General features: G+C 37.9%; 1 protein-coding gene across 3 annotated transcripts; it reads right to left on the bottom strand.

The window, feature by feature from the left end:
- Window positions 1-137,244: 137,244 nt before the first annotated feature.
- IL1RAPL1 (interleukin 1 receptor accessory protein like 1) lies at window positions 137,245-860,982 on the bottom strand. Of its 3 annotated transcripts, XM_062608066.1 has the most exons (12): window positions 860,233-860,982; window positions 775,722-775,827; window positions 558,819-558,860; window positions 462,112-462,391; window positions 414,839-415,025; window positions 412,691-412,844; window positions 307,164-307,238; window positions 173,162-173,294; window positions 171,099-171,244; window positions 160,678-160,821; window positions 142,966-143,136; window positions 137,245-141,677 (listed from the first exon to the last, which is right to left on the bottom strand). In XM_062608066.1, the coding sequence occupies exons 4-12, from the start codon at window positions 462,249-462,251 to the stop codon at window positions 140,959-140,961; spliced, it is 1,869 nt and encodes a 622-aa protein (XP_062464050.1). In that variant the 5' UTR covers window positions 462,252-462,391; window positions 558,819-558,860; window positions 775,722-775,827; window positions 860,233-860,982; the 3' UTR covers window positions 137,245-140,958. The 3 variants fall into 3 exon arrangements, with proteins under 3 accessions (XP_062464050.1, XP_062464049.1, XP_062464048.1); XM_062608065.1 differs by lacking the exon at window positions 558,819-558,860; XM_062608064.1 differs by lacking the exons at window positions 558,819-558,860; window positions 860,233-860,982 and adding an exon at window positions 860,078-860,226.
- Between the last annotated feature and the right edge of the window lie 129,152 nt (window positions 860,983-990,134).

Raw genomic sequence — 990,134 nt, 5'->3', positions numbered from 1 at the left:
TAGTGGGGCTGAGTTAAGAGAAATAATAAAAAAGTTAGTAAAGCCTGCAAGAGTAAAAGAGAGATATTTAGAAAGTAAACTTTTATACATGTAACTATGCTCATGCTAGGAGCTAGCAGGCCTGCAGCTCCTAGATTTAAGTACGCAACCAATATCTGCCATCTTTAAGAATTAGCTAAAGAAAGTGAATACATTTCTCAAAGAAGGAGAGAATAAAGTTTTTTTTGTCTCAGTTGATGAATCAGGGGGCTGATTTGGTTGATTTCAGGGCTCTGGAGCACCTCTGGTATGAAAATAGGCTGAGAAAGTTGGGGCTGTTTAACCTGCAGAAGAGAAGGCTGCATGGAGACTTCATAGCAGCCTTTCAGTATCTGAAGGGGGCCTACAAAGACACTGGAGAGGGACTTTCCATCAGGGACAAGGGGTAATGGGTGTAAACTTAAACAGGGGAAGTTCAGGTTAGATATAAGGAGGAAGATCTTTACTGTGAGGATGGTGAAGCACTGGAATGGGTTGCCCAAACAAGTGGTAAATGCTCCATCCCTGGCAGTGTTCAAGACTGAGTTGGACAGAGCCTTGAGCGACATGGTCTAGTGTGAGGAGTCCCTGCCTGTGGCAGGGGGTTTGGAACTAGATGACCTTAAGGTCCTTTCCAACCCTAACTATTCTATAAGTCTGTGATTCTATGAATCTTTTTCTTGTTTTTGAAACTGAAATGAGCAGTTGGTACTGAGTGACCAAATGACCAAAATGATTAGTACTAGAATGTGGATTCTGCTTTTTTTTTTTTTTTTAATTTTCCTATTCCCATCATATTTTTACCAGGTCTTGAAGGCATAGGAACAGATATGACTCTGTGTTTAAAAGGCTGCAATTTAGCAGGCAGCACTCATCAAATGTAAGGCAAGAGGACTTCCTTGCAAGTACTCTGGTGTCCTGATGAACTAGAGCTGGAGGTGATCTTTAGGGAAGAGTTCTATGAAGCTGAGAAGCAGTGTTGCGTTTCTAAATCTGGAAAGATTATGTAGAAACCCTGCTTCTCAATCAATTGGCTCAAGTAAAATAAACAGAGCAAAATCCTGCTGCATGAGGGATCTGAGCTGGGAACATCAGGTGTTCTCAAACAAGGTCAAATGACCAGGAAGCATTTATGATCTGTAATGTTGAAGTTATTCCAGACAAGCTAGACTGAGCAGAAATCGTGATGTAAAGCATGACGGCTGAGTGGACTCTGATAAAGAATCCCAAAGCTCAAGAAGTTATCACTTTTGAATATAATTGCAACAGTTTATTTCTATCACTTCTGCGATATTGGGGTTGCAAACAGAAACCTCTCACTGACATTTGCTATGAACAAATTATCACAGCCCAGTTAACATGCACTAACTCTTTAAATTAAGGCAAGTAGATCATCCAGATGACCTTTAAGACACTTAATGGGGATCAGTTGAAACTAGTTATTCTATCTAGGAATTCTGCTCAGAAACAGTTCAGATGTTAAGAGTCCAGCTCAATTAGAACTTTGTCCTCCTGCACTGAAATGCACACCCCAGTTGCAGCTCAGCTCTGTTCTAGGGTGAATCCACAGTGTGTGTGCCAGCAGTTGCCTCTCCTAGTTCTCTTCCTGCCTCACAGTACATTGGATTTTTTAGAAAGACATCAGAAATGTGGGCTGAAAGTAAGTTGTGACTCCTTCCAGTTAGGCTATTTGAGCTGGACGACTGGGAAACTAGATCTTTGAGACATCCTGCAACCTGCATTGCGAAAAGGACAGATGACTGCTTTCCTCAATATTGAGTGATACCTGTTTCTGTTATCTGTATCTTTCACTTTTTGTCCCTTCCTTACATGTTGGGACAAGCATATTAAAGTATATTCTACCTTATTTATGGGACTATAAGTGTGAAGCAGTTACTGATAACACAAAGCAGGCACTGCTTACTTAGTTTTGTTTGGCTCACAAAGAATCCAGCAGGCTTGGACTTGCTATGGTCTCAATATTTCCTTAATATAAACTATAGAATGATAATTTAACAAAGAAATCCTTTTTGCATCAATTTTATTACAGAACAGTAGAGGTGACAAGAAAAATAATGAGCAGAAGGAGTAAAACTGTAACAGGTTATAAATTATAGAAGATGTATGTTCTGCTCTTCTAAATAATCATATGGCTGGAAGGGATTTCAGGTGATCATCTAATCCATTCTCCTATGCTGACAAGATAAATTATATACTATGTCATACCTGACAAGAGGTTGTCTGACCTGTCTTTAAAAATTTCAGTGATGGGGTCTCTAAGACATCCCTATTCAGTCTATTTCTGTGTCAATACCCTTAAAATTCAAAAGTTGTCCAGGCATCTAAACTTACCTTTCTGTACTGTAACATAATCCACCATTTTCTTAGTTTATTAACCAACTACACAGATTAAATCTGTGGCAGAAGACCGTTGCATTTTTAAAGGCTATTAACCTTAAATTTTGTGGAAACCTAATTACCAGGATTCTTTCAACCACTCGTATTTCCTAGACCTCTTACCTCCTCTGGACACCCAATTGACCAACATCTTTCCTGAACCGGAACTCCCAGATTTTCTATTGGAACAGGTGAAAAGAAAAAGATCCAAAACAAAACAAAACTTGTGAATGATAGCCCTTTACAATCCGTTTACACTATTTTGTTGCTTTTTTTTTAAACAACACAGTGAATCCTTTCTAGAAATATTGTATACATATTTCTTTTCTACCAATCTGGGACTTTCTGATAGTCAAAAACCACAGTTAAAACCTTTTTTACAGCTGCAGTTCTAAACATTCTGCATAAATTGCATTTTGCTAAATCAGAAAACTTTCAACCTCATGGTTGTATTTTTTTGATGTTAAATGCAGATATGTTTTAAAATATCTCTTTTTTTTTTTTTTTCTTTTTTCAAGGTGGTCTTGACACTTGTGAAATTAAAAACTAGGCTGGTCAAAACATTTAGAAATACCCTCGAAGAACTGTTCTGAAACTGTCAGTGTGGGTGGGTAAACTCAGTGGATGGGTAATTTTCTGTTCCTAATTGTCTAGAGACTGTGAAATGCAGTGCATTGCATCAGTTCATTACAACATCGTGTGCCATTGTCTCAATGACCATCATTATGTTTTCCTGAGAGAAACAGGTTCCACTTAACAGTGGATTTTAATTTATTTCTTTACATTGTCTTAAACAATAGAAGGGAAAGAAAAGAGGAAAAGGAATCAAGTGCTTATGTAACACAGCAGTTCTCCTGAAATTAGTACGCAGAGAATATGAAAAGCAAACAGCTAATCTTGTTTGCAACATGCCAAAGGCAGAATGGTTTACATCAAAAGTTAAACACTGTCATTACTGCAGACCTTTTACTTCACAAATAACACAGGATTTTATAAATCAGAAATTTTGCTAGAGAAGATGAAAAAGGGAATAAAAAGAAAGCAGAAAGATTAAAGGAGCATATGATGGCTGCTATAGAACCTGGCAAAATCTGCAACACAGCAGATCTCCGTTTCTGCTGTGCCATACTCTGTCAAATGCAGCTCCCAAATGTGGTAAAGAAAACGTTAACATTTCTAATCTTGGAAACAGTTAATGGTGCCATCTCAGTTTCATCAAAAGACTGTAATAAAAAGCATCCAGAACGCTTTCTCTCGTGAGAGCTCAGTGAAACACAGCTGTTACTGCTTCGTATTTTCCCAGAGACCCTCACAAGCTCCTTTCACAGAGTCTTGTCTTCTCATAACCCCATCACTGCTTCTAACAGCAGCCTGACATTTCCATCAACATTTTGCTCTGCCAAATTGCTGACATCGTGCAACACTACTTTTCTGCACATTAAATTAGTTAAAACTAAGGCAGCACTAGCATTGCATTGCTATTGCTGGGGAAGAAAGCAGACGCTTTTCATATGTATCCTAAGAAATGAGAACAAAAAACCCAACTGAAATCTGTTTCAGAACTTCTTTACAGAAATGTAAAAGAAAGCACAGCCTGAAAATATCACACTAATCAATATTCAATAGTCTGTGAAAGAGCAATTGGGATCCATGCTGACATTATCAAAAGCTTTCTTTCTTGCTTATGTTCTTTTCAATAACAGGATTATTTTCTCTCTCTCTTGAGACTGGAATAGCCAATTAATGTTTTTAAGCATCTATGGATTTTTCCAGTGATCTGAACAGTGAATTTTAATCACCTATATCTTACAATACTGCTTCATGAAAGTCAGCATTTTAGCTATTGTATTCTTTGATATTCGTCAGTTTTCCTTGAAATCTGATTTTTAATCTCTATTTATGTATTTTTTTCTTAAAGTTTTCTTAGTTTAAATGGTTTTCTTACTCAAAATATTTTGCATATGAATGATTTCTGTTGAACAACACTTTCCAATTCTATCATATGCACATGCAATCACACAAATTTTGTATTTTTAAGGAAATCCTCATTAATGTGCCTAGCTATTTATTTAGAAGAGCAATCTCTGCTTACACATGGGGTTTTGAAAGTTAGGCATACAAGGCAGTCTTTAAACCTTGAAGAACCTTCTTCCATTAGTAACTCAGCTCTGTCTGACCTTTCATCATCTAACACTTAAATGGCAGGATGTATTAAGATATATTGTATTTGAGGAGAGAGTGAAGAATTTAAAATCTGCACATTCTGGCTGCCAGCACTGATTGAAGATCCCACGGTTATCATGGTGACCAGAGGATTCTTGGGCAGACATTACTTCTGACAAGTGAAATAAATCTGCCTTGTCAAAGGAAAGAACTTCATTCAGGAAGCTAAGCAGCAGATCTGCTCAGAGTTGTTAAAAAATGATGTTTGCTCTGTTAGAGGAATTGGGAATTGGAAATACCAATATATAATGATAAAGCATTCATTCTGGATCTGAGAGCTCAAGGGAAACAAGGCTGCTGATACTCTGTGTCCCCATACCCATACCTACAGATGGCTGGCCACTCAGGTCACAGATGGACATGCAGGGCATTCACAAAACACAAGCAGCACCAAGAGCCTCATCCTGCTCCCCTCTCTGGCTGGGCAGGCAGAGGACCATTACTGAGAGTATGTGTACATATGCAGAAGGTAATCCATCCAGCAGCTAGACTCTCTCCGTCTTCCCGGCTGATGGCACATGGACATATGAGCTCCTGAGGCTGCAGCCCCACTCCAGTTGCTGGCATCCTAGATCCCCAGACAAACACAGACATCTACTGGAAAGCAGTTGAAGGTGGACTTTAATAAGTAGACAAGCAGACTGTTATGATCAATTGCAAGTCAGGGCCAGAGAACTGCACTGACCACCCTTTGCTTGCGTGTACATGGACCTTTTTATTCCCTTATCCCTCCATTTCTTCCTGGCCAAATTGCCTAAATCCCTCCCCTTTTTTCACCTTTAATTCCTCCCTTAAACATTCCATGGTAAATCCTGTGCAATCCTAAAATGTTCTTCCCCTGCACCCATGTGGCCCACTCCTAGACAGCAACCACCCTGAGTCCAAAAGGTCATCCACAGAGCTTCTCCCAGTGATCTATTGTGACTGGGGCTGAGGCTATGCTGGGGCAGCCCTGTGGGGAGCCCAGACAGGGTGCCCTTCTCTTTGAGTCTTCAGTTTTGGTGTGTCCCCCACAACCTGCTGTTAGGCCTCTTTGCTCCTCTGGGCTTTGATGAGCTGATGGACCCTGGGATGAATGAGGTTTTATTTGGGCTCCCTGTTCTGTTTTTCTGAGCCTTTTTGTGGATATGCAGATGAGCTTTTATGAAATAACCTAATAGATTCAGTTTGTCTTGTAATTAGTGACCAAACATTCAGCAAGACTAAAAAAATAGCTCACTGCAAGAGAATAAAAGAGACCATCTTAACAGCCTGCCTTATGAAACAAAGTTGGTATCCCCTGTGCCTTTGTTTCAGTGATATGCAATAGCTATGGCCATTCCATTACAGATGTAATTTGCATGTTAGGCTGCTTTATGTCCTGCCTTTCAAAATGCACTCCCATCATTACAGATAATTTTTTTAAATTTCGTTGAAAAAGTGCAGCATGACATCTCTTGAATAAATTTTGGTTGATCATAGATAATTTCATCACCCAAATTACATCAGTCATCATCCTGTCTACATTTGTTAGTTTTGGGGGTGAGTCACTGAGGAGATGTGATGATGGTGTGTCAACGCATGCAAAGGCAACTTTTGATTCCTAAGCACTTCATAAAAGTAATGCTTCTCCATGTAACAGTCATTTTCACCTCCTCCATTATATTTTGTCTAATTTATTTTACCTGCAAACAATGTGAAGCAGAAAAATTCAATGATCCACTGCGTTATTTCAAAGCAATGCCAGTAGGTTAACAAATTCAGGCTATGATGAGACAGTCAGTATATATTCATGCAACTCCACTGTTTTTTTTCTACAGGCAGGAGAAGTAACTTGAGCAGAAGTTGGCCCACAGCATGACCGACATTTTACAAAACCATGGTGTCATATCACCCAGCCTCTATCTCCAGCTATATTTCAACACAGATTCTGAGCACCAAACTCTCTTTCCAGCTTCCATGCACAGTTGTGGTGTGAGAGTACTCTGTAAAAACCTCCTTCACGTTTGAAGAGCTTAACGGACTTTCCTAAGCTGCAAATGTATTAGAAGTGGATCTGACGAGACACCTATCCCAGATCGCAAAGTACTGTTAAAACCAATGCTTAAGACGTGCTGTGAAGCACCTGGAAAATGGCCTTTTCTACTTTGCCCCGGAGCAGTCCATATTAATTTTTCTTCAATGTTGTGTCTAGTTGCTGAAATGTTTCATAGAGCAGTAAGCTGTAAATAGTGTTATATTTACCTATATAACATGCTGAAAGTATTCCCAGCTTCAGTGTAGCTTGAACTTGCAGTTGGGGTTCTCTAGCACAACTGAAGTCATAGTTCAAAGAATAAAGCTTAACTTGAACTCCAAGATTTAGGATAATTTGGAGAGATTATAGAGATTATACTAACAAAGTAGCCATCCTAAAGTTAAGAGTTTCTCAGCAGATATATATAAAAGTGATCTTTTGCATTTGGTCATGTTGTGGTTTAAACCCAGTCAGGTAACTTGTTCACTCACTCCCCCCCCCTTTCTTGCCCTCCCCCTGCTCCCAGAGGGACAGAGAGGAGAATCGAAAAGAATGCAACTCCCACAGGTTGAGATAAGAACAGTTTAGTAACTAAGGTATAACACAAATCACTACTGCTACCACCAGTGATAATAATGATAAAGGAAATAACAAGGGAAGAGAATACAACACCTCAGCACCAGCCGACCGATAACTCGCCCCCCTCAGCCCGACCAAGCACCGACCGATACCTCCTCCAACCCTGCAGTCTCCCAGCCCTTCCGGCTAACTCCCAGTTACATCCCGGGCATGACGTGCTGTGGTATGGAATACCTCTTTGGTCAGTTTGGGGCAGGTGTCCTGTCTCTGCTTCCTCCCGGCTTCCCCTCCTCCCTGGCAGAGCATGAGGCTCACAAAGTCCTTGGTCAAACCAAAACATTACTATCAGCTCTGTTCCCAGGCCGAAAATCAAAACACTGCACTGCACCAGCTACCAAGAAGGGGAAAAATGACTGCTACTGCTGAACCCAGGACATTATCCACCCCTTATTCCATACCATTCACGTCATGCTCAGATCCCACATTTTCAATATACCATCACTCTTATCTCGGTGCACTCTTATCTTAGTGCACGGACCAGTCCCTATAAAGCTGCTGTGTCCATCTGGTCCATGATGTCAGGCTCCATCTCTTGTAACAGTCAGAGCAGGAGAGACTGTGTGCAGTCTTCACACTCATGAATAACCTGGGCAATAGTGTCCATTGCTAAGTCCACCCCTTGATCATGAGTCCATCTCTCTGTTGCATCTCTGCTCTGATGGCCTGAAGTGCCATGGGCCCACCAGGCTCAAAATAATTCACTGTCCCCTTCAGCAGTTTCTGCAGCTTGTTGCTGGGACTCCATACAGCTGCCTTCCATCTCCGACGCTTCCAAAGCACTGGAGGGGCCCAGTGGACTAGATACTTGCCCATACTGTCACACACACCCTGCCACTCGTGACTGTCCAGCCTTGGGAAAAATCTCTTGGTCACCCTATATTGTCATCTAACCCCAGACAAGACCCAAACCTGACTCTGCTTAACTTTTGAGATCAGACAAAATGGTTGTGGGTAGCACACAGTCTGTGTGTGTGCCAACATGCTGATCCCCATCACAATCAGCAGGCAGGTCCCAAGGACACCCAAAGGCCATTCAAAACCTTCAGAACTCTCAAACGATGCTGCTGTACTTGTCACTGGGGCTGGTGCAGCTGCTGTGCTTGCCGGCTCTCCCACCACCAGCTTCTCTTTTCCTGAGTTCAGCTCTTTCTCCTCTGCCTTGCTGGGAAATGCTGCGTGGTCTCCTGCGTCCTCCTGGGGCTCGGCGGGCGGCTCCCAGGGAATGCTCTCGACCGTCGCGGGGCTCGGCTCTTCCGCGGGGCTCGGCTCCTCCACCGCCTTCTCCCGCTGCTCGGCAGCCCCTTCCTTCTGCTCCTCGACCGCCCCGACCTCCTCCACCGGCAGCCGTCCCCTCGCGGCCTCCGGCCCCGCTCCCGCCGCCGCTTGGTCCCCGGGGCCGCTCTCCCGAGCCGCTTCGGCTGCCGCCGGCTCCCGGGGCCGCTCCCCCTCGGCTCCCCGCAGCCTCACGAAGATGGAGAGTAGGGTGAGGGCCAGGCCGGTGAAGAGCAGCCGGACGGCCAGGTACAAGTCCACGGCCACGTCCGTCCCGCCCTGCTGCTGGAGCCCGCCCGTATTACAAGCCATTGCCATAAAGCACAGTGAGACAAGAACCTTAGCCCAGGCCCCACACTTGATAAACACTAACACAGCAAATACCGGCTCTACGTAAGTTACAACATTCTGAAGCTGTGAGATCAAGAGAAACAACTCTTGAGAGCCAATAAATCAGCATTGTGACGAGTGACTATTAATCCAGTCAGATCTGTCGTTACCTCAACCCTTCGTGGCCCACGTTGGGCGCAAAAAGAACTGTCGTGGTTTAAACCCAGTCAGGTAATTCGTTCGCTCACTTCCCCCCCTTTCTTGCCCTCCCCCTGCTCCCGGAGGGACAGAGAGGAGAATCGAAAAGAATGCAACTCCCACAGGTTGAGATAAGAACAGTTTAGTAACTAAGGTATAACACAAATCACTACTGCTACCACCAGTGATAATAATGATAAAGGAAATAACAAGGGAAGAGAATACAACACCTCAGCACCAGCCGACCGATAACTCGCCCCCCTCAGCCCGACCAAGCACCGACCGATACCTCCTCCAACCCTGCAGTCTCCTAGCCCTTCCGGCTAACTCCCAGTTACATCCTGGGCATGACGTGCTGTGGTATGGAATACCTCTTTGGTCAGTTTGGGGCAGGTGTCCTGTCTCTGCTTCCTCCCGGCTTCCCCTCCTCCCTGGCAGAGCATGAGTCTCACAAAGTCCTTGGTCAAACCAAAACATTACTATCAGCTCTGTTCCCAGGCCGAAAGTCAAAACACTGCACCGCACCAGCTACCAAGAAGGGGAAAAATGACTGCTACTGCTGAACCCAGGACAGGTCATGACTAGTACCCAGAACAAAAACCTCCTTTCTTCTAATGTAGATAGCCTCAACTAATTCTCTGCAAAATGAAGTTACAACAGTTTTATATTGACAGCAGTTCTAATTTCCTTCTTTTTGAAAATGAAATGGGAAAAAGCAGACAGAATATAATGGAATTGCTTGAGCTAGAAGTTAGACATGATATCAAGGCTAGCACTGGAAGACGTATACTAGGATTTTCAATTGATAAGGAACTTGGTCTTCTCTCTTATCTTCAAAGGAAATACCTCTAGCAAGCTAGTGCTTGCTGCCATGGTAAAAGGTACTGATATAAGGAGCAGACCTGAGGTAAGCATACAGCCTAGTGAGTTACCAACACCTACACATTGCAGCATTTAGATTTTTTTGGAAGCTTCTTACCCAGATACTATCTAGCCCCATCTGTGCTCATCTTGAGAGCTCTGTTGTAGCCAGAGCTCAAAGCTGCAGGCCAAATTGGAGATGCATGAACTGATCAAAATTTTCTCTAATCCTACCTCAAGAATAAGTGACTGAAATGAATTCCATCAACTCTATACATTTGTAGCAGTGCCCTTGGCACATTCAAGCTGATTTTGGCCCATTGCCGTAATGGTTTCAGAAATGTACTGCACTATAAATGTATGAGTTCTTCACAGTAGTGCATTACAATCAAAATTCCTACACATCTATACCTGCTATTATTTAAATTGCTCACTGCAACTCTATTGAACATGGCACTTTATTACAATGGATGCTTAGCAAGAAAATCAAATAGAAGAGGACAAAGGGATAAAATCAGACAAAAAATGAGCGCATATAATAAAAAAAATATATAACACTTTAGGATCTCTACTTTTATTCGTACAATATTAAATCATTCTCTTCTAGTCTAGTAACTAAGAAGGCTTAGTGCAATTTTGCAATGCTGACCCGAATGGGTGAAGTAAATGTCGCTACTTAAAAATCATGATCAAGCCTCCCAGCAAATTCAGCATATCTAGGATTTCATCCCTAGTGACTGAAAAGAATTCAAAATAAGTTTTAATGTATTTCCTTACTCATAACTTAGAGCACTATGTAAATCATACCCTGCCTCTAGACAGGGAGAATAAATTCAAAAATATGATGTGTTTTTCAGGGCTACACAGAGTAAAATGTCTCTAGAGAGCCCATTCTGCAATGAGCTTCATGAAGCCTTCTACATCTACAGGTAGCAGAGGCCTGTGGATCAGCTGATACTTTTGTTTTTTCCTAACATATGGGCCTTCGTGGCTACTTTTCTTAAGATGGAGCTTCTCAGTCAGAACAGCTAAATCCTCTGAGAAATGGGCAGCTCTAACAATATTAAAGTTTCAAGAATTGTGTGCATTTGACAGTAATTTTATTTGAAAAGGAATCCGTGATTTTGTTTGATAGTTGAACATCCTTCTTAATATTACTGAAAAAAGAGATCAAATTTTGTTTTCCAATTGCTTGTCTAGTTTTGTCTTTATATTTTAACACTGTTGAGCACCAATATGAAGTAGCAAGAAGTTGGTTTGATTGACAGACGGCCTTCTTCCCCTCATCCCTCAGTGAGTTTTTTGCATATTGTGTAAAAAAAGAAAATAAAAGCTGTTTCATTCCATTCAAAACAAAGACAATTTTAAAATTCTCTGTGAAACTGAATTTCCATATTTTGTATAGCTTTATCATTAGACTTTCACTAATGGTAGGTGAAATATTTGGACACATTTGGAAAGCATTTCCCATTGGATATACTTTTCTGGCTAATGATTCTCCAGTTAGTCAATACATTACCTTACCTTGGCCTCTCTCAGGCATTCCGGTCTTGGAAGAGACCCCTCAAAGTCCCAAAGCAAGAGAAATTATTTAGTTTAAAACCTGTGATGATAAGGTTTCCAAAAAGCATATTAATAAATAATAAAAACCATCTTTATACAGTCTATTCAGTAGATTTATAAAAAAAAAAAGAATTGTTAGTGAAATGTAAATTCACTAAATATCTAATTTCAGTGCTGTCTTTACACTGACTCACAGAGAACTGCATGGCTGTGTAATAACATCCTGTATGCATCTCCCTTCTCTACATGCATTTTCCTCTTTTAGGAATCCATCCATGCTCTTATATACATAAAATAGGAACATATAATTCCCTTGATATCTTTGTCACTATTACATTTCCATGTCATTTCATTGCTGACTATTATTGAAGACTCAAGGGCCAGAATCATCATAGAATCATAGAATGGTTAGGTTTGGAAAGGACCTTAAGATCATCTAATTCCAACCCCACTGCCGTGGGTAGGGACATCTCATACTAGACCATGTCACCCAAGACCATGTCCAACCTGGCCTTGAACACTGCCAGGGATGGAGCATTTACCACTTCCTTGGGCAACCTGTTCCAGTACCTCACCACCCTAACAGGAAAGAACTTCTTTCTTATATCTAACCTGAACTTCCCTCCTTTAAGTTTAAACCCCCTTCCCCTTGTCCCTGATGGAAAGACCCTAATGAAGAGTCCTTCTACAGCAACCTTGTAGGCCCCCTTCAGATATTGGAAGGCTGTTATGAGGTCTCCATGCAGCCTTCCCTTTTCTAGGCTTAGCCTGTCTTCATCACTTTGTGCTTGTATTATAATTCTTAGGCTGAAAAGACTAAAGCTCAAGATCTTGTATAATTAGAAAAACCTTTTCTTTGTATGTGGATATACAAACAGCAGAATATATCAGACTCTTTTTTGCTTACTAAATATAAACTCTTTCTATGTGATATACAAACTGCTTTTCCTTAGCACTTTCCAACTCTTTCTTCTCTAGGCAATCTGTATGGTTTTGTTTTTTACCGCTTAAATTGCAGGCACTTATGTCTCAATAATATTCAAGTAACCAACTTAAGAGTTGGAATACTTCTCAGGTTTAGTATAAGTCTTTATCCAGAATCTGAAGTTGTGCTGAAGTTATACTGGGGGAAACAAACAAACAAAAAAAGTTGTTTTTTTGTTTTCATTCAGTAAAATCTTCACTATATTCATTTCTCCCTAGTCCCAATCCTGTCTCCGGTTTGTAATGAACTAGTGGGTGGATCAAATACTTGACATCTAAACTGTTTAAACTCTGCCATGAAAAAAGTGATATTATTGCTTGAACAAATATACTTTGTAACCTGGCCATGTAAAAGAGCTATAACTGAGATCCATGAATTGCTAAACATCATTTGAATTATGCATGTAAACTTTATGGAGCAGCTTATCAACTGATCATCTCCTTTTTGTTATTTGATGCATATTAATTTTGTGCTCTACTGCTTCAGCTGCTATTTCATTAGAATGTTTACTACTGTTTAAGGTATATTACTTCAGAACAGAAATAAAATAGTTGTTATATGCACATATTATTTTCTCCTTCAGCATTGTAACCTGTGTAAAATTTATTTCCTTCAAAATTAAGTACAAGAAGATAATGACTACAGTGTTGTAACTTTTGTGGTTATGCAGTTATGTTTCTTTCTCTTCTTCCAAGTTTTTTTAAATTTAGTTTAAAAATTAACAATAGAAAAAATGCAGGACCTCCTTCTTAGGTTACGCTCTGGATATGTTTTTTAAAGACTGAAGGTAATGTAAAAGTTGGGAACCAACAGAATTGACTTGATCCAGACAACACATAGATGACAAAAAAGTTTCACTCAGAGCTCGTGGATATTTTAGGCCTAAAGGAGAATTAAATAAGTTGACACATATATAGACATACACTACTCAACTAAAGTCTGCCCAAATCCTTCCTCAGACTAGTTTAAAATATCTTCAGTTTTCAAAGTGATATTGCAAGAAACAAGTAATTTTGCTTTGCACCTAAAAATCTCTTATTTCTGTTATTACAGTGCAGTACTATTTTCAAATGAAGACTTTATCTAAGTGTCATTGTGCCTTCAGAGAGCATAACAGTGGTCAACATTAGCAGCATCATTTGAATCGGGACTGTACTTTTGATGTGAGTTTTCCAGTCGCTCCCACTTACTCTGTCTTGGCTATGACTGTGAAAGGGTTTTCAAGAGCAGGAGCTGGGTTAATCTTCCATTAAGATGAAACTAAGTCGGCAGGTGAGCTCCAGCTGCTTTCAGGCATCTGGTTCATGGGACTAGGCTAGAGTTAGTTCAAATAAAAATATCTGTAAGGCCTATAGTGTGAATAATAGGTCTTCAGCTCAGCGTTCCACTCTGTTTCACAGGTCTGCCTGTGCTGCTCTACTTCTAGTGTAGGCTTGGTCTTTGAGCCTGCTGTGTCTTAGTTTTTACCACAAGCAGGTTTTGCTGCAGTCCTGGAGACTTTTTTCTCTCCTGACACACTCTTGTCAGCCATTCCTAACAATAAGCCTAGAGAGCTGGTGGAGAAAACCAAACAAAACCAAACGTGGTGATAATTGGGTAGGTTAATCTTTTACTAAATCTGTTTTGGAAAACCAATATTTTACATAATTGTTGATCATAGGGACTATTTAGCGCTCTCAGTTTTGATTTTGCTGCTACACCAAAGAAAAGGAGAATGAAAGATGCTTTGATCTTTGTGGTGCTCAGTTTGTGAGAAAGAGAAGATACACTTTGCCCCTCTCTTTTACTATTGCCTTCTCATACTGCATGCACTGAACAGTCCTTGCAATTGCTGCCTTGAGTAATCATCATGACATTATGATCCATCTGGCTTTATAAACAGGCTGGGTCAAAGCACTTGAAAATTTGCTCCTTTAGTGTGCTTATGATCTCCTCTGTTTTGTGATGTCAGCCTGATGGATGGAAGCTGACACTTCCAACTAACAAACTTACACGTCCACAGGGAAATGCAGCTACAAAGTCTGCATAATTAGATGACAACTACATTTGCATGAGTGCCATAAGAAATTAAAAAAGGTAAGTATCCACCACAGAAAGAATAAACAAACAAGGCATGTAAACTGGAAAGCTAAGATGTCTTGGGGAAAGGAAGGAAAGGAACGTAGCTTATGGTAATTGAGCACCTCTAGTTCTGGAGGTTACAGGGCAGGTGTGGATGTGGATCAGGTCAGTGGTCACCTGCAGGTCACCCCACATTGGCCAGAGTGGCTGGGTCACAGTGGTTCACTCCCCAGGAGGTCCACTGAAGGTCACACAGGCTCCCAGGCCAGCAAAAAGTGACTCTCATGTGGCACACTGAGGATAAAGTTCTTAAGAGAAGTAAAAAAAAAAAAAATCCTTTTGAAAATTATTGTTTGGATTCTGATGCACAGAACTAACAGTTCCTTATATTGCATATTCTTCTTTTAGAATATTAGTCATATTCCTGCAAGTGAAAGAAGATGTGCTGCTGCCATCAAAAGATACAGAAGAAATTATGAGGATCTTGTAAAACACAATCACTATCCTTGGGAAATCTGTAGTATTTTACTGTCAGGGTTTAAACCAGTAAGGACATGGCTTCTCCTTAAGCAGTGCAATTTGTCACAAAGGAGGTTAACTTTTTATTTTGCTTTTTCATGCACTATTTCATGACTGCTGTTTCACTTCTCAGTAGAGCACTATATTTCATGGCCATGTGCCTTTTCCTTTCCAGTTGACATGTTAGGAAATATGCATTGTAGTCTGTTTCAGAAAAATTCGCAGAAAACTCAGAATATTTTTGTAAATATACTACTTTTTATTTTTGAAATAAAAGTTTTATTTCTAATTTGTAATGGAACAAGGTGCCTGACTTTTCTGTTGTGAGAAAAACCTTCTTGAAATGTTCCTTTCTATTCCAGTAAAGTAAATGCAAATGGAATCCACAAAAGGCATGAAAAAAGTTTTCAGCTACATACCTGAATTAAGAATACTTCCATTTTAATTCTGTATCCTGTGGTAAATTGCCCAAATGGTCAAACCTGATATGGAATAGTTCTATTGTTGCTGCTTCTAATACAGGGCAATATTTCAAATACAGGTAATTAGATGAGTGTCTTATGGAGTATTATTTTTTTAAGTACATGTAAAACATAGGTCTGAAATTTTAATCTGTTATCTCAAGATAAGCATTTATACTTGAACACGTATATTTACTTTTCATAAATACAAATATGTAATCACAGTACGCTAGAGATTGGAAGGGACCTCAAAAGATCAACTAGTCCAATCCCCCCGCCGGAGCAGGAACACCTAGATAACGTTACACAGGAATGTGTCCAGGCGGGTTTTGAATGTCTCCGGGGAAGGAGACTCCACAACCTCCCTGGGCAGCCTGTTCCAGTGTTCTGTCACCTTCACTGAGAAGAAGTTTCTTCTCAAGTAATGCATTTATATAAATACAGCTGTATTAAAATAAATTGATATAAAGTTATGTGCTTGCATATATTTATATTTCTATAATACAATTGTAGTTACACTTTATTCCAGACTCAGTTTGGACTACAATAGTGTATAAATAGTAACTGGCAGGAATAGTAAAACAGCTGAGCTTCTCATTTTGGTCCTTGCATCCCTGACCACATGCTGCTGCACTGTGCTTAGAAGGTCTGGCTCCTCACAGGAGTATAGCTGCAGCATATCTCATTTGCCTCTTTCCATTGCTGAGGGTATGCCAGGTCCTGTCTGCTCACTCTCTTTAAGGTCTGAAACCTCTGTTTTAGTTGCAATGTAAATTTGGCTTTGCTTTGTTACTGAAGCATCATATGTATTTTAGTCCTGTGAAACAGTGAGGCAGGATCATGTCACTAAATACCTACTCCGCAAACAAAACTAGAGCAAAACTTATTTCCTGCTTTGGGAAATTGAAGCCATGGTTTTTATACACCCACCTCTGAAATCCTGATTAATTTCTTGCTCTGAGTAAAAGAGCTACCTTACGCAGCCAGCTGAGTCCCACAAAAATGTAGAAATGATCTGACTGTATACAGATGTTTACTGTTTAGTTTTACCTGCAGGGTAGAATAACATGGCTTTATAACACATACATATAACACATAGTTCTGATAAAGATCTGTCAAATAGCACCTCCCTGAAGACCAGCCACTGAGGAGCACTGGGGTTGAGGAGCAAGTACCCTGAAGAGGGTACTTCAGTGTGGAGGTATGGGAAGGGATTAGAGGAGGTGGTTAGAGGAATGTCTGTCTAAATTGTCTGAGGACTTATTCTTGTTTGACATCCATTTATTATCATTACCAAAGCCTTCCTGCTTCTGAGACACCATGCTCTCAAGTCCCAGATCTAAATGTCATTGTCTTGACCTCTTGCCAAACTTCAGACACTAATATATCGCTAAGCCACATTTAAGACAGTAATTTTCTTGTAAGCTCTCTGTAGCCTACTGAGAAAGTACAATAGTCTTTGCTGTGCTTGTAGTAAAGAAAATAAAAATGCATTAAGAAGGTGGCAAGGGAGAGAACAGATCACTGCTTTTGGGAAGCACAATTAAACAGATTTTCTACTCTCCTGCTTCAGTGTGGCAGATGTGAAATGTAAAACTGGTAAAAAGCAGGTTTTATACCTTAGGCAGTTCTTTGAAACCTGAGCAGGTGAAAGAGTCAATAGGACGCAGCTAAAATAATGGAACAAGGTGCAAGAAGTGGAAGGATTGCAGTATCAACTTTTGGCTGTACTTAAGAACCCTGTAAGTACAATTTTGAGATAAACAAAAAAATATATCCTGAAAGGTGAAATTTGCAGGGCACTGACAAGGAACGCTCATTAGCATATGAAAATGAGAATTTTTCAGACACATGGGAACAACAGTGGCGGTAAATGTGTTTATTAAATGGATTGTTTATCCATCACCTCATCTCCTGTTGACCTTTCTCTACATTTTTAGATGGCTTGCTACAGCAATAAATTAGAGTTCTGTATGCTCAGAATGATAGAAAATATCTCTTTGACTTCCCAGTCTTAAGACTTAAGGATAATATTCAGTATATGCAGTAGCATTCAGATGCTATTATTTGTCAAGCATAAGTAAAATATTTGCCTCCTCACAGGTAAGTCTCCAGATTTTATGCTTATTATAGACTTTAATCTGTTTTGCAGTGTAGGCAGGACAATTTTTGTTTTGTATTAGCTTTCTAAATCCTCAATTTATTTTTTTTCCATTTGATTAATTTTTCTCATAAACTTTTTCAGATTTTTCTAAGAAACATTTACTGCAAGTTATTACAAGGTATTTTATTGTCTTCCTTTTCATCCTGTTAGAATAGATGAATACTTTTATTACTTTACCTTCTGTTTACATTAGTAAGCTCTCCTTCCCCTGAGATGATATGGTTTCTATGCCTACTTTCTAAGTCTATATTTTTTATTTTTAAAAATCCCAGAATTTGCACACACCAGGAATATTTTCAGAATGCATAAGCAAGCAGTCTAGAGCAGTGAGGGAAAATGTCAAAATGTGACAGAAACTTAAAAATAGTTCATGATTTAGAAAGAAAGAGAAGCAACCTAACCTATAGCAACTGCAACAAGGCAATCACCTTGCTGTGTGTTATATCTAAGAAACACCAATGAGAAAAGCACAGTGGAAAAATCCCTGTCAGAATACAAAGCTATGCCAAAACATTCAGTGATACCTTCAGGGAAAGCTAATAAAAGAGACATTACTGGGGCAGAGAGAGTCTAAGTTTGATAAACCGAAATATATGAGATGATTATGTCACTTTGTTTCTAGGTGTTAGTACGACTGCATAGTAATAAAATCTAGACTATTTAAAACAACTTTTTGGTACTTAAAATTTAGTAGCATTGTAAGTCTTTTGCTTTAGTATATTAAAATTTCATTCTAATACAGAACATATCAAAGTCCTTACCTACCTCCCAATATGTTTAAATATAGCATAAAAATGCCAACTTAAATAGTGTATCTGCTCAAATACATGATGCAATTGGGTTTGTTTTCCTGTTTCTGCAAGAATCTTGAAAGACTATTTAAAAGAAGTAGCAAGATAATTTACTTCATTTTAATTAATTAAAATTTTGTGATTTTAAAGGTTATACCTATGTATATATACACACATAAAATTTACTATGATTAAGTAACTTGAAAACCTGATTTCATCAATTGTACTCATGATCCTTGGGATCTACACAGATGAGTCCAGAAATTTGGTACCATATCTGAAGAAATATTATGGTAAACAAGGAAATTAAATAAAACTGAATCCTGTAGTAGCAAGCTTATATTTTCCCCTAGGAACATCAGAACTGCAAAGAAAATTAACATTTCTCCTGTCATATGAACTTCGAAGCTTTTTCCTGAATATTTCATTATTGGTTAATTGTGACTGTATTGATTTTGTAGACCGAAGTGCACAAAAAGTTTTCCATTACCTGTTATTGCCTGCATTTAATGAATTCCCATCTACTGGAAACCGTAGATTTTGAGTTTTACAAGTCCACTATACTTTCATAAATTGCTGTCAAATATCTAATCTTCTGCAGAAAAGCACAAACAGCTTGCACTATATATATATATAATTATTATAACAAGACTTCTGTTTGCCAGTTGACCTATGATGCAGGCTTACAAGATTCATTGGTAAATCTTTAAATACAGTAAGTAAATAATAAAAAATAAATCAGCATGTAAATTTATTGTAGATTGAAAAAAATATGTAAATTATAACCTACTAAATTATCCAGAAAGACTGCTGTGTAGAAATATGTAATTTAACAATAAATGATGTAATAATAAGTATATGCAATAATAAGGGGAAGTGCTGTCTCTGTGACCCTGTACCTTTTTAATTTTACCTTCAGTCAATTCCTTGCACACATCTTAGTTCATTCAAAACCTCTTGGTGGCTACCAAGCATTCACACTACTTTCTGATACAGAGTGGCCCACCTTCTAGCCTGTGACCCACAATCAGCTTATGAAACTGCAACTTCTAACCCATATACTGTTTCATCTTTCAAGGGATGTATATACCTGCACAGGGTATATTTGCCCATTGCTCAGGTGGAGCCTACAAACTACTTTTTGAGCAGCCTCCTTTCCTGAGCTCTGTTAGTAGAGGGTTGGGTTACATGAGCCATCACTCCATACATATGAGAAGAAAGGATGGTAAAGATAGTCATCATGTGTTTCTGAATGTGTTCCTAAAAATGTTCATACTAGTTGTAGTTCCTAGTAGCTCATACTAGGTGCTGTTCCTAAAAATGTCACCTAGTTCCTACTAGCTGTAGGTAATTACTGATGAATAACATCAACTTGTATAACCCAGAACGCACAGTATGCCTTGTAAGATACAAGTTTTTGTTTATTCAGTCTTTCATATCGTTATGTTTCCAGTGCAAGGAGGGCTAAATCCTGATGCTATTGAAGCCAAATAGCTGTTTTATTTTTGTTCCAGCAGGGCCAGTTGTTAGGTTCCCTATTTCCCTTAAGAGTGCTACTGCATTCCTGCCTGGAACCAAAGCATAGATTTTTCAGCTTAACTTTGAGATAAAGTTTCAGAAAGAACATGCATTCACCCACACCCACACTTCAAACACCCTCCCCAAACTAGTGTATATTAAGCATGATGGTGGTGTCATTTATTTCTGGATAATGAACAACATTTTAAAGAGGTAGATTTTCTGCTGTAAAAATAGAATTATAATAGGGGAACAGAAGTAAAAAATTGATGACTAGTCAGGAACATATTTGGGTTTGGTGAGAAGATATTCAACTACCATTTATTTCGAGGTTAAACTATCAAATGTTTAAATATGTTACCAACTGACTCAACAGCATTAAAGATGAATAGACACTATATGGTCAGAATACATTATATCCTTACAGAGGGAGCTCAGGAGGAATGATGCTGATAAACATGCACAGATTAAGAAGAGTGACAGAAAGACTAAATATAAAGGTTTATGACAAAGTAAAAGTGAATTTGTCTAAATATTTTATTGATAAAAGTCCATACTGGATCTGTCAGCATAAAAGATTATGTAAAATTAATGGATTTCAGGTTCTGTTTCTTGTTCTGACAAAGCATCTGGCTAAATTACAGCACCAAGCAAGTATTTCAGGACAGAAATCAGGCCTCAGAACAGCTTAAGTTGTCCTGCACTTCTCACTGTCTCACTTCTCACAGCGTCCTGTCTTCTCACTCTTCCCCCACTCTTTCACTCATTCCCAGGGAGTTTCAGAGAAGGCTGTGCAAGGTTTTTTCAGTTGACTATAGGGAGCTCCCATACGCTTAGGTTTTCATTCAATCCAAACTTCCTTGAACGACACCTTGTGCGGCAAAGGCTCAAAAGCAGCAGAATCAGCTTCTAAATGTTCTTATTTTGAGACAGACATTTTGGCACTGGAGCAGGTCCAGAGAAGGGCAACAAAGTTGGCCAAAGGTCTAGAGCAGAAATGTTGTGAGAAACAGCTGCGAGAACTGGGGTTGTTTAGTCTGAGAAGGCTCATGGGAGACCTTATTGCTCTCTACAACTGCCTGAAGAAGGTGGTAGTGAGGTGGGGGTCGGTCTTTTCTGCCGAGCAGCAAATGATAGGACATGAGGTAATGGCCTCAAGTTGCACCAGGGGAGGTTTAGATTGGATATTAGGGAAAATTTCTTCCCTGAAAGGGGCCTCAAGCCCTGGAACAGGCTTCCCAGTGAAGTGTTTGAGTCACCTTGCCTGGAGGTATTTAAAAAAAATGTAGATGTTGCAGCTGGGGATGTGGTTTAGTGGTGAATTTGGCAGTGTTAGGTTAACAATTGGGCTTGATGATCTTTTCCAACCTAAATGATTCTGTGATTCTACTCTGTGATTTTTAGTGGTTATGATAATGAGGAAGGGAAATAGGGTGGCATTTTACAAACAGTGTAAAGTTATAAAATATTTCTACCCTGGAAGAAGAACCCTTGTCCCTAAGTGGCAATCAGTCCTGCTGATGTCAAACTGAGGGCAGTAAAATTTGAATTCTTTTGATGAAGAGAACTGAGATTAACATTGTAACTCACCTCTGATTATAACTGAGAAGAGAGATAGTCACATGAAAAGTCCAGAGGGAATGTGATAGCCTTTAAGCGAACACATTTCTAAAGCTATTAGGTCTCTTATTCCTTTGAAGGCAGAAAAAAGAACAGCTTCAGACTGGTACCATGCAAATCTCATGCAGCTTATCTGATGTTCACTAACCACTGCAGGGCTGCTGCTATTCTAAAGGCCAAAGGAAAATGTGATAGCGAGAAGCAAATGAAAGCGGAAAACACTGGTTGCAGGCAGCACATCTATGTCTGTTCAGAATATGGAAGAATCCTGAATTGAATAAGATTAAAATATTGTGTCAGTGACACTAGGTAACGGTCTGTGGTGAAACACACAGAAATAGAAAAAACACACAAAGATAGAAAAAAATATTTGTCCATGGTGGCTCCTCCCTGGAAGGTCCAGCTTTAGGTGATCCCTGGAAAAGTGCCAACCCTCAGAGACCTTTCTAGATACAGCTGGCCATTTCTTCTGCCATAGGCTGGCCCCCTGCATCAGAATGAGTGTTTTCTCTAGTATAAAAGCCTGAGCCTCATGCGATGCGGTGAAGCAGAACCTCATACTACTCAGGTCAATGGTGCTTCTGCGAGGGTGTCCGCTAAGGTTGAGTCTCCTACCTTATGCTGCAATGATGTTCCTCGGAGCTGGTTTCCTGATTGTCATTACATGGTATTTGGGGTTGGTAAGATATCCACTCTTCAGAAATATCCTTTACTGTATCTGTTAGTATCTCTATATTTTCCTATATCAATAAGCTAGTTGTGAGTTCTCTATTTGTGTCTCGTTTCTCACACCCAGAATCCTCGAACTCCAGAACAAATATGAAGTCACTTTTATGACTAGTTGTGCTGATGTATTTTGTGAGTAACAATGAGAACTTGCTTTTAGGCATAAAAAAGAAAAAAATCAAAGAAAAGGCATAAATTGTACCCAACAAGTTTTGATGAGAAGAGGTGCCTACATTTATGTCTTTTATAAAGCAAATTACAGACTCCTCAGAACTTCAAACAGCTGGGGTAAATGTAGGAAGACATCTATTTGGGTTCCCCAAAAAAGAGGTAATAGACGTATTGATGCACTCACTTTTATTACTGCTGCGTTATATAAATTCAGAGTGTCAAAATTTCTTTACTTAGTTTCTGGTATCTTATGCTGTGGCAGCCTTCTGCATGCCTATTTTTGGGGATTTTTTGGGGAAACATCTAGCAAGAGAAACTGTTTCTTTCTGCACATGTTAACAGCAGAGAAAGTTCCATGCATAGCCTGTCGTTTTGCTTAACATTAATTGTGGTTTACGAGATCTTTATTGGACTTTTTTATTTCATTGTCTTCAAGATTTTAGCATTGTATTAGGATCAGTTCTTGCCACATGCTTTCGTGTTTCTACAAATACAAGTGTGATGGATGCAACAAGTCAGCAGAAAGCCCACTGTACTTGGTTATCATGTCCCTATCAGCAGCAAATGCAGATGTCTAGACAACAAATACAAGAAGCAGTACACAAAAAGCCACACAGGAGTTAAGAAATTTAGAGATTTATTAAAAAAAAAAAAAAAAAAAATTTGCATCCAGGCTACTCAGTTTAACGGCATTTAAGGTCCAGCTGCTCCCACCTGCGCAGTGATCTAACTCTCTTCTGAGCACATATGATCCTGGCTCCACACTAATCTCTGGCAGTAAGTTGCACACACCAGTTGTGCTTTTTGTTTATTTAAATATTCTTCATAACCTACTGGGGACATTTTTTTTCCTGGTATGAAGTTATGGATGCATGTTACTAACTTAGTGTCTCCTCAACACTGAATATATATTTTTTAAATTTGTGTTATGGAAAAAATTATTTTCGTTTCAACACTGAAAACTCTTGGTCTCAGAGCACTGCACAGCCCTTCAGAGATTTCAATTAAAAAATGCAAAATAAAACACTGTCTTCAGAGAAACCCTCAGATTGTTGGGCATGCTAGAAAAAAGCCCATAGCCAGAAGAAATCATGGAAAATAACAAATTTATTCCGCTCATCCCCAACAGATATTCAGATACATTCAGACTGCTGAGAGACCGTGTTTCAGCTGTACATGACGGTGCCTGGACGAGTTGACTATGGTAACTAGCCCTGTTCAGGGGTACAGGAACATAGCCTGTAGATGGCACTGCTCCCTCACTATTTTGTCTTTCCAAGTGAGCCGTGACTCTGTACTGAAGATGTTATTTTTTCGATCCTAGGGACATGTTTACTTTGTGCATCCTGAGCCACAATCGGAAAAATGAGCTCTCCCCTTCAGTGTGATATTAGAAATGAAAATCCCGTTAAACCTTAAAGGATCGGTATGAGCCGTGTTTCACTTCCCTTTTGCTTCTGACTGCTCATACAACTTTTAGAATCGTTCTTCCTGGTCTTCTGTCCAATTCGGTATGGAATTCTTTAGTTTTTATTAAAAAAAAAAAAGGAGAGAAGAGCTTTGCAGGAGCTTATGTAAGGAACTTACAGTCCTTGCAGTAACATAGAAACTTGAGTGTTTCTTTAAGAAAGATTAAAATAATCTTTCAATCGATGAGCAAACAGATGAATTAATGAAGGAATACATTTACACACACACAAAAGAAGAAAAGTAAACAAATGTGTCCTACTTCAAGCAGCAGCTTATGTTTGATCAGGCTTTCACTGGAGATACAAAGCTAGCAAATAAATTGGACAAGCAAAGGTTTTATTCTGTTTTCTGCAGTGTGGTACCTCAGTAAACAATGATGGGTAAAATTTAACCCCAAACTGTGGCAAGGGAAGCTGCATACTGTAGTAATTTGGTGGTTGCACTCTCTCCTTTTATTTATCGTAAGCAAAGAGAGAAGTAACGCTTGCAGCAAACATTTCATAATGTTTTCAAGACTGAAGGTAGATAAAGAGGTGGCTTGCCTAAGTTACAGCATCTCCAGTTGTTTCTTTGAAAAGTTCTATTGTCTCTGTTGTTTAGACAGTGGATTTCAATTTTCACTGAGGATTAATGTTGAGGGTGTAAAAGTGGCCATTACTCCTGCTTGATTATTTACAGTGCTCTGAGCAGCTTATAAAGCTTTTTAAAACCTGTGTTCTTACATGTTTAGCAAAACTCTTTAGAGACTTGCTGTAAAAATCTTGCAGCATTCAGTTTGCATTAGCCTGATGTAGAGTTGAGTGTTTGCACCAGATCAGGCTCTACAGGTCATCTGTCTTGAGCACAGTTCAAAAGCCAGGACTGAAGCTTGCCACTGCAGTTACCCCTAACACTGCACAGAAAAATGCAAAGTCTGCCTGCCTTGAGTGAACATGCTACCAGTAAGAGATTCCTGTATCACATCCAGATCTCTAAAGGCTGATATGAATAGTCACATTTAAGGACTTCTAATAAGGCAGTGGCAGATAACTCATTTTATACAGAGACATAACTGGACAGGTATGTGCTCTTATTGTTCCCATATATGCAGTACTCAGTACTGAGGCTGCAGTCACTTTACCATGCTGCTTATTATGGGGAGTTTGCCACATCCAGGCAAATTTATCACTATTTCTACTCCTGTTGGTACCCAGAAGAAGAATGGGAAACCCAAATTCTTGACTCCTCACAATTCTTTTGTATCTAGTAAATTGCAAACTGCTGACAAATTGGGGGGCATGTCTCCTGTTGAAGACAGAAACTCTAATGGTTATTTTGCCCAGACCTTAGCTAGTCACAACTATAATTAAAGTTAGCTAGAAGAGTAAAGCTGCAAACAGATTGAATTTAAGATATTCCTAAGGAGTGGTTGAATATTTCCATCCTTTGCTTTTCTTCTCATACCCCTGTTACTCATTTTCTGCTCTCTGCTTGAGATCCTTTTTGCTTGTGTTTGCTTAATGATGGCTGCCATTTCCCCTCTCCCTGCTCCCCACCACGAACAAACAAGCTTGTCATTTTCTCTAATGTTCCTATTTGAATTATCTCTGCGTAAATTCACCAGTCTGATAGAAGTGTTATTTTGCTATCTACCCCAACTTGAGTCCTACTAATTTAAACTCAAATATGCTAAAATGAGTCTTAAATTATGATTCTTTTCTCTGTTGTCTCTACAGAATTCACTGTTCTAAATATGTTACAGTGGTAAGAGAAAAATGTATTATCCAGTGCTTGAGGCACTCTTGGAAAAAGACAGCGCCCCATGAGTGTAATAGGGAAATACTAATCCAAGAAAAAATGTCTGTTAGACATATGAAAACATTCTCTAGGCTTTCTCCTTTGAAAAGCTGTCCTAGTCTCACCCACCCCACTTTGCATCCCTCTGGCTCATTCTAATCTGACTCATCTGAGGTTTCATTGACCCTTCCTTACTGTTACCTAGTGACTTTTTCTTTTCATGTTTATATATGGCAGATGAAAGGGTTTTTTTGTACCTCTGACAGGCTTTTTTATGGCCACTCCTGTGGTTTTGAACAGCAACTACCTTTGGGTTAAATGGCTTTCAAGTGGATTATTTAAAAACAAGAAAACAACAAACCAATTTATATGATGTTCCAAACCAAGCTTTTTAATCAAGAAGGAAAATATTTAGCAGGCCTGGAAGTTAGGCATTTCAGATAATGAAAGCTGATTGACAATTACTGCTGTCTTTTAAAGGGAACAGTTTGACTGAAATATTGGAAACAACTGTTGTATCAGCTAATCTTATAAGGAAGAGAAAAGCTGAAGTTATCCACAAAAAAAAAAGTAAGTGCTAGTTGGCCTTTTAAGATGAGTAGGTTTTAATACCAAGCAAACAAAAATTGACAGAGGACTTGACTATGACATGAATAGATCTACGTACACTGTTTTGTCAATAGTGTATCTAGGGTTGGCTTTTTCAAGGTATGTTTTTTCAAGCATACAATAAAAAGACAGTAGAGTGGTCAGAAGAGTAGGAGTAGGGGAAAAAGAGAATTGCAAAGTGGCCATGCCTCACTGAGTACTCTGCCTTGGTTGAGGTCCTGCAAAGACAAGCTGACTTCTGCTATGACTGTGAGAAAGTTTAGGGGATAGTATAGTAAGTGTGACTGTGAAGATGTATAAGTCCTTTTAAGGTATCAGTTGTTCTTTCCATCTATCCTACCCCAACTCTGGCTGTAGCAGGTGCAGCAAACCTGGTTCTCCAGGATCCATTCAGATCTGACACTTTCAGAAAGAAAAAAAGGTTTTCTTCCAGCCCCCCTGTAAAAGCAGCCTCATAGCTCTGCCTTGTTCTCTGGCTTCTGTCCCTGTGGAAAGGAGCCCTGGCTTGGCTCTGCCACCTTGCAGAATCAAATCACCAGTTCAGCTTGAATCTGGATTTATATCTTTTCAACTTGTCGTGGTTTAAACCCAGTCAGGTAACTCGTTCACTCACTCCCCCCCCCCTTTCTTGCCCTCCCCCTGCTCTCGGAGGGACGGAGAGGAGAATCGAAAAAAAGAATGCAACTCCCACGGGTTGAGATAAGAACAGTTTAGTAATTAAGGTATAACACAGATCACTACTGCTACCACCAATGATAATAATGATAAAGGAAATAACAAGGGAAGAGAATACAACACCTCACCACCAGCCGACCGATAACTCGCCCCCCCAGCCCGACCAAGCTCTGACCGATACCTCCTCCAACCCTGCAGACTCCCCGCCCTTCCGGCTAACTCCCAGTCACATCCTGGGCATGACGTGCTGTGGTATGGAATACCTCTTTGGCTAACTTGGGTCAGGTGTCCTGTCTCTGCTTCCTCCTGGCTCCCCCTCCTCCCTGGCAGAGCATGAGGCTCACAAAGTCCTTGGCCAAACCAAAACATCGCTTGTTATCAGCTCTGTTCCCGAGCTGAAAGTCAAAACACTGCACTGCACCAGCTACCAAGAAGGGGAAAAATGACTGCTACTGCTGAACCCAGGACATTATCCACCCCTTATTCCATACCATTCACGTCATGCTCAGATCCCACATTTTCAATATACCATCACTCTTATCTCAGTGCACTCTTAACTTAGTGCATGGACCAGTCCCTATAAAGCTGCTGAGTCCATCTGGTCCATGATGTCAGGCTCCATCTCTTGTAACAGTCTTCCAGAGCAGGAGAGACTGTGTGCAGTGTTCACACTCGTGAATAACCTGGGCAATAGTGTCCATTGCTAAGTCCACCCCTCGATCATGAGTCCATCTCTGTGTTGCATCTCTGCTCTGATGGCCTGAAGTGCATTGGGCCCACCAGGCTCAAAATAATTCACTGTCCCCTTCAGCAGTTTCTGCAGCTTGTTGCTGGGGACTCCATACAGCTGCCTTCCATCTCCAATGCTTCCAAAGCACTGGAGGGGCCCAGTGGACTAGATACTTGCCCATACTGTCCCACACACCCTGCCACTCCTGGCAGTCCAGCCTTGGGGAAAACCTTTTGGTCCCCTTATATCCTCGTCTAACCCCAGACAAGACCCAAACCTGACTCTGCTTAACTTTTGAGATCAGACAAAATGGTTGTGGGTAGCACACAGTCTGTGTGTGTGCCAACATGCTGATCCCCATCACAATCAGCAGGCAGGTCCCAAAGGTACCCAAAGGCCATTCAAAACCTTCAGAACTCTCAGTTGATGCTGCTGTACTTGTCACTGGGGCTGGTGCAGCTGCTGTGCTTGCCGGCTCTGCCACCGCCAGCCTCTCTTTTCCTGAGTCCAGATCTTCCTCCTCTGCCTTGCTGGGAAATGCTGCGTGGTCTCCTGCATCCTCCTGGGGCTCGGCGGGCGGCTTCCGGGGAATGCTCTCGGCCGTCGCGGGGCTGGGCTCGGCCGCGGGGCTCGGCTCCTCCGCGGGGCTCGGCTCCTCCGCCGCCTTCTCCCGCTGCTCGGCAGCCGCTTCCTTCTGCTCCTCGACCGCCCCGACCTCCTCCACCGGCAGCCGTCCCCGCGCGGCCTCCGGCCCCGCTCCCGCCGCCGCTTGGTCCCCGGGGCCGCTCTCCCGGGCCGCTTCGGCTGCCGCCGGCTCCCGGGGCCGCTCCCCCTCAGCTCCCCGCAGCCTCACAAAGATGGAGAGTAGGGTGAGGGCCAGGACGGTGAAGAGCAGCCGGACGGCCAGGTACAAGTCCACGGCCACGTCCGTCCCGCCCTGCTGCTGGAGCCCGCCCGTATTACAAGCCATTGCCATAAAGCACAGTGAGACAAGAACCTTAGCCCAGGCCCCATACTTGATAAACACTAACACAGCAAATACCGGCTCTACGTAAGTTACAACATTCTGAGGCTGTGAGATCAAGAGAAACAACTCTGAGAGCCAATAAATCGTCATTGTGATGAGTGGCTATTAATCCGGTCAGATCTGTCGTTATCTCAACCCTTCGTGCCCCACGTTGGGCGCCAAAAAGAACTGCCGTGGTTTAAACCCAGTCAGGTAACTCGTTCACTCACTTCCCCCCCCCTTTCTTGCCCTCCCTCTGCTCTCGGAGGGACGGAGAGGAGAATCGAAAAAAAGAATGCAACTCCCACGGGTTGAGATAAGAACAGTTTAGTAATTAAGGTATAACACAGATCACTACTGCTACCACCAATGATAATAATGATAAAGGAAATAACAAGGGAAGAGAATACAACACCTCACCACCAGCCGACCGATAACTCGCCCCCCCAGCCCGACCAAGCTCTGACCGATACCTCCTCCAACCCTGCAGACTCCCCGCCCTTCCGGCTAACTCCCAGTCACATCCTGGGCATGACGTGCTGTGGTATGGAATACCTCTTTGGCTAACTTGGGTCAGGTGTCCTGTCTCTGCTTCCTCCTGGCTCCCCCTCCTCCCTGGCAGAGCATGAGGCTCACAAAGTCCTTGGCCAAACCAAAACATCGCTTGTTATCAGCTCTGTTCCCGAGCTGAAAGTCAAAACACTGCACTGCACCAGCTACCAAGAAGGGGAAAAATGACTGCTACTGCTGAACCCAGGACACAACTACTGTGAATGCATTACTTCCTATATAGAAATAGATTATCACAACTAACAAATCAACAGCTGTCAAATAACATAATAAAAACTACTGGTAATTTTTTTGGCATGAATTTCTCTGTGTTAAAGTCCAGAGCTTTCTGTGGAATGGGGTTTGGCTCCTTCTCATGTCAGCCACCACTGCGATGATGTGAACACAACTGTCAAAGGCTGAATACTATAATGCAGATAGCTGTAGAAAATTCTGTGAGGAAATTAATAATGCCTTATTTTTATATCAGGTATTTAATAATATGCAGTAAAAAAGACACAAGGACACTGTTAAACACTGAAGATAAATATATAATACATACATACAAATGTATACACAGAACACATAAATAAATACATAAATACATCTGTAAAATAGCTGATCAGTAAAAAAATCATCTCTTGCTGGTAGGGAATTTGGGTTCCTGTAGAAAAAAGATAGTGTGCAACAGACTAATAAAGATAACTTTATCTGCAACATCCACAATCAGCAGTAGGTAAATTAAAATCGTATATGGTACCCAATTCTTAGTCATGATCTTTTGGATTTTTAGTTTCTTGAGTTGAAATTTTCATTTTACAAAAAAAAAAAAATAAAGAAAAACAATCATCTGGCTCTTTCAGTCTGTGTCTTTGTTCTAGAGACCTAGGCCCTCTGAGCTGACAGAATTTTGGATGGAAGAGCTATCCCCTCTTCAGCAGAGCAACTTCAGCTAAGGGTTAGATGCTTTTCAGTGGGTTTCACAGTTATCAGCTGATAGCAGAAAAACCTGAAAGTGGAGTTCTGTTTCCTGTTCCAAGCTCTGGGCATATGTTCTGCTGGGTATGTGTTTCTCTGGCTATTTTTCTATAGCACCATCACCTCTCCCCTGCCTTCTTCAAAATTTCCCTCCCCCAGTCTTGTATCCTTAGATGCCTCAGCCTCCTCCTCCAAGCAGTGCTCACCTTCCCTCTGCAGCCATGGGCTCCCCAGAGTCACACACCCTCTGGGACCCTTCTTTGATCCAGCCTTGGACTGCTCCCTTTCTGCATGAGACCATTCTGCCCTTGACTTTGCCACGGTACTTGTCAGGCAATGGAAGATCTAGGGTGAGAAAGTGCAGGATTTTAAATCACTCCCAAAGTTTGAGAGAGACAGACAAGAATGTAAGTTTTCAACATCTAATTTTATTACCTGAAGTCTTTTTTACAATCCCTGCAGGAAAGATGTCCTCAGATCCTCATAGCCTTTTGCTGCAAGCTGCTTCCCTCCCTGCAGAGATGGTGCACTCACTGTCTCCTCATCCACGGTGGTTGAAAGGGGACAAAGTTATTTTCAGCTGAACAACCAAAGTAATTCTTCATATTTTCAAAAGCTTACGTTAGTCCAGATGTCAGCATATTTTCAGAAGGTTTATACAAATCACAAAATCACAAATCATACCCTGATACTGCCAGATATGAAATCACAGCATAACCACAGCATTTTAAATAAATTATATCTGTATCTTTAAGAATTGCTAAAGGAAGCATTTACCCTTGCTGGAAATAGACCGAATTTAGAGAGAATATTGCAAGAACCTGAGAAAAGGCCTTATTCTAGACAACATTGGACAAGTTTAATAGTAGAAGTTTCCACCTCCCCTATGTTTGCTTATTAAATGGTCATATATTGTTATTTTTACCTACCTATCCTTTAACATTTTCTTTGGATTTGGAAGACATATTTCTAAGCACAGCTCTAAAGCTACTGGTGCTGCCCTATATAAAGGGCAGCTTTAAAGGTAAAGAAATGGAAAAGCATGCACAAAATGAAGCTGTTGAAGTCCCACAAATACAAAATGAAGGGTGTCCTTTAATCTATCCAATCTGTGTTTTCCAAATCAAAAATATTCTTCTATTTACAATTTGCTCTCTTATTCTAAAAGAAAGGCCCCCACTGATAAAGGAAAGAAAAGATAAGCCATTAAAACTGAGCTTACTATCCACAGTTAGATGTTAGGCACCCAGTCCCTTTAGGCTCCTTTTGAAGTTATAATTGTAACTTGCAAGCTTTTAACAGGAGTCACTCTTGTATTTATTTGTATTTACTTATTTGGTTTTATCGTCTGCTACTTCTTGCATTCACAGGAGCAGAGGAAGCTAAGATAATCTTAGACTGACTTGTACCTCAAAATAAACAATAGACAACTTGTAAATGCAAATGGGTATTTTTATGTATGCCTATATAAAATCTGCCTAAAACCGGAAATGTGTATTTTCCCACAAGAATATGTCTATCTTCAGAATGCTGTCACAGTTTTAGACATTCTGCTTGTAGTTATGTCCTCAATATCTTAGGTCTTTCAGTCTTCCATATTTCAAAATATCTTGCTTTCCCATCTTAAATTGCAGTATGAAAGCCAACTATACAAAAAAAAAAAAAAACAAAAAACCTAAGAGGGCAATTTTGTAAAATTATTACAAACTGAATTACAAATTGAAGAAGACTGTAAGATTTAAGCTACCTGATTTCTGCATTTATCTACCTGTCTTTCTGTATGCTCCACTAAGTAATATCTGAGTTCCAAGTAAAGCAAAGCATTTCTATCATTTATTCAGTCAATTATACAACATCCAATATTGTGATATTGCCCTTTGTAGTTGTATTTTTGTGTTATCTGCAAATTACTTTCTTTGCTGTGCCTTCAATAAATCCAGTACCAATAATGACACATGCTGTTTCTCTGAGACAGGCTGAGCTGAAAAATATGCGGAGCATGATTAATTAGCCAAGTGAAACTACCCAGCTGACAAAAGTAATCATTGGCCCAAATGACCTTTGATGTCTCAGTGCTTTTGGCCAGAGGGTTTGGCAACTGCATGAGGGAGAATGCTAAAGTAATCTACAACTAATGCATATATTAACTTTCTGAAGGTAGACTATTTTCACTGCAGGAACAGTGTGCTTTAAAAGAAGCTGGATCAATTGTTATAAAGACTGATAGATTTAGTATTCTGGTAAAAGAAAAAAAAAATGTCACCGTAGTTTTTAATAATATATTACCCATTCCTGCACTAAAAAAAGCATCTAGACTTTTCAGTATAGACAATGTATTTTCAGGCTCTGACACCATGTTAAGCTTATGTGATGGTAAATCCTAACATATGGCAGTCAACTATGAGAGTGACACCTTTTTAATAATGATAAGCCAGTTTTGACTGAACTGAAATACCACATACTTCTAGAAACAAGAATATTGAAAGGCAGGAGCTTTAAAAATTTGTATAGTCAAGACAGTGATCATTAGCCTCTATAGTTAATGAGAGAAAAGAGCATTTCTGGAGGGTGTTTTGATATATCTGTCTTAGACACACATTTGAGAATGGACTGAAAAGATTTTTGGCAGTGCTTCTTTTCATCTCCACTGCTGAGAGACTAGATAGCTCACCAAGACTAGCTTCCTGACTTTGTAGGAGTTAAGTTTGATGAGATAAATCACCCTCAAATAAATTGGTGCAGTGATCTGTAGTGTATAAGTGTGTCTATACACATATATGTAGTCTGTGTATTGAATTAGTATTGCACAAGGCCCTTTACAATGGAGTGATGAATCAGTTGGATCTCTTGTCACCACAATACAAAGGAACAAAACAAAATTATGTCATATGTTGGGGAGTTAATGTTTTGTCAGATCGTCTTAAGGAGTTTGTGAGAATAGTGCTGGGAAACTGATGGGGAATCCTAGTGGCTGCTATTGCCTATTCAGCTATGCTCATCCACAAAATTTTACTCAAAACTGCCACTCAAGCTTGCTTTATTGGAGGAAGCATGGTGAGTAGCAAGGTTATCATTCCAGTGATCAAAAAGAACTAGTTTGTACAGCTAAACCCTTGGATGAAAAGATCCTGCTTGCTTATAGAACCATATTTGACTATTTCAATGTCATCTTGACACATGTTCAGTGCTTGGCTATCATCACCTTCGCTCAGTATTAGTCATGTGTGCCTTAATAATGTATTTTACTCAGTGATTTACTTAGTGTGCAGTCCAACTAACATCACATGATTGATTGGTCATGAACGTGCCTTGTCATGCTGAATGACACACTTTGGTTATTCCCTGGTCTGCACATACACCTTTGATCCCTATTCTTTCTGTGGCTGAAAAAAGACATTACAGGTGTCCTTATAGGATTGGTACAAACTCCATATTTTGCTGTGGTCAGTGCCTTCGCTACTCTGTCACCCAGCTGTGACCAGTTAACCATACACATGACCTAAATTCTTTTCCACCCAATGTGTAAACCTCATCTCCTTCCTGTCAGTTCTCTGTGAAATCACAGTTGAAAAAGTAAAGTGTCATGGGCTGTTGTGAGTCTGTAGAGTTCAGCCACCATATTAAATGAGAGCCTTGGCTTTTATATTGCTACTGGCGTTTGCCTTCTAGCCTGTGTGGTGTAATGGAGCAACAGCCTAATCTGTAAGTATTGAAAGATGGGAAAATGGTGACTTTTGTGACAAGTGAGATAAAAAGTGCACCTGGACTGTAAGAAACCAAAAGGTGGCTACTGTTAGTACTCCAGCAGTTTCTCCTGTATAAAACTGGTCCAGGAATGCATGTACCTAAATGTATATATAAAGATATATGCAAAATTCAACAGAGTTAACTTTGTATTTCTTAGGAATTGCTGACTTACAAAGTGAAGCTCAGCCCCATCCTTCCCTGACACAGCTTAGAAGCCTTTCTGCTAAAATAGAATGTAGTCCAAACACCTAAATCAAGCCTCACTGAGATGAATGGCGAGGTGAATGGCAAACTCTGAGAGAAGACAGTCAGGCTGTATTTTTTACTTTAAAGCCTATAAATTTGTATAAGGTACTGAAGGACTTTGTCTTTGCAATGCCTCCATTTGAGAGTGCACTGTCACAATTATGTATTTCCTGTGTCATTTTCATCTTCCGCTAGAATACACATATAGTCTAAAGGCCAGGAGGTCCTGAAGATATGCTAGGAAATGGTGCCCATTAGCATGCAGCAAGGATCAACAGCCCTTCACTGCAGAACAAGGAACAACTCACTTCACTGCAGAATTTACAATAAGACTGACAATGTAAGTGTTGTGTTAGAGATTTGCTAATAAATGCAACATATATTGTTGCTAAGCTGCAGATTATACCTGCAGGTATCAAAATCAGATGGTATGATTGTGGATTTTTTAATAAGTCATTACTTGAGAAATTTTGTCTTACTTTAATATCATTAAATAACATTTTGTTTGATGGGGGTTTTAAATAGGAAATTAGAGAAATTAAAAATGCAGGGCACTAGCTATTGCTGTCGAACACAAACATCTCTGTTTCTTTGGAAGCTGACCTTTTTTTTTTTGGATAAATTGCACTTCTGATTTGCTACCAGGAATGACATAGTGACCTCCTTGGTATATAGATAAAGTTTAAATGGAGGTGGTCTTCTCAAAACTATAACATTTTTATCAATACTTTTGAAACTTGTGGAGTAGCTGACAGATAAGCACTGTTAAGCTAACAAAGCTATTTTCTCCTAATTTGTGCTGTCTTAGAACCAGAGCCCTTTTATGCTGCCCAGTTGGCTGTGCTCCTTTTTCCTTTTTAGAAAATACCTGAGATTCTTTAAATATCGAGGGTCAGAGAAAGGCTAGTTTGTCACTTAGCTTGTGTTTCTGAATGCCTATTACTAATTCCTTCCCTAAACAAACTGAACCACCCCAACCTACTGCTCAGATTACTAAGATTCTGCAAAACATTTGATGTTTTGCTGGTTAACCAGAGCAATACTTCAGACATTCTTCCTAATATACCTACTGGATACTTTCATCCACCCTGTGAAGCAAGTGAAAGAGCAAAAGGATAATTAGGATATAAAGAATTCCACTATGCCGGTGTTATTTCAGACAGCAATGTCTAATGAATAAGAACACAAAGGCACTCAGCAGCTGTCAGTTGAATGCATGCCACAGTGCAGAGCAGTTCTATAAATGTTTCTGAAAGATTTATAGACTTCTATTTCTATTCTGGTATTCTGTGAGCGTATTTTATTTGGAGGATAATGTAGGGGAGACAGGATAAGGGTAGAAGAAAATGAGATCCCAAATTAGATCACAGATTAAGATGAGGGGTAGAACTGCTGATGAATTATCATGGGTTCATAATAGACCTACTGTATATGTAAAAATTAGATTGAATTATAGCTTGCCTTAGCTAAATAAATATTCAGTAATTAATGCATGCTTGGAAGTGTTGCTCAGGGCTTTGTTATGGCTGTTTTTCTGGAAGTCTGTATAACTGGGATACACATACATGTTGCGGTATGCACTCTCAAAAACAAGAACAAGTGTCTGTGCATGGAGCCATGGCTGCAGGATGATTAAGGCAGTGACTATGACTGGAGCATATGGCTACAGAAGATATATTTGCTTCTTTTGAATTTTGTTGCTCCTCAATTCTGACTGGCATTCCTTGTCAAGTTTCCATGCTTAGCTTTGTCAGTCTTCTTTTCCCTAGTAAGGCTGCTGGGAGAAATTCAGCTCTGGAAATCCCTCTTTAAAATTTGCTAAATCAGAGCTCAACTAATTCACTTTTTTCTGTACCTTAACTTTTTCATGACTATCACTGAAACAATAGTTTAGGAAAGGTTACCAGGCGTTATCTAGTTTATCTTTCTGCACTAGGGCAGGATTTGCTCTCAGTGTTAAACCTATGCATGTCTTATCTACCTACTCTTCAGTATTCCTAATGGTGGTCCCCAATTACCCCTTGGCAAATCTTTCCATTGTCTAATTGTCCTTGCTTTTAGCATTTTTATTCCTTACATCTAACCTAACTTAATTTTCTTTCTTTGAGTTTCAGCCCATTACTCCTTATTATATTACTCTTAGTCACTTACAGTAATTCCTCCCATATTTTATATTACTTCTCTTGAGTAGTTAGACACAGTTACCGTATCTGCTCTTTGCCATTTTTCTTTCAGATGTACAGGTTACATCTTTTCCTGTCACTTCATAGATCATGCCTGCTTAACTATTTATTGGTTTTTGTTACCTTTCTTGCCATTTTGCCTAATGCATTCCTGTCTTTTTATAGGGAGGAAGCCCACCATACACAGCTAAAATAAAACCTGTTAAATAAAGGAAAACATGGGGTTTCATTTTGTAGCAGTCTCATTTTAAGGAAGTGTTTTGAAGGTTTAACAAGGTATTATGTACCTAATTCGTCACTTTTACAGTTACTGAATCACTGTATTCTGTGTTAGTATAATTAACTTGTGTAAATTAATCTAATAAGTAGTCTGAAAAATAAACTTTCTTAAAAGAAAATATATCTTTTAAAACAAAGGTTTTGTTTGGTGTCCTGGCAGAATCATTAAAAAACTAATTTAATCTCATGAAAATTGCTGGATTTGTAATAATTCTGAATTAGACAAAAAGTATTGCAAGAAACCCAGAAATTTCTGAATGAAGAAGGCTGTAGATGATATTCAACAGGAAGAGAGCAAATACGCAGGTGACAAAAGGCAGCTGATACAAGTAGAGATAACTGCACCTAAAGCAGTGAAGAAGTAGCCCTCATTTATGTCAAAAGTGCCTTTCATGCTGTTTCAATTTGAACGAATCATATGTCAGAGAAATCTTTATTAAAAAATAAGTGTTATATAAAAGTAAAGCATTGATAATATAATTTTGTATGATCTTATTTTGCCCTCGGGCATGCAAGTTCAGAAAGCCACTTGATATTTCAAAACTAGTAGCTGTCATTTAAAACCACACCAGAAATCTAGCCAAGGTGTCTGAGCAGCAGCAGCTTAGGTGGGGCCCAAAGCAGCAGAAAAATGCTCTGGAGACTGGACAGTTATCTCTAATGCTTCTTGAGCACTTGCAAATAATCATAGAATCATGGGATCATAGAATGGTTTGGGTTGGAAGTGACCTTAAAGATCATCTACTTCCAGTCGCCTTGCCACAGGCAGTGCCAGCTTCCACTAGACGAGGTTGCATAAACTCCCTCCCAGCCTGGCTTGATCAGTTCCAGGGATGGGGGAGCCACAACTTCTCTGAGCAAAACCACAGTGATTGGTTTGATCAGGGAAGCTGAATCAGGAACCCTTTGGTGTTATTGCTGGACACTAACATCACGACATTCTCTTTACTGAAGCATTTATAACCTAAATACAAAAAAAAAGGGACGATGCTCAGGAGGACATTTGGAGAAACTGCTGGTTGCATCTACCTTGTGAACCCAGGTTCTGGTGCAAGCTGGATAACGTCTCTATGACATAACAGGAGGAAAGACAACTGGGTGCACATCTCTTGCACTTACAAACTTGGCTTCTTCTGCCAGAAAGGATCCATGGTATAGTCACATTATCCTGGTGCTCAAGCATAACAGAGCTCAGCCAGAGCAGGAGATCTGACCGGTTATCTAGAAGAGTTCAGAAATGCCACTGTGCATTGTAAATTGTGTAATTTTCAGTGAAGTTTGTAAAAGAGAGTTTAGGAATTGTTTTTTATTGTGTTCAAGGAACAAGAATGACAAGAAGAATGAATCACAGCTTTACCCCAAACTGTTGCTTCTAGTGACAGGCTTCAGAACGCTTCATTGCATGGCTTTGATCAGAAGAATGACTGCTTAAAGAAACTAAACCAGCAAGACATACTAAAGTCAGACTGAGTTTCATGAATCTGCATTTTTATAAAAATAGATTATGTTGTCATAAAAGTCTTTGTGATAAAAGTGGCTTTTCTTTGGAGTATTGTTTTATTTTTAAGAGCTAATGCACATGGACGCTCCCGCATTGTCTTTCTTTCAGTAGAGCCATGCCTTAAACAGCATTGCTTAAATCGGCATCTCTTACAGAGCAGTGCAATTACATGGTTAGTCTTGCAGCCCAAAGAATTTGTACATCCTCATTAGAAAATAAATTGTAGTTTTGTTGTCAGGACCATTTAATACTGCATTAGTTGCTCAGCCCAACCCTTAGACGGTGCCAGCTGTATGTGACAATATGTGATTTCTTAATCAAAATCTATAGTATTTACAAATGGATGCATGGCATTACAGCACACTAACCATTTTACTCCTGAAGAAGCAGTTCATTCAGGAGATGTGTTTGGCTGCTTGCTGGAGATAGTCTGAGTTGAAGCATATGCTATGTGGACGAGGGGGACTGGATGAGAATGTGTGGGTGGGATACCAGGCTGAATTTTTCACAGATTGAGGTCCTTAGAAAAGCAGGGAGACCATTTAATCTAATTTAATGGCAGTGTACCATCCTGGCAGCTTGCAGTTGTTTCAGAAAACACAGTTGATAGAAACGAAAAATCAACAAATGCTATTGTCCACTTGAAAGCAACTATAATTCAGACAGAACTCAGCAAATGGATTGCTATTATTTAGAATCTGGGAAGAGCTGCTCGTAATGCAGTGCTGAGCTATACAGGCTGTTATTCCTTAATAGCAGATGCATTTCACACCTGACCAGATCCAGATTTACTTTCAAGAACAAATAATTCGATCTAGAACCATCAGTCTGACTCTCCTTTCACGTATATATACAGCTTGGATGAGTCTGAAGGGAAAATCCTTACTGGAGTGGATCTGAACATGGTGTATTTCACCATGAAATGCTGACAATAATTAGCTTCCTCTCTGTTAAAAATATCTCATTTGGATAACTGCTTCATAAACTCGATACATGAGAAAATATTTAATAAATTTCAGAATTAATGAAAATAATTTTATATGAGAAAACAGTGTTTTGGATTAACAAAAAGAAAAGAAGGAGGTCTTGTAGGATAATGTTCTCAAAAACTTATCCAATTATTGCTATTAATTCTTCCTGTCATTGTGATATGGTAGCATATTCAACAGTGTTACATTGTTTAATTTCTATGGCAGTGGCCCATGTGTATTTTAAACATATCAGGTATATTTTCGAAATTTTGTGTTTGGTCGTGATTTTAAAATTAACTTAAAATTAATTTGATCATGCTCCAATTTTTCCATAATTTGTCCTATTTGGAAATACCACCACAACTTAACAAATGTTTGGATATTTGAGAATTCAGGATGGTGCTGTCTTTTCAGTGCTACCAGTAAAGCCACACTGGAATTGGTTTCTTCCATATTTTTACATGTATGTTAATCTACCTTGTAGTCAACTGCTGTAATTCTAATAAGTAACTGATTTTGAGTTTAAAATAATCCTTGCTTAAAGCTTTGGGTTTGTAAATGCCTTTTATATAAATAACAACTGCTTCAATTCAAGTTTTCATTATTTCTGGTGGAAAAGAACTAGTAATACACTGGATCTGTGATAATGCAAATTGAACAGATAGAATTGGATGAAAATTGCATAAAATTCTGTTTAATTATTTTTATTCTTTTTTTTTTTTCAACATGCAAAGAGCTTAATTGACTGTCCTTTAAATCAAAACAGTGAAGAAGATTTTGTAGGCGGTAATAATCTTTAATCATATTTAATATGAAATAAGGCACTGCAAAGTAACTCAGTTGTTACTGAGGATAACTTTGTAGGAAAGTCCTCCATGGTACTCTTCTTCAGGAATACAGATAGCGTGCAAAAGAAGCAGTCTGTACTCTTGCAAAGTTTGTTGATATTTCCACAGTAAATGCTAATGTGTTCAGCAGTCTCAGAATGAAGTATCTCTTGTTTTCTTTTTCACGTTCCACATGAAAACGGCTATAAACAAAATTATATTTAGATAGTAAACTCTTTCAGAATGATTAATTCATGACTGTATTCTCATTTGTGACTGTATAATGGCAAATTTATAAATCCAAATATTCTAGTGTGCATTATTCCCAGCTTACATTACAGAAGAAAAACTAATAAGATCATTTACAGTTTTTCTTCTTCATAATGCATTAAGTAGAAGCCTTAATGATCTATTCCATGGTAACATCTGGAAGACTCAGATAAGACGCTGTTGTGTTAGGTCCCCTACAAGCCTAAGGTTGGAAAAAGTCCAACTCCAAAGGAACTCTCACTCTCAGAAATGCTCAAACAAGGAAAAAATAATTATTCAGTTTCTGTAGCTGCAGACACAAATCACAGAAGGGTGATGTGACTTGCCCAGGTGATATAAATGCAACCTCTGGCAGAGCTGGGATTTACATTTTCGTCTCACTGCTAAGTGCCTTAATCAGAAAACCTTCATTTCTCTTGCAGCCTGAAAGTTACCCAGCTTGGCTGCAAAACATTTCTGAATTTGGGGAAATAGTATTGTCCAGCCTTCCTGAGCCCTTGCATTCCATGCAGTCTGTCTGCATGAGTTCCCAGTTTCAGAATCTCCCTACTTGAATTGGGCAGAATTTAAATTTGAGGGTTGATTTTACAGGATTCGCAATACACATTTTTAGAGACTGAGGGGCTTCAGTGCAACTGTGAGAATGTATTTACAGCTGCCATCACGTGCATTAGCTGTACGCACTGAGATCTCTCAAACATGAAATTAGAAAAAGTGACCGAGTTTGTTTTAAAAGCATTATACTCGTATAGCTCTTACCCTGTGCTATTGGCAAGCTGTCTTCTTCTTTTGTAATTAATAAATTTGTATTCTACAAAATATAGCAGCTGGGTTTAGTTCGTGTTATTACAGTATTTCCACTGATTGCCAGCCATCGCCATTCAATGAGGTTTAATATCATATCAGGGTGAGGGGGCTGAATTTCTCTGTGGTTGACATGAGAACAGCAAGGTTTGAAAGGACAGGTTTTTAAAACAGTGAGCAAAATGATTAACATGAGACTGAAGGGCAAAGTACTAAAACTTTAAAACCACTAACTAAGTCTGGAGGCCATGTAAGAACAGTGTAGTAGAAGCACAGATGGTGTGCATACCGATGAGCATGAAAACATAAAGGAGAGAGCAAAACTGTATGGCTAAATGGAGAATTACATAACTTTACTGGGGCAACAGATGCATTATTTTCCAAAGCAAAAGCCCACTGTGGACAGCAAAGAGAAATTCAGATGGAAAACTACAGTAGATTCACTACCAAAAGAAAATCAGGTAGCGAAGCTGTGGAGAGAACAAATTACAAGAGGTGGAAAATGATGAAATGGCAAGGGGAGATTTTGAGACACAGAAATGAGTTATGTGCTCGGTTAGTACTTTGGGGAGCCTGCCTCTGATATTTCAGAATCTCCATTGATGGTGTTGAATCTCAGGGTGTCTGCAGTCATCTTCTTGGGTTGGCTTGGCTGAATGTTGAAGTATTGCAGACATCAACCCATGATCTCTTCTCATCTCCCAGAGGCTAGTGAGCTTCTTGTCTTCTGCCTTTGGATTTGAACTATGTGTGTTGGTCAAATTAATGATATACACAGCAGTCACTCTAGAGGGAAATTTCTTTATCATTCTTTTATTTTCAGTCTAATGAAGAACTGACTACTCCATCCATGTTGTAACAGTAAGAAAACTTTCTGCCCTCCTATTCTCCTAATACTGGTATCTTCTCTATTTCAAAGTGGTGGCTCTTCCTATCTACACAGATAAAGATGCAAATTTTCTGTTATTGCCTTGCAATAACTTCCACTGAACCTGAATTTTCACTCCAAAGACCATGGATATCTGCAACATTTACCATCATAAACACTCCTAGGTGGTTAATAAAATTTTTATCAATGCTGCCAGAAAGTCCTGAGAGCCACATTATTATGGGGCACCCTTGAAAAGCTCAGGTCTGGATGGGAATACTCCCCTGGGAGTGTCAGCTGGACATGTGCGAAGTACAGCAATGGGGAAGGCCAGGCAATCACAGAGGTTGCTGTTCTATCATTTCCAACAGATCTTCTGAAGCACCTTAAAAACCTTTGCTCATTGCTTAAACTCTTAAACGGTTACTGTCTCCAGGGAGCACCATCAACAAATGCTAATTAAAGCTCTTGAATTGCTATTACTTAATCTAGCCTATCAAATGCACTGCTTCACAACAATAGAAAAAGATTTTCTGTAGAAACTGAGAAAGTGCTTCCAGTCCTTCTGTACAACTCTTTAGATGCAGTGTGGCTTACTTCACTCTTTCTTTGATGCATCTCATTCTGGTCACCAGCTGTGTTCAGATCCTCCAAGCCAGTTTCTAAGTTTCCTTTCTTTTTAAGTTTATTGCTGTTCTGCCAAGATTTAATCAGTTCTTTTATTCCTTTCTTTGCTGTTCAGTGCCTACCCACGTGGAGCACTTTCTGCATCTCCAATTTAGAAAACATTAAACATTAGCAATATCACCCCTTCTGTTCTCAAGCTGACACAGTACTCCTTGACCCATGGGTATTTTCTGATCTTAGCTCTGCATCTGAACTCAGCAGGAAGAAGTGTCATGCACAGTTCAAGAAACAAGGAAAGATGACAATTCTATTTCACATTCTTTCAATATGTTGATAGCAATTGACCCATGTCCTTATGGATGTTGCATTTGGGATCTGCAACTGGATTGTTACCTTATAAAAATTACTCCAATTTTATTATCCCTTGACTATCTGTGGTTAAGAAATGAATTGTCTAAGAATATATACATTTGATAAACAGTACTACTGAAATGGTGAAAAGTTTTAGGGGCATCATTGTGGTCTGTGTTAATGGACATGTTTTCAGTAGAATTTTACTTTTATGTGTGGCTTCAAATTCTGCAGTAATTTAAAAGAGATTAATGTTAGAAAACATTGCTGAAATACACTTAATAGGGCTCTTCCGTGCCAGAAGTAAATCTCTGCCCTTAATTCAGTGTCTGTAACTTCTGCATCCTTTCCATGGTTTAGGCAGGAGACATGAGACCCAATGCCATGACTCAACGAGTAGCATTTATTGAACTTTCTGCTACTGTGAAGCCACGTGCTAGTGTCTGAGGGCTAAATACACTCCAATTCCTGTATTGAGGAAATCCAGTTATATATAGTCTTCTATATTCCACCCATAGTGGAGATACAGCTCATTGGACCATGGCATTGCTACCTCTCTGGATGTTGTGGATGGCTTTCAATAAAACCAGGGCATGTTACCAGAAGCCTACTATGAGATAGCAGTATGAGTTGGGCTTAAATAGCTGAGATACATACTAAAATAATAAACATAACTACATAACTTGCCTGGTCCTTCTGCATAACCTTTCTGAACTCACTAAACTATACTCATTGGGTGCCTTTTAACAAGCAATACATTTCTATTCATAAGAACTTAGTTCTAATAGGAAATACAGAAAACTTTCTTGGGAGAAAAAGCAGCAAGGGTGTATCTGAATGACTGCTAGGTGAATCACTCCTCTACCACAATACTGACAGCAGCCTCTTGATGTGTTTCTCCACCTTGTAACAGGCTCTTTATCACAGGGTTTCTCTGTTCCATTTATAAATCACCACATACAAGCCTATCTCAGACATCTGTCATCCCAGCACTGAGCAATGCATTGAGGCAATCCTGCTGTCAGAGCTCACTTGGCTCTGCTGTTTCAGCGTACAACTTAGCGTGAGAGCATTCTCCCCACCGTCCTCTGACAGACTGTCCTTTCACTGTTATAAGGCCATAAATGAAGGAAAAGGGCAGTGAGAAGGATGCTCAGAGTTACTGAGAATGGCTTTCTTGCTGCTCATTTTTTCCTTCCCAATGCATTTCAACTCTCTGATCAGTATATAGTAATTTATGCTGACTCACAAAGTGGTTTTGAGAAATCCTGGGTTGAACTCACTCCTATATGCACTGACACATGGGAGTAGTACTTGGTGTGCCCTGCTACCATCCCTAGCCCGGCTGTGCTCCTCACAGGACAAAGCTGTTGCAGAATGACTCTAAGAGCAGGACCATAGAGTTCTGGAGGACTGTGCAAGCAAGGCAGGGGGTGGCCCCCACAGGTAGCCGGAGACCGGACCTGGGAGGAGAATGTGGAGGAAGCTGTGGGGGGCTAACCAATACTGTTGTGCCAAGAAGGAGTGGCTGAATACCACTCCTATATATGTGTGAACTGCGTCACAAATAAAGTAGTAGAAGTTGCTTATAACCCATATTGGGTTGGCCTGTCTGCTTCTCCTCGCCGCTTACACAAAGCTGCTGGGGAAGGTCTCTGCCCCACTGTTACCTGCCCCAACCATGGTGCACCCTGACAGAAAACTCATGGCTTGCAGGTAGGAATCCAGAATGGACACTGGAAGCTCTGTGCTGCTAACAGACCATAAGGCTCTGTTCACAGTGGATCAGAAGAACACCCATCATGTAGATGTGCTTTGTCTTCACTTGCCTGTCAGAATTGTTTCTTATGGTGACAAGATGATCCAAGCAGGCTAGTAATCATTTATCCCACACAAAAATAAGAGAAAGGCATCAAGAGCATGGATGTTGGCGAGTATTTACGGCAAAGGAATAGCATTTTAGAGTGGATTTTGCTGCTTAGTTGATCCAGCTCATAACCTATTTTCTCTGATTGAGTTTCTTTCCCAAGAGCTCCTGAAAAAACATCTGCAGCTTGACAAACTGCTCTGCTGGCAGTGACATCTCATTCTCTGTCTTTACATTTCCTGAGGGCCTTGTGATTGCTTTTGATTGTATGGCATGCCCAGACAGGTAGTCATAAAGAAGAAAGGGCTAAAGTGCCTTTGTGTCGTGGTTTAAACCCGGTCAGGTAACTCGTTCGCTCACTTCCCCCCCTTTTCTTGCCCTCCCCCTGCTCTCGGAGGGACGGAGAGGAGAATCAAAAAGAATGCAACTCCCACAGGTTGAGATAAGAACAGTTTAGTAACTAAGGTATAACACAAATCACTACTGCTACCACCAATGATAATAATGATAAAGGAAATAACAAGGGAAGAGAATACATCATCTCACCACCAGCCGACCGATAACTCGCCCCCCCAGCCCGACCAAGCTCTGACCGATACCTCCTCCAACCCTCCAGACTCCCAGCCCTTCCGGCTAACTCACAGTTACATCCTGGGCATGACGTGCTGTGGTGTGGAATACCTCTTTGGTCAGTTTGGGTCAGGTGTCCTGTCTCTGCTTCCTCCTGGCTTCCCCTCCTCCCTGGCAGAGCATGAGGCTCACAAAGTCCTTGGCCAAACCAAAACATCCTTGTTATCAGCTCTGTTCCCGAGCTGAAAGTCAAAACACTGCACTGCACCAGCTACCAAGAAGGGGAAAAATGACTGCTACTGCTGAACCCAGGACATTATCCACCCCTTATTCGATACCATTCACGTCATGCTCAGATCCCACATTTTCAATATACCATCACTCTTATCTCAGTGCACTCTTAACTTAGTGCATGGACCAGTCCCTATAAAGCTGCTGCGTCCATCTGGTCCATGTCAGGCTCCATCTCTTGTAACAGTCTTCCAGAGCAGGAGAGACTGTGTGCAGTGTTCACACTCGTGAATAACCTGGGCAATAGTGTCCATTGCTAAGTCCACCCCTCGATCATGAGTCCATCTCTGTGTTGCATCTCTGCTCTGATGGCTTGAAGTGCCATGGGCCCACCAGGCTTAAAATAATTCACTGTCCCCTTAAGCAGTTTGTGCAGCTTGTTGCTGGGGACTCCACACAGCTGCCTTCCATCTCCGATGCTTCCAAAGCACTGGAGGGGCCCAGTGAACTAGATACTTGCCCATACTGTCCCACACACCCTGCCACTCATCACTGTCCAGCCTTGGAGAAAACCTTTTGGTCCCCCTATATCCTCGTCTAACCCCAGACAAGACCCAAACCTGACTCTGCTTAACTTTTGAGATCAGACAAAATGGTGGTGGGTAGAACACAGTCTGTGTGTGTGCCAACATGCTGATCCCCATCACAATCAGCAGGCAGGTCCCAAGGATACCCAAAGGCCATTCAAAACCTTCAGAACTCTCAGTTGATGCTGCTGTACTTGTCACTGGGGCTGGTGTAGCTGCTGTGCTTGTCACTGGGGCTGGTGTAGCTGCTGTACTTGTCACTGGGGCTGGTGTAGCTGCTGTGCTTGCCGGCTCTCCCACCGCCAGCTTCTCTTTTCCTGAGTCCAGCTCTTCCTCCTCTGCCTTGCTGGGAAATGCTGCGTGGTCTCCTGCATCCTCCTGGGGCTCGGCGGGCGGCTTCCGGGAAACGCTCTCGACCGTCGCGGGGCTGGGCTCGGCCGCGGGGCTCGGCTCCTCCGCGGGGCTCGGCTCTTCCGCGGGGCTCGGCTCCTCCGCGGGGCTCGGCTCCTCCGCCGCCTTCTCCCGCTGCTCTGCAGCCGCCTCCTTCTGCTCCTCGACCGCCCCGACCTCCTCCACCGGCACCCGTCCCCTCGCGGCCTCCGGCCCCACTCCCGCCGCCGCTTGGTCCCCGGGGCCGCTCTCCCGGGCCGCTTCAGCAGCCGCCGGCTCCCGGGGCCGCTCCCCCTCGGCTCGCCGCAGCCTCACGAAGATGGAGAGTAGGGTGAGGGCCAGGCCGGTGAAGAGCAGCCGGACGGCCAGGTACAAGTCCACGGCCACGTCCGTCCCGCCCTGCTGCTGGAGCCCGCCCGTATTACAAGCCATTGCCATAAAGCACAGTGAGACAAGAACCTTAGCCCAGGCCCCATACTTGATAAACACTATCACAGCAAATACCGGCTCTACGTAAATTACAACATTCTGAAGCTGTGAGATCAAGAGAAACAACTCTTGAGAGCCAATAAATCAGCATTGTGACGAGTGACTATTAATCCAGTCAAATCTGTTCTTATCTCAACCCTTCGTGCCCCACGTTGGGCGCCAAAAAGAACTGTCGTGGTTTAAACCCGGTCAGGTAACTCGTTCGCTCACTTCCCCCCCTTTTCTTGCCCTCCCCCTGCTCTCGGAGGGACGGAGAGGAGAATCAAAAAGAATGCAACTCCCACGGGTTGAGATAAGAACAGTTTAGTAACTAAGGTATAACACAAATCACTACTGCTACCACCAATGATAATAATGATAAAGGAAATAACAAGGGAAGAGAATACATCATCTCACCACCAGCCGACCGATAACTCGCCCCCCCAGCCCGACCAAGCTCTGACCGATACCTCCTCCAACCCTCCAGACTCCCAGCCCTTCCGGCTAACTCACAGTTACATCCTGGGCATGACGTGCTGTGGTGTGGAATACCTCTTTGGTCAGTTTGGGTCAGGTGTCCTGTCTCTGCTTCCTCCTGGCTTCCCCTCCTCCCTGGCAGAGCATGAGGCTCACAAAGTCCTTGGCCAAACCAAAACATCCTTGTTATCAGCTCTGTTCCCGAGCTGAAAGTCAAAACACTGCACTGCACCAGCTACCAAGAAGGGGAAAAATGACTGCTACTGCTGAACCCAGGACACTTTGGAAAGACAAAATCTAGAAGGAGCTACCTCTGCCATTGGCAAAGCAATTATTCTGGGTCTTCCATACATTGTGTCTCTGACTAGGTCCCAGGACAGAAGGAGGCTTTGTTGCAGATCACCTGGATTGCTTTGCTGCCTGCAGCTCATTTTTCATTGCTATCTGCTCTGGTACACCTCACACGTAATCAGGGATGAATACCAGGATGAGTGTAATTTGTACGGAAGCTCTAGACATGTTACAGGGTCCCTGTGTATAAGGTTCTCCACAGAAAATGATCGGTGGCTCTTTCAGTTGACAGTTGAGTATCACTTGACTCTAGTAGCCCCTAAGAGCTATCTCCTATTTAGATTCCTGGACAGTCAGGTCCCAAAGAGAGAGTCCAAGTTCAGTATTTCCTCAATTTGTGAAGTATTTGCTAAATACTTCATGTTGGATTTGCTAGCTGAAAAGAAACTGCATTCTGAAATGCTTATCTTCCAGAAGTTACTTTTAATTGCTTAGCTATTTCCCAAGTAGTTTTTGTTTCTATGAAAATAACTATTAAGTTTCCACCAGTTTTAGGGTGTTTTATTGTGCAGTAATGGTTACTTGGCTTCCATAGAGTCGCTAAGTTTGGTCCTTACTTGTTAATACAGGTGTTATTTAGCATACATGAAATTAAATTCAATGTAACCTCAGTAAGAGCTGTATCTTGCTGGAGTGTGTGTGTCTGTGTATTATGTTTGCATCTTGTTATCTTGCAGGTTGTATAGATTAGTATACAGATACTTTATAGAGGTCTCATGTTCATGTTTTGTTTGTTTGTTTTTTTTTAAAGATAAATTAATGAGCCAAATAATACTAATTCTAAACACATACAGCAAAAACACTCAACCAAAGACTTTTTTTGGGACTAGAGCTGATGAAGGTGCAAGACTGTGTAGCTTTGGGAAAAATTAAAAGAAAGACTTCAAGTGAAAAATATTCCTGGATCAGAAAAAAAAGTACAAGGAAACATACTGAGTAAAAAATGAAGTGCACTTGTCTTTTGCTTGTTCCAAATTCCATATGAGAGCCCCCCCAAAGAAAATTCAAAATATTCAGCATTAGATAACTTTATCCTCTAAAAAACACAACTACTATTTGCAGCTGGTTCATACCAGGACTTCCTACATATATGCATCTCCCCACATCTTCATTTCCTCCCTGGCCAAACTTGATGAAGTATAGTGAATGAATAGTTAATATTTTGAATATTTTAAGCTAAGTAAATTAATCACCTTTGCTTACTTAGAGTTGAGATACCTAAATGTAAAGCTGTAGCTGTTGGAATTACTATGAGTAGTGGTGCCAGGTGATACATCTTGGAAAGCAGTTTGCTTAAATTTTACAGGTAACATTAATGAATTGCGTACTGAATGTTACAATTTCCTAAATATTCTGCAGCTACAGAACCATGAGCCTGAGCTTCCTCAGTTCTCTTGTTCCTTTGAACAGTGTATCTCTTCTTAAAGTCTTCTAAGATTTTGAAAAAGCAGAATAAAATATTTAGTAGAAAAAAAATCTTGAAAAATATTGGTTTATGATAACAATATTAATAATTCCAAAACTGAAACAGATCTTTTCATCTCTTCATAAAGAATTTATAGGTGGAAACAACCTTTTTCATTATGCAGTAGTTCTTAGTCTTGCCAATGAAAATTTAGTTTGTGCTTTCATGTTTTTATAAGGTACGGGCTGTGTATCCAAATATTTGAATACATCTCTTCATCTTTTATCTGCATTGATATTATGCTTATATTTATTTTCAATCTTCACCTGGCACTCCTTTTTTATTTTAAACCTTGGGGAACTAGTAAAAAAGGTTAGCTTCTTCTATATGCTCAAGGGCATTACTGTTCACTTCATTAATCCAAGTCATAAAATCTGAAGATTTTTTGCCAGAAAGTGAATTTTTTAGTTAATTCAGAACTCTTCACAGAAGAGGAATTGCTGTACTTTGGACATTGTTGCAAAAAATCAAGCTCCATTTGCATTTGATCATTGTTGTCTAAAATTTTTCATTATCCCTACTTTTAAATCTGTAGTTAGAAAAATCAAACTCCTCTCCTCCCACTTCACAAGCTGAAATATTATCTTCCGTTTCCGTGATTATCATGAAAAGCATCTTCAATCCACTTCAAAAAGTCAAAGTACAGCCACAGCAGGCTTGTAGAACAACTCAAAAATCTTGGACGCCTATCCTGTAACAGGGAAAATGTAACTTCTGCCAACATGTTTGTTGACTCTTAGCTGCAGAGATAACCATCCTTTTTTATATTTTTCAAGTTTTAGGGAGACCTGGTTTATAGCTTTTAACTGAGCTGTGTATCTCCTAACAGCTGAAAGACTGTACCATCCCAGTACTAGCTGAAGATGGAAACTGATACTGTATCCTGGGCTACAGACTTAACTATAATACAGACCACTATAATTTCTGCAGACACCTCCACCTGGGGATAGGGACTGTACCCAGTGATGGAGCCAACATTGTTATTTGAAATGGCCTGTTACATACAAGTTTTGTCAGCACTCAACTTACCAGCTGCAGAGGCAGGAGTGGAGCAGCATGGCTGGTTGGGTAGGTATAGCAGGAAGAAGCATCATCTGGCAGCCTTGTCAAATACGTTTAGGAGCATGCAGCTTTTGTCTCCTTTTGAAAGTGTGGGCCTGCTGAAGTAGGATTGTCTCTAGGAAATGATTTTGAGTGGGTTTACGCATTCCAAAGTGGGCCTTTCTAGCATAGGCAATTTCAATTAGCAGTGAAAGCTCCAGATAATGGTGGATATTTTGCCAAAGGATTCCAGACATGAACAGACTATCAATGGTTAAAAAAATGCCTTGTGTAGATCTTATGATGAGCTGAATAAGTGAATACATCCAGGACTCTTTATTACAAAGTGAAAAACTGTGCTGCATACTGAAGGACCTCCAGCCCATGGAAACTGAGAGATACCTGCAGAAGAAAAACAGTCAAGGCCTTTTATCACCCACATTACTATTTGTTTGTAAATGTGGAAAATAGTGAAATAGAGCTGAAGTGCAGGGCTCAACAGGAATTCCTCTGGTTCATTTTTGAGAGTCTTGCAGGCTCATGCTGCTCAGGAAAGCCTGTTTACAGGTGCACAAGGGGGATTATTCATAAAACAGAATGAATGCGTTTTGATACCAGTGGCAACTGCCACACAGATTTTCTGATCTTGTCAGGCAACCTTCTTTTACCCACTGTCAAACTGAAATTAAGTAAACCCATCTGTAAGGTCTCTTAGAGGGTCACTGGGCTCTCAGAAGCATATTTGGAAGAGAAATGAGAGCAGTGCTGGACACAGTCATGACTGAAGAGTCAGCTAGTGAATGGCAGGGATCCAATCACTGATGATTATGCCAGGACAGTGCAATACATCTCAGCACTGACTGAGTGCTGATGACAGCAATCTGACAAGCAGGGAGGGCAGGCAAACCAGCACACCAATTATAGCATTTTTTCCTTAGAAGAGTTAACCTTACAACTACCTCTGAGCTGAGAGTCTGAGTCTTTGTGAGACAAGCCACATAACCCCATGCTGCTGGCTCAAATGTTGGTAAGCATATAACGATTCAGGCTGAGGGTTGTTGGCTGGGAATAGAATTGTAGAATCATAGAATAGTTACAGTTGGAAAGGACCCCAAGATTATCTAGTTTCAACTCCCCTGCCATGGGCAGGGACGCCTCACTAAACGTGTGGCAGGGGATCCTGCCTATAGCATTCCCAACCCAGGACGGAACAGCATCTGCCTGCAATGGATTGACCAAATCCAGAGCAGGTGGAGGTGTTGGACTGAAAGGAGAAGTTATCCTAGTTCTCCTGGCAGTTCTGGTACAATATTCCATACCAGGATACTAATTTTCAAGTTCCTGTTTAATTTTGCCTATATGCCTGTCGTGTTCTTTCTTCCTGAACTGTGGGAAACTAGGTAGAGATTGTCATCTAAAAGGTGGCACTAAAATCTGTCAAATAGCTTTCTTTCCAAATTTCTGTAGTGTATCTTCCACATTCTCACAATTTAAATCTGAGAAATATTAAAACCCCAAACATATCTCTTTCCCAGGAGTATGGAACGTGGGGAGGTAAGCTGATGCAAAAATATCTAAACATGAGTTGAAGCAACGTCTAGGAGTGGTGTGTATTTCATAACCCAAATCAACTCAAATTTCTTGCATAGCATACAGAATTAATATGCTTATATCTACACTTTTGGATTTAGACTGAGGTCTTTTATCACCCTTCTGATGCAAGCAAAATGTTTTCTTTATTGTGTTAGGGCCTAAAATATGCCAGTTTTGCAGTGAGTCCATGCAGATCTTTCCCATACACACAGATATTTTATGTTCTAGTAAATTTTCCTTTATGTTTTAACTAGAATTTTTAGTTTTCTGAACAGAGAAATTTAAAATAACTTGTAAGAAAAAGCAGTGAGAAATGTCTTAAATGTGATGCTATCTCTATCCATTGTGTGCTTGTTTGTAGTCATATTTTCAGTCAGCTCATTATCTTGCTGAGTTTCAACAGGGTCTACATACATAAGATTCCCCTCATGCCTAGAGAAATTTGGCCTTGAGACCTAGTTTGTTTGCTTCTTGCAGAGAATTTTATTCTCCTGCCACACTCTACAGCTTTTAGAACTGTTTCTCTCTTGAGCAAGTTCATCTACCCTACAGGGTATACCAGCTGTTGATTTTTTTATTTCTCTAATGGAACCAGGAGGAAACAATTCAGACTTTTTTCATCCCAATCAACATTTTTTGGAATAAAATTAATTAGATGGTGACTGCTGAGTTTATTTATGTTGCATAAATGTGTGTGACTTCCAAGTGACTTCCCTATTAAAACAAAAAATATTTCAATTTCATTTAAGTCTAAAACTATCAAAAGAAAAGTCCAGCAATTAAGATTTCAGTAAATTCTCACATTAGGATTTGTCTGTATTGTACTCAAAAAGTGATAATAAACTGTCAAACATACAACCAGGAGTCTAAGTAAGACCGAGTTTCTCAAAACCACTTACAAAGAGCTGTAGAAGAAAGAGCAAATGAAACAAAGCAAAACCTTCATTACAACACTACCAGCCTGAATACAGGCATAAAACCCAATCATCCTGCTTTTTAAATCTGTAGATTTTGGTAGAATGCCAAGATAATCAAGATAATTGCCAGCTGAGTTTTTTCTAACATTAAAAAAAAATTGTTCAGCAAGCTTCTTCATGGTAATCAGGAACACCTCACATCTGCATTATGAAATGGACAATTTAGAATATTTAGCTTAAAGCCACAATGCAAGAAAAATGAGATTCTGTATTTCACTCATCAAAGCAACAGCACACCTGACTGCAAAGAAAATAGATCATCACATCAGACAAGACAGCTGGCCATCTTACCGTAACATTTGAATTGTAGATATACTTCTCAGCTTCAGTATTACCAGGTAAAGGACAGGAATGACTTCTCTTCCTTACTTAGTTTTGGAAATGAGAAGGCTCTGTCCGAATTTCTGAGGAGAAAAATTTCTGATATTCCCTTTAGGACTGCTTCGGCACATCATGTGCTTCTGGCTGCGTGGAGGCAGAGGATATCTGATTCTAGAAAGACAAAGCCTAAGCTCTCAAAATGATGGCAACTCCTTCCACCTGGAAACCACCATCCTGAGTTGACATGAAATCTCTAACCTTCTCCCAGACAGGGGGGCATTCCTTGGTACTATAAGACAATGTTAGCCCTCACTGAGTTATAGCCCCAGTCCCGTTTCTAGGGTTGGAGAAGGATATCTGGGATTTTGTGTTCATCCAGATCCCCAGTCAGGGGGTAGGATGAGCTAAAGGACAGATGAAAGGTCAGCCTGAACAGAAAGGCTGTAGAGTCTCTTCAGTACTTTTCCATGCTGTCTAAAATAATAAATTATCTCTTTGGTTTGAGAGGAGGGTCACCTACTCACTCCATATCCTGACACATGAAATAACTCCTGGATGTGGATGAAATGCCAAGACTCCTGCATGGATGAGCAAGAAACTCCTGGACAAACTCAAAAGGAAGCCTAGAGAGGGTGGAAGCAAGAACAAGTAGTCTGGGAAGAATACAAAGAAATTTTCTGACCAGCCAGGGGTCAGGTTAGGAAAGCTAAAGCCCTGATAGAATTAAATCTAATCAGGGACACAGGGACATTAAGGGCAACAAGAAAAGCTTCTATAGGTTGATCAGTCTCACCTTGATGCCCAGCAAGATCAGGGAGTAGATCGTCCTGGAAACTATGCTAAGGCACATGGAAAATGAGGTTGGTACTGGGACTGGCACAGTTTAACAATTTTGTCAGCAACATGGACAGTGGGACTGAGTATACCCTCAGCAAGTTTGCTGAGGACGTCAAGCTGTGTGGTGCAATCAACATGCTGGAGGAAAGGGATGCCATCCAGAGGGACCTTGACACACTTGAGAGGTGGGCCAATGCCAACCTTATGAAGTTCAACTAGGCCAGGTGCAAGATCCTACACCTGGGTCAGAGCAATCCCAGGCACAGCTACAAGTTGGACAGACAACTGATTTACAGCAGCCCTGAGGAGGAATAAGGATGTTGACTGACTAGAGAAGCTCAGCATGACCAGGCAGTGTATGTTTGCAGCCCAGAAAGTCAACCATATCCTGGGCTGCATCACCAGAAACATGACAACCAGGTAGAGGGAGGGGATTCTCCCCTTTACTTGACTCTTGTAAGACCCCCTTCAGTTTTGCATTCACCTTTGAGGCCCCCAAAAGAAGAGGGTCATGAAGCTGTTGGAGTGAGTCCAGAGGAGGGCCACAAAGATGATCAGAGGGCTGGAGTACCTCTACTATGGAGACAGGCTGAGAAAGTTAGGTTTGTTCAGCCTGGAGAAGAGAAGGCTCCAGGGAGACCTTATGGGAGAGGCTTTTAACAAGGGCATGTAGTGACTGGACAAGGAGTAATGGCTTTAAACTGAAAGAGGCTAGATTTAGATTACATATTATTAAGAAGTTCTTTACTGTGAGGGTTATGAGACACTGGCACAGGTTGCCCAGAGAAGTTGTGGATTCCCCATCCCTGGAAGTGTTTGAAGCCAGGTTGGATGGGGCTTTAAGCAGCCTGGTCTAATGGAATGTGTCCCTGCCCATAGCAGGGGGGTTGGAACTAGATGATCTTAAGGTCCCTTCCAACCCAAGTAATTCTATGATCAGGGTTCAAATCAGCATTCCAGAGGGGGTCAGTCCCAGCCCTAGTTTTTTGCATGAGTGAGCCAGTCATCAACCATGCTGGAGCTGCCTGAAGGCTTTTTTGACAAATCTTCATCACACTTGTAACTTTCTAATGGGAAGTTTTAACTGTTAAACATTTCCATGTCTAAGGGACTCGTAGGTGGCAGCATAGCTGTGCAGGCAGTGCCTTGGTAGTGGGGCAGGGACCTCCTGCAGTACCCCATCCCACTGTAGGTAGCCAGCAGAGTTGGGCAGGTGATGACGACAGCACAGGAGAGGCAGGGCCAGGCAAGGGACTGGACAGTGTACAGGCCTGGCAGTGACACAGCTCAGGCCAGGATCAGGGAAAGGCCTTTGCTGAGAGGCAACTCCTGGGCAAACAGATTAAGGACACATGAGAAGAGGCCACTGGTGAAGCTGGTCATGGTTGCCAAGTCTAATTAGTGTGCTCAGGGCCCTGATAGTAAACATGGTTCAGAAATTGCCATTAAAGTCAACGCGAGACTAAACATCCTTTTGTCTCCTACCAAAGGGTGATGGTGGTAGGCAGAGTGCTGAAGAAGGACGGAAACCTTCTGCAATACGTGCAAGTTAAAACATGTTCAAAGCAAAACATGTGCATTAATAAAATATATCCTACTGAGATAATTCAGCATGTGAGATTATCTATACAAGAATGAAGCTAAGTCTTCTTTATTTCCGTATAAAATGAAATAGACTAAAATCCTTTAAGATCAGTATGTAAATCAAAACCTAAAGAAAAACACACAATTGTTGAACATCTGCTTGCAGAGAATGTCTTTGACTGCAATAAGCTATTTAATGATATTGCCCACATTAATAATGCCTATGAGTCACAGAAGTCATGTGCCTTGCAATGCTTTGCTGTTATGTATCTTTTCCTAAATACCTTTATTGCTGGTGTTAGGCCCTGACACTTGAATTTCTCCAGAGCAGGGTGTAATTAAAGCTGTCTGAGAGCGTGGTTCTCAGACCAGAATGTTGAGCTTGGTCAGATGAATGTTGTTTCAAGCTTTGCCAATGCCGCTGACCGGTATTTCAGCAAAAGGTAACATTTAAAGTAATATAATGTACATGGTCATGTTTTGCAATCCTGTCCATGTCTTATAAATTCTTACTTGAACCCAATTTGATTTACTTTATTCATTGGCACATAAAGTTTGATTATTCAGCTTATCCTGTGCAACTGCAAACACTGCTTGCAAGATTATCCACTTTTTAAACTCAGCTGTGTCACATGAAGACTTGAACTCCTCCAGCAGCGGATAGTGGAAAGCCTATCTGAAAAATAATAGATTATATTCACCCCAAATACACACATTTGTTATTACATGTATGATATGGCTTACATCATTGCAAGACAAACTTGAAAACAGATTTTGAGTTTTCATTTCAGGGCACAACGTGAAAGAAGGTGATATTACTGCCAACACATAGCAGTAATTGAAGTGAGCCCTAGGCTCAGGGACCTAACTCGCTGGGAAAAAGAATGTCAACTCGGTGTACTAGTGTTTCTGAACTTACGGATAGTATGTAGGATGAAATTCTCCAGACTTATCTTGAATCTCCCCAGAGTACTTAGGTTCGTATCTGTAGAAGTCAGATTAGTGGGTTTTAGGAAAGGGCTGGTTCAGTCACCACATTACTACCAAAGGGGAAATGAAACAAAAATGAAGGATCCAGCAAATCTCACCTCTGAAAGGGTTCTGGGGCTAACGCCATCTCATGCACCCTACAGTCAGATTCTTCTGTTGTTAATTACTTGCTTGGCTTGCAGTAGAGCTGAACAAAATGTTCCAATTAATACTCTAAATGATGGGAAATATTCTTGTTTATCAGGTTTCATTTCAAATGAAACCATTACAGTGGTTTTGTTGAGATTCAGAAAAAGCTTTTGAGTGCAAAAGGGTCTTTGATGAGAATTGGTATTTATAGCAGAAACACTAAAAAAATGCTAGTCTCTGCCATTCTGATGTGAGAGGCAGTAAAACTTGCTTGAGCTTTATTTTGTATTCTCTGATCCTTAGGATGAACCTCAGGAGTTATAAACATAGTGGAAAAATTAAACACAAGACTCTAAAATGATAATTTATCATATTTCACCTTGCTTTATTCTTACTACTTGTAGCTAAATCAGTAAAAGAAGAGAATTAACTCATTAAAGGGTAGAGACAATGCCTTACAGAACTTGAAAAATCTCATTACTTGCATGCAAGATAGAGTGGGCCTAATTTGCATTTATGTAAATCCACTGATAGAAATGAAATTATACTAGCACAACATACTGCAAAGATGAATCAAACTTGATGTCTTTCTTTATAGCTATGAGGAAAAAATCTGGTTTCTCAAAGACCCTTTAAGGTAAAACTTAGGGTTTCTAGTTGCTGGGTTATTTCAATGTTTCTGCCTCAGGAAAACAATTTAAAAATACCATTTTTTTAAGTTTTTTTTTTAAGGTGGAGGGATTTACTGGGAGTTACTTTTAGTTTATGTGCATATTGCTCCCGTATGCTTTGTAACAGCTGGATGGTCAGCAAAGCTCAGGTTCGGTTGGGCTACCCTGCACATTCTGCCCTTTGCAGGCACTGATATCAGCTGGAGTTTTTTAGCAGGGACTCAGAGAATCTGGCCTGTGTGATATCCAGCACATGGTGTCACGTCAAAGTCCAGTCAGGGAAGACTGAGTCTACCCTTGTGCAGCCCAGAAGTAGAGCTACAGACTTCTGTGGTTACGAAACTGCCTGGGAGACAGGGCAGTGCAATGCTAGTGTGGGGATCGGAGCCAAGGCTCTTGGCTTCAGGCTGTGTGCTGCAGAGCCTTTCCCTGTGCTGCCTTGTTTCCCACAGCAGATCACAAAAGGAAAGCATACAAGGTGGTGGAGGAGGGAGAAAGAAGTTCTACCTAGTATGGGATTGGTGGGCTGGTACATCCAGAACTAGAATTCCTGTTTGAAAGAGTTACCTGCTAGGAGTAGGCAAAGATGGGCAGATGCTGTGTGATATCCCAAATATCCTTGATCCTCCACCTGGTGCTCCCTCGCTCCTTACAGTCCTGTTTGTCCTCCTGCTCAGAGCACCTTCCTTGCTGGGGACCCTGAGCATCCTCCCTGAAGCCACTTGCATCCAGAGAGCACTATTCATTTCTGTGACTCTGCTTGTCTGATCACTGCCTCTCCTGTCCTTCTCCACTCACAGGGTTTTCTAGTGGTTTCCTGGCCAAATTCAGTGATTCACCCACATTACATGTCACCTTGAAAGGTAAGTCCTTCTATCCTGGAGGAGATGATAAAAGTCAGAACACAGGTAAATATGCAAAGCCTTCACAAATAAGGCAAGAAAATAAGAGGTCTCCCTCACCATCATCAGTGATTATGTCAGTGCATGGATGGACAATCATCCATGTTTTTTTGTTGTTTTGTTTTTTTTTTTGCGAAAGTTAGAACCCATGTTTATATGCTTAAAATATGCTTTATTTTTTTTTTTTTTGAGAATGGGTGCTTGAAAATAATAATCTAGGGAGAGGCTTCCTTTTTCCTTAAATTGTCATTGCCAGGAAACAAAACCCTGGAAACCCTGGTCCCTGTTTAATGGTTCGCATCTCACAGAGTTTTTTAAAAGAGAAGCTCTTCAAGACATTTCTCTATATTTTTTTCCACACTGGAGTTATTATGAGATGTTCTTAGTTGCAGTCAGTTCTCCAGGGATTTTTTGACATGGGGCAAGAATCAAAAGACCTGTCACTCACTGAAATGACTCCTTAGAGTCAGCAAGGAAATAGTTACATGCAGCTATATTATTTTCTGCATTTCAGACTAGACTTCTAAACCATCATTTTGCAGAACAACTATGTTATCACATACAAGGTGATATTACTGCCAACAGATGGCAGCAACTGAAGGGAGCCCTTTAGTCAGAAGCAAGCATTTCAGTAAGCAAATTTGACATACTGCATTCTAGAAGTAAGGGCCAGGAAAAGGATGCATTGTCTCCAAAAGAACTAACCTGAACTGACACTGATGTGCATCTGTCTGCCTTTAAAAAACATATTATATGCATCTATGTACAGATATAATTTGTGTATTTATATGTAGAAAATATATAAACATAGATATATCAACATATATCAACAACCAAATATGTCAGCATTTATGTATATGTGCCTATATCATTATATCAACAGAGATACAATAGTGTAAGTGAGAATAGGATCTGCTTCTTGGACTTGGTTATTTTACCCAAACAATTCTAACGTTTCATTGATTTTAAGACCAGAAAGAAAGGCTATTAAATAATCTCCTGTATAGCAACAGATCATTCAGAAGCTGCCTGTGAAGCTTGAAAAAACATGATTACAACAAGAACTAAGAGGCTACATCTATATTTCAATGTAGTCAGGTTTGTATTCATTTAGCTCAGGTACTAGAAACAGTCTTATAAAATACTGAGCATGCTTTGGGCTTTCCTCAAGTTGTGTGTTGCTGAAGATACCCTATTTTTACAACTCATACTGGTGTGTTTATAACTAGATCATCTGTCTCTAGGTGGGAGTGGGGCATAGACTGGTTCCATCCTTTGATATGCTTAGTTTAATGAATTAATCCAAGAAAAATAAAACCTAATGGGCATCCTGTCCCAATTGCCACAACACTACAACAGCATCCTTGGGGGTGCTGCAGAATCCAATTGGAAATTTCTTGCCAACATTATTAATTCAGCCCTTTTTTTGGTAGGAAAAGTTAACAAAGATATAAACTTGTACATGATTTCTACATAATGTCAGAGACATAATAATGTCTATAAACATAGCTAGAAGAGCACTGCAGTCTGTTGAGAACTAAATGGGGATTAAATTAAGTAACAGTAGAGTCAACAATAGGAATGTATGAGTCACATGATCATAAACTGATTTTCTTACTATTTTGCCTTTCAGCATAATCCTATACACAAAATGTCAGATGTAATCAAGTCACACTAGTTTAAAACTTCTATCAATTTTATATGGCCTCTTAAACTCATTTACCATTCAAACACCCAACAAAGATCATGAAATTTTCATAGAGAATTTCATGTACCGCTTTATACAAGTAAACACTCTGTCTCATTGTTCTGACTTGTAAAATAAGAAAATGTAATCCAGAAATCATGGTGGGAGAATAAAGGTAGTATCCTGCAATGCCATTTCTGCTGCCACTTTTCTATTACTGAGCTTTAAAGATCCCCTGGTTTTGATCTGTGACAGAATAACTGTTTTAAAAACAAAATTTCTTTCCCAATGAAATTCTTGCCTTTAGGCAATTCTCCTCTGGCTACCATGCTTTCTGTCCGTATGTAATAGCATGTGATTAAGGTAACCTGGGAAATCAGTATTATCAGATACTGTTTTTTTACTGTATTCTTTAGGTCTACTGTTTTTTTCCAATTTCTTGTCTTGTCTCACTTCAGAGCCATTGATATAGTACAAAATACAATCCTTTCTATTAAATCAACAAATATAAAGATGTTATAACATTCAGGCTACTGGGGCAAAAAGGTCCCTTCTCCAGGTGCGCAGAGAAGATATGAAATGCGCTAGGGATTCAGAACACACACATTGACACAGCTGTCTCAGGCATGAATAGGGAAGGTGTTTTTAGGATAACTGCAAACAGTGACAATTCCAGATATATATAAAATGCTGAAAGCAAGGAACATAAAATCATTTTATGTAGCTATGCTACAAAAGACTGGGCATAGGCTGATTAGTTTGATCATTTCACACTGAACTTTCATATGGGTGAAAATACCTTCCTGTTTATACAAAGACAAGACTCTGTCATACGCAAGTTAAAAGCTGACCAGAACATTTGTTCAAATACAACTGCTCTTTTCTAAATAGCTCTACTAAGTTGCCGTGGTCACAGAAACAACCTGGAAGCTTGATTTGAGGACCTCTTGCTTTCAAGGGGAAGTGGAGGGAAGGGAAGATGTCAAATCTGCTGTTGCCCACTCCTTGCAGAATGAGTTGTTCAAGAGAAGGATAGATAGCTCCCAATTTCCTGACTCAAAAGCATACTGACCAGTTTCCTTTGCAAACAGTAATTTATGTGAAATTATTTGAAATTTGAAACTGCCTGTTTAGTTTCCATTTGAACCAATGGTAAGTATGGGATATTAGATAGCACATTAATAAACAGTTGACTAATACTGGCTCCAAAACTTAACACAAAATTAAGTTAAATATAGTAAAGAAGGAAAAAGACACAATTTTCTCAAAGTAAATATAGTTTTCTAAGTATATCTGATATATGCGACATTGGTTATTTTTTTCCTGGTACAATTTGTTGCAAATTCAAATCTTCTAGAAGGGGTGTGCAAGAATCATATAGAATTTCATTGAATTATAGAGGTTACTAAAGTATAGCTACTGATATACATGATTTCCTAGTGACAAAGGGTATATACTAATTTGTAAGACAATAGGAAAAAATTCATATGGCTGATCTATGACCATGATTCCAGTGTGGATTTGATCTCTCAAGAATCCCTACAGCCCTGTCAACCTCTTAGAATCAAGCACTACTGAGAATTAAATATATAATTAAGCAAGTCCATTTCAGTAGTAGCTTTGATCTGAGTTCTATCCTACCAAATACTGTACAAAGACAATTTGAAACAATTAATGGAAGAGGTAAAATGAACATATAATGATGAAGTGTGAACTGCATGGTAACATGGCGTAGTTTGAGGATTTCCCTTTCTATGTAGTCTGTCTTCCAGGTATGCTCCTCTTCCACTAGCAGGGATTCCCAGGGCTTTGCAACTGGCCCAAGTATGAGACATTTCCAAATTCAGCATCAGTTGTGGGTATCTATTCCATTTTATACACCTCCTTCCCTCCCTCACCCATTGTTTAGCTAATTTGAAGATCTAGTTCTCCCTTGCTAGTTTTTCCATTTCTCCTACTGCCACCTAATCTCAGCTCCTCCTCCCTCCTATAAATTTGCCTTTCTTATAAGTATGAAGCACGCATAGCTGATGAAAACAGAAAGGGAAAATGGAGATGGAAAACACAAGTAAATATCATCTTTAATCAACTTCATCCTTTTAGAAAATCATCACACTTTGGAAGACTTTAACATGATTTTCAAACTACCTTAGCACAACTGAGCTGCAGGATCTATTCTAGAAGCTCCAGAGCCAGAAAAGACACAGAGAAATTAAAGGTCCAGATGGAGATCATGGCTTGGTCTTGAGCATACTGTAGATTGAAATGTGGAACTTTACAAGTTTTGGATCTTTTCTTCAGCTTGAAATTTGAGAAGGACACCCACCAACATACTGTTCATATCCCAGAAAAGATCTGAACTTTCCTTGCATCCCACCAGGAAGCTGCTTGGCTTCAAGAAACCTGGATTCCCAAGGTTTTCAGTTCCCCTTAGGAGAATATGCTAGTCAAATACTGGGGAAAACCTGAGTTCATATAACAATACCATACAAACCTCTTGCGTTTTCAAGTTAAGAGTCTGGCCACAAACATCTGTCACTGCAGATGTCTGCAATGATGATTTTGGGAAGAGTGAGGCATACCTACGAAGTTGACCAGTGAGATTTGTTAGATGAATGAGAGGTAGCACAGGCAGAAAGCTACAGTACTCATGGTACTCCTTCACAGGAAGATCACGTGTCTGGTACTGGAGATTGTTGCTTCAAGGGAGGCTGAAATCCCATTTCTGCTCCTCCAGAAATCAACTGTAGTAGACTCATGCTCAGCAGAGCAGCAGAGGGTTTCTTGGTAAACATGGCAGCTGAACCAAGCAATGAAGTGCTGTCGGTATGCTTTATTTGACAAGGCAAAGAAGTCACAAAATCATAGGGAACTGGGCAATCTTGTAGTACAGTGCCAGAAGACAAGCAGGAACTAGCTTCGGATAACTTCCAGATAACTTTCTATGCCCCCCAGTAAGAGGAGACTGTGGGAGGAAAGAAAGGTCTGACTCACAGAAGAAACAAAAAGTGACGCAAAAAGAACAACCTCCATATGCCACAATAAAGAGACTTCATATGGCTTTAATTAGCTCATTGTAGAAGGGTGTAAGGCAGATAAAGGAACCCAGTATAGAATTATTAAATCAAATGGTATTAAAAAAAGAAAGCAGGGAAGAAAGAAGTTGCTCACGATACAAGTTGTGCTATTAGTGTGTCATTTTAAGCAGAAGGGAAATAGAAGGCATCTGTCTATAAAGGGTGAGGAAGAAGAAGGATGAAATGGAATTAAAAAATTGAGACAAAACTCTTTGGACAAAATCTGCTGTACCAGCAGTGTCCATAAAAAGTGAGTGGGGAGATTACATTATTGCTACCATCATTTTGCAAATGTGCCTGTTTCCTGAAAAGGACTTCTCTTTCTATATCCGTATTTGTTTTCAGCTCTCCAAGCACCATAACATTGCAGGTTAAAGAAATGTTAAAAAAATGATGTGGTGTAGCACGATGTGTCAAAATGTAGATGTCAAGTGTAACATTATTCTGACATTTAAAGATAAATGACACTAATTTCATGCTGTATCTACCTAGCCTCTGCTGTTATATGATCTGCAATTCTGTAGCAAATGAAACGAGATGAGCACTTTAGGTACTGTGAGTATTGTAGTTGCAGTGCACTATCAGCATAAGTTATACTTTTCAGCTCTACTCTCACAGAAATGACCCGCTAGATATTTTGGCACAAACACACTTTGTGCCTCTTTGTGTTCCTTTGATTTGCCAAACCAAAGCAAAAAGGCAAATAGGCTTTAGAGACCACGGCACAATGCATTTGAACAAGTTCAGCAGCTTTAATAAAAACAAAAAGCATAGTATAAGGAACACAGAGAGCTGCCTTTGAACTTACTCATATCTACTCTATGCAAATGGAGTGGAAGGGTGTTACAGTAACCTCCTCTGTGCCTCTCATGAGCTCTGCTAGATAGTAGTTGGCATGACTCATGTACTAGATGATGGGTATTTACTGCTTGGGTCCTTTCCTGGCTACACAAGGGATTAGAGGGGTTGTACTATTTTACTTCTTTGGCCTGCTGAGTTCATGCAGTAGTGAGAAATGCCCAAGTTCCTTCTACCAAGCAGGAAATGTCCCACTTGCAAGTAGACAGGGGACTTCTAATACCTTTACTGTACAGTTTTGGTGATGTGCTCCACCCTCTACTCCTTAAGCCATAACCATCAGTGGGTGGCTGCATCTCACTTACTCTGGATTTTGTGGGATGGACAGCAGCACAGTAGTCAAGGGCTGTTTGTAACAGTGATCTGAATATCTTGTCGGTATGCAAGTATGACTGTAAGGCAGTCTTACTCCTTAAACAGTGGACAGCCCAGGGCCTGTAGAGCGTTCCTGCACAGGAGCAGGCTGCACACCAGGATCTCCCCTTGAAGGGACACCTCTTGAAGTTACTTGAGGTTGAGAGATTCCTTGCCCTACCAGATTCTGGGTGATTAATAGCATGATAAACTTCAAAATTTTACCTAAGTGATATAAGGGATTGATTGTGCATATATAATCCTTTAGACATAAACTGATAACCAAGTCTGGGATTAGGAGTGGGTCCAGCTGCATCTAGATTCCTCTCTGGGAAGGGGTTTAGAACACAAGGGTGTCCTTTATGAACCTCATGACTCAACAGAGGATCTCCCTGATAATTTTTGTCTGATCCTGTATTTACTCAAGTGTACCTTGCTATCGGATTTGTTAAACAACTATCACATTTACCATTGAACTTTGTAATATCAATAAAATGTAGTGTTGCTTCTCACAAGCAAAATGCATGATTCCATCCATGACAACAGTAGTCTCTGCTGTCTTGATTATCCATCAGAGTATCTAAAATTATAATACTGAAAAAATTATCTAAAAAGGGGAACATGTAAACTCTCAGTCTAAGATGAGGGAAAGCAGGGTGTTCTCTGCTGGCAACATAGCCCTGGTTGCACCAGATCAAGGCTGATGATACAATGATAGTCTCCCTGTTGTATACTTTACTAGTTAAATTACAAAGCCGATGTGTTCCTGGAAGGAAACAGAGTTTGCCAAAATTTGGGTGTGCCTTTAAAATAAATAAATGCTGAAAATACGAATACCTCAGAGATTTGACTTGTGAACACCATCTCCCACCTTTCAGCATCTTTGACCCTGTCCCTGCGATGCATCCCATCTTGCAGAAGGACAATTTCTGCTTAGTTACTAAAAGAGTAAGATACATGTCAGCCAAGTGTTTTTTTTTTATGAACATATGGTATCCATATAAGTGGTGCAGGGACTTGGTATAGTTTATACTAAGCCACATAGATCTGCAAGTACATTACAGCCTACCTAACACTTCATGTAGATCTCCATTTACCCTACAGGTTAACACTTCACATTTGCTCTGCACTGACTGGTGGGAACTAGATCCTGAATAGGCTACTGTGGAGAAACGGTGAACTCAATGTTACCTGTACATAACTAAGCAAAAGGATGCAATGCAGACAAGAACAGTATCCCACGGTCAGGACTTGTGAGTCCTTTACAATTCTCTACACATTGCTTATCTATAGAATTAAGGAAGGCGAAGTACCACTTACCTTTTAGCTTCAATTTTATTTTCATGTTCCTTTGTCTACACTCCCTGGTCTCACCAGATAATGTACCCAACTGTAAGAAGGCCCAAGAGGGGAAAATTCACCATAACATAAAACATATAAAAAGTTCACACATCACATAAAGCTCATGTTTACATTCTATGTGCAGCAAAAATCAGCTGTGACTGTGAATTCAGTGTTGCAGTTAAAAATAGCACAGGTATTATATTTCAGAATTAAAATATCAATTTGTTTTACTCTGATTTCTTTAACCTTTAGATCACTAATTTTGAGTACTGAATTTGAAAACATGTCTTATAGAGATATATCTTAAAATTCATATCTTTGTTTATTCAGATAATTTTTTTTGATACTGCTGGCATAAATCTGAAATTTTTATTCATTCCTCACATAAGCAATTTAATTTAGCTTTTAACTGAACTGGTTATGCATACTTCATGACTCTCAAGAGAGAAGAAACTCTTCAAACAGGAAAACATAATCTGTGGAGCTGCCTATGAATATAATTTTTTTCTGCTTTCTTTTTCTGCACTGTTGTATCTGTCAGAAAATTGAGACAAAGTTTGTTCTGTCCCTGGCAATTAGTATTTAACAGATGCCCAGCCATGGCTGAGAGTTTCTGGTAGTTTTACAGCTAATTACTAGATAGGCCTATCCCGTCTCATTTTTTTTCCCATTCATTTTAGTGCAGGCAAAACTACAAACCCTTCCTATTGCCTCTAATTCCTGAAGCAATACAACTTAAACACAGATTTATTTATTTATACAGTTCAGTGCCAACAGTGAGGACCCAGCTTTACTGTAGCCCAAAGCATGGAAAGTAAGACAGCCCTGTTTTCAGACCCCACTGAGTGAGTGGGAGCATAGCCTTATACCTACACATTAGAATGGTGTTAACACACATCTGCTTTATTTGGAGCCTGCCTAAAGCTAGCTTGAAACTGACTACATATTTTTTGGGGGGGGAGAAGCTTGTTAATACTTCAGTGGCTCTTACCCATGTTCATGGTTTATTCTTTCTCCTGTCAAACTGCATCACATTCTGCAGAGTCAGAGGAGCCTGCAGGAGGGTACCTCGCTCACTTCTTACTTGTCCCAGGCTCTAAGGCAATATCTCATATCTCATTTACCTAAGAAAAAGAGAAAAGAAAGAGGAAGAAACATAACTGCTACTCTAGGAAAAAGAAAAAATCCCAGATGACACTTAGAAGCAAAAGAAAAAAGCATGCTTTTGTATGTCAACTTCTGAAAGCGCTTTCCTTTAAAATGTTAATTTCCTGGGGAAATGATAGGAATTTGTAGTGTCTTTTGAAAACGTGGCACACAGTTATCCTGGTTAAATATCCATGACATTCAGAACAGCAGTATGGAAAATGTGAGAATAAAATATAAAGTTTGATCCTGCCCTTTGGTACTGCAGTTGAGCATCACTTCCAGTTGTTTAAAATCAGCTTCTGACTGTATATGCCCTCAAAATGTGGGAGGCTAAACAGGAAAAACTCCTTTGGCTGTGCTTATCTCAGCACAAAAGGTGATGACATTTTATTTAGGGACTGCTGCAAGTGATTTTACTTTATTTGTTATGTGAGAAATGTGATGTTCAGTTTTAATTTACACTGCCAACACAGAGCAATAATGCCACCACAGCAAAAATGTAAGAACAGGCTTTGTAAAGAAAACCAATCCAACCAGCCAAATAAACAGTGCCCACGCAACACAGTATATCTGTCAAAACCACTGGCACTGTACTTATAGTCTCCTCAGCATTTTTCAGGGATGTTGCTTAAGCTTTTTTTTTCTATACATGCTCCTCATCCCTGGCACCACTGAGTTTCACAGAGGTCTGTATTTTCAGAGAAATAGTTTAAAATTAACTCATAAGAAAAGTTTGGAGGCAAACCAGACTTATTCAAATGCCTGAAGATTCCTTCTGTGTCTGCCTATTCACCCCAAAATCTCTAGAAAATACATTTTTCCTACACGTGAGTAAGAATCCATAATACCTGCTGTAATGGAAGAAATACGTAGGGAGTGAGAAAAAGGAGAAGAATAAAAGGAGAAGTGAGACAGGACAGATTTAGACAAATAACACTAGTAAAATACCTAAACAAAATATAGGGGAATGGGATGAACAGAATAGAGAGCAGAACAAACAGTGTACTGAAACAAACTAAGCAAAGGAGTTAAAAATCTGATAAGGGAAGAGAGATGACAGAGGCACAAAAGAAAAAAAGAAAGAATTAAGTAAAAAAAATCCCAGAGGAGAAGCAGAAATCCAAGTGCCTGTTCCTTCATTTGTGACACAAAGCACTATTTTCCCATTTACTTTGATGGGAATGAGATAAGACTTAATGAAAGTAGAGAAAGTTTTCTTGAAGATGAAAGAAAAGCAAGAAAATGCGCCTAGAGAAAAAGAATAAGAATGAATTCAACATTTTGAAGATGAAACAGACTCCAAACCTGATATATTATTGTGAATAGTAAAACTCACAAAAATTTGAAAAAAAAAAATATTTCGCTCTATTTTAACAATGTACAGTGACTTCCCTGTCATAAAAAAAGGTCTCTGAAGAAGCGCTGAAGTCAAAGAATCCCAGCTTGCAGTTCTGCCTCTTGTACTGTTTCTGCCCTTTGTCTGTTCTTTCCTCCTCTCTCTCCCTGATAAGGTGAACTGAAAACAGGTCTCACTCCATGCAGTTCACCTGGTAAGCTGACCAACATAGTATGTGGCATTTTTAGGCTCCTAAAGTATGCCCAGAGAGCAGATCAGAAATACTTGCCAGTCAAAAGCTGCTTCTCTATAGCAAATCTGGGAAAAAGTTCAGTCCCTGACACACCTCTGGGGCTGAAAACATTATGTTTATGATTATCTTGTTGTACAATAGTGAGGCATGTAAATGTGATGAAGGAAAGGCATTTTATTGCTGTCAAGAATAGCATGTGTCATTGTACAGTTGTTCCAAGTCTCAGTTCTCAGAAGGAAAAATGCATGGATAGGAGAGGGATGCATGGATAGTAAAGGGATATAACCAGTTCATTCGTGGAGTTCAAAATGTACCCCAGCACAACCCTCCCACTGACTCATGGATGTATTTGTATGTGTTTGTTCATATTTTTATATTTTATATTCTCATATGTGTATGTTTTTGTACATGTATGAAACTTCTGTTCTCCCTTTCCCATTGACTTTTCTTCTCCATAATCACGGTTTCCTCTTTTTTTCTTTTCTGCAACTAATTTCCTTCATAAAGGGTCAGGGCTAACTGAGTGATGTAGCTAACTCACCACACTGTGGAAAACATGAAACCAGCAATTTGAGAAGTCCTGCAGGATTGACTTGGGAGGGGAGGGAAGCAGTGAACATCATCTTAAAAGGCAGAAGAGCCTGAGTTGCAGGAGGCAGACAAAGATGAGTTTGGATCACTTTCCTTTGCTGCAAGCAATGAGTATGAGCTTGATTTAATGACAACACTATTAAGTGAAGTGTTTCTGCTGCAGCAAAGAAGCAAAATGTGGGAACACGTTTTGCTGGTAGGGACAGAGAGGAATGACTGGATTTCTCAGATACATAAGAAATAGCAGCAGGATTTAATGGTAATACTGAAAGGAAAAGAAGTGAAGAGAGAATTAAAAAAAATCAACTTTGTGATCTGATAAGTACAGGAGATGAGAGAGTTGTCAGTGGTGACAAGCAAAGCAGAGGATTTATATGAAAAATGTGTAAGTTTACCTCCAGCAAAATGTGAAATATTAGCAAAATCTGGGAAAGGAGGTCTCTATTGTGTGATTCATCTTGCTGAGGATCATCTAAATGTTGTGGTAATTAACTTCTGAAGTCCTTAGCCTCAAAACATTTTAGACACCTACATTCCTGGGTTTTCTGTTATTCCCTGAGTAACCAACAAATCCGTAACTTGACTAATTTCAGTTTTACCTGTGTGGCTTCCTGAGAGAATCGATGAAGGGAAAACATCATATGCATAAGGTGGAACTTGAGAAAGTTCAGTGTCATAGTGCAAGCAATCACTTTAAAATGACTCCCACTGTTTTCAGTACATTTTATTCTAATGTAGAGGCTGGCTAAAAGTCACTAAGTGACTTCATTTTGCTGTGTTTCAAGTGCTCCTTGTTGGCTTCCAGCTGCCATTATTCCTGCATGAACTGCTGCCTCATGATAGGAGAGGAAAGCAGTTACATGGGAAAGTCTCAGCGTGTCATTCACCTTTCTTCAAGATGGATTTGAGAGGGACTTTGCATTAGGTTTGGACAACTGGGGTCTCATGCGATGAAAAGACCTTGGATGTGATCAGTGCACTAGAGTCCGGTCCCTTTAGCAGTTTGCAGTGCTGGAGAGGTATGAAAGCAGTTTAAATATTATATTCCTGTGAGAAAATCTCCCTAGAGCAGAAAGTATGGAAATAGTCAGCAGCTCTGTGAAATCACAAGTTTTAATGATTCCTTCTGCCTCAGTTTGCCATTTGAAAAAATGAATGCTAATTTACCTGCACTTTAGAGATGCTGTGGGAGGTGACCTACTTAAAGCTTGCAAACCAGTTTCCTTTATAATTTTTAAACACTGTTATTTAGTTAGAATGAAAGCACTTGTGAACAATTGTAACCATGGGCTTGAATTCCTAATTGTAAGGCATCTTTTGTTTAATTAATTTATTTAATAAAGAGCATTTATATCACCTTCACTGGTTTCAAGTACCTTAGTGAAGGCTCCAAACCAAATATATACCTCCATCTTACTGAAAGAACTTTCTTCTCTCATTGTTATCTTACAATCTACACAATAATAATAGTAGGAGTAGTAGTTATAACAGTAACAGTGGCAATAATAATCATCATAAAAAGAGTTAAGCACTCCAGTTTTGGTGACTGAGAATCTTCCCATTGATTTCAATGCATACAAGGTATAAGATCAAGTAATCTAAAATTAACCTCCTTGACTGGATCTTTATATAAAACTGTGTGTAGAACTGTGGATGTCACTGTTGTAGCAGGAATTCACAAAATACAGCTTTCAAAGTCTAATAAACTCCAAAGAGACGGAAAACCAGGGAGTCAATTGAGATACTGGGTTTGTAGCACAGTGTAGTTTTTCTCAAGCCATTTCCCAATAACTCAGTGTTCCATAGGTGATAATTACTAATTTCTCTTTTCATCCCACAGGAGCTGATGACCTTATAGTCTCTCTCTTCCTTTTCTAACATCCCCTTTTTCCTGACTGGTGCCATCCACATTTTTCTTTCAGATTGTCTAATTGAGTAACATAATTATATTATACTCAGAGCAATTACTTCCAGTCTAGAACTGCTCTGAAATTGCTACTTCTATTTCATACCTAAAAAACATCTACTATTTTCCTCTTTCTTTTCCCTACAAATTTAGCTTATGGTAGTTCAAAACCAGTTATCACCTTTCTTGAAAATCTTGACTCAATGAAGTTATTATTACCCTGACTGTATAAAAGAAGAGTTTAAAAAAGAAGATATACATATCCATATTTTAGACTGTATTCTTTGTTTTTGGAAATGTTTTCTATCTTCCCAGTTGCAGTTTGAGCAGTGTTATTCTAGAGAAAAATGGGAAGGCCCTGTTCGGTAAATAGTCACACTTTACAGAATTTTGATTAAAAAAAAAAAATAGAAATGCCTGGAGATGGTCAACCGAGGCATCAATTTTCTGCTTTCAAAATTCTATATCTGAACAGAGTTTGTGTGTTTTTTGGGGCTTTTGTTTGTTTGTTTTCCTATAGACATGCACAACTTTGGAAAGAAAGAAAACATGTCTCTAACAAAAAAAAGAAAGTAATTGCACCCAATTTAAAGCCAATGAGAACTTCTGATAGAAGTCTACATGTATAAATGTAGGTATCATCTCATTATGCTCTATTATGTTACTCACTGTGATCTGAAACAAAGATTTGTGAAACTGTCTACTGTGGCTCAAAGACAGGACCAAAAATGAGGAAGTAGAGAAATGTAAGTCTTCTGAAGGAAAACCATCTTTTGGACTAGCAGCTCTTTGCTTGTTTGTTGTTTTCTTTACATCACATAGCATTTTTTTTCCTACTTATCATATCATATTCTGAGTTAGTAAATGATCTTGTTTCCAAGCTATGACATTTAAATTATTGGTCGTCTTGTTTTCCAGTAAATATTCTTTCTCTACTGTTCCTCAGGAAAGTTAAAGAGCAGCAAAAAGAGAAGCCACAGTTATGCTTTCTTACACCAGAGCCCAACCCTGCAGCTTGTGGAAAGAGCCTGGCTTGGGGAAAACCTCTGGGAGCAGCACTAGGCCCCAGGGGAGGAATTGATCAGACCCTGTTTATGCCCTGGGCTTGCTTGAAGCTCATGGAAGCACTACAGTGCTGCCATCCTGGCAGCTGCTGCTGTCAGCAGATCTCTCAAGACTGAAATACAGCCCTGTGATTACTCTCATTATACCTATTATCCCAGATCCAACCAGGTTAACATAGAAATACAAAAAAAAAAAAAAAAGAAGTTCTAATTGCTCCCTAGTTATGACTGTTGTGGGATAACAAATTCTTTCATATAAGAAGCCATACCAGGAAAGCTGGTGACAGTTGAAGGTAATATAAATGAAGCACAAACTTCCTCAGGAAAAAAAAATAAAAATAAAAATAATAGTGTCTAATTCAGCTTTTTAAAGAGCAAAATTAGCAAGAACAGAGAATATGTCCTGTGTGACTGCATGTGCCAACTCCATTTTACTTTTCTGGCGTGACTGATATATCCACTAAACCTGCTTCTGAAAGATGTTTCATTTTGGGATCAGACTTTAGATCACAGATCTCATAATTTTTCCAGTGTACCATGAATGATAAGAATGTGCTTGATATGCTAACAGGTAATTCAGATACTGTTAAGCCCACCTATATCAGCTAGGTAATGATTCCCTTCTCCCTTGTAAATTTATTACATTAACATAATAAATAAAATGTAATGTAGAGGCATGGGTATGTGCAAAACATGCTATAGTATATAAATTTACAGGCAAGCAATTAATCTATAGTAACTGCCCTGGGCAGACTCCTCTCCCCCAGCATATTTTGGGGTAGCAAATGCTGTTTTCACTCAAAGGCAAGCAACTTAACATTAATTTGCGTTTATCAATGAATAATTGTGCAAATGACCTGACTCTGTAAATTCACTTTGTAGCTTCTTCGTGGTAGGTTATTCATAATTTCACATACTAAAGCCTGACTACAAATGACTCCCCACATCTTCATCTCTCTTAGCAATGCAAGAAGTTTCTTATATTGGGAGAGTTTGCATGAGAAAGTAGGAAAGTTATATCAGTAGGAAGCACTGGTACACTAATATAACTTCATTTACACTGGCATTGTGGCACTATATTATCTCCTTTCATGTTGCAGTCAATGCAGGCTCATGCAAAACTTGTGCATAGACTGGATCTAATATATATGCTAATGTACAATAGAAAAGTGCCCCTCCTTTGCTTAAAATGATGGATAATGCCCACACAGATCACATCTCTAAATATGTCAGCATTTGGCTTTTGAGTGGCCCCATGATTACTAGAACGAAGATGGATTAAAGTTAATTTGTTCCTTGTCACCTTCATAAAACTGACTGCTTGCAATTTGCAAGTGCCAATTTTTTTTGTAGATTGAAATACAGACTAATTTCCTAAAAATTGATCTACATTATATAACAGTAAATGAGCAAACATCTAACATCTAATGAACAGGTAATTTTTCCTCCCTGAAAACAAAACAAATGCAAAATAATTTATTTTTCTTTTATTATTTGAAGGATGACTAATGAATCAGTTCCTTTCTCTTTATTTGAAACGCAAATAAATAATTTTACTTTACATGCTCAAAGTACTAGTAGTTTAATGGTAGACTCAGTCCTGATTTCAGTCCTGGTGTTTTTTTCAGTCTAGCACAATGTTCTCAAATGGAGGATTATATCCTTTCTGGGCATCACAGAAAAATGTGAAGAGCTGCAAATGTTAAAAAAAAAGCAGTACTTTTATACTTCCCTAATTCACACTTATACAAAGAAGAGGAGATGCTGCTGTCATTACCAGCTACAAATATTTCTACAAAGAAATGTCAAGGGTACAGCAAACTGCCTTGGTGTGCTGCCCCTAGTACAGTTCCCATAGGGTGTAGGAATGAACATTTATACCTACCCTGAGTAAATACCTGTACAGAGCTCTCACTTTCCTGCTGTGGGGAATCTGATCTCCAGCCTTCCCAGAGATCAGCTGAGAAGGGGCTGCTCTTCTGAGAAGAAGCTCTAGCATATCCAGCATAGCCTGATACTCAAAAAAGCCAGGCATACAAAGGAGAAAAGAGTCAATGGTAGTGTCAAGTACTTAGCACCTTGGGCAATCAGGCCAGAAGGTATTCTCTTAATCTTCCCAGAGGTGAACCAGGTGGGACAGAGACTATGACTAGTTCAAAGCTCTTAGAGGAACAGATGTACTTTATGACTTTTTCAGTTCTGCACTGTCTCTCTCATTTTTTACATCTTTTCTAACTGAAACAGCAACAGAAACAACCTGCCTTGCAGCTGGTCTCTCTAGTTTAATTAAAAGCTTTATTTGAGCTTTGTACACATTGTGTATGGTTACTAGCAGCAGTTTCAGAAAACAAGAATACTGTTTTCAGTTCCACCAGTCATCTCCAAGTCAACAGCAGAGATATGGTTCAGTGAAGGAACAAGGACAATTACAATTACTTTCTAGCTCCAGTCACTTGCATACTTCTGTTTCATCCTCACCTTTTTTCACTTCTTCCTACTTTCTTTCCATAGAGGGTAAAATCTTTCACTCTGCACTCTTTTTAATATGTGTAGTGCTTTCTATAAACATGCATTTTTGTTGGCAGTGACTAACAATAAGCTCACCTTGACATGAAAATGGTGCAGTGGTTAAGCAGAATTGCTTCTCCAAACTCTCCCAAATGGCCTGGAGTTGCTAGTATTTGTTGATTCTACAGCTGTTTCATACTCACCATAACTATCATGCAAAGGTGCCTCTTGCTTTTCTGCATCTCTCAAAGTTTAGAAATAAATGATATGATTGCCCTCAATCCATTGCTCCACTGGAGCTCCATTTTTTCCTGGGCCATGCCAAAGTGTTCATTGTGGTGTTCCAAAAGCAAGATGCCAAGTGTCATGAGCTAGCTTTCTGCTTGGATTTGATACCTTCTCTCTGATAAGCATACAGTTTTCATTGCTAGCTTTGAATGGTAAGCTCAGTATAAAATGATACTTTTTTTGTCCCAAATCTGTTTACTTTCTTAGTTTTAGGTATGCAAATTTGGCCTCAATCCCACAGATTAGTTTGAATAACATTTATTTTCAGATTGAAGAGCTTGGAAAGCAATTCTATCAGCATAAAGGGCTCCTCAGGGCCAAGAGAGGTGTAAATGTGAGAGCTTATCACCTCCCATTGTCTTTTCTCCCTGATGAAGTCCCGACACCATTTGTGTGTTGTCCCAGAATGATGTATGTATTTCACGAGGGTGAGGAAACTGCTGAAGTCTTCTCTCATCGGTCCCTGCTGTGGTATAATCAGATGGTCATGGTGAAAAGTTCAATCTCTTCCTCCCTACAGCAAACTTGGTCTGAACATCCCTGTGTTTTCTGGAGGAAAGGTTTAGCAAACGGGGTATCCACTCCTGGAAGAAGAACAGCATGGAGATGGCCCTCAGCTGAACCCATGGAAGCCAGCTGGGGACCAGAGAAGGAGGGTGGCAAGACCCATGACCTAGATGCCTTGTTTCAAGGGAAGTCTATGTGAAGACACTGATTCTTGAACACACAAATGCTGATGTAATCATGACAAAAGAAGGTTGGTAATAACAATTATAATTGCACTCAGTATTACTTTTCTCAGGTGTGAATCTATTCATAGAATCATAGAATAGAATCATAGAATAGTTAGGGTTGGAAAGGACCTTAAGATCATCAAGTACCAAGCCCCCTGCCATGGGCAGGGACACCTCCCACTAAACCATATCACCCAAGGCCTCATCCAACCTGGCCTTGAACACTGCCAGGGATGGAGCAATCACAACATCCCTGGGCAACCTATTCTAGTGCCTCACCACCCTAACGGGAAAGTGTCAGAGCTCATGTTAATAACAGTGCAGAAGGGGAGAGGATAACTTTTCAGAGATGGGCTATAAAACATTTACAGAATAGAATCAAGGAAAAGTTGTTAGTGAATGCGATTTTCTACAAGGAACAGTCATTTCAGTTCAAACACTACCTCTCCTAACTGTGAAAAGAGAACACTTTACAGAGAAAAAGCTCTTTTACAATCCACAAAATCAGTTTTTAAAATTGAATCTAAGAAGTTAAGTGTTTTGGTCTGGGAAAGTTGTTTGGTAGTGTTTGAGGTTTCCCTGACCTTTACTTGCCTAAGGGAAATTTGAACTGGAATAAGCGCCAACTGTGCATGTGTGCATCACCATGTATTATGAAATAAAAGCTTCCCTTTATTCTTTTATTTGTGTTTGTGTATTAAACATTTATGAAAAAAATATATACTATCTGATGTATGATTTGTGGTTTGTTTCACAAAAGAGACTGTAGATCAATTTATCCTCCATAAAGCTGCCAGGTTTGGTATTAGAAACAGCAAATACAAGACCCTGGTACATGCCAGCAGATATTTTTTACCCAGGCATGGAAATTTGAATTATAAATCTAAAAGAAACCCTCCTGTTCTTCAGATTGAGTAGATATTACAAACAAGCTCCTTAAATGTGAAGACCTGTTTCTCCCAGCAGAACCAGCGTAATCCCCAGGGCTTGACCCGTGCCAGCTGTGGTCAACAAAACACTGGAAAACATTGTAGGGTAGGAAAACAGTCTGCACAGGCCAGGGAATAGACTGATGGACTGAATACTCTTTGCAACTCTTCTTTGATGAGATACCGTCAAAAATCTACTCGAGTAATTGTGGTGGAATTAGCACCAAAGCATAATTTAAAATAATTTTTTATTAAGAAAAGTGTAATAATAGGGTCTTTAAATACTCTTTCTTACACTCAGAGAATAGTTAGGTTGGAAAGGACCTTAAGATCATCAAGTTCCAAGCCCCCTGCCATGGGCAGGGACATCTTACACTAAATCAAATCACCCAAGGCCTCGTCCAACCTGGCCTTGAACACTGCCAGGGATGAAGCATTCACAACTTCCCTGGGCAACCCATTCCAGTGCCTCACAAACCTCACAGTAAAGAATTTCCTCCTTATATCCAATCTAAACTTCCCCTGTTTAAGTTTTAACCTGTTACCCCTTGTCCTATCACTACAGCTCCTAAGGAAGGGTCCCTCCCCAGCATCCCTATAGGCCCCCTTCAGATACTGGAAGGCTGCTATGAAGTCTCCACGCAGCCTTCTCTTCTCCAGGCTGAACAGCCCCAACTTCCTCAGCCTGTCTTCATACGGGAGGTGCTCCAGTCCCCTGATCATCCTCGTGGCCCTCCTCTGGACTTGTTCCAACAGTTCCATGTCCTTTTTATGTTGAGGACACCAGAACTGTACACAATACTCCAGGTGAGGTCTCATGAGAGCAGAGTAGAGGGGCAGGATCACCTCCTTCGACCTGCTGGTCATGGTCCTTTTGATGCAGCCCAGGATACAGTTGGCTTTCTGGGCTGCGAGCGCACACTGCTGGCTCATGTTAAGTTTCTCATCAACCAACACCTCCAAAGTCCTTCTCCACAAGGATGCTCTGAATCTCTTCTCTGCCCATCCTGTAGCTGTGCCTGGGATTGCTCTGACCCAGGTGTAGGACCTTGCACTTGGCATGGTTAAACTTCATAAGATTGGCATCAGCCCACCTCACAAGCGTGTCGAGGTCCCTCTGGATGGCATTCCTTCCCTCCAGCGTATCAACCGAACCACACAGCTTGGTGTCTTTGGCAAACTTGCTGAGGGTGCACTCAATCCCACTGTCCATGTTGCCAACAAAGGTGTTGAACAAGACCGTTCCCTTTTTTCAGTCTTTGGGAACTTCACCTGACTGCCATGATTTTTCAAATTTGATGGACAGTGGCTTAGCAACTTCATTTGCCAGCTCCTTCAGGACTCCAGGATCGATTTCATCAGGTCCCATGGACTTGTGCACGTTCAGGCTCTTAAGATGGTCTTGAACCAGATGCTCTCCTACAGTGTGCCCAAGGTCTTCATTCTCACAGTCTCTGCGTCTGCCTTCCAAGACTTGGGTGGTGTGGTCAGAGCAATTGCCAGTGAAGACGGAGGCAAAGAAGTCATTGAGAACCTCAGCCTTCTCTGAATCCAGGGTAGCCAGTTCTCCTGACAGCTTATGGAGAGGACCCATGTTGTCCCTAATCTGTCTTTTATTTGCAATGTACCGAAAGAATCCCTGTTATCTTTCACATCCCTAGCCAAGTTTAATTCTAACTGGGCCTTAGCTTTCCTAACCTGGTCCCTAGCTTCCCGGACAACATCCCTATATTCTTCCCCGGCCACCTGTCCTTGCTTCCACCTTTTATAACCCTCTTTTTTCCCTCTAAATTTCCTCAGCAGCTCCTTATCTATCCAAGGAGGTCTCCTGGCCCTCCTGCTGCACTTCCTTCTGGTTGGGATGCAACACTCCTGAGCTTGTAGTAGGTGATGATCCTTGAATACTAACCAGCAGTCTTGGGCCCCCCTGCCCTCTAGGGCTATATCCCACAGAACCTTACTAAGCAGGATCCTGAAGATGCCAAAGTCTGCTCTCTTGAAATCCAGGGCAGTGAGCTTGCTGCATGCTGTTCTCACTGTCCTGAGGATCTCAAACTCAAAAATCTCATGAGCACTGCAATCGAGGCTGCCCTGGAGTGCCACATTTCCAATGAGACCTTCCCTGTTGGTGAGCACGAGGTCAAGCATGGCACCTGTCTTTGTCAGCTCCTCTATTACTTGCAGAAGGAAGTTGTCTTCCACTCAATCAAGGAACCTCCTGGATTGCTTGTTCCTGGTCATACCACCCCTCCAACAGATATCAGGGTGGTAAAGTCCCCCATGACAACAAGGGTTGAGTCTGTGGGTGAGAATCAAGGGGCAGGCTGGCAGGGGCGATACTGTTGTAGGTGTCTGTTACAGACCACAGGATCAGGGTGAGGAAGTTGACGAGGCCTTCTACAGGCAGCTGAGAGCAGCCTCACAGTCACAGGCCGTGGTCGTCATGGGGGATTTTAACTTCCCTGATGTTTGCTGGAAGGACCACTCGGCAACACAGCTGCAGTCCAGGAGGCTCCTCCAGTGTGTGGATGATAACTTCCTCCTGCAAATGGTGGATGAGCCGACCAGGAGAGGAGCGCTGCTGGATCTCACTCTAACAAGGAGGATCTGGTTGAAGCAGTAAGGGTTGAGGGCTGCCTTGGTTGCAGCGACCACGAGATGGTGAAGTTCAGGATCTTGTGTGGTAGGACTAGTAGAATACCAAGTAGAATTGCAACCTTGGACTTTAGCAGGGCAAACTTTGGCCTTTTCAAGCAATTGCTAGGGGAAATCCCATGGGCAAGGCTGCTTGAAGGAAAAGGGGCCCAAGATAGTTGGTTGATATTCAAGGACTGCTTTTTCCATGCTCAAGATCGGAGCATCCCGACACGTAGGAAGTCAAGGAAGAGGGCCAGGAGACCTGCGTGGCTAAATAGGGAATTGCTGGGTATGCTCAAGTGGAAGAGGAGAGTTTACAGGTCATGGAAGGAGGGGTTGGCCACTTGGGAGGAATATAAGGCTGCTGCTAGGGGATGTAGGAAGGCAGCTAGGAGGACTAAGGCATCCTTAGAATTAAACCTGGCAAGAAGGGTCAAGGACAGCAAAAAGAGCTTTTTCAAGTACATGGCAGACAAAACTAACACCAGAGGCAATGTAGGCCCACTGATGAACGGGATGGGTGCCCTGGTGACAGAAGATGCAGAGATGGCAGAGTTACTGAATGCCTTCTTTGTCTCTGTCTACTCTGCTGCAGGCAGTCCTGAAGAGCCCTGTACCCCAGAGACCTTAGATGAAGTCAGGTCAACGGAACGGTTTGCCTTAGTCGATGAGGAATGGGTTAGAGATCAGTTGAGCAATCTGGACATCCATAAATCCATGGGTCCAGATGGGATGCACCCGCGGGTGCTGAGGGAACTGGCGGAAGTCATTGCTAGACCACTCTCCATCATCTTTACCAAGTCTTGGGAAACGGGAGAGGTGCCTGAGGACTGGAGGAAAGCAAATGTCACTCCAGTCTTCAAAAAGGGCAAGAAGGAGGACCCGGGTAACTATAGGGTCAGACTGACCTAACTGAGGTCAGCCTCACCTCCATCCCTGGGAAAGTGATGGAACACCTTATCCTTGGTGCCATCTTAAGGCATATCAAGGATAAGAGGGTTATGAGGGGCAGTCAACATGGCTTCACCAAGGGGAAATCATGTTTGACCAATCTCTTAGCCTTTTATGAGGAAATAACACGGTGGATGGATGATGGCAGAGCGGTGGATGTGGTCTACCTTGACTTCAGCAAAGCATTTGACACAGTCTCCCACAGCATCCTCACAGCTAAATTGAGGAAGTGTGGACTGGATGATCAGGTAGTGAGGTGGACTGCGAACTGGCTGAAGGAGAGAAGCCAGAGAGTTGTAGTCTATGGGGCGGAGTCTAGTTGGAGGCCTGTAACTAGTGGAGTGCCTCAAGGGTCAGTACGGGGACCGGTCTTATTTAATATATTCATCAACGATTTAGATGAGGGAATTGAGTGTACTATCAGCAAGTTTGCTGATGACACTAAGCTGGGAGGAGTGGCTGACACGCCAGAAGGCTGTGCTGCCATCCAGTGAGACCTGGACAGGCTGGAGAGTTGGGCAGGGAATAACTGGATGAAATATAACAAGGGGAAGTGTAGAGTCCTGCATCTGGGCAGGAACAACCCCAGGTTCCAGTATAGGTTGGGAAACGACCTGTTAGAGAGCAGTGTAGGGGAGAGGGACCTGGGGGTCCTAGTGGACGACAGGATGACCATGAGCCAACACTGTGCCCTTGTGGCTAAGAAGGCCAATGGCATCCTGGGGTGTATTAGAAGGGGGGTGGTTAGTAGGTCGAGAGAGGTCCTCCTTCCCCTCTACTCTGCCCTGGTGAGACCGCATCTGGAATATTGTGTCCAGTTCTGGGCCCCTCAGTTCAAGAAGGACAGGGAGCTGCTGGAGAGAGTCCAGCGCAGGGCAACAAAGATGATTAAGGGAGTGGAGCATCTCCCTTATGAGGAAAGACTGAGGGAGCTGGGTCTCTATAGTTTGGAGAAGAGGAGACTGAGGGGTGACCTTATTAGTGTCTATAAATATATAAAGGGGGAATGTCACGAGGATGGAGCCAGGCTCTACTCAGTGGCAAACAATGATAGGACAAGGGGTAATGGGTGCAAACTGGAACACAAGAGGTTCCACTTAAACTTGAGAAGGAACTTCTTCTCAGTGAGGGTGACGGAACACTGGAACAGGCTGCCCAGGGAGGTTGTGGAGTCTCCTTCCCTGGAGACATTCAAAGCCCGCCTGGACACATTCCTGTGTAACATTATCTAGGTGTTCCTGCTCCGGCAGGGGGATTGGACTAGATGATCTTTTCAGGTCCCTTCCAATCTCTAGCATACTGTGATACTGTGAAGGGCCTGCGAGTCTGAGCCTGTTCCTATCTGCCTTTAGTGCCTCATCCACAGAGTCCTCTTGATCAGGTGGTCTGTAACAGATCCCCACAGTAATGCTTCCCATTGCTGTTCTCCCTTTAACCCTGACCAACAAACTCTCTGTGGACTGCTCACCTGTCCCCAGACAGAGTTCCATACCCTCCAGCCTATCCCTAACATAAAGGGCAACTCCCCCTCCCCGCCTGCCGGGCCTGTCTTTTCTAAAGAGCCTGTAACCTTCCATTCCAACATTCCAGTAATAGGAGCCATCCCACCATGTTTCTGCGATGCCTATTATATCATACCCCCGTAGACATGCACACATCTCTAATTCCTTGTTCATTCCCCATGCTACAGGCGTTTGTATAAGGCATCTGAGCCAAGCTTTAAATGAACCTGGCTCATTGTCCTGCGTGGCTGGAATATCTCTACATTGCTCTGAGCAATAGGTGCTGGTAACTGACTGGGTGTGTTGGGATGTAATGATGCCCCCCTCCCCCAGCACGTCTAATTTAAAGCTTCCTTGACCAGTCTGACAAGCCTCCTACCAAAACCACTCTTCCCCTTCAGACCAGCTCCACCAGCCCCCAGTGGACCTGGCCTACTAAACTGAGTCCCATGTTCTAGATACCCAAAAGCCTGACTATGGCACCACCCTTCTAACCATTTATTAACCTGGCCAATCCTCCTAGCCTTTTTAAGGTCCTCTCCTTTATCCTGGAGAATTGACAAAAAGACAATCTGAGCTCCAGAGCCTCTAACCACCTCTCCCAGGGCTCTGTAGTCCTTCTTTATGTTCTCCGGGCTACTGCTATCTATATCACTAACCCACAGGGATCAGTAGAAGTGGGTAATAGTCAGTGGGACTTACTAGAGCAGGCAGCCTCTCTGCAACCTTCCCTGATCCGAGCCCCTGGTAGGCAACACACCTCCCTTGAGACTGAGTCAGGTTGACAGATGGGTGCCTCTGTGCCTTTCAAATTAGAGTCCCCTCCTACTACTACCTGCTGCTTTTTCTTGGCAGCATCAGTAGAGATCTTCTTTACCAGGTATCGTGGTTTAAACCCAGCCAGGTAACTCGTTCACTCACTTCCCCCCCCTTCTTTCCCTCCCCCTGCTCTCGGAGGGACAGAGAGGAGAATCGAAAAGAATGCAACTCCCACAGGCTGAGATAAGAACAGTTTAGTAACTAAGGTATAACACAAATCACTATTGCTACTACCAATAATAACAATGATAAAGGAAATAACAACGGATGAGAATACATCACCTCACCACCAGCCAACCGATAACTCTCCCGCTCCCAGCCCAACCAAGCACCGACCGATACCTCCTCCAACCCTGCAGTCTCCCAGCCCTTCCGGCTAACTCCCAGTTACATCCTGGGCATGACGTGCTGTGGTATGGAATACCTCTTTGGTCAGTTTGGGTCAGGTGTCCTGTCTCTGCTTCCTCCTGGCTTCCCCTCCTCCCTGGCAGAGCGTGAGGCTCACAAAGTCCTTGGCCAAACCTAAACATCATTGTTATCAGCTCTGTTCCCGAGCTGAAAGTCAAAACACTGCACTGCACCAGCTCCCAAGAAGGAGAAAAATGACTGCTACTGCTGAACCCAGGACACCAGGGCATCAGCCAGTTGTTCATGGTTGGAGTGTGTTTCCTCATTAAGCCTCTGAAGAACTGCAAAGCAGTTCTGGGTGGGGACAACAGATTTAGGAGGAAGTTCCTTGCTTTTGATTGTCCTCTTCCTCCTTTTTTTGTTGTTAGTTTTTTGGTTTTTTTTTTTTTTGTTACTAATTCCCAGCTTCCCAGGTTAACAGCCTCCTTCTTTCCTCCATGAGCTAGAGGGGAAGCTTGAGGCCCCTGCACAGTTTGGGCGTGGAGCAAGCATTCGTACTTCTCTCAGCTTCCCTGACATCTCGCAGTCTATTAACAGCATCCCGCAGCTCAGCCCCTGCTGCAGGAGGACCTCCAGCAGGGAGCACCGAGTGCAGCCCTGCCCATTGTGCACCCTCCCCTCACCAGACCGGTGCAGGCACTCTCTACACCCCGAGCTCTGCACTGCAGCCTCCCCTCTCACCGGCTCTGTCTGGGTGCCTACGCTGGCCACCGCCGGGTCAGCCAGAGCAGAGCTCCCGGACTGGGCCTTAGTCACAAGGCGAGGGATCCCGAGCCCGAGCCCGAGCCCGAGCCCGAGCCCGAGCAAACTGCCCCGACTCGCTCTGCTCCCGGAGCTCCTGGTCGCTCGCGCTCCCTGGGGCAGGTTTTTACCCACTCAGGGCTGGTGCCGCTTCTTCAGGCTCCGCCCCCTGTGAGTCAGCTGCTCGCTCCCGTCAGCTGAGCTGCCGGCTCCTGGGCAGGTCCTATCGGGGACTTGAGGCTCCCTCGGTGGGAGGCTCTTGCTGCTCTGAGATGAGGCTCCTGGGCGCTGATCTCCCCTCCGGCTCCGGTGTTGAAGGCGTCCTCTCTCGAGCTACTCACCTCAGCAATTCGTCTTGGCATATGGATGAAAATGCAATGTGATAAATGAAAGTCCTTCAGTGGACAATAAGTATGTTTTGGGGAAAAGAAAAAAATATTTCAGATTCTGTCTTTGATTTGAGATGTACCTCGGATTGCATCTAATAACTGTTGAAGTCTAAAGAAACAGTTTTGTTCCATAATGTTTAGTCATTCTGAAAGCTATATGTTAAAATTTCAATATTTCATACTTCAGTTTGCATATCATATCTCTTTTTTTTTTTCACTTTGCTCATTCCTTGGTGAAGGAATGAGAAGGGTGAGGTCTACAAATAAGTGCTTGATGGAAAGAAGATTACATACACAAAGAATAATTACTCGCCAGCAGAAATGCTCATGATGACTGCTGATACTATAATTTTATAAAGGTGTGACTGATGTAACAGCCACCCAACCTCACAGGCAGAATCGCAGCTGGAAGAATCACGTTCCATAGGAATTCCATCCATAAGGAATGACAGAAGGTCTGAGGAGTAGGGTAGGGGATAGGAACACAAGACTGGAGGCAAGGGGAAGAGTGACCCACTGTTTTTCTGCCATGAAAATAACCTCAAGGTAACATGCTGAGGTGGGAGAGGGAATGCTCCTTTTGGCCTGTCGTGGTTTAAACCCAGTCAGGTAGTTTGTTCGCTCACTTCCCCCCCCTTTCTTGCCCTCCCCCTGCTCTCGGAGGGACAGAGGAGAATCGAAAAGAATGCAACTCCCACAGGTTGAGATAAGAACAGTTTAGTAACTAAGGTATAACACAGATCACTACTGCTACCACCAATGATAATAATGATAAAGGAAATAACAAGGGAAGAGAATACATCATCTCACCACCAGCCGACCGATAACTCGCCCCCCCCAGCCCGACCAAGCTCTGACCGATACCTCCTCCAACCCCGCAGTCTCCCAGCCCTTCCGGCTAACTCCCAGTTGCATCCTGGGCATGACGTGCTGTGGTATGGAATACCCTTTGGTCAGTTTGGGTCAGGTGTCCTGTCTCTGCTTCCTCCTGGCTCCCCCTCCTCCCTGGCAGAGCATGAGGCTCACAAAGTCCTTGGCCAAACCTAAACATCACTATCAGCTCTGTTCCCAAGCTGAAAGCCAAAACACTGCACTGCACCAGCCACCAAGGAGGAGAAAAATGACTGCCACTGCTGAACCCAGGACATGGCCTCAAGCAACCTTTGTTCCTACATCCAGCCCACCTCCTACTGCTGCCTTAGAAGGCCATAATCCTTTCCAAAATGCAGTAGATGAGCATCATTCCACCCCCAGAGGCTGCCTTCATGACCTGAGCTTGGTCATGCCCTCACAGTGCCAGATGACTACTCACATGCCATCCTCCCAAAATCTCTCACACTTTCTGTGCCAGTGTCACCATCTGGGGAGCCCCCTCCCTACCTTTTGACCTTCATCAGACCTCAGTGCAACACACAATGTCCATGGGTCGGTGGTCTTAAGTATCTTATAACGCGCACACACACACACACACACACACACACACACAGATACTTATGGAGTGAAGTACAAGCTGGGAAAAGGAAGCAGTCTGGGTATTACAGGTTCTGTGCCAGCTCTGCTCTCACTGGTGCTACGAGGCTGCAGATGGGACTGTATTAGTATGCTCAATGTCATGGTTTTTAATATTCTGTTATGCTTTTGAAAATATTCAGTTCTGAAGAATATTAATCTCCTTTTCAGACTTTAGTCTGAGTCCACTGCAGTTAAACAGAGAGGAGTGAGAGGAGGGGAAGCGTGAAGCATCTAATAATGATTTATCATCATATAACATGTGACAAGGTCCACTGGAGAGGGAACTGTAAGTTACAGCTCTGTGAGCCCCTTCACACATCGCAGTAAGTTTGTGCCTGCTTCCTGATGAATTGGCACAGCTACTTTGTACCAGACTTACAAAAACTGTGTGAGCTACTCACAGGAATTTTTTCTTCATAATCCAAAAGAATTATCATATAAATTCTACTGTAAGGATACAGTTTCTATCCTCACATCATGTGATCCTTTTCCTTTGTGATTCCCTTGAATCACTGAAAGTATGTTAATGTTTTCTGGTAATACTTTTCAAAATAAAAGTAAAATTTTCTTAAAAGAAGTTTGCTTGTCTAAAAAACATGGTGGGACATTTTGGATCAAGACGCTTAGCCAAAAAGGCCTACATTTTTTCTTAAATCTTTGCACTCCAATTATTTTAATTCTTCATCTTTTGAAATGAAAGGAAAATAAAATAAGGGTATGGGGAAATAAATACAGAAAGAAAACAAAAATTAGGAAATTATGAATTGGAAAAAATTGAATTAAGCATTATTTCTCATTTACATAATTCCTCTTAAGAAAATGACATAAAATCTTTTTGCTTTGAAGGGAAAATCACTACAATTCATAAAATTTTCAGTATGCTTGAAAAGTTATTTTCCAGAAAAAGAAATAATTGATGGAGAACCTGTAAGAAATTCTTATTCCACTGAAGTCTATGCCACTTAGCTTGAACCCCAACATGATTTTCAGATTAGCTGTATATTGTCCAAAATAAACTTTTGCTTTCATCGGTTTGACACTGCAGTTGTGTACATTGGAATAAAGAAGAATTCCAAAATTATTTATTTTATTTACCAATTATAGGCATTTTTTTCTTGCTCAGTTTATTTCTACAATAAACAGTCCTAATCTTCTTAATTAATCTCTTTGTGACTTTTTAATAATAATTAAGTAATAATTCTTATTTCTTGTTACTGAAGAATCTCAATTTCTATATTTAATTTGGATAACCAGAGCCAAATACAGTATTCAGTGTGGCTTTACAATTTTATCTGAAGGCTTTATAGTTCAGACTTATTTCTATATCACTATTTATGCTTCTTGCAGATTTCCATGTGCATGAATGTGATTTTACTGCTACAGACACAGCTGGACTGAGGTTTATTTTGAATGTGAAATGGTCCTTTTCATTTACCTAGGAAATTAGTTAGCTTAGACCCCACCAAATGTACTAGAGTTTGTCCAGTTATTGTCTTGCATTTATTAATATTGGACTACAGCTACATGTCATGATGTAGCCAAGCACCTTAAGGGTGTGCCTTGCTTTGGAGGGGGGCTGTGATTCATGTGTGACTGCTGCCTTGATTTCTAGTCCTTTCTCTTAACTCATGGGCACTGCTACACGTGTCTGTGATTGCATCTAACCATTATGCTTTTGCCCTGCTGAAAACCGATAGTTTTTTCTACTTTGTTTTCTGTCTTTAGCTTTCCTAATCCCTGACAGTATGTTGTCTTTCATATCACGACAATTTACAATCCGTAGTAGCTTCTTGTAACATACTTTTTCAGAAGCTTATGAGTAATATCTGAAGAATCACAGATTCAGACTGCTCTTTAAATGTGGAGGGGCCAAGAAACAAAAAGGGCATTGGTAGATGAAAGCAATTTTGAATTACGTTAGTAAATCCAAAGCTGACTAGACTGCTTACTTAAAGAAATATTCTGCCCATTGCAGAAAAGACATAGGCTCTGAAACATGAAATGGAGTTTGAGAATTTTATTTTGATTTGGGCAGTAATGCATCAAATTGTTGCTCTCTTTAAAAGTCGGTTGAAAAATATCCCACTTAATAAGTCTAAGTTGGGTCTCTTAAGGTTACAGACCTAGGTCTGTGTGTCTGATGGGTGGTGATAGGAAGGGCACAAAAACAGCATGGGAAAATGGAGAAGGGAGATTAAGCATTAGCTCCACAGGTATTAGTGACCAAAAGCCATTGACAGAAGATTTGTAGAAAAGCAATGAGATATATGATTATGGTTAAGGGCAGGCTGTACCTGACTGACGTGTGGTGAACTGTTAATATTTATGTTATTGTAGTGCTTGGAGGGGTTCAGTTAGAAGCCAAGTCTGTATTTTACTGTGTGCCTGGATGTAGAAAAGGTGTCTTGAGGAATGTTTCAGTCACCTCAGATTTGGGTTCAAACCCATTATTTCCTTCTCTCCTGGAAGAGAAATGAGAGCTATGTACACTTCCGAATTCAGTGGGAAGCTGAAGGTCAGAAACCAGGAAGACAAATTGGACTGATTATGAAATGGTCTCCTTTCTTCACCTCCGTCTCTGACATGTCAGAGAAACTGTAGCATTTTGCTAAAAAAACCAAAACAACCAACAAACCAATAATTAACAAATCCATGAGGAAACAAAAGTGTATTTTACCATGGGATGATATCACCATGTCATCTGAAAGCTGTGGTACATGGATTTGAAGGACTAGGTGCTGCCTCAAGGGAGCAGTCAAATGTTAATCTATCTTTTCCCAAATCTACTGTAGTTTCCTTACCATGATGGCCCCTGAGCCATTGTCAGCCCTGGGGTCTTAACAACCAGCATGTGTGAAGGAGAAGGAAACCCAACCCAGAACAATTTGATCTGGGAATACACTTGTCTTTCATCTATTTATCCTTCAGGGTAATTTAAAAATTTCTTTTAAGCCTTGCAAATGGTATTCATCTCCCTTCCACTGTTCCTTTTCTTTTTAACGTTAATTCTGGAATGAAATCTTTCAATGCTCCAATTCTCCTCTTAGATTTTTTTTCTTCTGATTTCCCTAGTAAGACTTACTGAGCAGATTTTATAACAACTGCTGCTGCTTTTATAATGAGTGCTACTCACTCTTGTCCAGCATGAAAAACGTAATGAGTATTCAATTGTGACTTAATTCTGGGAGGTGCAATGGTACCTTTGACTACAGCGTAGACATAACCAACAGAGATGATAAATCATCACAGGTAGTAGAATTGTCCCTAAGTTAAGAATACAGAACAAGGCTGTTCTTACCTGCAAATTTTCATTACAAGTATGAAAGGTTTTCTAAAACATAATGTTCTTGAAGAATAAAAAGACAGTGGTTCCCATGGTGATGAGAAAAAAGGACATTGGAACAAAAATGTGAAGGTCTCTTGAAATAACTAGCAAACATATGATCAGTAATGATGATGAAATGGTAAGTAAACACAGAACTATGGAAATGTATAGTTCAATCAAAAGCAAGGCACAAGATATGGGCTGCTCTGGGTGTGAGGAAACACTTTGGTTTTTAATGGTTAAGTACATATGACTTTCATGCGTCGGAAAGCTGTACTCATTTTAAAATCAAATTCATAAACCTCATTTTTATTATTAGGTATGGATGTATATTTTCCCTCCAAGCATAGTTATCCTGAATTGTTTTGGTTTTAAAGAAAAAAAAAACACCTTACTTTTACATGAAAGTGGTTTATATTATGCTATTAAAGACCTATTTTAGCAAGCTTTCAGAATTTGCTGGAATTGTATTGACTTTTTGAAGATTATTGAGCCTGAATTTACATATATTAAGTCTGAAATTACAGATCGAGGATTTCTAGAGAGCATAGTAGAGGCATAAAAATTTAAGATCAATCTTGAATTCTTAAATCTGCTAAAATTTTCAATATGCGTCCAGACTAAATGTTTTCAAACAGACAGGTTGTTAACTGAATATTTCTATAGCATTTCTTCCCCTCTATACCCCTAAGGAGTTAGTGCATGTTAGAGATGGTATGTGTTTGGACTTTTGAAACATATGGATACCACATCATAAATCACCAGCTAATTTTCAACTTTTCAGCCGAGTTCAATCACCAGATCCAAAGCATAATGAAAAAATCATTCTGTGGGTTTGCAAAGTAAATTAGGCAAAGCAAATATACAAAATTATTTGGTAGACAAAAAATGTCCTTCAAAGGAAATACGAAATTGCTTCAGTGTAAGTCAGAGTGTGACTGAGAAAAAAACAAAAAACACAGGGAGGTAGAAGAGCAACCTGAGATGACATATTCATTTCCCTAACTGGTCAAAAACTTCATGGATTAATCTGTTTTTTGACAACATTAAAGAGAATTGTTAAAATCACACATCCCTTCTCTGAGTTTCCAATAACCTGGGGAGAGCAACACAGGGATTTGGGTTAGCATGGGTGCTGTATTATACCTTTTAACTGAAGCTGGATCAAACTGCAACCTCTTTAAAATATTAGCGGTTTCCTTGCTTGCCTTCATTGTTCTTCTCCTATGAAAAATCCACCTGACTTTATCTCGGATTGTCAGTTGCTGATGGATTTAACTAGCCAGCTTTATCCACATCTTCCTGCTTGTGTGTTCTCCAGTTTTTAGGATCTCATGCAGTAACTGAGAGAGAGCATTTAGACATAAATCTATAATATGACCTCACACAGGAAATAATCCCTTTTATTCAGTTTCTTTCACTGTAAATTTAGGTTGCAGACTTGATATACAGAATCCTCATTTTGGTATACTAGGCAAGATCAAAGGTGACTCTAACTACTCCCAATTCCTTTGAATTCCTTTGAAAGCTAATCTGAATCATTATGCTTTAGACAACTTGTCTCCTAGGAGGCTTTTCTTTAATGAACCATTATTCTATACAGCACAAGATCTGCTCAACTAAAATAAATCCAAGCATCACAGAATTTTACAGCTGCTGCAATTAAAGGAACATTGTCAGGCCAAACTTTTTTAAAACCATGGAGCAGAATGTTTTTTTAGACATTTTGTATATATAAATTTAGTAAATCAGTCAAGAGCGTTTTCAGAAATATTTTAAATTCAGATATAATTGTCTGTCACCAATATGCAAAAACTGAATAAAGAACCTAACTCAGTGCTCATTTTGACTAAAAGCACTTTTGGGTTCATTGCTTTGTTCAAGCAGAAAGCAAGAAATGATCTTATGAAATGATAGGGCCTGATCCAGTGGAACTGAATTAAATAGCATTGAAAATTGAAGTGAATTGAAATCTTTAGGCTCTTTGTCTTTCAGCAGGTGATGCTGCAGTTGATGGTAGCATTAAGACCATCTGATTTCTTCTGAAAATATCTCTGGGCAAGAATGTCTCTTCAGTACTCTAAACATGGCAGCTATAGGTACTAAACATTCTAGGTATTGTCATGAAGATATTCCTAAGTGCTTGAAAAGACAAGAATACATTTTTCATAAGAGAGGCTGATTCCATTATCTGATTTCCTTTAAGAAAATTGTGGGTACATTTTCGTATTTATTTATATCTACTGCTTTCATTATATCTTGATTTCTTATGTGCCATTTCTTATGTGCCATTTCACAAAAATGAAAGAAGACCCAGTGGAAATCTGGCTACAGAATAACCCCGAATTTCACCAATTTAAATCTCCTGAAGTCTTTGAAGAAGGGTATACTTTCTGCTGCTGGTATGAGAGTCATGGGTTGAGCCAGAAGCAATCAGGGCTCCCCATCGCTCAAAGAGGTGAAGGACGTCAGTGCCCATCTTCCAGGGAGTGCACTCAAGTGGACTACCCAGGGGTTTCAAACACAGCAAACTCCTGTCTTTTGTGGCAATAAATGGAGACCCATGTCTGAAATATGGCCATTTTTACATACAAAAGAGAACAAAGCACAGTGGCTTTCACCCTGATTATCCAGACAACCTTGAAATATTACTTCATCTATAACTGATAAAAAGATTTACCAGTTGCAGGTAGTTGATGCCTCCTCAGCCATGCCATTGATACAGTGCCATGGACAGGATGCTTTCACAGATTGAAAGCACTGGTTATGATTGGCCAAATCTTAAATCCCCTTTAAAAGCCTAGGGATACCTTTTCTTTTTAACATCTTTTAAAATAGTTTTTTTTTCTCTATCTTTTCTTTGCTGGACTTCCAGGAATTAAAAAAAAAATAATAAAATTAAAAAATTTGAAAAAAAAATCACGCATCCTAATTCACATGACTATTTCTAGTCCTTTTTAATCCAGCCAGACTTCAACCATGAGAAAGATGATTTTGTTCTAATTTATTATTGCTGAAACATTTGGTTTCAGCTGTCTTCTGTAGCTTTCCTGTTAGCTGAGAAAGCTCCATCAGGCATTTTATTACAGGTATTAATATGACAGCTGATTAATACAGCTACCATTACAGTTACAAACACCTTGTTCCAAGAAGATAATTACATTTCATTTCCTTTGATTCAATTAAATTAGTATAGTACACTTGCATTTTAATTTCCCATTTTTAAAGTGCTACAGTATGATAAGAAAATTTGATTTTTTTTTCAATTTTTAATGTTTTTAAAGATTATTAAATCCACAAGAGTAAATGAAGTGCATAATAAAATGTTAAATATGAGTCACTTTCTGCTACATGGCAACTGATACTGGGTTGGCCAAGAGAGATTGTCTGAGGAATGGCAACTTTCATTGTAGATTCTGTGAACAGAATGGATCTAAATAATAATTTGGGTCACTTTTGGTTAAATACAAGAACATTGTCATTAACATTTTGATGTAAGCAAAGTTTTACCTCTTTTGCCTTTCAAATCTAGTCTAAAGATCTTTCATTGAGTCCTGCTAGCTCCAGTGCAGAGAGCCTTTTACCCCTTGAGAGAGGTGTACCTTACCATACATACAACCTGCACTTTAATCTCACTTTCAAGAAACTTCTGACTATGGCAAAGCTTTAAAAGCCAGAGACTTCATGAGTATTTCTCTGGGCAGACTTAACTACGTCAAGATTTATTTAAAGTGGCACAGCAGTTACATGATTGATGAAATCAAGGTTGTAAGCATCATGCACAGGTTAGGAGTGATTTGCTGGTTTTTTTTTTTATATATAACTTGAAGGCTTTTCCTTTACTTCCTGACTGCGCAATCATTTTTGTTAAAACCTTTCCACAGGGTGTTATGGAAAGACACCAAGTTAACATTTGGAACACATTACAGTCCCTGCATGTGCACAGAACAAAGAGTAGCACACAAAAAAAATATCAATGTACTGCCCCAGAAATGAAGTGTCAGTCTGGCTCTGAACATTTATAAATCAAGGAAGTGTGAGATTACTATCCACTTGGAGTTCTGTCCTCCAGGGTGCCCAAAAGCATGCCAATTAGTGCCAGTTGTGCTGAGAGCTATTCATTAAGTCTATCAGGAAACTGCTCTGAGATTTAGGGGTTTCATTAATTCCTCTAAAAGCATCAGAGCTGGTGCTTGATCCATAGTGGGAAATACAAGTGCTTCCTTTTAAGATAACCCATGTATGCTTCAGTGTGGTAAAGAATAATTTTTGGTGGGGGTTATAAATGGCAGAATATGCTGCTTACTTTGCTCTTGCCTACTGGAGTAATGCAACGGGCACTTGCAGGCAGTTCTTGCTGTGATGGTGGGTTCTCTCTTTGTCTACACATTATAGCAGGATCTCACCATGAACATACTCCTCCCAAACATGTGATGTGATGTGTAGTTTTCAGGTGTAAGTTCAGATCATACAGGCAGGCAAGAAGAATGACAGGGAGAAAATTTCTACTCTTATGGACTTTTCTGTACTTCAGGGAAAAGCAACTGGATTTTCCTCTCTCCCCTTTCCCATCTGGGTGCCCTTAGCACCAGCTAGCTCACCCTGCAGAGCCTCTTGTGAGGTGGTATTTGTCAGTGCAGACCTCAATTATTTTGTGTTCTGGGATTCAGGTGGCTAGATGCTCTTTAGCAACAGAAAATACTATGGGTGGTTTTCCTCTTTAGCTTCTGACATGAAGGATTAAAATAACACTTGATACTTTTTCCTGACGGACACAAGTATGGGTGCTATTATCCACATAATGTTCAAAGTTTCTTTTATGCCAAATTTTTGAGATTCGAGTCCCAGTGATAGTATTCTCCTCTAGAAAGAAACTCTGAACATTGTACCCAGTTTTTAATTAACATCTTTCGATTTTTTGTCAGCACATATTCTGATGAAATGTATAAATTTTTAATGACATCTGCTTTTATATATGCATATTGTTATATATGCCTTAAATATGTTTATCATATAGCCTTTTCCTCATAAGGACATTAAATAGGACTGGCAATTGAAGTTCTTCACAAAGAATTTTTTAATTTTTTTTTTTAATTACTTATTTTTCTGTGCTATAACTTAAGGCAGGATAGCAAAAAAGAACTTACTCTTGGTACTAGGAAAGCAACAGTAACTGATAAAATCTGGGTAAGCATCTCTCTCATCTAAACTCATCTCTTTCTTCATGCTTGCAGAACATTGGAGTTAAGGCTTGAGACAGAGAATAGTTTGCCTCAATGCAAATAATGTATGTATGGGCGATATTTTTTCTGCTTTTTTTTTTCCCTTTTAACAAAGGCATTTCAATTTAATTTTATTCATTTAAATACCAAGAAGTGTGTATTAAACAAAATTATTTCCATATTGTGGTTTTGAATTTTCACCTTTAAAATCTTTCCAAAAGGACTGTATATTTGTTATTAAAACCCCTGATTTCACAGCCTCCCCATTTGCACATTGTCATGTTCTTATGCAGCTTTAACTGAAATGTGTGTGTGAATACACATATATAAGTATGGATTATATGAAATCAAGAACTACTTAGTAAAGGCTTTTGGTCTGGATTTTTTTCTATCCTGAAAGCATTAAATTTGAGTATCTACCTTGATGTCGTAGTTTCAAAAATCATTGTGTAACTCTGCAGGATATACAATGAAATTCTCATGGATACTACTGGGAACAGAACTAGTTTCATGAGTCAAACACTTCTGAAAACTTTGTAAAGACTCCATGTGTTTGCAGAAACTCTAGAAGGGAGCCAGGGCTTTTATTTTCTCCCTCTACAATTTTTAATATATTAGGCTGTATTAACTTTGATTTTTTTTTTTTTCCTCTTTTTTAGTGTATATGACAGATTTTTTTTCTGTCACTTTTCCTCATTGCTGGAAAACTAGATGACTTGAGAAAATGTTTTACCTTTCAGGCAAGGCAATTGATATCTCTTTTTGTCTAGAATTTAATAAAACCTGGAGTTGAGCTGCTTAGTCCCTTATTTCTTTTCTTTGCTATTTTGTAGCTGTTTATGCCCTTATTCCTTTTAAATGATTCAGAAGGTGACCTTGAAAACTAACAGAGTAAGGATTTCTAAATAAATAAAAGCACTATATAAGCACTAAAGCCGTGTAATACTGTTTTTAAGCTGTGTAGCTACCTTCCTGTCACTGGTCTAGACTGGCTCTGGGGGGAACGGGTGCCAGGGAGGACTCAGCCACCCATGGGTGAATTCCTCTTCCAAGGCCCATTGCTTTAACTCTTTATTAGATCTGAATTAGGTTGTCCACACCGGCTGCAAATGACCTTGCTCCTCACCTAGTCCCAGGGTAAAGTCTTTGACTTCCTCTATGTCTAAGGTCAACTAGGGTCTGTTACGGGCATTTCATACTTTCTGGTCTCCCTCCCCATGTGTTAAAGAAGTGGGAAGTTAGGGGCAGTTACTCTGCAAAATTAATCCATTGCATCTTTGTTTTTCCAGATCATATTGGATTAATCTGACCAGTGAAACCAGAGCAGATGTAGTCCAGAGACCCCAAGTGGTGCTTTAAGGTGAGCTTTTCCACATGGCACATATGTATAAAAGTTCAGAATGTGACTGTGACCATTTTTATCAAACTAAGTGTAACTTATGTCCATTTCTTGATGGCATTTGTTCAATTGTATCTGTGTACATCATGTATCCACAAACAATTTTTAATTCTTAAAGAAAAACTGTGTTCCTACTGAGAAATATAAAAGCAGGAATTAGTGTTGAAACTTGCAATATTTTGCTATAACCCTGATCTTTTCCACTGTAGAACAATGAATTTCAGCTGACTAATTTATCTGTGAAATGTTTACTTATGCCATAAAGTACTATAGGGAAGGATGGACTCTTTTCAAACAACACATGAATACTGCTGCCAAAATGTCTTTTACTTAAATAGAATTACAGTCCACATTTAATGATGAAAGTGCTTAAATGGGATGAAAGGGCTTCTGTAGTTGTACTGCTTTTCTGATTAACACTTCCCAGCTACAATCCAAACTAACCAAAAGTAATGAATTTTATTTAACAGCTCCAAAGTTATGACAGAAAATAAAATTTACAGTGCTGTAAATCTTTCTCCTTCTCTTAAAAGAATGAAATGCTCTGTCTAAATAAAATGCTTTATTACTAAAAGCAGTAATTTTCTTAATTTCAGTTTATAATGGGCAGTTGAACAAAAGATAATCAGGAAAAAAAAAAAAACAACAAAAAAAAAACAGAAGAATATTCTCATAAGAAATGTAGGTTTCCTTTCTTTTAAGAAACACAGCCCTGGATCAGGTATGTGTGTCCTGAGGCCCCTTTGCCACAACAGGCAAAGGAATGAGCAGAGCTGTCGAAGGCAGCTAAGAAGAGATTTTGAAAAGCAAGCACCTTATTCTGACTTATTCTGCAGTTTTTCCTATTAAATATGGTTTAATGTTATGAGTTTATATTGGCCCTGTCTTGTAATATAGAGAGGTGCGTATCTTTTGAGGTAGGGAGAGAAGTGGAGATGGGCAGAGGAATGATGAAATCAGGAACCCACACCACCGTGGTGCTATTTACTCAAGCAGGGACCCTCTGCTTTCCCACATGCATGTGCCTGACTTAGTCATATACGAATAGCTGAAGCCTTGGTCCCTTCATATCCTATGGGAGTTTATGCACTGACTTTAATGGAAAGGGCTTTTCAGTCAGAACTAGGGAACTTTTTTCACAAGTACATTTATTAGATTGAAATTTAGTTTCCCATAAGAAGTGCTAAGGGCAATAATACTAATTCACTTCAAAAGCTTTTTTCCATGCTACTTCTATGCTTCTGTGAATGTTTTGGTTTCCATTTCACTTATGCTAATACATTTTTAACTCCAGTTTTAAGACTAAGGAATTACATTTGTTATATGCCCTATTTGGAAAGACCCTTACTAAATATCACATATTTCACCACATTAAATGACGTAACATTTTGTTTAATAATTATGAGAATAATGAAAAAGTCAGTAGTGCACATGTTTAAATATATAGCCAGAGCTCTAGACCCAGCTGATAGGAGAACATATTAAAATGGCATCTAAATTCTCAGTGTGAATCACGGTGACAGTTCTAAACACATGCTAGTAAATGAAGGATTTCAATTTACACACAGAAAAACCACAAAATTTTCTGTAGAGGAAGTAATAGGTCCAATTTTCCAACTAGCACTACTTCAGAAAACTTCAATTATGAAGACCATTAGTCTGAACTCATTTACCAGCACAGAATTCACTTTAAACGGATTATAGTAGCAACTTTTCTGTCATCCTTTTTTTAAATACAAAGAACAAGAAAAATCAAATCAATGTAGTAATTATACTAAAATATCTTCATTTTTCATGATTGTTTTTATGTTAACAAGAAAGAGCAATGTAACCAATGAAATAATTTGCTTCTGATACCGATTTTTGTGAGAAAAAAAACGAACCAAACCAAACCAAGAAACCAAAACATGAACTAATTATTTTAAAACTCTTCTTTTACCCTGCCTTACTTGTTATATCCTGAAGATGAAAAATTGATGTGTTCAGTGAAATAATTAATCTAAATATTTCTCTTTTTTTGCATATATTTATCTAATGTGTGTTGAAGACAGAAAACAACAAACAAGTCAATGAATGGAATATGATAGAAATTGAAATCTTTTTTTACTTTCCCGCCTGGATGACTTATCCTAGGCTGAAAGGAAATACAGTTTGATGCATTTCCTAACACGGTTTTAGAGAGGGTTGCAACTGGGCTTTGCCAAGAAAGGCACTTTGAGACATTTGTTTTCTGCTCCCTTCCCTCCTCTTACAAACTAGTGCTGTCTGAGCAATGCTCTGCAGACAGTGCACAGACACCGATGTGGGGATCCATGCACATACTGCTCAAGAGGTGTGCCCCTGCACTGGAGTGGCAATAGGTCTATATAGGCTGTCACTCATTTAAGCTGAGGTTAAAGTCAGAATCTGCATCAGATGTAGGTTAAGGAAAGAAACTCGTTTCAGGGTGATGCAATGTGCAGGATAGGACTGAAGTTGGTGCTTGCCTTCACTGGTTTGTTGAACTGTGTGGTTCTCTTCTGCAGTGAACAGAAGCCCCTAGCTATAGCTCAAGGTAGTGCTAAACTTTACTGTATCTACAGCTGCATATACACATTTACAGCTGGATCTGTACATGTTGGTATCAGAGCCAGGTGGCCCCTCTTTAGCTTCTGAAGTGTACATAATCTGTGTCTCATAGACATAGTAGGACTTTCAGAATTCAGCAACAAGGACTTTCAGAATTCAGCAACAGTCTTCTGTGAAGGCTGCTGGCTTGAATACCACTTCCACTCTCAAAAATACAGCCTACTTCAAAACCTCTTTTTTCTTCAAGAATTTAAGTAATTTTAGATAAAATACTTACTTATTCAGCTCCTTCAGTCTGGAACTGTTCCTGAAACCTTGGATTCAGTCTCAAGTCAAGATTTAACTATGTGTGTATATATCTCTCTCTATATATATATATAAATACACATATATATATATCTTTACATATGGAAACACACCTACTCATGCAGCACAGTGACAACTATTACCCTGGAATGACAACAAAGTATTCAACTTACTGACAGTTGCCTTTGCCCACTCAGGTCTAGGAATGAGTCTAACTCATCAGACCCTGATCTCCCAGAATGAATCCCTAATGCTGAATTTACTGCCATAATCTTGTGACCCACATGTCCCTCCCTCAGACATTCCTATTGTCACTAATCCTCATTCTCGTATTAGAATTTAGAGTATTATCCCTGTAGGAACTTCTGGCTCAAAGCCTGACTTCAGTCAACACTAAAGCTGAATTTCCATTACAACAGGGGACCTCATTATCCCCTTAATGGTAATATATTTTTACAAAACCTTACTCTTTTCCTATGGTACTTGGTTGAGAAACCCAGCATTTCAGGTTCTGCTGAGTCCTAATTTCAAGTCTTACACCAACATAAACATGAAATTCAGTTGTTTCTGAAGGAACATTAAATCTTACCTTCTGTCAGAACTGTGCCACGTTTTTCTCACTTTCCAACAACAGGTTCATGTGAGCCCTAAGGTCTTTGCACTTCCCAATGGGAGATTGAGATCTCATGCCTTTAGCCTTTGCCTCACCCATATTGCAATTTTAAACATAATTATTCTACCACTTTCTATGGGTTACCACCATATGCCTGAAAATCAGAACTGATTTTAGATTAAGTGCTTCTGTTGGTGTTCCTGATCCTAGTAGTAGCAGCTTGAGAAAATCTAGAAATTAAAGTACTGCTAGTTTTGGCCTGAGACCTGATCTATATTACTCCAATATCAGAGCTTAGTTGCACCAATACAAGCTAGAAACATAAATCATAATCATCTCAGCCCCTGATGACACCCAGACTATTAACTATATAAGTTTAGAAGGATACAGATACAAACCTGACTCCTGATTTGCATTATTTCTCTGAACTCCAAGTACCATACTTTGCTTATTTGTACTCCAGCAACATTTTCTTTTTCATGGCTTCCCTTAAAGTTGCAACTACATCAGTGGAGCTCAGCCCAGCTCTGCAAGCTTTGCACTTTGCTTCTATCAAGAAGCAAAAACTGTTTCCTGTGCCCTTAGACCAGAGATTATCATATCCCTTGTTACTAAATGTAAGCCTTTTTCTGGCCATAGCAAAAAAATCATAGAATCACATCTTTCTCATCCAGACATTATCAGAAATGCATTAAGATTTTTCTATAAGTTTTCATAATTTTAGCCACAAGGATATAAAATGATTTAAGCAGTAAAACTAATTTTTTAGACATTATTTCCTCAAACTTGAACTCAAATAAGCTTTGCTAACAAGTGGACCGTTTCTGATGCAGACTACAATGTGATACTTATTCCACTCAGCCAGAGCCTTCTCACCAGCCTTGTGTGACACAAATTATTCATTATTCCTCTTTCATCTGGATTGTATTCCCCGACATTGGGTTGGGAGGGAATGAGGTTTAATATATGAAGGCCGAAACCTTCAAACTAACCAGCATTTTAACCAAAATTCGTTCGTTCAAAAGACAAACAGGTATAAATATATATTCATGTGTAAATTGGAAAGCTGTGAGATGCTTGGTTTTGTTTATGTGTAAAATAGAAAAAAAAAATGTAAGTTTTCCTTCTTTTTTTTTGGAGGGACTTTGGTTAGATTGATATTCTTATAGCAATTTATATAAATTGTCAGACAAAGTGATATACTGAAAAACTATGCGGAAAAGTTTGAAAAGCTCATTTAACTATGAGCTCCTCTGTCTTGCTAGGAGTGACAATTACATTTTTATATATGAAACATCAACAGAGTTCACCATTTGTTTAGCTTTTTCAGGAACCACGGAGAAGCCACCTGTTTGACTGGAGGAATGGTTGGTTCATTGAGCTCTGGAGGGGAGGCTGCGATTTGACGATCTAGACACTGCTGTTTATTCATTAAATAAACTTGGCTACTACCTCTATTAAAAATTCTAGACTCCTGTGTTTATGAATGCTAGCTGGGTCTATTCTGAAACTGGAAAACTGAAAAACCATTTCTAATTCTGTTAACCTGTTCAATTCTATAATGCCAGTATGACTGCCCCTGGGCCAGATGAGGGCTGTGACCAAAATGAAGTCTGAGTAGTGACACAAAACTGACTGACACAAAATATTAATTATAATTGTAGAATTTCATCAGGCAGAATTTGTGCTAGAGTTCGTGATTAAGACTGGTGCTTATGACTGCTGCCCCTCATGGGGGCAGAACCTGGTTTTCCCCTTAGACTCTGTAAGAGCTAGGGGAAGGGGCTGGTTCTATCAACATATAAAAATTGCATCATGACTCTGTTGGGTCTAGCACGATAGAGAAAAATCTTGTTTCTTTAAATCTTATTACTTCTGTTCTTCACCATAATGAAATTGTGGTGCCACCACCCATCACTTCTTAAAACAGTCACTAGTGAAAAACTCCTACCTCAGCCTCACAGGAGTGAGCAATAAATCTCCAGTGCCTTCTTGCTCTCCTGTCCCCTAACTCTAATCTTAGTCTGTCAGTGACAGTATAAAGCAGAATCTGTCACTAGCTCAGGAATTAACATTAAGGCATCCATGTTAATACTGTGGCTGACTTCTCCAAAACCACCCGAGTACTTTTTGTCAGGCCAGGACCTGGCAGGTGATTCCTGCTACTGCTGTTAGAGCTCCAGTAAGATTTAGAACAGTGGAGCCAGCAGGATACAGGGAGGGATTTTCTCAACCCAGGATTAAAACTAAGGGTACCAGAGGATGAAGAATTAGATTAACTTCTGAATTATTACTGTCAGGTACAGTTTATAATTGATTCTGAGACTGTGAAGTGAGAGTGCTTTATTGTGTTTAAGGTTAGGCAGGGTTATGGACAGCTGAAGTAGGAGAATTGATATTAAGTATGAATTCTGCATGGCACACAGAGCTGGTCACTTTAGAAATACAGACTTCTGGGCATCTCCTGCTGGCACTGGCATCAAACTGGTAAGAGTGGGATGGATTGAGGTTCCCCTCCACCAGCAACTTCAGTTTAAAGCCCTCTTCACCAGGGTGGCAAGCCTGGGACCAAAGATGCTTTTCCCCTTCTCTGAGGTGGACCCCATCAGCCCTAGTAGACCAGGTATCTCAAAGTGAGTCCCATGGTCTAAGTACCTGAAGCCCTTGCTGTTGCACCAGTCCTGTAAGCATTTGCTGATTTGCCAGGTTTGACTGGCCATTTCACACCCCTTCCCTCTGACAGTGAGTATTGATGAAAATCTGCCTGCACTGCAGAGCCCCTTACTTCTGCTTCCAGGGCTCTGTAATACTTCTTGATACTATATGAAATGTAGGTTTGTCATTAGGCTTTAGGACTAGAGAGAAAAAAAATATTGTATTGTGCTAAGCAGAAGTGAAGGCCTACAGAGGTAAATGTGCTGTGATTTCTGCCAAAAGGAGGGTTGCTGGTCAACTTTGTTTTGGGCTACATCTGAGTCAGATTTAATGTCAGTCTTTAAGAAAATAGGCTGAATTTAAGTAGGGGTTAACTTAACTAGTTGACTGTATTAAAATAACCTAGCATAAGGTAAAACCCATAATTTGGTCTTAAGATCCAGATAACTGTCACTGGAAGAAGAGTATGACTGAAAAGTACTGAATTAAGGTGAATTACTGCTTTGGTTAATCAAGGTCATTATAGTATTATGTTTGGATATTAATGCCAGAATTTGGTTTAGGATTAGCATCAAGTCGGACTATTCTGGTTCACTGACAGATCCTACAAAGTCTGCTGAGCTAAGATGAAGGTCAGTGCCAGACATGGCATTCGGCTTCTGGCTGATATTGGGACTCATGAAGGTCACTGCACTTGTGTGTTAATGGTTGTGTTAGGGCAGGCATTTGAAACAGCAGAGCTAGGATTATTGATTGAATTCACAAGATTACCAGGGCTAGGATGATATCTGAAATAGGTCATACTTAGTGCAGGGACTAACAAGAATTGCTGCTCTACTGTGTTAAGGTTGTAATTAGAATTTGCTGTGTCAAGGACTAAAGAGCTGAGGCCAGCAGGGTGGAGAGGAATCAAACAGAGATGATAGGCTTGTTATTTGTTCTGATGTAATTATCCCTGGCCTGTGAGACACCATAGGATAAATGTAGATGAATCTCCATTAAAAAAAAAAAAGGGGGGGGGGGGGAGATAGTCTAGGTGATGAAAAAATTCTGGTAATGCCCATGCCTTGAAACTGATTGCACAGCCCTTCTTCTAATCTATTAAAATTTATAAAGATCAGACTACCCTGAATCCCTTTCATTTCAGAGCTGGAAATGTTGCCTACCTCAAATACAGTGTAGTAAAACCAGATTTATCCTGCTCAGGTACAGCATTGAATTCCAGCTAATAAGCCTGCCAAAATTCAGAGCTCTGGCTGGGCACAGACTTGTTTTGCACCCGAGGCACATCAGAATTTATTATTTCTGATGTAGCTAAGCATGTCCTGAAATCTTTTTCTGTTGTAAAGCCTAAACATCTGGTGAGTTGTGGAGCAGGTCTGAGGGAAAAACAAAACCACACAAACCACCAAAGCCCCCAAAAGTAAAAAAAAACCCAAACATACAAACCACAAAAACTCTTATGATAAAAATGTTAGTAACATATTTGCAAGTAATTTAAGAATAAGTCACTTACAGACATAGTGTAACTATTCTAACTAAAATGCTACATGTGTGGCGCTGTGTTGCCTTCTATGTATATGGATTTGGAAGAGGTATTTTTTTTTCATGGGTTTTTGTTTTGTGTGAAAATAAAGGTATTCATAATCCCATTACTGGAAATATTAATAAATATTACTCTCTGCCTCTGTTTCAAAAGGAAATTTCACTTTAGACTATAAAACAAATATTGCTCAAAATCCTGTGAATTTTTAGTTTTGCTTTGGTGTAAATATTCCATATGTAGCCATACAGCAATTGAAAACATTTTAATCAATCTATGAAATTATTAAAGGGGGAAAAAATATCCCAAACACTTTGAAAAATAGTTTTAAATGCTTATTTTAAAGAGAAGTAAAATGAATTAAAATGAACCACTTGCTAATTCTCTCTGTCAAAATAGAAGAAATGTCTCTATATTCAGAAATAACATTATGTCCTTTTGAGAAGGGCATACTGAGAAGGGCATACTGCTTTTTACATAAGCTGGGTAGCTGAAACGCTATTTCAAAACTATAAAATTTCAACTGGGTAACCATTGGGGATTCTTTGTCTTTGATTCTGTGATGAGTGAGAACATACATTTGTACCGAAGCAGTGCAGGAAACCTTCATTCCTACCCATAAAAACACTGGGTAATCTCACATTTAACATTCCAGGTGGGACAATGAGATTTAGTACGGTGCCCAAGGCAACAATGGTTACAGTGATTTTACCTTTTCTCATTATCACTCGTACTTACGATGTTGCAAGGAAATTAATAGAGCAATGAAGGTCATGCAATCAATACTCTGAGAATTGTAATACCCTTAAAGACACTGCTACCTGATGGGACAATCATGGCCCAGAAGACGTTGGTTCTTCGCTGACTCCTGTCTCATTAAGCATTAGATCGCAGCTGATGTGAGCATTTTGAAGCAGCTAAGTCAGATTATGAAACAGCATTGATAATGATGTTTAGTTAGTGGGCTTAGGGCTTGTTCTATCTGTAAATGACAAGAATGAGACTGGGAAGAAAGAAAAGCCAGTGATTAATGTGAACAGCATTTACCTGAGCACAGAAATCTGACCAAATGCCTATCTAAGTCAATGGAGTGATATTATATCCCTATACCCCTAATAAGTGAAAAGCAAGAAAGAATTAGGATAAAACAAGAAGTTAGAACTGATAGAAAGATTTTTAAGGGAATTTTGCCATTTGCCACAAAAAAAAATTAAGTACATATGCAGAATGGGAATTTTCTTACTGGACTCTGGATACCTAACTATTCAGCATATATTACAACTTAGGCTCCCTTTTCAACCAGAAGAGAGAAGAAGGCATCCTCAAAATGGGATTAACTCCCGGTTTAGCTATTGTATTACATTTGGATGGATTACTCTGTGGAGACACCTTAGCCTCCCAAGTTTGTTTAAAGTAACAACAGAATAGTGGTGACAGTAGTTGTGTTTTTACCTCGAATTAGCTGGTTTGAGGTTGGAATGGAACCATACTGTTTCAGTTGCAAGCACTCCAATATTAGCCTGGTAACAAGTTCAAAGAGGTCATAATCCTGTCTCAGACATTTGGGTAGTTTCCAAATAAAATAGATTCATAAATAAATAAAAATCTCTGAGCAACAGGATGTATTGTTTTTATCTTCAATGTAGAGATCCAGCCAGATCTTCTGCAGCATGCTTCATTCATCTCTTGCATTATTAGTATGTTCATCATCTTACAAGTACTTTTGAAAATACTATATGAGGGTTGATGGGGTCTGCTGTGTTTATAAAATAATTTTGTCTGCTGTTTTTAGAAAAACTGCATCAAAAGTGCTCCCACTAGTTTGTACCCATTTGGGTGAGGTCAATATGTTGCCATTGCTGTATGGTAAACCTGCTCATCTTTCTGGATATGAAATGGTTTTCTAAAGAAAGTCAGCTGTAAAACAGTCTTAACTGGGATAATGCAGCCTGTGGTAATGGTGGCTGTTATCCAAAGAAATTTGAATAATCTTGTCCCCTTAAGTGAAAAGTAACGTGCATATATTGGCTATAATCCTGACCTTTCAAAAATACCAGTCCAACAGACATTAAACAATGTCTGGTCACACTGATTTTATGGAAAGAGATTTGCATTTCATTACATGTATACTAGTGTAGGATGATTGACACTAATGTTTTCCAGAGTTCATTCTTACATGCAATTTTGTTTCCATTTCAGAACAACTTTATTTTGTAAGCACAAAGGAAAAGGTATCTCTTAGTCAGATGTAGCAATGCGAGTAGATCTGGAAAGCAAACTAGCCAGTGCTGAGTATCCCATATCTGCAGTATGCACATTTCAAGCAGCGGGAGGAGGAGGTTTCAGGCCAAGTATTGTCTGGTTCCATGATGTGACCTCCTACTTGCATGTGGTGTGCATTAACTAAAATCCTAGACGCTTCACTGAAGTTCAGTTATATCCAAAGGGAATTCAGTCCAAGTTCTCTGAGCCATCTCTGTGATGTGCACCAAAGCATAATGAAGATGGAGTGTTGGAGGAACACTTCAAGAGTACTCCTGACCCAAGTAAAACATTAAAGCAAACTCTCAATGAGAATAGGCCTCAGGAAAGTGCTAATAAGAATAAAACAAACATTGTTTTCACCCAGTTTCAGTTTTGGAGACACAAGAATCAATTTACCTCTCAACATCACCAGCTGGCAAGTGAGATGAAGCAAAGAGATTCCTTTCCTATTTGCCCATAAACATCAAATTATCTTAATCTTAAACTCTCCTCACTGGGATTATCATGGGAGATTTTGAAATTTAGACTAACATTTCTAGTTGCAGGCATAATACCAAAACATATCCAGATGTGGAATTACAGTCCTTATTAGGTAAACAGCTGTAGAAATAGTCCATTTATTATTGAACAAATTTCTGATGCAGAGAGTCAGGTTATCCTCTTTCTTTATCAGCAGAAGTGCTAGGGTTAGCAAAGCACTCTGGAACAAAACTGCCAGACACCCAAGGAAAGGTTTTCCTTCGCTAACTATTGAAAAGTTAATGCTACCTATTTTATCTGTTGTCACAAATTTTTGGTGAAATAATCAGACTGGTAGCAACTGAAGAAGTGTGTGATAGAAGCAGCAGAATGTCATTTGAGTTGGATATAGAACATCTGGCCTGAGATACAAATAAAATATAAGAAAATGTGTAAAAAACAAGTTAAACAGAATAAAAACAGCCCATGGAAGATCTCAACGTGAAAAGGCCTTTTTCTGATTAAAAATGTAATTGAATTTCCAAATGCTTCTTTCCAGATAAGTACTGGGGAAGCTCTATTGGGTGCTCACAATTTCCTGGATGACCTAGAATTGATTGATGACAAGCATGTTATAATTTTGTCACAAAAGACAGTTACAGATGAATACAAAACGAAAACATTTTCTCAGTATGAAAGCTGCAGGTGCATTTAGCAAGAAACTTTTTTTTACTATGATGTTGTTGCATTTTCTTAATAGGTAACACATCTGTGATCAATCACTTAGGCCTGAATACTCAGATAGATTTTGAAATGCTATCATTCAGCAGACTAGCCCATAATTACATTGGGGATATGAGTTTAAATGCTCTCATTTAGTTAATAGTAACATATCATGATGTAATCAATGCACAGAAGCAGTTGTTTACTTTTTTTTCTGATAGTTAATGATTTTAATTCTGAGAACTAATGACTTGGATAAAATGAAGAGTAAAAGAGAAATCTAATTTGTAAGGCAAGTTTCAGTTTCATAAAACTCTTCAGAGAGGGAAAGACAAGAAAATGCCACTTCAGTTACTGCAAATTTATAATTTCAAATTAGAAGGTGTTTTTTAAGTGCTGCAATAAGGAACAAAGAATGATGAAAAGAAAATCTGTGTTAGCCAAAGCACAAACCAGGTTTTTAGCAAAGTGTAATGGAGTCTCATAGAAGCCACTGGAAGGTTTTTTAAAGTGTTCAGTTTTGGTTAATGAAACTTACAGCTCTCAAGGACATTTACTCTAAAGGACATCAAGTAACTTACAAATCATGTAGTCAGGCATAATCCACATTGAAATTTGAGGTATTATCAGCTTTACCAGTTAATACTGGAGACAGAATTGTGGGGTTTATCATCAAACTCCTTGGGAGGGGTTGTGTTTTGCTTTGTTGGTTTATTTTCCTGCTTTAGGAAGACATGCTGAATAAACCATAACCTTAAATGAAGAAGCATGTAATATTATGTTTTTATAGCCACTAAATCATACTTGCTATTCCTCCATGTCAACTTCCATTTTCTCTTGCACAACCTACTGCATTTGCCTGTGATTGCTGTGAGCTTGGTTAGCTATCAAACTAAATCAAATGTGATAATCTATTGGCACTAGATTATCATTGTAAATATCAGTTAGAAGTGTGCTAATTTTAGTTTTTGAAGAATAAGTCAATAAACGTTCATATGCTACAGAGTGTCCAGAAGAATAGGCAAGCCAACAAATTTTTGTTTTTAATGCAGAAACAAAATGTAACGTGCCATTATGATTAGTGATCTTCTGAATGGCACTATGCCTGTGCTTTTCAAGAACTGATAGATCTGAACCTTTTTCCTATTTTAGATTTAAAATTTGGAGGAATAAAATATGAGGGAGCATAATCAAACACTGAAATTAACAGAATTCTGATATACATTCTCCTTAATAAAGACATTAACATCTGTTTTCAACAAGCACACCAGTGGAAACTGTCAAAAAAGCTTCCCGTTAGGGGAAAAAAAATTTGGTAACATGCTATTGGGGTATGTTCTCAGTATCACCTGTTTCATCTAGATGCTGTGCATGTCCTTTGTAATGTGAATAGTCATAAATATGTAATTCCATTGGAAGCTACTTTCCAGGTGGGGTAGGCTGAAGAGAAGGGTGGGTGGCTGCAGGCAGCCCTAGCAATGTCTGACAATCTTGCTGTGGTACACACAGGACTTTATTCAGAGTTCTCAGCTTTGACTCACTGCCCAAGGGCTGGAAATAAGTACCTCTGAAACTCACTGTATTCTAGAAAATGAAGGCAAGTAGCTTTCCATCTTCCCATGTCTGTCCTAAAGAGCTATCTATACAAAATTGAGTAATTAATGTATTTAGAGACTAGTTGTACCTACAGCAAATGCAAACCTAGTCTGAAGGATGCTGTGGAAAAAAGGCGAGCAGGAGAGGAGGAGAGGGGAGAGCTGTGCTGTCCCCACTGGTCTTCCTGACAGCTGCCTACATCAGGGAGTGGGCAGAAACAGGTCTCATACCTCTCCAATACCCCTGGGCAGATATGCACTGCCTGGGCATACAAGGTGAGCATCCAGACTGCATGACCTTCGTCAGGGGTCACGAGGCAATCTGTGCAGGCTTCTGAACTTTCATATTTGGATGCGTCCATTCTAATTCATAAGGATGAAGGCAAGGGGTTAAACACATCTTTCCTGTAACTCCTATAAATCAAAAGCAAATCCTTAGCCAAGGATTTGAAATGACAAAGATTTATCCTTTATTCATAGTCTAAATTCCCCCAGAAATTTGGGAAGGTATTTTTTAACAAAGATTGAACAGAAGCTAGTCCTGGAGACAGAAGTCCAGCAGAGGCAGATAGAAAGGAGCAAAAAAAAAAAATTGGTGTGGAGCTTCCATCCTCTGCAACATATATTTGTGCCTCAGCTTATTCTTAGCTGCTTTTTCAATTGCTAATGTAATTGTTCCTGTTATTTCTGGCAAACCCAGAAATATTACCTACATCTCAGCTTCGTCCATATCATCAGGAGTTCTTGAAGGATAATTCTCTCTGAGCTCTCCATAGCATATAAATGGAAGGCCACTGTCACTGAAACTGCATTATCTTCTACTAAGAAAAGCCACTCATGTTTAATCCAATTATATCCATGATATACTAGGATGTGTATATTAACCATATATATCTCTAGGCTGCTTTACAGAGAGACTAAACAAAGTACTGATGTATGCCCAACATTGTTGGGAACATTCCAAAAAAAACCTGTCATGTGAGATGATTTGTTCGTGGCATGCAGCCTGAGTTCAGCTGAGTTCCAGATGCTGACAGGCCTGACATTGCTGCAGCAGATATCAGGAGGTTTCTAGGAAAGGTTATGACAGTCTTCTGTACTGGACACCATCACTGCAAGGGCATTTGGAGGTTTCACAAAGTGCCAGAAAAAAACATTTGGTAAGCATGTGCTGGAAAACATCCCAAGGGACTCAATACACTGTTTTGTTGTTTTTTTTTTTTTCCCAGGGAGCTACTAGCATGGGTTATTGCTGAATGTAAGCCCAACAGCATCACTGCAGTTACATAGAAATACAGCAAACCCAGTAGCTAGTCTGCCTGTAAGGCAACTCACAGCTTTTTCAAAGTATGACCATGAAAATAATAACAGTCAACCCCACACACATGCTAGAGTGCTCTGTTTTAAAACCTGTGTTATTCCCTTTCACCTAGCCCACTAGTAATGATATATGTAGACACTGTCTAAGACATGCTAAAAAATTTAGTCCATGGAATTATGCATTTCACCTAAGCTATATTCCATGTTGCTTCACCTGTGTGTTAGGTAGGACCCTCAGAGGCAGCATAGGCAGTAAGGTGGTTAAAAATCAGACCCCCTGCATTTTATACTTATGTATGATATTAATTATTGTTACACGTAGCACAACAGGTGCATCTGATGCTGACAAGCAGGGAAAGAGTTAATCTACTAAAACTGCCAACAATTTCCATACAGCTCTTTTAAAGTGTGTGGAATTAAGCCAATAAAAAGCAGAAGTTTCAGAAACATGGCAATGGGTACAGCCTCAGACTGAAGACGACTTTCAATTCCAGATCATCTGAGTGCTTCTTGCATGGCCCGTAAACAGGCTGCTTGCAGTCCTCCCTCTATTTCTCCCAAACTGAGACCATAGCGTTTTAATCTGGACGGTGACATGGTTTATGGTAATTGTCTGTCACAATGTTCATAGCTTTAACTAGATTCTCATCAAAGGTGTACCATTATGTTCCCCTGAATGTGTATCACCTTTCATAGAAAGGGTCATGTCTGGAGTTATTATAGTCCTGGCACAGTAGGTATCCAGGTGAGAAAATTTTGTAAGAAGCAATGTTAATGATGTACTGTGCTTCCCCTGGAATGACTTTTGAAGACCAAGTGTTTCTTGAACTTTAGGCTTTGTGGTTTTCTGAACATTACCCTAAGGGGAACCATAATGCTGAGGCTCATGTCTCAGGCACCATGGGTGTTGCTCAAGAAAAAGGCATGTAAGGAGCAATGTTGATGCAGTGCCGTACTAGTCTTGGCATGCCTTTTGCAACCCCAATGTCTCTGGACCTCTAGGTTTTGTGGCTCTCTGAACCTTAGCCCTAAGTCTAACCCTAAACTTTATGATACAATAACACTGAAGCTGACATCTTCAGCACCATGCGTGTTCCAGATTAGAAAAATGTGTAAGTACCAATGATGATGCAGTGGGATATTCAGCTTGGTATGTCTTTTGCAGCCCTAGTGTCCTTGAACCTGTAGGCTTTGTGCCTCTCAGAAGCATAAACCTAACGCTAATTATAATGTTCATGGCACCAAAATATTGAGGGTGTGTGCTCCAGCACAGTCAGTTTTACAGATGAGAAAGGTGTGTAAGGACCAGTGTTGGTGCAATGTCATACTCATCTTGGCATGACTTTTTCAGCCCCAATGCTCTAGACCTGTAGGCTTTGTGGCTGTTTGAACTCTAACGTAACTGGAAACCTAACCTCTATGATACCACTATTCTAAGGCTCAAGTCTCCAGCACCATGGGCGTTCCTCAGGAAAATAGTATATAAAGAGCAATGCTGATGCAATTCCATACTTGTCTTGACATGCCTTTTGCAGCCCCATTGTCTCTGGAACTTTTGGCTTTGGGACTCTCTGAACCCTAACCCTAAACTTTTTGATATCACAGTGCTGAGGCTCACGTCTTCAGCACAACAGGTGTTCCTCATGAGAATGGTATGTAAAGAGCAATGTTGCTGCAGTGCCGTAGTCTTCTTGGCATGCCTTTTGCAGTCCAAGTGTTTCTGGAACTTTCGGCTTTGTCACTCTCTGAACCTTAACCCTAAACCTAACCCTGAAGTTTATGATGCCATAACAACTAAGGCTCATGTCTCCAGCACCATGGGTGTTGCTCATGAGAAAGGTATGTAAAGAATAATGTTGATGTAGTTCTCTAGTCGTCTTGGTATGCCTTTTGCAGACCCAGTATCTCTGGAACTGTCGGCTTTGTGGCTCTCTGAACCCTAACCCTAAACCTAAGCTTTATGATACCAAATATTGAGGCTTCCGGCTTCAGCACCATGGGAGTCCCAGATGACAAAGATGTGCAAGTACCAATGTTGGTGCAATGAGATGGTCATCTTGGTATGCCTTTTGCAGCCCCAGTGTCCCTGGACCTGTAGGCTTTGTGGCTGTTTGTAACCTATACCTAAAGCTAACCCTAATCAATGGAGCAATGTTGATGCAGTGCTGTATTTGTCTTGGTATGCCTTTTGCAGCCCCAGTGTATTTGTTCCTGTAGGCTTTGTGGCTCTCTGAACCCTAACCCTAACTGGAACCCTAACCTCTATGACACCATGACATTGAGGCTTATGTCTCCAGCACCAAGGGTGTTCCTCATGAGAAAGATATGTAAGGAGCAATGTTGATTCAGTTCTGTACTCAACATGGTATGCCTTTTGCAGACCCACTATCTCTGGATCTCTAAGCTTTGTGGTTATTTGAATCATAAACGTAACATTAACCCTAACTCGAAACAGAACCCTAAACTTCAACTGGTCTTAATGGCACGCTGGTGCGGAGGCTCAGGTCAGGAGCATCACAGGTGGCCAAAGAGAAATTTGGTCCAAAGTTGGTCCAAAGACCAATGTTCCTGCAGTTCCCTAGTCACCTTGGAATTCCTTTGGCAGCCTCCAGTATCCCTGGACTTTAGGCTTTGTAGCTCTCTGAAAACACTAAACACTAACTCTAATCGTTAAGGCACCGTAATATTGAGGCTGAGAGCTCCAGCAGAGTCAGTTTTCCAGATGAGACAGGTGTATAAAGACCAATGCTGGTGAATGCCCTGCACATCTTGGCATACCTTTTGCAGCCCCAGTGTCTCTGGACCTGTAGGCTTTGTGGTTCTCTGAATCCTATACTTAACCATAACTCTAACCTCTATGACACCTTAATACTGAAGGCAGAGGTCTCCAGTACAGTTGGTGTTCCGAATGAGAAAGGTGTGTAAGGAGCAATATTGATGCAGTGCTGTACTCTTCTTCACATGCCTTTTGCATCCCCAGTGTTTCTGGAGCTTTAGGCTTTGTGGCTCTCTGAGCCATAACACTAACCTTAACACTAAACTTTATGATACCACAATACTGCGCCTCACAGCTTCAGCACCATGGGTTTTCCAGATGAGAAAGGTGTGTAAGGATCAATGTTGGTGCAGTGTCCCAGGACCTGTAGGATTTGTAACTCACTGATCTGTAACTCTAATCTTAACTCTAACTTCTGTGACAGCCGAACACTTACTCTGTGGTCTCCAGTACAGTCAATGTTCCAAATGTTAAAGGGTATTTGAGCAATGTTGATGCAGTGCTGTAGTCACCTAGGCATGACCTTTGCAGCCTTAATGTCTCTGGACATGTAGGTTTTGTAGCTCTCTGAACCCTAAGCCTATCCTGAATGGCATATGGAACTAAGGCTCACGTTTCCAGCACCGTGAGTGTCCCACATGAGAAAACTGTTCAAGGTCCAGTGTTGGTGCAGTGCCATACTCATCTTGGCATGCATGTTGCATCCAAAAGATGTCTGGACTTGTAGGCTTTGTGGGTCTCTGAACCTTAACCCTAACCTTAACCCTAACCTCTGTGACACCAGAATACTGAGGCCCTCACCTCCAGCACCATGGGTGTCCCACATAATAAAGCTGTGCAAGAACAAATGTTGCAGCCCCAAGATGTCTGGACCTGTGGGCTTTGTGGGTCTCTGAACCCTAACCCTAAACTTGACAACACCATAAGACTGAGCCTCACATCTCCACCACCACAGGAGTTCTTCATGAGGAAGGTATGTAAGGAGCAATGTACTCATCTTGGGAGGTATGTAAGGAGCTGTGCCCGTCTTGGCATGCCTTTTGCAGCCCCAGGATGTCTGGATCTGTAGTCTTTGTAGGGCTCTGAACCCTAACCCTAACACTAACCATATACTTGATGAACAAATAAGACTGTCTCTCATGTCTCCACCACCATGGGTGTTCCTCATGAGCAAGGTGTGTAAGGAGCAGTGTTTGTGCAGTGCTGTATTACTCCTTGCATGCCTTTTGCTGACCCTCTTTTACTGGACTTGTAGTCCCTAGGGATCTCTGAACCCTAACCAGAACCCTAACCTCTATGCACCATAATTCTAATGCTGTGGTCTCCAGTGCAGTCAGTGTTCTACACGAGAAATTCATGCAAGGAGCAATCTTGATGCAGTGAAGTATTCATCTTGACATGCCTTTTGAAGCCACAGTTTTGCTGGAACCTGTAGCCTTTGTGGCTCTCTTAACCTTAAACTTAATGCTAACCCCAAGTTTTATGGCACCATAATATTGAGGCTGTCGATCCAGAAAAGTGGGTTTCCCAGGTGAGAAAAGTCTGTCAGGACCAAAGCTGGTTCAGTTGCATACTTGGCATGCCTTTTGCAGCCCCACTATATCTAGACTCATAGGCTTTGTGCCTCTCTGAAACTTAAACTTAACACTAAACCTAATGTTTATGGCACCATTCTATTGAGGCTGTAGTCTCCTGTAGAGTTGGTGTTTCAAATGAAAAAGTTGTGTAAGGAGCAATGTTGGTGTAGTGCCATACTCATCTTGGTATGCATTTTGCAGCCCTAGTATGTCTGGACATGTAGGCTTTGTAGCTCTCTGAACCTTAAGCCTATCCTGAAGGGCACGTGCAACTGAGGCTCACATCTTCAGCACCATGAGTGTCCCACATGACAAAGCTGCGCAAGGACCAGTGTTGGTGCACTGCCTTACTAATCTTGGCATGCCTTTTGCAGCCCCAAGATGTCTGGACCTGTAGGCTTTGTGGGTCTCTGAACCCTAACCCTAGCCTTAATCCTAAACTTGATGACACCATAAGACTGAGGCTCACTTCTCCACCACCATGGATGAGAAATCATGATAAGAAAGGTGTGTATGGACCCACGCTAGTGCAGTGCCGTACTCATCTTGGTATGCGTTTTGCAGCCTCAGTGTCTCTGGACCTGTAGGTTTTGTGGTTCTCTGAACCCTAAACCTAAACCATATTATAGTGACTAAAAGGATGTAATTGACTACTCTGTTGCCTGTCTCTGGATCTAAACCAAACAACACCAACCACGAAGAGGGGAACAAGGGGCAGATCACTGTTACATATAAACAATCATCCATCTGAAGTGTGAATGAACACAGTTCTCAACAACAGTGTCCTCTGAACTATCTTCAAAGTACATAGTCTTTTGTGAAACTTCGCTCTGATTATCCTAATTGGCAGATTACATTGCCAAGCATGCGCCTGTGAGGTGTGTTCATATTTATTACAGCTGAAGCAAGAACCGTAAGACAAAAGAGGGAATATGGATGATGAGGCTGAATGTGCACCTTGAAGACTAGAAAAAAATTCTTTCAAAGATATACACGTTTTTTAGATTTAGTTTTGCTGCTGACTTAATCTAACAAGAAATTGTGTCCATACATCATCTTACTTAGAGCTGCTTTAGAGTTCTTTTTAATATTCAGACACTCATCAAATGATCATTTCATGTTTACAATGCTTTAGGTTGATGCTGTATTTGCTCTAATTAGGGTCTGTTCATGTATTTTGATTTTTGGTTCTGTATTTGTGGGACTGTACAGTAGTCACCGTTAATGTCAATACAGTACTAACCAAGAAAAGAAGAAGCTCAGAAGAGTGAAAAGGGTTTTTGAAGGCAAATATGAAATCAGAAGCAAGAATTTCTGTTCTATTCTTACAGTCCACACCACCATCTTTAGTGCTTCTGCCATCTGTATCATGGTAAGCTTTAGTAAGTTACGACTATTGACTTTTCTCCATATATATATATATATGGACCTAATAACAATGAAAATCACATTAAAATATGTATCTGACTCACAATAAAATACAAATTATTATGTAGTCATCTTCACCCACTTTAATATATCCATTCTTGTGTTTGCTTGTATTATTATTGCTGTCATATGGCTATAAATTCTTTGTTCCTATTGGGCATATTTTCTACTCTTTAATCTTTTAGGAAATTCAGGAAGGAAAAAAAAAAAAAGAGCTGCATTAGAACCAGCATTAATACTTTTATTCAAAGAAAACAGCAAGAGATTCTGAGTCATTAAAGGAAAGGACAATTATGCCAGGAAAGTAGAGAACAGGAAAAAGTTTTTTATTAATGCATGTGAAATTTCTTAAAGGTAGGTAATCTCAGCACAGTTGTCCTTTTAATGCCCGAACAACTACAGAATTTTTCTCAACTGTAAGTAAATTAGTGAGTAAGTACATTTGCTAGGCTTTTATGAAAACCCTCTACTTTTTCATAACAATAAATAAATTAAATGGAGGAAAGCGCAATAAAGTAGCATGAGGAAAGGAGAAGGACGCTGAGGAGCTTCTCACCTTTAATCAAGGCTGTTAGAAATCCCTCGTTTGAGACAGACTCTCAGACATGCTTCCTGATAGGCAAAAATATCCCACCTACGGGATTTTCTGGATCCTCACCTCCTGCTGAAATCTTTGCATGTTTAAGTATCTTTTCTCTGGTATTAATCTTGTATCTTGTCCCATTCAGGCATATGTTGCATAGATTTACAATGACTCAGGAGGGACCTCTGGAAACTCAGCAATAACCTGGTATGAAATCATTAAAGAAATTGTGTCCAGGTTTCTTAATCTCCTAAAAGACACAAATTGTGGGGAAAAAAACAACCAGCAGCTATTTCTTATTTTGTCTTACAGAGCTAACATTCACTGTTACTAATTTACTTGTTTTTGAAGAGTATGTGCTTTGCTATGAAACAATTAACAGACTGAAACAAAGAACATTGCAAAAAATCCATCTACAAAACAAAGGGAAGGCTAAATTCACTAATATATAAATATATGTATATGCATATTCTGGGATCCAATGACTTTGGCTTTCCCACATTACTTGGAAAAAATAATAGCTAATTTGCTGAAGAGGATGAACCTGAAAACTTTAAGCAAAGTGGCAATGGAATGAAGGGAGAAGGTATATGAATTTAGACATCCTTTTCATAAACAAGCTCCTTACCCACAGTCTATAAAGTCATTTTTCCTGTGCTTTTTTTGGACTACTGAACTTTTAATTACTGCATGTGAAGTGGGACAGCTTCAATAGAAGGGCTTTAGTCTGCCTCAAAAAGCCTTATCTGATGATGCTTGAATCAGTCCCGTTGCCCTAGGCATGAACAGAGGAAGGAAAGTGAAGCCTTCACAACCCTTGCAGTAGCCTGAGTTAGAGGAGTTTTCATTAACGGTCAGCTCAGGAGCTGAATTTCTGTTGGATACAGACAATCTGTGCTGGCCTGAAGGAAAATGTCTGAGAGACAGGTATGCTTTATTATATGTGTTTGTTCTCATCGTTTTGTATCCTCTGGCATAGATGTTCATTACTCGGTGTGATGTTTTCTGTGATTCACCTTCTTAAACATGAGGTTTTCTTCCTGCCTGGTGCAAAGAACATAAACCCTTAGGAAGGACTGTGAATGTTGTCAATAAGTGTGCACAGTAAAGATGGGCAGTGAATTGTCAGTCTGCACTCTGAGTCTAACTTCTCTTGAGCAGTCTCAAATTCTTTCATAAGAACATGGTGTATGCCTGTGCTTTGACAGGTGGCAGTGACCGTGGCACTGAAAGATAGAGTGATGGGCAGAGTATACCAACAAAAATATACTTTCTTTTTATCTTCTCCATCCAACCTGAGGTATCAAAATTAATCCTTTGCAACTTCCTTCTTCGTTCTTTGTAGTAAATGTTCTCCATATCAAATCATATCTCTGTATATTTTTGCAACCCCATTGATTTGCCCATTCCCTCAGTGACAGCTGTGTAGTCACATTACTTTCACTTTATGCCAACTCTGACACCCAGTCAACCAGTAAATTGGATCATTTCTCAGTCCTGACGTAGTCAGTGTTACCTTGGTTATTTCTGTGAAGAATCCTGCTCTTGTACCCAGCTGTAGCTGGCTCTGCAAGACTGATAGCAGCAGAAGCAATAAAATCTTACATTTGTTACCACACTTAACAGGTGATCCTGCTTCATAGGAAAAAGGAAACATTTTTAATTTAGGCACTTTGCAGAGCTGCCTCCCTGTTCTCTGCCCCAGTGCATTTCAAGAGATTTCTTCAAGAAAGAAAGATTTAAAATAATGCCTGAGTCTTCATATGAAATCCTCACTGTGGTGCCATCTTCTTGCCCTCTTTTAAATTTAGTTTGACACAGTGGCAGGTGGCAGGGACATGTTAGGTGCCTTCACTTTAGATCTGATTCTGTTAGACCACTGAAGTAATTTTCACGTCATTGATACACTTCATAAAAAGAAACATACTTCTTCCTGTGCAGAAAGACAATAAACATAGCCACAAAGAACAAACAAATGAATTCTAAACTGTTGGCATGGGGTTAAGTAGGAAAATAAATAGTGGAAAGGTACTTCACCCAGGTGAATCAAACCAAAATAAAGTCGAACAATGTGCACAGATTTTGGAGGGGAAGTACTGAAGAGTTAAAATTCAGTTAGAAGTATCTTAATTGGTACTTCTTTGGCTGTGACTGTTTGGTCAATATAAAACCTAGATAACCAAAGTAGGCACATTTTATGCTTTCTAGAGAACAGCAATCATCCTTCAACATAATGCTGGCTACATAACCAGTGAGCCTCTTTAACTTGCACTATTTCCCTGGGAAAATCCACACAATGACAATTTAAGGAAGAAACAAGACAGCTTCCAAACAAATGATCACATGGTCTCATTGCAGATCACACAAATGGAATGTATTGGGTGTACCTGGTAAGGTTTTGGTAGCAGATTACTTCTGCAAGAAGACACAGAAACTACTCCACTGTCAGTCAGTTACAACAGGCTCTAAGATGGAACCACCTCTGGCCAAAGCTGAGCCCATCAGCAATGGTGGTATTACCACTGTGACAATGTATTTAAGAAGGCAAAAAACTGCTGCTGGGAGAGAGGGGTGAGAACGTGTGAGGGCAACAGCTCTTCAGACACCAAAATCAGTGAAGAAGGAGGTGAGGAGGTGCCGTAGGCATGGGAACAGATTTCCCTACAACCAGCGATGAAGACCATGGTGAGGCAGGCTGTCTCTCTGAAGCCAACGAGGTCTGCATTGGAGCAGCCCATGGAGGATCCCATGACAGAGCAAGTGGATGTGCCTTGAAGGATGCTGTGACCCCATGGGAAGCCTGTGCTGGAGCAGGCTTCTGGCAGGACCCGTGGCTCTATGGAGAGAGGAGCCCATGCTGGAACAGGCTTGCTGCAGGACTTGTGACCCCGCAGAGGACTCACACTGGAGCAGTCTGTTCCTGAAGGGCTGCATCCCATGGAAGGGACTCACATTGAGGTAGTTCATGGAGGAGTGTCTCCCATGTTAAGGACCCCATGCTGAGGCAGGGAGGAGTGTGAGTGAGAAGAAGCAGCAGAAATGAAGTGTTATAGATTGATCATGAACGATGTTCCACGTACCCTGGGCTGCTCATGGAGAAGAAGCGCTCATGGTAGAGAAGCTGGGAATGCAGTTGAGCCTGGGAGGATTTTTAGATTTGTTCTTATATTTTATTAATAAATTCTGATTTTTACTGGCAATAAATTACACTGATTTCCCCAAGTTAAGTCTGGTTTTCATGTGACTGTAACTGATGGATGACCTCCCTGTCTTTGTCTTGACTCATGAGCTTTTCATCATATTTTCTCCTCTTGGCCTGTTGAGGTGGTAAAGACTGGCTCGGTGGGCACCTGACAGACAGCCAAGGTCAATTCACTGCATGAAAATAGAGAAAAAATCCAAGATACAGGAACAGCTCCACAATAAATCAATGCATGGATAAAAAAATAAATGTGGTCACCACAGCAGCATGGAGAGAGATATGTGAAATGAGAGAATTTTTCATCAATCCAGCAAATTCAGTTAAAATCCAAAGAAAATCTCTTCAGAGATCTGTCCTGGAAACTTGTTAAAAACCTACTAGTACTGATAACATTTGCACTAAATAGCATCTTTGTAGTTGATGTCCTGGGTTCAGCTGTAACAGTCGTTTTTTTCCTTCCGAGTAGCTGGTGTGGTGCTGTGTTTTTCACTTTAGCCTGAGAACAATGCTGATTACACACTGATGTTTTTAGTGGTTGTTAAGTAATGTTTACTCCAGTCAAAGACTTTTCAGTCTCTTGTGCTCTGCCAGTGAAGAGGGGCACAAGTGATGAGGAAGTGGAGACAGAAACCTGACCGGAACTAGCCAAAGCCATGCCATAGCATTACATGCCCGGTATATAAACCGGGGTGAATTACTCAGAAAGCCCAGATCACTGCTTGGGTTGGGCTGGGTATTGCTCAGCGGGTGGTGAGCCATTGTATTGTCCATCACTTGTGCTTATTGTTTTCTTTTCCTTTCCCCTTTTGGTTTTATATTATCCCCTCTTGTTATTTCCCTTATCATTATTCTTTTTAGTGGTAGTAGTAGTTCCATATTATACCTCAGTTACTGGACTGTTCTTATCTCAACCCGTGGGGATTACATTCTTTTGATTACCCTTCACACCCCTACAGGAGCCGGCAGAAAAAGGCGGGGGGGGGGGGGGGGGGGCGGCGGGGGAGAAGTGAGCGAGCGTGGTTCTGAGTTACTGGCTACGCTTAAACCACTACATTCCACTACTGCGGAATGCTACAAGGGGAAGAGAAAGGTGAGTATCTCCAGAGAGGAGCCTTCAACTCCGGAGCGAGGGGAAGCCCCATATCCAGGAGCCTCAGTTCCGAGCGGCAACAGCCACCGAGGCCTTGCCCAGGAGCCGCAGCTCTGCTGAGGCGAGCAGGGACGCCCTGGGGGCGGGGCCAAGAGGGACAGCCCCGCCCTGAGAGGGGAAAACCCGCCTAGGGAGCGGGGAAGCAGGGCGTGGCGCGGCTGTTGCCACCTGCAGCTCGGGTGGGTGGTGCGCGGGATCGGCAGTGGTCGCTCCTCGCTGCCCCAGCGGCGGCAGCGGCGGCACCGTCGGCAGCAGGTAGAACCGATGAGAGGGGAGGCTGCAGCGCAGAGCTCAGGGTGCAGAAAGTGCCTGCACTGGTCTCGTGAAGCGAGGGTGCTCAATGGGCAGGGCTGCACTCGGTGCGCCCTGGTGGAGGTCCTCCTGCAGCAGGGGCTGAGCTGCGGGACGCTGTCAGTAGGCTGAAAGACGTCAGGGAGGCCGAGAGGAAGTTGGATTGCCTGCTCGCACGCACAAACTGTGCAGGGGCCTTCATTAGGGACTACAGTGATAGGACAAGGGGGGGATGGGTTCAAGCTTAAACAAGGGAGGTTTAGGTTAGATATATGGAAGAAGTTCTTTACTGTGAGGGTGGTGAGGCACGGGAATGGGTTGCCCAAGGAAGTTGTGAATGCTCCATCCCTGGCAGTGTTCAAGAGCAGGTTGGACAGAGTCTTGGTTGACATGATCTAGTGGGAGGTGTCCCTGACCACAGCAGGGGGCTTGGAACTAGATGATCTTAAGGTCCTTTCCAACCGGAACTATTCTATGATTCTGTGATTCTAAAGGCAAACCAAAGTGATAGTTTCATTTTTTGGAAATTCTTCATGTGCTAGTCCAGATCAGGAACTTTTCTTTCAGGAAAAAATATTTTCAACAGAATCCAATAGTGTGACCTAAGTCACATCTTGGAAAAACCTGTTAGATAGAACTCAAAAAAAAAGAAAAAAAAGAAAAAAAAACCAAACCCCAAATTAAAAAAAAACAACGCACTGACTTGTTTCAAATACATAGTGCAAGATTTACTGGCATGTGCCAGCTTTTTCTCTCTTTTTCTCATATTACTCTACTAATAATGTATTTTTTGTTTCAGTCTGTGAATTAGCTGAGTCTCATTTTTATATGGCATATAATAAATCTCATGCTTTGATTTCTACTCTTTTTTGTTTGTAGTTGGCTGTTCTTGCAAACCCATGGAAAGAACGTTTCCAAATACTACTTACGTTATATTGTGGTTTCAGTTAATCGGTAACCTGTCAAGGTCTGATATTTCACATCAGAAGATGCTGCAAACATTGAGAAGCATATGTGCTGACTCATGTCCCAGTTCAGTTTCCTCTGGTTAAGCTGAAGATTATAGTTAAATTAGGTCAGTAGTTGGAATGAAAATGCAAGAAAAAATACTGAAAACACCTTTCTTATTTCTTCAGTCTTCATTTAAGCCTACTGGTATAGAAATGAGGAGAAAATAATAATCAGAGCTTAGAATACCATTTATGGAAAGATTTGTATGTATGTTGTAATTGATATTTTTTCTTTCTCCACCAGTAAATTAAAAAAAAAAAAGACAATGATATCCATACTATTGAGCTGAAGGCAGCTACTTCCTACACAGTTTTAAATATAATGTAGTATTAATTCTTTCCATCAAACTAAAATATATTGAAATTTTATTATATATTATCTCAGCTCCCACAAAGAAGAGAGTGCCAAGGGTGGTCTAGGCTGTTCCAAATTCCTTGCTACATATCTGGGGAGAGAAGACACTATGGCCTTTGTACTTGACCATACATACACATGTGTTTTGAAATAATGAATTTTGGGCATTTTTTTCCAAAAAGGATGGTAAAATTATCCCAAAGTATTTCTTCCTGAGTGTTTAAGTTCTAAGATACTCCAACATGTGTGAAACTTGTTAAGATTGTGAGAATTACTTTCTGTCCTTGTTTGCACTGGATGTGAAGGAAAACCTAGGGAGCACAGTGATTCATCTGCATGAGTTAATTAGACGTTGCCTGTGAAGCTGTATTATCTCACTCTCACATTGTCAAAAGGGTCTCTGGCATGATTTTGCTCTGGGCCACCAAGGGCTCTCCTAGTCAGTGCATGAGCAAGTCTGCGTGACCGTTCCTAATAGACAATTTGGATAAGGCACCTTTTTCAGGTGCCAAGAGAGTTTAATAGTATCAGTGCATCAGTTGGCCCCAGGGCCAAAGAATGGGATCAGTCATTGTTTAATTTACTAGTTTCAAGGTGACAAAAGTGAGGAAGACTTGTGAGGAAGACAGATGTGTAAAAAGTGTACGGAAGAGCAGTAGACCCATTGAGAAAACCCTTTCCTCAAAAAGAATAAACAAAAACTTTACTAAGGAATGGAAAATAGAGATATATACTTGCAAACTGAACTTAGGGGTCTGTATGATCAGATAAAACTAGCAATGGTGAAAGTCAACCTCAATTAGAACTTGCAAATGAACTTACGCCATAAAAATAGCCATGTAAATCAACAAGAACAAGATAAGGCATCCCACCTCCATTGCTACCCCTACTACACTGTAAGGATGGAGAAAAAATGAAAGGCAGTGTTGGCATGAATCCAAATGTAAATCAAAGCTTTGCCTTCTTTCTGGTATGATTGATGAAGCTGACTAACCAACTGTCCCAAAAGATAATGGGAAAGACACTAGGAAAATGGGATTACTAAATCCAAGACTGAGGTAATACTCAATTTGGAGATATCCATCCCAGAGGTCTAAAAACCCTGCACATTAAATGTAGGTCAAATAGCAAGAATCGTTAATATATTTATGAAGTTGATAAGTGTACCTCTTGGTTAAAGAACTGGCATTATGGTACCTACATTGAAGAAATGGAGACGTTACAGCTGAATACAGAATCCTTTATTTGACCTCAGCAGTAGGAAGGACTTTGAAATATTTTAGAATAGGCTACTGAAAGTTATAGAGGCAAATAAAAAAGAAGTTGAATATTGTGGGTCAATCATCTATGCATTGTGCAACACCCTCCAGGTAAGGCCTCTGGTTTTCTAGACAATCAAAATAAATCTATTCAATTAATATTTCAGTAAAACATTTAATATGACGCTGCATGGGAAATGACTAGTCAATAAAGATAAATTGATAATAGATAAAGGTGATTATTTGCATTATATTGAAAAGCAAATCTTTCCATTAGGATAGTCTGGTAATGGAGCTCTTAGATCAGTCTTGTGGACAGTGTCATCATCACTGGGCAGTATCATCATCAGTGCCTTTGCTCTTAGCTGTGCTAAGGAAAAGTTATGATTCACAATTTGAGGATGAGATGTCGAGAAATAAGTCTAAGAATAATATTCATAAACAACAGAAGACCTTAAAACTTAACTAAAGGTTGTGAATTGATGAGGAATTACAACAACTGCACCCAAAAAATAACAACCAAAATTAACCCCCTAACCCCAAACTCTTATGTAAAGGGTTCATAGAATCACAGATCAGTTAGGGTTGGAAAGTACCTTAAGATCATCTAGTTCCACCGCCCCCGCTGTGGTCAGGGACACCACACACTAAACCATATCAATTAAGACTCTGTCCAACCTGCCCTTGAACACTGCCAGGGATGGAGCATTCACAACTTCCTTGGGCAGCCTGTTCCAGTGCCTCACCAGTCACAGTAAAGAACTTCTTCCTTATATCTAACCTAAACCTCCCCTGTTTAAGTATGAACCCATTCCCCCTTGTCTTAATCACTACAGATCCATAATGAAGAGCCCCTGCACAGTTTAGATACAAGAATGTTGTGCAGGACAGTGTCAAACACTTTGCACATACCAAGGTAGATGATGTCAATTGCTTTGCCCCTCTCTGGCCTTCTTTCATAGCGTGTCTTTTTCATAACTAATAGGAGATTTACACCCCTACTCCACAGCTTTGTAACTTATTTTCTACAGTGGCCACATCTTACAAAGTATTTTAAGACAAGAATCTCAAGAGAGAAAATAGTTTCCCCAGAAATAATTTCCCAATTGAAGGAACGGTGGGAAAATTTCTTCACACCTACTGCAAATTCATTTGTAGTTCTGGGAAGAGGGTGAAGGTCTCTCCCTCCTATGATTGTCACCCACAAGTACAGGTCAAGAGGCAAACTGGGCTCTTTTCTGCTAAGTGGATATATTTTTTTTATCAAGACTAAAATGAAGATGAGCTGTTTCATAAATTCTTAATCTGTGAGCATAATATCTCCAGGAGCAGAGCTATCTCTTTCCACATTGAAAAAGGTTCTGTAACACTGTCACTTGTGCTCCAGATTGTGCTGATGTATAAAGCATATCAGATGGCACATGTTTAAAAGTATCTGCTTAATTAACCTTCAGACTACAACAGTTGTTTTGTAAAGTGGCCTGTGTAAGTTTGAAGGCCAGACCTCATTTCTCAGCCCCACAGGACAAGCTCTGAAGGAAACCTCCATCAACTGTCATTTTATTTTAGCAAAAAAAAAAACAAACCCAGAAATCAAGGATGGAATATCCTTCTGTTTTTTTTGAAATCTGTTTGTTTTTGTCACTTTTGAATCAAATCCTTAATGACATTTAAATACTTGTTTAAAAGAATTTCCATTTCTTCCATTTTTAATTAAAAGTTATAAAATGCATTATTTACCCAGGAGATCAGTTCAGAGCCATTCCATCCTATTTGCAAAAAAAGAGAGCCTATAATAAGTCCTTGAAACCTGTTCTATTATATAAATATTTATTTAATTAGTTTAAAAATGCTGATTATTTACCGGAGAGACTGAGGCAACTTCTATGAAGTTACTATGGATGAAAAGAGTTCATAAGGGTTTTTTGAAAGTATCGTATGCTTAATAACTTGAAAGAGTTGCTTTACAATATGCTCAAATCTTTTGGCAAATGCATGTTTAGTTTGCTGTCTTTTTTATTGTGTTTTATTTAGCTATGATCTAAGGAGATTTTGTTCCAGGCATCTATTGATTACATTAATTGCTAATTAACTATTTGCTTAGATGTATATGATTTCAGTCATTAGAAGAAATGCTGCTCTTCACCATTATTTAAAAATTATAATTAGGCTCTGGTTTGGGGTTTGTGTAAGGTTTTGGTAGCATAGGGTTTACAGGGATGGCTTCTGTGAGAAGCTGCCAGAAACTTTCCATGTCTGACAGAGCCAGTGCCAGCTGGATCCGAGAAGGACCTGCCTCTGGCTAAGGCCAAGGCCAAGCCCATCAGTGACAGTGGTAGCACCTCTAGGGTAACATATTTAAGAAGGGGAGTATAGCAGCCTTCCAGTATTTGAAGAGGGCCTACAGCGATGCTTGAGAGGGACTCTTCATCAGGGACTGTAGCGATAGGACAAGTGCATGGGTTTAAACTGAAAAAAGGGACATTCAGGTAAGATATAAGGAAGAAGGTCTTTTCTGTGAGGGCAGTGAGGCAGTGGAACAGGTTGCCCAAAGAGGCGGTAAATCCTGGCAGTGTTGAAGGGCAGGTTGGACAGCATCTTGGGTGACATGTTTTAGTGTGTGGCATCCCTGCCGATGGCAGGGGCTTGGAACTAGAGGATCTTAAGGTCCTTTCCAATCTTAACTATTCTATGAAAGTTACTGAACACGAGAAACTGCAGCCAGGAGAGAGAAGTGAGAATCTGTGAGAGCAACAACTCTGTAAGCACCAAGGTCAGTGCAGAACAATGGGAAGAGGTGCTCCAAGTGCTGGCGCAGAGATTCCCCTGCAGCCCATGGTGTAGACCATGGTGAGGCAGGCTCTCCCCTTGCAGACCACAGTAGACCCCAGGATGGAGCAGAGGGATGCCTGAAGGAGTCTGTGACCCCGTGGGAAGGCCATGATGGAGCAGGCTCCTGGCAGGACCTGTGATCCTGTGGAGAGAGGAACCTACGCTGGAACAAGGGAAGTGTGTGAGGAGCCCTCCCCTGCGGAAGAAGGAGCAACAGAGACAATGCGTGATGAACTGATCAGAACTGCCATTCCCCCCCATCCTCCTGTGCTACTTGCAGGGATGAAGAAGAGAAAATTAGGAGTAGAGTTGAGGGAAGAAGGGAGGGGTGTTGGGGAAGGTGTTTTAAGATTTATGTCTTATTTTCTCATTATTGTACTCTGGTTTGACAGTAATTAATGAATGCTCTCTCCCCTGTCCAGTTGAGGAGGGGAATGTATAGAGTGGCTTTTGGTGGGCATCAATTTGTATACCCAAACAAGTACACACTCCTTAAATTTAAAATCAACTTTCCACAATGAGAATGGCCTCTTAGATATATTAAACCAAGTAAGACATCAAAAGCAAAATCTATGCCCCCCCCCTCCCCCCCCCCAGAAGACAACAAAATAATATGTACATGATAGTACATGAAATGCTATGGCTGAGTAGAACATATCATTAGTGGCTCTGGATGTTAACTTGGAGGAAATCACCTCTTGCTGTAATGTAGAGGTGGCTCAGCTAGCACTGCATGGAGGAGTTCAAACAGGGTAGCTCAGCACTGTTTATCTAGCTTGTCTGTCTATGGCCAGAAACTGAGGCCAAGAAAGGCCTGATGGAGACAACAGGGAACTTACTATGTGTGGGATGGGATATCAACCAGCATGGGAGGATTTTCTCTTTTTCTTGCATCTTCTTTTATACTATATTCTTCCTTTAGTGTTTTTGTATTATTTCCATGCTGTCCAATACATGTGGTGCTACTATGGGGTGCAGGATGACACCCGCTGGAGAACAAAAAAGCTTGTGGTTGTTGTTGGCAGCATATGCAATGCTGATAACAGAGAAGCCATAGTATATTCCTGCATCAGATATTTGGGCTATGTTACTTCTGACAGCTGTCTCCACCAGAGCCAATGCAAAGTGAAATGATAGCCAACACCTAATTCTCAAGACAGAAATGAAAATTCTGTATAAAGTAATCATAAAGGTCATAGGCTTTGTCCTAGCTTTGCCTTTCTCAGTGCATATTCCTCTGCAATATAAGTATGGAGAACATACTAAATAGGTTAAGGTTCATCAGCGTTCATAGCCTAGAAGAATAGTTATTTGATTTTGTGGTATTAATATTGACTTAAAAGACCAAACCCATTCTGAATGCAACTGGAAAGTAAAACACTTCAAAGATCTCTGACTGATTTTCTCGATGCTCTTTCAATCTCAATTCATTTAGACATCAATTCTGTTAGCATTAATCTCAGTACTGTAGTTCCTCTTCTGCTGAAAAATATGCTTACTCTTCATTTGACTAACAACTGCTCTCACTGAGGTTTGAAACTAACCTCTTTAATCCATGAGTCTATTTCAAGTGAGGATGTTTCCCAGAGCTTTTGGAGGGATTTTGAAAATGTGAACTGCCAGTAAAGACCTACCTTTCATTGTAGTGCCTTCTTTTCTTATTCTCAGCATCACCTTTTGTAGTATATCATGGTTTCTTTTACAATTCTTAGCAGGTTTTTAACAGAAGACCTTGTATATAGTTCTCCATTTGAAATAAAACAGCTCTTTACTTGCAAACAACAGCTTTATTTTCACTTCTGTAGATACCAGAAATACCTGAGAATTTAATTTTCAGTTATGTGTGTATTACTCCAAATGACATTGTGCTCTCCCTGGCATTTAACGTGTAGGCTCACAAGCATGTGAATAGTTCTATTTCACAGCTCTGTTCAAGACCCTGTGTTTCAATTGCAGATCCACACTACTGGATTCATAAGAAGGCAAACCTAGTTCTTAAAAGACGCATATTTTTTCATTAATGATGAAATTCAATTATTTATACAAAATAAATATGAAAAAATAAAAAAATGAAAAAAGCATGTTAGGAAAATATAAAGGGGGAATAAGTACTCATAAAGCAGAGGGAATATCTATAATCAATTAATGAAATTGATTATAATAATAATTCAGTGTCCAAAAAAATCATCAAATCAGAGATAATTTCCAGTATTTGAGTTAGAGCATGCTGAAGGGGAGGACTCTGTGAGGACAAGAGCTCACAGAAGAAGAAAAGAAAGCACAAATTATTTTGATGGTTTTGTCAGGAGACTGCCATCATGAAATGTAGACTTCCAGATAACCACTGTACGTGGTGCAGGTCAGGACTCTCCAAGAAAACTTTCATGATGTACTCTAAGTATTTAGATTGGTACTGGAATTGTTCATGATTTTTCTCTGTCTTTCTGTTTGTTAGTCTCAGTCTTTCTTTCTATTTATTTATTTTTTGGAACCAGGACTCAAGTGCACTTCCAGGCAATCTTCTTGTTTATTTGCTTCTCCCTGTGACTGTCTCTCTTCAAGCATGCAGCCCTGCGTGGCTTCCCAGTCTGTTTACATATACATGATTTGGGGAAATTTCTGCATTTGTACTTGTCTCAGTCATGGGTCTAAGAATTGCAAGGAATGCAGAGTAATGCAGCAAAGAATAGAGCATTGTGTTCTTGATTTTTTTTTTTATTAATTTCTGTTTAATAGCAATATTTTAAAAATGTAACTAAATATACATTTTTTTTTTTGAATTTACAGTGGATACCATATTTCTGTGCACTTGACATGCTGGTAGTTGAATGTTCATAACTCGTATGGTGTCTAATAGAATGCTAAATGCATTTCCTGGCACCATGACAGGCCAATTAATCTTGTTGATATTGGTGAAACTGTGATCATTTTATCAGATGATCCTACTTATATTTTGTATGGCAAGATAAAAATCTCATTAGAAGTATAGGCAGCAGACAGCTTCCAAGTTCAAAAAGGTGACTGCAGTAATAATATTTTGTACCACAGGTCACCTTGACACCAGGCTTCAGACTGCAGGTGTGTGCAAAATGCATTGTTTATATTAAAAATGCATTTAAATGTGAGTTGCTGCAGGTAAACAGATCCATTTGCCGTGTTTTAAAATCCTTGTGATACACATGAGATAAGAAGATTCAGGGTGGTCTATGTCCTGGGCCTCTGGAGCCAGAAGATTGCTAACTTCTGCCACCTTAAGCTCTAGCTATGGCATATGGTCAACTTTTGTAAGAGGTGTTGCGCCTTGGTGGCTGTCTCTTATTGCAAGGCTCCAAATTCTTGCATCACAGAGATTCAACTTTTGAGCAACTCTCCTGGAATCTGGAGGGATACACAACTTTAAAAAAAAATAAATAAAAAATGAAAGAGTTGAAACAAGTTAAGGGTTACTTGTGCCTTTCAGAGAATTGAGGACACGAGGTTCTTGATAGGATAACCAAAAAGAATGTGATTGCAGTTCATGTGACTGGTATAACATGCGTATAAACCCATTGCCTTGGATAGTGACACTCCTGATCTATGCCACTGCAGTTGAGAACCACAGAGCTTACAGTCCATTCACAAAACCAAAGATGGAATTTGTCTTGATCCAGGCATGATGTCATTTTCAATAAACTCTAAAGAGAAAAGCGTGCATCCAGGTTTCAAATGTCAAAAAAAGGCATTTTTTTGACATTTTCTTGTTAGCTTTCATTTTTACAATTACAACATGGCTGTGGTTTGAGCTACTTCTGTTGCACTACAGTTCTTGTATCAGTCAGGGTCTTCTACTCTGCTCACACACACACACACTGCTAAAAAAAAAAATTTCACTACCATGTTACTCTATTCCCCTGTCACCTTGCCATTCCAGTGGAGCTAAACAGTTGTAAAACTTGAGCAATGCAGTAGTAAATCAAACACATATATGTGCACCCACAGAGCCACACAAATTCTTTCCCTCAGAGAGAATGCGCTACCTGCTTTAGTATAAGTAAAACCATAACTCTTTTTAAGAAAAAAGAATACACACAGAATATATTTATATCCTAAAGAGTTATCCTTAAAAATAAACCAGTGGAACAAGAGGAAGCACCAAGAAAGAAAATATTAACGGAGGGATATTTTCTGTTAAATTTATTATTAAGCAAAAGGTCAGGTTCTCAGCTGGTGTAAGCTGGAGCAGCTCCATTGCCTCAACTGGAGCTGTGCCAGTTTATCCAGTGCGTATGCTGTAGGCCAATATGCCCTGCATATTAAATCACTGAACTGGAATCTTCAAATCCTTCCCTATCATGCTGTTCAATTTGCATTGCTATTAGCAACAATTTATTTTTAAAAAAGTTTGCATACGCAAATAATTCACATTGCTTTATTTTTTTGTCAGTTCACAAAAAAGTATTTCAAGTTGTCATAACCTTGCATTTAGCCAGTGAAAGAATAATCTTGAACATTTTTTTACAAACTGGACACATACCCTGTTTATTTTTCTCTAAAATTTGCACACTATAAAGCAAGTAGGGTTTTTTTGTTCTGTTTTAAAACCTTCTTCAGATATTATACAAAAATATTCATATGCAAGTAATAAAGGTTTTTTTAACCATCCAACTTTTTTTTAAACCTAAAGCAGAGTCACATCAAAAGGTTTTTTGTGTTTTGGTTTTTTGTTTTTTTTTTTTAAATCTAGACAAAGTACACCTTGTGCTTTAACAAACCTACACATCATGTGCTCTTTACAAGGATTCTAGTGAGTATGCTCATGTGTCATTATTCATTAAGTAATGCAAAACTTGCCTACTTTTGTGGATTTTATTTCCCTTAATCTTCTTATTTTCCCCTCTGTGTTATTTGTGTTTGTTTATACATGTGGAGAAGTTAAGGCAAGTGCAATCAAAGTTACAAAAATCAGTATTTCTATTGCTAACATGTGCAGCATTCATATTTAGTGAGTGATGTCTTTTCTCCTGTAAGAATAAAAATTGATGAAAATACAAAAATGTTTAATATGTTATAGTTATTACAATAAGCTGTTCAGTCTTATAGTCCAGGCTTGGTGAATTTTCCAAAAGTTAGGATAACATAAAACATGTTCTTTTTGAAGTAACAAACACTGAAACTAGGTAACATTTTGATCATGACTTTCTTTCTTCTCAGCAACATGTATAGTATTACTACAAAAATGCAGTTGCTTTTAGTTATGACCCATCTAGGTTTTTTGAAAAATAAATATAAGTTAATCTCTTTAGGTAAAATATTTAATATACTGTAGGCATAAATAGAGGTTGAATGTATCTCAGCTTTAGTACTTCTATTTGAACTTCAGTGATTTTGAACAAAGTGTGTAAAGGAAGAGTCGTATTTTCCGGTTTATAGTCACATCTGTAGCCTTAAAGAAAGCCTTGATAAGAATGCGTATGTTAATCTATGGTATATATGGCAATAGTACCAAACATTTGGAAAAGGCAACTAATCTTCAATTAAATTGTAGAATAATCAGAAATCCATGGTCACAGATTTTGGGCCTGATTCTGCTCTTTTTGCACCAGTTATATACAGCATTCATTCTGCTGACTTGAGTATAACTATTTTTGACTTTTACTAACCATTAAGCGAACTAAGAATGATGATCCCAAAGCCTGGCATGGCACTTGCTTGTTTCATTCCATCAATGCAAAGTGTTTTAAAGTCAATAAACATACCTTTATATTTTCAATGTATATGCATATATTCAGTAGGAACTACAGAGCATTTCAACTGTGGTTGTTCCCAGGATTACTGAAGGCCAGCTGAGAGCTCTGTTAACAAGGTGCTTTATCAAGATGCTTATCCAGCTATTAGCTTTGAATAGCACACTCCCAAGAAAGGACTACTACTGTTTGAGTTGTATTGTGCACTCTGCATATGGACAGTCAGTTCCTGAGCTGAGTAAAATAATTGAAAACAATTAAAGAAACTAAATCCCCTATACAAATTGAAGTTGGTAAAAAGATGCTGCAGTTGACATTCGAATCAAACAATTCTCTATGGACTTTAATTTCTTTATTTGTATTACATTTGCAACTTTCTGTAAAAGTGAAGGAAGTGAAATTTTTCTTCTACTATTGCAACTAGGCACATGTTCATCCTTTTAAAGGTCTTTTTGGTCATTTTATTTTATTAGCTTCTGAAGAAAGTGCAGTTATGTACAACATAAAAATATTTACCTATGAAATGGTTCTTATGCTGAAGTTCATGTATTATGAATAGTCACTACACTAGTAACAGCACACACTTAATAGTGTGCTTTTCTTGCAAAATTCATGTGACTCAAAATTACTGTGAGTGACAGCAGTGGATATTTAGATGCAATTTTGGGAAGATAATTCCATTTTACAGTAAGAGCTAAGATGAATATTTTCTCTTGTAGCATCCTCAACTCACTAACTCCGTTGGCTGCTTCACCACTGCCCAGCACGGGGCAGTTGCCTACTTTAACTTCATCAGCTGCTGTACAGGTATAAAATAAAAAAGAATAACAAAGCTGCAAACCATTATGATGAAACCAAGATGTTACATCAAATTATTTCTTAGTTTGACCATGGCAAGGGGGGCTGGAATTAGATGATCTTAAGGTCCTTTCTAACACTTACTATTCTATGATTCTCTGAAAATAATAATAAAATCCCTAGATCATATTTTTACAGGACATGTAAAAGAAGTTACGGCCATTGACTATCTAGGGCAGAAGGACAGGAAGAGGTATGGGAAGAAGGGGTGGATATCTGTGTTCTAGTCAGCTATTCGAAATGATCAATTATGGAAATATATTTTTCCATTAATTCACCTTGACTTTGAAATATCTGATTTTATTTTATTTTTTGAGTCTTAGGAAAACCTCAGCAAGCCAATAGATGGCAGTCAGAAGGCCAAAATGAGACAGAAACCTCAGGTTTCACGCAGAAACCTCATCTCTCAGTGAGCCTGTGGTATCAGAGTTACTGTATCTGAGACTCCGTCTATTATGGCACCTAAAAGCACCATTTTCCCTTTCAAAACCTCTTTGTTAGAGTGCCTATGAAGTAGAGAACCAACTGAAGTGGAAGCTAAGGAAATTCACCAGCTCTTTCAACAGCTGCAATGTGCAGAGGCAGGAGACTTTCAGCGTAGTTCATGACTACTTGACTCCAGTTCTGTGGAGCTCAACTCCATTCTTTCTAATGTGGCTGTGCCATCCCCTGACTAAAGTAGTGCAGTAGTATGCCAGTTCTGACGTCTCTTTCCTTATGAAAACAAAACAAAAGAAAGCAAAACAAACTAAAAGCCAATAGGAGTCACTGCAAGGAATAAAAACATCCTTGAAAATTACATGCATGTGCAATTCAGTCTGTCTCCAACCCTTTATTCACTAGATTGCTCTTTGCCAGGATCTAGAAAGAAGAATTTCAGGTAAGGTGCCCAAGACAACTGAACAGGGAATTTTTGAATTTGGCAAGTGTCATTTCAAGCAGATAGTATCTTTGTTGCTATTTCTCACTTTTCAAATATCTAACCGTAAAAAAAAAAAAAATTAAAGTGTGGGAATGCTATTTGCTGTATGGCACTGAGAACTGTTCACAGTCTTTTTTTGTTTAGAAGAGTGAAAAGGTAAGCAGAGAAAATAGGAGATGAACTGTACTGACACTAATTATTATTTACAATGGTAGGAATTCTGACAGATATTCTTTTGATTTGGGTAGATCCTGCCATCCAGAAAAAACATTCTCTGCCTCTAAGAGGGTTATATAAATGACTTCAGATAGCACCCAGGAAGTGAAAGAAGTACCTGGTAAATTTGTAATTCTAGTGTCCTACAGGCAAAAAATATCTGTAACCTCCTGTAGCAGTAGGACCAGATGAATGCCGGTCACGTACCACCTACATTTCCTGACGTGACCAGGAAACATCTTCTCTATACTTCTCCCACTCAGTGTCACCCCTAGCTATGTATCTGTGTCACAGTGCCACCTAGCAATGGCCTGGTTGCAAGTCTGTCATCTTGCAGAGCATGGAAAATGTCATCTTGCAAACAAACTTAGGTTTTTGGGAGTTCCTTGAATTTTTATGAGTGTTACTTATTTTGTTGTACTGTTTGATGATTAAATGATTGCAAGTTAAAATACCTATGTAGAAGTTTGAATATTTATAAAATGCTTTTTGTGATATAACTATGATTTGAGAGTGTTTACTGCAACAATTTTCCACCAGATATCTTCACATTTTGTGGATTCATGTGTTTTCCTGTGGTAGGCATAGGCTAATGATCTCAAAGAAGGAGCCTGATGTCACAGAACTATTTTGCTAAAATAGATGGAAACCATTGTATTTTCCTCTCTGCTTTGTATTTGCATAATTGTCCCATTTGAAGTTGCCTGGGTTTTAAGAAGACAAATGTACAATGATCTAATGCAATGCTTAAGGTACATGTATAATACTAATTGTTTAAATGTTCTACTGAGATGTCCCTAAGAACTTATTTAGGGCTGCAGTGGGCTGTTCACCAGAGAATATTAACTCTGGCAAACAATTTCTTCTAAGTCTGTAAATTCACTGCAGCTTGTGTTTTAAACTTACAATTAAGAATTGAACTTTCTCAAAAAAAGAAATAAAATCTCCCTGTGATTTACCTGTCATGCAAGGAATGAAGAGAAATTTAAAACAATCTCTCACATAACTTTCTACAAAACAGCAGAAGCAAACAACTTTCTCTGACAAACAAAAAAAAAAAGCTCTCAAAGCCATGTTTAAATAGGATTTAATAATTGCATTGCTATTTTGCTGTTCTTTGTTTATTTTGGGGTTTTTTTTGAGTGTGTGTGCAGACACTGCAGCTTAATGGCAGATGCATGGGTGAAAATATTTTGGACCCATGACTGACATTTTTAAGACTGACTTTATTCTTCACAAGAGGTTCAGGATAATATCAGGATGTTCTTTCAGATGAGCACTCTACAGGGATATGAAAAATGGTGTGCAAACTGAGAGCAAAAATAAAAACATTTTACAAATTAATGCTTTGTTGCTGTTAAGTCTCTTCTTAGGAAAGAAGACATCTACTTACCCTAAACATCTCTGCAAAGAGTTTTCACATGTACCTCAGACTGAGGGCTCTCAGCAAGCTTTGTGTGCATGTACTTTTAATACAGTCTGCAAGGTAAATGGAGAAGACAGAATGGGATGGATGGGATGCTTGGGATGGCACAGCATGGGATGGGATGAAATGGGTTAGGGAGTAGCTGCAAGAGAGTGGTGCTAACTAACTGAGATGGCAATTTCCTGTAACTGTCATTTAGTGGGAAAGAAACTTTTTCTATGCTTAGTGCTGGCTTTTATTTTGCACACTAAACAAATGGAAAAAAAAGTCAGCTATTTCTACTCTTCTGGCTGCTTTGAAATAGGGTATCTGTGCTTAGCCAGCTGGTGGCATTTGTTGTTTATTGCCCCCAACATCAAGGTTTACTGCCCACCTTCTCTGTGTGTTGCCTATAGCAGGTAGAAGAATGGTCATATATGGAGCCTATAGTTCCTTCTGCACCCACCTAACATAGGAGTAACTAAACACAATGGACAGAGCCCTGTGCCTCTCCCTGCACAGGCGCACACAGCGTCCCCACTTCCAGCTTCCAGCTTCCCAGCTTCCCAGTTGCAGCCCCTTGCTCTGGCTTGCTCTTCTTTATCTGCCACCAAATGGGCTTTCAAGCAGGGGCTCAGTAGGTATTCATTTTTCCTGGATGATTTTGTGTTTTTGAGGGGGGCACAGAACAAGATAATATTTGATAAACAGAGAAAGAGAAGGTTAAAAAGCACATCCATTTTATTTTTTATTTTTTGAGTAATTTGTGTGTTCTTTCTATCATACCTTGACAGTTAAGAGAAATATCTTTATAAAAAATAACAAAAATATCTCCAGCAAATTCATAGCTCTTAAATTTTGCTTCAAATTGTTTTCCTAGTGCTAGTGAACCAGCAAAGAGATGTTGTGCTTCCTGTAAGCTCAGTACTAGATAAAGATTATCTATTTTATTTTACATTTAGATCCTAGAGGATCGTGTTGCTCTTAAGTCATCAAACCAAAAATATTTTAATTGACTATTGAATGTTTCTGAAATTACATTATCTAGGATATTGGCTATTTAATGTAAGAATGCTGATAAGCTTTTGCAATGAGGCTGGTTATACGAACAAACTGAACACTTTCCTTCAACAACTGTCAATCCCAATGCACCATTTTATAGTAATATGGGAAGCTTAAGAATTTATAAATTTTTCAAATATGGTATCAGACTTGCCTTTGTAATTTCTGTTCTTACTGCTTCATGGCTGTGTGGACTCTAGGCCTCCCACCCACTGAGCTTATTAGTGCAGAGTGAAGGTCAAAATTTGTCTTAAACAGATTTTTTTTTTTTTTTTTAAAACATAGAAAAACTCTTACTAGATGAAATATTTCTATTAGTTTCACTCCCCAGGGCAACAACTCTGAGTTCCGGAACATCAACCCAAGGCCAGCTGGAGAAGTGCAATGCTGCCAACATGTCTTCTTGGAGGATACAGCCAGAGTCGATGGGAAATAGCCCAGTGAAATTATATCACAAATGATAGCTTAGTATCCATACGAAGTTCAATAAATCTCAAATGAAAGACATAGTGGTGTTCTCCAGCCTCCACTCAGCAGGCTATTTAGGAGGTGAAGACTTGTGATTATACAGAAAAAATGCAAGGGAACTTGCACCAATACAAGTAAACTAATTGTTATGGTATTGCTTGCATTTTTTCTGATGCCAGTCACATTAATCACTTGTTGAGCTGAGAAATGGGTTTAAAAAGTATTCTAATAATAGTAAATCAGATAACGGGTGGGTGTGAAGGAATATAGTTACTCTGAATAATAAACTAAGCTTGTTACTGAGATTATTTTAATGCAGACAGATTTCTTCAATCCTGTGTATCACAACAATAGAAGACATACCAAAAACTCTCTGTGCTAGACTATCAGCAAGCACAAAATCATTAGGAAGTGTATTAGACATACAGGTACATATTTGTGTTGCTGGTCTGTATGGTGGGCCCCAAAAAGCCAGTTGCTTGATGTAGGTAAGCTAGAGTACAGAGCTTTCATCACAAAACCAGCCACAATACAAACAGAAAACAGGTGGGCATTTTGGCCTTTCTTCTCCATTGACTTTCATCCTATTTTTAAGCTTACTTTACTATTGTGATTTGGTTTTCTTCCTTGGATTAGTTAAAGTCTCCTTAGCTTGCTAACTTGAAATTTTCTTTTTTTTAATTCAATTTAAGAATGAAGGAAGCCTGTTTACCCAGCCAGTTTTCCCCAAATCTCAATGCTTTATCTATAATTTAAACGTGTCATTAATGCACAATATCCAAGTAAAACTTTGTGAATTTTAATTAGGCGGGTATAACAAGCTTTCCAATTATTCTGAAGCTGATTATCACCCATTATGTAACATACACAGTTTTCACAGCTGTGTAGTAATAGAAAAATCTTAGTTTGCATCTAAGCCTAACAGTATCTAGCTCTGCACCAGATCATTTTGAAAGTGTTTGAAGTCGGCTGCCAGGTGAGAACTGGGCCTCTACTAAAATTCAGAAGACATTTTGCTGCTGCTTCCCTTGCAGCCAAGCTTTCAGCTTGTCACAGACTCCAAATATGGTTTCTTTTTCTCTTTGCTTTTGCAATTTTCTTCTCCCACACAAACCAATCTTAAACTCATTCAGCTTTATTAGATTTACTCTCAAATCATACTGCTGCAACTGAGAACAGAATCAGACCCAGCAATGCACTTTACCCTCAAAATAATTAGATGAATATTGTACAGTTCCCCCTATTACTGTTCAGCTACATGTGTTGTCTGGAGAACCTATATACTGAATTTCCACAGGTTGTAGAATAGAGTCCTTTAGTTTTATAGCAAAGACTACCCTGGTTATAGAGAGCCTTATAAAGACAAAGCACCACACTTGGATAATTCATGTGCATAGAATACACATACAAACCTGAAGTTCTTGACCAGGCAGAATAAATTTTTCCAATCATCAAACTGTGAAGCTTTTAAAATAAAGTGCTATTTGCTTATGGCTAAACCTTATATGTGGCTATTGCATGCACACTGCAGGCTGCATTGTCAAAAACTGGAACACCTTCACCAAAAAGGATGGAGCCTAAGCGCTAGGGCAACGATGGGTGTGGTTGTTTTTTGTTGTTTTGTTGTGGTTTTCTTTTTCATTTTATTTTGCATTCAAGCAACTTTTTGCAAACATAGAGCATGTGAACACAAAACAGTTCTCTTCACTATTTCCTGCACAAAGCTGTTCATAGAGGAGGAATTCTAAAGAGGAATGTTTCTAAAGCCATAGACAGCTTCTCCATTTGTTTTAGGTTTTGTTTTGTAGTTGATTTTTTCTTTTTTTTTTTTGTTTTTCTTTAGTTTAATATAACAAAACATTATAAGAAAAAATTTTTACGTAGTGTGAATATCAAATAGTATCTGTCAATCCCTGAATCATGCTATTCAAAGTGCTTAAATCTACACTAAAAATAGAACAACAGAAAAGTACTCCCCATGAGGGATTGCCTACCAATCATCTAAATATGACTGTGATCAGATAGTTGCATCCTACATTTATTTCACATCCCAGTCTTTATGCCAAGTTAAAGAGGAAGGAAAGGGGAAAAAAATAATGCATTGCTTTCATAGGATACTGGGGTATTTGGCATACAGATGAATGAAGGAAAATGCCATCGGTGCCTGACAGGTGTCTGTAGAAGCAAATAAATACTAGCTTTCTTTCTTACACTATGAAAATAATCAAATGTGCAAAGCTCTCTTAAAATTTTATGTGGCCTGGCAGCTTCATTTCCATTTTGTGGATGTTTGGCACATGTCCAGAGGGAGACGCCATAGTAAAGAACAGATTGTAGAAAAGCAAATTGTCGGAGAAATAAACATTTTTAAGCAAATAAAAATCAGTGCACATCCCAAAGCTCTGTTAGGTTGTTATGCAGATACTGAGATTTCTTGACTTTCACAACAGGAGCACAGTCATTTCCTCCCACACTGTCAGTTCTGGATTGCTCCCACAAACATCCTCCACACTGCAGTTTACCCAGTCTCTACCCATCACTTTTCATTAAGAAGACCAAAGTATTATAAGCTGTACTTTTCTCATTGTGACAGTGAGAAAGCCCCACACATCCATTATATTGGTCAATATTATGTAGCTACCATAAAAATACATAAAGAAAATTAATCACATAAATAGACTATAAGGTCTGTTTGTCAGGATACCAGTTACGTTTCTGCCAGGGCAAATCAAACCCATGACTATATGACAGTGTGCTGCAACGAGTAACCCCAGCTCCTCTGCTTCTGCTAGCAGAGACTAGCAGAGAGCTTGGCCTGGATATGTTATAGAGATACAACACTGCTCCTGTCTCTTTCTAAAACCAGAAAAGCCTTTTCTGTTGTTTAAAATGCAAGTATGAGTAAGATGCTTATTGTCTTAAAGATGTCCACATATAAATCTAGTGGGTTTTTTTTCCTCCCTGGCAGCCATGGTACATGCATTATTTACAACTCCTCAAAGATAGAATCATACATAAAAAATAAAACTATTTATTCATTAAAGTGAATATTTTTTTAATACTTCCAGGTCTGATTTAAATATTAATTTTGTATAAATAAAGTTTATTTTGAAAACAATTATATTTGTTGATATTCATGTCATTTTTTTCCTGCCTGAGTTCTCACTAAAATTATTTTGAAATTAAGAAAGTCTTAATTTTCATTACAAGCTAAAACCAAATGAAAGAAGATTTCTTAATCCTGAATATATGATTTTAAAGCAAATAATACAGGTTTTTTTTAACATTAAAATACAAGGGGACTCTGTAATCCACAGCAAAATAATGTTTTGCTCTTACTTTTTTAGAAAATAACACTTTCTATAATACAAAGTGACAAACCATCTACAACACTGCCTTTTATTCCCCTTTGGTTTGGAAGTCATCACTATAAATATCAGCAAGATATTGCACTTCTGTGCCTATTGCCTCACTTTTCTTATTTGCCTTACAATCATAAATGGTCTTATTTGCAGGATTTTGAAAGGGGGGGGAAGAAAAATGCTTAAAAATAAAATCCACAACCACATTAATACTTTTCCAGGAAGTGTTAAAAATAGGGTTTGCTTTTATATTTATAAAAGGGATACAATCAACTCATTCTGAAAATAATAATTAAAAAAACCCAAACAAACCCAAGAAAGCAAAAACCAAACCATCTCTAGTTTCTACAGACTCTGTAGTGACTACTGTGAAGCAACCGATAGAGATTGGGTATATTCTGTTGTTTGACAGGTATCTACTAAGTTACATGTTAGATGATCAGACTGCAGTGTTACCCCGAATGAGGGTCATTGTAAGGGCAGGGAAGGAGCAGTGCACATTACAGGAGTAGAAATGAAGCTGGAGATCTCAGTGAAGGATGGGGTCCTTCTAAGAACAAATATTCTCTGAAAGAGGTGAACTGCAGCAGGCATGGCCTTCAGAAATCAGGCTAGATAGGCCAACAAAATGGATGGTGCTTCTGATATCAACGTAGCTTTGTCCAAGCATTCCCAAGAGAGGTTAAAAACAAACAAACAGGAAGTCTAAAACTATACTAATGAAGCAAAAAATTTTCCTATCTATACATTAGTCTCTTCATTTAAAAAAATGTAAATATACAAATTCCAATGACATATAAAACAAAGTTGAAAATGCAAATGGAAAGAGACATGGGTAAAACAGGAAGACTGATGCTACAAAGAAATTGCAAAAACCGTATGTACAAGACCCTGTTTTTCCTCGTATGTTAATTGATTGTAATGCATGTTTAACAGCAGCAGTTGAGGATGTAGTTCCAGGCACCGGACTGCAGACTCAGCTCCTACTCAAGGTTGTTGACAGCCCCTTGCATTTCGGTCACCAAATAACACTTGATATACTGGTCTCCCGTGGCAAGAGGGGCAGTATCGCACTGTTTGTGTGAGCCTCTTCTGGATTCTGCTCCCTGTTAGTTTTTGTCTGCGGCCGCTGCCCATTTATAAGTGTCATAGGGATGTTGCAGTAGGTATGCTGGTTACCTATTGAGGTAAGTGGCAGGGTGCCGGTAGGAGGTACATCGTATTCGTAGCTTCGATAATAGTGTTTCTGGCGCATCTGTGAATGATATGTGTTATGAAAGGTGGAGCGCAGGTCTGGATGGGCAGTGGCAAGAGCAGTGGAGGTGGCAGCAGCCATGGAAATTGCAGAGACTGTCTGCAGTTCCCCAAAGGGCCCCTGCTCACTAACATCTAAAACCTGCTCGTGTGTGATGGGTTCAATCCTCTTAAAAGGCATTTCGTACTGTAAACGTTTCCAGAACTTGGAATTCAACTTGTTGCATTTTGGTCCATGCCATTTAATGACAGTGAGGAGCTTGATGGTATGTTTTAGGGCCTCAACCTCCTGGTAGTTCATAACTCCTCGCAGTTCACTGCATTCAATCAGTATCACTTTGATTTCACCCGTGACTAACATATTTCGAAGCCTCGTTTCCAGTTCAAAGATGCTCCAGCCTCTTCTTACCACATAATTTGGAGTCATAACGATGATCAGTCGCTTGCTTTGGTCTACACATCTTGCCACGTCTTCAATGTAGGCTACAAAATAAAACAGTTGCTGAAAAAACAGTCTAGAAAACTCTGCTCCCATAGGCTTGGGAGAAACAGCAGAGGCAAATCCCTGCTCCCAGAAGAGCTGACATACTCAAATTTACCAGACTGGCTTGGCAGGACATGGTCCTGGGCAACCTGCTCTGGAGGCTCAGCTTGAGTACAGGGCTAGACAAGATGACCGCGAGAGATCCCTCCCTACCTCAACTATTCCACAATACTGTGAAACATGTATTCCTGCATGCACTATATGTTAGGAGTGCTTGCTCATGAGCCATGGTTTCATATCAATAACTATGTCTTTATTAGAACAAACATGCCCACCATCATCCTTTCCTTTAAAAAGGCAAAGTCACCCAGGTAGCCAGCAGAGCAGCAACTGTGTGCTTGAGGAGCTCAGTCTCAAACCAAAATTATATGCTAAGACATACTGTAGGCTTACATTCTTCTTTCTTTTCATGCTTACACTACACACATTCACAAAAAGAGTGTGGTCTCCTGCAAATCAATGTTCAGTTTGCTATAGATATAAAAAATATTCATGCAGTTATTTTCTGTTGTGCTTTGCCTATACCAAGCGTCCTTTCTTTTTGTTAGTTAAAGATACTGATCTCAGTAGCTGTCTATATGGTTAAGCTGAAGTTAAATGAAGAATATACATCAATATACAAAAAAATTACTGTATGTATATTCTAACATGTGAAAGAAACATAAAAAAAGATTTACTTGAACCAGCTGGAATGAATTCTGGTTTTCAGTCTCTGAGAATGTTCCAGTACCTCAACTACACATTTATCTGCATTGGACACTCACAGAATTCACTGCTTTGCTCTGGTGTAGATGTACTACTTAACCCTTATTTTAGTCCAAACATAACTTTTTCCTTCCTGTCTGAATTTCCGTAACAAATACTTAGAACCATGGAAATCTTTCCAGGTAAGACGTCTGTATTCATTCCTAGATATGCAAGGTCTCAAAAAATTTGTGAAAAAATGTTAATTTAATTCATTTCTTTTAATCATGCATGGCCTTTCTGCACTATCTCACCTTCAGTCAACATAATACAAAACCACAATCTTCTTATCTGGGAAATACATATTAAGTATGCTTGGTAGCTTATTTTCACCATTCTGTAAGATAAGGGAGGAAAGATGACATTCTGAAGATATAGAATAGAAAGTATATAGAAAGTAGATATAGAAATGATACTAAACCAACCAGTGCAATCACTGCATTTGCTGTTTAGGGAACACACAAGAATAAAGACATTACTTACTTCCTGTGGGAATCAAATCTCTGTCTGGTATGAACAACTTATATCCATAATGCTTTTCAAGCATATCTGGTAGGATCTCAAGAGCAAATCTTTCTTCTTCTCCAGTTTCTTGATTCCACTGGTCAGGATCCACTTTGGTATAAGATAGATATGCATCGTAGTCTTTGTTGTCTAAGGAAAGAGTGGAAGCAAGTAAGTTGGCTTATTCATTATTCTTGCAGATTTCCTAGGCAATTGCCCAGGAATTACTTCTAGAATTTCCCAGGAATAGTAAACTGTTTAGATAAAATGGCAATCTTTCACCCAGTATGAATCCATTCACCTTTCCTGTTCCACATGGTAGAGGTAATCCTTATTTACACAGATGCATGGGAGAAGGCATCCATATCCATAGACTGAAGCCAGTTTATGTATAAATATTTGTGTAAGGCTCTGTACGGAGGAAATCCACTCTACTGTGAGTGACACCTTGTGAGCATAAAGGAAAAAAGTCACTGAAAATAATTTCAATTCTTCTCTAGCTTTAAAAGGGAAAAGTATGGCAATACCTAAGCTAATGTGCAGTTGTCTCTGTTGCATAGTAAAACCATTTCAGTCTTGCCAGATTTTTACTATAGATTTAAGGGCTGAGGCTGAAATGTTCTAAGAGTATGTGTAGGTTTACTTGTAAAACTCATTGGCTTTCCCAGTATGAAATTATTGCCAAGCATAAACCTTTGCTGCATCAGCTCCTGATAATGGAGTTTTAATCTCTTGAATTCTGTGTGCTTAAATTTGCAAATTTAATGTTGCATTAATGTACATTTTGTAAACACATTAACAGTGTGTTATTTCATTTCAATATGAGAAATAAATGTGCCTGTTTCTTAAATGTGTTTGGTGTGCCTACTTGAAAGACTGACTCAAAAGAGCCATCATTAATTTTCATTAGGGGGTCAATAATGCCAAGTGCTCTGGAACTAATTCAGTGTAATAAGAGGTCATGTTTTGACGTGTTGTGAAGAAAGCAGAAAAAAAATCAATGGCAAGAGTAATGAAACGTTAACATCCTTCTAACTCTCTTGACAACATTATGCACAAGCTATCAAGAATATCAATTGCTTGTAAAAGAGACCCGACTGAATACTCTGCATACTGTGTGTCACAAGCAACATTATATTCAGTCAATGTTGACTTTATTTAGTGAGCCACTCCTTTCCTCATTTTACACCTGTTTGTATTCTGTATTATTTAGAAAAGCCTGCCAAGTGTGTGAAAGAGTATAAGCGAAATCAATGGTAATAATCTTGGTCAGTCCACTCTTCTTTCCAAGGAATCATGCATACTGTGCTCATTAACATTTGAAGATGATAAAATTAGAATTGATTATACTGTTACTATTTCCAAACTTTCCAAACCCATGAAATGACCGTGGGCTCATTCGCTCCCCTGCATGCTTTTTGTGTGATACTATTTGTTGGATTGTTGTATCCACAGAAAACCAAACACAAAACCAACAACAACAACAACAAAGAAAAATAAGAAAAAAGAGAAGCACCGCCTTCTATGGCTCACTCTTTTCACTATTTTTCTTCAGAGTGTATGTGAAACAATCCTTAACAACAGACAAGCATCTAATGCCTTTAAATAACACTGAATGGATCAAGTATGAGATTACATAGCAGTTTTTTGTTTCTGCAGTAGGACACTGTTAAGCCAGCTACTGAGTTAACACACAGAGAGGTCAAGTGGGAAAAGTATGACAACTGACAAAATGAAGATCAGGTAACGCCATCTTCTGCTGTCACCTTAGCAGTGGTCATAACCATACCATGTGCTTGAAAGCAGTGCTGCTCTGTTGAAAATCTTTGAGTAAAGATGAGAACATATCACTTCTTGAAGGGATAAATAATAAGAAATAATGCAGTATTCAAAATGTTTTAAAGGCTCAGAGTATTGCCTGCTAAGATTGTTTACAAATCCTTACTTAGAGGGAAAATTATTATTGCTGTGCCATTGTTTTCTTGCTTATATAAATATCACACTAACCCATTTATTTGACATATACATTTTTCATACCGTGGAGGCAGACAATGCAATATCCTCTATTGTAGAGAACATTTATTTCTCCTCTAGTTCCCTAGTTTTAATAGCATTTGAAGGGAAAGAATGACCAGGATCTAGGCTACATCTCACTCACCGGGGGCGGAGCCAGCAGGCTCAGCGGCAGCTGTGAGCGGTTAAAAACCTGCCCAGGGAGCGCAGCGAACAGAGCGGGCCGAGGCAGCTTGCGCGGGCAGGCGAGTGGGGTGACCGCCTGGTGAAGAGGACTCGGCTGGAGCGCAGGAGGAGGAAGGACTGCTCGCTTGTGCGAAGAGACGTAGATGGACTGATCGACCAGATAGAGCATGGTCACCACTCGATCAAAAGCTGTAGTTAGGAATAACCTGTTTAGCCAGACTGAGCCTTCCTGCAGACATGCGGCCGTGCAGGTCTCTGGCTGCAGTGAATGCCTGAGCCTGGCACTTGTATCAGAGAGAGCCAGTGACACCACTTGTGTGCTGTGCGGTGTCAGCAAGTAGATGACCTGCTCAGGCAGGTGGCTGAACTGAGGGAGGAGGTAGAAAGGTTGAGAGCCATCAGAGAGTGTGCTAGTGAAATTGATTGGTGGAGCCACAGCCTAAGGCAAGGGCAGAGGGAAGTGGTTGAACAAGTGATAGATCCCTTTCCCTCCTACCATCAGATAGAAGGAGTGAACTTAAGGGATAAGGAGGTATGGAGGGAGGTCCCTCCTCGGAGAGGTGAGTGAAAATCCTCACAATCCCTTCCTTCCTCCCAGTTGCCCTTGAGTGACAGGTATGAGGTCTTGGAAGTACAGGGCCAGGTAAATGGAGATGGAGGGGTAGATCCATCTAGTGAGTCACCTAGGGCTTGTCACTCACCCCCATGCCTTAGAACTTCCTCAACTAAGAAGAAAAGAAGAGTAACTGTGGTGGGTGACTCCCTTCTGAGGGGAACAGAAGGGCCCATTTGTTGACCTGATCCATCCCACAGGGAAGTCTGCTGCCTACCTGGGGCTTGGATTGGAGATGTTAAAAGGAAACTCTCTGATCTGGTGCAGCTCTCTGACTACTATCCACTGCTGGTTTTTCAAGTTGGCAGTGATGAAATTATTACAAGCAGGGCAAGGGCAATGAAGAGAGACTTCAGGGCCCTGGGAGGGCTGGTTAGAGGGTCTGGAGCACAAGTGGTGTTTGCCTCCATACCTGTTGCAAGCAAGGGTGAAGAGATAAATAGGAAGAGATTGCAGATCAATATATGGCTATGGGACTGGTGCCAAAGGCATGGGTTTGGGTTTTTCAATCATAGGCTGCTATATGAGACACCTGGTTTGCTGGTGGCAGGTGGGATACATCAGTCCCAGAGGGGGAGAAGGTTTCTGGGGCAGGAGTTAGCAGGGCTCATTGACAGGGCTTTAAACTAGATATGAAGGGGGAAGGGGAGATAACTGGGCCTGTTGGGGACAAGCCCAAGAGAAACATGCTAGGGCTTGAAGGATGGCGGACTAGGGAGAACATTCAATCTATTGTTTCATTTGAGGGAAAGGGTAGTTGTTTAAACCCTGTCTTGCAGGGGAAAAAGGGTACCTGGGCAAGGGTTAGTAGAGCTCACTCACAGAGCTTTAGGTTAGATTCGAAGTGCAAGGGGGTTGTAGCTGGGTTTGAACTAGTGGGGCAATGTTCTAGTATGAATGAAGACCAGAAGGCCTCCCACCTTCCAAGGGTGCCAGTAGCGTGCTCTGCTCGCTCCCTGAAATGCCTGTACACCAATGCACGCAGCATGGGGAATAAACAGGAGGAGTTAGAAGTCTGTGTGCGGTCTAATGGTTATGACCTAGTGGCAATTACAGAGACATGGTGGGACAGCTCACATGACTGGAATGTGGTCATGGATGGCTATGTCCTTTTTAGCAAAGATAGATCAGCAAAGCGAGGTGGTGGAGTCGCTCTTTATGTGAAGAGCGACTAGAATGTATTGAGTTCTGTCCAGGGACAGGTGAAGACCAAGTGGAAAGTCTGTGGGTGCGAATTAAGGGACAGGCTGGTATGGGTGGCACAATTGTGGGGGTCTATTATAGACCTCCTGATCAGGACAAAGGAGTTGATGAGGCTTTCTACAGGCAATTGAAAGCAGCCTCACGACTACATGCCTTGGTCCTTATGGGGGATTTTAACTACCCCGATATTTGCTGGAAGACTTACACAGCCAATCGTTCACAGTCTAGGAGGTTCCTCCAGTGCATTGATGATAACTTCTTAATGCAAATGGTGGACAAACCAACTAGGAGAGGAGCGCTGCTGGATCTGGTACTCAGCAACAAGGAGGGTCTGGTTGAAGTAGTGATGGTCAACGGCAGCCTGGGCTGCAGTGACCATGAGATGGTGGAGTTTAGGATCTTGTGTGGGAGGAATAGAATACCTAGCAAGGCCACGTTTGTGGATTTCTGAAGGGCAAACTTTGGCCTCTTCGATCAATTGCTAAGGGAAGTCTCATGGCAAAGGGTACTAGGTGGTAAAGGGGCTCAAGATAGTTGGTCAGCATTCAAGGACCTCTTCTTCAAAGCGCAGGATCAGAGTGACCCAATGAGTAGGAAGTCAAGTAGGAGAGCCAGGAGACCAACATGGTTAAACAAGGAACTGCTGGGCAAAGTCATATGGAAAAAGAGAATCTATGGATTATGGAAGGAGGGGCTGGCCACTTGGGAGGAATATAGGACAGCTGTTAGAGGGTGTAGGGAAGCAATTAGGACAGCTAAGGCCTCCTTGGAACTTAATCTTGCAAGTCAGGTTAAGGACAATAGAAAGGGCTTCTTCAAATACATAACAAATAAAACTAACACAAGAAGCAGTATAGGCCCACAGCTGAACGAGGTGGGTGCCCTGGAGACAGAGGATATAAAGAAGGCAGAGGTGCTGAATGCCTTCTTTGCCTCTGTCTTTACTCCTGCAGACTCTCCCCGGGGGACCCAGATTCCTATAGCCCCGGAAGGAGTCAGGATAAAGGAGGAGTTTGCTTTGGTGGATGAGGATTGGGTTAGGAATCAGTTAAGTAATCTGGACATCTATAAATTGATGGGTCCAGATGGAATACACTGGCAGGTGCTAAGAGAGCAGGCGGAAGTCATTGCTGAGGCACTCTCCATCATCTTTGGTAAGTCATGGGAAACAGGTGTGGTGCCTGAGGATTGGAGGATGGCAAATGTCATGCTGGTCTATAAGAAGGGAAAGGAGAACTTGGGTAATTATAGACCAGTCAGCCTTACCTCCATCCCTGGAAAGGTGATGGAACAACTTATTCTTGGCACCATCTCTAGGCATATCAAGGATGAGGGGGTCATTAAGAGCAGCCAACATGGCTTTACCAAGGGGAAGTCATGTTTGACCAACCTTATAGCCTTCTATGAGCAAGTAACTAGGTGGATGGATGATGGTAGAGCGGTAGATGTGTTTTTTCTTGATTTCAGTAAGGCATTTGATACTGTCTCCCACAGCTTCCTCATAGGTAAGTTAAGGAAGTGTGGGCTTGATGATCAGGTAGTGAGGTGGATCAAGAACTGGTTGGAAGGAAGAAGGCAGGGAGTTGTGGTCAATGGGGCAGAATCTAGCTGGAGGTCTGTGACTAGTGGAGTCCCTCAGGGGTTGGAGCTGGGACCAGTGCTGTTTAATATTTTCATCAACGACCTGGATGAGGGAACTGAATGTACCCTCAGCAAGTTTGCTGATAATACTAAACTGGGAGGAGTGGCTGACACACCAGAGGGCTGTGTTGCCATTCAGTGGGACCTGGACAGGCTGGAGAGTTGGGCGGAGAGGAACTTCATGAAATTCAACAAGGGCAAGTGTAGAGTCTTGCATCTGGGGAAGAACAACCCCATGTACCAGTACAGGTTGGGGGCTGACCTGCTGGACAGTAGTGAAGGGGAAAGGGACCTGGGGGTCCCGGTGGATAGGAGGATGACCATGAGCCAGCAATGTGCCCTTGTGGCCAAGAAGGCCAATGGCATCCTAGGGTGCATTAGAAAGGGTGTGGTTAGTAGGTCAAGAGAGGTTCTCCTCCCCCTCTACTCTGCCTTGGTGAGGCCGCATCTGGAATATTGTGTCCAGTTCTGGGCCCCTCAGTTTAAGAAGGACAGGGAATTGCTTGAAAGAGTCCAGCGCAGAGCTACAAAGATGATTAAGGGAATGGAACATCTCTGTTATGAGGAGAAGCTGAGGGAGCTGGGACTCTTTAGCTTGGAGAAGAAGAGACTGAGGGGTGACCTCATCAGTGTTTACAAATATGTAAAGAGTGAGTGTCAGGATGATGGAGCTAGGTTTTTTTCAGTGATGTCCAGTGACAGGACAAGGGGCAATGGGTGTAAACTGGAGCATAGGAGGTTCCAAGTGAACATCAGGAAAAATTTCTTTAGTGTGAAAGTGACAGATCACTGGAACAAGTTGCCCAGGGGGGTTGTGGAGTCTCCTACGTTGGAGATATTCAAGGCCCACCGGGACAAGTTCCTGTGTGATGTACTCTAGGTTACCCTGCTCTTGCAGGGGGGGTTGGACTAGATGATCTTTTGAGGTCCCTTCCAACCCTTAGGATTCTGTGGTTCTGCGATCTGCACAGATGTGTTCAGGCAATCATGAATTTATTCAAACAGCAAGATGGGTAGTCTGGTTTGGGAAACTGCCAGCTGCATTAGCACAGTGGTTTCCCTGAGTTATTATACTCCCTATCTGTCAGGGTCATTTTAACTTTTTTTCATTAAAAGTAAAAAGATCATTTTAAAGCAGAATCACCTTATATGGTAATTTTGTAATCTGATGGGCTGGTGTACTGGCATAAGCAGACAATTTGGAAACTGTGAAATGCCTGGGATACACAGGGGATGCTTACGTATGCCTTTTCTTTACTTCTATGATATTTAGATATTAGCCTGCTTTTAGTTAATTAAAATTATTTGAGTTACATAGCCAGCTCTGTGAAACATTTTAAGAGCTACCTCAGGTTCTTAGTTAAATGGTCCCACCTACTCCTGCTTGTAATGGGTGGGACTTATACCTACCTTCTAAAGAACTTTTCTTTTTTTTTTTTTTTTTTTTTTTAATGTGCTGTCCCAATGGACTGAGAGGGAGACATAGGAGACTGCAGACATCCAGATCTTATGGCTGAGTCAAACTCTGGGAACTGGGGCTCACATCTTACCAGTCTTTTAGCCATGTCACATGGAAGCAGAAGGCTCTCTGCTTTCCTCACAACCCCTTTGCTCTTGGGATATTTTCCATGTGAGCATTCTTTTAAGCAATGCATCCAGGAGTTCGTAGACTAATTATATAATTATGTAGTATGATAATTACAGATTTGGCTGCTTGGTAAGTTCAGATCCTGGACAGATCTAATATTCAGTGTCAGGAAGAAAAGGCAAAACTCCAAAGCAAAGCTTTTCTTTATAAAATGATAATTTCCTTATTTCCCTTCATCAGCAAACAATTATGTCCTCTATCCAAGAATTATCAGAATGAAACTGTGATTGATTGTTGCTTGCACTCTGGCTTTACATATAGATTATGCCATTTCAAAGATTTGTTTTATTCAAGCTCCTGTGCCTTAGCAATAAACTGGAATATAGTTACTCATTGTTTCCTCCCACACTTAGGAAGAAAAATACCTGCTAATAACCAAACACAGGGTTGTTGATCATTTCTTCTGAAACCTTTTTTTTCTTTCCCAAGGAGACTGAAAGTATTTATCTATGTATACTTTTGTAGCTGAAAGTACTCTTATTTCCTTAACCATTTCAGATTTCTTTATTTAGAAACATATCAGGACAAGTTGATCTTGCTTTGACTCCAGGTATGCTGCAGAGCTGTATTATGTGATGGCTGCCCTTTAATTTAGTGAACAGAGATGAATGTGACATAGAATATCATGCAATAGCAATACTTTGAAATATTTTGGTGTAATAAGTTTCCTTTTCCCATTCTTTGTAAATGGACAAATAATCATCTTCTGTTATATGGTTTGTTTTCTGCTGCCCACGGGTACTATACTATACTAGGATGGAGCTCTTCAACTCAACAGTCTCCATTTCTGTGAAATATTTTTGTATCCATTAATTGAAAATATGGAAACAAAACCTAAAGCAGACCTTGCATGGCCAAATTCAACCAGACTTGATGCAAAAAAAATTGTTATTGTACTGCAGACAACCATGAGAGCATATGGAATTCTGGATTAGCTTATCATAATGGGGTCAAATACAGTCTGTGCTCAAGTTTTGGATGCATTCAGTCCAAAAATGTTTCACAGACCCCCAAACCACTGTTACAGCAAGACTTTGGTCAAAACAGACTGTGAGGTACAAACTTTGCTATATCATTTTAACCATTTAATGGAGTTGAAAGTGGAGACACTGAGTAATATCAGCCACAGGTCTGACAAAATTGTTAGGATCAATCTTAGGGGTAAACATTGAGGGTGAACTCCCAGCTTCATTAGTAACACACAGAAACATTACTTCATTTAGTGGCCCAGTGTTTTAACCAAAACATCTGCTGCATCACTTCAACATGCATTCTTTAATGTTGTCCATTCAATTTGGAACTCATCCAAATATAGAATATGTTATCATACACCCTGTAACTTTCCACAGTGTTAATCCAGAAGAAGAAATACAAACTTCTAGGAGATGAAGTTGCAAATGCTGCTTGTTATTCAAAGGTTGTGCTCAGCAGCAGTCACTTAAAGGCTTATTGTAATCAAAAAATGAAACCCAAACTCTATATGCACCCATTTTGTTACAAGCAAATGGAATCTTTGGGTAAGCAAATTACCATCAGACATCTAAGAACTCATCTGTGTGCATGCTCTTTTAACAGCTACACATGAAGAAATGGTAAGCTGGTGCCTACAGAAATACAGATAAAACTTCCTCTTCTACTGGGACCACCAAATATATTAAACTTTGAATTTGTATTAAAGATGCACGTTTTTTAATGGTTTGCATGTTGCACCCCAAAAAGCCAGCAGTTTGGGCCTTTGAAGATTTATTAAACCTTAAACATTGCAAATATTTTTGCTAATTGGGGACAGAAGAATCATATATATATGAATGAAAAAATAAAAAAAAATAAAAAGCTTTCATAGAGTCCACTATGTTAAACAGATGAAAAACTGAATTTCAGCCTGCGTGATATGTTTTAGCACCATACAGATTAATAGATCAAAGCAAAGAGAAATCCTACAAAGCCATATTTCATAATGAATCTTATTTTAATGAAGATGTAAGGCCTAGACACCAGAGTGAATCCATGCTTCTGTGCATTCTGAAATCCTCCAGAGTAATTAGAAGTGCCTTCAGAAATGTTAGTGACCACATACAGGCTGCTCTGCAGCTAGGTATAAGCCGGCAACAGGTCTGGCTTCGGCAGATCTTCCATTTCTAGATCAATAGGAAACTGGACAGCTGCTTCCCCTCCTTTGCCAGAGCACATGCCAGCCTACTAAAGATTCAAATACTCATTACTGGAGTCTAGGAGCTATGTTCTGATTTAACTCAAAGTTTCAGAATTTCAAATGGGATTCTAAGAAATGACAGGCCAGATCCTCTCAGTGCTGCAGGGAGTTGGAGTTGAGCCAGTGGAGGAGGCTTTCCTCTTTAAAAAAACATGCTGTGTTCAGGAAAGGTTGCAAAGTACTGGGCTTTCAGTGTCTCCCAGAGACTGTAGTGGCTTCAAAATTATGACTATGGCATTTCATAATCTGTATTTGTTTTATTATTTGTGGAGCCATATTTAGTGTACACATTGCAATAGTGTTCATCATCCTTAATGTAATGAAAAATGTGATTTAAATACTTAGTTGAGTAAAATGGCCAAATCCCGTCTTCCAAAATGCTTATACTTTTCCTCATGCTATTTACTGTTGCTTATGAAGCTCACCTTAACATTTTCTTTTATGACAAGCCCTTTTAATGTTAATAAAAATTAAGAACTGCCAATAATAGCTATTTCTGAGGCAAAGCACTTAAGTATCACATTCCTAATGACAATTCATATCCATGTGAAGAGTGGGTAATGGTGGATTGGTGGGAGGTTTTGTAAATGCAACACTGGAGAAGAGATAAAAAGAATGTAATCAGTTCTAAAGAGGATCTAGAGTATTCTCAGTACCCCGTAGACCAGAAAAAAAAAAAAAAGTTGCTTTGTCCTTACTAGCACGTTTATAAAGACATTAAAGCAATCAACATGTATTTCTTTTTTCTCCTTTTTTTCAGTCCACATTAAGCCATACTGAATAAAGAAATACTGATTTGAAAGTTGATTTTATAAGGACACTTGAGAAAAATCCTAAGTATCAATACTGTTTTTGACATTTCTTGAAAATAAGGAGTGAAACCCAGCAGATAAAAATTTAGCCAAAAAAAATAAATACAGTGAGATGATTTCAAGTGTAAAACAAATATTTTCCATAAGCTATATTTGCCCTGGTTTTCTGTAATTACAGCTAAAATTTGTCATTGACAGGTAGACAAGATAAAATATTACTTATTTAAAACGAATAACCTATTTTTAAAGTTAATTTTTCCTCTCTATTTAGTCTGATTTTGTATTCTTAACTAAATAAAAAGTGTATCTCAAACATTCTCAGTCATTCTCATTAATGTGGAAGTTCAAATTTATTACTACTGCTGAAGACATTCTACATTTAATATAAGAGACTGATAAACCATTACTCTTAGTTGCTATTGGTAGATATGAAAACTGGGAAGTCTTTATCAGAGTTTGTCCTGGGTTCAGCAGTAGCAGTTATTTTTCTCCTTCTTAGTAGATGGTGCAGTGCTACTTTCAACCTGGGAACAACGCTGGTAACACCGATGTTTTTAGTTGCTGCTTAGTAATGTTTAGTTTGACGAAGGACATTCTGAGCCGCATGCTTTGCCAGGGAGGAGGGGAAGCCAGGAGGAAGCAGAGACAGGACACCTGATCCAAACTAACCAAAGGGGTATTCCATACGACAGCACGTCATGCCCACTATATAAACTGGGGGCAGTTACCTGAAAGGGTTAGATCACTGCTCGGTTGTGCTGGGTATCCATCAGTGGGTGGTGAGCGGTTGTGTTCTATTCCCTTGTTATTTCCCTTATCATTATTATTACTGGTGGTTGCAGCAGTGGTTTGTGTTATACCTTAGTTACTGGACTGTTCTTACCTCAGCCCGTGGGAGTTGCATGCTTTCAATTCTCCTCCCCATCCCTCCGGGAGTGTGGGGAGGGAGTGGGAGGAGAAGCGAACAGCTGTGTGGTTTCTGAGTGACAGGCTGGCCTTAAACCATGACAGACTACTAAAAAACCTTACTAAAAGTTAAAAGATGGTGATAGAAATTATTCCCCTCGTTGCTCTAAATTATTTGGAGGTCAAACACCAAACTAAGAAAAAATGTATTATTAATAGATACCGAAGGACTGAACGTTAACTACCTGGCAGAAACATAGCATAACAGTTATTTATGAAAGACTAGAAGAAATTAGCTACTATTTAAAAAAGGAGAAACTAGGTGTTGATGGAAAGTGTTATGTAAACTCTGAAAAATGGAAGAAACATCAAGAATTGATGCTCTTATTATGATCTTAATTCAGCAAAGCAACTTGTTACCTGTATAAAATACATGCTCAATTTTATGTGCATTCCTTAGTTCTCTTGATACCAGTGACAGTGCCTGTATCTTTGCACTGGGTTAAGTATTTTGAAAACTGGAGCTGAGACAGCCTTGACCTAGGCAAAATCAATGAAAAGTATATCATTATAAAAATGTATATAATATAAAACCCCTCAAGGGATGGCTTGGAACAGACTTTCAAACCAAGATTTTTGAAATCAGATGCCAATATTCTGTGTTCATCTCATCTGCCTTGGAAATATACAGGTGCTTTGGACTTCAATAAAAAAAATATTCAAGGAAACCTCAGTTTTCATTGTTTTATATATGGTAGGTTTTTGGTTTTTGTTTGTTTTTTTTTTCTACTTTACATCTGGACTTTATAACCTATAACTATTTTTCAGTTTGAAATATAAAGATGTTCTTGTGTTATTGTTTGGGGGGGTTTATATATATATACACATATATATATGCTACACATGTACTTTAGATGCTAGAAAATAGGACAAGAGAAAAATATAGAAGTTTTTATTTGAATTAGTAAGTTTCATGGGCAGAATCTAGAAAAACCCATATTCACTTGAGGCATAAATTGAGATTTTATGGTTTAAATTGTATTTCAGATGTAAATAAATAGCATAAACAAGAAGAGTTAAGAGAAATCAGTTCTTCAACAATAAAACTGTAATTAAATAAGAGGAAACACCCTTTTTGTAGCCAGTAATATTTAGAAAGATGAAAGCTGCTTTTTTCTAAGGGTGATTTTAATAGAATTTGAAATTGATATTCATAGAGTAGGATTTCTTATTGCCACAATTTGCCAATAGCCAATAAAGCTACATAGACCGTGGTGAAGCTGTTATTAAAAACTTGCTCTATGGGTCCCCAGGGAAGATTCTGTAATTGCAAAGTCAGTAACTTGAGCAGTAATTTCAGTTTAGCCGTACCTGCATAGCATAATCATTAACACAAGTGCTTTGGTGGCGTCTAAACCACTGGTTAAAGTTATATTTGCAAGTTAGCAACTAAGTTACACTGAAGCATTAAGAATCTCAAAATGTTGCCTTTCCTTGCTTTATAAGAGGTTTACTGGGATGAAACCCAGGAAACCACTAACAAGTATATTCTACCTGTTCGTAGAGTTAATAAGACTGTACATATCCCATGAACCATGCTAGGATCTGCAGGTAAATAATAAAGGCAAAAATATGATTACCTAAGGACTCACAGGTGCAACAGAGACTTCAAGGCAGAAACTGTTTCATCAGTCTCCTAATCTGAGATTTTTCTTCTCAGCAAGCAGTAGAAATTCATCTCAAGAAAGTGCAACCCGCCCAGCCAAGAAACAGCCACTATGTACCAAATCCAAACAGAATTCCCTTAATGTAGAGAGCTCACCAGTGACACATTTTAATCATGGTAGCAGCAGGAACCTGCAGGACTGAAAGTGAAACCCAGAGGAACTCCCCAGCCCTGTCTCCCAGGTGCATTTTCTGGCAGCACCCCAGCTATGCAGAGGCTGTCTTCCTTCAGTTCACCAAGGTTTCCTCGGCAAGGAAAGCTGAGAATAAGATTGAGGACACCATGTAGAGCTCTGGCCCAACATTGTAGAAACAGCTGATGGGACCTAAAGGCACCAAGGGTCATTGTGAAGGTCATCATATCGGCTGCTAAGAAAAGCTCTCCCTTTTGTTCTTGAGCCTAAAGCTTGGCTTCTTGTCAGCCTAGTTGTGAGAAAGGGTACTTATGTAAATTTAATTAAAAAATTATTTACAGCATATTTGTTCAGAATTTAATTGCTACTTTTTTATTCTTATGAATTTTAATGCCAGCCTCTTACTGTTTTTTGGTTTTTGTTTTTTTTTTTTCAATCATAGTGTCCTTGCTTACTAATTCATTCATACAAGCACTTCCACCCATTTAAATGGTTACTAATGTACCCCCATAGTGGTAGTGGCTGGTGCCTGCAGACTCTTTCTGCTGTCAACTGTATCATATACTCTTTCCTCTGAAACTGGACTTGGGAATGTAAACACATATGTAAATTCATAATTTTGAGTAATCTTGCCTATCTGACCATGTCCACAGGTTTTCAGCCTGTCATCTGTAGACCTGTGGATTTATCCTTAGTATACCTTACATCTGGCATACAGACATCTGCATATCTACTGGAAACTCACAGGTCTTGAAATAGCAAAAAAAAAAAAAATGTTGAAAAAAAGCTGTTTTGGTGACTTTCAGCTTCCTGTCCGCTATAAGGCAGCATCATAAATGGTACCGCTTAGAGAAGTGGTCTGACTCCCTTCTTCACCCTCACTGCATCTGCTGTGGCTGTCATGCCTGGGGACTGATCCTTGCACAATTTAATAAAGCAGCAGCAGTCTTCAGGTAAAATCCTGGGAAAATTTCCATAGATTTTAGGTGGCCTGGAAGTCAATTTGTATGTAGGCAAAGAGTAGATTTCTGTACAGTGGTAATATCACAGGGTGCAAGGTAGAAAGAAGTCAGAGCATGTGTTGACACAGTTGCTTGTAAATGTTTACTTGCATTTTTACTCTTCTCTGTTAAAGTATGTTTGCTTGTTCATGAAGTCATTTAAAAACTGGAAAAGGCAGCAAAAGAAGATCCTTGGAAAATAAAAATACATAAACTAAGACACTAAAACTAAAGGCTAAAACACTTCTCAAAGGATGAAGGTCACATAAAATCATTGTCCTGGAGCTGAGTGTACAGCAAAATAGAAGAAAATATCAATTCTAAAAGTAGTTTTCACTAATAGTGCGTTAGTCATTGTGGTGCACTTTCTGGACAAGGTGTTTTAAAATAATCTTTTAAGTTTAGAGCTGCAAAACTAAAAAGGTTGCCTGATGTCTAGCAATAACCAGAAGTTCCCATTTAAGTATCTAACTGAAAATTTTACTGTTTTTCAGAATAATACTGGATATTTCTTTGGTTACATGCTACTTCAAGGTATCATCTTCATTGTGTCTATGGAGAGATTTTGAACTAAGGTTCTCCACTTATACAGATTTGGGAATTTCATACTACCAAACTGGTAGGTGTGAGTTACATCTCTAAGAATCAAGGCCATGTCAAACACCTGCAGGCGAGAAAGCTACAGCTTTGCCAAGGGTTGGAGTGTTCCTCTTGCCCCTGTGCTCCAGCTCCCAGGGAATCTGTCAGACATTCACAGTGAGGTCCCCTGATTAAACATCAGCATGTCATTTTGTGTTCCTCCATACTGAAGGACATGACAGGGTGTCTGTCACACAGTCCCCCAGTATGGAGTCAGCTCCCAGGAGGCTGGAAAGCATGGGCACAGAGTGGGAGGAAAAGCTATAAAATTTGAGCTGGATTTGGTCATACTCTAATTTAGTAGGAAAGGCAGGGAATTCGCCATGAAAAGAAAAAAGGGGGCTGCAATGCCCATTCCCAGGAGACAATAAAGACAAAACTGAGCTAAAGTGTCTGCAGGAGTGAGAAAAAAGCAGGAGAGTCTAGTCCCCAGTATGAGAAAGAAGATGGGGAATTCAAAGCTGCAAGCTAGAGAAATGAGGAATAAGGAGGGGTGATCACTTGCTTAATCTACAGTACCCTCACAGAAAGTAATAAATTATGTTAGCTGTAACAATTAAATACTTTGTTTTCAAATTTTTCTCTCAATTTACCCATGCCTCCCACAGAAATGTGTATGTTAGCCTGAGAAAAACTGATGTATCTAAGGCTTGGAAAGGAAAGAGGAACTGTGATGAGATTTGATATCCTGAAGGGCTTGTTCTCTGATCAGGGAATAAATGAAGCATTGCATTTTAAAAGAGATTTTCAACTGAGGATTTTAATTGGACCTCACTTTTAGAGTGTTTCAAATCCTCTCTAAGTACAACATAGCACACACACAAAAAAAGAGCCTGTGATATTTTGATGTTTGCTTCTCCACATATTCTCCTGTATGACAGAACATGGTGAAAATTATGAATAATATGTGGGCACTCTGCTGTTGCACTGCAGGAGATGCAGTTAGAAGAAGATACTAGAGTTCAGCATTTTGTATCTCTCAGCAACAAACTAAGCCAAAGGAAAGGATGCCACTGTATGTCTGCAATTTATTTCTGCAGAAGCTGTGGCTTGGTCTTCTGTGGGGCGTTTTCTCTCTGTCTTCTTGCTTTTTCAAGAGTGCAAGTGAAAGAGACAGAATAAAAAAGTCCAGCTGCAGTAACTTTATTTGCACAATGGGTTATAACCACGTTGCTAGCACACTGAATACAAGTAGAAGCATTAAGAATCTGAAAGCAGTATTTTTATTGTTATATTATTGTGATTAAGCACCAAAGCTATCAGTCTTTGCATTGATCATCTAAGGAGAATCCATGCTTTACCTTTTTTAACAATGACCTTTGTTCAGAAGGATAAACTGAATGGATATTGTTTTTTCTCCTTCTGAATCCCAGAACAGTATCCTTTAGAGGTCACTTTTTTTTTTTTTTGTTTAAAATGTGTGATTAAAGTATTGATGTTTCCAGGTGACCAATGTTTGAAATGGGAAAAGAGAGAGAAGCAAGTGTGTAACACCTGGTAGAGCAATATTGCAAAGGGATTGGAATGATTTGAGATAACAATAAATGACAGCAGTGAAGGTAAGAATTCCTGATACTGAGAGAGAAAACATTTAATTGCATTGATTTAAACAATTATAATTAAACTATTTCTGCATTGCATTATATGACCATTATAAAATTTGCACAATTCATGCAAGTAAGCATGCTCATTTTAAGCTGGGAGCTGCTTGTGGAAAAGAGAGGGTCTTAGCTCTTGAAAAAAAAGGTGTCTGCCAAAATCCTCCTGAGTCACAAGCCCTCTGGGCCTCAGTTTTCTCCTCTGTAAAACAAGTAGAATAACCTGATTTTTTTCCTCCACTGATCTGCTATATTAATGAATCCTTTTTTGTAAATCCAGTACAAGGATACAAAATGTTCTAATGCTCTTCATCTTGTTGTTTTGAGCATTTTCTATTTTGAATGCTTGTGCATTTCTAGATGGGAGGCAGAAATGGGTCATTCCCTAGTGATCTTATTATGGAAGTCTTTCCCTTATATAAGGACCTCTAATTCTCCTGCTGCTCTTCTCCCTTATCAGTGACAGATTTTGCAAGTGTTTGCTTATTTTAATTTATTTTATTATGTTACAGTGACTTCTCCCCACAGATTATTGCCTTGAACTGTAAAATAACTTTTACTAGTATTTCAGTAAAAAAGAAGGTCCTGTCACCAAAGATGTAGTGGTAGCGTAAAACATCAGGAACTCTGACCCAAGATACCAAAACTAATTAATCAAAGCCTGCAGCTCAATCCAGTTCACTGTTTGACAGCAGTTTTGATTAGTAAGGCTGGAGGCAAAGACCACCTTTCTCTTGAGTGCTTAAAAAGAGAAGAAGATAGGTGTATACATTTGACACAAACTGGTGCATACATTGTGGATTACTTTTGTTTAGGCTGGGTGCCCTTGAAACACAGAACAACTTTAATGACCATTAACAGCTCTTTCAGTGATTAAGTAAATGAACTCAACAAAATTAACTGCTGAGTAGATTCCCAAACACTTGGTGCAGTTTATTGAAACTGATCAAGTTAAACAAATAGTAAGTTGAGATTCACTTCAGCCTCTTATCTATTTGGTGAATACAATTAGGGAAGACTCCCTCGCTTCTGGAGAAGTGAAGCTGGCTTACAGGACTGACAGAAAGTGAAAATCTTTAATGCATCAATGTTGGTAATTTGCATTCAGTGTAAGGAATAAAAAATCTGAAAGACTTGGGTGTCTACTGGAGCTCCAGAGGGCAGCAAGTACATCAGCTCAGCAATCACTGCTGCTAATGTGCTGTATGAGGACTGCATATTCAAGTCAGTGCCTAATGCAGTGAGAAAGAAAAACTGCAGTTGTTTACACATCTTGAACTGAAATGAAATTTGGGCCTTGGTGGAGAGAACTAAAAAAGCATACTTAGAAAGTAGGAAGCATACTAAGAATCTTCCTTACCTCCATCTAGTTCTTCAGCTCCAAAATGATTCCTGTAGAAGAGCATAATCTCTATCTTGTAACACTTGTAGATAGTCACTAAACAAACGAGCAGCAGCAGAATAGCACCAAGTCCACCAGCAAGCTCAACTGTGTACATCAGCTCTGCAAAGAATTACAAAATGCAATAACTACCACATTCCAAAACACAGAAATACTAGCAGCAGATCTCACACTCATATTAAAAATTAAAATAAAATAATGAATGATGGGGTAATCATGTATTTATTTTGTTATAGAGCCCTTGAAGAATTACATAATTATAAGGTGGTTTGTTTTTTTTTCCTTGAATAAACTATTTTTTCCTCTGGTAAGCCATTTGAGTTGCTCATTTGAAACATAACAGTTGCTGGGATTGTGCGTGTATATGTACAAGTGTGAGAATATATACAAGACATTTGATAACTCCATTCTCTCTGTAGATAGATCACGGTTTGCTTTACACAGATAATGTTGAGATTCTACTTACAATGAAAGCAGAGATTAATGGCTTTTTTGGGGGGAGGACTATAATGCAAATACAGCTTCTCTTTTTTTCACACAAAAAATGAGTTTCAGTGTTCTGGATAAGATTACACTAAGGATTTGATTATTTTTTTAAATAAAAATAAATTTAAAAAAAATCAAATTGAGAGATGTGAAGGCAAATCATCCAAAGAATCCCACATCCTCACATCTCAGTTATGTTTTAATATCTATAACAGTTTCCCAACATTCTGTAGTTCATCTTTAATTTCCCTTTCCCTCAGTTGGGGTTACTTTATATGTAGTCACAGCAAACCACCACAATTTGTCCTTCTGGCATTCTCATTCATACTGTGACTCCCTGATGCCTTTGCTGCACTCTACCACTGGCATCTCACATGATGTTGCCGTGTAGCTCCATTCCATCTGGTCAGATATGGCCAAAACCAGCTACCACCAGCAGTATTCTTAGTGGGGCCACTTATCATTACATAAGTAATATGCTATCACGGACTTTCACCTCTCCCAGTCTTAACTGTTGCATGTTGCAGGAAGCCTACACAGATTTGTGGCATCCATTTTGTTGTTACTTTTAATTTGCTTATTGACTGAAAACTGCAAGGTTAAAAAAAGGAGGGTGGAAGGAGAGGAGCATTGCTAACAATTTCATAATTTGAAATGAGTAGTAGATGGCAAATCTTAAGACCACCAACCAATACTTTTCCAATATCATTCAGTTTTGAGGAACGCCAAGAAAATGAGTCTTGGAAATCTAAGATAGGCAATTTGCTTCATAAAAATCTGTGGCAGAGAAAGCTCAGTTCCATGTTATTTTCACAGTATCATCTACCAGTGGGCAGCTTCTGTCCGAGTGAAGGAGGGTAACCCTAAAATAACCTTATATGTGCGTGTGTGGTTATACAGATATGATACTCTAGCACAATACAATTCAATTAGAGAAATAAAAGGTTAGAGGAAAAAGTAACAATTCCATTTATTTTGACTACATCTACTGAGAATCACACACTTTTTGAGGCAAAAGTAAGAAAAAGTAATTTCTCTCTGGAAGACACTAAAAATGCAATAAAATAAAAGACATTTATATTCCATGTCATTCCCTCCAAAACTGTGATGGAAATTCTGTTGTGTTATTTTTCAGGCCAACATGCTTATTTCAGACTTTCAATACTTCTCTGGTCCTGAGAAGGGAATATTATTAAAAACACCCTCCAAAAAATTGTTTGCATAGACAAGTAATACAGTATTTTAGAATGGAAATGGAAGGGGAAATTACTCTGCACTGGCCTAGTATACCTTGTTTATCATTTTGTACTACAGGTGATGTAGCTGTTCAATGGTAACTAGAAGAAAGGCTTTAGTATTTCAAGTTGCTAGGCACAAAATATTCTATTTATGTGCTTACTGTTATGACTCATTAAAGGCAAGGAAAAACTTTAAAACTGGAACACAGAAGTTTTTCCTAAATTAATGATTTTGAGATTATATGACAAAAATAACTGCAGGTAGTCAACTGTTCTCTGTCACTGTGCATGTAATTAGGCTAATGCACTGCATCATTTTTGCCATCAAAGAGTCCCTCTTAGTTATCTTTTTCCACATCAAATAATTCAAGATTATGCATATATTTTTACTGCAGTAGTCTATCAGAACATACAAGAAAATGTCCTAATTTAGGCAACCAAAGCCAACAACAAAGTTCTCTAAGTCACTCTGTACTCGAAATCACCTGCTTCTAGGCCATCATGATCACTTACAATCAAAAAGATACGGTATTTTGTTCTTAAACAGATTTGTTTGCAAAATGAGTTTCATGATCTACCCACCTTGTATAGCAGGGTTGTATTTTCCTCTGTGCTGGACAATGTCTATCAGCACGTTTGCACTTTGCCTTAGGTGTTATATTTCAGGGTTCAGAGACAGACAGGAGTTGTGATTAGCCCAGCATCCTCACACCCAGCCCTGCAAATGCCTAAACTAATCCCCAAAGTGCTGAGAGGAAGACAACTACATCTGTGTAGTGCTGTGGGAGGAGGGACAGATTGGCCTGGGCACAGTGCCACACTGAGTTGATTGCATTCAGGCCTTAAGTTAGTGTTTCTGCAGGATGATAAACCCTAAACCCTGCCCTAAGGGGACACTGCCTGAATTGTAGGGATTTTATGAGCAATATGTGTTGCACTGAACTGAAGAAGGTGTGAGGAGCAAAAGGCTTGGTCCTGCCTCTGGTGTTGGCCTCTTGGGTGATAGAAGCCATTTCACATTTCTGTGCCTTAGTTTTCCCAAAGTGAATTGGGGAGGGTGCTTCTGAGTCCTTTGTATGAGAACACCAAAGGTATTGGTGATGTGTATGCTAGCAATGTCAACAATGATGCAGTGACTGTTAAAGCTCAGTTAAAGTGTAACAGCAAGGTTAGAGTGTAAGGTTACGTTCACAATAACATTTTTTTCTGCTGCTGCAAATTGTGATTTGAGCAGGGATGCTCCAGCAGGCATTACACTCTCTTTGAAGTGTGATTTTTTTTTCTTGCTGAAATTCAAGTTTCCTGTAGTAGCTACATGCTAAAAAGATTCAATTTCAGCCCAATTCCACATCAGACGGGAGAGACAAAAAGTGCAAACCTTTTAAAATCTATTTAGCCTCTCTGTTACATTGCTCAAATTACAGACTTGGCCCTCCTTAAGGAGCTGAGACTGAGTGTTGAAAATAGTAGAGGAAAATTACTCAGCTAACCCTTAGGGGGACAGGCATTCTGTTAAACACAACAAATGAGTGAGTGCCAGGGAGTTACATCCAGAAGCGCAGCAATCATTTAGTTACAGGCAATTAACAATACTCCTCCAGTAGCACAGGAACTGTTCTACTCCAAGGGAAAACACATTGATTACTGCAGCAGTAGTAGATTGGTTTCTGAATAAAATTCAGATTTAAAACAAGATTTGTTACAAGCATTTTGACCAATAGCTACATTTTTTTTTCTTATCAGGAGGCTTTGGCCAACCAACCCATTGAAAGAGATAGTTAATTAAAGCAAAGTATGTGTTTTCTCCAAATATCCAGCATGATATTTCTCATACTAAATCTACTTGGTTTATACTGATTATATCCTAATTATTAAGCATATTTTTAGAATATAATTTTGATCTTCACCTGGCTTTAATATTTTATGAACTTCCTTTCACTGTGTCATGAAGGTAATTCACTTATTGTAGCTGGAGCTGTAACAAGAAAGTAAGTAAAAGGGTGCCTTCAAAGATTCATATCTTTTGACTTATACAACATGCTTCAGGGACTTCACATGTAATGATCTGTGATAATTTAAAATTAATCTTATTCTATTCATTAGTCCACATACAGCTGAGCTACAAAGAAAAATAATTATATTTTAAACATTCTTTTTTTGGTGATTTATAACTCTTCAAGGATGTGATTTATAGTTGTGTATTCAATTTCTGAGCCTTTTTCAAAATCCAATTACAGTCTATCTAAGATTTCAATTTTTCAACCACTTACGCAGATTGCTTAACTTTATGGAATATAAGTAATCCCTCTAAAGTCAACAGGACTATTCACAGAGCTTCAGGTTAATGCATACATAAATCTTTGCATCTTTGTGGCCTAAATTAATTTCCATTCTCTGCCTGTCTTGGATAATTTAACTCACAAAGCTACAAGGTTTGGTTAGAGACAGTCTGTTTGTCTAGGTATGCTTTCATGAACTGAAATTATTAAATGAAACATTAAGATAATGAATATAAAGGGGGTATATGTTAGGGAGCAGTTGAAGAATACTAAAGCTCCTGTGATGACATCTGAGAGAAGGTAAAGAAAGCAGATCCCAACAAACAGAGCAAGACTGATGTGTAATAACATGCAGCTTTGGTTATAAATGGACGTGTTTTTCCTAAAGGAAGGAGGCTGACTAACACACAATTACTTGTCTGAGTCTTATTTCAGACAAATATTACATTACATGGGATTTTTTTGTTTGTTTGTTTCAAGAAGCCAAACAAAATCTGTTTGTATTTAAGGCACCTAGATGGCTTTGTGGATTCTGTTGTGGATGGTTACTGTAGGATAATAATACTTCTTATATTAATAGAAATAGATTTGGGATGTTCATTAGCTTGACTATGAAATAATTTCTTAGCACAAAGTATATGCTTTCTTCCAGCATAGCCCATACAAGCTTGAAGGTGTCTGTGGAATTGACTTAAGGTGGCTAAATTTAGTTGCCGTTTTTAATGTGGTTTTCAATGCAGTAATTTCATTTTATTTATTACAACTATTGAGAACTGGCTTCTCACTTTAGTTTTTAGATCAATACCTAATATATATTCCCAATTCATCTATGAAAAAGACAGTCAGGTTTGGGAATATATATGAATATGTATATGCGTGTTCAAATGCAAGACAGGGATCTTGTTAACCTGTTCATTAGTACGGCAGGCAGCATATCTGAGTCTTGGTGCTGCTGGATTTCCAGTATTATTAGAATAGAGATAGTAAATTATTATAATAAAAGTATATTCTTACTGATGACATTTTTATTTCTTCTGAAAAGTGCAGGATACCTGTTCCCAGCAGGAGACTAATTACAATGACTAGCTCCAACAGTATGTTAGCTCAAAAGAGGATAAGGTGGAAAACACATAGATGCTGCAATGTTACTGAAGTTTATTACATTTAAATACAGAACACTGAATTTTAAAGGCAATTTATACATTAGGTTGAAGGAAAAAAGTGTCATGCTGCAGAATTGCATTAATCTTTGGTTAGCTTCTCCAGACAAATGAATTGTGTATGACTTAAAACCTTACTGACTAGGAGAGCTTCTATTTGCTTATTGCACTACAGAAATCAGACAGCCCACACAGCTACTTCTTTTAGAGCTTCTGAAATAAATGCATGTATGAAGCACTGGGAGGTGCTAAATTTCCAGTGATTTAAGATCATAAAACATACTGTTTACATTTTTTTCCGAGGATAGCATTAATGAATAATTTAGCTCTGCATGGTTATGAGAACAATTTGTGACATTTTATTTTAAAATATTTTCATCCTTGCAATCAAGATTAGAATTGCACATAGACGTTATATAAAGAGAAGATCTATGACAAAGTGGTACAAAATCTGTTTTTAAAATGAATCTGTTAAACAAACCAACTTGTTTGACAGTATCAGAGGAAAATTAGATTTGTCAGAGGAAAATCAGATTTAGGCAGATGCTACGTAATCTGATAATCTGTGTAATCTTTTTACTGGAGATGTTTTACTCCAGATTTCTGAAAGATGAAGAAAGTAGTCTTATGAAGAATTTTGCTCAGGGAGTAGTCTTTGGTATTTTACTTATTTACTGATTTTAGATGAGACTGAGTGTAAAAAGAACAGTCACTTTCAGTTAGGTTTGGGACAGGAAAGGAGGAGATATTAAACTTTTGACCCTGTGTCATGACCTTTTTGGTGACTAAACCTTTGCAGTGCCCAGCACAGTGACAATCTGAAGGCTTCTTCAGTGGCCACAGGGGCCACTGAAAAATCAATTCCCATCAAACCAAATTTCAATTCCGATTCTAAAACTTGGTGAGGAACTCAGAAAAGTTTTTCCTGCTGTGCAGAATAAAACCCGAATGCTTTATACACTGGATGATAAGTATCTGTAAGGCCTTAACTGATCAAGTGGGTCAGAGTTTTACAACAGCTTTGCTTCTACTGAGTCTCAGAGATTTGCTGGAATTCTGAGGTAATTAGAACCAATTCAGCAGAAGCAGAAATATAAAACGCATTGCACTCACATCTTAAACTATGATCTCCCATTCAGAAATTTCAGAAGCATCCTGAAGGTTTATGACAAATGAAGTTATGACAAACGTGGTTTCTCTGCAGAGGTTGGAAAAGGACTAGTTTCTTTTCTCTTTTAATTGTCACTCATCACTACCATTGTGTGAAGTTGTGTCCTAGTGACTGAAAATGCTCATCAGATCAAAGCCTTAACATATTCAAGTACATAAGTAATATAACATATCTACACTATTATATGAATGACACAGTAATTTAAGGTGCTCATCAGCAATTCTGGTATTGTTAATAATAACCATATGAAGAAAATTGAGAATTACTGTTAAGAATTTGCTATTAAATTATACAGGAAATTGTATTAAACTGTACAGGAAATATTAATTTGATGTTTAAAGAAGGCCTACCTATTTGGAGGTTTCTTCAAGATGCATTTCCTATAAGAAATATTGATTCTTTTTCAAACATATATTCTTATGGGCTATTTCAAACAGAATAAATCTCTTCCTCTAAGCAATTTATTTCAGTGAAGGTCTTTTTTGTTTCTTTTCAACAGAAAAAAAGAGTTGTTTTAACCATCCCTCATTAGCTTATAGTCAACAAAACCCATGTATGTCCACTGAAAACACCTATAAGAGGAAAGCAAGCCCAGAGCATAAAAGAGGCCCAGGATAGGAAATTAGACAACACTGAGAAAATGGGAAGAAAGTACAGGTGACACTTAGAAAAAAAAAAGCATAAAGTATGTTACCTGTTCTTAGTTCTTGAGTCTTTCTCATGAAAAGTAGAGGTAGTATATTATTAAACTTTTAAAATAATATCAGCAACATTAAAGAATAACGCTGATAGAATTTGACATTATTTTTGCTTTAGCGTTTCAACTGCAGACATGTAGATAAGAATTTTCAGAAAAATAATCACAAAATTAGATAATAATTGAATAAGACTATGAAGGCTTTGCTCTGGAATGAAGGTCATACTTTTCAATACTTAACATTGTGGAAGAGCATTGTTTCTCTTCATGCATTACATTTCTATCTACTATATTGATAGACTATAGGCTTGTCTTCTTGAATTAAAAACCCGTGAAAAAAATCAAATCATAGTGTGTGATTCACTCCTTTTATCATCTGCAATATGTGGTCTGTTGTTAATAAATTTGTGCTTAGCTGCTGTCAATACCACTCTCAAAATTAATTTCTAGAAGATTGCTCTACATGGCTGAAGATTAACCTGTAGCTGCTACAAATGATCAATGATGGCTATCACACATAAGTAAGAAAATCATCCTCAGATTATAACAAGTAGGTATGTTTTATTTCTCACACAAAAGAGAAAATTGTTATTGTAAAAGTAATAGAGATTTGGCCAACAGCTGGAGGAAGGGTTCTGATCCCTCTTCTTTTTATCATCTTTTACAATTTTTGTATGACTGGACCAGAAAAGAAAACAGTATCGGTATTTTCATGCTTAAAATGCTCTACTGCCTTTAGCTCTGAGTTAAATTCTCCCTCTGCATAGGGTCTCCCTCTGCATAGGGTCTTAGGAGTCTAAAAATGGTTAGCTGGCTGCACAAAACCACAGATCATAGGTTTTCACCACTGGCAGTATGAAAGTAGAAGAAGCTCAGAAGAAAATGGGGGCTCACCTCCTCGAGATGCAGAGATACCAAAGGCTCCAGGTTTGTCCCAGTGCTGGATGACCAAACCAGGTTTGCTTTTCCTGCACAGGCGGCGCTGGAGCCCAGAGGAGCTGTGTCCTGCTCCCCTCCTCAAATTCTTCTTGGGAGGCTCTGGGTTCCTGTTCCAGTGCAATGTGGGGGACAGAGCAGAAGCTCCCTGTCTCTGACTGAATGTGCCAGGCACTGGTTTGTGGTGGGGACCACGATCAGGTGGACCCTCCTTGTGTTTTTTGTGAGGTGAATGTGCGTCCCTGCTGGGCTGACCAGCAGGAAGAGTAAGGAAGATGCATCCACAGTTTTGCTGGCTATTTACTCTGAACTTTTTGCCCTTTCAGGGTCTGTGTAATTGCAGGAATATCCAAAACTCCCTTTGGAAGTTTAAGTTTACAGAGAATATATTGACAAGGTGAAACAGCAGTTGCAAGGATGTTTGAAAGGCTTAAATTTTATACCTGAATCCTCACTGCAATTTAACCCTAAATAAATTTATTCCCAGGCTCATGAAGGATTATAATTTCTTTTTCAGGTATCCAGTGAACATTCCAGATTCAGCATTTTTGTTGGCTTATACTGCTGGGAAAAAAAGACCACCAACTAGAAAACCAGTCACAACTAATACCTCTACAAATGCCTCAGTGTTCAGGAAGCAAACTTACCTAATTCTTAGGTCCCAATTGTTCTAAGTGAGCCAATAATCAAAAACTAATAAATAGCTAACTCATTCTTAGCAGCAACTAAATGTGCATCTAAACAAGGAAACCTAAACCAAAATGTTGTCATGGTGTTATACAGGAGACTAAGCAAGCAGTGCAAAGCTTCTATTCCTAGGAGACCTGAGAGACTAGCTCAAATTTTTATCTGTCATGGTTAATTTATCATTTCACTGAAACAGTTGTCAACATGGAAAGTAAGTAGAAGGCTTCTATCAGGTACCTTTTGTTTTCTGAGGGCACAACAGACTTTGTTTCCAAATCAAAATTTCAGATTCAGCCTTACTTAAAGAAGGAAAAAAATACTGGGGGGATTTTTTTTTTGCTATTTTTAGCTTTTTGCTATTTATAAGGGCAATTAAATATTGAGATTGCTTCCTCTTAAGCATGCCATCATGAGGCCACATGCTGTGGTTTGTTTGACATACTGATTTCTCCCAGAAAGGAAGCAAGGAAACTAGACCCTTGCAAAATTTATGCATGGGTATTGTTAGATTAAAAAGCTGGTAGGCATAGAACAGAAAAGATTTATGTGTTGTCAGTCTTGGAGTTACTGCTTCTATGGAAGGGAAAATAAGGACTCACCATCAGCATGTGGCTCAATACATGTCAGTTAAGTACTGGTTTCAAAGTAATTTGAACCTTAAAAATCCTTTATTTTCCATCTCCCATGCACTAATTTCATTATTAAAGACAATCACTGGATTTCAGTGTTGGGTTAAGCTCTTTCTCTGGGTTCAAACCTCTCTGAATTAGAAGTATATGACTATTAGCGGGTAAATTGTTGAGGTTCAATTACTTAATAAGTTAATTTCCCATATCAGTAAATTCAGGAAAATATACCAAAGTAGAACACCTGATTATTTATATCTGCTTCCCTTAGGAAGCAATGACAAGAGTTCAGAAAAATGGCTACAAATTAGTTCTATTAATTGGAGGTACACAGCATAAGAAAACAAGCATAGTAATGACAGCAAAATACAGACAGTGCTCCTGATTTTCACTGCTCTCATAAACCATCAGAATAGTGCATGAGGATGGGGACTGACAAGCCCAAGCATGTGGAGCACCCTCTGGGAGGTAAAGTGAACAAAGTGGATCTGAGAACCTTGCTTTGCAAGAGATTCTACACCTCTCCATAATTATCTCCATGGGGAGATCCCATGGGAATCATGGGATGTAAGTGGTGAGTAGAAACACGAAGGTCCTTAGCAGTTTCTGTCATGATGCTTCACTTCAGAAACATTGGTGTTAAACAAATGTGTTAGAAGGAAAATGTCCATAGATAGGCTATGCAAGAACTGCCCTGGCATGGGGTTTAAGTGGCATTTCTGGTAGAAGTAGAATGTATTTATTGTTGGCTTTTCTAATATTTGATTTTATTTCTTTCAGAAAATTATTACAGTTTTGTCACCTCTGGGTTCTTACCACTTCTTTTTCTCCATTGAGCCTCTATTAGTTTTAAAGTTGATGAATTATTAAATGCACCTTTCATATAAATACAATTAAAAGGTGTGACTGTATTCTTCCCAGTGACATGCATAATTAGCAATCACCTTTCTGTTTTATTTTGAAACAAATTCCCGGAGAAAAATAATTGTTGTCTATTAATATCTCATGAGGCCAAAATGCATGCTTTCATCAGAAAGAAGCTCTATAAACAGACCACCCCTCTATTATACCATTTCATGGTGAAAAGCTGCATATTTACCCCTTTTATGTAGAAGAATACTGGCATGCCGGCGTCCATTTCCATTCTCGACATAGCATGAGTAATTCCCCAGGTCTGCCTCTTCCACAGAGTCAATAATCAATGAGATGGAAACCTCCTGTTCCCCAAGATGTTCCTTGAGAACCCTGAGAAAAAAAGCAACCATCTCTGCTATTCTGCTTGTATCAGCAGAGCACGACATCATCATGACATAATAATGCTCCTTTCAATTCACAACTCTCTGGCTTCAAATTTGGCTATGGTTTGATGTAATCTTAATTTAATTCTATCATGCCCTTTTCTTCCTCACTTCTAATGAGGAGATTTGGCTTTGTAAATGTTAATGACAGCTTCAGTTAATTGTCTTCTTTAAGAGGAATGATGGACACACTGGTAATATATCATTGCACACTCTGATGGAGCCCCTGGTCAGTAGTATGTGAAGTCTTGTAATGTTAGAAAAGTGAAAACAATTATTTTGGGGTTTAGAGTCACATTAGGTGTCTGGACCAAACACACTATTTGTGCACTTTCTGAGGTTCTTCAATGTGCCACTTTGAAACAATGTGTTCATGCTATGGTCTGAAAAATTATTTATAGAATGTATTATGAAATTTGACTAGGTATTACAAATCAATAGAAGGAATGTGTATACCACAGGCTGCTCATTCATACAGATGATAAATAAAAGACCTCCTGCATAAGACCATGCCTGTCTTCACATTGCTTTCTTTCCCTATTAGCAAGACCATCAGTGGTTTTAAAAACCCAGGAAAGCAAATGACAAAACTTTCCAGGCTGCTCTCTCACCTCACACCTGGCAAAAGAAGTGGAAACTAGCTTTCCTGCTCCTCCCTCCACAAAACAAGAGAATTGTAATGAGGTTCTTGCCACCTTTTTGTCAGCCTTCAAAATAGCAAGTCTTTGGTTGAAGGGTTAGGAAGAGCTTTAGATGTGAAATACAGCTGATCTGGTTGTCATGTGCCATTTAGTGTATTTATAAAATAAACCTAAAGTATGTTGGGGTGAAATACACTTTCATTTTGCCTGCATCTGGGATGATAAACTTGAATGTCTATGTGGCCTTCTTGATTTTGTTAAAAGAATTGTCTGTTGTTTCGATTACAATCAAGAATCCCAAGATTTAGGTGACAATGAGCGCGACTTCATGTCTTTTGATGATATAGTAAACCCTTATGTAAAAGGTGAAGTATAAATAATCTTATTTTGTTTTATTATAAACAATCATGTAGATAACATAACCATGATTATTTATCGTCTTTTTTTAATGCACATTTAGATTTGCCTTAATTTCTGGGTTTATCCATGATATATAGACACAGTGACATACACACATGCAGAATTCTAAATGAAAAAGAACTCTCTTCAGATCCAAGTAGATACTTTATACTGAATAGAAGTTGGTATGCTATGTCAAGCATGTAATTCCCAATACAAAACCACTTTTTTCTTATTTTCCAAATGAGGCAGTACTTTTAGGAACCATAGAAGTACATGGTGCGAATTGCCAGATCCTCTCTAAAACATGTATTTCAGCAGATAAAGGCAGCTCACATAACAGGATGCTTGGCTCTCACAGGCCAGATAACATCTCAGGAAATTCAGTTTTTGCCTTGAAGAGAAGAAAGCAAAATATTTCAAAGAGAAGCCAGACATCAGTATTTATGATGGCTCCATGCTTTAAAAGACTTCTTTTGAGCTGTTTTTCTTGCTGTGTTTATTTTTCTGTATTTCATCTTAGTAACTGTCTTAGTGGTTGTTATTGTAGATTGCCACAGTTTTTAAAAGTCACTGTGCAAGTTCTAGTCCTTTAACACCACAATACTCATCGGGATGCTGTTCTGCTTTTGCATATTTCTAAGATCAGACCTGGCCAAGGCATGCATTTTTCTGTTTTGTACGGGTGGAGTTGAAAAGGTAAAGAATGGATGTTGCAAAACCAGGGATCAGAAACAAAGTGTTCCTGAGTTAGTCTGTGATAACAAGTATTACAGTACCAAGAAAATATATTAACTGGAAAAAAAAAAATAAATTTCTTTTACCTGATGTCACTTTCCCAGACTCGACTGTCATCCAAATCTTCAATAAACTTCTCCCCTTTCATCCAGTAGATTAAAGGACTGACATCTCCACTATACCCAAAGAAAGCTCGGCAGGTTAGATTAGTAGAACTGCCTGTTACAAAGAATGTAAGACAATTTATTATTTCAAAATCAATTAAAACCAAAAAGTTTTGAATCAGTTGCTTTTGTTGATTAGTAATCTGTAGAGACCCTCAATTTCCAGCTGCTGTTGAAAGCATCCAGAAGTAACTACTTATTGAACTAGTGTTCAATTTATTTTCTGAAAATGAATAAAATAAAAATGAAATTAAATGTTACATGAGAACAGGATTCAATTTTGTATTCTTTCACCAAGCTTTCTATGTTTGGTAAGGAAATGAAAGACTGTTTTTTCTCAGAAAGAGCTAATTTAACTCGGTTTTCCATGTTTTCTTTGAGAACAAATAAAGATGAGGTAAAATAGACATGCAATCACATCTGTGTGAGTTCAGCTTTGCAATGGCTTCTGCAAAGAGGCTGGTAGATTCCTGTAGGGTACCATTTCGAGGGGAAAGCCAGTAGAAAGATGAGTGCTCATTGCTGAATTAACTTAGCAGACAAGTATTGAACACTGAAACTTGAAAAAGGAATACATGTGATCTCATTCTGTACATTATAGGACATGTCTTGCTGTATGAATAGGAATAACCATTAAGTGTATGCAGGAAAGAGTAAAAATTCAATATGTATGCAGCATAATTAATTGTTTGAGTGAAATTTAAAAAGGTAATACACCTTCACTTTGGTTTATTGTCATTGTTGAGTTTTACATTGTGTTAGCAGTTCTTGGTTTTGGGTTTCAACTAGAGCACATATAGGGATCGAGATAGTGCTTTGCACGCATTTTTTGTATTGCTAAAGTGGGATAAAACTAGAGGACAACCACACTTAAAGATCTCCCATTCGCTCCTGTAAAGATGTTTGTGGATACATACACCAACTCTTCTAAACCACTATTTCAATTTCTTTAGCAGATAATTACACAGTGATTTAAAGAAGTTTTGTGATTTAAGGAGTGTTTTTTTTCCCCCTGAGGAGAGTATTTTCATGGAGTTTATATTCCTGCTGAGATGAAACTTATACTTTATTTACACTTCAATTTTCGATCTAATGATTGTAAAGCTGACTGACCACAGCTCCTGGAAATTAAAAAAAAAATAAAAATAAAAAAATAAAAACTGCATTGTTAACACTACTTCACTTTGTATCGAGATGCCATGAGAAGTCCATCTGGGTTCAATGAATTTTCTTAAAAACATACTGCTTTGGGTCAGGACCTGGTCCTTCTCAAACCTTCTTCAAACATTTATTTTGAACATCTTATTACTTTTCAGTATGGAAACAAATACAAGATTATGTATAAAAAGAAGATGAGTAATTATTAAATAAATGCCTTATTTATCTGGAACTATTTCTGGTTTTCTGTAAAAGCATCTGACTCTTCTATCTGGTTTGAACTCTCACATCCACAATGTAAAAGGTGCAGAATCAAATGTTTGTAATTAAAATGTGCAACACCAAGCCAAGTACCATCTATGTTGCTTTCACAAGCTATTTAGGAATTAAATTGCTTTTAGACATCTCATGAACCTTTGGTTAGTGCCACACTCTTTGTCAGGAACACTTGCTAAGGAGACAGGAGTATCCCAGTTCTTGAAAGTAAGATGGAGAGGAGAGTCTCATTCATAATGAAAAAGTATGAAAATGAATCTTTGACTAACATGTGAGACAAGCCTTGGGAACCACTTAACACGGGTCAAGTGCATGAAAACCTGTAATAGAACATGACAAACTTTCTGGTTGTTGCCTGGACATTTTAACAGATGCAAAGCCAGTTTATTATAGCAGTTGCACAGCAGATATAAACTGGATTTTTGTCATGCTGTGCATTATAATTATCATACCTGAAATGTGAATATGAAAATACAAAACCTTAAAGGATTATGAATATCTTGCCACAGTCATCCAATCTAGCACAAATTCAGGGCTGTGAAATGCTTCATAACCACAGCACTGGTGGATTCTGATCACTCTTAAAGCAGAAGGTACCTGCACATCAGAATCAAAAGCAGGTCCCTGTGATAATTGTGGTTATTTCCCTGTATTAAAGGGAAGAGTGCTACCTAATGCATTACTCTCAGTTCTTGGGCTTTTTCTTCTGGAGCTTTCCCACCAAGTCAAGGCCCTGTTGAAACTTTTCAGCTTTTACGAGCTGTCAAGATCACAGTTAAAGGGACTGTAGCTTCTGGTGACCTTATCCATGATTCACACAAATTAGGCACCACAGGTGCTGAAGCACCAAAGTTCTCCGGGCTCCTACAGCTAACAGATATCCACTGAGAGCTGATTTTTGTGCTGTACAGACCTCAAAGCCTTTTATAGTTGAATATTAATGGACACGGGTTTGTTTTTTAAAAATAAACTTCTTCTGTAAAGGGCAAAAAATGTAAGAAAAAAATAATTTGTAACATTAATTGTTTTGCCTTATAAAATTCTTGAAGAAAATTCTCCCTTGAAAAATCATAAGTAAACATATTTTTAAACATGGAATTCAAAGGTTCTATTCATCAAGAAATATTTATACCTGAGAAATACAATAGGAAGGATGTAACATCTCTTAGTAGTTCTGTGTCAATTGCAGCCACTGAGCAAAGGCCATTAGTGTGCAGGGTGTTCAGCTATAAATTACCCATACCATCTACCTTAAGCAATCTTCACAGTAAGCCAGTGGGAAGTTCATTAGCAGGTCATCAAGAAAGATTCAGTGACCAGCTAATGACCAACTGTGACAATTAATGAAGAGGTCTGTTATTGCAAAGCTCACAGCTCATTGCAGAGGGCAGTAGAGTTCACTTGGTGGAGCAGAGATGCTTACAACTGTAGGCACATGTAAGTAATGGACAAAGGCTGGCTGAAGGGCTTTTTTAGGAGTGGACAGAGTAGTTTGGATCTCTGCTCCAGACCTGCCCTCATGTGAGTAAGTGTATGCTGTAGGATGGGCTGCATTTTTCCCTAGAAGTACACCTTTGGAGTGAGAAGACAGATAATGCCTAATTTGGCAGCTGCAGCTGCTCTGCATGGGCAGTCTGGTTTTAAGAAGCCTGCAGATTTTTAGAAAGCATTCAAAATTTAAGTAAACAAATACAAGAGCTGCGTAGCTTCATGTTTAAGTTAATGTATAAATCAACCTGTCAGCCAATCAACAGAAATCACTCTCAGTTAACCCTACACAACTATTCCTCTACATGTATTTTGTGTGCTGGGAGAAACTATAGAAGTGATTTAAGAACTGTAAAAGTTTGATAAATGGATATGTAATGCTTTTTATGACAATATTTTCAAGTTTCCTGTAAATGCTGGATTATTGCAGTTTTATAGTCTATTTTTGATGGAATATAAATACAGATTTTAAATTAACTACATGTTTTAAATTAACTACATGTTTTAAATTAAATTAGTAGGGAAATCTATCTCTTTCTCTCTGTCCCCTTTGCTGTGAGATGCTGTAAATTCTTGAGAATGTTCTGTCTCAGGTTGTGTCTTGTGTAAACTGATTATTTTATGGACCCTGGAAAAGTCAAAAGGCATGAGATTAGAATTAGTAAGTGAAACTGATAGTGTTTTTATTAACAGCCCCCCCCCCCCCCCAAGGAAAAAAAAAAACATCAAATCAAAACACAGCATCCTCAAGAAGGGATAAAAAAATGAGGCTTTTGACTTCTCAGTATGATTATCATATTTTACTGTGAAATAATGTAATAAATACATGTAAAAGAACACCCCAAAAGTAAGCTTCAACTGAATATTTCTCCATCAGTCTTATTTCTGATGATGAATATGCTTTTACTGAGCTGATGTTTGTAAAAACTGGAATACATAGTACTACATATTCCTGCTGTTCACTGTGATAAACTTGCACTATCAATTCCAGCCAACTTGGTTCAAGCTAAATTAATCAAAAGCTCTTTGCCGTCTAAGTGGAGAGCAATTTTTGTTACATAGTATGCTTCCAAGTAAAGCAGAATGCGAGGAGGGACCACAACAAAGTGTACTTCCCTGAAACCAACAAATCCCTTCAGCAGAGCAACACACCGGTTTTGCGTCCATTTTCTCTAACTGGAAACATTTGGGGCACTTTGAAAACTACTGCTATGGGACCCTATGTGCAGGAGAGGGCACTGTTTACCTTCTAAACATTAAAAACAACAAAAAAAATCTAAGTAAATTCCTAGTGCATAAGCTATAATTAAAAACATCACCCTGCTAAGAATCTGTTAGTTGTAATTAGCAAATAGTGAATGTTTTGTGGTTAGTGAAATGTCATTTTGTATGGGCAGTCTAAATTACACTTGCACCATTAGTCATATAAGTTAGTATACACTGTAATGGAACTCATTCTAGTCTTAGATTTGACAGATTCTTCAGTGAAGGACAACGATTTTTGTTGGAAGCAATGACAATTATCAGAGTTCTGCTATTGTTTTTTAGAAGAATCCTCAAAGATGTATTATGGAAGTGAAGGGCTTGAGAGCCATGCTCAGCATCTAGTAATGTTGAGGGCTGAAAGAGTGGAAATGTTAAGTGTACTGAAATGCAGGACTTTCTTTTACTGTACAACATAAAACATTTATAACACTAATGCACAGGCAATACATACACACTTATAAGTATGCCATTTATAATGTAAGTATGCCATTTGTTTGTAATGTTAATGTTCCAAAATGAAATTATAAAAGGGCAAGGCAGATGCAGTCAAAATCTCTCACACATGAATTAAAATAATTCTTTCTGCTCATATAAGAGAAAAAGTACTGATGAAATATCAGTCTTCCAAGTGGAGGGATGTTAAAGCTGTTCTTAGGTGTGAGGAATAGGTGGCAACTCCTCACAAAGTCAATAACCCACTTCTTTTACCAGTGTCATCTGCCAAGCCCAGCTGGCAGGTAAGTAGAACCTGCTCATGTATTCAGAAAGTCCCATGTCCTAAACCAGTTCAACCCTTCTTGAAAGTCTTCTTGTAAACATGATTAAGAAAAAACCCAACAACAAAACCCAAAAGAAAATAAGGTACAATATATTTTTGAGCCATGAGCCTTCATCAGATGACTATATTGTTGGGATCTGTAAGTCTTCCCTTAGAGCAGGGTGAACTGCAGAGGTTCCTCTTGATTCCTTTCTTGCCTAAATAAAGCATCACCTACTGCTATGCTGGCCTCCAGTTTACATACGTATTTTCACACGTTGGTATCTTGTACTCTCTCACCAGATTGTAACTGTCTTGCTGCATGTTTCATATAGCAGGTTAGGCCAAATTAAAATATAAATAATTAAAAAAAAATGTTTTCTGAAATGTAACTGTAAGCTTGGAACTGCTAAACTCTAGTCTCATCACTGAGTGGTGTGTTGTGAAGTCTGGAAAGCCATCGCCTTACATTCATACAGTTGTGAAGATAAAATGTACAAATTCCCTCTTCTCTGAATTCACTGAATGTAGGTTTGAAAGGGCTGGGTATTATCATTTCACTAAATACTATCATGCATGCATCATACAAAGTGGCTGAGTGTGATTATGCAGGTATATCTCCTCATTAATAAACCTGTCCATATTTTGCTATGCTGCAGAGCAGTATGTTCCACGGGACTGTGAACTACATAGTGAATAAGTTCTTCAGGCTATAAATGTGTAAATTTAGAGTACACATTACCATTCCTCCACCAAAGAAAAAAAAAATCAGCTAAAGGTTTGCAACAAGATCAGAGAGAGACTGTAGCTCTTGAACTTTCACTGAATTTGAAGATATGACTATTTATTGGTGACATTAAAAAATCACTTCCCTGAATTTCCCCCCCTTTTTTTTTTTTTTAATTGGAAAAAGTTCTCTTTCATAAGGATTTTCTTTGTTGTTTTGGTTTTGGTTGTTTGGGGCTTTTTACTTATAAACTAGCCCTCATTTACCATAGGGCTAAACTCTTTTGACCTCTGACAGTCATCCACTGCCATATGACGAGCCCTTTACGCTGCAAGGCTTCCAGCTGCTGAAATACAGTTCAATGCAGAAAACTTAATGAAGGTCTTTATGTGTCTCTATGTTGCTGTTCACATCTTCCTTGCTGTCAGCTGTGAGATATTCAAGTCTTCAACACTTAATAGGTGCTGTATTGAAACATATATGGTAAGATCTAAGATTAACCTAAGAATATAAAACTTTTTTTGTGAACTGCTTCATAGCTTGTGAAGGAAAAGAAACCCAGATCCTTTCTGCTTTGAATGAGCTCTTTAGCAGCAGGACTGTCAGAGAGAAAGTCAATGAAGAAACCAACCACCACAGCAGACTGCAGAAAAAGAATTGATGTATGGGACTTTGGCCTCAAGATGCCCAGAACATCTCTCAGGTACATACATTGTTAAACTAACCGTCATTTCACAAGAGGTAAAAAAAACCCTGAACCAATAATCTTGATTTTCCTAACAGCAGGTCTCTCCTCTTGATAGATGGTAATGTCAGGTTGGTAAATTAGTTATTCAGCAAGTATTTTTCATTCCTTCCTCTTCAGAAGTTGAAGCTGGAGTGGGAAACAACTATCACAAGCATAAAGCAAGAGTTGCTAAAGAAAAGAAAGTCACTGCAATTGATTTACAAGCTTGATTTAACTTTTACTCTAGGAGCTCATATTTTCTCATGATTTGTTTTAGACAAATGCATTTCTCAAATGCTTTTTTTCCTGTGCCCTCTCTGTCAAATCAAAAAGTAGGTTTTGTTTTAAAAGCATAGCTATTTTTAGATACAAGTCACAAGAAAATATCCTAGACAACAAAACAGATCCAATGGGGAAAAAAAATTAAAACAAAAATAAAATATGGAGGTGGCTTTAAATGTAAAACTTCACATTTTTTAGCCGTTACAGACATGACTTGGGAACTTTACATCTGGCAACACTGTGCATAGCTCAATATTGTTCAGTGTGTTGTTTCTGGATTCTTTTTCAACCGTGCTGCTGTTGACAATGGTGCTGTGGCTTTTGCTTTCTAATGATGCTACATTAGTAAGAAAACAACGTGAGCTAGCAGTCTGAAGTTCCTTTTGCATAAAGGAGTCCCATAAGGACTGCTGTAAGTAGTCCCATATAAACACCTTATTCCTTATGGTCTCTGTGCCTTGAAATTGAGGCAGGTAGGTCAGGCACCCAGGGATACCACGGCCCCTCAGCAGTCTCTGACCACCAGAATGGCCTCCTGGAACTTCAGCTTTGTGAAGCCCTGGTCTGGGTAACGTCTTGGGAAACAACTAGAAAAGCAGGAGGGCTTTACTGTTGATCTTTTCACATTTCAAAGAGGTTAGATTAGGAGAAAAAAAAAAACAACAAAAAAACACACCCCCCCCCCCCAAAAAAAAAAAGAAAACAAACCAAAACCAATATGTATCCCTCTGGTAAAGAGTATTTATTGATTATAAATATATTAAGGACTGTAGCCTCCTGGATGTTACTCTGGGGCCCAAGAAATTACAAAGCTGTAATAATTTCTCTATTAGTTAAGGAAGTTTCAAGCCATTACAGCTCTGACAACATTTTCCTCCTTCCCATACCAAATCTAGAGGCAAAGCAACAGCAGAATGGAAGTGGGACTTAGGTGGTTCCTCTCAGAATGCAGCTGTTGGTAGACTTGTTATGCTAAGGAGCTACTTGAACACAATGATAAATCCAGTCCACCCATGGCTACAGTGACAATAATTTTCTAATAAAGAACACTTGCAATAGCACAGCTTTCTTTTCACTTTACTATCTTTTAACTGTGAAAACTGTACAAATAATTGACCTTTTTCCTTCCTTCCTTTCTTTCTTTCTTTTTTTTTTTTTTAAACCTGAAGAATGTTGGCTTAAAGATAAAAACATTCAAATGACTTGCTGTGGAGGTTTTCTTATAAATCCTGTTTTCTTGCTCTTTCTGAACAGAATATAGTGGGTTTGCTTCAGTCTCTAGTGAGTGCTACTCCATGTCAAAAAACCCCTGCACATAAATCATGACAACCAGCAGCAGCCTCAGAACCTTCTCACAGTATCTGTCTCAGGTGCACTGCACAACACTTTCTGTACAAGGTGAACGCAGGCTATGTTCTGGATTCTAGATAATGATAAATAACACACTTATTTTCCAAAAGAGGTTACCTCTGGGGATCTGTAGCAAACAAATTATTGTGTCAGATCACAGTTAAATGAAAATATCAATAATCTTAAGGAAGATCACACAATTCAGTTTTCATACAAATTGCCAGCTATTAATAACTCTTGCGGTTATTTCAGCCCCTAACTATTCAGCCAGTTGATTTCTTCAGACATAGCACTTAATGAAGAGTGTTAGAAACTGTGTTTTACTGTAATGTCTCATAATACCTGCTCTTTTATTGCTTTGGAAAGAGGAATTGTAGTATTCATGCAATCATTAGGTAATTCAAGTACATATAGCAAATCCTCAGCTTTGGACTCATACATATATGTTAAATAGTAAGTTATGGTTTTATTTTTCATTGGTCAGCCTCTCTACAGTTTTCCTCTCCCTTTTATCTTTCCTCATAAGGAAGCAAGACATGGAGGTTGCAGGGGATTGTTCAGCAAGGGAAGTATTCCGAGAAATATGACAGAAACAGGCTGCATTTGGAAGATTTCTTATTAAAGTGGAGCTTTTGGAAAGTAACAGACACAGAGTTATCTAAACCTGCTAGGTGAGTATTAAGGAAACTGAGATTCCAAATAACTAACTACAAATAATTAAACACTATCTCTTCCGCTGACAAACTTTACTCTTCAGCACACACTGAAAACAACAGCAGTTCTAAGATTTTCATGAACTAATCAGTTCTGTCAGATCACACCACATGATGGAAAATGTCATTTGGAAAAGACTGAGGCTAGTTTAGCAAGCATTTGGATGGGGAAAATTACCATTCCCATGAAGCAGTGTGGCACAACAGGATAAACACAACTGAAATAAAACACATCTATTAGGTGAATCAAAATATTTCGATTTGGTACAAAATTATGTCAAACCACTGTTCAAATTTTCACCAGGAAAGTCATTAAACACCACTGAAAATATAAGCTCTGGTTAACTGATCCTGTCGATTACTAATAAACAGATAAATAAAATAAATACCAACTTTCCCTTTTACTGCAATAAAGCTTCTGAGGGTGGGAAATTATTTCATGCTTATTCATACTGTGCTTTTCTCTGTAAATAGAAGAATGATATATGTATAGTTTAGATGTACCTCTGCTTTAAATCCTGATGTCATGAAGATAGTGCAATGGAGAGAGAAAATACTAATTCTTAGCCTAACCTCAGAAATAGCTGGTTTACCATTTAATTATCACATGGACTATTATTTTTTTTCATATAATTCAAAAGTCCCAACACATCAGATATTTCAATTGCATAAAAATGTGACTGCATGCTGTTTCTAACTGCACTAGGTTTTCTGGTTTTATACCATGGTCATTACACCATGTAGTCTTTCTATTTCTCTTGCATGTGTGAGTTAGTCACCTGTTTTCCAAAGAAGCCCTTGAAACAAAATCCATGAAAACAAAACCTTCTCATTCACAAAAATGCAAATGGACCAACTCAGTTGCTTGTCCATGACAAATATGCACCATATATATGGACCATAAACATGCTGGAATTTACTGCTATTAATCATCTTCCTTTCCACACGAAAGGCAGAAAGGCTTTTTCAGTATTTACTTCTATGTAATTGCCCGTTTATAGATGTCACTTAGTGAGGGAAGCTGCATAAATGTCACCAATGGAATAAATAAAAAGACTCCACTGAGCACTCCATATGTGCTGCCTGACCTTAGAGGAAAGAAGTATAGAAATGGGGGAAAAACTTGAATTTTCAATGCCATACCCTTCTTTCTGACCTACAGGTATACGAGTGGAGGAGAGGACCTGTGTTATAACCAGAATTCCCACAGGAAAAAAGATGGGTCTGGCGGAATGCAGGATTCCTGCCTCATGCTCCTGGGCCAGACAGCAGATTCTCTGTCTTGGTCCTTGCTCTACATGAGAGCTTCTGCTCCACCATGGGGCCTGCCCACTTCTCCCAGCCCCGTCATCACTCTGATTTTGGGAGAGGTGAAGACCTGTGATCTCTCTCCTCCTCCACAGATAGTAGCTGTTCTTGTGCCACACAGTCAAGAAGGGGAGAGTTGTTCTTGTACTCCTAAATAACACCTGCTCGAGGGCTGGCTTTACATTGTTTATCACTCTTTAACAGGAAAATGGCCTGAGCAGGTGCAATAGAAAGAAGCATGCCTGATGTCCCCATGTGTGTTTGAAGTAGGTGTAGTGCTAGGCATCATAAAATGTGATTCATCCAAAACAACTTCCTTCTCAAGAACAATTAGTCATCAAATTATTTTGTTTTCTGGCATGTTTTTGCCAATGTTCTTCAGTACTGGAATGTCTGGACAACAGTAAGGCTTAAATTATTTATGTTCTTGCAGCAGCTGCATGGGCCTTGTTTCTCTAATCCGCCTTCATTCTCCTTTAGCTGTAATTTCCACAGTTGTACTGTATAGGGTCCTGCCAGCCAAACATCTGAGAGATTAAGGGCTCCTATATCTGAAGCCAAATACCTGAGGTCAGCAAGCAGAATATCAATCCTTATTACTAGCATAATTGTGAATTTCCTGATCAATTTACACAATCTACCCTCCTCACCAGTACTGTAAATTTTGTTTTAATTTTTTAAGTTCTCAGAGAAGTATGTGAGTTGTGGCATATCTCAGAAGTAGGTGAAAGTAAAGGAAACTTTCACCTTGCCCCATTCAAGCCCCAGGAATGCAGAATGCTGTCTATAATGTTGTTTTTGTTTTTTAACTTTTTTTGCAGTCTCAAAGAAAGGACTAAAACCAGACTTCGTAAGGTACAACAGCTGCTGGTTATAGGAACAGAGACAAATATTCATTACGTAATATTTACAATACAAACTGTGAAAGTAGGGAAGTGGCAGGCTGGTGTCTCTGACAGCGCATCTCTCTTCAGAGGTGCAGAATGCCATTCTGAGCAGCTGCTCTACTATTCACTCAGTCCTCTGCCCCTCCAGATTTCAGGCTGCCAATCATTCCAAGCTGCATGATGGCTTTTAGCATTGAAACACTAAAAACCCAAGAGGTACCAGAGTAGACTGGCAAAACCCCTTTTCACTTGTGACCTGGAGCTAGAATTTTAATCCAGATCTGGGGAAGAAGAGTGTATGTTAACATTAGCATTGCATAGCCCATCATCAAGTCTAAAGAATACCACTGCAGCTATAGGCTTTGATTTTTATTGATGTAATAATTTGTAAGTGCTGTTACAAACAACTAATACCTGTTCCAATGAGCGTGAGAGAAAAGCTAACTCATTGGGATCAGTAGTAACTTTTAAGTGTCCTGCTGAATAGGGACTTCTTTAAAAGCTATTTCTGCTTTCAGTGTTTAGGTCAGCAATGTGTGGAAGGAGTAACTGGGAAGCAGAAAAAGACTGTTGCTGTTGAGATCAGGACTTGACCTCTTCATGGGTGTGTCTATGGTAGTGATATCCCCTTCGAGATGGGTTTCTGGCACCTACTCGGTGTCACTGCAGTAGTCAAAGAGCAGATTCCAGTAAAAGGCTTAGATGAAAGAGAAAGATATTGTTTTTTCTCCTTAAAACAAAACCCCACAACACTCCCATTGCCTCATGTTTCCACAGTCACCCTTTCTCATCCCATCCCTTCCTTCCCATCCTGAAAAATCTGCAATTGCCAGCCCCTCTCTGCCTAGAGACATCTCCAAGACTAGACTTCCAGCACCCAGATCAGGTGAGAGGCAGCCTGAACCCTGTTAACATGGAAATACATCTTACACTTTGGTCTTCACACATAAAGTTATGAAGACTGGAATCTGCCAGGCTCCTAGCATAAGAGATCGTCAAATATTATGAAAATAATTTGTCGGAAGAGTAATAAGGAATCAAAAAACCCCAACAAAATAAAGCAACACTGCAAAAGAGGCATGGGAAAACTGGCTGACAGCAGGTTTACAAGTGGCATTACAAATAAGAACTAGGTAAGAGAAGCAGTTTGCAATCCTGAATAAAATGAATCATTCCTAATATGATTAGCACATGTTGCGTATTAGAATGAAATGTAAATTTGAAAAGAGCATTTGTCAAAAAGGCAGAAGAAAAAGGTTGACATGACATTTTCTGCATAAATGAAGACTTTGAAGGAAAAAAAACTCCTTTTTTTGTTCATTTTAGAGATATTACTGTTAAAAAGCTATTAGTTACTTAAATGTCACTTTTATGAATAAAAACTTATCTTGGTGACATGGGAGATATTGCAGATGAGCTCTTGTTTGTGTAGAGCTGCAAAACCCCAGATTTTCACAAAGACAGACAAAAAATACAAAGCTACTAGCTCATCCTTTCACTAAGTGGAAACATTAAATGCTCCAATAGATTATTTAAAATTACCAAGGCAAATTGTTAGACTGGTTAGACAGGAAGAAAACCATACCTTGTATAGAATTTTTACATTTTTATTTATAAACTGACCATAAATGAATGGTACATATTCTGGACACACTGGGTTCAATAGAATTAAGTTTCCATAATTTAGACAATGGGATGGAAAAGCAGAGGTTACCAGGAGACAGGATTTTTGGTAAAATAGACTTGCAATTCTGTTTTCTTGGATTTTTTTTTTTTTCTGATTAGTTTATTTAATTTGAATAGACAGCACCTCAGAGCTTTTAGCCCAGGACAGTCCCAGGATCAAGACTGACCTGTTAAGCCAAGATGCTGGGATCTCCCCCAGGATTTACAGGTTTTGAATTCAAGTGCTGCAGAAGAGGCTTGGAAACACTATTGGACCTTTGGCCAATCTTTGTTTCCAGGGTTTTTCTGTTAAGGACAGTAACTTAATTGGGGCTGGTGTTTAATTAAAATGCAAGGGCAGCAAGTCAATGAGACTCCACAATTGAGACTGTCCAGCCCCAGCTGAATGAATGGGTAAGCCTGGGTACATTACATAGTAAAGCAATATGCAGATATAATGGCTAAAGTCCTGAAAGCCATATAGCTGTAAATGCTGTGTTAGATCCTCCGTACTGCTTCTGTACCAGAGGCCACTCAGTCTGAACCACATTGGCAATGTAACTGTAGGATGCATTACATACTGTAGATCTATCATTACTGCTTCTTCTGTACAAACCAGAATAAAATTGCAATGGATCCTCCTTCTGGTGGGCAGCAGTAAATGTTGCTGTGCTAACAAGTATTGCTAGTTACATTTGTGACTGTTCATTTCTTCAGTCACTATTTCTTCATCTGTTCCTCAAAGAGGTTACTTGTTTTGGCAGGCTACATAAAGAAGTGTGAAGAAAGGGGAAGATTTATTAATGCATTTATACAAAGGGTGTCAAGTTTAATTCTATAATCTGTAGGGCAGTATTATTTTCAGCTTATTAGAAAAAGAATAAATAAAACTTGAATAGCTAGACACTGGAAAGGGATCTAAGCAAATTGCTACTGAAACCTTAGCAAAAAGCACCCTTGTTATCACTCTGATCTAGGCCTCACTTCTTCAATGAGGAAACTGCTTAACCCTCTGTAAGCTACGAGATGACTCATATGCTTCAAATTAAGCATTTACATAACTGTTTACAGGTGGGGGTGTTGGATCATAAGCCTCACGGGGAAGAGAATAATTTCTCTCATGCTCATCACATACATAAAACTTCATTCTTTTTTCTAGAAATCTTTCTGCTTCTAGTAGGAATAATTTTGCAATAACTGTTATAACATCCCAGATATATTTTTGCTTCCTTTACTTTTCACTATTGACTTGTAACAAACATACTGCTTTCTAGATGATTTTTTTATTAGAAAGAAAGGCACGGGTAAAATTAAAAAAGACAAAGTAGCAAATATAAAGATCAGGGAAAATAGATTGTAATTTAATTCATTGTATTACAGAAGGAATTATATGAAGAAAGAAAGTGTGCACTGGTAACTATTCTGTTAATCTTAAATTGATGCCCCATGTCATTAATCTTCAATCAAGATGAAAAATCTAGCTGCATATGATATAGAAATAGGTATATAATTTTACATGGGTGTCCAGGTGCTATTTAAGTGTTCTAGTACTGATACCAGATTCTAAGTTTTTTCATCCAGTATGTGTATAGGTCTTTTAAAATACACCCTGAAAGCATAATTACTGTTGTGAGTTGTATTACAATAGGGGATGAATTTGGACCCTAAAAATATTATCTGATGGGGTTTTACTGGTTACAAACAATATTCGCTAGAAGATGCAAATGTGAGGGAATTGAAACATTCATCACAAAGTTAGAATAAACACTTGTCCTGTCCACCTCTAATTAAAATCATTCTCACTTCTATGTTATATTGCCAGTGTGTGCCTCATATATAAATTCATAGAAGCAAAAGAGCGTAGAATAGTAGGGTTGGAAGGGACCTCCCAAGACATCTAGTCCAACCCTCCTACAATGAGCAGGGGGGGTTTCTATTTTTTCACATTTTTCCTTTTTTCCTATTTACACTACCCAGAGGGAAAACATAGGCCTCCAAGTTACATAAACTTTGACCTGCTTCTTTTCACAAATTATGAATTTCACCTCTTCTGTTATGGACAGCATTTTGTATTTCTATACTGCCTTCATAGTCGTAGTTGTGCTATCTAAGGTACTCTACAGCGCTCTTAAAATAGTATAACAACTTCTTTGATACAAATGGCTGTCTTTATGTTTTCTGAATGATAGAACATAAATAATACACTTTTATGATTGCTATCATGATGAGAAACTAATTGTTAAAGTACTACCCAGGCTGAAAGCAAAACTGTCGTCCTAGTCTGGGATTCCACTGTCTTCGCAGTATTGCAGCAATTTGCAAAGTAATACGCCATCTGTTGGTTGGCAAAGTAACTCTCACCATTACCACGGCCCAGCTCAACAGCTGTAGCAGTACAATAAAATATAAAACCACTTAAGGCTTCTATTGTTATAAGATAAATGCATGAGGACAGTCCATATTACTCTTTCCATGAAAAGGTGTATCACCTTGGAGTGTTTTTTTATGGGTGAACAGTAGGAAAATGGAATTTTGGTATTTATGTGGACTAAAAAGTGGGAGGTTAGTCAATCTTTCATCCATGGGTCACTGAATAATTTTCACTGCTCACAATTACTGATGTGCTTCTTGTATTTCTGGCTTATGTTATCAACTAGAGCCAGACTAGTCAAACTACAGCCAGACTAGTCAAACACTGCCTGACTCCTATGACTTCTACCCCAAATGCATTTGTGATTACCACAAAAAAAAAAGAGTGTGGTTAACAGGGAACTGGAATATGAGAGTAGTTCTTTTGAGAGCCAAGATGAAAGGTTAATTCTTAGTCAGCTGGAGAAGTCACTAATTGTGAGGAAAGAAAACCAAAATCAACCCATACCTTGCAAGAAAGAATTTTATTTCTGGTCTTAGGGGATGAACACTTACTGTTAATACAAAAGGTAGTCATGGAAACATGGTGGCTGCAGCAGAGAACTTTCAGACCACTGAGTCCACGTCCTTAGGACAGGATGTAGTTTTCACACTTCTAACCTACTCAGTAAATATTAAACTGATGTTTTACTGGAGCTTAGCCAAAAGACCAGCGAGAAAGTTGCATAACTATGTGAGAGATTTGGACAGAAGCCAAGACAAATGCTTTTGGATTAAACACTATATAATTAGTAATTATTCACTATAACACTTTAAAATTCCCTGACTGTATCCCCTTTATTAGTAGATTAAAATATGTTCCCTTTGGAAGAATAATGGAGGGAATATCTGCCCTCATGAAATAAATGCTTATTCTCATTCTCTTCTCAGCTTCCTAATAAAACAGTTCTGGTAATGGCTTCTTCACCACTTTTGCCAGTAATCTCTGTTGCTTGCTTGGATTCAAGTTATATATTCTTGGGGGGGGGGGGGGGGTATGGGTAATAATTCAGTTTAAATATTAATTCTTTCTTCGTCTTCTTCTGAATTCACAGGGAACATTAGTTTTCCACATGTTAAAGATGAGGTAAGAAAAATCCTTTGGGTTTTTTGATGCATAAAAAGGACGACTATCCAGAGACTACAACATCATGGAAATTGACCTACTTAGTAATGCTTCCTAACTAATTCTTATTTTCTTGAGAAAGGCATCTTAAGTTAATTAAAAGGTTCATGTATATAAATTGCTTGGAACTATTCAAGGATGATAATAAAGATAAGATGCAATTTGTAATTCTGTTGGTGGAAAGGGGAATTTCTTTACAGACAGGAGAGACCGGAGTTGGTAAAAGGAAGAAATATGTACTAGTCATGTAAGGCTCATTTGCAGAGACAGGCGAGGTCTGTCCAGATGCTAAGCAGGGTGCACTAGCTCTCTTTCAGAACTGTGACTATTTGAGTTAGTCAAGACTGCAAACCACAAAATTCCCAGTAAAAGGCCATATGACTGTGCCTGCTTCCTCAGATGTACACAAAGCTTGCATACAATTCACTTTGCCTTGACCAAGGCAATGTGTTTTTTCAGTGAATGTCAAATTAAAAAAAAAAAAAGGAATAAAGATGCAAAAGAAAGGTAGAAAATATCAATAGAGTTCTTTTGACATTTTCAAATAAAGTTTGTCAATGTTTCTAATTTATTTTATTTTGAGAAATTGCCTACCCTGACAAAGGATTTTTTTTTTCCAAAGGGGACTGAAAAAACTCAAAAGGAAATGAAGCTTATTGTTTTGTGTTGCATGAAAGAGCTGGCTATTCCAAAACTATATACTGCATCATTGTGGTGCTAAATATTCCAGAAAGATTATTTAATTTCACCCCTAAAAATTGCACTCTAATTTCTCATCCAAATATTGACACTTGGCAAGCTCGAAACACAGGGGTTGAATTGTGATTATTAATGTGAGAACAGACTTCTTTAAGTTATTAAGCTCCTTTATCTAAATCGTCTTTTCACCATAGCCTAGCTTTTCAGGCAAATGGTATTTGGCAAAGCAAGAGGAAAGAAAGAGGTATCTAATCTCCAGATATTTGAGTTCTGTGAAGAAGTGAGATATGTAAACACAATATAACACTCCACATGCCCTCAAGTCCCTTGGACTTGTACAGAAGCATGCAGAAAACATCCAGAATTTCAATTAAAAACTGTGTAGGAATTTATTCTGCCAGTCTTTATATTTCAGATGTGACAGAATGGCAGTGGTATATAATGTAATCTTGCTCAGAATACACTTACTGGAAGGCCCCAACCTAACAGTCATGGATATATCTGCAGAGGATTTGTCTTGGCTAAACTAACTTCTGTAAATTCAAATTTCCTTCAAAATATGTCATGTGAGTGACTCATAACAGATTACATGTTTGTATGGTCACTGTCTTCCTGCTGGATGTGGACATAATTACACAGAGCCTGAATGGATTTTCCTTGACTGCTCAGTATTCTAAAACCAACAGATTTAACCAAAGGACACGGAAAAAAACATACGGAAATAGATTTTCTGTAGGTTCTGATTTTATCTGGGCAACATATCTCCAGATCAACAACAGATTTTAGAGTATTTTGGCCAAGAGAATTTTGTCTGTGGCTATCCATAACACACACACACATACACACAAAAAAAAAAAAAAAAAAAAAAAAAAAAAAAAAAAAAAAAAAAAAAAAAAAAGAGAAAAAAACATTTTAGTGGTGTACCAAATTTAAATTTGGCTATGAATTCTTACACCTGGAATAAATTGTGCCATTACTGAACATTTTCTGTACAGGTTACCATGCTTTCAGCATCTCAAATTGAGGTAATTTTTTGTTTTACCTAGGAGAATTACTTGTGAATGTCATAAGAATAGACAAAAGGCGTTAAAATTTGCTGAACCATCAAGACAATGGCTTGCATTTGGAATTTGGAGTTTGACTTGCATTTCAGATAAAAAATGATTTTCTGCCCTATTCCATACACCTCTGTCATTCGGATTTAATAATCTCAAACAGGATATTAACTGGCATGAATTACCATGCTCACTATGTGGGTCATTCTTTCTGTTTGCACCCTATGTAGCCCATACCCATATAGGCTACATAGAATGATATTTTTAATAACTTTTTGCTTAGAGATTATTTTTTTTTTTTAATGTTTGGACTTCCAGATTCATATTACATAAGCTGGTTGAAGAATTGTCCCAGGCACTTGGAGGGCAATGCTAGGATTTCTGCTTTGTGATTCATCAGAAAAGCCTCCACTGCAAAATAAGGTTACAAATAAGTTATTAGTTCAACTGTAGAACCAAACAAGTGCGTATCTGAACTCTCAAATAAGGACATAAAGAAAGAGATATTTAACTAAACCAAACTTGGAGATGATTTCCAATAGAAAATTATGCTTAGCAAAAATAATTACAGGCTATTTCCAGGACCATGAGAAGAAAACACCATTTTTAGATCAAACTTAAAAGTTTTTGTTTATGAGCATTTCCAAATTTTTCACTGTAGTTTAAATTCATATAGTAAGAGCATAGCCATGGAAAACAAATTTTAAGCATAATTTACTATGTTAAACATATATATCTGAGTATAGCAAAGTAGCACAATCTTTCCAAAAGAGTGAACGTTGAATATTTCATAAAAGTTACCTTTTTATTGATATCACAAAGTCCCTCCAAATCTACAGTTTAATAATGTCATTTTTTCTTGAATGAAGAATAATTAAAAACATATATGATGTAACACGGTAAGACTTCTATTTTAAAGATCTTAAAGACAGGAACTTAAAAGTATTAGGCTCATCTGTGCCCACATGTTTTCAAAAGTAATTGAAATTGTAAGTGAAAAGGGAAAGATAGTGTCTGCCCCCATGTAAGTTACTCTGAAATGTTTAATTTGTACAGTTCTGGTTTTCAATGACTAAAGGCTGAAACTTCAGGTTAATAGTATGCCTGTATATAATGTATCATTTATTAAAGTGTGAATCATTTCAAATGACTGACAAAAATGTTATAAAAAGCTATTTAATCCTTCTGTATCTTTCCATCACATCCTGGAAGATATGCGCCTATTGAAATACTATTAACATATGACTTATGTTAAAAACATATTAATACTATTAACATATGACACCATTCCTGAAAACAGACATTTGACTTAATTTGCTTTGACTTAGTAAATTTCATTACTAAAATTCAATTACTGTATTACGATATCATTACTAAAATATACCCTATAAAAAGGGGATTTCAGGCAAATAGATCTGAAAAAAATAATCCATTGTTTGGATGTTACTATCTTTGTTGTTGCTCTGCTAAATAAAAAACAATAGTTGATTTCTTCATGAACACAATCTGGGTATGCCATTGGGTTTATATTGTTATAACAGGAAGTTTGAAATAGATTGACATACAATGGTAAATGATACTACAATCTTCCTGGGACCAAACACTTGCAGAAATGGTTCTGTTGCTAATGCACACCATAATTTCATCTGAATGCCAGGTACAGTTTAAGCAGACACCCTGCTATGTGGGCACTGCAGCTTCTGACTCCTTGCCTTCTGTTTCTGAGCAGCTTTGTAAGAATTTTCCAGGGACTAAAGACTAGAGGCAGCAGCCAAGAGAAAGAGGTGAGAAAAATATGACTATTGCTGTTCAGCAGACTCTAGAGTGTGAAATGATAGTAATTGACTACTGTGGTCAGATATTACACATTTCATGGAAACAAATAAAAAAAAATCTACTAGTAGGGAAAGGAATTGTATTCAAAGTAAATTCTGCAGTCACAGCTTCAACAGCCTTCACTGAAAAACATGATACTTAAACCCAAACACATGGTTTTAAAAAACATGGACTTAGAGCACACTGGCTCTTTTAAATGGATATCTATGCAATCATGGTCAACTAAAGAGAGACCATAATAATTTGAAATCAATTTACATTACAAGAGCCATTGGACACCACTGTTTAATCGTTTGTCACTAAATGAGAAGATCTAATATTTTCCTTACCAGGTGTCCTCCTCCACTTATTGATCATAAATTGCAAATCGTTTCCTAGTCCTAGACTTCCATTGAAGTATGATTCAAGAAGAACAGTGATCTCTTGTACCCTGTGATCTGATCTCTTTGAATTCAAATGCTGTAAACACACTGCCCATAAAAATGAAAAAAAGAGGACTCCACAGAAGCTAGATAGTGGGAGTGGGAGTGGGGGATGAGGGGTGAGGGAGAAGTAAAAGAGGAAATGATATTAAAGAGGTCAAAAGGAAATGTCTTAACACCTTCAAAGATTTGGATGTTTAGACATTTCTGAGAATGGGGAAGAATTGGGTAAAAATACCACTTTTTTTTCTCTGCACCCAAGGGAAAGGGATCATAATATGTCCTTGGACTGGTGCTTTCTTGTGTGTGACAGATGGAAAGCAACTGCGAAGAGATACAGCTCTTGCTCTTTCTCATGCCATCAGTGTATAATGTATCTAACTCTTGTTATTTTCTTCCATGGCTTTTGTGATATCTGTCCTTTCCTAACATCCCTAACCTCTGAAGATCCATAACATCTCATCTAATTTCTACAGCCTTCCCTCTGGCAGTCATTTAAAACATTCTTACCCATTCTCATAAAAACCTGGTTACTAAGATCAGCTTCTCTGAAAGCAGCTTTGAGTATCAAAATCCTTCATGTCCCCACCTGCAAGGCCATTCAAAAATACTTTCATTAATTCCTTATTCAATGTTCTTACTATTATTATTTTATTATTATCTAAACAGTTTGTTGCTCCTAAATTAGTCCAAATAATTAAGTTCAGCACAGTCTTTTAATAAGGTAAACCTTTTGCTGGAAAAAGAAATGGAGTTTTGTTTAAAAATGGAAACAAAATTTTAAAAGGATAAGGTCAAAAACTATATTGAAAAGTTTTGACTGATCTGACTTATCTTGAGGTTTCAGTTCTTAAAAGCTTTTGTGATTTTGATTTTTTTTTATTCCAATTGAATAATCTGGGGGGTTGGGGAAATCATTGTAGGACATGAAAACTGCCTCTTAGTCAGTTATGGCTCCTTGTACAGATACTAGATTTTAAGTAGGTATCTATACTACCACTTGACAACAAGTGCTTTTACTACTTCCTTTTCATCTTCTTTCTATTAACAAAGTTAGGAGGGGTTACATGGGCAGAATAGAAATGACTGATGTATGACTATGGTTTCAATAGATTCAAAGTATAAATATCTAGTTCATAGCTTTAACTCACTCCCCCAATCCTCATGTTGCTGGTCTAGGGTTTTGTAACTTCTATTTCTAGTTAGAAGCTTTCTCAGACAGAGCTTAGCTGTGATAAATAAAGTTTAGAAAGGTTAAAGTTTTCAGTAATGGAAAGACTCCACTAAGGTCTTAAAAGAAAAAAAAATTAGAAGCATCATTTCTTCATTGCCTGCTACTGAGTTTTAATCTCCATTAGCAAATGCATGAATGGATACGATTTTAATCTATTTTATCTGTCTAGAAGAAGTATTTCAGGACATCTTTATTACCTTTGGAATCTGGAATATTTACAACAGCTATTTTATGACTAAAATAATCCTTTCTGCAAAGGTACACATATGTATGGTGGGTACCATAGAGGCATGGGAGCAGAGGGGAGGGCAATGTATTGCATACAGCAGAGATGCAAATGAGGTGGCATATATAGAGGAGTGCATAGAAAGTTGACCAAACCAAATCTTGGATTATCAGTAACCTGTTGCTCAGCTACTGATAGCACAAGAGAAAAGAGATACCTGATATTTTCTAGCTAGGGGAGGATTTGCAGCCATTAGCTCATCACCTGGCTGTTTGAAAAACTCACCTACATCAACACATTTTTCAGAGAAGAGGTGATAACTCAAGAATTAAGCAACATGACCGTGCTGGAAATAACCCATGGAAAACTGGCAAAACCTGATCAGCTTTGCTGAGTGGAAATGCCAGTTTTCTCAGAATGTAATGTTGTAAGGTTCATTGTGCCTTCCAGTCTCTAGGTCATACAGGGCATTTTGAAAATTAAAAGATGCTTTGTACCTCTATCTCCAGTCCTCCAAACACACAGTGGGATCTACTACATGATTTTCATATGCTCACTGTTCAAAATGGTATGTTTTAAAGGTTGCATTGTGAACTGAAAATTTTACATACCAAGAAAACTTCAGCATATGTTCCCAGCTGGATGGTGTTTCTCTCTGTCACACCAAATATTTGATGTCTCAGTATTCAGCTTCATGCCAGCATCCCTCCACCCACCATGGCCCCTTAAATTAAAATTAATATTTGAACTACTTAGCTGTTTAGTACTTGGGTAGAAATAGATGACATTTTCATTTTCTCCTTCAAAGGATAACTGTATTGGCTCACTATGGAGTTAATCATACACAAGTTTATCATATGCAAGATAAAATTTGAATCACTTAATTTTAAAACTGTGGTGGTTTAGTTATCCTGAAATAACTTATTTTTCCCTCATAATAAAATTCACTCAAGAGATATTAATATTGCCAACTTTTTCAACATGTACTTGCAGTTTGAGTAAGATTCAAATAGCTATACACTGAGAAATGAAGAAAACTAGGCTGCTTTTATATTTTACAACACAAGGTTGAAATTAAATGTGCCATTTTTCACCAAAATATTGTTTCCTATTACTGAAGAGAAGTGATGGGCCTGAGGGCCTCATGCATTACAAATCTCATGTGCTTTAAATTGCTAGTAAATCACTTGTGGTTTTGCCTTTAGTAGTTTCTGCCAAGCTCAGCATTTATTGCTTACAGCTGAATACAGCCACCTAAATCATCCATTACAGTTTTATAACCTACTGTAGCTTTCCATTTCATACACCAAGAAACTGGCACATCTTCAGAATAGGAATGGGTGAGCATACCCTATATACACTGAATTGTACTATACATGCAGTTCACTGCAGCATTTTTAATAGCACACGGAGAAAGCCTTGGGATTGCAGCCAGCAGCAGCCACAGGTGTTTGAGCTCATCTGCAAGGACAGAGATCCAGACAGAACCTTCCCCACAGGTTGAAGTTCACACCTCTAATGCCAGCAATCAGTATTAATTACCTAAAAGCAATAACCTCTTCCTTCACAAAGGGACACTTTTCACCTTTCTCAGAATTTCTTTTGTATTTATTTTCTTCATTATATTTTTTAAGGGGGAACCCCTGCTCCCACCAATCCTTTTGGTGTGCAGTCTGTGTTTGGGTCAGTACCAGCCTGTCACAAAAGACACACAAAAGACTATATCCTTAATTTGTCCTGGTGGACAAAATACAAAACCAAACACACAAGACCTAAATTTCCTCAGAAAAAAAAAACCAAAAATCTTGTTTTTAATTGGTTTTCTACAAATAAAATGAAGGTTTAAATGATCCTGAGCTGAATGCATCTGCTTATATGGCAGATGGTTATAATGCGAGGAAGATCTCTGAATCTCCAATTAATTGACTTCCAGTTGTAGTCTAGGGCTTATCTTTTTTATTCAAGTAATTGAAATGCTATAGCCATGCTGGATCTGTTTCAAATTATGCTTATTCATCTGCTTTTTAGTCCATAGTAGCTTTTCTGCTTATACCTTCATTCAAATATATTAAAAAAAAAAAAAATAGAAGGAATAAACATGCCTGGTCCACAGATGGCATACACCAATGCAGCTTCTCTCTCTTCAGTGGAATTACACCAATTTATAGCAGCTGAGGATCTGGCTCTTGGAGCCAAATTATGAGCCAGATGAGCACAATAGGATAAAAAAAAAAAAGGCATAATGTGGCCATAAATTTGCTCAAAGGCTCTTCACAATTCAATGATAATCTCTTTGTAGAATTCAATTAGCATTGCTGTTTCTACTCATAAAATATATGCAATTCCTGAATAATTTTTTCTTGTTCTTTTACACTATGCAGAGGCCAAATATTACAGCTGCTACTGAGTCTAAATTCTGTTGATTTCATAAGATGCCTTCAGCATGTAAGCTGGACTATTTGAATATCTATCTCAAACAATAGGAACTTGGAAAGCAGTCTCGGAAGATTCTTTGTAGTGCAGAATCTAACATTTGTTGGATGCCCCAACCCTTCACAAGTTCAACCCACAGTGCTGCCTTATTGCAGTCGTTTTATTTTTTGCAATTTATCAGTCATATATTTTATGTTGTGTTAGATTATATGTTCTGTTTTCCTGATGTAGTACAAAAAGGGTATTTGTGTGCATGAAGCATATGCTATAAAATAATAACATAAAAAAAAGTCAGGACCAAGTATCTTATTTACTTACTGGTAATATTGTAAAAAGATAAGAGCAAATTATAGGAACAGGTTTTTAAATCTTGTTTGTTGTACAGCAAGTAAGAAAGTCATTAAAAACAACAAGTTTATGTTCATGTCATTTTCGAACACCACTGCCTGTAAGGGTTTATTGGAATTTTCAACATAATATTCAAAGCTAAGGAAAACAGAAGCTATACATTACTACTATTTTCATGTATTTTCCTGACTATTTGGTCTTAATAGCTAGTTTGAGCCTTTTGACTGAGGCAACAGCCCAGGAGGAGCAGTAATTCTCACAAATTTTCCCCTCCCTTTTCTTTCAGGGCTGAAGAGTCATGGCTCTTGCAAAGGTCAGGTTGTCATCCTCCTTATGTGCTGCCATTAGCTGTATAGCTTAGGTGCTATATCAAGAGTCCTTTTCCTGACTGCCAGCAAGTGATATCTGCATCCAAAGAGTGGCTGGCTTTGTCTAGCCTCTTCTAGATGTACTATCCAGGAAGTTTTGTAAAAACATGCTGCAGGAAGGACAGAAAGCCACTGTTCCCTGTGCCACCCTACTGTTAGTAATAGGTGAAATTGTGTGTTGAAACAATAATAGAGAAGGAAAAAGAGAAAAGATTATTATATTTGAAAATCTGTTAAACAGTAGAGGGGTTTTATGTATTAGGAAAGTTTAAGAACAAGCTGAAATTCTTCTATTGTGTATCTTCGTTACTTTATAACTAAGCATTACAATGGTAGCTATAATGATAAGCAATTAACATAGCCATATATGGGAAAGTGTATATGGGTGGATTTAGGGGAGTATTGTGAAACTCTACCGAAGCAGAACTCACGAAAGTACCAGGAGTAGTCAAGTGAAAATAAGAGAATACTGGCGTCCACATAATGGCTGGGACATGTCTAAGGAACAGAAAGGTGAACAGGACAAGCTGAGGAAGACTTCTTACTTCATCCGAGGAAGACTCCTTACTTCACCAGGACGACCACCAGAGGGGGCTGCGCAAGCGCAGAAGAGGCTGATGTCGTAATAGACTGATGTGGCGATTTTTGATGCATATGTATTAGTCAATGATGCAATCTGTGTTGAATATGCATTAGCTACGAAATTCTTAGTGTATAAATTGCGAGCACGATGTGACGGGGTTGAAGCCAGATTTGGGTGCGTGCCCCTGGTTTCCCAGTGCTGCAATAAAGCACCTCATATAACCATTCTGGCGGTTATGTGTCAGTTCTTATGCTAACACTACTATTAATTTTAGAATATATTGCATGTTTGGCCTTTTTCCAATTATATCTCAAATTTAATTTTTTCACTTTGCCTGTCCAACTTTCTTCTTCAGTTAATTTTTTTTCACACAGCTGCTAATGTAGCATTCGCCCAGTCTTGCCCCTCTCCTTTCCGATTCCTCTTCAACATCGCTTCTCAGAGATCATCCACAGATTCTACCCAGATATTTTAATGGTATTACTAAGGAACTGACATGAATGATAATAGTCTAGCATAGATACCTGGTTATGGACCTTTCTAAGAGCATTAGGAAAGAAGATTTATCAGTATTTTTGTGTCTAATTTGTATGTCCAGTCATTGTCCATCTACTCTGTAAACTTGTAGGGCAAAAGCTATGTCTTCTTTTATGTTTTGCAGAATGTGGAGCTGGTTGCGAGTGCTTTCTGAAGACAGATAATCACAATAACAACTTACAGTGCTCAGACTCATAAGGAGACCTTGGGCTGGGAACACACAAACCTTAAGAACATTCCAAAAGAAGCTACAAGAGCTGGAGGATGTAGCTACACCACTACAACGCAGGCCATTGAATGTTGAAGACACAATAGATCACAGGGTGCAGCATTAAGGAAAAATATATCCTTTGAAATAAAAATTTATAGTATGTTGGAAATACCTGCCCAAAATAGAAAACTTCAGTAAGATAATTTTATAACCAAACCTCTGAAGTATGAAAAAAATCATGGAAACAAACCCAAGTATTAAACCATAGTAGAAGAAACAATATTCTAACAGTAAAAATAACAAAAATAAAATCAGTAGTGAAAGAATTCTTTATCAAAGTCTTAGTGAGTTTTATGATCAGCTCTACAAGATTTTTTGTTCCGTTTTATCTGAGCAACAAAACCATCTCAGAAATATTTTAACCAATGAATATAAACTTGGTTTAAAAAAAACATCCTTTGAATTAAGGAGTAAGGTCGCTATTTGCTTTTGTGATTTGTAATTTTTCATTATATCTGATTTTTATTTTTCACATTTATTCTTATAATTCTGGAAACACAGAAAAAACTTGTAAATTTTGCATGTAAATTTATGCTAAACCGGTGTTGAAAGTGAACCACTGTTTTTATTTGGTGCTATTGACTTTGGAAGTGGCCAGGCAGCTCAAAATGAATTGCAGCAAGTTTTGTATTATTTTATCTGCTCAAATAAATTTCAATCTGCTTCTTTAGCCATATATCAAAAATAGTGGTTTTGTTCTGTTCTTAGAGAATAGTTGTTACATACATGAGCAAAGAGCTATTTTAGCAAGCAAAATTGATTATGTACATGTGATCTTACTTTGGCCTTCATTCTTCATTGCCTGTAGTCATTTAAGTCTGTACAAAATTAATCTGTTTCCTTGGGGTAGTATTTTATTCCCGTACTGCGCTGTAAGCAGTCTTTAAAGAACAAAGATTTGAGCACATTCTTTCCTCTCACTTCCTTTGTGCAGCTAGGGTGCTAGCCTAAGGATTTTTCCTCTTCAGTAAACATAAAGATAATCCTTAAAAAAAAATCTCTATGAGAATAGGGTCTAAGTTTTAATTTCTTTTAAATTTCAGTGATACCTGTCAGGCTCAGAAAATCCCAACAAAAAAGTGTTTTTTTTTCTGTTTCCCACACATAAAGCTTTAGTCCTGTGCTAGATTCTAAATGGACACTGCATACATGCATGAAAAGAAATCACAGGAGAACCTAAGTATATTCTCTTCATCAGGCAGAAAAATTATCTCTTTTCCTCTCATTCTAAATTGAACTCCCTAAACGGCAATGTTTACCAAAAGAATGCACTCCAGTCCCATTTAATTTTTAGTTTGATATTACAAATTAACTAAATTAACTAAATAGTTTGAAGAGACTAAAAGTGAAAATAAATTATTCTCCAAAAAGATCAAAGTCAGGTCAAGATTTGTTAACCATATTTCACTGGAGGTTAGCAAAGACTGTAAATAACATAGTTCAAAAATAATTCAAATGAGTATAGCAAATATTTGGATTCACTATGATGGTTTTCTATGGGTCTTGATTTTGAGTATATTTAAAGAAATAATTTCATGTAAATATAGATATTAATTAGGCAATAGTTGGCTAAACTAGAAATTCAATGAATTTACTGGGTTAGTAATTGCTTTATTGGATTTTCTTATTTTTTTAATTTTACTTTCTCATGCTTTTGCGAATTTTTTATCTAGTCCCACCAAACATTATAGCCAAAGCCAGTGAAATCCCTCATATGTTTAAGTCAAGGTATATGCTTAAATGCTTTCCTTCATCAAAGCACTTCATGTATTGCTACAGTCACACATCCCTGTACTTCCTGCACTTCTATTCTGCTTTCTTTTCCCTGTTTTTACTCATAGATCTGTGGTGTATTCTGAGAAATGCAAGTGCAAAGAAATAGCTCAGTGACCAAGGTCCCTTTATCTGTTTGTCGTCTTATTTTACACTCCAAGATATCCTGGGGAACGGTAATCAATCTGCAATGTACTTGCCTGTTTAGTACAATTGCCCCTGGGCAGGAAGAAATACAAAAATACGAAGAAATACATAAATACACAAACAACAAATACAATATTGCAATTGAGTTCAGAGTTTTTGATATGCCTCAGTTTTTTGAAATCTTGTATACAATTGAGATTAAGAATCTGTTGCTAAAGTTTTGCTTTAGAAACTCAAAGAAATACATATATTATTATACAATTTGTTATTCTCAGTTTTGATTCTTGCTGCTTATGTCATCCTATCTTTGCTTTTTAGACAAGTCACAAGGATAAGAACACTCCTCTAGCTTCATGCATCAGTATGATTACTTTTAGTCACTGAGTCCATCATAAACTCTGTCATCTTGGTGCACTGGTCGGTTTTAGGACCCCTGCGTTGAAACTCTGTCTCAGAACAGCTGGATTCTATCCACAGGCCAGTGATTTCAAACGGGTTGCTTTTTCATCTTTGTCATAATATGATTCTTAAGTGCATAAAAGACTAGGGACTCTTCCTTACAACCTATCTATCTCATAACTTTGGCTACTTTAAATATGAATGATGCTCTAGCAATGTGTTTTAACTATAAAAATGAGCAAATTAAAAGGTATATGAGAATTTTCTTTGATCAACTAAACTTTCAGGATGTAATGTCAGGTGAAAGGATATATCTCAGATGCTTAGGAAGAGTCTTGAAATCACCTTAGTTTCTTTCACTATGCTGTTAAAATTTTAAGTTTCAATTTTTTAATTTAAACCATGCCATTCTGGATGTGGAAGTGCTGGATAAATTTTTGTCTGTAATAAGCTAAGATGTTTTCAGTGAGGTATAGACTGGTAATGCAGATTTTATTTCTCTAAATATTTATTACGCTCCTAAATAAAGCTATTGATAGCTCCTCAAGTGGTGCAAGATGTCTGAGATGCAAGATGTTGAAGATAGAAGACTGAGCAACTGGAAACACATCCCCTTGACATATTCTAATTTATAATAGCTCCAATGGCAAGGGTAGAAAAAAGAAACCCTGTTCATAAGGTAGAAAATGCTGATGTTCAGTGAATAATTCCTAAGAGTCTCTAACTTTTATCATGGGTTTTGTGTTATTGATAGTTCAGCTAATCTAATCTCTCCCGCAACCTCATTTAGTGCTTGATCGGGGCACTGTGAATGCTGTCACATGTGGTCCCTTATTCTGAAAGATTCTGCATGCTAGCAATGCTTGACTGAAAATAGCAAAAATGCTACTTTGGGACTGGCGTAATGGGCTGTGAAGAAGGATGATACCATACTCCTCCTGCCCAAGCAGCAAACTTCTGCCTTTTCGTGGACAGCTGGGTAGCTGTGGTATCTCACTTGCTATAGGTAGATAAAGCTACATGCTGCTACAAGTAAGAAACACACTCATGCCCCAAAACTGATTCATCCAAATTATTGTGGAGCTTTGTCTGAGCTAAAAATCTGCAGTTCTCAGCATGACTACTTTTGCTGCCTGTCCTGGGAGGTATTGTGACAGCATGCTTGTTTATCTTTCATATTGGCTGTGAAACATCTCTTGTCTGCTTTTCAGCTGTCATGAAAAGCTTCATCTTGAGTTCCTTTTTTAAGGTCACTTTAATAACAAGCAAACAATATGAAATAGCCATTAAGGACATAGTTTTACATCTTTTCTGCAGGTGGGAAGGAAAAAAACAAGTTGGTATTTTACCTCAACAATTTCAGGATTGCTATTTCTCTTTCAGAAGGTGTCTTTACCTTGTTCCATAAAATCTCTGGTTTCAGTAACAGAGGTTTTAAATTCAGCTTTCACTGTGGGTGACTGGTAACTAGAACAAGTATGTAGAACGGGAGGATTATGTAGAAAAATACTGAAACGTGTAAGAGGTCTGAAGGGATTGACATACAAGAATAAATTAAAATTTTAATATGTGTAGAGTAGCTAAACAAAAACAAAGAAGGGATTGATAGCCATGCAGGGAGTAAACGCAATAACTTGAGGCAACTGAAGGAAATTAATCAGAAGAAAAATTAGTCAGAAAAAAAAATAGGAAAAGTATAATTGATTAATTTCCCAGAACAAAAGGGGAATTCCCAATACTTCAAGTCTTAAATCCAATATAGAGGAAAACCATAATAGGATGCTCTCCTGGGAGAATTCCTGCATTGCAAAGAGATATTACTTTCTGGCCTACTCTGTTGCTTTTATCACTAATTCCTCTGTAAGTGTAACTAACTTTTGGAAGAATGCCAGAGGACATACCGCAGCAAATCCTGTGGAATACTGTTCCCTTATTTTCATATCAGCAAAGGTGATAGATATTAACTTTGACATACTATGGGAAACATATTGATTCTGTGATTTTTAAGAAAATGATGGTAGACTGTAAGCCCGACTGGAAACTTCATGAGTAGTCAAATTAAATTATCTTTTCTTATCCTCCCTACTTTGCCACCCGTATATTGTAATGTCTGTTGCTCAAGAGGTTACCCAGAAACAATCTTTGGGAATATATTGTCCCTTGAGTAATGTAATTAATTACTATTGTTTCCCCAAAGGATTTCACTTTCAGATCATTTATTTTCTAGAGTCACTGATGAGCTGACTGGGAAAATGAAACGAGTTTAATTACTGGTTAAAATTACATCTTCCTAAGCAAGTACTTCATCTCATACCCTTTTTATAATTGTCTCTTCTTATGATATAATATGCAGTTATATCTGCTGCCTTTCACACTGTTAACAATGTCTTACTACAGCTTTAAAGACAAAATGAATATGATTGTAAGATGACTTAAGTGTGGCTTTAGTATGCACTAAGCATAGCACAGTTTAATCTCTCACAGATGCTTTCATATGTTCTCAAAACTGGTGCCAAAATGAAGAAAGGAAAGGAACAAGCAAATTACTTGAAATGACATATTGACATTAAAACTTTCAGGTCTTTTCAAATTTTAATTTATAAAATCTAATGCAAATGAGATAATGGATATAAACTGCATTTTTAATTTCAGTGATACACTTCATTGATCACTGAATGTAACACTAAAAGCAGATTCCCAGTGGAAAGATCATACCCTCAGGACCAGAGCTTTGCTTTGCAAAAGTGGTAGGGTCACTTGTATCAAAACACATATCAACACTGTTAGCTACAAAAAGACTAAAAACGTCAAGAAGAAATATTTTATTCACCACTAGGTTTATAAGATTGGATTTTGTTCCTAAAAAAATAATAGTTTTCTCTTTTCTTTCTAGCTTGCTCAGGTATTTACAGACATGTTATTCTTTACATTGCTTACGTTGGATGATAAAATGGAGTTTCAGCTGATTATTTAGCTAAGCTAATAGTTCTGCAGTCTTTTGACTTCCATCTTCTCATGTTGCCACTCCCATATTCCCTAGTAGGGCCTTTGCAGCATTATTCTTTTTTTCTAGGAGGTGAGAGAGACGAATTCAGTATAGATGAAACTGTGAAAATCAGATTTAGGAATGGACCACACCACAAGCCCTGCTCAACATGCAACTTCTGGTCTTTTCCAAGTAGGAAAATATTTATTGCTGTAACTTACACATGATAAATCATCATTAGTTCTGGTACGTATCTAAATATACTTCAGGAATCTTAGCCAGCAATTTTATTTTATGTTTGTATTTATTAATTAGAAATACTGGAGCTAAGCGAGCTGCTAATGGGATGGAGTTATCATAAAGCTAATAACTGCTTATCTTTAAAGATGATCAAGATTTTCTTTTTCAGGCATGGGTAAAATTTATTCTTATTAATTGCAGATGTTAATGAACTTGACAAATATTACAATTTGAAACCATGTTTTGTTGTCATTTGTGTTACGTGTTATGTGTATCCCCATGCCTAGGGATAGTGACATGTAAGAGAAAGACGTAAGATTATACAAGTTAGGATGTTGACAAACTGCATGATAACATGCAGTTTACTGAGCTGTAACACATACACACATAAATTAGAACTGAAGATGTCCGATGCCATTACCGTTCATCCAACTAGCTTCGAAAAAGACTCACTACAAATTATTATAATTATTCCACAAATAAAAAAAATCAATGATGCTCAGTTGTTTGCTTACATGTCACTGACTACATATCACTTTATTTCTGTCTCAAACAAGCAAATTAAATGTGCTTAGATTCTTCTAGAATTCTCTGTCTCCTCCACTGAGGAAGAGACTAACACAAATCCTCTGAACTGTCTATAAATTGCTGCACATTTCTTGCTATCCACTTCTGGCTAATACACATGATCATAAATTACCTCTTGGGTTTTAATATTGTTGGATTGGGGCTAATAGATAAAAAAAAAAACAAACCAACAACCCCAAAAAAGATAAAGTGCTGAAATCAGCTGTAGAGACCACCCAGAGGAAAAAAGCAACACACACACGCACACACTTCTTCATTCTGTTTATTCCTTCTATATTGAGGGTGTTTCTTAAAGCTTTTCACATATAAACTTTTTGTTTCTTATAGTGGTTTCATTTGCTGGATTTGAGATAGGGTATGGGTGCTTCAAGTGAGCAAATGCTCAGAATAGAGAATTTCTCATGGTGAGTAAAGGATGTTCTGGGTAGTTCTGTTTGTCAACCCCTCCTGCCTCCCCAGTCTCCCCTTTGGTCTTTATTATATTATGTTTTCAAATTTCCAAATTTTTTATATGACTTGACTATTAATATTTTTGAAGGCAAAAGTAACTTTTTCATAAGCATTAATTTCAGAAGACAGAGGAGATATCATTATCCTACCTAGCAGGATGGATAATCAAATCTTAAAAATGAGAGGATCCAAATTAAGACGACAAAAAGAAACACATTACATGTGAATTTATTAAATTAGGTAGAAATCCCTGAAATATAAGGTCACAGCATATCATAAAATACCATGTTGGAAGAAACCTCAAAGATCATCTTTCTTGGCTAAAGCATGGTTTAGACAAGATGTCCAGCTGAATCTTTAAAGTGTCTGTCTTCAGGGAATCCACCACTTCCCTGAAGAGATGAATGATTCTTCTCATTGTGAAAAAATTTCCTCTGTATCAAATCAGAATCTTCCTGGGAATAACCTGCACCCACTAACCATCATCTTTTCCATGTGACTACTTGTAGAAAAGGGATTTCGTCTTCTTTGTACCCACCCTTTAGATACCAGAACATGGTGATGAGGTCTCCCTAAGCCTTCTTTTCTCAAGGCCGAACAAACCCAGTTCTCTCAGCCTTTCCTCATACAGCTGGCTTCCCAATACTTTGATCATCTTTGTGACCTAGACAGTGCCTGCCCCTCACCTCACATTAACTGAGCATGTTATTTTCTTGTAAAAGGTAGGTTCATCAAGCATGATTTGCCCTTGGTGAATCTGTGCTGGCTTTTCCCAATCACGTGCTTCATTAGACTTGTGATAGCCCCCAGGAGGATTTATTCTATAACTTTCCTGGGGACTGAAGTAAGACTAATAGGCCTGTAATTTCCTGGATATCCCTTGGAGCCCTTCTTGTATATGGAGGTGATGTTAACTTCTTCCAGTCTTCTGGGATGTCCCCCAATCTCCACGACTTCTCAAAGATTATGTAAAGTAGCTTTGCAATGATGTCAGCCAACTCTCTTAACGCCCTTGGGTGGATATTGTCAGGACCCATTGATTCGTAAGGATCAAAGTCCTTTAATAATTCATATATCAACTCTTCCTTCACTGATGGTGGGTCTGTGTTGAATCAGTCCTGGAGGTTTGCTCCCTGGGCCTGGGGCCCAACAGTGCTGGCAAAGACAGAGGTGAATAAAATGCTAGGAATCTGCCTTTTCAGTGCCGTTGGTAACTAATTCCTCTCTCCTGGTTAACAGCATGCCAGTATTTTCCTTCTGTTTCTGCTTGTTCTTGGTTAAAGAACTCTTATATTTTTTGACATCTCTGGATAATTTCAATCTAAGCTGAGCTTTCGCTTTAGTAACTGCATCTCTGCATACCTCATCAATGCCTTTGCATGCTTCTCTGGTACACTTTTCTGTTTTGAGCAGACACAGAAGCTCACAGTTATGCCAAGTTCCATCTACTTCTGTTACCTTTAAAGGGGATGAACTGGCTTTGAGTTTCCAGGAGAGTGTTCTTGAAAAATTCCCAGGACTTGCTAGCTCTTTTTTTACTCCATGGAAGCTTCCCATGGAATACTTCCAAGCTGAGATCTGAGTAAGCTGAAGTTTGCTCTTCTAAAATATAAGACTTTTATCTTACTAATAAACTTCAGCATACTCAGCCAGATCCCAAATTCCACAATCTTGTGAGCATATGATCTATCTTATAGGATATTTTCACAAACAATGGATTACATGTATATTATTCAAGTTCTTTGTAGACTCCAGCTATATCAGTAAGGACTTTAGGAGTGAAATTTTTCAAGAGAAAAATCTGCTTAAGATGTTGATCAGGACTAATTTGCGAACAGAAAGGAAGAAATATCTTAGGTCACCAAATACAGTTCTCTCATCTTGTCCGCAAATTAAGCCAATAGCCAAAATGCAGTACTGTTTCATTTTCCTATACTTTCAGATGAAGAATGCTTCAGAAGAAGCTTTTGGATTAAAAGCTTCACTAAACAACAGAGGTTCAAGAACTCACTTGTAAGTTTTTGCCTGTTTCCAGGTATAATAAAAAAGTGGTTTTGCCTCAATAGATCATTACTGACCACTGCAAAATGGAATATCCCTCCTTCAGAAAGCAAGATTTCTATAAGACCTTTAGAAAGCCTAATTTATGAAGCAACTTTTCACCTTTTCCCACTTCCATTACACCTGCACTAGGTAAGTACTAATCTTAAGAATAAAGATTTTTGAAAACTAGTTCCAGTCACTGCAGACACAGCAAGCTGGGAAATTTTGTCATACATTTTTATATGAAGACTCGACAATGTCATCTGTTAGGCCAAGATAGAATTGGGCAGTTCACATTAACCAAATGAGGAATACCTAACTGTGACAATTTGGATTTTCCTCAGGCATTTTCCAGTTTGCTCAAAACCCTAATTCTGGTTGGTTTTTTTTCATTCTTAGTCATAAAATGTGCCAGACAGGAATGCAGTTGTTTATTTATATGTAAAAAAAATGCTATTTTTCTGCAGTAACAATGGAAAACAGGGTAAGATCAATTTTAACATCATTATTTTTACTGTGGCAGCTAGGCAGGAATGACTCCCACACTTCTGTTGGTAGTCCTTAAGCAAAGGGACAGATGTATTTCCTACCTTAGAATGTGTTAAGTCACAAGCCATCAAGCAACAATCAGATCCAGCAGCATTCCATTTCAAAATTACAGGAATTGTAAATCTAGGGTAAGGGATTCTTTGACAAAGCTTAGGCCTAAGAAGGCTTTCCTTTGCCTGCTGCAATGTATTTCTGACCTAACTCATTTCTGAATGGCTCACAGAGTACTGCATTTTCCTTATCGCTACCTTATTTGAATATTCTGTTGGCATGATAATATGCCATCGTCATTAATTATTAATCGAAGTGGAGTGAGTCAGTGACTTTTCTGTATTATATTTTCTACTCAGGTCTTGCCCTGCAGAGGCAGCTAGTGAGCCATCAAAGGCAGGAAGATGTTATTAGACCTGCAATGCCCCTTACCTTTGATATGCAACTTTTCCCAACACTTAATTCAGGCAATAAATATTTTAGAAGGGAAGCAGACAGATAAGTAAATAAGTGAATAAGTGAATTACTTCATAAATTCATATTTTGATTCTGTTAAAAAATTGCTTCCAAGAGAAATAGGAATTTTCTTTCCTGAAATGACCATCAGCCTCTCCCCACTGCAGAACCAGTGCTGCGAATAGCAAAAAGGCTAGAGCACAACCTCCTTTTGAAGGGAGAAAGCTTGCCCTGCTTTAGAGACGAAAGGCCTTGACAAAATTGTTCCAGTGTAATCACAGATATGCCAATCATTTAAGAATAAAAAAATATGTAATTTATTTTATTTATGGCTCATTCTCTTTGGACTTTAATTAACTTAAAAAATGTCAGAAATCTTGTTTGTGCTTCAAACAAAGCTGCTTTACCCCTTTGAGATAGTTGGTCTCTTTCAACTTGTTCCCTGAGAAACATGGCTGTGTTGAGGCCGCCCTTATGTTCAACACTCTTTCTTCGTTTTCTGTCTGGGACTTCCCTCACTTGGAAAATCTTTTTTTCTGCAAAATGTTTATCTATCACTTCATTAATGTTTTTGATCTGTCATGGAAACTGAATATATTTCCATTTCTCAAAATATTTACCAGTGATACCTAATAAAAGATTCTTATTAAAAGTCAAGATTAACCTATATTAGACCATTCTGTTACATGAACTGAGTAGGACAGACTGTCTGAGGTAAGTCTTCCTCTGTTCCCAGAGCAAGGTAATGCCTGCACCACTCACTGCAGGAATACTGTACTTCCAAGCAAGAGTATTTATCTATACGACAGTTGTGCAGGCATGTCAGCTCTTGTCCTAAATATGTTACAGGCATGCTAGCAGTTTGCATGTGAAGTCTTCTACTCTGAATGAAGCTGCTAATGCTACTGCCAGTTTTTGGGCTAGTCTGCTCATGTAGATGTTGCAAAACATGGTGCAGATTTGACACACGCCTTTTCTTCCAGCCAAGGCTATTTGCCTGATAAATGGCAGGAGCACAAGCAACATGACTGAATTTTTTGACTGATTGCAGTGGGTTGGCTCTGGCTAGACACCAGGTGCCCACCTAAAGCTGCTCAAGCACTTCCACGGGATGCAGCCCTTCAGGAACAGACTGCTCCAGTGTGGATTCCCCGCAGGGTCATAGCAAACCTGCTCCAGTGTGGGCTCCTCTCTCTATGGGGACACAGGTTCTGACAGGAGCCTGCTCCATAGTGGGCTTTCTGTGAGGTCACAGCCTCCTTTGGATAGCCACCTGCTCTGGAGTGGTATCCTCACTTGGCTGCCCATAGTATCATATGGTATGGAGTATCCTTTTGGTCAGTATGGGTCTGCTGTCCTGGCTAAATTCCCTTCCAGGATGTTTCCTGCCCCCCAGCCTACTGGTGATGGGGGGGGACATTGGAGAGACAGCCTCTATGCTCATAGCCCCAATGTTTCCACTGATTGGTGCTACTGAAAAATCTCTTCATTCAGTCAAGCTGCACCTTATTTTTTAAGTCAGAATATATATCACTGTAATCAGATTGATTAATACAAATAATTAGCCAAAAGAAATATCCATATAGCTCTAAGAACATCTAGCCCTACAGCATAGAGGATACATATTTCCCAATGAACATATGTCCCATGACAAATCTTCTATCCCTGATGTTCCATGACACATCTTTTGCAGCAAAGTTCAAAATAGAAACAACTACGAACAGATATCCTGTAGTTGAAAAAACTTTAATTCTGAGAAAATTAGTATTTGAGGATGGGCCTTCAGAAAGTATGACTTACATTCTCCAAGTAGGTACTTCAACTTTGCTTTCAGTAAAGAAATCAAAGAACTTCATAACAGTCCTTTCTTTTCAGTCATTATTTCCTTTTTAGCAAGACAGTAACACTAAGAAATGCTGGTTCATTGTAGCCATCACTCCCTGATCAGTCAAAAATATTTCATGCTTTGCCTGTAATCTTTTTTCTTGTTATATTCCCTTCAGTTTGCAGCGTGGGCAACAAACACATATCGTTTTATGTGAACTCTCTAGTTGAAACTTTTTCTGAACTCATCCATGTATCCAGGAACTGTTAGAATGATACAGTGAAGGTTTTTGATATTTCCTTCATTGTGTTCAAGGTCTTTCTTTCACATCCTATTGGGTATAAACGAACATTACAATTTAAAAAGAAAATAACAGCCAGGTTTAAAATCTAGCAGCAGAATGAAGAAGAAAGCACTGCATCTTTGTAAAATTTAGGTGGGAGAGGAGTCTTTGTTTCAGTGAAAGAACTCAGATGGACTGATACTTTAAGAGAGATGACAGAATTCCTAGCCAGCTGAAATTATTTGATTTTATTTGAAAAGCAGGACCATGGACTCATAGCTACTATGACCAAAAGAGAAGAACACCCACATTTTTAAGATAAATTCTCATTCCTTTCAGTAATACATTGTTATGTAAGTGCATGTCAGTCAAATTGGATAGGCCCTACCCCAAACTGACTAAATATGGGGAGACAGTTCTGCTATGTCAAGAATAGAACTATAGCCCATTTACCTTTCCTTTTTCTCCATCTTTCTAAGGCTCTACTTGAAACAGTAATGATATTATCACATATTTTGCATAAAATTTAAATTAAAAAATTTTGCAGATTCTGAGTATATAATGCATAGGTAGTCAAAAAACCTGCACATTAGCTGAATTTGTAGTTCAAACTCTCCATACTTTTAAAATAAATGTTTGGGAAAAGCTCTGCTTCTTTTTCCCTGTAATATTGCAAAGCAAAATAAGCAGTAGGATGCCAAAATGAAAAATACCATCTAAAAGCATATTAAAGGCAACAAATATATCATTGTCAATTCACAGCAATATTTCATTTCAAACAATGTCCCATTCTTGAGTGCTAGAAATGTCCCATTTTTGAAAAGCTATGTGATTTGTGACAATGGTGGTGTGAGAGTTCAATGTAGGAATCTGTAAACACATTTCAGTTCTACTTCAGTAATTGTGGAAATGAGCACAAAAGATGATTTTTAAAGATTTAGTTGTTTGCGGTCTTTTTCCTGTTTTTTTAAATCCACATTTAAGCAGGCCACAAAAATCATTACTTTTCATCACATAGCACTCCTCACAAATGACACCACTCTTCAGGAGACCATTAAATTGACAAGTTGCAATTAAAGCTCTCCAAAAATAAACCCATTACCATTTATTCAGGGATACAAACATAGAATAGTTATAATCATAGAATAGTTAGGGTTGGATAGAAACTCAACATCATCTAGGAGGGTGACCAGCAGGTTGAAGGAGGTGATCCTGCCCCTCTGCTCTTGTGAGACCTCACCTGGAGTATTGTGTGCAGTTCTGGTGTCCTCAATATAAAAAGGACATGGAACGGTTGGAACAAGTCCAGAGAAGAGCCACGAGGATGATCAGGGGACTGGACCACCTCCCGTATGAAGACAAGCTGAGGAAGTTGGGGCTGTTCAGCCTGGAGAAGAGAAGTCTGCGTGGAGACCTCATAGCAGCCTTCCAGTATCTGAAGGGGGCCTATAGAGATGCTGGAGAGGGACTCTTCATTAGAGACTGTAGTGACAGGACAAGGGGTAATGGGTTAAAACTCAAACAGGGGAAGTTTAGATTGAATATAAGAAGGAAATTCTTTCCTGTTAGGGTGGTGAGGCACTGGAATAGGTTGCCCAGGGAGGTTGTGAATGCTCCATCCCTGGCAGTGTTCAAGGCCAGGTTGGACGAGGCCTTGGGTGATATGGTTTAGCCATCCCTGGCTAGATGATCTTAAGGTCCTTTCCAACCCTAACTATTCTATGATTCTATGATTCTACTTCCAACCCTCCTGCCATGGGCAGGGACACTTCACACTACACCATGTCACCCAAAGCTCTGTCCAGCCCAGCCTTGAACACCACCAGAGATGGAGCATTCGGAGCATTCACAACTTCCTTGGGCGACCCATTCCAGTGCTTCACCACCCTTACAGTAAAGATATTTCCTCCTTATATTCAATCCAAGCTTTCCCTGTTTAAGTTTGAACCCATTACCCTTTGTCCTACCGCTACGGTCGCTAATGAAAAGTTCCTCCCCAGCATCCTTAGTAATGCAGTATTGTGGAACCAGTGGCTCCCAGAGATGTTAAAGGGGAAGGAGCCACATATTCAAAGTGTCTGAGTATATCTGTATTTTAAGAACACATTAAAAACATACTACTAGTGGGTCTGTACTTCACTGGAAGACACATTTATATTGTAATATTAAATTTCTTCCCAGAACCCTGAATCAAGGACATATTGAAGTCTTTCATCTTGAACTCTAGCCCTCATTACCTTAATAGATTTAACTTAGACCCTTAATCGTATATAATACTGTTCATTACTGCAAAGATACTCCGTGGTCATAGAAGGAAAATAATATGGTTGGCAGCCTCCTAACAATACTGTTGCCCACAGAAGGCTGTTTTAGCTGGTGCTGAGCTCCTTTGCCATGGGGTCCAGGGGCACACAGCCACTCCCCTCACAAGTCTTCCTGTTCAGCAAGGATGATCACAAGGAAGCTACACTCTGTCTGGTGGCCTGGTACGTTGTTTTTCAATTTGCTAATTCTCTAAAACTCAGTTAGGGAATTTCTGAGAGAGCTGTAGCTCTAATCTTCAAGAGGTGCTGCTGCTGCTGCTTTGTGCTCCTGTTTGCCAAGTGAGTCCCAGGTAACTGCCGTCCATCTTTAACCCCTAGATACCTGAAGCCTTGTATTGTTACTGTGGTGGGATTTTCCACAGAGGGAAAAGGCATTAGGGGAGAGAGGTTAATTAGGCAGAGAAAACTTCTGTCCCTAAATAGTGAAGCATGTACCATAATGAAGGTCAATTTAACGAGACACGTAGGATGGACTTTGACACAAGATCATGGGTAAAATGACTCTGCTTTCCTTGATAAATAATAAAATCTATTTAACAAAACTCTTAGCTCAATGTAAATCTTCACAAATATAAATAAAAAGTTGCTTCTTTCCCTTTTCATTTATTTTTAGAATGTTCTTTTCTGTGCTCTGAGGATATTGTCCACAGGTGAAAGGAAGTTCAACTGTTATTCATTTCATCTGGTAAAAGACTTGGCTGTTAGTATTGGTGTACTGTCTTTTCTGTTAATGGTGTAGATAGTTATATTCCAGCTAACAGTTTATGTTTGGTAAACCTTAGATAATTGAAATTATTTTGCCCAGGTGAGCTGGTGCTTTTAGCTTGGCTGATGTCTATAGAAGACACCTTTGTGAAAGTGTTACATATAACGTAACTATATGGCTTAAATTCAGAGAATATTTTCCATCTCAGAAATGTCTCAGTTATCACAGCTGTGAATTGTATTGATTACTCCAGTCTGTTAAAACGGACTGACTTTTGAGAGTAAAATCAGCAAAGCACAACAGCAAGGTAAAAAACAACCAAATTCCATTCTCTTTTAAAAATAAATGAGTCATTTTCATGTAAGAGTAAATATGGAGTTAAAAAAAGTATTTGAAACATCTGTGGTTTCTGGCATTAAAATCAGCTACAAAAAAAAGCAAAAAACCGAAGTCTCAGAAAATTCTGGCCTTCAGGTGTCATCTCAATCAGTTCAAGAAATCAGAGAACTTGCCATGACAAAGCACTGGTATGACATGACAGCTTCTGCTGTATCTGAAGCCCAGTCAGGTTTCAAGGTTAAAGACACATTCATGTTTTCAGAGTTTTTCTTCACAATTTGTAAGGTTATATCTATGAATATTATAATATCTAATCTCAAAATTTCTAATAGGTTAAAAGGTGATCTATCATCAACTTTAAAATGTGAGGTTAACAGCTTTATAGTTAAATTATGCCATGAAAAATGACTAAAGTTTGCCTATGAAAAGGATCTTTTTTATGACAAAGATAATTGAACCCATAGAGAGGAAAGTATAAGCTGCAAATGATTTAGAAAATTAATCATGAAAGTGTGTCATTATATTAATGTAGACAGAAAATAACTTCTTTTATTTACCTATCTCTAATGAATTCATATTTCTCCATACAGATAGGCTAAGAGAATGTCAAATGTTAATGATGAACATGTCAGAAGTTAGACTTTAACCTTGTCTTATTCTGCATAAGGCTGGCAGTTAAAACCAGTATTTCTGATGGGCTTGTAATGCAACATGACATGAATCACTGTGACTCTTTTTTAATTAAGGATAAGAGAAAGATATTTTGGAAAAACTGAATTCAATCAATTTCTTAGTGGTTTTTTTTTAATCAATATATTATGCAATGAAAGACTGTTCTAACAGCATTGAAAAGTTCACTTCAGCCTGCAGGTACAATGACTTACATTATTCTCAGAACATGGTTCTTTATTGCTACAAGATAATGGACAGAACAGAATATGAGGAAAGGTATTTCAAGTTCTGTTACTGTTTTTTATCTCTGAATATTAGTTGCAGTGCACACCGACTCAAAATTTTTCCAATTTTATCAGTGTTTGTCAAGTAATTTATAGTCAGCGTTATTAACTGCCCCAATAATTAAATCAATGAGCCTACCTCTAGAGTGAACAGTAATGAGGCAGAAAATAGAATCATAGAATCATAGAATAGTTAGGGTTGCAAAGAACCTTAAGATCATTTACTTCCAACTCCCCTGCCACGGGCAGGGACACCTCACACTAAACCATGTCACCCAAGGCTCTGTCCAACCTGGCCTTGAACACCACCAGGGATGGAGCATTCACAACCTCCCTGGGCAACCCATTCCAGTGCCTCACCACCCTCACAGTAAAGGATTTCCTCCTTATATCCAATCTAAACTTCCCCTGTTTGAGTTTTAATCCATTACCCCTTGTCCTATCACTATAGTCCCTAATAAAGAGTCCCTCCCCAGCATCCTTATAGGCTCCCTTCAGATATTGGAAGGCTGCTATGAGGTCTCCATGCAGCCTTCTCTTCTTCAGGCTGAACAGCCCCAACTTTCTTGTCCTGTCTTCATATGCGAGGTTCTCAAACCCACTGATCATCCTCGTGGCCCTCCTCTGGACTTGTTCCAACAGTTCCATGTCCTTTTTATGTTGAGGACACCAGAACTGTACACAATACACAAACTGAGGTCTCATGAGAGCAGAGTAGAGGGGCAGGATGACCTCCCTCAACCTGCTGATCATGCTTCTTTTGATGCGGCCCAAGATACGGTCAGATTTCTGGGCTGCGAGCGCACACTGCTGGCTCATGTTAAGTTTCTCAGTTAAAGTACTAGATGATTACTAAGCTGTGTCAGACCCTGGAACATGTAACTTCTCTTTAAAATGAGTGTTCAAATGTCATTTAACTGTTTCCTTAGATGTTCTTCATAATGTATCTTCATTTTAGTTTTTAATTTTCTTAGCATTTAAAGATAAACATTTTGAGCATCTCTATCTAGTGTTAGGAATCCACAAAATTTTGTGAATTCTCAGAAGAAAAAGGCATTTTATTTTCATGACAAATGAGGGGTTATAAACAATGAGTATAGGTAACATCTTATTTTTTTACAGAAAGAACAGAAGCTGTTTTTTTTTTAACTCAATATTTTAGCCATGTTCACCACTCATTATATAAATATTTTGCTATTATTTCTAGTTTCCTGAAGTACTGATTCAGCCAGGAAAGAAATTCTCCTTCTGAAAATGTAGCTGAAACATCTTACCTTTGGTCAGGTTTTGTAAGAGAAGAAAGGCACGTATCTGGGGAGTTTTAAATTTGAACTTGTATATCCCCAAAATTCCATAAGCATTCCAATGTATTAAGGTAAACTACTGACACTTAACAGGAGAAAATTTGGTCTGTTTATGTTCTAATTTACATTATGGGTATGTGCTGTTTACTTCTGTTAAATCCATTTTAATATAAGTAAGTGTATATGAATGTAAAAAGGGGTCCATTTGGCTTATTTTTCCCCATCATGTAAATATTTCTATACATTTCATTATAACCAAATCATAACTGAGTAACTGTTACAATTCATTTGTTTGAAGTGCAGGGCTGTTATGTGTCTGCACCCTTCTTCCCCATTTTGCTAAATAGAACAGAGCAAATAGTACCCTTTGAGGAAAAAACAGGAAAATAAAACATGTTGTTCTGCCTATGCTTCTGTGGCAGTAACTGAATACAATATAAAGGAATATGTGTGATGATCCTGTAACATCTTAGTGTTCCTCCAAAGAGACAAAAACAATAGTTTGATCAAACCAGTGATTAGGAAAGCAGAGAAGAAAAATCCCAAAATATCAGGAATCCATGTTTTACAAGGGTGGTGAAATAATGGAACAGGTTGCCCAGAGAGGTGGTAGATGCCTTATCCCTGGAAACATTCAAGGTCAGTCTGAACCAACAGAACACCACTTTATGAAGCTGAATTGTAAGTTTATCCACTCAGACATGTATTTTGAAATCTCTAAGTAAAAACAAGAAAACACATTTCAAAATAGTAGCTACAGTGTTTATCATTGTCAGATAGAAAAAAAAAAGACTGTTGAAAACAAACTATATGTGAAGGGCTAGAGACAACAAAAGGGGCCCATCCCCCTGGATTTAAATCCACAGCGAATTATATAATGCAAGAGAAAGGAGAATCTAGTAATTTACAGTAATTCTATTGAACATATTGTTCCAGAGATACAAGATGTTAAACCTGGGTTTAATTATTTTCATTTTAATTAAGAAGTAAATACCTGCACTAGAATGAGATTCCTCAAGTATTCAAAGTAGTTTTCTCTACGAAACACAATTAATAAAGTCTCTGCATGAGTTAAAAATACAATTCCACCTATCAAGAAGCAAAGGAAAGGTCATCTTTTATGTTTTGTATTAGGCATAATTTGTCAGAGCTGTTAAATTACTTTTCTGTGGATTAAATTTCTTTTAAGTGGTTGACTTTTGTATTTCATTAACTGAGATCATTATTAATGTCATGATAAGGGCTAATGAAATACAGCTTCTTTCACTAATAGACTGTCATAGTGATGCTCAGATAGATCTTTTCCTTGGTAATCTTTCCCTCAAATAAACCTGAGATTAGGAATGGCCAAATCAAGACATGAATATGTTAAAATAATTTTAATGTATTCCTTACATCTACACCTTCTTTCATAACGATCAATACACAGAAGAACAGTAAAGCTGTAACTTCATCTGTCCATGAGGAAGAGAAAATAGCACACAACCTCTCCTCCCTGGGTACAGTTTTGCTGCTAACAGGAATGACTTGCTCTACTTCAATCTTTTATCACAATCAAAAATTGATTTTGTCAAAATCAATTTTGTCACAAAAAGCTGGGAAATACAATATATGTGTGCTCTCCTGGTCTCACGGCTTTTACCTAAACAGACAGAATGTGGAATAGTTTAATTTTCCCTAGAAGACAAACTGAGTTCAAGCTCAGGATAGTCCCAAGAAACTTATGGAAGTAACCACAATCTGTAGAATTTCAAATAACTTATTTATAAGCATGGCATATTTATTTTGACTCAATTAGTGGCAGAAAAAAATAATAGCAATAGCTAATCCATATTCAGTATGCTAAATACACATGTTCCATGCCCTTGTAAAACTAACCCCAAACCTGCTTTTCAGAGGAAGCATGTGGGCATTTTCCTCATGAAGGTACCTAGAAACTCCCAGATTCTTAAAAGAGGTAGTTTCAAGATATTTTCAAAAGCAAGGTAAGATCAAAAAAGCTTTCTTTCCTTTATTCCCTCCCTCCCCCCTTCTTTTTCTTCCCCCTGTTCCCTTCAATTCTTCAATACCCAGACAAAATGCAGGAAAGTTGATTATGTTAACTGCCATTACTAAGTTTTCTCAATGCACTTGTTATTTGAACTCTTTCAATTACATCTAAAATGATTGTAATCACAGTTCTCCCAAAGTGCCTTGCTTTTTTTTTTGGTCTTCTTTTACTCAGATCTCATTGTGACAGTCCAGACAGAAGCAGCATTTTGTGGCATTTCTTCAAGCTTTTCCTTCTACTCTTTTCTCCTGCCTTTCCAAGGGCAGCTTTACTAGTCTTCCCCAGAAATATAAGTGAGAATGTTTCTTCTGGATTTAGCTCAGTCTTTCTATTTGCTTCAGAATCCTCTTTCCCAATCTTACCAAGTCTTCAGATGATCCATTTTATTATCTGCATTTCAGATTTAAGACCCTTGGGTCTGTTGTTGCAATCCAAGACCAGTCAGAAAGATTTCTATGCAAACAAATCCTAAAATGCAAATCCTGTTTTTAATTGGGATAAATTAAGAGGAATTAGAGTGAAGTGCTATGGATCTAGGCCAAAGTGGCTTTTGTTTTCCACTTGAGATTTCAAGAACTCAGTTCTCCATTTCAGTTCTCCATGGCTCTATCAGCAAATACCAGGGTAATGTTACCACGAGACAAAAATCTATTCTGCAGAAATGGGGATTGAGCACAAAAAGCACTGTAAATCACGTATTTCCTGCATCCTGCTTATGGCCATGTATACATTGGGGTGATTTAATTCTTGATGTAACTACATCTAACCATGTATGACATGACAGACTCATGTTCTCATTCTACCTTCTCCATTTTTTTTGCACATGGATCGCCCCAAAGCTTTTGTAATGGTGCCATCCTTATGAAGCTTGTCAGACAAAGGACATGTTCACACGGTTCTGGCTTAGAAAGAACTGAGAGCCTTAAGCACAACCTTGTGCATGCTTAAATGCAGTGATCTTTCTTGAATCACTAGAAAAACAACTTCCATGGCTAAAATGACAGATTTGCCTTTTGCACGTTAACGTTTTACTCATTTTTCTACTCCATGATCAGCAATTGACCTTAGTGCATTTGCTGTCTGACTGCAGACCAGTGTTGAATAGAGAAGGATCTGGGTATCACGTTCCTGAAAAGTATCATAGCATCATAGAATGGTTAGGGTTTAAAACCCCCCTGCCATGGCAGGGACATCTCACACTAGGATCAGGTTGTTCAAAATCCCATACAGCCTGGTCTTGACCACTTCCAGGGATAGGACAGCCATGACTTCTCTGTGAAAACTGTTCCAGTGCCTCATTACTAACACAGTGAAGAACTCCTTCCTTATATCTAACCTAAATCTACCCTCTTTCAGTTTAAAGCCATTACCCTTATCCCTACATGCCCCTATAAAAAGTCCTTCTCCAGCTTACATGTAGGCCTCCTTAATATACTGGAAGCCTTCTTCCCAGGTTTCTTCCCAGAACAAACCTGTTCTGTACACAACAATTAGTACTTTGCTCTTTTCAGCATTTGATCATTCCATCATGGCAGATGTTGCCTGTGGCTCAGTTCAGGTAATAATGAACATGCACCCAGTGCTACTTCAGTTGCGCTTATACTAATGCTTTGTGGGATGCGTTTGAGAGAACTGCATTCTTGCAGTTGCAGGATGGATGGGATATCCTAGGCTGTCTCAAACTACATAAAGGTGTCTGAATCTTTCCCTATCTTATAGATCCATTTACCATTCATGATTTCCCTTTACTCAAGTTAGAATGGGTCTTCTGTTCATATTGCAGTAATGATTTCTGAGTTTCAAAAATATGTCTAAATCTTCTTTTAATACAGACTAAATCTTCTTTCAATAAAGGGAATAAATCTTCTTTTAATAGCGACTTCAAAACTTACCACCACCTATCTCTTCAAGGGAAAGGTTCTGCACAATAATCTAGACCAGTGGTTTTGAGGGGGGGGTTATTGTTTGTTTTATTTCTGAGCTACATGAACTAGTATATGCTGGAAAAACATCAGTCATTTCTGGAACTTTAGTCACTATGTAAGCACTGTGGAAATAGTACCAATATGTTCACTGTAAAGTACTAGATAGTCAGTACAGAGCTCAGGACACAAATTATATGCAGCCCACAGTCTGGCAAACATTGGCATTTCTGATGAAGTTCTGGATTTATAAAAATGCAATACGAGTGGATCTTTCAGCCGTAACTGTAATTCTTCACAAACAATTTTTGAAACATCTGTTTTAAAGGTTACCATGGCTGACTAGGGCTAAGACTGCTCATACTAGGTGAGGTCAAAGTTCCCTCTACCCCAGTACCAGGCTCCACTGAGGGTAAATAAGGATTAAAACGATCAAAACTGAAGCAGAAGCTAAGCTTGTTCTGATATTAAGAAAATAGCTCAGTGAACACCAGGACATGTAGGTACTTGTTTGACCGTGAATTTCGTTTAAGCTTGGGAAAGTCTCCCCTTAGCATTTAAATCTGAGATACTCTGTTTTAGCTCTTTCTCTGCTATATTCTATACAGTGAATTAATGCAAGGAGGACTGTATTAATAAACCATTAATTTATAGCCCATTAAAGAAATTCCTCCTACAGATTTCATGAAGCTGTTCAGAGCTGCAATGCAGCTCCCCAGTAGTTCTCTGCTCTGTTATGATGTTTACCATGTGCAGACAATATTTGCAGGGCACGCTTGGTGTGTACTAAATGCCTTTTAAAGAGAACCCCACATGTGCACCAAATCCACTACCTTTGGGCAGCTTTGAGCCACCTACACAGTGGGGTGTGTGCAGTCATAGGGACCAATCTAAATCTATTCTGAAGTAAAAATCAAAAATGTAAACATTGTCAAAATTCAGGCCTCAACACAAACCAGCTCAGTTTATTGCACTGCTGATAGTGCATCAAATTGTCAAAATAGAGATAGTTGCTGCCTCCAAACTCATTTCAGTTTATAAGCTCCAGTAAGAGTGATTTTCAGCTTCTTAGCTCAGAATTCCTCACACTGGAAGGAACACATTAGGATTGCCTGTGTTGTATCTGTCTTTCAGTTGTCATGATTAAACCATTCAGGGGCACATATATAGGTTTATATTTGAGACCAAAAAACCCAAAGCAGATAAATGGGACTCTTGATGGCAAGCTGTATGCTAATAAGAAACCAAAAGATGATTTATGAGTTGAAGTCCTTCCCAATCACCTTTCAGATTACTGGATTTACTCTCCATTTTTCAGCTTCAATTTGAGCACAAAACACAATATAATTGCATGGAGGCTAGCAAAGTTGTACTGAAACAGAACATTAGCTACTGATACAAAATCTTTTATGGAAACTGGATAAAGGTAAAAATCAATACATAAGAGAAATGAGGATAATTGAGAAAAGCAAGAAAGCCAGCATTTTAAAATTGTACTTGTCAATGGCACTTGTTCCATTTTAAAATGGAATTGATCTATGAAGTTTTGGTATAAAAAAATAAATTAACATTTCTTATGGAATGTGTAATATTCTTCCATGGGAAAGGATGGAAAATGTAATAACTTAAGAGTATACCAGATGTCAGATCTTTGGAGAAGATAATTTTTATCTGTCGGAAAAAAGAATTGGGAAGAATGGTGGATTACAGGAGATAATGACTCTTTTTTTAAATTCTCTAATTCCTATAATTATATTATGACTAGGAAGTTATGGAAACACTGGTTATCGGCTTGCTGAGTGGCATGGTGTATTCCAGTAATAGCTATAATGTATTCTTCTTTATAAAATTAATTAAGCTTTCTTAAACCTAAAGTAATTTATTTCAGGAAAAAGCATATGGTATCTTGTGAAAGGAATACATATAAGATGCTGGAGGAGCTGCAGTTGTGAACAATTATATCCAGATTAAAATAGAATATCAATATCCTGTGGGCACTCTCAGACAGCATGAGGAAGCTTGCATTCCCATCGTTTTGACTGGTGCTACTTCACAGGCGAATAGTGCAAGAGAGATTGCAAGAGGATCTTCATATGCCAGGAGAAAATTGTTATAAAAGTGACAGAGCAAAAAGTCACTAAGTAGTGGCAGTTATACAATGGCTTTTGAATCTTACATAGCAGCATGAAGAATAAAAATCCCCAGGCTATTGCAGCCCTCAGTCACAGATTCCATCAGCAACAGAGAAACTGTGAAGGGAAGGATAGTAAAACTGAAAAAATCAACAGCAGTTTTCTTGGCACCATTCAAGTGAACTTAAATTGTATTGATACAAAGCTGCTTGTTTATTTTGTTTGTGCTTTGAAGAAAATGTTCAGAAGCAATTCATCCTCATGTTAAGAATTTGCAATTTAAGATTTACTGTGTAATGCAGCCAGCGATAAATTGCTTTACATCCTGAACATCTTAAAGCTTAGAAACTTTTTTCAAACTTTTTTCTCAGAACTCTCCATTTATTTCTGTTCCTTCTTTCACTATTTTAGACCAGTTCTTATTCTGAGCTTGGAAGAAAATTAGCAGTATAAGGTCCCTTAAAAACAAAAGCTGTAGTCAGTTATAAATGTGGCTATCACTTCAGAGACACTAATATGCAATCACATCTGGTTGCGGTTATAAGCCCATAAATTAAATGAAGTATTAATCCCCTTTATTTATATAAATTAAGTTTTCAAAAATCATAGCTGTTGTTTTATATCTTTCTGTGAGATATAAAGTTCAACAAATGGATATAAATTCTAATTAAAATATCTGTATTGCTGTACTAGGTAAGAAAGAAAATTTTACTCATAATTACTTGCTAATTGTTTAAGGAAGAGAGAGAGATATGTGTGCACCAATCCTGTCTAAAGGACATTAGCATTTACAGAGAAATGAGAGCAACTGGCAGTCCAAAAAGGAAACTTTTTCCTGGTAAACTGTCAATAATTTCAAGGACAAGATGTGATTTTGAAGTTAAATAAAAACATAAACAATGGTGTAGGTATGCAAGTTAGCATTCTTTTTTGTCCACAAGAACTTTCTCATGAATGTTGTCTGAACATGTATGGCTGGAAGGAGGAACAAGTTCCTGACCATGCAGGATAAGTGTGTGTCTGCAATTTGGTACCACTCCTAAGGAACACTCCATCTAGCTTTACTGAGAATTGATTCTCAAGCAATCTGAATACTTTATTCTCTGATATTTCTGTCTTTATAACATTTACTGCTCATTTTTTCTGTTTTGTCAATTTGTTATGCTAATGGCATGGCTTTTATTTAGAATGATTACAAGATAAATGGGTAACATACCTCTGGGATACTGTATACTTCTAAGACATTCCTATTGCGTGCCAAATTTCTACACAGAATCCACAGCGTACATCTGCACAGACGAGTTTGAGAGTCAGTACTACAATGTCTAAATGGATCAAACATAAACTGGCAACTATTCTCAGCTAAGATATTTCTCTGTTCTGAAGGAAGTTACACTTTAAGAGTGCACTTAATTCTTGATAGGCCTAAGGCAGTATGCAAAATGAAAATGAAGATGAAGGACTCCTATAAGGATTAGATATTTAAAAACTGTTGGATATTCTCCAACAAAGTCAGAGGACAAGGATGTCATTTGATACTTCTGAAATTACATATTGCTAGGGAGGAATAACAGCTACTTTTCAGCTATATGAAATAATGAATCAGCAATACTAATACTAACATTTTATTCTGCAAAGCTTTTGCTTTCTTTTGGATTGCATTATTGGTAAGAATGACACAGAAAGCCCTACAGTTATGGGGGATAAAAACATTGAGAAAAAAGTTATGTTTCTACGAAGACATACCAGATATGTGACTGCAAGATATTTCAGAAAGAATTAATAGAGAAAACTCTGTTTTTTTTTCATTATTATTATTAATAGGAACCAAATAATATTTATAAGCAAATTGGGAGGGGAATTTCTGTAATTAATGTTAGACGTATCAAAGTTAAGTGTACATAAATGAATGAATTCTTTATTTTTATATTTATATCACAACAAGCAGAGTGACATGCAAGGAAACAAATATTTGTATTAGGCTATCAAAAGATAGAACAAGTGTCCTACAGAAAGGAAAAGAAAGGGCAGTGATATTACTGTCTGTACTGACTGCAAAGTTGTGGAAGGTTGCATGATACACAACTGCTTTGAGACACAGTGAAACTGTCTCTACAGAGGAGCTGGTCAAAGTGGAGCCAGCTGGGCTGCCTTGTACATGCAACACAGCTAAACCACAATGAAGATCATCCTCCCATGAATAACTGAGTTAACTGCTTTGTGCATCCTTGTCATCACTACAGTTATCTCACTTTCTTTTATAATCAGTATGAGCTAAATATGGGCAAAGAACAGTTTAGCATTCAAAAAGTTTAAATTAGGCTGTATTGCTGATTTGTCTAACACATGGGTGAGAGTGGGTTTATAACAATTGCTTCCAGAAAATGACTAAGGATTGAGTCACTTTCAGTTGGGAAACCCTGCACATTGTCTTCCTAGGTATTTTTAGGCTTCTGCTGTTTGATTTAAAGGGAAGTACTGAATGTATATGGGATGAGGCAGATCTATAATCATAAAAATTGATGTTTAAAAGCACTAGATAGTTTGAGTGACTACACATTTACATAATTAAGTTGCTATCATTTTTTTCTAAAGGGCACCTTGTCGTAGAATTGTAGAATCATAGAATCAATTAGGTTGGAAAAGACCTTTAAGATCATCAAGTGCAACCATTACCCCAGGACTACCAAGATCCCCACTAAACGATGTCACTGAGGGCCTCATCTACATGGTCTTTGAACACTTCTAGGGATGGTGATCAAGACTCTATAAGCAGCCCTAGCCTTCCCTTAAGATACCTTAGCAGCAATTCAGTGTAATCAAAGAGCACATAGGTAGCTGCTTTTGAGCATCCAGTCCACAACCTGTATGAACTCTGAAGCAGGAGAATGAGTAGGGATGATGGCTCTAAACTCACTGAATAAACTCTATGAAATCAAACGTACTTTCTTTTTATTCTTCCCAAAGAACTCCCAGTCTCCTAAGGGGGAAGACACCATAAAACTAATAGATCATTTTCAATCCCAGTAAACATGGAAGAGCATATTCAAAATTTTAAATAATAATAAAAAAGGTGGTTTTTGTTTGTTTGGTTTTGTTGCCGTTGTTTTTTTGATTTTTTTTTTTTTTTAAGATTAAAATAACAGTGGCATCTCATTGCTTCAGAATGCTTCGGTCTCAGTAAAAGTACCACTGGCAGAAGATACCACAAAAGAACAAGAGAATAGGAGTACAAGAAGAGATAGGTACAAGTCCTAGAGCAAAACACACTGTATGTAAGAATCAAGGGCTCAGATGACAGAAGTAGTAATTATTATCAGCAGCAGGTTTCCCAGTAGGATTAGGCTCTGAGAGATGAATTTGGAAAATTGGCAGTAGTTAATGGCTTGCAAAAATGCTAGTGACAGGAGGTCTTCCAGGCTGCTGTCCAAATACTGGGTGATGCCACATCAATATAAACCTTACCTATCAAGAATTTATATTTCAGAGATCTTCAGCTTTTAAATTGTAACATAAGCCTTCTGGATATATATAAATGTTGCTCAAGATCATGTACCAGTATGAGCTCACAATTTCTTGAACCTCCATCAGCTCTTGCCCTTTTGTAGCTCTTGTGTAATAGAGACGTGAGCAAATCTCCCTTTCACATCCTAACAGCAGACATTGCAGCCAAGCTTTTCAGTGGATCCCAGTCATCATTGCTTCTTGATCCAAGAAACTCTCAAAGGATCTTTAAAAAACAGTCTAAACCCATGTGTATATGAGAAATGCTGCTTTGGATCAGACCCAGCCTTGAGTAAGTAATGTGCAGAGCATTACTCCCCACCTATAATTCCAGTTTCCAAGGCTCACTGGTTTAGGAACTTCATGACATAGCTCTTGCATCTGTTGAGGAGCTCTTTCATGAATTTTTGTCTCCTTTCTTCAAACTATTTGTATTTTGCTCTCAGTCACATTCCAACACACTAATCTTACAGCTGTTGAAAACTGGTTAACAGAAATTACTGGGTAAAGAAGTACATTATAGTATCCAGCAGCATTCAGGTATTTACTGTGTCCTGTGATTTGTTCTCTCCCAGTACCCAAAAAATAAGTTATATCTGCTTTTTTTTTAAAAAAAAAAACAACAAAAACCAAACTTAAAACCAAACACAACCCCCAGCTACCAATTTCTTTCACATTTAAAAATGACACTATAAAATATTTAGAAGTTAAATGAGAACATATCTCAGTCCACTCACTTCCAAATCGCTTTATCTCTCTTTTTGTCTCCTTAATACGTAGGCTAAATCACTACTGGTTTTCTGTCTTGAAAAAAAACTTCAGGTACAGGGGGAAAAGAATTCCTCAGACGTTCACTTGAAAATTTTGCCTATTGGGGAGAGGAGAGAAGGACTCCTCATTTAAGTTAACCATGCTTGTGATTCCTTAATAAAAACACTGTCAAGAGCCATAGAATCTCAATTCTTTTCATATCAAAGGAATAATTATGACAGGATCTTGCATTTTTTAACATTTGCAAAGTCTACTTGAAACTATCTGACCCTTGGTCCGTGGAATTAAATACTTGCTTGTAAGATGCAATTCATCTGACCTATTTTGGGACACCACTTGTGTTTATTCCAAAGGGCCAGATCAATAGATCAGAAAAAAATACCTACATTGCACATTTCTTAATTTTTTCAGATGACTTTCACCTCTTCTTTGGATTCTGAAGGACTTGACTTCACTGTATGGCAGACAGTTCTGGGCATGTGTGGAGCCACAGATGTCCCTGGTAACTAATACAGCTGCTCCCATATAAAGCAGAGGCATTCCTGCTTGAGGTAGCAATGAATTGCCATTCAAAAATTACAATTGTCTGTATAGAAGGCACAAAGATCTCCTACATCTCTCAGTGCCTAAATTCTTGCACCTGACTCTTTTGTAGGAGGTAGAACTACATTTTAAGAGGCTTTTTTTTTTGTTATTGTTGTTTCTTACACCTTGTTTTTAATCTCAGTGTCAGAAACGGCTGCTACTGGACAGAATCATCTTTGGCAATGTATCAATATGTTGCAGGTGAAACACTCAAAGGTTAATGATCTGACCCTTTTTCCACCCTAAACTATCTTCTAAGGCAGTTCTACAAGCATGTATTTTGTTAGTTCATCTACTTCTAAAAACTATATTGCTTAGCTTTAAGAGCAAAGCTGAAGAACTATAAAAATCCTTCACCCATCTGTGTATTTCCTGCTATTAGGTAAAATTCTTTTTTTTTTATTATTTTAAATTTAATATGTAGTAAAGATTAGAAAATCATATTCCCACAGAGATAAGCACACTAAAATTAGCACAGCTAGGGTTTTCCATAGATTCTAAAGAAGACAGAGCTGACTCATTTGGTTTAAAAACGGATACATTGAATATAGCACATGTAGGGAAGAATTAACTAACTGTTGCAAAATGTTTTTCTCAACTGCTTCTCTCTGCTGGAAATCTCACTATCATACTTAAAATCTAAGATAATGAGAAAGCCTCTAAATTGAAAAAGCACTATGTCTAATCATTTCAATCCCAGTTTAATATATAATTCTATAAAACCAACCAGCTTTCCTTATCCAAATTCAGATTGAAGTATTTTCTTTTCAAATTTTAAACTATTATTTTTGTTGTAGATTCTTTCAATGCACTGCTACATATACTGGCAATTAAATAACAGAAAACAGACTCTTGCTACACCTGGGAGATGAAAGTGAACGTACAACAGCCCAGAGAAAAAAGCTGGAGGGAAAACGTGGAGTGCATACTAAGGTAGGACAACAAGCAATACAGTGTGCCAGAAACAGACAATGAAAGGATCACATGGATATATATACATTAGCAGGACTTAATCTGAAATAGCTGGGGTAGTGAGAAACACTGCCAACTCCAATAAGAGTTCTACTTATTTGAGAGGAATTATGTTTAGCTGCAGGCATGCAATACTCCAGTACTGAAGAGGTGGGGACTTTTCCTTTCTGCTTATGGGACACTAGGGACAAGTACAGAGAGTATAGGAGTATAGGATTTTTCAAGTGTGCCATTTATGGTGTCTAACGTTACCCATTTAAGTTTGAATGTCCAGTTTAAAAATAAAAAAAAAATAAATAAAAAAAATAGATTCCTTCTGTTATTATAAGTAAACATCTGCTCCTTGGGGGAAACTTAGCCTTTCCATATTCGTGTCTAAGATGGGGTAATCCTCCTTTGGGAGATGTTCCACTCCTGCCCTTTCAGTTCCAGATGCTTAATTTTCAAATAGTCAAATCTAGGAAACTGAATCCTGTCAACTTTGGGGAGAGTGAGCAGGGAAGCATAAGAAGGGATGGAAGAGAGATGGAGGCTTCTCATTAACTTTTATGTTTTTTAGTATCTAATGCTCAACTAGTAGAGATTAATATTAATTCCTGCTAATAGCACATACAGCACATGAAATAAATAGTATCTTCTTTGCAAAACCCTCCAAACATGAGGGTTTGGTTTAACTGAGAAACGTTAATATTTCAGAGTAATGAAAAAATGAAAAATTCTGCATGTCTGGAAAACCTGGAAGCCACTTCACTTGCAAGTTTTGACTGTAAGTAAAAATAACTTTTCAAAACCTGTTTCTATTCCACGTTATGTCCTATAAAATAGAAAAACGGAAAAAGGATTGTATTTCAATAATGCAGATGGGGTTTCTGTCTAAACCTAAGGCTTTCTGTGCTTCCCTGATGCTCCCTTCCCACTGAGGTTTCATGCCAGTATTTTGGCTGCTATACTGAGATATGAATTGGAAATTATTTTATACACAAAGTAGATCAAACTGAATTTCTGATAGATATGAAATTATATCTAAACTGCTTTCAAAGTATGCTAAAAGGGTAGCGGATGAAAGATGTGTTGGTTTTCATTGATGGGCTTGAAGGATATAGCTTTAATTGCTTGATCGTATAAAAATTTTTACTTTTTTTAAACTTTTCTTTTTGTCACAAAAGAGCCAGTGGTTATAAAAGTTTGATTTCATACAGTATTTCCAGAAACTGCATTATTGAACTTAATTATTTAACTATTGTAAAGTTAAGCAAAACTATATTTTCTCATTGTTTGGTTGGGATAGAGATAATTTTCTTCTTAGCAGTGCATGAGTTGCCGCATTTTGGATTTGTGACCAAAACAGTGTTGATAACACAGGAATATTTTAGTTACTGCTGAGCAGGGCTTACACAGTGTCAAGACCTCCTCTGTTTCTCACACTGCCACACCAGCTAGGAGGCTAGGGTGCACCTGGTGAATGAGTTCCTTGTTTTGCTTTATTTGCATGTGTGCCTTTTGCTTTACCTATTAAATTGTCCTTATCTCTACTCATGAGTCCTCTCACTTTTATCCCCCCATTCCAGCACAGGGAAAACAAGTGAGCAGCTGTGTGGTGCTTATCTGCCTACTGGGGTTTAACCACAACTGTACATGCTGTCTTATTACCTTTACAGAGGCAGAAGTTTTACATTCAAACATACTTTATGGATTGAAATTTCTAGTGTAAATGTAGCTAAGTTTTTAATGGATAGATTCCTGTAGTCACTTGTTTACAGAATATTTCAACCTGAGTTCACATAATTTTATATAATTACAAAAGATCAAAATATAGGGATATTATTAAATTGCATAACAAATATTTGATATGATTTATGTAATAATTTGACTCTTCACATTCAGAAAATAAAATAAGGAAATATTAAGCAAACATAAAAGAATAATTATTTAAATTCAAAAGAAAAAAGATATCATCTGCAAATAATATATACATATGACTTGTGTTATGTGCTGGTTTTAGCATTACATGTTTTAGATATAGACGAGCATTATAAAACAAACATAAAACAGAAAAGTAAATTGGTAACACTTGTGCAGTATATTCTTTTAGAAAAAAGTGAATGAGCTATTTCAAAAGCATGTTGGCAGTTTGCAAGTTATGGCTTCTGGAAATAGACCTGCAAAATGAGTGCAAGCTGCCCTCTAAATTAGAATGTAATTTTATTTTAGAGGAAGGTAAGCATTTGGAATACCATCTTGTTTATCTCAAACAGGGAGCACACATTTGCTCAATGGAAAATTTTAGTCAGTTAAGTGATGTTTGTAGTCTCAATTTAAGCTTTGTTAGAAGTCTGTTTCAAATATTATACTACAGAATACACTCCTATTTGATGAAAAGGGACTCATCTGCTAAATTAGTGCGCATGTAAATTTATGTGCTGCTTGAGAATATTTGTATGCTGTAATATCAGCCCTGCCTACTGGACTTACTTTAGCCAGTTATAAAAAGAACATTCCAGAGTATAATAAAGTAGACTCCCATAAAGGATAAATAGTATCCTCAGACCCAACAGATAGTCTTGTCTTTCATTTATAGTTTCCCTTGTTTTGTATGGCAGAGAGAAGCAAGGAACTGGCTATTTCTCCTGTTGCTGCATATTTGAGTATTTACTTGTCCAAGATGTCTAAGACATGTTGGACCTACTTTACTTGTATGACACTGATTAATTATTATGAATAATTAGTCATATGCAGATAATCCAATGTTTTTGCCAAGGCAAACAATGAGCATAGTAAGATCACTTTCTTTGAGCATGAATAACACTCACAAATCTTCCCAGATACATCAGAGGCCTCTTCACTATGGAGCATTCTTTATTTTATGCATATTTTGCACTTAAGTTCATAATATATGTGCTATTCTAGTCATGTATATGTGCTCAAGGTAGAAATACAGTGATTCTATCTGGAGATGATCACTACTCTGGGAAGTCATGATTAAGTCCACTGAAGGTGGACCACAAAAGGTGCCATTCTCCAGCTCTTGTGGCACTGAAGTCTAGAGTGAAGAATGGTTTCTCTGTAAAAGGAGTGTTTCAGTGGCTTCATTGCATGGTACTTAGGATGATTCAGTGGCTTCAGTAATTCTGCATAATCAAGACTAAAGTTATGTCTAAGGGCTTTCTTCCCAGTGAGCAGTGATCAAAAATTACCTTGTACAGAGGTAATGTTTGTGGACAAATAATTAAATAACACTAAGGACAGTACAATGATTTCAGTCACAATCATAATGCATGTGAGGATTATATGTCTTACAATTTTTAATGTTATTTTCCTTACTAGTGCTAAAACAGAATAAGGTTACAAAGCAGTATTCCTGAGAGCCAGAATCTGTTACACATATTGGACATGAAGTGTCAAAGGCTTCAAAAGAGATTAATTGCAAAGGAAGATAATGTTCAGATGAGAAAGGAAAACTGAATATAGACCTTGGAAGTTTCACATGTTTTTATCCAGAGGGAAACAAGATCATCCAAATCTGATTTCCAACAAAACCACCTCAAAAGCTTCAACCACTAATTCCTTCACTGAGCCCACAGTTGTTGCAGAGTTTGAGCATATCTTTTAAAAAGACAGCTAATCTTAATTTAAGGACTTTAAATGATGGAAAGTCCACCACAACCCTCAGCAAATTATCACACAGTTTAACTACATTTTACTGCTGAAGAAGTCTACCTCATTTAGACTCTGAATTTATTAAGCTTCTAATTCCAGCCACTGGGTCTCATTCTCCCTTCATCTGTAAGATTAAAGAGACTTCTACTACCAGAAAACTTTCCTCATGGTGACAATGGCAGATTACAAACAATTCACCTCTTAACCATCTTTTTGTTTAGTTAAATAGATTAACTTTTTTTACAGATAAATAGCTTAACCTTTTTTTTTTTTTTCAGTTGAGACAGGTTTTTCAACCTTACATTGCTCTTTGAGTTCTTTTTAAATAATTTCCAAACTGCTGACATCACTTTGAGAAATGTACAAAGAATTTCAATAAGCTCTTGTTGATATCATAGATAGAGCTAGCCAACTTACACCTACTTGTTACTCTCACCTTTATAAAACTGAAATCTCTGGCTTCAGAGCCACAAAAATCACTCTGTGACCTGAGGTTCAGATGCCTCAGCTTGAAGGGAATAGGTAAAGATCCTTTTGAAATTCTTTCACTTTAGATAGAGATCTTATTAAGGTATACTTCTAAAAAACCTTCAGGTAGAACCATATGAAGAAATGTTTACATGTATAAAACTGTCACTTTTGTAAAAAGCCATCTGCTCTTATGAATGTATAAAACCATTCAGTAGTTGAATAGGCAACAATAGAGTCATAGAAATAATATTTTTATTAATTATAAAATTAACTTAATTATAAAAAAAATCAACAGGTTACAAATCATTGCTTACTAGAAACAGTTTCCAATTGGGTAATGTTAAAGCTAAAATTATGGATGGTTAGCTGAAGCTCTTATCCATTAAATACATAAAGAACTCTATGTTTACTAAGGCAGACATTGAAGTATATTCTGAATAGTTCAGAAAACTACAAATGCCAGTCCAAGAAATCAGTTTATGGTTTTAAATATCTTCTCTATATCTAGAAATTTTCCACTTAGACTCAAACTGAAACGAAAGCATTACTCTACCTCCAAGTGAGTAAGCAAGGCAAAAGGAAAGCAGATATTTTCAGAATTTCTGTTGTCCCATTTTTACCACCCAAGCATGTATTACAGAGATACTGGTTACAGCAATTACTCAGCATGGTTAGTTACAGCAGAGTTTCTACCTTCACAGAATTTTGATGATTTAAATTACAAGACAACTTCTTAAATATGAATTAAAGTTTGAGTCAGTTGCTGAATTGGTTTTGTTCCAAAGCAAACAATTTTAAACATGATTTTACAGTTCCTAGTTCTAGGGATAAAGAAATCTTGTTCTTGGCTTCTGCTGCAATGATTGTCCATTTCAATAAGGCTAAACTGATCCTCTAATCAGAATAATTTGGGTATTTCCTCTTGTAAATGAGAATATAGGAAAGATATTTTCCTCTATATTTCTCACTAATTCCTTCTCACTCTGCTGCACTGTGTCTTTGAAGAACAGACAAAGGCTAGTAGTTAGTTGCTGCTACTGATTTGTAGCCTACAAATCCTCCTTCTATAGGGCTTCAACTAAGTTTGTCAAGAACTTGGAAAGCAAGCCATCTCCCTTATTTTTCCTCAGATTACTTACGGACACAGATCCACACAAACTTCAGTACAAGAGCCACTAGAAATGAACATTATTACTCTCCTATTCTTACTTTCTGTTTTGTTATAGCTGTCCAAGGAGAACCTACAAGTTAGCAAAGCCAGGCTCATGCTGCTCCATCGTCCACGTATGATTCTTAGCAAGCAATACTATGGTTGTTCAGCAGCTTGTGTTTCTTCAATATAATTGCTGACATTTTGATATTCTGAAATAACTGCTTATTTTCACATGTATGAGAAACTACTGCACATCTAGGAATAGTGGCGTTTGGTAGATGAGCTGTGCGCATTACTGTGCTGGGGTTTTATTTATTATTATAACTTTTGGCAAATATTTAGAAAAAGTATTAGCTGCTTTCTCAATCGTTTGTAGAGCTGTGTGAAACTAAATTCCCCACTTGCTGGAAGCAGTGTATTCAGTTATTGTTTGATTTTTTTCAACAGTGTTCTGTTTGTGCATGTTGAGATCTGTGAAAACCAGATTAAACAGAAACTAAACCTCAAAAAGGATTGACAAATTTCAGTTGCCTTTGCATATTAAACTGTATAAAGCTCTGATGTCCTCACAGAATTGCAAACAGCATCTTAGTAGATGGCTTATAGGCTTTGCAAAGCAGAGCGAAATCAGGATGAATATCCATAACTTTGTGAAATTACACTTGTTGGCTTGAAGTTCTGCATGGTGCTAACGGGTAACTCTTTTCATAGACCAATATGAGATTTGCAATCCTGTAGAATTTTAAGGTACTTCCTTTGAGGCCTATTTTGCAAATATCAATTGCAGTCAATGAAATAACTCATAACTATAAGCAATGCTGTAGTTAGAAATGTATCTTGATTTGGGGTCATATATTATTAATAGAAAATAAAACCTTTCTGTTAAGAAAAATTCAAAACATTCAATTCAATGAATTCCAAGTACAAATATTTGCTGCTATTTCTAAGGTTCCCTTATCAAAACATCACAAGATGCTCATCTCTGTTGTCCATGAGCAGTACCGTAGTCTCAATGTAAATTCTGCACTGCTCTGTGCTCAGATATATATATATATATATATAAAATGCTTCAGAATAAAGTTTAGTCAGCTAGTGAGGCTCAGAATAAAGTTTAGTTAGCCTTCTGAGCTAACAAAACATGTATTACATGGTAGATTGACTTCATCCACTGCCCATCATTAAGGTCACTGGAATAAATGTTAGAATATCGCTAAATTTTACTTCATATCTTTAACAGGTGAAGTGTTATTTTGCTGGAAGTGCATTTGTTCACTTTTTTTCAAGTTAATATTTTTAGGCTAAATTTCTAATCTCCACATAAATGTTAAATCTCAATAAAATTTTATTACTTCTTTGTAGTAATGTTACTACTGACATTAATTCTCCCTCCTGTTTTATGTATCGTCAGTAAAGACCATTCATGTGAGAATCATTCCAGCTTCTACAACAAAAATTAAGATATTAATCAAGATGGATAATAAAATCTATTCCTGTAGAAAGCCACTAGACACATCCAGTCAACAAATGTTATTTACCCTAACGGTTAGCTTAGCTGTCTTCTGAACAACATAAAGCAATTTGTTGACATTTCCTGCACAGAATCTTGCACTCCATAAAACAACCAGCATCTGTTGTCAGGAGAGAAAAAAGAAAAGGACAATTGTGAGAGTACTACAATTAGCTATTTATAGTTACTATGGAAACAAAGCAGAATCAAATAAGCAGCAGAGCTTGTGTGATTATACTTTTGTTCATTTGTCAGCGTATTGAACCATAAGTCTGCTTTTAACAGCATTTTTTCCAAATATTAATATAATTTACTGTGATGGGTTTGATGATACTAAATTGAGAGATAGTAAGGCTTAAATTTTTGTAACTTATAAACTTTAGCAATATGCAATACAGGAAGTTTTGCATGTCTAAATAAACAATTCCCAAAGTAGGATGTAGAACACAAAAATGTCACTGTCCTTTGCCTGATGTTCTTTGCTATAAAACTTTTTCAATTCATGAAGATGAACTTATTACCATGAAAAAAAAGTATTTAAGTAGACCTTATTGAGCTGCATGGGTTAACTATAGAATCATAGAATAGTTAGGGTTGGAAAGGACCTTAAGATCATCTAGTTTCAACCCCCCCTGCCATGGGCAGGGACACCTCACACTAAACCATGTCACCCAAGGCTCTGTCCAACCCAGCCTTGAAGACCACCAGGGATGGAGCATTCACAGCTTCCCTGGGCAACCCATTCCAGTGCCTCACCACCCTAACAGGAAAGAACTTCCTCCTTATATCCAATCTAAACTTCCCCTGTTTTAAGTTTGAACCTGTTACCCCTTGCCCTATCACTACAGTCCCTCATGAAGAGTCGCTCCCCGACATCTTTATAGGTCCCTTTCGGATACTGGAAGGCTGCTAGGAGGTCTCCATGCAGCCTTCTCTTCTCCAGGCTGAACAGCCCCAGCTTTCTCAGCCTGTCTTCATATGGGAGGTGCTCCAACCCCCTGATCATCCTCATGACCCTTCTCTGGACTTGTTCCAACAGTTCCATGTCCTTTTTATGTTGAGGACACCAGAACTGCACACAATACTCCAGGTGAGGTCTCACAACAGCAGAGTAGAGGGGCAGGATCACCTCATTCAACCTGCTGGTCACGCTCCTTTTGATGCAGCCCAGGATATGGTTGGCTTTCTGGGCTGTAAGCGCACACTGAAACCTGTTCATGTTAAGTTTCTCATTGACTAACACCCCTAAGTCCTTCTCTGCAGGGCTGCTCTGAATCTTTTCTCTGCCCAATCTGTAGCTGCGCCTGGGATTGCTCCAACCAAAGTGTAGGAGCACAGTATATCATAGGTAAGAAGTTCTAAGCTTCTCAATTGCTTTCTTCTTCATACCTATCTTTTCAGACAAAAGACAATAAAAATATATATACATGTACAAATAAAAATCTCATATATAACAGAAAATTTGCTTTGCAGTCCAGTTTTCAAATCATTCTTGCTCTCTCAGTTTATACTCTTTGCTCGTACTATATTTATATAATTATATTACATTATATTGCATTAAATTGTATTACATTATTTCATATCACATCACATTATGTTATGTTACATTGTATTATGTTATAGTATATTATATTTATCATATCTATTCTATTTCTATTTTTAACATACTTAACCTCTGTGCAATAATAATGTATGTAGAGGTAACCAAAGAAATATTTATTGAATTTCTCCATCACTTTCACCACTAACACCACTATTTGTCTCTGATCCCTCTGGCCTCTTGATTACTTGATAGGGAGAGTTATTTTATGACATATTTTTGAACAAGAGTACTTCTTAAATAGTGAAGGATACTAATGACATTTGTATGCAAGAGTCTTTCCTGCAAACTGAAGAAATTGTTGCTTAGTAAGGAAATTAAGGATAATAGGTTTTGGATTTTTTGCATGCAGTAAGTTCACTGTCAGAATTTAGGACTATCTTTGAACATCACACACAATCTTTATTTATGAAGGAGTTAGGCTGCATCATTGCTGGTTTGATTCTTGAAAGATTTCAAACATTACTGATGTAAGCCCACAAACAGTACCTAAATATTTTTGCCAAATGGAAATATTTTGTGATACAATGCTTTCACCAATTCTTTAGGAAGAAAATTTGCAATCTAATAACTTTACAAACAATTGTTTAATATTCTGGTAACCACTACAATCTTAATTTCATCCAACTATGTAAAATGTAGTCATGAATATGACAATAGCTTAATTTCTGGTTTAATTACTTTTCCCCAACTGCACATTGTCTCAAGAATTCATTAATACTTTATTTAGATATAACAAAAGATTGTGGGTTCATTTCCACAATAATCAATGGTCTGGAGAGGTGGGATTTTTTTTAATTCAAACCCCTCATATACTTCTTGGTCAAGGTAACCTCACAAAAACCAGGAAGACTGGAACTATTCAAAAAAAATTGACATCAATCATAAGAAGCTGCTACCTATTGTAAATATTAGCCCAAGCCCTGGAATATGGCATTAACTTGAAAGGGAACTTAAAGTTATATATAAATAGAACATCTTAACATCAGTGTAGAAAAAGTTTTCTTAAATGTGGGAAAAGGGCTCAAAATATCATACTTTCTGGCACCTAATACATTTTCTTCTCTACACTCAGCAATTAATTTGTAGTTTTAATTATGCATTTAAAAACTTTCTAAAATTTTACATTGTGCCTTTGCTCATATTTTTCTAAGGTCAAGACAGGAAAAGAATGTTCATGGATTATTATATTGGAAGGGGGACAGGTGTGTCCATGTCCTGGGTTCAGCTGTAACAGTTACTTTTCACCTTCCTAGTAGCTGGCACAGTGCTGTGTTTTGGCTTTAGTCTAAGAATAATGCTGATCACACACCAATGTTTTAGCTGTTGCTAAGTAATGCTTACCCTGATCAATGACTTTTCAGTCTCTCATGCTCTGCCAGTGAAAAGTGGCACAAGAAGCTGGGAGGAAGCAGAGACAGGACACCTGACTCAAACTAGCCAAAGGGGTACTCCATAGCGCAACATGTCATGCCCAGTATATAAATTGGTGGGAGTTATCTAGACAGGCAGATGGCTGCTCAGGTCAGGCTGGGTATCAGTCAGCAGGTGGTAAGCAATTGAATTGTACATCACTTGTGTTTATTGGATTTTTTCCTTTCCCTTTTTAGTTCTATATTCTCTCCCCTTGCTATTTGCCTTATCATTATTATTAGTAGTAATAGTTTTATATTATACTTTAGTTATTGGACTATTCTTATCTCAACCTGTGAGGTTTATTTTCTTTCATTTCTCATCTCCACCCTGCCTGAAGCAGGGGGAGTAAGGAGGGCAGATGAATGAGCAGCTGCATGGTTCTGAGTTACCAGCTGGGCTTAAAACATGACAGTCCTTTTTGGTGCCCAATGTGGGGTACGAAGGGTTGAGATAACAACAGATCTGACCAGAGCGTGCCAAAATGAATTTATAATAAGCATTCATTGTTTTGGATTAAGTCACTTGTCATCATGTTGATTTATTTGCTCTTGGAGTTGTAGTGCTTGGTCTCAAGAGTTTCGTTATGTCACAAGTATAGTATGCTATACTTAATTGCAGCAAGTGTTTGCTGTTTTAGCATTTATTGGCTTTGAGGCCTAGGCTAAGGTTCTTGTGATGCAATAGAATTATTGATCATGAAACTGATCTAAGTGTTCTTAGCATTGCCATCACCTCTATACTTTGGGAGCCATGTAATGGGAATTATTAACAATTACTTCTCTTCCCCCCCTCCCCCCCAGAGGGCCAATCTGTGGAGGAGACATCCTTCTGCACCTTCCCCTCCCCCACCAGGCTGCTTACAGTAGCATTTGAGAATTTTAAAATTTTTTATTATCCTTTGAGTACCCTTGAAACCAATCTGCTCCTTTTCCTGGGAACCATCCTTTTGTTGAGTATGGTTCAAATCTTGTTTAAGGTTAGACCACTATGTAAGAATACCACCAAGAGATCTTCCCCAAGGTTGGACAGTCATGAGTGGCAGGGTATGTGGGATCATATGGACAAGTACCTAGGCCAGTGGGCCTCTCCAGTGTTTTGGAAACTTCACCCTAAATAAGTGCAAAATCTGGAAAAACTGGTAAAACTTTTAAAAAAGGTATGTGTCATCCTGGCAACACTAGAGAGGTACAAATCACCATAACGTGCTGGGGCTTGGACTATGCCTACAGAGCCCTGCTCAACACTATCCAGTACCCTCAAGAGGAAAAAGATGTTTCTGGATCTGATGACAAAGTAACAGACAGTGTGGCTACTCCATCCCTGACAACGAACACAGCAGCTAGTCCAACTCTGATAACAGACACTGCAGCTACTCCAACCCCAGTGAAAGACACTTCAGCCACTCCAACCTCAGATGGCATTTACAGCAACTGAACCAAAGGACTACGGTCTCAAACTAGAGGGTAATAAAGCCAAGCAGTTGGGATCACTTGCTAGGGAAGGGGGAATTGACAAAGCAATTGTGAAAAAGAAATGAGTTCTCAGCCTCTGGAGGCAGCTCTTGTTAGCTGTGAAAAAAAGATATCCATACAAGGAAGATGTTATATGTCCCTCAGGCAAGTGGATGATAGAGAAAGGCTTCCAGTACCTGAGGGAATTAGCTGTTCTACAGACAATCTATCGTAAGTCGGACGGCAGGGATACACCCATAGATCCAGATGAAGTTGAATGTATGTGACCCATGTGACAGAAATTTACATGGAGTCAACTCATTGGCAACAATGAGCTGGAGGGATGTAGCAGCACAAACAGTGTATGAACTGAGTTGTCAACTCCAAGAGTTTGAAGACAATCATCGCACCCCTTCCATCATTTTGGCTGTGGAAAAACTCCTGTCCCAGGAGTTCAAGCAATTGAGAGATAATATATCCAGCTCCCCACATGTACAGACCCACATCTCAGCTGTTAACAGTAAGTGCCCTGTTGTTCCAGAGGGAAGATATAGGAGGTACATGCCATGGGGCACCCGAGGCCATAAGTTGTAATTGGAATGGTATAATCTTATGGCAAGAAGAAACAGCAGCTCTTGATTACTAGAATCCCACTTGCTCTCACACCCACAAAGATTCTGACTACAACCTACTTTGAATTTCAACTAATCACCAGCTCAAAGATTCATTTCAGTCATGTTAAGAGAATGACAGTGATGTGATGGCAGCACCTAACTTTTCAAATTACAAGGGACTTGTAGCTACTAAGATTGTAATCGAAGTTTTTAAAAATATTTTGACAGCATATAGAGTGCACATGTTACTGTGGTGGGCTTTTATTGTTATGGCTTTGGAAATCGTCCTGGCTCCCTTCCCTCCTTTCATGGTGACAAATACATCACAACTCAGATTTCTTTTTCTCTACCACAGCTCTTGATTCTAGTTGCTCAACTGGGCTTGTGATAAGTTCTGTATTTAAATCAGCTTCTGTGTTAAGAAGGAAATTATTTTATGGATGACGTCCTGGTTCAATTTACATCAATAGCAATATTCTTCTCCCTTCATTGGAGCCAGAATTTCAGAATACAAGCTCACATTAATTTTAAAATTATTACTGTAAGAAAAGCAGTTTCCAGAGGCAGAATTTGTCTTGTTTCCAAATGCTTTTAATAACATCATGATGCACAACTTTTTACACTTTCACGTAAGTACATCCTTGCCCAGGAAAAAAAAAAAAAAGGACAATTAAAGAAATAAAACCACCTCAATTTCCTATAGTGATACAAAAACAAGGGGAAAACCAATAATTTAAAGAATCAATTTAGTATATAATTATGTACCATAACACACTAATCAATCTGATGGTTTTTGTAATGATATTTCAGAAGAATGCTATTGTTTTATCTAGAATATATTTTGATATGTCCTCCTTTTCCATATTTTAATACATTCTTTTCATTTTCAGTATGATTAGAACTCCTGAATTTTCTAACTTCAGAAGTATCATAAAAATCCTTCTGATGTACTTAGATAAGTTTCCAAAGAATAACAGCTTCTTGAATATCTACTTAAATTCTTTTTATTGTTGATTGAAAACATAATTATATATGTTATTATGCTATCAAGCGTTGACATTGGTCAAATCCATGCTTGAAAAAAATATTTCTAGCACTTTGATGATGAACTTGCTTTGGAAGTGTTGCTATACCTTAATAAATAAATCTCTTAATATCAGATTTTTTCTTCTTTTTTCCAAACTAGAGCTGACATGCATGTAAGGGTCTTTGAAGACCTGAAATAACTGTATTTCTTAGCCTCTCTTTCAGGGCTTTTTCACATCTTGGTTCTCATTTTTCTTCCATCTTTGTCCTCTAATTTCTGACAACATCATGTTTGAAGAAACTGAGTGAGTCAGGGAGAAAGAATGTGCTGCAGACTTCTGTTTATAACCCAACATCTGACTAATTTATAATATTAGAACATCTTGTCAGCTACACAAGACAGTATAATGTGGTTTCTAGCTGGATTCATTACTTAGAATCTTTCTGGTTTTGGTAATAAAAATTAATATTTTTCCAAATACCGTATCATCAGGGAAAGGAAAGATAAATGTTTCCTCATCCTATTAAAATTAAAAAAGGCCTTTTGTTGCCAACAAATATACATGTGTTTGCTTCTAAAGACACAGTCCTTACAAAAAAAATTTACAATAAATGCATTTTGGTTGGTTTAAACAACAGATGGCTGGCATCTTTTACACTTTGATTTTTCCAGTGGTATTTTGCCACCATCTGAAAAGCTTCAAATGTAGCACTTCTTTCATTTTGTTGATTTTGTGATAGGAATCAATCTGGGAAGGAGTAATGACATCTCTGTGAAGGGTAAATGTTTTGCAACAGTTCTCTGCACATAAAGCCTGAGCAGTGGAAAAGAATAGGTAATCTGAAGGGTTTAGCTTTAGTTACAAAGCTCAGCTGGTGAGAAATTTGACTGAACAAAAATTAAGATGGGAAGAAATTCATAGAAATGGCAGTGTGCCTCCTTTCTCATTATTGAAAAATAATTAGAAACTGTTGGAAACATCCAATTCTTATTGCTATGTCAAGACTTTTGACTTTGGAAATAATTGACATTGTAAAAGCTCCTTTTTTCCTCTTTCAGCAATATAAAAATCGGAACATGTGATGGAGGTGGAATAGGGATGGAAAAAATAAAAGGTTCCTAGATGAAACAGAAACATTTGGTCTGAACTCAGGAGCTCCTTAGGCATGGATTCCCCAGTGAAAGCATTTGGATCAGTCAGCAGAAGTTAAAAGCCAAAATTCTTCTAAACGACTGACCTTCCTGTGAAAGGGACAGTCGTGCTACACCTAGCTACTTTCATCTCATGCTTCAAGCCAAGCAGTGTTGTTCTCAAGTTTAGCCCCTCAGCAAGCCCAGCTCACGTGTCATCATGAGACCCAGACAGGCAGCAGAGACACGCTGGTCCAGGCTGCCAGTGCAAGCAGGAAAAGGCACCCCACTGTCTCTATATCCTCCCAGCCCTTACCGTTTCCTTCCTCTCCACCACACCCAAAATACCTTTTGCACTTCTGTGAGCTTTAATCTGTCAAAGGTTATTTAAATGGATCCTGGGAAGGCTTACACAGAGCAGATCATTGGTATAAGACAAGAAAGTTGCCTTAAACCAGAGTTAGTCAAATATTTTTTGGCAAGTCAAATTTCATCAAAATGTTGTTTGTATAAAGCTGAAAAGCTGCCCAGAGATGTGTCAGTTTAGACAAAGATTATTTTTTTTCATAAGAAGTGTGTGGAGAGAGAGACAATTCAAGATACAGGCATAAATGTACCCACATTCGCACTCAAAATGCTCAGCCAGCATAATTCTGTTCTTTGAAAATGTTCAGGGCGTTTGTTTACCTTCCAACAAGCAACTTCAAAAGAAAGAAAAAAAAACCACAAAAAACCCTAAGACCTTAGAATTTGACATAAAATATAACTGAGTCTGCTCAATTTCGGACACCTCTAGCTTACATTGAGGCAACTGACAGAAAGAAAAAAAAAAGATTTTGTTGGGCAGCTTTCAAAAAATGCTGTAGTAGTCTACCTGTAGCAGTATTAAAACAGACCTTTTAAAGCTCAATTATTGCATCCTTTAAGACTGCAGTTGAGACAAATCTTAATTACGTTATTTTTTTACAATAAGCAATGCAGGGAAAAATATCCAAGTATTACCTCCCTGTAAGAAAAAAAAATGATGAAAGATTGTGTTACTTTGAAATACCATGTGAAGGGGTGGGATGAAATATTACTGCATTTAAAACAGTGACATGTAGCTGCTTTCTTTTCTGTTCTTTTTTTTGTGCCTGTTTCTTCAGCAGTGTTCCTTATCAAAAGTATATAGCCTTATCTGAGCTAAAGAACAAGCTGGAAAAGAGCTACATATATATCAAACTCTGTATAAGTTGTCATCTTTGCGGAAGGAAAATAAGACGATTGAAGCACTGCAAAGTGCTTCAGTATTCAAAATATCCATATTGATTCAATGTAAAGATATGCTAGGAACTATGGTGAGTGATACGAATTTACAACTCGGTCAGCAAAGGAAGAATCTCATCTTGGAGTTGAACATTTCCACTGCTCATTTTTCCACTGCTCTGTGATGCATAGTGACATTTTTAAATTAAAACTGTTTGGCTTTAAGGACACTGGATAAAGAAGAGCAATATAACAAGCTAATCTCTGAGATCGACAACGTTTTGCAGAAAGCTTTGGGAAAAAGTCAGCCATCTTGATTTGGAAGGCAAAGAAAGTAACTTCCCAATAGAAGAAAAAGAACTTGTATATGGCTCTTACAGACCAGGGTAGGATCTGGGCTGCCCTATACATATGCATAGTCATGCATATATACTGTTAGAACCATGAGAATACAATTCAGCTTTTTATGTTTAGTTAAAAAAAGACACTTTCTACAACCATAGCAATGGTTGTAGAAGCTCTCCAGAGGTACACCCTGAGTGAGACTTGCTGGAGTGGGAACCAAGACACCTACAAGGAGATAATGAAAAAAAGTCTGTCTGGTACAGATGAGCTGTACCAATGTGAACAGGCCATCACAGTGATGGAGAAATGAAATGGAGTGGGACAAAACCTCTCTTTGCATGGTATGCAGAACCGATGCCACAGTGGGAGGACCTACATGGAACCCCAAAGTACTCCTCTTATCACTTTATTTGGCAAACAGATACTACTCCAGATGTAGACTCACAAATGCTAGTGGTGGGAAAGGATCACTCCCACAGACATGCTAGCTCCATCACTGCCAATACAGCCCAGAGTGCTGAGGCTGCCTTTGCTGCAGGGCTCACTGCTGGCTTAACTTAAACTTGATGAATGTGTGGGCTCCCTGGACCTTTTCTGCAGAGTGGTTTCCGAGCAGCTGGCCCCCACCTCACACTGTTCCATGCTCTTATTCCATTCCAGCTGCAAGGTTTTTGGTTTGTTGAAGTTCCTGAGGTTTTCACCTGATCATTTCCCCAGCCTGTCAAGTGCCACCTCCCAGCCCTGACCTCCAGCAGATCAACCCCAAAAAAGAGATGGAGTTAACAAGTCTTCAAGCCTGATAGTGATGTATTTTCCAGACTAGGGCCTGAGTTAATGGCTATGTGCTGGTGCTGTGGTAAGCACTGAAGATAAAAGTTCTCTCTTCATTAGGTTTTAAAACTAATTCTGCCTTTCCAAAGCAAACAATAAAAAAAAAAGAATTGATCCTTTTCCTATACATAGCATTTCCAGCGCAACACCTTCAGCTTTTCCTTCTCATCTTGAGAAGGGTCCATAGGTCACACGAAAGGAGGACCTATGGGACAGGAGTCAGTGGCAGCATCATTCTGAAGACAGCATCTGTGTTACATTTTGTAAATTAAAGCTATCAGTATATTATTTGTATAGCCTCATTAATACACAGAGCACAGAGTGGATTCTGCAGTTAAATGAAAGGCTCTTATCTGATATCTAAATAACTCTGGAAAATACATTTTGTCCTGCACAAGGTAGCCTTACAGGTACAGTACTGAATGTCAGTGAGAAGTAAACAATGGTTTGAATTCATTGCAGTGCTATCTGTGCATGAAACTGTGAGTACATAAGAGAATGGGCATATGCAAAGCATTCTGATTTCTTCTTGTTTAAACTCAGAACTGTCTCTATTTCTCTCCCATAAAAAGACACTGGGTAGAAATTCATAATGCAAATGATCTCAGCAGCTAGAATAAATGAATCATTAAGGTATACCTGTTCTTATTCACTTTTTCATACTAAGGTAGTATTGTTATAGAATCATATAGAATCATAGAACAGTTAGGACTGCAAAGGACCTTAAGATCATCTAGTTCCAAACCCCCTGCCATGGGTAGGGACACCTCACACTAAACCATGTCATCCAAGGCTCTGTCCAACCTGGCCTTGACCACTGCCAGGGATGAAGCATTCACAACTTCCTTGGGCAACCCATTCCAGTGCCTCATCACCCTCACAGTAAAGAACTTCTTCCTTATACCTAATCTAAGCATCCCCTGATCAAGTTTGAACCTGGTATCCCTTGTCCTGTAACTGTTTCTTTTAAAGTGTGGGAAATGTTAGAAAACTTCTTAAATTAATGGCAGGAGTTGTCCAACAAAAATATGCAAATTAAAACCAAGAAACAATACAAAGTCTTGATGAACACAATGCAAAGGAATATTCTGATTCAGGACTTTGAAAAATAACTAAACTTAGTACACAGAAGTTATTAAAATTATTATTAATGACATGCAACTACTGTTGTAATTGCTTTACTAATCATAGGGGCATTATGCAAAGTTCTTTAACATGAGCAACATCATTTGCATGCAGGCTACTGCTAATTAGTTTGATGCTTTGTATTATCAGAATGATCACACACTAGGAATGTATATTCAGGGCATTTGTAACAACGAATTTATTGAAGTATAGTTTTCTTCATTTGGTTATGATGGAAGACTTGGCAACTTTGTTGAACACTGAATGCTATCATTGTCTTTTCATGACTATTATAAAGGAGAGCAATGTATTCTCCATAGTGAATAATGCAAAGTGGTGACAAGAGCCATTTATGTAATTTGGAGGAAATAACCCACAGCACTTTGTGAAAACGATATTAAGCAAACAAATTTTAAAAACAATGATAGCTACAAGCTGTTGTAATTCATATCAATAATATCCTTGTTTTCCTCTTAGCAACTAAGAAAAAAAGAAGAAACACAGTAAGTTGGATTACACAAAAGGTCCTTCTAAACTTTGGGTTTTAGGGAAGGACGCCATCATCAGCAGGGTGAAGTTGGGTTTCTATGACATTCCTCCAGATATAGGCAACATCCAGAGAACTATTTGAAAATGTTAAGATACACAAAATCATCATGCTATCACTACAGAGTTTTCAATCTACTCTCAGTCTGGCAGAAAGTAGCCTCACATTAAATTAAATATATATGTTTATTATCACATTAATGAGGAATTCTGTGTTGTTGCATTGAATATTTTAATAACTTTCATGCAGTAAACACTGCAATGAATTTTATAGCAAACTCATCCATTTTAATTAGTCATGCTATAAATTATGTGAGTGACAATACACAGCTGCTTAGCAATAAGTAAAATGCTGCTTTTGTATTCACATGTAAATAACTGTGGGTGACAATTAAGAAAATGTCAATGAAAGAGAATATAATTACTGCTATTAACATTACACCTTAAAAACAATTGAGGACTGAGTTATACCTGTTAAAATAGAAAGCTCCTTTGAAGACAAAACCCAGAAGATTCTTTTCATACTGTTGTTTTAGTCTACTTTATTGAATGTTTAATGAATGCACAGTACAAACCAGTATGGAAGACAAAGCAAAAGAGAAAAAAGAAAAATATTTTAATTTTTCTGATGATTCCATGGAATGAAGTCTAACTTACTGTAATACAGATTTTAATTAGTCTGTGTTTGACACGAGATGAGGATGAGAGGTAACAGCCTTTTAGTTAAGTTTTCCTTTCTTGTTGACATATTTGATTTGGTAATTGTGTAAGCTTGTGAATTGATATGGACCAAACTCCTGCAACCAGGAAATATTTTATTAATTAATTTTGCAGTGAAAAATATGCTTAGATTAAAAAGTGTACATATTCATAAAGTCAAAATATTAAAATATATTTTTAAAATAGTTTATTCTTTTGGGGGGGGGCTGTTTTGTCAAATCTTATTTGAATACATTTAAACAGAATATCATAAAATGCTCCAATTTTCATGCAACTACCTTGTTTTATGCTTAATTTGATAAAAAAAAAAACTTCAAAGTTGTCAGCGATTTCAAGGATTTTGTACATCTCTGTTTATATATTAACATCCCCAAGCTTTTACTGATGCTTAGGTAAAAACATGGGATTTCCTGCATCAATGTCACATCAGTGAGATTTATTAAAAAGAGTCATCATACTAGTGGGTGAGATATTGACAAATATTATGAAATATTAAATAATTATTTTCTTCATGCATTGGCTGGAAAAAAATACTAATGGTGTCAATGAGTTTGTTGGTTTTTTTTTTTTTTAATTTTAATGTAGGTTGTTTAATTTCCATTGATCACATAATTTACATGGTAATTAATTATAAGTCATGGGATGAAATAATCCTATGTGCTCAGAAGAATCAAAAAAAAAAAATATACATTGGTAGCATGTCCTATTTACAGTGTCCTTTTCTGGTTCTTTTTGTAGTGTACCCCTATGAGAGACACATAATCTAATTTTCCCCTCCTTTCCCTTCCCCAGAAAATGAAATTATGATGAAGCCATGGTTCGTTCCAAAACACGACAAAACCATCTACATCTGAGAAGTCCTAATTGCTCCTCACCATACCAACAAGGCTGTCATGACTCACATGCTATTTACACTCCAGCACTTCTGCCCCTAACTCACCAAGTTTTCTCTATCACATCAAGTCACAAATGTACATTCAGATATTTCTCTTGATGTGTATGTAGCAAGGATAGATTCACCTCTGTTGCACATAGCGCACTGTGTACCACTAATGCATTTCACTCATCTCTTAGCATATACGCTGAACCAGACTTATTAGTATGGGTCCACTCTCAGTTATGGGTCATAAGGTTCTGCCCAATCACTACATTAAACCTGATCTGTAACTATTGCTGAGTACTTAAGGTGTTCTCTCGGAAATATTTTTTTAAACACAGTAATTCAGTTGGTTTCCAATTGTGCTTATTTAGAGGTCCTCAAAATCTGACAGCAAATTGTCATTACTGATTAAGTGTAGAAGAAGAAAATCTATGCATAGCAGTTCCAAATCAAGTAGAAAGATATGAGAGCTTCTGGGAGCGCTTGCAGCAGTGACTGATCTGGTTAAGATTAATCTCCTTTGTGCACACCAAGCTGTCAGCAATAGCTTGTCTCTTTTTTGGCTGATTTCAAAAGCCTCATCAAAAGAAAATTAGGTAAAATGAAAGCTGGTGCTTTTCCTTTCTGAATTCCACAGCATACATGACACAGAACTTTGAGTGGTCTGCCAAACGAATGCACAGCAATGAACTTGCAGGTAAAATTCAAGCGAGCATAATAACTTCTAGCTGGGGAGCAGTGTTAGCATTTACAGTATCTATAGAGACAAAACGCAGTTGCCTATGGCTCACGGAAATGGGGGAATGAGTAGCTCAGGTAGGGCTACAGCAGTCCCTGGAGAAGCGAATGATGACCAAGTAAAAAGAAATGCAGGAAAGATAGTTGAATATTTGCTTTTGAGGGCAGTGGCAATGACAGTGTCCTGATGGATCAGTAAACTCCCAATCCAAGTATCAGTGGCAGTGGCAGAAGGCCTTATCTCAGGTTTTGGCATATAAAAGCTAAGTTTGTGGAAGAGTTTGTCTGAAAATTATTTATCTTAGCTGTTCCTTGAGATTCCTTCATTTTGGTAGAATTCAAAAGCTATGGGAGTCAGCATGAAAAAGTAAATAATTTGGTGCATAATACTTATTTGCTGCCTTCTTTCTTTGCTAAGAAATGGTATAAACAGAAACACCGAGATGTGTATTGCAGCAGTATACTATCAAACTTCATTGTGGATTCAAATGAAATGGAAAAGGAAATCAGAATAAATTCAACTTGTAAACTTCCTGTAAAAAACAGATGAGATGTCATCCTAAAAACTATTTTTTCTGTGTTCTTTCTTTTCTACAGAAATGGAAAGGGATCATTAGTAATATATATAATCCAGCAAGCAAGGGACCGCTAGACACCTCTACAAATAGCACATAATAAATCAGTGAACAAAACCTATGAAGACTCCACTGTTTAAAGTATATTTTTTTAAGCACCTACCCCTGCTATGACAGATATAGCTGGGTAGCTGGGTGGTCTAGCTTAAAAAAATACCCCAAACAAATGAAAAAGATTCTTCCCAGCAGTAGAGCCCTCTCATTATTTCAGAACTAAAATTTGAGGCTTGAAGAAGCAGCAGTAGGGTTATTATTCTCTGTAAGATTCAGTCTTCTGTGACAATTTTTTGACAAACTGTAACAGGATAACAAGGTATGCAGGGCTTACACAGGAGGATGATAATGCACTTGAGATTGCCTTTTGAGTAATTATGTGATCCCAATTAAATTATTCTAGTTTAGAATGTCTTAAAAGGCAGGTCAAAATTTGATATTCATTGTCCATCTTTCTCTAGGATTTGAAGTCTTGCTCAGCACACTACATAATTGCCATGAAAGTAATGATTAGAGCCTCATTGTCAGTATTCATTACTGAACTTCCTTTGCAGAACTCACAGCTTAGGTTGCTCCCCAGTTTTTCTTGCATTTAAAGGCATGAGGTTCTGATAATAAATGTCAATTAGGATGCATATAAAGGTACTGTCATCCCAGAGATAACTTCAATCCTAATTAAGCATTTGCAGCATTTCTAGAAAAAAAGGTTTATTCTTGTTCTTTTAATAACTTATAAGTCTGGACTCTATACAGTCAAATACACCTTCTGACCATGACAACAATGTAGATGCACTTTGTGAAAAAATATCCTCTGGTTAAAAGTGAATTGCTTTCCCAATTTTGTCTCAGAAGAGTTTTTTTGCACTAGTATTCAGAAGTAATCTTTCAAAGAAGCACATTTCATTATGCAGGCATTTTTTTGATTACTTTTCTGCACAAAGTACATAGATTATTTGTCCTAAAGGACTGCAACTGACAGTAAAGAGAGTGTTTAATTTACTTTTTTAAAAAAAAAAGGATTGGCATTCAAAGTATTGTGGCATCTTGAATGCTCTCTCTTTTTAGTGAGACAGCAAATTACTTGCTTTTGAATATATGCATAAATGCTAGGTAATTATTTTGATCAGTGAAAAATAACTAATTCAGGTCTGCAAGAAATGTAGGCCAGAAATGGTCTGTCAATTCATTTTTGTAATTAACTGTACCCTCCTATGGCTATCTCTTCTTGCTTCTGCAGCCCAAAAATATCCTTGTATTTAGTATCAGTTATACAGTTTGCCATTCTAGTAGAACAAATCTGTCCATCTAACAGCAGTGCATTTTCAGCTCAGATGTCAGAGAATGAGATGGCACCCTGCTATTCAATCGCAGACTGGATGCAGCTCCCACTAGGCATGTATTGTCAAATTGGTCAAGACTCACAATTATTGCTTCACTTAAACAATGTCTTTCTATGATCTGAATTCAAAATAATAAAAGCTTAATCAGACTGCCTGTAAACATGATGTTGAATAATGTTTACCTCTCAGAAAACCCTCAAATCACACCCAAGATAACAAGAGAGAAGTGTGAAAAGGTCACTGACAGAAAAGCTGCGAGGGGCAATCAAAGGGTATGATTCTATGATTCTATTGTAGTATTTGTTAAAATTTGCATTAAATAATAACTTCATGAGGTTTTATATGGATTCTTTCTCAAATACAAACTGTTGCAAAACTATTTGTTCCCTGTAGAGAAAACTACTGGGAAACAATATCTGACTTATTGGCTGACATGGCTAATGCCTTCTTCTGGAAGCAAGGGCTGCTGTCACATTTTGTGAATAACATTGTAAAACTGACTATTTAAAATACTAGCTTCTATTAAAATAGATTTCAGCAATTTCTTTTGTGTATGTATAATCTTATATTACAAACATAATTTGGCAATGTGCTATATTGTATAAGCAATAACTATATACAGTGGTTCACACCTCCTAAAAAACCTTTCATAATTCCAAGTATCCCATTAGAGTAAACAAAATAATCACAAAACTGTTCAACCAAAATCTTTCTTGACTATACATATTTGGGCTGCACAACTGGAAGCTTATATTAAACTCAGGGACAGTGAGGGGAAAAGGCTCCAGGGGCTCAAGATATGGCTTGCTACAAGCCTTGATAATGAATTATGATTATTAACTTTGTAACTCTCGAGTTAAAATCCACGGGTGAAGCCAAGGGCATCTTCTAACCAAAGATGGTAACAGTTGGAAAGCCAAGTTTGGTAAACTGTTGTTGTTTCCTTAAATAAATTTTTAATTCCATTACAGATAAATAAAATCCATCTTCTTAGTAGTACATCCAGTGTGTGCAGCTAGAATTTTGTTATGGAAGGAATATGGCATAACATTGGAGTTGATATAGATTGGCCTTTCCCCAAGAGAAAATTATAGATTTTTCTACCAATCTCAATGTAACACACAGTTTGACAGGCTTAAAGTGCTTAGCAATACTCCTTGCAAAGGCTGATACATAATCATATGTCAATTACACTACTGCTGTGTGTGGGAAAAAGAATTCATTTTGACTACATTAAAATCTGAGCTCCTTAATCCAGGCCTTGATATCTTTGTTCTAGAATACATTTTTTTTCGCAATGTAAAACAGTGATTTCAAGCTTTTCAGATTATTCCTGCCATGTTTTACCTGAAGTAGAAATTAAAAGTGAGGGGAATAATTTGCCATTCAAGTTACAATAAAGCAAACCACCAGAGGCATAATTTGAATTTTCTTTCAACAGGAAAATGCATCGGTTTTAGGCCTATCCTGGCCCAAAAAAGGAAATCTAAGATTATCCAAAGCTTAAGGAAAAAAAGCTGTTGTGCAAAATATCACTTTGCTGTTAAAAGTTGTCTGTTTCAAGAACAAAATACATTTGTGCCATAAACAGAGCTTTGGTCCTCTTAGAATTAAATATTTCCTTAACGTAATTTATGTCCTTTGGTAGCTGTGGAAAACTATGTGGTTTTCTAATTTTGTGCCTACATATGTGACCATCACCCTGTACTTATCGCTTATAAACTAAACTTGTTTCTACTTTATGTTTGAGTTTTATGGAGTTGAAGAGCTTGTGATTCAGCCATAGTGGTTGCTTGTTAAACTTCTGATCCAACTTTCTGCATTGAAAAATGTTACCGTGTCCTCAATATATAATGTCATTAAGGAATTCTGAGCTCTCCTGAACCTACATTTGTTTTTAGATTTGCTACTTATAATCTAATACACCAATCCTTTGAGTTTTAAATTTGCTTTCTTTAAGTAAATGTTTCTATTCTGATGTCCTTTCTCCTATATTTTCTGAAGAATCATGAGGTCTTATGCTGCTGAAATCCTTTTGTTTATGTAGTTAAATTCGTTTCTGAAACTTCCTTCAAATGTGTATGTTAGCTACCTCCCAAGAATAAGTTAAATATATAATAATAGACAACAAACAACGTTCAAGTACGAATAAAAGGAATAGAAAAAACATTAAGTAATCCCTCCCTTCATACACATGAGCACAAACACACACAGTGTGCACTAAAATACTTGGGTTTTCCTTACAAGTTAATCCCCTTGAACTCTCCAGGACACTTTCCTCGATGAATGTGTATATATATTTTCCCTAGGCACATTGTTAAAATATAATAAAAACAATCATTATTTGGATTAAAGTAGCTCACAAAAGCTGTTTATTGTTTAATATTCTGTCATCATTAATTTTAGCCTTCACTTAATTTTCTACCATGTGGTTATATTAGAAAAATATTTGAATGAAGTCATCTTCTAAAAATTCATTTCATTTTCCTAGATGAAACAAAACATCTGCATAAACATGCTGAGAAAATGCAAGGAAAAAATCACTTATTTAATTTTATAAATCAAAATTATTCAAATGATTAAGCTTTGTTGAGTTTAAATAAAAAGCTTATTTGACATGCCCCTAATCAATTTGTAGAACTGTTATCTCAGGAAAATAACTAAGATTCAGACTGCCCTACTGTAGATGGAAGCAAGCATAGGAAGCCTTGCTGGAGGGAAAGGGAGGAAGGGAGAGAAAGCAAGCCCTCCACCAATTCTCATTTCACAGGATTTAATTTTTCCAAGGTGGGTGGTTGCCAGGGAACAGTAAATACAACTGAAGAAATGGATTCATTTGGCATGAATCCCATGAGCAGGGTGAGGAAACAACTGTGCAATGGCTAAGCTGAGGATCAGTTCAAAAAATCCACATTTGTTCAGGTGATTACTGAGCAAGCTACACACAGTATTTTTGCACCCTTTCCTACTCTGTGTCCATTCCCTGAAGATGAGTGTAGTGCTGGCAGCCCTATGGGCCTTGTGCGCAGCTTTACTGGGCTGAAGCCTGGCTCCCAGGGAGAACTTCTACTGCTTTCACACTGATTGGGTACCAAGGTGATCCCCACAGCCCTGGCTCCACTCCCACGTCTTGGAGTCCTCTCCTTCCTATCCTGCTCTTACCTCTTCCCTCATCTCTTCCTCCTTCTGTCCTGCTTAAAACCATGGAATTAACATCACATTTGCTTCCAGCTCTGCTTACACAACATTCATTTCCCATGCATGTATTTCCTCCAGACTGAAATTTTCTGGATGCAAAATCCTTATCCTTCTTGGCATTTGTTTCTTTGTCTAGTACAATCAGGCACTATTCTTGTTTGTTTCCATGCATCATTACTGCAATAAATGTAAATAGTAATAGTACGTACAAATTATCCATGATTAACTGTTTCTGGGGTGAGATTATCAGTTTTCTGGGATACACCCCTCTCATAAGAAGTCTGTAATCTTATCGTAATATTAAATCTTCAAAATGATTCAGAAATGTTGAAGCAAGGGAAGCAGAAATCTGCAACTCTTTACTAACTGCTCTGACATTTTTATGTAAAGATATTTTTCAAAATACATTCTAATTGAAAAATTTTATTACAAATCTTGCAACTATCCTACCCTGGTAATTACATGTACAATTAATTTGGAAGTGCGCTGGAGAACAGAAGTAGTGCAATTAATTTCACTGTAAAAACAGGTATCTGTGTAAAGACTTATAATTTAAGACCACATTCAAAAATATCCCACTTTTGTTATTATCTCTTCATTTTTTAAGATGATAACTGGTGAGAAATTCTTGTGTCATGGCTCATATTTCAGATTTGTCTTTGTTGTAATGCTGTAGAAACGTAATATTCTAGGAAAGATGCTTTGAGCTGGGTGAAAGGATATGTCTATCTAAGCAGCTAAAGTTACAACTCCTGTTGCTCCTAGAGTTACCATATTTTATTCAAAGATGGTCAAAAGTTTAGTTAGTAACTAAGCGGGGGTAATATGCCTTATCTATTCAACATGCAATTCATACAGATTTGAGGACAGTAGGATATTCTTGACCTTAAATTATTTAATCTCAGAAATATCAGGTTTAAGGACTAGTAAAAGATAAAATTTTTCTCCAGTAAAAAAAGAAAAGCTATATTACTCATAAGAAACCAAGGTTTTCAGAGAAATTGGAAATTCAAAAGTATATATTTTGCACTGTGTAAACAACATCTACATCAACTTTAACGTTAATGCATACCCTCTTTTACTGCATACATTTTGCAGAGTCTAAGACTTGGAAGGGAAAATCAAATCATAAAATCTAGTCAGTACTTATACAACCCAGGCTCATGAGAAATGGAGGAAAAAAGCTTAACTTCTCATGGACTCTGGATAAGAACTGGCTGGATGTCCTTGGTGGTTTATGGAGCTGAAAAAGACACCATTTCCTCGAAGTGGTTCCCACCTTGCTGCCACAAGAGAATGTGCTATGGAAATCCAGCATATGCTTACCCTGAGTACTCTGAATGTCCATCAAAATGAAGAGATGTCGTGCATGTACAACTTATATCAAGTGACTTTCCTCATGTCAGCACATATACTGTCAAAAGCACAATGACCAGAAATCAAAATTTCCTTAATTGCAACCCTGTATTACCTCTCTCAAATCCCGCTTCCATAACTGTTTACCCTCTTTATAGTAACATTTACCATAGGGAACTACTATAAAGGTAAGTCACACTTCAAGCCTAACAATTTTGACAGTACCCTTAGAGTACATTTATTTTTTCAAAGGATCAGTGTGAGTGTCTGCCACTTCCTATCATGTAGGAACACTTGCTGATCTTACTACAACCAACTTCATTGCATTACTTACTGAAAATGTGGCGACAAGGCATAGCTGTCAGGAAACCATGCCCTCTACAAATATCTGACTTTAGCAGGGTACTTGTTCATACTATTTCCATACTACATTTGTATTAAATAAATATGTATATTCCCATGCATACTCAGCAGACAAAACTATGTCTTATACAATACAAAAAAACATGGAAAAGTTGTTAAAGTTTCATGATGTGTACACAGTTTCACAAACTAAATCTTTACAGTGTTTTGTTATTGTGTCGTGGTTTAAACCCAGTCAGGTAGCTTGTTCACTCACTCCCAGTGAGTGGTGCCGAGCTGACAACAATCGAGGTCCGTGTCCGTCTCCCCCCCCCTGCCTCCCCGCACCGGGGCTCTCCCCTTCCCCGCTCCCGGAGGAACGGGGAGGAGGATCGAGAGAGTGCAACTCCTACGGGTTGAGACAAAAACAGTCCAGCAACAAATCACCACCGCTACTATCAGCTACAACAATGATAAGGGAAAATAACAAGGGAAGAGAATACGATACCACCGCCCAAGAGAAACGAACTCCACCCGGAAGCCCTGTCCTTCCGGGTAACTCCCAGTTACCCCTCACCCCGGGCATGACGTGCTGTGGTATGGAATACCTCCCCGGCTAGCCCGGGTCAGGCGCCCCGTCTCTGCTTCCTCACAGCCTCCCCTCCTCCCTGGCAGAGCATGAGCCTCACAGAGTCCTTGGTCAGGGTAAACATCACTTAGCAACAACCGAGAACATCGGCTTCACCAACACTGTTCTCAAACTGGAAGTCAAAACACAGCACTGTACCAGTTAACACAAAGGAAAAACATGACTGCTACTGCGGAACCCAGGACATTATCCACCCCTTATTCCATACCATTCACGTCGTGCTCAGATCCCACATTTTCAATACACCATCGCTCTCCCATGTATATACATCCATATACATACAGACCAAGAGGAAAAATCATTTTCTTAGTGCATGGACCAATCCCTATAATGCTGCCGAGTCCATTCGGTCCATGATGTTCAAAGTTCATTCTCTGTTGGGATGATGGCTGGAGGGAAGTCAGGGCCAGTCGCTGGTGACCTGGAGACATCTAGTTGATGGGCTATAAAAGCATTACACAGCAGGCAACAGCATACAATTGAGTTCACTGGCTGTTTTCCCCTAAAATCAAATCCCCTTGAGGTATACATCGGACTTCCCCATCTTCCCGCATTACCCACCAAGTATATCCAGGTCCCTGAGCAAAAGCAATCCCACGAGTGGGTTTGCCTTTACCTGAAGCAGGAATTACCCAGACTGTCTTCCCCAGCAAATTCTTCATATGCACCACGGGAACTTTGTCCCCCTCTACAATATGTAACAGTTCTGACTGGGCTGGGCCAGCCCTGTTGGCAGATCCTCTGGTGTTGACCAACCAGGTGGCCTTTGGTAAGTGTGTATCCCAATGCTTGAAAGTTCCCCCACCCATTGCTCTCAGTGTAGTTTTTAACAGCCCATTGTACCGTTCGATTTTCCCAGAGGCTGGTGCATGGTAGGGGATGTGATATACCCACTCAATGCCATGCTCTTTGGCCCAAATATCTATAACGTTATTCCGGAAATGAGTCCCATTGTCTGACTCAATTCTCTCTGGGGTGCCGTGTCGCCACAAAATCTGTTTCTCAAGGCCCAGGATGGTGTTCCGGGCAGTGGCATGGGGCACGGCGTATGTTTCCAGCCACCCGGTGGTTGCTTCCACCATGGTAAGCACATGGCGCTTGCCTTGGCGGGTTGGTGGCAGTGTGATATAGTCAATCTGCCAGGCCTCCCCATATTTATACTTCAACCATCGTCCTCCATACCAAAGAGGCTTTAACCGCTTGGCTTGTTTAATTGCAGCACATGTTTCACACTCATGAATAACCTGGGCAATAGTGTCCATTGTTAAGTCCACCCCTCGGTCACGGGCCCATCTATATGTTGCATCTCTGCCCTGATGGCCTGAAGTGTCATGGGCCCACCGGGCCAAAAATAATTCACCTTTATGTTGCCAATCTAAGTCCATCTGAGCCACTTCAATCTTAGCCGCTTTATCCACTTGTTGGTTGTTCTGGTGTTCCTCAGTGGCCCGACTCTTGGGTACATGGGCATCTACATGACGTACCTTCACCACCAGGTTCTGCAGCCTGGCAGCAATATCTTTCCACAGTGCAGCAGCCCAGATGGGTTTACCTCTGCGTTGCCAGTTGCTCTGCTTCCACTGCTTCAACCACCCCCACAGGGCATTTGCCACCATCCATGAGTCAGTATAGAGATAAAGTACTGGCCACTTTTCTCGTTCAGCAATGTCCAGGGCCAGCTGGATGGCTTTCACCTCGGCAAACTGACTCGATTCACCCTCTCCGTCAGCAGTTTCTGCAACTTGTCGTCCAGGACTCCATACAGCTGCCTTCCATCTCCGATGCTTTCCCACAATACGGCAAGAGCCATCAGTAAACAAGGCATACTGCTTTTCACTTTCTGACAGTTTATTATATGGTGGGGCCTCTTCAGCGCGCATCACCTCCTCCTCTGGTGACATTCCGAAATCTTTGCCCTCTGGCCAGTCCATGATGACTTCTAGAATGCCTGGACGACTGGGATTTCCTATTCGAGTTCGTTGTGTAATTAGTGCAGCCCATTTACTCCATGTAGCATCAGTTGCATGATGTGTAGAGGAGACCCTGCCTTTGAACATCCAGCCCAGCACGGGCAGCCGGGGTGCCAGAAGGAGCTGTGCTTCAGTGCCAATCACTTCCGAAGCAGCTCGAACCCCTTCATAGGCTGCCAGTATCTCTTTCTCAGTTGGGGTATAGCTGGCCTCAGATCCTTTATATCCCCGACTCCAAAAGCCAAGGGGTCGACCTCGAGTCTCCCCTGGAGCTTTCTGCCAGAGGCTCCAGGTAGGACCGTTCTCCCCAGCTGCAGTGTACAGTACATTTTTTACATCTGGTCCGGTCCGGACTGGTCCAAGGGCTACTGCATGAACTATCTCGCGTTTAATTTGCTCAAAGGCTTGTTGCTGCTCAGGGCCCCATTTAAAATCATTCTTCTTCCGGGTCACATGATAGAGAGGGCTTACAATCGAACTGTAATTTGGGATGTGCATTCTCCAGAACCCCACTGCACCCAAGAAAGCTTGCGTTTCTTTCTTATTAGTTGGTGGAGACATTGCTGTTATCTTGTTGATCACATCTGTGGGGATCTGTCTACGTCCATCTTGCCATTTTATTCCCAAAAATTGAATCTCCTGTGCAGGTCCCTTGACCTTACTCCGTTTTATGGCAAAACCGGCTTTCAGCAGGATTTGGATTATTTTCCTCCCTTTCTCAAAGACTTCTTCCGCTGTATCGCCCCACACAATAATGTCATCAATGTATTGCAGATGTTCTGGAGCTTGCCCCTGTTCCAGCGCATTCTGGATCAGTCCATGGCAAATGGTAGGGCTGTGTTTCCACCCCTGGGGCAGTCGGTTCCAAGTGAACTGGACACCCCTCCAAGTAAAAGCAAACTGTGGCCTGCACTCTGCTGCCAAAGGGATTGAGAAAAATGCATTGGCAATATCAATCGTGGCATACCACTTGGCTGCCTTTGACTCTAGTTCATACTGAAGTTCTAGCATGTCTGGTACGGCAGCACTCAATGGTGGTGTGACTTCATTCAGGCCACGATAGTCTACTGTTAGTCTCCATTCTCCATTAGACTTTCGCACTGGCCATATGGGGCTATTGAAGGGTGAGCGGGTCCTGCTGATCACCCCCTGACTCTCCAGTCTACGGATCAGCTGATGGATGGGAATCAGGGAGTCTCGGTTGGTGCGATATTGCCGCCGGTGCACTGTTGTGGTCGCAATTGGCACTTGTTGTTCTTCAACTTTCAGCAACCCCACAGCAGAGGGATCTTCTGAGAGACCAGGCAAGGTGGACAGCTGCTCAATTTCCTCAGTCTCCAAAGCAGCAATACCAAAAGCCCACCGGTACCCTTTTGGGTCTTTGAAGTACCCTCTCTTGAGGTAGTCTATGCCGAGAATGCATGGAGCCTCTGGACCAGTCACAATAGGGTGCTTTTGCCATTCCCTCCCAGTCAGGCTGATTTCAGCCTCCAGCACAGTCAACTCTCGGGATCCTCCTGTTACTCCAGAAATATAGATGGGTTCCACCCCTTGACAGCTTGATGGCATCAGGGTACACTGTGCACCGGTATCTACTAGAGCCTTATACTTCTGTGGGACTGATGTGCCAGGCCATCTGATCCACACAGTCCAGTAAATCCGATTGTCCCCTACCTCCACCTGGCTGGAGGCAGGGCCCCTCTAACAGTCGTCACAGCATTGGACACTTAAGTCGTGTTGAAAGGGATTATTCTTCTTTATCACAGGAGCTGGAGTAAAATCAGCTCTTCCACTCCATCTGGGAAACTGATCACCAGAGACTGAAGCCGTAGCTCTCATGGGACGATCAGTCTTGGCCCTTGCTCCCCTCTTCAGTTCACTCACCCGTTCCTCCAAAGCTGAAGTAGGTTTTCCATCCCACTTTGTCATGTCTTCTCCGTGATCCAGCAGGTAAAACCATAGGGTACCCCGTGGCGTATACCTCCTGTATCTCCTCTCTTGAACAATAGGACGCCTTTTGTTAATAGCTGAGACGCGTGTTGGTACACGTGAGGAGCCGGATAAATCAGATAGATTGTCCTTCAATTGTTCGATGTCCTGGGACAGTTTTTTCACAGCTGAGATGATGGAAGGGGTGAGATTGTCTTCGAACTCTCGGAGTTTATGAACCATTTCATCCACTGTTAGTGGTACTATGTCATTCCAGGTTACTGTTGCCAATGAATGGGCATATGATGACGGTGCATTCCGTGTAAGTTTTCGCCACATGGGTCGTGTACATTCAACTTCATCTGGATCTATAGGTGTATCCCCGTTATTCGGCTTGATGTGATAGATCATCTCTACGATGGCCGATTCCCTCAGAGACTGGATGCCTTTGTCTATAGTATTCCACTTGGCCGAACGACTCGTAACATCGTCCTTGTACGGAAACCTTTCTTTCACAGCTGCCAAGAGCCTCCTCCAAAGGCTGAGGGACTTTTTCTCTCTTGCAATTGCTTTGTCAATTCCCCCTTCTCTAGCAAGTGATCCCAGCTGCTTGGCTTCTGTACCTTCTAGTTCGTGACCATCAGCCCCATTGTCCCAGCATCGGAGTAACCAGGTGATGATGTGCTCCCCTGGTTGACGGGTAAAATCTTTTCGCATATTCCGCAGCTCGGTTGAGGTCCGAGGTCGAGAAGTTACCTCTTCTTCTTCTTCTTCGTCATGTGATGATGACTCCTGATCAGATTCTGGACCGGGTGGTGAATTCATCGGTTCTTCATCTCGCTTCACCCTTTTTGCCTCCTTTTTGCTTGTTCTCTTGCGTACAGGGGCAACTGATATTGGTACGAATTGGTCCTCTGGTTTGGCTGCAGTGATTATCACTGTGGTTTGAGTAGCAACTGTACTTGTTACTGGGGGTGGTGTAGCTACTGTGCTTGGAGCTGGGGTAACCGCGCTGTCTGTTGCAGTTGAAGTTTGAGCAGCTGCTGTACTTGCCACTGGGACAGCTGTGCTGTTCATTGCAGCCAAAGTTTGAGTAGCGACTGTTGCTTTGCCCTCAGATCCGCCGACATTCTTTTCCTTTTGAAGGTGCTGGATAGTGTTGAACAAGGCCCTGTAAGCATAGGCCAAGCCCCAGCACGTTGCCGTGATTTGTCCATCTCTGGTATGGCCAGAATGACAACACACCTCATTTAAGTGTTTTACTAATTCTTCTGGATTTTGCAGTTGTTCGGTAGTGAAATTCCAAAGTACTGGAGGGGCCCACTGACCTAGATACTTGCCCATACTATCCCACACACCCTGCCACTCATGGCTGTCCAGCCTCAGGGAAAATCTCTCGGTCCTCCTACATCGTCATTTGACCCCAGACAAGACCCAAACCTGAATCTGCTTAACTCTTGAAATCAGTAGTGGGTAAAACACACTCTGTATGCGTGTTAGCATGGTGATTCCCATCACCATCAGCAAACAAGTCTCAACAGCATTAAAAGGCCATTCAAAAAATTCAAAACTCTCAAATGTAAATGGTCTGGGGGGACGACTAGGAGGGTAAAAGGATGTCTCCTTCCCAGGTTGAGCACCTGAGAAGGAGAAAAAAGATGTGTAATTGCTAAGCACCTCCATCATATACCTCCCAAAGTATAAAGGTGGTGACCACACTGGGAACATAAGCCAGATCAGTTTCATGATCAATGATTCTATTGTATTACAAGTCATTACCATAAGGTACAATGGGATAAAAACCTTAGCCCAAGCCCCACACTTGAAAAACACTAATACAGCAAGTACCGGATGGACGTAAGATATCATATACTGAAACTGTGAGATCAAGAGGAACAACCTTGAGAGCCAATAAATCAGCATTGTGACGAGTGACTATCAATCCAGTCAGATCTGTTCTTATCTCAACCCTTCGTGCCCCACGTTGGGCGCCAAAAAGAACTGTCGTGGTTTAAACCCAGTCAGGTAGCTTGTTCACTCACTCCCAGTGAGTGGTGCCGAGCTGACAACAATCGAGGTCCGTGTCCGTCTCCCCCCCCTGCCTCCCCGCACCGGGGCTCTCCCCTTCCCCGCTCCCGGAGGAACGGGGAGGAGGATCGAGAGAGTGCAACTCCTACGGGTTGAGACAAAAACAGTCCAGCAACAAATCACCACCGCTACTATCAGCTACAACAATGATAAGGGAAAATAACAAGGGAAGAGAATACGATACCACCGCCCAAGAGAAACGAACTCCACCCGGAAGCCCTGTCCTTCCGGGTAACTCCCAGTTACCCCTCACCCCGGGCATGACGTGCTGTGGTATGGAATACCTCCCCGGCTAGCCCGGGTCAGGCGCCCCGTCTCTGCTTCCTCACAGCCTCCCCTCCTCCCTGGCAGAGCATGAGCCTCACAGAGTCCTTGGTCAGGGTAAACATCACTTAGCAACAACCGAGAACATCGGCTTCACCAACACTGTTCTCAAACTGGAAGTCAAAACACAGCACTGTACCAGTTAACACAAAGGAAAAACATGACTGCTACTGCGGAACCCAGGACATATTGTTATTTTTGTTGTTAGTTTTGCTGATTTTGTTGTTCTTATTGTTATGAAATATTACTTTGAATAAAATAAAAACAGGAAGAAAATTGTCTTTTAAGTGTATGCAATTGTCTTTTAAGTGTATATACACAAATGCCTGGGATGATGAAAGCAAGAACTTAAAATAGTATTTTCACTGTTCCAGGGATAGGAACTTTTAAATAGTTCAATTATTTTAGATATCTATGGAAAATTAAGAAGTAAAATTTGTTACCTTTAAATGAACATTTGACACAAAATTATAGAAGAAAATAACAGGTCTCTGGACTAAATATAAATACCCAGACAGAAATATTTGCACCTATTCCAAAACATCTGTAAAAGCAGCAGCAAATGTGTCATCTTAGCTTACAGAAACATAACTAGTAAGGAAATAGAGGTCCATTTACGACCAACTTTTCTCTTTATTATAGGGTTAGCAGCTTATGATACTGTAGTGTAGTGTGTAGTGAAAGCAGAGAAATTACAAAATAACAAGACTGCTAGAAAAAATTTGGGGGACAGTGGGAAAAAGAGAAAGCCTTGATGCTCTGCAAGCACAGATCAGTGAGAGCCAAAATATTTGTTACCAACCTTGTTTTAGTCACGAATCCAAAACATAGCACCATACAGGTTGCTACGAAGGACGTTAACTCTATCCCAGAAACAGCAAGTACACTTTGCTACAAATGATACTTCACCACTTATATTGCAATATTAGCAAAACAATTAGCAATTAGCAAAAGGAAAGTTACAGACGTCCATCAATGCAACAGTGGTTGTAAGAAAGGAAGGCCAAAGCAAGACTCTCTTAGTCCCTGAACATGTGCAAGGAAGTTCTTGGACAAGCCCTGAAGGCCCCATCACCTGCAAAGGAGGAGGTCATTTGAAAGAAGTACCCCACACATGGCAGTTGATTGGATAAGAGAATTACACTAGTCTGTTTAAATGGGAAATGCAGTGATAACATCACCTGATCTTAATTGCAATCTTTAAGTCCGCTGTCAAGGACTCTAGTCACTGAAGAGTATAACATATTTCCTTAGGGAATTCAGCCAACTATTTTACAGAGTTGTCTTAGAATGGGACGAATCATCCACTTTAGGTACTTACTGCTCTCCAGGTATTGATGTAGCTGTCTAAATGCCAAAATACAGTTTCAGAAAGAGAAACTGCAACTATCACTACTGAAGAACTATCTTGAAATGAGGGTGCAGCTCCAAAATACAAAATTTTCTAATCTGCCCAATTTGGTCACAGTTCATGACTGATTAGGGTTTATTTCCAGTTACTGGCTAGCTATAATGCTTGTTCTTCTAGGAGAAATAAAACCCAAACAACAAAAACCCCAAACTGAAACCATGATTAAGAAAGATATATAAACGACACACCAGAAGACAGTTGGACTTTTCCAACTGTAACATAAATTTTGTCTGCCCTTTCCTGCAGTGGTTTTGCAACACTAACAAAATGTAGACCAGACCTTCATGTAAAGTGTATTTACTTCAAAAAAGCTGAATTAAGAAATTATACAAAATGAACTGTTATCAAACCTAGGAGAAAAATAATTATTTTAGGCTTATTACTCAAGACTTAACATATCTAAATATCAAGTTAAGATTACTAAAAATGAATTAACTCATTTTGCTTAGGTTGCATAAAGAAATAGATGACAAAAACTACTTTGGTGTTTCTTATGAGATTCCTTTACTCCAAATTTTTCAGGGAATTTATTGCCACAGATTAGTATGCTGTAGAAAAATAATTAGTCCATATATAATACAAGCAATTCCTGATAAATACAATCACTGGCTATAACAAAATATATGCTACAATCATTGAAGGTGAGCTGGCAAGCAAAATTAGTAAAGTTTCATCCACTTAAGTAACACATACACACATGGGCCTGGTGAAGACAGCTATTTGAGCATATAACTGAGCATATAACTGTTCTTTCCTGAGGCTTAGATTTTTTGTTTTCACTACATTAAACCCTTGTTCTGCTTGGAGTTGTATTAAAGACCACAGCAGTATCACATGGCTATAAAAATAATTTTAATTATTCTAAAGGAACTAGTATACAGCTGGGATTGAAAGAGGATGGGGGACAATTACTAAAAATTTATTAATATTACCTCAGTGACCACTCCTTAAAATTATGGGCAATTTTAACCCAGCTCCAGTCTCTTTTCTTAATTTGAGATAGTATGGAAATGCTCATAGGAGTATACACTGAAAGAATTTTGGCCCTTGCACTGAGGCTAAATGGACATATAACTTTTGCAGTCAGCCTTTACAACAGGAGAGGGTACTCATCTGTAAGCTGTGAGGCAGGAACCATGCAGGCTTCCCTTCTAGAGCCTCCTTTGCTCTTCCTTCTTGAACTAGGTGTGCCAATAGAAATGACAGGTTACAGGCAAGGTTTTTTCCACCAGTTCTGTTTCTTATGTCAACACTATTAATGACATACTTCTTGATAACTAACTTGGACTGTTTTTCTGGTAATTTCTTGATTTGGAAGAAAATGAACTACTCATCTCAACAGTAACAGCTAATAAAATGGCATTAAAGAAGGGATAGCATGATTTTTATAAATCAGAGCTGGTTTTTTTCAGATGATAGTGGCAACACAGAAATGCTTTACTGCTTGCAAAACATAATAAATCACAGAATAGAACTGTTTTCTCAAGTGAGAGATTGTTCATTTTATTATGTTTTCATTATTATGTACTACTGTAAATACTTAACTATAAAAACAGTCTGTAGTTACTAAAGTAAGAGACAATGAGGAAAATATACAAAATATAATATATAATGTTTCTGCAATATTTTCCACTGTTGTTCCAAAAGTGTTACATGGTCTGTGAGAACCTGCAAAAATTGCAGACAATGTGTAAATGGTCTAGTAAATCCCAAATTCCATTTCACAGACTATCAATTGTCAAATGTGTGGGGTGAAATATAAGCTCTACAAGGCAATAATTCCATTGTAGAGATTTTTGGGAACTGTGACATTATCACCTGTCTCCTTTTTTTGCTTTGGGTACTTGTATAGAAACTCAAAGCCTTTTTGATAATGCAGCCGTTATGAAAACAATTTTCCAGAAAGTGGTTAGAATTATACCTAAAATTAATGTTTCTTTTCTATGCAAATACTCAAGCAATGCTTTTATAATGAGTGTAAAAGATAAACACTTAAAAATTATGTGACTGAGAAAATACACAAGGCTCATCAGACTCCCAGAGAAGCTGTTCAGCAACTACTAAAATAAAAATCAGTCCTCTCAGTCTTGAAATTTATAGTCCACTGCTTCTGCTGTCTTTGAAGATAGCATCCTCAAGGATCAACATATTTCCATTCAATGTTGGCAGTTGTCTGAGAATGGCTATACTGCAATTCTCAAAACAAGGATCCATTCAGTGTGAGCTCAAATGTTTCCTATCTTCATCACTTCTCACTGCCTGGAAAACCTGAACAGAATTTAGGATTTTAATGGCTGTCAAATGACAGTAACAGGTTGGGCAGAAAAGACATTCAGAGCAGCCCTGCAGAGAAGGACTTGGGGTGCTTGTTGATTAGAAATCTAAAATGAGCTGGCTTCAGTGTGCTCTCACAGCATAGAAAGCATGACCAGCAGGACAGGAGCAAGTACATGAGGATGATCGGGGGGCTGGAGCACCTTCTGTATGAAGACAGGCTAAGAAAGTTGAGGCTGTTCAGCCTGGGGAAGAGAAGGCTGTGAGAAGAGCTCATAGCCGCTTTCAAGTATCTGAAGGGAGACTATAAGGATGCTGGAGAATGTAGCAACAGGATAAAGGGGAATGGGTTTGAACTTAAACAGGGGAAGTTTAGGTTAGATATAAAGAAGAAGTTATTTACTGTGAGGGTGATGAGACACTGGAATGGGTTGCCCAAAGATGTTGTGAATGCTGACAGTGTTCAAGGCCAGGTAAGATGGAGTCTTGGATGACATGGTTTAGTGTGCGGTGTCCCTGCCCACGGCAGAGGGGTTGGAACTAGGTGATCTTAAGGTCCTTTCCAATTCTAACTATTCTATGATTCTATGTTTATAAAGTTTGCAATAAAGCAATGTTATATATCTCAGATACATGAAACAGAAGTCATAGATTAGGATACAAAAATATATTAAGGAGATAAAGGTATGGAATGTTTTGATTAGTTGAGTGATTTCCGTGAAATGTCATTTCAGCTGTTAAAAATGAGACTCCATTTTGAAAGTTGATCAGAAGGATGATAACTTCTTCTTTTTACAAATTATGTCTCTGCAGAATACATATATTAACCCTTCTTTACTTCCTGTGAGTTCTAGGAGTCTTCAGTGCTTAAAAACTGTTAAGATTCTTGGGTAAGTACTAAGACAGCAGTATAAAGCATTTTTCTTTACCAGAATAATGTGACAAATGAGCTACTCTTCAGGGTATTTTAACAGTTTCAGTGAACTGCAACAGGAGGTGAAGAGACACCCCATTGTCCAACCTGTATATCTCAAGGATAGACGTCAACATGATTTATTACAAGAGCTTGAACTGAGCCTGCAGCAAAGAAGCAGCAGTTTCAGATCACTAAGGAGGGCTGGGCTGGGCTGACTAACAACTTTGCTAAAGTTGATCACTCTTACACAAAGCATCTGTCAAGACTCTGCTACAAGACATTTACAAATCGCAGATCATGACAAGTACAGAATGTTCTGTGCTTCTCCTGTTTTTCTCCTGGTTGAAGTTATCAGTAAGATGATTTGTATTCAGTACTCTTGTTTTTCACTATGTTACACTATTTTGCTTGAAGTACAGTTCAAAATTTCTTAGCACAGCACAGCTAAATCAATTCAAGTTCTTTCCTGATTTTGCTAATATAAAGGTACTATAGGAGCAACCACTGAGAACAAACACACTGCACTTGTTTAATGGTGCAGATACAAGTTTTTGTCTCTGTCACCTTTGCCCCACAAACTAGTATCAGAGTATCTCCTGAAGCCAAACTCTGCAATGGAGATGACTTCATAGACTGTGGTGGGGAAAAGCATGCTATAGGGTACCAGTTATTTAGCTTTTCACTAAAAAATACCACTCTTTTGACATCTATATTTGCCAAATTCTCTGTCTTCTTTTAGCAACTTCTGAATGTGATAAAATATAATTACACATAACAAGATGTAATGTATAGGACTATTACTTTATGATGGTTCTCAAAATTGCATTTAGAAAACTGTATGGGCTGCCTATATGAATGCACTTCCACTGCTGCCCCAGTGACTTTGGCACTAAATTTTGCTAGCAATGCTTCAATGAAAAATCAGAAGATTAGGTACCAAAATATAACAACTTATATGACCCCAAAGTGTTTTTAAATGAAAGATGGTGAGCAGGCCAGGACTTTCATGATCGAAGCTAAAAAACGTGTCACAACTAAAACATTTAAACTGCGCTCTACTTTTAGTATTTTGCCAATAGCAGGTAAAATTTTCTTTTTTTTCTGTTTATTTGAATGAAAAAACAGTAGGAAGAAACCTGGTAGGACAAAATGTTAGTACGTATTTTACAATGCAATGTACCATACATCTGGTATGACAAATGAGAGGTAAATACCTATAATAACATAGACTGACTCATGCTTCTTGATGCAAGGAATCAGAATGTTTTAACAATTATTAAAGCCACAAAACCAGATTATGTTTCATAAAAGCACAAGTTTACCCTAGAATGAGTATGAAAATGACACTTAATTTTTACTCTTCTTATACTGGCAGGTAAGAAAGACTCAGAAAACTGGGTACTAGAGATTTTTAAATTACTGATGGATTCATAAATAGGTGTAAAAAAGTAAACAAGTTTGAACCTGGTTGAATTACAGAATACAGAACATAGTTCTCTCAGTGTGGAAGATCGCACCTTTACCCATTTGACATTGTAAAGAATGGGAAAAGGTGACAATTGTCAGTACTTTGTTGAACATGAAATATGCTTCCTGCCTGGAAGTGTCTTTTCAGTTTAACCTCAAAATGTCAAAATCTCTCTGTTTCTCAAGTCTCCTGATCACCTCTTTTCCCAGTGAAGCCTGTTTATAACAGAAGAGAGTTTTACTCTACAGCAGAATGTGTCTAAGAATAAATATTCTAACACTAAAAGCAAAAGCTTAGTTACTGGCTCCCTTACACTGATTTTATAGTTCCATGTTATGTTCAGCAGTGATCTTTGGGCCACTATGTGCAAGAATATTGAAACTTAAAATAGATATAGTTGCCAAAATTAAGCTTATGGATGGACTACAGTCCATCTCTTGCCCAAGAGCTGACAAAGAAGAGCTGAAGGTTTTGGTGGGTTTGTGCTCTCACTGGCAAAGGCACAAAGTGAGCACTCCAAATTCAAGAACTGCTTCCTGATTTCGACTAAGACATCCTGTTAGTTCAACGCAATTATCTTACTAAACTTCTTCCAGTGCAGCCAACAGACGAAGTATTAATCTCAAACTTAGACACAGGGAAAACAAGGCTGACAGCCAAAGGTACTGTTTAAGGGGTTCGGTTTTGTCCTTAGTAATGAGACTAGTGTTCCTTCTGTTCCATCTTTAATACACAAGTTACATTACAGTTAACCTTTTGGAATGATGGATTAAAGGCATAAGAACTACAAGACCTGTGTTCTCTGGGTTTATCCCAGAAGTCATTCTGCCTAAGTTCTTAATTAGAAACAAATAAAAATGATGGGCATTTAAACAGTTGAAACAGTTTTTCTAAGTAATTTGGCTTTATCTATAATAAATAAAAACACATTATGCTATTCTTCATGAAAAAGGAGCATGTTGAAAGAATTTGCCTTTGTTCATCTCTTATGTAAAAGCTTTGGAATAAACATAGCAAAAAAAAAAGCAGTTTTAGAAAGGAGGTCTGGATTTTTCTATTGGCAAACCTAATGCCAATATTGATATCCAGGATATCAATAATCAGTTTTTCACAATCGAGCCAAACATTTTTGCTCTATACTAGAAAACATGCTGCAGCTAAACCCCACTGAATTTAACTGCAGTTGCACAGATTTATACCAGCTGGGAATATCTACCAGGTTCTATTAGGCTGGTAATATCAGAGCTTTCAGTATGTTCCTTTGAGGCTCAAATACTGGACTTCTTACAAAGAAAAATCTTTCCCAAATCTGCTTCTGAACTGATCTTTTTTGATAGGATTTTTAAAAGATTTTTGAATTGGGAAAATATCATATATTTGCATACATATATATGCATGTGTGTGTATATATATGAATTTATATTTATGTATCTAGAAAAGTAACTATACATATAACCATATATATAAACAAATCCCAGGACCCTCAAAGTCCTTCATCTGAGAAAGTGTGTACAAGAAGGGAAATAATTCCTATGGCAGCCTAGATTATACACTATGCATGATAAGAGAGTCAGTGTTGCATACATCGGTGACATGATAAATTAGAGCTTCCTGGGATTCTGAAAGAAAATCCCAAGCCTCTCTTATTTTGTTTGTTCACTGTACTTAAGAGTAGGGGGATAGTATTTCTCAAAAAGACATGAACAGTGGAAATTAAAAGAACTTGCTGACTTAAGCACTGTAGGTACTGTTACAGACATAGTTTCTGTGGCAACAAGCAGAGCTGACCAGTTCTGAGAGCTACATGGTTTTACTTATCATCTTTCCCCTTAGATGTTTGCTCCTGAAATTCGTGGGCTCAGTCTCTAGTTGTAATTTCTTCCCCGCCAGCTATAGGTGCCCATGGATCTTGTCTTTGCTCAGTTGCCACACTACACAGTGAGTAGAAGCACTCAGGGCGTTTATTGTGCTGATTTACTGTGTCCACCAGTCTGTCACACTGACCTTGTTCTGTACAGACTTTGCAGAGTCTCACAAATTTAATTCTACAAGATCATCCTCCAAAGCTCTTAATCTGCCACTGACACCAGGAAAGACTCCTCATTCCATTGGAAAGTCCTCCTGGCCATTCTTCCTGTTGAAAATAATGTTACTGATAAAAATACCTCTCTTCCACACACCACAGGGCTTGAACTTTCATCAGCTAATGCAATCGATTTTTATTCTTTTTTTTTTTTTTTTAACCTTTCTTTGGTGGAACATGGAGTTTCTCAGAATGCTTAGGTGGGCTGAAAGTGTCCTATGTAAGCACCTCAGGAGACAATGTTACCTCAAAGCAACTAAATATGCCTCCATTTAAAACTAATAGTCTTCATGTACTGGTGTATCTACAGGCTACTGCAATAGTCAAGGCATGCCTAGACAAGGTCGAGGTGAATATCTGCAAGCTTAAAATATTCAATTCCTTTTAGCATAAAGACACAAAAAGTATGATTAAGCATTAGCTGCCTACACCATGGAACTTCCTCTGCCTCTGCCTGCAGGCTAGATTTGCTTTTCACCCTCAAGCAGAAATAGAGGCTGCTGAAAGAAAAATCCAGTATCTCAGAAGGTGCTCCATGACAAAGATGAAGAGAAACTTTCTTATTCTTCTAGAAGGAAATAGTGGGGAAACTAGAGGAATTTATCACTCAGAGGAGATGCAATTTGTTTCCTTGCCTAATCCTGAGACTCTCTCTTTTTCTTTAGAATATGTTATAGTGTTGTGAGGTACCCCTAATACTTTCTGTTATGCAGCTGCAATGCAAATGTAACAGGAATGTGAACACAGATACTATGGCTATTATAAGACTGACGTATATTAAAAAAAAAAGGTTGGAGGTGTTTTGTTTAAGCTTTTTGACATGTTTCATAAATGCACAGTTGGTTCTTTGAAACAAAAATATAGAAATTTCATGGTTCTTTGAAACAGAAATATAGAAATTTCATTACTGATTGCTAAACACACACCTGATTCAAATGCTTCAGGGAAAGACTATCAAATATGTTAGTTATATGAGAGATAATCTGCCTTATATCTATTTCGTATTTGTTTTTTGAATGAGTTTTTTGAATTGCTGAGGTGAGTAGATTGAGAGAGGACGCCTGCAACACCGGAGTGGAGCGGGGACAGATCGGCGTCCAGGAGCCTCAACTCAGAGCGACAAAAAACATTGAGGAGGGAGCCTCAAGTCCTCAACAGGACTTGCCCAGGAGGCGGCAGCTCAGCTCTTGCGAGCAGCTGACTCACGGGGGCGGGGCCAGCGGGCTCGGCGGCAGCTGTGAGCGGTTAAAAACCTGCCCAGGGAGTGCAGCGAGGCGGCAAACAGAGCGGGTCGAGGTAGCTCGCGCGGGTAAGCGAGCGGGGTGACCGCCTGGTCAAGAGGACTCGGCTGGAGCGCAGGAGGAGGAAGGACTGCTTGTTGGGCGGAGAGACGTAGACGGACCGATCGACCACATAGAGCATGATCACCACTCTATCAAAACCTGTAGTTAGGAATAACCTGTTTACCCAGACTGAGCCTTCCTGCAGACATGCGACCGTGCAGGTCTCTGGCTGCAGTGAATGCCTGAGCCTGGCACTTGTATCAGAGAGAGCCAGTGACACCACTTGTGTGTGCTGTCTGCAAGTAGATGACCTGCTAAAGCAGGTGATTGAACTGAGGGAGGACCTAGAAAGGTTGAGAGCCATCAGAGAGTGTGCAAGTGTGGTGGAGCCACACCCTAAGGCAAGGGCAGAGGGAAGTGGTTGAACAAGTGATAGATCCCCTTCCCTCCTACCATCAGATAGAAGGAGTAAACTTAAGGGACAAGGAAGTATGGAGGGAGGTCCCTCCTCGGAGAGGTAAGTGAAAATCCTCACAATCCCTTCCTTCCTCCCAGTTGCCCTTGAGTAACAGGTATGAGGTCTTGGAACTACAGGGCCAGGTAAATGGAGATGGAGGGGTAGATCCATCTAGTGAGTCACCTAGGGCTTGTCACTCACCCCTATGCCTTAGAACTTCCTCAACTAAGAAGAAAAGAAGAGTAACTGTGGTGGGTGACTCCCTTCTGAGGGGAACAGAAGGGCCCATTTGTTGACCTGATCCATCCCACAGGGAAGTCTGCTGCCTACCTGGGGCTTGGATTGGAGATGTTAAAAGGAAACTCTCTGATCTGGTGCAGCCCTCTGACTACTATCCACTGCTGGTTTTTCAGGTTGGCAGTGATGAAATTATTACAAACAGGGCAAGGGCAATAAAGAGAGACTTCAGGGCCCTGGGAGGGCTGGTTAGAGGGTCTGGAGGGCAAGTGGTGTTTGCCTCCATACCTGTTACAAGCAAGGGTGAAGAGATAAATAGGAAGAGACTGCAGATCAATATATGGCTATGGGACTGGTACCAAAGGCATGGGTTTGGGTTTTTCAATCATAGGCTGCTATATGAGACACCTGGTTTGCTGGTGGCAGGTGGGATACATCAGTCCCAGAGGGGGAGAAGGTTTCTGGGGCAGGAGTTAGCAGGGCTCATTGACAGGGCTTTAAACTAGGTAGGAAGGGGGAAGGGGAGATAACTGGGCCTGTTGGGGACAAACCCAAGAGAAACATGCTAGGGCTTGAAGAATGGCAGACTAGGGAGAACTCTCAATCTACTGTTTCATTTGAGGGAAAGGGTAGTTGTTTAAACCCTGTCCTGCAGGGGAAAAAGGGTACCTGGGCAAGGGTTAGTAGAGCTCACTCACAGAGCTCTAGGTTAGATTTGAAGTGCGAGGGGGTTGTAGCTGGGTTTGAACTAGTGGGGTCATGTTCTAATATGAATGAAGACCACAAGGCCTCCCGCCTTCCAAGGGTGCCACTAGCGTGCTCTGCTCGCTCCCTGAAATGTCTGTACACCAATGCACGCAGCATGGGGAATAAACAGGAGGAGTTAGAAGTCTGTGTGCGGTCTAATGGTTATGACCTAGTGGCAATTACAGAGACATGGTGGGACAGCTCACATGACTGGAATGTGGTCATGGATGGCTATGTCCTTTTTAGGAAAGATAGATCAGCAAAACGAGGTGGTGGAGTTGCTCTTTATGTGAAAGAAAGACTAGAATGTATTGAGTTCTGTCCAGGGACAGGTGAAGACCAAGTGGAAAGTCTGTGGGTGTGAATTAAGGGACAGGCTGGTACGGGTGGCACAGTTGTGGGGGTCTATTATAGACCTCCTGATCAGGACAAAGGAGTTGATGAGGCTTTCTACAGGCAATTGAAAGCAGCCTCACGACTACATGCCTTGGCCCTTATGGGGGATTTTAACTACCCTGATATTTGCTGGAAGACTTACACAGCCAGTCACTCACAGTCTAGGAGGTTCCTCCAGTGCCTTGATGATAACTTCTTAATGCAAATGGTGGACGAACCAACTAGGAGAGGAGCGCTGCTGGATCTGGTACTCAGCAACAAGGAGGGTCTGGTTGAAGTAGTGATGGTCAACGGCAGCCTGGGCTGCAGTGACCATGAGATGGTGGAGTTTAGGATCTTGTGTGGGAGGAATGGAATACCTAGCAAGGCCACGTTTGTGGATTTCTGAAGGGCAAACTTTGGCCTCTTCAATCAATTGCTAAGGGAAGTCTCGTGGCAAAGGGTACTAGGTGGTAAAGGGGCTCAAGATAGTTGGTCAGCATTCAAGGACCGCTTCTTCAAAGCTCAGGATCAGAGTGTCCCAGTGAGTAGGAAGTCAAGTAGGGGAGCCAGGAGACCAACATGGTTAAACAAGGAACTGCTGGGCAAAGTCATATGGAAAAAGAGAATCTATGGATTATGGAAGGAGGGGCTGGCCACTTGGGAGGAATATAGGACAGCTGTTAGAGGATATAGGGAAGCAATTAGGACAACTAAGGCCTCCTTGGTACTTAATCTTGCAAGTCAGGTTAAGGACAATAGAAAGGGCTTCTTCAAATACATAGCGAATAAAACTAACACAAGAAGCAGTACAGGCCCACAGCTGAACGAGGTGGGTGCCCTGGAGACAGAGGATATAAAGAAGGCAGAGGTGTTGAATGCCTTCTTTGCCTCTGTCTTTACTCCTGCAGACTCTCCCCGGGGGACCCAGATTCCTATAGCCCCGGAAGGAGTCAGGATAAAGGAAGAGTTTGCTTTGGTGGATGAGGATTGGGTTAGGAATCAGTTAAGTAATCTGGACATCTATAAATTGATGGGTCCAGATGGAATACACCCGCGGGTGCTGAAGGAGCTGGAGGAGGTCATTGCTGAGGCACTCTCAATCATCTTTAGTAAGTCATGGGAAACAGGTGAGGTGCCTGAGGATTGGAGGATGGCAAATGTCACGCTGGTCTATAAGAAGGGAAAGGAGAACTTGGGTAATTATAGACCAGTCAGCCTTACCTCCATCCCTGGAAAGGTGATGGAACAACTTATTCTTGGCACCATCTCTAGGCATATCAAGGATGAGGGGGTCATTAAGAGCAGCCAACATGGCTTTACCAAGGGGAAGTCATGTTTGACCAACCTTATAGCCTTCTATGAGCAAGTAACTAGGTGGATGGATGATGGTAGAGCGGTAGATGTGTTTTTTCTTGATTTCAGTAAGGCATTTGATACTGTCTCCCACAGCATCCTCATAGATAAACTAAGGAAGTGTGGGCTTGATGATCAGGTAGTGAGGTGGGTCAAGAACTGGTTGGAAGGAAGAAGGCAGGGAGTTGTGGTCAATGGGGCAGAATCTAGCTGGAGGTCTGTGACTAGTGGAGTCCCTCAGGGGTTGGTGCTGGGACCAGTGCTGTTTAATATTTTCATCAACGACCTGGATGATGGAACTAAATGTACCCTCAGCAAGTTTGCTGATGGTACTAAACTGGGAGGAGTGGCTGACATACCAGAGGGCTGTGTCACTCTTCAGCAAGACCTGGACAGGCTGGAGAGTTGGGCGGAGAGGAACTTGATGAAATTCAACAAGGGCAAGTGTAGAGTCTTGCATCTGGGGAAGAACAAGCCCATGTACCAGTACAGGTTGGGGGCTGACCTGCTGGACAGTAGTGAAGGGGAAAGGGACCTGGGGGTCCTGGTGGATAGGAGGATGACCATGAGCCAGCAATGTGCCCTTGTGGCCAAGAAGGCCAATGGCATCCTAGGGTGCATTAGAAAGGGTGTGGTTAGTAGGTCAAGAGAGGTTCTCCTCCCCCTCTACTCTGCCTTGGTGAGGCCGCATCTGGAATATTGTGTCCAGTTCTGGGCCCCACATTTCAAGAAGGACAGGGAATTGCTTGAAAGAGTCCAGCGCAGAGCTACAAAGATCATTAAGGGAATGGAACATCTCTGTTATGAGGAGAGGCTGAGGGAGCTGGGACTCTTTAGCTTTAAGAAGAGGAGACTGAGGGGTGACCTCATCAATGTTTACAAATATGTAAAGGGTGAGTGTCAGGATGATGGAGCTAGGTTTTTTTCAGTGATGTCCAGTGATGGGACAAGGGGCAGTGGGTGTAAACTGGAGCATAGGAGGTTCCATGTGAACATCAGGAAAAATTTCTTTACCGTGAGAGTGACAGATCACTGGAACAAGTTGCCCAGGGGCGTTGTGGAGTCTCCTGCATTGGAGATATTCAAGGCCTGCCTGGACAAGTTCCTGTGTGATGTACTCTAGGTTACCCTGCTCTTTGCAGGGGGGGTTGGACTAGATGATCTTTTGAGGTCCCTTCCAACCAACCCTTAGGATTCTGTGATTCTGAGTGGTTTGATACTTGAAGCGTAAGATTAACATCATTTCTAACATTCAACTACTATAAAATCCAAACTATCATTTAACTACAGCAACTCTGGGTATTTTATTTCATAAGCATTTCCCCTTGCTTTTCAGTTACACAGCATTCATTTTTACAGATGTTCCATTATTCTAACCCACACATTTTGATGAAACTAGGTTTGTCAGTTGTCTCAAATGTTTGTTTCTCCTCTTACTGTTTATTTCACTGGCTTTTTATCTTGCTAATTACTTTAATCAATATGTTTATATTCATTTCCCTGATCAGAGCCACCATTTTTCAACTACAAGCTCCACAATAAAGCAAATGTTTAAGCAATAAATAGGTGATTATATTTACCTGTAAGTGGAGGCTTCTTCACTGTGGGAAATGTGGTAAGCACCCTTTGAAATGATGTGTGTGAATGCAAGTGGTATCCTGAAGCTGGAGACAGTATATCCCTTGGTGCCCTTCAGGAAAACTGTAGATCCCAGCCTTTGCTTCTTGGAGGGGAAGCACCTCCCAAGTGCAGGGAAAGGAAGCCAAAATCCCTGATTTGATTACAGACTTCCCATAAACATGCAAAGGGCAAGGTCTTACACCTGGGTTGGAGCAATCCCAGGCACAGCTACAGGTTGGGCAGAGAAGAGATTCAGAGCAGCCCTGCAGAAAAGGACTTGGGGGTGTTGTCGATGAGAAACTTAACATGAGCCGGACTCGGTGGGCTCTCAGCCCAGAAAGCCAGCTGTATCCTGGGCTGCATTAAAAGGAGTGTGACCAGCAGGTCGAGGGGGGTGATCCTGCCCCTCTACTCTGCTGTTGTGAGACCTCACTTGGAGTATTGTGTGCAGTTCTGGTGTCCTCAACATAAAAGGGACATGGAACTCTTGGAAGAAGTCCAGAGAAGGGCCATGAGGATGATCAGGGGACTGGGGCACCTCCCATATGAAGACAGGCTGAGAAAGCTGGGGCTGTTCAGCCTGGAGAAGAGAAGGCTGCATGGAGACCTCCTAGCAGCCTTGCAGTATCTGAAGGGGGCCTATAGGGATGGTGGGAAGGGACTCTTCATTAGGGAGTGTAGTGATAGGGTTAAAACTTAAACAGGGAAGTTTAGATTGGCTATAAGGAGGAAGTTCTTTACTGTGTGGGTGGTGAGTCACTGGAATGGGTTGCCCAGGGAAGTTGTGAACGCTCCATCCCTGGCAGTGGTCAAGACCAGGTTGGACAGAGCCTTAGGTGGCATGGTTTCATAGGAGCTGTTGGAACTAGATGATTTTAAGGTACTTTCCAACCCTAACCTATGATTCTAAGAAACCTGACTGTGCTTTTATGGGAATGCACTTTTAAGTGTGTACTTACATCTTTTAAATTCATGCATTAGTATGTACAAATATAAACAGTTTTATCAATGTGCTAGTAGTGTTGATACAGTTGTTTTTTTTCTTTGAGTTATCCATAAAAGGGAAAGCTCATCACAGCTAGAGATGTTCCCACCTGTGCTTGGTAATGGCACTCCTCTCATTTAGCCTTTAACAGCATCACAGGGGTGTCACTTGGCATCTTCTATTGCCTGCTCACCCCATGACTGCATCAGCCAGTAATCACTGTCTTTACAGTGACCAGACTACGGATTAGTGAAGATACAGTCCTCAGAAGCACCTTGTGCTTCTTACACCACAAGATAAGGCCACGTACCATGCCTCTCCATTGATCTAGCTGAGGAGATTTGTTTTTGCCTTCTGACCCTGAAAAATTCATGGGTTTTAGACAGATTTCCCAAGAGGGACACCTTAAAAGCAGCTTTTCCTAAGCTGAAAATCACGACTCTGAAAAAAAAAAAAAAAAAATAAAATTCAGTGTATACACTAGAAATTTGAGATCTGCTTTTGGGGATTTCAGTGAGTTGGTGGTAAATCACAAAGCTCCAGCTTCCTGACAGGGCCGTTCAATGCCTTGTGCATGAGCCTCCAAAGCTGGGCCTTAGTACAGGCTGATGTATGCAATGACCAAAAAAGCCTCAGCAGCCACTCACTCATTTTTAAGTCCTTTTTTCTTGCTTATGGACAGTTTGAGGGTACACACACAGAGTCACTAGGGTATAAGCACATGTCTATAGTTCAGGTGTGCTCAGGGTAGTGGTAGGATGTTACTACTGAGATGTTTCATGACTTTCATATCCTCCCAAACACCCACCACCATTGATTCTATTAACATTATCACTTATTAAATTTCTTGCCCAAAGGACTAAAGTAGATCAGGGACCAAAGGTGTACTGTGGCCAATGCCACCTCTGTCTCATCCCTAATGTCCTTAAGAGTAGATGTTACAGGGGTAAATTTCTCCAATAACTCATGATGGTACTGGTGGTCCCTCCTTCCCTACTGTCGTGGTTTAAACCCAGTCAGGTAACTCGTTCACTCACTCCCCCCCTTCTTGCCCTCCCCCTGCTCCCGGAGGGACGGAGAGGAGAATCGAAAAGAATGCAACTCCCACGGGTTGAGATAAGAACAGTTTAGTAACTAAGGTATAACACAAATCACTACTGCTACCACCAATGATAATAATGATAAAGGAAATAACAAGGGAAGAGAATACATCATCTCACCACCAGCCGACCGATAACTCGCCCCCCCAGCCCGACCAAGCTCTGACCGATACCTCCTCCAACCCTGCAGTCCCCCAATCCTTCCGGCTCGCTCCCAGTTACATCCTGGGCATGGCGTGCTGTGGTATGGAATACCTCTTTGGTCAGTTTGGGTCAGGTGTCCTGTCTCTTCTTCCTCCTAGCTCCCCCTCCTCCTTGGCAGAGCATGAGGCTCACAAAGTCCTTGGCCAAACCAAAACATCCTTGTTATCAGATCTGTTCCCGAGCTGAAAGTCAAAACACTGCACTACACCAGCTACCAAGAAGGAGAAAAATGACTGCTACTGCTGAACCCAGGACACCTACTCTTGTCCAAGTTGTTGCACTCTACCAAAAGCACCCTCAGGACCCAGAATCTCCCCTTTTGTCTCCAAGATTTTGCTGAGGGGATGCATTATTGCAGCAAAGGGCAAACAGCAAATCTATCTTCGGCATCCCCAACCCCTCATATGGGATGGGAGTGAGAGGGTTATTGCTCTACATGTAGGGAAAGGGAAGAGACAAAGGAAGAGGCTAGCCTATGAGGTAGAGCATGGGACAAAAGCTGAGTGGGATGCAAACTTGCCTTAGCGATGAGCAAGTCTCGCATCTTTCATCTAATGCAAGTTTAAAATCACCATACTACCACCTTGTTGATAGATTGCTTGTCACTAGTTTAACAGCTCTTTGAGACAAACCATAAAACAAATAATGAAAGAACAGCTCCAGAAGCAGATATAAACCCAAAATAATAGGAGAGGAAATAGGAAAACAAATCTCTCAGGATGGTGACAAAACACAGTGAGAACAATATGGTGGAAGAATCCATCCCCTCAGTGCTACTGAGCAGCTTGCATAAATACAGTATGGCTACAGCACACTACTTAAGGAAGTCAGTACCTATTCATCTGACACAAAGACTCAGAGTTGCAAATGGGGGCAGGCAGAAATATTAAATCTGTTAAAAGAAAAAATGGACTACAACACAATTGTGATTCTGTTAAGTTACAATAGGAAATTCTTCAATACTTTGAACACCTGTCTTCTCTATAAAAATAGAAAGACATTATTACAGTGTTAGCTACTGAATTATGATTTGTTGAGCTGTTTAGAGTGACAGACAGTTTCTATACCTGTTATTCATGAATGGCCACATTGGACTGCTCTTCCTCAGGCCACTCTGACAGATAACACTGCAGACAGATGCTCTGGTCCTTTATAGAGCGAGTGGATGTGATAGAACAGATGGAAGCTATTTTCCATTTCCATATTTCCATTCAATGCAGGTTCAATGAGAGTATCAGCAGGTAGGCTTGCATGGATAGAGCTGGAGTGGTTTAACAAAATACCTCCATTACTCCAACATGCACAAATGTAGGCATTAGCATGCCACATGCGGTGACTGAAACTAAGGAGACATTGCATTAAAGAGGGTTAGCCATGTTTCCCCATGTGGATGGCAATCTGAGTAAGCAATAGAAACAATCAGATTAAAGTAGATCTACAAGGATTTTTTTTCCCCATGTTTCTTTCACTCCTTCATCTGGAATTAGGCACAGATCTCAAGAAAATATTTCTATTACAAAGTCCAAAAATATCTGTGGGGTTTAAGAAAATCCTGGTGCACACAGCACGTGCAACCAATCCTTCAAATCAAACTGCTTTATTTAGGTTCTGTAAGGAAAATTTTCCTAAAAATTTTAAGACTTTAAGGTGTTATTTAACTTTAAAAACAGATAATATAAAAGAGTTATCTTTGATATGCTAGTAGATGCAAAAAGTAATTTATAATCCCATAACATAGGACATAGGATTAGGAAATCCCTAAACTTTTTTCTATAAGGAAAGGAATTTGTCAGTGCATTGTGTCAGTGAACTGTTTTAACTGCTGAGGGCAAAAGTGAATACTGATTTATTTTTAACATGGGGAGGCAGCATGCCCACAGCTTCACTAATGTCTTTCCATGCTGCATGCCCAATAGAGTTTCATGTCACAAGTTTTCCCAGCATCAGCACAAGTGAGATTTCTATCTCCTTTTGACTCAGATTTTTACTCTAAAAGAGTCTAAAGAAGAACACATCTTTCACATGTGAATCAATAGAGAGAATGCCATTGCTTCCTTTTTTCATTGTCCTTAGGTAATTGAAGAATTCATTCCTCATCCTCTGCAAATTATGAAAGATCACAGAAAATGCAGCATAGACAAACTAACTGATAGCTATTCTACCTACAGACAGGCACAGTAATCCCTAAAATCCATGCATTAAAAAGGAAAATAATTTATAAATATTTAATTAAATCTTACTTTTCTAATTGCATTTTTAAAAGAACTTTTTACTGTGTGAGGACATCCTACAAATAAGTAGCCAAGCAGAAATAACTGAAGCAACCCACTGTGCTTCCCTACTGTACTTCTTTGATGTTAGGCCTTTTTTACTGTAAAGGTGTTTTCCTGGCAGCATGATTATTGGAAAAGAGGTGATTTGTTATATATTTATCTTTCATATGTCATATTCTCTTGACAGAGATCTGTTAAGAGCTACACAGACTACAAAACCCTTTGAAATGTTGCATAAATAAAATCATTTTCTAAACCTTTTCAACAATTAAAAATGGTGGTGAGGGAAGGGAAACCCAGTAGTTTTAAATACTGTGATAAAGTCAGTAAAGGCTAGGAATTTATTTATTCATTTATGTTTAAAGCAAGACAATAGACTGCTGCCAGTAAATATAATATGACAATAATTTCCCAGCTGTTAAACCCTGCGGGCATAAGAGGAAATGAATACTTAACCATGATTTTCTGGTATTTTCTTCTTTCTTCCTCTTTTAAAAATATGTGTTTTTTATTTTAAAGGTATTTATAGTGCTTGTCCATTAACAATTTATTCTTTTTAACCACTTAGACATAGGCAGCATCAGTGTTTCTCTTTCTGACATGTCCCTGCCATTTTGTCTCATAGGTGTATCACCACAACAAAACCTATTGTGGCAGTGAAGAGAAAGTTACTTCCCTGTGATCGATCATCAGGCTCCCTGAGGAAAGGTCCACAGTTCTTGACCCTGGCCCATATCAGTGGGTGACACTAATTAATTTTCTTTGACTAACCTAAACCTTTACCTTTCTGTGAGGACTGCAGAATGAATGCTGATGACTTACAGATAGACCCTGTGTAAAAGCCTTCAGTTTATTAGCTGCTGAGTTATTGAGCTGAATTCATACAAGTGACTCCCAGGAAAAAACATATTTCTCAGCTGTTCCAGTCAGAAATTTTTGTTTGTTCACCAAACCTTTAATGAAGAAAGGAAATCTGCTGCTGGAAATTTGAGGACTTAGGTTATCAAAGCTTTGCTTAAGTGAAAATCAACATGACAAATTGCCTAACAAAATTAATCTTTATCTAAGAACAATTTGTGTGTTTCAGTGGGTAAACATATATAGGTAAAGTGGCAGGGGTGGATACTGAAATGTCAGGAACAGACTCTCTACCTGACTATACTTTCAAATTTACTTCTATTTTCTAAAGACACTCCTGGCTTCCATGGATTTGATGAATGCATATATTTTGCTAGCAAAAATACAAGAAAGTGTGAGTAAAATAGATAATATAGCACAGACTCTCACAGATCAAAGCAATACCAAATGCAACTTCCCATAGTCAACATAGGCCAGAGAGGTACGTACACTGTCACTAGAATGTAAGCATACCCTTGTTAAAGCTAGTGTAGAGTTTTCCTGGACAGGATCCACATCATCCTCCACAGTTTATTTTAGTCATGAGCAGTCATTAGCACAAATTTTACATGACAGTAATAAGTTTAAAACTGAAAATGAATAGTTAAAAGGATATGGAAATGCTAGAGCTTCAAAGGCCAAAAGTGCCCTATCAATCACTCTGAAATGACAGAGTACTTGCTGACCATTGCTGACCAACTTTTCCATCTTTTTTCCTCTTACTTCCTGATACATGCATTGTATTTTCTGATACTTATACTTACTGGAATCTGCTTTCATGTGTAAGTACTCAACAGAAACACAACTGGATAATTATAACCCAGCATGGTCTAATATAATTAGAAAATTAATTTATTTCCTGCCATAGAATTTATTTACATTTATTTCTTTCAGTTTTCATTTAATAAACAGAAGGAATCAGTTTTAGCCTTGCAGGCTGACAGTAACTTAATTAGAAGATTATTAAGGAATCCTTCACTTGATATCTATTGTAATCCTGGCAGCATTAACAAGACAGATTCTTTCTGTTATGCCCTTGTACCCTTCCATTACAGTCATAACACAGTCACCTGATAGATATCCTCCTTCCCTTTGGCATTTAACTGCTTCTTGTAGCACACTACACTACCCCAATGAAGAAGTTTGTAGATTTCTCTTTCCTCTGTTACACAATGGGGTCCAAGTGTTTTCCTAAAGATATTCTCCATAAGGGGCTGTGGCTATGCTGTACTCCATGATTCCCTCCTCTTGTTCTGCTTTTTCCAGTCTTTGCTTGTTTTTCCTCAACTCCTGCAAGGACCTTTTTCCTTGTTAGCTGAGGTTTTGCATGCTTCCTGCACTCTCACTGCCTGATGCCTGAACTTCTGGTTTTAAATGGCCTTGATTTTTTATTCTGCTAGAGGCTCTGTTTATGCCCATTATACCTAGTCTCCTGGTCTACTTCTTATTTCTTATTAATTACTATACACACCTTTTCTTCTTTTTCCAACCCAGCTGTTTGGTTAGAGGTTTTTGAAGGATATCTCAAATGCCTTTGAAATTATTTATAAAGTTTAGTCTGTTCATTGAAATTTGACCAAAAGACCAGGCATGACGTACTGGAAGATTTAAATTTTAAATATCATGCATATCACTAAAAGTCAACATCTGGTAACAGAAATAAGGAATACAAGAAGCACCCAGGGAAAAATCTGCCATTAATATGGAACAAGCAGAAGATACTGTGAGCATGTAAAAAATTCTTTCATGTTTCATTAAGCATTTCTACACAACAGTTCTTTCTATAACTACATAAACTGCTAATGAGGAAGTTTGTGTGTGATGTCTCACACAAGCTCATGCATGCATAGATCATTAAGTCACAGAAACTGTATTGCTGATATAAAATCATCTAACAAAAGGCAAGCAGGTGCACTGAATTCAGTGGTATATGTTTTAGCATTCTTCATCTGTTTAGTCCCTTCCAGAAGTAAGGTAGTGCCAGAGATGAGCATGTGTTTTCTGTATTGCTGAAACATCACTAGGCTTCTGCCTGAAAATACTGATCATTTGGGATTAATGAGAAGAGTAATAATAAATACTGTCTTGAAGTCTGTGTTCTCTACATATCGTTTCTACCGTGAAAGATTTTCTTTACATTTTATTTCCCATTAAAATGGTAGTGTGGATAGATGGTGGATGGACACAAACACACAGTCTGATTCCTTGCAAAGCTGCTGAAATAGCAAATGAAAGCTGTGCTAAGCAGCACCTTTGGTTCTTAGTGCAAATACTTCTTCTGAAATTATGCCATGACCTAACAGAGTTTTCATTAGCCAGAAGTGTCAAATGAACACTACAAAGGATCAGTGATGGTTTCCATCTTCATAGAGTCCCATGGGGTGCCTGGCAGCTCTGAAATGTCTTCTAATCATAAGGGTATTGATAGACTGCATAGATTTTTATTTATTTATTTATTAAGCTTCATTTTGAGATACCTGTACTACATGGAATAAGTTTTGCTCTCCTTTTGTTCTTTGTCTTTCTTTCTGTTCTTGGCTGGGAAGATAACGGTAAAGGAAGAAGAACAGCGTCCTTTACAGGGTTGAGATGTTGGCAGGGTTCATGGAGAGGGCAGCACACTGGAGAAGGATGGACTGAGAAGCAATAGCTGTAATCTAAATCTCTTTCCAGTGAAAGAACAAAACAGTTATTACTATTGTGGTTACAGCTACCATGACTAGTTATCACTAGTTGGGCATGACTCTAGATGGTCTATCCATAGTAGAGGAGAAGTATTTCCTCCAAAAGCTTTCAGTTTTTGTTTATGACAAAACAAACATATGGAAAAACAAGTGGAGACTACAAACCAAGCAAGTTTTAATAATTTCAGTCAGTTTTCTTTGTTTGCCCACCACTGGTAAGTGTATTTCAGCAAGTATTTGAAAAAGGTATGATACCTACCTTAGCTATTTCTGCAATCTATGAAATATACTTGTACCTGAGTGTTACAGGATTTTTGATGCTTCTCTGGGGAGTTCAGGTAAAGATGTGGGAAGATGAAGAGGTTTCTGAGATAATTACTTCCTCTTGTTCAATGACTTAACTGTCACTTTTATGAAGGAACCTAGGGAAGGAGAAACTCTCTTCTATTCTCAAGGTATTTGGGTGAAACTTAAGCAGGAATGGAATACCTTTCATTACAGGAACTACCACTCACAAAGCTTTTGCTGTTCAAAAAAAAAAGCATTCTTTCAAGAAAATCTTTCTTAATTTACTGCTGTAAGATGTGTCTGTCCCACTCCTGCTAGCCAAAGACTAATTGGAAACTGAATACTTGTCTTTTAAAGGTCCCTCATATAGACAAGTGAAGAGCAGCCCACCACTGGAAGGTATTTTAGCTTTGTGAAAGGCACAGTGTTTAAATCTTAGATACACCTTTCCAGTTACATTAAAATAACTCTTGGGAAATAGTAAAAGAAGGCAGAACCCAGACTAGAAAACCATCACTATTCTTCACAAGATAAAAATATTTATTATAAGGGTGGGTAGGAACTGTCTAAATAAAACCAAATATTTTCGAAGAGAAATGAAGAAACATAACTGGAACTGAAGGAAAATTTGATGGCTTTGGCCTTTATGTGAAAGGTAAATATGGCAGTAGTATTGTACGTAAAAGTCTCTATCTCCATCAGACAGGAAGATTACTAAAGACAAAAGTGTACAAACCTGTAGAGAGTGAACCTGGTAAGGAGAGAAGGTGCATTTTGCACGTAGATAGAATAAAATGTTGAGGGTGTTTTTAAGTCTTTTTGAAGAAACAATTATATTGTTTTTCCAATACAGAATTGATTCAATTGTCCTCAGGCTTTGAATCATTTACATCCATAGAAAGATGTAAAATCTTGAATCTGTATTTATCTTATGTAACTGCAAAAGCTTTAGACTGCAAAGACATCTGAAGAAGATTGGCTAAAGCGAATCACAAAAAGTTTGGGACTGGAGAAACTTAGAAATCCTTTCAATGTCATTCTCTGAGATTAGTTTTATCACTTTTATCATTACTTATGCATGCCAGACTTCTACCTCACTAGCTTTTTAAACTTACTTCTCCAAGCGGTATGTTTTTAAAAAGTGAACTTTTAAGGGAAACATATGTCATTTAAATATCCTTAATGATATTATCTCCTTTAATAAAATTCATGTAATGATTCTGCCAGAGACACTTTTTTCCAGCATTAGTCACTATTAGAAAAAATCCTGACATTAATGCAACACAAATTATTTCCTTAGTTACGTGATTCTCCCTAAAGCCACCTACTTCCAGTTTATTTCTACAATTATCTTATGTTTTTAAAGAGGCAGCACAAACCTTTACAAGTCTTGACCTTTACTAATGATTAATGGATTCTCTTTTTTTTCCCCTCCTCCCCCTTCTCCAGTCTTTACTTGGAGCAAAATAAGTTATTATTTGGATCAATATTTTAAGTAGGCAGTATTCAGCAGTACAGGTGCACAAGAAAGAATGAACCCTATTGAAATTTTGTTCCATTTATTGTCTTTTCCCAGTTTAAATTCTCATATTATACTCCAAATTCAACAGTGATTTTATTTTTTTTTTAATTTATCAGAAAACAGTTAATAGATAAAACCCAACTTCCCCTTGTCTCTTAAAACATTTTTATGGCTTACTACCATAAGGACAACGATGCAGGATGTGATTTTTCATCTGTTTAAGATAACAGGGGTTTTATGGATTTACTGTTCCTGTACACAGCCAGTAAAATCTATAATTACTGTAATTTGATTGTACTTGTGCCTACACAGGCAACATGTGGGTACCATAACCCAACATTTTCTCTCTAAAAAGCTACACTCCTAGGTAGACTGATGGTTTTAAAACAATATATCCTTCTATACCCTTCATAAAAAGAATTAAAAATATTCTTTTTCTGGATAGAATATACTAGAGAATAAAACTGTTGATACTTACATATCATGTTGGGTTTTCATGATTTAAACTGTATAGTTTTACATTTCATCTAGTTTGAACTGTAAAATTATTACAAAAATTCTGTTCAGATTTAGTTACTTTTGTCTTTTGACCTAGCTGAATATACTTCTATGCTGCAAAATATGAGCTGAAAAACAAGCTGGTGATAATTTTAGACGATAATACCTGGTGGTTTTTATAATTAATTTGAAAATAAACCCAGAAGATTAGTTCAAATACAATATCATATTATTATAAACAAAGTAAATTTCTGTACACATATTTACCTGTGTGATATATAATGTGTTTGGGGGCAGGTAAATGACAAATGTTTAATGTATGGAAATACACCCTGCAAATCTGACATATATATTATCATTCTGTATGCAAAGGTCATAAAAAATACGTATAAACAGCGTCCTTTACTGAATTCATTTATAAGATAGACTTAATGGTACGTCTCTGCTGGAAGAAGAGCTAAGAAAAAAAAATGGAACTTCCTAGAAATGGCATTCATGTATGATAAATTCCTGCACTGCTAGCATATAACAGAAGCAACTATGAAAAAGATTTTAAGGTTTCAAAGTAGAATATAACTTTTCACGTACTTGTGTTGTACACAGCACTGTGCATGAACTAAAAATTCGGTGCTTTCCAGTAAAAGTTAAAATAGCCCAGACAGTCATTTTAACTAATTTATCATTACTAACTGTGAAGGAACTGCTATATTCTGAGTAGGCAAAAAAAGATATTAGATAATTTAGTAAGGATTCAGTATTGTCATTTAACTCACAAATGTATGATCACAGTTTAAGGAATTGCATAACATCTTCTATACCACAGTAAGTGATAATGTTGCGCCTTTGAAAAGTAAAGAAAACCCTGCCATCTTAAACTTCAGTAATCCTTGATCTTGCATTTATAATGTACTTAACGGGTATCTCAAGAAATGCTGTAAGCGGTCAATTACTGAGGCTCAGCTGATCTACAGCTCAGTCGTTCTTGAGACCCCAGTTTACTGATTTGGAAATAACCAAATAACCAGCAATTACAAATGCACAATAGTTACCATCTTCAGTCATCTCTAACTACTGAAGTCCTCCTTTTCATCTGTGGATTGCTTGTAAACTGCTACCAGCAGTCCAATGCTTTTCTATGTGCCTTGAGAAGTTGTAGCACCTAATGTACCAGGCACTTGTACTGATATGGAATCAGCTCCACTCTTTAATCTCTCTGGCATATCCCTTACCTACATCTACCTGGGATCAAGATTATCAAGGAACTATCAACAACACTCACTAACCTATAAGGATTTGGCCTATAAGGATGCTGTGGGCCTATAAGGATGCTGGAAAGGGACTCTTCATTAGGGACTGTAGTGACAGGACAAGGGGTAACAGGTTCAGACTTAAACCGGGGAAGTTTGGATTGGATATAAGGAGGAAGTTCTTATACTGTAAGGATGGTGAGGCACTGGAATGGGTTGCCCAAGGAAGTTGTGAATGCTCCATCCCTGGTGGTGGTCAAGGCCAGGTTGGACAGAGCCTTGGGTGACATGGTTTAGTGTGAGTTTTCCCTGCCCACAGCAGGGGGTTTGGAACTTGATGATCTTAAGGTCCTTTCCAACCCTAACTATTCTATGATTCTATGATTCTAACCACCACTGTCAGCAGTCTGTAAATTGAGGCCTTTCCTACAGCCCATTAGATTATTCCGCAGTCTCTCTCAGTTTTGTCTTTCTACTCTCTTCTACACCTGCCCGAAATCTCTACAACTTTGAGGATTTAGACAACTCCTTGAAAAGCTCGAACACGTTAAATACAGATCTAGAAATAAGATGTTTTAAATTCTCTTTCTTCCAAGAAGTTAGATTTATTTCAACCCTAAAGCATGGATTGCCACCTGGAGGGTAATCCAGCCTCCAGAGTAATATGACCTTTATATAAACCATGCTTAGCTCCTCCCCTGTGGCAGTTCAGAGCTGCTGCTATGCACAGCCTCAGCAGTGAAATATTTTCTCCCTACCTCCCCCAACCCCCACCTCCCCCCGCCCCCCCCCCCCCCCGGGCAACTGCTAAGTGCCTGCCCATGTGGATCTCCTTATCCAATAGGCTAGTTTTAAATGAAACATACTGAATTTAGGACAAAAAACCTCAGGAACTATGTTTCATGCCTTGGGGTATTATGACAGCTCAGAGGAGTTGGTCCACACCCACACTTGTTAACAGATTGCCACAAAAGCAAAACAGGAGATAAGGGCTGGGATACTGTGGAGTAGTAGGTGATAGATTGATCAGTGACACCATTTTACCATAATAAAGATAACACTTGTAAATGACAAGCACAGTTCAAAGGAGGAGATGCGCAAGCTCTGGGACATACTGACTTCTCTCAGTAGTCTTCTCTTTGATCTACTTCAGGCTAGAACTCTAAGTCTAATTACATAAAAAGCTTAAGCAAAATGGAGTTCAGAAACAGAATTTGTGCAGGCACTAGCTGCATGCAGTGAGAGTGTGGGTTTGGAAGTTTAGCACATACGATGCTGACCACAGCAGATCTTGTTCTTACAGAAAACTCTGGTTTGCAGTATAAAGAAAAAAAAAGGGAAGAATTTCAAAAGCCGAGTGATTTGTTTTTTATAATGATTAATTTGAACTATTTTCACTGGATTGCCTATAACATAAAGTGAGACCAAAGTAAAAAATGATATCCCACAGTCCTAAGATTAGACATAAGATACCTTTTCAGTGTACTGTACAGATAAAGTAGAGCCAATAACCTTACTTCATAGGTTGTGTTAAAGTCAGTATGGTTTTGGTTGGTTTTGGTTGTTTTTTTTTTTCCGTAACAAAGCAGTATTTCAAAGGCAGGAACAATCTTGAAATTATTTTTTAATGCCACCAAATGGAGCAACTAAATAAATTCTGAGAATAAATCTTCTGACATGACAATACTAAAAAACTGAAAATTTACCAATGAAAATAACATCTGCTAAAATTAAAACTGTCTTTGAAGTTTGATAAGCTGTATAATCATGACTAAAATCAGTCCTTAAAATTATTTATGTTGTTCTCATTATCACTAATTTAGCATATATGCTTCTGTTCAAAAACAAGAAACATCCACCAGTATGCTTCTTATATATAAGTGAGTACCAAGGAGATGAAGCAAGAACAATGGATAAACAAAATTAACTGAATTTTTTACTAGAGAGTTGACATGACTAATACACTTTTTTACTTTATAATTGGAAAATGTATTCCTTGTTCTCAAGTTTCTGTAACTGGATAACAGATACCTTGTTAAGTAGCAGTATGATTCATGTATAGCTTTAAATAACATTAAGATAACAACCGAACTGTTTGGTCATGCTAAACCATCAACACATCTCAGTTTATGGAGCTATGTTTCAATAACTTTAACAGTAAAAAATGCAAACATGTCAGAAGACCTGGGCCATAAACTTCTATGATATACTATACCTATGCCATTTCATGTTATGAAACTCAGTGTTAAATGGTTCAGCGTAAAATGTATCTGAAAGATCTATTCACCTGCCATGCATAGGTGTCATGAAAGAAGTGATTCATACACTCCAACTTCAGGTGTGTCATCCCACATGTCTAAAATAAAGTATAAAATCCTATACAGTGAATGGAGTAAGGTATCACTGTGCCAAAGTCCTGACAAAACACATCCTCATGGGAAGATATGGGTAGCTTCAGAGCAGTTCCATTGTGTTACGATATGATTTATGCCACTCCAGTGCTTCTCAATCTACATGAACCTTAGGGGGAGCCTCTATGACCAAGTATTGACTTAGAGTGATGTTTCATAATCAGTTTGAGCCAAAACACCTTTATGCTGTCTTCTCCCTGGCTACGCACTCCCACTCTCACCATGTCTCAGCACTAGGGTTTGTTGCATTCATATCATCATCAGCATAGCGAGCCATCTAGTTTAATGGATGGATTTATTTCCTTTTGAATCACTTTTGATAGCATTTTACTCCTAATTTAAATTTTGGACTTAAACTAGGTTGTACTGTTATTGTTGGTTACATTAACATATGTATCTACTACAGTAAATAAATTGTTCTGAATACCACCCTGGACAAACTAATTATCTTTTGTTCCCTAATAGTAATTCCAACTAATTTCAGTCTTGGATTTTGCCCTTGTACATTCAATTTCTGTTCCTTCATTTGGTTGGGTTGTTTTTACACAGAAGAATAATCTCACTGATTTGAGTACTCACATGGCAGAAGGTATTCATGTTTATAAGCTTTTTAATGCTTAGAAATGCTTGACCTTTCCAAAGTGCTAGAAAACTAAACAAAGCACCTTGTATCCTGTATCTATGATAAAATATATGTTTTGATATTAATTACCACTTGAAAAAGGAAAAAAAAAATTGTATAATAATGGCCGCTTTATTTTTAAGTCATCTTTCTTCATGTGGGAATTGAATCAACAGCTTAAAAAGTCTTCAAAAAAGAAATCCTCTAATTTTAACTTAAGTGGAATGAATGTGCTGTTTAAAAGAAAATAGCAAGAGATTAAAAAGACACAACAAACCCACAGAAACTCTCTACTAATATTTAAACTATAACAAAACCATAAATATCTTTGGTATCAATCTCTAAAAGTACTACAAAATCAGCACCAAGAAGCTAGTCCTCCTATAATTTTTAATGAGCAGAAATGTACCACACGTTTTTAGAAATCCCATGAAAAAACCTGACCTGAATGAATTATTGAAAACTGCAAGCATATCTTACTTCAAATTAATTGCCTTGAAAACTGTGAAAGAAACAAAATATATGACCCTACAGCCTCACATCTCCAATCCCTCCATTGCATTAGAATCATAGAACCGTTAGGGTTGGAAAGGACCTTAAGATCATCTAGTTCCAACCCCCCTGCCATGGGCAGGGACACCTAACGCTAAATCATATCACCCAAGGCCTCGTCCAACCTGGTCTTGAACACTGCCAGGGATGGAGCATTCACAACGTCCCTGGGCAACCTATTCCAGTGCCTCACCACCCTAACAGGAAAGAATTTCCTCCTTATATCCAACCTAAACTTCCCCTGTTTGAGTTTTAATCCATTACCCCTTGTCCTATCACTACAGTCCCTAATGAACAGTCCCTCCACAGAATCCCTATAAGTCCCCTTCAGATACTGCAAGGTTGCTACGAGGTCTCCATGCAGCCTTCTCTTCTCCAGGCTGAACAGCCCCAACTTCCTCAGCCTGTCTTCATACGGGAGGTGCTCCAGTCCCCTGATCATCCTTGTGGCCCTCCTCTGGACTTGTTCCAACAGTTCCATGTCCTTTTTATGTTGAGGACACCAGAACTGCACACAATACTCCAGGTGAGGTCTCACAAGAGCACAGTAGAGGGGCAGGATCACCTCCTTCAACCTGCTGGTCACGCTCCTTTTGGTGCAGCCCAGGATACAGTTGGCTTTCTGGGCTGCAAGCGCACACTGCCAGTTCATGTTCATTTTCTCATCAACCAACACCCCCAAGTCCTTCTTCACAGGGCTGCTTTGAATCTCTTCTCTGCCCAACCTGTAGCTGTGCCTGGGATTGCTCCGACACAGGTGTAGGACATTGCTCTTGGCATGGTTAAACTTCATGAGGTTGGCACCAGCCCACCTCACAAGTGGGTCAAGGTCCCTCTGAAAGGCATTCCTTCCCTCCAGCGTGTCAGCTGAACCACACAGCTTGGTGTCATCGGCAAAGTTGCAGAGGGCGCACTCAATCCCACTGTTCTTGTCACCGACAAAGATGTTGAACAAGACCAGTCCCAACACTGATCCCTGAGGGACGCCACTTGTTACTGATCTCCAGGCAGACATTGAGCAATTGACCACAACTCTTTGCGTGTGGCCATCCAGCCAGTCCTTTATCCACTGAGTGGTCCATCCATCAAATTGATGTCTCTCCAATTTAGAGACAAGGATGTCGTGTGGGACACGCTTTGCACAAGTCCAGGTAGGTGACATCAACTGCTCTACCCCTGTCCATCAGTTCTGTAGCCCCATCAGAGAAGGCCACCAAATTGGTCAGGCAGGATTTCCCCTTAGTGAAGCCATGCTGGCTGTCACCAAGCACCTTGTTGATTTTCATGGGCCTTAGCATGCCTTCCAGGAGAATCTGCTCCAAGATTTTGCCAGGCACAGAGGTGAGACTGACTGGTCTGTAATTCCCCAGGTCATCCATTTTCGCCTTCTTGAAAATGGGGGTTATATGTCCCTTTTTCCAGTCATTGGAAACTTCACCTGACTGCCATAATTTCTCAAATATGATGGACAGTAGCTTGGCAACTTCATTTGCCAGCTCCTTCAGGACCCGCGGATGGATCTCATCAGGACCCATGGACTTGTGCACATTCAGATTTTTAAGATGGTCTCAAACCAGCTCCTCTCCTACAGTGAGCGCAAGGTCTTCATTCTCACAGTCCCTGCATCTGCCTTCCAAGACTTGGGTGGTGCAGTCAGAGCCTTTGGCAGTGAAGACCGAAGAAAGAAGTCATTCAGAACCTCAGCCTTCTCCAAATCCCGTGTAGCCAGTTCTCCCGAGATCTTCCTGAGGGGGCCTACATTCTCCCTAGTCTGTTTTTTATTTGCTATGTACCTGTAGAATCCCTTCCTCTTATCTTTAATACCACTAGCTAAGTTTAATTCTAACTGAGCCTTAGCTTTCCTAACGTGGTCCCTAGCTTCTCGGAGAACATCCCTGTACTCTTCCCATGCCACCTGTCCTTGCTTCCACTTATTATATGCCTTTTTTCAATTGAATTTTCCTCAGGAGCTCCTTATCCGTCCAAGGAGGTCTCCTGGCCCTCCTGCTGCACTTCCTTCTGGTTGAGATGCAACACTCCTGAGCTTGCAGCAGGTGATCCTTGAATATCAGCCAAGAGTCTTGGGCCCCTCTGCCCTCTAGGGCTGTATCCCATGGAACCTTCCGAAGCAGGTTCCTGAAGAGGCCAAAGTCTGCTCTTTTGAAATCCAGGGCAGTGAGCTTGCTGCACGCTCTTCTCACTGTCCTGAGGATCTCAAATTCAAGCATCTCATGATCGCTGCATCCAAGGCTGCCCTGGAGTGTCACATTTCCAACGAGCCCTTCCCTGTTGGTGAGCACGAGATCAAGCACGGCACCTCTCCTTGTCGGCACCTCTCCTTGTCAGCTCCTCTATTACTTGCAGAAGGAAATTGTCTTCTGCACAATCGAGGAACCTCCTGGATTGCTTGTGCCAGGCCATACCGTCCTTCCAACAGATGTCAGGGTGGTTGAAGTCACCCATGAGAACAAGGGCCTGCGAGCGTGAGGTTCTTCCTATCTGTCTACGGAGCGCTTCATCCGCAGGCTCTCCTTGATCAGGCGGTCTGTAACAGATCCCCACAGTAATGCCTCCCATAGCTATATTCCCTTTAACCCTGACCCACAAACTCTCTGTGGACTGCTTACAAGTCCCCAGACAGAGTTCCATACTCTCCAGCCTATCCCTAACATAAAGGGCAACTCCCCATCCCCGCCTGCCAGGCCTGTCTTTTCTAAAGAGCCTGTAACCTTCCATTCCAACACTCCAGTCATAGGAGCCATCCTACCATGTTTCTGTGATGCCTCTTATCATACCCCCGTAGATGTGCACACATCTCTAATTCCTCTTGTTTGTTTCCCATGCTATGGGCATTTGTACAGAGGCATCTGAGCCAAACTCCAAATGAAGCCAGCTCATTGGCTGGAGCTTCTGGAATATCTCTACATTGCTCCAAGCATTTATTATAGGTGCTGGCAACTGACTGGGTGTGTTGGGATGGAATGATGCCCCCCTCCCCCAACACATCTAGTTTAAAGCCTCCTTGACTGTTGCAGAATGACTCTAAGAGCAGAACCATAGAGTTCTGGAGGACTGTGCAAGCAAGGCAGGGGGTGGCCCCCACAGGTGGACAGAGACCGGACCTGGGAGGAGAATGTGGAGGAAGCTGTGGGGGCTAACCAATACTGTTATGCCAAGAAGGAGTGGCTGAATACCACTCCTATATATGTGTGAACTGCGTCACAAATAAACTAGAAGTTGCTTATCACCCATATTGGGTTGGCCTGTCTGCTTCTCCTCGCCGCTTACAAATGGCGCCCGAACAGGGACGCGGATTACAGGGCCCTGGTCACTGGGGACCCGGATTATAGGGCTCCGACTAGCGGGGACCCAGGATACAGGGCCCCGACTAGCGGGGACCCGGATACAGGGCCCCGGCCGACGGGGACCCGGGATACAGGGCCCCGACTAGCAGGGACCCGGGATACAGGGCCCTGGCCGACGGGGACCCGGGATACAGGGCCCCGGCCGACGGGGACCCGGGATACAGGGCCCCGACTAGCGGGGACCCGGGATACAGGGCCCCGGTCGACGGGGACCCGGGACACAGGGCCCCGGTCGACGGGGACCCGGAACGGCGAGTGAGCGGCGCCGGCGGCAGCGGCCGGGAAGCGCGGGCAATGCTGCTGCGGTGGCGTGACGGACCCGGGTGCTGCGACTAGCCGAAAAAGTCCGCTGCTGGGGCGAACCAGACACTGCTGCGTCGGGAGGCCGATCCGGAGACCGAGGTTACAGGACGACCCAGAAGAAGACGATCCGGAAAAGGCTGGCCATGAAAATGGACCGAGAGGTAGCCCTGGACTTATTACAGTGCTTTTTATAAAAGCGGGGAACTGAGCCCTGAACTTTTTACAGTGCTTTTTATAAAAGCGGGGAATTGAGCCTGAGACTCTAAAGCAGCTAGCAGGTCTACTGCCTGTAGGGAAGGCTAAGAGATTTTTTTTGCAGATCCTAATACAATATTTGAGAAGAGTGAGTGGCAAAAGTTTGGTGATGAACTATTTGACTCAGTGCTTAATGATTATAAAAAGGCAAAGAAACTCGGTAAACCACAGAGGGAAGTAATGAACTGTATAAAAAGATACAAGGCAGAAAAGAAAACTGCCGCGGTAGCAACGGAGAAACTAGGAACAGACGTCCCTGGTCGGTTGAAACCGGGGGAAGATTACAACTCGTTCCCCCCCCCCCCCCCCCCCCAACTCGCGGGAGCACAGGGTTTCCCACCCCCCCCCCCCCCCCTTTTCTCCCCCTCCATCAGAAGGTGCCGCGGAGGAGGTGTAACCCCCTGCTCCCCCACTACCCCAGTTCCGAAAGTAGGGACTTTGAAAAGGACAGAGAAAGTATATTAGAAGGTATACGCATGATAAATGTCGAGGAATCCGAAAGAAAGAGGGCGGTGCCTCGGCGCCGGATCGATTGCTGCGCCACTGTGAAGCACGCAGTAGAAAATAGAGATCATGCGCGAGCGGGAGATTTAAAGGAACTGCGAGCCTCTCCAACCCACTATGCCCTAGAGTGAAAAAAATTTTAACTCAGTCACAGAGGAGCCAGGTCTGCAGATGGCCACATACCGAACGAGAGACATCTGATAAGAAAGACACAGCTGCGAGCAACGGAGACCCCGAGTTCGGCACAGGATCAGCCCCCGAATCCCCTGAATCCGAGCCAGATTTATATCCTCTGCTTCCAGACCCTGACTCTTCGTCTCCCGGGTCGGTCTGCTCAGACTTGCTGGCCCTGGAGACGCTCAGTTGTAACAATGGGTAACCAAATATGTGATCATTACTGGGGAATTTTCTGCAATGGGCATCTTTGCATATCCTGTGTTTACTACACAGCAGGGGACTAAAGAGTGGGAAGCTCTTGATCTCAAAATAGTTAAGGAGGCCTGACAAACAGTGACCACGTATGTGTTAAAATTCTCTTATACTCAAGCTGTATATGTTATGATTTTTCTTGCAATTGACAGGGAGAGCCCATACAGTTTCTCTGTGATACTCATGTACTAGAAGTTGGTAAATATAAGTATGTCCAGGTTTCTATCAACCCTTGGAGACCTTTGTAGATACTGCTGGCCACCTGTGTTGGAATGAGTGTGCATTTTGGTCAGTGTAAAAGCCCGAGCCTCATACGATCTGGGGGAGGCAGAGCCTCTGTGGGGATGCCCACTAAGGTTGAGCCTGCCACCTCGCACTGCAATGATGCTTCTCGGAGCTGGTTTGCTGTTAGTCTCCACAGGGTCCTTGTGCCACGTTCTGTACGTGGGACTGTAGTGGGAGTAATGATGGCTTTTGCAGGGACTCAAAAAAAAAAAAAAAAAAAAAAAAAAAAAAAAGGGGGGGGGGGGAGAGAGAGAGAGTAATGATATTACATTTAACTTTAACCTGTCTACTTCTGAAGAACTGATAACCTGGGGGAGGGGGTATATTTGTGTCCTCTTGCCTACAGGTCCATGGCGACTGTCTGCAAAGTTTGTGAAGCCCTGCCATGAGCTGGACAGACGAATGGATAAACCTGATGCCTCAGCTACAGGAGCTGACCGTGATTACCCCAAGCAGAATGAGATGGAGGAAGAGAAAGAACAAATAACTGCAAAACATCACTTGGGGGCAACTGAAAAGTAACATCCTGAATATGTGTGCTTGTAAAGTAGCTATTATTAGAGGTTGTGATTTTGTGTATAAAATCACCTGCATTTACTAGCCAGTTGCTAATGAGAAACTACACCTTGTATTGTATAGATTTGTCACTTGTAAAAGAGATGTTAGAGTATGGAAATTTGCAGTAGCTGCTAGAAAATGCTAAGGCAAAAGCTAGAAAAATTTTAATACAATGGTAGTGTTATAAAGCAGGTGATGGAACAAATTAAGAGGGGGGGAGAATTCCACTGGTAAGAAATTTCTTTGGCTAGTCCTTCACTGCCATCAGCATCTTTGACATGCTGCTGCACCCTGTAATAGTTACTCTGCTAATGTAAATTTGTGTGTGCCTTGCTGTAGTAGCAACTTGCTACTGGATAAAACAAAAGGGGGGAGATGTGGAGACAGTGTTCTCACAGGAGAATGCATAATTGGTACATAAACTTTGAATAGTCCTGAAAGATACAGCAAGGCCATGAGAGGCCTGAAGAAGCTTAAGCAAGGAAGATAAGAGGCTGGAATTCACCAAGTTAATGAGAACTGTGGACTGTTGGCAAGCTTTCAAGGTTGAGTTCTCACACCTGTGTTTAACCAATTATATGTTAGTCACTAAGGGTCTTCAAAACATGTATCCAATCATAATATGCCAAATCACTGTAAGTGCTTCAGCCGGGGCCTTGGCTCAACTAAGCAGACTGGGTTGCTGAGTTGCTAAGCAGACAATTCTACATCAAAGGCAATTCCTGATTTGTTTTAATGTTGACTCTGTAAGACATGCAACACTGCAGAACCTTTTGTTGTTGGAACAGGGACATGGATGTGAAGAGTTTGATGGAATGTGTTGTTTGAGTCTCTCTGATTATGCTAATTCGATGCACGCACAGCTGAGAACCCTGGCTCAGCTTACCCAGCAATAGTAAATGACCAATATCCTAAGAATAACTAGATGGTTGTCTTCACCTGGCATTACAGGTTGAGTCAAACACTGCTGTTTAAAGTATTGCACTTATGTATCATTGTTAGGTTAATCATCGTAGCTATTAGACTTGTTTATAGTTGTGTGATAAAACAGGTGAACAGAATAACCCATAATGCCTTGCTTGCACAAAGAAAAAGGGGGGAATTGTTGCAGAATGACTCTAAGAGCAGAACCATAGAGTTCTGGAGGACTGTGCAAGCAAGGCAGGGGGTGGCCCCCACAGGTGGACAGAGACCGGACCTGGGAGGAGAATGTGGAGGAAGCTGTGGGGGCTAACCAATACTGTTATGCCAAGAAGGAGTGGCTGAATACCACTCCTATATATGTGTGAACTGCGTCACAAATAAACTAGAAGTTGCTTATCACCCATATTGGGTTGGCCTGTCTGCTTCTCCTCGCCACTTACACTTGACCAGTCTGGCAAGCCTCCTACCAAAACTGCTCTTTCCCTTAGACCAGCTCCACCAGCCCCCACTAGACCTGGCCTACAAACTTTATTCCCGTGTTCAAGACACCCAAACCCCTGACTATGACACCACCCTTTTGACCAGTTATTAACCTGGCTAATCCTCCCAGATTTTTTTAGGTCCTCCCCTGTATCCTGGAGAATTGATGAAAAGACCACCTGAGCTCCAGAGCCCCTAACCACCTCTCCCAGGGCTCTGTAGTCCTTCTTTATAGTCTGTGGGACTTACTAGAGGAAGCAGCCTCTCTGCCACATCCCCGATCCGTACCCCCGGTAGGCAACACACCTCCCTTGAGACAGGGTCTGGACGGCAGACAAGTGCTTCTGTCCCTTTCAGTGTAGAGCCCCCTACTACTACGACCCGCCGCTTTTTCCTAGCAGCACCAGTAGAGATCTTCTTTAGCAGTGCATCAGCCGGCTGTTTCTGGCTCGAGTGCGCTTCCTCATTAGCCCCCTGCAGGACAGCAAAGCGGCTCTGCGTGGGGACAGGGGATTTAGGGGGAAGCCCCTTGCTTTTGGTTGTCCTTTTCCTCCTTTTTTTTTTGTTGCTTTTTTTGTCACTAATTCCCAGCTTCCCAGGTTAACCGCCTCCTTCTGTCCTTCATGAGGTAGAGGTGAAGCTCGAGGGCCCTGGACAGTTTGGGCCTGGAGCAAGCATTCCTGCTTCCTCTCAGCTTCCCTGACATCTCGCAGCCTGCTAACAGCATCCCGCAGCTCAGCCCCTGCTGCAGGAGGACCTCCACCAGGGAGCACCGAGTGCAGCCCTGCCCATTGTGCACCCTCCCCTCACCAGACCAGTGCAGGCACTCTCTACACCCCGAGCTCTGCACTGCAGCCTTCCCTCATCGGCTCTGTCTGGGTGCCTACGCTGGCCACCGCCGGGGCAGCCAGAGCAGAGCTCCCAGACCGGGCTCTGATCATACGACGAGTGCTCATCATTCCGTTCGCCTGCCCGCGCGAACTGCCTCGACCCGCTCTGTTTCCCTGCTCGCCGCGCTCCCAGTCTTTCGCGCTCCCCGGGGCAGGTTTTTACCCAGTCAGGGCTGGTGCCGCTGCTCCTGGCTCCGCCCCCTGTGAGTCAGCTGCTCGCTCTCATCAGCTGAGCTGCCGGCTCCTGGGCAGGTCCTGTTGAGGACTTGAGGCTCCCTCGGTGTCTCTTGCCGCTCCCAGTTGAGGCTCCTGAGCTTCCCCCCCACTCCGGTGTTGAAGGCGTCCTCTCTCGAGCTACTCACCAATTCAATTAGTATAAAGAGGGGTAATTTTGCAATGCTTGTTATAATTTTTTCTTAATAACACAACTTATTTAACTGAGGCTATGTGCTTCTTTTGTTTCTGTAGTGAATATAGGTAGTCACTCAATATGTTTTATTTCTTTGTAAGTACGACATTTTTCTAATATTTCCTTTCCTGCAAATATTTTCAGTCTTTACATGCTAGTTATTGGAATGAGACCAGTATATTTGTAACATAGCAGATATAGATTTAAAGGATACTTTCAGCATTTGAAATTACTGATGCACTAGAAGGTGATATTTCCTGGTTCAAGGTAGATAGCAAGACAGGACTCACAAATAACTAGACCTTGGGGTGTAAATTTAAATTCTGTTTTTACTGAAATGGATGCCTTCTCCATCTTTTAACTTCCCATCTCCATGGTTTTCAAGAGTTACCTCTGTGTTCAGTGAAGCAAGTGTTCACCACAATTTTCTTTGGTTTGGACTTTATTTTAGTGTACACTTTCAGATTAGCATGAAAACTAGAGTGCTGAATAAATATGTTTTTTTTTTTTCAGATTATTTTTGTGTGTGGAAACAAGAAAAATAACAAACTAGTCCACTGTCAGAATTTTACCTTAGGCAGAAGGATAAGAAATTGAAACACAGATTGTGGAAAATAGTGTTGTATTATTTTTTGCTTAGAGATGTCTAGAGCATTCTGAGAGGGATATAGGTCACAAACTATGATTGGTATGTGAATGTTGAATACATTGGCAGCAATTTGTTGTCAGATATGAAGTTTGGACTAATAACCATGTGTATCCTAATATCCTCAAGCCTAACCCAAAGCAAAGGAGTTCACTGACCTATAGTTCTTGAGCATGCATTCACCACTAACAAAGTGTTACATGAAGGTTTACTATACATGACATAAGTAAACTATTCTTGGAATTGCTTTTTTTTTCTATTAAGTAACTATGCTACATAACATCAAACTGAATTTTCATAAGTCTTGTTTTATTTGAAAATTCCTTAGATATTAAATGTAATAGCAAATTAAATAGCCAGTGAATTGGACATTTATAACAAATTTGTATTGATTATATCTAGGGATTCTGTATGTTATTTCATCCTCAATAAGCTAGGTAAACAGGCAAGCATAGCACCTCAGTATGCACAGCTTGAACTTCAGCTTTACGCATCTGTTAACAAATATAAAAAAATATCCTATTAAACTGATTGTTTCAAAATATTCATACTGTTATGATGTTCTAAAGCTTAAGAGCTTATCACAAGCATTTAAGTCCTTCAGCCTCTCAGTGTTCCTCCAAATAACTTTAAATTTTCTATTGACGTGACAAACTGACAAATCCACAATAATTATTGCTAGTAAGAATGAATGCAGACTTAGATGGATCTTTCAAAATGAAACCCGTGCACAGCACTAAATCTTAATATAATCTACAAATCTACAATACATCTAAGACAAAAAAAAATGTTCAATGAAGCTTCTTGTAAAACCACTCCTCATTTGGACTGCATGAGGATATCCTAACTTCACCAGAATGCTGGAAAACGTTTATTCTAGAACTGGAAAGCAGACTAATTCTTGGGAGAAAAAAGCAAAACAAAACAAAACAACAAAACTGTAATAGTGTTTGTCATTGCACCAATAGCCCAGAGACATCCTTATTGAGATCAGCTTGACATACAAGGACCATTGTAGCTCACAAGACAACTGTATCTCTAAAGCAGAATATTCTGGAGGAGTTCATTAATTTAAAATACTTTTCAATGATAAGTACTTAGGACACTCTATTAAATTCTGATTTTGACATTTATTGGTTATTTTTTTTTAATGCTTTTGCATGGTACCATTAAGTGACTTTTTTTTACTTTGTATGCAAGGAAATGTTTGCATTTCTTTCTACATCAGACAGGATGAAGTGCCTAGATATAATTTAGAAACATGAAGAAACATGGCCTGAAGCCAAAAATCTGGGAAAAATGATCACAGAATGAAGTGATTCCTGATGTTTCAGATTTACACAATTAGTGCCTTTTTAGGACTATAATTTCACAGGGTAGAAATCATGTACAGTATGTGCCTATTTCTAAATTGCATTTCTTGGTATATGGTATTCGGTATTTATGATGATCTTGGTTACAAAAACTTATATCCTGCTGTCTCCCACAGAGAACTCTTATAAGAGTTTTGTTGTATCTGATTATATTTTATTCTGCTAGTAAGAGACGTATGATTTTTGATTGTTTAAGAAAATCTTAAACAGGAAGTCAAACTTTTGGATGATTATCCAGTTCATATGGAAAAATCGTTTCAGGTTCCACAGTTTTCTCTCATATTATAAAAATAAAATGGATGTTTACAATTTTAATAGGAAATGTGAAAAACTGCGCAATCTGAAAGAGAAAATTCTTATATATCTAATCTGTACATAAATAATGAAATGTAATAGTTGCAGAGAGACTAAAAAGGAGCTTTTTATTGCTTTAAATCTTATTTAGATGCTTAACACAGAATGCACCTCAGATGATTATGGTATATAGTATCCCCTGGAGCAGATATTTCCCAATGGATTATGATCTAACACTAATAAAAAGTTTTATTATACCATCATTAAATCAGATAAATCTCTCCCAGAGAAAGCATTAATAAATTGAGATAAAATTTGAAGAAATGCATTGTTAAGTTTTGTCTCTCTATATTTTTATATATATGTGTTATATATTTAGGCAGAAATTATGTATACATGCATACATACTTAGACGTGCGCACACAGATGAAGACAGACAGAAAAACAAACATTTAAAATACATAAGCATGCTTATGTGGTCTTAATCATGACCTTTTAGCTTTTTATTAAATTAGGAAAAAGAATAGAAGAAAAATCAGTTGCCATGTTGTTACTGAGCTGTAACTGTAAACTTTTCCTTGGTGCAATTGAATGTTTCTGACTCAGTTATTGTCTCTTACTTAGTAAAAAACGTTTCACCCTTTATGGACTACCTCAACTACAGAATAGTTAGATTAATGCAATCTGAAGGTTGAAAAAGAAGGGACTAGGATACCTAGGAAAAAAATTTCTTTTCATTTTTTTCCTTTTTTTTTAAATAATAAGATCGTAGTGATTAAAATCTCCCTTATTACGATGTGGGTTTCTTCTTCACTAGATTTTTTTTTCCCCAGAAACCAAGACCTTTGGAATTCCTCAGTCCTTGGGCCATTAAGTTGTTCTTCATTAACTGTGCCTTGCCTCCCCTTCATTGCCTGCTTTTCTCTCCTCCCTGGCATATGCTGCTGACAGACCACAGAGTGGGAAGCACTCCTCATCTCATGATAGCTTCGAGCTTGTTGCAGGCTTCAAACTTTTGAAGACTGTATTTTTTTGACATATTTTATCTGGAATGATTTTTTTCAGAGAAGCATTTTATATTGAGGTCATCACAGCTACCTAAAAACCCTTTTAACAGGAGAAAAGCTTAAAAAGAAAACAGTATTAGGATTAAGTTGCAACAAGATCAAGTTATTGATTACAAAATTGAAAGTGAATTTACAATCAAAAAGCATTTAGTGCAGAACAGGTAAGCTGGGAACTAACCTTTCTTTCCTCATCTAGGATTTCTCATGCTTCAGCTGTCTCATACTGTCTGTAAAGAAAAGCCTTTAAGAAATGAATTTCTTCTCCAGTTTCCATCTTGTGTTCTTCTGGCTATTATTCAGTGTAATAAAAAGGCATTTCACGATTCCTGTGACTTTCTAAGGTTGCTCATTGCAGTGCAGCCATGCTCAACACTCTCAAACATTAGGTGAATAGCTGGACACCTTTTCCATGACAGACTGCGGCTAGCTTGAGTGTGATGGGAACCTGTAGGTTCATAGGACTGAGGTGTCCAAATTCTCCAGCTCTGACTTCTTTCTGTTTTCTTTGAGGGTTTTCTCAAAAGCATGCCTAGCACCTATCACAAGTGGCCTGCAGGCAGAGAAAGATTTTGAGGTGACCCCTCATTATTGATGTTTCAGCACACCATGTGCACCTGAAGAAGCTGACGCATCCCTGTAACTTAAGTATGCACCCACCAGGGCGTGCCCTGACACTTGCAACCTGCTTCATTTCCAACTAGGATGGAGACCTGTGAACTGAGAAACACAGAAACAATGGGGGAGAGCAGGGACTGCCCCAGTTCCCTGCCACACCAGCCAGTGACCTGTTAACAAAATCACAGCCTACTTCAAGCTCCAGGTTCAATGCTTTCCCTCTTCTGTGACACACATTCCACTTCTCCCCCTTCCACCAACACATTTGTTTTCCAAATAAGGGACAAACACCATCTGAAACACACTCTGGAAGCCTAACATGTTTTGTGGCAGTGTCTAGATCAGTCTACAAGATGTGGTTACCTCAAGCCTCAGGTGCTTAGAAGGCTGCTGGCTTAGGTGACTATCTAAGGTTTGACTTAATCAATCTTGGCATTATTCCAACATTAAAATATTTTGCAATTTTTGCTGGGTATGCACTGCCCCCCTGAAATGAATGCTAACTACCCTCAGTGAAAGTGAAACAGAGCTTTCAAAGCACAACCACGACATTGGATCTAGGAGTGGAACAACATAATTTTCATGTCAGGGAGCTATCACTTATTTTGCACTTGCACCAGTTCTAAGTTTTTAACATGCTTTTAAACAACAGATTAATATATTCTTGTAACTTCCTGATATAAGTCTAAGTATTGTAGCTTCACATTCATTCACAGTTAAACTTTCCCATCTGTGCCTGAAAGTGACATTTTCAGATTAACTCTTTCATATTCATCAATAGCTATTTAGTTTTCTAGAAAATGTCTTTTCCAAATGCAGCCCTTCTCAAATTATTTAGTTTCTTAGAACTACAAGAAAACAAATGTGATTAATTCTAAAAATCATAGTAAAAACCAGCCATGAATAATTTCACTTTTTATTGAAATAGTCTTACCCATGCAGTATATTTAGTAAGTCAGCATCAAAGCCCCAAAAGGTTCTCCCTTCTGCTTTTTTTCATCAAAAATATCTGAGTAAGCAACATTAGTTAGGATAAAAATGTGTGGAATCACTTTGTTTTCTGTTCCCTATGCTTGTTCAAGCAAAAAGGTAGTATCATCTAGGATTGTCATACAGAAGTTTTCTGAGTTGGTACATCAGAAACAATACCTTCAGAACAACAGAAAGTAGCTCTAGAGGGAAATATGTTACATCTTCCTTTTCTATAATTGTTTCTGAAAACATATATATGAGCATCTCAGAATATTACCTGAATAGCATGAATAATTTAAAGCAATATTTTATTAATATTAAAACAAAGGAATTATTCTCTGTCCACTATTAGCCATATACTGGCAAGGACCATAAAATGTTCTGCCAATGACTGTCAGAATTAATTTGCAAGCCTTCTGCTTTTTCTGGTGCTGCAGAATGTAGTGAGTTTTGCTTCCCATTTTTTTTTTTTTTTAATGAGATTTAGAAAACCACCAGGTTTGTTTCCATTTGTTTCTGTAGCTAACATGCTAGAGAATCTATCAATAGGCTACTGTTCTGACCCCAAACCATAATTCCAGCATAGCTTACTGAGGACTATTTATTTCTTACAAGTTGCCCTCTGTGTCCATCTACAAATGAGATAGATTGTCAAATCCTGCAAACTCTAGTAACTCATGCACTTAGCTTTGGAGTCTTAATTACCTGTACAGCAGTAGGAGACCAAAGTGAAAAAAATATACCCACCATCCACTAGGCTAGAAAACAATAAGCAAAATGTTTTCTTCATGCATCAATTTCTCTCCATTTATCTTTACATATATATATTCATACATTCAGAATAATCAGGTCCTATTATATTAACTTCTCACTGTTTTCTGGATGGTTTTAGACTAGTACAACATTTACAATTACAGAACAGCTTTGAAATTCTTCAAATAATCGCCAAAGCAAAGAATTCTTTGAAGCAGAATTTACACCACTATATCTGTATATAGAAATATATAGAAAAGGGGAAGTTTGGAAAGAAAAGCTCAGGTAAACATAACTGTAGACTTTCAGCAAAGGTAAAAAACAGCATCTGGTTTAATATTCCAATATCTGAAACATTAAAGAGTTTATTATTCAGTATCAATTGCTACCAATTTTTTCGTGAACAACAATCTTTTAGATGATATATGGCACATCTCTCCATGGAACAATGTTTAAAGTCTTTTCCATGAAATTATTGTCAACATACCGTCACATTGTCTTCATACATTAACACATCAAATACCTTCATAAAATCTGAATATAAATTATGTGTTTGCTACTTACCTAACTGGGTCTCCTGAATTGTTAGCTTACTCTCCAAGGGATGCAAAAGCTTCGGTGGTTTATCTGTTAGTGGTGCTAGAAAAGAAAGACATTCACATATTTAGTTTTCTGATTATTATTGGGTAGCATAAGACTTGATTTTATACCTACTGTTTCAGATATGTTTCAGTTTTTCTTTTGTTTAAATAATGCTCATGTGTTCAGTAGCTGTAAATATTTCTGCTTAGAGAGTAAATATGGCACTGATATTTAGAATCTTTCACATGCTAAGATATTGAATTCACTTCCATTAATAAAACTCATCTCTTTAAACTCTCACAAAAAACATGCACTGATATATTATAATTTTGTATTTTCATAAATATTATCCAGCATTTCATTGTTTGTTATAATATTTAATTACCTTTCTATCAAATGTAGTTATTAACAGATAAATAATATGATCAAAGTTACTGTAAAACAATTTTGAAATTTTGATTAAAATTGTATTTAAAAGATATTGCCATCACTGAAACATTTGACAGTAGAATACTAGGAAAAAGGCTGAGTTTTCAAAATCCAAGGGACAGATACAGTGAAATAATGTCAAGATTAGTAAGATTACTTTCTAAGAAGATTATTTTCCTCCTCCTGATCTGCCCTGAAATAATACTAGGAGACTTACGCAAATTTTGTAATAGGAAGAGTTTTGTAGTGGTCAAAAAGCTTTTGAAGGTTGTTGAAGCATGTGCACACCATGCGTCTAAATAGTGCAGTCATTCCACTAGATTTTTATAACATCTTCATACTTTATTCACAGAAGTGATATTGATTAGTACTACATTTGTTGTTGATAGCAAGTGTAATCCTTACTGATCTCTGACAGATAAGTGCATGCAATATGAAAAAAAAAGAACATTTATTTATTTTTTTCTTTAAAATTTATAGTAAATGTTCAGGGGAAAGCTCCAACTTTTGTAGTCACCTGGAACACTTTGATATTTTGCTTTTCAACATTAATTCGTACTTCAGTCTTTAACACAGATTATGGGCTGTCAGAGATTTAAAGTACATTTGACATTTTGATATAACTCTATAATATTTCTTCCCTCCAACTTGTCAAAATCACTGTTCCCTTTCTTACTGACACATACATCCGCATGTGTATGGGTTTAATCTACTAAACACACTCATCTTCTGTCAGCTGAATTGCAGGAGAGGTTTATGCATTCCCTTTACTGTTTCCTCTCCTCTTTGATTAAGGTATGATGCCTTTTAAAATGTACAATACAAATTTCAACTTTGCAACAATGACAGAATGGATCCATTATCTACTCACATGTGTCTGCATTACAGAGGTTTTCCTTTATCTGACCAGAGCACAGACCCACCCAATTGGTGTCTGGGATGTTGACCCTATCAAATCTAGGACTGAATCAAAATATTTCTTCAAGGATAGGAAAAGAACAGGATTTAGTCCACAGACTTTTCTTCCATTAATTTTTCCAACAACAGGTTCTACTTTCTTATACTTTTATAGGAAATAGTTCTAGACTATCGACTCTGGAGAGAGCCACAGCTGTGAAAGACTTTTCTTTACACTGTTTTCTGATTTGAATTATTTTTAGCTCATTTTTCTTTTCTCTTTTGTCTTTTTTTTTTTTTTTTTTTGGTGGATGGGAGATAACATGGATAGAAGGCAAAGGAATTCAAAATACATTTTTTCTTAAACTGAAAAATTAGTCATTTCCATTTCTTTAGTCCTCTGTAAAGGCTCATAATTTATCAGCACATTGCAATTTTTTAACCATCATCCACTATGAATTTAAATTCAGTTTTGCAGTTCTGTCATTTTCAAGTCAATTACCATTCATCAGATAATATCTTCTGAGTCACTGTTGTTCTAAATCTGTTTTGAAACTCTTCCAGCAAACAAAGTTTTCTCATTCTAAGTAAAGATATAGTAACTGGTGGAGTTAATCTGAATGCAAGAAATAAGTAGATTAGAAAACAGTATTTTTCTCAGTTAAGGAAAGACTGACATGTGATAGTCACCAATATCTGTGGCCAGGAAGAATTAATGCTTAATAAGACGGTGCACCTCTAAGCTCTTTAAATTGGGGCAAATATCAGTATTTCAGTGTTGCATTCCCTACTGATGCCTGCCAATCTAACACTGCTGTGGGTATGTCTGTACTACAAGCAATCACATCTTCCAGGGCAAACTTATTCACCCATCTTGAAAATGAAAAAAAAAAAAATACCCTGGGTATTCTGCATGGGAGAGGTTTAGGCTGTAGGGAAATATTGTGAATGGGAGTAATACAGGCAAGGAAAATAATTTCTGTAACTTGGTATAATTAGAATCTCAGATTTTCAAAGGTGATTTGAAATGTGCCCGCAGCCAATCAACACCTTTAGTGTCTGTTATTTCATCTATTTATTAACCTGCAAATATATGTAGGTTTTCATTGCAATTAATCCATATGGACTGAGGCAGAGGTGGAAATATCTCCAGCTGCCTCTCTTTCTTTCAAGTTTACATTCTCCACAGATAGCAACATTAATGGACAGCACAGAGTATCTGCAACCCTTGTTTGATTTAGAAACTCTGAAGTAGACATATGCGTCTCCTATAAGCTGTTTTATGTCCTTCAAACCATGGGATTTGGCTTCTTAACTGGGTCAATTCACCATGCAACAGGCTATTCAAAATTAATATAATTTTCAGATGGGTCTACTGAGGCACAGTTACCTACTAAATCAAACAGCAAACCTAGAAATTCATCCTTGCTTCCTAAACTTTTACTAAACAGCTAGAATCAAACAAAAATTACAAAACTCACAACTACATCTGGTCTCTTAAAAAGTTAAGCAACTTTTTTCTTTTTCATGAATAGATGCTGCAAGGCAATAATTTTCATGTCCTACAAAAATATTCATGATTTCAAAGCACTTCCTGTTCTGTACTGCATACAAAGAACCAGAATTCTTTTGAATGTGTTTAAAAAACACAAAGAGAGGGTCCTCTACCCACCAGGTAGTTATCAACAGGGTTGTCATACAGTCGGAACAGAGTATTCAGATTCTTATTCTTGCATAAGGGAGTTCTCGCCTGTCGGCAAGAATCTTAGTTCCTGGATATTATCGCCTACTGATGCATGGGTGCACTTCTCCCTCCCTCTCTCTCTCCCCCTCCCCACTTTTTATTTTTCTTTCTTTCCCTATTGATAGTTTAGTCTGGTTTTTTTTTCCTTTCTTTCCCACTTAAGAGTTAAGAAAACTGGTATATTCCTCTCAAAAAAATGAGGTTTGACAGGTCAAATTCTTTAAAAAGAAAAAAACAAATAACAAACAAACAAACAAAGATGATGGGTTACTGGATCATAAATCAAGTTTATGGCCAATCTTATATTTGATTTCCGAACCACCAGTGACGAATGTCACAAATATGTCAAACTTGATTTTGATTAAAAACAAACTAAAGTTAAAAAAAAATCATGTTACCAATTCTGAAGCTTTATTAAAAATTACTATTTAACTCCAGAGATACAATCCAGTTGCAGATATATTGATCCTGCTCAAAGAGAAAGTGCCTAAATTCATATTCAAAGTCTGTCAGACTGGTTTTACTTTTAAAACATATTGAACAATTTATCTTGTGGTAATGAAAGTGAGAGCCATCACAATCCGTCACCCTTCTGGTAACTAGCCGGAAGATAATATTTTTACATCAGCTGCCTACTTCCATACTGCTCTTTCTAAGCTGCCCTTTTAAGTTTAGAAGCTTATGGTCACAATATACATTTCCCTATGCAAAATTCTGTTATTTGAAGAGACCACCCACCTATTACAATTTAGCAGAGCTAATGAAGAAAAGCTTAATTCAAACTGTACATAAAAAAAAATCACAAATCTGGATATCAAAAATAGAACTGCGTCAAACCCTACAAGACTTATAATAGAAAAAAAAAATTCAAAATTTCTATGTTCATGTCTGTTTTGCAAAGTGCTCTCAGATTCTTCCTTGCAAATTGTAATGATTACAGTTAATTTCAGTTTCTTAGAGGCAGGAAGGGCTGTGGAGTTGTCTGCAACTCAGAAAGCCAATTTATTGGGTAGACACTTCCTGCAGGGGAAAAAAAAAAATAAAAAAATCACAGGAATGGCTGCCTTACCTGGCCAGTCTGAGTTATCTATATTTCAGAGTATTTCTTCAACTTTTTTATTGAAGTAAAACTTCCTTTCTGAGGATGAAACCCCTTCTGATCCTTCTGAGATTTGAGAAAATGAGATTAAACCTCTTATGTTTATGAATTTAGACCATTTTTAGAAAAAAATGACTGATACAGCCCTGTAACGCATTGCAACTAAGGCACAGAATTAAATCAGGCAAGGAATTCATTGCTATGCTAAGGCAAAATATTCATACACTTTGAAACCAAAAGAAGCCAGAGGGATGGAGTTCTTTTCTTGAAGTCCACACTGTTTCTCTGACTTCACCGTCAGATTTCTTTTTGTGCTCACTTCATTCCGCTAATTTTGCCACAGGCAAATCACTCTGGGGACAAGGCATCTCTGTCAGAGAAGGGACATTAGGTCTGATTGACTAAAAGCTGAACCTTCAGGCACTTCTGAGCATGGTGCCTGGCACTACTCCCTACTCCTCATGCCCTCAGAGTTGGATGGTGTCTGGCTATTAAGTGCACGTGGTGTGCTTACCCCTCTAATTACTACATCTCAACATTTAACCAAGCATTTTCAAGCATGATAAACTTATATCAGTGGCAGCAGAGAAAATTTCAAATGAGATTAAAACAATAGATTTGATTTTTATACTGCTGTGATAGGGTCCGTATCATGATGGGGCTCTTGAAATAAAGCAGTCATTAGAAAGCCATCATTTATGAAAAGCTGCTGTAGATGGCAATATTTAGGAATCACAGGTATTTATAAAAATAGGAGGAAAAACTATAGCATTTCAGTTGATAAGTGCTGTACCTTGGAAAACAGTTGCGTATGATTTTGGTTCCTTTTTTTTTTTTTCCCAGTAATCATGTCTGTAAAAGAAATAATGCAGTAACAGTAGTATACCACAGGCTGCAATAAAATTAATTATGTGCAGCCTGAACCTGAAGCCTTGAAACATTGGTATACACAGTTACTGCCCAGATGAATACTAATTTGGGGAACTCTCAGGTTCCTTAGAGCAATTGTGAGCAGAGCAAAACTTAGGTAATGCAATACAAGGATGTTGGTTTTTTCCTTATTTCTCCTAACGTATGCATAACTCTACGTATTCAAATATATCACTAGAAAAATCATTGCCTTTAAAAAAAAATATGTATGGTAAGGACTTCCATAGAAAGGGAATTCTTTATAATATCTTGATACTTCTAACAACCTTAAATCTCATTTCTCAGCTGCAATCAGATTAGTTTTCATTCACAAGGGCATCATTTAAAAACATGTATGCCATGAATTGCACAGTAGCCTTGTAAAACTGTCTCACTGTGTAAACAAGGCAGGTTATACACTGAATCAAGCAGTTCAAACTGAGGGCAGATACATATACAGATACTAAAGTTACATGTGTGAAGCCATAGGCATGTGACCATGAGTAACCTAATGTGACCTAGCTATTACTTCGACAGATTAAAGATCAGCTCTATCTTCTGAAATGTTCACATAAATCTTGCATTGAGAAAGAAAAAAAATTCTGCCTCTTTTTTCAGTTCATGTCTTTCTGTCCTGGGGGGTGTGTGTGTGAAGTAGGGGGCTGCGTGGCAGCTGGCCTTAAACAACGACACTTTCTCATTGTCTTATTGCACATTTAAAATGCCCCAAACCTCCTGCTCTGGACATAAAAATGAATACAGTTTTTATTTCTCATACCTAATCCTTTCTTCTGATGTCTTTCCAAAACTGAAGGTTACATCCTCATATTTTTTACATCAGAAAAATTTCCTAAAAAACTATGTAGAGCATTAAAGACAATATTAGCAGTTTCTGCGAGAAAGTGCAACAGCAGATAAAATGGCGACGACTAAAGAGACCATTATTATGTAAAACTTACAGTGATGCATATTGAGAAAAGAAATGACATTGCTAAAATGAAATCTTAGAAGACAGGAAGAATATTTGCAGGAAGCCTATTTAAGATTTTTTAACTAGCAAGTCACTTGTGTTTAATGACAGTTTGAATATGGGAGAACAGCAAATGAAGCCAGATGTTGAGGTTTTACATTATCTGTTCATCTCTAACTATAGAGTCATAGAATAGTTAGGGTTGGAAAAGACCTAAAGATCATCAAGATCCAACTTGTCCCATGGGCAGGGACACCTCCCACTAAACCATGTCCCCCAAGACGCTGTCCAACCCAGCCTTGAACACCGCCAGGGATGCAGCATTCATAACTCCCTGGGCAACCCATTCCAGTGCCTCATCACCCACACAGTAAAGAATTTCCTCCTTATATCCAATCTAAACTTCCCCTGTTTAAGTTTTAACCAGTCATCCCTTCTCCTGTCACTACAGTCCCTTATGAAGAGTCGCTCCCCGACATCCTTATAGACCGCTTTCAGATACTGGAAGGCTGCTATGAGGTCTCCATGCAGCCTTCTCTTCTCCAGGCTGAATAGCCCCAACATTCTCAGCCTGTCTTCATACAGGAGGTGCTCCAGTCCCCTGATCATCCTCGTGGCCCTTCTCTGGACTTGTTCCAACAGTTCCATGTCATTTGTATGTTGAGGACACCAGAACTGTACACAAAACTCCAAGTGAGGTCTCACGAGAGCAGAGTAGAGGGGCAGGATCACCTCTTTCAATCTGTTGGTCGTGCTCCTTTTAATGCAGCCCAGGATACAGTTGGCTTTCTGGGCTGCGAGCACACACTGAAGCTGGCTCATTTTCAGTTTCTCATCAACCAACACCCCCAAGTCCTTCTCCGCAGGGCTGCTCTGAATCTCTTCTCTGCCCAACCTTTAGCTGTGCCTGGGATTGCTTCAACCCAGGTGTAGGACCTTGCTCTTGGCATGGTTAAACTTCATAAGGTTGGCATCAGCCCACCTCACAAGCATGTCAAGGTCTCCCTGGATGGCATTCCTTCCCTCCAGGGTATCAACCGAACCACACAGCTTGAGTGTCATTGGCAAACTTGCTGAGGGCGCACTCAATCCCACTGTACATGTCATCGAGAAAGATGTTGAACAAGACCAGTCCCAACACCAGTCCCTGAGGGACACTACTCATTACTGGTCTCCAGCTGAACATTGAGCCATTGACCACAAGTCTTTGCGTGTGGCCATACCTGAATCTGATGTGATACTTAGGCTACCCCTATGACCTCAGAGAAGATGTATATATTGCTTTTTTTTTTTTTAATTGTTAGTTTTCTTGAACACAGAGTGACATTTCCCGGTGGTCTCCAAGGAAAAAGCACAAATAATTAAAATGCTGTCATCACAAATGCTAATGCATTCTTGAAACACAAAAGCACCAAAGAGTATATGTAGTTAAAACTATTGAGTGAAATATTAGCCTAACATCTTGACATGATTGGTCTCTTTGCATGGCAGATTTAAAAGTTATATTTTGTATTTACAAAGAGGAAAGAAAGGAATAAAGAACGGTTTTAATCCTAAAAGAATATTTATTCCTCCTCCCTATCCCAAGGAAAAAAAAAAAAAAGAAAAGAAAAGAACAAGAGATCCTAAACATACAAAGACAAAAAAAAAGTTAAAGGTTCTAAAATACCCAAAATATTTTTTCCTCTCTTTCATAATATTTCTATGCATTACACCATTGTTTCTGCATGAAACTAATCCCTAAAGCAAGAAAATGGATATGTGATTTTCTACGTAAGTCTATGAAAATGATGCCATGCTAAAGCCTAGCCTGTCTGTATGGTTTATTAAATTTGGCTGTCCACTAGGAGGCATCAGATCACCTGACGAAAACCTGACAAATGATGAACAAGATGGTTGCTGTTGTTGCTATAAACAAGTGTGATATATTATCCGTGCTTTTAATTAAAATAGAAGTTCTTCTTCACAGAAGAATGAAACAATGAAACCAGGCATCTGGGAACACTCAGATATTTTCTGATATTTTGTATTTCAATTTTCTGATATTTCATCTTAATGGAGAACCTCACCAACATTTAGAAATTTTGGCTTTTTCATGTTTATATTACTGCCTCATATGAGTCCTCTAGGCCAAAATAACCATCCTTCTTCCTGCCAGAGTACCAAAAGTGGGTGTTTTGCATAAACATTTTTTACACTTCTGGAGGAGGATGCCCAGACCAGTTGCTGCTCACATGTAACAGGTCACTCTTATAAAACATGTCAATAGGATCTGGCATTTTGCGTGGTCTGTAACTGTTCCTTCTCCCTTTATTATGACAGCAACTAGAAGTCAAAATAAACTGAGGACAGAAAAGGCCACTACAATTGGCACGTTTTTGTATTCACGCACTATGCTACTGGTTTGAGTTTGGCTTATTCTCCAGTTTTACCTACACAGACCTTTCCCTAAAACATCCTTGTCTTTACCAATGGGTGAAACCAGGATTAAGCAAATCCAGTTCACCTCAGTTAAACTGTATATGCTGCAGTTTCTTTCTATTGTTTCTGTTCAAGACTAATGAAAAATTTTGGGAGGTAGTCTCCTAGCACTTCTTAAGTCTGGCATCACATACTAATGATTTTTGGAGGTATCTATATGGGACATAATCCTTGCCATAACTATTTATAGACATATTTATTTGCTTTTAAAACTTATAAAAGTATTCTGTTGCTCCTATATCTATGTGTTATATTATGCCTTTGTTTATAGGAGTCTTCAAGGGTATGTTGTATAGATCTTGTATAAAGCTGGTGAAACAAATAGAAACATACACAGTATTCTTCACAATTGGACTACCTGAATAGTTTGCATATTCATGCAGCAAAACAGAGTTATATAAATCATGAAGTTTTGACAAACAAGCCAGACTCACACATTTCACAACAAGGAACCATTCTGCAACAATCACTGTTAAAATTTCTCTGCATATTATAATAGGTTCTCTTATATTGTTCCCTTCGTCTATTCTCTTTTCTTTTTTCCCTACGTTAAAATATAGAAAATATAGTGGGGAAAGTATCGTAAGGTTCTGTTCTCTGTGACAAGACCAAACACATGTTTTCTTAAAAATTACTGTATTATCCTTACTGCATGACTCCCAGAAAATCTTGTTTATTGTCCAATTAATTAGAAATAACTACATTTTCTCATTCAGCTTCAGTTTTATGATTGCCAGTAGAATTTTAGCATTCACTATATTTTCTTTTCCTCAACCTTGTCACAATAGTTAAAGTTTTCCCTTGAAATTTATCGTTAATTTTTATTTTTGCCTATTATTTCATATAGCTGTCTCAGATTTAGATTTCAAACTCAAGGAACTGAAGTATATTTTCCCTCATTTAAAGTAATTTACTGTAAATTTTAGAAACTTAATTTTAGAATTTTAGAAACTTAATAATATATGTGGATCTCCTTATGCCTTGTTTTTGTTATTCTCTCCTGTTTTGAGATTTAGGGCAGATAGTTCTTGGAAATACTGTAGCTCACGACCTTTGAACAGAAATTCTAGATACTCGACGCTTTTCTTTTCATAATTAAATCTTTCTGCTGATAATGCTGACATTTCAGAATGAGATTTCTCAGCCTCTGAGGAGGCCTTGTAAAGGGAATAAGACCCTATGCACCCTGAGCACTTCAACTCTTCCAAAGAGCTGACATTTAAAGGCCTTGCAAGTTTTTACCTATCACACAGAGTTTCCTCTTTCAGGATTTGTAGTCAATCTTTTAATTCTGTTGCTTTATTTCAAAATAATCTTATTTAAAAGGCAACCTGCTCTCTTTCATTCTGTTCTGATTCTGTCTTAGACCTGTATACTTCTCATTTGTTCTTTGAGTCATTTCAGTGATTTAGTTTTCTGAATCTGTCTTAGCTCTGCTATTTGGACATACTATAATTTCTTGTGACCCAAAAAAAAAGTGAGAAAAATCCATAATTTCCTCTTTTGTGAACAATATGAGAGCTTTTGTTGTTTTTTGTTGTTTTTTTTTTCCCTTTCTGTACTTCTCTTTTAGTGCACATTAAATTTCCTGCCCTCTCAGCCAGCTATTTTTTATCTGCTCCATTCAACTGGGCTTATTTGCTTTTAAGCTGAGACACTTTGGGCTATAACATAGCAAATGTCACTCTCATCTTCAAGAAAGGCAAGAAGGAGAATCTTGGTGAAATAGGCTGGACAGCCTCATCTTGACCCCTATGAAGGTGATGGAATAAATAGTCCTGGAAACCATTTGCAAATACATGAAAGAGAAGAAAACAGTTGGAAATAGCATGGATTTATAAAGGAGAAAATGTGCTTAATCAACCTAGTAGCCTTCAGTGATGAGCTGACTGGATCAGGGATGTGAGGACAGTAGCTGATGTTCATCTCAACTTTTGCAAGAACTGACAGTGTCTCACACTGTCACTGATGTCTCAAACATCCTCACTGACAAACTAACTATGGACTAAGTATCCAGTAAAAACTGGATGAACTGCTGGACTCAGAGTATTGCAAACAGCAGCACTAAGTCCAGCTGCAGGCCTGTACTAGCAGTGTATTCCAAGGATCAGTGCTGGGGCCAATGCTGTTTAACGTTCTCATTAGTGACCTGTATGACGGAACACAAAACTGGGAAAAGTGGTTGATAAACCAGATGGGTATGATCCCACTCAGAGGGAATTTGACAGGCTGGAGAAATGATCTGACAGGAGCCTCAGGAAGTTCAACAATGGGAAATGCCAAGTACTGAAATTCTGGAGGAATAACCTCACACTCCAGCACAGGTTGGAAGTCAACTAATCAGATTAGCCGAGAAGGACCTTGGGATGGTAAAGAACAAGTTAGACATGAGTTGGCAATGTGCTCTTGCATCAGTGAAGACCAACAGCACCCTGGGCTGCATTAGGCAGAGCATGGCCAGCAGGTTGAATGACGTGATCCTTCCCCTTTAGTCAAATGTAATGAAACACATTTGGACTGTCGAGTCTAGTACTGGGCTCTCCAACATGAGAGAGATGTAGACATACTGGAATAAGGACAGTAAAGGACCAAAATGATGATTAAGGGATTGGAGCATTTCATACAAGGAGATGTTGAAAGAGCTGGGACTGCTCATCATGGAGAAAAGAAGGTACAGGGGGATCTTGTCCATACATAAAAAACTTCATGGGGCAAGTAAAGACAACAGAAACTGACTCTTCTCAGCAGTGCTAAAGGACAGGAAAAAGGCAATGGCACAAACTGAAACACAGGAAATTCCACCTAAACATAAGGAAAAAATTATTCACTATGAAGGTGTTCACATATAGGAACAGGTTGCCCAGAGACGTTGAGTCTCCATTCTTGTATATATTCCAAACCCAACTAGATATGACCCTCAGCAACTTACCTTTGCTGAAGATCAAATCTGAGCAGGGGGATTTGACCAGAAAATTTCTGGCAGGTCTGTACCTTCTTTTTTATTTTTAGCAAATATTTGTTCTTACAATCAGGTTTAGAAAGTCTGGAGAATTCACAGGGTGTCCTGAAGGGTTAGTGTCTATGCAGCAGATGGGATAGGGCTGGATTTAGGGTACATGCCATGCAAATTGCACTGTACAACTCTACAGTTTATCATACAGATCATAGAAATATAGAATCATAGAATACTTAGGGTTGGAAAGGACCTTAAGATCATCAAGTTCCTACCCCCCTGCCATGGGCAGGGACACCTCACACTAAAAGATGTCACCCAAGGCCTCGTCCAACCTGGTCTTGAACACTGCCAGGGCTGGAGCATTCACAACCTCCCTGGGCAACCTATTCCAGTGCCTCACCACCCTAACAGGAAAGAATTTCCTCCTTATATTCAATCTAAACTTCCCCTGTTTAAGTTTTAACCTGTTACCCCTTGTCCTGTCACTACAGTCTCTAATGAAGAGTCCCTCCCCAGCATCCCTATAGGCCCCCTTCAGATATTGGAAGGCTGCTATGAGGTCTCCATGCAGCCTTCTCTTCTCCGGGCTGTACAGCCCCAACTTTTCTCAGCCTGTCTTCACACAGGAGGTGCTCCAGTCCCCTGATCATCCTCGTGGCCCTTCTCTGGACTTGTTCCAACAGTTCCATGTCCTTTTTATGTTGAGGACACCAGAACTGCACACAATACTCCAGGTGAGGTCTCACAAGAGCACAGTAGAGGGGGAGGATCACCTCCTTCGACCTGCTGGTCATGCTCCTTTTGATGCAGCCCAGGATACAGTTGGCTTTCTGGGCTGCAAGCACACACTGCCGGCTCATGTTCATTTTCTCATGAACGCTCTGCCTGGTCTATACTGTGTGTTCAGACCCTCTCATAACAGCATGAACCCTGGCACAGGGGACTTCAGGTTTCCATTATCTCTACACAAAACTTGTCTGAAGCCTAGGCCTGAAGTTTTAGTTTCCATAGATTTTCTGTTTTGTAACATGGTAGGAAGTCAAGGTCTACCACAGGACATTAAAATCAAAAAGTTATGCAGTCCATGTAAGGGGAGGGAGGGGAGCATGCCTGAGAACAATAATATCTGGCACTTACTGTCCATTTGATATACCAAGCTTTAACTAAAGCTCCCTATAAAAACCTAGTATGGCAGATGTTATATTAGCACACATCATACCGTTAACTTGGCAACAAACAGAGATTAGACATCATAAATATTTGGTCTACTGAAATGTTATGAAAGCTGGTGCTTACACAACCATTATTTAATACTTGATACATAAAAAAATAGGTGTAAAAAATGTGTATATATTTATATACAACAATATCGCTAAAGCAAGCTCTTAAACCAGAAAATCATGTTAAAAATAATACTGATATTAAAAAATACACAAGCAAACAGAAAAACCCAACAAACAAAACACAACACAAAACACCCTTTCTTAATTACAAACAAGTTAATAAAAAGCACTATTGCTGCCAAAAAATGTAGATCACATTAGATTATTTATTTTTCAGATACTGTAATAGGGTAATAGGGTAATAGGGTAATAGGAAAATGATGACAGACTTCCCTCTCTTTAGTTGACCTTTTTAAAAAGAAGTCTTCTCTTACTTTCATGTGGAAACAGAAAATGGTGATTGGACAAAGTTAATTTTATAAATTAAGGAGATTAATGACTACTAAATCATTGTTTTCTTTGTACATTGTTTTCTTTGGTCAGAAAGATATGTTTTCTTTGGCTAGAAATCTAAGACATCCTATTTCTGTTCAGGATATCTACCATCATAAATTCACAATAACTGTCTTGATTGCTATTACTCAGGTCTCTTCATAATCAAATACCTTCAGCTAGAGGAATTGAAAAGCTTTTGCTTAATTTTCACCAAACTTGTTATTTCTTCTGAATGTAAGGAGGAATTCATAATGCTGTATATATATTGTTTACACAGAACACAAATTGTTTTTCAGGAATTTTCTAATTCTGAAATTTTCAGTAGAAATGTCCACTTTTCTTGACTGAAAAAAAAAAAAAAACCACAAAAAACCAAACCCCATGACACGTTGTTTTGTGGTTTCTGGCGTTGAAACAGAAGTGTTCATTTTTAATACAACATTTGGAGTAAGGTCTCTTTAATATTACTCTTTGTCTGCCTACATTTCTTCTTATTGGCTCTTGTGGTACAAGCAGTTTATATTTCACAATATTTCGGTTTGAATCAAGGCTGAAGTTAAGAGATCAGAAATTAATACAAACTCATATTTCAACTGAAGGGCTGGCTATCTATGTTAGAATTTCCTAATCTATCTTGGAGTCTGTCTACAAGGCACTACTCAGTGTTGTCCAGAGTTTTATGAGCCCATTAGAAAGAATGTATTAGGCACTATTGTGTCTTGAGCTAAAATACTCTATTTCAGAAATTCAATAATCTGTGCCAGTGAGCAAGGGAAGAGTGCCCTCCTAAAAAATCTGTGCTGCTCCTAGCATTTGAGCTAATTGAGTACTACTGTGCAATACTTCACTATAATATATCATTAGTTATTTAGGAGCCTTATTCTGGTTTTCAAAAATGGTATAGCTACTTAGGAGCCCAAGTGTCATGCCAGTTCTCAAAAACTCATGACTTGATATGAATCCCATTTTTTAAATTCCTGTGCTTTTGTAAATCCCACTTGGTATCAGCAGGAATCTAAATCGCTGGAAAGCAAGTGACTTGCCTGAAAATTTTCTTTGGCTGAAAACTTAATTTTCCAGCAAATCAGACTTTTTTTTTTCCCAATGGATAAGAAATCTGTAATGTAGAGTCTGTGTAGAAAGTGTAAGCATAGCTGGTTTTGTATACAAATACTCTTTGAGTTTAGTTCATATAGCTGACTTCCTTCGCATGTTCGAAGAAGTGCATAACCTGTCATGCCAGAGAAAGGATAAAAATAGTTGTCACTTTGGCCACCTAGTTTTCAGAACCTAAAAAGGTAGAGCTGTAGCAAACACTTTAAGTTGGTGTTATTGGGAAATGGAGAAAGAAAAGCATTGAATCAGAAATACTGCAGCTTTTACAGATGACAAAATCATAGACAGAATATGAAAAATTTATCATTCTTGTATTGATTGGAAGATTGTTCCTTGGTACTATTTCATCCTTGTGGCGTCTGTGTTTAGTTTTGATAGCAAGGAACAAATTTTGTCCCATAAACAGGTGTAGGAAATTACTACTGCATTACATGGCTCCATCTCCTTTAAGGAGAGAAAGAAGGCAAATAGAAGTTACTATCCTGTAGTAGCAGCCATCTTTGCTAGGTAGCGCACTGGCTAGGAGCAGTCTGCCCAAAAGACTGGCATCTCTGTTTAATGTTCTTAAATTCTTAGTTATCAAACAGGCTTTAGGCAGTAAACATTAGGACACAGTGCCTCCCCAGGCTGGACAGCAAGCTAGTATACTGAAGGAAGAAAAAGAGGATCTTCTGAATCAAATGAAAAACAGATGACACCTTCTGCTCCTACATTATATTCCAAGACAAAGTAAACTCAGAAAGAAGCAATGCTACCAACAAAACCCAAAAGAAGACCAAACCCAAACAAGCCTTCTACATATTAACAAGGGTGAGGGATGAGAAACATTTTAAAAGGTGTGTATTTTAATTACTAAAATACACTGACAGACGCTTAGGTATATTTTCAAAGTCTTTTGATATCCCATTCCCATTGTACCCCGCAGTTACTGGGTATTTTGGAAAACCAGGCACTGTACATTATGTACAAAGGTCAGAATACATGTCAAAAGCATAAAGACTATTCCAAGATTTTCTTTCTGACTCAGTTTTATCGGTTAGGTATAGTCACAATATTTGTCATTCTTTTGCATGTAACATCTCCCAAAGATGATCCAGAAATTATTGCCTCCCTCAGAAGTTTGTTTCACCTGTAACATGTGTTGGTGGTACATACAGAAGTTTTCTCCTGTATTGTGTTATACTACCATCCATGGCATAGTTTTCATTGTTACCAGTGGCTTTCACTTGAACCTCAAAAGCTATCACAGGCCCTTCTAATGACTGAATCATTATATATATATATATAAAACCCTATCTAGAAACACTGAAAGTATCAGATCAGGGCCAAAGGTAAATAATGAAACTATTATTCAGATCAACTAGAAAGAAAAAAGGTAATTACTATATTTTTTAGCAGTTTGAGAACTGCCATGCTTATGGTGTTCCACTTTGCTTCCTATCCCACCGCTCAGCTTCCCTATTTGTTTAATACAAACCCAGTTAAAGCCTCATTATAGTTGTTTAGAGCTGATCACTGGGGAATACACACTAAACAGTGATGTTACAAGAAATGGTACCTCAGCTAGTGTGGTGGCAAGCTTAACAGGCTGTAATGCAATAAATTATTAATCAAGCTGACTAATCACAAATTGCGAATGTAGACAACCACTATAGAAGCTAAAAAAAACACTCCTGAAAAAAAAACAACAAAACAACTTGTGGGTATTTTTTGTGTTAGGAATAAATATCATTTTCAAGCATGCTCAGTGACAGAGAGGAAGAGAATGAGAAGCAAAAGCAAATCACTCCCAAATTCACTTTGCATAAGGAACAGTGGAAGAAAGCATGACAACATCACACATTTCTATTGAAATCATCTGCTTTATGTATAAATGCAAAGCTTCAAACTCTTGCAGCACTTGAAGATTTTCCCCATCATTATTTTGATAGAACTGAATTTATCAAGTGTTTGTGGGTTCTCAAACCCATTTCATATGTATATATTTATCCTTCATGCATATTTAAAAAATGTTCATCAACATGCTACAAGATAAGCATTGTTCAGTCAGACTCACTTCTGATAAATGTGAAATGAATATATTTCATTTATGACAGCAATAGAAAAACAAGAAAATAAATAAATAATAAAAAATGTCGAAGCCAGGTATATTATTCTGTGTTTCTCTTCTGGGAATACAACTAGTTTTAAAGTACAAGGTGGATTCAAGCTATCAGAAATCAATAAGCAAGAAATTGGGAACATTTGTGGTGTGAAAGAACCCTGGAGCTATGCTGTAGCTATTTTCCTGAGGAAAACCTCATGCTAGGATGCAATATGGAAGGTAAAAGAAGTTATGGGGAATGTGTACCCCTTAATGTATGCACGTCTTTTCTACAACTTCCTTCTTTTTTTAAAGGGAAAGGTGAGAAAGGAGGAGATTTAGCTTTAATACATACTTCAATTCAAACCAAACCATATACACCAGAGAACAGAAAATGCAGAAATGCAGTGCTAATTAAAAGTATATAGCAAATCGTACTATAAAATTATCATGTGAAATGTTGAATTGATTTAAACACATTCACAAACAAATATTGTAAAGCTATTAAAAGCACGCAGAAATAAATCTATTGAACAGAAAGTGTTGCTGAAAGATTTATAATTTTGCAGGCAATTTGTGCCTTATTCGCATATTAATCAGAATGTCTCATCAATATGGGAATATTTCAAAAAGAGTTTCTAAGAGTGTACTCATTGTGTGAAATATCAGGATCACGAAGTGGTTGAGGTTGGAAAGCTCCTCAACCTGGAGGTAATGTAGCCCAAAACCGCTGCTCAAAGCAGGGTAAAATAACCAACACATGTTCAAGGGACCTTAAAGAAATAATCTTTGTTGTATTAGTAATTTTGTATTCTTCCTAATCACCTTACTTTATTTTCTATAATAATGTATTTCAGATAAAGAAGGGAGGCCATTTCATTCCCATCCACCTCTGCTTTACCCCAGACAGAACAACTTTGCACCAGAGTTCTGACACAATAACCCACACAAGAACGTGATTTCAGAACTTTCTTAAAACAGGTTTTCACCTGCTGAACTTTTAATATAAGGGCCAATGTCTCTGACAAGTGTTGGCATTTTTTGAAAAACGAAAGACTTACTAAAAACTGCTTGTAAGGATAGCCAAGTTATTAATAGCTGAGCATTGGCAGCGGACTCAGGAAAAACTCATCTAAAATATGATTTTTCATCACAAGAATTACTTCATACAATAGAATTTCTAATTTTATGAATCCACATCACAAAAAGGTACTCTGAAGTTCAGAACAATCAGATATTCTGAGATCATTTGTGCGTGTTAGTATTTTTATTATTGTAAAGGCACCTTAAAATGCACTTCTTAAAATGGATTTACCTCATTAACAGGCATTTCCACTTTTGTACTCTTCCATATAAACTGTTGTGTTTACACTCTGCAGACAGAGTATTTTAGCTTCTAAATTCCCTATTTTCTTCAGATATTTAAGTAGCTATAATGTACATGTTTTCAGATGGTTTTGGAAATACACAAATGGAAAAAAACAGGAGTTGAACACAGAAAAGATAGAAAGATGATAGATAGATAGATAGATAGATAGATAGATAGATAGATAGATAAACAAACAAGGGGTTAACAAGTACAATGCCAAATTTCTGTAATCCTAGGATGGCTAAAAGTTTAAACAGCAAGTAGACAGATCCTACTGACCTCCAATAAAAGCAGGAGATTCAAGGAAATAAAATAGACTATATCTTCTGACTATTAGAAGAAAGAACAGTTGGTTTTGAGAAGTGAAAATTAAAAGGAACAAAGTCTCCTTCATTCTATCTGCTGAGAATTATTTGCTTACAGAAGTATGAAACTACTCTGTCATAAGTTAACTACTCAAATATATTCATTTTTCTTAAAGATTTTCCTGCTACTCAGCACTTTTATCTGTAGTTTATGTTCAACCTTACAAATATTCATAGCAGTCCACATTGAACTCCTTAACAGAAATCATCACCCAGTTTTTTTAAGTGGGTCTGTACTGTGTCCAGCTCTGGAGTCCTCAGAATGGGAAAGATATGCACCTGTTGGAGAGTGTCCAGAAGAGGGCCACAGAAATGACTAGAGTGATAGAACACCTTTCCTGTGAGGGAAGAGTTGGGGTTGCTCAGCCTGAAGAAGAGAGGGGTACAGGAAGACATTATTGCATCCTTTCAGCTCTTAAAAGGGGCCTATGAAAAAAATGGGGAGAGACATTTTAGCAGGGCCTGTTGTGATAGGATGAGGGGCGATGGTTTTAAACTAAAAGAAGTGAGATCAGGTTAGGTGTGAGGAAGAAATTTTTTTTTACAGTGAGTGTGGTAAAATAACAGAACAGGTTGCCCAAAGAGGTGATGGATGCACTATCCCTGAAGACATTCAAGGCCAGGCTGGATGTGGTTCTGGGCAACCTGATCTAGTTGAAGATGTCACTGCTCATTGCAAGGGGGTTGGACTACATGAGCTTTGAAGATTCCTTACAACCCAAGCTATTCTGTGATTCTATGCAAAACTCACAGGCCCACCTGCAGTTCTTTAGACAGATCCGTACTAAAATCATGAGCAGAGCCTACAACTTTCCTTACTTATTTACAGAGAACAAGCTCTGCCTCTGGGCCAGTTGGTCCAGTCTGAGACCACTCTTACAATGTGTCGATTGGTGCAAACCCAATGGTCTGGTCTTCTGTATAACATGTTGGTAACAAGTACACTGAAAAATTAACTTGCCAGCATGAAGCTCCTCTTAAATAAGTTGGTTATTTCACTAGAAATGAAAGTCCAAGGTCCCAGAACAAAACAAAATGGGAAATAGATGTTAAGAGATGAAGATGCAGACTCAAAACTTATTTTCCCAGCTACACTGCAGGGGTGACAGTTGGCGGGATGTATGGAGGGAGAGAAATAAAAGCCATTTTAGTGACAACAGAAGTGACTGACTGAAGTTAGCTTTCATGTTACGTGAAAATCAAATGCTTACTTGAAATTTGGAGTGAAGAAGGATCATAAAGAGATCCATATTTCCAAAACCTGCCAACAATACTGGGTGCATAACTTAAAAAAAGTTCCAAGTTTGGATTCACGGCGAGAATACAGGGAATACTTTACAGGTCTTATCTACAAATTTCTGTATCTTTTTATTCAAGCAATTAACATGATTAAGTACAGTCTCCCTATCTGATTTAATTAGCTGCAATCATACCAAACTATTGTAAGTTTGGTATCAAAGATATATGACATCTTTTCAAATATGTGTACAATTATTGTGAAAATGAACGTAATTGTAGCGTTCACTAGCCCAAGGCAATTACAATTATGAGAAGTGCTTGTTTGGTAAAAGGTCACAATCTGGTGTCATGCATTTGCCTGAAATAGTCTTGTCACCGCACAGGCTCTAACAGTGGAAGCATATTTTTAACAACCATGATTTAGCAATTTGACTTTAGAACTAATTCCATCTGCTCCTGAATATGTTAACAATGAAAATTTAAAATATATTACCTTGACAGAAATGATGGATTAAACATTTAAACTGATTATTATTTTTGTACTCAAGCAGTTTATACCTTTACATATAGGCGTATTGCTTGAATAAAGTGTGCCAGTTTTATGGAACAGCAATGCTATGATGATGATAACTCCTTAACATTATGTGAATTGTCAAGAAATTTTTTAGTGACCCTTCCAAAATTACATTAATTTTCAAGTTTCTCCCCACTGTCTTCTGATTAACTCACTTCCATTTTCTTGGAGGTTACTCACATAAAGCCTTTGCCTTCAACTGAAAGGCTGGGGAGCCTGCTTTCAATACAGTCCACATCGCATCAATCAAGCACCAGTGCTCTTCCTCCATACAGCCACTATGTATTAATGACCTGGTTCCTGAAGTCAGAACTCTTTGCCAGAAACCAGTTTTCTAGCTTGCATTGTAACACACTTCAGCTGTAGAGGATGTAACATAGTCACTTTAACATTTGCTGCCAGCAAGCTGTCAAACAGCATTTGGGAAGAGAGGGAGGGGAATAGTATAGAAATTGAGAACAATCTTAAAGTAGATTATTATGAAAGTAATTACTTTTTAAGCATCGTGTGCCTCAAGAAGGAAACGGAATAAAAATAGAAACTAAGCTGGCTGCTGTCTGAAAAACACGCAGAAAATGACAACGCTTAAAGTTCCTGGATCACACCATGAATTAACCATGGTAAACATACTAAATGCATTCGATAAGAAAAATCTATTGGGGGTGGAAGATAAAATTATATCAAATCGATGAAGCATCCCTACTAGAGTAAATTACAGTTGTTTGCAATAGGTTTTGCTAACTCTGTAGGAAACTACAAACTTCTTAGGAGATAGTTTCAATGCTTAAGCTTTTTCCCTTTTGACTTATGAATAAAAAGCCAGATAATATGTGTAATTTAAAGATGTCATTACAAGCTGCTAGCAAAAGGTGCTGTGATATAAGTGCATACTGAAAAAGTACGGTTTCTCTGTTGTTGACTACACATACAGGTGAAATATAACAGTGTGTTGTGTTTAAACACAGCATAAGATACCAAGGCACAGTACAGATATTTGGAAAAATAAGCAGAAGAGAAGAAAGAGAATACAGTTAAGAGAAATTTATAAATTAAATAAAAAGAAATAAACAATTTACTGAATTAGGAGTACAATACTTGAATAACCTGTCATGCATGGTGACATGTGTCATTGTTTTAAAGACATTGTTTCATGTGTTTCATCTCCTTCATCTTTCTTTCCAGACATGTGACAAGTGTATTGAACACCATGTATCTTTCTATGAAATCCTGTACCCTTTCAAACTTCTGTTTTAATGAAAACCCATACACTTAATTTTCTTTTGGAAAAACAATTCATCACAATCTGAAACACCTCTGTAAAATGCTGGATACCTAAATGTATCCAACATTTAATATACAAAATGCTTTATCTTGTGTACCAGAACAAAGAGCAAAAGAAGTTAAACCTCTCCACCCCCCATATTTTAAAGCTTCCCAGCTATTGCCCACATATGTGCCAGGGAATTTTCACACAAAGGAAGAGGCTTTTTACGCAACAAAACCTAACCGGGGATTTTGTTTATGTCTATGTTTTCTGAAATAGAACAAAACCGCCATTAAACTAATATAAGTGACTAATTTTCTCTGTGATTAAGCTATTTATTAATTCAGAGACAGACACACTCTAACCTAAAATAGCCTTCTTTTTCCCTCTGTACTTTCCTTTAAGTAAAAGTAAAATCAGGAAAAGTAAAATCAGGAAAAGTATTCCATTTCCTTACATCTGAATGCTTTCTTGCTCCCAAAACCTCTTTTTCCACAGGATATATTCTTCTGCATAGGAATTTATAATCCCTGTTTTCTCTCAAAAGCAGACTCACTTCATTCATGACTTATTTTGCTTAGGCACCCAGGCCAAATAGTGATTAGTGTCGTGGGGGATTTTAACTTCCCTGATGTTTGCTGGAAGGACCACTCAGCAACCCAGCCACAGTCCAGGAGGTTCCTCCAGTGTATGGATGATCACTTCCTCATGCAAATGGTGGATGAGCCAACCAGGAGAGGAGTGCTGCTGGATCTCATCCTCACTAACAAGGAGGGTCTGGTAGAAGCAGTAAGGGTTGAGGGCTGCCTTGGTTGCAGCGACCACGAGATGGTGGAGTTCAGGATCTTGTGTGGTAGGACCAGTAGAATACCAAGTAGAATTGCAACCCTGGACTTTAGCAGGGCAAACTTTGGCCTTTTCAAGCAATTGCTAGGGGAAATCCCATGGGCAAGGCTGTTTGAAGGAAAAGGGGCCCAAGATAGTTGGTTGACATTCAAGGATTGCTTTTTCTGAGCTCAAGATGGGAGCATCCCGAAACGTAGGAAGTCAAGGAAGAGGGCAAGGAGACTTGCGTGGCTAAATAGGGTATTGCTGGGTATGCTCAAGTGGAAGAGGAGAGTTTACAGGTCATGGAAGGAGGGGCTGGCCACTTGGGAGGAATATAAGGCTGCTGCTAGAGGATGTAGGAAGGCAGCTAGGATGACTAAGGCCTCCTTAGAATTAAACCTGGCAAGAAGGGTCAAGGACAGCAAAAAGAGCTTTTTCAAATACATGGCAGACAAAACTAACACCAGAGGGAACGTAGGCCCACTGATGAAGGGGATGGGTGCCCTGGTGACAGAAGATACAGAGATGGCAGAGTTACTGAATGACTTCTTTGTCTCTGTCTACTCTGCTGCAGGCAGTCCTGAAGAGCCCTGTACCCCGGAGACCTTAGATGAAGTCAGGTCAATGGAGCGGTTTGCCTTAGTCGATGAGGAATGGGTTAGAGACCAGTTGAGCAATCTGGACATCCATAAATCCATGGGTCCAGATGGGATGCACCCGTGGGTGCTGAGGGTACTGGCGGAAGTCATTGCTAGACCACTCTCCATCATCTTTACCAAGTCTTGGGAAACAGGAGAGGTGCCTGAGGACTGGAGGAAAGCAAATGTCACTCCAGTCTTCAAAAAGGGCAAGAAGGAGGAGGCGGGTAACTATAGACCGGTCAGCCTCACCTCCATCCCTGGGAAAGTGATGGAACACCTTATTCTTGGTGCCATCTTAAGGCATATCAAGGATAAGAGGGTTATGAGGGGCAGTCAACATGGCTTCACCAAGGGGAAATCATGCTTGCCCAATCTCTTAGCCTTTTATGAGGAAATAACACGGTGGATGGATGATGGCAGAGCGGTGGATGTGGTCTACCTTGACTTCAGCAAAGCATTTGACACAGTCTCCCACAGCATCCTCACAGCTAAATTGAGGAAGTGTGGTCTGGATGATCGGGTAGTGAGGTGGACTGTGAACTGGCTGAAGGAGAGAAGCCAGAGAACTGTAGTCTATGGGGTGGAGTCTAGTTGGAGTCCTGTATCTAGTGGAGTGCCTCAAGGGTCAGATTATAGAATTAAGGTTGGGACACCTGGGACAAGGCTCCTTCAGCACATATCTTTTTCCAAATTTTTCTGTGTGCATCACCATCCCTTCAAATAAACATGTTCCTAAAGCATAAGACTTCTTTTAGAAGAAAAGAAAGAACATACTTTCTTGCAATTCTGAAATCATGTATGACATGAATCAGATGAAAACAGAGCAACAAAAGCAGTCACACCTCTAACAGCTTGAAATCATAAATGCTGAAAGTATTATGTGCCCTGATTCATCACAATGAATTTCACAAGGAATATGAAAAAGGTCATTCAAATATTAAACATGCTACTATTTCACTGATGACAGCCCCCACTAAGAGCACGCTGTACCTCTATAGTATAATTCTAAAATGGCATCTCTGCTGCTAAATGCCCCTGATCACCACAGTTGCAGTTCAAACAATGCTAAGCCAGTGAAACTTCTCTACCGTCTAAACTACAGCTAAATATTATAAGAACGTCAGTGGTTAATAAACCTGACAGGAACAACTTGGGCATTTAAATGTGGGAAGTTATTTGTAACTGAGAACTAGAAACTCAGAATGAGGTGCAACTTGCTCCCCCTCCAGGGACAGGAAGGTAATTCTCTAGACCAACAATCTCTGAAAGGATTGTGGCTTGTCTATACTGAAGAAGGTACAACTCAAAGCATCAGTGGCTGTGGATAAGCCTGTGCTTCAGCAAGTACACCTTCAACATCAGTGACTGTGCATTAGGTCATGCTGGAACACCTCAAAGAGAATGGCCATGGATAAGATAATGGCCCCTGACAAAGCAGTAACCCCCTAGAGGACTGTAGTCTGTGGACAAATCCGAGCCAGAGCAGGAGACAAGGGGAGGAGTTCACTGCGATGTTAAACCCTATGGTTTCATCCAAAGGGATGAACGACCTTGTGCTAAGCATGTAAAGCTGAGGAAAGAAGGAAGGGGGGACACATTTGGAGAGATGGCATATGTCTTCCCAAGTCACCATGATGAGTGATGGAGCCCTGCTTTCCTGGAGATGACTGAACACCTGCCTGCCAAATGGAAGTAGTAAATGAATTCCTTGTATGCTTTGCTTGCATGCACACCTTTTGCTTTACCTATTAAAACTTTTTTTATCTCAATCCATGAGTTTCCTTTCTCTTACTCTTCTGATTCTCTTCCCCCTCCCAGTGTGGGGGGATAGAGTGAACAGCTCTGTGGTTGCCAGCTGTAGTTAAACCATGACAGGTTCACTCCCCACAAACTGACCAGCAGTCACCCTGTATAAACAGAAATTAAATATCCTCTGGGCAAAGGAAGCTTGTTCCAAGTTTCATAGGATTACATATTCAAAACTGTACATGGTGAGATAGATGTCTGGTGGCAGAGTTGTACCCGTGGGATCTGGCTGGAGTCCCACAGCCATGGGACTGCAGGCTGTACACATGCATGTGAAAAGGTCAGCCACCTTTCTAGCTTTGAGCAACTCTGTCTGAAGGTTCTGGCCATGCAGACCTGAAGTGTCCTGTTGACTGGGTTGAATTGTCAGTTCCTGCCTTAGACAAAAAACTGATTTCTAATCACAGTCACACTGTATCAGACTTTTAAAAGGTTAAACAGATGAGTTTAAGCAGTTTTAACTTGATGAGACATTCTTTGTATCATTATGGCCTCATCAAAAAGCCAGGGAGCATTATACTGTCATTCATTCATCAACAGGTTGAGATGGAAACAACAGAAAATGCCTTGAATACAACTTCCTTGATTGCTTTCGAATTTCAAATTTTGACATGCTACACACACAGATCTCATCCATTTAATCTGATAATCAGATGCCAGTAACCTTTGATCTTTGCTACAGATTATAAATTATTAAAAATGTAGTTGTTATATATGTCTCTGGCATGATTCAGAATATCTAAATGAAGAGCATAAAGTTTTTATCAAGTTAACCATGGAGACTGAATTTCTACAGTTGTAACTCTACTATGTCCTATATTAAAGCCTGACTGATAAAAATTGCCATGATAACCAAAAAGTTCCAGAGGGCTTATGACTTTCCATATGAGAATTTCATAGCAAGTTTATACTTTCTTTTTTTTTTTTCCAAAAAGTCAATCAGTTTGTGCAAGCAGTTGTTTTATATATGTATTTGTATTTATAAAGACATTAAAACATGAAAGTATTTTGCAAAAATAATTACTTCCATGTATTTATTGGTAAAGTGGGTAGCTAGGTAAATTCTTCTTTGTAAGAAATCAAGATTTTGCAATAAAGTTAGAAAATTGATTCTCTTATTTAGTCCAATAAGAAGGTACTTGTAATTAGCTCAAGGCTATCTTCCACCATTGGTCACAGCAGTTGATAATACATATATTACATAATGACATTTGGCTTACATTGTTGTACTGTTTGTCAGGAATTATATCAGCAGACTTTTTTTTAAGTTACCAAAAATTTTTTAGGCATGCAGTACCAAACCAAATGGGATGAAGATGTATGTCTCTCTGCAAGTACTTGATTCCCATCAGTTTGCTGCTTAATGTGACTGCAGTTGAGAACAAAATTTCAATAATTTGATGTAAAATTTACTAGCTCCATAAATCATGAAATTCATTATTTTGCATTTCCTCTTGTAGCAATTTCAGACTCTCAGATATGATAAACAAATAGACTGGTTTCAGCTTTTATTTAATTTCAGAAAATAAACCATTTCTATATATATGCTCAAAAATTCTTTGCATCTCCATGAGTTGTTCTAATGTATATTCTAAAATTTGCAAGCCTAATTTTCTTTTTTTTTTAAACCAGCAAAATAACATATAGATAATATGTATAAACCCACAGTTTATATTTTTCGCTAAAACCAAACTTGCTTATGCTGTAATAATACACCTCCTGCAAAGCATGTGGAATATATTGTATGCATTATATTTATATCTAATGCAGCATCTATTCTTACATTATACATTCCTAAATCTGATATATTCAATTTCAAAATTGTAAGCATTAATGCAAAATAATTTATATTTAAGCTTAAATGCATACAATAAAAATTCAGTGTCATACAGTGGTTATAGATTATCTTATCAAATACCCATAAAATGCACTGTTATGATGCACAGGTAAATAAACTGAATCTAACAAAAGAAATTCCCTTTGAATGAGCAACCGAGTTCAAAATGCTCAAACAGAATTTAAACAAAAATTAATTCCTCTCATATTTTAATTTCTTTCTCCCTCCACTTCTCTTTCAGTCTAATGAGAAGTGAAGGGAAAATTGTTCTTCAAGGATTTCCACAGCCATGATGCAAAAGGGGGGTCTAGAATATGCATAGAACATCCAATAAGCATTTAGTACTTTACATATGTATTGAACCAGAAAGATATCTGAACTCTGTGAAAATACTAGAAATAACACACTCTAGAAATAATTTCTAGGTATGGGAGAACTTATAAGATCCAGATGAATGCAGACACTTCCTTTTTTCTAAAGTCAATCCTGTCAGTCAACAGTGTTAAAAGAGTTGATACAGGAAAAAATAATTTAACTGCTCTGTTCCTGCACTTCAAGTTCTTAATTTAGGTTAAAAATAAGAGCTATTTCAATTATGTGGTTTTGATGACTTTTTAGAAAAACAGTTGAACATTCATAATCTAAAATGATATGGTAAAAAGCATAACAAAATGCTATAGTATTACAAAATTATGACTCGTTTAAAGAGTAATAAGATGAAATCACACCATCATGCATGGCAATCATATAAAAAGATTTCCTGTATTTTACTCCTAAAAAACTATCACTGTGGAACATTAGGAATCTAATATAAATGGGGTCCTTGCATAGTCATTAACTATCATATGTGCAAGTGGAAATTAGAAGAATTTGAAAATATGGCCATCTACCATTTTCTATGAGAAACCCACAGAGATTTTCCACCAAAGTAGACATGAAGTATTAAATGGCTCATTGCCTCATGACTCTGCAGTAAATACATCCAGCCTACCAAATCATGATTGCCAATAAAACCTTAGTCAGCTTCAGAATACAGTGTTCCAGGGGCTGTCATCACATTGTCAAGACACACAGAACAATTTCTTTCTAAACTTCCATTCATCTTGTGTGCATCTTACTGTGCAAGAAGACTCAGTGCTCAATATGGACACTCAACCACAATCTCAGTGCTTGCAGCCTATTTTTAGGTGCAGGAACACCTGAATTAGCTGCTCAAATCATCTATGGTCTGATAAAACTGTCAGTGCAAAGCCCAAACTTGGTAAGGTGCCTTCTTCTCAACTCCTCTGCTAAACAGAAATGAAACACAGCCCCAAGATTTTTGCTTTCTCAAGTAATTCAAATGATAGGTCCATAAACAGACTAACTGAAAATGGCAGACAAAAAAAGAGAAATAACAAAAACAAATAGAAACCCAGCTTTGTGTAATTTGGGGACATGTTGCAAATACATAATCAATCGATCAATCAGTCGAACAAACAAAAGATAAAATTTTTTTCAGAAATAGCTGGATCCTAATAGAGCATTATAAGCTGTATTTAAAACACAATAGGATTTACCAGAGTATATGGTCTTAAGTCAATATATGTTTATCTTGTGTGGGAAAGGATCCCTGATTCTCACTATGTTTGTGTAGTGCTGCTCTTTGTAAATACTTTGCTAATTAGCTGATGATTCTGAAGTATTTATAAGTGTTATGAAAGAGCCAATTACCAATATAATTATATTGTTATATTATGGATCATTTAAAATACACATATTTACACATTTTCTTTGTTTCCAGTTATATGGCAGCTTAATTTTCAGGTTCTGATTTGCAACAGGAGAATCACAAAAGGCTGAAGTCGCGCTGAAAACCAGTGAACCCAGTTCTGTTCTAACAACAACCAACAATGCTTTTTCTAGCATATTGGTTCAGTCAGTTTGCTGTAATAGACTTCTTTGAAAGGGCATTATATCCTTTTCTACCATGTTCTGTACAAGACTGAAATCACTACTTTTTTCAAAATTTAAATTATAATAATGCTTATGAAGAGTAATATGTTCAATAACTAATACCATGTGTAATAATGGATTATAAACTATAGTTAAAAAGAGGGCATTCTAATTCTAAACGCTGTCCTGCTAGGAGCAGATTTCTTGCTTATACCTCCAATCATCATGGAAGCATGCATTACTTATTACTCTTCACCATAATTAACAAAATAATTGACTTCAACATATGGGTATCTTTACTCTTAGCCGAATATCACTGCCATTAGACTCTTGAAAGTGTGAAACCATCTTTGACCACATGATTCAATATATCTGAAATTACATAACTTACTTGTACTGAAATATTTTGAAAATCAGCTGTTTTATGCTTACTAGGATGCTACTGTCAGAGCTGCTGAACATGGATCAGGATGAAAGACTATATGGCTAGTCACAATGTCCAAAGATATATCACCATGCAAGCTGGTGTCCAACCCAAAGAAAACAGGAACTTTCATGACTTGCACCCAACACTTATAATCAATGAAGTCCCTACCACCACGGGGCTAACTCTGTGTAGACATGAGGGTACATGAATCGTTCCTAATTCTCCAAACCAAATTACATCGAAAGTTAATATCGGAATGAAATGAGATAGAATACTATTATTAGTTTGTTTTGTTGTTTTTTTTTTTTTTAAATTAATTCTAATTTTAGCCCTAAACAGAGTAAATAACTTTTTTTTTGGTCTAAAGCTTTTTAATTTTTTTGCTTTTTTTTAAAACTGGTTCTACTTATGAGAATTGCATATCAGAATTCAAATGAACAACACTGGTAGTAGAAACATAAATCCTATTTTTAGAATTTCAAAACTTAGTCAGCATTTAATTTAGAAGCCATTGTGAAATACTTGGCATAATGATATGTGAGCTGAGACTAATTATTTGGAGGTCAAAGGTAAAGAATTTTATACAACAGCATTGCTGGATTTTCTCTGTGCAAAAGCAATACTGGAAATGGGATAGTTAGCTAGTAAATATCTCAAACCTCCTATGAGAAATTCATATTTTGTTCCTTACAGCTTTCAGTGACAGAAGCTTGTGTCATGTTCACATATTCTGTTTGCTAAAAACCTATATAACTTGCCATTTAATGTCTCTCAGATGCAACCGTCTACCCTGTCAAATACTCAGTAAATCAGATGAAGTATTGTCAGAGTGCAGAACTCATCTTGTGGAAACTTTTTAGCAAATAAAAGGTAATTTCTGAACTGTATTTCTAGCTGTCTGATGCAAAGAAACTCTAAATAGATTTCTTACAGCTTTTTCTCTTCACTTGGATTGGAGCTATTGCTATCAACAGTGAATTAATAGCTCCAGGAGGCACAGGATAGCTGCTTGTAAAGTTCATCACAGGGCAGATATGGCAACTGCATTGGTGTCCCATTGGTTGCTCATCAATGGTGGCTGTTCTTCAGTAAACGTAACTCTGCAAGACCAGTAGAAAAGCAGCAGAAGAAATTCTACACCACAGTTATACTGATAAAAGGAGTAACAGCTGTCTGCATGACAGATATAATGGCATTTATTATTAGCTGTCATTTGTGTCTGAATTAATGTTTTTTATTATTTTTTTAATTCAGGAACTTGCTGAATGCTGCTTGTAGTTTTGATTACATGCCTTAAGCAAATATTAGTTAATGTCTTTGAGTAGCTGAAGACAAGTATTAAAACTGCCTCAACTTTACAATGGATAAGCTTACGAATGAAAGTCTCACCAGGACTGTGCTGGACAAGATTATGTTGTCAATCTTACTATTTTTACATACTGTGAATCAGTGAAAAGAGAAACAATAAATCAGAAACGTAAGAGACTGTCCCCAGCATCACAAAACCTAATGCTGCATAAGATGAGTCACTCTGAAATGATCTATGGAAAGATTAAACATGAACAATAAGCAAACAGCCAAACACAGTGAGATAGCACAATAATGTGTACAATAGGAAATTGCTTAAAAATGCTAGCTGGAAATAGAAGAACAAAATCTGAACATTTCTAGCTGAGCTTTTAAACAACCTCAGAATTTCTGACCCCTGCATTTCACTGAACAATATGTAATATGAATATACCAGGCCTGAGATCTCATTCTTTCATGGAACAATCAAAAAAAATTTAGGTATTTTCAAAGAATGAACAATCATTGTAAAAGTAAGTATCTGCCATTCCAGATTGGGAATGTATCTGTGCACATTTTTTTGAAGGAGATAATATAAACCCACAAACATACATGAACAAATTTGTCTGAGACCTTCCTTAAAGAATATATTTAAGATTCTTAGGTTTCTGAAGCACTTCTTGCTGACACTTATGTAAAGCATGTGCATGTAGGCCATAATTTCAAATTCTCAAATACACCTTACAAATGTGGTCTAAGTTTAGGCATCCAGTTTTAATTTATGTGTGACTCTATCATACTCAGATTTTGTTACAATCCATATTTAGATCTGCAGCATATCTGATCTACAGGAGATGAACCAGAGAAGGTGGAAGGTGCATGTCACTATTTTATCCAGTTAATGTGACACATTTTTCAGAACTTTGCTCATGATGATCACATGGAATTTTGCCCCATCTTAATTTTTTCCTTTTTCCTCAGCTCTATATGACAATGACAAAGAGAATGAGCCTGCTTAGAATAATTGTTAGAATAGCAATGAAAAAATACCTCAATTATCATGGAATGACAGCAGAAAGCAATCACTGTGTGTGGACATATCTGTATACATTTATGCATCTGTTACTTAGATCAATGGACTTAACACTTATTTTGCTTTTGATAGAAAACAAAACATAATTCTACTTTAATTTTCATTTGTAAGTTCACTGCACTATAATAAATTATTAGAGAAACTATGTAATAGAATTTTCTAAATACTATCAGTTCTCCCTAGCCTTTTTTCCATCTTTAGCCTGTTCCTACAATCTTCTCCAGATGAAGTCTTGCCAGGAAATTGAAAGGAACAGAGTAACCGATTTCAAAAGTGTAAGTGATGAACAAAGGACATCACACTTACAGCTCTCTGCATCTGTTACAGCTAGACAATAAAATCTTATGCTAGCTAGTGATGCTGCTAGTATGGCAAAAGTTTACCACATAATATGCTTATTATGACAGTTTCTTTTTTTTTTTTTTTTTTATTTTACCTAGATAAAACCATGCTGTAAGGTTCCCTAGCTCCTGCACTATAAAACAACCTTCAGCAAGTGCTGCAGAACAGACAATGGATAATCCATTCTGAAGGATGCATACAAAATACATTCTTTTCAAGTTGTATTACTATGTCTCTAATAAAAACCCTACAGCCGTGTTGCACTGTAATAACTGCTATGATGTGCTGCTATTAAACAAAGTTGTTATGCCTGCTTTCTTTGTTTCATCACTGAAGTTAATTACACCATCAGGATACTTAAGCGCAGCTCATAGTTCATCACAGCTTTCCATTCAGATTAAAGTAATTGCAAGACCCGGATGTGACCAGAATGGAAATATGTGGAAAAAATATTTAACTCAACCAGATTTCTCTGTTAACAAAGTTGTCATTAAGAAGTGTCATGTTACACATCTGACAGGTATTTTTCTGGTTATTGTTTTCTGGGTTGTTTCAAAATCATTTTACTCAGTATATGAAGTGCTACTACAACACACAGGGGTGCAGGAGAAGCCGAAAAGAACTGTGGAGAGACAAAATCAAAGATGGAGTCTTCTGAGTCTGTAGAATGTGCTAAGCCCTATTGAAGTACATCTGGGAAAAAAGCAAAATTGTCAGGCAGGGAGAGTCAGCGAAGCTGTCCTACTCAATGAAGAGGATGCACTTAATTTCTAGCCAGTGTAATATTTAGGCAGTATTAACTCTGACAGAGGAATAACATGTATGAAGTCCTGGGGATGCAGGGAGTACAAGAAAATGTTTAAAAAAGGGTTTCTTTTCACAGTAAATTATTTTGCAAGGTAAAATCTGCTGCTGCCAGATGATGACGTTCATCTTGTGGATTGGCACCTCACCACAGTTTGCTAAACTATGGAGAAAGAAAGTGCCATGGGAACTTTCTGTTGCAATGGGCTGACTGAAATCATAAGAGCTCTGTTTTTGAAGAAAATCTCCATCTGTCCATTTCCAAAAGAATCAAGTTTAAAATACATTTTCAGAATGTACGCATACACTATGGTCTGTCAGCACCGGATATGTGGTTCTGCACTATGTATTATTTCATGAAAATAGGCAAAAATAGAAATACTAGTTATCCAATATTATAAGTTATCATCTAGGTCCAAAGTGGTGCTTTGATTATGCTCTGTGTTGCAGTTCAAAACTAGAAAAAATCAGATTGCATGCTAAAAACAGCCAGGGTGCTTCATTAAGGTATTGATGGAAATATAATGAGATAATGAGTATGCAACCTCCATAACAGGATCCATGACTGTCCACATGCTAGCTTGTGTGCTGATCACCAATGAAGAAAGATGAGTACAGACACAGTGCTGCAGCTCCTTTTTTTAATGACAACAAGCTATTAATTCAGTTTCAGGTAAGAATAAATTATACTTGTACAAGCTATCTAAAAAAATGAAAATAATCAAAATATGGTATCAAGATTTATACAATCTTCAGTGAAATGAAAAAGCAAACAAAATGCTATGACGTTTTTTTCCTCTTAGAGGAATCAGAGGACACAAAATATGGTTTGCAATGTTGGGGACTTTTTTTAATTTTTTTTTTTTTTCAAATATTAAAAGAACCTGGGATGCCCTCGATTCCACATCTTGGAAGTATTTTAGTAGACAAATAAAATGTCTCCTCAATAGAATTACTCAAGTACTTTTAGAATTCATATGAACTTAAAGAGAAAAGTAATTACTTTTCCTTTCATTTATACAACAACTTATTCTATGTGTGGTTAAAACTCTCTGATGACATAAATAAGCATATATGTAATAGAAACCTAGACAGTGTATCCTAAAACATAACACATAAGGTTGCTGTCTGGACCCAATATTTATAGCAGTCATAAAGAAAGTGTGAGGATGAGTGGAACTCATCCACACTGAGTGGAAGATCTAGTGTGCGCTGGAGTGCATAAGGATGTCAAACCCTTTAATGCTAATAACTGGACACTACCTGCAACAGAAACTCTGCATGTGCATTAAAGTTTTAATTGAAAGAAGTTCTGCCCCTCAGTACTGGGGAAATTGCTACTGACAATTACTTTAATGTGCATTGTAGATCTAAATTGATAACTAGGATATATTTTTTATACTTTAGAAATTTTCAAAAGGACATTTAATAGTTTAAAAATGATACCACTGCAGTCATTGCTATTATATTGAACAACATGATTATTTTTTCAGTAACCAGTCCATGAATAAGGAGTTAAGGAAAGATTCTACTAGGCACCATTTTTGAAGAGCTTTTTGTTCACACACGTATTGCTTTTAAATGCTTAATTTAAGTAGAACTGAAACTACTGATACATAAATTAAACTATATGTTAATAGCATGTCTGTCTTTAAATATAATGTAAAATTATTGAATTTTCAATTCATATAAAGTAGAAGCAAATGCTAAACCTTCCCTCAGAAGACATGCACTCCAGTGAATAAATAGCCTTTTATGAACTGTTTGAACATTACTCAATTATTTGAAAAATATGTAAATGCATCTTCAAAATTTCCTAATTACTTTATTTTAAAGACCTGTTTCTTGCTGTCAGAACTGATGAATTTATATCTTCTGTCTAAATATAGATATACACTTTATAATTCTACAAGATACCAAATTTACTGCTGAATGGGAAGTAAACTTCCATATGCAAGAATAATGTACTAGTGCAAGATGGAAGTAATGAGCAACATCAGTTGTTTTACTCTATAATCAGCTTCCAGGCTTTGTATAATTCATACTAGTACTTCACCATTATCATCTGTTTTCTACTTAAAATGTTCATTGAAACAGACACATCAGGACATGCATCTCTGGATGAACAGAATTACGAAAATGGAAATAAATGCCTGTGTTTTGAAAAACAATAAATCCTTTCAGGGGACTTAATCAGTATTAAGAATGATACGTGACTGAGAGTAATGGATTGGTGGTTACAGCAGGATAAAAAGAAAATTTCTCTTTCAGTCTTAGCTGCAGGAATTGAATACACCCAGGTGTAGCAAATAAGACAATTTACAGTTGCTTGGATGAAGTAATGGAAATTCTGATCAAGGTACTGATATTGCTATCTTCTATTTGACAATACAAATTTACATGTTTCAACAGGGCCTGCAAAAAGGCAAATATAAAAGACTGCATGTTCAGAGCCAGAGATAAACTGTAAAATCTTTATAACTACATAATTGAGAAAGTTCCCTTTTGTTAGACTAATTGCTGAAAAACTCCACCGTTTTTTACCATCTTCCAAAGGCTGAAATTACCATGCACATTATAACCTCTAGGGGATAAGTGTACAATTTTTACAAGAAACTGACAAACTCCTCTGTTCCTGGTATTCATAGCACATCAATCCCTACAGCAATTGGGAAGAACACTTGCCCCTCAGTTTCTCTGAGACAAGGATATACAATATCAAGTACAGGCTTAAGAAAGAAAAAATAAAATAAAGCACAGATGTTTTGAAGATGATTATGGCTAAAAGACTGAAGCTAGAAAATTCATACTTTGGTGCAGTTAGTTTATAACATATCGTCTTTATTTCACCAAAATGTTGCAGTTCATTTAACAGGATTTAGAAAAGTCAAATGCAAAGACTGCCAAAACAATCTAACAAGAAAGCTGATGAACAAAGCTGGCATACTACATATCTTCAGTTATTAGGTCCTTTCAACTTTTTTTGTGTGAAAAATGTCTTGATGCAGACTAGAAAGAACTAAATTAGGAAGAACAGAAAAAAATCTGTATGAAAATTCATACAATCAATTAAACTAAATCAAGATTGTCTGCTTTAATCATGGATCCCTTTTTTGGACCTGACCAAAATAAAGGTATTAAAACAGATACAAAAAGAGAAAGCTACACAAAGTCAAGCTAAAAGAAAAAAAAAATAAATAGGTGCACAATCGATTTTTTGCATTTAATAAAATAAATTTTAATCCTAATATAGATTTTACTGCCAAAAACTTGACTGACTCATTACACATTTACAATGCAAGTGTTCCTTTGTTTCATTTCTTGTCATGATGAAGGTGCTTGGAACAACCTGCACACAAGAATTCCCACAAATTCAAAATCACAGTCTAACAGGCTAGTTTGCACTGCACATTTAAATAAATATTATACTGTTATACACATACACAAATACTCGCTGCACATACATTGCAACATTATATTGTGTAAGAGGACAGAGACATCATTTGCATATATTTCAGATTTGTTCAGTACAATCAAATATTTTCTGTTGTATAACTCTGTCCTACACTGCAACACACTGAAGTAGCATGAAAATAACTAGCAACAAGGAAACATCACCACTTGGATGATTTCCAACCTATAGTTTCCAACACATTTTACTCAGTGATATATTGAACTCAACATATATATACTGTTCTTTGTCCTATCTTGTGTACAATATGTGGATTTTCTATCACAATCTCATAACCTGGAAAAACTTATCTTTCACACACACACACAAAAAAAAGGGATAGGAACAAACATTTCTGCATGAAAAAGACATGAAGCCAACCTAAAAAAGTAAGGAATAATTGAGAGACCTAGCAATGTGAAACTAAAATAAAATTAAAATTCGGAAAACAATCTTTCCTCTACTTTCTCACGTTGAAATACAATTGTAAGAAAATAGCTAGGATCAAACAAATTATTTTGTCTAGAGCACAAATTGTATAAGAAAGGTTTCTAAAAAACAGCACAAAAATAAAGCTTAATAAAAAAATCAAAAATATTGTCTTCACACTTACAGATTTAGGTAGGCAGTAGTTTCATAACATCAATTAAGATTTATATGCAATTTGATATTGAATATTTTTTTTTACAGGAAGTATATATATATATATATGTAAAAGGAGTACGAGAATGCTGAGATTTAAGTAATTAGATTTTTACCAAAATAAAAAGATTTTGTCTTTTTGCACATTGCAGTATTTTTATTTCATTTTCTTAATCAAGTATTCTCCCTGGGGCTATAGAAATAATAGTCCAGAGCATGTGTTTTAGATTTCTCACTTTAAAATAATTTTAACACACACACACACACACACATACACATCTTTATAATATATTAGAAATATGATCCATGATTTCCTTAGATTGGTACTGTGATTAGAATAATATGGATACCATCAGATACAACTATTTATAGAGTCTGTACGTAATCATAGAAACATAGGAACATGTAACAGTTTGGGCTGGAAGGTACATTAAAGATCACCTAGCTCTAACTCCCCTACAATGGGCAGGGACACTGTTCACTAGACAAGGTTGCTCAAAGCCCCATCCAGCCTGGCCTTGAACACTACCAGGGATGGGGCATAATATCAGATCATTCTGAGATACTTCCATGAACATATAACACAAAAATAGAGTCTCACATGAATAGTGTGAGGTGTCCATGCTACCTCAGAGCTGGTCTAGCAAGATCAGATTTCTGCCTTGGCGGGATGCTGGGATCAGTATGTGCTACCATTCAATCTCTTTTGCTGATTCATGTAGCGAAAGAGATTTTGCATTTGTTTAGAACTTTAAATCTTTTTTTTTTTCTTTGCAGCTGTTCTGTTCAGGAAATCTTATTACAAATGAAATCTGTCAATGAGATGAAAAAATAAAAATATAAATTAAAAGCAAAGAACAGGCAATACATTTTAAGTGGAATAACCAGAGCACTCATCAATTAAGTTTGTTCAAATAACTGTCCTTTAAGAAAGGTTTTAGTTGCTTGTTGCTTGGTTTGGGTTTCTTCCCCCTCTTTAATTTGATAAGTATTGATATGCAAACAGTCTCACACCTTATTTATAACGAGGCTGACTTCTCCAGTTCAACAGCTGGATTTGTGAGTCATCTCTTGGAGGTAACTTTATATATTTATATTTTGATAATCGACCTCATTTTTTGCAGATGGAGAAATACAGCTAAATAAGACATAAGGATTCTCCTGAGCATTCTGTCAGCCCAGTTTTTCATGGGCGGAACTCTTAGTCAGGTCTAAAGTGGCATGAAAACTGGATTGCCACTCAGTAATATCTGGAATGTGTCTGCTTCTCATCCTCTGGCAATGAAACAAATATTAGCCTAGGACATTGTCATGGGTTCAGCAGTAGCAGTCATTTTTCCCCTTCTTGGTAGCTGGTGCAGTGCAATGTTTTGACTTTCAGCTCGGGAACAGAGCTGATAACAAGCGATGTTTTGGTTTGGCCAAGGACTTTGTGAGCCTCATGCTCTGCCAGGGAGGAGGGGAAGCCAGGAGGAAGCAGAGACAGGACACCTGACCCAAACTGACCAAAGAGGTATTCCATACCACAGCACGTCATGCCCAGGAGGTAACTGGGAGTTAGCCGGAAGGGCTGGGAGACTGCGGGATTGGAGGAGGTATCGGTCAGAGCTTGGTCGGGCTGGGGGGGCGAGTTATCGGTCGGCTGGTGGTGAGATGATGTATTCTCTTCCCTTGTTATTTCCTTTATCATTATTATCACTGGTGGTAGCAGTAGTGATTTGTGTTATACCTTAGTTACTAAACTGTTCTTATCTCAACCCGTGGGAGTTGCATTCTTTTCGATTCTCCTCTCCGTCCCTCCGAGAGCAGGGGGAGGGCAAGAAAAGGGGGGGAAGTGAGCGAACGAATTACCTGACTGGGTTTAAACCACGACAGTTCTTTTTGGCGCCCAACGTGGGGCACGAAGAGTTGAGATAACGACAGATTTGACTGGATTAATAGTCACTCGTCACAATGCTGATTTATTGGCTCTCAGAGTTGTTTTGCTTGATCTCACAGCTTCAGAATGTTGTAACTTACGTAGAGCCGGTATTTGCTGTGATAGTGTTTATCAAGTATGGGGCCTGGGCTAAGGTTCTTGTCTCACTGTGCTTTATGGCAATGGCTTGTAATACGGGCGGGCTCCAGCAGCAGGGCGGGACGGACGTGGCCGTGGACTTGTACCTGGCCGTCCGGCTGCTCTTCACCGTCCTGGCCCTCACCCTACTCTCCATCTTCGTGAGGCTGCGGGGAGCCGAGGGGGAGCGGCCCCGGGAGCCGGCGGCAGCCGAAGCGGCCCGGGAGAGCGGCCCCGGGGACCAAGCGGCGGCGGGAGCGGGGCCGGAGGCCGCGAGGGGACGGCTGCCGGTGGAGGAGGTCGGGGCGGTCGAGGAGCAGAAGGAAGCGGCTGCCGAGCAGCGGGAGAAGGCGGCGGAGGAGCCGAGCCCCGCGGCCGAGCCCAGCCCCGCGGCCGAGCCCAGCCCCGCGACGGCCGAGAGCGTGCCCCGGAAGCCGCCCGCCGAGCCCCAGGAGGATGCAGGAGACCACGCAGCATTTCCCAGCAAGGCAGAGGAGGAAGAGCTGGACTCAGGACAAGAGAAGCTGGCGGTGGGAGAGCCGGCAAGCACAGCGGCTACACCAGCCCCAGTGACAAGCACAGCAGCTACACCAGCCCCAGTGACAAGTACAGCAGCATCGTGTGAGAGTTCTGAAGGTTTTGAATGGCCTTTGGGTGTCCTTGGGACCTGCCTGCTGATTGTGATGGGGATCAGCATGTTGGCACACACACAGGCTGTGTTCTACCCACAACCATTTTGTCTGATCTCAAAAGTTAAGCAGAGTCAGGTTTGGGTCTTGTCTGGGGTTAGACGAGGATATAGGGGGACCAAAAGGTTTTCTCCAAGGCTGGACAGTGATGAGTGGCAGGGTGTGTGTGACAGTATGGGCAAGTATCTAGTCCACTGGGCCCCTCCAGTGCTTTGGAAGCATTGGAGATGGAAGGCAGCTGTATGGAGTCCCCAGCAACAAGCTGCAGAAACTGCTTAAGGGGACAGTGAATTATTTTAAGCCTGGTTGGCCCATGGCACTTCAGGCCATCAGAGCAGAGATGCAACACAGAGATGGACTCATGATCAAGGGGTGGACTTAGCAATGGACACTATTGCCCAGGTTATTCACGAGTGTGAACACTGCACACAGTCTCTCCTGCTCTGGAAGACTATTACAAGAGATGGAGCCTGACATCATGGACCAGATGGACTCAGCAGCTTTATAGGGACTGGTCTATGCACTAAGATAAGAGTATATTGAAAATGTGGGATCTGAGCATGACGTGAATGGTACGGAATAAGGGGTGGATAATGTCATGGGTTCAGCAGTAGCAGTCATTTTTCCCCTTCTTGGTAGCTGGTGCAGTGCAATGTTTTGACTTTCAGCTCGGGAACAGAGCTGATAACAAGCGATGTTTTGGTTTGGCCAAGGACTTTGTGAGCCTCATGCTCTGCCAGGGAGGAGGGGAAGCCGGGAGGAAGCAGAGACAGGACACCTGACCCAAACTGACCAAAGAGGTATTCCATACCACAGCACGTCATGCCCAGGAGGTAACTGGGAGTTAGCCGGAAGGGCTGGGAGACTGCGGGATTGGAGGAGGTATCGGTCAGAGCTTGGTCGGGCTGGGGGGGCGAGTTATCGGTCGGCTGGTGGTGAGATGATGTATTCTCTTCCCTTGTTATTTCCTTTATCATTATTATCACTGGTGGTAGCAGTAGTGATTTGTGTTATACCTTAGTTACTAAACTGTTCTTATCTCAACCCGTGGGAGTTGCATTCTTTTCGATTCTCCTCTCCGTCCCTCCGAGAGCAGGGGGAGGGCAAGAAAAGGGGGGGAAGTGAGCGAACGAATTACCTGACTGGGTTTAAACCACGACAGACATAAAATTAGAAGGTGCTCACCCCTAAATGATCCAGACAAAATAAAAAGCAGCAGAATATTTTTTCCAATGTCATGCTTTAATTTTTGAAAATAAAATTGTTTGTATATAATAAAAAAGTCATGGAAAACCAAAACAAAGTATTTGTCTGCTCAGAATTATAAAAGAAAGGCATAAATGAATGACAGGAAGAACATGAATACAGGAAGAACATCATATAATTATATGGATTTAACTTCTTCACTTAAAGTTTTATACTTATCGAACGAACAAATACTAAAATTAATCTTTTTCAAGGCAACTGCAGGATGACTCTGTCTTAAATAATTTTTTGTTTTGAAACATATAAAAGGGAAGTAGGATTAAAGGGAGTATATACAAAATGTTCCAAACAAAGATTTCTGGATAATTAAAGAGATCAGAAATGTCACTGAAGGATTTTTGCACCATGAACAAGTGAAATTTTTCAAGACATAAATCTCACAGTTTTTTGACATGAAGTGTGATTTTTCTAGTCTGATTTATCTTGTGATAATTATACATTCCTCTGGTAAATAACAACCATTAAATTCCCCTATACTGTGGTGACATTGCTATGCCCTCAGTGGAAGCACACAATGCCCTCAAACACTTAGATTTGATGGATCTCACTGAAAACTTAGTTACATGCCCATATATAGCCATGGTAACAATGAACATATTAATTTAGCTAATAAGTTCAAAATTAGAAAAATATCTTCAGGAAAAATTTTACCCTTAACCCACTAGTCTGATATTTTATAGGAATAAGCTAATTAAGAAAATGTTGATATTCAAATTAGAACACCATTTGCGTGTGCATTCCATAGATAAAAATATATATAAGAAAAATAAATATAAGTTGTTAAGAGATAAGTGCAAACTGTTTCAAACATCTGATGTTGTTCTTGTAGGATGTGATGATGAAACACAAAACAGAAGAAAATCTACAGTGTTATGTTTATAGCTTGGAACTTTCTGAATTAACTTTAAAAGATTGTCAGTGTTTCCCCTGCTCGGTCTCCCAGTTTCTTTGTAGTGAACACAGTGGAATCAATGGTTCATCCATCCTCTATATTTCTTATTGATTTATTAGCATTAAACATGAATGGCTGTGACACAGTAGCAGTTAAAGACTATTTTACAAGGACACAATCATTTTATGTAGTAGAAAGATACTAATAGAATAGATGCTGGTTTGCTCAAGTCATTTCTCTATTACTGTACTTACAAAAACATGAAAATCCTGCGCAAGAATTACATAATTACTACAGCGGGTTTATTGGTTCAGCAAATATTTTCATATGTCATTTGCCTGCAGAGTATATATTTCAAATTGGTTTGGGCTTGCCTTGTGGAAATCAACTTTTTTTTTTTATTTAAAAAAAAAAAAGCAAAAAACCCACTCCAAACCCAAAGAAATCTCAGACTGTACAAGATGTAAAAAAAAAGAATCTCCACCCTGTAAAATTACAGGGATAAATAATTTCAGCTATGCAAATGGAATTGAAATTCATTTAAAAATGGGAGTGTCTTAATTAAATTTACGTAGACATCAAAGTCTTTTTCTAAGGAGTAAATCAAGCTTTGAGCTTTATGATTGTACCTGTACAAAACAAAAAAGAATATTTGAAATCCAAAATTGTTTTATTAATAGGAAAACATACAGTTCACCTGTGCCATAATAAATAACACTTAATGGTCAAAGTAATCAGAAATTTGAGAAAGGTTCAAAATAATGACATATTCACGTCTATAAAGTACAAATTAAAAAAAAAGCTTTTTCGCTAATATACTATAGCGAATGTTACAGTGTAACAGTACTTCAAAGTATAAAAATACTTCAAAAAAGTATTTTCATGTAATAAATGAAATAAACCTAAATATTAAAACCTATAAACTTAATACCAAAGTATTGGAAAAAGCACCATTCAGGGCGACAAGACGTCTCTCTCCCTTATATTATTAAGCCCAAAGGCATTTCAGGGCTCTGAACTTACAACTTTCTTTTACTATTGAGTTATGTAGAAAGTTGTGGTGAAGTAACTTGGGTGCTACAATTACTCCTTAGATTTTCCTCAGTCCTTTCAATGGAAATTATGGAGGTGAAACTGGTCTCAGTAGTTTATAACCCCTCTGTTTATAACTCCTCTGAACAAAATGTTAGACAACTCTGATTTCGCATATGTCATATTGAAGAAATAGCATCAATATGCTGGGTCTTCCAGAATTATCTGGCATTTCCCTGTTCTGTTCTTCAGTAAGATCTTGAGTGATAATAATGATCACTCACTCACAAGTAATGATACCTCCCCAGGTCTGTACAGATTGTATCACCTTCCGGTTCATTTCCTATGTGAGGCTCCTATGTTTTTCTTGTGCTGCTGTGTGTTGGCTAAATTTGGGCCTTGAGTGTTTAACTTGGATTGAATCTGAGTAAGACTAAATTGAATGATAAACAGGTAAATTATGATGAAAATATGGAGGAAGATTATTTTGGCCAATTTGTTAAAAAGGCCCATCCTCCTTTTGAACATGTCAAAAGTAGTGTTAGATTTTGTGATGCATCTTTTGGCATCAGTGGATTTTACCTCTTTTGGCACTTCTGCTTGCTGAAATCACTTGAAAAATTTGCTCATGTTGAAGGCTTTTTACCAAAGTTTACTAAAGAGAGCATGAAAGAGACATGATTATACAGTGTCATGGCTGTGCCTACCAATAACCAGGGAATCACTGTGAGAAGGGCTGCTCCAATCCAGATTTGAAATACAAGGGATTAACTTCAGCTATTCCAAATCTGCGAGAAGTTACAAAAGCAGCTAGCCTGGCTGCAATCCTTGAGCCCAGTGTGCAAAGCACATGCTGAGGAGATGAGATCAAGCAAATCTCACAAAACAACCTTATTGTCATAGTACACTGGAGGAACTACCTTTGGTTAAAAGGCTTTGCTTCAGAGCTCTAAGGTTCATGATGGATGACGCAATCTTCCACTTATTCCCCAATTTTAACTACAATGGTTGCATCTAATTGCTAATTCTCATATACCAAAACTCCTGTTAGATCCTCTCAAAATTTGATCACCATTATCTCCTGTATCCTAATACACAAGAAATACTGGCAAAGAAGCAAAGGATGACTTCTTTTTATATATTACTGCACAACACTCCAGATCTTCAGGATCTGAAACACTGATCAGCTAGGTTATCACTGACACAGGCAAAAGAAGCCACTGGAACATATTTCCATCCCTGTACATCTCTGAAGGAACTGGGAAGGGAATGAGAAAAAGGTAGTAATTTCATACAGATATGCTGCAGGCTTTTGAAAGAAGGAAGGATGCTGGGGCAGAGCTGCAGTAGTACTGGCTCATTTTTTCCTTCCTCAAGTGCCTCTCTCTCACACATTACCCGTTTAAAAGAGAGGAGAGGCTATCACAGACTTATTAAGGATAAACACCAATTACAGTTTTGGCAAGACCCAAACACTTCTGATAATCCCAGTTGTCTCCTAAGTATAGAATATTTACAGCACTGATTTAAAAAAAAAACCCAAGCAAGATAGTAAATCTGAAGATGAGTCATTTTCAATAGACTGAAAGAACATGTATTTGTCCAGCCATTCAAAGAACAGTGATGTTTCCCTTTGTTTAGCAGAGAGATGTATACTTAGGTTGAACCTAGGGGAATGATCTTTCCTAGGTAACTGCAACATGAGAATAATGGCAGGTGAATAAAGAGGAAAATTGAATTTCCTATCAGTCCCAAGTCATAAAAAGCATAAGTAGCTCTTTTATGGTGCTGTATGCAGACAGGAGAGGCTGACATGGTCCACTCGCCAAGCTCAGAGCAGGGAAAAGTCTACATTTGTTCATGCTTCCTGATAGTCAAGATTATCAAAAGAAGGGCATGAGGCATCTGTGAAAGCATAACGAGTTGGCAGGAGGGCAGCAGCAAATCACCACATATGTCTGCAAGACTGAAGGGAAAGAAGTGTATGACCATTTGTATGGCAGAATGTACACCACTGACAGCTGGGAACAGGTGGGACTGGGAAGACAGTGGTGGACAGTGAGATACCCTCAAGTGGTCAGAAACACTGTGAGATGCTGCAGTGGAGAAGTTCAGGTGCTAAGGAGAAATTAAGGAAAGAGAATGGGCAACCTAAGAAATGAAAAAAAAGGAGGAAGATATAAGTTTTCTAGAAATGACAGTTCCAGCACATAAACAGATTTAATGCAGCCTGCAGTTTGTACAACACCCAGCTACAGGCAATTAAACAGCGTGACAGCACCAGAGAGTTGCCAGTATTTTCTCCATATTTGATTTCAGGGCAGAGCTATCACTGTAACGTCTTTTCAGTCTACCAAACTGACAATTGATGAATAGTTCATATTTAAAACAGAATCAGATACTAATGTTACCTTACGACCAGGGAAATTACAAAGCAATATTCCCTATCTCATGCATGGGGTAAAGCCTGGGGTTCAGAGACTAATTCATGTGCCCAAGGTGCTACAGGAAGTCATTGGAAATACTAGAAAGCAAGATATGCCACACTCCTAGGCTAGTACCCTAACTACTACCCAAGCATTCAGAACAAACATGATGAAAATCCAATTAAGCTGTCACTAATCTGCTTGTTTTTTCCTCCATGCTGTAAGGGCACGTACACTACCTTCTTCATTTACATCATAATGTAATGTAATGCATGCGTAAACATGAAACTTAAATGGAAATTTGTAAACTAAATATTGAGATAATAAAAGGAAAAATAAAGAAAAAAATAAAGACATACTGTCATACAATGACTTGCACTTAAGATGACCTTACTGTTCGCATGCCAGAAAAAAAATTTGTAACTAGGAATTTTCTGACAACACATTTAGCTCTTAAGCCCTTGTTGGAAAACACTTTTCCTGTTAAATGCCTGGTAATAAGTTCTGTGGCCAGAAATAAGTGCAAATTTGGCTCTAATCAAATGTATCAGAGATGATGATGTTTGAACTGCCAGAAAAGCAGTAATTAAAAAGACCTCCACAACATTACAAACTAATTGTAAAATTCAGGGGGGGTGGTCTCCAGAATTCATTCTCACATTTTTCTGTCACAGACATGGCCAGAAAAGGCCTGTAGGAGACAAGGTTACACAGCTTCCTCCAGCAGCAAGGACATAAGCATATAGCACTACATACCTATGCAGCTAGTGGAGCTGCTGCAAAAGAAAGGTGGACTGGGGATAAAAAGGGACATCAGCAGGGAGAATAAAATGACAGAAGGAAAAGGATCTTACTGTCACATTGAATCAGGATTAAAATGTGGCATATGCTGGCTGCACATGAGATGTTATACCCTCTTGGCATGGACCCTGGATACAGAAGCGGAAAGGGGGAATCTGTCTTTAATTATTAGGCCCTACTCTGTATCAGGGAAAGAGAGCTGGGTTGGAAAATAATAACTAGCAGAGTAGTAGTACTGAAATATAATTTTTAAATCACCTGTCAGAAAAACCTAAAGAACTCTTGTAAAAAAAATCCATCTCTATTTCCCTTTTATTTCAACTGATAAAAAATTTGCTATTGGATTCTTCCAGACATCCCACCTCATTAGAGCTTGAAAAGGAGGGGAACAAAAGTTAAGTTCTGCTCTGTTTCCCCAGGGGAGTGTCCATACCAATATGGTTTTGGAGGACTAGTATCACTGCACCTGAAACTCCTGAAATTAGGCACAATTGGGTGATTGAAGTCAGCTTTCAAGAAGTGGCTGATAGAATGAGTCTTTTTAGACCAAGGCGGGAAAGAGTGAGATGAGAAGTGAACTAAGCCAAAGTTTCACCGGAAATCTTGTCTTTTCCATTTGTCCCTCGCTTAGCTACAGCTATACTTTCACGTTCACTTCAGTAGTTACGGACAGAAATAAACATTAATTTAAGAAATAACTCCAGTGCCTTTAGTAGTACTAAGTTTCTAGCAAGCATATCTTATTTTCAGTGGTCTGCCTGTTAACTCTGTTTTGGCGTGTTTAACACAGGATATTCAAGATTCATATTAAAAAAGTCATTTATTTAAAAAAATGTAAAAAATAGCAATAATGAAAAAACCCTGGAAAATTAGCAAAAAACACCTCGGTAATGTAAAATGTCTGAAGATAAAAGAAATTTAAAAAAAAAATTACGCAGTAACAATACAATTAGCACTACGCAACATGTGGTGAGATTTCTGGTTTTGATCATTAGCATTCCTACAGCTTTGTCAGCCCAGGAATAATGAGGATAATGGGGTGTTTTTCTCTAACTGCAGTCACAAGGTATGGAAATTAAAGAAATCTCTATAGATCCTGAAATTTGAAGTTATAAATAATAATGAAAGCCCTCCTGGACCCTGGAATTAACTAATGACACATGCATTTTTTTTCTGAGAGGAAAAATAGCACTGCCAAACACTACACCAAGTTTCTTGCTATTGTCTAACATGCCTTCCAGATCCTAGTCTCATTTTGACTATGGAACGAGCAAAAGACTTTGGTGCACAAAGGTCTAAGATTTTACAGGGCAAGACCATTTTGTTCACGCTTTCTTCCCCACATTTATTTTTTCCATATATACAAGATTTTCTTGTATAGCTTGTTTGAACTAAGGGTCCCTGCATTACAGGAAAAAAGACACAAAAGCATGGATCCCAAAGCTAATTCTAAACATCCTGCAAATGTGAGAAGAGGGTGTTTCTGAGCCCTCTTCTCACTTCTCTGAGGTGGGATGACTCATTAAAGAATCATTTCAGGATTAGGTTGAGAGCAGAGAAGAGGTAACTGTGGCTCAGTGGCAGGAAGAGTGAAGAGATTCTAATATGACTATTTTGATTTTTGAAGTGAATTATTTACTATAAAAGACTTTGTAATGAATTTTTGTATCACTCTGTACGAAATAGGACAAACATATTATTGCATGCATGACATATAAAATGTAATTCTCACTGGACTCCCACAATGACTTCATCTGCGTGTTAATAATTTCCTATGAACAGCAGCAGAAATTTAACATTTTCTTACCAAGATTCTTATGCAACCAATTCTTAAAAATACTATATTAGCAAATAAACTGCAGTTTAACAGTCTAGTTTTGAAAAAAAAGAGGCAGACCAAAACCAAAGCTTAAAAACGTGTTTAGATAAAACCAATAACTTCCTCTTTTTCAGAAAAAAAAAAGATAAAACAAAATAAGGGGATTCTAAAACAATGAATGACATAAACAGCTTTCCATTTCTATATTTTTTTCCTTATCAAAGACATAGAATCAAAAAGTTCTCTTCAGTCAGCAGTAAGATTCTGAAGGTGGTTTTTGTGGATTGTTTTTGGGGAAAACTCCTACTTGCAGAGATGGGAAAAGCATAAGGATGAGAAACAGGCACCTCACAGAGTGCACTTTTTTACTTTCTAACTTATGGGGAAATGCTCAAAATTCAAATGAACATCATACTTAGTCATCTAACATTGTTTCTTATTATCTGAATTTTTAATATTGGCTCAATTCAGATATATTTCACAAGAGCAAACTCACTTTTACCAAGCTAGGCCATCATTTGAAAAACTTCTAAACAGTAATTGGAAATAAAGAGTAAAATTAGCTTAAATAAACAATTCCCAAAGAGTATTTGAGAAAATAACCAATTGTGCTCATAACTTATGTACAGCTTTGAGGTTGGAGAGCATGAGAAGGGATTCCCACATTACCCTTAGGAGTCTCAAACTTCTTGTTGAAGGACCATCTCTAAGTATAAAAATACATACATGCTCAGAAAAAAACCCAAGTTCAATAGGACAGAATATGAGGCAAAAACTGTACTGGGAGTAGTAACCCATGTAGCAACTTGCTCACTAGGAACCCTAGGGAAACCATTCTCTTCATTCCACATGTGACTAAATGCATCTTTGCAAAGGTTCCTCAAACTAATTGATGTGTGCGTGTTTTGATTGCAAATATAGTTGCCACCAAACCTGCATTTTTACAGAGCTTCTTTTTAAGTAGCTCTCAAAATAGAACATATAATTTGCCCTTTTTTTATAACACTGGTTAAAAAAGATCATCTCATCAGTGAAGGGAGTGCAAAGAATCAGTAAAATGAGACAGTCCAGAAAAACCTTGTAAGAATTTCAAGACAAGAAAATCTCTTAAATATTTCTAACGAATGCCATTCCAGAACAAGATCTGTTTTAGAGCAATGTATGATTTCAAAGCTGCAAAATAAAAAATAAAGGAAGAGCAAACATTGCTGTATATTTTATGTGTAACAGATACATAACATACCTTACTATATATGCACATAACTACATAGATACATAACTATGAGCTCAGTTCTGACATCCAGAGTCAGCTTGATTTTTGTTTTTTATTTCAATCTCATCATAAATTAACTTATACTAGTGGAATCTGACATATTAAGCATATACCAGAAATGAAATTAATCAAATACTTTCCATTTTAGGTGTACATTGCTTTAGTTTGTATTTGTATGCTTGCGTTCTTAAAAAAGTTAAATGTGTCACAATATTAAGATTTTTGGCAAACACTGGCAATAATGGAATTTTAGTTTAAAAAACACGGAATGACAGAGTTGAGTTAACTGGACATCTTTTATGTGGAAATTGCACAAGGTGTAGATGAAATTGAGGAGCTTTCATTATTTTTTTTTGTTTGTTTGTTTAATCAGCAGTTACTATTACTTATTCCTTCCCCTATTTTTTCCCACTTAAATTGTGGAGTGTCTGAACAATATATTAAGAATTTAATTGAGATGTCTGGACACTGGTAACATTTAGGTTGTATTCTCTAACTTTACTGATGGAAAAAATAAAAAATCAGGATATTCTGAAAATACATCATCTAAAATATTTTAAATTCATGAAGTAGTATAAATTATTAGAAAATATTATTTGTCAGTGAAGAACAGGGAATGGAAAGCAGAGTTGTCTGAGCATTTATAACAGTGCTAACTGGAGGAAGGCTTCCTTCTTGATTTCTGGTTTGATATAGAATGGAAATAAATATGGTGGCTTTAACTATACTGTAGCTGAAACAAATGTAACAGATACTAAAAGGTGTTGAAATTTTGTCTTAGTTTGACCTGTCTTTTGTCTGTCTTTATGATATTATCTTTGTTGAAAAAAAAAAAATCACAGAAGTTCAAGAAGATTACTTTTGTGCAACAACGATTTAATCATGTAATTTCACTGAATTGGAACTAAATTGGTTATGAGAGATACATAGCATAAAGAAACAGAAGGAGGGCAGAATGAAAAAGACTTTTTTTTTTTTTTTCCTGTGTAGGCCATGTACATTATAATAAATACAAAGTAATGTTTTGCTGCAATAATAATTCCTACTACTGTCATAATAAGCATTTAGAAAGATCAGAATATTTCTATGTACCATGCAAGTTACCCAAGTTACCCTCTGCTGATACAAAACATGAAAATATTATCTGGCATGCTGTTTACTCAAGAGTTAACATTTACAACCATTTTGAACCCTTTTGAGTAATATATGTTGCCTGAAGCATCCCTAGATATCTTCACTGAGCCTAATACTTTTGAAGTTAAGTGTAAAAGCACTCAAAAGGAAAAAAAAAGGGATACTGAATGACAAATACATAACTATTATTAAAATTTGAATATCAAGAATAAAGTCATAGTAGGTAGACTGTGTAATGAAACCTACTGGATTCATTTAAAATAAAAGCCTTGTCATGCAGAGAAGCAACCTAATTCAGTATCATTCAAAGTAATCTCATGACTTTATTATGTAGATAAAATTATCTGGAAAGTTGATTGATAAGGTTGATATATGTACCATAGCTATATAAACCTGAAATCCATAACAAAATTCTGGGGCTCATTCTGAGGATAGTTTGTATTAAATGTACAAAGACCATAATTACAAAGCAATGAACACCTCTTCAATAGACAAAACAAAAATCTTTTGTCAGGAGAACTGTGTAGTTCTGCCATAGGTTCTTTGCCGCATGTCCTGAAGAGTGCAGTGGAGACATTTAAACTTTAAAAAGAAGTTTAAAATTGTATAAAATATCATTTTCAGTAATTCAGCTCAACTGTTCACCCCATGTGTGGTTTATTGTTTGTTTATGGTTTGTTTTTTTTTCTAATATCTTTCAGTCAGTTGATTTTATTATGTTTATGGGTTTGATTTGGGCTTATTTTTTTATTTTGTTGACAGTTTTTAGTATGAAAAAGCATGTGCCTGCTGTGTGTGGGTTTTCCTACAGCATGGAAGCCACTGAAGTGTATTTCAGAAAGTAGCAAAAAATCCTGAAGCATGAGGAAAGAGGCTTTGGTGCTACAGCAGTCTAAAAATGTCTGCGTAGAACTCACTACAGGTAGCAAAATTTGCTTTCTGAAGTTAGTGCGGAGACATAAAGATGTTTAACTGAGCTGGGAACAATTTCCCTCTGAACACAGAAAGGGAAATTTCTGAATGTCCATTGCTTTTTCTTTACATGAAAACGTGTTAAAAACTCAATTCTAGTAGGCTATTCCACATCTGACAGAAAGCTTGTGGCAGACAATGGCATTGCACCCAAACCCCTCATACAACTTTGTCTTATCTGTCCAGCTGACTGAAATTCTTCTTGAAGTGATGAGATTTGTACATTTTATCAAAACTATTTCATAAAGTAACACAATGATCTAGACGTGTGTCTTTACGCTGCTTCACAGCCATGTAAATATAGTTGTCTATGAGCAAATATAGAATATTCTTTATATTCAGACTCTTGACTGACTACATGAATCAGTGCTAAAAATACAGTTAATCACTTTCTACTCTTCTGCAACTGACAGGCCAAAAGTGACAAAAATTAGCTGTCACAATGTGTTAAACATGCTCTAAAGTTCCCACTGAAATGCATGATTCAGCTGCTTTGATAAACACATATTGCTGAAACAGCACAATTATTTATCTTCAAAAAAATTTATAATTGAAGGAGCAAAGTCTGCTTTTGATCATTACTTTGAAATCTTCATTAGCACAATTTTATTTAGAGCTGCAGCTGCTTCTCTTTGGTGGTGGAAACAAATCAATCAAAATGCAATCTTATACTTCTAAAAGACTACAAAGCAGCATCCAAGTCTCAGTATATTTTTGGTGTGCCTTTAAAGCAGACTAATGAGGAACAGAATATGTAATTCTCTTTATTCTAAATACACTATTCACAGCAATGACAGTTAATTAGCAAGTAAAACACAAAAGTAAATATTTGGCAAGATTACAACTTTTAAGAAAAGGAGTGTAAATGAACTACTGGGCCAACTAACAGATGTTTCCATATTGTATACCTGACAGGAGGGCTTTTTAAATGAGGCCAGTGACAAATTCTTTAAATTATGGGTTTTGTTTTAATTCAAGTTAGAAAGGATTAATAACTTGTCCTCTGTAACAGTCTGTAATTTATTAACTGGAAACTGCTGTATAGTTGCTGGGTTTTATCTCTTGACCGTCTCAGGCTACAGGAATAATTAAGGTTGCCAGAAACCAGAATTAACTGGAAGTGATGAAGAAATTTGTCTGTTTTTTCCATCAGGAAATATCTATGTACTAGCATGACCAAAAATTCTAGTCCGATCTTAAGCTGGAGAAAGCCTATCACTTACAAGGAAAATGATAACCCTTTATAAGACTTTGATGAGGATTTAAGAATATATAGCAGGCATAAAATTCTATTTTGGGTACTTCTTTGCATGAAAATGCTATATAAACTTAGTTCAGTGGAGCAGACGTCAACTCTAGCTTTGTACTAATTAGTTATCATATGGACATGAGACAGGTACAGGTGTTTATATGGCCATGTGGTGCACAGTGGAAACATTCTTCGTTAGAAAGAATAGGGCTGGAAATAGAGAACATTTTGCATGACACAGCTTCCTCAGAAAAGGTAATTATGAATTATTAAGGGGGGAAAAGTATTGTCATTCTGGAATAATTAAGAAGGGAAAAATTAGCTGGATCAAGCAGGGTTCAGCTAACTCTTCTGCAGCACCCAATAAACTCTACTTTACTAGTGGAAAGATAAACGTAAAAGGCAATTTGGTTTGATACAGACCCCAAGCTACACATGGTTATGCATAGAACAGTGTTAGGTGGGCCTGCCCAGTGTCCTGCAATGAAGGGTTTACCATCATCATCTAAGGCCCTGAAGTAAAAAAAGCCTATGGAATCTAGGCTGATCCCATGCTGACTTGCTTGGATACCACTGCACTACACCTACCCATTTCATTTGGACATCTCAGCCTCTCTGACTTTATACAGCAACATTTGAAGGAATGAAAAACAGCAACAGTAAAGAAATTCTGCAGTGCTAACAACATATGAAACACTGTAGACAATCACTGCAAGACCCTTATTGCATGGAAATTTAAGATAATGTAGATGTCTCCTTGTTTTCATTACATGCATTCAAAATAGGTACAGTAAAATTGAAGGCAGCTGAGACTGCAGACATCGTATTTCTTGTTCTAAAGCATCTTTAAAGATGCAAAAGAAGCATGTATGTGAATTCATCTTTTTTTGGCTGGTGGCTGAGAAGTTGCAGTGATTTTAGCAAAATGCTTAACATTCTGCAATCATTGAGCTAGTTGATAGTGTCAATGCACTATGAAACAACATAACGACAATAACTTATTTCAAAGATCTGCAGGTCAAAATCATTGTGCATCCTTGCCTCTGTTCTCTATAAACAAACTGTCTGCTGATGAGATTTCCTTTATGATAATCTATTTTATGGTACCAAACCCACACACTGACGGTGATTTGTGGTATTCTTTTCTCAACTTCAGCAAAGAAGTCATAATGAATCACCTGAAACTATGTGGCCAGGACATACGTGGAGGTTATAAGCCACAGAAAAAATGCTTTCAAAATGGAAACAGTCAACATGAAATCCAATAATACCTTCTAGGAAGAACTCATGCAAGTGAATAATCCTTGTTCTGACATGTAGTTCAGCTACATAGCTTATTCCAAGCTAGCCCCTGGGTTAAGTAAAAGTGAACAAAGAAAAATCTTTAGTTTCTCAAATACTGATTTTTATTAATATAACAGAATATGAATAATTAGGTGAAATCTTCCCTTCTATTTCTCTCTCTAAGACTGTTTTCAAACAGTTATCTGGTCTGTCGCAGACAATCTAATAAAAGCAGGTGCATTTTTCTTCATATACTATTGAAGTAGCCTGTATAAATTTTTAAAAGCAATTTGCAACAGACATTTTATTGTCTCAGAATTTTCATAAATGCCAGCTACTGTAAAATAATGGGCAGTTACAAACACAGGCTTCAGACAAATAGTTTTCCCAGAAATCCTGATCCCAGTCATTCAGAAAGAACTACCATTTTTCTAATATGTAGAAATCTTCACATTTAGCACAACATGTACACCTATGATCAGAAGATGTATTAATTTAAATGAACAGCAAGAGGTCCAGCAGGCTTTGACCCTTTTCAATTATATTCCTTTGAGGATAACGTAAGTAATGAATGGGGGGCAATTTAATTAAAAAAATGAACTCTTCCTGGTTATGCATGATTAAATTCATAGACCAATAAAGATTAACACTTAACATTTGCTTGTTTTAACAGTGCTCCATGGGCCTCTAGAACTCTGTGAGGACAGCATTTTCTCCCGTATAAACAGTATTACAGTGGTGGATTCAGGCAGACTCTGAGACTGGCTGGTATGTAGAGATTTTTAGGTGAAAAGTCATCATAGGTATTAAAAATCATTCTAAGAGTTTAGAAAACTTGTTTTTAGACTTCACAGGAGAAAACAAAAAACAGTTGTTTGAGGTCATCCTTCCCATAACAATTCTTACCACCAAAGTTACAGCATATATAACTGTGTCAACAACATAGGGTTCCTTAATCTTTATGTGTGATTTCTTATGTATGCTAGCAAGGCTGGATTAACAAATGAAAACACCCTTTTTTCTTTTTTTTTGTATGCATTCAGTGTACACATAATCCAGTTAGAGGAAAATTAGATTGCCCCTATTGCTGGAAATTATTTTGTATGTTAATAGTTAACAGAAATACAATATTGCTCTGGTTTAGCTTTTTAAGCATAAAGAAGTCTAAATAATGCTGTCCTCAACATATGCAAGTAAAAAAAGACATTCTCCCATGTGAAATTAAACAGTTTCTATAACCTCATGAAACACTATACTGACACAGAATTGTAAATGCTGCATTAACAAAAAGTTAATGCAGCCATTTGTGCCCTTCAGCTTCAGGTATATAAAAGCACCTAATTTAATGAAATCAACTGATTTTCTTCTGGAGTTCCTAGCATCTTAACATCCTAACATCATAATACAGGCTAAGTGTCGTGAAGCCTTTGTAGAGAAATGGTTTTAAGTCTTGTGAATATTGCAGGAGTTATACACCAGATTTTGTGCTTAACTCCCACAAAATGTAGTCTGTAAGACTTCTCAAACATATTAGACTATTAGATTCTCAAACATATTAGACTATTAGATTCTCAAACATCTCTTACTGCATACCAAACTATAGTACACTAATAAATAAAAATTTATATAGCTTAGAAGATTCTAAGGAAAGCCTGAGTTACTGTCCTATATCAAAAGAAGACCTTTCTTGAGTACGAATCAATTGTTCAAAAACTATTAACACTCCTGAATTATGCTGACTCTAAACAAATTCAGAAAGTTTGTTGTACAGTAAGGAAATCTAAAGAGATTAGCAAACAACTGAAAAGTCACAGTTGTGACTCATCTGCTTCACCAGGAAATTTCAAAGTTTATGTGCAGAATAACACTGCAATATTTGACCATCTCTGAAACTTTTTGCTTTAGGTGATGGAGTTGATCAAGGAAGAAATTTTGATTCAGCCCCAGTAAGTCCGGACCAACCAGATCATCACAGTGAATATGCTTTTCTATGAGATGGTGAGTACACTGCATTCATCTTCAGAAAGTATTTTGCTTTCCAATGAACTAAAGCTAGACCTAATAATAGCTTACAGACAACATATATGCTTACAGTGGGATTTTCCGTACTGGGCTCTAAAATCTTTTCACACACTGTCGTGGTTTAAACCCAGTCAGGTAACTTGTTCACTCACTCCCAGTGAGTGGTGCCGAGCTGACAACAATCGAGGTCCATCCCCCCCCCCACCGGGGCTCTCCCCTTCCCCGCTCCCGGAGGAACGGGGAGGAGGATTGAAAGAGTGCAAATCCTATGGGTCGAGACAAGAACAGTCCAGCAACCAATGTACAACACAAATCACCACCGCTACTATCAACTACAACAATGATAAGAGAAAATAACAAGGGAAGAGAATACGATACCACCGGCCAAGAAAACGAGTTCCACATGGAAGCCCGTGTCCTTCTGGGTAACTCCCAGTTACCCCTCACCCCGGCCATGACATGCTGTGGTATGGAATACCTCCCTGGCTAGCCCGGGTCAGGCACCCCATCTCTGCTTCCTCACAGCTTCCCCTCCTCCCTGGCAGAGCATGAGCCTCACAAAGTCCTTGGTCAGGGTAAACATCACTTAGCAACAACGGAAAACATCGGCTTCACCAACACTGTTCTCAGGCTGGAAGTCAAAACACAGCACTGCACCAGCTAACACAAAGGGAAAAAACATGACTGCTACTGCTGAACCCAGGACACACACTTTCTATGAAGAACAAAATGCACACTAAACACTTGGAAGGAGCTCAGCTCTAGACAAAGCTTTATCAGCATTTCAAAGCACTTTACTCGTGAGTGTCACAGCACTGAAAGACTCTTCACACAATATACCAATGATAGAAATATTTGTGTAGGAAGGGATTTCCCCCTTGTAATCTGCTCCCAGGATTCACTTTCATTGTATTTTGGTAGTGATAATTTTACAATGCAACCTCTCTGGGCAACATGATCTATTGCTAAAGTGTTCTTATTGGTATGATGATATCCTTAATATTAAATTTAATATTTGAGCTGCAGTTCAACCATATTACTTCTTCAATGTGTTCAATGGAAAAATCAAATGACTGAACCCCGTATTATTTTTAGGAATATTTTAGGCATACCATCCCCAATTGTTTTTTTTCCTTTAATCAGATATTCAACCATTTTGCTGCTCAACTCCCTCTTTCTACACACCTAAAATGTGCCAGTCAGAACTGGCTCTTGTGATACAGAGGGTGTTTGATATATATAATATAAAACTATTTAGATGCTGAGTGTTAGAATTAAACCAGGTTTATCGAGTATGTTGATCTGGAGAAAAGAAAAACAAAGCAGCAAAAACAAATGAATCTAAAATTCATTAGTTAGAAAAATAGTTGGAAAATGGTAGTAAAATCAGACTGAAATGTAGAATTTTTAAAATGCTTTCATATACCTTGTTTTTAAACCAGAATAAAAACAAGCCAATATAGGAAGAAAATAGAACTGATACTGTAGAACCATAAAATTGTAGCATTGTTTAGGTTGGAAAAGACCCTTAATGTCACCAAGTCCAACCATAAATCTAACACTGTCAAGTCCAGTAAACCATGTCTCTAAGTGCCATATCTATATTTCTTTTAAATACCTCCAGGGATGTTGATTCAACTACATCCCTGGGCAGCCTGTTCCAATGCTTGACAACCCTTTCAGTGAAGAAATTTTTCCTTATATCCAATATAAACCTCCCCTGGCACAATTCGAGGCTATTTCCTCTCATCCTATCACTTGTTACCCAGGAAAAGAGACAAACACCCACAATTCACAGCATTTCCATATGTAGTCTTTGCACTAGAGTAGAATGGCAGACTTCATTTGCACATTCTGAACATTTGTGTCCAAATTACCTCAGTGGAATAATTCTAGGATAAATGGGCAACACCAATTTACGCATACTGAATGTCTTGCACCATTCATGCTGATCAGGCATGAATATTAAACTCTGAGTCTTCCTACTCTAATAGTAAGAGAAGTTTATAGCTGTTTTTATCTAACAATCACAAAAGGTACCACACAGTCATAAATTGTCTGTTTGCTTGCCTATCTGGTAAAACAAAGTGTGATACTAAAGTTAATGTATCAGAAGTCCATAGTATCTCTGAGCTACTGTGACAATTTCTGTTATTCATGATGACCACAAGACAGTAATCCAGGAAAGCAGCTAGCTTCTTGCCTAACTGGAATATAGTCAGACACACTATTCACTTGTTTGATGATGAAAGTATTTTCAGTGTTATTTTTCACATCTCCACACAGTTAAACAAGCAGCACAACCCTGAACATGTAGTGCCATTAGCATGGAAACTCCTTTGTCTCCTTTCTTCACTGTTTGATGTTATAGTGATTCAAATGTGTATGTGGTTAAAGCAAGACAAGGAAGCTAAGGGACAACCAAAACCAAGTTGACCCTCTCTATTTCTGCACATTGTTTATGTTCAGTAATGTTGGTGCACCTTCCAGTTTGTGATTTTCTTTCTTTCTTTCTGATAGTGTTTCTACCTCAAAAGATTTTTTTTCAAGATAATATCAAACAAAAGCCAACTGGCGTTAAAAACAAAAAGATCAAAACCAGAACTGGCAATGCTCGCAGGAAGGAAAGAATTTGTGTCCCTCCAGGCACTCTTGTTCTGTATGAACTCCTGTCCAGGTGCTCTTTTCTATACACATAGAAGAGACTGCTCTTCAACATGCTAATGTCTCCCACAACATAATTTTTTCTTCCAGGAATATTCCACTCTCTGGGCTTAAGAAGCATCTAGACTCAGAGTCTTGAGTAAGAATAATCTACTAGCTGCACCAGTCTCAACTCCAGATGCCAGTAGTTTGTGTATCATTACTCCTATCCTTCTCTCACCAGGCTGGTGTGAATTTGAGTGACCCAGACTTTTACTTTATTTTCAAAATCTTGCTGACTCTTTTTAGTTCTTACCTCATCTACCTTTACAGCTGCTAACCACAGGATCATAGAAACATAGAACAATTAGGGGTAGAAAGGACTTTAAGATCATTTAGTTCCAACCCCCCTGCCATGGGCAGGGACACCTCACACTAAACCCAGCAGAATACAGAAATTTAATTTATCCATTTTCAAAGCTTTCCCTTTACAACCACTGCCTTAAGATTTTCAGCAGCACCTCATTTAGTCATTTTTTTGTTTTAGGCTCACCTTTTGGAATCAGACCACTGTTACAAAAATGCAGTGTTCAAGAGATTGTAATTGTTTTGATTAAGCCCCGAAAATTCCCTAACACATAGAGTATTCATTACATATTTGAAATTAATTTTTAAAAAGAAAAACTCCTCCCCATAAAATAACTGAAACAGTTGACTGATGTATGTCTCCAGAGGATATCTTTCTGTGGATTAATTTGGGAACTATTCCTACAATGAGAGAAGATGTTTTGTTCATGTATGTACAGATTTTACATACTAAACAAGAAAATTTTCACTTCTGACTTGTTCTTCCACTGGGAATATTGAAGCTGATAAGAAAAAATTTCTGTTGGGAAAAAAAAGAAAAATCTATGTAGGAAAAATGAAAGAAATTTCACTGCCTATTTCAGAACTGAAGAAGGCACAATACAAAAAGCTACAACCAAAATAACCCTCTCTATAGACCATTTTTATCTTGTATTCCTTTAAGTAAGTGTCTACTGACTGAGAAGAAATTGCTAGCCCAAGCCAGTATTCAGAAAAGTGATTAGACAAAGAAGCGATCACGTTAGAGTATGCAGATCTCATAGACCTGCAGCTGCTTTGTAGCTTATGCAAAATTATACCTTTATCTTCCTCTGAGCTTTTAAGGCTAGGAATTTAACAATCAGAAAAGCACTTGTTAAAACTTAAGAACGATATGGTTGCATTGAAGTTTTTGAAAAGATTAGGTAACACCTAAGGCCATGGCGACAGCCTGACTTTCAAAGATGGTTACGGCTGCACCTGCCCTGTTACATCTTCAGGATAAATTGATGGCTTTGCTTTTTGATTCTACACTTGTAAAGCCTATCCAGGTTTCAAAGAGAGCAAAGCAACAGGCCAGGCCTGGCCAAAGCATTACACCTTCTTGTGTCATAGTCTTGAGCCGACCATGTATTTTGCACCATGAGGCTCGATTACTCCTGCTTAGCACACCCAGGTACAAAAGCACCCATCTAGAAGAAAAGCCCTAATTAGCACAAAATGCAAAAGACCATCTGGTTAGCAACCATGAGAACATATTATTGCTCCTTCTGCACACTTTCTCCCAGATGAATTGGGAGATCAGCTCAATCTATTTGTTCTAATATCTAAAGCTGTCTGTAGTAGTTGCCTTCCTGTGACAGATATCACATCTCCCCTTGTACTTCTGCTGCATTCTCCCATGAGAATCAAACTGTTGACCCACACAAAGCCCCATGAGTGCAGTAGGCAACCTCTGTATTTCTGGTGGAACAGAGTATGACATTTCTGTTGCTGAGATGCAAGAAGTACAACATCCAAAGCCAAAATTCTAATATTTCCAAAGTGCAACATTCTTTCAAAAACTTTACACAGAATAAAATCCAGCCTCATCCTCCCTGAATTAAAGATAAAAAAAATAAACTAATAAAGCTAATTTTATAGGCTAGAGATATTTCTATTATAAATTCCAGACAGCAGAACTTTATGTGATACAATCTAACCTCTTGCACAATACAGGCCAGAAGACTTCATTGTATTTCTTATGACTTGAAATAAAAATTATTTTCTGCACATACTAAAAAATCAAATCCTCATTTAAATGGCATTAGAAAAAAAAAAGAGCTCTAATTGCTATTCTTTCCAGTCAAAAATACGTATGTATTACAGGATTTTGGTGTTTTGATAGAGCTTAGATTCACTTTATTCTCCATGCTCTTACTGCAAATATTCTCTGCCAATTAAAAGAAGTATTAAAAAAGTATTACTTCATAAAATCAATTTTGTATATGCTAGACTTCTAATCTACACCCCTTCAGAGCTGGAGGCTCAGAAAGCATGTGAAAACAACACTAAGCTAGTTGCAAAATGAGTTTACTTATTTACCAGACACAGAACATAATTTTAAATTATATGTGCCAGTAAAAATGTAATGACATAGCCATTTACAATGAGGTACAGCTGGCAAATCTGAAAAGGTTTTAATTTCAAAACATAAAGGCAAGAACTATGTGGCTGGACTCAAATACATTAAGCTCTCAAAAACAGACACCTGACCCCCTGCAAATCTCCTTTCCAGTACCCCCATTTTTGACTAAAAAGAGCCTTGCTTTATTAGATTGAAAGTAGAATTTTCATCTTTTTTTTCAAATAGAAACATAAAGTCATTAAAGAACAGAGAGCTGCAATGAGTGCTTTTCATTCCCTTGTGTCTTTCTGCATTGCCGAAAGCCCTGTATTTCCCTATCTTGGTCCAAGGGAACTCCTCCCAGCACCTGGGATGTGGCTGTCCTGCTCCCCAGGGCCACAGGTTGCGCTGGCACTCGCCCTTTCTGCAGCTCAGCTGCTTCACCTTTCCAGTCTGCAGCAGGGACCGTAGCAATGCTGCCAGTAGTTCCCCAGACTTTTTCGACAAAACTGAAAATATGCACCCATACACTGTCATTTACATAATAAATAAAAAGTCTGAGCTTATATTTTATTCTGGGCTTTTCGCTTATCTTTTTTTAAGATATTGAGAATTAAAGCTAATCTTTCATTTTGTCTATTTTTCTGTGGACATTTTTTTCCCAGAATGCAAGTATAGTATATGGTGTAGCTCAAAGTGTATCAGAGTAAATATATGAATAGAGAACAAAGTAAAACTTTCTAGATTTTCTCTGTGTGGATTTAAAACTAAGGAAACATTTACTCAAGAAAAGAAGTCTTAGTATTTTTTTTTAATACTGATACCATTTTCTTCTCCTACAAAGACATTAACCATAAACACAAATGGGCCATGCTTTAATGATTTACTGAAGTTGTTTTTTATTATATTATTTCTGCTTTCATTTTGAGGAGTTTCATGAGTCATTAAATCAGCCAACAGTGCACACAAAATAGAATGTCAAGCAAGAAGAAATTATTTAAAAGAGATACAGGTTTGTTAATAACAGCAACAGCAGAAAACTCACTGTAAATGTTAACTTCTCATGAAAAAGTGTTTTTATCTTTATGCTTATTATTAAATCTTTTTCTGTTCATTGCATAGTCACTTCTCCATGTTGGCATAGGATGCTACGCTTCTGATTAATGGTACATTTATAATCCACACTGTACTAAAATGTACTCACATTTTAACTAATGAGGATACGATTTTTACGCAAATACTGAAAATACCATGCAAACCTGAGAACATTTTTGTTTAATTCCTTAGAAAATGAATCCACACAATATGATTCCATTTAAGTTGCATCAATTTGATATAACCAGGATTATAAATACAAATTGCTTAGATTAATGTAAAGCCTGGTTGTTGGCAGTGCAATTATTTTCACAATCAACTTTATTCTTACTTCATTTAAGATAAGTAGAAAGCATCTAATAATTTTAATTTCCATACAGAATTCTGAAGAAAAAAATGCCAAGTGAAAAGATACATTAGAAAATGAACAAATCAAACTCTGTTACAGTAATAGTAGCTTTTTTCTTTTCTCAGAAATTTTAGAAATTGCAAATATTGATACTAATATATGAATACCAGAACTGAGTAGTTTGTTTCCTCAGCTGTATATATTTTAAACACAATTAGGAAAAAAGTTAGCTACTAGCTATTAAGAGTGACACATTCCTAAAATAGTGCTAGTGCTAAATATCCAGTTCTCCAATACATATTATATACAATTATTTGAGGGTCCTTTCAACATTTCTTTAAAGATATATTCAAAACTCTTTTTGAATTTATAATTAATTCTTCTTATAATTCATATAAGTTATTCTTTCCTATAAAACCAAGAATTTGGCAAGCATACCATGATGTAGCAATATAAGACAGATCAGCCCTAGCAGGAATTTAGGCAGAGGTATAAGTTTAATATGGGCTAGGGGAAAACATTATAGTGTAATAGATAAGACCACAGAGATATTCCACACAGACTAAAACCATTGTTATATGTAAAAATATCTTTATTGTCATTAATACAGCCTTGAAGGAGTGGGTGTTAAATAGATGCACACTCATGTAAATTAACTTAGGAAAAACATTCTGTATGCAGGGGATGACTTGGAAGAAAGTAGAGTGTTTTGTATTTCCAGACTGATGCTGTGCCTGGAATTCAGAAAGGGGGATAAATGATACTATGAGATGTATAATAAGTCCATTTTTAAGTATTTCCAATAAAAATATCTTAACAAAAAAAAACAAGGATAAAAATGCAAGATATAACTATTCTGTGTGGCAGACAATTGGGGTTAGAGTGGATGTACTTATGAGAGATCAATTCGTGTAAATCATTGTCTTGTTTAACCCCTTTTTATTTTTTAAGAAAAATCTGTATTTATCTGGATGTGAATTCTTGATTTGCTGCTATATATCTGAGCTATAACAAAATACTCCATAACCATGTTTAGCCTACATAGTTTGGTCTAACTTTTGGCAGATTAATAACAATAATCCGTATACATAAATAAAACCACTGGACTGATGCAGACAAGTTTAAGACAAGCCATACAGGAGACAAAAGGGTAAAACCTCTGACTTAGAAAACAACTGAAACTACCCCAGTACACACTACCTGCCTGACAAACAGAATTTCCCCTCTTTCCTCCAACCCACTTTCCCAGGAGCCCCTCCTGGCTTTTATCACATTTCTACTCAGAGTGTCAGTGACTGTCTACAGCTGCAGGGACACCTGTAGCACACTGTCAAAAGAAAAGACTGCCCACTGAATTTGCTCTAAATTCACTGTAATAGTTGTGCTGATCAACACATGGACAGAGTCCATGCACTATAGCATTTGACTGAAAATCTCTTAACAGAAATGAGCACATTCAACAGGATAAATGTATTTGAAAGCAGTATTTCAAAACTGAGAAACTTCTCTAAAACCTACTGAAAGAAGGTACTTGAGACAGTTTCCTCTTACAATGTATTTTCAAATTTCAAGTTTTAAAATTTAATTATTTATTTCAGCTTAGTCACTCAATAGCCTTATTGTCACTAGCTGTGACTATTATCACTAAATATCACTAAAATACTATTATACCAGATAAGTTATTTAAAATAAATTATGTAAGTTTGGCATTTGGTGAATAGATTGGACTAGATTTTATATTTTTATCTTGACTAAATATAATAATTTATGCCAAAATACAAATGTGACAATCCCATCTTATTATAAGCTGTATTGTCACAGAAGTGACTGCTTAGAATTTATTCCAAACTAGATCTATTAAGCAAGTGATCGATTTTGACATCTTAAGAATCACAATATATTAATAGCATACTCTAAAGTTATTGCTATGATTTCTGAATCCAGCTACCACTTTTAGTCTGAATTGCTTGACAAGCAGTGAGCACCAGTACCTAGGAAAATTACAAAAGTCATGATAACAGTATTTAACAAACAAAAACCTATTTTTGAAAATTATTAAATGTTTATGTTAACTTCAACTGTTTAGCTATAAATGTGCTCCTCATAAGTTTTGAAAAACTATATACTTTTGCAAAAATAGAATGAAAATTAAGAATACATTTTAAGAATTCAAGTATAGTAGAAACTATCCTTCAAACTTCATAAACCTTGGTGAGCTTTTTTGCAGTTTCCTGACTGAATTAAATAAAGCACTCAGCAAAGAGCAGATGTGTAATGCTGCAATGGCAGTGGGGGCAGGGGAGCTGAGCAGTAGCATTATTTTGCCAGTTTTCTCGTTTACAGTCTAAAGAATACGTTCTTTCATTGGCTGCAGTACTCATGACTCCTTCAGAATTTTCAAGGCTAATTATTTAGCAAGTGATTTAGTAAATTGTTCAGACATTAGACTGTACAATACATTCAAATCCAAGGATGAAAGAAACTAAATATTGTGTAAGATAGAAAAATTTCTAAGAACATTGTTTCAATGAGATTCGATGAAAGTATGCTTTTTTAGATGTACACTTAGAAATTCATATCCAGAGAAATATAACAGTCCTCATTGCAAAACCACAAAAAATCTGCATATGTTGCAAATTTTATTCTTGAGACAGTAGCTTCCCAAAACATTGTACAGAAATTGCTTTGGAAAAAGAAATAAAAATAAAATCTTTGCCTTACGTATGAACATTTGAAATTTAACTTATGGTAACAGAGTCTCCAATAAGAGTTACAATCTTTCATCCACCAGCAGGTGTGATTTGTTTGACTGGATGCTTATAATCCCAATCCAACTGCTGGAGAGACTGAGAGAATACACAGTGCTTCAGCGCATCTGAAGGCTGAAAACAAATGAAATTCATATGGGTACATGCTGTCATTAGGAAATGTATTTTTTAAAGGGGACTTGGAAATAACTAACATGATCTTGAAAATCAACAAAAATCCACTGCATGGCACCACTAAATAATGATTTTTTTTCAATACTCTAAAAGACTGCAAGTTACATAGCCTAGCTGAAACTTGGGCTGGCAGGGTGTTTTGGCGCTGATCGCTGTGTGTGTGGGTGGGAAGTGGGGAGATCCCAGCAAAAGGCTGATGCTTGAAACCTTGCCCCATAGTGTGTCAAATTCTGGTAGGATTTCCAGGAAGAATTCATTTCTCCCTTTCAGTACTTCCAGTGAAAGCCAGAAAATGAGATAATTACAATCCTGGTAAACAAAGGAAGTGGGTTTTGTTTTCTGGGGGGGGGGGGGGGGGTAAACCTCTAACAATCAACCACAGATAAAATGTGGAAGACATTAAATCCCACTCTGCCTGACACACCTTACAAGACTCAACCTAGGTCTGCCAGAGCACAAGTCCATACTTTTCCCCATGCACTTCATTACAGGATTTTGAGGGAGTTTTTCTTGTGTTCACTATAGGAACCTTTAGTCCAAGTCTCTGATCTGAATTTCTAATGTGTCTTTTAGTCAAATATTTTTTTCAAGAAATCTTGTCCTGCCCCTAGGACACTTTCTAGGGAGTGCTAAAGAAATATTAAACATTTTCAGCTTCCCCCAGGTTTAATTTTCTAATCCTTTCCTGATATGCTTCTCAGTTTCCAATCTATATTGAAGCATAGACCCACTCCTAGATTTTGTCCATTCTTTTTACTTCACTATCTACTTATAAAAGAATGTGAAGGCACCAGAGAGTAATGCTTCATTGCCTGTCTACACTCTTGTGCTTCTGAGAAAGATTTTCTGGCTCCCATTAACCTTTTGTCTCCCAATGTGGAGATTAAATACTAAATCCCTTTCACTCTTAACACATATTGCTTCAGCTCTGACAAAGGAAAATATTGCAACCTAATTATTATTATCTTTTTTAACTTCTGCTAACAGCAAAATCAATAAAAAATGGCCATGAAAAAGGTCCTAAAACAGCTGCGTTTAAATAAATTTGTACATACCATATTTACCTTTTGGAGGTGTAAAGCCCATTATAAAACATAGCTGTGGGGTTGGTAAAATGCTGAGATTAGAACCTGTTTATGATGATAACTTGTTATACAAAATGCATTTTGTCATCACCCCTTGTAAACAGCTACCATGCTTATTCATTGGTCTTTTTGTCTAACTTTCATATCAGGAAAAGAACATTTTAATAATCATACGTTCTCTGAGGTGATTTCCAGAATAAATGTGTGATGTTGACTTCAGAAACTGCTAGATCAAGGGACTACAGCGGAGGAGCAGGAAATAAAGCAAGCTTGACTATACGTGATTGCTAGCCAGAATCCCATGTCTTTTCTAGAAAGATCACTGGAAAATGAGATAAGTACACACTGTAATCTCATCATATCTGCAATGTGAAGATAGTTACATATTTTGTACACTTAAATGTGCCTCCTATAAATTATTCAAATACCTTATTTCCACTTGAACTTTTCAAATATATGTCTCTGTAGGAACTTAAAACTGTACAGTAGACTGCACTGCAGGTAGATCAAGTCAGCCAGAATTTCTGGGCCCATCAAATGTATCAAATTGCATTTCAGAAAGATGAGGGCCACCAGTAAGTTGCTAATGCTCATCCTTCCATTTTTTTTTCTTAGGTGAATCATTATTGTTGCTTCCTATTATAATTATTTATTTTATTTTCTTTTTTTTTTAATGACAAAAGGCAGTTAAGACAAGCTAATAGCTTGGTGCTTGCCATGCTCCTGACAGATCCATGAGACCAGTTCAAGGAGCAGTTAAACTGTCACAATACAACTGTGTGCATACTGCTACCTACAGCATATATATGCTTGCATCAATTGTCATTATGATTGTCATAAGAATCAGGATCTCTGCCATCTTTCTGCTAGTTACTATCCACCAAACTTGCTCCTTCTCTGTTTTTCATTATAGTTTCTGACTCATATTTACTGCATGTTTGTTTTCAAAATGTGTTTCAGTTATCCCATCTGCCACAAGAAACTTAATAAGACCTGACCTTACCACTAATCTTTCAATGACGTTTGTGACCTCAGACAGCTTTGCCTCTCATTTCTCCTGCTCTCATATCATATTCTCTTTAAAGAGCATGACTTCTTTATACTCTATTCACATATGGTTATTCCTAGCAAAGCATTTCAGGTTTTCAAGTCAAAATCCATCTTCCTATACCTTTTAACACCTGCAACATCTAGTTGTTTATTTAGTATTCCTTTTTTTGTTTGTTTTTGGGGGGTTTTGGATTATGTTGTTTTGTGGGGATTTTTGAGATTTTTTTCTTTTTCCTATAGGCAGGATTTTCATTTTTATGTGGTTAAAAAAAAAAACCCGCAACACAGAAGGTATGACGTTATTATTCCTCTTAGTCTGTTTTCTTCATGTCTATTTCTCATCCAGAGACACAGCATGTTCTCTCTTCTTGTCACGCCTGTCTCAATCACCCTGTTTTTATTCTCTCATCTCTTAATGTTGACAGTGGGGAAGAAAAATTTACAGCTGTTTAAGGAACAAAAAAAAAATCTCTATATATAAAGCATATGGCTAGTAAATTTTAATAGTTTGTATACACTGCATGGCAATAACAGATATGTCATCTATTTTTCTTTAAATTTCACAGTCTGTGACTGATATAAGTATGGTATCACAACTGGCAGTGAATGACTCTAATTAACTCAGTGGCATACAATCACAATAAGTATTAACAGCATAGTGTTGTGGTTTCTGCAAGCACTAGAGATCCCTTTTGCCCTGACCTGCAAAGGTCTATAAGACCTCTTGGCTGGCTCTGTGAGCCCATATGCAAGCACAGGGAATCAAGGTGTCCTGCTGGCATTCAAAGGCTGTCAGAAAGTGGTCACCCACCCCTGTACCAGGTGATGTTCAGGGCCTGTCATTCCCCTTATGGGTCAGAAGCCTTTCCTGTCACCTAAATAGATTCAAATTTCCTATTGCATCTTACAATGCCAAATCTAAATTCCTCCCTACGTTTCTCTTTTAATTTTCACTTTCCTCAACTGCATCTTACTCTAAGAAGATAAGAAATGTCCAACTGTATCAGAACAATTGCCTCTAGTTCAGCAATCTGGCTGCATCTAGCTCAGGAGTGGCAACGGGAAATGTTAGTCAAAAACTTGCCTCTTTCTCCAAACCATTCTCCCACAAAGACTATTACCCTTTATGCCCTTTCACATCATAGTACGAACATGGTCAAGTCCCCTCCATTTTCTAAGGAAAAATGCATTCAGATTTTCCCTCCAGTAACTCTTTTTTTGTCCTTTCTCTTAAATTTATAAGCGCACAGAATGTTACAATGTCTACTCCTAAGTGGGTTTCCATACATTTCCATAAACTATTAAAACCGTTAGTATCTTTTGTATATTCTAATAGTAAGACAAGTGCCCCCTTTTCCTTCTTTCACTTACCAGCTTCCTCAAGCCATCTTCCTTCTTCTGTCTTGTTTTTACTTCTGTTATTCCATTTTTTTTTAACATTCTTTTTCTTCACCTGAATCACTGCTTCATAGAATCATAAAACCATAGATTGGTTAGGGTTGGAAGGGGCCTTAAAGACCATCCAGTTCCAACCCCTCTGCCATGGGCAGGGACACCTCCCTCTAGACCAAGTTGCTCAAAGCCCCATCCAACCTGGCCTTTTCAGACTATCATAAAAATATGATCTCAAATCCTGCGGCATTTTTCTCCACAGCTACTTCAGTCCTCCTGGAGTTCTTTTCTGTTTAAATAATTATTTTCTGTTTAAATAATTTCTTTCATGAAACCTCTTCACAGAAAACAAATTTATCTTCTATTATTGCATAGCAACACACAATGCAACCAAGAATTCACCACATGTAACTTCAGGCATCTATATATATAAACCACATCTCTCTTTACAGTCATTGCAGAAAATAAAACAAAGCAAAACAAAACAAACAAAACAAAAAACAGAAAAAAAAGAACAAAAAGCCCCCAAACAAACAAACAAACAAACAGAAAACAAAAAAAAAGACAACACTCCCGCCCCAAAAAAACAAAACCGAAAAACTAACTCAATGGTTTAGGCACTAATCTGTTCCAGATTAGTATTTTAGAAATAATGGTTTCCTAGCTGTGTCTTATTTGTCTCAGATATAAAAGAGTTTGGGTGGTTAGCTCAGATATTAATGACAAATAATCCCACTTAGACTGTCAAAATTAAGACGTCCATTTGACTGATCAAAGTTTTACTGGGTGCCTAGCTATAAACTTAAGTTCAGTTGCCTAAACAAAACTTTTTCCCACCATTCCTCCTTACTACCTTGTTCTTGTCACTAAAGATTTCCACCTCCATTGATCCAGGCATTTAACTTGGAGGAACTTTATTTCTGATAACTAGCTTTTAATTCACAACTGGACTTCTTGTCAAGGTGATTAATACAGCCCATGAGGAAACACCCACAAGACTGACACAAGACTAGCCATCAGAATGATGGAGGAACCATTCATATGACAGGAGGGACAGGAGGGACAGACATCTTTCATGGCAGCAGAGCAAGAAAAGATATTTTAACTGAGACCTCAGTTACCATTCTTGAAGGCCATCTTGATGGACGTTTCTATTTTCTGAATCCTGGTTAAAATAATTATCTCTAAGAGCTAGGAAGATGGAACTTATGCAGATCAGATCAATCTCTATACTTGTGTTCTGTGAGAGATACCATTAATGAACCAACTGATATTTTTCCCCTACAATTTCCTGAGTAATTTGTATAATGTACAAAGCTGTCTCTGCGGAAAGAGAGTGAAGGCAGGAGTTGTATCAAATCTAACATACAAGCACCTGAGTTTTCGGAAAAACTGAAAAAAATAAAATTGCTGATTGATTACAGACGTTTACTTACAACTTTCAGTTTGAAGTTATGAGAAGGACACAAATAAAGATTTGCAACTATATCATACTTTTCTAGCTGCGCAATGGTTTCCAGTTCATTGCTGTACATGTACTTCTTTTGTACTATTGATCTCACCACCTTTTGAGGGGAGAAGCCTTAATTCCCATGTGACCATTCTCAGGCACTTCTGTGGCTTCTAACACATCAAGAACCCTCACGTATTTGCTTCTGCATTGATATCCATTCCTTACCTCCACTGAGATGGCAGACCGAATCACCTTGCTAGCGCACCACCCCTCAATCACTGGTGTGTTGGTGTGAACACAGCATTCTGCCAGGTGGATGCCATTGCTCAATGGTCAAGCTGGCAGGGCTCCAGCATCCACCCTGAGTGCCATGTCCTTTGTGCCATGCCATGCCATTTGCCCACCAAGTTCGTGGCACTCCCTGTTGCTGGCACTCCCTAAGGGCTTCTTTTATAAGTGTGGGGAAGCTTGGCTACCACTGTTCTTGGCCCTGCTCAGGTTTTGTCAGCCACTGTGGCACAAACTACTGGCTCCTGGTAGCTGTCTTGGCTCCCCAGAGGTTTCCCCAGTTCAGGAACTTGCCCTGTGCTCTGTGCTAGAGTGCTCCAATGTGGATTGTGCTGGCACTTAAGCTGCTCGTCTCAGAGGCTGAGTACTAGTTTTCATTGCCATTATCTCCTGAATTTGCTTCGCCACAAGTCTGTGAAGGACCGTGCTTCACAAAGGTTACAGCTGTAGCATTCTAGTACTAATTGTGAGCAAAGTAATTGTACAGATTATAAGAAAATAAGCAAATTGGGATTTCTGTTCAAACTGAATTATAGAGGTAACATTTGTTACTTTATTTGACAATAAAAGAGGTTTCTCCCAAGTGATTTTAACATTATATAGAAAAAGCAGCAAATGAAAAAAATACCCAACAAACAATAAAACTTCCAGCTAACATTCATTCACTTCTATCTACTTCTGTGAGCAACTACATAGAAATGATTATGTTATAAATCTATTTTACTAAGTAATTATATTAATATGGTGATTGCAGAAAAAGCTCCAAACTTAAGGAGCTCTTGAGGAAAAAGCTTTTTTGGCTGTGCTTTTCTTTTAACATAAAGGCACTTCCAGCATAATTAATTTCAGGACTTTGAAGAGGCTAATGAATCACTTTGGAGGTGGGCAGACATCAGGCTTCAGAAGGACTTTCTCAAACTCATCGCTAACTCTGTATTTTGATCTGGTAATATCCAGTTTTCTCCTGGGAAAGCCTAGGCAGTGTCTCACAAAGGCAGTAGAGGCCTTCATGTCATGGTGCCTCCCTTGTAAGGTATGGCAGTACTTTGACCAGTGTTGTCAAAATCATAATATCATAGAATCACAGCATCATAGAATCACAGAACCATAGAATCACAGAATAGTTTGGGTTGGAAGGGACCTTAAAGGTCATCCAGTTCCAACCCCCCTGTATGGGCAGAGACACCTTCCGTTAGATCAACTTGCTCAAAGCACCACCCAACCTGGCCGTGAACACTGCCAGGGATGGGGCAGCCACAACTTCTCTGGGCAACCTGTTCCAATGTATCACCACCCTCATAGTGAATTTCTTCCTAGTATCTAATTAATTGTACTCTCTTTCAGTTTTAAACCATTATCCCTTGCCCTATCACTACACTCCCAATAAAAAGTCCTTCCCCATCTTTCCTGTATGCCCCCTTTAGGTACTGGAAGGCCACTATAAGGTCTCCCCAGAGCCTGTTCTTCACTAGGCTAAACAACCCCAAATCTCTCTGCCTGTCCTCAAAGGGAATGTGCTCCAGACCCCTAATCATCTTCACTGTAAATCCTCTGGTTACCTGTAGTTATGAGAATGATATCTGTGGGACTGGTTCATGCTTGTTGTCTGCCACAGCACAAATGGGAGTCCCTGCAAAATCAGGGAATAGAAGAAAGAACTAGAGGGTGTTTGCTTAGGAGGGCAGGTGGCCAGATGGGCACTGCTGATGAGATGAAACACTGTCATGGTCCTTGCAGGGCCAAGCCATTGTGTGGTGATCAGCAGGCAATCAATGCAGGTCATGCAGTGTAATATCCTTCTTACAAGGCAGGCTTCAAATCCAAGGTTCAGTTAAAATATAATTCCATAATGGGATTAGGTAACTTTCCAGCTTGAAAGCACAAATAAGATTGATGCATTACAAAATAATTCTAGGTCTTTAAAATTTTAGTGAGTAAAGAAAAACAGTTACCCATTTTATGGAATTTTGCCTAACGGATGTCCTCTATATGTGTGTTAAAAAAACCACCAACCACAAAATCCTAAAATATAGCTAGCAAGTTTGTGTATATAAACAAAAATGTAGATCTTTCTTCATCTTTTTTCGCACTCATTTTCATTTACCAGGCCTCTCATCACTATGCCTCCAATGCTTCACTATGCTGCATATCCAAATGAGCTTTACAGTAGCTTTTCAAAGGTAAATAACTCTATATTCCAGACAATTTGGTATAGTATAGAAATCTTCACCAGTACAAACAAGTATTTCAGAATGCCATGCTGCTAGCTTCCTTCCAATGCAGAAGCTAATAACTTTGTTTTCTTGTGGAATCCTCTTTCTTTACCAAATTTCAGTGCTTGACCTCTCATGTCACGGCTGACAAACTTGCCAAATTTTTTAAATATGCTTTTCTGAAGGGCTACTTAAGGTGATCATTATCTTGGTCTGATTATACTGAATTAAGTCTACTTCAGCATGAACAACCATTCTGCAATGGCAGTTATTATACGCCTGAATCCAACTTCTCTAATTGGATAAAATGGACAGAAAGTGAACTTTTGAGCCTCCAGAGAACATTCAGCACTTCAAATGACTTAATCTGCTTGCTTACTGAAAAAACTGCGGTGCTAACTAACCAGTCATCTCTGATTAGGTATGGAATCATAGAATAGTTAGGGTTGGAAAGGACCTTAAGATCATCAAGTTCCAACCCCCCTGCCATGGACAGGGACACCTCACACTAAACCATATTACCCAAGGTCTCGTCCAAGGTACTGGACGAGACCTGGTACTGAGCTATATGAGCAATATGAGGTAGCTCATTTTTAAACAAACAAGCAAACAAACAAGCTGTTGGCAGGAAAATTTACACACAAAGAATAAGTAAGAATACCAGATAAATCTGAAATGAAAACATACACATAGTAAGCACTTAAGATATAACAAATTATATCTATAAATTTGTCTTTAGAAAAAATTTATTAATTCCTTCACATATGTGAAAATGACCTCTTAGCTTCTCCAGACTTTCTCAGCTACTCTTCTTGTTCTCATTTATTTATTTGTATCAATATCACTATTGTTCATTGACAAGCAAGTGAAACATCCTTTTCTACACATTTCAAGGTCACAAGCAGCACTTAAAAAGCATGGATACCAAATAGTGTTCCTTCATCCTTCAAATATACAGTTTCTTCTACCATAATTTTTTAATAGAAACTTCAGTTGGAAAACCTCAGGTCTTTATTTTTATCTCATTTAATTTCTAATTGCTTTGTTTCTTGTTTTAGTTTATCTGACAGGCAATGACTGACATTGTTGCCTGTTAAAAACTGTAATCAAACCTTTTCAAAATGGCTGGACCCATTTCTTTGACTGTGATGCAGACTTAGGCATAATAAGACAAAACTTGATGCCTTCTATCATTTTCCCATAACTCAGGTTTTTCATTTGCTGTCATAAACTGTCTTGGTAATAAATTGTCATTCTTCCTATTTACAAAACAGCAAGAGCCAGGTTTTTTTGGTTGAAATGCTGCTGTAGGACGATTCAAAGCTTTCACTGACAGTTTGTGATGGAACTTCAATGAGAAATAGAAACTTGGGTAGGCCTTTGTTTTCAGCAAGCATTTCATTGGACAAAACAATAAACCCTCTCCCATGAAATCACAATTCCCTCTAAACTCCTCAAATAAAAACCAGTGGGATTTTCATCCAGCTTTCAAAAGAGCATTATCACTCAATATGTGCTGTGTCTATATCAAAGCTCTGAAAGTCATGCAAGGTACATTTAGGAATCCTTTGCTCTGCCTGTGCTTTACAAGCACCAAGCACTCATTTAGTGAAGAGCAAACAAATGTAAAAGTTATAAACGTGCCACATGGTTGGCACGTCTTTTTCTAGTCTGTGCTTCATCACTTCTTCCAGTACTGGGGAAGTTTCACAGAAGTCTAGTAATCCCTCCATTAAAACAGGTCCTCTGTAATAGCACAATATTTGTCCTCTTGATTTTTTTGCAGCTTGGAAGACGTCTCCAATATTCTTATAATTGGATTTCCGTCAGGATATAGAAATAGAGATGCAAATACTGAGAAAAATCTTTTTCTCAAATAAAGTATCTTTACATGATAAATTGATGAATATTTACATAGTTCAGCTGAGCAATAATAACATTCATTAAGTAATCTGGGCTGAAAGTTAATAACTGCTTCATCTTCCCAAGTCTTGGGAGATCTTTTTTCATGAAGCAAAGTTTCATATGTATATGGAATATATCCAGGTATAAATCTCTCAAATATAGAGAACATACCCCTGAATTAATTCCAAGGTTAAAATCTTTCAGCACCTGCTCACATAAAGACAAAGAGTTATTTAATGGTTATTGGTCACATCAATGCATTTTACAAACCACCACCAAAAGGGTCACACTGGCTTACAGAGGGAGAAAACATGTTGAAAGGTCAAATTAAGCACATGTCCAATTTCTTGTTTGTGTGGCATTGAAGAATGTGGGATACATTTCTCCATCTATTATGGTGGGTGCCCTATAATGCATTTGTTTAAAATATTTATTCCTTCTTTGTTTAAAAAACAAGTGTTTTGTAAAGAAGACATTATATAGTATTTTATTATTTAAAGTGTTCTAGTTCAGAGAACATGAATGGTACTAAATTCATCAGTGCCTTCCTATCATATTTAAACAGAAGTATTATAGCAAAGAAAAATGTTTTTTCTGTGCCTTATCTACAGTCTCACAGGGAGAGGACTATGGCAGATCTAATTATATTCACAATGAACTCAGAGGAAAGTGGTTCAGAGGTGAACTATTCATTAAAACAATTAACGTGTATCTCCATGTGCTAATTCATATATAGATGCTGAGCTGTAGAATGTGGAGTTTCTAAAATACATGTCAGCTGTATTTGAGAATTAATGAGCTTTCTGAATACTTGTCATGAGAAGTCATGTACTCAGAAATTTGATAAATCCCAGGGACAGAGAGGAATAGACCCATTCAGACAGTGAACATTCACATTATGTTCAAAACATGACATTTTCCTTCATGATGTATCTGAATTACCCATTAACAAAGGTAAGTGGGAACAATCTTGACACCAAATGTCATCAGCAACATGCATAAAGGTCACTAGCTTGTTAATGTTATACTCAGCACCTGTGCAACATAGAGTGGTATTACTTGTACTACATACCATGAGAAGAGGGGTTTTTTTTAAAGAAGTCTTTTGCATGGATTGATACAGAACAATAAACCATCATTTGAGGAGAGCTGCAAGTGAGTGTTTAAGAGTAAAAAACATAATGACAGTAATAGTCCTTTATGTTCAGATGTTAAAATTTAAAACACAATTTTGACATTAAAAAAGCCTATAACTTGAAATTAAAATATTAGCATTCTCTCAATTATTATCTTGAACAGTATTTAAGTGATATATAATATTGCGTGTCAACATATATATTTTATCACATTTGAAGTTCAGGCCTAATAGCTATTTCTCATTGACATGACTAGGATATTACAAACTTCAGCATCTCTCTTCAAATCAAGTAATCCCTTCAGACTAGTTGATATTGCAAAATCTGCTTCAGGCATTTTTGTTTTAGCATCATAAATAAGATAGCGTTTAGCTCTCTTGCATACTTATGCTGCATATGAAAGTGAGGAACATTTATATCTATTGCTGAGATAAAGTGATGCAAAAAAGTCTAAATTTAACCTTAAGAAAAGTGAAAAGTAATGCATCTATTTCGGCATTTTCACTCAGTTTAAAGATGCTTACAAATACAGAAGATCTGCAAATGTCTAGGTGAGTTCAAAGAAGAATTAGAGAGTCCTAATGTCTGGACTAAAATAATAAATGAGATTAGGTTATTAAGAGGCATGGAAATAAATTGTTCCTACATTTTAAAAGTTTATAGTTATTTTGAAATGCACACAGAATTATTGAAAAATATGTAACTTCTTTTAAAACAAAAGTTCAGTTCTCATATAACCATTTAGGTTCAGATCCTCAAATGCAATAGGCATATAACATTAAACTTGGTTTAAGAAACTGATTCACAGTAAATATAGACTGAAGTGAAAATTAGGCATCTCAGTATCTTTCGGGATCTGAGTCATGGTAAGCAATAACAAAGCAAACTAAATGAGGTTCACGTCAATGCTATTTCGGAGGAATAAATAAAAAAAAAAGAAAAACCAACAAGGAAATCACTGTGGATTGTGCTAAATAGGCCAAATTCAGTATTCTTACTTTAGGGTCTCTATTGTGAGAACTTATGCACAAACTCAAGCTGAAACATGCAGTTTCCATGGGTGATTTATATCTTTGGGAGGAAGTGTGTAGGCAAATTTCAGAACAGACCTGCAGGCTTAAGCAACATAGTAAATTTTCTCTAAACCCATCTGTGTTGGAAGTATACAGCTTCAATCTTGTTTAAAAAGAGAAATTACTTTTCCTGACCAATCTCCTACATTTACCTCTGCAAAGCAGTGGTTAATATATAAATCCTTTCCACTATTTTTATTTAATTTTGTCTTGCATTAAAAGTGTACTTTGTCTGAAAGTGTTCTATAGAGGTACACAAGTATCTCAGATTTCTGGATAAGGTTGTGCCCTTTATTAGTTTCATCAGCACAGACATAAAAGACTTTGAATTGACGAGTGAGATACACACATGATGAAACATATCATCTGCCTTTTTCAACAAAAGCTGCTATAATTGTGATACAGGTAATGTATACTTCTCATACGACTAAATATAAATGAAACGTGCTATGCTTTCCACTGCTGGAGAGCTGACTGTCCTGGGTTCAGCAGTAGCAGTCATGTTTTTTTCCTTTGTGTTAGCTGGTGCAGTGCTGGGTTTTGACTTCCAGCCTGGGAACAGTGTTGGTGAAGCCGATGTTTTCGGTTGCTGCTAAGTGATGTTTACCCTGACCAAGGACTCTGTGAGGCTCATGCTCTGCCAGGGAGGAGGAGAAGCTGTGAGGAAGCAGAGATGGGGTGCCTGACCCGGGCTAGCCAGGGAGGTATTCCATACCACAGCATGTCATGGCCGGGGTGGTGGGTAACGGGGAGTTACCCGGAAGGACAGGGGCTTCCGGGTGGAGCTCGTTTTTCTTGGCCGGTGGTATCGTATTCTCTTCCCTTGTTATTTTCTCTTATCATTGTTGTAGTTGATAGTAGCGGTGGTGATTTGTGTTGTACATTGGTTGCTGGACTGTTCTTGTCTCAACCCGTAGGAGTTGCACTCTTTCGATCCTCCTCCCCGTTCCTCCGGGAGCAGGGAAGGGGAGAGCCCCGGTGGGGGGGGGGGACACGGACCTCGATTGTTGTCAGCTCGGCACCACTCACTGGGAGTGAGTGAACAAGTTACCTGACTGGGTTTAAACCACGACACTGACCTATTAGCTATTCTATTTGCTACACTCTAATTCTCTTTGAAATACTTGGGAAAGCAGTAAATGTGATAATGATTGAACTATGTATCATAAATACCATAGAAGCCATACTGCAGTTTTATTTAACAATACCTAACATTATTTAAGCACTCTATAGACAGGAACAGCCTCATGTTCACAGGCGCTTGTTCTCATGGGGGACTTCAATCACTCTGATATCTGTAGGAGGGATGGTATGGCCTGGCACAAGCAATTCAGAAGGTTCCTTGATTGTGTGGAAGACAACACTTTTCTGCAAGTAACAGAGGAGCCAAGAAGGAGAGGTGCCATGCTTGACCTCGTGCTCACCAACAGGGAGGGACTGGTTGGAAATGTAACGCTCCACGGCAGCCTTGGTTGCAGTGCTCATGAGATGGTTGAGTTTGAGATCCTGAGGACAGTAAGAAGAACATGCAGCAAGCTCACTGCCCTGGACTTCAAGAGAGCAGACTTTGGCCTCTTCAGGAACCTGCTTAGTAAGGTTCTGCAAGGACCCCTGCCCTCTAGGGGTCCCAAGACTGTTGGTTGAGATTCAAGGATCACCTGCTACCAGGTCAGGAGTGCTGTGTCCCGACTACAAGGAAGTGCAGCAGGAGGGCCAGCAGACCTCCTTGGACGGATACGGAGCTGCTGAGGAAAATTCAAATGAAAAAAGAGGCTTATAAAAGGTGGAAGCAAGGAAAGGCAGCCTGGGAAGAATACAGGGATGTTGCCTGGTAAGTTAGGGACCGGGTTAGGAAAGCTAAGGCCCAGTTAGAATTAAACTTGGCTAGGGATGTTAAGGATAACAGGAAGGGATTCTATAGTTACAGTGCAAATAAAAGACAGACTAGGGCCAACATGGGCCCTCTCTGGAAGCTATCAGGAGTACTATCTACCCTGGATTTGGAGAAGGCTGAGGTTCTGAATGACTTCTTTGCCTTGGTCTTCACTGGCAAAGGCTGTGACCACACCACCCAAGTCTTGGAAGGCAGATGCAGGGACTGTAAGAATGAATACTCTAGGCCCACTGTAGGAGAAGAACTGGTTCGAGACCGTCTTAAGAACCTGAACGTACACAAGCCCATGGGACCTGATGAAATCCATCCTGGTGTCCTGAAGGAGCTGGCGAATGAAGTTGCCAAGCTACTGTCCATCATATTTGAAAAATCATGGCTGTCAGGTGAAGTTTCCAATGACTGGAAAAAGAGGAATATAACCCCCATTTTCAAGAAGGGGAAAATGGATGACCTGAGGAATTACAGACCAGTCAGTCTCAACTCTGTGCCTGGCAAAATCTTGGAGCACATTCTCCTGGATGGCATGCTAAGGCACATGAAAAACAGCAAGGTGGTTGGTGACAGCCAGCATGGCTTCACTAAGGGGAAATCCTGTCCGACCAGTTTGGTGGACTTCTGTGATGGGGCTACCGAACTGACAGACAGGGGTAGAGCAGTTGATGTCATCTACCTGGACTTGTGCAAAGCGTTCGACACAGTCCCACATGACATCCTTGTCTCTAAATTGGAGAGACATCAATTTGATGGATGGACGACTCAGTGAATAAAGAACTGGCTGGATGGCTGCACGCAAAGAGTTGTGGTCAATGGCTCAATGTCTGGCTGGAGACCAGTAACGAGTGGTGTCCATCAGGTATTGGTGTTGGGACCGGTCTTGTTCAACATCTTCGTCGCTGATGTGGACAGTGGGATTGAGTGCGCCCTCAGCAAGTTTGCCGATGACACCAAGCTTTGTGGTTCAGTTGATACGCTGGAGGGAAGGAACGCCATTCCCAGGGACCTTAACATGCTTGTGAGGTGTGTCAACCTTATGAAGTGCAAAGTCCTACACCTGGGTCGGAGCAATCCCAGGCACAGCTACAGGTTGGGCAAAGAAGAGATTCAGAGCAGCCCTGCAGAAGAGGACTTGGAGGTGTTGGTTGATGAGCAAATGAAAATGAGCCAGCTTCAGTGTGTGATCGCAGCCGAGAAAGCCAACCCTATCCCAGGCTGCATCAAAAGGAGCGTGACCAGCAGGTCCAAGGACGCTTTACTCTGCTCTCGTGAGACCTCACCTGGAGTATTGTGTGCAGTTCTGGCATCCTCAACACAAAAAGGACATGGAACTGTTGGAACAAATCCAGAGGAGGGCCACGAGGATGATCAGGGGACTGGAGCACCTCCCATATGAAGACAGGCTGAGAAAGTTGGGGCTGTTCAGCCTGGAGAAGAGAAGGTTGCATGGAGACCTCGTGGCAGCTTTCCAGTATCTGAAGGGGGGCTAAAGGGATGCTGTGGATGGACTCTTCATTAGGGACTGTAAAGATAGTACAAGGGGTTATAGTTTCAAATTTAGACAGGGGAAGTTTAGGTTGTATATAAGGAAGTTCTTTACTGTAAGGTTGGTGAGGCACTGGAATGGTTTGCCCAGGGAAGTCGTGAATGCTCCATCCCTGGTGGTTTTCAACATCAGGTTGGACAGAGCCTTGGGTGACATGGTTTAGTGTGAGGTGTCCCTGACCATGGCAGGGGGGTTGGAACTAGATGATCTCAAGGTCCTTTCCAACCCTAACTATTCTATGATTCTATGATTCTATAATAAGAGCAGCCAGTTGTGCTAATAAATATGCACACATATACATCCAGAGACAGAGAAGGGCAAGGATGGAAGGGAGGGAAGCATAATTTCATTTTCTGCTATAATACGGGAACAAAATAAAGCAATAACAGCAGTTCACAAAACTGCCTAAGGCCAGAAGCAAATACCACAGCAAATTAAAAGTGCATGGGTTAATTACATTCAGCTGAGTATAATTACCCTTACTGGAATCTGTCCAGAACAGAGTTACCAACCCAGCAGCTCAGCCATTTGAAAGCTGGCTCCAAAAAGCAAGTGCCCAGGGTGATTGTGTTGAACATGGGCTTTCAGGCGGGAAGCTACTTTCGAGCTCAGATATAGCTCCATAAAAGCCTGGCCAGTGAAGCCTGTCACAAGAATGGTGAAGCAAATAGGGACCTTCAGCTTCTATGAGGCAATAATAAAACCTTTTCTCTGTACTTTTTCAGGCACATACTTCCTTTCTGTGCATCAGCTGACTAATTAACTGTCACAATTAAAATCGTTTCAGTTAATAGACATTCCAGCTTGATTGGGAATTTCAGTGAATTTACAAAAAGCCACGAGTGACTTTCCCTTTTTCGTACTGACATCACCAAAATCCAGGAAGCTATTATATCGGTAACCAAGTTTTCCCTGATGTTTTTTGAATGCAACTGTCAGACATTTCTGTTATGACATATCTTATTTGTCCTGTGTACGGCTAGCTAATATCTGTAAAGAACTCACCAAGCAAAAAAGAAACATATAACATTAAGACACAACCTGAACACTCTTGTGCTTTTCTGCCTCCTTTTGCATTTGTCTGCACCTGACCTTAGCCATCTCTCATTAAATAAATGAAAAGGATGAGGCAGAAAGATGACAGAATGCAATGCTCAGCAAAATCAGGATTCTTAGATTGATACTTCTTACCCACATTTATTAATTTTGTCATTTTTTGTTCATTAGTATCTTTTCAAAGATTCAAAAATTGGCTGAGCCTGTGAGGCATCTCAAGAGATCACCTGCTCTGAGCCTCCACTCAGAGCAGGGTACATGATAGAGGGTTGCTTAAGGCTGTGTCCAGTTGAGTTTTCCAGGATGGAGACTCCCTAACATATCTGTGCAACTTGTTCCTATGTGTGACAACCTGTGCAGTGAAGAAGTCTTTTCTTCTACTTCCGTGGAATTTCCTGTGTTTCAGTTTGTGTACTGCCTTTTGTTCTGTCACTGTACACAGCTGAAAAGAGTCTGGCTCTGTTATCTTTACTCCTCAATCATGTATTCACGCACATGGGTAAATCCCCCTGAGCCTCCTCTTCTCCAGGCTGAGAAGTCCCAGCTCTCTCAGCCTTTTCTCATATATCAGATGCTTCAGATGCTCAATCTGTGGCCCTTCACTGGGTGTGCTCCAGTAAGTCCATGTCTCCTTTGTATTGGCAAGCACAGCAGTAGTTTTATTTTCTAAGAAAAGAAGTAATGCTGCTCTGTCACAGTCATCTGAGAAGTAGCTACAACTTAATGTTATGGTCTAAACCCAGCAACAATAGCACTTAAAATGCAGGTACTGAAATTCCTTGTCACTGTCAGGAAAAACACCACAGTATTTTACAAAGGAATTTTCTAAATAAATGTATGAACATATTTGTATGTAACCAAGTTCTTACATGAAGATTCTATTTTTGTTATCCAGGATTACTCATTTTACTGTGCATTTCCCTTAATTTTGCAACTTTCTTTTGGCTTACTCATTAACGGAAAACATATTTTTGGTTCTGTTGACCTTTTTATTTCACTATACATACACTAAGTTCTTCAAACTTCTCTGATTAACTTTTTCATGTAAAAAAAAATTTATAAAAGATAAGGCTTAAAGGGTATTCAGTCTCAAGTTATATTAAACTTCGACAGTTTTATGAATTTTCTTCCAATCTGCTGTTGAGGCAAAAGCATATTTGTAATGAGCAATGAATGAGTTTGTCACTGTAAAAATACATTGATTATATGATACCTGAGAGTTTATTAATGTCTTTAGAGTTTGCATTTACTAGTTGATACATAAAATCATAAAAATACTGACATCATTTTTTCATCTAAGCCCCTGTGCTTGGTTTGCCTTTAATCTCAGAAGTTTCAGTGTTTCCAGAAAAAAAAAAGGAATTATCTGAAGAGGAACAAAAAAGGTAAAGGGATAGAAATGCTTGTTATAAAGTAACAATGCTGATATATTCTTAAGTATGTAAGAACAATATAATTATAGTCATGCCTATTTTTCATCATGTTTATTCAAAAAACATTGGCTGACCTAATTACCATAAGACCTATGAGTGTGTCCTGGGTTCAGCTGTAACAGCTATTTTTCTCCTTCTTCGCAGCTGTGTTTAGGCTTTAGCCTGGGAACAATGTTGATAATGTACTGATGTTTCAGTTATTGCAAAGTAGCACTTACACTGATCAGGGACTTTCCAGTCTCATGTTCTGCCAGTGAGGAGGGACATGGGCAGCTGTGAAGAAGAAGAGACAGGACACCTGATCCAAACTAGCCAAAGGGGTATTCCATACCACAGCATGTCATGCTTGGTATATAAACTGGGGGCAATTACGTGGAAGGCCCAGATCGCTGCTCGGGTCAGGCTGGGTATCAATCGATGGATGGTGAGCAATTGTATTGTTTATCACTTGTGTTTATTATTTTTCTTTCCCCCTTTTAGTTTTATATTCTCTCCCCTTGTTACTTCCCTTATTAGTATTATTATTATTGGCGTTAGCAGTAGTAATTTTGTGTTATACCTTAGTTACTGGACTGTTCTTCTCTCAACTCATGGGATTTACATTCTTTCAGTTTTCCTCCCCATTCTGCTGGGAGCTGGGAGGAAGTATGTGGGAGTGAGCGAGTAGCTGTGTGGTTCTGAGTTACTAGGTGGGCTTAAACCATGACAGAGTGCTTACAGGAATTACCATAACTTCCTGTAAGAATCAACTATCAAGCTTTTCTTTCCATTCCTGGACTGACCAAGCAGACAGTAGTTTGGAAAACACAGTAGGCATAAGGGTATGCGCTGCTCTTTGTGAACTCCTTTGACCTATATACGGGAATGTATTTCTGAGAACATGCAGCGTTGCAGAACCGAAGAAACACTGCCCAACTCATCTCCTTCCAAATGTCATCATCAGTATGACAAAGCATAAGGAAAGGCAGTTGAACTGAAGAATTTTTGATGCTTTCAGCCATCAGCCTCAGGGAGAGGTGCTGCTGCAGAAACTGTACTACTTCTGTGTGAGGCAATTAAGTGAGAAAGGGGGTGAAGGGAAGCGGCAGCCATAAAAGAGGAAAAAAAATAAAGAGGTTGAAAACCAGCATTAGAAATTTTATTGCTTAAGCATATCCATAACATTTCTGGAAAAGTTCTTAGCTGCAGTAAAAATTATTTCACATGGCAAATTCAAGTAGGACTACTGAAGACTTTATGTAATGTTTCAGGATGGCATGGAAACAGTCTAAAAATATGCCAGAAAGCTCTGGATGGATTTCACCCCTATGGTACTGTTTTATGACTATTTGGGATCTGTTAGTAGTATTTATCAAGTCATCATACAAATTAAAGACCCTTAATAGCGACTGCATGCCCTTCTGTAAGAGCAGGGACAAAGTTATGTTGCTCTGTGTAAATAAGAACTCATTTTCTGTAGATGGTTCTAGAGTGTCACCAAGAAAGAATCACAACTTCCATATAAAATACCAATATAACTCTTTCTTAAGCATCCATTACAATGGATCCCTATAAATATCATGTTACTACATAATCTATCCATCAGATTCACTGTTACCTTCTCTGAAAATCACCTACAATTCCATTTGGTGTTGCTAATTTGATAACAATTTTCAGTCACCCGCTATTTCAGCTTTCTCATAAAGGTTAACAAGGACTTAAACTGTAATCATAATCATAACAATAAATCAACTGTTAGGGAAAACATTTAAACTATCTTTAAGATAGCACTAATATAGTGGAAATACTTTGTAATTCATTGCATTTCTACTTAAAATAACTTCACAGTTTCTTTTGAATAATTAATGCAAGTAAGGAAATTGCAGCATAGGAGCTTAATATGAAATATAGTGTACATTGAACAGAATAACAGCATCCCTCAAATCCCATTTTCCTGTCTTTCAAAGCAGAGAATGCCTTTCAACTCTGAACTACTTCTGATTTTCTGTAAAGTTATCTAAGGACCATATTGACAGCATTCAAATCTTCACAGGCTTCACAAGATTCTTCACAGGCTCTTACGTCCTTAAAATGTACTATTTGCTCAGTACTTTGCAGTTCAATCAGAAGACGCTCCTCCTAACCACTTCTACAGGAAAAAGCACTGGGAAGACATAGAATACCTTTTCTATTTCCTTTACTATGGAGCTAGATGCTAAAGAAATCTTACTAATCTCACACTAGGGACTGCACATGCAGAGATAACAGTCTGGAAATCTGGACTGCATATGTTGGATTACAAGCGCCTATAGGGTGCTGCATGCAAACAGGCACACTGAGTTTAAAGATACTGCATCAAAACATACCAGATATCTTGTGTGGGAAGCCAACAAGGAGTTATGTGATATTCTGCCATTGATGTGCTATTGTATTACAAGTTATGAGCATCTAAGCTAATTATTTTGTCACAGGGAGATCAGCTGATAATAATCCACTTTGGTTTTGAATAGTATTACATGGAGAAACCAAATAAGAGACCTTAGAACCTTTTTTTCTAATAATGTTTTGTACTTTATTAGGAAAAAGGAAAATGTGTATACTGTTTAACTGATTTCAACATTTAAGAATTCAAAAGAATTCTACAAATGGCTGACAGTTGCTAAAAACTTGTAAGACAATCTTCTTCTTATAATCATGACACTCCTAAACATTCATGCCAGTACCTGAAGTCAGTTTTTTCAATCTGATTGATCCCACTATGAGATATGCAAAGTTTAGCCTTTCAGAAAGTACATATGTAAGAGGCAACAGCTGAAAATATGAAATAGGGTTAACCCAGTTATATGAATAGAAAATATGAATAGTGGTTAACCACAGAAACTAACTATAACTATATAAAATGATTTTTTCTTTGTGCTTGTATAATTGTCACCAGATGACTTGTGAGTACAAAAAATTCACCTTATTTGTCAATTATCTTTATTCTACTAAATTATATTATTTTATTCTCCAGAAAAAAAAATGGAAGGTTTTATATATCATCTGGTCTTTATAAAATAGGATATATTACATTTGAGAAAAAAATAGTGCATAATGGTAAATTCCACCTCTCTATACACACCTTTCAGAGTGACAAAGGTAAATGGCAGGGTTCACAATAAAGATACTTTGGAATCTTCACAGACACTTGATTTTCTGCTCACAGCAAATTTTTGAAGCCATTTCTCCATCACCTTCTTTATGGATGAAAAATTCCACCTCATGCAACTAATCACAGCAAAGGAAAATGGTGAAAAGAGAGATGAAATTGAGAACTGTTCTTAACACTACTTTTGATTTTTTTAAAAGCTACCAAGCTTCAAACAAGTCTGCATGTTTCAGTACAGATTAAAATTTCACAGCTGGAAATCACTGAGAGGTCGAGTGTTATAGTCTGAAAGAATGATCAGTGAGAGCTGGTAAGAAAATATACTCTGGTTCCTACTTGTTGTTTTTTTTCTTCATGCCATATGGATTAATCAGCAAGGCTAATATAAGAAATCTATTGCAAGTGTCAAAAATTAAATACATTACAGTTGTCATTTCTGAAATTATTATTATTGTCTCTACATTTATTTGGAACAGATTTAAGGTTTCCAGTATAAAAAGTTCTACAATTCTCAGTTACATCGAGTAGCATATTTCATAGGCATCAGTGTTTAATTTTCAGACGTAAGCCTAAACTCCATTCATTGAGTGTTTAATGAGGTTAATATACATATTACCAGATAGATAGGAGTATTTCTTGGCATTCTCGTCATAATAACTATGTCATACAACAGTAAAGCTATAAATTATTGATCAGTTTCAAATCATGGGCTAATATATTCTTTTTGGTTAGCCATCTTATGTGACAGGATCTTGATAAAGCTTTAATTCCTATACAACATGGCACCACTACATGGGAAGTGCATGGCCTAAATCTCTCTAGGCTGCTACTGTAATTATTTTATGCTGGTACAGATACATGCATAAGAGTTAGGGTAGAGTGAAAAAATAAGAGAATTGCTAAAATAGACAAATTTTATCAAGTTTTCCTAAATGCCAGACCTCTTTTGTCTTGCTTAGTAAGAACTATACATTGGTAATTTTTACTGAATGAAACCATTTATTATTTGAGCATAACTAATGTAAAATCCTGTCAAAAGAGCAACATTGAAAGCTTAGTTTATTTTGTAGATTTGGATATTCAGATATCTGAATAATTTGTTATAAGCAACCTGTTATTTATTTTGCTGTCCTACCCATTTCTGGGCTCGGAGCAACAAAGGAAGAAGGTTAGATGAAATACTGATTTCTGTGATGCATCTTAAATCCAGTGTATCTGAGAGGGAATACTGTCATTTAGTATTTATGTTGCAGAACTTGCAAGAGACCTCATGTTGTGGTTTAAACCCAGTCAGGTAATTCGTTCACTCACTTCCCCCCCCTTCTTGCCCTCCCCCTCCTCCCGGAGGGACGGAGAGGAGAATCGAAAAGAATGCAACTCCCACGGGTTGAGATAAGAACAGTTTAGTAACTAAGGTATAACACAAATCACTACTGCTACCACCAATCATAACAATGATAAAGGAAATAGCAAGGGAATAGAATACAACACCTCAGCACCAGCCGACCGATAATTTGCCCCCCCAGCCTGACCAAGCACTGACCGATACCTCCTCCAACCCTGCAGTCCCAGCCCTTCTGGCTAACTCCCAGTTACATCCTGGGCATGACGTGCTGTGGTATGGAATACCTCTTTGGTCAGTTTGGGGCAGGTGTCCTGTCTCTGCTTCCTCCCGGCTTCCCCTTCGGGAGAGGGATAGTGATATGGACAGCAGTAGACTGGAGAACATGAAAAAATTACTACAGAGCCCTGGGAGAGGTGGTTAGGGGCTCTGGAGCTAAGACTGTCTTTTTGTCAATTCTCCAGGATAAAGGGGAGGACCCTAAAAAGGCTAGGAGGATTGGCCAGGTTAATAAATGGTTAGAAGGGTGGTGCCATAGTCAGAGGTTTGGGTATCTTGAACATGGGACCCAAGTTAGTAGGCCAGGTCTACTGGGGGCTGCTGGAGCTGGTGCGAGCGCGGTTTTGGTAGGAGGCTTGCTAGGCTGGTCAAGGAAACGTTAAGCTAGGTGTGTGGGGGGAGGGGGGCATCATTCCATCCCAACACACCCAGTCAGTTGCCAGCACCTATAATAAATGCTCGGAGCAATGTAGAGATATTCCAGCCAATCCAGCCAATGAGCCAGCTTCATTTGGAGTTTGGCTCAGATGCGTCTATACAAACACCTGTAGTATGAGGAACAAACAAGAGGAATTAGAGATGTGTGCATGTCTACAGGGGTCTGATATAATAGGCATCACAGAAACATGGTGGGATGGCTCCTATGACTGGAGTGTTGGAATGGAAGGTTACAGACTCTTTAGAAAAGACAGGCCTGGCAGGTGGGGATGGGGAGTTGCTATTTATGTTAGGAATAGGCTGGAGAGTATGGAACTCTGTCTGGAGACAGGTGATCAGTCAACAGAGAGTTTGTGGGTCAGGGTCAAAGGAAGAACAGCTATGGGGGACATTATTGTGGGCATCTGTTACAGACCACCTCTTCAAGAGGAATGTGTGGATGAAGCACTCTATAGACAGATACGAAAAGCCTCACGCTCATATGCCCTTGTTCTCATGGGGGATTTCAACTACCCTGGTATCTGTTGGAGCGATGGTATGGCCTGGCACAAGCAATTCAGAAGGTTCCTTGATTGTGTGGAAGACAACACTCTTCTGCAAGTAACAGAGGAGCCAAGAAGGAGAGGTGCCATGCTTGACCTCGTGCTCACCAACAGGGAGGGACTGGTTGGAAATGTAACGCTCCACGGCAGCCTTGGTTGCAGTGCTCATGAGATGGTTGAGTTTGAGATCCTGAGGACAGTAAGAAGAACATGCAGCAAGCTCACTGCCCTGGACTTCAAGAGAGCAGACTTTGGCCTCTTCAGGAACCTGCTTAGTAAGGTTCTGCAAGGACCCCTGCCCTCTAGGGGTCCCAAGACTGTTGGTTGAGATTCAAGGATCACCTGCTACAAGGTCAGGAGTGCTGTGTCCCGACTACAAGGAAGTGCAGCAGGAGGGCCAGCAGACCTCCTTGGACGGATACGGAGCTGCTGAGGAAAATTCAAATGAAAAAAGAGGCTTATAAAAGGTGGAAGCAAGGAAAGGCAGCCTGGGAAGAATACAGGGATGTTGCCTGGTAAGTTAGGGACCAGGTTAGGAAAGCTAAAGCCCAGTTAGAATTAAACTTGGCTAGGGATGTTAAGGATAACAGGAAGGGATTCTATAGTTACAGTGCAAATAAAAGACAGACTAGGGCCAACATGGGCCCTCTCTGGAAGCTATCAGGAGTACTATCTACCCTGGATTTGGAGAAGGCTGAGGTTCTGAATGATTTCTTTGCCTTGGTCTTCACTGGCAAAGGCTGTGACCACACCACCCAAGTCTTGGAAGGCAGATGCAGGGACTGTAAGAATGAATACTCTAGGCCCACTGTAGGAGAAGAACTGGTCCGAGACCGTCTTAAGAACCTGAACGTACACAAGCCCATGGGACCTGGTGTCCTGAAGGAGCTGGCGAATGAAGTTGCCAAGCTACTGTCCATCATATTTGAAAAATCATGGCTGTCAGGTGAAGTTTCCAATGACTGGAAAAAGAGGAATATAACCCCCATTTTCAAGAAGGGGAAAATGGATGACCTGAGGAATTACAGACCAGTCAGTCTCAACTCTGTGCCTGGCAAAATCTTGGAGCACATTCTCCTGGATGGCATGCTAAGGCACATGAAAAACAGCAAGGTGGTTGGTGACAGCCAGCATGGCTTCACTAAGGGGAAATCCTGTCCGACCAGTTTGGTGGACTTCTGCGATGGGGCTACAAAACTGATGGACGGGGTAGAGCAGTTGATGTCATCTACCTGGACTTGTGCAAAGCGTTCGACACAGTCCCACACGACATCCTTGTCTCTAAATTGGAGAGACATCAATTTGATGGATAGACCACTCAGTGGATAAAGAGCTGGCTGGATGGCCACACGCAAACAGTTGTGGTCAATGGCTCAATGTCCAGCTGGAGACCAGCTGGTGTCCATCAGGGATTGGTGTTGGGACCGGTCTTGTTTAACATCTTCATCGTTGACATGGACAGTGGGATTGAGTGCGCCCTCAGCAAGTTTGCCGATGACACCAAGCTGTGTGGTTTGGTTGATACGCTGGAGGGAAGGAATGCCATCCAGAGGGACCTTGACACACTTGTGGGGTGGGCTAATGCCAACAGCATGAAGTTTAATCATGACAAGTGCAAGGTCCTTCACCTGGGTCGGAGCAATCCCAGGCACAGCTACAGGTTGGGCAGAGAAGAGATTCAGAGCAGCCCTGCAGAAAAGGACTTGGACGTGTTGGTTGAGAAAATGAACATGAGCTGGCAGTGTGCGCTTGCAGCCCAGAAAGCCAACTGTATCCTGAGCTGCATCAAAAGGAGCGTGACCAGCAGGTTGAAGGAGGTGATCCTGCCCCTCTACTCTGCTCTTGTGAGACCTCACTTGGAGTATTGTGTACAGGTCTGGTGTCCTCAGCATAAAAAGGACATGAAACTGTTGGAACAAATACAGAGGAGGGCCACGAGGATGATCAGGGACTGGAGCACCTCCCGTATGAAGATAGGCTGAGAAAGTTGGGGCTGTTCAGCCTGGAGAAGAGAAAGCTGCGTGGAGACCTCATAGCAGCCTTCCAGTATCTGAAGGGGGGCTAAAGGGTTTCTGTGGATGGACTATTCATTAGGGACTGTAGTGATAGGACAAGGAGTAATGGGTTAAGAGTTAAACAGGGGAAGTTCAGATTGGTTATAAGTAGGAAGTTCTTTACTGTAAGGTTGGTGAGGCACTGGAATAGGTTGCCCAGGGAGGTTGTGAATGCTCCATCCCTGGCAGTGTTCAAGACCAGGTTGGACGAGGCCTTGGGTGACATCTTTTAGTGAGGTGTCCCTGCCCATGGCAGGGGGGTTGGAAGTAGATGATCTTAAGGTCCTTTCCAACCCTAACCATTCTATGATTCTATGATTCTATGGTTCTATTCTATATATGTAAGATATATATCATGGTATTAAGCTATATAATAAAGATAATGGTGTTAAGCTATGCATAAGGTGTATATATGTATACCCACACTCGTCTTTTAACGACTTTCTTCATTTCAAACCTGCAAAAATATTTTGTGAATCACCAATGAGAATGCCATTTATTGCTGACTGTAATGGCATTTTCTGTGATGTAGACATTTGTCACACAATATCACAATGAGGCAATTCTGTTAATTTATAAACAGAAATGGAGTGTCTTTTTCTCCCTCTCCTTATGTAACTGCTACATGACTGAGAGATTAAGAGAGATTTTGATTCTTGAGTCTTTGAATTCATCAGCAGTGAAAGTAAAGAATTTTTTTTAACAGATCTCCAAACCTGGAACTATCTAGACACATCCACAAAACTCAAGCCTATTACTGGCCTTTTAATGCACAATTACAGCAGCTGTTTTGTTATTTATTTGTTCTGTTGGTAACAAAATCCTGTTTTTTCAAGAAGGACTGCCGGACAGGGATGACGTTTCAGTGACTCTTGCAGTGTCACAAAAGTCATCACTGATAGAACCACTGTGCATGTAGCAGAACTATGCCACTCAAAAAAAAAAGACTTTGTGAACAGTGTCGCCTTTCAGGCAGCACATCCTAATAATTGATCACCAGTAGTATTACTAAGATTTTCTGAGCCTCTGCAGTGTCTGCCTTCTCTAACATATGGCATCCTCCCAAATTTTCGCACTTCCACACAGTTTAAGTTCTTAATTACAGCATTTTTCCTTTACTTCTGCAGTCGTATTTTATTGAACATTAAAACTTGACTCAGGATTCTGGAGGGAAAAAATCTAAATAATTTTAGCTAATTTTTCCTGCTGTGTTAAGCAGAAAAAAATCTCCTAGAAAGAAAACAAGGCATTAGCAGGCAATGCTTAAAAGCCTGATTTCTAATGTAAGTGTTCAATTTCTTACAGATAATATGAAAAAAAGAATTCCAAGTGCTTGTCTAGGTGTCAATCAACTTCAGACTCATAATTTTTGCAGCTTGCATTCCAACCCCTATAACAATGCCTGAATGGAGTACCAGATACGTAGAATCAGGTTCCAAAGGCCATTTTGAAACAGTTTTATATCTGGATGCAAAAATATCTCCTTACTTTTACCAGACAAAATAAAAAATATTTTTCATTTTATCTGGCTAAAGGGTTGGGCTTTTTTTTCAATGCAGCAGTGAGAGGATGGAGGAAGGCCTACAGACTGTGACAGGTTATTTGTATAACAAAGCAATATTAAACATTAATTTCCTCTTTTAAAAATACTATTTTGATATTCTTTATGCATTTACATTTCCATGCTATTTAAAAAAAAATGTGCATAACATGCACAGGTATTTCTCAAATGTCTGTATAGGTAGCCAACATAACCTAAGGGAGGGAGAAAAATAGGTTCATATGTTTGACAGTGTTGTTTGTTTTGCTATAATGCCATTTCTAGATTAAACACAACTAAGCAAGTAAACCAAAACCATGCAGTACATTACACAGTAATAGTTTTAAAGGCAATTTGGAGCCTCTCACTTGTTATGTTACTTAGAATGAGGAAAACAATTATAAACCTTTTTAAACAGGAAAAGGCTGCATAACGCAGTTGAAACATTTCATGATGACAGGTAAAGGCAAAGCTGACAGATAAAGGCAAAACTTATCAATGGATTTCATATAAATTCCACAGTGAATGTGGAAAGTACCCTTTGGGTTCATAAAATCATTGTTTATCAAATAAGTAACGATGCCTAGCTCTGCTTTTAGCAGATTTTTCATTACAACCTTAGGTTGTAATCCTACATGAGAGCATCATTTCAGTGGGATTCAGGTAGGGTACATTCTTCACAAGATGAATGCAGAAATACACAAAGTAAAAAAATTAACTAAACATCCAGCATCTTCGAGCTTCTCTCAGAAGCTAATTACTGATAATTTTCAACTTGTAAAATAGTTGTTATAGAGCCATTGTACATATTGTACATAAACAATAAATTAAAAGCCTTAAGCTTTTTTTCTTTAAAGAAATCAGAATCAAAATTCAGTGTGATATGTCTACCAGTCATAACAATTTCTCAATATGCAACATTAAAAAAAAAAATTCATTTAATAGTTTAAAGTGTCAAATAGTCTTCACTGTTGGTATAGAATTATTTTACCCCTCCCAAGTGTGTATGTTTCATTACTTTTCACAGAAATTTTCCCTCTTCTTTTCCTTTCTCTCTGCTCTTTCTTTTATAAATCAGTTATACAGAATGAAAACAAATCCAAGCATATTCATTCAACTTATATTATTTTCTTTAATGGGATGTTAACAACTACTGTACTTTTGAGGAGCTCCATGGACTGTTGAAACCTACAATGGTTTCTAGAAACTGTGACTGCAACAGTCATTCATGATGGCAGATAAAACTGTATTTGCTTCAATATATTCACACCTCCTGACAAGCTCACCATGGCATCCACTGTGAATAGGATTTTGTGAAAAAATGGTAGGGACTCCCATAGCAGAAAAAAATCATAAACACATTTACAGTGGGCCTTTTAAAAAAAAAAAAAAAAGAAGTCACTACCTTCTCTTTTCGTGTTTTTCTCATCTCTACTAGTGGAAGCTTCTTACTCTTTCCATCTTCACATATTGCTTTTCTCCCATACCCACTGAATAGCTCAGGGTGTACTGTTAAATTCTTCCCAAGCTTCTGTCCACAGTGGAAGAAAAGATATGCTTCTATTAAACAAAGACTCTGTTTATCTGCCTTCGTACTACTCCCCTGGTTTAAATTCACAGCAATCCTTTCCCCTGCTCCCAGCAAAACTGTCATCTTATTTAAGAAAAAGAGTTGGTGCATTACTATAGACATGGAAATCTGCTTCTTATCTCATAGAAGAGCTTTCTAATAATATATCCAAAGCAAGAGTTTTAAATTATCTTGTTCCTCTCAAAACTGTCTTTTCCTTCCAGGTCAGAAAGTGCCATATATTTCTTCAAAGGCATGCTACTCAAATTCTATAGAAGATTAAATACAGATAAATACTATTAAAAACATGGGGTTTGTTGTTTTGTTTTTTTTTTCACACAAAATCACACAAACACACAAGCAACTTAATTCTCCTTTCTCCTTTCCCAGCCTAGCTTCTTTTTAATGGCTGAAATTGCACTAAACAACTTTTTTCTGTCCTAGCATGCTGATAATGCTGAAAGGCCTCTAACAAAATAAATACCCTTTTGCTGTGTAATGAAGAATAATCTGTAGCATGAAAATTTAACAGTATTTCAGTTAATTTAACTAGATGTTATCAACTTCCAAAAATAAACAAGAATTAAGAACCCCTGCAATTCAGTTCCTGAGTAAGAAGTGCATTTGTACTCTAGTTATTTCATTTACTCTTCCATAATGTACAAGCGGGAACCATAAGGACCTTCTGCACATGTATCTATTAATTCTATAGCAATTTACTTATTAAAAGTCTCCTTGCTGCTCACAAAATCCTTTTAAAATCCCAAGAGTAGATTCATCATTTTTCTGTTCACTCAGTATAGTATTTTTAATCAAGGTAATGCAAGTTTTCTGTCCTTGGATACTTTGAAGCACTCAGTTTAATAAAGAAACTTGGTCAGCTGGCATGTTTTTCTAGAAAAGATACTCTGACAAACATGCAAAAATGGAAAGAAAATATTCATGTCATGAAAGTCTTTGATATTGTTTGGGTTTGTTTTATCTTTGCTAAATTAAGTGATTTTTTTCAGAATTGGTGTAAAAAAAAAAAGAAATAACACTGACAACTAAAAGAAATCATGTTTCTTACAGAACTATTAAGTAATAACAGGACCCTGAACTTGCATTTAGAGATAATATATACTTTCTATTCACAGAAACTACATGATAAAGTAAGATATTTTCAGTGCCATGACAGATCATGACGATTTTCATTAACTACATAGACAAGAAGACACCTAGAGCAGAAAGTAGAGAATTTAGTCTCTGAGAATATGAGATGTAACTGACAACTAGCTTATGTATCTAAACTATTAGAATAAAGCATTACAGAACCCATGCAAAAGCATTTTGTGCTTGACTTTTCAGAAGGCAGAATAGCTCTTTCAAATATTTTTGTCCTTCAATTTTTTGAACCTGTCTTTGTCAAAACAGTAGCTCCACAGGACTATTTCCTGTATGGTTCTTTTTATTTTTGCACAAGTGTAGGTAAAAGAAATGTTTTTGCTGTTATGATCACGTAATTTCCAGCAAATGTCACATTATCCACATTTTGCAAGTGTCTTTTTTTCCTTTACCTGTGTTTCTGCCCTCCCATTTATCCTAAGTAACTGTCATTCCTCAAATGTGAGCAAAAAGTCTAGGGACTGCTAGCTATACAAAAAAGACAAATAGTTCACCTAGCCTTATTTTTCTTTTTCCTGAAGGTGTCAGAGTAGCTCCTCAGAAAACTGAAATTACTCATAAAAATCCAGATTAAAAAAAAAAAAGAAAAAAAGAAAAAAAACATGCAACCCACACAAAGGAATAAGCCTATTTCTATTTAAATTAGCTTATCACAATGTATCTTTTGCCCTTTGCCAAGTTATTCATGAATGACTTTTTGAATGCTAGCTCAAAAAATTCTGAAAAATTTGAAGGAATAAAACATTTGAAAATATCACAACAGGATTTCAGCAACGCTGTGCCACTGCATGGAGGGGCAAGTGCTCAGCCAGAGGCTCTGGCTGAGATGAGGGCTCTGTTTCTCAGATGAGGGTGGGCAGGTGCACTGTTTGGCACCACAGAAACTGTGGTCCCTGTAGACTCCGCCTGCAGCAGGTCATTTTTATGCTGCCTTCCTACCAAGCATTGGCTTGTTCACTGTGGCTGAGTTTTGCATAGGGTAGGATGCACAGACGAGTTGTTTGTGGGAGGGCAGGAACAACTTCAGTAGTGTTTGTGGAGAGGTGGGGTGGTCCCTTCAGAGGTCCCTGCTACTGGTGCTGCTGAAGCGCATCCTGGAATCATGGAATCATAGAATGGTTTAGGTTGGAAGGGACCTTAAAGATCATCTTGTTTCAATGCCCCTGCCATGGGCAGCAACACCTTCCACTAGACCAGATTGCTCAAAGCCTCATCCAACCTGGACTTGAATACTTCCAGGGATGGGGCAGCCACAGCTTCTCTGGGCAAACTGTGCCAGTGCCTCACCACCCTCGTAGTGAAGAATATTCTCCTAATGTCTAATCTAAACCTTTCCTCTGGCAGTTTAAAGCCATTCCCTCTTGTCTAAGCATCCTTTTAAGTACCTGTCAAGATTTCTTGCAGGCTCCCCTTAGATACTGGAAGCAATGCCAAGATCCAAAGTGAATTGCTGGCCTGTACTTTCAAAGGCAGGCTTGGAAAAGTGAGAGCAGCCTGTTTTGGTCATTGAAATCACAAACTGTGTTACATTGAGGAGGGGGGGTATGTTAGGAAAAGTTCAGCAGGTGATGCTATGAGGCAGCTGGTGCTTGGATTCTAGCACCAGTCACAAAGCTGCAGAGGAAGTAGGAGGTGTTCACATCAAGTAACACGTGTTGTGCTGGGTGGGAGAAGGTTTCCTGAAGAGTTATGTGACAATGATATAATAATACCATCGCATCTCTCCTCAGGTTCTTTACCCTCATGGGCATTAATGTCAGTTGATAGTGACATTAAAAATGTCCTGTTAGAAGATATTTGTAAGTAGTGAATGGAAGTAGTAGTTTAAAATAAATTTACCATCTCTACACTGAAACATCATAACCCATACTTACTAATAAAACATTTATTCTGTTTACTGCAGCTCTCAAATCAAAACATGTGTTTCCAGAGGGGACTCAATTTTGATTACATTTAGTTTGAATTGTACCCAGAATAGTGAAATATAAAAGGAAAACTTTCAGTTGTCTTGTAATCACAATCACTTTCAAAGAAAGTGCAGAATATAAAAAGGTACACTCTGTGTTACATGTGAAGCACAGTTTATTCCAGCTGCCAAAATGAATCAAAACAGTAATATTTTAATAAAACCCCTTATCCTTATTTTGCACAATGCAGCTAGCTTAAAGAAATGCATGCTGTGACTCCTATCTAAGAAAACTTAAATACCATGAAAAAAAAATAATAGTAATGTTGTTGTAGACATTAGGGCTTAGACAAAACAAGGTAGAAGCAATATGTTTTATTAGACCAGCTGGTATATTAAGCCCCTAAGATCTGAAGATAGCTTGTACACCCAAAAACTTGCTTATTTTTTTTCAGCTGTATATCAGTCTAAAAAAACAAATAATAATTCTACTACAGATTTGTTCTTGTCTGCTTCAAAAAGATGTCATTAATTTTTGGACTTGTTTATAACAAGTTTTATAACAATAATAATACGAAGAGCAAGCTTACAGTTTCCAAACATTATAAATATAACAACTGTGTAATCTTAAAGTGGTATTAATACAATTTAGATACCTATATATAAATCTACCCTAGTTTTTGTCACTTAAAGCTCCTTTGATAATCAAGAGAAGGACGTGGGACTTTGTCTAACACAACTTGTCTGACGTTTCACACATTAGCATTAAAATGATACAGCTCATGCCACGGAATTGCTATGAAGAGTAACAAGCTCATATGCATGAGCTACATCATATGCAGATGGTATAAGTATTAAAATTAGGTGAGAAGGAATCTTATCTCTAGAGAAAAAAGCAAACAAACAGACAACAGATCATATACTTACCAGAAATAGACCTCCCATGTATTGAATAGAATTATACTGTGGGACTGGTGACTTCATAAAGGGTATAATAAGTACTGGGAATATTTCTCATCATATTTTGTGTCTGGAGAAATATCATCATCTTATTTAACATGGCAAGGATGCAGTGAGGAGAGGCAGAATGATTTAGAAATAGAAAACTCACAGGCATCTTTCTACTCCCTCCCTCTCCAGTTTCTTTAAAGAATATGAAGGAAATCCACTGATTTATATCACTCCTCAATCTTGTTTCTATGAAGCTATATCTTATATGTTTAAATTAATGCAGTTCTGGATGTGGATATAATACTCCAAAGTAATAGGAAATACCTTAAAGAAATGAAAAATGTCACTGCTAGTTCAAATTTCTTTCTTATATTCAAACAATTATCTTGTGTTATCAACTTCCCACAGGAAAAAAAAGAAAAGTTGGTGAACTTGTTTTCCTATATTAATCTCTCACACGGATAAGCAAAACATCAGAAGTTAAATTGTGATATAGTTAGTTTATTCATTCCTATTCATTTTCACATATCTTTAAGCTTTCCAGATAAAGCACCCTAGAATAGAAAAGTTGTTCTCTTGACTACTTTATTTAAGCTCTGTACTTTTCCCAGTGAGCCAGAAGGTGTTTTGGGCATATTGATTCCAGTGAGAATAGGAACAAACTCTTTACCAAGTGAGTAAATTAGGAAGAACTATAGTTTCAGCCAGATCCAAAATTAAAACCTGCATTTTAGAGTCCTGCAGAAATAGATGGGCAGGTATTCCACATTTGTTATGGTAAAAGAAATTTCATCTACTATTCATTCTGTTTTAGATGGTAACTATGCAACTATCATGTCTTTTCTCCTGCTACTAAAGCATGATGAAGGTATTCTAAATTTCTTTTTTAGAAGTGATTAATTAATTGAGAGAAATTGCATGAGAGAATAACCAATAAAACATCAAGGTGATTTGCAGAGTTAGATATTTTTTAAAATCTAATTTCACTTTTTTAAATGACCTTGAATTCTTGTCTTTCTTAACAAGTCAAAATATGAAATATTGGCTCCTCTTCCAGATCAGTAGTCTAACTGCCACTGATCTCAAATAAATCAAGACCGCTCTTGATTCACACTTGTAAAAAAATTTCAAATGAAACTTCTATCTTAAATTTTACGTGCACTGCTTTTCTGTTATTTGTATACTATGATATTTTAGATGTCTAATTAATACTGTGAGGCAACAACATGAACAACAACAGATTGATTGCCTTTTTGGGGGGTGGAGAAGGGGAGAGAACATTTTCTGAGGTCACCTCAGGATATGAGTACTCTTTAAGAGAAGTTTACTTTTGATAGATTGGAATACACCTCAGATACTCTGCACATGATTTTGAGGTTACTATGCTCTTAATGCTGTACCCAAACGGGTAATGCTGCAGTAAAAAATGAGGTGCCTTTCTTCTTCTTTTAACAGCATTTCTGCCTTTAGTAACAACTGCAGTGATTTCAGACACACGTATTATCTGGAATTTCTTGATGAACTACCAATATAATTTCACTCAGTAGCTCTGAGTTCAGAATTTGACTAAACCAGTTAAGACACTGAAAGCAATGGAAAAATCACCCTCCATTTTAAAGCTAAATATTCAGTTAGGGTAATTATGTACAGATTGCTTTTAAGGATGTATACAGATTGTTTTTAAGGATGGAGGCAACACAATATCCATATGCTATTGTACTTGTACATTATATAATATAATTTATTAAAATACCATCGTAGAAGGCTGTACTGTACACATAAATAATCTAAAGCACTCAAAGAAAAGCTAGGGAAATGATAAATGCTCAGTTAGGATAATATTGTTGGATCTAACATACTCTAGGGGAACGTAAAAGTAAAATGAAGTCTTCTGATTCCTCAGCAATAATGTGAAACATTAACATTGAATATGATTTATCTATGTTTTAAAAGGTTGCTTAACAAGCATCTTGGGTGTCTTAAGAACAGATTTATTTAAATTTTGTAACATCTTATTGAACTAGGGGGTTTTAAGTCTTTTATGCCTTTAGTAGTCACTAACACTGTCTTGTGATAAACGTTTTTTTCTACAGTTTGTTTTTCTCTGCAGAATGCAGCTCATTGTCACAACTTCACCACACTAAACTGAAACAATGGGAAGCAACACCATGGTAACAACATCCATCAAAAATGTTTATATTTTAATATTATCATATGACTCATGAAGAAAGAGAAAATGACTCACGAATAAACTTCCATCACACTAGGGCATGGCTTTTCCTTAATTTTTCTCAACTGATGCAAAAAACAAATTTGTTTGGAGCTTTTTTTTTTTCTTTATCTTTGTTTTTAACCTTATAAGCTTAAAACATCATCAGGTTTCTAATAATAACGCTATGGATACAAATAAGCAAAAATGTCATGATTTTAACAGCAGTATACACAGCAACACACTGCACTTGTCATATAATAGCTAAGATAAGTGGAATTATTTTTTTTCATCAGGGAATAAGATTTCTACTAATTACCACATGTTAAAACATCCCCTTGACCTTTACCAACACCATATTGTCAACAGGGAGTACAGCACTCCAACAGAAGTTATGACTGTACCATCAAATACATTGTTTTACAGCTGCTGCCCAAGTAACTATCACGAGTCATACTTATGAGATAAGTAGAGGCATCAACAGGCATGACACACAGTGAAAAAGGATAATTAAAATAAGCTTGAAAACAATGAAATTTAACATACTAAACCCCAAAATTTCTGCTATATCCTAAAGGTTTATAACTAATGTTCTATTTTTACATTATCTACATAAAAAGAGACTGATCATTTCTCTTCTGAAGCTACACTATCAGTTAGAGAGGAAGACCTAGGTTATAGCAAGGTAAGTGAAAAATAAGTTGTACTTTTATAAAAACCCTTAGTAAAATAAGAAAAGCCAGCAAGAACAGCCATGAACTGCAGGTTTTTGTGATGAATAATAGAAAAAGATAGCAACTAAGGTGATACTGTTATAGATGGCATATTATACACATATTACGACTTCATCCAGAATGACAACTATGCAAACATATAAGGAAATGCTACTCCTTCTAAAGGCCATAGTGACTATTTTCTAAATGCAACTCAGTATACTTGTCTGAATTACGGGCTAGAGGAGCTACTCTGTCTCCTGTGACCACAGATGGGAATAATCTCCAATTATTAAAGATGGACTTTGTATGCACTCCAATTTAGCTATCACAAAGGGAGAAATGTCAAGTCACCAGCACTGAGTCTCAAAATAAGAGCTGGGGTTTTATCTCCCTTTAATTTTTGCATCCATTCTTTTGCTAAGTTGCTGAAGTTGGTTTTCTAATACATAATTTCAACCTATAACATATCGTACATGACATTATTTGCACTTACTCTGCAGTAAAATACATCAAGCTTTGCTCATTGCTGTCTTCATATAAAGCTAGTTTTGAATAATGCACTAAACCCATTTACAATGAATATGTTAAATGAACATTTACAGAAAACGTTTTAAACAAATCTCTACATAACATTTTGATTATTACTACTCAAGTGCACACAGGAGATTAATTTAGACCCCATTTTCAGCCATACAAAAATGATTGAATCATAAAAGAAGATAGCTCACTTCTAATCCAAAAAAAACCATCTAACACACTCTTCAGCCACGAATAAAACCTACAGGGTTTTATGTATAATGAAAATGCCAGGTTGGTATTTTGAAAATGCTGCTTTCAATATGAATCTATTGTTTGCTTTATATTTTATTAGTCTTTGGTAAATGGTAAATATAATTTTGATCTGAATATGTTCTGTAGTTGAATTAAATTCATGACAAACAAAAGGAATGAATATCAGCTTTGATAATTATTAGGATCAGCTGAAGCAAGGAGGGGTTGGGTGCATTCAAAATGGTTCATCCCTGTCATTAACTGCAGAAATCAAGTAGAGATTGTTCTCAAGCTCTAAATGGCTGGAAACCAACCCTCTTTGTTCTGTAACACTTTTCTCACTTAGCACCTGCTAAAAATGAAGAGGTACATGCTTATTGCAGCACCTTTCTGCATTCCAATGTATTGAGTAAGAAAGAGCAAAAGACTGGTAAGAATTAAAGCCAACATTTTGGGAAAAAAAAAAAAAAGGCACATATTTTGTCTTACAGAGTTAGAATACAGACCATTTAAAGCAGGCCAAAACCTTCAATATTTCTCACTACTACCCCACTTTTTTCTTTTTTTCACAAAATATTGTTATTAGCTGTGTGTATAAGATCCAAACATAGCGAGCTGTGAGGCCAAGTGCGTAATTTCATAGAATCACAGAATGATTAGGGTTGGAAAGGGCCTTAAGGTCATCTAGTTCCAAACCCCCTGACATGAGCAGGGACACCTCACACTACATCAGTTTCCTCAAAGCCCCATCCAACCTGACCTTTTCAGTCTATCATAAAAATATGATCTCAAATCCCACAGCACTTTTCTCCTCAGTTACCAGAGTCTTCCTGGACTTGTACATTTTCTCTTTAAATTATTTCACTTCCAGTGGTGGAGCATTTACCACATCTTTGGGCAACCTGTTCCAGTGCCTCACCACCCTCAGAGTAAAGAACTTCTTATATCTAACCTGGATTTCCCCTGTTTAAGTTTAAACCTTATACCATAATTTAATCATAATTACTTCTTCATACTGTATTTTCACAGTGGACTTTTTAGCACTAAAAATACATAAATATATATAGTCACAAGATTTTTCACTATGCTAATGGAGACTAGTTCTATCAGAAATCAAAAGTGACAAAGCTTATTCAACAAACTCCAACCTTTAAGCAACAATAACAGTCAAGTGATGTATAACTGCAAAACAGACAAACTACATTACTTCATTTGCCTAAAAAAAAAAAGACAAAAAGCCCTGTCACGGATAACAGATGGAACTGGCATTTTCAAGCTTATTGCAGAAATATTTTAAACTGAGCAGGCTAAATTTAAATAATAGACTTGTATCAATTTACATTAAATTTAGTATTGCTATGGCCTGATTGCAAATACTCTCAAATCTCCAAATCTGAAATGGTCTTCTTCCAGCAGGAGTTGTTTTCAAGGGGACTGTGATGGTACTATTTGATGAATAAAGACATAAAGAATATCTGTGGAAAGGCTCTAGGGGTAAGAATCTACTGATTATCTATGACTCCATCTGTGAGTTATAAGATCCTACTTTTAACAGAATGAAAAGAATACTTTAATATATAAAACTAAAAAAGTCTTGGAGGAATTGAATAACTGTAAATCTGGTGTGTTCTGTTTCCTGTATGATGTTCATCACGGAGAGATATTTGATATTGCACTGGGGACACATATACTCTCTCTTAGACCCAAGCTAGACTTCATTTGACCTGAATGAAATTCTGCAAAAGTGGAAGGAGTTTTTGCCTGCAAATGCCCTGGTACTGTAAGTAGCAAAAATAATATTATTAAAAGCTAACATTTAATTAAAAGAAATCACTGCTGGAAAACATTTTTAACCAATGTTGTGCACTATGAATTAATTAATACCAAACTGTTAAAATATGTTGAGGTTTTTTTCCCAAGTCTGAATGTGCACTTAATTATGTCACAGCCAGCAGGTATGCCTTAATTAAAATTCCACATATAAAAAAAAAAAATTGCTAATCTGACCAATATGAAGATATGTCTACAAATGCTTTTGTACATTGTAGAATGCTTTAGAACATGTAATTACATAACCACAAAGAACAATCAATGATGCTGTTTACGTGAAAATTTACATTAGTTACAAGCCAGAATAATCAGTGTATAGTTTATATTTTGCAAAACAGATGATTTCTATATCAGACCTCAGAACAATAAGAAAATTGATTCAAGTGACTTAGATGATCATATATTTTCAGTGTAAGATAGAAATCTTCCAATTATTTTTTTCCATTATAATCAAAGTGAAAAAAAAAAAAAAATCCTAATAATCCCTGAAAGATGCTTCCATATTATAAGAAGAAATCATACTCAGGAAAAGAACTAAAGTATATACATACTCTTGGTAAGAAATAAGTACATAATATTTGAACATTCTCTGTGTTATTTATGAATATTAGTGCAATGTTGCTGCCATTAACAAGACACTTTTCATAAATCCAAAAATGTGAGCACTAAATATGGTTGTTACTTTAAAAATGTCCCTAAGGTGGCATTCAGTGCTTATAATTTAATCTAAGAAAGGACAATTTGTTTTCTCATTCTTTAAAAGCGGGACAAATAATTCTTTTCCATGGCTTAGGTATTTTCAACAGCTATACTTAGATGAGATGGATACCAACTATAAAGCTAGTTTGGCCTTTTTAAAAATGTGTGAATTTCCTTACTTTCTTAATCCTTTTTTTTTAACTTTAATTCTAAATCAGAATATGAGCCATTCTATATTTCACTATGAGGTGTATAGACATGCAAGGTATAAATCATTGAGGTTATCATAACAAATATACACAACATTAATACTGAAAATAATGTGCATACAGAATTACATCAATAGTTTAACTGACCAATAGCAGGGCAGGAACTACTGCAGCTGTGTTTCTGGGGAGGCAGGGTGGCCCTCTTCAGAGGTCCCTACTGCTGGTGCTGCTGAAGCACACCTTGGAATCATGGAAACATAAAATGATTTGTGTTGGAAGGGACCTTAAAGATCACCTTGTTTCAACCCCACTGCCATAGGCAGGGACACCCTCCACTAGACTAGTTTGCTCAAAGCCCCTCCCAACCTGACCTTAAAGTCCTTCTCAGGGCTGCTTTCAATCCAGCCTCCCCCCAACCTGTGTCTGTGATTGCCCTGTTACGGGTGCAGGAACTTGCACTTGGCCTTGTTGAACTTCACTGGCCCACCTCTCAAGCCTGTAGAGTTCCCTCTGGATGTCATCCCTTCCCTCCAGTGTGCTAACCACGATACACAGAATTGTGATATCATCAGACTTACTGAGCGTGCACTCAAACCCTGTAAATGTTACCAAGAAATTATATAGCTCTGGTCCCAGTACCTGCCCCTGAGGAGCACTACTTATCAGTGATCTCTGCTTGGACACTGATCCCTTGACCACAACTCTTTGCTGCCATTCAGCCAATTCCTCATCCACTTAGGGGTCTATCCGTCAAATCCATGCCTCTCCAGTTCAGAGACAAAGATGTTGTGTGGGACAGTGTCAAATGCCCTGCACAGATCTGTTTGTTTTGTTCAGTTACATAATATTATAAAGATGATATGAAGACCTACGTACTACCCAAGTAGTTTACTAATTTGGAGGTTGTCCTTACATCTGCTGGGGTTTGCAGAGGTGGAAACTGAATAATTCCCTCCATATGCATTCATTAATTTTTAGCACATCAAAATCAGCCGAGTCTGTTTCTGTCTCTGTCTAGTTAAAAATTAAATACTGAAATCCTACCTACACTACAAGCAATGAATTACATTTTTAAGACTATTACTACAAATAGTAACATGCCTCTGGCTCTAACGCTTTTTTCTTTCTCCTTTCTATCAACCTGAGTCTGTTTGAAATATTGCTGCGTAGTGGAGCACCAACTGTAGGGACAGAGGAGATCACCTGAGGACTGAGGGAATACAAACATTCTGAATCCATGCATCATGTATTGCAAAAGAAAACTGACAACCTCCTTCTGATGTAAATCAAATTCTTGAAAACTCTGTTTCTGCTTTCTTCATATGAGAGTCAATCGAAGTATACAGATGTTTACTGTGAGCTTAATCACTAGACAACAATTGTCTGTCTGTACTGACCAAATAAATCAATTCCATAAAAAAAAAAAAATAAATTAAGAAATCCTGGGTATTGAGCTTAAATAAATGTGATTTATTACTTGAATTCTTTCAAAAAAACATAAACAATATGATTACCAGTCTAATCTACTAGAAGAAATTTGCAAACTGTAATTCACTATAATTTCTGTTAATATGAAAGGCAAATGGGATACATCAAAATAGCAAAGTTTTCGTCATAAAAAGAAACTGTTGCAATTCAGCCTAATGCACAATATAAGTGCTGTTCCTATTTGTCACTATGCAATAAATTTATATATTAGGTACTAAAAAGGAGGAAGAAAGGCCCACAAAACTCCTTCTCTCCAAGCTGTTTCTTGGTTTATTAGGTATTTTGAAGGTGGAAGAACTTGTATAAACAAGCATCTTTATCTATCATAGGAATGTAGCTCACCTCCAGTTTGTGCTGAAGTGGTTTCTGTAAGTGTAATGACTCAAATACGCACAAATCACAATAGTCACTGTATTTTTTCTAAATATAAGAGATAGCAAGAGCCTGTAATTACCTGTAACTGTTAATTCTGTAGTTCTTCTGACAACAAAGAATCCGTATTTCAACTCACAAGTGTAATTTCCAATGTCATCCTCTCTAACTTCCCGAATGACAAGAGTATCCTTTTTAAACACAATACTTGATCTCCATGTCTTTGACTTGCATTCCTGTTTAAAGATAATATAACACTTCAGTGACTGTTTTTACACTAAAATTGGACCACTGCTTTCAATGCTTCTCAAAGGTAAGAGAGCTAGGCAAAAGCCCAGGCTAGTTATGAACTTTGCATACACTAAATACTTAAAAAGCCAGTTCAGGTAAGTGTTGATAAAAAAGACTATGTAATTTTATCAGCTGACTTAACATATGCTTTCTGACAAGAAAAAGGAGAAGAGCTGCTTCCTTTGGCGGTTTTCATTAGACATTACTTTGCTGAGGGACTCCTATTTCATTTACTTATTTTCATTACAGTTATGTCTGTGTTCCACGACTATTATATTAGCAGTAGCTACAGGTTAAAGGAGAGACTTTTTCTAAGCTGTTTTTTAAAAACTTCCAATCAAAAAATATAAAGAAACAGAGATGACAACGAAGTGAAATTAGGATGCTATATAGCTCTTTCTACAAAATCTTAAAATCAAATCTCTCTGTAGTCTAAGTAGAACGAAAGTTTTGCTTCTACAAAAAATGCGTAACATTTCAATTATTACTACCAAAACATTTTTTAATGCTATAGTAGATGATATGCATTTTTGCATGCATGTTTCTTAGTTCCCTAAAATTACTTATTTTCACTTAATTAACATAGGAACGACTCAAAATAACTTTAAATATTTTTAGTGTTTCTAGGTTTTTTTTTTTTGTATTGTAAAAAAAAATATTGCAAATGTTTATGAGCAATTAGAAAAAGGGATTGGTGCTTCTCATAAGAAAATTATCTTTTGATTGGCTATCACAAAATATTTTACTTCAGCATAATCATTGTTTATACAGAAAGGGCTTTTAAAAATATTAAAGTATAAGAGGTTGCATGAGTTCATTCAAACAGATATTGTCAATGACTCTCAAAAGCCAGTCTTCTGAGCTCTTATATAACAAGCCAGTCATAGTTTTAAATTTGTTACAACTTCAGGTACACATATTGTCTTATAGAAGCAAAATTCAAGATGAGTATAAGCAAATAACTGGTTACATACCTCTTATCCTAGACATGCATTCAATTAATTGGGCAGAATCCTTCTAGTTTTTTGCTTACTACATAGCATAGTTTTGTGTATCACACTTAAAAGCAATTATGCTATCAGGTAAATTATCAGCCTTTAAAAAAATAATCTGTATGCGTATCAGCTCATACTTAAAACTCTGACTTCCTATATACACAGACATCTGTGTGGTCAAAATATACAGAATCTAAATTTCAGATTTACTGAACTGTTTGAGGACTTTAAATTGTGTGCCTTACAGTATGTAAGTATTGAGTGTCTCCTGCGATGGTAAGAAAACCAGAACACAAAGTGCTGTTCATAGTTCTACTGTGATGCCCAAAGGCGGCAGCAGCTCTCTTTGCAAGAACTTGTCTGTCCCTTAAGTAATGATCAGGGAATCAGTACACAATATTAAAATAATACTGATAAAAACAATTAAATTATATTTGCAAGTAAAAGGTAATATGCAAAGACCAAATTTTTGAAGTCTTTGCTGAATTTTATGCTGCAAAATTAAGTCATCCATTCAGATAATAGTGTGTATAGCTATCCTATTCATATCCAAACAGATTTTACTTCCGAGTTTTTAGAAGCATACTCTTTAGCCTGTACAGCAGAATGAATTGCTACACAAGCAGCTCACATGATTTTACCTTAGCAAATCAAACCAGCCCAGGCTGGTAACACTTTTCAGTTTTAGCCTTCTAGTTAAGCAGAAAGGTGGCAGTTCTTTGTGACAGTCATAAATAGATATAAAGAAAATATAAGCTCTAAAGTTGACCAATGGAAGCGTTTTAATGTTCTCCACTTAATTTATTCTTTTCTATCCTTGATTCTGTTGTGTGTTCTCAACAAATTTTAAAACAATCCAGGATTCATATCATATTTAGATCATGAAAATCAGAACAACATTGCATAATAACATGTTGAATATTAAAATCTTCAGCATTCCTTACCTTATACCACAGAATTTCAGGCTCTCTAAAAGGAAATAAAAAATCCTCAATTTCAGGGCATGAGATTTCCTTGCTTTTGCTAAGTTCAGCTTTTTCAAAATATTTCATCCTTGAATTGTAGCAGAGTCCAGTGTCATTTTCACCCACCATCAATGAAATGGACACTTTCATACAGTAAGTTGAGTTTCTGTAATGCAATAAAAATAGAAATAATAGAATAATGTAAAAAAAGTAAATTCAATGTACGTGACATTGGTTTTATGTCATTATTTTCATCCCAAGCAAAAGATAGCAAACAGATACTGTATTTTGTGTTTATTTTATAGCTGTTCATAATAATTTTCCTTCTTTCTCAGCCACTACCTACAATATTTAGAAGGCATTGGTTGCCCTTACTCTAAGACCATTTATTTCTCCCTTTTCTCAAACTGCTTTTAACATTACAGTCCCCACTGTGTATTTGAGAACAATTTCCCCCAAAGTAAGGAAGAAGTTCTTTACTGTAAGGGTGGTCAGGCACTGGAATGGGTTGCCCAGGGAAGCTGTGAATGCTCCATCCCTGGGGGTGTTCAAGGCCAGGTTGGACAGAGCCTTGGGTGACATGGTTTAGTGTGAGGTGCCCTGCCCAGAGCAGGGGGGTTGGAACTAGATGATCTTAAGGACCTTTCCAACCCTAACTATTCTATGATTCTATGATAAAGTAAATAAGCAATGAAAGCTCCATGTATTTGCCAATGAAATTAGACAACCGACTCACTGACAGACAACATTACAACAATTCTCAGGGTGAGCAGATCATGTTGTAGTACCAGGGGTCAGATGCCAAATTGGAGCATCAAGATCCACCTACTCAACGTATCTGAGCATATTTTAAAGTGGAAGTGCTAATCTTTTTGAAGTCTTGAATTAAAACGAGTCTTGTGATCTTTCCCATTTTGGAATAAAGGATGTTTTAAACTAATGGACTGCTAACTTATTTACATTAGCTTTCAATCCCCATACTCCTATGCCAAAATGTTTCCTCATTACCTAGAGCTTTCATTGGTTTGGGCTCTCTTCTGCAACTTGTTACTTCTGCTGCTGCTAAATGTTGATACGCTAGGCAGCCAGAGACTAGGGAACATTGTCTTCCCACATCTTTAATTAGGCTAAAGACAAAATTACTTGATTTTTTTTTTTTTATTTCAGTTTCCAGGTGGGCAGCAAACAAGTGTGTAAAGTTGAGTACTCCCCAGGACCACACTGTGACAATGCAAGATTTCTCTCCTATTGTTTTGTAAATGCATTTGACCCCTGATCTGCTGAAAGAGGATCCTGCAGACAGCAGTGAGGAAAAATTAATTGTCTTATTTCCATTCTCGCAGTCTGCGAGCAGATAGCTCATTTACAACAGTCTTGTGTTTCTCAGACATGGCAGGATCTCAAAGATGGCTACATTTTCTCATTCTCTTTAAATTTTGTAAAATCTGTTTCATTTTTCTTTTCAAGAGAGGGGACAGAAATGCTTAAGGACAAAGAATAAGAGAAACATCATTCAAAGAACTCTATAGTCCAATTTTCTACAGAAAATGTAAACCCGAAAAGAAAGATATGTAAGTTACTGTTAAATTAGAGAATATTCTTAGAGTTATAATTTCTGGAACAGAATGACCCTTAGCTATCCACTTAATTCATGGACTTGTAAAGAAAAAAAACACAAATTAAGTCCTTATAATGAATCTGTAAGTATAATGTATTAGCCCATTCAAGAATCTGAGTATATAAAGCAAATAAAGTTAAGCTTTATTCAAAGCAAATTATGGATTCTCATTCACTGAATATGAATGGCTCTTGCTACTTTTAAGCTAAGAGCCTATCACCATTCTTACCTGTGCATGCAATTTAAAATCATGTAGTGTTTTAAAGAACACATTGTTATTTCTTTACATTATGTTGTTCCCCCATTAAGACTCTATTTGGAATATTTATTGATTATGTGGCGGGAAAACATCATAAAAAGTCACCTGTCGTGGTTTAAACCCAGTCAGGTAATTCGTTTGCTCACTTCCCCCCCTTTTCTTGCCCTCCCCCTTCTCTTGGAGGGACGGAGAGGAGAATCGAAAAGAATGCAACTCCCACGGGTTGAGATAAGAACAGTTTAGTAACTAAGGTACAACACAAATCACTGCTGCTACCACCAGTGATAATAATGATAAAGGAAATAACAAGGGAAGAGAATAGATCATCTCACCACCAGCCGACCGATAACTCGCCCCCCCCAGCCCGACCAAGCTCTGCAGTCTCCCAGCCCTTCCGGCTAACTCCCAGTTACCTCCTGGGCATGACGTGCTGTGGTATGGAATACCTCTTTGGTCAGTTTGGGTCAGGTGTCCTGTCTCTGCTTCCTCCTGGCCTCCCCTCCTCCCTGGCAGAGCATGAGACTCACAAAGTCCTTGGCCAAACCAAAACATCACTATCAGTTCTGTTCCCAGGCCGAAAGTCAAAACACTGCACTGCACCAGCTACCAAGAAGGAGAAACATGACTGCTACTGCTGAACCCAGGACATCACCTAAATCAGTTTTTCAAATTGGCAAAGTTGTTTTTCCGTTCCTGAAAGATCTATCCCTTGGAAACAGGAAGAAGGTCTAAAGAAACACTCAAGCTCTGAAGATCAAGAGTTCACTAACTAGGTAAGAAGATTCCACTAGATGACAGGGAGCAATACATAGGAAGCTAAGACAGAGAAGTACTGGCTACTCAATTTGCATTTTTAAATATTCTCTTTTATTTCTTTTTGTGTTTTGTTCATGTTACTGAATCTTACAATTTAAAAATTTCTAGAAGGAGCTGGGAGGGAAAAAATAAAAGAAAAAACAAGCACAAAACCTAATTAACTGTAATTCCTTCTCTGAAGACACAAGTTGAGCAAAAACTGTCATAAGTTTGTTTGTTTGTTTGTTTCATTGGGTTGGGATTTTTGTAGGTTTTTTGGTGTTTTTTTGGTGGGTTTGTTTGTTTGTTTTTGTTTTGGGTTGTTTTTGGTTTTTTTTTTCCATATTCTTCAGAGTGAATTGGCCAAAAGTTCTGGTTTATGTTTTGGTCTACTCAGAGCTCTGTTCTGCAACAGTGGCAATGTCAATTGCCAGAGCTAGAATTCCTTTTGAGGCACATCCAAGTTTCCATCGCAACAGCAGATTCATTACCAGATGCAGCTTAGGCTTCCTACTCTGTAAGAAGAAATATCTCAAAAATGTTCAAACCCATTGTTTGAAGAGGATGTTTGAATTTAATGACTCCAAGTTGTGTGTCTGTGATTTGAGTCATATGGATATAAGCCTCCTGCAGGCAGAAGCACAAATTGACCGGGCTGTAAGGTAATTATGTTCTAAAATGTCAGATATAAGGTACTGAAACAGTCTGGATGGATACTTTGTCAGCTGAGTTCCCTAACATAATTTTCTCTCAAAATCCCAAAGCATCATCAAAGGACCTAAAGCACAGGATGACCCCTGATGACACAGACTTTTTTATTGCAATGCCAAATACTAACTGCACTGTCAATCTGACCTATTTCATACTCGGTCAGAAACCTAGGCTGTAGGAGTGATATAAAACTGAAAGGAATGATATAAAAGGCAGAGAAACACAAACAGTATGAGCAAAGAAAACCAAGATAATGGGCTCACAGAACAGAAAAAGAGAAAGAAAATTAAACAGTTCCCAGGTAGGAATGAAGAAGAAGAAAGAGGAGGTAAGTGTGCTGGTAACAGCTAGAGCATGGTGGATACAGTAGGTGTGGAGCCCCTCAGCTAGCAGAAAGCGTAGCACAAAGCAGAGCTCTCTGGCAAGCATGCATATACTATGGAGGGTAAAAAAAAAAAGGAAGAGATCTAGACCATACAAAAACAGGAATCAAGAAGCTATTGGGGATTTTTCTTTAAGACAACAAATCCATTTAAATCAAACGCAACTTAAAAATAAATTAAATTGGCAAGTAACTTATCAGAACAGGAGGAGGAGGAAGACGAGACACAAGGGGGAAATAGAAGAGAACATATGCAGAGCAAACGTAGTTTCTCTAAACTACTTGCAATATCGACATCTACATTTAAAGGGATTGCTTAGAGAACTAAGCACTTAAAGCATAATTTCTAAATTGCCCCTAAAAAGGGCAAGATAGGCTACTTTTACAGAAGTCTACTTTTTTCTTGCACTGAATAAAACCTGGTAATTGTCAGCCTCACCAGAGAGAATTTGGCAGTGGATTTATACAGCTCAGTGCTCCCCAGGCAGCAATGCTCATCATCCCTATTCATGACAGAAGGAAGGAAACTGGGACTTTCTGCTACTTGTCCACTCTGGTGCTTTGCCAGGCATACCCTTAACCAGAAGGATAATTCAGGGAGATATAGCACGTATATTCATCTTCCACGTATACAGAAGACACACTGTCTTTGGGACTAGAAAGAAATGTTCTTTGGAAAGTCCTCACCACTACCCCTGTTTTATTTCATTGTAGAGTGCAGCCAAATTGCTTTCATTGTGTAAAGAAGGAGTTCCTCTCCGCAAAGGTGTTAACAATAAAACTATCTTCATCTAGTACAAAAAAAAGCATCATTCAAAGGAGAGATGAACAGGTCAAACAGACATCTGTTGATCCTGACATTTACCATCAGGCACAACACTACCTTTCTGCAGTTCTAAATAAGGTCTGCTGGAGAGAGTCCAGCGCAAGGCAACGAAGATGATTAAGGGAGTGGAGCATCTCCCTTATGAGGAAAGACTGAGGGAGCTGGGTCTCTATAGTTTGGAGAAGAGGAGACTGAGGGGTGACCTTATTAGTGTCTATAAATATATAAAGGGGGAGTGTCACGAGGATGGAGCCAGGCTCTACTCAGTGGCAAACAATGATAGGACAAGGGGTAATGGGTACAAACTGGAACACAAGAGGTTCCACTTAAACTTGAGAAGAAACTTCTCCTCAGTGAGGGTGATGGAGCAGTGGAACAGGCTGCCCAGGGAGGTTGTGGAGTCTCCTTCCCTGGAGACATTCAAAACTCGCCTGGACACATTCCTGTGTAACCTTATCTAGGTGTTCCTGCTCCGGCAGGGGGATTGGACTAGATGATCTTTTGAGGTCCCTTCCAATCTCTAGCATACTGTGATACTGTGTGTGTGAACCATAGTACAATAATGATACTTACAAATGCAGCCAGACCCATTTAACAGTGTTTTTCATTTAAGACAGCAATCTTAAGTCTTTGCATTCCTCTGCATTTTCTTTATTTCTCCTCCATTTTTCAAGGGATGTAATACTTGTAGTACATAGCCTGTCATTACGCTGTATTTTTACAGGGTATATTAAACACAATGACAAATTAGGAAGGTAACTGGCAGCAGAGCAGACAAGTTCTTTCAGTGTACATTGTGACAGCAAATTAAATTTTACCCTTTCAGTAGAATTACTAGAAAACTTGCAAGGTGTGTATTAATAGAGATTAGTTGTTTGTACTGAGTTATGCTATATATAATAATAATGCTATTTACCATGGTAAACAAAACAGAGGACAAACAGGAAGCAAAAAACAAATCTTTACTATTTCCCCTCACCATACAAGCTGAGTTAGGAAAGTAACTTTATTTCCAGCTCCTCTCAAACTTGACATTGAAAAGAAAGTCTGGAAAAAGTCTTTTCTTCACAGTATTTAAAATTTGAATAAGTAAATTTGTCCAGTGATGTCAATATCCACTTTCTACAAATTGTCCACCCCATTTCAGGGGAAAACTTTTGTTGACTTCATTAATAAGTTTTTTCATGGTTTTGTAGACACAAGTCAGTTCTTTCTCAGACCAAGTAACTTCTGTTAGAGTTATTTGGATGCCTGAAAGCTGGAGAGAAAAGCTTTCATTTAAGGGAAAAACAAAAACATATTATTGATAAGCTACTTGTGCCCTTGGCCACTGGCTTCAGAAGCTCTTTGTGAACTTTGGAAGTTTTGCACAAAAAAATTATAAAGCCTTCAGATAGCAGTGGGGTTGCTTAAGGACATGGCTGAGGCCTTGGGCCACGTGGTGAGGGAGGAAGGCCAGCGAGTACTGCAGCCAGAATTGCTGCCATGCTGTGAGGTCCCCCTAGTGGCAGGGTCTGATGCCCTCATCAGTCTATGGCTTCTGGACCATTTATACAAATCAGCAGTTTTCAAACCTTTTATGCAAAGCTCCTGTTTGTTGGTTTTGGGATTTTTTCCCCCAAGCTCTGGGATGGCTGGCTCCCACGCTCCCTGGCCCTGGTAGCTGAAATCACAGATTGTCTTTTCCACAAAGCTTCCAGAGCCAAAAGAGCTGCAAGTGCTGGGGCAGTGCTGCAGGAATGGGGGAGGAGAGAAGAAAAGCGGAGGGAAAAGAACAGAAGCTGGCTGGAATTTTCCTCAGTGTCTCAGAAAGTATCTCCTGCTTCCACACCCCCAGGGGACAACCCAGTTTGAAAACTGCATTTGACCTTGACTGAATTACATAAGCACCAACTTCTCCCCTCAAGGATCACCTAATTATTTGCATGATACTATGAAATAACCCACTGCACGTGAGACTCCAGGACTATTTGAATACCAGTGCTTTGCAAGATACTTGTTTTACTATGTTTTGAATTAGTCACACCAGAAAATATTGCTTGGATTTAGTGCCTACTTCCATCCTTGGAAGCCAAAACTTCTTCCACATTTTATCTTCTGCCACAAGTGATATATGCTGCCACCCTAAGTTTCCCCTTCTCCTCTCCCACTCTGCCAAAAGATAACGCACAGTCTAATAACTGTGTTAGAATAACACTTTCCTTGTGTCAGAGAGCTACTGATTGATGTGAAAGGCCTTTTATTGAGGCTTTGGACAATAAACATGAAATACAAATTAGCCTTTAGAAAGGGAATTCAATTTTCTCTCCCTTATACCTTAAAGGTTCTTTTCTGAGTAAGCTAGAAAAAAACCTACGTGTAAACTTTTATATTATTGACTTTTCTGCATGATCTCTGGCTTTTTTAATATCTAAGTGAAACTTATCCCCCTGTGAGAGCTGGAATCAATCTGACATTGATTTCCACATTTTTATAAAGCCTTACTTTCTTAGTACAAAATACTTGAACAAAATTATGACAATCTTAATTAAGAATTTGTATGGGCAATTACATGAAAAGCAAAATTTCATGATGTTTACTGATTTCTCCATAAAATATTTTCTTTGAAATTAAAGATTCCTTTCAGATAAATTAAAAGGAAAAAAATATAAAAAGCCATACTCTTACAGCACTGGAATGTCTAAATACTCCTATAGTGCAACATTTTACTCTTACAGTATAAGAATATGTATCTAAATACATTTTATTTGAAGTTAAAACTTTCTTCCAGATAAGTTTAAAAGAAAACTCCCATATTCTTACAACATATATTCCTATACTCTATGTGTCTATATGTATGTATACATATGTATCTTCCAGGCCCTAGGGAGCTTGGACAGTGACAGCAAAGTCCTCAGGTCATAGGCTTGGTTAGAGTATCCTTCTCTTAGATGGATGGACTTACAAGGCTAAACGAGCTCCATCTGCCTGGGGTTGAAGTTAGAGTTGTCCTCCTAGGATGGCTGCCCGAAGGCTAGTGAGCCCATCCTGCCCACAGACACATTTTGTCTGACCCTTCAGTTGAGACCCGTCTGCACAGGCCCAAGGGGTTTACTCTCACTTGCAAAGCCTTGTGCTTGTAGTAAGCGTGCGTAAAGCACTTCCCAAATCTCTTTGTTCGCAAAGTCAAGCCATCATCATCATACATATGTATACATGTATAAATCAGTTATACCAGTATCTAAGGGATTCCATTAATTGTAAAACTAATCAGAGAGAGTATGTGATTTAAGAAAATTATAATTTAAAAATTTTCTAAAGTATATTAGTACTATACCTATATGCTACTCGCTGGAAATAAATCCCAGTTTTTAAAACTATTTTATATTAAAATACTTAGTATGTGAACTCTTTCAGGGTATAGCACTTAAATATGATTGCAGGTAAAAATGTTACAGGTGGCTAAAGAAGGATGGGAATCAATTAGAAAAAAACATTGTACTGCACAGATTATATAAGGTGAGCATAGTATGGATTATCCCTAGTCTGAATTTAATAGTATATTAATATTTTAGTGCTACTTACAAATTTAGTGCTAAATTAGGTACTCATTTCTGTGCGGCCTCCCAGGATTGTTAGCAAAGAAATTTTGTGCCAGTGAGTCATAAAGCACTAAAATGGAGACATTTCAGATTGATACTAAATGTTTTCTCTGCAGCAGATCTATGTATATTCCCAAAGGAGACAAAAGTATGAAGAGCTTGTGAATGTACCATTATAGCTGAAAATCCCTTTAGCTTTCTACAAACTGTAGCAGGGAGATAATACCCTTGCATGAAATGCTTTTATGTAGACTGCTGCTTCATAATTCAGGAGGTGATGGCACTTTCCATCACCAATGATCATGAAGAACCAATAATCATGAAGAAGAGTAAATTTTATACCTTATTTAGCACCATATGCAAGAATAGAAGAAATGCAGTACAATGGCTTATTTGGAAAATGACAAGTTAACAGAGCTTTCTTATTTCTCCTATTTCTTTCATCTACAGAATCACAGAATCACAAAATATTTAAGGTTGGAAGGAGGTCATATGGACTGACTCCCCTGCTCAAACAGGGTCACCTAGTGCTGTTTGTTCAGGAACATGTCCAGACAGCTTTTGAATATTGCCAAGGATGAAGACTCCTCATTCTCCCTAAGAATCCTGCACCAGGGCTCAGTCACCCTCATAGTGAAGTGTTTCTTGATGTTCAGACAGAACATCCTGTGTTTCATTTTGTGACCATTGCCTCTGGTCCTTTCACCACGCAACACTGAAAAGAGCCTGGCTTCATCCACTTTGCATACTCCCTCCATGTATTTATATGTTAGTAAGTTCATTGGAGAGATGGACCAATTCCTTAATCAATCACCTTTGTGTGTCTTCATTGGACTCCTTCGAGTATGTCCATGTCTCTCTTATACTGGGGAGCCCAGAACTGGTCACTTACTCCAGGTGTGGCCTCATGAATGCTGAGTAGGGGGAAGACTCGCCTCCCTCAGCCTGCTGCCAATAGCTTTTCTAATGCATCCCAGATTATCATTAGCCTCCTTTGCTGCAAGGGCACAGTACTGGATCATGTTTAACTTTATTTCCACCAGGACCCTCAGGTCCTCTTCTGTAAAGCTACATATATTATTATTCATAGAACATCTGTTGGGGGCGGGGGGTGTTTGCTTTTTCCTTTTTTTTTATTTTTTTTACTGACAGGGAGTGGAGGGAAACTGCTAAATCAAAATTCATTTTCCAAGGATTTATAGAAAAGGGACAGAAAAAAAAAAAAATAGTTGGTATGAGAATGAATGAGAGAAAAAAGTTTATTTATTGAAGCCAGAGGCCCTTAAAATTGTGTCTAGCAGCAGTGTGTGCCCAAGCAGCTGTGCCTACATGGGGTTCTGAGTTCAGGAACAACTGAGTGTTAATAAGTCCTGATGACTCAGAAGGTCATCAAATATTGGAACATCTTTACCACCACATCATCCCTTTTGCAAATGCAATCCACCTTCTTTATAGAAATTAAACTGACAGCATTATTGGAAACAAGGAAGATGCTGAATGGCTTCTCCCTTGTTCCCTCTCTGACTGATGAATTAGCACAACTGCAATCTACAGCTCAAGTAGAGCTAGAGGAGGACAGAGCCTATCATTCAGTCTCAAATGTTACATTGGATTCTTTTGTTTAACTGTTATGCAGCTGCATAAAGATTATCCCTTGAAGGTTTCTGTCTTGTTTCTGAATGATTAGATATTTATCTCCTGCTAACTCTGCATGAGTGTGTTCTTTTCTGAATAGAAGATATTTCTCATGTTCCATTATCAGAGTTACTCATTAAAGGTAGATATGGACAGAGATATCCAGCAATTATAATATTTATCATGGATATTAGAAGAATGACATTTGCACATGAATAAGATTCCTTTGAAATACTCTCTACCCAGCAAAAATGGGAATAAGTATGACACGCTTTGAAAGTAGACACTAAAACCAGAAAAATCACCACTAAGTTATTGCTTCAAGGCAGTTTACTAGCAAACTGATGCCGCTTCTCTAGACTCCTTGAAACTCTCAAATGACATTGCATTACAACTCTCAATTTAAAAAGTAAAGAATTCCAATACTTATAACTGCTACAGTTGTTATGAAACAGTTTTAATTATTCTTGGTTTACACTTGCCTATGAAGAAAAAACAATTCTCTACTAGAAGCAGAATTAGAGAGAAGGTCTCTCAAGTAGCATGTCATCCCATAGATTAATGCATTGATGTGTGCATTTTGGAATACAAAGCAAGTAGTTTCTGCACAAGAGTCAGTCTTTGACAATGCTTAACCTGCTACCAAAGCAGAACTTTAGAAAATTTCAAGAATTTTATGAAATTTATGTAAGTGAATATCGCAGAGCAAGTCCAGAATTCCCAAATAGGAAATTCACATGCTGAAAACAAAGCAGAATTTGAAGAAACAGATCAATAAACAAATTCATATAATTCAATTTGCATGTGTCTTTAATCCAAGGACCATCAAGTACATAGAAAATTTACCTATTGTCCTCGGTTCAGCAGTAGCAGTCATTTTTTCTCCTGCTTAGTAGCTGGCCTGGGAACAGTGCTGATAACACCGATGTTTTTAGTTACTGCTCAAATGTTTAGCCTGACCAAGGACTTTGTGAGTCTCATGCTCTGCCAGGGAGGAGGGGAAGCCAGGAGGAAGCAGAGACAGGACACCTGACCCAAACTAGCCAAAGAGGTATTCCATACCAAAGCACGTCATGCCCAGGATGTAACTGAGAGTTACCCGAAAGGGCTAGTTGACTGCTCGGTTGGGCTGGGTATCAATGGGTGGTATTGTATTCTCTTCCCTTGTTATTTCCCTTATCACTATTATTATTGGTGGTAGCAGTAATGGTCTGTGTTATACCTTAGTTACGGGGCTGTTCTTATCTCAACCCATGAGTTAAATTCTTTTGATTCTCCTCCCCGTCCCTTCAGGAGCAGGGTGGGGGGAAGAAAGGGGGAGAGTGAGTGAGAGGGCTGCATGGCTGACTTATGGCCTGGGCTTAAACCACGACACCTATCAACTGTTTTTGACTGTGCTCATATGAACAGCTTTACCACAAATAGTTTCCAAAACTTCCCCAGTGTGGTCTGTATCAACACAGTAAATATTTTTTAATTTGCTCTAATTTTGAGCTCTAAAATTTGATCCTGATCTGCTTCAGGCTGTTGCTGAAAATCAGAGGCATGGAAGCTCAGGCAACAGAAACCAGAACTCAAATTGTATTCATATTATGTTCACATCAACAGCATCCCTGAAGCCAAATACAGGCAAGCAAGCACTTCGACCCACCCCAGCTACCTACTCTACCCAGTACTGGAAGTGATATTTCTCAGTCCAGCCTCCAGAGCTTCTTTCCAGTCTGTCTCTTTGCCCTTAAAGGTAATAAAAGCCATCTTTATGTCCACACGTTCAAAAGTGTAGAGAAGTAGTCAGCTTCAGAGAAGAAAACAGCTCAGTAAGCCATTTTAGTTAAACATTACTGAAGGATCCTTTGGAACTAATTTCTTGGAAAGGCCAGGACAACCAGAGGGGCACATTTTTTTGTTGCAAGGCTCTCAAAACACAAGTGAGTTGAGATTCCGTGTTAAAGAATGAGTAATTCCCTTCTTCTGCAGCAACCCTAAATAAATTTATTCTTATTTTTCTGATCTTGACATAATGTAAAAAAACAACAGCTGTGCACTTTCACTCCTCTCAATGACAGGTTTCCATCTCCAGTGGCCAGCCTCAAGCAGAGTGTGACACATCTCAGAATTCAGCAGAGCCTCAAGTTTCAAATAGATAAAACCATACTATTCTTTGTATATATCAACCGCTAAGGTAAATAACTCTGAGGTGAAAAATGAAAAGGCTACAGAGGCTTCAGCTGCCCCAATGAACAAACAGGTATGAGAATAAGGCAGAGATAGGTGCCAGACACCTTAACTATGTATTTTCATTTCTTGATTTAGTTTTCAGACTTGCTGCTGTCATCCTCAGAATCATGAATCATCCAGAATATCCAGACATGAAAATACAAATTCATGTGAACAGTGCAACGTGAATGTATGAAAGCATTTATGCATAGACAGCTTTGAATAATTTCACTTAATGCAAGCATGCCTCTGTAAGCTATTTTAGTTTGACAGAAATGAGTTTTGCTTTACACATTTTTATTCACATTTTTATTTATTTAGGTTTGAGAAACCTAAAATGTAAACTGAACAATTCTAAACACATTTCAGAAAATTTAAAGTCACTGCTTCTTCTTTTTCAGTGGCCCAACTTCTATGTGTCAGTGTCTTTGTTCAGTGCCTTTCAGCACAGATATGTGAGGAATGGTAGGAGAGACGTCTCCAATACTGTTTCTTGGTGGTAATCTCACAGAAAAACCAACTTCATTTGACAGAAATGCAGAATCTCTCCTTTGGCTTGTCTGGCTGCTTCCTCCTGTAGCAGGGGACAGCTTTCGGATGGGCTGGTGCTGCCAGCTTAATTATCTGTGGCTTTTTCTGACCTAGATTCACCCCCACATTCCTCACTATCTAAATACAAGATTAGCTGTATAACACAGTTTGGTTCAGTTCATAAATACAGTACCACCGGTTTGTATAATTGGCGCAGAGTTAAATGAATACATAAACTCCTTCTGAATATAAAATTCAACTTATGCTGTCATTCATGTACTACATTTTCTGTTCTATATTTTTATTCCTGTGTGGAATAATGGGGAAAAATTAAAGATACTTCCCCCTGCCTCAAATCCTCAAAGTTATTTTACAATATTAAAGAAATTTTAGCTTTTTAAAGAAAATGTAGCTGCTACTTCTGGGATGGAATGAGGTTAACATGCATAGAATCTACCCTATGATAGCTCCCCAGCACCCCTGTGACCTTGGCATATGCTGAGATAAACTGAACAGAGAGTGGAAAGGAGTGAAGACACTGTGGCCAGGCTCTTTTATACTCCCTGCAAGTGAGGGAACACGAAGATGCCATGTACTGATAAATGTCAGTAGCAGATGACAAAGAAGAATTGTACAGTGAGAGAATTTCACACCAGAAATATGTATCACTAGAGCCACTCAAATGCCACAGACACATGCTCAAGCTCTGTGTTTAGTTTAAGCTCCATAACAATATATTTAACCCTATAATCATATACAATTAAAATTCCACAGGTATTTAGACAAGAAATTTGGACTTGTATTACTGTGAAGGAGCCTAAACAGAGACAATGACCTCTTAAATGGTCAGGAGGCCCAAGAAACAAGTGATTTATGATGAGAACTGACAGCTGGAGGGGTTTTAGCCTTGTAGGAAGACTGAGAAAAACAGAACTGAGGAAAACAGGACTGAGAAAAATAAGATTAACAAATCTCTAAACAAGAAAGACTTGAAGTCTGCTACATCCTGACAATTCCTGGAAAACCCTCAAAATACGCTTTTCACAAGTGAGAAAAATACCATTAGGTGTCCTTTTATTGAACTTGCCTGATTATAATCTCATTCTAATACTAAAAATTACACCCACAGGTCAAAAGACCCCTGCGCGGGTTGGAAGACCTTTGAGCATGAGTAGCTAGACAATTAGTTATTTGTTCCTTGTGCAAGTAAGTTGAACAACTGGTAAAAGGTGGAAGGGTTGCAGGGAGCTACTAATTTTAATTAAATTGTATAAATATGAGAAATTAAGGGAGTAAAAATGAGAGGGAAGACTCCAATGTAACTGCTGGGATCGGTCAACAGGCTGAACCTTCTACCCACACAGGGATGCCTACTGGGTAAGAGATAAATTCTATTCACATTTCATTTAATTTCAGCTGGCTTTATATGTTATTTTCATGCTTTTTCCTGTAGCTAGTATATTATATTGTCACCGGCAATCTTTGAACCTTAAACCTGTCACAAAATAATATAATAAAACTCTTAGTGAAGATCTATTTTGTGTGAGTTTCCAGAGTCTTAAATTGACTTACAATCAGCTTAAAAACTCCCTTTACTTTTTTTTTCTAACTTAGTGAGTGAATCTGTTACTGGGTACCCTGAATAGCATAGTCAAACTGCCTTCTAATGATGTGCTGTCTGACAAAACGCCTGCAGAGGGCTCTGACAAGCTAATCGGGTTCAAGGGTCTTGTCTTTCCTGGGACAGTAATAAACTCATCAAATTTACAGGTGAAGGAGTGACATTTCCCCACTTAAAGGGGAAGGTGGTGATGGGTAGTTTTGAACCCCTTTAAAGTGACATTCTGCAATCTATTTCAGTCACAATTATTTTCTGCAACACAAATGTTTTGAGTAACATGATTTTCAAGCCCTCATATTACACCCTGCTTCCTCTTTCTGCTGGTTGAAATTTAGGAGACACCCTTGCTGCTACTGAGACCAACAGCAGAAGTCCTATGGACTTCAATCTATAGAGGTAGACTCTTCCTTTTTACACGTATGCACTGGTGTTAGCCAAGAGTATTGTATGTTATAGTACAGTGTGCTGACAACAGAATATTTGGCCCTTAAGAATTTATTTGCACCTTCTTTAAGCATCCACATAAAATTACTCACTTCTTCTGTTATTATATTAAATAATTTTTGAAACAGACGATTTCTGAATCTCAGTCTGCAAATACCAATGGTTGGTATTAACAGCAATTAACAAGGTGGACAAAAATACGTATATTGAAATGTAAATTGCCTCAGAAATGAAAGAATTGGAACAGTGGAACAATAAATGGAAGCTTTCTACATTATCTACATGTTTGAATCAAGGAATGAATAATGTAATTCCTTGGAACAGTCAAAACATCTGAAACGTGTCATTTTTATGTAAGAAGGAGAGAACTCAAAAATATGTTCAAATTTTAACATACGGTAGCTCTGATAAATGCCAGCATTACCTCAAAAGCCCTTTAGCATGACAGCAACCCAGTCTATTATTATGACAATAAAGTAGTTATAAAACAAAGTTGTTTTCACAGGATAAAAACCACTCATAGGAACATAGTATGAGAATGGTTTTCCTGGTTTCATATGTTTTTAAGTTTCTACAGCTATTTTGCAATGAAAGTTCATGATATTACTTTCATTGTAAACATGGGCAACTGCAAAAAACATAATAAACCAAAAGCAAACTACATCTGTACGTACTACTAGCACATGAGTATTACTTGTTACAGCAAGATGGGGGTTCAGTATAAATATAGTATTTGATTACTAATTATTCATGCAGCTTCTCATTGTGGACTACCCAATTAAATCTAACTACTAGGATGACTTAATCGTATAAACTGTGATTTTTGAAAGGTGTTCCTTGAGAGTATCACCATACACAATTATTAAAAAAACCTGTAAATTTGAAAGAAAAGGCATATCTTCTGGTTATACTTCAGCTGTCAGCATTTACAGCCTAGTTCTAGAAAGCTCCTGAATTTCAGGACACTGTCCCTCCTTTTTAAACTAAGCTACCAGTTCTAAAGATGAAAGACTGAACACAAGAAGGTAATTCTGGGTAGATTTTACTTATTTGAGCACACTTTCACAATTGTTGTGCAAACTGAAACAGCTTGATATGAAAAGTTATTCACCTTCCTTGCAGGGAACAGAACTGATTTGTGTGTGTGTGTGTGTAAAACCTGTGTAACCAAGTCCTATTTTCTGTAGCAGTTCAGTGATAGCTCATCATTACTTTGTGACTGAAGGTGACGCTGAACATTTGACAGAAATAGGCTTATTCTGTTGACAGAGCAGAATTTCACCACAATCTGCTGAAATGCATAATCAGAGGAGAGATAGGCTGCCTCTTCTAGCACACAGGTTCCTCTAAGACAGCTTTCTGCTGTAGTTTCCCTGCACAGCTAGACTTGTGGCTTAAATAAAAATATCATCTGTGGTGGTTTCAGACAGCAAGATGGTATGTTATATTCAGAAGCAGAGGGAAGTCCTTACAGTGGCATGCAGCATATGCACATTTATATATACAGATATTTAATGTTTTCAAACAAGGAAAAAAAATTACAAAATTATTCCTAAACCATTGTTTTTCTTATGATGTCATTAATGAAAAAATAGAAAGGCCCTTACTCAAATGACTGTTATATCCCTTTAGCTCTCCCTTTCTGTGCACTTACAATATGAATCGGTTATTAATTATAGGATCATACACTGAGCGTTTCCTAATTCTTAACATTTCAAACTTCCTTTAAAAACATAAATCTCAATTGCTAAATCTGAGGCATGTCATGGTGAGGGTTAGAAGCCCCTACATATATCCTCATTTATTCTGAGAAAAAAGGCAACAAATTCAATAAAGAAAAGGAAAAAGGAAGCTACTTCAGGGCAGAGGAAAAGACATTCTCCAGAAGTTCCCCTGGCTTAGTAGCCTTAGTGGCTACTAAGGCCCCCAAGCTAAAATACAGGCATAGAGACACCCTGTATATCAAGTGTAGCTCAAAAGAAGACAGTGGTTATATAAACCCTACATCCTCTCTCCCCACCAAAAAATCCAAGAATAAGGTTGTTTTTGATAGAAGAGTGACAGATCTGACTGCAGCCACACTAAAATATATTACTTTTCTCACTTGCCCTCATTTCAGTTTCTTATCTTTTTGTTCACTGCACAGCAATTAAGCAGAAATGCAAATGTCATATCCATTTTTATAACAGTGCCTCTTATAAAATTGCAATGAAGTCAGCAAATGATATATTTGTTAAGTGATCTATCATATTTTTGACAACAAATTCTAGCTAATATAAGGATAATGTCTGTGTATGTACCATATGTGTGTTTGCATGTTGTATAAATGTAGGAAGATTATTAGTTACAATTCTAGCATAACTTCCAAGGAAGCATTAGACTTTGAAAGCTCAAATCAGTTAAATAAGACGGGAAGAGAGTTTATGAATATTCAGTTTGGATTTCAAAAGAACAAAGATGTTGAACAAGACCGGTCCCAACACCGATCCCTGAGGGACACCACTCATTACTGGTCTCCAGCCAGACATTGAGCAATTGACCACAACTCTTTGCATGTGGCCATCCAGCCAGTTCTTTATCCACCGAGTGGTCCATCCATCAAATTGATGTCTCTCCAATTTAGAGACAAGGATGTCGTGTGGGACAGCATCGAACGCTTTGCACAAGTCCAGGTAGATGACATCAACTGCTCTACCCCGTCCATCAGTTCTGTAGCACCATCATAGAAGCCCACCAAATTGGTCGGACAGGATTTCCCCTTAGTGAAGCCATGCTGGCTGTCACCAAGCACCTTGCTGTTTTTCATGGGCCTTAGCATGCCTTCCAAGAGAATCTGCTCCAAGGTATTGCCAGGCACAGAGGTGAGACTGACTGGTCTGTAATTCCCCAGGTCATCCATTTTCCCCTTCTTGAAAATGGGGGGGGGATGACTTCACCTGACTGCCATGATTTTTCAAATACAATGGACAGTAGCTTGGCAGCTTTATTTGCCAGCTCCTTCAGGACCCCAGGATAGATTTCATCAGGTCCCATGGACTTGTGCACGCTCAGATTTTTAAGATGGTCTCGAACCAGATCCTCTCCTACAGTGGGCCCAAGGTCTTCATTCTCACAGTCCCTGCGTCTGCCTTCCAAGACTTGGGTGGTGCAGTCAGAGCCCTTGCCAGTGAAGACTGAGGCAAAGCAGTCATTCAGAACCTCAGCCTTGTCCAAATCCTGTGTAGCCAGTTCTCCTGATAGCTTCTGGATGGGGCTTACGTTGTCCCTAGTCTGTTTTTTATTCGCTAGGTACCTATAGAATTCCTTGCTGTTATCCTTAACATCCCTAGCCAAGTTTAATTCTAACTGGGCCTTAGCTTTCCTAACATGGTCCCTAGCTTCCCAGACAACATCCCTGTACTCTTCCCGTGCCACCTGTCCTTGCTTCCACCTTTTATAAGCCTCTTTTTTAATTTGAATTTTCCCCAGCAGCTCCTTATCCATCCAAGGAGGTCTCCTGGCCCTCCTGCTGCACTTCCTTTAGTTGGGATGCAACACTCCTGAGCTTGTAGCAGGTGATCCTTGAATATCAACCAACAGTCTTGGTCCCCCTTGCCCTCTAGGGCTATATACCATGAAGCAACAAAATAATTCAGTAATTGCCCATACTGAATAATGAACATCATGGTGTCACAGTGATGAGGGCTGACCACTACTGCTAGTAGAAAAGATATCACCCAAAGCACAAGGGGTGTGCTTTGCTGCTAGACATATTCCACACAAACTCCATCTGCCTCCAACTCTGATATTTGCCTGTGACCTCAACAAAAGGCAGCCAAGTGTTTCACACTCTGCAATAAATTTGTTTCATCAGCCATGAAGTGTAAAAGTGTTATTTCACAGAAGAGGAACTGGCATGGAAAGACTGTGTCCTCACTCATTCCAAACAGGAATATGACTAAATATCACAAAAATAATTTAAATCCAATTCTGAACACTTATCCTCCATAATCAACTCAAATTCTAAATAACTGTATTACAGGATGAAGGAGCCAAAAAGAACATATGAAAGAAAAAGCAACATTTCTATCATTTTTTCCTCCACTTGTTCAGCCTTTACACAAACTATTCATAGCCGTGTGTAACAGCAGGCTGGTAACATCAGGAAAATGGCAGGAGTAAAATCAAGATGCAGGTAGCCTAAAGAGCAGCAACTAAGCCTGTGCCAAACAGCACCTTGTCAGGATAGATTACAAACATCAGGCAAAATAAAGGGCTGTACTGCACTTACATGGCAAGGTGTTGGCAGCAGAAGGCTGAAGAGGTGGACTGTATAAAAGAATGCAGAGATTGAACCTTGCTAGACAAACCTTGTTCCAGCCTGCTCCAATAGATCTACCTCAGGACACAAATGAGCCTAGCAGGCAAGCTGTCCATGCCCCTAGGAAACCATATTTAAGAATGCATTTAAGAAAAAACACTGTGCAGGAGCTGTGAGAGAGGACTGAGAAGAAAATGTGAGAAACAGCCCTGCGGACACTGAGCTTAATGAAGATGGAAAAGGTGCTCCCAGTGCTGGAGGAATCTTATTCCCTGCAGCCATGGTGAAGACAACAGCAAGGAAGGATGTGATCCAGCAGCCCATGATGATCCACAGTGGAGCAGGTGGACATGGCATGAAGGAAGTTGCAGCCTCTGGTGATCCTGCACAGAAGCAGGTTTACTAGCAGGAGCTGAATCTGATGGGAAAACAATGCTAGAACAATCTGCTTCTGAACAACTGTACTCTGTAGAAAGGAGCCATGCTGGAGCGAATCTTGAAAGACTAAAATTGGAGCAACTGTTGAAGGACTGTATCCTGTGAGAGGGACCCCACTCTGTAACAGGGTAAAAGTGAGAGGAAAGGAGGAAACTGCGGGAAATTGCTCTTGGTTTTGTCTTTGTTTCTCACAATCCTACTCTGTTGGTTTTTTTTTGGGGGGGTTGTTTGGTTTCTATTTTTTGTTTGCTTATTTTTGTTTTTGTTTTTTTTTCCATTGGCAATAAATTAAATTGATTTCCCCCAAGTCCAGTCTGTTTTGCCCATGAAGGTAATTGGCACGTTATCTCCCTGTCTTTATCTTGACACACAAGATTTTTCATTTTTTCCATATATACTGTTGAGAAGGGGGAGTGAGAGCAGCTGGGTAAGCATGTGGCAGACACATGCACCACAAGGGCAAATCATTCACTTCATACTCGCACTCAGAGTAATTTTGAATCCCAAAGGTGTGAGAAAAAAACTGTTTTAACTTTTACTGTCACTTATTCTCTAATGATATTTTATTTGTCTTACTATCCTACCCAAGAATATCCTTATACATTTAAAAAAAATGACTTTGTTTTATACAGGCTATTATATATTGTAATCTTTAAAAAGTATTCATTAAACATGAGTTGCATGATTTTCTGCAGAGCTACAAAAAAAGGAGACAGAACCAACACAAAGATGACATGTTAGGCAGAAGTATTGCTTGTTTAATCATCACTTCTGGAGACTAGACAAGAACATCACTTTGATGTACCATACCGAGTATTCTATTATGATTTCAAATACTTAAAGGCAGAAAAATACCATAAAATGTCGCATGACTGAAAAACTGCCTTTAAAAAGACAAGAAAAGCACTCTTCATTTGACTATGACTTGACATTTTAACTTTGTCTTCCTCAAAAAAAACCACAGTCTTCTCTGCTTTGCTTTCACTTTTCTCATTTCTTTTCTTTTTAAATCTACCCTGTATTAATAGGAAAAAAAATAATCTTGAATGTAATCCTGATCTGTCATATAATGTGATGAACAGAAAAACAAATGCAGAATCACGTGCTTTTATAGTACTTCTCAACTGCTTTCCAAAACAGTGGTAGCACAAGCTCAAAGACTGTGTCTTGAGGTAGAGGAATAGCTGTAGTAAAGCACTATGTCTCATGTATGCAACAAACAGTAATAGCTCATGAACAGATGTAGTTTAAAAAATGTGTATTTTTATAGGCTATTTGGTGTTTCTCATAATTTCTCTTCTGTAAATATGATGACGATGATAATAACCATAATCCCCTAAAAGGAACAAAAATAATTCTAATCAGTGCCTCGTCTAAAATAAATAACTTCCAAAAATTAGAGCAATCCTCCTTAGCCATACTTTGATCTTGTTATTCAAACACATTGTATCTCTCTATGGAAATTGCACTTCATTTCATCTTATACTCTAAGTAACACACAAGAGTAACTGAAAAGGAGGCCAAGAAGCATTACTGTACAGCAGCACTGGCACAGAACAGTTATGGCTTTAGGTCCTGAGAGGTAGCAGTGTTACACTGCATGCAAACAATCTGGCTTGCTCCCTAGAGAAGACGACCAAATGGGATGTAACAGTCAGTATTTCTGAAAGGTTTAACCAAGGGCTTAGATGCTTTCATTGTCTAGCCAATTAAAGAAATTTCAGTGCAGCTGCTATTTACTAAGGAGGCTGGCCTTTAATAGGTCACAGTTAGATACTCAGCGGTAGAGGCATATAAATGTTTACAACAGAACATAGATTTTACAAATCTATATCTCTCTCTACACACCAGTTTTAAGCTCACTCTTACAAATGCTTTTACTCTGAAAATAAACTGAAATTCCATATGCTTTTCCGGTAGTTCAAGTCTTGGAATTGTAACATTTTATTTGTATTACAGTAGTGTCAAAATGCTCTGGTCAAAATGAATGCCTCCCTGTTTTAGGTGTTGTATATAAACACTTCAGAAGAAAACCCATGACTGAAAATCTTACATTGGAAAAGAATCGATCTTTCAAAAAGAGGAGGAAGGGTTTAAGTACAAAGCTACATGGATTTTCTGTTTCTTGTTTCTGAAATTTTACTTCTTTTATTTCTTTTTAAAATTGCTAAATAAGGAAGGATGAGTGTGTTCGGACTACAACTGGTGTCAGGTATATTACCAAAAAAATCTTTTAAATAATTGTTTGAAACTGTATCTGGACGAGAAGCAGAAAGTAGGCAGGACAAGCAGAAAGGCTGGCAGGAAGGGAGGCCTGGAGGAAGCCCAGCACTGAGATGAGTAATCTCTTAAGCATCACAGGGAAGGATTAAGGTCACTTTGTTCCTGATTTAAAGTCGATTGCAATGAACGGAACTTTTCCATTTAATTCAATGGACTCAGAGAAGGGCTGTTTTTCAGTAGGTTTCTTTCCTGCCTGAGAAGGAAGAAAAGGTGGAATCAATATTTCAAGAAGTCAGTCAGCTTGGAACCATGTGCCTTCACAAGGGCATAATTAGACTTCAGGCTTCCTCAGCTCACCCTGCAAGAGCCAACCTTGGAAACAGGAATATAAAGCCTCCTGAGTCATCCCTATGTGACTTCCCCTTCAGATACCATAACATAGGTGCACTGATGATTCTCTGAGACAAGGCTCATAGCAGCATGCACCACACGGAGGAGCTGGCACTGCTTCATGTAAAGAAGACCTAGAAGTGATGTTCAAGGCTATTTCTCAGGTTGCTTTTCTGAGGCTTCCAATATCAATGTTGTCAGTCTCACTTATGTGCCTGGCAAAATCTTGGAGCAGATTCTCCTAGAAATCATGCTAAGGCACATGAAAAACAAAACAACAGCCAGCATGGCTTCAATAAGGGGAAATCCTGTCCGAACAATTTGGTGGACTTCTGTGATGGGGCTACAGAACTGATGGACAGGGGTAGAGCAGTTGATGTCATCTACCTGGACTTGTGCAAAGCGTTCGACACTGTCCCACACGACATCCTTGTCTCTAAATTGGAGAGACATCAATTTGATAGATGGACCACTCGATGGACAAAGAACTGGCTGGATGGCCACATGCAAAGAGTTGTGGTCAATGGCTCAGTGTCCAGTTGGAAAACAGTAAAGAGTGGTGTCCCTCAGGGACTGGTCTTGTTCAACATCTTTGTTGGTGACATGGACAGGGGTATTGAGTGTGCCCTCAGCAAGTTTGCTGATGACACCAAGACATGTGGTTTGGTTGATACGCTGAAGGGAAGGAATACCATCCAGAGGGACCTTGACATGCTTGTGAGGTGGGCAGATGCCAACCTTGTGAAGTTAACCATGCCAAGTGCAAGGTCCAACACCTGGGTCAGAGCAATCCCAGGCATAGCTACAGGTTGGGCAGAGAAGAGATTCAGAGCTGCGAATGCTCCATCCCTGGCAGTGTTCAAGGCCAGGTTGGACAGAGCCTTGGTTGATATGGTTTAGTGTGAGGTGTCCCTGCCCATGGCAAGGGGGTTGGAACTTGATGATCTTAAGGCCCTTTCCAACCCTAACTATTTTATGATTCTATGATCCCAAAGTGAACTAAATCTTGTTACAGATGACACAGTGATAAGAAATCAGATTCTTAAGGAAACTATTTGTCTAAAGTAATCTGGAGAAACTGGTGCAGAACTGCTGTAGAAAAATGAAAACTCTTAAAATAATGTTAAATTAATTTATAAAATAAATCCAAGAAAAGCTGCTGCAGAGATATTTTGTGTCGATAGAAACATGATTAGCTGCAACATGAAGTGGACAATGTGTCCCAGAAACAAGGGGAAAATATGTGTTTGCCTGGATGTTTAAGTTATAATCAAGTCAGCATCTCATGAGACACAATTTAGAGAGAGATTTATACTTTGAAATAGTATTTTTATAAAATGGGAAAGAGAATACATGGAAGATATGTCAAAGACATCCTAAGATAGCCCACTTATGTGGAATGCTTTTTTAAAGACCTTTCTGTATCACATTAGTAAAATGCTGTGACTACACAATTTCTCGTTTTCAGAGAAATGAAACAAACCAGCTTTGAAAGCAGAGAGAAAAAACTCAGTTTGAGAATTATTGCCTCTGTCAGCAGCTGTTACTCAAATTTCTTATGTGTAGGGCCAAAAAAAATATGCTTCTTCAAACATATATACAGTATACATTGCATCATTGTGTAATTTTGTAATTTTGAGAGTCTGAGAGATATTTATTTCTTTATTTCTGTTTAGAAGAGTACATATACCAAAGCCGAAAAGAATTTAGTTATTTAAAGCAGTCAGAAGTTACAGAGTAAAGACATATAATACAAAACCCCACCACAAAATATAGCAGTTTTGTAAAAAGACACAAAATCATATAGGATATACTATAATAAACAAGTCTTGGATGACTGCAAGCAGAAACTCATCCAAGGAAAATCAAGGAATAAAAAAAAAAAACGAACTACTCAGAAATCAGTACAGACTATAACCAAGCAGATGACTGTGAAGGAAGCACTATGGCTTTAGGTGGCAAGGTACCGACTCACTACATCTGTATGCTGTTTTTTTTTTAATATATTTTTTTCTCCACTGTTTTTTACTGGTATGTTCAATGTAAACTGATTTTCAGTTTTCTCATTAACAGATGGGTAACACTAATGTACACATATTTAAGATACTAAAAAGACCTATACAATAGGTGTGTCTATTCAGTCTTAATCATCCAAAGACATTAAAGGATGGTTCACACTGAAAGAAATGCAACTTACACCCTTGCCAAATGCAAAGGGAAAAGGAAACTTTTTAGCTTTAGCAAGTACTTGATCAGCTAAGAATATGTACAAAAAAAAAACAACAAAAAAAGAAGGAAAAGGCAGCAAAGCATTACACGCCACCAAAGTGAAACACAAACTGCAAAAAATATTTCATTTATTTTCCTTCCAAACATGCTTAAATATTTTTCCACCTTTTTTTTTTTTTTTTGGCTGCATTGTATGATTGGTATGGCAATGAGTCATTCCTTTCCTAATCAGACTTCATGATCACCAAAATTTTCCATGGACAAGCCGTGTGGACATCTTTAAAATACATTTCCAAGAGCAGAAACTGAAAAACACACTCCACTACAATGAAATGAGCATGGTGTTCTGGTTTCAGCTGGGTTAGAGTTACTTTTATTCCTAGTAGCTGGTACAGTGCTGCAGTTTGGGTTTAGTCTGAAAGTAATGATGTTAATAACACACCGATGTGTTTAGTTGTTGCTAAGTAGTGTTTACACCAAGTCAAGGACTTTTCAGCTTCCCATGCGCAGCCAGTGAGAGGACTGGAGGGGCACAAGAAGTAGGGAGGGGGCACAGCCAGAACAGCTGGCCCAAACTAGTCAAAGGGATATATGATGCCATGCTTGGTATATAAACAGAGGTGAGGTGTGGGTGGGGGTTTCTGGCCAGGGGTGGCTGCTCAGGAGCTGGGCATTGGTCGGTGCGTGGTGAGCAATTGCATTGCACATCACTTGTTTTGTATATTCTTACTTTTTCACCATTATTTTTTCCATTTTAATAATTTTATTTCTTTAATGTTCTATTAAACTGTCTTTATCTCAACTCACAAGTTTCCTCACTTTTACTCTTAGGTTTCTGTCTCCCATCCTGCAGTGTGTCAGGGAGTGAGCAAGTGGCTGTGTGGGGCTTAGTTTCCAGGTAGGTTAAACCATGACACATTTTCACTGCAGTTGAGCTGTAGCTGGTGAAAGACACCTCATTTACCAATATAAATGTTTCCTTATTTTGTGTAGTGTTTTCTTATTGCCTCAACTGCCCTCGAATTCAAAGTGGAAATAACTCATTGCAATTATTGCCAGTAATCTGAGAGTACTAGGAACCTTGAGCCATTATTTATTAGCAATTTTGTGGTACCTTGTGCAGTTTAAAAATAAATATGTAGTTTAATACTTTTCAGTGTAATAGCAACTTTGTTCATCCTCAAAGTGTCTAGCAGACCATATTTTTCAACAAGTGCCTAATAGTACAATGGAAGAGCATCATGAAAGCATGTATGAAAAAGGACTAATCTGATCTAATAAACCATAACAGACAATATAAACTAGACTTTTAAAAGGAGTATGGGCATATAACTTACATGATACATGTATGGTGTTTTGGAGTGGTGAGTATTAATAGTAATTGCCTTCCAAGTGGCTGATTGTGAAAGATCCCACAGGAGCACAGGATCTTCAGTATGCTGAAGGAAGTAGCAGCCAAAATACTAAACTACAATTCTATAAGAGGATTGCATGAGAAAGAAAAGCCTGAATATATGTCTGCATAAAAAGTTAAGAATAATCAGAATTTAAAATTTATTATTATGAAAAAAATTGTCATTAAGATGTTAACTCAGGTCTTGTCAAAATATTATTACTGCTTGTGCCAGCAGAGATGATTCTCAGGCCATCCATGACCTCAGAAGTGTGGGCTCTACCATTACTGGTACAAAAGTACACTCATAGTCAAGCTACAGCCTTTTACTATAGGCTTTGTGGCACAGTGTAAGTGAAGAACATCTCATCTTGTTTAAAAAAATACTTGTAAGAGCAGATATTGAAAACTGGAAAAGAAGCTTGTTGAAATTAAGGGGAAGAGCAATAACTGTCATGGAATATTTTCCAAGATTGAGCTGTTCATTTTTCAAAAACTCTTAAAACTTTTAATCTTCATGTTTTCTAGGTTACTCTCAAGATCAATCAATTTTTTAAAGTTGTATGATGAATTAAAGATGAAAATTCTGCTGGCTGATCCAAAATTATGAAAACACATGCCCTTTGCAAGTAAATATACATGTAAATGGTTATGACAAAATTTGAAAAATGTAAGAATCACTTTATAGGCTTGGTCTAAATGCCTCTATTGACTATAGAGGCAATGTCATTGCAAAACTATGGGGACATTGTTATTTGCATGCTTTTTATAACTGCTTTCTTGTAGCATTATGACTGAAAAAAACAATTAAAATTCAGGTCTTCTGAGACCCAATGGCAATGTGTCACAATGTAATTTTAGAGAATTCAATTTAGATGCAGCAGCTGCTTTTCGATGAGATTTTGATGTTTACCCAATTTTGCTGCTGGGTTAATTGAGTCATACTGAGGTCAAGTGGCTTGTCTGCAATCACCCAGATGTTGGCTCAGTAAGAATTACAGCTCAGGACTATCACAGTTATAAACTTCTTTTCCCTCCAATAGGGCAAAAATACAAACAGACATAAAATAATCAATGAAATCCTGTCAGTAAAAAATTACATCATCTGCCACAGTAGATTACTTGGGCTACTCATATTACTAAAGAATAGTCATTAAGTAGAATGGAAGAAAATAAATTAACAAGAAAACAAGAATAAAAGAAGAGCTAAATACTTTAGAATTTATCTCATATTAACAAACTGGCTTATTTTAAAACTTGCCAGCAAGTTAAACTTGAGTAATAAACCAAGCAGTAGAGTTTAAATAAAATCTCTTCCTTTGCCACAGGACAAAACAATTTCTTACTTAACTCACAACATAAATTGACTGCTTCTTTGTCTGAAAGCAATATCCAAATTGTAGGCAATGTGAAAATACACATGCCCAAAGAACAGCTTGAGCTTCTCAAACTCATTCAATTCAGCTGAAACTATTCTGGGAAAAGGTGTCATGGAAAATGGTCCTACATGCAGCTGCAATCTCAGCTGCAGCAATAAATAATTAAAGATCATAAGTTTTACAGATGCACACATAAATAATTAAAATTAGCATATCTTCACTCTGAATATCATATTCCTTTTACAAACCATATTTTAAACTGTTAAGTAATCCTAGTTTGGAACTTATCTATCCATGACTAAGCCTCAAGTTACAGAATGCATTACTAGAGATGAGTTTTGATATGTTTTTGGAGTGCAGGGGGAGATTTTGAATGAGTGTGTGCTCATGCACAAGTACAGGTAAACAGGTACTCCAGGACAGAACTGATGGCTCAGTAGGAAATATAATGGGTAGAACATGGCTAAAAGTGCAATGTCAGAGAAACAGAAATATATTATTTAGAGGAAGAAAAGATAAGTAGGTGGCGGTGTGATCAAGACAAGTTAGCAGTAGCAGCAGCATTTCAGAGGGCCTTGAGACAGGTAACACAACATCAAAAGGAGTAACAGAAGACTAAGAGTCTTTCCTCAGAGCAGAGCAGCACACCTACATTTGCATTTCAATTTGTATCAAGACTGTATTTTCATAGATAACTTCTTGATTATGTCTATTGCAGTCTTAGTGTACAAACCAGGCTCTTTTCAGAGAAAATAAAACTGAAAGATTGTTCCAAGCACACACTTAATGTGCTCCAACCACCACCAACAGAGTTCAATCCAAGATGCCAGACTGCATCTAGGCTAAAATAAAACACCAGAAATGCATGTAATATAAATGTCAGATCCACATGACCAACCCTACAGCCCTGCACTGTTTGCAGTCAGATACAATCCTTTATGAGCACTTAGAAGTAGGTAGAAACTGAAATAGTTTCATTTTGGGGAAACTAGAGAAAAGCAAGGCAAAATTCTTTTCAACTTAGACTGAGCATCATCTTTTTAAAAACTAGAAAGGAAAAATATTCACTATAACTGTCTATAGATTAATGTGATAATAATTTAGGTTGACATTCAAAGGTCATCAAATCCAAACCCCTACTCAAAGTGAAATCTAATAATGGGCAAGTTTGCAAGGATTTGTCCATTTCATTTATTTTTGTGTACTGTAAAATCTTATTGTCCCATCATAGCCTACTCCAAAAGTCCAATTTTTCATTAATAATATTCATGCTATGTACATTATCAGTCTATCATAAACCTGTACATTCCTTAATACTTATTGAAAGTTATGGGGATTATTTCTTTCTCAAGAAAATCCACCTTTGTTTGAACATTACCTAATTACCCCAAAGACACTTCAACCTTCACACTTCTGTAAATAATGACTAAAACTGTACAAGAAAAGTTTCTTTCAAAAACCTGTGAACAGCCTTCCAAAATAAAGCAAATCGATAGTATTTTTGAATTTCCTACTTTTGTTACAACAGTTCTTGGAAACAGTGCTGAATCATAAGTAATGCTACTCTTCAGAGACCTAGTTATAATACTGAAACATTAAAAAGTTTTTAATAGCAATTACATTTTGACATAATAATATCTACTTTTTACTTGTTGCAAATCAATAGTTAATACACTGATAAACACAATACTACGTTCAAGAGGCAAGGAACTAACTAATAGAGAAGCAGAAATCAAAGTCGGCCACTTCCTAGTTTATGTTTTCACATACTCATATATGTAGCACATATCAGCATATATATATAAAACCTGCCTATACATATACTATATGCTATTAGCACTAGCTTTGTTTAGTGTTAAGTTTTAACAGTTTAGTGATTACAGGTTTTTAATCACTCAAGTATTTTCTAAACTAATTGTGAAGTTTAATGGTACTCTGAACAAAAAGAAAATTCTCTTTTTCATGTTTTCTACTTTTGAAACACCTCCTAAAAAGCTTTATGGTAAGGTAATGAAAGCCTTTATTGGGAAACACAGAAAAAAGATTAGAGACATCCAAGATCAAATAAGTTACAGACTTGAGATCAGAGACTGACGATGCATATGCAGAATTATTAGTGCATGATCATTATTTCACCAGAATTTTATGATTGCAAAGCAGAAAGCTTTTAAAAATTGTAAAGGTCCTGTATCATTTTTCAAAACCCTCTGTATTTCTTTAGCAACAGAGAAGAGTTTCAAACTCTGCTGTTAAAGAAAAGCAGGAAAATGTCCTGGTTAGCTGGGCTTACACAGGAAGGCCTTGTTGGTTGAGAGGGCACTGTTTACTTCATTCTTTGTCGTAGAGTTATGCTTTCATGACAGAGGGAAAGAAGAGGAATAGAAAGAATAGAGCTCCTTTGTTTAACAACTGAGTAAAGCAGCGTCCCTTAAGAAAAGACTGGGAAACTTCAGACTAAAATAAACAACAGGTGTAAGAGATGGAAGAAAAGCTTTTGGCTATTTTGTTTAACAAATGGACAATCTGCAGGAATATCTTCATTCGATTAAAACCTCTAATCAAATCACACAAAGATTTATTGTATGCAAAACTTGTGCTGCTTTGAGTGGAGATTCCAGCAAACTATGGCCATGCACCTAACTGTGTGTCACTTCATCCCCTTCTTATAAGGTATGAATCGTGTTCTTAACTATGGTATTGCTCTAGAAGTGACATGAAAAATGGCTAATTTTCTCTTTAAATATGTAGCTTCTATTTTGCCTCTTCATTTGGTAGAAGAGGGAAAAGAAGCAACTACAGATTTGTTTCATTTATAGAACATATTTGTACTTCATATTTGTACAAACGTATTTGTACCCCCATATTTGTACTTCAGCCATCATCCTCCATACCAAAGATGCTTAAACCATTTGGCTTGCTTAATTGCAGCACATTTCACAGTCATGGATAACCTAACAATGGTACATTGTTAAGCCTAGCCCTCGATCACGAGCCCATCTATATGTTGCATCTCTGCCCTAATGGCCTGATGTGTCATGGGCCCATTGGGCCAAAAATAATTCACCGTTATGTTGCCAGTCTAAGTCCATCTGAGCCACTTCAATCTTAGCCGCTTTATCCACTTGTTGGTTGTTCTGGTGTTCCTCAGTGGCCTGACTCTTGGGTACATGAGCATCTATCTACGTGGCGTACCTTCACCACCAGGTTCTGCACCCGGGCAGCGATATCATGCCACAGTGCAGCAGCCCAGATGGGTTTATCTCTGTGTTGCCAGTTGCTCTGCTTCCATTGCTTCAACCACCCCCACAGGGCATTTGCCACCATCCATGAGTCAGTATAAAGTACTGGCCACTTTTCTCGTTCAGCAATGTCCAGGGCCAGCTGGATGGCTTTCACCTTGGCAAACTGACTTGATTCACCCTCTCCTTCAGCAGTTTCTGCAACTTGTCGTCCAGGACTCCATAGAGCTGCCTTCCATCTCCAATGCTTTCCCACAATACAGCAGGACCCATCAGTAAATAAGGCATACTGCTTTTCACTTTCTGACAGTTTATTATATGGTGGGGCCTCTTCAGCGCGCATCACCTCCTCCTCTGGTGACATTCCAAAATCTCTGCCCTCTGGCCAGTCCATGACAACTTCTAGAGTTCCTGGACAACTGGGATTTCCTATTCAAGCTCATTGTGTAATTAGCGCAGCCCACTTACTCCATGTAGCATCAGTTGCATGATATGTAGAGGAGACCCTGCCTTTGAACATCCAGCCCAGCATGGGCAACCGGGGTGCCAGGAGGAGCTGTGTTTCAGTGCCAATCACTTCTGAAGAAGCTTGAACCCCTTAGCCATGGTAATTTAACAGTATTTTCTTTAAAAAAACCAAATCCTAAACAATAACAAAAAATACCTATATTTCCATCATAATCTCATTCAAATCAGGTCTATACTATCTATTTAAACAAGGAAAAGTGCAAAGTCCTACACCTCAAGAGGAACAATTCCAAGATCCAAGATGCACTGAGGGACAAGACAGCTAGAAAACAGCTTGGCAGAAAAGGACCTGGGAAACACCAAGTTGAACATGAACACGCAATGTGCCCTTGTGGCAAAAAAGGCCAGTGGTATTTTCAACTGCATTAGCAAAGTATTGCCACCAGATCGAGGAATGTGATCCTTCCTCTCTACTCTGCACTGCTGAGGCCATGCCTGGAGTACTGTCCCCTATTCTGGCCTCCCAAGTACAAGAGAGACATGGACAGATGGGAGAGAATTCAACAAAGGGTCACAAAGGTGATTAAGAGATTGGAGCACCTCACACATAAAGAAAAGCTGACAGCTGGGAAGGCTTGTGGGGGGACAGGGTGTGTCTCAGTGACGTACATAAACACCTGAAGAGTCCAGAGCCAGGCTCATTTTAGCAATGCCCGGTCACAAGAAAAGAGACAGTGGACACAAACTGAAACACAAGAGGTTCTATCTAAACAGGAAGCACTTTTGGACTGTGAGGGGGAGTGAGCCCTGGCACAGGTTGTCTAGGGAGGTTGTCAAGCCTCCATCCTTTCACATTCCATCTGGACAAGTCCCAGATCAAGGTCTGGGCAATCAGCTCTAGCTGGCTCTGCCTGAGCAGGGGGATTGGACCAGAAGACCTCCAGAGGTTCCTCCAACCTCAGCCATTCTGTGATTCTGTAACTCTGTTAGTCTGTGTTGCAATATGAATTGACGTTTAATCAGATGCAGGAAAAACACACTCACATTGAAACCTGCACTGCTAGACATGCTCTTAGGAGTCTCCAGGACATCTGTCCTATGTTAATAGAACAAAAACTTCACGCTCTGTTTTCTTTTGTGGTGCAATTACGTCATTATATGTGGGATATCAAGCTGCATCAGGATTCAGGAAACGTGGATTCCATTAAGCCTCCTCCACTTGCTGTCTGATCACACAGAAGTCAGTTTATTTTTGCTTATATGCAAAAATATGTACATATGTAAATTAATGTTAACATTTTTTATGTCCTATGCTCTAGAGATCAAGGCTGTCATTATGAGTCAGGTCCTCAGGGTGTGTCAGCTGCCACAGGGTTTAGTTAGAGTGGATTAGGATCTTTTGCTTGCAAACAGTTCCATGTCAGCAGTTGGTTAGTGTAACTGCAAGAGAAATAAAGCCTAACATTAACTGCTTGTTCTCAGCACATCACATAAGCTAATTTCTATGGCATGCTTTATTTTATTTATTTATTTATTTTTTTAATGCTTTTGTCATGGTTGAAGCCAGTTACTCTGGATGAGAGAAGATAAGGTGCTCTTTAATTTTTACCCTTCTAACTCTTGTTGCTGATGTCTTAAGATTTGGATAGGTGCCCCTCCTTTTGTCAAGGAAATTAATTTATTAATTCCTGTGTCAGAAGAACGAGTTTCAACCAGAAGATGAAACTGATCACGATTTTTATAAATGTAAGAGGAATCGGGATGGAAAGCTTATCATTCTGGCCTTGTAAGTGAATCATGAAAATAATAGTCAAAGGGATCTTCAAGTCCAGTGTTACATAGTTTTACTGTGATTTTTTAGAGTTATATTAATATCTAAATTTAAATTTTCAACTACAAATTTTGAGCTTTGCTAATTACAAATATTATAAGAGTAATAGGAATTGCTTTTAAGGAGAGTATATTTCTTTCTTCATGTATTGCAATAGCACAATCTTATCTTGACTTTAAGTACACAGACAAATGTATCTGTGTATACATGTGTATACACAGTCAATGAATATATACACTTGACTTTTTTAGCTTAGCGACTCCAGAAACTTTCGCATTTGTTTTGTTTGTACTAGTAAGATAAAAGGATAATATTAGTGTTGCTTGGTTATGCTAGGGAATAAATTGTTCTGGCAGTTGATTAAATACTAGATCAAAGCCAAGGCATTTAATCAATGCATAGAGCCCTTTGTTGCCTGCACATTGCATCACCATGAATTTTACTGCTAATCTGACAAAAATAAAATACTTACTGACAACATGATCTTATAATCTCCCTTTCTTATTTTCAAACTCTTAAATGTGATATAATGGTGACATGATTTATAATCCGCAATGTTCTCCACAAATCAATCTGAAAAGATGAATCTGTCTGCATATGTAAGATTTATCCATTTATTTCACATTATTTTTGACCCTTGAGCATACTCTTCTTACATGTGGGAGAAAAAAAAAAAGGTACATTTTCAGATAAAACCGCAACGATTCTGCATAATTCTTTCTATCCACATTATTTGTCTCATTTCAAAAATCCACAGGGTACTTTGGCTTCCTGTCTATTAATTTCAGTGAAACATCTGTTAAAATCACCTATGCAGTTTTCTCTTTTCATGCATAATATGAATTATGTACAGAACACAACATACAACATGAGACAAAAGTATGTAAGTTCAGGATGTGGTAAATATTTGCAAAGATCTGCCTTAGAACTCACTAAGTTATCCAAATGATGTATGGAAATATATTCTATGTCCTGTAATTCTTTGGAACCATTTCTTTTTGCAGTTTATAATTTCTTTCTTTTTTCATCTAACATGACTGGACATTTATATGTACATCATGTCTTCCCTCACTACACTATCAAAAAAAAAAAAAGATTGAATGAGCAAGAATTAATAATAAGGCTACTGGTCAGACATGAATACTCATTTAGCACAAGAATACAAACAACTATTTCATGGCATTGCGCTTGTCACTTTCTTCAGGCCTATCAAAGCTACTTGTTAAGTTTTCTGGATATAACTATTTTAGGCTTATTCTCAAGGAAGGATATAATTCCTAATAGGTGCATTTTGAGGAATAAAAGCTGTCATTCCACTGTAATTTTTTTTTTTTTTTTAACATCAGAAAGGATCATACTATAACCCTGTAGTCTAACCACCTGCATGATGTTAACTGTGAAAAATTTGATTTCAGTACTGGCATGTAACTTCTGCTTGAGGTGTAACACGTATTTTACAAAGCCAATTTTACTCAATTTAAATATTCTAGCAGACACACAACTCACCAAAACACCAAGTAAACAACTCCAAATATAATAGTCATTAAACGAGTCATTGTTCCTAGCATGAGTACAGGTTGCTCAAGCTCCATATCACAGAACCTTGTCCTGCCTTTTGCTAAGCCATCCTACTTGACACTTGACATTCTCGTCCTCTGAAACATGCATAGGGTAGTAGATTCAAAAACAAATCAACAGCTCATATCTGAGTATTCTTTACAATGAGTCCCTAGATCCTTTCAGTCACAGCACTACCAGGCAGAGTTCCTTATCCTATTCATGTGATGCATGCTCTATTCTAGCATGGATTAAATACTCACATTTTGGAAGAGACGCCACATGATAGGACCTAAAATCAGTCTCTACAACTTTATAATTTATCATCTACCAAATGCCTCACTTTCCTAAATTTTTATTAAATAATTATTTTCTCTAGAAAAAGTGACATTTTTAATGGCCAAAGAAGGTATTGAAATGTTGAAACAGTCTAATTATACAGTGCTAACATAGTAGAGTTACCTGATTGCTGTCTGCCTACCAAGGTTCTCAACCCTATCCCCATACTTTACTGCAGGTAATTTAGCTTATTAATTACATTTGATGGATATTACTTAACTGGTGCACTTCAATACATATTTTATTTCAACTTAAATCCTACTGCTTCCTCATTAAAAAAACAATAATAATAAAGTAACTACACATTTATAAACTTGACTACACACTAACTTTCTGGAAGACAAAATTTTCAATTTAATTACAAGTCTGCTAGTTTTTCGAGTTTGTAATAGTGGTAGGTACAATAGTGCTCGCACGTTAAAGGAAAACAGAAAAACATGGATCACAATATGGATTTCTAAAATAACTGTTTTCACATTACACTACTTTGAACTTAATACATTTCATCTCTGATTTCATTTGAACACAAACCAGAAGTGTATAAATGATTAGATTTTGTTTTCCACAATATATTATTGGACGTTTAGCTAGATATTTTTGTTTTGCTTTCTTTACTGAAATTGAAATGGTATAGAAGGCATGATTAAAAGACAGTTACAATATGTTTTTAGGTTCCCTAAAGCTCATTCAAAAATGTTAAAATTAAGATAATCTCTAAACTGCTTAAATCATTTTTAACAGTAAATTACTGTTTAAATGATCTTTCTTCTACAACAGTACCACATACTTGAAGAACTAATGGACTATGAACTAGAGCAGAACACCTGCTACTGTCCCTATTTCAGTGTTTCTTAACAACATATATACCCTAGAGACACTTCTAAGCATGTCTACCATCCTCTCCCTCCTTCCTTATACACTGCCCTGAGAACGGGAAACATTTTATGTTACTAGTTGAAAAGGTCAGTCAGTTCTCCAGCTGAAGCTACTTATTGCTAGCTAGAAGCTAACCTGTCACATTTACAGAAGGTAATCATACCTATGCATGCAGCCTGTTCTTTGAGGTACAGAAGATTAAAGTCACAGAAGATTAAAAAGGGGAGGCATCATTTTTTTTTAATCTGAGGAGAAAATATGTATCTTCAAGATTATAGGAAGAAAGTTCCACAGAGATTACAAAATCATAGAATATCTGAAGTTGAAAGGGACCCATAAGGACTGAGTCCAACCCCCTGCTCCTCACAGGACTACCTAAAATTGTATGATAAAGATTTGGTGGTAAACATAGAAATTCAGTACAGTATAAACAATGTTAATTATGATATCCCTTTTTTGTTTTGTTTTTTTTTTGTTTGTTTTTGTTTTGGTTTTGGTTTGGTTTTGATTTTTTTTTGTTGTTGTTTTTTTTTGTGTTTTTTTTTTGTGATCTTTGGAGTTTGGGCTCATTTTGAACAAGACATAGATCATTTTTTGCCATAACTTATCTAAATGCATTAGCTCATATAAGTACATGACCTTGTCAGGATCACAATACTGTAGATATGGAAAGACCTTCTTGGCATACTCTGCATGTTAAATCCCTTAAATTTCTTTTAACTGAAGTGGCAATTTGCTAACTAATGAAGCTGAAATGACTGAAAAAACAGCTTTTAAGAACTTGAAATGAGAACAGAAGAACAATAAACAGCAACACTTATAGGTGTAGTACAGGATGAGTAAATCATACAAATTTGATTGTTGCAACTATATTGCAACATCAAAATCAGTCTAAACACATGAAAATTACTTCTTTAAATTCTATTAATTGCTACATAACAGTAGCAGATGATGATCCCCTTGAACTTAATATTCTCTCCTTTTTTGGTGACAGAAAAATTTAAACCATTTTTCTACTCACAGTGATTATTTATATTTTTAAAAGAAATAGCATCCATGATTCAATTCAAAATTAATTGAATACAAAGACATATAATTTCTGTATTGTAACTTGTAAAATGCGCAAATTTGACACACTGCAACAAACAAATCTGGTTCTCACATCTCTTCCAGGTAGAACTATTAAAGAATCAGAAAGAGACAGATGTTGCTGCATATAAAATGCTCGAAACTTTATTAATCATGTAGCTGTTCACTCAAAAATATCACTCCCCCTTTAGCAGTCTTCACACTCCTGAAACAAGAGAGTCTATAATATCCTGTCATTCAAATTAAATTTCTTTTATGTGTTTTCTAAATACCAAAGAGCAAAACTTGGATCTCAAAGAAACTACTGCATGCCTATGATCTTCTCAGTGGCAGCAAGGGACTGAAACACAAGCAAACTGCTCATTTAGTCTCCATTTAAATGAGACTTTGAGAAGAGAAACTGACAGTAGGATTCACTGTAGTTTCCCAAAGTTAAGATTTTCATAATATACTTCCTATTCTGTTTCATGCAAGATTATTATGCCTGCGATAAGAGCCTCATCCATATTTTTACCCCCCCTCCAATCATTTTAGAGGGAAAATATACATGTTTGGACAGCCCCCATATGCCACATAAGACAACACCTGCTGCCCCATGTAAATCACTTTATGCTATGTGTGAGACACACACGTAAGTTGCGTCTCTTTGAGAGATACAGCAGGGACCCACTGTCCAGCACGACTTAACTCATCTAGCAACCAGCCCTGCCTCTTCTGTCCTGGTGGGACTGGGGAACTCTGATTTTCAGTGCTTGAAGTATGCCTCAGAAAAATCTGGATCTTAATGTATTATTCTTACATTTTGTTCATGGCATTTTTTTCACTGACAAAATGTAACTATCATGAAAGGTGATACAGGTCAAATTTTTCAGACTATATCAAGCCCACAGAAATGGTATTTACTGATTAATATCATTGATCTTATTATTTTGCCTATAAGCACATGTTGCAAAGAGGGAGATGAAAATTCACCCAAACTTTTCTACTTTAGCTGCTTTCCTTTCATTTGGCCTTTGCCACTTTTCCTCATGCACTGAACACCCATAAATTTGAAGATATGTGGGAGGAATTTTCTCATAAAGAGTGAGAAAGTACAGCTTAGAAGTACCACTTTAAACAAATGGTACATAATCACATACACTGCCGGTTTATTACTCTAATTAACAAGTGGGTAGTTTTTCTCTGGTGAGCAATATGAGAATCCCTGATTTCCTTCATTCCCTGCTGAAGACCCTCTGTGACTAAAAAGTCTAATGCTGGGAACTGTATGGTTTTAGAATGATGCCCCAAATAAACTTTCCCACAAAAAATAAATAAGAAAAAAAAAACCTGAAAACTTCTCTAACAAGGGAAACTATTCACAGTGTTAAAACTGAACAGTTTTTCAAAAGCAAGGGCACTATTTCAGGCCAGACAACTGTCCTAATATAACAACCCTTGTATAATGAACAGCCGCAAGCTTGAGAGGGTGTTACTTGGGCCCATAAAGGAGTACGCATGCTTCAGCAGTTGAGAGGCAAATGGAAAAATGAACAATTTCAGTAAGCATGAATGGAGTATTTACTATCAGTGTACCATAAAAGTCCTGTAGATCTTGCATTTATCTGAGGTCATCAGATTTCAAGTGATGCGTGAATTAATGCAACATTGCTGTCAGCAGGAAAAGGGACTAACTTTTCAAACCTGGAAGCAATGCTAATGCAAAGGGAATCTTCTAGGGAGAGGGTATTTCAGCAAGTAGCAGCCAGGGAGATCAGACACATTGTCAGCATCACCACTGGTATTGAGTTTTGCCTGTACAGGAACACTTGCCCTGGTCATTCCTATATGGGGGCCCAAGAGAACAATAAAACTTAGAAATTGGAGAGCTGGGTGCATTTCTATTAAATCTCGTCACCGTCTTAGAGAAGTTTTTAAGGACAAGGACTAAGTTTTATATAACATTAAATCTGTTTAATTTGTTAATAGAGTTTCTACCTTCAGTGCCATAGCGCCTGACGTAAAATTCACAGAAGAATCAGAGACGACATATTAATTTTAACAAGATATACACACCCCATTAAAATTAAATCCCTACAATTCTACTGCCATGCAAAATGTAGATTTAAAATGCATGAACAAAAAAAGTGAAGTAAAAAAAAAAATCACATGTAAAAGAATGCAGTAATTAAAGTTTCCTTAATCCTGACACTCTGCATACCTATATTACAATGTTATCTTTAGATATCATGAGCACAATTCTTTTTCCCCAGTCTTTCCTCCACTCAGCCACTTCTTCTTCTTATTTGGTACTCTGGATGTACAATGGATGTAGAATCCCCAGTAAATGTGCTCTGATCTCATCTTTCTATCTTGCCACTTAGTATGCAGGTCTCAGTTTTACTTACTGAATATCTTGAACTGAATACAAAGGATTTAATTTCCTTATAAGGTCATACATAGTTTTATCACTGCACTACCCAAGTTTTTCATTAACCTATCACCTTTCAAAATAGAATATTTGACTACAACCTCCCAGTGAAATTATTTTTCCTTTTTCTGCCCTGTTCTGAAAACTTGAGCCAAACAATTCATAAAGAGCTAGGTTTTTTTCACTGGAGAGTTAACTGCACTTTTCTATTCTTAGATTAACTCTCCTCAAATAAACCTTGACTGAGTGAAAGTGACCATTAAATGACATGTACTGGAATGAATGTATAAGCAGCTGAGAAAAATCTTAGCTTACTCCATGTGTAACTTATATAGACTCAAATCCTGAGTTCCAGCTGCTTAACTGAGTATCCCCACATTCACGTTAAGACTCCATGTGGTTAAAGGATGTTACCAGCAACACTTGAAATACACTTCAAATTAAAACAACCTAGCAATGACAGAAGGAAAAAATGTGTTAATATTTAACACCTCTGAAACTTTTAATATGAGTTGGTAACTGTACAGGTCCCACTGGAGTTACCAGGCAATTTCCAGTGCCTAAGAAGCTAGAATCTCAGTCAAAACTCAGTCACTTTTAGAGGGAACAGTTTGATTTTGAAAAGTACTCATACTTTCCCCACATCGGTAATATTATAACTCCTTGCTTATTTGGGAAGGAATTGTTTCTAAAAGCATTAGTTTAAGTGCACAGACTCTTTTTCAGCTCAGGTGGGAACAGTAGGATAAACTGATGCCTTTCAGTCCTGGAATATTGCATATTCAGTGCTCCTGTAGTAAACTGAGTAAAGATGTTTGCTCAGAAGGCTCATCTTTTGATTTTTTACACTTTATTGTTAGTGTTATGTGGCACCATACTGCATCCCACATGTCCCTTGTCTGCATTCCAGTAGAAAGACCTGGGGTTTGCTGAGACTGAGTATCTGCTCTGTTCAGGTGCTGACAGATACAAAGCCAGGAGGTCTAGGTATTTTACCCTTCTTTCCCTACCACTGAGTGTGGCATTCTGGAAGTACATTTCCATAAAAGGACAAGGTTTTGAGTTTTATTTTTCATTTGCCTTAATTGCAAATATTATGCTGAAATATTATGCTGAAATAAATTAAATTTTTGTAAGACTGTGTCTTTGCCAAGAATCCACAAACATGAAAAAAAACCAAGAAAACTGCTAATAACATCTTTGCTTTTGGCTACAAAGTTACCTTTATTATGTAATACTAACAATGAACACAACTTTGAATGCATTTAATTCAACCTTTGGGAGTAAAGTGCCACATTAATAGTCATACTTTAAACAATCGTGAAGATACAATGAACTACAGTTATTTTAGTAGATATAATGCCACACATAAAGAGGCTGTCTGTGACTGTCATTTACCTCTTATCTGTAAAAACACAACCATGAGGATGTATTTGACTATGTGCTCATCATTTAATAATATACCACAGCTGGGGTTACTGACTGCTACTTGTAACATGTACAAATAGTGTTCATGGCATCTAGATTGAGAGTAGCTGTGAAGCAGGGCCTCAGAAACATTAATTCCGTTATTACCTGCAGATACATTTGCATGCATGTATATTTCATATATATTTATCTCCAAATAATATACATATATACATATTGAAATCTATGCATGAAGGTGAACAGTTCCAGTTCTTAAGGCAGCAAAAACGCAGAAGCACCTTTCCTAGTAATCGTGGGGGAGAGAAATAGCTCTTGCTGGTTTAAGAAAAAAGCAACAACAACTGAAGCCCACTTTCTGAATGACAGAGCACAATGTTAAACATGAGAATTCAGAATAACAGATGAAATAAGAACTGGAAATTGGGTCAATAGCAGCTTCTCTGCAAAAGTGAAAGGCTGTAGTTTCTTAAATTTTGTCCTTAAGTATTGGAAAGATTCCTCTTGAAGTGCCAAAGAAATGTTCATGTTCTTCTTTCCAACTGCCGATACCAATGGCACACTCCCTCCCTCCGTCTTCTCCCCCAGGTCCTGAATGAGGTTGACCTGCCTATAGGATAAAAATCACTTGTGTTTTCCCTTATCACTTATGTTCTCCAACACTTCACCTTGCAGTTCTCCACAAGCCTTTATTGAAATATTGCCCCACTGGTTAACCAGGACATGTTTTGGGTGCTACGAGACATCGAAAGACCAAGGCATACAGATGTGATGTCTCGTACACTGGAATATCATCCATCCCCTCCTGTCCCCCCTTTATAGAGTTGTTATAGGCATCCTATTTGGTCACTGAATGCATAATTCAAAGCCCGTCTAGTACCATATAAATATCCCCAACCTGCCTGGTGTGGGCATGAGGCTAGGTAACACATACTGTAAGAATTCCCTTAATTTGTCATAAAACTTTACAAGAACACAGTAGGGTTAGAATTAATACTAAGGCAGAACTACACCTGGGACCAAACACTGAACCAATCTGCTTATACCTAGTGGGGTTAATCATAACATCCAGAAAAGGTAGACAGACATTTCAGGAGGAAAAAACAAAAATACGAACCCCCCAAAACATAAACAAATGAACAAACAAAAACCCCACCCAAGCCTCAAAACAATCCAGAAAACAAAACCCCCAAATACTACACAAATACTACACTACTACAAATACTACAAAAGCATGTCATAAAAATGCCACTGTACAGATATCAGTACTTGTGCTCAAATGAGCAATCTGTCACTTTAATAAACCACAGTTGAAGGTGATGAACTTCAATCTGTACTCTATGCCCTTAGAAGACAGACAATTTGATCTTAAAAACACAAGAACATCACACAAACAAAGCTGATTGTACAGTTGGTTATCCTGTGCTGATAAATCTATCCAGTTCACCTTGTGCTAGGAAGTGGAAAAACTTGTTTCAAAGGGGGAAAAAGAAATCATAACTGTTATTTGTTCTTTTCACTATATATTTTAAAAAACTGAAAAAAGTATACAAAAAGCTTGTTCTGTTCTTCAAAGATATCATAAAGTAACTTAAAATATCAGGCAAAATTTTTTTTTTTTTTTGCACACAGCCCCAAATAAAATTCCATTATATAATTGCATTAAATATAAAATGTTGGGATCTTTTTCACTCTCAGACAACAAATATATGTATGAAAATTAATTCTGATAAAACAGCTAAACCAAATAAAGCCACCTTATCTCCTTATACATTGACATGTATTTTAAATAGTTTATATCAATATCTAGCATGCATGGCTAAAAAACATAAATGCCAGAATCATGGCAAGGTCATATTATAAAGATTTCCTGCTGATTGACAAATTTAATTTGCATAGCTGTTATCATCAGCATTACATCAAACTAAAACTTGAAATCATGCCTTACAGAGGTTCTTTCCAGTTCATCCTGAAAAAGAATGGCAGAATCCACAGTGTGACCCCAAAAAGAGAAAGGCCAAATTTCTTCCAATGACTTGGCCATGCTCACATAAGAAATCTGTCACAGACAAAAGTTAAACCCAGTTTTCAAGCATGTCCTCATCAGCTGTATTTAGACCATCCCTTCTTCCCATTCATTCTCAGTTCACTATGCATGCATATACATATATAAAAATATATGTATGCATATGGGAGCATGCAAGTGTGGTTATATGTGTGTGTGCATTTACAAGCATAGACTATAGCAGTAAGTGAAAATGGGAGCCCTCTGCGCTGTCCAGTCTTGATTAACTCTCTAAATGAAGTCCAAATTTAGCACTTGAGGCTATATCAAAACGCTTCCTGCATTAAAAGGCTGACTTAAGATTATAGACACAATCTTGACCTTGGATCATCTTCTCAGCCTCTGCAGTTAAACACCTCAAGATCTGTTGGGTCAGTCTTATATTTGAAATCAGCAGCACCAGGCTACATCACTTTGACAGATGGCAGCACTGAGCAAGCACTGAATATGCAAATGTCATTAGATTTCCTCTACAGTGGCAATATTGGCATAATATCATTTTCAGTGTTACAAATATTTCTTTACTTCCCATGTCTGCTTGTAAGCATTATGTCTGGTCAAACATCTTATCTATATGTACATTTGAGAATGGATGCTATTAAACCAAACTATTCTTGACGAAACCAATGTTTTTAGAAAATATTCAATTCAAATCTCCCTCTTTCTCAGTCCCAGGAAACAGATTAACATTCAATAACTCTTTTTCAAGATATATACTATCTTGAGAGTCTGGATCTTAATTTTTTTTTAGCAAAAAGGTATTGCTATTTAAAAAAATAAATGTGTATAGAATAGAGACTTGCCTTAGCATTTATTCTCAAATTTCCATTCTTATTAGAAGTCTTTCAGATTAGTAAATTTTGATGGACTTGTCTGACTACTGGAAGATACCCTTAAAAACAGGGATAATGCATCTGAATAGCTATCTCTGCTTAAAACACTTGTATGTAAGAAACCTTGCCACAGTAAAAATGGGTAAAATATTAACCATGCAAAAACTGTTTAGAGACACTATTAGAAAAACAGAGTGATTTCTTTTTTCTCTAAGATTTACAGATGAAAAAAAAAAGCAAAACAGATTTAAGTCAGAACAAAGTTTTCCAACAAGAGAATACTGATAGCTTACCTTTACAATTCTATCAGCTAATAATTTATTCTTCCATTTCTTCTTCACTTGTTTATCCACCTTCCTGTAACTTATGCTGCTCTTTTTGATGAGAGATACTATTTTTCTTCAAGAAGGAGAGGCATAAAATTTATGCTCAAAAGCAGTAATGTAAGTCCTCAAAATAATTGAGACGGCTGTTTAGTCTTCCCATTATTCCCCCTATTTATTCTTTTGTTCTTATATTTAAAACTTTGGGGGGGGGGGGATGTTGTTATTGGTGTTTTTTTTTGGTTGGTTGGTTTTGGTTGGTTGGTTGGTTGGTTTGTTGGTTTGGTTTTTTTTGGGGGGGAGGGGAGTAGGGGGAAGTGCCTGGTCCTCATTAGCTAGACATATGAAGGAAAATAAATCAGCTATGCTACATGGCCAAAATACAGAGAAATCAGAAGCCATGTATATGAGCTTAGAGATATCTTAAGATTTTTCCAGTTCTTGGATTATTTTTTTTTTTATGTTTCTTCATTTTCAAGATTTTCTCCTGAACAATAATATTACCATTAAAAGTTATTTTAAAAAGAGCAAACAAATAACAACAAAAAAACCCACAGCACACCACACCTGAAAATCTCTTACTAGTGCTTTTGTCTAGGAGTATGCATTTCAGTAAAATTATTTACCAGACTGCCAAAATAAAAGAAAAAAAAAAAAAGGAAAAAAGAAAGAAACAACTGTTAGGCATACTGGAAAACTTACATTAAAAGATAACTTTTATTTAAGTACTGTCTACTTATTTTTCCTTGATACTTTCACCTATTTATTTCAACTGATTGATTTTGTTTTCTCTCTGTTAGAGAGAAGCTTGTTAAGCTTCCAAATATTCATAGAATCACAGAATAGTTAGGGCTGGAAAGGACCTTAAGATCATCAAGTTCCAACACCCCTGCCATGGGCAGGGACACCTCATACTAAACCATGCCACCCAAGGCTCTGTCCAACTTGGCCTTGAACACCACCAGGGACAGAGCATTCACAGCTTCCTTGGGCAACCCATTCCAGTGCCTCACCACTCTTACAGTAAAGAATTTCTTCCTTATATCCAGTCTAAACAAAATTCACCTGATTTGCATCGAAATTTTCTTCAAATATTTCTCCTCATAGATAAGAATCAAAGCCCAAACATTTTTCACTTTTTAAATTTTGTCATCATGTCATTCTCTTACATTTACTAAATTTTCTATTGCACACATGAACACTTCTTTGATAAGTAAAAAAGCCCCAGCCCAAAGACTTCCAACAAAGATGTCTCTCCTTTCTTTTTATATCAGATAAAGTGGAAGTCATGGGATTTTTTTATAATTTAATCAAAATAGAGGAAAAGCTTGAGGAGAAGAGAAGAGAAAGAAGGGCAGGGCCTTCACCTTTTTAATCTTCAGTATGCTGGGAAACACACAACCTCTTTTTCATTTTTGGCACTGTTGGGTGCCTTTTGGTGATTTCTGAAGGCAGAGGAGAAAGAAGCAAGGATCAGAACAAGGACCATGAAGGAGTTTCTGCTAGGAAAGCTTTAGATCTGTCTTGGTCTGGGGGTATTAGTCTAATTGCTTTGGAAGCAAGAATCAATTGAATTGTCCCAAAGACATCCTGAAAACATAGCACCTTTTACCCATTTTTACTTGTTCCTACCATAACTGCACCAGAAAGTCATCAGGAAGCAGATTCTCTTCAGTCTCTCCACTCTATTTGTAACCTTTCTGGGTTACGGCACACATGCCCTTTTCAGGTTCAACCCTTCTGAAAAAGTCATGGAAGACTTCACCACAGATCATCTAATATTTGATGCTTCTTAGAATGTGACAAAAGAATCTCAGCTGCAGCTTTTCTTTCCCTTTTCTAAAGGAACATCTGTAACACTCACTTGTGCAGAATCTTGGAAATGTTAATCCAATTACCAAAAAAGTGCCTTGTTTATTGAACTGATGGCTTTTATGTCAGTTTGATGAATTTTGGGACCCTCAACCACTATTTTAGATTTGCATTTCAGAAGAACTTAGATTATAAATTAATTCAATCACATTACATTCTTACCTTATAGTCTTCAAATAAGTTTAACATTTTAAAATGTCAGTCTCATGACAGCTCTGAGTACAGAGATGTGTTCCTTAACTTTCACATCAACCAGTGCATTTCAATGTATGTGCCAGGAATATGCAAGTTAGTTTGGGATTCAGCTTAAGGCATTTTAGTTCTGTGACCCACTTACATTCATATACCTGTGTGTTATGTCTAAACTCCTACTGTAGCTGTTAGTTTGTCTGATGGAGCCCAGCAAATGGTTTAGCTGAAAAGCCACAAAAAGCTCATTTTATTTACCTAACAGTGGATGTGCAGTGGCATGTGGCTTGCCCAAATGTATCCCACATTCAGCTTCCTTCAGATCTAATGCCATATATGTCATTCTTTGCAAATGTCTTGGTAATGTGCCTAGTGTCTCTAAAATAGCGATAGACACCTATCCCTGTGTAACTAAATAAAGTTTTAGCTATATTTTAATGGTGGCTAAATTCCTCTCTGTCCCGAAAACAATGGATATTGAAGAGGTAAACAATTCACGTACATCTCTTTAGTATCTAGATGCTTAAATTTTTTGATGCCCGTGTGTTGTTTATATGCACAGAGGTAAGCATTTGCAGGACAGCGATTTAAAGTACAATTTGAAATAAGATGTTACAATCAAACTTAAATGATGACATGAAAGATAGGAGGCCCATATTACTACTACCTGTACAACTTGGTTTTTTTGAATTGTTAGAGGGAACAATAAAAGCTCACCTGTGAACATCTTTTGAGAGACAAAGAAAAAATATATGCTATTGTTTTGAAATTATATGCAAGTCATTTTAGTTATTTGCCTTGTCTTCATTTTTCTCTAGTGCATGGAAGAAAATGATATACTCTTGACTAAATTATGCATTATATGGAATTAACTTTATCTGTATTTTCTTCTTCTTCCACTTTTGCTAAAATGAGAGCTGACAGACAACTTCTTCCATACCATTACATGACTTTTGGTTCTTTTCTAAGATGGATGAATTCAGCAGGAGATACTGCCTACTCTTTAACAAATGATGAATCATGTATCTTATTACAAACAAAGCATATTCACACAAGCTGAATACATTTTAGGATCTCTCCTCCTGAAAATACAGCTGCAAAACCAAAGACTATAGTTATGTTTTACTATTACACTGAAATGAGATCTGAAGTGGTACTTTTTTGGTCAGAACTATTACTTTAGTTGTAAAAAGAAGAACTGTGACAATCAAACAGCATTTTAAGCTGGTTTGAGAGAAGTACTTTTTTGGGAAAACAAATAAATAAACCCCTAATAAGATAGTGGAAGCAATAGCCAGACTAAGTTATTTGTTACATCGCTGTATTTCAGCAGATATCTCAACAGAAGAATTAGTAGCAAAAGAAACTTGGTATCATATAGAAGACTTGTCTTCAAATAATTACATCCTAAAGCATTATCTGTGCCATACCTGTAAGTTCAGAACTGTTAAAATGGGATATTAACAATACCTTCTGCTCAGTAAAGCACAACTTGTAAGATAAGACTGCTTGTAAGGCTTAATTTTCAGATTTTCTCTCTGTTGCTTTTTTTTTATTTTCATCCCAATTTAATAACTAGTTGCTATCTGAAAACTTACTCTTTTCTTAAGATAATAAGTAGAAAAAATGTATAAAGTAAAAAAAAATGTTTGTAAGTATATATGGACATGCTCAGAAAACATTTTTCATTGGCACAAAAAGTCTCACTATTAAGACCCTTGTTTCATAGTGGTTAATTAAAATGCAGGATATAAAATATGGTACCTTATCACACATGCATAGAGCCCGCTGTCTTGTACCATTGTTGGTCGGAACCAAATGGAGTCTTCTTCTTTGCTCATTCTAGTTCCATCAAAAGCTATAGGTTCCTCAAAATCCCCAGGTCCAGAGCTTTTGTACCACATCAAACTAAGTCCAGCACTTTGGGCAAGGGAGTAATTAGCTCTAATATATCCATAAAAGAGTGCACATTTTATACGAACAGGTTCTCCCACTAGAACTTGATATTTCTTGTAATCCACAGACCAATCAGTGCATCCATCAGCTAAAAGAGAAGAGAAAATGACAAGAGATTATCAAAGGCTTCAGATAGCACTATTCATACAGCAACCCTTATTGTGGGGAAGTACTGAATTTCCGAAAAGATCCACTGAGTGACTAGCAGTACTCTTGATCTCTAAAAAATTAACTGCATTATCACAGTATTAATGTCATGTACTTGTCTATGCAGAATAGACATATTCTAAGATTTTTGTGTTAAGTGTTGTTAATTTCTGAGCTAACTGAGCAATTGTTTTTTTTCTTTTGTGCAGCTCCAGCATGACCAGTTCTAAAATACTGGAGTAAAATCAGTGTGACACACAGGACATGTGGTAGATGGAGTGTCTGTGAATTTTATTAGTAAAATACCTCCAGGGTAACCATGTAAATGAAAGAAGGTGCTCAGTCTCAGAAGACATTAGGATAAGGATCTGTGACCTGAGCCAAAAAAATGTGAAAATGGGTTAGATTTAAAGAACATTTAAGAGCAATCACAGCAAATGTGCAAAAAGATACTGCCAAGAATATGAATGGCAGTATTTTTTATTAGTTGTTTAAGAACAAGTTAAGCATATCTGACTTGGAATTTATGACCTTCTGTTGAATAATGCCAGCCACTACCAACAGTGTCGCACAATAACTGTTCATCAGAAAGCAATACTAGATGTCTATGATTCTATGATTCTATGTTTGACTTTCTGAACCCCAGCAAAAAAATAAAACCCTCAAAAGAACACCAAAGCTCCCTCCCTTTTTCCCACTATTTTAAGTTAGAAAACAAGAATACCAAAACAACAGAAGGAAAACAGATACTTTCTACACTGGCTTCCTTAACAAAAGATTATGTTTTCTTTTCCTTAAGGACTTTCGGCCATGGAAATTGACCATTAGGTTCATTCACTTGAAAACTTGGTGTCCAGCCTCAGCTAGCTAATCACAGTCTTAATCCAATCATTTTTATTTCATCTTGAAATTAATATCTACTGCCCATACACATATTTGGTCTTTGAATTTGCCACTTCCTTTTATTAACTTCAGAAGAGCTTAGACAGCTAGTTACCTTAGATCAACTTACGCAAACCTGAAGTCACATCAAACGCCTCTCACCCTATAGTTAGTTAAATACTGACTTTAATGGGGAATTCAAGATACTGTGGAAGATAAAGCAATATTAGCACTTTAAACATAGACATGTTTCAGCTCTTCTTTGGGAGAATAGCATGCCAATTAGTAATTTCTGAGATTCACATTTGGATAATACCACAGTACTTATTATATATTGTAAAATAAAAAAGACACAAACACCTCTACCTATCTCTGTGTAAATAATAGCCTAAGACGATACAACATTGAAAGATGGAGGAAAAAAGACTAAAAACTTTAGAATCATCTTGCATTGTGAACAGAAGCCACATAAAGAAATTCACGCAGAGAAAAAATATTTATCTTCAGATTGTCTCCTCCTTCATTTACTTTAATACTGTGAAGGGACAATATTATGTCCCTGTTCCAATTTTCCTACCCAACAGTCCCTAAAAATTACTAACCTTTACAAGGCTCTAGTAAGACATAGATGTATCCTTGCAGAACTTTTAAGTGAGTGGAGACAAGGCTACACTATTAGCTTCCCCACAAGACTTAAGAAAATAACTTCCATTTACTTCAGAACTTATTTACATCTTTGATCTGTTAATTTTTTTACATTTCTGAAAGAGCATTCTCTCTCTGAGATGATACTATTCCTCTCTGGTTCTAAATCCCTATGCCAAAAATGAATTAACAGGCGCCTCTAAGTAGCATTAATTTCATTATATAAGTTGCCATGTAATAGCTTCTTCATTATACTTTATTATCAAATTGTAATATTCCCTTTTACTGCCTAATTAAGTTAGTACACTTCCGTTTATAATATTAGTCTACTAGTCATGTTTTCTTTCTCAGGATATTCAGTTCTAACGGTTTCCAGTTCCTGGAGCTTGATGAATCCATGACAACATATAGCAGAACCCTGTTTTAAGACTTCATATTGAATCAAGGCTTAACTATGCAGAGCAGATATCCTTGACTATATTTCAGCATGGTATGCCTCATTAAAAAAGTGCTAAGGAACATCTGCAGTCCACTTTAGGAAGCTTAGGCAAACATGCTAACAGGTAGTCCATACTCACAAGCAAAACCAGAGAGAACAGTATCAAAATACCGAAAATGATCAAAGTTCAGTTCCTGAGTTTTAAGGAGAATCTTAACAATATGTTGAATATGCAGGCATTGTATGTCCACTGGAACTCAAAGGTATGCTGACCTGCAATAGTCCAGGCATTTGAACAGTGGGATTGAGTGTGCCCTCAGCAAGTTTGCTGATGACACCAAGCTGTATGGTTCGGTTGATACGCTGGAGGGAAGGAATGCCATCCAGAGGGACCTCGACACGCTTGTGAGGTAGGCTGATGCCAACCTTATGAAGTTTAACCATGCCAAGTGCAAGTTCCAACACCTGGGTTGGAGCAATCCCAAGCATAGCTACAGGTTGGGCAGAGAAGAGATTCAGAGAAGCCCTGCAGAGGACTTGAGGGTGTTGGTCGATGAGAAAATTAACATGAACTGGCAGTGTGCGCTTGCAGCCCAGAAAGCCAACTGTATCCTGGGCTGCATCAAAAGGAGCGTGACAGGCAGGTCATAGGAGATGAACCTGCCCCTCTACTCTGCTCTTGTGAGACCTCGCCTAGAGTATTGTGTGCAGTTCTGGTGTCCTCAACATAAAAAGGACATGGAACTGTTGGAACAAGTCCGGAGGAGGGCCATGAGGATGATCAGGGGACTGGAGCACCTCCCGTATGAAGACAGGCTGAGGGAGTTGGGGCTGTTCAGCCTGGAGAAGAGAAGGCTGTGTGGAGACCTCATAGAAGCCTTCCAGTATCTGAAGGGGGCCTATGAGGATTCTGGGGAGGGACTCTTCATTAGTGACTGTAGTGATAGGACAAGGGGCAACAGGTTCAAACTTAAACAGGGAAAGTTAAATTGGATATAAGGAGGAAGTTCTTTACTGTAAGAGTGGTGAGGCACTGGAATGGGTTGCCCAGGGAAGTTGTGAATGCTCCATCCCTGGTGGTGTTCAAGGCCAAGCTGGACAGAGCCTTGGGTGGTATGGTTTAGTGTGAGGTTTCCCTGACCATGGCAGGGGTGTTGGAACTTGATGACCTTAAGGTCCTTTCCAACCCTAAGTATTCTATGGTTCTATGATTCTATTGCCATCAGGCTGAGAGAGGTCATCCCTTCTAGTCAGCACTAGTGAGGCCACACCTGGAGTAACAGTGTTCAGTTCTGTGCTCCCCAGTATGAGGGAGACATGGAAAGACTGGACCGAGTCCAACAAAAGGCCATGAAGATGGATATGGGACTGGACCACCTCTGCTATGAGCACAGGTTTAGAGCCGAGGCTGTTCAGCCTAGAACAGAAGGCTGAGTGGGTCACTTATTTAAATATAAATGCCGGAGGGTGCAAAGAGGACAGAGGCAGGCTCTTTCCACTGGTGCCCTGTGACAGGACCAGAAGAAACACAGTAGGCTCTTCTGCACTTTGGGAAACACTTTTTCACTGTGAGGATGACTGAGCACTGGCACAGGTTTCCTAGGGAGGTTGTGGAATCTCTATCCTTGGGCATTTTCAGAAGTCAGGTAGACATCGTATTGGACAAATATTTCAAGGTGGCCCTGCCTGAGCAGGATTTTGGACCAGATGACCTCCAGAGGTCCCTTCAAACCTCAACCACTCTGTAATACTGCGATTTATTACAGTTACATTCAGTGATAATGTTAAGAAAACATGTATCCTCTTACTTTTATTAAAGTGAACATGAAAATGCTTCTCTTCCTGCTTACAGAAATATTATACCAATTAAACTCTGCCAACACTGGCATTCAATTAACTTAACACTGTATTATTACAGCTGGTAGCATTAATACCCTAAAAAATCTTTCCAGGAAATACCTCATACTACTGCTCAGCCAATGTGCCTCCATCTACGAGAAAGTGCTAATGCAATTTTGACAGATATAATAGAAGTTCATCATTATCATCATAAGACACATACACCCTTCTGTGATACTTTTGATAACAGTGGCATTTCAGGAGAAAACTATCTATCTGTGCTTAAAATGCTCCTATTCCACTGTAACTAAAGAGTACAAACAAAGGCTTAAAACCAAATTATGGACAGAAAAATAGACTGCTGTGTCCTTAAAAATTATATTACTGTGAAAACTGACAGATGAGAGTATGTGTGCACTGTGACTGACACTTCCTATGTACACTTTGCATGTGGTGTGTAGAGCACGTGCATTTTTCAGTGTAGAAAAACTTGGACGTATCAGAATCCTAACTAAAATAATGGTTTTCAAATTCCTTGAAGCATGTAAACAAACATTTTCCAAGACCCTAAGGCTAATTATATTCATGATGCCTTTAATATTCATATAGATCTTTACATTTTTCTACTGACATTGGTACCTTAAAAGTATTTCATATTTGCATGTTAAGCACTTGTGTTACTGCATTTATAAACAGGGACAGAGGACAGCAATGTTAATTCAGACTCGTTAATATTAAATAGATTGAGGGATCTGTACTCTAACTGTAGTTCATTTCTGTTTTGACTGTGTTTTCTTTATTTTCTTTGTGTAAAAGCAGGGCATTGACAAAAGAAAATACGTAATGTTTCCCTTCTCAGCTATGGCTGCCACTGACACACAATCAAGACTTTCATATACGCTGGTTCAAAACAACTGTGGGGAAAAAAAAACACACTCAAGACTTTTCAACGTTTTTATTTCTATCATCACATCATCAAGCAGTCAATCATCTTCTATTTTATAAATTGGAAAATACTTGAATAATTCAACAGCTTTGAAATTCCAGAGCAGCCTCCATATAAATGCTAACAGTCCCTGATCTCTATTTTAATAGGCTGCCAGCTAGTGCTACACATAATAGCACAATACAGGGTCCAGGACAAATATCATTCACTCAGTTATTTCTTTGTGTGATTTCAGGCTATGAAATAAACCACACTATATCACTGTCTTAATAATGGGATCATTATTATACCATGCAAGACAGAGCAACCAAAAGAACAAATTCATGCTGAACTTCCTGTTTCTACTCTAAGCAAAGAATTCTTCCTCAATGCTCATTCAGTCTCTCTTGCCTCTTTCAACCTCTTCTTTTCTAGTTCACCATGTCACATAAAATAGAAGGCTTAGTAAAGACACATTTAAAGGTAGCCTAGTCCTTGCTGACCTATCACGTTCTGGTGTGTTGATCCCAGCCAGCAGCCAAGCACCCACACAACTTCCCAATCGTTAAGCTCCACACACAATAGGACAGGGGAGAGAACAGGAAAAGGGAAAGTTAGAAAATTAATTAATTGGAATAAGGATAGTTTAAAGTGAAGGAAACAGAGGGAAAAAAAAAAAACACACCAAAAAAACACCCCCCCCCCAAAAAAAAAAAAAAACAAACCAAACCAAAAAAAAAAAACCAACAAAACAAACAAGTGATGCAAAAGCACTCACAGCCCCCAAAAGCAGACTAATGCCCGGCTGGTGTCTGATCAACAACTACCTTGAAAGCCAACACCTACCCATTTTTAGTGCTTCTTTCAATTACTCATTTTCAACTCACAGATATTCTGTCCATTTACAATAACAGTATAGACATGGCAGTATGATGTAATATGAGAAAATTCAGAAGATTAGTTCACAATACAACAGGATTAAAATTAATCAAATTACGACACGTGCATAGGAAAGTGCAAACACCTTGCTGCTGTGACTTAGCTGGTGGAAATTTCTTAAGCTGCATTATCATGACTATGTGACTAAAACTGCAGAAATTAAAAGAATTGCAGTGAGTGTTTCAGAAGAGCTGAGAGCTAAAGAAACACTATTTCTAACAGACTTTGACTCAAAGGATCAATTTTTTACTTTTGTTTCAAAAATTATAATTTCTAACTATATATCACATATACCTAGGCTATGAGGTTGACAGCAACAGAATACATTAAAAATAAGCACATATTTCTGTTTATTAACCTGTTCTACATTACTTTCACTGTTGGAAATGTTGGAGAGAGATAATATACTGAAGCTGATTTTGGATCAATATTCTTTGTCAAATTATATGTTAATTGCAAACAATTCCTAGTGATTTTGATGACTATTTATTGCCTACAGACAGTCCTACATGCAATTAAACAGAAGTTAAAACACAGTTGTCCTGGGTTCAGCAGTAGCAGTCATTTTTTCTCCTTCTTAGTAGCTGGTGCAGCGCTGTGTTTTTATCTTTCGGCCTGGGAACAGCACTGATAACACCGACATTTTTAGTTACTGCTCAGATGTTTAGACTGACCAAGGACTATGTGAGTCTCATGCTCTGCTAGGGAGGAGGGGAAGCCAGGAGGAAGCAGAGACAGGACACCTGACCCAAACTGATCAAAGAGGTATTCCATACCACAGCACGTCATGCCCAGGATGTAACTGAGATTTACCCAGAAGGGCTAGTTCACTGCACGGTTGGACTAGGTTGGTGCTTGGTCATGCTGGGTATTATCGGTTGGCGGGTGGTATTGTATTCTCTTCCCTTGTTATTTCCTTTATCATTATTATTATTGGTGGTAGCAGTAGTGATTTGTGTTATACCTGAGTTACTGTTCTTATCTCAACCCGTGGGAGTTACATTCTTTTGATTCTCCTTCCCATCTCTCCGGGAGTGGCGGGAAGAAAAGGGGGGGGAGTGAGAGTGAGACTGCGTGGCTGATTTATGGCTGACTGGGTTTAAACCACGACAACAGTATAGCATTTAAGAGTTTAAAGCAGTTCTAGGAAGGCTTTTGTTTTTCTTTACTCAAGATGACCAAGTTCTTCGTTTCTCCCAAAGTTGACAGGAATTTTAAAATAATCTTCAGTGCACATCACCACTTCAAGTGGATTAACTGTGTGTGTTCTTGGACAGGGATATGATGTCAATACTTATATCAGTAGGTTAATATAAACGTATGGTGCCATATGAAATCTATTAAGTAAGGTTTTGGTAGTCATTGGTGGTTTTGAGACACTCCAGAAACATTTTTAACACTTGAGGAGAGAATGTCTTCTTCCTATAGCTGTTCTCGGGCAGTTAAGTGGAGCAGAGGTAGCTCCAAAGGCTGAGCCTGGCCAGAAGGAGGGAAGTCAGCATGGAGGAAGTGAGGTCTGGAAGGGCTTTATGGCCTGGTGATGTCTGTCTTGGCACCAATGTATAGCCTGGCAATGCACAACACTGCATTAGCAGACAGGAGATTTTTGACACAGGACAGGTCAGATGAGGATTTTCATTGCCTTACTGGCAGGGCTAAACAATGATGAAAGATAGGAAAAAAACTACAAACTGCTCTCTCTGTGTAGCTGTCTCTGCAACAGGTTACACATTTATTTTTACAGCATAGTAGTCCTTCCTAACTGAGAAAAACCTGTTCTATGTTGTGCAATTACATAACTTAAAAATAGTAAAAAGTATACACTGATAACAAATATTGCTAAAGTTTTGGTTCACTAATTTGTGTACATGTATACGATCATCCTAGGTTCAGAAAGTGACATATTTTCCTTCTCTTTTGCATTTCTTTTTATTTCCAAGAGCCCAGTTTTTGTGCAAATGGCTCAACTGAAAAATAAATTCTTGACTTTACTCTGAAGGTTACTACCAGCACACAGTGCAGCACCCAGTGCCATGAATTAGAAAATGCATACCAGCAAAAATAAGAAATGTAGCCACTGTCAGTTTAAAATTTGTTAAATTAAGTATATTTATCTTCTTTTATATAAAAATACTATAATTTTATTTAATACCAAAATATTTAATACCAAATATTATTTGGTAGTTATTTAATAACTACCAAAATTGGAATATAACAGCCTGAAAAGAAAAAAAAAAAAAAATTGTGTTAACATTGCGTAATTTAGAATCAGACTGCTAAAGAAAGAATATATTTGCTTATGAAATAGAAATGAATTATTTTAGAAAATTTTTATGATACATGCTCTTTTCCTGAAGATGTTACCAAATAGAAAAGCATAGTAGTTTAAAGCCAGTAGGAACCCCATAAAAGACTTAGAAAAGAACAACAATATTAACTGAACTTTAAAGAGAAAATATTAGCTACAGTAAACCTGCACTCAATGGATTATAAAAAGTCAATATAAATCTGTTTGTACACTTTTTTTTTCTGTTTTAGAAAAACCCGTACTATTGTAGCATCTGGCATTTTCCTTCCTTTTTTTTTTTTTTTAATTCATATTAGGTCTAGAAGCTAAAGCTTACGAATGATATTAAATTTTTTAAATCTTTGCTCCCCACTTTGACATTTCTTCTGTTCCCATATGCCACATGCTTGCCACACTTGACACAGCTTACCAAAGAGAAAGAGGTCACCAGCATAATACAGTAGTTCAGAACTTTAATCTCATTAGGCAAAGGAAATGAAAATCATTACTACTTGAGTTTGTGAAGAAAACTTTGCTTCTTTCAACAAAGCATACTTTAAACCTTAGCATGAATGTTTTGGTTGAAGCAAATATAAAGAAATAGAATGAATTTAATTGAACCAGGAATCCAAGTTCCACAAGACTCAGATATAAAGCCTCCTCAAGCACCTTTCTTGATCAGGAAAGCACACTGATGTGTCTAGCTGCAATGAATTTCAAGCACAAAATCAAAACATCAGAGATTTTCCCTTTCTCTCCTTATGCTAAATCCTAGAATACATCCAAACCAAAATTAAGACCTCTTAGATAAAGCCAACAAAATACATTCTTATATTCAAATACACTTTTTGCATCCTGACTCAATAAATATGATAAAAATATTTTTGGAATTGAATACTGAGAGTATTTTCAATGAGAATAATTTGTCAACTTCAACTGACATTTTTTTGATATAAAATAAATTTTTCATTTGAGTTTAACAAAGAGATACAGAATATTTATTTGATCATGGAACTGCTTTTTCCTATAGTGCCTCATGATGAGGTCAGATGGTTCAGATCAGCCACACTTCTTAGCCGTCAGCTCATACAAAATCCTTGCAGCGATAAAACCTCTTAATGGATGATGAAAACCAAATTACACTACTGGACATAGTGTTCAACATGCAAGTTGCACAGCAGAAGGGATGTGGACTTTGGACATCCAAATCACAACTTCCAAGGTAAAAAATACAAAAAAAAAAATAAAATTCTGTGGATTTACTTCAAGAATGGTTTCAATAGCCCCATACTAGCTACTATGAAGAAAATGAAGCCAAAAGTAGCACATCAAAATGTTTAACCTACACAATCAACATTTGTACAACATTTATGTGGTACTCATTTACTTCCTATATTTGTTGCTAATCATCAACAGGACAAAAAAAAAGGGTTTTTCTTTCTTGGTGTAACAATTTGGCTGGGAGAAGGGACAGCAGTTGCTGGAATAGGGTGATAACCAACCACAGACAGAACATAGGGTGAAAAGCACAGGTAACTTTAAAGAGAAAAGTTCTGCATATACTAATTCATGTGCCAAAACTGAGACTAAATTCATAAAGTTGGCATCAAGAGATAAATTTCAGGTTGTCTGTGGGATCTTTATGGTGTTCATCATAATTAATTTCATCAACAGGCAAAACCAAAATCCCTATGTTTTAATTTTTTACTTGGACTTAAATCTTGTATTTTCCTTTAAAAATGCTTTCCAGAGCACAAATTACAACTCCAATTTTAAAATGCTGCCCCTTTGCTTTGAATAAATTGAATCTCATGGTTCATTCCCTTCCACGAACTAGAAAGGTTCATTACCTGACCTGTAACTGTTTTCTATGAGACATTAGTCTGCACTTTCTTAGCCATCAGATGGATGATGTGATATATCATCCAAAGAAGCCTCACATACAAGACACACGGGACTAGGAATTATAGGATGGTAGTGCTATTCTCATCCACCCTCCTCCCTCCCCTTACCCCCTCCCCCATCTTTTTTTCTTCCTTAAAGGAAGAACTATTTTTCTTGTGAAATGTAAACCAAATTAATAAACAAAATTAATACACTACGCTTTCAGTTAAGCCTAGTACTCACATGTCTGAATAAAGATGAATATGTTTTCTTAGTCCAGAGTAGGTACTAGGTATGACTGCACTGGATAAACATCACAACAAATTTACTCTCCGTACCTTCAGTTAAATACTTGTAGCATATGGTCATAGTTGAGCTACATGGAAAACTGAGCTACTTTTAGTAAGTGAACAATTGTTTTTGAACATGTTCAAAAATCCACTACTAAAATAATTAAATGGAAATGTCTATGTTTCAAGTTAAAGAATTGGCCTACAAACCTGTACTATCCCTTTCCAGTCACTGAAGAAATGAACATTTTTATAAAGAAATTCAATGAAATTAGAAATAGTTGCCAAAGCACCTTATAACCCAACTATTCAACTGAGATTTACTTTCATTGAGTGATGTTTCACTCTATTTGACCTCTGTGCAGCATTTTTGCTACTTCAAATGCACAGAGGCAACGGTATTTTTCAAGATAAGGTCACAGAGCTGAAATATATTTTGATCTGCAGTAACTTAAAATTTCTTCAGGGATTGTTCAATTTAGTAACTAACTCACCTTCTACCTATCCTCACTGTCCTCCTCTGCACATATACACATACTTAAATGCATAATTTTTTTATAATTTTTGCTGCACAGGGTAAGGAATACTAATAAAACTTAAATCTGAGTGCAAACTAGAGCTGTGCAATTAGAGGGTCACTGGTGTCATTGCCTGCTGCTAATACCATAGGTAGGCAACATATCCATGTTCAAACATAGGCTCAGATTTATGCCAGAAGAGAGGAGACATTACTAAAGTAGGCAAATAGACAAATATCATCATCCATACAGCCAAAGATCAATTTGCATTTATGTCTGGAATGAAAGGAAAAAGGGACAAGGGACCTTTTTCGTCAGAAAAAAAGAAACCGTCTACCTCCTTTTCCCTCCCAAACTAAAAGAAACAAAACTAAGGGGAAGTAAGTGGAAAAAAAAATTAGTATACTAAAAGTATTAGAGAGGATCTGGACTGTATAATACCATATAATACTGAAAGGCAGGGAAGACATAAGAAAAAACAACTTAGTTAATATAAGTTTCTCATGTTTATGAACAAACAGTGCTCATATTGCTCCTTGTTGTTTTGTTTTGTTTGTTGTATTTTGTTTCTCCTCAACCTCAAAATCTTTTTCATATAAAAGCAACAACTAACAAGTGAAGCTCCTGGAAGAGTTCCTATTATCTCCCCAAATTTCCTTCTCTGGCATAAATAATATACATCCGTTTAGAAAAGGTTCCAACACTAAATTTATGCATGAATGTGTTTGAGTGTTTTTTCATGTGTTACGCTTAAGGTCTCTTTTTTTTCTTCTGGAGATGATTGCAATTTCTGGTCAAAAAATATAAGATATAGAAGAGCCTAAAATTGCAGCATTTGCTTCTGAATTTCTAGAAATTTGAACATGGGGAGGAAATTTCACCATTTTTCATAATCAGGTTACTTATTTGGTTAGACTTCCCACAGTTCTTATGCCTTTGGATGAAAATACTTGGGACATCCCAGTTTCTTCAATGGACACCAGGTCAAACACCTGAAATGTGGATAGTAGAGCAGGAGAGTGATAGTCTACCAAGACTCTCTAAGGATCCAGAAAATAAACAACCAACATATACATGGGTAGGGTTTTTTTTGTTTGTTTGGAGTTTTTTTGTGGTTTTTTTTTTTTTTCTTTTTTCCCTGAGTAACTATTCGTATCTATTTTGATTTAAAGAATCAACTTCCATAGGTTTATAACGCAGGGTGACTTTGGCTCATTTTAGCCTGGCTTGAGTTGACTGGATATGAAACAGCCCAATATTAGCACAGTATTGTGCACAAGCTGTTAAGTTTTGTACTTCAGGTTGGGAGCAACTCTGTGCTAATGAGACTGCACAGCTTCCAGTCTGGAGAGCTGCAAAGCTCACAACTGTCAGTGTAAGCATCTCCAAGTAATGCATAATTTCTACTTTCCCTTCAAAGATCGGTCTCTGAAAACAGTCAGAAAAGTTACATCAACTCCTCATTCATTCTTTGACACAACCCCCAGGGTTTTGTGACTAACACCATTCATTGTTCCATTTTATAGTAATAAATTAGTGCCACTCCAGTAGCTCAGGATGGCTGTTCACCTGGTATTTTTTGGCACACTAGCCAAGCAGAAGTCATATGTGTCTCCCATTTGATGCTTGAGTCTCATTTAATGGTTGGGTTTGTAAACACTGAGAAATAATATTTATCAAGTTTCTCATCTATACAGTCTTCTTAACATCAAGGAAAACTTGTCTTTGAGAGTAAAATTGTCTCCAGCTGAGCAACACTTCTCTGTTGCAGTTTGTGAGTAAACTTAGCTCTTATACTGGTCATCAGCAATTTAACTACCACCGTTGTCTAAGGCTTGCTTTTTAATGGCAATAAATATACCTGAGGAAAAGGTTTAATTTTGTTTGTGGCTTACCCAAACAAAGTAAACAAAGCTTTCCACCTGCATGAATAAAAAGATTGTATCTTTACAGAAAAGACCTGATTCATATGAATGACCCTGATGTAGAACACTTTGAAACAAATATTTCAGCTAACCTCTGAAATTAAGATCAGAATATTTTTTAAGTACTTATTTTGAAAGTTTATCTAGAAAAAAGATCATATTATGATACACAGAGCTACAAATAGCAAGGCAAAACATGGAAATCTAAGGTAAGATTACATGCCTCCTGAAATGGCAGTTTCAAATTAGTCCTTTACTATGTCATTAACCAAGAAGGCTAGGCAAGGAAATAAAACCAACACTACAACACATCTCCTGTGTAGTACAAGTGAAATCTGATGGAATTAAGCCTTAATATATGGCATGGCATATAGTGTATTATTTTACACACATAATAGAGCAAATAAGCAGAATTGAGGCACCTAAGTATTAATCCCAAGATTCCCACAGCCTTCATCCTCAGGAATTTTGTTTTTTCTTTCCTCAGAAGCAATTTTGTAAATGGTGACAGAAGAAAGAAGGAAAAGTTATTTTTAGTTGCAATAAATGAATGATGAAAATTAAAATCCAGGTCCCATAATTAATTCAGAACACTTTACATGATTATATATGAACTCTAGATGATATGACCTCTTATTATTACAAGAATTTTATTAATAACTCCATAGTTAAGGCCAAATTGAGATTTCTGCTGAAAGCAGGATTAAAATCCTTCTGTTTCACACTTCTTTGATTGAATCTCTATTATATTGTTAACACAATATCTTCCTGGATTTCTCTTTCATCTTCTAGATGCCTGCTATTTTTAATCTCAAAAATCACAGTAATCACACAGTTCAGATTTACATTATGTACGCATGTATATAACCACATTTTAGTCAGGTCACTTTTCAAAGTACATTTTATTCAATTTATGCATTCAAACCCTCACATAAAAGTGGGATTAGAAACCTGAGAGCTTCTTCTTTTACTATTCAGCATCTCACACTATCTCTATGACTTCAGATTTTTATAGAAGAGATAACTGCAGAAACTTCACCAGAATTATTTGTTCAATTCACTGAAATCAGGGTTACAGCAAAACTGGGTCATCTTAATAAAAACTAGTTTTTGAAATGAAGTTGGAAAAGAAAGCAAGCACACATTATTAAACATTGAATTAAAAAATATTTTTACTTTTCCTTTAAAACTTATTATATTTTATAATACTGCACAACAAAATAGACTTTAATGTAAATAATCAGCACTTGAAATAAAAAGCTTACTAGATTTGAATTTTTTTCTCTTTCATTTGTGACAAAATGGCCATACGTTGTTATTCATGGCAAATCAAGGTTTTAAAATAAAGACTCCTTCACAAAATTGTATTACCAGTCCCTGAGCTTGCCTTTTGCAGTAAAAGTTCTTGCTCTCCTTTCATTGGAAAGCTCCTCCTCTATTAATAAGTTCCCTGGCTCAACACTGTCCGGAGTCACTTGACTGCCTGCATATGGACAGCACAAGGAACCAGTTGGCCTATAAAGAAATGCCTTTTTCCTTCCCTCTCAGCACACTGCTTTTGACAGGACTGTCCTGTTTGTATTGAAATGTGGCTTCTGTTTAGTGGGAAAAAGGACATTCAGATTTTGTGTTTAATCTGTTACAGAGACACCAGGTATACATCTTTTCTCGGCTGTCTTACATTTTGCCTGTTCTGATGTCACTGGAGAGAACCAGCAAAACTGATGAATTACAGCCGAGCTAGCTGACAAATGCATTAAAAGATGCATTTGTTTAAAAAAGAGAAGAGCCCATTGCAGCAAACTAGAGTAAAACTGTCAGATAAGGGCAAATTAGTAAGTGCCAGACACACTCATGAAAGAGTGGAGTTTCACTTTTGCAAAAAAGGTTTTGGAAATATAAAGGGTTTTCTGTTGTTTTTTGTTTTCCAGGCATATTGAAAACTTTCAGTTTAACAAGAAAATTAACTCATGCATGACAATTTCACTTCATCTTTGACTTTCATTTAAGGGATTCTTATGCTTGGGGCGGGGGGCGGGGATGTGAGGCTCCCTTTCCCCTGGTTATTCAACATAGCACAATACAGTTCCTAAATTTAGCCTGCAATTAAAATTTTTTATTAGAATATCAAATAATTCCTATTATGATACAAATAAATATCTTGACAGAGAAGTAGAAAAAGGTTTTAAGAACTATATAATAGTTATATACCATATATTTTGTTTCCAGCCTGAAATATCCCTAAGATCTCTTGTAGAAAGCATTTTTAAAGACCTATTTGAATATCTGGTCCCACCAAGGCATTCAAACATGTGGAATTATTAATTCCTTTATGAACTAAGCCCTACTGAAAGGGTGACTACATAATGTAATAGTAAAAGAATTTTTCAACACAGTTAAAATGCATGTAAATTAAAATCTAAAATGTTAGTATTTAAAAAGTTATATAGCAAACACATGGTAATGAAACATCATCTAAAAAATAAAGGAGAAGAAGCTAAGAGATTTCTGAGGGAAATGGAAGATTTTGCAAATTAATATTTCTACCTTTTTATTGAGTTGCCAACAGCTGCTTAGCTTTTAATTTAATCTGCACGTAAATGCATTTTTCTATCTTTATTAGACAAGTCATGATGCCTGAAGATCCATTTCACCAAAATGAACATGTAGATATAGTGAAGGATAATGAAAATAACTTTGTGAGCTTTTATCTCTATTATGTTCCCTTTTTACACAGGAATGATTAGCTTAATTTTCATAATTTCACATGACAAGCTGTCAAAACCATGGTTTCCCCCCTTCTGATTTATTTTTAAAAAGCACTACCTCTCCTATTAAATTTAAAAAAAATAAAGCAACAACAAAAAAAAACAGAAAGGAAAAAGGAAACATGCACTCCTGCAAGTCAAAGCTGTGTATGATGTATATCAGTCTACACGAAAGTGTCATTTTTCTTCTCCCAGGCATCAGATCAAGTTCTGTATATATATGCCAGTATTCTCAGAGGGTACTAAGAGAGTATCTAAGGAAAAGAGGTAATCTGTTTCTTCAAATAATTCTGATCTTGCTTCTTTCCCACATGTCCTAAAAAGTTATTCCAAATATTAGATGAGACACTATGCAATGGTGATATTCATGTAGGGTAAAAACCAGTTGGTTCCAACTGCACTATGCTGGTAGTTAAGAGTTCCGGAGGTATACAAAATGCGTGGTTTTCATTTCTATTTTCCTATGCAAATTTCTTTCAGTTCACTCAAAAGTGTATTTCTTCTTACTGAGTTCTGTTTTTAGTTATATGCACTTTAGCTAATGTTTGTAGTCTGGCTTTGCCATTTTTAGGATTTGCTAAGGCCTCTCTCCCAGTGGGATTTGAACCTGAAAAGGAAGAGATGAACATACAGTTGTCAGCAAGTGCCATTTTGAGCTAACTGCCATAGTTTTGGCAGGTCTTCTTTAGGTATTAAAACATTAGATCCTGAAATACACAAAAGCTTATTTTGAAGAATTTGAATGGCTAAAGTTAATAAGACTTCCTACATGCAGAGGGATATTCAGATGTCAAACATCTTCAGAACTGACACCTGACAAAGTCTCCTGATCTTTTTCTTTCCTGCTTTTCCACCATCCCTTCTACCATTTCAAGCAGCTAAGAAGCTGTAAAGCAGATCTGGTGTGATAAAGCATACAAACCAAGGGAGCATGTTTATTAATATCACCTGCAGTTTCAGTGTGATAGGCAGAAGGCCATCTTCCTCTGTCTTCCTCTGTCGTATTTGGCTTACTGAAACCCATACCATATACCTTCCCATATGTCAGTGAGGAGTCCCATTTTCTGAAGCTTTTGTCGGAATAGGCACAAATGAGCCAGCATCATGCAGCATGAAGGCTCTCAAAGTCTTTTAATGCTTTAGACATCAGTAATTATTTAGTCAGGAAGCATACAGAGGAACTAATCCCTACCTGAGAAAGACTGGTTGTTGCAGCAATAAAACTCGTTATATCCACATGAGTTGTCCATACTTTCATAATAGAGCTCTTTTTTTCCCTGTGAGCTTTATGTAATTATATGCTCAGAAAAATTCTATGCAGCAGACTTACTTATCATGTCTTACAGACCTCATTAGGAAACAGAAGGAACTGCATGGAAAAATTAATTCATTTTAAGGTTTCAAACACATTAAATTTGCAGGTGGATGTTAGAATACTGTATTTTTTCTCTGGCATATATACTCATTGTGTCTGTGTAAGTGTAAGTATATGTATGACATAGCTTAAAGAGTGTTAAGAATGCTTCTAATCTGCTAACAAAGAACATTAAAGCTAGCATATTTTTTTCTATTCTGTTTACTTCTGAAATTCAGAGAAGGCCTCTTCTCCTCCTTGTTCAAAAAGGAAGAAGGAAAACTCTTCTGAGAGAAACAAGCAAACATGCAGACAAAATCCCCAATCACTAGGTCTGAGCTTCAGAAATTAAAAAAGTCAAAAAAAAACCAAACCAAAACCACTACAAAACCAAAACAAGATCATGAAATGGAAAACACCTACTTGTATGTGAGCTTTTCCTTTCTTGGTGCTGATTCACACACATGCATGTGGTTTATGACTTGGATTATAATTATGCAAATACATACATAACAACTACCTCCTTGCTTTTGTCCATTTTTCTTCCTCCTATTATATTTAAACTGTGCCTCATTTTGTACTATTAGTTTTAATCACAGTCATGAAAAATCCACAGGATTCTCACAAAGTCTAAGAAAACACTGCTAAAAAAGTGGGGGAAAAGCTCATTGTGTTTGAAATGATTGATTCATCCACCTTGTCCAAGAAGCTTTTGTCAGCTTTATTAGAGGTATCAATAGCAACACCACATTTAATGCCATATTGAGATTCGCACTTAAAGCAGCATTAAAATTCTACCATTTCATCCTTCAATGACTAAAATTACACTGCAAACGATGCGGCAACTCTTCAAAAGATAAGTATGTGCCAGGTGATTTACAGATGAACATTTGAAAGTAATTCCCTATTGAATATTTTTTCCCCCAGGAGTCTTACTGCACTGACATTACCTTAATAACACAAATAAAATGATTTTTTACAAATATAACCTAGTCTTAGAAAGTTCCAAATTTAAAATGCTTTTTTAGGGGAGTGTTTAACCACCGTAATTGATTTTGTTTCTCTTTTTTGTTGTAAAGGTCAAACAAGATCACGTACTGATACTTTTCAGCTGTGCCTATGTCACAAAAACACCTCTGTGTTTTATTTGCGCTAGTACCTGGTCACCTCCATAGTTCTGACTGTAGTTTTTACTGTAGTCTTGTTCCAGATTGATTGTGGAAAGAAGAAATTCATGTCAGTGCTGAGAAGGAAGTCCTTAGATGTTCCCCAAACCTCTTTTACTCGAAAACCCAGGAAATTCATGATTCCTTAAGCCAAACAAAAAAGTATTATGATAGGCAGCCTTCAATTAAAAGTAATCATAGTTGTGCATTTTATATTGCTTTCCTCAAGTACCTCTTCCTCTCTCAGGTGTGGGATGTTCTGAGGTACCTACGTGTATGCACAAAAGGGCTTCAATAGCCCAGTGGGATATGCAGGTAGCCATAACAAACCAGAACAATTACAATTATCCACCAGGTCATATATTTCCCATGAAATCAGATGCCACCATATTTTCAAAATCAGTTCTGATATATTAAAAAAAAACAACAAAAGCAAAACCAAAAGCAGTATTTAATAATGATATCCGATTTTTCAAACAAGTTACAGAGTTTTTCTCTTTCAGAGTGATGGCATCTTTTGCATTGTCTTCAAATAAAGTAGCAAAGAATGCTGGATAAAAGCAAAGTTTTTACACTGGCAATATTAAAATGAATTAGAGGTATTGAATAGATCACTGTGAATAACTTAAGCAAAACCACTGTGTTTAAAAGTAATTTAAAATTACTGGTAAAAATCTTCTTGTGTCCTACCACAAAAGGGCTTTTTTCCTACAGAAATGCCTTATTAGTTTTATGAAATTACAGTGAAGCCTGTTTTAAGGTGATTATAGTTTCCAACCATGGATACCAAGATAATTCAAATGAAACAAGTGTGGTATTGAATTTGTGCTTTCCTTTATGTTGAAGCCCCATGGTCTTTGCCAAAATGATAAAAATTTAGTACCAAAGTAATATATTCCTGCAAATATGATAGGAACTCATGGAGTTTCCAGTGATTCCTTGAACAAAAATCGTAAGTGGAGTCATGCTGTGCAAGCTGTCATTTTAAACCTCCTCAGTTTCTTTTAACGACTCAGTATGCCTACATCATTTGTTGAAACCGCAACAAGTTTGTCTCTGGGTGCTGTGCAAGATCACACAATGAAGTCTTCATTATAGCATCTTAACGTATAACAGATAGATTGTTAGCACAAAGTGTAATAATTCTTTTTCAGTATACAGTGTCTTGGATGCAAACATTAAAATCGACAAAAGCAGTTACTTTTATATTGTTATTTTGTCATAAATTTAATTTAGTTTAGACACTATTTCAGTGCGTCAAGGTGAAAATTACCAGGTTGCACAAAAGCCCAACCTAAATATTTGCAAGGTCTTGCACCATTTTGCACCATTTTAAAAAGTAAGATGGTGATACATACTCAATGGTTGGAAAGAAGCATTGCAGATTGTGAACCTTAGGAGCTGTACAAGAACTCCAATTATTTAACAGTTGATATTTAAGTTCACTCTAAGACAAACCCATCAGCAAGACTGCAAAAGCTAACTGGTGAGTTAGCTGTTGTCAGATCCAGCTCTATGAAGAGCCACAAATTGATTTGGACTTCTCACAGTGATCTCATACGTGGCTTCACCTAGACAAATATTTCAAGACCTTCTGAAGTGAAATTACATGAGCTGAAGGACATTTAATTCTATTCACTTTAATTTGCAATTGATTTGTAACCTGTAGAGGTAGTTGGATCATGTCTTACTCTGAGATAAAGTTTTATGAGTATAAAGTAGTTAGAAATTCTGCCATGTCATTCTTTCCAAGGGTTTTTAAATTTTGCATCCCGGTCTAGTTCTACTTAAGCTTTGCATTATCCCAAAGCACCTACAAAGTCTAATTTAAGCAACTCAGAATCGAGGTACCTACAAAGACTAGTTTTAAGGAACTCAAAATCAAGGCAAACAAGGATGAACTTGACTCAATCAGTACCCCAAAGGAACCCCAGTGTATTTTCTGTACCTATTGCCCAAGAGACGCCAGTTAGTTTGCCTATGAGTCTAGTGAACCTTTCCAGTAACCCAGTCTGCCTCCCAACCTATTCAAACACCACTGATTTTGAGAACAGTGAAAAAACCCACTCTGAAACACTAACATGAATTGGCCTTATATGACTACTAAAGTAGTTAATCATCCCTAAGAAGTTTTATTTTGCTGCATTCATGTTGCCAAACCCCAAATGGCTCTGCTGGAAATCATATAACATTCCATAGAGATGCTAGGCTTTTTAATTTTATTTAGAGAGGTAACTGCAAAGGCTGGTCTCTTTTCTGAAAATAGATATCTGCAAAACAAATCAATTTTATATTTGTATTTTACAGCCTCTTCACTGAAGGATTTTCCCTCAAAATATGTGAGTTCAGGAAAAGTAACGCATTATTAGTCACTTTTTTGAAAACATGCTATATATATTACCTAAAAACCTCTGCTTTATTTTATAGTATAAATTTCTTCTTTGAAATGTTTAATATTAAATACATGACAGAATTGTCACCCTATTTTGCACTTTATGATATAAGCAAGGTCACTGTATAATTCAGAGCATAAAAAATGTGTTTTCTGATGTGGAAAAAATTGAGCCAGTAAGGCTCAATATAGCCACACTATAAAGTTAATTGGACTGCTGGGACAAGATATTTCAGGGGTAGCTACAGTAGATTTTTCTTCGCCACCATGTATAGTATTTTTCTCTGAATGCCTCTGTTTGACTACATTTTCTCTGAGAAACGAATTTATGCATAAGGCTTCTCTTTAACCTATTTTATACTAATATCAATGCAACATGCAGATCTTCATCAAAAGGCTCTTGCTGGGAAATGAAGTTCACTGCAAAAGTCTAAGTTTACAAGGAGTTGTGAAGGTCTATTTCTTGTTTTCTGGACCTGTTCTTCTCAGAACTGATTACTTGAATCTTTGTTTTCTATCTGCATAAAGTGCTTTGCACATATTCTAAGCAGCAGAACAGTTGCAAGCAGATTGATTGAGCCCAGCGTGATTTCTCCTCAATTACTACTTTCAGTAATAATAATGTTCCCCTTTAAGCAGAACTATTGATTACTGGCCACATCTTTTGGTAAAATTGATCTAACTCAAACTAAGAACGATTCCTTACCAGGTATGATGGATGACTTCTATGACTAGGATTAAAACTTACAGTAATGAGATCATCAGATGATTATGATTCTTCTTGTGACAGAAATGTTAGCTTAGGCTGAGTCACATAGCCAAGCTTTATTGTTTTCTTGAGCTATACCTATTGATTTGACCTTAGTCTTAGCTGACTTGCTTAACTTGTATGCCTCCAGATAGCTTTATGTTTTCAGTAGAGAACAGCAGAGGATGGAAATAAGAGATTTTACACATCCTGTAAGAGAATAGGAAGGATAGTTTATTCAAATGCTTTTTTTTTTTTTTTTCCAAAGTACTGACATAGTTCCTAGAGCTTTTGCCAAAATACACCTTTGAGCAGGGTTAAAAAAATGTGCATAGTATCCTTTAATGAAGTCTGCAGCAATCTGTACAAATACATGTTAGGTACACAGCAGTTCTGGCATTAATTGTTTCAATTATAATATTGGTGTATTATCATGAGGTAAATCTGGAATGAAAAGAATTACTGCAAGATTGAATAGTATGCTGAATTAAAAAGTACTTCCAGCTGTCAATGCTTTGCCTTAAGTGACTCCTTGAAAATGGGATGCAAATTAAAGGCCAGCTTGTGTAACAGAGGTTGGTATTAGTTCATTGATATTTTTTTAATACAAAAATTCCTGTCCATGAAAGCTCTTATATAGACATTTTTTTATAGGCAAACATAATCACACATCTTCACATCCACATAAACTAAAGAGGAAAACAAAGCTTTATAATAATGATTTTTTTTTTTTAATTTATACTTGTTTTTCCCAGCTTCACTCAGATAACACATTTCAATGTTTAGACTGATGTATCATGCAATGAAGGTCTAGCTCCACTGTTAGAATTGTCATACATGAAACCCACAAAGCAAACATCTTCTGGATAAGTAATATTTATTGTGTACGCCTGAACTTCTCATCTGCATTATGATTATTAATTTATCTCCCACCCACCCAATTATTTTAACTATATCAACCTCACTTCATGTGTTAGAAAGGATCCTACTACCAAACTATTTTGCTTTTTTGCTTCCAAATTTTGATTCCTCCACCACACCCACACACATGACATTATTGTGAGATCTAGGACAGGTATCACTCAGTCCTGAGCCTGAAAAAAACAGCATTTCTTGATCTTGCTGACTCAAGAAAGGTTTCTTTATGCCACAGGAAGGGAGTAACTGACAGGATTCTGGGCAGGTGGTAAACACAAAGCAGAGGAATTACTTCACACTACGTACACTTGTTTGTTGATTTTGATTATATAATGTAACTGGCACATAAAGAAAGAAATTCAAGGTGAAATGAATCCTTTCATGCTATTGGAAAATACATTTGTAGACTTAATTATCTGTTTACTAAAACTACATTCATATAAGGAAAATTCACCATTAATCCCTTGTTGTAAGGCAATATAAAATTAAATTATGTAACATCAGACACCTCAAGGTTGGGGCAGAGGCAAATATTTTCACATTTTATGTTTGATGGTAAGAAAAATGAATAGCAAAGGTACTTCCTGCCACCACAAGGATGTCACTGATGACAGTCAGTAGACTGGCTACTAAAAGCTGACATTGCAACCTTTAGCAAATTCTGCCCTTCATCAGTTCTTCATATTGAACAATCCTTTTCCCACAGCTTTGTTTCACTTTGTTCCATGTGATTTGCAAGGTATTTAGGCCTGGGACAGTGCCTTATGAGCATGTATGCAATGCTGACCACTGCAAGATTCTGGGTTGTACCAGACACTGCAATAATACACTTATTACACTTCTTTCATCCATGAAAAGTGTTACAAAATTAGTTAAATTTCCCACTGCTTTTGATATCAAATTTTCTATTATGAAAAATATGGGAAGACACTTGCAACTTGGAAACCGCTTCCTGAGACTTAAAAAAAGAACTAAAATCCCCAAAGACACAATGATATTTTCTTTATGATAAGAACACAAGTAGAGAATTATGAGGAATAGAGCACTCATTTTAAATACCCCTCTGTCAAACCAGAGAATTATTATTATTTTTTTTAATTTAGGGTATACAGGTGAGAACTGTTACTCCAATAAGGATGGAATGCATATAAAAAAAAGAAAACCCAGTTAAAAAGAATGGTTGTGAAAGAAATGTTGTGTAGTATGAATTTTTTTTTTTTAATAATTGTTACTGTCTCACTACTTAATTTCCAGTGATGTACAAAAGCAGTCTACAGCTTCAGCACTCAACAGAGTTGGAACATTTGACCTAGAACTAGTTTCCAACAGAAAAATAATGTTATCATTATTATTACCATCATCATCATCATCATTAAGAAGCTGCTCTCATAGTTTGGACTGTCAACCCTGTGGCCATGACCATCTCTTTGTGTAGATGCTCGTTCCACAGACACCTGTAAGTGTGGATGTACTAATGCAATATGAATGTCAAAGCGTAACAGTAATGCTTAAACACCTCTCAACACCTTTGTCTTCCAATTTTGATCCTATTTCTCTCTCCACATTCAGGAAACCTGACTGTTTATAAAGCACTAAGGTCTTGAACTTTGCCACCAGCAACTGTTCACAAGTAGAATCAAAAGCAGTGATACAATAAAAATAATTTAGCATCAGTAACCTCTAGGAAATTAATCTTAATTTCTTGAAAAAAGTAAACCTTTCCTCTTTCCCCCTTTACTTCTTCAAGAACTCTATCAGCTTCAAGACAACAACATAAGAGCTACTAAATCTTCCTTTCATAGCTGGAAATAAACATTGACTTTCACTGAAATTTGACTGGTTGCTGATGAAAATCTGAGTGTATAAATCTCATTTGAAGGCAAAGCATTTTTCTGTCCAAAGTTAATTTTATCACACAAAAATTAATGTCAAAAGGAAACTGCCTTCTCTCCACAAGTCTCAGACTGCCAGAAAGCACAGTGTTTATAATGCATTCTTCAATCCAGCTGACTACAAAGCCTTCCAGTACAAATCCCATATTTTTACCAGAATGCTAAGCCTTCAAACCATAAAGTCACACAGCTCAGTAAATATCTATACTACAATATAGTGATGTACTACGATCCCCTTGATTCCCAATTCTTCTTACCCAAGGCTAAGAGGTAACGCTAAAATAAATTTTCTAAGTAACTTCTAAGAGGCCCACTGCCCTCAATGACAATTTATCTTTTTATGTAAGAATAATATGTACTGGGAGAAAAAAAAAGTTGGCAGATTTAGGATTTTAAGATGTAGCCTAATTATAACTTGTTATCTACTTTTAAATGATCCTTCCTGAATAAACTAACTTATTGGGTTTATTCAATTCCTCCATTTTGCTTTCCCTGATGATTCGTATTTTCTTAGCTATTTTACTTCAGAATTTATCTACTGATTTGTTTTTTTTTGCCTGTATACCATTCCTCCCTTCCCTATTCTCCCTTAACAAGGAACTAATAATTTTCTAATATGACATACCACATTATACCTTATCTCAGCATTCTGGCTATGACTTTCAGAATTAACATGCAAGGAGAAAGAGAGACAGGTGATGCAAAACATATATTTGCAGTAAGAGATCCACACATACAGGAATACCTGTATAGTGCTCTCAGGGCCTCTCTATAACTCCATCAAAGTTCTATAAAAAATTCAGAGAGAAAAAATTATCACCTGTCATCCTCTTACATGAAACTTCATTTCCTTCTTATTTGTTTAAAGTTACAAAAATTTTGAACACAGGCTAAACCTAAATAATTAGATTTTCCATTAGAGATTCACAAGCTAAATAACTGACTACTCTTGTAAAATCAATAAGGGTGAATTAAATTTTAAGTGATAAAAAGTTTTTCTTTTCTGTTTTTCTTATAATGTGGAATTACATAAAAAACTTACTTAGAAATTATCCAGAGTAACCTGTGTAAAAGTTTACTTTTCAACAGTAGTGTAAGCATGCTATAAGGGAAGACACCCTCCCCACACACACATTCATATTCCTGTTATAAACACCTTGGACACAAACTTTAAAAAGTCTTTACTCTTAAACCTAACCAGAGAATGGAGGGAAAACTCGTTATCTTCAAAAAACAGTTACCTTATACATAGATCTAAAAAGTTGATAACCAGCTGTTGAGACACCAGTTCTAGCAACCAAGAGGTTTCCTCATGGAAAATAGCAGAAGATTGAGTATTATGTTCCATAAAAAAAGACTTGGACACTGAAATGCTCTTACTAGAAAACTATGTAAACATCTACTTCTGATTTAGGGGGTCAAGTTTTCCTTTTCCCCAGGGGGCAGGAAAAAAAAGGTCTAGGAAATGTTGTGTCACTCTGCATGCATAGAGCTATCCAATGGGATGCTCATAAAAAAACTGTTAAAGAACAACTTGTCCTATGCAGCTAAATAAAAGAGCATAAACAGGGACTCATGATGAATCACAGCCATCTGTGCAGGCCAACATATGTGAATTAAAAGGTGGTTCTGGAACTATTATAATATCCCATTTTTAATTTATGCAAAAACACAAAACGCAACAAAACAAAAACCAAAACAACATCTGACCTACTTCAGTCTCTCCCTAGGTGGATTGGATGATCTTTTCCTTGAACAAATGGGGGAAAAAAAAAAAAAGACATTAAAATTACTATCACGCAAATATTTTTCTGATTTTTAATACCTTGTACAAAAGAATACCCCTTCCACCCATATAATCCTGGATACCTACAAATTTGACCTAGTTTTTATAATATACTGGTAAAAAATCCAGCCTGCATGCTGCTGCATAACCTGAACCCAAAGCTGCTTCGGCCAGGGGAAAGCACTCAGGCTTTGAAGAAAATATATTCCCTTCTATTTCTACTTATATTTATGCTTATTAAACTATGTCAGTGTATGAGAATTAGCTTTCATCCATTATTTTTCTTCAGCTATGTTAGGCTAAGACAGAATTACATTCCTTCCCACTTGAGAAAAAAACTCTTAGACTTTTTTTTTTTTTTTAAGTAAGTGAAATAAGCTTAAGTCCTGGTGGACTGTGTTACTGCCATGAAAAGCTGCCTAAGGAGAGGAAGCAGATTAGAAGTTTGGCAACTCAGAAATGAGCAATAATTTCTTGAGTTCAAGCTTCTGTTCATAGCTTAAGTTTACCAGCTCTAGCTTGGGGACCAACTTTCCCTTTCTTCTGATCAAACTCTTCTAATTCAACCTTTTCAGTGCTCGGAAGTTTCCACATGATGGCACCATAAATACCTGAAACTGTTTTTTTTGACTGAAATAAGGTGGAAAGCCTGGTACCAGGGCATGAAGTGTTGAGATCATTGTTACACCATACCTGCATTACACAATATTATATCTGGCTACTGGCTAGACATTAATTTTCTTAAACAGTTTTGAAAGTTTCTCTCAAGAATGATCTTTAATGACTATGATCTTGTTCATGCTTTTTGGGTTTTGACCAAAAAATTTTACAAGCAGAAATTTTCCTTTTTGAAGACAAATAATCTAAAGTAAGTAGTTAATTCAAATAGATGTTATTAGCCACAAGGTTTTGAATAAAATGAACTGGGCAGAAGAGCTTAAAGGTAAAGGCGTTATATGAACTATGCAAGAGGTCTGTTTTATGTTTTTTAAGATACATAAGTTGCTAAAAAAATTAATTCTTTCCAAACCACTAAAGCTGTAAGATGACTAATAGCTTTATAAGTATTTTGAGCAATAAGGAAGAACTGGAAGAATTCATAGCAGCCTTCCAGTATCTGAAGAGGTCCTACAAGTATGTCAGAGAGGGACTTTGCATCAGGGACTGTAGTAATAAGACAAAGGGTAATGGGCTTAAACTTAAAAGGTTAGATACAAGTTCAGGTTAAATATAAGGAAGAAGTTCTTTACTGTGCGGGTGGTGAGGCACCGGAACAGGTTTCCCAAAGTCGTAAATGCTCCATCCCTGGCAGTGTTCAAGGCCAGGTTGGACAGATCCTTGGGTGCCATGGTCTAGTGGGAGGTGTCCCTGCCCATGGCAGAAGGGCTGGAACCTGATGATCATAAGGTCCCTTCCAACCTAAACCATTCTATGAGTCTATGGTTATACTTTTACTTGAAAATCAGGAAAACTTCAAAATTTTTGTTTGTTGCTTCTGACAGTAAATCTTGCCTTATCTAAACTATATTTAGAAGTTCCATGAGTCAGACCTTACCTGAAGAATTTTTTTCTTTTTTTTCAAAGTTTGAAAATTTAGATTTTGGAAAAAAATAGAAACAAGATTTTCAAAATAAAGCATGGAAGAGTCATGTATTTACAGCAGGCTCCATACAATTTCAGAGAACTTTCATTGAAATGATGGAAGAAAGTAACTTTCACCGAAATTACTCAGTCACTTTCACTTTGTTCCTTCTCACAAATACAGCTCACCTTCCCCACTTGTCTTATTTATATTTATATTACTCTACTGTATCAATGGCTAGCTGCATCAGAAATATGGAGCATACAATTTACTTTCATGAAAGTGGTTTGAAAGGAATCCAACAGGGTGTTTTAACCCAGTGACAGAGCATTGGATCTTCTGTCATCTTAGGATCCAGAATGAACATTTGGTCTACTATGCTATGTGAAATCCCTGTCAGGAAGACTGGCTTTATTTAGCATTAGTAGATCTTTCAAGAAGGAAGTGACTTTGGAAGAAGTTGAATAAAATGTTGATCATAATGTCTCTCAAGCTTACCTGCTCGTGTGATCTCCAAAATCAAACTACTCTGCCCCCCTCCCCAAGGTTCAGAGCATATAGACATTTCAATCTCAAATATATTAGCCTTTATTTTTTGATTAATTATATAGGCACTACAGATAATTTCATAGAACAAAGTAGATTATAATATTTATCGTCACGGAGGACCATGTCAGTTCTAAGAGAAGTGTTCCTATCTTGTTTCTGAAAACCAACCCACACTTGTTTCCATCAAATGATACGAGTGGTTGGAGAATATTCACATTGTGAGATATAGCACTATTTTTCCCCTCATTTATGACATAACTCAGAGCCTTTTAGCATAGCCTACAAACATGATCCACTAGAACTTCCACCTTGAAAATGCTTATACAGACATGTAATAGCACAACTAAACAGAGATCTGGCATTTACAGTTTCATAGGACTGAAATGATCTCCCTGGTCCCAACTGCAATAAGCACTAGCTCTGTCTCTTTGCTAATAAGCTGTACATCTTCTCCTAGTGAGAGCTATGTGTGAAAGCAGGAAAGACTTTTATATTCTTCTAAGAAGTTATTTAATTGTTTTAATTTCCTCTAGTGTGTCTGAAGGGCAGTAACTAATTTGCTTAAACGCCTGCAATGATTTGCAATATAAGAGGAAATGCCAAAATGGAAATAGGATATTCATTAACAACTTGAATATATTTACATTAACATCACAGTTTGAATATATGTAAAATGTAATTCTCTAACTCAATACGCAAAGAATTATCACAATGTATCAGTACAGAAAGCATAGTGACAAAAAGTTAATGTTAGTAAAACACAGTACAGCTTATTATAAACTCACATGCAATTTGGAACATGAGTTTAAAATAGACTCTTTCAAATACAGTTGCTCTTGAGTCACTTATTTTTGCTAATGGAACAAGGTTAAAATGACATGATGATAAGTAGTCTCAACATCTTAATTATATATCTCCTCTCATTTTAAGCCTCCATTCTAGTATAATTTTTCTTCACTGACATACAGGGTCTGGCTAGACTGATGAAAGCAGACTCTTTTATCTGCCGGTATTCATCAGCTGCACGTTCACTGCCTGTGTCCAGGCATGGGAAGGCTGGTACCCTGGGGATTCGTGAATATATCTGGAAATACAGCTTTGTTGCAGTCATGTCAGGTCTTCTCTTGGGACATCATGGTCCTCCTGTTCCTCACTGGATCTGAAACAAGTAACTAATGTACTCCCTAAGGTAGAATACTCACAGAGTCCTCCTTGCAAGAGGGTATATATGACATCAGCAGCCATTAAAAATAAAAAGGGATAAAGCAGTGCCTCTGTTACACAAAATACAAGCATTTAATCATTTTATATATTGCCAGGACAACCCGGATTTTGTACTTAAGTAAATTAGCATATTTTCTAACCATTTTTATTAAAGAAATAATTTTGTTTTTTTTATGATTTATGCATAGATGTCCTTTTTTATTATCAATTTTCACTGAAATACTTTTCTTGCTAAGTTGCAAAAGACATATTTATTTGAAAAAAAGGTTAAGTCACACACATTTATGTCCTTCCATTCAAGAAGTTGAAAGAGGTTGGGAGAACATGAGTTTCTTTAGATTCCACATTTTTTGTCACATTTCGGGTCCCTTGAGCAGTGAGAAAACTGTTTCTTAAGTCATCCTTAGGTAACCTCCTAAGTATGGCAATGTAGGAATTCTGTAATGAGGCAGTGAGAACGAAATCTATACTTTGTGAAGGCCGGGGTTAACCAAGGGCGAACTGTAATGATTTTTACAGGTCATGTCATGGAGCACCTTGTCAAGTCAGTCTCTCAAAGTGTCTCCTAGGACACTGTTCTAACTTACATACATAGGAACAATCAGTGACCTAGAAATAGCAAAAATGACTGTTGTCATCCCACCCAAGACAACTGCAAGCTCGCAATATGCTGTTGACATATTAGCTGTTAGAATATATATTCCAACAGTGTATTCCCTGAAGTAGTATCTGCTGACTCAGGCTTCAGTCCTCTGTTGTACATACATGCAGCATAGCTTCTCTAGAAATCAATTCATATCTGAGAAAGTCAGAGAAGCTAAACACAATGCTACTTTCATGACTGGAAGCTCTATCTCCTTTCTTCACAACATGATGAAATTAGTTATTAGCGCTTGTCAAAGAATGGTTCCATTTCTTTTTCATATACTCCACTGAAAAATGTTTTCCTTTCTGTGAATAAAGTGAAAAGCAGAAACATTGGAGTTGTGATGTTATTGCTAACGACTCATGGGAGTTGCAGTTCAGAAAACAGCCACAGAGCTGTGAACAATTGTTTACCAGATGGACACACATCTCTCAATATACGAGTTATGGGAGACAGATACACTAGATTGCAATGCTGGAATAAAACTAAAATAGTTGTGTAAGAGAACATGAAGACCAGCATAAATACATACATTTGCTTATGTATATATAAACACTGCTTTCCCCAATAAGCAAAACTTGCATCAATTTTGTGAAACTGAGGATTTGTTTTGATTATTGTTTGTTTTTCTGTTTTCCTTAAAAAAAAAAGTTTATCTTGAATCTAGTCTTTAAATTTCAGTGAAACCTTGCACTTGGGTTTGTTGAACCTCATAAAGTTCACATGGGCCCACTTCATGAGCTTGTCCAGATCCCTCAGGCTGGCATCTCATCCTTCAAGCATGCCAACCACAACACTTAGTTTGGTTTAATCTGCAAACATAGTGAAGGTGCACTTGATCCCACTGACTATGTCATTGGTGAAAATATTAAACAGTACTGGTCCCAGTATGGACCCCTGAGGGGCATAATGATTTAATGGTTTAGTTATGATACCTATGAGAATTAAGTTACTTTGGTGTAAAAGTAACTGAATTAAAAAAAAACTTACAAAAGTGTAAAAAATATCACTTTTGGTTCATAAAAAAACCCTCCATTTATTCATTCTTCAAACAATATATTTAGAACTTATAAGACAAGTAATTTTATTTTAAAATTTTTGTCTGTGAAATAGCAATCTTATTCTTAACAGAGAGACACTCTAACAGTAGCAATTTCACTGATGTCAACAGATACTTTTCATTATTAGCTATATAATTTCAGTTATTTAAATTCACATGCTCTTGACCTAGTTTCCTTTTATTTTTAACCTAAATAAGTCAAATATCTAGAAAAAAAAAGCTGACATGTTTCTACAGAGATTGACATCATTAAACATACAATGAAATGAATATGACATGCATATATTTATTTATATGCTGCCACCCTGCTTGAATATAGAAAGCTGAATCAAACAAGGAAGGTAAACAAAAAAAAAAAAGGCAAAGATGACATTCCTCACACTGTATCAAGAAGGACATGAAATAAACAGCCTGACAATTTGCTCAGATGGCAAATTTTACTCAAATGGAAAGGGAACACTACAACCATAAAGATTCTGGTCTGAAAAGCAATAGAAGAAAAGAGAGGAGCACTGGGGCTGAATTACAAATAGTTCATTGCAAGGCAAAGTCAGACTATCTATGGAAGAGCGAGGGTTAAATGGGCTTAAAGTAACTGTCAAAAGTAGGCAAGGAAGGATCTCATCTTAGGTAAGATTCGTAAGTATTCTTTGGGTTATGATTTTAATCTCTTTATTCCTGGGGTTATATAACTTGGGATGAATGAATAAACCATACTTTATGCGGAAAATTTTGTGGGTGGTTGGTTGCTGAAAACCTATTTCATCATACTTTTATTTTTTGAAGGCTCATGGACCAAAACTGATTTGGCCTCAGGCTAAGGGGTTTTAAAACCAGCAAGATTTGAGCCTAGTGATGCATTCAAAAGCAGCTAAGTTGTATGGCTTCTACTCAGAATGAGGAGCAGAAAACAAGATTTGTCATTAGAAGGTGCACTCAAGAGTAATTAAAAAGAATTTAAAGCATAGCCCTCTCTGGTACTATAACATCTCTTTGTACTAGTATGTATTTGAAGTAACAGTTGGTCTTTGCTCTTTATGGCTTTCATTATGAAGTGAATCTTAAGAACCAATTCCTAAAAATTAGTAGTTTGGATTCCTAAGCATGCTTGATTATAAGCCTTCTCATGCCCAGAAGGGATTGCTATTTTCTTATTATGGGTAAACTGTAAATATGGAGGGTGCTACCATTTTTTTGCCAAGAAAGGATGTTTTAAGACAGATTCATGTATGATTTGCATTGCACGCCACAGCTGCAACTCTAAAGCAGCAACAAGCTCACAAATCTTAAAACTTTTGCTAAAATGAGGTAGGAATGAGATGTTATTTAACCACATGTGTTAATGTGGGGTAAAGCTTAATATTATGATATAATGCTAGCTGTTGTCAGATGGGTCTAAATTGATATACATTTTTAAGCTGCTTCTAAGCAGCAGTTATTATGCATCTTTTGTCTGCTTTGAAAACAACACATGGGTTTTCTTAAACTAAGAAAACCTACTGAACAAATGGCAACTTTGTAGAAAGCTTTATTGTTTTAGAATATGCTTGTCATCAACCTATATAACTTAAATAACAAAGTTTCACACATTTTTGAAAAGTAATAAATGCAAATGTGATCTCTTGAAATATGGGGGACAGTATGATATCTCTGCTAAGGAGTCACAGTTCAGTTTTCAAAATACAAAATGTTCAAAGAACAGAAAGGCAGGAAAAGGAAAATGAGGTCATTTTAAACTGATTTAGTTAGAACTTTATTTTATACTCACTGAACTTCACAGCAAACTCTCACTGGCATCACTTTTATTAAGTGACACCTTTACACTGTGCAGTTAGGCTGCCAAAGCCAGTGTTATTTCCTTTTAATCATTATTTTGTTATTTCTGATCAATTTCTATTGATATTCCTTAATTTTCAATAATAGTTTCCCAATTTTTAAATTGCTGAGTGACAGGGACTTAGTTTTAGATAGTATTACTACGCATCATTTACTAGCTCATCTGTTCCACTTCTTCCATTACATTCAGTACACCATCATCACACAGAGTTTCAGACAAATATTTACTTCTTGCCCCAAATCTGTGTTGGAATGTAATTTCACAGCTATAAACTGAAATAAAGCTTTCTTGGTTTTGTTTTCCTTCCTCGGAAACAAAGAACCATATCTGGGTGGAAAAGTGTTCCCTTCACAGACTGCCTTGGTGAAACTTCCTATAGTCTTAAAATATGAAAAAGACAAAATAAACAACTTAAGAAAACTGTTTTCAGAGGGGCCTCTAATAAATTCAGTACTTTTTGTTGATACATTTTGATAAAGTAAATATACTCATTAGTAATTTGAAAAAGAAAATCAACAAAAAGACCTGATAACAGATTTTATACATCATGCAATTCAGCTGCAATTCAAAGAGCTTTCAATCTAGTTTTCATTACTTGTGTCTAATCCTCCACAGAGAAGATCAGGTTTGAGATTATCTAAGGAAACTGAAAGTGCACAAGTCCATGGGACCTGAAGAGGTCCTGAGGGAACTGGCAGATGAAGTTGCTAAGTTGCTGTCCATTGTATTTGAGAAGTCATGATAGTCCAGTGAAGTTCCTGCTGACTGGAAAAGAGGAACTATAAACCCCATTTTTAAAAGGAGAAAAAAAGAAGACCCAGGGAACTACAGGCCAGTTAGTCTTACATCAGTGCCTGGCAAAATAAACGAGCAGATTCTCCTGGGAACTATGCCAAGTCACATGGACAATAAGGGGGTGACTGCTGATAGCCCTCAGAAACACACTACAGGAAGACAATAGAAAAAGAGAATACAAGATTTAAGTTATATCTGAAACCAGTCTAGAAAATACTCTAGAGTCTCATCTGGTCCTAAATGCTGTCATCTTTTTAGATAGATAAAACTGGTTAAAAATCTATTTTTAATTTTTTTTTTCAGGCACATATAACATTAAGTGGATGTGTATGAGCACTGTTTCAAAAGAACACAGTGATTTCATTAATAAATACATGGCCTTAGGTAATTGACCAAGTTCTTCCCTGAGTTACACTAATATGCAGGACAACTTTCAAATAAGCTGAGTATGGGTTTTGGATATTGCCTGTATACTATAATGTATGGATATTTAATTTAGTTAGGAAACAACTGTTGTTTTTGAAGAAAATAACAGTCTGAAGAGACAATGATAAGCAGAGCACATACAATGAGGAAAATGCTGTAGATGGTTTTAGACAATTTGTCATCCTTACCTAAGTGTTTTAATCAATAAAACAGCTGAACAAGTAAGGAAAAAAGCAGTTACTACGTATCAAGTGCATTGGTGTGAAAAGCTATGAAAACAAGTATTATGCACGTAGATTTCATTTTTCTGTGAAAATAGATAGAAAGAAAAAGCTAATATATAAGCATTTGCAAATATAAATGAAGTAAAGCACAGAAAGAGCACAAAATTTCTTCAGTGTAGTTTGGTAGTATTAAGATTTGATCATAAATCACAAAGCTATATATGCATACTATTACTACAGCACCTTCTCTGGAAATCTAACACCCAATAGCCATTATTGAATTTAACTTGTTAAAATGAGACATTTAATAGATGCAGAAAGTAGACTGTAGGAAATACTATGCTGAGTATTTTGTTAAATCAACCCCTTAATTCACATCACTCAGTCTAGTACAGAGCTCCCAAACTGAAGACATCACAAAGTATTCGTGACTTCATAGCATTGCACTTAGTAGGCAAGGTATGATTTACTACACTGATTATTGTCATCAAAATATAAAATTCTTAGAAGTCTTGCAAGTCAAATGTCCTTTGCACCATTAAACCTCAAGATGCTTTTAATAGTACCATACTTAGCAGCAAAGACTCTAAATAGAAGATGCTTCCAAACTCTCTGCTGTCAAAAAATCAGTGCTTCAAAACATCGTCTGCATATCTACAGTACAAGGAAATAAAAATCTTAAACTTTTAGGAAGAAATTGAAAAAAACAACTCTTCAAGAGCTAGAAAATTTGCAACGCTTTTTGTTTTTACCATGTTTTACAAGAGTCTCCCTACTGGGGATACTGCAAGTGAGCAGAAATATAGAGTCATGACTATAGTCAATACACTAGATTTAGAAACTGAAATTTGTCTTAAAGTTAGGGAAAGATGTCTGGATATGTGCTGTAACATAAAGAGATTTGCAGACGGGTTGTGTAGGATTGCATCAAACTTCACACATTCGATGGAGGTCACAGAGGTGGTACATGGCTTTTAGAGGAATTTTTAAATGGGGAAGAAATATGAATAGCAGCCTTCTACTGATGTAGATAGCCAGAAATTTTCTAATGGTGCTCCATGTGGTTCTCTGTTTTAACACAGTGGAAAAAAAAAAAATCTTGGAATTCAGGATGCACATCAGAAGTACTCAGTTTCCTCAGCAAAGAGAGGCATCCCTTTCCTGTCTCGAACTCATCTTCCATTACCACATAACATAGGGAGCTTACCTTCATATATGTTCTTTATCCACTATGCATTTACTTCGATGATAACTTCACTGGCACTCAAAGTCTTATTCTTTTCTCTCCAAGTTAGTTTGTACTCTTTCCCCATCATATTCCTTTATAGAAGTTCATTCTAGTCTAAGACTCTGCAACAAGAAAGATTTACTCCACCATGTTTCCTTACTGTGAAAATGTCTTTTCCTAAATATATTTTTTTTCAACCCAAGTAAAAAAGTTTTACAACCCAAGTTGCAAACCCAAAAGCTTTAAAGCAAGATAATACAGTTGGAAATAAAGAGTCAAAGAAAAAAACACCTCACAGAATGCCATGATGCCCAGGACACTTGTATGATTTTACAGAAGCTTCAGTTTTCATCTGTTCTGCTAAATTCTGTGCATGGGTTTTAAAACAAGAAACTTCTCTTCTGTGCATATCACTGTAAGAAGTAACAGTAATAACACCCACCCTAATTCAGCAAGTTTTTATATGTGCAGGTCCATCCCACACTTGCTTAGAGCTCCCCTGACTCTTAGGAGTGCTTAGCATGGTTATTGCATCTTAATACATGCTCAGTTAACTACAAGTCCAGAGCCTTTGCCAGTACAATTTTCAGACATCAAGAAAAAGAAATTCTTGTACTGGCAGAAATCCCAAGAATTTTCCTTGAAACAGGATTTCACCCAAAATGTGGCAGTTAGTAGGTTAAAGAGCAATGGTTTAAGTTTCACTCACATCATTCTATGTTGGTAACACGCCAGTCCAAAATAGTTGCATGAGCTCAAGTTAAATGCTTTAACTTTCTGATACCAAAACACAGTACTAGCAAGATGTCCTGTGAAGTCTCAAACTGTCTTCTAACAGTCTGAGATCACTCTTGTTGAAAAAAATGAGGAAAGAAATAAACCAGGCATACTAAAATGTAAATGTAAAATGTGGCACTAAAGTGCCACAGTATTTTATTCACCATAATATCTTTATACCTAAACACCTTATTTTGATTTTGTTTTGAACATTGAACAAAATCTCATATCTCTTGCTGTAAAAAGTATTATGAAACATTTCCATAAAGCAAAATGAGTGATCTCCAAACACTATTGTTGCATGAAAAGGAACAAAAAAAAAAAAAAAAGTGGCAGTAAAGGTTTTCTTGCTTTACTTGTTTCCCTTAAAGGCATAGGCAAAGAAGAAAATTTATTACATGGCATAGGTAGATGTGAATAACTTCTCATGTTGCTGTATATATAAAAGTTCCTGTCAGGATAATTCAGGAAAGGAAACTGAGGAGAAGAAAACTTCAGTGATATTCAGATGTATATTCATTATATCTGTGTCTAACTTGTATTTTGAACTGTAGAATAAATGAGCAACTTTAGGTGATGTTACAAAAAATGATGTCCGAAGATATATGCAAGCTCTTAAATACAGTTAATACATGTGCTATAATGAACACCGATAGATAGGATTGTCCCTTACAGTGCAGAATATCTGAATTCAGCACAGTGATATCTACCATTTTGAAAAAAACACAAACACTGCCCTTCAAACAAAACTGATTGTTGTTTCTGAAGATACGAAAGATAGCTTATCAACATTTTATCATAAAAAAAAAAAACATGGATCCAAAGACCACCACTTAACCATGTCACTGAGGGCCTCGGGGTGGAATGACCTCAGTGGTGGACAGTGATTCCACCACTTCCCTGGGGAGCCTGTTCCAATACCTGATCACCTTCGTGGGTGAAGAAATTTTTCCTAATATCCAACCTAAACCTCCCCTGGCACAGCTTAAGGCCATTCTCTCTTGTCCTATCACTTGTTACGTGGCAGAAGATGCTATCCCCCACCTCACTACAACCTCCTTTCAGGTAATCATAGAGAACAATAAGGTCATCCTGAGCCTTGTCTTCTCCACACTGAACCAGACCAGTTTCCTCAGCTGTTGCTTACCAGACTTGGTCTCCAGACCCTTCACCAGCTTCACTGTCCTTTTCTGGACCCACTCCAGCACCTCAATGTCTCTCTTGTAGTGAGGGGCACAGAACTGAACACAATATTTGAGAGGCAGCCTCACCAGTGCTAACTACATGGGTGTGACCACTGCGTTGGCCCTGCTGGACACACTATTTCTGATACAAGCCAGTGTGCCATTGGCCTCCTTGGCTAACTGGGCACAAGATGGCTCATGTTCAGCAGCTGTCAATCAGCAACCTCAGGTCCTTTTCCACCAAGCAGCTTTCCAGCCACTCTTCCTCACTTGTGTAGAACTGCATGGGCCTGTTGGACCCAAACATAGGACCCAGCACTTTGCCTTGTTGAACCTCATAAGTGTGGCCACAGCCTGTCCAGATCCCTCTTCAGAGCCTTCTTATAGAATCATAGAATAGTATCATAGAATAGTTAGGCTTTGAAAGGACCTTAAGATCATCAAGTTCCAACCCCCCTGCCATGGTCAGGGACACCTCACACTAAATCATATCACCCAAGGCCTGGTCCAATCTGGCCTTGAACACTGCCAGGGATGGAGCATTCACAACCTCCGTGGGCAACCTATTCCAGTGCCTCACCACCCTAACAGGAAAGAATTTCCTCCTTATATCCAATCTAAACTTTCCCTGTTTAAGTTTTAACCCATTACCTCTTGTACTATCACTATAGTCTCTAATGAAGAGTCCCTCCCAAGCATCCCTATAGGTCCCCTTCAGATACTGGAAGGCTGCTAGGAGATCTCAACGCAGCCTTCTCTTCTCCAGGCTGAACAGCCCCAACTTTCTCAGCCTATACAGGAGGTGCTCCAGTCCCCTGATCACCCTCATGACCCTTCTCTGGACTTGTTCCAACAGTTCCATGTGCTTTTTATGTTGAGGACACCAGAACTGCACACAATACTCCAGGTGAGGTCTCACAAGAGCAGAGTAGAGGGGCAGGATCACCTCCTTCGACCTGCTGGTCATGCTCCTTTTGGTGCAGCGCAGGATACAGTTGGCTTTCTGGGCTGTAAGCGCACACTGCTGGCTCATGTTCATTTTCTCAACAACCAGCACCCCCAAGTCCTTCTCTGCAGGGCTGCTCTGAATTGCTTCTTTGTCCAACCTGTAGCTGTGCCTGGGATTGCTTCGACCCAGGTGTTGGACCTTGCATTTGTCACAGTTAAACCTCATGAGGTTGGCATCAGCCCACCTCACAAGTGTGTCAAGGTCCCTCTGGATGGCATTCCTTCCCTCCAGGGTAGCAACCGAACCACACAGCTTGGTGTCATCAGCAAACTTGCTGAGGGCGCACTCAATCCCACTGTCCATGTCAGCGACAAAGGTGTTGAACAAGAGCAGTCCCAACACCAATACCTGATGGACATCACTCGTTACTGGTCTCCAGCTGGACATTGAGCCACTGACCACAACTCTTTGTGTGTGGCCATCCAGCCAGTTCTTTATCCACCGAGTGGTCCATCCATCAAATTGATGTCTCTCCAATTTAGAGACAAGGATGTCGTGTGGGACAGTGTCGAACGCTTTGCACAAGTCCAGGCAGATGACACCAACTGCTCTACCCCTGTCCATCAGTTCTGTAGCCCCATCAGAGAAGGACACCAAATTGGTCAGGGAGGATTTCCCCTTAGTGAAGCCATGCTGTCTGTCACCAAGCACCTTGCTGTTTTTCATGGGCCTTAGCATGATTTCTAGGAGAATCTGCTCCAAGATTTTGCCAGGCACAGAGGTGAGACTGTAATTCCCCAGGTCATCCATTTTCCCCTTCTTGAAAATGGGGGTTATATTTCCCTTTTTTCAGTCATCGAGAACTTCACCTGACTGCCATGATTTCTCAAATATGATGGACAGTGGCTTAGCAACTTCATTTGTCAGCTCCTTCAGGATCTGCGGATGGATTTCATCAGGACCCATAGACTTGTGCATGGTCAGATTTTTTAAGATGGTCTCGAACCAGATCCTCTCCTACAGTGGGCGCAAGGTCTTCATTCTCACAGTCCCTGCGTCTGCCTTCCAAGATTTGTGTGGTGTGGTCAGAGCCTTTGCCAGTGAAGACTGACGCAAAGAAGTCATTCAGAACCTCAGCCTTCTCCAAATCCTGTGTAGCCAGTTCTCCCGAGAGCTTCCTGAAGGGACCTACATTCTCCCTAGTCTGTTTTTTATTTGCTATGTACCTGTAGAATCCCTTCCTGTTATCCTTAATATCCCTAGCCAAGTTTAATTCTAACTGGGCCTTAGCTTTCCTAACCTGGTCCCTAGCTTCCCAGACAATATTCCTGTATTCTTCCCAGGCCGCCTGTCCTTGCTTCCACTTTTTATAAGCCTCTTTTTTCATCTGAATTTTCCTCAGGAGCTCCTTATCCATCCGAGGAGGTCTCCTGGCCTTCCTGCTGCACGTCCTTCTAGTTGGGATGCAACATTCCTGAGCTTGTAGCAGGTGATCCTGCAGATCAACACTCCCAGCCAGCTTGATGTCATCTGCAAATTTACTGAGGGTGCACTTGAACCCCTCATCCAGCTCATCAGTGAAGATACTAAACAACAGTGACCCTAACACCAAGCCATGCGGAACAGCAGTAGTGACCGGTCACCAACTAGGTGTGAGAGCATTTACCACCACTCTTCAGACTCAGCCATCCAGCCAATTTTTAACCCATCGAAGAATATTCCTGTCCAGGCCAAGGGAAGCCAATTTCTCCAGGAGAAAACTGTAGGACACAGTGTCAAATGCATTACTGAAGTACAAATAGACAATGTCCACAGCCTTTCCCTCATCAGCCAGGCGGGTCATCTTATCGTAGAAGCAGGTCAGATTGATCAAGCCGGAAAAAAGGTTTACTACTTCCATCCCTCAAGAACCTATTGGGTTCGGGGTGAGGGGACTGGGTTGTTATTTTCCATGATCGTACTTTCCAAAATAGTATTAGGATTCTATGGCATATTAAAAAAAAAAAAAAAAAGTCACAAAACTAGAACAAAGTTGTTATTTCTAGCCATTGGTACCTAAATGCAATCTGCTTCCCAGCAGCTCATTAACTGCAACTTTATGAATTTGCAAGGGCTCAGAACTTTTCTCCACAGGATACCATAAAGATGATATGCAGACCAACACTACTGAAATGACAGCAAAAAAGATCACTTGTTTGAATCTCTTTTATTCCTCAGTCAAGTGGAATAAAAGAGATCCAAACAAGTTGTTCATTTCACCATTGCCAATATAACAAAAAACTAGACTTCCGTGATTTTCAATTTTCTCGCAATTTTCCTGTAAAAACAACATTCAGTTGATCAACACGCACAGAGAAAATATGGAGGAAAGCAAATCAGACTAGATGACTTTATTGCCCAGTGACTTTTTAAGAAAACTGGAGAGAATAACAGTACTGGCAGAACCCCTACCTGCACACATATCCAAGTTCATCTCATTAGGATGGGAAGTTCAAAACACAACTGGGTTCCATTTCTCAGTTGTTGATAGCCAAGGCCTCAGTTAAATTAGAAATCATTGTACTTATTAAAGTACTATGTTTATCATACACAATATTCTGTTTGGCACACATTATTTAGTAAATATTTTTCTGCATGCTAAAAATTCTTTAGACACTGACAGAAACGTCAGTTTTCAAATAACGTTTAAAACATGGGGAGTCAATCCAGATTTTAGATACGTAAAAAATGTAAAAGCAGAAATCTAGGAGTTAAGTGTTCCGAAATCTAAGGACAAAAAACACAACCCAAAATCTAAATTATTATGGATAATAACAGAAACTGTATGGATATATAATCTATAATGGAATCTAACTATAGTCCATGTCAGCAGGGTAAATTACTTTAATGCAAGTTGAACTGACAATTTTTTTTCTGATAAGGAATTAAAATTAATCTTGTAATCATAGCAATTATTGCATGGAATTTGCATACACATTAGTCATTTCCCAAGCATGTTTTATTGAGTAAAAGTAGAGGGCTTTTTTAAATGTAAATGAATGTGTATACGTATGTGTATGTGTACATGTATATGGACACATAAAACTCCCTTAGCAGAAATATGTTAACAAAAAGTATATGAAAATTTGTAATTAAAAAGTTCATTGTTAGGAATATAATTATGCAAAAAAAAATCCCTAAATGTAATATTACAAGCATCATTAAACAGGAATCCCTAACTATGTAAAGAGAAAAAGTAGTTATATTTGCAAGGTTGCAAATGAATATATTCTGGTAATTCTGTATTAATCTCACAGGGAAGAAAGAAGTTACATGCATATTTTATAAACAAAAGTGAAACAAAGTTATTAAATTGGCTGTTATATTCTTCCCTTTCTTCTTGTAATATTGTAGCTAATGCTCCAAGATACAGACCTCTGTGCAATTACAGTGTCAGCTGGCCGTAATCTGGGTGAAGTAGATAATCTTGGTTCACTTCTATTACAGCCTAAAATCTTTTTTTTCCTTTTCTTATTTTTTCATCAGATGCTCTGTGTCATCTAAAGAAAACAATTTGATCATATAAGAATGAAAATGAGTATGAAACATAAGACACGGCAAATGAAACAGACAAGTTCCTAATTAATGAATATTTTAAAACGGCATGACTATCCAAGCAATGTCTTTCACAATTTCCATGACTGTTCATATTTCTTACATTTCCCTTTTTCTCTTTTGGCTTTTTTTCCTACCATGTCTTTATTACTAGAACAAAATCCACTCAAAACAAACAAACAAACAAAACAAAACAAAATAAACAAACAAAAAAAAAACCACAAAAGAACCCCACACCCAAACCCAGAACCCAAACTGTATTTTCGAAAGCAGAGGTGCTTTTAAATGCTAGTCTTACACTCTTTGTGTAAGTTCTGAGTGCTTGTCAGCAAGTTATTTTCATGAGACTTCATTTGCATATACCAAAGACAGGTAAGAAAATTAATCATGCTCTGAAATGTCACCTTTGTAAGTCAAATATCAATTATTTAGATATTGACTAAATCTGTGCATTTTATGGGAGAAACCTGAAGCAAAAACTTGAAAAGGGGAGTCATGAACCCAGTCGCTTACATACTCCTGATGTTAGGATAGAACCATTGTAGTCTGCTGTAGGTAAAGATGCTGAATAAAGTTTAATTCTATTGAAATCACAACAGGTTTTCAAATATTAAATATACAATAACTTAATCATACTAACTTAATCTTCTGTCTTTGAAATGGAAAATAATCTTTACACCCTCACACACCTCCTCACTACAGATTTCAGAATAGTTCTGGGGTTGCAAGACCAGCATAAGAACAGAAGAGAAGAAGATTCAGTTTCTTTGGTTAACTTATTTTAGCAAGACTCCTTACTACTTGGAGACAAGTTGTCTCTGTTAAGATGCTGCTGCCCGGGTGCAGAATCTGGTGGTGAAGGTACACATCTCATGTATCAAACAGTTGGGCCACTGATGTGCAATTGCTAAACAATTCCACTGTATACTTCCCAAAGTATAGAGGTGAGAACCACACTGGGAACGCAAGCCAGACCAGTTTCATGATCAATGAGCCTATTGTATTACAAGTCATTACCATGAAATGCAGAGAAACAAGAACCTTAGCCCAGGTCCCTGAGCCGATAAACACTAAAACAACAAATACTGGCTGTAAGTAAGGTATGACATGCTGAAACTCTGAGATCAAGACCAACAACTCTGAGAGCCAATAAATCAGCACTATGATGAGTGACTATTAATCTGAAACAAGGGATGCTTATCACAAACACGATTAGACACACTGTTCAGATCTACTGTTATCTCAGCCCTTTGTGCTCCATGTTGGTGGCCACGAAGAATTGTCATGGTTTAAGTCCAGTCAGCAACCCCGAACCATGCAGCCATTTGCTCACTCCCCATCTTCTTCCTCCCCCCCCCCCACAATCCTAGAGGGATGTGGAGAAGAATCAAAAGAATGTAACTCCCACAGGTTGAGGTAAGAACAGTCCAGTAACTAAGGTATAACACAAACCACTGCTGATACCACCAATAATAATAATGATAAGGGAAATAACAAGGGGAGAGAAACAGTTGCTTACCACCCACTGACTGATACCCAGCCCCACCCGAGCAGCGATCTCGGCCTTATGGGTAACTCCTCTGAGTTTATATAGTGGGCATGACGTGATGTAGTATGGAATACTCTTTGGCTAGTTTGGGTCAGGTGTCCTGTCTGTGCTTCCTTCCAGCTTCCCTTCCTCCCCAGCAAAGCATGAGACTGAGAAAGTCCTAGATTGAAGTAAACATTACTTAGCAACAACTAAAACCATCAGTGTTATCAGCGTTGTTCCCAGGCTAAACACAGCACTGAACCATCTACTAAGAAGGAGAACAAATGACTGCTACTGATGAATTCATGACAAACAAGAAAAAAACCTATGCATTTCTCCTGTCTAACACAATTAGCTGTAAACTTTCCAGAAATAACTGAGATGACATAACACCCGCTGGAAAAGCACTCAATCTTGACTTTAAGTTTCCCAACAAAACAATAAAGAAAATTTTGGAATTTATTCTTTTCTGGAAAATAGATGGTATTAATTGACTTTAACCCTCTTATCAAGTGTCTCTAAAATGTACATTGTGCAAAGGAAGCAAAAAGAAATAGCAATTTGGAGTTCATTACAGCCTAATTTGCCATACTTCTTAGGGTGAGTTTTCAGGTAAATTGCAAAGCCTGGTAGGTTGCTTTGCACAGAAATCAGCGCAATCATGATATCACATTTTTATTTAAGGTAATACACGTGACTGATTTAAGGACCACACATCACAAAAACTTTACCACATTGGTACAAATTAAAAAAAAAATATTGTCACAATGCATTCAATACAACTGAAACTGGGATTTAGTAATATGTTTCAAATATAGAGAGAATTCTGGAAATAATAAATTGATTAGGTTTCGTAAATGTTTAAGAGACTGATATGCTAGAGGATTCGCTTACTTAATTCAGAATGTTGAATTAAGGGAATCTATTGCTGTCCAGCTTTCCACAACAGAGAATACAGATTTCTTCCCCTCCCTGCCCATCATAAACAAGAAAATGTTAGCGCATATTACAATTCTAAATACTTTTCTATTACTTTCTGCCACTGACAAAATATACTGGGATGACATTTATCTAGAGGACAGATATAATGGAGGTTGAATATGATGTGTTTCAGAAGGAAAACCTGAAGTTCAGTATGGGACAATGTAACAAAAAAGTTCATCTGAAGCAGAAAGAATAAGCCAAAATATTTTATATGCTTGATTGAACACAAAAGAAGTCTTCAAATGGTAATGTTAGCCTATTTTATAGCATACTTATAAACTTTTGTTACACTTACATTGTGTTTTATATTTGAAAACCCTTGTTTTGAGCTAGCTCTGTGACAGTTGTGATTCTTAGTGATTAATATGTCTGATGAAAGAAAACCTGACGATTCGGTGGAAAGTTTTTTTTTTTTAAATATTGAGGAATTATACAGATTCTTCAAGTTTGATTTTAAATTTAGTGTTTTCTTTTCAGAGCACTGTTCCAAAACTTTTAATGCTTAGAATATTTGTCAGTTCTAGCACATTTAGGATCAATTTATACACACTTGATCCTGTATCAGCACTGCCTTTTAAAATTATTTCCTTCTTCTATAATGTTTATCTTCTGTACAGCAAATCACAAAAACACTTAACCTTTAAGAAGGCTAACTTGACTATTTCTTTCATACAAAGAGCCCAGATTAGTCCTCTTAAGCTATTACGTTAATATTTTTGATTCTGAAAACCTTCAATTGTACATAATATTCCGCATAAGATCTTGCTAAATTTAAACGTATTCTATATAGAGTTCTACAGTACCCATCTTTCTATCATGGAAAAAATATAGCAACATCTATACTAGAGAAAAAGATTCATGCAGTCTAACTTACAAAATTCACAATTTAGTATCTTCAAATAAAATCCTAAAGAAGACTAGAAGACCAATGTAAGGAAGTGCAGATTTTTCAGAATATAGCATCTTCCCTGAACATGTGAAGTTGTGTCTTGTATTTTTGTCTTAACTTAGAAGCTGCAGGAAATGTTACAAAACATAAAATAAAAATTGAAAAGTCATAAGCAACCCCTTCTAAAAAGTAATGCAAAGGTTTGGCAATGTTTATATGCCATAAACAATCATAATGCACTGTCTTTCTAGTTCTCCAGAGAGCTTTTTTTTTTTTGATTAGGCAAAACAACAGTAGACATCTTTTTGGGTTGTTGTACATGAAAAGAAACTGAACTTTCTGGTTTGTTCAAGTAAGCTGATTTACCGTTATCATAAGATATTAACATATTAGCATTTATTATCCAGATGTCAAGGGACTAAAAAGAACAATTAAACAATTATGCTCTCCCAGTTGTAGCAAAGTTATTACTGAAATTTAAAACCATGTCAGGGGGGAGGGGGGTTTAATTTGATGTTTTTTGTTTTGGTGGGGTTTTATTTGTTGTTTTATTTTTTTCTTTTTCTTTCTTAATTAGAAGTTTATCAAACTGAACACTCCTCACTTGTAGAAAGGACCTCTGATTAGCACCTTAGGGCACTTCAATAGTGCTGTGCACTCGGGACCTTTATTAACAGGGCAACACAAACACAAATGATTCATATAAATACTTAAATAAATCTTTGAGTTTGTACCTGCATTTCTGAAAAATGTGGAGCATGATTGTTAATTTTGAAATATAAAACTTTGAATCACATTTTTGTGAGAATCAGTTTCTTCAGGACAAGCATGGACAGGACTTACCTAAATAACACATAAAGTGACCATTATCCATTATTGGGTATCAGTTAAAAAATGGTGTAGCACCTGCTGAATTTAATTAAAAGATGTGAAACACACTCTTCATACATTTTTAGGAAAACAACTGTCCTATATCACTTCAGCTGTCTGCGAAAAAATCAGTATCTTCCTAACTCTATCCTGGTACTCAAACCCCAAGACCAACTCTTTTCTCTAAGATTATTCAACTATATCCTTCTGAAAACGTCTAAAACAAAACTTTGTCATAACACAGCCCTCTTCAGAACCAACAAAAGAAATTATTCAAATACATAATAAAATGACATATTTAATCTTACGCCTACTGGTATTTTTGACAACAAAGTGCACATGGGAGGTGAGCTGAACAACAGTAGCCGCCTAGTGTACATCTTCACATTTATGTGATTACTGAACAGGTATGTTTGGCAACAAAAATAAAATAAATTTTCAGTTTGAATTTCAGTTCTGGCTATTCAAATGTCCCTAGAAACTTTCTAACAGGTTCAGTTTCCATTGCTCAGGATAGTGGCCAAGCCACTTTTTTTTTTTTCTCTCTCTCCCCCCACTCCCCCCCCACCCCCCCCCGCCCCTGCTTTTATTTACTAATGAAATTATTTTTAAAGGTGAGAGTGTGGTGTTTCTGGTACCCCCACCTTTAACTGCACAACTGGACTGACCTGCAAAGAGTAAAAGTGACCTCTGAGAGCAGCTGCTGCTACGTTATGAACAGGAGATGACGATAGTAATGGCAAATCTCTGGAGATGAAGAGACTAGATTCTTACATGACAAAGGTGGTACATTTACTTTTAAAGTGTGAATATAATTATGTGTACACTTGTTGATTTACTTTTATTTCAATTCATTGTTATGAATAAAAAAAATAGCTTGAGGATCTACAAAAATTATACTTATTAACTATCCTTCTATTGACTTACTACACTCTACTGGGCAAGATTCATCCCTCTCATAACTCGAGCACATGAGAATGACCTATTATACTTTTTTAGCACCTTGGAACCATTAAGACTGTAAAAATCAGATTAAAAAATCATATTACATGTGTAAAGCAGAGAGTATAAGAAAGGCTATGCATTAATTACAAAGTAGTAACCCAGCAGCTGTTAAAGTCCAGTTCACATCCAAGATAATTCTGAGGAAACTTCCTATTTCAGGTTGGAGTAGATATTAATATCAGATACTTATAGGCTGGTCATGCTTTCAATATGCGGATATCAACAATAAAGGAAATACTAAATTTTATTTTAAAATACACAATTATTTCTATTGAAAATTGGCATCTGCCAGCTTTCCAGAAAATGAGACTCTTTCTTTCTTTACCAGCATAGGAGCATTTAGCTGCTGAGAGATCTGATAAACCTATCTGTAAATCACTGTTCGCTAAATCAAGTACACATCTGTAATTATGTAAGATTCCCAGCATGAAATTAAGAATGAGATGTTTACTGTGTAAAAACACGTCCACTGGATTTAATCTGGCCCCTTTCTTAATGCTATACTGCTCAAAATATTCTGGTGAAAAGATCCATCCCAAAGTTACCCACATTTTTTTTTTGGTTTCCAAACGAAATAGCCAATGCACACTCTTATAACAATCAAGGATACTATTAGATAAAGCAGGATTTAATTTAGCATTTAGACTTAAGAAATAATGCTAACAATATCAGTTTACTGTCTTTAAGGATACCCAACATTCAAACCCAAGAATATATTAAAAAACATTGAAATGCATTCACTGTACAAGTTACAGTAAAATTTATCTAGATGTTTCAAAGCTAAGATTTCATTAACTAACTAGTTCAAATAAAGGCACTTCAGTTACCTTGGAAATATAAACAATGGCAGAAAATGTAACATACTGGATTAAAGTGGTGAAGCTTTAGAACATTCTTTTTTCTTACTACCTCTTATATTGATTACCATCTGCAGAATAAATTGAAGTTAACAAGATAAACATACAAAACTCAATTTTCATGCATGTAATAATTTTCATCAAATTGCAGTGGTAAACATTAATGTTAAAATTCTAATAAAATTAAGTTAGTTTTTATATATTAAATATGTCTAAGTCATTAAACAATAATACCAAAATATTTCATTTTACAGCTGGAGATGAAATAGGTCTTTACTAGTAGTTTTCTCTAGTCACATTTTTAAGCACTACCTGGATGAAATGACAGTTGGTATAAGAACCTTAAGATGAAATTTTCAACAAAAAACTTATAAGAATGTATCAAGCATGAACTGGTGGGCTTATGGTAAAGCTAAAGTTGCTATGGAACTGTTCCAAAGAAGGCAGGGATAATAGTTTACAGCCATTTTCCCTGAAAACTGGCTTTTTGTCACCAAGCTTGACAACAGCAATAGTCTCCATAAGTGTCAGAAAACACAGATGGTGTAGTAGTGTGACTTGATATAAATAAGTTACCTTGCCTTTCTGTATTGAATTTGCCAGGTTTCCAGAATTTCTGTTCCTTTGTGAGATATATAAACAAATGGTCTCTGGTAATCCTACAGTTTCACTTGTTTGCATAACTAAAAGTACAGTCAAGTTCGATAATCATGATATTATGTTTGTTGACTGGTATCCTTTCCTGCAATAACTATTGTCACAGAGAACAAAAAAAAACAACCCTGCACACCTACACATTCTTCCCTCTCTCTCTCTTTTGAAATTAATTTCTCATTGGCTCATTAATGTTGTTGAGAACTTTAGGATCACAACTCATATTGTACAATGGAGAATCAGTGATTCATAATTCCACTATCAAACACGTAACATCTTAAAATATATAAATATATACTCAAACACAAATTCAAGCACAAGAAATACACAACTTATTAAAGAAGAGTATACAAAGGAATGCACTATTAATGCTGCGTGTGTATACAAGCACATTTCACCCTTCTACTGATGATTTATGGAGCCATTCTTCTTCAAACTTGATAGCTGATAAAGCTGATTAACCAGCTTAATAATAATTTGTTGAACATCTAGGTTAAGACAAGGCTTTAAAAGAAATGTATAGACAGTAGTAAACATATCTCAGTATTTTGGTGAATTTATGTGAATGGTTTAAACAAGAAGGGTACAGCAAAATTTTATTCAATTAAATTAATAATTTTAGACTGATGAAGATTTTCCTAAATACCCCAGAATTCATACCAGATATTTCAATTTCACTACAGTATCAGCTCACCGCATTGCAGCAAATACAATGGCAACTGCTGAAGTCAATGCATGACATGAGGCAACTGTTTTCAGTTGTTTCAGGGGGAGCCTAAAACTATTTCTACTAAAGATAAAATTTAAGTAGGATTTTTCTTTAATGTGATTAAACTTAAGGTCATTACAATGCTTCTTAGGCAAATCTATGAAAAATTAAAAAAAAATAAGATAAATTTAGAGATTTTTTGTTTGGTTTGACCTATCTTTTTATGTACAACTTAATACAGTATATTTTCACAAGTTCTATGTCCCTTTTTATTTTTTTTCCTGTTGGGAATGTCTGTCCTACTTCTAACAGATTTTATTCCTGTTTTTCCTTCTCTTTTCATTGTCTATACTTATCCTGCATGATTTTGCATGTTCTGATCAGGTGTTATTTGCAGTACCAAGCTTTTGCTTAAAAGATCTTTCTCTTTCCAGTCTCCATAAGCCTAGAAAGCTTCTGGAAGGTATCTTATAAATACAGTCTTGAGTATCTAACTTTCTCATTTTACATAGACCAGTCTTCTAAAAAAAATCTTATCTACCAGTCTCTTTTTCTCGTCCTTACCACATTTCCTGAATTTTATGCCTTCCAAGTTATTTTATGCCTTCCAAGTTATTTTACACTAGCATTTCAAACGACAGAAGTTTAAAATCGACAGCCTATGAAAAATCTCTCAAATCTTTAATTTCTCAAAGAACTTAATATACTCTTAATTAAGTTGACCTAATTATGACAAAAACTAAAGAGAAAATATTCATTTTCTGAGTTGTCTTTAAGAGAATTTAGCATTGAGATGGTATTTAACTAAGGCATTACTGATTAATTCAGGTATTTAAGCCCATCCTAACAGTTCGGGATGTTTTAGGAGCTTAGCACCTAGGCACAAGCCATTTAATTCTCATGGAATTAATCCTTTTATGAAAGCCCTTTAGTTAACGCTGTTTCAGTTTAAAGCTTTAAGGAATCTGTTTTGATTTAAATTAAATAATTTCTTGAGTATTTACAATAGTTTATCTGTTATTTTTCAGCTTTGGGTAATTCCAAACTTGAGTGTCTTTTAATATCAGCTATTGCAAATGGAAGAAAAGGCTTGATATATAGTTCAAATATGCTTTACAAATCAAGTTCTATAAATGTTAAAGTTTAATGGAAGAAAAATAAATTTGCCCTGGCTCACACCATGATTATTAACCTGATCTTCAACCACAAGTGCAAACCCTATTGATGTCAGACCTTGCCCTCTACCCCTGCGGAACCACAGAAAAACCTTTCAGCAGCATGGCACAGGGGCAATTGGCAAATATAGAACTCTGTTAACAATGCTAACAGGAATGTGATGATTCATGAGCTAAAAGAAAATTCTTTTTACCATCCCTGAGCTGATCTAGACCTGTAGAGTTAAGTGTCAACTAACAGTATCATTTTATTTCTTTCTCAAATAAATGAGATGTAATAGAAAATGGAAAAGGAGCAGATCTGATACTGCTTATGTAGGACTTTCTTATTTAGGTCCTGGGCTGCGTATCAGCTTAATTTAACATGGTAAAACTCAATTACGCTGTTTTAACTCAGCCAAGGCCCTGAACTAGTTTAAGTCCTCAAAATGGTACACAATTTGCTTTAAAAGTTTAGTGAGTTCTAAGGTAGTAATTCAGCTCCTAAAATGCGTCTAATTACACTCAGCATTTTTCTTTTAAATAGGTTTTACAAATATAGAATCATCATTTATCTACTCATTTAACTGACTAAGCTATTTTTACTTTTTTTAGTGTTTATTTCTGATGGCCCTGCATAGCTAATTTGCTGATAGGAAAGCCATCTGGAAGCTCTTATGTTTTATGAATGGTAAGGCAAAACTCTGACCTTAGTTTAAACTTTACAGGATTGCCAATACTAACAAGAAAAGTGGTAATGTAATTTAAAGAAAAGCATTCTGCTGTTGAAACAGCATATATAATTTGGCACATTTACGCACTTCTGTCACAACATTTAACATTTTCCATGCAAAAGGAGTAATCCCACAGTTTATTTTGAATTTTTTACCCCAAAACAATCCAAACAAACCCAGAATAAAAGTTAAGCTCTTGGAGAACACAAACTAGTTTGAACAAAAAAGGGTTATCTGTATCCATAGATAGTCATTAAACATGACACCAGCAATTTTAGTTTTGTACAATGAAATGCGTCTCAAAACAAGTCAGAACACAGCATAATTTTTTCTTGGTTTCTCTGCAGTGAAAACAGTTTTAAAACTTCAAAATATCAAGTGCAAATTCAAACAGCTTTGAGCTGAAAGTCAATGACATGCAGCAAATATCCAATCCCAAAAATGGCAAATTAGGAAACACTTTCAAATGAGAGCCACTTCTGAGAGAAAATGCTGTCTAAGCAGCTAAAAAATAAACTAAATTAAGAAAAAAAAGCAGCTTGTATTAAAAACCATTAGCTTTTCCTCATGACCTAATAAAAGCTTGGACCACAGGAATGAAAATTATAATTAAAAATACCCATGCATAAAAAGACTAAATGGAATTTCTTCAGTCTTCATTTTCTCAGAATTTTTGACTTCAATTTTTTCTTTCTTATTTTTTTCACTTACAAACTTCAGGTATACCTTGTATATTACTTATTTGTCAATTCCTGGAGACTATTAAGACTGTGCTCACATTAAAAAATTTGTTTGGTCTCTATCCCCTTCTCCCGTTCTCCTTTGAGGTTACCAAGAACTTTCCACCCAGCTGTGGAAAAAAAGGACTGGGGAGCTAATTGCAGGGATGCACACAGTTCTTCTAGTGCCATTAAGGATTTTCAGTAAAAACCACAGCTTGCGTTAACTCCATACATAGCTGAAAAAAATACAGCTGTCAAATCTCTAACAAACTGTAGCACTGAGAAGGACCAGACAGAACTACAACTTGCCACATTTGTCAGTCTCATGAAGAGGCATAAGGCCTTCCTGCAACAATCATGCTCAGCAGAGATTTGTAGGAAATAGCAGGAAGCTTTCTTGACCATTTGTTGTCACACTTTAGGCTATGGCTAGGAGGCTTTAACAATTTTCTGAGCTGAGGCCTGGAAAAATCAGGCATGGGCTGAGGGTTCCCAGTATGAACGAGTAAAGTATTGGCATGTTTTCATAAAGACTTACAGTGATGAGAGTTTCAAGTCTCAGAATTTAAAGTTCTTGAGCTTTAAATACGTCTGTTCTTGAAATTTTGGGTTAGAACATGCACTGAGAGTACCCAGTGTCTTACAAACTCATTTAAACCATCTACGTCAAATGTCAAATTTATAAAGTTTCCCCAATTGTGAACAAATTCTTACTGTATAAGCTTACTGTATAGCTGAATAACACGTTCTCTGATGAAAATTATCAATTTTAAAGGTATATTTAGGTATCTTTTCCCAGAAGCAAAAATAGAAGGGCTGATAAAAGATTGCATTAGAAGAGTCAAATAAAGAGAAATCTGGCTTATTATTTGGATAATACCGTTTTGGTTTGTTTGCTTGTTTGTTTGTTTGTTCGTTGAGAGATGATCACAGGAGAGAAGAAAAATATCCTCAGGACTTTACTAATAACCAGAATGCTTCTTCAGTTTACTTAGCAATCAACAGTTCTCTTGACAAATCCTGAATATGGAAAAAAAAAACAAACCACGCCTTATTAACCCAATAATAAGTTCCAGATGGAGATATAATTTTATCATATGAAAACTGTGTTCATTGGAAAAAAAAAAGGAAAGTAAATTATGTTATTTGTAAAGTCTACAAGGAAATGACTGGCACTACAGACTTGTGACTATTACCTACCATTTTAAATACCAAATTTATATGATAAAAGTACCAGACACGAAGATGTTCATAATTCACACATTTGCACCAAATATTTGACCTGTGGAGGTATAGCATACCTATTAGTAAAATGACTAACTTACTGGGGAGAAAGACCTAAAATCATACTAAATGTTAGCTCTTCACTTTCTTGTCATGGCATGCTTCCTCTCCCAGCATAGGTTCTTGCTTTCAAGTGTTACCCTACACTCTGTAATGGTAAAAAACATCTTCAGGGAGAATAAAGGATGTTTAAGAGCTGTTTTTTACAGATGAGAACCAAGAGATAACATAATCCTCACTTTAGTTGTCATTAAGATGAAGTCATTAACATTTTTTAGGTATTTGGATCCTTTGGCAACAGAAGCTCTACACATAGTTTAATCTTATAGTTGAATTGTTGCAATAGATATCTTTCTACCTCTGTCAGTGGATGCTGTCTCCTGGGATCACACATTCCCCCATGACATACTAGAGAAGAAAACAAGCATGTTAATCAAATGCACCTTACCTTGCACTCTTTTTTTTTTTTTTTTTTGTCATTTTCTAATGTCCCCCTGCAGGTGCAGAGTTCTGAAAGCCTCTTTCTTGCTATGCAGTACAAACTTCCACCTAGTTTCCATGCAAAATCCTTATAATCTCATAATGTGGCTTGATAAAAATACATTTCATCTTCTATATTGCCCTCTCTTTCGTTTATAATCTATGTCCAAAATGCTTTTTCAGTCACTGTGTTCCAGCAATAACTGTTACAGTGTTATGCATAAGCAACTTACTAAAGCGACAAAACCTGCACTGTAAAAAGTTTGGATTAGCTGTCTGAAAGGCAAACACTTTTTAAAATACAGAGTGATCCTGTATATTGTGCTATTTCTGGTCTGGGAAATCACTGGAGACTTCAGAAAAACAATAGAGCAAATGTTTTTCTTCAAGTTGCTTTCAAAGTCCCTACATTTTTAATGAATTAACCCTTAACTGTGTTCTCTATTCCTCCCTTGCTTATGTGGCATTGAGGTATCCCCAAAAAATGGGGAAATGCATCAATGTTGGCCTACTAAAGAAACCATAATTGTATTTTCTAAAAGTCAGGTGTAGAAAAGTTCTAAAATTGGAGATCAAAACTAGATTGTATAAAGAGAAACTGACAAGGGCATCTATGTTTCTGTACATCTAAATTTATTTTGTAGACAAAATAATTACTAAACATATGCAGTTAAGCTGTTTTCAAATATTTTTCACCCAGTTCAGGCTTCAGCTTTAAGCTATATTTACTCTGACCAAATTACAATGCAACATGGTCTTCCTCTGCATGCAAAATAAATATACAAAATACTGCATGCAAACCTCCCTCCCCTTCCCCCCCCCCCCAGTTAGGTATTACTTCATATTAGCAATGTAATTTTCTATTTCTAGGTTAAAAATGCCTTTAGAAAACTAGCTAATAAAGAAAGTTTTTTTCCAGTCTATCAAATCATCACGTTACAACTTTATGGGTGATAAATAAGATGTTTTATTTTAGAAAGACTGTCAGAAAGATATTTATATATTCATCTTTATATATGCATTTTTTTTAAAGTAAATTCTAAAATGGTGGTACATGCTGCCCATAATTTTATGAGCTGACCTTGCATTTATGGTCTCTAAAGGGACAGAGGATGGAAGTTTGTATTTTAAGCTGGCAAACATACGATCATCCTTTTGGAAAACATGCTTCCAATACATTTTCTGCTTAGCCCATTGTAGAAGTTCTTCATGCTTTGAAAGTGTAGAATTTTCTAAACGTTTTACTTCCTCACAGTGTTTGTGGACTGTATGATTTGGAAGAAAGGAAAGAGAGTTTGTTCTCTGTTCTGTCCCCATTACGAGGCATAATGAAAAGTCACTTTTTCTTTCATCCCTATATAGGGACATCACTATATTGATTTTGGAGAGTTTTCAATGACACAAAAAATTTTATCACTACTGCAGACAGGACAAGCAAGCAGTTTAAGCTCCTTTCAATGCCACTATAGGCATCCTTGATCCTCATGCTCTTCCTTCAGAAAGCCACAACCACCCCGTATTTTTCCAGTACCACCATGGTTATACCTTATAAACTCAACACAGACCTGTTTTTAAGATCAGCAAAATTCCACACCTTTACAAAACTAATAAAAAATAATCTCACTTATAAAACATTTGAGGATTATTTTTGCACACCCTTCCATACATTTAAATCCTTGGTGCTGACCAAGGGATTATGTTAGTAACCACAAAGCAAGAAAGATTGTTTTATTTACTCAGCATAAGATGGACTTGCTTAATGAAAGGCAAGAAGAGATTCAGATTGCTCCAAATGGTAAAAATTTAGGAGAGCATGGAGCAGAGAATGTGTGGGTCTTTTGTTTTATCACACCAGAGCCAATTCTCAGTATGAAGCCTGAAACAGCAATGGTTGTTGAACAACTGCCTAAATGTAGTAGTTCAGACCAACCTAACCCTAGGAAAGCATAAAAAAATTACTTATTTGCCATAAGAGTTTCTATCTGCTGAAGTCATTGTTATCATCATGATTTTTTTACTTTTGCCCCCATAAAATGCTGCGTACTTTCTAGCATTTTTCTCCAGCAATACTCAGAAATGCTCAAGTGGATGTGAACTTCTAGCCAGGGTATGTCATTCTCTGCAACATCTTTTCAGCAGAGAGAGACAGTGAGTATGTGTATATGTATATTATTGAGTGCCCTTAACATGGTCCCACTTCTTGACCATCACTATGTGTGGTGTCACCTTCAAGATCTACCATAATTTGGAAGGTCCCACAAGGGCCTTTCAAAATAAAGACAGCACAGCTATGGCAAACCCAGTAAATTTCAGTCATTCTTCAGCTGGCTGCCACCTGAGAAGCAGATGAGGGAGCAATTTTCCAGAGATAAGTTAAAATTCTTTATCACATCACACTAACTCCTTCTCTGTGAGGGAACAGAATGAGTTTTCTCCCTCTGACATTGTTAGTATAGGTCCCTAATCTGCAGAGACACTGTCAAGAGTCAAGGTCTTTAATATGGTCAAAATTCATGCCAATACACTATGGGATCAAAAAGAAGTTGAATTTATAAGTGGAGAGGCACAGCTGATGGCATATGCATGCATTATAATAGAGACTGTTTTAGAAATTGTGTTCTGTTTAGGAGTGCAGGTTTTACTGCCATCTCAGATGACCTGTTAGATTTTGCTTTGTATCTGTTTTGAAAATATTTGGGAACATTTTGGTATTAGCATGTACCTGTGAAGTCATTAAATTTGTAAAGAATAATTTCAGATCATATCTTTATCTATGTGTATGCATGTAAATGCAGAAACAATGATCAAAACCCCCTAACAATTCAAGATGGAGAAACAGTATTCCAGAAGCAGAAGTCCATGTGTCTTCTAACATGCCAGCCTTGTTATACATCTGCACTGCAACTAGACTGTAAAAGGTGCATTGCCACAGAGTTGACAAATTAGACCTGCCAACAGCTACAAAGAGAGCAAGATGGAGGGGATTTCATTACACAAGAAAATGGCATGCTTTCTTCTTTGAGCCGACTTTACATTGAAACATAGTGAGTGGTTTAAAACAAACATGTGTATGGAGTGCTTTACAGAAAACAGTCCTCAGACAGAAACTCTTACTAACAATAGCCTAGTGAACAGAAAATTGAATTGACCTGAATACAAAAAGCCCACTAGCAGTCTCTCTTTTTCTTTGCATCCACTGAAGCAGAATAATACTTCACTGCCTGTACAGTCTTTCCATTCTAGGCTAGGACAAACATACACTAACTGAGAGAGCATCAGATTCCCTGGTGCCAACCTTCAATTTAATTATACAGACAGAAAGGATTCTGAAAAGAATGGTGTGTCAGTAGCTATCAAGATCATTAAATCCAATCCCTATGAACAAAACATTGAGTTGTTTTCAAGAGATTGAGGTGGAATGGCTCTTGGCCGTTACAAACTAATCTTGAATCAGCACCCAGTTTAACTCTGCTTATCACACATAGAATGGGCTTTCATAAAAATCTGAGATGAAGTATTTGGGCTCCTTGTGAAGAAAAGGTTTTGGGGCTGCAGCCTGCACACTTGACACCAGGTTTGCTTTATTTGCATCCCACGCTTAGGTGAGCTCATTTGGTAGCAGAGCTCTCAAATGTACATTGCTTTGATTTTCTGGACCCTGTAACTAATCCAGATGCATCTTCTAATATAAATTAAAGTCTGATTCAATTTCCTAACTTTAAGATTTCCATTCATTATTGATCAAGTTCATGAAAAAGTTTCAACTCCTGATTTTAGTTTCATTTTGGTGTTTCTCTTAGCATATGGCCATTAAGACTCCTGGAGTCACTCTTGATTTGTACAGACACATATAATAAGACTTCTGACACTACATTAACAGCAGTAAGTACTAGACAGAAAAAAAACTATTTTGTGCAAAGAAGTTTACTTGAAGGCATCCAAGAACCTACTGGCATTTAATCATTAATTCCATTACATCCATAAGCCTAAGAATATATATCTTTTTATGTAAGTGAAATAAAAAATAGTTCCTCATACTATCACAGAATTCAGTAGACCATGTCTGTTATTTCAAAGCTTTAGAATACTTTTTCTATATGCAGCAAAAGAGAAAGACAGTGTAGGGAAGAACACAGGCATATTTTTTGAAAAGTAATAAGAGAAGGCATTAATAATCAGTTAAAGTTCACATTTTCTTACAGGTTTTCATACCATCTTGCCATATTTACTTCCCCACATTTTTAAACAGAATGACCCTGAATATATCTGAATGCATGACTTCCTGTCACAACTATCCTAACCAAGATTTCAGAGTTCTCAGCTTGAAACCTATAAACTTTAATGAAGTGTGTGCCTAACTTGAATGAAAATCTCTCTCAGAATGATTGTAGAAAATTCAGAGAGCTGAGTCAGTATAATACAAGCAATATGCACACACATTACTTGAGGACATAAATGGTCTGCCTGCTTCTATCTTCTAACATATGAAGACAACAAAAGAAGGAAAGATCATGATCACATCATGTCCTTTTTCTCGTGAAATACCTTACCTCAGTAACAAACCATGGTATCCTTATACTCAGTATAAGAAACCAAGCTCTTATTCTAATAAAAAAAGACAACTTTGTTGAATGCTAATCTACCCATTAAAATATTTTATTTTATGCATTCACTACACTTTCCCTTGTAATTATAATTTAATAATTACAAGGGAAAGAAAGTGTAGTGAATGCATCTCACCTCAACTATTTTTGCTATGTGTTTGTGTCCTCAACTTTTCATCTATTTATCCTTGCAATGAAAGCACAAGACAACTTTCCTTTTTTTATGAAGAGCATAAGGGGTATAGAGATTACCTCTCAGATACAGGATGTGGCAGTTTTCAGCCACATTCTGCTTTCATATCAGAGTAAGCCCATGCATGGACAAGTTCCTCTACCTCTCAGCTGTACCACAGTTTATGAAAAGGAAATGCCAAGTGTGTGCCTTGGATAGAAATCTCAGAGGGTATACGCAGATGCAGCTACAAATGATAGCATACCATAAGTACCTGGAAATCACATGTAAGCCAAGTTCAAAGTATGTTCTTCTTCAGTATGGATGAAGAGGAACTTGAAGTAAGTGCAGCTTCTCAAAAATTAAAAATATGTGAGAGCCAAACTAGTCTTCCTTTGTTCTCTGTAGAGAGTTATCAAATTAAAAACTGTAAATACAGTTTTCATTTTAAATGCAGCCAGTTGAGATTACAAAGTGTGGCAATCTTATTCCCCCTAAAGAGAAGCATCACACCTTAATGGAAATTAGGTCAACAAAGAATTTGTCATATCTTGTCATATCTCACATATTACAGGACATCACATTTAAAAAAAAATTATTAATCTCATAAATTTAATAACTTGTAGTAGTTAAATATACTCAGTATTAAAAAAATTGGCCTTACTTATTGTTTTAATTTGGTGACAGCTTGTAGGTGCTGACTCTTTTGATACTTTCCTCCCTTATATTTTCTTTATATTACTGTTCTCCTTAAAAAGATTTTTAAATTATGAAATAAATTTACTACTTCATTCATTTATTTTTTTAAGAAATCAAAAAGCTGAATAGACCGTGCCCTTTCTCACTGGCATTTTTACCTGGTTTGCTGATCTCGTATGTGGGCTTGTTTATATTCTAGTTTTCTGAATCCTTCAAGCAACTTAATGGTCATGAATGCATAAATATGGGCCACACTCCTGCTTTGCAGAGACAGAGAACAGAGTATGGATTGGAAAATTCTATTTGGTTAAAATATTTATTTTCAGGCTCAGTCTGAAAATGTTATTTTCAAACTTTGTTCACCAAGACACTTTGACATGTTGCTTATTATCGGCATGTTATTGGTTTTGTATTGTTCCGAGTTGGAATCATGCATATTGCAAAGGGCCATCATATCAGGGTTGTATAACATGACATAATATAATAGTCAAAATACTATTTTATTAAAAAAAATGAAGCAATTTCTAGCTGGTACAATTCACCATTTATTTCTTCTTCAAATTATCTATAATTATTAAAGTAATTAAACATTATGTTACTCTCATCTTCCAATAAAATATAAATGTGCTGAGTGGTCTCAGAAGTGAAGAACTAGTTTTCAACAGTCAAGAAAATAATCCAGTTTAACGAAGGTAAATTGACAACATCTGTTCTCTTAAGTAACATACTTAATGATTCTTTTGCTTCACTGTGAAAGTGTCAAGATGTCAGAACAATTTCACAACCAGTTCCAACACCTAAATGCCTGGCATTTCATGTCTCTCATTCCTCTTTTCCATGAACTGCCTCCAGATGGTTCTTGGACTTCACTTCTCCCCATAAGAGGCTGTGATCAATGAGCCCCCATTGTATTTCTTAACAGACTGCTGTGAGTAAAGGGTCTACACTTGAATTCACTAGGGAAAGGAAGATCCTAATATGCAGAATATGAGTTCTACTGCCAGCTCATCTGTCTTGCATCCCAGATTTTCAGAAAGGATGAGTGACTTTCTGAAACCAAAATATTGTGCTCTGTCTAATCCATGTTAAAAGCAGAGCTTCAGAATCAAAAGCATCTTTAACATGATAGGAGGCATTCATATGTACATACTGACTTCAAAACAAGCATCATCAAACAGTTACATTAGTAAGGCAAAAAAAGGCAGGATTAAATTTCCAGTGATGTTGTAGAAGAAATGCTGATCTAGACAGTAATGTCTCTTGTTAAATTGCTGACTAACGAGAAAATTTCCACCTGTAAAGTTCTTACACAGCCCTGTTTTTCCCATACAGCATTGTTGTATGTGGCTGTGAAAAAGATCTATGAGCAATCTGTTTGAATAAAAAAAAAAAAACACAAAAAAAACAAAAACCAACAAGGAAAACACACACACACAAAAAAAGTATCCATCGGATTTTTGTCTTTTTTAACATGCGCTGTTACTAGTTAATTACACTGCACATTATTAAAAAAAAAAACTGGGAACAATTAAAAGAAAAAATGTAAACAACTTTGGTTTTGCATGAATTTACTTTTATACATACGCTATTGTAAAAGTAACAGATAAAGTGTATTTTGTGATAAGCCTCTTGTACTGAACCCTCAAGAGGCCTACTTTTCTAAATTGATGTAACAAACACTACAGACCTATTCTTTATTCTGTATTATGTTCTCTTTTTCATATTCAAAGAATTATATCTAGTGCTGCATGTTGATTAAAGACCTTTGGGCAACCTTGGACAACCTGATTAGAATATTGTAGCTTCCTATGTAGCATAAAACATCCAAAGTACTTTTTATTCCTGAATGTTTCAGCTGAAATATAGATGTATTTGAACTCCCATGTATCTCCCTTTTCCAAACATGGATAATATAAAATATGTCTATTCTTATGTCCTTTGCATTTCAGGCAAACGTATCTATTTCTTCCTTGATTATGTTGGGGGGAGCAAGGGTGGGAGGGTGATAAGCTGAAGAAATCTTTATTTTACCTATCATTTTCTTGTGATGGATTGGAGCAAGTAGGTGCAAGTAGCAGCAGCACTGTTTCATTTCTTTTCTCCTCAACAATATATCTAATTTTCTGTTATCTGTCTATAAGAGATCATTTCATATCGACCTGTTTGATAAACATATCAAACAAAAACAAAAGCTACCTACTAACTGCATTGATCGAAACTTGTTTGCACTCATCCTATACTTGGATAAATAGATAATAGAGATTAAAAAAAAAAAAAGATAAAATAAAAAGATGTGTGTACAGAAAACTAATAGGTTGTGTAATTAACTAACTATACCTGTGGAAGCAATACATCCATAGTTTATCTCTTGGAAATCACAGAATCATAGAATGGTTAGGGTTGGGAAGGACCTTAAGACCATCTAGTTTCAACACCTCTGCCATAGGCAGAGATGCTTTACACTAGACCGCATTGCCGATGGCTCTGTGCAGCCTGGCCTTGAACACTGCCAGGGATGGAACATTTACCACTTCTTTGGGTACCCTGTTCCAGTGCCTCACCACCCTCACAGTGAAGAACTTCCTTATATCTAACTTGAATTTCCCCTGTTGAAGTTTAAACCCATTGCTACAGTCCCTGATGAAGAGTCCCTCTCCAGCAACCTCGTAGGCCGCCTTCAGATGACGCAAGGCTGCTATGAGGTTTTCACAGCCTTTTCTTCTCCAGGCTGAGCAGCCCCAATTTACTCACTCTGTCTTCATATGGGAGGTGCTCCAGCTGCTTTGTCATCCTTGTGGCCCTTCTCTTGACTTGCTCCAATAGCTCCATGTCCTTATGTTGCGGACACCAGAACTGCACACAGTACTCCCAGTGTTACGAGAACAGAGCAGAGGAGGCGGATCACCTCTTTCAACCTGCTGGTCATACTCCTTTCGATGCAGCCCAGGACACGGTTGGCGTTCTGGGCTGCGAGTGCACATTGAAGCCAGCTCATATAAAGTTTCTCATCAACCAACACTCCCAAGTCCTTCTCCGCAGGGCTGCTCTGAGTCAATTCTATGCCCAACCTGTAGCTGTGCCTGGGATTGCCCTGATCCAGGTGGGGTGTATGAATGAAACAATTTTTTAGACTAATTTTAATCATTTCTAGAAGCTTTTAACACACATACCATTACTATCACCTGTCAGATAAAATTCAAAGCAGGAGCTTGAATATTTTTAAAGGAATAGCCCACTTTTGTAGTGACAAATGACTTTATATACCATTCAATTATTCAAAATGTCTAAATTATTATTGAACTATTAAAATTATATTTAGTTATCATTATTAAAATACCAGTAATAATTTCATAAATTACTATTATAAGGGCATTGGAAGGGTCATCCAGCATGATCTAAAGTTCTCACACATGCAGGTGACAATATACATAGTCCTTTCCACTTCAGAAAATAAAAATATTTTAGAGAAGTTAAGTCCTCCTAAACTTTTAAATCTACGTTTCCGCCTCACTGTACTGGAAACATTACGGGATCCCAGTGACTAATTTTATTATTTAATACTCAACTTTATTGCTGCACACTCACAAAACAAGAAATTTCAGGTAATTTAGTCTGCTATTCAAGTTTCTTATGAGGTCTGATACATTTTGCCCAGAAGGCAAATTACCTTGTGGTTCTGATTATCACAAAGTTGTACATCTAACAAAATCATTTTCTACCTACAAATTGTCTATTCACAAAAAAATACTCCTTTGAGTTAACTGCAGTGAATGAGGAATTGTCTTTCTATAGCATGAAAAGTATATCTGTATTAACAGGAAGATCCTTCATGACCGTTGACATTTGCATTGACTGTTTTTTTGATCCACCCCCTCCAAGAAGTTGATGGGGTGGGTCATGAACTCCCCTGTGCTGTCAGAACACACTATGTATATTATAAAACTATCTTCAGCAATAATTATTTCTGCTACTAGTCTTTTATCTAATTTTCTCAATAAGCTTTGGTGAAGACATTTGGCTTAATCTGCTCCTGTCTCACCACAGCCCATCTCAGAGCTGAAGAAAAGAATAACTTAAATTACTCTGAGAAACACCTAGTTCTGTTTGTTTTGTTCACATTCTGGTTTGTCCTGCTGTGTTTCTTTCCATCAGAGCTTTTCATCCCTTTGTTTTTCTTTCTCTGTAGGGGACACTCTTTTACTATCATCCCTTAAAAGTCCTTTATCAGATAGAAGGGGTCAAATTCCAATAACAAATGGAACAACACACAACTCTACTTTGAGACTAGAGCATTGCTGACCCTCATTACTTTTTCAGATATAAATGCTTCGCTTTCCTTCATTCTTTCATTCTCTTTTATCTGCCTCTTAACGTCAAAAGGAGAATTTTCTCTTATCTCTCTCTTAATCATGTCTGACACTCAGCTAGAAGCCTTATCCACAGTAATATTTCTGTAGCATGCTATAAGTTGGGTTCACCTCACTGTAGAAGAAGACAGAATATTTGGCACCGTGACCTACAGACATAGTCTAGGTGCACTCTTTTGCTCTTTCAGTGTTTTTTGTGGAATCTTCATTATATAGTGTCTTGTCAACCTACATTACCAAAGCATGACAGGATTAAAGAACATCAGGCTTGAGTATGATGGACAGGAAGAACTTTCACACTGTTGCGTGAAGACACTGACTGATGAAACTGATATAATGAAAATTATCAAGCTTTCCTCAAAGTAGTTTAAAAAAGAAAATAAATCTTTCTGCATCTTTAAGAGGTCTTGCACATTCTTTTTTCTCTTACAGACAGGTAAATAAGGTGTAATAAGAATGTTATTTTATATTATATACACAGTTATGCATATTTGTATTAATAAATATGCATATGCATTTATGCAAATGCATCTATATTTGTTTATATAAGGGCACAAAACCTATATGTATATACTTGCATTTATGAACATATAGATTTGTATAAATGTCACCTACTAAACTTCCAGTACTGCAAAGAGCGTTATACGCTAAAATTATAATACTATCGAATTAGTTAATCAGTCTTAATTTTTGCAACAACAAAAGCATTAATACCCCTGAGTGGCACAGAATACTCACTGGAAAGCTATGCTACAATGTTCATTACTTTACAATGTTTCAGAATTACTATTATTAGACTTAAAAAGAAGCACATAATATCATCTCAATATCTTTTATATTGAAACAGAATTCTAGTATCTGCATAACTGTTTGACAACTAAATGATTCTTAAAAAAGCCTAAACCAGTAAAAACGCAAAGAAAGCTGAAAAAGTAAATTTTTCAGAATAATTATATGTACACAATTATTATAAACAAAAAGATGTGTAAGAGGACTTCTGGTCAATAATAATGAGAATTTTCCCTGATACATGTTTAGCACCTGTTGGAAAGATTAATCTGCAAAGGCATAGGAAATAGCTAAAGTATTGATTAATATTTAAATAAAATTCTGTAGTAGTCATATCTAATATTTCAACATTACGAAACAGTATCATGAATACACTCAGACACTATGTATGATTTTTACCGTATCTGGTGCTCCAATGTGTTTTTCACTCTTGGCACAGTTGAGCCACAGACCATGGTCTTTGAAATGCAAAAATCAAAAAAATCTTGTAAGATAGTGTGTTCTGAGAAGAGTCTGGAAGGCAGGTCCACTGTAAATCAGTGACATTTGAGATCTTAGTGAATAATAGGAACCTGCACCAAGCATGTAAAGACCCAAGCTACCTCTGAGCTAATGCTGAAAGCTGAAACTGAGATGCAGATCCCTTCAGCTAGTTCTCCTTGGACTACCCAGAACCTGAAGCAGGCCAGGTGTTTCAATGCAGTACTGAGCAGAAACCCCAAATACACACTGCTTAGACAGAGGAGCTGCAAACTCTATAGGATGCTGTGCTGGGTGGTTTTACCAGCTCAGATTCCTCCTAGCTAAAGATCAGCAGCTATTTAAACCACTCTCTTGCATATGCACTAGAGTAAAGCAGCAATGTTTCCCTGGTCCATTAATTAAACTCCTTTGTGGAACTGGTAATGGTGACAATGAAATTCACAGACACACAGGATTGTGCTTTTGCATGTTTGTTGGAAAAGTGCAAATTCATTGTTAGTCCCAAGAGATAGAGGAAGTATTGGATCACAGACTTTGACAATCTTGACTCAATACATCTCCCAGATGTCATGAAAACTAATAATATTCTTAATTGTGTAATCAATTTTTAATGGAAAATAGCAGTTGCTGCATCAATTAATTACTATGCGCTGAAATAGAGAACATGTTGATTCTGTACAGACATAAATGCTACGGCATCATATTGACAATATTTCTAAAAGTGTAAACCAGCCAGGTTAGAGACTTTTTCATAAGCATATTTTTCAGAATATCCTTAGATTAATTACTTACTAAATTTTTTTAATGTATCTCATGTTAATCCTTCAGGATATTCAAGGCTATTCTACACTGACTGAAAGATAGAATACCTTTTTGTGCATCTTGAAAAAGACAGTTATCAGCTTTGAAAAAACACAGTCCTTAGCAAAAGAAAAGAAATCTAAACTAAAAAAAGACACCCAAAAAACCCTCAACAAATAAACCTAAACAAAAGAACACCAAAAAAAAAAAAAAACAAAAAAAGGAAAAAAGAGCATTAGTTATGAGTATTTTTAATGATAACACAAATCCTAAACTTTCTGAAAACCCTAGTCCAAAACTGACCTAGAAATCTTCCACTCTCAGGCACTGAAGCATGAAATTAATGACTAGTAGCCCATACTAAAAACAAAAAAACAAGCTTAACAACAATAAAACCCCACCTCATGTTATTCTGTGTTGGTAAAGGGAGACAAGGGAAGGGACTGTCAATTTCTAAAATATATCACATCAGAGCATCCACACGTCTATATTTATCCCTTTGAAAGAAGAAAAAACATAGTGAATAATGAAAAATTCTGACCCATTATGGATCTATCAAAATGTCATTAAGAACTGCAATATAAATAAAAAATACAGTGCACAATTGTTGTGAAAGACTCCTTGTGGACCATACTAAATGCAAAAAAAATGCTAAACGATGACAGAGAAACTGCAAATTGAGTTTCCCACCAAGGACATAGTAAAATAAATATATACTGCCTAAACCCCATAACGCATGATTCAAAGCATTTCTGAAGTCTTCATGTTTTCCCAAACTAGCTGAAGTGTTGTCAGGTCCTAAAATATATTTCAGAACTAGGCATCATTTAGGAAATATCCAGACATTTTGAAATATAGTGACCTACGCCATATTGAATCATGATCATTTTGACCTTTGGTCTACTAAATACTACATCCTTTGTGTAATGCTTTTGGACAGTGTCTCAAAAAACTATGTAGACAAGGGCATGAGTTTAGGACTAGAAAACAGAGGGCTTTTAGAATAGATGGCTCAATGTTTGTCGTCAAAGGCTCAATGCCCGGCTGGAGACCAGTAACGAGTGGCGTCCCTCAGGGATTGGTGTTGGGACCGGTCTTGTTTAACATCTTTGTCGCTGACATGGACAGTGGGATTGAGTGCGCCCTCAGCAAGTTTGCTGATGACACCAAGCTGTGTGGTTCGGTTGACACGCTGGAGGGAAGGAATGCCATCCAGAGGGACCCCGACACGCTTGTGAGGTGGGCAGATGTCAACCTTATGAAGTTTAACCATGCCAAGTGCAAGGTCATCCACCTGGGTCAGAGCAATCCCAGGCACAGCTATAGGTTGGGCAGAGAAGAGATTCAGAGCAGCTCTGCGGAGAAGAACTTGGGGGTGTTGGTTGATGAGAAAATGAACATGAGCCAGCAGTGTGCACTCACAGCCCAGAAAGCCAACCGTATCCTGGGCTGCATCAAAAGGAGTGTGACCAGCAGGCCAAAGGAGGTGATCCTGCCCCTTTACTCTGCTCTTGTGAGACCTCACCTGGAGTATTGTGTGCAGTTCTGGTGTCCTCAACATAAAAAGGACATGAAACTGTTGGAACAAGTCCAGAGAAGAGCCATGAGGATGATCAGGGGACTGCAGCACCTCCCATATGGAGACAGGCTGAGGAAGTTGGGGCTGTTCAGCCTGGAGAAGAGAAAGCTGCGTGGAGACCTCATAGCAGCCTTCCAGTATCTGAAGGGGGTCTATAGGGATGCTGGGGAGGGACTCTTCATTAGGGACTGTAGTGATAGGACAAGGGGTGACGGGTTAAAACTTAAACAGGGGAAGTTTAGACTGGATATAAGGAGGAAATTCTTTCCTGTTAGGGTGTTGAGGCACTGGAATAGGTTGCCCACGGAGGTTGCGAATGCTCCATCCCTGGCAGTGTCCAAGACCAGGTTGGACGAGGCCTTGGGTGGCATGATTTAGCGTAAGGTGTCCCTGCCCACGGCAGGGGGGTTGAGACTAGATGATCTTAAGGTCCTTTCCAACCCTAATTATTCTATGATTCTATGATTCTAAGATGTTATTATGGAATCCATCAAATAATTAAGAAAAGGATAGGGACTAGTGCCATGTAACAGAAAAACTGCTGAAGATTTTATTGCCTGTAATATATTCTAATATGTGATAATCGGTTTACCAAATTGAAGAATATAGAAACTAATACAAAGCATTCATACTGAGAATAATATGTGGCAGGAATATAGGATTCAGACTTCATTTTTGAAATTTTGCAACATGTACCCAGGCTACAGAAACAGAGTCCAAGAGTCTTCAGTTTTGGTATGTCAGAGAACTTTATGTCCCATTAATATTTTGACAAAGCACCTTTTCTCTGAATGATTTCTACTGACAGTGAAATTCTGTATAATAATAGTAGCTTGTTTTTAACAGCCTTAGATTACTTCAAAGTTTCCAGTCTTTCTCAAATGTGATGCATATTACTCTGTTGACATGAATTGACTAAATAACGTGGTCCAGCTGGAAGCAAATGCCCTCGGAAATGTTTCTCCTCTATTGGCCTGGCCCCAACAGGGCCATTCCCAAATGCCACGTGGCCCCAGAAAATGTTCCAGATTCTGACAGTCCCTTAAATAATATGTCATCGAAACCAGATGGCTCAGATACTTCCCAGCAAAGTTGTTTCGATCAGAGGTATCACCAGTGATTCCCTACTGCAGGCTGTGAATACCATGGCTCATACACAGCCACACCGCTATGACTGCTTCTTTCCGAAATTCTCTTTAAAGAAGGGTTCTTACACAATCACTCTTGGCCTGGCCCCAGGTTTTATCCATTTCAGTTTCCTTAGTTTCTCATGTGAAGTAGTTCTATGGAAAATTCAATGTGAAGCCCAAAGACAGGATACAATAGGCTCAAGGAAATTTGCCTCCTTTACCTGAAAAATAGCGTATATATATTTTCTCTATATAGCTGTTTAAATGGAATCACAATCTGGTCTAACATTTACAGGGCATTCGTAAATAACTCAGCAGAAATACATTTTTGCATGCCATTTTTTCAAGCATTAACCTGATTTTTTCTTTTCCTTTAGGAGGTCAATGTAAAGTGTTTACATTACTGTTTCTTAATATTATCCATGGCCTTCTGGTAACAGCGATGAAAGAAGTAACAAAGTGCGAACTGTATTGCAGACATCAGTAAGGCGTCATTTTAGTATCAGAGGTTTTTTTTTAACAAGATAGTTGCATTTCCTAGGAAACAGAGGCAGGAGAAAAATTCAGTGAAGTTAGGTTTAGTGCATGAGTCATCTAAGCAAAATTAACTATTTCTCCTGTATATAAAACATTACTCACTTAGAGCCATATATATGTCATTAAAAATTTAACAGTCTACAAATAGAAATGCAAATACATACTTAAAGTTTTCTCAGATAGCTCGGACACCCTACCTTAAACATTTCAGCAAGTCACTTCAGAAATTTCAGTCTGTTTTGTGTGAGTATTGCAATTCCTGTATGGAAATCTATTCAGGGTATTGTATGGCCAGTAGCTAAATACTAATGTGAACAAGTCAAGTCATTTTGCAGAAATCAAAGAAACCCCAGAAAGAACCTGTTTTTCAGTATAAAAATGTAATTCTGTAGCAATAGAAGTAAGCTTATGTTATATATTTACTGAGATGTAAAACCACAAAAAGGAGCCAGAAAACTCGAGCCTTTCTCATGAAGGAGCCACAGAATGACACAGCATCAGGGCCTCTGTCGATGCTGGGTATGCAAAATCAAATTCCCCTGGAACAGTATGCCACACATGATAGTTCTCTGGGAAAGGAGAACCAAACTCAAGTTACAACAGGTACTGCAGGACGAAGTGGAGTGGCACTGGGTATAGAGACAATTAAGTTTCTTCGTCCCAAAGTCTGTGAAGCGCTCCCTCTTTTCAAGCAAAGAATGGGGAGGGTAGAGAAGGAAAGTCAGTGTCTTGCTCTGCTGACCCTCCTCTCCCTTGGCTAGCAGTGTAATGGATGGGAACCTAGCTGAGAGGTGATTCCCATTCATGACTGAGACATAACGAAGTATGTTTTTTGTTACAGCGTATTCAGTAGAGTACATATGTTTATGTTCCACATAATTGTTTGACAGAAAAAGGCAGGAAAATGAGGGTGCAGCTGTCCTATGACCTTCATACTTGGCTGCACCGGGGTGCCTGGCCAACACTCTCATCACAGACATCAGGGAGATCATAAACTGCACGGCCCCATGAGGAAACAACTACAGATCTGACATAAAGGCAGTTGTTTTTCTAAGGGTATAAAAGTAGTATCTTCTGTAGCCAAATGGATGCACTGCATAAGAATTTTCCCAGTTACCTGAGACTTCTGTCATCAGCTGCAATGGGGATTAACAGCTTCAAGCGTAGGTAAACTTGAATGATGATTCACTGGTAACTGGCAGTGTATTTCTCCCTAATAACTATTCTCTCTATGAAGCAATGATTTGATGCATTGCTAATTTTCCTCTGCACTATACATATACATATCTCTGATTTGCTTCATTGTGCTTATTTACTGTCTGTATATATACACATATATACCTGATCTGCATTAGTGTGCTCGTTTGCTTTAGTGCACTTATTCACTTTAGTGTGCTTCTTTAATAAAATGTGCGTGTTATATGACACATTATAATGTGTGATCATCTTGTTGAGTACCCTACCTGTTAGCAGGACACAGAAGTGCCAGACATGCCATCAGGACACACTGCACCATGCTAAAAAATAATGCTCCTTCTGCACCCTAAGCAGCTCAGGGAAACATTCTGTGCTTCCAAAATCAGCAACTCCCACTGGCTCCAAAAGGCAAACAGAGATCTGCACCACCCTGACTGTATCCATACCCAGACAGGCATAGTCTGGCACCCCAGCAATAAATGGACTTCCAGAATGTGACATTAACACTTTATTTCAGCAAAAGTAATAATTTTATCTAATTCATAACAAGAAAATGAGGTGAAAAATTCCTCAGGCAGTACTACCCCATGTTCTCTGTAAGCCAATCCACAGTAGGGAAATGATGTCTGAACATTGTTAAAGAAACTGTATTTGAATAGCATGATTGCTATTATGTACCTTGCAGTGCGAGTTTGGCTTTTAGCACATGTGAAGGTAAGCTCAGCGTGGTCTGCTTTATGCATGTAAACAATTTCCCCATAGTAACATTGTAAATATTGTACAAATTAAATATGGCCATCAAGCCCAAACACCTCTTTTCAGTGGCTAGTGCTTTTGACTCTCCTTGTTGATCAAGTTTTGAAACAAAACCCCTTTCAATAAACTGCTATTAAAGTTATTGCATGCATTAAAATGGTGGGTATATTTAGCGTGTAAAAAGGGAAGGCAAGAAAACAAAAAAACAGATTTCTATTCAACATTTAGATGGCTAAGTATCTGTTCTACCCTGTCAGACAAACAAACAAAACCAGGTAACTCTTATGTACCTAATTGCTGGCTAAAAAGTTGTTCTAAGATGGTGGAAACATTTATATTCCCCAACACAGAGGATGGGCTTTCCAGGCTTTGCCAGCTGCCTACAACGCCTTCTTCAAAAAAGGCTGATTCCAAAGTAAAGTGACTCAAACAGTCTGAAAACAAGATACCTTTAATCTTTTGATTTGTAGGATCAATCATTCATTGCTACATATGTACCTCCCTGCATCACCTTCCAATTTTCTACTTTTTTTTTTTATTTACTACACAAGCTTCTTTCCTTTGTCTACTTTTTCTTCTTTCATTGGATTGAAAGGCTGAAAAGGGTCTAAACATATCACCTAGTCCATCCTGTTGGGTCAGTGTCAACCAGCCAGCCCTGCTAGATCACTTTTTCTCCCTTTAACTCCTTTTCCTGAAAACTGCTTCTTCCTTCTCTACATTGGCTGGTAATTTTACAGCTTTCCAAAGCATAGAAAAAGCTTTCAATCACTTGTCTGCATACTTCAAAAAACACTGAAAAATGAGCTTTTAAAAAATCAGCATCCAAAGACATACATAACTTGTACTTTATTAAACAGATTAAAACAAAACCTTCTTTGAAATAGATCTCAATGTACTTAATGTATTTCGCACACATTCTTCCAGTAACAAAGAAATATTCACTAAAACATGCATGTCTCTGTTTTCTAAGCAGATATCCTACAGGTATGGCACAAAACAATTTTTAGTGTACTGTGTTGCCCCAGAATCTTCAAACAGTACAATAACTTATGGACTGAGAGACTGAAGAACTTCCACAGAAAACAGAGAATAAACAGTGGCAGAAATGGTTGTCAGTGATGTACCAGTCAAGGGTTGTTTGTTGTTGTTTTTTTTTTTTTCTTAGTAGACAAGGGACAACCACTTCTTTTGTAAACAGGGATTTCATCATATCTTTGGTCAACCTGGTGATATCATCCTAGCCTTGGTAAAAACTCTGTAATATGCTTGAAGAGTAAGTATCAGACACTAAATCAAGGTCTCTTTGTTGGTGCAATGAAATATCATCAGAGCAGTATTTCTCACTTTCCTTTCCTAATTCTAGTTCTTTGAAACAAAGAACTAGAACAAAGAGTAAGTCACATAAAAAAAAAAAAAATCTAACTTTTATAACCTGGAAATTTCCAACAACTAAAAATTAGAACAAAACAAACATTGCTCTGTATTTTGCAAAAGCTTCAGTTTTCATTGTCCTTTATTTTGTACAGCCTTCAACTTTGTACAAATACCGGGAAATCCTCAAAACTCACCTTAAACATTAGACAGTTTTCTTTTCTTAAAAAACACTGATGTGAACTCACTTCCATGTTCATAAAGAGTTTTATACATGCATAAGTGTTATGATGGATTAAGGCTGTGATTATTAAAGCTGCAGGTTTAGCTAATAATCTCAAAATTTCACATCCTTCAAAATCACTAAAATTTTAATAAACATTAAAATAGAAAAGTCAAAGTGACATATTTTTGTTTATTTCCCGATCAGCCAGAATGAGGGCCTTTCATCATCACTTTTCAGGAAGGGAACATTGATGAAATGGGGAGAGTTTGGAGCAATAGCAGAAGAGTCAGATTTTGTTAGACAACTCAGACAGATGATGCAATCCAAAGGTAAAAGCAAATAAAATGTGATATTTCTGTTCTTTAATGTTCTTGGAGCAATGCCTTACTCTTCAGCCATACATGGAGGAACTAACACCCCTAACCTGTCCGTGTACCACCAGCGGTTAACCTTCATGTAAACGGACAGGTGGACAAAGTGAATGATCCTTGGAATGGAAGAAAAATTTAATATCTCTAAAAATTGAATCCATTTGCTACGTACACTCTCAAAGCAATGCAAAGCTTCCTTATGTGGTTCTCACTTTACATGTATGTCTGTATTTTGTGCCAGGTTAGATATATAGTTATGTATTAAAATGTTAACGTGTTTTGATAGATCAGTGAATATTACAGTTTTGGAAAATGATGCAAAATGATATTGCTTTTCAAAAATGGGCAAAATGTCAAAGTTACATAAAACCTTACATCAAATTTTACATTTAATAAAAATTTCCATTTATTTAAAGTGAATTTAAATTAAAATGTATGAATTTGGTTTGTGTTGAAGGCTATCTAAAAAGAGCAAAAATTGAGTGAGCTTGCCTGCTCACAAAAAAAAAAAAAAAAAAAGGAGCAGGTTCAGTATAAGGACATTAGGGCTAACAGGCTAAAACTGTTTGTTTTCCAATCTAATAAGTAAGTTGCAAGTTCAAAGGATGTCTGGAGAAAAATCTTTTGACATAAACTTTTAGTTAGTTTTGATTAGTTCAGTGGGTTAAGAGCAAAACCTTTCTATATTTGGTACAACGAAAATGACAATAGAGAAGGCACCATTATAAAAGGCCCGCTCGATTTCTGCTGCATTCTTTATTTCCTGAGTCCAAACATGGCAATAATTTAGATGTCAAGTCAAATTATCTTAGACAAGTTTTCTTTGTCCTTGTTTTTTCACATCACAACACTGGCATGTTTTTCCAGTTCAGCTGGAAAAAAACAAGAGACTTGAACTAAGGGACTTAGGTTTGAAATTATGACAGTAAAAGAACTCTGAGCAGTATTCGTCTGCACTATACTCAACTGCAAGTACCTTGCAAAAATATCTGCTCTAGGGACAAAGGGCTAGATCAGAGTGGCCGATCCAACTACATCCTGAATCCTTGCATGAGAGAAAAAACGACCTAAATGCTTTACTTTGACTTTGCATTTCAGTTCTTAAAAGGGGCCCATAACAAAGACAAGGAAAGACATTTTTGCAGGGCCTGTTGTGATAGGATGAGGGGTAATGGTTTTAAACTAGGAGAGGTTCAGGCTGGATATGAGGAAGAAATTCTTTACAATGAGGGTGGTAAAATACTGGCACAGGTTGCCCAGAAAGGCAGTGGATGCACCATCCCTGGAGACATTCAAGGCCAGGCTGAATGTGGTTCTAGTCAAGGGCTCATTTCAGGGGATCTGAACTAGATGACCTTTGAAGGTCCTTTCTGACCCAAGCCATTCTATGATTTTATGATTCTATGGTAAAAGCATGGCAAAGCCAGGATTTTTTTAATTCTCTCTCTCTCCCTAACCCTACGGATATGTAGTAGAAAAAACTCAATGCTTGACAGTGGCTTGATACAATATATTTTTTCTTGTCCCACTTCAAAGTGGGCAGTTTGCCAGAAATCTCACGCATTACAGTTTTGAGATATTTCTTACAGAAAAGTGAAACTCTAATAATCTCTGAGTAATCTTTTTTTTTCCGTTAACAAATTTATTTTAATTATTGTCATTCAGGTTTTTAGAACAGCTTAAAAGAAATTTATTTGAGCTTGTTATCTCCTTGAAAGTATCCAAGTAGCAACAATTTAGGACCATTCTCCTGACACACACTTCCAATGTGAGGCACCAGTGGACGATATATCTATAGTTATCGAAAGCTGTCTAGATCTATGTAGAGATAAATCCATGACAGGAGGGAAAGAGGAAATCTAGAAGGACAAAGTGGCATAAATTTCTACTTCCCATATCTCTCAAAGGACTTTCCTGTTTCTTTTCTCTCTGGAACCACATATGCAATTATAATGAGATAAGAGTTATCTCATAAAGACAGGTCCTACATTTATGTCTTTAAGAGAATATATCTCTGATTGCACTGCCTTCAGCAGCAAGCCTCAGACACCAACATAAAATGATACAACTCCAAGACTGCTGAATTCACAGTTTTCAGTACTTTCTTTAAAGCATTAGCAAAATCTTTACTTATACAAAATTTAGTGAACTTCATTCACTAGCAACATGACTTTCCAGTCCCTAAACTGAAAATGCATGTGTTCAGAAGATATTATTTTACTATCCAGATGATCAACACCCTCATCTGCTTCTGCTCTGCAGTGAATATTGGATAATATTGGAAAATACATTTTGATGCAAAACACTTTCCCTGAGCTGTGAAGGAAACACAGGTTTATTAATAATAAATATACTCTCTGATGAAGCAATTTCTTCACTTGGCCAGTGCCTTTTGATTTTCATTGTTGAAGATTTACTTGGATTCTCACCTAAAACATTATCTTTAAAGGATATTGAAGAATATTTCAGTAATAATTATGTTTCATTTACTGACAATGTTAGTTCACAGTCACATTAAGTCAAAAGAGAATGTTTTATTACCTTTACATTAGCTGGGTGATTTTTTCAATATAATCCTGAAAATCATTAAGTATTCTCACACACAATATTGACGTCTCTTTTATGAGTTTAGATTCATTGTGTAGAAATGTCATTCCTTAATATTTTCAATGGAAAACTCATAAAATACCAAGAACAATTGTTTTTATCTCAGTAAAAATCCTATCACTGATCCAGTCACTTCAGAGGAAGGCTGTCTGTATTAAGCAATCCTTGAGTAGTTGTGAGGAGTTTCGTCTTAAATCTGCAAAAAACAGAGAAAGTCTGACGCCCTGTAGCTTGTTTTAAACATTCCCACATTAATAGTATAATTTTAAACACCAAATAGTTTTGCATTCTATATCAATGATGCTTAAAAAAACCAAAAATTTCTTCTTTCAATAATTAGCTTTTCTGTTATTATTATTATGGAATTTTTTTTTCCATTTCCCTTTTCCCTTTCTTCTTTCCAATGAAAATAGTATCTTCTCAATCTTTAACTAATGTCTTCCTTTCTTTCTAATAATTTGATACTCATTTCTCTATTTCTTCTATACATTTTAAAAGTCAAAGATGTAAAACCAGAAAATATTTGAAGTGTGGACTATGTGGACTACTGATTTATTTTTTATTTCCCCAGAACCCCAATTCCTCCTGGATGTTCTGTATGTCACTCATGTAGTGTATGTTGTTGATTAAAATAATTAAATTTCTTTCAGCCTGATCAAGGTTCTAGTCAAACATATGCTAGTTGATGGGAGAATTGTTTGTGTTTGATTCACAGATTCTTCATTTTCCAAAATAACCATTTAACCTGGAATAAAAACTTTTGGAGTATCTTTTTATTCAAATTAAACTGACATGATATTAATCAAGCTACAAGATGGGTTAAAGCCAAACATGCCCTGTGTGTATACCCTAGAGGGGATCTCTGTGGAAACATGCCTGAGACATACAGACCAAGTTGCTATCTAGCTCTTTGAGCTACAATCTAGCTCTTTGAATGCACCAGGAATCAGTGAATGAAAGTAGAAGACAAAATTATGTTTTTTCAATGGCTTACTGCATAGGTTTTTGCACATATCTTAACTTTCTCTAATTTATTTTCCCTACCTGCAAAATAGATATAGCAGCAGATGTACTACACACAAATCAAATTCTTCTGAACTTTTTGGGATCCTGAGGTAGAAGACATAAGTGCTAAACATTATTATAACCACAGCATAATTGTGCATAGTAATATCATTTTTTTGTCATTTGTAAATACCTTACTATAGCAGAATATTAATTGCATACACCTTGATGGAATCTGGAATGTGCCTTTTGAACAACTGTCCTAATTATCTGAGATCCTGGGAAATGTATGTCACAATGGAAGAGTTTTTAATCGCTACAAGAAACAGGTTTAGGTGATGAGACAATACCTTTCTCTATGTACATGCTTGGTAACACCATAAAACAAATCATACCACAAAATGAAGTCAGAAACCATAAGGCATTTTAAAAACCTGGGTTGAAGGTTGACTCAATGATCTTAAGTGAGTGGGGAAAAGCTGAAGATAAGAGGCTAAAAAATTAGCCTCTTAGTAGTAGCAAGTAGTAGCTGATCGTTGTTATCTTCAGAAATTAACTTTTGCACCAGACAAACTGTTCTGCCAGTTGACCAGGTGAACCATCACCTTCATCCACTGCTTTTAATTAAAACACCCACTGTACTGTTATTTCATTTTACCTGTTTCTTCAGAGTGTTTTGCCTAGACTGGGAGCTTTCTCATTTAGGTATCTTTAAAGAACTCTCAATTGCAAATCCCTGGTACATTCCATATAAGCAGTTGCAAAGGAAAAAAAAAGCAATACTGAAATACTATGACCTCTTCAAATAATTCTCTTTAATAGTACATTATCAGCTTAATTATTTTATACCAAAGGACTGATATATTACTTTAAATGGAAGTAGTACAATTCCATTTTATTACTATCTTGCTTCTAATATACTGGTAGCATTCCACTTTTCTCTTTCTCTCCCTCCTTTTCTCTCTTTCTCTCCTCTTCCTCCCTCTCTCCATCACTCCATGGCTTCTGTAGAAATTATGGGAGTGCAGAAAGACAATGCATACGAAAAGGAATAAGCACCTCAGAAATTCATTCTGACATTGGGACTTTGAAATGAGAGCCCATGTTGGTTGAGCCTAAAACGTCTGATTCACAGTCCCGTTATGAAGAAGAAAAAAGAATTTGTGATTTTATAGTCTTACAGGCACAAACATCTCAAAGCACTAATCAAAGTAGGGCATTAACTACTGCAGTGCCTGTCACAGGTAAGCAAATAGAGAAACATTTTCCCTTCACACAGATGGAGACTTTAAAGACTTTTTAAGAACACTAATGCTAGATAATGCCCAGGGAACTTCCTTTGCTTTCCTTCCCCCTCTTAAAACTATTATTTTGGACAGTCATTTTGAAGCAAGGAAACACATTTTTGTGTCATACCCTAAATTATGCAATCTCCTAAATTCTATTTGGCATGAGCTAAGCCCTTCATAGCAGGTAGGTTGAGTGCCCCTCTACTAGTTGCAGATAACAGAAAAATTCGGAAGTGAAGGTCTGTCAAGAGCAGAACATTTTTATGTTACCTAGCAGAAGCCCTTTTTTCCCCCATACCTTTTTTTTTTTATTGTTCTTTTTCTTCTTGTAAATCTGAATTTTAGCTCAATTCCTCTCTGTTTTCCCTAAAGTATATATTAAGGATTATGTAGTTCTTCCAAAGATTTGTATAAAATACTTGCTTTTGATTAGCAAGAAGGTAACTGGTGAATTGGCTATCTTTCATTCTAAATGCTAGCTAAAATGTGAAACTAGTTGGTTAATTCTAATCTACTATTTCATATAGTTAATGAATTATTCATAGGTTCATGCAGCTGCTGAAGTGCTGCAAAAGTTTAAATTTAGCACTCAGATGGTACACATGGCAACTTGGCAATTATTATTTTTTGGAATTTGGCTTGTAATTTAAATTCACATGTGATTGATGTGATATGACATGCCAAGAGTACAACAGATAGTTTAATCAACAAATAGTCCTTATGAAAAATGTTGATGGTAAAAGTTCTATTCAATTTCATGCCACTTTCCTCACCCTTCAAATGAATTTCAGCTCTTGTTCAGCTCTTGACATTCAACGTGTTGTTTTCTTTCATTACAAAGCATCTTAAAACACTGAGGAACAATGGACAGAAACATAACGAGGAAATAGGTTATCATAATACTTAGTGTTTTCAAGGAGTTTAATTTCCATTTCTACTTATTTATCTTCATTGGCTTGGATTTGGTCCAACCTTTTCTACCAATTGCAGTAAGGTTTTAAATCAGACCCTATGATCTATCAGTAGATATGCAAAAATATGGGTGAGCCTACTCTTATCACCCTTTGACTGCTTCTATAGGCCCTACAGTCTGCAGCATCAGCCTGGGAGTGGGGGACTCTAGGATGTCATCAGCAACCCATATCCTTCCTTGAGTGTCATGTTGATGCTAATAGCTTCTTGCTCATAATTTCAAGGTCAGAAGTACATGGCTTTAACACATTTTTATGTTTGTTGTCTGTTATTTGTTGGTGTTTCCTTTTCTTTTTTCTGGAAGGTTGCTACTATATCTGGATTTACTATATGTTAAACTTTTTTCATATTGTGTATGCTAGCTCTTTGTTCTCCTTGTTACTTCTCAAAACTGTTTCTACCCAGCTCTAAAGGCTGCATTTCATTACCAATAGGTAATTGACCACCGATGAGTTGTTTATAGATTTGGGACTTGTATATCACCATGTGCTACCTCTGTCATCATCCCATCCCTGTATTATCTCTACACTGTATGCTGTTTCTCCACTTCCAAGTGATCTGCTTCACTCCGATTCTTTTATTCCATTACACTATATCACTATGGCAGAGTCATTCTACACAGAACTATTACTTGTAGTACTATCTATGTAAAAATTGTGGTTATACTGCATGGTTACACAAAGTTCAGCAAAAGTAAAACAAATTAAGAAATAGGCATCTGGTCATCAGAACATAGCTTTTGCAGCCAGACAATGTGAAACATAGCTCTGAGCAGACCAAGATAAAAAAGCATGAAAAGTCCTGAAGCTTTGCATAGCTACTATGAGGCCTGACACCTGTTATTAGGAAGGTCAATAATATATTTATTGTGTTACAGGGCTTCATTTTTGGATTGTCTCATATACATTCAGAATAGCAAGACTTGCCTAGAACACATGGTTATAATTTGTCAGTTAATATAAATGCATATTAATTGACCCAGCAACACAATTGAATAATACACAGCAAATAATTACTGAAGGTTTACAATTTATGATATGCTGTTGAAGAAAGAAAGATAACTGAATGGCTCATCTACAATATAAACTGAAAAAATCATTACTGGATATTTTTTAAGCAGAAAATTATTTTGATTAAAGGCCAAGCTTTGCCTTTATTTACATATGTACTGCTGCTACTGATGCCAGTTGTACTTATGGGGGTGTGTATCTGAGGGAAAATTCTGTTTCTGAATAGGGATGGAAACTATTATTATTTGCTTTCAAAAAATAATAGCATTCTGGAGCCTCAGATATTTCATATGTAACAAAAGGAATTGTTTGGTAGGGCTAAAAGTCGATCGGAACAGATTCTATCACCTTTGTGCAGCAATACCTATCTACCTATCTGATAAATAATCTTTCTGATTCAGTAAAATTACATTCTATAGAAAAAATATTCAGCATGAATAACAGAAATGAAAAAAAAAATCAGAGCTAGAAATGTAGCCACAATTTAAGATGTATTATTATACAGAAAAAGCAGAGCAGTTTAAAAGAATTCATTTCTGAAACTCTTTTTATAAATGATGTAAATGCAGATTCAATCATTTTACATTTGGGTAGTGCTCCCATGAATTGAAAGCATTCCAAATTTGAAACAAAATCACTTTGCTGCTCACATTACATAAAATTACCAGTAGGCATCTGAGTTGCATTTTGACAAATTAGGCATTAGAAAATAAATGATTGAAAAGACAATAGTACTGATAGATAACTCAAAATTAAAGCCATATCATCTTGTTCTTACTTGCTGGATATAAATATTACAACAAATATTTAGATTTATATTAACATAATTTTTCTTTCTGTGTAAAAACAAGCAGCAATAGAAAGTACAACTAATTAACTTTAGAACAATTTCAAGACACGTAGTTGTTAAAATGTATATATATACACGTTTAGCACTCCTCCTATTGAACAAACATTGACATATACAGAAAAAAGTATTAACATTTTTCCTCTCCTGTGAAGTTTTTTGCTAGCTACTAGGAAGACAAAACTAGAGTTTCTCCACCTTTCTTTTAAGATCTGCTACGTTTCTCTTCAGTGCTTGCTAAAAGTCTGAACTTTCTAAATTTCATCTGAAAAGTTCACCCACGCACACAATTTGATAAAAACAGCCACATTCTAATGGGCAGCCTATACCTCTATTTTCTCATAACAAAACTTACAATGTCAGCAATGTAAGAATTTTTTTTTGCAATGTACTTCAATAAAAGCAGTTTGATAGAAGCACATCCAATAGTCATTTTTCTTTAAATATAGAGAAGATATTAAACTTCATGGATTACCACCACCAGAATCATTTTAAACCAAGCATCTTGGAAAATATGGTCACTATTTTGCTGAATATACCACTTTTATGCAAAACAATCATTTATTTCAGTGACTGAGCATGAAGTTGCCCACAAATGTACTTGATAATTCAAAGGTTCTCAGGTATAATTTGGGCTTTGCTACCTTTCTAAAACATGTTACTCTTCTTTTACATGTACTTTTGCAATGGAAGCATGGGCCCCTGAGTTTACTGGAAGGCTTTCTGTACAAGTGCGAGGGTTAAAGTGAAGAGGTTGAGAGTAAGGTTTAATGATGCTCTATCAGATTGCACAGTTACACATACTGTAAGTGTCTATAAATATATAAAGGGGGAGTGTCACGAGGATGGAGCCAGGCTCTACTCAGTGACAAACAATGATAGGACAAGGGGTAATGGGTACAAACTGGAACACAAGAGGTTCCACTTAAACTTGAGAAGAAACTTCTTCTCAGTGAGGGTGACGGAACACTGGAACAGGCTGCCCAGGGAGGTTGTGGAGTCTCCTTCCCTGGAGACATTCAAAACCCGCCTGGACACATTCCTGTGTAACATTATCTAGGTGTTCCTGCTCCGGCAGGGGGATTGGACTAGATGATCTTTCGAGGTCCCTTCCAATCTCTAGGATACTGTGATACTGTGATACTCTTCTTTAGGCTTCTCCTATGCATACTGTAATAAATACATGTGTGTAATAATTTGCTGTACTCATAGTAAAACAAAAGTATACACATTTTTAGGGTGTTTTTTTAGGCTGGTAATGAGAATGACGAACACCTTTCTATATTCTCATAGTAGATAGTTGTAGCATTGTCACATTAAAAGGGGAGGGCTGCTGCCCTCTCCCTTCAGTTTCCTAGGGCTACAACTGAAGCAAGTGTAGAACAGTGTCCTGGGTTTAGCAGTAGCAGTCATTTTTCCTCCTTCTTAGTAGCTGGTGCAGCGCTGTGTTTTGACTTTCAGTCTGGGAACAGAGCTGATAACATCGATATTTAGTCTGACCAAGGACTTTGTGAGTCTCAAGCTCTGCCAGGGAGGAGGGGAAGCCAGGGGGAAGCAGAGACAGGACATCTGACCCAAACTAGCCAATTCCATACCACAGCATGTCATGCCCGGGATGTAACTGAGAGTTACCTGGAAGGGCACTCTCTGCTCGGTCGGGCTCGTTTTCAGCGGGTGGTATCATATACTCTTCCCTTGTTATTTCCCTTATCATTATTATTATTGGTGGTAGCAGCAGTGATTTGTGTTTTACCTTAGTTACTGGACTGTTCTTATTTCAGCCCATGGGAGTTACATTCTTTTGATTCTCCTGGGGGGGTGTGTGGGGGGGGGAGGATCTAGACTGTGTGGCTAACTTGCTGACAGTTTAAACCATGACAGTTCTTGTAGATAGGGGCGGTGTAGCTGCTGTGCTTGGAGCTGGAGTAGCTGTGCTGACTGTTGCTTTGCCCTCAGATTCAGGGACATTTTTTTCCTTTTGAAGGTGCTGGATAGTGTTCAACAAGGCCCAGTAAGCACAGGCCAAGCCCCAGCACGTTGCCATGAATTGTCCCTCTATGGTATGGTCAGAATGGCAACACACCTCAATTAAGTGTTTTACTAAGTTTTCCGGATTTTGCACTTGTTCGGTGGTGAAATTACAAAGTACTGGAGGGGCCTACAGACCTAGATACTTGCCCATACTATCCCACACACCCTGCCACTCATGGCTGTCCAGCCTTGGGGAAAATCTCTTGGTCCTCCTATATCATTGTTTAACCCCAGACAAGACCCAAACCTTACTCTGCTTAACCCTTGAGATCAGACAAAATGATCGTGGGCAAAACACACTATATGCGTGCCAACATGGTGATCCCCATCGCAATCAGCAAACAGGTCTCAACAGTATTAAAAGGCCATTCAAAAACTTCAAAACTCTCAAATGATGTTGTAAACAGCCTGGGGTGGGGGGTTGGGGAGTTGGGGGGGGCTGGAAGGGTAATAGAATTTCTCCTTCACAGGTTGACCACCTGAGAAGGAGAAAAAATATGTGTAATTGCTAAGCATTTCTATTATATACCTCCCAAAGCATAAAGGTGGTGACCACACTGGGAGCATAAGCCAGATCAGTTTCATGATCAATGATTCTATTGTATTACAAGTCATTACCATAAATTACAATGAGACAAGAATCTTAGCCCAAACCCTGCACTTGAAAAACACTAACACAGCAAATACTGGCTGTAAGTAAGGTATGATATACTGAAACTGTGAGATCAAGAGCAATAACTTTGAGAGCCAATAAATCAGCATTGTGACAAATGACTATTAATCCAAAACAATGAATGCTTATCACAAATATGATTAGACACACTCTGGTCAGATCTGTCGTTATCTCAAGTCCTCGGGCCCCACGTTGAGCACCAAAAAGAGCTGTTGTGGTTTAAACTCTGTCAGCAAGTTAGCCACACAGTCCAGAACAACACCACGCCCTCCCCCCCTCCCCCCTTCCCGGCTCCCAGAGGGATGGGGAGGAGCTAAGAACAGTTTAGTAACTAAGGTATAACACAAATCACTACCGCTACCACCAATAATAATAACGATAAGAGAAATAACAGGGGAAGAGTATACGATACCACCTGCCAAAAATGAGCCTGACCGAGCAGAGAGTGCCCTTCCGGGAAACTCCCAGTTACCTCCTGGGCATGACCTGCTGTGGTATGGAATACCTCTTTGGCTAGTTTGGGTCAGATGTCCTGTCTCTGCTTCCTTACGGCTTCCCCTCCTCCCCGGCAGAGCATGAGACTCACAAAGTCCCTGGTCAGACTAAACATCAATGTTATCAGCTCTGTTCCCAGACTGAAAGTCAAAACACAGCACTGCACCAGCTACTAAGAAGGAGAAAAAATGACTGCTACTGCTAAACCCAGGACAAACAGTTTTCTTGTTTTTACCTGGACTTTGATTGCAATCAATTAAAGAAAAATTAACGAAAATCATTATTATTTTTAATGCCTGCTTTTACAAGTGGGAATTCATTTTAATGGTTAAGTCTAACTGGTAGAAACCATACAGCACTTTGGGGCTGAGACCAGTGAGAAGCAATAAGACTTCAACAGCAGTGGTGAGTTGCTGCCATAGCTCAGCTGTTTGTGGAGCTAAGGTTTTAGTCAGCGATATGACTTGGTTGATATGAAATTTGATGGAAATAATTAAAAAAAAGACTACTTGTCAAGCTGATTGAGGCAGCTCACTCCAGGATTATGGCTTTTATGTCCCATTGGGTCTACAATGCTTAAGATGTTGAAACTCTTGAGTGTTATGGATGTGCAGATTCACTCATGTTAGAGTCACACCTTTGTCTTCATTCGTAACTCTTGAATCAATTAACAAAGGGAATGAGATGTGACTAGATCAAATGCCTGATTTTCTGTAGTTACAGTGAGAATCTGTCCTTTGATCTTCAGCATATGCTGACCGTGGAGGATTTATATGCTTGGTGTGCATGCTAGCATTAGATATGCAGACAGGGATCCAGACTGACAAGTGCTTTAAAAAAAAATTTGTTTGGTGTGTCACTGTGAAAGGGGGTATAAAGGGGAAGCTAAAAAGAACATGCAAAATAAGCTTGCCACGCTATTATGGAAATACTGTTTCTATGGTAATAACTTGCTGAATTGATCCACAGTGCAAGACTCCAGAGACAGTGCACAGCCAAGGACAGGGCAGTTCATCATATACCTAGAAACGTTTTGGTTTATCTCTGTTTCCTTTATGTTTTTAGACATGCTCCACACAGGAGCAACCTAAATATTTTGCAACTTGTCAACTGACAAGCCCAGAAATAAAAGTTTGTATTTTATTGAGTCCCTCTGCTGAAGTCTGTATCAGCCAAAGCTAGTATAGTCTTTCAAGGCATCACATCTATAAAGTAAGAGTCTAAGTTTTGGTATATGATTGTTAGACTTCTGCATTCTGTTTTAGCCACCTAGATTTAAGTATGTGTCACGGTTTAAACCCCACTGGTAACTCAGTATCATGCAGCCACTCACTCACCCCTCTTCTGCCTCTCAGGTGGGATAGGGAGGAAAATCAAAGGAATGTAAAACTCCCAGGTTGAGATAAGAACAGTTTAATAACTAAAGTATAATATACTATTACTACTAATACTACTGATGATGATAATAATAATAATTACAAGGGAAATAACAAGGGAAGAATATATAAAACCAAAAGGGGAAAAGATGCACAATGCAACTGCTCACCACCCACTGACCAACACACAGCCCAACACAAGCTGAGTCCTTTCAGGGTAAATCACTCCAGTTTATATACTGGGTATGATGTGCTGTGGTATGGAATCCCCCTTTGGCTACTTTAGGTCAGGTGTCCTGTCTCTGCTCCCTCCTGGCTTCTTGTGCCTCTTCTCATTGGTAGAGCATGAGAGACCGAAAAGTCTTTGATCAGGGTAAGCATTACTTAGCAACAACTAAAACACTGGTATTTTATAAGCACTGTTCTCAGACTAAAGCCAAAACATAGCAATGTGAATGTGCATGTAACCTCAGAATTTGGGAACTGTCTCTGCTCTCTGCTGGTATGTCACTTTGCAAACAGTTAATTTGTTCTCGCATTTACTGTGCCATCCCCCCAAAAAAGAGGATATTACTCCTCCATGGCCTACTTCACCAGGGTGCTGGAAATGTTTGCTGAATTATACAGAGGACTTAAAAACATATAAAATGATAGAGAAAACTTATTATTTTAACTGAACACAGAAATGAGATTTTGGGATAGAGAAGTTTACTATCGAGACAACAGACAGTTGCTGCTTCTGAAATTCTCATTAATATTAATTTGTCCCCTTACTCTGGTGTAGATAGCTAAGAAATAGGAAAATCAAAGCTCTCTATTCTAGGCTTTTTGTTGTTTTGGTTTGGCTTCATTTGGGTTTTTAGCCTGCTATACCTTCCCATAGCTTTTCAAGCAAATAATTTCAAACCTAATGTGCAATCCTTATCTACTTCGAATAGTTTCAAGCAATGACCTTAATAAATTCACAACAAATTTAGATGCTATAAAAATAAGTATTGTTATTGTAATCTCAAACAAACACACAAATAAGATTCCCATGTGTATTTCAAAGACAATCTGAAGCTCAAAAATTAGTAAATTATATTCTTCTGTTTAGACAATTGAACAGAGGTATATTGAGTGTCCTGTGGCAAAAGACTACCCAAAAAAAGAAAAAATAGATATTAGAAAATATTCATAGTAGCTCATTAAGAGTTAAGGATGCAAAAGGAAAATTTTTAGGAAAACGTACACTCAGAAAAGAGCTGATGTCATTCTGTTAAACAGCAGAAGATAATCAGGCTAACATCCCACTTGATAGTAAGGCACTTAAACATGTCAACAAATATATTCATCTTGTTAGGAAACTGCCTTGAACAACAGTGATCCCGAGACACAGAGAACTATGTCTATGGACTAAGCTGCTTTTAGAGATCCAGGAGTTACCTATACACCAGAACATCTAAGTGAAGAGTGAGTAAGGACACATTGGACAAACTTCCTGAGTATTTAGTAGTATAGCTTTAAAAAACAGATACTGAAGGATAAAGATAAATAACAGCTGCTGTTTTTGGAGATGGTTGCTAAAATGCTCTAAGCAGAAGAAACAGAAATAGACTGTGCCATTCTGTCTGTGTATTTGAGTTGAGATAAAAATATGGCACATCCAGGAGAAGTTCCTGCTTCTGGAAGAGCAACATAAAAACATATACAGTTCAGACAGCTCAAATGAGCCAGTGACTGCAACTTTCAGAATGCTTTGCCAGTGTTTACCTGAGGAATTCTAATAAAAATAATGTATTAGGGTAGATTATAGTTGCATATATTCTCCTGGTGGAACAGACGAAACTGTATCTATGTTGCATGTTGGAAAGCAATGCAAAAGTAAAACTAGTAGAAAGGGACAGAAAGAGAGGCAAAAAAGAGCAGTGTTAGAGTTTGCTTTAGCAACATCCTGAAGTTCATCTCCCTTCATCCTCTGTATTCAGTCCATATGATTTTATGATCTGACCTGTTTAGTAGTCATAGTAAGAAAGCACCAATCCTCCAGAGACTGGCAGGAGCCATTGAAACGACTCTATTTGGGACCCTAGCACCAAAAAAAAAAAAAAAAAAAAAAGACCAACTCTCATCATTGTATTGAGATAATTCAGGCATATTTAAGCTAATCTGCTGCGATGTCTTTTCAGGTTTTATTTGCTAGAGTTTAGCATGCCAAGATTTTCAGGGTTCCATGAACAATTAGTAAAATAAATATTAAAAATAATTGTTTCTTGAACAATTAGTAAAATTATGCAAATTAGATTAAGAACTCTGGAAATGTTTCAGTCCTCTCCTCTCCTTTCCTCTCCTACCCTCCCCCCACAACTCCTCCCCTTTGTTTTAAAGTATATTCTACTTCATTCCATCCTATCCTATTCTAGTCTATCCTGTCCTATCCTATTCTATTCTAGTCTATTCTAGTCTAGTCTATTCCCTTTAAGTGAACTAATATGGAATAACATTTCAAATAAGCAGAATCCATTCTTCCAGTTACTAAATGAAAGTTAAGCATTCGGTGTGTATTATGGTTTTGTTTTCTTTAAACTCACTAAGCAAATACCATATGAACCTTTTGTACCTGGAAAATGGTATATGTGTCTCTGTCCTTTGATGATTTGTATCAACAGGCAGATAAGCTGGTACTACTTCTGTATATGTTAAGGGCCAATCTCAATCAAAAAGCACAATGTCAGAAAATGGGTCTGAAAAATTGTGTGTTAAGCGTGTGATGTAGCTAGATTTTTCTGTCCTTAAAAGCATCTCTTAGAAAACATTTTAAAAAAATATATTTCTCTAAAAAGGGCTATATACCAAGTTCTATTCCATATAAAAATTCAGAAAGGTATGGCAATGGGGAAATATTTAGGCAAAAAAGAAGGTTCTTGTTTTGATAAATATTAAAAAGAGAAGCCATGATTCTGAACCAATGTATTATATGGGTTTAAGAAAAAGTAAAGCTTTCTTTACAAAGGTTTGTATATAAAAAATTATGACTATGAAATTCCTTTTTTTTTTTTTGTAAATTTCCCATTATTTAAGGCTGACGAAATTCCTTTGACATAGTGAAGAATGAGTACAGGAAAACTATACTGAATAACATATTTTTTAAGAATCAAGCCAATTAATCATTACAATAATGCCAATATTAATACACAATCAGGCTGATTTTTCTCCTTTGAAAAGAGTAGACCAAGTACTAAAATATATATAAACCACCTTAACAATGCATAAACCTAATCCAGGTCTTTGCAACGTTTAGGCAGAACGGTCTCCAAGGACCTACAGCCCCAAAAAAGCTTATCAATGTTTAACAGACCTCAGTACAATGTTGAATATAGAATTAGAGACAAACAGGAACACTCATCACATGATCCTTAGGGTTTCTGACCACTAGCAGCTAAATTTCTCTGTAAACAATGCATATAAAACAAAACAGAAACATAAAGCATTTAATTCTTCTCCTTTTTCCTTCTCTCTTTTCTTTAGCCAGAAATAAATTTTTATTTACAAATTATTAAATCCTTCACTCTTTTTCTTCATGCATTTCAGCAATATGGGTGTCAGGCAAGAGTGTAAAATGGTGGAACAGCTGATCACTTCCGCTTTAGGAAAAAAATGTAGCCTTAAAATTTGTCACTGTTCAGGCTTGATTTCAAAGCAGCATTTATTAAAGGCTCTCGTTAACAAAGGTATTCTCAGTATAGCTATATACTGGGATGCAAAAGATTATGCCTTGGACAGCTGAAAATATATTCTCAAAGCATATACAACTCTTGAAATACTAATAAAGCAAAATGAATATATTTGCTCAGAGATACATAAGAAAGGTTGTAAAATTGGTTTTGGTTTATTTGTAGCACTTTCTAAATGCTCTATGCTATGATGTCCTGCCCCTAACTGTGCCAAACCTAGGTTTTATTTTTGCATTTGATATTGAAATGCAAAGTTATGTTTCTTTCATTAAATATAGCTAGTGTATGTAGATTTTTCCAAATGCAGATATACGTGCTTCTTATTTGACACTCAAAAAAATATATAGTCCCAAAGTAGAAAGAAATGAAAAGTAAAAAGGTTGAAGTTATAGCAGAATTATTTCAAATTAAATGATATCTGGAGGGCAATATGATAATAAAATAAATTTCTGAACACACAAGAGGGACTGAAGTTTGTTTAATTCTCCTAACTTCTCCCCCCCCCCCCCCCCCCCCTTAGGGTTTATACGCTTTCCACTTTTGCCAGGAGGAAAAAGCGCTACCACTGCTGTAAAAAGCATTTCTAAAGTTTTTCCAACTTGACCCTAGGGGTGGATCACATGAATTAAACCTCTGAAATTTTTAGGCTACTTTTGGAAACTTCATCAACCTCTGATGTTTGAGTATAATTAGTTGAATCTCCAAGATCTGGATCAATAGTCTGAATTGCCATGCTTTAGAGATTTGTTAAATCATTGTCTTACAATACCATAAAATCTCTGTAGTTCTTGGTGAATAATTTATCTAAAGTAATTTCAGCAAGTCATTGTATAGTAAGTCTTACTGATCTTGACAGGATTGCATGAAACATGACTTGGCTGAACTGTTCTAAAAGACTTCTCAGAAGCATGATGGTTTCTTCTTCCCCCTCTTCTTCCTTGTTTGAGAAAAAGATGACACTTGCCATGATCTGTGTTAGCTTCATTTTCAATAGCAAAGTTTTCACATATTCCATTGTGCATATTCTAAAGCAGAAATTCTGTGTTAAAGGAAAAGCTAAACATTTATTCTATTAATACAATTAATTAACTTAGAAGAAACTTAGGAAGTAAATCACTGGCGCTGATCTTATGTCTTCACAAAGTTTTTGTGAAGGATTAAAATTATGAAAGTAAAAACCTATTAAGAAAAAAATCTTTTCACAAAATGAAGATTTAACATTTCACTTAACATCCATCTTTTTCAATCTTTCCTTGGTTTCCTTTCAATTGGTTCCCTGTTTATAAAACAAAACAGTTGGATACAGTTAGTTTTTAAAGGGTGTCTACATAACTTAGGCTTAGGAATGGGCATGTTTGGTTGCTGTATTTGGTTGCAGACCCAGAGGAACAGGTAAGAATATTCTTTGTTGACAAACGTGAAGAATTTTTCAAATTAGCTTAATCCCTTACAGGTTTTGAATGTTTTGAAGCCTGTGATAAAGGCCATAAATAACCTTACTAAACTCATTCTTAAGAGTCTAAATTCCAGGTAGAGGATGGCAGCCAAATACTAAAATCCTGTTTACAATGGGAGGCAGTCTAATAAGTCACTTATATGGTAGTGAAAATATCACCCGCATGTCCTCCTATGGACACATTATGCAGAATTATCCAATACAAGATTTTCTCTTTCTTCAAAAGAATCACCTCTGATTCCTGTTCCAGTTCGTCACTCAAGCCTTATTTTATTACAAAAAGTAATATTATTTAAAGGAGTACCTCTTCAGAAATGAAGGCATTAAAGATCATTTTGATACACAGAATAATTTATATGAGAAGATCAGATGGATCTCAGAAGATCATCCGTTACAAACTTCCCTCAAGGCAGAGCTAATTTCTAGGTAGAACAGGTTGCTTTCAGCTTGTCCAGTTGAGACTTGAGCAAGTTCAAGAACACAGGTATTTCTTCAACTCAGTCAGTGATCATTCAACCTTTTAAGATTTCAAATTATGGACTATGTTCCAAGAACTGTACAGAAACTCTTCTTCATATTCCTAAGTCCCCCAAGCCTATTCCTGTCTTTCCATTACAGAGTTTCCTCGTTGAAACAACTACATCAGCTTTATGCATAAAAGAAGGTCATGCCCTGCCCTTTCTGAAGCCTTGATCTATGTGTGCTTGTCTTCATCTACACTACATGGAGGTACAAAGAGAACTTAGTCTAGAAAAGCTTTCACATATAAGGACATCTACTTCCCTTAAGCTATAAATATATGTTCTGGTTTATTATTAACCTACTAACAATATACTTATAAATTTAGTATTCACATAAGCAATTTCATATGCTCTTATATGAATGGAAAAGGGCCCATACTGATACAACCTATGTATTTGCAGGTACAGAATGATTCAGTCAAACTGCTGCTATTTTTTAGAGAAATGTATTTTCTTTGTTCCATCTGTAATGTCAATATAATGTTGATGGAACTAGTACATATGGATCAGATATGGTAAAAGACTATGGCTTTAGAACTTATGCTCCAAATACAAAACCAAAACAAATACATTTTGCTAAAAAAGAAAGGCACTTACACAGGTTTCTTTCTTGAACAAAAAAGTAGCTTTGTGGGTAAAGGTTAAAAAAAAAACCTATAAATGAGAAGAAATCATTGGTCAGTGTGTTTCAAACCAGGCCCCAAACAAAGTTGGGAATGCAGGAATGTCATTGGTTCTGACTTTCTAAGAGGAAAAGGCAAGAATGGTCACAGTGCCTGGAGCTGCATCCTCTCATAATCTACTACCATTCAAGAGAATTGGCTCCCTTGAATCATTTTTTGACCTGGTGAAAAGAAGTAATGAAGACTCAGAGAAGCTATATAAATTTGTCAGCCATTGATATTGCTTGTGGTATGCAGAGTTCATGAGTTTCCTCATTACAGCACTTACATGCTGTATTAGAGGTGGAAGGAATAATTAGGAACATCTAGTTTGACTTTTCAGATTTGAAGGATACTGAGTTTAAATATAGAAACACACATACACATGGATCTCTAGTACATGCGTACACACAACTATATATGCAAATACACACATCCATCCATCCATCCATCCATCCACTCATCCATAATATGAAATAATGCCACAGAGTTTTAATTCCTGCTGCATTGAATACACTTTTTCAGTGTTCCTGTATTTATTCCATATACCTGTGTTTGCTTTATCTGTCTTCTTAAATGCATATTATGTACTTGCAAAAAAAAAAAAAAAAAAGCATTTTGCTGCACTTCTTCTGAAAGCTTATGGACCACCACTGATCCAGAAATCACGACCCAATAAACACTGCTGTACATGGTTTGATGAAAGTAGTTTGTAGGGTTTTGTTTTTTTTTTTTCTATGAAGCCAGTACACTGCACTATTTATATAGATCCTTCATAATAGATCTTTATGGATCAGTTGCCATTGCTGAATGGTACTCCTGAGGTTTAATCCAAACTGTAATCATACTGAACTACTTGGAAAAATAATTATTATGCAAGCCCTGCAGATCTTTCTCATTGCACAGGCTATGAAGAGACCAGTCTCCAGTAACAACCTGTAGGTGGAAGGGTAGAAAAGGAAGCTGAACTAGAGATTAGATGCAAGCAGGGATAACGTTTGGATTTACATGTAAATGGGGTCATGCATTTATTGAAAATTACTTTCAAACTTTATTAATGTTTGAAATGCTGAGTGATCACCCAAGAAAAAAATACTCATACCATATCTATGAAAACAGAGTGAAATGGCTACAGTGGATCCAAATAGCCAGGAAGACAGAAGCGTGATTTTGGCCCAGTTTTAGTAGGGCAGGTAGATGACAAAACTAAGATAGACCTTTACCAATTGCTAAAGGTGTAATAACCAAGAGTTCAAAAGAATTGGACTTGATCACCCTAAATGTCCTCTCTTCCTGAAGAAGCAAGATTATTAGGGTCTCTTCTTTTAGATGCTAATAGAAGCCTAAATACTGATTGTATGCTGATTTAAGTATGCTTGCAGATACATAATCACCAAATATATGTGAAGCATTACAGTGGCAATTTCTCAATATGATTTGTTTCCTTAAGCAGTTGGATCCTACCTGGCCATAAGTCATAAATACAATAAATCAGTAATACACTGTGTACGTGGATAATAGATGCAGGTGAAATAGTTTCTGTAAAAAAACGCTCATGTGGGCATCGCAAGGCACAGGGCTTATTTGAAGCTTGATACTAAAACATCTAATGATGCTGTATTAGCAGTGTTTACAGATATACATAATACTTTCTTAGATTTCTGTAGTCACTCTCTCACTATTACCTTATTGTTTAGCACATTGTCACCTTTGACATGTGCAGAAATCTTTGCTGATGTTTGATTTCCAAGTATACAATATAAACAAAAGTAAGAAAAGTAATTAGAGAATATAGAAGCTAAATTTTAGTCCAATACAAGAGCTCTAGAGGGTAGCATAAAGAAGTTTCACTACTGAAACATCATTGAACTTTTGCCTCTGGGTATGTGTACTTGCTTCCTACATGACAGCACAACTGGCATAAAATAAGAAAGAGGGTCGTTAGAAAAAGTTTCTTAGTGCAAAGAAGCCTCACAATAATCATGCAACACAAAAAAGAAAAGGTCAAATTGGCTCACTGTGCTTGGAATGGTACAGGAGAATAGTATTAATGCACATTTATAAATGGTGGAAAGAGACAATTGATCAAATAAATGCTAAATGCTCCCTCCTCCTGGGTCCTCAAGGAACCCATTCACCAAAACAACTACAGAACCTTGCAGAACTGAGCAAAGTAAATATAAAAGGCTTTTAAACTAAAAATAGGGTGACCACTGAGCTCTGAAGAGTAACACAAACTATAATTTGACAACAATGTGACTTTTAGATGACCATCTAGTGAAAACTCATTGACTGCTGCATGCTGCTGAGTTAAAAGGGGATCAAGATCAAATTATTAAGGAAAAAACAAAATCCTAAAATCAACCAATGCACTCCAGAACCAGAGAAATAAAAAGGAATCCTGCATGCAATCAATAGTGAACAAAATTGTTTTCACTTGTTCCAGTGATGAAAATGATCATAATAAAAAAAAAAGAAAAGAAAATGAAATTATGAAAATCTGATCTTCTATTTTCAAAGCTAACATTTCTAAATTTTATAGCTTTGGTTAAAAGTCTGAGATAAAGAACACATGAATCCTAGAAACTCTAAACTAAGTCCAACACAAAGACCATGAAGAATATTATTTTGAATTTTCATAAAGATCAGTAACACCATAATTTGTTCAAAAATTACTAGTTCATGATTTGCAGACAGTATTTTGTTTTCACTGATGGGGAAGAAGAGCTTTCTCAAAAATGGCAAAAAATGGAAATGGCAGAAAACTCAAAAACCTCATGTAGATCTGACAACCAAGACAGAGGCATATTATTTGCAATATAATGGTCTGAATATTATTTTTTTTGTTTCACAAGCAACAAATGTCAGTTCCACATCATCACACAGACCTTCCTTCAGGAAAGTATACTAGTGCCAATACAGTTCAATGTTATCACTATAATGATGTCATTATGGTAAGTACACCCTCTGTGAGTTTACAGATGATACAAAACTGGGAAAAGTAGCTGATGCACCATATTGGTGTGCTGTTATTCAGGAGAACCTCAACAGGGTGACGAAAAGGGCCAAGAGTTTCACAAAGCTCAACTAAGTGAAACGCCAAGTTCCGAACATGGAGAGGAATAACCCCAGGTCCCAGTATATGCCCAATGTACGCCTGATACACAGGGTATGCCCTGGGTATCCTGATGGACACCAAGATGGACATGAGCTAGTAGTGTGCCTCAGAGGCAAAAAAGGCTAACGGCATCTGGGGCTGCATGAGGCAGAGTGTTGACAGCAGGTTAAGAGAGGTGACCCTTCTTCTCTACTCAGCATTAGTGAGACACATCTGGAGTGCTGAGTCCAGTGCTAAACTCCTCAGTAAAAGAGTGAACAGTACAGTACAAGAGTACAAGTATTCACTCATACTTGAATGAGTCCAGCAAAGGGGTTCAGGATATGGAGCAAAAGAAGTCTGAGGGAGCTGGGACTTCTCAGTCTGGAAAAGAGAAGGCTCAGAGGGATCATAAACTGTTGATAGGAGGAGCAAAGAGGACAGAGGCAGACTCCTCTCAGTGACACTTGGTGGAAGGATGAGAGGCAATGGGCACAAACTGAAACACAGGAAATTTCACTTAAACATAAGAAAAAACTTCTTCACTATGAGGGTGGTCACACACAGGAACAGGTTGCCCAGAGGAGGTGTGGAGTCTCCATTCTTGGAGATATTCAAAACTGAACTGGACACAGCCCTGACTAACCTGGTGTAGCTGACCCTGCTCTAAGCAAAGGCTTGGACTAGATGATCTGCAGAGGTGCCTTCCAGCCTCAGCTTGTCTGTGAGTCTGTCATTCTGTGCTTTAATGAACAAGTCATACAACTCAAACTTCTTTTTGAGAGGACTAATTTTATCTCTAGATTGCAATCTGTTTTTACATGCTTCCTTCTCATTAAACTTGTCATTGCGTTTTCATATTATTGACAACAAATTTCTACCTACCTAATACACACAGTACTGTGTAAGTCCAGATAACCAATTCTGGTAAACAGTGGCAGCTCCACAGCTTCCTGATTTCCAACACAGCTCCACAGCTTCCTGATTTCCAACACAAAAATGGATTCTGATGACTTATTATCTGGAGGGGTATGAAATTAATTTTTTCAGCACTCTTTTCCATATGCATTGTGTTTCAATATTTTGATTCTATATCCACACATATCACTGGCAATGTACGTGCACACAGTAGATGAAACGCTCTGTAGGCACAAAGGGATACTTCTATGGGCATGGCTCTGATGTTTCTTAACAGATTTAGTTACTAGTGTACTATGAGCACACAGTAAGTTACTGTTCCTTTAATGATCTTTAAGATAAACAAAGGCTTTGGAAGAAGATTTATAATTTTACAAAAAAATTTTAATACCTAAACAACTAAAACTATTTTTCAATAGAGTCAGAGCTAGCAGTAAGGTATATATATATAAACTCATAAATAAATACATGTGTAAAATATATTAAAGTTATGGCAGACTCCTGGAAGTGAAATTGGGAATTTGAGCACCACAGCAGGTGGAAGAGTTGAAAGAGATTTTTCATGTAACATCACATTCTGGGTTTTTCTCATCTGAATAGTCTGCATATAAAATCTGCTTAAGAAGCACTTTATTCAACATTTATGACCAGGTAGTTTCATGTCCTTCTGAATGATACCGGCAGCCCACACCCTAGTCTTGAGAGCAGGGCTGTTATTCACAGGGCAACAGAGCTCAGCTTGATCAGACTAGACACTTCATGCTAACTTGGACAAGGTAGGCTGCTCATGTGGACATGGTCCAAGTATCAGATCAATGTGAATTAGCTTGTGAGTTCACCCATTAAAAAAAAAAATCAGCTTATCCAACATTTGGAAACAGCATTTGGAAACAAGTGAACAAGTGAAGTTTGTACATCTGTCTTCTGCAACAAGTTCTAAAAATTCAGAAAGGAAAAGGACAACCTAACCGCTGTGTATGAGGCAAACACAGAGACAAGTTGTGAGAAATCCAGGTTAGTCAGGACATGATGATTCCGACTAGTATGAAGCTGTTCATAAGTTTACCTGATTGAAGAACTGCTCACAGCTTGTCAGAACTTCAGAGCTCTGTAACAGAATTGAAATGAATATGTAGCAGCTTTCATTACACAGAAGCAAAAAATAATTAACATCGACCACCTGCTAGGAGAACATCAGCACTAATGTAATGAACTTCAATTTGCAGAAGACAAAAACTGCTTTGTCATACTGTGGAACAGATACTACTGTGCATTTGACTTCTGTATGTGCCATGAAATGCTGGAGTCCTTGAAAAGAACACAGAAAGAAAATCATGCTCCAGTATACCCTTACAGAGCTAGCCACTCAGCCAGCTGGGATCTGTGTGCCTCCTTATATGCCTAAATATGCTATTGTGAATATCCACAAATGCATATTTGAAATATGTTATGCATATACATGATTATGTATACATATCCAAAAATATGCATACACTTGCATATGTGTGCATATACACATACGTATTTGTATATTCACACACAAACTTCTGCAGTCACAGTATACATTCATCCAAGAGGGCAAGCTGGAAAGCACAATGAATGAAGGACATGACGAATCATCAAAAAGAGCTCATTTTCTTGGAAAATCCTTGAAAAAAAGCAAATATATATATATATATGGAAATTTAAGAATCATCAAAATAGATGAAAACAATTATAAGAAGCTTTGCAGAGTCTCCAAGCGCATAAGGAATTCCAGTAATAAACATACAAAGAAAAAAAATAGAATAAAAGCTTGGAAACTTGGTATGCCCTGACAAAGGGAGGAAGAATCTGGAGGAAAAGCACACTCTGTATTGTCCTGGGTTCAGCAGTAGCAGTCATTTTTCTCCTTCTTAGTAGCTGGTGCAGCTCTCTGTTTTTTGATTTTCAGCCTGTGAGCAGCGCTGATAACACCGATGTTTTTAGTTGCTGCTTAGTAATGTTTACCCTGACCAAGGACTTTCTGAGCCTCATACTCTGCCAGGGAGGAGGCAGAGACAGGACACCTGACCCAAACTAACCAAAGAGGCATTCCATACCACAGCACATCATGCCCAGGATATAAAACTGGGGAAAGTTACTCGGAAAGGCTAGATCACCGCTTGGGTCAGGGTGGGTATCGGTCGGTGGGTGGTGAGTGGCTGTATTCTCTTGCCTCGTTATTTCCCTTATTATTATTATTATTGGTGGTAGCAGTAGTGGTTTTGTGTTATACCTTAGTTACTGGACTGTTCTTATCTCAACCCGTGGGAGTTGCATTCTTTTGATTTTCCTCCCCATCCCTCTGGGAACGGGGGAAGGAAGGGGGGGAGAGTGAGCAAACGGTTGAGTGGCACTCAGGTACTGGCTGGGCTTAAACCATGACAGTTCTTTTTGGCTCCCAGTGTGGGGCACGAAGGGTTGAGATAACAACAGATCTGACCAGAGTGTGTCTAATCGTTGTTGTGATAAGCATTTATTATTTTGGATTAATAGTCACTTGTCACAATGCTGATTTATTGGCTCTCAAGGTTGTTGCTCTTGATCTCACAGTTCCAGCATGTCTACCTTACAGCCAGTATTTGCTGTGTTAGTGTTTATCGACTGAGGGTCTTGTGCTAAGTTTCTTGTTTCATTGTACTTTATGGTAATGACTTGTAATACAATAGAATCATTGATCATGAAACTGACCTGGCTTGCGTTCCCAGTGTGGTCACCACCTCTATACCTTGGGAAGTACATAATAGATGGGTTTAACAATTATTCATCTTTTTTTTTCCTCCTCGGGTGGTCAGCCCATGTGGGAGATATTCCCTTATGCTCCCAGCCCCTCCACCAGACCGTTTACAGCATCATTTGAGAGTTTTGAATGTTTTGAATGCCCTCTTAATACTGTTGAGTCAGAAATTTTGGAAAACAATGAATTTTACAATGAATTTTCTGTCTGTGCCCTTAACAGCATAATGCCATGAAAAATATCCCTGCAGTTCTGACTGTGGGCTTTAATGCAAAATCTGCTAAAAGCCGAAGCATTCTCGTGAACATTTATAAAAAAAAATTAGGACTGAAACAGCAGGACAAAATTTTCCTTTCCTTTTATTTTTCTTTTTTTCCCCCAGGATGTTTTTTTTTTCTTCATCTGACATGTGTTTGTTACTTTAAGCTGTGCTGCTTATTCTGCTCTATGTACAGAAGGACATCACAGTAGATACCCCTTTCTATAGAAATCTCATACACAGACATGTTCTCTCCTTGCATACATATAGGTGAGAGCAGAATTTCAATGTATTTCTTCACCAACAGAGAAATTTATGCAATATTTGGTAATTTGTGCACACAGAGTTGATTATCAAGACTTTGAATTGGTCTTGATTGCTAGGCTACCTTTCAGTGCCAAATTGTGAACATTTGTTCATGTTGGATATGCTTTTCTTTTCTGCACTTTATAGAGAAGAAGTAATTCCTATTATATCTGTCTTCAGTGGACTCACAGGAATCTTTAAATCTAGAGAACACAGAGATAAGGCTAGTTACAGTATGTTATAAAATAATGCACTCTTAATAATAATTATCATATTGTGTAATCAAAATCAAAGACAGTCAACCTTGACTGTAAGAGGTTTTATAATATCCATTCCATGGAAAAAAGCAAATTCTCTCCTGATGGCTTGAATTCTGAACTGGACTTTAAGTAAATGCATACTAACCAATCCACAAGTCATCTTGTGGTCAGATAAAATTTTAAGGGTTCCTTAAAGGAGTATCTTGATATAGGGCTTACAAATAGATGAAATGACCTAATGGTCTTTTTTGGACTTAACTCTATAAGACTATGAGCATATAAAACAATTAAAAAAGTCAGCAGAGGAGTCAATATAATTTCAAACACTTTGAATCTGATTCATAGTACATTCCCAAATACATGTAAGCTGTCAATACATATTTGTATATTAGGTTAAATTTGCCTCTTCTGAAGCAGTCTAAATAAGAACAGTTGAGGATTTTGACAGAGAAAACCATGTTGTATTAGGACAATCATTAGCCTAATATCTTTAATCAGATGATCACTAGTGTGATTAGTGGCTTTGTGTATACTTCATGCAACCTCATCGAATTAGACAGAACTGTCCCCATTTTTAGTTGCCAAGCAGGGGCAAATGACTTACTGAACGCAGAACAGAGATTTACTTAAGATGGAGCAAAAAAAAAAAATGAACTGTCTCAATTTTAATTATTTTTTTTTAATATTTTGTAGTCAAAGAACACTTATTTTCAGTTATTAGACCAGCACTTTTAAATTAAAGAAATGGTGAAAGCAATCTGCAATTCCTTTTCGCAGTTGTCTTCTCCATTCCACAAAGACAAAGAAAATATTTATAATGATAATTGTATTTTCTCATAACAAAGTTGTGTAAAAATAGAAGAAATGACAACCTTGACTTCCAGCAAAAAAAAATGATTAATGAGTACTTGTAAAGCTTATATCAGTACATAAACCAGTATAAGGTATAAAAAGACTTACAAGTGCAGTTAATTGACTTTTTGATATGCATTACTACATGTTTTCATCTGCAGTTATGTACTACAAATGGAAAAGGTTGTACATACACTGGCTCATCTGCTATCTTACAGGAAATGCTATGCTGGATCAGACCTGTGATTATTTCAGCACTCTGTCTTTAACACTGGACAAGTCCACATACATCAGAAGATGCAACGTACCCATGGTGGAAAACAATGGAGTAATCTGTCTCCTTAAAACATCTCTTTGCTCTTGTCACCTTGTGCCCTGAAGAGCATTGCAATGGCTTGAAGGATAAATGATTGAAGCTTCTTATTTCAAGCTGTGAAGTGTAACAACTATAAAAAGAAATACAACTCTCCAAATGAGTTGCTGGGAGTATGCCTGCTGCAGTACTCTCTGAAACGTTTGCATTACAGTACCAAAGAGAGAATAATAGACTAGATTAGTCTATTAGTCTATAATAATAGACTAGTCTGTTCTATTTTGCTTTCTTTCCTTTAAAATATAGAGAATTACATACAATCCTTCAGTTATTTCACTCTACAATTTTATACTTACAAGGGTAGCCAGTGGTGGGGAGGATTAATATTTTGTGGATGATTACCTTCTAGGAAATGGATGTGAAAGATTTGACAATGGCAGAGTTAAAATACTAACTGGAAATGCCTTTTTTTTTTTTTTTAAATTCTGAGCCATGTATTTAAAGCTTAAATAAGCAGGATTAATTTTTTTTTTATTATTAAATGAGTACTCAGAATGTTGAAAGAAGTGCCAAGAGGTTCAGACAGTACTTGATAGTACAATAGATAACCAATACTGAAAATAATAAAATGATGCACACTGGAGAAAACAACCCTGATTTTTTTTTTTTTTCCTGTTAACACTGAGGAGGAGTCACTACTGGTAGTAACTACTAGCTGTTAACCTTACTACTTAGACAAAGATCTTGCAACTATAATGAAGAGTTCTATGAAAATGTTATCTAAATATTAAAGAGTAAAAAAAACCCTAAAGAGGAAAATATAAACCCAAAATATTTAACAACAATAAGGAAGAGAGAGTAACATAGTTCTGGTCCTCATATTCCCAAAAGTGAAATTATATTTGAAAAGAAAAAAAAAGAAGGGAAGCAAGGATTCGCAAAGATATGCAAACACTTTTGTACAAGAACTGACGTTAAAATCTCAGACATGTAACAGAAATCTGTGAAATCATAAATGCTAAGAAGGTGAATAAGGAATGAGAGTTTATTGTTTGCCATTAAACAAAAATGTAATTAAAGGCCTGAAATCATCAGACTGGAAGTTCAAAACAGGACCTATGTTATCATTTTGCTCACAGCTGAGCTCTGCAAATGCACATAAAGGATTGCCTCAGTTGACATAGGCTCAAAACATTTCTCCTAATTTATGGGAGAAAAAAAGAAAAACAGCATGAAGAATGACTAAAGACAGTAATAGCTGACTAATGGAGAGTATGAGTACACTTGACAAATATAACAATATGGTTGCCCCTCACCTCTTCACTGTCTGCCAGAGATTGGTGTCAAAATTAAGGTATTGAATTCAGTGTAACTTTCTTCTGACCTGACATGGCTAATCTCATAGAATATTAGAGTAAGTTTAAGTTATTACAATGCCATTTTTCAATCTCTGTTTCCAGGATGACTTCCTGTAACTTGTCCTTTACCGATGTATCATCATCCTTGGTTTATTTTCTTATTTTCTTAAGCTATCCTATTTAGTTCAATCTTTATAAATCCCTCATTTTCACATGTTACATTTACCAATATGTAGTGTTTATATATATATGTATACATATATATCACATGCATGTACACAATATATAGACACAGGCAGGGTACATACACTACAGTGTGATGCAACCTTATAAAAATATAATTCTCCTTAGCAACTTTCTGATTTAAGGGAGATTTTCCTGTTATTAAGAAATATTAGGCAGTTTAATGATCACGAGTCATATATTATAGAATTGAATTCTGAAATCTAGTGAATTCATATCCTTGCTGCATCATTTACTAAAATTCCAAATACCAGGAAAATAACTGAGAAAAACAAAAAAAATCAGCCTTAAGATAGTTTTGGATTCACTTGCAAAACTTGACATTGATTTGAAGCAAAGCATTTTCCCTTCTGGTAAAATATTACCGACCCAAAATAGTAACTACTAATATCAATGTGATTCCTCCAGCTTCTTGCAACAGAATTTGTCCTGAATATTAAAAGACATACAACAGAGCTCATTTATAGAATCATAGAATAGAATCATAGAATAGTTAGGGCTGGAAAGGATCTTAAGATCATCTAGTCCCAACCTCCCTGCCATGGGCAGGGACACCTCACACTAAAACATATCACCCAAGGTTCTGTCCAACCTTGTCTTGAACACTGCCAGGGATGGAGCATTCACGACTTCCCTGGGCAACCTATTCCAGTGCCTCACCACCCTAACAGTAAATAATTTCTTCCTTATATCCAATCTAAATTTCCCGTTTAAGTTTTAACCCATTGCTCCTTGTCCTGTCACTACAGTCCCTAATGAAGAGTCCCTCCCCAGCATCCCTATAGCCCCCCTTCAGATACTGGAAGGCTGCTATGAGGTCTCCATGCAGTCTTTTCTTCTCCAGGCTGAACAGCCCCAACTTCCTCAGCTTGTCTTCATATGGAAGGTGCTCCAGTCCCCTGATCATCCTCGTGGCTCTTCTCTGGACTTGCTCCAACAGTTCCATGTCCTTTTTATGTTGAGGACACCAGAACTGCACACAATACTCCAGGTGAGGTCTCACAAGAGCAGAGTAGAGGGGCAGGATCACCTCCTTCGACCTGCTGGTCACGCTCCTTTTAATGCAGCCCAGGATACGGTTGGCTTTCTGGGCTGCAAGCGCACAATGCTGGCTCATGTTCATTTTCTCATAGACCAGCACCCCCAAGTCCTTCTCCACAGGGATGCTCTGAATCTGTTCTTTGCCCAACCTGTAGCTGTGCCTGGGATTGCTCTGACCCAGGTGGATAACCTTGCACTTGTCATGGTTAAACTTCATAAGGTTGACATCTGCCCACCTCACAAGCGTGTCGGGGTCCCTCTGGATGGCATTCCTTCTCTCCAGCGTGTCAGCTGAACCACACAGCTTGGTGTCATCAGCAAACTTGCTGAGGGCGCACTCAATCCCACTGTCCATGTCAGTGACAAAGATGGTGAGGCACTGGAATGGGTTGCCCAGGGAGGTTGTGAATGCTCCATCCCTGGCAGTGTTCAAGACCAGGTTGGACAAGGCCTTGGGTGATATGATTTAGCGTAAGGTGTCCCTGCCCATTGCAGGGGGATTGGAACTAGATGATCTTAAGGTCCATTCCAACCCTAACTATTCAATGATTCTATGATTCTATAAGACCGGTCCCAACACTGATCCCTGAGGGACACCATTCGTTGCTGGTCTCCAGCCAGACACTGAGCCATTGACCACAACTCTTTGCGTGCGGCCATACAGTCAGTTATTTATCCTCTGAGTGGTCCATCCATCAAACTGATGTCTCTCCAATTTAGAGACAGGGATGTCGTGCGGGACAGTGTTGAATGCTTTGCACAAGTCCAGGTAGACGACATCAACTGCTCTACCCCTGTCCATTAATTCTGTAGCCCCATCATAGAAGGCCACCAAATTGGTCAGGATTTCCCCTTAGTGAAGCCATGCTGGCTGTCACCAACGATCATGTGCCTTAGCATGACTGCCAGGAGAATGTGCTCCAAGATTTTGCCAGGCACAGAGGTGAGACTGACTGCTCTGTAATTCCCTGGGGCATCCATTTCCCCTTCTTGAAAATGGGTGTTATATTCCTTTTTTTTTTCCAGTCCTTGGGAACTTCACCTGACTTCCATGATTTTTCAAATATTATGGACAGTGGCTTAGCAACTTCATTCGCTAGCTCCTTCAGGACCCCAGGATGGATTTCATCAGGTCCCATGGACTTGTGTATGTTTAGGTTTTTAAGATGGTCTCGAACCAGATCCTTTCCTACAGTGGGCCCAAGGTCTTCATTCTCACAGTCCCTGCATCTGCCTTCCAAGACTTGGGTGGTGTGGTCACAGCCTTTGCCAGTGAAGACCGAGGCAAAGAAGTCACTAAGAACCTCAGCCTTCTCCAAATCCAGGGTAGCCAGTTCTCCTGATGGCTTCCAGAGAGGGCACACATTCTCTCATGTTTGTCTTTTATTTGCAGTGTACCTACAAAATCCCTTCCTGTTATCTTTCACATCCCTAGCCAAGTTTAATTCTAACTGGGCCTTAGATTTCCTAACGTGGTCCCTAGCTTCCTGGACAACATCCCTGTATTCTTCTCAGGCCGTCTGTCCTTGCTTCCACTTTTTATAAACCTCTTTTTTCCCTCTAAGTTTCCTCAGGAGCTCCTTATCCATCCAAGGAGGTCTCCTGGCCCTACCTGCTGTGCTTCCTTCTAGTTGGGATGCAACACTCCTGAGCTTCTAGCAGGTGATCCTTGAATATCAACCAAAAGTCTTGGGCCCCCCTGCCCTCTAGGGCTATATCCCATGAAACCTTACTAAGCAGGTTCCTGAAGAGGCCAAAGTCTGCTCTCTTGAAGTCCAGGGCAGTGAGCTTGCTGCATGCTCTTCTCACTGTCCTGAGGATCAAGAATTCGACCATCTCGTGACTGCTGCATCAAGGCTGCCCTGAAGCATCACATTTCCAATGAGCCCTTCCCTGTTGGTGAGCACCATGTCAAGCATGGCACCTCTCCTTGTCGGCTCCTCTATTACTTGCAGAAGGAAGCTGTCTTCCACACAATCAAGGAACCTCCTGGATTGCTTGTTATGGGCCGTACCGTCACTCCAACAGATGTCAGGGTGGTTGAAGTCACCCATAAGAACAAGGGCCTGTGAGCGTGAGGCTTTTCCTATCTGTCTATAGAGTGCTTCATCCACAGGTTCCTCAGGCAGTCTGTAACAGATCCCCACAGTAATGTTCCCCATAGCTTTTCTCCCTTTAACCCTGACCCACAAACTCTCTGTTGACTGATCACCTGTCCCCAGACAGAGTTCCGTACGCTCCAGCCTATCCCTAACATAAAAGGTAACTCCCCTTCCCCGCCTGCGGGCCTGTCCTTCCTAAAGAGCCTGTAACCTTCCATTCCAACACTCCAGTCATAGGAGCCATCCCACCATGTTTCTGTGATGCCTATTATATCATACCCCCATAGATGTGCACACATCTCTAATTCCTCTTGTTTGTTCCCCATACTACGGGCATTTGTATAGAGGCATCTGAGCCAAGCTCCAAATGAAGCTGGCTCATTGGCTGGAGCGGATGGAATATCTCTACATTGCTCTGAGCATTTATTATAGTTGCTGGCAACTGACTGGTTGTGTTGGGGTGGAATGATGCTCCCCTTCCCCAACACATCTAGTTTAAAGCCTCCTTGGCCAGTCTGGCAAGCCTCCTACCAAAAATCACTCTTCTCTTTATGATTTTGATATTTTGTTATTTTATTAAATAGTTATGTGTATGATTGATACTCTAGACCAATATTTTAAAAGATACACATGCATTTTTCTGGCTTTTTTACTTTATATATAATAATCTGTAAGTAGAAAGAAAGTATTCCATCGACTCAAGACTTCAAAACAAGCCAAAGAAGTTCATTGTGAACTTTCCCCTTTCAGAAAATAGTTCCTAGCTTTGTCTACTTTTGTCTTGGAATAAGAGACTTTTTTTTTAATTAGAAACAACATACATCTTTAATCAGATAATACAAATATCTCATTTTCCTTGTTTTTTATCTGGTTTATGTTTTAAAATGAATGTGATATACTGCTATGCATATTGTGTTTGAAGGTATGTTTTCAATGTGCTCTCTAACCTATTTGTGGTAATCGAAGACTTGCTGTTCTTCACTGTTTTTAACAGTTTGAAGAAGGCACAATACATACTTATTAAAAAAGCTGTCAATGCAATATTTTTGCTATAGGAAGTGCAATTAAGATCCTTAAAGAGCCTTACGTTTTCTGAAAGTCTTCTCTATTCAGTTGTTTATTATATATACATATGACAGTATTGCTGGTTTCATTTACCTAAAAACACAACTGTGTCCTACTAACTGTTAAACGATAATGATACCTGACAATCTGAATTCACTTAAAGTTCTATGGAAACAAATCACTTGGCATTCTCAAGAAGATACCATTCTCATATATAGTAAAGTACAAACTAGATTAGGTGATACATTCATAAGTGACAAGCTATATACAAGAACATTTTTGGATGAGACTTTAATTGTGACCCAAACACAAATGTAGAAAACCATGAAGAGCAAAATGAATCAAAACTAAGACTTGAACTCTATTTTGTTTATACTGGAATGCAACAAGACATGAGTAACATAAGCATGTTTTTTAGAATTTGCATTTTAAACTTAAAAAATTTCTAAAGGAAACAAATGAAAATTTCAGTCCAATAATGCAATCATGTAAGAGGATTATTCCATGCTTAGGCAGCTAGCTTGATCTTAGCTCCATCCTAGCACCCTTATCAGGAACATTAGGAAAATCCTACACTAGGAACAAAACCAGGCAGCTGGTAAAAACCCAGCCAAGCCGGGTTTACACTTCAGTGTAAGAGTTCCTCCCTTATTCTCCCCTTTCTATCTCTTCCACTTATATCCTCAGAATATACCAAATAATTCCAGTCAAAAGCCTTTTAGAAATTCTTACATGTAATTCAGAAGCACAACTTTTCATTGGCACAGCAATGTTTTCTTTTGTCTGGATTTTTGTGGGTTTGGGTTTTTGTTTTTTGTTGTTGTTGTTGTTGTGGGTGGTTTTTTTTCTGATCTTAAGGAATTTGGAAGTATAAAATTGGATAAGATTATAAGAAATAACTTCCCCTGTTCTTGCTGAGAATATAGAAGAACATATAAAGGGTCAACCTCAGGCGTGTTTTTCCTTGTAGATTTATACATGAAGCATTGGCAAAACCAAACAAAATAAGAAAACAAATAGCAAGGAAAAAATTCACCCCAGAACCCTCCTAAATAAGTTGCTTTTCAAAATGTTTATAGAATGACTTCTATATCACTGTTTTGTATTGTTCACACTAAAAAAGAAATTTAAGTAGTCCATCTGTCTAGTTAGCTGGATGGTCCTTCAGCTAAATACAGCTTTCTAAGAAAATTCACATTTTATTTTATCCTCAGTAAAGACTGAATGATGTTATTTCCTCAACCCTAACAACCCAACAGGACATCTATGTGCCTGTTGCAGCTGAAGAAATGACCATTGTTTATTTGCCAAGTGTCCTGCAGCCTTTCAGTTCTTTTTAGCAGCTCCAACTTAGCACTGAGCTGTGCTCAAGCTGCACATCATACATAGGCCTGTAAAAACTCCTTTCAAATACATCAAGCTCTTTTTCTCTGAGAAATATCCATCACAGATAGGTTGATGCGGTCTCACAAAAGCTACCTTAGTTTCTGAGTTTAGTTTGTGCGTGCCGGGTGAGAGTTCAATGAGACATAGCCAATGCATATTTTCCAGCTCTAAAGATTTATTTCTAAATGGTAGTTTGTTGTTTTGCCAATTCAGTAGGTTTACATTTCACTGCAATATAAAAGAAAAGGTAAGCATGTCAGTTTTGGTCAGTTTGATAATGACAAAACTTAAAATTCTTTAACAGCATTTTGCAACTTTATCTCCAGTTGAAAACCTGACTTTCCACTTAGAGGTAAGCAGCTTATATTTGATGCTGTTAATAAAGCTGTTGTTTTATTTTATTCTGAAGTAACTTACTGAAAATACCACAGCATTAGTGTCTTACAAAATAACCTTAAAAACCCAACTGAAAATGCACTAACACAGTAAGTTCAAAAAAATCACATATACAATTCCAATACAATGGTTTTATTGATAGTAAAGGTCGTGGTAAAGGGTTAAGAAATTGCAATCCCTTTGTCTTCTGTTACCTATGCAGAACATAGTATATATCCTTTTAATAACCTGTTATAATCTCTATCCCTCATGATTTACAGTCTAATAACTGTCACTATGTGACAAATTTTACCTTACATTTAGCTTTTAATTGTTTCAAACTTTTGCTGGGCAGTTGAGGCCACTAGCATTCCCAGGGCAAAACAAGCTTTCATTCTGGAAGCCTTAGTCAACAAAATCAGGTGCTAGGATCGCTGTAGACTGTTCCTAGGCAGGCTGAATTTTTTATTCAATCACTTACATGGAACTGAGAGGAGCAAAAGATTTTATGATTGCAAGTCCTATTTCTAGTACTCACACAAAACCAAAATATGTTTTTCATTATCAAAGTCTAGCAGAAGAGGAAAAGGCACCATTAAGTAATGTACTGATGAAATGGGAATTTGAATGTTAGGTTTGACTCTTCTTACTTCTGTCAGTGGAGCAGTTTCAAGAATTTTTTTTTTTATATTTAATACTTTAAGTATATGTTTCTAAGTGTTTAATAAAAGTCACTGATAAGAGTGTCATGAAAGAAGAGATTAAACACCATTTCTTTGATTCCCCACTTCCAACCTAATTTCATCATTTAGTTTACAATTTTCCTTTCTGAAGTTCAATCTGCGGCTCTCAAAACCAGAGCTATGGTGAATCATCTCTATTTACCGTCTATTTGAAAGTAATTGGTAGCCTGCCATGTTGTAATTCATCATTATTAACCTGAATAGGCACTGTACTATTTTTTAATTTTTAATTGTTGTTATTATTACTGAAAGTAGTGTAAGCAATATATGCACAGATGCTGGTAGCTTGGTTCTAACATGATAGAAACTGCAGGTGATGACATATTTTTGAAACTTATTCAAAATCTCTCAGAAATATAACAGACATAATCACTTAACTGGACACTTAAGGTAAATGACTTCTCAAAAATTAGTATGATCAACTCGCATCCAAGATTTATAACCCTTATTTTCTTAACTCAATCTGCAAGTTTTTGTTTTGGTACAGACACAATCAGTATGGAAAGTGGCCACTATGCTTTGCATTCTCATCTGTGAGGTATTACTTACTTAAAAAAGTCACTTTCAAGAAAGAAATGCACACATAAAAATCTACAAACTCCTATTTCCCTATGCAGCTGTGCCCACTCAAAGAAAATAATTAATACCTGACAGCTAGACAGCTATGGTTTCTCCTTTGCTTCATGCACCTCTATCTCTGTCAGCCTGCTGGGAGCAGGCATTGCTGCTGCTGAGGTATGGGAGACAAAGTGGGCCCCACTCTCCTCACCAGTCACAGGACAGATCATATATATGATAGTGACAGTTAATTACAAGCTAAAGGTAAGCAGATTATAACGATTTAGAAAAGTGGATTACTTGACCTTCTGGAAGCATCTACAGGATTTTAAATGCTGTTATTAAAAATGTCTGGAGGAAGCTGAAGTAAGTTCTAGGCTGCTGACTGGTTTATTATAAAAAAGGGTGCATTATTTCTCCACATTAATAAATCATTATCATTTGACAGACTATTGTAAGAAGAAGTTAAACAACTGTTTTATAAATATTCAGAAACAATAGTTAAATTATCCCAAAATAACAAAGACATATCTGAAAATACCTTTCTTCCAGTACTGAACTTTTCATATTAACTGAGATAGGTAAGCACTGCAGCATCTACTTATGTTAACTTCAACCATATTAAAACAAATACAAATAATCCAACCTTTGAGGAAGGGATAGGTAAAAATTCTAATGAACATAAAATACATTAACTTTTTTATGTTAATACAGAAGTTGTCTTTAGACACTGTGAAATACTGTAGCATGAAAAACTGTCATCCCTTGAGATATCAATTTTTTTTGCAGCATCAAACATTTTAAAGGCTGTATCAGTAGACCACAGTGCATTTTGGAGGTACTTATTTAAAAATTGTGTAATTCTTTCTTGGGTTTCAAGACTTTATTTTGGGGAATATTTTTGTTTTTGTTAACACGTGCTTCCCTAAGCTTCATTGACTTGTTACAGATAAATTTGGTAGACTTAAAATCATGATATCTGTTTTACATAAAAACAGCCAGGCATTTTTGCCTGAAACATACTATTGTAAAATCAAATCAGACCTTTTTTTTTTTAGATTTCCTGAATACTTTTTTGCCAGAAAGCCTTTCCATGTCCTGAGAGTTGAAAAAGACTTTTTTACTTCATTAGGTCTTAATATTTTATCAATCTAGCAAAGAGGGGAAATGAATTGACCTCAGACTATGATAAGCCTTTGGGGGGGGGGGGGGGGGGGGGGGGGAGGAGGCTGGCTACATGCACAAATAGATCACAATAGAAGTTGTGTCTAAATACCAAAATATTTAATTTGTAGGAAAAAATCATGACGACTAGAAATACACCAAAAATTCTGCAAAGTCAGTCTGCAGTGTTGATGGAGATGCCAGTTGAATTTGGCACAAAACATATTCCAAATAAAATATCCGCCACAAGCACTCAATAATTCATTGCCCATTTCACACAAGAGCTTTTAGGAATGAGGACTGTACTAGGAGTTTCTTTCACACACCACCCCGCCTTCACTGTCTACTACCAATATGCTCACACCTCTGCAGAGGCAGAACTGCCACAGACTCATGGGGGACTTCCACCTGCAGCTGGGGCCTTAATCCAAGGAAGCAAGAGAGGTGAAAAGATTCCCTTTTTCCTTCCTCGATTTTCAGATTTTGGACTAACTGAACAAGAATTAGTTCCTTACTTGTACAGGATTCTCCATAGGACTCCCTGCCTCCCAAGACAGAGCATCTCTGCCTGACACAATCCTCCAAGAGTAGTACTGGGTATACTACTGTCAGGTACTTAAGACTCCTGGAATTGTTTAATATCATATACACCTAAAACTGGATTATATTTAATTTCAGAATCCCATCTTGAAAAGCTTTATACTGATATCCCAACGTAACTTGGTGTCTTTCAACCAACACACCACCAAAGAGTTCATCCTCAGCAGAGGTGGAGGATGAAAAAGAAGTAAGACTGACCAGCAAACTAAAACAAAAACTAGGTGCTTCTTTCATCTGCTGTCTTTGCTACTTCTCAACACTTATTTACACATTCTTTACCTCTGTCCTTGTATTCTCTGTTTCTTCTATTGTCCACTTCCCTATTTTTTGTATTCCTCCCTTATTGACTGTCCCATGTATTTGTCTCTTTATGTACTTTTTCTATGTCTCTTCTTCCTTGGTTTGCAGTTAAAGTTCTTTAACATTGTCAGTTCCCATCATTGCTGAATTATCACACAACAGAGACAGAAGGAGAAATGAATGCCACCCAGTCTAGCACTGGCAAGGATGGGTGAAACATTTTTATAATCAAATGCATAGAAACAATTTTAAAAACCCAGAAAGATGCAAACAAACAATTTTCCTTAACCACAAAGAAACAGGAAGTTAAGAGCTATTTGCAGCAAACTAATGTTACTCTATGTTCAGCTCTAAATATGAATTAACCTGCTGCTCTTTTCAACTTAATGTCACCTCAAATGCTCTAGGCCCACTTGTTTATTTATGTTCAGAGTTTCCAAATCTGATTGTCATTATTATTTAAAGGCCAAATTTTTGTTTGCTCTTTACCTCCTTACAGTTTAAGATGACTCAAAATTATTACTCTGAATTATTTATTGCCTTTTCCCTTGTATTTTTAGATTCATAAAGTGCTAATTTGTTCAAAAAATTATGGTGAAACCTTTGACCTTACTTTTTGTCCTCAGATTGCAAAAAATCAGGCAAAAATTCTCATCTCCCTCCTAACATGAGGTATTCATCATTGCACTTGTACCATCGGGTATTAAAATGTTTTTTTTTTACAACCTGATCTGTGCTAGTGCATGAAGAACAGTTAGCTGCTTGAGAAAATAATTTTATTGCAATTTTGAATCAAATTATATTATTAGTACAGAGGAGTTTAGTACTTCCATACTCATTTCCCTTAAAATATTCTCCATTCTCTTTTTGCTGTAGTATGATGACATGGTTACTTAAGGCATGACTTTTCTGCGTTAGCCTTTTTAATAGAGGTAGGTTATATATAGATGTGTATATACATATTTATATGTATACATTAAAATTAATATCCCACAGCTTTTCTCATAAGAGTTTGAAAAAGCAGAGATTGTAATGAAATGTGAAGTCATGACCCAATTTTACTGTTCGCATGATGAAATCAGCACATAATAGTTCCTACAGTGGAGAATGCTGAAATGCCAACTTGTCAAAGACTAAATCAGGGATTATTTTGGTGATTCTTCTGTGTCTTTGAACAAGACTCTCTCAGTGCCCAGCGAAATAGCTGTTTAGTAACATATTTCCATATTTTTCTTTCAGCCTCTTTTAGAACATAACACACTACGGAATTTTGGGAGATTTTGTGGATTGTGATTTTTGCATCTTTCCCTATGTGTTAAGGAAATCGTAATTATATCCTTACATAAGGTATTCAGCCTGTTTGTTTTTTTTTAATTATTATCTTAGTAGCTGTCATAAAGACTAGAGTGAAATGTGAACTAATTATTTCTTTGTACTTTGCACACCAAAATTTATAATCCTGCAGTGCTTAACAACATTGTCACCAAGTTTCACCTACACTGTACTTCACTTCAATACGTATTGGCGGGATCAAGCTTAATAATGTAGGCAGTAGTTCCTCCTGAGAATGAGAAGGAACAGATCTGCAAATGAAATGGAAATATTCTCCACTCACTCTGCATTCAGGAAAGTCTCTTTCTAAACCTCAGTCATGCCTCCACACAAACCACACCTTCCTCTGATATCACACAGTTATATTACATTTGATTTCAAGACTAATGAACTTCTGCATACTTTTTTTGGTTTTGCAGAGGAAAGAAAACCATTTCTTTCATAAATGTACACTCCAACAACTTTCCTAAGTGAGAAAGAATCAATGCTATTTTTCTTATTTATGCACTACATAGATTTTCCAAATACATACAGATCTAGATGACATTCCCCTATAAAAATTGCAATCGTGGGTTTCAGTACTTTTTTTACTTGAATTATATTGGTCTGGACAGTGAATCCTTCACTTTAGTAGACAATATGTCATCCAAGAACACTGAAGAATAAATCATACCAGCCTACCCTTCTGAAAAGTAGATGGAAAGTCAATAGATTTAACAATGCATTGATTAAAATGTTCTTCTGATGGAAAAGGCGTAATATATCACAAAAATACACCAATTTTTTACATAGCGTGAGATCTCAAGGAAAGTGCAGTTTCTATCAGCCTTCTGTTGTTTCAGTGTGTTAGCTTGTTTGTTGGTTTTGGTTTTTTTTTCAGGGAAGGTGTTGAGAAAGTCCAGTGCTGGAAATAATTGTACATTGACTCCTGTTAACCCTAATTTTACTGTCATTTTAAAGTGGGAGAACTTATGCATTCTACTTAAGGGATAATGCAGACAGAGGGGGAAAAAAACAAAAAATCCTAATTTTTCAAAAGCTACAATAAATGTTTGTCCAGAGAGGCTGTGAAATAACCATCCTTGGAGGTTTCCAAGACAAGAGATTGGCTGAGGAGCAGTTCTTTGGAAAGGGACCTGAGGTCCTGGTGGATAACAAACTCAGTATGAGTGAACAGTCTGCTGCTACAGCAAAGAAAGCCAAAAGGATGCTGGTTTACATCAACTAAGGGCATCTCCAGCAGAGACAGAGAAGCCATTATACCACTCCACTCAGCACTTCTCACACCAAACCTGAAATACTGTGTTCAGTTTTTGGTCCCTGCTATGCAAAAGAAGATGCAGAAAGGCTAGAGAGGGTCCAAAGGGCCACAAAGAGATCAAGTGCTGAAGAAAGGCTGAGAGAGCTAGACTTGTTCAGCCTAGAGAAAGGCTCAGGGGAGACCTTATCACCATGTTCTAGTATTTAAAGGGTGACTACAAAGAAGATGGAGACTCCTTTTTTACAAGGAATCAAGGGGCACAAGTTATTCCTGGGGAGATTCTGACTGGACACAAGAGGAAAATTATTCACAAATGGAATCAGCCATTGGAATAATCTCCCCAGGGAAGTGGTGGACTCCCCAGCACTAGACACTTTTAAGATTCAACTGGACAGGCTTTTAGAACATGTAGTCTAGGTCACGCTTGCCTAGAAAGGTTGATGATTCCTCAGGTCCCTTTTATAACCTGGTATTCTATGACACGACAAAGCCTGGTAACCTGGTCAGAATTCAGTACTGTCATTGCTTTGAGCTCCTGGTTGAGCAACGTTTGGGCTAGACAGTTCTGTGGTCTCTTCTCTCCTCAGTGATCCTATGACTTGTTGATGAAGTAAGGTGTTCAGATTATTATTCATATCATTATATAGCAAGCAGACTGTAGTTCAGCTTGGCATTAGGGGTGAGCTGCTGTCAGCTTGGACTGCAAGAATGCAAGCTTTCACCAAGAACATTTTCACATTTATTGCATTCTGCACTTGCAAATTCTTCTATTTTCCTAGTGCTTTGATTCTAGCCCCACTTCTATCAATAAATTCAGTATGATTTTAAGGATCTGTACTCTCTGGACCAGATGTCTATATACACATGAGTTTCTAACTCATAAAATTGATACCCCTGTTTTTAAAATTCTGGGGTGAAAATAAACAAGGAAAAAAAAAATCCCTTCAAAATACAAAGAAATAAGAAATATATCAAATACTTCTCAAGTATGGTTCTTTTTGTGATGATTTTTAAAAAGTTGGTAAAATCCCTGACATCTGATAGTCACATTTTTGCAGAGACGTAGATGACTACAACACAGGTAGATACTGGGCTGTTTTTCAAAATACCTAATTGCTAAGATTTAATAGGAATTATTTGCTTACCCTATTTCAGTTCTTCTGAAAAATGCAACTGTCCACTTACTGTCCACTTACATTCATTTTAATGAACATATATATATTTCACATTAGCCTTAAGAGTTCCTAGTGCTTGAACTAAAGGCTTAAAGTTTTCATTACTCAGTATAAAATCCTCTAAAAGATACTTATTTTTTTTTAATCTACTGCTGTAAAATTTAGCCCTTCTGTCTTGCATTCACTGTTTAATACAGCCCCATTATGACTTTTGATACGTCACATATTTTACATGGATCGATGCCACATGACAGATTATTACATAAAATGAAATGTTACATTCTCCTTCATAGCACACAGAGGCGCTGAGCGAGATTCATCTCCCCTTTAAGCAAACCAGACAACTTTGAGCTTTCTTTTGTAATTAAAGAGGTGGAGAAAAAAAAGTCAGTGGCTCTGCAGACCTTTCTGTCTGTGGGTGGCATGAGCCTTCTTTTCATATATTATACAGAAAGCATCATGTGGCTACATCTTATTTCTAGACGATTAAATGTGACCAAATTAATCCTACCTATATTTTCCATACCAAAAGGCAGACATCACAAAAATAAAATACCCAGTCAGGTAACTCGTTCACTCACTTCCCCCTTCTTTCCCTCCCCCTACTCCCGGAGGGACGGAGAGGAGAATCGAAAAGAATGCAACTCCCACGGGTTGAGATAAGAACAGTTTAGTAACTAAGGTATAACACAAATCACTACTGCTACCACCAGTGATAATAATGATAAAGGAAATAACAAGGGAAGAGAATACATCATCTCAGCACCAGCCGACCGATAACTCGCCCCCCCCAGCCCGACCAAGCTCTGACCCATACCTCCTCCAACCATGCAGACTCCCAGCCCTTCCGGCTAACTCCCAGTTACATCCTGGGCATGACGTGCTGTGGTATGGAATACCTCTTTGGTCAGTTTGGGTCAGGTGTCCTGTCTCTGCTTCCTCCTGGCTTCCCCTCCTCCCTGGCAGAGCATGAGGCTCACAAAGTCCTTGGCCAAACCAAAACATCCTTGTTATCAGCTCTGTTCCCGAGCTGAAAGTCAAAACACTGCACTGCACCAGCTACCAAGAAGGAGAAAAATGACTGCTACTGCTGAACCCAGGACATTATCCACCCCTTATTCCATACCATTCACGTCATGTTCAGATCCCACGTTTTCAATATACCATCACTCTTATCTTAGTGCATGGACGAGTCCCTATAAAGCTGCTGTGTCCATCTGGTCCATGATGTCAGTCTCCGTCTCTTGTACCAGTCTTCCAGAGCAGGAGAGACTGTGTGCAGTGTTCACACTTGTGAATAACCTGGGCAATAGTGTCCATTGTTAAGTCCACCCCTCGATCTTGAGTCCATCTCTCTGTTGCATCTCTGCTCTGATGGCCTGAAGTGCCATGGGCCCACCAGGCTCAAAATAATTCACTGTCCCCTTCAGCAGTTTCTGCAGCTTGTTGCTGGGGACTCCATACAGCTGCCTTCCATCTCCGACGCTTCCAAAGCACTGGAGGGGCCCAGTGGACTAGATACTTGCCCATACTGTCACACACACCCTGCCACTCATGACTGTCCAGCCTTGGGGAAAACCTCTTGGTCCCCCTATATCGTCGTCTAACCCCAGACAAGACCCAAACTTGACTCTGCTTAACTTTGGAGATCAGACAAAATGGTTGTGGGTAGAACACAGGCTGTGTGTGTGCCAACATGCTGATCCCCATCACAATCAGCAGGCAGGTCCCAAGGATACCCAAAGGCCATTCAAAACCTCCAGAACTCACAGACGATGCTGCTGTACTTGTCACTGGGGCTGGTGTAGCTGCTGTGCTTGCCGGCTCTCCCACCGCCAGCTTCTCTTTTCCTGAGTCCAGCTCTTTCTCCTCTGCCTTGCTGGGAAATGCTGCGTGGTCTCCTGCATCCTCCTGGGGCTCGGCGGGCGGCTGCCGGGGAATGCTCTCGGCCGTCGGGGGGCTGGGCTCGGCCGCGGGGCTCGGCTCCTCCGCCGCCTTCTCCCGCTGCTCGGCAGCCGCCTCCTTCTGCTCCTCGACCGCCCCGACCTCCTCCACCGGCAGCCGTCCCCTCGCGGCCTCCGCCCCCGCTCCCGCCGCCGCTTGGTCCCCGGGGCCGCTCTCCTGAGCCGCTTCGGCTGCCGCCGGCTCCTGGGGCCGCTCCCCCTCGGCTCCCCGCAGCCTCACGAAGATGGAGAGTAGGGTGAGGGCCAGGACGGTGAAGAGCAGCCGGACGGCCAGGTACAAGTCCACGGCCACGTCCGTCCCGCCCTGCTGCTGGAGCCCGCCCGTATTACAAGCCATTGCCATAAAGCACAGAGAGACAAGGACCTTAGCCCAGGACCCACACTTGATAAACACTAACACAGCAAATACCGGCTCTAAGTAAGTTACAACATTCTGAAGCTGTGAGATCAAGAGAAACACCTCTTGAGAGCCAATAAATCAGCATTGTGACGAGTGACTATTAATCTGGTCAGATCTGTCGTTATCTCAACCCTTTGAGCCCCACGTTGGGCGTCAAAAAGAACTGTCCTGGTTTAAACCCAGTCAGGTAACTCGTTTGCTCGCTTCCCCCCCTTTCTTGCCCTCCCCCTGCTCCCGGAGGGACGGAGAGGAGAATCGAAAAGAATGCAACTCCCACGGGTTGAGATAAGAACAGTTCAGTAACTAAGGTATAACACAAATCACTACTGCTACCACCAGTGATAATAATGATAAAGGAAATAACAAGGGAAGAGAATACAACACCTCAGCACCAGCCGACCGATAACTCGCCCCCCCCAGCCCGACCAAGTTCTGACCCATACCTCCTCCAACCCTGCAGTCTCCCAGCCCTTCCGGCTAACTCCCAGTTACATCCTGGGCATGACGTGCTGTGGTATGGAATACCTCTTTGGTCAGTTTGGGTCAGGTGTCCTGTCTCTGCTTCCTCCTGGCTTCCCCTCCTCCCTGGCAGAGCATGAGGCTCACAAAGTCCTTGGCCAAACCAAAACATCCTTGTTATCAGCTCTGTTCCCGAGCTGAAAGTCAAAACACTGCACTGCACCAGCTACCAAGAAGGAGAAAAATGACTGCTACTGCTGAACCCAGGACAACAGTAAAACCTGGTGTTAATCAAATCCAGATTTTAATATATGGTTTTGGTGGTGGTGAGGATTTTGTTGTCTTTTTTCATCTCTTCTTTACCATGAATGGTTTGCTGCAGTTGACACCATTGGACTGTATTGCAGATTAATTACTTTCCATTCTTTCAACTAGTGAGGAGCACTGATGGTGAGAAAAAAGAAAAGAAATTCCAGCCAGCTTCATGAGTTGAATGGAGGGTGAACACTCTTCACACACCTACCACCGAGATATTTGTGCATATGTTTTTCTGATATTTGGGTACATAAACAATAATGGATTTAATTCAGAAAATTAAGACAGCAATGTCTGGTAAAATTATTATCTGTGCCTTTCAACTAAGAGTTACCTCCCCAGTTCAATTAATTTTGAGATGTTTATTTTCAACAAATTTATCGTATCTTAATTTAATATTCCACATGCTACTGTTCTTTACAAAACCTAGCAAGACATTTGATGATAACAGTGCAAATTTTTAAAGCCCTTTTTGTGTTTATTGTTCCACGAACGATCAACAGATAATAAATAAAGTTGTCTTACGGTAAGCAGATTTCTGCTGTTTGCGGTGAAGATGCAGCTGAATTAAATTGTATGGGCTTAATAAATAAGAATGTAATTGCCCTTCCAACTGTAAAATGATAAAACACCAACAAATGGAAGAAAACATTGCTTAAGCAAATGTTTAAGCATTTTTATCCAGATTTAAAAATATTTAATTATTCTTTAAATATAATTTATTTTAATTATATGATCTACAGTTTTGGGAGAGGAAGAAAGAATTTGCAAGTGATAGTGATTCTTTTCCCACCAAACTAATATGCTTTTTCTTCTAAATGGTGATTTTCACATTAGATTCTGCAGATAGGAGAAATACTGATTTTTTTTTTTTTGTGATGCCAGTTTGTATTGTATTTTAATTTAGTTCACTTTAAATAAATAAACAGCATTCATTTTAAGTTTAATCTGTCTGCAAATCTATCCTATAATTTACTTAGATGTCAGAAGCTTTATTTATATTAACATGAAGGTTTGGCTTTTAGTTATTTGTGCTGGAAAATTTGAATTTCCTTTTAACTTTTTACAAGCTCCCAAGCACTCATAATAAGAAACTGGCCTTGAAAAAGATAAATCCCTAAATATTAATATTCATTGCTCAAAAGAATGAAGTCAAATTATTTTGGTGATTGACTTATCTGAAAAAAGTACTAATCATTACTTGATTAAACGTCAACTCATCCATTTGATTCTGAATATTTAAGCTCTAGAGAAAATCCTAAATAGAACAAGAAAAAAAGTGTGTAAATGAAAAATTTTAACCCCAAAACAATTCCATTAATATAAGATGAAGTGAAATTTCTGTGTTTCATACAGAACTAATTTTTTCATGAGTGAACCTACCTAATACAATAAAGTAGTTATTGGGTAAGGTTAGGCAAGATACTACATATTTAAATACACATGAAGCATATTGAGACACAAATCTATGAGTTTAGAAAGGAACTGTAAGTGCATATATAACTTATTAAAATAATTTATAAATTGACAGTTTCTCCCAATTTTCAATTTTCATTTACGTTTCAATGACCTGCTTGCTCCTGTAAGTTACAGACACATACCATATATAATACTGCATTTTCTGGGAAAACAAGGAAAACATGCCTTTAGAAATTAATTTTCTAGATCACCCTGGGCACAAACACTAACTGTTCCACACTAACCAAATGCATTAGCGTGCAGATTCAGAGAAAAACATCAAACTCAAGCGCTGCCTCTGGCAGGTGCTGGAAGAACTTTACAGAGGTGAAAACAGGCATGTCATGCAAACATATTCTTAACAACAGCAAATCCCCCTTTCTACAAAAAATTCAACAATCAGAAAATATTTTGTGTGTGTTTTTTTTGTTGTTGTTTGTTAGGGTTTTTTTTTTTGTTGTTTTATTAGCTTGATTCCTCAAATGGGTCTTAGAAGAAGTAACAAGAAATTAAGAAAATTAACAAGTTTTCTGTAAATCATATATTAAATATAATTTGGAATTGGTGTTTTCAAACTTCTGAATCAGGAGCAGAATGAACAATTTTGGAACCAGTCACAAAATGAAATTAAAAAGAAATGTTTCAGATCAAGTCTTTGATCTTTTGATAAATTCAGCATGTTTTAAGATTTATTTGGATTGATGTAACATTTCCTTATACAGTACATAAAGATTATTGCTAATAGTTATTTTCCATAATAAGTCACTGGAGCACTGGATACTATGTTTTCCTGTGTTTAGCAATAGCAGTCATTTTTTTTCTCCTTCTTAGTAGCTGGTGCAGCGCTGTGTTTTTGACTTTCGGCCTGGGAACAGCACTGATAACACCGATGTTTTTAGTTACTTCTCAAATGTTGAGTCTGACCAAGGACTTTGTGAGTCTCATGCTCTGCCAGGGAGGAGGGGAAGCCAGGAGGAAGCAGAGACAGGACACCTGACCCAAATTAGACAAAGAGGCATTCCATAACACAGCATGTCATGCCCAGGATGTAACTGGGGGCAGTTATCTGGAAGGGCTGGTTCACTCCTGGGTGGGGCTAGGTATCAGTTGGCGGGTGGTATTGTATTCTCTTCCCTTGTTATTTCCCTTATCATTAATATTATTGGTGGCAGCAGTAGTGATTTGTGTTTTACCTTAGTTACTGGACTGTTCTTATCTCAACACATGGGAGTTACATTCTTTTGATTCTCCTCCCCATCCCTCTGGGAACCAGGGTGAGGGGAAGGGAAGAAAGAGGGCAGGGGGGAGTAGACTGCGTGTCTGACTTGCCAACAGGGTTTAAATCACAACATATGTGTACTTGCAAACCCTCACAACTGAAAAGACGCCACAGTTTTCACAAAATCAGTGATAAAGAGGATATGGTTTGGTTGTAAAATGCAAATATGAGTTATAGTAGAGCTCTAAATACAATTGCCACTTCTGGAAGTACCCAGCTCCTGTTGCCTTACTGTAAAAATGATAGCCAAAATGTTATTAAGGGTTAGGTTGGGGTTTTTCTCCCTAAATGTACAAAATTGCTTATGCACCAGAAAGTCTTCAAGGTGTATTGGTGACAATGCCAAGTACAAGAATCAGAACCATTTTAACAAAAGGCAGAATCCTGAAGTTGTTTCAATGGAACAAGAGCTACATCCCTACCCCTAAGTTCAAATATGTCCACTGCAGTGAGCTGGGTAGATCCTGTGGCTAGTTATGTAGTACTCTGTCTTAATGGTTTCTTCTGGAAAATACACTCTGCTAAAGTTATTTTAAAATGAGTTCTGGCCCTTCAACATAGATAACACATCAGACATGCTCTTCATATTGATACTTTTCCAGCTGGGTAGTTGCTATAGCAGAGTACCTATTAATCAATTCACTTTAATTAACTCAGAGACAAAAGGAAAGAACAGAAAAATGAAAGCAGAGTTCCTGCAAAAGCAAACAGAAGATGCAAAACCAGGGTACAGCAGAGGATTTTTAGGTTCTTTGTGTGTACTTGTTTAGAGTATAGAAGAGGCATGGAGAGTGAGGGAGGCTGTGGGCCCAAAACAGGAAGACCATGTCATGAAGCACACCAGTCTGGGAATAATAAGACTTGCTGTGATATATGTGAAAGTTGAGGTGGGGGACTTCCTTACAGGGCATACATTTTCTGCCACAGTGATGGAAAAGTTGGGAGAGGAGATAGAGATAAATCAGAGACATGTAGGCCAGTGGGACAGGGCTAGATACAGGGAAGGTAAATGAGAGCAGATGATCAAAATAACATTTTGATACTCCTGTGATGGGAGCTGCTCCTACTGCTTGCTCCTACTCCACCATCTGCAATGGCCTGTCCATGTGAGAAGTGTCAGTGCTTTCACGAGTTAAAACATGCCCTGCTCCTTTACTGGTGTGAATTCAAAAAGCACCACACAAGTGTGAGGGAACCCTGTACACCTACAAAGAACCTATTGCTTCTCACTCATACTTACATATAAAAAAAACAAACAACCAACCAACCAAAACCAACCAACCAACCAAAGTTAAAAAAAAAAACCAAACAATGAGGTGCTGGGTCTTTTCCATGAGTTAGGGAAGAGAGGTCAACTGCTTGAAAGATAGTGAAGATGATAAATGTAATCATTAAGAAAAAGTTAAAAGATAGGAGGGGAAATGACCACTGAAGTCCAATAAGGCAAATAGCAATTAGATTCCTATACCTTCTAAAAGATGAAGGGATGAGTGAGTCCTCCACAGCACCCCTGAGTTCACACCATCATGTGTTCATATGGTGCAGTGCTTAGGAACTTGTCAAAAGCTCTTGTGAATGCGAGTAAGAGTCACCATAAATTCTCGATTTAAAGACAATATTTATGTAGATGATGCAGCATTTTATTAAATTCCTGAAGGTTATGCAGAAGTAACAGTTTATAAAGGATGAAATTATCATGATCATTTTTCTCAGTTTTAACACCAACAAATCATCTGATAATTTAGTATTTAACAGAATGAGATGAAGCTTACCAGAAGTAAATGTTCCTCTTTTAAATAAAAGCAAAGAAAGTTATTTTCATCAGTTGCATTAATAGCAAAATTATTAAATTAAAAATATATCTACTGCAACGCTTAGCTCCACTTTTGCTCATGTCTCATTCTCTACAGATGACTGGTTTACCGTACATTGTACCAAATTTTCCTAAGGCAGTGTCTTTCCTTTTTTAAAAGAAACTCTCAGAACCTCCTGCAATATCAAATAAAAAAAAGTAATTTACTGCACTGAATGGCCTTCTATCCACCTGCAAAAATTGTCAGGAGTATCTGTACTAGCCTCTGCAAGGGCACCAATCATAGGAACGTAAAAGTGAAATCCTGTCATTCACTGAGGTAACTCAGATGCAATTTTATGTATGTCTAATTTCAAACAAGCTAAATGTTCATAGATAGAAGAAAACCATAAACAGCAGAAAACTTTGAAGGGCTTTCTTAAATGGACAAACACATTGAGAAATAAAGGAAGAAAAAAAAAGAATTTTTGTCTTTATTTTACTGTGCATTGTTATACATTACTATATGTGAAACGACTTGCCATTATTTATATACTTTCTGTTACCATACCAAAACCAAAGGGTTTTATACTGTGCAAGCCCTTCTGTAAAGCATACGGGACAATGAATATATAAATTTTTTTCTTTGATATCAGAATGTCTAGGGAATTCTATTCCTAAACCTCATATTCATACAAATTAGATGGAACGACAGTGATGAAACTGTCATTTGCCTAGACATTTCCATTCTAGACATTTCCATTTTTCCTCTTAAAAAAGAAAAAAAAAATAAATCCATGTTTGAGGAATTCCTTAGCTGAGAGCGGACTCTTCCATTCTTTAAGCTTTGGACTAATAAACATTTAAGAAACACTATTTCTTGGTTTCATTTAAACCCATTGATATTTGATGAAGTAGTAGCATTCACTTTCATGTATTGGGAAACTACGTGATCATGCAACTAAAGATTACATTATGATGCAGCTATAAAATAAAGATATTCAATAAATGCCTTACTTTTAGGGATTTCTCTTTGTACCCATTCTCTCCCACTCCTCATCGTAAAACAATTCTATGCCTGCATTACCTCTTCCTTACTAGATCTAGAGATGTATTTATGACAGAAAAATAGCTTGTCATTTCTTAGCTGGAATAAAAGATTGTTCCAGTGTACTGCTCAGCAAAACAAAAACAGGAAAGTCAGCAGATATATTACAGAAGAAATTCAAAGTCTTAGCACAGGAGCAACAATATGATCCCAGAAAGATGGAGATCTGTTTAGCAAGCAGTTAATTCAAAAAAGTAAACACAGTATTAGACTACAGGTAGCAACGTAAATTCTCTTCTTTAAAAACATGGTATCTACGCTGTTTCCTTTCTTGTCTCCAGATAACTCTGTGGAGAAATTTTTATACACACACACACACATGCATGCACACGCACGCACATATACATAAGGTCCTGTAAAAGTGATTATTGCCAACTGGCAATCTTAGATCCCTGAGATAACAGATCCTTGGTCTCTTCTTCCACTTTAGCTCACTTATGGCTGGCGTACTGGAGGTTTTTCTTGTATAAAACTATAGTGTTCTGTGTAACCAGCTGTGATTTTCTTTCAGATTTATGAAGAATGATGCTGAAGAAGTGCCAGTGTTCTTGATTTTAGTCACAAAGATGAGGGTGAATTTTGTAAACTGTGCTTCTAAAAATCAGTATCATTGTAAAAGACATCACTCTAGTTTGTGTTGTGTCAAGCAGAAAACAGTCTATACCAACATAGTTTTTGCAAGTTAATCATAAAAAAGACAGAAAGAGAGGGAAAATGCACAGAACCATAGAGAGGATCTCGGCTCTTAATTTTACAGCTACAAGCAGTCATTTAGAACTGAACTGAGAGAAAAACTATTTTGAGAAATGAGATTTTTTACCTCATGATGCTTTTGGATAAAAATGACTCCGCAGCCCTATAGCCAAAACTAGAAATAAGCAACAAAATTTTGTGGCAGGTCATATATGCTAATGACAAGCAAACATAATTTAATGCTAGAGAAATGCCAGCCCCTATATTTGGTCCCTCGGTCCAAAAAAGATGTTGAGTAATTATTTTAAAATTTTTCATGCATAGGCAATGATCTGATCCTTTCAAATATTTTACTTTCTACACTGTGTATGTTCCTAAACCATTTACATTTGGTGAAGGTTTTCAGAGTTAATATAAAATATAAAGACTGAAACATATCAATAATGACTAAATTTAACTTTACCTCCTTTTAAAACAGTCTACAATGGTGTAATAATAGCACTATATTTTTTATTACACTCTAATATGATTGCAGAAAAACTGTCATGAAGTTAAGGTTATTCACCAATTCCTTATGTACAATATATTTCTGAAAAGTTACAGCAAGGCAAGCTGAAATTTCTAAGTTTAATTTGCCTAACATGTCTTCAGTAGCATTCTATGGGCAAGGCCCCTACTTTTCTAAATCTGAGCAGTCATCTGATCTATACTGCTGATTTTCCAGTAGAGAAAAGCATGAGCATTTCAGAACAAAGTCCAAACATCCAGGCTTATTCCTGACTGCATCTGGACTCAACAACCACCACTTACATTTAAATGTTACTACTCTTCCACTACTGTACTGAAAGTTGCTGCTGGCCTATATTTTTGTATCTATATATACACACACACACACATAAAATCTATTCAGTACTCACTGAATCCTGGATAACATCAATCTTCATGGCAAGAACCTTATATTTATAGTAGCCAGCACCAAAATAGCCCACACATACATCTTTAATATATGTTTGCAGCAACTGAATCAAAGCTTTTTCAGTCTCTAGTAAGCCCATGTGCCTTTTCCTTGTATTTCCTTGTATAATTTTTTCACATTGTTTCATAGGCTTTTCTAGCCAGAAAGCAGAACGATTTCATGCTATCCCTTAGCAAAAGCTGTTGAATCATTACTGATGGTATGTGTTAAACTAGCAGTTTCTGACAGCCTACCTTCTTGTTGTGAAGGCTGTGAAAGATAAAGAACCTGTCATCAACTGGCAGCTTGTTAGCTGTCTTGGTCCCAGTACCAGTTTCAGAGGACACAGGGGAAGGAACAGTGTTTTCCCTAACTTTGTGTTCTTGGAGATCTGCATTTGAGGTACAAATAGGGCCCAGGGAAGAAGAAATAGTGAAGTTTTGTGGCCATGAAGATAATCCTACGGTACATAGGAATGAGTGTAAGTAATTAAGCAATACAAATGTGGGGAAAGATATGTCAATATATAAAGTATTAGAGGATAAATCGGTGTGTGCCTTAATATTTCTTTTTTTTTTAGAAGTTTAAATGTAATAACTTCTTGCCCTCTAATTGTGCAAGACATGACTAAGCAATTTTTATTGTATCAACAGCATTTTAAAGTAATGATTAAAATGACAGGCTTTTATTAGAGTTTTAATCCACAATGTGCAGTAAAAGTGATTAAAGAGGAACATCATGAAGTTAGTATTGCAATTTCTTCATATAGCAAGCGATACCTATTTTTGGAGACTGCTGCAGAGCACTTGATTACATGATCAACATTAAATAGTTATAATATTCTCCCTTGCTACCAAGTAAACTACTAAACTGAGTCCTTAGACAGATCTGAGAAAATCTGCATCTTTGCAATTGTGATTTGCAGAATAAGTCAGAAAAAGAAACATCTGTAGCTCAAAATACCCATCACCCAGGAAAAAGACAAACAAGGCTCCCAATTCCTTGCTTAACATGACAGTAGGAAGCAGGGACTATTTTTGCCTTGGAGGTAAAAAGCAATCTTGTCATCTATATGGGAATGATTCCAAATACCAGCAGACACCTGAAAAGCTGGATGAAGAACCAGACATCCTGCCAAATAGCAGGTACAAAAGAATTAATAGGGAGCAGAGAAGAGACATAATTTATCAGGTATAATAATTATGCACTGCTGTTTCTAGGAGATTCTTGAACATTAGGCATTTCCTTTTTTAATACAATTTTGAACAGTTCACCTCAAGTTTTCTGAAAGTGTGATTCTCCTTTTTAACTTGCCATCTATATGTAACCTCCTAATGGATCAAATTTACAGAACAACACTCACATAATTATGGAAGGCTTACTTTAGGGAATGATATATATTTTAGTTATAGAAATATTTTAGGTACCGATGACACCTAGAGATAAAACTTACATATTTTTCTTCATTTAAAAAAATAAAAAAAATATCCAAGTACTTGAAAGCACTTTTGAACCCTTTTATGACCTTTTCAAAGAAATACTGAAGTGGAGTCACCTCTCTGAGACCACCACTTCACAGTCTAGCGGAAGGGTCAACAGGCATTTCAGACTCAGTAGGCAAAGCACAAATAGAACATGCTGAAAGCAAATATGCAGGATAGGGAATGCATTTTACTTAAATGTGAGTTAATGCTATGTGTGTTATGGCTTTTTCCCAGCAATTTTTTCTAACAAATGTATGATGAGCATTCAATGAGATTACTTGATGGGGTAAAAACTTGTTTTGGTTTTTTTTTAGATTGCCAGGGGACAGTATGCCAGGAATAACCACCTCAGAACACAGGAACTCTATTTTAACATGATTCACTGTGATAAACTTGCTTAAACACAATATTTTTCTTATACTAAGATCAGAAAATAATACTGGCCTACTTCCAGGCTCTTTACTTATGCTTCACTTTGAGTTTGAATAGATAAATGGAAACCAGAACTATAAAGTATTTGTAAAAGAAATATCAAGCTGCTAATTTCAACAGAAAATGAAGAGAAGAGTCAATCATGAATACAAGAATAACTGCACAAATCAATGGTAGATTTTGCACCAGTTCTTTATATGAGTGTAGCAAATGTTGTAAAGAGCTTTTAGGAATAGTTTCTGCTCTGCAAAGCTAGGTTAGCAGACAGGTAGAAATAGCAAGATCAGTGGCAGGATAATAGCAATAGCACAACACTGACACTGGCACATAAAACAGAAATAATAGAAATGTCTAGAATTACAGTAATAAAGAACAGTCAACTTTTTTTTTTTTTAAAGTCAATAACTGATGAGAGGGAGAATTTCCCTAAAAGAAGTTAAAAAAAAGGCTATACTAGGTAGATTCTCACTCTGATAAGGCCAATAAGGGATGGTGAGGACACTGGTCTAGAGGGGCCATCAGTCAGGTGGCAGGTCCTTGTTTGTAGGCTCTACAGTAAGGCTGAGAAAAGAATGAAAAAGGGATAATTTTTAATTATCCTAAGAGGGAACTCCCTTTGGACAGTATAAGGAGCATCAGCAGGGTAAGTTCCTTCCTTGACTGTTATGGATTACTCTGTTCTGGGGGGAAAAAAGAGACACTAGTATCTCTGTCACCTGCCTATAAATTTCCAGCAGCTTTATATTAACTGGCATTTGAAATTATTGTAAGGGAGAAAAATCCTTTAGCAGAAAGTTCACACCACTGGATTTTTTTTACCGTTTTCTCTCTTCTTTCTATTATTTTCATTTTCCCTGCAGATGTGTTTTACATACAACATAAATAAGATCAGTCTCAGCAAAAGGTATTTTCTGAGAGTTATTTCAAAAGTACTATGGGTCTTATGAAACAAACTTATCAGATTTTATTTAAAAGGGGCAAAAGAAATTAGTGGTTTCACTATTCATGAGAATTTTGCTCTAAAGAGAAGTTTCTAGCTTATCTTTAACATATGAACCCTAGCTAATGTAATTTTTTTTTTTATAATGTTCATATTGAAGGCCTAATATCTTCACTGTTAGTCCTCCAAAATCTTTTTTTGTGCAGCTGAGCTATTTTTCAAAATCCAACCAAAGCCCTAGAGACCACTTTTGAACTCCAATCTACCTAGTTTCTTATTAGCTTTTTTCTTCTTGATACAGACTTGCACCAGTTTTTGCTCTCAGCTTGCTCCTCAGACAACCTATTGTTTGAGAAGATTTTGGCATAAAATGGAGCTCTGGAGGAAATAATGTATATTTAAAATAGCAGGGATTTAGCAGACATGAAAGGCCTGCACTCACTTGTATTTGCTTGTACTTACTTTTGAAGTCTTCGCTCCAAGACGTAGATGCTTTTATTAAACACCTAATCATAGCATACAAACTCCTAAACATAAATAAAATCATAGCATACAAATTTACCACAACCTCCTCTAACTTAATTTCTTAGAGAGACTAACTGTATTTTTTCTTTTATATTTTCCTTAATATCTCATTCCAACCCACAGTGGGGAAAATGAACCATGTTATTACCTCAAAGTCATCAGGTCTGTTGTAGTGAAATAGTGAATTCCTGAATCTAGGGTGTCTGACAGAAAAAAACATGCCATCAAGAAAAGCAAATTAATTTCATGATACTTGTATTTCATTTTGAATGCAGTACTGAAATAATGATGAACTTACATAGTGAATAACAGTTTGCAATGAAGGGAATTTCAGTGTGTGAGTTTTAATACTGTAATTTCTTTTCTGTCTGGTATTTTGTCTTCTATGAATCATATTTATCAAAAAGAGGCTTACTTTGTTGTGCTTTAACTTCTTTGCTGTAACATATCTTTGGATGCACTAGTTTTATTTCTCTGAAGGGCAGTAGTCATTGGCTTTATGACTATTAATAGTCATAAGAGATGTGCAGTGGTCATGAAGTAAGTCCCAGGGTTATGTTCAGGCCTGGACCTACCTAGTGCTGAAGAAATACATCAGTTCAACATTTTGTAATTAATATCTTTCTGAAACTTTTCAAAACAATTTATGACGGAAGACTACTGTAGAACTCTACCTCTTTCAAAATCACTGAGAAAAAAAAAAAGTTTAAAATCTTATCAAGACATTTAAAAACATAAAAAATAGGGTTGAATTGCAAGATGATGAATAAAAGGAAAATACCCCCAACACACACTGCTAACAGAAAAATGCTGAGCTCAGTGTAATGCTGAGTCAAGATACAATAAAACATTTTGACATATTTTAAATTTTAAATTTGGCATTTTGTAATTCATATGGTTGAAACTGTTATTTTTAAATGTAAATATTACATAATTTAAAATATTTTTAAGCCCCCTGAATTATATGTGTTTTCACATATTTCATGTGTTTTTTCTATTGTAGAATTCTATGTGTAAGTACTTAGAAAGATATTTTTAATATAAAATCTTGTAGTTCTTGAGGTCATGGTACAGTGACGCAATCCCATCATTTTCATTCTCCTCCCAGTGGGAGGAAACAAATAAGAGAAAACTCTACAGTTTAATATAATGGTTATAGAAACCTTGTAGCTAGGCATTGCTGACAGTTGTTTCAGGAGTGTGACACCAACAAAAAGTCCCAGCTGACCTACCAGAGCATGGCTTTGGGGAGTTGGTGTTCTCAGCAGCCAGTGAGAATGAGTTAAGCAGAGTCTCTAAGCACAGATATCATTCTTCTTTTCTTTCTTAATGACTTTGATTAAAATAAACTCTTGATCATTCCCACCGCAGCTCATACGGCAAGAGATAGATAGCTACAGTAATGCAGCACCAGCAACATCTGAGAAACAAATCTCTCACCTGGTCACCTGATATTCTCTAACTCAGTGCACCAGCTCCTCCAGTGCCTTCCTATAATCAGTGACAGAATTATCCTAGTACCTACTCTAATTAGCAAAAGTTGATCAGCATTAAAATATGGAAATTACATTATTGTTAATATAAATCACTTGGTTCCCTCATATTTGACCAAATTAAACATGAAACCAGATTCACTAGTAACTAAATTAGGCAAAAAAAAAAAAAAAGCAAAACACAATAGAAATTTACACCTTATAATCTGTTCTTTATATTTAGGGGAAAAAATGTACTGAAATTGCACAGCTGCTTTGTTTTCAGCAGTTCTTACTGCGACTGATAGGAGTATGACTACATTTCAAGAGAAATTAAGTTTTCACTGGTGATAAAACATATATATATACACATACGTATTCACCTCAGTTAAACAAAACCATGAACCTGCACTTAAATTTTCCCCCCTTTGGTAAAATACATAAAAGTCCATTTAACTGTTTAGGCATGTTTAAGAGCTATTTCCTTTGCTGTTAGCTGTGCTGGTTTTGACTGGGATAGAGTTATTTTTCTCTGCAGCAGCTACCATGGCACTGTGTTTTGGATTTGTGCTGTAAAACACTGTTGATAATTCAGAAATGTTGCTGAGCAGTGCTTATCCAGAGCCAAGGCCTTTTCTGTTCCTCACATCACCCCACCAGTGAGCAGGCTGGGGGTGCACAAGGAGGGGGCACAGCCAGGACAGCTGACTCCAACTGACCAAGGGGATACCCCAGATCATATGGCATCATGCCAGCATATAAAGCTGGGTAAAAAAAAAAGAAGGAAGGGCAGGGGGGAATTCAGACTGATGGTGTTTGCCTTCCCAAGTCACTGTTACACATGATGGATGGAGCCTTGCTTTCCTGGTGATGGTTGAACACCTGCCTGCTGCTGGGAGGTGCTGAATGAATGCTTTGGTTTGCTTCCACGCATTACTTTTGCTTTACCTATTAAATAGTCTTTACCTCAACCTACAGGTTTTCTCACTTTTACTTTTCTGATTCTCTCTCCCATTGCACTGGGCAGGGGGGAAGAGGAGAGAGGGCAGTGAGTGAGCACCTGTGTGGGACTTAGTTGCCAGCTGGGGTTAAACCACAACACTGGATCATTTACTGCTCACAGAAAAAAAACAGTTAAATAACTGCTAAATCTCATAGTTCCTACTCATTTGTCACCAGCTAAAAAATGTCTGAGATGCAGGAAAGAGGAGTGATCAGCAGTGACTTACATGGGAATGTGTGTGTGCTGGGAAAAACTTTCCATGGTTTGAGTCTAGTCATTGCTGCTTTAAAAAAAAATTTCAAATATCTCTGACAAATAGCAAAGTAACACATCCTGTTTATATTTTAAGAACTTTCTACAACCAGGAAACTGGGTGTGGGGGTCATGTGGTTATCCCCTTATCCTTTGCCAGGTGACCCCTACTGTGAGGATGGAGGCACAGACCCAGAGGTAGAGTGCAAGCTGGATCGTTTATTGAACAGATTACACAATATTTATATGCTTCCAAGCAATTAGCCAAGCACATCTGTGTTTGTCTTGCGGTTACATCAGGTGAAAGGTCTATCTGATTTTCTTATCGACATCCTCTTTCCAGTTCCGATGTCCTTGTTCCTTGCCAGTTCCAACATCTTCCAAGTACCAGTCAGGGACAGGTCACTCTTAGTTGCCTGCTGTAGTTCCTTCTTCTCATGGTCACTCTTAATTGACAGCTGTAGTTTCTCCTTCCCATGGTCTCTGACAGCTTTGATACATTCCAACCCCTACACCCTACCACTGCGATGGAGGGGTTGTAAAATGTTAAGTCTGAAAAGAATTCTACTGTTCTCATTTGGACAATAGAGGTTATCCATCTTCCACTGCTTGAGACCTTGAGTGCCAAAACTGGTCATCATCACATTACTGTGTTTATGACTCTTTGCCCTATTTTAAACTGATCACACAGCCATGCTGATACGGTGTTTCTGGTTGTGAATCCGGCATTCCCTCTGAATACTTATTTCACCTTTTCTGGCTCTGCAAGTTTGCCTAGCATCTCAGGAAATGTTGCACCTGACCTTTTCAAAAGGGCAAGCCTATAGCTATGTTTGTACCATAGATATCATAGATCTCATACAAGTCCACCTCTGTTTCAACGGAGGTAGAAATAAGTATCTTACAAACTTTATCAACACTGTTCTCCTAGATAGCAATCAAACTGCTAACATGTTGTGGTGAAGTATTTTTTTTTTTCTCCTCACACAGAACATGCTCTGCACAAATGATGTTCTTTCACAATACAAGAAACTCTTCAACTTTGTCAACTGAATTCTACCCTGCAGTTCTTCCTGTCATTTCTGCTATTTTTACCACTTTAAGTATTTGTTTTGTGTTGCATCTGCAAGAATTCTGTATTTGCTGTTTGAAGTCATATGAATTTTACAGCCTATGCTCATATTAAAACATGAACTTTAAGGACAAAACAAAAAGCACCTTCCATTCAGTATCCGATTCACTACAATGTTCAGAGATCCAAGTTTTTTGGGCTTTCTTTTCTGCCCTTCATGTGTTGAAAGTGGCAATGCATAATTTGCCAGTCTTTTTCATTCAAATGGAGTTGAGGTGTGTGTGTGTCTGTGTGCACATACATGGGTGCATGTGCATAGATACGCATGTCAACTAAGGAAATTAAACCCAATATTTATCTTCATACATGATTGCAGCTAATTAGATACTAACAATGTTGAGGAGGAAGTCAGATCAGAAACCCATGACCTGCAGAGTAAAAGCTACATGTAATCTTCTTGATTAAGAACTAAATAGGCAACTACTCTCTCAATTTTTTTTTTCTTTTCTCATTTGATTCATAATCATAAATGGAAAAGGTGTCTGTCCCTGTCCCCCCCCCAGCCATCCCAAATTACCTTCAAGGAAATTAACCCTCATATCTGGCTTTGCATAATTAATTTATTACATGTTTCTTGTTCCCAGTATGATATATGTTATGACATGGAAGGGAAAAAAACCCAACACCTTCAACAATTTTAACAAAAACTGTTAGTGTTGAGTCTCTTCTGGAATGGTAGAAGACTAAAATACACTTACAAGAGAGGCATACATAGTGATCCTACCTGGAGGACCATTGTATATTGTAGAGTTAGTGATCCACACAGCAGTTGACCCAAGCAGGCACTGAACAGAGGATAAATCATGTGACTAATTGTGAAGGACATGTCTGTACATGGCATTTGGCACCTGGCAATGGCACCACCATCACATCCTTGTCTATCTCAGATTTGTGTATGTCTACAAAAATACTGCAAGTCCAAAGATCACCACGTTCTGAATTCCTTCCTGGACAGGATTTACACAGCATGCTATGCCCTGACAGGGCCTCATCATTACATGACTTAACTCACTGAAGGAATCCAGTAAGTAATGTGTGCATGTTTGCTCATGCATTAACAGATCATTTCATATGTTAAATAATATCCATTCCTACACTTATTTACAAATTATATAAAGGGAAATAAATAAAAGATAAATACTTACAAACACATATTATGAAGTAATTGATGCATTGCCAGTTCAGCTCAACAAATCAGGTTTCCTGGAAGCAATTTGCTTCTATTTTAAAACTTAACAGATCACCTTTCAGTCAAAAGACAACGGACTTTGTAAGTCACAATGGCAATATTCTAATAACTAAGGGAATAAGACAAGCAGTATGTCTGATTTAGATTAAGTAAAAGACAACCAGAACAGAATTAAAAAAAACCCCTATGAATTAAGCTAATGTTGGCTTTGGCCTGTGAGATGTCTGCAGGATGAGCAGGCAGTAACTGAAATGAGGAAATACCAAAGAAAAAGGATATTGCCTCATACAGTATTCCACTGTATATATCACTCATACAGTGATAATTTTTCTACATGTAACTGTACTGATCCCCTTACATTGAGATGTAGTATGTCCTTTGGAAAAGATTAGAAAATAGTGATTTATAACTATTTTTGTTTTTTTAATTTCCACATTGATATATAATGATGTAACTTTGAAGCCTCAAGGAACTTTCTCACCTATTGAAAAATCTGACATCTGGGGATAAAAAAAAAGAATCAACTAAATTGCTATCAAATAAGATGTTCTATTTTCTAAAAGAAAAAAAAAATGGTTGAAAAACATGAGTTAGCCTTCATTTGCGTGAATAAATGGAGTTACAGTCCAAATACTGTGCTAATCCAGTTACGACTGGACAGACTTCTGAGTACTTCTGTAGGCTTTTTGGTCAGAACTGAAATTGAAAATAGGGAAAAATTTGATCACCTTTGTGTTGTCTAGATCCCTTGGGCAGCTGCATTCTAATTTATTTTGTAGGACAGAACAACCACAAAACTGCTCCAAATTATTTTGCCTAGTAATTGTCTCACAGGGGCTGTTACACTGCCCTTACATACCAAAGAACAAAGGGCATTCGTTGCCATGCCTTTATTTTAGCCTAGTACTCTGTGACACCTAAGAAATTCTTAGTTTTTAGGAATGTTTCTGATTCCATCTGCCATCAAATTTTGATATAACTTTGGACTATTTGACATATTCTCTCCTTTAAACTTTCATTTAATTTCTGCTTCTGAAAATGGAAATAGGGCAAAGGAGAAAAATAATTCTTCTGCGTCATACTGAACAATATAATTTAAAGTGCTTAACCTTTCCTGATATAAAACACAAATAGTTGTCCTTGTTTTAACTTTAGGTAGATACACAAACACAGATTTTATGAAATTACACCACACTAAATGACTCTGAAATCTACTGCAGATGTTTTAAAGATTTTTACTTAAAAGGAAGCATTTTTCAAAAAGTTCAACACATACTTAGCAAAAGTATTTGGTGTATACATTTATTTTAAGCCTTAATTGTTTTAAACCTGTTGGATAAAATCCATATGCAGTATCCAAAACTCACTTCTAATGTGATAACTCTAAAACTCATCCAAGGATGTCATATGTTTCTTTCTGCCTCTTGCCTTCTGCACATGACACTCTGTGTTCTTGCCTTTATTAAAAAAAAGCAAACCACCCACCATGGGTGAATGGGTACCCCCACCTCAGAGCAGACTGGGGACAGATATGGGCTTCAACCTCTTGTACTGCCAAGGGCAGAGTATATGTCTGCCACAGGGTGGGTTAGTGTAATGCACCAGGAACCTTTCAAACAGTACTAAATTCCCACTGTGGTTCAGAAGGACCACATAACATCTGTTACATTTTTTAAAGAGTTAACTTGAATGCCCAACAGCACAGCGTATTTCTGCACTCAGTTTCTATACCTAAGACTCTCAAAGACCAAAAAGCATTATGACATCTGTATTTGACATCTCCTATTGACCGAAAATTTAGCATACAAACTGTTCTTTCTCCCTCAAGTGTATCTCTCTCCTGACCTTGTACAACAAAGATCCTGCTTTGCCTAACCAGTTAATAAATGTGGATACCAGTGTTTCAGTGCTCTGGAAAGAGTCAAAGCAAACACTCCCTAAAGCCACCTTCTTAAGACAGGAAGGGTTTATTGAATCTGTACATCAAGTGCAGGTCTGTTATCCCACAATTCTGACCTGTCCCATGAGTTCTGGACTACTTTGGGCCCACACGTCTGTGTCCCTTTCACAGAAATCAGGTTAAACAGAAAAGACTGCACACCACCCAGTCGTTCCTGGAGGATGCAACCCAAACATTGTTTTAAGAGATAGAAGCTGGAAAATGTTCCAATAAACACAGTTGAAACATATTCTTAGAGAATCTTAGATTTTTGCATAATAAATTCTTAGATTTTTACATAATACCATAGAAATATGGCTTTATTAGGCTAAATTGGCTAAAAATTCAGTAATGGGAATTGCCAGGTGAAACTTCAGAATTTCATTTCAGCTTAACATTTCTCTTATTCAGTTTATATAACTTAATTTTAAAGCAAATGTACTTCAGAGTCTAAAAGCTAGAAATTGATTTGTATGCCATTAGCTTCTGGTAAAAAGGAAAATATTAATAGATTTCTCACTTCTATCTAAATGACATTTTAGCCCTGGATTATAAGATTGCAGTTTTCTTAAGAAATCTAAGTATGATGCAAATACAAAAAGAAAAACTGAGACCAGTCATAAAATCAATATGAAAACAGACTTTACCAATATTGTTCCTACAAATCCTTCCAGGCAATGATATGCTCAGTAATTAGATATCTGACCTTTCCTATTGTTCACACTATTGAGTGCTAAACTTTCCACATTACACATTACTGTTATTTTTAATGATTAGGTCATCTAGATGTACAGCACATTAACATTCTGCCTAGGAAGCAAAATGTGCCTCCTTTCACCCACTCCATTTTTGGTATTTTATCAATTTGCATACGACAATATTCCCTTTTTACATGGAATGTCCCAGATTTTTGGCTCAAATTTGCAGTCATTCAGAATAAATTTATTGTATGCATCATTTCACTGCACCAAACAGGAATAATGAATTTGAGATCAGTAGAGAATATTATAAAATAAAAAATCATTTGTTTCACTCTAAACTTCCCATATTACTACTAGTTTAGCTATGCAGCACATATATTTCACTTCCTCAGATAATTTTTTTTCAGCTGAAAAAGTGTTATGTACAAATAGGTAAATATTATTATGAATAACAATATTATTCAGAAAGTAGAAACTGCAATAATAAATTTTGTGTATGTCAGCATATAAATATGAGGGACAAGTTATAGTGAGGAAATACAGGTGTAATACACTTACTTCCATCTGGGCTGGAAACATGACTTATAATTTGTACAATGAAGGAAAGTTTTAAGCAGGAAAAGATGGAAAGGGAATATGTATTGCAAATGAAATGGGAAACAGGAGGCTATAAACACTCTTGCGATCTCTTTTGTCCTTGTTATACGTCAACTCCTTATCCCCTCTGATTTTCCCCAGCACATTTAAAGATGCAGTTGCAGCACGGAGTACCCTATGCAATGAATTGTATGTGTATGACATATTGTGCAAGTTTTATTTTATGTGTTTGTTGAAGGATTTTTGAGGCTTTTTATTGTGTACAGTGCTACCTTGTTTAAGGTTTTATATATATATATATAATTTTACTCATTTTACGTCTAATATACTTACTAAAGAGCACAGAAAACTCAATGAGATTAATCCACACACATGTGTGAGACCTAGTATCTCTGGAAACATGGAACTCTTTTATCTTGACCACTCAATCAGTATACTACTTGAAATGGAAGATATAAATGAAGAAAGTTATATTTTACTAATGTTATTGTATTTCTTTGATATTCTGTATGAATTCACCAATGTGAACAGATGTACACCTTCGCATGCATCATTTTTGTGGACACCCATCAGGGTCATAGAATCACAGAATCATAGAATCATAGAATAGTGAGGGTTGGAAAGGACCTTAAGTTCACCTAGTTCCAACTCGCCTGCCATGGTCAGGGACACCTCACACTAAATCATATCACCCAAGGCTCTGTCCAACCTGGCCTTGAACACTGCCAGGGATGTAGCATTCACAACCTCCCTGGGCAACCTATTCCAGTGCCTCACCACCCTAACAGGAAAGAATTTCCTTCTTATATCCAACCTAAACTTCCCCTGTTTAAGTTTTAACCCATTACCCCTTGTCCTGTCACTACAGTCTCTAATGAAAAGTCCGTCCTCAGCATCCCTATAGGCCCCCTCCAGATACTGGAAGGCTGCTATGAGGTCTCCAAGCAGCCTTCTCTTCTCCAGGCTGAACAGCCCCAACTTCCTCAGCCTGTCTTCATACGGGAGGTGCTCCAGTCCCCTGATCATCCTCGTGGCCCTTCTCTGGCCTTGTTCCAACAGTTCCATGTCCTTTTTATGTTGAGGACACCAGAACTGCACACAATACTCCAGGTGAGGTCTCACAAGAGCAGAGAAAAGGGATAAAGCAGAATTAACTTTTAAAATGGAATAGTTAAACTATATGAAACTCTTGCCTGGACATTCTCATTCAGAATTAAAAAGGCTTGCATTTGGTTTAATTTAATTTATTCAGCATGTGAATACACTAATCTACTTTAATTATGGTCCTCTGAATTAACAGCTTTAGTCAATTTGGGTTAACTTTCCCGATTGCCTTTATGTAGGCAAGTCTTAATGCAATTTCAAACCTAAAGCAGTATTACCTTATAACCAATTCACAAAGTCTCACTATATACCCAAAGTCAAGCTTAATTTTATGGATTCCTGGATGGATTTCATGGGTTTGAGCAGCAAAAAAAAGTCAAGATACAGTTTAAATCCACAGAAGGCACAGTTTTTCACTGATGTCCACCAAAGAAAAACTGTTTAAACAAGCTGCATTGAGGTAAATGATTGTAGCTGGAAGATCGGTGTGATGGGCACTTCAACCAAATGGGTCACTAGGTATCCCATGACACTTTTCACAAGATTAAAAGTGTTATTCCAGAGATACCCTGAATAATTACCTTCTGTCTTCCTAAACCCCCTTACAATCTCAATTGGATACAGTATTCTCTGCTCAGCAGTGTAAGAAAAGAAATACTTCTATGTGCTCCTAAGCAGCTGCCGCTTTGCATTTCAGTGGTGGATTGAGCAACCTGTATAAACAGCTGAAATATGACTAAGAACCTCAGAAAGCAAAAATACATTAAGTCTTTATACACATTATTTTGGTTTGTTTTGGTTTGTTGGTTTGTTTTGTTTTTTTTGTTTTTTTTTGTTGTATTCCCTGAAGAGCACTACATATTGGCATTTCTGTAATGGGGAGATTTGACAGGGATTCTGTGCTTAACTGTATATCAAATACTTATCTAGATATGAAAAGAAGCTTAAATAGGAATTAAGGAAGTTACTATTAAAATTAAGATAATTAATTGGAAATTTGATTAATGTTTTAATTAACACTTTAATTATGCAAATATCAATGCTTACATTTGTTAAATAAACTTTGAGAAACTTCAAAAGTTTAAACAGTATCTTTAAATGCAACCAGCCTAAAAATAACTAAGCTATTCTCCAACTACTGAAGCTAAGCATTTTTCTTTAATGCCTGCATTTTTCTTTCTGTCTGTCATGGTAGCAACAGATTTTGATGTTTTCTTAGGCCAAAGCCTTACCTAACACTATGCATGTTACAAATAAGCAGCAGGAGCAATTGTTTCAAAGTCAAAAGGTACTTTTCTTCCGGCATGCAAACATTTCAATTGATAAAAGAATTATGTTATATAGCTAACGGCTAAACAACTGAACAAAAATACTGAAAGATTATTTACAGAGAGATAGTTATTTAAAAAGGGAATTCCTGCTCACATCCTGAGACACCTAGGATGCCACACCTCTCCCTCCCCCCCATACACACACAGTTTGGCATTGTTTTGTAAAAAGAAAAACAATCAAAGCAGTAGAATATCTGCTTTCACCTTTTAAATAAAGTGTAACTATTGCAGTATGCTGTCCTATAGCATGTTTTAAAATTTGTAAGGTCTTTAACAGTCTCTAAGTAGATAGAAATATAATACACAGTAACTTCAGATATGCTTCTGTTTTAATCAAGAAGTAAGGTAAAATACCTTTCTTATTTTACAGAAAGATATATTGGAGCTTATACTTTCAAAAACTCTTGCATGTTGCCTATAAACATAGGTTATTGTTTTTTTTTCACATAGAAACAGCTAAAAGTGGCAAGGACATTGAAGTCAAAGTCCTGAAAAAAAGTAATCTGTGTGGTGATTTTTTTTCTTTTCTCTCCTCCTAAGCATTTAACCTACTGGCACTACAGCAGCTTTTATGATTTTCATCCAAAAAAAGGCATTTTTTGAATTGCAGCTTATACTTTTAAGAATGTGTTGTGTAGCTTTTTTTCTTTTCTTTTTTCTTTTTTTTCTTTTTTTTTTTTCTATATTCTATAAGTGTTGTGTTCTGACATGGACATCACAGTATGCCAATGTTTAGAAAATTGGTTAGGTAGTAGGCAAATGGAAACCTTGATCTCCTAACAGCCTAATAAAGGCACTACCTACCCTTGAAATTGCTACTATGAATGACTTTTCATTATACATGCAGTGATGGTGAATGTAATGCTTCTACTTAGCACATTTTAGTCCAGAGATCTGAATACAGTATACAACAATGGGTAATTAATCCGTATTCCTTTTTTAAATAGAGTAGCTGATGTATAGACAGATTAGACATTTCATCCACTGTCACACTAAATGGCTTATTCTTCATCACAGAATGGCTCAGTATAAGCCTTATTTTTTTATTTTTAGTATAAGCTCAATACAAGCTCAGTATAAACAGGCCACAGTATTTCATATAGCATGCATGTTCATTTCCCTATGTAAGTTATTATCACCTTCCTGTCACACACAGATGCTGGGAAAATTGTTCCAGTTTAAAAAGTTTAGGATGAAAACATTTTTGAGTTAAAAACTCTGTGTGTGGAAACTGATCCTTCATCAAAAGCTCAGAAAGATTATTAACAGTAGCACTTGAGCAAATCACCTCTCCTAAGGACTTGACAAGTCCGGTGCAGCACAACTAAATAGGTCCCCTATGGGACATCAGGAGGGAGGAGCCCATGAATGTAGTACAGAGATAACTGAGGATTTGTAACTGGACCACTGTGAATTACTGGGAATTTACAAAAATTGCTTCAGATATAGGGTCTATACGCAGGTCTCACTGAAGAAACCAATGAGACATAATAATGTTTATGAGCTGATACTTTGAATCTAAATTCCTCAGGATGGATAATACTGGTCATGTATTTTTAAAAATAACAGGGAGAGTATTGCCTACCCTTGTTACTCTACCACTTTTTTACCATTTCCTGTAGCATTTGAAGGGTTTACAAGAGTTTTTCCCAAATGTCTTTTTGGGCTTGTTGGGTTTTTGTCTTTGTCGTGGTTGTTTTGAATTTTTTTGTTTCTGGTTGTTTGTGTGGTTTTTTTTTGTAAAGTCAGTCTGAAGTTTCTGAGCCCTGCTGTGTGTCCAGGCATTGTGTGGCACTTGGGTAGTCATCTGATCTGAATGTTCTCCGCAAGACAAGTTACCATTAAGTACAGTTGCAATTACTAGGTGGTTAAGAGGACTTCTTAGTAGTACTACATGGAATGCTTCTGATATAAACCCCATAGGACATACTCCATACATATTTTTGTATTTATATGAAATGCCATTTATTTTAACTGCAGCTGCTTAGGACCTTGATCATGAGTAGTGCTAACCTGGTGTCTGGTCCTCAAACCCCTAGGAAGAGGGACTATTATATACTCCTGGAACGGGGTATCAGTACTTTACAGAAACTTTGAATGCTTCTAATTATCTACCTAGGCAACCATAATTCCTGCAAGTAGTCAAAGTAAACGCTTAAGAAATAAACATACCGGCATTGATCTTATTTACTTTTTTATACTTCAAAAAAAAATAATGGTATGAATTTGCTTTAGTAAACTACATATTTACACACTTCTTTAAAAAGTATTGTATTTCTGGAATGTATGGTGGGCATATGTGAGAGGCAAGGAATTAACAGACCTGAAAAAAAACTTTAACAAAATCTTACTGTCACTGTATTTTTTTTTTACTTTTTTTTTATTTTACACATAAAAATCAATCTTTCCTACTGAGCTATTGGTGACAAGACAATCAAATCTATTTAAAGTACACACATACAAAAAGAGGAGGAGAGAAAGCAAAAGAAGAGTTGTTTGGTACTATAACCTGATTTATGTTGTCAGGAAAGCATGTATTTGTCCTTTTGTCCACCTATTTTAGCATCTGTTATTCAACAGATCATCAAAACACTCATATACAAAAACATTTTAAAATAAAGAAAAATAGGAAATAGTAAGTTCTGACTTCGAAGAAGTGAAAATAACTGATTGCTTCTGAAAAGACTTTGTATGCTTACTTTTGGGTGTCTCCTTTTTGGAGAAGGTCCATGAACAGCTTAAACTGTTTATAAAGTGAAAAAGCCTTAAAGTGCAAGAGAAATAAGGAACTATATTTCTGTAACAATCAAATTTTGCAGTGACTCTTTCTATAGTACACTGAGATTGCACTGAAAACTCACACACATCTATGTGCAATAAACGACATAGTGACATGGTTAGTGTGAGCTGTCCCTGCCCATGGCAGGGGGGTTGGAACTAGATGATTTTAACGTCCTTTCCAAACCCAACTATTCTATGATTCTATAAAGTTAATCAACCTATTTACAGTCTCAAACCAGCACAGATCACTCTGATGATGAAACTGAAAGCTACTCAAGGTTATTTTTCTATTCATTAAAATTACCAAGAGGCAGGTGAAGTGACCTTGTTGAACCATTGTTTGTGATACCTCAAAAGTATCGTTAAAGTGTTAACTCTAACACTATGCCATCAGTTACTCTTAAAAAGCCCATGACTGAAGACCTCCTAGATTATCCACAAGTGTTTCTCAGGAGAAACATGATTTCAAGCAGCTCTGATAAGTACCCTTTTCATTAGAGCAGCAGGCTGGTGGAACTGGTTGCTTAGCGACAGTAACATGGAAGGGAAACTGTCTGATCCTTTAAATGTATATAGGGGTATGTGTGTATTTGTGTAGGTACATCTACAGAAAGAGAGAGAGAGATGTCTCCCCTGTTGAAATGTGTATTGTATTCATACTTATTTTTAAAGTAATTTGAGAAATGCGGGGGGGGGGGGAGGAAAGAAAGTATCTTAGTTCAGATGTGATTTAAGGTAGTTTTCGTAACCAAAGATTTATTATGTTCAATGTTTCATTTTTATAGGTTTTAAACTATTTTTGCAATACAAACATAAGGGCATGAATTTTATTGAATATCTTTTTCCCCTAAAACGGAAAGTTCTGTTACAACAAGGTGCATTCACTTCAGTGCTCATAAAAAACAAATATCAGGTGCAAACTATACTCACAAAATACTCGCTGATTTTAATGTAGGTATATACAAGATACTAGGACAGGCGGTTTTGTGTTTGTTTTTTTTTGTTTGTTTTTTTGGTGTGGGTTTTTTTTTGTTTGTTTGTTTGTTTGTTTGCTTTTGCTGCAGTTGCTGTAATGAAGACTTCTGATTCATCACTGAAGCAAAACTAACCAAATTAATTTAGGATGATCACCTACAGCAATGCTGCAGTCTGCGACAGGAAGCACAGTAGCTTTAAGAAGCAAGAAAAGTAACAGACTATGTGCTAAATTGAAATACTAGGAAACAGATTTTCTCATTCACAGCAACCTCAGTCAAGACACTTACTTATCTGTCACAGAGTTTTATCAGTAGTGAATGTAACAAAGTTATAGATAGCATGGATGGCTTTTCCAATCAGTGATTGTACAAATCCATGTTCGTTAGCGGTTGGTTGCAAAAACTAAGACAGTTTATCTTGTCTCCTTTGTCAGGCAGGTTATTGCTCTGTAGTAAAAGTTTAGGATGAACACTTTCTTAACATTTTGAGAGTGTGAAATATCATCCTTCACTAAATTTTAAATTTCAGAACAGGAGCAATATCAAATGTTAGTAGCCTCAGATTAAATTATTGTTATTGTTCTGCAAAATGGCTTTGCCTAGTCAACAGCAGTATTTAGTTTTGTATTTGCTTATTTCTTGTAGACAGTCACTCATTAGCAGTCAATACAGAAGGCCAGACATAATGATGCTGCTTAATCTCACCGGCTTTATAGCAAACTGTTAAATGTTTACCAGCTTGTTGTACTTCGGTTTGATGATAGCAGAATTTACAGCTTCATTATTTAAATACAGTTACAATTCCCAGGCATAATTTTGAGCTCGAGCATGCAAAGGAGTACTTCCTCTTCACCTGCTCCGTAACAAATATTTTTCTTAAAGAGCCGTGAGTAAATGACATTAAAACTGCTACTAAACAGTTCTTAGAAAAAGAACAAACAACGTACTACCATCAGTCTTAATGCCACATGATTCACTGATTAGGCTCAGGTATTTATTTGAGATTAAACTAAAGAATCAGATCTATGGGAAAGAGAGCCTAGATGAGATTATCTAGCACCCTATCCAATCCTATAATTAAAACCTCCACCTCCAGTGACAGGGACTCTACCAGGTCCCTTGAGAGGTTGTTATGGTGAATGAGCGTACCTACTGTAAAAAATTCTTTATGTTGAGATAAAACCTGTCCCAGTGCAATCTGTACCTAGAATATATACTGTTCTGTAAAGGAGACCCTATCAATGCCTAAAATCATGATAGACTTTTTGAGAGCTATATTACATTTGCAGTTTCCTGAACTGCCACCTCTAACTGATGTGCTTTTGGTTTGCACCTTTTAGTTATAAACTGCCCCAGTTCTCTTTGATATTGCCAATTGGCATATTTTTCATTCTTTCCGTAATGTCATTATTCAACACATGACTGAGCATAAATCTGAAAAATTATCCTTGAAAAAATTTCATTACTAATTCCCATCTGGAGAATTCCTAATAAAAATCCTATGCAGTCTCTTGTTTAGCCAGCTATCTCATGGAATCATAGAATCATAGAATAGTGAGGGCTGGAAAGGACCTTAAGATCATCTAGCTCCAACTCCCCAGCTGTGGGCAGGGACACCTTACCCTAAATCGTATCACCCAAGGCCTCGTCCAACCTGGCCTTGAACGCTGCCAGGGATGGAGCATTTACAACCTCCCTGGGCAACCTATTCCAGTGCCTCACCACCGTAACAGGAAAGAATTTCCTTCTTATATCCAACCTAAACTTCCCCTGTTTAAGTTTTAACCCATTACCCCTTGTCCTGTCACTACAATCCCTAATGAAGTGTCCCTCCCCAGCATCCCTACAGGCCCCCTTCAGATACTGGAAGGCTGCTATGAGGTCTCCACGCAGCCTTCTCTTCTCCAGGCTGAACAGCCCCAACTTTCTCAGCCTGTCTTCATATGGGAGGTGCTCCAGTCCCCTGATCATCCTCGTGGCCCTCCTCTGGACTTGTTCCAACAGTTCCATGTCCTTTTTATGTTGAGGACACCAGAACTGCACACAATACTTCAAGTGAGGTCTCACAAGAGCAGAGGGGCAGGATCACCTCCTTCGACCTGCTGATCACGCTCCTTTTGATGCAGTCCAGCATACCGTTGGCTTTCTAGGCTGGAAGCACACGCTGCCGGCTCATGTTCATTTTCTCATTGACCAGCACCCCCAAGTCCTTTTCTGCAGGGCTGCTCTGAATCTCTTCTCTGCCCAACCTGCAGCTGTGCCTGGGATTGCTCCAACCCACTTGTCATGGTTAAACCTCATGAGGGTGGCATCAGCCCACCTCACAAGTGTGTCAAGGTCCCTCTGGATGGCATTCCTTCCCTCCAGCGTATCAACCGAACCACACAGCTTGGTGTCATCGGCAAACTTGCTGAGGGCACACTCAATCCCACTGTCCATGTAAGTGACAAAGATGTTGAACAAGACCGGTCCCAACACCGACCCTGAGGGACACCACTCGTTACTGGTCTCCAGCTGGACATTGAGCCATTGACCACAACTCTTTGCGTGCAGCCATACAGCCAGTTCTTTATCCACCGAGTCGTCCATCCATCAAATTGATGTTGCTCTCCAATTTAGAGACAAGGATGTCGTGTGGGACACTGTCGAATGCTTTGCACAAGTCCAAGTAGATGACATCAACTGCTCTACCCCTGTCCATCAGTTCTGTAGCTCCATCATAGAAGGCCACCAGATTGGTCAGACAGGATTTCCCCTTAGTGAAGCCATGCTGGCTGTCACCAACCACCTTGTTGATTTTCATGTTCCTTAGCATGCCTTCCAGGAGAATCTGCTCCAAGATTTTGCCAGGCACAGAGGTGAGACTGACTGGTCTGTAATTCCCCGGGTCATCCATTTTCGCCTTCTTGAAAATGGGGGTTATATTTCCCTTTTTCCAGTCATCGGGAACTTCACCTGACTGCCATGATTTCTCAAATATGATGGCCAGCGGCTTCGCAACTTCATATGTAGCTCTTTATTTCCATCGACTGCATCTTAAGTCACTCTGCTGTAGCAATTAAGTAAATTACCTATTTAAATATAGGTAAATTAGAAACCCCACATTATATTTGTCTCAAAGGTTATTATTTTACTATAAATATTTAAATAATTAGGTGACATTTACCTTTGATATATTCTTGCACATTTTATCACACTATTTGCTTCCCTGTGCTTATCTGCTCTCCTCTATAATCTGTTAAAAGATGTTTGAAAATTTAGCAACTAAATCAACGTATTTTTTTCGAGATTCCTGATTAAATAACCAATGTCTTCATATGACTATCATGCATTTCAAATAAAATTGTCTCTTCTGAATTTTCAAATAAAGATTGTGTGCTCAAATTTGAGTATCTCAGTAATTTTGCTTAATAAAGTCTTATTCTTGAAAATACTTTAATACTAAATATAAAATGACTCATTGAACCAAATGTATTTGCAAATCTTTTATGTGTATTTTTCTTCAATTTGCCTTGTTTCTAATCACTGCTCTATAACAAACTGGCTGGGAGAAACAAAACAAAACAAAACACAACCAGAAAACAAAACAAAACAAAAAACAAACAACAAAAAAAAACAACAAAACCCTACCAGAGTTTTTTTTGCTATCTTTACTTTTTGTAATATTCCATTACATTTACCAATAGTTCTTTCCAAGTCTCTTCAAAAGCGTATTCACCAGTGACTATAAAAAAAGTTTCATATCCATGATATGTCAAATAAAAATCCAAGTTAAAGAAGCAGCAGGAAAAGAACTAGTAGGTTTTCTTATTACCTTAATCTGAAAAAAGATTTTTTTTTTTTTTATTTCGCCCTCTTTTTTTTTTTATTAGTAACATAAGCAGGGGAATGAAAAATATATCCAATTAGTATATTTCAGGTTTTCATATTTTTAGAATTTGATAGCATTTTTTAACTAAACTTTTCTTTATAACTAGACTTGTTTCAGCTATATGGCCTGTGAAAAATGACCAAATTGAGTCTTTTGCTTTCTTTCTTAATTTATATCAAAAACTTATAATAATAATTTTGAAAGCAATTTCTTTAATTTGGGGGGGGGGGGTAAATAGGGAATACAAAATCTCCATTTGGGGGTCTTGAATCAGCTTGTAAATGATGTGACCAATTTATATATAAATTGAAACTTATTTTCAGGTTCTTCAGCTGATTGTAATTATTTCAGCAGTAATATGTCATTTGCAAGTTAATTTTTTCCAAAGTTACAGAGGCTGAACTGAAGAGTTTCAGAAACAGAAAAAAAATAAAATGTATATTGTTGCCTTTGAGCAAGACCTTATACTCAAATATTGATCAAAGTAAATTGAATGTTAAGTGATAAAGCATAATTACATATCCAGAGAGCTAATAATAAAGTAAAACAAACTGTAATCCAATAACAAAGGCAAACCGTGGAAATGAAACAACCAGGTTAAAGATGCTGAATTGGCAGTGTTAACATAGATTTATAGAGAAAGAACATCATTTAGCATAGCAGGAAAAAAAAATCTATTAGCAAATATAATCTCCCTGATGCACTTCCATTTTGGTACGTGTTAATTCTTCTATTAACAAATCTCCAGTGATGTTGCATTGAATATTCAAGGGAACTGAATCAGTATTAGGGAATCATATTATTCCCTGACAGAAAGGAAAGGATTCATTACAGCTATTGAGAATTTATTTAAACATATGAAATACAAATATGCCAAGACACTGTACCAAGTAATATAGGATCCAAGTGCTCAAGATTTTTGGAGTTCTCATGGTAACCACCACCACTGAATCTAGGACATATGATGTCTAATCTGGAAGCAGTCAGTCTCATTGCTCTTGTCTTAATTTAGATTTTTGTTTGTTTCATTCAAGTATTATGTTAGAACAGCCAAGCTTTACGAGTACAATAAAACCAGGAGATCAAGATATTATATATAAAAGCCTAATTAAGAAACATCTTAGTCAGCTATTGTTCATGGGGAAGTACTGTGCTCTGTTTCTCCTAAAGTTCCTAAAATTTAAAAGACCCTTAAGTACTATAAAATGACATCCTTACCTCTTAAAATAAGTACAACTAAAGCATTTTGTTGGATAAAGTATGAGTGACTGATTGTATGCATATGAGCATAAATTTACTTTTCATGTAAGTTTACTTCTAAATATAAGACAAGACAAATATAAGAATTTAATATACAGCCATAAAAAATACACATTTTAGAAAATCTAGCAGAGAAGCCTTTCTCTTTTTGTGCATCTCTATGAATAGATTTTGACTTACTACAATTAAAACATAATTAACAACATCTATTGTGGAATACAGTTTTTTAACTGGAAAAAATGGACAACATTTCAATGCTATGATGGTGTCTAGAATTATTCATACACACTGCAGCATGTTTCTCGCTGTTGACAATTTCTAGCCAAATAATTATTAATTGCATTCTGAGAGTGTTTATCATACAGCTACTGGGTTTCTCCACTAACAAGGAATATATAGCATCTACTGCAACAAAAATGCTCTTCCGCCTGAGTTAGGGAAGCGGTCTCCTCCACATAGATTAGTATTTGAGGTCCAAGCTAATAACCACAACCGACTTACAAAATATGATTTCCTAATATCATTTATGCCACAGTTATAGAGGGAATATAATTTTAGCTAGAATTCAAATATTTGAATCTGGAACACAAACCGGCTTATAGTTGGCAAAAATCTGTAAGCATTTAATCTTCCTGAGGGACAAGAAATTATATTAGCTTTTCACATGGTATCCAATACTGCCAAACTGCAGTTATTGCTAAAAGACTCAGCTCAGGATCTGAGACCCTTGATGCCCTAGGGTGATCCTGGGTGCCAGTGCTTTGCCCAGACAGGCTTTTGCCTACACCCCAGGGCTCCAAACATGTTTTAGTCCTCCCATTTCCTATTCCACACCTAAACAATAAGAACTCTCACTTCAGCACTTAATGACTAGGGAAAGCGGCAGATGAGGAGTAGAGACCAAAACTGACTATTTTTATAGCTCTAAGAAAGCTAAATATGTCCCACTACTAATTCAGTTATTAAATAATGTTCCCTCTATAATCCTGTTCAGAAAAGCACTTAAACATTCAAGATGCCTCTCTGAAATCTGTGCTGCTATTCACACTTTAAAGCTGAGTGCTTTTTTGGACAAAGGTGTTCATACAGATAATAAATTTACCTTTCCTATTCTCATTGAGCAGTTCAGGAGCTTTTCTTTCAGAATAACTAAGAAATTTTTTTTTTTTTAAAAGCCTTCTTACTACAACAATGAAAAATTATTTTGACTTCAGATAGATAACTTCTGCTTTTAGTGTAAAGGCTAAGCATTTAAGCAGAGAACTGAAAAACAAAACCCGAATACTATTGTCTTCTGCTTTTGGGTACCTGTTTTCTGTACAAAGAAAAATGTTTGAAGATTTTTTTATACATATATTCAGTCAAAATTTAATGGTGTCCTGGGTTCAACTATAACAGTCATTTTTCTCCTTAGAAGATGGTGCAATGCTGTGTTTTTGACTTTAAGCCTGGGAACAACACAGATAACATCAATGTTTTTAGTTGTTGCTAAGTAATGTTTACTCTGACCAAGGACTTTCTCAGCCTCATGCTTTGCCAGGGAGGAGGGGAAGTCGGGAGGAAGCCGGCACAGAACACCTGACCCAAACCAGGCAAAGGGTATTCCATACCAGGAGCATGTCATGTCCAGTAGATAAACGGGGCAGTTACCCAGAAGGGTTAGATCACTGCTCGGGTCAGACTGGGTATTGGTCGGCAGGTGGTGAGTGGTTGTATTCTCTTCCCTTGTTATTTCCCTTATCATTATTATTATTGGTGGCAGCAGTAGTGGTTTTGTGTTATACCTTAACTACTGGACTCTTCTTATCTCAACCTGTGGGAGTTACACTCTTTCAATTTTCCTCCCCATCCCTCCAGGAGTGGGGGGAGGAAGAAGGTGGGGAGTGAGCAAATGGCTGCATGGTTCTGAGTTGCCTGCTGGGCTTAAACCACAAAAGTTCTTTGTGGCATTCAACATGGGGCATGAAGGGTTGAGATAACGACAGATCTGAGCACAGTGTGTCTAATCATATTTGTGATAACCATTTCTTGGTTTGTATTAATTGTCACTTGTCACAATGATGATTTATTGGCTTTCAAAGTTTTTACTCTTGATCTCAGAGTTTCAACATGCTGTATCTCACTTTCAGATGGTATTTGTGGTTTAGGGATGCAGATGGGGGGCCTGGGCTAAGGTTCTTGTTTCGCTGTACTTTATGATAATGACTTGTAAAACAATAGACTCATTGATCATGAAACTGGTCTGACTTATGTTCCCAGGGTGGTCATCACCTCTATAATTTGGGAGGTTGTCCTGGGTTTAGCAGTAGCAGTCAATTTTTCTCCTTCTTGGTAGCTGGTGCAGCGCTGTGTTTTGACTTTCAGCCTGGGAAGAGAACTGATAACACTGATGTTTTTAGTTGTTGCTAAGTAATGTTTACCATGACCAAGGACTTTACGAGTCTCATGCTGTGCCAGGGAGGAGGGGAAGCCGGGAGGAAGCACAGACAGGACACCTGACCCAAGCAGCCAAAGAGGTATTCCATACCACAGCGCATCATGCCTGGGGAGGTAACTGGGAGTACCCGGAAGGACACGGGGTCTTCACAGTATCACAGTATCACAGTATGCTAGAGATTGGAAGGGACCTCAAAAGATCATCTAGTCCAATCCCCCTGCCGGAGCAGGGACACCTAGATAAGGTTACACAGGAATGTGTCCAGGCGGGTTTTGAATGTCTCCAGGGAAGGAGACTCCACAACCTCCCTGGGCAGCCTGTTCCAGTGTTCCGTCACCCTCACTGAGAAGAAGTTTCTTCTCAAGTTTAAGTGGAACCTCTTGTGTTCCAGTTTGTACCCATTACCCCTTGTCCTATCATTGTTTGCCACTGAGTAGAGCCTCGCTCCACCCTCGTGACACTCCCCCTTTATATATTTATAGACACTAATAAGGTCACCCCTCAGTCTCCTCTTCTCCAAACTATAGAGACCCAGCTCCCTCAGTCTTTCCTCATAAGGGAGATGCTCCACTCCCTTAATCATCTTTGTTGCCCTGCGCTGGACTCTCTCCAGCAGCTCCCTGTCCTTCTTGAACTGAGGGGCCCAGAACTGGACACAATATTCCAGATGGGGTCTCACCAGGGCAGAGTAGAGGGGAAGGAGGACCTCTCTCGACCTACTAACCACCCCCCTTCTAATACACCCCAGGATGCCATTGGCCTTCTTGGCCACAAGGGCACAGTGTTGGCTCATAGTCATCCTGTCGTCCACTAGGACCCCCAGGTCCCTCTCCCCTACACTGCTCTCTAACAGGTCGTTTCCCAACCTATGCTGGAACCTGGGGTTGTTCCTGCCCAGATGCAGGACTCTACACTTTCCCTTGTTATATTTCATCCAGTTATTCCCTGCCCAACTCTCCAGCCTGTCCAGGTCTCGCTGGATGGCAGCACAGCCTTCTGGCGTGTCAGCCACTCCTCCCAGCTTAGTGTCATCAGCAAACTTGCTGATAGTACACTCAATTCCCTCATCTAAATCGTTGATGAATATATTAAATAATACAGGTCCCAGTACTGACCCTTGAGGCACTCCACTAGTTACAGGCCTCCAACTAGACTCTGCCCCATAGACTACAACTCTCTGGCTTCTCTCCTTCAGCCAGTTCGCAGTCCACCTCACTACCTGATCATCCAGTCCACACTTCCTCAATTTAGCTGTGAGGATGCTGTGGGAGACTGTGTCAAATGCTTTGCTGAAGTCAAGGTAGACCACATCCACCGCTCTGCCATCATCCATCCACCGCGTTATTTCCTCCTAAAAGGCTAAGAGATTGGTCAAACATGATTTCCCCCTGGTGAAGCCATGTTGACTGCCCCTCATAACCCTCTTATCCTTGATATGCCTTAAGATGGCACCAAGGACAAGGTGTTCCATCACTTTCCCAGGGATGGAGGTGAGGCTGACCGGTCTATAGTTACCCGGGTCCTCCTTCTTGCCCTTTTTGAAGACTAGAGTGACATTTGCTTTCCTCCAGTCCTCAGGCACCTCTCCCGTTTCCCAAGACTTGGTAAAGATGATGGAGAGTGGTCTAGCAATGACTTCCGCCAGTTCCCTCAGCACCTGCGGGTGCATCCCATCTGGACCTATGGGTCGGACTCGTTTCAGTGGTTGGTATCGTATTCTCTTCCCTTGTTATTTTCTCTTATCATTATTATCATTGGTAGCAGTAGTGATTTGTGTCATACCTTAGTTACTGGACTGTTCTTATCTCATCCCGTGGGAGTTATATTCTTTCGATTCTCCTCCCCATCCCCCGGGGAGAGGGGAAGGCGGGGGGGGGCGGTAAGGAAAGAAAGATGGAGGAAAGGGGGGGAGTGAGTGAATGAGCAGTCTGGCTGGGTTTAAACCACGACAGAGGTATATAATGGAAGTGTTTAATAATTACACATTGACCTCATAGCAACCTTCCAGTATCTGAAGTGGGGCTATAGGGATGCTGGGGAGGGACTATTCATTACGGACTCTAGTGATAGGACAAGGGGTAATGGGTTAAAACTTAAACAGGGGAATTTTAGATTGTATATAAAGAAGAAATTCTTTACTGTTAGGGTGGTGAGGCACTGGAATGGGTTGCCCAGGGAAGTTGTAAATGCTCCATCCCTGGCGGTGGTCAAGACCAGGTTGGACAGAGCCTTGGGTGACATGGTTTAGTGTGAGATGTCCCTGACCATGGCAGGGGGTTTGGAACTGGATGATCTTAAGGTCCTTCCCAACCCTAACTATTTTATGATTCGATGATCTTTTTTTCCCTCTTTGGGTGGTCAGCCTATGAAGGAGACATTCCCTTACACTCCCAGCTACCCCACCAAACTATTTACAGCATCATTTGAGAGTTCTGAAGGTTTTGAATGGCCTTTGAATACCCTTGAGACCTGACTGCTGATTGTGATGGGGATTACCATGTTGGCACATACACAGAGTCTGTTTTACCCAGAACCATTCTGTCTGATATCGAAAGTTAAGCAGAGTTGGGCTGGGTCTTGTCTAGGATTAGATGACGATATAGGAAGATCACGAGATTTTCCCAGAGGCTGGACAGTCATGAGTGGCAGGGTATGTGGGATAGCGTGGGCAACTACCTAGGCCAGTGGGCTCCTCCAGTGCTTTGGAACTTCACCACTGAACAAATGCAAAATCCGGAATAACTAGTAAAATATTTAAGTGAGGTGTGTTGTGATCCTGGTCATATCAGAGAGGGACAAATCACAGCAACGTGCTGGGGCTTGGCCTACACCTACAGAGCCCTGTTCAACACTATCCAGCACCTTCAAAGGGAAAAAGATGTCTCTGGATCTGATGCCAAAGCAACAGACAAAGCAGCTATTCCAACTTCAAGTACAACAGATACACCAACCTCAGTGACAAGTACAGCAGCTACTCAAACTCTGACTATAACAGACAATGCAGTTACCCCAAGTACAGCAGCTACACCAACCCCAGTGACAAGTATAGCAGCTACTCAAACTCTGACTACAACAGACAATGTAGCTACTCGAACTTCAAGTATAGCAGCTACACCAGCCCCAGTGACAAGTACAGCAGCCACTCAAACCCTGACAGCAATAGACAATGCAGCTGCTGGTGCTACTCAACACCCAAGCACAGTGGCTGCACCAGCCCTAACAACAGATACTGCAGCCACTCCAACCCTAGTGGCAGACACTGCAGACACTCAAACCACAGTGATGGTCACTGCAGATAAAACAAAGAACCAACTTGTGCCAATATTGGTTGCCCTTGGACGTAAGAAGAAACATAAACAAGAGGCACAAAGATCAACTCGTGCAGTGAAGAAAGATGAAGAACCAAACATCTTACTAGACAGGGCATCATCTGAACAAGAGTTATTATTATGTGGATTGGAGGAAGAGGAAGAAGAGGTGACTTCTCGACCCTGGACCTCAACTAAGCTACGGAATATGCAAAAAGATTTCACCCGTTATCCAGGGGAGGACATCCTCACCTGGTTGCTCTGATGCTGGGACAATGGGGCCAATGGTCACGAACTAGAAGGCAGGGAAGTCAAGCAGCTGGAAACATTTGCTAGGGAAGAGGGAATTGACAAAGTGATTGAAAACAAGAAATGGACCCCCAACCTTTGGAAAAGGCTCTTGGCAGCTGTGAAAGAAAGGTTTCCATACAAGGATGATGTTATGAGTCGTTTGGGCAACTGGACCATGCTAGAGAAAGGCATTCAGTCTCTGAGGGAATCAGCCATTCTAGAGATGATCTATCACATCAAGCCGAACAACGGGGATACACCCATAGATCCACATGAAATCGAATGTACAAGACCCATGTGGCAGAAATTTACACGGAATGCACCATCATCATATGCCCATTCATTGGCAACAGTAACCTGGAATGACATAGTACCACTAACAGTGGATGAAATGGTTCATAAACTCTGAGAGTTTGGAGACAATCTCACCCCTTCCATCATTTCAGCTGTGGGAAAACTGTCCCAGGACCTCAGACAATTGAGAGATGATCTATCTGATCTATCCAGCTCCTCACGTGTACCAACACACGTCTCAGCTAATAATAAAAGGTGTCCTACTATTCAAGAGAGAAGATACAGAAGGTATATGCCACAGACCACCCTATGGTTTGACCTGCAGGATCACAAAGACATAATGAAGTGGAATGGAAAACCTACCTCAGCTTTGGAGGAATAGGTATGTGAATTGGAGAACAAAGGTCAAGGATGATCATCCCATGAAAGCTGCGGCTTCAGTCTCTGGTGAGCAGGTTCCCACATGGCGTGGAAGAGCTGATTTTACTTCAGCTCCTGTGATAAAGACTAATCTCTGTCAATAAGATGTAAGTGACCAATGTGATGACCATTAGAGGGGCCCTGCCTTCAGCCAGGTGGAGGTAGGGAACAATCGCATTTACTGGACTGTGTGGATCAGATGGCCTGGCACATCAGTCCCACAGAAGTATAAGGCTCTAGTAGATACCGGTGCACAGTGTACCCTGATGCCATTAAGCTGTCAAGGGCTGGAACCCATCTGTATTTCTGGAGTGACAGGAGGATCCCAAAAGTTGACTGTACTAAAGGCTGAAATCAGCCTGACTGGGAGGAAATGGCAAAAGCACCCTATTGTGACTGGTGCAGAGGCTCCATGCATTGTTGGCACAGATTACCTCAGGGGAGGGTACTTCAAAGACCCAAAAGGGTACCGGTGGGCTTTTGGTATTGCTGCTTTGAAGACAAGAGGAAACTGAGCAGCTGTCCACCTTACCTGGTCTCTCAGAGGATCCTTCTGTTGTGGGGTTGATGAAGGTTGAAGAACAAGTGCCAATCGCGACCACAACAGTGCACTGGCAGCAATATCGCACCAACTGAGATTCCCTGATTCCCATCCATCAGCTGATCTGTAGACTGGAGAGTCAGGGAGTGATCAGCAGGACCCGCTCACCCCTTAATAGCCCCATATGGCCTGTGTGAAAGTCTAATGGAGAATGGACACTAACAGTAGACTATCGTGGCCTGAATGAAGTCACACCACCATTGGATGCTGCCATACCACATATGCTAGAACTTCAGTATGAACTAGAGTCAAAGGCAGCCAAGTGGTATGCCACGATTGATATTGCCAGTGCATTTTTCTCAATTCCTTTGGAGGCAGAGTGCAGGCCACTGTTCACTTTTACTTGGAGGGGCATCCAGTACACTTGGAACCGACTGCCCCAGGGGTGGAAACGCAGCCCTATCGCCTGCAATAGACTGATCCAGACTGCACTGGAAGAGGGGCAAGCTCCAGAACACTTGCAATACATTGATGACATTATTGTGTGGGGCGATACAGCAGAAGAAGTCTTTGAGAAAGGGAGGAAAATAATCCAAATCCTACTGAAAGCCGGTTTTGCCATAAAACGGAGTAAGGTCAAGGGACCTGCACAGGAGATTCAATTTTTGGGAATAAAATGGCAAGATGGACGTCTATAGATCCCCAAAGATGTGATCAACAAGATAACAGCAATGTCTCTACCAACTAATAAAAAAGAAACACGAGCTTTCTAGGGTGCTGTGGTGTTCTGCAGAATGCACATCCTGAATTGCAGTTTGATTGTAAGCCCTCTCTATCATGTGACCCGGAAGAAGAATGATTTTAAATGGGGCCTTGAGCAACAACAAGCCTTTGAGCAAATTAAACACGAGCTAGTTCATGCAGTAGCCCTTGGACCAGTCCACACCGGGCCAGATGTAAAAAATGTACACCGCAGTCGGGAAGAATGGTCCTACCTGGAACCTCTGGCAGAAAGCTCCAGGGGAGACTCCAGGTCGACCCCTCGGCTTTTGGAGTCGGGGGTACAAAGGATCTGAGACCAGCTATACCCCAACTGAGAAAGAGATACTGGCAGCCTATGAAGGGGTTTGAGCTGCTTCGGAAGTGATTGGCACTGAAGCACAGCTCCTTCTGGCACCCCGGCTGCCCGTCCTGGGTTGGATGTTCAAAGGCAGGGTCTCCTCTACACATCATGCAACCGATGCTACATGGAGTAAATGGGCTGCACTAATTACACAACGAGCTCGAACAGGAAATCCCAGTTGTCCAGGCATTCTAGAAGTCCTCATGGACTGGCCAGAGGGCAAATATTTTGGAACATCACCAGAGAAGGAGGTGATGTATGCTGAAGAGGCCCCACCATATAATAAACTGTCAGAAAGTGAAAAGCAGTATGCCTTGTTTACTGATGGGTCCTGCTGTATTGTGGGAAAGCATCGGAGATAGAAGGCAGCTGTATGGAGTCCTGGACGACAAGTTGCAGAAACTGCTGAAGGAGAGGGTGAATCGAGTCAGTTTGCCAAGGTTAAAGCCATCCAGCTGGCCCTGGACATTGCTGAACGAGAAAAGTGGCCAGTACTTTACCTCTATACTGACTCATGGATGGTGGCAAATGCCCTGTGGGGGTGGTTGAAGCAATGGAAGCAGAGCAACTGGCAACACAGAGGTAAACCCATCTGGGCTGCTGCACTGTAGCAAGATATCGCTGCCCAGGTGCAGAACCTGGTGTTGAAGGTACGCCATGTAGATGCTCATGTACCCAAGAGTCGGGCCACTGAGGAACACCAGAGCAAGCAACAGGTGGATAAAGCAGCTAAGATTGAAGTGGCTCAGATGGACTTAGGTTGGAAACATAAGGGTGAACTATTTTTCGCCCAGTGGGCCCATGACACATCAGGCCATCAGGGCAGAGATGCAACATATAGATGGGCTCGTGATCGAGGAGTGGACTTAACAATGGACACTATTGCCCAGGTTATTCATGACTGTCAAACATGGGCAAGACAAATGGTTAAAGCCTCTTTGGTATGGAGGACGATGGCTGAAGTGCAAATATGGGGAGGCCTGGCAAACTGACTATATCACACTCCCACCAACCCGCCAAGGCAAGTGCCATGTGCTTACCATGGTGGAAGCAACCAGCGGAGGTTGAAAACATACACTGTGCCCCACGCCACTGACCAGAACACCAGAACACTATCCTGGACCTTGAGAAACAGATTTTGTGGTGACATGACATCCCAGAGAGAACTGAGTCAGATAATGGGACCTACTTCCAGAACAGCTTTATAGATACTTAGGCCAAAGAGCATGGCACTGAGTGGGTATATCACATCCCCTTAGCACTTTTATATCCCACCTACTAGATGTCTTCAGGTCACTATCAACTGGCCTTGACTTCCCTCTGACCATCATCCCAACAAAAACGGAAATTTGATGAAACCAGATGAGCTCAGAAATGACTCGACTTGTTCCACAGTGTCATCAGCAGGCATCAATCCAACACTGCACACAGCCTCTGCTGCTCTGAAAGACTGTTAGAAGAGATGGATTCCAACATCATGGACTGGATGAATCAGCAGCTTTATACGGACTGGTCCATGCCCTAACGAATGATATCTCTCTCTCTTTGTGTGGGTGTGTATATATATATGAGACAAAAGTGATGGTATATTGAAAAATGTGGGATCTGACCATGAAGTTTATGGCATGGAATAAGGGGTGGATACTGTCTTCGATTCAGCAGTAGCAGTCATTTTTCTCCTTAGTAGATGGTGCAGTGCCGTGTTTTTGACTTTCAGCCTGGGAACAACGCTGATAACACCATTGTTTTTAGTTGTTGCTAAGTAACACTTACTCCAACCAAGGACTTTCTCAGGCTCATGTTCTGCCAGGGAGGAGGAAAAGCTGTGAGGAAGCAGAGAAAGGACACCTCACCCAAACTAACCAAATGGGTATTCCATACCACAGCACTTCATGCCCAGTATTTAAACTGAGGGGATTTACCCGGAAGGCCAAGATCACTGCTTGGGTTGGGCTGGGTACTGGTCAGCAGATGGTGAGCAGTTGTATTCTCTTCCCTTGTTATTTCCCTTATCATTACTATTATTATTGATGGTAGCAGTAGTAGTTTTGTGTTATACCTTAGTTATTGGACTGTTCTTATTTCAACCCGTGGGAGTTACATTCTTTCGATTCTCCTCCCCATCCCTCCGGGAGTGGGGGGAGGAAGAAGTGGAGGAGTGAGAGAGTGGCTGCATGGTTCTGAGTTTCTGACTGGGCTTAAACCATGACAAATGGGAATTAGGAAAAAAACTATCTGACAGAGACCTATTTCAATCAGTTAGAAATTGTAGGCATGGATTTTGTACTTTGAGAAGAGTTTTTCATTGAGCTAGTTTTATTATGTCAGCAGTCTTAGCTCCTCTAAGTACCATTATGTTTCTACCATGGTGCATGTGTCTGAGAGTCTGCATGTGCTTTCTGCTTTTATTTCTTGGTGGGAAAGAGTAAGCTTTTGTGCTGTTACAGCCCAACAACTTACAGTCATTCTGAAGTCACGCACAGCAAAAGAGTGCACTTGGCAGCGTCAGGAACAATTTGCCCCTCCAGCAACTGCGCTGATAAAACTGGAGCAGTAATTTGGAATCACAGAGGTAAAGGATCACTGAACAGTAAGATATTCTGATATTGAAGTCACTTTTCTTACCACTAGTATAGTGAATACACTACATTCTTTCATCTGTGGCAGACCTTAACTGTCAACCTGAGTTTGTGGGCTCCCAAGGATTTTAAAATACTTGTCACCTGAAAATGTGCACTATTACAAGTTTCAGTAAAAGCATGTGTAAGACATGGCAAATTGGATGTTTGGTCACCAAAAATCAATGGTCCATTGCATAATTATCTTGGCAGCTAGCTAATCAAATGCAATGCAAAATGGCACAGCAATGCATAGTTGGTGAACAAACACATGAGGCTTTAGAATTAATAAAGTTCTTACAATACTGACTACTGTCAGACTTAGCCAATGATCACAAAAAAAAAAAAAAAATCAGCTCTCACTGTTGTGTGGAGTTGTATTTGCAAACGTGTTTTAATAACCTTAGCTCTCTCTATTTCTTAGATGCAACAAAAGCATAGCGACTTGGTGATCTTCAAGGTTTCCTTCATGGAAATATTTGGAATTTCTGCAAATAGAGATGAATCTCCTAGCTGGTAAATTCTCTGCACTGCATTCACTGTACTTTAATAGTAGTACTACTGTACTGTAGTACAGTGTACCGCACGTAGTTCTATATACTGCCTTAGCACAAGATAAAAAATACTAATCAATAAACGAGCAAGAAACCATAAAATTATAAATAAAACTCAGTATATTTATTGCTCACATCCATTAAGTAACAAGCCTGCAGCTGACTGTAGTCTTCTGTCATTGGGTTCATGTTAAAAATCTCCCTGGAGTAACCTTTCAAGCACTCTAGATGAGTGCTATTCAAACAGTTGCATGGGAACGAACCGTGGTAGTGTGCTTTCCAGAGTCATAGTTACGAAAATATGATGCAGATGCAATTTCATGTATGTCTTTGTAGGCAGCTATAGTATAACTGTAGGGCAGATTTCAAGGCACTTGATTTCAAGGCAAATCAAAGCAGAGAGGAATAATTTCCTGCCTCTTTGACAGGGACACAAACTCTGAACAGAGTAAAGTCACATTCTGCCTGGAAACTGTAACAGCTGCAGCAAACATACGGAGCTGCCATGGAAGAAAAGCTGTTCGGTTTATGAAGTGAGACCCTAATCAAAGTGATTGATGCTGGATAAAATACAGAAATGCAGCAGAAATCCCTTTTGAAGGAAGATACTCGAGAGATAAATACAAACTGCTCTAATAAATGGGATAGGCTGAAACATCTGTAATATCTCTAGGATAGATGTTAAAATCACTTACAGTTATATTAGCAATGAATCATTTTCCCTGATGCAAAATACATAAGATACAAAGTAAAAATGAATCACTGGTCCAATACTAACCATGACAGCTGGATTACAGTCATTCTATCTTCCTGCTATTCATCTCTGATTTTTTTACACTATTCGTTTGTTTGTTTGCTTGTTTTTTTTTGTGGTAGTTGTCCTGGGTTCAATAGTAGCAGTCATTTTTTCTCCTTCTTAGTAGCTGGTGCAGCGCTGTGTTTTTGATTTTCACCCTGGGAACAGCGCTGATAACACCTATGTTTTCAGTTACCGCTCAAATGTTTAGCCTGACCAAGGACTTTCTGAGCCTTATGCTCTTCCAGGGAGGAGGGGAAGCCGGGAGGAAGCAGAGACAGGACACATGACCCAAACTGACCAAAGAGGTATTCCATACCACAGCACATCATGGCCAAGATGTAAAATGAGAGTAACCCAGAAGGGTTGGTTCACTGCTGGGTCACGCTAGGTATAGGTCGGAGGGTGGTATTGTATTCTCTTCCCTTGTAATTTCCTTTATCATTATTATTACTGGTGGTAGCAGTAGTGATTTGTGTTATACCTTAGTTACTAAACTGTTCTTATCTCAACCCACGGGAGTTACAGTCTTTTGATTCTCCTCCCCACCCCACTGCGAGCAGGGGAAGGAAAGGAGGGGAGTTAGAAACCGACTGCGTGATTTACTGCTGAGCTTAAACCCCGACAGTAGTTGGAACTGTTATTACCTACATACTACAGGCAGGTCTGATACGGCAATTTATTTTTAATAGGATAAAAAAGTAGAGTGTAGTCCGTTAAACTCACTTGCACTGAATATTAATGAATCAACTATACATAGGTACAATAATGCTATTTTCCATCTTTATTAGACAGACAGTAGGATGAACGGTAGCAGTTGCAGATTCAAAAGTTTATTAAAAATTAAGAGAAAAGCTGAAAAATATATTACTGAAATTCTATTTTCATGAAGAGTTCATAAACTCAGGGTCACTCTGCTCCAGACATAATGTAAACTGAAGATACTGTTTTTGGGTGAAAATGGCATGTGCTTGTCTTCTAAAACAGTTCTGACTGCCTTTCATGCTGCTTTTTTTTCCCCTACATCTTTTATTTATTATTGTATGTAAGGAAAAAATATAATTCACTCTTATTAGATATTAATTTGACTGGGCAGGATGCTATTTCAAACAATATTTGGGAAAGTCCTATTCAAGCAACACTAGTTTAATTTTCACTTTTTTTTTAACATACTTATGAACTGCTAGACCTTAATCTAACTATAAAGGAAATTATACTAGTTCAAGTAAATCATTAAATAAAATCTGAAGTGCAACAGAGGTATTTTGCTGCATCTTCATCTCTGAGGCCAACAGGTTGACCTGGATCCAAGCAAACAATGTTCTGTGCATCCTCAGACCCTCAGAAAGTGCCACCTTGACGATAACCCTGTTGCTCTGCGAGCAATCATGGGCTATAGGTTAAAAAAAGACATTTAAAAACTACTATATGCATTACTATATGCATTTAGAAACTACTGGGTATGCATTGCAAGGAACGTGCCTGTATTAATGCTAGGATGCCAAAAGAAAAACCTTAAGATTTAAAGTACTATATTTAATTAAGGTGAAAACTATCTGTTATATTCCAGGCAGGAAAAAAAAAACATAACTACCAGTAGGAGTTAATCAAGCATTATTAGAATTTCATGACAATGCTCCCAAACAAAACACCAAAAATATTGTTTCTCTGTTCTAACTTCTGATCCTTGCTTTTACAATATGATACTGAAACAAACTTCTCAAAAAAACAAACAAACAAAAAAAACCCACAACAAAATAAACAGCAACAAGTAAAAAAAATCTCCCAACTTTATTCATATGCATTTTATTATGCCTATGCACTGAGCCATATAATATCACAAGCAAATAACTACAAATATATACTGGTAATTCTGCAATTTTCAAAGAATGTCTTCTTAAGAAAAATGCAGAGTAATGGATGTTTCAGTGTAAATAGCTATGGTGAATTCTCAATTATTAGCGAATATAATAATTAGTGAATATAATCTATAATAGACAGAAAAGCATGTGTGCAAATTTCAGTAAACTTACAAGGAATCTCCCAGCCAAATGAATCTCACCCCTTTTAGATCATTCTAGTGAGTTAATCTGGTGTTTAATTATAACCTTTAATATTTATAATTAAAATAGTCAATTACTTTGGCTACCATAGATAAGAATAAAATTATGCTACATATTAACGCTTCCTTTAATGCTGCTATTTTTTCAGTTGGATTAATTTTCTTAAATTACAGTTCTATTTGCTTTACTAGTGAAGGGAAATACCCTTTTTACAAATCTGATGTTAGCCTGCATCGCCGTGGTAGAAGCTAACAAAAAAAATAAGTATATAGGTGTAGTTTGGGAAGATATAGTTGGACTGACACATTCAGAATTAATCACCTTTCAGGCTGCTAACTTAGCTTAGTTCACTTTTATTAAGCATTTAGTCTAAGTTGTTTTTCTAAGTATTCCAGCTGTTTAATGACCAAAAAGGCAAGGAAAACAGAGTTGAAGTATCTAAAATGAGTGAATAAACATGCCTTTTGGAAGATCTAGTCAATCTGCTTGACTTTAAAAGATGTCTACACAGATAACTTGAAACAGACAACTACCTTCTAAATAGCTCAGTTCAGTGGAGTTATTTCCCAGAGTTTTCAGCTGTCTTCAGGGAGTTTCCTATATGGATGAACATGTTTTTTGTTAAAATAGTCCAGCTGGTAAAGTGATTGGCAATAAAAACTAGTGCTTCCAGATACAGTAGATCTCTTTTATATATTTATGATATTTGGCACATCTACTGCTCTTAAAATCTTAAGGGCATTTACCTCCCACTGAATTAATTGAAAGCCAACAATTCTCAGTATCACTAGTCAGGATCAGTAACTGTAGGACTTCATATCCTATCTTGCACAAGCAGACTTTACCATATGCAAAATGAATTTTCTTTCATAACTATTTTAATCGCATATCAATCTGACTGATACCAAGATGTTTTAGCAATCAAAAGCAGCAAAGGCTTTGTGGGCAACCAACAAAGGCTTCAGTTTTTCATTGCAATACTTCTACTGTATGCTCCAAGCAATTATATATAATTTAACACATAGTACATTCTGAAAGGAAACTCAATAGCTTGCCTATCTTCTGAACCTTTAAAATCTGATGAAAAATATCCATGACAGTGGCAATAATCCTGTATTTGGTTAACCATATATTTAGAGATGAGGCCACAAAAAGGTTTATATTACAGCTTTCCTCTAGGGTGATTCATCTAGTTAGGAATATGCAATTGCTAGTTGTGCCCTCACTGCACACACGCACACTCACACTCTATCCTTACCCGAGCAGACAGAATACCTTAGGCACAATTCCTGCCTTCACATCCTAACAGCAAAGGGAGCCCAATTTCATGACTTCTAGAACTGACGACCATGGGACCCTTGTGGTTTCCTTTCTGTAAGAATGTTAATGTCAACTACTAAGTTGTACCAAATTTTTTCAGCAATATTAAAGATAGGACAAAAATGAGGAAAAAAAAAAAAAAAGCCCCAATGCACTCAGGAGTAGTTCTCCAAAGATTTCTTCTCTCCCACATGTAGTTTCTCACTTTCAAAAATCGTGAAGAGAGTGTTACTGATGAATGTTGTGCTAAAAGCTTGTCTTCCATACACTTATTCTAGATACATTTTAGATTTCAGATACACTAGAGGCTTTTGAAGTACTTAAGTTGCCATCTACATCAAGAGATGGATAGAGTATTAAGAGCTGTCTCTGAAGAATAGCCATAAACAGTTCAAAAGATTATAAGTAAGAATTAGAGACTGAGACAACAAAGGGCACCTTGTGGTTGGTGTCTACTACAGGCTGCTCAATCAAGGGGAGACTACTGTCAAAGCCTTCTTACTTCAGCTATAAGAGGCATCATGCTCACAGGCTCTTACCCTCCTAGGGTACCTCAGTTGTCCTGACACCTGCTGGAAAAGTAGCACAGCAAGCTGTAGGCAAATCAGGAGATTCCTGAAGTGCTTTGAGAATAACTTCTTAATCCAGGTAACAGACAACCCTACCAGACAGAATGCAATACCAGACCTAATGGTCACTGATGTGAGCTCATTGGTGACATCAAGGTTGAAGGCAGCCTGGACTGCAGTGATCATGCAGTAGTGGAGTTCACAGTCCTGGGAGAGAGGCAAAAAGTAACATCAGAACCCAGGATTTTAGGAAAACAAGCTTCCATCTGTTCAAGGAGTTAGTCAACAGGATGCTTTGGGAAACTACCCACAGGGAAAAGGGAACAGAACAGAGCTGGCAGATCCTTAAGGAAGCATTCCAGAGAGTGCAAGAGCTCTTGATCCCCAGGTGTAAGAAATCAGGAAAGGAAGGGAAGAGACTGGCATGGCTGAGAGACTGGAACGGCTGAGTCGAGTCCTGCTGGTTAAACTAAATGGCACGAAGGAGATGCACAGGCAGTGGAAGCACTGTATCAGGATACAGGACAGGTGTCCTGGGAAGAGTATAGGAATAACGCCTGATTGAACAGAGATGGAGTCAGGAAGGCCAAGGCACAGCTGGAGCTGAATTTGGCAAAGGATGCAAAGAATAACAAGAATGGCTTCTACAGTTATGTCACCCAAAAATGGAAGGTCAAAGAAAGTGTACCATGCCTGATGAGCAACACTGGCAAACTAGTAACTCAGACAAGAAGCCTGAGTTACTCAACAACTCTTTCCGCTGCAGTCTTCACGGGCAACCTCTTCCCACACTTCTCTAGTGGATGGACTGCAAGACAGGGACTGGGGGAGCAAAGCCCCTCCCACTGTAAGAAACGATCAGGTTCGTGATCACCTGAGGAAGCTGAAAATCTGTAACTCTCTCGGACCTGATGACATGTCTCCCAGAGTCCTGAGGGAACTGGCTGATGTAGTTGCTAAACCACTCTCTGTGATATTTGAAAAGTCATGGCAGTCAGGTGAAATCTCTGGTTACTGTGAAAAGGGAAAAACTGCACTCATTTTTAGGAAGGGTAGAAAGGGGGAGCCTAGGAACTACCAACCTGTGTCATCTCTCTGCCTGGAAAAATCATGGAACAGATCCTCATAGGAGCTATTCTAAGTCCACAATAAATCTCAGTGGATATATTTAAAATGTGTTAGGACATTGACTCTGAAGGACAGGTGAATATGGCTGACATGTCTGAATCTTTGATTCTCCTTTATTGCCTATGAGGCATGTAAATTCCTAGCAAAGTCTAAACTTGAATTAGAGTCTGTTTTTCCTCTCTACTGCTATTTCAACAGCTTCTTATTCAATGCCTTTGTCCCAAAGCCCAATGCTTTCTTGTCAAGTAGGGCTTTTATTTGTAATAGTTAAATATCACATGTATGAGTGCACCTTTAAGTTAATATACACTTTCCCATGATTCACTTGGGTTCTAGAAAATTAGAAAGCTAATGAATTATACCAAGAACTAAACTGCACTATCTCAGTCTAAGGAAAGAATGTACTATTATTATACATCATTCTGCGTATATACTTCAGTGATGATTAATATGTGCAGCTAAAAAGATGTTTGAGTTCACAGTTAAAAAAAAAAAAAAGTCTTCCTTATACTTCTGTAGAGAAAAAAAGGTACTGTTTAATTTTTAAGAGATTTATCATTAACAGAACAAAGGGATGTGAAACTTATAACTAGCAAAATAAATGAGAAAATTTATAATAATTTCAGTCAAAGTAGATCTGGACTTAAGTTTTCTAAACTAGTAAACACAAGATAAGGGGTCCTCAAGTTGAATGTCCAACTGTTTCCATCTATTTTGTTTGCTTGGCTTCATTAGTAAATTGTCCTCTTTTGAAACAGAAAGCACAATCGAAGTACAAAATCTCCTAAACCTAGTCAAGAAACTTGTATGGAAAGTAACATGAAAATAGCCACACTTTGAATTGGAACCAGGTTTCTCAGCACATCAGTAAGAAAATAATTACTTATTTGAGAATTACAGCTGTATTTATTTCTTCTTACAGATTTTGCACAAATGAGTCTTTGTGGTTATAACAGTTTTTGACAATGTGCTATCTGTATTGTAACACTACATAGATCATTAACATTCATTTTCAGCCACAAACATAAGTCGTACTGCTGAATGTATCAAAACCTGTAAAGCCTATTCATTAGTAACACTGGCAGTTATGTAGTATCTTATTGTCATTCATCAGAAAGCTTTATTTTGGTTTAAAATTATATAACTAAAGGGCCTTTTTCCTCTGTCATTCTTCATTTACAATCTCATGCAGGGCAAACCCACACAGATACAAACCCACGCATAATATGGCCTTAGTAACTGAAAGCAAATGCATCTGAAACAAACAATCTCTGCTAATAAAATAATATTTTAGCAATTTCAGACAACACAATAGACAAACTGCTAATCCAACAATTCAAGATGATGCACATCCTAGTCTCAAGTGGCTTTAGCTGATAAAACTGTAAATCTTAAATTTCTTTTGACATAAACTGTACAGGAGTTCTTATTATCTAATATATAAATCCCAATAATATAGTCTAACTGAATGCCCAGTGTAATTAAATCAGACATTTCTTTCCGAATCCATTAGAAAAGTTTCCATCGATTTTATTTACTTGGCTTCATTGGTAATTCATCATCTTACCTTTTGAAACAGAAAGCAAAATCAAAGTACAAAATATTCTAAACCTAGTCAAGTAACTCAGCAGTGGTACTGAAAGAAAACCCAAATAGATGGTAGAGTCAGTCCTTCGGTTTTATTATAAAGTTGGGAAGATAAAACCATGTAAACGTATTTACAGGTACTGCAGTATGTGCTTCTTGTAAGAACTCAAAACTCATTCTGAAGTGACAAATGTCTTTCACTTGGACAGGAATAATCTTGTTTAACTAGCATGACAGAAGCTTCTACCACAAAACAGTCACATACAAGAGTGGTGCAAGTATCTGCAGGCTGTGTGCCAGAGTCTCAGATATCCTAGCACACCTCAAACACAATAGATGGCTGCATGAAAATCCAGCTCCTACAGGCAGTACGCTGAGGAAGGTATTCACTTTACTACTCAATGTGACCACTTCATAAGGAGAGGAATTGTTCTTTAAATGCAATGATTTTCTTTAGCAGCTCTCCATTATGATAACGAAATTCTGAATACATGGCAGAGCTGTAGTCACTCATGTAGACACCTGAAGACAGTTATATTATTTTTCAGTGGTATCCCTGCCTCAGACATCCAGTGTCTCTGTAGCATGCTTAGAATCCCCAAAATAGGTACCATTACCAGTCAATGAATCTTAAATGCAGTAAAGATTCACTAAATGCTTACAATTAGGTGTCAAAAAGAGAAGTGAAATTATATAATTGTAACCTCTATTAATACCAAGTACAAAAGCCTGAAATGTATAGAAAATAAAAACTTCTAAAAATTAATGATTTCCAGACTATGGAAGAAAAATCTGCTGAAAATTATTAATTTAATAATTTGTGAATTGTGAAGAAGCTGAGGAGAATGACTCCTTTGAAAGACAGAAAAAGAAGTGTTATTTTCTTCTATTTATCTTCAGAAGTCTTACAAAATGTGTTTAGAGTTTAAAAGGTCAAAAGTAGATTGTCTGGTGCCTTTTTCATCTCCATGAAGGAGAAGACAGTAGTTGTACTTGCCATTTCAAGTCTAAAGAACACTTTTATTTTGAAATATCTTATCAAGTTCATTATAGAAGCTTGATTTCAGAAAAATCTTGCTGAAACATATCATTGACATTTCTCAAAATAACTATCTTCAAAAGAAGGAAAAATTCTTTATTCTAATGAGTAGAAATACATAAACTATGCATAAACTTCATTTGATTCCAATCCAAATGGTAGATTCCTAGCTGAACTTCTTCAGGTTTTTGACACAAAACTTAACAAATCATTTGGTAAGAACATACCAGCACCTAAAACAAGCATCTCCATATTCAGATAGAACTTATAAGGACTCTCCCTCTGTAGAGCTAAGACAAAGAAAATGTTGCAGAATGTTTTCTGCTAGAAAATAAATCTTTGTGCTTATCCAGTATTGAAATACCCCAGCAGAAAAAGCTGGGGTATTTCAAATTTTATTGTCAAAAAATGTTCTTATACAGCAGAAAAAAATAAAAGAAAATATGTCCTAATTTACTTGTCCTCAATGATTTGTGTAATAGTTCAGAAATTACCAGACTAATATTTGAGGTTTCATCTCATAAAATATCTGCTTTCTCTCAGGTATCAGCTGTATTTTACATAATACAGGAAATTAGCTAAATAATGCTTTGTGAATCTCTATTTTACCACTGTGCATAATCTGTAATTTCCTTATGACCTGTTAACTGTCACCATGTAAGAAGTGAAAACACACTTGTTATATCAAGCATTGCCTGTGGGCTGTGGAGTATCCCACTTTCTGGATAAGTTTTGTCACTGTGTATAATTGATATTTGACTGGGAGTTGTCATAGCAAAAGATCAAATGTGCAATATTGAACAGTGACATTATACTGGCTTCTTTTCAAAGACGAATATCTTGAATTCTGTTTAAAATGAGATGATGTTCCATGGCAATATATAACAGCCAGCCTACTGGACAGGTTGAGGAAAACAAAGGCATTCATCATAAAGTGATCTGGTTGCTTAAACAGAAAAAGGAAAAGTAGCACTGATACATGGATTTATGTCCACTGGTCCAGAAGCAGCAGTGGTTTTGCTTAAGTCACAGACTTTGAATCTGAGTTATACCTAAAATTAAATGATGAAGTGGAATCATGATCAAATGCTCTCCAAGCCTTAAGTACTTCACTGTCCCAAACTATCTAAATATCTGCATTTTTCTCAGCCTTTTTCTTTTTTTTTTTTTGGTTAAGGAGAGAGAAGGAGAGAAAAAGGAGAGAAGACAGTATTTTTTAAAAGGTTAATCTCTGTCTTTCTATTTGAAACTACTATAGTCAACTGAAATTATGAACACAGAAAGGGTCACACTGAGACTACATTCTACTGCAATTCCACAGAGAAAAAAAATTTAGTGAAGAGGAGCAGAAGCACTGTCATGATACACCATAGCATGAATTCAGAATTGACTTTCCTTATTTGCTGGACAAGAGCTCATTTTTATACAAAGCTCTGTTCATGTCCCATAGCTATTTAGGGTCTGTAGGAGGAAATGTTGACAGTCTCTTTCTTAAGCCTTCTTGTAGTTAATACCGCAGCCACTGCCAATTTGGCATCGCTAGGCTTCTATGGGACTCTGTGTAGGATTTGTAAAGCCCAACAAACTGAGAAAAATACTTGTCTCACAGCAACTACAGGATTTTATCTTAGGAGACAAATATTATGAAAAGTACGTTACTTTAATGATAAAAAAATTCTAGCGTTTATATGGCCCACAAATCTATGGACTTAGAGTGATTAATAGATATAGTTTGGAAAAAAAAAAGATGTTAATGTTTCTAAAACAAAGCTGTATCTTTGTTTTGGAAAAAAAAAATTATATCTTTTAATATCTACAGTGAAAACACATGACGATTTGTAGTGACTCTCAGTGAAGAAGTAACAAGCACCATTTCAAGACTGCTAAACTATTTATTGTTTTAATTAAATATGCAATTAACACTGAAGTACAGTTATAGAGATTTAATTTTTCCTCTTTTCAGAAATAGTAGTCAAATTTGTCCTTGCAATAAAGAGAAAATACATTTCATTTGAAATGTTTTAAACATTAATCAATAGTAGAGATACAACTTAAAAATATTGTCACAAACAGCCAGAGTGCTGCATGTACTGTTGAGCTCCAGAATGGTTTAAGTGTTTTGCATTCTGAATGGGCATAAGGTCCATGTAGAAGCAGAAAGCAGGAAGAAGGTACTGACATTTTTTTCTGCAGAACTTTATTATGTACTTCCGGATTTCCTTTGTTTCGTGAGAGATGCTCATGAAAGATCTGTTCACACTGTACTTAACACATTTTCTGATGCTACAGAAGAACACAGAAATGGCTGCACTGTGTCAGATCAGAAGTCCATCAAGCCCAGTTTCCTTCCCACAATGGCCAACAGCAGATGCTGAATAAAAAAAAGGCACCACAGCATGGTATGTGCCAGCACTCTTCCAGCCTCCAGCTCTGCTCTTCTTAAAGAACACTTCTGGTTCAGGTTTCATAAGAAAAGAAGGAATATCTAAGATAAGTATACGAAGCCATTCACTGTCAGGGAGCAATTGCTGGCCTCTAACAGCAAGATGGAACTGGACCCCAACAGGTGATAAGAACAACACTGTTTATTATAAAGGGGAAAGAAAGCAATCAGGATAAAAGCTGTTTCTTGACTTTGCACAGTGTCATGTCCACAGGTTTTCATTCACCTGGGAAAACTGTGGGGGAGGAGCAGCAGCAGCCAAAGAAGAACACTGATGGTGGTGGCAGAGACAACTGTGAAGACCACTGTGGTTTTCCAGACACTGTGTGTTTATTCAGGTGAACTTCTAACGTAATACAGTACTCCCACTGATATAGTTTAGAATGGATTTGAATCACATCACTGATAACTGTGGCATATGGTTAGGCCATTGATCCCCCTCCTGGAATCAGTAAATACTAGGATGCAAATCTAATCCTACACTGTATTTTCAGCTACTAAACTATTTAAAGCATTGGTCTATTTCCATTCAGAGAGTAAAACCATTTTCTGAAATGCTTACAACTTCACAAAAAAAAAAAAAATCCTAGCTTTTTTTTTTTTACTCTTTTTTTTACTTTTTTTTTTTTTGGTAAAGTTTCTGCTGTTATGAAAATATGATCAAGCCCTTAGGGACACTGGGGCCTGTATTTTGGATATAAAAATCAGCTAATGCTTTTACATGCTCTTGTCTCATTGTTCAGAGTAAAAATCATTAGTGGCTAGAATTCACCTTGATATGTACCTCTATTTTCTTATCAACAGAGTTCTTTGGAAGTTTAAAATTATAGTTATTTGTGAGAAGCAACAGTAAGTTAAATTGATAATGAAAATATCTCCTTTATTAGCTCTCCATGCAACTTCTGTAAGCTTGATACTCTTTTTTTCCAGGTGTTAGATGAATGCTTCGTATTTGTAGCAACTGGGGGCTGGGTGGGCTGGAGAAAAAGAAAGTCACTAATCATCACCCTGAAAAAAGGTGCCTAAATTAAAAAACTAAACTGAATCATCCACTTCCATCATCTCCATCATGGAAGTGATTCTATTTTTTCATTGCCTATAGAAATACTGAAACGACGTTAGACTCATAATTCTGTTACCAAGGGCTGGGCAGTGTGAATATTTAACACACACTGAAACCTGCTTGAACAACCATGATGTTGCCAAGTACTCCTGTCAAGTTCTAGGCATCTTACATCCCATTAAAGTTTCTGGGCACCCCAAAATATTGCTCAATTGTGCATATACATCTTTACAGAACATGATAGCCATACTAAGGAGAGATTTAGTGTTTACAATATTCTAAAATGGAAGGTATGACTCTGAATTGTAAGTTTACTTTTATGTATGTAAGGTTTATATACATATAAATAAAATATGTGACTAAACAAACATAAAAATCTGTGATACTATGTGATGTATCAGACAGACCCAAAAAAGTCAACCAATGACACAGTTACTGCAGTGTTTCCAATCTAAGCTTTCATGCAGTCTTCTCTCCAAAGACTATACATATATTACAAAATGTTTGCCTTACCACCTTGCCTAATAACTAAAATTAATTTAAGAATTCCTAAGTTCCAAAGACTTTGTAGACTGTTGATAATGCATCAAAGAGTCTCCTTAATAACAGCTACCTAATACATTTACTCCTTTACTGTTTGTGTGGGCAGGAATAGATTTAATTGTAAAAGGAAAAATACGCATATTTTAGAAAATTGCTGGTTTCATTTATTAAAAAAAAAAAAAAAATAATGTAAGCCTGACCTGTTTTCAGCTTGGCTAGAGTTATTTTAATTCCTAGGTGATGGTACAATGCTGTGTTTTGGCTTTAGCCTGAGAACAATGCTGATAACACACCAATGTTTTAGTTGTTGCTAAGTAGTGCTTATTCTAATCAGGGATTTTTCAGTTTCTCATGCTCTGCCAGTGAGGAGGGGCACAAGAAGCTGTGGGGGACCACAGCCAGAACAGCTAACCGGGACTAGCCAAAAGGAAATCCATACCACAGCATAGCAAGAGTATTTAGTATACATTTACATCTCCAATAGAAATTGATGTGGACAGTGCTGTGCACCTGGTATTTATGATACACGCTTTTATGTGGGTTTTAGTTTAGACTGGTTCTAGTCTAGCTCCACAGGCTGAACACAATCTTGACTAGAGATTTTGGTTTAGTTTTATGCAAAAATAAGTCCAACTGTTTATTCAAAGGCTATCCAAAGATACAAATGAAAGTACAGTGAGTAGGGGAAAAAAGGACATTCACTTAAAAAGAACCTTCCTAATTTGGACTAAAACACTGAGGTAGGTGCAGACTAATTAATGCAACAACTCCTGCATTTATTGCTGCTTTAGTACTACTGTAAAATGAAATATTCTAACTAAATTATTTCCTTTAGTTTTGGAATGCATTTAATTGAAACGGAATTATTCTACCAATTACAGTTTACAGCATTTGGTTAAACAACTTTTGGCTATTTATGTCTCTTTGAATGTGACATATTATCAGAGCAAAAGCTCAAAGCCACAGTACCTGAGTCAACATCATCTACTTCAAGAATAGATAGGATACATTCTCTATAAATCTTTAGTGTCTGAAGACTTACACATTTGGACAAAGAAAATGGCAACCATTTAAAAAAGGTATGTTAAATTTTATTTGTAATTCAGAATTCTGCCCTTAAGCTTTAACTAGCCAAAAATGAGACTTGATGAAAACAGCACATGAAAAGACTAATTTTTCATTGACAGGCTAAGCAAATTATGGTTTAAATTTCTTAGAAAAATTGATTAAACCAATTATCTACTTTCAAATCTATGCATAGAAGATTGAAATGCTCATCTTCTCCTGAAAATGCCACTACATTTTCTGGAATAGTCACTTCTAGTCAAGTGTATGTCCCAAGGCCTAGAGTATATTCCTATGATGTGCCATCCTCCCCAGGGTGCACCTATGCTGATAGTTAAACCATGTGGGCATATGCTCTTTAACTTGAAGAAATAATTTGATGTTCTTTTTTTACTCTGCTGCTAAAAAAGCTCAAACCCCCAGTATTCATGTACTAAACAAAAGGTCTACTTATGTTTAATAAAATCATATAAATGTCCAGTTCAGTGTGACAGAAGCAAATGAATGTCCAAACATTTAGTGAAATGAGTCAGCATTATCTACACCCCAGCTCGTAACAAAGACTTTTAATTTTGCTGTGTATTTTCTACAGACATTAGGATAGGACCATTTAAGCAATTTGTCTGAGTTAGTCAGCTAGTTAGTTAGTTTGTTTGGTTGTTTGAGTAAGCGGAGCAAACCAGAACTTCGTTCATATTTGATAACAGACAGTACCTGTTGGTAGCACTGCCAGTCACAGGTAGTACTAGGGTCCTGATTCTTCTCCATGCAGGGGAAACTTTGAATGACATGTAATTAAATCTCAGTTGGAGGGATGGAGAACTGAGATCAGTTATTTTTATTTGACTGTGAAATATTTCAATTGTATACAGGTCAGCATATCATTTGGAGTAACTCATACAGAGAACAAGAAACACAGCTATTGACTAGAGTAATTTTCATGATGCCATGAAACTGCGCAACTTATAGAAGAGGCTCACTAAACCCAAGCTGGAAGCTAGTTAGGATTTAGAAGCCTTGATACACTATTTTTAAGATCTCTGCAATTGACCTGTGTGCTCAGCCTAGCCTCTAGAATTTTAATATTTGACATCTTATTTCAACACAACCTGAAGTGCAGCCGTAGCAGACTTCCAAACTCCATCCTATAAACTTGAGAAGATCTTCCAAATGGCCCAAGAATCTAAGACACCTGACACAAAATACTGGAAGACTGGAACAAATTTCTAGTGCCCACAGACTTTGGGAAGCTTTGCCATGCATGTTCTCTTGGCATTTTAGACATTCATTACAGCTTATTTCCTGCTATATCTTTTCTCTCTTCACTTTGGCTGTGGGGAAAAAAGGTGCAGTCAAATATTTTTATAACCAATTTCTCCTTCCAGATGAGGATGCTCAGTCAGAATATTTAAGAAAAGTAGAAAAGGTAGCATGAAACTACTTCTGCACAATTAAGTAAAATATCCCATATTTTTTCCTTTCCTATAAAATAGTATAGATTATGTAATTTTTTTTCTGTCTGCAACTTTGGAGTACAATATATTAAGACTGCTGAATCACTATTTTTTCTGGCTATCATCCATATTCTATAAAAGATATTCTACCCCCATATGAGACTATGATTTAAACAGAGACAAAAGACATGTGAAATTTTACCATTAAGAGCCATGCAGAGATTTGAAAAATGTTACGAAGATATCATTATGGCAATCTTTTCTGATATTTTGTAGAAAAAAATTATTTAAAATGTAACATACCATTCAGAATGTTTCCCAGAAATAAATAAAAAACTATCAAGTGCCATCTCAAGCTGCCCAAGTATTTAATTGTTATTAGTACGGGGAAAAAAAAAAAAAAATTATCTGGCCTGACAATGCCCAAATTGTCGTTCTTATAATTAGATATTCTTTTATAGCTATTTGAAGTGTGATTACTCTCAGACATTTCTTTTTTGAGTGCTTACCTTCCTTGCGCAAGGCATCTACCTTGTGTATCTTTTGATGCATTAAATAGCTTCTTTAGTCTCCTACTGTTTCATTCTTTTCACTTTTGTATAAGACCTATATAGAGATGCAACTTTTTCTTTTTTAGAGCAGCCTGACTTTCATTACATTTTTATTTCGTATCTTATTATATGATAAAACTAGTTTCTTTGACTTGGTATGATAAGATATAAAAGCCCCAAATTCATGGCAAATAATACTTTTAAAAAAATCAAATCTGAATAATTCAATCTACAGTAAATATTCAGGACAATACACAACATTCTGCATTACTCTTTTAAATACCCCCAAAAGATAACTCATAAGCAAGAACTGTGTGGGAAGGCAGTTTGATAATTTTTCTGAGATAGTACTAGTTTTTAAAGAATCTGGCTATCTGGGATATTTTAAAAATAAGCAATTGCTACAAAGCCTATTCCTGCTTTTAAATTCATTCACCTTATGTACTAACAGCAACTGATATGCAATCTAGTGATCCTGCTCCATTCCAGTCAGTAGAATTATTATTAGTGACTTGAACTGGAAATGGATTGAATCCCAAATAAACATGCTGTAGAAATGAATTTTACATGCACCACTGAAACTTATATAAAATTCTACCCCCCACACACAGTCACCAATACAGAAGTTTACAGAACATTACAATCTGGTGATTTGTGCAACAATATTTAGAAAGATGTCAGGGATAGTTATAAAAAACAAACAGTTATTTTTTACTGAAAGTGCATAATACAAAATTCCTACATATCTCCCCCTTTTTCCTGTATTGTACTCTGTTCTGGTACCTAATAAAAATAATATTGCTTTGAAGATGTTAAATGAATACATTCATACTACAGCTTTTATTTGTGCAGAAAAAATTAAGAGCTTGATGCTCAATTTCTTTCCATTTGCAGATGCATAAAAGAGTCACTTTAGAAAATGAACCCTGTTATATTTATGGCTAGTATGTTCTCATTTAGCCTAATCTCTGCTGGCTAAACATAACATGCTGCCTTTACAGAGTGCCTACTAGTAAATGCACCTTCACAAATATTGTAAGGGCTGAGGAAGAAAAGGAGAATCCTCCCTTTCAGTGTTGGCATACTTTGAGTGTTGGCACACATAACAAAAGTATCGTAAGAAATAACATAAAGTTATAATAAGTCTTTTCATTTCATAGCTGACACAGAACTGACACTTGGACACAGAATTGTTTATTTCAGAGGAGATTGATGAAAATGTTTACCTTCTTATATTAACAAGGGCATCATTAATTTTTATAATATCATTACAGAGCTAGATAGTATACTGTCAGCTGTCTCTTGTTCTCAGATAAACTGCAAGCATGCATCAGTTATAATCCTTGGAAACTCCTTTCGCAGTTCTACACTGCAACTCTATCTTAGAATCACAGAATCAGACAATAGTTAGGGTTGGAAAGGACCATAAGATCATCTAGTTCCAATTCCCCTGCCATGGGCAGGGACACCTCACACTAAACCATATCACCCAAGCCTCTGTCCAGCCTGGCCTTGAACACCGCCAGGGATGGAGCATTCACAACTTCCTTGGGCAACCTATTCCAGTGCCTCATTACAGTAAAGAACTTCCTCCATATATCCAATCTAAATTTCCCCTGTTTAAGTTTGAACCCATTACCCCTTGTCTTATCACTACAGTCACTAATGAAGAGTCCCTCCTCAGCACCCCTAAAGCCCCCCTTCAGATACTGGAAGGCTGCTATGAGGTCTCCACACAGCCTTCTTTTCTCCAGGCTGAACAGCCCCAACTTCCTCAGCCTGTCTTCATACGGGAGATGCTCCAGTCCCCTGATCATCCTCGTGGCCCTCCTCTGGACTTGTTCCAACAGTTGCTTGTCCTTTTTATGCTGAGGACACCAGAACTGCACACAATACTCCAGGTGAGGTCTCACAAGAGCAGAGTAGAGGGGCAGGATCACCTCCTTTGACCTGCTGGTCACGCTCCTTTTGATGCAGCCCAGGATACTGTTGCCTTTCTGGGCTGCAAGTGCACACTGCCGGCTCATGCTCATTTTCTCATCAACCAACACCCCCAAGTACTTCTCCACAGGGCTGCTCTGAATCTCTTCTCTGCCCAACCTGTAGCTGTGCCTGGGATTGCTCCAACCCAGGTGTAGGACCTTGCACTTGTCATGGTTAAACTTCATGAGGTTGGCATCAGCCCACCTCACAAGAGGGTCAAGGTCCCTCTGGATGGCATTCCTTCCCTCCAGGGTAGCAACCGAACCACACAGCTTGGTGTCATCACCAAACTTGCTGAGGGCGCACTCAATCCCACTGTCCATGTCAGTGACAAAGATGTTAAATAAGACCGGTCCCAACACGGATCCCTGAGGGACACCACTCATTACTGGTCTCCAGCTGGACATTGAGCCATTGACCACAACTCTTTGCATGCAGCCATCCAGCCAGTTCTTTATCCACCGAGTGGTCCATCCATCAAATTGATGTCTCTCCAATTTAGAGACAAGGATGTCATGTGGGACAGTGTCGAATGCTTTGCACAAGTCCAGGTAGATGACATCAACTGCTCTAACCCTGTCCATCAGTTCTGTAGCCCCATCACAGAAGGCCACCAAATTGGTCAGACAGGATTTCCCCTTAGTGAAGCCATGCTGGCTGTCACCAAGCACCTTGTTGATTTTTTATATGCCTTAGCATGCCTTCCAGGAGCATGTGCTCCAAGATTTTGCCAGGCACAGAGGTGAGACTGACTGGTCTGTAATTCCCCGGGTCATCCATTTTCCCCTTCTTGAAAATGGGGCTTATATTTCCCTTTTTCCAGTCATCGAGAACTTCACCTGACTGCCATGATTTTTCAAATATGATGGACAGTGGCTTAGCAATTTCATTCGCCAGCTCCTTCAGGACCCGTGGATAGATTTCATCAGGTCCCATGTTGTTGTGCACGTTCAGGTTTTTAAGACTGTCTCAAACCAGATGCTCTCCTACAGTGGGCCCAAGGTCTTCATTCTCACAGTCCCCGCGTCTGCCTTCCAAGACTTGGGTGGTGTGGTCACAGCCTTTGCCAGTGAAGACCGAGGCAAAGAAGTCATTTAGAACCTCAGCCTTCTCCAAATCCCGTGTAGCCAGTTCTCCTGATAGCTTCCAGAGAGGGCACGCATTGTCCCATGTCTGTTTTTTATTTGCAATGTACCTACAAAATCCCTTCCTGTTATCTTTCACATCCCTAGCCAAGTTTAATTCTAACTGGGCCTTAGCTTTCCTAACCTGGTCCCTAGCTTCCCAGACAACATCCCTGTATTCTTCCCAGGCCGTCTGTCCTTGCTTCCACTTTTTATAAACCTCTTTTTTCCCTCTAAGTTTCCTCAGCAGCTCCTTATCCATCCAAGTAGGTCTCCTGGCCCTACCTGCTGCACTTCCTTCTAGTTGGGATGCAACACTCCTGAGCTTCTAGCAGGTGATCCTTGAATATCAACCAAGAGTCTTGGGCCCCCCTGCACTCTAGGGCTATATCCCATGGAACCTTACTAAGCAGGTTCCTGAAGAGGCCTAAGTCTGCTCTTTTGAAGTCTAGGGCAGTGAGCTTGCTGCACGCTCTTCTCACTGTCCTCAGGATCTCAAACTTGACCATCTCATGATCGATACAACCAAGGCTGACCTGAAGCATCACATTTCCAATGAGTCCTTCCCTGTTGGTGAGCACCATGTCAAGCATGGCACCTCTCCTTGTCGGTTCCTCTATTACTTGCAGAAGGAAGTTGTCTTCCACACAATCAAGGAACCTCCTAGATTGCTTATGCCAGGTCATACCGTCCCTCCAACAGATATCAGGGTAGCTGAAGTCCCACATGGGAGCAAGTGCCTGCGAGTGTGAGATTGTTCCTATCTGTCTACAGACTGCTTCATCCACAGATTCCTCTTGATCAGGGGGTCTGTAACAGATCCCCACAATAATATCCCCCATAGCTGTTCTCCCTTTAACCCTGACCCACAAACTGTCTGTTGACTGATCACCTGTCCTCAGACCTAGTTCCATACTCTAGCTTATTCCTAACATAAGTAGCGACTCCCCCTCCCTTTCAGCTGGCCTGTCTTTTCTAAAGAGCCTGTAACCTTTCATTCCAACACTCCAGCCATAGGAGCCATCCTGCTATGTTTCTGTGATACCTATTATATCATATCCCTGTAGACGTGCACACATCTCTAATTCCTCTTGGTTGTTCCCCATACTATGGGCGTTTGTGTAGAGGCATCTCAGCCAAGCTCCAAATGAAGCTGGCTCATTGGCTGGAGCAGCTGGAATATCTCTACATTGCTCCAAGCATTTATTATAGGTGCTGGCAACTGACTGGTTGTGTTGGGATGGAATGATGTCCCCCTCCCACAACACATCTAGTTTGACCAGCCTGGCAAGCCTCCTACCAAATACCAGCTTCATCAGGCTCCAGTAGACCTGGCCTCCCAAATTGTGTCCCATGTTCTAAATACTGGAACCCCTGATTATGGCACCACTGTTCTAACCATGTATTAACCTGGCCAATCCTCCTAGCCTTTTTATAGTCCTCCCCTTTATCCTGGAGAATTGATGAAAAGACTATCTGAGCTCCAGAGCCCCTAGCCACCTCTCCCAGGGCTCTGTAGTCCTTAATGTTCTCTGGGTTACTGCTGTCTTTATCACTAGCACCCACATGGATGACTAGAAATGGGTAACAGTCATGATTTCATGAATTAATTAAGATATCTAGATGTTGGAAGCCATTGGTTAAGTTGCAAATCAAAGTTTCTTTTCCAGCCTCAGGATATGAAGAATGTTTACGGTCTAAATGGTTTTAATCAATATGTACTAAACACCTCAGAGAAACTTTTGTCTTTTACATAATTTTTGCATACTGGAATGTTCACCTTGCCAGAATGTGTGTCTAAATAAGCTCATCAGGCAATAATGACATTTCAAAATTATTTCACTAGTTGGATCAAAAGCAGATATTAGTACAATTGTCCTTAGATCACTGTTGCATGGAGATAAAAAGCTCAGCAAATGTTAAGTATGAAATTGGCTTGAACTTCAAAGTTTTCTGACTCCTGTCTGTATGTTTCAGACTGTACAATTAATAACTCACATTTCTGCAAATCTTCTTCTCACATAATAAGTTGCTATAAGCATCCTGGACTCAAGCCCTAGCTAAAATTATATTTCTTTCTTTAGCTCCAAGCACCCTAAACTGTCTTGAAATCTTCCTTCTTCACAAAAAAATCAAAAAACTTATAAAATCTGATGGGGACAGCAGATCTGATCAGGTACAGATCTCTTCACTAATGAAAACGCAAATCACAGAACAATTTGGCCCTCAGTATGAGAACCGCCTGTTTATTCATTTGAACATTAATAATGCACTTACAGACATAATTCATTTATATGGATCAGAAAATACACTTTAAATTCTTCAAGTACCTTGCAATTAAAAATTTTGAAATATTGTATTATAGATTGCACACATGTGGGTAGAGGAAAAAGTTAAATCTCTATCTGAAAATACCATAGCTATAAAAAAAATTACCAAAAGAATTCAGACAAAAAACCTAACTACTTCAGCTGAAAGAAAAAACGGTATTTGGTTGTCTTGGGTTTTTTTTTTACTCTTAGACAACATAGACTATGAAATACATAATTTCATTTATCTTTGTATTATGCATGATTGTGGGTCTAGAAGGTAACCATGAAGTTCTAGGTATATGAGTGAAGTTGAACAAGCCTTCTTCCTCATCAAGAGATTTATGTAACGGGTGCTTCTGTTTGCTTAAAAAAAGATACAGCAACAGAAAAAAAAAAACCAAAACACACCTTTCTGCACTACAGAATTTCAACGTTATAAAATAAAATGTGCTCAGGATTGCTTTCTTGTTATTTTCCACGTCCTTATCTAAACTACATCCAAAAAAAAAAAGGTCAGCCTTTGTAAACTTATGGAAAGTATGCTTAACTAGGAATGCAGTCCTTTCAAAAGACCTTGTTTCTGTAATAATTAAGTTAAATTACAATCCCTGTTAACTAAAACATTAAAACCATCCCCTAGTTTTGGGGACTATCCACACTAATCAATTTATGAACACTGGAATCAATTAGATTTTTCTCCTCTCTGCTTTATATTCTGAAATCTGTAACAATCACACTGCTTAACTAAAAATACAGTATTTAATAGAGCTATTATCACTAGATCTTTGCTCTTACATAATCACAATTATTTAAGCCCTAGAAAAACGCATGATAAATGGTAACCTACATATTTTAAGTAGTGGCATCAAAAAAAAAATAGTTTGATTTTCAATTGAATTTGATATTTTATAAGAAAATAAATACAATTTTCATAAACTGAACTTGATGACTCCTTTGGAAGAGGTTATATATTGTCTTCAGATTTTTTTTGTCACCATATAGCTCTCCTTCAGAGTTAGTTAAAACTCCTAGAACAAAAAAGGACTAGAGGGTTGGGGTGACATCAAGAGACACTGAGGATCATTTCCATGTTGTATGTCCATTATTTCTTTTTTTTGTATTAGATTATTTAGGTAGCTGAAACAGAAAACTTACAAAATAATACATATACCTGTGAGAGCAGACATTACTGCTCTCATTATTCGGGAGAGATGTTACTCAGCAAGGTAGCACCTGAAGAACAGCACAAAGTACTTACACCCACTCCAGCCAATAAGGCATCATCATCAAGGGCCCAAATGAAATGCCTCTACGCCAGTGTATGCAGAATGGGGCACAAGCAAGCGGAGTGAGAGGCGTGCACACACCCGAAGGACTACAACGTAATTGACATCACAGAGACGTGTGGGATGACTCCTACAACTGGAGTGTTGGCATGGAAGGACACAGGCTCTTCAGGGAAGACAGGCTGGGGAGATGAGGAGGGGTGGTGCCCTCTACATCAGTGACCAGCTGGAGTGCACACAACTCTGCCTGTGGATGGATGAGGGGCCCACTGAGAACGTATGTATCAGGATTAAAGGGAGGACAGGTACAACGGGACATTACAATGGGGGTCTGCTACAGGCCACTCAACGGGGAAGACCTAGAGGACGAGGCCCTCTATAGACAGATAGGTGCAGCCTCACCTTCACAAGCCCTGGTCCTCATGGGAGACTTTAACCCCCAATATCTGATGGAGGGGCAACACAGCAAGGCACAAGCAATCCAGGAGGTTCCTGGAATGTGTTGGTAATTTCCTCCTCCAAGCGACAGAGGAACCAACATTCAATCCAATCTTTTAATAGTTCACTAATCACAAATCTATTAGCAGAAGTATGTGTTTAAACTTAAATACATAGGTCAGAATTTGCAGAATTTGCCTCAGTACTTTTGTGAAATACAGCAGGAGTGTCAGTCCAGTTCAAAACATGTAGGTATCTACGACATGATACTTAGATTGGCAAATACTGTGATGACTGAAACAAAGTTTCCACTTGCACAAAACACAATTCTGCTGCTTAATAGTAGCATTAGTAACTTATGAATAATTAATTACTAATTATAGTAATTAAACAATTAGCAATTAACTAATAACTTAGAGATTGTAGCAAATACAGCATTTTAGAAGCTAGTGCTAGGTAAAAAAGGGCTAATAAAATGTTTATTATTGCATGGAAGATTTAATTAAATAAAAAGTCTTTTATACAAAAGCCTGTTTTTCTAAAGCACACAGTAATATACTTACCAAAAGACAAATTGCACCTCTTTAAAAATATTTTATAAAGTCTCTTCCCTTGAAGGCACAAATAACATGTATAGCCTTATGTACAGCTTTATTCTTCTTTGCTTCTGCAAGACAAACGATTCTTGATCTTAAACAGTTCAAACACTGTCATATGGAATTACCTATTTATTTTCACATCTAAATTTCTGGAAGTAACTTATTTAGATATTTAAGGGTAAGTGCACCAGAGATGATGTGGTGCTCATAGCAGGAAACTGTATTTGTGCAAAATACTGAGAATCAAAACCACTGGCTTTTGTTGTTAGTTTTGACTTCTGTATAGCTTTGGGCAAGTAATTTCATTGCTTTACATTATGTTTATGGTAAGTGAAGTAATCAAAACCTGCTGAGTTGTGAGAATATGGAATTTTGAGAGAGCTGAATTCTTCAGGCTGCACTTCCATCACTGTGGGGACAGGTATCAACTGAATCCAGAAAGAGCATGTTATATTTAAAGTATACCGTGAAAAATTTAATCTTCTAACTAGCATCGGGTACAAATTCTGCAGAAAGTCTGTGGTATTGATGGATTCTGAGGACTTTTATAGGATTCATTCAATAGAAGGTGGTGTTGAGTGCTGTTTTCAGTGCCCTAGGATTTTCAAGTCACCTGTGTAGGTCTGGTAGATATGAATCTGTGAGAGACCTGCACTGCTTTGGAAAAGAAGCCAGTATCTTGATGGGATAACCTAGGGCATCTATGACACTAGACACTGCCTGAGGGTAGAGCTCATCTCCTTATTTTATACTAATATTACTTTTTAAAGTTTCACTTAACACATCTCATGACCATTCATTTTAGCAAACACAAATGGTAAACTTGCCTAGAAAAAATTTGCTTACTATGAGTTTTCTGCTTATTCTTAAATACTTTGCATGGCACTCAGTATCGAGCATCATTCTTAATGAATACTTGAGAGTGAAATATAACAAAAAAATAATACTGTTGATCAAAACTAACTTTCTGAAGTCCAACTGGCACCCCCGCCCCCCCCACACATCCAAAACACCACAAACCCAAACTCCAAAGAAGTGAAGAGAAAGTGGTGCATAGAGCTCTAACCAGTAATAACTACTGATACATTAAGTACAGCAGACAGAGTTCAGTGGATGACTTCTGTAGACATGTTCACAAAAAAAATAAAAAATGAACATGACCTAGAAATTTCAAATTTCACTATTTATTCCATGTTTATGGCATGAATCTCTTCCCTCCGATAGCACTGGACTGAGAGGTTTTGTAAGAAGGAAAAAAATGAAAGTAACACCTGAATACAGTGAGGCCTTTAAAAAGGCAGCTGGGCATGAAAAAAATTCTCAGAAACAGACACAGATTTCTGCTTTCAGATTTCAACATCACTGAAGCGTAAGGCAAAGCTCAGATATGACTTTAATGATAGGATGATTGTTTTAATTTGATTATAAAACTTATTCTTGGGATCCAAGTTTCTGAAGAGTTATTCTGGGTTGCCCAAAGTGGTCTCAAATATTAATATTTTACTCCAGATTTACCTGCTTATGATAGCTTTAGTTTGAAGAAAGTTATGTAGCATATAGAAATTAGCTGTACTACCTAAATCTGTAACAATTCTAGTGAAAGCTTTCATTATTTAAATCCTGTTTCTTTTTCTTTTAGATGTCATTATTTAAACTGAAATCTATGAAGCCAATACCATACATAAAATTACATTTCAAATTTTATTTCTAAAATTTCAGAAAAATCAGGTCTTTTAATTATGTCAGCAGCACATAAATATGTCTTTTCACTTACATCATCTTTCCCCCCCTGCAAGCTTACAGATAGACTTACAAGGTAGATCAGATACAAGCTGAATTTAGGACATTCACACCTGAACCTTCTACAGTTCTGCTTTGTGTCAGCTTCTTTCCTTATGGGCTGGAGTGAAAGAAACAGGTAGAAAGAGAACTAGATGATTTATGAACCCAGGATGTTATGGCTGTTAATGGCCTTAACAGGATTTTTTGCAGCACTGGCATTGCTGCAGGGGTCACAAATGATTTACTTTTATCATCATTCATCTTGGAAGGACATGTTCTCAGTTTGGCTGCAGGAAGTGGAGAAATGTATAGAGACTGAACTCCTTGGAATGTGTTAGAAAAACAGTTTCCACAAATAAGTGTGTCAATGCTATATTTTTGGGGGGAATCTTGCCATGAGTTGGAGAGATACGGATATTAGGTTGAGCAAAATCATGACAGTATTTCAACAGTCAGAGAATTAATTTAGCAATAACACACAAACAAAACCCCAGTTTCTAGGAGTTGTTCTCAAGCAGGTATCATGCCAACATGATCCCTGAAAAAGAGAAGGCAAAATATATGCTAGAATATGAAGAGGAGAAACAGTCTATGTCACCAGAAGCAACAAAGAGGGACAACTGGATCTTTAAGTATTCCATTTCCTTTTAGGTAAGTGGAAAGGACATTCTCCAGCTGTCATAAAATAAAAAATACCACGAGAGTAGCACATAGCCAAATGGACTCTGGGAAATAAACATATGGTGTATGCAGCTGGAACTGAATGAAAGAAGTTAGCACAATGCTATAGCATTGTAACTGTCTCAGGTCTTAAAAACTCAGTCATCACTTGTTACATAAAGGTAGTGTTTTAAGAGTCATTTTTACATAAAGTCTTACTTTTTATTTAAAACTCAAGCATGGATTTACTGTTGAGAACTTCACTTTTGCTTTTTAAATAATTATTAAGTTAACCACTGTTTTCCACTTTGATAAAGGAACCTAAATGATATTCAGTTCTAATACAGACAGTATGCATGCATATAAGTTCTGGAAAATAACTTCCTAAGAAGTACTCTACAAATACTTCTTCATATGGCATTTATATATGTCTTTTGAGAGGAAAATATTAGTAAGATAGTAACTAATAATAACAATATTGTTAATTTTGCTTTTCATGTGAACTGAGAAATATGGCCTGTTGTGATAGGACATGGGCTTTTCAACTAAAAAAGGATAGATTTGGACTAGATAGAAGGGAGGAATCTTTTATTATGGGGGTGGTGAAACACTGGAACAGGTTGTGCACAAAAGTGGCAGAGGCCTCATCCCTAGAAACATTCAAGGTCACTTTGAACATAGGTCTGAGCAACCTGACCTAGGAAGATGTTTCTGCTCATTGCAGGGGAGTTGGACTAGATGACCTTTGAAGGTCCTTTCCAACCCAAACTATTCTATGATTCTATGAACACAGTATTAACACAGTATTAATTGCATAGCACATAGTTGGAAATTTTATTTAAGCCTCAGGTCTGCAAAATGGAAGGTGAGACACAAGAAGTGTGAAGTGTTCCTAAAACTGAGGAGTAGATAAGTTCTCAGGCTTGCACCTACAAGCAAAGTTGCCAGCTGCTTCCCACACTGACCTCCACATTTTAGCACTGCATATGAAAAAAAAAAAAAAATTTAATAAACAAATACATAAACTGGGTGTTTAATTGTTCAAAGAAGAAGCAGCCCTGTATTTAACAAATTTATGTTTATTGTATATATATGTATGTATGTGTAACAACATTAGCTATTATAGCTCCATTTTGAAAAAAATATTTAATGTAAAATGTAAAGTATTACCAGAATGATCCCCAAATATTCTTTTTTTAGGGCTGTATTAAGTCTGACAGGCTAAGAAACATTGCAGATGGAAAACTGAATGTACTTAACACTTTATTATAAAGAAAATAAGGTTGTTCTCATTTGAAAAGTCTGCAGCATCTGTGAAGATTATCTAAAATAATAAAATGAGAAGAAAGAAAACCAGGCAACTAATGATATATATACTGTAAAGACTGAGTAGAATACTTATCTTTATCATTTAGTGTAAAGATTATTTTAGTATTTAGAAATATAATATTTTTTTCTGATGTAGTCCTAAGCAGAAATGGGAAGGGGAGAGAAGGGGAGGGGGATGGGAGGGCAGGGGAGAGCAGGGAAGGGAAGGGAAAGAGTCTGAAGCTCTGAAACTGTAACGGTTGCTTCATTTTGAAAAGTACAATGTATGAAAAGAATCTTGGTAACCTAATCAAAATGATCAGGACATTTCAGGCTTAAAAGAAAAAAACCTGGGATCTTTCAGAATATGCTTTCTAATGTCTCCTGTTCCCATCATGAACAAGAACTACACTGCTAATGTAGCTGAAAATGCATGGGTATGCTAAGGGATGATGATATCCCTTCTGAAGGTACTGATTCTTTATCAAAAATTGAGCGTTTTTTTTTGTATGAGACTGTTCTGCTGCATTACAGACAGAAATGCAATAAATACTGAAAACATCCCTGTTACTTGCATTCTATATTTGTTTATGACATCCAGAAAATTTATAAGGCTTTCCCATGAACATAAGCTTAGAAGTATGAATTCAGGAGAAGAAATTATTTTGTTTTCCAGTCTTAATGTTGTTTGAACACATTTAAGGATTTTGAAGTTAATTTCCAAGTTTACAGTCTGCTGTTAAGAGAGTGTTTATACTAGCACACACTTTGTCTTCTACACTGTAAATCTTAACAGTGAAGAGCACACCATGTTTCACACACAACATAAAAGATGCATCATGGCCATTAACCTTCCCCTTAGTTGCTGTTAAAGTAAAATAGGCCCATTCTTTACAGTAAGAGTAATGTATCTGTTCAGATAAATATTCCTCTTGGTGCAATAAAATGCGGTATTTTACAGCTGCATACCATCTTTCCAAACTATAAAGTGGCAATTAAAATTGAATATGAACAGAATACTAAGTGAAGATGTGAAATCAAATGGGGCGGAAAAAGCTTTCCTAAAACTTCTGTCAGCAAAACCTGAAGTTCAACATATAAATCAACTAATGTTTGCTTCTGTGATTTTTGAATCCACAGCAAAGAGACAATACTAAATGAATTCCAGGTAATCACTTTTTAAAGGTTGTTAATTTGATACAGCTCAAAATCCAACATATAGGAGGGTCTGGTCGAAGCAGTAAAGGTTGAGGGCTGCCTTGGTTGCAGTGATCACAAGATGGTGGAACTCAGGATCTTGTGTGGTAGGACCAGTAGAATAGCAAGTAGAATTGCAACCCTGGACTTTAGCAGGGCAAACTTTGGCCTTTTCAAGCAATTGCTAGGGGAAATCCCATGGGCAAGGCTGCTTGAAGGTAAAGGGGCCCAAGATAGTTGGTTGGCATTCAAGGATTGCTTTTTCCGAGCTCAAGATCAGAGCATCCCAACACGTAGGAAGTCAAGGAAGAGGGCCAGGAGACCTGCGTGGCTAAATAGGGAATTGCTGGGTATGCTCAAGTGGAAGAGGAGAGTTTACAGGTCATGGAAGGAGGGGCTGGCCACTTGGGAGGAATATAAGGCTGCTGCTAGAGGATGTAGGAAGGCAGCTAGGAGGACTAAGGCCTCCTTAGAATTAAACCTGGCAAGAAGGGTCAAGGACAGCAAAAACAGCTTTTTCAAATACAGGGCAGATAAAACTAACACCAGAGGCAATGTAGGCCCACTGATGAACGGGATGGGTGCCCTGGTGACGGAAGATACAGAGATGGCAGAGTTACTGAATGCCTTCTTTGTCTCTGTCTACTCTGCTGCAGGCAGTCCTGAAGAGCCCTGTACCCCTGAGACCTTAGATGAAGTCAGGTCAACGGAGCGGTTTGCCTTAGTCGGTGAGGAATGGGTTAGAGATCAGTTGAGCAATCTGGACATCCATAAATCCATGGGTCCAGATGGGATGCACCCACGGGTGCTGAGGGAACTGGTGGAAATCATTGCTAGACCACTCTCCATCATCTTTACCAAGTCTTGGGAAACGGGAGAGGTGCCTGAGGACTGGAGGAAAGCAAATGTCACTCCAGTCTTCAAAAAGGGCAAGAAGGAGGACCTGGGAAACTATAGACCGGTCAGCCTCACCTCCATCCCTGGGAAAGTGATGGAACACTTTATCCTTGGTGCCATCTTAAGGCTTATCAAGGATAAGAGGGTTATGAGGGGCAGTCAACATGGCTTCACCAAGGGGAAATCATGCTTGCCCAATCTCTTAGCCTTTTAGGAGGAAATAACACGGTGGATGGATGATGGCAGAGCGGTGGATGTGGTCTACCTTGACTTCAGCAAAGCATTTGACACAGTCTCCCACAGCATCCTCACAGCTAAATTGAGGAAGTGTGGACTGGATGATCAGGTAGTGAGGTGGACTGTGAACTGGCTGAAGGAGAGAAGCCAGAGAGTTGTAGTCTATGGGGCGGAGTCTAGTTGGAGGCCTGTAACTAGTGGAGTGCCTCAAGGGTCAGTACTGGGACCAGTATTATTTAATATATTCATCAACGATTTAGATGAGGGAATTGAGTGTACTATCAGCAAGTTTGCTGATGACACTAAGCTGGGAGGAGTGGCTGACACGCCAGAAGGCTGTGCTGCCATCCAGCGAGACCTGGACAGGCTGGAGAGTTGGGCAGGGAATAACTTGATGAAATATAACAAGGGAAAGTGTAGAGTCCTGCATCTGGGCAGGAACAACCCCAGGTTCCAGCATAGGTTGGGAAACGACCTGTTGGAGAGCAGTGTAGGGGAGAGGGACCTGGGGGTCCTAGTGGACGACAGGATGACCATGAGCCAACACTCTGCCCTTGTGGCCAAGAAGGCCAATGGCATCCTGGGGTGTATTAGAAGGGGGGTGGTTAGTAGGTCGAGAGAGGTCCTCCTTCCCCTCTACTCTGCCCTGGTGAGACCCCATCTGGAATATTGTGTCCAGTTCTGGGCCCCTCAGTTCAAGAAGGCCAGGGAGCTGCTGGAGAGAGTCCAGCGCAGGGCAACAAAGATGATTAAGGGAGTGGAGCATCTCCCTTATGAGGAAAGACTGAGGGAGCTGGGTCTCTATAGTTTGGAGGAGACTGAGGGGTGACCTCATTAGTGTATATAAATATATAAAGGGGGAGTGTCACGAGGATGGAGCCAGGCTCTACTCAGTGGCAAACAATGACAGGAGAAGGGGTAATGGGTACAAACTGGAACACTAGGGGTTCCACTTAAACTTGAGAAGAAACTTTTTCTCAGTGAGGGTGACGGAACACTGGAACAGGCTGCCCAGGGAGGTTGCGGAGCCTCCTTCTCTGGAGACATCCAAAACCTGCCTGGACACTTTCTTGTGTAACCTTATCTAGGTGTTCCTGCTCCAGTAGGGGGATTGGACTAAATGATCTTTTGAGGTCCCTTCCAATCTCTAGCATACTGTGACACTGTGATACTGTGATATAGATGCCTGGTACTTCTATTTTTGCACACAAGCTAGTTACATCAGGAGGCTGTAATTGAAGGACTGGTGATAATAAGAAGCTGACTTGTAAATATATAAACTGAATTATGCTTAATAATATAAATAATTTAATAAAATGCATTATGATTTCATAATTGAGATTCAAGAGCTCTAGCTTTGTCTTGTTAACCATGTAGCTTTGTGCAAATCACCAACAGTGAATTTCAGCAGCTTTCTACGCCAACAAGATGTATGTTAGCATCTCCCAATCAAGAAGCATATTTAGGACTATATCAACACTCACTGTGAGGATCAGCTCATCAGGCTTATGTGCAAGAGCTAGCTGGTGGCCTAAGACAGTGAGAACCACCAAGTTACAGATTTCTCTTCACTTTTATATGTACAAGCCACATTCATATATGACTGATCTCAGATAAGACTTGTAATGCTGTAACACCTGAGGAGATAGGCAGGTTTTGCACTGTACAGATACTCCTGAAAAAAAAATCCATTCATGGATCTCATCATATAATCTTACAGCCACATAATTTTTTTTTACTGGGTATGCCATGAGAATAGCCACATTACATGACTCCTTCTTGCATAATTTCCTCATGACTGTAACACAAAGATTTTTCTGACTTACTTATTTTAACTAAAAGTTAGAAGAGATTCTAGAAAACGAAATAATAACTTCAGAAACAAGGTAGCCTAAGGAGACATGCTAGCTAACCAGCCTGTGAAACTCTGAAACTACTGGGAAATAAATGTTCAAATACTGTTTCCAAATAACACTGTCTGTACATTTTCAATGTCACACCAGATAGAACATTTTTCAAAATAAGTTATCATAAATCACATGATCAGCAAAGTAAGAAGACAAATTCTTTTTCTTAGGACTCACTAGCTGTTTATCATATGGGGCTACAGAACTAACGCCACACAGATACAGCAACACATTTTACCTAAATACATAAATCAAGAGAAATTCATAGGATTGGAGCCTAACAGTCTGACCACTCCTCCTTAAATGTACAATTATAAGATGCTAGCATTAAATAGAAGGCACAAGAAAATGAATTGACGCAGTCAGGTTGACATATTCTCAATTTCAAAGGTTATAAAATAACTAAAGTTTCTGCATATGTCCATGTGTTTCAGCAAAGTTGTCAAATTTAAGGCCATACTGAACTGATTATGAAACAATTCTTTTTCCTCTTGGTCTCTGCAAAATGTAATTCCCAAAATTACAGAAAGAAAAAATAACACAAAGTATAATGAAATATACGTAGGTGACTACCAAACATGTAAGTTTTAGAAGAAAAATGCATATTTTCACCAGCCAAAACTATTCCAATCCCGTTGTTTTTATGCTTCTTGCAACAGTGCCAGGTGAAAAATAAGCAATCAGTATTACAACTCTCCCCTGCCTCTTAACTATTAAGATCATTTGAACTGGAAGGAAGACTATCAATATTAACTCTCATTACGTGATTCAAGCTATATATTCCCTAAAATGACACACTGATTTTTAAACTTACACCTACTGAACACTTAAAATATAGACTGAAATATATTCTAGTCAAATTCCACCTTGCAGCTGAATAAAATAATTCATTTAGTAAGAAATAAATTGCCATTTATATGAAGGTAGGTGATATGTGTATGGTAAACATATACACAGGTTTAGCTTAAGCAGTCTGTACAACTGTAAATTGTTTCTAAGTACAGCAACACTGATTCACAGATGTGGTTACGGCATAGGGTTGGAGCTGTATGTATGAAAATGAATGCAGAGGGTTGCAGGTTTTTATTTAAGTCCATAAAAACATTCTCAAGCACTAGTGTGGGCATTATACTGTAGGTCTTAAAATACTTATGCTGCTTGAAGTACTTATTTACTGCCTCATCCATGATCTTTACTTGACCTTTTTTTTCCTACTGCTGTGCTTTCAGGTGCCATGCATTCTTTTCTGTTTTAGCCATAGCTAAATGCAAATTATTTATCTGAAAAAAAAAAAAACAAACAAAACCCAAACAATAAAAAAAAAAATCCCACCAAACAGAAAAAAAAAAACACAAATGACCACATACTATACTACTGTTGTTGTTGTTCTACCCTTATAAACATTAGGCATTCATGAACCTGACTGCCAGAACTTTCCACCACACATCTCTGACTTTCCTGTATCATGTGTAAGTGCCGTGGGAACAGCTTCCATCTTTTTCACCCAGTTTTCGGTTGAGTTCATTATTTTGCTTGTAATTTCAGAAATAAGAGAAAATATAAAATAGAAATTGTGTTTCTGAAGTGAACACTAGCGGAACAACTGGGAACAACTTTCAGCTTCTGTGCATCAGCTGTTACTTTTCCTTTAAGCTTTGAACTACTTTAAATACTATTAAACTACCAAGCTAACAGTTTTCTGTTAATCATCTCCCAGAACTGTGATGGAAATTGGAATCTTTAGCTGTTACCAGTGGTGAATTATATTGGAAAAATAAAAGTGCCAAGAATTATAATACCTGTTATTCAAAATCTCATGTTTTGGCTACATTTATTTTGTGTAATGACTGTGGAAACCCTGGATATCTGATTGGTTAAAAAAAAAGAAAAAAAGAAAAAGCCTTTTAAAATATGATAGCTGCTGCAATCATAGAAGGAAAAAGAACAAAGCAATTGCGAGCACTGAAACAGAAAACAAAATAGTAATTTCTGTAGTTAGTTCAGTATTTCTGATAAATGCTACCAGCGGTTACTTTAAAATATGCAATTCCCCTAACATTCAAGAAAAGAAAATGCAAAAGATGACACAGTAATTTATTAGTTTTACTGTTAATTGATTTTAGCTCTTTTCAGAACATTTGATTCTTATGCACATTCTGGCATTAAGCAGGCCTAAGTTGCAACAGATCCTTCAGATGTGAATTGTTAATCACTGCTTCAGTACCTATTTCATTTCAGTTATTCCTTACACCAGATTATAAAAGATCCAGGCTAATTATAAAAGAGACATCAGAACAACTCAGTAGTCAGACCACACAATCCCTTAGCAGAGTCACAGCAAAACAATGTGTAATTTCTTATGTTAGATTTTGCTCTTTGCATCATTTTACGCCTCTATCACTTCACTTTTACACTTAAACGTATTAGCTCTACAAGACTATGTGGCTATAAATATAGGTCTAAATACATGTCTGCTTGAATCACACTTAAAACTTGATGTTAGCATCTCAGAAGTATGAACAATAGGCTATAACAGCACCATCATTAAGATGGTTTAAATATAAGATAGAAGAAAGACTGCAAGTCTTAAAAAAAAACCCTCTTTTGCATACTTGTGAAAAGTAGCATCCATTTTTCTTTTTTCCTTTTTCTTTTTTTTCTTTGTCAGTGGTGGTATGGAAAGGCAAGAGTTGCTAACGAAGGAGAAGGAAAATTTAAAAAAATGAAAAACATATTCTGTTTTCTGTTTTCTGTATCTGTGATTTTGAAGAAGCCTCCCACTCAAATGCCAGCAGATGAGGGACTAATTAAGTTCAAATACCAGACACATTTAGTTTCGTAAGGCAAGGCAATCCTCTGTTGTTTAAAATTAAATACAAATATACAGTAACCATGTTTAAGTGAACATAAACTGTAGCTCAACTAGAAGGGAAAGGCTTGACACAGATAGATCATCAAGCAACTACACTGATGGCATTGCTCTTTGTATGCTGCTGTGTATGGGTAAGGAAAGTCTGATTAAATGCAAGCGTCTCTCAGTTCAAGCATTACATACACGTAAATAACTGATTGTTTTACTACATCTGTATTAAAGGCTAAATCCACCTCCACTCCTTAATTCTACTAATGTCTCCTTGTTGGCTTGTAAAAGGCAGGGTCCTGATGTTTTAATTACTTTAGAAAATTACTACTTCAAGATAGACTCAAGAATTTCAGACCGAAGAAGACTGCCACTGGTATGAATTAGGAACTTTTAGGGAGGAACATTACATTCCATATTCCTGGCATGGAGAGTTAACTCTCCAATACGCTATTTGAACAGACTTTTTTAACTTCCTTTAACTGCATCATTTTAAAATTTTATCATAAAATATTTAACATAAGTTTATAGAAAGTGGTTTTGTTACTAAGAAAGCAGAGCATCCAACCTAATATTATTTCAATAAACTTTTATGAAATAAAAGTGTAAAAATAGCTATAAAAATCTGTGAAAATATTTTAATTTACAGTGGCAAATGTTTAATATTTAATGTGCTAAAGTTTATTTCATGTCTTTCTCTAGGCATAAAAAGAACTGAGGTAAGGCTTATTTTTAAAAATCTGGCTTTTTGAGTCTTCACTTTCATAAAGAAAAATCTTGCAAAAGAGTGATCCTTTTACTGGTAGTGATTAATTATATATGCTATCAGAAGACAATTTAGGAAGTGATTAATTATATATGCTATCAGGAGACAATTTAGGAAAAACAGAAGGAATCTTTGTTTATAAAGATTTACAAGAATTTTTATTCTCAGTCAAGACTTGTGGAAAAAAATACTGAATGATAAAGGATAACTTTTAATCTGAATTAAATGTTTATTCACAATCTGTAGACAGTATTCATAATCTTTTAAGAGCTTAGATACGTAGTCATTTTTCTCATTTAACAACATCCTTTCCTACACTTTAAGAAAATAAATAAATTAAGAACAAAACGAAACACATAAGCTTTGCAATCCCATTTTATTTCTCTTACCATTAGCTGGAAATATCCTAAATGTCTCCTGCAAGCTGTTGTCAGAAGCATTTTTAAGCCTGTACAACAGTAAGGCTGAATGGAGGAGGGTGAAGTGGCCAATGACAGATAGCTGAGCAGTTACCTAGTGAAAGATCTGCTCCCTGCAAATCTGTTTAAGAAAAGCAAGGTTTTCATTTAACAAAGTCCAGATTAGATCTGCAGCAAACAGAAATGATATAATTGCAGATAGGTCATGTGCTCACACAGAAACATGAAGAAGCTTCATGCATACTTGTTCTGCTGTGTCAAGGTTTATGGAGTCCACGTAAGTAAGCATTCCATTTTACTCTTTGCTTATTTATGACAGTGGTATTATTAGAACCATGTTAACTTACAGTTAGCATACTGAACAACCTTCTTAATTTCATTCAGTCAAATAATTTAATTTATATGAGAATTTTTAATTTTCCCATGAAAAATTATTTTGACACTGTTCTTATGGTTAGGTGTATTTTCTTATATATTATATATTTATGTGGATTTTGACAGCTAAGAAAATAGGGGCTGTTCAACCTGGAGAAAAGAAAGCTGTGTGGAGAACTCATAGATACCTCCTGGTAACTGACAGGAGCCTACAGGGATGCTGGAATGGGATGTTTCATGATGAATTGTCGTCATAGGGGCAATATGTTTAAGCTTGAAACAAGATTAGCTATAAGGAAGCAATTCTTTTCTGTGTGGGTGGTGAGGCACTAGAACAGGCTGCCTAAGGATGTTGTGAATGTTCCTTCCCTGGAAGTCTTCAAGGTCAGGTTGGACAGGGCCTTCAGCAACCTTATGTAGTGTGAGGTGTAGGCAATACTGCCTCCATGGCAGGGGGATTGGAACTAGATGATCTTTTTAAGGTCCTTTCCAACCCTAACCATTCTACAGTTCTGTGAGTCTATGATTCTATGATTTATCTTGAAAGACACATTGCGATTGTACAAGCTGCCATAAAGATAATTAATTTTAGCAAATACTAAATATCAAAACAATGTGTCGTAAACTAGAAATATGTCTTTCCCCTTTGTGATATTCCTACCACTCTTTATCTCTAAATCACCCTTTTTCTTTCCAAATCATCCCATTTTCTTATGACAAAAATCTGATTCTAGAAATACTCATCAATAGTAATGGTTATTTGGGTGTTTTTTGATTTTGTTTTGGTTTTTTGGGGGGAGGTTTTGTGATGGGGTTTTATTTTGTTGTTTTTTGTTGTTTTATTTTTGCTGTTTTCTCCTATTTTGGTTTCTCTAGTAGCTGAAAAATTCCTTTTTTGTCAAAGGTTGCTCCCTCAATAGTATTAAAAAAATCTGTTACTACAGTTGTCAGTTTACTTCATTGCAGAAGATAAGGAATGGCATAACTGTTCCAAGAGTTCTCTTTCTGAAAAAAAAAAAAGTAATAAATCTTTAGCCACGACTGATTGTCAGTGTAGTGTTTCCTAAGAAAGCAAACAAAATATTAAAATATCAATAGCACGTATATGTTACAAACCTAATGGGACAAGTAAAATGGGGCTATCATGAAGTGTAAGACATAGGAGTATGTTGTTAATGATTTCTGATACAGACCCCTGGCCATTCAAAGTGACCGTAATAAATTTTTTTTCAGAATGAAATCCTAGTTCTAAAGAAATCGTATGGTCTAAATAGTAAGTTTCACAAGGGGTGATGAATAAGCATCCCAATGATATTTAAGGTATGTGGGGAACAGTAGGAATTTTGTAACAAAGGAAAATAAGAATTTGTAAAGACATACAATTCCAGTTTATAAATCAAAACTGAAGTACCTGCAGGGAAGGCTCCATTTCATGTCTAATGCTGAAGAACTGTAATTTCCATAATGCCAGAAGAAACCTAGAGCTGGTTCATATAGTCAAGAACAGTAGATAAAGAGGATACCTGAAGGAGTATCTGGTCAAGCTGATGTCAGAACTAAGGTTCTGACAGCATTGGCACTGCAAAGCTAAAGTCCCATTTCACAATTTTTAATCTATGTGCAACTCTCTTAGTGTGGGAAATAAGGTACACACACTATCATTCTTAAATGTTAGAATTATTTTATTTCAATTCATTAGAACCATAAAATGGTATGCTGATAAAAATAACATATGCAGAGACTGAAAATGAAAAATCCATATATTTGAATTTTTTCACCACAGAAAGCAGAAACTACTTAAAGGAGCAACTTCATACCTGATTTGTGAATAATAGGAACATCTGCATTATATTTATTGTTATGTGTGCCTTTGTCACTTTTATTGTTGTGCTGCAGTATAGTCCTTTGAAGGTCTGCCAAACCACTGCGGCTTGCACAAATGCAGGGCTGAATTTTAATTAAGCTTTGCAAAATACTCATTGAATTTTCTGAGCCTGATTAGGCCAGTCATCCTGATAGATGTGCAGAGGGCATCTTGCTTACTTGTTTTAATAACTGACAGAAGCCATTAATAGATTATTGTAAAATAGTTAAACATGAAAAATACAGGCTGTCATCACCTTTTTCACTAAGAATCTTAGCTTTTTTTTTTTTTTATTTAACATAGCTACAACAGATTTTTTGGAATTATGAAATACTTAACTGTAATTCAGTATTCATATTACATCATTTCAATATCTAAAAGGGGCCTATAAAAAATCTGGAGAAGGACTTTTTACAAGGTCATGTACTGACAGTGCAAGGGAGAATGTTTTTAACATAGGAGGGGAGATTTAAATCAGATATAAGGAACAGATTCTTTACTGTGAGGGTGGTAAGGAAATGGAACAGGTTGCCTAGAGAAGCTGCGGCTGCCCCATCCCTGGCAGTGTTCAAGGCCAGCGCAGATGGGACTTTGAGCAACCTGGTCTAGTGTAAAGTGTCCCCCCGTAGAAGGGGCTTGGAACTAGATGATCTTTAAGGTTTCTTCCAACTATAACCATTCTATAATCTATGATTCTAAGGGTAAAATATAAGCTTTTTTTTTTCATTCAAGTGTTTGCTATAACATCACAGTCCAGTTAAGAGGAGTTTCCATTGTGAAGTGACTTTTTATAGACAACTTTTTACTTTATCATGGAAGTGATACCAGACCTCTCTCCAGATTAGGCAGTTAGAGCATCCCATATATATATCTGTATCTTCAATCTTTCCTGAGAAGCATGACTATGAACTACAAAAACAAATATTCTTCTTTACCTCTTTTCTTTGTGACAGTGACAACTTCAATTCTTCAGAAGTTCAAGAGTCAGGTGGATTTTGACATAGTAATAATGTCCTTAGACACTGCTTAGGAATGCTGGTTTTGCAGTTTTCTCCTACCTATTCCCTCAGTCAGTTTAGGGGAAAAAAACTGTGATGTATTAAAATCAAATGAATAATAACTGTCCAGCCAACCAACCAGTTATCCCTAAAACACTAAAAGAAAAGGATAATACTACATTAAAAAAAAAAGGGAAAGCATATGTAGATGGATGGTATGAGGCAGTATTCACAGTAAGATGTTCTAGGTAGTAACTCAGGTGCAAAAACTTATCAGGGTACTTAAGTACCCTAACCTTTTGTATGGTGAGCAAGACCATTGATACTCCTCTTTGAATTTAACTTCAGTATTGTTGTCAAGAAAGGATATGAAAAATAAACATAAATTAATAGACAGAATTTTCATTCACTTTGATAGGTTTGGTATCAGGCTATAAGAAAACAATTTTTTAACTACGAAACTAAGATTCTGTATTCAATTACTGAACTTCAGTGATCAAAAAAATCCCAGAGTGACTTGCAGCAGAAGCAAGACTAGTAAATAAGTTATTACAAACCAAAACACTTAAAAGACTGAATTACAGAGACCTAAGAGCTGTCTTCCCTCTAACTGAAACGGTAAGAGAAACAGAAAGATGGAAGATGTAAAGGTAAAAAGTTGAAACAGGGAATATGTACATGTAAAAGACAGACAATAAATTTGTGTTTTAATGTCCTTTAGTACAAGTAGCAGTTTGTGCACACAGAAGTAAAGAGCGGAATAGATGTTGCTAGCCTTTGATTTCAGGGCTCAGTAGCAATTTTCACAGGTTTTGGTGTGCTAATTCTAGGCTAAGGGTATAAAAAATACTAAAGTATTGGGAAGAAAAGTTTCTGTCACAGGACTTTGCCTCAGTCTAGAGACAACTGCCCATAAAACAGAGTAATATGTTTTTTAAAAAAATTGTTCATTATATTCCTTTCCCCAGACTCTTTTAAGTAGTCATTTTGATTTATTAATCAAGCTAAGAAGACACAAACCTGTTATCCTTACTATTACCTTATTAATCTGGATGTTTGCATGTCTAAGCAAAGGATTTGCTTTTAGTAAGGATAACAGAGTTGGACAAAAATAAGATCAGAAAACAAACAGAAAAACAAACCCGAGAACACAAAGCCCTTTTACTGATTATTTCACATACTGATAGAAGCTTTATGGACAAGAATCATGTGAATTATACAGAAAATTTTCAGAAATATTGGCTGAGAGAAAATTTTGCTTCATGTAGAAGTATTTAAACTTATTTTCTAAATTTCTATTGCCACGAACAAGGGGAAAATAACAGTTATATGTACTGTCAGCACCCTGTTCACTGCTGCTATCCATGGCATCTTCACACAGTCACATTTACAAGGGTCAGCCATATCCCCAGGGTGGCATTTTAATTGGGGTGAAGTGTTTATTGTTCAAAGGACTGATGAAGTGTAGAAAATAATTAGCATAATCCAAACTCTGATTTTACTATTCTGTTTACAAAACTTTCCCTTTGAGAGCTGTATCAATATTATTCAAATTCATTCCTCTGTCAGTGCCTAGCTTCACTGACATCAATCTAAATTTATAAAGCAAACCTCACCATTATTGTTTTTAATCAAGATATATAAGCTTTAATGAAGCTCACTGTTTTTTTTTCCTCATATATCTCTGCCACAGAAATACTATGTATTTTTTATTTAAAAATCTACATGATCAGGATAAATATTATTACACTGTTCAGTAGAGAGAGCAAGGTCACACAATAAGTAAGGAAAGTAGAAGTAATATTTACCTTCTCAAGAGGCTTCAAATAGACAATAATTGTTTAATCTTACGGGATTGGGATTTTTTTCTAAATATTACCTGAAAATCAGTAGCATTTTTGGTCTATGTACAGAAGAATTATGGCATTATCCAATATATTTAGGAATCATTTATGTAAAAATTAGTTTGATACAGCTATAGATGTATTTACCAACACTACTGCTTCACCTTTTGTTTTTCCACAAGCAGGAAAAAAAAAGCATTTTTTTCAAGAGATGTGACTTATTTTGCAAGTTGTCTTTGAACATCAGGATACTAAATATTTTTTTATTTTTTTCCCTAAAGCAGCATTGTTTACTGCAAATTTGGTGAAACCTAGGCAGCTATCAAGCTATTTGTTCCCAGTAGGTGCCTGACCAGTGCCATCATTATAATCCTGGCAGGCTTCCAAGACAGATACCCTCCATCTGTTACTGTTTCATAGAAATGATACCTTGACGTCCACTTGATCCATGACCCCTCAAGACTCTCCAGCAATTTATTAACTTTTTCTCAGTCAATTAAGTTGACAAAAAATTTTCCATGAACCCTCAATGAAATTCATTCAAGTGCTACAAAGCCTGTGGCTCTCATGATTGAGGGCTGTGGTCTCTAATAAGAGAATATGGAAGTGCTGAGGTTGACAGATTCATCTGGATGCTCAGGGCTTCCAGGGTCCCTTTTTACAGGCTTGGAGATCGCCTTTGACAAAGGCAGAAATGTCATAGTTTCACAAGCCATGCATTTGTTGGGAATACTTGAGAATTACAAAGTTAGGGAAAACCAACATAAAAAAAATCTGTTACCATAGATAGTATGAACAATTCATAGGTGATGGGATGTGCTGTATTCCAGCATTTAACAGTACTATAATTTTACTTTTATTCAAAAATACTGATCATACTGACACGTAACAAGGGATTTAAGACGCGTCCCCAGAGGAAATGTGCTTTGATTGTTCTAAAAATGAAATGCATAAGGCTTCTGCATGCATGACACATTTTCTGGTCATCATTTCTTTGCCATTTATGGCACAGAATCTGTTGACGAATATATGTCAGAACTCTGATTTTCAGAACAATCATCATGTCACAGGTTCAACTAAGAAACTTCAAAAGCAGGCACTTTGACCTGGGACATCTCTTAGATTTCTGATTTGTGGCAAAGACTGATTGTGGCATCATTTGCCAAAGATTTTGTCCTGAGTTGTCTGGTTATCTAATGAACCTTAAAATTTCCAGTTACCCTTGATCAAAGGAAGAGTGGGAATGAAAGTTAATTATTTCATTCTTGCATTTTGCTGCTCAACTCTGAAGGCTTGAGCAAGCATAGCAGATGGAGTAGTGTATAAATAAAAAGTGAGGGGAATGAAAGGTAAAACGGAACAGGAAAAATATGAAAATATGAAAGAGAGAGGGGGAAATAAGCTGTTTCATCTTATAATTTTAAAATATTCTGCATTCCCACAATTAACAGGCAAGTTCTGAAAACAGAATGTGCACTTTTTAGCGTGTCTACTCTGTGTCTTAAGACTATCTGATGTAGCCTAGTTCCAATTATATTAATGAGAAAGGAACAAGTCACATCCTGATATAGCTTGATACCATTAGACTTCTTGGCAAACACAAACAGAATTCACGTTATTTCAGGTTAGCAAAAAACTTCAAGGAGGGAAAGGTTTACACACACATGCACACACAGATTCACAAACTGATTATATGCAGTCAATACAACAGTATTATCAGAATATTTGTTTCACAACTATTGAATGCACATCTTCATAGAGAGTGCATTACCTATTGCCAATTATTCCAAAAAGGGAAGCCTTAAAGCTATAAAAGCAACTATTTCTTGAAGTTACTCTTCTTATAAAGTCACAAGGAAAGTTCAAATAATTTTCAGAAACATTTCTAAGTGCTTTTTACCTACTAAAAAAAAAATATTTTTATACTTATGAAATAACATGCATGAATCAAGTTAAAATACATATAACAAACATGAGTCAAGCTGAAGTAGAAATTTCAGTAGAGATTCTTGTGTCATCTCTTTTTATACATATAGTTGCATGGGTGCGCATGTCTGTGCACAGAGAAAGAAAAAGGAAAAAAATATACTGCAGCAGAAGCTTGTTCTGAGGAAAGATGTGGGAAATCATCACTTACATGGCAACTGGCATATACGAACTGCATCTGGATCTACAGTCCCCAAGTCTTACATAAACAAAGCTAGTCTACTTTTCTGAGACTGATTAGTCTTTTTTTTTTTTTTTTTAATACCAAAGAAGAGCACTGTCATTTCAAAATTTTACATGACAAAGCAACAAAACTTACAGTTTTATTTTCAAACATACACAGGAGGTTTATTTAAAAGAATTTCCTTTTTTGCTACTTATATCAAGGTCCTTTTACTTTACCTCCAAAAGTCTTGTTGACTGAGAAATACATCATTATTACAGGAAGAAGCTGAAGAATCAAATTTTGTTTAATGTGTCTGACTGGTATTGAACTTTATAAACAGAAGTATGTGCTCCTGAAAAGAAATCCTGTCCTCATTCAAATCAACTGCAAAATGTTACGTGACTACCTTGTCACCCAGACTTCATAACAAGACCTTTTTTCAAAAACACTGTGACTGACAAATAAATCCTTGAAGGGGAAGAAGGCTGAGGATATGGGCAAGGGGATGGGATGTGACCATGAATCGCAGGAAACAGTGCAGAGTGTGACTGACCACAGCTATGCATAGAAGCTGATTTACCTCACCACCAAGGTGTCCAGAGGGTGGCCTCTGCTTTAGGTGAACAGCTATCAAGTTAAGTGGATCAACTGATGGTGTAAATGTTTCTCCCTAAGCTCATTAAAAAAGGGTGAATGTCTCCTGAGTTAGCCAGATCAGCATGGAGGGGAGTGAAAACCTGGCTCAGTCCAGCAGAGTATAAACAACTAACAAAAAAACTAACAAAAGAATTTTGAATAGAGCAATGGACTTGAACTGGCTTCAGTCCATATGTATGCCTTTGTGCTGAGTGGGGATGCTCAGCATTATAATGGTGAGCATGCAATAGAGACTGGCAATGAGAACCACATTGCTATTGTGATTGAACTGTGTATATTGCTATGTTTTAAGTGTAACTTACATTTGTATTATAAAATGTATTTTGTATTGTTCTGCTAAATCAGAAATCCCATGCAACATCCACTGGCTTCATATAAGGACATTTCATATCCATCCACATGAGGAAGAGGTAAAAGAACCTGGTCAAATAATATTGGACTCTGACAAATATATGTAAAAAAATGTAACACTCAAACACTTACAAAACATGCATCCCTCATTTTCCCTTGCAAAACAATTAGCTCATGTGGTTTACTCAGGAAAGTGCCAAGCACAAGACAAACTCTTTGCTTAAAGAACAAACATTAATTCCAAGGACAGGAAGCATTTCTAACTGAATGACAGAAACTTATGTCAGTTACTGGGTAATGCTTAAACAACATACAGCAACAGTTTGTTCATGTTATCTCTGCAGAGCTAAACTACCCCTACAGGGGAGGATATGAAACAATTCTATCACTTCAATTCTGTCAATTCTATCTATATTGGAAAGCCTGTAGTGAACAATCTGATGCTTGTTAGTAGCCTGAAAAACAAGCAAACAAAACCTACTGTAATGTTAAATGGCCAATATGGAAATGCTGCTGCTCCCCCCCCCCCCCCTTTGTTCTCTACCATAATTACTGCCTGTTTATATACAGAGAGAAAAAAAGAAAACATGTTTGAAGCCTTTCAAAATGAGAGCTCCAATCTATTTCCACTGAAATCAGATTACAGTGTTTCATCTGACATTAGTAAGAACAGCACCAGTTTCTCAGAGAAAAAGGATCTTTGGGTGTCTTAGAATATTAGTGTATCACAATAGATTTACTGCTTTCTACTCCCAAACCTTTGCTCAAATTTGCTTCTGTTTGCTCTTATAAAGTAAACATGAAATAAACAAACTGCAAAGAAATCATAGTCATGAGTAAATTGTAGAAATAATGCTGATTGACTTCAAATAGGATTTTATTTTTATGTCTCTTGTCTCCCCTTTATCTCCTTGGGATAAATGTTAAGTTTCAGAAAAATATTGCTAGCAGTCTTTTTTTAACAACTTCAAAAAGAATAATTTTCAGAAAAATGTTGATGCTCACACAGAACACTAAAAGAGAGCTTTGCAAAATGGGTAGTATCCTATAATTCAAAAAACTTAGGCAACATAGCATAAAGGAAAGACTGAATCTCATAATATCATTTTTCTAATCCAAACTTGTTATTGTTTGTTTTTTATTTTTAAACAAAGTCAGTGGTATGTCACTAACCTGAGTTCTAACCATATGTGTATTTCATCTGATCCTTCTTTTATAATCACTGCTCCTTAACCTCCTATAATTTCCAAAAATCCTGTAGGTATCAACTATGGTACACTTTCTAACAATTTCAGTCCTACATTATGTGAAATACTACTGCTATTTCTTATTTTAGCTATTGAGAAATACTGCAGATATGATGCTGGTGTAACTGATAGCAGATGTTGGCATTTTTATAGCAGCTAAAAAAACAGGTGAGATTAAGACCAGAATGGATAAGTTATTACTTCTTCTGCACCATAGATGTAAATGGCATTCCTACGATTTATGAGCACATTTAATGTCTTTCCTCTTTACTGTGCTCCGTAAGAAAAGAAGTTAAAATAATAAAGAAAATAAAATCAAAATTCACACAACATAATGCCTTCAAAAAATCTCAAACTAGAATATTCTCATATCCTTTTAAGAAGAATACAAAGTAAAAATATACATTAATGTTTATTGCAGATTAGAATAATGGCAGCTTGACAACTTGTTCATGAAAGACATTTTCCTTGAATTTTTTATTTTTTTTTTCTAGAAATAAGACTTAATGAATGTATTCCATTAACTGTTCAGTACCTGGTTGGAAAACTTGGCTGTTTTCAGTCTTTAAATATAAAACAGCCTTAGGAAATCTCTCATGAAAACTGCTTTAAAATGAAGAACTTATATGCAGTGTCATACTTGCCTGTAGCAAACTCAATTTCTGTCCTAATACTTGCGTAAATGCACACGGAATGCATGACTGTGAATGAACAGAGTAAGAATTATTTTTTCTTCCTCCTTCCAGTATTGTTTTTGTGTTTTTTTTTTTGTGCTTGAGCTTCTGACATAATAATAAAAGTTCAGGAAATTAACAGCATACCTTACTCCTCTTTCCAAGAAAGCTTTACTTGCATAGTGTGTATCTCAACTCAAAGGCAAATAAAACCTAAATCCATTGTCTTCACCAGATAGGGGACAATTTAGTGATGAATTAATTATAGAAGTAACGTGGTCTCCAAAAATCATGATAATTTGATTAGGTCTTCTGCTGTCATCTTAAAATCTGTGACCATTTTTTCTCTGACTGTATGTAGCAACAAGAATATTACAAGAAAAACAAGTAAACAAAAAACACATGGGTGTAATCTTCTGGATATTTAGGATGGGACCTATCTATGGAAAAGGAAGCACTGTGGGTAAGAAAAGAAAGGATTTTTTAACATGGACAAAAAATATGCCTCAGTTCTAATCAGTCTTTCACAGAGATGTACTACAAGCTTTATCTGAAGCCTGCGTCTCAGACTCACAGACAGGATAAGGCAGGAAGGCACCTCTGGAGATTGCCTAGTCCAGCCCCCTGCCCAGAGCAGTCAGCAGGTTGCTCAAGGTTCTGTCCAGTTGCGTTTCAAGTACCTCAAGGGAGAGAGACTCCACAGCCTCTCTGGGAGGTGTTTTCCTTCACACTATAAAAGCATCCTTTTTCTTCTCAAGGAATCTGTCGATCTGTCAAGGAATCTTGTTTTGTGCCCACTGGTGCTTGTCCCATCAATGGGCACCACCAAAAAGAGTCTGGTTCCTTCAGTATTCCCTCCCATCAAGTATTCACACATACCAATAATATCTCCATGAGCTGCCTCTTCTCCACGCTGTCCCAACTTCCTCAGGTTCTTTTTTTACGCCGCATATTCCACTCCCTTACTCATCTTTGCGGCCCTTTCACTGGGCCCGATCCTTCAGGTGTGGTGTCACCATGGCTGAGCAAACAGGATCACGTCCCTTGAACTACTGGCAACACCAAGGCTCATGCAGCCCAAGAAGCTGTTGGCCTTGCTGCAAGGGCACATTGCAACCTCATGTCCAACGTGCTGTCCACTAGGACCCCATGGTCCTTCTCCACATAGCCGCTTTCTAGCTGCCCCTGATCTTTACAGGTGGCTTCAGTAATTCCTCCCCATGGTCAGGATTTGGCACTTCCTTTTGCTGAACTTCATATGGGACATTACTAGCACACTAAGGAAAAAAGATGGCTTTCCTGCAGCAAGAAGATAAATTCAGCTTGAATATTTTATAAAACTAACAGAAACAATCTTGCATTTTGCTTGTGTGCTTGACGATTGATTGGTTTTGTTCCTTCACACATGAGTAGCAAAATTAAAACATCTGTCTAGTTCTGTTTTGATACTGTCACCACCATCATTATATCTGAATGCTAGCTATTTTCTATGTTGAAGCAAATCACGGCTTAATGTTGGACCCTTATGAAATCCTCTAGGTTTCATCTGCTACATAAGGATTAAAATAAGTGAACCAATTAGTATATTATCTCTCATTAAATAAAACCAATTTATTAAATAAAACCATTAAAACAAAAAAAATGTAGACAGTTTTTTCTTTCTTGGCTGTTTTCTCAGCTTTGAGATCTCCACCCTGAATACTTTGTTCTCTGGATCACAAGCCTTACTAGAACTGGAAAATCTCTTTAACCTTTGGAGACATGGTGGAGATACATAGATTTCATTAGGTGTCCAGATGTCTGGGGAAAGGGAATTTTCTTTTATCAAAAAAAAAGACTGTAGATGTGAAAAATAGAGAATTAATTAAGAGAATACATTTGCTGGAATATTTTACTCTGCAAAAAGTGGAGGTAAGACTCAACAAAATAAAATAAAAAGGAAGTCCTTAAGGTAGGAAAAATATTTTAATAATAAATCTGTAAGCTTTTATTTATTTACTGCCAATATACTAGGATGAAAATACTAAATTTTAACTCAGATTAGGAATTATAAGGATACTTTAAGGAGGCATTCCTTTACGAAGCAAATATTCTCTCCCACGCTCATAATATAGGGTGATTTTTTTTGTTCTTTACTACCTTTATGCTTGAGATACATTTGTATCTTGGTGTATATATATTTAAGATATTTACTGAAACCTGGCTAAAGCACAACCATGTTAAAAATATGAGGACATACTAGAGGTGTGATTAGGAAAGGAAAACATGTGAAGAACCAAAGCACAGAAGCTATGAAAGAACAAGATTCAAAAAAAGAAGTCTGTTCAATTGTATAGAAGTCACAGGAACCGTGAGGCTGAAGTAATGGTTCTGTTACCTGGTGAAGAAGTGGTCATTGGAGTAAAGTTCCAGCAACAAAATGTAGATTGGAGAGGGAGTGGATGGGGATGAAAGGAGAGGACCACCAGCCATCCATTAAAAACAGTATTCCATAAACTCAAGAGATTAAAGCAACAAAAGCAATGGTGGTGTCATTGGAGAAACAAGTCAGGTCAAGTGTGTTTCCTTTTCAGCCAGGGAAACTAGGACATGTTTACCTTGCAAAGAATTGCACCAAGAGAAATTGAAATATTGAGGAGGAAAGGATGGAGATGGAAAAAAAAGGCACAAGACAGACCAGCACAAAGTTCAAAAGGAACGAGTAACCATGTCCGACAAAAATGAGAAAGAGTGGTCTGGAATTCACAAAACAAGGCAAGATGTCACCAATCATCTCATATTAAAAATCACAAAAAAGTCAAGGTACAGATTCAAACAGTTTCAATTTTATCTAGTCTTCACATTTGCTTTGTAGTTTTAAGCCTTGAAAGGCAGTTAGTGAGCAACAGTGAAGTCAGATGAAACACAGAATTTAGAAGTTGTGAGCCAGCTGCTGACAAGGCTGACAACTCAATACCAAAAAGACCAAAAGTCGTATCAAATGAGGCTAGTGGAAATGAGGGAGATAGGGACCGTGTAGCTATTGCAGGTCTATCTGAAGTTAAGAGTGAAATTACCATTATTAAAATGAACAAAAAAAAAAAAAAAAAAAAAGCAGTATACCAGAGCTTCAGAATCGGGCCTGAAATGTGTATTATGCAAAAAATGTTTAAAATGCAAAAAAGGTCAGTTTGCTGAATATTCACAGTATGGCCCAGTGATTTTAACTTCCTGCATGTTTTACAACGTAGGTTATCCAGGAAAAAAATAACTTACTCTATCTGTATTCTAAAGACACAGAAATAGATATAAATACAGGTATGTTTCTTACTGGAATTAGAAATTATTGACAATGGAAACACCAAAAAGGATTTTTACCTGAATGGCACCCAGTATGCGGTCTCGTTTATTTAAAATATAAAATGTATCATGCCTGCCTCTGTGATTTCACATTCTAAAAGCTATAAGAAAAAGAAGTCTCTTGGAGTGAAATCCTATTACTAGTGACTTGTTTCAAGTTTCACATGAATGTCAATAGAACCTGGATTTATAAATAAGATATTAGAACTTCCCTCTGTTATACATACATTTGTTTAGTTATATGTGTGTAAAGGAGAAAATATTTCTATCTCCTCTCCGAATACAAACTATAATAAAGACACATTTATTAGATATAAACCAATTATTCTGAAAGAACACTTACAGTATTGCCAAAGTAACTCAGGCCTGAATAGTCAAACCCTCTGCATATGTAAATTATATTGACATGGTAATACGCTTTTTTGTGTTTTTTTTTTCAATCAAATCCCTGCTGCATTAAACCTTACAATGGGTGGTGCTTGTTTCATGACAAATCACTCAACACTCTTCTTTCCTCCTCATTGTTCGACCCTTCAAACCATTTCCTGTAAACAAACTGCAACATCTCAACAGCTTTTTTGACTCTCCATAGCTATCTGCACCACTATGAGACAAGAGTGCATTACTGTCCCATTCTACAGAAGACAAATGGAAACACAAAAAGAAAATTGGAAGTATCTTCTAATTTCAGGTATCTAAATTTACAACAAGCACTTGATATTTTCAGTGATATGATCCCACTGGTTACTAACCAGACTTCAAGATCTGAAGTTCAAAACTTGAAAATAAGGTATCAGTCATTAATACACTGAAAAAAAGTAGTTCTAAGAAACTACTCAGCTATTCTCCAGCAGAGATAAAATTTACTTCTCCAGGGCAATACCTGATTTCTTTAACCACATTTTTTTCTTGTACTATCTTTTCAGTAATGACCATGAACAGAAACTGTAAACCAGTAACTATCTCCACCTTTTCTTTTAGATGAAGATTGGCCTTTTATTTTAGGAATTGCTTACTGCCATGTTCCTACCTCAACAATCATTAAAGTAATGACAAAAAAATTGCCTCTTCCAAGTATCTTTTTTCTTGCGCCTGCATGCAGGCTCAGCCCAAATTAGACCATACTGACCACTGAGATCTGTAATGATTCAGTGCTTTTATGAAAGATTCATAATAAATACACAAATGCGACAGAACTGAAGCTGTGAATTTTCTAAAATCTTCCAGTATTTCTACAATATTAATTTAAAAAGCATAAATCTATTGGTTTAGTACATTTTATATATTTAATTTCTATGATTTTAATAAGAGTAAATTTGACTAAAATACATACAAATTATCATGTCTAATATTACCCATACCCATCTGTTAACACCAGTCTTGATCCCATTGTCTGACTGGGTTTCCCAATCAGACCCACTCTCCTGTATACCTTCTTCCTTTCTCTTCCTCCACTTGCTCAAGTTTCTCTCTCAGCCTTCCAGTGGGATTTGAAGGAGGTTTCCCCTGCTCCAATGGAGACCAACACTTCCCAAGAAAAAGGCCAAGATTGTGTCCTGAGTTCTTCAGTCCCTTTAAGTGTTGTCCATTTCTTCACACCACCCCAGGGTGCCTCAGCGTGGGCAGCTCCCCATGGCCTCTCCTCCAGGACTCATAGATTTCCTCTCTGAGTCACATTTCAGTGAGAAATATGAGTGGCTGCAGAAGAGAGGGAAGGAGACAGGACCCTACTACAGCTTTTTCCCTGATCTGTAAAAAAAAAGGAGTTCATGTGGCTCCACAGTAAGCCCCCCAGAGATAGGGAAGGTTGCTGAAAACAGGGAGGCCATGCAGCAAAAATACAGAACTGCTGAGATGAAGCCTAGGTAAGTACCACAAGAGAGTTAAAAGAGTGCAATCAATATTTCATTACTAATAGTATTATGCATATGAAAGAGATGATACAGACTAATTGTCTGTATAATGCTGCCCATTACTTAGGGTAGGAGGCTTTTACTGTCAGCACAGAAGAATTTGTCTCCTCCTTTTACTTGCTTTTGGTTCAGGTGCCTGAATCTAGACTCAGCATGACCAAGGGAAAGCCCATCTCCACACCAGCAGGACATGCTCCAGGTGATCCAAGGCTTCCACTGTGCCAGTGCTGGCTGTGCCCTGTGCAACACTCATGCCTGTGTCAGCCAGGCGTTGTGGTTTAAACCCAGTGAGGCAACTCGTTCACTCATTCCCCCCTTCCTTCCCTCTCCCTACTCCCGCAGGGACAGAGAGGAGAAACAAAAGAATGCAACTCCCACGGGTTGAGATAAGAGCAGTTTAGTAACTAAGGTATAACACAAATCACTACTGCTACCACCAATAATAATAATGACAAAGGAAATAACAAGGAAAGAGAATACAGCACCTCAGCACCAGCCGACCGATAACTTGCTCCCATCAGCCCGACCAAGCACTGACCGATACCTCCTCCAACCCTGCAGTCTACCAGCCCTTCCGGGTAACTCTCAACTACATCCTGGGCATGACATGCTTTGGTATGGAATACCTCTTTGGCTAGCTTGGGTCAGGTGTCCTGTCTCTGCTTCCTCCTGGCTTCCCCTCCTCCCTGGCAGAGCATGAGGCTCACGAAGTCCTTGGCCAAACCAAAACATCATTGTTATCAGCTCTGTTCCCAAGCTGAAAGTCAAAACACTGCACTGCACTAGCTACCAAGAAGGAGAAAAATGACTGCTACTGCTGAACCCAGGACACTGGGCTGCAAAGTCCTGGGGAGGGCTAAGAGTGCCGCCCCATACGGAATCCTTGCAAGGTTCAAGTCTCTCCTCTGTAATACATACTAGACCTTTCCAGCAAACAGCTGCCAAAACTATGACTTTTAGGTGGGTAAGGCTGTATCTTTTTCCCATCTTTTTGTCTTGAAATCTACTCACCAGTTTGGACAAAAATGAGTCAAAACTGCCTTGAGGCAGATTAGCAGTTGAGCACTAATCCCTGTGCTATAAAATCTGGAAAGTAAGTAAGAAGGTGAACTTTCTCAGTTTTACTGCAGAGCCAATTTCATTTTCCTTAGGTATTTACTTGGTACGTAATACTTTTACACCTATAAAACCTACACATCCATTTTAACAGTAGTGGCTGTATTCTGGATCAATAACTGGTAATCTGAAGAGTCTCAAGAGGTTTGCTTCACATCAGCTTTACATAAAGACACAAATGTTAAGCTTTGTTTCTTTGTTTTCACTTAAACCATTCAGCTTCAGGATTAAGGGTGCACTGACCTGAAATGAAAGTTTTCATCTTTATAGGGATGCTTGGGTTACACAGAAGAATAAGAGAAATGCTATGCATTTTACTTCCTTTCCTAAAATAATGAAGAATAAAGCACATTCTTCTCAAGTCTAGCAGACTGCTCTTGGTCCTCACAGCAATAATATTTTTTTCTTCTTCTGACAGCATTCCCTCTTTTCAGCTACTGAGTGTATGCTATTTTCTGAACCATTCTCTTAATTTCTAAGCATTTCTCATAATCATTGAAATTATTTATATCAATATTTTTGGTACATTTTCCTCAGTCATATAACCTAACCTAACCTCCTATAATTACTTTGCTATAGGCATTTTCCTTTGCCTACATGCTCATGAAAAAATAACTTAGAAATTTCAGAAAATCACTGATGTAATCAATTAAACTGTGGTATCTTCTGGACGCTAAAGCAGAGCCAATCTCAATTTAATAGTTCAAAAATTTTAGAAGAATAAATTTTCTAGAGACTCTTTAAAGACCAATGACTTACACCCTGAATCCCTCAGTTATTTCATCACTAGATATTTACAATACTAATGTTTCAACAAAGCTGATATACAAAATGTGCTATTATGCACTGCATGCTCACTTATGATGATATCACTATTTATATTGTGAGGGTTCTGGGAAATTAAAAAAAAAACACAACCAAACAACCCAAGTTAGAATCATCAAATCATAGAATCGTTAGGGTTGGAAAGGACCTTAAGATCATCTAGCTCCAACCCCCCTGCCATGGGCAGGGACACCTTACTCTAAATCATATCACCCAAGGCCTCGTCCAACCTGGCCTTGAACACTGACAGGGATGGAGCATTCGCAACCTCCCTGGGCAACCTATTCCAGCGCCTCACCACCCTAACAGGAAAGAATTTCCTTCTTATACCCAATCTAAACTTCCCCTGTTTAAGTTTGAACCTGTTACCCCTTGTCCTGTCACTACAGTCTCTAACAAAGAGTCTCTCTCCAGCATCCCTATAGGCCCCCTTCAGATACTGGAAGGCTGCTAGGAGATCTCCACGCAGCCTTCTCTTCTCCAGGCTGAACAGCCCCAACTTCCTCAGCTTGTCTTAATATGGGAGGTGCTCCAGTCCCCTGATCATCCTTGTGGCCCTTCTCTGGACTTGTTCCAACAGTTCCATGTCCTTTTTATGTTGAGGACACCAGAACTGCACACAATACTCCAAGTGAGGTCTCACAAGAGCAGAGTAGAGGGGTAGGATCACCTCCTTTGACCTGCTGGTCACGCTCCTTTTGATGCAGCCCAGGATACTGTTGCCTTTCTGGGCTGCAAGTGCACACTGCTGGCTCATGTTCATTTTCTCATCAACCAACACCCCCAAGTCCTTCTCCGCAGGGATGCTCTGAATCTCTTCTCTGCCCAACCTGTAGCTGTGCCTGGGATTGCTTCGACCCAGGTGTAGGACCTGGCACTTGGCATGGTTAAATTTCATGAGTTTGGCATCAGCCCATCTCACAAGTGGGTCAAGGTCCCTCTGGATGTCATTCCTTCCCTCCAGGGTAGCAACCGAAACACACAGCTTGGTGTCATTGGCAAACTTGCTGAGGGTGCACTCAATCCCACTGTCCATGTCAGCAACAAAGATGTTAAACAAGACCAGTCGCAACACCGATCCCTGAGGGACACCACTCATTACTGGTCTCCAGCCGGACATTGAGCCATTGACCACAATTCTTTGCATGCAGCCATCCAGGCAGTTCTTTATCCACTGAGTGGTCCATCCATCAAATTGATGTCTCTCCAATTTAGAGACAAGGATGTCCAAGATTTTGCCAGGCACAGAGGTGAGACTGACTGGTCTGTAATTCCCTGGGTCATCCATTTTCCCCTTCTTGAAAATGGGGGTTATATTTCCCTTTTTCCAGTCATCGGGAACTTCACCTGACTGCCATGATTTCTCAAATATGATGGCCAGCGGCTTTGCAACTTCATTTGCCAGCTCCTTCAGGACCCGCAGATGGATCTTATCAGGACCCATGGACTTGTGCACGTTCAGATTTTTAAGATGGTCTCGAACCACTTCCTCCCCTACAGTGGGCGCAAGGTCATTCCTGTCTCTTTGGGACTAAACTTTCCTGAAGTGATACCTCAAAGGCAGCTCATTTCTATAATCCCATGATTCCAAAAACCGCTGACAGTGCAGATTTATTTTCACTTCAACTTTATTTTTGATATTTTGCCATTGAAAATATAGTGAGCTTCTCAGACCTTTAAATACTACAAACAAACAAAACAAAACAAAGAACCAGAATACCTTTCCTTCCAAGAAATAAAGTTTTAAGTGAAGTCACACCTCTTAAAATATTTGTGCAATTTTATTCTGTCAAGACATCTCACCTGGACAATCTTTCAGATTAAGTACTTTCAGATTAGAAGGGTATTTATGACTAAGGCAGAAAAAATAAGTATTAAAGGAGTCTTGTGAATGTTAAAAAAAATTATCTGCAGGTTAATTTAGATCTGGTTGATAGTTATCTGTAAGGAAGCAGAGAAGACTAAGTTATAGCTTCACTGCAATCTGCCTTAGTGAATGGGAGCATGCAGGTAAGGCGTATAGGGAAGATGTCTAAGAAGGAAGCATGAAGCAGACTGAGAGCTCTGCTATGCTTCCTTCAGCTCCCTGTGCATCCACAACAGCACCACTAATTTTGCTGATAAATGCGAGATACATATTACTTAAAGTAACTGCCCAGCTGCTGTTCAGTGTGCTGAATAATGAGCTAGAGCCTTCTAAAACCACTTCAATTATGAACAAGATAATTTACCTATGTTTAAATAGGCTTAAAATTATGTATGCTCACTTCACATTTTGAGAATTTAAAATAATTTTACTTAGGTTTATTTACTTTGCCCATGAAGGTGATTCATCTGGTTTCTCTGAATCTTGGTCTTAGCAAGACCAAGCAGTAAGATTTGCTTACATTTATTCTCCTCACAAAAGAGTAAATGCTAAAAAAGTTAATCAATAATTAAAAGTTTTCAAATATGTTAGCATTCCAACAACAGTAAAAGGGACCAGTGATGTACCTCCTGAGTATCTCTTTTTAAGCACCACTCTAAAGAACTATGCAGCATTGTGACCCTCAATTGCTAGTCTCACTCCACACCTTTTTTTACATTTCAGTTACAAAATTCAATCTTGAACCCAGTAAGTGATCCTAGCATATAAAGAAACACATTTATACAAAAAAAAAGTTTGATAAAATAGAAGTTTGAAATTCATTGCTTAATTCTCAACCTCACAATTCTGCTTCAAACCTGAAATAGCGTATCAGAACCATTTAGTAAGGTTTAAAAAAATAAATAAATGGGTAAATAATAGTAAAATAAACAATTTATAGTTTTATAATTCATAGTTTAAGAACATACATGATTTATAATTTGTATATATTTTGTTATAACTATAGAGGGTTCTATGAGTTTTCACCAATTCTACAGAAAGAAGAGGACGTGAAAAACGAAGATTAGGAACTGTGGAAAAAAAAAGAAAGGAGCACCTTATCAGTGATGCTGCCCTTTCATTTCATAGAGGAAAATGCGTACTAGTCAAAAGACTAGGCCAAAGTTTGATCATAGCCCTCCACGATTTTCAGTAACTGCCTTTAAATTACTAATGTCTAAATATGGCATGGCAAAGTCTTTTAAGTATCATCTGAATGAAGAAGGGAAGTTGTGCTTGATAAGCTTGTTAATTATACAGGTAACATGGATCATTCTCTTCTGAATTCTCTTTTGGAGTATGGACCACAGAAGAGCTCTAATGCTGGCTCCAATGCACGTAGCTGAAATGTCTAAAAATTATATACTGAGCTCTTCATGGTCCATTGGAATATAAAATTTTGAAAGGATTTGAAAACAATATTGGACCCAAAGATAGGAATATTTTATTTATTTTGTAAGAAGCACAGCAAGTTAGCAATAAATATGGCAGAAAAATTATGCCAACTGACCTTTCGTTTAACATAAATGCTAACATTAAGTACGTTTGTATATTCTTTGTTGACATTTTGATGCATTTATTAAATATCAATATTTTAATCTGTGAGGGGTTTTAATATAGCAGGATGTACACACTGCATCAAGTACAGATATACTAATTCTGGAACACTTACACTGCAGCTCATTTAGCCATGTAAAACACTTCCTTTCACATATTGCTCCTTTATAATTTGCCCAGTAGACAGCCATCAGGAGCAGTAAAAAGAGGAACTCATTTCTCAATTAAACACTAGGTAACAAAAGATTGCTAGGGATTTCCCGTAAGGATTGTATTCCTTGTAAATCTTGCCTTTGATCTTACTCTCAAGAATAATTCCATAATTACAGGAATTTGTCTACTCAGAGTACCACTATTATTTTATTTCAACTATTTGAGACTTATGAATTTAGTCCTTACAAATTATTTTCTATGCAGTATCTACCTTCTGAAATGCTTATCACCATAGTATTTGAACACTTTTATTAAAACAAACAATGTCTTTACTCAAAACGATGCACAACTACAGAAAGAGATTTTTCAAAATGTAATTTTTTTCAGAAACTCACCTCCTGGGAAGCAAAATACAACATTTTCTATTTACGTGCTTAGATTTTTTTAAACCATGCTTGGCTTATTCTGGTTCAATTCCCAGACATATATCAAAAGTTCTTTTAAGATGTATATTGTAAAAATGCATTACTCTATGTCCCAGAGGAAACATAGTCTAAATTAATAAATATGGGGGATACTTTTAATAGCTACTTTCAGTTGTGCCACTGATCTATTCTTTGTCCTTGAGCAAGTAAAACCTGTCTGCCTTGGAATTGCCCATACATAAACTGGATTACAAACAACCATGAGAATGTAGCTTTGATTTTTCTTCAGAATTTTCTGCTATTTTGATTATGAGAGGTACATTCCTATAGTTTCCACAGCTCTCTTACTCTACAGTGCATATGCTGCTTTAATACATAAAGAGTTCTAATTGTAATTTTAGTAAAGTTGTATCTTTCTAGGCATTTTAAAAAATGTGGTCTGTTTTTTTTTCTGCTGCTTCTTTTCAACTCAGGCAGAGATGATACAAACTTACACAATATGGCATGTGATTGCAGCAACAAAGGGAGATTCTCTACAAAGTTGTGTTTACTTGTACTTTCATTTTTCAAAGCTAGATCAATGTAGAAACAAATTAGTCACTGTCATTCATACGTGTTCTACGAACAAGTGTCTGGCCCCTCCAGAAAGAACCTGGAGCCAGCTACCTTGCAATGACAGTCAAAAATTCAGTAGAAAAAAACAGATATAGGGCAGAATCAGTGAGAGTGGGAGACCCCTTGATAGCCTTCCTGAATTTGGCTTTTCTCTCAAACTCTTATCCATGAAAAAATGTGATTTGACTGAATTAAAAAAACATCAGCATGATTTTAGATTCATAGTCTGTTTTCAGACATGGATTACAAATAGCTGTGGCTACGATATGTTCTACTGATGATGCTCAAAGGGATGTTTTCATTATAGTTATGCATTTCATTATTATTTACTAATACCAAGATATCTGCATGCTATAAAAAATTCATTCATAAAATATGGCTTAGCAGTATAGGAGCAGATATTGTCAAAACCATGTTCTACCAATGCACTTGACAGATAAGGTCTTTAACATTGCTCTTTGTTTCACTAGAGGAGTGGAGATCTACATAAAACTAGCAGATAAAGTACAGGCAAATTCCTTGAGGAAAGAGGAACGTACATGTTTCACAGTTCCTCAGGAAATTAGTATTCTTAAATTAAAATATTTTCTAATCTGTACTTTGTTTCAAAATGTTCAGTGGTTCAAGTATCGGGGATGTAAAGTGAATCACAGATTATAAAGTAATTCAGATGTTAATCAGTTTCTAAGTTTCCATCAGTTTAATGTGTGAGTTTCTTAGTTTAATGTGTATGTAGCAGTGAAGTGCTTTTATAGGTAACTCTAATCCTTTATTTCTTATTTAAAGCTTTTTTGTTGCTGTTTTGGCAATGGTGTTGTTTTGTTGTTTTGGTTTTTTTTGTTTGTTTGTTTTGATTGGCTGGCTTTGTTGGGGGTTTTGTATGTGTGTATGTTGTTTTGGGTTTTTTTTTTTTTAATAAGCCATACTCAGGCTTCTAGAAGTTTCCAGACCTCCATACTTCATGACAAACTTTACAACTTTAAAAAAATCTCATGTATCTAGATTAAACATCATTTCTTATTTAAACCCATTATGTACTGACTAGAGGTAAGAAAACTGAGCGCATTTTAATGTCATTTAGCAACTACTGCATATATAATGGACACTGAACATACTTACAAAGGAAGAGAACAAACAAGGGTTTGTTAGAGGCTTTGAAACTGAAATAAAAGAAGGAAAGGTACTTTGTTTACTAAAAGCGTTTTTTTAAATACTTCTTTTTTTGTGTAATGATGAACAAATACACTAACAACTTAAGAAAAGCACAACATATTCTAATACATTTTCCCTCATTAGTTCCCTCTCTTTCACTTAATTTCAACCTCACTGGATCAAGGTGGATTTCCTTTTATTATTTTTGTCACTATGTAATATATGGGAGTATCCATGCATGCTTATTATTTGTTTCTGCAGGATGGTTTTGATGTGCCTATGGGCTGTACATTTCCTTTCTCTTTGACCTCATGCCTAACTTATTAATTTGCTTTCCTTCAGGGGATTTCTGCTTTTATTTCTAGTTTACCCTAAACTAATTGAAATGTAAATTACATCAAGGATATGAAGTCTGGAAAAATAAAATCTGCCTTAAAAATAATACACTCATGTGCCATGAATAATCTTCCACATGGAGCTGTAGAAATTATGGAAAGAACCATTTTCCCATCTACCCACTCCTGCAAAAGAAGTTCACTTTAAAGAGATCCTAGAAAGACCAGTCCTGAAAGGGCAGAAAAAGAAGATATTCATAAAATACATGTGTTTCTGCCAATAAGTATCTGAATAACTTGACACTGAAATATTCCTGCAAAATTTAACAGCTACTTCATGGTACATAAAAATTAAACAAAACTTTCTAAAGCAATCATTTACAAGAAGTAGCATGTGCAATACTCTGCAATGCATACAACTTAGACAATTTTTCAGTGTTCAGAACCCTTACTGAAGAACACAGAGCAATATACCTCAATCTGGAAAAAAATCTCAGACATTTTTGCAATTGGAAAAGCATACTAGGGCTATATGGAATTAAACTGCTTTGCAAGGATTTGCAAACTTCAGGAAATTCTGTGTATCATTGGTAAAGATAATGACAACAGGGGTTCTGGATTAAAGACCTCTCTATAGAAAACATACAGGGCTTCACCAAAGGTGAGAATATGGCAAACCACTATCCCACTATAGACTAGGTTACAGGCACCAGGCAGTGTAAGTCTATATATCACAAGCGTATAGTGATATTAGTATCAAGAAAGAAAAACATAATTAAAGGTAACTCTGTTAAACATGTACAGAGGTTTCAATTAGGGAAAATACATTGAGAATTTGCAAACTGCAAACATACATAATAAGAACATATTGCTGAGAGAAAATTATACATAATTCTTTGTTTTATTAAAAAAAAAAAGTTTCTCTTATAAAGTGCACGAGATAGGAGGAAGGAGGGATTTCCAGCTATCACTTGGTAAATCAGAAAATTTCAGCACAGTATTCTGCAGAACTGGAAAGTTCTTCACCTACCTAAAGTCAAACATTGTTTTCAGTCAAACACCATTAACACTTTCTCTTACACTAATTGTTATGTTTAAGTGCCTATGAACCACTTAGCACTATTACTAGAATAGGAGATCAGCAAGCCTCCTTTAAAGCTAGAGACAAGGGCTTATTTCGAATTACAGATGCACAGCTGAACTCTGGAGCAACATGGCAAGAATAAGCAGCCTCACAAAAGAGTGACAAAAGAGCAGAAGAGCAAATTTCTGAGCTAGGCTTTGGATCCTTCCAACACAAAGGGAAAAATAAGATCTCTACTTTGGCTGCTATTGCCTGTTAATATCAGTTAGGATGGAACTCTTAAGAAAACAATCATGGATAGCATCAAAGAATGCCTGTGACACTGCATCCTCAACCCTTTTGTCAATTTAATAGAGAGAGGGAGCAAAACATAATAAAGAATTTTACTTAAAGAAACCATGCTATTGATTCTTAAAATGCTGCAGAGTAACGTGTTAAAAAATTATGACATTCACTTCAATACTGATAAATACAGGAGATAATGGTTCATATTGGACTCGGAAAAAGTTTTGTGTTTTAAGAAAAACAGTGATTCTAGTTTTGCCTAAGCAGAATTCAACCCACATGAAGCAAACGAATCCATGCTCCTGGCACAAAGCAGTTGAGGTTTTACAGCACTATTCCTTCTCAGTGAGCTTTCCCAAGTAACATAAGGAAGCTTTGAAAAATAGTGTCCTTTCTTTCTTCTGGTCATAATCTTTAATTCTAAAGCTGTCTCCTAGTCAACAGATGATCTGAAGACTACAATGAACATATGATTCTCAAGGACTAGTGGAGTTTAGAGTCTCCAAATTATCTAACCTTCCTATTTTTTAAATATGTTAAATGTAAGGTGAGGCTTCAAAAAAGACAAACAGTAGTTAAGCTGAAGCCTTCAATGAAAGTCCGATATCTGCGCTTTATGATTCAGAAACATCCCCCAATCCAGTTTTGAATGTGTTTGATTACTTAAAATGCATGCTATACCAGTACTTAATTTCTCACCTCAGAAACTGCTCCTTACAGAGTAGCTACACGACAGGCTTTCTAATCTACTAACTAATCTAATCTACTAACAAACACTGAGGATTCAACATTAATAATTTTCAATAAACAAATATGCCTAAAAACTGGCATGGAAAGGGCAAAAGGTAGAAGAGGTCTGAGCTTACAGTCTGAAGTGTGTAAAGATATCTTACCTGCCAGAAAAATGTTACAAAATTCAAATGCATTGCAGGACTTAATTAAATTGACAGCAAAATACCTAAATTGTACAGTCTTCACCAAAAACCGTGAGAGATTTTATATTAGCATTGACATGTTAACCTATAACTTATGCAGTCTTAAACTAATTTCTGATGAACTCTGTCATATAGTAAATTTAACACCTACAATGGTGGAGACACCTGGGCTATACATGAACTTGTGGGGCTGATGCAGAAAGCATGATGAAGAAAACCCTGACTAAATATCCACATACTGTGAATACTAAAAAGACATATCTCCTTCTTCAGTCAACTTGGGTACACTGCCTCTTTGAGAGACTGTTTTGGCTAGACAGTGAAATTATTTCTTTAGGATTGTCTGCCTGTGATTTATAGGTCTGACTAATCCCTGTTGAAACTTCCAGAACAAGGAAATGTGCGGAAGGAAACAGTGTATTCTGTTTGCACAGTCTTGGCTTACGCTGACTTTAAGATTATTTTGCTGAAATGACAAGAATCAAGCCAGTATACCTGGAATAATTCCAATTTCAAAGAAAGGGTGTTTACCAGCAGTCACCAGTTGCTAGAGATGGAAATAATAGCCTCTTTACCACCATGTCAAGAGATACACTTCTGCTGGTAAGTGGCTGGGACTTCATAATATCTGCAACCAAAACACCTGTTAGAATTAGTATAAGTAAGTATTTTAAACATTTAGTCATCATTTAACTTTTAGGATTTTTTGAGAGTTATTTGGTAAAGAAGTGATATCCTCTGCCCAGCCTTGTAGCTGGTCTGCAGCACTCGTATGGTAGCTTTAACTGGGCACCTAAAAAATCAACAAATCACAAATATTTCTGAAGTATGAGAAAAACTGAACTACAGAGCACATGGATAAGTCTGGATGTCCTGGAAAATTTCAGCTTTCATCAAATACCACACAAATGTACACACATTGCTACACTGCAAATCTCAACACTAATACATGATATTGCCAAATATCCTTGCACTCTCTGACGTATCAGGCAGCAATTCCTAATGTCCTACCACAAATATTGAAGTGCATTCTCACAACTTTCCTTTCATCTGTTTCTTCCTATTGGGAACCAAACAACTCACATCAAAACCTCCTGGCCTTCCTCTGGCTTGGTAAAATTCAGCACCATGCCTCACATCCCATCCTTTTTCTTCCATGACAGATTAGAAGTTGAGGCCCAGAAAAGAATATGAAAGGGAAAAAAAAAAAATCCACTTAAATAAAATGTGAGATGAAAGGAGAAAGTTTTGCACCCAGACACTGTGTTATCCCTGTCTACGCACGCATCATAGAATGGTTACGGTTGGAAGGGACCTTAAAGATTATCCAGTTTCAACCTCCCTGGTGTAGGCAGAGATAACTCCCACTAGACCAGGTTGTTCAAAGTCCTGTCCACCCTGGCACTGAACATTTCCAGGGACAGGGCTGCCACAGCTTCTTCAGGAAATCCGTGTCTCAGCGCCCTTACAGTAAAGAACTTCTTCCTAATATCTAATCTAAATCTACCCCCTTTCATCTTAAAGCCGTTCCCCCTTGTCCTAGCACTACATGCCTTTGTAAAAAATCTCTCTCCAACTTTCTTGCGTGCCTTCTTTAGGCACTGGAAGGCTGTCAAAGTTATTGACAGTTCTGACATGTAATTATGAATGTAGGCCTTCCTTTTTCTCCTGGTAAAACTTAGCAGAGATTAATTATTTCCCATTTCAGTTTCTGAAAATGTTCATAAAGAGTTATTTAAAATCAGAGTTCCCACTTTAACTGAAAATATTTATCTGAATATAATTAAATTTGTAACAAATGACAGCAGCTGTCTTTTCCCTTTTTTTCAGTTTTGGAAGGTTGAAAGAAATATTCTGGATCAGAGAATGCTTCCTTTCATAGTTTTTCTCAAACATTTTACCGTACACGACAGTTTTACCTTAATCAGTGCATAAAAATGCACCTTGAGGGGAACAAAGTCTTTCCTCTTGTTGCAAATCCAAAAAAAAATCCGTGAGAGTAAATGTTTAGCATCATACTCTCTATTGAGTGATTGCTGATTACACAGTGTTCCAGCCAAAACTAGGGCACGCCCATGTTTTGAGTACAACTGCTTTGTCCCGGAGTTCACAGCTAATACATAAATATAGAACAAAGATTCTCAGCTGTTACAAATCAACAGAGCCCCAACACCAGGGAAGTATCAGCAGGTGGCTGAGAGCCACCCGGTGGGTAAGAGTGTCTGCACCCAGCAAACACTCTGCAAATAGCCATATCTCAGAACATCTCCAGTTAACCCTGTCAGCTTCCAGCCACTAGTGGCTCTAGGACTTCGAAAGCCAGTGGTTACATCATTTGGTTTTGGTATCACTTAATGGACTCCTCTTTCATGTGCTAATCTTCTGGCAACCAGGCAAACTTTAACAATGCTCTGTAATGAATTGCTTCCTGTACCTTTGCTTTGTGATAAAAGCTCTCTGATGGTGATGACGGTCTTATAAAAATCAAAGAATATCAAGTTTTGTGATTAAAGATCTAAGTACAACCTTTAGAAAAGCATAAATAATTTGTTAGTGTAGGAAAGCACTGTGAAATTAATGGAAACTGAAAGAAGGCTTTTACATCCCGTTCAATTATTATGAATCACAGAATCACAGAATCGTTAGGGTTGGAAAGGACCTTGAGATCATCTAGCTCCAACCCCCTGCCGCGGGCAGGGACACCCCACGCTAAATCATATCACCCAAGGCCTCGTCCAACCTGGCCTTGAACACTGACAGGGATGGAGCATTCACAACCTCCCTGGGCAACCCATTCCAGTGCCTCACCACCCTAACAGGAAAGAATTTCCTTCTTATATCCAATCTAAACTTCCCTTGTTTAAGTTTGAACCTGTTACCCCTTGTCCTATCACTACAGTCTCTAACAAAGAGTCCCTCTCCAGCATCCCTATAGGCCCCCTTCAGATACTGGAAGGCTGCTAGAAGATCTCCACGCAGCCTTCTTTTCTCCAGGCTGAACAGCCCCAACTTCCTCAGCTTGTCTTCATACGGGAGGTGGTCCAGTCCCCTGATCATCCTCGTGGCCCTTCCATGTCCTTTTTATGTTGAGGACACCAGAACTGCACACAATACTCCAGGTGAGGTCTCACAAGAGCAGAGTAGAGGGGCAGGATCACCTCCTTTGACCTGCTGGTCATGCTCCTTTTAATGCAGCCCAGGATACAGTTGGCTTTCTGGGCTGCAAGCGCACAATGCTGGTTCATGTTCATTTTCTCATAGACCAGCACCCCCAAGTCCTTCTCTGCAGGGCTGCTCTGAATCTCTTCTCTGCTTAACCTGTAGCTGTGCCTGGGATTGCTTCGACCCAGGTGTAGGACCTTGCACTTGGCATGGTTAAATTTCATGAGGTTGGCATCAGCCCACCTCACAAGCGTGTCAAGGTCCCCCTGGATGGCATTCCTTCCCTCCAGCGTATCAACTGAACCACACAGCTTGGTGTCATTGGCAAACTTGCTGAGGGTGCACTCGATCCCACTGTCCATGTCAGCAACAAAGATGTTAAACAAGACCGGTCCCAACACCGATCCCTGAGGGACACCACTCATTACTGGTCTCCAGCTGGACATTGAGCCATTGACCACAATTCTTTGCATGCAGCCATCCAGCCAGTTCTTTATCCACTGAGTGGTCCATCCATCAAATTGATGTCTCTCCAATTTAGAGACAAGGATGTCGTGTGAGACAGTGTCGAATGCTTTGCACAAGTCCAGGTAGATGACATCAACTGCTCTACCCCTGTCCATCAGTTCTGTAGCCCCATCAGAGAAGGCCACCAAATTGGTCAGGCAGGATTTCCCCTTAGTGAAGCCATGCTGGCTGTCACCAAGAACCTTGTTGTTTTGCATATGCTTTAGCATGCCTTCCAGGAGAATCTGCTCCAAGATTTTGCCAGGCACAGAGGTGAGACTGACTGGTCTGTAATTCCCCGGGTCATCCATTTTCCCCTTCTTGAAAATGGGGGTTATATTTCCCTTTTTCCAGTCATCGGGAACTTCACCTGACTGCCATGATTTCTCAAATATGATGGCCAGCGACTTCGCAACTTCGTTTGCCAGCTCCTTCAGGACCCACGGATGGATCTCATCAGGACCCAAGTGAAATTTTAGTTAATACTATTTCAGTTTTATATAACTACGTATACTATGATGTGGGAATTGCATAGACAATTATTTATGTGTGGGAAAGTATTACATTAATTTAAAGATACTTTACTTTAAATCCAACAATGAAGAAACACCACGCTTTATTTTCAGACAGAAAAAAAAAAGTAATTTGATTATTCTTTCTGCCTAAATGTAATCTCATGCAGTACCAGTCAGTATTTAGAAGCAATCTTAACGTTTTTTTTTAACCGAAAAAAAAAAATTCTGAATTATTTAAAATGTGACAGTGATTTTTAGCTGACATGTATATTAACAGCAAATCATTGCACTCCTCCTTTAAGGCTGGCTTGACGATTTTGATTACTAAAGGCTTTCTAAGCAAGGCTTGACATGAGTGATATGATATAACAACACACATTTTAAAAACTGTCTAACATGTCTAGATCAATGAATGAATTTTACTTTTTTTAATCTGTATTAAGGATGTAATGCCGCATATTACTTTAAAACATAGTAAAGCATGTGAAAAGGAAAGATTCATTTTCAGTCTCTGCCTCCAAAGACAGATAAATCAATGCGTAAAAGAAGGCAGAGGTGAGGAGAAAAATGAAACGTCAATACAAACTCTGATCTGAATTTCAATATGCATCCTAAACGACTCCTCTATTTTGGAGGGATTGTTTCAAGGACAGGTGCTTCTTACTAAATGCAAACAAGATTCTCTGTTTTAACATGTTACTTCACAGCAACTAATCTGAGATAACTAACAAGACATGCTTATCCCATGTTATAATTCTGATAGTACACCAGTAGTACTGCTGTAACTACCAGATATTTATAACAAGATGGTACCAAAGCATTCACAGAATCATGGAATGATTGAGGTTGGAAGGGATCTCTGGAGGTCAGCTGGTCCAACCACCTGCTCAAACAGGGCCACATAGAGCTGATGGCCCAGGACTGTGTCCAGATGCCTTGTGAGTATCTCCAAGAAGGGAGACTTCACAACCTCTCTGGGCAATCTCTACCAAGTCTTGGTCAATCTGATGGTCAGATAGTCCCTTCTGTGTTTCAGTTTGTGCCTGCTGCCTCTTGTCCTGTCATTGGCCACCAGTGGGAAAAGCCCAGCTCCATTGTCTTTGCACCCTTCCCTTCAAGTATTTATAGACATTGATAAAATCCCCCTAATCTTTCCTTCTCCAGGCCAGTCCCAACTCTCTCAGCCTTTTCTTGTATGTGAGGTGCTGTAGTCCCTTAATCATCCTAGTGACCCTTTGTGGGATTCTCCCTATTATGTTCCTATCTCCCTTTACTGGGGAGCACAGAACTGGACACAGCACTTCAAGAGTTGCCTCACCAGTGCTGAATAGACAGGAAGGATTACTTCCCTTGACCTGCTGGCATAACTTTGCTTAAGGCAGCCCAGGATACCACTGGCCTTCTTTACCGCACAGACACAGTGCTGGCTCATGTTCAACCTGGTGTTCAACAGGACCCCCAGGTCCTCTTCATAGAATCACAGAATATTTAGGGTTGGAAAGAACCTTAAGATCATCTAGTTCCAACCCCCCTGCCATGGGCAGCGACACCTCACACTAAACCATGTCACCCAAGGCTTTGTCCAACCTGGCCTTGAACACCACCAAGGATGGAGCATTCACAACTTCACCGGGCAACCCATTGCAGTGCCTCGCCACCCTAACAGGAAAAAACTTCTTCCTTATATCCAATCTAAACTTCCCCTGCTTAAGTTTGAACCCGTTACCCTTTGTCCTGTCACTAGAGTCCTTAATGAAGAGTCCCTCCCCAGCATCCCTATAGGCCCACTTCAGATACTGGAAGGCTGCTATGAGGTCTCTCTCTTCTGTGAAGATCTTTCCACCTTGGTGTCCCCCAGCACATTTTGGTGCCTGAGGTTGTTCCTCTCCAGATGCATGACTTTGCACTCCTTTCTGAACTAATTTTACCCATATGTTTCTATGTGTCTTTTAATGGATCACACTTTTTGTAGTCCCCAAAAGTATGAGCACAAGATATAGGCAGAAGCATTGAACCTACTAGTACAAGATGATACCAGAGGCTCCAGAGCTATAAACAAAAATCATAAATGGAAAATTGCTGGTTAATAAAGGACCTTGGCTAAAGATGTTCTTAAGGATAACTGTTAAAGAAAGATCAAGCAACCACACTGTAAATCTGCAACATCATGCTTCTAATGGTGAAGAATGGGGGACACAGACCACTTACTGAAACTCTGCCCTTTTGCAACTCTGCTTTTCCAAAGAGAAGGTTGTTGCCATTGAATTTGGGACCCAGAAGATCAGAAAAAGGGTAAGCATAACAACAGAGAAAGGGTGCATATGAGAAAGTTTATCAGTTTTCACTGTGCCACAATTTAGAATACAATATCATAAGACAATCTAGAAATTGATACTTTCATTGTAATGCTTTGCTCTAGAAAACTTTGGCCTCTGCATACGGCCTGTGCCATGGAGACACTGATCTAAAACAGAATTGCACATAGCAAGCATGTTTCCTGCATGCAACAGTTCAAACCTGTTTTCCCACTTGGTGTTAACCACCAGCAGGAGAACACAAGAAATCATATTATGCATGGGGAAGCAATGAGATTATAGTGACCACTTATGAACAAGCAAAAGAGCAAATAAAAGAGGAAGAAATTGCAGACAAGTCGAGTCTGGACTGATATAAAACCTTGTCTGTACAACAACTTACAAACTTGTCTGAACAATTTGCAGAGGTCATACTGTGCTGAGGTTCGGCTTCCTTACGCTGCCCGGAAGGATCTAGGGATCTTGGAGTGCAGGCAAACAAGATGCAAACATCAGAAAAATCACAAATTGCAGATGGCAACATCTCCTTTGCACCTGAACAGAATCCTCTTGCTCTAAGAACCTAGTCTAGTCAAATCAGCTTGGAGCAATTTATACTAACAGTAATTCTTTGATTAGAATAACACTGAATTCTTGACTATGCATAAAAGGTATTCTCCTTTATGTCTCATAAATTAGACAAGATATTTGGTTTGGTACTCTGCCCACAAGGATCAGCTCATACTGGCATTAAAGTTGAAACCCTAAGCTATCACTCCTAACAATGAACTAAATAGATCTTGCTTTTCTTACTGGTTTCAAGAAGAAATTTTATTGTGAGGATCGGAGATGTTTCATCATGGAAATCTCAAAATTTTCTGTTAGGAAATTCTAAGAATGTAAATGCTCTGGTGAGAACAAAACAAGAAAAGTAATGCAAACGTTTCCAACAAAGTCTACTTAATAGTGTAAAAAGTAACACTCAAAATAAATTTTCCTCACCTGCCAGCAATTATAATTACACAAAGGAAGAGAAATACAAGACTATTTATATGATTAAGACAGAAAACACAAGATAAAAACCTAAGAAATTTTTGAGAGGGATATGGATAGGCCAATTCAATTTTTTTCTTGAATATTTTACCAGAGTTTTAATTGTCTTCCCTCATGGAAAATGAAATATGATACATGTGACATCTTCTTAATTACTTCTTGGGCTTACATTAGTTATTCTATTATGTAAAGTGTTATATTGTTGTGTTTCATATAGTTTTATAGACCATTAGCTAATTATATCTAATATGAAACATGGTGATTAAATTCTCATTAATGACAGTTAATTTGATGTTATTAAAAAAGTGATAATTTTATTCTACTTAATTTTAATGCAGGAATGAAGTGCACTATAGCTTAATTACAGCTATGCAAATAATTAAAATAAACTAAGGAGTCAGAACTGTTCCAATAATAGCATCTTTCCCCCTTTTAAAGGCACATTTATTTATTTGGGTCTTAGTCTGAAATTCAGTAACTTGCATTGTACTTCCTTAATTAATGAATAATTCAAGAAATTACAGAGCAAGTAGTACAGAAAGTAAAGAAAGCATTGGAGATAAAGTGTTCTGGTATAATGTGCTGCTTTGAGCTTTTCCATGTAGTGAGAACACAGCTGCTCTCTGATACATCAATTCTATAGCCTGCTATTCGGAAAGAAGTATTTCAAACAACTCATGCTTGTTTCAATCCACCTCTTGGATGAACAAATACATAATAAATATAGAAAATACAATAATATTTTAATATCACAAATATAGAAAATATAATAAATATAGAAAACAAGGCAATTTAGATAGCACTTAAGACTTTCTATGTTGTCATAGTCATTGATTATTCCAGGAAACTTGCTGATGTGCCATAAAATTTTGTATTTATTTGTTTAGGATCTGATTCTGTACTCTTCTAAGGAGCAAAGCATTGCTCCTCCAGTTTTCTTCATAATTTCTACATTACAACTTTTTCTTAATCTGATATATAAATCAACTTTACCTAAATGAAACAACCAAAGCAAACTCTTTTCCTGTATTTACTACCTCATTTTTTTGCTATTTATAAGGCAATGACATTACAGATTTGCATAGCTCTTTAGTTCTGTACAGTCACCTAATGAGTCTGGCTGTGTGCATGCCTGGTCCAAATACTACTTCTCAAAATCCCAATTTGCAATTCACCTATGCACTCATCTGCAAAAATGGAGATTGAAGTATCACCTCATATGATCAAATAAGGAAGAAATTAACATCTCTACTTTCGCTAATTATACCCTTGTTCACATGTAACATTAGCCATTAAATCTTAACTACTGGGAATTCACCCATGAGGAATCTGCACAAAAAGTGTTTCTACACAAAAAGTAACATTTCATATCTATACTGAATTATAGAATGGTTTGGGTTGGAAAGGACCTTAAGAGTATTTAGTTCCAACCCCGCTGCCACTAACAGGGACACCTTGCATTAGACCAGGCTGCTCAAGTCCTTGTCCAGCCTGGCCTGGACACTGTCAGGGATTCACAATTTCCTTGGGCACCCTGTTCCAGTGCTTTACCACATATATATGATTAATAAAATCTGTCAAGGTGACCTCTGTACTATGAAGAGTTTCATAATGAAAGAGGCCCATGTATAATGTAATTTCACCATGTCCCATAAATTCAGTAAAATATGCATGCTTGATAAACCTATGCATATAAACATTAAGCAGGACTCAGCAGTATAATTAATTATTGTTTAGTAATTGTTGATGAATGTTGATGAATAATAACATTAAAACAAACTCTTTTTTACCATGATGCATAATTAGGCAGCCATGGGTGGTTCTTTCCTTCTATCAAATGCATCTCAGAGACTTCTCTTGCTTACAGCTTGAGGTCGCCCATCCAAAGAGGTTTAATGCTTTCAGAAATACTCCTGATCTATGATGATTCACCTTTATGACAATCTTTCAGCTTATATTAGGAAAAAATAGATTTTACACATTTATGTAAAATATAAAAGAAATCAAATACATGACTGCTGCAGTTCAAAATCTCTCATTAATCAACATTCATCTGCAGTAAAAAAAAATAAAATTGCAAGCAATGTTTTAATCCAGGACTTTGGCAAAGAACTTCAGTTCTACTATTAATTACAAAGAGTGGAATTTTCTAACATAAACTAAAAAAAGAAAAAAAAAAAAAAAAGGCTTAAAAACTCCACCAACTAACCCACAACCATTTTTTTTTTTATTTTTTTTTATAGCCACAATGGATTCTCATGAAAAAGAGAATATAGACTGTAATTCAAACATTCTTAACTAATTTTTCAGTAGTAGCAGGGAAGCTGTATTTGCCAAGGTAATACACTGTAAACATCAATGTTTCACAACGAAATCTTTTGTAAAATTATGCTTGTAACTCCTGGAATGAGAGAAAGCACCTAGCTTTAGTGATTGCTTGGAACTAAGGATTGCAGAGCTGCCCTTTACAGAAAAGAATTTATTACAAGCTTCTTAACAGTTACAAACTTTTCAGCGCTTAATATTATATGTTAATTTAAAATTATTAAAATATTATTAAAAATTATTTGATAACTGATATTTTCATGGTTCTTCAATTACCACTGAATATTTTCAGACAATACAATTCAATGGCAAAGACTAAGTAAGCCTACTGTAATGAAGTTCTTATCCCAAACCAAAATGGTCAGCTTGGGAGCTGGCAGAGAGGGTACTTGTCTCCCTGAATTAGTGAAAGAACTTCTTTTCACATTTTCAGAGTCCAGAACCTGTGGGCTTCAGCTTTTCTTTCATAACGCAACTTAACAGGTTGAAGCCATGAAGCGTGCTAAAGAATGGTGCGCAATAGTATTGCAAACTTATCAACAAATCAAGTGTGAAGAGGTCTTCCACTGAAAGAATTTGGTCATCGTGACAGCTGAAACCGGAGAATAAATGTCATGCTGTTGCAACTGTACTATGTTGAAATGTTTTATAAAGCAGAACCAAATAAAATTTCTTGAAGCTTAATTGTCAAAGCAGTTGTGGCTTAGTTAATTTTGCAACTCTACCAAAAAGTTCTCATCTACTTTGAAAGCAAAAATATTTGCAAACACAAAAAACCCCCACTGCTCAAGCAGACACATCTATGTTAGGCATATAGGAGGTCTTAATGACTTAACAACTTCCAAGCTCTTTTGGGACCAAGAAGGCTCTGGTTCTGAATATTAAATAAAGACAGAACATTTCAGATTATGTCGTATAATAGAAATTAATCCTAGGTTAATCAGTGAAGCTATATTGCTGTTACTAGTATTTTCAAAAGCATGGGTTGTATTTTGGTAAATCCATTTTACTGATCAGATTTATGGGCAAATTTTGCAGCTAGTACTTAGAAGAAAAAAAAAAGCAAGCATATTAATAATATGGCAGGCAAAGTAGAAAAACAAAATTGAAGGTCCTTCTATTTTCTTGATTTTTACCTATTTCTTTCCCAATATAATTTGAATCAAGGATAGCTTGGCTAGATCCTCATGAGCTTCAAATGAGCATAAAATCTATTAACATCAACAGGGTTATGCTATAGAAAGAACCTTCTTCCTTACTATGGCTATGCCATAAAGAAGACATAAGTGTCACTTTGCCTTACACATTTGCATCCAGAAGCCAGTGAGCCAGCACTGTGCAGTACTGTGAAGATAGGAATTGTAAGCAATGCAAGGACACAAGGAAGGGAAGGATTCATAATTCATGGGGCTTGACAGGGTTGAGCTACGTGATCTGTATTTTAAATACTACAGAAACCTGTAGATAATTTCTTGGGAAAACTAAGTTACATACAGAAAGAATTTGGACTCCATCTTTCTTTCCTGGACTGAATTCAGTATACTGTGTGACTACTAGTGGACAAGAAAGGAAAAAAATGTCACCAATAAGTACCTGGCTTCTCACTCTCTTTCTCTGTGCAGTAACAAAGAAGTTAGTAACAGATTTTTGTGTACAAATCTTGGAGGCAGTTTAGGACTATGTTTACAGAGTAAACACAGGCCCACAAATAAAACCATATATAATAATCTTCTGAAATTCTTTGTTTGTCTCCCTATTATATTTACTTCTACAGCTATTCTCACTTTTGAATCAAAGTAGTATAAAACATTTATAATAATTAAGACTAAAGTAATGTTTTTATCATGGCATGGTAATCCTCTGTGCAATGTTTATGTTAATTCAGTAAGTTAAAAGAGAAAGTCATTAACTTACTTATAATATGAAAACTAGATTTGTCACAGTGTAGTATTTTCTAAAGTTAGTTCATACAAAATGCAATACTGAAGATCATCTACGAGATGAGCTCATGAGTGTTTAAGTGGCTTTGAAAACTTTAGCTTACATGCCATAATATTTTTGTTCTTAAACTGACAGAAGAATCATACACCTCTACAATATATGTATGCACCTTTACATAATTTTTCTACACATTTACATGTACTTCCTTCTTGAATCATTTCACTGCAACTATTTCATTATACAGATTCCGGAGGAATAAGGGCAAGACTGTCAAAGACATTTAGGCACTTAATGATGCAATTCAGAGATTGCTAGGTTTTTGAAAGTATGAAAGTCAGATTCCTACATGTAGATGCCTGCAGGAAACTGTTTCCTAATAGACTATGGTATTTTTACCATTTTCATGTGAAGCTTCAGGTATCTAAATCCTTCTGATTCAGTGAGCCCCTGGTAATTTTTATGCAGCTAAGATTCTGATTTTGCCTCAGTAGTTGTTTCCACAACATTCCAGACAGCAGCAGTGCACTAGAAGAAATGCACAGTGTCAACTATAGACTCTGATACATGGTACTTACCTCTCTTTCCTTGTTTTTGCTTGAAGTACGGTGAAATCTAACATCTTGTAGTGGCAACATAAACTTGAACCCTGACAAGGTATTACCTGGCTGTGAGCTTCTAAACCAAATATAAACCTTATACAATAAAGTTGAATTAGTTGATAAAATGAAAAGAAACATTGCTATAACAGAAAAGAAATAGTCCCTAACTCCTTGTAAGTAGAAAAGATTGCTCTGAGATGTAAAGAGATACTTAGCATTGAAATTAATGATCTTGATGCTGTACTGTTGTAACTAAAAGAACAAATTCAACACAAAATGTGGTGAAAATCTCAGGTAGGAAGGTTTTGGTGTGAATGGAGAGCACTAGAGTCTATTGGTATTCATGAATTCATAAAACTTCACAACTGATCTTTGTTTTGGCCAAGTGAAATTTGTCATCAAGCATGTATGTTCTGCTTCCTCCAGTCTTAAAAGTAAAAATAAAGCTGGAGTACTTTACAGCTTCTCACTGTACTGAGTTTATACTGATATTCTCAAATGCTTTCTTGACCAACAACCAGAAAGCATAAGAAGTGAGGGTAGGATAGAAACAGGAAGAGTGAAAGGAGGAAATTGTTAAGCATTACATTTTGTTAAGACTAGCTCATTTGGTTTTGCTTCTGTATGTGTTTGTTTGATCATCTGTTCAAGACACATCTCTAAACAAATGCAGATACCTCTAATAAAGCCAGTTACACTTTAAAGAAATTAGAAGATAATCAGATCCTAATGAATCCTGAAGCAATTTCCTGTTGTTGCTTTTGTAAGTGGAAATGGAAAGACATAAAGATTATTCAGACATTTAATGCCATATTTATGGAGACAAACTGTCCTGCTAAAGACATATGCCCTTATCAGCTGCAAAACATGGATAAGCAAACATGCAAACTAGAGCTTTCATTGGACTGACCACTGATCATAGATCAATTTACTCAAAGGCTTTTACAGACCAGTAACAAAGACTTCTTAACTCTATTTAAACAGGTTTGATTAATAAAAAGAAATACTGAAGATGCAGAGGAAAGTGTTGATTTTTTTTTTCATTAAGAAAACCAAATAAAAGTAATTTTGCAGAAGTATTTTTGTTTCCTGATTCAGGAGTAAATGATGGAACAATTAGGGGAAAAAAAAAAAGAAACAGCAAGAAACATGATACAGAAGATTATAGAAAAGTCTGCTCTAAATTGATGCATTATAAAATATACAAACCATACCTTGGCCATTACAATGACATGAGTATGATTTGGTTTTCATATCTGTCACCGGATAGCCAACTAACTTTATAACATTGATAAATAACTTCAAAATAATTAGTTATAAAATTAGTCAGCCACTGACATTATGAAATTATACTTTACTTTAGACATTCCTCTGAGTATGTAATGCAGTAAGAGTTATTGAGCGCTATGTGCAGTATAAACATATTCTTTCTAAAAGGTACACTTTACAGAAGTCCTAATACCAGTAGCCATTAGTAGGACTGGAGTACTTTAATCACCCTTTATAACATTGAGAGTTTTAGCTTTCTTCTTCAATGTTCATTTTATTTTTCAAACTGCATCTGGAACTGATATATGTTATGTAATTTTTCATATGGTTTGTCATGTATTTTTTTTTTATTATTATTATCTTCTTAAAAAAAAAAGTGGATATATTTATATACCTATCTAGATTTAATGTACTGGTGATGCTTCAAATGCAAACTAATTAAAAAGGGTCATAACAGAAGATGAGGAATCACAAAGATTAAATTGGAGGAACTACACTTGATTTCTGGAGTAGACTTGTTTCAGTTTTGTGTGGGATTTTTTTTTCCCCCAAGTTGTCTATGGTTTGATATCCCCGTATGTATGTCATTAGACAACAACATTTTATAAGATATATTTATTTTTATAGCAATTAATCATAGCAAGTCTCTTGATAATTAAGAAAGTCAGTGATATTTTATCTATATTCAGTGAATCTATTACCACTTCTTCCACTTTTTTTTTTTTTAAATTTATTACTAACTATTGGTAAAAGCCCAGTAAAAGAGTATCTCAACTGTGCATTGGTTGTATGAGTACAAGAGAAAATATGGATAATATGTCACTCTAACTGCTGTTCTAAACTGTAAACTACATTATCGTTTCTACAGTGTAAGACTTGGACTCTGCTATGCTCATTAAAATATATGTATTATGCATTCCATAGTTTCCTTAAACTTATCAACCTGCTTGCCATTGCAATGTAGACACCATCTTACATGGTCGGCCATAATGAAAAAGGTTCTTATTCCTTATCCATTACTTTTATGGATTTAACATCTAGATGACATTACTGAGAGACAAAATGTATTGTATCATACAGTGCTAGAACCTGTAGCACAATTCTGGACATGATTCATAAGAGTTCTGGTGGTTTAGCATATTCTGGGACTAGTTTGTGTGAAAAAACAAACAGGTCTTTCCTTAGTTCAGAATTATTTGTATCATAATTTGAATCGTTCATTTAGTTCAGAATTATTTGTTATCTTATGGAAATTCTGAGCAGGAGAAGTAAATCTTTTTTTATGCTAAATACCTTTGAGGGGCTGCACTGAACACAGACAACTTCTCATTCAGTGAATGGGATTTCATATGTGTTTGTTCATGTGTCAGTAGTTCTTCTGTTTTCACCTACATTATTTCATCCTGAACAGGTAAAACTTTGGCTATATGGACAAAAAATAATCATGTCATCTGTCAGGAAGATTCTTTCTAATTTATGCAGCTGTCAGAACTAAATTAATTCTTCCAGAATTTGTTCTTTTTTTTTTTTTTTTTCAGGTAAGTGCCAGCCTGTATTACTCATAGGACTTTGGCAACTCTTAATAGGATGAAATTTTATTCTTTGCAATATGTAGACCTTTCCAAGGCCTTAAAAAGGGAAAGGATATACAGAGACATCTAAAAAGCTATTGTTCTTTGAGATACTAATAAATGATACATCAGCAAGGCTACATACACTTACAGACCTTGGCTCTGACAGCAGAATTTAATTAATCCATCTAATTCATTGATCAGTTTAGATGTAAAAACCCTTCAGAGCTAAAATTAGCCTTTCAGTCACTCTGAGTTATGAAGTACAATTTATTACATAACTTCCCTAAGAGGGAAACAAAAAAAAAAAACAACAAAAAAAAACTATCAGTCATGAAAACGGTGATAGCAGGCTGTTAAATTTGCTTCTAAAAGCTATACTGGACTCCTAAATTTACAGTAGAGTCTATTTCTACAGATGTAATCAAAACAAATCTGCCAAATCTGCTAGGTTAATTACTTTCCATACCTTCTAAATGGTATGGATAATAGGTAACTGCAGTGTTACTCTTGTTTTCCAGTTAGGAGGTTAAATGGCCACTTAAAAAGTTGCAAAAGAAAAAAATCCCTGAGTTATCTAAAGTTTTAAATTGTATGACAGAAATGGTTTACGGTACTTCCTCTGATACTCAAAAAATTGTCAAGAGAAACACTAAAACCTCATGTTCCAATACATATCTTGACACTTAAAATAGAAAAGCATTTGTAGTTTAAGAGACCTTTAATCCCAGCAGTTTCCTGTACAGATGAGTCAAATAAATTACTCTGTCATGGCTCTTTAGCAAAAATAAAACATTTTCTAAACATGCCATTTATCTTGGACATTTATCTGTAACTCAGTTCCGAAGTCCATTCCAACAGAACAAGATTGTTTCATGTATTGTAAGCAACCCTTATGACATATATGAAAATGCAATATAAATGTTTAGCATACACTCACTAAATCATGTATTAGATTAATACAAAAATAAGCAGACAACTTTTTTTTTTTTTTTTAACTACATGTAATTTTCAGCACTTCGATTTAATTCATGGAATTATTTCAGCCCAACTACCACCTTAGATGCCAACCTTGCTCATTCTCTCATAGCAACACCTAAATCTCTACAAGTCCACTAGCAAAAACCTGAATCTTAATTGCACTTTGTCCTTTTTTTTTAATGCCTTTCTGTGCTGACATAGCAAAAGACGGGTCATGTTATTCTCTTCTCTTACAGGTATTGTTGAAAAGATACTTTAATACTTTAACTATGAATTTACCACGGACTCTAGCACCACTAATGACTCAGTTCTTTAAAATAAATCTCGTCTTTCTCACACATCTAGAAAGAAAATAACAATTTCTAAAGCACTGTGGCATTTCAATGAGGTTGGTATTATAGAAATGCAGAACTACAGATATGTTAACCTCCATTTGATGGGAAAAGTTATTGTAATTTCTTTTATATTAGCAGACTATTTAACTTGAAGAAAATGTGTCAGGATTATAGAATAGTATTGAAAAATCATCTTTCCCCATATGTTCCCTTAATTACTTCATTAATCTTTTCAAGATATATGGAAAAAAAAAGAATTTTTATGTTGTATATTTAAAACTTTGATGACAATAAATATTGTAAACACAAAGTAAAAAGCTGGTAGCATGGAATTTTTTTAACAACGAAGAGCATCCAATCAGTAAAATGTCTGAAAAAAAAACAGGAGAGGATAAAAGTATGAATGCATACAAACACAACTTTGCTTTGCATCTTGAAGGAACCAATCAATTAGAACTGTCTACAGATTCAAGCTCTGTTAACATTACATGAAACTACGAGGAATCACAGTACTAATTGTAATAACATGTAGGAAAACTGTATGGACATATACATATTTTCCAAGTGGTTGGGTTTAAATCAGCCTGGTTAAATATTGCTCAGCACAATCCTACCTTATGTTCCTACAAGTTAATCAGATCAAAACAACTGATGATCAGGAACGGATAGCACTTATAGTGTCCGAACACAAGCAAGGCAATCACTTCTTTCATTCAGATCATCAGACTACAGCCCTTTTTTATTCCTTTGGAAGCCATTTTATGTAAGTTCCCTTAAGATGACTGGAGGAAGGAGAAATACTAGACTAACAGAAGCTGGAGACAATTTTGCATAAAAACTGAATTTAAGCTTGATTTTTTTTTTTTAATGAAATTTACAGCAATTTTAATTATTTAGGAAAACAGATCTGCTAGAAAAACAGATTTCTCTGACTTACAGTTCCCTGCATTCAGAGAGTGGGGAAGTGGGAAGGGTATGCCCAAGTAATCATTTAATGAAATGTATATTTTACTTAATTTAACATAAAGTAGAGCCCTGAATCATAAGTTATTCTGTCTGTCCCTGTTTTTATCAGGGAACATCTAAAATAATCATCTGGATTTATTTTACATTTAAAATCAGAAAGAAAAGATTTTATTTTTTTTTTCATAGTAACTATGCTCTGACACCATTTCAGTTAAAGGAAGGTAAGCAACATCTTTGATACATTAGCACTCTTCATGTAACCTTTAGCACTGTGCAGGTTGTTAAAGGATTTCCTCTGCTCTAGGAAAGATGAAGGTATATGACAGAAAGTAAGGGATAGAGCTAGTTTTCAAAGGCTTCCCTAAAAGAGGGAGACAACTTTGTACTTCTAGTTATATAACAGATTTACTTAACAGCCTTCAGCATGCAAGATTGGATGAAATTCTGCTTTGAGGCATTTTCCTTCACAGAATTGTTCCTATAGAAGCTAGGAAGAAACTGTGGGATTCATCCCTTTGAAAAAGACTACAAGGTAAAAAGGAAAGTCATCCCAATAGAAATAGTAGCCAGTAATAAGGAAAGAACTATATTTTCTCAAGGAGGGTGCTGCTCAGAGCACAGCCAGGGGAGTACCTGCATGGCTCTGTGCAGTCAGGCCCCACAGTGCCTGGTGTGTGCTACAAGATTGCCTGCCTCCAATGGTAGATTGCCACTGGCATAACTCTGGACTTAAATTACAAGTCCTTCATATGTCAATATTTGGGTAATCTACTATATACTAATAACATGCATGCTCAGGTCAGCAAAAAACACTGGGCTGTGGGGGAGAAAAATGGCAGAATGTCAGAGGCTGTGTTTCAGGTGTGTAAAGCAAGGCAAATGGGGATTTATAGGTGAAACTTTGCCATCACAGGCGAATCTTTGAATCACTTATCTTTTTTAATGGACTGTGGTTTTATCTTTTCTTCCTTTATAACAACCTTTTCTTTCTCTAGTCCTCAGCTTCCAAACATTGCCAAATATTTGCTCAAATATATGCATTTCTGTATGAAGTGTCAGGAAAAGAACTTGCCTATGGAAGTTTGTCAAAAAACCCACAACACAACCAAAACCCCTAATATAATATTAAGAGTTTCTGTAAAAAGTGCTGAGGAAAAAAAGAAAAATTGTATAAAATGAGAAAATGGGATAATGAAAAATTTAGTTCATAAGGACTTTTATACATGTTCTGAAGCCACCAGACAAAAAAAAAAAAAAAAGAAAAAAAAAGAAAAAACCTATTAGAGAAAAGAAGAAAGGCAGCACAAAGATAAGGAATCCAATGTTTTAGCTTGGTATAACCATCATTCTGTCACAAATATCTAGACATGAGAGAAGATCAACTCTAGTAAATAACAAAGAAGTTACCGTATTTTACCTACCTGTTAAGAGTAGTAGCTTAAAGAACTCTTGACTAAGGAGCAACATAATAGGTTTTAAGCAGAGCTACACCTCACTTTAGGGAAAATAAAGTCAAGGCAATTGTGAAGACAAGCAAATGCATCCTTTTATGATGGCAGATGTCCACACCAACCTACACATCAGGATTAAAACAGTCAATGTCCTTGGAGAAGCTCAGCTGACAGCTGTCAAGAACAGCATAGACAGTGATAAGTCTTAAGTTACTTACACAGAAATCTAAGAGGAATAAAAAAGTGATGTGGAGGAAAAAAGTTGGTGCTTCCTTATTCATTTTGATGTTTCAGCTACCATGATGGGATCCTCTTTCATAGGTCATTACATGAGATACATATGTATATAAGCACACATGTATATAATATATACAAATAAAATATATATGCATTTAAATAAAATGCACATTATACAATACATACATATATATTTTGCATATTTTTTCTCTGTATTGCTTTACTCCCTCTGTTAGTATCTAAATTCCAAGATCTTTATGCAAAAAAAAAAAAAAAAAGAAAATTGGTACTACTTTGAAGTAAGAAAATATGTCTTATTACCAGACTACGCAGACAAAAAAGAAACAACCCACATGACATACATAACTTCTTCTTGAGATAAAATGAAGTCATAATTTCCACAAAAAGAATATATACATTCTTTTCCAAGAATATATACATTAATATATACAAAAAATGCCTGAGAGTCAAAAATTGACATCAAACAATCATTTTCCTTTGTCATATTAAAAGTCCTTTTGAAGAAGCTATTTCATTAATGATAGATATTAGTTGTCTGAAAGAGCTAATTCCACTGCTACCATCAGAAGAAAATCACTAAAATATCATTTTTTGGCCTTTGTCTTCGAGTCTTTACTTAAAGGCTCAGCCTTTGTGATTTTACTATAAAGTCTAAACTTCCCAACTTCCAACAATTAATTTCATTTTTTGTTTTGATTTTTACTTTAAAATAGTATGGAAGACATATTACGGCATAAATTTCACCCATGACAGCATTAAAGTTCTGAGTTTCTCCTTTCCATCTCAAGCATTAATTGGAATTCATAACATATATAAGAAATCTTACATTAGTAGGAATCTGAAAGTCAATCATCTTACCTACAGAAATATTTAAGCACGTGTTTTTTATTGCCCTAAGGCATCTGGTATAAAATAACATTCTAATCATAAGTAATAAAGTTGTTATGAAACATCTGCACAGGCATCTCACTAAACATGTTTCTGAAATGTGGCTGTTATTGCAGGATATTGCCATAGATCATCATCACTTGCATTTCTGGAAAGGCTTCTGTTGAGTGTATATGCATCAAAATGAGGCAACAGCAAAATGACAAGTGACAATTTTAAGTTTATTCTTCGCTGAAGAGATACATTTTGTTTGAATGTTTTACTGGCTGGTAACAACAGGTAACTTAGGAGGGAAGAAAATGATACATAAATAACTTGGAGAAATAAAGAATAGAGAATGCATCCTAAACATGCTCTTAAGTTATTTCTTTCTTCCTAACATTACTAATGAATAAACCACAATGTCAGACATATAATCTTTGTTCAAGATAGCAAAGAAGGCTACAATGAAACAATCTATCACTATTAGCCTGTGTAAGAGGTAGTTAGTGTTTGACTAGGCATGTTCCTTAGAATATAGTTTACATTAGATATTCTTTTGCCAGTGTATCTGAGTTCATAACTGCCTGAATATAAATCAGTTTGGGTGAAATATCAGCAGCAGTGATGGGTCCCTAGAGCTCTGATTCTTTTATCAGGAATCAAATCAGTTGTTCTGTATAGGCTTAGCTGACTTCAGAGAACAGTAGCCTACATCAAGAGACTACTGTATATTCCCATTCTCTTCATAATGTAGCTCTCTATGTACACTTTTTTTATCCCCAATATCAACCTGAAACAGTATTTATTTCCCTGCAGATAATTTCTCTTAGCATAGTTGCACATAAATAGAAATACAATTTTTTTTCTCTATATATGCGTAGAACCCAGCTCAATGAACTTGCTACATCTGACTATAACACCACTATGATAACAATAAGGAAGTATTTTTCCAATTCCTATTCCATGAATGAACAGCAAAATCAAAGCAAAATTTTACAATCCATTAACAATTTAGGGATATAATTTGTTCCTAAAAAAACTTTCATACCTTTTTGAATGTCACACTAATTTTTCTTACTATACTTCCTCTAAGACAGAATATATTTATAGTAATATTTAATAACTGAAGGAAAATACTATTAATATTTTCATCTGGTTTTATTCTAGGGTGCTTATCAGCAACTGTAAATGCTTGGATAAAAGCATAAGTATGGTTCCATTGTGTAGTACTGCAGTTCAAAATACACAAAACAAAGTATCTTAAATCCAAGTGACTTTTCTGATTGTATTTTTGATGCTCAGCATGATAAAACTGAAAAATGTAATGATAAAATATTAGTATTTTACATGTAAACCTCTTGGAAATCCCTCAACCTCATGGATGAATCTGTCTCCTTGTTTTCCTCAGCTGCATCACAAGAAGAAAAAAAAGAAAAAAAAAAAGGAAATACAACACAAATATAGGAATTGAAAAAACCTGAAGTTATCTAAATCATAAGTAGAGAACAGTATTCAAGACCATCAGAAAAAAGCAAGACTGTCACAATGAAGCTTGCACAAGCAACAATGGTCTTTCTCTTCATGCTGGGGTACTTTGTCATACAGCAGAATACTGCACTGTGCTATTCCAGGTCTGGAATTTTCACCTTTCATTTCCCAGATTAAGGCAATTGTTTTGTCCTGCTGGTGATGTACAAGTGCTAGAGCTCTGCTCTCAATTAAATTCAGCAGCTATCAAGCCCCACCCTATGTCTCTGGAATTGTGGTTTTATATTCCCATCTACAAAATGAGTAAGAATTTAATTCCAGGAAAGAACGCCAGTCAGAGAAATAAAAAATTGCTGTCATTAGAAAAGAGATAAAAAACAAAAGGTCTGCTGGTGAGGAATAAGGGAAAGGCAGAATAAAGAGAAACAGAAATGCAGTACCTAAAGATGTATCAGGTCACTCAAAAAATTAAACCTGTGGAAGAGAGCCTTCTGAATCTTCACATTTATTATGTGCATTATTCAAGTGAATCTAGACCCCATGATACTGTGGTGGAAGAGGATAAGGAAAAAGTACTCCCTACCCCAAAGACTTTGAGGAATATACAGAACTAAACAGTCAGTTAACAAACAAGCCCAAACATCATATGAAATTTTTCATTATCTATTTAGCAGACCAACAATAGTTCTGAAAAAAAGCTTACAAATGCAAACAAAAAAGAGTTTGTACAAAACACAGAATCTCCCAACACTGAATGAATATAACAGAGCTTTTTTTTTTTTGTTGTTGTTGTTGCTGTTCATTAGCTTATTTTTTTTGTTTAGGACATCTGTGTCTAGTATAAAAAGCTGTATTGAAGAGACTCTACCATAACAGAAATTTTACAGGTATTAGTGAAATCCCAGGCTTGCGTGTTATGTGTATACTTATATGAGCTACAAATCTATTACCAGCCCACACACATACATCACACACAAGCTTGTCACCAGGATGGTGATTAATAGGGTGCTTCTTATTAGCATTGGACTGCTAAGTTTTCCTGACTCATGTTGGCAGGTGTGTCTCTAATGCTGGAGGCAACTGTGATAAAGACAGGGAGATACAGGAGGAATCCTTGAAACAGAGAGGTTTGGGAATGAAATCAGAGATTTCCAATCTGTTATTACAATTTCAGTGATGAAGAAAACAAATCCAAGGATGTGAGTTTGAACTTTTGCACCATTCATAGCTCTTACCAGCATGAGAATGCAACTCGCTCAGGATTTGGTGTTTTCACACACCGGCATTGTGAAGCTTTATTGCTGCTTTTCATAACAGAGGGACTGTGAGAGTCCATGTGGCTCTGCCCCAGAGGCAGCCCTCAAAAGCCCTACTGTCTCAGCTATGAGTCACTCAGACTGTCTCTGGCACTCAGAAAGGCTCAGCAGTACTGATGATACCATGACTCTTTTTCATCCAGATGAGATCAGTCCTTCACACTGATGAAGAGTGGAAAGAATGAAATGCAGTTTCACTAACATCCTTCTTACAATTCAACTGTACAAACTATGCACCTAGGCAGAAAAAGCCAGAAACAGGCCTGGATGAGCAAATGAAAAGCAGAAAAACAACCACTTTTAACACAAAGAATTAAATCACAATTTGCAACATATGATCTACCTAGAAAACATGATATATAAGCTATTCATACCATTCTAATCTTATAAATACAAAGGAAAGGGACTTCTGATGCACACGGAGAGAGAATGTCTCTCTGAATAATTCAGACTGGATTTTCGAATGCCAAATTGACACATAGCTGCCCCCACTGGGCACAAGAAGCACTCATTTTTCTACCAGGAACACCAATCACATGAGCAGCAGCTGGAATGTACATGGGATGTTAATCCTACAAATAGTAACAGATACTACCAGTCTGGTGTTTTTTCCTGTGAGAGGCAGCAGACTGTTGGCACCATAGACAAAGATAGTCACACTTCTCTCAGATGCTCAAGCTGTGCTTCACAAGCCATACCGCCATTTCACAATGAAAAATAAACCAACATTATATGGCGCAATCTATAACTAAAGACATTACTTATTACATTCTCCTGAATTTTAAATTTTACATGGGAACACACAGTTCAGTGACATAAGCCTATATTGGCTTAGATATCTGAGGAAGTGCCATTGTATCTTTAGAAATGTTAACCCAATTAGTAAACTCCAAAAAGTCAAAGGACTAAAAGAAAATCTGTGAAAGCCTAGTATGTATAAACAATGCACAGTTCAAGCTAATACAAATAATAAAAAAGTCCATCAAGTTAATGTGCTATAGAAAGATTCCCAACTAACATACCTATCTGGTGCACCATTATAGTTTTGTAATGAAGAAACTTATCTACTGGTCAGAATCACTTTAGGATTTAACATGCAAAATATATTCAAAGGAAACTGTTTTTACACCCATACAAAAATTTTAAATGTATATTTTAAACGTATGCCAATTATACCCTAGGAAAAACTTTTAATAGAAACTTCAGTTCTTTTATTCTTTTCTTATTCAGTTCTATTTTTTGCTTCTCTTTCAGATTTTTTTAGTTCTGTAATTCTTCTCTTTGCTTTCAAATCATACAGGAAGGATGAGAGAGCAAACTTTTTACTTTTTTTTTTTGTCCGTGCCCAAAGACAAAGAAATAATCAGAGCACTGAATGGATAGACTTCCATTTACAAGCATCAAATAAAAGCCACTAACAGTTGCTTGCAAGCATTAAAGACACCTCTGGGATTAGCACTTTATAAAATTCTTTTGGCTTAATAGACAAATGGGTGTTTATATACAATATATATATAAGTTCGTATTCCTCAGAGACCTAAATCCTCTTACTCAGAGAAAAGGTACATGCTGTGTGATTACATATCCATTGGCACACTTACCAAGCAAAGAGTAATAAGTAAAAATGGGAGAGAGGAAGGATGTATTTCAGGCTTACACCTGTTACCCAAAGTTGGGGCTACATTTCAGTCAGAGTTACTCATAATTTTTTCCAAAAAATACTTACTTGTTTTACACAAATTGACTTCATGTCCTATATTTGCACTGAAACTTGTTTCCATTGTTTTTGCAAGAATATAGCAAAGCAAAAACTGAAAGTATCACCAACTTCAATCATTAGGATTTTAGCTAAATCTCAGACCCTGAGTTCCTGAAGTTAAACTACCTGAAAAGGAAAAAAAAGATGGCAGACCCCTAATCTGGCTGAGGTAGAGCGAGAGGAGGGGATGGCAAGGAAAAGGGTGAGCCTGTAGTCCAAGCCTAACAGTGCACTTAGTCACTTGCATTTAGAAATATAGGGGAATGTAGGGATGAAGATGAAAGAAGGAGGGAAAAATTGAATTAACCCAGTAAAAAAAAATCCAATAGAATAAATAGAGAAAAACAGATTTATTTTAAGCATGATATTAGTAATCAAAAAAAAATGACTGTAAGGTAATCACAGAACTTTGAAAAAATACTGAGTCCATCAATGTAGTATTTATGATGGACCTTAAATATACTTTTTAAAAAAATTAACAGACTGAACCAGGAAACAAAAAATGTTCATTGACAATCAGAAATTGATACAGTCTCTGAATTTCTGAAATACAGTTTTCAATTCAGAAATACAGAAACCCTTCTATGCATCTTGGACAGAGCAGAAAAAGCAATGCTGTATTTACCTTTTTAAAAACTAACACATGTATGTTAAAAAAAAGTATTAGGGATTAAATTATACTGGAAGAAATGTGCAAACATAGTTTTGTAATACTGTAGTGTACCATCTACAACTTTGAGAACAACCTAAAACTGTCAGTGTGCTTATGTCTTGTGTTTATCAATAATTCATGAATTCTGAAAGAAAAAAGGTCCATTAATATGGCACCAAATACATAAAACTAGATACAGCACAGTTTTGAAGTAATTCCTATTTAAACCGGAAAACATCCTGAGGATGAAAAAATACTTTGTGGCGGGTTGACCTTGGCTGCTAGACCCCACGCAGCCATCTTTATTAAAAAAGTGAATCCACCACAATCATTCTTCCAAAGGTTAAACAATCATACTATAAAAATGTCTGCCTGATAGCTAATCTGGTTTTCCAGCTTCAACCTTCAGCCACATTGGGACATTCAGTATTCATGATTTTTACTCCTATATCATGGATATTTGTATTAATAAATGTCAGGGTGTACTAGAAAGAATGATACTTTAAAGCATTCATTTTCATAAATTCATTTGGTATTCACTGCAATAACAGTAGTCAGAAGAAATCTGTTTTGTAGTAATGTGGATGTCATATCTATTTTCAAAAAAATTTTGTTCCAATCTAGCATTATTATACTGGTAAAATTAGGTGCCACTGGACACTTCAATAAAGATTTATGATATAGATGTGTAATGTAAGTAAATCGTTGCCTGATTACCAGTAAAAAATGATACCATCAAGGCTGTATAGGTCATCTCAAAATTTACCACCAGGAAGGTTTAACTGTTCAAGTTCTGGAGTAAATTTCCTGAAATAAACAACCTGCAACACTCAAATATCAACCCCTGACAGTTCCACTTCTGCCTAACAAATATATAAGTCTGCAAAATATACACATAGAATTACCAGCCTGTCAGCTTTGAAATACTGAAATGTAATATAACATCTGCCCTTTCTTCTGAGGCTGCAGTGAACTCCAAAGATCCCTTCTCACATTGACTTTAATAAAGAAAGTACTGGTTTGGCACACAAGCACTTTAAAAAACAAAACAAAACAAAGCAACACAACAATACAAGCAGACATGCAAAACCATGTAATTTATTTAAGAAAAAAGTTAATAAAAATGAAGGAATAAAGGCCGTTAAAACTTGTGGTTTTAAATACCATAGAAAAGTGATGACAGATCTCTGAGATGCATTTCTGAAGACTTTTTAGACTTAAAACTTCTCCCAGTACTTCAACATATTTATGCAAACTTTATCACTTAAAAAAAAAAAAAAAAAAAAAAGAAAAAAAAAGGTGAAATGCTAGTGGAATACTAATAGAAGGTTTTGGTTGGGTTTTTTAATATGTAATTGCCAGGTTTTCAGAATGATTTAAATGTCAATGACATGCTTGTTTTAACTAAATCTTTCACCACAACACAATCAGTGAAGTAGATATCAGGTTGTAAACCAAATACCAGGTTGTAAACTAAATGAGGAAAAAAACCTGCCCTCTACCAGCTGTTTCAGTGATTCACTGATTAAAGTTTTTTCAAAAAAGAGCGAAACAGAATTTCATGATAGATTGCTCAAGTTAACTAGTTTCTCTGAAGAGTGAGAGTATGACCTGGGTGACAGCATTTAGAAGGATGAGTTATCTCTTCACCACAGTAGTCATTAGGTCATATAATATACAAATCTTCTACATGATTAAGACTGACAAGAAGTGGCAATAAAAATTCCACAAAAAAACACTGATTAGTTCTGCATATCCATGCAACAACTGTAATGCAGAACAAATCATAATGTACTTCAGTGGCCTGACGTGATGGTTTTGACTGGGATAGTGTTGATATTCTCCACAGTAGCCAGTACATAGCTGTGTTTTGGATTTGTGCTGGAAAGGACATTTGATAACACAGGGATGTTTTTGTTATTGCTGAGCAGTGCTTACACAGAGTCAAGGCCTTTTCTGCTTTTCACTCCACCAGCAAGTGGGCTTGGGATGCAGAAGGATCTGGGAGGGAACACAGCCTGGACAGCTGACCCCAACTGACAAAAGGGATATCCCATACCATACGATATCGTGCTCAGCATATAAAACTGGTGGAAGAAGAATGAAGGGGGAACATTTGGAGTGATAGCATTTTGTTTCCCAAGTCACATTGCGCATGATGGAGCTCTGCTTTCTTGAAGATGGCTGAACCTGCCTGCTAAACGGTAAATTAATTCCTTGTTTTGCTTTGCTTGCATGCATGGCTTTTGTTTTACTTATTAAACTGTCTGTATATCAAGCCACAAGTTTTTTTCACCTTTTATAATTCTCTCCCCCACTGCACTGGAGGAGGCAAGTGAGCAGCTGTGTGGGGCTTAGTTGCCATGTGGGGTTAGACCACACCACCTGAATAATTACCAAGATTAGACACTAAGGGACAGAAGGAACAGAGCAACAACAAATAAAATCTCACATTTGAAACATTATAGAAGCATATTTTTACAATGGTAAGGTTGTGGATCTGCTTTCACAGGAGGTTTCCAAAGAAAAGGACATCTCCACTGAGCAGGAAAGCTACTAAACAGGCTAGAACCACAGCCTCCAGGAAAGCTTCTACTACAGTCCTTTGTGGATGATTTTGATTGAATGGACATCCACATCCTTGAGGTTTTTTTATTTTTACTTTGCTAAATTATGGGCATTCATGGAAGTACAAGGGGCTAACTGAAGATTTTTCTAAGCAAGCAACTTGACCGTGTCTCAGGAGGATTTACTTTTTTTTTCATTACTTAGGAATATCATACACCATTACAGAATTTAGATTTAATGCAGCTTGTGTGCCTGAAGTTGTTAAGAACCAAAGAATTTCATAAATGTCTAAAACATGAGTTGCATAATTTTAACATTACATTTCCACCATTTTAATATGTTAACTATTGTGCACACTGCCATTCAGAAGTTTCTTAAACAATTCATTAGCTGTTGAAAATATGAAATATAGAATGGAACGGTAAGACAGCTTTGGTTGTCTTAGAAATAGCAATGATTCAGAGTTTCTGTTAATGGCAAAAGCATCAGGCTTCCCACACCTGGCATCCTATTCCCAACCAAAGCATGACAAACAATAAAATAAGATGTTCTGAATACTAACATACCTCATGTCCCAGATCACAGCAGTGTTGTCAATCCAGCAGGAACACCTGTTTAAAGATGCTTATTTCCTACTATATGCTTATTGCAAGTGCTTGGGATTTTGAGTCATAGTTGATTGCCTTTCTTTAGAGTTGAATCAGAGTAAAAATTAGGGGCCTTAGAGCTGGGGTTTGTTTGTTTGTGGGTTTCATTTTCTTTGTAAGAACAGAGCAGCATATTGAGAAAGTTTCTCCTTCATGGTACACATGATCATGCTGCTGCTAAGATGTGTAAACTTAAAGGATTTGGACAGGAGAGATGCCAAAAAAAAAACCTACCTAATTTCTATATAAGGAATGATGATAGCAAATTAAACATATTACTGGGTTAATGCAAAATATTGAAACAAAATATTGAAACACATTAATTGTACTGACAGGCAAGACATTAAATTATAAAAATTATAAACAAATAAAGGGTATTCCTATTTTGGGTCTATTAGGACTATGCATGTTGTTAAAAAGGTCAATACAGAGTACAAGTTACATTACCTTTAACGAAGGTAAATGTTATTGGGCTGCAATGCACTTTTATGACAAAGGGATCTGTTTGATATTTAAATACATTTCAGATTTCCAGTGGCTCTCTATATAGCATAATTTCTGTGAAGCTAATGAATTATGACAGACAAAAAACAAAGAAGCTGGAATATATTAAGTGTTCATTTATATCACTGCCTCTTGTCATTTCTGTAAAGGAATCTACCATATCTAGATTTCATTCTCCCCATTTTTTTTAAGGTAATTTGAATGTTAATGTAAAATGGAGGTATTGGATAAAAAAACGTATATCTAGTTTTCTTTAGGACTTAAATACTCCAAGGAAAGGGACAGACGTGAGACAACTTATGAAGGGAGAACTAATCGCAGATAGCATGAAAAATTATTATTTGAATACACAATCATTAACAACAAACCTAAGTGGGTTTTATTTTTCTTTTTCCCTGTATTTTGTTTCTTATCTGATTAAAAAAAAACAATTTTCATGACACATTCAATTTTTATAAGCCAGAGTACCTTTCAAGGTTTTCGTTACATGTGACACAAACCTCACTTAAATTTACAAACATATTGTTGAAATATGAAAGCCACCCTCTTAAAAAATTACTAATCAGTAGTGATGCTTTCAGTTTGTCTGCACAAATGAAGAAATTTCAGTACACACAAATGAAACCTGACCAGAGCTTGATGCTTTTGTCAGACAGACTGCATGATTTGGCTTCATAATTGACAGAACTTGTAGTGATCTTGAAAAGAATGAAAAAAAAAAGATAACTGAGCACATTTTCTCTTTGCATTATGCTTTTCCTTCAGTGGAAGGTAACATTTAGTAAACAACTGTTTCTTTCTAGTGAAACATTAAACCACAGATATGCTGTCTGAGTGTTTTGTGATGAAGAAATGTCTTATAATAAAGGTACCTGTTGCAAGGTGAGATGTCTGGAAATAATTTTTTACTATTTTTTTCCCCTATATTTTAGCACTGCTGAAAGTGCTCTATCTCTGATTGTGTGTTTTTCTGTAAAACGCTTTTTCAGCATATCAAAGATGGAGGGAAAAAAAAAAGAAACAACAAAAAAAAATCCACAAGTTAGGAGTGAACTGGAGGGAGAATGCTGTGGTTCCTTCTAGGATTTCCTCCTTAACTCCGGAGAAGAAATATGGAAAAAGAGACATATATGACCTAAATCACTGGGTGGGCTGGCACTACTTAAAGAATCAGGGAAGCTATGGGATTTTGACTCCTAGGCACACGTGAGCAAGAATAGAAATCTGGGGCATGGAAATAATTCCTAAGTTGCCTTAAAAGTCACTTTAAAGAATAAGAAGAATGAATGTCAGAAACAAGTCTGGATATAGTCTACATTTATTATATTCTGCTGGATTATGTTATTTTAAAGTCTGGATAATTGGTGTAATCAAGTATGACCTACCAAACAGATACAGGGAGAGCTTAATTGTGTTAAAATGTGAATGGACTTCAAGAATCTGAACTGAATACAAATTCAGAAGGAAAATATGATATTGTGAACAATCTGATAATATCTCAATAACTACTCCTCCTACTTGTTCACACCTGATTTTTTCCGTATTGTTCAGCATGAGTTGTACTGATAAATACTCACGAATTATCAAGTTAGCAATGACAGTGAAAAGACTGTGAGCCTTTTGAAAATGTTGCATAATTGTTTTTTTAATTTACTTCAAAAATCTATACTGCTATCATATTTATAGAAGCAGTTTATCATTTAATAGGTTTTCATGTATTTCAGAGGAAAGCAAGCTTGTCTATGATTTGTCCTATTTTTCTAGAAAAATAGTTCACTGTAAACCGTCATTGCAGAAGCAAACTTCAAGCAGTTACTGATTGGATTCAGGTTATCAAAAGACTTGACTAACTAATGCATTATCTTTGTTTTCCATTCATATGTTTCTGAAAAGAAAGCTTTAGAGAAGATGCTGATTTTTTTTTTTTGATTTTTTTTTTTATTATTATTTTGCATGCTGAATAAAAACCAAATGTTCAATGTAATGTTCAATGGTCCATTGCCATGGGTATAGTGGGTGGGGAATCACAGGGGAACTCTCTTCTCCTACTGTTTATATTGAGGTAATTAATTCTGTGGAATCATCCAGTAAATATAAGTAAATAAAAAGGTTTACCATTTTTCTCATACAAAGGAGTTGGAAGTCAACTGTCAGAAAGCAGAGATAGTCAGAAGCAAAAATTTTGTTTAGTAAAGACTCTCTTCCTCAACCCTTAATCACAAAAACAGAGAAGGGAATGTTTGCCTGAATGTGCAGGACTTAGTCTCTTAAATTGTCTTTTGGGGTGTTCAATTCTTTTATTTCTTATTTCTGAGAGCGCACAGGCACCCGCTCTGTAACACCAAATCTGAAAGCAAGCACTATGTAGGCAGAAAAAAAGCAGTGATGCATCTCTAGTAGAATCACAAGATCATAGAATTAACCAGGTTGGAAAAGACCTTTAAGGTGAAGTCCAACCATTACCATGGGTCCTAGGTGACAGAAGTTAATAATGCTATGACCTAGATAAACTACCAATTGTGAATCCTAAATTTCTTCCCAATTTTCTGGACCAAAAAAAAAAAGTCACTGTCCCAAAGAACCTACACTATAATCAGTGGTTGTTACAGTGCTATTTTGGTAGTACTTGCTTTCTCAATAGTGTAGATATCTTGAGAATTACAGTCTTCACAGCAGCATTTCTATGCACAGATAATGATATCAATATATACAAAAGAAAATCACTGATACAAAACCAGCACTATACACTACACTATTACCTACTCTATTCTATTCTGTTATGAGATACTAGGCAAGACAGTGAATGCCATAAAAAAAGCCTAAAAATACAGATTTTCAACTGACTGGAGTTATACAGAAAGTAGAAATAAGAACCAAGCATTATGTCACTGTTTAGCAAAAGCAATTTTTTGGCCCATTGGCTCTGTATATTTTATTTTAGAGTTCACAACTAAAGAACATAATTTTTTCCTCCTTTTCAGGCTGTTTTAAGTTTTTGTCTTTTTTTTTTACGTCTAAGTAAAATGGGCTGGTAATTATTAGCAATGGAAGAAATAATTATATGTTCACAATTACTTCAGTGAATAAACTGTAATCATTGAGCCCTCTCTGACAACACATTAGACATTAAGTTCTTTCAGTGTAAATTATACCATGTACTCTTAAACACATGATTATTTTTCTTTCTGAACAAGTACAAGTAAGTGTTGATTTGGTTTACAGTCTGTATCTTTTACTATCGTCTATATCTTATGTTTAGAACTGAAAGAAAGCTTGCTTTCCTGACCACGCAGCCAATAACGACAGTAGCAGGGGAAGACCGGGAGGAGTGTTCTCCCTGAGAAGGAAGGAGTAGCAGTGACAATGTGTGATAAACTGACAAGAACTCCCATTCCCTATCCCTCCATGTTGTTTGGGGAGGAGGCTGAGAAGCCAGGAGTGAAGTTGAGCCTTGGAAGAAGGTAAGAAAGTTTTTTTTAGATTTGTTCTTACTTCTTATTATCCTATTATCTTATTAATTAGCAGTAAGAAAGTTTTTTTTAGATTTGTTCTTACTTCTTATTATCCTATTATCTTATTAATTAGCAATACATTAATTTTCCCAAGTTGAGTCACTTGATGGTAATTAATGAGTGATCTCCCTGTCCTTATGAGCTTTTTGGTGCATTTTTTTCTCCCTGTCCAGTTGAGGAGGGGGGATGATAAAGCAGCTTGGTGGGCACATAGCATCCAGCCAAGACTAACCCACGCCAGCATCGTATTGTTCATCTTCTACATTCTCCTGTTCTGTTTTCAATTATTTAATCTGTTGTCATGAGACACTTTCCACATTAAACATACATTCTTTTGTCTCCAGTTTTCGCCATACAAACTATAATCTCTGAGAAAATATTGAAAAGTCAGGTTCTATGTCTTATATTTTGAATTTAAAACTTGACTGTTATATTTTGAAATCAGAATGTCTGTGGACTTTTTTTGCTATGACAAAAAGGAGTTTCCTATAAAGCTCAAATGCATACATTAAATACAGTGTACATGCACATCACACACACACAAAAAAAAATCCCTCAGGCCCCACAGCCAGAAGACAGGAAGAGAGCCAACTACTTTAGAGTATTAATGCTAATATCAGTCAAGAAGCAACAAAAAAAATGGATATAAAACTAGTCATATTTACAATTAATTGCCATTCTGCTATTTCAGCTCATGCTGCACTGGGCCTTAGTTAATAAGTACTGCCACCAAGATGAATTCACTAAACACTTAGGAAGACTATTAGTAAGACTGAATTTTCTTGGCAGTAGAAAAGACTTGGCCGATATTCCTCTACTTGTCCAGAGCCAAAAGGAAAGTATTGCCTTTTCTCCCATCTCTTTTTCTAGTATCATTCTTACAGACTGTTAGGTCTCCTAGTTCAAATAAAATTCTTCAGATTTATTATACTTTGTTGGTTTACTAACTTTACTAACAGACATAACTGTTGTGTCCCTTACTATGTATGATGCACTTTCACACTACAAAGTATAGATTGCTTAAGATAGTAAGCGCATTTGTTGGCTTTCTCATATTTCTATATTTATATCACTTTTTAATTCACTTTGTTGCTTTAACAACCTGTTTCATTCAGTTATTTACAAAATTACATAGACAGCAAACAGCTTTCAGAGAAAATTTTATGTTCTCTTTCCGTTAAATATAAAATGGAGCATTTGTATGGTATTTATGTATATTTCACCAGGAACTAATTGCAGTTAGTGGCATTTTAGAGAACATATCAACAAGACAATGATATATTAAGTAAAATTCTGTGATGGTGATAATGTTTTTCCATCCAAGTATCTTTCACTGACTGACCCATCAGAGGCCATCATTACTTTTTCTTTCTTACTGTTAATACTGAGGAATTCTTTGGAAAAAAAAAAAGAACCTACATAACTATAGATAGTAGTGATAGATCAAAAAAAAAAAAATGTAAAATTCATACAAAAGACAGTAACATTAAAGTCTAAATTTGAATATGAAATGAGTCAAAGATCACAGTTTTGCCATCTGATTTTACAATGCAGTTATTTTATAAGCAATTTGCACATATTGATTAAGATAGAAAAAGCACAATATTCAATGAATCATTCTTTCTTTCCTAGGTAGTATTTACGCTGAAATGTTAACACACCCTTTTTAGCTTCAGAACTGCAGTAACTGAAAAATCCTCACAGCATTTTTGTGTAAAATAGTGAAAATAAAATGCATAAGAGTCCTCCTGCCTCTTTGATGAACAGCAAATGAGAGGAATGGACGATAGCGAAGCCACAGTAATATTTCTTCAGTTCATCAAATCAAATATAGCCAAACCCACAGCAGATGCTTTTTGTTTTTAAAAAAGTCAAAGGTCAAAATCTAAAACACAGAATTCAAAACCTCTGTGTTATGGATGAACTGCCCACGCATTTGGTACTGGTGAAACACCACCTCAGTGGAAGTTTATTTCACCAATAACTGAGTCATAATTTATATCTGCTTCATTTGTTCGTTCAAAATGTGTTGTCTAAATACTGACTTTTTTCTTTTTAAGGGTGAGGCTGGACACCAGAAAGGCAGGCTGCTTTATCCTGATTGCTGCCCTGTGGCTCAAATGGGACACTTCTCAGGGGAAAGGGCACAGTTCTCTTCTTGAGAATAACTGAGTGTGCTCAGAAATAATTTCTCAACACTAATGTACAGAACAGAATAAGGAAGTCCATAAACATGGGATCAGTAGGGCCAGCAGAGTTGAGAAGTATCCTGGGAAGACAAACAGTCCCAGAGATCTCTAACATAATGACAGTCATATAATTCTCCTAGGGATCTAGAGGAGACTACAAAGTTTATATTAATCAATGAGCCACTAAAAATTACTGGAGTGAGAAGGACCCCTCCTGAAAGGAAGCAGTGGATTGGGAAGGTTTATTTTCAAATATCTTGAAATATCAAACATCTTCTGCCAGATCCAGAAGATCAAGGATTCATCTACTGACAAAATTGCTTTTTGAAGTTGAATTTTAACAAAGATGTATTTCTATTGATTAGTTCCTTTCACAGTATTATTGGTCTCGTAAGGGACCAATATTCCCTTATTCCCTACGTAAGGGAACCCCTCAGAGACTGGGAACAATACCATCACAATTCAGTATTAGTAGGATAAGAGCTATCTTACAAGTATTCATCAGGTCCAAACTTGGCCGGCAAGCAGCATGAGGAAAGGGACAAACATAAAGGAATGATTTGTTTCATCCTAAGAGTAGGGAAGTCTCCACCTCTGGATAGAATTTTCTCTCTTCAGACTTCAAACAGGAAGCTGGAACAACTTCCTTAAACCAAAATTAGGGGAGATCAGTATAACCACTCAGAAACACGTTTCCAGGGGCTGATCAAGCCTGCCACAAGACATACAAATTTAGGCATAGTTTCTAATAAATTTACACAGTTCTAAATACATGCTTCTAGATGATCCCTCTGTAATCTGAATACTTCCTTTATGTTTATATTTTCATTTCAGGCCTTCCAGGATGTCTGCAAAAGAACTGTCCTGACCAAACCCTCACCTCAAAAAAAACCTCTCTCAAAAAAGGGAAAGAAAAAAATTTGCTTCTATGCCTTGCTGATACACCTTCAGCATTCATTCATATCAGCCATATCTGGGAAGAATGTGTACATCAGTGCATTTGATACAAGACTCATGGCTCTTTTTAAAGGCTGTTTTAGGATGCTTTTTTTCTGGGCTCCATTCATTTTATACCTGCCAGTCAACAGTAGTCAGTTCTGAAGTATCAATAACCCAAACACATCTGAGGATCAACTTTTGTGTGAAATTATAATATTTAAGTTAACCAACAATATTTTGAAATGTTACTTTTCAAACATCCTGAAAGGGAAAAAGAAACAACTTTTGAGCATTATACTATGCATTTATTTGATACAGTCAAACCTATTAACAAGTAAATATTCATGGCTAACTTCCACATTTTCTTTGTGATAAGACAGCAAGAAAAAAAAAAACAAAAACGTACATTACTGCCAGAGCAGGATAGTTTGCGAAGTGAGTCATGGAAGAATGAAGAAGAAAATGCAAGAAAGACACCTAAAAATGCAGCATATAATGAGGGCTAAGGTAACACCCCAAGCACTATTATCTCATTATCTTTCCAATATCTGTATAATGTCCTTGCACCTTTCCTAGTATAAAAATGCTTAAAAAGTGCATTAAACTCTCAGGATCACACACATAAGCAACCTAAATAGTGGTGCGTATTACTCAAAAACTGAATAGGTTCCTTTATTTCTTTGGCCACAAGCACATTTGATCTCACCATGTTGTACATTTGTTTTCCAATATATAAAAAATTGGTACAGCATGTATCATTTGCACCTGTCCTCTCAGTCATTTACCTTTGATAAACAACAGCTCAAGCCACACTTAAAGCTGTTCCTGACATCAAATAAGTAGCCTGTCAGAGATAAAATGAAGCAAACTGTGTTTCAGAGTTCAAGCAGGAGAGACTAACATAAGAAGATATTTATTTGATGACGTTACCAGCAGAGTTCTCTTAACCAAATGGAAGTATTGCTGTTTTCCTTCCTCCAGGCTGCTCATACACCTCATTTCCCCTTCTGCATAAACTGCCTGAGATGGCAAAATAATATAAAGCACAACACACATTTCCTCTTAAAAATAATTTTGGCACAAGCAAACATACTTGCCAAATTCAGGCTGAAATGTTCATTAAAGGGGTAGAAAAATGTCGTGTTTACTCATCAATATAACAAAGTAAGGAGCTCCACATACCAGGGATATCTTTAAGTATATAAATGCATACCACCTGTTGGTTAAATCCCAGGCAATAATAGGTTCTTTTGTTAAATACTGTATTTTCAATAATGTCAGTAAAGACACCAGTAAACGTTTTGACAGCCATTCCTAAACAAAGCCCTCAGAAGTATTACAAAATCTCAGAGGCTCTTTAAACACTAGAAATCTTCCAACAGGCCTCTATTATTTTTTGGATCCACATTCCTAAAGGCTTTTTGGCATAGTGACTGCTAAATGCCAATATCCAGCTGATGGAAATGAAGAAAAAATAGCTTAAGTAAGTACTTGGTTTGGTTGGCAGGGGATTATTTTTTTGTGTGTTTTTTTTTGTTTGTTTGTTTGCTTTGGTTTGTTTTTTGTGTGTGTTTTGTTGTTCGGTTTTTTTTAACAACAAAGAAAATCTGTAGAAACAGAAATACCTACTTGTTTAATTAACACACTCCATAGGACTTCATTTAGCAGGTAATCTTGAACCTTGAATTACTATTAAGTAGTGTTAAAAATATTAATTTTGTACACGTGAATATTAGTATCAATTTCAGTGCATATCAACATCAAAACAGGTTGCAGAAAAGAACGTGCAAAGGAAAAGAAGGGACACAAAGCCTGACTATTTTAACTGCTGCCACACCTATCAACACCTGCTAATTTTTTGTTTCCTTATCAGTCTTTAACATGGAATATAGGGTGGTTATTTTCAATGACTGAAATAAATAAAAACAAATCCTTTCTCTCACAGATATCTATAAGGAAGAATAAAGGTAGAGAATTTATTTTAGTTGAATTTTTTTTTTTCCACTGGGAAATTGCTTCTCATATTTACCTTAAGATGCCACAATTGACTTTAAAGGGCCTGACCAAACATCCACTGAAGTGTATTACACTGATCTTCAACATACTTGAGTTTAGCCTCTAGAAAATCGGCAACTTCTACTCAGAAAATGAGTGCATCGCTATAATGACCTTCACACAACAGTTTGGTTTTTTTTATTTTTTCTTAATTCTCAAACTGATTATTTGTAACTTTTCCTTTCTCAACTTAAAAGTTTTCAACCTACTCTATAACCATTCAGTCTTTCACAGAAGCATATGTTCAATATCAGGAAATACCATTTTCAGGCTAAATTTGGCAAGCAGAACTCTCTTATCCGTGTTACCATGGATTCCCCTCAAAAAATTAAAAAGCCATAAATAACAAGACAGATGATAAGAATTTACTGGAACTTGTAAAGTACCTCTGTTGGTGCCTTGTTTAGAATATCCAATATATTACTTTGTAGAAATAAACACTTAAAGACTTCTAATTAATCAATTTAGCAACAAAGATGAAGATAAAAATGACAGGTATTACAGTTCAACAATAACTTTCAAATAGCTGCGATTACCTTAAAAGCCAATTCACCTGCTTTTGTCTTAGAATAAAAAACTTAAAAGTCTGAAGAACTACATATTTCTCTTTTAATAAGGTACCTTAGAGGCTCTATACTGCATAGGGTTTGCATTTTTAATTCCCTTTTTTTCCAAAGAATATGTTTTATCTCATCTTTACACTTGTGAAACTGTAGCAATATTTCTTCAAAACATAAGTTTCATACTGTCATGTGGACTCTCACAAGTAAAAGACTAAACACACAGCATGCAGATGATTTGTATTTTGTTTCAGGAAATAAAGCACACAGGCACAGGTGTACTTCATAAGGAATTACAAAACTGGAAAGTCTTAATGATTAGGCTCGTACAGAAAATGTATTAAATTTATATTCCAGTGAAAATATATCTATTCAATTACTAAATTATATTTCTTTTAGACTACTCTGTTAGGTTACTGAAATATTCTATTATTGTCTAAAGCATAACAGTACTGATCATCTGACATTAGATAGCTCATTAAATACATGTAATATGCTTCTAGACATAATTCATTTGGAATTTCAATTTCCTTTTTTTTTCCCCAACTATTTCTCCAGCAGTTCTTTCATTGGAAGACAGAAATTGCACAGCCTCCTTACGGAACAATGTAAAAAAAGATCCCTAACATCCTGGCTTTATGGGAACCTCTGCTGTGAGCACATTCACTCTAGGGAGTGCCAATTATGTCTGGCAACACTGAAAGTTTTCTTATGAGGTGCTAACTTCTTGTGATCACTCCACTGTGACTGACCTATAAAGCAAGTGTACGCATAGACTACAAGCAACTAAAAAAAAAAAGAAGTTGTAAATAAATTGCAAATAAATTGTAAATAAACATTTTAAATCCTTATGAAAAAAATAGCTCACACTCTGAGATTGGTCAAAAACTGGACAGTAGTCACCATCTAATTACCATGAATGACAGAGATGTTGGAATTATACTTCTTACATGTAATACTGTAGTCATTTCGGGTTTTCCTCTGCAATTCTTTTGTTAGCTGAACACAATCAGCAAGGTTTTATTCCCTATCTTCTTTTTTTCCTTCTACTTTCATATCAGTAATATCCTTGTTTTCATTACTCTCAACTTTCCTCAAATGTACTTATAGATGGTAAAATGACATCATTGGCGAGAAATAAATCTGATCTGACTAATTTGACGTACTTTGTTCTATAGAGCCTACTTAACAATAATTATTAATTATAACTTACCCTTAAAAAATTGCATTGCTTTATTTGCTTACAAGTGGCATCCTAATAAAGTTAAATATTTAATCATCAGTAAGGGTACTGCCACAGCAAAATGCATCACCAGTGCTCAGGTACTTGCTTCAGCAAGTAAAACTTTTATTTACTTGATTTTTTTTTTCTTATTCCATTTACAAATATTGCTACCATAATCTATAGTAAGGTAAAGTATGACATCTGTCATAAGGAAAACATCAAGAGGCACAGAATGTTCCCATTGTAGTGTGTCTACATTATTATATTGACTTATTTATATTTAGGTGCCAGAATTTCAGGTCAAAGGGGAGAATGTGAGGCTTCTGCACCTCACCATGTTTTTTGTGAACTGACCAGAGGGCTGGATACCGCTGTTCCCTTTCTCAGAAAAGCAAGAGAAGGGAGATTGGGAGGCAGTGATGCACCAAAAGTAATCCTGCTTTGTGGGCAGCACTCTGCTGAATTTGTTGGGTACAATGAGAGAAAGAACATACAGCAGCAATCATACAGGAATGATGACTCTATGATAATCAGATATTAAAAACACTTTAACCAACACGATTCTACTTAAGATAGAAAATGCCTGCACTTCAGGGATAAAGGTAAAACACTTCCCGCTGGAACAGAGGAAAAGACAGAATAAGATAGCAACTACTTACATCTGTGAAGAATAATATTGCTCTGTTAAATGCAATTCTCAGCAACTGATTTGAGCCAAAACAAAGGTTCCTAAAACTTTACTGTTGCCCACTAGAGCACAAAGTACCAGATTAAATACATTCTTTCATCTACCCAAATGTGTCAAAATATTAGAGATAACTTTCTTCATCTTTAACAGAATTTTTATTGTACTAATTTACACTCAGTGCATGAAGTCTGAAGAGCTCAAATCTCCCTACAAAAAAGAATGGAAAAGCAGAATGCAGCAGACTCAGTCTACTGGAGCTGAGTGATTATGTATCTGCTTTGACTGGGAGCTTAGGACAGTGTCACACAGAAATTGCCCTTTCCCACATTCTCCAGTTCTTCCCTAAACAGTATAGTTTGTTTTACTACTCAAAAATGAACTATACTTGATGGCTGAGTTGCCAAGTGTACATACTACAGCTACACAATCTATTATCTACATTATACAACAATGGTTTGCTTTCTTTCAAGAAATACAGCATTGATAGCAGAACTACATTTTATTGCATAATCCTCACCCATTTCTTGATGATGTGATATGTTTACTTCAGAATACAGAGTGAAATTAAAATACATGAGCTCTTATTTATTAACCGCATAAGTAATTACTTTTCTCTATTAACATTCCCATGAAGGATCACAGTCACCTGGAGTTTTATGTAATAGAGGTACTTACAAGTACTTGCTTAGGTGAAGAAACAAGAACATTCAGATATTACATAAGAAAAGAAGGGGAATATTTTTGATTGGACACATAGTGAGCAGTCTAACAAAGAATGGAAAAGGAACTAAAATGAGAAGCAAAAAATCAAGGTAATGAGAGGGAAAATTATGTCAAGAAGTAGAAATGGAGGCAAAGGAAAAAGATCTTGATATTCAAATAGAATTGAACAGTATAAAACAAACAAGTGAGAGATGTCAAAGAATAAGTTAAAAGAGTGGGCGTTGTGTATAAAAGTAGTTGGATATTTCAGTAAGGTTTCCAGCAGAGCTTGACCATTTGATATACAGGTCAGAAAAGGAACCAAAGTAATGTAAAAGCAGTTTACTTGAAAGGAGCTAAAAGGAATGGAAATTTGCAAAAACACAGTTTTATTAAAATACTTCTGAAAATTGAGAATCTCTATACAATGCAAAACTGCAAAACTATCCAAACAGAATGCTTAGCTACTTCAGACTTATTATATAGGGTCTTTTACCCCAGGTATTCCAGTTGCTCAATAATCCAAGCACCATAATACAGCATTTTAGAATAACTGAAAGGCCTTTTCATTTTTGGCTGGTTGGGTTTGCTTTTTTTTTTTTTTTTCTCGTTTATGGAGCAATCACATGTTCCCACCCCCTCCCCCATATTATTTCAAGGTCCCAGTTTTCATCCAAAGGAAGAAAAAGTAAATAAAAATCTTTAGAAAATAATTTTCTATTTAAAACCAAAACTGAAATTAAATAGTTGGGACAACACAGAACTTATTGATCAACAAAGCTAGTAGAGTTCCAAATGGTCCTTCTCTGAAAAGAAATTTAAAGGACAAAACATTAAAGGTGAGCAAACTTTGTTACAAATTTCAGCTTGACATGACCAGAAAGAGCGGTCAACACTTGCAACAGCTTTGGCTTCACAAGATGTGGTAAACTAACAGTACATTTCCCTAATCTTTATTTTGGTGTCTGATTAGAGGTTAGTGTTAAGACAGCTAGGTTTCTTGTCTTCTTAAATATAATTAGACAATCACACTATATTTAAAAAACTTCCACACTCGCAGAAAACACTACATAAATTTTCACAGCTATGTAAATACTGAAGTTGGCAAAAACTTAATCAGGTATACTGTTTGAACTTCTGACTGACTTTAGCAGAAAACACCTGCTTTTGGAAGATTTCATCAACAGCCTCAAGCTTACTAAGATTTATTTGCATTGTGAATAATCAGTGATGTCCGTTCCACCAACTTTCTGAGGAACGGGAATATTAACTCTTATGTACTGGCTATGTTCCAAATAATCATATTATCCTCCTAATCTTTTTTGGAGAACTTATGTGCATATCAGAGAGTTCTTTAGGGAAATTACCCCAAGCACGCACTTACAGAATGCTCTGTCAATCCTGTCATTAACATGAAAATCACTCGATTGCCAATTTATAATGTGTCCTATTATCAGTGTGGCTTTTTTAATACAAATATGCTATTCATTGGAACTAAAGATGCAAAAAACTTACTTTCCACGAATTATAGGTAAATTTTAAAATATCTATTTCAGTTGAATAAATCTGAGTAAACCACAAGTTAAATGTTTTTAGGTACTTCTGTAAGTTAAAAAAACTTAATATTTATCTCTGGGAAGGATTCTACACTCACATCATTTTGGCATTCTTTGTGCCTCCTGCACTCCTATAGACTGGGACAACTGGCCAAGTACAAATCCTTCTACATTCTATTACAACTCTTTTCTTTCCTAAACTAAAATCTAAAAACTCCACATATCAATAATTGTACAATAGGCTTTTAAACAAATCGCCTGCCTTTTGAAAATATTTTTATCAACTCACAAAAATAAATTTTTAAATTTTCAAATAGATATTTCAGTCTGCCATTAGAACTAGAAACAAGATAATACTGTTTCACTCTCAAACTAGACGTCCAAATACTTCAGAACTTTCTCATATTTGGAGAGAAATAAAATGTTTTGAATGAGATAGCAATGTTATCTTTTTACCTCACCACTCTTCTCACTTCCTTTTTACAAGTTTGAAAAAAATCCCATCTGTTCTATTCAGGAAATGAGTGATGTGGAAAGGAGAAACAAAAAAGTAATTTTTTTTAATCTTGGTAAAGAAAACCATTTGCGAGCAACAGTTAAGATTTCCATTTCAGGCGTTTTGTGCAACCTTCCTGAAATGAAAGGGTGAGCATCTAAGGGTATGCTTATACTTAAGGTTTTGGCTTAAAGACATTTGTGGGGCTCCTCTTATCTTCAAAGTGGCGACTGAAGTAACAGATTTGACAATGTTTTCAAACTTTTCATGCAGAAAAGCCTATACCTTTCTTCACCTTTGTGAACATGGCCTTGGATTCTTTATTTCCAACATGATGAGCAAAGGTAAAATGAGTCATCAGGAACAATGCAGAGATAACTGCAAAAATAAAATTAAAACCACAACTGTTCTGAGGAAAATAAAAAAGACAACTTATAACCATAAGTTTAGCATAATCTACTCTCAAGGGAAAAACTGCTGTTGCTACATTTATACCTTAAGAAAAAACTTCTGTTAGAAATGTTGCAAAAAATCTTCACATCTAAACTGCAGCTTATGTAATGTTCGTTAAAGTCAAAGGGAAAGTTTTACTCATCTATTCAATGGAAGATTAAACAAGTTCTAAGCGACTTCAAGTAACCAGTAGAAGGGTTTAATTGAAGTGAAAATTATTTCCGCACACTCTTTTTAGAATTTTAACCTCTTACCCAATGCTTACTAAAGTAGCCACAAAATGCTAGAGAACAATAGTAATATTAATAATAATCATCATCATCTTTCCAAAGCATAGAATTGTCTGCAGGATCTTTCACTATACCACTGACATAGATTTGAAACGTGCTCAAGTTAATTCAGAAGATACAGTGTCAAAAATTAGCTTTTGTATTTTTATAATAAAGGGTGGCAGCAATTTCTTCATAGAGCTTGCCAGCCAGATTTACTATGTGAAGTACTAGTGTAGTTAAACAGCAAGAAAATGCATACACACAATCCGTATTCCTAGTTGGAACTTAGCATTGCGTGCAAGAAAGCCTTCAGCAGTTGAAATTTATTTCCTTTAAAGAAAAACAGCCCCATTTGGAGCTAAACAGGAGTCCTGTTGACCCAATTTTCTGAAAAAAAAATTCTGAAAAAGCCTGAGCCTAATAATGAAGGCTTTGGAAATATTCTAGAGACCTGTGACCTAAAGGAAGAGAAAAAGGTTCAAGATCAATAGTTTTAAATTATTCCCTCTGCCATGCTCAAAAAAAATCATGGACTCTTTCTGTGCACAGATATTATTTCACTACAGAAAAAATAAAAACAAAATATTCTCAGAGTTTGTATAACAGCAGCATCCTTCTTTTTGCCGTTTTTCCTTGGAAGTTATAATTTATGAAGTCATCCGACAAAGACAAACCAAAAAGAATTTGTTATTCAAAGATGCACCAAAGTTAGTAAAGACTGCATTCTCATGTCACACAGCTAAATATTAGAGTTTCTTTGATAATCATTTCTTTCCAGCTATTTCTTTCCCTGAAACCACATAACATTTCCTTCTCTCTTGGAATCCAAGTGAGACAAATAAATCATTACCTAGTTTCCATGGCAATAGGAAAAACACATGGAAACACTCAGACTGCAGTAATTCCTGTCTTGCTCTTTATTTCCAACAGGTTTAAAATTCCTCTCTGTTTGAACAGTATGCCTAGGTTTTAAATATTTTATGCAAACTGGAAGTTAGCAAACCAGAGGAAACCCTCTAGTTCACAAATTAGCTAGTCCCAAGATCTCTCTCATTACTTCAGAAAAAAAAAAAAAAGATTTTGTTTGCTGCTCCCTTTTTCTCTTGCTTTCCTCTAATTCAAGAATGGGTTATAGAAAAAAAAGAAATCACTGGGACTACAATACTGCACATATGTAGCTTTTCACTGTCCTTCGACTTAGATTAAATGAAACCAGTGAAAAAAGCAAAAATTTGTAGGATCAAAGTCCATAATATTTGCATGAAATTATCTACACCATTTGAAAGTTATTAAAATAAAGGAGGGAAGTTTAAATATTTTCTTTCAAATAAACAATTTCTAATTCCCACAGTCCTAAGATATAAAGCATGTTGATTCTCACAAAAATAATGCATAAACAAACAAAAAAGAATACAGTTTTGTTAAAACTATTTGCATGCTAGCTGATAAAAAACACAGAAGCAACATGTCCCCCATGACATCTGCATCTTTAACTGAAGAGGCATGAATATGAACCATTTAGTGGATAAGGAATCGGCTGGATGGTTGGCACTCAAAAGAGTTGTGATCAAGGGCTTGATATCCAGGTGGAAATAAGTGATGAGTGGCATTCCTCAGGGGTCAGTGTTGGGACCAGTGCTGTTTGACGTATTTGTCAGTGACATGGACACTCGGATTAAGTGCACCCTAAGCAGGTTTGCTGATGACACCAAACTGTGTGGTGCAGTCAACACACTGGAGAAAAGGAATACCATCCAGAAGGACCTTGACAGGCTTGAGAGGTGAGCCAGTACAAACCTTAGGAAGTTCAACATGGCCAAGTGCAAGGTCGTACACCTGGATCAGGGCAATCCCAAGCACAACTACAGGTGGGGAGGAGAATGGATTGACAGCAGTCATTCGGAGAAGCACTTGGGGGTGTTGGTCGATAAGAAACTGAACATGACCTGGCAGACTGGGCTTTGAGCAATGGGGTCTACTGGAAGCTGTCCCTGCCCATGCCAGGGAGTTGGAACTACATGATCTTTAAGGTTCTTTTAACTATAACCATTCTATGATTATGTAATTAATTTAGTTTCATTATTGATTAATATGTTGATCAAAGTCAAATAACTTCTCTACTTACAAGAAGTAAGTAAATTTTCTTATAATGTTTGTTTCAATAATTGCTTGCTTTGTGAGAATCAAAAATGCACATAGAATACAGAATCACAAAATAGTTAGGGTTGGAAAGGACCTTAAGATCATCTAGTTCCAACGCCCCTGCCATGGGCAGGGACGCCTCGCACTAAACCATGTCACCCAAGACTTCATCCAACCTGGCCTGTAACACTGCCAGGGATGGAGCAGTCAAAACTTCCTTGGGCAACTCATTCCAGTGCCTCACCACCCTCCCAGTAAAGAATTTCTTCCCTATAGCTAACCTAAACTTCCCCTGTTTAAGTCTGAACCCATTAAATACCAACAATCATTAATGTGACATTAATCATTTGATAGTCAACATACAAGTGTTTCTTGTTTCTTATATTTATTCTGGCTGACATAAACCAACACAAGAGACACCACCGGGAATAGTGCAAGGGTTTTGACAGATGGACCTTTTCTTTAAAAACTCAGTTTGCTTTTAGGCATAAACTGGGTTAAGATAAGTCATGCAGAGGTTTCAATATTAATATCTCATTAAAAAAACCCAGAGAGAATAAATGTCATCATATTTTTCAGCGTGTATCACTAATGTATTAAAATATTTATTGTACTCCAAATTAAGTCCGGCTAAATCATCAGAAGTCAACAACTGAGTGTAAAATTAGAGAAGCTGAAAGTGTATTTTATTTTTTAATTTTTTTTTCCTAGGGTGTAAATCGCCCCCCCCCCAAAAAAATAGTATTGAGCAGCATGAGTAGTAAATCCCCACAGAAAAGAGATTCAAACTGCTCCTGACTCTGAGAAAAATTTTGAAGATCTCGTAATTTCATTTCTTGCATTATCCACATCAGTATCCCCTCCTACTGCAGCTTATCTGTATTGTACAGCAGTGATAATTTACCCAAACTTGGAATTTCAATCATTATAAATTATTTTAGTTGGTAGATTTATAAAAGAATTCATACAGTGAAATAATATTATGTCAACATTAAGGATGTCTGAGTAGGAATAAATCGCCATCCCCATATCAAGTCAGCAGTTCTATTACCCTGAAGTAGACTGCAAGTAAACACTGTATAATACAGTCATAAGTAACCTCTGTGGCTGAAATGCCATTTCAAAGTGCGTAATATATTATTCTAATTTTAGTGTGTGCACAGTACCCCTTGGTAAAATCTCTAGGTTTTGACAGTAAAATTACTGATTGTAGATTAGTATTCTCTGGGGTGATTCGTGCTTGCATTAAATTTTTTATTATTTCCTCAAGCTGCCATTAAACATGGTGGTTACAAGCTAACTATGACTTTTCAGTTTTTCTTCTAAGAAAGTTAACTTGGTTTTACAGGGGCTTCTCTGTGAAAAACATATATTTATCAAATCCACAGTATCACAGTATGCTAGAGATTGGAAGGGACCTCGAAAGATCATCTAGTCCAATCCCCCTGCCGGAGCAGGAACACCTAGATAATGTTACACAGGAATGTGTCCAGGCGGGTTTTGAATGTCTCCAGGGAAGGAGACTCCACAACCTCCCTGGGCAGCCTGTTCCAGTGTTCCGTCACCCTCACTGAGAAGAAGTTTCTTCTCAAGTTTAAGTGGAACCTCTTGTGTTCCAGTTTGGACCCATTACCCCTTGTCCTATCATTGTTTGCCACTGAGTAGAGCCTGGCTCCACCCTCGTGACACTCCCCCTTTATATATCTATATACACTAATAAGGTCACCCCTCAGTCTCCTCTTCTCCAAACTATAGAGACCCAGCTCCCTCAGTCTTTCCTCATAAGGGAGATGCTCCACTCCCTTAATCATCTTGGTTGCCCTGCGCTGGACTCTCTCCAGCAGCTCCCTGTCCTTCTTGGCCCAGAACTGGAAACAATATTCCAGATGCGGTCTCACCAGGGCAGAGTAGAGGGGAAGGAGGACCTCTCTCGACCTACTAACCACCCCCCTTCTAATACACCCCAGGATGCCATTGGCCTTCTTGGCCACAAGGGCAGAGTGTTGGCTCATGGTCATCCTGTCGTCCACTAGGACCCCCAGGTCCCTCTCCCCTACACTGCTCTCCAACAGGTCGTTTCCCAACCTATGCTGGAACCTGGGGTTGTTCCTGCCCAGATGCAGGACTCTACACTTTCCCTTGTTATATTTCATCAAGTTATTCCCTGCCCAACTCTCCAGCCTGTCCAGGTCTCGCTGGATGGCAGCACAGCCTTCTGGCATGTCAGCCACTCCTCCCAGCTTAGTGTCATCAGCAAACTTGTTGATAGCACTCTCAATTCCCTCATCTAAATCACTGATGAATATATTAAATAATACTGGTCCCAGTACTGACCCTTGAGGCACTCCACTAGTTACAGGCCTCCAACTAGACTCCACCCCATAGACTACAACTCTCTGGCTTCTCTCCTTCAGCCAGTTCACAGTCCACCTCACTACCCGATCATCCAGACCACACTTCCTCAATTTAGCTGTGAGGATGCTGTGGGAGACTGTGTCAAATGCTTTGCTGAAGTCAAGGTAGACCACATCCACCGCTCTGCCATCATCCATCCACCATGTTATTTCCTCCTAAAAGGCTAAGAGATTGGGCAAACATGATTTCCCCTTGGTGAAGCCATGTTGACTGCCCCTCATAACCCTCTTATCCTTGATATGCCTTAAGATGGCACCAAGGGTAAGGTGTTCCATCACTTTCCCAGGGATGGAGGTGAGGCTGACCGGTCTATAGTTACCCGGCTCCTCCTTCTTGCCCTTTTTGAAGACTGGAGTGACATTTGCTTTCCTCCAGTCCTCAGGCACCTCTCCCGTTTCCCAAGACTTGGTAAAGATGATGGAGAGTGGTCTAGCAATGACTTCTGCCAGTACCCTCAGCACCCGCGGGTGCATCCCATATGGACCCATGGATTTATGGATGTCCCGATTGCTCAACTGGTCTCTAACCCATTCCTCATCGACTAAGGCAGACCGCTCCACTGACCTGACTTCATGTAAGGTCTCAGGGGTACAGAGCTCTTCAGGACTGCCTGCAGCAGAGTAGACAGAGACAAAGAAGGCATTCAGTAACTCTGCCATCTCTGAATCTTCTGTCACCAGGGCACCCATCCCGTTCATCAGTGGGCCTACATTGCCTCTGGTGTTAGTTTTATCTGCCCTGTATTTGAAAAAGCTCTTTTTGCTGTCCTTGACCCTTCTTGCCAGGTTTAGTTCTAAGGAGGCCTTAGTCATCCTAGCTGCCTTCCTACATCCTCTAGCAGCAGCCTTATATTCCTCCCAAGTGGCCAGCCCCTCCTTCCATGACCTGTAAACTCTCCTCTTCCACTTGAGCATACCCAGCAATTCCCTATTTAGCCACGCAGGTCTCCTGGCCTTCTTCCTTGACTTCCTACGTGTCGGGATGCTCCGATCTTGAGCTCAGAAAAAGCAATCCTTGAATGTCAACCAACTATCTTGGGTCCCTGTACCTTCAAGCAGCCTTGCCCATGGGATTTCCCCTAGCAATTGCTTGAAAAGACCAAAGTTTACCCTGCTAAAGTCCAGGGTTGCAATTCTACTTGGTATTCTACTAGTCCTACCACACAAGATTCTGAACTCCACCATCTCGTGGTTGCTGAAGATATTAACTTCAGCAGAACTGAAATATCTTAAGCTGCTTCAAGACAAAAATGCAAATCCATGACACGTGCTACTATATTACAGTCATCAAGATCCCGATGTAGGTGAACCCATGGCTTAGAATGGCCCTTCAGTGAGAGAAGTGCCTGCATGCCCCAAGTGAAACACCAGAGAAATCCAGTCCTACGACAGAGGGGTCAAAATGCAAGCTGGAAGCAAGGATGCTGCTGTTACTGTGCAGTCATTATTGTCAAATGAAAATTCATTCATAGAAGAAAGACAACTAAGCACCCAGTAGAATTCTACCACTGAGTATGAGTTAAGTCACAAGATGAGAAAGTCAGCATATTCTTACAGCTCAGACAATGAAACTTGTGCCTCTCCAAAACAACGTTACCCTGACCTTTCTTTTTGTTTTAAGATACTAATCACAGGCTCATGAAGATGAGGACATAGTGTGAGAGGGTATAAAGAAAATATTTTAAAGGTCACCTGCAAAACAATCTTCTTTTAGCTTATATCACAGATATTTGAAATTAAAACAAGAGATCAAGACATCAGCTGTTCTTCTATCATTGTTTTTGCACAAATTTTGGTGTAATCAGATCAAACAAGAAAAAATTCAGATCACCACGCTAGCAAAGCAAGCCTCGCTATTGCACTAGTAGCACATAGAAACAGCATTTTTATTGCATCGGGAATTGCAGAGAGTGTTTTTTTCTCAAGTAAATATGCTTGTACTATAGTCTATTGGAATATTAAGTATCAAAGAATACTTTGATACAATAGATACTAAAAAAAATAAAAAAATGGGGAGGGGAAATAAAGGTCCTTCTCCTTAGAAGCGTCAAGCATCAAAAATACTCAAATCACCACATTTTGACAAAACACAGACATTTTATTCCATCTTACTGAAAAGTTATTCTTCCTCTGAATATCTCTGTTAATTTTCTATGATATCACATGAAACATAATAAACATGATGGGAACAGAAAACAGTTTAACACAAGACTATGACAGTATATGCAGTAAAAGAACATACCCGAAATATACAGTCCTTTTTGTCACAAACTGCATTAATAACATGTATAACTAAAAAAAAAAAAAGAAAAAAAAGAATCACACTTGTTAGCATATTCAACGTTTTGTCTAAGTCATCAATATTCTGTTTAATAATGGCAGTATCTCTGCCAGATAAGTGGTGGCTATGAATACATCATTTATGAAGGGCTTCTTTGCAATACTGGAATGAATTTCATCTTTTTTAATTGGAATGAAGAACAACAAACTCCAGTTATGTCTTCTATTTTTAAATGCCTTTGTGTTCATTTTCTTTTACAACCACAATTTTATCGGTTCATTATACAACACATTTCTTTCATAGTGGACGAACTATGGTGCAGTTATTTTGGACTAGCATTTTAAGCAGCCAGAGTCCTCAGGATACTTCTTTGACCTTGAGAAGTCACAAATTCTCTAAATGGGGATTTCTAAACAGATATGATTTCAGAATAAAAAAAAATGGGCTAATGCCCTACCAACTGATTTTCCAATTATCTGTTTCAATGGCAAATATTTAGTTTGCACAGAAACATGTAAGGTTTTTTTGCTGTTGTTGTGTTTTTATATCTGCTTTCTAGGTAATCTACATTTTACCCATTCATAAATCCTGGAGATGCACAATTTTCCATTTTGAAGAATTTTTCTGGACTCAGAGTAAAAGACAGGGACTATGTACATGGTAAATATGGAATTATGGACCCTATAAACTGCCAAACATTCACAAGGAATTCTTTTCCAGCTTTGACTAGCATGTTCTAGCAGAGGAACATTCAAACACAAGTGCACATATACACACAGATGCACAGATACACAGTTAAGCAAAACCTCAGAATTCACAAGCTTTACTTAGAAACATGTGAATTAAAGAAAAAAAAAAAAAAAGAAAAGAAAAAGGCTTAGGTGTAGAACTGACCAGAAAAAAAAATATTCGGCATACATAAGAAATAACAGTATTTTAGATTTTTTTTTTTATAAATAACTAATAAAACAAGAAACAGATTTCTGGGTTTTGTTTTGGCTTGAATTTGACCTTCCATAAAAAGGCTACTGCCTACTGCCTCAATCATTTGCATAAAACATAGGAAACTCAAATTCATGTATCTGTTCTAAATTAGTCAATTAAAAATGTCCTACATCTTGGATAAGTGCCAAAAGTGGGACTAAGGTATTACTATTCTGTGCCATACCGCTTTAATTAAAAATGTCCTACATCTTGCATAAGTGCCAAAAGTGGAACTAAGGTATTACTATTCTGTGCCATACTGCTTTCTTTTAAACTAATATTCTGTTTCAGCTCTGAAAATATTTCCAGTCAAAGTTTTAAATTTATATATGAGTATTTCCTGGAGGAAAAAAAAATATAAATATCAAACCTCAGAACAAACCCTCAGCCATGTAAAGCATTCCCTATTTGCCTTTTTTTCTTTCTTTCTTTCTTTCTTTTACACTTTCTACTTCAGAACCTTAATCTGTAATCATAAACTATAGAAACATGCATCATATTATTTAGGGTGCTGCAGGTTTTGCTAATTTTTTATACTTTAATTTTGGTTTTGCTTACCTCTTTCTAACATGAAAAATTCCCACTGGGGATTAGTTTTGTATTATAATTTAACAGCAAGGTAGGTTTTAAAGCTTGTTTTTTTCTTTTTTTTTTCCAAGTAATTCTGTTTCCTAAGAAAGATATTATTCATATTCGTGCTCAATTATATGTGACTACATCACCTATTTACAAATTTTTAAATGGGGAGATCCAAGGTTTAGGTAAAAATTGTGTCTTAAATTCTCAGTTAATACATATAAATCCAATGATTCTTTTTTTGCAATGGAGTTAACAATAAAGAGACCAAAGGCTGCAGAAATTCATGTACTGTTACTTCACTTTTCAGTAAGTTACGTATGCATGAATCTACTTACATACTTGTGGTTTAAACCCAGCAGGCAACCCAGAAAAAAACATGCAGCCGTTTGCTCACTGCCCCCACTTCCTCCCCCCACCCCAGCTCCCAGAGGGAGGGGAGAAGAATCAAAAGAATGTGACTCCCATGGGTTGAGATAAGAACAGTCCAGTAACTAAGGTATAACACAACCCACTACTGCTATCACCAATAATAATAATGATAAGGGAAATAAAGAGGAGAGGAAAGTCTATAAACTAGGAAAGAAGAAAGTTTTACAACAATCCATCCCTGTGGCACACTTCCTGGAAGTCTCCGGTGATGACTATACTTAGTCTGAATTGCCTTCACCACACTCACAGAGGAGTTACATTCAGCTTCCTGGATCCTCTCTAATCAATCTCAAAGCAGCTGCTTTAAGTACCCTATTGATTCTTATGTGCAAGACACTTAAATGCTTTAAGATAGATAGATAGATGATAGATAGATAGATAGATAGATAGATAGATAGATAGATAGATAGATAATTAGATAGATGATAGATAAAACTCAAATACCTATGTGCTTATAGTTGCTAACCTCAAAGTAGCATATCCATATGAGAGCTATTTGTTTCAGGGTTTTCTTAAAAACTTATTTATCCTAAAGTGCTCTGCTTGTAAGAATATCGTCCCAAATTTTATCTTGTTATATCATCATATAATATTTTAAATTAGATTTTTAAGAGCTCAAGAAATCACCTAACATGTTAACTAAAGAGTTAGTAAACTGAATGTCATGAAACTCTTGTATTTTACCTACAAGCTTTTCACAGTCAGAGCACCACTGGTCACTGCTCTCCTAACTCGGCTCCAGTCCAACAGGATAACATGAAAGAGCTCAACAGATGATAACAGGAATAGACTATTAAAGAACAATATGCTGAAAAGCAGAAAAATCTACATCAGACTGAATCTACATAAACAAGCTTTTGTATTAAATTACTGAATTATTACATTTTATATGGCTATTGAGGGGTGTTTGCACCATTTCTAAAACATCCACTTTGGTGACCTGAGTGCTCTTTTTGTACAACTGTAATGCAACCATGAAATTATAAATATATTTTGAAGAAATCTTTGTTGGGTGAAACTAATGATTATGATAAAATACCTGCCCATGGGTGGCTTCAGAAGAGAGCATATTCATGGAGTTTTGTTTAAAATTACGATTTTTCCTGCTCCTTATATTACTGAAAATTACCTTTAAATGTATATGCTGTCTTCCTAGGCTGATGAAAAAACTGAACCTGAAATTTTTATAAGGGATTTAATATGCATGGCTTTTCTTCTTATTTCTCTGGCATGTTCAAAAGGATATTTTGCTGATAAAATTTTAAATATGGCAGCCTAGAGCAAGAAATTTAACCTTCACAAAACAAGATCAAACAGTTACATGTCAGAGAAAAACAAAAACACACAAAAAAACACCACAAAAAAAAAAAAAGAGGAAGTCACATATAGAAAAGCAGATGGTACTATGTACATGATTCTTGATGGGAATCCCCAGTACTAGTCAATCTGCTTCACCCAGCAGAGTTTTTATGTAATTATTTCGTTTATTAGTCATTGACTGTCTATTTGTTTTTATTTGCCTGTTTCAGAAGAAGCATTTGTCTTTCACTCTTTTTGAGATGACAATACTCCATATTCACCTATGCAGCTTTCCAGCTCCAGTCTGATCACTTCTGGCTCTGGTCTGAGTGACTCCACAGCTATCATCTCAGTGCCTCCTCCTGTGAGGGTGGTGCAGCCTGCTTTAGCACTGCTATTTAACAGTGTGAATTAGAGAGCAAAGAGACTCAGTCAGCACGGATATCACTCAGCATGGTATCCTGACAAAGCATTTAATTCATCCCGTCAGCACACGGAGAATGAACATAGAAAAATAGTTGTTTGTCCATCTCCCCTATGGCTTTGTACACTAAAACATAGCATTACTTTGTCTTTCCCAGCATAGCTACAATTCCTAGAGGGGGTGTGGTTTTTTTTTTTATTAAATAGTGATTTATGGAAGCACAGGTATTTTCATGAGGAAACAGGAATTATGCTGGTACACTACACACTTTTACTTACAAAAATCCTTCAATATTAAGGCTCTTTCAGCATGGAGAAAAAATTAAATTGTACCACTGCTTAAATGAAAAAGCAGTATTTCAAGTATAGGCACTTCATTTAACACAAGAAAAGTAAAGGAAGACAAGAAGTTGATTATGTGAGCTAAGCACTGACTTTATTACAAGGATTTATGTAAGAGCAAAAACTTTTTACCAGGTCGTTTGATTATCTTAATTATACTATCTTTGTAAATGTGTAATTGTATTAAGTGAGATCCACCATAAATAGAAATGCAGAAATAAATCTTGTTTTCCATTTTGAAGAAATCCAATAAAGCATCCTTCCTTGGCCAAAAAGAATATTCTTGGCTTAGAATATAAACCTTGCATAACAAGTGATAAACAACTCTCTTTGGCTCTGGAAAATCTGTTGGAGGCACAGATTACTTCAGCTCTACAACTTTACACATATTACTTAAAGCATCCTCAAACTGATTGTGAACATTTTTAATCCCTTCAGTCCCCGAGTTGAGTTCACAGAAAGCTATCTATCTCTCACTGTTCTAACCTGCACAATCTTCAAGGCAGAAAAAGTATCAGTTTCAAGGAGCCAAAGCAAAAGGAAATAAAAATCCACCAGAAAAAAGTCTGATAACAATTATGCCCACAAATAACATGAATCTTATGCATTTGGTACTGAGTTAAGCTCTTAAATTCCTAATCTTTCTTGAAACCCTCAGATTTTATTCCCCTTTATGGCACTGGCAACCTTCTAGACAGAAATTTTCACAAAAAATGCTGCAAAACATCCACAAGAACCCAAAAGTTTCTGAAAAATAAAACCCTAATTTGCTCAAGGCAACCCTGAAACACTTTTGTGAGTACAATAAATGTAGCAGTGAAATATTTTAGGCACAATATGCATAACACGAAGCAGCTTTAGTATAATTTCTTGATGCAAAAACTTTAATCTTACTCATTTTTTGAGTAAGAAAACTTCTTCTGAACACAGAGTTTATAATTTTGCCTTCTTTTGTCTAAAAAAAATACAAACAAAAGAAAAAAACACATAATTAGGCAGCGTATCTTATGCTTACACTATCATAATTGGGGATGTTTCATTTTACAATAAAAACATACCTAATCAAGACCACTATTGCAGCATATACCGAGGACAAAAAAAATCATCAGTTATCAATCAAAACAATTATTTATAGAACTAAATTCAGTGTGCACTCTTTCGCAAAAAGCTTTATATTTACTTTGCTCTTTCATGAACACTTCAGCTGAACTCAGAGCTTGTTACTTCAAGTAGCTCTAATAAAAATAATTCATTACAATGTCTGTGAGTGCAGTAATGCATGTTTCATGGAAAAGAGTACATAAATCAAGTTCAGTTACATTACCTAATTCAAATCAAAATATCAGCATATGGCAGATCTAAAAAGTTTTGAGAGCCTCAGAAGTGGAGTGTGGAGGACATCCCACAGCTCCTAAGCACTGCCAAAAGTGTAATAGCACTGTAGAAAAGGCCCAGTTAAAGTATACTCAATCTATTCTCAGCAGCTCTCAAAATACGTTTATTATGTGTCTGGGAGAAAAGAATAATCTAGAACTAAACATGAAAAATACTAAACCAGTGCTCTCTATTGGAGTGCAAGATAAAGAAACAAATCATTTAGTCTTGCTGAAGGGTATGAGAACTGATGCAAAGGTGACTGCTTCAAAAAGCTCAGTATCTTTTGGGAAAGCTGCAAGTAACTTATCTGTATCATTTTACTTTGGTGAATGTGTCTGCTCATAATGGCTGCATTTGACTCAAAGTGGATTCAGATGAGACAGGTAATAACACAACAGCCACAGGTTAATCTAAGCAATGCAGCCCCTAACGATAGTCCTGGTCAAGGTCCAGTTCAAGCCAAATTTGAAAGAAACTAACTTTTGTAGTTGGTATGCAAATATGACTGTGGCTCAATTATCTTACTCCATAAACAGTGGATATCCCAAGGCCTATTGAGCTCTCCTGAACATCAGGATCTGCCCTTGAAGCTTCTCAAGGTTACTCCTTAAGGTTGAAAGGTTCCTTGCCAGAACAGATTCTTGGTAAGTGATTAACAGCATGCTACACTTTGAAATCTTAGCTAAGTGATATAAAGGATTGATTGTGCATCTGTAATCCTTTAGACATAAACGACTGACCAAGTCTGGGACTAAGTTTGGATCCATCCACACCAAGACTCCTCTCTGAGAAAGAGTTTAGGATGCAAGGTGGTCCATTCTGAATCTCGTGACTTGATAATTTGATTCAACATGTCTCTCTGATAATTTTTGTCTGACCCTGTCCCATATGCAATAAATACGCAGTAAATAATCAAGTCTACCTTGCCATTGATTTTTTTTAAACCAGTGTCACGTTTACTATCAAACAATGTATTGCTACTTCTCTTTTATGAGAAAAGTGCATTACTCCATCCATGACATGCATACATGTATGTGATTTTGCTCCAGAAGTCATACCCTGACATGCAGTCATACTCTCATAGTACATTCAAAACAGGTGTATTACAGTGTTTCTGGAAGTGACTTAAGTGATTGCAAAGAAAGAAAATGAAACCCTTCTCTTTGCGACAGCCTATGGTAAAGGTTTCTGAACCACTGGTGAATTTGGGAGATTTAAAAACAATGAGCTCCTGCTCCTTAGATAGGTCAAATCGGTTTAAATCCATTGATTTTAGAATTTCAGAGTATGCTAGCATCATACACTGTTCCCTAAAGCCATATGCACACCAAGAGAAAATACTAAGGAAGGCACAGTTTTAGAGTACTTTGAGTATTAAGTACAACTCTCAACAGTTAAACAGTGTCTAGGTCCTAGCTACATGGTTCGGATATTTTATAAGTTAAAATAACTACACTGAACTGCAATATTACATGTATTTCAGAACTTTTTGATTCTCTTATGGATTTCTATGTTTGAAGAAAGTAACTGATACTACTAAAGAATTTGGGTTTCAGATACTGACAAGTTTAGAGTTTTATTTGATTTCAAAATGAAAGAAGTTGGTTTGGAGCTGGGAATGTAGTAAGTTGAACAGCACACTGGTTGCAATATATTCTTGAAACGATTAGAATTAGAAATAGGGAAGGTTTTTTTCTTAGTTTCTCAAATGACAAACATAAATTTCCTATTGCACTTAGGGGAAAAGTATGTTTTGTTGTTTTTTCTTTTTCTTTCAAGAGAAAAGAAAAAGAAAGGCAAAGGGCAAGACAGAAGTGCCTAAGTAACAACATAATTCAAATCCTCATACATTGACCTATATATAGCCATATATCAATTTAAAAAACAATGCATTTGTTTTTCAAGTGTGAAAACTCAGCAGCTTATTAATTGAAAGATTACTGACAAGATACATATTGAGAAAACAGTAACATAAGGTACTTTAACTTTCCGCTACTATTCATACAAGACATGACTGCACCAAAGGCAGTAGATGCATCCTCCCATCAAAATAAACAGAAGTTAAGCACTCTTTCATTTTGATGTTTTGTGACTTTATATTTTATTCTTTTTTAAACTTGTTAGTGGAGCATTAGAAGACTGAGAAAAGAGCACACTTCCCTTCTCCCTTGATTTATCAGTTCTTTATTTTCCTTTTCCTCAAAGATCATCAATTTTAAGAAACACTGCTTTTGCCTTATTTTATCTTTTCTTTGTTAAGCAAACCCAAAGAACTGGCTGTATGATTACAAAGAAGAGCTTAAAAATCAAAATCTGAAAATTCAGAACCAGAAGAAGACAAAACAGTAGCTTTAATTCTAGAAAATACATTGTCATTACAGAAGTACGAAATGGAGTGCAGAAATGACTACATGGAATTTTAGAGTTTCACCATAAAAGGTCAGATAAAGTACATTGTCTTATAACCCTGAGTCAGGAGAAGAAGCAATGTCAAAATCAGCAAAATAGGAATGCAATAACAGGATACCAGTAACCGTAATGCCAAGCTAACACAAACACCTAGGGCCAATCAGAAAAGGAATACAACACTTCATGGAATTGCGTGATCGCGTGTAAGGGAGCTCAAAGCAGTATATTAATAGCAGCCTTGGAAGCAATAAACGGAGCTTTTTGCAAATGTACATCGTGTCGGTGTTTGCTCCCCTTCACCTGGCCGCTGCATAAAGTAATATTCCCCTTGAGCCTTTAATTTCATAGATTTTTGCATGAAAAATATTTCCCTGTCTCATAGCAATCACTGGCATTTTACAGAGTTATCTAGACAAGGTTACTTTTCAATTCTTACATACAGAGTTTTATTTTTTAAAGTGAAGCATCAGCTGAAGACTTTTCAAAAAATGAGTTTGTCCAAATCCATTTCCTCTGCACTATTAGTTGAGAAAAGCAACAATAAATGTATTTTGATCATCATGCAAGATGACAGCAGTCTAATTAGCAAGATCAGGCAGGGAAAGATGACATCACAGAAGTATTTTTTTCACATGCAGAAAAAAAAAGACAAGACAAAATAAAACAACATGGTCATTATAGGGTTTATTACTACTTAATGAAATTTTAATTACTGAATCTGACAAGCACTGCTTAAGTGAATTATTTTTAATTAAGCTAGGGAAAAAAAAAAAACAGATATGCCAAGATATGCTAAAATGTTAATGCCATTCAGTATTTGTAGTAAAAGATTATAGAGTCAGCACTGTAATTACTTCCCTAACTTTATCCTAGCTGCACCTATCAATAAGTCTTTTCAATTCTTCTGACAGGTAGATTTAATTAAATTAATGTATCACTACAGCATAATATAAAATGCTTTCAAAGACCTTGCAAGTAAATGTAAAGTTAAAGCATTTTTTTATTTTATTTTTTCCCCCCCTGCATTTCAGGGAAATTATGAAAAAAGATGAAGGCACCTTCATAACATTTGATTTTAACAAATAGTTGAATAGTTAATTAGGTCCTGCAAGCTCTCTGCACTGTATATTGAATCTAATCATACTATACATGAAATCTGAAACAAACTTCTTAAAACCTAAGTAAACAGTCTTTAATTAGTAATCATATGTGTAGTTGATTTTGTATCATAGTGGTAAAGTCTAAAAGGACAGGAAAGGCTAATTTGCTATTGCATAGTTGTCACACAAATTAAGATACTTACAGACTAAGAAATTCTAAAAATTCAGTCTCACCAAATAAACTCTATCAGAATAGTAATACGCAAACTGATTCTGATACTGATACTTGCAAAGACAGTCTAAAGTAGGTGTTAAAAACTGCACTATGGTGAGTTAACTCAAGATAAATTTTTATGCAAAGCTACTTTGATTTTGTCCTTAAGTACTTCTGAACAAACTTGTTTATCTCCTGAAAATATATTTAAAAATCTGGATTTCAAAAAGTATTGGCTACAACTTAGTTTCTTTATAGACTAACTCGGGGTATCAGGCCTTACATAGGAATAATACTCTGACAATGCATTGGCTGTTTTCCAGTGGAAGAAAATGCTTTATACGGTAGTAAGGGTTTGCAGTGCAATACTCCTAAAATGTATTATGTCTCAAGAAAGAATACGAGGATCATGTAGCAACACCTAACCGGCTGCATACCATTTGAGATGCTGCTAAAGAGGATATGAATTTTAACTCTGCCAAGAATTATTTTATTTCCCTTACCTTCAAGTTACGTATTCATTAAACATAAAAGCATAAAATATTTTAAAACATGACCAAGCACCAACTGTCTATTTTTATTTCCACTGAATGTAACTAGAAATAGCTGGAATTTTTCAAGCTCCAGAAAACTGTATAACAACTAATTTGACACAGCAATACTATGGATAACATCCATATAGTAAACACTGTAAGTTAAATAAATCTGTTTTCTTGAGTGTCATTTGAAGAATATTATACAATCCAGCATCAGTGAAAATATCCCATATGATTTGGGAGTGGCCCAGGGTCCTAATGAAAAGAAACCCTTTACCCTCTCCAACAACTACAAAACGAAGTGCTACAAGTAGTTTATACTGTGCTTTTTCTCTCTAACAGTAGATTCTGAGATCCGTAAGTACTCTCTGGTTGCAGTTCACACTATTGTCCTGCTTGTTCTAAAGCTGAAAATAAAAGCCCATGCTTCATTTCTTTTCACAAATTGATTTCCTGATTACTGGTGCTCATAGTTCTCTGAAAACTACAGTCCAGAAAACTAATACACCCGAACCACCCACAAACACAGAATCATGCAGTATCTCCAACAAGAGCACAGACTATAAATATTTTTATTGCAGCACCTCCAGAAATTCCTTACGAGTTTGAGAATACTTCAGGAGATGTTTGTCTTTGCTATAACTGCGTTTTTTTCCTGTGAGCTGGTGAAAATTCATACAGCATGTTTAAAGAAAAAAAAAAAACAACAAAACCAAAAGGCAGAAAAGAAAAATAAAGTTATCCTCCATTTAGTTTTCTACAGTGCTACCTTGTCAGCTTCTTGAAAATAACATGTACAAAGCTGTGGCATAACCATGAGAACCAAACCAGCACCCTCACTGTTCTCTTGATCAAGGAGAAGGAACAGGAGAGGTGGAATTATGTCAAGTATAAAAAAATAATTTTGTTTCTAATTGGAAATTTTGATATAAATTTTATAATAAAAATTATTAGAATGGTTTTAATGTCAACAACTAAGGATGAAATCTGGGAATCAGAACGATCCAGATTCCAATTTTCCCTTGTGGTAATTAATTTTACCCTAAGCTTGACGGCACCTCCATGTACCAAAAATTATTCTTGAAAACACAATGAATAAAATAAATGAAGCAAATAACTCATTCTGCATTCATGACTCTTATTAATAATCAAATTTTTTAGTAAAATCATATTCATGTAAGCCCTTTCTAAAAAAGTAAATAACATTTTCTTTAAAAATTTTCTTTTACAATATGGAAGAAAAAAAAAGAAAAAAACAAGTAACTATTGTATCTTCATTTAGTAACTGTTTCCTAACAATTTTGATATAACACATACAGTCTGGTGGTTTTCTCAGTATTCATATATGTTGAGGTGGGTTTTTTTTAACCCACTAAATGTTCTCTACCTTAACTGAAAATCTTCAGCGTTAGCATATATTGAATCTTTTTTTTTTTTTCTTTCCTTCATTCTTTCCTTAGTCCCCATCAACTAGTAGAAGAACCCTAGTAAAAATTACAAGATGCACTGGTAGTATCCCTTCATTTTGAGTCAACTGCAAATAACAGAATTGTATTCTATCAGGAAAAGGTGAAGTAAACATATTTTGAAAAGTAAAAGGTAATGTAAGTATTTTAGGCTCTCATATAGGGCAGCATAACACTCAGAAATTCTCAGGAAGAGCTTTATCTTCCTTATTTTGTCCTTTTCACTACTAAGCAGCACTATGAATAAGATTGTAGTTGTATACTTCAGTGAAGCAGTGCATTTTTTAACCTCCAAACCTTTATTCACCAATTTCCTCTTGCCTCCTTTAAAGTTAAGTAACAAATAACTATACCAAAACAAAATGTTTTGTTCTGTGCTGATGCACAGTCAGCAGTAAAACATCAAGCCTTATTCCTAGAACTGTATTAACAGGGTGTAAAAAAGAGAAAAACATCTTCAGAGGTTCACAAGAAGGGGCTATCAATAACTGAGTGCTGTCTTTCAAACTATGGTTTTGTACCCTCTTTCTACAAAAAGGTGTAAGCAAAGATTGTTACTCTCTGATGTTTTTCCTTAAGATACTGAATAACCACTTAAGCTTCCATAAAACAGGAGTTACTAGTTGTCCTGGGTTCAGCAGTAGCAGTCATTTTTTCCCCTTCTTGGTAGCTGGTGCAGTGCAGTGTTTTGACCTTCAGCTTGGGAACAGAGCTGATAGGTGATGTTTTGGTTTGGCCAAGGACTTTGTGAGCCTCATGCTCTGCCAGGGAGGAAGGGGAGCCAGGAGGAAGCAGAGACAGGACAGCTGACCCAAACTGACCAAAGAGGTATTCCATACCACAGCACGTCATGCCCAGGATGTAACTGGGAGTTAGCCGGAAGGGCTGGGGGACTGGAGGGTTGGAGGAGGTATCGGTCAGAGCTTGTCGGGCTGGGGGGGCGAGTTATCGGTCGGCTGGTGGTGAGATGATGTATTCTCTTCCCTTGTTATTTCCTTTATCATTATTATCACTGGTGGTAGCTCCTTAGTTACCTTCTATTATACACAAGAGCAGGGGGAGGGCAAGAAAGGGGGGGGAAGTTGGCAAGTATTGTATAAAACAGAAAAAAGAAAAAGATAGTATAATATCGATAATGGAAAAACATGCTCCTCCTTCTATTATACACAATTGCCAAGCATGTGTGACTGACAAAGAATCTGAGAGAAAAATGTAGACTATGTGTGGGTTCTGGAATGATTTTCATTTAAACTATACAAAAAGGAAATTCCCCTGTGATGACAAGCTAAATTACCAGTGATCTAGATGGTTTTGAGCTCAGCAAATAGACTTTATTGTTTTTCTTTCACTGCATGCACTTATTTGCTATAGGTAAGAAGGAGATGTCATATATTCTATGAAAAAAAAAAGGTATCTTCTATTTTCAGGGCAGAACCTTTAAATACACAAAATTACACTCACATCTGGGGGTTACTGTGGTGGATTTAGTTTAATATAAGAAGTCAGTGTGGAAAAGTAAGATCTAGCAGGTCAGAAATCTATATACGCACATAAGCACATGCAGAAAAATTGTTTGAATTCCAACATGTTGATACAACAAGTAAAAATTCTAAATACATATCCTATAATGTCATATTTTAAGTCACTTTTTACACTTAGGAAAATCATAAAAAGAATGAAAGAAAACAAGTAACGGTATTAGATTTGCTGCATACTTTCAAACATGTCTTTGCTTACTCAACAAGGCCTGTTACCTTTTATCTATTATTAATGGTTGGGCAACAGTTCCATGAATGACAAATTAAGCTAGATTGTTTTTTATGGTTTCCTTCGAGTAGTTTCCTAGCACAAAATCTTAATATTTATATACACAGCCTGACTTTCTGAAAAGTGGTCCATGACTAGCAGCTTCTTTTTACTTCCAATTCAGTTACTGACCTCAAACATAAGGGTGAAAAGTAAGTGATTTACATACCTCTCTATATTCAGTCTTAGTCTACCCTTATGCACAAGTTTGGGGTGAGGGAAATAGCCAGTACTAATGGGGAAAAAAAAAAAAAAGTGCATTTATACATTTGTAAAGTCATTTCTATCAGTTTATGAAATGATAAGGGATGGTTTTGTGAAAGAAGAGCTCTTCCAGAGTATTTAAGCACCTAATTTCCTGGCCAGTTTCCTGACATTCACTGCCATCTAGAAAGGAAATCAAGGTCTTCCTGGGTGTTATTCAGTTATTTTGATCATTCACACTGGATTTCTGCTCTCTGGGGGAAATCTGTCTTTAATAATTCTAAGAGGGCAGATTAGCAGATAGATGATTCAAGGCTGGGGCATTTCCCCAACTTTGTCAACTCAACTTCCCACTGCACTAGAGATAAAACTGAGAAGTTTCGTCTCTTCTCTTTGTCTTATGGACAACTGGGAAAAGCAATCTCAAGTCAAGATAATAAAAGTTCTTAAAGAGTTTTCAAACAGTCTGGGGAAGGGTTTTAGCAACTTTCAGTAAATATGTGAGTAAATATATGGAGTTCAAACAAACAGTAAAAAGATTCCACTAATTTTAATTTTTCTGATCCATCAGAAAAAAAAAATCAATAGTTTCAGATTTCAATGCTGACAAAAACTGCAGATGCCTTTTTGAGCAGAGATCTTGTTAATAATAGATAAACACGAATCTTGAAAATGTACTTGTCAACAAAGGATCTTTCTTGGTAAAAAAATAAAGTTGAAACTGTTCTACTAGTTTCATACTCCATAAATGCCACCTCCAGGTCAGGTATAAGGCTCATATTAAACTGCACTTACTATAATATTCAGCTTCCTTCCATTTCTCTAATGCTTTCACTGAGACAAAGAGCTGAATTCTACTTTGAAATATGAACATTAATAACTGACAAAAGCAAAGACATGCTTCAATCAAGAACTATACAGACAAATCCTGAATTGTTCTATGACTATTGCAGAGTTTTGCATCTGTAGGTAAGAAAGAAAGAAATCCCAATTCTTGAAAAAATGCAACTAATTCTATTATTTTGACACCATATTATTATTATGTCTTTTTTTTTTCAAATACAGCACTATTTTGTTTTCAGGAATTAACTTTGAAAACAATTATGCTGAAAAAAAAAAACAAAAACCAACAAACAGAACTGCTTTACTCTTCTCCTTAATCCTTTTTTTAATTAAATCCTGGAGAGGAAATATTTTTATGAAACAATCTGTCATTTATACAAATAGCAAGGTGCTACGCTCAACAGTATGATCTCTTTAAAAGCACAAAAAGAGCCCCACAGAAATACATCTGATTTTGTCCTTAGAGTCTTTAAAAAATCTGCAAACACTTCTGCTTAACTCAAGTGGACAAGACTACAACACTTGTCATTCCAGTCCTCAGTTAATGAGATCTCTGAGACTTATCAGGTACAGAATCATAGAATCTAGAAGCATAGAATCATAGAATCATAAAAGAGTTCAGTTTGGAAGGGACCTTTAAAGATCCAACCCCCCATGGCCTGCAGTGAACAGGGACATTTTCAAATAGATCAGGTTGCCCAGAACCACATCCAGCTTGGCCCTGAATGTCTCCAGGGATGGGGCATCTACAACCCCTCTGGGCAACTTGTGCCAATATTTTACCACCCCCGTTGTAAAAAATGTATTCCTCAAGTCCAGCCTGAATTTCCCCTCTTTTCATTTAAAACCATTAACCCTTGTCCTGTCGCAACAGGCTGTATTAAAAAGTCTTTCCCCGTTTATTTTGTTTATTTTTTTTATAGGCCTCTTTTAAGTACTGAAAAATCTCAGTGAGTTCCCCGCAGAGTGTTTTCCAGGCTGAACAACATGAATTCTCTCAGCCTTTCCTCATAGGAGAAATGTTCCATCCCTCAGATCATTTTATAGAGGAACCTGGATTTTTTGCAACACTGCTTTTACCATTTTGAAGCTTAAATTATTTATATTGTCAAAATTACAAACAGAATTATTAACACGGGAAAAAAAATGCATTTGGCACACATGGCTGACATAGTACTGGTTGTGTCACTTGCCATATTTCTAGATAAGGAATTCTGACATAAAATAAATAACCTTATCAGGTAATAACCTTACAAAAAGAAATGAAATGAAGAAATTATTAGAACAAGTTTATTTATTTTTCCTTCACCTTAAATGAATGTAAAGGTGCCGCATTGTTTTGTCTTCCAATTTCTATTAGCTTTGAAAGACATTAAAAAAAGTTCTATTCTAAAAAAAAAATTGTGTATTTATTGTAGCATCTCTTATTTCACTAAAACAACTAAACAGCTGAGAAGAGCTGAGAACTGCTTTATTTCTAGCATTATACACTGTTTGTATACCTAAATCTGTTGGAAACAACAAACACCATACTACCAAAGATTTATTTGCTTGTATAGTAAGAAAACATTTATATTAAAGTACCCTTTACAGACTTCGCTTTCTTTTCCTAACCACTATGTTGCTTTCAAAATTAATCCCACAGAGTAATTTGTTGATTGCTATTAGTCTTAAATTTATCCTTCTTAAAAGGATTATGCACAAGTGCACACATAGATGTTTGGAGCTTGAGTTAGCAAGGACCAACAGCTTCTAGAAACTTATAGCAAACACACAAATATATTTTATTATGAATGTGTGGACAGAAAGGACACTGGAATGCAGCTTTTGTAAATGTTTCTGAACACACAGAAGCTAATGTCAAAAGCAATTATTTTTCTAAAATGCTGTTTAATGGATGTGGGGAAAAATTTAATTCAGATCTATTCAGAAAACTATAGAATTCATTCATATTGTTCAGCATAGGAATTACCAATGCTTTCCATGCTACAGAGACTGCATGTGAGGAAAAGCAACTCTGGAAAAAAAAAAAAAAAAAAAAAGAAATAAATGTGAAGACACTAAAGACTGAATCAAGCGCGATTGAATCTGTGCATCACTTCAAAGTTGTGCCAGGGATCATGCTGTAAATGATCACACTTGCCAATGATACTAAAGCAGCAGTCACACCAAGAAAAGAGAGGAGGCAGTAAAGCACAATGATTTCCACAGTACAGGAAAATAAGCAGTTTATACAAATCATCATAAAGAAATTAATGGAGACTGGAGGAAAAAGGGGAAGGAGGCGAATAAATTCTTCATGCTACAGATACTGGAAGACAGAAAAAGTAATCTTGGATTAAAAGCAAAATTTACATTTTTGCACAATGCGTATCAGCAGTAAACGAAATAACAACATTCTAGCATGAGTAAACAATAATATTGCACATATCCCTGGCCATTCTATTTTAGGACTTCAAGAAAGAGTAGCCAAGTAAAACAGGAAATACAGCGTTCCTGTTTTGGCATGTGTGGTTTATGCACATTAAAACGAAATTCATAGAAATAAAAAAGCACAGAAGACAGAAACTAGACGCTTTTAACTAACTTGAGTTTAAAAAGGGAACTGGATATTTTTAAGAGATTTTCCAGTTTTCTAAAAATTCTGGAAACTAAACATCATTGCTAGAAGATATTTACAATAAACGTCTTAGATTACCACTGGTGAGTAGAAATACGAGAACACTGGAAATGCACTGGTAGCCCAGCAGTGTTATATCTGCCGATTAATTTAAGATACATTGCCTGCATGGTGGGAGGGGGTGGAAGGTAAAAGAAATACCTTAAAAATTCAAGATCTTCCTGCCCAAAACAGAACTATGCAACACAAAGTTTGAAAGATCCAGAGGAAGGAGCTCCAACCTGTGCCATACTGTAACCGTAACTAAACCTGTTCATAGCAGAAAACTTCATACAGCTACTATTCTTTTACACCATAAAAGGTCTTGATGGGTGTACATAGTTATGAAGAACTACCTCCAGCCTGTCTCATTTAGAGCAAACTACAGCACACAGAGGATAAGTCTTCATTTACCTTTGAAAGCTTGATAATATGTAGTAGAACTGTGCTTACTTGATTACTTTCAACACCTTCTACTGTGTTTTCCTAGGGCACAGGATCAGTCCTCCCTGTTAGGATATGTTTTTGAATAAGTGGCATATAAATGCCTCTAATCAAATATGAGAATGTCAGAACAGTTAAATAAAAGCATCAGTTTCCCAAAGGATTTACAGAAGTATACAAAAGGAGAAAAATCAGACTCGAGTTAAACTACAAAACAGAACAGCTGAGTAATCTTCAGACTTTATTAAAATAGACGTTAAAAGTAGCAATAATAAAAAATATGTACCTATGTTAAAAAAGTCTTGTTCTTTCTTTGAGGACCATGTCTTAGACATGCATATTCCATCTCACTATACTCTTTCTTGTACTCTTTGCCCCTCTGAATCTCAGCCAAACCACTGAAATGCACTATGGAATTTTTAAATTACACTCACTTGAATGTAATTCAATTCCAAGCAATTCAACTACTTTAAAGAAAAGAATAAAGATTCAGGTTAGACTTAAATATATATATATATATATGTATCTCACTGGTATCACAGTAATTTCCATTAACTTGTCACTAGCACTTATTTAAATACATAATACAACAATTTAGTTTCCTGTTAGCATTGTCATATCAGACCTTTGTCTGAGGGTCTGACTCATGAGTAATCAGCAGATAGTAACTATCAGAGTCAGGAAGACCCTTTTAAATTGGTGCAAATGAGGAGATTCAGCCCACACTAGATTAGGTCTTCTAAAACAAGTCTCAATTTTTTTCCTTTTCAACCCTCTGAAGCTCTAGGGAAAGCAGAAAACAGAAGACTAAATTAGTCTTCCACAATAGCATAATAAAGATGAAAAATCCCCATGTGTTGAAGGAATCGGAAATATTGGAAATAAAAAGCTGCCAGAAATAAAAGCAGAAATGATTGAAACTTACTTGAGTATGTTTAGACCTTATAAGTAATCTGTGCAACTGAAAAACAAAGTGTTCTATTATTTTCAGTGAATGTACTTAAGTGGAAGAGTGTGCTAATACTGACTGATTACAGAATACAGAATCAAAACATATGATCATAGAATAGTTAGGGCTGGAAAGGACCTTAAGATCATCTAGTTCTAACCCCCCTGCCATGGGCAGGGACACCTCACACTAAACCATGTCACCCAAGGCTCTGTCCAACCTGGCCTTGAACACTGCCAGGGATGGAGCATTCACAACTTCCCTGTGCAATCCGTTCCAGTGCCTCACCACCCTTACAGTAAAGAACTTCCTCCTTATATCCAATCTAAACATCCCCTGTTTAAGTTTGAACCCATTACTCCTTGTCCTATCACTACAGTCCTTAATGTAGAGACCCTCCCCAGCATGCTTAGAGGCCCCTTTCAGAGATGTAGAATAAGACACATAAAACTCAGTTTCCATAATGTCAACATAGTCAAGGAAGAAAAATTAAACCTAAAGAAATTAGAATTCAGTGAATTTTTCACAGTGATTTTCACGTCAGTGGAAGAAATGTGCACCATGTTCTCTTCAGCATTCGGTTTAAAGTATAAGCATTTTTACAAGAAGATTGAAAGGATCTTTCTATGAATTTTTCAGTGTCTAAAAAATTAACTAGGAAGAACAGGGTTAATTTACTGATTAACAGTTGAACCAAGAAACTTTCTGCTTTCTACTGGATAGTAGGTAATGAATGTCTAATTAACTGCAAAAAAATCATCTCCACAGGAATGATTCAGATGAACATTAGTCTTGTGATGAAGCTAAATTGGCTAAAGATAAGTTAGTAAGATAACTTTAGTAAGATTTACAAGAAGTTAGTGGAAATTTGAATGGGAGGTGTCCTCCATTCAATAACTGAATGGGAGCTTTCTGTGGACAATGCAAAAGAGTATGTTATAACTGAATCAATCATAATTTTTTACTTCTGAGTAAAATAATTTGCCAAGTGGTTCTCTGATGAAAGCGTTTGTAGCTTCAAATGTTTATCTCTTCTATTTGCAGCAGTGATCAGATGTTGTTCTTTTTTCCTTTGATTTAGTTCTTTGGAGAAGGCACAAAATGCCTGTGAATATTCAAGTGTATTCTCTATGTCTACAGGTTAAACACACATAGCTGTTATTGAAAAGAATGGTATTGCTTCATTCATATAGAGGGGAAGTACATAATCACAGATAGATGTATTCTTCTGGAAACTTTAAGGTAAATGTCTACATTAATCAGGCTAAATTAAAAAAAAAAAAATAATAAAAAAAAATCACTTTGCTTCCAGAATTTTATTACCTCCAGATGTCACCTAAGTTTGTGTTGGGAAAACAAAATTAAACATATGCTTCTTTTTCTAAGGAACAAGATTACAAGATTGAATTAAAGGCGTTCTATTTCTCCCAAAAGCAGTGAGAGAGGACTGGCCAGATACTCCCAGAATACACCAAAATAGGTATGATTGGGCAACATAATGCTAAGGATGCACAAGTGACAGAAATCTGGGTGGATTGTAAACCTATAGGGATTTTAAATACATTAGCACCCTATGAAGATACTTAGAGTGCTTGGAAGTAGAGAGATAGCTATAAGCATCAATCCTCACAAAAAAGAAAAGATGCTTTTTGTGAAAGTGATTTGTTTTCTACTTCAGATGCAGAATTTAAAAACTGATGTTGATAGAAAGATGTAGCTTTTAAAGACAGTTTTATAGGTACATTTTCTTAAAAAATAAATGAATTAAGTAATTTAAAAAAAAAAAAGAAACACAGACTTACTTTCTCAACCTTTTAAAGAAGCCGGGATTTTACAAATTTAAAGTCACCTTCTGAGAGTTTGAATACCTGATAGTTAAAATTAAAATATTTCCAGTGATTTTTATCTTTTCTTCACTCTGTGCATACTACATTTAAGCATGTAGGAACGAATGTAGTTATTACATAATCACAGTCCAGGAAAACATTTTAAAATAATATCACATATTCAGAGTAAGCAAACTGAGAACTGTGGCTGAACAAACAAAGACAAAGGTATTTAGTAGTCAGCTCCTGCCTAGAGAAAAGAGACATGAAACAATGCACAATGCAGTCAGGAGGTCAGAGAAAAAAAACCTAAGTAATTTTTTCCTTGGAACATTGAGATGAAGTATTATATGGTATTAATCAGCAAAACATCACCTTCATTAGACCACTCAGGTTTCTTGCATGCAATGAGACAGATGTTAGATGCTTTAGAAAATGTTAGTAGGGCTCTCGCTGCTAATGAAAGATGATAAATAAGTTTGAATAAACAGCATTGGTTTCTGCTCTGCACATACATCATGGAAGAAATGTGTCTTCTTTGCAGACACTCAGACGGTTATATCAACTGACTAAATATCCCATGAACGGAGGGAGGGAAGTGTCTCAAACCATTCACAGAACTGCATGATACTGGCATCAGTGAAGCCTGTAATTGTTATGGGATGTTGGAAAGCCTCTGTATCTAACAATCCATAGAAGTGTTCTGTCTTGTTCCCTTCTGAACAAGGTACCTCTTGCACAGAGCTTCTCTTAGCCTTTGTGGAATTGAATGTTAGTGTTTAAACTATTTGTAACGCTGTTGATGTAACAATCAATAGCTTCCACTAAATCACCATTGCTTAGACCTCAGTCACTTTTCTCTGCATCTCTGTACCTTCTTGTTAAAATGAGGAATTTTGAAAGGTCCCAGACAGTTTCAGATACATGATAGACATATGCAGTACATGTCCAGACCTAAAAATAAAATCCCTGCCTTTGACTTTTCTGTCAAAAAGTTAAGACTGTTTCTTTGCATATGAAGGCATACATAATGCAGTTGACTCCTTTGAGAGCTCACGTAGAACTAGTCTTGAGGAGAAAAGACAATGCAGAAAGAATTGCGCCCCACCTATACCACCTAAGGAGACCTTTCACGGTGCTTTTTGCAGCCGGATTTGCCTATGTCACATTGGCCTTTTTAGTCGTCAGCGCGCTTGTAGAAAATGTAGGTAAAGCCCTTCCCAAATCTTCATTCGCGAAGTCAAGCCATGATGATGATGATGATGATGGAAGGCTTCCCTTACTTAACTGTTACATTGGGTTTTAGCACAACTCAGTACAGTAACTACTTCTACTGTTTTTAGGAGAGCTTATAACATTTCAGTTTCATATCTGCTTCATGTGGACTGTGATACCTAGACCAATTTTTTTTACAAACCTTCAAGCTTATGCCCAAAATCCATGTTCCAATCTTTCCTTCTTTTTCTTCTTTTCCTTCCCTGCTCTGTTAAATGCAAAGTCTAACTTGACTGCCACCTCTATTTCTAGAAATTACTATAAGTAGGTTCTTTAGCTGATGATAATTGACCTCTACCATATGAGTTCCCATGCCAGGAAAAGATAAATAATAGTAAAGATGCATTTTTCTACCTGGGATATTTGATCTGAGAAGCACCTGAGTACAAAACACCATGTTAAATTTTGTCGCGATGTATTTTGTAGAACCTGCCTTCATCGAAAGGGTGCTTGTTGAGCTTCATTCCTTAGTAATACAAAACTGCATGGTCACAGCTTTAAATTATGGGACATTTATAAAAGTCAAATAGCATAAAAGAAAATTACTCCTCCCTGTGATCATAACATAAATTTAAAACTGAAGCCAAATTTTATGGGACTGAAAATGAGGTGACTATTAATATAATACAACAATTTGTAGAAATGCCAAACATTCCTGCCTGACTGCAGCCTTGCCAGCCCTTTTCAACACCGATCAGATTACCCCATTGTGTTATTTTCGTCTATTAACAAAATTAAGACTAGAAGGCACAAGTATACACTACACTAAACAGAAGAAATAAATATGATGCCATGTAAAAGAATCTCTCCTAGAACTGTAACATTACAGGAAATGTTTTATTTAAAAAAAGTTCTCAGTCAGCATATCAGGGTTGTGAAGTAAAATAAATTTAAAAGGTATACAGCCATGTATGCAGAGAGAAACAAATAGAAAATCTGCTCTGATGGTCAAATGCAGAATTTCAGAAGTCAAATACACTGACTTCCGACATTTGCCATCTAAAATAACATTTTGCTTTTAAAGTAGTGAGTTGGGCTCACTCCATAGCTACACTGATTTAAATCTGGATATGCTGTTTTGCAAACACTGAAAGAAACAAAGCCACCTGGACTTGTGCAAAGTGCTTGACACTGTCCCACACGACATCCTTGTCTCTAAACTGAAGAGGCACGGATTTGATGGACGGACCATTCAGTGGATAAGGAATTGGCTTGATGGTTGCACTCAAAAGAGTTGTGGTCAAGGGCTCGAGATCCAAGCAGAGATCAGTGATGAGTGGTGTTCCCTGGGGATCAGTGTTGGGACCAGTGCTGTTTAACATCTTTGTCAGCAACCTGGACAGTGGGATTGAGTGCACCCTCAGCAAGTTTGCTGATGACACCAAGAAGCTGGGTGGCACGGTCGACACACTGGAGGAAAGGGATGCCATCTGGAGGGACCCTGACAGGCTTGAGAGGTGTTCTTCCCATGTGAACCTCAGGAAGTTCAAGGCCAAGTGCAAGGTCCTACACATGGGTCGGGGCAATCTCAATCACAACTACAGGCTGGGCAGAGAATGGATTCAGAGCAGCCCTGAGGAGGAGGACTTTGGGGAGTTGGTCAATGAGAAACTGAACATGAGCCAGCAGTGTGCCCTCAAAGCCCAGAAAGCCAATCGTATCCTCAGTTACATCAAAAGAAGAGTGACCAGCAGGTAAAGGGAAGTGATTCTCCCCTTCTGCTCTGCTCTCGTGAGACCCCGAGACCCCACTTGGAGTACTGCGTTCAGCTCTGAGGCCCTCAATGCAAGAGGGACATGCAGCTGTTGGAGCGAGTCCAGAGGAGACCACAGAGATGATCAGAGGGCAGGAGGATCTCTACGATGAAGACAGGCTGAGAGAGCTGGGCTTGCTCAGCCTGAAGAACAGAAGGCTCTGGAGACACCTTATAGCAGCTTTGCAATATCTAAAGCACAAGAAATCTGGAGAGGGGCTTTTTATATAGGTATGGAGTAACAGCACAAGGGAGGATGGCTTTAAAATTAAAGAGGGTAGATTTAGTTTGATATTAGGAAGAAATACTTTACTGTGAGGGTGGAGAGGCCATGGAACATATTCCCCAGGAAGTTTTGGATGCCCCATCCCTTGGAAATATTCACTGCTAGGCTGGACAGGGATTTGAGCAACCTGATCCTACTGAAAGGTGTCCTCACCCCTGGCTGAGAGTTTGAAAAACATGACCCTTAAGGTCCCTTCAACTCCAAGCCAAACCCTTCTATGATTCCATGATTATTTGTCATTTTTTGATATACACTTATAAATGTCAAAACACGGTAGAGCTCCTACTGGAAAGAGATGAAAATTGAAGGGCTCTATTGTTAACTGAACAGCACACTTTCTCAAGAGAAATGCAATGCAACATCTCTCCTCATTTTTTGTTCAGTCTGTCAAAAACTTGGATCAGGGAGCATTTCCTGTACAGAGAACTGAAGCTACACATATAGGAAGAGATGGTAGAGGAAAAACTGGAAATTTTGTGCTAGTAAAATTAGGCCAGTAGCAAATTACTACCCTCACTGCTTAAAGCAAAAATGACAGAGGAGGTGTGACTCAGGTATGTGTCCAAATTTTGATGTCTCTAGGGCATCTCATGAAATAATGCATTTCAACAATTGCATTTATGTTCTCAATAAAGGGAATACTATCCTAGAACTAACTATTAGGAGGAAGTACATAGAAGTTCAGGTTATTTTAAAATAGATGATCCCTAAGGGCTATAATTGATTCATTTGCCATTTTGCTGCTTCTGAAGTAGAAGAACAAAGTGGCATACATGCAATTCCCTGGAAATTTACTGAGTTTCAGGAAACTGAAAATATTTGCATCTTGAACATACTCTAAAGATTTTTGAGAAATTTGATTGTCAAAAGCAGTGGTCTTGAAAAGGAACTAGAGGAACTACTTTCTATTCTCAGACATTGTCAAGTTGAGAAGCTCAATAACAACTCAAAAGTGAAGAGGGAAACTTGCCAAAAGAGCTGGGTTGTGGATAGCGCTATTGTTGGAAAGAAAGAAGCGAGTATCCAGAAAGGAGGAAAGCCCATAATTGAGAAGGTAAAGAATATTAACATGCATTTAATTAAAGCTAAGAAAATATCTTTGTAAACTAAAGACTGAAGGGTTTATGTTCTCCACTTTTTTAGAAATTTGTTTTAAAATACACATTCCCCATGGACACATCCAATTTGATAAGTTAACATTTTCCTTACAAAATATTTCATGTGGCAAAATATTTGCCATTTTTGGCTACATTAAAGTTAACTTGTAAATTATGTCTTTTACTTACTCAGGATAAATACTGTTTCCCATATCTTCCAGCATCTGAAATAAGCTAATGTATTTGTCTTTAAATATTTGGCTGGTACACATAACTGATTGAAAGATTCCAAATTATTTACAAATTATTTGGAAAATTCTTCAAACTGATGCTGCACCTTTGTCTCTCTCTCTGAAGTGGCAGCTGGTTCATTATATAGATCCTTCTCATCGTGAAGCAGACTCATGCCACTGATGCTCTCTGTGGGACTTGCAATTCAGTACAAGTAGAGTATAAAGCGGCTCATCCAAATTTTGTTTTAAAAAGTAATCTTCCCTTCATATCAGAGTGCTTCATCTCTACACAATCTCATGCTAAGCTGCATTCAGCCAAGACTGAGACAAAGTCAGTAACTTAGAACCCAGTTTGAAATCTCAGCTTTAAATGTAAACTACTCTGCTTTAGGACTGTTTTCTGATCACATATGTTTTTTATTTTAAAAAGTCTATCCAGACATAGCGCTATAACTGTCTTGGGGACTGAAGAAAAGAGAATGGTACACAAAATGTTACAAAATGTTAGAAAACAAAATGAATTCAGAGTTCGCTTTTTCATTTTTTTGACTTTTGTTTTAAAATCGCCTTCTCTCCTACCTCTGGCCAGAACTTTACATCTTTTTTTTCAGTGGAAGCAAGCCAACCCTACTTTAAAACTCTGAGTTTAGCTATATATAAATCAATTTAACTACCTGTGATTAGCTTCTGAGCTGACACACTAATGCCTTTGGATGTCAACCTCAGAAGGAAAGTAAGACTAAGAAACAAAAGCAAACCCAGAAGAATTTGACCACTGTCTCAATGGTCTGTCCTTGAGCATGATATCCTATAGATACCCATCGGAGTCCTGAAGAAGGCATTAGAGGCTGGAACATCCATTCACAAGACCCAAAATGTGTTCTTTTTACCCTTTAAGACAAAGTTTAACTTATAAAGTGTTGTTGAGAAGTCAACTGTAACCAAGAAGACTTACTTATAAATGTTTAGTGCTTGCCATGAAAAAAATTGCCCATTAATCCTATCTGAAACAGTGAACATCTCTCCCTAAGCTAGAACGTCTGTTTCTCACCCCTCCCCCAGTTTCCATCAGTCCTTCTAATTCTAAGCTTTAAGTCAAACATTGGAAAAAAGAAGCCTAGGCATGTAGGTAGAGATAATATTTTATTAGAATAATGAGGTTATTAAAAAAATATAATGTGCAGAAAAATAACATTCAGAAATATTTACTCTCTATATACAGGAGATGAAGGTAATTATAACATAAATTATACAATATTCAAGATAAGTAAGCTTCTGCATGTTGAAGAATGAGAAATTTTGTTTCTTAGGGACAAGAAGGTCCTCCTTATAGCAATAACGTTCTCTGAAGGAACTGTAAATGATCATGGTTATTTTTTAATTATAAAGCCCAACAGAAATGGAGTAGTTTCATGATAGTCAAGCTTAATTATTGTCTCTATTGAATTTGGGTTAATGCTTAACAATTTATTTTATTTTTCAGTACATCTGCTTCCTCACATGACCTGACAGTGACAAAAAAGACCTTTTTCAACAAAGAACCCCTTCATCTAATAAAAGATGTTCTTCTTCCTAACAATTTTTTTTCCATGCCTATATTATTAAACAAATGCTGCAACAGTATCACTACAAATTTAAATGATTTTTTTTTTTTTTTACATGTTTAATCAAGAGCTGTAATGGATTTCTCAAAAGAGTAACTGGTATTGCCCTGTTAAAAATTATGAACAGAAGCTATAGTGAAAAAATAGTGAGCAATGGTGTTAATACAGTTGAAGGCAATTATTATAACTGAATATTGACAACATTATTGCTGGACAACATTATTACTGGATTCTTAGGATGATGAGTCCTTTTCAATTATTAAAACTGTGTGATTTAGGATTTTGTGCCTTCCTAATCAAAAGCAGTAATATCAGTCAAGGTTTCTATCCCATATATAAAAAAAAAAGGTTTTGGTTTTGTAGATCTTTAGGTTAGGGTTTTTCCAAAGGACAAAATACAATGATGCTTATTACTGCCCTTTTTCAGAATGTTATATAAGCTAGCTAATGAAAACTTAAGTTTGCTATTCAATAATTAGTGTCATTCATTGTTTCAATGAGGTATTCTAATACACTAAATATGTATCAACTTAAAAACAGGGTTTTGACAGTAAAGTTTTCATTGACAGAGCTAGTTACACTTCGTGGAATTAAAAAGAAGATATTTATTCTAGTGATCAAAATAATTATGAAATTTGAACCATTTTTGAAAATTCTCTAAAATTCTTCCCAATCACACAAAGGTCTTACTTTAGCCATTAATATACTAATCAGAATTCTGATTTATTTAAAAAAAAACACATTTCATACAATAAATTTTGAAAGAATTGAAAGTAAATTAAATATCTTTATATTAAAAAAAAAAAAAGTAGAAGGGTCCATCAGACTTTTATCCACATCAGGACATAATTTACAGTAGTCTTTAACAGAGCAATAAATTGCCTTTAGGAAAAAGAAAACAAAAAAAATATAAACAAAAGAAAGCATACATATGGAAACAAATTAGGCAGAAATTTGAACTAGCTAAATATTAAATTACCTCTTTTGGTTTAATCATAGAGCTTTTTTAAGGAAAAAGTTAACTTATTTTTATATTAATTCTTTTGTAGTATTTTACTTCAGATAAGTTTTACCATCAAGACTGTTATCAACTAACTAACTTTGCATGTTTTCTTTGGTGTTTTAATTTTTTTTCATTTTAGTGTCTACATGAGGCATAGTTTTTAATTCATGCTTTAGCTCATTCTGATCTATGGGAAAATATTTTGTAACATGCGAGCCCTAGCAGAAGGCAAGAGTCTCAAAGTAATTCCGTCAATTGCCCAGAGAATTTGTGCAAGCTCTGCCTCTGGAGGTTTTAAAAGCCTTGTGGATAAAGCTCTGAGCAATCTGGACTGATATCAAAGCTGGCCCTGCATTAAACTTGAGACCTCCGAAGGTCTTTTCTGACCTCAATTATCCTACAAAAGAAACCTGAAAAATCAAAAGTATTACTTGACTAAGCCAGCTTCAGCTCATGACAAAAATCTTTGTGCCATCAAATCCAACTAGATTTGAAAAAAAATCTTCTATTGTGGTCAAAAAGCACTTCAATATTGTTCTGCTAACAACTGTAGCACAGGAAATCCACATCAGTTACATATCTCACATTTAGTTGCAGTTCCTCACAGGCATATTTTTATATCATGCTGTTTAAACGCATCTTCATGACAAAAACTTAAAGATGCATTGTACAGAACAGTACAATGTATAAAAAAAACCACTCTTCTTTCACCATATAATAAAGCACTTCTATAAACAACTCTTGAAGATATTTTCAAAATTTAATATATTCCACCTAAAATTAGTATTTTTTTAATATTTCTATATAGGTAACATTAATATCTTTTTTTTTCTGAACAGTTTCTCAGAGAGTATTATAATAATTTCCTTAACACACCAGGTTGCTTTTCTCTTTAACACCATTGTGACTCATATTGAGAAGCAGATCCAGCCTTGCATGTGGGCGGATCAGGACTTTGGTTGCTTGAGTTTGCCTCAGGAGATGACAGAAACTTCCTGATTGCCTAAGCAGCCTTTTTTCCTTACAATTTTGCCTATCCCACATGTCCTTGGTCACTGTGCTTGTAGTAAGTATGGGTAAAGCCCTTCCGAAATCTTTGCTTGCGAAGCCAAGCCATCATAATCAATATCAAAAGAATGAAAAGAAATACATCCAGCAGCATTACAACATGCAGCTTTGAGGCACCCAGCACAAAAAAGACATGAACCTTCTTGAGCAAGTCTCGCGAGACACAAAGAGGATCTTTATAGGATAAGGCAGTAGCACCTCTCCTATGAAGGCAGATCAAGAGAACTGGGGTTGTTTGGCCTGGAGAAGGCTCTGGGGAGACCTTAATAGCAGCCTTTCAGTGCCTGAAGGGAGCCTACAGGAAACCTGAAGAGGGACTTTTTACAAGGGCATAGTGACAGGACAAGGAGGAATGACTTTAAAATGAAAGTGGGGAGATTTAGTTTAGATATTAGGAAGAGGGTGTGAGGATGGTGAGGCACAGGAACAGGCTGTCCAGAAAAGCGGTGGCTGCCCCATTCCTGGCAGTGTTCAAGGACAGGTTGGATGGAGCTTTGAGCAACCTGGTCTACTGGAAGGTGTCCTTGCCTGTGGCAGGGGGGTTGGACCTAGATGATCTTTAAGGTCTCTTCTAATCCTTATCATTTTATGCTTCTATGATTCTAATTAAAACTAGCATTTTTATTACTTTCAATGAAAGTGCTGTGCATTATGTATAAAATATGCTAGCAGTAGCATAAATAGATATATAACTCCTTTCAGTCTGAAATACTAAAAGCTGTACAGTTTTCCACCAACCCCATATTTTTGTATTCTGTTTTTCCTTATCTAAAAGTAGGTATAATCACAGTTGCAGCCTTTCAAAATGTTGAAAGTTGTTTTTAACTTCATTAGAATGAAAATTGGAATACACAATAAAAACAATGTGTTAATGTAAAATTACTAATAAATATTAGAAACAAAATTTCAGGGTAATAATGTAGACCTATGGCTCAGGTTAAGTAATCAATTATAAACAATCCTACTGAAGTTAAGTTAAATACTTTAAAAATTATCTGATCCTAATAAAAAATCAGCCTTATTGCAGTAAAACCAGTACAAAGTAAACAGGTCAATGGTAATTAAATGAGTCTGCATCTATTAAAATGAAAAGCTAATCAAAGATGTTCAAAAAATGGTAATGGAAAACCTACAGTTCTGTCTGAAAAAAACAATATAAAAAGGTTATCAATGACTGAAAAAAATACTTATCTCCATGAACTCTCTCAGAATATTTGCTGTTTGTATACCTTATCTTTTTGTCCTAAATCTTGCTGTGTGAATTTTTGTTAATCACGACTCTAGGTTCAAGATTGAAAGCGACACAGTATGTATAATTTATCAGTAGGTATGAGATGACTGTTTTCCAATGTATTTTGAAGGGAAAATGCATCAACTAGCCATCACATGTACAAAATATTAAAAAAAAAAAAAGTAATGTTACACAAGAACCTGCCATCCCATTACAAAATTATGAACTTCAGATTAAATAGTAGCTAAAATTAAATAATTTGTGGTAGATTAAGTGCTTTCTCCATTTGTTCTTATTCAAATGGAAATTATCAACTACATATGTGTACATATGTAATACTTATATTGTAGTTGCACATATACATGGACAACTTTAATCATTCTTGTTTACATTAGGTTGTTATCCTCCTGTAAATCAGAGACTCAATTCAGCAGGTGTTACATTTTCATCCCAAAATGAGCAAACTAGACAGCACTGTATTGTTTATACCAAAACTAACTATAATAAAAAAAAAAAAAATCCAAATCAAAAAATAATCCATGAATATACAGTAAAGAAAGAGGTCATCATGAAGGGGAAGGGGGGAAGGAAGTGAAAAAAGTTTACCTTTTTCTTTGACTGAAGTAAACGTAAACAGAAATTACTTTCACATGTGGCTTTGCATTGAGAATTCATCACAGCAGAGGAGGGATGTGAGTAAAGCATAGATAACATTACTCTGCTATCTAGAGTGTGATGGAACTTGATGCCTGATCTTTCCCATTAAAGAAAGACTTCATACTACATTTTAGCCTAGAAATTAAGGTCAGAAAAATGGGAGAGAAAATAAAGAGCTGTTTTTTATGACATATTAATGAAATCAGCCTAAAACATAAATGAAATTTAATTATTTTTAATAATTTCATATAGAAAAAGGAAGCAGAGCAGCTTTCAGAGAGCAGCAGAGCAGCTTTGACATAAGCAATTAGAGAGTTGGATACTTTTAAAATTACACAGTAATTCACTTACAGGAGTTCCTATATATTACTAACAATTGCAAGAGCCTCTATCAGAAAATTAGATTCCTGTGATTTTCAGTTTAAATAAAACTGATGTTCTGCTTGACAGGATTCAGAACGTGGACATAAAATTCTAAACAGCCATGTGTTGGAGGACGGTTGTTTCACCACCTGCAGTTATGTAGGAAATTATTTGCAGGAGACAGAGGCCACTTTCTCTCCGTTTATCACAATTGTCAATACCTTGAAGTTGATGAATATATCTTGGCACAGAAAAACAGCTTTTAAAGCCTTTTCTTGAGTTTCTCAGCCTAGGAGCATCTAACAATTTGCTGTTCAGTCACGGGCAACTACCATACCTTGTTACATCTTTCACATTGTGTATCTATAACTGAAGGAAGCAAATGGGAAAAAGTCATTTAGTAGCATGGAATGTGAATTTCTTCCTCATCTTCCACATCTTCTTGTTCAAGCACAGTTTGAAATTAATGACTCGAGTCTCCCCACTGGAAACAATAGTATTTCTAGGTATGAGTTATTGTGAATCCTAAGAGCAGCATGTACTCTAAATTTGGTATCAACAGCACCATCTTAACATAGCCGTCTTCAATATCAAACTCATACAAAACACGTCAGCTTGGTATATGTATGAGAATAGCATGACCTACTTTGAAATGCAGGTTTATTGCACATGCATTACTGAACATTGACAAAGTGAAATAGAACCATGAATGAAGCCGTCTACCTAGTTAAATATGAATTTTAGTACTTTAAAATTTGCCCCAAATTACAGATAGCATGATACTAGTCAGACAATAGCAAGGACAGCTGCTTTCTAGGGGAATCTTATTGTGAAGCAGAGCTAACAGCTTCTACGGGCACTGTAAAAGTGTAATCACACTGGAATTCAATCACTACATTACCTCCTAATAATTATCCTCTGCTTTTTGCAGCAGAGTAAGTTGATGTGTTTTTTTTGGTGGGGGCAATGACCTCTTGCATTTTGATGTACTCTTGTCATAAACTCTTACACAAACAAATTTTTATGCTGCTAAATGACATCCTGTCTGAACTATTTTTTTTATTTAATCATCTCATTATTTCTATGCCACTGCATGGACCTCTGATAATTTAACTAGGAGTTGTAACAAAAAAAAAGTTCAGATAATAGTAACATTTGGCAGCTATTTCAAGGGAATCAATAAAATTTGTTAACAGACCACACTACATTCATCATGGATTTGTTTTCTTTGAAAATTTTAGGAAAAAAAATAATAGGTGTTTACCTTATTTCAAATCTGTGTATGAATTATTTTCAAGTGTTTTATGGAATAAATTTCAAATATATATAGAAAAATTATTACAATTTTAAAATATAAGCCATACTATTCCATCATTCCTCATACTCTGACCCAATTTGTTCCTCCACTCCTTGAAAACTTTTTGCAATAAAAATGCATTTTCTGAAAAACATGGTTTGCTATTTCTTCCCAGACTTTGCCTTTTTTTAAGCTTCCTACTTCATCCTTAATAGTATCACTTTGCTAAAACTTTACAGCAAGTTGCATACTATAAAATGAATGCATACCTATTTGTACATTTATACTTACTTGCAATTCTGCTGAATAATTATTTCAAAAAACATTACCCAACTAGAATGTTCTGTCACTGACCCTTATTCAATTTCTTAGAAAACTACAAAGCTTAAAATTTGATTTTGTCTCAAATTATAAATATGCAAACTATATTTAAAACACTGCCTATGGCAAAAATTAACTTACAATATGAGAAAGTGATTTTGTTGCAAGGTGCTTAAAGTGGCCTAGCATAGTCAGCAGAATAAAAGCAGGGCATTTGCTCGTCTCAAGGAGGCCCCTCATGAAATCATGAGGTATGCAGTGGTCACTCCTAGAAAAGGTATCCTGAATCCTTGTCATACCTGTCTCAACTTGTTTGATTAGAAAGGGCTCAGAATTTGACAATATTGCTCCATTTTTTCCCTCCTTCTTTGCTGTGTGCACCCAAGTGATCACTTACCAACAGCTTAACAGCTTCTCTATAGGCTTCATGATCCCTGGGAAGGAATTAAGCCTTCCCTCATGGCACAGTTACTTTTTCATTATTCCTTGCCTATCTCTCTATTTTGCCTTCAGGATTCACTCTGAGTTACATGGCCAATGGCATTCAGCAGAAAACTCAGGAGTTTCAGACAAGCCAAACTTACACTTAAAAAAACCCAAAACATAGCATTAAGAGCAGCTTTGCTTCAAGCTGCGCTCTTCTTATGCAGACAACCCACGTAGGTTGCCGATTTTCTTTGAAGCTGTTGACTCTATGGCCTGCTCTTTAAATTTTTATATCCACTGCCTTTGTTCTACCTAATATGACGAACCTCATTAGAAAAAGGATCATACTGAATTATGTAAAAATGCATGAAGGTAACATGCTTAGTATTACCCAATTACTTTTCCCATAAGAAAATACTATGTTTCTTGTATTATCAAGAATATTAACTATGGTTAAAAGTAAGATGGCAAGAGAAAGATAAAGCACAGATTCTGTACACTCATTATTTCACATAGCTTCACACATGCCTCATTTACTGGCTTATGTTTCAATAGAGTTTGAAAACATTTTTAATTTCCATAAAATAAATAATCTTATTGTGAAAGAAACTGAACATCCTGAACGGGTATTAAGTAATTTTAACTGATGCTGCTTGCAATTAGGTCACATTTTAGAACCTGACATGACAATTGTTCCAGGTGTTTCCTTGGTATATTGCAACTCCACATCAGAGCAATTTGGAGCTACTGTCCTAAACATGCCACAATTTCCACTGGGAAATGAGACAACTCCCAATTAACGAAATGTTTAGGAAAGTTGCAATCTGGAAAAACTGAGGGTCAGGGACTACAGCATGAACATACAGCCTCTAAAAGGTCTCCCTAAGCACCTTAAATATATTCCTTAAAAAACAGTCCTGAAATCACTTAATTCAACTGCTTGCAGTCCTGAGCAACCTGCTGTAGCTGACATTGCTTCAACCAGGGACATCATACTATATCATCTTGAGACGTCCCTTCCAACTTAAGTGGTTCTGTAATTAAAATTGGAATTATCAATTGGAACCATTTTAACTGGAATCGAATTTGACTTAGAATAAAAATTGTTCTTTTTTTGCCAAGGATGCAAAAAAGCCATTTTTGGAACTGTGCTTCTCCAAATGCACTTGCAGATTGCTTGAACACAATTATGTGCTTTGCAACTGTACACCTGACAGTTTCCTGAAATGAGTTAAGCGTTCAGAACAAGATGATAAAATTATGGAGCACTCATCTTTCAACTAACACAACTGTGTCATAATTTACCATTATCGCAGTCTGATAATTTTACTTAAAACTGCAAGAAGCTTTCGGAAAACAGATAAAGTATGCATCTTAAAATAATGATGGGCAATGTGCATTTTGCATTTGAAATAGAGACCATAACAGCAACACCAAGTATGAGCAAGAATGGCTGAAAATTTCAGAACTGCAATCTAAAAGGACAACCTTCTCATTTCATGCTAAGTTGCTTCCCATATACCTGTGTATGCAGTACTGAGAGCACTTTCTCCCTTTATCTTTCAGAAAGACAAAGTCAGTAAGCATTTTAATCTAGGACAGATTGCATAGATTTTTATTTTCTTTAGGCGTAGCAACAGAACATATTCTAATGCGCGAAACTTCATATCACAGCCCTTATTTCTGTATTTTAATAATATTTAACAACTGAGTACACTTAACAACTGAGTACACTTAAATAAAAAAGAAAAACCTATCAGCTGGCTATTACTTGCCCTTGAGGTTATTTTTCTCCTTATTTTCCACAGTAATTATTCTACATAAAATTGACAGCATAATATTCAAATAAATAAATCTTCTGCAACAGCTATTTCTGATCAAAGGTCACTTGTTTTTTTTTGCATCTTCTAGGCCATTTGCCAACAGATGTCAATCACTGAAACAACTGCTAACCATTCCCCAGGGAAAATAGAGTCTGTGGAAGCAGAGAGTCAATCTGAAACTCCACTAAAACTCAATGATCAAACTATGTAAGAATATTTATTACTGTCCTTTTGGCTTCAGATTTTGCTTTGTCTCCTTTACTATCATTAGTCATTTCTTAGTATGTATTACACACTACAAAATGTTGACCCTTTGCTAATGCACAGGCTTTTCACACACTGTGGTATTATTTACCATCTCACAGGACTTACTATATATTCAAGGGCATTGTTGAAGTTTTTCTATCTTTAAAAGAAATGTGCACCTAAGAAAGCAAATACACCCTCCTCCACTGATACACACTCTACAAGGTTTGTATCTTGTGAAGTAATTAGGTAAAATCCAAGAAAGTGGATACACACAATTAATTCTTCAACTATTTTGCTTATGCCAACTGTATATGGGAAGTATGTATTTTTATTTAAAAAAAGTTACTGATTTCTACTATACAATAAATGAGGAGGAACAACCATCTTTAAATCAGACTAAGAAAAACAGAAAAATATTAGTGCTAATAAAATCAATATGGAACAAATTATTAGATAAGGAGATAAAGTTCCTTGAGAATGAAGCGCAGGGATTTCTGTTTATCTCCACTGCGGGTTTAGATGTAAAGGTTTCCCCTTATCTTCCTCTGTCTTCTCCCTAAAAACAAAAAATGTTTCACAGAGTTTTCCCAGTTCAGCCCCACAGCTACAAACCACAACCAAGGCTGAACATTTATATGGCAATTCAGAATGATTGTTTTTTTTTGAACAATTCTCAGATGAAATAAGGTAAACTTCTTAATCAAGTCATGATGAAAAATATTCCCACCCCCACCCAGTGCAATAATATATATGTTTTTTTTCTGAGGACTCTCACTTTTTGTTTCTTGTCACCAAAGAGAAACAGAAAAAGGTTTTCATAGTAATAACAGTAATCTTAATTGTTCCAACTTAAAAACTCCTTGCTCACAGAAGTTAATCTTATACATCAGGTAGACAGATATTATTTCAGGTTCTGTGTAACTGCCCGACAAGCCACAAGTCTCATCAATTAATAATGGAAAACTAACATTCTGTAACAGAGTGAAAACAATAGCTAGGGCCCATTAATATCAACTGACATAAAGTCCTTTGGCTTGCAAGAAGCATATCCTTTAACTGCTGCAAATGCTTTGCTCCAAGACCAGCATAGCTGGAGTACTGTATATGAGAGTGTTCTGCCTATAAACTGTATAAGAAGAACAACAGATAAATTATTTTTGACCTCTATGATTACTATTCAGTACATATCAGATCCAATATGACATTCATCAACTAATTACCTTTTGACAAGAATCCAAAAAGAAAATAGTCAAGACACAGGCAGAATGAGAAAGAGAATGGCAGAATGGCTCCACTGAAGGAAAGACTCTAAGAAGAATAGCACGACTTATGTAGTACTATGCACTTAGAACACCAAGTCTCACCCTGAAGGGTTATAAAAAAAGAAATAAAAAAAAAAAATACAAAATCTCAAATACTGGGTATCAGACCTCTGCTAAGCCTCAGCACCTACTTGTGTGCAATTTCTCAAGGTATTTTTGTCATGTATGCTGGATTCTAGATATATATACTAAATTATTTTCTGTAAAATAGTGACAATTCAATTATAAGGTACAAATGGTTAAACTAAACTTAAAAATTCTTCCTACCTGAAAAGAGTTCTCAAACTGTCTTGACTTTTGTAGATATATTCCTTACATATGGCACAGGTGAGTAATGTGTATTCCATGGATATTTTTTTTTCTGTTTTATTAATTGATACATTAATGAGTTCTCATTACGATGTTTGTCATGAGATGTAAAATCTTGGCTTTGTTGATGCTAATGCCTACATTGCACTGATCATGTGTTTCTTTTGCAGTTAAAAGAAATTGTTTTGAAAAACCATCTTACTTGTGCAGAGATATTCTTTATACATCTGATATTATTTTCTAAAATACACTTATCCTTACATGAGAAACAATTAATTAAAAAATTTATAGAGGACCATAATTTAGAAAAATGTCTGCTCATAGTTCTTAACAAGTATGGAATTCGTCAAATAAAATAACTACATGAGAATTTTCATATATATATTTCTAATCTGTTCCTCAGAATTCTACTAGTTTTAGAAACAAAAAAAAAAGTCTTGGATTATCTTTACCTAGTTAAAATTCATATTTTGCTCTTACAAAACAAACTAAAACTCAGAAATACCAATGTCACAATGTCAAAGGTCTTTCTGTTTTTCACAGTGTGGATCTTCCATACAAGTGCAACAACTAGAACCACCCATATTCATTTGTAACAGCTAAGGCACAGAATTACTTCTTAAAAAGAGAAGTAATCTGCTACATAACAAAATACGTCTATAGACTTTAATCTCATCATAATGATGTGACGGATCTCATACATATCCTAATAAACCAACACTGGAAAGATTGTTTTTCCAGTTAAATTATCCAATCATAGAATAAATTTAACCTAGAAAAGAAAATTTCCATTCACAATAGCAGAACTGAACACAGAATATCAACTAACTTGTAATGCATGATAATGAGCAGAAAAAAAAACAGAGAACTACAAACAGTAATAACAACTCTCACCTTTTTTGATACAAGGCAACACCAGACTGCCATTAGGCAATGTGAGTGTATAAAATGCCACTACACTACTATTATCTAATTATACTAATATGATACCATTCTTTATGTGATAATTTTTTTTACATACTTTTCACCCCATTCTCCCTTTTATCAGATATGGTTAAACACAAAAAAAAACCACAAAAATCAAAAAAACTTTCTTTCCTTTGTCTATTAAGCATGCTTGGAAAAAACCACCAGGTGGCAATGCAGTGTTCAAGTATTTTATACTATATACGTGTTACATGGAAAAAAATCTGTACCGATCAGCATGAGGCTCTCTTTCCTAACCTACTTCCTCTTTGATGAATATTAAATAATTCATAAGCAAAAACTCTATTCACCACAAGTGATCAAATACCACTCAACCAGAAAAGAACAGACTTTTTAAGAAACGTGAGTTTCTAAGGATGTAAAACCATATAGCTAAAAAAAAAAAAAAATCACTTTATTTAGGACTATGAAACAGGATAATTTCAGGAAAAATCACTGAAAGGAAAACATTTAGAAATGCATTACCATAAAGTTATCAAAATACTATTAAAGACTGAACTTAGCAATTAGTTGCTAGATAGTCGGCAGACTGCACAAACAATACATCTACACATTTTTACGCATTTTGTAAATTTATATGAAGTTTGGCATCATGTTAAATACCAGGCATTATTTCCCACACTTTTGAGGTTTAAGCCAATTGCAGTCAAACCATGTGCTGAATGAATCAAAGTATGAATGCTTTAAGTATTTATTCTTCCTTTGCATCAAGCAGGACATAGTGATCAAAGAGAGGAATTGTTTCATGAAGCAAGACGCTTTCAGATATCTCAAAAAGCCTAGAAGTAATGCTAGAATCAGCTTCCCATTCAGTAGATTACATCTGATATCCACTGTGCGCCAAATTGAAGTTCATCTTTGCAGTTACTGTTGCAGGCTCTGAAACCTCTGGAGAAGCTCATGGGGACTTCATTGAATAGCTAAAATGTGCAATTAGCAATCATTACATCTACTCTGACATCAGTGGCTGGAACAGCAAAGCTTAAGGCAAAGGATGTTTTCTTTCTTTTTTTGAGAAGAAAAAAACTGTAACTTTTAGAGTTGTAATTTCAACCACAATTGACAGGAAAAGTTTAGGTGTGAATAAGACCAATTTAGTTTTTTTTATATGTGGATATTAGAAGAAATTTCTTAAATCATTTGTATTTAGCAATGGAATTGCTACTGGAACTGCTTACCCAACCATTCTTATGTAACAAACAATTACACTCTTAATGTAAAATAAATCCACTGCATGTTAAGGAGTAATTTGAAACGGTTCATTGCATTACAGAAATTATTTAAAATATTAACTGGAAAAAAAAAATGCATCTTCTGACAGATAGAAGCAGAATCATGCATAGAAGATAATGTGCTAAACAGGTACATCACAGTTATGAACAAGCTAATTTAAAGCATGTTTTCCTGCTAATGTAATAAATATTTGATTAATACTCTTCACTTTATGCCCTGTACTGTTATATTTAACTGATAAATAGCACAAAGTGGTAGAATGATTCAAGACCTGCCTTTATGTAATGTTATTTAAGTGCCTTTCATAATGACAGCTCTCATGATCAGATTTAATCCAATGCAGCACAACCTAGACTATCTCTTGTAATGTTTTTTTGACCTGCTTTTCAATCAAAAAAAAAAAAAGAAAAAAAAAAGAATACTAGATTGATACTGTTTACACATACAGCTAAATCTTTGATATAATGTCAGTCCTGAAAGCCAATAGACTGTCAGAGCTGTTATCCATTTTTAGAAATAAAACCAGGAATTGAGTCTGTGAAGTATTCCACATGACTTTATGAAGGTAGGTTCTCATGCTCTTGACAGATCAGAGAAGTGGTTGGAAGTGTATTTCTAATGGAAGGAGAAACTCTTACTAATCACTATCATTTTAGTACAGTTGATAACAAACTTAGAGCTGAAGCACTCTACTAGGAAAAATCTAAATGACAGTATACAAAATATGTATTTCGAAGAATAGAACTCTTTTTAACATAAAATAATGAAGTTAAATACATAAAGAACACAAGATCTGTGTTTTCACGTCTGGTGCTTAGAAATAAATTCAACATAAGTGATTAGAAGGAATAAGTCACAATTCGGATAACTATTTAGCATATTAATGCAACAACTTCTTTAAATATATTCCTTTTAACAGAAGAAAGTACACAAAAGTAAGACATCACTAAAAGGTTTATACTACTACTCCCTGTTTATAATTATATCATCTCATAAGTATAAAAATATGCCAACATCTTTATTTTGCTATTAATTGTACTTTAATGCTGACATTTCAAGGACGAAGTGAACTCACAAGTAGAACTAACTAAAGAGACTTAACTATGTTGTCACCACCCTCTGCCTCTGGTTAACATGTTAACAAAACTAGAGTTCTGTTTTCCAAGTTGATTTTTCCTTCCTGCTTCCAATTACATGCTGCATCACGTGCAGGAAACCATTTCTATTTTCAAAGTACAGATAAGTGCATCTTATTTTGCTAAAACTTCTGTTAAAGTAAATAAAGTTTTCTTTGTAAAAACACTTCTGGATTGCTGAATAGGCCTCATGAGCATCCAAAGGAGGGAAAACAAACCAAACCAAACCAAATCAAAGGACAACAAAAACAACAAAAAAAAAACAAACTAAGCAGCAACACGTTATTATATTCCACCTACTTCTGTGCAAGTCCGACCTCAAGTCACTACATGACATGACCAAAGGCAGCAGGATTTGAGATTTCAGAAAATCAGCTTTTTCCTTTGCACTTACATTATGATAATCAACCCTCTTGGTGATACAGCTAATTGAAACTATATACAGGATAAGCAGATCTCACGTGATAATATCAAAAACCCCATGTTACATTTTACTGTAGTAAGGCATTATCCAAAGACTTCCATTGCAGTTTTTCCTTTTTATGACAGCATCAGTATGAGAATACATTCTGTACATCTTAGAAAGTAATGTATGCTCTTTCTCTTGCTGTTATTATAGCAACTACATTACTTTACCAAACAAAAATTAAAATGCATATTTACTGCTCTTCCTTGCATTGGTTAATCAGAGGAAGACAATACAGACAAAAATGATGAAAAAAAATGCAAAAAACCAACCCAAGTTCTTATTATTGTCACATTCAAGTAAAGGTAACTGATGACTGGCTATTTTTTAGTTCCTTAAAAATGGATGTCATTGTGAAATTTACTTTAAGATAATCAATAAAGTTTATACTAAATTTGGATTAAGAGGCCTCATCTTAAATTTACAAGTATTAAATATTAACCAAACAGAACCTCCTCACCCAGACACATTCAAAGGATATCTGTGATATCTATCTAGGCTTCAACATCGTATTACAAACACCTTTTGATGATACCATGATATAGAGATCACCAACTCCTTTGCTTGCACACACTCCGTAAATTCCAGTTTTCTTGAATTTAAATATATTCTAATCTCAAGCCGTAGTTTATAGTGGTACTTACTTGCCTTCCTTCCATCTACATTTCCAGTCACTACAATATTGAACATATAATCAGTTTTATAGTATTATTACAAATATAATCCATTGAAAATACAAGATATGATTTAAGCTGTTGTCCAGAATGTATGAAGACCTATGTCCTCCCTAAGCACCAGTTTACAACAACCAACACCATCTGGAAACAAATTTAAAGAAATACAAAAAGAAATCAGAGCCAGACTTCTGGAACAGTACAACAAAAGCTACCTAAACCATTCCAATGCCAAAACTACTCATAACAACAAACCTAATTAACTAATTACAACAACATGGGATCAAGACACCCATTAAGGATTAGTGTCCTTTGGTGCCATAGAGCAAGACAGTTTAGAGCAGCAACATCCTGCTTTTTTTTTTTTTATTATTATTACCCAGTGAAAAGTGAAGGAATGAAAAATCAGAATTTCAGGGTCACAGACAAAAAAAAAAATAAAACTATTCAATTGTCTCAATATTGGTGTTCCCTTCATTTATATATGAAGATAATTATAGTAACAGTATGAAAGATGTTTGGTAAACATGGCAACCTCTGCTTGGTTTCTGAAAAACTGCCTGTTTTTTCTTTGTTGAATTAAACTCTTCAACCACGTATCAAGTAGCCCTTTCAAAAACATATTTTGTTGCTCACTTTTCATGGTTATTAAATTTGCTGTGCTCGATCTATCTGTTGTATTACAAAAAACAGTAGCCTAAACCAAAACTGTATTATCTGAATTTCCAAGAGATTCTTCACAATAAAGTATATAGTCAAACAGCTAATCTAGTAGCTCACACTAACAACACTGACTGCAACAAAGTCTTTTAAGTAAGTTAAATAGTTCTGGAAATAACTTTCCTTCAGTAGATGAATGATAACATTGATTTCACATTAAGTATCTGATTTTAACATATTTGGGGTTTTTGCATCAAGTTTACACACCATAATACAGTCTGAAAAGATACAGAAGCTACTAAATATTTTTGCTGCAGAGTTTGAAATCCTCTTAATTTTGTTACAAATCACTGTAACATCTCAGTTTATATTTGTACTTCTTCGTATGTATTAAGCACTTTGTTCCAAACAACACAGTAACCACAGAGATAGAGATTTACTTACCTGATCCCCTTTTGGTCACAACCTTCAAGCTCTGAGTTACAGTAGCATACAAGACAATCAAGTTGGGAATAGGAACTTTCATCTTCTGTCTTTCTGTGACTGCTTCCTGGAATACCAAAAAGAAGAAAGAAACACTGGTTTTATATTGGCATTGAAACAACCTCAAAGCAACTAATGATAATCCTGACATTGTGCAAATGTTGAATATGTGTTTGTGAGCAATTTAATGCACAAAAAATTATCTACTGTTCCTGACAAAAAATATGTAAACTAAAATCACCATAAAACAAACACATGCACACACTACATTTAATGTTGGTGCTTAAGTTCGAGTTTTATCTACTCATCGAAAATTCACTGGGTCCTGTTAAAACTTTCTAACAGATCTCCAGAATGAAACAGTTTTATCAAATTATTCGATGAAAAAAGTGTGATCACTCCACTAAGCCTGCAAAATAACGTCTAGCTTTTTTTTTTTTTTAATCATATAATCTATTTCCCCCACCCCAAACAGGAAAGAGAAAATAATGCCCTTATTCATTAGTTTGCTTCCATTTATTTATTCCATAGATTGAGCACAAGAATCACAATGAAATTAAAAATTAATAAAAAGCAAATCTGGTCATCTTCTTAGGAACAGTGAAATGGGAAAAATAAGAGAGAAAGCAAAAGACACTCCCACAGATGTAGCAGAGACTTCCTTTTAGATGAGCTGAAATCCCATGAGCAAGTTCAAACTAACACTAAATTAGAAGACGATGATATAAGGATGGGAGAGAGGTGAGTCACAGAATGTGGCTCATCCTTCACCTCTAATATGTTATAACGGATGGGAACCTAGCTGAGATTTGATTCCCACTCATGACGCGGACACACAACAAAGGTTTTTGTCAGTGTATTTGGCACAGTATATATGTTTATGCTCCTCAGAACCGTTTGTCAGAAAGAGGCAGGAAAACACAGGTGTGCAACTGTTCTATGACCTTCTTACACCAGGGTGCCTGGCCAATGCTCTTGGTATGAACAACAGCGAGATCATGAGAAACTGCATGCTCCCCCCCCCCCCGAGTGAGCAATTACAGATCTGGCATAAAGCCAGTAGTTTTTCTAAGGGTATAAAAGCCGGATCCTCCTGTAGCCAAATCCAAAACCTCACCTATGGGAGAATGCACCATGCAGGCATTTTCCCAGCTACCTGATACTCCTAGCACCAGCTGCAATGGGGCTTAATAGCTTGAATTGTGGGACTGGATGATGATTTGGAAGTAACTGGTGATGTATTTTTTTCTTAATCACAATTCTCTCTATGCAGTAAAGATTCGATGCATTGCTAATTTTCCTCTGTGCTATACATATATGTACCTCTGATTCACTTTACTGTGCTTATTTACTCTCTCTATATATACACATATATATCTGATTCGCATTAGTGTGCTTGTTTGCTTTAGTGTGCTTATTTGCTTTAGTGTGCCTGTTTAACAAACTGTGTATATTATATGGCTAGTGTGTGGTCGGTTTGTTGAGTACCCTGCCTTTTAGCAGAACAGATGTGAATAAAAGTTTTACATTTCTATTACTTGTGTCCTCTGAGGATTGGGTGGTATCAGCAACTGGTGAAAGAAGGGCATAAACTTTCTGTTAATTCCTCATACAACCAGGAGGGTGTCATCTATTCATGATGATTATAAGCTTTGTTCTGAAATGGCTGATAAGACTAACATCTCACATTTCAATGTATTGAAAGGGGAAAGGGAGGACCAATCTTCTGTCTAGTCAAGCTAGACAGTAGAGGCTATCTATAGTCATTATAGAATTTTATGCAAAAATATTCTTACCTAATGGGAGAAAAAAGGCTCTGTGATCAATGTTTTTTTAGTATTACAAATAAAGACTCACAAAACTAATGTGTTTTTCATATTGACCTCTGTTAATCACAGCAGCGTACAGCAACAAAAATTTCTTAAGAGGAACCACGTGGTATAGGATTTGATTTCAAAAGAGACTATGAATCTTTTACACTTTCACTGACAGTCAGGTTACTGAGTACCCAAGATATTTTTTTTTTGAAAGCAGTAGCTTAAAATACCTTCTTCTTAGAAAAGAACAGGTTAGAAATTAAATAGTGGGGGTGTAAAAGAGTACATTATGGGAAGAATTACTTAAATAATGACTTCATACAGAATCCATCTAATAGCTTTATGTTTCAAGACATTTGAGAACTAAATGCAAACTTACTGCATTATGACTTTGTTGAGGATGAGAGAGTGGGAAATACAGTCTGATGACAACAGTTTGTGATATCTTACTTTATATAGCAATATTTATACTCATAGACGAACATACAAGCATGAATATGTTTGCTTATTCATTGGCTGTAAACAAACTAGCATTTCAGCATCACAGATGAAGGTCTATCATTTACCTACATCCATGTGCAACTGAAGAAACGCTAGGCAACAAATTGCCTACCAATGTAGAAATTAAAGTGTGAAATATCCGATTACTGTGAGTTAAATTACGTGCATGTTAACATTTTGAGTTAAATTTAAAATTTAACTAAGTCTCATGATCACTGGCAATTATAAATAATACAAATCCTTGGAATTTTAGAAGCTAGAAATGAAGGTTCATTTTCCAGGGGCACAGTTAGTAGATATTACCAAGTGTTATGCCACATTTTACTGCAGACCTGAGTCAGACTTCCTGAAGTCAAAATCACATTTCTCAGTCACTGCACTAACTGGTGCTGCAGGGAATCCTGAAGTTGGTACCTTCAGCCTCCAGGGTACTAGCAAGAATCAGCTCTTTGCTCTGTATGAGCCTAATGAATACCGTCCGAAGAACCATAGGATCTCACTATACAATTACAAATTCACTAAATAATAGGTTCTTACTGTGAAAGCAGATCCACACACACCCTTTTGGACCATATATCAAAAGACAATATTGCAGATTACTGTGACAGAAATAAAAAGGCATGCATACATACCTACACATATATATGTGTGTATATATATGTGTGTATTCATATGTATTTAGACATATTTTTCTGTGAAACCATGCAGTAGCTATAAAGCTTGAAGTTACCAAAGAAAGCCTCAGTAAATACAAATATATCAGTAAGAAACAGTTCAGTCAATTAAATTCTTCTCCTGGTCCATGCATATATCATTCATTTAACTTGTCAACAAGAAGAAATATATTTATTACAATGGTATAGTATGGATTGCATTTTAAACATGTGACACCACTATGGAAGCCATTCTCAGGTACATTTATTCCCAGAGATTCAGCTCTAGCTTAAAGGCATAAGCAAAATTGGCTGTTGCCTACATTGCTTGTGGTAAATACCTAGAAAATAAAGTCTGCTACTGTCTTTGAGATATGAGAAAACACTTAACTGCTAATGGGGATTTAAAAGGGGAGGGATGGTTCCCAGCAGCAGCTACTGACTCCTTGCAATAATACAAGCAACAAGTAAGATCTTACATAGGCTCTTCCCAGAGTTTTCCAACCCTTCTCTCCTGCTTCCATTCCCTTTTCCACAGTAAGAGAAATTTCTTTTCTGGTCTTTTATTCAGTTAAGAAAAGTTAAAATCAAAAGTTCAAACAAACAAAACAGAGTCAGCAGTCAGTAAAGCGGAGGGAGCTGGTGCCTTATGGCTTTGGAAGTTGTCTGAGAGGTTGGAAAATCTGCTTCACGTCATTCATATGACTGATTCAAAGCAGACACTTAACATCTCATGTCCCCTGTTCCAGGTGAGTGCCTGAGCAACTGACTATTCTAGAAAATGTCACCCTATTGAAATTGGTTGTAAAAACAAAATAAGCAAGTCAGAAAGGAATAAAAATAACGTCCCAAGGGGGATCACGCAAGTCCACAGAAAATGCCTTCACTGCTGCAATGAAGGCGCCTAAAGCCTAGACACTGTAACATACTCAGGTTTTAAACTGAAAAACACATAAAAAGTCATAATTCTGAGAAGTCAAATTCTTAAGAATAACTGGATTGTGATACTCCATGAATTAGAAACAATTCCCTTTCGGCAATGAATTGTTTTAATATGAGACTATTTTAGTGTCGTGGTTTAAACCCAGTCAGGTAATTCGTTCGCTCACTCCCCCCCCTTTTCTTGCCCTCCCCCTGCTCTCGGAGGGATGGAGAGGAAAATCGAAAAGAATGCAACTCCCACGGGTTGAGATAAGAACAGTTTAGTAACTAAGGTATAACACAAATCACTACTGCTACCACCAATGATAATAATGATAAAGGAAATAACAAGGGAAGAGAATACATCATCTCACCACCAGCCAACCGATAACTCGCCCCCCCCAGCCCAACCAAGCTCTGACCGATACCTCCTCCAACCCCGCAGTCTCCCAGCCCTTCCGGCTAGCTCCCCGTTGCATCCTGGGCATGACGTGCTGTGGTATGGAATACCTCTTTGGTCAGTTTGGGTCAGGTGTCCTGTCTCTGCTTCCTCCTGGCTTCCCCTCCTCCCTGGCAGAGCATGAGGCTCACAAAGTCCTTGGCCAAACCAAAACATCCTTGTTATCAGCTCTGTTCCCGAGCTGAAAGTCAAAACACTGCACTACACCAGCTACCAAGAAGGGGGAAAAATGACTGCTACTGCTGAACCCAGGACATTATCCACCCCTTATTCCATACCATTCACGTCATGCTCAGATCCCACATTTTCAATATACCATCACTCTTATCTCAGTGCACTCTTATCTTAGTGCATGGACCAGTCCTTATAAAGCTGCTGTGTCCATCTGGTCCATGATGCCAGGCTCCATCTCTTGTAACAGCCTTCCAGAGCAGGAGAGACTGTGTGCAGTGTTCACACTCGTGAATAACCTGGGCAATAGTGTCCATTGCTAAGTCCACCCCTCGATCATGAGTCCATCTCTGTGTTGCATCTCTGCTCTGATGGCCTGAAGTGCCATGGGCCCACCAGGCTCAAAATAATTCACTGTCCCCTTAAGCAGTTTCTGCAGGTTGTTGCTGGGGACTCCATACAGCTGCCTTCCATCTCCGGTGCTTCCAAAGCACTGGAGGGGCCCAGTGGACTAGATACTTGCCCATACTGTCACACACCCTGCCACTCCTGGCTGTCCAGCCTTGGGGAAAACCTCTTGGTCACCCTGTATTGTCGTCTAACCCCAGACAAGACCCAAACTTGACTCTGCTTAACTTTTGAGATCAGACAAAATGGTTGTGGGTAAAACACAGTCTGTGTGTGTGCCAACATGCTGATCCCCATCACAATCAGCAGGCAGGTCCCAAGGATACCCAAAGGCCATTCGAAACCTTCAGAACTCTCAAACGATGCTGCTGTACTTGTCACTGGGGCTGGTGTAGCTGCTGTGCTTCCCGGCTCTCCCACCGCCAGCTTCTCTTTTCCTGAGTCCAGCTCTTCCTCCTCTGCCTTGCTGGGAAATGCTGCGTGGTCTCCTGCATCCTCCTGGGGCTCGGCGGGCGGCTTCCGGGAAATGCTCTCGGCCGTCGCGGAGCTCGGCTCGGCCGCGGGGCTGGGCTCCTCCGCGGGGCTCGGCTCCTCCGCTGCCTTCTCCCGCTGCTCGGCAGCCGCTTCCTTCCGCTCCTCGACCGCCCCGACCTCCTCCACCGGCAGCCGTCCCCTCGCGGCCTCCGGCCCCGCTCCCACCGCCGCTTGGTCCCCGGGGCCGCTCTCCCGGGCCGGTTCGGCTGCCGCAGGCTCCCGGGGCCGCTCCCCCTCGGCTCCCCGCAGCCTCACGAAGATGGAGAGTAGGGTGAGGGCCAGGACGGTGAAGAGCAGCCGGATGGCCAGGTACAAGTCCACGGCCACGTCCGTCCCGCCCTGCTGCTGGAGCCCACCCGTATTACAAGCCATTGCCATAAAGCACAGTGAGACAAGAACCTTAGCCCAGGCCCCATACTTGATAAACACTATCACAGCAAATACCGGCTCTAAGTAAGTTACAACATTCTGAAGCTGTGAGATCAAGCGAAACAACTCTGAGAGCCAATAAATCAGCATTGTGACGAGTGACTATTAATCCAGTCAAATCTGTCGTTATCTCAACCCTTCGTGCCCCACGTTGGGCGCCAAAAAGAACTGTCGTGGTTTAAACCCAGTCAGGTAATTCGTTCGCTCACTCCCCCCCCCTTTTCTTGCCCTCCCCCTGCTCTCGGAGGGATGGAGAGGAAAATCGAAAAGAATGCAACTCCCACGGGTTGAGATAAGAACAGTTTAGTAACTAAGGTATAACACAGATCACTACTGCTACCACCAATGATAATAATGATAAAGGAAATAACAAGGGAAGAGAATACATCATCTCACCACCAGCCAACCGATAACTCGCCCCCCCAGCCCGACCAAGCTCTGACCGATACCTCCTCCAACCCTGCAGTCTCCCAGCCCTTCCGGCTAACTCCCCGTTGCATCCTGGGCATGACGTGCTGTGGTATATACCTCTTTGGTCAGTTTGGGTCAGGTGTCCTGTCTCTGCTTCCTCCTGGCTTCCCCTCCTCCCTGGCAGAGCATGAGGCTCACAAAGTCCTTGGCCAAACCAAAACATCCTTGTTATCAGCTCTGTTCCCGAGCTGAAAGTCAAAACACTGCACTACACCAGCTACCAAGAAGGGGGAAAAATGACTGCTACTGCTGAACCCAGGACATTTAGTCACCTAGCTTTTTTTTTTTTTTTAATAACATTAAGGAATTTTTATTTTAACAAGTGGAACAAGTCTGCTGTTTTTTATGTGATAGGCAGATAATCAGCCTACATAGACATATCCGTAAATCCTTTTTACTTTTTTTTTTGTTCTGGTTTTCGGTTACCTCCACCAAAAAGCTGAGACAATGCATGGTAGTTATAAACTTAATTGCTCCTTTTAAGCTGCATCAATGTTAGCATATTTTACATACTTTTTGGCTATTATACTGCATGGGTGAATAGTCAACGAGCAAAATCTTTAAGAATCAGGGAATTTTAGTTGCTTTTTCTTTATATGATAACAAGAATTGAAATAATTTACATCTTGAAGCAGTATTCACAAATTCAGGTTTTCAGTAGTGGGTTTTTTGTCTGCATGAACCGCAACACTGAAAACATGTTGAATATTCCTGGATAAACATATTCCACACAAATTTTAACAGGGCATATATATATATATATATATTTTTTTTTTTAAGTGTTTTCTGTACAGGGTGTCATTGATCATCACAGGAATTATACAGAAAGCCTCTAGCATCTGTATCACCAAGTATTTAATTTTTCAATTGATACAGAAATAGAAATACAGCTGTATCTCAACACTAGCAGGCTTTGGGGAAATGCCAAGAAAGCTTTTTTCCTTAAATTGTCATGAATACTCACTGCGAGGAGACACATGCACACATGCTTCCCAAAACAGCTCAGCAGAGAGTATATTAACAATAGTAAGGCAATTCCTGATAAGACAGGAAAATGAAAAAGAAAATTCTCATTTCTTAATTTCTTAATTTTACTTATGTTCATTTTGGGACTTTCCCAAAACCCAAATTAAGCTTAATTGAAGTAAGAAATTTTCCATTGGCTCACTCCCTCACAATAATTTTGGGGTTGATTCTCAGTTAGCCTATAAATGCTAGCAGCTTCCGTTACCTAATTATCTGAAAATCATTTTTCTTCCCGTGCTTCCTAACACTGAAGAACGTTCTTTTACACATGTTCAAAACTACTTCACTATCTTCCATTACAAAATTGCAGGATCTTGTAAACCCTGCAAAGCACTTCATGACTGTTCTATGGCAACATCATGGAAGTGTTATGTTTGCTAGGAAGATTAGTCCACTTAAAAAATAAAATAAAAAAAAAGGGGGCAAAAAAAATTCCACACAACAAAAAACCCAAATAAGACAAAACTTCCCTTAAGCCTGTGTATTTTCACGTGACAGAAAAGACTTTAAACAGCAGTAAAAACTTCACAGTTTTCAATTTCCCTTCTTGACAAGTGATAACTGGGGTATACACTGAGAGTTTCTTTCTTGGTGCGAGTACTACCAAATAAGGCACAAAACTGTCCTTGATAAATTATGAATGAGTAACAAAATTACAAAGAAACAAAACCTGAATATATAACAAATAAACAAAAATGTCTGTTCAGTAACAGTCTCTTTTTATGTAGCAGTTCTTTAAAAATCCCTGAACAGCATGTCATTAGATCTCCCAAAGTGTAAAAACCAGTACAAGATATTAGTGTAATAATAGAACCTATCTTTGGTACAGTCAGAACACAACTCAAACAGCTTGAAAACAATCACTTTGAATTCTTAAATTGCAAGGAAAAAGTAAATTTTTACCAGTGTGATTTCATAAATAAGTATCACTTCATTGTCGTAAGGGGCTCAGGCTTAAACAGGTAAGATCCAGGCTGGATATAAGGAAGAAATTGTTTACTGTGAGAGTGGTGAGACACTGGAACAGGCTGCCCAATTTTCCTGGGTTCAGCAGTAGCAGTCATTTTTCTCCTTCTTGGTAGCTGGTGAAGCGCTGTGTTTTGACTTCCTGCTTGGGAACAGAGGTGATAACAAGGATGTTTTGGTTTGGCCAAGGACTTTGTGAGCCTCATGCTCTGCCAGGGAGGAGGGGAAGCCGGGAGGAAGCAGAGACAGGACACCTGCCCCAAACTGACCAAAGAGGTATTCCATACCACAGCACGTCATGCCCAGGAGGTAACTGGGAGTTACCCGGAAGGGCTGGGACTGCAGGGTCAGAGGAGGTATCGGTCAGTGCTTGGTCGGGCTGAAGGTCAAGTTATCGGTCGGCTGGTGGTGAGGTGTTGTATTCTCTTCCCTTGTTATTTCTGTTATCATTATTATCATTGGTGGTAGCAGTAGTGATTTCTGTTATACCTTAGTTACTAAACTGTTCTTATCTCAACCCAGGGGAGTTGCATTCTTTTCAATTCTCCTCTCCATCCCTCTGGGAGCAGGGGGAGGGAAAGAAGGTTGTGGGGGAGTGAGTGAACGAGCTGCCTGACTGGTTTTAAACCATGACACCACTGAAGGTGTGAATGCTCCATCCCTGACAGTGTTCCAAGGCCAGGCTGGGCAGAGCCTTGAGCAACATGGTCAGCAGCAACATGGTCAGGGAAGTGTCCCTGCCCATGACAGAGTATTGGAACTAGATGATATTAAGGTTCTTTCCAACCCTAACCGTTCTATGATTCTACACTTACTGTTCTAGAACAGAGGGAAAGCCCTAACAATACTCAAAACGTTACCTAGAAGAAAATACACCTATTTCAAAGACATAAAAATAATCCTTTCCGAAGTCCCAGGAAACAGAAAGTTTCAGCAATCAAATTCTGAAGAAGTCATGAGAAACTAGTCATAAGCACCAGGAAGGCAGTAAGGTACTGGTTCTCCTTTGCAAACCACCCTCTTCATGCTAAGCAGCATTCCCAAGTTCAAGAAAGTTGTGACTGTCATGAGAAAAAAATAAAACAAACGGAGGTGACTAAAAAAGCACTAAGTGTTGAAGGAATGGTGACAGTGCTTTAAGCAGTGATAACCAAAAGCCAATACGCCACCTGTGCAGCAAAGCAGGCTGTGAATAGTAATTCAGTAGAGTCCTTTGGATAGCTTTCCAACCAACTGTATCATCACATTTCACATTATACCTGGCACTCATTACTGCTTTCTTTTAAAGATTCTTTTCATTGTTAAGATTTTCATCTCCTTAAGACTCCATCCATCATGCATGGTACAGTACACATGGCAATTTGGCTGGAAAAATTTAAGATCATTTCATGTATCTCTATATAAAAATACAATCTGCCATTCCCAAAAGTTTCCGTTAAGAAACATGCATTGCTTAAACATTTAGAGTAGTTGAAAATGATTTTACAAGCAAGAAACCTTCTGTCAGAACTAGAAAAATCCTGGTATCTAGTTCAGTATTTATTTTCCCAGTTTTTTATAAAACAGTAATGTCAACAATAGCATTTGCACTTAACCTGATGGACTAGCAAACATTCATATTTTGCATACTGTTTACATCTCTTAAAGTGTTCCTAATTATTTCATTAAGTAACTTTTTTTTTATGTGATAGGTAATGGAGAAGATTTCTGGAGAGTGCTTTATCTAGTAAGAGACAAATAAATTGCAGCAGGTTGCAGATGCCTGAAATATAACACATATGCTTGAGAATTCTCTAGAAGAAACAGATGAATATCTTGTCCCTCTGAACTATAGGCTAAAATAGTTACATAGGTGAAAACTATCTGACACATAATTTGATAGCTGTTGTGGCTAAGAAAAGAAAGTACTAATTCAGGAGAAATATAAAAAAGGGAAATGCCAGTGGCTTTCCAATGGTCTCATAGAACCTTGTGGGATCCAAGGTCAGAAGGGTGTCCTTCTCACTTACAGATAATTCATCAAGGCTGGCTCAATCAGTCAGAAGTTCACAGCTACACAGTTCACAGACACAGGTTGGGCAGAGAAGAGATTCAGAGCAGCCCCATGGAGAAGGACTTGGAGATGTTGGTCGACGAGAAACTTAACATGAGCTGGCTTCAGTGTGCACTTGCGGCCCAGAAAGCCAACCATATCCTGAGCTACATCAAAAGCAGACTGACCAGCAGGTTGAAGGAGGTGATCCTGCCCCTCTACTCTGCTCTTGTGAGAACTCACTTGGAGTATTGTATGCAGTTTTGGTATTCTGAACATAAGAAGGACATGGAGCTGTCAGAGATAGTCCAGAGGAGGTCAATGGGGATGATAAGGGGGCTTGTGCACCTCCCATGTGAAGATAGGCTGAGAAAGTTGGGGCTGTACAGCCTGGAGAAGACTGCTTGGAGATGTCAGTATCTGAAGGGGGCCTACAAGGATGCTGGAAAGGGACTCTTCATTAGGGACTGTAGTGATAAGACAAGGGGTAATGGATTAAAACTTAAACAGGGGAAGTTTAGGTTAGATATAAGGAAGAAGTTCTTCCTTATGGTTGCGTAAGGAAGTTGTGAATGCTCCATCCCTGACGGTGTTCAAGGCCAGGCTGGACAGAGTCTTTGTGATATGGTTTAGCGTGAGGTGTCCCTGCCCATGGCAGGGGGGTTAGAACTGGATGATCTTAAGGTCCTTTCCAACCCTAACTATTCTATGATTCTGTAAGTGCTGGTGCACAAAGGGCAGGAAAGGAAAGCACTTGACAGTGTGCCAATGAGTTATTTACTCCTGGGGTAACACAGCAGTGGATACACAGGAGTTCATCCCTGGGAGCCTTTACATTAGAGAAAGAAATGCATCAGCCTAGGTTTGAAACAATCCAGTATTGTTAGTACAAGTACATGCCTCCCTCTTAATAACTAACAACTCATGATCACAAAGAATCTGAACTGAAGAAAGGTTTTTGCAACAAAACATGAACAAATTGAACTGAAATACTAGATGAAAACAAGTTATCTAGTAGAATACATAAGAAATGTGTACTTAGGATGCTAATTAGGCCAACTGGTTAATGGAAAATATAAAACTATAATTTCTTTTTCTGGAAAGAAAACAAAAAACTGGTAACAGCCTGGCAGACAATATTAAAAAAAGTTAGCTCTATAGCAATGTTTAAAGAAAGCTAGATTGAAAACAGTTGTATTGTTACTTACTTTCTAAAGGGAGTTAGACTAGCAATGTATAAGAGGATAAATAAAACACTTCTCCCTTTTCAGTCTCAAGTATGTAAAGTCAGACAAAGAGACAAAATTCAAATATTATCTTCAGAGAAGCTTTGACATGCCATTCTTACAAAATTAATAAAAAATGTCTTCCTTCCAAATCTGTGTGCATGGGTAACCAATATTCAACTTACTATGACATGGATTTGGCATGTGAGATATCTAATCATAATTATCTGCTCTTGTATTGTTTCTTGACCATTCTGTATCTTTGCTTTTTGCAGATGGATAGCTTTGTTCTTATATCTAGCTGAAATGCTACCTCTGACAAAACTGACAGATTTTTTAACACAGCAAATATAATTTTATTGGATAATTCTGTCTGTGTTTTCAAGCAACTAAATTAACTCCTGAAATATTGACAATAGCAGCATAACAATAACCTTGCTCTACTAAGTATATTCAAACTCTTTTTCTACCTATGGCAAATCTTCAAAGACTAGCTATTTACAGCAAAACCAACAGCAGAAAAGCTGGGATACTTCAGATTCCTATGGGTGTTGTTTTCTCCCACTTTCTACTTAGTGAAGAGTAGCAGTTACATAACAACATGTTTGAGGAAAAAAAAAATCACTAGATGCAACTTAAAGTAAGTGAAGAAATCTAATTTTGAGCCTAAGGTAGGACAAAAGCACTTTTTTAGAAGTTAAGTCTTCCTGAAATTTTCTGAATAGTTACTTGACAAAGTAAGCGTGATGTTCCTCAGACACTCGCAGATGATTTTAGGTACTTTGACAAGCAACACACATTAAAAGAATGATTTAATTCCCAAAAAAAAATTCTAAATAGTATTTCCCATCTGATTCACTAATCAGAGAGCGATTTTCCCTCAAAATGAAGAAGGACAGAAGAATGTGGAGGACGAAGCTCCACTGTGGATATTCTGACAGAATGTTTACATGCAGTATAATAAACCCACTCAACACCACTATCAGTTTACATAACACTAACATCAGTGGTTTTACGTATATACAGCAGGGTATGTATTTTCCTTTTTCCACAGTTGACGTTTGTAACACCATCTTAAAAATGCAATGTAATCTCAGGCCCTTGGAGCACAATCTGCCTCTCATTTAATGCTTACCCGACCATGCCATATTAGATGTTCAAGCTAGTGGTCTGTAATTCACATTATACTTCATACTATAGGAGCTCACTCCGTACTTTAGAGTTGTGAAAAGGGAGAAATAAGTAAGTGGTTTGTTTATCCCTTCACTTTCACAGGCTGATTGACAAGCCCTTTATGCTGGTTCAAACCAGATTTTTTAAAACCTGCTGTCAGACCCCAAAACATTACCATGCCTGACTGTCTCTGCCCAGCCTCCCCTGGGGCCTCCCCCCCCATAGGCCCAGGACCCCATTTCATCTTATCCCAGAGACGTCAGTCACTGCTCAGAAACACTGTAGGAGTGCTGGCCTCCAGCTCCATCTCTGGCCCTGCCTCTTGGACAGTACCAACACTGTAAGGGGTCCATCTCAGCATGGACTTACTCATACTGGCTAGAGCCCCAGGAGAGACTCCGGCTCTGTCTCACCACCTGCCATGCAAGGCGCTGTCAACAGACCCCATAACTAGCCCCTATGCTGTGGAATTGCAAACCTTGGGTGCCAGTGTCACCCCTGGGGTCAGGCTTCCCACTTCAGGGGGCAGTCAGCTCTCACTGCACCCTGGCACCTCCCTCCTTAACAGGGTCTGAAATCCAGAATAACTATTCACCAGTGTCTGCCTCACATCTTTTTGTTTCCAACAGATTTTTTTCTCACATTTTAATGCTGTAAATGATCTGGGAAGAGTCACTACTTCCCCTTGAAAATGCAGAGATTATAAGAGATTTCTGTGTACAGAAATGATAATAAAAAGTGCTAGAAGTTCACAATTTTATAGATTCCTGTATCTATGATAAAATTATTTTAATATGTCAGCCCACTATATAACATATAAAAGCATTTGGGTAGCAGCAATTCAGTATCTATATGAGATTTCACAGTCAAGCTACTACCTGATAAAGACAAAAGAATTCATATAATGGATTTGCCATTTCCACAAGAACAACAAGGACCTGAAGAGAAATACACATACAAAGGATAAGTAAGCTTTGCCATTCAGATACAGCATCTTTGTATAATAAAAGAAGAAATATTTCTACAAGGATTATCATTATTAAACTGGTTTGTAAAGGATTCAAGCATTGATTATATATAGTATTTTCCTTTGTAGTTTATTAAAAGTTTCAGGGAGAAAACTTCAAGACTACAATTTGTTATAACTCCATGACAATGTGTTATGCTACACAGGTCTACCCAGCACAGTGGCAGGAAGATAGTAATTATTTCAAAGGAGAGGGAGTCCCCAGTTTTGTTTTATTTTCCTACAATAATGGTAAGTGTAGTCATTATCACAGCAGGTCTTTTGCTTTGTTCTACACCTCATCCTGTGAGCCAGATTGCATACAATACTGATGATCACATCACAAATTCATAAGTTCTGATCTTCTATTATAAAAAAGAGCAGAAGGTTAAAATAATGTAAATAATGCTATGAAGCTTCTCACATTAAAACTGGAAAGTGTTTAACTTTGAATCTGCCCAGGCCCATCACTCAGTTTGGGATTACACTCCTGAATCCTACTTCATTTTCAGTGTTGAAGTTGTTTGACTAGATTTTGAAAAGCATAATTTCTTAGCCAAACTCTGCTCACTACTTCAGTGCTCTAGTACCAACCAGCTACCTAATAATTCCAATGCTAAAGAATCTTTCTTTCTTTGAGTACAAAGTAGCAGACCTATGACTCTACTGCTTAACCCTGGCTGTGATCTGAAAGTGTACTGAGACCCAAGGTCAGAAAACGGTGCTGCAGGCCTAACCAACGACGACTTCTAAGTGCTGCTAAATATTACTGCTTATTAATAGCTGCAATTTATAATATGACACTAAGAGGAAGAAGACATTTTCAGAAGAGGCAGAACTTCCTGTTTACTTCCTGTTTGCTTCCTGTTACCAGGCACAGCTACAGGTTGCGCAGAGAAAAGATTCAGAGCAGCCCTGTGGAGAAGTACTTAGGGGTGTTGGTCGATGAGAAAATGAACATGAGCGGGCTTCAGTGTGTGCTCGCAGCCCAGAAAGCCAACCGTATCCTGGGCTGCATCAAGAGGAACGTGACCAGCAGGTCGAAGGAGGTGATCCTGCCCCTCTACTACTCTGCTCTTGTGAGACCTCACTTGGAGTATTGTGTGTAGTTCTGGTGTCCTCAACATAAAAAGGACATGGAACTGCTGGAACAAGTCCAGAGGAGGGCCACGAGGATGATCAGGGGACTGGAGCACCTCCTGTATGAAGACAGGCTGAGGAAGTTGGGGCTGTTCAGCCTGGAGAAGAGAAGGCTGCGTGGAGACCTCATAGCAGCCTTCCAGTATCTGAAGAGGGCCTATAGGGATGCTGGAGAGGGACTCTTCAGTAGGGACTGTAGTGATAGGACAAGGGGTAATGGGTTAAAACTTAAACAAGGGAAGTTTAGACTGGATATAAGGAAGAAGTCCTTTACTGTTAGGGTGGTGAAGCCCTGGGATGGGTTGCCCAGGGAAGTTGTAAATCATAGAATCATAGAATCATAGAATAATTAGGGGGGGGAAAAACCTTAAGATCATCAAGTTCCAACCCCCCTGCCATGGGCAGGGACACCTTATGCTAAATCATATCACCCAAGGCCTCGTCCAACCTGGTCTTGAACACTGCCAGGGATGGAGCATTCACATCCTCCCTGGGTAACCTATTCCAGTGCCTCACCACCCTAACAGGAAAGAATTTCCTTCTTATATCCAATCTAAACTTCCCCTGTTTAAGTTCCCCACTACAGTCCTTAATGAAGAGTCCCTGTCCAGCTTCCCTATAGGCCCCCTTCAGATACTGGAAGGCTGCTATGAGGTCTCCACGCAGCCTTCTCTTCTCCAGGCTGAACAGCCCCAACTTTCTCACCTATCTTCATATGGGAGGTGCTCCAGTCCCCTGATCATCCTCGTGGCCCTCCTCTGGACTTGTTCCAACAGTTCCATGTCCTTTTTATGTTGAGGACACCAGAACCAGTGTGTAGCGATGAAATACATAATACACAGACTTGAAGCTTCAACAACAGTCTGATGGATAATGTCTGTTCCAAACCCTTCCAAAATTAATTTCAGATTATTAGCTGTGGAAAATATAAATCAAATAAAGATTTATGCATATGCAGGTCACAGGCTGAGTATTATACTCTGCAGTACATTCAGTCATTTTCATAGCTGGAGCTATTATAATGAGATTCTTCAAAACCTTGGTTTGAGAATAATGATCAAAAGCAGAAAAAGAGCACTGTCAAAAATAACCTTCCTCTGGAAATTAGGAACAGTGTCCTCCACCATGACAGGTACTCACCTCCCCCTTAAAAACTCAAATTTCAAATACTCATGGATCAGAAGGACACTAAGAACCACTCTGGTCTCAGCTGTGGTAGACCAGACTTGGGATTCCAAGCCCCTAATTCAAAGCTTTTTGTCTTAAAATAGATGAGATGCCTAAGAGAAATAACAGAAGTGACTGGAATCCTGGGACTGTTCCTTTCCCACAGAAGTTTTATAACTATTAAGCCAGAATTTGCTCCCTTTTGCTTCTTTTTTCCAGGCCCCTGAATTTAGTATGCATAGCTACATGGTGGCCTGTTTTACCCAAAAATCATAGAGATTGCTGTTGTCAAAAATAATTGGATGAGACATTTGGAAAATATAAGTTCAAATCCTTCAAATCAAGAAGACTTACAAAATAATGCTCCTATTTCTTGAGCATGTGCTGTAACTCCTTAACACATAGACACATTGCATGCTTTCAAAGGAGTAGTTTGTTCCCAGTAAAATATTATGGTGTAAAATAAATGCAGCAAATGTTTATGGGTAGCTCATTCGAAACTACTCAGTTAATTTCTACCCTGTTGTACAGGGTAGAATGATTCCCATCATATTGATTAAACATAAAAGTAGAGCATTCCATAAAAAATTATCAGCTCTCATTGTGTAAGCCCCCAGGAAGTTTTAAAAGCTCACTAGAAATGCATCTAGTTTCCACAGAATTCAAAACTGAGCATAAATGTATTTAGCTGTGAATCCACCCTGTTGACTGTCTACTATCATACCAATAAATTACATATACAAAATCTATATTCAGGATAATACTTCTGAGGTTTGACCTCTTTGAAAAATGGATGTACAAAATGTAAGATTTTAGGTATTTTATATTATTTTATATTATTTTATTATATGTATCAACATCCGATGCTTAAATTATTTCCACAGGATTTTGAATTCAAGCACATACTCACTCATGCACACTAAGAAGGAGCATGATCTCCCACTCTCTAATAGCAGTCATCCCAAGCCTCAGAAATGAACTGGGAAGGCAGTACTTTTTGGGTTCCTGCAGAAGTAGAAGACGCACAAGAAGTGACAGTCATCTATCTGTTCCTATCTCAATTGTTTGAGGCTGTTGTGCTCACATATTAATGGGGGGATCAGAACTGGGCATATATACAAGATTAAATTTATTTCATAGGTAGTGAATTTGATACCATGCACATATATCCTATTAAATCTTCATTGGTTATAGCACCAGGATATTAATCAGAGCTATTACAGTTATTAAGTTATTAGTAGAACAGTTTATGGGGTTCCAGTCCCTTCTATTTTTTTTTTTTTCACATTTCTTTTTACATCTCTTTAAAGGAAGGCAGTTATTTTGAGGATAGATTTTGACCTAAGGCTTCCAAAAACCAATTATGGCAGGAAAGATGCCACTGTTTCATCAAGATGACCAAAGGGCAACAGTTTGGAAGGACAGATACCAAGTGGGCTTCTACACAGCCTGTTGTTAGCTCAGTATTACTCAGTAATCATTTACATGATGGGAAAAAAATATTTTATTACATTTCCAGATTAAATACAGTGGGATGAATTGCATAACTGTTTGAGGTCAGGGACAGTATTCAAAATTATCTTGACAGACCACAAAAATAATACAATAAAATTGACAAAACTGTAGAGAAACAAGTATAAATTATCACATTAAGATGTAATGAACCAAATACAAATAGGATGAAGAACAGCTGGCTATGTATTGGTTCTACAGAAAAGAAACTATCAATTACAGTAGATCAGAAGCTGACTACAACTCATATTACATTTACTAAGAAGTTAAATGCCAACCTGAGATGTGCTGAGAGCAGGGTAATCGTGAAATCTTTACCTTTGAAGATCTAAGGAACTTAAAGTTTACACACATTGCATTAGTACAGCTGACCTTGACACTGGGCAGTGGAACAGTTTTATTCTATGCTTTTGATTCTTTGAAACTTCCTCTGAAAATAACAGTGGGATGCCTATGAAGTGAACATGCTTTGGAACATAACCTGAAAACAAACAAACAAACAGGGAACAGAAGAGTTCTTAAGAGGGAGAGCAAGAGTGTCAGATACAGATAACTATCAGTTCACCAGTACTGGCAGTGGCAGCAGCCCAGAATGTATCATTTAGAAAGAAATGATGGTGCTATAAAGGGCTTATTCAACCACTGATGCAGACATTAGGGGCTGAACTACTGGTTTTGCCTAACCTATTCAGCAACATTCAAAGACAAAAAGCATTCCTAGAACAGATACGGGCATTGCTGATGTTTGTCCACAGTTTGGGATAAGATATTCTGAGGTGGATCTCAAAGCTAAGTGCATGTTTCATTTATTTTCCATTAGAAAAAGGCTTAAAGAAAGGACTCTTAACAGTGTAGGGACAAATATGGCAGGATCAGAGGAGGCACAGATGTTGGCCTGAGGCACTGCTGCAGACACCACAGTTAAGAAGGAGTCTTAAAAAAAAGGTGTTTTGCTCCATCACCCCCTGCCTCTGGTTCCCTCGTTGTGTATATGCATTTTGTGGTTCCAACCACTTGCAAATATTTTCCTTGCCAGCATTGTGCTTCATCCCCAAAGACATGGCAAGTCTCCACCAGATGCAACAGGGATAAAGGTGTGGTAGGCAATTCGAAAGCTTTGCAGAGAGGTCTAAAGTGAGGGTGGAAGGCAAGAAGGTCAGGTTGCAAGATCACACTTCAGAGTAGCTAATTAGCACTGTATGTGACAGAACGCATGGCAGAAGGCAATGCAAGATGCCACTCAAATTTTTAAGTTCTTTAAAGCACACAGAGTTAATATATGATGGAAATCTAAAGGAGTTTGACAGGCGTCCACCAAAAGAAACATCATTTGAATTGTCACAGATTAAAAGATCAATTTGTTAAATCAGATCCAATATCAAGATTGTAGTGTAAGTATATCCCTATGCTTACTTCATTAGACATTTGTCTTTCAAGCATGGTGTTAAACACATGTGATGTTTCTGTTGATTTTAAACCTTATTTTTTTCCTCATTTGATCCTACAGTTGAAAAGTACCTACTTAGCAGTTCTATTTCATTTGGAACAACTGAGCAAAGCCCTTTAGCATTAATTTAAGGGCATGCTTAATGAGACCCCTATTAGACAAACTAAATAATCTTAGTTCTATTCATCTACAGTATTTCCAATTTGTAAGTAGATGAGACAAAGTATTTTCCAATAGATGTGGCTTAAAGAAATTTTATAGTTGTATGAATAAGATCAAATCAGAATGCTTCTCAGGTCAGATTTCTTTATTTTTTAATTTCTAATAATAGATACAACTCAAATAAGACATTTAACAGTTGCTTATCACTATAAACATGTATTTAGATGGAGGATAGACTCACAACATGTCTGAAGTTGTTATTGTTACAGGAAGCATTATGAGAATATTCCACACTTTCTTACAATGCCAATAAACAACAAAAACTTTCCCAGAATAATTTAATGGAATAATCCCTTTACTGAAATAATTAGTACTGAAGTATTAAAAATATGTATTAGAATTAAAATGTACAAGATTTTTGTTGTGTTGCATTTACTTTAGCTGAAATTTTTCATGCATCTCTTCCTCTGAACTCTGCAAACTGAATGGAAGCTTTGCATACATGAAGTATACTGAGCATACGCAGTTTGTATGCTGCTGGACATTCAGTTAAATATATTAGTTAAATATTAGCTAAGATTTTGGTTGAATGGTTTATCCTAAGAGTTTTCTTCCACATGAATATCATCAGTAAAGGTTAGTTCTGATTTTAAGAGTTAAAAATCACATTCATATGTATCATCTCCAATTTATCATTCACACCAATTCACTAACAATTTTGTCTGCCCCTCCCCCCGCCCCCACCCCCCACCCCCCCGTAAAAAAAATTGGTATTACAGCCAAGAAAGTCCTTCCTGTGACTACTGCCAGTTTAAAATATTTTGGTTTACGATGTTTTCAATAAGGTTAATTCCCCTTTCTTTGTGAATATGCCTGATCATCAATGGGAGTTTTATAGATATAAGGGATGACGACTCAAATTGTAGTCTTTGCTCATCCCAGTTAGTTGAAAATTTAGACTGGAGAAAAGCAGACTGCAACTCTCATTTAAATTCATTAATACTGTCATGAAATCATTTAGCTGTTTTATGTATTGGAGCAGATGCTAGTGAAGCCTAAAATAAAACGGGAAGGGACCATTTTGCTTTCAACAAAGCAGTCTTTGGGGGCTTGAATTTGGTAAAGACATCATGCTATCTTTTAATGACTGTTCCCTGGATGACTATCTCCCTAACAACAGATGATGCTTGTGTAATATTGTCTGAAACAAAAGGGCTTCAATTTGTAATCCTACTCTCATCACAGTTTGATTACCAAAACAGGCAAGAAGAGGAGCCAGATTACTTAATAGTATCACCCTCTCACTACCACCCCCACATAAAATCTGAATTCCTTACTCAGAAGATTATATCTCATCTTAACCATATCACTTCTAAGAATATAAAGAGACCAGTTTTAGGATTAACAGATCCCCCTTCGTGCTTTCTTTCCCTTACCCCTTTCTGAAGGCAAATCATTTCCTGGAAGATGAGAACTCCTGTTTTATTCCTGTAATCTGCATGCTTACCAACATCTCTGAAGACAAACACCTATATAAGCTCCACCAGAAATTATTTACCCACTTTGAATGAAAGCACAGACATAAAACTTCAAGGACTTTATTCTGTTGTCATGACCACCTTTTGTAATTAATATAGTCTAAAAAAAAAAAAAAACAAAAAAAAAAAAAAAACAGCTTTTTTTTTGTCAGCTTCATGCTTATTCAAAGGTTACAAAATACTAGCTAATCTTATTTTAATATATTCCAAATAACAACAATTATGAGGAACTGAAATGAGTCCGGGAGATTTAATATTGAACCTTCACAGATGATGTGCACCATGCCTTTGTATTTTTATGCTTTAGGCATGTGCATGTTCTCTTCTCTGAGAATCAACTCACTTAGAGACCTCATTCTCATAGAAAAATACATTTGCCAAACAGCATCACTTATTTTTAAAAGCAAAAAAAAACAATGAGTCATTTTGGAGTCTAAATTCAAAAAGATCAGAGCAATAAAACCTTTGCAAGCTGTCAGGTGGTTCAGTGTTTCGGCATATGACTTCTACAAGGGCAAACTTGGAAAATCCTGAAAAATTCTGCTATAATGACATTCAGAACAATCCCTGACCTTTCAACTAAATCAATTATTTATGAAAGAGTGAATTCTTTGTTTACAATTGCATCTATATTTTTAGGAAGTGATGGAATAAACACGATTTTGGTGTTTAATACCAGCCTAATAAATTCTGAGTGCTACAGCACAGTGGACAAGAGAGAATAAATTATCCGAAGTTTCAATTAAAAGCTAATGTGTTTCAAGATTGTAAAAGTGTTTTGATGAAGTAATGACTGCAAAACAAAGAATTCAATTACCCATTCTTGCTTAGATTTTAGAAATGCATTAAGTGTGTGTGGAAAGAAAGAAATTAAATAAAGAAAGGATGTCATCTGTCAGATCTGCTAAGGACCTAAGGAGAACTACCTGCTGAGCCTTGCAGGGAACCTCCACTACAGTGCATCATTCCCTGCAGGCTGTGCTAAGGCATCTCCAAGAATGAGCACTGAACTTATATTTACACCTTTTATACCTAATCCTGAGTACATGTCCTATTCTGCAAATGGAAGAGGATTTTTAAATTCATTTTAAATTGCCAAATTCTCATGTGACTTTAGGAAAGATGTTCTATGTTTAGCAAAATAATAATAAAAAGCCAAATTTCTTTTCAAACTTTTTATTCCCTTTTCCTGCTTGTTGAAATGAAAATGAATCAATAGTGAACTCAGCTTCAAGTTTAGGATCACAGCAGGATTTAGTTTTAATTTCTGGTTAAATTTACATGTGCACCTATCAGTTACTAATTTTAAAACTGTGTCCTTCAATGTTTCTCTATGACCTTAAAAAGCTCTTCTGCACTTTTAAGATTTATTGAACATCTCTCTAGTTACAAAGTACATATATTTTGTACATTTTTAGATAGGAAATGCTTACTATATAGGTGTAAAAAGGAAAGCTAAGCGGTACTCTCTCTACTTTGTTGATACTCGGTGACAAAAAGCATAGTTCGTAATAAAAACCAGAATGAGTACAGAAAAAATCTATACTCAGAATTTGCTTGGTGCAACAGAGAAGCCATGTCCTTTTAATCTGCTCTTTAAACATTACAAAGAGCAGAATGGTGGGCTGGAAAAGTATGTATTTGTCAACTCAGAGCAAGTGTGCTCCTGGGAATTACGAATGACCTCCATGGTATGCCTTATTCCTAGACAGTCCATGCTAAAGTGAAATAATTTTATACCATTTTGACAAGCCAGATCACATTTTGTACTTCTTCATGTACACAGCAATAAAAAGAATACAAATATTACATGGGTAAGCTTTCATAAAATCACCAGTGACCCACCTTATAAAAGAACGCTACCACATTGTCCTGAAATGATTTCTGGGCTTAGAACTTTGAGTAACCGTGGTATTTTTTGTAATTAAGTGTTAGCTTAAATTTCTAAGCCTACTGAATAGCCAGCAATCATTAAAAGGTTTTCTAGTTTAATGGCATTATTTGTATTCATGCTATGAACTGTACTTGGCAGCGATATCAAATGTGATGTAAGGAAGGACATAGCACTGGGTCTTAGCACCACACTTCAGACCAGAAAATCACCCTGGTCAAGCTGCAGACCTAAAGAAGATATTAGGGGGATGCACAAGTGGAGGTGAAGCAGTAGACACCTGAGCTGATACAGCTGTCAGTGGGGACAGAGTTGAAACAATGAACTTTTCTCCAGTGTTTTAACTTACACACAGTTTAATATTCCTGTTTAGTATCCACACCTATCTTCTTAAAAAAAAAAAAAAGAAAAAGAAAAATAGAGCAAGAAGAATGGGTTAAGATAAATACTCTTTCTCAAATTATTCTTGCAGGCCTATGGTATTTACTTATATTTTAACAGCAGCTAGATAGAGCTCAACATCACAACCATTAAAAAGAGTAGTATTTTGGTGAAGCTAGGTGGCTGGCTGTCATTAAAAAAAAATATGCTAAGACTGCTTAAGCAATTCTGACAGTCACAGAGCTTGGCAAATTACATTTTACAAGCTCTCCAGTGCAGATGAACCAGAAAAAGCTGTATCAAATGATTTTTAATACATATAAAGGACTTGTATTGAACAAACAATAAATGAGACCTGATGCTTGTAAACAATGTTGTTTAACTATCCTTATACAGTATTTCCTTCCTATGTTACAGCAAATGTTTTACTACTAAATTCCTGTAATAGAAGCTAGAAACTTTTAATTTATGTCTTTTTTTTTTTAAGTGTTACAAATACTTGTGGGTAGAACAGGAAAAGAGAGGCAGGTAATAGTATTGCATGAGACATGGAGCAGGAGGGTACATTTAGGGTTATGATCAGTGTCACAGAGTCTAGATGGAGACCTGTAACTAGCAGTGCTCAGAAATGGCCAGTTCTGGGTCCAATAGTTTAATTTATCTATTAGCATCTTGGATGAAAGGATACAGTGTCTTCTCAGCAAGTTTGCTGACAATGCAAAACTGTGAGGAGTGGCTGATACCCCTAAGTGCTGTGCTATTATTCAGAAAGATCTAGACAGGATGGGCAGAGAGGAACCTTTTGAAATTCAACAAAGGCAAGTGCAGGGTGCTGCATTTACAGAGAAATAACTCCAGGTCCCAGTACAGGCTGGGGTCTGACCTGCTGGGACATAGCTCTGAGGAGATGGACCTTGGGGTCCTGGTGTGCAACAAGTTGTCCATGAGTCAGCAGCAATATGCAGTTGTGGCCAAGAAGGTCAATGGTATACTGTGCTGCATTAGGAAGAGCAGTGACAGAGACAAAGGGAAGTAAGCCCAGAGAGGGTTGCTGGAGATAGTTGAGAGCTGACTGGACACAATCCTGAGCAATGTGTTCTACATGACCACGAAGGCTGGACTAGATGACCCATGGTGGTCCTTTCCAACTTTAACCATTCTGTGATTCTGTGATTTTTTTCACCATTGCAATATTTGTAACATGGAAGTTTCACCTTAGGAATGTTGTTCTTGATGTGTATCATCATGAGATAAGGATAGCACCTTCTTCAGTGTTACACATGCACACTGTCATGGTTTAAGCCCAGCTGGTAACTCAGAACCACAAACAAAGAGAAAGAAAAGGTAGTTTACCAGAATTAAAGCAGACTAGCAAGGATAGTTACGGTAACTTAAAAATAAAATGATGCTGTGTCAACTGTATCAAAAGATTTTGCTTCCCTGAATAACACAAATCAAGTGATCCTTGCTGTGGAAACTTTTTTTTTTTTTTTTCTTGTAGGGGTAAATGAAATAGGAGAACAAGATATTATCACCTTTGGACATTTTTGACACATACAGCAGTAATTACATAGCCTGCTAAATAGGTATCTAGGCTAAACAGCAGAAAACATGCTGCAGCCAGCTGATATTAAAAATACACTAGAGAAAGTGTACATCTAATGAGGTAACATTCACTAGCTTAACAAATATTTGGGTCACAGTGCTACTGGTATAAGTCTGTGCTATTCTGCTGACTTGCATTGAGTTGCAGAAATTTCTGTGAGCTAGAATGTAAGCTGAAGCACATGCTCATTTTATGGTGAAGTAATAAACAATTTGATTCAGACAGGCATGCAAAGACAACAGACACTCCATAAGGTGACTTTACAGAACATAAATAGATAGCAAAACATTAAATTAATTTCCATAACATTTTGTCTGATGTATTTCTATATCGTTCTTTTGCAACTGACCACATCAAGAATAGTGTTTAGATACCTTAACATAACTCCCATGCATCATAAGATACCCTTGCAAGACAAGGGCTCAGTACTTTCCTCCATCAGCAGCACATCTCTGTCTAATACTGAGATCCCATATGCTCCCTGCTAACTCCTGCCAAAAATCCCACTGTACTGTGGAGAGAAATTCAGCAAGGAGAACTGGAGTTTCCAAAACACAATGCTTATTACAATAATACACTGACGGGAAATGCTTCATGGGTTTGGCTTGTAGAATGGGGTATTTGTGGGGAAACCATTCATTAACCCATTTTACTCAAATAACAAAGAGAATATCCCCATTACCCGCATCACTCCCTGTCATGCATACACTCACTCATAAGCACAACTGTGTTTCAAAGACTTCTTGAATTTATAATTTTCTAAGAATCATTTAACTACTGTGAGTAAAAGATGAGGGCATGGGTATGTAGTTAAATAATTTGAAGGAAAAAAAAAATGAAAATCCATTTCTTCTTCAGTCAGAAACTTTGTCTAAAACTAAGGCTGCATGTGAAGCACATCAAAAAGCCAGTTTATATCATTAGCTAATAGCCACTATTGACACAGTAAAACCAATTTATGCCAGCTATCCTAGCAAAGCCAAGCCAGTTTAATGCAATATATTGTCCACCATTCACTTTTAAGGTTCAATCACTGTTAGTATCATAGGGAAGACATATTATGTGCATATACCCAGTATGCATACATAGAGTAGATACCCCGAAGCTGTAACATGACATAACCTAGAATGAAGCCAGCCTATGTATTGTCCCTGAGAGACTAAAAAATTCAGCTTTGGCACTGCTCTTTTGCAAATAGTTGTCTTGAGTTTCAAGAGCAGAACTCTTTGGTAAAATCCATGCTGGAACAGACACTACTGCAGAACGGTCTGGGGCTAAGTGCCAAATATGACCTCAGTTCTTGCCCCGACAACAAAGATCATTGCTAAGGGTAGTATTGACAATGTTCACATTTTTTCTTTCTTCTTTCTCCTACCATCAGCAAGAAATCTATAATCACCATGTCTTTCTTCAGAATAAATGCTGTAAAGTGAGGTAAACAGCAACATTCTAAAAGGTTGAAAAGAGTTATAATATTAAAAGCAAGCTAGATTTGCTTTTTTCATAAAAATTGTTTGTCAGTTTTATAATTGGCTCTCTACTTCTTAAGCTATATACTTGTCAGCTTTCAAAATATATATTCACAGCAGGGAAGCATTCAGCTGGAAGGTTTTATCAGATGCAACTGAAGCAAGCCTTTAGCTCTTCGGCAGAACACAGTCATCAAGATCCATGCAGCTTTAAAGCATGTGAGTAATTGCATTGTATCTGGGAGTTTTAACTTCAACAGGATTGCTTGTGCAAGTAAAGATTTTACAAGTGAATAAGCATTGGCAAATCAGTCCCAGAATGTGTATTCTTTGTAGTGCATACATTTTTAGAGTAGACCTGGGAACACATCTCCTGCATGCAGAAGTGTAAGTTTTTATTTTGAAACAGTGAAGATGTGCTAAAGCCAGAAGTTTTACATGAAATTACCATGTTATCAGAAACTGTACCACAGAGATACTTTTTCAAACATGTTAAAAATATTCTCTAACACTTTACTATTACAGAAGCTATTCAGACAAATTTAGATCTCCAGAATTCCACCTATATCAGTGAGATATCAGAGGATATAAACCAGCACAAAATATGTTCTTTTTGCATCCAGTTGGCACAATATGATAGCATCAAGGAGACAGGAATAAAGCTTCTGAAAGCAATTAGGCAAGGGAAACAGACATATCTGATGTGTATGTTATGAATCTTTGTAAGACAGATAGCACTGAATGAGCCTTGAGTAAATAATTTAATTTTCTGTGTACATTGATTTTATTCAGCTTTCAGATTATCACTGATAACAAAGCAAAAGATTTCAATGAAAATTAAACTAAAAATATGGTGTCCCTCTAGCACAGAATAAATCAATGCTTTCTCTGGGAAAATCTGTATAGCATTCAACAGAAAGTAAACTTCTCACCTTGAAACAGCAACACAAGGTGAGTAAACAGAAAGGCGAAAAATAAATATCGATGCAGTCAGACAGAAAAATTAGAACCAAAAGCTAGTATGCATTGGGGTATAGCTCTCATTTTTTCCAGTGTTTTCCCCAAAGTCTTATTTTCCCTTGTCCGTTGATAAAGCTTGCTTGTGGTTTTTTTTAAGACTTAGGATGTAACAATTTGTATTCTCTCTGCAGAAGTTAAATATTTGTCATGAAGCACTTCTACAAAGGCAAGTGAAACAAATACCAGGAGCACCTCAAAGAACTCCAATTCTCCCTGATACACACAAAAGGCAAATAACAATATTTCCTAAGTGAATTCTTACAATTCCTGGAGAAATTCTGTCTCCAGAAATCTAAATTCACATTTATCATTTCATGTCTGCATGACCCATTATTTTCCCAGTCCTCTCGCACTCTCATATCCCCTTGTGAGACATGCCTTGTTACTTCCATGACACCTCCTGTTCCAGCTTGGAGCAGCTGAGAAACAAAAAAGCCCAGTGTCACTATGTAGCTGAGTGTGTGTGATGGGGTGGAATGCACTTCCAGCTTAGTATTCCTTCAATCTGTCCAGGCTGAGCTGAGTTGAGCTACGGCTGTGTGACAAATTCAGTAAACCCTATGTTTTCTGTATCCTAAGGACTGAATACTCTAGAGTTTATCAGGTCATTCACAGATAGCTTTATCAACATGCATCAAAGATGACTGTTACTAAAAATTCACCAACACAATGTCTGAAATGAATATTGAAAAAAGAAGTAGAAAACAAGGACATGCTTCTAAGCTTTATTTCATTTTTACCTGACCTTGATGCTTCAGCATCACCTCTTGCAACTACCTGGCTTCCCTACAGTACCCCTCTCAAGCTCCCACCAGAGCACCCCTGCAAATTCTCTCTCCAAATCCCTCCAGCAGTGAGGCAGACTGGGGGCACTATACAAAATGTAGCCTTCTCACTTCAGTGGCTAGGCTCTCCAAAACCATGTAAATAGTGCTTGTAAAACCATTTGTTGTAAAACCACTGATCTCATACAAAAATTGTTTAGAAACATGTAACATTTTTTCCCATGATGGATATAGATACTAAATGCAAATGAAGATTGCACAATTGTCTATATTGTATAACACTGTAAGATTAAATTATTCAGGCTAAAAGGAAATCTCGGTGTTGTTTAAAAAGATTTTGACAACAAAAAAATTATACTCTTTCTCTGTTTTAGGCAGAATGAAGCAATGACTTCATTGACATAGAAACATCCTAACCTTGAATAATCAAGTCAGTGAACTTTATATCAAAGGGCAGTAAAAGGTAGCAGTACATAGTAGCCAGCTTCTTCATAGAGATTTACTGGAGTAGCAACATGAGTTTCACCAGTACATATTACAGCTCCTTAATGCAGCTATTCATAATTTATGCTTCCATGACTTGCAAGTATTTTATTATTTATAGAATATTTTTCTTGTCCCCTAACCTTTTATGACATCCATAGCTCCTGCTTAGGCTGCCATCTGTACTTCTTAGTCTTCTGTACTTCCATCCATACTCCCAGAAGTACTTGCTACTGATCTCATGTGTCTCCATCTACCATACTGTTTGTATTTCCTCCCTTCCTTCTGCCACTACACAACTACAGTTTTTCTCTGTTACCACAAATATCCTTGCCTAGATCTTCAACCAATGCAGGACTTCCTGGAGGGAATTGCAAGGAATTGCCACATGAGGTCAGCATAAAAATGTTCTATAAACATGAAGCGTCAGTACATTTTTCAGACACTTAGAAGTCTTTGTAGCTCTGTAGCATATGTAGACTGATAAAATGTAATATGCATTTTCACATAGGACATGCTATGAATGAGGAAACCACACATCAAATTTCAGATTCCTCTTCTAAAGAATAGCAATACTAGAATATTTAAAAACTCACGTAGTTTTTGACTATTTTTTAACTTACAGTGTTGCATTGACTTACTAAAAGTGATCTTCACTTTCAAGATAGTCTCAATATAAGCAATTTTTAATAAGCAGTAACTGTCCAGGCTATCAGATATCACTCTGTAGCATAAACTGGAGATAAAAGTCATACCAACTAAGAAGCCGTACTCTGAGTTGACATGCAAGCAAAACCAGTAATTCCTTAATGTTTTCCACTGTCACCTGTTTCTAAACTTAGTCTTTCAATACAATAAACCTATAGAGAGTTTTCTTTCCTTTAATATGAGAATCAGCAGTAACAAGAGAGATCAAAGCAATACAAAGCATAATGATTTCATTCAGTTCCTGGAACCAAAACAGATTTTTATATGGTACCTGTAGAGGCATGACTGCTCTAAGCATTTTCTTTAGCATATTTTATGTTATTGCTCAAAATATGAAACCTGGAATCTGAAAACATCAACCTGCAGTGGTTGATGGAGACAGAAATAGTTGAAATCACATATAGAGAAAACACATTCTGTATATATATAAAATCTGGTTTTTGTATAAGAAGTCATCCACATACAACCCGGTATTGCTTTAAGGATAAGTTTATTGAAAAACAAACAAATGAATGCAATTAGTTTTCTTTCCTTACAGCTTAAGAGCTGTCACCAGATTTTCATAAACATAGTTTCGCCTCCATTTAGGCTTTATAAATTTTGTCCTTTTGAGGATGACATCTGTTCTCTCCATACTGTTTTTCCTTTTTCAGAGCCTCAGCATTTCAAGACTTAGAGTTGTAACTGAAGCTAATTCACTGAGTTCCTAAATCATGTTTAGATATCCTTCCCTTTTCCTCCAGTTCCTCTCCAGGTTGTGGAGGTGGAAGCTGGATGGAAGGGAGCAGAAGGAGGAAGCAGAGAATTTAGAAGCAATGCTTTTTTTCCAGGTCAGTCAGCATTCATGGTCTTTCTGTCATCAGTTCATGATGCACTGGTAACTTTCTAGCCAGCTTTACTCCCTGAAGGGAAACATACTTCCTCCTTATTTTTGCCACTACTTCAATGTTTTCTTTACACTAAATTTTATTTTTTTAACTAAGCCTGCAGTTTATTGCAATCTGCCATGCTCATCACTGACAACAAAAGGGGGTAAGGCCAGCCTAAGGCTTCCTGTAAGGCTTTTTGCACTCTTCAATAATTTGCATAGGTGTTTGCACACACCTGGATGGATCTGCAAGCTTAATTCTTACAGACAAAGCTTATTTAAAACATTTTCATCTTTTGCATTTCCCTGCTGTACAGTTTCCCTTTTTATTCGAGTGATTTAAAATAACAGAGCTTTATCTTAAACTGCAGCAGGTTAGACACAATGCAAAAGGACGGCAAGGATCAGTAGACAGTATTAGGAGTGATGCAGCCTTTGTTCATTAGGAAGAGCTTATATATATGCAAAAGAACAAAGTTCTTGAGAACAGATAATACATCACCTCAACAGCACTTAAGGCAAGCAAGGAGAGGGCTTGTTATTATTTGTCAGATTTTCTTCACCCAATATATATTCACAAAGATGTGAGGACTGTATTTCATTCCTTCCTCTACCTCTGAAAGGCCTGAATCAGTGCACTTTAAACTTACAGTCTTTCCCAGTGACTTCTACCTATGTGAAAAGCTGTCTTTGTTTCTGAGGTTCAGGAAAGAAGAGCAAGAACACAGAAAGCCTTTAAACATGTTATTTAAACTAGTACCCAGAGAATAGAGCACAAACCCCAATTGTGCATCCCCAGTTCCCATTGAACTCTATTTTTTGAAATACCTTCTCACAACTTAAGACACCCACCCCAATAGGAAAATAAGAAATATAAGAAGTTCCATATGTTCCCCAAGACTTTTATCAGGAAAACACAGTCAGCTAACAGTGGGGCCTGGTAAATGGGCAGTGCTGGCAGCCTCTGGACCTTTTCTCTCTTAGAAAGGCTTAGTCATAGCTGTACAGTGTCATGGGCATTTTAAGGGTTAGGTCCTGCAAGATGTCAGTGGCAAGATTTAATTCAGAGGTGGTGTGTCAGTGTTATAAACAGCAATCCACGGCGAATTGTTATCTGGATCAGATGGTACAGCATTTAGTATAGCAAGCTGCATCTGGATCAGATGGTACAGCATTTAGTATAACAAGCTGCCTGCTTACAGTTCGTTGTACCTCTATTGTAAGTTTCATTCCAGTGGAAAAGATGAGAATAGAACAGCCAAAAGCAGGCTGTTGGTTTGCTCCTTTTACTCTACTCCAGTGCCAAAGAGGACAATTTGGCTCCCTGAGAGCTTGCCTGTACATCCTTCCTTTGGAAAAACCTGGTTGGGAGGTACAACAAGCAGGTGGCCTGTATTAGAGGTGTGGACAGTACTACACTGCTACAGGAGCTAAAGTAAATCCATTTTCCTAAACCTGCTGCTGCTTATCTGAGCTGGGAGACTTTTGAGGGAAACAGCGTAGAGCTTGCAGTAGGGAGCAGATCTACAGCAAATTTTCATAGGCAATGAAAAGCAGATGTGATTCCAATCAAGTGAGAAGTACAGCACTGCATTTGTTGAAACAAGAAACTCATAGCAAGTTTTCAGGTTGAGACCAAGACTGAAGGAATGTATTTTCCTTGCCATGACAAAGCTGACATAGGACAGGCTAGTTTTCAAACTTGCTATTACACACAACAGAAGGAGAAGGAAATCCTTCAAGTTTCCCTACTCAACCAAACTTTTAAAGCTACATCAAAAGGAATGTATGCATTGCTCTAGTACTATCCACCTCACTGCTATTTAGATAATAACAGTGCCAGAAGAAAACCTATTCTGATTCACCATCAAGTTCAGACCTTGCAAAGGATTGAAAAGATATAAAAAACACTGTATTTTCCTTCCCAGAGACTAAAAAAAAAATAATTATTTAATTATGGAAGTGGCAAGATTACTCATAGTGAGGAAAAAAAAAAAAATCAGTATTTTTCTGTTAATGATAGCAAGATGTTCACTGTGTTCCTGAATATAAACAGATAAGGTATGCTAAACTATTCTTTTTGGCTAATTAAATTACAACTATACCAGCTTACAGTTTTGAAGAAAAAGAGCAATCAGAAGTCTGGTGCACTCCTTTATATCATTGCAAATCACAGTTCTGTAGCAGCACATCTAATGTTGTAGTGGGTTTAGGAAAAGGTAAAAGAAGACAAATTAATTCATAATTAATTCTCAATGACCAGGAAGTTAATATACTGTAAATTTTTTCCCCGGAAAGCCTGACCTCTGTTGAACATGGTAAAAGAAGTGTGGTGCTTACACACTATTTTATACATTAGTATTTTGTACCATTACATGAATTAGTTACAGGTTCACTAATCATTTTTTGCAGCTGGAGTGGTAAACTTAAAATTATGCCAAAACTGAAATACAATAATTAAAGAAAAACAGTTATAGCCCTTTTGTGAAGAAAAAAACTTAAAAATGGTGTCATACATATATTCAGTGAATTGGGTATTTTATTAGTTCATTGATATGCTCCACTGTGAACTGTTTTACATTTCTGTGAATTATATTTTACAGTTACATCCAGTAGGTAACTACAGTTCACTCCTTAATCTGTACAGTAACCCTATGAGACAGGTGATTGTTATTCTACCTTATAAAGAGAGCTGGTGCAGGTGATTATTTTTTTATTATCTTTTATTTTAACTCTGAGTGGTTTAAACAACCCAAGTAACCTATACACAGCAACTCCATAGAAGGAGATGAGAATTTATGATTCAGCATTCCAGGGTCAAGCTCATGAGATTATGTTGTTCTAGGCAGACTTCACAGGTCTGGTCTGTTCAATGCTATTTACAACTGACCATGCAGTGCTGGTCATGCATTTTAGCAGATCTCAGCTAAGGTATACAGAAGAGCTGGAAAAACAATAAAGGGCTGGTAAAAAAAACAATATTTTGGATTTAAGTTGTTTGGGGGTTGGGTTTTTTTTTTTTCATTTTTCCGTGTATGAACTATTTTAATTAAAAGACTGAGGAAAAAAAAATCCAACACTTCTATGCAATGGTGATTTTAATGTTACTACTTGAAACATTTCAATAAAAAACATGAAGTCATAAAACATGTATCCAAATACATAGTTTATACAAACAAAGAGATGAGCATAAAAAGTTTTTGTTTTCTGCATTTCATTAATTCCAATGACATTTTCAATTACTCTTTACATTAATAAATGAGTAATTATGCATAATACAGAGTAATTCTACATTACAGAATGTCTAAATTATCTTTTTGAATCAGTTTAATATTCTTTATTTACCAGGAGAAAATTATTATCACCTCCTATGAGCACAGTAAGTTATAACAGTATAAAAGATTGAAACTGTATGTATTTATAACTTAATTCAAATTTATCAACCACTTGGTAGTAGGACATTCTCCACTAACTGGTGATTGGATCTTTCTCTGGATATTTGAATATTTTCAGAGTATTTTCAAGGAGGCAAAGAAAGAATAAACACGTTGGCCGAGAAAGACACAACCAAAATGGAAAACAGCCTTGCCTCGGACAAAACTGCTTGTGATAGAGATTGAGGATCCTTAGTCTGCTTTTTTTATAGCAGCAAAGGATTTACACACCTAATTAGCACTCTGATGCACTCAGTTAACAAAAATGACTAAAATGTTCTATCCTAAATGATCCCACATTTGAATAGGTAAGTATCTCCAGAGAACATTATGATGTTTATTAATCAACAATGCTATGCAGGAGTGGTCTTCTTTTCTGCCTAGAATGTCTTTCTTGTTTATCTTGATTTTTAATCCCCAGTACTTCTCTTGTTCCTCTAGTTCTCCTCCTGAGTAACTGCAGCACCTGAAATTTGCCAGCTCCCTCATACAGAATGCACTATGCCTTATTAAAAGATATCAAAGGTTTGAAAACACTTGCTCAGAGATAATGATAATGACTAAATGTTATCAGTATATGACACATGTACAGAAAGTCTTCACAGAGGGAGAAGAGACTAATTTCTATTCCTTACAGACGCTTTCAAAAGTGTGATGCTGTTATTCCCTATTGCTATAGGAAAAAAATAGAAAAAAGAAAAAAACAAGACCCTTACCAACACCTGAATTTTGCAACTCAAACCAGGCCGAATCCTGACATATACTGAGCTCTTCTGTCTCTTGACTGGAGCTGCTGTTACTATTGAATGCTCAGTACCTCTTGAAAACTTCAGAAGTATTGAGAAAATTCTGGCTGAGAAGTAAGACATTCTCCAAGTAACATACTGCAAATCCAAACCCATTATTTTTCTGTTTCTTCATGAAATAGCACATTCATATGTTATGTTTTATCATTGTACATGAATTTCAAAATATTTTAATGAGAATGATGTATCTGATTTCATGAACACAGAATCACCAGGGTGCTGAGTGCTATAAGCTGAAGCAAGTCAGTTGTAGCAGTAGACATTTTTGGTTCTGTTTTGTAACAATTTTTGAGCTACAGGTAGCTATCAATGGGCTTTTTACTCCTGTGTCAATTTCTTGTCAAATTTTTCCACCAAAAGGAGATTTACGAGCTTCAGACACTTATTTTTTTTTTCTCTACAGCTCTTTGTATAAATCTTGAATACATTTCCTTGATGTTTGATTTACATAAAGAAAATCAAACACACAAACTAAACTAACTGTTGTTTTCATTTAAAGCTGTTCTATGCTTAAAAATGCTACAGTGCATCTTTCTGTGGAAATGTGTGTTGGTCAGAACAGTTCTTTCCCTTTCTCTCCCCATGAAGACTTATTTGTTATATTAATTATTCTTGAACATGTAAAATTTATACATCTTTGTTATCACTGTGCTGCCTGGTAATACACTTATTTCTTTTGCTCCCACTCCTCCCTCTCCATATGTTACTTTTTTGAATAATCTGTGACAAAACTTTTCCAGAGATGACTTCACTCATGCACACTGCTGTGTGAGAATAGGAACCTATAGCTGAGCTCATAATGGTGATGGAAATTCAGTTTGGTTTTCATAACCTACTGAAGACGTGCATAGTTAAGAAGCTTAAATTATATTCAAATCTGAGAAGATACTAATCCTTTGTGAGAATAACACCAAAAGTCTATTCTCTGTGCTATTCGTGATCCCACTGGGAACAACCCTGAAACCCACAAATGAGCACTTCAAATCTGAGTTCCGATGTGAATCCAACCAAGCCTAACCTGTATTTCAGCTGCCAACCATGCTTGTTTAGCTATTCTGAAGCACAAAGCTTGCTGAACAATGCAGCTTTTCTTGCCTTTCTTCTGGAAGGTAAATGATGACTGTAATATTCATCCTTTTGACATTTCGCCAGTCATCTTGTATTTCTCTATGCTTACAATCCAATAAAGTTTTTATTCAGACCTATGAATGAAATATGTCTCCATTAAGTTATCCTAGATGTAGAGCAGTTCATCCTTGATACAATACTTCCCGGCCTGGCACACAAGCCTTTTGTGCAGCACTGAATCACAAAAATGCACTGTGCTCTTTAAAGTCCACATATCTCCTGTGCCTTTTGCTCCCTTTTCACAGGCACATGCACACACCTACACGCAAGCTTTATTAAACATGAGTCTCTCTGTTCAGTTTGTACCTCTTCACCTTAATTATATCCTACCTTAAGGAAGGGGGTTCAAATACTGTGGTCACTGAATATTTCTTTCACTGTACTGCAGCTCTTCGTAACCCTGAAAATTGTTTAGTGCCAGTGAAATGTCATATATATTAGTAACTCAAAAAGCTTGCTGCAACTTTTTTAGCATTCTGAATATGCCTCATCTGGTTTTGTCAGTCATTAGACATTGATCACTTTTTTTCTTCCATGAATCTGATTAGAATCAGAAAATCACAGACTCAACTAGGTTGGAAAAGACCTTTAAGATCACCAAGTCCAACCATTACCCCAGGACTGCCAAGTCCACCACTAAACCACATCACTAAGGGCCTGTAATCGGCCTTAAGTCAGGTATCACCTCCTTTAGTATATGTCACTCATCACCAACACTTCCAAATAACACAGCAAATAACTTGTAATTTTTATTCCAGTAAGTAGATGTTATGTTTACATAACATATGAGAAGAACCCCAAAGAATCTAATCTTCAAAACAAACTTTGTCTTTTTCATGTGACTCCTTATCAAATGGGAGTCCCCATCTTCTTTGTAGCCATACTTTCAATACCTTTCCACAGAGATGCTCCCCTTCTGAGTACATTGCAGCCTGTGCTGCACTCTTGCATTGCGCTTAGCCTGTTGCAAGACCTGACATTTGCCCTTGTTGAATGCTATACGGTTCTTGTTAGCACATTCTTCCAGCTTACTGAGGTCATCCTGCACGGATGATTGCAGCCCTCAGAAACTACAGGTTTCAGGGTGGAAGGACAGTCACACTATTACTAGTTAGTCTGTCATGAAATCACTAAAATTCACAGGTTTTTGCATTATCTGTCTGTCTGGATAAATAGTTATATACTTCTGTATCTACATAAAAGGATGTTTTCTTTATAATACCCAGAAACAAAGTTTTTACCTTGACAGGACGCATATTCATGTAAATAATGCCAGTTTAGTCTATTCCAGATAATCTTTTGGAATCATTTATTGGAGTCTTTCACATTAAGTCTACCCCTGATCATCTTTCAGAATTTGGCAAATGAAGCTCTCTATTTTCAGTGACAAGGGTAGGCATCATTTGGGTTTTTATGTTTGTTTGTTTGTTTTGGGTTTTTTTTTTGCTATCATGTAAAATAAAAGTTTATTTTTATTTTGAAGACACTTCTGCCAGTTCCATCCTGCCCTAAAAGGATCAATTAGAGATGGATATCTTCCATGAGCCATCACCTCTCCAGCCCTCATACAGACATCAAAATAAGTCATTTTTCCCATACACTAACCAAAGACGTATTAGTACATCACTGCACTTCAAATGTATGATTCTAAATTATTTTTCGATTTGTATCTTATGATTAAATTTCATCCCTAGACTCCTCCCACCCCCAGAAGTTAGAGGGTTTCTTGTTTCTTGTGCATCAAATTTCAAAGCGGTTCAAAGTCAGGCAATGCAAAGGTGCACACAAACAAACACATACATAAACATCCAGTATTAGAAACACTTCAGCCCACTTTTCTGAAGAACTGATGTGAGCAGTCAAGGGGCTACAAGATATCTACCACTGAGCAAAGCACCAGAAATCTTCATATGACTTCCAGCAAGCACTCTGGATCTTGTTATCTCACTTTTTTTTCTCTACTCATAAAAAACATCTTCCCACCTGATACAATCTATCCTGCATGTTACAGCTCTGATGCTTTCAACTAGGGACTGAGTATCATGCAATTACTTCATCTGTTAAACTTTACTTCTCTGAAACACTCTACTGAGGCAGGTTTGCTTTCAAACACTCTTACTTATTCTTGAATTGAGTAACACATTAAAGAGTTTTCTCTAAATGTTTCTACCTAGGGAGCACTTCTGTTTTCTAGAAGTCTACAACACATGTATCATAAAGATTTTATATATCCAATTCTATATATGAACTTTGTGATAATTAAACTACAATCATGTGATATTCTAAGCATTTATTAAAATATTGATATGTAGAGATGGAGAAGATACATCCAACTGTTTATCTATTCATTTGGAAATGACTTATTTAGTTACTTTATAAATCTTCCTTGCTTTATCAGTACCTAACACTCAACTGTTAGCATTAAAATGCAATAAAGATGGACACAAATATACATAGGGCATTTGTACTCTTTTTGGGAAAAAAAAAATAAAAGACTTTTGTGCTATTTACAATACTGTCTAATCACTGAATATTCCTATAAATGATTTACTCATATAGGAACAAGTGTCAAATTCAAAAACAGTCTAGTATTATAACTAAGATAGCATCACACTTCCTAAGTTGAAATACACTCATATAAATTGTTTAGATACCAATTTTCAATGCATTCAAAATCCGACTGAATTTATTTAACCCCACATATTTTTAATATATGACAAAAATATTTCTTCTCTCTCAGACTTTCATCAGTATGACTTAACCAGCATCAGGCATCATGAACATTATTTCAGTTTGGAGATTTCAATACATTGCCTTCAAACTTTGTCATATCTGTTTCTCAGGAAGAAGAGCTGATTTATTATTAAATCCTCCTGTTTATCACAATTAAAAAAAACATAATCACCTCAATTTTTCTGTGGATCTTTTGAAGGTTTAAAATTGTGAAACACCTAGAATTCAATTCCAGTGGAAAGAAGCAGTGTGTGAAGTATTTCACACAACTACCCTCAAGGAAATGGGAGATGCTGATTACAGTCAAGCTCCCGTTCCTTGCATTCATTGTGCAGTCATTTTACACCCCATAATTTACAATCTACCTGCACAGCACTACAAGTGATAAGAATGTTGAATTTAATAGTTTAACTTCTTGTATTATTTCTGAAGCCCAAAAGTGATCGCCTAGTTTAATCTGATCTGAACAGACTCTCAAATGTGCATATATTTGAACTTTGACAAAAAAGAGAAAAGATTATGAGGTGAAGACATGTGTGTGTCAAACACCTGACATGCCATTCCACCAGCTGGAAAAAAATCTTAGTCTGTCTCTAAGGTATATTGCTTCACAATGGTCAGATACCAAAGCAAGGAACCTTTTCATTTTGAATGAACAGAGTTCAGTATCATTACTAAGATCACTGAGGAGGTGATCAGCAGTGCAGCAAAGTCACTAAGAAGCTCTCTCAAACAGCTGGCACAGAACAGAGGGTGCACACAAGTTTGGGAAGTTTTGAGTTGTTGTGTTTTTTGAACCAAAGAAAAAAAAACAACCAACCAAATATAATCTACTGTTACCTTGAGGACAGAGAGATAGAATCCTTTCCTTTTTAAGAAAGGTAGGAGAAAATAGTAACATTGGCATAACACTGATGATATTACAAAATGTATTATCAGACTGAATCTGAAAATCTGAATCCACACTACTGCTGCCAATGTACTATCTACATTCCTGTTCATTCTTCAAGTCATCCAGAAATAACAAATCCACCTGAGAGCTATATAAGATTTCCCTTTGTGCAGCCATTTACTCTAGGAATTAAATATTATTTAAAATGTAAGAATCTCACTTTCAGAATATTCAACATACCTACGTGAAAGAATGAATTATGCTGGCTCTTATAAATTGAGATAGTGTGCCAGAAGGGCCAACCATCCCAGATGTAAATACTTGACAGGAAAGAGTGTTTAGTATCCCTTTTAATTAATCCTTGTAATCTTTGAGTATCCTTAGCCAGTTAATTTGAAAGGTAAATGCAGAAATTAGTGCACAGTGGTTTCACTTCAGAAAACCCAAAACTCAGCTTTTAATTTAGGTCACTTTCTCTCTGCTTCTTTCCCATGTACTCACTTTCAGAAGACAGGAACATAATGTGTCTCAGCTTGACTCTTCTGGCACTATATCCTCAACAGAGGTTCAATGTTAAGACATTTTCAGGTCAGGGCTCATGTATACCACTGGAGTGTTGTAAGCATTAGCGTGCCTATCTGCTTGCAGTCAGAGCTATTAGTGTTTTGCTTTTTACCAGGAAAAGTTAATTTATTTTCCTATTTGTGTATTATGCCAATAACTAACTTCATAGTGATATTTTTATTTGCTTAATGGCCCTTTTTTGACCCAACTTCAAATATCCCCATAATCATTAACCCTTAGCCTATGTTTCAGATTAGCATGCAAAAGACTTTTGTAGTTTACTGCTGTCCTGGGTTCAGCAGTAGCAGTCATTTTTCTCCTTCTTGGTAGCTGGTGCAGTGCAGTGTTTTGACTTTCAGCATGGGAACAGAGCTGATAACAAGGATGTTTTGGTTTGGCCAAGGACTTTGTGAGCCTCATGCTCTGCCAGGGAGGAGGGGAAGCCAGGAGGAAGCAGAGACAGGACACCTGACCCAAGCTAGCCAAAGAGGTATTCCATACCACAGCACGTCATGCCCAGGAGGTAACTGGGAGTTAGCCAGAAGGACTGGTAGACTGCGGGGTTGGAGAAGGTATTGGTCAGTGCTTGGTTGGGTTGGGGGGGGGAGTTATCAGTCGGCTGGTGGTGAGGTGTTGTATTCTCTTCCCTTGTTATTTCCTTTATCATTATTATCATTGGTGGTAGCAGTAGTGATTTGTGCTATACCTTAGTTACTAAACTGTTCTTACCTCAACCCGTGGGAGTTGCATTCTTTTCGATTCTTCTCTCTGTCCCTCCGGGAGTAGGGGGAGGGCAAGAAGGAGGGGGAGTGAGTGAACGAGCCCTCTGCCTGGTTTTAAACCACAACTTTTGTAGTTTACTGCTTTAACACTTCAGCAGTCAAATGTATTATTTCTGCTTTTAACAGGCTTTTTATCTCAGGAGTGGGTCAGCTGCATCTACCAACCTAAACCAGATATATGCAAACGTGCATGCACAAATGCAGGTACCTTTGTATGCCTGACTTATTTGTGGAGCAAATGGGTTTGGATAGTTAAATGTGATTCAAGACACTTTGAAAGTACGTTTTTCAGTGGAAGGGATATAAGCAAATATCCAGCATGTGACTTTTCATAGCCTTCTCTTTTTAACTTTTTCTGATGGGTGTCCTTAGCAGAGTGATCAAGATACACATCTCTTTGAGGAGAAAAGAAGTAAAATGACTTAAGTGAGAAGCAGGATAAGAGACATCAGATAGCACATCAAATAGAAGCTAAAAACCCACACAGACTGAAGCAGCATGAAGCAACAATAGTACATAGTCACCCAACACTTTAAAAAAGAAAGCTTCAATAGAGCAGTGACAGCATGAAGTAAAAAAACAGATTTTGCACAGTAATGACTGTATTATTTGCTTTCAACTTCACTCGGGGACAGGAGAGAGCACTCAGCTTTTCAAAACTGAGCACTATGTACCATCAATAACTTGCCATGCTTTTCCAAACAAATTCATTCAGTTTTTCATTATGAAAGATAATCTCAGCAAGACTTGTATTTATCTTTTTTTTTGTTTGTTTGTTTTCAATTCTTTTTCTATCATATAGAATCATAGAATAGTTAGGGTTGGACAGGACCCCAAGATCACCTAGTTCCATCCCACCTGCCATGGGCAGGGAAACCTCACACTAAACCATGTCAACCCAAAGGTCTGTCCAACCTGGCCTTGAACACCGCCAGGGATGGAGCATTCACAACTTCCTTGGGCAACCCATTCCAGTGCCTCACCACCCTTACAGTAAAGAACTTCTTCCTTATATCAAATCTAAACTTCCCCTGTTTAAGTCTGAACCCATTACCCCTTGTCCTATCACTACAGTAACTAATGAATAGTCCCTCGCCAACATCCTCATAGGCCCCCTTCAGATACTGGAAGCCCGCTATGAGGTCTCCATGCAACCTTGTCTTCTCCAGGCTAACCAGCTCCAACTTCCTTAGCCTGTCTCCATATGGGAGGTGCTCCAGTCTCCTGATCATCCTTGTGGCCCTCCTCTGGACTTGTTCCAACAGTTCCATGTTCTTTTTATGTTGAGGACACAAGAACTGCACACAATACTCCAGGTGAGGTCTCACAAGAGCAGAGTAGAGGGGCAGGATCATCTTCTTCAACCTGCTGGTCACGCTCCTTTTAATGCAGCCCAGGATACAGTTGCCTTTCTGGGCTGCAAGCGCACACTGAAGCCGGCTCATGTTCATTTTCTCATCGACCAACACTCCCAAGTCCTTCTCCGGAGGGCTGCTCTGAATCTCTTCTCTGCCCAACCTGTAGCTGTGCCTGGGATTGCTTCGACCCAGGTGTAGGACCTTGCATTTGGCATGGTTAAACTTCATGAGGTTGGCATCTCCTCACCTCACAAGTGTGTCAAGGTCCCTCTGGAAGGCATTCCTTCCCTCCAGGGTATCAACCGAACCACACAGCTTGGTATCATCGGCAAACTTGCTGAGGGTGCACTCAATCCCACTGTCCATGTCAGCGACAAAGATGTTGAACAAGACCGGTCCCAACACCGATTCCTGAGAGGCACCACTCATTACTGGTCTCCAGCTGGACACTGAGCCATTGACCACAACTCTTTGTGTGCGGCCATCCAGCCAGTTCTTTATCCACCGAGTGGTCCATCCATCAAATTGATGTCTCTCCAATTTAGAGACAAGGATGTCATTTGGGACAGTGTCAAACACTTTACACAAGTCCAGGTAGATGACATCAACTGCTCTACCTCTGTCCATCAATTCTGTAGCCCCATCATAGAAGGCAACCAAGTTGGTCAGGCAGGATTTCCCCTTACTGAAGCTATGCTGGCTGTCACCAACCACCTCATTGTTTTTCATGTGCCTTAGCATGATTTCCAGGAGAATATGCTCCAAGATTTTGCATTTATTTTGACTGTAAAGTTTAATCTCACCTTCTTTCCTAAATACAGTAAAACTTCACCAATAAAGCATGTTCATGTCAGTAGACTTACAAAAATCTAATTCAAAGTTTTCCAAGTAAAGCTTTTAACATTACTTGTTTATTCTTAATTTTGAGATATTCAAGTTATATCAGTTTGATACTTTTTCCTTGGGCTTAAATCCTCTAGCTGATTTTTTATTTCCTGTGTTTTTTACATATTAACATTATGTCAACCTATAAAGGCCTTTGGTTACATATTACATGACTTATGTAATGTTCCTTTACAGTGGGGCAGCAGGGCCACAATACAAAGAATAAGAGGCCCTAAAATACCCATGTACCACTGCTGAAACAATCCATCTCATTTCTGTATAGTACCTCAGGACTTCTAACTACTGAGAATCAGCACAGTGAACCTACACACTGAAAGCTGTTGTGTTGGGCTTTTATAGCGCTGCCTAGCTTGACTGACAATTTGCTTTTCTAGATCTCACTAGGTTCACACTATTACTCATCATTCTCACTAGTATGTCGCTATTACCCTTCAAGATATCCTTCCTACATTTCTAAAGCAAATTCTATCTTCTGAGTATCTTATTCTTGATTTAGTTATTGAAATTACGAATTCTACAGAATTAATACCTCTGTAGTATGTTCTGCAAGCTATTTTCATAAAAACTCTGGTTTTGAAAACAAAATGTATTACTGCGTAATTGTGTCTTTCTTGTGGATATCTGTGTCTCTTAGTATCATAGCTCATTGTAAATACATAAAGAGTTTTTGTTTGATTGCTTGGTTGGTTGTTTTTCCTGGTCTGTTAATATGTGTAGCAAACTACAACAGTTTCAAATTATTTTTTATCTGGTTTAGCCAGTCTTAAATAATTGAATAAAAATCTCACTAGAAAATTGATTGAGAAAAATACGCTTTTCTATGTGACTAAATTTAAGTCTACACAGTCATTGACTCAGACACCCAAGCACTGAATGACAGAAACTGAGGTCTGGCTATACTGCAGTCTGCAACTTTATAATGCTAGACATGCATTCATGTGCCTTATGGAATGAGTATAGATGACATACTGAAAAGCCAGACATAGCTTAAAAGCTGATCTGTGTGTCTCCTGAGGTTTCCCTCCTCTCCTCTCCTCTCCTCTCCTCTCTTCTCCTCTCCTCTGAGCAAAACTTAAAAGTCCACTACCCAACTTCACAACATTTTATTCTGTTGTCTGTATCTCAGCTCATAAGCCTGTTATTGAATTTTTCAATTCCTAGGTCTGGCCCTTTGTCATTCAGCTCAAATGCATTTTATACTGCATAGAAAGACCCCCTTATTGCTATTATGCTTGGACAACCTCAGTTCTTTTTTTCCTTGTATTTATTAAGTTCAATTGGTCATTACACAATTTAAAGAGATTCAATTTTGCTAATGTTCACCTGACACATGAACTCCATCATTACTAAATTTACCCAGCCAAATACAGTGTATATTTCTTTGCACACAACTGTTGTACTCAGCCATGTTCACAATCTAGTACTGAGTGTTTGTCACACTGACAGTGAATCTGTCTCATCCAGCACAGTACCTACCTCCCTCAATTGCATCACTGACTAGATCAGAAATATGGCACTAACGTAACCCACCCAAAGCAATCCAGGAATTCCCACTTAATTCTGTACCAGTTAGCTTTTTGAAGTTTTTCCCATACCATTGAAATTCTGTGTCAGAGTATAGTACTTCGCGGCAGTAAATACTAGTGGTCCTGTCAGCCCATGAGGGAGTTGGTACAGCTGTGATCTCACCAGCCCTATGTAGCCATATCGCCACATCACTATTTTATGTTTTAGGAAAAAGAGAACAAATTTTTTGAGAGGACAATATCCATGCTATAAAATGGAGAAAACCACCTCTAATTCTCTTGTTTACTGATGGCCTTTTATGAGTACCTTCCTAGTTCTGGTCACAATAAGATGACAATGTATCCCTGTGCAACAGCTGTAGTCAGTGATCTGCACACACTGCCTTGGTGAGACGACACTACCAGGAAAATGCCCCACTATTCTGTGGCTGGCAAAGAGTTTTCTAACTGCTTTCCAGCTTGAAAGTCAGATGTTTCATTTGCACCGTGAAGGAAGTGGGATTTATCCAGTGTTCAATGCAACCCTGCTCTGGACATCTGCTTCTGTGCTGGCTCCTGAGAGTTGTCATCTTCTTTCTCTATTTTCCTTCCTCCTCCTCCCTAAGTGCTCTTACTGCAGTGAGCCCAGCCCTTCTCCCAGAATGCTAACTGAAGATCTGACATTCAAACAGATTAAAAGCCAAAACCATGGTCAGGTTCCATAGAAAGCAGAACAGACATAGAAATGCATTTCCCCAAAACCTAAATTTTTGTTTGCAAACATAGCCAAATCAATGAATGATGAGTAATAGCCTTAAGCAGCTGTAAATTAATGCTATTATTTACTGATAATCCATAGAGGCAACAAATGGATGTGGGCACCCCTGGCAGTGTCATTCTAGAAATGAATGCTCTAGCAACCAGAGGCTTGTAACTTTAAAACCTTGACAAATTTACCTGCCTGCAGATACCTCTCCCCATACTCTCTTGGTGTCCTATTGGTTTTAGCCCTTCCACTGACTGCCAGTATGTGACATCTGACCTCTTCACCTTACACAATATATATTGTCTCAAAGTCTGCCAAGAGAGAGAAGATTTGTGTGTCTGGTTTTGATAGCAAATTTTTAAGAGACTTCTGTCAACGCTCCTTCCAGCACGTTGTTTTTGTCTATATACTCCAGGCTGTTATCTCTTCTAAATCCTGGGCAATTGCCATTAACCCTGACTCAGCCACATGCTCTGCTTGTCATTTTTCTTCCTGATGGTTGTCATTCTGCCACCCACCAGGGAGAGTTCTGAAACTGAGCTCAGCACTGAGCTCAGCACCTTATTCCCCACCTGGCATTTTGACTTCCTGTTTGTTGTCTGTACTACTAGCTGGGGCACAAAAGCTTACCTTTCTCACCTTGAGGAGGAACAGTTTGGCTGCTTGACGCACAGCTGTCCCAGTAAAGATCTGGAGGCATGGGGGAGGCACATTCAGCTGGTTATACACTGTGCAATTTTACTGTGCTAAATTCTACAGATATTGTTAATAGAAATTGAAATGACCACATCTAAAATACCATTTGAAGAACACCCTTCTGGTGTTCTGAATCTCAGTTGTGCTGACCAAGTCAGAAAGATTTGCAAATCTTGCTCCCAAGGTCTTATAGTGTCAAATGTGACTGGTAATACTGATGGTCTTTGATTCCTAGAGGCACTTTGTGTCAGCTACTTTGACAGGGCTGACCCTGGCATTAACCCCAGTGAAATACTGGCACATACCAGCAGTTTCCTTATCTGCGTACAAGTATCACTACTGAGGGTTATGTCTGTGAAGTCCCCTGAAGAAATAAGGAGTAGCATTAATAGCCATGAAGCAAACATATGGAGCCTTAGAGCAGCTGGGAAAATACGGTGCTCCAGCTTTTTTGATGGAAAGCACTTTTCCTCTGCCAAGTGCATTTTGTAAAACAGTTCAAGCCTTTTACAAGCTTTCGGGGAGCTGCCTGCCACAGGGAAATGCTTGTGAAAGGAGTGGGCAGGCAGGCACCCAAACAGCAGAAGTCGCAAAATATCTAGCTACATCTCCCCATCTTCCAGCTTCTTCAGAGAATGCTGGGAATAACTGCTGAGAGCGAAAATTACTTAAGGTATCTGGATACAAGTAAGCCCCCTATAACTACAAGGTGGCCAGTTCACATCATCAAGTATCCTAAGCATCAGCCTTTTATACATTCTCTTAAGAATAGTATTGCTAAGTCAGTCTCTTCCTGCCATCCACTTCTTTTGACTATGCCTCACTGAAATCCTGCTTCTTCTTGGCCCACCTTTCTTTCCTGTGGTCAAACACTTTCTGTTTCAGTATCTTGCCCGGTCTGTATTCGAAGTGTTAACTTCATGTCTAATGTTCAAGTGAATGGAATCCCAGGACAGGTACAAAAGGGCAGCTGATTAGCACCTAAGAGCCCCCCTTCACCTTCTCCTCCATGGGCAGCCACCCTACCTTCATTTCTCTACCAGGTTCTATCAAATATCGCAGCTGAACTTCAGGTAATGGCACTGTCTATCCAATTTCTCGGCCTAGTTACCATAGTTCTCCTCAAGACTTAGAACCACAGAATCGTAGAACAGGCCAGATTAGAAAGAACCTCAAAAGATCATCTGGTCCAACCTTTTGTAGGAAAGCAAGCACTAAAGGAAGGAAAACTTCAAGAAAGAAAGAAGAATGTTATGAATATCATGTCTACCAGTAGAAGTCATCATACGGAGGATAGGGAAAAAAGGTCCACTCAACATAAAAATCTCTCTCACAGTGGAGCCACATACCGTTTTACTTGCCCAGCTCAGAACAATAGCATCATTTGAGAGCTGCTCCCTCAAAGAGTAGAATAATGGGAAGAAATACAGGATTACCTGCAGGAATTGCATGTTCTTTATGTGTCCTTAGTTAATAGTTTCCCATTAAGGATGGGGAACCATGCTACATATTCTGAATCTTTGCTCAACATAAAAAACTGTAAATCACAGTTTTCCCTCAAAATAAATTAATATATCTCATGATAATAAAGCACCACTCTAAAGCAATGTATTAAAATATGTCTTCTTCTCTCTCAAAATGCTGAGAAAAGGACAAGGTACTGCTGAGTTTTACGTATAAACAGATACAGGCTCCAAAAGATTCAGGGAGCAAATTCCTTAGGAAGCAAGCCTTTCCTTCTTACCCTTAAATAATAATGATTAAAAGATCATAGCTTGCACCACCTTATCCTTTCTTAAGCAGGGAAACTAATTTCAGCTGTAACCACACCACATGTATAGCCCTGAAATCAGGCCCAAAATTGTACTGGGTCCTATAGGTCAAGATCAGCTTCTTAACCTCTATCCAAAATCTAAGTGTCAGTCACTGAGAGCTACACAGCATTATATGAAGTAGACCTTAGAAACTGGCTTTCTGTATCCTCTATTAGTTCTATTTCCCAGACAGTGCCAAGATATATATATAACCACTTTGTACAAAGAAAAAGGCACTAAAAGTATATTCAACTCAATTCTTACGGTATGAAAGTACCACACAGATCATATAGTGTATATTATTTTGAAAAAAGTCTGGTTCTTACACTTACAAATTGTGGCCAGGAAATCAAGAGGCATCCTTTGCTGCTAGAACAACAACTACGAGGAATAAAAATGGACTAACCCAGCCTTAACATTTATTCAGTTCAATGTAATTCTTCTCATATGAAGGGGAAAAATTAGATCTTAGCATAGAAACTTAGTTAATATAATACTAATTGTTTAGGAGAAGGAATATATCTCACTTCAAACCATACTGTCACTGGAACAAGTGTATTTGTTCTTGAAATGATAGGGCTGAAAATCAAAGGAACAGGGAGCCATCTTTACAAGATGGATTTTAGAGAAAAACTGCTCTTAAACAGAATTATGTCAATGCCTACAAGAGAAAAAGAGATGGGAGCATATAATGAAGCTCATTCTCCCTTTAGCAGTACTAGTATAGAAGTTGTAATTCAGGTAAAGTACAAAATGAACGCAATAAGGAAATGGTATGGCAAATCTGCAAAAGCTTTTGTCATGGATGAGCATGCCCAACCATCACATTCAGTCTGACGCTGGCAACCACCAGGAGAGCTAGACAGAGAGGTACACAAGAGCCATGCTGGGAATATGATTATGCTGTACACTGACACTTCATGTACTCCTTGATGAGTTTCTGCTTTCCCCTTAGAAGACTCCATTGGGTCACATCTTATCCCAATGTGCATAACTGCAGGAAAACTATGTTTCTTTTGTTCTTTTACCACTGGTAAAGGTATGAACAGACAGAAGACAACAAAACTTAACGGATGATATTTCAAAGCTGTTTGTGTGCAAATGTGCATTCACTTCCAAGAATACATGTGTCAGTTAGTGCTAATGGCACTAAAGATTTGTGTGTCTGATCTGGTCAGTCAAAATATCCTGTCTTTATATTCATACTATCTTTTACATCTTGTTTAGTTAAATAAGAATATGAATTATCTCCAAAGTGTTTGGGCCTGAATTTCTGCTAGTTACCAGAAGTGGTTCTCAACTCTTAAAATGTCACATCACTCTGATTACTTTTGAGGCAAACACTCTTTTTTGCTAAGAAAAGGTGAATCAAGGTTGTAAATCTCCTATCCAGACAAAAATATCATGCTTCTCTAATCCATTAATTCTTCTGTGATCTTAAAACAGCCAATACAGTCTCAGAACTACAGTGTTGCAAGGACCTGCATTTTCTCAACTTCACTGCAATAACTGCATTGAAAGATAATGCCATTGTGTCAAAGAGAACAAAAATTCTCCACATTTTGGAAAAAGAATGATACCCAACTGAAAGAACTGAGGAAATGAAAGTCAATATAATGTGATTTTCTGACATAGTAATTGGCAAGCACTATTTTTCTAAAGCAACTCATACAATCTACATTAACCACCTGAGAGCATCTCTTTATTTTAAAGTCCTTCTAAAACACAACAGCTTTCGGAAGCAACTTAAGATCTTGAGTTTGGTGCTGATAATATTCGAAGGAAAGACTGCCACCTACTGAATCTTTCTGTCCCTATTCCTCTAAGTCCTGAGATCACCTTTAAGCACTGAAAAGTTCAGCCTTTTCTTTGCTAAATTTATTCATCGGGCAGGATAATATCAGCACCCAAAGAAAAAAGAAATAATGGATTTATTTTTATACTATTGAAACTCCTATAAAGAGTTCAAAATTAAATACTGGACATGTGACCAGTTTCTCTTAAAATAATTAAAAAATACTACTTCAGGATGTAGATACATTATGTGCTAGATACATACCTACTCATAGTTACATGAAGCTAAAAAAGTCTTCTAAAACCATAGCGCTTCTACAGTAACTTCAAATATACCCTTCAAAATAATCCATTTAGTACCTACTTTTGTTTTCCTTTATTTAGTTTTCAAAATTAGCCTAAGGCCATTTTTCAAATAGTGGCTTGGTATATTCTTCACCTTACGTTAAAAAAAAAAACAACAAAACAAAACAAAACAAAACAAAAAAAAAACACAAAACCAACAAACCACAGTTCCAAAAGAAATTGCTGCATCATGGCTCCTTAGCAGTAAAGACAACAGCAAGATCATCAGAAGATAAACATATTAGATTGGCTTTTGCCATTACATAAAAAGTGCTTATCAAAGGAGATTAAAACTCAAAGTACAAAATACATGATATGTTTGTAAATTGTTAGGTAATACTCCCAATCTCAGGATTATTTCTTGGTTTTAGGATTATAGATTTAGGTACAGAGAGTATCCAGGGCTTTTACTGGGTCGAATGACTATATCTTGACCTACCAACTGGGGAAGCTTTTTCTTTCAGTCTGTTAGCCCTCAGGCGGATACACTGAAATATTCAGCTCTCCATGATTCCAACCATTTATTCATTATCTAACTAAACACCTATAAAATTGCTTGAAACTGTTACACATTAAATTCCATAAGAACATTTTCAGGGAAAAGAAAGGATTTTTCCCCAGAAAATTGTAATGCATGCTCTTTGTTTCCACACTATTTTATTTCTCTGATATATCCATATTTAAGGGAAAAAGTAAATGTCTCTTTTACTGTCTAATCTGAACTGAAACATTATGAAGCTTTTCTAAGCATTCTGCTAGTTCCTAGACAACTTGGATCAAATTAAATAATTTAAAGCAGTGTCTTCAGTCAAAACAAATGAAATAATAGCTCTTCTGTTAGTCACCTTTTTGCTAGCCTGCACTATAGACATTAATGAGAAGACCAGAGAGTAGGTTTCATAGCTGAGGAAGAACTAACATGCACTACTTGAAATGACCTTAAAGTTACAATGAATTTTGAAGGCAGACTGTTGTAAGGGAGACACTATTGCTTTGGTCATTCCCCAGGCAATGAAAGGGCATAGCACTTGTAGAGCTGTGAGAGGCTGCTACAGACCTGACTGTGACCTCCCCTCCATTCAGCTTTTCACTGTCTCAGAAATCCCATCCCATAAAAGTTAACTACAACAGCTGAAATTACCAAGGACTGAACGTAATTGTCTGCTGTTATTTCCTTTCCCCTCTGCATTACCAGACACAAATTATGCCTGAAACTTGAGGACACATGATATCAGTGTGGGAGAGTGACAATGTCAATGATGCTCAATGTTTCAATAGTTACTTGATTTGCTGAAGTTTCTTTCCTTTTCTTGCTTGCTTCCTTGCTTTCCTTTCGTCTTCTTTTATGTTTTTCTTTCTCCCTTTCTCTCTGTATACCTTGATTACTTAAAGGATATGCAAACTCACTGCAAAATCACTGCACTGAGCACTAAATGATGCATGAAAAAGAATACACTTGCCTTCTGTGTGGTGCTACGCAATCACTGCTCTGCTGCTAGACACTGTAAGATAAAAACACCCTTCACTTTTATAGGAAGAGAGTAAATACATAAATCTAAGAGACACTTCTTCCAGGTAAAGAAGGCAGAGCTAATTTCTATTTCCTGGTTAAGCATTCTTAGAAGTATTTTTCATGCCAGTACTTTGAATCTGGTTCCATTTCTAAAAAGTACAAGAAACATCACGCTTGCTTGGAAGTTAAACAGTGACACACAAATCATTTGGCTAGTCTGCAAATAGGGAGCTTTTACACATTCCTCTGTTTGTTACACTGATACATGGCTGCTGACCTGTTTAATGAGCATAAACTAAAACAAAAACAAACAAAAAAAAAACACAAAAACAACAACACAACTAGGATTTTTTTTTTAATGTTATTAGCATATCATCATCTACTAGTCTTGATTCTGACTCCTGTCAGTCCTATATAATTATACACTATTACACCTCTAATGACTTCTAGAAATTCTCTAAAAGATGTGGAAATCTAGCTTTCTCCTTGTCTTCTTTAGTGTAATGTGACAGAATTTCTTGTACTAAAACTGAATTTTATAGAGGACAGTAAGAATCATGAGTGAATACTTAAAAATTTTATATGTGATACAGGAAAAAATGCCCAACTGGATAGAAAAATGATTCAACCAATACCTTTCCAGTCCATGTTTGTTTACTTTTTAGCATTCAAAAAGACATGGTCTACTTTTTAGAACATGCTTACTCTGTGCTTCTTGCTTTAGCATCAACCTGAAGTACAAAATACGAGAGTTGCACATTTCTCATTTGTTAACTAGACCAACAAAAGCAGAATGCATTAGTAACCCAGTGATATTTCCACACCAACTGGAAGGTCTGAAAGGCTTTTGACAAACTTTGGCAATGAGCTTTCCAAAGAGGTGAATGAATAATCACAACCTTTAGAAGTTCAACCGTGTCTCAAATATGCAACATCCACTACACACACTTGATGAATTATCAGTGGATTTTTAGCAAGCATTTAGAGAATGAGAATAATATATGTGTCAGGAAAAGCAACACTCTTAGTTTGTAAACACAGAGAAAGCACAAAAATAACCTCTCTGGGGTGATATTAGGAAAGTTGTTGTGATTTGTGTCCATACAGTGAGACATGAAAGACAATGAGTGCTTTTGTCATCTTTCAGGAAGAAAAAACAACAATTATCAGGTAATATATATTTATCATGAGAAAGGAAGGGGAGGAAGAGGGTATTGGTTGTCTGGTTTTGTTGGTTGTTGATTTTCTCCAGAATTATATTTTCACACAAATGCTGTGTCCTGGTTTAAACCTGGTTTAAGCCTGGTTTAATCCAGAATCAGGAAGCCACTTGCTCACCACCACCCCCCCACCCCCCTCCTCCCACTCCCAGAGGGATGAGGAGGAGCATCAAAATAATGTAACTCCCATGGGTTGAGATAAGAACAGCCCAGTAATTAAGGTATAATACAAAACCACTGCTTCTACCACCAATAATAATAATGATAAGGGAAATAACAAGGGAAGAGAATACAACTGCTCACCACCCGCCGACTGATACCCAGCCCAACCCAAGCAGTGATCTAGCTCTTCCGGGTAACTGCCCCCAGTTTATATCCTGGCCATGACGTGCTGTGGTATGGAATACCCCTTTGGTTAGACTGGGTCAGGTGTCCTGTCTCTGCTTCATCCCGGCTTCCCCTCCTCCCTGGCAGAGCATGAGACTCACAAAGTCCTTGGTCAGACTCAACATTACTGAGCAACAACTAAAAACATTGGTGTCATCAGTGCTGTTCCCAGGCTGAAAGTCATAAACACAGCACTGCACCAGCTACTAAGAAGGAGAAAAATGACCGCTACTGCTGAACTCAGGACATGCTGAAAGCTTAGTACTTTCATAAAGAATGTTTCTGTGTAGCATAGCCTGTATTTCTCCAGGTCTTCCCAGGAATTTCTTTAAGCATGTAATACAGCATTCATTTCTGGAATTATAGGTACACTGGAAAATCCTTCTGGGAGAAAAATAAAACAGTGGTCCACAAAGATCCTCTTACTATGTAAAAATAAAAGCATCTGGCAGTATAATTGGGTGTCTTCTTGAGTCAGTGCAGTTGATCATCTTTGTTCTTACAAGCAATCAGTGGACATTACTGCAGAAAGTACCTGGAGATGCAATGGTAATTTCTCCATTCAGAATGTGTATTTTATTCAAAAGGTAAATGTTACAAGAAAATGCTGGAACCCTAGCTAGCAAGTGTGTATAAAAGAAAAGCATGTTTTAAATAACTTTGGAAGTGGGAACAATTGATATCCGCACAACTATTCTTATTGATAGAAAGTTGAGAAGATGAGTTTGAAATTTTTAAACAATAAGCAAAAAAAAAAAAAAAAAAAAAAAAAAAGAATGAAAAAGTAAATGACTGAAGTACATTAGATGAGTCACCTGTACTCCAAACCTTAGAACTCTGCACAGAAAGTTGTAGCTGTGGGCTTAGATGTTTATATGCAGTTTACCTTTTTCTAATTTAGTGTAACTAGGTAATAACTGCTTGCATTTGCAATTTAAATATATGTCTAGTGTGAAAAGTCATTAAAATGGTGTAATATAATTTTCTTACTAATTACTTCCAGGTCAACTTCTCATATTTAAACTAGAAACATGGCTTTTTGAATTGCCAGCCCTGCACACACATTCCTGAACCCGAGAGTCAGGCTGTTCCTTTCCTCCACATCTCCCAAATCTATTTTTTTCCTTTCCTTTCCTCATTTACCATCTTCTGCAGATTTTGTAACAGTATCTTATCCAGAAGTTAATTTCAGTGGCCTAGAATAGAACTTCATGGTTTTTCCTGAACTATATTGAATTTATAATGCCATTAGAAGTGAAAAGTAGTCAAAATTGTCTCAGCAAAGTCAGCAAAGGTGACATACATAAAGACAAAGGACAAGCCTGTTGTAGAAGATTCACTATTTGTACAGTATCTATCTAAGGAAGATTAAAATACTTCTCTAGAAAAATATACTATTTCTCTAGAAAACATTACTATTGCTACTGTCTTAATCCATATCAACATGGTATTTGTAGTACCAGATGACTGACAGATCTAGGAAGTAAATACATGTACATAGGAGATTTTAAGCTTGCAGAACAAACACAGATTGGTCCAACACTAAGAGTAAGACTAAACTGATCTGGCTTAAAGAATTCTGGAAAAGCTACACATTACTGAAATTTCTCTACTATTTAGGCAGCCCTTCCTTACAGCAACAGATCCAAGCCAGAGCATTCAATAAATAACAAAGATCAGTTTGATACATTACTGAGCATGATCCTGGCTTACTAATAAAAAAACCCAAACCAACCCAACATTAATTTATTTTTTGATCCTCTAACTTATCTGTACAAGGACAGGAAATGTTGCCACTTGGAGCAAAAGATACAAAGGAGGAATGGATTTAAACTAAAACCGGTAGACTTAGATTGGATGCAAGGATGAAATTTTTTATGAAGAGGGTGGTGAGGCAGTGGACCAGGCCGCCGAGAGAAGCTGCAGATGCCCCATCCCTGGCAGTGTTCAAGGACAGGTTGGACAGGGCAACCTGATCTAGTGGAAGGTGTCCCTGCCCATGGCAGGGGGCTTGGAAGTAGATTATCTTTAAGGCCCCTCCCAACTTAAACCATCCTATGTTTCTGTGATAGAGTGAGGTTTATCAGGATCTTACCTTTTTCACAAATGTTGTCTCTGCAAACATTACGTGTATACATAGATTCTTGTATACTTTTAATTTTACCATCTACCTATATCCCCATTTTCCTTCATATATATGCTAATGCTTTTTCAGAATGCAAAGAAAGTTAAGCACACATTTTATTAGATAGTAACTGTAATTCTTTTAGATGAGTACATGAAAATAAGCCTTTCTGTTAGAGAAACTTTTTAATCAATAGAAGTAAAAAATGTTACCCCTTATGGCAAAGTGGAGTTCTTATCTACAGTTGTAAAAAAATGTATCATGTTTACAGGTTCAAGCCTTAATAGCCATGAAGATGACAACTGTGTTAGCACAAAGGATCCTCTAAGATGTTTACCAAGCTATGGGGATGCCATCCTTGGAGAGCTGCCTTCCTGTGCAGAAGGGTGTGGCCTAATGCATTTACAAATCCTTATTCTTTAATGGAAGCTGTAAAAACTGCACTGACAGCCTCATTCCCCACATTAGCAATTATATTTATTCTAGATAAAACAGTGTAAGTGGGGAATTTTAATATGTTGCATCCAAAATTAGCCATAGTATGGGAGACAGGAAAACGTTAACAAATGTTCAAATTGAAGTTTTATTTAATGGAAGATAGTCCAATATTTGCAATTGATGGGTTCTGGTATGGAAAGGTACATATTTTTCATAAGGGAAACAATTAGAAAGCTCAAAATAAAAAGCAAAATGATTTAAATGTGGCGAGAGAAAAAAAAAAAGAAGGAAAAAAAAAAGAAAAAACCCAAACAAGCAATAAATGCACGATGTGTATGCAAATAATAAAAGCTGCATTTTCTCCTTGAAAATTGGTCTATAAATGTTTGCATTTGGGGGAGGCTAATTCCCACCTTATCTGAGTATCTCTTGAAAATCCTGTTATAACTGTTGGGGCTTAACACTGGGAAAAGAAAAGGATTTTAGTTTTTCTGTTTTCATTTTGATGTGATCTGTGTAACCCAGAGCAGCCTGGAGAATGTACATTCTTTTCTAAAACACCTGAATGCTGAAGAAAAGTATTATTTTACTAGTGTGGGGAACAAGTCCCTCCTATTATTTGCATTAAATTTTCATGAAATTAATACCTGTCAGTTACTAGGAGTTCTAGATATACATTTTTTCCATCTTCTAGGATGACATGAAACACATCCTTTGCCCTCAGACACCTATTTGAAATATACACAGTGTTCAAAGAACAGAAGATAACATAAGTCCTGATAAACTTTATGTCATAGATAGCTGATAGAGGGCAGATTTAGATTAGATATTAGGAAGAAGTTCTTTACTGTAAGGCTGGGTGAGGCACTGGCACAGATTGCGCTAAGAAGTTGTGGATGCCCCAAACCCTGGCAGTGTCCAAGGACAGGTTGGATGGGGCTTGGAGCAACCTGGTCTAGTGGGAGGTGTCCCTGCCCATGGCAGGGGCTTGGAACTAGATGAGCTGTGAAGGTCCCTTCCAACCCGAACTGTACTGTGATTCTATGATGCTGTATGTTCCAGTGAGAGTACCACCCTACAGCATAGGGCATTAACAAAAGAAATGTCTCCCTCTTTCCAGACATTTGCATCATCAGTTTCATGATACTCTGTGTGCATGACTGCTTTGATTTATATGCCTACAGCAAAAGAAGTGAAAGACTGTATCCTGTAATATGGCACACTGAATGCTTTGAAAACATTAGCATAAATATCCAAGTAGGGGAATAGTGGAGTGACTTCTCTTAAAACCAACTAATATTTAGGAAAAGATTATGAGATAGTATACTTTAATACTCTTGCTAAAGTACCTTTCAAAAATTACATGATTGCATGCCTTTTAAGAAAGGTTAAGGCTGAACCCCATGTTGTCCATGAAACATCATAGATGTTTTAAATCAGTTGCTAAATATTTAACATATTTTATATGAACCTTTGTTTATGATAGGATAAACATGCATATTCCTGGACAGGAAACACTGCTAAGCAGTAGTGTAATAAAGTTGGAACTAATGAGGCATCATGATTCATTATTATTTTAGTGCATGTTGCTATAATTTCTCTGTGATAGCATAGATATCTTGACCTGTTCTGCTTTTTTGCTATATATTTTCATTGATAACTCAGCTGTAAACATATGATGCAGAATAAAAATTCTATGGAGATCATTGTAAAGACCCCTTGCATTTTCCTTTTTTGAAATTTTAAGTGAGCGTGTTTGAATGCTTGAGAATCTCAACTAAAGGTGCTTAATTTTTGAATTCACTTTTTCTGTTTTTAAAAAATACCAATAACAGTATAAAGAACATATATAAAACTACCCTCTTTCTTCAAATATTACTATTTGCATCGTTGGTACATCAGGTTCTTCTCCACCATTAGAGGCTCCATACAAACAGTCTGTCCTCATCCTCAGATACCTTTCACTCTGAACATTACCAATTTAAACCTAAATAAAAGAAACCTAACTTCCAATGAATTTCAATTAGGCTGTTTTGGCAATCCAGCCTACAATTCAAAAAAAAAAAAAATAGCCTGTAGAACTCTCTGCCATACTGTTGCACTAATCTTGCAGACCATTTAAATTATTGGGAAGAATGAACAGCTATCTTTTTGTTTCTTCTTTTTTTTTCTTTTACCATTGACACAAGCTAAACAGAAACTCACTGAATACAAAATCTCAATATTGTACTCTTGCTGATTTGTACTACATGAATAAAAGGCAACTTCTCATTTGCTAAATGTCATCAATTATCAAATATCTTCAGCAACATAGGTGACTGTTGAAGAACCAAAACTGGAGGCACTGCATCTATGAGTCATGCCATTAAATCTGTTTTGGAAGGCTTTGGGTGTTAGTGAAGATACCAGGCCTTGGCTCTGTAACCACTCATACACATGAATAACCTCCGTTACATAAGAGAACCTGATGAACTTGGCAACATCATTAAAAACATATAAAACTGGCTCTGAGCCAAAACATGAAAGCCAAGCTGATATTCGTATGTTAACAGTAATGATCCTCACTGTTTTTAAAGACATCAAGTGAAAAGCTGAACATATTTACACAATCTACATATAGATGATACATAACACACTGTATTTTGTTTTAATTAAAACACCTCTTTTTCAAAAATCATCTGCCATACTAAGAGTGAGCTCCAAAGAGTTCCTGGGGATGCTCTTGCTGTGGTGGGAGGAGGAGGGAGCCTGGTCTCCTTCAGCTCAGCCTATGACATTGTTTGCCTTTAGCCCACCCTCTGTCACACTGTCAAGTGGAGGGAAAGAGGCACACACAGAATGGTCATCAATTCTTCACCTCCCATTTTGCCTTCCTTTACCGTTCCCTTTCTTCATTGCCTTGCTTATCTCTCTGGAAGGAGATATGCCTGCATAGAAAATGCAACAGCAAATAGAGATACATCTGTAAAACTTGGATGTATAACAAATTGTGTTGCAGTGCAGAGATGCAAAAACCATCATGAAGAACTAATTGCAAGTCTCCTTAAAGATTTTAACAGGATATGCAAGTGAAAGAAAAGTTTCTACAATAGCAAGCAAGTAAAATTAAAAGGTTCCGTGCTATATAAATAGAGGTATCTTGCTCATGTCTTAAAGGTCACAGACCAAAGCAGACTTTCCTAAGAGGCCAGAGGAAAAATAATTTGCTCTATCTGTAAAGGTAACATGGGTTATACACAATTGTGGAACTTTCAGATGAACTAAAATTGACCTGTTTTGCTAGTTTCTAATCAGCATTATCCTTCGATACTATGTAAAACAGTCTGATACCCTCAGATACCATAAATGAGCACAAGAAGCAAGTCCAGGCCCTCTTTCCAATCTAAAACGCTTCAGCTGCAGTTTGTGTAAAGAGAGATTGCCATAAAGGGTATAATCTCATATTACCATTGATTAATTGAAATTGAGTAATCATGACACTGTGGACTGCACTTCAGTATTAGATATTTCATTACTACCTGAACCATCTCAGTGTCTGTCATGGTTTAAGCCTGGTTGGCAACCTAAAAAAAAACACACAGCCCACTCTCTCACCCCACACCCCCTTCCACCCCCCGCTCCCAGAGGGATGAGGAGGAGCATCAAAATAATGTAACTCCTATGGGTTGAGATAAGAACAGCGCAGTAACTAAGGTATAACACAAACCACTGTTGCTACCACCAATAATAATAATAAGGGAAATAACAACGGAAGAGAATACAACTGCTCATCAACCACTGACTGATACCTAGCCCAATCGAGCAGTGATCTAGCCCTTCCGGGTAACTGCCCCCAGTTCCACATCCTGGGCATGACATGCTGTGGTATGGAATACCCCTTTGGTTAGATTGGGTCAGGTGTCCTGTCTCTCTGCTTCATCCCGGCTTCCCCTCCTCCCTAGCAGAGCATGAGACTCACAAAGTCCCTGGTCAGACTAAACATTACTTAGCAACAACTAAAAACATTGGTGTTATCAGTGCTGTTCCCAGGCCGAAAGTCAAAAACACAGCACTGCACCAGCTACTAAGAAGGAGAAAATTGACTGCTACTGCTGAACCCAGGACAGTGTCCAATGAAATTTAAAAAAACCCTAAGGTTAAAAAAAAAAAAACAGCCTTAAAAAATTATCATAATCAAACGCACATCGAAAAAAGTACCAGGATATGATTATGCAGGTATGTGAACCTGTGGCCTGTGAACCTATAAGCCACAAAAGCATTCACTTACTCTGTTTTCTAACAGTAAATATTGAAATTCATACTTTTCCTATTGCAAAAATCAATTCTTTTTTTCTTTTGTTTGGGCCTACTATTCAAAACTGACTCTCAATCTTTATTGAATTTAAATTGAATTATATCTTCTTTCTCAATAATGTTACCTTATAGCAGACATTTCAATGCACCAAAAAGAAAGTCACAGCAGATTAAATCAGCAAAATTGTCACCTTCTGAGGTCTGGAAACAGAATTTAAAATAAACTCTGTAGTTCTGTAGAACACAAGTCTCCATTACTTTTCACGTTTCATCAAGGGTGATTGATTTTCATTGTCTATTTTCTATAAACAATAAAACTTATAAAATAATGCATATTGAAGCAAGAGCCTATTTTTTGAGAGCATAAACAGATCATCTTCAACATAAAATGTCTTAAATATAAAATGTAAGAACTGCTTGAGAAAGTCTTTGAAAAGATATTTCCAATCTGAATAAAGCAAAAGAAAAAAGTTTTCTCAATGATCAGATACTGCAAGTCACTTAGTTTGCTTTGTAATACAGCAAGCATATCCCCATCCTTGACCAATTAAAGTCAAAAAAGTGTTTCTGTCAAATGGCTCATCCTAAGACAGTAAATAAAATAAGCTTATTCTAGGATATTAACTACATAAATAAATGTTAGGGTTATGATTTTTGAGAAATCTATTCATATCTCTGCCCAGCAAAATTTGTCTTTATCTGCTTAACTCTAGTCACAAAGAATGCCTGAAGGCTTCAGTTAATTATTTTAGCATGTGCTTTGTTGCATAAAAGCTGGAGCACTTGGCAACCTGTAGAATCACTCTTTCACATGTAGGAAGAACAACAATAAAATCCCCTGTTCTGCTCAATCATTACAGTCAACCTCAATTACAGCTGAAAATAAAGTTAACTATGAATTATTAAGTAAGACATACTGCCTAAGTTCAGATTGCTACAGTATTATTTTTTGTTTCACCACCTCTTTCTAGGTCAGTCATTTCCAAGCATAATATTCATCAATCTTTTTCAATAATATTGACCAAATATGGCATAGCTTTCTCTGAATGGCTATGAACTAGGTAAGCATGGGTTCTAAATTTTTAATTTGTGAACTACACAAAGAAGACTATTAATAAGAACTATTTTTAATATTTTAATATTTCAATATTTAATATTTAATAAGAACTATTTTTAATATTTTGTGTAATACTCAAATATGTTTACACTTTTATACTACGTGAATTTCACATAGTTCAATTTTTTTACTTACTTTTGTCGAAAATAGACTTTCAAAAAGTAACTTCCTTTTTTGTCACCATGAATTAGCATTTTTTAACTTATTAAAATGGTTGTCATGGGTCAGCTTCCTAGTTGGAAATGTATTATACTGGAGATCCACGACCCTGACAGTACTAAACAATATACATGGCAGTACAAAAAGGCTCAAGAGCTGATGAACCAGGTAAAGTTACTTACATTTGGCCAATGTAAATACAGTTTAACTAATGCAAAATCTTCTTCAGAAACCAAACAAAAAGGCACACACAGAGCAGACTTTTTTAGCTCCTGGTGCTATCCCACACGCGTGCAAATTTGATTTCCAGCAAGAGGCAGGAGGGCACGCAGTGCTAAACCCACGTCCACTCAAACAAGCTCCTGCCTGTTCCCAGCGTGACTGGTACACCCCTTTCCTGCAGGGCTGCACAGGAATTTAGACTGCTCGGCACTGGGCAGGAGTGGGGCCCACCTTCTGGATGTTTTTCTTTTTTGGAAGAGTTTTATAGTAGTTGCTTAGGAATCTATTTAGTGAGACTAGGATGGCTGGAAAGCAACAAAAAATGGGCCAGAGAAATCAAGTGTAACCGAACAGACCACTTAACAGGAGAATCGGATGTTCCATGCACACAGGGTATGGGGTGCCAAGAAACTACGATGTACTCGGGCTCAATAGCTTTTATTAAGGGAATAATAAAGTAAGCCTTGTTTGTCTATGCAGCTGGCGAAGTCTCCTCAAGTCAGCGTCTTCCAGTTTCTACTCTAACATCTCTTCTCCCAGCTTCCTTTCAGTAAAAGAATGACCGTCAACTAACCTTATTAAGACAAATGGCATTTTAGAGTTAGGCAGCAAACAATATTTCTGTCAATAAATTCTTATGCATAAAATAGCATTAAATTAATGCAATTGCATCTGGACTCTGCTTATGATATCCAGTAAGGCAACTACTGCAATTAAAATAACAGGGACAACGGCCATTTGAAAAAAATCATGCATGTAATGTGCGTTTACTGGAGAAAAGTTAAAATTTAATACATGACGTCATTTTCTATTAAGACAGCACTGACCACTGATAAAGTCTTAAATTCATATGGACCTTATCTACAGACCAGTTTAGGTCTCCAAGTTTAAATCTGGATATGAAACATATAATGCAAATAAATCCAAACATATTATGTAACTGCATACACAATTTCTTACGTCTTAGTAGATCCTAACAAGTGGCACTACTTGAAAAGCAGTCAGAAATGAAAATAAGCAAATGCAATTTTGCAACTAACATATTAATTGCAAATCTCAAAGTTCAGCTGTACACAGTTTACAGCTGGCAAAATCTGTTGCCTTCGTAGTGCTATCGTTCTAATGTTCCAGGTCAAAACAGCAAACAGCTGTTCACTATCTGAGGATTTGACTAAATAATGCAATGCTACACACACACCGGGATATGTACTGAACCAGCCCCAGAAGAAAGCAGAAAATGGGAAAAAAATTATTTTTAATCTCATTATGGATTAAAAGGCCATATTAGATAATGAATTTCTTGTGAAACCTGACAAAATAGTGCTACACAATGTGTAAATCTCCTCTTGCTTTTTAATTTTTTTTTTTCTTTCTTTTCGTGCCAAAGTGTGATTTCAGCTGTTTTAAAACTATTTGCAAAACTAGGTCAAATTCAGTAAGCAGTTCCGACTTAAAAAAAAAATTTGGTTGTCAGATTTACAAACCAGCTGAAGAAGAGGAAACCTCCTTTAACCTAGGAAGGCAGGAAGGGGGAGGAAGTCTGGAACACTCATGCACACAGTCGATGCTCCTGTTTCAACAGGACCAATGGCATCTCTAGAAACCAACTTCAGGCTGAGCACTTTAAAAAGTCTAGCCCACATGGCAGTACTTTGTTAAAGTTTTGCTTAATTTGTTAACAGATGAGTTTAATGGATTATGTGAATGGTAAAAGCACTTCCTAATTATTGCTCACTTTCGTTTTTTACTAGAAAGCTAATTTCTTCTATAAAGGTAAAGATGGTTCTTCATTTGACTCACATCATTTTTTACCACACATGATACCATTCATGCATTTACCACTATCCCCATTGTCCTGGGTTCAGTAGTAGCAGTAATGTTTCTCCTTCTTGGTAGCCTTTGCAGAGCAGTGTTTTGACTTTCGGCCTGGGAAAAGAGTTGATAACACTGATGTTTTGGTTTGGCCAAGGACTTTGTGAACCTCATGCTCTGCCAGGGAGGAGGGGAAGCCAGGAGGAAGCAGAGACAGGACACCTGACCCAAACTGACCAAAAAGGTATTCCATACCACAGCACATCATGCCCAGGAGGTAACTGAGAGTTACCCGGAAGGGCTAGGACTGCAGGGGTGGACGAGGTATCGGTCAGTGCTTGGCTGGGCTGGGGGGGGTGAGCTATCGGTTGGCTGGTGCTGAGGTGTTGTATTCTCTTCCCTTGTTATTCCCTTTATCATTATTATTATTGGTGGTAGCAGTAGTGATTTGTGTTATACCTTAGTTACTTAACTGTTCTTATCTCAACCCGTGGAAATTGCATTCTTTTCGGTTCTCCTCTCCATCCCTCCAGGAGTTGGGGAAAGGAAAGAAAGAGGAAGGAAAGGGGGGGAGTGAGTGAACAAGCTGTCGGGCTGGGTTTAAACCACAACACGCATAAATTGCCTTCTTTTCACTTATTCTAGTTTCCTACCACTGGTCTTTCCTGTTTTCATAAAAAAAAAAAAAAAAAAAAGGAAAACACTCCCCTATTTATCTGCTAATTCATGGCTATGAGAGTGAAACAATAATTAAATCAAATCATGTGGCATGGAAGCCCCAGTTTCTACACTGCAGTAGACTGCACTTCAGAATAGACATAATCTGGTCCTTGAAACCAGCTCAAGGCTGTTTGGAGATTCAGTCAGGGGTTTAAATCCACATGTGCCCCATGGGGATCAGAATTCTTGGTGCAGAGATGGAGGGAGCCAGTCTCCAAAAGCTGTCCCTAGGAAGTGGGAACAGACAAGAAATTTGTTTCAATACTGTGTTACTGCTTCAAACCAGAGTGCTAAGGTGGACAGAGCCCAGTGCAACTCATGTAATTGAAAACTTTTTTGTGACATTCAGGTTAATCACAATTCAGCTCATAGCAACATTCACTCTGACCCAGCTGTATTGTGTTTGCATGGAAAGGTTTTGGAGGTGAGGGGCTACAGGGGTGGAGAAGATGTGAGAAGGTGGCAGAAGTTTCCCCCATGTCCAATAGATCCAGTTCCAAGACAGATCCACTACTGGCCAAAACCGAATGTATCAGCAACAGTGATAGCACCTCTGGGATAACATAGTTAAGCAGGGGGAAAAACTGCACAACAGCAACTGCAGACAGCTAGAGGAGTGAGCATATATGAGAACAGCAACCCTGCAGACACCAAGATCAGTGCAGAAGGAAAGGGAGGAGGTACTCCAGGTACCAGAGCAGAGATCCCCCTGCAGCTTGTGGAAGACTGCATGCTGTGCCCAAAGGAGGTTGTTCCCTCCCAAAGGAGAATGCCCATGGGAAGCCCATGCCGGAGCAGGCTCCCAGCAGGACCTGTGGCCCCATGAAAAGAGGAGCCCATGTTGGAGCAGGTTTGCTGCAGGCCTTGTGACCCTGTGGGGGACCCACACTGGAGCAGTTCACGAAGAACTGCAGCCTGTAGGAAGAACTCATATTGGAGAAGTCTGTGGAGGACTGCCTCCTGTAGGAGGGACCCCATGCTGGAGCAGGGGAAGAACGTGGAGTCTTCTGCTAAGGAGAAAGGAGTGGTAGAGACAACATGTGATGAACTGACCATAGCCCCTTCCCCATCCTCTGCACTGCTGGAGGGGAGGAGGTAGAGAAGTAGGGAATGAAACTGAGCCCAGAAGAGGGGAGAGGTGCAGGGAATGTGTTTTAAGATTTGGTTTGATTTCTCATTACCCTTCTCTGGTTTGGTGACAATAAATTAAATTAATTTTCCCCAAGTTGAGTCTGGTTTGCCCATGACAGTAACTGGTGAGTGATCTCTCCTTGTCCTTGTATTGACCCACAAGCCTTTGTTACATTATTTCTCTCCTGTCCGGCTGAGGAAGGGGAGTAATAGGGCATCCAGGCAGGGTCAGCCCACTGCACTCAGAACAATAATTTTTTTCATAGTTGCTCTTCAGAATGGTCTGTTCATTGTTTTTATGAATTTTGAAGAAATTATTTCTGAGAGAAAAGTGCATTAATTCCATTTAGAATCTCATGTACAGAAAACATTGCAGTTCATCTACAATACAAGAATTCACTTCTTGTCTACAAGAGTGGTTTAAACTTTTATTTCATTGAGCGATATAAATCCTCTCTCATCTTTGTAAGCTGGAAAAGAAATATTGTGAAATTACTGCTTGGGGAAACATACTCATTTCCTGTATTCTCCATGTAGTTTGTTTTTCTCTAGTGATATGAAAATGTGGATGGTTTTTACCTTGAAAATATTCAAAATGATGTGTAAATGCCATGAATGTGATAACCTTGCACTTACTAACTTGACTAAATGCATGATATCAATTTCTGCAATGGAAAGTAAAATCAAAAATAAAACTGAACAAACATCTATTTCTTTCTGTTGTTATTTTTCAGGTGGTGCCTGGAGAGATTCATTTGGCTTGGCTGTACTACTACCAGCACGTGGCAAAGCTGCTTTAACTAAGGGAAGGAGGAGAAGACATAAGCGTGAAAAATTACTGGCATTCCCCTCCTGGAAATACTATTTCAGCCCTAGCTAGCTCCTCCACACTTCTGCAGTAGCAGCCTCAAAGCAATCCTTTCTCCCATTGTTGCTTCCTTGGGCAATTATTATATCTTGTGACAGGACGAATACATTTTTGCCTAGCTGATTAAATGTACCTGAGATTAATAAGAATAGCAATTTTTGCTGTGTGCCCAGTAGTGAGACAGAAGGGCCTGCGAAGGTGCTTCCCATCTAGATGTCTCATTTGGCTCTCGTCGCTCTGATGTAGTTAAGAACATACTGTTTCTGGAGTGTTTTTTCCTATCTGTCCTTTCCCATCTTACACATTAATGAAGAAAAATGGTATCATTTTTATGCAACATGGGACTTGTTTCTGTATCTTTAGTAATTTCTTGTTTAAAACTTCTTAATTTAGTTTAATAAAGAATGTTATATCAGTATTCTCACTGCTGCACCACATATATCCTAGGACATCCCCAATTGTCCTTGATTTCTCCTGCTCTTTCTCTGTGGCACATTGTAATTTCTGGGACTTTTTTTATTCTGATTAATTATAGGATGTTGTGAGTTATTAGCTTGGAGCTTCTGACATGTAAGTGGTGTGGGGTTGGTGCTCTGTAGTCCTTTTTAAACTAATTGTGTATTTTATTTTTGCAGTCAGCTAGACTCCCGATTGCACCACTGCTAAATGAAATAAAGCCAGGAAGAAAGTGCAAGCACTGGATCTGCAGCTGTCCCCACTACTTTCCTGCTAGCGCACTCCCTTCTTGGCTTTGGGTTGGGAGAGCTCGTATCTCCCTGCCCTGATGTGCCACTCATCAGGTGCACATCACCCCCATTACACAACACAATGCCTTCACACCACATCCAGTATCTTCAACTGGAAAGAACCCCAAGAGACTCACAAAACTGAATAATTATGTTTTAGGCAATGGCAACAGAAGCCTTCCTCACAGGATTATCCCTCTGGGCCATAAATGACAGAGCGTAAGTATAGCCTGGCCCAGCCACTTGGCTTCAGGGGCCAGGAATGGTCCATGGCTCCGCTGTATTCAGCAATACAGGCACGGCCACTTCTCCAAATGATTTCCAGCATCTTAATCCTGCAATTTAAAATTAGATGACACCCCCCCCCCCCCCAGTCTTACTCCTATACTTAAGGCCATTCTGAAACACTAAGTGACTAACATAACTGGATTTTTTAACACGGGTTATGCAAATTTGAGATGATGTAATAAGGGCCAGGGGTTCCTAACATAGTTTTATTCTTACATCTGACAGATGTCACTGCCATTGATGACCCTAACTCACATTGGCTACTCCTTAATTTTACATCCTCAGTGAAGCTTAATTGCATGTAAGATGGAGGGGTTTTTAACAAAAATTTGGTACTTGATGAGGCCATAAGACTAAAGAGCTGCTAATAAAATATTTAGGATACTAAACACAACACTTGCCACAATACTCTAGAAAAGCTAATTTATATTACTCCTATCGAAACACAGCCACAACTCGGGGTTTTATACTTAAATCATGCTGATATTACACTTTACCACCACATGACTTTCCTTTCTTTTGAAAGTTAATACTCTTTTCATGCCAGGTGCATTATTCTTCTATTTCTTCACTTTTTAATAATGAGGTATCTGAGTACTACCTGTCCTAACTAAACATGGGCCATGTGAAATTTCTCTAAGTCTGAAATTTAAAAAAAATAATAACAATAAAAATTTCTCTTAGCTTCATTTGAGATTTGCATTGGAATGCCAGATTCGCTGGCATGGTTTTACCACTGAGAGGAGGGAATTTTTGAATATTTGATAACTATAGGAACCAATCAGAAATACAGTGTCTTGATATGGTAAGATAAGACATACTCTATGAGGTCTCTGCTTCACTCACATCCCTGTTTCCAGTGATCCAGTGAATGTACTAATATTCTGTGAGTAAAACTGACCTGTTCAATCTTACGTACCTATATACTAGTAGCTACATGATATCACGTATAATGTATCTATGAAACAGCACTGGAATAGGCAAACCTAGTACTAGGATTAATTTTTAAGCAGGCTTAAGCTATGAACAATTAATGTCTTTTCCCACATTGCGAGAAGAAAGACCACTGTTAAGAATGCTTACAAGAACAGAGAGAGAGCAATACTTTTGGCTACGTTCAGATTGGCTACTAGGCAGATTCTCAGCATTGAATAAACACTTACTTAAGTTAGAGAGGTGAAGCATTAAAGATTGGCTGAGACAGCCACAGACCACCAATAAAGCAAACACTGCTACACGTTGGATGTCAGAAGAACCATATGGAATAAGTATAATAATCTAAATGGCATTTCACTGAATAGCTGCAAATTTAGCATCTGTATTTTAAGACAGGTATGTGGGAGAGCTACTGCATATGGCACTAGCAAGACATATTCTGGCATAAAGCAGAGGCTTCTCCCCAGTATTCTCCAAATTTATGAACTCAGTTTACAAAGTGCAAAGACAGCTGCTAAAGGACATAACAAGAATAAAAGTCTAACCAGAATAGAAAATTTGAGCTTGTTTATTGTGATAAGTATCAGGGAAGTTATGACTGCTTTCTTTATATGATCAGGGAATAGACATGAGTCGGAATAAAAGCCATTTAGTGCCATAAAGGCACTAAATCTCAGCTGTTCAGCAATTATTTTGGCTTTGAAAGCAGAAACTAGAGTAGAAGGACAAATCCAAAAGAAAACTGTTTTAAGAGGGAGTAGGGACTGCGCAACAATAAGGCCCTGTCCTCTGCTCCTAAGGATGGGTATTTATATTCAGAACTGGAGTATATCCTGAGTAGCACATGATAGCGTTTACAAAATAATTCACAATTAAAGTTTATGAGTCATTGTAAAATAGATCTTGAAAAATAAATACAAAGATAACTCATTCCAGGAATTATTCATCTGCTGAACAACTTTGCTGCATTTGAGTAAAAATTAATATGGCAGCAGCAACATGCATCTGTAAATTAATGTGGTGGTTAGTGCATGCTTCACCAGTGTCTTGTCTTAATGGAAACAACTAGGCAGGAAAAAGTAATTAAATATATCTCATGTGAATAATGCTAAGTCATATTAGAGTTGTGGGGTTTTTTTAAGATCTAACAAAAAAAAAAAACTTTTACAAGGGGCCTTGAATAGCCTCTTTATTCTTTAATGTACTAACACCCATCATTCATAAAACACCTTTCAACAAATTTCTTTTAGTAACTACTGTCTCGTCTGAAGATGGCTACTGGAAGACAATTTATAGGTCAATGCATTTTTCAGAACCAGACATCATGATCTATGAGCAATTCTCACAATTAATTTTGAGTGACAAAAGTCATATACTCAATTTTGATTGTCATAAGGTGTTTCATTTGGGACCATGTGACCTTATTATTAAGAAAGTCAAACCACACAAAGTCTATATTAAAAATTAAATATCCTTCAAATTCAAATAGATTAAAACTTGCTTATTAAATAGGAGGTCAAAAGCCCAAATTCAAACTAAGAGCCTAAGTATTCTATTTAAATACTCTGAGTACTGTGTAATATGAAATTATGCTTACCTCCCCTCAGTGATAGTTCAGCTTTCTGTTATCTAAACTTAAAGTGCTGAGATCTCACTGATGGTGGAAAGATTTATGCCACAGAGTTATGAAAAGCATGTGGGAATTTGTGCAGAAATTTCTTCTTCTATAGGTAAAATCACCTTAAAGAATCAACATGACTTTGAGCAAGCTAATACTTTTGACAGGCCAGTGAAAACTGAACTGTTGATTGTTATTTCTTAGGTGACATCTGCAGGTGGGCTGGCACGGTAAAAGCTTTCTGCTCTTCCTACAGACAGACCTTGCCCTTCATAAGAATCGGCTGCTATGAAATTAAGCCAGAGGTGGCTTTTTATAGCCTTCCTCAATCACTCAAGCAGACTAAAAAGACAGTGAACTCCAACCTCCATTCCTTCAAATCCCTTCTCTACTGTGATGCCTATGAAAAATTGAGACGTGGCAACTGACAGCTACTGTCAATAGTGTGGCCAGTATGGTTTTGCTATTACCTTGTGCTCCCCAGCTGCCCCCATCCAATTTCTCTCTCTTGTAAGTTGAATGCAGTAAGTTCTGATTGTGCACAACATGGAGGGAAATGGAAACCGAGTGATTATGAGTGATCTTGTAACAGAAAGAAATAATAGTAATTCCTCCACCAATAGTACAATCCCTATCCCATCCAAACCCTAAACACAATGCTGGCCTCCTCCCACAGCGGACACTGTTGCTGACTCAGGCAGGGCAAGGTAAAAGAATTTTTTCCACAACTTAATCGTAAAAGCTTTCTAACGATATAGGTAGATGCACATTTTGCCTGTATAAAGCAATCGTATGGAGTAATATATGGAGAGGAAAAGAAAAAATCTCCCATGGGAAAAGTCCAGCTTGGCCTTTAAAAGCAGTAACACCCTTAACTGAAATCTGTTGAACAAACATGATCTGCTGGAGTGCCATGCACATATCAGTCCTCCTACAAATGTGAAATATAGCTGTGTCAAACTGCCTTTTAACAGAATTGTTTTACCAAACCTTCATTTCATCAGCCCTTTTTTAGCAGGACAATTTGTGGAAAGGAGTGCACCACAGCAAGCAGTTTTGTAGCTTACTGCTGAAGAGCAGCTGTGTTACAGAGGGATGCCCCAAAGGGAACCTGCATTGGAGACCCATTTGCCTTCCCAGTCCTGATTTTACAAGCAAGAGGGGCACACTTCCCCATCCTGCCAGGGTGAAATAGGCAAGAGGAAAGGTGCACAGCTCTGTGCTGACATGTCTCAACAGCATATTAATGATGGGAGTCAGGTTTCTGAGGCTTTTCAACGGGAAATAAAAAAAAAAAGAGGCATAGGCATCCTATAAACACAAATAAAGCCAAACATACTTCCAAAGCGTAAGAAAAAACATGTTTATAAATATGCTTTTCATATTTAGTTATGAAATAACTCTCTCCATTTCACTCTTCCCTTTCATACGTGCATGAGTTTTACAATGTAATAATTAAAAAGTACCATCTACATAACAAAATCCGTAGAAACAACTGCAGAACCTGTGGTTATTAGCTTGCAATTCAGAGGAAGAATACAGCATTCATTAATGCTTTACTGAGGGAAACCCCCATCCATCTTCTCAGACAGAAGTTTTTTTTTTGTGGTCTCCTCACACTGCAAAACCCCGTATCTTACCATATCTTAACATCTCACAGTTTCTAATGTATCTATTCCCTTAGTGAGCCAGTGAGGTGAGAAGTGCTATCACCTCATCCTGCTCATGGGAACTGAAGTCAGGCAATATGCCTGCACTGCCAAGTAATGCAGTCCCCGAGTAAACTCCCTCATGCAGACCACCTACACTGCTTAACACGAGCTCATTCCTGGCTTCTGTTTGAAGTCAACAGAAAAGGAAGACAGTTCACTCCAAGGACTGCCTCTAATACCACAATGACAGGCTTGGTTTGGTCTGTATTGAACCATCCTCTGATACTATCCCATCCCTAAGCTTATCATGGAGGGGGAGAGCCTGCAGTTCAAACAATCAAAACTACAAACACCCCCAAAACCTACAGAAAATTACAACAGTAATAATAACAACTCGGTGTTGGGACCACCTCAGGTGGCTGAGAAGGGACCCAAGGCCAAATGATAAATACTGTGGTCTTGGCCAACATGCTGGAAAGAGGATGGGCGCCAAGCTCTGAACTGCTCTCAACCACTTGCCTCTCACAGCCTGGAGCACACTGACCACTTTCTCAGCGCCTGGCCAGAGAGCTGCCGTGGAGAGACAGCTTCCCCAACCAAGTCCCCTTCTTCACTTGTAAGCTGATGTTAAGGAAAGGCTTGACATTGGCCTAGGAGGCAGGGATCTCTCCCTAGGGATGACATATGCCACTGGAAAGATTATGTGATCAACCCAAAGTCATGCCAGAGGCCACTGACCAACACCTAGGATTTCTTAATTATCAATAGCCATTAATATCCATCCAAAAGCAGCCTTCCACATGCCTACATAACCACAGGAATGAAACAACAAGGTGGCAATACCAGTCCACAACTTACCTTCAGGAAGATGCAGAACTTTGCCAAAACCAGCCCCACAATCTAATTGCAGAGCTCTTGTTATTTTAACTGGCAGGTATAGAGCTAATTGTCCATCTGGGTTATGAAATCTCACAAATAAGGTACTACATAAATGCACTACTGCCATACAACATAAGTGATGCATGCAGAAGGGAGTCACCATCATTGCCAGGGACTGATGACAATTAGAATGTCTCAACTGATAGAGTTAAATAGATTCCACATTGCTGAAGATAATTCATGTATTTGTATATCCCAGCACACAAAATGCAAGATCATTTAAGGGTATTTTCTCCCCTGCGGCTTTGTTTTCAACTTAAATTTAGTGTTCATTAAAAAAGAGGCATGAACAGCCAAAGAAAACGAAGTCCCCATTTGCTCATGGAAAAAAGCTATGCCCCATACATATGATGAATCAGTAAAAGTGAGCTAGATTTCCAGACATCAACAAAACAACCTCCTGCTGAAATCAGTGATTCCATATATCAAACACCAACAGCTCTGTTATAACATTTTTCACTTCCATAAACTAAGTTTTCTGGAACCCCCTAGAATTACATATTATTTTGATACTGAAATCAGTGGTAGTGCTTTCTTCTGTATTTTAACTATTTCTGAACATCTACAGGAAAGTGAGCCTTGCTGGACAGCACATTTTGTTTAATTTTTATTAAACTAAATAAATTATTTTATTTGACTGAACAAAAACTGGGCATCTTCATAACGAAGCTATTTTAAAAGTAAGCTTTAAGTAGTAAAGGGGACTCTCTGCCCTTTAAGATAAGCAAAAAGACAATTTGCACGTAAAAACAAGTTATGGCTTAAAGAAATGTGTATCGAAATTTAATTACAAAAACTTCTCTTTTTTTCTGACCTGCTCCTTTCCCTTGTCTTCGGGGGGGAAGATGGGGGGGGGGGGGGGGGGAGAAGTCTTAGTAGATAATCCTTAAAACAAAATCAAAAGTTTGTGGGTCTAAAAAAAATGTATTATTTGAACATCATCTTATTCTTCTATTTTTCCTCTATCCTGCAATAACCTTTAGACTACAAATTTCCAGTAAAAGATAAAAATGAAGAAATAAAATTTCCTTTTTAAGCTGAGAATATGATGCCAATTTTGGTAGAAAAAATTACAAGATAATGCTATAGGAAACTGTCTCTAACTGAAAACTTATTCATTCTCATTCACCACAATAAAGCTCAAGCTTAAAAGCCTATATGGGAGCACTGTGCAGGGTTAAAATCACAGCACCAAAAGTATTAATAAAAGCAGGGATGGTAGAACTACAGTCCCTGCCAAATAAAAAATAAATTTACTTATTTCTGTTTTGGGTGGACTGCATTATATTAGCATGTCTGTTTTCATGTTCAGGTTTCATTATTAGATAAACATCAGTCTGACTATATATATATATTGCTTTCAAGCAATGGTTTTCATTGTATGTATCAGTGCGTTGTTAAGCACACCAAAATACGTGTTAAAATCTTGACTCTTACTGTAATGTAAACCTATCTACACAGCACACAGCTCCTGCCAACCTATGAGATGTACTGCCTGCAGCTTCCCTTCCCTCACAAAACACAGATTCCCTCTGAATTATGAATTCAGGACTAATACAGAGCCAGTAGCCTATCTTGCACATGTCAAGATACTGTCGTTCAGCTGCCTGGTCTCTTGACTCCTTGACTTTAAGAAACTTTGAACCAGCTCCTGTGGTAATGCATGAAGGAGTTCAGATGGAAAAACACATGTAGTCTTAAAGCATAAGAAAAGTGAAACTCTTGTGGTTAAATGCCCCTTAACTGTGTAAATACAAAGATAAAAGGTAAATGTAACATCTGAAAATTGACATTATAGTTGTATTTTCAGTATTGACTCCTATGATTCTCCAAAAACAGATGTGCATATAGATACACCTCTGCTTACATACATGTATACCTCTGCTTATAGTTGTATATATGCATATATATATATATATATACAACAGCATTACCTGAAAGACACCAAAATAAACACAGATTAAAGCTAAAAGATTAATTTTGATATGAGGCATTTGAGATGGCTGGCAAGCCTTATTTACACATTTCCTGTGGTTTTATATATTTAAAGAAACATCAAAGGTTTTTAACAAGAAAATTATATCCTCACAGCCATAAAGTATACTCTTATGATTGCATTAGAGTGGCTGTACAGTACTTCTTTGCTGGCTGACAATGGGTTTTGCTACGTTAATTGAATAAGGCATGTGTCTGTGATCTTTATTCATTAAAATTAGCAGAATAATATCTACATTGAAGGTTCATATTGGACTCAATCTGGCAAGCTGAATGAAACAGCTTCACTGGAATTACTCTAAGCTTATTCTTGATGTAACACAGAGCTCTGACAGGAGTTTCTGTGCGAAATCAGTTTATTTTTGCTTCACTTAGTATTATTTCCAATTAGCAAACACCAGAGCATCAGCTCTGATTATCACCAATCAACAAAACTCAGAGAAGAGAAAAATGTCTTGTATTAAACAAAGGTATGGAGACCATGAGATTCTAGGCGACAGGTTGCGGCGGGCGCAGAGCCCACTGGCTGGGTGCATTCCTGTGGCTAGCTGTGACAGGGGAAATGCTGTCGGCGTACCCGCTGAGCTCTGTGGTCAGGCCATGGTCGAAAGCCGTCAGCTGGAATTAGCCCAAAGAACAGCACTTGAGCACGGCTTGTCATTTCTAGTAACGAGACTTGAAACAAGTGGCAGAGGTTTCGTGTATGAAAGCAGAGATCTCCTTGCTTCTAGGATTATCTTCCAGCAAAACGGCAACTTCCCTGCTTCAGCTTTCCCTTTGGAAAAGCTGCTCTTCGCAAACCCAGTAATACCTATGAGCACACAACAGGTGATGGCCCTGCAACAGGCAAATTCACCACTTGAAATAAGAGAATTTTGCTGCTAAAATTATAAATCACTACACACCGAGACCAACCGTAGTCTTTCCCACAATTCTCTGGGCACTGTATTAAGATTTGATGCATAGGAGCAAACACAGGGTCAAAGTTTGTCATCAAAGCCAGAAAGACCTATTACAATTAATATTTTTGTCCTGGTAACTAGGTGGGTTACATCTGAACCCTGGCAAAAAACAAGACCACAAACTACCTTTGATTCATACCCACCCATATTCTGTACACAATACAGACAACATGGAAAAAGATGAATAGTGAGGTAACCTTAAATTAAAAAGACTGACTACTAAAAATTGCAGCTGACCCAGCCACCCCCAGTAGGGTGACTTACAGTACTATTTTCATATTGTATTTAGCATCTAAAGATGTTAGCTGTTCTGCTAAGAACTTGCCTGATAACAGAAAAGAAAATGTTTTCATTTCCTTAAAATTTTGGTGCAAAATGTCATATTTTGATCCAATCCTCCCCAAATCAAAGTTCTAAATAAATAATAATAATAATAATAATAAAAATTAATTAAAAAAAAAAAAAGATGATGAAAAAAAACACCCTCTAACCAACATGGAAATTACCTTTTTTCGGGAGGAAAGCAAACACTTTCCACAATTTTCAACAGCTGGCATTGAATTTCCATTAAGGTAAGGAGAAGAAATTAACATTAAATCTTCCTCAGACACTCCTCTATATATAATAGAAATCATAAACTAAGAGTTTATATTATAAAAGATAAAACACATCAAAAGACAAGCAGAAGGTGGGTTTGTCTTCCAGAGTTTAGAAACAGGAAACATAAGCATTGATAAATCTAGTAAAGTTTTACAGAGAAGAAGTATTTGGAACTAGTGAAACAGACTGATTTTAGAGCTTGGAGGTCCAATAACTTCAAATCAATTTTATTAAATAGCAGCAGTGCTGGGAAAGTAGTATGGCAAAGCAGCAACTGGAATTAAATGCCATTCATCTTGAATTTTACTTTCGGTCTTACACTGAAGTATTCAAAATCCATTACTAAGGACTTGTTTCTTTGTTTCTACCAGGAACATTCAGAAAGGGGAAACATTATAGTGATACCTCATTAAAGTTAACATCTGGCTCTCAGCTGCCCCTGGAAGCACCTCTCCCTACAGTAATGATAGAAAGGGTCTGAGGTTTTGCGAGCCTTTGTGGAAACCCGTCTTCATTTGCTACCTACCCTAATTATTTCTATCTTTGTTCCAGACCTACAAAACTAATTTTAGGATGCTGAAGAAATAAAAGACATACATTACATAAGCTAATACAGTAGAATTAAGCATTAAGTGCTACTACAAAGGGACACAATGCAGAGAAAACACTAATTAAGGAAGGTCTCTTGTGAGCAGTCTTAAATAGAAGCACAGCATCTGTCCACTGAGCCATATGATTGTTCTTTAATAGAATATACATTATAAAGCACTGAAGAGGCACTAGGATGGGGGATATGTTAAACAAACTAAACATTAAAATATATCTGTAATTTTATTAACCTGCCCAATTTTTAGAAATAACTAGCTGAGAATGTACACCAATACTGCATATATTTTTAGTAATTATTTTTAAAGGGCTTAATGAGTTTTCTATCATTGCAATTAAAAGTACCAGAGACGGACTAACAAGCATTTAAAAATCTAGACATTCCTTTCTATGAAGAAACAAAATACTAGGGTTGCATATCTTCTAATGATGGAAATTGATGAGACTGACTATGCTGTAAATAACAAAGTGAAGCTTTACTGAATTCTACAAAAGTTTACAGGATTTGATTTTTTTAATCATTAGTAACCTATTTAAGATAAGAAGCAGCATACGCTTTTTTTTCATAGAAACTAACAAAAATGAGGAAATTAGATGATAAAGCTAGAGACTGAACCAAAACCTACCAAGGGCATCTTTCCATTTTCTTCAGTAACTTTTGGATCAGGACTTCAGTAATGAGGACTTAAACAGCCAAATTCAGTTGATCAGTTAGCACTGAGTATTAAGCAGTACCGCAGTTGCCAGATTTGGAAACAGAATAGGTAGTGAAGAACTATGGTCACAGGAACACACTTGCAGTCCATACAGTCAGACAGCAGACTTCCAAAAGAAGCCAGTAGCAAATCCTTTGGAAGAAGCATCTTTTAACACTAGAAATCACAGACACGCACATCCACTGATTACACTGTAACTGGAAGCTAGTGGGTGGTCCTTGAGGCACACAACGTGATAGCCTCCCAGTCTATCTATTACACATTCTGATAATCTTCTTATCTAGTTATTACAATGCAAAATTCTAAAATTATGATTTATTCATGGGCTTACTTAAGCTATTCTATTCTACTAAACTTTTTTCTTCACTGTAGCCTTGACAGTAGGAGACAAAGCATTTGCGTGAACTATATTGGAGTGCTCCCCTTTACTCATTTTAGATTAGTGTCGTGGTTTAAGCCCAGGCTGTAAATCAGAACCACGCAGCCCTCACGCTCACTCCCACTCCTTTTCTTCCCCACCCCAACCCCCAACCCCCCTGCTCCTGGAGGGATGGGGAGGAGAATAGAAAGAATGTAACTCCCACAGGTTGAGATAAAAACAGCCCAGCAACTAAGGTACAACACAAATCACTACTGATACCACCAATGATAATAATGATAAGGGAAATAACAAGGGAAGAGAATACAATACCACCTGCCGATACCAAGCCCAACCAAGCAGTGAGCCAGCCCTTCCAGGTAATTCCCAGTTTACATCCTGGGCATAAAATACTGTGGTATGGAATACCTCTTTGGCCAGTTCGGGTCAGGTGCTCTGTCTTTGCTTCCTCCCGGCTTCCCCTCCTCTCTGGCAGAGCATGAGCCTCACAAAGTCCTTGGCCAGACTAAACATTTGAGCAGTAACTAAAAATATCGGTGTTATCAGTGGTGTTCCCAGGCCAAAAGTCAAAACCACAGCGCTGCACCAGCTACTAAGGAGAAAAAATGACTGCTACTGATGAACCCAGGACAATTAGTCACAATTAAATCTTACTGGTCATCAGGAAAACAATATATAAGAGCATCCAAAGTATCTTTCAGCAGCCTTCAGTATTCCCCTGCTCTCAATATCATATCTTCCTCTCTTTTCTGAGTAACAAAACCTTCATATCTTTCTTCAGATGGTACTCTTTTTATGTGAAGGTTTTTCTTTTTGCTGTCATTCTCTGTTCCTTTCTTCCTTCCTTAATAGCTTTCTGGATAGGAAGTGACCAAAGACAGACACATTATTCATACTGAATATGACAGTCATTAGTTGGTAAGGCAAGTGCTACACAGAAATACTAAAAGTTTTGCATTCTTTTTTTTAATATACATAGCTTCCTTCTACTATGAACTGAGTAAACACTCCTGAGCTTTTCTATAATAATGGACTAGGGATTTTCAAGAGTACCTGTTGTTCTGTTGGAGAGGTACACAAGAAACATTCAGATTGCACCCTCCAAAGTGTTACCATGTATATTTCTAAAATTATGGATGATACCATATAGCCCTGACTGGTATCTTTAATAGTCCTTACATAGTATTGGCTTTCCAAAATAAATCTGTGTTGTCTTCAAATAAACTGTGTTTACAGATAATTAAAAAAAAAAAATTAGTAGTAAATCAACCCTCAAACCCATCTACCATCTCATGGTATGTTTGAATGATGTTATGTTTCCTACATTTAGTATAAGAAATAACTAGAGTACTGTCTCTCAATGGCTTGCTCTCAGTCTTCCTGTGTATGTATGTGAGAAAATGTGCATGTATGGCAATAAATACTTAGGTATGTATATACATAAGTGGGCATATGCATTTGTGCATGTACATAACTAAATATACATATATATATATAAATATATGTACAGAAACAGTGCCAACCAGTGAACCTGATTTAACATTGGCATAAGCACACCACCTTCAGCTAGGGGACCCCCCAGACACATATCTAGTAGAAACTTCACGGGCCTTCTCTGTTTTCCTAAGAGGAGACATTGAATAAAATAAACTCTACGTGTAACACATATGCAGATCTTACTGACAGATTTACATACGACAAAAACTCATATCTCCGTCATGCACATAACTTGCTGAAAAGGAAATACCATGCATTTCCAGTTACATTATTCTAAAATGATAAAAAAAGGAAAAAAAAAGTTTTAATTTGGGAGGAGACAGCAGAAAGCACTGAAGAAAAGTCAAGGATGCAGGAATGGCAAGGTGCTATATGGTAACAGCTGTGCCCTGCTGCTATCCTGAAATTCTGTACACTGAACAGCAACCTGACAGACACAGGTCTAAAACTGTTGCCAGGGATCACTGTCGCACAAAAGCTTCCTGGCCAAACACATCCCTCTGCAGACATAGTGGCTCCATCCCAAGTCTTCCATCATACCAACATATCTTCTTGGTGTAGGAATTATCCTTGAGGCATATGATCCACTGAGTTCAGAGTCAAATCTGGTAAAGATGCACTGCCAAATAAATGGATGTAGGCAGGGATGAATATACATGCAGGGCCCTTACACCATTCAGACATCGCAATTCTCATTCTGAGACAACTGGTGTGGAAACCCAGACAGGTCATTGACGGTTAAACGCACTCCTAACCTCACCAGCACATGCCTTTCCCCATACATTATAATGATGCACGCTACTGTGATTTCATAGTACACTTGCAAGAGTGTTGTGAGATTCCACTCAGTTTGTGCTTTGCCAGAAGAGAATTTGATTTATGTAATATATCTGTCTCTTCTGAAATAGTCAACAGGTAACACTATTTTTCTTACGTTCCTGCTACTGATTTATTATTTTATGTAAAAGTACCTCAAGTTTCCTCAGAAGAAAGATCATAGTCTCAACTGTGCGACTGAAACATGCATGAAAATGGAAAGGTGTTGGCCCTCACACTGAAGAGTTTCAGGATTCTCAAAACACTTGAGCGGGGGAGCTGGGAACCACAGAAACATTAAGCCTTCATGTCTCACTAGTGGAGAGCAGACAAAATGAATACAGAAATATATCCCTTCTCTGAAGAAACAGAACCTACATCTCCAATGTCTTTATGCGCTTTTCTGCCCCCTTTTTAACCCTTTCTGCTAGTCTCCATCTTCTTCCTCTTTTACAATGCACTATTCACTGAGGACAGCTGTGAAGGACCAGAGAACAGAAAACTTTCTGACGCCACTAGCCAACCAATCGCCAAGTAGTACAACCCCTTGCCTGCCTGCTGATTGTATAGATTTGTATAAATTGTATTGGTCTTTTCAATGCATGAATTAGGTTTCTGTATTCCTTTCCAAAAGCTACAGTGAGCATTACCTAAATTATGAACTAACAATAAAATGGAAATAGTATCTACTGCATTGGCAAAAATCTAGATGTTTTCATTTCCTCCCTTTCTCCTTCTTCATCCACAAACAAAAAATCTTTGTGGGTAACTGCTGCAGTTGATGCCATGACCACTGAAGGACTATTGTTTGTCTGTGTGCTGTTCTTACAAACACAAAATTTCTAAGCACAGAAAGCTGTTGAGACTGATGTCCTTGGTTCATTTGTTCAGACCTAGTTATTGAGGCATAAATAGTGTGCTGTATAACACCATGAAATGACCTAGGAGTACCTATAATGCACAGGTACAGTGAGACCTAGAAAAACAGAGTATCCAGTGCTAAAACAGAGAACCAGCATTAACCGATTTCCTTGCCCTGGTCTTACATAGCTTTGGCAAATAACACAAGGTTTTTCCCTTTTGCAATAGATGGAGTTCCATATATGACTACCTTAGAGGAACATGCAAAGCCTGAATATTAAAAGACCCCACAACCTTTCATCTTCATTCTTCCCCCTTCTCTCCCCCCCTCCAGAAGACCTTTCTTCCAAATGTGCATTAATTTGAAGCTATCACAAGTAAATTCATTGCTGCATTTGAAATGGGTTTTCTTGTTTGTCTAATATGAAAACAATACAAAAGTGCATGAAAAACAGTAGATTAAATGATTCTCTTGAGTCATTGTGGTGATCATGTTTAATTACATGATCTCATGTTTAATTACATTTTAAAATAAAACAAGCATACACTTAAACTGATATAGAATGATGGCTGCTTTGGTGCTGCTGTAGACGTGCATGTAAAGACTTAAAGAAACACATGGATTATTGACCTGACAGGCCATGATGGCAATCCAAAATAGCTATTATGGTCTCTACTGTAAATTCTTACTTCACGGACACCTGACACAACGGATGGCAGCAAGATAGAGGTTTATAATAGAAATGCTGACACAACCTTATCTATAGCTTTGCAAATGGTGCCGCTATAATTAATCTTTACAACTTGAGCATCACTAGATAAGTTGCTATTTTTTAATCATATTAATCAGATCCTGGATGTTTCAGTTGCCATATATTATCATGCAGTGTGCACTATAAAAATAAGATGATTCCCAGCCACTGAAGATCATAGCTGTTATGAAACACAGAAGTATATCCAAACACTTCTCTGCAAGTGCGAACATACCAAATGAAAACCTCAGTCAGTTATCCTTTTTGTGCTTTGCTTCCCAATACTTGGGCTCGATATAATAGTCACAGAAAGCACTCTGAATATATTACAAAAATGTCACTAGTAGAAAAGCTTCATTAAGATCTGCCCCATAGGTTTCAAATTTTCCTATCAGCAGCAAAACAAGTCTACTGTCTTCAGTGATAATGACAGTTAGAAGCCTGCTCTTTCAGAGGGAGGCACTGAGATTATTCTTCATGCACGGCTGTCTTCTTTAAAAGCCGGCTTTTCAGTGCTAGCGAGGAGTGGGTGGCAAAACTCTCACTGCTTTCAGTGGTCTGAGATTTGGAGCCTGGGAATATTTTATGTAAATATTTCTCTTCACATTTTCTCTCCATTTGTCTAACTGATTTACAGTTTTACTTCAGCAAAGAAAGTTTCCTCTCAAAGGTACTATATTTGGTGCAAACTGAACAGATATTGCATTGGAGCTGAAACCCTCTATTTTTACTGAGTGGGTATCACTAACTATAATGAAATTAATCTATTAATAAAGCTTGGCTGCTCGCTATTACCCTGAATTTGCAAACCCTTGCATGCTGCATGGCAGCTTACATGTACCATGTGATATATTCCCACACTGTCAATGCCTACTCTTTTACGGTACCAGTTTTATAACATTTTCTGTAGCAATTCCTCTAAGATGGGTGGCACAGGTATGTTGTCCATGTGTCACGAGAAGTCCCATAAGGAAAGCGCATGCCTGTAATTATGTGTGGTGGAACAGAGAATGCTATGGACATTTCTGAAAACTGTAAGAGCTGTAGCAATGCACAGGAGTTGCCATAGTGTTATTCTGACCCCTGAAGGATGAAAACAGAGTTAACTTCATATCCTTTTTTTTTCCAATTTACTCAGTATACTCTATGAATGTCAAACTCTATACTACATTAGGAGGATTTATTAGTGCTTGCCCAGACTTATCCTCCAGAAATATGAAAATAGTCATGAACTAATGGTGAATCAACTTCAAAACACTGATGTTTTAGGGGAAGCAGAGGTAAAAATGATTTTTCAGGCTTGTTCCATGGTAAAAATACTGTGAGTTTGATAGTTCATTAAATCTAGTAGGTATGTGAAGATCACGTTTATCAAGCGATGTAAAACCCACTGTGCCCTAACCTCTTCTTAACTGAAAAGCATTTTAGTGAATTTTTTCTGGAAGAAATTCAGAGTGAAGTGAGGAAGGACATAGGCCAGTGATGATACGATCACTCATTTCACCTGACTTAAGATTTCATCAGGCTTATATTTTTTCAGAAAATGCATCTGTTAGAGGCCTCAGCAGTGCCTTTACAAGCTTAACTGTATTCCAGAAGTACTCTCCCCCCGCCTCCCGAACAGACAGGAATAGGGATTTATGATTCTAAAATGGCTATTAAGATAAAGTATATCTTGATACTACTATCTTTGTGGATAATCTGGTGAAAAGTCCATCCAAGTTAAATCGCTATGAGTCCTTTGCTCTTTCTCTGCTCATTTCTAAGATGCTTGAAACGTATTAATTGACCACCTTTTAGGTTCCCCATAAAGTAACAGGTGGATTAGGCTGTTAGAGCTGACAATACTTTTTTCTAAAAATCAGTCATGCTGTACTGTAAAATACTAAAGTACCATCCTGCTAAAGCTGTGACGCAGTCACTGCACACACCGAGAGACAACCCTACCTGTGTTAAATATCCTCGGGGTGAAGCAGCACCAGCTCTGCCTTAACACTAGAAGAGGGGTCAGCAGAACACCACGTTTGGAGGCAGGCGACAGCGAGGAGGGGAGGAGGATCGATTTTAATTTTGGGTTTGTTCCTCCTCCGCTCAGCTGTTGCCATGCACTGAAGCCCCAGGTCGCCGAGTGACCTTGTCAAGGAGCCCGCAGCCGGACCTGCTGAATGGTACCATTGTGCAGACTCCTCGCAGGGGCTGCTTCGCTGGAGCCCTCTCCGCGGGTGTGGCTGCACTAGCAACTGGGCAGCCTCATCCTGCCTGGGCATGCTGTCCCGGGGAAACTCCGCCAGGAGCACGCTGAGGCAGAAAAAGGCTTCCTGCGAGAGGCAAGACCCTTGTCAGGAGCAAAGCAAGGATGTCTCTTCTTCTGCCCAAGTCTCCATCCCCCGCTGCCAGCAGCACTACAAAGTTAACCCAAGTGATCAATACGCTATATAAGCATATTATTCCACTATCGGCGACTAATGCCACTGATGTAATCAAGTTACATAATCGCCGTCTTTGCACAAATACATCCATCTTCCTACAGATAGATCTGCATATCTTCTTCCATCCATTATGCATGAACCCAGCAGCAGTACATAAGGGTATGTATTTTTGCACACACTACAGAACTTTAGTGTTGCAGTGTGTTGCACTGCACAACATCATCACAATTGATTGCCTCAACCTTCCCTCATTCCCTCTATCAGAACTGATCGTGCAGAGAAAGATTACCAGTGTGCATTGCTTGGATCCCTTTAAATCTTTAGAAGCTTCCCTTGCTCGCTTCTGTTCTTAAGAAGACAATCTTTTCTCTCCTTTTTCTCCCTGTCTCGCTTCACAAAACTAGCAGGAACTAATTCACACACAGTCCCTCAGCCAGATGCATGTATGTATGAAATACCAAAGATAGCATCTCTGTTTGAAAATCTTCAACTCCCATACACGTGGTATGAGGTTTCAGTAGGTAAGTTGTTGGGGGGGGGGGAATATAAGAGCAGCTGGATATTTTCAGGCTAGTGGCATTAACGAGATTTCTCTACTATCAAGATTTTTCCTTACCGTCCCTCAGTTCATAACTGCCTTGCAGGATTTACAGGCACAGTTGTAACCCGAATTACCAGTGGCATTTAACACCCTCAGCACCAGAGCTCTGTACCACGATCAATAAGGATCGCCACCTTAAAGTTTGACAACTTGAAAAGCAGGATTTCTCTCCCTCCATTGCAGCTATGAAATGCAGCAGAATGCTGCACAGAGCTGGAAACACTTGTTTTAACCAGCGGATGGTATCCGATCATATTAGATTCCATCACGGAGAGCTTCTTCACTATCACCTTTTCAGTCAAAAATAACACAACCGAGGCAAAAGAAAAAAAAAAAAGGGGGGGGAATAAAATACTCCTTCCCAAATCAAGAAGGTGCAAGAACAAGAGAGGGAGGGGGATATTTTTATCTCAAAAATCACTCACCAGAAGACCTACTGCAGTTATTCCACTCAACTGCCAATACCGGCTGGAGCCCTTCATATCAGGATAATGCAGCAATCCCGAAAGTACCCATCATTTCAATCCCACACCACCAAGTTTAGCAATGCCAGGCTTTTTCCTGGATAAAATGACCTTACCCTCAGGAGTCTCCCGCAATATCCCTCCTGTGCGATCAGTCAGCAAGGCGAGCGCCGGTCACCACACTGCGTACTCGGCCGGAGAAGCCCCGTGTTTACTCCTGGGGCTGAGCTGGCCGCTAGTGCCGCGGCGCCCATCCATCCACCGCTGCCAGCCCCGCCGCGGGCGCAGGTAATTCCATACAGACTTCGGCGGCGCCCCCCCACCCCCCCCCCCCGAGTCGCCCCTTCCTTCCTAGTTCAGAAAGTGCCCGCGGCGCCGGCGGGAGGTACCATCCAGGTGTGGCGGAGGGGGGGTGTGTGTTGGAGGGGGCGGCCTGCTTGGAAGCCCCCGCGCCGCCCGCGGGCACCTCCGCACCCTGCTCCCCGCCGCCGCCGCCGAGGGCCGGATCCGGGCTCTGCCACGCACGAGTATCCAGTGAGCAGCAGTCCGGCGAGGTTCACTGGAGCTGGGCGGCTATGGGGAAAGCGCTGCGGATGGGAAGAAGGGGGCGGCGAGGCGGGGGGAGCTTGCTTGCCGGGTCCTAGCACCCGCACCGCCGTGCCAAGGAAAAAAAAAAAAAAGGAAGAGGGGGTGGTGGGGGGAAAATATCTCCAAAGGGAAAAGAAAGAGGAAAAAAATCGGTTGTCCGCTTGCCCCGAACGATACTAATCCCCGGTGAGAATGACAAGTGATCAGCAAAGAAGAGGAGGTCTTGACTGATAACCACAATCCACCCAAAATATCCTAAGGAGCAGAGACAGAGCGGGAGGGAGAGAAGCAGAGGAACTGCAGCGTACGCACGGCTCTCCTGCTTCCACGAGCCGCGCTCGATCGGCGGAGCGCGTCCTCCGCCGGGCCGCCCGCCGGCGGCAGCTGCTGGTACCGCCACCCGATGGACGCCGCCGGGTTGCGCGCCCGCACCGCACCGCCAGCGCCCGCCGATGAGGAGGAGGCGGAGAAGGGTGGGTGTTCGGGAGAGGGAGGGAGGGAGCTAGGAGGGAAGGACCCTTCGAAGAGATCCTGGAGAAACTCCCCGGTACGGGGCCTCCTTCCCGCGCGCCGCCCGCCTGTCCGCGCCGCCTCGGTCCGCCGCGCTGGGGCCGCGCCCGCCCGGGGCAGGGGCTGTAGCTAGGGCAGAGGCAGGGGCCGGGGAGGGAGCGGGAGGCTGAACGCCCGGTGCGCAACATGCGCGGGGGTCAGCCTGTTTCTCATTCCCGAATGGGGTTTAATTTATTTATGTCCGTCCCCCCCCCGCCCCCCCCCGTTCCCCTCCGGTTTCCGAAGCGAAGTGTTGCTTTAGGAGAGATGATACATTATCTATTCTTGGATTTTTATAAGGCAAACTGTGGGCCTCGCTGTTGCCATGGGATCTTCTTTGTGCGAACTCTCTGAACTGTGTGGGAACAGTTTTATTTCCTTCCCTTCAGATTTTTTTTCCCCCTCTTCTCCTCAGTAGCTCTTCTGAAGATATGTAGCCAAATGTAACTGCATTATTGCCAATTAACAGCAGCTGCAAGGTGCATCTAATTAAGAATGTTAATTACTTCATGAAATAAATAGTAATTTGCAGATGTTTATAATACTAAACAAATGTTCCATAAAACCTAACTCTAAAATTCTGACACTCCCCGCAATAAATTTGATCACATTCCTGCACGAAGGTGCAGGTGGAGTAGACATCCCCTCTTCTATAGAACTAGCCCTGCATTCACGCACTTTGGGAATATATACATGGAGTTGGCTGTCCTCAGGTAGACAGTTGTGTCAAGAGGCATTCCCTACTCTTACAACCTATTGCATGGGGTGGGAGGGTGGAGGAGAAGGAAGTGTCTGAGCATTGTGAAGTAACATATACAGTTGTGTATCTGTTTATGTCTGTGTAAATGGTACTCCCCAAAACAGGGACAAAGAGACTAGGCAACATTCCATTACCAATAAATCCATCCTGGCTTCCTTGCAGGGTTGTAGAGAAGAATCCGAACTGCTACAGTTGTTAAACCCCCAACATCTTACAAGAGAAGACAAGAGAGGAAAGAAAAGCAGCACGTGGGAAAGTGTGATTTTATTATGGAACATGATAAAGGATTATCGATAGATAACGTGCCATGCAGAGTCAGTGGGTTGCAGGAGAGGTGGGAGCTGTTGCAGAATTTGTGGAGCTTGCTCACACACCACACCACCTCTCCTTATGATAAAAAGAATGCCATTCTTCATGCTGGATAAAAGAGTAGAATAAACCAGAAATGAATGCAATAACTAGTAATCAAAATTAAATTTTAAACCACAGAAATTAATGTGACTGGTTAAGCCAGGCATTCAGATACTACCATGATGAGTGATCCATATGAGAGGGTAGCTAAAAGACATATGAAAAACTTTCTGGGATTCTCTTTGTGGATCAGTACAGGGCATTTTAAGTTAGCAAAATGACTCATCCTATCTACTTCAGAGAGCTGGTTTGGGTGCTTGATTTAGAAGCCCAGGCATCCTAGCTGGTTGGGAGAGAGGGAAAGCGAGAGAGGCTTCTAACTTTGATTCTCTCTGTTATCCTTTGAGAGAGCTGCTCTCTTACCACTGAGAAGCAGTATCAGACTCCCATCACAGGCACTTCCATTACATGATATCAAGAGTCTTTGCTCCTGGACAGAATGATGAGTGCTTGAGGCTGTTCATGCTCTGCAGTAGTCAGAGTAGGAAGGTGGTGCTTGGGGTTAACATGTCAGCCAGACACTCAGTGCACTTGCCTTCAGTTCCTGCTGTTTTACAGGTTTCTCTTCCACTGATACGCAAGTCATGTAATCTCTCCATCCTTTTGTTTCTTTTCTCTATAATGTGAATTAACACTGTGCTTATTCACAAGGGTGCAGTGAAGATAAAAAGTTAATGTTTGTGAGATGTTTGTATATAGCGGTCATGGGGCTATGTAGGTTCCCAGAGAGGCTGCTTAAGGGTCTGGCAGAAGAAAGGGAAAATGAAAAATGGTGGAAGACAAAAGATGTGAATAAAATACAATGTAATTACTAAAATAGCTGAAACCAGACTAATAACACAGTAAAGATGTAGACCATTCACATGTGCAGAATACAAACCGCCTGTGTTCTTGGTTAAATTCACCCCTGGGTTGAGGAAACTGGTTTGGGTTCATTTCTCAATCATGGAATTGCTGTGAATAGCAATGCAGTTGTACAGACACGGGTAAAGAGATTTTAGATCTCTTTTTTCCTCAGCCATATACTGAATCTCTGTTTGGCTTTGTCCTCCCATCAATAAGTATGGCATGTATAATATAGAAGAGGGTCTCCTTTCTCCTGATCATGACTTGAGTGTTTTCAAGATATTTTATCAAAGAGAGAAGCATAATCTTATTTTTTCTAAACATTGTTTTAATTCTGTGGCATTCAATGCATGGGGTAATGTCAATGAGTGTTGTGCTTGTACTTGCACCAATCCTAACCATTCCCTCATTCTATTATTCTGTGTGTATAATCTTGAGGCATCGTGTCTCTTGAAGTAAGGAAAAGGCACAAACCACATCCTCATCTATGTTTCATTAAGTGACTTTAAAAGGATTATCCCATTTAATGTGTCTTAAGGAGAGCAAAACAATGTAGTCAAAGTAAACTCCCTTTTCTAAAAGTAATACATATTTAAAATGAAAGAGCTGACAGCGTATATGGCTCTGAAGAGTGTTAACATCATGCAGAATGCTTTTGGTTAGTAAGTTCAATTTGCTCAGATGGGTAGCATCCAAGATCTAATACTATGCCTTAGCTGCATGGTGCCCTTAAAACTTCCTGGCCTTGTGTTTACCTTGCTGGCAAGTCTGTCCAGAGGTTCTTGATTTCTCACTACCTACCTGTGGACTTCAGATATTGAACAGTGTTTGCATTTGTATATTTGTTTCCCAATTTTTAAGAAGCGTAATGAGAGAAAAAGGCTAAGCAATACAAAACACCAGCACTTACACATTCTCTTGTTTAGTGTGCACGTGTAATAGAACTACAACATGATACAGATCTAACAGGATGGTAAGCAAGCATAGTTTTTTTTATATGAGGAAAGAAACCCCAAATTTCAAAAATACACCTTCATTCCCCCCCTGAAAACACCAAACAGAAGCCCTGCTCGTGTAAAAATCTACATCTGAATTCTGTAAACTGCAGTATCAATCTAATTGCTAAACAGTTTCAGTAAAGCAAAATGGTCAGCATTTTATCTTTTTTTTTTTTCTTTTCCCTTTTCCAAGCACAATTGTATTTATCTGATTAAAAAACAGCTTCGCTTGTCATGACTAAGTAGTCTGGACTACTTCAAAGAGAACAAGGTAAAACCTGCAAACTGCTATATGGTTAACTTCTCTGATTCTCCTTGAGTCTTGTGTATTTTTTTTATATTTTTAATTTATATAAAATTACATTTTATTTATGTTATGTGCTTTATATATTGTAGATTACATATTCCAGATTTCTAATAAGTCCAGGCAAAAGTGTTCAAGAGAGCAAATACTTCAAAAAGAATAATCCATAATTCCATATTTTATGAAAATTTCAAAAGCAATTTCCTTTGCAGAGGAGCCTGACTCTGAGGAGTAATATCTAGTCAGGGAATAATACTCATCTCATAATAAAGAGATTTAATCACAACAATTCTTGTTTATAGTCTTAACTGCAATTATATTTGTCTCTTCCTGAGCTACATACACATTTCCGTAAGTATAAGGGTGCTGTACTCACTGCTGAGCTATGTTGTCCCAAATGCTACAGTTTTACTATGCTTTTCTTGTTGGTACTACTTTTGTGTGACTAATCCAGCAGCTTTGTGCCGAGCATGCCAGACAGCTCAGGCTATTTGATACACAGTTCTCCCGGGCTTTGCTTTCTATGCAGTTGAGAGAAGCCTTCCTGTGTCGGGAAGGCATCAGTTGTAGGTGGCCTGAACAAAGCACTACGACACCTATAGATGAAAAGTGACATTACATAAAAGCTAAATATCTTGCTACTACTTGAGTGGGAGGACTCGTTCATTCAGAAAGCCATTCCTCCAAAACATGCATTTCATTGATTCTTAATGTTTAAAGAAGATGGAATTAGACACATATTAAAAGATAAAAAATAGCTCGGTTGTCCTGCAACTCACTGCTTTAACCTCATTTAGCAAAGAATAATGTCAAGGCAGTTAGATGCTCATCTCTTGCACATTTTTAATTTTGTAGAAAAATGGTTACTTGCTGTTCCTTTAGTCTCTCATTAGGGTATATCAAAGGAAGGTAGTATCCATCCATAAGCTACTTAGACCATATACCTCATCTACTTAGTTAAACAGTACTCTATCACAAAATGGGAAAACAAAAAAGACAGGGTGCATTCATGCATTAAAAAAGATTCATGTTTTGTTTCAGAGTTACTGCTCTTATTTTTTTCCAAAGACCTAATGGTAGGCAGTAATAAGGGATTATTTTCCTTTGAGGATCTGTTTACTTTCAAAATAAAGTCAATAGAAAGGCTCCTACTACTTCAACAGCCATTATAGCAGGTCTTGCACTACCGTTATCCAATCAAATATCATAAATTAGAGATTTTAAATATAAGCATTATTTAGACAAAAATTCCATAAGAACAATTGACCCAAGTTAGGAGTAATACACATTGGCCAGCAGCGTATGCCCAGCAGCGACAAGAACTGAGCAACAGGGGGTTAGAAAAGCAGTGCTGATGAAATGCAAAAGCAATACTTGCATAATACACCTCCTGACTTCTGACAACTGTCAGTGCAGGGAATTTCACTTTTTGTCATGAGAAAATGCCAATCACAGATATGAAAATTAAGAGACAAATGTGATCTGAGTTGCAAAAAATCCAAAAAAAATAGTGGAGAGATCAAGAAAGCAAGTAAATCCTTCCTGAGTCATCCAGCTGCTTTGTGAAAAACTGTTTTTCAGTCTTGTCGTGGTTTAAACCCAGTCAGGTAATTCGTTCACTCACTTCCCCCCCTTTCTTGCCCTCCCCCTGCTCCCGGAGGGACGGAGAGGAGAATCGAAAAGAATGCAACTCCCACGGGTTGAGATAAGAACAGTTTAGTAACTAAGGTATAACACAAATCACTACTGCTACCACCAATGATAATAATGATAAAGGAAATAACAAGGGAAGAGAAAGCCGACCGATAACTCGCCCCCCAGGCCCAACCAAGCTCCGACCGATACCTCCTCCAACCCTGCAGTCCCCCAGCCCTTCCGGCTAACTCCCAGTTACATCCTGGGCATGACGTGCTGTGGTATGGAATACCTCTTTGGTCAGTTTGGGTCAGGTGTCCTGTCTCTGCTTCCTCCTGGCTCCCCCTCCTCCCTGGCAGAGCATGAGGCTCACAGAGTCCTTGGCCAAACCAAAATATCCTTGTTATCAGCTCTGTTCCCGATCTGAAAGTCAAAACACTGCACTGCACCAGCTACCAAGAAGGAGAAACATGACTGCTACTGCTGAACCCAGGACAGTCTTTCTGTTAAGTTTTTCTTTTTTTATTCTAAAAATTGCCAGAAGGTGGAATAGGACAAGGGGTAATGTGTTCAAACTTAAACAGGGGTGATTCAGGTTGGATATAAGAAAGAAATTCTTTAGTGTGCGAGTGGTGAGGCACTGGAACAGGTTGCCTAAGGAAGCTGTGAATGCTTCATCCCTCGCAGTGTTCAAGGCCAGGCTGGATGGGGCTTTGAGCAACCCGGTCTCGTGTGATGTATCCCTGCTCATGACAGGGGGGTTGGAACTAGATGATTTTAAGGTACTTTCCAACCCAAACCATTCTGTGATTCTATGTGCCAAGAGAGCAGATCCAATGGGCCACAGCTCCCTTCCCGCTGTACTGTTCCCCAGCCCCACACCTCCTCCACCACCTGCTCCCGCCTACCGAGCCCCTCTGTCAATGAAATATTTTCTTAGGAGGAAGGCAATTTTTTATGTCTCCCTGCCCACATACAGGCAGGCCAAGGTGAGCATCAGTGGGGCAAACCAGGGCAGGCAGTAGCAGGACAGTGTGGCTGGGACCTCCTCCAGCAGCACCATCCCTCCAAGCCTGGACAAGGAAGATGACTGAGATCTACAAGCTGTCTGGCAAACATGAGGCAAAGGCAAGGGCTGGAGTTAGGCCAAGGTGAATCTGGGAGCCATGAGGCTGATCAGGGACAGTCGGGTCCTCATAGATGCCTGGGTATGCATAGAGGGTATTATAAACAGTTTAATAAATATTTGTTATGCAGTCCTAGACATCTATCAAAACATGCCTGTTGTCACTCTGAGATGTACTATTGGTACTCTTTGCATGAATGAGGTTCAGGTGGTCATCATGTAGCTAATGGGTACATAGCACAAATTTTCTTCCTTTGACTGCAGGGTCTTCTGTTGAAGCACTCAACCAGTCACTACAAAAATGACTGCTGCAGCTTTGGTGCAAGTAAACCCATCAAAACATGAAGTCGTGTAGGTCAGTGTAACAGTATGGATGCTAGAAGCAGGGTAATAAGGTGTTCACAGTGAATTCCCAAAGAAGTATGGTTACTTCCATCCTGAAGTACATTAAGTACTAAACTTTCATATATCAGTGTGACTGAAAAAATCAAATCCAGAAACTGTCTGTGTAGATGTAAACACTTTGACAAGAACAGACTAAAATTTAACTGGTTTAATATTTCTTCATAAAAATATCCTTTTGGAAAGTCATGAAGCAGAATAAGAGGTTGCTAAAATCAAAGCTGTGTGAACTACCTACCTCACAGAGCTCATGAATCAATTACAATAAAGCTATACCTGTCAAAATTAATTAACCTTAGAAATGTTTATTATTCAGTGTAGCTGATTTTCTGTCTCCTACACATACGCATATGTGTGCATACAGAGGTACTTGACTTCGAGCTTACAAGTGCACCCAATTTAGCAGCTGCAAAGGTTTATCCCAGTTATTAATATAAGATACTAGGATTTATCTGCAGTCAGAATGTTTTGCAGCTTAATTTTCCTATTTGGATGCCAGGGGATATTCAGAATTCTAGATACAGGTAGAGCTTGTGCATGTGGAAATAATTTACCTGAGGGCAAGACAAGAACAATGCACACAATGGAAAAAAAGAGGAAAAAATCAAATCTTCATTAGATGTATGACAGACCTTGATTGAAATATGTGGATGGGAAGAACATACTACAGCTACACTCTGGACCACCTATCTAAGATTGTTACAATGACTGTAAAGGAGATTAGAAAGATTATAGAATCATAGCATCATTTAGGTTGGGAAAGACCTTTAAGGTCATCAAATCCAACCAGTAACCTAACACTGCCAACTCCACCACTAAACTGTGTCCCTCAGTGCCAGATCTACACATCTTTTAAATATCTCCAGGCAAGGTGACTTAACCACTTTCTTGGGCAGCCTGTTCCAAAGCTTGACAACCGTTTCAGTAAAGACTTTTTTCCTCATAGCCAATGTAAGCCTCCCTGGCTCAACTTGAGGCCATTTCCTCTTGTCCTATCGCTTGTTACTTGGGAGAAGAGATTAACACCCACCTTGCTACAACCTCCTTTCACGTTTTCCTAGACTTCTTCTAGTCATTTTTAGAGACAAGACAGTGAGCTAGCTGGGTCTGTGCTGACTCCATGGACATGTTTTTTTGCTTTTACATTATATGGACTGTGAAAGTTTGCATTATTGAAAGAGTTAATGCACCTTATGCAGAATTAATGCAACAAAGAATCTGGAAACAAATGGAAAGGAATGTCACTTTCCTGTGTTTAGTGTACAGGTATTTCAGTTTCCACTGCTGTGTACTTCTATCTAAAAAGGGAGTAAAAACTGCTAACAGGTAAGTATTCTTGCACTGATTAAATGCTCTTTCTTACAGGTGTAAGTAAGCAGATATTATGAATGCAGTAGGAAGAAGGGCAAGAGATCCTGAAAAAGCATTAAGTACAGGCTGAATTTCAGTTCTGTCTGTCAGGCACTGTTAATAAATACTGAGCTGTATTAAGTATACAAGTCAGTTCAAAATGGTGCAGGTTACACTTTCACATGGAGCTTACATGGGGGTTTGGGTTGGGTTTGTTTTTTTCTTTTGTTTGGTTGTTTGTTTGGGTTCTTTTATTGTTAGTTTATTCCTGCTGTACAACCTGTAACCTTACTAGCAGAGCTGCTAGTATTTCATGAAGGCTGAAAATGTTGTTCATAAGACAGAAACCTTCCTAACATTCCCTCAGGTTTGGAGTGACTAAAAAAAATGCATTTGTGGGTGATGGCAGCATGGCAGGGCCTCTGATGTATCAGCAGTAAAGGGGTTAAAGAAAACTAGTTTTTAACATGCCTGTGGGGTTTCTATCTGAATCTTTCTTCATCTCTATAGAGAAACATGACAGCCTTAGTGGGAGAGTATTGTGCACTACTGAAATGCTATGTGGCTACAGGACAGCTTTACAACATCAACAAATTTGAAGCTTCACACAGCTTTATAAGGGTGCCAGCTTTTCCTGATGTGAATCTATAAATGATTTTGTCAGACTTTTGTTATCTACAGTCTGAAATGCAGATTTCCCACTCTTATGTTAAATATTCTCTTGAAATAAGAAGCAGCATAAAGAAATGCTACAATTTTAGCATGATTGTTACAGGACATCCATGATAGAACAGAAAGCAAGCTGCACGCAGTGAAAAATGGAAGGCCAGCAATTACCAAGATTTACAAGAACACTCCTTTATACCTGTGTTCTGTGGACCTGGAAGAAACATAACTTCCATTTCAATGTGTAGTTTTGACTTGCTTTATCTTAAAAATACTAGTTTGTTTGAAAGGTCAGTGTTCTTTCTTCTTATGAGGGCAACAAGCTACTCCTCATGAGAGCAACAGTGGTGATGCAGCATTTCCTGAAAGAAGAGAGACAAATGTAAATGCAGAGGAGAAAGTTTTGATTTCGGCAGTGGAGATGAATCAGAACAAGAAAAAAATAAAGGCAGAGGAGAGTGGCAGAGTCTGAAATGAAGGCAATGTGATCTGAATATTGATGAAGAGGCATTGACAAGATGAAAGATCTCTCTCTGTTGCTCTCTCACCCTCTTATTTCCAGTGTATAAAATCTGTCCTGTTGACACACTTTTGCGCTCTTTTTATATTGTAGAACTTGAAAGAGCAGGATTCACAATCAGTGCTGGTGGTTGCGCAGGCCCTGTAACAGATACTTGCTAGGGGAAGGGCTCAACAGCTGCATCCCATTCTCCCCCATTTTCTGAGACCCTTCAGTCCATGGAACTGGACTTTATCAAGGTTTGAGAATTCTTCTCTGAGTAATTCAGGTTGATTACAAGAAAAGGAGGTCTATGAGGTACTGACAATTCATATCCACGCTCCAGGGAAACATACAGTATAGTTAAATACATTAGGTATTTTACCTGTATATAATTTAAGTGTATTCATAACGTAACATATTTCTCTGATGGATGTCAGTACTTAGAGGAAATCCTGTTTTGAAAACAAACGAAAAAAAAAAAATCCCAACCAGACATGCCATGTTTGAAAATAAAAGGTTACCAAACTTAAAAAAAACAGAAACCATAAAATTTATAGCAGGTAGGTCCACCAAGAACTGCTGAAGTTTTGCTTCAACACATGCTACTCCACTGGGAAAAATGTCACCTTCAAGCCATCAAGCCATTGGCTTTGATGGCCGCTGTTTACAAAGAATCCGGGTCCTCAGATGAGCATGGCTGTTGCTCAGAACAGTGTGTATTCTCCCAGCAAATACTTTTTCACAGTGTAGGTCTAAATATAGTGACATATATCCATATGTGTGTAACATGGACTTAAATGGGTCATTAGATTGTGAAGTATGCAATATACAAGCCACAAAATTTTACAGTGAGATAAAAACATAATCTTCTAAAGTTTATATGCTATCTGAGTTAGTACTGTCTTGATTGTCCTGCTGTATAATGGCTTTTTGCAGTACGTCTGAAGCTTTTTTGTTTTTTCTACCTCTGTAGTGCAGCTACATGGAAACTGTGACTTCACTGGAACCAGTCAAGACAATCAAGAAAACCAAGGTGCTACTTCAAATCCTGACCTGTTCAATGAAAAGCATGTTCACTTTTGTGGCTAATTTGCCTGACCAAGAAGTTAAAAGTCAAATTATACATTTTTTTCCTGGTATATAGAAGTCATGAGTTTTAGTTAGTTAATACCTGTGTAGCTTTTCTTAAAGGTAAAATACATTTGATAACTGTAGCATGTTTAACAGTAAGGAGTAGGCAGAACACCTCAGTTAGAATTTTTCAAAGGCACTTATGGTAGGTTTCCCCAAAATTCCATAGGTCTTGGATGCAGTAAAGTCTAATTTACTGAGATGCTTGAACCAAAGCAGATTTGTTATCTTGATATATATCTCTGTGTGTATACTGTTATTTCAACATTTAAAAAAATTGTTTCAATTTGCCTAAGTGCAGTTGCAAAAAAATAAATATGAATGCAGGGGATGCAAACTTGCTAGAACATCCCCAAAAAAATTGTTGGCTGGTAGACAGTTGTCAGGAGCATCAGACTTATGGACACTGTAAAATGCCTGTAGCCTTGCTTCATCCTTTGCCATGTTAAAGCCTCGGAGAGCCAGGTTTGCTGGATGTGTGGAAATGCTTTGAGTTTGGGCCCCTCATCTTTTGGGGAATAAAGTTCAAAATTAAGAATTCCACTAAGCATAGATTTGTTCTGGGAGAAACTATAAGTGCCTAAACTCACCTCTATCTCCTTTCTTGCTTAAGATCAATGTGGTACAGTACAGTACAGTATTAGTGCAGCCTTGTATCCAAGTTATACCTTAATCTGATCACACCTGTGTTGAGCAAAAGACATGAATTATAAAAGAAGCTGTTAATTTTAATGCAACCCTAATCTATTAGGATAACTAGGAAAGTCTAATCTTTGTTATTAACTATGTTTCAAAGACAAAGAGAATAGTGGAAAAAAAGCCCCCGACCAAAACAAAACCATAAACCAAACCCAGTTTCTTGGGAATTATTCCTATTCACATTTTCAATTTTGAATGGAGTACATGCAGGTGGAAGGACAACTTCAGATATTAGTGTTCAAAGGCAAAATTGTCTGCTGTTATGTCTCCTACATAAAGTTATAATAAGGATAATTCAAATTCCTACTAGGCTGACTACACTTCATTGCAATATCCCATTCACAAAAAAAAAAAAAAAAAAAAAAAAAAAAAACAACAAAAAACCAACCAAATGAAAAAAAAGAAAACAACGCACCCCCAAAAAAAAATAACAATTGCATAAATCACTAATGGGAAAATATACATGTTTTTTATGACCGCACCTAGCTTATACCTAGGTTTGGGAGAAAAAGCAGAGCAGCAGTGCATTTTCTCAGGACATGTGGGTTTGGAATTCACATGTTAATGAACACTTTGTATATTTGCAATACTTTTACTATCTCTGGTCCACACATTCACAGTCTGTCACACACATTTTCATATTATGTAGTAGGGATCTCTTCTTGCTGATACACCAAGATACAATAGAGAAGGATTTAGCATTAATGATAAATTGAAGGATTACAGATTGAGAGAGTTTTTTCAGGTCATTTGTTTTATTTCTCCTGTTTCCTTTCCCTGCAGTTCTTCACCAAAATCCCATGTCTCTCACATATTTATTTTCTGTGGTTTGACATTACATTGAAAGTAAAACCACTGAAATAAATGACTAAGATGTTACTGCCGGGTTGTTCTTTAATCTGTGACTTACATTTGACTGCATCTTTATGAATTTTTAAAACAAGAATACTTACAGTAAAACCACCAAGCAAATTTGGGGGTAAAAAAGGCCCAAAGAAACAAAAAACAAAAACCCCAAACCAAACCCAACTCCTCCACAAATCAAAACCTTGTTTAGTGCTATATCAGTAATGATGGAAATAGCTTCAGGTGTTTCCACAAAGGCTTACAGTGTAGTCCAAATATATATCTATATATATAAATATATAGATATAAAAGAAATTATAAGGCAGCTTCTTAATAGAAAATGTGAAACATTTTGAAGCTAGTTTTCTATTTTAAAGAGGCATGACTATCATTTATAGCCATGAAACTACTAAGTTTCTCTCTCAGAAGATCACAAATTGAATAGTTACTTAAATCAATTTTAAAAGATTTGTCTGAATGAATAGCAAGAAAACTTTGCAATGTATTGTAACAAATTAAAACAATTTTTCTGACACCGCAATTTGTGATGCTAAAAGTCTGGTAATTAGGGCAGAACTAATCTTCTATAACTTCAGGCATTCAGGGTGCTGTCATCTTCATCCTGAGATCATCATCTGGAGACCTTATAGGCACTGGGGAGAAGTAGGACTGTTTTCAAATGATTCAGGTCATTCCAGTGTAGACATCTTAAGTGAATCTCATCTTTAAAGGACCTATTTCACCCTCTCAACTAGACAGGAAGATGCACGAAAAGCTTGGAAATACAAGGTGCATGACAGATGCCTAAGGCTGTGTGAGGTTATTCCTGATGTTAATATGTGAAGAGGATGTAAAATAGTAAGTAGAGATGAGTGTGTGCATTTAGAGATAAGGCATTACATATAAATAAAAAAAAAAAAAAAAAAAGGTTATTTTCCAATAGTTCCAATAGTGGTGGCAAGAAATACTAGTAAAATTTATGGAGATTAAAAAAGAAAAAAAAATTATATATCCTATGTTTGTGCCCTTGCATGCAATACAAGGATTTCAAGGGGTTGCTAAAAAGCTACTCACTTGCCTAGGAACATAGAAAAAGACAACATTTTTTCTGTTTTCTTTTGGTTTTATGGTGCTTTATAATAGCATACCTATATAGGCATTCAACAACTTTTGCAAAATAACAATTCAATACTGATAATCCTGAAATCTCTAAACACCTGAAGAGCAAATGAGGAATTGTGACTAATAGCTGTCAGGTCTAAAAATAAAGCTAAATTTTTTTTTTAAAACTCACAAATAGATCTCTTGCTATACCTTATGATTACATCTGCCTTGATGGTCAAAGCCTTACAGGAGAAACTGAAGTCACTCTCTTTTCATGAACAAGCTGTTTGATACACTTTCCCTGATTTCTTTTGTTTTAATTATCTATGGCCCGGGAATGTCATTAATTCTGCCCTCAGCTTCTGTACTAAGATTCCGTTAGCAGCTTGTTTACACAGAGCGTGCAAGGAAGTTAAGACAAACCAGCTTAAGACATCTATTTCAAGTTATATTTGTTAAAGCACATTGTATGGATGGTTTGCTTCAGAAAAGCAGGTACTAAATAATACATGGGTTTGTATGGGATTGTTCCTCATTTCCATCAAATTTACAACTTAAATTGCTTTAACTTTTATTGGTTATTCTAAACACTTATCTGAACTATATCAGAGATGATAGAAAATAGACCCAGAAATGGAGAAAGACTTGTGCATCTCTTACTTGTGCATACTTCTCAGGAGGTAGTCAAATAATCAACAGCTATTACTTTTCTTCAGTGTTATGTCACTTTAGCTAGTATGTTTTAATGATTTAAAATCTATTTTAATTTGTTTCTCACTTCTAAGTGACAAGGTGTTGCAGTATTCAATGGCACAAGGGAAAAAATTTGAAAGCTTTGACAATAAGAAATATTTATCAAGTCATATTTTTGTTTCCCTGTTTTCCAGACTGAACTGGTGTTTGCACTCAGAATATTTATCTAGCTTCAGACATGATCACTGCAATATTAGGAGTGTGACAGACTGTAGGAATCTGCACATTAACTAGGTATGATACTGAAGATTATATACTTCTATATGATATAATACTGGCATCTAATGGCATCGATGGCTGTTGTTTCATTGTGAAGAAACTAGCAATCTTCAAAGCTGTTTTATTACTTGGGATTATTAATTTTGACACTTGTCCTGTAATTTTTTTCCTGCAGCCATATTTGCAGATGTTCTCAAAGATAATTACAAAATAAAAGGATCTCACTTTTTACCAGGGATGTCACCTTTGTCCATAAGAGCCAAGTTAAAAATAAAACCAACACCCTAATTAAAAATCTTTCCCTAAATTTCCCTCCTCATCTAAAGGACAATGTGACATGGCATGAATAAATTCTTAACTAAGCTATAGTCTGTCAATAAACTTCCAATTTAACGGATACTGAACAAAAAGACATCAAAGCTAAGGTTGTAACTCGTTTGTTATGTCAAGAAGTCACTGAAAGAGCTTAAAATATCTTTGAATTTTAATCAATGTCCTTTACTTGTTTTCTTGTGGTTACAACTATTTGGTCACTAATTGATTTTTAGCTAATTATGATTTGTTTGTAGACATAGCAAGTTTAGCAAGTTTAAACTAAGTTAGAGGCTTTTCTATTAAAAAGAAGAAGGGAAAAAAAGTGTTTTTTTTTTTTTTAAATTTTTGTATGCTTCTCATCAGGAGAAAAGGTCTAAAAATAGAAAAATAAATTAAGGAAATTCCTAGTTCACATTTGAAAATTTTATGCGTTCCTCCTTACTTTTTGAACTCTGAAAACATGCACACATCTCTCTCCTTATCTTATTAAGCTAGTTTGATTTTTCAGCCAATTAATGGTGAAAAGTAGTGGAAAGAACACAATTAGAAAGACATTCCTCATTTCTTTGTGCGAGAAGCTGATAGAAAATAACAGGTGAAATATGACTATGAGATGCTGTGAGGGTTCAGGTCATCTGCTGGCAATACCTATCAAAGTATTTAAGACTTATTTTGTCATCTGTCCAAATAAAAGCTAAATTGGAGACAGAAAATAAGTACAAGACATTATTTCAGAATATGGTTCATAAGTTTATGTCCCAAATTATTCAAATCTGAAGTGACATGATAACTGGGACAAAGTGATAATGATTTTGAAGATTGGTCTTCCCCATTACTTGCATTTAGAGCGGATATATTTGCATCCGTTGCCTTCTCAGGTTGATGAACCTCCCAATATCTCTGTTATCTAAATTTCCAGCACAATCTGGGAGTCCTGAGAGTGCTGACACTTTCCATTCATACCCTAAGGATACATAGCAATATCGTGCATGTTCTACCTTAGTATTTTTTTGTAATCACTGTGTGCTACTCAGAAACCCCAAGTACAGGCAGGATGTGTAGCACTCCAATACCACCATGGTGGGTACTGAATCTGGTTCTGACAGAACTGAATCTATTACAAAGTGCTGAACAGGTTTTCAGTTTTTTCTATATTGAAGGAGAATTTAGGACTTCAGTTTTGGAAACAGCACCCTCGACAGGCTCATGAGAGTTTACTATCTAGCTTTGGGCTAAATGAGCTCCAGGAAAATGGGAAGCCACACTTAAGCCAATGACAGAGAATAAAGTGTAAAACTGCTTAATCTGTGAGCATGGGATGTCTCAGAAGGTCCTCATCAGGGAGTCCAGCATACAACCTATGGTCATTCATCAGTCCACCTGAGTAGATGAGCAGGAAGCACTTCTCTTAGAAGAGAGGAGAGATGAACAGTGGCTGCTAGCCACTTGGCCCATCCCAAGGCTGAAGAGTGGCTGCTTTTCGATTGATGTTCATGCTGGTGTCCCTGACCATCTCTCTCATCCTGGAGAGAAGAGAGCAGGAGACACTACAGCAATGCTGCTTCTTCATCCACAATAAGAATTGCAGGCTCTGCCTGGCCGGACTCATAGGGAACCTTGCAGCTTCTTGTCCCTGTTTGTCCTTTTGCAGTTTTGCAAATGACAGTTTGTCACAGAAAGGTGTGCAACAAGTTCTGTGAAGACACTAATGTGCAAAAGCTTTCTATATAGGGAAAGACATGGGACTAGGTAAGGACCCAAAGTGGATTACAGGGTGAGTGCTTGTTGTATTTGCAGGTGGAGCCACAAGGGCTTGTGCAGTGCACCAAGAGGGTCTTTAGTGTTTCAGAACTACTCCATGAACTCCACGTTGATGGTGGAAAGGTCCAAACTAAGGCATCTACTACTGTCTTTGGAAATGTCTTCAGTCCCATGTTCAGCTCTCTAAATTTAAAATGGAGCTGAAATTTTTTCAGATTTGTTATGGTTCACTGCATTTACTTACAGCTCCTTTGGGAGCTTCAGTATAGGAGATGGGGCAGGGGATGAAATCACTATCCTTGTTTGTACACTCAAGACAATGAAAGAATTTGATGGCACCAGTGTGGAACCAAGTATTCCCTGTGTCAGTTAAACCCTGAGTAGGCAATCTCTCTCTACAAGAAAAAGATTTGGCCAAATCGTTATCACTGTCCAGTGAGCACAGTATAACTCATGATGTTCTTAGCCCAGTTAAGAAGTGATGCCTACTCATCAGTGGGAACGCTGAAGCCAGAAAGGGTCTTTTCATTTTTATAATATAAGGTACATTTTGAAAAGAGGGGTTGTAGCATTTGTTGAAAGGCTGAAATTGAGCTTCTGAGAAGTGAAGGGCTTTTAATCCTTTTTCTCCTCTTCTTTCCTTTGGAATTATTAGCTAACAACACACAACAAACAGAAGGTATAAAACGTCCTTCAGCTTTTCTGTGAAAGAAGTAAGGCTGCCAAAAAGTCATGCTCAATCCATCTCCAAATAATCCTCAGTAGAACAATTTCATTATCACCCATCCCTGAGGACAAGGTAGCTGAGAGTAAGGTAGCTATATAGTAGCTTTCCTTTCTTCAAGGTGTCTTCAGAAATTTCTCACTCAAGAGAACTAGGCTTGTTTGAACAGGGGATCAAGACAAAATGCATGACTTCATTTGGCTCCATGCTATGGATCTTCCTAGCCCCAGGATTTGTTCAAAAGCCATTTAAATTAACATAGCATTAAAATATGACAGGATTATGTTCTACGGACTCATTAACACATTCCTCTAGTACAATTGGAAACAAGGAGTGCTTGAATATTCAACCACCCAAGGCGTATATTAGTATGACTGACACCGCCTACAATGTCTCAATACATAAAAATATGACTCCTATTGAATACAACTTTGCAGTTTACATGTATTTTTTCAAATGTACTATGAAAGTATTTATCTTTTCATTCCACCAAGGAACTCTCAGATCTGTGATGGGAGAAGCACTTTTCTTTATAAAGCTACCATTACATTATAATATTTTCCTCATTCATGTGCCCTTCCCTTCTGACATTATTTTCTTGCCTAACTCCCATGAATTTAGTAAAGCAAACTATGATACTTCAGGATTTTTATTTTCTTTCCCTTGATACCTTTCCCTGGCTGCTGCACTCAGCAGACCTTCAAAGGCAGGCTTGTTTGCAGTTAGAAAGCTAAATGGAAAGCCGATCACTGTTCCCCATTCAGCTCTTAGATACAAACAGCTCTGTATTTGTGTTTGTAAATGCAAACTATGAAATCAGATAGCCACCTCTGAATCTCTAGTAAGCCTACAGGCAGTGGAGGATGCAAAAACTTGGAACCAAAAGATACCAGCTGTAACTTGTCCTTACTTACAGATCATTAGGTGGCACTCTTATCTCTGGCTTAGCACCGAATCCAGAAGGGCAGAAAATGCAGCCTGGTGTTGGAGCAGCCATTGTTTTAAAAATACTAGGAGACAAAATTAAGATTATTAAGATGAGTAGTCATTAAAGATGTCCGACCATCTAGAAAAGAATAAGATTGTTGAGCACAGTATCTTGACCATATTTAATTACAACGTTTCTCTATGCCTGGAAATACCATTTTGGGCTTAACTCTTGTGGATGCTACCACAGGTGATCGCGTAGCAAACAATATATGAAATGTCAAAATGCATGGCTGTATCTTAAAACCTAAGTACCAGTTGTTATATATGCCTACTGTTAGATTCATGTCCATTTTATATTGTTATGAACAGGTAAGAGTCCCCCAAACAAAACAGTTTATTTCTAAAAACCCAAAGACATTTGAAACCCAAAAACAAATTTAATATATTTCAGAGAACTGTTTAATACCCTTATGCATGCTTTTTTCTCTACACATATAAAAAAATACAGAACAAATCAATTACTATAAGTCATAATTTTTCCTCAGTATAACATATTTTAAAGCCTAAGGAATGCATGAATTAGGACCTTGTAGTCATTAGAAGGTAAGATGAATTATCCCCATTTTGTACAATGTTTAAGCATTTTGTCAGTGGTCAATCAGATAGTTTGTAGCAAGGCCAGGAGTTGAAGCAGACCCAGATGTTCAGCTCTCTATCTGTTATTCCCTATGACAAGAAAGCCTTCAGTGCCTTCTGTATGATGCTATCCAAGTAGAATTTGATACCGCTTGGACTTGTTTGGGCCCCTAATTATCTACTGAGCTGTTTCATTTAAGATTGAGAAGGAGTTTTCTTTCTACCTTTTGCTGTAAATGCTACAATTTACAATTGTGTTGTAAATCTAAAATTTGTCAGTGGAAACTGGGAAGATTTTGTTGGACTAAATCTTTTTCTCCACCATTACCTGTGAGTGCAAAAGGCATGACACCTTGAACCTTTGTGTAAATACTAGTCCTATATTTCAGTGAAAAAAAAAAAAAGGTTTTTTTCAGCAGATTTGTCTTCCTTTATCACTTTTTATCCTGCTCTGCAATGCAATCTATTTGCATCTAGAAGAGTGCACATCAGACAGCATCATACTTTGATTTTCCTTTGCACTCACTTTGACTTTTTTAAACTTGTGGGGATGTAAATTACACTGGAGGGCTCAAGGGTTGAGAATTGTCACCTGATGGAAACAAAGGACCTGGATTTTCTCTTTACAGCACAGACAGAAAACTCTACCTTAACCTTCACAGAGGAAAACTGGATAGGACAGCAAATATTAATTTGGCCATGAGTATGTTTGCAAAAAAAAGTTGAAGGACATCCTAAGTTGGTCATATTTTTACACTTGGTTTCCCTTGTCCTACATTATTATTGAGAATGTTTCAGTCTGCTTTTGAATTATTTGATTCCACCAAGAGTATTTTTTATTCTCAAATCACACTCACTGGCTTCAGCCTGTGCATGAAGTCAAAAAGCTGTGGGATTGTTTGCATGTTTGAGCCAAATGTAGAGCTTAAAGATTTCTAGACTTCATTATACACTGAAAGTTTTTAGCCACTTATCTCTACATTTCAGAATAATGAAGGTGAAAACCCACCCTTTTGCCATCAACAAGTGCTCATTTTGCAAACAGCTGCTTCAGTTAAAGTTTTTAACATCACCCATTTGCCTGTCATCTTCAGCTGTGGTGATAGAAGGATCACACGAGCAGCCTGTAACCTCATTTACATGAAGTCAGCTGGCTAAGTATATATACCAAAAAGCTAATTTGACTAATTTGCTTGACTTTGAACTACTCACAGAATAATTTATGCTGCAAGAGGTATAGAAGTAAAAATTCCTGTAGTGCAAATAGAAGTAATGTCTTTAATCAGGTCTGTATCTTCAATAAGATATTTGTCTGCTTATTTATTTGGCCTTTGTTATTATTTATCTGACTGTAAATGGGAAAAGTAACAACTTATCTTGCCTGAAAATTGAGGTTTTTACTTCAAGGATAAGTTACTAAGTAAATGTTAAGAAATGTGAACACAGAGCATTAATCCTCATGAAATTTTAAGAGAATAATTTTGCTTAGCTTTTAATTAATTACTTCATATGATGCTTACTGTTTCTATTTTGTTTTTAATGGGGAAATCTAATCAATTTTTAGACTTAATAAATAATCCTTTATGTAGTGAATCTTCAGCAAGCTGGATTGTCTACCTATTAGTGGGCTTTTATCCTCCCCCAGGTTTATAAATGTACACATAATAAAGCAAACTTTCCAAAACAAAGCCAGGTAGACTCAGCTGGGTTTTATTATTTGGGTTTTGGGGTTTTTTTTTATGTTTTGATAGTATCAAACGTTGGTTCCTTGCCATTGCAGTACACCCAACATCCAAGGGCAAAAATGCTCCTTTTTTTTTTATAATGCTTCTTGATATGAAGTGGTGTAGACTTATGTTAAAAGACTGAAATGAAGTCTGAAAAAAGTGAGTCAAAAGTATGCATATGATGGAATCTTTACCTTGTCTCCTTTCAGGCCTTGAGCTGTTATACATAAGTTCAATTATTTGTAGTTTCAAAAGTCAGTTGTACTTCCTGCCAGCAACATGAAACAATAAGCAGGAAACATTTTTTTTCTGATGGTTTATATTAATTAGAATTAGTCTGATTAAAATTTTTGTTTGACATTACAGGTACATACACAGCTTGTGCAATGAAATGTTGGGAACTGATGCACAATAAGCATAATAGCTATGGTCCTCTTTTGGATTTGGTACCATAAGACCTCAGTTATTTAGTGCACACCAGCAGTTTTAGTGGGGTTCCGTCTGTAAGAAATGAGATCTTTTTTTTTCTAACACAAAAAGCAACATAGAGGGAAAAACTTTTTTTGTTGCAGGGAAAAAACATCAAGCTTGTTTATATGGGGTAAATATTTTTTACTTTTTAAGAACATAGTAAAATATAAGTTTTCATTTCTGCACTCTTCATAAAGACACTTGAAGTTATATTCTAAATCAAATTAGGCTTCAGGATATCTTGAATATTCTCTACAATCTGACTGGAGATACTACATCATGTCTGATGATGGACACAAAGGCTTTTGCCCCTGTGCATTAGAAAGGAAAACTTGATAAAAAAATTGAATGTTTTCAGAAATAGATGCAGAGAGATTTTTTACTAAAAAAATTATTAGCTAAGTACTAAAGATAAAAAATTGGTCCTTTAATGGATTTGTGGGTAAATATATATTTGAAAATATAGGTATTTATGCCTTTGGTTTGTATATATGCACAAGCTTGTCACCTTTTTTTAAGCAATGAAGGAGGGAGGATGAGAGAAAGGAAAGAAAATAAAAAAAGTAATGCCTTCCTGTTATGTCATCTTTTCTCCCAACTGGTATAGTATGATCCTTCCTGTGACTGCCATACATTATTATTGAGCATGATAAAAATTATTCTGAAGCTTGCATTAAAGAAAACCCTGGATAATACTTTGTGAATATAAGAGAAATGGTCTGTAGTGGAAAGGTAATTAAACTTTGCCCTGACTGACCTAGCTTTTTAATTAATATGTTTAACTCTATCTAGTGGAAGTACTGTAGCACAAAGTATTCTGACTAGCAATATATCATTTAGACATCCCAGTGCGTTTGTTGACTTTAGAACAATGCTGGTTTAATTCTGAAAACAGTACTTCTCTGTTTCTTTATTCATCAGATTTTTTCTCCAAGAGTCCTCTGACACCCCCATTCTCCCAAAATTTTCATAAAACATTTTTATCTCTAACATTCAAAATAGCCTTTCAAATATTCATGCTAAAGGAAACCACAAAAGGCAAGATTTGGCTGCCTTCAGGTGACCAAATAATCTTATAAAATATTCCTGCAAATTTGGTGAAATTATACATTGACCAACATAATTTGCTGTCAATAGAGATTGTAGAAACTCACTGTGAAAGAGGTGTTTGCAGCTGTAGGTACAAAATATTGTGGTGTTCACAAATGGTTTTTTTTATCATTCTTATTGAACTTGAGAAAGAGAGAATATAAAAATATTGTTACAGAAATGTAGATAGAATTTTTTGATTGCTCAATTATGCATGTAAACTGGGAAAAATCAAAGATACTTATGATATGTTTTCATTTATTAGAAATGCAGTATTGCTTTTTAATTGAACCTCCACCCACAGCCCTATACAAGAGCATTTGGCTTCCAGATCAGGGTTAATTTTATTCCTGTCCTTTTTGTTTGTGATCAGGCAGTAAAGTTCAAAAGAAGAGGAATAGAGTTAATTTCTTATATAATGTTCAACAGAGGCATATAATAATTCTGTTTTTCTGAAAATTTTCTTGGAGCAATTTTCAGATCTATTATTATATACTACTTCTCATTAAGCATGGGTAGTCCACAATACTTCCTACTCCTTTAGCGTTCAAAGAATAAAATGCCAGAATGTCTCATTACACAGCATCATTTCTTAAAGCAATCATGGTAAATTATGGACCTCTTCAATATTCCACTGAATAAAAAAAAAAAAAGAAAGTAAAAATTACAGTTCCTGCCAGGGTTCTGACTAAGTCTGTAACTGTTAGGACAGATGGAAAATTCTTTTATTTTTTTTTTGGTAGCCCTAAGAATTGTGAATTTGTTGTCAACTTTTCTTACTTCCTTTTTCAGCCTTCCTTGACTGAAAAGATGAGTAAGAGGAATAGAGGCAAAAAGAATATTTAGTGTTGTCATTCCACGTCATTGCAGCAGGTGATGAAGAAAATTAAGACAGACTACTGATAAATCCTTTACTTCAAGATGCCTACTTTTAATTTTGAATTAAAAAAAAATAATATTGGAAAGCTCATTTTGAGCTGCACATGTAGCAAACAGAAACTGGCTAGTTTCATAAACTTTAATTGTTTTATATGGATTTTTATCAGAAGAAGCTATATCCCATTTCAAAGACTTTCTCCTAAAAAACAGAAGAAATAAGAGTAACATAACAGGAGGTATAACAGAAAAACAAAACAGCTTCTATATTCCATCTTACTCTAAAATATTAGTTGTGTATTGATCTGCAAGTCACATTGTGCAAACATCCAACAATGCTTGGCATCTAATATCAGCTTCTGCTTATAGTTCTTATCTCATTTTAGATATTCTAAAAAGACTCTTACTGACTTAGTAAAACTGAAAATAAAAGGAGAATATATTATTATTGTCAGATAAAATGCAGAAACATTTGTGGTTTGTGGATTGTGAATGCTAGCAAGGTAACATCTGCCTTGCTTTTCTGAATGCATTTTTATTGGAACAGTGTGATTTTTTTTTTTTTTGTCTTTTTTTTGTGTGGAAAAGAGGAAAAAAATGTTGTGACTGAATTTTTTAACATACACAAGGGACTTAAAATGTTATACGATTTAGTATGTGAACCTGTTTTTGATGTATGCTTATGAACATATGAATACAATTTTTCTGACCCTCACACTCTCAAATATCTTCCAGATTAGCCAAATTCACTGAAAGTCTGCTTTGGACGAAGAAGTTTTGCTTTAAGACCATGGCTTTAGTCTAACTGATGGATTTATTTAATTTTAAACCATCAATTCACAAACTGGGCACTTAAAATTTATATCTGAATTTGGAAACTCACAGATGCTACTTTATAGGCTGATTTTGGGGACATGGGTTTTCCCTGTATCTTTAAAGGCAATCTAATATTCAGAAATTAGAGTAGATGACTCTTCAGTTAGCTACGTTGCCTCTTTCTGGTACTGGAAATAACCATACCTGTTTGGTTTTGGTTCTGGTTCCAAATCTCAGTGTGGCACCCATGCTCCTAAAAACCTTTAGCCAAGACTCTTTTCTGTCTTTTTTTGTGTGGTGTTTTACTTCCTTGTTTCATGGGAAACTGTTACCATACAATCACTAAACATAATAATTAGTAATACCGCTTTAGAATAGCTGTAAAATTGATCAGCCTATATGATCAGCCTAGTCTGAAGACTTCCAGATATGTTGCAAAAATGTTACTGTGGATACACAGCGTCTGTCTGTGCTGCTTTCTGATAGTGAACACTCTTTCTGCCTTCATTTTTCTTCTCAGTTTTATAATATATTCTGTACCTGCCTTGCTTGTTTTCTCCTATTTTTTTCTCCAAAGACAGGTTAATAGATTTCACCACAAAAGAATTTCAATATGTAAAGGAGCAGAAAGTGCACCAGTACAGAAATCCATCCATTAGCTTGGACTTGTTTCACTGTCCATTACAAATTTCCACAGGTCAAATATACAAACTTAAATTCTTTAACAGTTAAGAAAAACTAAATTGGCCACATACCTCAGTTGGTAACTCATGAGCAAACCTAGGTACAGAAAGGACTCCCAGAGGTTTCTTTGTCCAGCTCCCCCTGCTCAGGCAGGGCCGCTTAGAGCCAGTTGCCCAGGGCTCTGTCCAGGCAGCTTTTGAGTATCTCCAGTGATGGAGACTACACAACCTCACTGAGCAACCTGTGCCAGTGATAGGTCATCAGTGACAGGCTGAATACTAGTTGTCTATTAATTGAATGCTGAAGACTTGAATTTAAATTAATCAAAACACGTAGAGAATGTAATCAATTAATAAAAATACATAGACTGGAATAATAAGAAAGAACATGCCAATCCAGTAACCACTTTAGTAAATTTAAATTTATTCAAGGGCAAACATCTCTGGGATCTCATTAGGTTATAAAGTTGTAGATAGCATTATGAAAAAATATCCATATTTACCATAATAATCTACATAATTCAAGAAAAAATAATAGAAAAATCAAAAGCCAGAAATGATGATAAAGTTACTGCAATCTCTTTGTATATGTCTCCAGAGAGACTATTAGCATAAGTCTACCTCACTGTCAGTTTTAGTAGACTGTAATTCAAATCATAACATATGGAAATGAGCCAATTTCCAAATACTGAGTTTGAACATAACACTACTGAAAAAAACTTCTGGACTATCTGAAGTAACCTGAAAACCTAGAATATTAATTAATCCTATTCAGTGATCTAAAACCATCTCAAGGGTGTATAAATTGAGGTAAAATAGTCACAAAAACAACTGTCTTTATATGATGGGGGAAGAAAAGAAATATTTTCAAAATAAAATCTTACTATTTCTTTTTTGTTCTAAGTTAACTTCATATATTTTTCCAGGATTACAAAATATAATGTAATCTGTTTTTTTAAATATTAAAATCTTCTCTATTAAATTACTGTAAAATTTCTGCATTTAATTATTTATTATAGAAGAGAAAAACAGTGCTATGGAAATGCACTGCAGCCTCATTTTAAGCAGCACCATTGAAAGCTCACCAATCCTCTGAATCAGGAAGTTGCTTCCGCTTGATATTTAAATGTACCTTTTTTTTTTAATTCTTTCTTCTTTTCACCTTCTTTGCTGTTGCTTGCTGACCAGTGAACACAATAAGCTTTGATAAATGCTTTAAATTATAAAGTAGGAGCAGAAGGAAGACTACTGGTTGAATTTCACAGTGTGTTAGTGGCAGTAGATAATGGTCCGTGGTGAAGCACACAAAAATAGAAAAGGTTGGAACAGGTTGTGGGAACATAACCTTGAAAATAAGGGAGTTAACACTGCTGTTAGCAAAAGGGAGTCTTATACCAGTAAACCTCTGTTCAGGTGGGCCATGTATGTGCTGATGTTGCAACTGGCAATTTTCCACTCCAACTCAAGAGGACCTATGCAGGAACGGACAGGTGAGAAGGCCAGATGCGCATCTTGATTCGGGGGACACCCTGCCAATGCACTGCCTACCACCCTCCTGACTGGGCAGCATGTTCCATCTCCTTCTCCTGCTTGGTGGTATCCTATTCAACCAGGGATCAGTATGTATGTAACCTGCTTCTCATTAATGCATACATATTTGCTTTGCATTAATACCTCAATAAATAGACTGGAGCACTTAATTATATATATTGTGTTTGGTGTCCAGTCTTTGTACATGTAAATCCTATGAACGTGGAACACGTAGCCTCTTCCCAACCTGTTTGTCTTTTAGAGAGGAGAAAAGTACACCCATGTCATACTAGACTGGCTGCAGTATTAGGTTTTTTTCATTCTCTTGTTAGCTCAACACCTTCTTAGGGGTTAACATTTTAATCAGTTGTACATGCATATTTTCAGGAAAATGTGTAACTGGTAGAAGGATGTGAGAAGAAGAGAAAAATATTAATTATCTTTAGTTCTAAGATCCCCAGCACATGCATGGATGTATAGTTTGCTTAATGATGTGCCAGTTGATTTTTAGTAGGCATTGTTCTGAAGAGAATTTTCAGATATTCTCAAAGTGAAAGGAATGAAAGAAAATAAACTCCCTTAGCCATTTCTTGCTCTCAAGACTTCAGTAGGAATTGCAAATCTATTTCCAGTGAATCCAAACGATCTTATTTTTATATAGAATATCTTATCTTTGGGGAAAAAAAGTCCTTGAGAGTGAAGGAGAATACAGTGCTTAAATTACTTAAAGTATCCTTCTTCATGTCATGTCGAAATAACTAAAGTTTTTTTAAAGGAAATAAGAAGCTTAAGTTGTCATAGTTTTTTACTATTAATAGTGTAGTTTTCTACCTGTGTCCATAAAACCGCCTGTTTTGATAGTATGCAAATATACATAAACCAATTCATTGTTACCACAAATGATGAGAAAACTAAAATTTGAATGTTGATATGATGGAATAAAATTATTTATAAGTTTTAAAGAAACAGTGCTATCTCTCACACAGAAGGAAATGCTAAGAACTGCATTGTGGCTTAGAGATATTCAACAGTTAGAATAATCAACATCAGCAGAAGATTTCTCATGAGAAATTTTCCAGTTGAAAATTAAAGATGCTTAGTTCCTTCGCTCCTAACTGAAATATACGCATCTATATTGGAAATGTCCTACATAGTTTGTTGACTTAATTATGCATTATTCTTCTAAAAGACAATATCTTTTAATAAGAGGTTTGTTCTTTAAAGATTCTAAGTTTTGTTATTTGTATATTCATATTATTTATGTACAAGTTTTTGTTTAACATTCTATGTATGTAGTGTAAGTATTAGCCTGTGTGTTTATACATTTTTCTTCCAAAGTAAAAGTACAAAACATTAGTGAAGAAAAAAATAAGACAGAACTTACTTATAAAAGCAGATTTCACTGCTTGCATAAATACATTTGGGTGTTTTATGGCTCTTGAGACTGTGTTTGGGTAACAAAGCAGAACTCTTTTAAAATGCATCTAACTATAACATTTTCCACTACATATTGTAAGCATTTTATATATAAGAATAGTGGGTTTTATCCTTGCTGAACCTGAATGGCAGCTTGTGCCTATTTTAGTGTGTGTGCAGTTAGGTATATTTTTTAAGAGGCAACACTTTTATAAAAACATTGAACTTTTTATCCTAACATTTACTCAAGAGCTTTCAAATCCCTAAACAGTCATGGAAGAATAGAATGATTAATCATACTTATTCTACTTGAATATATTTAATATAATTGCTTTAGTGCTAGATGCACCTTCTGGAGGGGTCTATTGTGTAGGCGATTTAGCGTAACTAAAATGGTACAATGTTAATATTTTTAAAAAAAATATTAAGACAACACGTATTCCATTTACCTTTGCAATAGTATATTGAAAAATCATGAAAGGGGCAGGAAAGACAGTGAAACAATATTTAGAAAGAAGATAGAAAAATCATGGAAAACATGAATGGAGGGCAAACATAGAAATTTCTTCTGTTTGTTCTTGGTATACAAAGCAATCTGTAATACCTGTTTTAATGGGAGAGGGAAATAAGACAGAAGACAGTTTCAGTTAGTAAGAGACTTGATTACTCTATACAGTAATAGATAGTCTATTGAAAGAAGAGTAAGAATTGACTAAATGCCAAGTAATTCTAATGCTGAAAAAGACTTCCAAACATGTTCAGCAGATCTGAAAAAGGGACTTCCTGTCCAAGAGGTGTTTTTTAGTGGTGGGTTTTTTGTTTGTTTGCTTGGTTTGTTTTTTTTTTGGGGGGGAGGGAGGCTGTTACCTTATCTGAACTTCTAAAGAACATTACTTCTTCGCTAACATTTTAGATTTTAGCTTAATGTGTTCCCTTGGCACTAGATACAGTTAATCAAGGTGAGGACACTCTTAAATATTTGCTAGATTGTGACTTAATATGCAGGTAAGAAGTCAGCACAAAAAATAGTTTCAAATAGATTTCAAAAAGCCATTTGAATTTCTAGCATTTCCACTGCAGAGACTAATAGAAAAAAGTTAACATAAACAGTTAACATGAAAAAATGTAAAAAATGAAAGTTATTGAATCCTTTACAGAAATTACTTTTGTCCCCATGTCTTAGATCATGAAAGTACTTAGAAAATTTCTTTGTTTTTTTAAGAGTTCAGATTTGGGCAATATTTCTCCAGTGCCAGAGAGACCTTTGTCACTTCAGTGTGTAAATCTACTATGGATAAAGGATTGTCGTGGTTTAAGCACAGCCGACAACCCAAAACCACACACCCGTTCTCTCACTCCCCCCTCCTCCCCCCACTCCCGGAGGAATGGGGTGGAGAATCGAAAGAATGTAACTCCCACAGTTGAGATAAGAACAGTCCAGTAACTAAGGTGTAACACAAACCACTACTGCTACCACCAATAATAATAATAATAATAAGGGAAATAACAAGGGAAGAGAATACAAGTGCTCATCACCCACCAACCGATACCCAGCCCAACCGAGCACTGATCTAGCTCTTCCGGGTAACTGCCCACAGTTCTACATCCTGGGCATGACGTGCTGTGGTATGGAATACCTCTTTGGCTAGCTTGGGTCAGGTGTCCTGTTTCTGCTTCCTCCCGGCCTCCCCTCCTCCCTGGGAGAGCTTGAGACTCACAAAGTCCTTGTTCAGACTAAACATTACTGAGCAACAACTAAAAACATTGGTGTTACCAGTGCTGTTCCCAGGCTGAAAGTCAAAAACACAGTACTGTACCATCTACTAAGGAGAAAAATGACTGCTACTGCTGAACCCAAGATGGTATCCACCCCTTATTCCATGCCATTCACGTCAACCTTAGATCCCACATTTTTCAATATACCATCACTCTTGTTTCATGTATACATGCACACACACATAAAGAGAGAGATCATCCTTAGTGCATGGACCAGTCCCTATAAAGCTGCTGAGTTCATCTGGTCCATGATGTCGGGCTCTATCTTTTGTAACAGTCTTTCAGGGCAGGGGAAAAAGTGTGATATAGTCTATCTGCCAGGTGTCCCCATATTTGTACTTCAGTCCTCTATACCAGAGAGGCTATAACCGCTTGGCTTGCTTTGCTGCAGCACGTTTCACAGTCATGAATAACCTGGGCAATAGCGTCCATTGTTAAGTCCACCCCTTGATCACGAGTTCATCTATATGTTGCATCTCTGCCCTGATGGCCTGAAGTGTCATGGGCCCACCAGGCTAAAAATAATTCACCCTTATGTTGCCAATCTAAATCCATCTAAGCCATTTCAATCTTAGCAGCTTTCTCCACTTGTTGGTCGTTCTGCTGTTCTTCAGTGTCTCAACTCTTGGGTACATAGAATCATAGAATAGTTAGGGTTGGAAAGGACCCTAAGATCATCAAGTTCCAACCCCCCTGCCATGGGCAGAGACACCTCACACTAAACCACGGCACCCAAGGCCTTGTCCAACCTGGCCTTGAACACTGCCAGGGATGGAGCATTCACAACCTCCCTGGGCAACCTATTCCAGTGCCTCATCACCCTAACAGGAAAGAATTTCCTCCTTATATCCAATCTGAACTTTCCCCTGTTTAAGTTTTAGCTCATTACCCCTTGTCCTATCACCACAATCCCTAATGAAGAGTCCCTCCCCAGCATCCCTATAGGCCCCCTTCAGATACTGGAAGACATGAGCATCTACGTACCTTCACCACCAGGTTCTGCACCTGGTCAGCGATATCTTGCCACAGTGCAGCAGCCCAGATTCCATTGCCAGTTGCTCTGCTTCCATTGCTACAACCACCCCCACAGGGCTTTTGCCACCATCCATGAGTCAGTATAAAGTACTGGCCACTTTTCTCATTCAGCAATGTCCAGGGGCAGCTGGATGGCTTTCACCTTGGAAAACTGACTCAATTCACCCTTTCCTTCAGCAATTTCTGCAACTTGTCATTGGGGACTCCATACAGCTGCCTTCCATCTCCGATGCTTCTAAAGCACTGGAGGTGCCCAGTGGACTACATATGTGCCCATACTGTTCCACACACCCTGCCACTCATGACTGTCCAGCCTCAGGGAAAATCTCTTGCTGGTCCTCCTATATTGTCGTCTAATCCTAGACAAGACCCAAACATGACTCCAGTTAACTTTCAAGATCAGACAAAATGGTCATGGGTAAAACACACTCTGTATGTGTGCCAACATGGTGATCCACATCACAGTCAGCAGGCAGGTCTCAAGGGTACCCAAAAGCCATTCAAAACCTTCAGAACTCTCAAATGATGGTGCTTTACTTGTCACTTGGACTGGTGTAGCTGCTGTGCTTGGAGCTGGAGTATCTGTGTTATCTATTGTAGTCAGAGTCTGAATAGCTGCTGTACTTGTCACTAGGGTGTGTGGGAATGTCTCTCTCATAGGCTGACCGTCCGAGGAGGGGAAAAAGGATGTGTAATTGCTAAACACTTCCATTATATACCTCCCAAAGTTTCAGGGTGATGACCACATTGGGAACGCAAGCCAGATCAGTTTCATGATCAATGAGTCTATTGTATTACAAGTCATTACCATAAAGTACAGCGAAACAAGAACTTCAGCAGACCAATGCCCCCAGCCAATAAACACTAATACAAGCAAATGCCGACTATAATAAGGTACGTAATGCTGAAACTCCGAGATCAAGAGCAACAACTTTGAGAGCCAATAAATCAGCATTGTGATGAGTGACTATTAATGCAAAACAATGAATGCTTATCACAAATACGATTAGACACACTCTGGTCAGATCTGTCGTTTTCTCAACCCTTCGAGCCCCACGTTGGGTGCCACAAAGAACTGTCATGGTTTAAGCCCAGTTGGCAACCCACAAAAAACCCACACAGCCTCTCTCTCCCCCCCGCCCCCTTCCTCCCCCCCGCTTCTGGAGGGATGGGGTGGAGAATTGAAAGTCTGTAACTCCCATGGGTTAAGATAAGAGCAGTCCAGTAACTAAGATGATATAACACAAAAGCACTAATGCTGCCACCAATAATAATAATGATACGGGAAATAACAGGGGAAGAGAATACAACTGATCACCACCCACCAACCAATACCCAGCCTCACCCAAGCAGTGATCTAGCCTTTCACGTAGCTGCCTGGGCATGAAGTGCTGTGGTGTGGAATACCTCTTTGGCCAGCCTGGGTCAGGTGTCCTGTCTCTGCTTCCTCCCGACTTCCCCTCCTCCCTGGCACAGCATGAGACTCACAAAGTCCTCGGTCAGAGTAAACATTATTGAGCAACAACTGAAAACATTGGTGTTAGCAGAGCTGTTCCCAGGCTGAAAGTCAAAAACACAGCATTGCACCATCTATTAAGAAGGAGAAAAATGACTGCTTCTGCTGAACCCAGGACAAGGATGTAAGACGGCACTTGGAAAAATGTTATGTGATTCTCTGTAGCTCTAGTTCTGCATCTCTACTTCATATGGCATATAATAATGCAGACTATTTGCTAAGAACATTCTCCAAAATCTGGGAGTTTTATCCTTTCATAGGAAGTCTGCCTTTATTTCACAGCTTCTCTCACCACCTTTGTGTGACTTAATCAGCAAAAGACGCTTATAGGAAGATGCAGACATCCAAAGTGAATAACTTAAGGGACCAGTAATTGTCTTACTGATATTGAATCTTCAGACCTCTAATGAATCCCAATTTGTCACCTAGAAACACAAATAAAATAATCAAACCTTCCTGTAGGTTTCATGTTCTGTGGGGCCAAAAATCTTGGGTAAAAAAAAATTTATTGTAATTTATATGCAAATAAGCAAGCCATCTGTGCCTTGATTTCCTAAACTAAGAAACAGTTCTCTATTTCTATATAGAAACTATATTTCTTCTAATTGTCATTAATGTTAACACCTTTGCAATACTGAAATACAGTTTTGATGTTTAGCTTCTACAGTGTTACTAAAAGCAGCAGATAAATGTATTGATTCACACTGCAAGAATGCACAGGCTCATATTTCAAAACCCAGACAATTCTTACCTAAGCATCAGTTACCAAAAGCTGGAGTTGAAAACAAGTTTTGCTATCAGAGCACCAGTACCTTTATCTTCTGATCAGTTATCCTGCTTCAAAACATTAATTCTGTTCTATGAAAAATAAAAATAAATTAAAAGAAAAAGAAAATTTATGTTCTGGGTGAATTTTAGCCTCTTCTTTTCCATTTTTGTTTTATTTTTCTGTTCTGTTTGTTTGGTTTTTTTTGTTTTGTTTTGTTTTGTGTTCTCCAGCAGATTTGTTTTAATAACTCAGTATTTATTGCTTTTCTAAGGGCTTTTACTTGGTGGGAACATGAGAGAGAGCTCTGTGTTGTAGTCCTCACTGAGAACTCTATTTCACCTATTACAGTCCTATTTACTTGGGTATTGGAGAAGGTCTTATGACACTTCCCTTTTCCAGAGGTGTGCCCTGAATCACCAGGCTGCGGTTATAAGTTGTCTCTCCTCCTTTTGCCACCAGCTTTGCCTAATAAATCAATGACTAGTAGCAACTTTTAGAGATGGCAGTCATAAGTGCACGTTGTTTGCCTTGTTGCTGTACTACGACTTGTTATCGAGACATTTTCACAGAAATGTGTAAACCTGTCTGATTCATTCTTCCTATAGCAGATAAACCGGATCATTCTGTACTGACTAAATATGTACCTGCTCTATTGCTATGTTTTCATTTATGTTTCTGGGCAAGAAATTAAGAAAAATAGCTACTCTGATTATTGTTTGGATGGCATTTAAAAAGAAAAGAAAAATAAAACGCTGCCTTTCAAAAGGATATTCCAGGTACTGCACCTGACAACTGCATTTGAGTCAACCTGGATTATAGTGATTGAATGCAACAGAGCATTCACTGGCAAATGAAAGACATTAAAACATGATATTCAGGGTTTGGGCTAGTTTGAGTAATCTCTGAAGTCTTTGAACGCATTTCTATACCATAGTTAAATAAGTCAGTGGAACTAGCCCCGCTTTATTTTAGAAACACTTCCTTCTTATCCCCAGAAAGGCATCATCTAGTCTCTAGTTGTTTTTAGAAAGCAGACATTTTCACTCTAAGATTTGCATTTAGCTGATAATGTTTCTGAAAAATTATTTTTGCAACTTTTTTCCATCCCAAGATTTTAAGGCAGAAAAAAGGTGTAAGCGGCGAGGAGAAGCAGACAGGCCAGCCCAATATGGGTGATAAGCAACTTCTAGTTTATTTGTGACGCAGTTCACACATATATAGGAGTGGTATTCAGCCACTCCTTCTTGGCACAACGGTATTGGTTAGCCCCCCACAGCTTCCTCCACATTCTCCTCCCAGGTCCAGTCTCCGGCCACCTGTGGGGGCCAGCCCCTGCCTTGCTTGCACAGTCCTCCAGAACTCTATGGTCCTGCTCTTAGAGTCATTCTGCAACAATTCCCCCCTTTTTCTTTGTGCAAGCAAGGCATTGTGGGTTATTCTGTTCACCTGTTTTATCACACAACTATAAGCAAGTCTAATAGCTACGATGATTAACCTAACAATGATACATAAGTGCAATACTTCAAACAGCAGTGTTTGACTCAACCTGTAATGCCCCGTGAAGACAACCATCTAGTTATTCTTAGGATATTGCTCATTTACTATTGCTGGGTAAGCTGAGCCAGGGTTCTCAGCTGTGCGTGCATTGAATTAGCATAATCAGAGAGACTCATACAACACATTCCATCAAACTCTTCACATCCATGTCCCTGTTCGGGCGCCATTTGTAAGCGGCGAGGAGAAGCAGACAGGCCAACCCAATATGGGTGATAAGCAACTTCTAGTTTATTTGTGATGCAGTTCACACATATATAGGAGTGGTATTCAGCCACTCCTTCTTGGCACAACAGTATTGGTTAGCCCCACACAGCTTCCTCCACATTCTCCTACCAGGTCCGGTCTCCGGCCACCTGTGGGGGCCACCCCCTGCCTTGCTTGCACAGTCTTCCAGAACTCTATGGTTCTGCTCTTAGAGTCATTCTGCAACAAAAAGGTTTCATTGTAACATTAAAAATAATTGCCCACTTTCTAAATAAAATTAGATTCTATTTACTATATCAGAAAGCTAACTTCTGAAGCCCTTGTGATACCTATTTTCAAGCAGGTTGTTTCTGAAAAGAATTGGCTGTGTTCCTGTTTGTTGAAAGCCTGAACTCATAAACCGTGAAATGATTAATTGGACTATAAATTAAATAAGAAGCTTTTTCCATTATTGTCGGTAATTCTTGAACACCAGCTCAACAGGAATGAAATGGGCTGGTAGTGTACCTGTTGCAGACAGTGATAAACTATCTTTCAGCCTTTTGCCTAACGTAATTAAGATTTAAGCAGCTGATTTGGCCAAGCCTCTTTAAAGCAGTGACATCTTTTTTGTAGGTAAAATAGTACTTCATTCCACAAAAGCAATGGGCTGTTCACTGATTGTGAAGAGAAGAATACTAATGAGTATTAGAATTGGAGATATTTTGCTACTCCTTAAAATCAACACTCAACACAATATTTACAATCTGCTCCCTTTCCAGTGTTTCTCCAGGTAGATATTAAAAGGCTATTTTTTGTATATAAAATGCTAATTATATGTGAAGAGAGGTGATATTCATAGGGTCTTTGTACAATACCTTCTCTCCCAAATATTAATAAGTTATGCAACAGTTGGCAAGAAGGGGAGCCTGTTCCTTCCACAAAGTGTTAACTTCACTGTGTTTTTTGTAACTACATAACAAAATCCAGGAATGAATGCAACTACTGGGTGGGTTGCTGCTTATAGTTATATGCTAAGATGTTGACTTGCAAATCCAAAATCATTCCCTGTAATCCACAACCTTCCTGGTATTTCGTCTCAACCCATACTATTCATTTTGTATGTTTCAGTTTATGAGGTCCTATGGTTCACTTGTTTACTATGCATCTTTCCTCTTTGTAAAATATATTTCTTCAATAAACGCAAAGAAGATCCAGAATTACTTTAAGCTTTAGTTTATACCTGGGGCCCATGAAGTTGGATGGAGAAGCAAGGATAGAAAACCTTTTCTCATGGTAGCTTTTAGAGTCATAACTCTTGTAAATTAAAATCTTACGTACAAAGTGGATTCATACCAAAAAGGTAACACTGAGCATGGTTAGTGTACTGGATCTCAGAAATAAGTATCAGGCCTAATCTAGCTCTCATAAATGTGAATGGAAAGCTTCCACTTTATTTCAGGAGGAGATGTATTAGGCCCATGTGGCTAATTTCATTTTAGCCTCAAGCAGTGCTGGCCTGAATGCTAGCCCTGGACACTGCAGTGCTCCATTATGTAGCTGTAGGAGTTCAGAGACTTGGATGCACGCATTCTTATCCATTTTGACACAGATAAATCTATGACTTGTCTCATACAGAAAACATTTTATCTGTAGGCATTAGAGACCTGAATTCTTTGCTCTTCAGGTATATATCCCTTGACAGGGAAATTTACTCCCCTTGTCTTTGGCATTTATCACCTCTTGGTCACAGTTTTATCTTAAGTTTTCTCTCTGATCTAGTGATTTTCAGCTCCTCCTCATCTATGCTTGTGACTTTGTCCAGATGTCATTTTTTGTGATTAGGTAATGAAAGCTCAGCTGACAGCTTTTATGACAAGAACAGTGCTCTCTCGTGTATTCTAATATCCTGCACCAAAGTGGACTTTCATTTCAGCACCACAGTAAGATGCACTTATCTCATTTTTCTCCATCTCTGTAAGTCACGGAAGTATTCCATGCACCTTTCTATCAAAAAGAAGTTTGTTAGACAAAGCCAAATATACATGCCTATAGGCAGTGGTAGGTCCTTTAAGAAAATCTAAGCTAGTACACTGTGAGGGTAAATCATGCAAAGTCTTGGTTATTGAGCAGGTATTAAAGGTCTGCTACATCAAAGAAAACACCTCTTCAAAAATTATGTGATTATGTCCCATTTTACTCTAATCTGCACTCTTGTCACTCAGTGTATAATAATTTTTATCACCTGATTTAACCTGCTGTGAACTGGGGAAAAATCAGGTCCATCTCTCAGCACAAAAACGTTTTGATTGAGGATTAAAAGCTTTATTCAAATTGGGGAAAAAAAAAAAAAAAGAAAAAAAAGAAAAAATACAGAAAAAGGTTTCCATCCTCTATGCCTCTCTTGCATCACTAGCAGTTCTGCAATTAATACATAAAGTGCTTACTTACTCTAACAGATACTGAAAAAGACAGGGCTTCCTTAGTTTCGGTATTCTTATTGTCTGGTAGGTACTTATTTCAAAGAATCCGGAAGAAGAAATCATCACTACTTTTTCTCTAGAGGTTAAAACACTCATCCTTTGTCATTTTCCAATTTTGCCTGAGAAAATTCAGGCAAATAATAATGCTTACCTATAAATTAGTGCTCTAAAGAGGTGATCAAATGAAGCTAAACTGCTGGGCAAACGGAAACTGCCTAGTTTTTCTGGTGGTGTAAGAGAAACAGGTGGAATAATCCTTGTGAACTGATCTCTGAAGGGGCTGCAGAGGGAAAACTAATTTAGCAAACCCAAAATGAATTGACAATGAACTAGACTGTAACATGTCAGCATCTGTGAAGACTGAATCATGTTTCTGGGCTTTTGAGAAGCAGAAATTGAAGTGTCAGGAAATTCTGTAGAAACCTTGAGTGTGTCAGGATGACTACTTAAAGTCACTTCCTCCCTTGTGATATGAAGTATCAAGTGGTATGTGTCATTCTGATAGCTTTTGGTGTCACAGATGGTAGGATTCTGTTCTCAAGGTGCAAAGTGTCTGTAAACTTTGCCTAACTTGAAAATTCATGCTTTTGCAACAGCTTCTACATCAAGAGAACAACAGATTCCTGATGGAATCTTCTAGCAAATTCAGTCACTTTACAAGTAAAAGGAGCTAGTTTGGGCAATATATTTCCCTTTCTGGGTGATTAATTTGGTAATTTGTGTTGTTCTGGTCTGCCTCAATGAACCTTGGATTAAGTCAATTCAGTGTTTAAAGGGAAGACTCTTTGTCTCCGGCATTCCAGAGGAGATCTGGGCAACTGAAGAGGTGCTATCATATGTACTTACCATACTCTAGTCTTGATGTGTAATGTGCCTCCTTAAAAAGAAAAAAAGAGTTCCCTTTTCCATATTAATTTTTGCAGTTGGTGATTGGCTTCCTCATTTCTGCAAGGCAGAGTGAGATCTCCTGATGAAAAATCAATCTAAATAAGACTGTGTGAATAAGTCTGTTTGCCTGAGATGCTACTGAAGTTAGTCTTCTTGTCAAAACTAAAACCAAAAATCTATTCTGGATGACTCAAAGAATGATAAAAGTACATACTGATTTCTAAAATATCCATTGCAGTAGGCAGTGGTTACTACATGCCAACAGAAAGTATTAGTGTGTTCAGCTAGGATACAGGAAGCAGAGATTCTCTTTTCATTTTTGCTTAATTATTCATGTGTGTTTTCCTAATGAGCAGAAGTAACCTGAAACCACTGTGTAAAAGACTATGGCACCACAGAGCTCTCCGACACTGCTCTGTTTTGTACAGACTAAAAGTGTTTATTTAAGAAATGCTTTTTTTTCTGTTGTCAGCATGCATAGTATGATGTACTTAAACTGGGAATTAAAGAGGAAGAGAATACCTTATGTTGCACAGCTTCAAAAGCCTACTTATAGATTGCAGGGAAATGTACTAACCTGTACATATGTACTAATAGCAGACGGCTGGAAATGAATTAGTTGATATATGTATAGCTAAATGGTTCTAATGCATGTAAATACATGCATACGTACATGATTCTTGAATAGTTCAGGCCAATGTGATGCTTGAAGAAATCTTTAACTGTATAAAGATTACATAAAAAGGACCATGACAGACCCATGAAAAAAAGGTTATTTTGTGGTTTGTTCATAATTCTGTATTCACTTTGCAAAACTTGACATGACTGCCATGCCAGGCAGTAAATTCCTCATCCCTATACCAGAGCCAGATTCACTGTAAATGTTCATAGCTTCTCTGAAGAGCCACAAGTTCATCCTAGACTTTATCACTCAACTGCTCCCATGCACTTTGGTAGTGGGAACAGCGAACTCTTTTTCATGCATGTGATAGTGAAGAATTGATCTTCAGCAGTCAGAAATGTTAGTCATGTAAAATGGATGAGGTTCTGTACTACTTTTTTTTTCCTTTTTATTACTCTCTATTTATGCCATTGATCACTTTTGATGGTGCTCCAAGTCATGTTTACTAGTAATAGTAGAGCAGCAACTCCACTACAAGCTCCATGTAAGAGTGCAGTATGCGTCAACTATTGCTCCCTTTGCTTTCATCAGGTGAGGTAGTGGCTGAGGCTTGAAAATCCGCCTCACCCTGGGCAGTTGCTTGAAAGAACACTCATCATACATATCAACTTTCAAAGTTGAAGTGATCTTCAGCTATTTTTGACTTCTGAATAGAATTCTAGGAATTAATCTACTGCCTTTCAAGTGCATTTGGCTATATGTGCTGACTCTGACTGAACAACCTTTTGTCATTTGCGTTGGTTCATTTAAGATAATACAGTGCAGTAGCAGAGAGAATGGGTTCCTTTTAGCAGCTTTTATTTGGAAGATACACAGCCTCTTAAGAGTGAACTTGGCAGCTTGCATCCAGTGTAAAATGATTGAATTTAACTATTACACTGAGAGTGACTGAAATCTTTGAAGATTTCTACTTCACATTGAATCAAGAATGATTCCAACCATGAAAAAATACCTGTAGAGATCCTGTATTTATTGTTAAAGCAAATATCTAAATCCTGCTTCTTGTTGGGGTAAGAAATATGTAGATTGAGATTTATGAGGAGGGAAATTACTCACTTCTTTAAAGTCTAGACTGAAAAAAATAAAAAGTATTATTTGCTTTTAGTGATAAATGCAGATTTTAAAAACTGTGCAACAAAAGTATACAAAACCAGAGAAACTGTGCTAGTATCATTTATTACGTTATTAAAACAAACTCAGGGAGGACTTGTGCACGTGCACACACTGCTGAAAAAAAGGATGCATTATCAGTAAATGTTCAGAATATTTTTTTTTTTCCTGCTACCATACTAGTGCAGAAACGAATTTACTTCTAGGTTGTCACAACTTAAATTAGGACTCAGTAAGTACAAATCTGTTGCTTCCTGTGCTGTCCATGAAGCTGTGAGGATAAAGCAGCTGAAAATGTTGCCCTTGTGTGAATTAACACTTCAAGTTTATAAAGCTAAGGTCGGTGTTCTAATGCTAGCAATTTCAAAGGAATATTACATGAAAGAATATTTTACACATGGCTTGACACTGCACTGTCAACTGCTCCTCATCTCTGTTATTTGATGGTGCCATTCCTGATGTTTTCTTGGTGGCTTTCAGCTGTTCTCTATAGTATAGAAGTTAGCAATGATTCCGTTGCCTTAGTTTCTCAAATGACTTCTTGTTACATTAGCAAACTACAGAGGAAAATAGTATTCAATAGAGCCACCAAAACAATATAGAATGTCATTAGTGTTATAGTCTGCAACTTTCAGTTTGTTTTTAAAAGGTGCTTAAAAGGCTCAATTTTCTTTTGTGTATCTGCTATCTGCTACACTCCAACAACTCCCCGATTCTGAGGCCAATAACAAGGTCTTACCCATGTAAATGAGGAAGGGAAAACAGTGCAGACCCTGTACCTTTCCTTTATATGCCTATACAGCACATTCTTCACTGCTTAAAAAAAAAGTCAAACCAAAAAGAATGTCCTTTAATTCTCTATAGAATTAAAAATGAAAGCTTTAGAAAGCCTTTGTTTTATCCTAGTTAATGAAAATTTCCTTTTGCTTTTCTATCACCCAACACATATTTTCAGTTATTGCCCTCACATATTGATATAGTGTTCTTTTACTGGTAGCTGTGCTATTCCACTACTGTCTCAAAATTAAAAACAAAGGAATATTTTCTCTCCTCTGACGAAGAGCATTAAACACATGCATGTATATGTGAAAGCATATTATTAAACCACATCTTGCTGGTCTTTTCCTATAGTTAATTTGTCTTAACAAGCAGTCCTTTCCAAATACACTTGTATTCACATTCTAAGTCATTGAGAACCGATTCAGGTTTTGGTGGTTGTTGGTTTTTTTTGCTATTGCAGCATCAGCCTAGTAGAGTGGTGGCTGACAAAAGATATTGTCATTACATGCTTTTTTTTTCTTAGAGCAAAATTTATTCCTTTTCCTTTGTTTTTTGAATTATCAATTGACAATACTGGATGTATAGTGTCAATTTGGTTAAAATCAGAAATTATGCCAAGTTTTACCCTGCCCCTCTGATCTCTGAGGACTGGCTGGAACACAAAGAAGTTTAGTTTCTGCCAAAATTCTATACTGTTAATGTAACAATCAAGGTTCAGCTGCCCAGCTCACTCTTAAACTGCTAAAAGGAACCTTTTCTCTCTGCTATTGTACTCTTTCAAGAATCTTAAATGAACCATGAGAGAAGGATGGGAAAAATCTCCTACATCCTGGAGTTCACTTGGCCTGGGTTCATCTAGCAGTAATGAGCCTGCACAATTCCTTCAAGGGAAATGTTGGGGAAATCTGAACTAACAGATCTTCTGATTCACACCATTACCCAGTATCATTGTATTTCTGTTTTTTGAAAGTAAGAATCAAACTACATCTTGAAAGACTAAAGAGGCCCAAAACTCTAGTATTCAGACCACAAAATGTGTCTACTTAAAAAAAAAAAAATTGACTAAGAATAGTGGCATAGACCACTGAGAAAACAAGTTCAATCATTAGTTTTATTTAAATTGCTTAAATATTCTACTTGAATTCTTTTACCCTTGCCTTCAGGCTTCCAGCTGGTATATCTCAAATGCCATCAGTGCAATTCTTCTGACTGAAGCACTGATGCAGCAAAATACTTACATATACTGCAAAAATTAAGCAAAGGTTAAACTGTGATGTGTTTTGGGGGAGAATCTGGTTTTTGTGAATCACAAAGAAAACATTATTCTTGTAATGATTTATGTGTATATTTGTACTTTGGATGGACATTCAACTTGCTTCCAGCAAAGCATCAGCAGGTGGGGTACATATCCTTTGTGGTGTTACATCTGGGATATTGTTCACAGAGTGGTGATATCTGGTCATTGTATGAAAAAACAGTTATTTGCATCTGAATGTCTTTTTAGGCACTACAGTTAAAACATCTGAGACAGTTCTCTCTCAGCTAACAGATCTATTGTCTTTATCTTGCTGCACTTGAGCATCCTGTTGACATTCTCTAACACCCATTTTAGGCTTATAATTTTGAAAGGATTTTTTTGCAGTTCTTAATAACTACAAAATAGTATAGTATAATGAAAGGTAAGATTTGGGAGAGCATACAGGGTTTTAAATATGAGCGTGATAAGAGCAGTGTCATAAAATCAAATAGGATGAAAAGACCTTTAAGATCATCTAGTCCAACTATTAACCCAGGACTGCCAAGACCACCACTAAACCATGTCACTAAGGGCCTCATCTACACGGTTTTTGAACACTTCTAGGGACAGTGATTCTGCCACTTCCCTGGGCAGCCTGTTCCAATTCTGCTTACCCTCTCTGTGAAGAAATTTTCCCTAATATTCAATCTAAATTTCTCCTAATATTCAATCTAAATTTCCCCTTGTGCAGCTTGAGGCTGTTACCTCTTGTCCTATTGCTTGTTACCTGGGAGAAGACACTGGCTCCCTCCTCACTACAACCTCCTTTCAGGTACTTGTACTGATAAGGTACCCCTGAGCCTTCTCTTCTCCAGACTAAACAACCCCAGTTCCCTCAACAGACTTGTTCCCCAAACCCTTCACCAGCTTTGTTGCCCTTCTCTGAACCCGCTCCAGCACCTCAATGTCTTACTTGTTGTGAGGGGCCCAGAAATGAACACAGTATTCTAGGTGCACTGTTTTGGAGTTTTAAATTTATATATGAAAATCAGAGATTCCAGTGAAGTCATTGACATGTGTGTGCTTAAAGATGTGACACTAAATACTTCCCCAAGGAAAGTCTTACTGCCAAGGACCTTTCTATGAAATGAATTTTTTTTTTTTCTAAGATAGGATATGTTAATATATAGATACTAAAATTTGTCACTGATGAGGTTGTTATTCAATTTGAAGGAGGAAAAACTAAAAAAAAAAAAGGCTTTTTCTAAATAATAACCAATGCCATCTGAAATTAGAAATAAGAATTATGTAATTTTTCAGGGACCAGATGTAAAGTATAGGTAGTAACCCTCTCTAAAACATAAAATGCTAACATTAAATACAACAAGTGTGTTGTGTCCTTTCATAATCTACAGTTGTTAACTGCAGTGCTCTCACTCTCTTCCTCTGACCTTCATATATATACACATATATAGAATCATAAAATGGTTTGGGTTAGAAGAGACCTTAAAGATCATTTAGTTCCAACTCCTTGCCATAGGCAGGGACACCTTCCACTAAACCAGGTTGTTCAAGGCCCCATCCAACCTGGCCTTGAACACTTCCAGGGAGCGGACATCCACAATTTATCTATAGCTGGAACTTGATGATCTTAAGGTCCTTTCCAACCCTAACTCTTCTATGATTCTATGATTCTACATATACACATACACCCACAATGTCACTTTACAAAAATATAAAAATCAGACAACCATTAAATGATATCTCTGCTTATTCTCTTGCATATTACATTTCTATTACATTTCCATACTTCAAATGTAGATTCTGACGCTGTTCAAATAAAATGCTCTACAACAAAAAGTTAACAAATAGACACAGCTTGAAGTACATATCAATATAAAAAACATCACATACACTGATTACAAGATAAAATATTATCATTAAGGGGTGGGAGATCCGCATAGGACTTGACTGATTAAAACCAAAAGACAAAACTCTTCTAAGACATAATTGCTTTCAATTAATTTCTCCAAATGAACAGAAGTCAGTAGAGGTGGCCATTTAATGGAAACAATTCAGTACCCAAGAGATTAGCCTTAATTAAACTTTTTTTTTTATTCAATATTTTGTCCTACGGGGCAGGAGGAAAAAAGATATTGCTTCTTATTCAACTTCAAATGATTTCCAGGCATTTAATCTCTAGTAAGAGAATTTTTCAATTTGTGATTATGATATGGCTTTGCCCTTTTGCAATTGCTTTGATTTTTCAGACACAATGAATACTTGCCATTCACATTAATACAGTGCTTCAAAAAGGAAAACAAAAATAAAAAAGTCAAATTTGCTGGAGTATTTAATAGCATAAACGCTTGATTAAGCAATAAAACCTATTCACAGCCATTCAGTCAGAATAGGAACAGTTTACTAGTGCAGCTGCTGCGATGAACTCTCAGGACACTTACGCAAGACGGTCCTTAGCTGATGGATTGCAGAAGTGCTAGAAGTCTGACAAAAACATCAACAGTAGAACCCACCTGCAAGCAAGGCATTTCCCAAGAGAGTTATTGTAACAGTTTATGTTGTCACCTTCCACTCTTACTTTTAAAACTACTCAGGGCAGAGTGGAAACACCCAGGTTGCTCTTGCTTAAAAGCAGTCTGATTTCAAGGGCAGGTCAAAGTTAGGTTATTTATTCTCCTGTCCTTTTTCATTTAATGCAGTGTAACTGTTTACAGAGAAGCAATAGGACAGAGACATATAATGTCCCAATGTAGAAACAAATAAAGTAAAACCTAAGGTGATAAGTTTATCTGTTCCTCTGAAACTGTAGAGTGACATATGCATAATTAGGTAACTATTTCCAAACTGAAGACTTTTGCACAGTACAATTTATCTGCTAAACAGAAATAAAACAGGTGCTGCCTGGGGGGTCTTAAAATGCTGTTCTGTTTGCAACTTGACTGTTAATACAGAAATATGTCATTCAAATTTTGTCTTGCTTCATTTTTTTTTCATAGAAAAAAAGTTGCTTTCTCTAAATACAGGCTATGCAGCTATTGCTTATTATCAGAAGATGAAACAACAGGCTTTGTTACTTACCAACCCACTTTCCTGTGGGATACCTTTTCCCCTTGTTTACAATAATAATATGTGGCATTTAAAGAAGATTTTTATCTTTAAATAATTTCACAGTTTTTTGTCTGTGATGCTAGTATTCATTGATATGTAGTACTGAGACAATGCAGTAATGAAAACCTAACAGAATTTTATTTGATAGAAACTGTGACAGAAGGTAATGGTATCGTTCAAAGCAGATCTTAAAGGATGCTGGAAGTCACCACTACGTATGGCACCAGGTTGTGTGTAGGTCAAGATATATAATTCTTGACTTTACTGAGAAATTGTCAATTACGATTAGAGATCTAGTCTCTGCAAATAAAAATACACACAACTACTCTTCAACACTTTTGTATTTTTTCTTTCAGATTCTCAGTTTGTGAAAGTTTTCACATCTAGAGCCACTTTAACAATTTGATTAAATTTCAAGGTTAGCTATTTTGGGGTTTTCTTATTAAATCTGTGAAATATCTGAATTTTTAACCATATTCTCTTCCTACAAATTGAGCTATACCCAGCTACCTCATGTATCTGTTCCCTGGTATTATTGAACATCTTGATCTCTTGAATTTAATGTCTTTGTTTCTTGTGCACCAGGGGCTCCAATTACTCTTCCATAATTTGTTGTTCTATCGCCATATTAGGATTGATCATATTCTATAACATTTACCATCATATTGATGATGCTTAGATTTCTCCTATGCCAAAATATTTCTGACATCATCTTTATGAACTGAATTCTGAAAACACTTGTTGTCTCTAACACCATCTTTTCTGTCATTCAGTCCTGTAACTGAATTCGTTTTTGCCTCAACTTTGCCTTTGACATACACTTCTGAGTGATCATTAAGTATTTTTGATCCATCTGCCATAAGACTTCCAATATACAAACTTTTTTCTTTGTGCAAATACTTTTTGCTCTATTAGAACTATTTTTAGTGTTTCTGGCATCATGTGTTTTCTTGGAGTTACCTGTCTTTATGAAGCTTTTTTTATATCAACATATATATTTTATATCAACATATATATTTTTTATATCAACACTTATCAACATGAGACACCCACCTACTGAACATTCATTTCTCGTCTCTCAGCACTCATTGCTCTGAAACTACAGTTCCCATGACAGCTTTAGCAGATGTGTCTAGCCTCACTCTGTATTCAGCTGGGATTGAATGTTGTCTGAATTACAGGCAATAAGGAACATCTTGTACACTTTTTCTAACACACTGTGTGCCCATTCCACCCCAAATAGCAGCCCAAAGCTGCAATATTCTTCAGGACTGACACATGGCACATCAGTCTTTGCCAAGTGCCAGGAGTGCCTGCCTTGTCACATGCCTTACCTTGCTACAGTCCTGACACTAATCATTTGCTTTGAAAGATGTCTGAAAAGACAAGAATATATTTTTCCACCAATAACAGCTAGGACCCATTAGCTTAAAGAAAGGAGAGGAGTTATATCTTTGTTTTTGTTTTCACCTATTCAGTTGTGTTCTTTATTTCTGCCTTTGTCCTTTTAGATAAACTCTGTGGATAATAAAAAAAAAAAACCACAAACAAACCTGAAACAAAACCAAACACTGTACACTGGTCCTTAGAGATAAAGTCAGTGCTGTAGAAGTCTCTTCTGAGACAGAAGGAGTAGTACTGGAAGATCTATATGTACCTAGGTGTTATTCTTATGAACACATCACTGTCCTGGTAGCATTATTTTACTATTTTTATAAAGTACTTCACAAGTTCCTGTTGAAAAAAGAAATCTCCTCAACTGAAGAAACTGGTTTCCTTCCTAGCAGAAGGCATTCAGCAGGTGCATGAAAGATCTCTTCCTGATGTCTTTACCCTTCTTAGACGACGCATGTCCTCTGCCCTCTTTCTCTTTTAGTGAGATGAATGCAATGGTGCAGAGTGGAAATACTCAGCACTGAGGCATGTGTCAGGGAAAAGGTTCTGCTGAAGTGTCTTTAGAAAAACTTGAGTGTAACAGTGCCAAGCCTGCTTCAGTTGGGTCCATGTGACTCAAAGGAGTAGTGAACCAGCCCCTCTAGCGTTTGCAGGTTCCTCTACCACAAGAAGTTGCTGGTGTAAGCTAAAGCAGAGGCTAAGCACACAGTATCAGATAAACGCATAGCTGGAGCAATGATGATACAGATGTGCCAAGGAGAAAAGTCCTGATGTCACATTATAAACCAGATTATAAATTCTTATGCCTTGAAAGACACCATCTCTATTGCATCTAATCAGTCAAGAAAGTAATCTGTACCTAAAAACATGAGCTGAAATCCTTTCTTGTTACTGGAAAGAATCTAAAAATTTTTTAGTGTATCTCACTCCTTGTAATTTTTAAAGATTCAGGTGTGTCTCCAACACTGGAAATCTTTTGAAGTTGAAGATAATCTTTGAGTTGAAGACACTCTGCCCTGTAATTCAAAATGGTCTTTGAATCATCTCTTCTCCTGCCCCACAGCTTTTTTTGTACATGTGAATGTTAGAGGTCATGTTTTTTGAACTTAATACAAGTGCTTTCTGATGCTTTCTTTGTAAAACACAGAATTCTTAAATTATACTTTATTTCATAGCTATTTACATGCTAATTGGCTTTCTATGATGCATAAAAAAATCAGTTCACTGAGTTGAAATCTAGTTTTCAGTATGGTTCTGACATATTTTATTATTAAAATGATTTTAAAATGCCCTTTGTGTATCCATGTAACAGCTTTTTTCACAGAGGCACACTGAGCTTCTGTGCTGCAACAGAAGCTATGGCATTGTGGCATCCTGCATGATTTTTTTTCACCTTGACCTCATGGTGGCACTTAATGCAGCACAACAAAGGAGACACAGACCAAAATTTAAACACTGCATAGCACAGATTGTTGCTGTCCCCACAGGAAAGGCCTGTGGGGAAAGGTCTGAGAACTGAATACAGAAGAGCTATATAATGCCTGAGTTTGAGAAGAATTTCATAGCTTCTGAACATTGAATGCAGTGCATGGGTAATTGATTATTTTTTTCTGTATTTGGATTTGAAAGTGTACTGATCTAGGTATAATGTCAAGCTTGCTCAATATTTCTTTTGTATTTTAAAATTATTGACGCTTTCTAAATGAAGTAAGTGCCAAATATTTTTGGGATCTTAATTTTTCTGCAGTTAAAAAGTATACATCTTGTCAATGAAATGGATTAGTTTCTTTTCCTCAGTTTCTGTCTTCACATGAAAATGAACACGGTTGCTATCTTATTCTAAAGAGATATATGCCAGTAAGGAAGAGGAACTGGAGAATTTTATGTGGATTAAAGGAAGCGTCCTTTCAGACTTTTCCTTATAACTTAATCTCCACTGCATACAAACCACCAAAGAAGATCATATTTGAATATTGGATGGTAACGCTTTCCTTCTGAGTATGGAGTCTCTTAAACTGTGAAGCAGACTTACTGCCCTTCATTTGAAAAACACTTTGAATTCCATTTTTGGTACATCACAGTGGTGGCCAGCTCTGAGATTCCAGACTCAGGACAGAATTCCCTGAAAGAGGCATGTGTAAGGTTTCTAGTCTTTTTCTTTATGTATTTATTTATTTGTACTTTATTCACACTTTCCCTGAACCCTGTCTGAAGTTCTTCAGGAGTAGGAACTGAACTGAAATTTTCAATCTGGTAAAAGCTGTTGGATTTTCCTCAAGAGCTGAATCTCTGTATGTTTGCCTAGATCAGTAAGCAGTTCCTCTGTCTTCATTCAGAGGCACAAGCTTTGTTTTTCTGATCCGTTTTTGAAAATGAGACTCTAGTGCTGACCCCTCAAGCCTTTTTGAAGCATTCTGACTCGTTTCTCCAGCTCACTGCACTTGATGTTGTTTATGTAGTTTTTCATCAGCAACTCCACCCATAAGGATATTCTGGATTTGTAGTTTAAGAATAGATGGATTCTTTTCTGTACCCAAGTGACATAAGATGGTACACATCCACAGTACATACCATTCAACTCTAAGTCAGTGCCCCGTGTGCTGCCCCATGTCCCTGAGGTATAAATGATTTTCATGAGTAGTTTTTCCAGTCCAAAGTGCCTGGAATAATGTGAAAACAATGTTTCAGTTTAGCAGTGTGTCCTGGGTACAGCAGTAGCAGTCATTTTTGTCCTTCATAGTAGCTGGTGCAGTGCTGTGTTTTTGACTTCAGCCTGGGAACAGAACTGATAACACCAATGTTTTTAGTTGTTGCTAAGTAATGTTTACTCTGACCAAGGACTTTGTGAGCCTCATGCTCTGCCAGGGAGGAGGGGAGGCCGGGAGGAAGCGGAGACAGGACACCTGACCCAAGCAGGTATTCCATACCATGTCATGCCCGGGGAGGTAACTGGGAGTTACACGGAAGGGCACTCTCTCTTCTTGGTCAGGCTCATTTTGGTGAGTGGTATCGTATTCTCTTCCCTTGCTATTTCTCTTGTTATTATTATCATTGGTGGTAGCAGTAGTGGTTTGTGTTATACCTTAGTTACTAAACTGTTCATATCTCAGCCTGTGGGAGTTACATCCTTTCAATTCTCCTTCCCATCCCTCCAGGAGAGGGGAGCAGGGCGAGCGGAAAGAAAGGAAGGGGGGGGGAGTAGCAACTGTGTGGCTGACTGGGTTTAAACCATGACACAGTGTTGAAACAAAAGGGAGGACATGCAGTGGTGTGCTAAGATACTGGGGTACTATCAGAAGACCCTATGGAGCAAAGGAAAAGAAAGCTGATGCACTGTTGTCCACTGTCCCTAGTAAGAGCTGGTATCCTATCCATTGCTCCCTACTGGTACATGCTCTCGTGAATTGCATCCAGACATTTACCTGCAGAAAGCTGGTTTGTTTCAGCCATGCTTGTGCTTTCTGAATGAGTTAGTAATCAAGCTGCAGGCATGATCAGCCCCACAGCATTCAGTCTGCTTCTGCTTTAACTGTAACCACTGAACCTGTCACCTGTCTCAGGACTGCAGCATCTTTTGATGGCAGCTGGCTCTTCAGGCATCTGTGTATATGTGCCACTGCTCACCCTGGGACTCCGGGCTTCCCATTGACTCCCTGATAGTAAGTTATAGCCACTGCATGCCCCGAGGAAGGGTGATGTTCCCTTATATGGAAATCAGAGTGCAAATAGAGAAGGAGAGGTGCTAGACTCACTTTCTGCCATGGGAGCAAACACAACTGACACATGCCCCTAGAACCAACAGCTGAAAAACACATCCAAGCCCAGAAGTGCAGATACTGTCACAGATAATGAGCATGAACTTGTGTGGACTTCCTCTCTCAAAGCTTCATGTCTTACTCTATCATCCCTTTGAGTTTATGTCTTATCTTACACTTTCATTTTCCTGCTTTGTTCTTGTCCATTTTCTAGTGCTGTTTCCTTTCCTGGTAGAGAAGCCAGGGAACAGCATCTGCTAGATTAACCTGACTCATTACTCTAAGGTATTTCTACTGAACAATGCTGAATTATTCTTGTTCTGACAGATAGATGACACACCTGTGAAACACAAAGACTGACAAACCTTTGAGATATTCTGTGTTGTACCATTATCTATAACATCACCAAGTCTCTATGAGTTACTAATAGCTAGTTTATGCAAAGCATTCCAGTTCCAAAAAATCGTTAAAATTATTTCTCCACAGGTTGTGCTGTATGCTTAGTACAAATGCAAATGCCACAAGGTGCTACAGAAGTCTTGACAGAATGGGCTACCTCTGTAATTTTCCCTAATAAAATATAAAGTTAAATACCCAGACTTTGCACTTTTAAATCCTTCCCTGTGACTGTGTTTGAATTTCTGTAGAGTTTCTGGAAATCAGTGTTTTTTTCCACTCAGAACATGTGAGCAGGGCTCAGAGTCCCTCCCCATCACTGACACCAGCATCTCATACACCACCAGCATGTGATACCTCTCAGAGGCTCAGGGACACATCCTTGAGAGTGATCCTGTCTTGGCATTGCATCATTCATTTTGGATGAGTTGTCATAGTTGCTTAACTGTGAGTGAATACTTATTTAAAAAAAAAAAAACTTTCTTTTTTTCAAAGCTTTTTCTCTTTTTTTTTTTTTAAGCCTTTCTTTAAATAAGAAGGGCTTATTTATTGACTTGTTGAACATTTTGAACCTATCGATTTATAGAATTGTTAGGGTTGGAAAGGAACTTAAGATCATCAAGTTCCAACCCTCCTGCCATGGGCAGGGACACCTCCCACTAAACCATATCACCCAAGTCCTTGTCCAACCTGGTCTTGAACACTGGCATCACACCAGCTCCACCAGCCCCCACTAGACCTGGCCTACAGACTTGTGTCCCATGTTCAAGACACTCAAACCCCTGACTGTGGCACCACCTTCTAACCATTTATTAACCTGGCTAATCCTCCTAGGCTTTTTAGGTCCTCCCCCTGTATCCTGGGGAATCGACGAAAAGACTATCTGAGCTCCAGAGCCCCTAACCACCTCTCCCAAGGCTCTGTAGTCCTTCTTTATGTTCTCCAGGCTACTGCTATCTATATCACTAGCACCCACATGGATGTGGTTTACCACTAGAAGTGGGTAATAGTCCGTGGGACTTACTAGAGGAGGCAGCCTCTCTGCAACATCCCTGATCCATGCCCCTGGAAAGAGCGGTTTTGGTAGGAGGCTTGCCAGACCAGTCAAGGAAGCTTGAAACTAGATGAACTAGATGTGTTGGGGGAGGCGGGCATCATTCCATCCCAACACACCCAGTCAGTTGCCAGCACCTATAATAAATGCTTGGAGCAATGTACAGAGATTCCAGCCAATGAGCCGGCTTCATTTGGACCTCCGCTCGGATGTCTCTATACTAATGCCCGTAGCATGGGGAACAGACAACAGGAATTAGAGATGTGTGCATGTTTACGGGGTTATTATATAATAGGCATCGCAGAAACGATGGCTATTGGGATGGCTTCTATGACTGGAGTGTTGGAATGGAAGGTTACAGGCTCTTTAGAAAGGACAGGGCTGGCAGACGGGGAGAGGGAGTTGCCCTTTATATTAGGGATAGTCTGGAGAGTATGGAACTCTGTCTGGGGACAGGTGAGCAGTCCACAGAGAGTTTGTGTGTCAGGCTTAAAGGGAATATAGCTATAGGAGACATTACTGTGGGGATCTGTTACAAACCTCCTGATCAATGAGAACCTGTGGATGAAGCACTCTATAGACAGATAGGAAAAGCCTCACACTCACAGGCCCTTGTTCTTATGGGTGACTTCAACCACCCTGACATCTGTTGAAACGACGGTAGAGCCCAGCACAAGCAATCCAGAAGGTTTCTTGATTGTGTAGAAGACAGCTTCCTTCTGCAAGTAACAGAGGAGCCGACAAGGGAAGTGCCATGCTGGACCTCGTGCTCACCAACAGGGAAGGGCTCGTTGGAAATGTGACGCTCCAGGGCAGCCTTGGTTGTAGCCATCATGAGATGGTCGAATTTGAGATCTTCAGGACAGTGAAAAGATTGTGCAGCAAGCTCACTGCCCTGGACTTCAAGAGAGCAGATTTTGGCCTCTTCAGAAACCTGCTTAGTAAGGTTCCATGGGATATAGCCCTAGAGGGCAGGGGGGCCCAAGACTCTTGGTTGATATTCAAGGATCACCTACTGCAAGCTTAGGAGTGTTGCATCCCAACTAGAAGGAAGTGCAGCAGGAGGGCCAGGAGACCTCCTTGGATGGATAAGGAGCTGCTGAGGAAACTTAGAGGGGAAAAAAGAGTCTCATAATAAGTGGAAGCAAGGACAGGCGGCCTGGGAAGAGCATAGGGATGTTGTCCAGGAAGCTAGGGACCAGGTTACGAAAGCTAAGGCCCAGTTAGAATTAAACTTGGTTAGGGATATTAAGGATAACAGGAAGGGATTCTACAGGTACATAGGAAATAAAAAACAGACTAGGGAGAATGTAGGCCCCCTCAGGAAGCTCTCAGGAGACCTAGCTACACAGGATGTGGAGAAGGCTGAGGTTCTGAATGACTTCACTCAGTCTTCACTGGCAAAGGCTCTGACCACTCCACCAAGTCTTGGAAGGCAGATGCAGGGACTGTGAGAATGAAGACCTTGTGCCCACTGTAGGAGAGGATCTGGTTCGAGACCATCTTAAAAATCTGAACGTACACAAGTCCATGGGACCTGATGAAATGCATCTGCAGGTCCTGAAGGAGCTGGCAAATGAAGTTGCTAAGCCACTGGCCATCATATTTGAGAAATCATGGCAGTCAGGTGAAGTTCCCGATGACTGGAAAAAGAATAACATAACCCCCATTTTCAAGAAGGGTAAAATGAATGACCCAGGGAATTACAGACCAGACAGTCTCACCTCTGTGCCTGGCAAAATCTTGGAGCATATTCTCCTGGGAATCATGCTAAGGCACATGAAAAACAATGAGGTGGTTGGTGTCAGCCAGCATGGCTTCAATAAGGGGAAATCCTGCCTGACCAACTTGGTTGCCTTCTATGATGTGGCTACAGAACTGATGGACAGGGGTAGAGCAGTTGATGTCATCTACTTGGACTTGTGTAAAGTGTTTGACAGTGTCCCACACGACATCCTTGTCTCTAAATTTGAGAGACATCAATTTGATGGATGGACCATTCAGTGGATAAAGAACTGGCTGGATGGCTGCACACAAAGAGTTGTGGTCAATGGCTCAATGTCCAGCTGGAGACCAGTAATGAGTGGTGCCTCTCAGGGATCGGTGTTGGGACCGGTTTTGTTTAACGTCTTCGTCACTGACATGGACAGTGGGATTGAGTGGGCCCTCAGCAAGTTTGCCAATGGCACCAAGCTGTGTGGTTTGGTTGATATGCTTGATGGAAGGAATGCCACCCAGAAGGACCTTGACATGCTTGTGAGCTGGGCTTATGAAGTTTAACCATGCCAAGTGCAAGGTCTTACACTTGGGTAGGAGCAATCCCAGGCACAGCTACAGGTTGGGCAGAGAAGAGATTCAGAGCAGCCCTGCGGAGAAGGACTTGGGGGTGTTGGTTGATGAGAAAATGAGCATGAGCAGGCAGCGTGCACTTGCAGCCCAGAAAAGCAACCGTATCCCGAGCTGCATCAAAAGGACCGTGACCAGCAGGTCGAAGGAGGTGATCCTGCCCCTCTACTCTGCTCTTGTGAGACCTCACCTGGAGTATTGTGTGCAGTTCTGGTGTCCTTAACATAAAAAGGACATGGAACTGTTGGAACAAGTCTAGAGGAGGGCCACGAGAACTATCAGGGGACTGGAGCACCTCCCATATGAAGATAGGCTGAGAAAGTAGGGGCTGTTCAGCCTGGAGAAGAGAAGGCTGCGTGGAGACCTCATAGCAGCCTTCCAGTATCTGAAGGGGGCCTATAGGGATGCTGGGGAGTGACTCTTCATTAGGGACTGTAGTGACAGGACAAGGGGTAATGGGCTAAAACTTAAACAGGGGAAAGTTTAGATTGGATATAAGGAGGAAATTCTTTCCTGTTAGGGTGGTGAGGCACTGGAATAGGTTGCCCAGGGAGGTTGTGAATGCTCCATCCCTGGCAGTGTTCAAGGCCAGGTTGGACGAGGCCTTGGGTGATATGATTTAGTGTGAGGTGTCCCTGCCCATGGCAGGGGGGTTGGAACTTGATAATCTTAGGGTCCTTTCCAACCCTAACTATTCTATGATTCTATGATTCTGATAATAACCAAAGAAGCTGATGTTGGCTACCAGCCATGCCAGAGCGATGTCTGAAGCTCCCGATTCCAAACAGAACATGTTAACAGCACCAGTTGGAGAGCAGGGTCTTCAGCATCTGATTGAACTTGGCACCGTGAGCAGCTCATACTTTAACATCCGCTTTTGTGAGTGCAGAGGTAAGACCAGTGACTTTTCCTCTGTGTGAATTCCTTCCTCTTCTGTCAGCAAAGCTGTGTGTGATGCAATCAACTGTCATAAATATAAATACAATTCAGTCATTGCTTAGGACAGAGATACTTGTGTAGCCATTTCTCCACCAACTGGAGGAAATAACAGCGCTGCAAATTTGGTTCTCACCTCTGTTATTTCTATGGCATATTATCTGCTTTTTCATAAGGGCTTTTCTTTTTTTGTTTTGTAAGGTAGGCTAATTGACATAACAATGTTATAACTGCTTACAAATAGGAGTTTCATGTGTAAACTCTGTCTTTATTGTGTTTTCTGTATCATTAATCTACTATTATCTTTTACATGGAAGAATGCACTGCATAGTTCTAAAATTCTGCCTAATGCTTTCAAAATAGTCTTCAGCTGTGTCCATGCTGTTTCTTCAAACTAACGATACAATCTTTTTTTTTTTTTTTATGCTCTTTGATCATATTTTCCCGGTTGCAAACAAATTTGTTAAGAATTTCTTTTTTCTTTAGATTTTCAAATCTTAATCACATTGGGTGGATGGAACTGGTAATGTGGCTTGACTTCTGTTCCATTACCGAGTAAGTAGATATCAAACTGGGATAAGAAGTGGATAGTTCAGAAGGAAGAGCCACCATACAGGGATACATTAACAAGTGGCAAGATCTGCAAATCATGCAAATGTATGATGTCTAACAAGAAGAAATGTAAATTCCTATGCTTGTCTTAGAATAATCCCAAGAAGTACCACCTGGGAGATCAATGCCTGGGATTTAGATCTGCTGAAAAAGACCTGGAGGGGTGGTGGAGAGCAAGCTGAACACAAGTCAGCTGTGTTCCCTTGCAGCAATGAAGGGAAACTGTGCATTTGGCTTGTGTATCAGTAAGAATATATCTAGCAGATGAAAAGGTGTGATTATTTAGGCCACACATACAATAAAGTGTCCAGTTCTGGTCCAGCCTTAGTTAGAGAGACACAGAAAAATTGGAGAGAGCATGACAGAGATCTGCCAAGATGTCTGGAGAACTAAACATATGAGGAAAGATTGAAAAAATTGGGACCATTCAGCCTAGAGAAGGAAAAGCTCACTTGAGATCTAATCACAGCCTGATAATATCTAAAAAGTAGCTACAGAGAAAGAGGAGCTATTTCCTTCACAAGGATGCCCAAAAAAAAAGGATGTGCACAGGGACAAATTCTATCCAAATTCATGAAATAATTCACCATTGTGAATAATTAAACATATTAATAAGTTACTTGGAGAACTGGTGGGATCTCCTTCACTGGAAATATTTGTACTTGGCTTGCCAGGGCCACAAGTAACCTGAAGTAAGACCCTACTTTCAACTAACAACCAGACCAGGTATTCTCTGGGGGTCCCCACCGTCCTGGGCTGTTCTGTGATTCTGGGACTCAAAGTAAAGCTCTGGCATAGAAGAGGAGGTTTGAAGAATCCTCTTAGGCCTTTAATCTATCAGGGGAGATGCCAGATAATCAGGATTAATGAATTTCAAAAATGTTTAGAAACTTTTGCAGTCTGAATCACACAGGCCTTGTCTGAGGCACCAGACCTGGAAAAAAATTATGCTATGCTTATTGGCAGCACGGTTTAAATGCAATTTTGTCTTGTCATATTGAGATGAAATAATTGCTTGCGCATTCCCTGGTTACAAAAGGTTCAGTAACATTCTTGCCTGGCTCATTTGTTTTATTCTGTGCTAATTCTTTGGCAATGACAACAGGACCATATCCCCAATTTGTACAGTATGTAAAGCGTTTTTCCATCCAATAGAAAATATACCAAGGGTGTTTCATTAGTTGGAGTATAATTTTCTGCCTTTATCACAATCATTGATTCAGAGTAATTGCATGAGAGTTTGAGGCCCTAGTTATTCTGGCTGTGGCCATTTCATTGCTCGATTTAATCAACTTTGTATAAATATAAACCTAGTGGGTTTACATTTTTTTTTTAGAGGGGCAATATATGTTATTTTGGGAGAAATAGAAATAGAAAAATGTTTGATTTGAATAATCATATCAAAATGTCTTTCGTTTTGCAAGGCTTTTTTTCCTATCCATTTTCATTTCATATCATAAATGTTTTTGATAAAAGCTTTTCCATGTCAAGACTTTATTTATTTATTTTTTTTTTTTACTCCTTTTGCTATCTGTTCTACTTCTCACCTTTTTTTACAAGTGAAAAAAAGGGAGGAAAAAAGGTAACAACAAAGAAACAAAAACCCCTATAACAATGAAAGTGTGGAAACATCTTTTTTTTTCCCCTCACTTTAATGTTTGAGGAAACAACTTTAAAAGAAGTGCAATAAGAAGAAAAGGGAACAAGAAGGGATTTGTCCGGCTTAATACTTCCGTGAACAACCTGGGTGGTGACATATATCTGCAAACTTACAAAGTCTGCAGGTGACCTGAATTGGAGAGGGCAGAAAGATATGGAGTGGATATGCTCAAGGGCAGGGTTGCTGTGCAGAAAAATCTCAGTGAGTCAGAGGGATGAATACACAAAGATCTTATGCAACAGAACGAGGACAGATGCTAAGTCCTGCCCCTGGGAAGAAAGACCCTTGGCAGCTACAGTCTGTGTACTGTGGGGGGAAACTGTGGAAAAGGCTCTGGGATCCTGGCTGGCACTAAGCCAAACATGAGCTAGCAGCATGCCCTGGCAGCACCCCCGGCTGCATTAGCAACAGCATCCCTCACAGATTGAGGGAAGGGACAGTCCCTCTTTAGACCACAGCTGAAGTGCTGCCTCCCAGTAGAGAATGGACTCGGACAAACCAAGGCAATCCCAGAGGAATCCCCAGGGTGGTCATCGTGGGTAGTACCAACCCTGTAAGAAGGTGCCAGGTGAGCTGGACTTGCTGCGGGCCCCCAGCAGGCACCTGCACCTACCTACAGGGAGGCTGCCAAGCCAAGGACCCCAGCTTTTCTCAGGATGATGAAGGACAGCAGGCAGGAAACACAGGAGGTTCAAGCTGGTCCAAGTTGTCCAGAACTGAAGCAGGTGGTCCAGGGAGCTTGTGCAGCCTCCATCCTTGGAGGTCTTTCAAGAAAAAGCCCTGAGTAACTTCATCTGATCTAATTTCTAATGATGTTTTCAACATGAGCCTGTACCAGTGGCCTCCTGAGGTCTCTTCCCATCTATGTTGTTCTGTAATTTTATGATATGCAAAAAAAAGGGACTACATTAAATGGAAAAAAAAAAAAAAAAAAAGAGAAGTGACTTTAAAACACTCTATGTGCACATATGCCGTCATTCCTCAAAGGAAATATATATCAATTTCTGCTTTTCTGCTTCAAGCGTCTAAAAAATGAAACAAAATTTTATATCGCAATAAAAATAGACAAGAAGTTTTCCACCACAATATTGTGTTTAAAATTAAAACAAATTCTGGAGAAAAAAAAAAAAAAAGCTTCAGTTCCAGTTTTTGAGTGCTTACTAAAGCCACTGAAAATCTTATTGGACTCCTGTCTTGCAGTTAGACTAATGAAACACAGTAAGATGATCATGAATAATCTGGAACAGGATCAGACCCTTTCAGTTTGGTGTCACTGTGTGCTCTGGCTGTGGCCCAGATTCTCCTTTTTTCTCAAACCCTAAGTGGCTTCTTTGCATATTTGTATTGCAAAGCATGCACTCACACCGCATGAAATCCTGTGCCTCTGAATCTTTTTGCAAGCAGTTGTATTTGTAAATCCCAGTGAGCTAAATATTTTTGGTGAAGTGGAACAAGACCCAGCTTTCCAAAATAAATATACTGAATCTTTGAGTGAAGTGTTTTTTGTTTTCATGTTGTTAATTCAAATGGTAACATTCAGCTGCCCAGTGGAAACTGATAACATTTCAGATGATTTCCTGGATTTCACAGATTTTTCACAGCTGGAAAACATTAAAAAATACCCCAAACCAAACAAATTGAAGGAAATGCTCCCATTTTTGACTGATAAACCACTCACTTGAGTTCATTCCACTGTGGAGTGCATCAGGCTTTGGAAAGTTAGACAGATGGCATTGAAATGATATCTTGATGATTGCTTCTCACAACTTCTTTTTAGATATTTCATGATTATTTTTTTTAACAGAGTATGATTTTTATGGAAGCCTCCCTCACTGAGTCATTTGCAAGCTAATTATTTCATTCTTACAAGAAATGTGTGGTGCTCTGAAGACAATTACCTGAATATATGATACTGCTCTCAGTTTATGCACGGATTTCACACAGACATTCTAGAGACATATGAGCTACTTCTTCTCTTCTTTCATATGAAAATGCCTTCCAAGCATATCTTCAATTTTATGTCATTTGCAAACAAGACTTTTCTAAGATCACTACCTACAGTCAAAAGGTAGAGAAAATGGAAAAATGAATTTCCCAGTGGAATTCTTCAGATGAATGATTTCATATTGTTATAATTTATTATACAAAGTCATAGCATAAAATTTCACAGGCTGATGTGAAATGACACTAGATTTCATTTCGCAGGGACAATTTATATTGACTGAAAGGTGTCCTGAGACTTCTTGTAAACTCATGCATCCTCTTTATGTCTAATGCTTTACACTTTCTCTCTGCAAAAAAATCTATAACAAAAAGATTGAAAGAAAATGTCTATTTTTTTTTTTTTTTTTTTGTGACCACAGAATTTAAACCCATTTTCCACTTCTGTCATTTCTGTTAAGGAGAAACTTATCTGAATGTATAAAAACACCCATGCCTCATACTGTGTCTGTGTATAAACTGGTACCTTTTTGACAAAATCTGATGGATTGTTATTTTTGCATTCATAGGTCAATATCTCATATGAAAAAGTTTCAAAAATTCTTCAGAGAGTAAGTAATACAAAGCTATCCTATATATCCTAATCTATTTTCTGGTTTTATCCATCACTTTTTGAGACCGTTAGCAGGAAAAATATGATGTAAGCAGTTATTTGTTTGTGTCATTAAGAATATATTTTTTAAATCTTCAAATTTTACAGGTTTTCCTTTGGCCAGTAGCAATTCTTCTAATGCTTTCTGGTAGTCACAGGGGAAAACTGTTCACTTCATAAATTCTAAATCAATTTAGATTGATTTAGGATCAGATCAATTAATTGATTTCTTAACAATTTGTAAAAAACTGGCAGTGAGTGAACCATACATTCAGGACTGATATCACTAATAAGGTAGATAATCTGCAATATTAGCTTCTTGCAAAACAAATAATCACAAACAAAACTAATAATAGTGGGAATAAGAATATGAATGAGAATAATAAACCCCCAACAATTTCCAAAACATTATTCTGTAACTATACATACACACACACACACACAATTATGTTCACAGATTGCTTCCATCATAGGACAGGTGGGCTACCAGAAACTCCCCACCATCCTGAGCATAAGGGCTGCCCTGTTTGCATTCCCCTCCTGTGGCAGACATGGAAGCCCAACCTCTTTGTACCCCTCCCATCCCCTGCAACCTACCAATGCACACACACTGATGAGAAAGGGCCCCATGAGGTTGTTTATACACACCTGGAGTGAGTCCCTGCTTCTGTCCACAGCCTGTGGGAACAGCCACTGGCTGGTGGCAGGCCCCTGATGGCGTTGAACAGACATGCTGCCCCCTCTGGCCTGGGCAGCGACAGGACAGGGTGACTTCTGGCAGTGCCGAGTTTCACTTCTACCCTTTCCACTGCAAAGTCTCTCCCTCCAGTTACAAATATTCATGTTCCTTTTATGCTACTCCCAGTGACTCTTTCTTTGTATCAAAAACCTCTTTATAATTCCCCCATTACTATTCAATGCAGCTGATCAAGTGCATGCGAATGTTCCAAAAACCAGGTTTCTGTATTCAGTATGTACATGCACACACACATCCCTGCTGCTCACACTGACAGTCTTACCAGAACAGGCCATTTGCCAAAGGTGGGCTGTGCAGGCACCCCAGTAGTAATCACCGTAGGAGCAACGTGAGAGTTGGTAGGTGTATTCTTTGCTGAGCTGGAAACTGGAGGGATGGCAGAGCCCAAAGAGAGGTGGTAAATGGTACACCAGAAAATCCTTGTGGTTATCTCCATATCAAGAACTGAGAAGTGAAGCAGATATCACACTTGACTGGAAGGCATATATTTTTAAAAATCTTCAGGTCTTCAAAGTAAATGTAATGTACTTTGTAATGACTCACAAATTTCCTTCTAACACACATCAAACACCGTTTAAAACTCATTTCCATGCACGCTGCCAAAGTGAGAGGCTTTCCATCACTTTCCTAAAAGAACTCTCCATTTTCTTATAGGTATCATTGTTAAGAAGATTGTTTATTTCCTTCATGTTTAATTTAAATTTGCTACTGCATTTTACCCTTAAATCCTATTCCATTTGCTCCATATAATTTATTCCTAAAGGATGATTGTCCTTTTTCCTCTTTGGATTTTCAGGGATGCAGGAGGTGTAACTTGAGGATTAACATTTACCAGTAGGGTTTTTTAATTTGACTGAAATCAGGCCCATTTGTGAACCAGTCCTTTCCTTATTCTGGTTTAAGATGTATCATGGTGTCTTAGATTTGATATGATATAGCAGCCATTTTTCTCAAGGTTGTCTCTGTTTCATTCTAGAAACTCCCTTGTTAATAATAATGTGTAAGTCTTCACCTCCAAAGTAAAAGCTAAACCTAGTATCACAGAATAGTAGGGTGGTTTGAGTTGTAAGGAAACAAAGGTCATTTAGTGCAATTCCTCTGCCATGGGGAGGGATATCTTTTACTGGCTCAAAGCCCTGTCCAACCTGGCCTTGAACAGTTCCAGGGATGGGACATCCACAATTTCCCTGGGAAACCTGTTCCACTGTTTCACCACCCTTACTGTAAAGAATTATTTCTTATATTCAGTCTTTTATACCTTCATATCAACCCTGTTTCAGGTTAAAACTGTTACCCTTTGTCCTGTCACTACAGGCCTTGTTGAAAAGTGTCTCTCCTGTTTTCCAGGATAGAAGGGAGTTTGACTGAGATATAGGAAGAAGGTTGTTTAAATCTTGATTCTGTATATTAATCTCCACTGCACTTGAAGTATGGAGCCTGAGGCTAAAATGGGGGAAGCACACCAAGAATGCAGGGCATAAACAGGGGTGCCCCGTTAGCAGAGCTTGACTCTGCATCTAAATCTGCTTTTACATTTGCAGTAAAGAAGAAAAAATGAGTTCATTGGATAATACACGTTGGAAGATATACGGCTGCTGTGTTTTTGTTTTAGTAAATAACTATTCTCTAGAACCACATTTTCCATTAATTATCATCATGGTAACCATATTTCAAACATATTTTCTCAGGCCTAAATTTCATAACTTGATATTTATAAACATATTATTTAAAGTTGACTAATGAGCTACCATTTTCCACAAAGGATAAATGATTCCCCAGTATAAGCAACACAAGAATATCAAACTTAGAGCAAAGCACTAATGTACAAATGGGATTTGTCCAGATGCTTCCAAATCTGAAACCACAGGGGACTGGTTGAAATGCCAGCTGATGTTTTTTGCACTTGCTAATTGCCATACATACTGTTGAATATTGTGTTGTTTCATTTTGTCTGAAAGATCTGTAGGAGCCAGCTTTATTCTCAGGGAGGATCAGTGTTCCTAAATTTTTCTTGAACACGGCTGGATTTTGCAGTAGACTGTGTCCCCCACCACTCTTTGTTAAGCATTAGGTTTCCATTCATAACAATATCTCTTTATAGAGATTCAACAATCACACAAATTGCTCTGCACAGGCTCTTTTAATTTCTCCACTTAGCTGGACCCAGGAAATAGGGAAGGTAGGACAATGGAAGCAGAATCCAAGGGCTGGGGGTGGGTGCTGGATCACAGTGGCCTGATGAAAGAAATTGCAACTGTGTCAGTCCAATTTATTTTATGCATAGAAGCAAACTTTCATGTCGTATTAGTATGGGCAGATTAGAGGTCTAAATTGGTGGACTATAGCCCAGTCACTAAAACCCCACGGTAAAGCAATAATGTGTTGCACATGCTGCTGTTGTGTTGCTTCTCTTCTATTCACATTAATTTAATCAAAATATAAGAGCTACTTTGTTGGCATTATCAAAGAAAGTAAATAAAAAGAAAGTCATGATAAAAATAATTATGTGATAATAGGGTTTAATCTACTCAACTTGGTCTCACCTTGAAAATAAGTGAGGAAAACAGAAAATGCAATTCAAATACTTTTTTTGCAGTAAAGAAATAAATAGCTGCTGTGACACTTAATACGTTCTAAGTAACTAGGATTTTACAGGAAATTCAGTAAAAACTGGCTCAAGGCATAGCTGCCTGTAGGGCCCCTGGACATATTTCCCATAGCACAGTAGCTATCTCTTCTTTATTTTTTTTTTCTTTCTTTTTTTTTTTTTTGTACATTGCATGTTTCTCATCTGCTGATCTCCTCCATTGCAAGACTGTAACTTATACTGGGATGGCTTGGCTTTCAGTAAAATTTTGTTTATCTCTTCATATCACAAGAGTTGGTAGGAATTCACCTTATTTACCCCAGATGTGCTTTAATTTTAGCAGTAGATGCCTTCAGCTTCATCAAGGACAGATTTTTCTACAGAATGGGTCTGTAGAAGTGATCTCCTAAATGTCCTTCTGTGTTGCCTATATCCTCTCAGTTGCTATTAGAAGGCTAAATATGGGAGATGAATATATGGGTGCACACCGATTCCCAGTATCTTGCATGTAGGTCACATAGCATTTGGTAAGGAAGGCTTGGAAAGGTGTCAGGAGAGTAGAGACATGGCATGTCTTATACTAGGTCACTAAGACTTAGATGTGAAAGGCAGCTCAATAGTGTTAGGCCTGTAGTAGAATTTCACAGTTTTAATGCATGTACGTTATTAGGCACACAGATATGAACATTAATGAATATGGTTTTAACATTTTCACCCATTACTTCATGAGTGTGTACTGCTTTTCCCTTTAGTAAAAGTGAAATGTTTTCCATACCATAGGAAAGGACTCAAGGTGTCCTAGGAAATGCCAGCTAGTTCAGCAGTCTCATGTGATCCCTGTGGAGAAATGATGGCCTCTTTCCTTGACTCTCCCCCATTTCCTCTTTTCTTTGTGCTCACTCTCAAAAGGAATTGTATTGCTGTACTAAGTATGAAAGAGTATTTTGAAAAGAATCATTCCCCCATATGTAAGATGAAGGACTAGATGACCTAGTAAGTGCTTCTTGTTTCTCTTGCAGGAGGGAAAATATATAAAGACATCTTCCACTGCTTCTTCTTTATAAAGACACCAAAATTGTTGATTGTCAGTGTTGAATATATTTATTTAATGTGGTTTGCTCTTTTGTTTTGTTTGTTGGTTTGTTTGGGTTTTTTTCCTCAGATCTTCTGTATATGTGAATATCCAGACATACACTACTTTTTAGTCTCTAGTCATGGACACAGGTGGAATCTTTTATGAATTCAACCTTCTATTTGTTGGTTTTCCTTTGCTGTTTTGCAGTTTTATTTGACATAGTGAAAAACAGAAGAATAACAGAAATAAAAACAAGTCATGTAATGCAGCACTTTTTCCTACTCTTTAGCAATGCTTTCCTATCTTGAAGGTTTAGGGAAAATTAGAAATTATGTGCTATAAAAATCTCTTGTGTAAGCTGTTCATACTCACTGTGCTCTGAGAATTCACCTCTGATGCTGCAAGCTCCAACTTTATACACAGGAGGATTCAGCTTCCAGCAGCCAATATTGAGCTCATCATATCTTTTTAAATTAGTCTGGAAAAATTCCCCAATTATGCATATGCCTGCTTTTCTAACCCATACACCAGAGGGTTATGTTGGCTCCATAAATTCCTTGAGAACTGACTTCTCTCACTCTCTCTTCCCGCTGGAACATGTGTGTGAGATATCTATTTGTCAGCTGGCAAAATGAAGATGAAATACCTCTGTGACACTTATTCACAGATGCACAGTTACCATGTGTCATCTGCTTTCCACCGAGGACCAAGGACTAGAATGGCAAAACTATGTAGGCATCTAGCTCGCACTGTAATTGACCATTTCAGGGGTTACAAATAACTGCCCCAAATCTCTTCAGTTTATACTTGCACGCTATTTAGATTTCTGCTGAAATTGCTGTGTATTTCAAGATTTGAATTTCTTCACATAGAAGAAGAAAATATAGAGCAAGAGGTGCAGAAATGGGGAAAGAACATATCTGATAGAAGTGACATTCCTGAGAACTAAAACGTGTTGATGGTCATGGTATATAAGTAGTTTTGAAATAAATGCAGGTTTTTCAAAAACAAAGCTCATGTTCTAATATGTTTTTTGAATAATGTTAGGGTAAGAAAAGTAAGGTAAGGCTGAATTTTTTTTACAAGCTTTGTTATACTTTCTATAACCTCATGTTCACAGGATACAGTGAATGCAAAACTTCTTTCTGAAGCTCACTACATTATGTATGAGGGCAATAATCTCCAAAAATATTTGCAATGAGTAGGATTTTTCCCACATAGGCTCATTGAATGTCATACCATTTGTGTTTTAAGAGCCTAAACTGGATTAAAATATTGCATGTGATAAATTGTGAGTAGTAATTTTTAAAAAAGGGTAGAATGAAGCAGAGGGATTAAAGAGTTATCTAGTGGGAGAGTTTTGACTGGATTGAGATGGGGAATTGAGAAACAAAGGATGCACATAGAAAGTCAGAGTAAAGTTAGAACAATTCATAGAAGGGAGGTGTCCTTGGAGTTGATGATGAAGCAGCTTAAACAGTGACAAGGCTGCATAGCTGATCATTCCTGCATTCTGTTTTCTCTGGTATGTTAGTATAAATCTATAGTAAAAGCAATAATATTTTGTCCTAAGGGATGATATCTCTGAAATAAATATTGTCTTCTAGCTTAGGTACAGATCATTACTCCACCCAAAAAGATTGCCCTGAAGTAAATCCTCAGTGGACAGAGGAATGATCATTATTCCACTCCCTGGTTCATGCTATGGGAAAGGCGTGAGTGGCACAAGGGTAGCACTAAAGGCAGCACTGAACACTGACTGCACCTCACTCAACTCATTTTCTAACTGCACTTTTCCAAGTCTTTGCAATTATCAATCTAAAAGGAAACAATAGCAAAAGTTATCATATACAGTTTAAACTCTATTAATCTTGATCTTCAATTGTCGTACATCCATAATTTTATGTTAGCTGAAATTCTAGCTGTATTAAACATTTGATCCATGCCCGTTTTAACTTTTCAACTCTTAGTTTCTTTGATTGAACGATGACCACAGTGCGTCTATTTGTTGTATCAAAAATGTAGAAGAAATAGAACTGCTTAAAGCAAGCCTCTCAAAAGTATCTGCTGTGCAATAAAATTGAAAATTGCTGCATTAAAAACCACTTTATAAGTATAATCTGTTTTCCATTGTTCATTAATATATACTATAAAAATTTGGATTTATGCACATTAACTTCCAGAATCAGGTGTATTGCTCTGATTTATGTATGCTGCATAGAAATTTTATTTAAAAATCTTAGAGTGCTGATGTAGTATGTCAGTATACAAATCTTCCTTTCATTTTAGCTTTCTGATTTATATACACAAAATTTCATGATATGTATGGATTATGATGTTATAACTCCTAATAGCGTAGTTACTATAACAAGCATTAGTACAATAAAACACGCAATAGTTAAGGGACAAGGATCAAAGTAATCAGTGATTTCTGCAGACTGCACCTCCGGCTCATCTTTATCTGGTGTAATTCAAAATAACTTTTTCACTTCAGGAACTTTTTCTGTCTCACATCATTTATGAATCTTGCTCTTTAGTCATAATATGCAAATATAATTAGAAGCATTATATCTGGAATGGTGTAAGGAAAGGAGATGTTATATCACAGGAGTACTTTTCTCTTTGACCTCAACTTTTCATGATCCTCATTTGCTAGTCATCAAGGAAAATATACCTAGCAGAGACATGCTGTTACAGATACTCTCATGAATGTTTTGGTACATTAGCATATACTTCATTTCAGAAAAGTAAGATGTTCTGATATTCATCAGAATAAAAAAAGAAATCATAATGCAATTCTAGGTCATAACTCACTGTTATGTTCAGTTTGCCCATGAATTCAACTACTGTATTACTAATCTTTCCTATGTAATATAATACAGTATGATGTAATAAACAATCTCTTTTTGATTTAAGTAGGTAATATGAGTTAGTAAAAAAACCAAACATGAAATAATAATCCTTCTATGCAAGAAGAGATATTAAGAGAGTTCAGGCAAAAATACTGGTTGAGAATTTTTTCTCAAAAAGCAACTACCTCCTTTTAAAAATCCATTTCACAGCCTAAGAGCCCAAATAGCTGAGTGTGTTATGGGCAGCTGTAAGGCCCCCAGATTATGAGGACTCTCCTCTCTAACAGTGTGCTCAGAGATTGATGTAAGAGCAAAATATCTCCCATTCCCAAACAACTATATCTTATCTAAAATGGTCAAGGAAACTAAGTCATATTCCTGACCCATAAAAGATCATATAAACTCAATTTACTCCTCCTTTTTGTGTATAATTTGTCTGGATTATTGTCTCTAAACACTAATTTTGCACAGCAGAATTTCCACATAGAATAGTAGAATCATAGAATAGTTAGGGTTGGAAAGGACCTTAAGATCATCTAGTTCCAGCCCTCCTGCCATGGCATGTAATCAGTTTCTATATGACTGAATATATTTCTCTTTACTCAAAACAGGGAGCTGACCATGCTCAGAAAGACAGGAAGAGTATAATGTTCTTCTATATATCATTTAATAAAATCACAGAGTAGTGAGGAAAATGTTTCAACAAATTAACACTTCAGAAACAAGCAAAACTTAAGTTAGCCTATCTCAGTTAATTTCCATGGTCTAACTGAAAAAAAACCACCAGTGACAACAAGATGTTATTTAACTCCTGTTTTCCATTATACTGTCTTTTGTACTTAGGAACTTCTTCCTGATCCCATATAAGCTTCCTATATACTTATATACTCCTCTATTTTCTGTAGGCATCTGAATTGCTTTGACTGATTCTAAGCCCTGGGGCAGATCATCTGGCAGGGATATGTGTAATTCTTCCATTCCTTGCTGCATAAATAAATGCCTCTACTATGGGAGTTGCAGGCTTCCTATAATGACCAAGTGTGACAGTTCCTCTTCATTAGTGGAAGTGGCAGTGACAGAAAATCTTTATCAGCCCTTCACTAATGTGGCTGCAGATGTAGTACATCTCTACTACCTGTAGGTCAGTTGGAATTGCTGAGCATCATCAAGTCTTGTTTGTTAGACTAAACTTGAGGTCCTGGCAAAAATATTTCTGCAGCCAAAAAGAAAGTAGCACAAAATATGTGTGTTTGTCTCATGCAGCTTTAATTAGCAAGGGTAGCTATAACAGAACTCAATATGGTGGTGGTGTTTTTAATGTGAATTCTTGGCTGAAAACAGTGAGACTTCTTTAAACGTTGTGCCAACTTACATTTTTCCACTAAGAAGTTGTCACAGAACCAATAAATTAAGGCAAACAAAATTTATTGTTCAAACTCAGTTATAAGTTCCACCAACATTAATTACAACTTCAGGATGTCACATGGACTTGTCACTACAGTGCTGATTCTTAAACTTTATTGTCAATGATCCAAAATGTGCAATCACTCACCCAACTTGGGAAGGCACTCAACCTCGAAGAGTTACCTTGGATGGTGTCCTGACCCAATGGGGGAGTCCCCGACTGCAGCCCAGCTACTCTGAGGAGGATCAACTCCGAACGGCTGCCTGCAGAGCTGCTTTTATAACCTGGTCAAATCTGAGCTATGGTCAAACATGCTCATGTAGCCCTGCTATGGACTCAGAACACAGCTTCCTTGTCCCCGTGGCCACTGACCACCACCATTGTGGGTGGGACAAGAGCTGTGCATGTGGGGAGCTCTCATGGACTCTTGTCTGTTGGGGGGAAGTTTTTGTCAGGTCCTTGTCAGGGCTTTTGTCAGGGTGGGTGTACCTGCCACAGCAGTCTTTAAATTCCCTTCTGTCTTGTAGATTTTAATGTCTCCTGTATCAAATTCAGAACTTCATGTAACTGTAGAAAAATAAAAGTGATAGCCATAAATTATACATTCATAGTGCTTTGCTTAGAGGCTTGGTTAACAGCACCTCACAACAGCCATTTCATGCAATCTTTTCTGGCACCTTCACACATGATTTCAGGACCAAAAATTTTTCAATCATCCAAAGCATTAATTAAACAAAGTAAAAAAAAAACACCAAAAACCCCAAATTACATCCAAATGACAACTGTTTTTGTAAGCATGAGCTGATAATGCAAACAATGACTTGAGCAGAAAACATGATTTCTGGGAAATATATATCCGTAATATAGAAGTAGAATATTCCAGTAGAGAGTGCAATAATCCTGCCCTGCCAATATTTTCTAGATTTGGTCATGCATAACCACGCACCCACAAGTGCTATCTGAGACCGAAGACCAGATTCCAGTGATTCCTGCAAGGGTTAGTTTTTAAAAAGCAGCACTGCTTTTTGTGATAGAGCTCATTTTCAGCAGTTTTCCATGATTCAGAACTGCAGGCTTCAGAAAAGCCAGATGTCAAAGCCTCAGAATCCTGATCATAATATCTGGAGGTGCCTATCTGGGGTTCAGCAGTAGCAGTCATTTTTCTCCCTCTTAGTAGCTGGTGCAGTGCTGTGTTTTTGACTTTCAGCCTGGGAACAGCACTGATAACACCAATGTTTTTAGTTGCTGCTCAGTAATGTTTAGTCTGACCAAGGACTTTGTGAGTCTCAAGCTCTCCCAGGGAGGAGGGGAAGCCAGGATGAAGCAGAGACAGGACACCTGACCCAAACTAGCCAAAGAGATATTCCACACCACAGCGCTTCATGCCCAGTATATAAGCTGGGGGGCAGCTACCTGAAGGGCTAGATCACTGCTTGGTCAGACTGGGTATCAGTCAGTGGGTGGTGAGTGGTTGTGTTCTCTTCCCTTGTTATTTCTCTTATCATTATTATTAGTGGTGGTAGCAGTAGTGGTTTGTGTTATACTTTAGTTATTGGACTGTTCTTATCTCAACCCGTGGGAGTTACACTCTTTTGATTCTCCTCCCCATCCCTTCAGGAGTGGGGGGAGGAAGGGGAGAGGGGGGAGCGAATGGCTGCATGGTTCTTGTTTCCGGCTGGGCTTAAACCACAACAGTGCCTAAACTGGGAAGTTCCTCTCCGATTGCCCATCAATCACTCAGAAAAAGTACTGGATTGCATGATTACAGGAACTGGTCTTTTCTGGTCAGTGTCAACAGTGAGACTATGGGAGAAAAGTGGGAATAAAATAAGAGATCTGGGGAGTGAAGAATCTAGAAGTAGAAGAAAACCCTACATTTGGCAGTGAAAAGAATAAAGTGAAAAAAATGAAGAGAAGGAGAGCTTCCAGAAAAGCCTAAATTGAAGGGTAAGAGATTGGTGCATGAATAGACACTAATGGGGTGTGGAAGATAAAGAAAATAACATTAGTATTTGCTCATATTCAGGCTGGCTTATGGATTATTTGAAGTGTATGAACACGTCTGGCAATGCATAAAATTGAAGCTTCTACTCTTAAATAGTATTTCAATGGAAGCAGATAATCCTTGTCCGTGATACTTGCCATATTTCAGATTGTCACCAAGAAAATCAAGTAAAAACATACATATGCTGAATTTATGTTTAACTTGCATTACTGCTATGCTGAATAATAAAAATCTAGAGTATCAGCATCAATATCAGGGTTTCTAATACTTGTTTGCTAAACACATTCAGACACAAGATCAATCACTCTTGAGACAAATAATTCCTCAATTAGAATTAGACAAAAATAGTATTTTCATTACAATTAGAAATGTTTTTTACCGTATTTTTTTTTGTAAATTCTGAAGACTTCCTTTTCCAAAATTGTCAGTCTAAAAAGAACAATACATTTTTACTTATCTGCATGCATGTGTGCGTGTGTGTACATCTAGGGGTGTTGTGTCTTCATACAGCTGAAATTGGTATTAATGAAGAAAGTAATTCTAAAAATTTTTCTGATACTACTTACATATCCTGTATCCAGGGTAATTCAAGATACTTACTGAGTAAATGGTACACACTGAGTAAATAAAGAGTTGTTTGGTTAAAGTATGCAATATCCCTGTGTGAAACCTATAATGCAAATTAAACAGGGTTTAATTCAATGACTTAAATCACTTCTGAAGTAAATCAAGCCAAATCAAATGAAGATTATAACAATTTTCTGTGACACTGTCCAGTTGGAGGTTCAACCCAGATTATCCACAACACTTTAATATCTAATTCAGAATGATTTTTCTGAGTATCCTTCCATGTTGGGGCAAGCGCTTTGAATTGACCAGCAACATGAAACTCTGAAGGCTGCCCAAGTAGTCAACACTCCTGCACTGTCAAAATTGCCTTCTGCCTGCTGATCACCACAGCAGAGGGGGATGCTAGAGGAGGCAAAGCTGTTTCAGCAACATAATACAGTTTCAGCAAGATGGCATAGTTTCAACAATATAACAGAGCATGCTGACAGATTGTATATATGAGTTCTGCCATTCCAAATACACCTGCAGTTCCTTTTAAACCAGGAGACTGCTGGTAAAAAGGCTTAAAAACTAAGCTAAGAAGACAGAAAAACACTTAAATAGCATTCAGTGAAATTGAAGTGCTACAATGGGATATAGCCCTAGAGGGCAGGGAGGCCCAAGATTCTTGGTTGATATTCAAGGATCACCTACTGCAATCTCAGGAGTGTTGCATCCCAACTAGAAGGAAGTGCAGCAGGAGGGCCAGGAGACCTCCTTGGATGGATAAGGAGCTGCTGAGGAAACTTAGAGGGGAAAAAAGAGTCTCATAATAAGTGGAAGCAAGGACAGGCAGCCTGGGAAGAACATAGGGATGTTGTTCAGGAAGCTAGGGACCAGGTTACGAAAGCTAAGGCCCAGTTAGAATTAAACTTGGCTAGGGATATTAAGGATAACAGGAAGGGATTCTACAGGTACATAGCAAATAAAAAACAGTCCAGGAGACCTCCTTGAATGGATAAGGAGCTGCTGAGGAAACTTAGAGGGAAAAAAGAGGCTTATAAAAGGTGGAAGCAAAGGCAGGCAGCCTGGGAAGAATACAGGGATGTTGTCCGGAAAGCTAGGGACCAGGTTAGGAAAGCTAAGGCTCAATTAGAATTAAACTTGGCTAGGGATGTTAAAGATAACAGGAAGAGATTCCACAGGTACACTGTGAATAAAAAACAAACTAGGGAGAACGTAGGCCCCCTCAGAAAGCTCTCGGGAGAACTGGCTACCCTGGATTTGGAGAAGGCTGAGGTTCTTAATGACTTCCTTGCCTTGGTCATCACTGGCAAATGCTCCTACCGCACCACTCAAGTCTTGGAAGGCAGATGCAGGGACTGTGAGAAAGAAGAACCTAGGCCCATTGTAGGAGAAGTTCTGGTTTGAGATCATCCTAAGAACCTAAATGTGCACAAGTCCATCGGACCTGATAAAATCCTTCCTTGGGTCCTGAAGGAGCCTGGATTTACGCAAAGCGTTCAGCACTGTCCTACATGACATCCTTGTCTCTAAATCAGAGACATCAATTTGATAGATGGACCACTCAGAAGAACTGGATGGATGACTGTGTGCAAAGAGTTGTGGTCAATGGCTCAATGTCCAGTTGGAGACCAGTAATGAGTGGCGTCCTTCAGGGATCAGTGTTGGGACCTGTCTTGTTCAACATCTTTGTCAGTGACATGGATTGCAGGATTGAGTTTGCCGATGACACCAAGCTGTGTGGTTCAAATGATATGCTGGAGGGAAAGAATGCCATCCAGAGGGATTTTGACATGCTTTTGCGGTGGGCTGAGCCCCTCTGAGATTCTTCCATGCTCAGGTGTGGCAGATTAGGTGATTTTTTAGTGGAAAAACAGTTCTGGGGGTCTCTGTTTCCTCCCCTAAACCCTGTGTGTACTGCTCTGTTGCAAGGGCCTCTCTCTCTGTGAGCTACGAATTAGCAGGGCTCATTTGGAGAGCTTTAAACTAGATTCGAAGGGGGATGGGGTTGTTGCTGGGCTTGCCCCAGTGGGGCAGCGCTCCAGAATTAATGAAGGCTGGGAGGCCTCCTATAATCCTAGGGTGAAATCGGTGTGCTCAGCTCGCTCCCTGAAATGTCTGTACACCAATGCGCGCAGCATGGGAAATAAGCAGGAGGAGTTGGAAACCTGTGTTAAGTCAGGAGACTATGATCTGGTGGCAATTACAGAGACGTGGTGGGACAGCTCACATGACTGGAATATAGTCATGGAGGGCTATGTCCTTTTTAGGAAAGACAGGCCAGCCAGGAAGGGTGGTGGGGTTGCTCTTTATGTGCGGGAGGAACTACAATGCACCGAGTTCTGTCTGGGGACAGATGATGGGCGAGTTGAGAGTCTGTGGGTGAGAATTAAGGGGCAGGCTGGCAGGGGCGATACTGTTGTAGGTGTCTGTTACAGACCCCCAGATCAGGGTGAGGAAGTTGACGAGGCCTTCTACAGGCAGCTGAGAGAGGCCTCACAGTCACAGGCCGTGGTCGTCATGGGGGATTTTAACTTCCCTGATGTTTGCTGGAAGGACCACTCGGCAACCCAGCCGCAGTCCAGGAGGTTCCTCCAGTGTGTGGATGATAACTTCCTCCTGCAAATGGTGGATGAGCCGACCAGGAGAGGAGCGCTGCTGGATCTCATCCTCAGTAACAAGGAGGGTCTGGTCGAAGCAGTAAGGGTAGAGGGCTGCCTTGGTTGTAGCGACCACGAGATGGTGAAGTTCAGGATCTTGTGTGGTAGGACTAGTAGAATACCAAGTAGAATTGCAACCCTGGACTTTAGCAGGGCAAACTTTGGCCTTTTCAAGCAATTGCTAGGGGAAATCCCATGGGCAAGGCTGCTTGAAGGAAAAGGGGCCCAAGATAGTTGGTTGACATTCAAGGACTGCTTTTTCCGTGCTCAAGATCGGAGCATCCCGACACGTAGGAAGTCAAGGAAGAGGGCCAAGAGACCTGTGTGGCTAAATAGGGAATTGCTGGGTATGCTCAAGTGGAAGAGGAGAGTTTACAGGTCATGGAAGGAGGGGCTGGCCACTTGGGAGGAATATAAGGCTGCTGCTAGGGGATGTAGGAAGGCCGCTAGGAGGACTAAGGCTTCCTTAGAATTAAACCTGGCAAGAAGGGTCAAGGACAGCAAAAAGAGCTTTTTCAAGTACATGGCAGACAAAACTAACACCAGAGGCAATGTAGGCCCACTGATGAACGGGATGGGTGCCCTGGTGACAGAAGATGCAGAGATGGCAGAGTTACTGAATGCCTTCTTTGTCTCTGTCTACTCTGCTGCAGGCAGTCCTGAAGAGCCCTATACCCCTGAGACCTTAGATGAAGTCAGGTCGACGGAGCGACTTGCCTTAGTCGATGAGGAATGGGTTAGAGATCAGTTGAGCAATCTGGACGTCCATAAATCCATGGGTCCAGATGGGATGCACCCGCGGGTGCTGAGGGAACTGGCGGAAGTCATTGCTAGACCACTCGCCATCATCTTTACCAAGTCCTGGGAAACGGGAGAGGTGCCTGAGGACTGGAGGAAGGCAAATGTCACTCCGGTCTTCAAAAAGGGCAAGAAGGAGGACCCGGGTAACTATAGACCGGTCAGCCTCACCTCCATCCCTGGGAAAGTGATGGAACACCTTGTCCTTGGTGCCATCTTAAAGCATATCAAGGATAAGAGGGTTATGAGGGGCAGTCAACATGGCTTCACCAGGGGGAAATCATGTTTGACCAATCTCTTAGCCTTTTATGAGGAAATAACACGGTGGATGGATGATGGCAGAGCGGTGGATGTGGTCTACCTTGACTTCAGCAAAGCCTTTGACACAGTCTCCCACAGCATCCTCACGGCTAAATTGAGGAAGTGTGGACTGGATGACCAGGTAGTGAGGTGGACTGCGAACTGGCTGAAGGAGAGAAGCCAGAGAGTTGTAGTCTATGGGGCTGAGTCTAGTTGGAGGCCTGTAACTAGTGGAGTGCCTCAAGGGTCAGTACTGGGACCGGTATTATTTAATATATTCATCAATGATTTAGATGAGGGAATTGAGTGTACTATCAACAAGTTTGCTGATGACACTAAGCTGGGAGGAGTGGCTGACACGCCAGAAGGCTGTGCTGCCATCCAGCGAGACCTGGACAGGCTGGAGAGTTGGGCAGGGAATAACGGGATGAAATATAACAAGGGAAAGTGTAGAGTCCTGTATCTGGGCAGGAACAACCCCAGGTTCCAGTATAGGTTGGGGAACGACCTGCTAGAGAGCAGTGTAGGGGAGAGGGACCTGGGGGTCCTAGTGGACGACAGGATGACCATGAGCCAACACTGTGCCCTTGTGGCTAAGAAGGCCAATGGCATCCTGGGATGTATTAGAAGGGCGGTGGTTAGTAGGTCGAGAGAGGTCCTCCTTCCCCTCTACTCTGCCCTGGTGAGACCCCATCTGGAATATTGTGTCCAGTTCTGGGCCCCTCAGTTCAAGAAGGACAGGGAGCTGCTGGAGAGAGTCCAGCGCAGGGCAACCAAGATGATTAAGGGAGTGGAGCATCTCCCTTATGAGGAAAGACTGAGGGAGCTGGGTCTTTATAGTTTAGAGAAGAGGAGACTGAGGGGTGACCTTATAAGTGTCTATAAATATATAAAGGGGGAGTGTCACGAGGATGGAGCCAGGCTCTACTCAGTGGCAAACAATGATAGGACAAGGGGTAATGGGTGCAAACTGGAACACAAGAGGTTCCACTTAAACTTGAGAAGGAACTTCTTCTCAGTGAGGGTGACGGAACACTGGAACAGGCTGCCCAGGGAGGTTGTGGAGTCTCCTTCCCTGGAGACATTCAAAGCCCGCCTGGACACATTCCTGTGTAACGTTATCTAGGTGTTCCTGCTCTGGCAGGGGGATTGGACTAGATGATCTTTTGAGGTCCCTTCCAATCTCCAGCATACTGTGATACTGTGATACTGTGATATAAACATCTATAACAGAGTTTTAAAAACTAGGCAATTTAATCATTTCATAAACCATTTACATTTATTTTTCAGTACTGAATATCATGTGCAAATGCACAGATGAAAAAAGAACATACATTGTTTAACAAAGAAATAGATATTCAGTTTAATACACCTGGAAAAAGAAATATTTGGGGGTTTTTTGCTGGTAGCTTGTTGTTTGGTTTTTTTTTTCTTTTTCTTCTAACAATCACAAATTGGCTGAAATATTGTATAAATTGAAAGCACATGCCAGATACATATTTTGACCTTGAGGATTCACCAGTCTGATTTTAATGTATTTGAACATTTTACTTTTGTAGGGGGAAAAAGGTCAGTTCCAACAACCTTTATTTAATTTGAACACAATTTCACTGAAGCTTAACAAATACTGCTTCTACTACTGACAGAAGCTCAGTTTGCTCACACTCTTTATTAATTATAGAAATCATGCACAATTTTATTCCAGAAAGCCACTCTCTACTGCAATTAAGTAAACAGAATAAAATTGGAGAAAAGGGAGTGTAACAGGAATTCAGAACAGAATAAAATGTGTCACTGTTTTACATTTGTGATGGTAAATCGTTTCTACTTTTGTCATATTTGATCACAAGTAATATTTACCAAAGTTGCAGATGTTTATAAACTACTTAATTGGTATCAACATACGTCTATGGACAAGCAACTCAAGAGGAAACTTATAATACATAACATAACTATATAGTACTCAGAATTTGTGTTATAAAACTGTATCAAGAAATCAATGGCATGTCTGGATGGAACTGGGACTTGCCTAATTTGTTCTTAGAATTTTCTAAGAGACAGAAAATCTATGGACTCCCTTGGACTGTATATTAAAGTGCTTAAATATTCTTACTTTTAGAAATTTTATCTTATATTCAAAATCTTCTTCGGCCTAAGTCTGGCTGTGTCCTGGGGTTAGCAGTAGCAGTCAATTTTTCTCCTTCTTGGGGACCTTTCTCCTTCTAAACCCAGGACAGGCTGATACTGCTTATCCTGTTCAGAAGAGTTCATGGACAGTGTTTTATTTCTTTCATCTTTCCATCTTTCTTTCATCATGTCCATGTCCCATCTCCTCCAGATTAAACAACTGCAGTTCTTTTCCTCATAGATCGTTGTTTTTAGATCCTGCAGCAAGGGGATTACACTGAATGATTCCCAGCTTTGCAACAATTTTAGCCTACATGATCCTTATGCAGCAGGTAAACAAAAAAGTCATGCTGAAAGGCAGAGCCATATTTGAATGAAGATGTGCATATTGCAACTGGAACTCAGTCTTTATTTTGTAGAACTTTAGACTTTGTATTTGTTTGTTTGTTTGCTTGGATGTTCTCTAACATGCTAGTGTTTGGAGTTTTACTCCCTATCTTGACTTAATAACAGCATCACTATAATACTATGTGAGTCTCATCAAGTTGACAAAAATAACTACTCTTAGTATGATGGCATATGACAACAATTCAACACATTTCTCTCCTTTGGCCACAAAACAGGGGGAAAACAAAACAGTGCGTTAAATAGGATAGACTATATAATTAAAACACATGTAAGCATTTTTATTTTTATGCCTTCTTGTAATGAATGTAATTTACGTATGAGAGCTAATACATTCCACATTTGAAAGAAGTCTTTGTCAATCATTTAAGACAGACAAATCAGACACTAAGATCTGAATAACATGTTTGCAAAACAGTCTCTGCGGTTCTTGGGTTTTGATTCTGAGCTTTCTATTCCCTAGCAACTGTAAGTCACAACATTACTCTCTTTGCTTACTTACAAGAGCAAAAAAGAAGTTCTGTATATTAAATGCATGCAGATCTACATTAATGTATCAAAGCCATGCCTTAAAATGAATTTTGAAAAGTTTTCTGACATATATTTCTTCCCCTTAAGCAAGTGCAGAAAGGAAAATTAGGACCCGATTTTCATTTTTCAGCATAAAAGCGTTATATATAAAGTAATGATAATGATTTGTGCAACCACTATAGGAGTTTTTCAAGAAGAACATATTTATTTATAACTAAAGGATATTTTTTTCAGTAATATGCTCCCTGGTTTTGATCACATAGCAAAAGAAAAAAAAATCCAGAATTCTTTATGCATATATATGTAGAACTACATGTGTCAAGGTCTGACTGGATAAAACCCAGTGTCAGAAATATTTTGTTTGTGATCCCCAGGGTGAAATTTAGATGTAAACAAGGTCAAGTACCACAACTGGTCAGTTTGTTTATTACGAAAATATTATTATTATTAAAAAAATTATTATAAAATGATAGTGATAGACAAATTGTGAAAAAGTATAGAAAGCAAGCAAGCATTCAGAATGTGGAGAGTTACCACCACAGATCCAGTCATCTTTGGCAGTGGGTGGCCACACCAGTGATTACCTTTGTCCGCTTTTATTATGTGGTACGGGGATGTACCTCTGTTCTTAATGTCATGTACTGCACATTCCTGGCTGATCACATGCATTCAGTTTTTCTGGTCTTGCTGCCAGCTCTTCAGCTGTGCATGTCTGTCAGCAATCCTTGAGATAATGGACAGCAATCTTCAAAACAATGGACCTCAGCTCTTCACACCAATCTTTGATACAATGGACGGTGGTGGAGTCTGATTTCAGGTGGATTCTGATTTCAGTTCAATCTCTCACAACATGTCTTACCTTGCCTCTCAAGAAAGTCAAAAGATGCAAGATACTTAAAGTCTATGGTTATTTCAGGATGTAATCTTCAGGGAATGCTCTAAATGGGGCTGAAACACAAGCAAAATTTGCTTTTAGTTGTCTGAAATGTGTTTTCAGATTATTTTTTTTGTTTCATAAGCTGAGACAACTGACTATATATTGCCAACCTATACTTCTATTACTAGCTGACATCCAGAAAACCTTCTGCATAATGTTGCATTACAAAATTCTGTGAGATTATCTGTTCTGGATGGAGCAGAGTAGAAATTCAAGTTCAGTTTCATCTGAGGACTTGGATTTTTGTGCATATCTATATATGTGTATATTTTTATATATATGAGTACTAGGTAACAGTGCTTATGTTAGCAAAAGAAGATAAAAAGTTTTCCAAGTTAACACATATTCTATGTCACTTGAACATATTCTACACAATATAAATAGAAATTGCAGATATGCATTCAGAGTTAATCCTTTTTATTACTATTATTATTGTTGTTGTTAGTATTACTAAGAATATCGGTTACGTTTACCAATTGGCTTTTCTCTTCGCTCTTAAGTTCTCAGTTGGAGACCACATGATGACCATATTCTGATATCTCTGAGCTCTTTCCTCTTTAAACTGATTCATTCTGCTTCATTCCTTTTCTCTGTGCTTCTTTGTTTCACTCCTTCCAAGAGACCACATTGCACCTGGTATTGCAATTAAATATGGATTATACTACCACAAAAAGTGTAATGGAACCTTGTCTGATAGAAAGCTGTTTCCTAAAGCACTTCCAGTCCAAGTCCTCAGTTTTGTACTTAGATCCTGAGAAGCTTTCATGAAATAGGAAGAAACAGGAAAAGAGACATAGATGAGTAATAAGTAATAATAAGTTAGAATAATAACAACTACTACTACCTTTTAATAGTGGTGATAGCAGACTCACAGGTTAATAGCTTAAGAAGAGGTAGCACCTTGTTCACTATGATTTATGATTAAGTCCATTAGCATTATTTATGTCATTTTCTTACACACTGTAATTTTTATTTCCCTCTCCACAAATTCTCCAAATATAAGAGCTAGCAACATGTCTTAGTCATGATATTTAATCATTATGATACTTTTTGCAGAGAGATAAGTGAGTAGATTAATGAAAACAAGTTAGCATAAAATTTATGAGACAAGCACAACACAAACTAAACTCTGCTTTTAGTCAACTAAATATCCCGTATCATGAAACAGCAGTTACTGGATGAGATTCTCAAAGCTACCTAATGACGATCCTTAAAAAATCAATGGTAGCTTTACAATTTTGCATAGATTCCTTTAGGGGAAGGGATTTAGCTTTCACATATCCTTTCTAAAGCATATTGCTGGGTTTGTATATAAATAAACAAGGGGTATACAAGAAAAGATACATTACCCCCTGTTTTAACTCAAGCAAAAATGTTATCTTTAAAGTTTTGTATCAAAAATGCACCAAAAGTACAAATCAAAACAAGAGATAATAAGGTACTGAAGAATTTCAGCAAATGTATTTTATTACCCCTTTTTTTGGCATATGGGTAATTAATTTTTGATAAATATTTTAACATCGAAGAAGTACTGATGTCTAAAGATCTACTGACATTTAGGAGTTATGTTCTAATTCACAGCACTTTTTGCTTGCTAAATGGAATTTATTTCCAAAATCTTGACTATTTTTTTCTGTGCGAGGGACACATAATTTGTGGCACAGAAGTTCAAATTGGAGAAATATCAGAAATGTAGGTTTGAATTATTTTTTTTTTAATGATGAAGTTTATATATTTAAGGACATTCACAGCTACCAAGCTAACCTAGTCCTTAGTCCTGCACCAGACCAATCTGAAAGTGTTCCTTTTGTATAATTAAATACATCATAAAAAACAAAAAACAGTTGTTTAATGATAGGTTCACTGTGCATTCCTGTTTCTCAATACATAATAAGGTTTTGCTTTTAACATTTTGGTATAGACTGTAGCAAAAATATCCAACAAATTTCTCATATTCCAGAGATAATGGAAAATTAAACAACAGTATTATTGTCATCTGTACATTCTTCTTTCCAATAATGTATATTCATTTACACTAAGTTCAATATACACTTTTAATGAATGAAAATACTTTGCAGTGATGATATAATGTAAGTAGGAGGAGAGATTTACCAGGTAGATGTATAATAACAAAACTCACAAGATATCTGTTTATTATTTTATTCCTGAGTATTCAAGTAGAAAAATTTGCTGAGAAGTATATAGTTATATAAAAAAACTATAAATCATCGAAATTCTATCCATGTCCCAAACTCCAAAATTTCATTTGACTTTCAAAAAACAGGGTTTCCACTCAGAGAATGGAGCAGACTTCACCCTTATATATTGCTGAATATATAAGAATTATGAGTGCTGACTGATTTTTTGAGGCTCCCAGCAATGCAACAGGCCTAAAAATGGATTTTTTTATGATGAAAACTGAAACAAACTGAAACAAAAATTCTCACTACACATTACCATCTCAAATACATCACTGAGTGATGTTGATTGGAAGACCTGGGGAGAAGCTGAACATGAGCCGGCAATGTGTGCTGGCATCCCAGAAAGCCAACCATACACTGGACTGTATCAAAAGAACTGTGACCGGCAAACCGGTTGATTCTGCCCCTCTTCTCTACTTTTGTGAGACCCCAACTGGAGTACTGTGTTCAGCTCTGGGTTCCCCAACACAAAAGGTGTGAAGCTTCTCAAGTGAGTCCAGAGGAAGGCCACGAAAACGATCAGAGGTCTGGAGCACCTCTCCTGTAGAGACAGGCTGAGCGAGTTGAGCTTGCTCAGCCTGGAGAAGAGAAAGCTCTGGGGAGACCTTGTAACAGTCTTCCAGTACTTAAAGGGGCCTACAAGGAATCTGCAGAGGGACTTTTTACAAGGACATGCAGTGACAGGATAAGCGGAAATGGCTTTAAACTTAAAGAGAGGAGATTAGCTTAGATATTAGGGAGAAATTCTTTTCTGTGAGGGTGGTGAGACACTGGAACAGGCTGCCTAGAGAAGATATGGCTGCTCCATCCCTGGAAGTGTTCAAGGCCAGGCTGAATAGGGGTCTGAGCAACCTGGTCTAGTGGGAGATGACCCTTAAGGGATCTTTAAGTTCCCTTCCAACCCAAATCATCAAAACTCTGATTCTATGATTATATTTCTTATCCATCAAAAAAAAAAACAAAACAAAAACCCAAACCAACCAACCAACCAACCAAACAAACAAAGCCAACAAAACCCAAACAAAACAAAACAAAATCCATGTTTATGGATTGTTTCATACTCCCACAAAAAAAGACAGACTGAATTTCTTCCTCTCCTAGCAAGCTCTTACCTTGTCATTTGTTTATGTCTCAGTCGTTGGATAAGTCACGATGCAACTTCATTCTAATACTGCTACGCTCTTTCATTCAGGAATAAAAGGCTAAAAATGGTATACACAAGAAATCACACACTTGTAGAATGCTATTGAATAAAATAAAATGTCTGTTTGTTCATTCTAAAAAAAAACAAAAATTATGATTGACAGATATATTTAACTACATTAATTTGTTGTTCTGGGAGATCATTTACCTACAGCCTTAAACTTCTAAATTTTTATTTAGATTAATGCAAGTTGTGAAAATAAAACTTCTAGCAGTATAGTTTTCAGGGCACTAACGCAAAAGTCTCTAGAATTATCAGGGTAGATAATTGTGCAATTTGAAATCAAGACATATCAGATAAAAATGCGTTTTTAAAACTGCAGCAAGGCATTTGGTAGAATTTTATGCCCTAATAATGTAATTTCTGCAGGATTAGAAACTACTCTGTTTTTATCCTTCTCTGATTTTTCTACAAGGGTAATTTATACAATGTTTAGAGCACTGGGAAAAAAAACACGGAACAATCATACAAAAACTATTTCAGAATATTGAAAGCAAAGTTCACATTTTATTCTGTATGTCTCGATATATGATGAACTAAGTTGTTTCAGTTTGCAAATAAAATTTTCAGTATTGATAGAACACTTGACATAGTAAAGTACACACTGTAATAGCAACTCTAGTACTACTATGTGCGCATAACCAGTCAAGCTCAGTATTCATTCTCTGACAGTGATCTGTGGCAAAGTTATGAAACAAATATGCAGAAATAAACTCTCTAGTTGCCAGTAATAATAATCAAAAACCCAATAACAATTTGCCAAGAGGCGAAGTTTCTTTTTCCTAAACCCTATCAGTTAATAGAATTTGTGAGGTTTAAATCCCTTCTATGAAAAATGAAAATTATGCTATGTGAAATAGCAGTAAATGTTCATATTTTCCACATACACATCTAATACTTTACTGAATCCTGCTAAGCTCTTGGCCTCAATTATATCTCAAGACAATGAGTTTTCAAGATATTACCTTCCATGTTCACTTAATTTCTTTTTTGTTGTTGTTGTATAATGAAAAATGTTAAAAAAATAGATTAAGATTTACCTACCTTTTCTGAACCTCTATCGCTTTATACACCTCTTCCATTAGAATAAGGCAACAGTATGATTTTGAAGACTATCCTGCAGTTACCTTAATTTTCTGCATTTTTTTTTACAGCATGCTTGCAGAGCAGCTTTGCTCTATGACATGTATTCCATTGTGAAGAAGATAAACAGGAATATCACCCCAATCCCCAATCCTAATGTTCACCACCACTCAGCGGGGACATCATGCTGTGAACTGGGTCATATTCACATGGCCACTGGGTACTCTGACATAGACTTTGTGCACATGCCAATACAAGGATTTTAAGCTTCTGTGGAAAGCAGAAGTGGTTCTTGTGCTTTACAAAAGAGGCAAGTACTGTGTCCGTAATATTTCAGCCTTCAGCTCACAAGCCCGGAAATGCCCTTCTAGATGCCCTACCATCTCAGAGACTTTGGTCATCACTTGGACTATGACAAAATTGCCTGCTCTAAGCTGGCTTGCCACACGAAGTGATAAAAGCTGTGAGTTGCAAAATCCACCAGGAGAGCAATCCCCCTCTTGAGGCGAAACAGGCTCTGGAAATTGGAAGGAGGGATGTCAAAGACCAGTTCATGGGTGGGGACCTCAACTGTTCACTCACTGACAAATATTTCTGCACCAACTGGGTCGGTACTTCAACTAAATTACTGGAAAGGCAGACCTAGCAAGTACTGTTTTGCATTTCAGACTAAAGGAAGTATAACAGAGCTGGCATCAGATAACTCCGTGTCCTGCATTAGTTGCTATACACAAAGAATGAAAGGTCCATTCCTGATCTTTTATTTGGATACTGACAAAACTAGGATAGGACAGTTGAGTTGGGCAGCAGCCACCATATATATTTTGAAATATTGGTTAGCAAAATTAAGGTCAGGAATAGAAATGAACTTTACTACGGGGATTATGAAGGTGATGGTTGTGGGAACACACAAATGCACTGATGTGCTAGTCATACATATGAAACAGATTCAAGAGATTGTGTTTCCTCAGCAGATAGGAGTAGCATGGACAGTCAAGCAAATAAAAGTTTGCAGGACATTTGGCCCAAGTATCCAGCTTTATCTGGTGGAAACTCCATGAACCATATACAATAGAAACAGGAGGAGCCATCACTAATTGATTATAATGAACTGCTAATGCAAACATAGCCTGCACAAGCATCTGCCTCTTTCTGTATTGTAAACATTTCAGGCACCTCAGTTTCTGGAGATCCTCTAGGCATTTATTCAAGTACAAATTGATTTATTCAAATGATACTAAAATATTTTAATTTCACGTACCACTTTTCTTAAGTTGAATGAGAACCAAGCAATCTATTTCACGTGCAGATGCCTCATAATGGACAAATTTATACCATGATTACTATTATTTTCTATTTTCTTTGTCTTATCTGTTATGACTTCACTGTCATAATTTTTGATAGATGTGAAGGATAATTTTAAATCCACTTCTAGAATGATGCCTAAGTCTCTTGTATTTATCCAGTTTCTGTTCATTTACAACTTACAATCAAGTATTCTTTCCAATATGAATTATCTGGCATGTCTAAGCACACACTTTTATATGACATGATGGTACCCATTCATTTAATTTTGATGGGTCCTTTGCTTCTCCATCCAGTTTTTCTTTTTTTGTTGTTTCATTGACTGTGTCACTGGTCAGCTACTTTTACAGACTGCTGACAAATCACAGAAACAACATGTATGAACTTTATTGCTACAGAACTCCAAGGTATGTTTCATTTTTCATAGCTAGAATTATTTTTTTCTTTGTTTTCTATCTGCTGCAATGGCATCTAGTATTTCATATTATACTCCATTACTATTTATTTTAGTTCACAACCACTTCCTTGAAGTGTAAAGAATATTCTTTCTTCTATCATAGTCTGCAGTCATGTAGGAATCTGGATCTATGCTTTTTCATATTCAACATAAATGTCAAATTAACACATAGTTTAAAGCATATATAATACATTAATTAGGGAGGTATCTATGTATTTATTACGGGTACTTAACACATGCAATTATTAAAAGTGATATGTCTTAAACTACAGCAATATTGTGCTGGCAGTGTACTCACTTATGGGACATGACATAAATTATGAATGCCTTCCCAAAGCATGATCACCAATCAAAACTACAGGTGCATTTTAATATTGCCAGTAAAATTAGAAATAGGTTGTCAGGAAGCAAATATAAAAATCATTAAGAAAGAAGTTAAAAAAAAAAAAGATGTTGATGAATACCCCTAAAAATGACCTTTCTCCAGCAATGTCGGTTGATTTAAGGACATTTTAGAATAAAAACTTTATATTTACCAATGAATGAAGTAGCTAATGAAGTATTTCCTATGTAGATCTATTATCAACCAGTAAAAACTTCGTTAAGAAAGTGTGCAGGAGGGAAAGGATTGACTAAGGGGGATCACTTTCCATCAAACCTGTAAAAAAATATTTGTAAAATAATAGTAGAAACACATTTTATAATGAGAAAAGTAGAAATAAAAAAAGAAACTGCATTGACCTGTTCTCTTCTCCAACTGTAAAAAAAAGAAAGAAAAAAAGGGAAAGATAAAAGGAAAATAGAAAGTTGATGACTGTACTTGTCAAAATTATCACTTGAAAAACAGTGTTCGAGGCGTGGCATTTTCCATGCCCTTAAATAATTAACTTCAGTCTAAAAGCCCCAGCAAATATGATTAGTCAATTAACAAATGTTATAGACTTCAAAGCATAACATTTCACAGTGCTAGAAGCATATATTTTACATGATGTACTTATTTACATTTAAGTAAACGTTGCTCCCTAAAATTAATTTTATCCCTTTAAAAAATAAATCACTTAATATTTTTCAGTGAAAATTACTTAATGAAACATGTATAAATATACAGTTTCTTTTTCCATTGCTGGTTAGCATACGGTGTGCCTACTGGGTGACTGTATCATGATAAAATAAATCTAATTTCTCCAGTATGATATGTATAGTTATCATTTCTTTTTAAAATACAGAACATTCTCTGTAGTGTTTTAAATAAATAGCTGTTAAGAAAATGAAGCTTTCATCACTGATATTCTTTTTCCAGTAATTTTTCGAGGAGTTAGGATCACTTTTCAAGAAAAATTGACATGTTTCTAACCATTTTGACCCACCAACTGCATAAAATTTTGATACACATTTAAGTGGCTTGGCATATTGTTTCATTTACTTGCACTGTAAGAATGACTTAGGCTCATATACATCATAAAACATCAGTATTTAGTCAACTTCTTGGCCTGTTTCTTCTGAACCATTTGTATGCTTGCTGTAGTGACCCATCTTATTTAACTGTCGACTTTCTAGAGCACAGACAATTTTTGAGGGCTGAAAGCAAAAGGGATATATTCTTGAGAGAACTATTGAGCATTTTGGTGTTGAAGATTTTTCAGTAGTATACTGCTTCTACAGTATTTCATTTCATTCTTATAATAAACTCTTGGTCATATGATCTGATATCCAGCCAATGCATACAATTGTATTGTGCTTACCTGTGGAACATAGCATGCTCAGGGACTACTTTTAAGTGCACTAATTATCAATGCCATCATGAAGGCAGGGAGAGGGAGTGTCAAAAACTGTTGTATTTCTATGAGATCATTTTGGTCTTGCTCTGCTAAGCAGAAAGAAAAAAAAAATCAGTATCATTCCTTTGTTTATACAATGGAGTTACATAATGAATGTAACCTAATGCTTTACACACCTCTTCCAAATCAGACCATAGTACTTCAGAAAATATGTACTTATATGGGCTACTGAGGACATTTTTAGCACTATTTTATGCATCTGTGAGTCCTCCTATTTTGTTCTCTGAGTCCTGAGAGAAATGAACAGCCAGTGAAGTTTGTAATGGTTTGGGTTCCACTATGTCACATAGGGTTATTAGCATAATTCTGTTCTACAAAGGACATGGCAAGGTGAGATAAAAGGATACAATCTTCACCAAGGCCGTGAAACAGAAGTGACTATTGAAAGCTGATGTAATGACACAGGCAGTAAAGGAAGATGCAAAATTCAGGTGCTGTGATTGCTACATTTAAAAAAATAGGGGTTATTGGGTTTGGCACCTGGGGAAAATGGATTATTTTGATGGTTTGAGAGATGATCACCTATAATTGAAAGACTGGTATAGTAGGTAATGGTTATTGGTACAACCCAAGAGAAAAATAAGTAGTGGTTCTGTGAAGTGTAATGACGGTTAAAACTTACCACCTGCTGTGTAGCCTAGCAGCTCCTAAATAAACCAGCAGACAGCATCTTTAGGTGTGTAGAAATATTATTAAAACAATCTATTTCTGCAGAAATTGGCCACTGCAGACTGTTTCTGCTTTAAAAAAGAACTATTTTTGAGCATATAGTGGAATTGAATAAATTGCTAGAGCTCTCTCAGTTTTATACAAAGGTTGGGTCAGGTCAGGAATTTATACAGCTCCTGGTGAAATCTGTTCCTGGGCAGCAAACAGAAAATCAGCTGCATAGTGAATCTGATCTGACCATAAATTACACTTCATCATTGTTTTTTTAGGGTGGATTAGTACTGAAGAGGCCAAACAGTTGCCTGGTGCCCCATAAAAGATGAATTCAGGAGTTGGAGCAGAAGTTGCACAAAGAGTAGCATGAGTTACTTTTTAATTCCATATTCATGAAGCACAATGTTAAAAATGCTTTTTTTGGTCCAAGGTCAAATCCCTTAGAAAATGCAAAAAAAATGGAGATGTTGCACCATTTGTTGGGTCAAAACAAAGCTCATTGCAAGAGTTTAGCAACTAACACCCGAGACCTTTGAATTCATTTTTTTGCAGAAAATGACAAAAAAAAGCCAGACTTCATGGCTGGTAATTTTGAACTTTGAATGGGAATCAAAAATAATCAGCTCTTTTGGGGAGTCAGTAATTTCAGGGATTTTTTCCTATTTTTAGTGACTCCAGTTTGCTGTTTCCTTTTATATAAACATGGCTGCTGGTAAAATGCTCAGTTTTCCAATTCACTGCTTAGTTCCTAATTGGAAGACAAATTACACATACCAAATATTTAAACCTTACTTTCCTAGAGATATCTCTCCTATTTCTCATAGGTAACTTTCAAATACATAATCTCTACAAAATTGCTAGATGCTTTCAGAAAATATACAAAAATGTCAGTCATCAAGCATGTTTGATTCTCTGAATTCTTACTTACCCCTACCACTGGCAAAGCAGTAGGACATTCTGATTCATTGATATTATTATCCTGAGATTTCTAACTTAGGTTCATTTTAAGTTATGTGTAAAGTTAGTATTTTGGACTGCTACACAGCAAGTTTATAGCTTCATAATTAAATGTAAACTATGAGTTGGGGGGGAGTAAAAAAATCAATAACTGACACTTTAAAGGAATATATTTCGTCTAAATATATATAAAAAACCCTTTTTCAATCACTGAAAATTTAAAATAATTTTAAATACATATCTGACTAAAAAAAAGGAATATATATATAAAAACATGTTTCAGCTTTAACTCAGAAAATGCATGAACCTAAATATTTGAATTAAGAAATAAATTACAATATACAGGATGAAATATGATAATGGGTATTTTCGTGAAGTTACAATCTCCATTAAGCACTATTTTGTTTAGAGATAGGATACTGTATATTAAGAAAAAAAAATGTTTCATTTAAATGATGCCACAAGAAGAAACATTCTTTGTATTGCCATTCTGTTGTTCATGCTAAATGAAAACCTAGTGCTATTTCTACAGTGTAAATATCTAAAATCATATGTACACGCTGGAACAACCAGAAACATTTTTTTTTTTAATTGTATCTTTAGCATTGTCTATCTAAAGGCAGAAGAGTATTTTCCTCCACATTGATGAATGTGGAGGAAAACAAACTAGAGAATAATATCCACAGGAAATGCTCCACTTTCTTCTTATTAATTTGATATTCACAAAGATCGCAATATATAAATTGATAATCTCTTTTTCTTTTTAAGTGTAAAGAAAAGATAGTTCAGCCTTTTATGTAAAAGTGAAACAAACCAGGCAAACTGTACTTGTACTCCTATGCCGATGTTTAAGAGATATCAACCACCTTACTTGAACAACTTTGCAGCCCTTCTGTTGTTTTCTGTTCCTGCTGGTGCATCACAGGAAATTAAGACCTAATGTTGATTGCAACCTCAATGACAGTAAAGGAAGTATTTTCATTCTACTGAAAACCACTTTTATAACTTTTTCATATAAAGGATAATCAGTCAAATGTTTTACATCCAGCTGTGGATTCTGGTTTCATCATAGCTCATAGTATATAAATCTGACTGGTTAAAAATTTTCTGAAGATCTAAATAAATGTCTTCCTGAAAAGTGTTGCAACACATTTCATTTCATCACATTTTTTTTAAAATCAGGAATAGTCCTTATATAAAGCTTGTGAAGTGCTTGCAAATGCTTCTGACATAAGACTACTTCTAGATCAAAAGCTGTATGTGTAAATCATGTTATGTCTTACACGTTCTTAAAAAAAATTAACTGAGTATGAAACTTAAAAATGGATTATATAGCTTCAGAGGAAAAGTTAAATGATTGTAAATAATAACCAGAAAACAGAAATAAAATTTTAAATATATTTTCGGTTTTTACTCACAATTCATTTTTTCTATTGTTGTCTACATGCCTTTAAGCTATGATTTATATACATCGCTTTCATATATTTTATTTCCTTTTCTCTTTTCCTTACAAAGTGTTTCACAAGGGCCAATAAGCCTACTTCCACTCTCCACCCTTCAAATCCCAGCAAACGTTTATTTCTTGTTGCTTAGACATATACATTTGGCATAGCTGATTTCTCAGACTGGGGTCCTTATTGACTGCCTACTGTCCCTTTATGTATCATTATCCTATTTCCCAGGACTTAATCTGTTTAGAAGTGTCCAAAACCTGTTTATTTATTCTTCTAATCAGAAGAATTCTGAGTTGCATTCTCTAGCAAAAAACTCTCCTCAGACTTTGTCCAAAAGCTTGTCAGCTTGCTAAGTGAGCACACAGTCATTCAATAAAAGGTAATGAACGAAGAAGAAAAAATACACCGACTGAAAAATCTGCAGGCCATAGAGTCCAAGCTAATACACAATGTATGTCAACTGGCATAAACCTCAAAAATAATAAGTAGGAAACAGTATTACAACAGTATAAACTTATTACAACAGGAATAAGTCAGAGAAAAAAACCCAACGGTGTACAGTGAAACAGAACCACGTGGTAAGTTTAGGTAAAAAAAGAAGTAGATGAAAAAGAGACTGAACTTTTATGATAAATGCAGTAATATCAGGAGAGGAGATACTCAGAATATCATCAAAGTCAAAGCAATACCAAAAATCATTGAACATTTAACAAAATATCACCAGCAGAAAAATGCAAAGATGCAAGCAGAGCTGCTCTCCCCATAAAGCCGTGATAACAGGGCAGGAGTACAATAAACTAAAGATATCAACAGTATGGAATGCTTATTAGATCACATGCACAACCATCCCACTGGAAGGCTGGCCCAGTGTTAAAGAAAATGACAGCTAAAAATGTGAGCATATTAGCTCTGCCTCTCATAAAACACCATAAACTTTGCATAAGGGTAAAAAATACAAAAAAAAAAAAAAGAATGAAATAAATATGGAAAAAAGGGAAGGAAATAAAAAAAAATGAGAGACAGGAAGAAGAAAAGAAAAATAAGGGGAAAGAGGAAAGAATGCAGTAAAGGGAAGAAGGAATCAAGGAAGCAAAGAAGGAAGAAAGGGAGTGAGGGAGGGAGGAAAAGAGTGAGAAAGACAGGGAAGGAGTTAAGGAGGAAAATTTTTTTTAATGCAAAATTTAATTACAATAAGGTTAATTTGGTAATTTAAGCATTATTTTGTATGGGAGCTGAATGAATATCTTGAATAACAAAGGTATTTATCCCAGGAGCTATGCAAATACTTTCTAAACATGACAGTGGTTTTTGCTTAAAGGTCTTATTTATTTCTTACCCTCTCTTCAGGCTGACTTTTCCAGCTGACTCTTCTAGAAACAGGTTGTAGATGAATGTTGACAGATGAGAGAAAATTATCTTGTGGTATTTTCAGTGATAGAGTAAAATCTCATGCTTCTAGTATTCTGTGTAATGACTGGCAAAAAAATCAATTGAAGTCATCATCAGTTGATGGGGTGACAAAGAGAAAGAAACAAGAATGAACAACCAAAGAAAGTTGCCTGGAGAAGAAGAAAAGGAGGGGAAAGAAGAGAATAAATAAAAGCCAAAGTGAGAAAATAGGGAAAAAATTGAAGTGGTCTAAATCAGGTATTTTAACCAAACATGAAACATATTTACAAATTACCTGTGGGACTATGTTTTATGTTTTTAATAGGGATACTAAAACGGGAAAAGTAGGTCTAATGTGCAGTATTAGATTCTTAAAATCTAGGCCAGGAGTCTTGGTGATTGCCTACATCAGTCAGCAGCAGTGTTTCCATGTAGGCAACAGGAACACTTCATCTGGACTTCTAGTGAGATCATTTCATTCTTTAAGGACCATGACATGAATTCAGACCATCTCTAGTTAATAAAAAAATGTATGGTAATTCATGGCACTGGTAAGATGACTTACCTTGAGATTCCTGTAGCATGATATTGACATAGTCATTAAATAGGGAAAGTAACCTCCTAACCAGAAACTCCTATAAATGCTGTGTTTCTAGGGAAATAATTTAGACACCAGACTCCACAAATTTTAGATTAGCATATTAGATTACCATACTTCTTCACAGCTATTAATGTAATGTCAGTGTTTGCCTGTCACCATCTAGATTATTGCAAACAAGAAACAACAGTAGGAAAAGGAGAAATGCACAGATACAAATTTTTTATAAGTTCTTCAGAGCAGAGAACAAATAAAATGGAAACATAGGGAAAAAATTAAAAGAAGAAAAAGGGTAGATAAGAACAAGATAGAGTGACATAAAAATAGAACAAAAAAGAAAACAGTATGAGGTGAAAACGATGCCCTGAAGTAAGATAGGATGTCAATAATTAATATAAAGAAATGGCTACTTAGAAACGCAAACACTACCTCAGGTTGGTATGGAGATATAGTCAGTATGCAGATGTGATGGGGGTCTGAGATCTGTCAGCAATCATCTGTCAGCAATCAATCGGTATTTTATACTAAATAAAAAAAAAAAGCTTGAATCATTTATACTAAATTTCTCATTCATTCTGGTTTTAAGAAGTGAACATAGTACCTGGAAGCGGCTGGGCTGATGAATTTATGACCATAAGGAAGATACAGAACATAATTATGTCAACCTGACTCATAAGGCTGCCTACCTATAGCATGGAAACATGTATGGTTGTGACTATGTATGAAGATAAGAAGATGAAAATACATTTCCATGTCTACTCCAGATAGAACAGAGCCTTAGGGTTGTCAAGAAAGATGTTGACAGTATGCCCTGTCTGTATGAGGGTGTACTACCAATGATAAATCCAGACTCTTTCTAAACCCTCAAAATAGGACCAATTTCTTTACTTAACCTTTATTTTCTCATCAAGTAAGGCAGTACCCTGCTCAGAGAGAAGCAAAGAGTGATTTCCTTTTAAAAAAGGTAATTCTCTACTGAGCTAAGAGCACTGACAGGTTGGATGTATGGTAAATCTAAGAATATTGCCTACACTTTCAGAAAAGATAATCTCATTTAACCCATGTTTCGAAAACATCTTGTTACTAAGACAACTGTTTTTGTGTAATTTCGCTGAAAAAAAAGGACAACCCTTTCATGCCAAAGAGCATACATATCCCGTCAGAATATCAAGAGAGGTATCCCTTCACACTGACATTGGGGTTCCGATGAGAGGACAAAAAGACACAGCACCTAGTGAGGAAGGCTTGTAACAGTTGTATAGTGCAAAAACGTACCTGTGTGCAAGCATGCATAAAGCTTAAAACTACTAATATGAAAAATTATGATCATGATAAAATATTTCCAGATAATAGTCTTATCTAGACAAGCAAGCAAGACATAAAACACCTTTTGTTAAGGGGAAAACCAGGGAGTAGATTTCCTACTCTTGTCTCAACTACAGTTTCTATTTGTGCAAAGTTAGTCATTTATATGTTGTGCTGTAAGAAAACCTCAATAAATTAAGTCCGCAAGTAGGTAATGAATAATGGTTTTCTCATTATATTAGCGATTCCACAACACATCTCTAAGAAGCAGTAGTTTTGTGGGTGTCTTCATTTTTCTTCCTTCAATTCTCTTGGTTATCGTATATAAAACAAATGAAGAACACCATGAATTCTGATGCTGGTATATTTGCACAATGTTCATCTCAGAACTGTCTCTCTTGAACTCTGTTATTTCCCCATTCTCCTCTTCACTAAACTAGGCAGAATATAAATACAAACCATTTTCCAAATGTTAAAGCACATGAGAAAATTCCTCAAAAATGAACCCTTTGAAACAATGCATTTCTCCATCTTTTATAATATTTCTGCATGAGAGCAGCAATGAACATCTCCTAAATCTCCAAGTTGCACTCAGAATTCATATGTAGTTGTTAGATTTTGCTTTGAACCCACTAGCAGATTTCAATCTAGCTATCACTCTTGAACCACTTAATCACAGCAGCAAATTATTCTATTTCCTTCCATGCTGAAACAGAATGTTTATTTTTACTTTGTATTCAAATGTTTTATGGCATAAATAACTTCCATCAGTACTCCCAGGAATATGAATTTTAGACTGAATTTTAGCATCTACTGAGGCATACTTGTTTTTTGAGAGTTAATGATTAAAACAAGCAAAAAAAGGTGAACAGCATGCTGCATATTATTCATGTTCCTGTTTTCATTGCGGTTTCTTGCTGTTCTCAGTTAACTTCCTGCAAGTCTTTCCCTTAGATCAGGTTTTTCTCTTTCAGGAGAGTTATGTCACTTTACATATTTGGGGAAAGTCAAACTGGCATTTTGAAAAGGGCTCATTTTTTTCCAGCAAGGAAAATGTTTCAGAATTACCTTTGTAGCCACTACTACCACCAATAATAATAAGGGGAAGAAAAACAAGGGGAGAGAATATAAAACTAAAATGGGAATAGGAAAAGAAAACAATAAACCCAAGTAATGCACAATACAATTGCTCACCAGCCTCTGACTGATACCCAGCCTGACCCAATCAGCGAGCTGGGCCGTCCGGGTAGCTCCCCCAAGTTTATATACTGGGCATGACGTGCTGTGGTATGGAATACCCCTTTAGCTAGTTCGCGTCAGGTGTCCTGTCTCTGCTTCTGACTCCTAACTGGAGATTGCAGAAATATGAAAGCTCAATAAACACCAGTTCATCCATTATCAGAATTGAATCTATTCATAATAAAATCCTGCAGAACCACACTAGCTATCTAGCTGAACTAAATCCTGGGAAAAAACAAATTGCCTTGGCATCTAACTATTTTAATATAAGTGATAGGTCTATCATGTTTCATGGCTCAGATTTGACATCAAAACACTACAGTTCATTTAGAGCTCAGACTAACTCTAAAATTTTCTAGTGTTTGTCCATCTTTCAGACAGTACATTCTTTCAGGAACAGGATCAAGATCACTGCCCAATTCTTACTAGCTTTAAGTCATTATTATATGCTAACTTCAGGCACTAACAACATGAAATGGTTTGGAAACCAAGACATGAGAAGAACTGTATTTTATTGATGATCCCTTGAGTCATCAAAATGCTTTAGAGCACCACTTTTACAAGATAATAAATCCACTAGAGAATGATATAAACCCACCCAATTTTCATTAGGATTTTTTATTCATTTTTTGTCTGCAGCATTAATACTAACAGCACATTAAATATTAAAGAATATTCAAAGCATCCTATGGAACAAAATATTTAATACACTATCAGGGGCTTATACTATTGGCTGTCAAGTTTGTTATCAATAAATAAAATTTAAGTTCAATTATCACAGAATCATTAGGCTTGGAAGGGACCTCTGGAGACCATCTAGTCCAAGCCCCTGCCAAGGCAGGCGTGCCTTGAGCAGGTTACACAGGAGTACATTCAGGTGGATTTTGAATGCCTCCAGAGAGGAAGACTCCATGACTCTCTTGTGCGTCCTGTTCCAGTGCTCTGCCACCCTCCACTTAAAGATTCCCAAGACATGTTATAGCACATACAGATGTCCAACATGCGTTACAAGGAGTGATAAATCTCCAGCAGCAAATAGCATCACAACGCAAAAGGCTTTGTCTCACTTTTCTTGTTTATACACATCTAAGAATTGACAAGAAACAGTATGTCCCATAGACTCATCTTCCTAGGTACAGGGTATATAGAATTTCCACTGAAGGCACTGTGACTCCTACTAATGAGTACCTAGAATTTCAGCCCCATGATATCACTTCAACACTACTCCAAAACACTTGGGAAATACAGAACCAAACTATTTTGAATAGTCTGGGGAATTCCTGTCTTCCTGTGTTCCTGATTGCCTATTAGACAACAGTGGTCTTAATTTCCATTTAATTTTCATCCACGTAATTTTTAAATGCCATTCCTTTTAACCTAAGCTGTTTGCTGACAACTGTGTTCTAACTGCTAAAAAAAAAAAAACAAAAAACCAAAACCCAGGTTCCAGTGCAATTATTAAAGAAATCTTTGATTGCTTGAAGTAGATAGATATAACTTCCTAGACTGTACAAATTAGTTACCATTGATCTGCTTGACATTCCATGCATATCTATATATATGTGTATGTATATGATATATATATAACTTGAAATCTATTTAATAGCTAAGGGTTATTAGAATAATTTCTCATCGTGTTGATTCATGATATGCATTGATAGGTTTTCTCAAGTAGAAACTGACACTGATTAATAGGTAAGCTAAGAACTTGCTATTATAAATGTGCACACGCAAAGAGCAGATACCTTTCTTAAGATAAAGTCATGGAATTCAAGGCCCTGAAACAAGCAAACTGAATGGCCAGGTTTTGCTTCTTGCTTCTCTACAGTGTTTCTTTGGAAATGCCTTAAACTTTTGGTATTATTTATGGTAACATGCTGGCATAAAGCGCACTAACACCAGACTATTCTTCTGTGCTATATCTGAATTTTCTTATAATTATCTTCAGAGGTGAAAGCTTTCAGCTACTTTACCTCATATATTTTTCTAGGCAAATATTAATTTACCACTATTAAATGCTATATTCCAAACTGAATTACACTGTTTATCTACTGAATGAGTAAAAATATTAAAATATTACATTGCACATACATAAATTTGATTTGAAATAATCTTTGTTTAACATAAGTCTATATATCTGATGTATCTCCACTTTATCACTGATTCCTAACACTTCACAAGTCCCCTGTTTCAGTTTTCTATTGTCACCCTTCGCATTTTTTTATTTCAGCAGGAAATTTAATTTTTTTTATTTTAGCACAACTGCTTTCCAGGCTGAGACACTTCTGGGTGTCTCCAGAGATAAAAGGGAAGAATTTTAATATTTCAAGTGTCAGTGTTTTATAATGTTAAATTCCTTTGTCTTTGGACATCAAGTAAGCCAGGTTTTTTAGAATTTAAGCTTTTGATGCTTAAGTTTTACTACACGCTTGTGGTGATATGGGTTTGAGTGAATTTGATAAGTTGCTGAAGGAAACCTAACAGGACAGGAATTCTTAAGCACTCTTAGACTAGTGCCGCAACCACAAAAGGCCTCTGTTTCCTTAGCACAGTTGAACCGATTGCTCATATAAACTCAGTTCTGAGTTTGCCAGTTACGGCTATTTACACTGCTGAATTTGAGGGAACTATCCATTTGTCACTGTGATGAAATATTTTCCTATGAAAATCTCCAACATTCTTCAAAACACTAAAAACTTGTACATACTTTCAGTCTATTTTAGAACCAATGCAAATGATTTCCAGTCCATTGAGAAAGTGTAATTTCAGAACTCCAGTCTTACTCAAAATTCACTTGGAAAGTTATTAAAGGTTTTCCCATCAGTTTTTATCTAATGCTTTGCACTTGCTGTCTTTTACATGGTGTCTTAACTTGTTTCCATATGTAATGATCTGAAAAGGTCTGCTTGAATTGCACATGCATAGTTGCTGGGTACACTTTTTAAGTTCTGTATTCTCAATGACAGTCTGGAACATAAACAAATGCATTTGAATGTTTCATCTGGTGAGTTTCCCAGCTCACTTATTGCTCTCTATATTAAAAAAGAAAAGCCTTCAGAGATTTTCACAAAGATCCCATGTTTCTTTCTAAGCTTGAATTCATGGAAACTTTTAAATGTGTTTTCTACTTACAGATTATGATGAGCAGCCTTACTTGGCATATACCATAATAAAATTTCAGTCTGACTAAAACCTGGTGGTTGTGGGTGGGGTTTTTTTCATGTTTATTAGGGTTATTATTCTGTTCGTCTGTGCTGGCTTTATTTGTTCTGATGTGATGTTGTAGAAGCCTTTTTACTGTTTCTAACAGTTGATCTTAAGCTGTCACACCCGCAGTTTTGGGTAAAATATCAGGCTTTACCAACTGTCCTGGGTTCAGCAGTAGCAGTCATTTTTCTCCTTCTTAGCAGCTGGTGCAGTGTTGTGTTTTGACTTTCAGCCTGGGAAGAGAGCTGATAACACAGATGTTTTAATCTGACCAAGGACTTTGTGAGCCTCATGCTCTGCCAGGGAGGAGGGGAAGCCGGGAGGAAGCAGAGACAGGACACCTGACCCAAACTGACCAAAGTTTTCCATACCACAGCATGTCATACCCAGGGAGTAACTGGGAGTTACCCGGAAGGGCTAGTACACTGCAGGGTTGGACGAGGTATCGGTGGATGCTTGGGCAGGCTGGGCGGGCGAGTTATCAGTTGTCTGGTGTTGAGGTGTTGTATTCTCTTCCCTTATTATTTCCCTTATCATTATTACTATTGGTGGTAGCAGTAGTGATTTGTGTTATACCTTAGTTACTGGACTGTTCTTATCTCAACCTGTGTGAGTTGCATTCTTTTTGATTCTCCTCTCCGTCCCTCCGGGAGGGGAAGGAAAGAAGGAGGGAGGAAAAGCGGGGGGGGGAGTGAGTGAACGAGCTGGCTGGCTGGGTTTAAACCACAAAACCAACTCTTTCAGTGCCATTGCAATCTTTCTTGTCTTAAGCTAGTCTATTTGAATGACTCATGCTAAGAGTATTGCTAGTGTTTTTATTGTAGAGTATCAGTTTACTTCTCAATGAGAAACAGCTCAAAGCTGATCTGTAAAAGTTATTTATATAGATTCTCTTACCATTAATGTAACCACTGAAAAAACACTTTGAAAAAAAAAACAAAACCAAAACCTTTTGCAGATTTTGTCTGATATTTATTCTGGTTTTAGGTCCAAACCTTTTGTGTTGTTTATTTTTTTTTTTTTTTTTTGTTGTTTTGGGGTGGGTTTTTTTTTGTTGATTGTTTTGTTGTTTTTTTTTAACAAAACAAACTAAAGCTATGTCAAAGAAATTCCTGAGATAAGCTGACCTATTTCCAATTACAGGCTACGTAAATTGAAATGAAGTTTTTGCAGTAGTCCAGATAGGATCCGCAATTTATTTAGATATGGAAGTGGAAAGTTTCACTGACAGTCTCAGTTATATGTATTGAGCAGTGAAATAATATTCAACTATATGTTTGCTTCTGTTAAGCTGTCAATCATTTAGTATTAACCTGCACTAACATTGTCATCAACATAAACTCTATGACTTTGTTCTGTATTATTTCTTTTTTGTTCCATTTCCTCTTTCATTTTATACTGGCATATTACTTTGGAGTAAGTGAAACATGACTACTCATTTCCACTTGTAAAACAGACCACTTACTTACTTACTTTGCATATAAAGAGGGTTAGTACATTTATCACTTTTTTTCATGTAACAGACATAAGATATAGTCTGATCAAAGAGAATAAGATGTGGATTACCTGCTTAACTCAGTCTTAAGCATTTGTCATGGAAAAATATATATATTAAGAAAAAGATAGTGTAATGAATATCACAATATATGCTTCTCTTCTCTGACTTCTATTACCATAGGGATGCAGAATAGCCATAAAGTTGTTGTATCTAGCTCTTTGAGAATGTTTTTAGATGATGAAATTTCTAATGCCAGATAATCAACATGTCATATTCTAGCCTTGAATCATTGCTGGGAGAAAAGTGGCATGATAAGAGTTCTATTTTTACTCTGTATATACAAATATACTCTTCCTTAGATAGTAATTTGGGATAGCTGTGAACAGGATGTTCTTGTGAACTTAGTGATATTGAAAATATTTATTTTTATCACTGTAAGTATTCTTATATGCATTTTCTATTTATTTTCCACACTGAAGCTGGTCAACGTGCAATATATGTACATAATTTCACGAAGGTTAACTCTAGAAAAAGACTGTTGGGATCATGATTGTCCCACCATCCTCTTGCTCCACAGGCCCAATCTCTCTCGGAACCAAGAAGGTGTTTACTTTATCTAGGTCTTCAACATGGCCTTCACTGGTATTCACATAGCCAACTCAGTGAAATACAGGCTAATAACTGGGTGCCGAATTGGCTAAATTCTCAGGCCAACAGCTTATTGTCATCAGCAGTCCAATGTCCAACTGTCAGCAACCTCATGGATTAGTACTGCAACTAATGATATTTATTAATAGCCTGGATGGTAGAATGGTATGTTTCCTCAGCCAGCTCACAGTTGATATCAAAATAGGGGGAGGGATTCTTTGCTGTTTAAAGGACCTCAACAAGAAAGAATAAAACCAAACAAAAACCCTGAAGGCTGACAAAAAGCTTGTGAAGACTAATGAAGGTAAATGCAAAGCTCAATATCTGGGACAAAATAATTGCTTTCAGTAGTACAAGCCAAGACAGACTGATGAAGAAACAGCTTTGCAAAAAATGACCAGGTAAACATTAAAGCTGATCATGAGACAAGTGTGACACTGCACCAAAGAGGGCCAACCACATTTTGAGCTGTGCTAAAAGAATTGTATCTAGCAGTTCCAGGGCCATAATTCTTTCCTTTTATCTAGCAAAAAATACTTTGATGTTGTCCTGGGTTCAGCAGTAGCAGTCATTTTTCTCCTTCTTAGTAGATGGTGCAGTGCTGTGTTTTCTTTGACTTTTTTTGACTTTTTTTTGACTTTTGGCCTGGGAACAGTGCTGATAGCACTGATATTTCTAGTTGCTGCTCAGTAATGTTTACTCTGATCAAGGATTTTCTGAGTCTCATACTCTGCCAGGGAGGAGGGGAAGTCGGGAGGAAGCAGAGACAGAACACCTGACCCAAACTAGCCAAAGAGGTATTCCATACCACAGCATGTCATGCCCACTATATAAACTGGGGAAAGTTACCTGGAAGGGCTAGATCACTGCTCAGTCAGGCTGGGTATCAGTCGGCCGGTGATGAGCAGTTGTATTCTCTTCCCTTGTTATTTCCCTTATCATTATTATTATCGGTGGTAGCAGTAGTGGTTTTGTGTTATATCTTAGGTACTGGGCTGTTCTTATCTCAACCCATGGGAGTTACATTCTCCTCCGCATCCCTTTGGGAGGTAGGGGGGAGGAAGGGAGGGAAGTGAGCAAGTGACTGCATGGCATCTGGGCTTAAACCATGACAGTTCTGTTTGGCACCCAACGTGGGGCATAATGGGTTGAGATAATGACATATCTGACCAGAGTGTGTCTAATTGTACTTGTGATAAGCATTTATTGTTTTGGATTGTCACTCATCACAATGCAGATTTATTGGCTCTGAACGTTGTTGCTCTTGATCCCACAGTTTCAGCATGTTGTACCTTACTTACAGCCGGTATTTGCTGTGTTAGTGTTTATCGGCTGGGGGCCTTGGGCTAAGGTTCTTGTTTCATTGTACTTTATGGTAATGACTTGTAATAAAATAGAATCATTGATCATGAAACTGATCTGGCTTGCGTTCCCAGTGTGGTCACCACCCCTATACTTTGGGAGGTATATAATAGAAGTGTTTAATACTTGCACATCTTTTTTCCCCTCCTTGGGTGGTCAACCTGTGAAGGAGACATGCCCTCACTCTCCCAGCCCCGCCACCAGACCATTTACAGCATCATTTGAGAGTCCTGAAGGTTTTGAATGGACTTTGGGTACCCTTGAGACCTGCCTGCTGATTGTGATGGGGATCACCATGTTGGCACACATACATAGTGTGTTTTATCCACAACCATTTTGTCTGATCAAGAAAGTTAAGTGGAGTCATCTTTGGGTCTTTTCTAGGATTAGACGACGGTATAGGAGGACCAAGAGATTTTTCCTGAGGCTGGACAGTCATGAGTAGGAGGGTGTGGGGGACAACATGGGCACGTATGTAGTCCGCTGGGCCCCTCCAGTGCTTTGGAAGAGTTGGAGATGGAAGGCAGCTTCATGGAGTGCCCAAAGACAAGTTGTAGAAACTGCTTAAGGGGAAGGTGAATTATTTTGAGCCTGGTGAGCCCATGACACTTCAGGCCATCAGGGCAGAGATACAACATATGGATGGACTCATGATCGAGGGGCGGACTTTGCAACAGACACTATTGCCCAGGTTATTCACGAGTGTGAAACATGCTGCAATTAAGCAAGCCAAGTGGTTAAAGCGTCTTTGGTATGTAGGACGACAGCTGAAGTACAAATATGGGGAGGCCTGGCAGATTGACTACATCACACTCTCTTTCCTGCTCTGACAGACTGTTACAAGAGATGGAGTCTAACATCACGGACCAAATGGACTCAGCAGCTTTATTGGGATTTGTCCATACACTAAGGAATGATGTCTCTCTCTCTCTCTCTATCTCTGTGGATGTACATATATGTATATATATGAGACAAGAGTGATGGTATATTGAAAATGTGGGATCTAAACATGACATGAATGGTATGGAATAAGGGGTGGATACTGTCCTGGGTTCAGCAGTAGCAGTCATTTTTCTCTTTAGCAGCCAGTGCAGCGCTGTGTTTTTGACTTTCAGCCTGGGAACAGCACTGATAACACCGATGTTTTTGGTTTTTGCTCAGTAACGTTTACTCTGACCAAGGACTTTGTGAGTCTCATGCTCTGCCAGGGAGGAGAGGAAGCCAGGGGGAAGCAGAGACAGGACACCTGACCCACCTAGCCAAAGATGTATTCAATACCACAGCAATTCATGCCCAGGATGTAGAACTGGGGGAAGTTACTTGGAAGGACTAGATCACTGCTTGGTCGGGCTGAGTATCTGTTGGCAGGTGGTGAGCAGTTTTATTCTCTTCCCTTGTTATTTCCCTTATTATTATTGGTGGCAGCAGCAGTGGTTTGTGCTATACCTTAGTTACTGGACTGCTCTTATCCCAACCCGTGAGAGTTACATTCCTTTGATTTTCCTCCCCATCCCTCCGGGACCGGGGTGGGGCATTTGTGGGGAAGTGTGGGAGTGAGACAGAGACTGCATGGTTCTGATTTACAGCTGGGCTTAAACCACGACAGATGTATTAGACTAAGCCCAGTGCAGGCCACCAGGTCCTTTTGATCCTTGAGCACATGATGTATGAGGAAAGGCTGAGAAGACACCTTGGTTTTCTTAGTTTAAAAAGAGAGGGCTTAGGTCTTACAGCTGTCTTCAGCTACCTAATGGAAGGAAATGGAGAAGAGACTTGTCAGAGGTGCAACAGTAACAGGATGAGAAGGAACAATGTGTGAGGTATCAGCAGTAACTAGGTAAATCATAGGTTAGTAAAATCCCGGAACATGGGCTGAAAGGTGTTCTTGGATTCCTTGGAGGTACTCAAAACTCAATCAGATAAAGCTCTGAGCAACTCTTTCTAACTGGACATGCTCTGAGCAGGAGACTGGGCTAGATAGCCTCTGGAGGTCCCCTTCAGTCTACATGATCTTGTGGTTCTCTTCACTACAAATGGTGTAAAATGTATGGACCTGAAGTAAAATCTAGAGCCTTGAACTGTATAGGTTACCAGATTAACATATGGAGGGAAGCAGATGCTGTGCAGAAAAGATTGTAGTCTGAACTTTTTAGGGTTAGCTAAGCCCCTCCCACAGAAATCAAACACTTGAATGAAACAAAGGATTTATAAATGTCCACATCATAGATGGTGATGGAGTCTTTCAGTGGTGTTACGTGCCTCGAAAGTTCTTTCAGAAATAAAAAACACCAGGTAATCAGTTCTTGGTCTCTCTGCCCCTAAGGGATTTTAAAACCATGTCTCTGATCTTCGGGAGAATGCTTTCACCTAATTTCACTAGGCTCTAGATCTGGAAGTTAACACATGGAGCTGAACAACTCTTACTAGAAATAGAGGAGTAAGCTGGATTTTCAGTATGTCACAGGAAATGAAAGAGCAAAATTGATGGTTGAGATATCTAGATGTCTTGACTGAGAAGGCGATATATGAAATACATTGAGATTACACAGATAAAGTGATAATAAATTTGCAGTTTTTTGACATATTAACAAAATTCTTTTTGTTTTTGTTCCAAAAACTGCCCTACATCATACTGAAGTATATCACTGAAAGGAACAGGGAATTTTCTAGGAGAGGTTATCTGCTAGTTATAGAAAATAAAGTTGGTGCTAAAATACCTAAAAAAGCCCGCAACATAATAATGAAGACTATGTAGAGGCAAATATCAACTGGAAAACATAAATTCAGTTCTTAGGTAGAATCTGCACTGAGCAGTGGAATCCAACAAAAACAGCTCAATCCAGACATTTTATAATTTTAAGGTCTGCCACTAGTCTATTTTGATCATTTACTTAATTTCTTGCGAACAAATTTGATTGGACTACCTAGAACTAAAGTCTATTATGACTAAAGTTGATTTATTAATTCATCCATTTTTTGTAATTATAGAATCATAGAATCATAGAATAGTTAGGGTTGTAAAGGACATTAAGATCATCTAGATCCAACCCCCCTGCCATGGGAGGGGACACCTCACACTAAACCATATCACCCAAGGCCTTGTCCAACCTGGCCTTGAACACTGCCAGGGGTGGAGCATTCACAACTTTCCTGGGCAACCCATTCCAGTGCCTCACCACCCTTATAGTAAAGAACTTTTTCCTTATATCCAAACTAAACTTCCCCTGTTTAAGTTTTAACCCGTTACCCCTTGTCCTATCACTACAGTCCCTAATGAAGAGTCCCTCCCCAGCATCCCTATAGGCCCCCTTCAGATACTGGAAGGCTGCTAGGAGGTCTCCACGCAGCCTTCTCTTCTCCAGGCTGAACAGCCCCAACTTTCTCATCCTATCTTCACATGGGAGGTGCTCCAGTCTTCTGATCATCCTCGTGGCCCTCCTCTGGACTTGTTCCAACAGTTTCTTGTCCTTTTTATGTTGAGGACACTTAACCGCACACAATACTCAAAGTGAGGTCTCACAAGAGCAGAGTAAAGGGGCAGGATCAACTCCTTCGACCTGCTGGTCATGCTTCTTTTGATGCAGCCCAGGATACGGTTGGCTTTCTGGGCTGCAAGCTCACACTGAAGCCGGCTCATGTTCATTTTCTCATCAACCAATACCCCCAGGTCCTTCTCAGCAGGGCTGCTCTGAATCTCTTCTCTGCCCAACCTGTAGCTGTGCCTGGGATTTCTTCAACAAAGGTGTAGGACCTTGCACTTATCATGATTTAAAATCATAAGGTTGGCATCAGCCCACCTCACAAGTGTGTCAAGGTCCCTCTGGATGGCATTCTGTCTCTCCGGTGTATCAACCAAACTACACAGCTTGGTGTCATTGGCACTCAATCCCACCGTCCATGTCACTGGCAAAGGCGTTGAACAAGACTGGTTTCAAAACCGATCCCTGAGGAACACCACTCATCACTGGTCTCCAGCTGGATATTGAGCCATTGACCACAACTCTTTGCGTGTGGCCATCCAGCCAGTTCTTTATCCACTGAGTAGTCCACCTATCAAATTGATGCCTCTCCAATTTAGAGACGAGGATGACATGTGAGACAGGGTTAAATGCTTTGCACAAGTCCAGGTAGATGACATCAGCTGATCTACCCCTTTCCATCAGTTCTGTAGTGCCATCATAGAAGGCCACCAAATGGGTCAGGCAGGATTTCCCCTTAGTGAAGCCATGCTGGCTGTCACCAAGCACCTTGTTGTTTTTCATGTGCCATAGCATGCCTTCCAGGAGAATCTGCTCCAAGATTTTGCCAGGCACAGAGGTGAGACTGACTGGTCTGTAGTTCCCCGGGTCTTCCATTTTCCCCTTTTTGAAAATGGGGGTTTTATTATTCTTTTTCCAGTCATCGGGAACTTCACCTGACTGCCACGATTTTTCGAATATGATGGCCAGTGTCTTAGTAACTTCATTTGCCAGCTCCTTCAGGATGGATTTCATCAGGTCCCATGGACTTGTGCACATTCAGGTTCTTAAGATGGTCTCGAACCAGACCTTCCCCTACAGTGTGCCCAAGGTCTTCTTTCTCACAGTCCCTGCATCTGCCTTCCAAGACTTGGGTGGTGTGGTCAGAGCCTTTGCCAGTGCAGACCAAAGCAAAGAAGTCATTAAGAACCTCAGCCTTCTCCAAATCCGGGGTAGCCAGTTCTCCTGACAGTTTATGAAGAGGACCCACGTTGTCCCTAGTCTGTCTTTTGTTTGCAGTGTAACTATAGAATCCCTTCCTGTTATCTTTAACAGCCCTAGCCAAGTTTAATTCTAACTGGGCCTTAGCTTTTCTAACCTCATCCCTAGCTTCCTTATATTCTTCCCAGGCTGCCTGTCCTTGCTTCCACTTATTATAAGCCTCTTTTTTTCATTTGAATTTTCCTCAGGAGAATCTTATCCATTCAAGGAGTTTTCCTGGCCCTCCTGCTGCGCTTCCTTGTGGTTGGGATGCAACACTCCTGAGCTTTAGTGGTTGATCCTTGAATATCAACCAAGAGTCTTGGGCCCCCCTGCCCTCTAGGGCTATATCCCATGGAACCTTACTAAGCAGGTTTCTGAAGAGGCCAAAGTCTGCTCTCTTGAAGTCCAGGGCAGTGAACTTGCTGCATGCTCTTCTCACTGTCCTGAGCATCTCCAACTTGACCATCTCATGATGGCTACAACCAAGGCTGCCCTGGAGCATCACATTTCCAACCAGCTCCTCTCGGTTGGTGAGCACAAGGTCAAGCACGGCCCCTCTCCTTGTCAGCTCCTCTATTACTTGCAGAAGGAAGCTGTCTTCCACACAATCGAGGAGCCTCCTGGATTACTTGTGTCGGGCCGTACTGTCCCTCCTATAGATATTAGGGTGATTGAAGTCCCCCATTAGAACAAGGTCCAGTGAGCGTGAGCCTTTTCCTATCTGTCTGTAGAGCGCTTCATCCAGAGTCCTCTTGATCTGGTGGTCTGTAACAGATCCCCACAGTAATGTCCCCCATAGCTGTTCTCCCTTTAACCCTGACCTACATACTCTCTGTTGACTGCTCACCTGTCCCCAGACAGAGTTCCATACTCTCCAGCCTATTCCTAACATAAATAGCAACTCCCCCTCCCCATCTTCAGGGCCTGTTTTCTAAAGAGCCTGTAACCTTCCATTCCAAGACTCCAGTCATAGGAGCCATCCCACCATGTTTCTTTGATACCTGTTACATTGTATCCCCGTAGATGCGCATGCATCTCTAATTCCTCTTGTTTGCTCCCCATACTATGGGCGTTTGTATAGAGGCATTTCAGCCAAGCTCCAAATAAAGCCATCTCATTGGTTTGAGCAGCTGGAATATCTCTACATTTCTCCAAGTATTTATTATAGGTGCTGGCAACTGACAGGGAGTGTTGGGATGGAATAAAGTTATGTTTTTTTCTACTTACATAAAATACTTATCTTATTTTGCTCATCCAAGATTTTTGACTTTTAGCCTGAAATGTAAACTGCATTACCAGATAGCTAGCATTCGACATCTTCTAATCTCTCCTGGTTAGAGAAGTGATGCAACACCATTCTATTAGTGGAGACATAAAAACTCCAGTTTTTATGCCAGAGCCAGTGAAAGCCATAGAGAATGGCTTCATTGGGCATTCTTAGAAATAATCTACTATAGAGATATCTGAGCTGGCTTGAATTAGCTAGCTTTAACAGAAGCAGCTGTCTGGTGTAGATCCGTGCAAGCTGATTTTTTCCACTGCTCAGTGTCTTCTCACAAGATGTTTATATGTAGATACATGAATGTTTTAGGCATCTGAGTTTAAGAACTGTGGTCATGAAAACAGCCGCTCTGAGTCTTACGATATGCAGTCACCAGTTACCATGCCAATGGAGTTACAAGAACAGAGTAAGAATCCAACACAATCTTCTCCAGCTTCCTCCTATACTATCCATAAGCCACAAAAAAAAACAAAATTAGAGGATATTTGAACTCTGCAATTATACTAATCTTGAATTTCTTTCTGTAATGCTACGTAGAGATTTGCACAGAGCTTGCTCTGGCAGGATACCTGGTTAGGTATTTAAAGGCTTTGATAGCTTTCTGACCATCAGTTGGCTATTCTTTCTCGCACACCTCTTTTTTACAGTTCTGTAATACCACCAAAATAGTGTCTTTATTTCACGAGACTATTTTCTGTGCTCTTTACTTCATGTTTCAATGCACTTTGAATATGGGTAAGTGGTAAATACACTTAGGCCCGCATAAGCATCCACTTTGACTATGTAAACTCCTGTCTTAAGAGATTTCTAAGTAGCTCCATAAATAGAATATAATTTTCTCCTCAGAAGAAAACATTTTATGTCAGTCCTGGGAATGATGTAGTTTAATGTGACTTGTTATCTTAATTGTCTCCTTGTATACCTAGATTTCAATTCTCAATAATTCAAGGTGAGATTAATTGTATGAGTGAGAGCTATTTGACTTTGGAGATGTCTCCTTGTTTCCAGAAAAAAAAAAAAAGACATCTGTGAACCAAAAGTTCTAACCAAATTGGCAGAGAAAAGACTACTTGTCAAAAAAAAAAAAAGAAAAAAAAACACTGCTAGGAGACATTCTTCTGTAAGAACTGAGAGTTTTGTTAGTATATTCTGGTACATAAACAATTTTATCCATAAATACACAGAAGTATCATTCATGGTGTTGAACCTTTTCTTCGATGAGAAGCCTGACAAAATCCCATTCTAGGCATGAATACCATTTAGAGAGAAAGTTGCAGGTCTATTTCTTGAAAATTAAAAAGAATACCTTTTCCAAATGTAGACTTATGTGCATAGCAAATTAAAAAATAAAAACTGAAGAAATTTTAAATTGTACATGAAAAAAAAATTTTAAGAAACATCACACTTCCGATGTCAAGCAAAATAGTAAAAAACCTACTGGGATTATCCCTATGCAGAGTATACCACTGTGAAAAATTTGCCGTACTTATAACTTGACTTTTTGAAGGGTGCTGTGGAAAACTAAAATGTCTCAATTACTTGGAAAAGATGTTTGGTCTATTTTTCACCTTCACCATTCAGAATGGTCTTTTCAACTTTATAGTAGTAAGAGTACAAGACAGCTGGGAAAAATAGGGAAATAAATTTAAGAAAGAATTTTTATAAATACAAATTTGCAGTTTATTAGGGCAGCTGTATATCTTGGCCAAGAAAAGACCTAAGAAAGAACTGTCTTCTTCTCTGTATAAGGATTCTGATATTAGTCAAAAAGAAAAGACAAACTGATAGTCACATTGCTATTTGTGATAGCATGCCTTCTTAGAAGACATTCCTGGTATGAAATATGGGTGATTGTGTTCCTTTATATGAACTTTCATTATAATAAATCAGTTGATAAACAGAAGATAAGTGATGGTATTGATTTGCTAGTTACTTAGAGGATTGTTATATATAACTGTCTGTATTTAACTTGCAGATTTGACCAGCATAGTATACATTGTTGAGATTTGACATATTAGTGAGCTGAGTTTCATCCTGTTGCCCTTAAACTACTAACTGCTGAGATTAGTTACTCAAAGCAGTTTTGTTTGCTGATAATATAATCTTCACAGCATCTCAAGAACTGTATTAACTGTATACTATAAACAATTTATTATTTTAGTACAAAAAAAAAATCCATTACCACTGGATAAACTTGCATTTTCTTATCATCTAACTTTGACTCCCACAAGTATGCATATTTGCTGAAAGTAAACTTTATATGTAAACTTTCTGTCATCAATATCTATCCCTAGATAGTGATGGAGAAAGGGTTTGGATTTAGCACTTCTATCATCTTCTGAATCATTCCCATCTGCAGTGCAAAGTCCCTCACCATCTGTACCATGCCTGATAACTTATGCAGGCAATACAAATACTTGTCTCGTTTCCATCAAGGGCATTTTATTTTAAATATGGGCCATTTCTCTCGTAGGTCCTAATTCCGCAAAACACTGAATCTATATGCAACAATCAACTATTCTTCATCAAACTGAATGACTGATGAGGGCTTCTCTCAATTTCTCTTGGGGAAGGTTCCTCTCTATGAATATGATTAGCTAGATCATCTATGCAATAGATGTTTTCTAGTCCCTTCTTCTGAGTTACAGACCTTTAATCTGGCCAACTCTTCTGTTGTTTACAGAGCATTGTGAGTATTAGGGCTGACCACAGAAAGTAGAGTTTGGATGTGAGGATCAGCAACAAGTACATATGCTGAAATTTCAGCATTAAGAAGAATGTCAGTGCTTCTAAGCCGTTCCATCCTGAGATTAAGTAAATACCAAGTTTTGGAGTAATTTTAGATACTAGGTGTTACCAATATGTCAACAAAATAATCTACTTATCCCTAAAAGTATTTTTACAAAACGTAACACTTGGCAAACATTATCAGACAGGCATGTGTCCTGCTCTTTTTTCTCCAAAACAACATGAGTGAAATCCATATGTAAGTACCATAGGAAAAATAGATGATAATAACATAAGGAAATGAGAATTTGCATAGTCGCAAGTTCATACATTTTCCAGTCATGTCAAAGGTGTAATTTCAGACATAGATAATACATTTTCTATCAGCATTTTGTTTAAAATAGTAAAATTGCATCTAAAGATTAGTCTTGTATTGTTGCACTAAGAATTTAATTTTAACCGCATGGGAGCTGGTATCTTATGAATAAATCACTGACAGAAATTCATTCACAGGATTTACTTTGTTTATCTAAGCTTAACCATCAAACCCTCAAACGTATAGCCTCCCCTTGCACTTGACCTTGAGTATAATAAATGAGTACACTATGCTATGTCATGGAGGTCTAGGGTTTGTTTTCTTAACATGGAGAGCTAAAGAGGTGCTAAGTATTTTGTAGTTTATAGAATCTGTTAAAAGAAAAGGATAAATGAAATGCTCTACTGAGAGGTGGGAACATTAGCTCTTTCCTGTTACCCTTGTACTTAGGGGTGGCTGAATTTGGTAGCCCTGCTGTAGCTCCCTGTTCCTGAGTCAAGTCAACAGCGAGGGTAGGCACATCTTCCTGACAGGCACGCACACATATGCATGTATGCAACGCGTGTGTACATGTATACACAGGCTGCTGCAAAATCAATGCAGACAGGACACACAATGCTCATACAATCACAAATAGCACCAGCAGCCTCATCACATCCTCCTCTTCAGCTGAATAAGGATGGAGGTCTTCATCAGGATGAGGGTATGTCAGTGGGAATATATAAACACATATGTCCAATGTGGGTTCCCTGGGTGGATGGTCTCTCCAGAGGCTGCCCTCGTACCTTGCCCTTCCCAGCTGCTGGTACTTGGCATGCAATCACCCACAGCTACACTCCATCTGCTTGACAAGATTCCCTTGCACACAGTGACACAGGTGCTTCGCACATGCATCAGACCAGGCATGTAAAGTAACAAGAGATAGGACAAGAGGTAACTGGCTCAAGCTGTGCCAGGGGAGGTTTAGACTGGATAGAAGGAAAAATTTCTTCACAGAGCAAGTGAGCAGGCATTGGAACAGGCTGCCCAGAGAAGTCGTAGGATCACCATCCCTGGAAGCCTTCAAAAACCATGTAGATGAAGTCTCCAGTGATATATGGTTTAGTGGTGGCCTTGGCAGTCCCGGGATAACGGTTGGACTTGATGGTCTTAAAAGGTCTTTTCCAACCTAGTTGATTCTATGATTCTATGATCTCACTGCAGCTGGACTTCATCACTTGATCTGCCTGTTAACTGCCGTTGGACTCCCTCACATCCAGTCACCTCATGTGCAGGATCTCTCAGCTGACCTCCCCCACCCAGCTGTTCTGGTCTCTCCAGTAAATGGCATGGTCCCTCTGGTACCCACCTACTCCTATTGTCTCATTCTCAGTCTCACCTTTACTTGTCAGCCTCCTAGGCTACTTGACTTACTCTTCAGCAGTCCAGCCTGATGCTTGTGTGACATACATTGACACACGTGCCCTCACACACTCGTACCGTGGCCCACAGACACACAGACCCTGTGAGCTCTGGTCCCACTCCAGCTGTGTCACTCGGGAATTTCCACACCCTGGTGCACACCCATAGAGAGACTTTCCACCTAGGAAAATGGTCAGAAATGGAGTTTAATGAGAAAAAAGGACAGACTGCTCTGCTTTCCTTTGTGTGCATGGCAATGGACTTTTAATTATACAACCTAACAGTACTATCCATAGTAATTTAGGGTATATCAAAGCATTTTAGAAGACATATCTTCTGAAGCACAAGGAAAATGGAGGTGTTGCTAACTTAGAAGGCATCAGGGCATAGAAGGAAATTATGAGATGAGGTGTGAATGGATTATTCCAATGGGTGATCTGCACAGATCATGTCTGTGCAGCTCATGAAAACAAAGCTTTCAAATGTAGCCTACAGCAAAATTGTTCTCTTCTTTGAATCCAAATATCAGTGTTATTTGTACATTGAAAAAGGAAGATGTCTAAGAGGTGGGAAGAAAGATTTCATGTTCTACCTAATTCACCAGGTTTCATGGTCTGCAGAAAACATCTCAAAAGTAAACACAGTCTATTGTGTGTGAAATGTGAAAGTAAGTAGGTATGCTAAAGCCAAAAGTATTGCTGATGGTGAACTGAAGATTAATATCCCATTGATGAGCACTCCCATAACTTATAGCTACAAACACAATTATGCTCACTGGGAAGACACACTTTTTTTTCAAGTCTGATTCATCTGATTTCAATGTCTAGACATTTCTATGCATTTGTCAGTAAGACTGAAATTTTTTCTGATTCTTAGACATTACTTTCACAGAGATCAAGTCATCTTCAAATTTTCTCTGAAGTGGTCTGAATAGGTTCACTTTCTTTAATGTCTTTGGGGATGTCTTTCTGACATCCTGAAATTATTTTCCTAGCCCTTCAATCATTATTTTCAATCTTCTCTGAATGTTTTATAAAATTTCCATATACTTTAATGGCAATTGACACATAATTGTGCAGATCCTCTATTAAAAGAAAATAATATTGTTGGATAAATAACCAAACTATGCCATTTGTCTCTAATAGTACTGCTATCATCATTGTGTGAACAAAATTTTTGAGTTACTGACATTTTTGAGGTGGCAGCACTTAGGTCCAGCATGTGCTTCTGATGTCTGCATATGGCAAGTTTTTAAAAAACTTTGAGATATCTCATCAGAGTACATCACAAGATTTATAACAAGAAGTTAGAAGATACCCCAAAAAAATCATAAAACATACTCTTTATGAAGAGTGACCTTCTGTGAAATAAGGCTTTTAAAAGTGTACAATTTCTCACCAGATTTCAAAATTAAAGACTTTATTGCTTTATTAAATACTTTATTGTTATCCTTCCAGGTAACTGCCCCCACTTTATACACTGTCCATGACAACTGTGGTATGGAATACCCCTTTGGCTAGTTTGGGTCAGGTGTCCTGTCTCTGCTTCCTCCCGGCTTCCCCTCCTCCCTGGCAGAGCATGGGACTCAGAGAGTTTATGTCTATGTTTAAACTGGCACTAATTCCTATCATTCTAAATATTTTAAATGTTAATAATTTTCACCTCTTTTAAAAAAAATAATAAACATTGGAGTAATACTGGTACAGTTGGTCTAGAGCCAATTTCTTAATCTGAACAGAGGATAGATAACTTCCATCATGTGTTTTCTGAGCTTTCCATTTAATTCATAATGTCATCCACAATGGATACGTCCTCATATTTTCATCCAAGTACAAAACAGAATCTAGTGAGAGATTTTTGTGTTATCACTTTCGATTTTATGACCTACAATTTTCCAGTTGTATAACAAGACAAAAACTCAATGCCCTCTAAAAATGATTTTTTATTTTTTGTAACTCTATTAGGCATATGGTTTTTTTCATCTTTTTGTTTTCCTCTTCTGTCTCAGGAATTTTTACCTTATTTTTACTGATGTTATTGGCATCTGCTGAACCATGCTTAATTATTTTCAGCTTTTGCTTCTTAAATTTCATGTCTTCATCTGGTTATGACAACAATTGCTTTAAACTTTATTAAAGCTCTTTGTTTAAAGTTAATATATATATATTCAACAAGTGTAATGTGTTACAAATCCCAAGTTGCTATGACTAAACCATAGCCAATATATAACCTTTGTAAAATGTTCCTTTTTCTCTTCTTGCATGCCTTCCCCAATGCAAAGCTTCTTATTTCTTTCATCAACTTCAGATCACCCCTACTCTATTCTGAAGTCTGCCTATTTTGAAATGAGGAATTTTTTGTCTTTTCATCTTTATCCATATTTTTTGTTTGTTTTGTTTGGTTTATTTTTTTGGTTGTAGCTGGGTTTTGGTTGTGTGTGCTTGTTTTTTGGTTGTTCTTTCTCTTTTTCTTTTTCTTTTTTTTTTTTTAATTTTATGCAATTTCTCACCTTCTTAGCCAGAAGATTCACACTAGAATTGTAACTTTTTCCTTTATTCAGTCTACTAGAATACTGTTTGCCAAACTAAACATAGTAAATTTTAGCTCTTTGGGAGATAAGATTAAAACATATTTCAGACCCTACACTAAAATACCTTGATATGTCGTATTGTTTCTCTATATGTTGTATTGTTTTTGCAAATAGATAAAAATATATAAATGTGCAGACTGCAAAAACATGGAAATTCACATTCATTTAACTTGTATACACTTAGGCCCCAAAATGTCTGTGTACTTCTTTTTCACCCTTGGTATGTTTAGTTGGTGTGGCTTGCAAGTAAGCTTTTAAATTTAGATGCAGTACATGTCTATGTAAAAACTAGTTTCACCTGGACTACAAAGCTCATGTGTATTCTGTGGACTCTTTACATTATTAGCAAGAGCCAGCAATGACCAGAGTTATAAAGCAGAGCAAATAGAGCCTGTTCTGGAATAGTGCTTGTTATGCCTTATTTCCAATCCTGAAACCTTTATTTCAGCACATTGTCAGCACTGATAATATTGCATTGTAACTACTGGAAACATTAAGGTAATGGCAATCAATGTTTTTTCAGTGGCCCAGTGTGTTTTCTGAGCTTGTTTGCTTTTCTGCCACAGTCTTCATAATGTGAGTGTATGAAATCCTGTCCTTTCTCAAGATACATTAACTGTTAGTTCATAAATTACACTTACTCTTACAAAAATGTAAAATTTTACATAGTTATATACTTGCTTATTAAGGTGTGAAGATACTGCTTGAATAAATATTATAAGTCTGATGTCTTTTCTATGCTAGCTGGAATTTCATGAGTTTTAGTTGTCTGGAAAAATTAATGTCAATCTCTGGCAGCTTCAAGAATTCATGTAGGAAGTGCCAAGATGTTTATCAAATGAGTGAATAACTAGCATATCAAAGATTCACTGGTATTTTATCTTAAATTAAGTTTTGAATTAATTTTGATTGTTTTTCTAGAATAGTCCAGAATTCAAAGTTTTCAGCTGTTTCTTCAATTCAACTTTGTCAGAGCACACTTCCCTGTAAAAAAAAAAAAAAAGACATTAAATGTATATGGAATAGAGGAACATTTGTTTGAATAGTCAGATATACCTATTTTTTTATGTTTTATTTTTTAACCAAATAGCAGCTTTTTTACCTCTCATATACAGTTCCTTTCCTTTTTACAGGAAATATTTTATGAAGAAGCATTTAATCATTAGTATGTGTATACACAGAAAAAAAAGAAGGCTCATTCCTGCATTAATAACCTAATTTCCAAAGAGGATTGATCTCATATGCAAAGATCAATGAACGTATTATTAAATCTCTCAGCCTTTTTGCTTTCCTGTGCAAGGCTAATATTTTCAGCTATTTTAAATATGACTAACTCTAATTCTAGTGGAACATTTTTGGCATGAAGTGAAGGAACGTTGAATATTTTATATTAGGATGGTCTTAAGAGTTCTAAACTATTTAATACCATATAAGATATCATTGGGCTAAAAGGAATCATTTTAATAACAATCCATCTCACTATCAATTTTGTCAACTGTATGGACATTTCAATTTTTCCTAACAAATGTTTTCCCCTCTTCCTCTCTGATAAAACAGTTGACCCTGGGTTACTAAAATTTCCATTCTTATTCTAATTCTAGAACGTTTGAATAGTCTAATTTATCTCTTACTGCAAAATGTGTGTTAGATTGTTTCCCTCTACTGTGTAAACAGCAGTACTTGTGTCTAATACTCTTGAACAAATGTACTGAAATACTTATGACAGCAGAAAGTATTTGGCTTACCCTGTACTGCAGACCCATGATTATGTTAACCAGTATGTTACTTTAGTTCAAAACTGTAATTTTCAAGTAACTAGTTTAATTATTCAGGCTATCTGGTTTTAGTAATTAAGAACACCTCAAAGGAGTAACTGAATTTGGACTCCAACATTTTACACAAATATGTGTCATTTGTACTTTAAACCCACTAATTATTTCACCTTGACTGCAAAGGGCTCATGACTCAGTTTAACTCAAGGACTGACAAGCCTTGGCAAATTGAGTTCATGAGCAAAGTTGAGTAACCCTAAGCTATTGAGGGAAGTAATGGACATATAGTATGTCAAAATAACAGGATAAATAGACAGAATTAATCTATACAGATTTCAACATTACCTCAAAGCTATTAATTTGATTGATTTTACTTTCCATGGAGACTTCAAGGGGCTGATTCATCTATGTTCTTTGTCCATTTTAGACTGATATCTATTGTACTGTAAGCATGTTCATTCCTCTCTCATTAAATATAAAAGAAGTGAAGGCAACAATTTCAAATGCACACAGATCTCAAACTGTCAGTCCTGAATATCTACTTCTACATAACGCAGAAATATCTCAACCACCTTTCTCTGCTCTTTGCATACTGTATAATACTGAAGGAACTTTCACCTTGCAGAACACTTTTCTTTTGTTTCTGCCTTCTTTGTAGTATCTATTATATTTTCCAAGAGAATCATACATTTCCAAATCATGGCAGTCACTAAGCATGCCAGACTTTTAAATAATTGTTTAATCTGTGACATATTCTAAATAAAGATGTCCTATGAAAGCAATTTTACAGATGTCAGTGAAATATAATACAAAATGGCACTTGATAAGATAGATTAAGATGAGTAGCTTTAAAGAAATGCATCCAAAACACACAGTAGTACATAAAGACACAGTTGTATGTGTCTTTATACACATATTATAGCTTGCAGATACCCACATCTCAAATGTTAGGGTAGGAAACAAACAAACAAGCAACAACATCCAGACCTTTTGGTCAGATGAATGAAACCAAAACCAAACCAAAACAAATCCCATGGATTTTGGCACTTACACTTTCATCATGTTTTTCCTGATATGAAGAAGAAAGAAATAAGACAGTCAGAGAAATATTTTCATGCATACAGAATTTGGGAAAAGTTTCAGTGTTTATCACAACACTCTAAACTTAATAACGGCTGTGGTGGCAGACTCATGTTGTACAATAACATCTGGTTTTCTTTTCACGGAGAATTTTGTAAAGGAAATTTTTTGATAGCTATGATCTTCGAAAGAATGACGTTGCACAGAAGACAAATTTATACTCTGCAAAATCATCTAGTTTACATTTAACATAATTGTCTGCATTATCAATACATACGCAGTACTTAGAGCTGAATGAAAAGAGCATGGCCTAAAATCTAATTTTTAGCTGCACAGTGTTCCCTTGCTTTGGCCGTCCCAATCCAAATTCCTTCTGAAAGCTATGCAGTCTTGTGCTTATTAAATCCTTTTATACAGGCCACTAGCTAGAAATGCAAAGTACTGCAAACACAGGCTCAAGGAAAGGTTAGGAAGCAACTGCACACACCATACACGCACACACTTCCCCTTCATCCACCCAAGCCCACCCCCCCACCCCCACCTGCGCCAAAGACAAAAATCCCTAAAGTAACAATCCAAAGCTACACTAACGGGATCAGAAGGACTGATGAGAAAAAAGAAGAGTTAGACTGGTTTTCCTCATCAGGGGAAAAAAAAATTTAGTCAGCAATTTAGATACTTTGTGCTACCTTTTGGTCTGTTTCATGGATCTTGGGCAGGCGCTTGGGCAGGTGACTTTTATTCTTAATGCTTCAGTTCTTGCTACATATGTATTGCATTCATGCTTCCCTCTGTCTGTGTTTATTTAGTTTCTTTATCTAGGCTGTGAAATCCATGAGATAGAAAGACTTATTATTTCAAATACAATACATATATGTAGCTCCTGTAGTGAACTGCATAAAGCTCTTCAGAGTACTTTTTCAATTGCTTATGGAGTTTGCACATCTAGAAGCAGTGCTGATGTTTATGTAGCCTGAGAAGTCTACGTGTTTCTTTTATGAATGCATACATCAGTCTGTTTAGCAGCCCATGCTCTTCTGTCTCCTACACTGTTAATCCTAGAGTAATGTTGGCAGTATAAATACACTTATAAATAAAAACTAGTTCAGAGCCACTTTGTGGCTTTGTGCAGGATGTGTCCAAATATCTGCAGTGCAGCTTCATAGATTCGGATAAGCCAAGATCACCTTTTCTCCTAGCTGGAGATCTGAAACTAACTTGGTATTTTAGTTTGGTTCCATTTGGAGATCAAACAAAACTTCCTTGTTATTTTGTAGCAGCCTGTATGACATACAAAATAAATTTATGCTCAAAGGCAATAAATAAATAAATAAATAAAATACAGATTCTGCATAGATGCATCCCATTTTTAGAGAACACATACATGAAGAACATAAATGGGCACAGTAGGCCATTTATGTTTTTCAGATTGGTTGCATGTCCTGACCAATATTGGTGTAATTCTAAAAGTTTTCCCTTTTCTCTAGAAACAACTTACTACTACGAAGGACCAGAACCACACTTCAGTATTTTTGGAGTTGTTTTTTGGGGTTGTGTTTTTTGGGGTTGTGTTTTTTGTTTTTTTTTTTGTTTGTTTGTTTGGTTTTGTTTTGTTTTTTTCCACAGAAATATTTTAGCCCAAAGAAGATTTTTTTATTGCAGTAAATTCTTAAATACATAGAGATAATATTACAAAATATCTATTGGCATCTGCCTTATTACCCATACTTGACTATGCTATTCTGCTGGCATAAGATAATGTTTGGGCTCTCTAGGTACTTCTTTCTAAACAGTGCTAATAAGGATTGAATAAATATACTGAAAAAAAGGTTCAACAGCCAACACAGTCAATGCTTATAAATAATGGATTTTCCTTTAGTGTCTGTTAAAAGTATGCAAACAGTTCTAGCCTCAAATAATTTACTTGGTTTTAGTATCTCAGTACACTTAATGAAATATGCTACTTACATTTATCAGGAGCATGGACCTGGTGTGGTGACTACATTTCAGTATGTATTTCCACTGAAGAAAAGACTCAACTGCTTGTCAGAAGTGTTTCAAAGTATTCAGTCCAATAGACATGACAATGTCAAAACTGTAACTAAATTTTATCTTTTAAGACTTACACACATCTTGTAGATGCCATACATACATATCTGTTTTCTGGAAAATCTACCATTCTACACTCTTGGGAGCATGGAACAGTGCATTTCTGGGGTAGACAAATTCTATGGAAAACAAAATAAGGTACACTTCAATCAAATAGCCTGGTAAAATGTATATACATAAGAGATGTGTATGTATGCCATATACTTGTATGCCATAAACTATAAGTTCTCAGAAAAAAAAGTCTTTACTTCATGAAGTAGCATAATACCTTTTTTCCAAAAAAAATTAGAAAGCAATAAATGTTTAAAACCTAATGGCACTGATATGAAAAAAAAAACCAAAACTTCAAGTTTGGTTTTATCTATTTTGTTCTTATTTACATTAATTTAGTTGAAGGTAATCAGGTTGCAGAACACAGTCCTTCGTACATTAAGCAATATAATCAGTAGAAAGATATACAGAATTTTGGATTCATACTGCTGCCATAGTAATGTTATGATGTGTCTATGACCAAGCTAAATTCTATTCTGATTGAACAATGTTCTAATTAGTCCATACTTATTTAAATATATTTTTAAAAACCGCAAATAAGTTTTCACGATGATATAAATGTTGCTTTCCTTGCTTCTAATAATTTCATTAAGTCTTTACAGCCTGCACATTACAGCTTCAGACTACTTGCAACTTTGATACACAGTATATTATTACATGGTTTGAACACTATCTTTGAATTCATCACATGAATTGGTTGAATTTACTTTGGGCAGAATGACATCTATTGAGGAAAATTATTTTCAGTTAGGCAATGATCTGTTAACAGTAATGTTTAGAATAAGTACTTTTTCTCAGCATTTACAAAGGCACCCTACTAGGTAGAAAGCAGAAGAGTACATTTCACTGTGCAGTCTAATTTTCTTGTCCTAAAAATAGCTTCCTTCTTCCTCTTTCAAATTCAAAAGTTATGGAAATCTTGAAGGGACAGTGTTGCATTTATTTTGCCTCTAAATATATTTGTAAGACTTTAAAAGACTTCAAAATTTTTCCAAAGAAAATTGATTTGTTTATCTCAGAGAAATGAGTGTATAAAGCAGTTCACTTTTGAAAAAGTATAGTGGCAATATATATTTTTAAACATATAGATTTTTGATTGGTTTAGATTTATGATTTTATATATGTGTAGTGTTTACAATTAAAGAGAGAAAACAGCATGGTATTGTAAGGTACTGTAAACCTTGTAGAAATTTATAAACAGCCTCTGAAGGCACTCAAACTGCAGCATCACAGAAAGATGTTTGTTTCCTATGTGATGAAAAGCTTACTGCAGGTGCATGCTTGGAAAAAAATGCTCAGAGAACCATAAACTTAGGTGGATCAAATATCATACTGTGATATTTAAATTGTGATATTTTAAAATATCTTGGTATGATAGTGTTAGTAAAAGCTGACTTAGTGTTCACAAAGACTGAGGAGATAAAGACAGGCCAGCATCACCTCCTGGATGAGCTACTAGTGACTTGGACTTTGTCATTTTTCTTTACTAATAAACCAAAGAGTTTTGTATGCAGGTACATGACACTGAATGGTTAAACATTTTGTCCTACACTCTAGACTTCAGCACAAATAAAGTAAATCAAAGAAATATCTGGAAAACAATAGTGAAGAACTTTTAAAGAATACAGAAGTAAGGAATGCTTTTTAATTCAATGCTTTTTCTAGCACTTGGTAGTATAGCTAATATAATGGCTAAAGATGATATGGCTAAAGACTTTAATTAACAAAGTACCAATACAAATGGTACTGAAATCCTGTAAAACCCATGTTCTATGTTTTTAATTTTGAAAATGACAAATTACCTGATAAGATACTATCACCATAGGTATTATATTTACAGAAATCTGCAATAGATTGCATTTCTTATGTGTAAGTTATTTTTTATATAGATAGGAACTAGGACACAAACCTAACACTGTACTTTCCACCTTAGTTCAGCAATCTTTCAAATCTGTATATATGAATACTTAATATTATGACAATATTATGTTTTATCTTGCCTTGGTTTATTTTGTTGGAATTATTTTTTCACACTCTGTTCAGATTATCTGCGTATAATGCCTATTATAGGTCGTGAGCTTCTCAGACGGTGTGGCGAATAGTCATGTAGCCTCTAGAAAAAGAGCTATCATCTGCCCATAATCTAATTCTCCGAGAATCCTTATTGATTGCTGATTGTTCCTGGCCTATGTCTCAATTACTGTACTGGATTTCTTGAAAAATTAGTAAGACTAGGATACACCTAGGATGACTGATTCATTACCATATTAACATGCAAAATGGACAGCTCATATTTTTTACATAGGATAATTAACATGTAAATGAATCTAGCACAATGGCAGTATGTAAAAGAATATTAGCAAATCTGTATAATGTTGAAGGATCAGGGCAGATGTACAATGGTAAGACTGAATGTAGGTACTTAAATGATTAGCAACTGAAATATGCATAAAAATTGGTGTGCATAACATATATTTGAACTACTGTTGTTTTGAAGCCTTAGAGAAAAATGACTTAAGTATTTCTGCTTAAAAACAAGAACTCCTACATACTATGCTCCTTTATATCTCATGTAATGGTATGCATGCCATAGCTATATTGATTTAAATGACAGAATACATGTTCCATTCACTTAGATATAAATTATATTCCTAGAAGATGAAATGTAAGGCTGTGAAAAAACAAGTTGAGAAACACAGAGCTTACACACAATTTATTTCATTTATATGTATGTAAACATCCCCAAAGGTGATGTCAAGTGACCTTTGTGTTTGACAGGTGCTTTGGAGACTCATTTGGGTGAATGGAAAGGAATGCCCCTAAAAGACAAACAAAGAAAACATAAAGTAGTGACTTTCCTTCCTTTACAACAGAAAATAATCTCTTGGTATTACAGGATGGGAGAAGTGGAGGGGAGGGAGAGGAAATAGCTGTTGCATTTAGTACCATAGTAAAATATCTAGCAGGTTTATTGCAGGTCTTGGCTCCTTCTGTCCACTTTTTGGTGAAAAATATGCAATATTCTGGAGACAATATGTGACATGGAGTGAATGTGGAATGATTCCAAACTATATGGAATAGTAACCTGAGGATTAGGATGTTGGATCTACCCCTACATTACATGGTTCCCTTGAGCAGCTCAGCTGCAGCAGTCTTCCAGGGATCATGCTCACAAGATGGTTATTCCTCATAGATAATGGCTGCATATTTCGGTGTTGTGGGTATGCTTTTAGGGTATTCTTGATTATCAGGAAGATAAGATACATCACTTTGAAGGATTTTGTTTCTAGCTGTATATAAGTGTCAGTTTGGTGTCTTTTGCTACATGAAAAGGTAGCATTTAAACTGTTAGCATATTTTGATCATGGTATTTGTGGACATTTATGCATATGTAGGAGAAGAAAACAAATGCTAAAGAGCATGTAAGTTGTTGATTGGGAAGCTTTCTCTGAAATATTTGCATTAATGTGTACAGAGACAGATAATCTAAATATGGGCAAGAATTAGCAGCAATGAATAAAGCAATAATTTTGGAACAAATACAGCCTATTGTGGAAACACATACTTTATATAAATCACAGTAAAACTATGTTGCCAAAGCCTAAAAAAAAAAAAATACAACCCCCACAATATGTTTCTATAGACTTAAGCTGAATACTAGATAAAAGCTACCAAGTGTGCAAGAATGCAAAGACATAAGCGATACACTCCGTACAAGTGAAGTCAGCAAACTGTGCTTCCAAAGAAAATTAAAGGTGAATAAAACTCTGGGAAGCAATAGTGAATAGCAGTGAAGGTATGACATTTAAAAGTAGATAACCAGACTAAGACCAACTACAGAGAGATTTTTCAACAAATGCACAAAACATGGTGATCAGCAAAGCAAAAAGCAGTGCCTTTTTCAACCAAAGCAGAGGGAGGACATGTAGTGCCTAAGGAGGGGCATAGATGAAACCCAGCATCATGAGTGAGCTGGCAATACAATGTGGCAATGTGGTAGCAGTTCCTCTCTTCACATTTTCACTTTGTTTTTATTTTTGTAAGTTTGATTGCCTTTTCTATCCTCTTGCTATCTGCTCTGTGTTTGCTTTACTTTTTATCTTGTTGTGTTTTGGTTTTGTGTTTGTTTGTTTAGTGAATACATAGAGAATCATAGAATAGTTAGGGTTGGAAAAAACCTTAAGATCGCTTAGTTCCAACCCCCATGCCACAGGCAGGGACTCCTTACACTAGACCATGCCACCCAAGACTGTCCAACTTGGACTTCTTTTTTACACCATTTTTTTTCCTTTTCAGATGCCTTGAAATAAGTCTATCCTGATTCTGGAGGCTGTAATCTGTTCATGACCAGCTGTTGATCATTTGTGATTTGTGTTTATAGCCTTGAGGTCTGCTATGTCCCAGTACTTTCAAGTCTTTTAGTATCAGCTTATGTTAATACTCTTGGAAGCTCCTGCTGCAGCACTTGGTGAATAAAAATGATGAAATAATATTGATGGATGTCGTGGTTTAAACCCAGTCAGGCAACTTGTTCACTCACTCCCAGTGAGTGGTGCCAGGCTGACAACAATTGAGCCCCCCCACCCCGGGGCTCTCCCCTTCCCTGCTCCCGGAGGAACGGGGAGGAGGATCAAAAGGGTGCAACTCCCATGGGTTGAGACAAGAACAGTCCAGCAACCAATGTACAACACAAATCACCACCGCTACTACCAACTACAACAATGATAAGAGAAAATAGCAAGGGAAGAGAATACGATACCACTGGCCAAGAAACGAGTCCCACCTGGAAGCCCATGTCCTTCCAGGTAACTCCCAGTTACCCCCCACCCCGGGCATGATGTGCTGTGGTATGGAATACCTCTTTGGCTAGCCTGGGTCAGGTGCCCCATCTCTGCTTCCTCCCAGCTTCCCCTCCTCCCTGGCAGAGCATGAGCCTCACAAAGTCCTTGGTCAGGGTAAACATCACTTAGCAACAACCGAAAACATTGGTTTCACCAACATTGTTCCCAGGCTGGAAGTCAAAACACAGCACTGCACCAGCTACCACAAAGGAGAAACATGACTGCTACTGCTGAACCCGGGACAATGGAACATGGTGCTTGTCCTGGGTTCAGCAGTAGCAGTCATGTTTTTCCTTTGTGTTAACTGGTACAGTGCTGTGTTTTGACTTCCAGTTTGAGAACAGTGTTGGTGAAGCCGATGTTCTCGGTTGTTGCTAAGTGATGTTTACCCTGACCAAGGACTCTGTGAGGCTCATGCTCTGCCAGGGAGGAGGGGAGGCTGTGAGGAAGCAGAGACGGGGCGCCTGACCCGGGCTAGCCGGGGAGGTATTCCATACCACAGCACGTCATGGCCGGGGTGAGGGGTAACTGGGAGTTACCCGGAAGGACAGGGGCTTCCGGGTGGAGCTCGTTTCTCTTGGCCGGTGGTATCGTATTCTCTTCCCTTGTTATTTTCCCTTATCATTGTTGTAGCTGATAGTAGCGGTGGTGATTTGTTGCTGGACTGTTTTTGTCTCAACCCGTAGGAGTTGCACTCTCTCGATCCTCCTCCCCGTTCCTCCGGGAGCGGGGAAGGGGAGAGCCCCGGTGCGGGGCGGGGGGGGAGACGGACACGGACCTCGGTTGTTGTCAGCTCGGCACCACTCACTGGGAGTGAGTGAACAAGCTACCTGACTGGGTTTAAACCACGACAGTTCGTTTTGGCGCCCAACGTGGGGCACGAAGGGTTGAGATAAGAACAGATCTGACTGGATTGATAGTCACTCGTCACAATGCTGATTTATTGGCTCTCAAGGTTGTTCCTCTTGATCTCACAGTTTCAGTATATCATATCTTACTTCCATCCGGTATTTACTGTATTAGTGTTTTTCAAGTGTGGGGCTTGGGCTAAGGTTTTTATCCCATTGTACTTTATGGTAATGACTTGTAATACAATAGAATCATTGATCATGAAACTGATCTGGCTTATGTTCCCAGTGTGGTCACCACCTTTATACTTTGGGAGGTATATGATGGAGGTGCTTAGCAATTACACATCTTTTTTCTCCTTCTCAGGTGCTCAACCTGGGAAGGAGACATCCTTTTACCCTCCTAGTCGTCCCCCCAGACCATTTACATTTGAGAGTTTTGAATTTTTTGAATGGCCTTTTAATGCTGTTGAGACTTGTTTGCTGATGGTGATGGGAATCACCATGCTAACACGCATACAGAGTGTGTTTTACCCACTACTGATTTCAAGAGTTAAGCAGATTCAGGTTTGGGTCTTGTCTGGGGTCAAACGACGATGTAGGAGGACCGAGAGATTTTCCCTGAGGCTGGACAGCCATGAGTGGCAGGGTGTGTGGGATAGTATGGGCAAGTATCTAGGTCAGTGGGCCCCTCCAGTACTTTGGAATTTCACTACCGAACAACTGCAAAATCCAGAAGAATTAGTAAAACACTTAAATGAGGTGTGTGGTCATTCTGGCCATACCAGAGATGGACAAATCACGGCAACGTGCTGGGGCTTGGCCTATGCTTACAGGGCCTTGTTCAACACTATCCAGCACCTTCAAAAGGAAAAGAATGTCGGCGGATCTGAGGGCAAAGCAACAGTCGCTACTCAAACTTTGGCTGCAATGAACAGCACAGCTGTCCCAGTGGCAAGTACAGCAGCTGTTCAAACTTCAACTGTAACAGACAGCGCGGTTACCCCAGCTCCAAGCACAGTAGCTACACCACCCCCAGTAACAAGTACAGTTGCTACTCAAACCACAGTGATAATCACTGCAGCCAAACCAGAGGACCAATTCGTACCAATATCAGTTGCCCCTGTACGCAAGAGAACAAGCAAAAAGGAGGCAAAAAGGGTGAAGCGAGATGAAGAACCAATGAATTCACCACCCGGTCCAGAATCTGATCAGGAGTCATCATCACATGACGAAGAAGAAGAAGAAGAGGTAACTTCTCGACCTCGGACCTCAACCGAGCTGCGGAATATGCGAAAAGATTTTACCCGTCAACCAGGGGAGCACATCATCACCTGGTTACTCCGATGCTGGGACAATGGGGCTGATGGTCACGAACTAGAAGGTACAGAAGCCAAGCAGCTGGGATCACTTGCTAGAGAAGGGGGAATTGACAAAGCAATTGCAAGAGAGAAAAAGTCCCTCAGCCTTTGGAGGAGGCTCTTGGCAGCTGTGAAAGAAAGGTTTCCGTACAAGGACGATGTTACGAGTCGTTCGGCCAAGTGGAATACTATAGACAAAGGCATCCAGTCTCTGAGGGAATCGGCCATCGTAGAGATGATCTATCACATCAAGCCGAATAACGGGGATACACCTATAGATCCAGATGAAGTTGAATGTACACGACCCATGTGGCGAAAACTTACACGGAATGCACCGTCATCATATGCCCATTCATTGGCAACAGTAACCTGGAATGACATAGTACCACTAACAGTGGATGAAATGGTTCATAAACTCCGAGAGTTCGAAGACAATCTCACCCCTTCCATCATCTCAGCTGTGAAAAAACTGTCACAGGACATCGAACAATTGAAGGACAATCTATCTGATTTATCCGGCTCCTCACGTGTACCAACACACGTCTCAGCTATTAACAAAAGGCGTCCTATTGTTCAAGAGAGGAGATACAGGAGGTATACGCCACGGGGTACCCTATGGTTTTACCTGCTGGATCACGGAGAAGACATGACAAAGTGGGATGGAAAACCTACTTCAGCTTTGGAGGAACGGGTGAGTGAACTGAAGAGGGGAGCAAGGGCCAAGACTGATCGTCCCATGAGAGCTACGGCTTCAGTCTCTGGTGATCAGTTTCCCAGATGGAGTGGAAGAGCTGATTTTACTCCAGCTCCTGTGATAAAGAAGAATAATCCCTTTCAACACGACTTAAGTGTCCAATGCTGTGACGACTGTTAGAGGGGCCCTGCCTCCAGCCAGGTGGAGGTAGGGGACAATCGGATTTACTGGACTGTGTGGATCAGATGGCCTGGCACATCAGTCCCACAGAAGTATAAGGCTCTAGTAGATACCGGTGCACAGTGTACCCTGATGCCATCAAGCTGTCAAGGGGTGGAACCCATCTATATTTCTGGAGTAACAGGAGGATCCCAAGAGTTGACTGTGCTGGAGGCTGAAATCAGCCTGACTGGGAGGGAATGGCAAAAGCACCCTATTGTGACTGGTCCAGAGGCTCCATGCATTCTCGGCATAGACTACCTCAAGAGAGGGTACTTCAAAGACCCAAAAGGGTACCGGTGGGCTTTTGGTATTGCTGCTTTGGAGACTGAGGAAATTGAGCAGCTGTCCACCTTGCCTGGTCTCTCAGAAGATCCCTCTGCTGTGGGGTTGCTGAAAGTTGAAGAACAACAAGTGCCAATTGCGACCACAACAGTGCACCGGCGGCAATATCGCACCAACCGAGACTCCCTGATTCCCATCCATCAGCTGATCCGTAGACTGGAGAGTCAGGGGGTGATCAGCAGGACCCGCTCACCCTTCAATAGCCCCATATGGCCAGTGCGAAAGTCTAATGGAGAATGGAGACTAACAGTAGACTATCGTGGCCTGAATGAAGTCACACCACCATTGAGTGCTGCCGTACCGGACATGCTAGAACTTCAGTATGAACTAGAGTCAAAGGCAGCCAAGTGGTATGCCACGATTGATATTGCCAATGCATTTTTCTCAATCCCTTTGGCAGCAGAGTGCAGGCCACAGTTTGCTTTTACTTGGAGGGGTGTCCAGTTCACTTGGAACCGACTGCCCCAGGGGTGGAAACACAGCCCTACCATTTGCCATGGACTGATCCAGAATGCGCTGGAACAGGGGCAAGCTCCAGAACACCTGCAATACATTGATGACATTATTGTGTGGGGCGATACAGCGGAAGAAGTCTTTGAGAAAGGGAGGAAAATAATCCAAATCCTGCTGAAAGCCGGTTTTGCCATAAAACGGAGTAAGGTCAAGGGACCTGCACAGGAGATTCAATTTTTGGGAATAAAATGGCAAGATGGACGTAGACAGATCCCCACAGATGTGATCAACAAGATAACAGCAATGTCTCCACCAACTAATAAGAAAGAAACACAAGCTTTCTTGGGTGCAGTGGGGTTCTGGAGAATGCACATCCCAAATTACAGTTCGATTGTAAGCCCTCTCTATCATGTGACCCGGAAGAAGAATGATTTTAAATGGGGCCCTGAGCAGCAACAAGCCTTTGAGCAAATTAAACGCGAGATAGTTCATGCAGTAGCCCTTGGACCAGTCCGGACCGGACCAGATGTAAAAAATGTACTGTACACTGCAGCTGGGGAGAACGGTCCTACCTGGAGCCTCTGGCAGAAAGCTCCAGGGGAGACTCGAGGTCGACCCCTCGGCTTTTGGAGTCGGGGATATAAAGGATCTGAGGCCAGCTATACCCCAACTGAGAAAGAGATACTGGCAGCCTATGAAGGGGTTCGAGCTGCTTCGGAAGTGATTGGCACTGAAGCACAGCTCCTTCTGGCACCCCGGCTGCCCGTGCTGGGCTGGATGTTCAAAGGCAGGGTCTCCTCTACACATCATGCAACCGATGCTACATGGAGTAAATGGGCTGCACTAATTACACAACGAACTCGAATAGGAAATCCCAGTCGTCCAGGCATCCTAGAAGTCATCATGGACTGGCCAGAGGGCAAAGATTTCGGAATGTCACCAGAGGAGGAGGTGATGCGCGCTGAAGAGGCCCCACCATATAATAAACTCTCAGAAAGTGAAAAGCAGTATGCCTTGTTTACTGATGGCTCTTGCCGTATTGTGGGAAAGCATCGGAGATGGAAGGCAGCTGTATGGAGTCCTGGACGACAAGTTGCAGAAACTGCTGACGGAGAGGGTGAATCGAGTCAGTTTGCCGAGGTGAAAGCCATCCAGCTGGCCCTGGACATTGCTGAACGAGAAAAGTGGCCAGTACTTTATCTCTATACTGACTCATGGATGGTGGCAAATGCCCTGTGGGGGTGGTTGAAGCAGTGGAAGCAGAGCAACTGGCAACGCAGAGGTAAACCCATCTGGGCTGCTGCAGTGTGGAAAGATATTGCTGCCAGGGTGCAGAACCTGGTGGTGAAGGTACGTCATGTAGATGCCCATGTACCCAAGAGTCGGGCCACTGAGGAACACCAGAACAACCAACAAGTGGATAAAGCGGCTAAGATTGAAGTGGCTCAGATGGACTTAGATTGGCAACGTAAAGGTGAATTATTTTTGGCCCGGTGGGCCCATGACACTTCAGGCCATCAGGGCAGAGATGCAACATATAGATGGGCCCGTGACCGAGGGGTGGACTTAACAATGGACACTATTGCCCAGGTTATTCATGAGTGTGAAACGTGCTGCAATTAAACAAGCCAAGCGGTTAAAGCCTCTTTGGTATGGAGGACGATGGTTGAAGTATAAATATGGGGAGGCCTGGCAGATTGACTATATCACACTGCCACCAACCCGCCAAGGCAAGCGCCATGTGCTTACCATGGTGGAAGCAACCGCCGGGTGGCTGGAAACATACGCCGTGCCCCATGCCACTGCCCGGAACACCATCCTGGGCCTTGAGAAACAGATTTTGTGGCGACACGGCACCCCAGAGAGAATTGAGTCAGACAATGGGACTCATTTCCGGAATAACCTTATAGATATTTGGGCCAAAGAGCATGGCATTGAGTGGGTATATCACATCCCCTACCATGCACCAGCCTCTGGGAAAATCGAACGGTACAATGGGCTGTTAAAAACTACACTGAGAGCAATGGGTGGGG

Source organism: Pezoporus occidentalis, unplaced genomic scaffold (genome assembly GCF_034315485.1).
Source record: "Pezoporus occidentalis ecotype Australia unplaced genomic scaffold, CSIRO_AGI_Poc_V1 ctg129, whole genome shotgun sequence".
Lineage (NCBI taxonomy): Eukaryota > Metazoa > Chordata > Aves > Psittaciformes > Psittacidae > Pezoporus > Pezoporus occidentalis.
This window is presented reverse-complemented; position numbering and strand designations above follow the sequence as displayed.

Coding starts and splice junctions, on each gene's coding strand:
- IL1RAPL1 (XM_062608064.1), bottom strand. CDS start 860,134: ATGAAGGGCTCCAGCCGGTATTGGCAGTTGAGTGGAATAACTGCAGTA. Junction 412,845..414,838: donor CTGAAATTCTGTGGTATAAG/GTAAGGAATGCT, acceptor ATCTTTAAACAG/GAATGCAAGTCAAAGACATG. Junction 173,295..307,163: donor AATTCAGGAGACCCAGTTAG/GTAAGTAGCAAA, acceptor TCTTTGTAACAG/GCAGTTCTACTAATCTAACC.